Source organism: Linepithema humile, chromosome 6, assembly GCF_040581485.1.
Source record: "Linepithema humile isolate Giens D197 chromosome 6, Lhum_UNIL_v1.0, whole genome shotgun sequence".
Classification (NCBI taxonomy): Eukaryota; Metazoa; Arthropoda; class Insecta; order Hymenoptera; family Formicidae; genus Linepithema; species Linepithema humile.
Window position 1 is genome coordinate 8003898 of NC_090133.1, and position 1083015 is coordinate 9086912.

Below are 1083015 nucleotides of genomic sequence, written 5' to 3' on the forward strand. Positions count from 1 at the left end.
ATTCGGTTTTGTCTAATTAACAATAAGACAAAAAACTACATGTCAAGTATTTAATTTTGCAGTACGCAATTCTCGTTAGCTAAATTTTGCATAAAGATTTTCATTAACTTAAAATGTTAATGTCATGATAACAGTAACACCTAAACCAGCTAATAAACGAAAACGTGCTCTGCCATAATAAAATTATTCCACGATGTTTAACGATACGCGTAAAGTGTAAAAATAACGTGAGATTGACAGCTGTATAAAGTTTTAATCCCCTTGGGAAATGAAAATACGCCTGAAACAAGTTTATTTTGTCCGAATAAGTTTATATCGCAAAAGCACCTGTAAAATGAAGCTCGTAAACCGTCATTGGAACGACGCCGCGCTGTTTGTCGAATCACCTGAGTGACTAAAGCTTAATTGCCAGTGCAACTCATTACCATCACGGATGAGTGACTTGCGGCACTTTCGATTCCGTGCCTCGAATTTTCGACTCGTCGAGATTCTCATTTCGCTGGCGCGGGTAATTCGCCGTTATATCACGAATTAGGAACAAGATAACCGTATACCGTCGGTTTTCGCGGCGAGAGAACGGTCGCCGGAGATTTTCTTTCGGATCGTCCCGCTGATTCTCGATGATCCGCTTTAACACCACGCGCAAGAGAAAAAGGGAGAGAGAGAACGAGCGAGCGAGAGTCGCCGTTTCCATCCCTTTCCTTCCGGAATCTCATCCTTCCTGTTTTTTGCGAAACCCGTCTAAATGCTAATTGGTTTCTCCGTTTCCGACCCGCTCGCCGTCGCTTTTCCGTCGCCATCGTCGACCCGTGTATCTGTGTACGTAATCTGTCCTCTCGGCGGGTAAGCCAATTTTTCTGAAGCAATTACGATATTACCGTACACGCGGAGTTGTGCGGTAAGTACCGAGGTTTATGTTAGTCACGAAATTCTCCCATGAAAATGCTATAAAAAATTATTAAAGTCTAAAATTTCCTATGTAACTAAAGTACATGTTGCATCAAAAATTTTTACCGCCGAAAGAATAATGGAAGACCCGCAAGCAACACATCGGACCCAAAATTTTATATCACTCTCCATGCAATATGCAACTTTGAATAGATATTAATCCCGCACTCTTCCTGCCAAAAAGATATTTGTATTTTAATTTTTAAATCAACGCGGTATACGCAAACACTAATAATTTAGGTAATAAGCGCTACGTGAAAAAACAAATTGCAACATTTTATGTTACGTCTCATTATCACGTTTGCTTCGCGGTTCGAATAAAATCTCTTTCTCCCGATTAGAAACGAGATGCATAATCGTCGCGCGGCTATATCGGCTTCAACATCGGTATTTAGCCGCTGCGGCAATTTCACCCGCTGCAGTAATGTTCTTCCGCGTAATTATCGAACAAAAAAAAGTCTCTCAATACAGTGAGTTTTACCGCGGCATTGCGCGGCCGAATGAACGTCCACACCGTTCATTTAACGATACTCGCCAGAGGGGTATGAGCTTTTATAGGTATGTTATGATGTGTACACGATCGTGCGCGCCGCGTGCTAATTCATACAACGCATTGTTGGGGCGCTGTGTTTCCCGATTCCAAAGAAGAAATTATCAACTTGCTGCGCTCCACTCGCACCAACGCGCACATTGATCGAACGCGCCTACTGCTAATTACTTCCATATTTGATGTACCGAAATGTTTCACGAGAGAAAATAATGACTTATAAATCGACACAAACGTATATATTCGATATTCGTGTACAAAATTAATTGAAGACCAACATTGGAGAATGCTAAATGCGCTACAATTTTGCTCACTGTGCGCTGCATCACCGATAAAATAAACTTGCGGATAATAATATAAAAATAATGAACGATTAATAATGCAGTTAAATGTATTATTAAACACTTGTCGATCAAATGTTATAAGGATTTATCGCGTGATTTGATTGAACAGACATCGGGGGAGAGAATTATTAGATACAAACATTTGATTTACGCTGTCAATCATAGCTTTTCGCAAAAAAAGATGCGTATGCGGTAGTTTGTATGAGATTTATCTGTGCGCGAGTTTAAAATACGAGGCAAACAAAAAACATTTTTCTGTTGACTTACATTTTGACGCATATTTATCGTTTAAACGCGAACTCTTGTTTATCTAAAAAATGACAGATACTACGCTGGCTTTCAAAATAATAGTAACAACATTAAATCAGGGGAATAATTAATTTATAAAACTATACGGTGTTAGATTGGACTCGCCCTCCTGCTCATGACGTTTATCATATTGCGCCTTTGATCAAGTAAAGTAAATAATATCCGGCAACAATTAATTTGTAGAGTAATAAAATGGACAAACAATAACTGTGCCTTTGCATATGTATGTTGCGAGACTTGTCAATTGCCACAACTGTAATAAACACGTAATGCAAATCCGTTATTAGTTTATTTTGAGGAATATATTAAATGATATTTATTCTCCATTCTTCATTTAATTAATAAACATTAATAATTTATTTCTAATTAATTTATAGTGTGCTCTGTGCATATTTGAATGTTGATTGTTCATTATATGACTCTATTTTTAGAGATATATTGAATTAATCACTGCTTAATAATTAACATAGAGTTTCATAGCCTAATAAAGATGCAGCAATAAAAAAAAATAAAACTCTTGTCACATTTGTCCAAACGCGCACATGTAATTAACTTTCTTCTCATCCGCTGTAAGTGTCGCACCGCTAAAACACACTGTGCAGAATTTGTGCCGAAACGCAGATCGAAAGTTGGCGCACGCTGTCCTCGCTGGTTCAATGAATTCATTAATTGAATAATCCTAAGGTTTGAGTCGCTCAAAGACAGGCACTTATCCCCGTCCCAGAGCGGCCACCCTCGATCTCGTCCCGTCCCGCGCTATATATGCAAATTCCAGAGCGAATTCGGTGTAATGGTCTCTCACTCGTTCGTCGCTTTGACTACTTCCCTCCACCGTTCAGCGTTGAGCGTTCCCTCTCGAGGGGAGTAACGAGCTAATGCGAGCGCAGCTAAGCGGCGCCGACCCCAATTCCGCCGTGCGCCCCGCCCTGCCCTCCCCCGCAAATTCATTAAGCAATTGTGATTTCATCCGCCGCCGCACTTTTACGTGTCGCCGTAAAAGCCGCCTCCCTGGCGATGTAAGCGCGCCCGGGGGCCTTTATCGGCGGATATCGCGGATGTACGTGTTACTTGTGCTTCGTGTACCCACCCGCCGGGCTCCACCAGGCTCCTTCATCCGCAGAGAACAGCATCCCGGTTCCTGATCCCCTTCGATCTCATTTCGCGCTGCTTAACGTCGCGAGTTAGTTACCTCGAAGCGGATTTCCGAGATTTTCCGGTTTTCGCAGAAATTGTCGCCGCGGCAGACAGGCGGATAAACACGCTCACGCCTTCACTCGCAAGCCGTAACTCTGACTAATGCCATAACGTCTCCGGAATATGCATAGTACACTCTTCGAGGATGCACCCGGGCTCTCACGCTCGGGATTACGCCGCCGCGTCATGAATATTCCGTGGGCAGCTTTCAGGAATCGCGAATACGCGCGCTGTTTCCTTTTTCTCCCTTCCGGAACAAACGTTAAGACACGACAGTAAGCAGTTAATAGCAGTTATAAAAATATCGCGAGTAATCAGCTGTACAAACTCCCGTGTGCTAGATCCTTTCAAATCGAGTCCCTCGAAAGAATCTTAGCTGAAACTTTTAGCAAAAATAATCTTTGATATAATGCAAGACTTTTGAACTATAAATTGGCTGAATGTAGCTATGAACGTTCTAGAAAGCTTTCATAAATTTATTTCACTCTTAACTCTAGAGCAGGATTAGAATCTCTAATCCGCTTGTTGTAAAACGCCTCTCGCTTCGCGTCGCGAGGCCGGGTTTTCATAATTAAAACCGCGAACACGCGACGAAAACTACGCAAAGACGCGAATCCCAGTGTATGCAGTGCACGAATCCGGTTGTACCTTTCGCGACGGAGAAAAGTTGTGTGCACAACGAGAAAAAATGTTTCGCCCTAAGCTGCTCGCCGGTTACGTATGTACGAATTGCAGCTTATGCTGAGTCTTGAAACCGAGAAATATAAGATATTCACGCGCCACGAACAAAACAATTTCGTGTTATTTCGCAGATTTCACTTAATTATTTTCGTCGCGCCGCTGTACGACTTAAACGGCTGACGAATGTATATTATCATAATGAAGCCACGAGCATAATTACCGCTAGATAACCATATCGAATATGTATGAAAAGATTGAATAGAACAGTAGTGTATCTGTTCAGTGAATATATTAACATTTGAATTACATGGCTAGCGGCGGTGTATTTCATTTTGACGATAATGTAAACCTTATGGCAATGCCGTACAGCCATTCATTAGGAATTTGATTAACCTACGTTCTATTTTGTAAAAAAGTCAAACATTTAAAGGGCATGTCGCGCTTATTTCCCCGCAACAAGTACGACCTAGTAAATAACCTTTAATTCAAAATATTCAGAATATTATATACAAACAAGCTAGATGAATATATGTCACACGCGAGACGTGTGTGTGTGTGTGTGTGTGTGTAACCTATGACAGCATAATAGAACGTTTAAATATTTAGCCATCTAACAAATGCACCCGATTGCGTTTCCTACTTAATTATGCCATTAATCCAACGGTTTTATAAAATATTTTCTTTCCGCGGAAATTGGGCGAGTGACGTAAAACGATGTTGTTACATCTGTCGGCGTGACAGTGGTTTATTGGCGGTGTAGAACGTCAACAATATATAGTGTAACTAGAGCATTGTAGATGCGAGGAAAACTAATCTGCGTTGCATTTACAATTTTCACATACGCGTCAATGCTTAAATACGAATAATGTCCACTTTCACCGATAAATTTAAATATTTCACACTATTTAATAGTTCAAGAATAATTACAGCCAAATGTAGCACAACACCTGTGAAACAATTTGAAGTTTCATGGCCGAGGCTTTGTGTATCTGTTTACACGTATCTTATATAATCAAGAACGAAGTACAGTAAAATAAATTTTTATCGTGCGATCAGTTTGTTAAGTGCTATATTTATTTAAAACAATTATAAAAACTGTGGAAAATCACCAAACAAATTCGAATAAAGCAATGAAAATATTATTAATGTAGATATTTATCAAGCAACATCATGAAATTAAAGAAAAACAACAAAATCTCGTAAAACTGAAAGTCGATATGTATCGATGAACTGTTTACTAATGAGAATCGGTTTTTCCTCTAATTGACGACTCAAAAACGAGATACGCTCGCAAATTATTGTTAAATGCGGTATTCCGAGTTTGCAGATATTATATTACGAGAGTTATATGTGAGATTTTGCTGGTTACACACGATCTGGGCGAACTCGCGCGACACGGATATGAATATTGACGCCGATGTTCAATTCAGACACGACCCGTGCATTACGAATGGAGTTCACAGTTGAGATTAATAATTTACGATTGCGCGGACTTCGTGCGGGATAAACGTCGTGAACATTATTCGCATAGCCGGCGTCCTCATCAAATTTGCAGCGAAACGAGTACTTACGAGGCAATATTATGACCAGCATAATTATAGGAGTAATAATAAACGTTACTCGTATATCTAACATGACTTGTGTTCTTAATTTCAACAATGCTGCTGACGATAAAACAAAGCCTGACGAATAAATTCGTTCATCTTCGAAGAATGCGAGGATATAATTAGCGGACATTAATTTTGTACGGCTAAGTCCTTTGTTACGCGTACGTACTATGTGTACGAACATTGCCCACATAATTACCTCAGGCACATATAACAGTGTAGTCATGGACGCACAGGTATAGCTTACCGCATATGCGCCTATTATTGCAGTGTTAATTCGATGGCAGATGCCAAGCGCGTCTTCTCAAATGCACATTAGGTAGATCAAAAGGCCTCGGTGTTGTGTCTTGGGTCAACCTAACCCGCAAATCTGACTAACCTTAGAACCGAAACTCCAAATAGCATCGCGAGGATACGTCGGTCTCTCTATCGGATCCTCTTGCACACTACAACCCCTTTCAATTGATGACTTTGGTTAATAGAAGCTACGGGTTTCGTTCGTTAATTCTTGGATTAACTTAGATCGACATTTCTTTAATGCAAATTTGATTATCACTGATATTTTCACGCGAGTTAGTAACAAGTTTAAGCAATATATGGAAAGTATAAAATGATGAATAACTTGGATAGAACAACAGTTTTTTTCAGTGTAAAAAAAAAGAAGATATATTCTACATTCAATTTTCTCTTAATGGCAAAAATGCCAAGAGATCACGTTTCCACCGGCACCGCTGTGAAAAATAGGTTGTGACTTGTCACTCGTGGCCTCAGGGTCTGTATACATTAGGAATATTACTTGTTTTTAATATTTCTCGCTGCTCTAGACTCGTCTCCGACGATATGCATTTTTTAATTTTGTAGTAGCTTCAAGAATGGCAAGATCGCAAGATGTACCTACGTTTCTTTAAAAATTAGAAACACAAGGAAATTCAAGTTTTTCTCCGTACGAGAGTACGCAGTACTTAAAATTCATGACATACACTCGGGGCGAAATCTAAATAAAAACTGTTTTTTCTCCAGACAAACCTTTTATCTTGGAAATAACGTAAATTAAAATATTGCGACACAAATTTGTTTCAATAAAATATAATATATACGCGCAGCCGATGCTACGTGTCTGTTTTAATAACTTTTTCGCGATTCGACTGACAGTTCGATCAAACTAAGCGGCTCAAACATTTTGAAACGTTATACAATCTCTTTTATCCGCGTGTAAAAAATACTTACCACGAGTGAAGAGTTAATCCCACCGTCGTACACATATAGATCCGTTTTTGTTACCTTAGCGTATTATTTGCGATAACCGATGTTGCCGCGCGTGAATGTTATCAATTGTGACGTCTCGTCAATATGTGACAGCGACAGACGCGACGTCGTAAAAAGCTGTTGTCGCAACGGGTAAAACGTAGTGAGCTTTTTACGGGGGAGAGGGAAAATTTAACAGCGCGCCGCAACGAATCCGAGCACACGCGCGCATTAATATTATTTCGAACGGGACAAACGAGCCCAAGTAAATTACGATCGCGGCACATCCTGAAAAAGCCTCCCTCGCTCCCCCTTGGCGCTCTCGCTCTTTATGACACTTGTTTACGGTCGCACTTAAACTGCTATGATTTAGTGGCTGCTGCGGAACACGATTCGAGAGTGGCATCGACGCGGATTGCTTTTCCTCACGCGCGGTCGACTGAAACTAAATTATTGCTACACTACGGAGCAATAAAAACCGGCAGGTCAGACAAACGCCGGCTGCAGAGCGTGTTACGTCACAGCGGTGGAGAAATTGGGGCAAACCAATCCGCCGTTTTAATTAACATTCATCATGACGTTTCGTCGCGGGTCAAAACATATAACTTGAACGAAACACTCCGCTCTGATATATATATATATATATATATATATATATTTTTTTTTTCAATGATACCAACGGTGAATCTGCATTCTATCTCTTGGCAATTTAATCTGAATTCTTTATGTTCGCGCTCGATGCGCGAATGTATAATGGGAAATTTTTTATAAACCTGTTTTACAATCGATTAGCGCGTTATCAATATTCGATAGAGGTGAACTTTTTATTCAATATTCGAATTTCCACGATTTTATTTTTATGGTATTTTAAATTATGAAGAATTCTCGTATTAAAATAAAATTTTATTATCAAGACATAGTTGATTAAATCTAAGTATTATTCGCAGCAATAGCTCATTTTCTTCTCACTTGTTTTGTACAATGAGCCCCAGCGTGAAGCGGACTATACAAACAACATTGCTCAGACAAACTTTTCTCTATCTGCCAAGTAGCTCGGTTAATTATTATACCTCTCTCGATTGTTCGATAAAAAGTCTGAAAGCTCCCGCAAAATCGCTAACGCGCACAAATATTCGATGAAGGCAACGAGAAAAAGTTCTCGCCCGTGAACGGTCCGCAGCGAATCGCGATTGATTTTACGGACACGGGCGCTAAACGGATTAACGCTGGGCGAAATCATATTTGCCCGTTGTTCCTCGAGCGTGTCCACCTGGTGACCTAGATCGATCCTAATCTGGTCGCGCCCGTCCAACCGGGAGCTTACGTCGAAATTGTCCCCGCTGGCAATCGGCCGGCCAGTCGGCCAGTCGAGCCTCCCTTTCAAGGGGAGGGACATGGACTGCGAGGATATCCGCTTAAGTGCCACTAAGTAGGTACGGCGTAAGATATGATGAGAAATGGCCGGTGTGAGTATTCATTGAGGCACCTGAATGCCGATGTATCTATTGGGGCGCGCATAAGGGAGACGCGTTTACGCAGAGCGCTGTTTATCGACAGCAGCGGCGTATCGGAGCTATATCGAGACTGGCTTCCCGGGATGCAAATGACCTCCGTACATCACGTCAAGGGTACATACTCGTAGACAAAGGACCAGGTACTTACCCGTCGGCGAAGCGAGCTTCCAACGCAGCGACCGAGACGAAGACACGAGCTGTCCCCGATGTGTTGTCTTTATCGGCTTACCGCGCTTCTTCTTCTTCTTCTTACGCTTCAAATCCCTCATTGCTACGAAATTTCTGATTCAGGAACTGTGGGAAGAAAAGGAAAAATGTGACTAGGATGGGAGCTGGAATTGCGACATGTCGATTGTTTCGGGACGGGAGAGCATTTTGTTGCTGTAAAATTGATGTAGCAGAATGGCCACTTTTCATAACAGAAAAATAATCATATTATCAAGAAAAATAAGTATATCGAGTACAGTGAAAATAAAATATTTCGCAACGTTTAATTTCTGCACGAGATTGTTCGTAATGACAATCCCACGCACATCGATCCCCCGTTTTGTACGCAGAAAACAAGCTGAATCTTAAAATAAATTTAACGAAAAATCTGACCGTTTAATTAAAAATGCGAAGAGAGTCGAGGCGCAGCGTTATGCAAATAAATGATCCGATTTCTCGTGCGGATTTTTAAGCAGGGGGAAATATCGACGCGTTCGGCAGCCGCCCCGGGCGGAGGCTCGCGGAATGAGAATCTCCATCTGTCTCCCACAAATAATCGTTATTTCTTCTCTTTTAATTGCCTTACGAATTCTGGTACAATTGGATTCAACATAAACGATAAAGTCGGTACTGCTCGTTTATATATACATTAATGGTACGTTTCGTTAAACATCCTTTGAGTAGTGTCACTAAGAGCGTACGCTGATCGCTCGTGTGCTAACAAGTAATTGATCTCGTACAATCGGGTTAAACTTACTCGCTACCAGTCGTTCTCGTTCGGACGCGAGCTCGGGGGCTCGCGGCTCGCGCGAGTCAATTAATCGCGCCCGCGTCCGTCTCGCTTTCATATCCTTTTCGGAATATACAGAAGCAGGATTAGCGACATCCGCGTGCGCGCGAAAGCCATTTACAAGTACTAACGAGGACAGATCTCGTTCGGCGTATAAAAAAGCACGGGGGAAGAGTGGGATGACGGGGTGTCGATGGGTGAAAGGAGAGCGGGAGAAAGGATGTGCAACATGGCAATGGTGGATTTTGCGAAACTCGTTCCCGTTGCTCGAAAACAGACGGCGGAACCGCCGTTCACCGGGAATACGCTCTTTCGGGAACTCTTCTCTCAGGAACATACAACCACGTCGTGCGTTCTCTTCGCCGTCTCTTACATTAGCGGAAACCTTTCGATCGCCCGCGAAATATCGGACTCAGAGGTGCGCAAAATTTCATCGCGATATGTCGGACTGTTTAACTCTTCCATTACCTGGCGAAATTCCAAAATTATTCCCCAAAGCAGTTTTTCCGTTGTATCTCTGTCCGAGAGCAAAGCTTCTCCCTCTTGGTAGCGGAAGAGTTAATATTTATCTCTGCACTTCGGTGCATCTGTAAATCGAGAAGAGAGTAAGACGTGAGCGAAACGATTGGACGCGTTAAATTCGGAAAAGATTTTAGTGACAGATTTCGCGTCTTGCGCACTTCTGGTTCGTACGAGCGAGCCGTGACAATACAATCGAATTTATTTTATTTACAAAGTTGTGCTGCATCTTCGCTAATTACTTTTCTCGGCAATTACTTCCTAATCTTTGATCCGATGGTCGATTCGTTTGGAGATCAAGTGATATCTTTCTTTCGCTCTCTTTCTCTCTCTTTCTCTCTCTCTCTCTCTCTCTCTCTATTGACAGTACCGACTGATTTTGCCCAGCGCAATAATCACGGCGATAAAACATTCAATTTTGCAATGCAACCTTTCCTCTTTCTTTCGTCCGAGAGTTTCAATTTAATTTAGCTGGAAAAAATACACCCACTACATTCAGAACTTCTATTGCCAAACCATTGATCATCCAGACCTATTCATCCTGATTGATGATGGGAGTCTCGTGCAATGACTGCGTTTCACCTGACGAAGCACTCGATCGATCTAACAGTGTGAATTAGTAAAAGTTACATCGTGGTTCTTAGTCATGCCGAAGAGAGTTACAGCGATCGTTACATTCAAGAAGGTATGTACAGTACGGCTATTCGTGGGTCGATCACGTTGCTGATAACGCGTATCCGAGGCGTATCGTGTCCCTAAGGCGACACTCGGCACGAAAATCATTTTCACTCGTCAGTGATAAAGCAGGCGAAGATAATAAAAAAAATTTCTCTCTATTTTTTTTTTATTACATTTTTTATAAAATTCTCGTATCATCAGTATGAAGCTCCTTCGTTTTACAATTTAAAAAAAGAAAAAAGATAAATTGATAAAAGACTAAAAATAACAAGAATAAAAAGATCATTAAATCATAATAAAAATCGTACATCTATTGAATTTTAAAATAATCTAAAATTTGATCGTTAGAAAGTAGATCGTTAAAATTGCAACAAGAACGGATTTAAATTTTTCGTTTTCATTCATGTTAATATCTTAGAATATTTATATCTTTTAAATTTTTTAGATGATTAACTCTATATTGATTTCTATACAAATCCAGTATTTTCATTTTTGAAAAAGCGAAATTATTCATCTCTCGTTTTATATAGCATTAATAAAAGTACAATGAATAGTTACGTATACCTACCTTTATCTAGTAACCTAATATTTTTCCAACAAATCGAATTCAAAATGCATTAGGGTATATTTAGTCGTACAATTACGTCTTTTAACTTATTGATTTTTCCATTTGTTTGCAGAAGAATGCAAAAAAAATCTGAATAAAACAAACAATGATCAGGATTTCTTTCTCTCGATTTTCCCGACCGTCAATAGCTCTATCTGTCGCGCGGCTGAATATTTATCGAGCGGCGTCATGCGCGTTCCTTGAAAATAGTATGCCGCGATGCGTTATTATCCGGAACGACGTATTCCACATTGCGCATTACGAGCGCGTTTTCCAACGCGCCTCGGATTCTGTGCACGCTACGAGACCAACCCACTGCGATCGGAGAGATCTATGAAGAGGTATACACGGATAGACCAGTACGATACGATTTTTTTTTTATCATTTAAAGCTTAACATTATCTTAACGAGCGTGAGTCCGCGCACCCACGCGCATTGTCTCTCGCGCGTCGTCCGCACTGCGCTTTCCACGCGCGCCTTTTCGCCGGCAAATCTCGTATTCTCGCTTCCGGAACTAAAGCCTTGATCAGTGTGCGAACTCGCGATGCATGATTTTGGTGTGTGATTAAAAATGCGTGCGTCACTCAGAGGAGACATCGATTGCGAAGGGAAAATTAGCGGTAATGACAGATTAAGATATGTAGAAGTTGAGACACAGATGTCATCGGATACTTAATCAACGCCATCGGCGGTTCACGAGAGCCTTCCCATCGCATTGAGATCCCAACGAGGGAATTATCACGCGAATCAATCGCGTTCGTGGCGTTTCGTGGCGTCGCGTCACCGCGGCTCCGCTTTCCGAGAGAAACTTTCCGTCACTTTCGCGCCCGATATATTTCCCGGGTCGACGGTGTTCGCAATCCGCGACCGAACGCTAGATGCAACTTTATTCGAAGAACATTCCGGGCGCGTCAGCTGGCTGCGTTAACTGCGACCGCACACCAGACCGTGCTACGTGATACAATCTCGATCATCTCGGTTGGAATGCAATTAATTTGATATATATTTGATATTACCGGATGGTGCCGAGTCAGACAGTCAAATTGTGACAATACGTCCTGTAAATAGAATTCCAGAGAAAGCTAATACGTGTTATATATTATTGATGAACGTAATAAGTAGAATATCTGCGCGAGAATGAAATCGATAAGAATAAATCGAGCTGTTTTCATTCAATTATGAGGGAAAATAATCACATAAAGCAGTAATTAAGCACGCAAGTTGAGCGCGCTCTGCCTTAGCATAATCAAGGCACCAGATATAACGTGAATATATAACGGCCCAGACCCTTGTATCGACCAAGCCAATATTTCCCTCTCGCGAACGACGGTACGTCGAGCTTAGTTATATAACTTATCGGGTCTATCATACACGCACACGGATAGGCGACGGTCTCATAGCCGCATCGAGGTTCGACGACTCCCGAGCTCGTAAATTCCGCGTCCTGCGATGCAAATGGAACGCCGGACGAAACTGCGGGCGTTCTCCCTTGCCAAGCTACGAATTTCGCACGGTCCGGACTGCATAATTTAGGGATACTTCAGTGGCTTTTTCGTCTTTCGCGAAAGGCGAAAATCGATTATTATTGTCGTAGCCGATTCCGTTTGCTAGTCCATAGCGGGCGGCGAGAACGATCGAGAGAAATATTTATTTCTGGCAAAATCTTCGCGCTAAATGGACTAAAAGGACGCTAAGTTCAGCGAAGAAAATTGCAGTCTTTTTTTCAAAATGGTCCGACAGTCATAAATTTATAAAGGTAGGTTTACGATATAATATTTCTCTAATCTGTATAATTTATTTTCTTCGCTGTTGTACTCTGGAATAACGTGGGATCAACATTCAGTCAAATGGCCGTTTCTTAATGGTGTTAGAAAGATGCAATGTAAAATAATCATTTCACTCACTGACTTATAATAGATTAAATTTAAGATATGCATTTCAAATTTAAACACACGTTATATATCTTTTAACGGACAGTAAATTGATATTCTAACAGTGGCAGTAATTCTTTATTGTGAATACGAGATTGCAATGCACGTAGGACGATCTGCGACGGATTGAAAAGAAGCTGCGCTCGAGAGCGACGTAAAGTTTCAGCGGGTCGAAGTGCACATCCGGCGGCTTACGAGACATTCGTATGACGCAGCGCGTCATATATACGTATATCTCAGAAGTTTTCGCGAGAGCGGATAAGTCCGACGAACCTCAAAATATTTGTTCTCCACGAGAAAGAAACGATACCGCTTCCGGCGACCAGAAATTGAGTGGAATTCCAGGATAGTTTTGCCAGCGTAACTAGGTCACCGGTCGGTCTCGGACGAAAACATGGTTGGTTCTTACCTCTCGAGATCCGCAGGAGTCAGCTGCATCGCCGATAGATTTCCTCGTCTCTACGCGGGCGCCGACCGGCGGCAAAGAAATGCTAATCCCGTCGCGCCGACCTAAGAGAAATCGTTCGTTCTTGTCAAAATGCGTCAGTCCATTCCGCGTGTTCGCTCGTCCTCGAATTCGATCGTTCGCGCGAGCAGTTCGCTCGTCGGCGAATCTACACGCTCTGTCAATCCCGGTCGGCGTCAATGCGTCACACAAGCTACGAATGAAAAGTCCAGTGGAAATCGTTGTAGCGTGAGCCTCGACGTGTGGTTATGAATGCATGCAATCGCATGAGACGTGCAGACGGGGTGGTCGCTCAAGGAAATGTGGACTGGACAGGATTAGCTGGGTTTCGTGCTCCGGAAGCGAGAGCAAAGTTGGCGAACTCTCTTTGCGGTCGCTGTTAGCCCCGCACATTGTCTTCTCCTTCGCCCCCTCCGCACACTTTGCTATTCCGAGTCGATCGCGATCGACGGTCGCGAAAATCGGGGGCGGAGATTTATAGAGTTCGGCGGGTGATTAGCGCGGGTGGGGTGCACCCCTGGTCTTCTCTTCTGGCTTCGCCTCCCTTGCACCATCCTCGTGGTCGTCCCGATCTCGCCTGGGTGAAACTATCGGCCGTACTCTCTTACTACAGCGCCTCGTGATCGACCAGTCACCTCGCGAAGGAGCCGGCGTGCAGGAGCAACAGGAGCAGCGCGAGCGTCCTCGTGGCTGCGCCGCTGTTACTAGAGTTCCCGTGCTGCATGGCCGCCGGATGCTCCCCTGAAACCCAAGAAAGCCGCATACACATAAATTATTTTGCAGACAGGGACTAGGCGGTCGGGGATGGGCAAATGGAAAATTTACATCGCCGCTTGTTCTCCCCGTCTTAGCCTTCTCTCGCCTCCTCGAGAAATTTGTGTGCCTGAGAGGAATGTATGCAGCGCGCGTGATACACAGATCCTCTGATCTTTACTCTTATCGCAAGTTTTTCAACAAACTCCACATCAATATTGTTCTCAACCCGAATAACCTTGATATCCGAGTTGCGTTTTCGCGTATTCGAATAATAATAACTCTTTCGTATAATATAGATGTTTATTGCAGGTCCACAAAATAATTGCTTAGTATTTTTTCACCAACAGTTAAAATCTCGCAAACTTTAGAATCAGTAATCTCGAATTACGAGATGCGACAACGCCTAGGAACCTTAATGGTCCTGAGTCGCTTGGCAACGCCTTGAGACTGTATTATTTGTCCTGAGCCTTCGCAATATTGAATCGCTTGTAAGAGATCCGAACGTTTTGAGATTTCAGAAATTACTAAACTCAATCATTGCGCGACACCGAATTTATACCCGACTTGATCTATGGCATCAAAGCGCGGGCCGAAAGACTTTGTAACAAACCGACAAAAGCGCGTGCCGAAAGACTTTGTAATAAACCGACAAATAATATCGACGAATAATAGCGACAAATAATACCGACAAATAATATCGACAAGAAACTCTCTTACAAGTCAACTCACAAATACGCGTATGTTTTTTTATAAACTACCGTCGTGCACGACATATATTAACGCATACCAAATATCTTTTTGATATTACATATTTCGATGATTAAGACACGAATTAAAATTGCAAAGAAACTTGCATACTTGATGTTAACTAAGCGATGCATTGATTTGATTGCATCCAATTATGCAATATTCATTGCACCGTATTAGAATAATTTTCTGCGTGCATGTGATAATCAAAGCGATACACTAACATTTATTGAAATAATTACGTATAATTAACCGTGATTGTACAAAATTAGTAGTGCATTAGCTTATACATTAATTATTGTCAACTACGAATACGTGAATATTTGAGAGTATCATGATGAAAAGTACACACTACAAGTTTTGTACATATATTAGTTTTACAAATTGTGCGACAATTAGTGTAAACAAAACGGTGGCCGATCGCTTGTAAATCTAAACACGATGGTAAATCTAAACATAAACTTTCTAACCAATTCATCGAACTGTTATCGATATCAAAATAAACGCATTGTTCGGGAAATAATTCGGCGAACAATAATGGTATTTTAAACGCACGAGACATAAATAAATGAAATAGCTGTAATAACAGTGTAGTGACGCAAAAACAGGCGCGCCCCTATGCCAAATAGCCAAGCGTACTTCTGCGGACATAAAGCTTTTCAAAATGTTCGCCCGGAGCGAAGTCGAATTCTCTCCGTCGTGCGTATCGATTTCGGATAAATCAAATATTTAAGCGGACATTACGTTAGATATTGCAATAGCGCGACTGTTTGTCTCCCGATAGCTAGCAAGAAACAGCGAGAGAGAGAGAGAGAGAGAGAGAGAGAGAGAGAGAGAGAGAGAGAGAGAGAGAGAGATCTGGGAAACTGAAATTCCTCCTAAATATTAACGCCAGCGGCGTTTCTGCGACGCGTTCCTCGAGAGTTTACAGTAACCGGCACATTGATACGTACATTCATACAAGCGTGTAAGCCAACGCGTTAGAACTAACTTCCACTCGCTGAAGGAATCGAGAGGTATAGGTACCTGCGGATCTTGGCAGAATCTTACGCGAGAACCCTCAGGTGCCGTGCCGATAATCACTTACCGGTGTGGCTCAAAGTTGCTGTCGAACTACAAGAGTTCTTCTCGCAGTTCTTACACGGGCCAATGTAAGTGTCTTATTCGAGAACAATACTGAAGTTATTATTAATGCAGCGTGTTGCGCGGGTATCGCGAAAGTTCATTATCGCGGCGTACGTTCCCTCAAGCACGCGAGCTACTTAAGTGCGTTATTTATGCAGTTTCTTCGCAATATTAAATTGTGACCAGATTTCTCCTTATTGCGCGCGGAACGACCTGCCGGTTATACCACGGCGTGATGAATTCCCTTATTAAGATTAGCACTAATAAAATTAAACGCTATTTTAACAAAAACTCTATAATAAGAATTATTTACTTATATTAGCACTAATTCAATTAACTGTTACTGAACAAGAACTTTATGCCAACTCGAGAAAGAAAGTTAGTAATAAGAAAAAAAAACATAAAATTTAACGTAAGTAGAATAATTTATAAACAATTTTTTTAATTAAAATTTACATAAATCTTTAATATTTTCCTTTTTACGACAAGCTACACATATCGTACCGTATCGTAAAATATTGAAAAGTATCGTAAAATGTTAAAAAATGTTATAAAATGTTACCGTAAAATTAGAGCAATAAATAAATGATAAATTAATTCTATTAGCTTGAAGTTGTTCCAGCGATGCCTCTATGGCCTTTTTTTCTCTTCATAATTACTGTCCTTTATATCACTTACTTACAAAAATAAAATTAATTATGATTACGTAAGCAATGATAAAGATATGACAATCACGTGGTACGATCACTATTACAATGAAAAAATGATGCGGAAAAGATCGTCGGAGCTACGATTCGCTCGACATCCGTAGAAAATAGACGACGGCGGAGAGAAATTGAAAATTGCGCAACTAACTTTGCGCGTCATCCACCGTTCCTATTCTGTATACTATGTTGTACATCTAAACTATTTTCGTATGCTTTTGGTGTTTTTCGCACATAAGTACGAAACGATTTCAGTCTTGTCTACTCTCTGTGCAAATGATAGCAACGTGATAGCGTGCAAACAACGCACGTACGCTGCAACGTAGTGACAAAAAAAAATGCGAAAACAAACAGCACACTGCGAGCCAGTATCAAAACATTTGCGACAGTTCTGTTTAAAATATTCAACGTATTATAAGATAGTGTACATATATTCTGTGCTTTGTACTTAAAATTTTAATTTCGACAAACAGGTCACTATTTGTATCTATTACACTTTTAATCCATACATTGATTTCTTTAAAAATTAAAATTCCGGTTTACATTACAATTCTGTTTTAAAGTATTTAAATCATTTTACTACTGTCTGTATAAGTGAATAAACAAAAAAAAAAGAGAAAGACATCAGTGGAGTGAAATATTTAAAAATATAATTGCCATTTTGCTAACTGTTCGCGTGATGAACATTTAGTTTCGCAAAATTTAATCTATCAAAATTTATTGCGCAAACAGTGAAGAAGCAGATATTTATTTTTAATTTTGTCTCCTATATTTATTCACTTATATTATAATAGAGATAGTAAAACGGTCTAAAAATTTTAGAACGTAAAATTTCCAGACAACAAATTTAATCCTTATGCTAACGAGTCAACAAAACCAAGATACTAACAATTCTCGGTGACAAGTAATCTATTTATCCAAAATAAAAACACACAACAAACAAAATATATGTAACTCATAATATAAAATATTTTAAACGTATTAAGTGCTCGATATCCAAATGTATATTGTTTTACATATACAACAAATGCAGAAAACGTACAAAATTAATTCAGATGTACAACATAATAACCGTAACGAATACAAAGTTGCCTGCAGAATTTTCGATTTCCCTTTGCCTTTGACGTCGTAAATTTTGAACAGATCGTAGCTCTGTGCGATCATGAATTTCCGAGTTTTTTTTTTGTTTTGATATTGGTAAAGCTGTGCAATTGTCACATCTTGATGATATTATTGCTCGCGTGATTATATTTTCACAAGTATATTTTCAGTTATCGATAAACTACTGAGAGAAGAAAAAAGCCAGAGAAGCGATCTAATCAACATTAGAGCGGAGCAACTTTAAGCTTTAAATAATTTATCATTATTTATAGCAGTCGAAAATTTTAGAGCTCGAGCGATTTAGACAGTTCGGATCTTCAAATCGAACGTCAAATAGTTTAGACCTTTTGAGTGGAAAGCACAGCAGTTTGAACAGTTCAAACTGTTCAAACTAACGTCAGGTACGAAAATTTGGAAACTATTATAGTTCAAACATGAAACTTATGAAATGTGTAATAATGCACATACATGAGAAATCACTGGCAATACCCTCAGTGGCCGTATTTTCGAGTATAAAGCAACATCGTGTTTTCCTTTGAATATATTCTCCTGGAAGATTTCGTAATCATCCATGCAACCGTTCCATCCTGATCGAACTGGAAAATATATACGTCGGAGCTTGACCGGAGAATGATGCAAGACATTGCCGCAACGGAAAGCATCAAGCGGCGCGTTCACCCGAAAGGATCGAATTTCTTTCGCTTCCTACCTGAAGCACATCTACGTACACAGCCTCCTCCTCGCGCATCCATCTGGCAGGATGGATTTCTACGCTGGAACGTATTTTTTTTCCCTTCCGCCGACGTCCGTTTGGAGCACGAGCTAATTTACGACTCGCAATTCGACGAACGACCGCGTGGTCGCAAGAAGCGCTCATTTTTCAGCGAAAACGAGCATCAGCGTTCCGGAGAAAAAAGAAAGTGAGAGAGAGAAAGAGAGTCGCTCACTCGTTCGGGGAAGAGAGAGGAAGGAAAGAGGAGTGGGAGAGCGACTCGCGCGAAACGACAACCCGCGGAAGTAAATCGACAGCAGGCACGGGGGATGAAACTGCTCGGGGCTTTTCGATGGGGAGCGGCATCGACGATACGCTCTACGTTCTTACGAGACGCTGATGTAACGCAGCGAGACACCGGCACTGAGTGCTTACATAAGTTCAAACGCAAAATGCATGTCGTTGCGGCGAAGTTCTTGAGATTTTAATTTATTACACAAGAAGAAGTGTGTACAGTATCACGGTCCATTTATCCTTTCTTTTTGCTATTCTGCAAAAAGATAATTTCTCTTCTGACTTTTCTGCAAAAAACTCCTTCTAAAAAGCATCACGATAAACATTATTAAACGCGATCAAAATAATTTATGCTGCGCTGAGAATATATAGCTGAAAAGTTCGGAGAAATTATTTGCTTCATAACTTTTTGCCAAAAATATTAAATGTTATAAATGCAGCATCACGTCGATTAGAGTTGCAATATTTTTTTTGGGAAATTTTGAAATCTTGTTAACACAAAATAGCGCCAGCAAAATAATTCAAGATTCTCTAAACATACAACAAACGTACAGTTACAATACTGAGTGTCGCATTAAGGACCAATGATTATTGAATCGCGAGGAAAATATTGCGACATCATATGTCGATCATAATACCCAATTACTTGATTGTATCCAATTAACTCTAATGCTAACAGATTGTCTTGTGCGCAGTCACAGACTGGAAAAAATTGAAGCGAGAGATTTTGTTTTTAACAAGCAGCATCTTATTATTGGAAAGAACTCCGGCAAAGCGAAGCTTCTCGGAGTACAAGAACAAGACCAGCTATTACCTTTATTCATAAGGCATTAAACTGTCCCGCGTTTTGCGTGTATGTGTGTGTGTGTCTGTGTGAATTGCATGTACGACGCACGAGCTATCTCTCGCGACTCATTATTTTCCACTATTTAATCTCTGCGGCAAGAAAAAAAAAAAAAAAAAAAAAACAAAAATATAAATTGTTACTCCGGTTAGTTTTGCAATCCGTACACCACAATTTTACACCACGAATATGCTAATGGAGCGTTTTAATATTAACAAGCGTAATCGCCGCAGCGGGTATTCGCGAACGCGAGACTGATAAACAAATAAACAACAGCGGAAATCGACAAATAAATACGTTTAAAATTAAACAAAACTCGAACGACATGTGCATACGCGGGATAGTAAAATGGTACCAATTTCCAATAGCATTCTCGACAAGGTTTTCGCTCGCGGAATGTAAAAAGTGCGGGGTCACGCCGAACAGTGAGGCGAATTTCGAGGCTTGCGTCGCTAGAGAGAGAGAGAGAAAGAGAACCAGTTCGAAATTATTACGAACTATGTTTTCTCTAAGTAGCCGGGAAAGCTGATGCGCTTTAAAATCCTTTCATTGCTTATTCAGACGTGATAATTATTCCTTTTACGTGCGCCGCCGTCAACGAGTTACGTAACATTGGCTGCATAATATTGGCTGAGCACTTGAATCCGCGTTAGCAACAACGAATAACGTGGCTGACGTTGATAGATTAACCCGCGGCCGAGGGTAATCGCCGGAGAGGAGAAAACCTAATCTCGATACCGACTACCCAACCAGTCGCGCACTCGTGAAATTTTACTCGCGGAATCACGCATCGAGGGGCTTTATATCACGCGCGCGGGTCGCGATATTCGCATAATTATGCGCGCCCATGAATCCGAAACTTTTGGCTCTCACGTGCAGGCGCAGCTGGCTTTATTAGAAATCGCGAGTTAAACACGTGTAATAGAAGCATTATATGTGCTTTTTAATTATATACACCGTTTGATTTCGACCCTTTCCAGGACACAAATGCGAATACGTTTTAATACAATAAACGCTGTACAGAGAGCGACATCGCCGGAAATCCTGTTATTTTCGTCATAGGGTACGTTGTGCCCCCTTCTGGGCACCGCAACGCACAAATGCAATTACTCGCGACCGCGGCAAGCGACGTTAAGTTGAATGTCCGGCGCGTGGCACTACAAATAGTTAAACATCGTTAAACTTTAACCCTTTCATCCCAGATTCTTGCTTATAAATTAAAACAGATTATTATTTCATACAGCCAGAGAGAGAGAGAGAGAGTTTCCTAAAACTCATACAAATCAAGCATTCCCTCTTTGATGAATTGGCCGATGAAGTAACTAATTAAATTTCTGTGCAACGTGTCTTGGATCGATGTCAAACACATTGCGGCACATACGAGCAATCGATCATACCGCCGCAACAATCGATCGAAAAAATGAAACTCCAGCTGCGCCTATGTAATCGTGTTTCAGCCGAAGATCCAATCGAATTCGATTAATCGTAGGATTGGCAATTTACCGGCGCTATTTGCGGCCGCATTAGCGGCTCTATGGCTATTGTATGCCCGGATATCCAAAGGCTGGGCTCAGATGTATGGTACCAATTAGCAAATCAGCTGTCGCCAATGTTTACTCGTGACTGATGAAGGCGGCGATATCTCGCGGTGGTGGCGCGTAAATCTGTGACACGTATAATGACGAAATCAAACCGAGCGAAAATTCTCGGATTCGCGCGCAGCCAGCGAAATTCTGCATTTTAAAGTCAGCCCGTGTGCAAGCAAAATGCTCTGATTTCATCACGGTCGCATTGTTTCTCATACGTGATATACATATATATAAATATCAGTTAAATGGACTTGCTTTTGCGAAAACGCACTGCACTATATTTATCGCGAGTTTGAAAATATTTGCAAAATTTAATAAGGAGTTAATTAAAAATTGCCAGTAATACGGGTTTATACAAAAAGTTATAGATGCATGTATTTAAACAGCATTAGCTATGCATTCTAAAATTACCTTGAACGCAGTAAAACGCGGTTGGCTTTACAACGCCGTCACAGCCGTAATCACTGCGTGATATGAAAATTTCACATAAATATGCGATTTACATTAAGCTTTTTTACATTAATGAGAATTGTTCACGTCAAGCGAGAGTTAACCACCTTGTTTTCGAATTAATATTCTGAGTAGCAAAAAAAAAAAAAATGTGTGCGTGTGGAATGAGAACGTGCTCGGAGCTTAAGGAGCATCATCGGTCGAGGATACGTCGACGCGATACAGCACACGCCGTTCCCTCGCGAGAGCTTCAGCCGCAGTACTTAAGCGCGGCGCGGCGCGCCGCTTAATAAACCGCGAGTTACTCGCCTCTCGGGTGTTCGCTTTTTATAATGCTTCCGCGACTTTCAAAGTGCCACTGCGTTTAAATCACGGTCGAACTTCCGGGCGGGCGCGTCGGATACGCTCTCCTCGTTCTTGAAAGTGAAATATACCCACCTGCGCGGCACCCAACACCCCTTTCAGGCGCGGGGTCGCCAACCGACGGCGCACCGGGCCTCCCTTATGAAAATCTCGATCATAAAGCTCGTCGAAGTAGTTTCCCGCTACACCGGGACGCCGCGCCGCGGCAATCCCATTAAGGCGGCCTGATTTGCAGCAGCGCGAATCCCGGGACAAGAGAGGGACGAGGGGAAAGGAGGGGAAGGGGGGACTCTTATACAGTACAGCGGGCGCGGGGCAGGACGGCAGCTGCCAAGAATTATTGCGCGTTTTTTATGCGACATTAGGGCATCCGGCCCGACGACGAATAGGCGGCGCGTTAATACAATGTAACCGCCGCGCTGGCACGCTGCGTCGCGTACGAGCTTGTAACGCCCGTCGACCTCCCCCGGGCTATTCATCTCGAAAGGAGGAAACGCCACAAGAGTCCAGGAAGAAGGAAAATCCCCGACCACGGTGGCGCGGCCTTAACTTCGTTCCCGCGGTGTATACGCGAATGTATACGCGCGTATGTTCACTCGCTGAATAGAGAGCCTATACGTGAAGAGCAGTGAAGATGAAGCTCCGAGCGTTTCGAAGAGTCTCTACCACTCGCTTGAGTACGAATTAAGAAGTATTGCGCAGTATCGAGAACTCGATTAAAAACAAATCAAATACGAGAAATACAATCTCCATGAAAAGAACACGAGCTTCGAGCGAAGTATCGCTCCTGCCCGGCTTGAAAATCTCGCTGCTCGCGTTCTTTCTTAGTATTTTAACGCGGCCGATCGCCGAAGATGTAAAATTTATTCAAACGTCACGACAATGAAACGTTTCCGCTTGAATAAGAAAAACTCAATTAGGAAACCGTCATAAGACGTGACGTTTCTGCCGAGCATAAAAACTGACATTTTTCAATTTTAAATATGCCAAGAAAAATCAAGACTTGGCCGACGTTACGTTACGTCGGAAACGAACGTAAGTCACGGGTCAGTGGTTCCTTCGAAGAAATGATTATCGTACGAACCGCAGTCCGTTCAGGCGAGGCAATCAAGGAAGCACGTATGTGAATGCAATCCGTTTTCTCCTTTTTTGACACTGAAGAACGGGAACCGTCAGGTTTCCCGATTATCGGACGTGGCAGCATAAGCATGAAAGCTCGTTACCGCAACGCAAAGAGTTCACGAAACTGCGTGTGCAATTAGTTTCCACAGAATCGATCGTGACACGTTAAATAGCGCGCTCCGTCGTGAGCAATTCGTTGAGTGGCTCGTGCGCAGATTACAGGCCAAAAACGCAAGAATGCGCGCGTGATCTTGAAAAATCACCTAACGTAACGCAGTCATCAGTTAAATGGAAATTTCTCGTCAGTCCGTTTTACTGGAATTCACGCGAATTCTAAAGGATACTTGAAATATTCCAGATGTAATCGTACGCGAGCTTTAAAATGAGCGATGCGCAATATTGCACGTACATTACATTAGAGAGGATGAAACTTAAGCATCGCGTCAGAGATGTCACGTTCTCGAAACCGCAGAGACCGCTGAGAATAATATACAAAATAATTGAATAGCGTTAAAAGCTGAATATATAACGGTGGTCGCTCGGATTCATAACATTTTAAGTTGAAATCAAAAAGAGCGTTTTATTACTAAAATATGTTCTCCGTCGACACAGATTTCGCAAAATCGAATAATGAAACATTTTTTCTTTATTTTTTTTTTCAACTTTACTTTTATTTCAGCTTCAAAATGTGCCAATGACACAACCTGGAGAAAGATTTTGAAAGAAAATTCGCCTCTCGTACTTCGCGCAAATCGTGACAAATGTGACTGCATCTGGCGGGGTTTCTTTTTGTTCGCCGCAATGTAATGGAACGAAGATCTAATTTCGCGCATTGCGCCACGAGTGGACGTAGATAGATCCGATTGGGCGACTTAGCGCAAACCGCAAATGGCCGGAGCGATCAATCTCCATCGAACCTATTTCGACCAGATTGTCGGGCATTTCGCGGTGTTAAAGTTTGATTATTCATATATGAATACCCATGAATGTGACATGAATACCCGAGGAAAGGAAGCACGTGCATTCTTGATCCAATACAAGCCCGCGTTATCCCACCGTACTGTTGTTATCCATAATGCTTTGGACACTGTAAAGAGTGTCTCTACCTCGCAAAATTTTTTTTCTCCATTTTTCGCTCCACTTCTCGACGATATTGCGTTATGCACAAAAGCGAGCCGCCTGTAGCTCGAGTTCGGGTATAGATTTCAGAGCATCTGTCGACGTATCACATTCATAGTTATCGAATGACACAATGCGCATACGCGTAATTTGAGCTATTGCGGTCTGGCCAAAACAGCAAACGTGTTTCATCGGTACAGTTGGATGCTGAAGGTTTGCTAGATCGGCAAACAGTCAAATGTCATGCTGTGTTAACAGATCGATTACTGATAATAATTACGTTCCTTTTCGGCGCATACATTCGTTATTTTTTAATAAGTTGGCATAATTTGTCTCGTTTGATAATTATCCTCGCTATTAAAAAAGTTCTTTCCACTTCTTCTTATTCAAAAATGAAACACTGAGGCTATTTGTAGAATACGTGCTGAATTATTAACACACGTCGTCTCTGCATGTTATTCTGGTTTCATTCGATGATAAAATTTTCGTCGTTCAACGTATCATTCGCGAAATTATCGCGCACATTATTAAATGGCCATTTAAATTCATTGTGGAAGCTCAAATCCATTCGCTCGATCATAACGATTCAACGATCACAGACCTGAGCCGCGTTTGAGGGTAAAGAATGAACAAAGAGGAAGTTACATTAACAAAAGTGCGCGAGGTATCGCAAAGGGATAGCCGGAAGAAAAATTTCCACGCCGAGAAATTCGCGGTGGCGGCAATGGCGGACGAACGGATTAAAACTTCCTCATCGGCATCGGGATAATTGGTTTAGTTATCGGATCTCCGCTGACTGTATCGCGAACTCGCCGACCGATTCTTCGCCGAGTATCGACGTCGCTTTCCACGCCCGCGCGCACTTTCCACTCTGTATCTCTCTTTCTCATTCTCTCTCTCTCTCTCTCTCTCTCTCTCTCTCTCTCTCTCTCTCTGTCCTTTTACCTGCTCCTTTAATCTTCGCGTGTCCGCTCGGCACCGCTCCGTTCCGCTTCGCGCATCTCGTTGTAACTCACGCTCGAAATCATCCACCCGACTTCCCTCCGTGCGCGACATTTTCCTTGGCTCGCTCGCAATTTGCGCCGATGACAGGCGTATTTTATGACGGGAACCTTTCGCGATACTCGCAGACATAAAACTACAGAACGCGCGTTACTTTATCTGGGAATATTCGTTCTGCAAGCGTTGCTTGTGTACTTTGCAACGCGTGTGCCATCAAATAAAAGTGTGTAGTTGTACGAACTGATGATTCCCAAACGGTACTTTCTCGTGTAGTAATATAATTTAGAATATACAGTAAAATATACACCAATCTAACTTGCAGAAGAATGATTTTATCGACCGATAAAAATAATGCAAACTCTTAGCTTTTCAAGTAAAACTTTTTCTCTCCAAAAATAGATTGAAGCATTCGTTAATTATTACTGAAGATATTAATGTAAGGATATTAATACGAGAACAAGATTGAGAAAATATTTATAACTAAATTATAAAAAAGTACAAAAATATGGCTTAAAAAATAATCTTAGCCTGAAGTCGATCATGTTAATTCGCGAGAAAACGGACCGATGGCAATCAAGAGTTACGTATGGCGTATTAAAGCGGCGAAATAGAGTGAAACTTTCTTTGAATGATTATTGGTACGAACCGAGGCCGAGTAATGAGATCACAAAGTGCATCAATGCAAGAGGGAAGGCCACCGTTGCTAACTGGAGAGGTATCGACGTGCGCGAAATATTTATTGGTCGCCGCAACATTAAACTGCGATACCGTAATTCGGCGGCGGTTACCGGCCGTCGCTTATCCGGCCGTCCGTTACGCGCAATGGTCCATTTTCATTCGCCTTTATCCCTTTTAATATCGCCGCTTTCACGTCCAAAAGCTAGTGTTAAGCAGATCAGCGCTGCTGCTGTCCCGGGAGACACGCAACGCGCGTGACTATCGCGATGGGATGAACGGGATTGTTTCGACATTTATCGCTCTTCCCTCTTTAATCCCGCCGATATACTGTCGATAAATTAGTTTATTAAATCGCTAGTCCGTGAAATACGTTAAATTAGTATAAATTTGTATTAATAAATTAGTTGATATGTGTTGCGTTAGTGAGTGTCACGATGAAATGAAGTAAACAAATCACTTGATTTATCAATTTATCAATTTTATATTATAATTAAATGAGAATCAAAAGTGACTCGCGCGAACGCGAGCAATTTCGATGAAAAAGTGTGAAATAATATACCGTGTAATGACGTGTTATATAATCAATATTGCAGAGGGCAATGTTCCAATCAGATAGAAACGAAAGGGGGGAAGGGAGGGTGAAGATGGACTTCCTCTCTTTCGCGTCATGATCGGCGCTTAGCAGGGTCCATTTCTCGACGACAAAATACGGCGGACGATATCGCATTATCGTGTCGCCGCCTTTACGGCGGCCTTAATTATACGGTGTATCTGCCGGTGTCGGTGCATGGTCATTTATTGCTTTCAACGCGTCGTAAGTGTTACTTTGTCGCGGCGCAACACGCTCTTGATAAACCAACTGCGATTCACGCTCGGCGTAAAATAAATGTAAAGTAAATATCGAATTATCCGACGCGCCCGACTATTTTCTTTCTCTCTTCAACTCTTTATCATATCCAAATATATATCTTTAGCGAAAGATTTAAAAATATTTCAAAATTTTCTCTATTCCCTATTTTTTTTAATATTTTTTTTCAGTACTCGTATAAATGTATAATAATACGAACATTTTTCTATTGGTTAGAACATCTTGCGCCTTTCTTATGTCCGCCTTAAAATCCAATCCTTCGAATTGACGATTCGAACTTTGAAAAGATATCCAAAGCCGCTCGTTACACCTTGCGCTTCCTCGTTTTCCGTACGAGGACGATCCCGGAGTGTGCCGTGGGATAGAATTTTATCCCTTTCTTAGCATTATCGAAACGAACGGCGCTATCGAAGAGAGCGGCATCGTAAGTGTTATCGACAAACGCCCTTCCTGCTTTTTCCCTCTGCTCCGGGCGCGCGTTTACGAGCGAAATTGCGGCTGCATAAATTTAAATCACCGATACCGCATCTTAAGAACGTTCGATAGAAAACAGACCGGCTAATCCTCCATTCCGTGACAGGTTGGCCTTTGATACCGTAGCAGAGCCCGACCGGAGAGACAAGTTAAAATAGTAAAACTTTCCCAACTACATCTGCAATCGTTACAGCGATGAGATGAGGTAACTTTAATTGGAGCGTGTAAATATGCTCTTGGCACCTTGTTTACCGGTAAACGCAATGCTTCCAGCTAATTGGTTTTTATTTATGTCGGCTATCGCGCCTGTCGCAAGCCACGCGACTCGTCCGATTCACGAATCTCCTCGATAACGTTGTCAATACGCGGTTATTCCAGCAGCACAGAAATTATCTAAGTATCCGAATAATGTCTGCAATGGTCAGAAAGTCGAGCGGCCGGGCATGGAAAATACCGGGTTTACACTGACGGCTGTAATCCTCGACAAGGTCTCGATTCGTTGATTCCGATCAGAAGCTTTCATCCATCACTTAACTTACTTCGGTAACGATTATCTCGCACGCAAATCGAGCATAGACCCGCCCCGCCTATAATTCGTTGTCCACGCTGGCCTCCGCCGCCTTAAAATAGAAGCCGCAGTAATGGCGAGGCGAAATAATAATAATAATAAAAAAAGCTTGTTGAGAAGAGAGTTCAATGATCACATCGCGATTATCCCGCCCACGAGTACGTTACACATCGATCGACTCGCCGCATCGAAACGCAATCCGAGATTACAAGGCTTTCGTGGAAAACAAATTGTTTTTCCATAACACTTTCCCATAAACCGCGCTCGCTCCCATAAGGCCGAAATCGTGGCAGCGATCCAGGGGCCGTTAATGAAAAAAACGTGTTCGCTGGATATCGTGAAATTGTCGTGTTTCGCTGCCACCCGAAACGAAGCGCGACAGAAATCGATACTCGACGTAACATGAGCCAGCGAGTAGAGAAAGTGCTCTTTTTCCCGCTTTTACCGGTATTAAATTTGGCATAACAAGAAGGCTAGAGCAATAATAACTCGAAATAATAAGACCGTAATGAGATCGGAAGAAGGAACAATAACCATTATTAATCGTGAATTATTAATCGCGAGTTCTTCGTTTAACTTCGCGAAATAAATGTTTCCATTGTGACAAAACGCCGAGTGAGATAACATCTTTTTGACAGAAACGGATGCAAGTCTTGAAACGGCTGCTCTTGAGATGTTACGGATTGTTAACCAGGAATGGCGAACTACTCTGCCTTGTTGTCACGAACGTTAAAGAGAAAGAGCGAGAGAGAAAGAGAAAGAGAGAGGGAGGGGGCACATTAAAAAGTTTAAAAAGGGATTACGCTAATGGGCAACCCGTATCGTAACGTGAAGCGGCAACACTCCGAGGATTAACTCTATCACCCTTCCGCGAGTATTTCGCGCTTCGCGTCAAATTACAATCAGAGATTACAAAATGTTCGACGCAAATAAACCGTTTTCCTATAATCCCTTCTATAATCCCGTTATAATTCAATGACGTTTGTAAATTCGCATATTTTCCTAGCAGACATTATTCTGCACACGCATCCCCGAAGTCAATACTCATCACAAATTCTCGCTATCTCGTTTTAATGTACGCGCTAATTGATTAATTAGTCGTTTATTACTTAGCATTTTTATTATTCGCTTATTATCTCACTTACTCGACCGTGGCATAAATATCATTAAATAATTTTTAAAAATTTATGAAAAATTGTGCGTCACTGTGCGACTCTCTCTCTCTCCCTCTCTTTCTCTTTCGACATTTTAAATGATAAAGTACTTCGAACGTGTCTTTTGCGCAACGACGGAGCGGTGAGTAAAAGTTAAGCCTAATATCCACAGAAACTTTCGGCACCGAAGAGATAACAGAGAAAACTCGGCACGAAGGAGCTCCCGGGATCATCTTATTACCACGTCGCGAGTGTCGCCTGTCGATCAAGTTAGCGACAGAATGAGGGATTACGAGTGGCAGAACGCGCCGAGCAAATCCCTACTCTGCAAACTGCCAATAACTCGTTGTCAGTCGCAGCACGTACCGTGTCTCAGAACGAGGCGGCCGTATTTACGATGCGATTTCACGATACGCAGTAAAAAAAAAAAAAAAAAAAAAAAAAAGAAGGTCGAAGGTAAATCGAGTCTATAATTCGTCTCTCCGCAAACTCGCCGTAATTCGACACTGGATAGTAGACCGTTCCTCAACCTTGCTTACGACCTCGAAAATTGATGACGAAATTGAAGCTAATACGAAAGCTATACGAAAAAAATTGCGAACGGAGTGCCAAGGGATTCGAATATGCCAAGTCAAGGCCGATGGGGTAAAGTTACGGTTAGATTAGTTTTCAATTTAAACGTACGAGTTTATTATTGTGTTCGACATTAATTTGTGATATCTCGAGGTCATTTTCAATAAATGGTCAATCTTCTAATTGCGATCTTAATAATAAACAAAGGTCAAAAGACTCATTTATCTTATTATTATGGAGTGTGTTGCGTATCGATTTCGCGTTGAAATGCCACGAGAGTTTGACGCGAGCAACAAAATAAATCGTTTTCACATTATTCTCTCTCTGTAATTCGACAAGTTCGATTGTTCTCGATGTCACATTCGTTTCTAAAGTAGATATTGGCTTCGATCGATGTCAGGTGGAAAAATGAACGGCGCAAACTCTCGATCACTGCTGCTCCGAAGGAGTTATCAAACAAAGATTCGATTAAATGGCGTAATCGCGAAAGTTAATTGAACACAAAATAAAATATATATCGAAATTCGTCGAATAATTGCAGCCCTATTTTCCAGGCCAAATGACGACACCGGTCGTCGCGTTTTTCCAGCGCATCTCAAGTGCTGACACGCTAAGAAGCGGACTGACGAGCAGCAAGACGGCGCATGAGAGAGGTGCGACGAAGCTCCCTCGCGAAAGTTTGTCTTTCAGGAAGATAAATAGAAGCGAAGTGGGACATGAACCTCTTTGAACCTCGTTGTCCATCTCGCGAACGTAACGTGAAGTGATGGTAACGGGAATTTTCAACCTTTCTCGCTTTTTCCTTCTCTCTCTCTCTCTCTCTCTCTCTCTCTCTCTCTCTTTCCTTCTTACCGCGCCCCTACGCTCTTCCCTTTTCTTCGACGTTGCTCAGTCGAAGACAGAAGACAATAAATCCCGGTGTGCAGTTACGGCACAGAGCGCCGTTAACTCCCGATAATGGCTCTGTATTAGTTTCGTTTTGTTTGATCGCAAAACTTTTCTTATTCGCACGCTGTCGGGAGAGAATCACGTCCAACTATGACCCGGCGGCAGAGCTCCGCTGTATTTCGCTGGAACCGAACGATTCGGCTCCGATCGGACGGGCACGTCATTCGCACGATTGAGCACACGCGATCGTGTGCACAAGGGCCTTACGTATGCGTCGGTCCTGTCGCCTCGATTGCTCGTCGGGCAAATTGAGGATTTGTTTGCGTCAACAACCGGTGCCAGTTGTCTTGATAAATCCTTAAGCTGTCGCGCGGAAATATCGTAGTACGAGTGTTTGCGGAGTTCTACATAACCGTGGAATGGTTAATTCCTGATACGTGAGTAAACGGCCGCCTGGTAAAACGTTGCAAATACCATTTTCGTTGCAGAAACAATATTTTGTCGATGAGTTTCGCAGTTCAAAAATAACGATAGATAAGTTTGTGAAACATCTGTTTCGAAAAATCTTGCGAAAAATTGATACACGACGACAATTTATATCGAGGTCTGATTGAAAATTTTGCTGCAAAGCTCTTGTTTGGAAAGCGGATTTCGTTCAGTTTTCAAAATAAATAATTCATGTAAAAAAAATTCTATTAAACAATAGGAGCGATGTGATTTAAAAATGTAGATTTAAACGTTGTATAATGTATTACTCGATATTGTGTCAAGTAAACGTTTTCATTAAATTCTGGAAAATTTTTGTGGTACGTGTGCTACGCTATTTCTGGAAAAAGATACGAATAACCATACGAATGCGGAATTTTATATTAGTAGAAAATATCGCGCTGCTTATAAATACAACAACACGTGTTATCAAACAGAAATTCAAAATAAAAATAAACGATAATAAGAGAGCTCATGCTGCAATATTAAATTTACATGATGAATTCAAATTATTCATCAACCGATATTTTGTAATGCATATTAATTATCAAACGAGCTTATCGTTATCCAGCGGATAACATGTATTAAAAGTTACGACTCGCGCGTCCAGCGTATTTACGCAAAAATTGAAAACGTTTTGTAGCATCGCATTTCATAATTGATAACTGATTTCTATTGGATACAGCGGTGGGACAGCATGTATAATTTATCGTTCTACGCCTTGTCGAAGAACTTGGCAGCGTTTCAGGTCGTTGGAAAGTTGACCGCACAGATGTATCGACATTTACTGGTCTGGCTGCAATCTCTCTGATAAATTGCACGTTATTATTTTCTCGCGAACTGCACGTGTTCACCGATCGAATGACGAACGTTTCTATAAATATTAATAGCTGTTTATTAGAAAAACCGTACACATGTTGTAGAAATGAAATTAAAAAGTCAAAATATTTATGAAATTCTTTTTCATCTGATTATTTCTTAATTGACTTTCGATTCGTCGACGCCATATATATTTAGATTTCGTAAAAAAATTTATTAATTTTTCTTCCGTCTATTCTAATAATCAAAGTTATAATCCAAAAGCGCGAGGAGCGACGTTACAAGGGCCGGAATCGGAATTCGTAGAGATAATAATTGCTTGATAATACAATCATCGGATTCTCCGCATTAAATCACACGTGCAATGATAAGCAAGGCAGAAACAATTTAATCAGGATTGCGCCCGGCAGTGTACTGATGCGGAATCACACATCGGCAGATATTTCGACGACCGTGCGGCTGTACAAACGGACTTCCGCGATTTAGAGGGAACTTGAAAACACCGTGCCGCGCACAGCTACTTGCCCATCACGGCTAATTACGCGTAATGCGCCCACGGGCTGCTTTGTTATTGTACATCGCGAAACTCGTTACACTAGAAATTTCGCGAACACACTGAATGCCCGCGCGCGCGTGCGCGAGTTATTACGATCGTGCGTTACGCGCGCTATCTCGCTCTTTAATCTCGGCGCCGACATTATCCCCCTCGCATTGTTCCGATGGGAAGTCTTCACGGTGGAAGTCGAAGTTGAAATGCGGAGAGAGAGAGAGAGAGAGAGAGAGAGAGAGAGAGAGAACGAAAACGAGAGAGATATTACTCTCCTCCTTCCCCTTTCCGTCCGCGCGTACATCGCTATCGTGTACAACCATCCGTAGACTTTGGCCGAGAGTAATGCATATTCGTGTATATATGGAGGCTTTCCCGTAACTTCCACAATTTAACTCGCGGATATTGCGCTACATCACGCAGTAACGAAGTCCTTTGATAAGTTCCACAGAGATTACGAGGGACTTACGTTTCCGCGCCGCGTCACATCGGTCGCCGGACGTTCCTCCGCGCGTTTGTCCCCGACAACCCTGTCGCGTCGCTGCGTGAAATTTTCGCGGTAGACGTCGCAGAGAGAGGAGCCACGATGCGTAAAATTATTTTTCTTTGCAAACCCGTGTAAAAACCTAATTAAAACTTGAGCCCAGTCCGCTAAATGCAAAATTCTCCCGTTTATATGTCTCCCGCGACTAGCTCTCGCGACATTGCAATTTATATGGGAAACACGCGGCACACGAGTGCGGTGCCAAAAGTAGCCCGATATTGAAAGGGTTAACCGACGCTTTCGGCACACCGTGCGCCGCAAACGTTTGCCCTAAATCCGCTGCGTACGTCCGCCGCGATTTACTTCCGATGGCTGCGGTAGTACTTCCGATAGCTGCGGTATTACTTCCGATAAGTTTGGTATTATCCTGACAGGGAATCGCGCAGCCGTGGAGGAAGCGCGCGCGAGAGAGAGAGAGAGAGAGAGCGTAGAAAGATATTGCCCGCGCGTATTACAGTCCCGTGCTCTCTCACCCGCCGTGCAGCCACTTGACGTGCATATCTCAGAAGCTCGCGTGCCACGATGCGACGTGCAGACGTAGAGAACGTATATGTAGTGGAAAGAGAAAGAGAGAGAGAGAGAAAGAGAGAGCACCACGGCGAGCAACCTGGCGGGGATTTGCATGGGACAATATCTCGACTGATTTATCCCCCAGAGCCCGGGGGTAGAAAAGGGCAGACGTGTCCGAAGGATTTATTTCTTCGGCGCTTTTACGCGCCGCGCTGAGCATCGCAGAGAAATAGGGGGGGACGTATTCAAGGGATCCTTCTTCCTTCTCCGGCACGACAAGGGCATCCGGTTTATTGCCGCTTGTATGCGGCACACGAATGCGAGCACCACGCATCGAGCGGAGCGGAGCGCATCGACGCGGCGACTACTCGCGCCGCTATACGCCGACGCGCGTTTACGGCCTTTATCGTTTAGTTTATCGGCGAAGCACTTTTCCCGGCCCTACGTCGAGCCCCCGCGGGATTTACGGCCCGCCCCGTAAAGTCCGACTCCACTTACCCCCCCCCCCCCCCCCGGGCACCGCCGCATCCCTGTGACTTTTCCTTCCCGCAATCGAAAGTCGTGACTTCGCTCGTACCGCTCGCACGATAGCGAATAGCGCCGTCTCTCAACGGCTCACCTACGGCTCGTTGACGATGTCGTTGTCAGCGTGCAGAACTCGTTTCGCGGCAATCTCGGTGAATCGTCATAAAAGCTGCTCTCGCCTCTCGTACCTCTATAACTGCAGCTGTTTCGCTCGTCCTAAAATATATGTGTACGTCTGTCGACGACGTGTATCACGACGATTTAAATAACATTATCTGAAAAACTATCTTAACGCAATAAAGCGGGACGATCGCCGGCCAGTAAAAGCTTCGCCGCGTACGTACTCAGGCGGACGATATAACCGCCGACGCCGAGAGATCTCTCGGGACATTAAGGTGGGTTTCGACCGCTATTTCGGAGCTATTTACACACGCGCGTGATTTTGCGAGCGGGTCCGGGGTCAATGCGATAACCATCTGTACACGAGAATGACAGTGGATCGGCTAGATTTGAGTGACCGAGCTCTGGAGGGTCCCGTAAGTGTTTCGTCCTTGCTCCACATTCCCGACCCGAAAGAAAACAGCGACGATGAACAGCCGCGCTGAGACGACAAGGATAACGAAGACGAGGTACTTTAGAGATGTTCGACCAGAGTGTCTCATTAGGTATCTTGCTGAATGCCGAAATTAGGCGATTAATTCAACGACAGAAATTCCGAGTTAATATATCTCATAATGATAATATATTATATTTGCTTGTTTGTGCGATTTAATCAAAGTTATGATCATTTCCGTTTTTCGACGGTCACGACGTTCGTCGTTTCTATTAGTTCTCAAACGCGGAACCTAATTTCAATGACTCCGCACGCGTATGCGGGAGGACAAGGGGGAACGGCGAAGTTAGTTGGAGACTTCATAGCTTGTCGTTAGATGCAAGTATGTACACACGTATATATACATATATATATACATATATATACATATATATATACATATATATGTATGTATATATACATACACATAATATATATATATATATAGTTGATGAGAGTTTCATTCCAGTAAGTTCGCGCGGGTTTCCTCGTAGTAATTACTTGTAAATCTCTTACGAATAACGGCAAACGCGAGATTAATTCTGCTTGCGAGAACCTGTAATAATTGGTGTTCTTACAAGTGCAGAAAGTGTGCAATTAATATTGCTGAATTGTTAAGTTGAAATCAAGCTTCCACAATGCAAATATTGTTAATAAATTGCTTTAAGGATGATTTAAAATTCTGATTTGAAATTCCCTCAAACCTTTTCGTGCGATCTAACCTACTATCAAGATATATTTTTCTCAAAGATATTCCAAATTCTCAAAATAGATGAGAAATAAATCAATATGTCGCAATCAAGTCAGACAAAAAAATCGATAGTGCTTAGCAAGCAATTTAAGTTCGCTTCTTGAGATTCTATTTTTTTCTATTTATATCCAAATTGGAGAAAATTTTATCTTATTTTGCCGATGTTTGCATCGAAATAGCATTAGAATCAAACCTAAATTTAAATGTTCTCGTTTTGCAACACGCATGAAACCATTTTGTACTAGATGTCTTTTAACGTGGTTGAATGAAAATTGTTTCTCTTTAGCATCCCTTTAAACGATCCACAGCTTCCTTTAATAATACTGAAAACGTTTCCTTCGCAACTTTATTAAAACCGACACGAAGTTGTCGGAATTAATTAATTGGTTTCGCGTTTCCAACGAAACCCACGAGAAGCTACGTTAGATTTAATATAATGGCAAATATTATTCATGATTACATTATACTTTTTTACATTCCGATGCAATTGATACAAGCAACTGTGGCGTCCACAATTTATTGCAATTGTTGCATTTCTACTTTCAAGTCGCGCGATTTCGAAAAAGATATAATTTGCCGATAAATCCGTGTAGAGAGCAAACAATATAAAATATTTTACTATTTTTGTAGTAACAGTTGGCACGAGCAACTACCACGCTGTTGAATATAGCTCTCGTGCAGGTTTAATCTTTACAATTTTTATCCGAGTCGACATATTTACATGCATTTGAACGTTTATCTGAAATATTGGCATTGAAACCGCTCGAAAAAAGTTTCGTGAAAGGCCAATAATTTTGCCGATATTATTGCGAGAAGGATATACGGAAAAACACTGGGATGCCTGCCTCGGCAATAATACTACGAGTATTCGGCTGGGTATTCACTAGGGATTCACTAGGGACTCACCCACCATTGAGCACATGGACGAGGACGCTGGCTGACTCGGCTGTGGATGGTGCGCAGGTGTAATTGCCGGAATCGGCTGGCAGCGCTCTGCTGATCAGAAGACGTGACGTTCGCGTTTGCTTTTCCGTCACGACGCTAATGCCCCCGCGTTGGCTATAATTTATCACGTTGTCGCCCTTGTACCTAAAAAAATTATCGAAAATAATTTGAGAGATTAGAGATAAGTACAGAATGTAAAATAAAAGAATTTTTTAAATTGTGACCTTTTCTATACGTTTTCCATGCTATAGTTGTTAAATAAAGTATAAAAATAAATATGCATGAATATTACGATGTAAGTAATGTAATGTATTAATATGCAAATACAGAAATGGAAAGAAATTTCCGGAGCAGCGCATTTACGAAAAGAGGGATCTATGGATCTTGAAGACCATAACTTCAAGGAGTAACTCCATCGGAAATTCACTTTATCGGAGATTCGTCTTATGGGCTGCGCTCGCGTTGAAATTTTTCGATAAAGCAGATTCTGCTGAATAGAGGCTACTGTAGATTTGGATTTCACAAAACTCGGCTATGCCGAAATACACGTGGAACAAATTCAATCGGGTCTATCGTCAAGGGAGAACGCCCGAACTCACCAATAGATGAAGGATGGTGGCTCCGGCGTTTGCAGCACGATGCAGGTCAGATTGATGTCGCTCCCGCTTTTGATGTAGAGCTCCGAATTGCCGTTGATCTTTGCCTTCGAGACTGCGCATGGGGACAGAACAAAGTTAAAGTAGTTTTTGGCCGTTCGGTCGGGTCGGTGAGTAAAGCTCGGGTCGAGAAGTATGATCACAATTTCCCTTAAACCGCCGCAAAGCTGCAATTAACTCGCGTTGAATCGCTCGAAACAGGCCACTTAAAAATTCACTTAAGAAACAAACGGCTTCGGAAATTGGTATTGGAGTGCGGTGGAAGTTGTAATCGCTTTAAAACACAACCTAGACCTTCAGTCTCTTTGTTTTTCATTAACGCGAATCGCGGATATAATTCTAAAAGTTTTTATTGTAAAATTAGTTATTACTTTGAAACAATTTACACATTCTAAATTACATTATCGGTTTATCGTAATTGCTTTTTCTAAATGCCGAAGAAAATGGAAGTTTGAAAGTGGATTTAAGCAACTTTCGAATGAATCTGATTAATTATATTAAAAAAGATGCACGCACCTACTACGCTCAAGTTGAAAGCTTGACTGATCTTGGGTTCCGTCGAGACTTGACACTCGTAGATTCCGCTATCTCGCACTTGTGGCGAACTGATCTTCAGGGTCCACTCGTCGCTGCCATCACTGTGCAACGATTGGAAACGCTGGTCGTTCGTATACGTTAGGATGCCGACAGTAAGGATATGCAAATCCCGTTGCCTGATCCACGAAACCTGCGTAATCAAGGCGGTAAGATATATCAATATATTGGCGTGCAATCGAGAACTTTGCGCAAGTTCTATGCGTGTCACAGCGTATTTTTAACGCATTTTTTGCATTTTGCAAGTTGTCGAAAATATCGAAGCAGTAGAAATCGCTAAATTATGCAAAAAAAATATACATAAATTTAAAAATTGTAAAATTTTATTCTAAATTTAGTCCTCGATAGAAAAGAAACTTTTTATTCGTATCCGACTGTCATAGGACGATTACTGCGAGTCTTAAATAAAGCGCGATCGCGCGGTCTGTGTCGATCACGTCGACTCTCGAATATAAACGTCCAGATGCATATGCGTACGCGCGTTATTGCGGACCGATGGCGTAGCCATGAATGGCGGACGGGTAGGGCACGGGGAGAGGTTAAAAGGGCTTGCAGGAAGGAGAAAGGGGTGCTAGAGAAATTTGATTTATCGGCGATTACGATCGGTGATTGGACTCTGACGGGTTCCTGTGCGTCATGCGGTGATGCATGAGCAGCGGCCGATAACGCGTAATGTCACCATTCGCTCGGGTGACCTATGCGCTTACCCGCGAAATTACTTTGCATTAGGACCGCGAGTGATGAATACTGGGTTAAACAGCGGCCCAAGCGGCCGCTAATTTACCAAACTGCCCGAAAAATTGATACCGCGATTGTATATTTTGCGCGTACAATGCACTAGCTTTGACATTTTATAAATTTTATTCATACACTATTATATCGCCTCGGATGGCTGACGAACAATGGTAAAATGTTGCGGCTAAACGGATAGCGGGGTGGATACTTTATTAAAAAGAAAATTAAAAAAGAAAATTGAAAAAATATATGAATTTGTTATTTTTTTTCTCTCCTTTTTTGTTGTAAAAGTTTATTTCACGTTCCCTCGGTAATATAACATCAAAGGATTTTACAGAACGCTAATTTTCTGCAGCACCGTAATTAAATTATGTAATTATTCAACACATGTCGGTTAAATGTGTATTTTTGGATTGAACATTTCTCTGATAAAACTATATTAATAATAATAATAATAATTTTCCACGACACCATTTCTCCATAGCCCGAAATATTTCGACGTTAACGAGATCATATGTTAATATATCCTTTCACAACACTTTAAATATGTACAAGAAAATGTATGCACGCCATGAAGAGTTATACTTATCGTGCAAGTTTGCAGGCGGAAATAAGAAAAAAGCTCGCGAAAAAAGTTACAAAAGCACCAGCGTGCGAAAGTGTGAACTGGGTTACTGTAAAAGTGCGAGGCGATGTCGCGTGAGTAAATGAAGAATGAACTCGCGCCCGAAATGTAAGTCGCGCAAGTGCATTAGCAAAGAGAACAGCGAAGTTTGTCGCGAACGATCACGGATTAATGTCTCGCCAACGGTATTCTCGTAACTGCGAATTTATTTCACTTCGAATCGCGCGATTCCGATAGTCTGACACGCACGCGTATGAAAATTTATCAATGTCAGCTCGATTGCGATGGAAATTGGGGAAATATACTTCGCGTCGCGTAAAATAAAAAGATAATCAAAGATTACGCGCGATAGTCGAACGAGCGTGCGTAATTTCACTTCGTAACAAAATTGTTTGCCACTGCTTTTATTTCACCAAGTTCCCTCGCAACGCCAAATTTAATCTCGTGCATTTGACGCATAATCGAGCGTTAAAGCGTCCACCGAGCTTTGCATAATTTACATAATAAGAGGATTAATCGATTAATTGATTTTTTTTCAGCGCCGGCCACATTGACCAAGCTGCAAAATTTTTAATTATCAAAGGTCGTAAAAAAATAATTCCGCAGTAGTTTCTTTATTCTCGATCAGTACGTTAATTTACTTCATAAATGTGTTTTATTCGATTATTGGAGAAATAAATAAAAAATATTGACCTAATACTACTGTTAAAATTGAACTAATTAAAGTGGAATAATTTTCACGAAATTGAGGGCAATAGAATAATCTTTACGCAAAGAAAAAGCACAAAAAATAGCAAAAATCCTATAAAAACTATTTAAAAAATAATATGTATATGACCTACTTTGTGGAAAATCAATCGGTAAGAATGAAAATGTGCATTTGCTCTCGAACAAAGCGCTAAATGTCCCATAAAGCGAGAATAATCATCGGAATCGAAATCGCAAGTCGCGATGCTTAACGGGCACGAGATCCTAATCCACGTTCATGAAATGCAACGTTCCGAAACTCGAGCGTTGTTATTACAACGACGGGTTCTTGATAAGGAAACTTGGGACTTACCGCGCGATCGCCAAGATTGCGCACCCTGCAGTGCAGGTAAGCGGATTGCCCAACGGTAGTTGTGGTCTCCCTCTTTGTCGTGTTGTCGAAGTAAGGCTGACTAAAGGGTTGCTCCCAGTAAGAGGACGGCGGATGGTGCTCCACCACCGATCTCCCGTTCTTGGCCGCGCATTCTGCCAAAAACAATAAGGCTCGTTAATAGGATTTATTTATCGTCGTACCCTAATGGAGTTTTGTCGCACAATATTACGACGCTAGAGTGGAATTTGAAAGCTTCGAATAACTAAATCATTTTAAAAGCAGCGAAGGTAGCAAATTAGACGGTAGCGTTAATTAATTAACCGACGTCGAGTATCAAATTAAGTACAATAAAATGAGCAGTCACATCATATGGAAATAAATTCGGCATTAATCGAAAACGAGAAATTATCTAAATGTGCAATTGAAAACAGCTTGATAAAGTATGAATAATCATTTAAAATTCGCGTGAATTGGATTGCGGTGCGATAAATTATGCGTTAACCGGCGAGACACGATATAAAATGGGAATGTCATCGATGCCTGACCGAAACACGTAGCGTCATTAACTCCTCGTATAAAATCTCAATCGTGCCGCGCTTTCATAAGGAAATCGATTCTTCTCGCCGTACGAAGCGTCGCACGGTTCCCATTACCGAGAAATTCCGTCGAGCTTATCGGGCTGAATTTGAAGCGACCTGAACTCGCCGGTACGAATACGGGAATTCAAATCCGGGGCGCTGCACGAGACATCGGTCGTCGCGGACGAACGAACTCTAGTAGAACACCCTTTGGGAGTTCCACTTCGAAAATTCCTGCTGCATTACGCGGGAGCACATCCTTGCGACGAGCTTCCTGCCGGAATGGTTCGATCGATGCATGGGAATTACGAGATTTACAGGCGGAATGATCACGGTTCGTTCGTCGAGAAAGTTACGCGCGTACGTAAGATGACACTCGTTTCCAGTGTCTTCCAACGCAAATTTACCGCGCAATCTTATTATTCGTTACATTGCACGTGAATAGTTGATTTCGCTCTCCGTTTTTTCTTTCTCCATTACATTTTTCCCCCTGTCTCCATAAATCTTTCAAGCATGTAAATAGAGATTGAAATATAGAAAAATGAAAATTGAGTGTATAAAAAATATAGGCGACAGCGGTGAAAAAACGTGCAAATAAATAAGAATGAAACATAAAAATGTAAACATAAATAATAATGGAATAAATCTATTGTTTTTACAGTGGGATCGTCATCCCATTAAAGATATTTAATAGATCTTAAGACGCGTTTCACAGTGTTCTTCCAAGTGCAGAGCTATTTTTCAAAGTAACGATCTGCCAGTGTGGTGTAAAAATCCTGCAACAGTCCCTCATCAATTTTTTCAGTCCGCGCCCTCATCCCTCTCCAATCGCTCGTCTCGCTGATTACTTTATTCCGAGAAAACGATACTCTTGGAGGCCAGTGACGTAAAAACTTTCGAGAAACCCTTTTATGTACATTATACGAGGTTTTAGCGAAGTGAGAATTTTCACGAAAAGCCGTCAAAGAGTTTTTATTCTCATGTCGATACTCTATAAACGCGGTATTTTGTGGCTACGCAATAATGAAAGCTTCTCTGATGTCACTCGAATTTTTTTTTAATCATGAATATATTTAATATTAATAAAGTGAAGATTTACTTCGTCAAAAGGTTAATGACTATACGTTTATTTTAACATAAAGCAGCATGAAAGAAAATCTTTCTTTGCCAATACAATAATCCGTTCTTTTATCAAACTCTCGCGAACAATCGACTGATATATTATTCAAATTAATAATTAGACTTTCTTTGGCTTCAAAGCGAAGCCAAGTTCAGAAATGCCTGATCACAGAGTCGAACCGTCGATATTCTCCGCACTCGACGAAATACCGCGCAAAGTTCCACAATGCAGTATAAAAAGCAGCCGATACCAATCGCCGACTGTTAATCGGGTTTTTCGCATTGCAGCCGGCACGACGAGCGTGAACGGCAAAAAGCGCTTAAAAACTGCAGAACGGGTCAAGCCAGGCGTGGAAAAGGATGAGTTTGTTAACCCCGACTGTGTTCTTCTATCTCGGCTAAAAGTTCGAGACGAAGAAACTCCGACCGGGGCGAAAAGCTTCAGGTGTTTGCTAATGGCCCGCGGTGCTGAAACCAATCATTCGTTGATGGCCGCCTCTCTCCACTATTCGTTTGTTCAACCGTCATGTATTTTTTGTCAGTCTTGTTCTGTTTTAGCATCCATATTAACTCGAAAGAAGTTCGACGACGGGAAGCGTCGTTGATCTAGAAATTTTCGAGCAGAAGTGCTGACCTGCTTCTGTTAACGTATACTGCTCTTCGGGCGGGATTAAATACACACCATAAGGAAATTTAATTTAAAATTCCACGTGGAAATAAAATCTCCGGCTTACAGCGAGTAAATTAAAAATGTTATTATTTGTTGAATAATGATTAACAGTGGATACCGCACTAAGTTAATTGCACGGATTGAAGCGGAAAAAGTGTCTCGGTATAGGTAAAGTAAACTAAAAATTTAGATAAACAATTTTCACCTCGCTTTGAAGTACACTTCAGCTGCAGCATAATTAAATCGTAGAAATCAAGTTTCTCGGGAGGTTTCTCCTTTGATTTTCCGAGATGAAACTCCGCGTCGAGTTACGGCAACACGACGGTAGCTACCGTCTCGAATGGCAACCGAAATGTAAAAACTTGGGGTCACCCAAAGTCACATCTCAACTATTTTCCCGTTACCGCATCTCCGCGGAAACAGCGAAACAGCGAGTGCTCGGTGAGGAAGAGAAATCTACGAAATTTCAGAACACGACGGGAAAGTGTAATGTACAAAAGGCTTTTGATCCTTTCGATGTTTCATTCAATCGTTACAATCTCGGAACCGCTCTTCAAAGAGGCATAAAGTACAGCGATATTACTGAGATAAAGATCAAGTTTTACCAACATCGGCAAACCGTTATGTTTGCGAAGAAAGCTGCAAACAGCGACAGTGAAAACGAAAGAGCAAGAAAAGGGGGGGGGGAGGAGAAAGAGAGAGAAAGCGTTTGTTCGCGAAGCAGATTCGTTTGTTCAGTTCCTCAAGACAAACGTGACGCTTGCTCGAATGTGTTTGTTAGCTACGGAAGCAATCCGTTTGAAGAGATTACAAGACGAAGAACGCGGAGAATGTCGTCGAGGCGTCCGCTTTTCGTGAAAGTAACGCAACACTCCTCGTTGAAATCCAAGTAGCTTATGTTCCCGGCCTCTCAGCTTGTTCAGTCGCGTGGAGAACTCGAACGGAGCGATGTGTCTTCGGATTCAGGACGTGTCTTCTTGAGAGACACGCGCGAAATTTTCTCGGCGAAATCCGGAAAAAGCCGGGAGAAAAATTCCTATTTAAAAATGTGAAGACCGCGAGAATCTTGCCGCAAGCTTGAAGTTGTGCGAGCCAACTTGGGTCTCTCGATCGAAAACAATCCCATGACGTACAATTAAAAGTACTTAATAACAAATGTAGTAGGTTAAAAAAAAATATAAAAAAAAGCGAGATAGTTATTTCACGCTACAGCAATGATAAGTAACTCCCGAAACACACAGCAATTTGTCGGGTGTATATTAAATTCATTATCCGCGTTGCAATTTTATAAAAATCACTTTGTTCCGTGATATTAATCGCGATGAGTTATTTAATAACATCGCGGTTGCGGAAAACCGCTATCGTTTCAAAGATATTGATTAATTTTACCAATATTATGGCATATCTATCAAATAAATTGAATACCAATTGTCATCATCGGTATTATTGGGAAATATTTTCGAGAGATTGAGAGTGTAAATTTAAATTTTATAATAACACACAACAATAATTTTTTGCGGACACTAATTTTAAAAGAAATAAAAGTCAAAATGCGACTAATAAATTTGAAGTGTCATCAAATATCGTTATTAATAACGCATGAATAACGTTGAATAAACATATAAAAAAAGCTTGCATATACCATAAATTTTAAAAGTTATTTGATTAAAAAGTGCGCTTTGTAAAAGTAACAACATTGTATAATGCGAAAGATAATACGAATATTTGTCAATATTTAAAAAAATATTTTTTAGACATAAAGATATTAATTTACAGTTCACGAAAAATTGGAAAATATCAATACCGCGAAAAAATTTTGCGAACATGTCGTCGCAGTAACGCTCCGAAAATATCAGAGTGCTCGCCGTAAGTATCGCGCGAAACACGAAACCTTTCGCAAAAATCTAAGTGGCTTATATCTGCCGCGTGTCGTTCCCTTGCGACCGCCGCTGCCGTGCGTGTGAAAGCGGAGCGTCTTCGATCCGTCGGAAGGTGCAAGCACGTTCTCTTCCGGTTCTTTTTTTATTTTGCGTCAAGCTACTGTATCGAAAAGTTACATCAAGTTAGATCGCGTCGCGTCTTTTCTCAAACAAAGATATTAAATATTGCGTCGCACAATTATCCCCGCAGCACAGCGCGACATCAGCAAAAGATGACTTATTGTTGAATACATGATCCTTTCCGCTGATATATATATATATTTTTTGCGCCATTAATCCTTTAACTACAAAGATTATATTTCTTAGAAGAAATTCTGAGTTTTTCCCGAGCAAGTTCTACGTGATTACGACACAATTTCTCGGAAAGCTCTCTTTCTCTTCATTGTAAAATTTATCTTGAATTATAAATATAATCTAGGACGCCAGTCTATTCAGTGACTCTAAAAATATATATCTTCGCATAATACAAATGAAAAAACACGCCTGTAACTGGAACGACGGAAGCAAAGGGGTTAAAGCTAAAATTACGACATTTTTAGGGAATGAATTTCGCGAAGAAATGGAAGTAATTAAAAACGTCAACAGTGAAATGGCATCATCACGGCACGGGGGGGGGGGGGGGGGCCTTAAGCGCTTCATTAGCAAGGATGGATGAGGAAAACGAGAAATCTCGCTCTCGACAAAAACGTAAAACAAAGCAAGGGCCTTTACTTACTATTTTGTAAACTCGCGAACGCTGCGGTTGGACGAGTTTCGTAGGAGTTTCACGGTTCGACGAGTTGAGAAGCAACAGCGGCCGTTTTAAAAGGATAGCAAGAGCGTAAAGTGGAACAGGGGAGGTAGATTAATTCTTTCGTTTAAGCAACGCCCGCAAATGCTTGCGGTTTCCTGAACTCCGGTAATGCGTTTCAAACTGATTGCCGATACACACAGATACTTGAAAGTATTTTACGCGCATATTTATGTACAATAATTGTTAAGATATTAATGAATTTACATTTTATCTCTAATTAACGGTAACGCTATTAGCAATAAAACATCATTGTATGAGACTCCTCGTCACAGAAAGTATGAATTCAATTACTTCGAGTAGCATATTATTATGAAAATAAATTCAACCTGAGAGATAACTCATTAACTTCATTTCCGATTTCTCGACAAGCTTGTGTAACATTTAAGGCTCAGAGGCTAGAAAAAACTTTCCATCGTCCAACTGTATATTCACGAAGAATATTCTCTTTTCCATCTATTACATCCTCGTAACGATCGAGTTGTTTGTACGACCCAGCTCTCGTCAAGCTGTCTCAATAGATCAGTGAGTTCAAGAGACCTTCGTCGTCGTTCTCGCATCTCGATTAATAAAGAACGTCGCAAGTCAGTGAATATTGCATAGAGATGCACACATCAGTCGCATTCGCGATCAACGTCGTAAATTTTGCGATAAACCAACTGCCGCCTGTCTACTTTTCCTTTGCTGTAACGCCCGATTTGTCGCATGTCCATTCATTTATCAGCAATTTCGGAGTTATTTCTAGCGGAGGGTAAACTGCGGCGTATTACAATGCAGATTCGGGTAGCCAGCGACGGCTAAAGTGGCTCGTTTCCCGAATCCGTTCGGGAGAATCTTCCCGGGACACGCGACGGCAATTTTAAACGCGGCATTGGAGGCACGTGGCGGTCATCACTCCGCGTATTACACTTGCATGAAATCCGCGCAGGACCGCCGCTGATCAATCAACGTGCGACAATATCGCATAGAGATTCTTCAATGGACCGACGATCACGCAAGTAGCGGAGTAACTGAACGTCCTGTTTCCCGCCGCTCGCGATGAATGGAGCGAGATGTTTGGTCCCTCATTCAGCGCGCATTAACTCAACAACATGAGAACGAGAGCAGCCAATGTCGACCAGTGAATCGAGACAAAGGGGGGGGGGGGGATATTTCGCGTAAAGTGTTTCCCCGTCGCATTCCCATTCAAGAAGCATTAACTCGATATCGCGAAACAAGAACAGCCAATGTCACCGACTTCGAGAATAATGGGATGGGAGTATCACGAGTAAGATGCTGCCTTCGGTCATGTCCATTTATCGAGTATCAACTCAATGCACCGCGACTTCGTAGTAATAAGGGTACGTTACGAGCAAGACGTCTCGCCTTCATTCATGAGGCATTAACTTGGTAATAACCGTTTCGATGCGAAAACGCGATCCGTAATTTATACTCTGTAATTACTTCGCACAGAGTTGTAATTTGCGGAATACGGAACACAAACTTCCAATGCGCAAACATTACGTAAGCTCGGTCTTTCACGTTTTCAGTAGATATTTATAAAATAAAGGAAAACGTCGCACGAGTGCGATAAACCGAATTGAATACGGTAAAAAGTTACGAACTAGCTCTCCGCGCTCTTCATATCACTCTTCCATCTTACTCGTCATTATAGTCGACATTTCGCGCGACCAACTTGAAATGCTCGCGAGGTCGTCGCCACAACGGATAAAGTGCTAAAGGGAAGTTAAGCTCCTTATCGTGCGGACCAGAAACGCTAGCCGCGGCTGGACCGGCTTCCGATCCGACAAATCTGGAGGATTCTTTTCTAGACGGCGGGCGATTCGGCGAATGGATTCGGCCGAATTCATCTCCATTGCGGCGTCGGTGGCTCCGGCAGCGCGAAGTCCGGAAATGGGTAGTGTCGCTCGCAAACAGAGACAAGAGGACGGCGGGAGCCGCTCTTAAGTAAGTGGAGTGCCCGCGGATTCGTAAACTTTCGGGCGCTTGTCGAATGGAAACGTCCGCCGAAACTTTTCCAATTTCTTGCGTCAAAGGGAATGCCCGATAAACACGGCCGCTCCGCCGTAATTAAAAGTACGCAAAGCTCCGCGCACCTCGGAGACGACGAGCGTGCGAAACCGCGATCTACTCAATCCCGCAGACAGAGACGCGAGAATCCGCAATTTTATCGAGTTGACATCGGCGATCTGCGGTTTCAACAGAATTTTGAAAAAGATAGAAAATAATAATATTGATTATTATATGTATATATATCGTACGAGAATGTTTAATAGATACTTGATATCTGCAGTCCAATTATTTCGCATAATTAGTGCATCGCGTTATCACAAAAGTGATAAATAATTTCTAGGATTCATACAAAATCAATGTAAAAATGACAATTCGTGTAATTTGCCCAATAAAAGTCAGCAATTACTGACAATCTCAGAACGTATTACAAAGCAACTGTAAAAGCGATGTCAGAGTCAATCCTCGGCGATTAGCGCGTCACGGTAACAAAAGTATGCAATAAATTGCCATTCATCTCCGTAACACGTTACAAAGCACACGCGTAAACGCGGACAATCGGATGTAGATAGCAAATGATACACGCGGCGAATATTGTTTACGGATTTAACGGCGAATTTTATAGTTTGATCGATGCGCGGATTAAACTGGATATGCGGATTTGATCCAAAACGCGATTTGATATATATCGATGGCAAGCGGCCGAACGCTATTCATTATTTCCGCCGCATATGTACCCATTTTACGTCAGTTCTCAAGTTGAAATAATCATTATGTTCTATATAAATGCCAACGCACCGTGCCGTGAATTTATATTTTAATCTATTGTACCTATATAGCTATTTAGTTGATAGTTAGTGCAAATACAAAGCTATAATAATTCATATTATTCCAGCTTGCAAATTGTTCATAAATTTTGATTAAACGTCATTTTTTTCAATTTATCGTATTAAATATTTTGATAATTAAATTTTGAAGTATAAAATTCTTCTAAAATATTATAAAATCCGCTTTGTACCGCACACATAATGCACGAACATTCCTTCGTGGAATGCGATCAAGTCGGCGATATTATCGAGATAAATTCGCGATCGACCCGTTGCAACAATGGTGTCGATCGGCTGAGAATCGGCTGGCGACTCCGCCGAAGTTTTATCGGGCCACGACAGCGATGAGAGCGCGGTTTTCGGCATATACGTCGCAATAATAATAATGGCGTGAGATTTATTGCATTTTTCAGTTGCACAACAATGCCGAGGGCAGATATAATACCCGCCATCCATATTGACGGCGAACGCCTGTGTGCACCCGCACGCTCGAGCTTATGCAGAACGTTCAACATTCGTGTCCTTGGTAACACACTACCGGTTCGGACCTTCGACAATGGCTAACGTCAAAAATATTGCTTTCAATAACGCGAGAGAGGATGGAGGGCACTTCCCGGCCGATAGCCCCACTTCAATCGAAGGGAATTTTAATAAACGAGCTTTCCGCGTGAGTTACAGTATTATTCGCTCGGGCGTAAAATGTGTGCGCGCACTCTTTTACTTTGCAAATTTCGCGAATTCGACCGCGTCTCCGTCACGCGAGTTGTACGTCAACAATCTCGCGTAAGGTCGCCAAAAAATAATATCACCGCCCTCGAAATTATGTTATTGCGAGCTCGATCGATGCGGAGATCATTTCTTCGCGTGTACGTACTTGCTTATGAGATTAGGAAAAGTACGGAGTCACACGTGAACGTGCGGCGAATGCTCTAATAGGTTATTAGCAACTTAATTCGCCATCCAGGATTTTTTCTTTGATAAAAAAGGATTTAGGATCAATTTAATAATTCTAAAATTAAATCGTATCTCATATATTGTAACTGATTAAAGATAATGTAATAATATACAAAGAATAATTCAATTGTAATTGTGTAAAAAACACAAAATTTTATTTCTCCCTCTCTTCTAAAAAGAAAAAGAAGAAATAATTATGTTCTCACGCTAATTTCGTTTCATTTCACAAAGCCTAATGCATAGGTTGCAACTCTTCAATACTTGTAGGCCGATGGAACTTTTGTCGGCCGAATAACGTAAATCCCAGGGTATCGAATCCTACAAAGCGTTGCATGTCGCACGTCATTAGTCGCGCCGGACACGAGAGTTTCTCGTTACCGAATCAGCGGGCTCTAATCTCCAGAGCGCGAAAAAAGCGTGTCTTTGATGATCGAACACTGGACGACGCATTGTCACTGCGTGGTGCGCAGGGTTTTTGCACAAACGACCGGATAAGCGACTATCGATCGAGAACGCGTCGTACACGATCGCATCACGGATACACACCTCGATGATCGCGATCACGAGCGCTTTTATCCAAAATCTGAAAGCTTTCATTAATTCTGAACACGTTTTTTTTTTTTTAAGCGAAACTGGACGATCGCGCGGCAATCGCGAAGTAACAATATAAATGGCTTTAACATCGTTCCATATTTTTTTTCAACGTAATTGTGTTGGCAACAATAATCGTCTCATTACGGCAAAAATGCATGAAGAAGAAATTAATGACCGAAAAGTCAGACTGATTGCAATGAAATATAATTGAATTACAAAATCATGCAATATATCATAATTAAAACAGTTTTCGCATAATATCAGTTATTAATTGTAAGCATTTACTGAAAAATTGGAAAAAATTATAACTTTCGTTAACGTAAAATGAGAACCACAGTACAGTCATATTTAATGCTAAATGCGCAGCAAAATTACAGACCATTGTATGGCATTGTAGCGGAGATATCAAATTAAAGCTCTGCAATAACTTACATGGTATTCTCTCTACATTCCCGCGGTTGCAATGTGACTTTGCCATTTCGATTGCAAATCTTGTGCATTGGAGAACAAATTTCTCGTTCTGTATCACTTCCAATTTGCTAAAGTTTAATGAAATGAATCTCATAAAGACGTCCTGACTAATGTCGCAGTCAGTCAAATTCAATAATTTAAGCAACTCGGGGGACAAAAGGACACTGGAATACGTGCGGTATCTCGAATACGATCGACTATGACGCGTCGGTCGTTGGGTCCAGCTATATAGGGCAGCCTTTTTTTAACGAGCCGAAAGGCGTGGTTGGGAATTGCCGTGGCAAAGTGCCCCGGGTCATGTCTACCGGGGCAAAGCAATTTCGTCGATTCGTAGCACGAAGAGAGAAGGTGGAGGGGGAGAAGCCGAGTGATGGAAAGATACGGGGAAAGAGGGCGAGAAGGCGGGTAGGTCGCGCGCGCGATAGAGAAAGAGAGAACAGAGAGAACGGGAGATATAGAAACGAGAACTGTCACGGACAAACCTTCGGTCAATTATAAGTTGCTTCGGGACGTGCCTCGCTTACAAAAGGTATATCCTTAAATCGAGGCGCAGATAAGGCCGCTCGTTGCGCGTCGAAACGCAAAAGGCGCTGCATGACGCGGCGCTGCGGCGCAAACGGACGCAAACGACACGGATTTCGCTTGTGACGTTTCCACATCCGAGACTCTCCCTCTCCATTCGAAATACGTGCAACTTGAGAAACACTTTGAAGTATACCTTGTTTACACTTGTTTTCACACGATTTATACAAATCAGTTTCGATATTTTGACTACATAAACGAAGAATGGTAATTCTCACAATTGTAATTCAATAGTAAAGTTACTCATATCATGCAGCATATTAATTTATCTTAATTAATAAATAAATTAGCATAGAATTCATTATATATATATATATATATATATATATCATGATTAATAATCCGATATGATAATAATTGGAATAATGTAAATAATTGATACATTACAAATAATAATGCGCCCAAAATTTATTTGATATTCTGGGCACAAAAGTGCTGGAAAAAGAGAGGAACTAATCTTCTCTGGAACTTTTAGGAAAAAGTAGCTGATAAAATAGAAAAGAAAATCGAGAATTCGGAACTCTGATGATGACATCTCTATCAGACTTTTATCACCCTTATCACTATTCACGCTTCGCTATACAGCGTGCGAGGAAAATGCCGATTTTTCGCTCCTCTTCGAACACCGGTTTCTGGAAAATCTGAGTAAATAACGTGACTGTGCGAGTCATTTCGAGCGAACTGCTCCTTCTGAGAAGCGAACGGGGGGTTAACGTAAACGCGATTTTATCTAAAAGCTCGATATCGAGCTATACAAAGAAACCGATCTATCGGACCACTGGATCGCCACGTCAGGGCAGAATCGATTTCATTGGCGCTACTACACACTGCTTCTCTCTGCAAACTTCACCGATATCTCCTGTTTCTCTTTTTACTCGATATTACCTCGCAACCAAACGGCGAACTTAAAATCGTATAGGAGTCGAGAGAACGAGTCTTTCTGGAGAATCGTCGTTATCGTAGGTTCTACGCTTAATACTTTCTAGTGGAAGCTCTACACGGAGATCTGCATTATCTATATCTTCGGCATCTTGTGAGAGAATGTATATTTAATCGATCGATAAAAAGAAGGAATGGTCACCGACGAATATCATTTGATTTATTTTCTCTGATTACACAATGGAAAATATGAAAAATAAAATATACAACAAGAAAACAGCACTTGCATCATAAAATCCCTTTTAAATATTTTATTATTCAACAAAATTCCTACTTCACAATCGTGCAACGTAAATTTTAATAAAATTATTTTTTCGATATTTGTCTTTGTAAAATTGATCTCGGCAAATAACATTATTATCCCGATTTTTATCAGCAATTAATCTACGCAAAAGTTTCCGACAGCGAATATTGAGTGGTTCCAATTGACTTCGCGAAAGTCCGATAATCAAAGTTACGATAAATGGCCTTTCAACCAGACAAGAAACTAACTACCTCATCAACTTCGATTGTAATGTGGATTGCAGGGTTTAAAATTTTCAATAAATTTAATCACAAGTTAATTAAGCGATACAAAGCAACGCAGCGGTATTATTTCAACCGAAATGTTCGGTGAAATGTACTCCGAGAAATCTCGGAAAAGAATCGACCTCGTCGAACATCTTCCGTTCCATTCTGACTTTAATACCGCTATTTTATATGACCTCTTCTCGAGTGTAGAACGTATAGAGATATCTCGGGATGAACTGAGAGATAATATAGATTCGTATCGTTGCTCTTTGAACATCGACAGGATATTCCTGAGGGTATCATCGTCATAAAATGTTTTCTTCGTTTCGAATAGTATTAAGGAATCATATCGATGACTTTTCAGATTCGTGTAGCTTGTCTATTGAACTTTAAATTCTGACTGATTCAACAAATTAAAAAATAAAAAAAAAACAAGAATATATCACATTCTTCTGTAACATTTGAAATTATGATCTATTGGTTATAACGCGCGAAAATTTATGGAGATAAATTGCCGAGAAACGATATTTTACCTGTAAAATTATGGCACGTATGAAAAAACCCGCATTTTCCACAAAGTCGTAAATACAAATATATATGCAAAACGTTTTATCTTGTAGGTCAAAAAGATCGTTCTTGATATATCAGAAACAGACTTTGAATTAAAAGATAAAATTTTCTGCAAATGTTCTTGCTGCTCGTAATCACAAGAGGCATTCCGGCGACTTAAAAAATCGTAGTAATAACTAAAACATTACACGGTTACGAGATCAGCGTAACGTCCGTCACGGCTGTCGTGGAGCGATGACAAATTTCGTTGGATTATTTTGTTAAAATTCACGAAAAATCCGCGCTTGAGGCAACGCTGTAATTGCCACGGTGTATTACAAGCTCAGTATGACATACCGCGGCAGTTAGCAACATTTTTCCGTGCCGTTGCAAACAAAGCCGGAACAGTTTTGCGAGCGCCCCAGGATTTATTTCTTGTTACTACCGTTACCGCATGGCACAGTTGCCATTTTCGAAGCGCACGTGTCACAAAAATAACCGTCAACCTTTGAGGCAAAGGGGCCGCTCGTTCACTCCGACTCGCAGTAACTCGCAAGCAACGAAAAATAACTTGCATGTAAAATTTTTCTCCCGCTTAAATTTTTTTCAGATCCACTTCATTATAATCTCGTAAACTGAAGTTTAGTACGTTCATATCGCACATAAATGTAACTATTTACGATTCAACATCAACAGTACAACAAATTTCCCGGCTACAATATTATTTTGCTGCGCTACGATTGCTATTTGTTGATTTTACGAGTTGTTTTTCATCCTTGCTACAAACAATGTTGAAAAAGGTCGATACGATGGCGATGCAGATGCTGATGCGAGAAGAAATTGTCAGTGTGTCGACATTGGCAGAGTAGCGTATTCGTTTCATCTCGAGGAATGACTCCACTTCAAGAATCAATGCAAAAATCAAGGAGAAATAAGAATTTCTTCACTCGCATTTCGTCGTGATATCACGTCAAAATCGTGACACATAAATTGTTATTCCGTCAACACAGAATGACAATTTACGACGTTTGCACGCTCGTTTCAAACTGTTCATTCGGCTCCTTCGTAACGTATCTTTCTGTATGGCGCACCGAGCTTTTATCACCACTGCAGACGTTGTAAGTGCAAGATAAACATCCGTGCGATGTTTTGATTATCGCGCGACGCGCAAATCGGTTACCTCGCGTTCATTCCAAAGATCAATGACGATAATCGACATCGCGATCACCGACTATGTAATCGCACAGGTAATATGCCGTCGTTGTCGTTGCTTTACGCGATGTTTCGACGATTCGGTGCTGAGTCAGCAATGTGGTTGGCAAGTATCCAACTAGCCCTCATACGGTATATCATTCTCGACGCGCGCGCTTGCTGCATACGAATAAAATAAACGACAGAAATAGATTTTCAATAGATAGATTGATATTGTGGTTATTCTGAATTATCTTACAAGAAACTACTGACATCCGTAGTTGATATATTAACGTAATTGAATAATATAAAAATTGCCCCTGCTAAGAGATCGAAAAATATTTTTTGAAGAAAAAATTTTAAAGAAATTATCTTAATTTCTGAAAAATGCTACATTTATATATATTGTATATATAAATATTGTTTTTATTACACCGCTTTGACAAATTTAGTTGTAATGTACGCCATTAGAGAAAAGACATTGTTGATCTCGTGACAAGCTAGTTGTAACGACACAAGAGAAATACTTTGGAAACATGATACATAGCGCAGTAATTTGCCGGAGCATCTGGTCGTTAACGAACGGTCACAATAAAGACAAATTAGTGTTGGAATACGGTATTTCGTTGTTAATTAACTAACTTTACCCCCTTTTTGTCTGGCATACCTGTCACTCGCTTCAAATAGCAAACGTTTCGCTCGCGAGTTAAACGGCGAGAAAAATGCAGCCACATTTTTGCCAGCTGGTAAAATGCAAATTTTCGAGTGTCTTTTTTGCTAGTACTTTTTCGCACAGTCACGAAATTGACGCTGCCTCGTCAATTCATTTCACGAATATATTTTATTATTCTGGTGGCGTACGTCTCTTCAGAAATAAGAACTTCTTCAAGAGAGAAAGAGAGACAAGTATCTCCAAAGCGACTCTTAATTTTCTAATTAAATTTGTAAAACTACTTAGTAATTTAAAGAGTTACTCTTCTTCAATTAAGGAGCATCACTATTCGTCCCATGATTACATTAATCTGTATAATAGCATGTATATATTAAAGACGACGGCGTTCTATTAAAGAGAAATGAATGAAGCATAGAAAGCGCGTCTCCGAACGAAAAACGCGGCAAAAAATGGTCGCGCGAGTCCGAAAGAAATTTCCAGCCAGACTAAACTAATAGGGTATTTGTCTCTTTCAAAAATTTGTTAATATTCCTGAGTTGATTCGGTTTGCTCTGACAAAAGTCGCGAATATGCGACTGAAAGCCGTTTCTAATTAGCGGAGGCCAGGATTACAGCTTAAGGAGCATCGTCGCCCGGCGTGAATGCGACCGTTAATAAGACGCGCATGGTCGACCAGTAAGAGCAAATCTGTCTCGCGCAAATATAATTACTAAGGTATACTCAACGAAAGAGCCCTTGAAAGGGCCGCTCTATAGTCGACGTCACGTAGACGAAAGAGAGAAAGAGAAAGAGAGAGAGAGAGAGACTGAGGAAGAGTAACGCGTCCTTTACTGAGGATTGACGTCCCTCTCGGCTTTCGCGGCGTTGAGCAAATAAAAGGTCGACCGGGAGAGAAGCATAAGCTCCCGGAGGAAGCGGAGAATTGCATGTAATACACCGTGGCACATACCGTGCATACGCTTCCATCGCGAGGCTACGATAGGTGTTAAAGCAGGCTCGAATATTCCCTTATCGCGATCGCTGCACGAAGAGTACGAGGCTTATCAGTAATCGGCTCTTGTGTGGGACACGGAGTCGTGCTGCGCGCAGAAAACGCGAAAGGCGCGCGCGGAAGCTTTCTCCGCTTTTGTTCACTTCTTTTTTCGCTCACGACGAGAGAAGGTGTTCCGCTGCCGCCCCCGAGATGCCGTGATTTAGCGTCGCAACGCCTCGGATCGTGTGCGATTCTACGAGCGAGTGACTTTCTCCCAATCGTTGAACGTAGAAACGCCGTTGGAACGTAATTCTCACGCGTTTAACGCGAAATGAGGCTTTTTTATTCCTACTTTTATTCGCCGAGCATAAAAGTCGCCGTTCATAAAATAAGGTTATTACATTAAACTAGGTTAATTTTGTAACAAAGCGCCGGAAGACTCGTAACTATAATGATTATAATGACAAGAATATTAATTGGCAAACATTTTCATAAAAATTAATGGACGCTAAAATAATTCGTACAAAAAGAAACATAAACTTAAATTTAAAATTGCTCTGTATTTTTGATAAATGAAGTAAGCATTGTGCGATCATTTTTAATAAGCAGAAAATATCAAACACAGAATTCTAACAAATGATAGTCGGCTTCTATTTTTCCGAGCTGCAAACATTTCTCAAAAGTGAAAGCCGATTCTTCTCTTGTATTTTTCAGAAACAAGAGAAATCTATAACTTCCACCACGCCAGAGTCGGTATCTTTTTGCAGCAAACTCCTGCACGTAAACATCCCGATGGTCCGGGCACTAACAAATGTTCAGTGTCTTCGAGGATGCGCTCGATCGCGTTGTTGCAGCATTCTTTCGATGCTCACGTGCAACAGTAAATTGTATAAGTATTAATCAACAATCGTATTTTCCGCGAAAGTATGACAAACTAGCGGAAAGTTTAATTCGAGTTATTATAGTCTTCCACAGTCTTCATGTAAGTTATTACTCAAAATACGCCATCTTAAAGTACATCCAAAATTTAAAATATATCTAATTTTATGAAAATATCGAATAAGGGGAAGAGAAAAAAATATTTTCAAATCCTTACGTGATATCGAATGGTCCTTGCTGCCAGCGTTTGCGTTATGGATACCACAAAGAGTTATTACACCATAATCGTTAAAATTCGAAAGTTTGCCCATTATCTGTAAATATGTTTAATTACGTAACAAACACGCAGCTGCACGGTGAACGCACGCGAGTCGTTCGAAATGAGTCGAAAGCTATAATAGGCAATGTGATATCAGGAAATTAGATATCAAAATCGACACGAATTCGGCGCGTGAGTTAAGCGAATTATACATTTGCATTATTTGCAAAATTCTTTAACATAAAAACCTTCGCAAAATACATAACTCGCACGATATTCTTTCGCACCGTTAATTCTGATACCACAGTCGAGTTGTCCTAGCACGGCATACCGGCGCTTTACATTTATTATTAATTCAAATTACGCCTCCGGTAGCTCAGAATTCCAGCGGCGGGTAAGTTCCGTTTTAACAAGCGGAATTCTTAACCGAGCCGGTATCGCGTTGTCAATTTAAAGTACTACGGGGACTGTCGCGCCAGTTACTCTTCATAATTTATCGCGGGCAAAGTGTAATTCGTGAGAAGTGCGCTTATAATTTGCCTCTGTATTTATACTTTTAATCTTTTGTAGTTAGTAAAAATTATGTCAAGTTCTCCAATCAAATGGAGAATATTCTCTTCTTTTTTTGTTTTACGGAATACTATTTCTTCTAAAATATTATGTTCTGTTATCCCAAACTTATACTTGTATACTTGTGAGATATATCTATATGTGTATGCAAGATACGGTCAGTATCTCAAGATTAACTGCGCCCTTAAGTTCTCGAAATGTTCTTATCCATCACCGATGGAGTAGCTTTATGACAGTCGAACCCCCATTGGTTATTTCGTTTCGCCTCATCGCAGGCGGGTCGCCACGGCCAAAATATAGGTTTGGAACATTGCCAGATTCGGATCTTCCACAGAGCTAGCGAAATTTAACGAGCGGCCTGGTAAGACTATGCGGGTCCGGACGAGAGATTTAACATCTCTGCAAATTCCGCCGAAGGATCGATTGTTCCTGTGAGATATTAAAGGGAAGGAGCTCTTTGTCCCGCGGAGAAAAATTCGTAATTCCTTTGTTCTTTTGCGGAATGATCGATAGCGCGATATCGACGATGAGCGGCTCGAACTTTTTATCACCAAAGAATCTCTCGAGCTACGAGCTATTAATTTAACTTAATTATCTATTATTAACTTGGCTGGAAATCTTTTCCCAAATGTCAGCTTTAATCTATCCTAATTAATACGATCGTTTCGTGATCCATGTCGCGATATTTTCACGCCACACTAGCGCGAAATATACAAGGACAAATTATTATATTATTAATCAGTCTGAACTTCGCCCGTGGAGCGCCATGACTTCGTGTTATCGATGAAACGCCAGTAGATCTCAGATTTCCGCCGCTGCCGAGCGTTCTCGCGGCGAACCGATGTGTTCCTGCCTGGATTAAATCATGGGGTTTATCTTAACACTCGATAAATTACGCAATTAATTAGAGCCGGGCAATTAAGCGGAATCAGATGGTGTACGAATTTAGACGGGCGTAGTTCTCCGCGTGCGTGAGTTGGAAACATAAGACTCGCGCTAGAACTGGAAAAAAAAAAGCAATTATCCTGCCCAGGAGTGGTCGTATACGGAAGAGCAGTTTCGTGCGGCCAACGCTTTATGATCGGACGGACAGTCGAGAATGATACGCTGCGCCGAAGTGAACCGACGCGCCGAAATTCGCGCTGACGAGCGCGCGCGTGATACATAGGGCGTTGCCGACGCGGAAAAATTAACGAGCGTCACGATAATTAGAAATGATGATCTTCGTGGCGTGAGGAAACAGTCGTCGGCAGCCCCCTCTCCTCCCCCTTTTCCACGAGTCGAGAACCGCGTCAGGCGATTAAAACGAGAATTAAAATTTGTTTCGTGCGAGATCAAAGGTTTCGCCAGCGTCGTTAAACACGCGGATTTACTGCTGAAATCACTCCGTCGGGAATTAATGGTGCCCGCGCGAGACCACCGCCAACGTAATTTATTTTAATGCGACATTACGCTCTTTTTTTTTGGCAGCACGATAAACGAAGGAAATGCGAATCGGTGTTTACCGGTTTATATTCATGAGCTCAATAATGCTGAATTTGTAGGCGCAATTTAACATCGTACTGTTGCTGATTATACAAACAAATTGCATTCCATAGTAATATATTACGGATAAAAGTTTCATTTGTACCCTTTTGAAAAAAAAAAAAATTTTTCTCTGTATCTTGTGTGAGATTCGAACAATGAGATATTATTGATTTACCGGGGCTTACTTTAACATAAAATACACTTGTGTCTTCTTCTGTGATTGTATTTCAGTCGTACACGAAGTAATTCCGAGGCCAGGCATAAACTTGGGGTGGATTTGCCGGAAATGAAATAAAGAAGTTTATGTACATATCACTCGTAAAACATCCCCAAGATAAAGTCATCCCGTTTATCTTTATCCCCATTACCCTCCGTCAAGGAGAAGACGTGAGTCATCACACTGAGTCGCGCGATAATTCCGCGGCCGAAAACAATTAACGGAATAGTGCCAAGTCAGTGGTTGCGGAAATCTTGCGTTTATCTCGCACCAGAATAGAATGCACAGTAATTGCAAAGATCAAACAAATAGCTGACGCGACATTTCGTTCAGAAGCGAAAAGCGGGACGGTCTTAAAGTTCAATCTAAAAATTCTCATGTGCCGGAGGTCGGCTTCTCTAACAAAAGCGGCCAGTGGCCTTTCGGGATTCTATGCAGCGCGAATCGATACCACGCGTCTGCTGGAAATTCGCTCGGCGCAACGCATCCATTACAACGTCAAGCTCATTCTCCGTATGTAAAGCAGACAGCGCGGCGCGTTGCGGAACTCGTCAGCGCGAGGAGGGGCTTTATTGGCCGCCAAATAAGCACGCCAGCAGCGTGCGTAAACACGAGAGGGAGAGAGAGAAAGTCCGGGTCATTGCACCACAATGACGTTTCCCGTCGCAATTTTAGTCAGGGTGGAAATTTTGGTTACGCTTGTGGCACGCCGTACAACGGTTACCTCCGACCGAAGGATCGCGCCTCGCGTACGGGAACGGCGGAGTTGTCCTTCGGTTTAGTTCCTCCTTCTCGCGGCCGACGAGTCGTATCCGCGGCCCGGTGACCGTAAAATCGCATTACAGCCGTCGGCGTCCGCCGTCGGAGCTATGCGCCGCTAATACAATATAACCCAGGGCGCGCCCGGGCGAGAGTTGCCGAGTGCTCCGAGAGTTCGAACAACGACGGACTCGCGAACAAAATTGACCCTTCGCGAGCACTCCACGCGCGCACACCGAACTTTGCAGCGCGCGCTGCGCCCGGTTGCATTTACACCCCGAACGACAGTTTGTTAGGAAGAAGATTGGACATTGATCGAACTCTGACCTACGTAACATGCGGACACAATCTGCTAGGAACGACCGATATTTGAAAGCCAGATATGTTGGGCGACATGTTCGAAAAAAAGTTTCGGAATAACGATTATAATACTTAAATTTTACATTCGCCAATTAATAACTTTCAGTAAATGCCGAATTCACCGGAAAGCCCTCGGAGAATCGCCTTTTGTTAGCCGCACAAAATATAGACAATAATTCGGATTCATGCGAACAACTATCTTCCTGTCTAATTCCCCTCCGTTTCGGTATTCGAAACACACACACAAACCACGAGATTAAGGAGGAACGAAAACCCACTTCATGCCATCGAAACTTCGTTTGGGGAAATTGATTTCGTGTAAAAGGGAAGGGAAGGCAGCGAAGGGTGCCGACGACTCGCGTTCGAGACCGTCTTGTAGGTTTGCTCTCCCTCCTTCGGAATGTTAAACACGAAATCTGCATTCTATATCATAAACCAACACTCCGAGATAATTACGTTAACTGACGGTGTGACACTGTGTCGTTACAGTCAATCACCGAGAACGTAACATGATTGACCTGATTGATGTAGAAGGCTTTTAACGTTAAATAGGTATGTAAAACCCCAATGTTTCAGTTCATTATGTTTATAATATACTTATTTATTATCCATGATGGCATTATCTACATAATAAGAGTTTATAGCAGAATTATATTACACGTTGAACATCACAATAAAGGTAGATCGCAAGATCTACTTGAATTATCGGTAACAAGCGGGTATCGCTCGTTTTACGTTACCCTTACGCTATAGAATACTCCGTAATTGCAAAGATAAAACAAATAGCTGACGCGACATTTCGTCCGAGAAGCGGATATCGCGCCATGAAACAATATTTTACTGCTAATAAACGCCATTTGCCTATTAGCGCCGCGTTACGGCTCACCTAAAATCGCAGTTATTGCAGTTACTTTTTCTTCAATGGTCAATCGGCTGCAGATGCACTGCTCATGTCACGCACGCTGTACGCCGGCCATTTCTCTCGCGCGTTAAAACTATTTACGGCTGACGTACGCGGTCCCTCGCCTCGCCGACAGTTTTCCGATGGATCGATGATGGATGCAGGTTTCTATCAGTTTCCAGAGATCACCGGTTGAAGTGAACAATGATCGATCGCGTGCGCGACATGAAAAATGAAAGGACGCGCAACTAATTGCGAGCGCGAGCGCGAGCGCGCGCGAGCGTGAATAAATTCGTGTCCCTATCACGCCCGCCGTATGTTCGCTGCATCGAAAAAATACGGCGTCGTCGTAAGTACGAGCTCGGTGCATCGGCGAACGCGGGCGATTCCGCGTACATTAATTTTCCGTGTTACCGTGTCGCGTTCGGTTCCGTTTCTAGCGTAACTGCGTAACGCTATGTTCGCGCGAAACGATCTCGCAAAATGTTTGCGACACGGTGATATGTCACACGAAAGTTAAATGGTAGAATTTTTCGGTCTCAATTATAGAAGTATGCATATAAATAATCGTATTTTCGATGCTCCAAATACTTCGTTCGTACATTTGGACATCACGTTTAATCGATTTCTTTAAAACATCACACTATGATAATATTAGAATTACATTACTTTATGGAAGAAATTATTATACGACATCAAAGGTTGTGTAAACTAAAACGATATTCTCATTTGTGCGGTTGATCGAGGAGAAATCCGAAAACAGGAATTCGTTATGTAAAGAACACAAACGCACAGAAGACTCGATCGTGCGGGGATCAAAGACTCGCAGACGTTATTACACGTTCGCTGAACCTCGTCAAAGTCTATTTACCAGGCAATACCCTTTGGTAACGATAGAGTCTCATTCGAGAAATCTGCCCTGCCGCGGTCTGCCCGGATGTGTCGAATAGTCTCAGTGCAATTACAATTACGGTATGCTCTCTTGCGATGTAAAAGAGAAGCTTCTCAGATAATTTCATTTCTTTTTATATAAATTATAAATGTCGATAATTTCTCGTCGGCCATAATAACGCTTTTGACGAGTAAATAATGAGCTTAAAGTGTTTATTCTCTGTAGAATAAAAATGTGAAAATTAATAAAATATAAATATAAATTTTAAAATAAACAATATGTAATCAATAATCGCATTCATATTATTAATCCTAATAATCTTGGTCTGTAATGATCAGAAGAGAATACAATATTGTTATGATATTCAATCGCATATTTAAATCAATTATTATCCATGAAAACATATTAAAGCTTAAAAGTAAAATTGAATATATTTATAGTTCGAAACGTCTATGAATCAAGAAACGACAGCGATATTAAAAAAACATCTCGCGGCACCTTCCTCGATTTCTGAGAGAGTTTATTCACCAGACGTTTCTCTTTGATACCTAAAGACTCTCAGCCAGGAAATATCCCGTTCCATGCATTCGAATGGGTATTGGCTGAAGTACTGACTCCCAGGCAATTACGATTACGCTTTTACTATTGCTCTTTGAGACGTTTTCACATTACAAGCAAGACTATATATTCGAAGAGAGATTTACACCAAATTCTTTACATTTAAAAAACAAATATCATAAAGTAATGTTTGTGTAAGAAATAATATTAAAATCTAGAAATAAAAAATTTAAATTAATTATATCATCAATCTGCGCCTTGAAGCAATATTATTCTTCAGATAAAGCGTCGGATAAAGTCTTTGAATTTATAGAAATTCGATCAACAGAGCAATTTCATCAACTTTCGATTCTCAATACAGTTTTTCTCGAAACGAATGCTTTTAAACTGACCTACAGTATAGTATGTTATCGTGCGCGTCCATTTTGCAATAAACATTCAAGTGTTTGATATTTTTCTAGCTGCTGTTTCACCCGATAATTCAAGAATAACAAAAATATAAAATAAAACCGATATGCATTCTTTACTAATACGTTTTAATCATTCGTAATAATTATTGAAATTATCTCGTTTCTCGCGTTATTTGCGTTACACGATAAAGCTTATAAAAGACAGACAAGTAGAATTTTAAGTGGATAAATATTGTGGAACGGTGAGCTGACCTAGTTTATTCGTACGATGTTATCGTGTCGTGTACATTTGCGCAGCTTTTTGATATTCGAGAGTATTGTTCAATTACGTTAATACTGACACATCGTCGGGGGAAAATGTATCGAGACATTGGAGAGAACAGACCGAGAAATTAGAAAATGCATCGAGACGAAACGTGTCGACACAATGTGCCGGGTTTATTGGACTTTGACTAATGCGTCGCGTAACGAGACAGAGTCATAAAGTAACTGTACAATATTCAGTTATATTCACTTTTATTCTTCTTTAATATACCTACTCTATGTTTTCTAAAATAAAACTGCATATTACATTTTATCATTTCTGCTTCTGTGAGAATAATTTATGAACACTCTATCCTGTCTTCTTCACGATAAAATATCACCTCGCAATATTTTAATTAGATAATTTTTTAATATTCTCATTTGCCTTATTACACGTATAAAATATTAATAAATTACGAATAAAATTTTTCTTTTTCGAAACCAAGCGTCTTGCTATAATTGCGAAAAAAGATTATTTTTTGTTTGTGATCGTTAAATTCAATACGATGTGGCGATCGCCAATCTATTCTCGACAAAAGATTTCCGGTTATTTTCCGCAACCTCCGTTCTTCACGGCAGCCTTTTTAACTAACCAGTGGTGGCAGTATTATCAGAAGGTCGCCACAGCGTCACACTTTTTTACCGCGGACATTAGCATATTCCGACCGATGAGTTTTTCGCTGTCCCTTCCTAAAAGAGACGGCTGACTATTGGGACTTCACAACGAACTTTCTTATTATCCTTCGCATTCCCTTGTGATCCGACCCGACACTCTTGCGGTAATTAAGCTCGGCGGACGAACTTCTCGCTGTGCGAAGCTCATATCACGCGAGTATATTCTACGGTGCGGGATTATCGTCGCACTTTTATGAGCCATCAAATTTCCATCAGACACGCTTTCAAAGTTATCTAGCTTCCGAGAGATATTTTATCGCAATATTGCTTTTGTGCTTAGCTTCCCGTAACCAAATACTACCGAATACTACCTACTTTCGGCATTGAATTATTTAAAGTTTGAACTCTAATAAATTTCCATACATTAGAGGGATTTTCAGGCATATTCAGGCAACATAAAAATACAATTCAAGTTTGGAAGATCTTATAACCATTCCGCATGTTGATGCTTGTGTTGCATTGCTGTTAAACCGACTGAAGCTAAACCAGTTTTAAATGTCTTTTCACACGTACTGACCTGGAAATAAATCCTTCCGACCGCCGTACATACGAATATCGCCATAGAACTCGCCGCAGAGCGACGGTGCTATTTCAATAGCGCGTAAAGCTTGGCAACGTGCGTGCTTTCCAAACGCGTTTCCATCGATTTTGAAGCGTTCACGAAGTGACTCGTGTGTACTCGCGTCGCGGACGCATTTACGAGGCAACGTAACCGCGGAACGCCGGTATAATGAATCATTTCGCGCTTACGAGTCCTCTTTTCATACGCGACGCGTGATACGTGCCACGATTGCGTGTGCCCGTAAAGCGCACATACCGGGCTGTAGATTCAGCTATTCCGAGAGGCTTCATTAATTCGAACATGTGTTTTTTTTCCAGCAATTTTCTCTCCCGCCGTAGTTTGGCCCTGATAGGATTTCTCTGTGGATTTGGAACACGCTTTTATATACATATTTATGCGGCTTGATTCTCGCGTTTAATTGTGCCGAGCCGCGAGCTCGTTGTTCCGCGAGGCAAACGCTGTCAGCGTTGAGAAAGCTTCTTGCAAGGTTCATACAACTGAGCTTTGATGAGCTTCGCACATGTTGTAGTACTAAACAATACAGAATAAGGACATGTGTTTTTTTTTCACGAGTAATTTAGTGCTTCCACGGAAGAAAAGAATTGTATGTTAAATGTGAGTGATGAAATTTCGCTACCATAACTGATTTTTCAGATCACTCGATGTATTAGCAAAATCTGTTTCGTCGGTAAAATAAATAAATTATTTTGAGTACATTTGTACGTAAAGATACATTAATTTGCCGCTATAACAAAATAATCTATTTCTAAAAAATGCATTTTGCTATTAACAACAGCTGTTAATAGAAATTCCGATAGCAGAATAAAAAGTCAGATTGTTATGACAGCGATATAATTTGCAGATCTATTTTCAGCAAAAAAAAATTAATACCCGTAACAAATCTTTTGCTACAGTGTAAAATTTGTAGGTGTGTAAGCGCCTCCGATCGAACTCGACACAAACTAGTAGTATAAATCAGTAATGAATCAGACACTTTAAGTGATATTATTCTCCAAGTATTTTACTGTGATATATAATATAAAAAATATTTTTTCTTATTACAGAAAAATCGTCAAAATCAAAGAGACACGATCAAAGTGCTTTTACTAGCTTCGTATCGCACAATAAAAAAAAAGAAAAAAAAGAGAAGCTACGAATCAAAGCCGCTCGAACTGAAATCGATAGCGTCGCGATGATGAAGTTTCAATACCCCCCGGGACGACTTCATTAGCGGGAGAAATACGCCGCGAAGATACAGAATATGGCATAAGGCCGGCCCCTTGGCTCAAAAGGGAACCTCGCTTCTTTTCGAGCGAGTATCGCGCGCACGCTCACGGGTGCGACGAGGGAAATTTCGCCAGTGTTATCAGCAAGAATCACGCGAGGGATGCACACGCGCGCCCTGTCGGGGCGCCTTTATGAGCTCGCCCCGCTCTATTCCGCACGGCCGTGCCTAATTGTTCCGCCCGTTTCCATCTTACACACGTCGCTCGCTCTCGAATGTTGGGAGGGTGCTCATTGGGAAACAACGGGAAGTTGCAACGTACATACTAGAGGCGGCGGTGTACTTCCCTCTCGCTCGAGAAATCCAATGCCGTTCTGTTGCCGCGTGTTCGTTAAAACACACAGGCATTCCGTGCCGTGAAATCGCGGCGCAGCTGCGAGAACCGCCGCGAGCGTACGCGAGTTGCGAAAGATTTCTTTTATTGCGAAAGACGACTCTTAATGTAGAAGCCAATCGTACTTGCCTAACTTTGGAGATACTATTTTCAACTTTCTATTTTAGTTTAAACATTTTTCTATCTATATTTAGGATTGCTTAAATCAATATTTTGTAAACTAAAATTGGCTGTGTAATTATTTTTTCATGATAAATTACAAAGTAAAAGATGCATTCAGTTTTATACATTAAAATATAAATTATACTAATTTTAATATTAATGTTGAGATTTAAAATTAATATTGAAATGAAATATGAGATTTTAAATTGCACAATTTTAAATTTTAGATTTCACATATGCATTGAAATTATTTTGCATATGATTCAACGATGATCTATTTACTAACTCCATATTGATTTAATGGCGCGTGCTTTATTAAAACATGATTCATCTATCTACATCAGGTTACTAATAATTATATGGCGCGTTCTCGTTCGGCGACATGTCGATTAATGAGTAGTCATTTCATTAATGGAATATCGGGTAACAGGCGGAAAGCCAATTCAGGTATATAAATAAATTGTGCGAAACATTCGATTAAAGAATTTTCTCAGCTATATGAATCGTTAATCAGCTTGACAAATCTGAATTAAAATGGAGATATTTGTTTCATTTTTAGTATCAGATATGTGACTAATTATTTGAAAGCGGAATTACTTATTTCATCGTAATTAAAATCTTTGCGTCAGATATAATCTTTCATACTTCATTAATATGGATACGCTTTTTTTTCGCTCTAAATAAACGAACGCTGTACTGAAAGAGTCAAAATAAAGGCATCAACATGAAAAATGCTGCGTGATATTAATACAAGCATTCCGTGCCGCAAGCCATAAAAAGTCCCCGTAATATCAGTCGTCACTTTCCTCTCAACTTAATGGCGCACGATTTCAATAAAGGATAAATAAGCGTCATTAAGCTGCGGAAGGAGCCCTCGCAATGAAAAGGGTGATCGCGTATTAACGAAGTGCAGGGCGAATTATTCCGGCTGTTTTACAGTTCGCTCGTCGACACGAATAGCCTCATCGGCCTCGCCGCGGAAGAGAAGACAGCGGTGGCGGCGGCCGGCTTGTTAAAGCGTGAGATACGGGCCGCTTCCTCGCGAAATAAAGTCACGATGCAAATTCAGGCCAGCGCGTCCCGGGGCGTAAAGAGCAGACGCGTCGGCGGCGGAAGCAATTTCCATGAAACATTCCTCCGAATGAATGAGGGCCGGAGGGTAGGACGACTTCGAGTACTCGGAAAGAGCCTACCTATCGTCGACACTTTTATTTTCGCCGCTCTTCTTCTTTTCCGCGATTCTCCATTGTCTTCCCTACCAATTTTATTGCCGTCGACCTCGTCCGCCGATTCACGTGTCTCTCTCTCTCTCTCTCTCTCTCTCTCTCTCTCTCGCTCCCCTCCTATCGATCGCCGCTCTTCCTGCGGCTGCATCTATATTTTTTCGTGAAAACTTGCGACCTCGATCTATCGTTAAAATCCTACGCTCCGCTTTCCTCTTCGCTCAAATCGATTCCCGAGTACTGCGAAAGAGTTTCTCGCGGTTCCTTCAAAATTTTCGAAATATACTTCACGACGCGGCTTTTCTTTCGCAACGGTGAAAGTCGAGAGCTGTCGAGCCGAAAATGCAACTCGACAGTTGACAACACGAGGAAAATAGCGTCGGATAGTCCATCCACCATCGTTTCCATCGAGTGCATGCACTCTAAATGCATAGGCTCGAGGGCGCATATACGTTCTCTCTGCGGTTGTCAAAACGTACAGCGTTATCGCGAAGAAAAGAGACGTGATGCCATTCTCAACCACCATTAACTCACTAACGTGACGCGCAATTTAGCGATTTAATCCCAAATTCTAATTTAGAAGCGCAATTTGTTTTTTTTTTTTATTTAACACACCTCTTAAAACGTTTGCATAAAAAAAAAAAGCATTGCGATATGAGCGGACTAAATCCTGAATGGCTTCGTTACACGGAAAAGTAATTATACCCTGTAACAATAGTAATGGAAACAATGACAGCAATGCCATTCATATGGCAATGCATAATTCCATAGAAACCAACCAGTTGTTAACGGAACCATTTAAATCTGAATCATTTAAATCACTTCGTGATCGAGAATTTCTACAACTTTTTTCAAGCTTTATATATTATTTCGCTGCAAGCGAAATTTTCAGATAATCAGTGAACACGATATAATTTAAGAACTTAATATCCATCGTAATCCATTAAAAATGTTGCATGTTCTCGGTTTGTTTCTGTTGAGAATTAATTAATTGCTATCCATTTAAAGTCATTGTATTTTAAGTTGATAATGGTCCATAAATCAGAAACTGAAAAACGTTTTTTCAAATAAATGAATAAAAATTATTCTGATTTATCGACTCGCACTCAGCATCCTGGCTTATTCCCCTTAATTTGAGAAATATTGTAATTATCCGTTTCGACGTGACGACGCATATTCGCTGCAAACCATTTAGCCGTTAACAGATTCCCGCCGTTTCAAGCCATCAAAGAAGCTCACATCGGCGGCCGGAACTTGAATGTCTCGAGATCGAAAGTTTTCGCGATTTCCCCCTTGGGAACTTGGGATTACACTTCGCCGGGACGGCGAAATGGGCTCGAATTCCACCATCGAATTCCGGTCGAATCCGGATTGGCTTCCTTATCGCTCGAAGATATCGTTTGTCTTTTAAGGGACATCGATATCTGTGTTTGCCTCCTGCGCGCGTTTGTCGCGCACCGGCAAAAGCAATTGGAAAATCTGGCAAAAGATTCGCGAAGGAGATCGACCCGGTGAGATATGCCCGGGCCCGATTTCATCTCGCGTGAAATCGGCGCGGACGTGAGAATCATCTCGCGCAAAGCACTCTCCGCCTGACCCTTTCACCGCACTATCCAAGATTAATCGTACGGAGTCCCGAGTCTCGACGTTCAAATAGCGCGAGCGACTAGTCGGAGACGTTAAATCTAATCGCGTTTAGTTTTGCAACGCTATGCTAGACGAATTTTCGACGAATGATAAAAATTCCAATGCATCACTCCTAATGAATTTTCTCATAGATCCGTGTTGCCGTTTTCGGAAAGACATGGGCGGCATTATCGTGATCATCGATCCAAATTTTAGAGCACCGCGTGCCAGCAGCACGTCGTGTATGTTGGTGAAGTGTGTGCGTCGTTCCGGTCGAGGGAAGTCGTTAGTCCATTAAGATTCCAGAATACAGTGCGGCGTTTCCAGCCCGCCACGCCGCCGGTCGCAGTAAGCCCGGGCAAGTTTCTGGCAAGACGCGGAGTCAGCGTACGTTTATGACGGCGATGTTGCGGATAGCCGACCTCTTGACCCGGGCCGGCGCGCATCGGGAAGCCATTAAGTCCATACGCCGCGGATATTGATTCGTGATAAATTAAATTGCACTCGCGAGCCAGCAGTGAGAGACAGAATAGCCAGCGTCTAATTACACGCGAATAATTAATCGGTTACTTAGCGTCGATTGTACCTTCCACTGGCTTGACGTTCTTGCCAGCGCAATATCCGGTGATGAGAGACTAAAGATTACGCATTGATTTAACAACGAGAACAAATATGTAACTAAGACATGTCTGAAACGCAGTGTTTCACTGCGATAAATGGACGTTCAAGACCTGATTTAATGAGTTGCGAAAATACATTTTTGAGCGAGAGCGCATTTAGATTTAATTAAATTATAAATAATAGCATAGGAGTAAATTGTCAGCATGACAAGGTGTTAACACAAGTCCTACGCGTATTTTTACCGAAAAGTATTCAAAGTCTAAACGTTTCTCGCACGCTTTTCGTGCAAAGATCGAATTACGTTTCGTCTGAAAGTGGAGCCGGCTCGAACACTCCGACATCCGATCTTACTGTCCAGAGTATCCGAATCGACTTCCGCCGTCGTTCAAGAAAATGGCTTAGCCGTTTAGGAAACGCCTCGCCCCTAAAGCAATTGGAGTGAGTTCTCTTTTCACCGGGATGATACTGCCGACTTGCAGCCAACGGGTTTAGTGGACCAAATACAATATGAAGCTCGGGAAGAAGAGTTTTTTTTTGTGCCATTACGAAGTCCGCGCGATTCCAATACGATGCGATAGTGACTCGGTGCGTTTTCCGTCCACGGTCGCCTATCAGCTTATGCGTTTGCGGAGAAATGCCTCCCAGCGATCCCGTCCGATTTTTCTTATACCGGGAAGAGACTGCTGTATCTTCATTCTAAGTTACACGTGATAAACTTGCCAGACGCATGTATCTTATTCGTGCCTCGTAAGCATATGAGACGTGACAAACGACCGAAATGACAGTCAACCTTCGAAGTTTCGCAGTTCGCTTCATCCCCCGAGATCAACTTCTACGTCTGCGTTGCATTTTTGTCAGCTGCAACGGTGAACAAGTTCGGGAGGACGTATAAATTTTAATCAGAAAGGTATGCGACCGTTTTTCACGAAATTTACACGAACAAAAAGAATGTGGCGTAATTCGTGACATGATCCTCAATATTATCATAAGTAAGATGGCCTGGTGACTTTCTTTATACGTAACGATTACTGCAGACACAAGATTACTTTCGCAGTTTGTATCAACGTTCGTTTTATCACTGGACTGGACGTATACGGAGAATTCGGATTAAATCTTCTAGTATCTATATGGCGATCCGGTATCTCTTAGGAGACGTTTCGTCCAGTCGAGGCAATCAGATTGACTCCCTCTCCTCTCACGTAAGCGATACTCGCTTGCCTCTATCCGCTTACAACGACGGCGCCAGGTGATGCTTCGGATACAAACGAGACTCTCGCCCTCAACAGTTTTCATCGACGGGCTCACAACCCCTCGCGCAGTCGGCAGTATATCCATAATTACTATTTCAACTAGAAATATTGCACAAAGACTGCGAACTGTCTGATCTACATTTTTATAAAAACATATAAAAGCCCGTAATTAAATTAATGTAGAAAGAATTAAACATGTTAGAAATATTACATTTTTTTAAGTCGTCAAAGTTTTATTTTGAAAAATAACGGATCTTTCTTTGAATAACATCTTCGTATAACATATAGAAAAACAGAAACGCGCTTTTTTTTTATTTTGCAGCCTCAAAGCAACGAGTTTCAAAGCAACAATATGACGAAAATTACGCGAAAATTCCGGCGTGAATGCGTGCCGTGGAAAATATATCTGTCACTGATTGCTATGTAGACCAAAGCAAGAGTTGGCGACGTATATCCGCGATTTTCCCCCGCGGGCACAGGCCGCTCGCGCGCATCGTCACACATCGATGTTCTCTTCCATGCTGCTCTCAGCACATCACGTCTTTCGTGTTATTCCGGAAAATGTTGCCGATTGGAAGGTTTATCGAGAAACTATTAACCTCTTGGGAACGATCGAGGATTCTCGACCTTTCATTGTACCGACGATGTGACGTCACACCGCTCGCTCTGTCGTCGCATTGTCAGCCCGCTGTCATCGCGCTGTCATCGGATTATAAACTTTCCGTTGTCGCCGGATCACCGATTCGTTATGCAACGTTCCACGCGTGAAATGCGATTTGATTAATTTGCAAACGTATTATACAAATTTTTGCATCAGCGAAATAGAATTAAATCATGATTATACATGACGGAGATTCACGTCATTGTAAAATTATTTTAAAACCGTAATTTTATTGGAAATATTATTTCGGCTGCAATAATAACGCGCGAATGCTCTATCACGAAGTGGACAATTGAATTGAAGGATCAATGATGCGAGCGTACGTGACATGCATGACCGGCTTCAATAACGCAAAGCAAACGAGATTATGAAATCTTCGATAAAATCCACGAAAGCAAGAATCGAGCGCTGGCTTCGATGCTATATTATATTTGCTCTTATAAGAGAAAGAACAGAGTTCCTCCTCTCTCGTCATGAACCCAGTTTCGAGTCACTGGCGCATGAATCAGAACGCGTATATTCGTTTCCGGAAACCTGCTTCGAGTTCGTAGTTCATCTTATTCCATCCTCTCCCATCTCACTCCCTACCATCTTTCGCTCGAGAGAAAGTTTCCGTATCTGTCCTTCGTTACTTTGATGTACTAAAAAGTACGTGCTGAAGTTCGCATTGTACCTAAACGGCAATACTTTCGCGATACTGTAAGGATTATCAACGTTACGGAGTTTTGTTTCAGACAGAAAAATTTTAAACAGTCGACGGGCAAAAATCTTTTCAAAAGGTACGGTAAAATAGTGACATTATCGAATAATTTATGCCAATTAACGTACTTCATCTAAATTTCATTGAAACGTCGTTTTGTTTAACCAAATGGTTGTTAAATCATTCGCATCTACATAATACTTCTCCAAAAAGCATTAGCGCTGCAAATTGAAAACTATTTGTAGCGCGCTATTTACCGAAAGGACGATTGGTATTTATTGAAGTTGCAGCAAACAGAACAGCTCGTCACTTTCGCGCACAATAGAGCGTCAAGAGCTTCACACACAAGCACATTTAATTCATCCACTCAAACGTCTTTAAATAATCGATGGGGTATTCAACGACCTCACGACATATGTCGGTCCCCGGCACAGGTCGGCAAAATACACGAAGCTTCCTGGAAACTGCAGTAAAGCACACGACAACACGAGAGTCAATATGCGACTACACGATCCAAAATTAAATATTTTATGTGAGAGCTGCGTTCAACATAACGCGCTGATTATTTTTTAATTAAAATGGTGTGAAAGCTGATTCAATGTTCAAGCGGCGGCGAGAAATTTGTTTGCACCTTCATAAATGTGTAAATGACAATTTCATCAAAATTATACGAAAAAGATTAGAGAAAATCTGAATTTTAACATATAAAATTGCAACTTTACTTGCAACAAAACTCTTATTAATCGCTAAATATCGAAACTCCACCATTTTAATATGATTTATTCTCACAAGTATGACTGTACTTCTTTTACGTACGTAGAAAACCTCTCCATATTTACATTCTGTTTCGTGTGCGATTGTGTATCAGGTTTACCCGGGATAGCTTCAGTCTGTCGCGAAATGTTCGAGCAGTGTTTACAACGCGACGGCAAACATCCTTTTACAGCGTCGGCATATCCTAGTAGAACTGAACAAATCCAAGAGGTTATGACTATTTCTCACCGTGGCAAACACGCGCGCAAGAAGAATCAGTGCGTGCGGAAATCTGCAAAAGCCCGACTTCCGCGTACTCGGCGGAAAGCTCGTTGCATTGTATGACGCAGCGGCGGAGCTGCAGTAAAGGCGAGTAAAGCTGACGTCTCGAACGTGAAAGCATACACGGAACAGGAAAGCGTGCGGGCGTAGAGAGAGAGAGAGGAGAGAAGGCAGAGAGATTCCTGGAGAGCCAGAGGGTAGGAACAAAGAAGCCGGGTTCCGTCGAGAGGTAGGCACGCGACGCACGCACAACGCATGTCTACGCAGGTGTTTCGCGAGTTCGCCGTGCCGACCTCACATAGCAACGATTTGTGGCAGGCACGTGAAATGCGTGTGGGATTGTAACAAGAAACGAAACGTTTCGACGGAGCAGCCTTTCGGCAACCGACCGCCGGATTTGATGCGAGAGGCACGTCCGGATTTCGCGAATTTTTCAGACGACTCTATTCTTTATAATTCCTTTAAATCTCTTTAGCGTTCATGTATTATCCGTTATACGGAGAGAACCGAAATCGCATTGTATTGTACCTTCATTCTCGACGATTTTACTTTCTTCGACTATTTGTCCTGTGCGTTATTTCTCTTTTTATAAATAAGAAATAAACCAATTTTCGAAAAGTCCAATTATCTTAATAATTCCACAGTTTTCAACTTGTTTGTTTTCGTTGGTTGGACTGTAAATTAGGGAAGAGAAAATGAGCGATATATAATTAATTAATCCTAAATGTCGGTGCGACGCAAAAGAGCAAAGCTCAACAAAGGTCGCTTTCCGCTCGTTGTTCGGACTTTGATGTTCCGATAGAAACATCGACTGCCTCGTGTGCCAAGCACTGCCCTCCTTCCTGATACACAGAATATCGCACGTATATCGTCTTCTTGTTTCCCACCCAGTATAGATTCGCATCGCACAATCACATGAATAAAATAGAGCGACAGGTGCGTGTAGGCGACAGCACGCGACGCTTCGAGAGGGTGGCACGACACGAGTGCTAGAGCAATGGGCACAAATGGCTGTCAATAGCGGCGTGAGACTTGAGAATGAACCGTAGATATAAAGAGATTACCCGATTAATCGACATAGAACTGACTTATGACCTCTAGAATATCGTGCAGCAAAGCGTTTGAAGAAAAACGCGACCTAATAGTAATAACGAGTATTTGTATTAAATGTACTAAATATAATGGAATTAAAAAGACAAGTATGATACAGAAATTTAGGGCAATAAAGGTTCGAAATATTTTCTAAAAAGAAACTAGAAAGATCTCGCCTTTGATTCTTTCAATTTCTTTCAATTCTCGTAACTTCAACATCAATTTTCTGCAATTCTCTCAAACAAGTGGATTGGTCCAATATTATTTTTTGTCGAATCCTCGAGATAATAAACGATGAAATTATTTTTATTTTCAATCGCATCATCCATTCTCAATTTTTCATTGCGCTGTTCGGATCGATATTCCTGAACGTAGCGAAGAATCATGTGTCTTTACATTATTCTATTTTCAGCTGCAATAAGCTTTACGAACGTAATAAAAGACTTGCAATGACGAACTGTGTAACAATGTTTACACAGAAGGCGATCTATCGAAGACAATCGAGGTCAAGGAATCGGCATGTGGAGCGACGTTGCAGCACAATCACGCATGTACTTTGTTAGCCGACGGCATCGACGAAGTATGAATAATCGAGGGACTGTTTCGCAGAAATCCGACGCCATCCTATTTTTCTTCCCTTTGATCCGGACTCGCGAACTCGCGACAAGGACAGTTATTAACCGTGCTAACCAGCGGTTTAATTATTTACGAGCGGTAAAGAAATGAACTTTTGCGAGTACCGCGGCGCGGGTACGTAACCGGACCGGCGCAAACGAGGTGGGAGCTAAAAGCATTCAGCTCGCGCGCTGGACGGAATTAATTACGCGGTTTCGATCCGAGTGGTCCAGGCCGCGCCGTTACGGAACGTGCACTTTTATGCCGCCCGTGGGAGAGAGCAGCCTTATTCTTCTCCAACGCGTGGCACTTTAATACCAGCATCAAAACACGAACTCGTTCAATCTTCCCGTGAATATACGGGGGTTCCCTTGCCGATGTGCTCTCAACGCGCGTTTGGAAAACGATACATCAGTTTTGCAGAACCGATAAGAGATAAATGTCTCCTGGAATTCTACGGGAAACGGTTCGCCGGCGGACAAGCGCGCACGACGCATCGCTCTCGACTTTAATCTTTCACGACGCGCGCCCGAGAAGATCGGCATTTGAGTGGCGCGATATTCGTGGTATTTATTCCTATAAGTTCTCGACAGACGTGGATCCATAATTCAGCAGCCGACAATCAGAGAGACGTGGCGCTCTGGCTCGAGGCGCGGTTGAGGAACATTTATTTTGAAGCGCTGTCAGAACCCGCCACCCCCTGATTCATCGGCAGCGAGAGAGAACCTGAGACTCGGCCTGGAATATTTATGCCAGACGGATTCCCGGGATCGTACGTTTGAACCGATATCGGGTAGGAGAGGAAAGTGTGTGTGTGCGTGTGTGTGTGTGTGTAAGATACGTCGCGAGTCGAGTAGCTGTATAAATGACCGGATGAAACTTTTAAGAGGGATGCGGCTGTCTCGCTACCGCCCCTTCTTCTGCCCTCTTGTAGATTAGAAGAAACTAGCGCTCGGTGGCATTTGAATACGGATCTATAGCCGCGATACGCACGACACTTTACCCTAAAGAACGATGCCGTTACTTTCGGCGCTGTTGGAGGGAAAAAGTTTCCGCTCGTTACATTAAATCAGAGATTTAAATTGGGAAATATGACGAGATAATTCTTACCGTAATAATTCTTCCGTTTTCAAAAAAATAATTTAGCTCTTAATTTGACATTGAAAAATGATAGTAATTGAAGACCTTCGACGCTCGCTGTCTTATCTACGAAATAAACATTTGACAATCTGAAAAAAAAAATTAATAGCAGTGACTTTGGCGCGAAAATTAAAGATAATAAAGGGGCGTAAAAGTTTCTCGATATACTTGCATTTTTTTCCTCGCTCGGATGAATATCCTGATCGAGAAGTCGATTCGGTCAGGAAATCACGATGCCGACTAATTGCTAATAACCGGTGAGCAAATATTACTTCAATCACGGTTCCTCGATAACGTCGTTAAAGCGACTGCTGATTGCGCTACGAGCGAGCGCGGTGCAGAACGCGCGCCGCTCGCTCGCAAGCGCGAGCGGGCGTATGACGAATGAATTGAATCGCCGAAAATAACTGGATGAAAAGATTTCGCTGGCCGAGTCGAGTCGCGGCCGCATCGATTCTACCGCGCCGGCGTTCTACCGGCGGAAATCCCTTTTCCGCTGTGCGCGACGTTGCGGATTGATAGCCGATAATAATTTGGTGCAGCCCGCTCAGCAATTCTCTCGCGTCCTCTCATTCTTTCCCGCGCGATTCTATCTCTCCATTCCTCTCGTAGTGTTTGCTGTCCCTTTGATCGCGGTCCGCCTGCTCTAGCTGAAACGATCTCTATACCGGATTATAGCGTCGGCGCGTACTATGCAGTACACTATGCACTGCATACGGCTTTGAGAGAGCGCGTAGCGACGCGATACAATAAACGGACACAACGGGAGGTATCGAGCTGCCGGCTATGCTCGTCATGCAGTTATGCATCGTGAGAACCTGTTACTTTGCGACGCTTGGATATAATTTCTGATAACGTGTCACGTAAACAATGGTAATCCATTCTCCCGCGCCGAGAGAACTCACAAGTTCGACGCGCGATGTATGCAGCAACACCGCGCGCGATGCAAGTCAACGAAATAAACAGTTAATGCCAAACTATTAGCTAACTTGGAGAACGTCGTTAAGATGATCCACTTGAACCGTCGCGCATTTGAGATTTGCAGTGGTATAGTTAGTTTTACAGTTTTTCTATCGATTCTCTTTCTTTTTTGCGCGCGCGGACATTTTAATATTAGTCGTATAAATTGAAATATGAAAATTAATGTCCTAAATTTGTGAGTGCATGCGCTGTAATAAATATTTCCACCGTCGTATCCGCAATTTTCAACGTGCAAAAACAGAATCAGAGATCGTGTGAAATTTTAAAATCACCAAACGCGCTGTTGTTCCAAGCGTACCCGTAAAAAGCATCATCGTGCAAAATTCGGAAAACCTGCGGACACCGTGTCGTTTTTCATCGTCGAATGCGTACGCTGATGTGAAAGTGATATGATTTTACCGTGATTTTCATTTCGGCCGTTATCACGCCGCGCTGTTACGTTTGCAGGTTGAAAGAGAGATAATTTAACAACGGTATGCGGCTGAAAATTCAATTACACGTCCATGGTAATTCGCCAGCTCGCATATCATTATAGATTTTGGCATGGAGAGATAATCTCGCTCGCCTAGTCCGCTAAAGACCCGAAACGCGCTCGATGTAACCCGTCGAGTTGGTATCTCATTATGGTTTTTCACTAGTGCGGCAAAAACCGCTGTTACGGTTCATAACCATGTGAAAACGCGATGCAAAGTGATAAGCATTAAAAGCGTAGGGCTCGTTAAAAACGTCGACTTTATTAGATGCGGTAAAGAAACGTAAGTTTCCGTGTTCATGTTCGTGTAGTAAGAGTGTTGAAATAATGCTTTTGTGTTTTTATAGTACTATAGTATTTATACGGCAATTTAGCTAACTGACGAAAAAAAATATATAACATATTTCAGAGTTACGCGAATTTAAAACACTAGATAAACTAATATTTTATTCTATATATACATAAGTCGTTTTAAAAATTCTAAAAAAAATTACATTTAATTATGAAAATATTTAGTATAATATAGATAGTTAAAACTTGCAAACACTGATTGTTAAATTTTCTGTACAAAAACTATTAACGATTAACACTTTTACACTTGAAATTTCGTACAATGTATTTGAGGAAATGTTAATACTCTATTCGGACCTTAAGCATTCGCACCTTAAGCGGATACTGTACCAATTAATTTCGCGGTGGCGCGATCTCGCGACAACAATAATTTCTTTTATTATCACGCTTGCAGCGCTAGGAAGAGCACAATAGCGCGCTATATTTGGCGTGTATTATCGCGTGCGCGGATAATAGAATTCGCGCGCGAACAATCGCGATCGTCGCACAATAGCATAAATCCCAGCTTTTCGATTAAAATCCAAATGGCTTGTGGTGGTCGATCGAAGCAAAATAAAAAAAAAAGGAGAAAGGAAAAGAAGAAAACCCGATCATCCTAAACACTCTCGTCGTGTTTGCTGTGTGCGCGGCGGGTGGCGAGCTCGGCCGCGCTCGGATGCACGCCGATGCAACTCGCGTTTTCACAATACCGACGTAAAGAAATAGATTTTCCGCCTAACGAGACGGAAACTAACAAATACCGCGGTGTGAGGTCGTGCGTGGTCGTGGCACGCTGCCAGCCGTACATGATAAAACACACCCAGCCTGCATTTTTTTTTTTTTATTTTTTTTTATCTGCGGTTTTTTTTTACATATAGCGGCGGATGCACCGGGCAAAATCTTTTTCGTTCGCCGCTCGTCACGCATGCATTCGCCGCCGACGACAGAGGAATTCCCGGCGGAGGTTGCGAAAAAATATGTTTGCTTTCCACCTCTCGCCGCTCTCGTTGCCGGTCGTTGGCCGAAAGCAATATGCTACGATGGTAATTTGAAAAATTTCGCATAACACAACGCAATAATACTTTTCTTCGCTCGCCGAAGACAAGAACAACACGTCGCACGTGGATTTTGAAGAACGCTTGGCATCGTTTCCCAACGAGACGAGGAATTATTTTTTTAAGAAAAGCCTTCGATAAATATATACTTTGTCATTCGTGTCGGTTTTACTATTGTCTAACAATTCACCAGTATTGCAGATTCTTGCTTAGACAGGGAGCTCAACACGATCGGAACACACACATTTCGCAACGACATCGAAACTTACTTCGGTGTCGAACACTGGAATGAAATCCGGGTGTCCAGCCACCTGTCGTACTTTACATTGTATACATGTGATCGCCGATTCCGCAACTTTTGCTGCAGAATGACAAAGCACAAAACTTGCATGCATCGTCGCGCACGCGGTCGCGAACATTTGCATAAGTGTCAACAAGTTGCTTGAAAAATGCAAGGCGGATGATGTAGTGGAAATAAAAGAAAAACGGAAAGAATCAAAAAATCTCCGCGGATTCCTGCGAAAAACTTTGCGAAAACGGTCGAAAGTTAACTTTAAATTCGTCAAAGAGTTTATCTCTGAAATAGTTTTTGGCGGGATCTGAAACATCCTATCTCGCGGACAAAAGAAAATGCAATTTTTATAACAAAACCTTGGGTTAATGGTTTCCAATCTTCGCTAAACTTCCTAAAGGATTACGTATAAATATAGATCGACCATTCTGAATATTTCTAATCATTTGAGTATGAAGCGATGGAACAACCTATAACATATCGAAGGATTAACTTGAATGAGTCGAACGATCTATCGGGGGGTTAACTACACGCGAAATCAATTCTGACGGATATAGCGTGCTCTACTTTATCACAAAAATATCTCAATCCATCACGGTTAATACAACATTCTACACGGTAGTGCAATTTAATCTATACCTGGTTCATTATCCATACACTGACGGATGGGAATATGCCGGCCGATAAATCGGACTCTCCCGAAAATCCGGCTCGTCATTTACACGCAATCCGATGAAATCCGTTTCTTTCAAGACGAATGCGAATGGCGCGACACGCCCACGTTACACAAAAATCAATTGTTCGCGAGTTGGATCGTTCTAACAATCGCACCGATCTGAGAGCACAATAGAGAGATACTTATAGCAGATATTAGAAGAATTGTGAAACATTATTATCTTTTTGCAGTGCGCATTGAAGCGTGAAAAAAATATTTAAAAAAATTAATTTATCACGATTTTTTACGACAACAGGACTTAGCGCTTTACTTAACAAAAAAATAAATAAATAAAAATGTCAAAATAATATTTAATCGAAAATAAACTTGATAAATATCGACATCTCATATCATCTACATATAATACAATTGCTATTTCTACACACAAAGCCTTTATTGTCGACCAACGTGATGCTGTATAAAAGTACATTGATCTCCGTATGAAAGCATCGGAGGGAAAAGCGAAAGATGATCGACATAGACGTGATCAAGCTTGCGAAAAAGATTATGGAAAGCAATGGTAGTTACAGTCTCAACATCCGAGTTACAAAGAATAAGGAAAAGACTTACAGACTTAAAATCGCGTAAGCACACACATATCTGACATTGCACGGGCATTGCAAAAATAATAAAATTGATCAAGTATACCGTGAAATTACAGTTTATGTACTTTAATCAGGCACGACCGTTGTTTTTATCCTTTAATCGATAAACGGAAGAAGGGACTGAAGAGTGCACGTGACGCTGTCGAGGACAGTTTTGTTAAAACGCACCATCGGCTTGACACGAATTACACGACATTTTTCTCGATACACGCGATTTTCATGCACGGACGGACGAGCGTACACACGTGTAGCGTGTGGGGCTAGCGTGTCTGTTCACATGATACGTATAATTCAACGTATACTCTGATTCACCGCGTGGATCTTTTATTATGCAACCTATATTCTTTCCTGTGGAACAAACCCGAGGACTCGTATTGAGGGTGCTCGTAAAAATTCAAAAAATTATGAGAACCCATTGCTGCTATTATGAAAACCATCAAAGAGAGGGATTTTGTTTTGAAAATAAATAGAGCCCAGTCGCCGCGATGAAACGTATCTGTATTTAGATCGTATAGCCCAATGCACCCTCTAATTTACTGGACTTTCAGTTTGTTATTGTGCCGACGCGCACTCGGTACAACGTAGCTTTTTTTAGCATACACAATGGACCATAAGAACTCTTAAAATAATGGCGCGTGTTGTGCATTGTGAAAAATAGTATACGCTTTTTCTACGATATTTCGAATTTGCTACATCGGCCAGTGACCTACTTTTCCCTTATCGACTTATATTATAATGAAGTCTACAACGTGCAACGCCTTCACATCACGCTCCATTAATCACAGGTCTCAATACTAACACGATAAAAATTAACAACCGGAGGATGCTATTTATACGCCGACAAGAATTCCCGATAATTGGCATCGCGTGAATTGTTGATGTTATTTTTACGCACGCTCGCAATTTGTCTTTCTATTTTGGCAATTTCGGAGAAAGATTGAATATTGAAAATGTCATTACACCTCCTCATTAGTAGAAATTTGGCAAAATTTTGCATTATAATTTCAAACTGTACGAAAATGAAATTCAGAGACAAATTTCATGTAAAATCCACACAAGATAATTTACAGTGTTATTAAATTTTTCACCTCTTTTATCTTTCCCGCTCCGTTTTCTCGGCTGGAGTGATTTTAACGCGAAATCTTGCTTCTCTCTTTTTGTTTGTAAAATTCGATAAAACCTGTCACTCCCTCTTCCCCGCATCTTCTTTCTTCTCCATGATTGAGAAAATCCCAAGGCAGAGTTGATGTCTTTGAGAAGCGGCTTTGCAATTATCTCCGATGTTCTATATTTTACGCGCTAACGAACCGCTTTGTTGCCGGGCATAGCGGCCGCCGCGGCGCGCCGTCGCGTGACAGTTCTGGTTTTGAAACCCTGTTGCAATTTCACGATGGTCGACGAAATCGTGATAAGAACTCTCGTTACCATACGTACGCAAATCGGCAACAAAGAGCCGTGTACGTGAACGCGCTCGAAAGATCTTTACGCAGGAAGTAATCTCTACCCGTATTGAATTCAAATGCAAAAAGGCGCGCAAAAAAGGCTACAAAGTAAATCATATTTACCTCTTTTACATTATTACTAATGCATCTGTTTAAAATTAAATATTCATTTTTTGCTTTTACGATTTTATTATTGAAAAGACGGGAAAGCTGGTATATAATTTGTTTTCTACAATTCCGTTCAATAATGCTGCAATATGCATGGGAATATCAATGTTATTTTAAGAATATTTATATTGGTTTATTGGAATAACCCATATATATCTTTCTGTTAATAAAATCAACTATACGTCGATTGTTAACGTTTGAATTGCGAGATGTTTCTAAATAAATATTGCTAACAAAGACATCCTGAAACGCTCCGGAAATTCCGCAGTAATTCACGATACTCGCTACAGAAAAACGATGCCGTCGCATCGATCTCGGAATCGGTATAAAAGAGGGACAAGCCCTGCGCTCGCAGGATAACGTCCTGGAAAAAGTTTCACGAGAAAAGCAATTTTCCGCTATATCGAGTTCGTGAAAGCGCGCCGGCAGAAAGTTCGCGTCCGGAAGTCGCTACGAGGTGGCGCGGAAATAAATCCGAAATATGGCGCGCTCTTTACACGGTGAGTAAGGGATCCGGCTCGGCCGAAAGCGGGTCAAAGGCGGATTCGAGGGTATCACGAGAATCGTTAACATTCTTCAGGCCTGATAAGAAGCGTGAGAAGTCGCTCTTATGGATGCACCGAAGAGTGCACGCTGTTGCGCCGATATACCGAAAGTACCGGAAACGCAGTTTCATCTCCGGAATGGTATTTCAGATACGGCTGATGATTGCGCGAAAAGGAAGAAGGAAAAGAACGCTGTGAAATCCTCGTCGCGTTCGGATAAATCGTTTGCGGCGGATTTATGACCGTCCGCGGCCTTTTCTCGCCAGATGTTTCTCGGCGCAGCCGATTTCCTATTAAAATTTTCAAAGGCAAAAATCCACGAACGAGCGCAAATCTGTGAAATTTAACGACAGTGGAAAACGATTTTCGACACGTTTTGCGATGAAAACGTGTCGAAGTTTCGCTTAAAGGTTACCCACTCGACGTTTAAAGTACGTTCCGTGAAATAAGAGCACCGACTATTTAGCATACGCCAAAGTAAGATGATTCCGGAGAGTTTGCCAGTTCTCTCTCAAGATACCAGCTACACGTTGAACTTTTTCACGCTGCTTCGCGCCTTTATCTTTTCTCTCAAAATTATCGAACATTTCGTACCGCTTCAGTTGCTGCTCATCCCGAGAGAGAGAGAGAGAGAGAGAGAGAGAGAAAGAGAGAGATTGATCTCAGAGAAAACGTTAGATGTCAGACGAGGAAAGACGGAAAAGAGAACGAATGGTAGCAATAACTCCGCTGCACGTCGTGCGTAATCGACGCGTCTTTTTTCTAAACGTTTTACAACTCATTTTCGTATAGCACCATTCGTGAAATGGATCGGGCAACGTGCGGGAATGTTTTATGGCCCGTGGCAATTTTTCAATCGCGATACCGGACCGTGCACATGCTATTGCCGTACGATGTACCGCGTGGCTGTCCAGTCCGCGCGCGCGATGGTTCTCCGCTAAGAACATTATTTATACAACTAGAACGACGGCGCCGCTGTGGTAGAGGAAAGTTACGACAATCTCCGGTTACAAGGAGTTTACGGGATATCGCACAAGCCGCATTTTTCTCAGAATTGTATCATAAGCAAACTTAAGAAAGAATAACGTTATTTCAACGCCAATATGTAAGTAATATAAATGGCCGAAACTTGAGTGATTTTAATTAATTAACTTTTAAATTTTTTATGCACAAATTTATGAATAAAAATGTACGCTATTTAAATCCCTGAAATGTGAATTTTACGTGACGAAAAGAGACGCGATAAGAAGAATATAAGTTGCACATATTTCTCTCTTCTCTTCCCGAAAATACGTAATTTATATGCTAAGCAAAAATCGATCGCGTACGCTCGCCGAAAAATCTGCAATCAAACGAAAGGCATTGCAGAGACACCCGGTATTGCCCTGTGCGATGTTCACGGCTATCAAAGATCTAAAAGCTTTACGCCGTTTATAAAGATAAACTGTAATACGGCGCACTTTATTTCTCGCATTACGTTACGCCGCCGATACTTTACGGCGGTGCACTTTATAGAGCCAGAGGAAGTTTCTGATATTTCCATAACAGCGCACGCGTCCGTCTCTACGACCGGATATCGGGGACTCGGAAGGAGGTCGGGTATAGGATCGGTCGGATGTTTCAAAATTACGGTCGTACCTGAGCACTGATAAAGCGAAACGGGTTCAATCAGATCAAGCGGCTCCTGACTGCAGCGCGAAACGTTATTACATACTATGCACGGACGGACTTATTCCTGGCTCAATCGCGTCGAGGATCGTAAACCAGATCGACCGGTGTAGATTACTTTAATCCGAAAACTTTAACCGGTCGATTAACGTTGACGCTGGCTTATATGTATAAACGTGAATTTACAGCTAATACAATTAATCTTGACGGATGATCAACGAGATTATTTTGAATATAAAATTCTGTTGTGTATCCGAGCGAGTTTTATATTCGATTAAGCATAAATTGGGATTAATCTAGACTTTGCAAGTTTGATAATATTGCACTATTTATCTACGGGAATATTTAACTTATTCAATTAACTTTGTAATCTCGTTGTTCATTTTAATCTTGACATTATATAGAAAAAAAAAAAAAATTAATTGCTTCGTAATTATCTCCGTAATCAAGGACAGTCCAGAGAGAGATTTCACAGTTCATTTAAAAATTCTCGAAAACATTCCTGAGAGGTGCCTATGTCATCGAAAAAAAATTTAAAAAATTTCTCCCCCTAACAAATAGAGAGAGATATAATTGAAAAAGTTAACATTCGCCGAGAACTGCGCTTGATGAGAGATGACTCGTAATTAAGTCCGAAGCGAAACCGACAAGAAAACTTCATCCGAAAATGCAAACGACATCAACCGTCGCCGCTGCGACAGCGCACACACGTATTTACTCGCGTAGGTGTTAAACGCGCGCTGCGCTCTAACTCGCAACGCGACCGGGCGTATCTCGAGTAACTCTACAAACGCCACGCGTGAGTTCTCCTGAGATCGTCGTAATATGATTCACGCAAATGCGACGATTCATCGGACTGTAATGAACTGTAATTTGCGCAAGTGTCGACTGCAAATGAGCGGATTTATCGCGAGGTTTGAATTATGCCGCCTTTGAGTTCGTCTTAACGATCAATTATACAGCGATTATTACTTCACTTGAGCTTGCTCGCAAGAGCAAACACAATTTCGCCGTATTGATATTAAACGCGTATCATTTGAACGGTCGTATTGGAACTTTTTATCGACCCGACGGTATCGTCGCTGGAAAAACGATTTCTCGTTGCATCGTGCGATGATCGCGAGTGTCTATTGTCTATTACGAGTAAAAGTCCTCGTACGCATCAGCCTTCGTGTTTATAATGGGAAATCTTTTTGCCGCGCGCGCGCGCACAATTTTTCGATCAGCACCATCGAAAATCTTTGATCTAATATTAAGGCCATTGCTCTCCCTGGTCACCGTGTAATCCCTTTTCGCGAAGTGATATAGCTGCTTGCTCGTTACAGCAGCTGTCCGCGGATATAAATTTGCCGGACACATTCTCGACGGCCATTGGAGGAATCGCTTCCTGTTTCCTGTTACTCCTCCTCGACCAAGTGATACAAAGACATTGATAGGTTGCTAAGAGGCACACCGGACGGAGGTTGCCACTTGCCCGTCAATCGCTCCAGCCATATCATTAATCTTCCTTCGCTGTTATAACATCGAAAAAACGTACCACTTGTGGTCCCCGAGATTTTTGTATCTTTTTTTAACAAAAATCCAATACAATCAGAGTGCCAATTTACCATTGAATTTTTCGCTTTTACAACATTTATCTTGTTAGAAAATTTTGATATAAAGCGGAAAAATAATCGCAAAGTTCTGCGCTGAAAATTTATATTCAATAAGTATTCTACGAGTATAATTATAATATTGATTTTCCAATACGATTCCTGTTCATTCATTAACTTTCGTTACGATATGATTCATACCGCGCTAAAGTAGGATGCTCCTCGCGGATGGTAATTCAAAGACAAACTCGGTTTGCATGATCAGCCAAACGGAGAATTATTATGTAATCTTTGCCTTCTAAAGCGGATATCGGCTGTGACTATAGTTGCAGTAACGTGCTCTATCACGTATAACGGAAAGTTCAGGTATCCTCCTGTCTGGCGATGCCTGAAGGCTATGATAATTTTACGGCTCATTTGCATAATGCCGTCGGCCAGTCACGTGAATCACTTTGATAAGCCCAATAGTAATGGTTTACGTTCTCTCTCTGTCCGTGCGTCTGTTCGATTGTACCGGGATCTCTACGGGGAGTTTCGATTTACTGTTCGCCCGTGCCGACCGGCCACGCCACAATTTAATTTTTCGGTATTCACTGCGATATAAAGTATAGAACATAGACACGTAGAGTGTCCCGTTGGTATCACGAACATCCTGTGTATCCGGCGACAAAGGAAATTAAAAACGCGTCATCGTTATTGGAAAAACGTGACTGTGACAAGTGCTCGGATGACACAACGTTTAAAAGACATCGCGCAGCTGTCTGAAAGATATTTTAATCCTCCAGACGTCTTTCAGAGGTCTGTTAAACGCTTTTCAAACTTTTGCATTAGCCCGACAGTCTCGATACCTAAATACTGGCTAAATTAAGAAGTTGTTAATTACAAAATGGGACTGTTTTTCTTTCTCGTCCGCGAAATGCAGTCGTCACTTGCGTACTTGCATATCTTATCGAGCTGGAGTTTAGTTTCATGCTCTCAGAAAACAATATATACAGCAGGCGTACAAAAGTTAAGCCGCGCCGACTCGCGCTGAATTTAATAACGCGCGTACAATTAATTTTGACGCTCTCTCGTTTAAAGGGTAATACGAGACGAGGGATGGTATGTAAATAAAGACACCACCCACGCGCATATCAGATATTACTATAGATATATAATAACGTCAACTATTACAACTTCAATAGAACACCGCGACGTTCTTGCGGTGCCTTGTTCGCCCACCCGCGACGAACTCGAGTTTGGCAAATTGGCTTCTCAACTTACAATCAACCGCATTCCGCAAACGTGCTACACGTCCGCTCGATATCTATAATTCTCGGATGCAACGCTCGTCGAGAGGGATATCGGACTATCGATGATCGGACATGTACATATTATATACAAACTTTATTGTGCTAAGCGTTGTGTTGAAAATTTGGAGCAAAGTCATTGAGATTAGCCGAACGAATTTACTCATCGAAATCAATTATGTCTGTTCATCTTGTTTGTTTCAGCGTAGCGATGATCAAAGTGAATTATGCGAGATAAATCACGGGATGAAAATAATTTTTGCGAATTAATACAAATTCCGCATTGATATAAAAGAGAAATTTATATTCACGTCTCTTGTTGAACAATGAAGAATTATAGTCTCATTCATTTTACCGCGATAAATACTACCGCTTTTTTACCGCTTCAATGAAAATATCTCTTTCAATAAATTCTAATTACATCAGTATTTTTTAAAAATACTTTATTATAAAAAAAAAACTATATATAGTTTCTATCGCGCAATTTATAACAATAATTCTGCAAATAAATAAAAGCAAAACTTTTCCGCGTTCAAAATATTGGATTAAATACAGAATAGCGGTGATATTTTCCGGGAATCGTTTGTACTCTCTCTCTTCCCTTCTCTCTCTCTCTCTCTCTCTCTCTCTCTCTCTCTCTCTCTCTCTCTCTCTCGCTTTCTATTAGAGAATATTACAGTTGTAATTAGCCTACGTTCAGCAATGACACGAAGAAGTTGCAACGAAATCGGAAAATACTCACCGCCGAGTCAACGACGGAGTTAGTCGGCTACTCGCAAATGACCTGTCACTTAAAAATTCAATTTTCCGTGACGTTCGTAAGAAAGTTCGCCTTCCTCGATGGAATTTCCGTACACCTCATTCCTCGATCCTCGGGTCAGAGGTGGTACAGGATGAAAATCACCCGGAAGAGCGAGAAACGCTGCCGGGAAACGAGGGAAATTTGTTCTGCTAATTCGGGAGATGTTTATTCTCCCAAAGCTAACAGCTGGCAGGACCCGAGACGCGTTAATTACGGAGCATGTCTAATTCGGTTAGCAGTTTTTCGACGTCGAACAGTGTCGTGGAATTATATAGCGAATTTTTCTACTTACACGCAAACACACCATAAAGTTATCTACTTACACGAGCTCCCTACAGAGCACGTAATTTATCTGAATATTTAATTTTATCACCAGCCCACCGACACAAAACGTGTAATGAATTAATTAGTTCTAAGTAGATCGTCATAAAAAAATATCAGAAACGTGCTCTTAATTTCTGTGTATAAATTTTTATAGTGTAATGAAGTAAACTGTAGCATCAATTTTTGATAAAAATTCTGCGCAAAATGCAATTTTACGATACAGGAAAACATCGTAAACGGAATTTCCTTGCATTGACGACGTGTATATGTAACATTATGACTCTATATTATTCATCATTCTTGAACGTTGCAAAATTTCAAAGTAATTTATATACATTTTACTCGCGAAGCGTGTTGTGACGAACGAATAAATTCCCGCTACGTGTCCAATACAATATGCGACCGGTATTCTTTTTTAAGTTAAGTTCTAAATAGTAAATTTTTCATTATTTAAATAAAAGCCTTGTAAACTATTTGGAAAGGAAGAGAAGAATTATTGAAGTAGCCGCAATAGAAGAATAATGCAATAAGACGAAAGAGAAACGCAACTTGGTAAGAACAACTTGAAATTCTTGACTTTACCAATCAAATCGTCCGTTGCTCCTATCGACTGCTCTCGATTTAATGCAATTCAGAATACATATAGCGAATTATGAATAACTCGGTACGTCGATAGAGTTCGACTTGAAATTATTGGCAGACTGCCTTTCGCCGAGCGATCCCGAGCGATCTGGCTTAAAGCACTTTATTCATGAGTCCATTCATTGTATGGAAATCAACTCAGACGCGATAGTGGCCCGCGGTATTTAAGAATATCCGGACGAGGAGTGCTTCGTATTTCCGTAATTGTAGATGAGTTGCATTCAAAATTTATCTCATCGCGCGGAAAGTTTACGGCAACGTGACTTTTCTGCCAACTTTTGGCATTCCTTCCCCTCTTTCAGTAAAAAATGCAACGATTTTAAATAATCGCAATCTCGGTTCAAATAATAAATGCTTAGCTAATTGTTTTTCTATATGAAAAGAAATTAATTATTGACTCGTCGATTCCGCAAGATATCATAAATCTATACCGCAACTATACTGCAAGCTGACATAAATCATTAAAATTAATTATTAATGCCTGCGAATGTTCTACTGAATAAATTTGTGTTCCTCATTATTAGATAAAAAAAGAGTATCGCTCAACCTGCTGATATAAAATCTAAACTACATGTCCTATAAAACCGGCAGTTACTCCAATCTCATTAAATCGCAATATCCCGCCGAAAATTGAGACTACCTTATAGTATATTTTATTCGTGATATACATTTCGATATAATCGTCCGCGCGCGTGTGATGAAAAACAATACGTCGTGTCGGTGTGGCCCACTTTACTAATACACTCGTGCTTTGTTCGAATGAGCGACAGGGTGTCGTTGCACCACTTTAAGTTTATTTGGGCCACCAGGAAATAGCAAAAAAATATTCGTTAATCCATTGCGTCAGATTACGCTTATAGAAATCTATCGCTTGGAACATTTATGCATTTGCACTTCGTAATAATGGGTTTTAAATTCTGATTATCGATTTCATTTATTTCATTCAATCACTAAAATTTCTCTTAATTACTGAGTGTCTAGAAGTGTCTATAAGTGGAAAGAATTATACTATTCATCGATTAGTCGATTATCTGTTAATAGCTCTCCGTGACCGTGATCACGGACAAATGTTACGACTGAATGTTCTTGCGAGAGATAACCCCTGATTACGCCGTGCGCGATTCTTTTTTGCAACAATCTCTTTCTATAATTTTGTTTTTCAAAAACAATCTTTTCAATTTATATTTTCATATTTTATATGGAATATATTTTTCATATTCTTCATATCTTGAAAACATTATTTTTCTATATGAATAAAATTTTTAAATTGAAAAGTTCTATTCTATAAATATAAAAAAATTTTTTACAGATTACAATTTTTTAATTTTTGTTATAATGCGATTATTCTATTTATGATGAATTTCTCAATCGCGCTTTTTCCCCTGCACAACGATTTATATTTTATAAAAATGAGTTTGCGACTAACGTGATTAAGCGACAGGTGACATAAAAAAATTTCGCGTGAGATTCGACAATTCTAAAAATCTCATGAAAAAAGCCGACGCAATAATAACAAATAGCGGGATTGTACTCACCCGTCAGATGAGGGAAGAACGTTATCAGGGGCAGCACGGCGCGCAGCCATCCTCCTCGATGATCCTTCATGCTGGATGTTTCTGCGAGCGGTATCGGGCAGCTCTGTTTTCACCCTCCTGCTCCGCAGACGACGACAACGACGACGACGACGACGACGACGACGACGACGAAACCGATCTCGTTGTGCCGCACTCGTCGCTTTTATTGACAGTTACTCACTGCTGCATCCCGGCACTGAACAACATCCGTGAACGACATACACGTCACTGTCATTCTCTCGTAGCCAATCTCGCGCGCCACTCGTCCGTCACCGCGCGATACATCATATTTCTGTTCCGATAAGATCCGTCATTTGCCCCGTTACGACAATCGTTGACTGTTAGCCGATTATCGTTGCTCGGCGATAACTCTTCGTGACCGCGATTGCGCACCAAGTTTATGTTTTTTTTTTTTTTTTTTTTTTTTTTTCTAGATAATTCCGACTGACACGCGCTAATCTGTTTTGTACGGATCTCTTTATAGACTTTTCTTATATAATATTCAATAAATTTAACGTTATCAATGCCCAAATTCTTTGATAAAGCTCGAATGCTGACTAACAATAATTGTTCTCGATCCTTTCTGTGTAAGATATGTTTGAGAAGAAGATTTTTCGAGAGATAACTCTCGAATGCTTTTTTCCTTATCACGTTTTCTTTTCCTCTCGAAACGTACCGCGCGCTCGTGGAAGACGAGTCAAATTTTCACGCATAGAGTGACGCTCCAGTGCTCAAATCACGAAACAACGTCATCGCCGGAATCTCATTTGCAAGCACTCACTTTCCCACGTACGAGTTTGTGACACACGGTTGACGATTATTGTCAGTTTAACGAAGCGCGCACGGCATCGTCTGCATTCTGGTTCGCCCGGAATTGTCGAACACAAAACGAGCTTGACTTTCTTCGGATCTTGGAATGGATCCGTATCCCGTCGTCGTCCTTTATTCGAATATTTTCACTATATCTTAAGAACCTTCGTATATTTGCAAGAATTCTTCGCCAAAGCTTATATAACTTTATTGCTTCGGCAATTAGGGGTATTCTAGAAATTTATTCGCGCTGCACGCTCCTATTCACGAGTTACTCTTCAAGTCCATTTAATGGCTCCCAAGAGAGGACCCTCCGACTTTTCTAAACTCACATTGAAAGTAATTAATTACCACGAGCATGCGCGTCTTTAGTCACTACGTTAATTACCGCTCCTCCGATTTACTTCTTAATTGCTCGTGTACCGCGATTTATGCGCTCCGTCACACATCCGCACGAATCATGTTTGACATCGGCATGTCAATATGGAAAGTCCTCCTTTTTTTTCGTTTCAACGTTCGAACGACGAGCTTTGAATCACGATGAGATGCTCCGTGGCGCGTTAAACTACTCGGTTTCGAAGCACGGCCAAATATTTGCTAGATCCGACACTATCCCAAATCGTTCCGCGGTGATGTCACAAAAATCGACCTGGTTCGCGAAAAATTTAAGGAATTCCGCACCTTCTCAAGCACTTCTCGCATAGCGCGCACGATTATTCATTTATAATACCCGCACCTGTTAATCCTCGTTCCTGATGCCTTCCAGCAATCCAGCACTCCGGGTCAACTTCACGAAATCGATTCACGTAACACAATGTTCGCCCGTCCTGGTAATTCACGTAAGATCCTTCGAAGTCTCTTCAGCACAAAGGATGATCCAGCGCTTTTCGTTTCACACTCCGAGACATCGACTCTCCCGGCAGAATTGCATTATTTATCAGACACGCTGCGTGCCGCGCGCAGAGTTTTACGACCCGGCATTATTGATTGTCCGAACGACCGGCCGAGGTACATATTTTAATTCACCGACGAATATATCGTTTACGAAACCTTTGCGTCGCAGCGACTAGCCTCTCAGGAATTCGTGAGACATAGAATAAATCTGTCCTCGGCAAGCGATCCTTTGATCATCCGGAATTAAGGACAACCGAAGGTACGACTTTCTCACTCTCTCCCGCAATTTTCTTCCTTTCCTTTGGCGGATATGTTGTCGTGCAGGACCGCAGTTTCCGATTTCCACAGATTTGTAAACCGTGGAGTGATTGCAGCAGCCTTTGCGCACGATACTGATTCCAGTGTGTACGAGGTGTGTGAAGCTTTACGAGAAGCTCGCGTCAATGATTTGATCGATCTGAGATGAAGACGAGAGTGGTTTAAAACGGTCTTCTAATCCTGGCTCAACAGGCCTCAGTCTTCGGCTGGCAGCGTGTCATCGCGTCCCTTTTCGCTCAAGCTGCGCTCCATTAACCCGAAGCACCGATATACATTAACCGTCAGTTAATCTTGGATCTTCAGTTTCCTAGAATTTCTTTCATCACCGCCCACGTTCCGTTGTAAAACGCCCACATTATCGTTCCGGAAAAAGATCAGTTTTCTGCGTATCTGCGGCAAAGTGTCCTGTAACAAAGAGACGGTCGTGTCAAAGGCACAATGGATCAAATGCCGCGCGGAATAATTATTTAAGGCGAGTAATTCTATTTTATTATATCGATCGTAAAAATTCCTTCTTTTTTTAGACGCTGAATAAAAAGCACGCAAATACATCTGATCACAAGCAGATAATATTACAGAAATGAAACAGCCAGATTTAAATCAAAGTCGAGAATGACAGTTAAAGAAAGATAGGAAAAGCTATCTGGCGAAAATTGTCAGAGTTTACCGAGACGGATTTATGGGCCGATGGAAATCCTTGGTAACCGACGAAAGTCCAGTGTAAGGTACTTAAACGAATCTCGACAGTTAGAATGTGGGTACAAATCCCGAGGTAGTTAAGGCGTCTTAAGCATCTTGTATGTATTCGTCCAATTCTGCACGAACGAGATGTAATTGGGTCTACCGTTCCCGCGCCCTCCTTGCGCCCATTCCTCTCGCAAGCTAACCCGAACTTCGCAGCCGGGGAGAGAGATATACCATCGTCGTCTACCAGGTGCACTCTCAAGTCTCTCGGATTAAAGTGCCGAGGCGCGAGTGCCGCAGAGTCACTCGTATAGCTCGTAGTTTAAGATTGACCGCGGAGTGACTCGATTACGACATGCTTCGGGGCATCGAAATTCGGTGGATTTTAGGATTTATTCCGCTCCGCTGTGCCGATAATCAGATGCACCACCTCCCTCTCCGTCTGAACTTTTTTCGTCCTACGGATAATTAGAACAGTTCAGCTGGAGTCTAATCAAGTAAATCTCTGCCTCTAAAGCTTTCGAATTTTATGAAACTTTAACGTTAAACAATGTATATTTTTAAAATAATGTATGATTTATTACAAAGTATAAAATTGGATGAAATGCAAATATAAATCAATATGGCAAATATTATGTGCAAAAAAGATTATAATAATTGGAGCCCATTTGTTGAGAGACGTTAACTCGCTGAATGTATTTCTGTGCAATCGTATTTCATGACAAATGGAGAATTTATGCGAATATATGCGGATATGAATATGAAAATATATGTAATATAATATATATGTATGGAATGAGCATTTGCTGGATTTGTACATCCAATTTTCAGACGACAAGGCTTAATAACCAAGGACTTCCTACGTATGCGTGTTAATTAAAGTACACACGCGTTACCCGAATTTCCCGAACTTTAACTACTTCTCCGTTGACCGAAAGTTTAAATAGCTCGCTGCATATTCGGCTACGAAACCGAGGATATAGAAAGCGCACTAAACTAACGGCGAAAGGCATGACCGTTTACGTTAGACTCGTATTATCTAAAACATTCGCGTTTCGCTCCAAATATGTTGGCGCATATATTGATTAATGTATCGTTGACTAAATTTGAGAAATAATCAAATAATATCTGCAATTCCAATTAATGGATCAGAATTATTCATAGCGAGATAACGAATGATTTCAATTCTGCAACGAGATACATTCATTTGTTACACAAGAGTGAAGAGAATATGACGGAGCTGATGAACGATGTTTCGACGTTAAAAACATTAAAGAGGATGAGAAAAAGCCAACTGCTTCGGCACGACTCGAGAATTTCTGTCGAACTTGAGAGATGAAGCAATATAACGTCTCGCGCGGAAGCTAAACGGGAAGTGAGAGCTGGTTCGATTATCCAGGAATTGGTCTTTCATCGTTGCTCTAATTCGACGATTACGTAGCAGCTTTCCGGCCGTAAAGACATACGCTGCTGCAACTTTGCAAACAACCGATTACAACAGTTGCGACGAAGTATATCGAATGAAATTTGTCACCTTCTCTCATTGCAGCAAGCCGCAATATCACGTGAGCACGATTACGACGAATGTTACGTAACTCGTCACGAGGATGAAATGGAAATTCCAATATTCATTACAGCGCAAAGATAAAAGAAAAGAGATTCGATGGCGCGAGTTACATAATTTGCAGAACTTTATAATTCAACTTCGTAAACAGCGAACTTATCCGTCATATCTGTCGTTTTTTTCTATCTTATAACTTGTTTGATAAAACACTTTTCCAAAGATTATTCGAAAAATTAGTAACAATTTTTCAAAGGCAGTATAATTGTATCTTGCTCATTTTACGAAATGACCCATTATTAAAATTCAGTGGAAATTGTAATAATTAACTAATAAAATGTATGTGAAAAGGTCTGGAAAAAGACGCGTCACAAAACAAACAAATGAGTTTTGCGCAAACATTCTACAATCCCCGTATTTGCAACACAACTTTTGCTTTGTTGTTATACTCGATTATGACATAAAAGAATCATAAATAATTTAGCCACCTGCAAGTCTCACAGTGCGGCTGTCATGAATATTTAACGAACGTTGCAGGCACGTCGCGCAATACGATTAAATGCGAAATCTTTTTCATTCGTCGCGCCATGCTATTGCACTTTGCGTTGGTTGACCCGCTTTTTATCCGCAACGCCCGCAATTGCCAGAAATTGGAGTCGGCCCAAGCGCTCCGAATGATAAGTGTACCGACTCCATTCTCACCTTCTCGCAAAAGTACATTTGGCTCGTTCGGCAGGACCATCGCGTGAATTAATAAGCCTGTTTGCAGTTACGAGCTCTTCCTACAGAGCCCCAAGTTAAATGAAAAAAAGCTGCTTTTAACGTCGAGATTTAGCAAAATATGGTGATTTGGATAATTTCTTACGCGTATGAAATCATCCTGAAAACGAGATACGCGATATCGTTGCACGCAATCCGTCCCTCGTTACAACACTTCGCGAATTGTATCTGCGAGCTTGCATGTAATCGACGAATGAAACAATCCGCTCGTGCTGTGTAATCATAAAGTTCGTAACTGCCTTTTCGCACGGTCAACTGAAAATTAGCCGCTCACCCAGTTGCCAAAAACCAAGCCACTATATTAGCACGATCAGCTCAAAGAGAATCTCATATATGCTTAGGGAAATCCATCACACCTTGTTATCTCTCTCCACCACTATCACGTTTTTTTCGATCCTTTGAACTTTAAATTATGCCTTATCTTTAACACTTTAACACTATTTCAATTCTCGAAAATAATAAGAAAAGAGAACTAAAAGATTATTTTATATAATGTAAAAGTTATTAATTATTCAATCCAAAATATATTTATCACGACAATTCGTTAGATCTATAAAAAATTCAAAACCTGAAATTTTTAAAATTAATTTATAAAATTTTTTACATGCCTCAGATTCGAAATGTACAGAAATATATAAAAATGTACAGAGAAATAAATGTGAACGAAACCGGGCACCATAAAAATGTGCACACGCTTGTTACTCTAATTGCCGAATGATAACGCAGCACGGAATCATGGTATCACGACGATACAATGAAATACAAGAGTACGGCTTCTCGTTAGTCGCTATTGCAGCTGCGCTGCTGGATGACCACCGGTGACAAGGTGCCAGTATTCTTATACAAGATGAAAACCGTGAAATGCCCTTAATTGCTCGACGGTTGTGTAACATTTTTGTGCTATTCGCTTTGCACATAAAATTATCACCGGACAAATTTATTAAATGATGCGAGGCAAATCTTGAAGACTGCAATTTTCGGAGCAAAGTTCTAACGATAGAAATTCACGATCCACCACGTGGATCTTAAAGCTGCAATCGGCTCGATCATTCGTTCGACACAGTTTTGCTTTTCATATTCCAATTAAGAGATTTGATTAAATTGTCCATGCGCTCACTAACAAACTTACGTTCTTATCTGAACGACAGTAGTATGATACGCGGAATCGGGTTTAAGTCAGCGTTGCCCGCCGATATATAAAGTGTTATCACTGCGTGGCGGCTTGTCCGCGACTGAGAGAGCTTTCGGACCAACCCCGTCCGAGTTTCCCGGGTCGGCCGCGGTAGCGCTGCGTAGCCGAATCCACCCCGTTCTCTCTTAACCATCTCTCTGCCCTTCGCCTCCTCCTCCTCCTCCGCCCGCTCTTCGTTCCCTTCTACTTCTCGCACCCCCGTGTCCCGCCAGTTTCCGTTGCCCCCCACGACAAAAACAATTCCCTCTCCGTCCCGCCTGTGCGCCGCTGCCCCGTCCCATCGCACTGTCCGATACGTATCTGCATTCCCTATGTATTAGGTAGTAAAGTAGCTCCACTCTCACACCCTACGCCGAGGAAATCTGGAATTCTTGTCGTATTTAAATTAGCGTCTACGGCGACAGTGCTTAATGCCAGGTAGGGGAGGAGCGCCTATTTCGCGTACGGCGACACTCCGGAGCACTTTTTCAGCGCGAAGTCGGTACTTGGCGAGCGCGATAAAAGGGGCAAAGTCGTGAGGTAAATTGTAATTAAAAGTAAATATCACAGTCGACCCAAACTGTTGTAGTTTTATTGGCCGCTCAAGAGACACTTGATTTCTCGTTGCGAAATAGTCGTGTAGTAATTATTTATATTTGTTTATAAAAAAGATAATAACAATATCGTTGATTTGACATAAAAAAATGTGAAATATAAATGAAACTTATTAAAATGGACTTTCCATTAAAATATGCGACAATATGCAATTGTTGATCGCTGAAAATTGCGTAGATAAATTTATGATTTCTTTCAAAGTGGTTGTAAATGTTACCGGATGCTACTAGACAATGACAATGAGAATGAGAGAAATATAAATTCGACAATTATTCTAATTAAAACTTCATAAAGCCAAACAGCCAATAATTATGTGGTTCATTCTAGCGCGAAATAATCACACAACACTGCGGATGAATGAGTAATGGATGTATTTACATCGTAAAGCGACGTCCTCGACAGTGATAATCCACTGAGAAATTTAAATAGCGAATCCCATCGACGAATTTAGAATGCCCGATATTGTCGCGAAAAGTTTAACGTGAGATTCCTCTTAGAATGACCCTCCTGTGGAATATTTTTTTCGAAATTAAATCGGCAACAGAAAATACATAATGCATTAACGTGGAATATCTCGCGGCTGACAGCTGTGATTTATTCGTTTGATTCCGTTGAGAATGGTCACTGAGAGATATCAAGGATGAAACGTCATATATTTCGCCGACAGCGAGGTCAATCGCGAAATGTGTTTAGATACTTTAATTCGAGCATTATTTTCCTACAAATTACAATGATAAAACGTGCAAATCGATCGAACTTCTACGTCATTCCGACTTGACGTCGTCTCAAATCCGTGGACACCCACAATTTTCCCGAGAGGAGCATTTCCGCCAGAAAAATCACACGGGCTTTATGCGTGCTCTAAAGTGTACTCTTTAACGCGAGCGTATCAGGAAGTGAGCGCCCAGGTCTCTTCACAGGTATTGACTTTCTAACAAAAGCGCTCTTCCGATAAAGCGTCAACTACACGCCACCCTACCCGCCTCTGCTGCCTTATCGCCCCTTGCCCTTCCATCCGTCTGCCTGCTAAGCCTGCCGCCCTACAGGTATTTCGATACACTCGCCGACGGCGCCTCGACACCAGCTCCCGGCGCAAAATAATTAATTTTCACCGGGCAACAAACCATTAAAGTGCTCAGACTCGTATGTGCATGTAATTATCGGCATGCGTTAGAAACATGATATTCTTTTGAAGTCGGCACGCCTTTGTGACGGTCGAAAAACGAAGACCGAGTGCTCATTGAGGTCGAGAGTCGTCGACTCAACGAGAAAGGCTCGATTTATCGCCTGATCGACTCAATCGATTTAAATGTTGGTAATTTAATTTTTTTCTACTGTCCCGAGGAAAAAAAGGATGATTTTGTTATTTGTATATCGTGCAATAAAAATATCAGAAAATTTACGTTATTACAAATATCCATATTTAAAATAATTATTTCATAAGAATAGAATAATCATAATTTTCACGAAAATAGAATAGATCATTTGTATTTGATAATTGTATTAAATGCACCCGATATGCTTTAGGGCTCATTCTAAAATAGTACCGCAACTACGTCCTAATTCCATTTTGATCGACATTGTTAATGCTTCGTGTGGATATTCGATCCTGTAGGATAAACGGTTAGGAACCAGGTAGCAGTCGATTAGATTCTACACTCGTGACTATTGACCCGTACAATAATCTGTCCTTTGTGTTAATAATTCAATGAGCCTTTCCGGTCGAGAGCAATTTACTTCGAGGCATTAATACATTTTACTTAAGCGTCTGTGTTATGTAGACTGTGTACTCCGCAGCGTTTTATGTAAGAATAATTTACGCGATGTACTGTATCGTTCGAGAGCATACGTTCTATTTGCGATAAACAAGCTTATTATATTTTACTGCCTTCGCTAAGTACAATTGAGATGCACGATATTTCCATATTATGCTAAACAATGTATCGCTCCAACATAATTCATGCATATATAACATTACTGTTTCTGATGAAAGCAATAATAATTTCAACAAAATACTTTACAAATGCGAGCAGAAAATAATAATGTGTTTACACGCTAAAGTGCGAATATCCAGTTTAGATTGTTTCAATTGCTAATTTAAATATCTGATTGTAATATTACAACCATCTTGACTTTATTACTGTTATACTACTTTGGACATGTGAAATGTTTTATAAAATCAAAAAAATTCAATCAAATAAAGTTAATTATTTTTTTTGACGTGAAATTGATAATCAATAAAGTACAGATTGAAACAATAGTTATATTTTTCATTACATATATATGCATATGCAATATTCATGTAGTTCGCCTTTTTCTCATTTATAGATATTTTTCCAATCGTATATAGATATGTGCAAATATATATATATATATATATATATATATATATAATATATAGACGAGACAAATTCGCGTGAAATCGGTCCAATTTCTTTTTAACAGATACGATAATTAGAAAATGCCATTTAAGTGTTAATTGCATCGATTTCGCTCGCGGATAATTTAATTCGCGTATCTCTTTCATTATTCTCAACCCCGTACCGTATAATTCATTCCGCAGCAGACAATTTCCGATATGAGATTTTCTCAGCTTGATAAAGCAACGATATCACGCCTGTGTTTTCTATAGTAACAGATTAAATCTCCAGCGAGTAAAGATTTCTCTTTACTTCAATTACAACTTCGAATCACCGCCGCCACCACTTGTTTTTCGTACTCTAATACATTGCGCGCGATAACTTTTAACCAACTAATTTTACATCAATCTCTGACGTCAGAAACTGACTCTCCGCTCTAACGAGATTTTTCAGGAATATGCCGTTTAAAAGAGCGCAGGTGATGCTTATGAGAAACCTAGAATTATGTAAAGGATTGTACTGCAAAGAGTATAATTTAATCTTCGATTTTCTCTGACCTACATCGCCCCTCACGCAAGTCGTTCAATTATCCTCGTTCCTTTTTCCATTTATTTCTTGCCCGTCTTACTGCAAATTGAGGCGGAACGGATAAGTTAATTCTCTTGTTTGCCGTTTAAGCCACTTCTGTCGACTAACAATGGAAGATGCTCTTGTTAACTTATCAGTAATATTACTACAGAAAATCATGGCAGTGGTATACTGTAAGATAATGAAGTATAAGATTATATGTTAGTTAATTCGCGTCCAACAGAATCTAATTATAGTTACGGTTTCAAAATATTATTGCGCTATATAATTTAAAAAAAATATAATTATTTTGATACAAAGTACACAGTTTTATCAGAGAAACAATATTACCATCGCTACTACCATTGCTCAGCTAAAATCTTAAGATCATGATTTTAAACTACATACTTTATGAATTTAATTTCAAAATATAATATTTAAAAAAAGTGTTTAAATAAACATTTTCTCTTACTTGGCGCTACTTTATGCATCTTCTTTTATCACAAAAGAAATAGCAGATATGCTACAATAAATTAATTAAATACAAGATTCAAAATGGTATGTGATGCAAACCCAAAGAAATTTTTGCCTTCGACATTTTACATTTTATTTCTAATTGTGTCCGTTCACGATTCCGTTTACGATTCCCTCAAATGTGAGTTAGTCATAATTATACTTTTTTCGCCGTTATTTTCTCGCTTCGTCTCGCAATATACCCTTCCCTATGCCCCCCCTCCCTCTTTCCAACCCCGCAGAACACTGTCGTTCTGCTTCTGCGGCACCGCATAATACTACTGCGAGAGATTATCTTAATGGCGTCACAACTTTCCTCGAGCATCATGTTATCGGGCCTTTAATACAACGTTAAGTACCGCACTTCTCGCAGGATCGTTGGGGTGCTAAGAACGACTCGCAAAAAATCGCGCCATTGCTGACGACAAACCTACGCTAAAATGATTTCACGCTATCTCGTCTTGGCATTTATCCGGATACACATTTCGTAATCTCCATTAGTTGTCCGAATAATTTACTTTCTTCAAATAATATCAAACATTAAATCGCCGTAATAGTATCATTTTTATATTAAATCGACTTATTCGTGCCAGAAAACATCTTCGAAAATAAAATCACTTAAAAATATCGTGTTTCAACCGCGACATCAAATTATTACGATAAGATAAATGAATATTTCATTTATTCTTGTATGAAATTATGTATATTGCTTAAAGCATTATTTCAATCCGCGATTAAATAATACTGTGAAACTGTGAAATTCAATCTCAATACATTCCTATTAAAATATAAAGCACATATCAAATTATTCACATAGAAAAAACCAAAAATAACTAAAGAATAAATCAAATTTAACTATTAAATGCGAATGAAAGCACGATTTAATTAATTTAAATCCTTCTGAATTATTTAAGCATATATAAAGAATCAGAAATAATAGTCAACACTACTTAAAAATTTAGTTATTGACGCAAACGGAGATTAATTTATTTAGACATTTTCCGAATTTGTCTCAAAACTTTAGCAGATCCAAATTTAAAAAAAAGTTTTAAACTCACAAATTTAAAGCCGACCAAAATAAAGATCTACAAATTTAAAATGCAATATTTACTCTAGTAATCTATTATATAAAATCCAAGAATTCATTCCAAATCCAAAATTCATTACCGTTATGTACAATAATAAAAGATAAGTACAATAACAATATAAGAATTAGTAACCTTTGATAGCCAATATTTTTAGACATAATTCACGAAACGCGTTACCGTTTGCAACGGTCGTCCTGCATGTTGCACCTAGGACGGGGAGGCGGCTTAACAACGGTTGCACACTACGTACGATGCATTTATTAACGCTCGAGTGGCAGCAGGCGTGGGTGTCATGCACGGAATTACGTGTCGGTTGTTATTTTCCCGCGAAGCAGCGCGCGCGCGATAGGCGGCATACGGAATCACCCCAGGTGCCCGGGCGATAATAAGGCATGTCGTGACTGGAAAGTTGTAAACAGCGCTCCAGGTATGATAACGCGACGAGATTCCCGGGTACACTAAACGACAACTCTCGCTTACCTCTCTCTTATAGGTCTGAAGTTGGCACTCCAAAATGCGAATTTTTATTTTATTTATGTAGCATTTGATTATTCGTAATTTGACCACACTTGTCCATACATAATTCTTTTGTCCACTTTGCAAAGAAAAATTATACACGAACAAAAAGATTTAAAAAAAAAACACACATTTAAACCTCGTGAAAAAATTGTATTCCATTTTTTGTTTGAGTGTAATTATTTTTCTGCAAAGTGAACAAAAAAGTTATGTATGGACAATGTGATTAAATTTTGAACAATGCCATATAAGTTTTATAAAAATTCAAGGTGCTAACTTTACAGACTTCTCGCTTACACTGCGAGAGACGTATCGCGCCGCACAAAACCGTGAGATAAAGATCTCTGCACGAGGGATAAAGCGGCCGATTATGTTCCTGTAAGCTACGACGGTTTCCCGCAACAATCTTGCAGCGAGATCGTAGATAAGCGGTATTTCTATATTTTGCGGTCGCTCGAATGAAAGATTCGCGAGTTCGTAATCCGCGATTATCGGGACAACAAAACAAGCGACGTTCAAAGATTTCCAATTTTTTTATCGAATTTTTTTGTGTCACGCGATAATCTAATTACCGTTGACCTAATCGCTGAAACGTAAGTGAGATTCCACGTTAAACTCTAACGAACGGAAACAATTATTCGACGGCTCTTGCGATTCGTCGACTAACGTAAGCAGCTCGACCCCTTGTCTCCGTCATCATCGTCGTCGACGACGACGGCGAGATCATTTTACTCGCGTCTACACCGCTGGTTCTTCTTCAGCTTCACCGCAGAACTACAGCCTTAAATCATAACTACGGACCGCCGCTTAGAGTAGCGCAAGAAATGAAGACAAATGCTCGGTGGTGTTATGAAGGGGAAACGCGATAGCTGTGAGCACGAAGAGTCGTTGCGTGCGCTCCTTGACGCTCTTCAAAGCGCAGGATTAGGCCGAGTGGGATGAACGAAGCAAAAGCGGACTTTAGAAAGTACGATGATAGTCCCTCAGTCTCCCTTCCTTTCACCCTTCCATTTCCAGCGTTGTTGATGAAAATTTGAACGATTTTATCCTCGTTTCACGTCACACCGTTTCTCCGTATCTCCTTCATCTCTCTTCGGGGAATTCTCCGAAAACGTTTCTCTGAGAACGTCGTCCAAAGTTCGGTCGTTCCCCGATGAACATCGGTCGGTCGATTAATTTTAAAACGAGCGGAGTCCGTCGTTTCGTTCGCAGACGCGTAACATCGTCGTTAACTTTCGGGACCCCGAGACTCGGACGACGTTATTATTACCGAGTTAAACCCTAACGTGAGAGCGAGGAGACTGCCACCGACGTATGAAGTTTAATCGTCGATTACCTCACCTGCCCGAAATGATGTACTCTATGTACCTCGACTATCAGCATGTTACGCAACCATGAAGTCTAATGTCGCACTATGATAAATTTATCTATTTTTTTCTCTCCATTTTCCTTTTTTTTGTTTTTGTAAAAATAAAATAAATATAAATGTAGTGAAATCTATCACATATTCGCCTGACCTATAACAGTTTTATGTTACTGATGTTAAAAAACAGAAATTTAAAAAATGACGGTTCTGTAAACGTCAACACATTTTTTATTAAACTTGATTAAATTAAATATCAAATTAAATTGATACAAAATTAAATTGATATAAAAATAAAATTTTAAATTAATTCCAACCTTTAACTTAATCTTAATTAGCAGCTTAGCAATAAAAATATTTAATGTGAGTTAAAATAATAACAAATATTTTATAGAAATATGACTGTAATCAATATTTTAATAAAAAGCAATTAAGTTTACAAATATATTCATAAAACACAGTTTCAAATTACAGTTCTAAAATATTTTATACCTTTGCAAATATTAAAATTAGAATACAAAGAATAAATTGGTCACTGTGTGATGACGCACAAAGCGTTTAAAAAACGGAATCTAGAACATTTGACTATTTTATAAGAAATTTATTTTTATAATAATTATTTATAATTTGATGAAATAAATAATTTCCAACGTAAAAAGTAGAAAACCATGATTGTGTTGTGCCGATAAGTCGATGAAGTTAAATGCCACTAGATGGCCCATTATCGGAACGAGAGAGATTCTCGACGCAGATAATAGATAAGCTACATCGAGAGCGCTTCAGCATGAAATTCAACGTGAAATACACGGCGGACGGAAAATTCTACCATTTGCATGTGGGGACGCACGAAAGGGAGAGAACAATAGTACCGCGTGAGTAATGTTTCAATTTTTTCCCTTAGGATCCTTTATATACACGACCACGAATATATACGCCGGATCCAGGAATACAAAGGTTGCCGTATATATTCGAAGACAGTACGGTACAGCCTCGATTCTTTCTCGATTATTCGCTAAGTAAATTTATTAATGGCGAAGAGCGTGCTTGTTCGATGTTGTTGCGACGAAAAGAAAATTATTCTGTACATGATACAGCTAAATCGAGTTACTGTAAATAACGCCGTTCCAATTATGAGTATCAAAAAAATAATTCTTGTAAAAATTTATCTTTCTAAAAAAGATCTTTCTCTCATTTTCAAATAAAGCGGGAGAAAAGTACTGTTTAATGTAACATTCCTTTTCAGCTTCATAAATAATTTAAACAGCATATAAATATTTATAACGAGCGTCTTTCACAAACATGTATCAGCCTTTCAACGCAGAGTCCGCTGTCAAGTAAAGAAATAATTTTCTAGAAATATGGCACTTACACAGCCCTTTTTATGTTGAATCTTTGATTATAGTAATTTTCACACAGGCGATAGAGCGAATTCCACAAGTAACGCATGATTACGTTCGCACGCGGTAGCCGTGCAGAGAATTTGATCGACACTTCTTGTTTTGATACACGATCGTTAAAACGCGAACGGCGGCGGCGGTGCCATGCACGCGACGCATAAATTGCAATTCGAAATCGCGTTTATCGGATTATCGAACGTAACGTACTGCATTAGCTTACTCTGGACCGATACTGGTTCATGAATCGTTTTCTCGAATATGAGATAAAGTTATATGAGATTTAATTAATCTTTTAGAGCTTTTCTACAGAAAAAAATGAAAAAGAGAACCAAAGTCCTAAAACTCAATTAACAATATTAGCTCTATATGAAATATAAGCTGTCTTATGTTTTCTATGGATTATAGAAGATGGAAGAAGTCTTAGATTTATTACAATTACTCTATTCGATTAATATATAATTTACGTTACTAAAGTTTAATGTTTATGGAGACAAGTTTATAGAGACAAGATATATAAAGTGAATGCAAATTAATCTATCTTGTGCGCGTTCAAATAACGCAAATTATAATGTGTGTGCATCAAACCTTTCTCGGTAATCCTAATCTTATCATAATCTTTCAAGCCGTAGCAGTTTATAATAATAATAATCAATTTATATAAATTATTTAATTGGCAGATGCTCAAGAAGCAAGATACAGTTTTAAATCGTTCAAGTTTCTGTTCGAGACAGTTTTGAGTACCTATCAATATGATTATTCCGAATGAGAAAAACAATTATGCAATGAATAATTCACTCACCAACTGTTATGCACCTGCTACACGTTGCTATTCCGATGCTATTCCATCGATGCCAATTCTTGTTTGCTCCCAAGATTTGAAGATTATTCACTCACACGAATAAATCGCAAATCGCCAAAACGTAGTCGATCACAATCATCTGTGAAAATTAAGAATATATTTAAAAATGTTAATGTTACACTTTCGACGCGTATATATTTTCGTGTATTTACTTTTGACGCGGAAAGAATGCGAAAAAAACAAAAAATATTAACGATTTATAAACCTATACAAAAAATTATTGATATTGTTTAACGTTCGTAATGCGATCATCGCAAGTGTTTCATCGATCGATGAGTAATTGCTAATATTAACCAGAGAAGAAAGGTTATGATTATCTTATATTCCATGTGTATACGCTCACTTACTCTCGCCGATTAAAAAAAGAACAAACGTGCCGTGTTTTGTTTGGAGCCAAATATGCGGAGACACGACGTAAACATACTTTTATGCCTATTGAGCGCCTGACAATAACCGCCATTCCCGGAATTACGAAGGTCACGTATCGTCCTATCGTCATCTGTAAACACATTCACATTACCGTCTGTTGTGCTTTAAGCGGTGTACTGAGAACGCTTCCCATATTCCCTTGACATCTGTAGAAGACTAATTGCGCATATATGTAATCAAATCAAAATATCTGATATTAAGCAATTACCTTTCGATCGACGAAGGATTCCGATATCAAATCAGCCACTGCGCTGAGCGTTTCACTGTATGACGACGCATCGTCTTGAACTTGCCTATAACAGCCGTGACGATAGGCGTGAGACCCCTTCCATATAACTGTACGTCTTCCGCCAACCGTCGTCGCATTCGCGCCAGTTGCTATTACAAGAGTTTTCCCCAGGCTTCGATAAAAAATGTTCCGCCCCCATTTTGAGAAAAAATATCAGGTACTTACACACAATTGCGTGTTTTATTAACATAAACGCCGCGAATAATATACAGAGAATGATACGAACCGCTATACAGATGTCGCACATAAACGTTGAATAAGAACTCAAGTGATTACGCGGTATCGCGGATGTGAATTCGCGGACGCGTTCGTGTTTAGTCGCGAGTGGAGAAATTTCAGTAATATTAAAGAAACATCGGACAATCATCAGTGATTATGACGAAATAAGAGTGTAGCGCGGAGAGAGAGAGAGAGAGAGAGAGAGAGAGAGAGAGAGAGAGAGAGAGAAAATATAAAATGACTCCGAGGGATTTGCCCTCTTACGGCCATCTAGCCGGTTTGGAAGGGGGCGGTAATAATAAAGAGCGGGAAAAGTGTAGCGCGGATAATAATGATCAACATTTAGTCGATGAATAAACGATGTATGTGATGGCGATCAATGCTTAGTGAATTTGTACGAGACATCCTTCGATGAGTTCGTACGTTTGGTAATAATTCACGCATTTCCACTAGGCGCCGTTGATAGTCGCGCTTTGTTATTGGACAGTGTCAAAAATTGTACGTCTTCGCATGCGCTGTCGCAATTCGCGCGTTTTCGCTAGCGCTATCGTTAATTCGCGCGGACCTTTCTAGACGTCGTTACTAGTCCGCGTCTTTACTAGTCTTTACTAGCTTTACCGTTGCGGCAATTCACGTATCTTCGCTAGTGTCCATTACGATTTCCGTTAGTCGTCGATTAGCCGCCATTACATGTATTGGGATTTCGGACATTTCCAGAAAGAATATCAGGTAATTACATCGCAATTGCATCGTGTTTTAAGAGACAGAAATGCCGCGAATGGTGATAAAAAATATACGAACTGCTACACAGATCGCCTTGCATTAATTCCGGTATGCCACGCACAATGGCAATAAACGTTTCGAATAAAAGCATCTCTAACTTTGTATAAATGTATGATATCATGAACTTTTGGCGCGTTTGCTAGTTTGCCGAACGATAATCGCCGTGTACACGGATTTCGGGAATGCCGAGAAAAAGTATCGGGCGAGTGCTGTGCGCGTGATAGTTTTTATCGAATAATAATCGTCGCGTACACGGATTTCGGAAGTGTCGAGAAAAAGTATCGGGCGAGTGTCGTGCGTGAGTTTTTATCGAATAATAATCGCCGCGTACACGGATTTCGGGAGTGTCGAGAAAAAGTATCGGGCGAGTATCGTAAGTGATAGCTATTATCGAATAATAGTCGCCGCGTACACGGATTTCGGGAGTGTCGAGAAAAAGTATCGGGCGAGTGCCGTGAGTGATAGTGATAGTGATAGTGAGTGAATATATCAGCCGACGAGAAAGAAGCAGCGAGATGACGATTGGTGAGTCCATATGCACATACATATATAATAAAATTATACATTAAATGTAATTTATTTATTGATTGATAAGATTTTATAATAATATATATAATATAATCATAATTATAATAATATAATCACATTTTTTGATGTTTAGAGAGAAAATGGAATAAATCAGCCGATGGGAAAAAGCTGCAGGACAACAACCGGTAAGTCTATATATCTATATATAATAATTATAACTAATTATTACATTTAATATGTATATATATGTGTGTGTTTATTAAATATGTAATTGTACATCATTTTTTATGCACTGTTAAAATTAATATTACAAATATTATTTTAATTACATGAAAATTATTGAGATCAGATTTTACAAACAATCGTATACAGACATATTAAATTTTATACCGAAAGTGCAGAATTTCTTTTTCTATAAAATACATACCGCTGAAATAAGTGTAGTATGTAATTCGATGTAATTTAATTAATAGTAACGTAGTAAACATTAATTGACCACCGGAATTTATTGCGGCTATTCTATATAATCCGTTTATGAGTAACCTAAATCACGATGACAATTAATATTATTGATATAATTATTATTACTTTATAATTTATCGTTATCATCATTATCATTTGTTTAATCAATAATAGATTTAGATAATGTTATAATTACAGGAAATGCAAATGTAAATGCATGATTTCTCATATACAATCAAAAATTAAAAAATCACAAGAATTTTTCATAAAATTGAAGAATTTCGTTTAAAGTACATGATACATTAATTAATATCTAATTTAATAATACTCGACAATTATTTGTTAATATATTAATCTTTGGATTGTTTGGATTTGTTTGGATCAAAATCTTTTCTTGATTTCTTGTTTTTAATTATTTAGATGCATTTTAAACTCTCTACTTTAAACGCACCGTACATTGACTACACTTATATCAATGATATGTAGATTTAATGAATAAAAATTTATTCATCGAGATCAAAGTTCGTATTTTAAAGTTAATTAAAAATGCTTCCGAACTATATATGCGTTCTAGAATTAATTTGCGTCGAGGTTTAAAAAAAAAGTGCGACAGTTTAGATCCCGTAAAAGCTCGTCCGTGATAATCGTCGAGCATTAACGGCGAGGAAATAGTCGCGCGCGCTGCGATTTAGAGAACGGAGTGCTTGTGCAGCAGCGAGATACGCGAAATCGACAAGCACGCTCTCTTGGACTGGGATCGTTTCATTATTCAGCGAGCCCGCATGCAGTAACACGCGTCCTTCTCGGAATTCTCGTGCGAGTGAAGCGGGCGAGCTGGTCCGTGTACGTGCTTGGCTTTTTTTCCCCTCGTAGCTTCATTATGTATAGGGTGCCGGTCAAGCTGCTCTTTCGCGAATAGTTACCTTCCACTCAGATTGCTCTTCCCGATTAAAAGTTACCGATCCAATCTTGCTTTTTTGGATATTTGAAGCAAACTTCAAAGGATAGTAGATTGGGCGACCAATAGTTAAGAAGCTAAAATTATTGTAATAGAGAAATTAATACCGTATGCGCAATTGTTAAGCAAACGGAAGAGGAATATCTTATCGCGATAATGAGTTTACTGTAACCTTTCATTCAAATTGTACATATTTGCATGTCCGGTTTAAATGAATAGTAATGCAAAAAAAATAAAATAATTAAAAATAAAAATTATATAATAAAATAATTTTGATATACTTATGTTAAAATATTGAAAGATATGGAAATAATAATTTTTCAAACTAGAAATTAAATTGAAAATTTGCTATTGCGATATTTAGTTTGTTTGAGAAAATAAGATTATTTATAAATTGAGCATACGTAATTAACAATTTCGAGATTTACCATTTAGTTAATTGTTCCTTAAATAACGACAGTACAATTCGCTTTTAAGATAAGTAAATGCGGTAGGCATAAGCTAGAAATTAGCTTGCGTCAGCGTTTGCGGTTTACGTAAAGCGCGGCACTTTGTATGCGTGTTTTGCTCGCTTTGAAGCACGAACTTAGTAGTTGACTGCACGTGAAGCGACGGAGAAGTTTTTAAGTCGCGTGAGATTTCGCGCGAACTCACCTCGCGCTGGAGTCGATTACGTTTCCTCGGGACGGATCGGGAAGTGCATTAGTTCGACGACCGTGTCTTGGTTTATCGGTTATCGAGTTACGCGCATCGTGGATCGATATACGAAGCCGTAAATTATCGCTCGGTGGAGCTTGTACTTTACGCCCTGCCAAATCGAGATTTCTTTCTATAAAATAGAGTTCTAAAAAGATATAAGAGATCGGAAGTGCAGCAGTTCTTTATTTCGCCACGCTGCAAATTTTCGTAATGTAAAAACGTAGTTTAAATTGTTAAATGGAAAGATTTCAATTGAAATTTTACTGTGAGCAAATTTATCTGAGATCCAAGATCTCTGTGCTGCTTTTATAATTATTTTCATTTTTCGGACATTAAATTGACCATCATGTCGCGGTAGAGGAATATTTCTGAAAGTTTCCTGACTGCGTAAACGAGAGGGAAGTTATTAATCTCCAGGGTAGGGAGGTGCGGAAGTAATGTCTCTTAGTTTGTGCGCGTTAATGTGCCCGCTCGGAAAAAGAGAGATCAACGGGAGATGAAGCTCGGCATGGAAAATTCATACTAGTACATTTCGTGCTCTTGTACCCGACCACTTTTCCGCTGTTCTCCTTCGTTCCCTTTTTCTACTGCTTGTCCCTTTTTCCATCGTCCCTGTCGATTTTTCTCACTTTCTTTCTGTCACCGCTCTCTCTCTCTCTCTCTCTCTCTCTCTCTCTCTCTCTCTCTCTTCTCTCACTCCATTTTCTCATCGGATCGATAAAGGCTTCAGTTTACAGAAATACTTTTACCTCACAATTGCATGCATGACGTAATATCGCAAATAACAGTCTCTCTGAAAAAGGGGATCGCGCGTTCCGCTTAGAACCGATCATTAAAGACGATATAACGTAAGCCCGATCGGAAAAAAACCTTACATTTATGTATTTTTGAGAAGATGCAGTTTTAAATATAATTTTCAATGGCTGTTAGTTAAACTAGGCTGTAATCTCTCGTAATTATATATGAAATTATCACTTTCTCTACGCAAAATATATTTGTCAGTTTATCGTTGCTATTGCGTTTAACCACTTCGCTCATTATCATTATGCATTAATTTTATAATTAATTAATCGGCGTGTGTTCTAAAACAAGGATGATCGCGCGGGGTAAGGTTTGACTAATCGTCCAATCAATTAATGTAATGACGGCAGTCGAAATAAAGTTTCCCCGGAGAGGTATTCGTTTGCACGTACATTAGCGACTCGCGTTTAAACTAGTTTCACAGCACGTGTAAGATAGTGTACACAGCTATGATTAAGCGCGCGGCGTATACAAAGGCTGTCGTACGTGGTTGATAAAGGCTCTAATGTTCTCGCAAAATACAAGATGATAGACACCTCTGTGCGATATCAAAATTAATAATGGTTTTTCGATGTTCATTATTATACAAGGATTTTAGTTGATGTAGCAACATAAATTACACGGGATGCAAAAAGCGCATGGACTTTATTCAATGCAAATTTTCTCTCGACCGCATTAATTTCGCCGTGAAAGAAACATTGAGATATTTCTAACTGGATTGGACTGGATTCTCTACGATAACGCGTTTTATTTTATTATTCGTACGTGCGGCGGTGCTTCAGCGAGCCACAGCGTCGTCACGAAAGTTTTTAAACGTGAATTAACAGTCTGCTAGTGCAACGGCGTGTCACGGGAATAAGAATAACAAAAATCTAGATCTCGCTGCCCGCTCCCGTTCTTTCTCGCTTCTCCCCTTCGCAAGGCAGGCAGGCAGGCAGGCAGGCAGGCAAGCAGGATGAAAAACTTGGCGCCGGCTTTGACCATTAAGTCCTTTCCAGTACCAAGGGAGAATACTTGGGTATACCTGTGACCCACTCTTCGCCAAGTCGTTGGAAAGTTTCTCAACAAACGGAACTCTTTATAATTCACTGATTCTTCTCGTTCGAAAGTGTTTTCAGGCCGCGCGATCGTTATCACATAATCAAAGGACTCGACCTCCATCGTAAGGCCGCTATTCAATAATTGCGACTCTCAAATTTAATACACCAAGCGTTCCCGCTCTTTGAAGTCGAAAGTTGCGTAATCACTGCGTTTGCCGCGTGTAAACATAGTGAAAACAAAGGATTTTGATTATGTAAACTACACGCTTTTGACGTCTGTTTTCAGTGTGCAAAAACTTCTGTTGCCGTTGCAACATATACATAAATTACACGTTTCGCAGAGACAATTGTACAAAATATTATATAGTTGACAATGCAAATTCGATTGAATACAGCATTGCGAATTTTCCCCGTATTTTTAATTAACGTGAGAAAGTTGCTCGTGGTTGGTGCTTGTAGCGACGAAAACGCCGACTTCCGAAGCTATAACTTAATGCATCGTTAATTTACGCGCGTACGTAAATACGCAAAGTAAAGCGGAGAGATTTACAAGGCACTCGGAGTTTTACATCGCCGGCGCCGGCGGATAAGAAGTTTCCTATTAAAACGAACTGGCTACGAACTCGGTCGGGAAACTACTGAGCGCGGTTAAGATAGTTGAAGAAATTCTCTCAGACTTATTTTTGCACAATTAATAATTTAATTTGTAATGATTTTTGTGACTCGCGAATTTCACGAAATCGATTTACCAGCTACCAGTTCCTGCATTCGCTTACGCGTGTCCTCTCTCGTTACGCCGGACTTTCGCAACACAATGTTGAATTTATTTTAATTAATTTGCTCTGTCATATGGCTGCGCGCGTACGAACGAACGAAAATCTTGCATGCGTAGCGACAAGCGTGCGTTTGATACGCGTGTTAATCGAGCCGTTGCTGCCAGCCAAACGGCCAACAAAAAGAGATCGGTCGCAGCTACATCGCGCAGCAAATTTAATTTTTTTTCGCGTGTTACCCGCCCTTTGGTTTATTTTATGCTATAGCGATATCTACGTGCGTTGTTTGTTACACACAAATGTTACCTATAGCCGCGATATACCGTGTTTGCTCTATTGCTTTTCCAGTATGTCGCATCGCATTGTGTGACGTGTCCGTTGACTGGAAATGATTAAAAAATGCTCGCGTCATGCACTCTTTTTTTCGTCGTGACCTACATCGCCCCCGTAGGCTATAAATATATATATGTATGTATACGTTGCCCGCGCTCTATAACTGACAACTGTAGACGACGGAAGTATCAACGCGTTTTTGGCTATCGACACGATGGCACCGACTAGTTCGTGAAAACAAGATCAAATACAAATGCCGTACTTAAAAAAAAAAAAGCGAGAAAATAATTTATACACTTGAATTTGCGAGAAGTGTAACGAGTGAATGTTTCCAAAGAGTTCAAGAGTTCAAGCGTTCAAGAGTTTTCTAAAATTCATCAAATACTGCAAAATGCTGGTTTAATGATAAAAACCATGGATTTTTGCCCTCGTCAACTTTTCAATTATACCTCGAACCTGGCAAGATTTATTTCATCCATCTCGTGGAGGAAGCCAACGTCGCGAAAATGACGCAGGATACATTCGCGTAGTGGCGCGCTGTCAGATTCCGGAGAAACGATTGTCGGCGTGGCGTAAAGAAGTGTGCACCGGTTACCACACGGTTGATATACAGAAGCCCGACAGGTTTCGATGGAAACGGAAGTACAGATAGCCTGCCTCTTTACGGAAATGAAGCAATCGCCGAGAGCCGGGCGCGGCGGCGGTCTTATTGCCTTGCCAGACTGTCGTAATGCCGGGATGCCATTGACGCCTTCTCCATCACGCGAAATAAGCTCGAACTTCCAACCGGGAATAGAAATTTATGCGCCAGAACGGAAGCACATAAACCTCCCGGCCGACCAATAAAAACTACGTATCTGGTCGCAGTATTTCAGGAAAATGTAGCGAGCGTGAGGTACTGTGAAAAACGATGCCGTTACGGAAACTTGTTACGTTGCCGAACGAATTGATTTAGCGTATTTGTACCAGTCTAACGATGATACCGGTGCTCAATTAACAAACGTCGATTATTTTTCCGAAGGGGTGAAAGTTCGTCAACGCTGCTCCGTCCATTAGATCGGATTCGCCGGCGATTTGCGTACACAAACAACGGATCACCGCTTGCCGTTCATATTCGCCTGAAACGAGGTCTCTCTCCACCCCTTTCTCTCTCTCTCTCTCTCCGCTCTTCTGCCATTTATTCGTAGAATATGTAAGGAGCCAAGCGCACAAATGACCTCATCTCAAGAATTAATGAATAGACGAAGGGAATCGTGCCAGCCATCGTAGGTGGGGCACGTAGTGCGGATAAAATTTTCCTTCGATTGATCCCGGGGAAAATCTCTGCGATTTTCGTGACGATGCCGTTCGACGAGTCGGTCATCCTGACATGTAATGCATTCACCGCGCTGCACCGCTGCCAAGCGTTTCCCTTAATTCTTTTTCTCCTCTTCTTTCTCACCGCGTCGCTCACCGACCATGACGGGGATAAAAGGAGGGTAAAAGAGGAGGGCGACCGACCGAGAACGTGGGAAGATAAAGAGGAAACTTTCGAAGCACTTGAAATACTTGGCGCTTCGGAATTCACTGATCTCCGCGCGACGAGGTAAATCTGTCGACTAAAGAATCTTTCATCCTCCTCCATTCTCCACCTCTGTCCGACCGGAGTTTAATCAAGATTTACTCCCAGTAACCGTGGATCTCTCGCGTATGGGGATGAGAGAGAATGTCCACTTCATTTCTTTTCGCGTTGTTCTGTACTCTTTTCAGTTCTAAACTTATAAATTTATTACATTTTTATTTTCGGTACCTAGATTTAAAATTTTTTTCATGAACAATTTACGTTTTTTAATTGCAAATGACATGTCGATAAATTGTGCAATTTTCTCGTTAATCTAATGCTCGCACACATTTGCTTTATTTTTAAAAAGCCGAAATATTTGCGGACATTAGTTTATAATGCGGAAAATGGAAAATGTCTGATTGTACGAGGCTTATGGCAAAGGCAATTTCGGTCATTAATGATTGATCAACAGTTTTTAGTTTAATTCCCTATGCTCTGTGTGTGTGTGCGTGTGTGCGCGTGCGTGCGTGCGTGTGTGTGCGTGTGTGTGTGTGTGTGTGTGTGTGTGTGTGTGTGTGTGTGTGTGTGTGTGTGTGTGCGCGCGCGCGCGTGTGTGTATGAGTTAAAAGCCATACTCGACTGCGCGAAATGAATTCCAATTTCGGTCGGAATAAAAGTATAGTCGTATGTAACTATAATGAAAGCAATTCGTATGAATAATATTTTATCTTTTTTTAGAATAAGACTATACTCGTAAAAAAATTTAAAAGTTTTCAGTATTATTAATAACAAAGAATTACAGCAATTACATTGAGATTTTATAAAATTTATCAAAGGATTGGATGGAAAAAGAAATAGAAAATTTTATTTGCCAAAGATCTACTTATCAATAAAATTTGATTTTTAAACTTAGTTATCAGTATATTGAGAACTGAGCTTTATTGTAACATCGCAAATAAACCTGACGTCCAATCATAATTTTGTTAGCAGCGAGTCATTTTGTCTGACAGCTCTATAATATACTCGAGATTTTTCCCTAATGAATATCGGTCATGAGATTTATCTTGTGACACCACATTCTCAATAAAAAGAGATTTATCTAGTTTAGCACGTGAATTGTTCATCAATCGTGTTTTACCGGGACGTCTGGATACGTTTAATCGATTGTCACTTTAGGGAAGTTGCGCCGTATGCGTGTGTCGATCAAATGTCTCCCCGATACAACCGGCGTATGTATACGAATCCACGTGCAGATGATCACACCGTGCCTAATGAGCGTCGACGATAATTTAGGGAGATTTTCTTGTGTAACATCGCTGTTATCGGTTTGCATCGTAAAGAGGGCTGTAACATCCAATGGACACAATGGGCTATATTCTGCATCGCGCACGCTTACCGCTAAGTGCGGCGGCTATTTTCTTGTAAGTTTTAGTACCGCATTTAGGAATGTTCCGTGAATCGATCGTAAATAAAAACTCAGATTTAGACTTACGTCTAGACGATCTGAGTGATCGTGTTGCAACAATGAAATATTTCGCAGCTTTATATCCGCGAAAGAAGTTTTTTGAATATACAAATTGTGTAATATTAATATTTCATGTCGGATCAAAAATTACTTGCTTAAATGATGCTATTTTTGGCTATCTTGGCTAAATGCGTAATCGTTCACTGGTTATCAATTTTTTAATTATTATATTAATTTTAGATCTCACTCAATATTTCAGCAAAGTAAATTAATCTTTAATTTTTCGTCTATTAAGTCTTGAAATTATGGACTCTCTATCTGTCATATAATTAATCAATTTTCTTAATAACAATATCACCTGTTTGCGCTGAGGCTTTAAGAGCCTTCTTAACTACCGATTCACGATAATTACAAGTTGGGATGAATTCGCAAAAATCAGACTATGCCTACGAAATAAAGGAAAATGCAAAAAGACGGGAGGCTGGAAAAAAATAAAATCGAGATAGAGAGAAAGGGGGAAACCAAGAGAGAGAGAAGGAGAGAAGAGAGAGAGAGAGGGAGAAACTGGGAAGGAGTTGCATTAGTTAATTAGATTGGGCAGGAGGCGTGACGTCGTAATTATTGCAACGTGGCTCTAGCTACTATGCTTGCCTGCCTGCCACCCTCTTGCTTGCTGCCTACAGGTCTGCCTGCCTGCCTGCCTGCCTGCCTAGCTGCCTGCCTGCCTAGCTGCCTGCCTGCCTGCCTGCCTGCCTGCCACGACAAAGTTATTAATTGCTTCCTACCATTCCAGCAACGCTTCGCACGGGCAAACCCTCGACCCCAACTCCGCGCGCGCGAAACGTTCGTTCGCTGCTCTATCCTCCACCCTCGTTCGTTCAACATCCACCTACACGTTCGTGTAATCGCTATCGCTATTCGTCATTGCGCGCTCTCGCTTGCGAAGGGTATTCTTCTAACGGACAGCTTGCCACTGCCGCCGTTGCTTAATGGCTACGTATGACTAGAGCTCACGTGAATTGCGACGCAGTTTTCAAATTAATTTATCTACTCGCGTGAATTGCCCCGATAGTTTTCAAATGTATCCGTTTTAATGAGCTACGCGGAACGTCTGACGGATGCAGTGTTTTATTATTGTGTCACAATTGTCTTGCTTCTAATTCCGAGCATTTTTTATATAGCGTTTATTATTCACGCAAATGCTTCGTTCATTTTTCATTATAAATGTGTCATTGAATTTTTAAGATTTATACGGAATATATTTGCATGTCGAGCAATCTAATATCTCTCGCAGCGAGTTTACGGGACGCAGTTTGGGAAGGCGCAACAAGAAAATGTCGAAACTAGAGTGCATACGGTATCTTAACTTCCGCGTATTATACGGCAAACTTGCCGAAAGTTGCCTTATCAATCATCACGCGGCGGAAACTTATAGAAAACGCCGAGCGCGTCTGCATCGTGATTTATAATCTTCGATAACTTTTGCGTAAAAACGGAAGACGCCTTGCGCCACGAGAAGCTCAACTTCGTTGTACGCGTTTCTAGGAGATGTAGTCCTTCTTTCATTTTTTTAATTTTTTATGTATTTTTTTTATTTTCATTTTTTTTTTTTTTTTTCTTTTTCTTTACGCCCACAGTTAAGGCAGACGCCAGACCACCTGCGGGGTCGGAGATAAAGTGATAACGTTGACGGGCGAGAGCTCGACGATCCCGCCTCCGAGTGCATCGCCGATCCGAAGGTAATTTTAACCGTCAACTGCAGCCAGCAACGCTGGTATCGCCATTAAAGCGCAATTTTCAGCAGCCAGGTAAAAAGACGTGGAGCTTTTTGTGACGTCGCCGTCAGGTGTGCACTCAGGTAAGTGGATAAGGATGACGCCGCGGAAAGGTAAAAGCGCGGATCCAACGTGTAGATATTACGACGTGTATTTTTTGCGAAATTTTTTTGACATCAAACCCCCTAATCTTCGATGCAATTTTTATCTCGCGCTCCGAATTATTAATAATCTTGATTGACCATTCGACTATTTAATAATCACGATATTATTGAAATATTGTATTATATGTCGCGGTACACTATCAAATGAGAGTGCTGCAGAAATAATTCAATAATTCAATATTTTACGCGATGTTTGAACGATCGGTTAGTTTAACGAAATAAGTATAATAAATTTATAGACATTTACAAATGCATTTCGCGAAAGTCTTATAAATTTAACAGGCATTCTTGCTAAAAGCAGAAATAATTAAAAAAAAAGTCCAATTTGATCGTTTCGTCCTGATCGCTCAACTCGTATAGCATGTATGTAAATTAAAAACGAGCGCCGGCATACATGCGCAACGAGCCGCGTAAAATAGAATACTCTATTTTTTACACGGTACGATCTCGGGAACGGCGCGGGAGTGGCATTCCAATCAACAAAAGGACAGTTACGAAACAATTCGTCCTTTTTTTTCCTCTCGTTCAATTTTTGCCGAACTTTGCCGTTTCCATCGCGTCGCATCACGCGCCCCGGCTTGTTGGCAGGACCAACGTGGGACACGTTGCAATCGTACGTGACGTTGGCGCGATTGGCACTTACGAGTACCTCGATCGGATATCGCCGTTCGCGTAGAGATCGTGCGTGCGCGGGCGGAAAAATGACTCGTCAGATGGTAACGACACAACAAAAACCAATATTCACCGCGATATCCTCGCTTGTACATGCGCTATGAGTTCAATTTCGCGTAAGTCCGCGTGAGCATCATACCACGGTTCGATTCTCTACGACAAAGAGCCATTCCATCCAAAACAATCAAGGTGTCTCATTAAAATCCCACTAGACAATCTCTCTCTCTCTCTCTCTCTCTCTCTGTATTAATCCCCAATATCAAACTATAGTGAAGTCTACAACGTCGATCTACAACGAGCGATCTGGAAAAGTTAATGGAGAAAAGTTTTTCAAAAATTTTTTGCACATGTGCAAATATTATCGTTTTATTGATTGTAAAATATTTTTACACAACAAATATCGAGTAATTGTAACTGTTGCTATTGTATTAAACTAAACCGACCGTGTTTTGTATCAAAGAGTTATGTCAGCCGATAAAAGGCAATTCAATCATGCCTGTTATGATTCCTCTCTCTTATGCAAACTAACGAATTATTGTGCATCAAATGACATTGCGCACAATAACTGTGTATGAATGAAGAGCGTGATATTCGAGAGAGTAGATCGTCGAAGCGCAGCGATTCGTCATATCGCGATTTATCGTAGCTAAGAATCAAGCAGAATTCAATATGTCGTAATGGCGCGCTGCTTCTTGCCGCGTCTGTGATCTAATTTCACATTATAGCACGAAATCAGGAGCACTTGTAGTTAGAAGTGACTGGAAAGATGCTTTGATGCTATTTCCGATAAATGAAATTACTGACTGCACATAGCACAATTGACAGTTATTTGTCCGATGATTAAATTACTTATTTAAAACGTGAGATTTACGGTTAATAGAAATGTTGAAATTTACTATAAAAGTCAACTTCTAATTTATCTTATCTATTTGATAATTAATCTTATTTATATAATTTATTATATCTATTTTTTAATATTACGACCCTAATATCTATATATTTAAAGATAAAATTTCCTTTTGAAATAATTTTAATTCCATTATTTGCCCAATCTCAAGTTTTATTAAAATTTTACATTTTAGCAGCGTTATATATATTCTTAGTATATATAATATATAAACTGACTCTTTTTCGAATTTACCGATTAATAAATTAATACTCATGTGCATATTCAATGAAGCTTGATAAATCTCTAAAATATAAAGTTTAAATAAAATTCTTTTAAAGTTTTTTTTTCACTTCACGAAACAATGTCGTACGTCTTCTTCTTTGCGAGCAAAAACGAGTGGAATTCTATCGGGACGATGGCATATCGCGTTCGATAGTTTCAATTGAGAACACACAGAGAATAGTGGAACAATTTTCAAATAGCGGCACGCGCGCCGCACGCGCGGCACACGTACTATTTCACGTTTGACACCGGCGTCGTCACGCGTCGGTCTCTTCGTGTAATTGCCATGCAACGCGGGAATGCCGGGGCGGGGAGGACGACGGGATGCAGAAGAAGAGGGCAGCTACCCGGTAGTGATTTATTGCGCGCGGGGAATACAAGCGTAGCCAAATATCGATGTAAACGGTACTGATGCGTTGGAAAACTGGATTTACGCTCTCCAACGGAAGCTGTAAATAAACGCATCGCTCGAAGTGTGTGGACGTACGTTATATATACATCGCGTTATAAAACGGCGGATAAACAGGGGAAACCGGCCGATCGTCGATTCGAGACAATAGTGCACGCACGCCTATCGTTGGGTAAAAATTTCTATTTTGGAGCGATAGAAATTCTATTTTTACGCCCGTCAAACAGATCGGACTGAAAGCTCGTTGGGTTGTTTATTTACGAAAGTGTAATATTGTCAGACGTTGTGTAAGAATAGTGGATAATGACGTTTACTCGATAACGCGTGATTGACAAGATGAAAATTATCGAATTAACTTATAAGCTTAATTAAAGTTAGAGAGATAACAGCTTCGATGTTATTCCAGTTAACAACAAATGAACATCTCAATTTACAGTCTACCTATCGATCATGTAGAGATCGATCGATCATATTTTAGCGCATTCCGGATTAATACCTGATGGGTTAAATACCTGGAGGTCTATTAATAGTATCGCTGTTTGCTCGCTTCTCCTTCGATAATTCAGTGATTAGATTGTTGCTGTTAATGTATCTACGTAATAATTCAACGATATAAATGTTTAATAATGCGTATTTTTATCATGCAATGGATGCGAAATATTAACTTCCAAGTTCTACTCGTCTAATATAAGATCGTGTTCAATGTCAGCATGAGATGAAAATTAGACAGTCACATTCAGCGCTAAATATATGCAGTGGAATATAGAACAATGGTTCATATTTCATCGTACATCCCGAGCTAGATGTAAATGTCTGATTTTCGTATTATGTTGACATTTGAAACGCGATCTTCACATTAAATTTATAAAAGCCATTGCAAGTAAATGGATCAGCTGCTATAAATCTAGTGATTTATTAAAAATGTAAGCCTTGTCATATCGGATCTTTAATGACCAAAAAGACGAAACGAAAGAAAGCTAAATTTAGTAATCTTATCAGCTTTCACGCCAGCTTTGTACAATCGTGGGGGCCAAGCGAGATCTTGAAAAAAATCTAACAATAACTGCTAGCGTGACAACTTGATTTAACTCTTTCGCTGGGAGAACCGCGGTGGAGGTCTTTTCGCGAAAAACATGATTTATTGACGCAATTCGGGGCACAATTGCGAGTCGCCGACGGCAAGCTGTCGACTCGGCGGCTTGCGGGGCTGTGAATTGATCTTAAAGTCGGTCGATCGGTTGGCGCGACGACGAGTAAACGTCATAAAAAGTCACCAAACGTCGCGCGATCACCATGATTCGCGTTAAATATCGCTGGATATACCGGCACGCGAGTAAGAAATTTCGATACGGTAATGGACGGTACTGTCGGGACCGGCTGGCGTGTATGTGTGGTGTTACGCGGTCGAAGTCGATAGGCCAGCAGCAACAGCTGCCAGCAATCGTCCGTGGGAATTGGGGTGAGTAGCATGGTCGCCTCGATTCCCAAGAGTCCCGCGCCAAGTTGGACCGATATGAAATTTGATAACCTTGGGTCTTCGTCAGGACGTCGTTACGAAGAGCCCTGCGCCGCTCTTTCTCGCTCGTGTTTGTCTTCCCGTCTTCTATCGCGTTTCTTTCCCGTCGATTCTCGTACGAGACACCGATTCCGTGCCAAAATCAATTTCGATAAGTAACCGGCCGCCAATCCTAGCGAGACACGCTGACCGCGGCGTATCACTTTTGAGTAGCCCCTCCATTAGTTCTAAATCGAAGTGACACCATAATTTATTTTATCATTTTGCAGTACAGCAAAATCGATTTTCGAGGACGGAGAGTAAAAAATAATAAATGAGGACAGATCTGTACGCACGTACAAAAAAAAAAAAAAAAAACGCCCGAAAAATTGGGCTCTAATTTACTGATGAGTCTCATTTATTCTTTCCGTATCGCGTAAAATGTAAATGTTATATAATTTTAACAGTTCTGAAATGAAATTTTAGAATTTGTACGTAGATATTTTTAGCTGCTGAATAATGCTCTTTTATATATGATATATTATAATATGTGTATTATTATAGATCTTGTGATAAAGCAGCAGAATTAATTAAATGAAAAAAGTCGAATAACCCGGCAACGCCGTACCGGGGATAAGCTTTATCCCGCTCGCAGTATAAAAGTGCTTCAGCGACGTTGCAAAGTTTTTCCCGGGGATAAAGGACCGTAAAAAATTTCATGGGTTTGAGCGGAGTCCCTATGCGCGTTTTAAGCGTTACGCTCTAAAATTCACTTCCAACATTGGCCGCGCTTCTCTTCTCTCTGTTCTTATGACGGCGCGCGATGCGATATTACAACCGTGCAAATGAATTTCAAAGGGCGCTCGGTCGCACAAGGTCGTATAAAGCGCGCGACCTTATCTCTCGGCTCGAAACTTCAGCCCTTTTCCCATCGGCATCGGAGCGACCGATCGATCGGAAGGTCCAGTAATTGTCGCGAGTCGATACTCGCCCACAGCAATACACGATTAAGTCAACATCGTCTATAATAATTTATTACATTATGTAATTAAGAGGGCACTGTGCAAGCTATACAGCTCAAGCTTGCCGAACGTAGTTACATTATATGGCCGTATTCTCTCAACTCACTCATCTCGAATATCTCAAAAGTTAAATTTTTATGAATATTTTTCGAATAGTTTTATATGTGTCACAAAAATCCTCGTTCTCGTGTAGCAAAAAATTAAAACATCTGAAAATATTTTTTCCTTGATACTTCCGCTACATTGATGAAAGATTCCGAACGTGGTTATAAATTTGAATATCTCTGCTGGCGTTAACGTAACTGCGGAATGGCGAAATTATGACCGACATTGATCGAAATCGCTCGCTGGGGCGATCGCATATTGACCAGCGAGTCGATATGCATCATCGACGATTTACATAACGTACTCGCCGTTTCTGCGATTCCCACGAGCCTCCTAATCGCTCCCCGCAGTCCGTTCGCGAAGACGGCGCACGGTATGGACTTGGCGCAAAGTTAGCCCGGATATCCGGTTTATTCTAATACGGGATCTGCACGCCGCTCGAAGAATGCATAAGATATAAAGCTTTGCGAGTTTTCTTGAAGCCTCGATACCTCGGCCGCGTCGAGGCTGAATAGGAACCTCTAAGTGCCAGAGGTAAATTTCCTCTCGGTGCGGCCGTTTCGCTCAACGGCGACGATGAAAATCGCATGCCGGCGTTTGATGCAATATTTATCGTCATCGTGAAACGCGAGCACTTTCCATTTGCACGCCCCCGAGAAATAGACGCTCGCTCGGCCGTGCATATTGTCCAGCCGATATTCAGCAAGTTTCTTCCATAGCGCATAGTATATCAGCGCTTTTTATTTAATCCTGAATATGCAGATTTCTACCGGCATCTAAACTTTATACTTAAGAAATAGATATTGCTGCAAAATTGTTTTATGCGGTGTATTTATATACGTTCTCCATAAATAATTCATTGCAAATAAGTGACAAATCGGTATTTTTAGGATTTTCTATTTCTAAAGTTTTGAACAAAATTACTTTCTGACGTTTCCTCGACTTTCGACCGCCTTTCTTTTTTGCACTATTTGCCGTCGCGAACGTGCACCCTCTTGATTCGGTTTTTCATACTGCAGAGCGAAGGATAAAAATGATGGTTTAGCTGAGATATTGCAGTGTCGGTTTAGATATCTGGCCACGTCGCAATGAAGCTTTATCCACTGGCCCTAACTTCGCCCCATATTTCCCAGTTGGTCCGTCATATAAACCTCCGCGTCCCGCGCGCGACGATTTTCCCTCCGTCGGCCAAACAGCCGTAATGTTGCGCCCGTTTTGCGACGTTTATTAAATCACCGGTTTGTCTATACGCGTGTCCGAGCGATTACGATCGGCGGGATTCGACGCAATTTCGGGAAAATCGAACGGTACGGCGGCATGGCATTACCCGGCGGCGATTCGCCGTTCAATTTCGGTGATCCCCGCGAATTTCCATCATTTATTTTCGCAAAATACACGATATCCTTGCCAGTCTGTTATATTTTCAACCAATGTGGGCACGCGTGATCGGGCGACGCAAACGCGTCATTGCGCCAACCAGGGCAAAAAATAAATACGAGCGGAATTATGGAGCGTGGTGCGGCGGGGGGGGGGGGGGTGTTTGGGGTGAAGGGGATCGAGGCGCAATAAGCTCTCTCGCCGCCTCCTCGCAAACGCGGTTATCGAAATAAACGGCATACGGATAAAGCGGGACCAAAGCCGTGGCGCGCCCGCCCGCACGCTTTTTATGCCGACCGCGGGCGCGACGGGCTCGGCAAAAAGGCCACGGGCGAATCCATTGTCGTAATCTCTGTTTAATTACATTGTCCGGTCCGATGAATAGCACTGCCGCCGCCAGCCGCTTTGTTCTCATTTCGCGGTTTTACAGATTTGCGTGCCGGCCATAAAAGCGCGCGCTCGCCGTATGCTACACGAAACACGCGCGCTTATTTTTCGGTTACCGCGGCTTATCATAATTCATACGTGGCAGCCATTTCGGCGTCGCGCACGCCGGATCGACTGGAAAATTAGCGCCGCGACGTATTATCGGTCGATGTAACGATATGCCATTTCGGGATTACTCTGGCTGTACACATGCATATATGCGCGATGTATGTACATTGCATTTCCCACCCGCTTCACGATGCATTCTCGACTCGCGCCCGCGCGGTTTACTCGCCCCGGCCGAATTAATGCACCTGAGTGTACGTGCACGAAGCCCGCATTGTTACACCGCAATAATAATAATCTCCTCGCGAACCGCAGTCCGCGGTCGGGTACGCGCGTTTGGCTTCGTCGGCGGTGTGTTGCATCCGTGTAATCTCCGGATATCGGAACGGAAGATGGAAAAACTGAGAAAACAAGGATCCGCGGGGCGGCGAAGGACAGAAAGAGAGACGAACAAAGCGAAAGAGCTCTGACCTGGCGGAGAAGCGGCATGCATAGTATAACCGAAAACTGACCGACGCATCGCTTGTTATGGCGACGAAGCGAGAAGGTATTTTATTCTCTCGCGATGACATTATATAGGGATCCACGACAGGAGAATGTCTCAAGGGAACAGTCGCGTCTCGCTTCCCATTTTTCTTGCTTCTTTTTTAAGCGACATCGACACGACACAAACTGTCTCGCACCTGCGAGAACGTTTTGCTTCTTTAATCTCAGCATAGTGTTGCTGATCGAATTAGTCTTTTTAAGTTCCTCTTTTTTAACGAGATCTTGAATTGCACTTCAGAAATGCAAATAAACAATAAATATTTATCTTTTTTTAACCTTTAGCAGATTTCAACAGACTTCTGACTCCGAGCAATATATTATTCAAATGTCTGCTGTGTTTATCGTCAAAGATGAATGTTAATAGTCTGTAGTTGCAAACAGCGAAAGAGAAAAAGTAGATGGATGTTTAGAAACATGGGAAATAGAGGAATGAGGGAAATGCCGCGGAACTCGAGCAATTAGAACTAGTAAAGACCAAATATTCAACGAAACTGCGCATCAACTGCGCTTTCCCCCCCGCCTGTCCCCGTTGATTACGCCGAACGGACTACCGAGAGAGATGTGCGTGATGTACTTGTGCCAAGATCGTAATTACCGTATCAGAATTTTCAGCCTCGCTTTAAATTAAAGTACCGAGACGTAACATAAACGTGTTTTAGTAGGGCAATACCGTTACTCATCGCCACTCCGTGCGATCCATTTGGAAATTAAATACTATCAATCGTGCGCGACAAATGTTGAAAGTTTAACGGTAAATTCGGCTCTATTGCCCGCGATCATGTGCAGTAATGGTCGAAAGTTTAACGAAAACTTTGTGCTTTCCTTATTGTTAGGTATAAAAACGTCGCGACAAATTTTACATCCACTCTCATATATTTGGCGAAATTTTATGAAATAAGTAAAAGTAACTGCCAATTTTCGACAAGTTCTTATTTTGAAAAAGTAAGATAGCGACGAGCGAGAAGTAAGAAAGGAACAACAAGAAAACTAAATATAGGAGGACGTGGAAATTTGTTGCTCGGTAAATTAGGGAAATTAAAACAGAGCGAATTCTGGAGTGCGGCATTATCGTAAACTCGCGTCTGCTTCGTGCGCAGCATCTCTCCGCGAGCGGCCGCGCATTGCGCAAATAGCGACGAGCTGTAACTCGTATAACCGGGCGCGGATTGCCCGAATAACATTACCGAAATGTTTACGGGAGAGAAAAAGCGAGAAACATATGCGCGCGAGATGCGCGCCGCGCACGCCGATGCAAGTACGCAATTAAAATTCCGCACGCGGTGATATACGCGAATGCGGAATCCGTCGCGCTCCGCGAACCTTTACACGCTCTAATCTGCTTTATGAAGCGATACCCAAGTCGGTATCTTATGACCGCAGTATTATCCGGAATAACTGTTATGCGACACAAAAACGGATAGCCGAAACACAAGCGGTGTATTTAAACGTGAGAATCATCGGCGCGCTTACAGCATGCTTTTAAATCATTCACATCACGGTAAACCGTATCATTTGTTATGTGTAACGGCTGCCCATTTTCACAACCTTACGTAAACGCCCGGAGCGCTTAACATAACGCACGAGTTTACGGCATGCGTTAATATTAGGCGAAAATACAAATCTCTTGGACGATATTCATTCAGCGAGTTCGTTGTTAATTATAAAGATTTCCTGAGGGATACTCGTGAATTGCAATATGGAAAATTGGTTTATAACGTGGCTTAATATATTTAAAACCGTAGCTTTGTTTTAAAATATTCATGTAACAAACGAATAAAATAAAAATAAATATTTATTCTAACATTGTAGTTGAAAAGTTTGTAGATGAAATTGGTCGCGCGCGTCGCAAAATACTCTACATATTGATTTAAATTTGGAGCTGGAAATAGCCTAGTCAAATTCGCGTCAAGCGCTGCAATATGTGCTATTGCGTATCACTGATCTAATTTACCCCGTAAAGTTTGTTGTTACCGAGTAGCTAGTTAGGCGATGCAAGATGCCAAGTGAAAGAGCATCAGATAGCGCGGATAACCGAAAAGCACTTGTGTCTCTCGATGAAGGTTAGACACTGCTGCGTGCTCGTGCAGTCATCCGAGTTATGTTGTGATAAATTATACCGCTTATTACGCACGCTATCGTAAGCAGCGAGCGTACAACACTTGTGAAATGTCTGCGATAAATCAAGTAGAACCCACGCTTACGTATTAAAAAATAACAATGTGCCAGCTATGCATTTTCAAATTTTCAACACATTTTGTTGCGACTTTTATATTATAGAAGAGACTTGATCTCGAGATATAATCTCCTAATTAAATATTACATCTTTTTTAAGTCTTATTAAAAATTATATTTTATTTATTCAGGTCAAAAAGTAAGCCTCGTAATAATTAATACTCTTTTAATTAAATTAAAAATTGCCTCACATTTCGATCAAGTCTTATCTAGTTGCACGCATAAGTAATAAATGTGCGTCCACGCAATCGAATTCATCGTGCGTTTAAACGCGTCCTTTACATGGCAATCTAGTTTATGGAGTGATATCCAAGCCCAGTAGTTAGCCGATGCATTAAGCAGGATAAGCGTCATAATGCAACACGGATAACTGAAACCCGACGCAGTGGTCCGGCATTCTCTCGGATGGGAAAAGTCGTTACACCACATACGTGCGTACGTACCTGCCTACCTGCTTGCCTGCCTGCCTGCCTGCCTGCCTGCCTGCCTGGCATGACACGACACGCATTGCCGTTACTCCACCCTGCGCTCGCCCTGCGTGCGTGGTGATAAATTATACCGTTTATTACGGCCCGATATCAGCCCATCCACCCCCCTCGGCAAACCTGTGTACACGCTGAACGTTACCGATGTATCGCGCGAATTTATGGCAGCGCCGATACCACGGTCACGGTAACCTACTTGCGGAAACGTAATGCTTACTATACGAACGGTTTTCTCGTTTTTCACGTGCGATTGTTACGATCGACGCAATCCGATTGTCTGTGAAATATAATGAACATTTTTCCAATAGTTTGTTCAAAACTATACCAATTGTTTTAAAGTAAAAAAAAAAAAAAAAAAATCTGAGAAACGTGTATGGAATTCCCTTTTCGCGGTATTTATTGAAATTAAATCGCGATTACAGCTCTCTCCGTGAGATCCAGATAATCGTTGCGGAAGATGTCGGGAATAATACAAGCTGTCGGTGGAAATGATTTAACATATCTTCGCACGACTGTTGTTGTCGAGGAATTCCTTCCGTCCCGAGTCGCAAAGATTAGAAGGTAGCACGGAGAGTTAGAACAATCTTCGCCGTGGCAGTAATGTCGTGGAAATAAGGACGTGGTTCGTCGCTGCGCTTACTCGCAGTTGCGAACATGACGGAATCGCATAAAGCACAGTGGCAATGTGCCAGTACAGAGCGACGGAATGTCACGTACGCGAGGCTGTGCGGAGCTTTCTTACCGGGATTCGCTGCCTGCTTATTCCTGCGGGAAAACCACTTTCGTACGAGGTCCGCTTCGAGGGAAAAAGCGAGAGAGAGAGAGAGAGAGAGAGAGAGAGAGAGAGAGAGAGAGAGAAAAGTAGAAGAGGAAGAGAGAAAGAGAAAAAGAGACGAGTCACCGCGCGTGCATGAATCGCAAATGGCTTTCGCGCCGCTGCTGCAGGTTATTCCGTTTATCGTGCGCAAATATCGGGGGTCTCGATGATAAATTTATTTTCATCCGGGAAGCATGCTCGGCCGCTCGAACAATGTTATTGGCCGATTTGCCGCGCGACTCGCGGGATAAATTGCTGTTTCCGATATAGGATGCTGTGGCCCTGACCCCGGCAGCGCGATACGTATTATTTTCGGACCGTGGGACATTATTTCACGATGTTAGTATTTCATTTGCTTTATCCTCTACATTTATTACGTATATGTAAATATTTAAACATAATTACTTTGAAATTTCGCATGGACGTCTCTTGGCGATATTTAATTCCGCTCGAGACTTTTGCAACAATCACAGCGCACAATTTTTATCGCATAACCTTTATATGATTTTTATCGACCGTTGTATTGATTAATGATTTATTAACATTTACAGTTTCAATTGAATTATTCATCCGTATGAAACTGTGATGTTCCGTACACTTGATATAACAGTAAGAAAAAGTAAAATTTGACGCTATTGGTGCGTGAAAAATTATTCAACGCGAGATAAGACGCTGCGGAATTGAAATGTATGGAAACGTAACGGTAACCGAGTTGAACTTACATAGTCGTTTTATGCAAGCACGCTCTATTTCACTATATTGGAAATCGAAGAATCGCAGTTACCGACAACGAACGAGCTGCAAAAGTAAAACCTCGATAGCGGCGATGAAGGAAACGGAAGTGCCGTTTAATTGCAAGGTTTCGTTTAGTTGCAGCCATTTATTGTTTCGGACACGGACAGAAATGATTGCACTTTTATTCTCTATTTCTAACTTGTTCACAAAAGAATTCGAATACTCGTCAAAAGTGCAATCGTTTTAGATTCATCTGGCAGTATATTCATGCAATAATAAACTTTCGTCAGTGTAATCGAGTGAAGAATTTGTTGTTCCTAAAGGTATTTCCAATTTTAACATTTTATGACACAGCACTATATGATAATATAGTTCACAAAAATGTTTTATACATGCTGAATTTTATTCGCCCGTATAGAAATACCGGCAGCAATATTTCGAATGTTCGCAGCACAGAAATGCATTTGTTAAGGTGAATTACATTAAAGTACGTACAAGGAAAGCGCGACCCGCGAAGCCGAAATCTCTGTGCTTGTCGTGCGCGCATTGCCAGCTTTTACGGCGGCCAGATTGTGAACCGTATAATACGGGGGTTAGGGTGAGAATGTTACACGAAATGGAAATTGTACGCTGTTTACGAAGGACGCACGCCTGGAATATTATTCCGCTTGCACTCCGATAAAACAGCGGGACGCTTTTACTGCGCCGGATAAATATCCGGGCCAAATTAAAAGCACTATTTTATCACGAAGACATGCCCGGCGCGCTCAACTAGGCCGAAACACGTCATAATTTGCCGAATACACTCATTCCCGGATTTACGCGCTTCTTTTTGCACGCTTCCATTTTTACGCGGCGAAAAATCTCGGGTAAATAGTCCGAATATTGCTCATTTCGCGTTGGACGTTTGAGACATTCCTGATTCGTGTGGTTTGTACTGTAGAATCGGAAAAATTGCCTCAGAAATTCCTCAACCGTAAAGATAAATTGACCGACAGTGACCAACTGCTCATCGGTATAGTCAATTTTGTGACATTTAGTAAAATATTAGCTCTGATGCATTGAAAGAGAGCCGTGTGTCGACAATGAATTCGGGGTGAAAGAAAGTAGGTAAAGTCGGCGAACAAGTGGAAGTAACTTTATAACTAACGGCGGATAATCTGTTTCGAAAGAGACGAGAGCGGAAGTCCCCGGTTAGATGGTTCGGTGACTAGAAGAAAGGCGTAAGCGTGGGTGGGGATAATCCTGTCGTTTTAGAGACGCGGATATTCGAGGAAAGAGACGAGAACCACCAGTCCGTGCCTCGGCGTCAAAGGGATTCTTTTTTTCTTTTTTCTCTTCTTTTTTCTACGCGCTTGCAGCTCGTCGCAATACGTCGAGTACTTCAGGATATTGCCTCGCTCGCGTTGAAAGAAAGAGAGAGCGTATCGAGTCGTATCGCGTTCTTCGCTGACGAGCGGAGAAACGCACACGGGATATACGACACGTGAATTACCGGAAAAAAAAAAAGTTGCATGGCTGGCAATTAACGTCAATAGTATAAAATGCGTGTAGCGACGGCGGTGCGGTCGACAGTCGCGTACGGCGCCGGTGAATACCGATGAAAGACGACTTCTTTTCGGACGTAGCAAAATTTATTCCGCCGCTAAATCGGCTTGTTTACCTCAAAGGAGGCCGGGAAATTGCGTCGAGTTGAAAGCGCCAGTAAATGGATGTTATTTCGCATGTCTGTAATTTCCCCGGTTATTGCGGACCTCCTGACACTATGGCGGCGGCGGGATAAAAGAGGATTTTGCAAATTCATAACTTTCAATCAAGGTTATTATTAGCAGCGGCCGGCGCAAACTGAATTGATTGCGTCTTAAAAGTTGCATGTAGGTAACGTTGTTTGCCTAATAAAGGTGAATTTCACGCTTTCATAAATAGAAAAGAGAATGAATGGGGAATATCGGGAGTATCCCATCGCAATTACACTCCGCTTGTGCCGCGGCCATTGACCGAGCGAGAGTTCCGTACGAGTTTCGCTGCGAAAGACTTTGCTAAAGTTGCACCCCTCCCCCCCTCCCCCCCCCCCGTGCTGACCTGTGCGCTGCGGATTAATTTATTGTCTATACGCTGGAAGTTCGGCTGGGAGTTACGTCAGTTACGACTGTCATAGAAGTAACGCGCTTAGCTGCAGCTTTCTGTGAGACAGATATTAAATGACCGTAAATTCTCTCGCGTCGGCATTAATACAGCGAATTTAATACAAATTTCATACATGTCGGAATTACGTACTTTGCCGCACTTACGCAAATGTTCGAAATTTATACACGGCGAAAAATATGTCATCGATCTAAATAGAGGTTCTTAGGTTCGTTTTGAACGTAGCAAAGCATCCGATATTTATTTATCCGCGATATTTTCCCGACTATGTTTGTCGTATAGATCGAAAGATTTATTTGATAGCGATATTACGAGGAAGAAGCACACGCGATGGAAACGCAATCGAGCTGTTTTAACCGCACGAAGGTTTACGGAGGCTAAGCTTACTTGCCCTCCTTTCGCTGTCTCTCTCGTGCGCTTTTTGCCAGCGCCAAGTAAATAGACGCGAGCGTTTCCGCGGGACATTTCACGCAGGTCCGGCAAAAAGATCCCGTCATTCGCAGGCCTTTGAAGACGCTGTCGCCCGTCGAATAAGACCATTTGAATACCACGCAACTTCCGGGATGAAACCACACTCGCGCACATACTCTCTCTCTCTCTCTCTCTCTCGTCCCAAAACAGCGTTTCACGTGCACGTCTATTTTCGTTTCCGACACTCGCTTCCTATGTCTTTCTCGCTCGTATCTCGGCGTATGCAGCGTGGTTTCTTTTATCGTTCTACACGCGCTTTTCCCGCGCATCCCGTTCCGCCGGCTGATAGCCGCGCCGGACTTTGACGAATGACACATACGTTTATCACCTCGACTATTCGCTCCCCCGGTCATCCTCCCGAACGCGTCCGTTCGCCCCCTTTTATCTCCATCTCTCTTTTCACGTCTCACTCTTCCGCGTCCTCTCATCCTCATTTCAGGCCCTTCCTCCTATCGCGGTCGTTATCTGCATCTTCCTTTCGCTTTATATTTACCCTAACGCGGACAGCACGGAGATTGAAAATGTTGATCAACTGTACGAACGCTACCGCTATCTGTGCTACACGGGTGTTTACGAATAGATAAACTGTCACTGATTATAGTGACTCGATGTCATTTACTATGTGATTGGCTGAAAGCAAAATCGAAGATATTCTTTGACGATGCCGCGTCAATCTCGACCATGTCGCGCGTAAACTAAATCGTGGCAAAAGTTTTGCTCTGTTTGCGTCAATTTACGCTTATTTCAGATAAATGAAACAATATATTGTTGCGTTGTTCTATTTACCCGTCTCGATTTATTATACACAACAATCTCGAAAGGTAAATTATAATTGCCACAAGTTGATCTTATTCCGTGCTGTCGTGAAGGATTTAACGTGACTTCTATCGGCGTACACGACAACCAAGGGCTCGAACTATCACGAGTGCTGCAATTATCCCTTGTTACATTTGATCTTAAGCTTTCCAGCGCGTAACCGCAATTTCAAACTCGAACAACGACATAAATTCCAATCGGGTTTCGTCGCTAAATGCACGGCTCGTTCATTCTTTAGAATCCCGCGATAGGTGGCTCCTCGAAAGCGATATCCAGACGTTCTTTATTCTCGTTTCCCTCTACCAAAACTTGAACTTACCTATAGATCTACCACGGTTATTACATCGATTCATTCGCCGGTGATTGTGGCTCTCAAAGCTCATGAAAGCTCGCTAGCTTTGTGCGCTTTTGGTCCTTTCTTTCGCGCACGACAAAAGCTAACGCGATTGTAAAGTTTCCAGTACACAGACGATCGTGCTACTATTCGAAACCGGCACGTCGTCGGAAGTTTGCGAGAAACGTTTAATTCGATCATTCCGCCTCTCAAAGAGATCACTTAGAAATATTCTTGGGTCGGAGATGTATCTTGAGCATTGTTAAAAGCAACATTGTTGCTAAAAGTTGCGCAAAAACTGTATCAAAAGTTGTTTTGAATAGTATAAAAATTTTCAAAACTTCCGTCACTTTCCAATTAAGCCACTTTAATCTCTTTATTTTTGCCACTTTATATTTCACAGTTTGCACATGGGAAATAATTTCGTTTCACCGCTGCCCCAATAATACGGCCATACTTTAGATGTATCTTTACATGCGTGCATATATTATCCAGACATAAATATTAGATCGGTTGAGCGGTTTTACTCCTGGGGATAGCTCATTTTGTTTATAGTTGGCCGATTTCTCCGCGAGCGTATTTACTAATAATATATGCTTTAAATATGTATTACTCATTTAAATATACTATGAAACATTATATTGCAAGCATTATTATATACAGCAAAATGTAATAAATACATGTTGCAAAGATTTTATTATAAATACAAATTTAAAATTTTAACATATTTTACAAATTTTAATTAAAAATTTCGCACAAATTGATATATTTAATTACAATTTCATGTAATTTTGCGTTTTCTACGGTATGTTTTTTGGCAAGCTTGCTTAAAAATATATCAAAATCCGGTCTGATATAAATTGTATGTTGTAACCTTTGTCATATACTTTTTTGATATTAGAACTCTATTGATTCGCGGTTTCTATTCGCTTTCGGGTTTTGATAGGGTACGCGCGTACAACGAACGATCGCTACATTAAATCTAAGAATAACAATGGATCGCGGCCTCCAATGAGACCAGTTCTGAAACGATCGCTCCATTGGTTATATCGTCTATTCGGAACGTCGCGTTCGTTTGTTACACGGCCGACCAGTAGCTTTTACGGCATATATTCACTGCATTCCATCCAGTAGTTTTCCCCTCCTCTCGGAGAATTAATGTTTCCATTCATCCCCGGAATTTCAGGTAATGAGAGATACTTCTCTCTCTTTCTTTATTTCTCTGCTGCTTTCTCTCTCTTTCTCTCTCTCTCGCTCTCTCTTTCTCCGCTCCGACAATTTTCTCTACATTTCTCCGCTCGGTCGACCTTTCCCATCCCTTGCTGCTTTTGCTCCATATTTACCTATCAGTTCTTCGTAATAGCGCAGTATTACGAAGCGTTGTGGAACTGTTATTATGTGCCGATAACATTGTTCCCTCCAAATCTTTTCCGAGATGCTGTCCCGATACGTGTTTTCGATCGTATCCTAGTCTTTTTGCGAAAATGAGGGAACGTGTATCTAACGCGAATGATTGTTTTGCAGTCTATTAATTTCTACAATTTATAAAAAAAAAAAACGATCGAGAAACTTGCGTAATTTAAGTGTAATCTCAATTTCAACAAGAACATAACTTACACAAAAGATTTAACTTGGTGTTTACGCGTTACATTACTAAGCGTTAAAGAGAAATTGTTCGGTTGCCGCTTCTACAGTTTCGCCGCTCGCAAAACGTAGAAAATGACCAAAAGTTAGATTACGGTAAACGGAAGCGAGCAATTTATTACGAAGTTATTCCGTATATATATAGATATTCGCTGTTATATTTTTCGGAAGATCGATAAAGCTAATAATTCAGCGCGCGGAAAGTTGCACGCAATCGTTTTGATAAAGATTGTATTGTAACATCAAACAGTCGTTGATGTATTCCGACGAAAATAATAACTCGGCTTGTTTACGCGCGCTAATTAGACATCCGGGTGACGTAAACTGGATGTGCGCTTAACGGATGCGGCAAAACGCGAGACGCGTTTTTTGGTGCGTCGTACGTCGCGGAACGTCGTTAAAATAACTGCTCGTTATCGCGGCCGTGAGACGAGGACGTGACGACAGAGAGGAAAAGAAGAGCGCGGGATTAACAAGGATAATGTGTAATTTTCCATCGTGTCGGTTCAACCGAAGACGCGGAAAAATACGTCCCCGCGCGGCTTTCACGTGTGTGTTTTGCGCGCGCGGAACAGGCCACGCATGACCGAGTCTTTGGCGGGAGTAACAGAGAGACAATATGGAAAACCGCGCGGCCGTGTACATTGCCGCGAGACGATATTACACGGCGACCCCGTTTCATTTATTTGCTCTCTGAATAGCAGCGTCCGCGTAAACGTGTACACGCGTCGCAATATATGGGTTCCAGGCGTGTATACGCGCGGGTGTGTTTGTATATTCAAATACGTATTGTCTTCCCTCTTGCGCAGCTACACCGTGTAAACATCGACGGCGCTTTACGGTTGCGTTTTATTTTCACGAAGAAGTTACCGCGGGCGACCGATACACGGAATACAATTAGCGCGGCCTGATGTGACCGCGACGACGGGCGAACTACGAAAAGTGCAATGCGAAATTCTGTCGCTGCGCGAAGACAATAAAATTGAGACAATATAAATGCAAATGCACCATTAGCCGGCGGAGGCAAAAATGCGCGCCGAACGTCGAGAGGAGGACCGACCGAGCCGGCGAGACTCGGCGGCCGATTAGCTCTTTTCGACGAGAGGAGAGCCCGGGGGATGCTTTTTAACGAGACGCGCTCCTCCGCTTCCTACGTGTCGCATCTATCATCGTTAAGAAGCGCGGCACAATTTGGTTTAATTAGCTCTTAATTTAATTCAATACCAACTGCCATTACGAGATAATAGAGCGGGTGATGAGTGGGGAGGCAAGGGGTAACAAACGAGGAACCGACCGGCGACGATTATGTCCGGAACATACACGAACAAGGCGTTCACTTTTATCGTTTCATAAACCAGATTAACGTCACAATTTTCTTTATTGCCCGGACCGTGGCGTGGCCTGTGGCGTGTCGTTCCGCTGAAAAATCCGGCTCGCCGGCTATAAGACGGACACAGCGTCGAGCTGCGCCACTCGCGGCGGCAGAAATGGAAATACGCAGTGATGAAAATACATGCCCCAGTTCTTGCGTTTGCTCTGCACGCCCGTGTTGTACATGTGTCTCTAGTTTCTCGATATCGTTCGCGTCCGATTAACGTCCTTTCACTCCAAAATAGTCCGACATGCAGTTCTCTTTGAATTATTACATTCCGAGACTTGCGCAATTTGCTTTAAAGGAAAATGAAGTGAGTAAATACGAAGAATAAAGTAAATAAGAAAGTAGTGACAAGATTAAGCTGATGGCAAGTTGTATTATAAGCACATTTTAAGTCAATCTTGTATCATTTATTTTTCAATGATTGATACCTATATTATTTCAACTTTAAAGTTCTTTTAATAGAAAATACGATATCTCAGACATGTCTTGAATAAAATGAAGCAAATATTGCAACTAGTATCGGAGATAAAACGATCCTGTTAAATCTTATCAATTAGCGATAAGTCTAATTAAAGAACGTTTGTCTCTAACCTTCCGGTAGAGTGCGAATAATTGTTCCGATCGATTTACTTCGAGCAGCGCGTGTAGAGTCGCAATTATTTACGGTATTAGCAGGCGAACACGGCTTTTATCGGTTGACGTGATTTTTCCTATTGAGAAACGATTCCGCGCGAGATCGTTAGCGAGACTTATTACTATTCCGGAAGCGGTACGAAATTTATGTCCGGCGCGGTTAGTCTCCGTGAAATTTTCACTTATCCCGCTCGTCTGCACCGTATCTTTTATCCCGAAGGACAAATTGGATAGTCCGACGAAAGGATACGATGGAGGGGGAGAGAGAGAGAGAGAGAACTCCATCCAATTTGCAATGCACAGGAGCGGCCATGCCTGTTCCGCCGTCGTCTGTAGTACGCGCATTACGTGCTCGCGCTTCCACCAGTTTTGATAATAACTTCGTGTCGTTTGTGCGGTTTTTTTCAGCTCCTTTTTTTCTTTTGTCAATGGGTGAATTGGTCCTATCTACATTATTCCAAAAAAAAAAAAAAAAAAAATTTTCAGGACTATTTCGCCTCGTTTTGTTATCGTTGCAGTCATCTCGTACCTTCGCGAAAATTTCTTTCTGACGAGCATCTCGAAAAAAATTCACGATGCTTCCCGAGAAATGTAAACAATTCGTGTCTTGCTGGGATAGAAATAAATTGGCAATCTGGCGAAAGAAATTCCCTCTTTTGTTCCGACCGGCATCGCGACGCGTACACCGAGCAAACGCACATTTAGAAAGTGCGGAAATGGATATTAACAGCGCGCAACGAGTTTCCGTTGTTCGCACAACATCTCGAGCAACAAAGTCGCGTTTTCTTAATTCATCGTCATAAAGAAAATTTTCCATTAAATTCGTCGTGAAGGTGTACGTGCGATTCGCGTGTTGCCCGCGCGGTGAGCCGGGCACAGACATGAGTACGCGAGCACGTAGTGGTACGTCAGGCAGACTAAAAGGCACGGAAAGTATGCGCACGTGCAAGGAACTACTGCATCTGCTCGCATCCGGGACGCGGGCGCGCAGATTTACGGAGAGGCTGCCGGCAGAGTGACCCGAATATGTACGAAGTGATGCATTACGCGGCTGCTACTGGCGTATTATGAATTTTCAGCTTTTATTACGACGCGTGTATCCCGGCGACGCCGTCACGGAAGCGCCGGGGACACTGGCGACGACGTTTAATCCATTTCGAATTCCGGTGGCCCTCTCTACAAAAGGCGTAGACAGAACAATCGCGCGCTCGAGGCAAATGTTAGCGAAGGCACAAGCGACGGGAGATAATAGAACCTTCCAGCAGTTATATCAGACGTAATTCCTCGCACGAAATGTCCGATGTTTTAACGTCTGAAAAGATACGGAAGAACCGAGTCGCGGCCGATGCCGCGAAGAAACTCTTGACGAAACGGAATAATTCTTTATTATAATCGCGGCCGTTTAACGGGAATAAGCGAAACGGATAAAGGAAACTTTATACGCGCAATTAACATTGTTAACCGTGGAACGTACAACTATTTGCAAACAGATTACGTGGAATACGAAAACTCTGCTCGGGTCTTTGAGCGCAAACGTAATGCATAAATCTCTAAATCAAGAAAAAGTGCATTCGTAAGTGCGCTTTTTAATCGCATCGCGATCTAAATGCCGCGGCTATTAAGCGTAATGTGAAATCGTGCAGATGTTGGTTGCGCACACGGCAATCGCGCTCGTTCACCGTTCCGGTGATCTTGATATCATCATTTCGCGGCAAAGCGACAGCGACAACGACACACGCGAATCGCAAATTCGGTGTGCTCAAGGTAGTTGCGTGTGTTGCATAATTATCAGCGTGTGTCAATCTCGATAACTGCGGTCGCAGCGAGTCTTTATTGCGAATGCCGTCGCGTGTCTTATCCGATCGAGTTGCCATCGATTCAGAATCACTGCAGTCCGCTGCTGTTTCGCGAGACACAGACGCACGCCCGTGATTCAATTAATATCGCTTTCGCTAATGACGCCGCCGCCGTGTCGGCAAGAATGAGACGACAGATGAGGGAATTTGGATTTTCCGCGAAGAAACTGAAGTCGCGCATGAATAATCATGAACGCTCAGTAAGCTGACGAACAACGATCGGGAGCGCGAACAGGGTCCAAATATATTTACATATTTTCCATCGCGCCGGTTATTCGACCATTTCGCCCGGGAGTGGCTTTACTCGCACTGATCATACACACAAGGTACTTGAGAGATCACGAAAAAAACAAATATAACAAAACAAATATTGTGTTTACTGTTTTTTTTTTTACTCGTTTGTTTGTTTTTGCACGTCCTTATCTTTTTTTTTTACATTTGGGAGCAAAACAGCAATAGATGGAAAACACAAGTTATTTAAAAAGTCGCGAGATTACTTGTTTTAACGACTAATTCAAGTTGATAATTGAAATTTCTAAACACCGTTTTTGCTTATTTTGCTGCTTAGCGTTCACAGCACGAGTGCAAATATACATAGCAGCGTATTTTCCGAGAGTAAAATTACATACAATGCTGCGTTTGATCACCGCTCGTAGTAGCCTGTTCATCGTTTACCGTCGCGACATGATTACTGCTTTTCGCGAACATTCAGAGAACATTTCATCCAAGTCACTTCTGGACTCGCCGAGAATTTGTGCTCACTGTTTGGTCGAAACTTAAAAGCGCCATTCAATGCAGATCCCGATTTCCACGGTCGCGTCCGGCAGTCCTTGTAAGATAAAGTCAGCGAGGATACTCCCTAGATAATCTTTCTTACGACATGAAGTTTACTCTCCTCCGCTCGAAAAGTTTTCAAAATTTCTTTGTCGGTACGCAGCGTTACGTTATTTTCAATCTCGAACTCAGAAGCGTTTCTTTAACTTTCGTCGAGCTCTCTCGTGAAGAATCCTTCAGACGCAAAGAAAGTATTCTACAAATTAAAGCTGTACAGAGCCGCGCACATTCTATTAATAATTTTCAAAGTTACGATTGCGATGCTGCCGGTGGTAGTCGTTCGTTTTCAATTGTGCCGAGGAATCTATCTATCTATTGCGCCGACCGAATATCCGGTTGCGGCAGTGCGCTCCATATATTCCACATTTACGCGCACATAAACAGCGATGTGTCTAACAAAAGGGTGGTATAGGTCGCTTCGCCTCTCGATCCCCCTTTGCTATCGCGGAAGGAAGGTGGCGGCAATGCGACGGAGGAGGGATGGGAGGCAGCGGGAGACGTGAAAGAGAAGAGGGCGGTGGGTCGAAGGACTACTCTGTTTGCTAATTACTCGGCGTCGGCACATTTGCATCCACGTTCGCGCCAGCCCTCGGCTGGTGGCGTTAACCTTCTCATTAAACGTAATTGTTTGCAATAATTTGATGCCACCTGTCTCCCTCCGACCGTTACTACAGCAGGCAAGTTCGCCACTAAGTCTCTTCGCTCCGCTACCTTCCTGACTGTTGCATTGCCGCCGCCGCGACTGTCTTCTCGTGCTCCATCGTCGCCGTGTATGTGTGCCCGCGCCCGATAGTCGTGGTGGAACGCCCACCGTGTATTCTCCCGAGGCGCGAATGTACGCGCGAGAGAGATTCTGATTGCAGACTGCCTCCACGAAGACGTTGCCGCGGTGTCGCGCGGAAATCTTATGTGTCCGCCATGACATTTCGCATCCAGATGTTGTGCCCTATATATTGCATCTCCCGGCAAAGTCGAGACGTATAATTCGAGAACAAAATTTGCATAAGCCGTCCGATGGAGTTGTACCATTAAAATTCGGTGGCTGCTTAATAAAGATTTTCCGAAATTGACTTACTCTAAATACTTTTGCATCTTAATTTAATCGGGATTGCCATTTTAATTTTATTAATAGCATCTCCACTAACGGAATAATTAAATTATCGGAAAAATTTTTAAGTTTAATAAAATTTCATTACAAAATATTAACTCTATGATCAAAGAATTCTTCGATTCAACGATAATGCGTCCGAATGTCACTATATGTTTGCCATTTCATTTTCAAACTGGTCTTACTGATATTACACGCTGAATCTTACAAAGTATTATATAAAAAAAAAAACTACAGAGCGGAGCGGTGGAATCGCTATATGACGCGGATGCTATTCGTCGTCGCTATCGGCGCGTCGCGTCAGCGTATAACTCTCGTGAAACTCCGCGAATCTTCACTGTTTGCCCTGCAAACTCGATATAGCTTGTATCGTCTCACAGCGCTACGGCCAATAAGTATTCGCAAACGATAAATCCTTCTCCTCGCTTTCGTTTTAGCTGCTTCCCGACAAACTTTGGCTACGCCGCGGGAGAGACGTGGCAGACAACTCCCGGAACTTTTCTACGTCTCCCGTAAGTCCTGAGAATACCGAAGCGGGTTTTATCGTACGAATCAAAGTGTGTACCTTCGTATCACGGGATTGCGAGATGCGTCAGTCAATATCAGGTAAGTACATTCAGTCACTCTACGCCGAATGACGGTAAAACATCATTTTGCGTTGAATAATTTATCCATTATAATACGGGGAGCATCATAAAGATCGACGGGGCCAATGAGGGCGCGGGAGCAAAACCCGCGCGGCGATTTAATTAACTCGTTGCCGCTGCCGCCGAAATTCCACAGCGCGAGACAACAATGCTTCCGACGGTCGCATTAAAACTACACGGGCGCGCTTTTACGCCGCAGTTATCGAGCACATACAGAGCGTACCCAGCCCCAAGCGCGCCGGCGTCCGTTTATTTAACGCAATATTTCGTTGAGCACGCCGCCGACTCGCGTCGATGAACCGTGACGGCGGATAACGATGTCGAGGCGGGAGACAGACACGGTAGGCAGATAGTAAACCGAGAGAGGGATAAAGGGAAAAAGAGAGCGAGAAAAGGAGAACGAAGCGCGAAGAGACGGGAAACTCGGCGGGAAGATCGCGTTGACGCTCGCGTAAGACCCGACCTAAGCAGCTTATCTGTTGATGATGCACTGTATCTTCCACTGATACTCCACCCCCGCAGCCGTCCGCCTAACACGGCGGAGTGTTCTCGCTTGATAGCGTGTCGTTTCCTCCCGCATAAACCAACTTTATCCCCACCTAGCCCGGTCCGGGCAGTGGGTGTGTTCCTTTTAGCCCACAGGCTCTTTCCTTCCCGGTCCCGCTATATCCCTCGTCTAAGTCGACGCCCGCGTCTTCCGCCTCTGAGAAATCCGCTATCGGCATCGTCGACGTGTAGCGCCCAACTCCTGCTTAAGCGACACGACTCGCCGACGACGATGAGGTCACCCGCCCGATGCCCGCCTCGCTCGGCGTCTCCGCCCGGCGCGTGTCCGACAATTTACGAGACGTCTATTACGGGAGGCTATAGCCGAATATTTCGATGTAGCTAACCGCTGATATCAAGATGAGATTCGAGTACGTGTCGAGTTAGCGATGACCGCGGATCAACGTGTTGAGCTTTCATGTTCAGAAAATCGGTGGAAATCACTTCGGTGCGCTGGTCGATGTAATACTTCCATTAACGCGACATTAATAATATACGGTCGGACATAATGAGTGGGAAACGTTGCTGCCGATTTAATCGAGAGTAATCTCCGGGAATATTAACGTACCTTTGAAAGAAGCAAATTAAATTGGTGCCGTTCGATTCGATTACGCATCGAACATTGGTACATTAGTCATACGGTATATTTAAATGGGATATCACATAATGGAATCATCTTATCTGACTTCGATCTACAGCCGTGAGTTAATCCGATTTTATAATTAGAATAAAGATATTTTATTCAGCGAGTTGCGTAACGCGATGATGTAAGAAAAATCGATACTGGATATTTCATATAATTTTATTCATATTTATTGCGTCAGCTTAATTGTTATTTAATTACAATACATCGCAATACAATACATACAGGAATTGTTCATTTACTTACTTATTGATTAATATATATATATATATATCTATAATGAAATACATTTGATATCTGAGCGTGCGCAAAGGTCGTGATCTATCCTAAGCCTTAATTAGCATGAAGCCCAGCTGTGATATTAGTGACGATTAATCAGTAGGGTAATAGAGGATCTTCGAGCAATGTAATTTTGTTGCCTAATTTAAATTGACCGGAGGACAGCTATTTATCCACCTTTACCGCTAATTATCTATTCACCTCGCATGTTTGCGGCTGTCAATCGGCTGTTCTATTTCGCGTATCCTGCCATAGCGATAATTATAAATAAATATCGATCTCTTTCCGTCAACAGGAACCATCGCGCTTTGAACCTTTCAGTCCCTTCATGCGCATAATAATCATTAATCTCGCATTTACAAATTGACAGGTGTCACGTCAATGATCGCGCATTTAGAAGAAAATAATCTATATTCTCATCGCTCATTTAGCATTAAATATGTAGCGCTAAATCTATCTTATAATTTATTACCAATGTGTTCGCAACACAGATTGGGGCTAATTCAATTAATGTCTAAATAATTACGCCGTATAGCAGTGTAACAATTCAAGAAAACCTATTATCGCATTTGCAACACACTTAGATTTACATGATTGCGAAATCGCTTTCTGGATAACGGCGAGTAATCGGATTCACCGCTAAAGAGAATAATTTCTCTTGTTCGAGGTCGTTCTTGTTTTCGATAAATAGTTACGGTCGCTCGCGTAATTCTCACTGGTGCGCGGCGCACTGCCGAGTTTGAAATTATGCGACAAATCCTCGTGGCGTAATGAACCTGTTTCGCATATGCCAAACCGTCGTTATACAAGATTACAGCACCGAAACGCGTGGGGCGCCTTAACCCGTAAGCTTCTCAAGTGCTGTACCGTGTTCCGAATCTCGAGCACCCTATATTAAATATCTGCGTCAGCGTTTCGTATATCTAAATGGAGAATGCTCCGTAACAAAAGCAGCGCATTCCATTCAAATGAGTAGCATAAAATGTAACAGACATAGAAATATTGGCACGCTGATTATTAAAGCTTTATTCAATTCTCTGTATATCTCACTCACAGTTATCCCCTCTCGGTTATACGTCAGAAAGATTATGGATTAATTGCATCCTTGCATCTAAAAATTCTAAATTTTTATAAAATGAAAAAAAAAACAAACAAATGCATGCACAAGAATAAAAAGCTTTTCTCTTTATTTGCGCGAGGCATTGTGTTTTGTATAAAGTATTTAATTACAGTAACAATGCCATTTTTGCAAATTAATATTCGCATGTTGCATAAGCGCGCAGAAATATTATAAATATTAAATAATATAAATATTAATTATGAAACATGTAAACATATATTATACTCGCGAAATAAAATATTTAGACAATGCTCAATTATCAAGCATCTATTAAGTGCAAAACTCAATAAACGAGTGGTTACGTACTACGCCAATTGCAACGCGAACTGTAACGCAATTCGCCGATGCAATCTAGGATAGAGCGAAACGCGGCGGTGCGCAAGGGGGAGAGGCGGTTGCGGCGAAACCTCCGAATAATTGACATCCCAGTGGTTAACGGCGCATGATATGAGGTACGCATGCAGGGTGAAAAAAAAAGCATATAAAATAAAAAATGTATCGCATAACTGGCGGCAGCAACGCGCGCGCGAGTACACACGCGCACGCACACCGGCGTACATGATAAAACGTGCGTCGGTCGCGTGAGAGGAACGTCAAAAGCAGCCGTCGAAATTGTCCAGAATAAAAGTGGGTTTCGAGGTGCGGCGGGCAGTAGGGGCGATGGGGGAGAAGGACCGGAGGGAGAAAAATGCGCGGGGAAAACTGGCACGCGCTATCGCATTGGGCCGATCGATGCCGCCCGGTAGGCCGCCGCGTGTAAAAGGGCGAAAATGCATCGCGGCTGCCCAGAATCGAAACGCACGGCTGCATCGCGCCGGTATGCACCAGTCTGTTGTAGGCAGATTTTGTCATTCGTTTTTACATACAGTTGGACCTTTAACGCTGATACCAATTTGCGAAATTTTTTTTTTTTTTATGCACTTGCAATTTTTCATTTTATACATCGCGAATGAGGTAAATTTGTCGCGAGTAAACTACTTGCTCACTGTTCGATGAGTCGCCCGTGTCATTAAGAATATTTTTTTTCCGCACGAGTTGTCACTATAATGAGCAAAATAAGAATCAGGCATATGTTTCTCTCGTTATTTAAACATTTTGATACCAGAAATTTAGTAGGGCTTTATGTGTATTATGTAATGAAAATACAATATTGGGGGCAAATATTTTCTATGAAAATAATATTTGTTTTATCGAGAAATTTATTGAAATTTAAATATATATATGCATTTTCAAAAGCACTCTATATTCAAACACTTGTACGATTCCGTACTTGACAGTTGCATCCAAATTCCGTCTTACATCCACCACTAGGACTAGGCGACAATGGCTAATTATCTTGTCTGTATTTATCAACAAACACGATTAATCGGTACAGCGGTAAACAGCGTAGAATTGTCATTATCACGCGTGTACGTTTGATCCATTCAGACTGCGTCCCCTCTCGCCTCTCTAGACATCAGACGTGAGTAAACATATTTACGCGGGGCAGGGCACGGCACGGCGCGAGGTTAATGATAATGTAAGTTCACGTCTGGCATCCGCAAATCCGGTGTACATAAGTGCGAAACCGGGGGATACAAGGACGGCCGCTTTCCGTATTACTTGGCATTAATCCAGCCGGCTATTTAATCCGCGGGCCGACGGACGTGATGCATCCCGTGTTATCGTTGAACTACATTGAGCGTTCGCAGATGCGCCGTGCATTATTTAAGGGTAAACATGCGTGATGGGTAAACACGCGTGATTGTTCGACGATCTCGCGAAACCGCGATTCGAATATCGACAGGCGCATCGCGAGAGTAAACTTTTTGATTCAAATTTCCGGACTTTACCGCCGGCGATACGCGTCGTCCGTACGATTACACTTCATAAATATCGCAATGTCCGTTATTTCGTTCCTCCAACTGTCGGGCGTGAGGATGGAATGGGTTTCCAGCGTTATAAAATTTTCATAGCGGCATTATATATGAATTTTATTGGTGGTCATTATTATGACTGCGCATCGCCGCCGATAGTTGACGCTAACGTTGCATTTTGCGAAATTTCCGCAAGCCGGAAACGATCTACAACGGAATGCGTTTTAACGTCATGAAATAGCTCATATCCTCGAAAGCGATAGAGCCGCCCCGTTGTCGATAAATTCGCACGAAATATACATTAGGTCTTCTAATAAATGTTGCAACGGAAAACTGTTGCGTCTGCAAACTGTGAAGTGTATCTACAGGAGTTGCGGCTCACATTTTCGGCGTGTCACCTTCACCGAAATTGCCTCCTTCGCGCGGCAACGTCAACAAAATGTCTTCGCGCAACCGTTTACTTTTCCGCCCTTTCATTACCGTTGTAGAACGACACACGGAGTGTCGTGCCCGTAGAGTTACTTACGACTGTGCACTCTGCACACACAAGACCTGCATAAGCCAACAAATCCTGTCTGGCGTCGCCTTGCAGGTGTCGTAAAGGTAGCATGCCAATTATTGCAAGCACTCTCCACGCTCGCTACAATGTAATTTTCGCGCTTTCGTAACGAGAGCGCGAATTACAATTATTGTGCAGTCTGTCGGAACGTGACGCGGGGGCGAACGCGATGATAGTTTACGATGCGCATCAACAAAGTGCTACGTATGACGCATTCATTACGGCCGCTTACGGCAGCCAATAACGATATTAAGTCCCCGCCGATATCTGAGGATATTAATCTGAAACGAGAGTCGCATATCGTCGCGGACATTACCACTTCATTTCCCATTCAATTACTCGCGGCGTGGAAATGTTTCTAGGACAGTGGGACGGTACGACGAACGTCATGAATTTCAGTCCTACATTTGTGTGTTTGTACATCTACATATACACGCGCGCACACAGGCGCGCGAGAGGGTGAGATGATAAATTATGGTCAAGCTCCGAATGCAAATGACACCGCAGATCGATGGATATGATAAATAGCTTATTAATTGTTAAGTATTGTTCTAATCCACTTCTTTAAATAGCGTCAGTATATAACAAAACGTGAAGAATTCTATCGAATCGATAATTACGCACGATCACTCAACGTCTTTAAATACATATTATACGTATCTTTGCGACGTACGTATGTCAATAAGTATTGATTTTCTTATAAAGAGATTTTAATTACCCTCTAATGTATATATTTCCTTAAGAAATGCAGTACTCGGTACAGCAATGTATCTTAATTCATTAAAAATGAATTTATTAATATTCCGACGTCCGTCTGAAGACAGATACCTTTGCTTCTTGACGCGAAATAATCGCGAGAACGTAAATTAATTGCGCCGGGGCAAAACTGTACAATTATAAAGCATATTTTATATCGCATTTGAATGCACCGGCTTTGTGACTGCACTCGGAGGTAGAACTCCTTATTGGACGCTCGGCTTTGCGAAATTACGCGTGCTTCACTATAGTCCAATAGCCTGTCTAGACGAGAAAGTAAGAGGTCCGGTTGTATTTCTGGGAAAGGAAAACCGTCGAGTGCACTGCAGTTTTCTCTGCGACGATTAATTTCCGGTAGCTTGGACACTGGCACTTTATTACTCCTCGCCGGCCAAGGAACAGGAGTGAAGTAACTACACCGAAGGCTCCATAGGATTTCTTCACCTCGCTTTACACGTACTTTCACGGAGAACATTTATTTTTGCGGCCAACAATACGGCGAGTGTGTCGTTTTGCCGCTGCGACTATCTACTTATTTTTAGCCATCATTCCTCACACTTTCTTTTTCAACTAGTGTCTCATCAGCGTTATCGCCATCGCGCCGTTTCATTTTAAGTCGTCCGTTTTGTTCAAATAAACGTGCAGGCTTCTTTCTCGCTTACTTTTCTATCTAACTCATGCGTAATGTAAACTGACTTTAAAATAACGTAAAGTTCTAATTATCACGTACCATATAAACGCTAAGAAACGTCAGAGTTTAACTGGAAAAGCCGAGAATATCTCTCAAATGATATTATTTGATCTTAGTTTTTAATTTAAAAACTAATTTTCTCATAATACAGTCCCGGGTTTCTCCGCGTTCTTCTCGTCGGATATTGTACGTGCACTAATTAGCCGATTACGTCGTGCGTCCTTCCTTTCCTCTTATTTCCCTTACGTCGTCGTTTCTCAAAATGTTGCGTGAAAGTGCGTTTTACAGAAAGGTTCGAGTGTTCTTGTTTCGTCAGTACGCCTCCTTCGTCTTCGGTCTTTGCCCTACAAAAGGAAACGCCCTCGAGACCCTTTGCCTGCGCAGAGACGACGTAGGTCTTCATTCTTTGAGTTCCAGAAAGCAATTTGTCCCGTCTACTTTGCTCTGATGAATGTCTCGTATTCATAAGGCCGCCAGCCAGCCAGCCGAGATGGCGGAATGCTTGACGGTTCGCGGGGATTAGTCGGTGCGAATCACTATAAAATATGGCAGAGAGATGAGTACATAGATACAATAGTCGCGTACAAACAACTATCGCATAATGCTCGTCGCTCTTTCAGTCCACGTTTCGTTTGCGGAAACTTATTATTTATGATAAATACAGTGGTACGAGAAAGCATTTCAACACTGAACAACGTAATGATATAAGCCAAGCTTCTGTAATTTGGAGAAATGCTTGATACGAAACGTTAAATATTAATTATGAGAAATAAATTACAAGAGCTCGTAAATTACCAAGATTCTTGTATATGTCAAGCTTATACTTTTGTCATTATATCTTACAACAGTCTAGAAGTAAAGTCCGCAATTATAGTTAATTCCGTGAAGAATCATATGTATTACACGTCATTTAAGATTACGAAAAATGGTCGCTGGGCGATGGGTCTCCCAGAGGATCTTGTTAGTCGTAACAATTCTGGATGGCCGTTCTTTCAAGCAGCAAGATCGAGTGTAGGCGAGGCGAATAGTAATAAAGTCATTCATTTAAATAAACTCGCGACGTTACGTTACGTGGACGGCATAAGAAGTCCGCTAGTTTGCTGACAATATATAAAATTAATTAACGCTCGGTGTTGTTACCTCGCACTTTCAGTCACGTCTTCGATTCGAAATTCTCGACGAGATCGTGAAATCTTCAATTTCACACGGACGGTGCAATACGCGTCCTATTAGATTTTATAGAAGCGGCAGGTCAGCGATAGCTCCGTTTGATCTCACACGTATCGTAAAATTTTGATTCTTATACGTCCTCGCTAAATCGTGGCACGCCAATCACTACGCCCGCCTCCTGTGTAAAAGCACAAATCGAGGTTGTATTAATTTATAACATCCCAATATGCGTGAATATCAAGAGAAATCGAATATATTTCGCGAAAATATTTTATAATTTATAATTCTTTATTCGTGTCACGTCAAACAAAAGTTATTATACCGACGTAAATGAACGGGCATATTGAAAACTCGAGCGTTCAATTTATTTCTTTCATACGTCACGCGTAACAAATAATTAATAGAATTCAAACGAAATTGCGCATAACATACGTAATTACCGGACACGCAAAATTTGTCCAATCTTATTCTTTTGTGCGCTTGGCAAATGATTTAATTAATTAAACATATTTTATTGGCATCTGACGCGATTGTTGAACACGTTTTCTCATAAAGCTTGGCGTGTATCCGTTAAAAGAATTCCATATATCGCTTATTATTTTTCAATTATATATGAATTGACTCGCATTAATTGCAACAATTTTTAGCTGACGTGATGTGTTGTCGCAATTACTGTTTAATGTCCTCTCTTTTTCGTCGGTACGATGATTCTCAGATCTCGAATCGGCATTAGCGATATTCTAGCTATGAAAATTCACGTCGTCTTCGTCTTCTACTTTTGCCCGGTGATAGCGGGGAAGCAATGGGGCAAAACGGGATAAGGGCCAATCGAAAATTCTATCGCGAACAACGCGGCGAGACGTTTCTTTACATCTCGAGGCGGGCTTTTATCGGCGCTCGCTCGCGCAACGCCCGTCCCCTGATAAATGCGGGCATCGAGCAAACTGGCAATCGATTAGAACAAAAAGCGCCGCCGAGAACATTTTTCCACCTTTCAAACTTTTCGCATTACCGAGAAATAAGTTTACTTTTGTTCCTCCCTTTCGCGCTTGATCCCCAAATCGAGCTTCCTTCTTGCATCCCTTGTCGTCCCGCCCGCCCTTCCCTCACATCCTTGCAGCGGCCTTAAGGAAGTACGCGGACAATCCCTTTGCCGACGCTTGATACTATCGAGAGGCAGCTCTCTGTCTCCGTTTGCGCGCTTAAGTGAAAAGTTAGAAATATCTTCGGCGGAGAGCATTTTATAATCTATCGTACAAGAGAGAGAGCTCGGGATTTTTTTTTTCACGTACCTCTCGATAACGCTCTTCAGCGAACTTGCATCGTTTGCGAAACATTTTAGCGAAGCTCACAAACGCCGAAATTCCGAACGCCGCACGCCGCTCGTTCTATACACGCGAGCGAACTACAAAGAAAATGTTCCTCATTATGTTCCGTCGTTTATATTTACATATTTTATACTGTAGGCAATAGATTATAAAGGAGCCTTTAACCGCTTTCTTCGTTAGAATATGCAATGTTGCTACGTTGCATATTTATGTAATAGAAATTTGTGACGAAAATATTTATGTATCTAGTAATTGAAAATTTTCCGCGAGTTAATCCACTTTTACAAAAAATAACTTACAATGAAATTGGTTATATTATTATATTTCGTTTGTTACCTCGAAGAGAAAGTATTTAATGCGCAAATCGACGCAGCGCAACGAGCGGTGACTCATGGCTCTGCTAGGAGGTCGCGATCGAAGCCGACTATTTCTGTCCGGGCACAATGCGTGTATCTAGTAGTCAAGATAATTCAGATTTAAGCCATTGCCATTGAGAACGTCGGATGGCGTCGGTACTACACGCGTACATAATGGCTGTTTCCCGGCTCGAGCGAACGTAGCGCGCGTGCACCCGAGTAAAATCGGATTGTTATTGGGCGTACAACTGTACGGAACGTATCTACGTTCGTATCTGCGTTGGCGCATGCATTTTACCCGCGCGCCGTGTACGCGAGATGCATCGCGACCCGTAAGCACGTCTCTTCGCGTAATTCTTCACGACAACGCTAAGTCCCGCCGCATCCGATTACGCTGTAATGATTAATAAGACGATTTGAATACATCTACGTTGCCCAACAACAAAAGATGAGGATTAAATAAGTCACTCATTCTCGTAGTTACGAAGAGTTTCGAAAGGGGGGAAGAAATAATAAGGATCGCAGATCCTTCGAATCAATACAGGGAAAGAAGTAAACGCGAACGGCGGCCGCGCTGTGCTATAGTAATTTCAATCGGGTCAAGAGAGACAAGCGGGTTAAGCAAATAGAAGGACTCTGAAAGCCAGAAGCGTCGGTAAGATTGGCATAAAGCATGAATTTGAGACACGCGCGACAGACGATCGTGCCGCGCCGTCGCACCGTCTCGGCACTGCCGGCGCGGTGCGCGTAAGTGATCTTCGAAGGCACATAAATTCTTGCGAACTGACAGACATGACAAACGTCGCGGGATCACCGTATGGGGGGGACATAGTCGCCGTCTGTCTGATCGCCATCTTTCAAAAGCGACGTTAAATTTAATATAGGAGGGGATGATCACCACGTGTTACGACAGTTTTATAACATCGTGCCCCCATTTTACTACGAAATCCCGCGCCACAATTCATTCACCGCGACATACGTTTCCTTATAGTCGACGTCACGTCGAATCGTAAGGGATGTGAACCTTCTACGCTATACCGACGCTGACGCGGCACTCTTTCAGTATTGTACCGGCGCAATTTTCTTTAAAGCGGTCGGTAGGCGCGCAGCGACAATTTCCGGCGTTCTTCGACCCCTTGGAATCGTCGCTGTTCCGCCGAATCCTCCTAGTACTTATGGACCCGTTATCTCGTCGTCCCACACTTTGAATGGAATTTTTCGATATCGTTCGTCTGATGGTCTCTTACAACTGTGAAAAGCGTTTTTCTATATATATATATATTTTTTTTTTTCGAGAGGACATTTAGAAAGGCTAACAATTCCTGAGATTTATTAGCTTTTATTTTATTTTATATTTTTTTCATCGCATGTTTTTTTTTCGCACTTAGAACCATTTCCACGTCGAGTCCGCAATTTAATCGGACAACATGCCTCCGTATATCGACGGCGTTTATTTTTCTGGTAAGCGGCGGGAAACGAGAATGTTTTCCCGTAAGAAGCATCGCAAAGTTTTGCTCTTCGAAGGTAAATGTCTGTTAACGTCAGTCAAGTCGCGTCGATAAATCGCAGAAAGCAATCGCCGCGAATCATTACTCTTCGAGCTTGCTACGCTGGCTAAGCGAATATGACTTTCGCAACCGGCTGTTTTTATGAGCTGCAATTTGCCTGCGTGTACGCGGATCTTACGTAAGAACTGCTAAAATCGTACAACCTATTAGCATTACGTTCCACCAAAACATCTGTTGCACTTTGTTTGTATGCATCGTAATTGCTTGTACTGCATCAGGATATTCGTGAAACAGTAATAATGTAAAGTAGAGGAAGGTGGGGTAAGACGGACCCCCTAAGCGAAAATGGCTATATTTTTTATATTAATGACAAAAAATAACTGAAATTTAGCATGAAGAAACTGTAGAATGTTTATTATAAGATTATAATGTTAAATTTTCAAAATTTGCAAAAGTTTGAATTATTATTAAGATTTTTAAAAACTTAATTTTGGTCCGTTTTACCCCATAGGTGGGGTAAAATGGACCATCCCATGGGGTAAAACGGACCAAGCCGAGATAATATGGATCAAGAAATAATTTAACTGATTAACTCAAAATCAAAACTATATATTATTTATTAAATATTTTTGAATAAGAATAGAAATTATTTTAAAATTAATCATTTTATTATACACACAAATCTTTAAAATAATTATAATCTTTATAATTTTTAACGTTTATATTAAATATAACATTAAATATAACATTTTAAAATAAAGCATGTAAATAAAATAAATAATTATTATAAAATCTGTTTTTATTTAGAGACATTATTTTCAATAAATTTCAAGTTTCTTCTACTTTTAACAGTGCGTTTTTTATTTTTCATAGCTTTTTCCAGTAAAAAAAAATGAAATGTAAAATATTTCTCAAATCAGAGCAAATATATAAGCAAAAAACTATAAGTAGAAAGTATAAGTAGAAAATATAAGTAGAACAAATATATAAATTGGTCCGTTTTACCCCATTTAAATTGGTCCATTTTACCCCACATAACAACATTAATATTATCTTATTTTTATTTACCTGTATCAAAATTATTTTTTAAATGTAACTGATGAAATATTACTTCTAAATAACCAGAAATATGGAACTTGTAGAAAAATTTAAAAATTTTAAGTTTTGCAATCTTAGTCACTTAAAATGTAATACTAAGAAATTAGATCACGAGATCTATTTGCAAGAATTTGACGTTTCTTTATAAATAACTTACGATAGTCGTATGATATAATGACGTAATTTTTAAACAGTTAAAAAGCATCAAAAAGGAAATTAATTTTATGTTTATCCAGCAGATAGAGGTACGTACTAATAAGATCTAGCAAATGGACCATTTTACCCCGCGGTCCGTCTTACCCCACCTTCCCCTATTATATGATTCTCATTTTGTTTCTCGCAACAAATTTTTCAAAGTAACAGATTGATCGATCGGTTGAAATCCAAGATATGTTTCGTCCTTTTGGAATATGATAGGCTTGAAACTTGCGCATGAGTCTCTGCGAAGTAATTTGCAAGCATCTAACGGCACATATACTTTAACGTCGTGAGCTTGACAAAGTTCGCTTAATTGACCCACGACCGTCCTAATATAACTTGGCTTCTGTCCACATGCGTGCTCCGCTATTTGGACAAATTAGAGGAGCCAGACGTTCGAACTTGGCGTAATTAAACGGCGGATGCACGCTGACCGAAAATTAAATTTCTCCACGTTGGCACGTCGATCTCACTTGGAATTAGTTTGTGGCAAATTATGACGTAACTCTGTCAAATTATTTGACGTGACGTCCCTCTGCACATCTCTCTTTTGAAGCGAAAATTTACCATTAACATTTACATCCAGCTTGACATTCATCATTTCTTTATAATCAGTGAAAATTTGGCTTGCAGTAAAATTGTTGTTTGTGTGGCGTTACAAATACGGGTATTATCATATTATACTTTGATTAAAATTGCATACGGTTTACATTTTGACACTATTCATAAAATTTATTATAATTTCTTATATTGTATTCGTTTGTGCGTGTGCAATTTTAATTGATTTAGCGTAGCAATAAGCATGCATATGTGCCCGGCATATATATTAAAAGTTAAACGTAAATTATACCATTCTATTAACATTAATTATATGCTCGATATTAAATGCAATATACATGTATGTTAATGCATTGAGAAAATGTTTATGTTAGTAGCAGTAATTTGACGTTCGTATTTTCCTACATTGCGTTTAGTATCCATCTCACATATTTTCTTCCGGGAGCACGCTCTGAAATATTACTTGCTTTTTTTAAATCGAAGTCTGCCAAGATACGGGATCGTAAATTCAAGGTGCAGAGAACAAACTTAAAATGAAAAGAATATCTCACGTATCTCGTTTTTAAGCGCATAAGGCGAAACGACTTGAGTTATGATCTTCTTTCTCGATACATAATCACACAAAGAACGAGAAGCATATCAGAATTTATCAAATAACTCACCTAAAATTCACGACTTTTATACTGTTTTCTATACATGCACGCTTCACTATAATGTTTAAATATCAATATTCAAGAAGAAAGAACTACTTACTTATGTTAGTTTTGGCTAAAAGTATTCCTCAGAAAATAATTTATATCTTTTAGGAAATATAGCGAATCGTCACGTCAACCTCAATAAAATGAAATTAATCAATTCTGTTCCAATACTCGTAGAATTGCCAAAAGCCTATAAAGGGACAATTGTAATTTCGCATTCTTGAGAGTCGAATCGAGTGTAGTCTCAGAATTAGCGCCGTTACTATGGCAATTACGCGGCCTTTTTATTCGATCGTTCACATTTACGGTCGTTCGCTCGGGAAAGGCTAACGAAGTGTTTTATGTTCCTTTGGATACGCGAATTGGCGACCACGCGAACGAACCATCCAGCGCATTGAAACGAAACGACGTAAGCGCGTCCACTCCGACTGGGACAAGGAAAAGGTTTGTCGATAAATCGAAACGCGGTAGTCGAGCTACTTTTGTCCGATAATTGCGCGCAATAAATTAAAATTCGCATTTTATTCTTTACCTGCAAATTGTGAGCAGTCTCGTAAACATTTTTTTCCAAATCTTTGAAAAGAGACTGAGAAATTTAATTACGAATAAAATTATTTCAAAGAAATCTTAAGTTTTGTACAAATTTTTTGCTTAATGAAAAGAATTTTCATGCACAGGCATTGTGAATCTGGTGTCATGATCGATCGTCGATCAGCGGTATCAATTTAAAATACGCGATTGAAGTTTCGTGCAACTTGGCGCGTTCATCAGACAAAAACCAAGCATCTACAATTTTAACATCCGGATAATAAATAATCAAATAATACATTAGTCCATTCTTCTCCCGCGATTCCACTTTGGCTCGTGATAGGTGACATAAATTAGTAATTTGCCCCGAAGCGAGAACAAAGTTTCGTGGGAATGCTCGCGTTTTTTAACGGCTAACTGCGCCGAAGAACTTGCGTCGTAACGAGCTTAAAAAAGGAAAGCATCTCGCGGACTTAATCCAGACGTTGTCCGGACGTTTGCTCTGAAAGCGACGAGGCGGTAAACCCTTGGTCTTTGCGCGGAAGTTCGATCGATCATTGCGAGAAACTTTCCGCGTGCTTGCTAAGTCTCGACATGGCGTTCACTTTACGCGCGGAACTTTATTGCGATGTTTTCACGTAACGATACGCGACGTATGGCGTATCACTGCGAAGGGATACACGAGTTTTCGTATATGTGACGGCATTGTAAGAACGAATCGCGCCATCTCTCCGTCTGGTTAACGTCAGCCATTATGACGTCCGCTTTCTCTTATCGAAACAGACACTCTCGCGAAATCGCGGCGGATTAGTCTCGACGAGTATTACTCACACTGTACTCGCACGTCGTATAATTAAAGGGAAGTATTAAAGAGAATTAGAGACAGGCAGGAATAAAGGGTTCATAAATTTTCTTCTTAAGTCCTGTATTTGTTAAAAATTATATTTTACACGTGTGTTATCTTTATTTATATTTATTATGTTTATCTTATTTTAATAATTTTGTCTTAAAAATAAAATTATTTAATCGGATTTACAACGTTTATACGTAACGTTTTAATCACAGAATTATATTACATATAGTCGAGTATATCAAGTCGAATATCGCAAACACAGATATCGCACGTTCATTCCAGTAACATAACGCAAATACATTGTGCTCGCAATACTGTTTGCCGGGCTACAGCATATCGAGCTCATGAATTTTAAAGCGTGATGATTTGCGAGAGATATCATTTTACGCTAACTCCCACATGCAAAATAATAGGTGGCAGAATTAATTTACTTACGATGTTTGCGTACAAATATAGCAGACAATGTTTCTATTTCTACACAGCGCTATTTGAATTCGAATTTATGGTCAGTGATTCTATCTTGTCAAGTTGTGTAACTTTTTTTATCACTTCTTCACTTCTTTACACAAAGACGCCGCTGCGTAAAGATATGATCTTTATGCACGCAAGACGCAAGAGCGGTATTTAAACTGTCATAAACACGCTTCGGTCTTTGACAGGAGAATTTATGAACCGCCGCGCGGAACTTTCGGTGGTTTCGGCTAAACATCGTGGTGCATGTTTTTTGCGAAGGTGCTTAAACAGCGTGGCCGCCCTTAGCGCTTATATTCGGTTGCCTAAACCGCCGCCCGCGTCATAATCCGCACAATATCGAAGAGAGTAATACGGAGTCGCTTATTTCAAACTCCCGCATTGACTTAGGCGCCTTTCTTTGTTTGCAGCCAGCGAATTAAATAATACTCAGCTCGAGAAAAGCGGCGAGAGAAATATACTCTTCAGCATATTGCGACGGGTAGGAGCTTGTGATATGAATTTTACACGTGCCGTGTCCACGAAAATTTAATTTTAATCACGGAACACATCAAACGGTGTCATCTGATATATTTCACTTTGCAAATGAATGAATTTTAGATTAATACATTTATTTTATACATGCATTAAAATACTTTCTGAATTGCGCTTTTATAAAAAATATTTTATATTAACATAAAAAAACATGCATTAAATTTTTCATTTTTATTTTATATTATATGGGGTGATCGCGAAAATTTACATTCATAATTACATTCATGATATAATTATAATAAAATTATGACGGATTTAGTAACAGCGCAAGGTGTCACTCGGTGATGACTTAGTGCGCGGTGTAGTCAAAATTGCTAATCAAGTAGCATTGTATGCATTTCAGCTAATATCAGGAAAGCGATATAGCTCTCGTTAACGCACATGCAATGAATTTGCATCGCTCGTCTGATTGATGCACACGACGTGAGAGTTCTATCGCGTTAATCTAACCCGATCGCGATCACGCTCCAGCGCATAAATTATAAATTAGTCCGGGCGCTACCATTGTTGCTTAATAACGTGTCATTCAACGAATATACCTGAGCCGATCCAATAATCGCATTTGAATCGAGTGGTTGGTCTTAACACGTTATTGCGCGCCAAACATCTCGATTAGCAATTATTTTATCACTCCGCTAGCTATGTCTCTACCCGTAAAAGCATGATTTATTATGCCATTTGTGAAACATGGATCGGACGTTAGGTCCATCGGAGCGTCGGAATTTCTGCACTGTGTGCTTTGTCAATATTGATACGTTCTGCTAAAAGGAATGTATTATACATAATCGTTAAAAAATAATGCTATTAAAAATCGGTAAAATGTAAAATAATAATATTCCAATAACCATAGTAATTATAATTATTTTGATTTCTCCGCACCACGATAAAACATTTTATCTAAATTAATACATTTTACTGAGTAATCAAACATTTCTTCTATTATATACAGATAGATTTGCCATTATTATAAATATCACATTCTTATTAATACTAATATTTGCGTGAATGTATTACAGCGGAAATATCTTAATTACTATAAAATGTTTCGAAAAATATACGTGAAAACTGATTTAATCAATGAAAATGGGAGATGATAGGAATATATCATTCTCGTGTACACACGGCTCACAGAAATTTGCGTCGTGCTGCGCCGTTCTGGATCGAGTTGGACAGTGGTTATCGTCGCGATCCAGATATATTATCGATCACACGCGACGCCTCGGCGCGTGGATTATAAATTAGAACCGAGCGCAGCCGTCGCCGAACGAGCGCCCGAGATATTCGAATAACCATGACGATGCAGGACGGCGGTGAGCCATATGTGTGCTCGCGGGAGCTCGCTTGCTCGCTCGTTTGCCTTGTCGCCACGTGTTAATGAAATCCGGCCTGTCAAATCCACGGACCGGCAGGGACGATCGTCCGATGCGAATAATAAACTGTAGCCGTGCGACGGGAATCAGATGCCGATCGCGTACGTGTGCGTGCTTATGATTGATAGATAATCGCTCTCGTCGGCCTGGCCGACGCGTCGCGCGCCGATGATGGCGGCGGCGCGCATCTAGACGGTGCAACGCGCGCGTAACATCGGGTAAACGTCGATGGCGTGCGCGATTGTTATTTACGATCATAATCAACACCGCGCGCAGTCCAGCACGCTCGCTCGTATCGCATTTCGGGGATAACGCTTCCGCTGACACGCCCATGGCGGCGATCCAGTTGCATCGACGACGGTGGACCATAATGGCACGGTGCGATTTATACTTGTCCGAGAGGGATCGGCGGGACAGTGTCGTTATTGACACGGTGTCGTTCAGCCGTTCGCAACTTCGATCGAGAAACTGACGCGATATCGAATTCGCCTATATATTCAATATATACAAATATCTTACATAAATCTTGGACAAACATCGCCCTAACTTTGGAACCGCGAACCTCGCATATTGTAAATGGAAATAAAATTACGGAATCCGGGCGCGAAAGGGTTAATTTAGCAGAATCGACTATTACAAATGAGAAGTTTACGGCGTCGGACGCGATAACGTCTCGCGGCGCGATACACTCCGTATTTATTGCGTGTGCGATGTAGATTAGTTACAGTTGCCCGCTCAACGGCCCGTAATCTCCGCATTAAGTAATCCCAGCTCGCGCCCGCGTGCGGAAACGTCCGCGAAACGTTTCTTCCTTCATCCTCGCAAAGACATTTATCACGCTACCGCTTCGTGCAAGCTCTCGCGCGCCGCGCGGCGGTCCCGATTCGCCGCCGCGGCCGCGTTATTGCCGGCTTTATTTTGCCGGGATTTATGCATTTAACCCGGCCGCGAAATACGCCATCGCGGCAGATCGCGAATTAATGCGAGTCGCCGCGGGGCTGAAAAAGATAAGAAGCCGGTGCGGGCCCCCTCCGAAATCTTTCCCGCATTAGCGGGCATCGCCCGCGCTAACGAGTGTACTTAATTTTACGTTGCGGCGACTGCCGCTGACACGAGATTAAAAACGTTTACGCGAATGTAACTGCGGCGTAATTTCCCGGGCCGCCGTTTCTGCGTTTATTCTACGGGCCGACCGCAGACGCGTGCATGCATCCGCGCGGTTTATGCACGCCGCGCGGGGGAAATAAACGCCCGAGCGGAAAATCGCGGCTGCAATCAGCGGCCGAGCTACGCGCCGCAAATTGTGTCCGACCAAGCGCGGGGCTTAACTACTTCGCGCTGATCTGTAAGCGACGTCGACTAGTGCCTCGTTTAACGTTTCACTCTATTAGAGCGAGGACGCGTGTCAAGCACAAAAATAAAATATAAGAAAGAACGAAAGAAAGAAAGTATTTAATAGAGCACAAAAGAATAATAGGTCTAATTTAAAAACAAAAACTGATCTTTCTTGCAGTTTTGTGTACATGTTTAGATTAATATTTTTTTTTCATTACTTTTGAGTTCAAACTCAATGTGCGACAGATGAAGCGCGGCTGTCGCGCTCGTTAACGTTATTTGCATAATTTCCACGAGGATGTCTTCATCCATCTCGTAAACGACGTACGGTGCGCTTAAGGCAATAGCAGTGCAAGCGGCCGTTTAGCGTCATTCTGCAACGATGAGTCCATAATCGCCGCTTAATGCAGTTTACAGCCTTAAACTGTCGTATTTCTGCAATTTGAATGAATTTGCCTAAGCGCCGTGTGCGGAAGCACGTTTGTTCGCGCGTTACCGAACGGCGCAAATTATTTTATTACGCTTATCTACGCGGATAATTTTTAATGATTGTGCTTAATGGACTGTTAAGCGACTGCATTATCGCGAATGGCTTTGGCGGGATATCCCGCTTGAACGTGACCTAAATGTAAGCTTAAACCGCTGAAAGAAGTAGTTCATCTACTCGTAAGCGATCTGTTTTGCGTCGAATTACATTTTGCAAGCGCAGAGATTTCGAATTAGCTTGTTATTATCTTTAATGCTCCTGGTGTTCATTTCACTGAAAGCGTCTCTTCAGAGAATCAGAGAATTTCGTAGAGAATTTGTTTTACGCAGAAACGCCGAAACGGGTGTCGTTAAATTGTTGAGCCGAGCAAAATCAAATCGGACAGTGTCAATACTTGCGCCAGCTGATGCGGAAGTCGTTAAGTCGAATAAACGTAATGCTCGTTAGCCGGCGAGAGAATCGTTAAGTCGAGTCAACCAATAGAAAATGCAAATTGCGATTCCCAAACTCGTGTACTTTCCGCGTGCATTTTCGGTTTCGCGCAACGTACCCGGATGCGGCCGCCGCGACTTCAATTATTTATGACGCGCGTGTAAATATAACAATTCAATTTAAATTTATTGCCATTTGCTCCTCCACTCTCTCTCTCTCTCCCTCTCTCTCTCTCTCTTTCTCCCGCCCGTGTCGGATCTCGCAGCATGAATATAGAGCCATTTAACTAGCAAGCGGGTCGCGCGAGCAACGTTCGGAATAACATTCGATTCGTTATGACGTGATTGTGAATTTGCGACGTGCGCCCGTCCGCTATATTTACTTTGCATTACGCGGTCGTTGTTGTTTCAACGACACGTATGTGCGGTCGTTTCCATCGAGTCGACTGCAATTCCAACGCCGATGTACATATCAATGATGGCCGCGACGAACGACGAGAAAACTTGGGCGCGCGATATAAAAACGCAAGCCGCGAACATATCGCGTTCAGCCGCGGTCGAAATGAATTTAATACCGTAATAATTGAAAGAAAATATTTTCGCGATTCTCAAGATCTTCATGAAAGAGGAATCGAGTTTCTCGATAATGAAGAGTCGAATCTCAAATTACGAAGAGTTTTGCAGACGAAATTAAATCCTTAGATTTGAATGTAATTTAACTCGATAATTTAACATTTTTATTCAAATGACTTCGTCAATAATAATTTCGCGATAAATCATTAAGATTGCTCTTTCGAGCGTGGATAATTCGTAGGCGCATATCGCAACTGTTATGTTGACTCGTCACGCAGACAAGTGTCAGGAAGGTGGCGGCGAATGTGGAAATACTTTTTGTGATTGAATTTTTAGCGGTTTATCGGATATTCGCGACGCGTTTCCCGCAGAGACGGAAGAAAATATTGGAATCGTCCGGTAGCCGGCTAAGTGCTACACAGATCTGAAATGACTATATCCACTCTCCGCGAACTGATCCCCCTTTCTTCCTTCCTTTCCCCCTTTCGTCCTGCCCCCCGCCGTCTTTCAACGCCGTTCCGAGTCAAACGACGAAGACGGAAGCTATTCTCGATGCAACGCGAGCATCACAGATTGCTTTTGCTCTCGGCGGCGCGAGCTTTGTGCCGAGGCACTTCAGCGAATTCCCGACATTTTCCATTTCCGTCGAAACGCTCGTAAACACGGGAGAAAGGAAGGTGAGGAAGGCTGGTGCCGGTCCTGCGGGTAGGGGCTTGCCGAAGTGTGAAATAATGTATAAAGCGGCAATGAATAATGACTCAACTGTAATCCATTGTGGTCGGGATACTTCCTCCCCTCACTTCCTCAGACGTCGTTCGGCTTGGCATCTGACAGAATCATGTTGCACATGTTACATCGTAATATGTATCCGTGGAAAAATGACAGTGTCTCGACATTGCGACAGCAATGATTACTTTGTGCAAAAAGGACTATCAGTCACGTACTTAAATTTTATTCTTATTCTTTACTAATTTATAATTTGTTGAGTCGATGAATAAAAATTACGGTTTGATAGAAGGTTAATATCAAACTTAGCTATACGTATATTCAATGTTCAATGTTAGAAATGTATAAATTGCAACTATAGAAATGTCCCCGCGATAAAATCGACGCGAGAATCGACGCCAGGTGTGTGGCGGCACGCCGATAGATCAAATATTTGATTCGCGTTTACTAAATTTCATGCTCTCGCCAGTTTTTTCGCGCTTCCGCGGCGGCGGCACTTAACTTACGCGCCATCGAAGTACCTCTTTATAATTTTCGTATGACGTTAAAACCACCGCTAACGGTAAGTCGCGTTTAGCGTCCCGGAAGTTCCTGATCTTAAGCGAGGGATTACAAGGTACTTAGCTCTCCGCTGCATTAGCACGTGCAACGGCAGCAGATTGTTCCTGAAATTCTTCTCTAACTTTCGTTCTAACCGGCGCGGTTATCGTGAATCTCCCGTCTTATTCTTTGGCGCGCGGGATAAAACGCGTTTATCCACCTTAATACTACTTATTCAGTTGGCGAACTGTTTTGCGAATTATGCAACACATCGCGGCGATGAATCGCGCCGCCAATTCCGCGAGAGCCGTCGCGATCCGCCGGGCGCGCGCGCGCGCGTATCGCGCCGATAGATCCGAATGAGACAGCCGGTATGTTAGGTGTGTTTATCGTTCGTGCCCGCAACATGCAGTATTGCGGATCTGTCACGATCAGCTTTGTTAATGAGTCATTACTCCGACGAGAGAGAGACGACCCACTTCTGCGCGAGGGATACCATGAGGGCGATCGTTACAAGTGAAGCTTGCACACGGGATCGATCGTCGTCGTGCATCAGCTTGGGCGGATTTCACGCGTCCTCCCATGGAGCACTGCCGGGATCGTTGATAATAGCCGTGTGTAGCCACTGGAAAGTAGTTCGTGATTACGCGCTTCTATGTAGGGTTAATAATGTTACGGTACGACGACTGAATAGTGCCCGTAATTCTCTCCTTGAAAATCGAGGTTATTAATTTGACAAATGGAATCATCGTTTATACGCACGTAAGATGTTTCACCTTAATATTTTGATGAATATTTTCCTCATATTCGTATAAAATTATTCAGACAGTTTATATTAAATAGTGAAAAAGTGTGAGAAATCATTTCCATCGAAACATTTTCTTGGGAAGTAAGAATTAAGGTCGAAAATTTGCTTCTACCTTGCATAAAATATACGTCAACCGCGTATTATGTACACGTACACGTATATTTACTGCGTTATATATCACACATATCCAATTTTTTGGGATATGGAAAAGTACATTGTGATACTTTATGATGGATTCACGTTTCGGAGACGAATGACGGTCTGCCTCAACAATGTTTCCTTCATGCGTGCTCGTTTTATGACACATGACATGCAACCTCGAAAAAGGTCGAATACTTGGCAGTTGGCGATCGTAATGTGCGGTTATACAAAAAGTTTTGCTTCTCTTTAGAATGTGTCGCGATACAAAAGGTATTTTTGAAACTCAACTGACACAGATACTCTGCGGTTTTACGAACAAAATTTTATGACAGGTTGTAGCGTTTCGAAAGTTTACGTCGCGATAAGGGTCGAATTTTTATCAGAGTGTAGCAGGAAGTTCACTCGAGACTCATATCCGGATTTTGACTGTGCGCTTCAAAATACCATCGACCGATAATATTAACAGATAAAAATGTCGACAAGAAAATAGTTCAATTGGCTATTTCAAACATTTTATCGATTGCATTCAAATATACCAGTTTAATGTAATATTGAATAAAATAAATATTTGATTCGCTTAAAGTTACGCTTCAAAAACTCAAAAAATCATATTATATTTACATATTAAAAAAATAAAATATTTTATACATGTTTCTCGCAAATAAGCAGGTTTTTTTTTATCGTGCGATTACATTCCACCTCAGTGGAAAAAATATAACTGATTCGAATTAGTGTAGTGAAGCGGAAATATAAAAATAATGAATTAAAAACAGAACTCTCGACTGAAAGTTAAATGTAATATGAATAAATAAATAAATATGTATCAAAGTAATCAGACTTTGACTGATTGAATGTCGTCGAAAAGATGAGAGGCACGACCACTTCTGCTTGTCCTTCAGGGGATAGCCATCAGAACACTCGACGAGATTGTTTAGCCGCACCTGAAGGAACTCAAAGAGGGATTATAACGAGGTACTCCCGAGGGCCGATCGATGTCGCTTAATGGTTACGTTGATGACCTGTCGTGTTACACCACATAATAATACCAAATAATATAGCGGACGAAAGTTTCTTACGATCGTAAGCAGTCACTAATTATATTCTAATAAATAATGAAATCTTTGCATTACGAGATAACACCTCGCAATCTTAGAATCAATTATTACCATTAAATTTATCTATATAAAAATAGAACATTCTGTCAGATTTTTTTCAATGAAATATTTGAGCGTAAGAGATTTCAATTTGTCAAATTAATTCTTTCAACATCAGAGATAATCCGCGTCGTTCTTAGTTTCCTCGAACGGACTTCAGGGTAGCTAAAGGGGATCATTACGCCGAGAGATTGTCAGCTATCGATTGCTATCTTCTAATGGCCATATCGACATCGGAGCTTACAGTCACGGCGTCGTCGCACGAAAACTACGGAAAATGTGTACGATGAACGGGAGTAAAGAAATTAAAATTATATTTCGAAATAGAAATTGCTTTTTCTCTTTTTTTTTTCTCTCTCTCTCTCTCTCTCTCTTTTTTAAGTGACAGATAAGTAGAACATTTCTGAAAAAATGACGCAAAACGACGCAATTAAATCAAAATAGTGATTGAAGACATCTTGCGTGATTTTATCGTTCAGATTTCTTCTCGCAAAAAGTAACCCTTCTGTAATATATACAATCTTTGGACAGAAAGAAACATGTTCTGACTCGATGCTGAGAGTTCTTTTCGGACTTTCCCTCGAAAAATATATCACTTATAACATCGTTTCGAAGCATCGACCACAATCTCGCGCTCTTCATCCCAAAGCCCATCCGTAAACTAAGAATGATGAGGATTTTTCTCAGACATTGGGAAAATGAATTTGACAAATTGAGATCCTTGATGTCACGAGCATTTTACTTAAAAATCTGACGTCGTATTTTATGTTTCCCTAGAGAATTATTCAAATTTTATTATCAGTTTTTATTTATAACGCGATTAGCTCGAACCGCGCTAGCTGCTCGAGCATTTTCTTCATGGGTTTCTTATGAAAAGCTATAACTAGCACACTCGTTTTTGGCGTGCTGTTGGAATTTTCTAAGCGGATTGTCGGTTCGCTTCGCGGGGCGATTTTTTTGTCGCAGTTACCCGCAAAAAAGAATTTAATGGCGGAGTATCTAAGGTCGATCGATATCGTTCAACAGCGGCACTGATGAAACACATAATCGTGATTTGCGATTACGTCAGCGGCGATGGGAGGCCGTGCAAGACACTCCTCAACAACCGGGACGAGAACTAGACCGTTCCCGGGGCTGGGACGATAGATCACGGTACACGAATGCTTCCGGACGGACGGACGAATGGTCAGTTGCCGAGTGGGGCCCTCCTATATGTAGCACCAGAAAGTAACCCTTCTCGGTTTCCAACTACTCCCGGGAACCCGGTTTTCCCTCTCTCGCTCTCCCGCTTTCGTTCTCACTCCGAACCGGCCACGAGGCGCCCATTATTGCCCGCTCGGCGACGCCCGCGCGACCACGCGCGATTTATCGCCACGTGTGTTTTATTGGCTCCTCCCTGCCACAGTAGCCAACCGCCATACCGTACCATCGATGTGCCCGCGTCCAGATTTCGGGCCCCTGGGTTATCGGCCAGAGATATCGCCCGACGGGCGTGCTCACGTTAGCCGCGTCGTTGTACCTCCGTGATGTATCGACAGCTTGCGATACTTATTCGCCTGACGTACTATTGGGGTCGCGGAGGAAATGTACGTTTTAGTAGGGCATTTTTTTTTATAAGAATTGTGTTTACCGTTGATGTTGGTCTAATTTACATGTCTGACGATAATCAAAGTTCGATTTACCTCAAATTGCGTATGTATTATACGCAAAGAAATATAATACATACGCTGTACGCTGTACTGAAACTATAAATGCAAAGAAATCATTTATATGAAATTTATTTCTGTAACTTAATAATACATCGGATGAAAACATGATGTATCAGTAAAGATTCCGGTGAAATATTGTAAAATAAGGTTGATTGCATTAGCATATCTGCATATTATATAAAAGTTAAATGATTATCATTAAATATAGATGGTTTCTGATTTTCGTCGAAAATTATGATATCTAAATTTCAATTTTAATTCGATTAACCCAGCTTGACTAAATAACCTTATAGAATAATGCAAATTTAATGCAAGTTTTTAACTTAGCTAATGTAAAATGGATTTTACAGACAGCTTTCTTGGTAAATATTACTTGCTTGGGAATATTCAAGGAAATATCGCGTATAACATAGCATGCATCTGGTTGGTATGATGAACGCTCTAAGATGCCGCGTAAGTCTCACCCTCTTTAACATTCATGGAGACAAGCTATTACTCGTGACGAGTTATATACGTCGCGTTTGAACAGTTTACGATGTGTAGTTCCCGAGGCTATTGCTGGCTCTCGGTTGTGCAACTTTTGCGATAAAAATGACATAAGCACACCTGTGCGACGTAAGGAGGAGTAGCGAGGAGGAAATTGCGTGTCAGCGATCAATAAGCTGTTAATATTGGTTATCAAGTGACCGAGGGGTATATTTGCAACGTCAGTAACTCGCGAAAATAAATATAACATTAAGTCTCGGGGAAAATTGTCGTGACATCCAAAAAGTTTGCAATTAAAAAAGTTTCCTTGCGCTTCCATACGAAAAAAAAAAAAAAAAAAAAAAAAAAAAAGTTTGAACGCGAACCGGTATACCGAATCCGGATGGTCACTTCGTTATCTACGTGATGAAATTGCAGTCACTCTTCGTGATTAATGTCTCGTTGAATATCGAAGTTTCGCAATTACTCGTGACTCTGATAAATCCCGCGCGATACGTCGATAACAAAGATACATCGCTCGTCGTACATTTTCTTAATCTTGGTATTAACCTCCGTTATCATCCGACGAACATTATTATCAATATCAAGAATGCTTCACGTTAACCTGGAAAAAGGAAAACACAATATGTTTTGCAAGCACGCAAAATTTGCGTTGAACGCAGGATGTTGCGTAGTAAAGACGCATATAAATGTGAGAGACGTGGAACATATGTCGCAAGCTGCGGTAGATGAAACAGATCTCTATGTGTATGGATGAATGCCGGATGCGTGTGGCTTTAATAACGTTTTCGCTGTCGTGGAAAAATAATCCGCCTCCGACGATACCGACAATTCTACGCAGGTTTATTCTACTAATGCGACTATACGCAAATACTTTGTCGCTAAAACCGAATATTATATATATTTTTTTAATTCCACGAAAATTTCGTACGTTAAATCACGTTGTACAAAGTTATTTAAAAAAAAAAGAGTCACATTTCAATTTTATTAATAATTTTTTTGGATCAACATCAGAATAATTTTTTTTTTTTTTTTTCCAATATGATCCATATTTTTCTCTAAAGATTTTATTAAGAGACGTTGGGGCTCGCATGACCCTGTATATATGTAAATAAAAGTTCAATCCGGATTAAAACAACTGTCGCGATCCGAGCATACCGAGCGTCATCGAGCTGTCGTCGATGCGCCTCGTGGAACTATGCACGGCACGCTCGGGGATAGAAACTCGCCGCGAATTTGCACGTGTGCGGATTAACGCGCGCGGTGCGATGCGACGCAACGCAACGCAACGCGCCGACCGAGTACGTAAGCTCTATGGAACGAGACGACGGTGGGCGGCTCGTGTGCACGCCGTATGACCCATTAGGCAATGAATGTGGAGGAGAGAGGTGTCCTATAGCTGCTATTATCGCGCGTATATCGACCCTGCCAATAGCAGACGCGTACATGTACGCGGCGTCTATCCTTTCGTAACACGCCCGAGCTATAATGCGGCGACTTACTGCGACGATCGCGCTGGCCGGAGTGATCTCTAATTCGATGATTAACGGTTAGATTAATTGGCCAGCCGTCGTAAATCCAGCACTCCGCCGACCGTACGTCCCGCAGACCCGTTCGCGCAATCGAAGCTTTTTTTTTTATCGCAACTGTATCGATCGCTATATTTATTAAAAATTACGCAAATATTCTGGCTGTCGATATACCAGATTTCGCGCTTGATAACGCGATAAAAATATGAGTGCGTAATCAAATTTTCAGCTCATCCGAGAGTTGTGGATAAAAATATCGCGGAAACGCGAATCGTGTTCCAAATTTTTGCATTCGAACGACCGAAAAAGACCGAAAAAAGAATGCAAAAATTACAGAGCGTGGAGGAGTGTTGCGTCACAAAGTGCATCGTATAGTTGCGCACGGATTCCAGGGGATACTCGGCTGCGAGTTTGCGCTAGGTACGCTAAGGAAGCCCAGAGACGCCGCAATGCCAACATGTTGCCCGAAGGAAGTTTACCCTGTCGGAAGGTGACAAAAGCACATAAGCCTTAATTGGTCCGGCCCGTATGCACCGGGCAAATAGTATCGCTCTGTAAACGCGAGGCGCGCCGAGCGAGCCGGCCATAACCATAGTGTAATCGCTCTCCCATATCTGTCGTATCTGGCAGTTCGCGTCGCTACGAGTGCCGGTCGTGTAAACCGCCGGCCGAGGACGGTTGCCAATACCCTTTACTTAGCGATGCATCGCAGCAGAATTACGAGGCCTTTCGCACACAACATAGATTATCCATCCGGCGACCACGCCTACGGTAGCTCGAATATTATGTACGTATGTACACGCGCTCCGTATCATAGGCCATAGACGATGCCGCCTCCCCCCAACTCGAGTCCACGCCGCTCCCGATCCACCACAATCTGCAGCGAACCTGTCGGGCTAATATACCAATCGATAAGACGCTCTCTCACCAGGATCACGCGACGACGATCTGACCGAGTTGCATGCGTCTTTCTCTCGAGCGTATTATCGAATGTGCCGTGCTCACGTTCGCGTGCACGCCGAAAACAAGTACATTATATTTTGCAAATTAATTACGTCCGGTTAAATTTGTGGTTCCCGCGCGAAACACTGCTACAGAAAGTAAAATTTATTCGAAACGACTCAAAAGTTTTAGAAAAGGTCTAAATAATAAAAAAAATTGCTCACTATATTTTCTTAAAAAGAAACGTATAATTGTGTGAAAAATAACGCGATAATATCAAGGTGTAAATCACAGGTTTGATTCGCTTGCAGCGCGCGTCGGTTTCCAAGAAATGAATGGCACAGTCGTTAAATAACAGCACGCTTGGCAACAAAAGTTTTCGTTGTAACTCTTTTATTCCCATCAGCATACCGTGTAAAACCGTGTATGCATCGTTTCCATCAACTAATAAGCGTACATGAATGAGAGTAGATACACTTGTAGTATCGATAAATCGCGTCCCTTTGAATTCTGCGTAGTCGTGGTTCGCAGTACTTACGTTATTGACAGCATCGGGTATCCACATCAAAGCATGTATTTGCGTCGCATGATTATAGGTTAATAGTATAGATATGTGTTTGTAGGTGCGCGATACATGGCAGTAGGCATGGCGTAAAACGAGCAATATCATCTCGCGCGATAAACCGCATACGGTTTGGAAAATATATTGATTAATTCGTTCGTTATAATTTTATATGCTAATTTGTTTATTCGGTTCTGTTTAATGATTCACAGTCCAATAATGCAGCACTGATAACGCGAGACCAGAATAACTTATTTCTTCTCAAAGGATTTTTCTTCATATATAAATTGCACAGTTTGCGGTTTCACGTTCGCGATCGACGGTGATGAAACGAGTTTCAGATATACGTATGTCGATCAATCATAATTGTCAAAAAGACTTTTAAACGATCGACCTTTCAAAGTTTTAATTAACACCGCGCAGTCTGGCTTTATATTTTTAATTTAATCACAAATATTTCAAAAGGTTTATTAAGTTTGACAATCGATATCCGCTTTCTTCTCACGATATCCTCACAAGGTTCAGTCCATTCGATTCGCTTTTGCGATCTGCTACAAATTATTTGCGGCTAATTTGACAGGTGTCTCGCGCGAAAGATTTTGCCCGGGCGAAAGCAGCGGCTCTCTCTCTCTCTCTCTTCGAGAGAGTATATCGCGGTCTCATCTCCACGGAAAGAACAGCGGCAGCTGTGATGGATGGACTGTGTGTCCGATGTGATAGCGTAAATTTGCGCCTTCTCTCCCTCGAGTTTACTGCCATAAGATCGAACGGAAATTTCCCGCTCTAGCGAAGAAGGGCGCAAAATCCGCCCCATTCGATGCGACGTGGCGAAATGTCATTCTGTGTGCCAAGTCTGTCTTCCTGCGTTACCGAAGTTCGATTCTTCTCCGCTGAACGAGCATTCAGAATATCGCGGGATATTGCCAACTGTTCTTATACCATTTCTTCACCATCATTTCAGTCACGTTATCGTTACGACTTTTTGCGAGTAATTTCGCGTTGGGTTACAATTTGTCATATTGTAAAGTTCGCTCCTTTGTCCCTTTGTTAAACCGACACATTTGACTTTTTGATACAAATATCAAAAACATCTCTCACTCAATACTTTTCCATTTTATATTTTTGCACATTGATATCATGCAGATGATGTAAATTTAAATCAACCAGAATCGCTGTGGCACTTTTGTCACACCGCTTCCACAGCTTTGTACACGCGAATGCGTCTGCTTTTTGTGATGCAAAGCGGCGTCGAAACTAACGGATAAACAAGTAACTCGTTATAGTGACGCATGCTGGGATGACAAATATTGTGCGTGACGCGCGCTCACAGAAAACTTTTCCGCACCATTCCTATTCATGTAGGATCACTCTGCACATTCCGGCCCCCTTCTCTCTGTCCCTGTGTACTGCAGCTTTTTTCAAATGAGAGCAATTACCGCTAACAGAATAGTGCATGAACCCGCACCATAATCTCACACAAATTGTTGATTCCATCGGAACGAAAAAAAATAATATTCAGTGTGTAACACTCTCCAGAGGTATGCGTCTGATATAAATTGCTTGACTAGAGGGACATTTTTAATCCCGTCATTCGTCATCGTTATGAGGAAATGCGTTCTAATGAAAAACAGCGCAATTACGTCGTTCTAATTACAGTTAATTCCCACCGAGACACCGAGAGAAATTTAATCCGCAATACATTTGCTATGCTAAGACAGCTTTTTGCGATTCTTATTTTCGATTTTTTCGATTGTTTGTGAAAATCTGCATCTACATAGTTTTTATTTAGAAGGAAGTTTGATAATTTTCCATAATCATTTACACATCCCGACACATTCTCTCTTACGACCGAATAAAGATATTTTTTAGCGAAAGAAAACTTGGGTAGAAGATCGGTATTCCACTATAACTGGCGAAATGTTTTACGAAATCTGCGTTTTGAAATCCTGGCCTCGAAGAATAACTAGAGTCATTCCTTTCAACTCATTTTCTTTCACGACGTAATTGCAGGCGGTGCGCCTGTTCCGTTGCGTATGCAAAAAATAAATAGCCATAACGAGAACGGGAAAGTTTGCAGTTGTTGTAGCGCGCAGCTGCGTACTTTAAAGCTCGCAAGACAACTTGAAAGTGCTAATTCCGTTTCTTTTTTTCCCTTTCTTTTACACCGAAAGAGACGTAGCGCTCCAAGCGCGCCAGTTACATTCTTTTCTGGAGCGCGTACGGCGCGCTCTTCGCCCACACTCGGCTTTCGCGCGTGAATGAAATAGCACGCAAAGTCGCGTACAGCAGGTAGTACGTGAAATTCCACGCGAATAGAAATTCCCGTAGAAGAGAAACGCGCGGCGCGGGCGATTTATGCAATTTGTAAATTGACGCGCGAACCATGACGCATCCGGCGCGCGGTATCAGGAATTCCGAAGTACGTATTTTGCATAAATTTCAGGCACAGACTGTATCTTAAACAGCCGTTTATATTTTCCCTCGCGGAGCGCGCGCATACGCTCGCGCGCTGACTGTGCCCTATCTCCGGTCTTTTCAACGCGCATTCGTTTTGCATGTGCTCATTTCTTTTGCATGCAACCGACTTCTTCAAAGAGAGATCCCGGTCTCCGCGGAAGACGCTTTTCCTATTTCGCCGAGCGTGCTCTTTAACGAACCGAGTTTCCTTACAAAAACGTCCGGCCGTCATCGGACAATGTAAAGCATTCGAAAGGCACCGAACACACTTACGCCGCGCGAACGTGCTCGATAAAAGTATAAACTTGTTAGTCCGAAAGTATACCTTCGAAGCCGGATTCCCAGGCAGTTCTCCGGAGCTCCGAATGAAAAGACGAGGGTCTTCGACGCCGCTGAGAAATTATTAAACTTTTATCTGCCGCACTTCTCTCGCGATGGAAAAAGAACCGAGATCACGGACGCGAGATATTAAGTAACGATAAAACGACGTCCATTAAAATTAGAAATCTCATCGTTCGCGAGAGACCGCTCACATTTATATTCCCCATTCACGGGGAAAACTTTCGGACCCCGCGCGCGGGAAAATAGAAGTGCACGACGCTTCCGAGTTTACATTTTCAATAATAAACGCGCACCGAAAAGTTGATAGAAGAAATTTTGTAGAAGAAAAGTGGTCAAAAATAGACTGGTGTATTTTTGCGAGAGAAATTACAGCGGCGCGGCGCGACGGCAAGCTTTATTCTGGGAGCAAATTTTCAGATTCGTCGCATCAAGGACAAATGGCACGTTTTTGTCCCCGGACTTTCTAAGAAGGGGCTCTAAACACCCCCAAAATAAGCACGGGGGGTGAAGAAGAATAAAAACAAAAGCGAGAGGCCGGAGTGACGTATTGTACCCAGCTATTGTCCTCATCCTCGCAATATATCCTCTTCGCTTTCCTGAATCTTTTACTCCTTCATTCAGAAATGCTTCTGCCCCAGCATCAGGCCGTGCCATTGTCGCCTCGTAAACAATTTGCTACCGTATTCCCCGATCGCGACTATTCCCGCGAGTCCTTAAAAAACAAAGAGAAGAATTCGTGAAGAATGTCCAGAGACCTCTTCGCTCGGCCCTATACAGTTACTATAAATCGATATACAATATCCGGAGTATTATCTGCTCCAAGTTTTGATCAAAGTTTAATGAACGACCGTAGTGTTAATAGTAACCTAATTACGTTGTTGGAGTCTGAGCTAACAGAAATGGATGTCATGTTACGGTAAATTATTCCGTGCAAAGTTAAATTTGCAAAAATATTTTTGGACGCGTCGAGTGCTCATTTGAAAAGTTTACATTAGAAGTATTGCATTTATAGAACTTCAACCTGATATTTTATGTAGAACTTGGATTTTACAATTAAACGCGAAGCCGCTTCGTTCATCTCACAATCAGCTATAATCTGCAATTTCCGCTCGCTCTCGTAACAGTTCGGCGTCAATTCCGCGTTCTGACTGTCAGAGCCAGCAGTCTAGTCGGAGATGGTAGCATGATCCGGTAGCGTAATCCGCCGCTTGATTTTACGCTAAATTACATCAGTGGAATAAATGGAGCGCCAAAGACACCGCGTTAATTTCGCCGAAATTACGGCGACACTAGCTGGAGAACTCCTCGAGAAAGCGAGCGCGTTCGATCTTGACGTGTACATTCGATCGTTTGTGCGCGACTGAATCACACTACTACCGCGCGTGTGTGACGCTGCACGCACGATCGCTTCGACTAATCTTGCGAACGTCGCGGTGAAATGCGCGAAGTGCAAGCGGGAGTACAAGTCGGAATCGGAGTGCACTCCGACGTCGATTGACGCAACCGCGATGAAAAGAGGGATCGAAATTTTCCAGGCGAATCCTCTCAAGCGAGTCGCACGCTTTGCGGCGCTTTCCACACGATCGATGCATAGCGGGCGTGCATATATATACGCGCTATGTGCGATCGAGAGACGCGGGTCAACGAATTTCCCTTCAGCCCGCCGGGGCCAACTTCCTTCGGAAACTTGACTCGCATCGACGCTTCCTCCCGACATTTTCCACAGTTCCGCAGAGGACTCTGACGATAACTTTAAATATTTGAAGATCCGTGCTTTCCATCTGGTCGGCTTCCACTCGATACTCGGATGTTTATCCGCGCGAAAGTCTCTCCTTCGCCGTCCTCCTCGCGCTTTTCGAGCAAGAGACGCTTTTGTTAACGACGTGAATCGAGGGGGGGATTTCGGGCGGGCTGCTTCTTGTGTCTTTTGCGACGCCGGGGGTTCGAATAGACGTCGAATGCAAGTTTTTGTCCGCTTTCTGTATTTTCGCGGAGAACGCGCGCGCGACATCTTATGTTAGTATAAATCTTAAGCCGCATTAAAGCCGATCGCAAACAACGTAACTCCAAAGCAAACGCATACAGAGGAAAAGTGGAGACAGAGAAATGCGAAAAATGTGGAATGATGCTTGGTTGAGATATTTTTTTTCTTACAGCAGGAATATTTAATTTGCACGGAGAAATAGATAGTTCAGATTGAAACTTCTAACTACGTAAAGACGTATATAAAACAGCTGATGTAAAAGTTGAGCGTCGTCGAACGCTGCGGGCTGCTCGAACGAAATGCTCCTCTCTCGAATCGAAGTAAAGTCGTCAAATTTAATGCTACTTGTATTTCATGCACTCCCTTCGTCCACTCGAGCGAATAATCTCCGAATTCCCTTCACCGAATTATGGTACTCGATAAACAGTCGTTGAAACGAGAAACAGCAGAATCGGTGGAGGAAAGCAAAGTACCGGCGCATTCAAAGCAAATTCAATACTCCGCGGTGCAAGTGATTTAGCGAAACGGCAAACGGAAATCGAACGGGGGAAAAAAAAAAAAAAAAAAAACATGAAATCCAATTACGCAAATTCGAGCGATGTGACGAAGATGAAAGCGAAGGGAAGGAGCGTGTATCTCGCGGGGTAGCAAAATTTACCATGCGCGGCTAATAAGCTAAGTATTCGTCTCTGAATATCTCGCACGGGGTCGACGAAGAGGGATGGGAGGGGAGAGAGAGAGAGAGAGAGAGAAAGAGAGAATTCACGAGAGGACTCGAAAGCTGTCGCGTGAGATTACGAGTACGCGAATGAAGCTTGTTACTAGCGGAGCGGCACGACTCGCACGATATCGGGAAGCGCTCATCATTTTTGCTACGCTCTCGAGCGCGACTTTACGTTCGAGTTGCAGCTCCGCGGGATGAATAGTCGGCTTAGAGCGGAATTTTCATTGAGCCCACGGCATAATTCCCATTTGACTAACATCGCGAGGCTTTGCCGGAAAAGAGAAAAGAATGAGCGGAAAGGTCCTTTCTCTTTGCCATTTTGCAATCGCGATTTCCCCGGTGGGAAACTGTCGGGAAATTAATACCATTCGAGCGTACAAAGGGATATTTCGCGAAACGATTTCTTTCTCTTTCTCTCGGAAATATCGAATGCACTTATTTCACGACGTCTCGACTTGCTGACATTTTCCAGAGTTTTGCAGAATTTTCCTTACATCCTCGATGATGCCGTGGTCGTTGCAGTAACTTTTTTTTTTTCCCCTGGCCTCTTTGTCGTAGATTATATCATCGCCGAGTAAATTTGCTAAGGATATTACATTTTCATATGCAAACAAGGGGGCGTCGCGCGTTGTTCCGCGCGCGTTTGTCTCAAGCTGGCTTTATTCCGTGGAAAATTTCCTGTTTACCGGCTACAACCTCGCGGGAAAAAAAAGCTGGGTTGCCCTTTGATCTCGAGCCGTAGCCACGACCTACTTTTACCATGACTTTCCCGTTTCCGTACCGGAATTTTCTTTTCTAATTTCACGTCGGGAAAAACGCGCGCGACACGTAGACCGCGCACACCGGCGCGCGATAAGATCGTTACAAAATTATATTAATCTTGTTTTCGTACATATGTTATTATCAAAGAGCGGAGCGTAATAAAGTTTTCGCTGCGCATGAATTTTATTATAAGAAAAATTCTCGCCGATAGCGCAGTTTTCGTTAGTGGAGCCGTACGTCTCGCGTATCCGTCGGGCATATTAATTGGATCTGCGAGGCGCGCGCCTTGATAATTATCCCCGGTAATTAAAACGCGCGCCATAAAATTCACGGGATTTACATCCGCGAAACACGCGCTCGATTAATTAGAACAAATCCTCGACACAAATATTTCGCGCGCGGCACAATATTTCCCGTCGCGTTCGCACGGCCGAGCGCCCGTGCTTCTTTCCGCCGACGAGAACTTTTTCCCGACGTAAGTCTCCATTACGGAAATCCCGCGCTCGGATGACACGGTATTTCCATCCCAGAGGATTCCGAGAGCCAGAGGAGAGCCTCGCGCGTTGCAGCGTTCGGAAGGATCAGTAGGAATCACTTGACGGTCCTTGGGGAGCCAGCGGGATGATATCTCCTCGCGAATTGAGGGAAAAAGGAAAGGGTAGGCAGCGCGGGAGGCAAAACCACGACTATCGTAGTCGGAGCGTTCGTTTTGCGGGGTTGTAGACAGCATCGCGCGTGGTACGCGCGAGTACCATTAGAAGCGGGACGCGGGAAAGTAGCGTCGGGGCGTACGTCGGACGTCGGTGAGTTCCAGGCCGGAAAATGTAGTCGCCATTAGCGCTAATACTTGGTCCGAGACGCTCGGGGCGTGCCGGTTGTGCCATTCGTGAAGCTCTTGCGGCGGCAGGAGGAGAGAGAACGGAGGAAAATAGATTCGCCGGCTTCCGTTGCACGGTAGCAAGTATGCGCCGAGTAGTGCGTATATTACAGGCGAACTCTCCCTCTTTCGCCGAGAAGTAATCCCGTTTCGCATGACCGCCGGATGTAGTCCGAGAATGGAGAGCTCATTTCTCGTGGAGTGTATAAGAGAAAGCTTGGGCCAATAACTGCTAAGCTAACCTCGGCTAAATTTGGCAACGGGCTACGGGAGAAAGGTATAAACTAAGCGGAACTAAATCAAACACAAACGCTGTTGTAAATAACTTTTGCGATTAAATGAAAAATTCAATTTTATTATTTATTATCGGTGGACGATAATAGATGTATTTTCTAAATTCAATTGGCTTTTATAAATTGATCAAAATATCAACGCGACTATTTTGCAATCCTTATTCTAGTTATTATAAAAGGTATTTATAATAGAGACAGTTAAGAGAGACCGGTATTTATTTATTTAAGAAACAGATAAAATCAACTTAAATGTTAAAGTCTCCACTATTGAAATTGTAGATGATTCGATACGAACTTTAGAAACAAGTTTCCGTGGACTTTATCTCGACTGCGGATAAGAATCTCATAATATTTTTCTCATTAAGCTTAGCATACTAGTGTTCCAAGTTTCCATAATCACTTATTCATGTTCTTTACATGTCGATTATCTCTATTTAATCAAAGATAAGAATATCTTGAATGAAATATACTGAATTATAGATATACATAGATGTACTAAAAAATTAATATAATAAAACTCGACGTTGATCAACAGATACGACAAATAAATAAACGAACGCATTAGTTTGATTATTAACAAATAAATTGTTCGCTATCGTAGAAAAATATAACGTTGCGTTCGACACGTTTGAAACGGCGCGCGGCGTAAATTAATTCGTAAACTCGTTTATATGCAACATCACTAGCAGCCAAGGCTCTTTGGAGTGGACGTGTTCCCTCCTTTGTGGGTTTAGAATTCCATTCCTTTCGAGACTGTGCGAATCCTGGGAAAGGGACTCTCGGATTTCTATTCCGAAACATCAACGGCGGGATACAACGGCAACCTATCTCGCGTAAAGCGTCCCCGGCCTGCATTCCTAGGAGCTTGGTCTCCACGGCGCTTAGTTATCGGGATATACAGCGCGAAACAGGGCGCTCCGACAACCAACACACAAGCGACGAGAGAGACGTCGGTCCGAGAAACACATTCCAGTCGAGTGAGAGGTGACTTGAGTCCGGGGGCTTCAGATTCCATCGGCGCCTCCGGCGCACGGATAGCCCCGTTGGAGCACTTGGTCGTCCTTGTTGTCATCGTCATCGTCGCCGGCTGTATCTCGGCCGCATCTCTCGGCCGCGACAATAGCCAGAGAGGCGAGAAAAGGCAGCAGGTCCGAAGGAGCAAGTCTTAAGGATCGTTTGAAGAGATGGAAACTCAAAAACCATTACTGCCAGCTGGAGGCCGAAGGCGAAAGGGGGAGGGCGGGGAAGGGGAGAGAAAGCCATCAGAGCCATCAAAGCCACGCGCTAGTCGTGCAATCGGCCGGTTAGTATTGGTCCTGTCCGCCTCGTAGTTGGCAGTAAAGGGGAAAAGCATCGAGAGAAGGGTTGGCAACTGAACGATTTCGGGCTCTTAGAAATCGTTAATTGCTCCGTCCGCGCGCGAGAGGAGGCCGCGGAAAAGTTTTACGAGCGCTGGCATGACACGTCTCGCCGATCTCGAAAAAGCTTACAGCTTACGGTGGAGCCGAATAAATGCGCGCGCGCATACACCAGCAAAATATGTGATTCTGTCGTCGGTTTTCGACACGCTCGTCGGCGATGTTACGGCCGCCCGTTGACCAATTTTTCAGCAACGATCGGCCGCACCGCGATTCAACGAGCGACGACGTGATGTATGTCCGACTGTAAACGAACTTGGTAACTTTTTGCTTTTACGTGCTCCCACTGGCGCTCATTATCTTCCCTGCAACACGCAGCAGTCGCACGGCAGTGCACGATTTTTCGCACGAAACAGAACTTTTAAATATTGTAGGAATTACTTGGCAATAATGCGCATTTATTTCTAAAATTACATAGAAATTGTATAGAATATTCACCGTCAACGGGCGACTTTTTCTCTATTCATTTATTCGAACGTCTGAATGCCAGATTTTCAAAACTCGTAAAATTCACGATAGAAAATCCCGCGAATTTGTAAATAGGAGCTCGCGAAATTGTGAGGCTCCATTATTTATTTCTTCCGTATCCATCTTTGTCGAGCGAATACTCGAATGCACATATAAAAGTTATGATTCGCGATTCTCGGAAAATCTTAAGTCTTTTAAAGCTAGAGCGCGTCCTCGTTTTAAAAGCCCGTAGCTTCGGCGTTTGACGATCGTTAAAACTTTGCAGAATTGTTGGAAAGTTTATAAACTGGCGCTTATAGCTCGGCAGCGCGCCCATTATAACAATATCTGCCCGTTATTACGGAAATGTATTTAAACTGCTTGCCGATAGCGTACAAAGAAACACGCTACAATGATAAACGCGTGGCATCGGGATCATTTCGTGTCGTAGCTAACTAATTCGCCGGCCACTAATTACAACATAACTCCACCGATGCTCTTTATGCGCACACAGGCGCACCGCACGATTTTCATACTTCAGGCATCGCGTGCGACTATATAATTAGGAGCAAACGTGCAGTTAAAGACAATTGGACGCCAGGGATGATTACAAGAAACTTGTTATAGCTTCCGTTGCGAGCGTGCCGGACTAACGGGCGGTATCGTTCCTCGACGATTACGCTTATACCGCTGTTTGAGTGAATCTTACCGTAAACGAGGAGCATCCGGAAACTTATAAAGAAAACTTTCCGTCCGAATAAACCAAAAAAATCAATCGTATGCCGGGCGAATTAAGGAGCCGGGAAGAAAAAGCGATTCGGTTCGAAAACGTAAACTTTTCCCAGAAAGCAAAAAGACTTCTGTTAAAGTATAGCCAATTGAAAGTTTTGCACAATGGGAGAGCTAATTAATCTAACGCGGGCACGATATCAATTTTTTTTTTTTTTTATAGAAAACTTAACATAAGCGATAAAACTGAATTTTCGCACAATGAAGATAATCGACTTTTGTGAAAAAACTTGAACAAGATTACAATAAAGTGCTGTATTTGAATTTGAGCTTTTCTCGTCTAAATTTCTGACTTTCAATATCGAATATTGTGTCTAGACAAAAATTAAATTTGAAAAAGTTCGCTCATCTGGAAAGTCGAGTCGATTGACTGCGCTGTTTTTATAATATAACCCATTTTTAAAAGTTAGGAGTGAAAACGAGCGAATGGAAAAGCCGCGCCGAAGAAGGATCTATGCAGATCGCGACCAGACGCATCCTGCGAATGGCCACGAGTCCCGGGCACGGCCCGACATTTACATAGAAAATCGACATTAAGTCAATTCCCAGGAATATGCGATCGGGCGAAAAAAACGATCGGCGCAGCCGCCGCCGCCTGCGGGAGCATTATCTCGACCTATATATGATCGAATACGTCCGCGGGGTACCAGCGTCATTTCCATAATTATCGCGCTAGGTGTTAGGAGCTTTTCAGCGGGCGGAATTCGAAGGACGGATACGCCCGCGCGTACCCGTGAAGAGCGACAACAATAACTTTGGCATTTCGTCATTGAACTTCCCGCGATTTTGCGAAGGTCCTTTTGCATTTATCTCTTTTTTATACCCGCCGCCTTCGCGAATCGATATCACTCGATCTCGTGGAACACCGACCACGGCCGGATGCAGGCTCGGTCGATTCTACGAGTCACCCGTCAGCCCAGCCGGGTACCTGCTTTCGCCCAGATGTACACGCCTTCCGCCCTTTCGAATACCCCGAGACCCCGGGTATTTGCATAGCCGCGTGTATTTCGTCCCGAAAGAGCTTTTCGCCCGACTGATCCTCTCGCCGTCTCGTGTCTCACCGTCTCTCCGACCACCCCGGTCTGTGTTTCCCGTTCGTATCCGCGATGATGAAATCTTCGGTGTTACGGCGCCGTAAAAGCGAAATGAAACTATCGAATTTTTTCACGGACTTGGCGAACCCGGATGCGGAGAGAGCCCGGTACTACGTCGACGGTGGTTGCAAATACACATTTCTCCACGCGAGATGCAATCTCGTATACGTCGCTCATGAATCCCGTCTTCATGGTGATGGCGACTTACGTCACGGTGAAATTGTTTTAAATGCGAGAGTGCGCGGATGCGCGGGGCACAATACCGGGGAGTTACGATGTCGACGTTTGTGCGAAATCAGTCCATGAATCTTCGTACTCGCGTGTACGTGCCACGTAAGTCATCTTTTGTATGCATCACGCTTCTTCCCTTTCTCTTTTCTCACTTTATACGAGAATGCACAGAATAACACGACACAGGAAAGGAAGGCACGATTCTTTTTTATTATGCAATACGTCATTCGCGCGCAAATATTTACGTCGCGTAAATTATACGATTAGAGAACGAATGCTTTTTATATAGAGGTTAAAAATGACTTTATTAACACTTGGATAAGTTTAGATAAAAAATTATAGAAAATTAAATTGACATAAATGCAATTGCGTGCTATATTCGTACGACATATCAGTGTATTCATTTTTTTAACAGCATGCTTGATGTTTTAAATTATTATGTATTTCCATTTGACCTACATTTTATTTTCGTTTCAATATCTTCCCTCATCTAAATGTCAATCTCAGTAGCGAAGATACGTAAACCATATATATTGTATGTTTAATATATTATTCAGAATATCGGCCATACATCGCTCGTTTAATAGGCAAGAATGTCAATTCAAATGTCAAATAATACGAAGATTAAGATAAAAATACTTTACACTAAAATATCATTAATATCTTCCCGACCTTTTTGTATCTTGCAACGAAACGTGCTATGATGCTCATTTATATCCCTTTATATCCGGACGCTGACGTTAACATCGTTACAGTCGTCGTTACTGCCAAGCAGTCGAAAGGATTGAACTTACATTTAAATTTTAAACGACATTCGTTGAATCTTGAGGATCGATTGCTAGCTCCTTGATGATCTCTCGTCCGCATTAAAGCGAACAATTCTTGAAGAGAACATTCTGAAATTTTTCGCAAGCTATTCATACATTTATTCCGCTTCATATTAACCTTTCCAGTTTCAAATATTTGTTATACGATGAAAATCCAAGCGTGTTATTTAATCAATAATAACCGGAACTCGCACCCGTTCAATTAACAGTATCATAAAACATATAACAATAATAATCGGATTATATTTTATAGCCTGTCAGCGACAAAGTTACATTGATAATTTAACCCGATATTTATTAAATTATACAGCATATACTGTAACTGATATTGATATATCTCTCCAACATTTCAAATGGAGAGGAATAAAATTAAATATAAGTTGCTTTTTTTGTACGAGAAACTTCTAATTTGAACATTGACCTTTACAAGAACCCGGAAATTGGAGCGCATTTGGCGATTAGTCAAGCAGTATAGTTAGGATGAAACATCGCGCTCTATTATTGAGAATCATGATTTTCGAACCGGATATGCATGCCTGATGAATGTGTTCATAGTTCGCGCGTTAATTAACTCGCTCGACTAGCCGGCTGTCTTGTAATTTTGCAAAACACATGCTCTTAATTATCAAGCGACTAATCTCGCCGAAACTCACCGCTAGTTAACGAACTAACATCTGGATCGTTGAATCCGCACAACAGTCTACTTTGCTTGTTACATAGATCGCTCATTGCGATGTTGCACGTAGCGTTACACGTCGTTCTTTTGCCTCTCGCATTTCTAAGTGATACAAATCTAAGTTTACGACGTCCGATTTTAGCACGCCGCTTGCATATAAAAGAATTCTATATTAAAAGTTCCATTTAAAAATTGAAGAATCTCTCGGGATTTATAAGAAGGTTTCTAAAGATATTTGTAGATAAATAAAAATACGATAATTTATTTTATTTAATAATTTTCAGGATAATACAGTTCTTAGCTTTCCTATTATGCGGCACTTTGGTTAATTCAATTTGAAGTAAATTGAAAAATAAATAATAACGAGAGGGGCTGCAAGTTTTAACAAGAAACGCTATTCTCTAAAGGGGAATGGTGAAGCGGAATGGATCGCGCGCTGATGTTTCCGCGAGTACCTAACTATCGGCCATTCATTACGACGGTCGCTTCAGTAGCTCGGAGCCGAACTGGCGTTGCCGCAATTCATACTGTGACACGATGCTTGATAACAAAGGGGGCCCGGGGATCTTCGTCCTTATTAATAGACGGTCACGCCGAGTCCGTGCCATAACTAAGGGCGGAATGGTTAAAACCACCCACTCTCTCTCTCTCTCTCTCGAACGGAGATCGGGAATAATGTACGACGAGCGTTCTCCGGCTTTAAGCTCGCTTGATCCCAGTGGGAGGAAAGCGGCAGTGCAATAATTAGAAGTGCATCACTGAACGGCGCGTACACGTATGTGTGTACGTGTGCGTTAATCTCTGCTTGTCATTAGCACATGAGTCGTCGACCGATGATGCGATTAATTATGACGCTAGAGAGTCCTACAATTAATCCCTCGAATCCCGCTGCTTGAATGCGTCCCTGCGCAATGCGTTATTCGTGTGCGACAGAGAAAGAACATTTTCACGTTTACGACGCTTCCGCGACACGCTGTGATCGATTGTGACGTATAGCGTTCATTAAAGTGCGAGAAAAAGAACGGTACTGTCTCTCTTTTCAGTTTGACTTCGTCTACTTCAAACCGTTTTCGACCTCGCATTCCGAGCGTGCCTATCGTCTACGATCTCTACTCTAATGCTCTATGTGAGCGCTAAACGCGAGCTGCGCTATGTGATTAATTAATTCCACACTTGTGACGTATTCGATCCTTTAAAGTGATAAGCCTTTGTTACTAATTAATTAGCAAACCGAGCTAAACGCAATTAACCACCATGATACGTTAAAATTTCTGCATAAACATGCGATGCAATAGCGGAGAATCGATGGACTATAAACGCGAAACGAAAACTTGCTCTCACTTTGCGTTTGTTATTTCTACAAATGAATGTAGCGTGCCTGTATTTTATATCAATATCGTGGAAAATGGAATGTTCCCGAGCTCCGCGACGCAGAAAATATACGGCACATCGGACGATCACGATCGCGCGTTTGTCTCGCCAAGATAAATAAAAATAAGACTCACCTACGCTGCCACCCACGAAGACCGCGCTCTTCTCTCCCCGTGCACGTAGTAGCACTAACTGTGAACTGGAGAATCGCCGCTCACTGATCACTTGTCAAACACGCTGCCTCCCCACGCGGAGCCTTCACAACACTCGTGTTAATCGCGCCCTTTGTCATCTCAGACGCGAGAGCAGTTCTCTCCGCCCGGCAAACGATCTATCGTTGGAATTTCGTCGAATTCAACGAGATTCCCCCTGGCGATTCTACTCGCGCGGAAAATTCGCGCGATTGATCCGGAAACTCTCCGTGCACAGCGGTATGCTACGATCGCGCCGAGAGAACGGGAGCGAAAGGGAGAGAGAGACTAGTCGCGCGCGCGGCAAAGGCGCGTGCGGTCCGGACACGGAACGTGAGTGCCGCTTGGTAGAAGCGACTGAACCGCCAGGCCGGCGGAGCGCGCAGGTCCTACAGAACGTCCCACGTCGAGGCTCCGGTGGCAGAGCCACGGACAGGTACTCGTCGGTCGGCGAGGGAAAATACTGCCGCCGTGCAACCCCCGAAATGTCGCCAAGAATTCGCCGCTTAATACGTTCGCTCTGAACAGAGGAGGTCAGGCTTACAAATAAGGGCCGAAAATGCGGGAACACGACCGGAGTCGGATGGATGGATGAAAATATTTCAACGTGTTCTGGAAATGAAATTTCTCCGAGAATTACTTTAATCCCTCCGGTACTAAAAATATACCGCGGTACACGATATTATAAGGGAGAGAATATTTATTTAGGATTCTCTCTTGCTCTGCATCATATTTTATGCAATATAATGAGATGCGATTAAGAGGCAAAATTATTTTATTAGAACTTTGCTGCGGTCTCTGTAGCGGCTCTGATATTTGTCGAACGCTTAATAAAGTTAACACGAAATCAGTCGAAAGCAAAAAAAGGTACTGAAATAGAAAAACTATGTTAATAATATGTGAGGAATTTGATGGGAGTATGAAACGGTATGTAAAAGAGCAGTAGAATCACGACGAAATTTAGTGAATTACGGATTAATTGGTGAATGGAAAGAATTTAATTTTACGTAATCAATTTGCAACGATAATTGCGATGAAAATGGTAACGGATTAAGCTTCGCTTCGAGTAACAACTTATAAAGCAAGTTCCACGTTGCCGCGGTATTTCCGAGGTCTATAGAATTTCGATTTAATTAATTAGTGCAACAATTCGGTGACAGATGTTACGGTTGACGATCGATGTAATAACGAGTATCACGCGATGTGCACAAGTCCGGCGCACATTTCACGAAACTCACCCTAATACTTCTATCTCTTCGCCGGGACCTTCGAGTGCCGAAAGCGGTTTCTATAAAATATTGCAGGTAACGCTGCCATTTTTCTGGACATCCAATTATATCCGGCACGCATTCACGGCAAAATTCTCGTGCTCTCCGTGATTATCGCATTTCTACGAATGTTCTGAAAAGGCTCTTCGCAATTAGTCAGTCGATCGATATCACGACTGCCGTCCATTTGCAAAGACGCGAAAACAAATTCGCACCATCACGTTCCGAAAGAGAAAAAATATGTTATTCGCTAATTTATTGTAAATATAACACTCGTATAATGTATTCACAGTACACGTGCTGCGAATCACACGATAAAGATACTATTTATTCAGCGAGATAATATCGCCACGACGTAGATATTTGAACACCGAATGCGCGATGTTTACGAAACTGCTGCTCCGTCGCATAAATCTCGCATAAATGAATTAGCCATTTCGAATTGCTGTTCATTCGCGCGTGTATCCTTTCCTGTAAAATTCGAGGAGCTTATTACTAGCTAATACTACTTCGCTCCTTATTTATGGCCGGACAAGGGCGCACGCCGCGTCGGTGTAATACGTGTGGCATGCGAATATCGAGTTGCGCGATTCACCATGCATAATATTAGCACGATATTATAGTTCCGTCGTGGATTACGGGAGGGGCCGAGCCGAATACCTAATAAGGGTTTTACGACTGTCTAGGAAATCCGTGATTAGGTTCTCAACTATGCGAGCCGAGTCGTAACGTAACCATCACTTGCGCGCGTTTGAGCATTCGTAGCTCATCGACATGCCGGCGGGCTCTCTGTTCCGATATATTGATCCGCAACGGAGATGAAGCTTCTGACGTATTATCAGTAGGACGTATTCAACTAAAGATATAAATAAATGTCTAATTTTCGCTGAGGAAAAATTGATGTCAATAAATCTGTTCTTAGAATGCGATACGTGCCCTTTGGAACACCCTATATATGTCCGCTCGAAGCACGCGCTTTTATCGCAAGCATACCTGACTGCTAAATTAAAAGTTAATCGACTCGGAAGTAAATTTCGTTAAATCGCGTCGCTGGCGGATTTCTTTTGTGGCAAGAGCAGAGACGAGCTTGCAAGAATTGTAAAGCTTTTATTCCCGTAATTTGTTCATGGCACACGCGTACCGTTCGCATTTAGATTCCGTGCCAGAGTTCACTTTGCGAGTCTCATTCCGCGTTCTTTACTCCCGTCGAAAGTAAAATAAGGAGCGGAACTTGTAGCATTCGCGACGACGAAATCATCGTTTCTTTCATCCGTTTTATTTCACGCTGATTCTTCGCACAAAGATGTTCAATTTATTGATTAAGTAAGTCAACTGTCGACGTATCTGCAATTGAAAAATTCAGACTGCTTTAATATAACTTAATTGATAATTATTTTAATGTTTTAACTGATGCTAAAATAATTCAAAGTTGAAATGTCAAAAGTCACGTCAAATATATTCAAATTGAAGTAAGGAGTTATTAATTATGTGGTATAATAAAAATATAAAGCTTCTGCATTTTTCCAAACCTTTATTTTTACATTTATACCGACCACAACTATTTTTAAAATGTATAAAAACTGTGTAACTCTTTGGAGTCATTAAGCTCTGTCAATTATATCGAAATTCTAAAAATAAGGTGCTAAAGTCGCAAAATTGGTTTGAAAAAAAAAATCCAGATAACCAACATGAGAGATTTTTGTTAGGTCACGGAATATGAGCGGAAAAATTTTGCCGATCGCGAACGATACGCCATAAAAGCGTGGCCCATATGAAAATCCCAATAATACCCGTCGTCCGCCTGGTAATTGGGCAACGGAGCATTTCGCGCGGAAATTGCCTAGAAATTGTAGAGAATACGGCGTGATCTTACGGTCCGTCGGTTACGTTTGCGCGGGAGCTGTTTCACCCGCGGCTTATTATTGGATTTTCGTCAAGTTCGAATATTCATTTAATAAGATTATTCCGGAGCGAGCGCCGCCAAGTCGGTTCTTTGTTCCGCGGTTTTCCGGCGGTGACAGTGTCGGGAGTCGCATTTATCGATTCGCGTGCGCGCGTTTACGTTTTTTTTTTTTCTCGCGTATGATTTATTAATGCGCGTACCACGAGGCGTTTTGCGTGATACTTCGTCTCAATTAATGTCACCCACTCTCTCAGTTGGCGGCTTTAAAAATGATTGAGATGGGCAGCCGCTTAGGCTGCCAAAAAATAAAGCGTTCAGCTCGGCTTAATTGCAATTTGAACACTTTTATAAAATATCATTATTTTCTTAATTTAATTTTCAGTGTGTCTAATTTTTTTGCAATTTAAGCTTTTTCATTTAAAAGTCGAGTGTAAAAAGAAAGAGTCACGAATAAAAATACGCGTGTTGCGCATGATAGTAGAGAAACGTATGCGCGAGTAATAAAATTAAGATCTTTACGGAAAGAGGACGATCATTATCGTAGCGTCAGAGCACGTCACGGCGCTCTAATGATTTTATGTACATCGCCGACTCACGAGTCTTGCTTCACGCGTCGTAATTAAAATGTAACGATCTCCCGCTGTGCACATCGGCACCTGACTGCACGTATCGTGAGCCGTCGCAAATTACGACTGCTGTCGATACTGTCATCTGCTTTAGTTTCCGAAACGATGAAAGAAACTCATCTGAGAGAGCGACGTTGCAATTATGTGATAATCTGCTTCAGTTGCATGTGAACTTTTTATAACATAATCTATGCGAATATTTTTACAATCGCACTTTTTATAAATTGAATGCTAGAAATAATTTCTTATTTTTGTCTTTTTTAGACGATTCCAAAATATAACATCGTCAAATGATCAGAAGCCAAAGAATGATGGGAAATCGATATCTCTGAAGTAAGTCGAATTATTTTATTAATTAAATAAAGTAAATTTTAGCCTGTTTTTTTTAGAATTTAATTTTTGATATGTTTATTGCTAAGTAATTGATTTTTGAAAATAAGTTCAGAGAAACCTGCGATTTGGACAAAATTATAAACTGTCATGATATAAATTATGCATTAATTTGAAAGAAATGGTCAAACAATGGTCGATAATTCGATGAGAATGTGTAAATATTTCGCGAATAATAGTGCGCACGAAGTGGTTTATTTATGACTGTTACATCAATACTTCATCATTCTACGAAAATATACTTGTTTTTAAGAATTTTTAGACAATTCACGTACAAAGAAAGATTCAATTAATCCAATCAACTTGTTTTTGGCAAATAAATCCGATACGATAATCAAGAATTGATCGTATAAATTTGTCTCTAACTTTCGCGAAATCGTCGCCGCACACTCTCGTCCAAAGTGGAATGTCGCGGTGTCGGGAAATTAATTTTCGATAACAACAATTTGGCTACGCAAAAGCGTCACGATAAATAATTGCGCGCGCGCAGGCGTGATTATATATATATATATATTTGTACTATACATGTGTACATTGTTTAATCAGCGGTTATTGTGTCGCCCGGTGATATCGGTCCCCGCGATGTTACACGCGCATTACACGCTGCAGACCAATCGCGCATCGCGTAAAACGACGTGCACCGTCGATCGTATGTAATCCACAAACGTACAGTGATCCGGTTAATTCCAACCATATACATTTGTTCTCGCAGTTAATCGAGATAATTCGAACGCTTAATAAAAAATTATGGGTACGCGCACTTTGTGCCCTGTCAAAGTAGGGAACGAGTCAAGATTAATGTCACGATAAATGTCACGATACGCGTACGCAATGTACACGGCAGTTAATTAATTTACAGCTAACGCAAGATCGCGCGGTGGATAATGGGGACCCCGCAGGCTGCTTTATTCGACACGATACGCATCTCCGGCTATTAAGCGCGGCCGCTTTATTTCGCGCAATTTCACTAATAATCTCCTTTTACGGATGCCGCCTTAAAGTAACGAGGAGGGGAAGGGGGGGGGGGGTAGAGTCCAGGAAACTTGGCGCACCGTCGGAAAGACCTGTTAGACAAGCGCCGATGCGCCGAGAGACGATCGCGTCGCGCTGCATCTCGGCGGTGCAAACATGCAGCGAGAGTCTCGAGTCGCGTTGCAGCGGAAATGCTTTACCGTCTAACGCGCCGAAGGCGGTGGGCGAAATTTATACGTTACGCAACGTCATCGTTTACCTTGGCGGAAGAGCGTAGGTGGAGCGGCACTAAAGTTAGCTCGCACCCGCCGCTAGTCAAGTTTCCCACGGAATTAAATGGCACGAGAGAGAGAGAGAGGGAGGGAGGGAGGGAGGGAGAGAGGACGGTAAATCGTTTGCGATCGTTCGTCACCGAAACACGTTCCTGTTCGTTGTTATTCCGCGATAACGTATCTTCGCGTCGCCGTAGATTCTCGTGTAGTCGGCGAATCGGCAAAAAGTAGATCGTTATTCCGAAATGCCGATACCGAGTGAGCTTTGCGGATCCGTACTCGGTTGAAATTTGCAATGCGGTTTGAAGGGAAGCGCGCTTGCCGGAAAATAACGCCGTAACGCGTTTAAAACGTACGTTTACCGTGTAAAATCGTACGGAGCGGAGCGACTGCTAACCCTTAGTAAGTAAGAACCAGCTGGAATTAAGCTTCATCACGAAAATTCCGGCACGTATTTTGCCCGGTATGAAGGACCATGGGGGCGGAATTTTCGGGTAGACGTTTGTAAACGGCTTTAAACGACGTAAAGGCGCGAGCGCGCGAGCGGGGCTGAGCTCCGCTTGATGAACGAGCTTAACTCATTTAACATCGCTTACTGCTGGACTGACGGTCAAACTGAGATACCGTAAGGCTTTCTGGGACACGTGCGAGCGAGTTCTATGAAGCCTCATGCGGGCGTGTGTGTGCACGATTCCGCCCCCCCCAAGCCGGGGCGAGCGCGCGCCAAATCCCGAATTCTGACCGTGTCTCAGCTGTACAAATTCTCCTCTTAATCACGACCCTCTTTAACCCTTTCAGTATCAAGTCTGCTTATTAAGGGATAAATTCACTCGGGGTTTCTTTACGGCTTGTTCTACGACTATTTAATCGTAAATGAAACTAATTGAAATTGCAGCTTGCAAGTATCTGCGAGCTGGAGCGTGCTTCACTTCAGAAATATGTCTGTGTATTGCAAGTAAAATATTGCTATAATATGTTCATCGCGGTGGACGCTGGCAGCGTAGTAATATCAGAGCAGTAGTTATTTTGGAATTTCGAGGACTCTTTGCACCGCAAATTCGGATTCAGGTCGCGATGTTTGCGCACGCGGCCGCGGACGAACGTTCCGGACGCTTTTTGAAACTTGCCGTGAGGGCCCTCCGCCTCGCAAAATCGAATTTAAGTCGCGACGGTCGCGCTTGCTGTGTCCGCTGAATTATATTAAAAATCGGACGATTTACGGTTTCCTCGAAGACGATGGCCGCGAGTAGTCGCGACTCGCGCGAGGTAACAAATAGCCGGATCGCGATGGCGGTGGTTTTCGCCCTCGGCCGATGTAATATCGCTCGTTTATCACGCGTATTAAGGCCAGCGGCGAGTGCCGGTACGCAGCCGCGCGCGGGTCGGTGACAGACGCGAAATTTATCGCGCCTGTACATTCTTATGCGGGCCCTCGCTTTTTAGACAATGGCGACCGTCTAGCTGCCGCTCGCAATGCCTCGCCTGCTTCTATCAACGCGCCTCGTGCATTTCTGAAATATAGAGTCTACATTTTTATTCTAATTTCTCGAGGGCGATGCGTAATTTTTCATACGCGCCTTCACGTCCGTAATTCAACGCCGCTTTATAATTAATTCTATGGATGCATAATTATTCCGTGAGACATTCCCGGCTGCGCGCGACCCGAGTTTTCATCGACGGGGGGTTCGGCTTGCGAAAGGACGCTGGCGTCAGGAAGAGGAAGGAGGCTCGATCTCTTACACGGGAGATTATTGGTACGGCGGGATTAATCGCCTCGGCCGGGTCACGTATAATTAAATTAAACTTCTCAAGAATTTCACTTAGCGGCGGCAGACAGGACGCCGATGTGTTACCGATCCCGGCAATGAGCGTGCAACGAACTTGGCGCGTACATCAGGTGAGCCACGTGTCCCGGCATAAAATCGCGCGCGCGGCTCCTCTCTCGCGCCTCCCGCCTCTCGCCTCCGCCGCCTCCGCCGCCTGTTCCCGGACGGGAATATTAATGGACTCGAGATGAAATACCGTGGATGTCGGACGTCCACCGCGCGCCGGTAATAAAGAGCGAATACAGACGATCGTTAAATTGCAATCATCGGTGGAACGTTACCTGTCTCGTTGAAGGCGTTATTCTTTCGCGGCATTAAATGCCCCGAGGCTCTTTCTTCACGCGCGACAGACGGGCTTGTGTTCGTCGCGCTGCGCGTGTGCCGCGCGCGTTCCGGCGTGACGCACGGCGGAATAAAATTGCCCGCAATAATCCGGCTTTGCGATATAAAAGCGTTCGTTTCAACAGCGGGACGATATTTCAGCGAATGTCCGAAGAGCGCCCAGCGGACGCATTGTAATCGCTGAATTTTTCATAATGACGTCGTTATGGCGGCAAATTAGCTCGCACGAGAATCTTTCAATGTAAAATATCGAAAATTGCGTGCGACCCGCTAATTCCGCGACTAATGGAAACGTATTTTCACACATAATATCGCCAGCGCGCGCCGACGAGTAATTAAATGGCCGGCGTAGACAGATTTTTGTGGCATTATTTCGCACATCTCTCCGCTGTGTCAATATTATGCTTCAACTCGTCGCGCGAATACCCGGAATTTCGCCCGGATTCGTTAGTGCCGTTTCGTTTTTCTTTTTTTTTTCCTTTTTTTTTTTTGCGAATCTCGTCCTTTCAACTGCGCCTCTTAAAAAACTTTCATATCAATTCCCGGAGATAAGTGGAACGGCAATCAGTTAGACTCGTCTTAACTTCCGAGCAATTTGTTCGTTATGTTCGTGGATCAAGGCGGCGGGGAGGAAATGTCGAAGCGGCCCTGGACGTAATTTAACTTTGGCACTGGACGGACTTCCGCGATATGCACGCTCCCGGAGCGCGGAGTGCCACCTGCGACAGGTTCGGCGGATTGCTACTTCCAACCGAGCGAAGTGCAATGCCGCCGCTACTCCGCGGCCTCTTACGAAACGGTTGACTTGCTCGGATTTCCCCGCTCGTCTGGCCCCGAGTGGCCAACTTTGAAATATTTGCCCGAGTATATGTGAAATTAACCAATCTCGCGCGAATCGCGCATCTTGTTACAGCAAATTATGTGAGAGAATTTTTTTTCATGTGGATCACCTGCGCTTCTTGTAAAAGCTAATGTTTCGAACTTCTCGAAACCACATCCTTGATAATGCAAGACTAAAATTTCTTCAATTATATGTATTTCAGATATTTGTAGAAAATGGATTTCTTAAATAATGTTGAGTCGTATTTGCGCACTGAAAAATTAGATTAATAATTTGAATGTAGATGTATCTCGGACTTTGTGTACGTGGCTTCTTTTACTTTATATATATTTTTCTCTATAATGAGAATATTTTTCTTATTTTTCGAAGTAGCATATCTCAGCTTTTGCTGAGATTTTTCAAAAAAAACTTCTCGCTTTAAAATTTTGTTGTTTCATTGCTTGTATTCTTCTCCCTCTCTCTCTCTTACTCTCTTCTCCTCTCTGTCTTTCTCTCTAACTACTCTCTAGAGTCACAAACTTGCGAGATAACAACATTCGTAACAGCGCATGGATCGGCACGTTCTCGAGACTTTGTGAAAAGTTTGAGCTGCTGTACTCACTTTTTAAAAGACGCCATTACGACTCTTTTTTTCTTGTGCGTATAATTCAAACTGTTCGCTCTGCAAAAAACAGTCTTTATGATTTGAGCAAAATATTCCATTCAGTCTTTAGGGAAATAAGGAAAGAGAAATAAATATACATATATAAAGTCCTTTTAAAAAAACTTTTAAATTAATTTTTCGTAAAAAATTTTTTTAATTAAATTGTTTTTCAGAGAATATTATGACAAAATATAATCATTAAAGTACATCAAAGAGCGTGTTATCAGCTTTTTTACTCATTTAAGTGCACAAACACAAGTTCTGAATAAATCCGAATGAATTAAAACTCTTTGCCTTGAAAGAGTGTCTACACTGCTCCCAAGTATGTGTGTGTGTGTGTGTGTGTGTATGTCGATAAAAAGAAAGCCACGATTCTCACAAAGAATCGACATAAAAGAACACTGTAGGGCTCTTTAAAGGAATTCATAGACTCCCGCCGTGCAAGTTTATCTCATTGGAATCCGCCATGATGCATACAAGCGGTTTTAGCGCTCTCGTAATTACTGCTCCTCCGTTAACGCGGAAAATTGCGCCAAATTCTTTGGTAGCTGTACATCGAAAGAAAACTGTTCAACTATTGCGCAATGAAATCTTTTTTTCCCAATTTCATCGCTATTATAGCAATGAAGACTTTGTTTAAAGGTAATTTTGAAATGTCAATTTATTATATTTAATCATATAGTGACGGATAAATGCTCAATCCGAATATTTATTAATTGAATAACCGACAATTGCGTCAGCATATTTTAAAATATTACAAGTTATGCATATTTAAGTACTTCATATATATTGAAATATTTTTTACGTGTATTAAATTGTAAAAAGACAGCGGCGGTTCGCCGCACATCGGCCACTTGCTCACTCGTCCCTATCAATCGGGAATTATTATTTTATTCGTCTGCGGCTTTCACATCGCGAAGCCTGTATTATTGCCCGCCCGAAGATGGATACGCTTGCCAGCGTATCTATGTATAACTGTCATGCCCGTTGACAGGTCCCTCCAATTTATCGAATACCAGCTGTTGCGCAGGTTCTGGCAGCCGCATTGTGGTTAGCCCACACCTTAGCCCCGCGACACCTTTGCCCAATATAGCGGATGCACATCGAATTGCAACGAGACACATCGGAATTATAGGCGCGCTTCGCGTTTCGGGAGCGGCATGACAAGCATTAAGTAAATATCGAGCGCGACAAGTTCTGATTCGATACGCCCGCCTCGCGGCACTTTATTCGGCGTCGTGCCTGCATAAAGTGTACACAGAGATACCGTTTTAATTAACGCTACATCCCGTGGGACGCGCCGCGAACTTTCCGCGAGTTATGCGCCAAGTTTCGTAATGGGATATCGCGATAATGGGACATACCGTTAACCTAAGGAAGATACTGTTGCTGCGGAAATGAAGAATCACACGGAGAACAGTTGCGGAGTTATTGAAAATGGCGCGCTGCATAATTTCACCTGAAATATCGCGATGACGTTGAAACGCAAATGGAAATTGCATGTAATACTTTTTGCTTTAATCCCGTACTATCTTTCGTTGAAAAATCGCTGACAGGTAAGGGCGTTTTATCTGGCACGGCTTTAATGTACGTTCTCAGATGACTGGATATAACGCCCCGGCCTTTGGTTATGCAGCGGCCACGCGCTGTTGTAACGCGTGTTTGTAACGGGATCCTAACAATAAGTTACGTCGTGCGCGGTGAAATAACGCGCCTGCCCGCCCGCCGGCGATTATCATCGACGAAGGAGGAGAGAGCAGCCGGCCAGAGCCCGCCCTTTAGAGCCGATGATTAAAGAAAACCTCATTCGCGCTGGCGCTTGTATGTTATTGCCGATCCTATCCCGGGCGAGCCGTTCGCCGGCGAGATAAGCTAATTTTAATTATCTCGCAGTGGGAGCGTGCTATTCGCGAACGGACACGTCCGTTCTAGATAAGACCGAATAAATGGGATTCGAGCGTCTACGGTTATAACTATGTGAGAATCGTCGGCGATGCACCGTTCTCGCTCTCCTCCTTCTCGCTCTCTCGTCCCCGCCGGCTCACGGCCGGGTTTATTGAAATTCTATGCGCCGCAGGATAAAACGTACTGACTTCTACTAATCGCCGCCATTAGTCCGACGCTACAACTTCTCGGCGGGCCATTACGGGGCCCGTCGTTACAAGCCGCCATCGCGCCACCGCCGCCGCAGCTGCTCGGCCACGTTTACTCTGTCTGACTATAGCGCAACGTTTACCACTGTCCGACTTTATTCCTACGATCGCGAAAATTTCCCGCCGTCCGTCGATACCTATTATCGATTACGCTTAATACCTACCGCCTAGTCGTGCGCTTTTAAGCATCGGTGTAAGCGTTTCTATCGGCGGACCGGCGAAGCCGGAAGAGAAAACCCCCCGCGCTCATTTCCCGTAAAAGCTTTTACCTTCTGCAACGGTTACCTTCGCCGCTATTTTATGCCATTTATAGTCGGTACTTTTGATGGCCTACAAAGAAGCTAATTCAATGTGACTTACTCTTTTTACATATTAGCTTCTACGTACACGTGCAGGATATGGAATTATGATTTTTTTTTTATTTTTGCTGTGAAAAATAAATATATTTATATTAGAATCTCTTTCATGAGTTTTTAATTTTCTCTCTTCTCTCTCGGCAAGCAGTATTCTACTCAATTATCTTACATGATCGTGTTAAAAAGTTGCGTGCGCACTTACCAGTCAAACGGAGTTTTTAATAGAAACAATTTTTAACAGTTTCCGTCCGCTTTTGCGCGAAAGCGGCGCGGTACATTTCAATGTGTGATCAATATAAGATGAAAGCGCATGATAGTCTCGGGTATCGCAAAGACAAGACTATTTTAATGTGGAAAAATGCCTCTTGCGCGCGCGATGCGTTCCGCAATAAGATTGTGGCTCGTGAATGGCCTGTGCACGAGCCAGGGAAAAGAAAGCCCGGGCGAAGCGATTTATGAAACGCTCCCGCCGTCAAACTTTCCCGGCCTCGCAACTTCTTCGCGCCGTGTACCTTGCCGCTTAATGAATATAAATCGTGAACGCCACGCTATGTAGCCCGAAGTACCTCTGATTAGTTACGCAGGTATGCACCTGCAACGAGATGAGCAAACATCCTTCGCCGTTGCAAACTTTATTCTCCCCTCCCCTCCTCCGCCGGCCCGCGTCGGATTTAAATCTCGACGATGAATGTTGTAGAACTTTCGCGAAGATGCAGAAACACCCGAAGAAAAACTAATGATAATACCGCGAAACCGTATTCCGCGTATAACAATAATAGCCGAGCGACTCGACCGAGCGTGCACAATGAAGCGATTAAGAATGATGAATGGAACGATTAAGAAATTGAGAATGAAAAATTTTATGTGCATATTGGACCTGGCCCGAAGATCATAATTGCGCCGCGAGGAGCGGCGAATCATTAATTACATTCCAGCGAAAAATCTTTCCCATTGTTAACCTACGTAGCTCTCGTACCTCTCGTCACCGGCAGCCACAATGTCGCGGCTCGTGGGCGAACTCTTAATTAGGATGACGAACAAAAAGGAACTTGGCGTTCCGCGGCAACGAGCGACGAAGGGTGTAACGATCGGCGGAGCAGCGGCGACGCGGACGGGCGAAATGAACGAACGAACGAAGTTCGCGCGGATCCGAGGCACATCCGTGAAGCATCCGCCAAGGCAGACACGCAAACCGCTCGCTGGCGCGACATTAATTTTAATGCGAGTTAATGAAGAGGCGTGGAGAGAGTCCATTCAGGTCTCTCGCACGGCGGATATCTGGAGCAGTCTGGAGTTTACATCGGGAATTTGTTACTTTATCGATCTCGCCTTCGCTCGCAGCGACGCGAAACGCACAATAATGTATGTATATTCGCAGCGAGTGAGCATCGCGTTCGGAAAAACTCGCCGTTTTATTCGGGATATTTCATAATTCGTGTGTATCACGCGCGAAGCGAAATGTCGAAATTTTCGCAACAAGCTGGCAATTTAATAAGAATTATTTTTGTCGTGTTTTTTTTTTTTTTTTTTTTTTTTTTTTTTTTTTTTTTTTTTTTCGTTTGCAAACGTGACGCAACGTCGACCATGCCGTTGTCAACGTTGCGTCACGTGCCATTGTATTACGCTTTCGCCCGAAGTGGCGCATAATATCAAAGCGTTCTACATTTCATCCGCGATATTTGCAATTTCGTACGTTAATCGCGCGTATTTCAAGCGTAAAATTAAAACATCATTCCGTTTTTTTTTTTTTTTTTTTTTTTTTTTTTTTTTGAGTTTTTATTTTTTCTCTCCGATGTATTTTCTAATTTATAGAATGCTCTGTAATCGGCGTCCTTAATTTTCATGATAGAACTCCTCTCGGCTTCTCAATGTTAAGCTGCACTCCTTAATAGAGATTGACGATTGTGGGGCACATTACCGCATATTTATTCCGCGCGCACTTAAAATTGTACACTGCATCACGCTTTACTCTTGGAGGATACATTTGGAGGATATATTTCCCAGAATAGAATAAGCTTTTACTCCGCACTCTCCGTGCGGGGCGATTTTTCTAACGAATGACTCGGGCCGCCGTGACGCAGCAACGTGGTGTACGCGCCGCGCGGCGGTCGGAGTAAATTTTCCGTAATATTCTGCATCGTGAGGCATCGTCGTGTACAGTGTCAGCGGTCCTACAACAACATTTAATACTGGCGGCGTGCGGAGTCTCGGTTCTCCGGTGCCACGCGAGATCAATATCCGGTAAAGGCCGGCTCACCGAGAGTTACTGTATTTTCATTTTACGGAATCAGCAGTATTTCGGTATCGACGGAGCGCGGCGTGGTCTCTTCTGGTATGCTGAATCGACTGCGCGCGTGCTCAATTTTAAACATCCCGATTATTCACGGAGAAAAACGTCGTTCTTTATCCGTTTACCTCGATGTTTACGACATTGTCATGTTTACGATGTTTACCATATTTACCGGATGCTCAAATATTCCGGAAATTTTCGAGTGTGTGCACGTTATAAAATTAACTCGCCGCTACGCTGCAAAATATAATAGTAGAGATTTTGTATCCTGAGTGACGATTTATAAAGCTCAATCAATTTCTTTGCGACGCAGGCTTCGTTAGACTGTTATGAAATAAATTGCTAGATATTCGATGCTTTTTTTGGGTTTTTTTTTTGAAAAATATACATTTTAGCAGATCCATCGAGTCTGTCGCGATTTTGCCACGTTGTGCCGTAACGAATGTTCATCATGATTACTTAAATACCCCTTTAAGAGCGCACTAATTCCAACTTGAATGAGCAACTCGCTGAACAAGTTCGTACATAAAATTGAGATTCACAAGCCGTGAAACCAAAGGAGCCCACTGCGTCAAATTAGTTCCACTGTAACTTTCGTCTCTCTAATATACATTTTCAACGTGGTCACAGACACGTCTGTGTCGTTACGCTCTATATAGAGATCAATTTTCAAACTCCAACAATTTTGACTACTATTTAAACTACGCAGATTCGTTAGAATTCACCCGCCAGAAAACTCGAGATCTCTCCGCTACGATTTAAAACCGCTTTTACAGTTGTGTGTACGAGTGGCTATATCGTTTGTCTCGTTAAGCAGAATTTTAAAACTGAAACGATTGTTTAACTTTATCTCTCAAGAACCACAATTTTAGCAAATAATATATGCGCCATGAAGGATCTATTAGTAACATTTTATCGTAACGCTGATCGCATTAAAATGTCGAGTACAATTTCGCCGCGCGTTACGTTGTTTGCGGAAAGAGCTTCGAGTGAGCGCGCGGTTCTCTCTCTCTCTCTCTCTTCTGTCTCGCTTCCACCCGTAATGCACTAAAGAGCAAGATCATATTCCAAAAGCTGGGCGAGCAGAGCGCCGTGAATCTTGGCCGTCGGAACAATGGCGAGATGGCACGTACACCACGCGTCCGCGGTAGTAACTTAAATGTGCGTACATTTACTTTCCCTCGTGATTTATGCCCTTTAACTGCGGGGTTATAAATGGCTGAGTATTACCGCGAATATACCGAGATCTCGGAATAAGCCCGGGCTAAATGCTCGTCCGCTCGTAGGTCTGCATCACGCAACGTCAATGTTCATTCGTCGCTGAAGTAATATCGATTGTCACGACGCCGTTCGATGATTTATTTTGTCATCACGTACATTTGAAATTAATTCTCCGACACTTCGCAGTTTACCGAACGCATCGCAAAAATGATCTATCACTTTATAATATCTTCGTGATTTTAAAATCGACAATGTACGCTTGATTTATTGTCGTTTTGTCGACGATCTTTTTCATTTCACGTGTCAAAAGTGAATCACGCATCTGCGCAATGAATTGCTTATAAATAGCATGAATTTGCAAACTGACCTGATGTTAAATATTTAAAGTGGACTCGACGGCGTCGAGAGATTATCTGTGATGACTACGAATTGTTCCTTCCACGCTCGCTCGTTCGAATTGATTTTCTTAAGCTATCCAGACCGAAGGAACTCGTCGTACTTGTCCGTACCGCAGCACCACCGACTGATTGTTCAAAGGGCGACTCGCTCGGTTGGCGAACAAGGTGTGAACAAGGAGGGAGGAGGGAAGACCGGCAGAAATGAAAGGAAAGTGCGCGCGCGAATTCTCGATAAGCCCCTCGGACTCGGATTCTCTCAGAATCAATCTCGTCCATCGAAAAAAATACTCCTCCAGATTGCCGGACACGAGAGAGTCCGAGAGAGGTGACGTTGCCACGGTAATTGCACCCCTCCGCGATAAAGTCGTTCGCGCGCGCAACCGAATTCCCGGGTTCTGCCAAGTAAGCTTCGTCTCTGTCCTTATTCGGGAACGCGCGTTTGTGTCCGCCTCGTGTATTTATGAGATTTGATCAAGCTGAGCACTTTCCGAATTTCCGGGTGCATTTCCGACACGTGAAACTCTGTTGGGTCATATAATTATGTATTTCGATAATGTGGCGACACAAAGTTAGGATCAACGTTTTAATAGACTCCGTGGAAAGGAGCGAGGTGGCTCAAACGAAAATCCGGGAGCTGCCTGTACAGCGAAGCGTCGCAAAGGAAGAGAAGATACACTCCGCGACAATTATAACAGTAGATATTTCTAGGCTTTGAGACCCGTCGAAGCCTGTGTACGCGGCATAATCGCGGCATTGTGCCGGGACCTCGATAAAACGCCTCTCCGCAATGCCGAGTACGAAATTTCACCGGGACGGTAAAGTCCTGCCTCGGTGAAATCTCCGCAAACGCTCTCGTCTCTGCCTGCTGCGTGAGCGAGCACGGGGACACGTTATATCCCGTGTATGTATGTCGCATATGTAGCACACAGCCGCGCGCGGATGCGATGGGAGCGGAGCGAGGAGCCGAGTCTTGCGGCTCAAGGATGCGGAAAGAGCGAGTACATAGGTACTCTCGGTTGTCGAACCGTAACGTCATGAGTCCCAGGTAACCGTATTCCGCCAGGAGCACGGTTACTTTCCTCTCGTCTCTCCCCACCGTCGGCCGGAACTACCAAGATCAGTGAGAGCGGGAGATCTGAGCTTTCACAGACCCTTCCGAACATCTCGAGGAGCTGCTCGCGCATTCCGTGTCGTGTGTTTTTATTCCCGCTACGAAAATTTCCCCGCCCGTCCAACGACGTGTTAAATAAGATTACCCGCCGACGACAATATTGCGTGACGAACTGCGACACGCACCAACATCACGTTTCTGTACATTTTTGCGCGGCGGAAAATTCGCAGAGGCAACGGATTTTACTCGGAAAAAAATTTTAGAATTATACAGTTTTTATCATTTTTTAACTCTTACAGTCGCGAAGTTATTTTGCAGATTTTCAAGTTTATTAAACAAATAATATATGTATATTGTCTTTTATCTACTAGAATGCAATTATTTGCAAAATGTTTTGTAACGAATCTTTTTTAAAAATGGATTCATGTTGTTTCATCAAATGTTGTTTCAGTCTCTGAATACTGAATTTGTTATTGTATTTTTTTTTTTTTTTTGTAAAAATTTTTCAAGATCCATCTACTTTTGGATGCGCTGTGTATACATACAAATCCGCTTCGCCGCGGCAAAAACGCATTAGACGCGCCGAGCTGCGGATACGGTTTTTCGGCGCTTGCATAGCTGCATGGTCGGGGAGTTTTGGCGCTACATCGCCGAAATACCGTGTGTGCGCAGTGTCTCAATGACGCGGTGCGGCGCGTTGCGGCGGCTGTCAGGTATTCGGCAACGCGGTAAATATTTGCCGGCGAAATACGATGGCCTCTCGCATAAAAACCCACGCGTCATTCGGCCAAGTTGTGCGGCACAATTCGTTCGCGCTTTCAAATATTGCGAAACCTTTCCGCCCCGCTCGGCAACGTGATCGATGACGCATCGAAAGCGCAGTTCAATTTCGACAGCACGGAGTACGCGATCTTAGCACGTCACCTTCCGCCCAAGCTAAAATGGAAAAAGGAACGGGATAAATATAATATATTAATTTTCTCTTATAATTATAGCGAGATATCAAAATTAGATGTAATTTTATTCCATGTTTTATGCACGTCCTCTTTCTATTTTCATTAATTGACCGTCACACTTCGGTCGAATCCAGTAATAAATTTAGTCTCGATGAAAAATCCATGTTTAACGCTCGGCGTTAAGATAAATTATTGAGCGTTATTATTTTTTTTCTCTCTCACTCGATGCTGTTTAACGCACGAGCGTGTCGCAATATTCCTCATTTATCTGCAAATAGATGTAATTGATAATTTGATCGGAAATTTCGAACGAGAGAGTTTGCAATAACGAGTGCCGGCCGCTTTTATTACACATTTTGTATTTATAACCGTGGAAAAACAGCGAGCCGGATTCGTTGCAAAATGCCCTTTGTCATACGCGCGCGTTTCCGGTGCGTTCATTCCGGTTTTCGGTGTCGCGTGAAAAGATGCAAATTCTATTTCGGCCCTCAGCGTGGATAATACGCGTTGATGAAACGAGCGAACGGTTAAATAAGACTGAATTAACGCGCCAACTCGACAATATGTCGAAATTCATACGGGTCAACGCGCCGCAGGATTCATCGGCCGTTCATGATACGCGATGCATCAATTATAAGTCCTAAATTAATTATTAATCCTTATCGGTAAATGAGCGTTTAAACGATGTCGGTTGCCAACCACAATTGCGTGCGGTTGTTTGTTCTGAAACGTACGAATGAATGCAGGCGCAAATGCGATGCACATTTGTGAGCCGCGAATATACAAATGCATGCGGCAGGATAACGCGGCATTTCAAACGGTGGTGCGGTGCGGGCTCGCGCGCGTTACCGCCGCGCGTTACCGCCGCGCGGAGATCATTCTGTAATAAATTGAAAAACGGCAGCGTTAGTGGCGGTCGAATTGCTTCCGTCGCATTGCACCGTTGTTCGAAATTCGCCGCTTTATAAACTAAAAGCACGCCGCGCTTCGATTGCCGCTCGCATCGATAACATCATTACCGATTGCGCGCTCGTCAGAGACCCGGAACGTGTTTTTGTTCGGGCCCTCGCATCGGATAATGTGTTAATACATAATGCATCGCCGGCGTATATCTTCATTTACAAGCAAAATTAATCATTAATTCGGATTCAATAATCGTTCTCGTTTGTACGTCGAGAGGTGTCAAGTGCGTCGGACGAACAATGCCGTCATACATTTATGCGCGCAGCGCATCATCATCATCCGTCGCACGTATATGTCAAAAATGGCTTTACCCCATTATGTTATAATATCTTTTTAATATTCAATGAAATTGTTACGAAGTTATTAAATCAAAAGCGGTAATGAGCATTAATAGTTATCACGCTGGAAAGCCCCGAATGTTGCCGCGTTTCATTTAAATCACCCTCAGCCCGCTATTTATTCATGCCATCGTCCATTATTATGATTTTTATTCATCGAATAAATAATTAGAGCGCCTGCTACCCTTCACTGGCAGAATAATGAGGTCACAATTATGAGGTTAAAGCGGTTACACGGCACATTTGCGTACACAAATAGTTCTGGTTCCCGACATCGAGCAAAGTTAAACGTCTGCTCGAAGCGGTATGTTTCAGCCGCCGCGCGGCATTTCGCATATCGATTTTCCCTGCAAATCCCGCAAAGTATCAAAGTCGCGCTGTTTTAGGAAAAAAATACAGGACGCGTCGCAAAATCCGTTTTATTTCTTAGACAAATTCGAAGAATCTATCATCAAAGTTAAGATGCGGAATTCCGGGCGACCCGGTATTTATAACGAACGCGGTGCGGAAAATGTGTTTGCTTCGGGCGACAGGCGAACCTAGGCGAACCGGGGCGGCGTACGAAATATTCGTACGCCATCGTCGGTCTCGGACGCAAACCATGGTGTGTGGTAGTAGTAGGTCGCACGTGTTCCGAGCGCAACGAGCGCACGTGTCGCGAACATTTCGGGTCGAGAGCGGGCACGTAATAATTCGAAAAGTGGCGATTGCCGTTGCTGTTGCACTCGGGAGCGCATCGACCACCGCTCGGTGCGCTCCGAGTATAATTGCAGCGCGCGGCGGCGACGGCGAAATCGGTGAATCGTGCCGAAAGTCCCGCGAACCCTCGCGGTCGAATGCTTCGAGCGGCTTTTCGTTCTAGCGCAGGCGACAATAATCGCGTCCCCTCCGCCAACTCTCTCTCTCTCTCTCTCTCTCTCTCTCTCTCTTTTCCTTTATTTTACATAATGCGTTTGACAGGATCGCAAACCGTGTAAATTCGCGTCTAAAATAGCAAAGCCGCAGAGGAATGGAAACACCGTTAAACAGATGGAATTCAGAGAGCTCGGTGCACATTTTTGTGACGTTGCCGCAGCAAACGTGACTTTGCGGTGGTCCGCGTCTGAATCGTTGAAATTGCATTTACGCCGGCGCGATTCAAAAGGGGGAGACAACGTGTTACTCTCGCTGTATGGTGGCACGTACGCACGTCGCAGCCCGCATGAACATGACAGAGTCCTACCGGTATAATCTACCATCGACGCAAAGTGCGAAACAATACCGCCGCACGCTGGACTTGCGTGACGCGAACTATCGTGACGTGCGGTGACGTGACGAACTGCGTGACATGCCACCGATGTTCGTTCGCGGGATATCCTCGCTTCAAGCGTTTTTGCCGAGATTTATAATCGAAACACACGCAATGATCGGATATTCTCTTTTTCGTCCATTCTCCTCTATTTGTTGCCCGTATTTTTCATATTTTCTCGTGAAAAAAAGAAAACAAAGTTAACTCTGTTGCATTTTATCATCGTCGTACAAGCGTTGATCGGCAACATTTTCTATAGTTCGAGAAACGTCGCTTACTTTATTTATTCTCCGCATAAAAAAATCTTAGTTGATTATATTTTTTTTTTTTTTGCTTTCGTCGTGCATTTTTATTTGCTCAGCAGGACTTTTCTCAGAGTACAATAAATTTCTTTGTCCCCCTCCCGCCCCCCTCATTCTCCCGCATCTCCCGCTGCGCCTCTCTTTTCCACCGCCGAGATTTCGCTGAGCGCGGCACTTTGTTGGTTCACCTCGCACTTCCGCGCGATACTGCTTAATGCGTCGACAGGATAATTCAAGAGCTTACACATCTGCGGCACTATAACAAGTTCCCAGAACGAAAGTTTCGCGCGATAAAGTTAAGGAGAAATTACTTAGCCGCATTAAATCGCTTTAGCCCGCGGGATGATGGATATTCGGGGCGGATGCGCACTCTTTCTTTCTCTACCTCGGAAATAACGTACGATGCATAACAAGAGGCTGTTGGGACAGGGATTTGTTGCATCGGCTACACGCATTGTGTGCATAAAGCGGTATTACGCGGGGCGCGGAGTAACCTGTTGCAGATTGATGAAGTTGCCGCGGAAAACTGTGCGTCCCTAAATAAGATTATCTTTTCGTAATTAATGCTCGATTCTTCATAACCGTGCTTCATCTTTGTGATTCTACCGGAGTTTGCGTTATTAAATTACGGAAGATTTATTTCAGAGCGAAATTAACCATCTCGTGTCTTTTAATTTCGACTGTTTATTTCATTCGGTTCGTTCTTGCCTTGCCTTTTTACCGAATAAAATTGTTCAGAATGCTCGCTATAAATTTTTCGCAAATAGTTTGCTGATAAAATACTTTTATCCGCGAATGTTTTTTTCAAGTACTTAATGATAATATGGTTTTTGTGTTGAATAATAACGTACGCCACCGCAGAATGCAACAATGTTCTGCAAACGCGTTCTTCCTACCCGCGTTCCATATTCCTGGCGAATAATACATAATGCGAACACTATAAATTGGAACGCGACACGACACGTTGACACAGGGATATAACATTGCGCTTACGCGAGGAAACATTTACTGTGCAATCCCGTAACTTTGTGATAACGGAGAATCCGAGCTTTGCCTCCGCGGCATCAAAAATGTGCCAGCGTATCACATGTAGTGTAATCTCCTATTCTTTCTTCTTTTTTTTTATCGTTCTCTTCGTCGTCATATCATGGTCTTTCCAGATGTGCATCGTCATATTAAGCAAGCTTGCAAGAAATCTCTCATCTCTCATAATTCCAAAAAATTTTTTTTATCCGTACCACGAAAATTTGTATAATGATCAAGTCACGTTGATCTTTTATTCAGGCGCGCTTTATTATTCAAGTGAACCTCTAAAAAATTTCATCACTATCAATAGCGTCTCGTAAAAATTTACAGCATTTTGCGGGAGGATTATTATTTTACAAATAAGTAACTCGTATGTATTATATGTCGAGAAAGTCGTCATAAAATTGCAAACGTATGCCAATTCTGTTTCGTGGCTCTATCGCCCCCCCCCCCCCTCCCCGTGGGTCTTTATGGACGATCGTCTGTTCGGTGAAGGGTGCGCATATATTTCCTTGTTTAGATTACGAGAGAATCGCGAAATAGAAAAACCGCGGGGTTGTGAGAACGCGTCTTGAATAGAGACCGTGCGCCGGGGCGAACCGAAGACGACGGCGGTCGGAGGAGTGTAAGTTTGCACGCTCGGCATGCTGCGCTCGCGGCGGGGCGTGTGTGGCGGGATTAGACGCTTAAGCCGGACACATACGGGAATCGTAGAGGGCAAGGGGGACCGGGAGATGCTCCTGACGAAGTTTATTTATAAAGGGGGAAGTTCTCGGGGCCAAGCACAACGCGCGCCGCAGTCACGTTAAGCTCTTTGGCCGGATAAACTTTCCAGACTCTCGGCATCGCCATCGATTGTGGCCCCGCGCCAGGACCTCCTTATCCTACATAATATTTTACGAGCGTGTACCTTGTTTTGTGTTCTCGCACGAAGGTGGGGCGGGAATGAGGCATCGTGCGAGTGTGGCCGAATAGCGAGCGCGGAAGAAATGGGCAAGTGCACAGAATACGGAACGCGTATCGCTTTTTTCTCTTCCGGGCTTTTCTCTCATGGCGTCTAAATATAAAATTATACGAATAATTGAAAGAATGGTTTTTTGTTTAATCGAAAACGCGACAACTTAATACGATAAAATGAAAAAATATATCTGTACACATGCGAATTTCATTTTTGCTTTTGATAAGCTTGAAAAGTACCAAAGAATCGCCTAGTAAAAGCATAATTTTGCAAGCAAAATTCGTCAAAAGTAAAAACAATATTGTGCTTGTAATAAAAGTTTTTATTAATTCTACGATAAAAAGAAGTTTCATTATACAGACGCTATTTGGGAAATTATTTCGAGCGTGTGCGAATTTCAACGTCGAGTGTGAAACTTTCAAGTATCGCGAAGCAAAGCGCACTACAAATTCTTGACAAAGCTGGTTATAAAATGTAACATTTATTGCAATAATTATTTTATTCGTAATGTCGTATATCAATATCTTTTCAAACGTACTTTATAAATGTTAAATTTTATTCGACGAATTTGAAGGAATTACGGTCGAATTAATTAATACAAAAGGTGTAAAAAGTTACGAAATTAGTCGCTTCCAAACGCTCAACTTGCAAATAATGAACAGCGTTCGCGAAAATGTAGCACAATATCCGTAACACCTTAGTCGAAATCCCTTCCGTAAAGCGACGACGCTTTACGACGCGACATCGACGTAAGCTCCGCGGATTTTACTGTCGCAGGAAGTCTCGGCATCCGACCGCTCGTCCTTGGAAACGTCCAAAGTGTCATGACCAACCGTAAACGAGGCTATCGCAATATAGCCCAGCCTGCAAACGCGGTTATTCGCGCCGCTCTGAAGGATAATCGCGAAAGATTCGTTTGTTTGGTATTAACGTATAAGCGCCAAAGTCAACTCAGATTTATCTCTCGGTCGACCTCCAAAGAGAAATAGCAAATTTCAAGTGAAATCTTTAAACGTAATTCCAAATATAAGCCCCCTGTTTGTATTTTTTAACAATGAGGTTGATTGAATAATTTAATAAATTTATTTAAAAAATAATTTAGGCTAAATTTTTTGATTAAGAAAAAGGATAAATATTCTAAATTTGGTCAATTCTTTCAATCAATCGGCGCACATCTGTTGCTTTTAATAGAGCCCGACTGGTTTTAAATAACTGGTTTTAATCTCAAGTAACTTCGAATACATAGGAATTGTAGTATTAAATTCAGAGCTGCAATTTCGAGATGAAAATGTCATAGCGCGCTAGGACGTACTTCCGCCTCACGAATTTCCAAATTTTGTTTTATGAGAGAAAACGTGCGTGGACTAAGTAAGTTGAAGTGTGTAATAGTGAGAGCACCACATTCTAACATAAGTGTATTAATTAATCTTCCACTAATCCCGCTAAGTATACATCACTTCGAAACTTCCTGACAATCCGGGGCCGGGTTTATGTTTACTGAAAGATTACGCACAGTAGGATGGTAATTGCTTTAATACCGTTTTACATGGCAAAGCCAGCCTCACACTGCGACTAACGCGATATGGCAGTAGAATGAGGCAATAAATTAGATACGACAGGGTTCGTCTAGAACGCGAATAGCATTCATTACAGAGACTATATAGATGTACTTCTAAGTGATAAATTATAGTAACGCCAAGTGTAGATCGGTATTTTATCAGTATATAAGCCGCATAATATATAATCAGTTATTATAACTCGAGTGAACGCAGAAACAAGGTTTCCACCTTTACGAAAATAATATTTTCGCGGTCCTCCATCGTTCATATTGCAGCGCTAGTTAAGAATTTAATATTCGTAAGGATTAATAATTGACAAATCGTGGAGATATTATGAAAAATTTCAGAAGAAATAAGATTATCTAATGTGAGCTACAAAATTTTATTGTAATATCGATGGAAAACAATGATCGAAGTTTATTATTAGATTGACTCTTATTTTTGACTTACCGTTTCGGCGCGCAATTTTTTATTCTCCGAAAATTCCAAATGATCCACTAAACAGGGACTGTCATCATGAACTTCACTCGAGGACGTCCACAGCTGGAATTCGGGAAGCAAACCGAGAGGAAGCCGTTTCGTGCCGCGTTTATGTCACTGCAGGCTGTGCAACCGGTTGGATGCAAATGCGGATGTTAATTCGTGCTATTCGGCACGGAAGAACATTGGCTCATATTGACACGATCCTTGCTTCGAATGTTGCATTCAACCAATTTACATTGGAGTTTCTTACATCCGCGGCAAAATTAACATTTTGATGAACGTGAAATGTTGGAAAAAGATGTTGCTAAGTTTTATTTCACATTTTACTCTCGAAGCGCGAAAAGATATATCGGAAAAAGATCAGGCTACGGAAATGTTCAGTTATTTAGATTTTTCTATATAAAATTTCTATATAAGCGGACAGCGCGGAAGAACGAATAAATATTTCGGAGATAATACATGCATGATGGCGCGGGATATTCTGACATGAGTCTTCGGCCGGCGTGAAATGGAAACGTCAGTCAGTTGTCAAAGGCGAAATCCTTCTTGCCGCGAGGCTCTTACCGAAATAATATCGCATTGATTAGATCAGCGGGATTGACACGTAATCGTTCGCGTAAAGTGCAGTCCATATTTTCAGCGAATAAATCGAATTTCACAAATGTGTGATAATATCTTCAGGGCGTTTAGTAAACAAAAATGGATTTTCGAAAACCGATTGCCTTTTTATACAGATTTGGATGTCAAAGCGTTTATCGTTTCAATTTATTTTATACAACTCAATTATTCTCTCTTGCAAATAATATTGTTGTTATAAACAATTTAAACCCATCAAGGATCAATAAAGAGACAAAAAAATGCAATAGATGCCGACTTTGTTCTCATCGTTATTCGATAACTTTGGAAAATTGAAACTATATCTTCTCTTAATAAAACCGATATGTCGATATATCGAATTGTAATTTTCAAATTGTAAACAGCTTCGTATTGATTACAGAATTCGGATGAAATTTGGTGAATAACTTTTCATGGGAAACTTTGTGTACAAACGCGAAGTATTTAAACGCAACTTCAAAAAAAAAAAAGGCAGATCACAGAACGAAACACGCACGCGCTAAAGTTTTCTTCGGAGCGTTAACTTTGTATCTGTCGGAAAATCCATTGTGCGGTTTTGAATTAAAACTTTTTAACCGCGATGCTTTTCGGACGGTTGAAAACCGCTCTCCGAGGAGGTACGTTGCGATTCAAATCAGGTAGGCGAGCGAGATCCGGGATCGTCCGTCGGCTTAGTAATACCGGGCGGTCGCCAAGCATGCCGGAAGTTCCGTTCGACGGTGAGAGAAGAATATCCGTCGCGCGCGATCGAAAACGCTATTCTCTCGCGCGCGCGAAGCGGCCTCGCCATCGTTATTGTCTCGATATTCATTGTCGCCGTATTGTCGAGCGACGATAAATTAGAGACGTCCGCAAACGATCGCGGTGATCGCATAAAGAATGCTGAATGTATGATGCGTGGAACGTGACGCGCGGACGGAAAAATAAGAAAGCATCTACGGCCGTTCAGTGATACTACGGTGATTTATAACGTTAACAGTCCGCCCGGAAGTTCCGCAGCGTCCGAGAAGATTCATCGCGTGCGCCAGCGAACGGTACCTAGATTATTATTGGATTTATGAGACAAAGGATTAAAATAGAGATAACTGAAATTGAACACGAAAATTATTAATGTGACACATAATATCGCAATTCTATAAATTTTTAGAATTTAAAAAAACTTGAGATCAGCGTGAAAATTAACATTTTCCACCTGATTGGACTTTAGCACACTCAAAAAAATATTTTGCTGATGTAGTTAGATTTCCAGATATCGCAACAAGAATGTATCGCTATTTTTCGTATTTGTGAAAACATTGTTTGTCACATATAGAATTTATAGCAGTAATGTTCTAGCAATAGCTTCTGAAAAATTTAGGTACCATTGCTAAATGTTATTCATTGCATGATCTAACACGTGATTAATCTTATATAGATAGGCGCTTTAGAGAAACTTTCTTTTTAAAGTTCACAAAAAATACAGATATATATTCTGTTTCTGTCATCTAAACTGATTAAGTAATTACATATGTAATATCACAACAGTTGCTAATCATTTATCTGTTTTAGTTAATTTTTTACACCTAGAAAATTTTAGCTATTATTGCAAGATCATTTTTTTGAGTGATAAAAGTATAAAAATTTCTATACAAAAAAAAAAGTACGAATACCGCCGGACATATGTTCAATATTTCAACAAATTATTGCAATATATTATAATTTACAATATATTATCAGTGTAAAAGTTCCATCTATATTTGGATCTTCAATAAATAATGTATCAATATTCTAAAATATTATAAGCATACTAGATTGTATTATTTAATCATTTTAAGCTTATTTAAAAATTTTTCGATAACGAATTTAATGATATCTCTAAAATAACTCTAGCACGTAACAGATTATATCATTTTAATGTTATCCCTATTTAAAAATTCCTCAACTATAAAATTAATGTTGTATCTAAGGGATTACAAGTAAAAAATTATATCATTTTATTATTTTAACGTTACGCTTATTTAAAAATTTCACGAATCTTTTACGAATTTAATGTTATGATTTACGTTATAAATGAGCTTTTGGCACATAGATTTGCACGTGGAAATAACGCATATTTGGAGATTTATGTAATTATTCAAACATAATTTGAGATTGATTATATATTCACACAGATACATAAAGCATGTGATAATAATTATAACATTTATAATATATATACATAAAAATATATATATATATATATAAGAAACCCATGTTTTATTTAATTACGTTACACAACTATTTATTACGCTTCCTAAAATAGAAGAAAAAAAGATATGTTTAATTATCAAGTTAAATAAGCAGAATTACGATTTGTTCTTATTTGATAAGAGTGATCGGAATTAATTTAACTTTCCGGCCGATTTTTGCGGTCAATGTATTTTATTATAAAAATTTATATTTGTTATCTACTTTCTTATTTATCTAAATATTTTCTATGTTACAAAAATGGAAAAATGCTTTTTACTCACAAACAATAAAAGACAGTAAATTATAGCAAATTTGAAATATTAAATAATTGTCTATTTTAATATATATACTAGTGTTTAAATCTAAGACCTTGAAAACTGTAGCTATGAAGTAATTAACAACAGAATAAAATATAAAAATCACACCAATAATTTGGAGTATATTGCACTACAAAACAAAAGAAATGACGATAATGGCGATGGTGGCGTATTTAAAATATAAGAGAGATGAAAAAACAGGCATGTAAGGATTTATATTTCTGCAATGTATATATATCAAGTGCCATATTATATTTTATATATTTTACATATCAATAAATTAGAAAAATGCTCATATTTTATCGATGCAGTCTGTAATATAGATCATAATATTAATTATATTGACTATAATCTCCATTAATTTTTTGTACATTATTTCCCAAAACATTATTTATCTGCGTAACGAACGAAATGTAATGCTTCTCTCTGCTCTTTTACTCTCCACCATATCATTGTTCTCGCTCTCTCTCGCTCTCTCTCGCTCTCTCCCTCCCACTCTCTTTCTATCACACGCGAAAGCGTTCTTACTCTCTCAAAATCGTTTACAATACATATTTTGCATCGGATCCTACCGCTTGTCTTGATAACTAGTTAGGTAGGTAGGTAGGTTTGAAGGCTGTCAGTATTTACATACAAACAGAAAAACTGTACGTCTCTTTCCTCGATCTCCTCTATTAGACACTTTTCAACGAAGTAATGCTCGCATCATGTTCAGTTAAATACGTTCTATCATACAGATCAGATCACAATGAGTTTTGAAGAGCGAATTCAAAAAAAGCACCCCTGGGTAGAGAAATGTTTTACTAAAACGGTCAATTTTCGAGTACAGTGTCTAGAACCATCATGCAAAGAGATTTTAAAATACGTGAACTTTACAAAATATTCTGAATTTAAGAAGCACATATTTGAGGCGCATTTAGATTGTTATCATCATGAAGAGAATGAGAAGGATAACATGGAGTGGAAATATTTTAGACTAACAACAAAAAAAGACAAAGCATGTATTATATGTGATATTTGCCCAAAGAATTTTTCACAAAATGAAAATTTATCGGAACACGTAAAAAAGCATTCAAAACTAGAACGAGATTTAGGACGTCAAAATGAAACTTGGGGTTGGAAATATTTGAGAAAAAGTAGAGATTTTTCTGCTACATGTAAGCTTTGTAAAAATGATACAAAAAGAGAATTTATTGTAGACATTAGTAAAATGAAACAGCACATCTTAAAAGAACATGAAGAAAAGAGCCACTTAATAGAGGAACGATATAAACAAACTTGGGAATTTCAAATTGAAAACAACTATTGGTTGAATAAATGTTATAGAAAGCCTGTGCATTTTCTAACAGAATGTAAATTTTGCAACGAAGAACTTGCGTATGTCCAGACTAGATCCATTCAGAATCATATGAAGAATAAACATGAAGTAATTCACGACGCTGAAGACACTAAAATGAAGGCACGTAGCGTAACCTGGCAATATTTAAGGTTTACGAAACCAGATTCAACAGATGAAGTACAATGTATGAGATGTGATAAAACGATGCCACGTGACGAAGCAGAAAATCATGTAGAAAAATATTTTACAGGCGGTCTAGAACCAGGTAAATATAAAAATTGGACTTTCAAATACGCAAGACAAAACACAGATAATGTGACATGTACGATTTGTGGAGAAAATGTAACCCTGACGGCGAAAATTTATGAATTAAAACTTCATGTAAGTAATGTACATGAAGAAATATGGGATGCAATAAAACAAGAAGACTTATTGTGGAGTCGTGAAATTACATGGAACACACATTACATTGTATACACATGGTGGAAAAAATGTTATATAAATGCTGAAAATTTTCGAGCACAATGTAAATTTTGCGAACACAAAATACCATATATCACACATACACAATTTTTGGAACACATGAAGAACAAGCATAGTGCTCTTCACTCGCTTGAAGAAGAAAAAAATACACCTGATATCTTCGACGAATTTCAGTGGAATTATATAAGGTACATAAATGATTTAAAATTAGATAAAACAAATCTAGAATGCATCATATGTCAAAAAAAACTACCTCACATACATGATTTTTCACATGAACTGAAATTTGTTTCTCATTGGGCACTTAAATACGTGAAACAGAATGTAAAAGTTGCAAGTTGTATTTTATGTAAAAATAAAGTAAACTTTGAATGGACCCCGGAAAATTTAGAAAACCACATAACATCTACACATCCAGAGGAACGGGAAAAAATACGTCAAATACATTTGACACAAATGACAGTACACGACCAAGCTAAACCGTCGACAAGCTACGCAAGTTGAAAGAAAAACGATCGTAAGTTTTAATCATATTTTATTAATTATGATTGATTAGTAATATTTGTCATAAAACTTTATTCTTGTAGTTGTGTACTCAATCAAACTATGATAAAAACAACAAAAATCAAATAATTAATATTTGCTTTAATATATTACAAATGTTTATACAGATTTATCTACATTGGACAATGGAAATGATGGTAGCGACGTTTTTAAGTAGCATCTCATGACCAGCAATAACGACAGTCTTGACTTGGACCTGAGTGATTTGAACTACATGAAGACATTAACGTATAATTTGATTTATTTGTCGCATATCGGTTTTGTGTTTATAAATGTATAACATTGGTAAATTTAAATACATATATATTTATAAATTTATAATTTAACAGAATTGTTTAAAATTATATATTATGTATATAATTATAGTCTTATTATATATTATATGTTATTATATATTATATTATATTATATATTATAATATAATTATATATTATATATTATATTATATGTATATAATTATAGTCTAATTATATAAAATATAGTTATTACTTTAAAACATAATATTCTTTAAATAATGCTTTAAAATCAAATACTGTGTTACTACATTTATAAAAACTAAACCGAGTTCATGAATACAACAAATTTTATCTCTAATGACGAATCTTCGAGTGACGTACTCAGTACATACATAAAATGACAAACAAATAATTAGTACTTGTTCGAAATATATGTTAGAAATGTTTATGTAAATTTTATCGAATCGCATTCTGCAGCTTAAAACAGATATGTCTACGTCTTTCACTCAGTATTTGAAGAAAGAAACTATTGGTTATATATTTTGCAATTAAACATAACAATATAACTTTTTTGTACAGTATTATCGTGAAAAAAGTAAACGTTAGAACATTTCGCAAATCTGTAACAACTGTCTTAAGAAAGAACTGGAGGATTATATATGTCGCAGCTGGACATAGATGTATTGTTTTCTTGTGCACAAGAAGACACTATTTCTCAAATCCATGTACGAAATGTATATTCTTTTAGTTCTTTTTTACAATGCTTGTGTTAATATCTTTAGAAAAGTTCGCACGTCTACATTTTATATGACTTTATGAAATAATTTTGAATAATCCTGTAAAAAGTGAAAGTTCGAATATGCGCAAGAAACAAACATAATGTTCATATTATTAAAGATCATAACTAAAGAGAGATTGTGACAATTTTGTACAAAATAACCGAATATTCGAACAAATGTATGTTTTGTGACAATAAATATCGTCACGTTAAATTTTTTAATATTTGTAAACATGTAGGAAAAAGCATAAAAAACATCACTCAAAAAAATATTTCGCTGATGTAGTTAGATTTCTAGATATCGCAACAAGAATGTATCGCTATTTTTCGTATCTGTGAAAACATTGTTTGTCACATATAGAATTTATAGCAGTAATGTTCTAGCAATAGCTTCTGAAAAATTTAGGTACCATTGCTAAATGTTATTCATTGCATGATCTAACACGTGATTGATCTTATATAGATAGGCGCTTTAGAGAAACTTTCTTTTTAAAGTTCACAAACAATACAGATATATATTCTGTTTCTGTCATCTAAACTGATTAAGTAATTACGTATGCAATATCACAACAGTTGCTAATCATTTATCTGTTTTAGTTAATTTTTTACACCTAGAAAATTTTAGCTATTATTGCAAGATTATTTTTTTGAGTGCAGTTATTCCGCTTTACTTTTTTAATGGGACAAACTCGACACTTTATAAGTTCAGAAAAATTTGCACTTTTTGCATAATGCATAGCAAGTTGTGTCGCCGTTGTTTAACAACAATGAAAGTTAATTCCATATTGCGCGCGTTAAGTTACTCGTAACTTATACACGGTTCGGCAATGTTTTATATTAATGAATCATAAGAAAGATTTTTAAATGAATGCGAAGAGTTCTTGAAAAGTTCAAACGAGCTTTAGTATCTTCCAATATACTTTCAATATTTATAAATTCAAGGAAAATATCTTTCGTATCGCGCGATATGCAAAATAGAGCACGATAATTTGGTTAATGGAACGATCCAATGTATCACGCACACAGCGGAACCTATTAGAGGGCCATATCACTGGCTCCACGTACCGACGGTATCTCCAGCGGCGGATAATACAGCGAATTTGATAACGCAGCCCGGCTAGATAGGAGAAATCAATTTATTTCGTCCGGCGAGAGAGCGCCGTAGGAAGAAAACATTCTTTTCGGAGCGCCGCGCCGCTGGAATACTACTCTCGCTATGTCTATGTGCGGGCTCTCGCGATGCGGCGGCGTTGCACACAATGCAACATCGTATTTAATTTCGTCGTCGTCGTCGTCGTCGTTCTCGTCGTCGTCTTCGGCATCCATCGCCGCTGAAATTGCGACGCGCTGTTTGCCGTGGGCCCAGCCGTCGACAGTTGTTGATTTATCGCGACCGAACAACCGAACCGTTAACGCCTGCCTCGACACGAAGCATCCCCCGTCGTCATTCTCTCCCTCTGTCCCTCTCTTTCTCACTCTCGATCGACCCCGCGGCGTCGTCACCATCGAATTCGCTGCGAAGTGGATTTATCGTTGTTACTGTAACATCGGATGCTTTTTACCCGCGGCACGAAGGGTTTCTAAATGAGGTTACGAGTGCCTCCGACAATGCCGGAATCGGGACTACGCGTCTACGCGTATGCTCGCGCGCAACCGCCCGTTAGGGAAATAATTTTTCGTTTGGGAGGCAACTTGGAAAATGATTGGTTCCGGTGAAATGACAGCGGATGGCGTGCCATGTTGAAAGGACGCTACGTTTTTAAACACTTGATTTTTGAAAAATTTTCAACGCAAAAGTCGTACAGTTTATGTATCGAGATACGCTGTAATATCTCTAAACTTTCAACGCTTCGGCTTCTTAATCTTGTTTATACGTGATGGCCTCTTTGATCGAGGAGTATAATAGGTGGCTTAATCAGTATATTAAACGGGGGTTCCGCATATAGGAGATATAATCTATTCGATGCGAGGGACCATAATGCCGCGCGGTCTATCTTGTCGCCCGAAATAGCCGCTGAGAAAATCTGTTCAGAGACCATTGTCGAGTTAACATGCCGCCGCAGTGTCAAACTATCAGAGCGGAACGCGCTACATGATGCAAACGTCGTGCCGAGCTCAATCAAGATTTAATGAAATTATATCCCGGGTCTCGGAGAAACGGCCGCATTTCGCCCACCGAATTATCTCGGCCGTTGCAAAATTAGTAATTACGAGTGACACTGGAAGGACGACGTTTCGGGAATGTCCGTGGATCATTAGTGGACGTATGTGACATCCGGGTCGAAAGACGAGAACGAGTGAATTCGATGCTCGAGTCGGTTCTGAAAATCCCAGGAAGAGAGAAGAGCGGCTCACTCGCTTGCCGGTGACAAATGAAGCGTGGGAAACGCGAGTACGTCAACGGCGATCTTCAAGTCAGCCATTTATTACACCGAGCGGCGTAAGTTGCGATGAGAATAATGGCCGGCGGCGAGTGAAAGGCAAGATCTGCACAAAAGCGATCTATTCAAGTTCAAAAATTTTATCGCTGCACTTTTTTCACCCCTCGCGACGCCGTCTGCCGGCGGTTTCACGGCTTTAAGAGATAACGCCGGACGGCATCGCGGGGTTCTGCGCCGGTTATCGCACGGTCGCGCCGCCGATGGATCTCGCTGGAGAATACTTTTCGGCGAATTAAGCTTTATCGGCGAAAAGTATAAAATAACGGCGTAACGTTGCAAACAGAGCGGAACAATTCTACACGAAGCTCCGCTATCGCGTCGAGAAATTTGTTCTATTTTGTGTGACCGGCGTGGATCCGGTGATATGGCCGGCGGTCGGTGATACATAGCGCTTCCGTCGGGGCCATTTCGTTTCAGCACGCGTATCGCGTGCAATCGCTACTTTCGTCGTGCCGGACTGGTGTGTGTGCGCGCGCGCGCGTGTGTGTACGTGTGCGCGCACCGGCTTCCTGTACGTGTATACGTACATATCGCAAGTATATATACCTCCACGTGTGTCCGTACGTATATACATCATGGGCGAGTTTCAGGTTTCAGCAGCTGACACGTTCCTTCGACGCTCGCGATCCAGAGGCAATTACTTCGGAAGCATGGCCGACACGCGTGGTCCATTATATTCGACCCGATTTCGATGCGGAATTTTTATTTTGTCGTGCGCGCAAGATGCTCGCGAACAATACCGCGACCGATGCACACGGGGGAAGCTTTTATGAAAGATGTGGCCGTTTAATTCGAGGGAATTTTTATGGCGACCGACTCTTTCGCTCCGCTGTGCATCGCGTAATGCATTTCTGACAAGTGATCTCAAAATTTTTGCATACGAGCTCTGATTGTAACGTGGAATGAAAATATCCTTTCGACAAAAGTGTCGATATTTTAATGGCGTCTTAGCGACACAATATTTCATACACTTGGGAACGTCTGCTTGAATGGGGATATCGACTTTGAGAATATTATGGTAAACGAAAGTTATCGTAAAAATATGGAAGCGAGAAGAACGATGTCGCGCCACATAAAACCATCGCGGATGAAGGGCGCATTCTCTCGAATCTTCTTATTGCCATTCTAATAGCCAAATTATATCAGACCCGATAAGGTATTTTCATTTTGCCGGTCTCTCCGAGATTACTGTTGAAATATCGAATTTTTAAAGCTCCCCGATCGAGAGTAATAAGTGTCGCCGCGGCTCTCGATATCGGCGTCCTGACAAATCCATCGGAGTTCGGTCACCGGACCGACGACCCGCCACGAAAAGGCTCAAAAAACGAAGGGCACGAGTGCAATTTCTCGCGGCAGCAATTTCGCGCGAAACGGCCAATGCGCCGCCGGTTCGATTGGATTCTTTCGATCCGAAATCAAGTGGCCGGACTTCGTAATCGCTTCTCGGCGCGGCGCCGGAAGGCATTACTCCGTGTAGCCGACATGGGAAGGCGCCGAATCGCGCTTCCGGTCACCGCGCGTTGTCCGAAACATCCTCGTGTTTTCCCCCGACCCGTTTTCTCTCTCCCTTTCTCTCTCGTTGTAAACAGGGACGCGCGCAACTGGGATATGTGATAATAACAGAAAATTGACAATTCAAAGTTTCTGGGAAAACGCTCGAGCGGAACGCGTTGGCGTTTCTCTCGTTTCATTTCTAGTCGCCCGCGTTTCGTGGTTGTCTCTTCACAGAGATGGCAGAATCATATATAAAGATAACGCCACTGATCCGCCGCTGTCAACTGTGCGCTAGTCAAGCTGGAAAGTGCGTGCTCTGGAGAGAGCGCGCGATAGCGAGAGATAAACGGAAAGAGAGAGTAAGAGAGTGGAAAAAAAAGAGAGAAGGGGCTGTTGGGGAGTATGCGGGCGCGGAGATCACCGGTGATGGTGGTGGCTCTCGAAGCGAGGTTCCATTGAATTTGTCGGCGAATAAATAGACATTGTATATAACGTTGCCCGCCCTTTTTGCGTCGGATGGCGACGGCGGCGGCGGCGGTGGGGGCAGTTGGTCGGTGTCGACGGACCGCGAAATCCGCGCCGGCCGGCGCTGCGATGCGCGAAACGATCGAGAAATACAATCCGGGGATATAAACGCCGAGGGGGAGAGAGAGAGGGAGAGAGGAAGGGTTGCGCGCGAACAGGGCCGCGGTTTTCTCTCGCTGACCCGCCCATGTGTCTGCCTGTTCCCCCCCCGTCGTTTTCGCCCTGTCGAAACTTTTCGGGATACGCTGCCCCGAGATACCCCGATTTTTGACGGAACGCAGCGAGACCGAGCGATTTAACGTTTTAACGAGCTTTTTTCAAGAACGAATTCTATTACAGTCCCGTGGCGCAGATATTCGGCCGCGAATAGCGCGCGTGATTGAGTCTATGCAATTATCGAACTCGCCCGGGTATCGTAAGGGGATTCCGCGACGCGGAAAACAGATTTTCCGAAAGCAGCGCTCCACGCCGCTGCGATACGGTTACTTGCATATTCGACGCTACCGAAGTTAGCGATGCAAACATAATTAAGACTAATACAACGGAATGATGGAAAAAATCAGCGGTGGAGTCTCGCTTCTTTAACGAACGTTACATACAGAGAGAGCACGTGCGTCGCGCTGAATCGGCGCTAACAATTCCGAGAGACACTTTCGTATAGTTTAGAACTGCGATAGTTGGAACTTACGTATTACGAGAGAAGTCTTATTGACCGAAACGAGCAGCGACGGGCGTAATGACGCGACATTAACATCCGCTTTGATTAAGTATCCGCGATTTAATCGAATCGACCGGCACAAGTTTCCCGTCTCTCGGTTGCGCTCGTGAGAATTCGAACGTGGCCCGACTGCGCGAGTCGACGCCGCGATTCACGGTATTTCTCACAATTTACCTAATGGCACGTCGCTAGAATTCTGATGGCCATTATCATCTTCGTGAGGCCTCCCCCCCCCCCTCCACGGCTATTCGCCCGGTGCGAGCGCAAACCCCGTTCAACTTAACGCCGCGTCATAATTAGTAACTGCGTTTAGCGCGCTGCATATTACGAAGAGCCGAAAGAACGAGCGGCGCGAAAAGTTCGAGCGAAAGAACAACGAAATAATAGTGTGCGGAGTGAAAACGTCGAGTGCTTCGCGACGGAATCCAAGTCGCGACTCTCGACGAAACTCGTTCTTTCTTTCGCGCGACGGAGAACGTTTCGATCTCCGAGCTGGGAATTAAAATTAATACACACTCTTGAAATATTTCTCCGCGCTGTCTATTGCAGATTCAATATTATTATTAACGAATAAAAATAAAATTCGATTTCGTACCAAGAGAGCGCGATACACCAAATATAACCCGTTTGATGACCTGCTTTCTGACCTAGAAAAAATTAAAAAAGCTGAAAATAACTTCGCAATATGAGTGAGAAATTTATTTGATGACGGAAAGCAGATACGTACTAGCCTGTGTAAGCCTTGTAATTGAATGCAGTTGATTACTGTGTTTGTTAGGCGAAATTAATTTAGATTCGCGAGATATCGCAACAGGTACACAATGGAATTATTTCTGCGCTATATTTTTACGATTGCATCGCAATCACGTATCTGCCGAATCTCGCGAACGTTGTCTACGTCGTCCATTACACGTATCTCGACATTCCATACAAATTGACGGTAAAAATAAAAATTATTCCACTCATTGGCCATCGGTAAATGGGTTTGGCGTATAGAGGCCGAAAATAACAATGTAACTCGCGTGATCAAGCGAATACCACACATATGCCGAACTTTTCTATTCGATACGGTACCCCACTTCTGTTAAATTATTCACTGCTGCTACTAGTGATAGGTTGGAATACGAAGTTTTATTTTTCACCCACGAGAATCAGGTCGAATTCATATCGGGAACTGTATGAGAATTTTGTCGAATGTTTTACTCCAAAATTTTTACAAAAGATTCACACTCTTTATTTCGTCTATTTGTAGGCCAGATGCTCGCTTCAAGAATAACGTAATGTAAATGGATATCAATTTGTTATAAAAAAAAATCTCAATAACGTCATGCAATATTCCTTGTTTCTCGCGAAGAAACCTATCGAATTTTGCTTTCAAAATAAAATTCGATATGGTAAGCGAAAAATAAAATAAAAGATATGTTTTTTTTTTTTTTTTTTTTTTTTTTCTATTTCGTGCAGAAGTCACTGTTTTCGTGCGGTTAGCAATTAGATTGCCGCGTTCGGCAATCAGGGAACGCTTGTACTCGAGGCTTATACCCGCGATTCGAGGTGTCGAATTTTCGAGGTAGGCTTTCGTTTTTCGCGGCCCTTCGGGGTTTTGCGGGCATATCCCACTTCGCAAACGGCCGCCGGCTCATATATTTTACGGCGGCGCGCAGTAACTAACAATTCGTAGTTTGCGGCCCGCCGCTATATTTTCGTCAGTTCATTCCCGCGGGGCACTCGAGAACCGCCGATTTATTGCCGGGCCCCCCCACCTCGTCCTCTCTTTCTCTCTCTCTCTCTCTCTCTCTTGCTTCGACGGCGTTTGGATGCTCGGCATTCTTAGTTAACGTGTGAAATTGCGATTATTCACGGATAATCGCGTTCGGAATGCGAGACGCAAAAACTACCCGTCACTCAATTCTGCGACGATTGCTGCTTGCGATTGTGAATTATTTGTTTTCGTTTAACAATGTATACACATGGTGTCAACATTCTGCGTTCACCTGTATACATACGTGGAAACACTGCAAATTTCAAATTACGAATAATCTCAATAACTCACTTGTATCAAAACAGGGTATGAAGGATTTTCATAAACATTCATAAACACATAATACATTAATCGGATTAAATATGCGGCATGCTATGTGGGATGAAAAACAAGGAATAGAAATGTACGTTCTAAAAGTAAGTCGTGTAAATTTGCACATTTCTATGAAAATGTTAGCTCGGTTCGACGATTCGGCAATCGTCAAGTTCCCCGCGAGCTGTATTAATCCGTCGCGGTGCAAGTTTCGGAACCGTCTCACCTCGAACTTTTCAATTATCGATGCAGCGGAGAGACAGTGCGACGTTCTCGAGAGTCGTCTCCAACTCCGCCGAAGGGAGCCTCCCATTTGACATGAAAAAACGTTGGATTATTTAGAAAAGAAGCTTTTATCGCGCCGTGGGGAAGATAAAGTCAGCGGGCGGGGCGGAACGGGGAAGCTCGTGATCGGCGCGGCCATAACATCCGTGCTCATTCTCTTGGGAGGCGAAGGTGTAAATTACGAGCTCGGCGCGTCTGACGGCGGCTCTCGCGGGCTTGAAGTATTTGTTGAACCGCAACGGCGTCGGCATCCGCGGCGGCAGCGTCTCTCTTTTATACGGCGCGCGCAGCGAAGACCGAGAACCTTTCGTGCCACGCGAACGACTGCCGGAATACTTGGGCATAATTTATGAGTAAAATAAACTCGCCAACGAGCCATGAATATCTTCGACGGCGTAAATTCCACGCTGCCTGCCGGCAGCGAGCGCGAGCGACGACTTGTCGTCGTTTTCGTTGGATGTAGTGCGGTAATGATGCGTTACGGCGCTAACACATTTTTACCGCGTCGCGACGCGATCAGTTTTTCTGCTTTAAAGGCAGAAATGTAAGCAATAATATCGACGTTTCTATAGTCGCCTTATGGCGACCATCGAAACGTGATAAGAGAGATTGATGCAGGTATAATAATTGTAACTTGTGTAAAACGAAGTATTGATCCTATTTATACGTATTGATCCTGTAACTTATACAATGTTCTTTAATTTATAAGCGGATTGGAAACATTGATACTTTTATATAAGCTTCCCTACAAAAGCAATGATATTGATTTCAGAAAAATTGCAACATTGCGCAGAAATATAATAACTTGCTCGCTTTTTTTAACCGCAGATAATAGTTTGTAAAAATTATTAGTTCAATATATATCATTTTTATCGATAAGAATTTCTATTTTTCATCGAAATTATTTCCTGCAGCATCTCGCCAATAATATTATTGTGTGAGAATTTAAAACAACAAACACACTGTCAGAAAGAGATCGACCTTACGATGTTTATAATTCTCGATGCAGCGTGTTTCGCAGCAACTCCTTCCGAATTTTAAGAACCAACACGACTTATACATCTCTTTGCGACGTCGCGGGAATAGTCGGTCATCGTGTAATTCGAGAAAGAAAACCGTGAAGAAAAATCAGATAGAGAGCAGCGCGGCCGGCGAATATGTAAGCGAGTACATTCATAAATTGCAGACGAACGAACGCGCCTTGCCGACCACTATCGGCCCCGGCCCCTTCGCTTCGGAAAGTGTTACGGCGTAATAGAAACCGGCGCGATAACGTTATCTGCCACCGTGTAACGCGCTCTGTCTGCGGCGGAGTGATTAATACGAGGCCGCCGCCGCCGCCGCTGCTGACGTCCATCCCGTTTCTCGATTCGCTGCCGCCGCCGCCGCCGCCGTCGAGTGCGGCCGATGGGAGAGAGAAGGAGACGTTTATTTCCAAAAAGGAGCAACGGAGAATTATCGGTAGGGGTCATAAATCCTCCGTTCCGGGGCGGCGTGGAACGGCGAAGCGAGGGCGAGAAACTAGCCGTGCCCTGCGAATTCTCTTGGGCACTTCTTGCGCGCGCGAGTGCTACACCTGGTGCTGAAAAATATTGGGGCGAATTAGCGCGCTAATTCGGGGCGTCTCTAATCGGCCTTCCTCGTAACGGAGATAATTGTTGGCGATAATTCGCAATGACGCGAAATTAATTTGGCGCGTTCGCGCTAATTGAATCGGTCACTGTATGTAAGACATGAGATTTTCTTACAAATGAAATAGAGAAATTAATCATGCGCTTTCTGGAAGGAATTCTTTTAGGAAAAATGCAAAGATGTATAGTGGTCAAAATTATTTTCAAGGCGCAAATGTTTCTTCAAATTTACTTCCAAACTTGTTCTTTTCTTATAAATAATTTGAATCGGAGATGATGAAGCAATTAAAATACGTCAAATTGTGCCGCTATTAACGGCACGGAACGATTCCCCTTGATCACTGCACTAATAGCAGAGCGAACGGAGGATAACGATAATCGCGTTGAATCACGGCGCGTGCTCGTTTGATTAGCCACCGTTTGATTCCTTCTTCCCCGGCGGGCGATCGTTACTAACCACGATCTAAACAACCATTCGATTCCCCCACGAATTGTCAACATGCAAACACATATGTGCCACGATGACGTATCCTTTGTTGATTAGCTCGCGGTTACGTCTATTCGTGGTTTAATCGATCGATGGGTCACTAATCTCAGAAAACTGATTGAGATACGGGGATATTTCTTCGTCAATTTCTTTTAAATACTCAAAATACACACGTCTTACATGAATGTGTGCTCGAATCTCTTTTTGTGCGAAATTGCGAAAAAATTTATCACAGTTTTATAAATCAAATAAATTGCGAAAAAATACATCAATTAATTTTATCGAATATAATCGGGATTCAGTCATAAATATTCATTCTCGTCATTCGTCCAAAATTAATCGAGGATATTCTTTTTTTTTTCACGTTTCTAGAACTACCGCTCGACTGTTTTCGACTTTTTGGTGGTGAAACACTCTTCTGCAGCAAAGCACTCGACAGGGATACGCTCCACCACCTCGTCCGCAAATGCAGCTGCCTACTCAAACTGTCCTCTCTCGTGCGCACGTGTGCAACCGGCTGCATCCGTAATGTGTAGGTAAGTACGTACGTGTATTTTCAGAGGGACTGGCGCGTGGAGTTTGGTCTGCGCTTGTTGAAAATCAATGCGACTCGCGCGCGAACGGTCGGCCGCGTCGCGCTACCGCCGCGCCGCACTTTACACGACCAAAAATCCGATCGCATGTTTTTCAGGCTCAACGAGATCGAATTAATGCGTGTTTGCGCGTCCCGCATTTATATTATTCTCCGCGATCGCAACAGACCGCGGCGACTCCACGAGCTTCTATTTTACGCGCCGCGGCGACGCTATTAAAGAAACATTTTTCTCCCGGCGTCGTGAAATTCTGATCGGGATTTTATTGGAATTTATCGTGAGTCTTGGGCAAGATTAAATGTAGATGATACGATATTAAATTCTTCTGCATGGATTTCATCGTCTACGGCTCGATATAATATGCCGCTGCGGATTCCGCATCGTTGCACATTGAAGATAACGAGAATTGTGTCCAGGATTGTCTTCAGCGAAAATAGGGTCGCGCGGAGTTTGTTTGAATATATGAATCTTTCATACGCGTTCGAATATGTGATTTTATCATGTATAGCTTATTCCGGCGAGATATCGATAAACACTTGTAGACACAATGTGTAGTCGTCTACCAGATCCGCCGTGTATACACACTCCGTTCTCTGTAGTGCCTTATGCTTTATACATTCGCAAAAAAGAAAAAAAAACTCTGGGTGATCGAAGCACACGGCTTCATCTTCGTTTCATACGATACAATCTGCTCCGAAATATTCTTTTATTACAACATTTTATGCTTTATCTTCGTTTGAAGACGTTTCTCAAATTTCGAGAGATAAAATCACACTTTCGCCGTGGCGGTAAATCAGAAAAATTCATTCGAAAAATTTGTTACCTTCCATTCGCGAGAAAAAAAATACGTAATATATAATAAAAAGATAAGATTGTGTGTCGGGAATTGAAGACCGAAAGTCGTAAATAATATCCGCGCGACATTAAATCTGACGGTGGGTTTTCAGCGCGGAAAATAGATTTTCGTGGCTGTGCGAAAAAGATACCGCCGGCTTGCCGTCCGACTGTGAAATTCATGAAAGAGTCGAAAAAGAACAGTCCGTGAGAGCGTTCAGTGACCCCCGCGCGGATACCGGCTCGTCCTCGCGCGGTGATGCATCATTATCAACGACGCCCGCGTCGGTTCCCGTGCGTCGGCGGGCCCGCGCACCGCGGGACGCCGTTCATCAAAGTAGCAGAAACAGAGAGCAGATACCGCGTACGCGGTATCTATTTCGCCACACGCGCACACGTCGGCGCAGCACGTCCGCAGCGTCCCGATCTCACCCGGCGCGGCGCGAGATCTTCGCGGATTGCGAAACGCAATCAAAAAGTTTTCGTGCCGCGCGGCGCGGCCGCGCTTCCGGCTAATATCCGCGCGGGCAATCGAGCAGAGATAGTTCCGCGGCAGGTGACAATTTCCAATCAGCGCGCGGAAATGACGCGGGTGCTATAATATTTCGCGGGGGCGACGGCCGCGTCCCTCTCTCTCTCTCTCTCTCTCTCTCTCTCTCTCTCTCTCTCCCTTTCTCTGCGAGAACGGGCCGTTCCCCTTCCCTGCTTTCTCGACGACATCGCTCGTCGTTATCAGACGTCTCAGACGGATATGAAATCCTCCGGACCGCGGCCGCAAAATGGGTATTCCAAGAGTAAATTATTCCCCCGGCGTCTCCAATGGCGGACGTTGCGTCACGGCACTCACACATACACACACACACACATACACTCTCTCTCTTTCTCCCTTTGCGGATATATTATATAATCTTAATCGGGCCGCGACGCGACGTGTCTGCGAACACGAGCGGAATCGCGATCGGACGCGCGGAGCTCTCGCGAACGCGAAAACGGCACCGTTATTCAATCGTTGAAGCGGCCCAGATAGCACCATGATCGAGCACGTACAACCTTTTTCCTCCGCTCGATCGTCCTCTCGCGCACCCATACACCGGGATGGTCTGACCAAGGTACGACCCAGAATCAATATCCCGAGTGTTAGAACTGATGGATTTATGACCGTGAAAAGCGCCCAGGTCGCTTCGTGAGTTTTGGTGTAAGAATTATCGGGGGAGATATTACGTCACGTCCGCGTGGTTCGGCGAGGGAAGCGGGCGGCGGATTTGAAGCCCGACTCGGAATTTGACGATCGAAATGTGTCACCGCGACGGCACGCGGCTTTCTTCTCGCGGTGTGCAAAATGAAATACGAAAAATTAGCGTCGAGCAATCCGCATTAATGATACATTTATCGAGAGATACAAGACATCGCGGCGCTTCGTATATCTCGTTAATTAAAAACCGATTTGCGCCATTCTTGTTGATTAACGGTAATTACCGTGAATCTATATTTGATGCTCTCCCGCGCTGAAAAGTGGACCGTTACTCGCGACAGTTATTATTTTAATTGAATACAATACTGGCTCGCATCAGAGTTGCATGAAATTGCCGATGTAATTTATGAAGAACGCATGGTTATTCTGCCCGCGAACGTCACAAAAGTGATGAAACCTACAAATTATCTTCTCAATTTTTTCCACGAACCGTCGGACAATTCGAACATTTCGAAATCGTTACGTCGTGCACGTCGAGCAACCAATTTTTCAAAATTCCAAGAAGAACGGAATTGACATTTTTTTTCCTACATCCATTTGAATACAAATAATTCTTTATTAGCCGTAGAAAAATTGTCAAAGCTCCGCGGACACCTGCAGAGCGCGTCAACGTTCATTAGCGCTTTCAGAAATGAAAAGCGACATTTCGCTGGTGGAAGCCGTAAAACGGGACGGCCATTGCAGTGCTTTCGAGACGCCGTCTAATATTACACTGACGTTAATCGTTCATTATCATCTTCAGGGATATCTCCGTCATCGACACGCCGTAAAAAGTCTCGCGCCGCACCTCGTCCTTCCCTCGTCCTTCCTCATTCTACTTCGGCTCTTTTCATGCTCAAATAACTGGATAGTTCTTCCTCCGTGCGTTCGTTCTCCTCTCTCTCTCTCTCTCTCTCTCTCTCTCTCTCTCTCTCTCTCTCTCTCTCTCTCTCTCTCTCTCTCTTTTCGCTCCCTTTATTTTCCTCTCTTCTCTCGCCGAAAGGAGGAAGGTACGCAAGGGTGCGAGCGATTACCGTCGGCAAAAGCGAGGAGGAACGGCGAAAGGGTCGGAGAGACGGGGCCGTCGAATAATTAAACCCGGTAATGTCTGAGCATTAGAGCAGATGATGACGTCATCAAACGCCCGGCCCTCGGCTTGCCAGTCCTCTCGCCCCTCTATCCGCCAAAATTTGCCCTCCGTGCGGCCCTCGACCTGCCTGTACGGAAGGGGCTCCACGATATTACCGTCATTACTCTTCCTTCACTCCTCTCCCCCCCCCCCTTCTCAACCGTTCCACTCTCGTCCCTTTTCCTCAGCTTTTTCGACTTAATATCCCCGAGTTAAAAACGTATGGGTTAAGGATAAAGTCGTTAGAAAATCTTATCTCTCGAGGATGGGCGTGACGATGTAATCTCGCCTGAATTCCAACGAGCGTGGGAAATTGAGAGTTCTGTTATTACGCCGTGAACGGCATCGACGATAATTTTCGGCGATCGTTGCGAAAACACCGATAGCGAATTGACGGGTGCACGAAGACCGGCTTAATCATCCTCGCATGAACGCGGCTAATCTACGTCGACACGTCACTTTGCATCCGCGGCGCCGGCCTCTCCCTCTTTCAGAAACGCGCCAATTTTAATACGCAGTCGAACACGCTGAACTCCTTCTTTTGGAATTTCATTCAGCAAATGACTTGATTCATACATCTTCGCGTCCGTAATTCATCGCTTATCATTCGCTAATGTGCTGCAGGAGCAACGCTCAACGGACGCGGGATGCTAAAACGAGCGGCAGAATCGCGTGATATACATATATATATTCTCGCTCCCGAGCAGTTTATTTCTCTCGAAAGAAGCGAAATTACTCTAATACACCTTTTTTTACGCGTCGCAGCGTGACGATGCACGTGGCGCGCGCGTAGTGTAACGGCACGAGGGGTCTCTCCAATCGGAGAGATTGAGACGGGGGGGGGGGAGAGAGAAAAAGAGGAAGAAACGGAGAGAGACGACGGATGGAAAGCGGAAGGAGAACGAGAGCGAACCTCACTCGGGGCTGTTAGGGAATAATTAATTCGGGCCTGACGCGCGCGATTGCCTTATGCACGGCTTCACGGTCATACCGTATGGTAATGCGCTTCAACCCGCGTGACATTTCGCCCTCCTCTAACCTACGAAGAGAGAGAGAGCGCAGCCGAGCGTTTTCGTGTTCCAGCAGCTTGGTCCGCGATCCGTGCAAATTACGGTCGAATCTCTCCGTACGAACGTAACGCCGCTCGAAAGTACAGCGACTGTCATGATTTACAGACGCCGCCGAATGGGAAGTGCTTCGATCCGTGTTACATTGCGCTCGCTGGTCTGCGTCAACGCTTATAAAAATAGTCTCCCCGACCCATTATCGGCCTTCACGGCGCGTGACGGTGATATTAATATCCTGATGCGCGCTACGAAAAATAGCTTACATATTTTATTAAGCTTGAATCCCATAACGATATCCGGAGGATAGGATGTTTCGGTTCGGAAAATGCCACGGCGGTATTCGGCGTTTCGTAATCAGAAGTTTCGTCGTGGTTTTAAGCCGTGTCGTGTCGAGTTACAAAAATAATTCCCCGTGACGAGAAGCATCTTGACGTTATGTGAATTATAAATTTTTACGTCATGTTGAGTCATATATTAGTGTTTTTGAAAAGATGGATAAAGAGTTTGATAAAGCTGCCTTTTCGAGGAAATCAGTAAAAGCTAAGGGAAACGCTTTTGCCGATATCACGAACGTCGACCGATGCGGACGAGAAAGTTGACTTCCGGTTAGGATTGTACAAATAAACTTCGGCAAATGTCACGGCGCGACGGCCGGCTCGATCGATCCGGCTTATTCGTCGGCGGCTTGATGTCGAGAAGTCAAAAGTCGTTGTACCGCGTCCGACCACACAAATTCCATTTCTCCTAATTACGTTTAACGCGCATTGTTGGCAATTAGTTCCGTTACGGGATCACGTCGGTTGTTTGCGGGCAATAATCGTCCCTCGTTAACCGCTAATTGCGGCCAAGTCATAAGTCTCAAGTTTCGGAAATGATACGTCTTTCGGTTGAAAGAGTTAAAGTTGCATAATCCATTGTTCAGCTTGTCTAATTGATTGTGCGATAAATCACTGTGCTCGCAGAGAGGTGAAGATAATGCGAAAAAAAAACTTTGGAAATCGGTAATTTATATGACTGTCGCCACGCATAAAGAGGATTGTCGGGAAATTTGACAGTTATATAAGGTGTATGACACGTCGCGCCATATGTTCTCTTTTACTTCACTTTCTTCCATCTACTTCGAATTCAGTGGAGAATTGGTAAGTGGAAGAGATATGGAACTTCCGCTGCATCCCACACGTAGATATATTCCCTTTATGACAGCTTTAGTGTTCTTCTGACCCACTTGGTCGACGCCCAAGATGCTGCGAAAACATTTAAAAACAAACAGATCGGTCTAGCGTTCTCCACGGCGTGGGATGGGAGGGGCGGGAGGGAGGGGGGGGGAAATCGCATCGGCGAGTGCGATGTCTCGGACGTGCGAGAAACGAAAACGTTTAAAGGACGACAGTCATTTCTTAATAACGTATGAATGTCGCGCGGAATTTCATTAAGCCGGAGGGCGGCGGCGGCGGCGGCGGCGGCCACCGAGCCGCGACACACTCGAAATGTATTTCGGGCTGCCAACGTAGTTCCGGGCGACACACAAAAGCACGACCCTGTGTGCTGACCTGTCCCAGGCGACACCCACCCCCCCCTCCCTCCTCCCCCTTTCCTCGCCCGACATCGCCGGTGGTCTTTGCATCCCTCGGAAAATGCGGGCCGCAAGGGCGGGCAAGAGGGCCGGAGGGGCCGGCGGGGGGTGGGGGTCGAAAGGGAGATGCGCGCGGGTGGTGCAAGGTACGTGCGAGCGGGTCCAACTGTACAGTCGGTCGCTTTGGTAACGATCGACGGTGACAAACGGGTCAGCGGAGCGGGAATCGTTTATCCGAGCTATTGTGGCTCATGATTTTTTTGCACGACAGATGGGTGAGCCGCCATCGGTTCTAACGGTGCGCCGTGAAAGTTGCGGACGACGTCACAGCTGCGAGCCGGTTAAGCCGGCAAATGGACAATCGTCAGCGCGAGTATAATTCCCCTTCCCCCCCCCCCCCCCACCTCTGTGTTCGCAGATTTTTATTATCGCGCTTAACACACAGCGGAAGAGCGCAAAAGTCCGGCGGCGGGATTATCAAACCGTAACAGTGACTTCAAAGCGGCGCTCGCGGTTGAAATGCAAATTACCCTTTACGTCTACTTATTAATTCCATTTCCTATTGCGATCTCCCTACCGCCGCGGCACTCTTTACGTAACGTCGTTTGATATTGTAATAAAACAACTTTTTTAACGTAATGAAAGCTTCTCTCCTGTTCATCGTACACCGCGATAAAGAAACTTTTAATTGAGAGAAAAACTCGCCGTCTTTTTGTTTTTTATCGCTAAATCCGAATTACCACATTTGTCGCTAAATTAGCCGGCGGTTGAAATTAAGACGCGAATGTTGTCGCGCCGTTGCAACGATGAATATAAAAAACGTCACATTGCTTTATAGAAGCCGAGGCGAAAGAATGCGCCCGGTGGAAATTTTCCACTTCTGCTTTGCTTAAGAATGTCGTCGCGCTGAATCCTTTAAAAGTTACGGTCAAGAAGTTACGCGCCGAGAATGGCGCGGCACGTATTCAACTGTGGAGTTCCGAAAATTATTCGGGACGTTCGAAGTTTCCGAATTTGCCGAGATTCGCATGACAGCGTCGTCAGCGTCGACTGCAAAGTTATGAGGATACGTGAGACATCTTCGGACTATTGTGTGTGAATGATTGTACACACAGAAAGATTCGAAACTATTTGACGTCGAACGTGCGACGACAATTTTATATTCTGTCGCGATTATCTCAGTCGCTTCGCGCACGCGCTGTAACATAAATTGCATTCAACAAAGTTGTATAAAATAATTGATGTCTGTAACAAGATATTAATCGGATCTGTCTGCTTTCATGCGTAATAAACAATTTTATTATCTTCGAAGTAGATAGATGAAGCGTTTCAGAATACTTCACGGCTCAGCGCAATCGAGTTTTATATCAAATTAATTTCCCCTTGCATTTCTGCCAATTAGCGACGCAGTATTTCCTTCCGGTGACAAATTTTGTGTGCTTAAGAGAGAAACATCATTATTAAGGACTAGCAGAGATCGGATCAATGACTACCTTTCGATTGCGATCCAATTTGCACGGCGACGGCTTCGTTTCACGCGCCAAGTGCTGCGTTAGATGGCGCGTGCGTGTGCGAATATAATCGCAAAGCGTATCGAGATGACGTTGAAATCAGCTCTGCGCGAATGTGTGAAGCTATTGGAAATTTCTTTTATAACTTTAATCCAATTGAATAAATCTTATCTCGGCGCTCGCACGCCGCGTTTATCGAGTGAAAAATGTGTTACCCGAATTTCGAGCGCAACCTGCAAGAAAATAAATTCGAAAAATTCGGAAGAGCGCGTCGCACTGGTGCACTTGGTTGTCCGCGTCACGGAAGCTTGATTGATCGCTTTCGGGTTATTGACAATTATGGGATTTTGCACCGGATCAATTTTACGCACCGCAACTGTTAGGTTGACCGCATCGCAGTCGGCCGGTATGTCGATACGTTTTGCAGAGCTGCAAACGATCCCGAGTCGTTTATAGCGCGCGCTATGTGTTACTGGAAAATATTTGACAAGCTCATGAGCGGCGAGAATTGCCACTCGCCTGGCAAATGAAACGCATGTCTGTTTGAAGAGGCGCGCTGTACTTTCGCGTTTATTCAGAAAATTAAAACGGCCCGCCGTCTCGAGTCGCGATCGAAGAGCGAAGACCGATCGGACGCAAGCTCAGTCGGCGGAAATTGGCAGCATTGTTTTAATAAATTGGCGAAACTTCAAGCGCGGCCTACATTCGCGAGCAGATTTTCAATTTCGCGTTACGCCGAAATGGAAAATGCAATAAATGATCGCGTAGATAGCAGTAATTGGTTCGAAATGCCATTAGCGCGCACATACCGCATATTCGATAACACACTTGAGAAAGCAACCTAACGAGAATGATTCGATGCGAGCGCTGCGCTTTCTTGTGCACACCAGAAACGCTTCAGCTTAAATTAAATCAGTTCTCCCTGCATCGCGTTCTTTGAGTTTGCAGGATGTTTGAATGTTTAAAAATGAGTTGAAAATTTGAAAGGAAGATGAAAAATAAATCTCTATTAGAGATTCAGTTTGCTAATATTAGCAAAAGTTAACACAAATGGCAGTATTATTATTTCTGCAAGACAAATCACGATTATATATTAAAACACTTTTATTAAATGGAATAATATATTGTTACTTATATATATATATATATATATATATATATATATATAAGTTAATGTGGTATTTTTTGAGCGGCTTTTTTTTACATAAATCGATCAGTTTCTGTGAGACAGAAAATATGTTTGTTACGTGAATTAAACGAATGTTCTGACACAAAGACGCGAATAGGGTTGCTTTTGTATTCAGCACACCTCGTCTCGAATGCATTTTTAAAACTTCACGGTGCAAAGTCCGACGGGCGTTTTAATCAAGAATGTTCAAAGTAAAACTGGAATTTCTTTGGGCGTCACTAATTAGCTAATGGGATAAGATTAAGCATCTTCTTAACTCAAGATAAAGTTAATACTTTTCAGTATTCATGTCACACGAACAAACTGCTAATCTAAGGCAACTATTTTTACGAAATGTACATATAAATGAAAAGATAGACTGGAGTTGATGGGATATAATAGGTATACGATTTTAATTCATCACAAGAATAGAAGAAAGTCAATTAAATAGGAATCTGTCGATTGTTCTTCATAAAATCGTCGTTATTTTAGCTTCTATCTGTGGCAAATGGATTATTATACGATTATCATTCTATTTGATATTTTGAAATCTGATTAAGGAGATCTTTTGGAACGGATATTGAAAAACAGAAGGCCTAATATCAAAAAAACCATTCTCTCTTGAAGTTAGATAATAATAAATATATAATACTCTTTTCCGATAATAGCATAAGTTCAACTATCTATTCTCTTATATGCGCAAGGAATATGTTTTACTAATTTATTAGCGTAGAGTGTAATTGATTTTAATTTAATATATTTCTATTATCGAAAATAACCTGTGATTAAAATAATTTTCAAAAATATTGCTTATTAATGTATGGGATTTATCTTAGCAGGTTAATTTAAATAAAAAAGAAGAAATTTTATTGTAATATTGTAAGAGAGATTTCGCCGGTATGTTCGCTTGCGATGCTTCTCAGAACGTCTCTTTCTCTCTACAGACTCTCTCTTTCTATCTCAACGCATTTTCGGGCTTGTCGAATGACCAAAATAAATGAGACAGCAACACTTGAAGGTACACGCACGCACACACACACAGAGGCAATTGTTCTCGCTTTCGAGAAGCTCTTTGCCATATAAATACTAACATGAATGTAAACGTCGCAAGGTCGCTTCCAAACATTCTTCTACATACTGCTTCGATATAATACGTTTCAAATTAATATAACCATCGATCCTACATTAATATATAAATATATTTTGTTATTGTACTTATAATTTTTATATTTTACAAGAGAAATAATAGAAATAATAGATTGAGAAAAAGTTGTCTGCCATTTACTATATCCATAATCATTTATCTTCCAATGAAATTTTTATTATATTTGTCGATCGTGATAAAAAGTTGCGACACTAAACTTATGTAAGAATTCTTTCTTATATTGTTCCATTTGAAGCGTTTTTATTCATCGATTAGCTTCGATAGGCGAGCGGCGCGTGAGAGGTAAAGACGCGCTCTATTAACTTTCATGCGATTGCCGATATCTGAAATGAACTAACTTTGAATGTATACAAAGAGCAATAGTTCCGAATGGTTCGCTAACAGCATCCGGTGAACCGTGTCTGATCCGCTTCCATTTAAGAACATTTGCGTTCGCTCGATGCATATTTCGCCGTAATCTGTAAGCGCTTAAAAGACAGCGACGTACCAATTTGCAAAGAATAACGAGGGGAAACAAAACACGCGAGAGGCCAGTCTGACGATGAAACGCCTGGATTACGCCTGTGCGGTCCGCGAAAGAAATACATCGTCGAACGTGCCCGCAATGTAAAGATTACTGAAGTTACGATCTACTTTCCGGATAAGAAAGAAAGAGAATTCCTGGTGTGGCAGAATAAATATTAACATTTTATCCGGGCGGCGGGCCGGCAACGAGGCGCTCTAATATACATACGTCGCACTCGAGGAGGAAAGATCGCCGAGAAAATATAATACACTCCGCGCATGCACTGTCTGCCGTAGCGTGTTTAGTTTGCAAATCGTGAATTTTATTATCGGTCGAGTCACCGGCAACTCCCATGTTCGGGAACACGGCGCATACGACGACGGGCAGATTGGCGGCGTTGCGTGAAATACCGTCGCGTGACCGCGCGGGAAGATTTAATCTGGTGCAGCAGCCGCGGAAATAAGGATAATAATACACAGCTGATAGACGGTGTGACCTGATAATAGTTTAATATTAAAATCTACATGCGCCTAATTTGCGCGTTTAAATATTCTGAGTCTTAAACAATTAGATCCTAACGATGTAGTTTAGTATCACTTTTAACTTTGGTATTATTATTAGATGTGTGACTGTGCTTGTGTTTGTGTGCGTGTGTACTCAAAGTAATTAAATAAAATAATGAGAAAAAGAATTTAAAATTAATTGATAAAATAATAAGTGAAATAATTACGAAAGAATAAACTATATACGTTATTAGTTTTTCTGATTAACGTAACAATTTGTTACCGAGTGTATTTATTCGTAATAATAGCTGGATTTCTGATTCGGTGCCGCGTAACCCGGCGACTTCCGGTTCAAAAGTTTCCAATGCTCCATAACCGGCAGAACGCTGTTTGGCCGGTAGACATGCGCTAATTAAAGTAGCTTTGTAACTATCGCTCTAACTGAACTCCGCTTGCGACCATGTATAGCGCACATGGTACACTAAATGATCAGAGATAACGACCGTCGCCGATGGATATTCGCTCCCAAGACATTCAACGATTTCTGTCGCACTGACCTATTGTTCCTGAAACCAGATCGATCGACTTGCCTGTGACATATCCATTTTATAAACGCAAATATATAGATTCTGCCCCTATCTTTCCGAAGAGATTATAGCCCGAGTATCAATGATTCACATAAAACGATCGAAGGAAATCGTTGGAAAACAAAACTGCGATGTTACAATGTGAGAAACTGGGTGGAATTTATTTTTAGTATCACACATATTGCATGTCTCGTCGCAAATATTCCACCTATTCTTCATTGATTTTTCTCTGACAAAATTTATTCCAGTTTCGCACATACAATTTACCGATTAAAGGAGATCAGAAACACTCTGTATGGAACATATCGATTGCGCATGGTCGAATAATTGCACCTTTGGCAACAGTTCGCGCTTACAGAGTGAAAGTTCCGCGAAACTACCTCATCCGCCTCTTCCCTCTCTTCGCCCCTTTCGTATCGAAGACTGTATCGACGGGTCAGGTTATTCCCCGAAACTTCGGTCCGACCAAGGAACATGAATAACTTGTTCATCTATGCAGCCAGATAGAATGCATCAGAGATACACCACGATCGCCAAACTGTGACGGCCTGCGACGCCGTTAGATGACGAGTGAATTTCGTTCGCTATCGCGACATAGAATTAAGATGACGCGAAAGAGAATGAAAAGAGAGAAAAGCTTGCATCTTATTCCGCCGTAGTACGGATCCAGTCCAACTTCCTGATAATTCTCTTTTAAAACACTATTCTCAAGATATTGTACATAATTTTTATCGAGGGAGCAGTTCACTGCATAACACAAATAAGAGATCAAATAAAAATTCTGACAAAAGACTAAAATCTTGGGAAAAGAATTTGTGAAATCGTATTGTTAGCATAATTTTTTGAGGAATATGATTATTTTGTACGATGTCATGGTCAGTATTCTGCAAACTTTAAGAGTTTGAATTTTAATCTATTCAACATACCAGATCAATCATTTTATCTTTATTTTTTAATCATTATTATAATTAATTTTAAAGCGAGAGAGAGAGAGAGAGAGAAAGAATTTTAAATAAGAATAACATTAAAATGATATAATCTGCTACATGTTTGAATTATTTTAAAGATAACATTACATTCATAATCGAGAAATTTTTAAATAAGATTCACATTAAAATAATGAAATGATACAATCTTATGGATACATGCTTATAACACTTTAAGACAATATTAATCATAATCGAGGAATATTTAAATAAGCATAACATTTAAATAATAAAATGATACAGTCTTCTACATGTTTGTAATACTTTATAAAATTGATACATTATTTACTAAAGATTCAAGTTGGGACCGAACATATACACAGATAATATATTGTGAACATAATTTGTTGAAATAATTAACATATCTATACGGCGGTATTCGTACTTTTCTTTTCTCTTGCTATTTAAAAATTTTGTATGCTTTCTTCTACATGTTTACGAAAATTACAAAATTTAATGTAATAATATTTATTTTCGCACGACATACATTTGTTCGAATATTCGGTAATTTGGTCACAGTCCTTATGATTTTTAATAACATGGACATTATGTTTGTTTCTTCCGCATTTCCCAATATATCCAAACTTTTACTTTTTATATAATTCTTTAAAATTATTTCACAAAGTCATATAAAGTGTAGATGTCCGAATTCTTCAAAAAGTATTTACTCGAGCATTGTAAAAAGGAACTGAAGGAATATACATTTCGTACATGGATTTCGAAAAATACTGTCCTCTTATGCACAAGAAAACAATACTTCCATGTTCAGCTGCGAAATACGTAGTTCTCCAGTTCTTTCTTAACATGGTTGTGTTAGTGATTTGCTAAGGATACTGACATCTACTTTTTTCACAATAATACTGTACGAAAAAATTATATTTTTATATTGAATTGCAAAATATATAATCAGTAGTTTCCTTCTCCAAATGTTGAGTGACGTAAACAGATTTGTTTGAAGCTGCAGAATGCGATTCGACAAAAATTTACATAAATATTTCGAACAAGTACTAATTATCTGAGTTTTGTTATATATGTGCTGAGTACGTCACTGAAAGATTTGTCATCATAAAAAAAATTTGTTATATTTATGAAATCGGTTTAGTTTTTATAAATGTACAAACACAGTACTTCATTTTAAAGCATAATTTGGAGAATATTATGTTTTAAAAGAATAACTATAATTCATAAGCTCGTAAATTTATAGGATTGTGTTAAATTGTAAATATATATATATATATATGTGTGTGTGTATGTGTGTGTGTATATTTAAACTTATACATTTTATACACATTTTATACATTTTTAAACACAAAACTCTTATGTGACAAATAAGTCAAATATACGCCAATGTCTTCATGTATTTCAAATCACTTAAGTCAAAGTCGAGACTGCCGTTATTGCTGGTCATGAGATGATACTTAAAAATGCCGCTACCATCATTTCCATTGTCAAATGTAAATCTATATAAACATAAAAAGATCTATATAAACATCTGTAATATATAAAAAACAAATTAATTATTTGATTTTTTTTATCATATTTTGATTGAGTACACTACTGAAAGAATAAAATGTAATGATAAATATTACTAAACAATAGTAATTAATAAAATATGATTAAAACTTACGATCGTTTTTCTTTCAGCTTGCGTAGCTTGTCGACGGTCCAGCTTCATCGTGTTCTGTTCCTTGTTCCAAATCTTGTATTTGTTGTATTCTTTCCCATTCCTTTGGATGTACACATGACATGTGATTTTTTAAATTATTCCAGTCATAATCAAAGTTTATATTTTTTTCACATATTGTACAATTCACATTATATTCATCTTGTTTTGCGTATTTAAATACCCAATGTTGAGAATAGGATTTTAGGTCTTGTGAACAACGATGATCAACCATGACATCTTGTTGATGACATATCACGCATTCTATACTTCGACTTATTTCCATGTCATATGTGTACCTCAAACATTTCCACTGATCTGAAAAATAGTGGAAATTATCTTTTTCCATTTCTTCCTTATCGAAAATATCATAATGTGACTCGTGCATATGTTTCTCAAACTGATCCTTCTTCAAATATACTTCTTTGAATTTGCAAACTGTACATTCTGCTCGAAAATTTCCAGCATCTACATAACATTTTTGCAACCAGCTGTTCTGTGCAATTTGAAATGTCCAAAATATTTTGTTTCGTTTTATTCTATAGTAATCTTCTGAATGTTCATCTGACATATGTGTTTCTAAATGAGTTAAGTCAGCAATAATGTTCATACCTGCATCACAAATCGTACATTTCAGAAAATCTTCTTCTTCTTTTGCATATTTAAAAACCCAATTTTCAAACTTGCAAGATATTAATTCTTGTGGAGAATGATATTTTGCGTGACTCTCTATTTGGTCATTTGACACAGGTTCTTCACATATAATACATTCTATTTCTTCTTTTTGTTTCGTAAACCTAAAATATAGCCAATTATTGTCATTTGCCATCTCTTTAGACTTTTCAGTTTTGTAAATATTTTTATGATTTTTTATGTGTGTTTTAAGCACAATAGCCGGGACACATACAAAGTTGAGTTTGCAAAATCGACATTCTGCTCGACAATTCACAGACTTTGCGTAACATTTATTCAAAAAGTAGTTGTTTTCAATTAGATATTTCCACTCTTCTGTTAATTTTGTTTGCTCTGTTGCATGTATCTTTATGTGCGGTTTAAAGGCCGTAATGTTTATTTGTAAATTAAATTCTACGCTTTTATTTCCACACAGCTTACATTTAGCAGAAAAATCTCCAACTTGGTTTAAGTATTTCCAACACCAGTTCAAATTAGTTTTTCTGTCTATATATTGTTCGTTTTTTGCATGCTTCTTTACGTGTTCGTGTAATATCTTGTTCCATTGTGGAAATACAGTTACGGGTATATCACATATAACACATATTATGACGTTTTCTTCTGTTAGCATAAAATATTTCCACATTTTGCTGATCCTGTGGGCCTCTTCATACTTATAAATCTTTTGATGTGTGTCACTTACGTGATCCTTAAATTTAGTTAGGTTTCCCACGTATGTAACAGTCTTTTGGCAAGATCGATTTCGACACCGTGCATAAAAATCTTTCTCTTTTGTAAAATATACCGCTATCCACTCTTTCCATTGAATTAGATCTTCCCAATTCATTGTGATCTGATCTGTATGAGAGAACGTATTTAACTGAACATGATGCGAGCATTATTTCGTTGGAAAGTGCCTGACAGAAGAGGTCGAGGAAAGAGACAGTTTTTCTGTTTGAATGTAAATATAAAGAGCATTCAAACTTACCTAATAATTATTAAGAGAGGTGGTAGGATGTGATGCGAAATATGTATAGTAAGCAATTGAGAGAGAGAGAGAGAGAGAGAGAGAGGGAGGAAGGGGGAGAGAGAGAGAGAGAGAGAGAGAGAGAGAGAGAGAGAGAGAGAGAGAGAGAGAGAGAGAGAGAGAGAGAGAGAGAGAGAGAGAGAGAGGGGAAGAGAGAAGCATTACAGTACGTTCGTTACACAGATAAATAATGTTTTGAGAAATAATGTACAAGAAATTAATGGAATTTATTGCTCATAATTAATACTATGATCTATAACAATGACTACATTGATAAAATATAAGTATTCTAATTTATTGATACTTAAAGCATAATATTGTAATTAATACATTCATTGCAGAAATATAGATACTTATATGCCCATTTCTTTATCACATTTATATTTTAGATACACCACCATTGTTATTGTCGTTTCTTTCATTCTCCAGCACAATATGCACCAAATTATTGGTTTAATTTTCATATTCTAGCATTCTGTTGCGAATTATATCATGACTACAGTTTTAAACGTCTTAGATTTAAACACTTTAGTATTTATATTAAAATAAAGCGAATATTTAATATTTTAAATTTACTACAATTTACTATCTTTTTAATGTTTGTGGGTAAAAAACATTTTTCCGTTTTAGTAACATAGAAAATATTTAGTTAAATAAAAAAGTAACATATATAAATTTATATAATGAAATATATTGACCAGAAAAATTGGTCGAAAAGTTCAACTAATTCCGAGCACTGTTATAAAGCAAGAATAAATCGCTTTCATACTGCTTATTCAACTTCATCAAAATTTAACTATATTTAAATTAAACTATATTTTTCTTTCAATTTTTGGAAATGTAATGAATATTTGTATAACATAATTAAATAAAACATGATTTTTCTATATATTTTTTTCATGTATATGTATTATACATGTAACAATTATTATCACATGCTATACGTATTTGTTTGAATATATAATTAATCACGAATTATACTTAAATGATTATATGAGAATTTTAAAATATGTGTTTTCACGTGCAAACTTATGCGAAAAGTTCAATTTATTACGTAAACAATAACATTAAATTTGCAAAAAATTCGAGAAATTTTGGAATAAACGAAATAACATTAAAATAATAAAATGGTACAATCTCCTACTCATAATATTTTAGATACAACATTAATTTTATAGTTGAGAAATTTCTAATTATTATAACATCAAAATGATAAAATGCAATCTGCTACATACTTGAATTATTTTAAAGATAACATTAAATTCGTAATCGAGATATTTTTAAATAAAATTAATATTAAAATGATAAAATAATAATCTTTTACGTACTTATAATACTTTAAGACAACATATATCATGAGATCGAGAAATTTTTAAATAAGCATAACATTAAATAAATAAAATTATACAATCTCCTACAAGTTTGTAATACTTTATAATATTGATACATTATTTACTAAAGATTCAAGTTTAGACCGAACATATGCACAGATAATACAAACATAATTTGTTGAAATAATTAACATATCTACACGGCGGTGTTCGTACTTTTCTTTTCTCTTGTCATTTAAAAATTTTTGTATACTTTCTTCTACATGTTTACGAAAATTACAAAATTTAATGTAACATTATTTATTTTTGCACGACATATTGTACATTTGTTCGAATATTCAGTAGTTTCATCAAAGCCCTTAAGTTATGATTTTTAATAACATGCATATTGTGTTTGTTTCTTGCGCATTTACCAATGCATCCAAACTTTTACTTTTTACATAATTACTCAAAATTATTTCATAAAGTCATATAAAATGTAGACGTGCGAATTCTTTAAAAGGTATTTACACAAGCATTGTAAAAAGGAACTAAAAGAATATACATTTCGTACATGGATTTGAGAAATAGTGTCTTCTTGTGCACAAGAAAACAATACATCTATGTCCAACTGCAACATATATAATTTTTAAGTTCTTTCTTAAGACAGTTATTACAGATTTGCTATGAGTTCTAACGTTTACTTTTTTCACGATAATACTATACAAAAAAGTAATATTTTTATGTTCAATTGCAAAATATATAATCAATAGTATCTTTCTTCAAATACTGAGTGACGTAGACATATCTGTTTTAAGTTGTAGAATGCGATTCGATAAAATTTACATAAACATTTCTAACATATATTTTGAACAAGTACTAATTATTTAAGTTTTGTTTGTCTTTTTATATATGTACTGAATACGTCACTCGAAAATTCGTCATTAGAGAAATAATTTATTGTATTCATGAACTCGGTTTAATTTTTATAAATAAAGTAACACAGTATTTGATTTCAAAGCATAATTTAAAGAATATTATGTTTTAAAGTAATGACTATAATTATATATATAATATATAAATTTAAACAGTTTTGTTAAGTTATAAATTTATAAATATATATGTATTTAAATTTACCAATGTTATACATTTATAAACACAAAACCGATATGCGACAAATTAGTGAAATTATACGTTAATGTCTTCATGTAGTTCAAATCACTCAGGTCAAAGTCAAGACTGTCGTTATCGCTGGTCATGAGATGCTACTTAAAAACGTCGCTACCATCATTTCCATTGTCCAATGTAGATAAATCTATAAACATTTGTAATATATTAAAGCAAATAATTATTTGATTTTTGTTGTTTTTATATTTTGATTGAGTGCACCACTAAAAGAATAAAGTTTTATGACAAATATTACTAATCAATAATAATTAATAAAATATGATTAATGCCCATTTCCACCAATATAGATTAACTTTAATCTCGGTTCAACTTACTCTTCATCTTTTTCTAGTTCTAAGAATTAGAAAAAGGTGAAGAGTAAGTTGAACCGAGATTAAAATTAATCTACGTTAGTGAAATCGGGCATAAAACTTACGATCGTTTTTCTTTCAATTTGCGTAGCTTGTCGACGGTTTAGCTTGGTCGTGTACTGTCATTTGTGCCAAAAGTATTTGACGTATTTCTTGCCGTTCCTTTGGATGTACAGATGTTATGTGGTTTTCTAAATTTTCCGAGGCCCATTCAAAGTTTACTTGATTTTTACATAAAATACAACTTGCAACTTTTACATTCTGTCTCGCGTATTTAAGTGCCCAATGAGAAACGAATGTCAGTTCATGTGGAAAATCATGTATGTGAGGTAGTTTTTTTTTGACATATGATGCATTCTAGATTTGTTTCATCTAATATTAATTCATCTATGTATTTTGTATAATTCCACTGAGGTTCGTCGAAGATATCAGGTGTATTTTTTTTTCTTCAAGCGTGTGAAGAGCACTATGCTTGTTCTTTATGTGTTCCAAAAATTGTGTATGTGTGATATATGGTATTTTGTGTTTGCAAAATTTACATTGTGCTCGAAAATTTTTAGCATTTATATAACATTTTGTCCACCATTTGTATACCATGTAATGTGTGTTCCATATAATTTCACGACTCCACAATAAGTCTTCTTGGACTAAGGGCGTAAGGGTTACTTTTTTTTCACAAAACACACATGTCACATTTTCTGTGTTTCGTCTTGCGTATTTAAAAGTCCAATTTTTATATTTACATGGTTTTAGACCGCCTGTAAAATATTTTTCTACATGATTTTCTGCTTCGTCGTGGCATCGTTTTATCACATCTCATACATTGTACTTTATCTATTGAATCTGGTTCCGTAAACTTTTAATATTGCCAGGTTTTGTTATTTTCCTTCATTTTACTCATTTCAATTTCGTGAATTAATTTATGTTCCTTTTTCATAAGTTTCTGAACGGTTCTAGGGTCGACATATGCAAGTTCTTCGTTGCAAAATTTACATTCTGTTAGAAAATCCACAGGCTTTCTATAACATTTATTCAACCAATAGTTGTTTTCAATTTGAAATTCCCAAGATTGTTTATATCGTGGATCTATTAAGTGGCTCTTTTCGTTATGTTTTTTTGAGATGTGCCGTTTCATTTTAGTAATGTCTACAGTAAATTCTCTTTTTGTATCATTTGTACAAAGCTTACATGTAGCAGAAAAATCTTTACTTTGTGTCAAATATTTCCAACCCTATTTTTCATATCTGCGTCCTAAATTTTGTTCTAGTTTTGAATGCTTTTTTACGTGTTTCGATAAGTTTTCATTTTGTGAAAATTGATTTGGGGTTTTACATATATCACATATAATATATGCTTTATTTTTTTCTGATGTTAACCTAAAATATTTCCAGTCTTTGTTTTTTATCTCATTCTCTTCATGATGATAATAATCTGAATGCGTCTCAAGTATGTGCTTTTCAAATTCAAGATATTTTCGAAACTCCACGTATTTTAAAATTGTTTTACAAGATGGTTCTCGACACTGTACTCGAAAATTGGCCGTTTTAGTAAAATATTCCTTTACCCAGGGGTGTTTTTTTTTAATTCGCTCTTTAAAACACATTGTGATCTGATCTGTATGATAGAACGTATTTAACTGAACACGATGCGAGCATTGCTTCGTTGAAAAGTGTCTGATAGAGGAGATCGAAGAAAGAGACGTACAGTTTTTTTGTATGTAAATACTAACAGCCTTCAAACCTACCTAACAGTTATCAAGACAAGCGGTAGGATCCGATGCGAAATATGTATAGTAAACGATTTCGGGGGAGTAAGAACGCTTTTGCGTGTGATAGAAAGAGAGTGGGAGGGAGAGAGCGAGAGAGAGCGAGAACAATGATATGATGGAGAGTGAAAGAGGGGCAGAGAGAAGCATTACATTTCGTTCGTTAGATAAATAATGTTTTAGGAAATAATGTACAAAAAATTAATGGAGATTATAGTCAATATAATTAATATTATGATCTATATTACAGACTGCATCGATAAAATATGAGCATTTTATTAATTTATTGATATGTAAAATATATAAAATATAATATGGCACTTGATACATTGCAGAAATATAAATCCTTACATGCCTGTTTTTTCATCTCAATTATATTTTAAATACGCCACCATCGCCATTATCGTCATTTCTTTTGTTTTGTAGTGCAATATACTCCAAATTATTGGTTTGATTTTTATATTTTATTGTGTTGTTAATTACTTCATAGCTACAGTTTTCAAGGTCTTAGATTTAAACACTAGTATATATATTAAAATAGACAATTATTTAATATTTCAAATTTGCTATAATTTACTGTCTTTTATTGTTTGTGAGTAAAAAGCATTTTTCCATTTTTGTAACATAGAAAATATTTAGATAAATAAGAAAGTAGGTAACAAATATAAATTTTTATAATAAAATACATTGACCGCAAAAATCGGCCGGAAAGTTTAATTAATTCCGATCACTCTTATCAAGTAAGAACAAATAATAATTCTGCTTATTTAACTTGATAATTAAACGTATTTTTTTTCTATTTTAAGAAGCGTGATAAATAGTTGTGTAACGTAATTAAATAAAACATGGGTTTTTTATATATATTTTTATATATATATAATATAAATGTTATAATTACTATTACATGTTTTATGTATTTGTGTGAATATATAATCAATCTCGAATTATGTTTGAATAATTACATGAATCTCCAAATTATTTCCATGTGCAAATCTATGTGCCAAAAGCTCATTTATGACGCAAACGATAACATTAAATTTGTAAAAGATTCGAGAACTTTTGAAATAAACGAATTAACATTAAAATAATAAAATAATACAATTTCCTACTTTTAATACCTTAGATACAACATTAATTTTATAGTTTAAAAATTTTTAAATAGGGATAACATTAAAATGATAAAATGATATAATCTGCTACGTGCTAGAATTATTTTAGAGATATCATGAAATTCGTTATTGAAACTTTTTGAAATGATTAAATAATACAATCTAGTATATGCTTGTAATATTTTAGAATATTGATACATTATTTATTGAAAATCGAAATATAGATGGAACTTTTACACTGATAATATATTGTAAACATTATTTGTTGAAATATTGAACATATGTCCGGCGGTATTCGTACTGTTCTCTACTTTTTGTATTTAAAAATTTTTATATGCTTTCTTCTACATGTTCACGAATATTAAAAAATTTAACGTGACGATATTTATTGTCACAAAACATACATTTGTTCGAATATTCGGTTATTTTGTACAAAATTGTCACAATCTCTCTTTAGTTATGATCTTTAATAACATGAACATTATGTTTGTTTCTTGCGCATATTCGAACTTTTACTTTTTACAGGATTATTCAAAATCATTTCATAAAGTCATATAAAATGTAGACGTGCGAACTTTTTTGAAGATATTAACACAAGCATTGTAAAAAGGAACTAAAAGAATATACATTTCATACATGGATTTGAGAAATAGTGTCTTCTTGTGCACAAGAAAACAATACATCTATGTCCAGCTGCGACATATATAATCCTCCAGTTCTTTCTTAAGACAGTTGTTACAGATTTGCGAAATGTTCTAACGTCTATTTTTTTCACGATAATACTGTACAAAAAAGTAATATTGTTATGTTGCATTGCAAAATATATAATCAATAGTTTCTTTCTTCAAATACTGAGTGACGTAGACAGATCCGTTTTAAGCTGCAGAATACGATTCGATAAAATTACAGAAACATTTCTAACATATATTTCGAATAAGTACTAATTATTTGAGTTTTGTTTGTCTTTTTATTTATGTACTAAGTACGTCACTCGAAGATTCGTCATTAGAGAAAAAATTTGTTGTATTCATGAAATCGGTTTAGTTTTTATAAATGTAAGTAGTAACACAGTATTTGATTTTAAAGCATAATTTAAAGAATATTATGTTTTAAAGTAATGACTATAATTATATATATAATATATAAATTTAAACAATTTTGTTAAGTTATAAATTTATAAATATATATGTATTTAAATTTACCAATGTTATACATTTATAAACACAAAACCGATATGCGACAAATAAGTCAAATTATACGTTAATGTCTTCATGTAGTTCAAATCACTCTGGTCAAAGTCAAGACTGTCGTTATCGCTGGTCATGAGATGCTACTTGAAAACGTCGCTACCATCATTTCCATTGTCCAATGTAGATAAATCTATAAACATTTGTAATATATTAAAGCAAATAATTATTTGATTTTTGTTGTTTTTATCATAGTTTGATTGAGTACACCACTACAAGAATAAAGTTTTATGACAAATATTACTAATCAATAATAATTAATAAAATATGAGTAAAACTTACGATCGGTTTTCTTTCAACTTGCGTAGCTTGTCGACGGTGTAGCTTGGTCGTGTACTGTTCCTTGTACCAAATCTATTTGACGTATTTGTTTCCGTTTCTCTGGATGTATAGATGTCATGTGGTTTTCTAAATTTTCCAGGGCCCATTTAAAGTTTACTTCATCTTTACATAGAACACAACTTGCAACTTGTCCATTCTGTATCGCGTATTTAAGTGCCCAATGAGAATCGAATAGCAGCTCATATGGAGAATGTTTTGTGTGAGGTAGTGCGACATTTTTTTCACATATGATGCATTCTACGTCTAATGTATGTTCTGTTACATTATTTGTGTATCTTACATATTTCTCAGCTTTCCAGATTTTTATCATTTTTGATTCTTCAAGGCAGGCAATAACAAAATGTTGATCCCACATGTGTTGCTCAAATTGTGTATACTCGATATATGGTACTTTGTGTTTGCAAAATTTACATTCTGCTCGAAAATTTGCAACATTCATATAATATTTTTCCAACCACTTCCATTGTTCACCTATAAGTTGAGTCCATAATAAGTTTTCTTTGTCTATTGTATTCATATCTTCTATATGACAATTTTGTACATGCTTTTTTAACTCAGTAATTTTCGCCGTAAGGGTTAAATTTTTTTCACAAAACACACATGTCACACTATCTGCGTTTTGTCTTGCGTATTTTAAAGTCCAATGTTTTCTTGTACCTGGTTCTAGACCGTCTGTAAAATGATGCTGTACATGAATTTCTGCTTCGTCACTTTGTATAAGTAGAAAACATTTCATACATTGTATTCCTGTTAATAATCCATCCGTAAACCTTAAATGTTGCCAGTATGTGTTGCATGCCTGAAATTTAAGTTTTTCCTCTTTGTGAAGTAATGGATGTTCTTTCTCCATATGAATCTCAATGCTTTCAGATTTGACATATGTAATTTTTTTCTCGCAAAATTTACATTGCGCTAGAAAATTTTTAGGCCTTTTATAACATTTATTCAACCAATAGTGGTTTTCAATTTGAAATTCCCAAGTATTTTTATATTGTAAATTTATTAAGCGGCTCTTTTCTTTATGATGTTGTAAGATGTGTTTTCTCATTTTCTCAAGATTTATAATAAATTCATCTGTTTTTGGTTTATGTGTACAAAGCTTACATTTAGCAGAATAATCTTCAGTTTGTTCCAAGTATTTCCAATACCAAGCTTCATTTTTATCTCGTCCTAAATTTTGTTCTAGTTTTGAATGATTTTTTAGGTGTTCCGATAAGTTTTCATTTTGTGAAAATTTCTTTCGGGCAATATCACATAAAATACATGCTTTCTTTTTGTCTTTTGTTAGCCTAAAACATTTCCAGTCTTTGTTTTTCGCCATCTTCTCTTCATGCTGATGGTAATCTGGATGCGTGTCACGTATGTGGTTCTTAAATGTATGACGTTTAAACTCCAAGTATTTATATCTTTCTTCGTTTGATTGGCAAGATAAATTTCGACACTGTACACGAAAATTGTCAGTTTTAATAAAACATTCCTCTACCCAGGGGAAGAATTTTTGAATTCGCTCTTCAACACTCATTATGATCTGATCTGTATGATAGAACGTATTTAACTGAACACGATGCGAGCATTACTTCGTTGAAAAGTGTCTGATAAAGGAGATCGAGGAAAGAGACGTACAGTTTTTCTGTTTGTATGTAAATACTGACAGCCTTCAAACCTACCTACCTAACTAGTTATCAAGATAAGCTGTAGGATCCGATGCAAAATATGTATTGTAAACGATTTTGAGAGAGTAAGAACGCTTTCGCGTGTGATAGAAAGAGAGTGGGAGGGAGAGAGCGAGAGAGAGCGAGAGAGAGCGAGAACAATGATATGGTGGAGAGTAAAAGAGCAGAGAGAAGCATTACATTTCGTTCGTTACGCAGATAAATAATGTTTTGGGAAATAATGTACAAAAAATTAATGGAGATTATAGTCAATATAATTAATATTATGATCTATATTACAGACTGCATCGATAAAATATGAGCATTTTTCTAATTTATTGATATGTAAAATATATAAAATATAATATGGCACTTGATACATTGCAGAAATATAAATCCTTACATGCCTGTTTTTTCATCTCTCTTATATTTTAAATACGCCACCATCGCCATTATCGTCATTTCTTTTGTTTTGTAGTGCAATATACTCCAAATTATTGGTGTGATTTTTATATTTTATTCTGTTGTTAATTACTTCATAGCTACAGTTTTCAAGGTTTTAGATTTAAACACTAGTATATATATATTAAAATAGGCAATTATTTAATACTTGAAATTTGCTATAATTTACTGTCTTTTTATTGTTTGTGAGTAAAAAGCATTTTTCTATTTTTGTAACATAGAAAATATTTAGATAAATAAGAAAGTAGGTAACAAATATAAATTTTTATAATAAAATACATTGACCGCAAAAATCGGCCGGAAAGTTTAATTAATTCCGATCACTCTTGTCAAGTAAGAACAAATTGTAATTCTGCTTATTTAACTTGATAATTAAACGTATTTTTTGTTCTTCAATTTTAGGAAGCGTAATAAATAGTTGTGTAACGTAATTAAATAAAACATGGGTTTCTTATATATATTTTTATGTAAATGTATTTTTGTGTATAATGTAAATGTTATAATTATTATCACATGCTTTATGTATCTATTTGAATATATAATCAATTTTGAATTATGTTTAAATAATTACATGAATCTCTAAATATGTGTTATTTCCACGTGCAAATCTATGTGTCAAAAGCTCATTTATGACGCAAACAATAACATTAAATTCGTAAAAGATTCGAGAACTTTTGAAATAAACGAAATAACATTAAAATAATAAAATAATACAATTTCTTACTTTTAATACCTTAGATACAACATTAATTTTATAGTTGAGACATTTTTTAATATTTAACGTTAAAATGATACAATGATATAATCTGCTACGTGCTAGAATTATTTTAGAGATATCATTAAATTCGTTATTGAAAATTTTTTAAATGATTAAATAATACAATCTAGTATATGCTTGTAATATTTTAGAATATTGATACATTATTTATTGAAAATCGAAATATAGATGGAATTTTTACACTGATAATATATTGTAAACATAATTTGTTGAAATATTGAACATATGTCCGGCGGTATTCGTTCTTTTCTCTTCTCTTTCTATTTAGAAATTTTTATATGCTTTTTCCTACATGTTAACAAATATTAAAAATTTATCGTGACGGTATTTATTGTTACAAAACATACATTTGTTCGAATATTTGGTAATTTTCTACAAAATTGTCACAATCGCTCTTTAGTTATGATCTTTAATAACATGAACATTATGTTTGTTTCTTGCGCATTTGCCAATACATCCAAACTTTTATTTTTTACATGATTGAAAATCATTTTATAAAGTCATAGAAAATGTAGACGAACTCTTTAAAAAGTATTTACACAAGCATTGTAAAAAGGAACTAAAGGAATATACATTTCGTACATGCATTTGGAAATTACTTTTTATGCACAAGAAAACAATACTTGTATACCAAACTGCGACATATATAATCCTCCAGTTTTTTCTTAACACAATCGTTAGAGATTTGCTAAGGGTTCTGACGTCTACTTTTTTCACGAGAGTATTATACAAAAAAATAATATTTTTATGTTTAATTGTATAATGTAATCAAACAGTTCTTTCTTTAAAACATTGAGAAACGTAGATATTGTATCTATTGCAAGCTATTCCAAGCTATGTTGCAAAACGCGATTCGATGAAATTTACATAAACATTTGTAACATATATTTCGAACAAGTAATTATCTGAGTTTTGTTATAATATGATACATTCTGTTTCTTTTTTTACTTGCTGTTTCGTATACCTAAAATATGATCAGTTATTGTTACATGCCGTCTCTTTAGACTTTTCAATGTCGTAAATAAATGTATGCTTCTTTACGTGTTTCTTAAGCGATTTTACCGCGATACATCCAACTTTTTGTTCGCAAAATCGACATTCTGTTCGAAAATGCACAGGCTTCGTATAACATTTATTCAACCAATAGTGCTTTACAGTTTGATATTTCCGAGACTGTGTATATCGTAACTCTATTTCTTGCTACTTTTCTTTATGTGCTTTCACCATGTGCTTTTTTAAACCACGAGTATCTAAAATTAATTCAACACTTTTTGTTTCATTTGCACAAAGCTTACATTTAGCAGAAAAATCTCCAGTTTGTGTCAAGTATTTCCAATCCCAATCTCCTTTTTCATAGTATTTTAGATTTTAAAACTATAATATTGGCTCAAATTATTCAAATAAATTATTAACAACAAGCTACAGAGCTCAAGCTGGATTTTCGTGCTTAATTTATTAATATATTATAACAAATGTTTAGGTCAATCTAGACGTTTCGACCATCTGGTTGTGGTCATCTTCAGTAGTTAGTTATTATAAAATTCGGAACATATTAATAAACAATCGTTACTTATAAAACTAATTCGGATATTACAATCTTCTTATATTCGTTACATTTAAAAATTGTTTAGAAGGACTACACATCTTGAAAGTCATGCCTCTTCTAATAACACCAATCTTAAAATCATCAGGAAGGAAATCATGTTTTACATTAAACATACACGATGTCCTTTTTAAGACTTGAATTGTGGTTGATTGCAATTATTCTCAATGCATAGCAGTACCGTCATGTTGTGTTTTCGTGTAAACTTTCTTATTTTAAAAAAACTAAGAACCAAAACTAAATTCGGTGTAACGAGTCAGTTTGCTAAAAATGATATTGGAGGTCCGTGTCGTTTGAGTGGACATGGCAAACTAGTTGAATGTAATAGAGGATATATTAGAGAACTCGTATGTGTTAACGAATATAAGAAGATTGTAATATCCGAATTAGTTTTATAAGTAACGATTGTTTATTAATATGTTCCGAATTTTATAATAACTAACTACTGAAGATGACCACAACCAGATGGTCGAAACGTCTAGATTGACCTAAACATTTGTTATAATATATTAATAAATTAAGCACGAAAATCCAGCTTGGGCTCTGTAGCTTGTTGTTAATAATTTATTTTAGATTTTGTTCTCGTTTTAAATGCTTTTTTACGTGGTCCGATAAGTTTTCATCTTGTGAAAATTCATTTGGGACAATATCACATAAAATACATTCTCCTTTTTTTTCTCTTGTTAGCCTAAAATATTTCCAGTTTTTGCTTTTCTTCTCATTCTTTTCATACTGATATAAATCTAGGTGCGTTTTACGTACGTGGTTCTTAAATTCAGTACGTTTGGGAAACTGCACGTATTTATAAATCTTTTTGCAAGATAGTTCTCGACACTGTACTCAAAAAAATTTTTTTTTTGTTTAACATTTCGTTATCCCATCGATCTTTTGAACTCGATCTTCCCAACTCATTGTGATCTGATCTGTATGATAAAAAGTATTTAATTGAACACGATGCGAGCATTATTTCGTTGAAATGTGTCTGATAGAAGAAGAGGTCGAGGAAAGAGACGCACAGTTTTTCAGTTTGATTGTAAATATTGACGGCTTAGCTAACAGTTATCAAGAGGTACGGTTGAATATAAAATATGTATAGTAAACGATTTCGGGAGAGTAAGAGTAAGCGCGCGCGCGCGCGCTCGAGAGAGAGAGAGAGAGAGAGAGAGAGAGAGAGAGAGAGAGAGAGAGAGAGTGAAAAATTTTTGCAATATTTTTGCTCTGAATATAAATTTATGCGTGATCCGGGAAAAAACATGCATAATCGTATGACTGAAGTATCCACTATGCGCGCGGTTCATTGAGCTTTTTCGTTCTCATCGAGGACAACCGAGTTAGAAGAAACGGCTCAGCTCCATGTGTCGCCCGTTACGAGCGTCCCGGTTTTATGAAAATGCACGGCTGGTGTCCCGGGTTCGATCATAACTTTATCAATAAATATGTGCTTCACATTTGGCCGTGCATTTTGGGCTGCGGTCAAATCGATCTTACTGCAACGCGTCGATCTATCTTATGCGATGTCTCGATGGAAGTCTCAAATTCAGCGAGTTTCTTTCGTATAGCATAAGGCATTACACAGAAAAACATTGGAAGCATCGTTTCCTCGCAAAACAAAACATTTGAAGACAGCAATCCAGAAAATAAATTGTTCTTACGGCAATAATATTATTCATATCTAAAGAAGTGTTTTGCTTGAGGTTTCTATCTTCTTACGGATTTGTAAAAATTAATGAAATATGATAATTAAATATCAAAAGACTCGCTAGAAAATTTTTTATAAGTTAATTATATCAATTATATATTTTATTACTTTACATAACGAATATATAAAGTATTTGGGGGATAATATTCGACACTTTAGAAAATAATTCGTTTTCCAAAAGTCGTCATTTATTAGTATTTTATCGATTTTTTTAGCGGAGACGGCGAGAATAAACTTTTTCCAAAAACTGTAATCGACACACGAATGTTGGCGATAAATTACGAAGATAGATTTTTGGTACTGCCGGCGTTCGCGCGAAGTTATATCTAATAGGAGCCGGAATCCCGGAGTGTGCAAAAGCGCAATTTCCTTAACATTGAGGAGTTCCCGTAGAAACTAAATTTCTATAGCGAGGAAACTTTTGTCTGAGTCTCGTAAGAGCATTTCGCTCCGCGCATATTCGCAAGCGTGTATTTTATAAATTCGTCGTCGCCGCCGCCGCCGCCGCCGCCGCCGCCGAGCGTCGATATAATTCTATCCAGGCATCGAGTTTACCTGTGCGCGCCGACGTGACGGAAAAGGAGGATACTTTGTCGTTTGATCCGCGGCACGATATGCCGTGTACTTCCGCTCTAAATAACAACGCAATGGGGTGGGGGACGAGCGGTCGGAATATGCTGTACGGCAGCGAGAGATCGACCGCTGTGAAGCGCATTAATTGCCACCGATCTGACAACACTCACCTACAGGGCTGCACAAAGCGTACTTAAGAGAGCAACCCAGTTCGCCTCCGCCAATTCGAACAATGTCGTCACGAGGGATCGACCTCATTTTCTTAGGGCGCTTCATATCTCTTACCATTGTAAGTCTCCTTTTTCGCGAAATATCGTCGTGGCTTGCTGCTATGTTATATTAATTTGAGTACCTCGAAGGAATTTCTGTTCCCTTCTTTAAGAAGATTGTCCCGATTGCACTGCCGAATATTATTTACATTTATTACTGAAACTAAAATTAAAGTCAAAATGCCTACGGAAGCATATTGGAGAATCAATTCTCAAGAAAAGTACAAATAGCAATAACATGTTTTTAATATTTAGATGATGGATATTTCAAAAAATTCAGTTAAATGTGTTTTATCGTGAAATTAGGAGACGCGACCGCACCGCGATTTCTCGACCGACGTGCTATTCGAGCAGCGGAATCAATCATCGGATAATATCTTATATTCATCTTCGCGAAAGAATAGCGGAGCGGACGCGAGACAATACGAGACATTGATGGCGTCGTAAGCAACCGACCATTGTCGGTTTTCCCGCTGGCGGAACCGCAATCCATCGCCGCGCTCCTCGTAGAACTCTCTTCGTCATCATCCTGCGTGTATTTTCTCGCCGATTCACGCTAAGTCTTGCGAACAGGCGCGATAACAACTGGTTTTAGGTTAATATCGTTCCGAAGCACACTGCGCGCGCGGCCGATAACGAGCAATCTTAACCTTTTGGGGGTCAGCGTGAGAGAAGAACTGCCGTTTACGCGCCGTGGCCGCAGGGTCGTTCCCGGATTTTCCCCGGTCAGATAACACAAATGGACGGACGAATGAGACCGGGGGTCAGCACGGAAGACGCTGGCCGGCCGATAAATTCGACCGAATGTGCCGGCTGGTAAGCAGCCATGTATCCACTTGCGCCGAGTCTCGAGAAAGATGAACAGGCGACCGGTAAATCCGAGTATATCGCATCTCGCACACATCGCCGACTTAAATAATAAATACCGCTTTAGCCCACTTTCGCGGTCGGGTTTCGATTATGAGAATATACGCGCGCGCGCGCGAATCGCTGTCGTTAACGATGAGCGATGGGAAGGGCTTGAGATTTCGCATCCTGCGTTCTCGCGCGGAATCTTCGTGCGTAACGAGACAAACGGCGGTGTTCCGGCGCGCAGCCAAGCAGCGGCCGAGACTCGCAGCGAGAATGCATCCCTCCGCGGCGAAGCTGCGAAGATGCACCTCGGCTGTTCTCACGGTCGCAAAATTACATCGTCGTTCAATTTGCATGGAAAGGTTTGCGTAATATCACATGAAATAATATTCGACTGGAGAAACGACGGGTAGGTGGCATTATCAAAATATTTAAATACAAAGCACGATGTCTCCCTCTCTCTTTCTCTCCCTCTCTCTCTCTCTCTCTCTCTCTCTCTCTCTCGTTTGGCAAATAAAATATTTTCCATGCGATATCAAAGCCGCCAGCGAGATATGTTTTCCTACGTAGTTATTAATTTCTGTTTTAAGAGCGATATGCATATCGAGCGCTTTGATGATCGATAATGTATCGCGTTTGTGGGAGAAAAAAAATACACTTTTTCCGTCGCGACATGTTCAACGGCAGGACAACGTGTAGGAAAAAGTTGGCGGTGGAGTATAAGTATTACCATAATACGATAAAGGCATCCGCGTTCGCTATTCCGCGAGCAAAAATGTGTATTCCAAGAATTTAATATTTCAGGAGAAATTATACTTTTAGATGAGAATAGAGGATCGGAGGTCGCACGAATCAGAAATGCAAATTTATTTTAAGCGATACTCCCTGGCGAAAATGTAAATTGATTTCGTGCCACTGCAGGTCTTAGTTCGAAGTATATCGATTCCCTCTTTAATCTTTATTGCTCCTGTATAGACTGTATAACTACTCTAGGAATAATTTTATTACCATCTTCCTCAACATGGTGTCACCGACGAAACCAATTTCGCCGACGTTAGAACGTCGCCGTTTCATGTAAATTTTGTCATACGTTTTCATTAGAACGCCCTTCGAAAACTAGCCGGAGTAATAAAAAAGAATTTGTGCTATCTCTTGGATATAAAGAAGAATTCTATCACCCGCGATGCGAAATTGGAGGAGGAATATGCAAGGGCAAAACGCGAATTCTTAATCATTCAGCCAACGGTCTGGCGATATTTTCCGCTATTAGAAAATTTACCAGACTTCAATTAAAATCGCGAACTTTATATATTCCCCATTTTACTACAGGCTTTTAATACTCGCGGCGTTATTCACGGCGCCGGCCGCCTCGGCTAAATTAAGCTGACGTTTATTTAACTCGAGGAAAGTATTAGCTTTTTCGCGTTTTAGCGAGATCGTGGTGGCTCTGACGTTCGCTTCGGCGGACCTTCGACGGGATCCGAGACCGGAATGGATATCAGCGGCAACCTAAGCCGGGTTGAGTGAAGGAAATAGAGGAAACGGCTAAAATTTCCATTTCAAGACATCCACTGAATCCAAACGACGGGACGCCCTCACTTAAACGAATTTCAATAATGATTTTCTTCAAATTTTATGCCCGGGTAGCGATAAAAATGGTGCCGCCCCCATTCGACATTCGACCCCGAGATCGAGAGACAAATTGACTCCGCTGACGAAGAGAATCGTTAATTCGGCTGAAGAGCGATCTCCCGACGACAATCACGTCGTCGCATTTATAGCTGAAGAGTAGGGCGGAGGAAAAAAAAAAAGAAGGAGGGATACATGTTGGCTTCCCATTCGGAGGGCTCGCGGATGAATGATTTTCGTCGGTGACGACGGCGGGAGAAGAAAAGATCCGAACGAACGCGGGAGGCGATCGCCATAAAGCGTCAATGACAAATGCGCCGTCTTATCTATTGCATTAGCCGGGTCGTACATCAAGTAGAACGGTTCCCGATAGGAAGAAATTCCTATATACGCGCCGTGTATGTGCGGCAACGGTCCCTCGACCGGCCGGGAGGAAGGTGCGAAATGCGCGCTCCGCGCGCAGAAAGAGAAAGATAAGAAAGTGTACGTGCGAAGAAACGACTTCTTACACATTCCACCTTATTGCAGTCTACGAACAATAAAATTCAAGTATATGACGCGTGCGCGTCGTACACACACGTCGAATCACTTTATGGCTCGGCAATAAATTACGGCGCGCTCTGTACGCATTGTCGTTGAAGAAAGAAAGAGAGAGAGAGAGAACGAGAAAGAGACAACAGCCGTGAAAGTGGCAAGTTTATATAATACAATGCGTAACGTGTAGCGGCATCGCGCGGCGCTTATCAGTCCCAGTGGAATTAACATTTGAGTGACTTTGTCGCACTCGGCATGTAAGATTGACCCTTTCAGCTCCTCGTGTGTACCTATCGAAACACACAACCGATCCGAGCGAATTTCTTGCATGTATTTCCCATGCTGATACTCGAGCGTCAAATTAAACGATCGCGATACTCGCGCGTACAATAATGCGACGCTCGTCGCGCATGTTTGCTTGATAAATACGCGCGTTGCGCGGCGCGCCGCGCCCCGATAACGTAAAGGATCATGCAATCGTGTACTCCGTTCTTTTTCCAATAATGCAACCGCGCGCCGTCGTCCTTTCTGCGCCCGACATTCGTATCCGCAATATTTATCGTCGAAATTCGCAGCTGCTGAATAAACAGACATTTGTGTAAATATATGTATATATTTTTTTTTAAATGATCGATAATTCTATCTCTCGAGCAAATAGTTTGAACTTTATCGAATTTTGCGCTAGAAAGCAAATCTAAATCTGGTCTGCTGCTCTTCGACAAATTAAGAATTTTTATAATTAGATTGCGGCTGTGAGAGAGAAAACTCAAAGGGTTAATTATAACAATGGTGTGCCGACTGTAAAAGTCTTTTGAGCGCGGCAGATCTCTCTTTCTCTCTCTCTCTCTCTCTCTCAAAGGCGATACGGCGAGAAACCCGAAGAGTGGCGGGCTCGTAAATTCTCGAGACTGGTCATTCCAGTCATCCAGTTTTCAACTCGCACTTCCTGTCATTAAAGCAACAAATGAATTCCACCGGCGCGATGGCGTCCGTTTATCAGGGACAGATATGGAACACCCCGGAAACATTCCTCCGCGATTTTGTAGGATGAATATTCATACGTTCTGAGCTTGGAGCGCCGCTATATCTGCTTCTCCCTGTCCGCCTGTGTGCTTAGAATCAATTAGAATGATACATGATTCGCGTGCGGTGGCCGCATTATGAATCGCTGTTCCAGCGTTGTCGGAAGGCAACTGCGGATTATAAATTTATCGAGTTATCGTCGCTGAAGAATGATTGCGCGCGTGCGTGCAACCCTTTGCGCGCGTCTTACATCCCGACTCGGCGCTGTCTTGCGTCTCTACACGTCAAAAAATATAAGCCTAGAAATCTTCCTGTCAATTCAATATTGATATACGCGGCTTGAATTATACTTGTAAAAAGAGACGCACGGAGATAGTGACGTATTTAAAGAAGGTGCAAGATATTGAACTTGCAAGATATTTTGCAAGACTAACGTTTGCGCTGGGCAAATAAAACCGAATCTGCCGTGCGCCGAAATTCCTCGCGTATCCGTCGGCGGCTTCCCCCTTCCTTCTACTTCCCGCAGCGCTTTTGTTTTATTTCTCTCACACGACTGAAAATTCGCCCGGAGTGCGCCCAATTAGTCGCTGTCATAAATAAAAACCCGCGCGAGCGAAGAGGAAAGGAATCGTTTGTCTCCGCGCGAAAAGCTATCGCATAACGTTTCAGCACTTTTTTGCCGCGCGCGCGCGTGTGTGTGTGTGTGTGTATCTTGCCTCGTGATATATCGCTTTGTTAATAGCCAATTCAATTTGATTACGCGCCTTGATATAGAGCGGCGCGGTTACCCGAAATATAACCCGGAACCGCGGAACACTTTAATCGATCGGTGTGGAATGGAGGCGAATACAGTTAATCGGCGAACCGGCCGAAATTAGTCGCAGCCGCGGGGACATTGTGAAAATTGTGCAAATCCACGTGCGTCGTACATCACCGATGCGCAACGATAATAAAGTACATTACGCATTTACGTGCGGCTACATTCCGCAATCGCCGCGGCGATCCGCGGGTCGCGAAGCGGATCGCGGTAACTCGGGATATTACGAGCGCTTTTTGTTAGTCCGTCCTCCCCCTCTCTCTCTCTCTCTCTCTCTCTCTCTTCTCGCTTGCCCCACTGCCGGTAATCAGTTCAATTGTAATTGGAAATCGGCCAAATGAACTGTAATACGAGATCGAGTGTACTTGCCATAATTTCAGCCGGACGCTCCAGATATGCCGAAACTCGGGCTAAGAGCGATGCAAATTGTAAAGTCAGAGTTGAAACTCAAACTTCTTTCGGGACGCAATGCTTTAACCTTATTCTTGCTGCGAGTATTTTACAAAATCGTCTGCTCGCTACGGCGAAATAATGAAAATTAACATCAATGTAATCTCTCAACCGACTAATCTTGGATATAACTTTATATTTTCATTGACATTCATTTAATTTCATTCCTTTCATTTCATTTTATTCGTTCGCGTGATCGCGTTTATAAATCGACACACCGTCGCAGCAAAGAGTTTCACATTATCAAGCAAAATTTAAACCGTCGAGCGATTGAACTTTAATGCGAAACATTCAGCGGCTGGCCTAAACAAGCCGCTATACATTTCAAAAGAGAGAACCGGCGGGAGGGGGCGCGACTGTCGGACCACCACGTAAATTTAAATCCACGTTTGGTCAATTGACTTCCTCACCGGCCGTCACCGATGCGCGAACCGGAAACTTATTGCCCCAGTCCAGATTTGCTCGCGTGGATGCGCAACGGGGTAATGATTGAATTTCGCGCGCGGGGCGGAGAGGGAGAGGGGGGGGGGGGAGCGGAGGACGACGGGAGTCAACAGGCGGAGCGAGTGCGAGCTTTATTGTCGCTAGGTGCCTACGATATTGAACAACAGCGGCAATCTATCCGATCGAATATCCAACAAGCCCCGGCTCAATGGATAGTCGCAAGGGGCGACGATGGGGGGGGAGGGGAGGGGGGGTGTGATAGCGAGGGGCAAGGGGGGAGGGGGCGAGCGGTGGGTGCGCCCGCGATCAAAAGCCGCGCATGCAGGATCCCCCTGGATAACGGCATTAATTGAATCGCTATCGGACGTGCCGTGGTCTCGCGTTATTCTATTACCGAAGCAGCTATTGTCTTCCGTGGTTTATAGTCACCTCTTCCACCCCGCCGAACCCGAGCCGAACCCAAACCCCCTCACGCCCGCGCCGGCCGGCACTTCGCACCCCCTCGCCGCCTGCCGACACCTCCGATCTCACACGATCTCTCGCCGCCGATATCCACCCTTTTCGGCCGCGAGATACCGCGCGTCCGAAAATTCACGCCAGCAGCCCGGTCGTCCGATTTTATCGACTACGACTTTATGGCCCGATCGATTTAATTGGACCGATTCATCGAGGATGCGGGTGGCTTTTTTCACCTTCCACGGTAGTTAAAGCCGGCTTTTCGCTGAAACGTCGTCGTACGAATGTGTTAGCGGTCACTCATTCGATAATCACTTTCTGAGCAATTAATTAACAAACGACGAGTGTTTTTTGTTTTAATCGTAAGAACAGATTCCGAATTTATTTAAAACTCCGTCGTTGCAATAATTACATTTGCCGTGTTATAATTGCGCGGTAGTAATACCGTGTGCTCGCGTGTGCGAGCTCGTATCGCTTGATTATCGATCCGCATAAATGGTTATTTGGAAAATGCGCGCTTGAAACTTAATGCGAAACACTCCTATAAAATTCTTGTCCCATTGCGGAAACGTTACACGCATTCGTATCTCCGTTCGATGAATATTAATGTTCACGGTAATTTCTCTATTTAACGTCCGGGCTAATTTGTATGTGCGAAATGCCGATATGACCGCTAGTGCGTTTAAACATTACGCGGACTGTTACCTCGCCTACGATAATAGAATTATTTAATTGATCGAGTATACAATTTAATTATGCACCACAATTAATTTAGTTGACTAATTAATTTGGTAATATCTTTAAATGTTTGCTCATACAAATAGCGATTTGTTACATAGACACATTAATTCATTGCCATGAATCTGGGATGGACCCAACAGACTATTTCTAAATGTTAAATAATTTCACGCTATCCACTTGTCGCTATTATCCTTACTAATTAATAATAATCCTTTGCAGCGATTTGCTACATAGACACGTTAATTCATCGCCATGAATCTATGATGAACCTAATAGACTATTCCTAAATATTAAATAATTTCACACTACACACTGTGTTCGCTATTGTCTCTACTAATTAATAATAATTCTTTGCAAGATACATTCGCGGTGCATGAGCGGAGTGCAAAGCATCGATCGATTGCCAGCAGTGCGCTTCTTAATTTTTAGCTATAATAAAATTTATTATTTTAGACGCGTATATCAAATTATCTTCTCGCGTTCGTGTGCGCTTTCAATCACACTCTTTCTTTCCTCGCGTGCGCATATCTATAAATCCGATTTCCAATCCTCCGCTATTCCTGAATTTCGCATCAGTCGCAAATACCATTTTCGGATAATCGTTAATTGATCCGCGAGAGTCTTCGCGCGCCGATGACAGCATATTCAACTCGTTACGGCGGCCGATATCGCGGCAAATGAGTTTACGCGACTTAACCGACGTACAGATTGTCAATTTATGACGGATAATCCGGCCCTAAACGTAAGTCCGCAAACACATAATGCACGCGCATAGCGTGTGTAATGGGCATGTAAACAACGTGGATGTGTACCGCCGACGCGTCCCCCCCGTTAAAGTCCCATAATTTCCGATACTAAGGCGCGCGTGCTACCTCTTCGGTATTGAATGGTGACATTTCGCGGGAAGGGCGGTCGGGAGCCGCTAAGAGGATTGCGGGACACCATCAACCCCTCCCGATTGCCATAAGCGTTTCGCCTCACCTCGTTTGCTCGCTGCTGCCTTAGCTGCCGTAAACGTATTATTAATAGAGACACTCTATAAAGCACGCACACATACGTGAACGACGCCGCTGGCAAACAATCCGCCGATTGCCTGTCAAACGTACGATTAGCTTCCACATATTTTCATTCCAAGTCGACCGTGCGAAAGATAGAACGCCGATAAGAGCGTACAAGGCATCTAAAAAGTATGTGTCATTCAAATAAGACTAGAAATAAAATCGGGTGGAATAACTGTGAGATAATGCCGGGACATGAATAGTTTTCGAGAGATTTACGAACGCTTGAAAGTATTATAAATATAAGCTTTGGGAAATTGAGATTTACATTTATGAATAATAATATTAATTTGTTCGATAAACTAATACTAATACTAATACTAATTAAACAAAATCTCAACTTGTTATTCAGACATCGTAAAGCGATTAGATTGACGCTTGAGGATAAACATAAAATGCTTAATATCAGTTTGAGCAACAAATAAGGCAAAACGGCAGTTTGTCGGCGCTATCGTATCGAGTATGTGTCGTTGGAGAGATCCTGCTGTAAAGCCAAGGCTGGAAGATGAGTGGCTCTCGCAGCCAGCATCTCTCGGGCGAGTGGCCCGACTTAACTGAACAGGTGCTTCGGTTAGATGTGTAGATAAGGTAAGAAGAAACTGTTTACGAGCGCGCTTCAGCAGTCGAGGTAGTGGCGTATAAACGAGGAACTTTACTGTAACACGCTGTTTGTACATCTCGGTATTAACGACAGACGCTCGTCTAGCTAAAAGTGCGCCATGGAGGAACTGCATGCAGAAACTGCAAAATTGCAGAGACGCAAATAACTCCGTCAGTCCGGCTCGGATTATTAGATTTCAAGCTTATTTGCATTGTATTATATATATATATATTAAAATATTATCAAAAATAACAGTAGAATATAAAATTAGTATGCTAAAATAAAGTTGGCGCTATGAAAATAACGGAATAACAATTTGAATAATTCAATACCTCCAATATTTGTTTCTTATATATTGCCAAATGTTAAATAATAAATGGGAATGTAATATTTGAAGAATTTCAGTGTCGGTTTTGTTTGGTAAACAGCAATTCGGCGTAAAAGATTGCGATTACGAGTGCATATCGGAAGATTGTCGTGCCTTTTCCACCGACCGGTTCCAGCCGTCGAGATACATTGTCTATTGCCTAGGCGGCTTTTAAAAGTGTGATGCGAAGCGTAAGACACGACCCAGTTTCGTTGCAGTATACACGTGGCTGTCAAAGCTGCCAGTATACGGAAGAGGTAAGCCTCGACGAAAAGGCGGAAATGTTACACGTGATGTAACGCAAAGTCACCAAGCGTTCAACAGTTCGCCATCTTCTCCAGACCTCTCCGTTCTCCGCGATAACAACCTTCGTATCAGTGCTAAAGGTGGAAAGGGTCTTCCGCTTTCGCTTTTCTACGAGATCCCAGCTTGAACTGTCCAGTTCTTTCGTCATGTAATCAGCTTGTGTAAAAAAAAAAGAAAAACATGTATATCAAATACTCTTATTCAGTTCTGCTTAACAGCTATGTTTGTCGCAACGATGTTTATATTACACGTAGAATTAAAAAATGGATTTTGAAGATGACTCGATTAACAGTAAAATTTCACATAGTTCAGCATTATTTTGGGAAGTAAATTGAAGCATAATACGCGCAAAGTATCTAAGGCGCAATTACTCGCGGCATAAAACTGGAAAGACGCTCGAAAAAAAATCAAGAAACAAGCGGACGCAGCGGGGATGAGCCGAGGAACGCCGCGAGGGGACGCAAAACTGCCATTCGTAAACCGCAAACGGCGCTGTGCATCGCATTATGAGATTTGCTCCGCGCGCTTTTATATCGCGCGAGATAATGCGAGCCGGGGACCGAGCGGGACGCTATCGCGGCATTCACGAACATTCACGAGCGAATCGGCGTAATGCGGACGAAATCTATTTGCCGAGCGCGCGGAATGCAGCGCGCGATGGGACTTTTCATCGCGCGGATCCTGCATGCTCCTTTTCGGTTCGCCGTTCCTTCCGGCCGCGGCGACCGGCCACTCGCGCCGACGAGCGAGAGCAAGAGGGACAAGGCGCAAACTAAAGTAACGAGAGCTCGTCGCGTGCAACAATCGTCGCGAAATAACGCCTCGTGGCGCGCGAGGTCCTCGAGAGAAGATAAAAAGGAAGATAGCGCGGAAATGAGGACAGCCAGAAAGTTTAACGTTCTCTTTTTCTTCCCCATTTTCTCTATCCTTCGTTTTGTACACCCATTTCGCGCTTTTTTTTTCTCCCCGTTGTCGGAGAGTCCGGCGGCTGATTTAGTCATGAACAATCCGAGCGCTACTTGAACTGTTCTGGCAATTTATACCTAACTGTTTTTCTTTTTTTTTTTAATTTGTACTATGCATTTTTTATTATTATCTTCAGTAAAACTGGCATATTGGCGAAACTTGCGAACTATTAAAAGTCTTGGTTTTATTTTTTTTTGTAATTTTTATAGATAAAATAAAATAAAAACAACTCAGGATAAACTAAAATGTTAGATTTATCATAATTCTTTCTTTATCATTTTGTATCAGATTTTTTAAGAGCTTTAAACTCCACCTTGAACACATTTTCTTTATCGCGATACATTGAAATTTTATATTTTAAACAAAGAAACTAGAATGTTAATCAGCTGAAGAGTTAATTATTGTAAAGAAATGTTTTAAGTTCCTAAATAAATTTAATAATTTATTGTCGATCTTTACATAGATATAACTCTTAAGGATTATTTATTTAAATCTGATAAAACATAAATTTTTATTTTATTTATATTATATTTGATATTTTTAAGGCTAAGTTACGAGCATGTAGCGCGCAATGTTATGTTCCACTTTATTAAAAATAAAACCAAAACTCTCATGAGTTTTACGAAATGATACGCTGATTACGAAAAGATTCAACAATTGCAATATTTTTATTAAAGATCTCGGTATATCCGAGCTCACTTTTTAATAATATGATTAAAAGGCTTCCACAACCGGAAATTTGTTTTGAGCACACAGCGTAAGATCTCTAAACTTGTTTTCCTTGGGCTTCTGAAGCTTTGAATCTACCGTATACTTGTTTTTCGTAACGCTTCGTCGAAGCTTCGGTGACGGGACGCAAGCAATGCAGCAGTGGCATGCATCGTTATGTAAGAGAAGCTCACTTCCTCTCCCTCTCGCTCTCGCTCTCGGTTTTTCTCTTTCTCTGTCTCTACCGCAAAATCCACAAAATGCGGGAATTGAATATCGGAATCGCGCACTCCACTGAAGGCGCGAGCTTATAGCTAGCTACACCTGGCCGTGGAAAGCCATTGATATGGTATTGCGGCGACGGCGGAGATACGAAATGGGGGAATTGCGGTCTATGATAAGCAAAGAGACAGGTAAAAACGGAAATCTGTTTCCGATATGCGCGCCGCTGGCATTAAAATGCAATCTCATCGCCAGTTAACTTTTTTACATTCTAACCCGCAGCGCGCGGCGGCCCTTTCTTTTCGCCATTTTCCGACCGTTTTCCAAGGGCCGCGGCGACCCACCTATCGCGCGGGCGCTCAATTTTATCCGACGGCGTACTCGCCCCCGGGATTAGCTGCCAATCTGTCGTCGCTGCTTGGGCGGGGAAAAAGAAAAATTCTCTCGCGCTTTTCTTTCGCGGACGCGCGAGACCGAGAAATCGATCCGACATCGGGAAAGAAGCCGCGCCGGCATTGACTGCCCCGAATTACCCATGCAGCGCGCTTTGTTGTCCTGGAATAAATTTCGCATACCGTTCCACCCCCGCCTGGCCGTCTTCTGATTCGCACGTGTGCGCTCGGGCGATATATTTTTTTATTTTCTTTTTTTTTGCGATATTGGTCGCCGCGCCTGTTCGCAACGCGCGCCGCAATTTGTCAAAGTGCGGGAGGAAAATATTTAAAATGCTCGCAATTCGAATACCATCGACACGCATTTCGTATGCTGACCGATGCGGGGAGAATTCGGTGCAAAAGAGCAGATTTTCCATCGATTTCCGGAACATCGAGATTCTAATCGTGTTAAACATTGCTGTTTTTGGCAAATGTTTTGTCACGTGAAATAACTCGGCGAAAACTGTTAAATTATTATTATCTTACTGTTATCAGCGTCAAATTATTAATTATTAATTTAGGTAGAAAAGGGAGTATTAAATAGTTCGTTTCGCGTGTAGCAGTAAAACACCAAGTCTCAAAATACCATTTTCCATTTACCAAATCGATACGTTCGCAAATGCTTATTATTGTTACGACTTGCGCGACTAGCGAAATAATTAAATCCGCGAACAATTCCTTCAGCGAAGAGCGATTGTTGCCGAACGCGGATATAAATTCCCGCCGTTTAATTCACGACCTGTGTGCTATTCAAAGCCGAGGGCACGTATCCCCACGGCTAAGATCAGCGAGCGCAGACTTCAAACAACCGCACAGCCGCTGCAGCGCGGCGCCCACCGTAATTTCGAAAGCAATTAACGTGGCTCGACTTGGCCCGGGAGCGCCCATAAAAGTGCGATACTTGGCCCGCGCCGCCCCCTCAGTTTCGTGCATCCCGAAGTGGAGGCCGTATTTCGCGGATGTGGGCGAAACAGCATTGGCTGGAGATGCACACGGAATTTCGCGAAAGTGGCCTTTCCCACGTCGTCAAGATTTAATTGTCCCGCGACGTTTGTTCCTCCCCTGCAAAGCGCGGGGTAAGAATTGTCCGACGCTAAAAGCATAAAAGAAGGAATTAGAGGAACGTATTTTTCAGTCATGAATTTACAAAAGAAAAGAAAAGCGGTCATTTTGTGTTTCGCGCAGAGTCACATCCGCAGTGTGAAAAATTCAAATCTCCAAAAATTAAACTCCCGTCCGACGGACGCGCAAACGAGCGTCCCGGCGCAAAGTATTGTGTACTTTTTTTCTCTCTTCACTGCTTCCGCGTTTTGCCCTCGTCAGACATCCGACGTCTTGCTCACCGAGCGATTTTCGACCCTACTAACGATTCCGCGAGGCTGACGCGCGAAACGTTCTCGCCCTACGGTGTACGATTTTAATCGCAGCGCTGTGCTCGCCTCGCGCTTGTTTATTTACCAGGCGGTGTATAACTGAGCAAGCGACGGCCACGACCAGGTCGGGAAACGAAGGGAGGGAGAGCGTCGTCCCTTTTTTTTTTCCGGTCTACACGCATCCACCCCAGGGACGCCTCGGTGGACACGTCGGCAGCGCTGTATCCTGTATCCCGCCGCAGCCACCCGCCGCGTCTACCGATAGTTTAACAGATTCATGGCCGCATTTGCAATGCATCGAAAAACGACGCGCGGCGTTTCGTTCAATTCGAGCCGCGTGTTTGGCTCGGCCAGATATTGAATTCTACGCGGTCGTTTGGCCGCGTTACGCCGCGCCGCGCCGCGCCGCGCCGGAACGCCGCCGGATCGGGTGGCAGCGAGCAGCGGGCGCGGTGGACCCGATTTAACTTTTAAAACGCTAAGCGTCACCGTCGCCGCTTCTGTTTGCGCCGCGCTTCTTTCGGTGACGAGCGACGTAACGAACCGGCGTTATTTAGTCGACGCAGCGGATCCGCGAGCGTGTACATTCCGATTGTTATGTACATATTCGACGAATGAAAAATATACAAACGTCGCGGGCGTGGTGCGCGCGTTTTATGTCGCTTCTGCCTGGAAGTGACGTTTCTCTGCGCGACCGCGCGCTCGACTTATTTTAACATTTGTTCGACGACTTGCGCGTTTTTCGCCAATCCAACAATAGCGAAAATAACAGTTGGTAAACACATTTGTGTTAGTAAAATGCACTTGTGCGACGTCTATAATTAAAAATCGCGTCAAAGATGCTGCGAGCCAGCGCGAATTATTTGCCCGACGTGAACGATTTTCATTCTTCTATTTGCCCTCCTTTCGAAATTGATCAATTATACGGGTTAAGGGTTTTAGCTGCGCGCTATTTTTAGCGTTTTATATATTTTTGCTGAATATCATTTTTAAACTGGAAAATTGTATGGCAAGCAGAATATTGACAATTCCATCGAAATATTACTAAAATCAATTCGGAGCAAGGTTGGTTTTGCATTCACGTAATCCCCTCGCTTTGATATATCCGTACCTGACGAGAAATGAACGAAGCATTATAACCGCTCCTGTGTATATTCACCTTGTGCACCCAATCAACCGAGATAACTTGTACCTCATGAGAACTACCTTCTACCTTTCAAAGCTCTCGGCCAATACCGACGGCGGCTCAAAATCGACAGTTTGCCCCCGGTAGGAAAACTGCGTCGTTCTAATATTGACGAGTAAAGAATCGGTTCGTGAATATGCATGAGTTGAAAAATCTCTCCATTTAATTCGGATATTAAAATCAAATTTTTAAATACAATTTGAAGTAATATGATTTTAATTAATACTTAAACCAGCTTCATCGTCCAAATTTACTTTTTAATAATATACATATACTTTTATCTCTTCGCGCAACGTAGTATTTTACATATTTTTCCAAAAACGTTACTTTAAAAATGTTATTTTTTACTGATGTAATATTCATCATTCGAAAGAATGTATATTTTTTTTACGCTTTGGCTCTTTTTTCTTTTTTTTAAGAAAGAGAACTTCACTACTTGCTCGATGTTATTTCAGGAGTAGAATTCGCGAACGAACACGCATCGCGAAAATTCGTGAACGAGAAATTGGAGTTACAAAGAATCACGGGCTGAGGAATTCGGCTTGGCACGGGCTGAAACGCCGCCACGCACTGGAATAGCACGGCAACGAGCTACAAACCGATGCGATATACGCCCAGCTCTCAGCGAGCTTTTACAGAGCGGACGTGGGTTTTCTCGAAACAGAAATTATCCGGGATTACCCCCAAACACAGCGGTCTGCATAAAATGTGCTTGTAACAATCACGAAGGCTAGAAAAAGTCTCGGGATAAAATCCCGAGATAAAAATATAAAAGTATTTCAGCGATTGATAATCATTACATGATTTATTTCATACGAAGTTAATTTGATAATTAAATTTTAAATTACAATTCTGAAAAGCGGATATATTTTTTGTTTAAATATTTGCGCTTTCATCGAATCGCTGGATTTTGTTTGCTTATCTGTTTGAAATATCTATGATGCGCTCGATTACTCCGGCCAAATTACTTCAGAATTTCTGTCCTCACTTACGAGAGAATTTGCGTGCTGGTTCAGAGTTTCCATTTAGTCAACAATCGCGGGACATTAATTTTATTTAAGCACTTTATAACACTTGTAACGCGCAGAGGAGGTTCGTCAGAGTCGCGCTTGCCTTTTTTCTATTCACGAGCGACTCTCCGCGATGCAAACGGAATGGAAACTACTGCCAGCGTAAACGTTTAAATTTAGCCGTATTTGCTCTAACTATTATTGCGATATTTCCGCGTTTCCACGGCCAAAGAGTTAAAGCGCGCGCACTTTTTGTATCTCAAGAAAGTGTCTTATAAATTATTAATGTTTGTCATCTGAGGACTCTCGTTCTTCTTTTCTTCCTGCAGTAATATTTCTTATGAAAATGGAATATTAACTTAATTGCCTACAATAATAATAACATTTTTGAACTTCATCTCGCAATGCAATTAGTTAATTATAGAGAGACTGCATGTCAGCGCTTTACGGTAATAAAAAATTTTCATTTCAAGTATCTCAATTAATTTTCGCCGCGTTTTCAAATAATTCAGAATAATTGGTAGCAGACTTTCGCAATAATTGGCGCTAATATTTTCTCTTACCTTGGCATTCCACTTCTCTAAAAAAAAAATGTGAAAGCGTCGACAGCGAGATCAGCTAACGACGCACGTCCAGAGAGCCGTCGATTGTGCAAATTCTCTGGCGGATAAATTTCACGAAGATCAAGAGGCGAAAAGGGAAGGGAAATAAAATATGGAGAAACATTTTGTACGGACGCAGATAACGGCGGTGGGCGCGCGCGGCGTTCACTGGTAAAATATACGTAAAACCAAATAATACCCGCGACGTTCGATAAAATATCATCTTTTTCGCCGCAGGCCTCCCCTTCACCTCGAGCTCTCCCTTCGGTCGCCCGGCTTCCGCACTTCGCGTCCTCTCGCCGAGCAAAAGCCACCCTCTACATTTCTACCTATCCTATTCTCGGCGAGACCAACTTGTTGAGTAGCGACTTTCCCCGATTTGCTGATAGTAAATTCTGTTATCGCGCCGAGTGGGCTTTTACAAGCCACGCCTGATTCCCCTTTTTTAACGATAACGAGGCTGATTGGTCGGTGGAAACCGTAAGACCGTGATAAGATAGCGAAAAAGCCGGCGGTACGTCTGGAACGAGGCTATACAGAAGTTTCCCACCGACGGCTCTTTGCGCTTCTAAATTATTGGAGAGAGGCGCTTCCGTTTCGCGCGACATTATCGACAACGTTAACCGGATCTGGTTTTCCAATAGATAGCGAAAGCGAACAAGGAGCAGCCGTTGTTGATGCGAAAATTGCGGCGGCGGCGGCGGCCGCTGTGTGCGGATCGATGTACATACGTCGGTAAACGATTTAGAAATTTCTCCGGGGAGTGAAATTCTTGAGAAATGCAGATTCTACCGGGTGGAATCCTTTTGTTTTAGTTGCGCGTCGTATGTGCGAAACGCGACAACATTGTATTCACAATTTGCGATGTACGTTTTTAATATATTTCGAAGTACGCATTTCATTTTCTTGCGTAACGAGAAAACTCGGCTACTTCTTAATATTTTCTTAATATTCCTCATATTTCTTAATGTTTTTATGAAAGGTGCTTGGTAAACATTTCTCAAAGAAGTATAATTTTTACTAGCTCCTCGCATAAAGTTGTCATCTTTATTTTTTCGTCCTCCAAAGTTTTTAATATAAGCTCGGAAACTGCACTGCGATAATGGCCGCGCTTATTAATTATCACACGTCATGTGTGTACTGTTTCCTTGCGATAATCCACAAGCGTATAAATATTTTTTTGTTGCTGGGGTTCTTCCTACATGCCTAATCGTGTTGCTTGTTTCAGACCGGTCGGCTGCACAGTTTAACAAACTACTATCGGCGAAACTGCTGGAGCTCGAAAAACGCTGAATTCGTTAACTGCTTTATCTGCGGACATCGACCGAGCGCGAGCAGAGCATCGAGAAGGTAATTAAGTGATTCTCGTTAAATGCTATCCGCGTTATTTATTACGTCGGTATCCAGCCAGAGAGGCGGGATACTTGAATAACATATACCCCCTTTGTGTGTGTCTGCACTCTATCTAACAATAAGTTGAATATGCGCGCCTCCTTCAAACGTAACGCGCGCATAGAACGCGGCCAATTAGCCCCGTTATCGCGTAGAGAATGCAGGCATTAAGCTCGCAACGATTCTATCGGGAATCGTATTACTTACGTTACATCGGATTCGTGCGTTACGATTCCTGTTTCAAAGCAGTTACCGCGCGATCGCGTACGACAAAACGTGCGACCTCATTTGCGCTTCTCCCTCGACTCGACTCGGCTCGGCCCGACAGATCGCTCGCAAAAATCGTGACAACTGCCTCTACTTTATCTGAATCGATAAGCGCTTCAAATATGCTTGAATTAAATATTGAAGGGTTGAATTTTTATTAAATTTTAAAACTTAATTATTAATTTTTCAATATCCACCGTCACCGATAAACCGTTTTCATGTTACATTTAATGCTGAAAATTTACGAGACACGATCGTATCCAGAGAACTCGGGGGATAATGATGTCTAAGCACTTTCCGGTGCTCCGCACTGCCGAAGAAGTTTTCCCAGATGCCTGGCCCCCATTGTTGTCCAACTACGAACCTGTCGAATGTACTGCATTATTTATACCGTTGAGTGGCAAACTTGATTTAGCGTCGCTGCCGGTTGCTTTTCTTGCTGCACGAAAGGTCCTCGGCGATCTCTTAGTTTCTCACGTCCCTTTGCTTTTTACTATTAGCACCAAGCTGATTTATTACCTCACTCGCTTCAATAAGCCCGAGAACTTCCAAAACTTCTTTCTTTGATTAATCCTTTCGAGTCCGACTATTTTTTTTTTTTTTTTTTTTTTCGGCGCAAAAATCAATACATTGAGGGGATATTTGCGTAATAATAAGAACCTGCTAATTGTAAGACAAAAGCCTAAATCTCGGTGTTTAACGTTAACAATAGAATAAAACGGCAAGAGATATGTTGAAGTAAACATGAAGAGCAGGCAAAAATATCGTATTTTGAACGTCAAGAAAGTTTGCGAAACAGTTAGATCTTAATCTTACTTTCCCGCTTTGTTTTCTGCATTAAAATATGGGCATTTCGCAGGAAAATTTTGCAAGAGAGAAGTTATGAAACGTCACGTGGATCGCGCGACGAGATATATCGCATAAACGAGATTAAAAAAAGAAGCGGCGAGTCCACGGAGCAGCGGAATTGACTTTTGTTATGGCGAAACGGGGATTAAGTTGTAAACTGTGAAGCGCGAGCAAAAATGCACCGGAAAACGCAGAAAGCTGCAACACGATTACGTGGAGGAAGCAAGCGATTCAATTTCATGCATCTATTGCGTAAAGCTTCCCTTCGGTTCCGCGTAATATCACAACGCAACCCCTTCGTCGCGGAGAAGGCGTGCCCTCCCGACGAAATAATTACTATTTTCCGCTTTTCCCCGCCGTGACGTGCTTCCTGATCTCGCTTTTCTCTTTCTCCAATTTCACGGAATTGGTATCAGAAAAATCAGACAATTCTTGTTACCTTTATCTAAAGCCCGACAACGCGCGCATGACTTTTGATACAAATGATGTTTAACCAGCATTTTATTTTTTGTTATTTAGAAGAAAATACAATGTTTGTTTAATAGGTTTTTATATTAGCCAGTCAATTAAGAATAAAAGATAGAAAGCTGTTTAAATGGACTCATCATTGCAATGAGATAAAGCACGGAAAAATAGATCAATCACGTTTAATATAAAAGAGTGATTTACGCTTGAAAATTATATGGATTGCGCTGTCGCTCTTGTAGCTCATTAATTTATAAGAATTTTCTGGAATAATTAACAAGAGGAATTTTTCATCGTTTCCGCGAAACAAAGAATTTTGTTCCTGTTATTGGAATAGTTGTTTCCGATGGAATGCGCGATATGTCGTGGATTTCGCGCGTCTCATTTAAAAATATTGCCTTTCATATACTTTTATTTTCGACCTGCGAACTTCTGCAACGCGGCGCGAAATGGGTTGCAAAGCTAACAAAATGGAATTAAAGAATCTCGTTTATGCAAATCTCGTTTACTTTGTGATTAATAAATCCCGTTTCACGCGTGAAAGGTATTATCAGCGCATAGCAAATGTACAAAGCAAATCCTCAAATTATTTCAACAAGCAGAAACTGCAGAACTATTCATCATTAAATTTGCAATTTTTTTTTACGAAACCAAAATGTTTTGCAGTACTTAAAATACATTAACGAATAAATGTTTTAATCGCGCGATGAATAATTATCTTGATAATTGACTTATATGCAGGCTCATTGACTCGTTTACACTTATATGCGGAATGTTTTACGTCATTTTCTAAAATCGTGTATATTTATGAAACTCTCAAAAATGCAAGATGCAGAAAAGCATTCTCAATTGGTTTTTTTTTTCCGGCACGTGTGCAGCTAGGAAATGTTCTTTCTCGCCGGGAAAAACACATTCCAAAAAAATACGTCTTTGGCAAACAAACATTTTTGAAGATCGACGAATCCACGATCTCGTTGTGGCAGGCAATCGCCGTGTCTGACGTGACACGTGGACCCTCGTCTCGATCCGAAATACTCTCATGAAATATTCGTATCGCGGTATGTACACCGAGTGAGAGAGAGAGAGAGAGAGAGAGCGTACCAGTCATGAGGTGAATTTCTCCTCAATTCCATGGAGACCACCCGGTCCATCCACAGCGGACTTATCTGCGGAACCCTCGTTCTCTCGGCAGCGAAGTTCGACGGAAGTTGCGCCAGGGCTTGTCATACCCCCCTCTGGACGATGGCGTTGAACGCTTCTTATTCGCGCGTAACCGAACGGAAGTCGGACGATTCCGAGATCGAGAGCGGGCACGAAAGGGAGGGAGCGAGAGAAAAGGTAAAAGAAATCGTGCGCGCGAGACACACCGTAACGTACATCGATCCGGCCGGCTGTTTGCGAAGAGCTGCCTTGTTAAATATATACCCCTGGAACGGTTCAATTTCCTCGGATGGTCGGATGATCTCGAGGAAAATATGAGCTTTCGCTGAGTTATACGATACACACGGGTCAACGTGATGCCGACGACCGTCCACTGCGAGTAGCCGCGCGCGCGCATGATAGGACAGTATTTTTGCGCGCGTACACGTCTCTCTCTCTCTCTCTCGCGCGCGCGCCACGAGATCGTTGGCACAACGGCGATCGCCTTACATAGCACACATTTACGTATATCTCTCGCGAATCTTGTAATGATCTTCCTTCATAGATTTTTATTATACAAACAAACTCTTGTAGAAAGATTGCTGTATTCGAACGATTGTTCCGCGAGACTTGGCGAGTTACACGGGCAATATATACACGGCGTGCCGTGCGAACTCGCGCTCTTATGTAAATGTCTATCTGCAGGCAGGGTTGAGACCCCCGGTGCGCCTGCACCAGCAAGATTGCAAATATTTGTTGCGTCGTGGTGACTATAAATTTCGATAATCAATAGCAGTCGGTCCACCGCTTATCACACCACCGTCGCGGTTCGCCACGCTTATTGTCCATTCCATTTGCCATGCACGCAGTTGGTTAGCACAGATATATGTATATATGTATATAGATAATTGTGATAGATATCATATATATATTATGCAATACACATGCAAAACGTTTGCGTATACATGCAAAGAGGCAAGAAAGAAACTTGGAGTCTCGATACGAGACGTGCTCCATGGCTCTCCACCTGCGTGATTTCGCCGGAATACGAATCGTCCTGGTTGAATATTCGAGCCTTGCAAACACCCAAGGTGGCCTCGTGTGTTCCAATTTATGTGCGCTCGTACACACGTACGTCGGACGCGTGAACTGCCGCATTGATAAAATCCATATAATTAATCAAGTTTATGGCGCGCTTCAATCACTCTGTCATCGCTCGTTCCGCTCAAGTGCAAAATATTTGGCCACCGTGTAACATTACACACGTACGTGTTGATTTATAAATTCCCCATTGCTTCATTCCGGTGATTCGCGAGCGTCAGCTTTAAGGAGGCCGGGAGTTCGCATTTCCGCGATGAGATCTTCGCCCTCTCGTGTCGCATTGTTTCCGTGCTATTACTATCGGGGCCGCTGTGTCGACGACGGGCGGAAATTAAAAGTTCGCGATTTGATTCGCTTACCCAGCGTCGCATAAAACGCGATATTTCCATCTCCTCCTGACAGCTGATTCGCAAGATGATTCCGTATCAAATTCGATTAATAATATCCGTGAATAACTAACGAGTTTCAACTGCGGAGAGCCGATAAAAGTGCTGTCAATTGTTCTTTCAAATTCGAATCATTTTTCTCTCTCGGATTTAAACTAGCCGATTATTCTTCGACGTTTTATACTCATTCATTATATTACAAGTATGTTTGCACGGCATCCCGCTAAGCAGTCGACGTATTTTACATCTTCTACGGCAGCGTAAGTCGATAGTGCTTTCCCGAAGCGAACAATAATGTTTCTCAGGCATCGCCCCGAACATCCCTCGTGTCTTTACCCTCGACATCGATCATCTTTACGTACGACTTCCTACAAAACGGGCATTACGGAATCTCGCAGCGAGCGACTCGGTCGTTGTCAAGCGTATCAAGGGGAAATTTAATGCAGCGACGGCACGAAGACAGGATTCTGATTCGCGCTCGAATAGCGACGAGCGACTTCGCCCGACTATACGTAAGCCATCCGATACGTGTATGTACAAGCTCGCTGCCAGTTACACTTGATTTCGAAGCAATACGCTGCGGGAGACCGTGAGAAGTAAGCTGGCGCTCCCGTTCGCTTGACAAGTGATCGTTCCTCAGCTCGACGAATTTCACAATTCCGCTTCTCTATGTCCGATCCGCTAACATCTGTTCGCGCCGAAGCAATCTCATTCGGTTCCGAAAGGCTTTAAAGCGGCGATTGCGGGCTAAATTAAATCAAGGGGCAAAATAAAAACGCTCATCTGTGCGCTCATTTTGTTAATTCTTAACCAGAAATTTTGTGTATACACATGCATTTACATATTCGATCATTAATCACGCCATTTTAATCATTTGCGCGATGCAATAAATTGCGTTTGCATAATTTATGACGTTATCGATAATATGCTAGACCTTATCTATCTCAAAACACAGTCGTGCCATGTTCCGATAAATGTCGTAGAGATAAATGATGATTATTCCGCATCTGTTTCGTCAGCAATTTTTGTGGAGATATATTTCTCCGATTGCCGAACTTTGCTGAATTGTTCTAGTTGAAAAAAATTGATATTGCTGTCGATTTAAAATTATCTATGTTATTTGTCTGAGAAGAGTCATAATTAAATTCTTTTTTCTTACAAAAAAAAAAATGCTTAGACATATTAATAATATTTATAAAAATTATAAAATTAAAAAGATATTAAACTTCTTAAAAAAACACACTTAAAAATTGATATTTAATTTAACGTTTTATGTAATTATAAAAAAAAAACAATGTTTGATAATAATGTAATGTTCCAGTATATTCATCTTTTTTTTTGTTATTTTTGTAAAATATTGCAGCATGCTTTCCAGGCTGCATTAAAGGTAGTGTTTTCAATCACTTAATGGAGTTCCTGGTTAATATTAGAACTTGTCCGATTAGAGAGAAAGAGAGAGGGAGAGAGAGAAAGAGAAAGAGATTGACGGGCCGCGGCTGACCATTCGCCGACTCTCACTACTGCAGTCCTAAGCGGTTGGCATTCACGTTCGGCCGCGCGAATTGCAACAATCCCGACGCATCTCTCGCGTCTCTGTCCGATTTCGGCAGGCAAAAAAAATCCCCGGCACGCGTTAACGCGCACGGCATACATCCGCGAGCACGCTCGCGCGCGTGTGACGGCACTCGGAGCGGCCCGGCAATTTCAGAATGCCGTCGGAGGCGCGTCGACAATGGCGCGGTAATGCGAACGTCAGCCGTCAACTACTTGATTGCGTATTGTTGTTTGCATTGTACGGGGGGGAAGGGGAGGGGAGGGGAGGGGGGGGGCCCGGCACGGCACGGCGCCGGCCTGACTCTCGCGCATACAATCACCCACTTTCACGGAATATCCGCGCTCTCTCGCGCGGGCAAACTAACCTCCCTCGTCTCTCCCTCTTTCCTCTTTATCGTCCCCTCCGCGAGTTCTCGCGTCATGCAGTTTTTTCCTCAGCTGATCCGCGCACGCTTTTCCTTTCCTGTCGATATTTTTCTCTTCTCCGTCCGCCTTGTGATGTCGCGCCTCTTACATTTTACACGTCTTCTCGGTCCACAGAATCCGTTCTTGTATCTGTCTGTCTCTCTCTCTCTCTCTCTCTTTCTCTTTTTCTCTCTCGTCGCTCTCCGGTAAAGACATTGCGACAACGATAGCCGACGTAGATGAGGGCCATTTCGCTCGTTCCTCTATCATTAATTTAAGCTTTTCCTCTTTCGCCCGAGTTGTTTTCTCGCACATCTCCGCTCTCTCGCTTTTGCTTCAATTTAGTCGACACGCTGATACGCTTACGAAAGATGTTTCGTGCATAATGCATGGTCGCTTGCTCGGAGAAAACTCGCAATTAATGCATTTGTCAGCAAATACCGGTCCGCTTGCTATCTGATCAGATCGTATTTACTTTTTAAACTAGATACAAAAATTGATAAATTGAGAAGCAAATTGGTAATATTTTCTTCCATAAAAAAATATCGGACTTGTCGTAATTATCACGGATCTATCCACGTTTTGGAAATCTCAGCCGTTCTCTTTAATCATTCCTAAAACGTTGTCGCAACGGAAGCGTAATAAAAGATGCATTACACAATATTTTTTTTTCCCCGCGCTTTTGATCGAAGCTCTGATGACAGCGCCGTTCGTTGTGCTCATAGTGCGAATCCGTGTTCGCTTATAAAGCTAAAAAATGCACACGTGAGGGCGCATACACGAGAGCGCGCACGCTTTCCGAGAGGGTGCAGCGGAGGAGGGTGCGAGGAGAGAGGGGGATCGGTGGCATTTTTCTCGACATCAAAGCGAGACGATCTGAAGCGAGTCTTGCGGGCGCCATCTTCAGCAATTATAATACATCTGAATCTCGAGCGGAGCCCGCGGCGACGGAGTGTAGAAAGAAAGAAGCGAAACGCTGTCCGTCCTCTACTTCATCTCCGCGTGCGTGTGTGCTTTCTCCACACGCTCCACACATCCACTGTCTTTCACTTCGGTTTACCTACTCGCGCGCATGATAGCGATGGCGATGTAAGGTTTAATAAAGCCCGCGGGATGTCGTGCCACGTTATGCATAGCATAGCGTGCGAAATTTATGTAAACACAGCCATTCGTCGCCGGAAAATCGGCTCACGCTTTTTCTTTTCTCCTTCTTCTTCTACGTCACGCACTTCCGATATATGGAAATCCTCGCGTAGCCGTCGGGATTAGGCTCCTTTATGATTTTTTAATATAAATCCCTGCGTCTCCGCCGCGGTAGTGTCTTGATGCCAGTCGCGTTGAGTGCCACGTGCGGTTGATCGCAAAACGATTGTCTTTATCTTTGCATTCTTACCACCGACGCGCCGTCAACGCGAAGACCGGACGTTGCGTTCAAATCACTTTGTGCACAATATTTAGATTTTTAGAAACAATTCTAATTTTCTTCGACTACTGTTTTTTTTTCTATCTAGCCAATTATATATGATTAAAAATGATGGATATTTTCAACTTATTATTTAAAATTTTAAAATACAAAAATTTCTATACGCGGAGAAAATTTCATATCAAAAATTACTATTGTACGGTAAAACCGCAGACCATAAGAGGAATCATAAGTTTAAATACTGACCATTGTGTGAAAAATATAATGAAATTTTTTATAATTCCTTCATGATTCGCGACTACAACCGCAGCAATTTTTGATAGAAAATTTTCTCCGTGTATAATTAGTTTTCTTGTCGAGACAATAAAAGGGTAAATTCATAATAATTAATACTCTGTTAGGAATAAAAATACAATTAATGAATTGAAATGTTTGTGAATCGCTTTTCACGCACATTAACATAAATTATTACAAAGCCATTATAATTACAAATTTGAGACCAGCAGCAGCTGAGTTAAAATCCATCGGAATACATAATTGCTGTTTGAAATAGTTTTGTAAATTAATATTGTACAAAATACCTGTAATTATTCCACAGTAGGCGAGAAATTATAACAACACCCATTACTATTATAAAGTTTGTTTTACTCGACAGATTTTCTTCGCTCGCTAGTTAAGCAAGTTTAACGCATTAATGTGTAGCGCGGGATAATTTTTACAAGTGCGCAGTATATTTTAAGAGCGGTATTAATAGCGCCACTAGTTGCAACATTACACTTCCTACTTAGTTCGCAATATTTACCGTATAACGCGGACTTTCATACTGCTGCTTCCGCATGTTCTAAAGAAAGATATTGCCGCTGCAAGAATGCGCAAGAAGAGACAGCTGCTTTTATACGGTCGGCTGCCAGCGGACGCGAATAATATTCACGGAGCGACGAAACTGCGCCGATATAATGCGCTGAGAAATACTACGTTCCTCGCGCTCGCGCCATTCTTAAGTCTCCGCAGGAAACACGTAGGCAAGCACGGAGAAATTGTAGTAAATATTTGGCTTGCGTTTACTAAACGTTCCGCATCTCCGTTTTCTTTGCGACGTTCGCATGCATTGCGGTGCATTTCCGCGCACAAAGCGCACGAGGCAATCGAGCGAGTATTGTAGCCGCACATCTATCCGTTCTCCTCGCTTATTAAATATTTATTTTATTAATTCCTAATATTTTTCTGGAAATACACTTTCTTCAAGCTTCTTGCAAATATTCAATACATATTTCACGAAAAGCAATTTAATGCGCTGTGAACATGGTGGCCAATAAATCGACGAAACAAGGTAACGTTACAAGTTAAGGGTTTAATAAGAGCTCGATATTAGCGCGCGAGGAGGTCACGACATATTACTCGCGCCTAGACAAAAGCCATCCCAAGTTCCCGGGTGATCTTAGTCATCGCGCGAAAGAGTCGATTCGCTCTTGCGCGCGGCGGCGGCGGCGGCGGCGGTCGCAGGCTGGAAACTTTCTGATTTAAAGCCGTTCGAAAAGTGGCCGACAGCGTCGTCGGAGATATTTAAGGTTCGAGAGTCGTCAGTGGTTGTCTATGAGCGTTCTTCCCGTCTCGCGCCCTCGCCTGCCACAGCTCTCTGTCTCTCCTTCGGCCGGAATACGGCGGAAAGTGGGCGCGCTCCGAGTTAGACGGGACAATGGAAACTTGCATCGTACGTTAGGCAGCAGACGTGCCGTGACACACACATGCCCGTGCGCCGCGGCGGCGGCGGCGGCGGCGGCGGCGGCGGCGGCGGACATCGTCGACACAGAGAAGAGGAGGCGGCGGTGGCCCCGGAGATCATGTGCACAGACCCCGAGATACATGGACACACTTCACACACCACACGCGCGCCCGCGCCCGACTGCTCTCGTCTAGGACGACCTCCTGTAAAGCAGGAGGGGGGGTGGAAGGAACGCCGACAGAGAGAGAGAGAGAGAGAGAGAGAGTCGGAAGGGACGCCGCGGAAATATGCGCTGCCCATTGTCTGCAAATATTAATCGCCGACCGAAGTTCGAGTTCGGCCGTCGTCTCACCTCGCCCACCCCGGCGCGGCCACCGTGAAACTTGAGAGCGTGTTCTCCCTCGCCGACTCTCTCACCACTCTCTCTCCCTCTCTCTCTGTATTAAAATATCTGTGAGGATAAAGCGGTGGGAGAGAGAAAGAGCGAGAGGGAAGATGCATAGTCGGGAAAGAGGGATCGAACGTTTTCGCCGCATGTAGATGGGCTTGGTTCGACGTTTACAGACGCGCGCGCGCGCGCGCGCACACGAACGTACACAGGCGTGCACAAAGACGTGGTCGAAAGCGGATGTAACGTTATCGCGCGCTTCCTTCCCTCGAGCTTCCTGCGGCTGGTCGCGCCCTCGTCGACCATTAGGATAGACGTCGCGATCTGACGCAGCGCATATATCAGGAACGAGCTCGAGCTTCGAGGACGCTCAATTCTGAAAAGAAGCTTGCGAAGGAGCATCGATGCGCGCTCGCGCCGATATAATCGCCCGGGTACAGACACGCGAGAGTCGGGAGCGATGCTGTTTATTTTCCCCGTCTACGAGGCGAGGTATAAGAGCGTCCTGTCGAAGGGCGCCTCCTGAAAATCGGGCAAAATGGGATTTCCGCGGCTATTCCGGATCGCACTTCTCGATTTCAGACGCTTCTTCCAGACGAGGTAATGGCAGGACCGCCGACAGGCCGGATTATTTACGATTCGGGTTGAATTTAATATCTTGTCTGCGGCGTGATAAGTTATGTCGGCGCAGTTTGTAGAGAGGGCGAATCCACCCTCCTTTGTAACGCTTTAAAGACGGAACATCAGCGCTATTTACTTTCATATTTAGAAATATATACAGAGAGTGTCCCGCGCCAAGCTGTATATCTTCTTAACAATTCACATTATTAGCACAATTTTTTTTTTTAATTACAATCACGACCGCCGCCGATATATAACTATAATTAAAATTCTGTTGATCCGTAATGTGTCAACTCCATTCTTATACGCCAAATTATTCCTATAAAGTGCAGAAAATATTCCTCTCTCGCGGGAAAAGCTGTAGAACTCGCAGTAACGAAAGCTAATGAGAACAAGGCTCGCGAAGTCGGAGAAAATGCAATACTGTAAAACATAAGCTTCTAGGAAAGATGATGATAGATGAGATGATGAGTCATGGAACTATAGTTCGGCAAAGTCGGAAAATGCATACGCCTCGTGCATTATCAATCAGTCGCGGCCTGACGTACCGCATACGCTCTTTCAAACTTATTAAAACACAGACAGGTGTTTTGATCTGATTAACGTATTCATCACACGTGCCCGTTAAAAAACCTCTGTATCGCGCCAATCAATCATACACGAAAAATACACGCGAATATCGATTAATTGATTATCTAAACAGCTTCTGGGAAATTAATTAACCACTGTGTGATTATTCAAAAATATTTAATCACTTTTTTTAGGTGGGCGGGGGGGATTAAATTAAACTCGACGAAAAAAGGATATTCTATGGATTAATTCGTAAGTTTGATAAATGCGACAAATACGCTGCAGCGGAATTGCATTAACTTTGGCGCAGTGACGTCTGTTTGCGTAACTTTGCGAATTACCGTCCTGGAACTCCTTCCCCGGCTCAACGAGCAAAGGTGCATCTGAATGGCTACCGGTTTAACCGGAAGCAACGGTAGTTCGCCCAACACGTACCGAACCGGTGCGGCGCGGCGCGGCGTGTTTGAAGGGAAATTAATCCGTGGCAATTAAATCGCGGCGCTGCAAAGGTTTGTGGAATTAAGTCGCAGAACGGGACACGGCCACGCCATCGTGAGAGACGTTTATGGAAGAGCAAAACGAGAGGTATGTGGCGTGTCCGGAAGATCCTGTGCGATCTAATTTCGTTCTGAAGCAGCCGGGCGCACCGATATACTGCAACCGCGAAACCTCTCTCCGCCGCGCACGCTCGCGATCGATAAACTAAGTCCGTATGTGCGACGTATATTTCGAATCGTGCTTAGCAGGCAGTCCTAAAGCGCAATGTACGCTTAACTTTATTAACCGGTCGCGGACTAATTACAACTAGAAACTTTCCTCGACTTTCTTTCCGTCATAAAAATATTTACGGACGATGGGTGTCTTGAGAACTTAATTTTTATTGAATCTTTCTTTTTATTCGCATCGTTTTTTGGAAAAAAAGCGAGTTTCGTAACAAGCATTAATTTTTATTACGTTTAATCGATAACGTATCGTTATGATATTTCACAATTTTGTAATGAATTTTTTACATTATTTTATTCTATCGAACTTCGTAAAAATGTTGTAACACCGCCATTAACTGCGTTACGTTTCACTGGAAAAAGTTTGCTCGCATTATTTTGTTCTCTAATATTGCCCGCAGTATCAGAGTTCAGGCACACATTATTAAAATCGCGGAAGCTGCTTTCAATTTTATGTTAAATGAAGCTCATTTTCTCTCTCTCTCTCTCTCTCTCTCTCTCTCTTTCTCTTTCGTTCCCTTTTGCCAGTATGAACCACAACCGCAGGCTGTCGATCAGTGAATATTGAAAACCTGAGAAACGCGCCCTTTCGCATCCTCTCGCTCATCTCTCATCTCTATCTTCGTTCATTGTTAAACTAGCGCGGGTTTTGCGCGATTGGACAGCGCGCGGGCCCGCGTTGAACGCTTCGAGGAATGACGTAGGAAGCATCTCCCAGGAATTTAATAAAGAACCGACGCGATCTCTTTGTTCTGAACAATTGTGTAATGTGTTCTCGGGAAAGAAAAGCGCATCGCCCGGTCGGGAGAGAGGAGTTGGGAATTCCGCAGCGCATTATTCGTGCCCGAGTTATTCACCGTCCGCAATAACGAGAGTGGCTCTTAATATCTCCAGCGAGTATCCCGCGGTCGAAGTTTATGCGCGATTAACGCTCGCGAATATCGCCGATGAAGCGTGCGCGATAAACACGTTTGTTGTGAAACGTCGCGTCAGCCACGTCGATCGAAAATCTACTATTCCGTAAAATTCTGTCTAATATTTTCGTGCAAATTGAAATAGAATTTTACAGAGAGAGAGAGAGACTTCACACGAACGTATATTCTCCCTTGTTATTTCGCCAAATATATTTTTCGCCGTTATCGCGGCGCGAGAGCGTGATCGCAAACATCGGCAGAACCGGCGGTTACCGGCGAGAGCCGGACTGTTGCCGTAAGTGGGCAATCACGATTTGAATAAAGCATACTTGGGCGCAACTCAGCGGCGGCGAGGGGGAGGGCGGGGGGCGGTCCGTCTAATTCTTCTCCGGGCCGGCCGCTAATGACACGGCGATACCGATCCGCTACAACTTCATCCGATCCCCTCCGCACAGCCGATAATAATAAGTCATTAGGCGGCGCGTTCCGCGAGTTATGCCGTAATCGATGGATGTTAACACGCCAACGCACCGCACAACCGCAGCAGAGTGGGACGAAAACGCGCGCGTGAGCGCCGGGGTCGGCGGGGGATCGCAGCCATGAAACGTTTCGTGCCGAGCCGTGATTCGCCCCGAGGTGCTACCGATCTAACGATTACTGGCCACGCCAGGGCCGGGGCCGGAGCGGCGGCGGAGGCCGCACATCCGGCGCAGACGGTACGGCGAAGCAAGTCCGTTTGAAGGAAGGAATTATGTCGGCTATGCAACGCAACTGGGCCGCGGCAGGCTCTTCCGCGCTTCGCATCCTTCCCGCCACCCCGCCGGAATGCATTCTCGTAATGCGCAGTGATTATTTACATTGAGTATTGCCGTTGGTGTACAAGTCCGTGTACAGATTGAGCTGCTGCAACTTGATCTCGAATATTAATCTCTGTCGTTGTTTAAAAACTTGCCCCGATTTCCTGAAAGAATAATCACGATAAAATTAGCACAAATCGTGAAAATCTGGATCAATCTCTCCGTTGTGCGGAGAAAATAACTTTGGCAAACGTTTCCAGATTAATCTACGTCATGATTTACGATTAAATTGCAGGTAACGCGTCTAGACGTCGCCAAGTGTATTATTAGTGCTGTAGAAACAGATGAGTATCTTTCGTAATTAGTTTTTTATAATTATAAGCTGTTATTAATTATTAATGGAAGAAGTAAATGTCTGATCGGAACGAGAGCTCCGAATGTGAGGGCAAAACATTTAAAATATTCAAGTATAATAGTGTCAATTACTTATTTTATCTTGCACCATTTAAATCTTACCGACGCGGCAAGTAATTATTCATGATGCTTGAAAATTATCGAACGGCAAACGGATGAGTAATTCTCGGGCGATCTGAGAGAATCTTTAATCGCGTGAATCAGCCTTAAGGCAACAGGTTCGATAGCGTAGAGGATATCCATCGGGAGAGGTACGTTGAGCCATCGGACGTCCATTACTCATGAATCGCGGTCTGCAGCCGGAATCCTTGCAATCCCGTAACCGCCGGGGCGGTTAGATGAAGAGGTGGCGGACTCAAAGGCCAAAACAGATTGCGCACCCTGATGGCGCCGTTCTGGATGGCCGAGTGCGAGCCATGAGAGATAGGGAACGCGCGGGAGACAGATGAATATAATATGGGTTAATGATGTAATTATGTTGTCTCTCGCCGTAATACGGGTTTAACCGTACAGCCGTTGCTGCTCTTAGTAGACTTCCGGTGTTTAAGCATGCACGAGAATGACGGTGATTTGCACGATGATGTTCGTGGAAAAATTTCTAATGGAATGCTCGTCTTTTGACGATCGTCGGAAAAGTGTTCTCTCGAGTGTTACGAGTGTTCGCTAAAACGACAAGATGTTACATTAAGTTGTAAAAAAAAAAAAAAAAAAAAAAAAACAATTCTCTTCGGCATGTTTATTCTTCTGAATCGACTTTTTTTGTATATTTGTAACATTCATTTATGAAATAAAATAATATTATGAAATTATATAAAAAACAAATGTTTTACTGGCGTACAATTTTTGTTCAGCTACATTTTGCAAAAAGCTGTACACATTGCTTCCTTTTTAATAAAAATGCGCATAAAATACTGTAAATAATACTAATATCATATTGAATTAAAATTTAATTTGTTATATTTAAAACACACAGCCTTACGGCAATATATTATTCAATGGAAATGTGAAAGCTTTTATTAAAATCATGTTTTTCCTCATAAATTAAAAAAACTATATTTTACAAATCTCTATATTTCCATACAGCTATTTATGTTGCATCAATTGTTAGTTCGAGACCTCACAAATTCACCCCTATTTCCGACGTAAATCCCTCCTCGTTACTCCACGGGGGGATTTGCCCCGCGGAGATGAGAAAAAAAAAATCTGAACGCACGTGAAGGTCCGGAATTCCTTCTCTTCCGTGGGCGATTGCCGGGACGACGATGGCGATGTGCGGCAAAATAAAGATGTCGGTGACGATGAAAGAAGATGACACGGTCGGCATAATGGAGGGCCTCCGACGCCCTCGAGGATGTGTATACCACGAGAATGTGTCTACAGAAGGGAGATGGGTCCACCAGCCTCAGGCGATAGACGGAGCAGAGCTGACATGTCGCGGCTGCAAGAGAATAAGTAAGAGAGAGCATCAGGAACTTACTTTATAATCGGAGCATGATTCGCATAGGAATTTCGGTTACGGCGCTGAGAAAGGGTTGGCAAAGAAAAACGCGCGACGCTTTTGAGGAGCCTAAACGCCGGTGTTTGTTACATTAATCTTTCGTCAGACAAATCAATAGAGATCATTCATCTCGCAGTTACGATAATCATCATCGCGAAGGATTTAACGAGCGTCAGAAATACGCGCGCGCGTCGAAAATATACGCCGATTTCGAGTCGCCGCCCGTCGAGTTACGATCTCATTTAATTAGGTGCTTTTTCCTACAGCCGCATGCGGAATTGAAGCCAAGACGGATAAGATCGGGCAGTATCGTCAAAGTGGACCGTCGCGAGGTAAAAGATCTTACGCGCTACTACCTGATCACGATCGCGCGTCAGACACGTGTAAACTGCGACGTTGATGGCAGACGTTAAAAAAAAGTAACATTACGTTCTTTTAAGTGATAAGATAAACTTTCAAGATTTTTATTCTTTTTGTTGAAATTTTCCATCACGAAATAAAATAATTGTTTCTCCAAAAGATTTAATTAAAAATGATTAATGCAGGAAAATATATTATATTTTTGCAAAGTAGTTACATTTGAGATATAATATCTTGGTAGGAACATTCACGGATATTTGCGACCCTTCATTAGACCGCAATCCGCGTAAGATCCTCAATCAGCCGACGGAAATGGCGTCTAGATCGGAGATGAGATTTTCCACGAATCAAGTCGGATCGTTCCGCCTTCGCAAGTCAGATGCACAATCTAAATTTCTGCCAACGCTTTGACTGCTGATGAAACCAATTTTTGCTTAGACCGACAGAGCTCGAAAGCCAGCTCCAAGCCACCGTCTTCCGCAATGTTGAACCTCACTAATTAGCGTTTTCGCGGTTTATCCCATCCGCTTTTGCTCTATTTTCTCTACCTTCTCAAGTAACTGGAGTTTCAAATCTTTACAAGTTTCCTACCGAAAGAGAAAGAGAGGTGGGGTGAGAGGGAGGAAAAGGAAAGAGAGAAACATTACAATGTATCCGTTACATAAATAAATTGTGTTTTGCAAAATAATGTACAAAAAATTAATGAAGCTCATAATTAATAATATGATTTATAACAATGACTATATCGATAAAATATGAGCATTTTTTTTATTTCTTGATATATGAAATATATAAAATATAATAATGCAACTGATACATTTATTGCAGAAATATAAATACTTGGGTGCTTATTTCTACATCTCATATGTATTTTAGATACACTACCATTGTTATCGTCATTTCTTTCATTCTCATAGCGCAATATACCCCAAATTATTGGTTTGATTTACATATTCTAACATTCTATTGCTAATTACTTCATGATTACAGTTTTCAACGTTTTATATTAAAACTTTTTAGTATTTATATTAAAATAGGCAAATATTTTTAATATTTTAAATTTGCTACAATTTACTGTCTTTTTATTTTTGTTAGAAAAAAGCATTTTTCCGTTTCACTAACATAGAAAATATTAAGATAAATAAAAAAATAAGTAACAAACATAAATTTTTATAATAAAATACGTTGACCGCAAAAATCAGCCGAAAAGTTTAATTAATTCCGATCACTCTTTTTAAGCAGGAATAAATCGCTATAATTCTGCTTACCCAACTTGATAATTAAACGTATCTTTTTTTTTCAATTTTAGGAAGCGTAATGAATATTTGTGTAACGTAATTAAATAAAACATGGGTTTCTTATATATATATTTTTTATGTATATATATTATAAATGTTATAATTATTATCACATGCTTTATTTATCTGTGTGAATATATAATCAATCTCGAATTATGTTTGAATAATTACATGAATCTCCAAATATGTGTTATTTCCACGTGCAAATCTATGTGTCAAAAGCTCATTTATGACGCAAACAATAATATTAAATTCGTAAAAAATTTGAGAAATTTTTAAATACGCGTGATATTAAAATAATAAAACGATACAATTTCCTACTTGTAAAACCTTAGATACAACATTAATTTCATAGTTGAGAAATTTTTCAATAATAATATTAATAATAATATTAATAAAACATAAAAATGATAAAATAATATAACAAAATCTGCTACATGCTTGAATTATTTTAGAGATGACATTAAATTCGTAATCGAGAAATTTTTAAATAAGCTTAAAATGATTAAATAACACAATCTAGTACCTGCTTATAATACTTTAAGACAACATTAATCATGATGGAGGAATTTTTATATCAGCATAACATCAAAATAATAAAAGAAATGAAACAGTATTTTACACATAATGCTTCAGAATATTGTTACATTATTTATTAGAGATTCAAATATAGACGGAACATTTGCACAGATAATATATTGTAAACATAATTTGTTGAAATATTTGACATATGTCCGGCGGTATTCATACTCTTCTCTTCTTTTCGTATTTAAAAATTTTTATATGCTTTCTTCTACATGTTCACGAATATTAAAAAATTTAATGTGGCAATACTTATTTTCGCAAGACATACATTTGTTCGAATATTCGGTTATTTTGTACAAAATTGTCACAATCTCTCTTTAGTTATGATCTTTAAAACATGAACGTTATGTTTGTTTCTTGCGCATATTCGAACTTTTACTTTTTACAGGATTATTCAAAATTATTTCATAAAGTCATATAAAATGTAGACGTGCGAAATTTTCTAAAGATATTAACACAAGCATTGTAAAAAGAAACTAAAAAAATATACATTTTGTACATGGATTTGAGAAATAGTGTCTTCTTGTGCACAAGAAAACAATACATCTATGTCCAGCTGCGACATATATAATCCTCCAGTTCTTTCTTAAGACAATTGTTATAGATTTGCTAAGAGGTCTAACGTCTACTTTTTTCACGATAATACTGTACAAAAAAGTAATATTGTTATGTTGCATTGCAAAATATATAATCAATAGTTTCTTTCTTCAAATACTGAGTGACGTAGACAGATCCGTTTTAAGCTGCAGAATACGATTCGATAAAATTACAGAAACATTTCTAACATATATTTCGAATAAGTACTAATTATTTGAGTTTTGTTTGTCTTTTTATATATGTACTGAGTACGTCACTCGAAGATTCGTCATTAGAGAAAAAATTTGTTGTATTCATGAAATCGGTTTAGTTTTTATAAATGTAAGTAGTAACACAGTATTTGATTTTAAAGCATAATTTAAAGAATATTATGTTTTAAAGTAATGACTATAATTATATACATAATATATAAATTTAAACAATTTTGTTAAATTATAAATTTATAAATATATATGTATTTAAATTTACCAATCTTATATATTTATAAACACAAAACCGATATGCGACAAATAAGTCAAATTATACGTTAATGTCTTCATATAGTTCAAATCACTCAGGTCCAAGTCAAGACTGTCGTTATCGCTGGTCATGAGATGCTACTTGAAAACGTCGCTACCATCATTTCCATTGTCCAATGTAGATAAATCTGTATAAACATTTGTAATATATTAAAGCAAATATTAATTATTTGATTTTTGTTGTTTTTATCATAGTTTGATTGAGTTCACCACTACAAGAATAAAGTTTTATGACAAATATTACTAATCAATAATAATTAATAAAATATGATTAAAACTTACGATCGTTTTTCTTTCAACTTGCGTAGCTTGTCGACGGTGTAGCTTGGTCGTGTACTGTTCTTTGTACCAAATCTATTTGACGTATTTTTTCCCGTTCCTCTGGATGTACAGATGTTATGTGGTTTTCTAAATTTTCCGGGGCCCATTCAATGTTTACTTCATTTTTACATAAGGTACAACTTGCAACTTTTACATTCTGTTTCACGTATTTAAGTGCCCAATGAGAAACGAATTTCAGCTTATGTGAAAAATGATTTGTGTGAGGTAGTCCGTTTTTTTTTAAACATATGATGCATTCTAGATTTGTTATATCTAATTTTGAATCATTTATATACCTTATATAATTCCACTGAGATTCGTTGAAGATATCAGGTGTATTTTTTTTTTCTTCAAGCGAGTGAAGAGCACTATGCTTGTTCTTCATGTGTTCCAAAAATTGTGTATGTGTGATATATGGTATTTTGTGTTCGCAAAATTTACATTGTGCTCGAAAATTTTCAGTATTTATATAACATTTTGCCCACCATTTGTCATCCGTGTAATTTGTGTTCCATGTAATTTCGAAACTCCACAATGAGTTTTCTTTGACTATTCCATCCCATATTTTTTTATGTACACCACTTACATGGGCTTTTAATGCATTAGTTCTCGCCATCAGGGTTACATTTTCTCCACAAATCGTACATGTCACATTATCTGTGTTTTGTCTTGCGTATTTGAAAGTCCAATTTTTATATTTACCTGGTTCTAGACCGTCTATAAAATATTTTTGTACATGATTTTCTGCTTCGTCATATGGTATCGTTTTAACACATTCCATACATTGTACTTTATCTGTTGAATTTGATTCCGTAAACCTTAAATATTGCCAGGTTACGCTACCTGCCTTCATTTTAGTGACTTCAGCGTCGTGAATTACTTTATGTTCCTTCTTCATATGATTCTGAATGGGGTCACTCTTGACATATGCAAGTTCTGTGTTGCAAAATTTACATTCTGTTATAAAATCCACAGGCTTACTAAAACATTTATTCAACCAATAGTTGTTTTCAATTTGAAATTCCCAAGATTGTTTATATCGTTCCTCTATTAAGTGGCTCTTTTCTTCATGTTCTTTTGAGATGTGCCGTTTCATTTTACTAATGTTTACAACAAATTCTCTTTTTGTACCATTTGTACAAAGCTTACATGTAGCAGAAAAATCTGTACTTCGTTTCAAATATTTCCAACCCCATTTTTCGTTTTTATGGTATCCTAGATTTCGTTCTAGTTTTGAATGCTTTTTTACGTGTTCCGATAAGTTTTCATTTTGTGAAAATTGAATTGGGGTATCACATACATCACATATAATACATGCTTTGTTTTTTTCTGTTGTTAGTCTAAAATATTTCCAGTCTTTGTTATTTATTTCACTCTCTTCATGATTATAAAAATCTAAATGCGCTTCACGTATGTGCTTTTTAAATTCCTCATATTTTTTAAACTCCACGTATTTTAAAATTTCTTTGCATGATGGTTCTAGACACTGTACTCGAAAATTGGCCGTTTTAGTAAAAAATTTCTCTACCCAGGGGTGCCTTTGTTGAATTCGCTCTTCAAAACTCATTGTGATCTGATCTGTATGATAGAACGTATTTAACTGAACATGATGCGAGCATTACTTCGTTGAAAAGTGTCTGATAGAGGAGATCGAGGAAAGAGACTTACAGTTTTTCTGTTTGTATGTAAATACTGACAACCTTCAAACCTACCTAAAAATTATCAAGACAAACGGTAGGATCCGATGAGAAATATGTATAGTAAACGATTTCGGGGGAGCAAGAGCGCTCTTGCGCGTGATAGAGTGAGAGATGATGGGAGAGTGAGAGAGAGGGAGAGAGAGCGAGAACGATGATATGGTGGAGAGAGAAAGAGGGTCAGATAGAAGCAATACAGCGCGTTCGTCACGCAGATAAATAATGTTTTCAGAAATAATGTACAAGAAATTATGAAGATTATGGTTAATATAATTAATACTATGATCTATATATATATATATATATATATATATGATCTATATATTATTGATTACGTCGATAAAATATGAACAATTTTCTAATTTATTTAAATATAAAATATAATATTGCAATTGAGATACATTCTCATTGCAGAAATATAAGCACTTACATGCCTATTTCTTAATCTCATTTATATTTTAGATACGCCACCATCATTATCATTTCTTCCATTTCTCATAACGCAATATACTCCAAATTATTGGTTTAATTTTCATATTTTAACATTTTGTTGCTATTTACTTCATGACTACAGTTTTCAACGTCTTAGATTTAAACACTAGTATATATATTAAAATAGGCAATTATTTAATATTCCAAACTTGCTATAATTTACTGTATTTTAATTGTTTGTGAGTAAAAAGCATTATTCCAATTCAGTAACATAGTAAATATTTAGACAAATAAAAAAGTAGGTAACAAATATATATTTTTATAATGAAATACATTGACCGCAAAAATGGGCCGAAAAGTTCAATTAATTTACTATTATAAAGTATTAAGTACTATTATAAACATCATTGTTATAAAGCAAGAATAAATCGCTATAATTCTGCTTATTCAACTTGATAATTAAACTAATCTTTTTTTTTTTTTTTTTTCAATTTTAGGGACCGTAATGAATATTTGTGTAACGAAATTAAATAAAACATGAGTTTATATATATATTTTTTTAATGTATATATTTTATAATATTATAATTATTATCACATGCTTTATGTATCTGTGTGAATGTAAAATCAATTTCGAATTATATTTAAATAATTACACGAATGTCCAACTATATGTTACTTTCACTTGCAAATCTTTGTGCTCAAAACTCATTTATTTTGCAAAAAATAACATTAAATTCGTAAAAAATTTGAGAAATTTTTAAATAAGCGTAACATTAGAATAATAAAACGATACAAATGATTATTTGTAATACCTTAGATACAACATTAATTTTATAGTTGGAAAATCTTTAAATAGGAATAACATTAAAATGATAAAATGATAAAATCTGCTACTTGCTAGAATTATTTTAGAGATAACATTAAATTCGTAATCAACAAATTTTTAAATAAGCTTAAAATGATTAAATAATACAATCTAGTATATGCTTATAATACTTTAAGACAACATTAATCATGATCGAGGAATTTTTATATCAGCATAAGCATAACATTAAAATAATAAAAGAAATGGTACAGTATTTTACACATAATGCTTCAGAATATTGTTACATTACTTATTAGAGATTCAAGTACAGACGGAACATTTGCATAGATATATTGTAAACATAATTTGTTGAAATATTTAACATATGTCCGGCAGTATTTGTACTGTTTCTTTCTCTTCGTATTTAAAAATTTTCATATGCTTTCTTCTACATGTTCACGAATATTCGTCAAAGCACTCAAGTGATTTTTAATAACATGGATAGTATGTTTGTTTCTTATGCATTTACGAATGTATCCAAACTTTTACTTTTTACATGATTCTTTAAAATTATTTTACAATGTCATATAAAATGTGTAGACGTGCGAACTCTTCAAAGGTATTTACACAAGCATTGTAAAAAGGAACTAAAGAAATATACATTTCGTACATGGATTTCGAAAAATACTATCTTCTTATGCACAAAAAAACAATCTTCTATGTCCAGCTGCGACATATATAATCTTGCAGTTCTTAAGATAGTTGTTACAGATTTGCTAAAAGTTCTAACGTCTACTTTTTTCACGATAATACTGTACAAAAAAGTAATTATGTTATGTTGGATTGCAAAATATATAATCAATAGATTCCTTCTTCAAATATTGAATAACGTAGACATATCTGTTTTAAGCTGTAGAATGCGATTTGATAAAATTTACATAAACATTTGTAGCATATATTTCGGACAAGTACTATCTGAGTTTTTTATATATGTGCTGAGTACGTGACTTGAAGATTCGTCATTAGAGAAAAAATTTGTTATATTCAAGAAATCGGGTTAGTTTTTATAAATGTAGTAACACAGTATTTGATTTTAAAACATAATTTGAAGAATATTACATTTTAAAGTAATGTCTATAATTATGTATATGATTTAAAAAATTTTAACAATTTTGTTAAGTTATAAATTTATAAATATGTATGTATTTAAATTTACCAATGTTATACATTTATAAACACGAAACCGATATGCGACAAATAAGTCATTTATAAATTATAGACCAAAGAGCGTGCCGCGTGCGATAGAGAGAGAGAAAGAGAGTTGTCGAGCGGGAGAGAGGGAGTGAGAGCGAGAACTATGATATGATTGTGAGAGAAAGAGGGGCAGACAGAAGCATTACAGCGCGTTCGTTACGCAGATAAATAATGTTTTCAGAAATAATGTACAAGAAATTAATGGAGATTATAGTTAATATAATTAATACTATGATCTATATGGCTACACCGGTGAAATATGAGCATTTTTCTAATTTATTTAAATATAAACCTTAGTATTGCAATTGAGATGCTTTCTCATATCAGAAATATAAGTACTTACATTCTTATTTCTTCATATCATTTATATTTTAGATACACCATCGTTATCGTCATTTCTTTCATTCTCCATCGCAATATACACCAAATTATTGATTTGATTTTCATATTCTTACATTCAGTTGCTAATTATATCATGACTACAGTTTTCAACGTCTTAGATTTAAACACTTTAGTATTTATTATAAAATAAAACGAATAAATAATATTTCAAATTTGCTACAATTTACTATCTTTTTATTGTCTGTGGATGTAAAACAGTTTTTCGTCTCAATAAGATAGAAAATATTTAGTTAAATAAAAAAGTAACAAATATAAATTTTTATAATGAAATGTATTGACCGCAAAAATTGGTCGAAAAGTTTAATTAGTTCCGAACACTGTTATGAAGCAAGAATAAATCGCTTTAATACTGCTTATTCAAATTTGATCAAAATTTAACGTTTTTTTTTCTTTCAATACTTGGGAGCGTAATGAATATTTGTATAACATAATTAAATAAAACATGATTTTTCTATATATATATATATATTTTTTTTTTTTATGTATATGTATTTAAATGTAACAATTTTTATCACATGCTATACGTATCTGCGTGAATATATAATCAATCTCGAATTATATTTAAATAATTACAAGAATCTCCCAATATGTGTTATTTCCACGTACAAATCTATGTGCCAAAAGTTCATTTATCACGCAAACAGTAACATTAAATTCGCAAAAAATTTGAAAAATTTTTAATTACGCGTGACATTAAAATAATAAAACGATACAATTTCCTACTTGTAATACCTTAGGTACAACATTAATTTCGTGGTTGAGAAAATTTTAAATAATAATAACATTAAAATGATAAAATGATAAAATTTGCTACGTGCTATAATTATTTTAGAGATGACATTAAATTCGTAATCGAGATCTTTTTAAATAAGCTTAAAATGATAAAATAATACAATCTAGTGCATGTTTATAATACTTTAAGACAACATTAATCATAATGCAGAAATTTTCATTTCAGCATAAGCATAACATTAATGTAATAAAAGAAATACAGTATCTTACACATAAAGCTTCGGAATATTATTACATAATTTATTAGAGATTCAAATATAGACGGAACATTTGCACAAATAATATATTATAAACATAATTTGTTGAAATATTTGACATATGTATGTCCGGCGGTATTCTTTTTTACTGTTCTCTTCTTTTCGTATTTAAAGTTTTTTTATATGTTTTTTTCTACATGTTTACGAATTTTTAAAAATTTTGTATGACTACTTATTTTTGCAAGACATACATTTGTTCGAATTTTTGTACAAAATTGTCACAGCAGCTCTTTAGTTATGATCTTTAAAACATGGACATTATGTTTGTTTCTTGCGCATATTCGAACTTTTACTTTTTACAGGATTATTCAAAATTATTTCATAAAGTCATATAAAACGTAGACGTGCGAACTTCTCTAAAGATATTAACACAAGCATTGTAAAAAGGAACTAAAAGAATATACATTTCGTACATGGATTTGAGAAATAGTGTCTTCTTGTGCACAAGAAAACAATACATCTATGTCCAACTGCGACATATATAATCCTCCAGTTCTTTCTTAAGACAATTGTTATAGATTTGCTAAGAGGTCTAATGTCTACTTTTTTCACGATAATACTGTACAAAAAAGTAATATTGTTATGTTGCATTGCAAAATATATAATCAATAGTTTCTTTCTTCAAATACTGAGTGACGTAGACAGATCCGTTTTAAGCTGCAGAATACGATTCGATAAAATTACAGAAACATTTCTAACATATATTTCGTATAAGTACTAATTGTTTGAGTTTTGTTTGTCTTTTTATATATGTACTGAGTACGTCACTCGAAGATTCGTCATTAGAGAAAAAATTTGTTGTATTCATGAAATCGGTTTAGTTTTTATAAATGTCAGTAGTAACACAGTATTTGATTTTAAAGCATAATTTAAAGAATATTATGTTTTAAAGTAATGACTATAATTATATATATAATATATAAATTTAAACAATTTTGTTCAATTATAAATTTATAAATATATATGTATTTAAATTTACCAATCTTATATATTTATAAACACAAAACCGATATGCGACAAATAAGTCAAATTATACGTTAATGTCTTCATGTAGTTCAAATCACTCAGGTCCAAGTCAAGACTGTCGTTATCGCTGGTCATGAGATGCTACTTGAAAACGTCGCTACCATCATTTCCATTGTCCAATGTAGATAAATCTGTATAAACATTTGTAATATATTAAAGCAAATATTAATTATTTGATTTTTGTTGTTTTTATCATAGTTTGATTGAGTACACCACTACAAGAATAAAGTTTTATGACAAATATTACTAATCAATAATAATTAATAAAATATGAGTAAAACTTACGATCGTTTTTCTTTCAACTTGCGTAGCTTGTCGACGGTGTAGCTTGGTCGTGTACTGTTCCTTGTACCAAATCTATTTGACGTATTTGTTTCCGTTTCTCTGGATGTACAGATGTCATGTGGTTTTCTAAATTTTCCGGGGCCCATTTAAAGTTTACTTCATCTTTACATAGAACACAACTTGCAACTTGTCCATTCTGTATCGCGTATTTAAGTGCCCAATGAGAATCGAATAGCAGCTCATGTGGATCATGATTTGTGATTACATGACTTGTGTGATTATGATTAAGTAGTTTGTTGTTACATATCATGCATCCTATGTTTGATTTTTTTAATGTTGTATCATGTAAATATATTTTATAATCCCACTGAGCTTTCGAAATATTCAGATTTGTTGCAAAATTTGTTTCTTTTGCATCTTCAAGATTTTTAACAACAGAATGATTATCTTGGATGTGTTTCTTAAATTGTTCATGCTTGATATATGGTATTTTGTATTTGCAAAGTTTACATTCTGCTCGAAAATTTACAACATTTATATAATATTTTTCCAACCACTTCCATTGTTCACTTATAAGTTGAATCCATAATAAGTTTTCTTTGGCTATTGTCATCAAAACTTCATTATGACAATCATGTATATGCCTTTTTAACTGAGTAGTTCTCGCCGAAAGGGTTAATGTTTTTTCACAAATCTTACATGTCACACTATCTGCGTTTTGTCTTGCGTATTTACAAGTCCAATGTGTTCTTGTACCTAGTTCTACACCGTCTGTAAAATGATGCTGTACATGAATTTTTGCTTCGTCACTTCGTATAAGTTGAAAACATTTCATACATTGTATTCCTGATAATAATGCATCCGTAAACCTTAAATGTTGCCAGTATATGTTGCGTGCCTCATGTTTAGGTCTCTCCTCTTCGGCAATTAATGGATGTTCTGTGTTCATATGATTTTCAATGCTTCCAGCGTGGACATATGTTTTTTTTTCCCCGCAAATTTTACATTGTACTAGAAAATTTATAGGCCTTTTATAACATTTATTCAACCAATAGTGGTTTTCAATTTGAAATTCCCAAGTATTTTTATATTGTAAATTTATTAAGTGGCTCTTTTCTTTATGATGTTCTAAGATGTGTTTTTTCATTCTCTTAAGATTTGTAACCAATTCATCTGTTTTTAGTTTATGTGTACAAAACTTACATTTAGCAGAATAATCTTCAGTTTGTTCCAAGTATTTCCAATACCAAGCTTCATGTTTATTTCGTCCTAAATTTTGTTCTAGTTTTGAATGATTTTTTAGGTGTTCCGATAAGTTTTCATTTTGTGAAAATTTCTTTCCGGCAATATCACATAAAATACATGCTTTCTTTTTGTCTATTGTTAGCCTAAAATATTTCCAGTCTTTGTTTTTCGCCATTCTCTCTTCATACATATACCAATCTGGATGCGTGTCACGTATGTGGTTCTTAAATTTAGCATTTTTAAGCTCCACGTATTTAAATCTTCCTTTGCTTGATTGGCAAGATAAATTTCGACACTGTACATGAAAATCGTCAGTTTCAATAAAACATTCCTCTACCCAGGGGTAGCAATTTTGAATTCGCTCTCCAGAATTCATTGTGATCTGATCTGTATGATAGAACGTATTTAACTGAACACGATGCGAGCATTACTTCGTTGAAAAGTGTCTAATAGATGAGATCGAAGAAAAAGACGTACCGTTTTTCTGTTTGTATGTAAATACTGACAGCCTTCAAACCTACCTAACAGTTATCAAGACAAGCGGTAAGATCCGATGCGAAATATGTATAGTAAACGATTTTAAGAGCGCGCTTGCGTGCGAGAGAGAGAGAGAGAGAGAGAGAGAGAGTGATCAAAAGGGAGGGAGGGAGAGAGTGCGAGAACAATGATATGGTGGAGAGTGAAAGAGGGGCAGAGAGAAGCATTACATTTCGTTCGTTACGCAGATAAATAATGTTTTGGGAAATAATGTACAAAAAATTAATGGAGATTATGGTCAATATAATTAATATTATGATTTATATTACAGACTGCATCGATAAAATATGAGCATTTTTCTAATTTATTGATATATAAAATATATAAAATATAATATGGCACTTGATACATTCATTGCAGAAATATAAATCCTTACATGCCTGTTTTTTCATCTCACTTATATTTTAAATGCGCCACCATCGTTATCGTCATTTCTTTTGTTTTGTAGCGCAATATACTCTAAACTATTGGTTTGATTTTTATATTTTATTCTGTTGTTAATTACTTCATAGCTACAGTTTTCAAGGTTTTAGATTTAAACACTAGTATATATATATTAAAATAGGCAATTATTTAATATTTGAAATTTGCTATAATTTACCGTCTTTTTATTGTTTGTGAGTAAAAAGCATTTTTCTATTTTTGTAACATAGAAAATATTTAGATAAATAAGAAAGTAGGTAACAAATATAAATTTTTATAATAAAATACATTGACCGCAAAAATCGGCCGGAAAGTTTAATTAATTCCGATCACTCTTATCAAGTAAGAACAAATTGTAATTCTGCTTATTTAACTTGATAATTAAACGTATTTTTTGTTCTTCAATTTTAGGAAGCGTAATAAATAGTTGTGTAACGTAATTAAATAAAACATGGGTTTCTTATATATATTTTTATGTAAATGTATTTTTGTGTATAATGTAAATGTTATAATTATTATCACATGCTTTATGTATCTATTTGAATATATAATCAATTTTGAATTATGTGTAAATAATTACATGAATCTCTAAATATGTGTTATTTCCACGTGCAAATCTATGTGTCAAAAGCTCATTTATGACGCAAACAATAACATTAAATTCGTAAAAGATTCGAGAACTTTTGAAATAAACGAAATAACATTAAAATAATAAAATAATACAATTTCTTACTTTTAATACCTTAGATACAACATTAATTTTATAGTTGAGACATTTTTTAATATTTAATGTTAAAATGATAAAATGATATAATCTGCTACGTGCTAGAATTATTTTAGAGATATCATTAAATTCGTTATTGAAAATTTTTTAAATGATTAAATAATACAATCTAGTATATGCTTGTAATATTTTAGAATATTGATACATTATTTATTGAAAATCGAAATATAGATGGAATTTTTACACTGATAATATATTGTAAACATAATTTGTTGAAATATTGAACATATGTCCGGCGGTATTCGTTCTTTTCTCTTCTCTTTCTATTTAGAAATTTTTATATGCTTTTTCCTACATGTTAACAAATATTAAAAATTTATCGTGACGGTATTTATTGTTACAAAACATACATTTGTTCGAATATTTGGTAATTTTCTACAAAATTGTCACAATCGCTCTTTAGTTATGATCTTTAATAACATGAACATTATGTTTGTTTCTTACGCATTTGCCAATACATCCAAACTTTTATTTTTTACATGATTGAAAATCATTTTATAAAGTCATAGAAAATGTAGACGAACTCTTTAAAAAGTATTTACACAAGCATTGTAAAAAGGAACTAAAGGAATATACATTTCGTACATGCATTTGGAAATTACTTTTTATGCACAAGAAAACAATACTTGTATACCAAACTGCGACATATATAATCCTCCAGTTTTTTCTTAACACAATCGTTAGAGATTTGCTAAGGGTTCTGACGTCTACTTTTTTCACGAGAGTATTATACAAAAAAATAATATTTTTATGTTTAATTGTATAATGTAATCAAACAGTTCTTTCTTTAAAACATTGAGAAACGTAGATATTGTATCTATTCCAAGCTATTCCAAGCTATGTTGCAAAACGCGATTCGATGAAATTTACATAAACATTTGTAACATATATTTCGAACAAGTAATTATCTGAGTTTTGTTATAATATGATACATTCTGTTTCTTCTTTTACTTGCTGTTTCGTATACCTAAAATATGATCAGTTATTGTTACATGCCGTCTCTTTAGACTTTTCAATGTCGTAAATAAATGTATGCTTCTTTACGTGTTTCTTAAGCGATTTTACCGCGATACATCCAACTTTTTGTTCGCAAAATCGACATTCTGTTCGAAAATGCACAGGTTTCGTATAACATTTATTCAAAAAGAAGTACTTTTTAATTTGATATTTCCAAGACTGTTTATCTCGTGACTCTATTACTTACTACTTTTTTTATGTGCATTCGCGATGTGCTTTTTTAAATTATCAGTCTGTAAAGTTAATTTTACACTTTTTGTTTTATTTGTACATAGCTTACATTTAGCACAAAAATCTCCAATTTGTTTCAAGTATTTCCAACCTTAATTTTCTTGTCCATGGTTTTTTATATTTTCTCGTTCTAAATGCTTTTTTACGTGTTTCGATAAACTTTCATCTGATGAAAATTCAATTGGGACAATATCACATAAAATATATTCTTTTTTTTTCTCTTATTAGCCTAAAATATTTCTAGTCTTTGCTCTTCTTGTTATTCTCTTCATGCTTGTAAAAATCTTTATGCGTTTCACGTATGTGGTTCTTAAATTCAGGATATTTTTTACACTTTACGTATTTATAAATCTTTTTGCAAGATTGTTCTCGATACTGTACTCGAAAATTTTTCTCTTTTGTATAATATTCCGCCATCTAGAAGTGCGGTAGTTGAACTCATTTTTTCCAGCACATTATGATGTATTCTGATCTGTATGGTAGAACGTATTTAACTGAACACGATAACATTAATTCGTTAATAAGTGCCTGATAGAAGAGGTCGAGGAAAGAGACTTACAGTTTTTCTGTTTTAATATGGACAGCGTTTAAACTTACCTAGTAATTATCAAGAGAGGCGATAGAATTTGGTGCGAAATAGTATAGTAATTTAACAATTTTGTGCGCGCAAAAGAGAGTTGTTAGCTTATTCCGGCAACATAAATCTATCTGTCTGCAAAAGATTTTTTAGAAGAGGCGGAGTGTATTGTTTGATAGTTTAATATGATGCGAAATGTCTAAATCTCGCAAAATGTACTTTGCGATTATCAAAGAATAGTTGATAAAATACAATGTGATACAGAAAATTCGTACTTATTGGTAGGTTTTATAGGATAAAAAAATTACACCTCTCTTCATCATATTTGAAACTGAGTAATCTTACGCAGGAAGCTACAATGTGATTAACAGCGATCTCCCAGGAACATAAATCAGAAACGATGTCTATTTGAATCGAGAAACACGACATCGTTCGCGTCCGGGGTGCATGCAATAGTCACATTAATAACCAACGATTTCTTTCGAGTTTCACTTGTAACAATAACAGTATTACATAGAATACTGGAAGCACATTACATGTTTCATAAATAAAATCGCACAATTTCATTAATCTTGGAGGGATTGCAATTTCTGTGATTTTAATAAATTAATTGGGAGCTGTTACAATACTGTATATAAAATAATTGTATGGATATTTCTTAATGCAATGCATTGTGTGAACCAACAAAAATTCTAAAATGTATTAAGTTTTCAACCAAGAAACACTTGCGTCAGAGACAGTAGCATTTAAAAATTTGCATCGGGCTTTCAGCGGCTCTTTGCGAATTCAAATCTCTCTGTCGTCTCGAAATTCTCGTGCAGATCACAACGATGGAGAAATTACACAGTCGTCTCAGTTCTCGGTTCTGAATGGCGAAACAATTTGCTACTTCAGCAGCCTCCCTCGACTGGCTGCCGGCTGGCTGGCGCTGGAAGACACTATTCTTTCGATCCGCGTGAACAATACCAGCCCATTAACAGATGCGATCTGCAGTCGCTAATACTCGGTGCCGGGTGATCGCCCGCTCGCGATAACGAGCAACTAGGTCGACGGCCGCGTTCTCCTCGCTCAGCTGACGTGAAAAATCATTACGTCTCCCACGACATGGTGGGGTTTTGGAGAACACGAAACGACGAGAAAAGGGGAACGCGAAGTGGTGCCGGGCGTTCGGCGCATGTGTTGCACACCACAGTATCGCGGAAAATTGAAATCATTAAATATTAATGATTTAACGAGGCGCATTCAAGTTATTAATTATTGAGAGAAAAAGATTTTGTCAGTTTGCGAATAGAAAGCGAAATATGATATTAAATGCAATAGCTTTTTTCAGCCCAGAGCCAGATGTTGGTTGCTCAGTAAAGAATAATTGACAAATGATTATATCAGACGTTTCGGCTCATTTATTTTGGCTTATTTATTGGACCGATAATTCAAATGTGTTCGACCGCTGAATCATATTGTTTGACTATCCATCTGGACCGTAACACACTGTCATTTTATTTATTTTATAACTCGGACAGTTCAAGTAAGATTAGTTTTATAATTTATAACTCCGATAATCAGTTTAAGTTTGTGGACACTTATTGTAAACGGTTGAATTCGTTAACCGATGTGCGATAACCTTGCTGCGTATACTTATTTTTATTTTTATTTTATTACTCTCTCTAACGTCCAGTTGTCTTTATTAACTTTCACTGAGGATGGCCAAAATAAATGAGCCGAAACGTCTGATATAACCATTTGTTAATTATTCTTTACCGAGCAACCAACACCTGGCTCTGGGCTGACAAAGCTATTGTATTTAATATCATAATTTGTTTATTAAGAAAGCCCAAATAGACATATCTTTCATTGGTAATTAGATAGCAAAATTTATTCTAGATTGCATTTTAATTAAATCTTAAGCTGATAAACAGCAGGTAAACATAATTAAAATATACGACATTCGATTGAAAAATTTCGATATAGAAATTGTTTATCGCAATTGTTTATCGCTATGTTCTTTCAATTGCCGAACACGCTGTACAGAAAGCGAAAGAGAGAACAAACGAAGGGAAGGGCGGACGATAACAAAAACGCGAGTCACGACGATGCGGGAGAGAAGTGTGTGGGACGGGCGGGGGCGGGGGGGGGGCGGGGGGAGAACGATTTCAACCGGCGACGATAGAGCAACTTCGCATCGTAGGTCTTTTCCATATATTCCGAAGTTTCTGCGCCCATTTCCTGTTCCCCGCTTCACTTTCCCGTTCTCTCGCAGCTTAGTCTCTTTGCCGCCCGCGACTCTATACAAACAACCCGAAGAAAGAAACCGAATCTCGGCCCGTGCGGTCGGGTAAATAGCGCGAGACGGGGCCGGGGACCGCTCGCCGGTCCGCAGAGAGAAACCATCGGATCTCATTTATCCGCGTCTCTCCGAGATGCCGGGGGCCACACACCCGTGGCGGTAGTGTCGGCGGCCGCGCGTCTCCACCGTAACGAGAAATACGCGCGCGGGGGCTATGATCGAAGGTGTGTCGGCGATGGCGAGGCGTGTCGATGTGCACGCGTGTGTGAAAGAGAGGTCGGTGGACGCGATATATCAGCGGCCTCGGGATAAGTGAGAGCAACTGAAGGGCGGCGGTTAGTTAAGTAAAGGACAGGGCGGAAGCGGGTTGGGGGGGGGGGAGAAAAAAAACGACGGCGGCGGTCGATTGGGGGCTTTGAAGGAGGGATAGTCCGACTTTGATTAACCCTTTGACGCCGCTTCAATGTTCCGCCGGTCGCCCGTCGGGGATATATCCCGCGCGATGCGGTTCTATCCCTAATGGAAATGCTCTCTCGCGAGCGGATAAAGACAAATTCTGCCGTCCGCAGAGCCGATATCGTGGAATCAAGAGTGACGATAATTAATATCGAGATGTTAATCAGGCCGCCGAGTGGAGTTTCACGTGGAACTGACAACGGTCGTTTAATTATTATTATATTTTTTTAGAGGGATTTTTAGATTTCGCTCGAAAGCACGTCGATGCACCGGCATAATTTGTATTTTCGATTAAAAGCGCGACAAACAGCGCTGCCGCGTTATTCTACACGAGCCAAAAAAGACACGCGAGCGATATTGTATTGTTTTTTTATTATTTTTTTTTTTTTTTATCAGTACACCATTGTGTGAGACGAGTCTTGATTGTTATAGCCGATTTGCGCACAGCGGGAGTTTCAACGCGTTGTCATTAAAACGCATACGCGTACAGAATATTAAATGAAAGACTATTGTACAAATCCTTTTTATCACCATTAAACATCGATATTGAGTATATTCGAACGGCCGATATATCGCGATTTATTTTTTGCGAGAAATCTTTGATAATTTTCACCGTACCGCTCGTTATGATCGAAGATTCCTCGCAAAAAAAAAAAAAAAAAATCCATCGCAATCGTTTTGGCTATGCGCTCGATATCGGCGATTAATGACGTTCGATAAAAAGGCATTGACTTTTATAGAAAAGTCTTTCATTTAATACTCTGCGTGTGGAATTGCGCGTTTTAATGCCGATACATTGAAACTTTTGCGTCGCGCAAATTGGCTGTAACCATCAAGACTGGCTCGGGTTGATGCCGACAAAAAAAAAAGATAAAGCACGCCAATATTATTCTTTTTGACTTGTGTCAAACGACAGCGGTTATTTCACCGCTATAGCCGCTTTTTGCAAATTCTGTAACTTTTGAATTGTCGAATCTTTTTAATAAGTATTTTCGAAAAATAAACGATTAGACGAAATAATGATCAATTGCACGCCTTTTCAGGGCTTGAAATGCCGATGATAATTATCCTCGTAAACTGTAAAATGATGAAAAACCCGCTTTCGCTCATTATGCCATCAAGTGTTTAAGTTGCGCAAACGAACGACGCGCATTATGCATTTACCTCGGCGTCGCGCTCGCGTTTCGTTTGTAAAGCTTTTCTCATTATTTCCGTCGCATTCGGAAAATAATCGGCGATTACGATGGACGATTTCTCGCAGATAATACGTTCGTATACATAGCTCTACGTAATGATGCGTTTTGCACACGGCACTTTATTAGCGCGAGTGCGCTGTAATATAAAACTAATTTGTGCACTTTATTTTACTGGTCGCGCTTACGTTAAAATAATGATTGAAACAAGTTAATTTTGTTAAATAATTGTTTAATACAATTTTATTAATCGTACGATTGTGAAACAAATATCGCACGCAAAAGTCGTGCGCGCTGGATAAATTGACTTTTGACGCATGTTGATTGCATCTGCAAAAATTAACCGAATGGAGGAGTCGACGAATGTGAATCGTAATTTATCGATCGCGCGTTATGGCGACAACGACAAATGGATACAATTTACCGATTCAACAACATTGAATCATTATGGATGAATTACGCATTCAAAAAGTCGTAAATTCTGTTACTCCACTCTCGCCATTAATTTTCACGGAAAAGAGGGTGAGAATGCGCGCACATTGAAAACGTCGTTCTACGCGGAGAAAGCCATTTATGAGAACTTCTGCTTTAAGAATCAATCTTTATAACGATTCGAATAAATAACTCTTGCAGTTATTCTTCAAAAAGAAAAAAAAATAATTTGATATCTATTTGATATTTGAATAGACGGCACATCGCGACTGAATTTTATCAGAGTTTTAATATTTGATATTTTATCTCTATATTTATTTAGATTATTTATTTAATTATATTTATTCAATTTTTTTATATGGATAAAATTTCTATACTCTGCAAAATATATTTCTCATTTCACGAATAAGAGAAAGCGTGTAACAAATAAAAATAGCGTGAGATCTAGTTTTAAAAATGCTACAGAGGTAGAATTCAAAAATTTTCTAACTTCCGTAATTGTTTTAAAATTTCTTTTTTTTTCTATCCTTTATGATATAAAATTTGTAATCGTATGATTGCAATGCAGAAGACCGCAAACTAGATAAACAATATAAAAAGATTGACATGACGCATATGAAACAAAATAATTTTGTTTTTTTTTTTTATCATTGCGTTTTTTAAAAACATATATGATGCGAGGATTCATGTGTAACACCAGTGAAATACTGTTAGTTAAAAATAATTATCATATTTCCATGCAAAAAGATCTAAATTTCAAATTTGAATTTTTTTTTCAATTTCCGTCCTTTTTCCACAATTTGTCAGACTTGCGCGCAATCTTGACAGCAACAAAATGACTCATACATTTCGGAGTTGAATCACACAGATTGCATGCAAAAATTAATATCTCTCTCCCTCGCAAGTCGTCGCGGATCGATAAAGAGATGGGCGCGTAGTTGCAATATCTATCCGGCGGCACGTGTACGTAGATATACACGTAGATGTGTCCGGACTCGTAACAGTCCTGCGCGCACACGTATGTCCAAGGAGCCTCGGACAGTGCTACTGGCAGCACTGTGCTGATTTCTCGAGGGATATAACAGAACTTGCACCAGTACGTAATGTCAATCCGATCCGAGTCCTCCTAATGCTTGTACCCGACAGCGACCCTACCTTCTCCGTGCCGCAGAATTGCAATCGTTTCCTTTAGCGGCCCGCGCAGATCCTTTCTCTCTCCCTTCGGGAACGGTTTGCCCGATGCGGCGCTTAGACGCGCGTTTTCGATAACGAACGGGGCGGAAAGTACCCGTTCGGTATTTTCGGGTGTAACGAAATAATAGCGGCCCGCCGAAACAAGGACAGTTCGCGCAAATACAATTAAAAGTTGGGAAGCCCGGCGGCCTGCGCGATTGCACTTATACGCGGGCGGACGCGCGCGACACGTGCAATCTGCGGACCTAACGACTCCCGGGAACAGATCAAAGTTAACCGACCGGCAAGTCCGAGGAACGTATGCAACGATGTATGGCGAAAGCGACGGTCCGGACGTCGTTTTCTCACTTTAGTTTCGCAACTAATTCGTTATATTCGAGTTTGAATAGCGTAATCCGAAAATTCGGAGTTCCGTAATTGCCGCGCGGCATCTCCAAAGAGGATAACCGCCAGTCTTCATAAGCAACCCATCACAGAAATTATCGCCGCTAACGCGCCGCCGCCGCTCACTCGATATGATTGTTTTCCGAGTTTCGCAAAACGCGTGTGCATTAAGCGAGAAATATACGGCTGCCGGCCGACGTCGGCGAAAGAGCGAGGGAAAACGGACGAGTCTTCTCGTTGCGATTTTCACGCGAAAGTTGGCTTAATTGCGAGCGATATATATTGTTCAAATTAGACTCGCAGTGAGATTTTTTCACGCGAGGGAGAAACTCACAATCCTCGAAGACTTTCTGCGCTCTAACCCTGCCAGCGTGCTTTCAATCCTCTTAAAGTACGCGGTACTTAAGCGCCGTCTTCGCGCCTCTTCCTTTCTTTCTTTGCTTTGAAGAGCGATTCGCGTATTTCTGCAGTGAAAAGGATTACAGAATGTGTATGATACAAATACTTCAATTAACGCTGACATATTATACATATTTACAAGATTAATAAAAAAATCGACTCCTTTTTTTTTGCTTTATTGTATAAATAATAAAGTTACTTGATTCTACATAATTGATAAGTATATAACATTTATCTCTCTCTGAAGAGAAAAGAAGATTTTTAGATCATATAATGCTCTGCTCTCGTCCATTTAGCTGCGATCGCTACTGTTTGGTCAACAGAGCGACTTTGCCCGAAGCAATTATCTCGTATCGAGCGATCGTCCTCGCTAACATATTTAACCTGCCAACTTTTTCGTCAACACGGTTATTTTCCTTGAGTCAATTATCTCGGACGGAGATTGTTTTCAATAGGATCAGAGTATCGATATATAAGACGAAGAAAAACACAGAAAACTTTAGATCAGAAAAATCCAATATTGTCTTACTTGCATCTGCAGCCATGTTGGCAGGGAAAAGGCCGAGTAAGAATATCGCCGTCGCGGAAAATATCGAAGAGATAAATCAGTGGACTCTTATCGAGTGCAAAATTCTCGCTTTAAGTCGGCAAATTGAGCTCGGTGCTCATTAATAAACTCGAGCGTGAGCCAATTATATTGACATCTTTCGAACGCTTGAGTATACAGCAAAGATATCTTCGTACAAGTGGGACAGAGATTGCAGGCTAAAGTTATTGATTTTTTGTAATTATCGATTCCAAAATACATTCCAGATTCGTTTCCATTCCGTCATTTGCGCGCATCGTTGACTGTTTCGTAAATACAAGATGAGCAGCAGCAAGTCCATTTGTTTCTGACAGACGAGTGTAGGAAAGCTTCAAAAACTTTGCTGACTGGATTTCGCGATTGACAATCCCGCGAAACGAGCAGAATTGTCAAGCGTAAAATTCGCTCGGACAGCGACGAGAGGGAGGCAGAAAGACTAGTGTGGGATAGGATCGGCCGGAAATGGCGGATGTCACGGTTGCCCGAGCTCCGAACGACATGTTGGTAATCGAGAGAGTATTCAAATGCTCGGCCGATATACGTGACTGTCCTCCGGAAGCATACTCGACAATGTAAAGCACCTAATGGCGTTTTGGATAACACAAAGTTCGCCGTGTGATTCGTGCGTTTCGCTTTGTCCAACTTAGAGTTAAATGCCCGGACACGAATCATTTAACAAACGTAGAGATGTTGCATGGATGTTAATAACAACAATGATCCTCTCTCAGCATGGCAGGACTATTTACTCGCGCTTGTATTTCAAATACCAGTCACGTCCGGACTTATTAATGGGGATGAAAATCGGTTTGCCCCATTTAATTTATGTTTAATGACAAAATAGTATGCACGCATCTGCGCAAAATTGTTATTAATTTCAAGCATTCTATTACGTGCAAAATCAAATAATGTACATACATAATTGTATATACAATATTTTATAGAAGAATATTTTATTAAGCGATATTAAAATTTTAATAAAAAGAAATTTTTTTAAATGGTCTACAAAAAAGTTTTAGTTTACCAAATAGATAATTGAAACTTTTCATAATAGTTGTATAATAATAATTTATTATTAATATATTAATATATATTATATATATTAGCCTCAATATATTACAATATTGAACTTTAAAAATTTGCAATGAAATACAAACGAGAATTCAAGAGTAGCTTTGAGTTTGTGTGGAAGCATAATTTTATTGTCGATTGATGAAAAGCAAGCAGAAAAGTTTATCATTAGTTTTCGATTAAATGTAATTTAACTTGCTCTCACGCACGGCTCGCACTCGCGTAATTTAATCTCTTTGATGTTCGCGTTTGACTTAACTTGCAAAATTCGGTTCAGCCCGAGGGTAAAATTACAGATTCAATCGAGACAGTTATCAGTGAACCCCTTGACAGCGTGTTGCGCCAAAATGATGCTAATCATCTTTACTATATCGACTAATTAAGCATTAACGGAAGTACTTAATAGTTAAATGTAATTTGACTGTTAAATAAGCGATTTATCAGCCTCGATATATAATGATTGCGAGACAAAAGATAAATTTTCGTATTTTGAAAGATAAACTTCTTATCTCTTATGTAATCGTGAATCAGCGAATAATATTGAATACAAATCTTAATTGCTTTCGACATCGTGCGGTCGATGTTCCATGAAAATGCGCACAGTGCCGTATACAAACAGCTAATCTAGAAAATCCATCGATAGAAACCGTAAATCACGGGCCTCCAGCGTTTCGCATTATATGTGACACGTTCCAATAATCGCGAATTGCCTCGAAACGTAATATACCGCGACTCCCGACAATAAAATTCCTTTTTGTCGTCTGCGATAGACCATAAACGTGGACTTCAACGTGACGAGAGGGTCCTCCCGCAGGAACCGGCGCGGATATAGCATGAGATAAATTTCTCGCGCCGCTGCGTGATCTATTCGCGAAAATAGATCGCGAGGTCGGTCGAGTAGACTGATCGAATCGAATTAAATCGCGCGCGTCGAGCAGACTGTTCTGCGGAAATTATTCGACATTTTAAAAGTTAAATATTGAAAGGGTATTTTTGAAATTTTATCGACAAACATCGAGTGCGTAATTTTGCATTCCAAATTATTTCTACATCCATTTGTTCTTCTTTTCAGACATTTATCCAATTGCTGTAACGAGAATTAAACTTGATATTACATTCGTACGATACCATTAATTTTAATGTATAAATCTTGCGGATAAAAAATGTAGCTCCCACCCTCTTTTACGACTCTTGCGTGTGATCGACATTTGCATCTGTTTGTCGTGGGGATCTCCATCAATTAGACAACGCTTGCCGCATGCGAGATCAATGATAATTCGTGAATTATCGCGAACGTCGCGGTAACGAGCCAAGCTTTAAGTTTCACACAGATCGACCGATCAATTTTAACGAGCGCGAGATTGCGCGACAACCGATCCGGGACAAAGTGAGAACTCAATCGAGTAATCGGTATAATAATTTTATTTGCGTCAAAATTTTGAAACAGTTTCGTTTCAACGAAAAATCTATCTTAATATATTAAATATTCAGAAGAATATACCAATTAAATTTGAGGTAACGAGATTTAGCTTGTCGTCGAGTTAAAACGAGAATCTGATTATCCGATTCTATCTAGCATTTTTATGATACAGACGATAAAGACGACGAGGAATACACGAGAAGCGAATGTTTATATTTAAAAATCATTGTTACTATTGTAAGAAATCTTGGATGAGATAATTCAGTTCGTCGCGGATTAAGCGCTAAAGTTTATAAAAGTCACTTTTATGAAATAAACAACATTAATCAATGCGAGAAATGCAGGAAACGCGAACATTTGTATTTAAAAATCGTTAATGTTACTAAAAGAAATCTGGGGCGAGACAATTTTAATTCCTCGCGAATTAAGCGCGACGGTTCATCGAAGTCTGACGATTCAATTTCGTCTGGTTGTCATTTTACGCCATAAACGATAGCGATCGACGCGAGGAGTGTGCACGAGACGCGAACAAACGTCGGGGAAATCATTGAAATTACTATACTGATTAGATCCGCTATACGTGGCACGCGTGCGTGCACGCCACGGCGGCGTGTACGAAAGGGGTATATTAAATCCACCGCGCGCTAAACCCTGCCTTTTATGCCCTCGTTCCGTAAATGTCCGTGTATATCTTTATCGTGGGCTGTGCAGGCAGCGCGAGTGGCTTGTAAAAAAGAACGAGGACGTGAAATATTTCATTCTGACGAGCGCGAGAGAGTCCGACCGACGTTCCATTAGTGCCCCCTCGTTCAGCAAACTCATCATTATCGCGGATGTAACGGGTAGGTAGGTACACATCTGCCAGGCCATCCCCGTCCCTCTTTTATTTCTCCCTTTTTTTTTTTTTGCCAAGAGTGCGCGCCATTCTATCTCTGCCATTATGCGAAAAAAGAAAAATATTAGACACGGCTGTATTTGCATTTGGAGCTATTTTGGGAAATTTTAAGGGGCGAATCTCTGTGCGGGCAGGATGAAGACGTTGGCCGAGGTGAATCGACTTCAGGCAGAGCGAGTCGCATGCGCCGCTGAGGAAGACCCGTTTCAGCTTGCATCGATCATGGCGCAAAACTCGGAAGCAGTCCGCATTTAAGGCACCTCATTCTTTATCCATACTTCGCCGAGTCACGCACAACGCTCGGATCGGAAGCGTCTCGTACGATTGTGAGTCTTTTGACATTTTTATAGATTTCGCCGTATTAATGTCGCACGCATGTGCATGCACGTTCGAAACACACACACACACACACACACACACACACACACGCACCTGCGATTACTGCTACGAGATAAGATAGCAGCGTTTTATGTCCCGCGGGATTGTTAAACAGATTTACGGCCAATTTCACATGAGCTACTGTTTAATTCTTTGGATATCGTAATTAACTATCTATATATATAAATTCACTAAACGCGCCGTTTTTCACGCCGGCTTGCCAAAAATAACGCGCAATTCAGCGACTATTATCGGCAAATTGCGCGATTTATCGGCGAATTTGAATAGAGAATTGCATTGTCGGCGAATACCGCCAATCCGCGCCGAGTTTATCACTTAGATTATTCAGGTGCGAATTACTCTCGCTATTGCACTTAACTAATTGGTTCATTAAATTGTACGTTACATTTTAATCAGAGTGATATCACGCGCTGTCCGCATTCAAATAATATATATGACCGTCTCGTCGCGTGGCCACTGCGCAAATCCGTATTTACTGCGAATCGCGAGATAATTCATTCAGCTGACCCTTTAATCACAGTAATGAATATCGTCCCGAAGAAGAGGCGAAAAATCGTCCGACTCGTAACCGGTGTTTTACGACCGAAAAACCGTTTTTCAAAGTACTTTGCGGAGAAGTTCCTAATTGCAACTGATGTGGTGAGCACGAGGGGGAGGGGGGGAGGGGGGAGGTGGAAAAGAGGGAATAAAGATCTAAGCCTCGTAATTGGCGTTTGATCACCGACTTATGAGAGCGGTCTACGCCAAACTGTCGCCGCCTCATAATCAATCAAACCGCCGTGATTAATAGTCGAAGGATAATGAAAAATGATCGACCTAAAGCACGGGCCTGTATTCACTTGCCTCGAATCGATTTAATCATTTTCGACGTTATCGCTAATGATCGCCATCGTTCGACTGCGATGCGACTGAATGAAAGTAATTGTCGGAATATTGTACGCTGAGTATCGCGAAAACTACTGCAAGGCGCACCTCCTAAGGTCGCGCCATTATGATAAACGTGTAACTTTCGTAATTTATCTTTTTGATGGCATTAATTGAATGGAGATAAAAGCCCGAAGGGAAAGCCTGAATTATGTATAATGCCGTGTTCCACACTGAATTAAAGTACTCGCGCTGCGCGCTTGCAGCCTTCTAATTGTTTCATTCACGGACGGTTCTTAATTCGCCAAACGTGCTCGAACGCGTTTGCAGCGTTCTCTGATCCAGTATTTAATTCAGGTGTCACCTGTGTGCTTAAGCACGTGCGCTTAAGGCTCACACGCCGCACCGCATCGCAGCGCTGCGAGTTAAATCAAACAACGCTGCAAATTGCAAATGGGAACTAATTGCTTTCGCGCTTTACTTACAACCGCAGTAACGTTTTAACAAGCTCCGACGCGGAGCGCCGGCAGCATCGAGGGCTCCCAACCTCTCGCAACGGGGGGAGGGAATTTAATGCGCATAAAGGACACAAGAGCGCAACACAGAGAATTTCCAATTAGTATCGCTGACAAAAGTGAAACCCAATGATGCGCGCACGCGCAGCACGTCGATTGCATAATAACGAGAGAAAATCGGTAATTAGATTGCAAAGAGGATTGCGGCGACGCGCGCAAGCGCGCCCGCGCGACATTTCCCGTCGTCGTCCCGCAGTCACATAATTATTTTAATGCACATAATTTGCGGGAGACGCAAAAGCGCGTGTGTAACGCTTTGAATAACTACGTATGATCAAAGCGCGTTCGCGCAGAATTTTCGTCGATATGAGAGCTGTTTAATTTTGTATTGCGCTTTTTACGTTTATTATGTGTACATTGCTCGTACACATTGTACATAACAGAAATTTAAACGGGTCGGTTGATATTATTCTTGATATCTCGACGCCGTTTGGCAGTTTTTCGCTATTAACTGTCGATTTCATAAGAAAAATTAAACTTGCTTTATAATTGTTATTTGTTTTTTGTTTTTTTTTTTTTATTATTAATATTGCGAGTATTTTACAAAAGCAACAAATTAATTAATCACGTTTGAGAAATATAATATGTAGATTTTTCTCATCTAAAAAATAATTGTATTTTTTGCTCTCGTATGAGTTTATTTCTGAGCTAACGAACCTCTCGAATGTCTATAAAACGGTGCGTGAGAGGATGGTCGCTTATTGCCTCATTAAAGAGTTTGAGGATCCCATAAAGAGTTAAATTTTATGATACTGTAGGAAGGCAGCATGTTAAAAGTCTATCTCGTACTCGTGCGTCCCGTTGATTCGTTATACTACGAGCTCACAAAGCCATTTTATAAACTGTCTTTTTCAATACGCAGAATCACACGTCGATCTTATCGAGCGTGTCGTTGAAACATAAGCGAAGTGAAATCACTTCGCAGAGATGATCTTGCGCTGCCGACTGAAGCGTTTAACGTTTTTTTATTTTTATCCGACATGGACGGGCATTCGAAACGAGCGATGCGACTAACGAGAGATCCTTCGATTTATCTCCGCAGAGACAATTTTCATCGCGAAAAACACCACCCCAGTGCTCGGCAGGATGTTGTCCCACCCTTCGCCCTCGCTTCCGCTTCGATCCACCCCACTTTTCTATCCTCTTAACAATTTTACAATGTAAAACGCGCGACGAGTTGCGGTAAAGTCGCGGATTCGTGGCGAAGGGTCGTCCCTCGAGAGGTGCGTCGCTGAAGCGGAGGATACATCGCATTATGCGAAGCATCGGCGCTTCCATGACGCCACGAGGTTGTTTGCGGAACGATGTTTGTCCGCGTGTGTGCGCGTACGTCAGCGTACGTCGGTGTGTTTACCTTGATGATACAATTGTATGTACAGTGTCGGGGGCTCTGTTCGTTCCCGGCGCAGGCACGGCACTCGGCGCTGGATGCTAGCGTTCATAGGCCGCGCGCAGGGTATCTATGTTTGTCCATCCTAGGATATGCGTTCGCGCTACGTCCGATTTACCGATGGAATTACTAAGGAGCTCCCGGTGACGGACTCCCCGAGATTTGCGGCAGGATAACGCGCAAGGATAAGACGCTACCTCGGCTTAACTCTTAGATGGGAAAAGTCACTTGGCTTCTCTTCTCGCTACTTTCTCAGAACTTTCTTTAAATAGTTTTTTTTTAACGTAATATTGGTCGTCCTTATCGTTTACTCGAGGCATTTAGGAACGTGAGAAATGAATTTTAAATAATGGCCGCGTGGAATATAATATATTTAACTAATAATTCATTTCGCGTGTAAACAAGAACTAGAAAACAAAGTTCATACTAAAACCTGAGAGACTTTACATAACTTTATGAGTTAACTAACTGCTAATTGATAGTTCTTCTTCGGAATTCTAAAGTTTCTAGTATGCTTCAAAAATAGATAACGATGTGAGAGAGAAAAATATAAAAAAAATAGATTATTAACGTTTTTGTTACACGAAAATTGCTAACAGTTTTTCCATATCAGTCTAATTTAAGCCATAATACACTTCATTGGTTGTATCAAAATTCTAAAAACAAAATGTTTAACTTCGAAAGTGTTTAAATATTAATTGCCTGATTACTCTCTCTAAAGCACTGTACGTTAAACAGACTGCATCTATTATCTAGTACATTAGTTATACATATATGCAACACAATAAATAAATTTATTTGATACTTAATGGATATTTGAACAATCTCTAATATCTCGTGCTCGTATGTTCAGCGTTTAAACGAAGCGTTCGAAAAAAATCGCAGTATCGGGTGTTGGTGGAAATCGCGTATCGATACGAGTTCGAAGGTGGCGATTTTAAAAAGCGGCTTCCTGAAATAAGGGGGGGGGGGAGGGCAAATGGAGTTGGCGGAAAGTATTAATGCGAGGTATGGAAGTAAGATAAGTGAGCTGTAACGGCCGTTACGCGCCGCGTTCCCCCGCGGCCGCCAGGTATCCGAGATCGCGAAACTAATTCCAGCCTCTAATGGTTCTGCCAATAGCAATTTCTGTAAGACTGAATAGTGATTCTCAGATATTAAGAGAGCGAGAAACTTTGCCTCCCGCGCGGGAGGACGTAAGGACCTCTGTTCCCCCGTGCAATTTCCGTCCGCTCCCTTTCCCTGTGTCCTGTTCCTATTCCGTTCTTCCAGCCATCCCTACACATTCTCGACAGAGGCATTAAACACCTAATGGGCTTTTTTTCGATACGTCGATAACGAAAAGAACCGCAATGATTGATTTTCGTCTAACTAACGGTGAAACTTTTTATCTCGAACGCCACGAAGAACAATTCAATCTAAGCCAAATGGAGGCCACTACACCATTTATAAAAGTTTATCCTTAGCGATTACCATAAATACTCTTTACACTATTTAATTATTGTTAAAAGCCGCAAGATTGGAGACTGTTTAAACATTGTTCGATAATGTAAAATTCAAGGCAGATTATTTGATTTGTGTTCTAAGAATTGGACTAGTTTATAATTGATAAATATACGTTCGCATCAGTCTTCCTTGCTTGTGTATTGTTCGCACGTTGAATAATTTAATCACCATTTACACTGCGATGTAAATAAACTCGCTATTCCTTCTATCTCATCGCCAATCGAATCTCGTTTAACATTTATTTCACGTCTATGCTTTTAAGTTCTGGCACGTTACTACATTTAAGCGTATTTTTTTCCTACGAGTCGATTTCCGGCACGCGATACGCGTACACATTGACCGGACGATTCATCAAAGCTGCGGCAGGGTACAAGAAGATATTTCGCTATCGCGAAATCGAACATGTCGAGATACGAAATGCGCGATTTTATGAATTAGCTTAGAGCGACACACACGGCCGCGTATCTTGATCGCCGCCGTTCTCTTTTTCACCCCGACGTCGCTCGCATCCGCGCAAAAATTTATTACTTCCTCATTCAAAGTGCAAAACGACGTGCGGCGATTGAGTGCGGCCTGTCGACGAATCGATACAGCACGGACTACTTCCGGCGAATCTCGGCGATACAGCATCGCGTAAACGTGCATCAGCGTCGTGAGCAATTCCGACGGCGGCGGTTTGCCCAAAAATTCGTTCGCTCATGCATCTTGAAAGGTTTATCCCCTTCGACTTCCTGCTGTTCGCGCGGCATGCGACTTTCAATTTCCTCCTTCGCGTCGATTCCCGTCGAGAAAGACCCCGCTAGATTCGATAGAGATTTTCGGGCGATCTCTCATAGTGCCGAATTATCTTTGCCGAAGACGCGTACGGATTTACGGGCGACGATATACCGCTCTCTCGCGCGGAACGAAGCGGAAGCGCCGATTCTTTGCCTCTCGCTCGCCTCAATCGCTCAGCTCCTTTTGTATCTGCACAAAGGTCTTGCCTTTTGTCTCCGGCAAGAGACGAAGGATCGCGAGGGTGGATACCGCCACGAACACGCAGAATGCCAGATAAAGCAGCGAGTGGCCGTAGCCCCAGGTTACGGCAATCAGAATGTAAAGCTTCACCGACACCACAGCGATGCATCCGCTGCTGGTGGTCAAAAGGCAAATGGCGAGGGCCTTGATCTCCGTACCGAAGATCTCGGACATGAGGATCAGCTGCAGAGGCATCAGGCCGCAGTTGAAGCCGAACACCAGCAGCACCGTCGCGATCAGCATCGCCGTCGAATACGCGGACACGTCCATGTTGAGGTACTCCTTCGCGTAGAAGAAGACGCCGATCACGAGGTTCGACGCCGTCACGACGACGCCGGAGAAGAGCAGCAACGGTCTGCGGCCCAGTTTGTCGACGAGAAAGGTGATGCCGATCACGGAGGTCACCTGCATCACGCCGATCACAACGCTGGCCGTGTGATCGGAGATCATCTGGAGGTCGGCCGACTTGAAGATCAGCTGGCCGTACGATATGATCATGTGATAGCCGCCGAAGTGGTGGGTGAACGAAACGAGATTGATGATGATGAAGGCGCGACGATTGGCGCGCACGGTTAACAGTTCGCGTAGACCGCCGGTTCTCCCTCGCTTCTCGTCACTGTTGGACACCGACTCGACGATCACCTGCAGATCTTCGGAAACGTCCGTCCTGCCGCGCAGCTTCTCCAGCGCCGCCTCCGCGTCGTCCATTCTGTCCTTCATAGCTAAGTAATACGGCGACTCCGGCATGAACCAGAAAGCGATCGTACAGCCGACGGACATGATCAGCCAGAACGCCGCCATCGTCGGTATCGACAGATACGGCGCGACAATGAACATGCCGAGGATGCCGAAGTTGAACATTATTGTATTCGCGGCTGTAGCGGCGCCTCGCGTGTCCGGCGACGCGATCTCGCCGATGTACATCGCGAATGCGGGCGCGAACTGGCCCAAATACAGGCCGCCCATAAACCTCGTCACGTAAAGAATCTACAACAAAGGCAAATTTGTGACACGGCTGCTGTACATTTATTATCTACTATCTACTTCTAGAAAATTCTATAAATCAACATCGTGACGTTAAAAAGATTTATACGTTAAAATATATATACATATATAGTAGAAACGAGAAAATTTCTCAACGAGATCCAGAAAAATATTACAACTTCTCGAAAGGTTTCTTAAGCACAGCTTTAAATTTATGATCAACCGAAAGATACATCGTCGATTTCTTATAAGACGTTCTGTGCACGACACTTCGCAAAGATATTGATCTCACCCAGATATTCGTAGCGACTATAGTCAGGCCCCAACATATTATCGCCGACAGTCCGCTGAGTAGAATGGCGGTTTTCCTGCCTTTCCTGTCGACTACGAGCTGACTGAGAGGCGGTCCTAATATGTGACCGACGGCGATCATCGCCACGAGGGTGGAAATGTTGGAGGCAGTGACCGGAATCGGCGAGTCCGGCGCCATCAGCTTTACGATACTCGGCGAGCTCCATCCTATGATCGCTCCGATGCCCATACACATGATCGAACCTGGATTTCACGGAATTACATCTTGATAATTAGGCCGATCGAACGCGCGTAAATCGCGCGTCGTCGAAAGATGCGTCTTACAGATGAAGGTGGTCAGATATTCCCAGGTTTTCGAGCCCCCCGGCGTCGTATATTTTCCCTTTTCCGCCTCGGTACTCATCGTGAATTACACGTCAGAATACTATCGAGCGCCTTGTACGATCTTGCGTTCCTGCGACCGAACTAAAATCCATAAGAATCGCATAAGGTCATATATATGTAACACGTAATTTTTTTAACACATGACTCTTGTAAAACATCGAGATAACATAGGAACGAAAATCAGAATATAAAAGCGTGATTTACTGTGTGATTTATAGTGACTTATTATTTTTGATATCGTATCTACGTACTTAAATATTGTGCCACAATCTTGACTTGCAAAACATTATGCAATATTTATTCACGCTCGTGACAAAATTTTCAGATTCTTCAACATCTTATCGTCAACATTTAAACGCCACGGTGAAACAATTAAAATTCAGTTAAATTACAAGAGTTGCGAAACGTTGTTATATTAAACAAAATCAACAGACAATATTTGCAGTTCACGAAATCGAAATGGAAAAAAATAGAATCGTACACGAATAGCATCGAGAAATTGATAGAAACTATGTAAGATACAACAAAATTAATTATGCGTTTTCTGTTATTTTAGTATTTTATGAAATTTTTAAAAAGGTATTTATAAAATGTGACTTGCAAGAAATAAAATGTTGACACGATAATATAGTATCAGATATGTTGCATCTCAATATGTTATTATTATATTTACATGAATGAAGGATAAAAATATCTGCAGAATTAAACTTGTGGCGATGTAATTTTAACTGCATAAATATTTTAATGTTCTTTCTCATTCTTAGAGACACATCAATTTCTTTAACGGTCATTTAATAATTGACATTAATTAATTTTATTCTATCAATTTAATTCAGAAATATTTACTGACACAATATTAATTAACACAATCAAATATTAGCTGTATTTCAGACATCATTAATTTTCTTTGCGAGAAACGTTTTTTTTTTTCTAGAACTAGAAATAGAAGTTTAAAACTAGATACATACGAACGTCATTCGAATACCGGAAATGTAGAATACGTTGTTAAGCACCGGAACACCCGAACACCGAAAACGACGAAGCATACGAGAATCGTAATTTCCTTCGCAGTTTTTTTTTCGCAGTATATATACTCGCTACCTTTAATGGCGAGCGATTACTCCCGCCAAGCAATTCTACATACTTTTCTGCAAATGCTCTTGCTTGCACTGATTCAACGTTTTTGTTAGAGAAAAATACCGATGTAGTACCGCACTGCCATTGTTTGCACGGAGCGGCTCCTGTTTTTAACGCAGTCGCGCTGTTAGTAGAGCAAATATTTTCGCGCAAAGTTGTACATCAAATCGAATGCATGTGCGCTATTTGCGAAAATGTGTCAACTAAGAATCTTCTTTCTTCTTCAATGACGCACTTTTCCCTTTTTTTTTTTTTTAATATGGAATTTTTTTTAAGCATGGAATATTAACATTTTCCGGCATTTTCTACGCGCAATTGCGTAAATACTGATTTAATGCATCACTCGTGTTGAGTAAACGACCACACTTGTAACGGTTAGTGTTTAGATAATTGAACACAAATTCCACGTAATTATTGAGATATTAATATTTTCTCTCTTTAGAACTCTAAAACGAGCAAGATACATCTGAATACATAAAAAATTAATTTTAGCTTCGCTCTTTATCTTACTCTCTAATCTCTCTTTTACGTAATATTATGCAGGCAGTTTTCTCTCTCTTTCTTTTATTATGTACAGTTGGCGCACTCATGGGGGGTAAAGGTTTAACCCCCCCCCCCCCCCCCAATTTAATTAATATACCTTATTTTTTTATTAACTTAACAGCAAAAAATAAAAAATCTGTAGTTAAATAAAATGCGTTCAAACATTTGTATTTTTCGCCTGTTATTAAGTATAGTCACAATTTTAATAATTCAAAATTTACGCCAATATCCTTGCATACAAATAATTATGATAGCTTCTCCAGCTGTACTGCTGTTCGAACGTATATAATATCTACTTTAAGATATTCATATTGTGAAAGGATTTAAATAAGTTACTTAAGAAACATCTAGCAGTCATATATATATATATGTGGGAATTGTTTTTGGTTATTGACTAATTTATGTTATTTAAAACAAGTAGATTTATTCAAGTAAGTTGAGTTAAAAGATGATTACAGCTGTTCTCTCGTCAACGATCGTTCTTCCTCAAAAACGAGATCGTCATCGCTCCTCGAAAACATCGCTGACCTCGTTAATAATATACACAAATACTATACACATAATCAGACTGACATCAACCGTCGACTCGCCTCTAATACGACTCGGATCGACGTACGTCGATGTGCGAAATATTATTCTCCCAAATATATAGACAAATTTTCTGATTATTTAAGCAATCCAGTTAATCTGATTATTTAAGAAAGACCAAGAAAACTCGATATCAATTTATAATTATGCTACTATAAAAATAAATTGTATTTTTTATTAAACGATGTAACATTTTTATATTTTTTAGTGTGCAATATAAAATTATCCTGACTTCCGGTCATACTGTTTCATTTCGTATGTGTGAATTTTAACCCCCCCCCCCCCCCCCCGAAAGAATATGCTGAGTGCGCCACTGATTATGTAAATTTATTTTCGTTGCATTTTTGTTGTAGTTATCATCTAATCTAATTTAATGTATATTTTTCATTAATATTTTTTCAAGCTTTGTTGACAATTCATATTATTTTAATCATGTTTATATATATTTAAATTGAAAGAATAAATTAGAGATCGAAACGTTGCTGTATAAAAATAGTAGGCTTGTTTAATATTTTTATAAACTTTTTTTATTGTATTGTCAGTTGCACTTGATTTGCTTGATTTTCATTTTTTTTCTGTTTTTCAGCTTTTAATCAACAAACCTTTTTCAATGTCTTTAATCCTTTCGATGCGATAGGATGAAAGTTTGAACAGTTGCTATTAACTGTCGTTATATAAATATACAAGTATGCACGTATGTATATATCGCGATAAAGCATTAGTCATCTGCTTTCGCAACGCGAAATATATAAAATCCGTTTCTGTCACATGTTGGTATTTTGTTCTCTTTTCAATTTTTTGCCGAGTTACAGCGTTTTAAAAATTCGACGCGCGTAGACTATTTGTGAATGAACGCGGCGTATGTAACTATTACGCAATTGTTTACATTGTTACGATCAGTTGCTCATCTAATCAGCAGCAATAAACTAAGCGAGCATCGGTTCACTGAAGTTCGTCAACTGGTTTTATCTAGATTGGAATCACTCGGAATATAATCATCACAGGTTGATATAATTGTTAATTATTGCAAGAAAAAGTCCCAGCATATTGAAACAAGTTTTTTTCTTCAAACTAAAACTGTGATACTTCTTACATGTGCTCTTCAAAATGGCTTGTCACAGACAATTAAATATCATCGACTAATCGCAAAAATAAAATTAACTCTCCAAATGTGACAGTATAAGAACACAAAGTGGACATTAAACTTACACATATGCGTTTTAACAGATTCGAACATACACACGCGCCTTTTTTCTGTTCTTTTGTATTCGTTTAATTGTGTCTATTTAAACACTTTAAGCTTGTCGAACAGAAATGTTGAAATAAAGCTGTCAAAATACAAAATGTCGAACGCAATAATCTCTGCAACAATGATTGATAATAAACAAAATCATCAATGCGAACTTTGCGATAGACAAACCGATCGATAACGCGATGACATCGAAAAGAGGCTCCAAAAGTCAATAATCTTTTTTAAAGTGGGATTAACACAGCTTGTACACAATTGCGCAACTACATATAACAAACTTCTTTTCACACAGCACTTATATAGAACCTCTGTGAAGTTGGTCTCCCATTTTTGAAACTTGAAAGAAATAGTTAGAATTTTGGATGCCCCCCGAATAGTTCTAGAGTTCCCAGTTCATTTTAGAAAGAATTCTGCCATTTAAAGTAACGAAAACACTCTTTGGAAAGTCAAAGGGCCAACTTCACAGACGCTACTCCACCGAAAGAACGAAAAGATTAAAATTTCTACTTCATACGTGATTTAAACGCGAAACAAACGAATTGCAGCATGACATGAATATGTAGAAAATTAAACAAGTATTACAACATTGCATAATTATATAAAAATGTTAACTTCTATCCACTTTCGCGAGACTAGATCAGCTCGTGCGCAGGAAATTCACCGCTCTGATTGTTTTTGCGCTTGCATAATCTTGCGCAAAGCGTCCATCGTGAATTGCGTTTTGAAAACCCGAGGGGGATAAACGTCGCGGAGGGTGGAACGCCCGGATCCCATCACTTTAGCGAGGATACCATGTCGTCCTCGAAACAACCTGCTCGGCAATCGATTGGTCCGCTTTCCCGGACAGCGACCGGTGCGACAGGCTTCTCCGCATTGATATTCAGTAGCGGCCCTCGTCTCTTCGAACCGTCAAGAAATTTTACCCCAGGCAATGCACAACACGCGCACTCCCCGTGGAATCGCTAAGTTCTCGTCGCCGACAACGGCGGTTCGAGTATCGAATAATTATACAAGTCGAGTAAGTAGCTCGATGTCGTGACAAGCGTGACGAGCGGAATTCGCTGTCCGCGTAGTGTTGCGTCGTCGCAATAGAATCCTTCTTCTTCCGCCGTGAATAAGTATATCGACTCGTCTTTACCGTTAATTACACTCGTCGCAAAATGGCCAATTGAAGGAATCGAAACGCGGCACAGATACGCTTGTGGGGGGTGAAAGGGATTATTTTTCAACATATAAATTACCGCGTAGGAGGCATTATCTTGCAATATCGTGTTACTTTAAACATTACATTCTGTTTTAAAATTATTATTTAAAATTTACGTTTCAGCTATTATTCCGGTTGTTATTTTAAACTTCTATATGACATGTGTATTTTGAACGCCCATTTTCTGCCCGATAGTTAGCAAATCTATAGTTGATTATTTTCGAAAAATTACACATGCAATTTCACTGACAGCAACATAAGGTAATAGTAACTCTCGATTGAACGCGTTCGGTTTTTCTATTTTACGCGATGAAATTCATATCTATATCGATACGTTCCAGAGCAACAATCAAAGAGCATGACCAGCTTTGCAGCGGAATGGCTTTGATCGTTCTATTAAATATCCCTTGTCTATTGAATAAATCTATACCGTTATATGTGAGTATGGTAGATATTTCCATTCGCCGATGAAAACGATTGTTGATATTCCACTTGTGATGTGCCCCGCCGATTTGACGAAACCGATGCATTCAGGTATTAAACTGAAATATCAAATCAACAGCAGAGTAACCGTGTATCCCTACGCAATTTTATAAATCCAGCTCAACTTGCAGATATATCGCTGCACAAAACAGGAAACAATTATACAACAAACCCCAAACGGCAAGAAAAATCTGCTTCATAATACAAATATTTATTGATTTTCAAATATACAGCTTCCGCGCGATTAACATCAATGTAACAAATGAATAATAATCCTTATATTAGCAAGAATATAGTTTTTTTTTTATTATATAAAAGATGTTCCCTCTTTTGGAGAAATTGTATTTTTGCGTCGAATTAACGGAGCTTTCGACTGTTCCATATAAAAATAAAAACTTACTAAACATCCTCATTTTATTCGCGCACATGTATTTATTATATTTTATGGAGTTGCGAACTTACATATCAATTACATGGCAATGCGAAAGCAATTACCGATAGAAATCAATCTGTCTGCGGTGCTTCGTCAATTTTCACTAATCCGATTAATATATCGGCTTTCTGCCGGGCATTCAACTGGTGTAAATTAAATTATTTATTGAGTATTACACTGCGAATGAGAATTTGAGCATCGTTCTGTCTCGCTTAATGAGAAATTGTGTTCGTCAATGCGAACTCTTATGACGAATATCGCGGAACATCAATGACAACGCACAACGCGCTGAATGATATCCACGCGAACGCACGATATTTATCTGTTATAAGATATTAATAAAGGGGAATACATAAAAGGAAAGCAGACGCGCAAAGAGAAAATCGATGAGAAGTTAATAGAATGTGAAATGTTCGCGAGTCGTAAGGAAATCTCGATTGGCACTTGAAGCTTCGAAAGCGGACAGGTCTTGATATTAAATTAGAATATTCTCAACATATACGACACCGCGTAGGTATATCTCGCATAAGACTCCTTCCGTGGAGATGCGAATGCATCCACCCGCCTTGAATATCAATTCCTTTCCCCGCCGTAAGAAGAAAATCTATATATTCACATGCGTCCAACATCGAAAGGTTTCGGTAGCGCGTTGAGTTTTCTCCAATGTATCAGCCGATCGATCGACGGCCCCACTTAAATTAGAATAACTCATTTTCTTAATAGAGTAAAAAATTATGCTGCTTTTTGTTATATAAATATCAACACATTTAGAAATTACAAGCAATTAAAAATAACACTTCCGAATCTGATTCAAATTATGCAAGCAAAATGAGAAATGTCAAGTTTAAATTTATCAAACAGCAAATCGATTGTAATAAAATAAATATTAATAATTAATATCAAACATTAAATACGATGAAAATGAATATTTTACTGTCGCAAGTTTTTGCGGAGCAAAATTCGTCCGAGTGATCGAGATAAGAATAAGCGAAAATAGAAGAAATATCCGTCACGAGTGTGTTTCTTATCGCATACGTTGACGAGAAAGGCACATTAGGAGAATGCATGCACGTTACCCCGGGCGGGTACGAATAATAACGCGCGTGCATCGCCGCCCCGCATGCGTCGGCTACTACCCCTTTATACGAAATTCCGGCATTAGGAAATGCGGCGCAGGGGCGAAAATCAAGCCTAGACCGGCTGGCTGGCTGACTGGCTGGCTGGCGTGTCTGGAGACCGTAAGAAATGATAATACAGCCCAGCTGCGTGTGTGGCGCATACATAACGCCTATATGTGCTCTTATATGCGGCCCCCTGTGCACCACGCGGATGCCTCGCGCGCGGATGTATGGCTCGCCGAAGGGGGATATTTATGTGCGCCATAGCGTGAGCGCAAAGCATACCTCGTCTCGCCGGGCCCTTCTTTAACCTCCCGCAGGCCTCTGTGCCCGTCGAGCGCACACCCGCACGAATGCTTTCGGTGGACCGTTACTTTCGAGGTGTAATTCGCCAGATTACCATCGGATTGAGTAATTTTGCCGTAATCGCATCGTATGGTCGAATCCTTTCCGACACCGCCTCCTCCTTCGACGTATGTTGATATACGGCCGGCGCTTGTTCACATCGCATGCGACCCCAACGACCCTGATTTCTCGTTTAACGACACGCGTGTCGTTATACGAGGCTGGTTTTCAAGCGGATAGGCTTTTGAGTGTACGGTGAAGCGGTGTGTAATTACGAACATGCCGAGATTTGCAAATTGCAAAACAAAATTGTAAAGCACGCTGAGATTCAGATTTAGTAGGCAAGCATTCCAGCTTCTTGGATTTTCCAAGAATGAAAGGTTGTAATAAACTAAAAAAAAAAAGAGAGATGATTAAAATTCGCAAAAATTATACTGAACAATTTTTTGAGCGATTCGACTTGGCCTTCGGTACATGCAATACCCTTTGCTTCATCATTCAGCGAATCGATAAAAAAACGCACTCGAGTTTTTCTGATATCGAATATCTTTCCGGCTGCTCGCATCAAGGCAGTACTGTTGTAAATATTTTTCTAAAATCGTTTTTCGTCCTTTGCAATAGGATTTTTCTAAACAGCGTCGCGCGTTAAACTCGCGAAGCAACTGTTTGCAGGAAGATCTGATCCACGCTATAATTCGTCGTAATCTAAATCGATTACACTTAATAGCCTTCAGACTAGCCGTAATGATAAGGGCGGTCAATGGTTAGTCCTGATGACGGCCAGATCAGGCCTAGACCGATGAACGAGCCGTCGTCGTGAAATCCGGGATTAATAGCGCGTGAACTAATTCGAATGTCTAATAAATCTTGGCAGTTTCTCCGGCCACCCTATCGCGCTTGCACCAGCTGGATTTCTCTACGTACGAAGACGGTCGGTCAAGGGAGCAGTTGAGATGAGTTCGACTAATCCGCGAATTTCGTCAACAGCTCGACCAAACGCGGCTACTACTTCTAATTACAATTTGTCGCCGAGAAACCGTGGCGGAAACGGGCAAAACTTCTATTCCTGCACGGAGAAGAATACGGAATTGAAGCCTGGAACACACAAACTGGGTCACAACCCCCCAGTCAGCCACGCTACGAAGTTTCGAGTCTCACGGGCCTCCGCTACTATGTAGATATCCGATCCATATTGTTATCAAACTGAATGGCTGACAAATTACGCCGACGAGTCCCCGAGACGCGATATCGAACGTCGAATAGATGCACCCGCCTTCCGTATGATACATCGTGTTCGATATTATAATACCGTGAATTCTATTATACGCGAAAACCATATGAATGTCGAAGGATGACGATATATTTATTTACATGTTACCGTATTTCACGACGACTCGTCTAGAAAATAAGAGAATTTAGAGGACGAGAGTAATACTTTTATCAGTGTCGTGTTGAAATCTTCTCAATTCTTAAATTGTTTTTGAAAAATGCTTTAAATACTGTCCCTGGAATCATTTTCAACTCTCCGACATATCGTGATGTTTATATAAAAATCATAAATATTTCAATTTGTGGATTAAAATATTTAAAAAATAGATTTTTAATTTCTTTTATTAAGTAATGAATTTAATGAATTATTTGCGGTTACACGATTCGTGTATAAACAATAAATCACCATGCGACGCTTGTGCAGTAAAATATCAATGTATATTTAATCGGACGCTGTCTATTTCGAAAATTTACATAATGCATACTTTTTTTCTAAATAAATGAATAAATTAACAAATTTTACAGTTACACAATTCATGTGTAAAAATAAATAGCCGTGCAATGATTACGCAGTAAAACATCAACATGTAATTAATCAAGCGTTTCCTAAATCGCCAAAATCCATACATAATACATATGCATACATTATAATATATATCCATACATAATGTTGTTATCGTTTGCACCGCCCTTACCAAAGCATTATTCGATAACGTTGTTATCCCGCGTAGGTAAATGCAAAATGTGAAGCTACATCTACGAACGTTCTCACACAGAGAAATATTCTAACTGAAAATATAACATCGCATATTGATAAAAATCCTGATGGATAAATTTTTTGTCTGTCAAAAAAACTTGAGAATCAATCGTCGTTAATATAGTTATTCGTGGTCAATTCAGAAAATGAAAACAATCATGTCACTGATTCTTCAAAACAGAATTATTCAGCCTGCATCTTTCTTTTGTTACAGATATGCTCGACCATGTGCTCGCCACGTGCTCGCTAGTGACATGACAAGTGCAGACATCACAATTTTGACAGCTCCGAGATCAAACAGGACTCTTCCATCCTCGAGATGGCGTTCGCATCAAACTGAGAACTGCATTCGACTTCCAGTCTCGATTCTCGCCAAATCGATGACGCGACGGAACCGAGATGAGATATCAGGCGTCTGTTTGAGGTTAGACAAAGAGTGTCAATAATCTTTGTCACATTCGTACGGTTTCTGTCGCGAATAATTAATCGACTGTGCATGTAGTACGACGTTACACCAGCCAGCATCATGAGTAAAATGTACTCAACCGCGAACCTGTCCGACAAAGAGCTGAAGGAACAGGGTAACCGTCTCTTCAGTCTGCATAAGTACGAAGATGCAGCTAATTGTTACACCAAGGCGATTGTGAGTAACATTTATATATTATATTATGTTACCATGCGATTGTGAATCGAAATTTTAAATCTGCACACTTTCATGCGTCAAAATCTTTATTGTTGCGCAGCAAAGTATTTTTTGTTTTGAGTCATGAATTATGCGATGTTCCTAGATGACGATTCTAGTGTCTTGAAGTTTGAATTCGACGTAAACGAGGGAAATTTAAATTTTTATTACGCCGTTTTTATTGCAGATAAAAAATCCAGATCAAGCGTTATATTTTACAAATCGGGCACTGTGTCATTTGAAGATGAAACAGTGGGAATCGGTGTGCAAGGACTGCAGACGGGCCTTAGATATAGATCCGTGTCTGATGAAAGGTCACTTCTTCCTAGGACTCGCCTTATTGGAATTGGAACTTTTTGATGAAGCGGTGAAGCATTTACAAAGAGGTACACAATAAAGTAGACTAATGTAATTATTGTGAAATGCTTGACTTTATAATACAAAATGTTTAATACCAAATTTTCAACGACATAGCTGTGGACTTAGCAAAAGAGCAAAAACTGAATTACGGTGACGATATCACTAGTGTATTGCGACAAGCTCGTAAACGTCGCTTCCAAATAAGGGAGGAACAGAGGATCGCACAGGATATCGAGCTGCAGACTTATCTGAGTCAGCTGATCATAGATGATGCAAAACGCAACTTAACAGCTTTGCAAGAACAGGAGCCGCCAAAAGATTCCGATGCAGAAGCTAGTTCAGCCGAGTTTGCCAGGAACAAGGAAGAGATTGAGGAGAAGAGAGATACCTGCGTATCGCGACTGAATGATCTCTTCGCTAAAGTTGATGAAAGGAGAAAGGTTTGTTTCTTTTTTGTTCTTAAAAACAATTACCTGAGTTTATATAATTCTGTTAATACTTGCAAGTATTACTTGCTCACAGAAAAGAGAAGTGCCCGACTACTTGTGTGGTAAGATCAGCTTCGAGATTCTGCAAGAGCCGGTGATCACACCGAGCGGTATCACATACGAGCGAAAGGACATCGAGGAACATCTTCAACGGGTTGGTCATTTCGATCCAGTCACACGCGTGCGTTTGACGCAGGATCAGCTGATTCCAAACTTGGCGATGAAAGAAGTGGTCGACACCTTCTTGCAGGAGAACGAATGGGCCTTGCATTATTGATGTCAATGCGTAGTTTACTGCCATAGATTTAAGTTGACCCGAGAACGATTTTTGACGACAGAAGAGGGAATTCGATTATTGATGACAGGAGGAGGATACCTAAAAGGAGAAATCTCAAAAATGTAAGATAGTACATGTAAAGAATTAAGTATTTTGTTACCGTTAAATATTTTTCTGAAACACGCCATGTAAAAGATGCGGAATGCTATTGTTATCAGATCCTGCGGATCTAGCGTAAGTACGCCAGTTGTAATTAATTAGCATAACATTAATTAGCGTTACATAAATCATGTAAAAAAAATATATCACTTCCGTAAGTGCTATATGTACAGCGTGTTCTGTTATTAGTCGGCATAATCTCAGGAGCAAATTCAATACATTAAAATGATAAAAAAAGATTCATATAAATAATATACAAGTTCTTAGTATCTTGTATTATTATAATTAGTGTATAGATGTATTATTTTTTTAAGTATCTATAACTTTTGATTGATAAAATTCTCATTTTCGTTACAATTGCATTTAATAAACAAGCTTGTTAAATTAGAACTTTGAAATAAAGTTAAATATAAAAGCTCAAAAGTTGATTGAAAGTTCTAGCACAATGGTTCGAAGAGAAAACATAGGATAACAAATGCTCGTATGTAGTATGTAAACTTCTTGTTCTACCATAAACAATAAATTATTTATTTTATCATCAGAATTGCTTATATTTCTCTTGTTTCATTATTGAAAGAATTTTTTTCTATTTTTAATGTGTGAGTAGTAAAGAAGAGCTTATATCCACTCAAGGTATTTATTTTAACATTCAACTGACAACAATATATTCATATGTGTATGTATATATATGTACAGTTTTACGTATACGCAATATTATTTGTATATATATATATCGCAATCATCGCAATCATACATAATAATAATAATTATTATCCGTCCGTTATCGGTATATTATTTTGAATTATTGCGCAAGCTACATCCAGAATATATGATTAACAAAACCTTGATAAGATAGATCACTTTTTGTAGCCTTAATGATGATTCACAGCAGTCATTGTGATAATGTGCTGCTGCGACATATCCCCCCCTTTTTTTATCATTCTTTAATTAAATTCCTAATTGTTGACTATGTTTTAAAGAATTAAAATTTAAAGAAGTTGAAAAAAATTGTCAAGTTTAGTCAGAAAAATATACGATATTGACTTTAAAAAAAGCAAAAACAATCTTCAATGAAGTTCTTTCACTTCCAAAAGATTTCGGAAAGGAGATCGAGCGAGTATATGAGATAAAAAACTAGTACATACGTTGTAACAAATGATATGATATCAAGATATGATTTGTCTTTCGTCATTAATTAGTCGACGATTTCCGGCATTACTTAATCGATGACTTCTATCGTCATTGTTTATGTAATTAGTCGCTTAACCATTGCTAATGCAGTTTATGTTTCTGCTGCTTATCTTCGCTAATATAATAATTTACTAAATAACTCGGAAGAACGAAATTCTACTTATTGTCGGCATTAATATTTGTACGTTTTAGGCGAATACTCCACAACCGATTATGTAGTCATTAATTCATTAACTCTCTGCACTAGAATATTCAATATATAAAGCAACCAAATCTCATTAATTATCTGCATCGAGATTTGTATCAATCATTTGTAATGAGTGATGTATGCGAAACTCGTTATTGCTATAAATTATTCTGCTGGAATGTAATTGGAAGTATGATAAGGATAAATGTATAAAATAATATTCTGTTCCTTAATTCAGCACAGAAAGTTATTCAAAGTGCAAAGAGTTAACTGGAGAAAATATCACTGGAAGATATCAGGTCATCTGAACAGTGTCGCAAAGAAGTGCGAACAGGAAGGTTCCATAGAATGTTTAAAGACACCTTCGATGTTCAATTTCGACCTGAATTCTAAGTTTCCTTTTTCTTTTTAATCAAATACTATGATGCATTACTTCAATATATATATATATATTGTCTATCATTTATTTTTTTATACTACACTTTTCACGTCAGGTCGAATTTGAACACGCACAGCACGATTGAAATTAGAATAATTGACCTACGTGAAACTAATTAATTGATTAATCTACACGGCCTGGATAATAGTCTCTCTTCGTCCGAAGAAACCGGTTCTATCGGCCGAATCAATTACCTATCGATTTTCCCAGGCTTGTACGTGTATCGCATGCTGCGCAACGTTAATATTATTGTCAAGCATTGATTTAGTCCAATTATTGTCATCAATTTTCTCTTCTTTATGCTAAAAGAATTCATTATTGTCACATTATCAACCCACGTAATTCAGGCGTGGATTTCTGGATCCTTAGATCTTTGAGGGAGAATCTCACAATCCTTTTTGACATTTACATATCTTGATATATTTGAATTCTTAGATCCCTACGGATCTTTATATGCTCGTAAGTACCTGGATATTTTTATCTTATACGTTCTTAAAGTATTCATATCTCATTAGGTCTCTTTAGATCCATTGATTCTCAAAGTGTTGAATCTTCAAATATCCATAGATCTAAGGATCCGAATGCTGTGATCGAAGGCTACCTACCTAAAAACAACGTTTCGGGTACACTCACCCAAGTCCACTGGACGGCTCCTACCGCTAATCTTATTTAAGTTTCATGTTAATCGCAATCGCTAAAGAATAAATGTTTCATTGTTAACGCGTAACAGGCAATCTTTCCGCAAATGATTACCTCTCGTTTCCGTCAATACGACGCGCGATTGTGCCGTTCATTCGAAAAACTGTTTGTGCAAATGGTTGCCTAATATTCTTTTATTATCCGCGAAGCTTCGGAAGCTATTTCGCATAGTAACGTTATTTAAGAAACTCACAAACAAGATTGCAAACGGCTTATGTCTTTCAGTCGGAGATACACTCAGATACTTGGAATGTTCTCAATACTTATATGTTCTTACCTATGTTACCAGATACTTAAATACTTTAATTAGAGAATTGTCAAACGTGCGAAGAAAAAACTCTGACTCTAACGACTAATAATTGTTGAAAATAGTTGAAAGAAAATGCTTTTTTTTTTTTACTTTTCAGGAATGTACCTCCGTCTTTTGCACCATGAAGAAACGACTTCTACCGTCGAAGCTTTAACGTTAATTGACACAATACAAGATCCTACCACGCGGATGCGCTGACTACAATTCGACCAAGTTCACCAAATTAAATGGCAGCCACTTCCGATCAAGCAGCAACAGTCGTCACAGAATGAAGTGGAGCGTTTCTCGAAGCGAGATGATCCGTGGAAACGCGCGTCGCGATCGAGATCGATCCTAGGTGAGATTCTCGTCCTCGTCGTCGCTGGGACCACCTGTAGGACAGCATAGTCCTTCGGAGCCGTCACTTCTGATGCAAAATAGCAATGTTTCGGCCGCTGTCACTTCGTGCGGCACGATTCCGTGAAATTCCTTCAGATCCGCCGCGGGGAACCAGGCCTTTTCGTTGTCATCAATGATGAGGATTCCAAAGTATCTGAAAGGAATCGATTGGCGTAAAACACGCGTGAAAAAACAAAACCACGATGATTGTCGGATAAAATTAAGATCAATGCCAACCTGCAAATCGCGACTGCAGGTATCCACAGAACGGAAGTGAGAATGAGAATAGCGATGAGAACTAGCGCCCAGATAGGCCAATCGTGTTTCTCGGTGACACCTTTACTCGTCACCCAGGCCGGATAACCGCTTCCTTCGAAAAATATCTCGACAAAGGACGCGATCAGGATGCTCAACATTGCCAACGGACTGAGATACTTCCAACATATTAGCCAATAGAGGCCAGGCCGATTGCCGGTCATCAGTTCGATGTCGTCAGCGAATCTGCGGGCGCCGCAATGCATCAATACGTATACTTTCAATCTAAAATCCCAAGGCTGCAAGTAGTGCTTTCCACGCTCACCTTTTCAAACCATAGACATAAGACACTCCTATACATTCGAAGAACGCGATTATGAGCAGCGGAAAATTTCCGCTGAAGTTATCGAACAACACGAAGACGTAACTGCCAGCGCCATGGGCGAAGGCCATGGAGATTACGCAGCACACCAAACAAATCACACCTGCGTGCAAAAATCGAATTTATTCTTGTAGACTCGTGTAAAGCCCTTGCCCGTCCTGATGGAAATATTTTGCTGAAAGTACTATGAAATCAATGAAAAGTAAAATAAAAGTTTTTGAAAAATTACTGAATATATTTCAAAGTAAATCATAATTTTCCGTATAAAAATTTAATGTAATACTATGAAATATGAGGAAAGTTAAAATATACTGCTGATACAAGTAATAAAAGAGTTTTGAGATAATTATCATTATGAAATTTACTGAATTAAACTGAAAACTGTTACTGTTTAATGCAAAATTGCTGAAATATTTATGAAATTGATTAATGGGGTCAATTGAGAGAATACTTCAAATACATTTCAGCAAAATTTCGTTAAATTTCCAGAAAAATATTTCCATCAGGGCGAGGCAATATTCTTCTCATCGCTGTAATTTTTACCTGTCAAAATTTCCTTCCTCAAGTTCGGGAAGAGCTTCATATCAACAATACTAGTGACGACACCCTCCAGAGTGCCGAACTGAGAATCGATTCCCAGCGTGAACAGCATCAGGAAGAACAGTATCGACCAGAATTGAGCGCCGGGAAACTGATTTATTGCCTCTGTGAATATGATAAACGCCAAGCCTGTGCCCGACGCTGACTGCAATCGTCCACGGTTATTATTATTCGTAATTTACATGGGCAACAGCTTAGCCGACAACTTTCGCACTCACATTATCCAATTCCTTTTCCAAATCGCACTCGGGCAACTCCGGCATGATCAAATTCTCCAGCGATCTATTGCTGTTCGTGATATTCAACAGCGTGCCGGGAATCGGAATTATTTCAGGTATATTGTCCTGGCCAAATATACTCACTAACGTGCTATTTCTTTCCGACAGGCATTGCTCGTAAACCATAGTGGCTTTGAATCCTGTTCGCGCGAAATCAGAGGTTCAAGAATGAGAAATTTCCAGAGGGGAAGTCACACGCACCTATAATCGAGAAGACGACGATTCCCGCGAACATGGATGTGAAGCAATTCGTCAGACTGACCATGATAGCATCGCGGTAGCAATTGTTGTTCACCGGATTGTAGGAGGAGAACGCTATCAGACCGCCGAAAGCTAGGCCCAGCGAGAAGAAGATTTGCGTTCCAGCCTCTAACCAGACCACCGGATCGGTCAACGTCCACCACTGAAGCGCAGAAGCAAGTCGTATTTAAATTTTATTAATTATTAATTATTTAATATTCATCCCAGCAAACACAGAACATTGCAGCAACATTGTGGCAATGTTGCAATATTGCTGTAATGTTGCTACAATGTTGCAACATTGCCGCAATGTTACTGCAATATTCTGTGTTTGCTGGGATTAGGATAACTGTGGCGTAAAAGAAAACGCACCTTCGGCGTGAAGAGATGCCGCAGACCGTCCGACATGCCCGTCAATGTCACGCCTCGGAAGAAGAAAATGATCAAAACGATGTACGGGAACGTAGCGGTTACGTACACGACCTGAGGAAATCAGAATTATCATTTAAAGGTGCAGAACCACTTTTCTAATTTCATTTAATAATTTCATCTTTTCGATAATTGTTTAAAGGCTCTCGATAATTAATAAAATCGTGATAAGAGAAGGGGATCAAGAGCCGACGCTGGATGTAATTGCTTCGTAAATCTTCTTTATTTTTTATTACGTAGACCTTTTTGTAAGATTGCACTGAAGATGGTCGGATTGACGACCGAAACGTTTGCTTGCTCAACTCTTTTAAATAAAGAAGATTTACGAAGCAATTGCATCCAGCGTCGGCTCTTGATCCTCCTTCTCTTATCACGATTTTATTAATTTTTTTTCATTTAGCAATTCAATTTTTAATTTAAGGAGCCTCCCGTACTTTGCCCGAGGATGCGATACCCTTGATCATGCACATGTAGACGAGGATCCAGGCGATAATCAGTGCCAAAGCGATCTTCCAGTTGAACACTTCCGGCGTGTTGATGTCTTTGGATATCATCAGGGTGGTTCGATACCAGAAATATTGCGTCGGGCTACTGACCTGTTGACCGATTCTCGCGTTACACACAGTGAAAAATTTAACGCGCGCGCGCGCGCACGCACGCACGCACGGTGAGATAGTTTTGTATTTAGTGTAAACTACAGCGTTACCAGACATTCGGGTTCAGGCGCGTAAGATCCATTTTGAAAGTACCTATTGGGACACTCCGCCCAAGGTAACTGCGATTGGAAACTCTTCAAACAGATTTAGAGATTTTCTTTGAGCGGACGCGATGCAGGGAGACGAGGCGCGAATTGAACGGGCGATTTCTTACCTGAACGAAGTAAAATAGACACCAGGCGATAATGGTGTTGTAATACAGAGCCACGTTGAAGGAAACTATGGCGCTGCTGATTCCAATACCGCCCATGTACGGTGACACCTTTCCGGAGGGATTCAATAGAAAACTCATCAGCAAATCTTCGCATCGATCTATTCGTAAATTAGATACATGCATTTTTTTTTTTTATTCCATTCACCTGATTCCACACTCCAATGGCGCCTTTTCTCAGCCGCTGACCGATTGCCAATTCCAGATAAAATATAGGAATACCCTCGATGGCCAGCATCACGAAGTAAGGGATTAGAAAAGCGCCTGTGGACAGTTAGAAATCGTGCTTATAGGCGCAAAAAAAAAACAAAAATTCCAAGAGATTCCGAAGCAAACGCACCTCCGCCGTTTTTCTGGGCCAGATAGGGGAACCGCCAGACATTTCCAAGGCCCACTGCGTATCCTACGGTTGCCAGGAGGAAAGTGAGCTTGCTATCCCAATTTTCACGCTCGTCCTCGCCCGCTTCCGGCTTGAAAGTCTTGCCGTCGTTGCTGCCAGGACCCGGGCCGTTTCCCGTTTTGCTCTACGGACAGAAATCAGTGAAATTCAAAGTCGCGCGGGAAAAGATAGACAAGTACCTTGCTAGGACTGGTATCTTCGAAGGCCGCGTTCGTGGCCCCGTAATTGGCAGTGGCGACGTTCTTTCGATTATCCACCACTAATCTACCACGCATTTCTTTCATCTCAAGCTTATCGACGCTTTTCTGGGGCTTGAGGTCGCGGGAGCTTTGTCGACGAACGAGATGAGCCGTGTTCGCCATATCTTTTTCCTTTTTCGTTTAAATCCCTCTCAAATCCAATCTCTTGATCAAACAAAAAGATCCAGACGCTCCATCCTGTTGAAAAGAGGAGATCGAAGCTTATTAATTTTTCTAAGGATAAGAGAAAGAAATATCACATCAATACATATAAACATATGTTTAATCGTTAAAATTATAAATTTATATCAAATGTCACAGCGCGCCAGTGCGCTATATTTGATTATCGTAACGTGAATTCGCACGTATTTAATTTGATTAGATTGATCTGTTTGAATTTATCAGTTGGAAACTCCATAAGAAGTTCATGTGTGCGTGCGATATTCTCATAAATATACAAAATTTATATCGACGGTGTGTGCATTAGCTCGGCATGAGTATCCTGACGTATATTTCCAATGACATATATTTCCAAAATACACGTGTCCTTCTTACGTAAACTTACGTATATATCTCTTATATGTATATACGGAAAAAATCGATTGAAAACTTTACTAGAAATTGATTTTTACTTTGACGTAAGTGCACATTGTCGCGCACCAATCCGAATTTTATTGAATACAATCGTGTACACCTGTGAGAGAAAAGGATTCAAATAAATATGTATACATCTCGACATATATGTGGCAGAAACCTCCGTTTTAATCGGACGAATATGTACGCCCTCGCACGCGAGAACCTTCACTTCGTTCGGACGTACGTATCCGCGATTGACATAGAAACCCCGAATTCCCTCGCGACCGCTTGATTAGAACGTTTACAAACGTTCGTCGCGCGAGCGAGGAATGTCCGAAAAGTCCCGATCGTTTGCGTTTCTATCGCGAACGAAAAGCGAAGAAGCGGAATCCTTACCGACCTGCCGGGACCAAAGGAGAAAAACGCGCGAGGACCTTGTCCGCGATCGAGGAGCGGTTCGCCACTGGTGGCACCCCAGTGTGTGCTGGTGATAGTAACTTTTGAAATCACGGTATCCAAGAGAATCAATAGCTAGCGCCGGCGCCTCGACGCTCCCCTTCGCCCGCGACTCTTACGTCGGACGTGAAACCGCGCGCGAGGCCTTTTCTGTCTAAAGACATCGGGAATAAGGACGACGAAAAAGGAAGAAGATAAAAGATGGGTCATGATTTATCATCTTATAACTTGACATAAATCTCAAAATAGAAAGAAAACGATAAAAATAAGATTACACCATAATATAAATATTATTTATAATAAGAAAAATAAATATAGTATATTATTGAAAATCTCAGTAATCTAAGTTTAGTGGAAGAAGTTAGAATACTTGGAAATTCTATTTTTTAATTTTCCTTTAATAAAAATTAATTATTCTTAATACATCATAAAGTATCACAATTTTATTAGTTCCGTTGCCTTGTTGGATCCGTGTTTTCGCTTCCTTAAGGAGGAGGAGGAGGTTCTTTAGCCAGAAACTGCGTAAAGGCGAGTATATCTAAAACAGATACAACATTTATTAAACATTTCTACGCTTTTGAGTTAAATTCAAAATCGGATATTCAGCAAGTGGCAAATATACAGACAATTAGGTGCGACATTGTATTAGTAGCCCGACGCATTCTGCTCCGAAATAGCAAGCGAAGGGGTGATCTAACTCCCACTGTATCACCGTTATAAGCAACGATAACAAAGATAGACGGGGAAATCGAATCGCGGCAAGTGATGAAGGTAAAATGGAAATATGGTGTTACGATGCTGCACCGAATTGTCTCCTTTAACTGCGAATATTTTTGCATTTTTATAAATATACAGTTAACAGTTTCGTCGGTGCAGAAAAGAAATCAACTGAACTTACGCTGCATCTGTTTCCTTCCGCCCCGTTCATCTACGAACACCGCGGTCAGATCTTCAATAGTATCTCTTACATCATAGTTAAGCTTGTCGAAGCAGTTGTCGATACGAAGACACCTGATGCATTAAAGTGAATTATACTACACGGTTAAAAAAGTTCATATGTTCGACTATTCTTAAAACAATGAGTACATGTTATTGTAATGCTGGTGAGCATCCATGGACCACACTAGGAGATTGGTAAGATTCGGTCGATGCGCCGTTCCGTTGACTAACACTTGCATCCATTGGTCCTTTACAAGCACTCTACTCCTGGCGTCTTGTAGATTCTTCAAATGATTCTCCATGTCCTACAATCGTTAGATTAGATATGTAACATATATCGTGTTTTCTATTGTGTTAAAAATAAATCAAGATACCTGACAAATGTTTTTCAATTGCATTTGGATATCTAAGAGACGAGTGACTTCTTTCTGCATGCACATGTGAATTTTGTGTTGCAATCTTCTCCATGCTTCCTCACCAATGGTCTCCTGCACTTCCTTCAAATTCAAGCTGTAACAATTGAATGAACATCTGATACATTCTTGTCGGACTTGCAATATAATGCTCAACTGGATTGTGTTTATGTATAAATAGTATATGTTTACTCATAGCAATCTAGCTAAATATGTCATCTAGTAAAGTGTAATTTATAAAATAAATTTCATTGGAGTCTTTTTATGTCTTACTTTTTCTTACAGAGTTTTGCAACTTCTTGGATTAGATATAAAGGAATAATTATAGTGTTATCGTACTTTATTATTGTTTTTTATATTAATCTTTATAGTCAGTTATCTTCAACTAAAATGTGTTAAATAAAACAAAATATGCAATAAAGTTTATATTAAATTATATAAAATATAAATACCAATTAAAGATATTTACCAAAATATATAATTCTGATCTATAACAGTGTAAATTACAACAAACTGTGTGAGGTAAAGGTGTATACTTGCCTTCTAATGTGTCGATATTGTTCGGCTTTTTCATCTAATGATTCGAGTGGATCCTCAGCTTGCTTTAATAAATTCGTCCATTTCTTATCCTGCTCTCTTAAACGCGCGTAAAAGCGTATAAGACGCACGTGAAGTTCTCGCGCTTCAGCTGCCATAGCAGAATAAAATGTGGTGGCATCACAGACGAAGACACATGGAGGTACAATTCTAGGGAATATTTACTTCCGGACCGTTGGTCATCGTGTTTTGGTGCGAATAATTCCTATGTACAAAAAAGATTTCCTATCTACAATTTCATGGTTTATGATTGTCATTTTCCGTAATCCACCGTAGTCATCTGTCAGACATTGCGTGTGTTCTGCTGTGTTCTACACGAATCGATCCGGCAAGCCGGAAAGAAGGTATAACAAGCAAGTGTCGCATTATAATACGTAAAGAAAATCTCCAACGACATGAGACTTCCATGAATGATACCGTCTTCTCTCTCATATTTACGCTCACCACTTTCGGACTGTCTCTCTCTTTTTTTGGTATCCTTGTGAACACAGCAGACAGCTAGTTGTCAATAATGCAAAGTGTAATAAATTCAGTAAAAGGCACGGCGTTGGGCGTCGCTGAATACTTGACGCCAGTACTGAAGGTAAGTTTTATCCATTTTTATCTCCTTTGTTTTGCTCGCCGGAAATCGAATACTCGTCGGAGATTAGATATTTGGTTAGGATGTCGTCAACAGCAAAAGGGGGGGGGGATATACACGGTGTATAGTAAATCTTGATGTAATCGACACAAAGAAGTTCTTTATTTAAAGAACATATAAAGAATAATTTGTTTCTTTAAAAAAAAAACAAAGTTGAAATATAGAATAAATCTTTGACGAATCTATGATGAAAAACTACACAGTTGCAATAAAAAAATTATTTTATATTTTTTTCTTGTTTCTTTATATGAAATTGTATTCCAACTAATTGTACGATTTACTGGATCTGTTATGCATTGATTGAAATAAATTACTATTTTAAGGAAAGCAAGTTCCGAGAAACAGGTGTTTTGACACCAGAAGAATTTGTAGCCGCTGGAGATCATTTGGTGCATCATTGTCCCACGTGGCAGTGGGCTACTGGTGACGAGGATAGAGCAAAGTCTTACTTACCAAAAGGCAAACAGTTTCTGCTAACTCGCAATGTTCCCTGCACACGACGATGCAAGCAGGTAGTGTTGGCTGAAAATAGTAACATCAACTCTTTTCATTTTTGTTTGTACACAATTTAACATGCATTTGTAGATGGAGTATAGCAACGAACAGGAATGCATTATAGAAGCAGATGATCCCGAAGGTGGTTGGGTGGATACTCATCATTATGCCACCAGTCTAGCTGGCTTGGATGAAAGAGTAACAGAAATGGCGTTGGAGGAGACATCGGAAGCTCCAGCCCAAACTGAAGATAATGCAGATGAAGATGAGGATGATGAGGACGCTGCCGACATGGAAGCTTTTGAAATTAGTGGAATGCTAGATGATCAGGATAAGGTAGCAGACAAACTTGTGAAAAAAATAACTTTCTGAATCGAGAATTGTGGAATTTTTGCTACATTTTGCTTTGTTGCAGCACGCGACAACAGAAAGTACAAAGAAAAGTAGCCAAGAGAAACGGAACTCATTTACGGAGGGAGAAATTATTCACACTCGCACCTACGACTTGTACATTACATACGATAAATACTATCAAACGCCTAGATTATGGTTATTTGGATACAATGAGGTTAAAATTTTACTTACCTTTTCCAAATTTGTAAGCTCTTCAATTGTTCCATCACTGGACTAATTATGCTATTTATTTGGTTCAATTAGAACCGAAAGCCACTTAGCGTAGAAGAAATGTATGAAGACGTCAGTCAAGATCACGCGAAGAAGACAGTTACGATGGAAACTCACCCGCACTTGCCCGGTCCTCCTATGGCTTCTGTTCATCCCTGCAGGTGAAAAGAAATCGATTTAAATTTGTCGAATTTATGAATTCATAAATTTAACAGTTTATTATTTGCGCAGGCATGCCGAAGTAATGAAGAAGATTATGGAGACAGTAATGGAGGGCGGCGGAGAATTGGGAGTGCATATGTACCTTATAATATTTCTCAAGTTTGTTCAGTCTGTCATACCGACGATCGAATATGACTACACGCAAAACTTTATGCTAAACGCAATCGGCTAAATGTATTGTTATGATTAAATAACTAGCATTCTATTGTAATTAATATAAATTGCTTACAAATTGTATTCAATGGATATGCGGGATATTTGTGTATCGATGTTTACTACGCTTTTCATCATCACGTATGTGCGAAAATATGAAAATCGTGAGGATATTCGATATCGCGTAAGGATCCAAGAATGTACAATTATATGTATTATGAATTTGAGAATCTAGAAAGCACGGTATCTAAGGGAATCTAGCGTCGAATGTGAGCATTCAGTTCAGAGAGTTTAAATGATATTAAATCGCCCGGATTTCAAGCGTTTCGCATTTTAAAATCCATTTATATACTCATCCTAATTAATTTTAAGTAAAATGTACCTCCACAGCAAGTGCACATTACAACACGTTTTTTACATTGCGATATAATTGAGTTAAGTTGATATTATTTGACGTGATACGGACGTCAAGACAATAAGTGAAAAATAAAGGCTATGTTGAAAGCAACGAAAAATCCCACAAAAATACGAAAGTAATTTCCTACAATTAATTAAGCTAATTATCTGCTAGCTTATTTATTTACAAAAAGAAGCTGAAATATTTATCAAAATCGATTATAGTTATTTATTAGGAAAATAAATGTAAATATTCCGAATTACCTGTGTGTGATCAATTTATTTGCAGAATTATGTATATAATCGAATAACGACACGATAAATTAAGACTGTACACTTAATCTTGAAACTGAAGAAATTAATAGAAAAAATTATAGAACTAATTAAAAAAAAAAAACTGCGAACGCTACTGAAGACCGGGTGTAGTATTGCTCGAAGTATAGCCAAGTACACGGTTCTGCGATTATGGTGCCACATTTTTCAGTCAACCCATTTCCTTTATTTTCTTTCTCACACGTCGGAAATACACATAATTACTTGCCGTTATACTGATAATTCGTAACACCCCCATAAATTTACTGACATATAAATTAACATAAGCGCGATTAGATGAATTGCTCGTTTGATAAAATAAACAGGCTCTACACGGCACGATATCGTCCACATTATTTTACGAGCAATTAGATAAAAGAAACTACTTACTGACTCATGTCTTAATGTCTCCCACCTTCTCAAATATTACTTTCTTACGTCTACAAATTGTTGCTCTAACGCAATAATAAAATAACGAAATTTTACAATATCTCCAAATCTCGCTTTTTAAATAGTTTGCCAGTATGTTCAAATCTCGCTATTGAAATAATGACTTTGTATTATTTTTGAGTTTATTTATGTATATAATATTTTGCAACATTTACAAATCTCACTGTTTACAATTTTCACGAAATTACAATGTTGCTTTAGAGTATGTACACAGGATTCATTTATGATAAAAGAGATAAGTGGTCCGACAATTTTTATAATATTAAGAGGCAATTAGTGCTCGCTGATAACGCAATCGCTATTGCTCGTGTTGTACACTATATAAGTACGGAAAAAATATTGTGCTGTCAGTAAAATCGCAAAACAGTTTGCAACATTTGCTTTTCTCAGCTCGTCGAAACAATAAAAGCCGAGTAATTTTAACAATCTATTACTACAAAGTAATCAGACTAGAGACACTGTTGCAATTATCATTGTACTATTTCCTTTTTCTGATCTTGGTTTGTATACTTGCTCATTTGATAATAATTATTTAATCGCGTACTTTCTATCGCCTTCCCGAGCGTATTTGCGAGTCTTCTTCGCGCATTTAACTCTCCGTCAAAGAGGGTGATCGTATCTTCGTTACTTGCTGTACATTACTCTTTTGTACACACACTGCCCAGGCGATATTAGATAACACTGCATGTTCCATAAATTTAAAACCGTATATATTAACAACACTTAACTTCTTATATTGCGCAGCAAAATCTGAAATTTAAACTGTCCGGAAATTCTTTTCGTTAAGTAAAACGTATTTTCACGATGATCCACGTTTCTCAGCGATTTATTTTCGCCGTTATAATATATGCAGCTGCAACCAGTAAGTATTGATAAATTTATATTCTAGTTTGTATGATAAAACCTAAACTTCATTTGTTGAATATATCATACACTGTATTGATACTTTAACAATTTCGAAGATTTTAGTTAAGAATTTTAAGATTAAATTGTATTAGAACAATGTATTTTATTGTATATATAAATTAATATACAGTTTTAATATAATATAAAAGTAGATATATCTAATAAATATAATAACATAAACACAATGTTCAACATAAGAGCGAAGAAAATTAGCTAAATATTGTATAATGTTTTACAGGCGCAGAACCTGTTGAAGATAATATCACAGACAGCATTTTTCTGCGTCTTTATGCCGGGTATTTATTTTTACATCTTGTATCACTCTTATCACTTATATTGTTTGAAATCAATTTTTATTCCGACTAGAGATAAAAAAAACATTCATATTCTTAGAACAATATCTCTTTCGACGCGAGATAAAATACATTTCCAATAAATTATTTTTGTATTGATCTTGACATTGTGTCTCATTTAGATCTCTAGATGAATATATTGATTATTCACTGGAAAATGATACAATCCTATCTAAGCTAATCGACGGCAAACCAACAGTGCTATATATTCATGGCTTTATGGAACATTTAGAGAAAGAGAGCGTCAGAACGGTGATACAAGGTATATATTCCGAGAAGAATACAACGAGAATAGTATTCATGCTCTATCAAAAATATTAAAATTACTTTTATCTTTTCAGCTTACTTGAAGCGGAACGATCATAACGTCATCGGGATAGATTATGGCAAAGTGGCGAATGACACATACCCTAATGTAGTAAAAAACGCTTTTAACGTTGGAACTACTCTCGCGGAAACCCTTGACAAACTGGTAGCGTTGGGCTTTGACGCAAGAAAATTGCACGTTGTCGGACACTCCATGGGTGCCCAAATCGCCGGCATCGTCGGTAGAGAAGTAAGCTTTAGGATTCCTAGAATTACAGGTAAAAGTCCAGAGTTTTGACTGATAAATTTGTTTTGATTTGTTTCGCTTGCGTATCGCTGCATAATACTGAAATATCTTCTCTCAATAATAAAATTTTGAGATATTTTAATAATTTACACAAATTAATACACAAAATATTTGAAATTATTTTTAATAATAGTAAATGTTGATACTAAATAAAATAATAATAATTTGATTATGTTGAAATTATATCTCTGTTAAAGAAATAAAACTTGAATTTGCAATATTTCTAAATCTTACTCTTAGGAAAATTTACTTTAAACTGGCCTAAAGTTTATTAAAGTTTTTTTAGTAACTTTAAAAATTTGAAAAGTTCTTTTAAGTAATTATAAAAATTTTTAAATTTTGTTTAAGTTATTTCAGAGTTTTAAAAATATTCTTGAGTTTTTGCTTCTTTAGTTATTGAAGACATAAAGTTCATAAAAAGTTATTTAAAAGTTTTTGCAGAGTAAATCCTATTTTAAAGCGTTCAAATTTACTCTTCAAAACTTTTAAAAAGTTCTATAGTAAACCAAAAAGTTTTCTTAATTTCTCATTTTTTTTAAGTTTTTAAAAAGTAAATTTTCCTAAGGGTTGCTTTTTAAGGATCAGAGTTCTGTAATTAATTTTCTGAAATAGAACAGCCGTATGTTGCAAAATATTTGCAAAATATTCTTTTGTACAGGTTTGGATCCCGCCGGCCCTCTTTTCAACATTCTCATGCCTCGCCTTTCGTCTTCCGACGCCAGTATGGTGGATATTATACACACGGATTACGGCTTTTACGGTATTGGCAGGAGCACAGGCACAGTGGACTTTTTCCCAAACAACGGTGTCCGTGTACAACCCGGCTGTCCGTTAAATACTACTTTTTACAGCGACGAAGGTATATTCTCTCTCAGAATTTTGATAAAAATAAATTGTGCCTTATACATCTCGATTGTTGTTTGTCATGACAGATTTCTGCAGCCATCATCGATCCTGGAGATACTACGCCGAATCCTTGACCGACGAATCGGCCTTCTTGGGCGTGCAATGCCCTTCACCGTTCAGCTTTATATCCGGCGGATGCAATAATAATACGCTGATCGCCATGGGCTATGGCACTCCAATTACAGCGTTAGTGAAACAATCTCGAGTTTTAAAAAAATACCTTGAAACAAAATTATTATTTTATACAATTAAATTCTGGAATGGCGGAATACTTATTCTTCTTTTCATTTCTTGCAGGAAAGGAAGTGTTTATTTGGTGACAAGCCACCAGAGTCCTTTCGCGTTGGAGAAAGGACATATTAACATCATTTTACCATCGTTTTGAATTCAACCGTAATTACATAAAATAACATTACAGAAAAAAAATATGATCTCTAATAGCGAACTGGTATAAAAAAGAAAAATGCATTTCAGCCTCTGCGACGTGCGTACACCATATTACATACATTAAGAATTAAACGCAACGTCTTATTTTATTTCTTGTAACACACACAGCATAAATAATCGCTCGTATTATTTCCGCATATCGAGTCCTCTTCCCTTCCATGAAATAGCGATCTCCATTAGTTTAATTTCTATTTAGATGTCATATAATTAACGATTGTGTATTATCGCAATGCTTGATATTTTTAAACTTGAATTTTAAACTTGATATTTGTAAACTTGAATTTTTTCGCACAAAATAATATAATATAATTTTAAATTTGTGAAATATTTAAAGTATAAATATAAAAATATTCCAGCATTCATACACTAACCCGCGTGTATCGATTGCGATAAAATAAAAGCTAGCATTAGGTACATTAACATTCATTTTTAATAACCGCAGTTTTTCTAATAATATGAGACAGTTCTTGTTGCAAATAGAAAAACTTATGCTCTAAATTATTTATCATAATGGAACCCGAGGCAGTTCTCCGTGCGAGAGAATGAGAAAATAATGTAGTATGAAATAGTGATGCGAGGAAACGGAGACTGTAATAGAATATCATCTTTGAAGAAAATTGTTTTGCAAGAAGTGTTTTCACTGAAACCTTATTTAAAGACTTTCCTTCAGACATTTTATTTTAAAAATGATGCACACTCTTCCCTTATCGTTCGCGCTATTGACATACACTGGATATTGGCGACCCGTCGATTGGCCCTCGGCATCTATCAAGTATCGGATGTACGTCGTTTATACCGTCACGATGATCTTTCTGCTTCACTCGTTCGCTTTTTGTGGTATAGTTGATTGCTTCATGATTAAAGATCTCGAGACCTTTATCGAGAAATTCTCGCTGTTCATATCGGTGGCTGGTGTTTGCTGCAAAGTGATGAATTTGGTGCTACGTCGTGACAAGATCATAGGTCTCACCGACATGCTGCTGAAGGACATGTGTGTCCCCAAAGACAATCACGAAGCGGACATCCAGCGACGATTCGATCGGAGCGCCAAGTGTGTGAATTTTTATTTTGTAAAATACATTTTGAATTCTACGTGATTATCTTTGAAATTTATGCAAAACAAAAATCTGACAACCCGAGAATTGATAAAATTAAGTGTAAGTAAATCATAGTTTTTTCTTTAAATATTCGCAGTATTTCATAAAGTGTCTTTTTTTTTTTCTTTAAGGACAATTACAATCTACTGTGAGATACTGAACGAATCGGCCGTTTTCTTCGCAACAGTCGCCCAGCTCCGGCACTTCGTTAACACCCGGACGCTGCCGCTTTCCGATTGGGTGCCATACGATATCTCATCAACTCCCGTTTACTGGGCTACTGTGTTGCATCAGACAATCGGGTTGATGGTCTGCGCGAACGCCAGCGTTGCCCACGAGACTCTCATTTCTGGTTTTATGATTCAGGCCTGTGCCCAGCTGGACATACTTTGTCATCGCGCTCGCACACTTCCGGAGTCATTGCAAGAGATCCGGAAACACAGTACCTCAGGGCAAGACTTGAAGGCGCGGGAGCAGCAACTCGTCCGTGAGCTCGTTCATCATCATCGCTATGTGTATAGGTGAAGATAGGTGCTTATTAAAAAAAAAAAATATTAAACTGACAGTGGAACAAATATTTTGCAGATTCGCGAAACGTATCAATACGGTGTTTACGCTGATGATTTTCATACAGTTCACTATAAGCTCGACGGTACTCTGTTTGAGCATCTACAAGATGTCGACGAAGAGCTTACTGAGCCTCGAATTCGCGTGGAGTTTGTCGTATCTCGGCTGTATGCTTATGCAAATCTATTTATACTGCTGGTTTGGCAACGAGGTTACGTTGAAGGTCGGATATTTAAACGTTTCTATTTTTTTTTTAAAGAGTCTTGAATTAGTTTAAAGTCGGTTTGTTAAAGGACTTTTCCTTTAAACATTTATTTTTAAATGTGCAGAGCGCTGAAGTCAGCAGTGCCATTTACGAGATGGACTGGCCGATGCTTTCCACCGATTTAATGAAAACTCTTTTGATAATAATTGTGCGATCTAAGAAACCTATTATTATAACAAGCGGTCAGATTGTCACTTTATCCAACGACTCGTTCATGAAGGTTAATATTAATAATACTAAACACATTTCTTTTTTAACACGATTATATTTGTATGCTATTTAAAGTTCTATTCTTTCAGATTATTAGAATATCTTATTCGGCGTACAATTTTCTGAAGAGCTCTTAGTATAAGGACTCATAGTTTTACGTCACGAAGAAAAACAACTTAATGACTAACTAATTATTATTACTCAAAAATATTTGCTAAAATATTTTTTAAAATATTCTTATACATATATACCTTGTATATCTTTACTACGAAAGGCAGAATTTCTGGTTCTGCCGTTTAATTTGTATGAAAATAGAGGTGGCAGCAACAAGTCGCAGGAAACGGAAAGCTTTCGTGGACAGTTTTCACATTGTCCTTGATAGCTAATAGTTGCCGATAAATATATTTCTGTTTGCACCGTGGAAAGTAACCTTCGGGTAGCTTGTCGTTGATTATTTGGCATTTGCTATCTTGTTCTCTAAAAGGAAAATACATTACACCACTTTTCATAGCAGTCTATTTTGCTCTACTGACAATCCGTTCATTTTATATTTATTATGTCACTTTTAATTGTATATAAATATGAAAAAATTGTTAAATTTTAATTTACGGCGCTTTTTATTAATGTAATACTCACTGGCATGTTTCAATATGTATACGCTGTTGGAAATTCATCTCTTTCGATTGCACGATAAGCATCCATTCACCATTCATACTTTTAGCCGCTTCCGGAATAATATCATGTCCCTACAATTTTATATTGTTTTCCTTAATTAGTTTTATAAAATTTAACACTAATATTAAAAATGATTTTACCGTGGACGGACAAAGTTCTTTTACGTCTTCTAAATCTAATCTTGAGTCAATAGGCACCTATCAATAAAAAAGAAGAAATTTAAGAACCAAAACTTTGATGTTACAATTAATCATAAACAATTATTGGTTTACTAACAGCATCCTTAAACGCGTAAACATACAAATCGGAATTTTTCTTAAGTATTTGGTTTACAAACTCTCTGGGATAATTTTGAACATTTTCGCAAAAGAGTTGGCCGTTGTCACAGCGTGGCGCGGTTTCGTCAATTTTAGTTTTTACGTAACTTCTACCACCATTTCGTGTTCGCAATCTGTAGTCATCTGGAAATACAAAGCCTGCTTGATTGCGGGCATATTATTTTCTGAGTTATAAATTGGAAATAAAACGATTAATGTTAATATTGAAATTACAGTTGCGTTATTTTTCAAGATACATTATTTCGAAATTTTTATATGTTACCTTCAATATATTTTACTACTTTTTGTACATTCTTTTCCTTATAATTTGGTTGCTCAGCCATTTTTGAGGACACTGAATATACTCCATTTACATAATTCTTATAATACTCTTTATAAGAATCATATCCGTTATAATAAGCTTCGATTATCTGGAATAAAAACGGAAAACATGTTTGTTTAGTTTTTACTTTTTTGTTGCGCATTTGTCTTAATTGAACTCATCGATAATTCATCAATCCTTTTTTTTATCAATACATTTTGTATATCATTTCGATAATATTTTGATTAATAACTTGGAAATCACGTTTTCTAGAAGAAAGAATAACTAATTATATACTTAAGTGATTTATCTTGGATGGATTATTTGATTATCGGCGAGATTAATTTTACATGAGCCAATCATCTGACGCAACGGTTTGTCAATCTTGCTTAGAAGTTAAACTGTTTTTATTTTTATTTAATTACACTTTATATTAAGTTTAATATTATTTAACAATACTATTTATTTATGCCGTTTGATATTATTAAGATCACATTTTTAAATCACATTTTTCACTCAAAGTGTAAACTGCACCTTTAAAGATTCTTTGAATCTTTTTTTAATTAAGACAATCAAAAATTTTTACATACCGGTAAAATAATGGAGAGCAGCAAAAATAGTGTAGTACATTTTTTCAACATTATTATTATAATTGTTCTTGTTTCTCTTGCACGGTGTAACACAAAACATACACTTCAAATGGCAAATACTGCAAAGTAAATTCCACTAACTGCCAATATGATATTGAAACCAACAGTAGCAGTTGTGTAGCTTATGAGCTCTGTGTATTTCTTTGTGAACTGTTTAAGTGATTTGAATACATGACGACTTTCTAACATCACATGACTGTCATAAGCTGTCGGTTTCTTATCGACCACATTATTATCTGCTTCCGAGACTTTATCTGAAATCATCAAATCGCGTCAGAAGGACTGATTGTTTGCATTTTATTTCTGCGATGTACTAGATTAATTATCGTATCAATGGGAAAATTAATCCAACAAAATTTGCAACGAATGTATGGTAAATCGAATAAAAGTGAACAAACCAACGCAGAATAGAAACACTTACCTTTCAACTTATTATCAGGTAATTTTTAGTGTAACTCGAAATAACGCAGAATTAAATAATTATTTTATTTAATACATTTACAAATATAACTGATATAGATAAAAAAAGGTGATAACAGTATGTTATAAATAAATTTTTTTTTAGGTGTTTTACATAAGTTAATTCAAGAATCTAAATATATTTAACCACTACTTTATTATTATCAACCGTTACGGTCGATATTTATAGCATTCATAGAGGAAAAATAACGTTTACGTCACAAAAAACTCAACAGCCAATTAATTATTTTTGCAATCATACTTGTTTAAAATTACCCACTAATATAGTTTTAAAATATTTTTATACATATCTCTTTTGCTTAAAACTAAAATTTTTAAACGCTCAATCTGATTCCTGTCGCTTAAATGTTTATTTATGTAATAATTCACGTTGAAATTATGATGGGATTCGTCAGGATGTTCTCAGAACGAATTTTATATGCGCTGCTTCTTGAAAATATTTATTTTAAGTACGTACGAAATGTTCAATGCATACATTTTTAATACTTTCTTTCTTCAATGTCACAGCAACACATAAATGGAAATTTATATAGATTGATGTTTGCTTGGTTGCCGTTAACAGTTAGGATGTTATAATAAATATATCTCTGTACGCATTTTGTGGTATAGCTTAAGGGTTCCTCAAGATTCTCCTGAATTTCGCTGCAACTTTTATTTTTATTTCTGGAAATATAAAATATATTAAGCCACTTTTTATATTGTCTATTTTATTCTCGTTCTAACAGTCTGCATATTCTATTACTCATTATATATATATATTACTTTTATTTACATCATGTATAAAAATGAAAAATTGTCTAATTCAAATTTATAATCTTTTTCAGATGGCACTTACACGCATTCTTCCGTATATATACGTTGGTGGAAATCCATGTCATCCGACTGTATGATCCATTTCCATTCGCCATGTATATTCCTGGCTTGTTGTGGCGAATAATAACGTTTCTAAAATTTTATATTGCTTTTGTTAATATCTGTAATATTCAACTAATATTAGATATGAATAACAATTAAAAAATAATTTTACCCGAAACGAGCAAAAATTCTTCATTTTTGACTTTATATCTATTCTTGAGTCAATATTTGCCTATTAATAAAGAAAGAAGCTTAAGAATGGAAACTTTGACGTTATATTAATGACAAAAATAGACAATATTAATTAATTTACTAACGCTATTCTCAAATGCGTAAGCGAACAAATGAGGATTGTTATAAAGTATTCGGTTCACAAGCTCTTGAGGATATTCCGAGTTATTTTCACAAGTGAACTGATCACTGCAACCCTTTGGAACGCTTATTTTTTCAATATTATTACTATCGTCATTCTGCGCTTGTAATCCGTCGTTATTCGAAAATCTAAAATTGCTCTCCAAGTCCGCATAGTTGCTGTTGCCTAAAGTCACATCCACAAAACGTGTTACGCTTAACTGATAATGGCAAGTAGAAATATTAGTTTCTTTAGTGAGTCAAGTTACAAATTAAAAATAAAACGATTAATATTAGTATCAAATTAGCAATTACGTTAATTGTCAAGATGTTACATATTTTGGTACATTACCTTCCGAATATTTGATTCCTTCTTCTCTGCCATTGCGATTGTAATCTGATTGTTCGGAAATTTCCTTAGTCATTGGATATTTTACTGCATTAATGAGATTGTTACTATATTGTCTGTAAGAGCTGTATCCATGATAAAAGCGAGCTTGGAGAATCTAGAAAAATGAAAACGGAAAATTAATTTCTTCAATTTTTCCCACTTTTATTGCTTGTTTATTGCTTATTCAACTTCATCAATGCTATGAATTTATTTATTATATACAATATTTCAATAATAACTTGATTAATAACTTTAAAATGACGTTTTTCTAGAGAGAGGAATAATTTATTGTATTTGTGATTTATATCTCATATAGATTATTTAATTATCGACAACATTGACTTTTCGACGGCTATTATTTATTTGATTGTAACAGTTTGTGTCTTGCTTGCTACGTTAAAGTGTTTTAATTTTTGTTTATTATATTTTATATTAACTTTAATATTATTTAATATTATTATTTACTTATTGCGTTTAATATTGTTAAAAACACTTTTCAATTATCTTTCAATAATCTTTTGCTGTAAATTGTACATTTAAATTTTTTCTAAGAATTTCTTAAATCTTTTTTAATTAAAACAATGAAAAGTTTTCACTTACCGGTAAGATAACAAAGACAGATAAAAATAATGTAGCAAATTTCTTCAATACAATCATTATGACTGCACTTGTTCTTCCTTCTTTCTTTACTTACTCACGCAATGTAACACAAGATATAAAGTAAAATAAATTTTAAGAATTGAACTCTGCGAAATATCAATATAATATTCAAGCAAGCAACTACAAGCTCTAAGCACTTCTTTACGCTATTTAACTGATTTTGAAAGACTTTTATTATAACGTCACATGGCAATCGTAATCTGCGGTTTCAACCGCAATACTATCTGCTTCCGAGACATAAAATTCCGGTAAAAATACCAATTATTTGTATCTTTTGCGACAAAATAAAATAAAAAATTTTAAACAATCCGTAGAAATTAATTTTATAAAATTTAAAAATTTACAATTTTCCAATCTAAAAGTTTCAGAATTGATTTTATATGTATGATAAAGTTACAAAATATCTTTACTTTTTATCTATACATTTTTATGCGCCATCTTATCTATTAATATCCTAGTTTTATACGTAATACAACATCATTGCTTTCAAAATTTATGTTTTATTTATTATATTCTTTTATTTTTGCTGCTTATTCTGCAAAACGCTACGTCATAAATAACTTTCCTCTAATGTATTATACGTAAGTTACTCTAAATATACAAAATTACTGTGTTTCCTTGTTGCTATTATTAATAGCTGTGGTCAGGATTTACGTATTTACTTAGGAATATTAATGACGTCTCAGAGAGATAAATTTTGATTATTACTTTCCAAATAATCGGTTATCTGACGTCATTTTGTCGTCATAATAACTAATTTTGACGTCATGATTAGTAATTAGAACAATAAAATCTCTCGTCACACGCTGTTGTTCCTATCAAACACCCTATATGGACAGCGAATAAATTTGTTACGAAACTAATCTTACTTTCTGAACATAATTTTGCTATATAAATTATTATATATACCTATTATTATTATATTATTCTATTCTTTCAGATCATCAAAATATTTTACTCGGCGTACAACGTTTTAAAAAGCTTTTAATATGAACTTTTTGACTTACATAACGAGAAACTTGGTGGCCAATTAATTATTTTTACAATCATAAAATTGCTAAAAAATATATACTAAAATATTTCTTGAAATAATCTTATGTATAATTCGGGTTTAGATGGGAAAACGCGATTAGCGTTACAAGAACTTACAACAATGTACAAGAAAATGTATATTTTTATTAACTTTTACAAAAACGTCATATTTGTTTAGTCGCCATAAGTTAACTATCTTTTTTACTTAACATTACAACGCCGCCCGAGACGAATATGGCACATCTTTTTTGTTTTATTCGCAACAAGATTCCTACACGGAAAGAACACATGCTGAAATATCTAAAAAATTGTGCCAAATACAAATCTAAAAATAATTTTTATCGGACAATCAAAATTTATCAATAGAGCACTCAATCTGATTGATGGATGGAACAGAATGTCATATTGCAGCAAAAAATTTTGACGATCCATCAATCAGATCGAATGATAAATTATTAATAAATTTTGATAAATTTGTCCAACCAAATTATTTTCAGATCTGTATCTGGCACAATTTTTAGATATTTCAGCAAGAACGTTTTTTCCGTGTACATACATACAATATCTTTCGCATATCTTCACTTTTAGAGACGCAAAATTCCGAGTCGCTCCAACTGCTTTCGAAACTTAAATATTTAATCACAATTAAGGGCTGCAACAACAATACCAAGGAAATGGAAAATATGCATATATCCCTTTCTCGGTGCTATTGAAAGCTAGCAAATGAAAATTTTTATACATCTGCTTACATTGTGCATGGAAGTCCCCGCTTACATGCCGACATCTGTTAGCATTATTCGTATGGCTGAAAGTAAAATATATTACGCTATTTTTTATAATATTTTATTTTACTCTCGTTCTATTAATGATATTTCATATTCATATATTACTTTTATTTATGTCATATACAAACATGTATTAATAATTTGTTACATTCTACTGACAATCTATATATTATATACTCATTATATTACTTTTATTTATATATAAATATATATTAATAAGTTGCTTAATCTTATAATTTATAATTCTTATAATATAGCACTTACTCGCATGATACATAAGGTATATGTTGTTTCAAGTTGTGCTTATCCGACTGTACGATCCACATCCATGTGTGATTTATGGTTTTAGCCTTGTTCGGATAAGTAGAATTAACCTACAAAATTTTATGCCATTTTTATTAATATCTATAAAACTTAACATTAAAGAGTAACAATTTAAAAATAATTTTACTTTAGATTTGCAAAATATCAAATGATCATCTGAGGTTTCATCAGGGCTCATCTATTAATAATAAAAGAATATTAAGAATAAAAACATATAACAAGTCATAAATATAAACAATGATTTTTTATTTACTAACTATTCCGTCATGTATAACATTATCTTTCAACTTGGGGTTATTCCTTAGTATATAATCTACATAGGCGTTTGGATAATTTTCATTTTTAACTCGGCAGAAGTCACCGTTACGACAAGGGGTTGGATCTTCTATGAATGGTGCATTAATGTCATTACGCATTTCAAATCCGTTGTCATGCGAAAATATAAAATTGCTGTCAAAATCTACATGATTGTTGTCACCTGAAGTTACACAAAAATATTATGCTCAGCTTATCAATTACAAGAAGAAATCTTATTTTTTCTAAGTTATAAAATTTTTAACTAGAATGATTAATATTAATTTCAAATATTTTTAATTGCATTATGTGTCAAGATATTAGTTTGCGATTTTTGTACGTTACTTACCTTTAAAACGGTTTACTTTTTGTATTTTATTATGATCGTAATTTGTTTGTTTAAAAATGTTGTTGATCACTGGATATTTCATTTCATTGTTATAATATTGCCTGTAAGAATTGTAGCCATGATAGAAACGAGCTTCGTAAATCTGAAAAACAAAACGAAAAATGCACTTCTTTAGTTTTTTATTTTTTCATTATTTGTCTGCTTAATTAAATTTATTGATGCTCAATTTGCACTTATTATTAATGCAATATTTTATAGAATATGTCGATGACATCTCAATAATTGTAATCACATTAAAAAAAAAAAGAATAATTGATGATTTATCTTGGACAGATTATTTGATTATCGGTAAAATTATATCTTTTCAATGATCATCACTTATCTAATTGTAATAATTTATATCTTACTAACAATAAATTAGATTGTTTTGATTTATATTTATTATATTTTATATTAAATTTAATATTATTTAATGTTATTATTTATTTAGTTTGTTTAATATTATCAAAACTTTATCACCTTTCAACAATCTTTTGCTGTAAATTGTACATTTAAATTTTTTCTAAGAATTCCTTAAATCTTTTTTAATTAAAACAATGAAAAGTTTTCACTTACCGGTAAGATAACGAAGACGGATAAAAATAATGTAGCAAATTTCTTCAATACAATCATTATGACTGCACTTGTTCTTCCTTCTTTCTTTATTTACTCACGCAATGTAACACAAGATATAAAGTAAAATAAATTTCAAGAATTGAACTCTGCGAAATATCAATATAATATTCAAGCAAGCAACTACAAGCTCTAAGCACTTCTTTATACTATTTAACTGATTTTAAAAGACTTTTATTGTAACGTTACATGACAGCGTAAGCTGCGGTTTCAATACCGCAATACTATCTGCTTCCGAGAAACTGTCTGAAATTATCAAATTGCGTTATTATAAATCAAAGAATTCGATTGTTTGCGTTTTTTTACGCTAAAGTAAAATGAAATAAAAAAGATGTCTAAAAAATAATTTTATGAAATTATAAAATGCACATTCTTGCAATCTGGAAATTGGATTTAAAATTGCTGAATCTTTTTATCCATTTATCTATATTTTTATGGCATTATTTTAATTAGCATATTATTTTTCTACATAATTAAAGATTATTTTATTTTAAAGCTTTTAAGATTTATACTTTATGTATTATCTTCTTACCTCGGTTTTGTTTCAGAGTAGCAATTAAAATTTTTCGCTGTACTGAAAAATACTAAAATCTTGAAACAAGCAGCTATGTCATAAATCAATATTTTATTATGTCATAAATAAATTTCCTCTGACGTATTTTACGTCATTAATAAATTTCCTCTGACGTATTTTACGTAGGTCAGTCTAAGCATCTAAATATACTTAATCACTGCTTCATCATTAATATCGTCAACAACTGCGGTCAGGATTTGCGTATCCATACAGGAAATTGATGTCTCATTGAGATAAATTTAAATGATTATTCAGAATCAGGCATTACACGAAACTTCATACAAAGTTTTACGTATTTTTGTTAGCTTTATTACTATTTTAATTTTTAAAATCAGAATTGATCCTCAAATACTAAGATTCAGTCGCTTTATTTTGAAATAAAAAACTCGTTTATCAAAATTATTATTTACACATTATACAAAACGTCTTTTAAATAAATGCAATAATAACTAATCATTATTTTTCGCTCGTAGCATTGTGTGCAAAAAGCCCTTGGCAGAAATAATATGCAGTAGGGTTGTGCCGTAGATTACAAGATTACATCGGCATTGATTTAAATAATTTTTAGCCAAGCCTCAAACCATTTCTAGCCAAGACTCAAACCAAATAATATTGATCATATGTTGGTACTATAGCGAGCTCTGTTGTTAATATGTAGTACTCATAGGAAGAGAGCTGACAACTCATCAAATACAGAATAGTATATAAAATTTTCAAGGCATAGCTGAAACCTGAGAGATATAAATAGCAAAATAAATAAATGACAGCTTAAACCGTTCGATCCTATATTCGGATCATTATTTTTCTTCGTGTGTTTTCAACCAATCTTGCACGGTCTTGACGCATCATGCGCATAACGTGCTCGATGCCGTGTCGACGCCGCTCGCTTTCTCGCGACGATGGTTACGAATGGTCACGAATCTGAATTTTGATGTACGCTCGTCGTTTGCCACGTGGCGAACACGAAGGATATGATTCTAAGGCGATTCACTGAGTCTTCCTCAGTTTGCTCTTCGTTGAGAAGACCATCAGCTTCCATGTGAATAAGCAGCGTATCCCCATTTGCCGGAGCAGGTGGCCGTGGCGAAGGCAGCTAGTTTTTTTTCCTTATTTTTCTCCGCAGAAGCATATGATCGCCCAATATTGTCATCGCAATGAAAGTAACGAAGTCCACTGTTGTTCTTCTGGTCTTCGTGCTGATACTTTCTATCTTGGTGGCGAATGTAGCTGATCTTATTAGCGTCGAGTCTCACCTTCAGAACGAGGCTCTGAGGAACAATAATGGGGAGGTACAATGGTCCAGACCGAAGTATTATAACATAGAAGATTCGTATGACCATTTGATATGGTTTATACAGGTTTGTTATTATATGTATTTAAAATATTTGATAGTGCAAGTTGTAGCATCAGTTGTACCATTATAGAGATCCATCATGACAATTTTATATCCTTAGATATCTGACATACATATAAGTATCTTCAAAGATCCATCGAGAATATCAGAGCTAAAGGATTTTTGCAATGTGACAGTAGATGCAATTAAACCTGTGGTTGTTCTTGCTTCAGGTATTTTATATATTTCACATAAGAAAATATTGTTGATCAAAGAAGTTGGATTAATTGACGTATGTCTTAATAGGAGATCTGACTGATGCCAAAAATAAAGATGAAATGGGATCCAAGCAAATACTTGAAGAATGGCAGTACTATAAATATGTAATAGAAGAGACTAATGTCAAAGAAAAAACGTTATGGTTGGATGTCAGAGGAAATCATGGTAAGAAGCAAGTGTTTTTGTGATTATGCCCACGTAAATTTACACAAATTTATGCAGAATAATACTTACTGAGAAGATCGTATATTTTGAACTAATTAATATGTTTTCAGATAATTTTAATGTGATCAGTCTCGACGCCAAAAATAATTTTTACTCCAATTATTCTATTCAGGGAAAAAAACATCCCAGATCCTATATGTATAATGTTAACGTTGGTTCAGCAACATACTCATTTATTGCAATTGATGCCTGTTTGAAGCCAGGTCCTAAAAGACCATTTAATTTTGTTGGTATTTTAGACCAACATGAAATTGATAAAATACAGCAATTGGTTAATCAGTCTAAAACGAGCAATGCGGATCATGCAATTGTATTTGGCCATTATCCTACGTCGTGTATATTATCACAATCTGATACAAATATAAGGAATATTCTAGGTAAGACAACAAACACAATGCTTTCTTTTCTCATAAAAATTAACTAATTATATATATAAATTGTAAAAAAAATTGATATATTAAAAGGTAGGCACAGAGAAAGTATGGTGTATCTATGTGGCCATTATCACATGCTTGGTGGCATGGTACCCAACATGTATACATTACAAAAAGCGGGCTTCCTCGAGTTGGAATTGGCGGATTGGAAAGATAATAGAATGTAAGTTAAGTGCATTTTTACAAAAAGCAATTATCAATGCATAATTTTGTTTGATGGTTTTATATTTCATTAGCAATATTAAGTATTAGTTGTCAAAAAGAAATTCTTTTTTGTATTATTACTCAAAATTAACACTGAACATAGTTTCTAATGTAGAAAAATATTCTATTTTTTTGCAGTTGCAATAAATAATAAATAAAATTTAATTTTGTTTTAACTCATTAAATATATCAGCTGTTATATCACTTACTTATTTTTTTTTGTACAACGTAACTCTTATTGCTCTCAATTTTTCTTTGATTTACAAACATTCAAAGTTAGACTCCTAACTAGTGATGGGATTTCAAAACTCTTGCTTGTAAATTTTTAAGCAAATCAAAAATTTTGAAAAATCTTGAAAAGCTTGAAGTCTTAAATTTGTATATATATATATATGTGTGTGTGTATATGTTATATTATTCAAAAATTTGACATATTCAAGACATTCAAGATATTTCAAGACAGTTTGAATCTCATCACTCCTAACATGTGTTTATTATTAGGTATCGCCTTGCAGCAATAGATCATGGTCAGTTCTCATTCATTGATATAAAACACAATGACTGGCCTATAGCATTGATCACTAATCCGAAAAATGTACTATTTATGATGCCGCAAAAAGAAAATTTGAAATCTATTGTTACATCCACGTATGTCAGGTAATCACTTTTCTAATAATTTTTCTTATTCATGAAATGTGTGCAGTTTCTAAAGCTCAGTTATAAATTGCTTGTTGCAGAGTGCTGGCGTTTTCTACGGCTTTGATAAAAACTGTCGAAGTTCAATTGGACCACGATATTTGGCAAAAGTGTAAGCATATAAATGGACCTCTCTACGTATTGCCATGGAATTCAACAAGATATAAGGACGGTATCCATCAAATAACAGTTCAGTAAATGTCTCGAACACTTATTGAAATTAATTAAAGTACTATTCTGAAAACTATCATTGTTATACGAATAAAATTATTTTATATATTTTTTAGGTACGCGTAGTCGATGAAAAAGGCAGAGAAAAAATTGTATCGCAGTCTTTTTCTCTAGATGGATCATGGTTATCGTCTCGCATTTTGCCCAAATTAATACTGATGTTCAACGTCGTTCACATTGTACGTTGATATGAATTACATGGCTAATCAAATTTTCGTACAGTTTATATTATACATATAACAATTAAATGTTTCTCACAGTTTCAGTTCCTGTTTGCCGTTGCCTTGGCATTAACAGTGGTACCACTATGTTTACTTCGGTTTCTTCATACGCACTACAAAAGTAAAGACACGTGAAATTAATCTTATTTTATATTGTAAAGCGTGTACTCTAAAGCTTCTCTTTATCCAGATAAACGTATACATCGACCGCGACTACGTATCAAATTTTTCCATTGGTGGCTGAGAAAATTGTGGATACTATCAACCGTTGACAAAGCGTTTTTTGGACTAGTGCTGTACTCATTATATTTAACTATCGGTAAGAGTGTGAAAATCGAAGAAGCTTATTAAAAATGAAATTAATTTGGATTAATTCTAGGTCCGTGGACCGTGGGAGAAATAATAGAAGATCACATAGGTGTGATCTTCGTGTGGGGGATATTCGTCGGAAACAGATATCTACCAGGCGGTTTCACTTATGCCTACGGATTTTTTCAGTTGTGCTGTTTTCACTTGCCGCTTATGCTGATTTTAGCGCATCAAACTGATCGTAGGTCCGTAATGTGGCGATAATAAACATTCTTTACATTCTTAGGAGTCTATTAATTTTAATTATTTGCATCTTAGATTACAAGATGCCGAAAATTCCACGAGGCAGTCCATGTCAAAGTTCTGCTTAATTTGGCAATGTGTGCCAACTTTGCTGCTAGTCCTGATGCAATCCATTATGGCCTATTTCTTATATCTGGAGTATGGTATAATAGCGATACTGTTATGCCCATTGCGAATCGGGAGTATTATTATAGCAGTATTACTCTACTATTACGTGAACACAATGCCACTCTCATCCTTAAGGTTTGTATCGATGCGTGCATTACGATACGTCCAATAAATATTACAATTATTTCTTTTCTTAAGGTCTGCTGCATCAGTGTGGTCTCCTCACGGAGCCATTAATAACAACAATGCAATATGAGAAAGTTAATGCGATTGGATATGTCGGTGAGATTACATTTCAAACAATTAATATAGTAGTTTTATAGGAGAGTTTTGAATAGAGAATTCTATTTCCTGTATTATACTTCACACATGGGGTGCGTCCGCGCGGCGCGCTATCCAGTGCAAAGGCTGTTCGTAATGCTAACAAACACAATCGTGACGTCACTGGCTTGCGACAGCAAGCCACTCTTCGAGTAGAAATGAAGGAGGTAAATGATTAGATGTTAAAAATAATTAAATTATTTTTTTATATAATTTTTCAAAAATCTGACAAATACTGTTTGCATTTTGTAATGAAATCGTAATGTTCTTTTAATAAGTGCCACGTTACAATATATACTCATTATTTTATGGACTTATGTATCTTATAATTGTTCTTAAGGTTCGTAAATTTTATGTGAGAAGAGAAACATAATTTAATAATTATGTTTGAACTGCAATGCGCTTTTTAAGCAGATGTTGCAATGTGATAATTATCGTTGTCATATGATTTTGCTTTAATTACTACTCTACTTCCATATTGTTCATAGTTGAAACTGAAGAGTTCCTTAAAAAGAATGTTACTTTTATTCTTTTTATAATAAAATTTCAGACTAAGAAGGTCACAGAGACACAAACAATATTTATATATTGTAAATGTTGCTATGTTTATACCTCTGTCATACTTTATCTCGTCATTGTAAGATTACGACGCTGGAGATATATCGAACTACAGAATGTGATATTTTTCAATTTAAACGACAGAGTTTTAAAAGGCAAAGCTATATTGTAAAACTTTAGTCCAGAGTTTTTAGCTGACAGTCCTAATCACTGTGACATATATTTTTCTACTTCCTTATATTCAGAACTCACACTATATTCTTTTCACACAGTTGTTACTTTAAATACTTCCAAAAACAGGCTTCTATCAAATTTATCTATGTTAAATGTTTTAACTATAGTACATTGCAGAGATAGCCAAATTATATTAGATACGCATAGTTTAATAGATTATCTTTTCGTTTAAAATGCATCCTACAAATGTCTATTGACAATCATATATATTTACCATGCAAAAGTATTGTAATCTAGAAACAGTAATTATATGAATTGGAACTTTTGTGCCATTATATGCAATGCATAACTCGAAAGGATTGGCTATCTTTGATTTAAAAGAAACTAGTGAAAGTAATATTCTATTAAAATGTGATTAAATGCTACCAAAATACAATCAAATGTAACAGCACGTATGAAAAGGATTCGCTAGTGTTATAGTAGGTGACGAAAATTTTATGAGATGTGCGAAGACGTGTGATTAATGTATATTAATAAATGTAAAATAAATAATTGTACAATATCAATAAAGAGCATTTTTAATTCAGAAGCATTTATTGCCCACGGACGCTCTATCGCGTTCATATTCTTACTAGATGCTGCTAGATGTCGTTGTGATCCAACGACTACTCTCGTATCTTGTGTCGCCTCATTTTATTTCTGCAATTTTTATTCATTGCCGGTTTATGACTTCTGTGGAGCATTGCGCTTGATCGCGCTCTCGAGTTTCGAAAAGAGAAGAGCTTTACATCGCAAAAATGAGTAGGCATCATGAACATGAGATAAGTGAACATCCTGAAATTCAATGGGCTCTAGATCTACTCAAACCAGATCCGTCTTATGAGCCCTTTTTATTGCAAAAATATGCGAGTGAAATAGTGTGCATTGGATCTTGCCTCGCAGGTGTGTGTTTGCATAGGTGGTTCAATCGTAGGCCGGTTTTTTCGGGTAAATATCTTCTCATTACACCATAATACAATGAAATAAATGTAATATCTTTTGTCACACATTTTTTTTTATAACTTAACCTCATAACGTGATTATGTAATATGGCAGTCAATTTAAAGTAATTGTGTTACATTTTTTTGTATTATCTTTATTTGAGAATAACAGAGAGATTTTTAATTATATATATTTGCTTAACTACAAGATTGTGTAATAGAATTAAGTTTAAGATGGAATTGTACACTTCGAGTGTAACAAGTGACAGCGCTGAATTAATAACTTGTACTTACAGGGATACAAGGGCATATTGCATCAATAGCGGGAGGATATTTTGTATCGCAAATTGCAAACAGGTTGGTCGAGACATATCATGCGGAACATGATACCAGATTGAGAGATTACATTATACGACACCCAGAACTCTTTCCTGAGCCAGGTGAGACGTAGTTTTAGCTATTTTTAGAAAGAAATAAAGATTAATATGAAATAAAAGAGTTTTTAGTGTACATTGTAAAATATATTTATGATATAACTACAAAAGAGAATATTACTTATCTTCTAACCTAACCTAACTGAATATTGAAATTGAAATATTACATTTACTTTTGTTTTTTGTTCCAGAACGTGTAAAATTTAGTGAAATACTCGAGGAATGGGCTCCAATACGCTAGGTAATTATTTATACTCTATTAGAAGTGACAGCATTCGTGATTGTGTATTCTCTTATGTAGACAGTGCAATGCAACGAATGTAGATGTACTGTGTCCATGTACTTTATAATGTACATAAAATTGCTTATTGTTACAATTAATAAAAATGGGATATATATTATTTTCCGAAAGTAGAACGAATAAAAAGGATTCTGATTATTTCAAGCTACTACTATTCTTAGGAAACAAAAGAAGGGAAATTCGTGTGAAATTTTATGTAGCATCAAAACGTTTTATACTTTCTTTCAGATTGAACAGTACACACTTAACATTACAGACGCTTGCAAACAGTTGTCGAGTATATAATCTATATAGGAATAAAAGTATTAAGTCCACGAACATTAACTTGTACAATTGAGATGCAAATTGAAATTTTATAAAGGTTTTTCTGATAGATTGGTAAGAAAGATGCCTGATATGCTTGACAATGGATTTATCGCATACACGCAGCATCCATTTTGATAACAACGAACGAAACGCGAATTGCTCGCGCTGAAATTAAATCTAACTTATTCAAAGTGACACTCCTATTTCTTTTCAGGATTGTAATTATCATTAAATAGGCCTGTACCCTTTGAATCTCCTAACCAGGGGTACTTGTTTGGACATTCTCTACACGTTTCCAGATACCTGTTGATAATTAATAAATGTTAAATTTGCAATTTAATATTTTACTATTGTAACAACAGCTGTTTAATCATTTTGAAGTATTGTTAACAGACAAATCAGTCTCTACCTTGTCGTCGTGAAATTGGCTTCAGGAGGCTTGAAATCTAAAGCGCACTTATGTGGATTGTTGCACGGTGGTCCTGGCAGATTCTCTTTCTTTTTACACGTCCACCCTTCGAAATTATGCAGAGCTTTAATCGGTTTCGGATCGGTCATCCATGTTAACGCCTGCGTGGCGGTCACGAAGTAAACATCAGGTCTGTAAAAATCCGATATTTATTTAGAAATGTTAAGGATCTCTCGGTCGAAATGTACCTTACATATTTTCACTCACAGCGTCACTACCCAGTCGAGGAATTTCGACAGGCCGCGCTCCAGCTCTTTAATTTGGAACCAATTAGTGTGGAAGGGCATCATGTACGGCGCTCTGTTTTGTTCGTAATATCTGTTGAAGTCCTCCTGCAGCCACTCGAACACCTCCTCGGGATCGTGATTGTGAAGGACGCATTGATCCAAGTAAGGGCAGTGTCCACCTTCGTAACTCTCCACATAGTGCGCATTCAGGGGCAGCTCCCAGATGCCTGCGACGACAAGTTTCTCTCTGCACTCTACACCGAACGTGTAAAACTAAAATGTTCGATCGCAACTTCCGTTACCTTGGAACGATTTGGTCGGACAGGTGCCGGCCTTGCACTCATGCGGGATCTTGTAGTCGAGAGTGTACGGCCAGATCGGCACCTTCAGCGGCGAGATCCCCACGCTGCTGTCGTATATGTAGCCGAAGTCCTCGAGCACCTTGTACTGGGTGTTGCGACCGGGCTTCAGATAAGGCGCCCGCATGCCGACCACTTCGCTGGTCGAGATGTTGCTGAAGTGCTTCAGTATCTCGCGCATCCCGATCATCTCGCCGACCCACTCCTCGTAGCCCTTGTCCTCCAGGCCCTTCTGAAGCCTGAAACGTACGTTCGCTGCATGATCGCGGCGCGTTCCACGCGTGCTCACGCTACTCACGAGATTGTCTCCGTCGCGATCTCGTGGCCGTCGTGCGCCAGGCTCTGGACCATATTGTAATTGCAGTACTCGTGAGAGATGAAGAACGTGCCCCTCAGCGGACAGTTGTTGGGATTCAGTCGGTCTTGGGTGAATATCTTCTGGTAGTGATCGAAGTTGTTGTGATTTACGGCGCCGTCGAACGTCATCATTATCATTTGCGGCGTCTGCAATCAATTCAATTCACGCTGCATTCGTTTGTTCGCGCAGATGTCCCCGTGAATCGTTTACAATACAGGCACTGGAGATATCCTACCTCTTCCGGATGAAGACCGCCGGGAATGATTGTGCCATCTCTGGAACAGAAGCAATACGGAAGCTGGCAGGTCGCCGTGTCGCAGCGCTCGGCCAGATCCGTCGGCGGCTCGGTGATCGGCGCCGGTGCTGAAAATTGAAAGAACCAACCGTCGTCGCTTTTGCGAAAAAGACCGCGCTCTCACCGAAAATTATACACTTCGGCGAGTAGAGAAAGATTGGAAATGGTGCGCTCAAAAAAAAAGTAATAACTATTACACTAATTTCAAATTATATCAATTCGATTAATAGACACAGCTGGGTCGAATTGCCTTTCTCTTTCAATCTTGGTTCTTCTTTTACAAATATTTATTTTTGGCAACGTAAAAGTATTCGCTTACTGGCCTCGATAGGTCCGCATCGCGCTTCGTTTTTGAAGGTGCAAAATTTGCTGATGTCGTCGAAGTGCAAGCCCGATGGACATCGATTCAGATAGGGATATCCGTCCACGCACTTTTGGAAAGAGTACATTATTACAATGCGAATTGTTGCAAAAAAAAAAAAAGGTAAACGATCGAGTTGATAAAAATTATCAGACAGTGCGGGATGTAATTTACTTGATAAAACCTCCTGCAGGTCGCCGGATCGGCGAAGTTGCCGTTACCCTGGCCCTCAGGACACCTGAACTCCTCGTCCTTCTTGTCCTCGTCCTTTTTGTTCTTCTGACAGTGCACTGAAACGAGGAAAGGCGAGAGTGAGAGAAAACGGAGGGCAAATCTAATGCGAGGTAATGATTTTTCACGCGGAAAATGCGCTTGAAATACGCGCGAACACGCTTCGTAGGCGCGCGAATACGTCGTGAGAAAGGATTTCCTTCTCCTTTTTTTCCGTCCTCTCGTGAAAGTAGCGAAGCGTTTCGTAACTAACTAATCTTGTGCACGAACCCAAATTTTATTTCGTCACGCGAAACAACGCGCCGTTATTCGCTCGTACAGATAATCATTTTACTATTCTATCTATTACGAAAGTTATAATTCAGATCTTTACTCTTTTCTATTTTTCTTTTCGAGAAGAATCACCATGACGTCCAGGTGATTGTCCGGACGAGTAAAATACTCGAAAGCCATCAAGCCGGGAAAATGTCAAGGTTGGGGATCGCTTGCTCGAAACACGTTTACCGAGTGTATTTACGTTCTTATATTCCGGACTGGTTAACCGCTGGCTATCAAGTGCCTACGTTCCACTTTTACCGCGTTCCTTCTGTCAACCGTTGTTACGCCTCTGAGCCGCAATTACGTCCGACAGCGACAAAGCAGTGACTTTAATGAATGGAAGTCATATAATAATTTTCTTGCGACGGAATATTTATACGCAACATGAAGGTTTTGAAAATTGGATTTTTGTCAAGATTGCAAGAATGTAAGGTGCCGATTTATACCTTCAACTAATATTTATATCGCGGCAATAGGATATTTATGGTGTACTTATGGAGAGCCGCAGATAGCATAGAAGATACGGACGGGAGAAATCCCATAAGAGAGAATTGAGAAAGCGAGGAACACACGGTTGTGGTATTCCAATACGTTTGGACATGTGAGCGCGCGCAAACAAGCGTTCGAGCCGAATTTTTACACTTCGAAACGTATAAAAATACGAGACAGAGCCGCGCCGGCGAGCTTAATCAATTTTCAGGCATTAGCATATTTTGAAATTCATCTTACAAGTTGCCGTGTTTCCACACGAATAGAAATCTACGATATTAAAATTATATTCATATCGACATCCTGTTATCGAAATCTGCCATCAACAGATAGCGAATAAAATCGGCGCATATTTTACGCAAAATAGTAATTTCAATTGCGCAGACGAGGACAAAAAAGGTTTAGGCGGCTGTCACGTTGTATAATGCACCGTTATCGAATTGTCAAGTCGAACATGTATTGATACGTTTGCGCGAAGAATTTCTGAGTGCCGCGAGAACTCTTTATTCCAGACGCGCGACTGCGCTCGCATTGATTATGCGTCGGAATTGCACAAGTTTTCGCGAAGAGCAGCAATGTGGAATACAGTCAAGGTTCTTTAAATATCAAGGGGCAACATTTCTCGGCAATAAGTTTAAATTGTTATTTCATTGCTGATCTTAACATTGAAACTCAGACGTGAGCGAGCGTGATGAGAGAGATTGCACGACGCGCGAACACAACGCGTAGGTCCGAAGGTATTAAAAATGGTGTACAAATGCCGGCGAGAGAAAGTAGCGCCTCTGCGAAGGCTCTTCCCATCTTGTAATCGTTATGCATAGGACATTTTCTGCGTGTTTGTTTCTTTCGCCCGTAATATACTGTAATGAAATTGAGATTAACGCCCGTTTGTCCACGAGCTGGTCCTTTTCTCAAAAGATCACTCGCTGCTAATCGACGACTCCGTTTAGCTAAATCTCGTGAGAAACGATGAGGTAAGATAATTACACTTGCGCGATGGCGCCCGATGTAAACCGCAGACGAGTTATTACCGGCGCAAGATTGGCCGAGAATTACGCGTGAAGACATCCGATACGCATAACTCAATCGCTCGGCGATTAAAGTCCTGTAATGCTCGTAAAATCGCTCGACCTCGCTTTCGCCGGACTTCCTGCCGCGAATGACGGATATCTGCATTTTAAAGATGATTTAAAAGCAATAAGAATCCGCTCGGCGAAGCTGGCGAATTTCTAATCTGCGAAGTCGGATTGTGGATGAAGTTTGGGAACTCCTTTCTCTTCCTTTCGATTCGTCTTACGATTCTCGATGAATAATCAATTAGGAAATGTAATTCCGCGGACGGCCAACCGAACGCATATTTGCAGACAAGTAAGTGATTGCGAGTTTGCGTAATTCGTAAATAATTTCAGAAATTTTTATTTATCCATTTTTCTTTTTTTCGACAGGACGACGGCATGCAGAAGCGAGATGACGACCGCAGCTTGAGAGAGGTGCCTCGTTCACGCGGATGTCAAACAGATCAGTTTAGCGGTAAAGTGGAAAGTGAAGGTACGCAGCAGCGCGCGTTGGCAATGACGTTGGACGCTCGTGTGGTGTTCTTTCTCAGGTGCAACATTTCCTTCTATTGCCCGGACGCACGCACACGTGTATGCATTCCCATTCGCGCATTCGTACACCATATGCGCGTAAAACAAAGCTTATGTAAACGCGAGTGAAACCGCCGATGTGCCAAATCCGACGTGTCAGTGTTATCGCTCATTCGGATTTCCTACATTCTCGTTTCACTGTAAATCGATCCAAATTTTTTGTAGTGCCAAATAGCGAGCATATTCGAATATATTTTTTTTTCAATTGAAGGCTTTGTTCGATCTGCGGATCAATTAATTAGACGAGAATTCTTCAATTAAACAAGCATCATTCGCGCAATGAATTTATTTCTGTCACATGTATATAGAATATGAGAGCGATCTGATGACAATACAATTATATATTCGATTTTATCGATTAGACATCCTTTGGCTCGCCTATGATGCTATCGACAAAAATACCGGCCACAAAGAAAGAGTCTAGAAAAGGATTTGCAAACCGGAGAACATTCCTCAAAGAATATCATCTCACTCAAAGGGGGAAAAAAAAAAAAAATTAACGTCAATGGCGACCTGCTAGAACTGGTCAGGCGTAGTTCCGAGATAGAGCGAGATCGCAGAAACCAGACGATCGAGTCAGTGTGTACTTTAGGAATTCAATGTTAGAGAATGATCGGAACTTTGCACCGCTTTGGAAAGCTGAACTAACGTAAAGATCACTACTGGCACTTAATCGAAGCGATATGCGAGTGGCGAAAAAAGTTCGGTAATTATGAAGCTGCACAAAATTTCGCAATTTCCGGAAGACAATTGTTGATTCAGAGCAGCAGATAAAAATATTCTCCCATTTCTCCCGCAGGTCGAATCTTTTAGAACAGGAACGTCGGCGGGGAGAAAGGCGATCGACAAAGTGAGTAACGGAGAGCGCGCGTACCTGCGACGACGGTCAGGACGACGCAGAGGAGCGCCGCTTCCTGGAGCTTCATCGTTCTCGCGCGTGTGCGTCCCGGCGACAGTTCAGAGGGCCGACAGTCGCGTGTGCGGGATCCCGATTCACGTGCCTCGACGCCCTCGTTCAGCTCGTGCGATCACCGTAGCCACGGCGATGTATCATCCGACCGATCCAACGGGCTGATCCGCTGTCGCGACACTGCCGGGGATACGCCGCCGCCACCGGCGCGGCACTTCTCGGGAACTCGGCCGACCGGAGGAACCGTTCTCAGCCCATTGGCTGACCACTTTCTATCGGCGGCGGCGGCAACCGCCGAGAAAAGCTGTCTCTCATATCGGACACGACACGTCGCAGCGTGAGATTCGCGTCTCGCTCGCGGGCAAACTTGCCTTCGAGCCTCTCTGCTCGTTTCGCTTTCAAAACAGGGCCGGATCGGTATTGCCCCGTGGCTATGCTTTTTTTTTCCTCTTGTCGCTGGGAATCGCAAAACACTTTGTACAATGCACAAGTTATGCTGAGATATTTTTGGAAACTGGAATAAGAGAACATTAAGTTCTTGCACGGCAATTGTTTCCATTTAGAAACGCAATTGTGTAAATGAGTTTTATTTAATACTGAAAAAAGGCCCTCTCGAAACTCGATATGTATAAGAATCTTTGCATGCTGCAACAGTATTACTAAATATAAATGTGCGCGCTAGATTCGCACAATCTTAATTATTCTAATATCAATTATGCTATTATATAGACATTAATAAAATATTTTTAGACTTCTCTCTCGAAATATGCTATTTGGAAGCTCATTACTATTAATTCTGAAAGACACAGAACGAAATGTGGAATCGTTGTGTAGCAAGAGTGTAGAGCTAGATCAACATTTGCTTCCTTAAGATTCTAACAGCACATTACAGAGTCTGCCGATCGACGGAGGCGACTTAGGAACCGGTCGGAGGAGTCTCGAGGCAGCGAAGACGACGCTCACAACTCGATTTTAGCAATTTGCGGTCCTTTTTTGCGCTTTTCTCTCTTCGCGGACTTCTTCTTCTTTTTGGCAATGTCCTCGTCCTTGCTGGCGTGGGCAGCGCTCCTATAGGGATTAAAATAGCTCGGATCCCGTTCCGTCATGTTCAGCTCCTGCTCGGCCAGACCGATCATCGTGATGGTCGATTTATTCAACAAGTGACGCGTCTGATTGGCGAAATTCAGGGACCATTGTATCGTAGTGCTCCATTTCTGCTGCGTCTTTAGTATCCTGTGAGTGATGTCCGGCAAGTGCAGGATGATGTCCCCGAAGAGCGCGGTGTTCTCCAGAATGCTGGACAATGCTGCGACAAATATAGAATCTGGTGAGTGAGAGACGGGAATTTGAAGAGGAATTTTGATTTATGAGATTGTCACTAAGTGTCGTCTAATTTTTAACAATTTTAGGGATTTGCAAAATGAATAATTATACCCTCCTTGACATCAGTGTCTTGCGGAAAAGAGCTGTTGTTCGGTATAAAACCAGCTTTCTCGATAATACTCCTGCTCGATTCGATGACCTCCACTAATTTTTCAGCCAACACCATGATCATTTTGTACAGACGCTCATAGCTGTCCATCTTTAGAAGAGTTTGCACAGCTTCTATGTGATCCTTGCGCCGCTGGGCGAACAGTTTCTTGACTAAAACAGTTAAGACATGAACGTGAAGTATATCTATCTATCGCGATAGGTTTGCTTATTGCAATTGCATCACAACTCTGTCTTTTATTGCTGCATTTTTTACATTTTACGCGTTTAAAACTAACGGAATCGACATTACAGTACTTTGGAAAAACAGAAAAGTACAATTGCGTGTAACAGAGCTAATCAAATGCGAAAGAAAAGAACAAAAATGAAAATCAATAAGTACATAGTTCTTCGTCGAGTTTTGATTTGGACTCGCCACTCTTTTGCGCTTCGCCCGTGATTGGCTCATCAATTTCCTGCTGCGCACGCGTGATAATTATCAACATTGACACGACCGCAACGACGTAAACGAAAATGCGTGACGGCCGGTGCACTCGTAAATGAAACATCGTGAGAAAATTCTCCCGGCAAAGTGTACAACGAAATCGTCGAGTAATCTTCACTTCATTTTGATTTCATCGGGAGAAATTAACGCCGCGACTTCATTGATATCATTCGAATGCAGCCACGCCGCAATCTCTGCCACTGGCGATACTGGCGCTATCTTTCGATGCCGAAGATTCCTATTATCCGCCGAATGTCATTTCCAATCCTCCGAATCATCGAAAATCCTTGACAGTTCGTCCCGACGCGTTAAAAGTACCGATCGACGATCGGGAGATTGTGATCTATCGAACAAATGCGGTGTCTTTATGATTTTGCATCGGTCTTTATAATATCGAACTGCAAGTACGAATCGCCAAGCTGAAAAAAAAAAAACACGGATTTACGAGTCTGTTTTACGCAATACAAAGTGCACCAATTGGCGATACACGTGACGATTTTTCCTTGATATGCCAGAAGTGTATCATCCTCGGTATCGTCGCTATATTTCCTAGTTCCTTGAAACAATTGATTCCAATCTGCCTTGTCAGTAAACATGGCGGCAATGGATGGTGACACGAAGCTTGATGCAAGTATCATCTGTTGCGATTTATCAAACGTCATTAGTTTTCAATGTTTATTTCGAAGCGCGTTTATCGCGATAAATACATGGAGTATAATTTTATGTAGATACATTTTGTACAAATGTGTCACGTTTTTGACATTGTACTTTCATTTAATAGATGTACGATGATGTCACGTACACTGTGGATCCTCAACACATTGAGGGTGAGATGACAGTAGGTACAAGGCAGAAATCCACTTTGGGAGAGCCAGAATTTAACACATTAGATGAGCCTATCAGAGATACAATTGTAAGTGTCGTTGCTTCTATTCCAACTTTCACGCAGCAATATATCTTTCGCTGACATCTATTATTTTTGTTTCATGTAGTTGAGGGATGTGCGCGCAGTAGGCAAGAAGTTTTTTCACGTTTTATACCCTAAAGAGAAGAAAAGTCTACTGAAAGAATGTAAGTCTATGAATAACAGATATATATTGTTGAAAAGTGAGCTAACCATTTTATTATGCATTGTGTTTTTAGGGGACCTATGGGGACCATTAGTATTATGCACATTTATGGCAATGTAAGATATGTCTGTGTAAATATTACAAGAAATTGATTAGTTGTGCATATTAATTTACAACTGCTTCGTTTAGGATACTGCAAGGTTCTGCCGATACAACGAATTCAAATGACGGAGGACCAGAATTTGCAGAAGTATTTGTTATTGTCTGGATTGGATCTATGGTTGTTACATTGAACTCCAAATTATTGGGTGGAAATATGTAAGTGGAGCTCCCTCCAAGTTTTGATTAAAATAATTGTGGAATTATTATTTCAATGCGGAACAATATTAAATTTTTCAGATCCTTCTTCCAAAGTGTTTGTGTCTTGGGATATTGCCTATTACCATCTGCCATTGCGCTAATTTTATGCAGAATAATTCTAATAATGCAGCAAAATACTCTCCTATTTATCATTAGATTTATGATCACTATAACTGGATTTTTGTGGGCAACGTATGGTAAGTACAGAGCGAATATTTAATAATATCTCAAGATTTATACGAATAAAAAATTATTGTTATCCAAAATATTAATTTAAATTTTGCGCTAATATTTTAGCATCTATGGCATTCCTTGGCGATAGTCAACCCGCAGGGAGGAAAGCATTAGCGGTATATCCGATTTTTCTATTTTACTTTATCATATCGTGGCTAGTTATATCGCACACCATATAAGACACAATACAATAACTGATCTGTCACAAGACTGTGCTTTGCTCCCGCCTTCTGTATAAATTCCAGAAGACAAAGAAGAAGGACAACGGAAGGAAATGCAAGTATTTATACATGATATTTTCCAAGTCCCGTATTTGGACATATATTCCAATATCATGCTTTTGTGAATAAAACACACAAACACACACACACACACGTATATATATATATAATATATATATATAGTAAAGTCAAATCAAATATTTATTACCTCCTTAGAATGTCATTCAATATGTCAATTATAAGATTTGTAATTATATTTAATCCTACTAATTGCACACTACAATATCGAGCTAAATTTATCGCCGGTACAAAAATATTCTATACTTTTCCTCAATGAAAACCTTATCCAGATTAGTATATATTTATACAAACTTGATAAGATAAACCGATTTCTTGTACCTTTGATTCTGAACTGCTACATTGAAATTCTTTCTGTACTTCCATAATTATTCCTCTTTATCAGATTCCAAGTTCTTAATTATAATTTTATATTTAAGCAGTGTTCAACGAGAACACCGCAAGAATTTGAAACATAATTTGTACTTTTTGTACATATATATATTATTATGTATATAGAATTATATTTAACTGATATGTTTTAAATAAACACAGTGTAGAAAAAAAAAAGAAAACCGGAGTATCTCATGTGTGCGAGAAGTATCTTTGAAGTTTCTGCAAGATTGTTTTACTATCGTAATGTCCAGGATACGCGTTCAACGATTTTTGTACTGCGATATAACTCGTTTGTAGGTCTCCAACCTGTACATACATCAAACATATTTACAATGCCGTTCGGCATAAATCATCGGAGCGAATTAAAGAAACAATTACCTCGTAAGCCAGATTTGCGCTATTGAAATGCGCCTCGTACACATAGCTGGCGATGTTAGCCGCCGCGTGAAAATAGATTCTCGCCGCGGTGACATTTCCGTTCCGCATTTCTATCACGCCGAGATTGTTGTAAGCCAGAGCGTGTCTATTGTCGCTCGCGATAGCTAGCCGCAGACACTCCTCCGCCATTATCAGATCGCCCAAGGTCTGCAATTACTCATCTACCGTATTTTATATTTTAAAGCGCGATGGAATGAATTGTACGTACGATAGCAATGTGGGAGACGTTGTACCAGACATCGGCTACGCTCTCATCGGTCGCGAGACTCAAGGCACGCTCGAAGCACGATATAGTGTGATCGTATTGCTGAGCGTAGAAGCAGCAGAGCCCGAGGTTGTTGAACAGCTCGGCGTTATGCACGCCCATTTGCAAGAGGCGTCTGGAAACATACAGCGAACCTTGTCAAAATTTCAAATAAGTAAAATCACACAAAGTCGAGGAAAATAAGTTATTACATTACGACGAAGCAGTAAAGCGACCTAATGAAAAACTGAACTTGCTCAAGGCTTCCCTGATGGAAATTTGACGAAATTTTGCTAAAATGTATTTGAAAATTTCTCTCAATTAACCCCATTAATTAATTTCATCAACATTTCAGCAATTTTTCATTAAAAAGTAACAGTTCAGTTTAATTCAGTAAATTTCATAATGATAATTATTTCAAAACCCTTTTATTGCTTTTCAGCGGTATATTTTAACTTTCCTTATATTTCATAGTATTACATTGAATTTTCATACGGAAAATTATGATTTCATTTTGAAATATATTCAGTAATTTGTCAAAAACTTTCATTTTACTTTTCATCGATTTCATAGTACTTTCAGCAAAATATTTCCATCAGGGTTGTCACTTAAATGCACCTGTAATAGCGCAAGGCTAGCTCCGGTTGATCGTTGTAAAAGTGATGCATGCCAATGCTGGCGATCGCCTCGGTGTGAGAAGCGTCCTCCTGCGCAATCATCTTGTAATACTTCATGGACATCGCCGTGCTGTTCAGGCCCTCGAATATACGGCCCATCTCCGTGAGAATCGTGACGTCGTTGGCGAAGTACTCGAGGCCTCTCTTACACGTGTCCAGCGCGGTCAACGGCTGATCGAGCCTGACGTAGACCCTCACCAGCCGCAACACCGTCTCCACGCTTTTGTGATCGTTGAGCGCCGATTTGAACTGCTGCTCCGCGTCTCTCACCAGCCCCAGCGTGTAGTAACACTTTCCCAGCTGCACCTTCCACCACCAGTCTTTGTACTGACAGATCTGCGTGGCCTGAACAGCCAAGTCCAGCGCCTGCAAAGACATTTTCGGCGTAATTGCGTCCCGACGGTCTCTCGACGAAATCACCGCCGACACTCACGTATCTCGCATCGTGCTCGTGATAATATATGTATTCGAACAGCGGTTTCGCCACGCCTTGCTGACTGGCGTACTTCGTTATGTTCAGCCGCGACAGCTGGATGAACGGCCCGCCGGGCTCCGTCAGCATCGACGCCGTGCCGAGTCTTGAAAGACGATCCTACTTTAAAATCCGCCGTTGACTGCGAACAAATGTACGGACTGCGTTTTATACCTGACACTGCGCCCCGAGCTCGCTGTGATCGGCCTAGCGGTCATCGCTGTCCTCGGTGTTCTCAGCGCCTGCTCGATCGACTGGGACGTCGCCGCTTGAGTGGCAGGTCGCACCACCCCGGTGACGGGTCTACCTTTACGATATCGATATCTCGTTAAAAGGGTTCAACGATTCGAACTGGAATTTCTAGGCGGGCTTTGCGACAAACCAGACTGGGACTTGGGCCGCACTCCCTGGCCGGCGTGACTCGTGCCGGGGTTCTTCAACGACGTTCCCGGCCTGGGCATCGACGATATCGCAAAATTGTCCAGCAGAGTCTCCGCGATTCCCTCCTCCTCGCCTTCAATGTCGTCCACGTAGACTTGCAGCGTTAAGGCGCGCATTTTCAGGACCCACACGGCCTGGCGACAAGAGTCACGCGTCGCAGTGATTCGCGAATCAGTATTATTTAGGTGGAAAGAAAAACGGAATACCTGATCCAATGGATTTTTCCTCAACAAATCCGTGCACACCGCGGCGCACGCCTCGTATTTTTGTCGACCGAACAAACTCAAAGCTGTGAACAGTTCCATCTTCGACGGAACGTGAATTTTCTCGAACGTTAGCTTCACCGCATTGATCCATTTACAGCGGTGTAGTGTGTCTATGCTTCAAGCACCTGTCTTACACCTGCTGTGTACAGCCAGAGTTATTGATTATTCGTCTGTAGTTATTTCTTCTTTTCAGCGGCATAAAATATGCGAGCGGTAATCGATTGATACAAAAGTATACACACATGATTGTTATTTGTTCTCAATCGAGTGAAATAATATCTATTCGATATAGTTTTTTTTATACTTTTTTAGCGTAAACGCTAATAAAGAAAATTAGCACAAATGTGTTTATAATATCATTCTAATGAAATCATTATACTGATTAAAAAATTGCAATGGAATTTGTTGGCAAGAATCATCCGAGGTTAGTGTAAAAAAAAAATAGTTAACCTTATTACAATTTACAAATATACGAATATTATTACAGTATACGAGAAGCGTTCGAACGGTTTTTCGAAACGAAACAGATAGCAGAGCAATACACCGAGCAATCTTTGACGTATTTGCACGCCGCTTTCCTGGTACGTGTTGCAAATGCCTTTTCTTTTTCCCAATTGACTTTGTTTTACAAAATTATCGGGATTGCAACGTTGTTCAGGCGACGGAAAATGGAGAAATGGATTGCTCTCAACTGTACAATGCTTTTCAAGACATCCTCGACATAAAAATGTCACAAGAGAAATTCCAAGTTGTCTTCAAGAAAGTCGGTTAACTTTTACTTACCGTCTTGATTGTTTTTTAAGTTTCACATAATTTCAGATAGACGTGAAACTCAATGGCAAGGTGACGTGGGACGAATTCATTTCCCATTTACTGATAGAATTTCGAGACGCAGACACCGGTCTGGGATCGCAGATATTGGAAGAACCGCTGACGGATCTACCGAAATTGTCGAGAACACGTCATCGCACTCCTGTTTGCAGAATCGCATTCTGCCCGGAAGTTTTGCCGGTACGCGTCCAGGAAACCTGACGTATGAATTTGTCAGCTCCCAGCAAACACAGATATTGTAGCAACGTTGCAGCAATATTGCTGCAATGTTCTGTGTTTGCCGGGCTTCTTATTTCGCCAGAAAAGGCTTTACTTTTGTACAAAGAAAATGTACTCCGCAATGTAATTGTAAAGTTAATTGTTGACAAAGAATCGACAGATTGCATATGAATGATCCTTTAAAAAAAAAACACCTCCAACAGGATAGAAGCACGAGTTTTCGTAGAGGATGTTACTTGACTGTTAGCCGAGATGGGATGATCAACTACTGGTCGCTGGATCTCGAGTACGAGCGCACTGTGCAATCGAAGAATCGTTAGTACAATACTTGAGCGTCTCCTCCTCGGTCGCCGACTGATAGCCTTCTTTCTCGCGCAGCGTACTTAAAAGTCCAATCCACTGTTATAACCGACATGATCGTGTTGCCGGACGTTGAGATGGTATGCACGAGTTCGACCGAGTGCGACTTGAGATTTTACGACACGGCGGCGAAGAAGTTCGATCTTCGCACATTGGTAGTAGAATTTTGACGGCTGAAGGTCGATCGACTGTCGATCAACCGCGCGTCATATTTCCAGATATCCAGTTTGGCGAACGCGGTCGTTTGCATGCACTATTACTTCAGCGCGAAGGAAGACTCTTGCATCGTTCTCGGCGACACGAGTGGATCCGTCATAATCCTGAGCTTTAATCCCGCGGACAGAGGACCCTTCAAGCAGAGCACCACTCGCGACATGACGGTTCTTCGCTACAACGACGTTAAGGTATAAGGATCATCCTTGGTTCCACGAAGTGCGCGTCGCAGATATATATACCTTGCTGGAAAACAAATATTGCGATCAGGGAGAAGAGGAAGGATTCAGCGTCACCGAGTTCAAGAATATACATACAAACTGGGCGAGCCAGGTGGCTTATTACGGAAGTCTGCGTGTGTTCGCGTCGGGCAGTCAGTGCGCGGATTGCTCCCTGTGCGTTTGCGAGGTGTCGGGAGCGAGAACGCAGTATAAATTCCGAGTGCTCATGGGGATATCCTGCTTCGCGCTCTGCGAAGGTTTTCCTTTACCGACCGCGCATTCGGTCTCTTCGTCCATTTCGAAGTGCGCCTTCTTCTTTTTCCAGAAAGCCACACGCTAGCGACGGGCGGGCCGGACTGTATAGTTCGCGTTTGGAATCCATTTGTTCCCCGAAAGGTGAACGCCGTGCTTCCGGGACACCGTTCGACCATCTGCGCGCTCGTCGTGACGGACACCGGCAAGCGTATTTACTCCCTGTCGAAGGACAGATGCATAAAAGTGTGGGATGTGCCAGCCCAAAACTGCATTCAGGTTTGAAAGATAAAGACAGGGCTGCTCATTTTCTCTCTTCTACACTCCGCATGCGTTATCCTCCGTAATATTACAATTAATAATAGAAAATGGACTTTCAACAGACATACAACAGATTACCGAGAGAGCTGAGCGAACACACCCCGATGTCTATAGTGTTCAACACGCTGACTCGCACAATGGTGATTGCTAGCATGATGATCGCCGTCCTCGTTTGCGAGCACGTGATCAACGAGGAAACCTCAGACGGCTACACGCACGCCAAAGGCGTCAGCTGCGTTCTCTACAATCGCCTCTTTCAAGTGGTGAGTGCTTTATTTCGGAAATGGCAGACATTGCTTGAAACAATATCGCGGTGCGTAGATCATTTCCACCGGATTCGATTCGTGCATCATACGTTGGGATCCTTGGACCGGACGCCTCTTACGGCTGATATCGCACGCCCACAGCGTCGTGCGACACGGGCAGCACAGCGACGTCGAGATTACGGCGGCTTGCTTCGACGAGTCCGAGCAATTTCTAGCGACCGGCGCCAGAGACGGATCGCTGAAAATATGGAACTTCAATACCGGCGACTGCGCACGCCAATTGACAGTTGATCATCAATGGTACGCGACGATGATTCCTCGACTCTAAAATTTTGAATGGAAAATGAATCAGAATGCATAATACGCTTTTCTGAGATTTGATGAAATAACTTGTCGGCTGCTGTTTAAATAATTCATTTATCGTTTCACGTTGTAAAGCGAAATAACGAGCGTCGCGTGGTGCGAGAATCGAATCTTGTGCTGCGGCTGGAATAAGCGCGTTACAGAATTAACGGCTTTCGAGACCAACACGGGCAAAAAGCATTGGACGACTATTCACACCGACGATATTCTCTGCTCGGCGGCGAAACTTCCTCAACTTTTAGCCACCGGAACGTACAATGGAGAGCTGATTCTCTGGAGGCTGGAAACGGGTCAAGTTTTTAGAAAGCACCAAGTGATTGACGTCAGTAAGAGGTAATGTTAATTTTGCATTGTCATAAGCAGTAATTGGCAATTGAAAAACGCACGATCGGAAATTGATTTAATAGGCACGCTGCGACGAAGGAGGCGAACGCGCAAAAAGTTTTTGAACAATCAAATGAGACCGACAGACCCATCGATCAACAAACGAAGTAAAATTATATCTGTAATTAGAGGAACGTTTCTGAAAATATTCTGAACCCGATACCTCGTGAAATAGAAAACTGACTCCGTGCGCGCATCAAGAATCAGCATTGAGCGTGATTCGCGTGATCGCGGTGCGCGCGATGATCTTCCTAGCCGCGCGAGAAGTGAAACCGGACGTCGGCACGCTGCTGGTCGCCCTCGATTCCGGCTTGGTGCAAGTGTGGACGCATCATCCGCCGACAGGATTTTTAGGAGCCTTCTCGGTTGTCCACACGCTGGGCGACTGCGCCACGTCCTTGGCTACTGATCGCGAAAATCGATTTCTCGCAACAGGTTCTTCGCGAAACAAAATTGAAGATTAAGTTCGGAACACCTTTCTTCAAAACACCTGTGATCTCGTTTTAAATTCCTTTCCGAATTAGGCCACAGCGTGGGATACGTAAAGGTCTGGCTGCTTTCCAATTACATGCTACCGGACCCGCCGAAAGTGTCCATGCCGCTACTCAGATTGGAATTTCCGTTTCTGTGGAAGGACAGAGTAAGCGGGAGGGCGAAGAGGGCGATACGAGGTCAAGCACTGCCGCTCCTGCTGACGTCTGTGCGCGCTCATACGCAGGGAGTCACTTCTCTCCAGATCGTTTCCAGCGCGCGAATAATAGTCAGGTACGCGGCATCATCATATTGTTAAAATTGGACGAAGCGCATTTTGACATCTGAAACATTGAATGTGGCAGCGGCAGTACGGATCGCACGGTACGTTTGTGGAGTCTCGGAGGCCGTTACATATCCACGTTGGGCACGTTTAGAGAGTGGACTCCGATCTTGCCCGCTGTGCCTGTAGACAAGTATTTCGAGGATTATAAACTTCCAGCAGATGTCAAGAAATTCGCTAGCTGCACCACTTTGAAGGTAAAAATCGAAAAGATACAAGAAATTGTATGTGCAATCACAGCTTTCCGTGATAAAAGGTACTTCACGGCGGTGTGAGACAAGTGCAACTGGAGATTGAGAAAGAGGAAATTGATGTCCCGAAAGAAATTGCCGAAGAGGAGCGACGTGTGCTGTACGGCAAGCAATTTGACAGTTCGCTGCTTGAAAATTATTACAAATCACAATCGCCTAGTAAAACATATCAGGAATATTTAAGGCTGGATAATAGTTTGCCTTATGTAAGCACATGTTTCGCATGCTTTAGATTTATATATAATAGTTTGTGTAACAGAATATATATAAATTCAATTTTTATTATTATATATACGTATTGTATAAGGCAATTTGACTTATAACGATTTCACATACTTGTAGATACCGATCTATCTGCATTTACCAACACATTCCTTGATATCTATAAAGGCGCAAAAAACACTCTTACTACAGAAAATGGAACTCGCGTATGTATTTTTGCTTTTTAAAATTTCTAGAAAAAAAAACAGCGTAGATGTCTATCCAATATTTTATAAAAATACTTGTAATTTCAGTAAAAAGGTGTATTTAGGAAAAGCAATGAAGCCACTGCGCTTACATGTAACGGATCAAACTAAGTCCACGAAATCAAGTTTACTGCGCCGTTAACTTTTTATAATCAAATTAAAAAATTTGTACAAAATACAATATTTGCTATTGGTAATTTGTAATTGTCGTATTTATTTAAAAATATATTTTCGTCATCATTCACCAATTGGGTGCTTTTCACCAAGAAACACAAGTCAATTTCTGGAACGGCTTTCATAGTCTAATTTTAGTTTGCTCTGAATATAATTAAATCATAATCGCAATTAAGCCAAAAATTTGCCTTATTTATTTAACAGTTATAAATCTATATAGCATTTTTAAATCATTTTAAAATTAATTTTAATTATAATATAGTAGTATAAAAACCGCTCTAAAAGTCGGCTTATATTCTCGTCTGGAAAACACCGAATATCGATTATCTAACTGTAAATTTTAATCTCTCTTTACAAGTATAAATAAATATATATATATATATATGAGATATAAACATGAGAATGCGTTGTTTATTGTTATATCTCATGTTTACAATTGTGAATAATATATATAACGCGTTTTTAATAATTAACTTTTACTTATTTATATATTGATTATCTACAAATTTTAATTTCTCTTTGGTCTACCAAATAGATAATAGATAGTAAATAATCAATATATAAATAAGTAAAAGTTAATTATTAAAAACGCGTTATATATATTATTCACAATTGTAAACATATATGTATATATATATATATATAAATCATTATTGTACTTACCAAAGAAAAATTAAAATTTGTGGATAATCAATGTATAAATAAGTAAAAGCTAATTATTAAAAACGCGTTATATATATTATTCACAATTGTGAACATGAGATATAACAATAAACAACGCACTCTCATGTTTTCTACATGCATATGATACTTTAAAGATTAATGCACGCATACAATACTGTTTAAATCTTCAAGTGCAGTTGAGAATTTTAATTATTTCGATAAAGACTCGACTTCCATCATATCAGTACGCGGAGGCATTTTCCAGATTGCACTGGACGTACGCTTCAATCGACTTCTGTCTATACCTTGGAACAATTCCGTTAAATCTGGCGTGCACTTACGAGTATTGAAGAATTTGTTAATTAATCCTTGAGGAATATGTCGTTGCATTGCAAGTTTTATTTTGCGATTATGTGCTGAAAATTAAAAAAAAATTTTTTTTTTTCTAAATCGTTCCTGCTCAACCATGTATAATTTAAATTATCGTTAAAATACATACGTTGTGCCCAATACGGTATCTCATGTTTTGGCCTGCTTTCATCGTCTGAATCATCATCAGGCTCGCTTTCTAATTTGTAATCTGTCGGTCCTGGCTTGTTCTGCAAAAAATCCAGAAGCGATTAATAAAAATCGATTGTGTTACATTGCGAGAAAAAAGATTCGAGAAATTTTCTTCGTTGCGAAAAAAACTCACTTTAGCTTGAGCAGCGAGCATTAACTGTTTTTGTTTCAGTGCTTCGGTAGCAGCTTGTTGTTGAGCTCGTACTTCCGCTTCCCTGCGTTTCTCAGCTTCTTGTTCACGGCGTCTTTGTTCGGCGAGTAAACGCTCCATCTCCTCTTGCTCCTGCAATTTCTGCAATCTTTGTTGCTCTTCTAATTTACGACGTTCTTCCTTCTCCTGTGCTCGTTGCATTAGAGCTAAACGCTTCTTTTCTACCTCCTCGCGGAGCTTTTCCTGCATTAAATGAGCCAATTTTGCCTTTTCCTCTCTTTCTTTCTCGGCCTTGTAACGTTTTTCTAGCTCTTGCTTCTCTTTAGCTTCTCTCGCTAATTTATTCTTGAGTTCCTTCTGCTGTCGCTTTCTATACGCAAAACATACAAGAGACATTAATTCAACAATTATATATTTCTTATGCATCATGATGTCTTTATATACCTTCTTTTTTCTTCTGTCAGTAATCTCAAAGTTTCGTCTCTCTTCTTTCTTGCGTCATCCTCAGGTCGCTTCTTATCCTCCGTTTTTTCCGAATTGGTTGAATTGGTTTTACTAACGCTTTTTGTGATTAAGGAATCGATACCAGTAAGAATATTTGCACGCTGAGCGCTTAAAACTTTAGGACACTAAAATTGAAGTACATGTAAGATCTCTGTGTAAAGAGTATATAAATATCTTAGCACAATATTATGAAGAAAATAAAATTGAAAATCAATCTCACATTTAAGATATTTTGGGTATTTGTGGGAGTTTGACGATTTATAGATGTTGGAGGTTGAACCATTCTCAATTTATTTAAAGGCGTTGTTTTTTGCTGCATTTGTTTTGTACTTGGTTTATCAAGTAATTTAGTGATTCGTTCTGGCATCTTGGTAGTGTCTTTGTTCTGAAAAAAAAAAAAAGATCAATTTGTTGCTAATAAAATGTTACAAGTTAATAGAAAAAAATTGTACAAATTAAACTTATATAACAATTGTAGAATGTAACTAACCACAGATGCTTTTACCTCTTTATATTCCTCAGTATCTTTTATTTGCTTCGCTAAAGAGATTTTCTTTGCTTTTGCAAGCGACTTGCGAGCCAACATTTGCGTGACATTTTCTGCCACGGTATTCATTGCACGAGTTTTTGATCTGGTTATTCTGCTTGGGGCGTCTACATCAACCGACTTTGGACTATTCATCGCCACTTGCTCAAATGCCTCTACTCGCTTTTTTACAGACTCGTTTGCATAAGCATTAAATAATGCACTGGATTTGTACGTAGCTTTATTAATTTTATCCTGTGCAATCGTAGGCGCGCCTCTAAGACGTGTTTTCATTGGCGTATTAGGGATCTCATTGTCACTGGGTGATAAGCTTTTAATTTCCTTCTTTGTATTATATTTCGATCTCTTTACCTCAGGCGATGATTCATCTTCTGTGATTAACTCATTATAATTATTGAATTCCATAATTTCCTTTTTTGACTGCACAGGACTGTCCTGTAGTGCTTTCTTTGTACTCGATCTCTTTTTCGATTCTGCATTATTTTCTACTTTTTGAATTACCATTGTCTCATTTAATTTTGTCTGTTTCGGCAAACGCTCCAATACAACTGTAACATTTAATTTCTTTTCAGAACTATGTTTCATAGTTGAATTCATAAGTGGAGTGGGCTTTTCAATTGCATCCTCGTACAAAGATTCCTCAACATTATCCGTATTGGGTGCGACAATCATATCATCGACTTTATTCACTTCTCCATCTTGAGAACTTTTAAGTTTTGATCTATCTGAACATTGCAATTTCGATAATTCAACAGTGTTCTCTTCGTCAACCTCTTCAGTCTCTTGAATTTTCTTAAGCGAAGCAGCTTGAGCGACCTGTTCAGATTTCTTTTTCGTTAATCTTTTCGACCTTTTTGGTTTTCCTAGATCCTCATCTACTTTGCTATATTTAGAACTGCTTCTAATATCATCTTCGTCAGAACTGCTTACCGCAGACTTCTTTCTTTTGGCTGAATGTTGTCTCTTTGCCTAATAATCATAAATTTATACAATATATAATAACTTTCTATTAATATTACAAAAATAATATAAAGACTATTACTTACTTTCTTTACAGATGTATTAACATCTTGAAAAACTTGTTTCTTGATATTATTTGCTGCTTTCATAGATGCATTCCTCTTTGATCTGCCACTCAGTATACTCGTCTCTTGCTCTTCCATATCAATAGATTGAAGAGAAGTTGTTGACTGACTATTTTCTACTTCAAATACCTCATTTTCTGGTATAGTTTCGATACGTGGAACCGCTCTTTTTCGCAATATCTTCGGCGTTTTCATAACAAACGGACCAGACGATGGTTGTGACAATTGGGTTGCCAGTTCTTGGAAGTAAGCCAAACTATCATCGACATTCTGGTGGAGGCGATTCGTCATTTCCACACCACGATTGTGGATACTCAAAAGGTCATTTAAAACTATAGCCATAATTTCGTCTTTTGATTTGGGCATGGTAGTAGACTGAGAATACGATGGTTTATGAACATCAAGCTCCATAAAAAAGCAAATATTATTTTCTACCCCAACGACACGAAACTCGCTAACATAACGTATCCGAAAAAGACACTAATTTATTCTTCGATATGAAATAAACAACCCGGAAGAATCACACACTAGCGTCCGTTGCTTCTTGGCGGGATTATCGGTACAAATAAAGACGCTCCTCCCAAGAAGGAAAGCAACGACTTTTCTGTTTGATTCGAATAGAGATCAGTGGCGTCATCTATCTATATCTGCCGTCACCGCAATATATGATTGGTTGCATTCAGTCAATGAAACCACCTTAAAAGCATTTTCTCCTAGACGTTACTGCAGAGAATTTATTTTTCAATATTGGTAATTCTGGTAATATTGGTAATATTGGTAATTTACAAAAATTATTTTTTAAATTTAGTACATAGTATTATATACACATAAAATAATAAAATTCAAAATATTGTGATAAAGTTTATTTTATATTACTCGCTTTCAGATTTTTTTATTTCAGATTATATTATCAAATCATAATATTAGGATATTTTTGTTTTATAATGTGTTACATATCATATGTTAATTGTTCTAAATTTTGCAACTTTTATTATATTTGTTACGAATACGTCTTGTTATATTGTTACACATGTTTCGTATCAAATACTATCGTATCCTTTTATGATACTAGATTTGAACGATGTATCAATATTCATATTCGAGAACATTCGTTCTTGTATACGTCGCTTTTAGCGACCTTTCTTATCGAATACTGCGACAGAAGCATCGTAATCAGTTGCACGTGGTTGCACGCACAGTTTCTACCACACAAAAGGCATACAATGGTTACGCAATTTGAAACTTGGCTGCAGAAACATTTTGCAAAGGATTCGAAGTTTAAAATAAAATGTAACCATTGCTCAAGAAGCATGTATTACATGGACAAATACGACTTCAAACGTCATATTCGACGCCATCATAGAAAAATTTACAATTCTGAAAAATTTGCACAAGATTCATGCTGGCGATATTTTATAAAAATAGACGACATATATGCAACATGTATAAAATGTAACAGTATTGTGCGGTATAAGATAAATACTAATTCTCCAACGATTAATCAAAGCTTAAGAAATCATTTATCCCAGCATTACGAAGAGCTGATGTACACAAATAACTTTGAATGGATATCGAAATATTTTAGAAAAAGTTATACAGTTAAGCATCTATTTGCTTTAGAATGCACTATTTGTTGCTATTTGCTATAATAGGTAATTTGCTTGATAAAATAGTAGACCACATAAAAATTTTCCATTTATTCACGGAGTAAAGATCATAGAAGTCCTGTTAAAAAAGTTAATTGAAGAAAAAGCGACAGTAAGTTTCATTAATATTCATATTTATATTATTTATCATTAATATTTAAAATATTTAAAAAATGTTTATCAGGAGACGCGGTAGTGTCTCCGGCCAAGTTCAAAAAACGACATTACTAAGTCAGAAAAAGAGTCTCTGGCAAAGTTCAGAAAATGACACTACATAAGGTCTGTTCTTTATAGCTGAACTGACTGCACTAGTTCAGAGTTTATCTTTCTCCTTTCAATATGGAGAGAAAAAGATAAACTCTGAACTAGTGCAGCCAGTTCAGCTATAAAGAACAGACCTTAAGTCTCTTATCCTGCGCGCACGAAGTCGACTTTTCGAGGGTTTGTAGCAACTAAAATATAAAAAATTTTATAAAAACACATAATATATCCTTAAAAGCGGCATCGCCACGACTAATTTGAGCCAAAAAAAATTAAAATTGGTCCAGCCGTTCCGGAGATACAAGCGGTCAAAAAGTGATGTTGGTAATGCAAAAATTAAGAAACGTCGTCTCCTTATTCTTCTCCTCTGTCCGCAGGGGCGGATGAAGAATTTACGGGGCCCAGGGTATTATCATTATCATTAAAATTTACGGGAATTTTTCGCACCAGGTGCCAAGGGTCGACGAATTCGATTTTTGGGAGTTGCACTACGGGAATTCCACGCACCAGGTCCCAAGGGTCGACGAATTCGACTACCCCGAGTTGCGCTACGGGAATTCCTCGCACCAGGTGCCAAGGATCGACGAATTCGACTTCCGCAAGTTGCGCAACGAAAATTTTTTGCACTAGGTGCCAAGAGTCGTCGAATTCGATTTCCTCGAGTTGCGCTACGAGAATTCCTCGCACCAGGTGTCAAGGGTCGATGAATTCGACTTTTGCGAGTTGCGCTACGGAAATTTTTCGCACTAGGTGCAAAGGGTCGACGAATTCGACTTCCCCGAGTTGCGCTACGGGAATTCCTCGCACCAAATGTCAAGGGTCGACGAATTCGATTTTCGGGAGCTGCGCTACGGGAATTCCTCGCACCAGATCCCAAGAGTTGACGAATTCGAGTACTCCGAGTTGCGCTACGTGCATTTCTTTCATCAGGTGCCAAGGGTCAATGAATTCGACTTCCCCAAGTTGCACTACAAAAATTTCACAAATATAAAAGAGAGAGACAGATATGACATATTTTGATATAAAATCTAAAATCTCTTAAAATATTTAGTTATCGATAATCTTACCGTAATATTTTTATGCGCAGAATAATAAAACGAATCAATACGTGTAAAAAAAACTCATTGTTATTTTAAAGAACAAGTATGTAATTTACAATGTACTTTTTTTAACAATTATCCGTCTTCCTTATACCACTTGATTCTCATTATTCTAATCATTAAAGTATTACGGTAAGATTATCTATAACTTAATATTTTCAGAGATATTCTAATTTAAATTTTATATCGAAATATGTCAGATCAAGATATAAAATAACTCGAAAAGTATTAAAAAGAACTTCTGCAAAGTATAAAAAAGAAAATTATATCCTTTAAGGGGATGCTGGAGTTATATACCAGCCGGACATTATATTTTTTCGAACAAGAATATCTTTTTATTGGTTGCATAGAATTGTAAATCCTTTTGCAGGAGTAAAGTGTACACAAAAACAAAATTCGGGCTGCTCGACTTTATTTGAAAAAAAAAGAATTAATAACAAAATTTGTTTCTATTCATTAATTTCTATTCTGCTCTTAGGATAACATATTGTATAGAGCTATCTCTTTTCGTTTTTTATAAAAGTTTAACAGTTTTAAGACGCTGAATAAGAGCAGCCCGAATTGCGGACTGCAGAATAGAATGTTATGGAACCATTAAAATTGGGCTGAAAAGTCTAATGTAAAAAATATTCTTGTCCGACTATTTTTACATACGTGTGCGTCCAATATCGGTATAACAGATGAAAAAATAACAGAAGATTAGTTCCAGGATAATATCAGAGAGGCGCTATACAATAATATGCGAATATATACACGCACCACACATACGCATACACAATACATTCATACTTAGATTATAACTTATGCCGATAATATCACTCTCATTTTTAGTTTCATCAAAATGATGGCGCTTTCGCGTCGGAGTTCGTCATGCCCTATCTACACCGAAGGATAATCCTACTTGTGGCTCATCCGAGCGAGTAATGTAGACGACCGAAAATCATACTGAAGTTGGTTTTCAATCGTACCAACTCAAAAAAGCAAATCACTCATCAGAATATTTGCATATAAAAAGCAAAGATATTTCTATAAAAAATAATCTTCTGTCGAACAGAATAACAATTCGGGTTATCTTATGACCCGCGCGCGCGCGGTTTATGCTTCGGTCTTAATCTTAATCTTAAGAGTTGATAACGTAGAATGCCATAAGGGCGTTTATACTTCCCTAGTCTTAATCTTATAGCGTTTTCGATTATACAGGATTTGAACGACCCAGGGTTGATCAATCACTATTTTACTATAAATGCAAGTCTTTCATTGGTGGAGAGGTTGCAATGACGTCATTAACCAACCCTGGGTCGTTCAAATCCTGTATAATCGAAAACGCTATTAGTCTTAATCTTATAGTGTTTTCGATTATACAGGATTTGAACGACCCAGGGTTGGTTAATGACGTCATTGCAACCTCTCCACCAATGAAAGACTTGCATTTATAGTAAAATAGTGATTGATCAACCCTGGGTCGTTCAAATCCTGTATAATCGAAAACGCTATTAATCTTGGAAAGATCCCATCTTTTAACTTTAGTCCCTAATGTCCTAAGGCCGGGCCAATGAGGTAAGTCTGACGTCCGACGCAGCACGAAACCGCGCGAAATAATGGTTTTCGATTTTTGTAAAATACGAAAATAAGTGATGCTGATTTAATTGAATGTGTCCAACAATTCGATGTTGTTTGGAATAAAAAAAATCCAAATTATAAAAATAAATTAGTGGTTAGGTTTTGTTACATTTGCACATGCGTAGTCCGAATTTCCAGGGAAGCATAAACGAGTCCTTAAGATTAATAGCGTTTTCGATTATACAGGATTTGAACGACCCAGGGTTGGTTAATGACGTCATTGCAACCTCTCCACCAATGAAAGACTTGCATTTATAGTAAAATAGTGATTGATCAACCCTGGGTCGTTCAAATCCTGTATAATCGAAAACGCTATAAGACTAAGATTAAGATTAAGACCGAAGCATAAACCAGCCATTAGATCGGATGAAAGTTTGTTTTATAGGCTAGGTACTGAAATTATTACCGGTTTTAAAGTCAACGGTACTAATATAACAACACTAAAATTGTACTTAGTGTAGACGAGCGAAAGTGGTCGGATGAGCTACAAGTAGGATTATCCTTCGGTGTAGATAGAGCATCAGGCACTCCAGCATCCTTTTAAACAATTCCAAAAAATATATAAATATGAAACTATCGAAGGCTTAGAACATATATACTGAAAGGGGCATAGCCTATCTAAATATACATAACAAAAGTGTCCCCTACATCTATCTATCCTTGTCTGTACGAAATCGGTCAATGCGCTTGCGCGAATGAATAACCGCTTAAGTTGAAAGTAGAAAGATTTAAAATAGGTGGAAGGCATTTGAAAATTTGATTATAATAATTTATTCTTTAAGTTATATTATAATATAATTGCAATATATTATAAATTATATATAATAATATGTAGTAATATGTAATAATAGTCTTGCAAAATAAAATATAAAAATAATGATGCACATAACCAAAAACAAATACTGTAATGAACAATAATTATATACAGGATGTACAGGATGAACTAAAATAAGATAACAAACTTTGAGGAGTGAGACCAAACATGAAAAAAAATTTGACATTAACATATGTCCGTCAAACCCACTGTTACTGAAATAAAATATATATTATTAATGAAAAATAAAAAAGTAATATTTATTATTATGTAATATTCTCGCTCCTCTAAAGTTTGTTATCTTATTTTAATTATATCTTGTATATATAGTAACTAGTACAATAAAAATTATTATAATAAATAATTAAAAAAATATTTAAAAACTTTATTGATGTTTAAATAGTATTAGTTTTGTATACTTTTTTATGATTATTTCTTTAGACTTGATTATATTGGAAGGCTTGTCATAGATAAGCTTGTCTAGTTTGTCATCACACACATCAACATAATCGACGCATGCGTATTACAATAAAATGTACAGACAAGGATAGATAGATGTTGAGGACAACGGCAAGTCAGCTATGCCCCTTCCAGTATATATATTCTAAAATCGAAGGACGGTAAGAATTTTTTTTGGTTATCTAACAGTTACTAGATTAGCTTTACATGAGTTTTTTTTTAATTAAATTTTTCTACGTTTGAGTTAAAAAAAATCCCGAGTTCTTAGAATACAAATTAATGACGCAACAATAAAAAAAAGAACTTGAAGACTAATCAGCAAGATGCGGTCACTGAGTAGCAATTATTTACATTTTTTTCTGTTTATTAGTCGAGCGAGTCGTTCGCTAATGATAATGGCAGCATCTACAGAAATATCTTAAGCTGCGTTCGGCATTGCAAATCAGAGACATCCGTTTGCTCTTTTACCTAGAAAATCTATACGTATACATGACGAAACTATAGATTTTCAAGGTGAAAGAGCAAACGGATGCCTCTGATTTGCAATGCCGAACGCAGCTTTAGATCATAAAATACTGAACAAAGTACAATTTGATTACGTAATTTCTTGCAAATTTTACAGCATATTAATTTAATTTTTTATTTAATGACACAACACAATTTGACTGAACTTGAAATTGTAAAATAATCGAATTCCATAAATTTGTTATTTGTCCAACGGCTAGTTCATCAATATTTATAAAACATTGGAGATGGTTATAAAGATGGAGCAAAACGTTTGAAGAATAAAGAAAAGCGAAATTTAATGATTGTTACTTTTTACATCTAGCTACCCACATAGCAAAGATCTCCCCAGGACATCCCAATTTGATCGAAATAGTCCCAGTTTGATCCAGAACAAAACGTTATCCGTAGGATTACCTGAGGATATCCCGTGTAGCATGTCCTGTGGATATCTTATGTACGATCTCCGCAGGACATCCCATTTTGATCAAAATGATTCGAATGATACAGATCGATAATAAATAGTTATTCGTAAGATTTCCTAAAGATATTTCTAGCACAAAAAATATACGTACATTAAAATTGCTGTTTCTTCAAATTTAGCAAAAGATTTCTTACATAAATATTTTTTAGTAAGACATTTTTTTGCTTAATTTGAACAGAGAACAAATTTAATTTTGTGTGCATGCATAAACACACATATAACATACAAATATAATTTTAATCCGTCCATTTGTTAAGAGCAAAGTACAAGTATATATAGAGAAAATATTTATTTCTATTATATGACGATACTAGAACTTGGTCATCGAGTTCTTGGTTCGAGAAGCCAGTATATACAGTGATGGAAGAAAGTTCCGTAATGATCAAATATCTTGGAAAATAATGATTATGGAAGAAAATGTTCAATACAAAAGTTTTAGTATATCAAATGGTCTATTATATGGTTATATTGAAATGACCTTCATGTGACCTTGAAAGACATCGCGAAGGTCAACTTTGAAATCTTAAATAGAATCTCCTATTTTCTATTACATATTCTTAAAGCTGGTGTTAAGACGTTTCCGAAACAATATAATAAAATTATTTTTTATTAAGTACTTTTCGAATTATAAGGCTTGAAAGTTACAGCATTTTGACATAAAATACAAAATATCTTGTAAAACATTCAATTTTCAGAAATCTTTCAGAAGAAAAAATATGTAATTTGCAACATGCAGCTGCATATTTTTTTTTAAAAGCAACAATGTTTTCTTTATATCAATTGATTCGTCTCATTATTTTATGCATAAAAGTATTAAGGTAAGATTCCTGAAAATTGAATGTTTTACAAGATATTTTGTATTTTATGTCAAAATGCTGTAACTTTCAAGCCTCATAACTCGAAAAGTATTTAATAAAAAATAACTTTATTATAGTGTTTCGGAAACGTCTTGACACCAGCTTTAAGAATATGTAATAGAAAATAGGAGTTTCCATTTAAGATTTCAAAGTTGACCTTTGCGGTGTCCTTCAAGGTCACATGAAGGTCATTTCAATATAACCATATAATAGACCACTTAATATATTAAAACTTTTGTATTAAACATTTTCTTCCATAATCATTAATTTCCAAGATATTTGACCGTTACGGAACTTTCTCTCATTACTGTATAAGATTACCGCTTTTTGATTACCTAACCTTTCTCGAATCGACAACTCGAATCAAATTCTAGTGTCGTAGATCGGTGAACATTGAGATTAACGCAGACAGTGAAGTGTGAGTTTTGTGCTATGATTCTCCCTTAAAAAACGGAAAAAGGCGCATAAGCGATAATATAAGGCGTCAGGAACTATTAAATTGACAGATAATTATTAAAATCTAAAATTATTATATCATATGCAGGTCATCTTTCTATATATATCATAAATAAGGTTATGTTTGAGAGATGTTGGTTAGTAGAACACCGCTACTACAATTTTTATTTATATATTTTATATTAATTTTTGTGCTATATATATATTTATAGCACAATTATATATATATATATATATATATATATATATATATATATATGTATATAATTTTTACAAATAAGTTAGTTTTACGTATGTAATATTATGTATATGTATAGTATAGTGAAAATAGGATTCAATATTATTGTTTTAAATTATATTGCAGGAAGAGTTTGCTTATTTACAGTAAAAAAAAGACTATAGATACTAATATTTAAGTCATCATTAATTATTGCGTAAACAAGGTAACATAATATTCTTAACTTATGGCATAAACAAGGTAACATAATACATGCATCTTTAAGAATAACTAGTTCTTTGAAAAATGACAAGAATTATGTATATGTAGGAAATATAAATGTTTGTTTTGTTAATAAATTTAGTGAATGTAAGTTTAGTGAATATATACTACGTATATATATATATATATATATATATATATATATATATACCCACACATACAAATACATAAACAAACACTTAAACACATAGATATTTACACTAATAAATCTATACATAATGCATATACATATAATACATACATTAGATTTAGTTATTAAATTATAAAAATTAGATTAACTTTCCATCTAATTCATTAAACATCTGGTTTAAAAAAATTAAAAATATGTTGAGAGGTATATGTTTATATTTATGTTATATAAATGTTTATACGTATTTGTAGGTGCAGTTCAATTAAAATACCCGCAAGCTACCAAACATGAAATTTCGGAACCAATAAAATCATGGCTTCGTCATGCAAATGAAAAAATAAAAAAACTGTATGCTGCACAATTAAATATTTAATACTTTTCTTTATATTTTGTTCATGTATATAATTCATACATAATATTAGCGATTTTATGTATACAATATTATGTATGTAATATTATTCATATTTAGTTATAATTTTTAGTAATATTAAGTTTATTAATTTATATTTAACAGTGACTAGTGCAATTTTAAAATGTACAAGACGTATCTTTAGCTTTCGTTTTTATATATACAAATTTTATTTTTATTGTGACTATTTTTACATTATATAGTAAATAAAAAATTTTTTAAAAATTACATATTTTATAATAAAATGTGCTTTAAATGTACTATTATTTATATTACTTATACGTACTTTACCTTTTTTAAATGTGTCTATTTCTTAAAATAATGTAATATAATAGAAGCTTTTATTTTTAGAAATTTTGCTAATAATCTTTCCTTTATGCTCATAAAGATACTTACATGTCAAATGTCTATATAAAATATTTGAAAAAATATGTATTTTGAAAAAATGTTTCAAAAATTGTTTAGTTTTAAAGGAGTAATAAAAAGTAGTAATAAAACAATATCTTGATAGTGGTGTCATTAAAGCAAGATTGTCGTAATTTTTTAAAATATAAATAATTAATATGAAATTTTTCGAGAGAGAAAGAGAGAAACATTACTTATTAAGATTACTGTTTTATTGCTTTCTTAACTTAAAACTAAACAATTTCTGTTTAAATCTTTTTAAAAAATATATTTTTTAAAGACATTTTAAATAAATATTTAAAATAAATATTTTTCTGGTATTTATAGTCCGATTTTATATTTAGAATCTTCTTATGATTTCATTCAACTAATGAAATAATGTTGCGCAACCATTTTGTTGATTGAATGTTTTAAAATAATTTCGAATATAAGATCGGATTATTAACACCATCCTATATTCAATAATTTTATTTGGATTTTATCTGGATATAAAAAGATATCCAGGGGACATTGTTGGGATCTAATTTAATCATATGTAGGATATCCCAGGAATATCCCAGGGATTTATTTTTGGATGTCCTACGGATATCTGAAAAGCGGACATTCGGATATCCCACGAATGCCCTACGGATATCCTACGGCTTTGTACAGACATTCCAGGGATATCTGAAAATCCTTTACATTACATCCCACGGATATCCGTAGGATGAAATTTTGCTATGTGGGACATATGACATACAAAATGCAATATTAGCTTGAACTTCATGCATGTACTCATATGTCATTCTTTTGTGCACTTTTATGGATATCATGACATGTCTGCGTTCTGAGCAGCATATGAGCCCGCATTTGTGTCTATTCTTGTCCTCATGTTTGTGAGATATATAAGTACAATATGATCTCAAAATGCATACATTTTCCTATCTGGGTTACTTATATATGTTTATACATAATGCAAGACTTATACATAATCATATATTAGTCTAACAGAGATTCATATATAATTATATATACAATATTGTGGACATTATATATAAGTATGTATAAAAAGTACTTACATGTAATTCTATAAAACATTATAACAACACAAAATCTTTATCATTATAATGTTATTTTAAACATAAGATTTCGTTAAATTAAAACTATTGTAACTATGTTGAACTTGCAGCAAATAGAAGTGTGATAACATTGAAAACAAAGTTTTAAATAATGTTTTAAAAATATTTCTCTGATATTTAAGAAAACTATATTATAAAATAATATATTTAAAATATTTATACAACATTATATCTAAATATTATAAAAATTTACATAAATTAATATTTCAAAACGTTGATTTAATGTTTCTTGCTTACTGGGAATATTGTATGACTCTATTAAATGCTACATGATTATATATGAGAAAATTTTTACCGGGTAAGTACTTACATATATTTCTTACAAACCAGTTGCAAGATCGACGTAATAAGCTTACCATCAGTCATCAACTACGTATAAATAGTCCATCGAGTGTTGCACTGAATTCAGTGTCCACCTATTTGCCCATCTACGTTGTCGATTACTGTGCGAAATGATGATACTCGTTAGTCTTGTATTGATTGTTACGGCAGTAATACTTTTCTTAATATATGCCAGGTTAGCAAAGTAGAGAAATAATATTCAATAATAATTAAAGTTATTTATATATAATATAACATATAAAATATAATTTATGATATTACAATAAGTTATAGAAGTTTGCTAGACTCAAATTGCATTTCTAAGTGCATATTTTACATCAAATTCAGAACATTTTTACTCTCTACTCTGATGGAAATATTTTTCTGAAAATATAACGAAATTTTGCTGAAATGTATTTGGAAATTTCTCTCAATTGACCCCATTAATTAATTTTATAAATATTTTAGCAATTTTTCATTAAAAAGTAACAGTTTTCAGTTTAATTCAGTAAATTTCATAATGTCTAATATTCCAAAACTCTTTTATTACTTTTCAGCAGTATATTTTAGCTTTCCTTATATTTCATAGTATTACATTAAATTTTTATACGAAAAATTATGATTTATTTTGAAATATATTCAGTAATTTTTCAAAAACTTTTATTTTACTTTTCATTGATTTCATAGTACTTTCAGCAAAATATTTCCATCAGGGTAGAGATCGTATCTCGCCATTGAAATCGATTATTAATTATCGACAAAGCGTTGCAAAATTGATTATTGTCGATAAACATGATCAAATAAATTATTATCTGCATTTCAACTGTAAAATTTGGGTCAAAGGAACAGAACAAGGAAAAGTAGTCGTAATGCAACTAAACACACCTGTGTTCGGTGTTTCAAATATACGCTTCACTTTATACTCATGCAGAGGCAAGCTCAATTACTGGAAGAAACGCGGCGTCGAGTCCCTCGAGAGCGATCTGATCTTCGGCAACTTCAAGGACGCCATACTCTTCCGCTCTGCGCCGGGATGGCATATCGGTCAGCTGTACAAAGCTGCTCGGGCGGACGCGGCTTACGTCGGCTTTTACATCTTCCACAAGCCGTGTCTGCTGTTGCGCGACCCGGACGTCATTAGGCAGTTTATGATCCGCGACTTCAAGAACTTCTCCGATCGCCACTTCGCTGGCCCCAGTCAGAAGGACAGCATCGGTATGAGAAATCTGTTCGGCGTGAAGAACCCGGTCTGGAAGTACCTGCGCACCAAGATCGCGCCCACGCTGACGAGGAACAAGCTGAGGCAGATGTTCCCGCTGATGATGGAGATCGGCACGCCGATGATGGAGTATCTGGAGAAGCAGCCAGCGGTCCGCGGCAATGCGAAGCTCGTGGACGTACAGGAGCTTAGTTACAAGTACACGACCGATTTGATCGCGTCCGTCGCCTTCGGCACGAAAATGGACACCTTTCACCATCCGAACACGGAGTTCTCGTCCGGAGGTATTAGTTTTGTGAATTAAACGGCTGAATGCGCGACAGAGCAATCGATAGAGACGGCTGTCGTGTCATTAACTGCGATGCAACTTTAATGCTACATGCGCAATAATTTTGCAGTTTACAAATACTTTTACTCGTTCAAGAGGATGGTCGCTCTGGTGACGGTGTTCTTCATGCCCGAGCTGGTGGAGCTGATCGGGACGAAGATACTTTTCGACTTCTCCTTCGCGCGTAAGGTTTTCTGGAGCGCGATGGAGAATCGCGAAAAAACCGGCGAGAAACGAGGCGACTTCATCGACTCGTTGCTCCAACTCAAGTACGGCGAACAAAATCCTGTTTACAGTGAGTAAATTTGTGCTTTCAATTTTTTATTATTCATTTCTTTGTATCTCGGCAATAGTTAGCGGAATATTATTATTATACGTTTTTAGTATAATCTTTTACGTTTTCCGTTTTCTATTTTTTGTACGACCTTCCTCTGATAATTTTTATGATTTTTTTTTTACCGTGTATTTTACTGCAGTTAAATAAATCAAGAGATAATATAAAAATACATTACAATCGGCTGATGTTTACTGCAGAATTTGAGGGTGAAAATCTGCTGCATCAGTCCGGCACTTTATTTTCCGGCTTCGAATCGAGCAGTACCTGCATGTCCTTCACCCTGATGGAACTAGCGAATTATCCAGAGTGTCAGGACTTAGCCAGGCAGGACATTAATCAAGCAATCGCCAAGCACGGCTGGTCGTACGAAGCGTTCAACGATATGAAGTATCTTGATCAAGTAATAGCCGAAGCTCTCAGGTTGCATCCACCAGTGTCCACCATCGACAGATACACTCGTCAGGATTACAGAGTAAGTCCGAAATGTCATACATTTAGACATCTTTCTCTTCTGAAATATTTAAGTCGAGATTCAAAGTCTTTTTGAATTAATGCTGTTGACTCGCGCAAATGTCAAACAAAAAACTTTTCTCGAAATGTCCTTCTTCAAAACTCTAAATCATTGCAAACTTTGATATAAAATTATTTAAGATAGTAGAGAAGTATAATTTTTTAAAACTTATACGTTTAGAAGTTGAATACTGTGAAAAACTTAACAGAGGGATTATTTATTACAAAATAATCTTGTTCATAAAGTTTACTCTCTTAGAAATAAATTTTTTTGTTCATTCTAATAATTTATTAGAATATCGAAAAAGGCGTAAATGTGTATGTGTTTCAGATTTCTGGCACCGATATCATTATCGAGAAAGGAACACCGGTATTTATTTCTCTGTACGGACTCGGTGAAGATCCGAAGTTTTGGCATGCGCCGGAAGTATTCAACCCTAACAGATTCGCTGAGAATAACCGCGACATGAGCGTTTACCTACCGTTCGGATTAGGTCCCAGGATGTGCGTAGGTAAGTAGTATATTTGTATTATAATAGTAATTTATTCTGTTCTACAATTCTTGTAAGAAGTACACAAAAAATTTTTTTTATTATTATATTATAACAAAAAAGTAATAGCATATAAAAAAGAAAAAATGTAAGGAAAGATAAAGACCGTGACGAATTATCGTGACTTTATTGAAATTGATATCGAATTTATTTAGAACAGAAATTCAGAATTTTATTCTTTAGAGATTGTATCGCCATTGAAGTCGATAAAGCGCGATAGAATTAATTATCGATAAAGCATTGTAAAATTGATTATTATCGATAAAACGTGATAGAATTTATTATTATCTGCATATATGGTAAAAGCAGATAGATTTATATTGCAAGCTAATCGATAAATCGGATGATATAATCGGTGAAACGTAATATACAAGGTGGTCCATGAAACCCGGTCGGGTTCTAGCACTTGTTCTGTTAAAGATAGAAAAAAAATGGTGAAGGCAAAAATTAAAATCTTTTATAAAACTTCTCTAAAGTTCTTGGCGAACCACCTTGTACACTTTTTACCTTATATTTATGGTAAAAAGGAAAGATTATACCTACATTTTTGTTTAATTATACAAATATTTTTTCGAAAAAAATAAGTTCATACATTTTAACTTCCATTAATTAGTTATAATTATTTCTACTGTTTTTACTTCAATTTTTCAATTGAATAGCGCTTCTCTCAAAGGTTTTTCTTTTTTTATTTGAAATTTTTTGGAAGGCAGTTGAATAGAGTTAAATATACTTGAGCTTTAATTCTTGAGTTTTATAAGTAATTTCGAATTTGTAATAGATGATATCATTTTTTTACACTGAGAAAATCGATGCAGACAAATCTTAATTACACAACTTCGGCAAACGAACATCTCATTTACATGTTAATCAAACTTCACTTTGCCTGGCAAAAAAAATAGACAGATTTATTGGAAAAACTCCGAAATTACTTATTGCACAACTCAAGAATTTCACTTGTTTGCTGCTTACTGATAAGACGCTATCACGATTCTACAAAAATTTGATAATCGTTACTTAATACTTCAGTTATTATCAATCAATCAAATCAGTGGATGTTTTAACTTGATCTCTATTAATTCGCAGGAATGAAGGTGGGTCAGCTACACGCTAAAGTTGTCTTAGCGTTGCTTCTACACACTTACGAAATCTGGCAAACCCAGGAGCACAAGAGCGTTCTAGATCCGCGATCGACCTTGACGGCAGCGGGCAACGGGATAAACTTATACTTCAAGAAGATTGTTCAATAACGCGTCTATCAAGTCTGTCGAGTAAAATTTTTTACTTCGAGAGAAGTATTCAAGCTACGATTATTTATTTAACACTTCCTGTCATCGGCACATTAAGCCAAATAAATATACAAGGTACATACACAATAACGCAATTACATGTGTTACAATGTACTATAAAAACCATAATAAATAAGCGTAAAAAATATAAACGGAAAACCACGCATCTTCCAATTTTAGTTCTCTCTCAATATGACATTACTCTTATATTTTTATTTCTATGATATACAAAGAATAAATGATATGTTAACTAAAAATAAATGAAAAAGAATCGATGAAGAGCAAAAGATACATAGATTAGATACTGAAGTGGCTAAAAAAGAATTTGTTATATCATATCTGTTGTATCATACTCAGACAGTTTCTGATAACCTTTATCCACACATCATAGTCTGCAAATTTCAGAAAGAAAGCTTCAGTTTCAATAGAAAAAACAAATTAAAGGTTAAATAAACGATAATGCCGGAGCAACAATTAATCAGTGTAAACTCATGTCAATGCAAAAAGGCTTACGAAATGAACATCTTCAGATATGACACGCATTTTTTTCGATATAGATTTATAGAGCGTTAAAAAAACAGGGACACAAACAAGGTGATTTATTCTAATCTTAACAGTGATCTTAAAAATAAGATTAAAATAAATCATGCTATCCCAGCAAACACCAAGTTACAGTTATATAATTGTTAGTTGTAATTTCCCACTCAACAATATAACTGTTATATAATACACGTGTTATATAACAATTATATTATTGAGTGGGAAATTACAACTAACAATTATATAACTGTAACTTGGTGTTTGCTGGGATATATATTTCTAATTGCTGACAGAAGATTTAAAAGAGTAAAAACACTTTGTTAAAATTCAGTGGTGAAAATCATTTTCTTCGCAATTGCAGAGAATAATTGTTTTATGTTTGGCGCCAGTGTCTGTAGAGTGCGTGCGCTACTGTTGCGTGACTAATAAAAATGCGCTTCTTCTGTTCAGTTAAGACTGTAATCGACAAGAATCCTTCCGCGCGCGCGCGTATTGTCTTTTCACAATAAACTTTATATTAACTACAGAGAATTGATATTGTGTTTCAAGAACCTCTGGCTATAGTACAAAAAGTAATATACATATAGAATGATTAATTGACATCATGTAATTAATTGACATTATGTAAGTTAACATGTTGTTCGGTGTGGCAGCGCCAAGTTTTTTTGTATTTTTTAATAAATATTTTGTTATTTTAATTAAATTTTTTTCAATCAAATTTTGATCAGTTTTATTGATACATTTTATGAATATTTTATGTATGTTTTTTTTTAATTTGCACCTTGAATAACATATCAGTTACTTTTCATGTTGGTGATATATTAAAAATTTAGATAATTATTAAAATATAAACATATTGGAGTATCTTTTTTGGAACTTGGCCAGACCTTATCATTTATGAATTTTTGTGCTTAGATTTATCTAGACAAAGGTTGGCAATGGAAGTGATGGAAACGGCTTTCAAATAGGATCACGACTAGCAATTATAATAATCCTGATTTTGTATCTAATAATCTCTGATATGAGAATGAGAACATTGGCATGTAATTTGACGTATTATCGATTTTATATTTATAAAGTTATAAATATATATTTACACATTTGTTTCATAATTAAATTTACTTCCATAAATAAGATTTATAAAAACAAAAACTTTTCTTAAAATTACAAATTATGTTTATAACTTTATAAAGTAAATCGAAAATTGATTTATAAAGTAAATTTTACAAATAAAGCATCGATTTTCTTATAATGAATTTGTCAGCTATTTATTGAACAACAATTTCAAATATTTTATTTCCATTTCATTATTATATTTTTATGTTTACACATTTCTGTTATATTATATATATACTTTATGTAACTTAAATTTGCTATTATAATTTCTGTAAAAATCACTGAAATATAATGCCTAATTGTCAGTAAAATAAGTTAATTTAAATTTTAAAGTTCAAACATTTATGCATTTGTCACAAGAAAAATAATACAAAATTTGTTATTAATAAATTAGCATTTTAAAACAAACGTGGTATTATTTTTGTATTTAATTCAAAAAGATTCAAGACAGAAGTTCATTATAATATTTGATTATTTAGTATTTCCTTTCTTATCTTTAAGCGAGTCTCCAATATCAAGCATTTTTTAGTAAGATAACAAATAAAAGTTAGGGAACAGTTATCGCTTATTTGAACAAATATTTTTATTGTTGTATTCTTTTATAAATATTAATTACATCTATAAATATAAATAGCATCTTTTAATTTAATACCACATTTATATATCACATTTAAATCGCTATCATTAATTTATTCATTAAAAAACGTTAAAACGGAATAAATATTTATCGCATAAAATCGTAATTATTTATATAGATTGTTTATAAGAATCATTTACAATATAATTACATACAAGTGCAACAAGAATTTACATATACATATATGCTGAAATTCTTGTTGCATCTATATGTTAATAAGTTATTAACTATCAGAATCCCAACTTTTTAAATTTATTTACACAAGTATGCTTCAAGACACAGCGCAAATTATTTAAATTGTCAATGCATTTTGTATGATTTTTTTCTTAGTTATTAAAATTATCTATATTTATTTTATATCAAATCTAACTTGTTGCTTTTAAAATAATATTTTGATTTTCAATTGTTTAAATTTATATGTATCACATTTTATGAAACATTGTCATATTGCTATTATCTTGCATTGAAATTTCTTACATGCAAAATCCAGATTGAGTTTCATGAATCAATTTTGATGCTCTTTCTCAAATATTATTTTATGCATCATTCTTCGTTTCCTTTAAGTCTATGTGTTCATCTGAATTTTCCATAGAATTTTAATTTCTTTGAGCAAACACTTTAAGTACTTCATCTTCAAAATTGAGATCGAATAAAATGTCGAGATCTTTCGTTTTATTCGTAGAATAGTTTTGAAATACACTCTTAGCCAGTTCCCATAATGAAAGATTGTGTTTTAGCGCGTGAACCAGAGACTGAGTTGATGGAAATAGTAACGAAAGATTACTGAAAGAGGGAGAAATGTAAATGTGAAAAATATATCCATATAAATAAATTGTTAAATATACTCACGTAAAAACAGGAATGACTATATCTGTAATGAACTTTATTTGAATATCGAAAATGAACGCACGTTTTCTGTCCATCATTTCGATAGGTGCATTACCCATGCTTTTTTCTAGATCTCCTTGCGAAAAGAATTCATCATATATTTGCCTCTACATACAGAAAATTGAAATTTATTTATGATTATTAATGAATGTACAGATTGAACACTATAGAGACTTACCGCTGTTTTCTTTGAAACTTTCCAATCTTTGGTTTGATCGCTAAGATCGCAACAAGTCATAAGCATCGCAAATAACAGCTTCTGTTGGTTTGAATCATCTTTATTATACTTGTGCCGAATCATTTCTTTTAGCTTCGTTACGCTATCCAAATGAGAGACCAAGTCAGTTGCAAGTATATTGCTTTTTAACAAATCCAAGGCTTCATCGCGCTCATTGCTATTCAAACTTTCAAATATATTGCAGCTTTTGATGTTTAAAATGCACATTGTTTGTGCAAAATGATGCCTCTATTAAAGAAACAGACATATTTTCAATTGAAACTAAATATTTATTTTAATTATAGTACACTCTATAAAATAACGACAACCGGCTTTACCTCCATAACAGAACCCTCTGAACTGTAAAGACTCGCTAATGCAGTGCCACTCTTGATTTGAAATGAGTTATTAGTTCCCCTGTGGTCTATATCGTGACACAAACATGACACAAAGAGCACCAGAGCCTGTAAAGGTGTCATATAATTCTCTTCAACGAGCTGCACATTCTTTATCAACAAATATGCAAAATGTGTTACGGAGAATGCATGTGTCCAGTTATGGTAAGATGCGTCTCTGTAATTTTTCTTGACATATAATATAAACCTAAAAAATGTTGCACTAATTATTATACAATAAAAGTGAAATAAACACGTTACTTTGTATATCAGTACCTCGCAAGTGTTGACTTTTCTATTCGCCAATGATTAAGAAAGTTCAAGTCTGTGAACATCTTAATGATATAACAAGGCATATGCTCGTACGGCACATTCTTTGGGCTAAAATGAAATTCGTCGAAATCTTTAATATTGTGGTCATCCTTACAATTTAACAATTCTTGCACATCAGATTCTTCCACCTAGAAATATATTTCTTACTAAACACATATACTAATCACCCTGCAATTATAAAACACATTATTCAAGAGACATTTACCTTCATGTGATACATCATTATCTCGTTACTGAGTTCATTTCGAGCTTCAGCGTCCTGCATCTTTTTATTATACATTATTGATGTACCACAATAAATGCTAAATGCAGTCGCAATCTGTTCATCAAAGGCATCAAAAGATGATGCGTTTATTTTATTGCAAAGTTGACCCACTCCTAAATATGAAAATTTTATAGTGTTACACTTTTGTACAACTCTTCATTACAATTTATTTCAATTGCAATAATTTTGCAAGTAGATTATTATATGTTTCAATTTACCGACAACGTCGTTGTCGCCCCATATTGGAAAGCATAAAATATTTTTAGTCTTAAACCCTGTTACATCATCAATCCCACGATAAAAAAAAAAATTATTATATGCGTCTTGAACATTCAGTAATTTGCCCGTAGTCGCAACGTAACCAGCTACACCTTGCTTAATAGATATTCTTATTTCATTTGGGTTCTGAAAATATTTAGAAAAGACATTGAGTTGATTGTAGAATATAGATGTCTTTAATCTTATGTGTGAAATTATCCAAAATTACTTACGTCTTTTGTAGAAATATCGTTCAATACTTTTGCAACCAAAGTTTGTCGAGCAGGATCCAGAAGAAATAAGGAGCATTTTTCTGCATTGATTAATTCCTTTGCTTCTGCCATGATCTCACATAAGTGATCAGAAAGATCTCCTAGATTTAAAAGATTTGAAAGATGAATAAAAGATATACAAGTTAAATAGTATAAAAAATGAATTATTATACCTAAATGTGTAAAAAGCTTTTTAGAAATAGTTAATAAATTTTGGCACTGTTGTTTCATACGACTTTTGTTACAGCAACATAATGAGCAATGAAAATTGAGCAAATACCCAATGCAAAATCTACAAGATTTCATTCAAAATGTGTTAAACATTAAAATATTTCTATTTAACAACAATTGTGCTGTACGACAATTCTTTTATACAATACCTAAAGCATTCTTGAACTATTTCTGTACAAGCATGCCTAGCTTTATCTTCTTCCTTATAATCTACCAGGCACACAAGAAAAGCTGTATAATGTTTAAAAGGATGCTGTATTGGAATTATTAAGAGGGATTTTGATGTAACATCAGTTATTCTATTGATATATCTCAATAACTTTTCGTCAAGTTTCGCAACACTCAAGATCAATGACGTTTTAGTTATCACAGCCTCATACAAAACATTATTTGATATCTGCAAAACAAGTTTTAATCCTTTATATTCACAAAAAAAATGTATTATATTATTTTTATACTAATAGATATAACACAGATGAGTTGTCTTAATGTTACAAATATTAATTGGGAATTAGATATTTCTATCTATTAAGATATCAAGAACACAAATTTAATAGAGTGACGTTTATCCTACTAATATCATTATCAAAATTACAAAGAAAAATCTAATCTACAATTTTACCATAAATGGTTATAAGCAAGTAGTTTAGAGTGTTCCATAAAGAACTCACATCTGCTGATAATAATGAAGTGTTAAACTTGTTGATAATAAGATTTGTAACTAATGTAATGCATTACCAAATTCTATGAATAATGGAAGAACAAATCTTTTCTTTGCCATTACTGACTTTCTCTATGATTGCTCAAAATTATTTTAACGACTAATATTTTTTTATTTTACAGAAATTTTTAAAAAATTCAAGACTTACAGGAAATCTTAATTCTGTGTCTAAAATTGTTTCACCTATTACATGAATAACCATTTCTTTGGAATTTACCAGCATTGATATGAGAAAGACTAGTTTTGCATTTGTCGCATTCTGCACCTGAAACAAAATTAAATTAAAATAGAAAATAAAATTCAAAAGGAGCGTAAAGAGCCACAATGCCACAAAAAATTATTTATAAACGTTTTTGCCTGACATCAGGCCTTCCTCAGTGTACAATATTGACGAAAGAATGACATTTCATTAACATCTCAACTTTTAACTGATTTAGTTCAAGTTATTCACTCTTCCATCTCGTTCCTTCTGGATAGATGAGTTTACTTGCAACATGTATTTTTCACAATTTTAACAATTCTTTTTAATGAACCGAACAACATTTCTGCGAAATAGATTTGAAATATATCATCCACATCTTTTTATCTTTATAATCACTGCGTGCGATTCTTTCGTCAATATTATACACTGACGAAAGCCTGATGTCAGGCAAAAACGTTTGTAAATAATTTTAAACGAGAATACAGTAACCTTCGCACGAAGAACCTGTATTGTGGCTCTTTACGCTTCTTTTAAATTTTATTCATTCTGTTAATCATTGGAGCCTTTCACATTAATTATTTTAAAATAGAAAACTTGCAAAAAATATAAGAATAATTCGTAATCACTAAATCAATGGTTTATCACGATCATAAACAATGAAAAAAATTAATCAGCTGACATCCTTTGCAGCAGATTTAGCAGACGACTAAAATTATTCGTAATATCGCGTTACTATTGGTCAACCAGCAGGACTCACACTGTGCCGAACATTCGAAAAAACTGCACAAATATTCACGATTACGACCAAGAATGACGCAATCGTATATCGCAATTATACGTACGTATTTATTCAGCCGCCGTTGCACTTCCGTATATGACAGATCGCACAATTCCTCGATCAACAAGAGGATCCTTTGCGGATCAGAAACCAAGTTGGAGGAACTCATTTCAGAAAATCGTGGCGAGGATTCTTCTATAGAAATTTTCTCGCGTAATTATTTCAAAAAAGAAGAGCGGACGACGGGTGCGTCGATATTGTAGAATAATTCATCGGCGACATCGATTATCTCGCCATGATCCTCAATAAATATTAATATTGCGCTTGATAAACTTTACTTTGCGGCAAACTTGATTATAGCCGGTCGAGAGTGTATCCTCTACTGAAACTACATTGACATCGGCGTTGTGCATAACATCGCAAAGTTTTCGCATGTTTATTGATAAACAAGAATCGCGCGCGACCACGGGGGTGACACTCCGTGGCCAGGTCAGTGTTGCTAGACGGGACGCTTTTTTTCACGAACGCACTTGAGAATCGGCCTCAACGGTGTACTAATTGAGGAAAAAAAAGAGCACTTGTAGACCCTTCTATTAAAAAATTATTAGAAAATTTTGTTTATCGTTAAAAAGTGATAAAAAGTAATAAAATAATAATAAATTAAACGCATGTAAATATTATGTTTATTTTTATAATAATAAAATAATTAATAATATTAATAAAAAATAAGCTAAAAAAGGAAAGGATGTTTAAATAATTGTTAATAACATTTTAATAACAATAAAATATTTTATTTGGCAGAATTATTTTCCCGCTTTGCAAGAACTTCTTTAATAATATTGGTGCACTTTGATCGAGCCAGTGAAAGATCTTGCACGATTGAAGAATCTATACAAATGTCTTTTAACAAAGGAACTAAGTGATCTGCGGTATAAAGAGCAACGTTATGTTCAGAATAAAAAATGCTAATTTAATTTTGGCTCGTTTAACGTTTTCAATATGAGAATTTTTGGAATCTTGGCTTTGGCTTTGACTTATTTGAGAATTACTGTCACAATTTTTAATATGTTTAGCCCTTTGTGAATGTCGTATTAAATCTGATTTACAGCATCTAATGGTAATATTGCACAAGTTACAAATTGCCTTATTTTCCGTAGGATGAGGAGCCAGCCATCCTTTAAATAAATCGTCAGCTAACCAAGAATTTTGAAAATTTTTAATATGCGTCTTTTTAATGGCTCCTTTTGAACTATCCATATTTCGCGTAACAAAAAATACATAGAAATATATATATGATATAAATATTATCATTTTTTACATGTACTCACCTAACTTTCTCCTGTAGCCTGTCAAACGTCTAACTTTTCGCGCCAGCACCCAACACTATAAGCCGTATACACCGCTGGATTCATAGCTGCAGCGCTGCGCATGCGCGAGAAAAAGCGTCCCGTCTAGCAACACTGAAACACACCTCTGCCCTGCTGATATTTGAACGAACTCTTATATCATCATGTACTCCTATTAACTATCTTTCAAAGTCCGGCTAAAATGGAGCGTTTCGGGCCGTTTTAACGGATAACCTTACTCTCTCTAGATGCTTTTTTCGCTTCTAGGCTACTTTCGACAGTGTTATGTTCCTCGTGAAATTCTTAAATAATTCATAGGTCTTTTTTAAGGTTTTTTTTATTGTAAAATTCAAAATGCCAAGTATTAATATTTTATTATTTAAAAAACCTTAAAAAGACCTATGAATTATTCCGGCTAAAATGGAGCGTTTCGGGCCGTTTCAACGGATAACCTTACTCTCTCTAGATGCTTATTTTCGCTTCTAGGCTACTTTCGACAGTGTTATGTTCCTCGTGAAATTCTTAAATAATTCATAGGTCTTTTTAAGGTTTTTTAAATAATAAAATATTAATACTTGGCATTTTAAATTTTACAATAAAAAAAAACCTTAAAAAAGACCTATGAATTATTTAAGAATTACACGAGGAACATAACACTGTCGAAAGTAGCCTAGAAGCGAAAATAAGCATCTAGAGAGACTAGATGCTTATTTTCATCATGTACTCCTATTAACTATCTTTCAAAGTCCGGCTAAAATGGAGCGTTTCGGGCCGTTTCAACAGATAATCTTACTCTCTCTAGATAATTCATAATTCTAGTCTCTCTAGATGCTTATTTTCGCTTCTAGGCTATTTTCGACAGTGTTATGTTCCTCGTGTAATTCTTAAATAATTCACATAGGTCTTTTTTAAGATTTTTTTTTTTATTGTAAAATTCAAAATGCCAAGTATTAATATTTTATTATTTAAAATAGGCACCTAGAGAGATTAGATGCTTATTTTCGCTTCTAGGCTACTTTCGACAGTGTTATGTTCCTCGTGTAATTCTTAAATAATTCATAGGTCTTTTTTAAGATATTTTTTTTATTGTAAAATTTAAAACGCCAAGTATTAATATTTTATTATTTAAAATAGGCATCTAGAGAGATTAGATGCTTATTTTCGCTTCTAGGCTACTTTCGACAGTGTTATGTTCCTTGTGTAATTCTTAAATAATTCATAGGTCTTTTTTAAGATTTTTTTTCTTTAATTTTATAATAAAAAAAACCTTAAAAAAGACCTATGAATTATATTTAAGAATTTCACGAGGAACATAACACTGTCGAAAGTAGCCTAGAAACGAAAATAAGCATCTAGAGAGAGTAAGGTTATCCGTTGAAACGGCCCGAAACGCTCCATTTTAGCCGGACTTTGAAAGATAGTTAATAGGAGTACATGATATATAAGAGTTCGTTCAAATATCAGCAGGGCAGAGGTGTGTTTCAGTGTTGCTAGACGGGACGCTTTTTCTCGCGCATGCGCAACGCTGCAGCTATGAATCCAGCGGTGTATACCGCTTATAGTGTTGGGTGCTGGCGCGAAAAGTTAGACGTTTGATAGGCTACAGGAGAAAGTTAGGTGAGTACATGTAAAAAATGATAATATTTATATCATATATATATTTCTATGTATTTTTTGTTACGCGAAATATGGATAGTTCAAAAGGAGCCATTAAAAAGACGCATATTAAAAATTTTCAAAATTCTTGGTTAGCTGACGATTTATTTAAAGGATGGCTGGCTCCTCATCCTACGGAAAATAAGGCAATTTGTAACTTGTGCAATATTATTATTAGATGCTGTAAATCAGATTTAATACGACATTCACAAAGGGCTAAACATATTAAAAATTGTGACAGTAATTCTCAAATAAGTCAAAGCCAAAGCCAAGATTCCAAAAATTCTCATATTGAAAACGTTAAACGAGCCAAAATTAAATTAGCATTTTTTATTCTGAACATAACGTTGCTCTTTATACCGCAGATCACTTAGTTCCTTTGTTAAAAGACATTTGTATAGATTCTTCAATCGTACAAGATCTTTCACTGGCTCGATCAAAGTGCACCAATATTATTAAAGAAGTTCTTGCAAAGCGGGAAAATAATTCTGCCAAATAAAATATTTTATTGTTATTAAAATGTTATTAACAATTATTTAAACATCCTTTCCTTTTTTAGCTTATTTTTTATTAATATTATTAATTATTTTATTATTATAAAAATAAACATAATATTTACATGCGTTTAATTTATTATTATTTTATTACTTTTTATCACTTTTTAACGATAAACAAAATTTTCTAATAATTTTTTAATAGAAAGGTCTACAAAAGTGCCCTCTTTTTTTCTCAATTAGTACACCGTTGAGGCCGATTCTCAAGTGCGTTCGTGAAAAAAAGCGTCTCGTCTAGCAACACTGGGCCAGGTTTTGTCTTCCAAAAACATTAATCCGCTTGATGGCGCATAAGTCGGTCCGACGGGTCCGATCAAGCCGCTTCGTTTATTTGTATTTCCAAAAAAAAATTTAAAAAATATAAAACAAGTAAAATATTTAGAAAAATAAAAGAAAAAGAAAAGTAAAATATTTTGAACACAATATTATATATAAGTTAGAAATTAAATAGCGAGTAACTAAATAAGGATTTAAAAATAAATAAAGAAGTATTTTCAAGCTTCAAATCTCTATTTTGAAATCTGATTGTCTAAATTTGTATGAATCTTAATTTTTATTTTATCGCGACTTCACAGAAACTAAATAATTGTAAAAAACTCCTTCTTTGAAAATTGTACAGAATTGATACTACAAATTATAGAAAACGCCTTTCTTCATTCAAGCGAAATTTCTTTCTTCATTTTTTTTATCATAAAATGACCGAAAAGTAAGTATTGATCTTTTAAATCAAATATAATAGTTTAACATTATTTTTAATGAAAAAATTAGTTAAAATATAACATTAAATTGTCAATTTAAAATTATTATTTTTATAATATTTTTTTATTCCACAAATAATACCAATATTATGAACAATTATTTACTTATTTTCCTTATTAATTCGTGGCTTATTAATTTTTGCTATATTTTATAAAATTATAATTCTTAAATAAAACTTTAAATAAATCCCCTATCCAAGTAACTATTTGAAATTGAAAATGATAACAAATTTATTTAGTATTTTTAACCCATCAACTTCTATAAACTATTCTTTTAACTGATTAAATATAATTATAATTTTAAGTATAATTTTAATTATAAAAGAAAAGACAGCCTTGAAAACAATACTATGTACTTATTGATAATGTTTGATAAATTTAAGTAATTTTTCATAAATTCGTTTCTGTCGAACATAAAATAAGTAATTCGCGAAACAGAAGTTAATAACAAAGATTCATCCGACTCTAAGTCAAATGCTAAAAAAAATGACCAACGGACCTAAATTGACACGCGTTTTGCAATTTCCTTTTCTGCGGATCCTCATTCACAGATATTGACAATTACTCTTTTAGTATTCGGATTTTTCGAATGAGTAATTTTCTGGCACACAATGATGCTGGCGGCAGTAATAATAGTTCTCATTTTCATTATGACACAACGTTCCATCGGGAAAGTATGGATCAACACCATAGCGAAACATTTCTTGACGCAGTGGCTCGTAATCAGATGATTGATTTTGTTGACAGTGTACAGTACAAGCTATCCACGGTTTCTTGACATCATGAGGGAACTGACGTCCCGGACGCTGTGTTAGCAGATCGAACTTCAAACCTATATCCTTCAAACGTCTGTCCTTTGACAATTTCGTCAATGCGGTGCATCTCGTGGTAGCAAACTCATCGACTGTACGGCGCTTCTTAATGCAAAGTATCGAGTCGTCACACAGATCCACGTCATAATATGGTCCTCTGCAATTCGCCGTTCTGTGAGTTCGATGACTGCAATAACGTCGCTTGACTACTATGCCTTTGGATTTTTTCATACAATTGCTTTTACAGGAATCGTTCTTCCATTCACTCCAGTTATCCTTTCGACAAAACTTAAAATTGTATGGCGGTTCGATGACGGGCACGCATTCTCTGCCACGACATTCTTTTCTGAGTGCGCAATAAGTTCCTGAAAAACAAATAAATAAAATTAAATAAACTATAAAGTATTTGGGAGATTAGCAAGGAGAAATGAACCTTCCAACGCAGGTCCCGAAAAAGAATGCTTATCCTTGTTAGGCACATCGCATAATAAATTTTGACATATATCATGCAATGTGACTGCGTTCGCATCCTTGTTGCGCAAGAGTAATTCGCATTGTGCTTTGGCGGTCCATTTTCTCCCTGGTAAACCATGATAACGCGAATTATTGAACTCATATAATGAATTCTTGTGATTCTTGTCGGAATAATTTATCATTGTTAGCATTGGTCTCCCATGATCTTTAAGACACAATTTGTCTTTTAACTTTTCTTTTATCATACGACGGCTAAGCGGAGACCAAATAATATCGCCATCATATCGCACAATATATTGCCATGAGAATCGCTCAGGTGACATTATGTAGTTAAGATCCCTTCTGTTTTCCGGATCGGTACTCAATCCTAAACTGTTAAACATATATATTATTAATCATTAAATATGTTTTTTTTTGCATTATTTGTTTAAAGTACTTCTATATATCTTATAATTAATTAATAGCTATCGTACTAAACAATTCAACAATCAAATCTTTTAAGTCTTTTTACTTTTGACTTCAAATTGTACGAAACGCGCGACGCGGTAAATTGATGTGTCGGATCGGTTCTTAAAATTGTGAATAAAGTATCGATCTTTATTATCTGTTACGACTGTGATGATTAGTCTTAATAACAAAAATTAAAGCGTACATATATAAACTTACAGAATGCCGATCTCATGAACAGCATGAAGAGATGATATCATACCGGATGTTCCGACTTCATTTCCAAAAAATTCTACTATCGCGCATGATTTATCCCGATGACATGCGCCATCGGGGTAAGCGTCTCCCGTCGTAAAAGAAAGTTTCTTATGTTCAACTTCTATAGGCAGCGTGTCGACCGGCACCACAGAATAAAGATCAACTGCGGTTATGTAAAGGCCAATATCCCAGTGATACGGATCATCATTCGGAGGATTCAGATTTTTCGCGTACTGGCAGAATGATTCGAGCATTACTGTACTATTATTATAAACTAATAAATTTGACGGTTGGTTTTCCAGAATGTCCAAACGTATTAACCATATATCGATAGTGGCACCCAAACTCGGAAGATCAAAATAAGTCTGCATATGATTCACATACTCTAACATCATTTTGCGTATCTCTTCCAAATTCATATCTTGATCTTTGCGAAATGCTTGAACGGCTTCAAAGTCAACAAAAATGGCCAGTTCTATGATTACTTTTTGTTGCTCCTCTTGTACATTATCGACGTCACTTCGTTTCAATCTGGTATTGTGCAATTGATTATGATCCGAATCAGCGAAATGTTGGAGTGATCTTTTAATAAGATGAGGTTTGCCGAATGATTGATTAATTTTTTCTCTAGCGCAAAAATCGTCGCTGAAGGACAAAAGCGCAAACACGTTACGCAAAGGACGAATCTCTAATATGTCGTTTTCCAAAATAACGTGTCCTTCCTATTTAAGAAAATAAAATATGTGTGTTGTTACGTCATGCTTAAATAAAAAATAAAGAGAAATAAACATTATAAGTAAAAACAAAACAATTTTAAAGCAGTTCGTTTATCATATGATACTACTGACGACTCCATGTTCTTGACAAAAGTTGATAGCCGCAGAGCTGATACGATCTTTGTGAACATAGAAGCAAAGATCTGCTGCTTTCACCTCCGATGACTTTTCAATAATATTTTTTGCGTTATATTTAAATACTTCAAATTCAGGCGATACAATCTGATCATTTCTACGCAGGTTCAACTGCACCAATTTTCCGAAAACTTTCAGTGTTAATGATATCTGCTAATTGAATAAAGTTTAACAAAAGATTTTTCTTTTTTGGAATAATGCTTTAAACGTTGGGCACAACAAATAAAATACTACAATAAAACGCACGTACCTCCTCATCTGCTCCCGTCAAGTTCCACGTCGGCATTAATGTTATTTCTACATCTTGCGTGATATATCCGTCTATTTTATTTATTAAAATTATTAATACTAATTTTAATATAAGAAACATGTTTACTTTGCGTAATTCACTTGTATATACTTAAAAATATTTAATTAAAATTCTTTTATTTATTACAAACTCTTATGTACAGACGTTATGAAACTCTCATGTTCCTTAGATCGCGTATAAGGCATGTACTGACGTCTACAATTAGAAATATCATATGAGTCGTGTTGTATACATTCTCTTTGCTTCGCTTATACTCTTGTTTTTCTCTCCGAAATCTAAATTAAATATGTGGTACTCTTGATAGCGATGTAGAAAATACAATTTATCATTAACATGTCAAATTTGTAACATTATTTGAAAATATGTGACTTCATTGACAATTAGATTTTAAAGAGTTTATTAAGGTCGGTATGAATATTCGTTATTAACTGCATATATATTATTACTTAAAATTTAATTTCCAATGTAATTACATTAGTATTCACAGACGTTCAAAATCAAACAAAAAAGAAATGCCAATGAAATGCAATTACTCATATTGAGACATACATTTTGAGTCAAATTTTTTTTATATTTTTTTGGTTTAGTAAAAAAAACTTTTTATATAAAATATTTGAACAATTAATAGAAGATATTGAGAGTCGAATGTTTCTAACGTCATGTGGAAAATCCAATCATGTCATGTAACGCGCTTCTCGATTCAAAGAATAATTTAATTATTTCCACTCGATAGTTATGTAATTATGAACTTTTTTAATGTTCTCGATTATTCATACTTTTTTACAATATTAATATAACATGAAACAATATTAAAATACATAGATAATTATTATTCTCGTTCTCGTTATCGTTTTTCTTCTCATTCTCTCCAAACGGAATAATAGAGACTCCACTTTCTTTAACTCATTATGCTCTCTTCTCATAAATATATCTAGTCTATTAGTATTACTTTTTTTTTACTCTTACTAATAGTAATCGATAAAACTGGTTTAAAATAATAGAAAATTTAAGTAATTTATCATAAATTTGTCTATGTCGAACATAAAATGATTAATTCGCGAAACAGAAGTTAATAACAAGGATTCATCCCACTCCAAATCAAATGCTAAAGAAATTGACCAACGGATCTAAATTGACATATGTTTCGCAAATTCTTTTTCTTCGAATCTTCATTTACAGATATTGACAATTATTCTTTTAGTATTCGGATTTTTCGAATGAGTAATTTTCTGGCACACAATAGTGTTGGCGGCAAAAATAATCGGTTTCATTTTCATTATGACACCACGTTCCATCGGGAAAGTATGGATCAACACCACAGCGAAGCATTTCTTGACGCAGTGGGTAGTGATCAGATGATTGATTTTGTTGACAGTGTATAGTACAAGCTATCCACGGTTTCTTGACATCATGAGGGGACTGACGTCCCGGACGCTGTGTTAGCAGATCGAACTTCAAACCTATATCCATCAAACGTCTGTCCTTTGATAATTTCGTCAATGCGGTGCATCTCGTGGTAGCAAACTCATCGACTGTACGGCGCTTCTTAATGCAAAGTATCGAGTCGTCACACAGATCCACGTCATAATATGGTCCTCTGCAATTCGCCGTTCTGTGAGTTCGATGACTGCAATAACGTCGCTTGACTACTATGCCTTTGGATTTCTTCATACAATTGCTTTTACAGGAATCGTTCTTCCATTCACTCCAGTTATCCTTTCGACAAAACTTAAAATTGTATGGCGGTTCGATGACGGGCACGCATTCTCTGCCACGACATTCTTTTCTGAGTGCGCAATAAGTTCCTGAAAAACAAATAAATAAAATTAAATAAACTATAAAGTATTTGGGAGATTAGCAAGGAGAAATGTACCTTCCAACGCAGGTCCCGAAAAAGAATGCTTATCCTTGTTAGGCGCATCGCATAATAAATTTTGACATATATCATGCAATGTGACTGCGTTCGCATCCTTGTTGCGCAAGAGTAATTCGCATTGTGCTTTGGCGGTCCATTTTCTCCCTGGTAAACCATGATAACGCGAATTATTGAACTCATATAATGAATTCTTGTGATCCTTGTCGGAATAATTTATCATTGTTAGCATTGGTCTCCCATGATCTTTAAGACACAATTTGTCTTTTAACTTTTCTTTTATCATACGACGGCTAAGCGGAGACCAAATAATATCGCCATCATATCGCACAATATATTGCCATGAAAATCGCTCAGGTGACATTATGTATTTCAGATCCTTTCTGTCTTCCAAATCGGTACTTAATCCTAAACTGTTAAACATATATATTATTAATCTTTAAATATGTTTTTTTTGTTTTATTTGTTTAAAATACTTTTATATATCTTATAATTTATTAATAGTTATTGTACTAAACAATTGAACAATCAAATTTTTTAATAGTCTTTTTACTTTTGACTTCAAATTGTACAAAACGCGCTACGGCAAATTGATGTGTCGGATCGGTTCTTAAAGTATGAATAAAGTTTCGATCTTTATTATCTGTTACGACCGTGATGATTAGTCTTAATAACAAAAATAAAAGCCTACATATATAAACTTACAGAATGCCGATCTCATGAACAGCATGAAGAGATGATATCATACCGGATGTTCCAACTTCATTTCCAAAAAATTTTACTATCGCGCATGATTTATCCCGATGACATGCGCCATCGGGGTAAGCGTTTCCCGTAGAAGAAGGTCTCTTCCGTATAGGCCGTAAGTGGACTATCTCAGTATAATAAAGATCAACTGCGGTTATGTAAAGGCCAATATCCCAGTGATACGGGTCATCATTTGGAGGATTCAGATTTTTCGCGTACTGGCAGAATGATTCGAGCATTATGTTAATATTTTCATCAACTAATAATTTTGACGGCTGATTTTCCAGAATGTCCAAACGTATTAACCATATATCAATAGTGGCACCCAAACTCGGAAGATCAAAATAAGTCTGCATATGATTCACATACTCTAACATCATTTTGCGTATCTCTTCGAAATTCATACCTTGATCGCGAAATGCTTGAACGGCTTCAAAGCCAACAAAAATGGCCAGTTCTATGATTACTTTTTGTTGCTCTTTTTGATGTACTTTATGGACGTCACTTCGTTTCAATCTGGTATTGTGCAATTGATTATGATCCGAATCAGCGAAATGTTGCAGAGATCTTTTAATAAGGTGAGGTTTGCCGAATGATTGATTAATTTTTTCTCTAGCGCAAAAATCGTCGCTGAAGGACAAAGGCGCAAACACGTTACGCAAAGGACGAATTTCTAATATGTCGTTTTCCACAAAAACGTGTCCTTCCTATTTAAGAAAAAAAAATGTGTGTGTGTTGTTACGTCATGCTTAAATATAAATAAAGAGAAATAAACATTATAAGTAAAAACAAAACAATTTCAAAGCAGCTCGTTTATCATATGATACTACTGACGATCCCATGTTCTTGACAAAAATTGATGACCGCAGAGCTGTGATACGATCTTTGTGAACATAGAAGCAAAGATCTGCTGCTTTCACCTCCGACGACTTTTCAGTGACACCTTTTGCGTTATATTTCAATATTTCAAATTCAGACGATACAACCTGGTCATTTCTACGCAGGTTCAACTGCACCAATTTTCCGGAAACTTTCAGTGTTAATGATATCTGCTAATTGATTGACAATTAAGAAAAGATTTCATAACTCTCGAATAATGCTTTAAACGTTGTGCACAACAAGTAAAATACTACAGTAAGACACTCGTACCTCCTCTGCTCCTGTCAAGTTCCACATCGGCAGTAATGTTATTTCTACATCTTGCGTGATATATTCGTTTATTTTATTTATTAAAATTATTAATACTAATTTCAATATAAGAAACATGTTTACTTTGCGTAATTCACTTGTATATACTTAAAAATATTTAATTAAAATTTTTTTATATATATTACAAGCTCTTATATACAGACGTTATGAAACTCTCATGTTCCTTAGATCGCGTATAAGGCACATACTAGTGTTTACAATTGGAAATATCATATATGTCGTGACAATTGTTGTGTACATTCTCTTTGCTGTGATTATACTTGTTTTTCTCTCTTAATTACTTTTGATAACGATATAGAAAGTGCAATTTATCGTTAATATGTCTGATTTGTAACATTATTTTAAAATGTGTGATTTTAATTGACAACAATTGGGTTTATAAAAGTTTATAATTAAGATCGATTAAAAAATTCATTTACATATTTATTAAACACATAGTGATAAGAAAAGTTATGCGACAGCAAACATTGAAAGAAGCGAAACTCAGAAAAGCATTTTTGCTGTCAAGACGCGCGGAACGTTGCCTTATAAAACCGGTTGATATTAGGCTTGGTGGAAAGGAGACGCAAAACATATGTCCGCTCGTTTCTACAAATCGAAAGCCGAGCGCACACGAACACGTGACGTCAGCGGGCTCGGTTATGACTTAAGCCAGCGGATTACGGTACGTTTTTGCTTACTGGATTAATTGCAAGCTAGTAAGTTACTAAAAATACTGTATGCTGTATGGTGCATTTCTAGTATTTTACTAGTTTGCAATCAATCCAGTAAGCAATAAGGCTGAATTCCCACTGAGTGCGTCGCGTCACGCGTCATCCAATCAAAACACATATTTTATATGTGTTGTATAATATTTATTATACAACACATATAAAATATGTGTTTTGATTGGATGACGCGTGACGCGACGCACTCAGTGGGAATTCAACCATAACGTACCGTGTGCCGCTGGCTTTATATTCTTACACCGTGATCCTAACTTTAGACTTCAATCTAGGAACAATCGGTTTGGCTCGTTAGATTGGTAATATTTTTAAATTCTCAAACAGTTCGTGAGTAAACGTCAGATTGTTAATGATTCAAATTGGAGTGCAACAAATAAATTGCTTTTAATGCTACTGGCTAGATCGTGCGTTTAATTTTAAGATTATAGACAAATTAATTATTAGTGTAAGAAAGGTGTGTATATTTTAGTGTATATTTTTATTAAGTGAACAAGTTGCAAGGTTTAAATAATGATTGGTTTGAAAAATCGATTGTTACAGTGTACTCATACATGTTTATAGTGTCAATGCAGTCCCAGACACTTATTTGACAATAATGACATTAAAATATATTCATATATTCAGTTGTTTATAATATATGTATATATATTTAAATACAACAATGGATGCTGTAGGTTATGTTTTTTAACCATCATGGAAACAACTTGGTACTATACTTATTAATGTATAAATTGTGTCTGTTATTTTATCAATTGTGTGAGGATGAATGGAGAAACAGAATATAATGTCGCCACTAGGTATCGGACAGTTAGAAAGCATCTGGACAATTTGGGATACAAGCATGCTTTATCGTTAGATGCTTTACCTTTGATAGAGGCTTTACTGGCTGATCTTATTCAAACTACTGACAGTTTTAAACATTTTAAAACTATTGCTCAGGAGAACATTGAGGTATGTTTTAGGAATAGTGCTATTCCAATACAAGTTTTATCTGAATTTATGAAGAGAAACAACAGTTGAATATAGTTACCTAATTATTTGCCTAATTTCAAGACAAAGATTAATTATGAAGGAGACAATTTCTTGCATCATAATTTTATTAATGAACAGTACAATTGTTAAAAATCATATTGCTAATAATTTTGTTCAATCATAGAATCATTTTTAATGTTTATCCGATATACAACATGATAATATTGTGTGCTGTCTGCAGGAATGTAATCGGTTACAATTGACAGTTGATCCTTACAAGTGTGATAATACAAGATTAGTGCGGGAATGCAACCAGCTTCATGCAGATCTCTTAGAGGTTAAGGAAGTACATCAAAAGCAAGTCAGGGATCTCAAGAAGCAGATATATAAGGTAGAACATGAATGCAATGATCTGCAATTGGCATCCTCCCGTAACATACATAAGATAAAGGAGTTGGAGAAAGAATCAGCTGCCAAGTCTAAGAAAATATTGGAGCTTCAAGGCAAATGTTTAAAACCAACTATTCTTAATGCTGGACTTGGTAAGTCACTCTGTTATTTTGTTACAAATGTCTATGTAAAATATTTAATACTATTTATTTAATATCCTTAGTTTTAAATAATTATATATCTATATAAAATCTTTATAGCTGCTAAAAAGCGTCCCTGTTTCCCCCTTCGAAGACCAGTTTTAGAAGCTGAACCAATGCCAAGACCAAGAAGCAATAGCTCGCTACCGAAATTAAACAGTGTAGAACCAAAGATAATGAATATAATGAGCATGGCAGATCATAAAATGAATTGTTTAAGTCAGGAGGTAACAAAATTACGAGGGGAGCTTTTATTACAAACTGAAACTGTAGAGACTCTTGAGAAACAGGTATACTAAGCATCAATTTGTTTGTACACATTTCTGGGATGTTTCTGTCATGCATGAAAATACTTGGTGTACCAATAATCGTTAATATTTTGCATGCTAAAAATCACATTGATGCATGGTAATGGTATTTTTAATACGTAAATGTTATCCATTAACACATTACTATAAAATAAAACATTTTGTATAGCTAACCACGAAAGAAAAAGAAATAATTCGATTGAGAAAAATGTTGGAAGGTGGCCGTTCTTATGCTGCAGTTACCAAAGACTGCATCTGCAAGAAGATGGAAAAGAAATCTGGCGCTGTTCATGACATTATGGAATTGAATGAAGTGAGGACTCTTCAACAGGCCAAGTTAGAGTTGGAACAGCAACTAAAAGGCAAGAATTTTAATAATGTAAAGAGAGATTTTGTTATTACATAAATTTTTAACTTGTATATGAACAATTTATATATTTAATTTTTCTTTAATGATGCAGAAGCTCTAAATAAACAACACGATGCCATGTCTCAGGCAATGAAATTAGCAACACGAAATGAGGAGCTAGAAAAAGAATTGAAGGATATTGATCATGTTGCATTAGCTGTCGAAGCTGATTGCAACTCTACAGTCAAAGAAAATAACAGGAGAGTTTGTAGACTTCAGGTAAATGTAACGATTTTATTTATATATATTTTCAAAATTTTCCCGTTCTTACACTTATATACTTGTTCAGGAGAAGTTAGAAGACGTCATGACACAAGTACATATCCTAGAACGCGAATTAACCGTAGAACGTAGAGAGGTGCAGGAATTGAGAGCGGATTTAGAAGCATGCAGGCTTGAGAAACATAACATTCAACGCACTCTAGAATCTACATTAGATGAAAAGAAACAGATGTCCGATAGAATCAATCAACTAACAATCATTGGTATGTCGAAATTGTTTAATCTTTTTTTTTTCTTAACAGCCTGAACCAATTAATTTATGTCCAAAGTGATGGTTCAAAATAATATTACAGAAAAAAGTTTAAATGATGAAATAGAAAGACTGACTAAAACAAACGAATGCCAAAGGCAAGATATTAATCAGTTGCAATCTACTAATAAAATATTAGAACAAATGCGTATGAAGAATATTGTACAAACTAACGAAGGGGATAATCAAACACAGAGAAAAGTAAAGGGGGAAAAGAATGATCAGAATAAAGGGATAAAAACATTGAAGAAAAAAATTGGTATTAATTTGCAAACTGATTTTTCGCGCAATTCAGTTAACTTTCAATATATTAGAATAATTATTTTTCAAAGAATCGTGTAAAAATTTTATTATAGGACATAAAAAACCCGTTTTATATTTTTTTAGCATCCAAGAACCATAACAGCGAAAAATATGAAATAAATCATCATTCAATGGCAAAAGACGCAGAAGTTAAAAAAGATACAAACAATTTTGATATGCAAAAACAGATTGACGAAGCGGATTTAAAAATTTTGTCTGTAAGTAGTTTATTTAAATAGCGATTGATTTTATTAAGAATATAGTACCAAAAAGAGATATTTTCTATGCAGCTGCAACAGTCAATCCAGCGATTGGAGGCAGAACGAGATCATTACAGAAAAGAGTACATTAATTGTCGAGATGAGCAGCGCAGACTATCGGATAAAAATAATGTAAGAATAGAATCTAAAGAACCTATAAGAAATTGTACAAAATTTATCAGTTTGTGATAAATTGCAGGCTGACTTGTGGACACGAATTTATGAATTAAAACGCGAGTTAGGCGATAAGGAGCAAGCTTTGAGCAAAGCACAACTGGAGAAGGAAGAATTTTATCACCAGAAGGAGGATCTCGAAGCACGATTGCAGACTTACAAGAATCAGCAGAGACAAACGTATGCTCCTTGCATACCTTGCAGCCTGTGCAAACCTGCCTGTATTTGTACCTGCGTGACCGGTTCACCGATCTCCACCGGAGACCTTAGCGCGACAAAGGTACTCGAAGTTATATATAATTCATAGAGATATAAATATTCTGTTCGCTCCAACTTGGATTATTGCGCAGACGATGTTTGAACGTCTGGAACGGGAACGAGACACTGCCAGGGCAGATGTGCAGCGACTGATAGAGGAGCGTGATGCGTTACGAGAAAGGCTTGAGGTGAGGTTATTCGATTTATAAATTAAGTTAGCTAAAATATTACGTGTTGATTTTTTCGACACTTTAATTATTCTAATAACTCGATCTTAAACATCTCATTCGCAATTTTACTAACTATATGTGTCCAACAGCCACATGCGCGGCTAATATAATGTGAATATTAACTTATTGCTAATGCATTCCAACACTTGGATATGGCGATGTGTGTATCATGAGTGCATGATTGGGTAATGTCGGGATGTAGATGATGTCGGAAACGCACACAAGCGAACAGCTTCGCCTGAAGGAGAGTTTAGTCGAGGCGGAGAATCGATTGAAACGCGTGGAGAAAGAACGGCAAGACCTGTTGGTTACTCAGGGCACGAGGAGGGTGACGATAAACGGCCTCGAGGACCAGTTGGGCGACGTGCAGGAAGAGCTACACCGCACCAAGCAGGAATTAATGGCACAACGGACGCAATATTTCCAATTACGGTAATTACATTTTTCCGAGAATTAAATAATATAATTTCACAGTGAATTTAGTCGGATGCACTAATGTGCGCTGGGCGCAGATTAAAGCCTGTTGTACATTTCATTCTATTTCTGTTTAATTGTAAAAACTAATATAACTCAGCACACTTTGAAGAATCGAACATATATTCTATACTAAAGACAATCATGGTAAAATGATAATTATTCTGAGCATCTAGCAGAGATTCAATTTATTTATATATATATACATATTTTTATATCAATTTATGATACTTAATGTACGCACTAGCGCGACCGATTAGTTTATTAATCTTCTTTTTATTTTGTTTTGTTTTGTCTTAGAACTCTGCAAGATCAAACGGATCAAGCACTTGGAGATGTGCAGGGCCAACTGTCGCAGGCAGAATCGGAGCTGAACAAGGCTATGGACCGCAATAAGAGTGTGGAACAACAACAGGCGCAGTCGAATGATCAAATCAAGGAATTGAAACAAGAAATTAACACTTTGCGCTCGAGCATGACACACTTGGATCAAGAGAAGGATCGATTGTTGGTGAGTGGATTATCGCAGCTATGCGTCGCTACTTCTTAATTATCAATGCGTAACATTGATTATATTTCATTACTTTTGCAGGTGGCATTGGACGAGAAGACGGAGAAGATTGCCGCATTGGAGCGAGAACTAGTGCACAAGGATCAACAAGCGGACGGTATGCAGCAACAAATCCGCGACTTACAGCATAAAAACGAGTAAGTACATCTGCACTCATACACTATGTTCGATAACTCTTAAAACTAGTGGCACATAACTCTCGAAAACCTTCAGATCTTATGAATCGTAAGCAGTGTTACAATGAAGATATAGAATACAATAAATAAAAACACATATAATAGTAAGGCTCCATATGATAACAATCAAGAAATATAATAGAAGAGCCGTCGCAGGATGTTAGTGCTAAATTTTTAATTTTTCTTAAAGAAATTAATAAATTAGTCCGCAAGAGACAGTTAAATTGTACACCGATCTCAGATCGAGATACCTAAAGTGTACGAAATTTTAAGTACATTGCTCTCATACATCGAGAAACTTAATGTACATATAGGAATTATTGGAAAGAAAGGAAGAGAGAGAGAGAAAAATACTATCAATAAATAAAGTCTCGCTTAGCAATGCGAGAAAAACTGAGAAATAACTCGTGTGACATTATGTACATCAATTCACCATCATTCTATCGTTCTTCTCGACAGAAGGTTTGAACACATCGCGCACGTTTATCGCTAACAATAAGTAAAAAAATAAATGTACTTAAATCCTACGAACGCTCGCGGCGAGACCTCACCGCGCTCGACCTATTGAGCCGCCTAGTTCGCCCTCGACTTAATATTGTCGTTGAGAAACCTGGCCAGCCCGACCGCGGGCGGCTGGCAGCCGTTCGGCGAGATCAGGCTGTTGCTCTCCAGCTCTTCCAGGGCCTCTTTCGAGCTGTCGGCGATCCTCTTGTAGCCAGGCCGGCACTCGCATCTGGCCTTCGGCCGCGGCTCGCTGCTCTGCCACAGGCGGCCGTTCCGCGGCGTTCTCTGAGCGACCAGCCACTCGCCGGCGGTGCACGGGCCCTGCGTGTACAGTTTGTAGCACGCCTTGCCGATCCTCACCGTGCCGGGCGCGCTCCCGCAGTCGTCGCCGTCGTCCCTCGCGCACTCGCCGGCGTCCCTCATGACGCTCGTGCATCCGCACACGCCGTTGTAACTCACCCCGTCCAGGGACGGCCTCGCGTTGTAATCGTACAGCACCACCTGCCCGCTCGGACACGGCCCCCTCATGCCGATCCTGTAACAGGTCTTCTCCTGCGGGAAGTACAGCCTGCCGCGCTTGCACGGCACCGGAACACAGGCCGACGAGTTGACGAGCATGTAGCCGCTCTCGCAGGGCCCACGCGTGTGCAGCCGATAGCAAAGCCCGTTCTTGTACAACGCGTGGCCGGGCTTGCACACGCATCCGGCGCGCACGACGCCCTCCTGCGACGATCGGTCGTCCGTCGTCGTCACCGCGAAGTGATGTCCCTGCGGGCACGGCCCGATGCCGCCTGCGAATTTCGAAACAGAGGTGTAAGGATAATTTCGCAATTGTTATCGCGTTCGATTTTCCAAATGGCACAACGCCGGGGGCTTTCTATACCTAATTCATAGCACATCCCGCTCGGCTCGTGATAATGAGGTAGTTGAGAGTGACAGCCGCAGGCGCCGCCCGGCAGGAAGAGCTCCCCGGGCTCCGAGCACGGACCCTTGGTGTAATGCTCGTGGCAGCCGCCGCCGTTGCCCGGCCAGTGATACCTGCCCAGTTCGCCGCCCGTCGAGCACGAGCAGGCGGCCAGACCGTCCTCGCCCAGGACGAGGAGCTCGCCGCGCGGGCAGGGACCCCTGCTGAACCTCGGATAGCACTTGCCGTCCCTCGGCCAGTAGATCTCGCCCGGCTCGTCGCAGGCCTCGGGCTCGCGGCACGTCCCCCAGCGACGTTTCGCGCTGAAGACACGAAGTTCGTTGCTGATGAGCGTCGCCCGTGCGCTCGATTCGTCGGAATGGAAAGGAAAGCTCGATTACCTCGCTTTGCCGGGCGCGTCCGGAACCGGCGCGAAGAACTGACCCTTGGAGCAGGACGCTCTCGTGAATATCGGATGGCACAGGGCGTCCCTAGGCGATTGCGCGGTCCCCGGCGGACATCTGCACTCCGCTGTCGTCCCGCCGCCGCCGGCCGCCGGTCCGAGTTCCATGGTTTCCGGACACGGAGCGCCGATCTAGTGGAACACAGTCGCGCTCTTTTCAGAAATCGAAGCGGATCTCTCGAGGCCGACATTGTCAATCTCTCGTGCGCGAGATACCGACACAGTGATGGAAAAAGAGAAAAGAATTGCCACCTGCCTGGAATATTTTGTAGCATTTTCCATCGGCCGGCCAGTACAGCAGTTGCCAACCGCGCGGCTGCGCGGCGCAGGGGTTGCTCGACGGATCGGCCCACGGCGGCGGCATTATCGCGGTCCTCGCGTCCACCGCTGACAGAAGGCAGATCGCACACCCTAAGAGAATCCGCATCGCGCTGAAAAAATTGCCGCGTCGATGAAATTGTTTCGCAGTGTAATGGAATAAAACGAAGTAAGAGATCGTCTCTCGGCTGTTAAAACGCATCGCAATTAATGAACCGTAAAAACGACGACAATTGCGAAATACGTTACCTTTCATCTTTCGCGCGCGCAGAAGCGATTTCACCGTGTTTGCGCGTCGCGAGGCGGAGAGCGCTTGAAAACGAGACCGTCGCGATGATGCGAAGTGTCGAATGCGAAGTGCGTGTGCCACTGCGCGCGTACACGCGAGTGGGACGAGCAGAAGTGCGCGCGACAGCGAGCGCAAAATGACCATACTTTCACTGTTTCGCTATGGCAATGGCATTGTCCCTGGCGGGCAGGGCTTAGGATGGCGACGTGTGCGCGGAATAAGAATAAAGCGTATAAATGCTCCCCGCGTCGCCGAAAGCAAAAGGTCTTTTCTCTTTTCTTCTTTTTCTTCCCCCCCGCGATAACCGTCCGACCGTCAAATTGCGCGAGCCTCGATAGAATGCATATTTGTCGCGAATCTGTTTCAAGCAGGATATAATTTGGACGATATCTTTCGAATCTTCTCTGTTGAGTTTAAATTGCAGATATTCACGCGCGAAAACTTTGACAGCGGACTTGCACGCGTTGCTGAAAGAAACGCGACAACATCCCGGCTCTTCCTTTTTTTTTTTTAAGTCGAGGAAGTAATTAAACAGCGTGTGGTCTCGTCGGTATTTCAATGTTGTTGCCAGCCGAGCTTTCTTCCACGACTTTTCACCGCGATTATATATAAAGTCGGGAATCTTATCTCTCGCGCCGCGTAGTATTTTGTTTCATTATCGACACCGCGAGACTCGCTTCGCGATTGTCACTCTAATTGCTTAAACGCGATGATTTCTCCGATGCTGGTATGCCGAAGTAATCGATAACACGAAAAAAAAAAAAAAGATTACCGCGATCGCGGAGGGCGTGCGATGCAGCTTTCCCGATAATTTGCACAATTTCATAAATTGCGCGTCGTTTATAGAACACGGTGAGTCGTGTCTTGAAAGTAAACATATTACTGCGCTCCGCGCGCGGAATTAGACATTTCCGTTTCCTATCTAATTAACGCCACGCGTTGCTGAATCGGTTTGACCGCCGAGCGTGGAGAGAAGTGCGGGATTATCATTCGCGTGCCCCCGTCGCTCGCGAGATCTTTGATCAAAACGCTCGCAGGCGCGAACGCGGGCGTGTTCGTTGCACAATCGTCTAATTAGCGAGCATCCAGCGGGGGCGCGTTACGTCAGAACTTTCTCGTTTATGGAATTCCGATCTCCGTTAAGCACACGGAAACAAGCGGCGGGAAGATTTTATCTACCGGCGTTTCTCTCCTCGTCGAATTTCGAAGAGTTGGATTTTTTCAGTTATTAGATCGAGATTATCTCGCGGATCGAAATCTGCACTCGGAAACGGCGCAGTTTTCAATTCGCGAACGAGCGTCAGCCCGACTTCCTACTTGCAGCGTCGATTCCGAATGCGTGGGAAGCGCGAGCGCCTGTGCAAGCAGACGCGTGTCCGCGGATGCCGCGGATAATCGCGATCGTGGCGAGGTGCGAGATTCTCGGTGCACCGGCGTCGTGCACGTGGCGCTCGGTTATGTCCGATAAATTTCGGCGAGAAGGAAGGCACGCCAGAAATTCGAGGCGTCACTCTCGAATTGAAAGCCATCTCTGCCGTCGTGAATTCCTGTCGCCCGATGTGTTTTTATCGCTGCCTGCCTCGCGGCGATGACACTCGCCGTGGATATGCTAATACTTGAAGCTTATGCAACCTGGGATACATTGCATAATTTATGTATATTCTTCTTTCTTTATTACGCGTTTACGGCCGTTGACAAAATTCCGTCGCCTTTCGCGCGCAACCGCGCCGCAATTTCGCGACGGCAAAACACTTTTGCTTTCGGCTCTTATTTCCGAGGACGTCGTGTAAAGTAATTCGTATGCGCCACCGGAATATGCATATAAATATTTAGCGTAACGACCTGCGAAAGTGGGATAAAGAAATGATCGCGGCAGAAGTTGCATTGTTTATTTCAGCTTTTAATAATATAATTTCGCGTTTGCAGAATGAATTATAATACTTCGCCGTGACACTTTTGCGTACGCGCTTTATATCGCAATTATTTATTTGTCATGATTTTATACTTTCTTTGCCAGATGCACTTTCTCCGTCTTCCGTGTCGTTAAATTGTAATAGCCAGTTATTATCCGAGTCACTCGTCTTACACGGGCGTGCACACGCGCCGCCGCCCGCATTCGCAGCTCGTGGAACTCTAGGATGTTTCGGGATCGCTTTGATTATAATTAAGATCGCGCTTATATAACGACGCGTGTGCCTCGCGAGCGTGGCGGTGGACTTGTGTTTCCCCGCCGTAAAAAGAAAGTGCCTGCTAATACATCATAATCGATCGCAGAAATCACGCAATATAAACAACGCGGTCACGTAACATCGATCGATCGCGGCGATCCTTTGACCACCTCGGTGAGTGACGATAAATCTCGATAAATCTCTCTTAAACACCGATTCGCATTCCGATTCTAATTTTGAGATAATTCTGTTTTTTTTTTTTTTTTTCTCTTTGAATGTTTTATAATTTCCTTAAGTCTTCATTATGCAGGAGTTCCAGAAGACTCAAGGATATCACAGTGTTACAGTGAAAGGATCATTTTGAATATGTAACTTTTCGAAAAATCTATCTTTACGCTCAAAAAAATATTTCGCTGATGTAGTTAGATTTCTAGATATCGCAACAAGAATGTATCGCTATTTTTCGTATCTGTGAAAACATTGTTTGTCACATATAGAATTTATAGCAGTAATGTTCTAGCAATAGCATCTGAAAAATTTAGGTACCATTGCTAAATGTTATTCATTGCATAATCGAACACGTGATTGATCTTATATAGATAGGCGCTTTAGAGAAACTTTCTTTTTAAAGTTCACAAACAATACAGATATATATTCTGTTTCTGTCATCTAAACTGATTAAGTAATTACATATGCAATATCACAACAGTTGCTAATCATTTATCTGTTTTAGTTAATTTTTTACACCTAGAAAATTTTAGCTATTATTGCAAGATCATTTTTTTGAGTGTACGCGCTGTATATCATCGGCAAGCTTCAAAGTCACATGAGCTGTTAAAAAAAAATAAATCTTTCAAGATCGACCGGCATTTGATGATTAAAACTTTTGATACAGTGAAAGGATCATTTTGAACGTGCAACTTTTCGAAACATCCATCTTTACGCGACCGCTGTGTATCATGGATGGGTTTTAAAGTCATAGAGCTGTTAAAAAAAAAAAAAGAAATTTCTCAAGATACTCGTGATCGACTGCAATGTTCAAAAATCTATTTGCCTCGCTTTACATTATTCAATTCCAAGATTCGCGATTATCACATTATGCAGGAATTCCAGAAGACTCAAGGATATCACATCCTTTCGCAGATGACGATCGCGACTTCTGTTACAGTGAAAGGATCGTTTTGAACATGTAACTTTTCGAAAAATCAATCTTTACGCGCTGTATATCATCGGCAAGCTTCAAAGTCACATGAGCTGTTAAAAAAAAATAAATCTTTCAAGATCGACCGGCATTTGATGATTAAAACTTCTGATACAGTGAAAGGATCATTTTGAACGTGCAACTTTTCGAAACATCCATCTTTACGCGACCGCTGTGTATCATGAATGGGTTTTAAAGTCATAGAGCTGTTAAAAAAAAAAAAAAGAAATTTCTCAAGATACTCGTGATCGACTGCAATGTTCAAAAATCCATTTGCCTCGCTTTACATTATTCAATTCCAAGATTCGCGATTATCACAATTACAAAAAACGTCCATCGTCTCCGTCGAACAAGGCTTTTGCAAATAATTTTGCGGAAAAAAAAAAACATACCTCGACATCGATGTCTTCATGTCGCTGCTGGACGATCGCCGTCACGTCACCGTTTCGCGAATTGCCTTTCCTCTCGGTTCACCACCCGGTTCTCCGCATCCCACATCAGAGTCTCCCGAACCGACTCGCGTTTGTGTCGTTGTTATCGCCGCGGGAAGCTCGGCGAGACTGAGACCCGCTCGTCCCGGCTTCGCGGCTCTACGCCGTTACCTAACTCGACCGAGTCGGGAACCGAATCCGCCGGCGGGATGGACGCAATCCTGCGTCCAGCCCCGTCGTGACTAATGCAATCCGTGTCCGGGACGGGAAAACCGTCTCTCGGCATACCTCGGGGTCGCCGTCGCCCCGCGAGCGTCCCTCGCGCTTCGCGCGATACCCCAAGCCGGATCGCAGCGAGTCGCGGCGACTTGTTCGCGAGCGAGTTCGTCGCCTGCGGAATTTAATTTTCTTCGCGGGCGAATTTAGTTTCGCGGAATGCGCTTTCAACACTTTTGTTCCGTGCAAGTTTTCATTCTGCCTATTCATCGTTACATCAGCGATACGGCATTTATATTTATGAGAGAAGATATATGTTCACCTTAAATAGATATTCGAAAGGAAAGCTAGTTTAAAAAAAAAACTGCAAGTTTTACGGCGGACAAATCCGTTCCGACGAATTTATTTATTTATTTTTTTTTTTCATAATGTTGCGATTCGATATGTATGCATGCATTATACATGCCGCGGTGTGGCGGTTTTCTGGTATGCAGTCAGTTTAGGTACAAAGACGTGTTCACATTTTGACAACACAATGGCCGTATTTGGGCAAACGTGGAATGCATACGTCGCGCGCTTTGCATCCGGTTCGGCAATAACCGAGCATCTTCTGCGCATGCAACTGTGGGGGAGGAAAAATATCGTTACTCCGTGCGTGGGATCTCGAAACGTGTAGATCCAATGAGATCATCTACGATTTGATTCCATTCGCCAAATTTGGCGCTTCGATAAGCCATCGTCTCGATACGATCGGATGACACATCTATTTTTTGGATTTAAACACTGCTTAAGCACTCTAATGTCTTTATCTAATGAATATTTTGGAAAAGCTGTGTCGTGCAAATTCTTGCAAAGTGAAAAAATCTGTTCCGCCAAATTTATTTCTCTTTGTGCGCGATGTTCCGATTGTTCTAGCGCTCACTAAAAATGTCGACATTGCGACACTTTCACACAACATCTGTTATACGAAGAGAACTTTCATCTTCGTCGACCTCTCGAAATATCGTCATTAATCAACGGCGATCGTTACGGTTTTATGGCCGGTGCGTAAGTTTTTTTTGTGAAATGTTGCATAATACGTTACGCGTCCGAAGACGAATCAGGCGAGCGTATAACGATCTGACATTCATCCGCTTCCAATGTGAAGGGATTACAAGCGGAGCATCGCTCCGCTCTTGTTTATTTGTCGCTGTCGCATCGATATCTTAAATCATCTTAAGAAGTTACGAGATTGTTCTATTAAATTACGTCTAACAAAAACCACCAACTATTTCACATTCATATTATTTTCGATACACAAAATAATATTGAAATTCAATAATACGTTAAATATTTTTGAAAAATATTCTTGCAGCGTATTGAAATTTTTAACTGTAAAAACAATATTAATATTACAAATTTATTATTAAGAATTTGCGGCAATATTCATCTTTTTTGGTTTTTCTTCTCAACACGCGTCTTCAATTTGTTAAACAAAATTATTCGGAAACGAGGAGGATAACTTTATCAAAATTCACGCCGAGTCATTGTCGGAGTCGCGCTGGTTAATTCTTGTTGCGTTCGGCATCTCAACGGTTCTTCTCACGCATCATCTCCTCGCTTCTTCAAACTTCTCGGATTACTCGGTTTCGAAGAAACCTGCAGTGCCCTTTGCCTATAACGGTAACGCTAAGCAAACCGGGAAGTCGCCTAAAGGGAGTGCCTCCTCTCATACTTTCGTGAGCTATGAATAATATTACAAAGACGACTCGTGCATTTTCGTGAGCGCCGCGGCTCGATTTTATCTACGAATATCAGAAGATGCAAGACTTCGTAATTTGAATGAAAAATATTCGTCGAATCGGAGAGTGGCATTGTTCGAGATGCGATCCTCATAAATAATTCATCGTATCTTCAAGCGGTCGGAAAGCCATGCGTCACGTGTCATTGAGGAAAACTCGAAAAATTCAAAGAGCCAAGAGCGTCGTTCACGAATACGGCGTATCGATTTAACACGCATCGATATCGGTTTACCGATAAACGTAGCACGCTGCACGGCTCCGTCGGATTCTCCGTAACGGGCTCGGTCCCGTTTTCCCATCAATTCCGAGGTGTAAAACGATACCGCCTCGCAATCGACGAAAGGAGCGAGAAGTTCTAAGTGGACCCTTCTTGGGGCAATGCACTCTCCGGCTCGGGAAGGCATCGTCGCTTTTGATAAAGGCCGTCCGTTCTCCGTGCAAATGCAGGCTTATCTCAATTGGTCTTCGATATATTCATGCCGTATTTTGTTTTCGCGCGGATTTTAAACGAATAGAAAATGCGATTTGCTATCGGACTGTCCTGCAGCTTTCACATTTAACGCGACAACAAGTATACCGCGCCGGCTGCCTAAATCGCGCGAATTTCGGCGCGACCAATCGATGGCGCGTAAATTTTGACCTCGCGGAATAGAAACGGCCGCGCGCGGGTGATTGAAGCCGCCGAGTCGATTATTCGCGATGTCGCAGCGAACATCTTTGCATACATTAAGAGAGCGTTTTGTAGAGCACTTGCGATGCTTTCTATGGCACTTTTCCTTTTACGCTATCGTCACGGCTGTGAACTTTCCTTTTAATCGTTGACGTTGAAGAAAAAGAGAGAGTGAGATGTAAACTATTTGAAAACTCCCGCGTGGAAGCGAGACAATTAAGCGTTAAATAATAGCTTCGAGCCGAATCGAATCACATGGATTCGCAAATCCGGAAAATTTGCAGCATCGAGACGGCATCAAAGGCTCGCTTGCCGTTTCAGTTATGTCTCATATTCCGGAAATCTTTCGCGCCAGGAAGTGCATAGGGGAAAAAACTGGTAAAACTCTCCACCGACGTCGCGTTCGCGGCTAGGAAGTTTCATCATCGGTATTTGCTCGCGCCGGGACTTCGCCACCGGTTGAAGAGAAATTTATACCTTTGTCGCGGCAGCCTGCGGAAATAGAAATTTATTTCTTCGAGCGAGCGCATTGTTCTGTAACATCCGTGACATAATTTCCATCGTCATTATCGCGAGGTGATAATCCGCCGCGAGGCGTGACGGATGAATCGTCGGGCACGCGATAAGGAGATTGATTTACGCGAGTCTATAATCCGCAAGATTTGCGGCGACGTGATGAAACGACAAGCGCGTGGGATGTCGGTGTACGTAAAAGTGAAGAAAATGATATCAAAGTGACATTATTCCACTCTTTCTCGCGTAAGATAATGCGTTTCGGTTGATTTTTCAGCGACTCGTTGGAAATAATGTTTCAATCTGGTTGACACGACGCCGCGGCGTGGAAAATCCGCGTTGGTCAGCACGAAAATGCTTTCCCCGCGCGCGTGACGGAATCGATTTTCACTTTCATATTCGGACCAGACCTTCCGCGGGAGGCGGCTGCTGCCGCTGCCGAGAAGGACGGCTTGAGAGACGAGAGAAAGTCGACTGGCGCCCGGATCTTTCTCGCGCCACGACCATCACAGGTCCCGCGATTACGCAAGTCGCGCCGCGCGTAATCGACGCGCGGATGATGAATGGCCCGCGCCGCTCGCCGTCGTCCGCGGACGAGTTGGGACTTTGACGAGTGATTCGTTTCCGCCGTTGTCTCGTTAGTCCGTCGAAAGTTGGCAATTGATTGGCCTTCAATAGCGCGCATGGACGTTTTCCGCGATGAAAGTTGCGGCTCTTTTGTATCTAGTTCTGAAAAAAAAAAAACTCGAACGCTGTTATCCGATAATGCGTGATCGAGCATTAGTCAAATAAACGAGCGTTTCATCGGTTCTGCCTTCGGCGAACTGCTGCGAGAAATCTATCAATTTGTGCAAATGACGACACGAGAATCCCAATCACGTACTTCATTTCGAGAAAGAGTTGCGCAATTTGGAAGCGATACGCGCCTAATTCGTTCTCGGCGCCCTTGTCCTCTTTCGGGAACGCGCCTTGCGCCACGAGAAATAAGTGCCTGATCCGCATAAGTAAGCGCAGATTGATTTAAACTTTCGCACCGCGCGATTCGAGCAAGAGATCAAGGATGAAAATGACGTTAAACGGGAATAGCGTGTGCAGCGAGGATTGTCGCAATCGCCGCTTTGGAATTCGCCGACGCGTCGCTCGACGCGAATAAATAATGCCAGTAATATGCTTTGCCACGAATAAATCCGCCACGACGGTGTTGATTGTAGAATATGCGTCGACCAGAGCGCGGAGCAGGAGCGTCAGCTGAGATCGCTGCAGCTGGAGCTGGAGACGTTGCAGCGGCAGTTCGAGGCCGCGTCGGCGGACCGCGAGAACGCGATCCAGGAGAACCGGAAGCTGCAGGACGATCTGGCGGCGGTGACCTGCGAGGTGCGGAACTTGCAGCGCGACCTGGAGACCTCGCGGGCCGAGTGCTACGACCTGAAGAGGCAGCTGCAGACCTACGTCAGCGAGGTGCGTCGCGCCGAGGAGCTGCTCAATCGAAAGGTGGGTCCTGAAAGTCCTGTTGGCACCCGGATCGTCGCTCATCCCCGATCTTTCCAGGAGAACGAGAGAACGGAAATGCTGAACCACTTCCGAAGCCTCAGCCTGGAGGCGACGGTCTTGGAGAACAACAACCACAGCTTGGAGTCCGAGGCGGCGGAGGCCAGGGGCGCCCTTCAAACCGCCAGGCATCAGATACTCGATCTGGAGCGTCAGCTGGCGGACAGGGATTGCTTGATAAAAGGCTACGAGACGCAGGTATCCGCACTTTCTCACAATAGGCGCGGAAAAGCGCGTCGATATTCAGTTGAGAGTAACTTCGTTTGATTTTCAACGCAGAATTCAATAAATTGTCCAGTGAATATTATTGTAAATCCCGCTCGTATGTGATGACGATTTGACGATTTCTTCAGATCAGCAACCTAACGCAGAGTGTCGCCAGCATGGAGACGCAGCTACGACAGCAGCTCGACCAGAGGCACCGTGCCGAGGCCGATCTAATGGCGGTCAGAGACCTGTGCGTGAAGCTGGATCAGCAGAAGGACACGCTTGCGGAGCAGCTCGGTGACAAGGACACCGTGAAAGCGCATGTAAATTTATTCACGTTTTACACTTTTCTCTCATTTTTTTTTATACGCGTCAGCTTGAGCTCTCTACATTCCTTTTTTTTTTTGTCTCTTCTAGTACGAAGCGCAATTGTCGAGACTGAAGACTGAGCACAGTGTCATTCAAGAACAGGTGACGAGAGATCGCGTGACTGTCGAACGACTGGAGACACTCTTGGATCAAGCGAGGCAGGAATCCATCGACGCGCAGGCCGCGAATCAAGAGCTGCAAAATGAGATCGCTAGGTTGAAGCAGAAAGTCTCCGAACTTCAAAGTAAATTGTGCGTGTCATCGATTGAAAAATACAGTTGCGCAAGAATTGATTAAGCGCACGAGAAAACTTGTAAACATTTCGAATACATTTGAACCAGAAGATAACTTCTCTTCACGAATTGCTAAATTTATGAAATGTTCATCGCTTGTAAAATTTCGTTTTAATTTTATATTTTGAAAGTTGTATAATTATTAACGCTATTATTGCCTCTTCGTATCTTGTCAGTCTTGTATTGCACTTTACAACGTTCTGCGACTTTCTACAGATCATCGGAATCCGCAGAGCTGAGGCAGTATCAGAATCAAGCGGCGGAGTACAGCAGACAAATCAGCGAGCTCCGTAGACAAGTCACCAACGAGAGATTTGATCGTGCGCGAAAGGAGGAAGAGACTCGCAGGTATTTTGTCGTATTTGTCTTTTCTCCGAGTTCTTCATTCACATCCCGTCGAGTCTCCCCATCACGATCGTTTATAAATTTAGAAGTTTCGAAGAGTCCGCGACGCTCTTTCAACAAAATTCGCCCCAAGATCGCACAGCCCTTCCCTGGCCGGATGTTCCGAATGACGACAGTCTCGCTTCCACGTCCAGGTAGAATCAATGTGGCAATAATCGCGCCGAAAAAAAAAGACCGATCGGTTGATTGATCAGCGTCAATTGCGCCAGGCAAATAGATTGGCTGAAGAAACCGTACACCGCGATTCCCAAACAAATGTGCGTGCGTGATCTCAATCAGGTGGAATCGACGAGTCGCGACGACCGAGCCACGCTGCTCTCGCTCCAGTGTCGGTGTTCCTTTGGAAAACGCACTCCGCCCAACTTCGTGTTGTGCCCCGGCGCATCATCCGCGCAGCGCAAGTCCACTGACAAAACAGATGAAAACTCCAATTTTCCTTAGCAGAAAGTATCTAAAATACCTAAAACGATCTTAATATCGAGACTTTTGTAGGGAGTTTTAATTTTATTCGAGATAATTTTTGTGTCCTCACCGTTACATCTATATATACGTACGTTTGTAGGAAATATATATGAATTTCTGCTCAATGAAGAGCTGTCAATGATACATCGACGAATTTTCCGGCCGTGACTGATGCCATTGTTCTGTTTATTTTTGCAGGTCGCTAAATTCATCTCCGGACAGTTTCAATGTAGATTTAAATGTAGTCATATAGGGGACACACTGCGCATACGATGTCCCTTGATCCGTAGATATTTGCAGCGCGAAGAAGGTAACATCGGTAGATAAAGATATACCGCAAGATTGATTTAACGTGTGCAATGCGACTTTGAATGTAATTTGCACGCGTACTAAGAATCGTCAAATACTTTGTGATGCTCGTGTGAATGCAAAGAACGATATACATTACATTGATATATTTCTTTATCGAAAATAAACGAAACACGAAATTGGAAAGATTCGTGCTACCAAGAAACTAAGATTTCTTCAAGAAATAAAAGCGGAATTGATGGCAGAGACTTTGGAATACTTGGAAAATATACGATCCAAATTGATTACGTTGCAAGATACAAGTTTTTATACGGAAGAAAATGTAAAGCTTGCTACTTCTACTTTTCTGCAAGCCAAGAGTGTTTTTAAGATAAGCAGTTAGAGATATACATGATAAAAGCATTAAAATCGATCCTAAAATTCTTTCTACAATTCTGAGCGAAGCGATGTAGCATCGAAATCTCATTTTGAGATGTTAAATTTAAAAAGATACACACAAATTCAATGTTATTTCTATTCCGTGAATAATTCCAAGTTCTTATGTGAAGAATATTATGATGGATCAAATAAGAAAAAAAGTACGTCTACATGAAAAATAAATTAATACATGTATATAGAAAAAAATAACAAATTTTATATAGCCAAATAAAAATGAAGATCGTTCTTATACATGCAACAATTTATACGAGTATAAACTGTTTTGAACTATCAATATATAGAACGATCAAATAGCACAAATTGTACTTAAGACTTATATTAAAATTAAATTGCCAGCAAGATGCAATTAAAATAACTTAAGCACTGAAAACGTACAAAAGAGTGAATATAAAGTGTTTCGTAGACAACACTTTGAAATTATTAGAAATATTAAGAGAAAAGAATAAAAATAGAAAAAAAAAATCAAAAGAGCAATATAAATTACGAGTCTTAATGGGCTATAAATGAATTTTATGAGGTTTAAATTATTGTATGTGACTGAGATAAAAAATAATATACGAGAAATAGCCATATTTAACAAATCTTTCGAAATTAAGACAAAATAAGTGTCCTTCGAAAAGCCAAACGCTTTTCATTTATAAATATTTTAAATATGTCGATAGCGTAATACGATATATATATATATATTTTTAACTTTTGTACACACACGATTAATATCGCAATAAATTTTCCTATACTTTCTACTATTGTGTGCCAATTGAATTTCTACTTATTATACTCTAGGATATATTTTAATTAATTACTCTAAAAATAAGTATTAAAGTACGTGAAAAATAGTTGATATAATTGTGATAATCAAATAATTTTTTGCAGTATACGTACGTGTCGATGACCGCCGGTGAATAGGATTTGCTTCGTCCAATTCTTCCGATTTTTTTCCCCCTTCAATAACCTTTTCGTTTGTATATTCACGCAATACGACGGAGAGAAGAAACAAAACCATAACAATTATTCTATATATTTTTTTCCATATTCTCCTTCGTATTTAGTGATTTATTATATCATTCTTTTATTCCTCTTTACACAGATGTTTATTTATGATCTGAATGATCGTACGAAACGGTGAACATGTAAACTAGGTAAATACAAATAATAAAAATAAAAAGCCTCTCTCACAAGATTTTCATCCTCCTAAAAACGTTCAGCTATTAAACTTGTTTTTATATATTTATATATAAAATACATAATAGAGGCTCGCACAGGGTCCATTATCATACTTTTATGTCTATCCTTAAACGGCCGTTTTGTAATATAAGACGAAGCCGTTTCTCAGTTTTTTTTTTCTTCGCCGAACCAGTTAAATAATTACAAAAATCCGTTTCTTGCAACTTCTATGTCTTGTCACAATCTATTATAATACAAGAATCTTTTACTTCGTTTCTCTTAGACGCGTTAAACTTACAATCTTAAGAAATTTACACAGAGGTTTTAACATCGTGAATGAAATACAGCATTTATGTACAAATATGTATATTATATATATAATATGCATATGCAAATGCATAACGTATATATGTATATTATATATATATATATATGTATAGATTCGAATATGATCAGCTTATTCTTATCTTTTTTTATGCAATGTACTGGTGTTTTAGGAAACTCAATAAACAATAAATGCACAATCTACGACATTCGCGAAGTAGTGACGTCCAATAACATAAAACACTTGTCACTCTAACGCATTTGCATAACTACTCTTAATAAAATAAAAAAATTATTTTACATAAATTATATATCAAGTTTTGCAATAAATCAAAACGGACGATTTTGTTTCAATTGATTTTTGATTCAGGACTTAAAAAAAAAAAAAATTACCATTTTTTTATGGTACCATTTTTTCTTGTTTTAATTACACAATACAAAGAGAAATTCTACTTCGCTCTTCCGCAATTTATGCGAAAGCAAATAACGTTGAAGCATCGCGCCAAAGGACAACTTTGTCATTATGCGTTGCAAACGATTATGTTGTTGTTTTCTGATATCGCTCAGTGTGTGTTACGAGTAAACTGTTCGATCGATTTGAAATGTGAATACATCTTCGTCATTAAACCAAGCACAATTACGCCACGGGAGTTGAATAGAAAAGTGCGATTCTAATTGCAATCCGCGAATAGATCAGTAACAAAAAGTTGCAGGGAAGTTGAGGCAAGAAGAAACAAAAAAAATTCAACATCATAATCAATCATCATTTAAGGTGTAAATCTTAGGCCTTCTAAATCCAGATGTAATAAAGATTCGTCCAAAATTTGCTTGACACGCGCGTAAATTCATTAACTCGTCGATAATTATTGTTGCTGATTTCGGGTATACATTTTGCAGAGATGCTCTTTGATTTCAAGTCACGCTAATGACAAAGTAATTTTGGAAGGAAATCTCGTCTAAACGATATGCCACGTTACTTGGCGAGTGTACAAAATTTTTCTCTAAGTATTCTGACACATTGCAGAAGTCGAATGGCTAGGAGTCATCGAGCTAAAACTGATCTAAGCTAGACGTCGTTAGATTTACGCAGTGATATGAACGTTCTGCTGTAATGACGAACTCGCTAGCATGCCGATGCATGTACTGTTATATCTTATTTAATTTCTGACGATAATAAGATTAGTTAATGATAAAACAAAGAGAGACGATAATATAGCCATGTAACTGCAATATGCAATTATAAGCAAATCATATATTCCTAACAAATACATTTTACATAAAAAGGTTTCGTTTTTTTTCCTTTATATCCTAGGTCCTTGGTGATCTTTTTACGAAAAAAAAAAAAAAAAAAAAAAAAACTCAATAATAATTAATAATAGAATAATAATATAATATTAATAATATATTGATTATAATTAACTATAACGTTCATAAAGTATTTTCTTCGCCCTTGTTTGTACACGTTTACTAAAAACACTTTTTTCACACATTTCTTGTTGAGAAAATAAATATTAATATTAAATCTGAAATATCACCCCTGTCTCTCTTTCTCTCTCTGTCTTTCTCTCTCACACACGCACGCACAAACACACTCTCTCTCTCTCTCTCATTATCTCTCTTTCGCGATTTTCGTTCTCTCCCTCTCTCGCAAACGCGTTATCACCTTTCCGCATCATTCTACTGTCTTTGTTTCGTATTTCACTAGTTACAGCTCATATTATAGTCTAAATTGGCAAAGTGATTTGCCTAGTAAGTTTATAGGCCTCTTTTTTTTTTTTTATATATATATATGGAACATTTATCCCCCGTATATATTTCCAGTCCTTCGAGATGCGCATCGGGCTGCAAATCACGCATGCACGCACGCACGCATCCAGCACAGCGAGTGATTACAAACTTTATGCGCGCCCGCTTCCTCTCCCGCGCGTACAATTCGAAATAATGTAAGTTGATCGCTGCTCGCAATGGTTAGAGGAGAGCTTTTAGAGGCCTGATTCAAGAGGTCACCTATGATGGCTACTGCTACTCTGGTCGTTCATGTCATACAGGACTTGTGCGATCGTTCTTGATGATTCGACATTGCTCAACGCCACGCCCGCCAAGTGTGGCTCGTACGCTCTAAGGTGCCTGCAAATAATTCATTGAAATAGATCGTTGACACGTGTGTGTGGGCTGCGTTGCGAGCAATCGGAGCGACCGGATATTGAAAAGAAAAAAGAAAAAAAAAAAACGGAGCCTCACCTTCTACCATGTGTTGAATATATGACTAGGTTCCTAAGAATGAGAGCTGCCGTTAGGCGAATACTTTTGGTCACCGGACCTTCGTTGTCATCCTGTAAAATAAAGAGAAGACACGGTTGTCGATCAACCGACCACATGTGCTCGTTTTTTTGTTTCTTACACACAGACGACTAATACGAATGAAATCATTGATCCTTCAATGGCTAAAAGAAAAAAAAAATGTTATGAACAATGTATGGATATGAGATACAATTTCAACTGCACATGATATCTTTGCACCTTGAAGCGTATTACAACAATACAACGAAAACATATATATATATATATATAATTTCACATTACACACAAAAAAAAAAAACAGAAAAACGATCTGAAACAGATTCAGATCTACATCTAGCACATCTACTTGGTAAGTACGAGTTTTTGGCTCTTTTAAAATGTTGCTCTATCGAAAGGAATGTTGTGCCAACACCTTCTTAACACAAGTATCGTAAGTCTCACATATGTAAAAAAAAAAAAAAAAACAAATGGTAGCTAATGGAGTGTGATTGAAAAAAAATAAATTAAAAAAAAAACATCATGCTGCAACGAATCGTAGGGTAAAAACAAATGAGGTGTTTAGGGGATGACGTAGCGTGCGAACACAGAGAGAATAAAAAAGTCAAAAAAAGGAGACAAAAGGGGTAGTAGCAGCGCACAAGGGCCGTGGCTGTGTCGTGGTTTTTTTTTTTTTTTTTTTTTTTCCTTTCCAATTTCTGCACACAATTTTACCTGTTCTGGTGGAGGATTTTGCCCGGGTCTGGGGGAAGAAGAGCTAGAAGTGGCTGCAGCGGGCTTGGTCGGCCTCTGCTGCTTCGCCAAGAGAGAACAAGAAATTTCGTTAAATTAGCCGTTCAAAGAGTTCGCGGGAGTTCGGAAAGTTGCCGGGAGATTTTACGGAATCGAACTGGACATTGATAAAGTGTCGACGCGACGGAGGGAGAGGTCGGAAGATGTGTATCAAGAGACATGTAAGATAATAGATTTCTATCGGCGTGGTATTATCGGTATGTCGATTTGGTATCGCAGAGAGGGAAACTTCTCTTGGACTCGCGACGCATGTATGTCGAATGCGTGTTGCTTAATCCTGCTCTGCCGTTCCGGGTCCATTTTTCACTCTGTGGTTATCACTAAGATGCAATTGGCCCGCAAACATCGATTCTAATTTCCCTTCAACTTTACGATTCCCGCAAATATTTTGACAAAGAGAGCCGGAATGTGTCTGACCGCGTTTCTTGATTCCCGAACGAGTTCACTTTAATACGCGAGAAACGGGAGAGCAGGCTCAAATTCCGTATTCCCGAGCGTCAATTTCGGCGGCGGTGTTCTCTGAACTTACCATCAGCTCCTTGGGATTAACGAACTCCAGAGCGTGCCGTTTGATAGCGTGGAATGCGGCATTCGGTGCGTATCCGGGATGATGCGGAGTCGGGGGTGTGGACGTGGAGACCTCGGTTTTTCCAGTCACCGTCAACTGTTTCCTCCTCATCGACATCGTCTGCGGGGGAAAGATTCGCGACTTGTGAAATGCGTCGCCCGTATATGGATTTTCCCGAGAATAAATTGCAAGATTGCTTACGTCCGCATTGCAGTGCCTGTCGTAGAGGTGCGTCATCAGCGAGAATCTGCGCCTCTTGAGTGCGTCGCAGCTCGCCCATAGACAGAGTATCTCCTCGCCACCGGTCGGACAGTGAGCCTCGCAAACGTGAAGGTAGACCTCGTGTGGTGTTTTAAATTGTCTAGAATCATTTAAGGCCCTTTTCAGCGATCCGCGATGGATATATATATATATACAATTTTCGAACAGTCTGCCGTTAATGAAAGCCAATTGACAATTAACGATGAAAAGCTATCGTCCCAAAACTTACCTGAGACAGCCGCGCCACTCGCACAGATAAGCGTTGGGATCGATTTTGATCGTGATGGTTTTGCTCTCCTGCGACGACGGCTGCGACGACGGCTGCGGCGACTGCTGCTGCTGCTGCTGACTCGTGGAGGGCTTCGACTCCGGTTCGGTGGAAGTCGACGAGCTGACGGTTTTAACGACCTTCGTGGCGATCGGCGGTTTAACGGCGGACACGCCGTGAGTGGCCGCCGCCTGATGCGGCGTCGTGGGTCTCGTGGGCGGCGGCGTGGACGCCGGGGTGGGCGTCATCACCCTGGACGGCACGCTGGTGGACACCGGGGTTTGCTGGGCCATCGCCGGGATCGTGACGGTCACCGTGTTCGGATTGGCCTGCGCCACCGAGCTGTTGACTATGATCGAGGTCTGCGGAATAGCGGCGGACGTCGGCACAAGCGGCGGCGGGATGTTGCCGAGCGCCGGGCTCTGCAGGATCGGCCGCGGCACCTGCGTCACCACCACCTGCTGCCCCTGCGGCGTCATCGCCACGACCTTCTGCGGCGTCGGCTGCGTCGCGGCCTGCGGCTGCAGTATGATGATCGTCTTCGTGCCGGTTCCCTGCTGCTGCGTCGTCTGCGCCACGAGCACCGTCTGCGCCTGTCCCTGCACCAGTGCCGTCTGCGGCTGCGCCAGGACGTAGTTCTGACCGGGCACGCCGCCCGACACCACGTACTGCAGCTGTCCGCCCGCGCTCTGCTGCAGCAGCACCTGCGGCTGAGACGGCGGCGCTCTGCCCTTCACCGACGTCGTCGGAATGATCACTTGGTTGTTGGACGCGATGGTCTGCTGGACGACGATCTGTCTGGGCGTCGTCACGATCAGCTGCTGCTGCTGCTGCTGCTGCTGCTGTTGCTGCTGCGGTTGCTGCGGCTGCAACGGCGGCGGCTGCGGCTGCGACATCTGCGTGATCTGATTGATGAATATGTGAGGCTCCTCCTTGATGTGCAGAGTCGGGGGCTCCTCCTTTACGAGAACCGGCGGTGCCTCTGTCTTCACGTGAAGAGGAGGCGGGGGGAGAGGAGCCGCCGCCGCCGCCGCCACCGCCGTCGTCGTCGTTTCCTCCTTTATAGCGTCCTTGTTGACGCTCACGTGCTCGTCGAGGTCCGTCTCGTCTTCTATACAATCCGCGGCCAGGGCGGCGTAAAGATTCGCCGCGGTGGAGGAGACAGTCGCCTTCTCGCTGTCCTTGTCGTCGTCCTCAGACTTTATACTCGAGACCGTGGACTCGGCGGTGGTCGAGTCGACCGCCGGGTCCGGCGATATCGTGCCGTTGGAATACTTGGGCTTCTTGATCTCCAGCTCGTCCGACTCGCTGGCCGATCGCTTGATCCCCCGCGGCGCCTCGATCAGAGTGTCCTCGGACACCTCGTTCTGTATGCCGCCCTCCACCTCGGATTTTATCTTCAGCTCGCTCGGAGATTCCTTTAACACCTTCTTGATGTGATTCTCCACCAGGTCCATTTCCTTCTCGTTGATCGAGTTCTTGCTGAGGACGCCGTTCAGGATGGGCTCTTTGTCGACCTTCCGCTCGAGCAGATCCACCAGCATCATGCTCTGCAGCGGCTTCTCCTTCGAGCCCACGCTCGACGAGTCCTTGGACGAGCCGTCCTCCTGCGCGTCGATGTCCATATTATTGCTCGGCGCGCCGTTCAGCAGGATGCCCTCGAAGCTCGTCAGCATATTCTCCTCCTCGACGCCGGCGCCGGAGCAATCCCTGCTGCCGCCGATGCCGCTGCTCGACGCCAGGGAGTTGTTCGTCGAGTCCGAGTCCTCGGCTATGGAAGTGCACGTCGTGCGTTGATTCGTTCTGTTCGGCGTTGCGGCGGCGGCCGCCGTCGTCAAGGGCGGACGACAGACTTTCAGAGAGGAAGATATGTGGTTTTCAGTCGAATTCACTACCATCGTAGTGATGGTGGACGTGGAGATTTGGTTGGCGTTGTCGTTATCGTTTATTTCAGTCTGGAACACGCGAACAGAGACGCGGCCGATGTAGCTCGGAGGGTTGTGCGAGAAAAGAAAAAGGGTTTTTACGAACCTTCTCGCAATTATTAGTCACAAGAAACTTGGCCCCGTTGAGCCTCTGTATCTTCTTGGCAGGAATGGGCGTGATCACCGGTTTCTGCTTAGCATTCGTGGAAGTCTTTGGGAGTATCGTGGCCGGGACGGCCGCGGGCGCGGCTGGCTGCATCACACCCGTCATCTGCTGTTGCAGTAACCTCTGCTGTTGCTGACGCTGGGCGACCTGGGAAACGTCCTCGACGATATTAAACGCGCAAATCCAAATTCCGCCGAATTCTATTCCACACAATCTTTATCGCTTCTATCGAGCCTTGCGCTCAATCTTATTGTGTGGAGAAAAAAAGAGATCAGGACAATCGAATTCGAAAAACCATGCTGTTGTTAGTATTCAATACGGCGAATACTCGAATCTCAGAATAACACTCGGTTAAATGTCGTTAATCTTTTTCACTCTCGTGTCAGCTCTATTTCGTAATGTATTTGTCAAGAAGGAGGGGAGAGGACTGAGTCTGAGTTTGTGTTCCAAAAGAAACGAGGAAAGAGTACATAACAAAATCTGAATACATCAACCAACACTACATCATAAGCACAGACATTTTAACGAATAGTACCAAAAAGTAAAAAAAAAAAAAAAACAATACAAAAATGCATATGCCAATTGTATTTCAATAATGATATTGATGTCAAAAATAAGTAACATTGTGACGCAATTAATTTAGTAAAAATGAAAACAAAATCTTTGCGAGAAACCTATCCTACGGCAAAAAAACAAGATTGTTAAAGACAATTCATCTTTCCCGTGTAACAACTGCAATTTATGTGACGAGAATATAGTTTCTGGCGATCTTCCTTTATAAAATATGCATTACTCTCACATTTATCATCTAATATTCAAGATGTAATGTTTTCTCGTTGCATACTAAAGTGCAATATTCTCATAAAAATATCGAAAAGACACTCTTTCTAGGATTTCAATTCAGTACTTTCTAGACGAGAACAAAAAAAAAAAAACAAAAAAAAGTCGCTACTTATTCTTGTTAATATACAACAATGATACCTGGTTGCTGGTTATTAGCTGGTTGGCACTGATGCTGGATGCGATGCTAGCAGTAGTGTTTGTTACGCAGGCAGTAGGGGTAGACACACAAGTCGCAGCAGCACTGGGCATGCAGTCGCTGCTGACTGTTACCTTAGTAGCCAATAGGCTTTTTATTATGGAACTCGACGTAGTGCCACTTCGATTATCTTCCTTAGCGACTACCTGGACACTTTGCGACTGTTGCTGCGGCTGCTGATGCTGCTGCGGCTGTTGTTGCTGCTGCGGCGTTTGGGAGCCGCTCGCTAGCAGCGCTTGGCTCAGATGCGGATGCGATACTGATACCTAATCGACAAGGAGGCAACATACAGATTTCAACCACCACAAAGGACCTCGGCTTAGGAAGATGTGTAACTTAAGCGTTTTTTTACATAAACATGCCACGATATATCTCTCCTCGCGATATATATCGCACACTACAGCGTGACTTTGCGCAGTCGAAAGAAGCGTTTTGGCAAGCGGAAGTTACAAGTGATGCACTGATTCGTCGGCCGATTGTTTCGTCCGAAATCGGAATGATTGCAAATAGAAAATGTCAAATACCGTCCTGCGGACTCTACATGTGTCGCGTTTTCGCACAACAATTGACGTGGATAATCTAGAGTCTCGCAAAAATAAGATAAATATTTGCTCTCACAATTCTTCTACTTTGTCTACACGCTATTCGGCGATCACAGAGCTAAAATTGAGGACTACACGAAGCATGCAAAGGAAAAACTCTCTCACCCCTGTGTTACAAAGGAAGTAACTCTAGCTCGTGTTAAAAGAGAGAAGAAACCAACATTAAAAAGTAGCATTATGAAGCTATGTAAAAAAAACAAAAAAAAAAAAAGAAAAACAAAGTGTAAACCAAGGTAAACAAATGAGAACGGCAGAGAATGGTACAGAGAGAGAGCTAGGACTCGGACCCACCTGACTTTTAGAATCAACCTTGGTCACTGGATTTTGGGACTGGCTCGAGGTGTTGCTGGACGGGGGTTTCGGCGGGGCGGACAGCTGGGCCTTGAGGATGGGAGACGCGGGAGTGGGGATGGTTTGCGTCCCGGACGACGCGGCGGGAGTATCGACCTGGGGGGCGGCCGTGCTATCGGGTGCGGGACTTATATTCTTGACTGTACGCTGTTGAACGGGAAGCACCTTTACTGGAGTAGCGTTGACCGCCTGCAACAGCGGTGTATTAGTCGCGACCGCAGCGGTGGTTTGGCTCGGATAAGTGATCGGCGCGGGTGTCGCCCGTACTCGGATGCCTTCGTAATACTGGGTGCCGGTATTTTCGCCCTTCAACGGATTCGGCCCCACGATATTGCCGAAAACGGATCTGCACGCGCAAACAAACAAGCGAGTATGTGAGTATATCGGAGCAAGGCCGGAACGTTGAACGGCAAGAGAACGCGACGACAATCACCTGACGCATCTTGGAAAGTGCAGCGGCGCTATGACGCCTCGTCTGCCAATTTTCGTGCAGCAGCCGAGATACTTTTTGTACAGTTCTTCTTGTTCGATGCGCGCGCCGGGCGCGAGCTCGAAAGTCGCTTTCACCCAGCCCAAAGCGAACTGCTCGTTCTCCTGAATGATTTGCTGATGCGTGCTCTGCTGCTGGATCGCATTGGCCGTGTCTACTGCTTCTGCGAACACGGACGGAAAGGAGAAAGTGAGAAAAAAAGAAGCTAAAGAGTTTCGTTTCGCGAAGAGAAAGAGGGAAATGCGAATCACGTACTGTGCGTTGTCGACTTGGTTGAAGTTGCAGCGGGAGTTGTGGGTCGAGAGGTCGCCGGACTCGCGGGTCCTGCCGGCGTCGCGGTGACCGTCGCCGGGGTAGACGGAGTGGACGCAGCCGTCGTCGTTGTAGCTGGCGTGACAGGCGCGGAGGTGACGGCGCCCTGTCCCGCGGTGCTCTGCGCCGCCACGGTGGACACGGTCTCGACCACTCGCATGAGAATGCAGGCCTTCGGGCCGTAACTTTGCGCTTCCACAGTAACAAGGGCGACGAGTGTGTCGATGGCACCGCGGACCCGCGCGACGCTTGTGCACGGTCTCTCACCCAGTGACGTTAAAGCGTATAAACATTCCAAGGTGTACACTAACAGGGCTATGTCGCTCAGGGCTAGAAATCTGCAAGCAAACGCAACGGAATCTTTGTAACCGCGACAATATCGCAAAAATATCAATGCTCGAGTGTCGCGTGCGCAACTGCACTTTCGGAAAAGCGATGACCTCAATCGTCCTGATTATTGTGCAATAATTTTCTCCGCCCGAAAGTGGAATCGCGGAAATTCGTAAGAATTAATTGGTTCCGGCATGCCGAACTGAAAGAAAACGTGGATAAAATGCGCGCTTACCTGCAAATAAGTTCATATACATCGTCCGCCAGGCCGAACGTCACGACTTCCTCGTTGCTATCCTGCTGGCTGATTTTATTGAGCACTTCCAGGCAGGATATAACGATAAACCTGTCTTGAGACTCGATTCCTTTGGCCACGCACGACAGTACGACATCCGTTATCCTCTCGCCGGCCTCCTTTAGAATAATTTCATTCGCTATATTCCCTAATATGTCGAAGCCGAGCTGATGCAGATTGCTCCACCTCGCTCTCACGCACAGCAGCACGAATCGCAGGAAGCATCGATTCCTGCCTAATACCGTCGCATTTTCTTGCGTGAAACTAAGGTTCCGCAGAATGGACGCGATCTGCAGCACGCGCTGACCGTACGGATCCTGCGTGCCTAATGTCCGACCGACGCAAAACAGATCTTTATCCTCCTCCTCGAACTTGATAGAATTCTGATTCTGATCTCTCAAACTCTCGTCCGAATGCGACGCGAGGGGATCCAGCCGCGAGCAGTCCGGAAGTACCTGAAATTGTGCGAGTAGCATTGAAAATTTAGAAGAACGCCACGCAAAAAGACTCATTTAACCTCGACACTCAAAAAAATGATCTTGCAATAATAGCTAAAATTTTCTAGGTGTAAAAAATTAACTAAAACAGATAAATTATTAGCAACTGTTGTGATATCGCATATGTAATTACTTAATCAGTTTAGATGACAGAAACAGAATATATATCTGTATTGTTTGTGAACTTTAAAAAGAAAGTTTCTCTAAAGCGCCTATCTATATAAGATCAATCACGTGTTAGATCATGCAATGAATAACATTTAGCAATGGTACCTAAATTTTTCAGAAGCTATTGCTAGAACATTACTGCTATAAATTCTATATGTGACAAACAATGTTTTCACAGATACGAAAGATAGCGATACATTCTTGTTGCGATATCTAGAAATCTAACTACATCAGCGAAATATTTTTTTGAGTGGAGAATAAAGCCGGAATTTCGAATGCTAAAATATTCCGCAGCTCACCGCCTCGACGTCGATCGGCACTATCGACTCCTCGTTCTCCGTCGTCGACGTGGCGGCGCCCTGCTTGCTCTGCTTCTCCTTCTCCAAAGTCTTTCGCCTGGAGAACGTCGACAGACTGGTGGGCGGCTTCTTCATGAAAGTCCTCTCGTTCGTGAGGTCTATCACATCCTGGGAGTCGAGCACGTCCGACCAGAAGGAGTTGATCGAATAGTTGCGGACACGCGAGTACACCTCGATGAAGAGCTGCCGTGTGCCGGGCGAATCGAAGACGCCGGCGTGCGCCAGAAGGATGTTCACCAGCCGGGGATACTTGTCGAGCCGCAGAGTGTGCTTGCCCTCGTTCGACAGGAGAGTGCAGACGTTGATGGCAAAATCCTGCTCGTTCGGCAGCGGCGAGAGAAGCGACAGCGCGAGCTTGTCGTAGTTCGACGGCTTATAAAGGTCCGACGAGAGTCCGTTGTAGTCGCGCAGAGATTCTGAAAGCGAAGAAGGAAGGAATAATATTTTGCGACGGAATCACTTGAAATATACTTGTAACTGTAATTTCAATAACACGATAGGTTCATCACTTTGCAAGTTTTTTTTTTATTCTATAAAAGATTCATATTTGAAATAAGATGTATATATTTGTGCGCGATGCCTTAGAAACCTACTTTGATAATCGTGAGTGTGAAACGCTGCAACAGAATTTGTTTAATCGAAATTGCCATCTACAACGGCGATAATTGCGCCGATAACGATCACCCGAGCGCTAGAAGATTATCACAATATGCCGTCAAGCCGTTCCCGTTATGGTTATGCAATATTAGCGAGGAGATTTGCCTAAATGCGAAGGTTTTGCAAACGTTTACGCGCGCTGCGCTCGCGTTAAAATATTCGACAGTTTTTAGACACAATAAATTCGTCGCGGTCGCTCAATTAAAATAATTAAAGAACGCCGCTATTATCACACGGTGGTCAATTAAAATAATTAAAATACGTCGCTATTATCACGGCGGTTAATTAAAATAATTAAAACACGTCGCGTCTCTCCAGATGCGCTGCAAATGTACATTAGTGGGAGAAATATTTTAACAAATGTATGTAGAGTGGAATACACATTTAAATAGCTCAATGTTACAAAAAAAAAAAAAAAAAAAAAAGAAGAAGAAGAAGCGTATTTGTGCGAAATAAAATCTTCAAAGACTCGAAAGAGATACAAATTTATGCATTCTTTTAACGCCAAGTATAATTTCTGAGATGCGCCTATGTATTTCGAGCGGTTAGCATTGCAAATGCCATTTTAACATGAGAACCGATAACGCTGCTCCTCCATAAAACTTCAAAAAAAAAAAAAAAAACGAAAAAGAAAGTCCGACAAATTCTTAAAGCAACACCTTCTTTTAACACTCGGGCGACGCACTTCGCACTTCTTTCCGCGGCCGACGAAATTATTTAATAACTCGGCTTGTATCTTATCGGCGAAATCGATAGCGTCGAGCGCGCATTTCCCAATCGCGGCGACTCGAACTGCCCCGTCCTTGCCCCGGCGTTTCTCCGTTGAAAAAATAATTCGTATCTGCGGCGATCGCGTTATAGCCGGGAATATTGTCACGCGGCCAATCCGACCCTGTCCGCGCTCGACGACGATTCATTGAGGCAGGTCACGGCTGGTTGATGCAACAAGAAAGTGGAGCTGCTAGCAGCACGGCGACAGTACATCGGACAGCGCTCCGAATCGAGCGAGCGAGTGTAGCCTCTTTCGCTGCCCGCTTTAACATCCGCGGCACGATTCTATGTCGAAGGGACGATTAGTTTTAATTTTTCACGATTAATTATTCTGGGTTTATCCGTAAGAAATATTTTTACAAATATATATCGCAAAATTAGACGTGAATGTCTTGAAATTCACAATCGAGAAACATTTATTCGATCTCGGAATTACGCAAGTTACGACGCATACGTAAAAGTTATTTTGAAAAACTCGATAAATAGACGTTACGTTATAATAAATGTGGAAACCGGGGCCGATAGGGACGGTTATCGGTCATTGCCGGGGTGCGCGGGAGGCGCTTATCTGAGTAGCGGCGATATCTTGAGCCGCGAGATATCTAGAATAGTAAAAGCCTCGGGCTCTAATCCGACGTCACGATTTCCATGCACACAATTGACTGGGTTTATTCCGCTCGACGACGATGATCGAGTCAACGTCGTTTTATTGCCGGCGGACGGCGATTGTCGGCTTTAACGATTAAGCGGCCGTCGGCCACATTCGGCGTTTGAGAAGGACAGATCGTACGTTTCTTCGCACCGCGCCGGTTCATAAATCACGCCCCGCGAGACGATTCGCACCGCCGATATGATTGACTCATTTCCGATTTGTGCCGCAAAGTAGGTTGTGCTCACGGTCAAGGTTGGCTTTCTACGAGTGGCCGATATATTCCCCACCGGCGGAGGCGTCGCGCTGAGACACCGTGCGACTATTTCAGACTCGTCTGATTTTGCGGTCCGAAAAGTACGCAAAAGCCACTTTATCTTCACATCGATGGAATGTACATCGTAGTTTTCGACTTCTTGTAATTCTTTTTTTTTTTTTTTTTTTTGGAATTCATTCCGAACAATCGACGATTTTTGAGTCATCGGTTAAAGTTTATTCGCCGCTCTCTAAAAAAAAAATTGCTCTTTAGACTTTTATTACGTTTTTCTCGAGAATATGCAAAAGCGTGTGCAAATATCGTCGGTAATATATTCCGACTTTTTTTTTTTTTTTTTTTTTCATCGAGAATGGAAGCTCGCACAATCTCAGACGGTAATCGATTCGCCGGAATGATAATTATGCGCTTGTATAACGCCTCCGGAGCGAGTTGGTTTCCCTCGCTCGGGCGAGGCTTTAGCATAGCGTATTGAGTGCTCCGAATGCGAGCTGAATACACGGGCTGTACGTACACGGCGCGCAAACGTTATCGCGGATCGCGGTAATCTTTTCAGCCGCAAAACCGCGATCAATATCGCGTCCCAGGAGAAGTGTCGAGTTTCGCCGGAAACCGGGGGGAGGGAGGGAGGGAGGGAGGACACAAACCGGTAACGGCGGGAAAAAGAAAGGAGACGCGAGGGGGGGGGGGGAAGGTTGAAAATGAAAGAGGAAGGTCCGAAGGAGCCACGGGCTCGTTAATAAAATCACGACCCGTCAACAACGCTGCGAAGTGGCGAGTATCGATTTCAAGTTGAACACCTTGTTTCCATGGCGTAGTAAAGGGAGTCGCTGCTTTATGCAAGCGTGACAGATAAAGGAAGTCTCCGTCGAATGAGAAATGCTTCACTCCTTTCCGCGCGCTCGTGTGATACATTTTAATCAGGTTCCAAACAATTATCGCGCGCGGACAAACAAGCGCCTTTCGGCTTCTGAACTTTACATTCGACGTTAAAATCTGCTGAACTGCCGACCATCGATCTCTCTACATTTAGAAACTCGATCGAGTCCGCAAATGTCGCGTCGATTTTATAAAAAAAAAAAATCCCCTCATGAATGCAAAATACGGTTTGATCCGCATTAACGAATGTTTACGAGGCTATTTATAGGCTGTTGCTGTAAGCATCGCTGAAAGCAAATACACGCGGCTGACGCACTGTCATCGCGCTTTCCCCCGCGCGCAAATCAATCCAACTCCACCCGCGTCGATATCAGGCGGCTCTAGCGCGATTAAAGACCGATAATAAATAAGCGCTACGAGCGCGCGCGTGGAGGTGCGATCGATTAACGCAGGGATCACCGCGCGCCGATTAATCAATCAAAAATCCAAGAATCTCCCGGAAGATTTAACGCCCGCCGCGGGGTCGAGAGCGCTGTGCTTCGAGCACGCCTGCGGATTGAAAAAAAAAAAACGAATTCCGAAATCCGGGCGCGGCGGGAACTTTTCGTCGACGGGAAGCGAAACGGACAGTCGTACGGTTCCCCGCATGCTAATTGGCATTGCAGTCTGTCGGACAAACGCCTCGTATAACGAGACGAGCGCGCGCGCGCGCGCGCGCAGTGCGACGAAAGCGCGTCGATGCACCCGCCGGTGTGGCGCGCGATGGTCCAGACGTCGCGTCAATCGTCACGATCGCAGGTGGAATTCGAAATTTCCCTCCCCAACGAAGCGTTCGCGGTCGCGAAATCGATACCGGGCTCGACTCGTAAGTATTCAACCGGCATGAAAATGGGCCGCCCGCCGATCGTCCGCTTTTCCTTCTTTTTTTCTCCCCCCCTCGTTTTAAACAGCCGTCCCTAATAACGAGGCACAACAGCCGGGATCGCGGGCGAGCTCTCTCTCTCTCTCTCTCTCTCTCTCCGCTGGAATCGCGGCGAACATCACGCAAGCGCGGCATTATACCGGGACGATCAAGAACCGACGGAACACTTATCCCCGCAAACGCTTATTGATTGTGACGCGCGCCCCGTCGTGTCTCGCTCCCGCCGCCGCTCCGTCCGCTTCCCTTTCTCCGTCCGCGCTTCTCTCCCGCTCGCGACGACACGCACGTGACAATGATACGGGAGTGATAATTCATTCCCGCGGTCGATTAACGCTTTAATCCCGATCTTCCGCTCTCCCTCGCCAGAAACAATTTGCACGATCGTTCAGCCCGGTCCGCCGAAAGACGCCGATTCGGGGAAGGAGTCTGCGGGGTGAAAGAAAAAAAAAAAAAAAGAGAAAAACGCGGATGCACTCGGACGGCAATTTGATAGCCACGCATCGCGAATGCTCGATGAAACGGTTTGACGCTCGCCTGTCACGCAATCCCCCGCCGATACGGCGCGCTCACGCGACGATCGCGTGCGGCAAGCGGCAAGAAAAATTTCACGCTACCGTGCACAGTCGATCGGGGAAGACGCGTTTTCCCCGCGCGCGGCGCGTCGCGTCGCGTCGCGTCGCGGCGAACGTTGGATCTCGCGCGCTGTTCCGGGAATTTTCGAAAATACGAAAACACTGATTACATCGAGCGAAGTAATATCTCGCAGCCTCGGCGAGACGAGCGAAACAATTTGCATAAATACTGAATGAATACACGGCGCTGACTCAGACGGCGGTGTTTTGTGAAGCAAGTCATCACACGTTCACGTTTCATCGCGATGACTAACACCGATCGAAGCCGATGCGTATCTGTCGCGCGTTATAGTTTATTTAGTCGCTCCTCGATCCACAACGACACCGATTAACGCGAGGCCCAAAAAATGTTTCGAAAAAAATCGCGATCTCAGCTCCGAGAATTAAATACAAAAAAAAAAAAAAAAACCGTACGCGAATGATTCGAGCGAGCGGATCGCGAGCATCGACGCAAGGCGGGGGAGGGATGAATCGGAATGAGAAACGGGGGAGAGAGCTTTCCCGCGCCGGGACGCCTTTACTGACCCGGTTCCGAATAGAGCGTCATGCCGCGGGAAGGAGTGGGAAGGGGCGGGGGGGGGGGGGGGGGGGAGTCGCAACTCGCGCGCGGGTGTGCTCGCTAATCAGGATCGCCCGCAGTCGTCGTCGCCGCGCGACCAGGAGGACACCTCGGGGGCAGGCAAATTAGCAATCGTTACGTACACGTAGATATCGCATCGCAAGCATCATTTTCGCGCCCCCTCCCGGCGGACGAGGGGGAGCGGGGGAGCGGGGGACCTCGCACCCTGGGCGCGCTCGCACACAGCCCCTCCCCCTCCCGCCCCCGCCGTCATCCCGGCTGTAACCCCCCAGAGCTTCTGTGCGGGCGGTCGCTCGAACACGGCACACGCAGAAACTCGAGGCTGCCGCATGCGACCTGCGCATGTCCGCCGAGTATAGACCCGCGCGCGTTCCGGCAGTCGACGCGGGCGGGCGGACTCGCCGGTGGTGTTATATATGCGCCATGCTCCCTCTATTTACATATACAGGATGTCCCCGAAAGACCGGACGTTTCGCACGGACGGCAGGATCCTCCCGGTACGATTGCGAGTGGATCTCGCATCGGCGGGGGAAGGATCGAGGGATCCGACGTGCGAGAATTCTCGCGGACGAAAAGCGAAGCTGCTGGGTTTGCACTCGGTTTTGGACGTTTTTGAAAAAAGAATTCCAATTCGAGGTTCAATCGCGAATACTTTGACCGAGGAGACTCTCCGACTCCGAATCGGCCGAGGAGAGGCGGCGTCGTCCGATGTATTTCGGACACCTTGTGCATATGTGTGTCATGATTATTGCCCATTAAATTATCTTGCACATGCCGTCGCTCGCCCTCCCACGACCCCCCCTCCCCCCTCTCGCCCCTTTACGAGCGAATGCACGAATGCTCCCAGCCAGGCCAGCGCCAGCGACTCGCATGTGCGCGCTGCTCTGCTATCTATCTCTCTATATCCCTCTCCAGCTCGATAGCCTGCTGCCGCTGCTGCTGCTGCTCTCCGAGCGACAGCACGTCAATAACCCGTTGCCGCCTTGGCCGCGGCATGTACACGCATCTATATATCGCACGCGGTACGCTTAGACGACGCGAAGACGACGCGAAGACGACGCGAAGACGACGCGAGCTTCCCCGACGGGGGGATTTGCTCTGCTTGCAAGAGTCACGATCGAGAAGAGCGAAGTTATTCGGCGAACCCCGGCCGATTATTAAAGCCGAATGAGTAATTATTTTCGCGACGCTCTAGCTTCGCCCGCCGTGTTAATTAATCTCTTTTATATGATACGCTATAATTGCAAATGCAAATCTGCCACCGGGAGATCTCATGTAAAAAACATTGAGATATTTCTCGCGATAAAGTCGGGTTTGAGAGGAAAAATTGCAACGTGACTCGCGGGGAGATCGAGCCGCGTGATATTTTTACGCAGCGTTGCCGGGACGACACACGGAACGAGTGAGCGAAAAATTCTGACAGGCGGAAATTGCTAACGTAGCGAATTATTGAACCGTGACTCGCACATACAAACAGAGAAAGAGAGGGAGAGAGAGAGAGAGAGAACGGTGTGTGCGCGCGGCGCGACGATAAAGAGCGACGAGGAGGCAAACAATAGGCTGTGGAAAACGCATTTGAGTCGCTTGACCGTGCATGCGAAATATATCGACGCCGGCATAAATTGGCAAAAGCGGTTTATCGGGCGCGCGAACGCATTCGTACGAGCCTGTACAGTTTGCCACACGAAAAAAAAAAAAATACGCGCCGAAACAACATCGAAAGATATATTATTTTCCGATTTCAGGTACGACAAAAAAAAACGATGCATTATCAGCGCAAAATTTCTCCAAGCATCATTAATTCTGTAAACAATGAAACGTCCCAACGATAGCGGCGGCCTTTTTCACAATCGCTAATTTCTCACCTGCGATGTTGTGCTGATGATGATTATAGGTAAGAGGAACGGAGTGCAGTGCTCTGGCCGACCACTTTCGATGCCTGGAATCCTCGTCGTCGTCGTCAGCCTGTTGACCATCCTCGCCTAGAAAGTGGACCTTCTCGTACCTGTCCAGATACCTGAAAACACGCATAAGGCGCTTCAGTACTCCGAGCACACTCGTAAAATTACATTTCAAGTCGAACAAGTTGGATCTCGATAGATGGATGTAGAGTTAGATGGTCATCGATGGATTATAAAAGCGCCGCTGCGAGACCGGACGACCATCCGGACAGTCGTGACGATAATGTGTTTTGCATTAAGAGCAGTTGGATTTTCTCTCGAGCGCGCCTCAGCGCGGAACGAGGTTTGTCTTGCCTAAAAGTCATCTTTCAATCGAGCAATCACGCATCGCCGCTCTCTTTTCCGCGGAAAATTGAAAAAATATAGGATTAGCAGCTCGAGAGACCGGCGTGATTTATCGAGCGCGTACTTTCCGTTCTTCCGGGAACAACCGGAAGTGGATGTTTCGACGTTGCGCGATTTGAGGAAGGGATCAAACGCGAGATCGCGCATGCCTGCGAGCATACGAAAATCGAACGGGCGAATGATCTTCCCGGGTTCAAAGGCACCGGTCTCGCGCGACACTCGGCCTCTCTCGTCGGCCGCGGGATCGGCGCGCTTACCGAGAGAGAAAACCGGTCCGACCCGCACGATGCGTCACCGCGTGGTGCGCAGTTCCACTTGGGGAACGCGCAACTCACCGCAAGCGTTCTACTATCGGCCGCGCGAAGGAAACCGCTCGACTCTCCGGGCTAACCGGGAGAGACAGACAGGACCGAGCGACCGAGCGACCGAGCGACCGACCGACCGACCGATCGTCGAAAGTGCGACGAACTCGTACGACGTTCGCGCGAAGGGGGTAGATGAAAAGAGAGAGGGGGGGAGAGAGAGAGAGAGAGAGAAGAAGAGAAACAGTCATGAGGCAGCAAAGAGAGAGAGAGAGAGAGAGAGAGAGAGAGGACATCGAGTCGTGGGTGGGCGAAAGAAAATGGTGGGGGTAGATGTAGTGGATCCATTCATGCAACCAACGTACAGTGCGGAAGGTGCACAGGCGGCGGAGAGCAAGCAGCCAGAGCCTGATTGGCCGTTGGCGGGTGCGGACTGCTCAACACACTCTGACTACTGCGGCAGCGGCGTGCCACTGCTACGGCCGTGTGCACGCTGCTGCTTTTTATCACTAACTCGGAGTAGCAGATGGCGGGGGGGGGGGGGGGCAAGGGGGGGGGGCACGTGGCCTAACCGGAAGTGGGCTCCGATTTGGGGCGATTTTAAGTTCGGGTTGCGCAAGGAAAGTTCTCGATGCGATACCGCAAGTTCTTCGTCGATGTACGAGTAATCGAACGAGGGCGCAAAGTTCGATGATCTTGATAAAAGTATCGTATTTATTCGCAGAGAGCAGCAACGTGCGAGCGCGACCATCGGCTGTGACGCGTCTGCGACGATGACCGCTCTCTTTCGTTTGGATCAAGTCAAGTCCACCGTTCTACTGTGGAACGCGTAAGCCGAAACCGATTTAAGTCCAGGTTGACGACAGCGGGGCACGACCGTTGCTCACCGAAGATGGCGGGACGATGAAATTTTTCCTCGAATTTAGACCCGGGGGCGACTCTGCCACGCGTTCCAATTATACACATCGCGGCACGAAAATTTATTCTTAGCCCTCTTGTCAGCCCGATGTCACGGGTTCGTATCAGGAAACGGCGTTATGTCACCCGGTGGATATATTAAGATCCAGTTAAAAATAGACGAAAAGACGAGCTTGCACACACACACATATATATATATTATCGCTTCTGAAAACACTTCACAATCCGCGAAACCGAACCGATTCACCGGACCTTCGGTCCTCGGTGAAAAATCCCAGGAAAAAGGGAAGGTTCAACGGACGACGAAAACCTTGGCGCGAAAAATCACGCGTGACAGCGCCGAGTAAACAGCCGAGGACTCTCGGTCGCGCGCTTGCCAGCCACGCGCGCGCTAGCAAGATTGCACAGGGCTCACTCCCGAGAGGAAGAGAGAGAGAGAGAGAGAGAGAGAGAGAGAGAGAGAGAGAGAGACGGAGGGAAAGAGAGAATGAGAGCGCGCGCGAGAGACAGACAGGGAGGGAGGGGGGAAGGGGGGGAGAGAGAGAGTGTGAGAGGGGGAGGGAGGGGGGAGGGGGGGAGGAAGAGGAAAACGAGACTCAGGAACCACGTGGTGGGCTCTCGTCAGCAAGACCGGGGCATGAATGAACGAACGTACGTAGTACGCGATACGGAAAATGGTGGTGGGGCGTAGGGACCAATGCCGATACGCGGTGTTGGCCGTGCGGCAAAACGTTGCCTGCTCCCTGCCTCTTGCAGACGCTCGCGGACTGCCAGACGCAATGGAACATTGTAGCAAGCGCGACGCGACGCGACGCGCCGCGACGAGAGGCCCGGCCCCGGCCCGGCCCGGCCCGCCGTCGAACGGGCGCGACACGCTCTTTCCTCTCGCGCGACCGATCTCTCGCCGACGCCGCGTTTGCGATCCACTCGAGCTACGTTCGACGACCCCGTCGATTTTTTTTTTTTTTGTTTTTTTCCCTCGACGGAACAATCTCTCAGCTGTGCGAATCATTGCGCTGAGTGTGTTTGCTTTGGAACACGGATTTGTATTGTGCTTCCCGCGGCGAATTAAAATGCAAATGGAAGCCTTGAAAGAAACAATGGTGTTTGGCGGAGTTGGAAAAAACTCGCGGTACGGTTAGGTTTCTCGAACGCCGGACTTTGGAAGAGAGTTGAGGGTTTAAAACCAAGTTGAGAGGAGCGTGTTCTAAATGTTCGAATCGCTCGTCCAACTTCTCGGTAACGATACAACGGAAATTAGAATTTCAAACGTTACATAGATATCCCACGAAATTTCAAGGAAACGACAAGTTTCGCCAGGATTCGACGGAATATCGGATAATTCAATTCAAATACGAAGGTGAATAAAAAAAAAAAGAGGCATTTAAGAAATCGGTTAAGCATCTACGAAAGCAATAATACTTACCGAAGGTAAATTTGTTTAAGGCCGACCCCGCTATTGACGCAACCACCGGGCAGGTGGAATTGTTCGCACAACGACGCCCATTCATTTCTGGTATTGACCTGCAATAAAAAGAGCAAAATTCTTATGAAATATAGGTTATGAACTATAGCGCGCTAAATACCGCGTCTTCAATTTTCGCTATTCTTTTTAATATTCTATCAAAAAGGGAAGAAGCGCGTAAAAATTATCCGCAGACACGAGAGAATCTCCGCAAACGTGCATCAACCCGGAGTCTGCGAAATTAATTATTTGATAAAATCGCTTGTGTAACACGCTCGGATACTCATAGCGCTTCGTTATTTTAAGCTCAGCCACGGCATTTCGAAATCGAGAATAATTCGAGGAAATCCGCGCACACTTTTATCGTGCCAAGATTCTCGGCGACACCGTTTTCTCGCCGATCTCCCTTTGCGACGATATTTAAAAAAAAGATTTACAGCATAATAAGCTGCTGGCAGAAATTCTGCCGTTTCTTTCGCCGAGGGATCTCCCTTCGAGATATCTCAGAAATTCCTGCTGGCGAGGGCGCGCGAGATAAAGCGCGCGCTTGGCAGCGGGAGACATAAATTTCCGCGGTCGGCTGAAAAAATAAACGACGATTCTCGGATTCTCTGCACCGAGAAGAGGAAATCCGTACGCGAATGTATGCAGTGACAGCCCGGAAGTCCCGACCCTAATTTTAATAATAAAATCTTTTGTTAATGTACACATAACTTTTCCCGAATTAAGAATTCCGCGACGATCGTCAAGTTTTGTAAGCGACACAAGCAGAAATAGCGTCTAAATTTTCCCGAGGAAAAGAGAAAACAATTAGAAAGAATCCATCGTTAAAATTGAGCTGTCTGACTGGATCTAAGATATTCTATATAAATTAGCGCGCTGCCTTTGATCGTGAAACTGCGCTACGCGACACGGCCGAGAGACGAACTCGCGAATAAACTAAGAGCTGCATTCCACCGTGGAAATAAATGTTTATTGCGCTCGCGTTTATTTCGGTGAATTACGCACATAGAAGTCTCTGCGTTTCGCTTGTTCTCTCTTCATCGCCCGTCGCGCGATCATAGATCAAGAATATTGGACGAACGAAGACGCAAGAATCTCTAGTCTTCAAATATACGCGAGCAACTTTTATTCCAATTGCACGTATGAAGAAATACAGCGCGAGTGCTGGAACGAAGTCGTCGATATGTTAATACGCAACTTTTTAGCGATATATATTCGTCACGCATTCGAAGATGAACGCGATAAGAGTCTTATTTGTGTATCTTTTTTTTTTCCTTTCTTATTCCGCTAATGAATTTTCCGCAGTCGCGCGAGTCCGGAACCGTCTGCGCGCGGATCGACACGTGGTTCTACGAGCGTAGCACGTGGCCACGCGACGTAGAATCGTCGGCGGGCAGTCCTGCGCTCTCAAAATGCGCTTCGAGCAACAGCGTCGGCGGCAACGACGGCGGTGCAGGAAGAGAAGGAGAAAGGCAATTGGGGGCGGCGCGGGAGTCGTCGTTCGCAAAATCAACGACGGCCGAGCATAGTGGGTCAGTGCTCCCTGGATCGGCGCCCGTGTCTTTGCTCTATTCTGGTCGACGTCGTCGTCGTCGTCGTCGCGACGCCCGCCGATGAATCGGGAACGTGGCGCCGCGCCGTGGACGACCGCAAACGCGTCGTTGCTCGGTAACCTGTGTAATAATAGTTGACGGGAGACACACGAGACATGCGACCTGTGCGACGCGTATTTTAAGAACGCGGATGCAAAATGTCAATAATCTGGCATTGATGCGAAATATTAGAAAAAGTGATTTCCCCGCCCACAGAAAAATGCATCGATTCTTCAACAGTTTCTCACGTCGAGATACCAGCTGCGTACTTTGAATCGGAAATATTCAAAGAGCGTACGCGTGTAAGTAGAAAATATACATCAGACCTTTGTAGGAAACTTTTGAAAAATAACAAGTATTCCTATCCGACGCCGTTGGAGTTCTAAAGAAATCGCGACTCCGCGAGGAGAGCGATAGAATCAAATGTTATCAAGAGGGATTCATACCGATTCAGCTCCCGATCGATTGCTCGCTCGACTCGATCGGGCAATCGATAAATCTCGAACCTGCGCGGCGAGGGGAGAAAAACAGCGCGGTCGTTTGCCGCCCAACCGGCTTTCGATCTATCGGATATGCGCGATTAAGGCCGGCATCGGCGTCGTCGCCACGAGGTAGTAATCGCGCGACTTTGCTCGACCTTGACGCGGCCAGTGCGAGCACGACGTGCGGCGTGGCGCATGCGTGACGCGGGCCCGTTCCTCGGGAGCGTCGAACGACGGCATCCACCACGTGGTTCGGCGGGTTCCGAGGCGCACTGCATGATGAAAGTGTCTTCAGCGCCACGTGGTCTCGTTGGGGTAGGACATGGTCCCTCTCTCTCTCTCTCTCTCTCTCTCTCTCCCTCCCTCTCTCTTTCTCACACGCTCGCTCTCGGCCCACCCCCTCCTCTCTCGCGGCTCGCTCTCTCTCGCCCCCCACGTCCTATTCGCCGAACACACGCGGTCGCAATGCTGTGCCTATGACTCTCCCGTCTTCCGCTTCTTCTTCTAGCGCGTACAGCGAGGTCCGAGGAATTGGCAACCGGCGTCGTCGCTTCGCCGACCTTCGATCCTCTCGCGCGCGCGCGCTTCCACCGTTCGACACGGAGCGTCGTCGTACAACGACACTGTCGACGTGGTGCCCGTTGCTTTTTCCTTTTTTCCTCTTCGAGGTACTCTCTCTCTCTCTGGTTTTTCCGGAGCGGGAAAATTAATTTTCGGGATCGACGAAGTGTCAAGTGAGATTAAGTTGAAGGAGGCGAGCCGTTCCCGGCGGAATTAACCCTCGTGCAAGCGTCTCGTCGCGCCGACTTGCGCGAGTAATTCATCATCGTGCCGTTAAATCGCGAAGAACGGAGTTAACTGCTACTCTCTCTCTCTCTCTCTCTTGCGCAAGGAAATCCTCACTCGCGCGGCAGAATTTATATGGATTACCTAGCGCCGCGCAACGTTAATGTATGCGACGATCGTTTATGCATAAATAGGACGCGACGCCACTCCGCCGCCGCCGCCGCCTTGCCGTGCGATTGTTCGGTAGCGAATGTTATTAGAATTCCGAGCGGCAAGCGCTTCCTCGAGTGGTGATACTAATCGCGATGTATCGCCGCGAGAACCGCCACGAGTCGATTATGCATGCACTTTTACAATAAGCGGAGCGAATCCCGGAGAGGATTACAATGAGAATCGCGATGATATCATTGCGCGATATCGATGGAGCGCGAGTGGAACAACAAACAGAAATACGTATCGCCACTGCGCGCTGAATCTCGAAGGTTTCGATCGTTCGATAGAATCTCGCAGCTTGAATTATATCTCTCACCGGTGAAACGCCTTTTACGCGACGTACAAGGTGATATATATTTCTCGCGATACCGTATATTATCAAAATTTATTGACCCGAAACTAATCTGATTTGCAAGAGAGACCGAAGACAGAACCGTTGCGCGGAACCAAGTGACGCAGTTGGAAATACTATACTTGTCAATTCATAAAGAGCTGAAAAAGCTTGTAATTTGAGAATTTATTCTCTTCCGATACGAGTGTTTCATTACGCAAAATCAGATTATCGCCAATGTAAACGGATCCCCGCCGACAGCACTGAACGTGGCTGTTGTAACAATCGTTAAATTACGTGAAACGCCCGAGCTTTATCGGCGTGAATATTTCATCCCTTGTGAAGTCCCATAAAAAAAATATTATTTAAATAAACGTAACGCGAATCCCGATCAACTGAAGATGGCATTAAAGAACGTCAGCTCTCAGCGGTCCGAATTGCCCATTTTCCATCGCTAGCTTATATCGCACCCGAAATATCGCTGGTTCTATTTCACATTTGCATTTCCACGACCCGCCATCAGAGCGCCGGCAATCTCTGCGGTTTCGCCATTGATTCAGGAAGACGCTGTCTAAATTAGATAAATCCAACGGTGACCGTGCGACATTCGGGTTGGCCGCGAATCGCCGCTGCTCGAGGGAAGCGACAAGCACAATTCGTCATCTCGCGTTCGGCTGCTGCGCTCCGCGGGACCGAGCGGAGAGTCCGGAGCCCGCCTCGCGGCGAAAGAGCCGCGGCGTGTGTCACGTGGGCTCGCAGGCCCACGGCTGGCGGCGACTGACAGTTCCCAGTCAGCTGATCGTCCATACCGGGGTGGGGAGGGGGTTTTCAGGGGACAGCAGCGGTAGTAGCAGTAGCAGCAGCAGCAGCAGTAGTAGTAACAGCAGCAGCAGCAGCAGCAGCAGCAGCAGCAGTAGCAGCGGCAAGAGGAGGAGGAAGTGGCAGTGGATGAGGAGCGGGGTGGGAGGGGGAGCGCGAAGTCTAGAAGGGAAGGAGGGCAGAGGGGTTGGCGACGCGCAGTCTGCTGCCGCCGACGTCGTCGTCGTCGTTGGTGGCGGCGGCGGCGGTGGCGGCGGCGGCGACGGCGGCGGCGGCGGCGGCGGGATCAGCTGATCGGCGGAGGTGTGCTGGTGACTGACTGACTGTGAACTGTGAATGAACGCGCGGGGAACGGATGAAGAAGTCTTCGCGTGCGTACTCACGTGCGGCGTGAGCGCACGACGGGGGGGAAGACCCGGCGAGGGCGGCGGGAGAGAGGGAGGGCGAGAGAGAGAGAGAGAGCGCGTGTGTCCGTCTGGCCGTGCGCCCGAGTACTCGCGAGGAAGCACGTGAACTTGTTGGTTCCTCGCGCGTGCGGAAGCGCCGGCGGGAGGAGCGCCGTTGGGGAAGTCATTCGGTCGATCGGTCCGGTCGAGAAACGTCGCGAAAGAGCGTCACTCCGGAGTCGGCGTCCGCGAAGGGGGGTGGGATGTACACTCCGATGTCGCGGCGCACTTCAACGAACTCGCGAAACAACTTGCACGAAAACTTCCCCGCGACGGCTACAGTCTTCTCTATTCGACCGAGGTCGGCGCGGTGAGCTCGGAGATCGTCGATTCATGCGAGGCGGCTTCGCAGCGGCGGCTCGTAAACACGAATATACCTCGCGATAACGCCGTCGTGTTAATTGCGTTCGCGCGCGATTGGTGAACGAGAAAATCATTGCCGCTCGCCTACCTCTTCATTTCCCAGTCTCGAAACTGGGAAGTGCATTTTCCGCTCTCGCGGACCCGCCGTTTATTTCCGCGCAGCGGGGAATATTACGTTCGCCAAACAAGAGACACGGCTGCAAAAGGGGGGGGAGAGTCTCTCGGTTTAGCCTCCGCGACGGATTTGCCCCGACAAAGAGCCTGCATTGTGCCGGCGGCTTATGCGTCAGGCAGGTTTATGCTTGAAATGCATCTTACGGTCCGCGGGCATCCTTCAGAGACGCGGATGATGAACGATGCACCGTGCAATTCTCGTTCCGCGAAGGTGTCGGCGGAGTTTTCATTCCGCAATTTCGCGCGTTGCACGGAGCGTTCGTGTTCTTAACACGCTAAAAAAGGTTACGTTCGAATATTCTTTCCTTCGATATATTTTCATACTCGAATGTGGTCTTCTCGAACGACACGTCGCCAAGCTCGCGGCATTTATATCGTTATTCGCTTTGGAAAGTTTTTACAATTTCTACATCGGAGAATGCTTTGCATCAACACCGCAGTAAAACGTTGCTATCGTGCGATATACGACGGGTCGTCAGATTATCAAGTATCGATTTGGCCATAAAACAGGCAATCTTTTATCCCCGCGTTGGTGTGCGTCGTCCTACACAAACATCTCTAGAAAATACACTCGCTTCATCATCAATACAATTGCGGTAATTGAAAATTTCTACGAAAAAATCTTCCACTAAAACTTCTCCTATTCGCATCCGGCTGATTCGACGCAAAATTTGCTCCATTATCAGCGCCGCGAGAATACTGCGACGCAATGCGATCTCATTTCAACGGCGATACGAGTTACGTAAACGAGACGAGTTGTTAAAACTCACGGCGGGAGAGTCCGCGGCGTATCTTTCGCAGCGCGATTAGAAACTTGGCCTTTAAGCAAACCGATTTTATCCAAGTGTACCGCCGCGTCGTACTTGGATTTGCTTTGAGTCATCCGACGGCCTCGAGCGAAAATACACACATCGGGCGGACGGATTTTTTTTACGCAGATTTTACGCCCGCGCGCGCGCGGCCGGATGTAAGTAATGCCAAAACGAGTCATGCGAAGCAAGGCAGAAAAGGAGAGGAAGAAAATTTATCTGCCGTAGAATAAAATCCTGCTGGACGCGTTGCGCGTTACGCATGAATACACGCGATAACGAAATCGAGAAGCAAAAAAAAAAAAAAAAAAAGAAATTCCACAAAAATGAGGAAAACATTTTTTCCTTTCCAGAAAAAACTTACGTCTCTTACTCAAATGAATACAAGCTTTTATAGCTTGTATGAAGAGGAGCGACGTGAACTCATACAAATTCATCGAGTAACCGATTCACGGAACGATTCGATCAACGGATGTGCACTTGCATATTTATTAGCGATTTCTAATACTAAATTACACATCGCTGGTTAGCATAAAAAAAAAGGGGAGACGTTTTTTTTTCAGCGACGATAACCCGTCGATATATTTTTCTTGTTGCTTCAACGTTTTTTTTTTTTTCTTTTTTATTGCTAAATGTCGTTGATGCGTCATTTTCCAATTAAAATTCTAATACACACGTACGCTAATGCGATAAAAATTACACGTCGTTGGCCATTAAGCCAAACTGTATTCTTAATCATCTCTGATGTGTGCACATAAGCGTTTGCGAGAAATGTACAATAAAAAAAAAGACCGTACATTGTTTACGCTAATGCAAATCACACCACGCTCGCGCGTCCTTCGCGATTAGCACCTGAACGCATCTCAAAAGCATTCCGATATTTTTTCATGCATTATCTGCTAGCATTGCACGTATATTCCGCCCGTATATTTGCGTCACATTCCGCGCATTATGTAGTCACGATACATGTGGATTCACGTTGCCGCTTGGGAACAGTCGGACGTGTAAACGGAAGCGGAATTATATCACTACCTTGCCGAGAGATGCATTATCTACGATTTTGTCTCGCGAACGTAGATGCGTTATTTTCCACTCTAAACTTTCGTATTAATATTTCACAATATTTTCCAAGCCGTCTGGGTTCTTCCTTCAGCTCGAAGTGTACGGCAGCGCTAAACGGAAAAAAAAAAAAGTACTCGCGAGACATTCGCAGATCATCATCTCGTTGATGCGATCCAGCCATTCTTCATTGCCTCAATTATTCGCGTTGGTTCTCCTTTGTTAACCGCTCGACAGGTTCGAATAAGACGGCCGTTACGCCGAAGGAGTTGAATATGCGTTGTATCAGGCATCCGCATTATATCGCTAAGTGGCGTGAAACGCGTACATACACCGGCGGCACATGTTGTACGTGCGAACGGCGGTGTAAAAGCCGCCACCGGATAGAAAATACACGGCGCAACGGAATGTCGTTAATTATAGAAGTCTCAAAGGGAGCGTGAAAGATAAAATCTTATCGCGTCGCGGAAAGTCTGTCAATATCGAATTGCCGAGAACTTGGGTTTTAAGACGATAACGCCTCTCTCGCGGGGAACTGTAATATTGCAGAAGATTTCATTAATCAGCGTTGAATGACGCTGGCAAAACCGTCCTTCGGTAGGATTCGAAGCGAGCGTGACTAGAATTGAGATATCTCGCGCAATCGCATGTGCGAAACGAAAATGTCTCATACGACTCTGTGCGTCCGGCTTACATTTCTGGGCCGAGCACTCGCGCATATTAACGGTTCGATCCCGCTCTAAATAGCGTAAAAGGTGCGCGTAAAGAGGAATCGCACGGGCAGGCTTTTTTATTTATGTCGCGTAATTATCGCCGCGCCCGTCATAAAAATGCCCTCTCCGACGGCGGTTAATAAAGTACCTGGGTTTATGCCGCGCGTCTCTCCTTCTCGCCACGTCGCTCTCGCTCTTTTCTCTCTCACTTTACCAGCGCTACATAATGTAACCGGACGTTAGACTCAACACGCATTAGCGCGACTCCTAGTTGACATCGGGCTCGAGGCTACTTACAAGTCGCCGTCAGCTCTCGCCGTGCATTTAATCCTTTCGACACGTATGCTTCCTCGGCAAATAAAGATCGTATCCTGCGCGAAATATCGACGAAAAAAATAAACCGTCAGTCTACGTTACGAGTGTCCCAATAAAATTGTCCAAGTAACATCGACGACGGTTCTTCCGAACAAAAATTCGATCAATATGCACTCAAAAAAATATTTCGCTGATGTAGTTAGATTTCTAGATATCGCAACAAGAATGTATCGCTATTTTTCGTATCTGTGAAAACATTGTTTGTCACATATAGAATTTATAGCAGTAATGTTCTAGCAATAGCTTCTGAAAAATTTAGGTACCATTGCTAAATGTTATTCATTGCATGATCTAACACGTGATTGATCTTATACAGATAGGCGCTTTAGAGAAACTTTCTTTTTAAAGTTCACAAACAATACAGATATATATTCTGTTTCTGTCATCTAAACTGATTAAGTAATTACATATGCAATATCACAACAGTTGCTAATCATTTATCTGTTTTAGTTAATTTTTTACACCTAGAAAATTTTAGCTATTATTGCAAGATCATTTTTTTGAGTGTGAAGCCATACATTAGTCGACTTTATGTGACAAGACGACAATTCATTAATAGTATAGTTCGAAGCCCCGGAAAACTCGAGCACTTTCCCAGGCTCGGAGGAAACTCGCGAAAAATTTCGGGAAAATTTCTCGGGGCTTCGAACTACAATTAATACCGAAGATTTCGATTTCCAATAACGTCCGAGTAATTTTCCGAGTTAACGTTCACGAGTTAATATACGACGGGAACGAAGCGGGGCGAGTCGCTTCTCTCGGAATACTTGAATAAGCGTCGTCTCACTTCGCCCGCGCCTACATAGAACCTACATCTGCGAGAACATGCGGGTGCCACGTTATGCGGCCGCCGCGGCGGTAAACACAATAGGTGTGCACACCACACTTTTCCGTTTTGGCTCCGTTACGTAACGTAAACTAATCCACGAGAGCTGCAACGCGAGTGAGTTATCGCCGTCGCCAGACTGCAGTTATTGCGGAGAATGTCCGTACAGTTTGTCAAAGTCCTTACGAAGCGCGTCGGCGATTCTGCGACACGCAATTTAACAAGATTATACTTCCGTGGGAATTATTAAGTTTTCGGAAAGATTCTTTTCCCTTTCGCGGCTTGGAATATTTAGAGAATTTGGCCGAAAACGGGATGACAAGTACTTTCGATCGCGAGCGAGACGAAGAAATTGAATCGCGTCTGACGACGATCGATTCGTGTTCGCGCGACCAGTTTCGAAAGTGCGAGAGAAAGAGTTCCGCGAAGTATGCGCGCGTAAACGACCGGGAGAGATGGCCCGCAACGTACAGAGAGCAAAGACGAAAGGTGCAGTGACCTCGAAGTGCTGCGGCTCGTGCTCGAGTGATGGCTTACCAACTGGTACCGTCGGCCAAGGCCATTAATACCAATGTCTTTTGCGCGACGGAGGCGGCCGGACAGTGCGTGAAAGAGAAAGAATCGAGAGGATTCGCGCGCGGTTAAGGATTCGTCGGAATTCGGAATTAACACGCGCGAATACGAACGGCGCGTCCTGGTAGAAATCTATGAGAGATTTCAGAAAATGAGGTTAAAAAATCGCGCAAATGAAAAAAACGGATGCATTCACTGCTGAAAAGTTCAGAGCGTCCTATAATTTTCGGATAAAGTCGAATGCAATTATTTTCTTGGGAATATCGATATTTACTTATTCATGTTGTTCGCGCGCGGATGGTATTTAAGATAAAAATCACAACAGAATTATTATAATATGTGTTTAATATCAAAAAATGAAATTGATTAAACTATCTTTTCGGGGGAAAAACAAACAAAAATAAGCGCGTAATTTTAGATTAACACCATTCGATACAACACAAAGCAAAAATGTTCAAAAGATCACCAGAATACAATATTGTGATCAAATAATCAAATCAAAGAAAAGAGGATTCTTTTGCGAAACATAAATTTTATTTTATTTGCTAACATTATTAAATATATTATACCTGAATAGTATATATATTTATCAATTTTGTATTTGTGGAAGAAAAATTTATTTAAAATCTGTTTCGAATTTTTAAGCGACAGTTCATATATGACAATTCTTTCTTAATTAGATTTTATTAGAAACATCTTGTGATTTAAATGTTTCTATAAAAATGTAACACCTTATTATTTAGCCATAAAATTAGTTTTAGTTAAGGCGACGATGTGCTCATGAATTGATGTACCTTGTCAACCTTAACTGAATAGTAATATTCATGTATTCGCGTCATTAGTATAAATATATCGAGTCATTTCTGTGCATATTACTTATAAGTAATACTTGAATTTTTCCACTAAACTCTTGCAGCGAGCTAAACTAACTAGCAAAGTAATAGAAGAAATAAAAAAAAGATACGCATAAATCGATAATTAGCTTTATATTTTCATACTTATTTTAATAAAAAAAAAAAATACGTGGATTTTTTAAAACAATCTAATGATCTCACATAACGAATGTGCTGGAAATACCATATCGTTATCTAGTATAAAAAACGAATGCCAGGAATGTCCGCAACGCTGGCATTTTTTTTTTTTTTTTATTCTGACGTATCGTCCGAAATAAAAATCGTACAATAATTAAAGGTAAACAAAAATGTGAGAGCAAACAGTAGCGGAATGGACTGCTTCGTCGACAAAGTACGCAAATGTTAGAGAGAAAGAGAAAAAAGCAAAAAAAAAAAAGAAGAAAAAAGAGAGAGAGAGAAAGAAAAAGACGAGTTTGTCGATCGTCAGGCTCAGTTAACTAAAGCTACTGCGCTGTGTTGGTGCAACGAGCGCTCATCGGCGAGTGCATTAGCCAGCACAAAGCGAACCGTCGAGTTCTTCCCCCTGGTCGCGAGAAGTAAAAACGCGCCAAACACGGTCATGCTGCGAAACGGAGCAATGCAGCGCGGAGAGTCGAAGAAAGGCGGTAAAAGCACGAACGCGTAAACCCTTCCGACGGAAGAAAACTTCAAGGGTCCGTCGTATTCGCGTGCAGAAATGCAGCCGCTCGTCTCTCAATAACAACGTTAAGCGCATCGAAATCTCAACGCTGCATGGCGATACAATTGCGGACTGCTGTGTTTAGCGTGAAGCGCGACGCGCAAGTGAGAAGTGTTACGTTAAAATGTGCCGTAGAAATCGTCTTTTCGGAGCCGCGTTTCGCCAAAGTCGATTCGCGCTTAATCTGATTTGAAAGCGCCGACGCGCATCGGCATTCGTATTATCGGGCAACTACCTGTATCCAAGCAGACTCTCGGGTTTTCGCGGCGTGCGAGAAGAACAACGATCGTTGGCTCCGCTCGGGGCGGCACGATTTCCTCGGCCAGTCTTTCGTCCGTCTCGCTCTCTCCTCGACTAACGGTGAGCGTATGTCTTACAACCGCGCAGCAAGCAGGCCGTCTCTATCTCGATGGCGGGATAGCGATGTTGCCGGCGGTCGGCGCCTCCGCGCGCGAACGCACACTCTCGGAAATGGCCGGAGTTCAGCCGAGTTGTACAGAGGCGACCGCATGGCAACATCGCACGCGCAGAACGCCTTTCCTTAAGGCTCTTGCACACATGACGACCGATGCGTTACGCGTGGTAAGAAGCGACGCGATCCAATCAAACGGCATCTTAATGGGAGCTGACGCGTTCCTGTGTGCAGGAACCCTTAACAATGTCCTCTCTCTCTTTCTCGCGCCGCGCGTTCTCTCGCTCGTTAAGATGGTAGTAGGTGTTACGTACGATTAACAGACGAGCGAAAGAAGTACGGTTGCCAGGCCGACGAATCACCCTCCGCATGGGAGACGCGCCATGGGACACATGGGGCCGAAGGAGGAGGTTAGGCAATGAGGCGTTCCGAAAGTGCCAGACAAAGAAATACTTGTCCCTAAGGAAGCGGGCTTATCTTTAGAAAATAGTATCCGAACAAATATTAGGAAATGTTTAGAAGCCTTGAAATCCAATGCCTCGCCAAACGCGCCTCTAAAAGAATTATTTATTCGTCAATCTATAAATTACATTAAATTATTCCCAAGCGTTCCCCAAATATCGAGTACGTTCCTCGCATCTGCTCGAAATAATTTGAGATAGACGACTATCTTGTTTAAGAAACCGCGTAGAGAGAGAGAGAGAGAGATGGCTTGTCGTCAGCGTCCACTCGATGCATCGCGATGAAGGCGGGCGAGACTATTTTTTTCCGCAGGAAGGGAAGGGTAGGAATCCCCGAGCGAGAGGCAAGTGCATCGCCAATTTCGGCACGGGGCGCGTGCGTGGGACAGACGAGTGTGGCCGACCGCGACCAGCCGCTGCTCCGTTCCTCTCGTTCGCTTTCCGTCCTCCACCAACACTCCGTGTCTCCCTCGTTCTCTTCAGTATCCCCGGTCCGTGCGCACATGTGTGCAGGGCATGAGGTCGCTCTCCTCGCTGTTCGAGGCTCTGGCATGGCTGTTTCCCTCCCCCGCGGTGGCATCGGGGCGCGACGTTGCCGTAGCTGCATGTCGCTTGGGCGGCGATGCCGGCGCCGGTATGCGTGGTGGGGCGCGATGTTGCCATATCGACCGTGCCCTCGTCACCGGAGAACGAACGACGACGAACAAACGAACGAGCGAGCGCGCGAACGAACGAACGAACATTTCCCTCCGCTCGCCGCTGCTCCATCGCTCTTTCCTCCTCGCCTTCTGCGCGGTCTTGCGTCTATCTTTCTCGTGTCTTTCCGCTGCTTTTTTTTTTTCTTCTTCTCTCCTTGCATATATCGGAAGGCCACTTCATTTTCTATCATCGTCGCGAAACGGTGCGCACGCCAAGCGCAAGACACCGCGATGATGATGCACCTGACTGACTCAGCATTGCCGACTCGCGCTTGCACAGAGCGCGTAACGGCGACCAGACCAATGCCAGACTACGGGGGCTGCACACTGATTTGACATACGCCCAGCGGCGGCGGTGAGGTGCGCCCCAGCCACCACCAACTAGTCTCGCCCTTGAGAAGGCTGGACCACCCGAGTGCGAGCGAGCGAGCGAGCGAGCGAGAGGACTCGCTCGCTCGCTCGTCGTGCGTTTCTCCCGCACGCCTCCGAACACCGAGCTCGTTCGGTTCGTCGCCGGAACCGGTACCGATATTCTCGATAATCGCGGTGGCAGATAGCGATGATGAGGGCCGACGGGTGGCAACGCGGTCAGATGCGCTTTTAATCCTAAACTTGGCGGTGCCAAGCTGCGAGATGCGTCTCTGTTTCTCTCGTTATCTTTCAATCTTCATCACACTCGTCATTGTGCGAGATTTATGAAAATTGTCGCGTTATGTTTCGTACAATTTCTAATTAGTTTTTACTGTATCCTGACAAAAGTGTAACAAACAGGTCGATTTAATGTGTTGAATGCGCAAAGTGTATTAATTTCTTCGAAAATGTATCGCCAGCATTTCGACGGCAATTGAAATGGCAGTTGAAGGTTCAGCTTCTCGTCGTTCGAATCGTTTCCCGCTTTCCTTCTCTTTTTTCGCAGAACGAAATTAATTTGTTCGTTAGTCACGCGGTCACCTCACGACACCTCGTCTCCCGTTCGCACCAAATTCCGAGAGAATGTAATTACAACGCGAAACGAAGCGGGACGATGAGGCTTTTAATGCCGATGCATCGCAGCATCGGTTTGAGAGAAAGAGGCGGCTTGCCGAACACTCGGGATTAGAATGCATCCGCCTCGTTAGTTGCGGCAGAAAGGTCCGCTCTCCCTTTTACAGTTTGAGAGGACGAATTTTATGACGACGCGTAAGCCGAAAGCTTTTAACGCCACGCTCGTTCGCCACGGCGTTCTTCTCGTCGTCTTCACGCGAAGATAGATATTTTTAGATATTTTAGACGTTCCATCGGAACTTTCGGATCATATTTTATAACGTGGCGCGCTAATAGCGAGAAGATCCGAACGCCTCGATAATTTGTATAAATCATTCCCGGTTAATTCGATCGTTCTACATCAATCGCGAGGCTGTTTGGATAATAGACGTAAGAGAAACAATCGCAAAGCTTCCAAGCTTATATTACTTGTGCCACTTTCCATGCATCAACGCGTTGGATTGTGCAAACCGAAGACGGAACTTGTTCGCGAACAAAAGATAGTATTATCACAATCTTGCTTCAGCAATGTACCGTTCGATTATCAATATAATCTAATCCACCGCATACATTTCCAACATCTTACGTAATGACGCGGTGAATAATTCATAACAGCGCACTGGAAAATGACGAAGATGGTAATGCGATTACGTGGATTCATTTCCCCGCTAACTGGCGAACGCCGTTGAAACCAGAGGCCGAGATAAAACGCTTACATCGACGATATACGCAGGATGACAAACGTCGCTCGGCGATGTACCGCCCGATATCATTTCAAACGTGCGAAAATAGAATTCATTCGGGGCGAACAAATAAGTACGATTTAAATCCAGCGTCCGATTTTGCGCTCTCGGCGATAATCGACGGCGAAATTAAACCCATCGTGTGTTTATCTCGGGGAAGCTAAGAGTAAGATAACGCGCTGGATAAAGCTCTTTTTCTCCCTTTTCCGCGCGCGGATTCTCAAACGGGCGTCTGGGTTGAAGAAGACAACCGCGGAGTTTCTAATAACGTCAAGGTTGGTTCCTGCTGCGAGAGTAAAGAAAGAGGCGTTTGAGGCCGAGAAAGGTTTCCAAACTTAAACGTACAACAGAAAAAGCGATTCCCACGACCGCCCGACGTAAAAGTGTACTCTTTACTCTTGCAGTCTCGTAAGTGCTACGAGGATTGCGCCAACGTTAATCAGCCACGCTTTTTCTTACCTCTCGTGGCTTGGCTGCATCGGGAAATTCTTTCAAACGAGCGCCGGAAAATCCAGTTTTAAAGATTTTGCAGAAAAAAATCCCGCACAATTGCGCATACATATATTTAGACGTTTCGCGAGAACTGAAGAGATTTCGCGAATTTCGCTGCGAGGAAAAGGAGACATTCTCGTCGAGGAGCTCGCTACTTAATTAATTCGGTCACGGAAAGCTGTTGGACGCAGCTGACTCTAAGAGGTTTTCCAACGCGAAAATCATGCGGCCATTTTTATATTACTAATCCTCGTACCACCGCCGTCGTCTGTAAGAATAAAACACTAATTACAGCTCGACGCAGTCGCTTCCGTCGGCGAGGCAGGCGGCGTAGACAAAAGCAGCTTTAGAGAGTCCGCAAAGCTCTCTCTCTCCCCCTCCGCCCCCCCCCCCTTCCCACCGACCCTGTCTCCGGGCTTACTGAACTTTCTGCAAAGTGCGGTGCCTCTGCGGAAGACGGCCGACGGAATCGGCGGAGATTTTGTCGTGCGAGCTAAGCCGTCACCGAGCGCACGGCGGACAATAATTTCGCCGGTAACGCAATACGCCGCGCTCCCGGTGAACTCGATGTTCCGAGTGTAAGACCGAGTCCGCGTACAAAGGGAACAACTTTCGTCGCCGACGGAGACGCGTTTCTCGTAACAGTGCAAACGCAAAGATGTCTGAACTCTCTCGCGCGCGCGCGCGTCGAAAAAAAATTCATTCGTACAATCGTCGCTGTTCCACCGGCGTGTCGCGTTCGCGATTAGCCGAGAAGGAAATTATGCCTCCAATTGATCATTGATCGCCGTGGGACTCGCATCGCGTGGTCTCTCGATTTAGACAACCCCGCCGGTTCACTTTTCCACCGTCGAACGTGAACATTCGCGATGGCGCGATCACCGCGAATCTCTTTCTCTCTCGAGTTTCGTTCTTTCGTCCCGATTTTGCGCGATTTTCGAAAAGGAAAAGTTCCTCGCGCGAGACCGGGTTCGGCATTCTCACTTCGCGGACATCCTTCGGAAAGTTCGGCGATTTATCCGCGCGAATGCGGAGACTGATGCGATACGATCGACCGGGGCGACGTGGACGGCTTGCGCTCCCGCGGGCGAGACATTCTGACCGCGGCGACCGGGCCGCTCGCGGATTATATAGTTTTAAGCGACGAGCTTCGGGCTCACCGATCGCACTTGTTGAGGGGAGGCCTTCGCACCACCTCCACCGCTCGCCGCCAACCTCCTCGCGCTGCCTGTCCTCCGTCTCTCATGGTATTCTCTTTCCCCTTCGTTCTCTTTCTCTGCCCCGTCTCGTCCTCCCGCCACCTTTTCCTCCGCTCGCTCTCTCGCTCCCCTCCTCCTTTATCTTTGCTTCATGATCTGTCTCTCTCGCCTAGTGTGGCACCTCCGCGAGCGACCTTGACCTCACCGTTCGCGTCCGCCTTGTCCTAATGTTTTTGTCCAGGCGGGCCGCCGATGTGCAGCCGATCTGCGCGATCAATCGACTCGAAACGACTTTTGCCGAGCGCCGGAGCGCAGCTTCGAACGCGAATACGCGATCGGTCCGTGCATTTTGAATGAAATCGCGGTTTCTGGATATCCGATAATTCAAACCTCCATAATCGAAGATCACAGTAAGTCGATTATACTTGAAATTTCAAGCTCGTCGCGCTCGTTGGGGGTTAAAGATAAGTTACGGATGTTATAATTGTCAACCGGAGGGGTTACTAACCCCTGACGACCATGTGCGTCGATGACTCGTTCAGGTCGATCCCCTCCGCCCTCGGTCTCGTCGCCTCGCCCCCCCCCCTGACCCCCTCCCTCGCGTTGCACGGCCGTTCTTTGATCATTGGCGCCACTACGTTCTCTCTTCGGAGAAGCTCGCGCTGAAGGTTGAAGAGAGTAGGCGTAAAAAGGAGAGGGAGGTACGTGAAGGCTCGACACGCGAGTTATGTCATCGTGCGAGCGGCGAGCGCGCTACATATTAACTGATAACGCACTTGCGCGATGATGAAAAAGTCGGCGCCGTGACGGACGGAAAATCGCCTTAAAGCGTGCTCCAATCGCGATCTAATTCGATCGGTTCGTCCCGTCCGGTTGAGAATCGAATTAATGTCGAATGAAAATCGAACGAAAAATCGAGATGAATCGCGCGTTTCTCCTCCGCGAGAGAGAAGCGCATGACAACCACTGGCGTGCGCGTGGTGATCACTTATCACAACGTACGGTTTCACCGAACGAACGCGTCAAAAGAACACAGAACCGTACCGCGCCTCGTCGTCGTTACGAGAGACAGGCGGCGAGCAGGCCGGTCGGGAGACAGCGATAATCAATCGGTCGTAAACATCGCAGCGAAATCGCACCGAGTCGTGCGCGTATCAGCTCTCGTTTGCGCTCGTAAAGAAAGAGACACGACAATGGCGTGTTTACGTGCGAGGTGTCGTACGGAAAATTAATGCGACTAAATGCAGTCGCAAAGTCGAAGAGACGATGTTGCGCGCGCGCGTGTGTGTGTGTGTGTGCGCGCGCGCGTGTGTGAGATATCCGTGTTCAATCATTACGTGATCTATCATGAACTCCGCTTTTCCAGTTATACTAATTAGTTACGTCTCCTATGTTCAAAATAAAATGAAGTATGAGCTCAGAGTGAGGAGAAAAATTGCTGTATAAAAAAAGCGCAGCCAGAGAAGCAAGCCAGCGGTCAAAGTTGAAAGACAAATGAAAGAAATATTCTGAACACACTTCGAATGATTTTTCCGTTAAACACTATTCTGACCTGGCTATTTTCTTTGAAGCAAAAGCTGCTAATATGCGTGGCTTTCCTTCTACGTATCATTATTTCGCATTTTTTTTTTTTTCCCCTTTTATTCGCCTCGGCGAGACATTGGTTATTCCACTTCCAGGTACCGATTTGTCGCATTGAATGTGCAATAGGTGAAAGCGAGCGTTTTAATCCGACCGCATAAGACACCGTGCAATTATCACCGTTAAGCTTGCTATAGAGTCGCTATAGAGCTCTCCTCTCGCGAAATCTGGGCCATCGAGCGCGCTATCCTGTTCGCCGATGCCAAATTCTCGTAAGTTATAGTTAGTCGTACTAATAATGGTACTATCGCTGAGCGTGAGACGCGAGGAAGATCGGCATTTCGGAAATTGCATATAATCACGCACTTGCGTAACCGCGGCGTAAAAATACTCGTTCGATCGCTCGATTGAAATTTCCACCGGGCGTGATTCGCGAACGCGGAATGGAATTTGCGGCGTAATATTGCGAGCGATAATCTTTAAATATTCCCAAGGGAACTATCGAGTAACCAGCGTTCGCAAATTTTAAACAAACTATCGGCAAAACTTGGTGAGAAATGCAAACGCATGGCGAGAAATGTACCTTCAAGCGTATGTTGTTCGGTAAATTTGTCAATCGATTAATATAAATGTATAATTTCGCACAAATATTTCGAGAATGGCAACCCTTAGTAGTGATATAAAAAAAATTAATAGTTTTTATTTTCCGTAGTATTCTACAAAATTATCCTCAGGCATTTGCTGGCATTTTTACGTAATGTCGACTTGGTTTCAATGGAATCGATTGTAACCGGATGCTAATTAAAAGCGAGATTCGCGAAAATTCATTTCGCATTTGTTCGACACGATTGTAACGACGTTAAACAAAACGAAATGGCAACTGCGCCGATTTCGCAAGCAATTATTTCGGTGGAATCCAATGCATGCCGTAATTATTAATCATAACCTGCGTTATATGCGATTAAATGTACAACAAAATCATTTTTTTGTCTTCCAGTAATATTGCAATACTGTGCATGTATTTTGTTAAGAAATATCTTGCGGAATGCTTTATTTAAAAGCATCGTATTAATATTAATCTGTTGCTATGCACGGTTCTTTTTTAAACATAATTAAGCACGCGAGATAATTGAACGCCTCTACAACATATTTAATTAAAAACATTTCAGTTTGATAAAATGACTCACCTTAATCCATCCTCCGTGAGCAGTCACCACCACATACAGCAAATACAGATCTATATCCTTCCCATTGATCTTCGGAGATTTCTTGAAGAGAGTCCTGAAATTAAAAGCAAAGAATCTTTGAAACATTAGAAACATTCGTAGAGTGGAATTTAATGAGTATTTAACAATTAATTTCTCATAAAAGCTTCTTCAGAGTTTGATTCCGCAAAAATAAACATCCGTTTGTTGTAAACGCGTTTTTCAATATAAATGTACTATACATTTACGCAATATAATATTCAGAATAATCGTTCATAGTTAACTATTCCGACAAGAAGTCGACACATACGTCTGTGACGTCAATTTACTATTACAACACTTGTTATGAAAGGCGGAAACAAACATCTCATATCGACAAATTAAATATAATAATCGGATTTGAGTTTCCGAAAAGTAACGTTGAAGAAAAATCTAACTTTCAAATCTATCGATTCACGCCATGTTGCAATCCATCATATAATACAAATCTGAATTTCAATGCTTGCCCGATATAATAGACATTTCCGTTTTCGCGTCACACACATTAAAAAATTACAATCTGCATCGTGATGTAAGATTCGCGACTAAATGGAATCGCATAACAATAGACACGCTCATTGGCAAAGTAACACATTTACATGTCCAACGTGTTTGTAGAGCATCGACGCTATTAAATATATATGTATGTATGTATGTATATATATCACATAATACATACACATCGAAATTCGCGTCTCTTTTTTTCCCCGCAAGACGCTCTCCTCGACACGTCGTACGTGTAAGAAATCGTTGTGAGGAAAAACGTAGGAATGTCGGAACGAACGAGCGAGTCCGCAAGATCTTTGTCCTGAAACTCGAGAAATCGGTCGAACATAACCTCAACGCGCGCGCTCTCGTGCCGATCCGCTCGCGTGTCGCCGCGGCTTCTGACCATCGATCGGCTCGAGCGACTTGCGATCGAGAGGGAAGGGAGGGAGAGCGGATCTAAATTCGAGATAAACGTTCGCGGGAGAACGCATCGCGAAAGCAAGATCAGACGCGATAACGGAAGGAACGAGCGCGCATTAGCTTACCCTCGGGTCTCGTGGAAGTGTCGGAGGTCCTTCAGGAAGTTCTCCCTCTCCTTCTCGTACGTGACGGGGTCCTTGTTGAGGATCTTGGCCATGTTCACGGGTACGAGTGCGCGCGAGTGCGGGCGTGCTAATCAGGGTGGTGTGCTCTGGTTTTACAGGGCACGCAGGGGCAGCGGGCAGAGAAGTAGAAGGAGGTGCAGCACATGGGCGCGCACGGGGGCACATTTACGCGAGAAGCGTCCTGCTGTTACCGTTGTTGCTGCTGCTGCTACTGCTCTCACGGCGCACAACGATGCGCGACGGGGACGAGGACGATCCGCTCCCGACATCGAGTCGTCTTGTCCTGCACCAAAGTCGGCCGGTGGCCTCTTCGCTACTCTGTCTCACTATATCTTTCTCTCTCTCTCTCTCTTTCGAATGCTCTTTTTCCTCTCTGCCTCTTTCGCACTCGCTCTTTCTTTCTCTCTTTCTCTCTCTCTGTCGCTCGCGCGTTCGCTCGCTCTCTCGCTCGCGCGCGCGAAACGAAACGGCGACGGCGGCTTTTTCTCGCCGTATCGTCGCCCCCTCGGATCTTTCTGTTCACCGCATTAACGGCTTATAACACTCGCGGGCGTCCGTGCGCGGTCTCTGCAACTCTCACGCCGCGTGCAGAAAAAATTCCAATGTGCCAAACCGGAATAGTCGGCAACGGGCTCGCGAACGGACGAGCAACCGACTCTACGCGGGGGCGCGTTTAACGGCACAGTACAGTACGACACAGTACGCTACGGCACAGCACACGACACGACACGACACGACACGACACGAGACGAAACGAGACGATATCGCTCTGGCTCCGCTCACGACTTGCAAGGGCCGCAACAAACGGCGACGACAGCGACAAACTGCGAAGAGAGCCTTCCTCTCTCGCGCTCTCTCGTAGACTCCCGATCGATTCACCTGTCACTTGTCAACGAAACTCACGGGATTCGTGTGCGCCACGCACCACGCACCAGCCCGCCTCGCGATGCCCGGCTCAGCTCGCGTAACGCCCGAATTCGGCCTGCGCGTGTTCTACGCAGGCCGGCGGAGAAGCGACTCGCGGAGCGCGTTTCACTTTGCGAGAGGCGAAGCGCTTGACGTGCGCCCGTATATCAAAATGGCGTCCCGTGCTGCCTGGCATCCATTGGCGAAGCCACCACGGCCAATTTCCCGTACGCCACCGCCGATCGCTACGACGCGCCGCGACGGCACACCGCGCACCGTTTCCGCTCACCACACACGTCGGCAGCGCGCGCGCTGACGCCCGACGCGACGCTCTACGTCATTTTACGCGCGGCCACTCCGTGTAGAGGTACCGACTCGCACGGCGTGTCTCGCGACTTTTTTACCCTCGCGGTGTATCCGTCCGATGAAAATCCCGGATCGCACAGTATTTTTACTTTCAAAATGGATGGGTGCTCCCTCCCCTCCCGCCACTTGCGCACCGTTTGAACTAATATCCGCGACGACCGCTAGGGGCGCGATTTCTCTCGTGACACGATGCTGCCATCTGTCCACGTTCTATCGTAATAAAATTTATGAACCAAATAAAGGCGCGAAATGGCGATCTAAATTGAATTACTTTATGGTGACAATTCGTCAGATTTTTAAATGCCATATTATCGTGATGTTACGATAAAATGTGTTATATACTTTTTACTTTTTCCTTTTTTTATCCTCATAAACGATATATATTTCATTAATATCCATTAAATAATATGAGATCAACGCTATCGCTTTTGTGACAAACTCGACTGCAATCGAGGTATGATCGAGATATTTACAAATCTCACGTTTCGGATCGATAAGGGTGCCGTCACATACAGCCCGTAATCCGTAATCCGCACCGAAAGTCCACAAAAGTTACTAGGTATTTCGTCCGTAACGTTACGTATGTTTTATCTTCTTGTGTCCCATGGAGCCGTAATTTCATGAAATTTCCGTAAAAATTACTACAAGTTACTAGTTATTACAATGCTTTTTTTAATTTTATTTATTTAATTAAATTTGACGATTTAATTAAAACTTTTGTTAAAATTATAATATATTCTGTAGTTTTCTTATAAATAAAATACAAATAAATAATTATAATTTGTTAAATAAAAAATAGTACTACCGTTACGACTGTATTTACGGCTCCATGGGACACAAGGAGATAAAAACACACGTAACGTTACGGACGAAATACCTAGTAACTTTTGCGGATTACGGATTACGGGCTGTATGTGACGGCACCCTAACAGTAACATGCATTTGACAAGTTAATTCAGTTGATTTCTGGTCGTGTAAATTTTAAAATGCCTTATAAACGTAAAAAGCATCATAAAGGTAACACACATTTGAAGAAAGGTTGGAGGACGAAGCGGAGAACGAAGGACTTGGACGAGGTGCGTCAATTTTGTTCAATCTAACCTCTTTAATCTCTTTAACACTACATGGATAGCTTGATATACAGGGTGTCCGATAATTGCTGAATCACCTCTCGGGTGCAGGTAGAGCGGGTTAAACCGAGTAGAAAAGTCCTCTATCGTTTTGCGATTTTCGTAATAATTAATGAGAAATTAATTAAAGAGGATTGGCCAATTTGTGCGAGTCTAAGCGCGCGGCGTGAAGAGACAGCCCGTTGTTACGTAGTTGCTAGGACGCAAGGATCTAGCGTTACACACCGCTCGTATGTGCCGTTGTCATTCATAGAGCGCTCCTCCCAACGATTTATCGCGCGCCTAGTAACCAAATAACAGTGGGCTGTATCACCACGGGTTTCTTCTCGCCGCGCTCTTAAACTCGCGCGAATTGGCCAATATTTTTTAATTAATTCCTCATTAATTATTGCGAAAATCGCAAAATGATAGAGGACTTTTCTATTCGGTTTAACCCGCTCTACCTACACCCGAGAGGTGATTCAGCAATTATCGGACACCCTGTATATATATCGGACTTACATTTATCGGTCATCAAAAATAATATGGTTCTGGTTTTAGATTAATGAAGACTTGAAGGAGAAAAATACGGAGAAGCTGTTGCATCAGGAAGTGGATTTTGATAAACCAGGATCTGGGCTACATTATTGCGTACATTGCGCGTAAGTTCACGTGGTATTGTAACCTAACCTAACCTAACCTAATTAAGACTTCTAACCTCTATTAACATATTTTAAGAGGACCATCCACTAAATTGTTATTATTAAAGAAAATTTAACTGCAATTTAAAAATATACATTTTTTAAAGAGTATTACATAGAAAGCAATAATGTTATAAAATACAACAAATTTTTCTGTAAAATGTGTTCAAAATGTATTGCATAATGATATGCATTAAATCATAAATTCATAAATTGTTTATAAAATACTATGTTATATACAAATACTAATATAATATAGTATTTGAAAACATTTATTTGTTACTAATTAATATTATATATATTTCAATGAAAAGCATTGAATGTCTATCATTGAAACTATTAAAATTAAGGAGAGTTGTATAATTTGATTCTAGGAAACACTTTATGAACAAAACCACACTGCACGCTCATTTTACTAACAAGCGTCACAAACGACGGCTGAAAGCGCTTGAATTAGAACCATATAGTATCGAAGAGTCAGAAAGAGCAGCAAACAAAGGAAGCTACATTGAGCCAAAAAAGCGGAAGATAGAAACTGTGACACGAGAGACTTTTAATAAAATAGATGTGGATGCTGAGCCAACTGCTAAAATTATGAAAATAGACAAATCAAATTAACTTACTGTTTGTAATTAACTTTTACTATGACGTGAGAAACAATTTAGATTGAAAAATGACTAACAATTTATGCAAATTCACATACGCTTTAAAGCGTTGTAGAACTTTAACAGATATCGTTCATAGAAGAACTTCTTTTTCGAACTTTAAGAGAGGCTACAGTTCAGCACTATATATTTCTGGCAATAAGGCTTATAAAGCCTTTGCGTACCTATCACCATATCTAGACTTTGACGAGAGATTTGCCAATATAGATAAATTGCAGAAGGAACTAGCATTGCGTGGGATGAACATTGATGCCGTTCAGTTAGAGAAGACATGGGAGTTTTATCGAAAAGCAGCTGCAGACAAGCTTGCGTTGGAAAAGCACAATTCGGAGCTCACAAGTCGTAAGAATTTATTGCTAGAAGTCAACGCCGAGCGTAATGCTGAGGAGGAAAAGGAACTACTCAAATTAAAGACGCAGATCCAGATCGTACGGCAAGATCTAAAGATGATGAAAGAAGCGATTTGGGATCTGGATGAAAAAGTGATAGAGAAACTGTTGAAATTACCGAACGAGCTGGATCCGAGGACACCGGCTGGCGAGCCGATAGTGTTAAAAAGCATCGGTAGCGCGCCCAAGTTGTCCGAAAAAAATAGAGATCACATCGAGATCGGGACGAGGTTGGATCTGCTGGAGTACAAGGACCCACTCCATTCTTATTTATGCAACGACGCGGCCTTATTCGAGCTCGCTGTGCTGGCATACGCCGGCCAGGTGCTCGGCGAGAACAACATGGTCAAAGTTATCGGCACGGATTTCAGCCGTAGTCTCGTAGTGGAAGCTTCTGGCTTAAATCACGAGGACCCCGCGGCCGCCTTTCTCCTAGACAATCACAACGAGGTCGAGAGAGGCTCGCCGAATCGCATGCACCTGGTCGGTGGCGCGAGCCTTGCTTCCTTCCTGATATTGCACACGAAGCAGCAGATCAATCCCAACTGCTTTCCACTGAAGTATTACTCCACCGGCAGGCAGTACACACCGTTGCCGCGAGATTCGCGCGCTTGCGGCTTGTTTACGGCTTGCCAGGCATCCGCGGCACACGTTTTCGTCATGGCGAAAGACGCGAAGAGCGAAGAGTACGAAACGCTGTTTGAGGAACTTCTGGAAACCGTCTGCACCATATACGATCATCTGTGCGATCATTATCGCGTCGTTATGCGATCCGCGTCCGAACTGCAATCCTGCGAGGGCTTGCGCGTATCTTTTGAGATGTGGTCGCCGTTTGCGAGCCAGTACATCGAAATCGGTCACCTATCCGCGTGCGGCGATTATTTCAGCAAGAGATTGCTGATTGCTTATCAAACGCCCAGCGGTAGAAACTTTCCCGCGGTGATAACCGGCACCGTTCTCTCCGTTCCGCGTCTACTGGCTTGTCTGCTCGAACAGAATCCCGATAGATTCGTCATTCCGCCGAAAGTAGCAGAATTTATGCCCTAACATTGTTATATAAAGTAGTAATCGAAGAACCTTATATGTATATATATTTAAAAAATATATGTATAATAAATCTACATCATTCTGTCTTCATATAAAACAAATGACAATATTACTGGATTACACTATTTTACAAGATACCGTTCGATGTAATGCAGGATTTCGAAAGCGACCTCCACCATAATGAGTATAATAATCATCCACTCCAAGCGGATGTGATGGCGATCGCTCAAATGCGACGAAAGTATGCTGACTAGTTCCACGCAGTGGTTCAATCTTTCGTTCATTACCTGCAGAAAAAATATATGCATCGTAATAAATTAATATTGTAAAGACGACGTATTTTAAAATCTGTTATTGCTAGTATATATTGCCAGAAAGATGGGAAAAAGTTATATCTAACGATGGCCAATACTTTGATCGATGTATTTTTTTCATTTGTTTCTTAAAGTCTTAATTTTTGCAGAAAAAGGCGGGTTTCAAGTTATAAACCTAATAGATCTTGAAAATTTACTCTTGTGCGCTTCGCAATGCTGAAGTATCCGCAGATTTGCTGGTACAAATTCTCCAAGTCGTCTCGATCCCAGTAGAAATCGGGCGTGTCCAGCAAATCCGAGCTGAGATTAATCCGGTGTCGAAGGGCGAATAGCTCGCCCTGTTTTCTCAACACCTCCTGCTGCGTCATCCGAAGCTTTCTGCCGGCCTTCAAGTCTTCGGTGACGAATTCGATCGAGTCGACGTAGCGATTCAACGCTGCCTCCCAGATGCCTAATTTGACAGACTGCGCCATGGCGTTCGAGAACGTGTATTTGTCCAGGTTTCCAGCTCCCTCGGCCAGAATAATGTCGCCGTCCTTCAAGTGGCTTCTTTTCCTGCAAATTATTAAATTTATCAGATTTCTTTGCTTTTTGATCTTTTTTTTTTTTTTTATTTCACATGCGCACGCAATTGCTCTAACAAAATAAGTACCCAGAATCTGCATAAGTGTAATTCATGAACTCGGTCTCGGTGTGAATCACTTCTTCCGTGTAGCAATTTTGTTCGTAACGTTTCAAAAATTGCAACAGATTGCCAGATTCGAGATCGGAAACGTTCCACATAACGATGCTACCCTCGCGGAAGAAAAAGATCTCTCGGGGCTCGTGCTCCACTTCGTATTTGGCCACTGCGTGTATAACATCCGGCACAGCTGCAAATTCGAAACACGTACAAACTTAACTTCAATTAATTTTATGATTTGGACACGGCAGGGAGAGATTTATTGTAAGTACAGAACAAACAAAAGTATTCACTGATAAATGTATTTTATTTCGTCATATATGTATAAAAAATATAAAATCATGCAAATATCAAATTCTCCGAAGAACAACAGAAAGGAATGATACAACATAACTGCATAATACGTAAAACGTTATGAATTTACACGATGCGGTTCATGTCGCTTTTATTTTATATTTTAATCGATTAAAAACGGGCTATCGCAGGCGCCTCTACCGGTCGCCACACCGCCTTCGTTATCAATGGCTAATTTTGTTCTCAACATGTGACCTCCTTGTTTGTTAATAATAATATTCTTATCATCTCCGATGATAACGCCGAATATTCCTAGCTCGGAGACCAACTCTTTTGTCTCTAGATCCACATCACTTCCAGGTTTCACAACGTAATTTTTATGAACTGGAGGATAAAGCCGATCCATGAGTATCCATGCCACTCGAGCCCGTTCAGATTTCACAGATTCTAAAAAGTTTTTTATATCTGTCCCATACAAGTTATTGCAACCGCCTTCCCTCTGTGGCTTCAACACGAAACGCTGAGGATTTGAGATACCCATTTCAGCAATAGCATTGCCATGCTCGTCAAAATCCAGTGAATAAAGGCCTGAAACAAAAAAAAAATTTTTTATTAACTGTTCGTAGCGTAAGTGTAATTAAAAAAATAATAAATATATTAATATTAAATCAAGAAATTAAATTAATATTATATCATCAATATTAAAGCAACCAACGTCTTCTTAAATTTAACGTCTAAATTCTTATGGGAAAGTGATTATGTATGTTTTCCAGCAAAGGACACAAGTTGACACAAATCGACACAAGTATCATTCTGTCTTTGTTTGATATTCAATGAGCAACAGAGAGAATAATACTTTTGTGTCGCTTGTGTCTCTTGGTGTCAAAACTACCTATATTTACCAGTAAATATTTCCTTCACTTTTGCCGCTGTTTTCTCGTCCTTCAAGAAACGCACGATCATACCAGGTTTTGCAAGTGTCTGCTGAACTTTCTTTGTACCAGCTAAATGATATTGAATGCTCGGACATTTGATCGCCAACGATCTCTCAATCAGCAATCTTACATCCCATTCTTTCTGAGTATGATATTGACCTGGTTCATAGCCACATCTGTAGTAGACGACAGACACAACGTAATTGCTTACTATTAACTCCATATTAGAACCTAGTCTTGCAGTGAGTGCTAATTGCGTCAAATTTCTGCGGATTACTTTGACATTTGGATTCTGTCTTCGTATTTCAAACTCGTGGAAACGCTGATCGCAGATATTATACGTCACATCTTCAATAACAAATAAAATAACTGCCCTGAAATTACACGATTTTAGATATAACAAAATACACAATCAAAATAATATTAATTAAATAATATATAAGTGTTAGAAAATGATTTAATCAAGTGTTAAATTACACAAGTCAAGAAATTAATTCATGAAAATTTATGAACATACTGTGAGTTGCCGTATAAATTCCACGCTTCTATCATGCCTGAACACAATGTTTGCAATGCGTTGTTTTCAGGAAGATTTTTCAGTTCAGCAGTATGATTAAGCTCTTGCAAGATAAATTTATGAAATTGCGTAGCTACAGGTCCTAGCCAACCAAATCCAGAAGCAATTGTATTTATCTCGACCTGCTTCCAGCAACAGTGAGGCTTGAGACTTTTGTTGTCTTTCTCATAACAACTTGTGTCTAACATTATATCTGAACGTAGTATGCCAAGGGATACTTTCTGAGCCGCTCCTTCTTTATGAATAGTTTCATAAATTTCAAACAAATTTTTAGTAAAGTCATCCACTTTTGTAATCTCTTGCAAAGTTTCTTTCAAAAAGTCATAATCATGAGCTACTTTGTGTATAAGGTTGTTCAAAATAATCTGAATGTCACAAGCATTTTGGAATTCTTCTCTAGGAAACGGCGATGGAAAAAGCGCGAATGGTGCAAACTGCAAGACATCTCTATTGAAATTGACTTTCGATCTCAAACACATTCCATGCATAAGCGCCCAGTCCTTTGCTTTATCTATCAGTTCTTCCAATTCATTTTTTGGCAGGTCCAACGAGATAGGCAGTTTCATTGCTTGCTCATCTTTATGCATCTTTTCAAGCCAAGTTCCGCACTTAATTACCAGAATTTATATTTTTATTCGACACAATTTCTGATTACATAGAGTGTACTTGTTATATTTTGATTTTGTATTTATATGTCAGAGCTCTTGATTTTAACGATCTCTTCAGAAAAATAGTATACAAATATAGATTGTTTTATTAACATACAAATAAATAAATTAAATAATTTTGTAAAACCACTCAATATTTCTGAATATTTATAATAAAAAATATAACATTCACTTCACTACACTAGATTATCACTTGATTATTGTATCACTTTGCGAGATGATTAATCTTGTAATTTATCGAAAAGACACGAATGTCAATGTCTGATGTAAGTCAACAATGAAATGGTATGGTGTTCATAAATTAACAATGGAATAATCAAAACGGAAAATTCCTATGCAGATACACCACACCACGCTGTGATAACCAGCCGGCGTTTCACAAGCGACTGTCAACGGCTGATTGTCTGCTCTTTATATGAGCACAAACGGTTATTCATATGAATCTCAAATGGACCAATCAGAATTCTTAAAGTGTGATATACCCGGTGTTACGAAAAAAAACCGCAACAATCATTCCACTTTCAAGAAATTTCGTAATATCTTGCAATCGCTTGCAATTACTGACATTATTTTGAAGAAATGTAAAGTCGCAAAAAATTTTTACATTAAAAATACTTACAATTAGTGGAAGTAGATATTTCACTTGGAATGTACAACTGCTGATTCAACAGGCCATAGGCTAAAGCTTCCAAATTATACTCCTCCGCAGTGGCTAAAGCTTTTACATTCCATGTCTGTGTTGAGAAAATGTTTTTTATAGTACATATATCTTTATCATATTTTCTTCTTCTCTATCGCAGATTCTTAACATGAGGAATTAGTGTATTATCTTGTAGATAAAGATTCCCTAAGTCAAAATTATAAACTCACGTTAGGCTTTGGTATCTTATCATTATTTATTATAGTCCTGTTCCTTCTAGATGGTCTGTTTTTTATTATTAACGTAGATATATTCTCTATGACAGTGTCCTTCAATTGATTTTTTTGCGGACAAATTATAGGATTGTGGAAAAATCTTTTGTGATTTGTGCATGTGTCCGTTTGCACTGTTGTCTTCCTTTGCAGAACACTCAAGTTTGGTATAATCTTCCAGCTAGCGTCAATAGCAACTTTATTCCTACAGCTTGATATCACAAGCCTATGAATCATTGTAAGACTCATTTTATTCTTAAAAATATATATTGTGTACTTGTGCTACTTGTATGCACAAGTATACATTTGTGCAAATACCTCTCAATTATATCACACTGCAAATAAACACAATTGCAAGAATTATTAAGGCTTTATCTACAACGTGCTTCTTGCGTATTGCTTTTCTTGCTCTCTGCCTCTCATGTATTTTTGCTTTTTATGTGTTTATCATGGAGTCAAAAAACATCATTTAAATGTCTGCTCTCTGAATTTTCGAAGAAAAATATTTACATAAAGGCAAAAAACAAAAAAAACAAAAACCAGAAAGCATATTAGGTTTTACAATTAGAAAACACACATGTGGTCATTGTTATCTTATAACACAAACTTCATTGATTACTGACGTCATTTGGTCGTCAAATCAATCAAGTATTAAAAATTTTTAAGTATGTAATATTTTAACGTTTGTATAACATAACCCCTTCACCATGAGTACATTGCACATTCCTCTACGGATAAGCTCAAATTACATCATAAATAAAAAAAATAATAGATTTATACTATTCTTTAAGGCCATACAGAAGTGACAACAGCGACTCTATCGGAATAGAAATGAAATGCGAAATTGACGCGTTATGTTGTGTTAGATTCACACTGCGTTCATTATTCACTGCGATCGTTTTCATCGATCTACATAAATTTGTTGAAAAAAAAAAGGATTCTAGTATGCGATTTGAACGAGGAACCTTCGCAAAATCTAAAAACTTTGCGAGCTATCGACATAAGGAATAAACGATCGAAAGCTATTGTTCATTTTGCTTAAGCTTGCATCAGTCTATGCATTGGAAAGTCAAGATTACGAAATAAGAAATTGGAATTCAATTTATCAGGATAAAGTGAGTTAATATTGAAATTATTTAATCAAACTGTAATCTCGAATTCACGGTCTGAATCTTCAGTGCACTTTTCGTGGAAAATATTTTATTCGCGACAGCTGCATCATAACTGTGCACGCGCAATACAGGACAATACATAAACGTATGTGTTCGTTTGCTCATTGTACAACGTAACAGAGTGTAGCAATTCCAATTTTTCGCTTCTTTCTCCCTCGCCGAAAAGTTTACATCAATTTGTGCAATTTTTGATGCAAGTAATCAGTTTGCAGATATTTTGCGTGAGTTAATATCAAGAAAGCGACTTGAAGCGAAGCAAATTTGTTCAATCGGTCTTGGTATAACCGATGCGGAGACTCAACGCGAGTCTCCTATACAGATCGCTTGAACATGCAGATGCAAGAGGTCGAAGGCGCGGATGGTGAGTAAACGCATGCTTTTTTGTCGTCGAAAACATTCGATTTCGATTATCGGATATTCAAACATTTATTCTTCACGACAGGGCTGTCAATCTCCGTTCCTCAAACCTAACCTTATTTTGCGTATTGATGTAGTTTTTCAACCTCCCTTTACTACGTCATTTTGAAGTTGATCTTAAATAAACCTTAATTGATTTTTCGATATTACTTGACTTCGGTATTATTACTACTTATTTTTGTTTGAAAACTTGATTTATCGGAGAGGAAACAAAAAGGAATAGACAAATACATTGAAAATGCAAGAAAGTAATACTGTTTTTCAAATTTATCTGTTTCTTAATGGTTTCTTTCGCACAATTTGCATTATTTATATTCATTTGTCTATGCGTCTACGGTTTTAATATTTTACTACTAAAAATATCAGTAATCTTGCTGAAATATTTAAACTTTTCTTCAGGCTCACCGTGGAACAACTCGAGTGGCTGTGATGAGGAGCGCAGGCCAGCTCAAAAGGAGAGTAAAAAGTCAAATGTATTGCCTTTGTGGGGCAATGAAAGGACTATGAACTTGAATCCTTTGATCCTCACCAACATACAATCGTCACATTATTTTAAGGTGAATTTATACGAGCTCAAGACCTATCACGAGGTGATTGATGAGATCTACTATAAGGTCTCTCATCTGGAACCATGGGAGAAGGGTAGCAGGAAAACTGCAGGTCAAACTGGCATGTGTGGAGGCGTGAGTATGTTTTCTCGGGAAAAACACATTTGATTTTTTTACTCATTTTTTGATCTCCTTTTTTAATCACTAATGCGTTTGTTGGAAGTCTAAGGCTTGAGAGAGACAGCCATCGCACAGATGTACTCACTTGCACAGAAAACTGATTGTAGCACACTAGCTGATGGCCTGCGAGCAAATATCAGACAAGAATAAGAATAGGTAAAATGCACGCAACATCCAGATCAATGATTCGCATTGATCTGGACGCAGTGATGCATGGGAAAAAGAGAAAGAGAGGGAGAGACATTGGTTGTTGCCGGTTTTCAGAATTTGAGCAAACAGAGCCCATCTCTGCTATTGCTCTTTCTTTCACTTAATCGCACTTACTTATTGCAGAGTAGCATGTACTCGGTCCATATATTGTACGGTAACACGAATGTTATTTAACTGACTGAGGGGTGTGTAAATTTAGCGGTTCATGCAGGTACGAGGCGTTGGAGCTGGCGGCATCGTTTCTACCGCATATTGTCTGCTGTACAAACTCTTCACACTGAGGCTAACCAGGAAGCAACTTAATGGACTTATCAATCATCCAGATTCACCTTACATTCGCGCCTTGGGATTCATGTACATTAGGTAAGTTTTATCTTATTTCTAACTGCCCATAAACAATAGCAAGCGAAATGCACTAAAAGTACAATTAATTGTTAGAAGTTTGCAAATATATTAATATATTATCATTCGAATATCACAATTTGTCTGCTAATTTATCATATTTTGCTCTCTCTTTTTCAATTATGATGTAACTACATAATATGGAAGTTAAATAATTAAAAATTATGATTGTGATTAGATATACACAGCCACCGGCAGACTTATTTAGCTGGTACAGCGACTACTTGGAGGACGAGGAGGAGCTCGACGTGAAAGCGGGCGGCGGTCAAGTGATGAAGATGGGCGACATTCTCAAACAGTTTCTTACAAAGCTTGAGTGGTTCTCCACGCTATTTCCGCGGATACCTGTACCGATCCAGAAGGATCTGGAGTTGCGACTGGCTGAGCGGTTTCCACAGCAGCAAGTAAACGCGCGTAACGCTAAACCGCCGATCACGCTCAATAGTCACGGCAAGTACGGCGGTAAAGATGGCCGCAAGGACAATGGCAATCTGACATCTCGCAATCAGCAGCCTCGACATATCCCCGACAGTGAAGCTCAATGGGGCGAAGCCGAGCGTACGAGCCACTGGCATGCCAGGTGCGTCCATGTGGTATGAATACAACGATCACGTTACTTATTGATATTCCTTTGTTCGGAGTGATTAATATTCTTCTTCAATATTGATCAGAAAATATCCCGTCCGAAGTCGAGCAAGAGACATTTATTTAGGAAATACTTATTCTTAGTACGTTTGGCGGCCTAGAAAGAAGATGAGAGATTAATAATCTCGCACACATAAATCGAGTCAAGACAACCAAGATCCTAACCTAATCCCTAATCTAACCTAACCTAACTTAATCAATATCATATTTCCGTTTGAACATGTCTCTTTTGCAGATCTGACGACGATCGTAAGGACAAGAACAGGGAGCGCGATCGAGAGCGGGAGAGATTGCGAGAGCGCGACAGGGAACGAACTCGTGAACGAGATCGCGAAAGGGATAGACACAATAGAAAATCCAGTAGCCGTGACAGAAATAGGAGACAAAGGGACTACAGAAGTCGTAGTAGAGATAAATCACACAGAGATCGAAGCAGGGAGCGTCACCGCGACAGAGACCGATATCGGGATAGGTGAGAACGGAAGGAAGAACGAAGATTGACAATCTTTTTTTTAAATTGTTAAAATTTTGTTCTAAAAAACAACGAAGAAACTTGTTATAGAACTTCACAAATTTCAATGTCTAAAATTTGTCAGAAATGCTAGTCAGCAAAACAGACTGATGTAATTTGTCTAATTTTTTGCGTTTGAAACTTGTGTCGAATATTTTTCGCGTTCCACACAGATTGTAAAAAAAAGGTTTCTTTTGTTTTTAGGAGAAGCTCACCGTACGATTACGCCACAGAATTGGCACGGGAGCGTGAGAGGCAACGAAGGGAAAGGGAATAAGAAGCGAAGGCGTCTATGCACTTTGTATATATTTAATTATTTGTACGAACTATGTAACTATGTATGGGGATTGAGAGAGATACGACAAGCCGAGCCACCATCATCACCAACATGTACACTTTGTGCGTTTTCGAGAACGCAGCCTAGGTCTAACTCGTCTATATTCACAGACTATGTAGTTTACATGTTTTTATAAAATAAATTCTTCTCCGTCACTTGTCGCCTCTACACGTTTGTAATAATACTGCGTCTTTTGGAGATTCGTCCAAACGAGAGTTTAAATTTGTCTCGAATATTTTTTTTCTAAAGAAAATTTTTGTTATCTAATCTGACATCTATTTTATGTACTTTAGTACATAAATAAACCATTATTGATGAACTTATCTAACCTCAAAATCCCCGTCATGCACGTGTTCCTGTTAACAATTAGTAATCTTAATTTTTCTACATGCTTCTAGGCTACTTTTGACAGTGTTAAGATGCTTGTAAAATACTTAAAACGTTTTCTAAAATTTTTTGAAAGTTTTTTGTTGCAAAGTGCAAAATGCCAATTGTTAAAGAAATTAAAAAACGTTTTTAGGACGTCTTAAAGATATCTTTTAGAACGTCCTAAAGATGTTTCATCTATGAGTAGAGTAGAGTAGATGTGCAACAGCTCCAAAGGATCTCTTACGGCCATCTGGGTCTGGTGGGGGTGATAAAAATTCACGAGGATGCTAAAACTGTGTAAAATGTAAGTGTGTCAGTGTATATGTGTGCGAGCTCAAATCTGTGGGTTCGCTAAGCCCAAATGACTGTGCGGTTCAGCCGTCCTTGCGGGATCTTTTCTAGGACGAAACTAGCCGAAGCGCGAAGCTCACATGTACATACATACGCTTGCGCACGTGCGCGGCGTTTCCTCTCTCATGCTGCTTGCAGCTGCATGTCAAATCTGGCGTCACTGACGCAAGTTTCATTCATGACAGCGTGAAATCGTGATGTTGAATGAGACGACGGGTGCGTGGACACGTCGCTGTGGCACATCTTGGTAGAAAGCAAAAATGGCGACGATGCCCGAACGCGAATGAGACGTGGTGACAGTCGATGAAGCATGGGAGAGACGCGTGTTGCCAGATGATAGCGGACGCGTGGTTGCAAGGTAAAGAGATGATCGAACGCTATCGTTATCGCTAAATATTCATCATCACGAGCGAGCTGAGCGCGCATTGATCAAATGATTCCCACGTACGAATAAAACTTAGTGTCTCTTTTATTAAGGCTTACAGTGTTTATTGTTAGATTGTATCTGTAATTATGATTCAGATGGAGCGGGAATACTCGGTTAATTATAGTTAGCTATAATTGTACCGATGTTTACGATGCGAGCAACATCACAATGTCACCATCATCGCTATGACGCGGCAAACAGGAATTGCATCATGCAGCTGTCAGCAACGCGGGAAATCTTATTTTTGATGCGCATTCAACCAAAGAACATTTATTTTTATATTAATTTCGGTAATTTCGTAAAGTCACCTGTTATATTTTTAAACAATTCGAAAAAGAGCTTATTTTTATAGCGATTTAATTTCAGATATAACGTTATTATTATTAGAGTTGTCATTTGTAACATAAAGATATTATATCTTGAGAAGAATTAAGAACATCAAGTTATCTAGACGTGTAACTTTCATGTGTCTACGACACAGATATCTCAGTTTCAAATTTAGCTGAGAGCAAAGGTATAATTAAAATCTATTTCATTGTCGCATATTTCTTTTGTAGTAATCGGAAGTCCAAGATCCGCGAAGATCGCAGATGATTGGCCGACGTTGCGCCCTTTTTGCCTTGAGCATCCTCCTGATCCTGGTCCTCAGCGTGAATGTCTACTTCATTCGGATGATCGTCGACAGTGCCTCCTCGCAGAAGACTTCCTCCAGGAATTTGCCAGAACCAAAAGCGAGGCAAGATCCCTCTACTCTGCGGTCCAATGAAAAGGATCCGCAGCCACAATTGAAGCCAATCTTGAAGGACATCAGTGAGAGGATCAAGGAAGAGATTCGCACACTGCCCTCCAAGTATTTCAAGCAGAACACCAGTTACACTCTCGTCCTGGACCGGCTGCTGGCCGAACTGAAAATAATGCCAAACGTTCGCGAGGATATCTGGAATATTCCTAATAACAATGTTAGTCGATAATTGTCTAACGCACATCTTGTAAAAAAAAATATGAATTAATCGACGAAATTATTCAATGATAATGTTTGGCTACTTGTTTTAAGATGCATAAATCCGATCAGATGTATTAAGCGCAAGTAAACGTTGTCTGTACAGTGGCCAGATGCACATCAGCTGATTCCCCCAGCCGCCCCGGAACTAGGAACCATCCTGGAAGTCCTGCGCAAGTCCAGAGTGGTCCGCGTGGATAACGCTCTGCTAGGAACGCAACTGAAACTGATGCTGAACTTGGAGAACGGCGTGAGAGCGTTATTTAAGCCACAGTGGTATCCCAGAGACGCCATTATACGCGGACCAGTGTACCACGGCAAGGATCGTCACAATGCTGAAGTGGTGGCCTTTCATTTATCATCCTTGCTGGCGTTGCGAAGAGTGCCACTCGCCGTTATACGAAAACGTATGTTAGAGTTGAATGAAGATTGAAAAGAGTCATCTAATTTAAACATCGAGGACGCAGCTCGATTAACTGAGACTAAAAAATCCGACGATGTCAATGCGCAGTTTAATATAGATTTTAAGATTGAAACAGCTTCTTTCATTAGATTAAACAAAAGTGTTAGAAAGAGGAATAAGAATCGAAACGTTCCGCTTTCTGAAACTCGATACAATAAAACACGATGCTCACAGTGGAAGAGAATTAAATGGATAAAATGGGACTCACAATAGAAAGTTTAAAACCAGTGCGGAATTCCGCCTGTGATTATTTTCCTCCAATGAGGAAAAATCTGCCAAATTGAGAAAGTTGAAGAAAATGTACTTTTACAGTTGATCTCAAAGAAGAGGTTCGCCAGTTCGCCACGCCGGCGTTGTACGCGACCATGTATCAGGAGGGCAACGACACGTGCCTGTACGGCGTTTGTCACTATTGCTCTCCAGCCGATCCAGTTTGCGGGACGGGGGACGTGCTGGAGGGTGCCTTCATCTTCTGGCTTCCGCAGTACCTGAGACTGGTCAAGCATCGTCATCCTTGGCAACGGACTTACAAGAAGAACAAACTCGCCACGTGGGAGGTCGACGAGAAATACTGTGACAGGGTACGTTTCTGCAACGTCCTATAATTCTGCGATCCTCGCGCGGTTACGGAAAAGCAAACCTACGGAAGTATATTTGTAATGCAATTTAATGTTTATTTTTAGGTGAAGGACTCGAAAGCCTATTCGCCGCAATCGTCGAGCAGACTCTTGGATCTGATCGACACGGCGATCTTCGATTTTCTCATGGACAACGGCGATCGTCATCATTACGAGGTCGCGCAAAATAATTTTCACAATCCCGCGGTGTTGTTGATCGACAACGGGAAGAGTCTCGGCAATCCCGACGTGGATCATCTTGACATTCTAGCGCCTCTCTACCAGTGCTGCATGTAAGTACATTTTTGTGCAATTGCTACTTGCTCTGAATGAAAAAAAGAATGCAATGTATTTCAAGTGCTTTATTAGTTGCTTCCGGTGCCGAATTATTTTTGAAATTTCCTTTATTTCGTCCTTCATTGATCATTAGGACTGCAAGAAATAAAATAAATTAAAAATTAATTTAAAAAATTTATAAAATTGATTTCAGAATTCACAAAACCACGTGGAACAGGTTGCGACTGTTTAGCGGTGGATCCCTGAGCGTCGCACTGGGTAAGCTCGTCGCGCACGAGGCTAAAATGTCGGACGTTCTTCCACTTGTGACGGAGGCGCACTTAAGTGCCATAGACAGAAGACTGCTTATAATTTATGCTGCAGTGGAGAATTGCCTGAAAGAAAAGAAATACGCTTCCAATGTGATTCTGGATCATCGGTAGTCCAAGTGCCATTTCTAAGTTTACAATGGGTTTTAGACATAAACGAAAACGTTTGAAAAGTCAATAGAGAACTGAAGAACCCGACTTAACCTGTTAAAAATTAACCAGAACCACGGTGTAAGAATATAAGGTGATTTCACGATCATTGTATTCTATCAAAAAATCTGTGATCAATATGTCACGTTGGTGCAAAATCCCAAGTAAAAAAGAATAGAAGATATGGATAGATGTGAAAAGGATAGATGATGAATCTCTAAAGCACATCTATATATAATTATAGTCCTAAATAATACAAATTTTTTAAAATAAAACTTTTAACATTGTGTATAAAAATATATATTACTGACAAAATATTTTTTTATTTTTTTATAACAAATTATTCTTAGTTAAATTTGCAGAAAAAATAATTAATAATGTATTCCAGTCTTTATAGAAAATTAAGTTTCTTTAAGAAAATGAATATTTATAATTAAGTTCCGCAAGACAATAAAATTTTAATAAAATTTATATATATATATATTTAAAGTCCCTCAACACGTAGCCACCTAGCGGTTCAATGTGGAACAATACAGGAAAATCACAAAAATTTGTTGCCGTGAAATCACCTTATATTCTTACACCGTGATCAGAACTGACGATTTTGAATAACACAATTCAAATACTTTTTGTAAGTAACAATATAATTGCGATCAAATCATATTTTTTTGGATTTTTAAAAAGTAACACTTGAAAATTCAATTTTATATGAAGTAAATAATTTTTCAACTTTTTTACTTTCTTTTAACACGACGACGATGTTCCTCTGTAAGAAAATAATATAAACTTCTTCGTTGGGAATAATTTCTCGAAGCATGTTTTTCTTTTTTACCAAGCAGTGGATAATAATGTGGCTGTAAAATAATGAATCGGTGAGATATACAGATTTGAATGCGATTTATTTGATGACACAATTAATTCTCGTTATTTGGATAGAGCTCAGAGTGCGGCGCCGTGTACAGTGTATATAAATACGGTACAAACGTAAAAAAACCTGTAAATGCGACTGTATTATCGTGTATGTATTATACGTTGACGCACCCCCTTTCCCCGTCCACTCCTCCCTTGTCGTAGCCGAGGAGCATCGTACGCTGATTTATGTACGTTATATACATGTACATTGGTTATTCTGGATCCCGCGTTATCTCCCGCGATCGTAATCAGTATTTGAAACATGTTTTTTTTTTCCATTTTCCGCATTTCTTGAAAAGATGTAAATCGTTTGATTTTTTAGAAGTTAGATTATGTTTAGAGCAGTAAGCTCGCAGTTTGTGAAATTACACAAAAGATGAAAGGTGAAATTGTTCGCATATAATCATGTTCTCACGAAAGATAAATGTTTACCATATTTTGCGATGAAGCTAATAATTCCATCGACGTCATGAAGTCTGTAAAACGATGAGAATTTTGCGTTATGAGAGTGCTTAAATTTAATTATTGTGTAAAAATTTGGAGTTTTATGAAAAAAATACATAAAGGATTACAGATGCAGAAAATGTAAGGAAGGTAAAATTGTCGCGGGAGATATCGGGGCCCATATGTGGGGGTTTTCGAGTCAAATTCGCGCGTACCTTAGCTTATCTCGCTTTGTATCTCGTATTTACAACGTTACATGACCAGAATTATTCACGTACCTTACAAACTAATTAGAAATTCCATTTTTATAATATATATATATAATATTTAGCGCCGTCGTCATTCAGGTATGAGCGTATATATATATGTATATATATATATATATATACTATTTATATATATTATATTAACATTTTTTTAATTAAATAGAGCTTTCGTAGCAAAGTATGTATAAATAAACTATCTTTGCACAGATCGTGATCGCTCACTTCGAACTCGCTCGCTTCTTTGTCTATTTATACGAATGAAAGTTGTCTACTTTATTTGTCTTTACGATCCGTCTGCGTTTAGATAATTTCATCTGAAAAATAATCGGACGAGAGAGAAATCTCTATTTTCTGAGGATTCCTCGGTTCGAAGCTGCTATCTTTTTGCGCTCTGCCATTAATACTGTATACACCGAACGACGAGAGCGGCGAGACGGTTTCTCTTTTTAATTATGCGCTCGCGTCTCGCCGTGAATGCAAAATGCGTTCCACCAAAATAGAATTTCGCAAACGGCAGCGTGGAGATTATTGCATCACGTTCGCATGTACGTCCCCCGCGAAAAATTAGCCGAACCAAAAGAAATTGCAAAGTCGAATTTGGAATATTTTTAAGACGCCCACTAAATAAATCGAAGTGATGCAATAAAAACGAAAAAGAGAAGAAACTTGGTTGGAATTTATTTTAACTCCCTCCACCAAAAAATTCATTTCCTTAGCATCAAGATTTAATTCTCGTTTGATAGAAAGAATTTGCTGGAAGCAAATTTTAAATTTTTTTGAGTGAAATTAATTTCTATTTAATTCTAATTTGGAAAGAATGTGAGATATTTAAATTCAAGGTAGTTTCTGCTCAACATCTCTCGGTTCACCTATTTTTTCGAGAAGTCGCCATTTATTTGTGTGTTATCGCCGTTTCTTCGTTCATTTAATATCACATATCACACATCTAGGTGCTAGACGCACGTAGAAATATATAAATATAGGCCAGCTTTAGTAGGCATTTGAAATCCTTAGGTCGTGTTGTGAAGCTCTTGTTGATATCGTGTGATCTTAAAATAGCTGGCGGTTCGTGACTTTTTTTTTTATTGCGTTTCGGAGAAGCCTTAAACATGCAGTAGTTTCATGTTTATTGCGATAAGGATTATCGCCAATGGCTAGCTGAGCTCTTACCTCGACCTGGAAGTATTATACGATTTAGCGATAATTCGCAAACTTCCTCGATTTTTAATCTCAGAGACATTCCGCTAATAATTTCCCTCGGTAAGAATAATTTCGCTTACATTTACCTTTTTATTTATATATAATTGTCTTGGATTCGGCTATATCGGAATGATTGCGTAATCGTGATTGAATTATCGATCCTCGGTTTCTTTTTGTAGTATTTGTAATTATTGAGCAGTCGATGAACGCGCGCATCGACCATTCGGCGATGAGTTCCTTCGTGATATTTCGCTAATTTAGAGTGCTGATTCCACTCCTCTCGACGATGACGTTGAGCTGCTCAGATCCTCCGAGTGGCGAGTGTGCGACGAGTCGAGAGACGTCACCGAGTCGCTGTCGTTGCTGTGCGGACTCGAGTAATTGGCCGCTTCTTGCAGTCTCATCAGCATATTAAGCTGCAAAAATAAGTGCCAAGTGAAAAATGAAAATTATCGCTCAATAGTTTCTCTACACAAAACAATATAAATAAATTTTTCTATCTTCAGAGATCAATCGAAAAGTCTCACAAATCTCAAATATTCATATTCTTCTCACAAGTTTCGAAATATTTCGAACGCTCACCAGAGGATCTCCTTCGGTGTCGCTGTGGGTACTTCCGAGACTCTTCACGCTGGAGGCTCCCACGCCGGAAGTGTGTCCGCTGGAAACGACGTCGTATCCCACGTCCTCGGGTCTGAGGCGCAGGAGAGCGTCGCTGCCGCCGTGCACGGCATGCGTCGACAGCCATGGATAACTAGACGTGATAAATTGCGCGGGATCTTCCCACGTGGGCTCGCCGTTTCCGTTTCCGCTCACGCGTCTTCCGTACAGCGTTAATCCTTCCCTAACCGCCTCCACTAGATAAGGTATCACCGAATAGTTCCAGAGATCGGTGAACCATACCTGAGAGCCGGCCACTTCCATCGGACACGACAGGAAGAGTCGCGGTCCTAATGAATTTAATGAGTTCAAAGTAAGACTTCTCGGCTGAGCGCGAATAAAATTTTATGGCAAATCCGCTTCACACGCTCGGAAATTACTTTGGATATTAGAGAAATTCAAGAAACAGAATAAAATTGTTGCAAGTTTTTAGATCAAGATTCATTTGCATCAATCTTATATCATTAAGGGGACCCTAAAGTGGTCTGTTTTACCTATTTTTTTCAAATACACTTAACTTTTTTTTGGCTGTGTAGAATAAAAAGTCCTTTTCTGTAAGTAAAGTACATATGCTAATACACTTACGGATGGTTGATTTGAAAGGATTTTTCAAGCCACGCAGCCAAAAAAACGAATTTTACGAAAAATAGAAGGTAAAACAGAGACGTATCTGTTATCCATAAATTGGACATCGAGATCTCGTTGCAGCTTTTGCATTATACATTCCGAGATAGGAATGCGCTTTGAATATTTCCAGTCGATTACCTATAGTGACGTCGGAGCTGCTGTGAGTTTCTAGGAACTTATTGAGATGCAGCCATACACGCGGCAGCCACTCCACCACGGCTGCCATTTCCGCGTTTCTCGTCCCGGCGCACTCGCGCAGTTCGTGCTCCAATAATTTCCTTCTCAGGTAACGTCCCAGGAATCCCTTGACTGGCTCCATGTGGTTCGCGCACAGTACCCATCTGTTCAATTAGGTTATGAAAAATCTGGTTTCTTCATTATTCTTAATTAAGAGCGCATGAAGCTAATGCATTACAGAGACGCAGAATCAATGTGCGCCTTTGCAACGCGAGTATACCTGAAGTTGTGATGCAGCTGCAAATTGGTGGTGCTGCAAGTTGCCTGGCTCATGGTGCCAATAATAGCGGGACACGATGAGTGCCTGGTTCCGAGGAGTCCGCTGAAAAGCTCGCCCAGAGACGCCGCGTGCTGAAGATTTTCTAAAATGATCACTCTAGGCAGTTCGTCGGCGGCGTTCGAGTCGCATCTCTCGGCGATATGCGCGAGATACTGGCGCAGTTCTTTGCTAGACTTGTGATCGACGTTGAAGGTCGCGACGGCGGCGGCGTCCTTCGTGTCGTTGTCGGTGTCCACCAAGGCGTGCGCCAGTTTGCCAGCCAGGTAGCTCTTGCCGGTGCCGCTCGGACCGCACAGAATCACTCTGCGGTGCTCCGTTAAAAGAGAGATTAGTCGTTGAACGATGGAGCGAGGTATTAACGTGTCCACTGCCAGCCAGGAGTAGCCTGACAGCACCAGGTAAATAGTCTTCACGTGACCGATCAGGTAGCCGCAAGGCAACAGCTCGGGATGCTGAGAGTCGGATGTGCATCTACGAAAAGAGAAATTGTTTTAGATGAAAATAGAGACGCGTTTGGAGACGGAATATTACAGATTAGAATTGAAATTTGACCCGAAAATTAGTTTGAGAATTATTGTGTTCCGAATTTTGCAGATTTAAGGTTATCAAAGTTCTCGACTTGTACTATTCGTCAGCTCCGGAAGTGAGCACAAGTCCACACTGACCTGGAGGCCTCGCCGAGGTGATACGCGGCGACGCATTCGACGCCGAGGCCGAGATTCGTCACGGGATCCACGCGAGAGACGTACTCTTTGAAGCAGCGTCTCACCATGGAATCCAACGCGTCCCAGCTCGTCTTGTTGCTGATGCACACGCTGGCGATCACGCAGTGAGGCGGCTCGCCCATGCCGCCGTCGACGGAGTTTCCGGTGACCAAATTGCAGTTGAAGTTGCGCTCGCTGCCGAGGTAGACGGCCACGTTGATCCTCTTGCCGTCGGTGTCCTGCTCGAGGGCCGGTTCCGAGGCGGTCGTGCTCGACGGCACGGCGTGCTCGACCGGGACACTGAGGTCCTCCAGCTGGTCGGCGGTGGAACTGGCGTCGCCGTTCGACAGCGCCGCGACGCTCGACGCCACCTCGGTCATGCTGAAGCGCCGATCTGGGTCGCTGGGTAGAGAAGACTGCGAGGAAGTGAGCGACTTCGAGGTCACCAGTCGCTGCAGGCGCTCGTTGTTCTGCTTCAAGTTTAGCATTTCGTACTGAAAGGAGAAAGTGATAAATGTAAAAGTGCAGATTATAGTGGAAATTATAAAAAAAAAAAAAAAATAAATAACTACTCGCGCGGATTCTTTCACGTAAAAGTTGCGCTTTCTTCAGTTCAAAAGTTTGAAATATTCTTTGAGGTGGAATTTTTTTCACTTTCACTCTACTCACCCTCATCTTTATGACCGTGTCCTTCAAAGACTCCAGCTGATGGGCGGAAGACAGCGCTTCCAGTCTGATATCCGTCAGCACGAGATCCTTCTCCCTCAACTGCTTCTTCAGCTCGTCCACATCCTCGTCTTCCTTCTTGTACAGCGCCGAGCTGCTCTTGCTTCCCGATAGAGGATTTTCGTGATCCGGAGACTTCTGGCCGTTGCTCCTCGCGGCTTGTCCCCTCGAGGACTCGTGCTTGGACGCGGTCGGCAGTCTCGGGCTGTTGGGGGCGCTCAGATCGCCGCCAGGACTCTCCTTGCAGTCCTCGGCGTCGGACACCGAGCCGTGCCGGTTCTTGCGCGACCTCGAGAACGCTTTGGAGAAGGAGCTGCGCAGCCAGCCCTTCTTCTTGTGATGACTGCTGCTGGCCGAGCAGGCGCTGCTCAGCGAGTTCAAGGACGTCACACTGTCCGCGGACAATTGCCTCGCCATCGACGCGCCCTGATGATGGTTGCTGCCGCTGCTGCTGCCGGTGCAGCCGGTGGTGCCGGTTTCGGAGTCGCCCAAAGTGTGACGCCGGCCGTTGCTCGCAGCCGCGTTGTTCAATCCAGCTTCAGCGCTCTGCTTGCGTAACCTCTCGATCGTCTCCCGGAGTTCTTGAAGCTCAGAATCCTAAAAAGTCGTCGGCAGAATTTTTTGTTAGCAAGAGCATTTGTGAATTCGCGGCTTCATTCAACACGTTGATTAAGCTCAAAGTACTTTCATATTTTCACAATAGAATCTGGGGATATTTTTGGAAAAAGATCAAAATTTTTCAATCGAAACAAATTGTCAAAAACTGATGTTATTACCTTCTTCTCAGCTGTAGCTGTGAGTTGTTGCAGTCTCTGAGTCATGTTGGATAATGATTGTTCGAAAGCTGAGACCACGTGTGCCTGAAACAAACAAAGTGAAGCACAATTTTTAATATCTGTATAATTTTGCCAAGATATAATGAGATGAAATCTTCAACTTCTGAAACGTTTTGTTAACACATCTTGTTATTTCTCTTCCTAAGAATATAAATACATAAGTTTCCGAATTATAATTTTATTCTACAATTTTATTTTGCGCAACAAATCAACTTCATATCAAACTGTTTTAACAATTATTTACAAAATCACAATCCGTTATTTTATTTTTTTATTCCAGATTTACAAAAATGACATCGAAATAGTGTCGCTGCATTTTTATTTCGCTGTATCTCGAATAATTATTACATTTCGAGGAACACTTAACGAGGTAATTCCGATGAGCGCGCGGAATAGAGATCAATAGTCGTTGTAGTCTCTTTTACGGAGCACCCATCATGTCAGGCTATCGACTTGTGTTTCTTGTCACGTAATTATTCTCTCAAGAACATGTTTTCAACGCTTCGCCACGAGGTGAGGAAGATAATCAGCCGTGGCACAGCAAGAAAACGCTCACGCGACGAAACACCCGACAATCTAAACTAGAGCGATACTGATTGCCTCTTGATTTTTTCTCTTTCTCTAATTGCCGCGCTGTCGCTATATTATTTCATATTTATTTAGTTCAACAAAAAATCTGAGATAATAGCACTTGTAATTTTACAAGTTCCGCATTTGTTATTATATAAAACAAACAGTTTATTAAGGTGGCTTTATTTCGATGAGCAGTTGTTCTCAGAATTTCAGATATCACTTTTTATCAACGCATCCTATGTATAAATTTATGTGTAATTTTTCCCCGCAGAAAAAGTCTCGATTTCGCATTGTGCACCGAATCTAACGAGGGGGGTCGGCCGAGCCAAGGACGGGCGGAGCTAAAAACTGGACCGGAAGCCTGCGGCAAAAACGCACGTGCCGAAGAGCGAAATGCATCGCGCGCGATGTATAATGACGTCCCTTGTTCTACAAGGAAAACAGAGCGAACACCGATGTATCTTGACGGAGATGCGGGCGAGCATCTCGGCCGATGTATTTATTCTCAATGAACGTGTCTTTCAAGCTTCCTGATTATGTTTGCAAGTGTAACAATTTTATAAATAGTGGCGAAGCTTGAAACAACTTTACTCGTAAATTGTACCGCGGCGAAAAAGTTGAAATTTTCTTCGTCGAGTATAATATATAAAGTGTTTCGATCTTAAATATTAGAAATTATAGAGAGATATATTCTACGGAATAAGCGCGAAACGCCTGCGATCTTTAAGACATCTGGAAGACCTAGAAGGTCGCTGATGCGATCAAAGTCTGCGAAGTTCAACAGCTTCTTTTGCAGCTATTACACGTAGTTTCTATGTATAGTAAATCAATTTTATGCACCAATTATCAAGTATCGGATATAGATTTACATTCACTTTAAACGTCGCCGATGATCACAATTAGAAATATAGCGAATGAATTATCAAGTGATAAGAAAGCATTTTTGAAATGCATCTATCAAAAAATCTTGTAAAAAAATCACTTACAGCGCCTAATGTAATTTCTCGATGAGATCGAAATGATGAAAATACTTTCATTGAGAATCACGCAATTCGAGATACAAGATCTGAAAAGAATGCAAAGAAGATCCCCAAAATCTTGTAATCCTGCAGAATCCGCGTCTTGACCTTTTCGGCTAAAAAATTTCAAAATCTTACGGCGTCTTGTCTTGAGAAGAATATCAGCTCTTTGCAGCCTGGGAACTGTTAGCCCAGTTAGCTCAGGTCGTAACGCTTCGAGGATTATACCGTGTTCACAACGTAAATTATCCCCAATGTTCCCAGCGTACTCCCCGGTGTAATTGCTCAAGCAGAAAGAAGGGTGAGGATCACTGTTATCCTTAGTAATTAACGTCACGAGGACTTATTTTCAGGTCCAAGGTCTCCCCAAATTGCTTTCTTAGGTTTCACATTTTTTTTCAAGTTCCTTGGGGGAATATTTCTATATTTTAATATTATCTCAGCGACAGCAATTGGGCCGAGTCGTGTTTAATCATTAAAATTAATCTCAAGTTCTTTGCTCAAATGCTTTTTGAATAATAATCGTGTAGTTTGTAATTTCTTTAAACAATGCTTATTAATTTAATTTTTAAAATTAAATTTAGATTGTTTTCAGTTCCTTAAAAAAGTAATCTTTTCAATTATTTTGTCACTTGCCATATTTCGAACAGTTTTTCTAAATATTCGTTGCAACGTTCTTCTCATTTTTAGCAATCAATATTTTTATTAACACGAGAAACATTGAAACAAAAAATATTTGTGTTAATAATCTTTGTAAATGTATTTTAATATTATCTCAGCGAAAGCAATTGAAACGAGTCGTGTTTAATCATTAAAATTAATCTCAAGTTCTTTGCTCAAATGCTTTTTGAATAATAATCGTGTAGTTTGTAATTTTTTTAAACAATGCTTATTAATTTAATTTTTTAAATTAAATTTAGATTGTTTTCAGTTCCTTAAAAAAGTAATCTTTTCAATTATTTTGTCACTTGCCATATTTCGAACAGTTTTTCTAAATATTCGTTGCAATGTTCTTCTCATTTTTAGCAATCAATATTTTTATTAACACGAGAAACATTGAAACAAAAAATATTTGTGTTAATAATCTTTGTAAATGTATTTTAATATTATCTCAGCGAAAGCAATTGAAACGAGTCGTGTTTAATCATTAAAATTAATCTCAAGTTCTTTGCTCAAATGCTTTTTGAATAATAATCGTGTAGTTTGTAATTTCTTTAAACAATGCTTATTAATTTAATTTTTTAAATTAAATTTAGATTGTTTTCAGTTCCTTAAAAAAGTAATCTTTTCAATTATTTTGTCACTTGCCATATTTCGAACAGTTTTTTTAAATATCGTTGCAACGTTCTTCTCATTTTTAGCAATCAATATTTTTATTAACACGAGAAACATTGAAACAAAAAATATTTGTGTTAATAATCTTTGTAAATGTATTTTAATATTATCTCAGCGAAAGCAATTGAAACGAGTCGTGTTTAATCATTAAAATTAATCTCAAGTTCTTTGCTCAAATGCTTTTTGAATAATAATCGTGTAGTTTGTAATTTCTTTAAACAATGTTTATTAATTTAATTTTTAAAATTAAATTTAGATTGTTTTCAGTTCCTTAAAAAAGTAATCTTTTCAATTATTTTGTCACTTGCCATATTTCGAACAGTTTTTCTAAATATTCGTTGCAACGTTCTTCTCATTTTTAGCAATCAATATTTTTATTAACACGAGAAACATTAAAACAAAAAATATTTGTGTTAATAATCTTTGTAAATGTATTTTAATATTATCTCAGCGAAAGCAATTGAAACGAGTCGTGTTTAATCATTAAAATTAATCTCAAGTTCTTTGCTCAAATGCTTTTTGAATAATAATCGTGTAGTTTGTAATTTCTTTAAACAATGCTTATTAATTTAATTTTTTAAATTAAATTTAGATTGTTTTCAGTTCCTTAAAAAAGTAATCTTTTCAATTATTTTGTCACTTGCCATATTTCGAACAGTTTTTCTAAATATTCGTTGCAACGTTCTTCTCATTTTTAGCAATCAATATTTTTATTAACACGAGAAACATTGAAACAAAAACTATTTGTGTTAATAATCTTTGTAACTGTATTTTAATATTATCTCAGCGAAAGCAATTGAGGCGAGTCGTGTTTAATCATTAAAAGTTTGTAATTTCTTTAAACAATGTTTATTAATTTAATTTTTAAAATTAAATTTAGATTGTTTTCAGTTTCTTAAAAAAGTAATCTTTTCAATTATTTTGTCACTTGCCATATTTCGAACAGTTTTTCTAAATATTCGTTGCAACGTTCTTCTCATTTTTAGCAATCAATTATTTTTATTAACACGAGAAGCATTGAAACAACAAATATTCGTGTTAATAATCTTTGTATCGTTTCAATGACGACTGTGTTGCTCGTAACTGTTAAGTTTCAGTAATATAAGAACCGTAAACAACATGCCCATGTTAACGTAAACCACTGCCATCAATCGTAATGTGAGAAAAAAAACACATGATTTTGCTTGGAAAAACTCGAAAAATGAATGCGTGTACGAGATCGCATGTTTGCACACGATACCCGGTCGAAAGTGCACTCCTGAAACGTATAAATCTCTGTTACGAGGAGGAGGAGCAACGCCCCGCAGGACCGTTTACAACACGACAGCCTGTCACAAATCCCGCCGACAATTTTTCCTACCACGTGGCATCTCGACCTCCGGGCTATTTCGATCGCAAGGGAAAAAAGAATAAGGTTACCGTAAACAACCGTAAAATTCCTTTGCTAGGACTACGAGCCTCCGGGCTTGAGTTTCTCGGTAATAAATAACCCTGTGCTGAGAAAAATATCTTTCTTAGAGAGAACGTTGTTAAGAGAAAATTTTGATCTATTTTATCTACTAAAGTTTCTAGTTCTAGATATACATATATATTTTTTGTTTTATTGGCTAAACAAGACGTTTTTCGCCACGAATTTCTTCTCAAAACTCTTCGTCCGAATTATTTCCATTTTCTTTCATCAAGATAATTCGTTTTTCACCTTATTTCATTCATGATAATTATTAAGGAAAAGTTCAAGAAACTCTGCGTACTTGAAAAATGCTCGATAAAATTTACGTAAGATATAAATTTACGCGAGGTGTAACATATACGATTTTAAGTAATGAGAGACATTGCTGCCGTCGGCGATACGACCGCAAAAGAAGCGCCCAAGTATGCACGGATAATTATTCAATGGAGACCACGAGTGATATTGCCGATATCGCCGCCGTCTTTCTAAATGCACTCAACGCGAGGAGCTCAATTTTGTCCTACGACCCCATCGAATTTATTATTCTATTGCTCTAACTACCCGCAGCAATTGTCGAAAAGAAGGCGCGGTAAATTACATCGGTGCGCATTGCCGCAATCGTTCGGAGCCGCTGCACTCGAATTGATCAATTTGCGCGGCAATCCAAAAGCCGCAAAGTGTCTCAAGTTTCTTCTCCTTCTTGCATTACACAATATTTCCTTTAATATTCTTTTCACTGAAAAGTTCTTATCTTATTAATGAGATTCTGATAAATTTGATTTTTATAATGTCGAATCGCAATTGCTATTACACAATCGTGTTTGAAGAAAGTGAAGAAATTATTTGCATGTCTGATAATATCTGATAACAATATTCCTGGTGTATTTCATAATACGTTTCAGATGGAGAGACAATTAGCATAATTTTGTGTACAATCCGTCTTTCACAACACAATTTCATCGCAGAGCTAATTATGTAAACACCGGCGGACAAGTTGTTTTCAAAGAGCACCGTCCGTTTATCGCACTAATATAACTTGTTCTGCTAAATTAATTCCTCGTAAAACGGTCACGTTTCGCTAATTTCCTCAGCGGACGCAAAACGATCTCGTAAAAGTTTACATGCAATATTTATCATTCAACATATTTGCGGACTTGCACAGAGTGTAAACTGACGCTTTTATTGCAATTTATTTCGCTACAAAAATTCCTTGAAAATTTATATCTGCAATTTTTTCTATCTTACGTTTCTTTGTACTTCTACATAATTAATAAAAACGTAAAACGGAAGTATAAAAATTCTCTCTCTTACGCTTTTATAAGTAATATGAACAATATTTTTATATGATCAATTTCCAGGCATCTCTTGTATAATTATTAATATTATAGCCTTCACTTTGAGAGCCACTGAACTCGCCGGACACAGTCGTAAACCGAACGTGCCTGTCCCTAATTGGACTCATTGATTCTAAATTACCTGCAAGGAAGGGCAACTGCGATGTCGGTACTTCCTGGTGGCCAGCTCCCACCAAGGTATCACGCTCTGCGCTCCTCGCGACGTCACAGGATCACTAACCGCGTGTTCGTACAGTGGCTCCAGAATCACTCCGTTGCCGGAGAATCTCCTGAGAGTGTCGGCTTGATCCTTTTTGAGGTTTCCTCTCCTCGGCAGAGTGGCGAAACCGTTCGACGCGACGTTGCCGTCCGTCACGTCGGACTCCAAGGAGTTGTGTCTGGTTCTGGGCAGGCGACCGGATCGCTCCAGCTGTCCTTTCATTATCACCTCGGTGGCGTCCATCACGTAAACGGGACCGCGCCGGGCTTCGTCCTCGTCGGCGCTTCGTCTCACGTCACTGTTGTAGGAGCAGGATCTCTGCAGAGTGGAGCTCTTACGGGGATTCCTCTCGCCGTCGAGCACGTCCTCGCTGGACTTGTGAAGCGGTCTCGAGGAGATCCTGGGCTTGCGCGAGGGCAGCGTGTCGCAACGACGATCCGCCCAGCGATTTGCCGAGGATCGCGCCTGCAGTTTACTCGCGACTCTCTCCAGGACGCTGCTCGGACCTCGTTCCTTCCTCAGCAGCGGCTTCTCCGCCTGGTCGACTCGGGCGCGATTCCTGCGAATCGCGCCGATCACCGGCGCTCGATCCTTCGAAATCGTCACGTCCTCGTCCGTCGAGGACGACGAATCCTTCGACCCCGAGCTCACGGCTTTCGCTCTTTTCGAAATATCCCTCTCGGCGCCGGACTTGGCTCGGTCTTGCGAGCTGCCTCTTCTCGACGCCGGCGCCTGCGCAGTTCTGCTCGAATCGCCGATCTTCGGCAGCTCCGTCAGGGACTCGCTGATCGCGTACAAGGACTCCGTGGATTTGCTCGAGGAGGCGGTGGTGGATCCCGTCGAGTGTCTGGACGTGTTCTCGATGGACGACGACCTCGGCAGGATCCTCGGCGGAAGTCTGCCCTTGGAGTTGGGCTTGCGAAAGCACCTGGCGTCCTTCTCGCACTCCCTGTCGTTCTTCTCCTCGGTGATCTCGTCGATGTCCGCGCTGATGGGCGGCATCGGCGCCATGTCCCTCTTCCGCGCGTAGCCGAAGAGATTGCCGGGCTGATTATCCTGCAGCTCGCTCTTCGCCATTCTGTTGATCACGCCGTAAGTTCTAGGGCTGCCCTTCATCTCCACGTAGCTCTTGTCCATCTCCGCCAGGTTGCGGTTGATGTCCTCGATGTACTTGGCCGTGGTGCGGTAGAGATCGCCGCTGGGAACGTAGTTTCCGTCGACCACGACCAGCCGGCGTCTCGACTTGGACAGCGCCTGGGGAATCGCGTAGACGGGCTGCCGGTCCTTGGAGGATCCGCGTTTCGCGCTGTCCGACTCGTTCGTCAGTGAGATGCCCTTCGCGCCTTTCATCAAGTCGCTCTTAACGCTCTCCAAGTCCCGGATGCTCGTCCGCCTCCCCGTCTCGACGTCGGGATCATCCTTGAAGACATAATTGTTCCTCGAGTCGCGCGCGGAGCGATTGCTCAGATTCTCGACGTCCTTCCCGCACTTTTTGTACGCGTCCTGCCGATTGTCGTCGACGGTGGCGAAACCGTTCTCCAGAGAGATCCTGCCGGCCACGTAGAAGGGCTTCAGCAAGGTCGCCGTGTCGCTCTCCGCCGGCACTGCGTCGTACACGCGCCGATCGCAGCCGTAACGAGGACGGTTCTCGGATCCGCGCTCGTAACGATCGCGGAGATCGGCGTCGACCGAACGATCGCTCCTGCCGTTGTTCTCGCGCGGACGCTGACGCTCGCCCGGCGCGGCGCCGCTTCTCGCGCCGCTGCCGGTTCTGTCGCGCCTGCAGAACGTCTTCAGCGTCACCTTCCGCGGTTCTTCGAGATCTCGCGATCTCGCGGCGCGCAGGGTGCCGTAATTCTCGATTAGCGACCGGTCCCGGCCAAGGTCGGACCACCGCGGCACCTGCCGCCCGTCCTCGGCGACCACCCGGAAGTTGGAGAGACCGCGCGGCAGATCGTACGGGCCACCTGCCTCCTTCAGCAGCTCCTCGGAGTCGGAGCGGTAGACGGCGCGCGGCCTGCCGCGCGACCGTATCGTCGCGTAGCCGTCGTGAACGCGGCGCGAGCACACGTTCAGGTCCATCCTGGCGACGTGTTTCTTATCGACTTTCGTTCGCGAGAGCGAGTGCGCGCAAATTCACATGGTGAACACTTTCCAAGGTGCGCGCATCTCCGGGCAACACAACAAGTTTCGATTGTTCTTCACTTTTTTTTCTTGGAAAGAAATACTTTGGTTTTTATTTCCGCGAAGAGTGTATCGCATCGTTGAATTTTCGAGAAAAACTCTACGATGCTGCTGTAATATTTCAGGTTCGAAACACGATAGCTCTTATGGTTCAGGCTTTATCGCGCCAAGTTTGAATTGAATTAAATTCCCTCTTTCTCGTCTCTTCCTTGCGATACAAGATTTATGACGACGTGGAGCTTTAGACATTATGCAAAGTTTTGAAGCACTTGGTCGGATAAAGTTCCACGACAACGCTGTCCGCAAAAAATTGCAGTCTATCGCGGATCGATGACCTTCACGCACGATTTCAGCTGACGGATCTCTGCATGAATAATTCATTAATTATTTCGGAATCTTCCGCCGGAGTATCGATGCGGAAATTGATGCAAACGACGAACTCGTCCCTCTGATACGTTCGCGATTGCACTTCTCTTCACGAATCATGCAATGTTTTGGGAAAGAAATTGCTTAAGCAGGCGATAAAAACTCATCTTCTCAACCTTTCTTTCTCATTCACATTTTATTAGTCCCGTTAGATTTCTTATCAATCTCATTTCAATTAAATTATTACTATAATGTATTAGTATCTTTTGTTTGATATATTAGGTTAAAATAATATATTTTTTTATTTATAATATTAAAAATAAAAAGTATGATATTTAATATAATAAAGAAAAATAATTTATTGTTATTTAAAAATAAAGTTATTTGTTCATTACAAATTAATCTTGAGAAATATAAAAAAATGATTAATAAATCTCTAATTATAATTAAAAAAAGTATAATGGAATATATGAAGTTTATTTTTCAAAAAGATATATTTAAGATTCTGTAAATAATAATAAGAATTATATTCAATACATCATACTTCTTCTATTTCACTTCCACAATTTTACTCTCTTGAATTTTCTAAATAAAACTAGTCCGAATAGAACCGTTTGATAACGCGACCCAATATCGACTAACGTAAGCGTGCGCAGATTAATCTTCTAGCAGTTTAAAGAAGATCACACATGCGAGGTCGCGCCTAACGGAGCAGCTGTCGTAACAGCAATACTGATAACACAGTTGAGTCTCGAGAGTCGCGGTGACGCAACGCGGCTGCGAGCGATCTCTCGCGGGGTCTAAATATTCCGACCGACTGGAAAGCGAATCGTTCCGAATTATTTCGCCATTTGATCGACTTACCCGTCGCGAAATAAATTAGCGCCGATGACGAGAATAGCGAAGACGAATGGCGCATCGAAGGGTTAATTCGGTGCTTCGGAAGGGTTAACGCGCTAAGTCAGACGTAATATTTAAAGATTCACGACCCAGATCGACCCGGAATCATCCGGCGCGGTATTGGCTTATCGCGAGCGATGAGTACGGCGCGATAAGGAGTCTTCTGGCAGCATCTCGTGGCTGCGTGGAGATGATTAAGACCATCTGGCGAGGCGCACGAGCGATGCCAGGTATCTTAGTTCAAACTAATCGATCGGTTTCGGGATACATCTGCATTCACCGAAGCTTAATTGAATTGCTCGACGGAACGGGAACTCGGAGATGGTTGCAGAAAGGACTGCAACCCGGAAATGTTAATTGAGTAATTAATTAATTCTATCACGACGCTCGCGTATTTGAAAATCAGCATTTAACAATGTATAATTAGCTGCTTGTTAATTATGAATAAATTCGTCCTCCCTCACTGCATATTTAATTAAAATTTAGTATTCGCGGTAGCATAAATGTAAAAAAAAAAATTAGAAAAAGATACATAATTGCGAGAGAAAGCGATATTATTTGTACTAAAATATCGAAATAATTAAATATCTAGAAAGCATCACAATATAATTTGTTATTTTGAAACCGAAAGATTATTAAGAAGTAATTTTTCATTATTTTACTTTTAATTCTTTGTACAAACAGACGATCGAAAAAAATGTCAACGATAGAAACAAATAATTTAGCTAGGCAAATTTGAGATGTCCGTTTTGTCGGCACGGTGCGATTAGCATAAATGCCATTTGGCGTTTCCTCTGAATTTTAATAAATTCAGCCATACCACGCGCAATCCAAGAAGGAGCACCGCTTGGCTCGTCACGTAATCAAAGTTCATCTTGTCGTTGATTAGCATGAGGCAGTAACTCGCTTTTTCAGTCGTTAACGCGGCTCGTAGGCGCGTAGCGTAATGTAACGACGGGCATTACAAGCAATTTGTAACGCTTACAGACGTGCGGACGAGAAGCGGTAACGGGATGATGGATATGGCAATGCGTGAAATTGCCAATAAACATCTTTTCGGAGGCTGTGCGAGAAAAAAAAGTCGCTTCTTCAAATTCAAGTCGTTGCTCGCGCAGTTATTTGCTCTTTATAATAAAAAATTTACAGTCACATCTTTCACAGAAAAAAAAAGGACGAGAAAAGTGGATTTCAATATTTCCGAGTCTTAAATATTATTTATAAATTTCTCTCCCCCAAATAAATGTTGAATTTTATAAGAGGCAGTTTGCGACCTTGATCTGCGATTCCGTTTCAACTCCGCAATCGCTACTTGCACAATTTTTGCACCGTTTTATACGAATCGCGCGTACTATTCATAAATTATAATTTTTATACCCGATAAAAAATTCAATTAGTATCTCATTTATATCTCCGATTTGAAGTTCTCCGCGTTTTAACAATTTCCGCGATCTCGGCCGCGTCGACTTTTACACTAATCTGTATTTATTCGTAATTTTTTAGCAGAACCGCAACTTTCACGGGAAATTGCAAGTGGCGTTCTCTCCGCGGAGAGAGAATAGCCTTCCAATTTATCAACTACACCGTCGAATCGGCTCCCGATGCTTTTCTTTCGCGGCCGGAGCGCGTTCCTTCTTCGGGCGGAGTTGCAGGAGCGAACCAGGAAAAGCGGTCAGTTATTCACTTCCATTCCGAAGCGCGCGATTCAATTAACGTTTGCGGCGGAAGGATACTCTCTCGGGCGGACGCGAGGCGTCCTGCGGATGATATACGGCTCTCCTGCGTTGGAAAACGGGCGGTCGAGGTCGACACGGCTCGCGGGCCACGAGCGAAAGAGAGCTCTTCGTGATCGCAATTGCGAGGCCGACCGTGCCACGCGAAATCAGAACGCGTGAAAAGAGAGCGAAGTGGAAACAATCTACAAACTCACGCATTTTTACGCGGCGCAAAATATTTCGCGTTCCGATTAAATCGCGCGGCTCGCGTGTCAAGGACGCCGCACGACTGTCCTGGTAAAACATCGATAAATCGTCCTCGCGATTCGAGCGGATTCGTGCGTATTTGCGCGAGGAATCGCGCGACCGGCGTAAAAGACGGCGCGAAGTAGAAAAGTCCAGTCATCGCCGGACCTTTCGCCGTCCGATAATTAGCGGTTATTAACCCCCTTTCCCCTTCCGCCCCACTTGCCCCCTCCGCTCTCCTCTTCTTCCGCTTCCTTCACTCTCCATCTCGATGCGGCTGGTTTTGCCTTTACGACTCCCCGTTTCGCGCTCGACTTTATTGCGACTACGCGGTAATCTGTCGAGGACGCGGCTTCCGGGACGGTCGCAGATCGGGACGATCCATCTCGTTTCCGGGAAATTCCGTGGAATCTCGAGTTCCACGTCAGAATTTTGCGACAAAATTTACGATCGCGTAATCATGAATCGGCACATGAAGTGTTGGGAAGAAATGTATATTCGGTGAAATCGCGGGAAGATGGCCGATCGTTAATTTCGAGTTGATGTAGCATTTTCGAACGTTCAATTTTCGTTCGAGGAACGAGAAAAGGGGCGAGAATAAAAGAAAGGGGGAGTGCAAAGGGCGAAGTGCAAGGCGAGCGTGCAAGATGGGCGATTGTTGGAGGCAAATAAAAGTCGAACACGCATGTCACGCATGTACTGCGCGGAGGAAGTCTCCTCCCCTCGTGCTTCTCTCGTAAAATGACGTCTCCGCGACGAGGCTTTGTCCTCTCGTACATGCGCGCGTACGCGTGCATACGCAACGAACACGCGTGACGCAGGTGCGCTCGCTTTCTCGCAAGCGACTGCACGTTCTCTCTCTCTCTCTCTCTCTCCTCGCTGGCGGAGCCTCATAAATATTAATATCCTGAGAGACGTCGATACGTCGCCGGTATCTCGCCTCGTTACAGCGCTTCTTCCCTTCCGTTAGATCCTTTTTATCTTCCACCACGATGAAATATTCATCAATAAATATTTAGAATTGCGTTATAATGCATTCTAAAAAATAACAATAGTGCTTTCTAAACACCTCCATACGCGCGTGTGTTTAAACTCCTCTCCGAGTATTGACTTTTGATTCGCTCTTTGATTTCTCACGAAAAATGACGAATAGAATTCTAGGAGGATTAAATGTTAAGAAATTCTTTACAATTCAAAGTGTAAATTTTTCTATAACTGGCAATAAATAATGCAATCGCGCTCTAACAATTCTCGCAGTCCAGCCTGATAAAATACTAAATTACGGATGCTTCGCACAAATTCAACGATTCCCGACGTTTGCGACGACGAAAGAAAACGCGACCCTTCTCACAACATTTGCTACGTACACAACGTGTAATTCTTCGCGCAACGTATTCGAGACACATTGTACGCTACGTGCACAATGCGAGGAGTGCAACGGCTGCGGCTCGTGCGACAATAATTACGGAATTCCCGCGAACAGGACGCTGACCGGCCGACGCGCGGGAGCACCGACGAAATAATTACAGATTCCTGCGACCGTTGCGAGGGACGGTCGATGTTATCCGCCGCTCTCAGCACGCGCAAAACGCGCGCCGAAAAAAAGTCCGCCATTTACTTTCGGAGCACGACAGGAGCGTGCCGCGTGCGCGCGCGCGTAATTGCACCGCCACGTTGATTGCCAAGTGCATCGGGACATCTGCATCAGATAAAGATACGCGGCCGCGTGTAACGCGGACCGCTGCACTTAGCAAAGCAAGTACGGACAGCCCTCGGATTAATCTTATAAATTGTAAGGCGAACGATAAGCGAACGTGTTAGATGACTCTATTTTGCAATTTTAGTTGAAGCATGAATAATATAAAATTAGATTTCGATTAATGAAATCTGTGTTCTATTTGCGATTTAACTGCGAACTTGATTTCTTTTTTAGTTCGACATCTAAAAAAATCGGGTGCTGAATTTTGATTAATGGCAGAATTCTCTGAAAAAAGCTATCGAACGCTCTTATTATTTGCAAAATATCAATCGTATAATTCTAATCTAGTTGCAGTCACTCTAGCTATCTCCTTCGCATTAATGCTCGAGTATCGCCGCTCTATTATCAGTAGCAAATTGAGGGGATCAAACGCGCTTATTATTAATGCGCGATATCACGTCGCTCGAGCAAGATAATTACGGCGTATTTCACGAGAATCGCGATTCGACGTTATAAATGTTACGTAATGCAAGCTGGGAGACGACGTGCACGGGAGCGGCGAAGTAAAACAACCTTCATAAATCACGGGGCGCGCTCCGTCGTCGAACGCGACATGTTACAACTACCGCGGCTCGGAGCGGCAAAAAATCGGTAAATAGACGAGATGACGAGATCTCCTGGTTAGAGGCACAGAATGCGATTTATCGAATCGCGAAATCCGCGCAAAGAACTCGCTATCCCGTCTGTCATCTTTTTCAGTCCGGGTGATCGATGTACCGGGCGGCCGAAAAGTCACGCTTCTCCGCTTCTGCTGTATCGAAGCGATCGGTAACGGTACAAAAGCGAGAGAACGATCTAGATTTCAGCTAAAATACGCTCGAGAGTTCCGTAATTATCTCTCGCGCACGACCGAAAGGTAAAAGTGTATATTATACGAGACAAGCCCGACGGAGCTCCGCGATACGAAGCGAGGTGTAAGAGATTGACGAATAAAGAGGAAATGGAGATGAAAATAAAAACAGTGAAGGGTTTAATCGGTTTTGAGAAGCAAAAATCGGAGCACTTAAAGAGGCGAAACTCGAAAGATACGCGCGTTCATAGAACGATCATAATTTACTGTCAACGAGACAATCTCGAGTCGATACGCTGCGACCATTAAATTTCAACGTGAAATTTACATATATAGGCTGCCGCCGCGTGACGCAATCGCGTCGTCACGACGATTAATACCGCTTGTTTTTTCAAGGAAGCTTCCACCGCGATCGATCGATGATTTAACCTGACGAGAAATTGCGACGCTCGTGCTGCACTTCTCGTTTTTCCTTCAAGAAATCGAACTTCTCCGGCCAAGGCCGATCGCGATCGAGAAGATCATCGGTTTCCGTGGAACGGAATGCAAAATCAGTACACGTCACCGACGAGTCTGCACCGCGACGATTTCGCCCGCATACAAATGCAGCCTTCGTGCGTGTTTTTACGCACGTCACGTGGACTTAACATTATCTAGAACGGCCTCGTCGCTTCTCTACGCACTTGTCTCTCTTTTTTTTTTCCGCATAAAATAAACCTCACTGCAGAATTCTCCACTGCACGATTCTCGGAAACGCGAAAGAATCGAGAGACACTTCGCAATTTTGAAACTAGACGTCACAGACGCAAGAACGCGCGAGGATATCGTTAACGGTATAAAATATTTTCACTCGCGATAAGACAGCCGATTCGAAATTCCATAAATTTATTATTATCACCTATTAAATAATTCCTCGCGCCTGCATCGCCGTTTTATCAATTATCATCCCGAATGAGTCATATATCATAGATTAAATACGATATGTTTTCTCAATAAATATCATCGGGGAGATTACTTTATCGGAAAGCCACACTGAGAAGATGGGAAACAAATAGGAACGAAGACGAATAACGAAGACAAGGGCAGCGATAACAATAAATGTGGCGATAATAATGATTCATCATACGGCGGGCTTAATTCATGGACCACGTATATGTACGCTCATGCGCGGCCAAAGGCCCCGGAGGCATAGATGCAGAGACGAAGAGACCTCGGGACTTGATTGGAGCCAACTGCCTAGCCAATCCCGCGATCCCGCTTATTAAAAGTCAGACTGTTGTTTCGCCTTTTGTCTCTTCTCTTAATGTACAGTATTAACCGGCCGTCTTGAACGCGCGTCCGCCTTTCAAAGCGTCTCTGCCCTTCGTCTTCCCTTCGAGAGCCAGCATCCTTGCCAACTCGTAGACGATGCCTAAGAGGACGTTCCTCGTGCAAAATACCATTCGAGTCTACGTTATTTAAGTAATCAAGTTAATTGCTTATCAAAGAAGTATTCAAAATATTTTTAATGTCCAAAGTAAAATAATTGACCGATTAATTAGAGTTGTTGAAAATATTAATAAATATAAATTGATTAGAGTTGAATAATTGTCACGGTAGAAGTAAAAAATTACTAGATTTTGAATAATCTTTCCGGCTAAAATTATTTTTAAGCTTGTTTGCGTTCCCCATCGCTTAATCATTTTCGGTTCCAAAATATTGATAAAATTCCAATATGTTAAAACTTAAAAATTTCAAGCGTCTAGAGTTTTCTCACAAGCATATAAATATTTTAGAGTTCGAAGATTAAAAAATTCGAGGAGAAAAAAGGTATCCAACGCCACCAGCATCCAAGCATCTGGAGATTCGAATAATTCGGATAAGATCTGAATAACGAGGATTTCCAGGCAGCGAGGAGCCGAAGGATTCAGTAAAGGATCGTCTACGACATCCTCGGCGGCGTCTTTGATTGGCTCGAGACGAGAATGTCCTCGGGATTTTTCCTGCCCTTGCGGAATTCACTTCCGCTAACGAAGAAGCCGCTCTTGCGAAAGACGCGAGACTTCCCGGTTTCGCGTAATTGGCTGGCTGATTGGCCAGCCGAGCAAAACTTCAAGAGTGAAATATCAGAACTAATTCGATGCCGATACCGATTTTTAGTCGGGCGCGAAGGAAGAAGTGCAAGGAAACTGAAGAAATTCAATAGATCTAGATTGCCTTCGCCCGGCGAAGGAAAAACGTCGATAAAAGGCGGGTTCGTGCGTGCAGTCGTCACGAGAGAGGCTGCAGGATCCGGGCCAGACCCTTGGGTCCAGTGGCGCAGGATCTCTCAAGCGTTCGTATGTTTGGCAGCTGCTTTTGAAAAATCAACGCCACGAGCGAGCGAAGGACACGAAAACGCCGGAGTATTAATTTGATTTGAATGCGAAAGAATTTGATGTCGCTCAAAATAAATATGCATAATAAAATAATGGAGTTCAAGATGATCGTATAATAATGAAATTTGGAAGGCGCGATTAAAGAAATTATGCTTGTAATTTCGGGAGGGGCGCTTGAATATTACTCCGCCACTTCGCTTAAATCAGAGAATCCTTCTCTCTTCGCTGAAACACCTTCCTAATCCTTACATTCTTACGTCGAGATGAACGCGCCGCTCATTTTTCTCTCCGGCTTGACTCCTCGCCAAAATGCTTTGTGCTCGGATTGAATCATAAGGCCCGAGCCGTGAGAGTGAAACTTAGCCTACGGAGATAAAAAAAAAGCCGCAGGAACTGGTTGTAAGAGTTTTGTGCGATACGCAGCGCTGCCGCTGAACATCGTTTCGCGGGGATAATAATTGTAGTTTACGGCTGGCCGCGCCAATGACCGTCGCTCGGCGAGTCCTGCGGATTAACGGAACTCCCACGCGTGCTCTCGGTACACTTTCTTTCGTTCCAAGTTCACGAATACGCCACTGTAGTCCCCCCACCAGTCGCTCCCGATATTGACAGTCAATAAGGTCATTTGTCATGCGATAAGTTAACGCGTACCTCGGAATTTTTCAGTCCGTTGCAAGTAAATATAATATTTGTGTGACTTTTCGAAACTCGAATCTTTTTCCGAAAAATTCCCACCTCGAAACTTACCGAAACGATAATTCTTTAATTTATTGCTGCTTGTTACTGATCGATATCAAGCGATTGTGAATTACTTATTTGAACGGTTAATATATTCAACAAGATTTCGATATTAATATTCATGTATTTATTAATAAATCGTTGGATTTAAATTAAATGGATGTAAAGTTTGATCTTTAATACAGCCAGCACGATTTAAGTGCTTAGATATTGATGATGGACAGATGCTGATTACTATTTGCGATTGCTCTCTAGTATGTCGCTTTCTGGCATGTCTGTATCATGGGCGCGGTTGGAGATTACAAATTAATTAATGGAAATGCATGCGATGTGTGATCAGCCACGCAAATGCGCGTGGAAAGAAAGAAAGACAGAGCCGCTTAATGCGCGCCAGAATTACTAATTAGGTGACAGACGAATCCGCAGTTGACCTACGCTACATTTAAATTTAGGGAAATCGCACTAGGCATAAAAAGCATTTACGTGCGCCAACTCTTCCAGAATTTTTTCATCAAAACACGCTGTATTAAGGATGTTTAGTACCTACTTTTGAAATATTAGAAATTTAACAAAAATTTTACAGATTGTTCTCACATATGTTCGGATTAATGACAAAATCCGGAGTCGATTCACTGAAGCAATCAAAAGTTATAAGGATTTTAATTTGCAACGAATTCACCCGTGATTTTATGGAAAACGTGTAGCCGTGTTGATTTAAGTCGCTCAAATGGATAGAAAAAATTTTTTTTTGTCGAAGAAGTTTCTTTCATACACTTTTTTGGTCACTATTTTTCCTTTCCATCGATAAGGGCCTACTTTTGGCATTGTGGAACTAAACAGAACTAGTCTTTATCCGCACGTCAAGCATAATTCAGAAAATTCTCAGAAATTCAAAAGTACATTTCTGCACTCTACTTATGAATAAATAAGATTCTGCGCAATCTTTATTACTCAAACTGTATGAGAAAAGCATATATTCGTCAAAATCAAATTTCAGCAACTTTTTGCTACGATTGTACGTACAAAAACATATCGAAATGAAATGCGTTGTAAGAAAATTAGTCTTCTTTTAAGAAAAAATCATTTTAATATTCGACAATTAAATCTCGAATTAAAGTTCTGAGAAATTAAAACAGAAATTGACTATCAAATTCGAGTTTTCGTTCGACATCCCAACATCCTTTGTTTAAGAAGACGGCGAATCAAAATTAACGGAACTCATTGAGCACAATTTTTGCGTAAAGACTAAACACCGAGCAGAATGTCGGCGAGAGGAAAAACTCGCCCGGATGAAGCTATCTCGCCTACTTTCGCGTTTTCGTAATCGGCGATAATAGTAGCACGCACCGCGGAAAAGCGGCGAATTATGCGACGTAATGAAGCAAGCAAGCGGCGAGGCTCTAGCATTAGTGGTTTAATCGCAAGTATGCGCGCGCGTTGGCCGCTGGAATATCCCAAGAAAAACATCGTCATGCGCTAGAATCACTAATGGCATCCACATATGTACAATACATATGTATGCGCACATGGCAGCACGCGTAGCGGTATCTGGACCGGCGATGTATTCCCGCTGGCAGCAACCGCAAGAGCGATCTCTCTGTTTCCAATTATACTAAGGCTCTAAGGATCGATCGATCGATCGCGCTATCGAGGAGCGCCTCTGCGCCACATGGTCAAGGTGTTGTAATAGCAGGCATCGAAGGACACGGTCGGAAGTGACGTAATCATTTATATACAGCGCAGTCGCTCGTAAAAGTTCGCTATCTTAAGTCGCGATTAACAGCGAACCGTTGTTCGGAATTTAAACGACAAGTTTCGAGGACTGTTTCTTTCAACAAGTACGCTCGTTTGAATTGACGGTGTTTGTTATCGTCAAAAAGTGGTTCCTTCCTAAGCGATTAAAAACAAGATTTATGACAGTATGAAAAAGCAAATAGGATTATACGAGCAGATAAAAAATAATGACATTCACAAAGAAATAACAGTATAAAATTAAATATTTTAATAATACAACAGAGATAATATAAAATGATGCAACAGAGTTGAGAGTTTATGAAAATATTTCTACATAATTATATTGAAATTTTATTACATGTATTGTATTGCGAATTGTATTATATTGAGAATTTTTTTTTCAACATGAAAATATTTCATAAGACGGATTAGGACGGTATGCCCAAAGAATAACTCAAAAGGACCTTTCCTTCAGGAACCAGTTATTGTCACCGTGAAAAAGCGAGGTCAGAATGACAAACTCTCGTAAATTTCAAGTTCGGGTTTTGCGAACACAAAGGAACGAAATGCGACACGTTGGATAAGTGACGTCTCGCGAGGATCAACAAAACGTGCATCTTAAAAGTTATTATTTCCTTCGTCGAATATTCCGCTCACTAATCGCTTTCGTTCACGACGACGATTTGTCCGAGGAACCGGATTCGAAAATTGTAATTCTCCGCCGTCCCGAAAACTCATTCAATCAGCCGTATTTCGACGATAGAATACTATTAACATTTACGACCGAAGGATGCGCGCAATATCCTCTCTTGCAAACTAATCCGTAATTTTAAGATGCATTAAAAAAGCGTTTAAAGTTTAGACGGACATCGAAATGTAATAATAAAGTCAATAAATTTAAATTGCAAATTTTTAATTTTATAATAAAATGTATAATTTATTTATATTCCACACGAAGAAAATTATTCCGACTGTGAAGAGAATATATTAATATAATGATTGTTAGAATCAGTTTTAATTATTGTGAGAGCGAAGAATTGTCTCTTGTCTTCGAAAACCCATATTTCCGTTTGACTCTCAAGAGAGTTCGTCCCGAAAACTTAGACAACTAAAACCCTGAATCTTTTCAAGAGTCCTAAGCCTAAGACTCTACAAGATGAATCACAAACAAATGTCAAGTATTTTCGCGTGTAGTCTCCATTTGGAATAAATAAAAATAAGAAAAATTTTAAACAAGATCCACTAATATAGAAAATGTTAACTGCAAGCAAAACCCATAATTTTCAAGCTTTATTTATCGATGCAAATTTAGATACAACATTTATGGCACAACTATCTTGCTTTCCAGTAATACAGGAAGCACAAACGATAATATGGCATAATTACATATAAAATATAATGACGAAATAATGGAAATATAGCTGCTAGCTATAAATCGCAGTGATTCGATCGTTCATCGAATGCGATAAACTTCCACTCCGTCACGTGCGCGGTCTGTCATTAGAAATTAGGCTGCGAGATTTACGATAACGGGGCGTTATAGCGGCGTGATATGCGGCCGTAAAGCACAGGATCGGACGGATAGCTTTAAATTTCTATGGACGAGTCAATCATCATTTCGAATTCCCGGAGGCGAGTCGGTCATTGCGAAGTTTTACTACCTGTTGCCCAGCTTCCGCGGCCGAAGAATGTGTGCCTATTGGATTTTCGTTCTTTCAATCTCCAATAGCAGGTACGTTTCATCGCTTTTTCACGTAGCGTTGAATTTTTCACCCTTAGAAATATATTAGACTTGAAGATAGAAAAACTCTCGCGTAATCCTAAAATTTAACATTTGCAAGCGTTAGAAATTTTTTAAAATTCAATACGGCTGCAACATAATTCATCGTTTTCTAAATATTCGTAATAAAATTTTTACAGTTTCAAACATTGTTTACACATAATTTGATCATTATATGTTAAATAGCGATGGAAAAAAAAGTAACATCTTCTCAAAATTCACATCAAAAGCGTCAACTGAAGGTTGACAAAAGCTAGAAAAACCACGATGAGAACTTTTATGCGGCAAAGTAGCGGGTTTGCCGCTTTTTGTTCCGATAAAGTCGAGAGATAATCGTGATCGCGTTTTTGCCGGTTAATAATGGCTCGTCTGTTTACAGCGCACGATTTTTTACACGTCGAGGGCAAAAAGTCTGGACGCTTAGCGACCGGCTGGCGAGCAAGAGGAGAGAAAATTGGCGAGAACAGAATCGCAGGAAACGATTCGCGTCGCGTTTCAAGCGATTTGAGCAAGCGCGCTTTGGTTTTCCCGCTCCGCCGAGCATTCCGCGGCGATTTATGTTCTACGAGCAATTAAATGTACAATTAGAGTGCCGAGTATTAGCCGAAGTGCGTGCGTGTATGCACGCCACGTTGATACGTGTGCGCCGCTCTCACTGGCGCCAATATACGCGATGTTAAAGGAAGCGTCGATATATCGTAACGCCAGGAGTCTAATTAGTTAGGCTGATCGTTCGGTTTCTTGCGGCGCGCGCGATTATTTATAGCAGTTCGCTCTGCTGTTACCAATCTTGTACCTGTGTTAAACTTCCGAAAAATCTAATATAAGACAAGTATCGCGGCAATTCGCGAAGAGAACAAATGTATAATGAAAATCCTTCGTTGAACGCGATAGCATTTGGGAATACAAAATTTCATTTCACAACAAAGTTCAAAAGATACGCCATTTCCAAGTTTTAAAGGAATGGAATAAAATATAAAAAGTTCAATTGTAAGAAAAAAAAAGCTTTAGCATTGCAAAATCGGTCGGCTAAAGAGATTAATAGTTATTCGGCAAGAATAACGGAGTGAAATGAAAATATGTTAATTCGCGAATTAATAATTACAATCGTAACAACGTTGTGTGACGTAATATGGATGTAATACACATGTAAAGTGCCTGATACACAGACATTAATCTTGCGTTGCCGAGTGCCAAGCCTGCATTTACATTCAGAGTGCATTTATCTCGCGGCTGTGTGCGCGTGTGCGTGTGTGTGTGTCTCTCTCTGTGCGCGCCGTGCCGTATATAATAAGGTGACAATAACTATATACGGGTGCGACTGTCGTGAGATTTCTTTGGGAATTGAAAGAGTGATGTACGAAGAAAAGAAGAGAAAGGGGAGAAGATGGCACAGGAACGGCGAAGGCGACGACGTCGGGAATGCGCGGTGCAGCCGGTGCGACCGCGCAAAAATCCGCGACTCCTAGGAGCGACCTAAGGTTCTCTCTATTTCTGCCATATAAGTACACACGTGCGTCCGAGAGTGCGATGAACGCGAACCTGCGACCTCGCCGAGATTCCCTTAACGTCGTCGCAACAGTGAGAGCCCGGATGTAGCAAAGTGCAACGTAACGGAGCGAAGTGGTTAATTGCTCTTGACTTTTTTAGATTCTTTCTACACGAATATACGTAGACACATTGTTGAGTCGTCGTTGAATAATTCATTTTGGTTTTGAAAATTGCGGGCTTCCACGTACGTAAAATACAATCTTGGTCAATCAATTTTTTTTTCGGTCCTTTCGAAGTGAAATTATAAGATGTATAATTTTTTTGTTGCAGTTTTTCGTTGCAGGATATTTTATGGGCGAAATGTAAGTTTCCATTGCGTTCGCCTATATCATGCGCGGGCATCTTCAGCACCGAGGATCGCAAAGAGGTTACTGTGTTGTAGGGGTAACGCAAGAGAAATGTGGCATACTTAGAGAATCGCGAGATGAACGCGAATCTGCGGCGTCTAATGTAACGCGAAATCTCGCGTCGAAAATGCAGGATTCTGCATTCAGGATAGGAAAAATTAAATTTGATTTTTCTCCCAAAATCATATCTAAGTAAAAATATCCTTCTTATCATTTTAATTTCTCACTTCAGTTTCTTTCATTTTGAATTTAAATAAAAGTTGTTCGCAAAGTCGCTCAAATTAATAAAAAAAAAAACGTACGATTTATGATAGAACATTTTTAACTCAATTTAAATATTTGTTACTTTAAATTTATGAAGCTTCATCATCGCGAAGTCGATTGGATAAAAAGACTGATGGTTGTAAAAATCGCTTCAGATGAGGAAGCAAATTTTACTTGCACTTATTATCTTATATTGTTGATATTATTATATAAATCTTACTTGCGTAAGTTTGCGATATGAAAAAGGAATATACGCGTGATACATCGATTCTTGCATTTTTTTAGAATGTTTGAATCAAGATAAGAACGCATTGATTTACGGTACGCACGCTCAATAAATCGAATCGTCAGATCGATAAAGCGCGATAACGTATCAGAGGGTTCCGTCGCATCGTACGCATCCGGAAAAGATCGATCTAGGCGGAAAAACTTGATTGCAATTACTTTCGTGTTCAATCCTCTCCGTCGACAATCTAAATCGCTGTTCCACAACGATCCACGCGTTAATGAACCACATAATAATCTTTCGAATTACGATCACACTATCACATTAAATTCAATCGTGCGAACAAAACACTGGCACATCGCGAAAATCGCGATCGTTTCGCGAGCAAAAGTACACGATACCGAGCGCTGCGCGTCTCGACGCCAACTGAGCGCGCAAAGCGCGATCCACGCTCCACGACGATCAACAAGGCCTGAACGACGCTCAATCCTATTGGTCGACACACCAAGATCTTCGTGATCCCACCACCATACAGATGCAGGTGCATTTTGTGAGACCGAATGCGCTGCACAACGCGCGCTTTTCAAAGCAAGAACGCTCGCATTTAGTCGAATATCGATGCTTTCATTACTTTAATTAAATATTTAAAAAAATGTTTATATTTGATTTTAATTTAATTTTTATTTTTATTCAAACTTAAAATCTTTAAAGAAATTAATCTACAATTAAAAATTTTATATTAAAAAAAAAACAATTTTTTTAATATAAAATTTTTAATTGTAGGTTAATTTCTTTAAAGATTTTAAGTTTGAATAAAAATAAAAATAAAATTAAAATCAAATACAAAAATTCAATCGATAAAATAAACTTGTTTAAAGCTAAGAAACTAAAATATTTAATCCTTAAATTAAAGATCGAGAACTCGTAAGAAACAAGTTACTATAAATCTACATAAAACTATTAAAATACTTTTCGATATAAAATGCAAAGTATAAAATTCCCAATTGTTTTTTTATAAAAAGCCGATCAGACCTGATACGAAAGTTGATAGACAATTGCGGGAACGTGTAAATTGTTGTAACAGGTTCGAGAGGTTCAAATCCATTAGAGACTACTGGTTCGTGTTCGCTAATTGTCGATTAATTACGGCTAATCATCCACGCCAATTTGCTCCGCTACCACCGACTGCATCACGTGTTGCGCTCACGACCATGACAGATCCGGTCATGTTAATTAGCAGCTATTATAACGATATCATTCTGTGCTAATCGTCGCATGAGATAAACAATCGTGGCAATAAATAACGAGCGCACTTTTGCGTGACGGAAAAATCCGCACGCATACAAAATTCAAGATGGCAACTGTACGAAACGTATGCGATACTCACGTTTGTAGAAAGCTGACTGGTCAACGAGTGCACTTTTTCCTGAGCGTCCAGCAGCTCGCGACGTAGTTTCCTCAGTTCGTGCGCTTGCTTTTCCTCCGCCGAGCTGTACAGGCTGCTCGTAGTCGACACCAGGGATACCGAAGAGCCGTGAACTAAAACAGAATTCCATCCTTCTATAGCGCGTTTCTATTTATTTCAATCTGAAATCTTGATACGGAAAGTCATAATTTTGCGGAAGCTGAATTAATTATTTTTTCTTCATTGCTATTATTCTTTGTTACAGTTCTTCAGTTCCACAGCCTATTTTTAGAAACAAATACAATGTAACGTTAGTTTGTCTTACTTTAAAAAAAAATCCACTTCAAACTTACTTCAAAAAAAAGGTTATAAAAGTCGCGTTTAAGTCAGCATCGTTCAGTTCTTCGCAACGATGATGCTTGAAGTAAATTTTCTACTTACTGTCGTCGTCTTTGTGCACGTGTTGATACAAGTTCGGCGGTTGCCGCGAGGTATGCGTCGGCGTCGGAGACGTCGGCTGGGACCAATGCTGGCCGGTGCATCCCGCCGATCCCACGGGAACGCTGTAATACGGCTCGACGCCGACTCCCATGCCGATGCCAACCTCCTCGCCCACCGACGACGAAGCACCGCTGCCGCGCGCCAGCATCGACGGGTACATCTTCTCGCTCTTAGTGGATCTGCGGAAACACAAGCGCGACGTGTTCACTAGATCCCCCTCGAGGCGTCTCAAAACGGTGCTCTATCAAGCCGAACTCCGGGAGGATCGTCTTTCGGCTTTCGGAGCGCACATCTTGTCGATACCGGCGCATCTAGCTCACGTCAAGTTAAAGTGTCGACGTCGAAGGCATTCGGTATCGAAAGCACCCGAGTCTTATCACCAGTGGATGTTATTAAAGGATCGATACTCCAACTGTCGATATATTCGCTATCTCCGACGTCGAGACTGCTTCCGGTGCGATTCGACTATACTTTAATGACAGCGATGAAAAATGTTATAACTGCAATGCTGCATACTTTGTAAAATAAGTTACCGTGTAATTAATTTTTCTCAAACAGTTGCGACATTTTTCATCGCCAGCGACTTCATTTTATTGCTCGCTATTCGTGTAATGCTGAATAAAATCGTCGTAATGGCACAATGTTAGACAGAAAACGATAGAAGACTTTATTTTTGTATCATTTGCCATTTTTTATGTTTGCTTGCATTAAACGTCTTCATGTTTCAAACTTTTTATCTCGTATTCTTTCATGAAATTTCTTATTACAAATTTTATTCTTACTACTTTAATATCTGATATGTTCGGAAATATTTTCACGAAACTTTAGCTAAATTTTAGTAAAATTGAAGTATTATTTAGACTCGAAATAAAACTACACGGATGAAATAATTTTCACATGATATAATTGGAAAGCGATGTTTACGTTATCGAAGGGGTTATGATAGCGTTTCAAGAAAGGGTCAAGTACTAACAGAGGGTTATTCGAACCAGCAGAGGAGACTTTCGAGTGTCCCGGCTTAGTTCCGTCAATAAAAACACGCTTGTCTACCTGTCGAGTGTGCGCGCAATTAGTTGATCCCAAAAGAGGATTCTAATTAAAAGACAAACTTGCTTCCACGTGATAGGAGCTCGAGGATCACTTCGGGACGATCTTCAGCATCGCACACACTCGAGAGTTTGCGGAAATCGCGCGAGGGCTATCGATTCGCGCTGTCATTCCGGAACTTCAATCAATATCAGTATCTTCGAATTAAAATATTGTTCATTTAATCGAACGGAATTATTATTCCAAGATGTGACACTCCTGTCGCGTGACGATGAGTAACAGAATGAGCACACGGCGATTACGTAGCCCTCGGGCCCGGAATATCGATGAAGCATGCATGCAGCTGCAACAAGCAACACCGTCGAACGACGAACTTTGGCGTAATAGGCAACGTCGAATCTGTCGCACGAGTAACGATCAGCGCAATATGTCGAAAACGCGTGGGATACACTCGGTGAATTACATATGCGTGAGTATTACGCGAGTCCTGTAAATCCTTGGAGAATCCCGGAAGGAGGATTCAAAAATCTTAGTCTATAATTCTAGATGCCAAATATTTTATAAGAATCTTTCATAGTCCTCGTTGCCGAATATAAAATCTAGGCTTCTGTATTTAGAAATTTGAAGATTGCAAAAATAAAAAAATCTCAAATCTATAATCCTTGATCCTTTGAAAATTTTGGAGAATCTGGATTTTATATTTTAGCACCCAGCATTACTAAAAATTAAAGATTTTAGAATCTACAATCTTTCTCATTCCAATGTTTTTCTCTAGCTTATCAAAAATCAAAAGTTTGGAAAGTTCTATTTCAAAATTTCATAATAGATGAGTCTTCGAGTCCAAGGATTCGATTAAATCTTGAAGGACTCGCGGGTGCGTGTGAGAGCGACTCATGATGTGTACGTGTGCGTACGTGTGTGTACGACTCTATTGTTTTGATACTTATACGTAGAACACGGGCTCGCCGAATGTGTGCTTTTCGCACTACCTTGGAAATGTCCTGTTCCGCAGGTGACTAGAACGGTCAAAGTATCCTACGTTATTTCACGGCCGGATTGGTTAATTAAAAAGTGAGCGAGAGAAGAGCCAATAAAAGAGAGAATTGCTCGTCAATCGAGAGACTGAATGCTGAAAATGTTCGCGTTCTCTGAACGCAACTGTACATATCGACATTTGCAATCAGATTGTATCTCCCAAATCGACGAGCGATTGACGAGATATCAAAGAATATTTTGTTTTAATTAGAAAATATCCAAAATGTTAATTACAAATATCTCCGAGTTATATTTAATCTAACGAAAATTATTCTCTTAATTATGAGCTTTATGCATCATAGAGATTTCAAATTATCATCGAAAGAAAATACGATAACGACAGTTCGAGGGTTCCTTAAAAATAAGGTCCGAGAAAATTTCTAAATTCTAATTTCTTACCTGATGGAGTTGCTTCTGTTCAGCCTGGGCGGCGCCGGAGATCCCGTGGAGTCCCTTTGGTGCATCAGAAGACGAGCGTGCGTCAGACTCGCGCGATGTGAGCCCAAAGATTCGACGCTGTCCGCCTCGCACAAGCCCATGCCTAAAAGAAATCATCACGGATTCGAAATATAGATAACAGATGTGTAATAACGATCAAGACAATACGCCGAGAATGCGTGGGACATTCAGTTAATTACATTTGCGTGATTAAATATAAGCCCGGCAAAAATCGTGAAACCTACCTAATTCTTAATAAATTATTAAAATAAAATCTGTACAGTAAAAAAATTATAGTAAAATAAAACGCAAAATTCGCGAACGTGTGAATTATAAAGATTGAAATAAAGTACAATTAATCTGTGTTAACAAATAAATCTTTGAGTTTCTAAAAATAAATTTTCTTTGCTATATTTTGCAATTCGTAATAATTTTGTTTTAGTCAAAATAATATTCCCAAATTCCGCAATCCGAAATTGATGAAATTTTCGCTTATATTTTTCGAAAATCACTTACCTTGAGATCGTCCGCTCGGCGTGTAGGTGTTGCTGTGTCTCATCCATGAGGTGGTATAGGGACTGTTGGGCGTGCCATAATAACCTTGCAGATCAGGTGCAGCGTAATTGCTGCATGTATCACTGAGACTACCGTCAGACGGTTTCAGCACCCGAGGTGAGAATGACGCGCTCGCCGGCCCAACGCCGGTTCCTCTGTCGCGATGGTGAGCGGACGCGAAGAGAGCGGTGAATTCTGGACTGCCGGGCTTCGGCAGGCTCTGGGAGCCCAGCATGAGACGATCGCGTACCGATTGCGAGAGCTGGCTGGCGCTGGGACCCGTAAGACTGTAGCTCTTGTAGTGATGACTCTGACTGGATCCCGAGGAGTTCGCCTGCAGCTCCGTGGTGCACGTCTGCGTGCCACCGGACACTTTGACCTATGCGCAAGAGAGACGAGAAATTTTAATCGAATCTACCCGAGTCAGTGTAGATATAATCATAAATTAAGCGTAAATATTATTCTGTTAAATCTCAAGATTTAATAATTTAAAGATACTGAAAAATATCGAATTTGGCAAACCCAATTATTATTCTTATTTTATTTTGACTATTCTTAACAAAAAGCGATGAGTGATTTAACGATAGAAATCTAATCGCTTGAAGAATTCACAGAAAAATTTTAACCGAGCATCCCGAGATTTGGCAAAGCTAATTATTATTCTTATTTTATTTTGACTATTCTGAACAAAAAGCGATGAGTGATTTAACGATAGAAATCTAATCGCTTGAAGAATTCACAGAAAAATTTTAGCCGAGCATCCCGAGATTTGGCAAAGCTAATTATTATTCTTATTTTATTTTGACTATTCTTAACAAAAAGCGATGAGTGATTTAACGATAGAAATCTAATCGTTTGAAGAATTCACAGAAAAATTTTAGCCGAGCATCCCGAGACTTGGCAAAGCTAATTATTATTCTTATTTTATTTTGACTATTCTGAACAAAAAGCGATGAGTGATTTAACGATAGAAATCTAATCGCTTGAAGAATTCACAGAAAAATTTTAGCCGAGCATCCCGAGATTTTAAAATCTATACGTTGAGGTTCTAAAATTCAAATATTTTAAAATGTACAACTTAAATTTGTCGGAACAATTTTAGATTCTACAATTCTCGGATCTAAAGTCCCTCAAAAGTCAAGGATCCGAAAAATTTCAGGTACAATTCTCACAATTCTTTTCAAAGCTGTAGACATTTTAAGAAAGCTCCGCTCTTACATTTTAGAATTTAATAATCGCAACTTTTCCATTACCTTCGTCCTCGGCACGGCGCTAACTTGGGCCGTTCTGCTGGCGTCCTTGCCGCCATTCTGGACACCATTGGGACTCGGAGTGGTGCCTGCGCTGTGCCTTTTAACGTAGCCGAAGCTCTGCGGTACCCCACGAACCTTACTGCTGCTGCTGGTCGATGTGCCCGACGAAACTTTCTGCGGTTTCTCGCCATTCGCATATTCGGCCATGGCCTGTTTCCGATGTTTATCCTGCATTCACAAGGACACGCGATACATACATAATATATTCTAATCCCATTTCCCTTATATACAAAGACCACCAAAATATAAATCAAGAACCGCAAGAACCGAGGATTTTATTTCCTAAAAAAAAAAAAACCTCACCTGCGACCTTCTGGAGGGACTAGGACTCGGGGGCGCACCCTCCTTGTCTCTCTCCCTCGCGGCGCCCGCCTCGATGTACTTCTTCCATTGCTGGCTGTTCGAGCTGCTGCCGGAACCGTTCGTGCCTTGCTGCTGCTGCTGCTGCTGCTGCTGCTGCTGCTGCTGCTGCTGCTGCTGTTGCTGCTGCTGGTGCTGCTGCTGGTGCTTGAAAGCCGAGCTCTCAGTCTGCTGAGAGCTGTCGGACTTCTTCACGTGCGGATGGTGGCCGGCGTGTCCACGTGAGCCCACCACGCGGTACACCAGATTGTGATTGTTGCCCTGCTGCGCCCCTTGGGGGGTGGCCGACCCTCCGCCACCCCCCACAATCACGCCCCCTCCGCCCGGCACTCTCTATAATTCGCAGACACGACGCACGTTAATTTATGATTTTTGTGCATTTTCGTGCGAATATAAATTGCGTTTCATCGGACGATTATTTTGAAGAAAAATATCGAAAGTTATATTGCAGAATAATTTCGAAAATTATATCAAAGCAACGACAGTGATTTTGAGGTTATTTGAATTTTTATTGCCTTAAATATTTAATCGCGGCTTGAAACGCTGGGAAATAAAATCGATGTCACTGTCATTGTCCGCATAACTAGAGTTCAAGGACTCTGCGTGATACCGGCAATATCGATTCTTGAGCTTGGCAGAAGTCAGAACCCTCGTGGCATGATTCAGAGCATGGGCGCCGCTACGACGCGACGCCACGGCAATTTTCGCCACCGTTCTCGTTCTCCAAATCATCCACTTTCAATGCTCTCCTCCATACAAGAGCAATATCGCGTCCATTAGGAAAGCAGATGCGTAATTTCGTTTTTTACAAAAAGCATAAAAGAATAGAAAAGTACAGTGAATTGGTGATTTTTCGAACAAAACTCCAAAGATGTAATTACTTCGCTGAAGGAAGCGCGCGGGTTTCTCGGAAAGTGTGAAATAAAAAATACAAAAATTTGAACAAATCTTCAGGCAGAAATGTCTACCAAGTGAACTGAGGACGTGTGCCTTATCTACACCTTTCCCCATGCAGAATCGCGAGTGATTCACGAGGGGTGGAAGCGGGGAGGCATCCTAGGCTTTTACGACGGGAATCGTAAACGTAAGCACGGCGAAAAGGCCGTGGGACAAAGGATCTGCGGGTTAAACGCGTTCTCCTTTTCCCGCCGGTCGGCCGTTGCGAAGGAGTGCGCGCACCTTTCTCACTTTTCTCCTATTTCAAATTGCTTCCCTTTATTTAAAAGCAGCAGTTAAAAGCTTCGGCTAAATACTCTCCTTCGGTGACGTGAGATTTTTAATTAAAAGTATTTGATTCAGCAGGCAGACAATTTTAATTATACGAAAGTCGCGTTTTTATTAATCTTCCTCGAAACTCTTTTCACGTTCGCGAAGACGCTCGATCTCGAAGCTTGCTACTTTTCCGTCCACAGATTTTACTTCTAATTCCAGTCGCCGCATATGTCGCTCTTCAAACTCGCCATTTTCTGCCATTCACACGCTTCTTGCTCCTCGAACTCCTATTTTTTTTTTCTTATCGGATGCCGAACGTCGCGTAATCAAGCCTGTCGGCAGGAAACAGCAAACATTCGCGCGCCTTTGAAGTGCGCGAGCCGGGCGCGAGAGTTCAAATAAACCGGGCGCGTCTCTTCCGAGTAGATGGTTTTCCGAGACTCTTGCGCGGTATGGCCCGGGGTTTATTTTCCGAAATCCTCGCCGTGGAAACATCCCATTTTTTACGATCGTAAATGCGCGCACCATGACGAGGCGACGACGCTTCGAGCAGCGGCCGCCCCGCCGCGCAGCGCCGCGTCGACCGGAATGATATCGATTGGCCGTCCTGAGGACGATTCTCGAACAAAGGACAATTTCTTCAGCCACATGTTATCTATTTATTTTAGTTTGAAAATGATATAAAAAATATTACTCCTCTGCACAGAGTGTTCTGAAATTATCTCGAGTATACATTAGCCAACACTTTGATGTTAATGTTGCAAGTATAAAATAATGCGGCATAAACAAATGGAATTAAAGACTTTTGTGATTATCCTTACAGAATAAATGCTCTCTTATTTTTCGTTCAATGTTGAAAAGTAACTTTAAATCGGAAGAATCACTCACCATGAGTTTTCTTTTCCACGCGATAAAAATTTATCGGAAATCTTGCTTATCCTTCACATTAAATAAATATTTTTCTACACTGCAATTTTGTCTTATCCGGTACTTTATTCACTATTTTCTTTTTCTGATGTAATCTCTATCTTATAAAAACACTAAAATCTATTCTAGAACTCTTGTTGCACATAAAAAAATGAGTATTCTGCTATCGTTCTTCATCAGTTCATAAATGATTAATGATAGAAGAGAAAACAATTTTTCAAGATCATTATTTTTGGCACTTATCGCGTGGGATTTTTGCTTTCGCGTTTCATCATAGCTTTCATCGGATAAATTATTCATCGACGTTCATTGGCATCTCGCGGTTAATCGATCGGCGATCGCTATTCCGGGGCCGTTCAAACCGCAGTCACGAAACACCTGAGTCAGCACATCGGAACCAATCGTGTATGTAGTGGCCAGGGACAGCGGAGGTTTATTGCGAGGCGGTTTTTCCCATGAGAAAATTCGGGAGATTCCTGTCAACAGAGATCGCCGATTTCCACCTGCGATAATTTCGAATCCCATTTCACAGTCATAACACGTGTAATATCTGTCGCAACGTTTAAATGCTTTTAAGCGTTTGAGATAAATTTTTTTCGACATTTATTTTAAATAACAAAATTTTCTATTTAAAGTACAAAGTTTATAGACTTATTTCTCACACTTCTCTGTGTGTGTTGTGACATTTTATACGAAATCTATAAGTTCCACAGACAAATTTTTTAATTCAATGCCCTTTTTGTACACTCAAAAAAATATTTCGCTGATGTAGTTAGATTTCTAGATATCGCAACAAGAATGTATCGCTATTTTTCGTATCTGTGAAAACATTGTTTGTCACATATAAAATTTATAGCAGTAATGTTCTAGCAATAGCTTCTGAAAAATTTAGGTACCATTGCTAAATGTTATTCATTGCATGATCTAACACGTGATTGATCTTATATAGATAGGCGCTTTAGAGAAACTTTCTTTTTAAAGTGTTAAGAGAGACAACAATTCATTATAGTGCATGATAATTGCTCATTTTATTTGTATTTTCCCGCACTTTCTTTGTTTCCTTTTTATTTGCTATGTGCCTGCGCGAGTGCATGATTTTTCCGTACATATATATGCTTCGCTACTATCGATATACTCTCTCTCTGTTCTCTTGCATGCTGTACCTTTATCAAGAAGGAATAAAGTCTCAAAACTAAAAGCTGTTTTATAAAAACCTCTCTGCTATATATCAAAATCACATCAGGTTATGGGCCCAGTCGTGCTGGCAAGAAGGAATCAAGAAACTAAAAACAAAAGGAAGGAGGAAAAGGAATCGTGAACTATTCGTGCAATATAGGTTAGAATTTGAGTTACTAAAAAGGGAGGAAGCATGGCCTCAGAAGATGAGCGATATAAAGTCCCACTTTTTGATGGAACAAACTACGATAATTGGAAATTTCGAATGGAAACATTACTTGACGAAAAAGAATTGCTAGTGATCGCGCAATCTCCACGTGAACTGGAAGACGAGAGTATAAACGACGCAGCAGGGGTCATAGCAAGAAATCGAGAAAAAATAAAAGCTGTTTTATAAAAACCTCTCTGCTATATATCAAAATCACATCATAAAGTTCACAAACAATACAGATATATATTCTGTTTCTGTCATCTAAACTGATTAAGTAATTACATATGCAATATTACAACAGTTGCTAATCATTTATCTGTTTTAGTTAATTTTTTACACCTAGAAAATTTTAGCTATTATTGCAAGATCATTTTTTTGAGTGTAATACATCATTATGACGTTGATCCCGATTACGCTCGATGATGTCGATTAATTAATTAACTTTTTATTTCCAATTGCCGGTCGACAATTTGGATTACTCTCCGTCACACTAGAAGTGAATTTAGGGGATGAGTGTTCACTACTCTCGCCGGCATTTTCACTCTTACGTTCGGTATTACTTCACCAATTAAGACAATTTACGTTCACCGCGATTTTCACCCACGGATAATATAAAGGGCAGCGCTTTATCACCCCCGCGCCTTCGGCGCCTTCGGTGCACGTTACGATTCCGAACGTAACGTACAGGGCGTCCGAACGTTAACCGCCGACTGCGAGGGTCGACGATTCATTGCTCACCGGCCCTCTCATCCCCACCTCCCCCCCCCCGGCATACCGTGTAATATTACTAACGGGAGGTGCTCGCCCTCTCCCGAATACTGCACCCGTGTGCTACAAGATGCCGCGGGAAAAACGGCGTGATCGCGATAACAATCCGGAAATTCTCGCGTGCGCTGATTATATCGATATTCCATTACTTGTACATAAATCTAGAATTTTATATATATTAGATAAAATAAAAATACAATTACGGGGTTAATTTGATACGAAAACTCATCATAAAAAAATTCACGGAAAGAACACTTTTGCTGAAAGAAATCGAAAAGTCATGCCAGATACAGATCTGAAAATAAATTTTGTTCGACGATTAAAATTTCTCAATAGAGCACTCGATCTTTTTCACATCGCGGCATAAAGTTTCGACGATCCATCAACCAAGATCGAGTGCTCTATTGATAAATTTTGTTCAACAAGATTTATTTTCAGATCTGTATCTGGCACAATTATTCAGCAAAAGCATTCTTTCCGTGCAAAAATTAACGTTAGCATTAAAAACAATATTGCAAACTTTTATAACTCGGTGAGAAAACTGTTACTAGAATTGAGAGCAAACATATCCCGAGGAGAAATATATATTTAAATTTTCCGCAACGTTGAAATTTTGTAGAATATTCTTGACATGTTTATAAAAGAGCGAGAAGGAGCTGGCTGCCTCTTCCTTAATAAAATGTCATATTAAATTGGAAATGTTAGATTATTGCCACGGGAAGGATTAAGGGGTTCGATTTCGGAAGACGCGGCACTCTGCACGTTCGTTGGCCCTAAATCACCGTTTAATCGACTTGATTTACGCTCGAAAGGGTACAAAAGAGAGGCATTACCCTGGTCAGCGATAAGAAGACCACGCTAGTCGGGTTGCCCGTGCTTCCATTCCCTTATCTCGGAGGGGTTCGAAAACGGTTGTTACACCGGGAACCGATAGCTCTCGTTCGAGATGGGTCTTGCGCGACAGTGAGTAAATCGATACTCCAAGACCGGCGGATTAGAGAGAGGATTATTACGGGAACGGCGTAAAGACATTCCCGCAGGAAATCCACTCCAATTGTCATCATCTTTTTTTCGCCCGGTTCGCGCTAAAAGCTTGAAGGAAGGAAAACTCTGAAAATTTCATTTGTTTTCACACAAATGTATCGATGGTGTCTTGTACGGCAAAAGTAGACGCGTGTTTCGAGTAAACATCGAGGAGTAAAAATAAATCTCATATTCGTCGTTTCATCCTGTTAGTTTCCGATCCTCGTTTCTTCGCGCCTCCCCGTTCGAGTGTTCCGCCTACGTTCTTACATATTATATATAACTGGAGTAATGTATTGAAGCATGGAAGAGCGATTTCCCCGCGATTGGAATTTATACGCGAGATACCTGAGAAGGATGATATTACGAGGATGAAGAGACGCGGTTCGAGTGTATAATTTCAATTGAATTTAGATAATATAACGCAAATTATAAATCCAACCTTCACCAAATGTTTGTTGTTGCTAAAATTTTGCGAAGCTTTAACTAAATAAAATAGTTGCTTTTAAATGCTGTCAATATATTTGGATATATTTTACGATAAAATAATTATAACAATTTAATCGTAAAGTTATAATAAAATTAAATAATCATGATAAAATCGAACTTTCTATCCAAATTATACATTTCTCTCTAAATGTAATAAATATAATAATGACATATATAGTAAAGTATATTGCGAATTAAATGACAATAAATGTAAAAACAAACGGGATAAAATAAAATAATACAAAAAAATAATTATCTATGTTTTAACAGCATGTTAAGCAATTAGAAAAATGCGCGTAATGAAATATATTGTAATTATTATATAGCTATAGACAAAAACTGCGTAGAATGAAATACGCAATTAAATAAATAATCTGTTTTAAGTTCGAAATATAAGTCCGAGTTATATATATATATATAAATGTGCTATTTCGTATAAATTCGCATTGCAGGCTCAAACATAAATATTTAATTAATGACCATTGTCGAGCTCCGCGGGCTTCGAGATCACGATTCAATCGTGATGAATGGCATCGAACAGAATCAAGGGGAAGAGCGGGGGTTTGGGGGGAGGCAGCAGTTATTATTTCATTATAATAATCGCTGTTAAAAGCGACGTTTATATCGATACGACTGAGACTTCAAAGCTATTAAAATGGGCAATTTGTGGTCGCGTGTAATGCACGGATCCATGGATAATTAATGGACCGGCTTTTAACGAAAGGAATGATTATCGTGCGCCGCGCAATTCAGCAAAAAGAGCGCTCATTATCTGTCGATTATCTCTGTAAAGATTAATTCGATGGAAATCAATCATCTCCGCGAAAGAGCGCGAAGGAAATTTTCTCCGGAAAGCTAAATAAAGTCCGCGGAAACGCGGCTCTTCGCCGGAAACGAGTTTACACCGGTTACAAAACGTTAATCCAATTTTTTTTGCACAAATTGTTCTCCACAATTTTAATCAAGTTACGACTAATTTTGAATGCACCGCAATTTTTGTAGTCGAGATACAACGGAGAGGACGTAATTTCTGATCGATCAAACTTCTTATTTAAGTCTGCGAAACGCGGATATTTTCGCAATATCGATGCTTCGGCGAGACTTTTTTTTCCGCGGGAAAAGAGAGGCGAAGAGAGAGGAAGAGAGAGAGACAAAGAAGCAAAAAATGAGAAAGGAGCATTTATTATTTCGCTCGGCAGATATCGATTCTATTCTACGACGACCTGCCGTGACCCGGCTGCATAACTGCTTGCGACGCGTATAACTAATCTTTCCTTCCGCATTCCCTTTATAACTTTAATTTTATTCTTTTTATATTTTTCTTCTATTTTAGTCCGAATACATGCAATACTTAAATTTTGAAAAGTGTTGTAAAGATTAAAATAACAAAATTAAAATTGCATACGAAAGCATATTTCAATCATTAATATAGCCATTATTATGTTTATCATTATTATTTCAGTGATTAAAATGGTATCGTGATTCCAAGTTTTTAATAAATAAATAATAAAAATTATTTCATTTCTCGTACAGTCGCAACGATAATCTCTATAATCTGAAAATGATAAAATGAATTATATTGAATTATATAAAAACTTTACCATTCTGAGAGAAATAAGCGAAAAATGTACGCACAATACGCTTCGATAACAGTAACATTGCAGTTTCCATTTTCCTCCTGTTTTCTCGAAAGAATATATTTTATCAAAAATTTTTCCAAGCGGAAGAAAAGCCAGCCGCAACGCGGAGACCATCATTTGTACACTCGAACGAATCCTTGGAGACAGAGAACCGGAAAAAACGGGCAGGACAACGACGACAACGACAAGGACGACGACAAGTATCGACGTGGGAAAGCTTCGGCAAGATATCGTCATCGGGGTTAGAAAACGGAATAGAGCTCTCAGAAAAGCGACGGAAATTGAAAAACGGAGCTCATTTTTCTTTATCTACGAAAATCAGGGCGTCTCAAGAGGATGCCTCGAAAACATGAATAGGTAGTTAGCGGAAGAGGGTTGAATAGTGCGTCTGTGATGCATTGTTGCACTCTCCTCTCATGAACCGAGAGCTCGAGGGGTTTAAATATATTAAGAGCGCGCTTTAAAACATGATTCTGTCGAGAAAAATATTCGAAGGACTTTTCATAATTTTAGATATAAGAAACCGGTTTGTATAATTATATCTTTATAACTATTTAAACTTCCTTCGTGTCTATGTACTTTTTCTTGCTAATTCTGACTTTACTGTTACAAAATTACTAACGCAAGGTTATTAATATTGATTTTTTGCTGAGAAAAAGAACGGGGGGAAAAATAAATAGTTACTGATAATAATAGTAGAACGCGGGACTTTAAAAATAGCGATCTGCGGTGACTCGCGAGCGAAAAGGTCATTCTTTTGATAATGGAAAGCGACAGCTGCGCGATGCAACAGCTGACGCGCACACATGCTCCACGCTTTGTGACTCGATTGTGCCCGTCTGTGGGTTTGAAATCGTGCCTGGCCGAGCATCGTCGTTTTTTTTTTTTTTTTATCTTTTTTTGTGTGTTAATTAAAAGGGCTTGATCGATCGGCAACACTGTCACAAAAGACTTAACTCTGTTTCCAATAATCAAAGAGGAGAAATAATGATTGGTATCCGATCGCTGAGCTTTAAATAAAAATTGCTCGCCTCGTGGAAAGAAGTTCTTCGTTTAATTGAAATGTTCGAATTGAATTGAATTGAATTAAAATAATTTCCGCTTCGCAGAAAAGAGTTCACTGTTTAGTTCGAATAGCGAATTTTCCATCAATTTGCTAAATGTCGGATAATTGCGAGGCTGTCGCCGTATGATTGTCTCGTTTCGATCCGCGAGCATACACACTCGCTAACCGTAGATACCTGCCAATTATCGCACCACAATGATTCCTGTAATCGAGAACGCATCCGATGACTGTCAGTCAACATTAGTCCCTTTGGTCATCTAGCATGTCATCAGTGGGCTAATGATTGTTGAATTATCCTTTCAATGACTACAAATGCAATTCCCAACAATATTCTAACGGAAGAAGTTTAAAAGAAATTTAAAAAGAGGAGGGAACATAAAATTTCGAGGAAGCTTCGATCTCTACATCCTTCCATTTCGAAAGATGAATATTCTTCGCAAACGATAATTAATTAAAAAACGGAAAAATTATAATTTAAAAATATGGAAAGAGATTCTTCTCTTGTTTTCTTTTTCGAGGATTCTCAGCTTCTGCCTGGCTGAAGGATGCATTCACAAATGAACGACGTCGAGTCGTTTAGTCGCAACGGAGCGCAACTCGCACAATCAAAACATAAGAAATAATAGCCGCCATTTTCGGACGCGCGTCGCGCTTCTCTCTCTCTCGCTCTCTCATATTGACGAATCATACGCTATCGATTCCGAGTTCGTGAGTTCACTGACCTTGTGATGAGAGGGATGTCCCGTGTGATTGGCGGAGGTGTGATTTCCGGCGGGAATGGAGGCCAGCTCCTCAATCGTGAGCTCCGCCAAGGCGTCGTTCCCGCCGCTGCAGCCTCCTAGAAGACCGCCGGCGACGACGCCGCTGACGCCGCCGCCGCTTCCTGGACTGACGCCCCCGATGCAGCCGCCATCCGATCTCGCGACCCCCGACGGCCGACTCTTCTGCACCCGCCTCGAGGTCACCAGTTCCTTCACCCCCGACAGCTCTCGCCGCGAGCCGCCCACGAATCTGCAAATATAAAGCATTGCCGTTATTATCCGCGATTTTCCTCTTTCTTTTTTTTTTGACTTTACCAACAGAACTAAGTTTTGATAACATTTTATTCGCTTCGGTTGCTTATTTTCGCGGCCAGCGATCATCGTTAAGGCGAGAATGGTATAAATGGCAGTTTAAAATAACTTTCTTCTACTGCGGTTAAATGTCTCTCTTTTACTTCCTGAAACTATTTCCTCTGCGCTAATGTTGTTTTCGGGACTGCGGAATATTAATGATTGTCCACTGTGATAAATCTGCTTTGTTTTATCTAGAATATTTCTATTAATTTCGTTTAACCCGAAATATCATATATCTTCATCAGCGAGCAAACGCTCAAGAATGACTATATTATAAACTCTATTTTCATAAACATAATTACATCTCGACGTGAATGGAAACATGATACTATTAATTTCTCGTTATCATATAATTACAAACTCAAGCGCTTCATTACTGGAAATTTGCTCGTAATTTCTCGTCCATTTTAACGTTTTGTCATTAACTTTAAACGTAAAATGCAATTTTCGCAAAATTAATATAGACAAATATTGATGTTAAATATTAGAATTAATGGCAAAAATTAACAATATCCTAAAATTTAAATTCTACTTAATACATTTCAAAATTAAATACGAAGCAAACATAAAATATTTTTACTTAACAAAGAGAGAGATTGCATTTTACAATAATATTTCTTAAACCAATCATTCGCGGATTTGTCCGCCGCTGTCGCGTTATCTTTTTTTTTTCTTTTTTAGAGGGAACCAAAAATCGGGTAATACGAGACAACTTTCATATGTTTGGTGTAAAAAAAAGTACGCAACGGCGCAATAACAAGAGAGAATCCTACATCAGTTTTATTCAGCGGTTGGATTTATGGTGCACGAGGTGTGTAAATATTTTTTTTATAACATACTGTCCGTATATTGATGCGACGGGGGTACGTGTCCTTTGTGCGTGATTCACGGCGATAATAATTATTAATCCTCCGCCCAAGAGCAGAGCCGACCGCTTTTGCGCGACTCGCCAAAATCGCTCCCGGATGTTTTTTGTTTATATCGGGCTTTTTCGCGATAGAAACATCGCGTTTTATCGGAATATTTCACAATGTTCGCGTATGCGTGCGCGTGTACGTGATTCGAAAAGTTCTGCCTATGTATTAAAGGATTTGCAGAAAACATATGGCGAAGAATAATTCGATTGCAAATCAAATAGTTCGTAAAATACAAAAAAAGTTCGTATAATACAAAAGAAGCGTTATTAAATACAGTAGTATTTTTTTTCAATTTGATTTGAAACAATAAAAATTATTGTAACCAATTGTACAGCAATATTATTTATCTTTTATCTTAATTTTTCGTATGACACACTGCTAAATAAATAAAATGAGATAGAGCATTTTTAAAAAATTGTGCAGCTTCAAAAGGAAGGGATTAAAATCGTTGGAAAAAATAAACGAACACGTTTGCGACGTAAAACGTTCGCGACACGAGAAGAAGAAGAAGAGAAGCTTACAGCGAGCCTTATAAATTTTTCTTACACGCATCTTTTTAGATGGCGGTCGTTATTTTAATACCCTTATAGCGGTCGGGGGTTAATGCGTCTCGTAAAAAAATGTGCCAACCCTAGCACTAAGTCGGAGCCGAACTGATTCACGAACTCGAACATCTTGAAGGGAAAAACAGCTAAATGAAATTTTGACGGGCTGCGCAGGAAAAAGGTGAAAAAACTCGTAATCGCCGAAATCTCTTCAAGGACCGTCGAGGGAAATTTTCGGTCTGTTACGTTTCCTTAATATTCTTGTTACACATGTTTTGCTAAATAAAGTTCTAATTCTTTCTCGACATTTCTATTTTAAATACCTTACATACTCTGTAACATATTTAATTAATTGATTCGCGTAACTATCTAACTTCTAATTTTAACGTGTTGGACGAAATCGACAGAGGGCGAAATTATAAATTGGACAAAATTCGTATACTCGAGACAGCAGCGGTCAGAAGGTTGTTTCTCATCGCGCTAATTTCCAAATTGCCTTTTGCTTTTCATGATCGACGAGCTCGTTGATCATTTCGCGTAGATTAAATATTTGCGGAAAGCTTTACTAGCAACGGAATTGAAGTGGCAGGCTTCCGAGCACGCGTGCAATAACTTTGTTCTCCGGCAAACTTGAGCTGCAAGCAGAAACTTCGGATGTCATTTCTTGAACTCGTTACTCACGGAACTTCTTGATTACGAGGACAATTAGCGACGATAATTAAAAAGTTGCCGGCGATGGAGAACGCGAGGGAAATTCGAGAGAACAAAGCTTCGCGGAAGCCACCGAACAAAGTTCTCGCTTTCCTAGAATATCCTGTATAATTGCCACGCTTGATAAGTTTCATTCAATTTATCGTGGGCTGAATTATTAATTAGCAAAAAATTAGCAGAGGAGATAATTTCATTTAAATCAAGTTAAACACTTGAATGTCAATTTTGAGCGTTGCGAGTGAAATTTCTCGCAATCTCTGATAAATTTAAAGGTTCCGCCAAGCATCTCCGGCATCTCTCCACAATCTCCTAACGTCGCGCGAACTTGGAACGAGCGCGAACTTCATCAGGCCTTAACTTCATGTCCAAGTTCACGAAGCGATACTCGCGTCTCGTGCTGCAACTCGGAGAGACATAGAAAGGGACAAAGCGAGGAAGACGGAAGAGCTGTCTCGCAGAACTCGTGCGATTTTAGAGTCATCGCAAACTTCGCAGCTACTAACTGAATGACGGATCCTTTAGAAAATTATTATCTAAGAAAGCGCGGTCGCTAGAGCAATTCAAAAGACTGGGATTAAACTAGTGAAAAACTTACTTCATTTTATTACTTCTAAAAATTTGCCCACTTGACAACGAGTGGATTAGTACTTTAATTTAACAAAGCTTGAATCTTTTGATTTTGACTTCCAAAAAAAAGCGGATTTTTCAAATATATTTATCATAAAGTAAATTTATCTCCAGAACTTTGTAATTTCTATATAATTATATTAAAGAGATTTACTTTATTGAACTTATATTAAAAATACACTTGAAACTATATTTAAGAATAAACGAATAAAATAGAATGAGTCTAAAATTTCTAATAAATGTTTTAAACTAAAGAGAAATTCTAAGTCATCACACTGAAGAATATAAAGACGGAAATCAATTTAAAAATTTTTAATTCAATCTAAATTTATTTAAAATCTCTCCGTTTACGAGTAAGCGTTAATAAATTTTTTGTTCTCCAAACTATAATCAGCACGCTTAAAGCTGGGACGTAAATGAGATCAGGAGAGCGCTCCTTCCAAGCTTTCTCTTTCGCCTTTCAACTTCTCTCACGTCCACACCCCATATTCGTCAGCCAACACGACTAACCAACAAAAACGCGCCGGATAAACAAGGACACGAGATTACCGTTCAGTTTGAGCCGCCGCGCTTCTTCCAGCGGATTTCGGACACCCTTCCGTATCTTCCACCCTCACTACTCAGGACACTGTCACACCGGAAACCGGAGAGAAATTTACCCCGCGCGAGAGCGCCTCGCCGAGCGCAAGACCGGACGGGAAAGCAGCTATCGGTAAGCCCGGAACGAAACTTCGCGTCTCTTCGACGGCAACGATGAGAGGACGACGACGTCGAGGACGACACTCCCCACCCTCGGCTCGGCACGTACTCTCCTCCTGTCTCGTCGTTGCGAAAGCAACCCCGTCGCGCGACACCCCCTCGAGCCGCCCTGGAAATAACGCGCCGACGTCGGTAGATCGCGCCACCGCGCGGCGACGCCGGATCGATCGTTGTGACGTCACGGCGGCCACGCAAGCGTCGCGGCCGCGCCGCGAATAATATCATCCCGTCCGCCGTTCATTTAGATGAATAGATCGTGCGTCCCGCAGACGCGGGAGTCTTTAATTACACAGATTTTTATGGCGACTTCATGACGAAAAGCGAATGTTCAAAGTGAAAGTTGGAATGTCATAGAAAGAGAGAGAGAGAGAGAGTGCTGATTCTGTCGCGTGTAAAGTCTGGCGTGTGCACGATTTTTCCAATGAGAATAAAAGTAGACTGAGTCCGGGATTTTGTAAGGTCAACTTCGGCCTTGCGTTTAACTTTTCCGCTGCAACAGAATTCAGTTGAAAAGTTTTAATAAATTAAGTACGGCTCGCTAGCAGCAGGCACTCACGCAAGATTACAACGCATTCTTAAATTGTAATATTCTCGTTATTTCTTTCCTGCTCTCAAATATGTAAAAAACAAACAGTACTTAAATTATATAAAAAATGTAGAAACTGGTCACAAAAAATGAATTTAAAATTCGATCCACAATGAACTTACAAACTGGATTGAAGTGAAAAATTGTATCTAAAATAAATCTTATAAATTATCGATTTCGGTCACATTCTTGCCTCGAATATTACTTTTAAATAATAGAATCTAATTTTACAATTTTATCTCATGTGCACTGTATTTTTCAAGAGCGCTATATTTTATTTAATAAATCTTTATTCAATATTTTCGAATATTTCACGAATTTTCTTTCGCGGGGATAAATTATTCACCCGAAACGCTCGACGACAATGATTCTATTTTTACAGCGCGCTATCAAATAGCGCCTATCTGGCGCACACGCACTCGCGCAAAGAGATGCACGGCAGCATCTTCATCTCCTCGGAAGGCGAGGAAAAGGGACACGCGCGCGCGAGCACCGCAACGAGGAAGGAGGACAATGGTGAGAGGCTGCTGTCAGGAGGGACAAAGGCGCTTATCTTTCTGCATGCACTACACATAACGCAACTTCTCTCGCCCGCTCCGCGTGCGAATGGCCGTCGTCTTCTCGCGCGGTAAATTGATTTCTCGTTCTGACGCGCGCGAGCGAGAAATATATTGTCCGCTTTAAATGGAAGTGAGCTTTCCCCGCTCCCAAAGGACACCGCCAAAAGTGGGACCAATAGGTAACTGTGATACCAGAGCAAACGCGATACAGCCGAATGTAAATAAAGGAAAACAAAAATTGATAATGGAATACGAAAATTATGAGATTGCTTTACAACGCGTGTAAAAATCTCGGAAACGAGTTGTTATCTCTGTTACGAATAAAATAAATCGAATTAGCCTAAATAAATTATATAATATGTAAGAAATGCAGTAAATAAATCATCGCAAAATTAATCAGCTATTCAGATGCATTTTCAAAAGCAGCGACAAACGATATACGATTTATCATATAAAATATTCTGATAAAAAAATATATATATAATATAAATATCAGATTCTTGCAGATCATCGTCTAAACAATGCAGTTGAGTAATATTTGATCGCATTCGTTTGTACAATACACTTAAAATGAACTTTCCCTGCGGCGAATGGGAAAAACTTTCGTAAAACCGGGATAATCGTCGGAATATGCCGGGAGCTTTTGTTGCAAGGGTTTTTCTTCGACGATGGCGAAGAGGGTCCTGGAAGGGTGCCTTCGACTGAGTATATTGAATTTCCGAAAAGTACGTTGGGTTTCAAGCAGATGATACGGCCTCGATTATACCAAAGCGAGTTAGACGGAGGGGTCCTGCCGTGCCCTCCGGCGCGTTTCCGGTACGCGTTATGGCAAACAACACCTTGTATGGCGCATGATACCGCGGGAGAAATGGCCTTTCTTAATCATCCGATACGCTCTTGGCAGAAACAAGGAATCAAATGGGCGCCCAGCACGCGCCGACGAAACGCAGTTGCAAAATTTGAGATGATTTCAAAAATAACATATAAATCTGAGTTTCAGCGATTGTAATTCGTTATATTTTTCAGACTTTGAGAAATTGAAACCCGTTTCGACTGCTGCTTTTCGAGACAAATTAAAAGATTATCGTAAATAATGCGTCTCGGCGCTTACAAGCGCTCGGCTAGATATCACAATAGATGCAATATTGCGTTTTGCAGGAGACATATTTGACATCGCGAAAAGGGAAGCCAATTTTTCCTCTCTAAGTAAAACGACTCGGATCGCCTTTATTCGATATAATCGGGATAATCCACTCGCGGTCCCTAAACGGTTCATATCTGCTTTTCATTCCACCTCCTCCGTTCCTTCTTTATCCCATATCTTTTTCAATTGATTTATTTTTCAAGTCCAATGGATTTAATAAACCATGGATGTTTGCGGAAGTGGAAGAAAATCGCTCTCGCGAATTAACCGCGCGGCCGGCTGCGCTTCAATTCGACCGCGGTAAAAGTGCTTCGCCCAGCGTTGAGTAATTGGACGCGCCTCCGGAATTAGCCTAGAGAATTTTGCCTAATTAGAGACAGCACTACGCGGCGTCTTCCTCGCGAATCGCGCGTGACTCACTCGCGCGACGCCGAAAGTCAGCTCTTGCGTCATCGAATCCGTCAGTTTTGAGAGATTTAGACGGCTTCGAAGATAATTACGCCGGGAAAATTAAATCCTTTCAACAAAAACACAAAACTCGTATCAAGCTCGATGGAAGCACTAATCGCCGCGCAAAAAGCTCGCGTGGCACGAGAGATCGAGAGATTTCTGCGCGCACGTGATCGATACGCAAAAAAATACCCACACTTCGCCCTCGCGTTTTCCTAATGAATTCGGCTCGCCGTTTGAAATCTTAATTCGAGTATACGCAAGCCGGAGTTTTGCTAATAATAAAGCTCTCTGTCGGTCGGCCGCGGGTATCTCAATGCAAGCACGGAGAGGAACGCAGGCGTGGCGAAACGTAATAAACGAGTGACGACGCGAATTCACTTTGTGCGTCGGACAACATCTGAAACGTTGTCTGAAATAGAAAGCGCCTCTAAGCTAGACGTACTCGAAAAACAGAAAACCACGATGCCCGGCCGTTTGACCCTTAGACAATGTGGAATTAATTAACAGAGATTGGAAAATCTCTCATCGGTTTCTAATTTTTGATGTAAAATGTTGTTGGGATTTAATTGTGAGAGAATTCCGTACAAGCGGCGCGAGATAATTGCAAAAGCTTCCTGTTTACTTCAACAATGATCCTTGGCAGGATCAATCGACTTATCGAAGACTCGCGGTGGACTCCGCGAGAGAATGACGGGCCTTTCAGTGAGAAGCTCGCGAGAGGCTTAAGCCGAGCTTTCTTGATCAATACTGAGCGCGCGCTTGGCGTCGCCCATGCGACGCTAATTTATCGCCGCTTTCTCGCGCGCGCAAGCATCGCACCTTCGCATCTTTCTCATTCATATTTCACCCGATAAAAAATGATCCATCCGGCAGGCAATCCGGCGAAACTTTCGCGATGCCTCGCGTGTGTCGCGGCTCGCTCGCGCGCCAGACGTCGGCACGCAAATATCAAACTCCGAAAAAGCTTTCGCAATCTCTTTTCCCATGGCAGCTTGATTTATCTCCCTCAATCTCGACAACAATCGCCGGCCACGATACAATTACAAAATTCTTCAACAATTAATCTATCACACAATTGTATATATTATACGATTATTTGCATAAACAATCAGTTCAGAATGCAAATTTTATTTTAATCATCAAATACCGAACAAATTTAGATTTGATAAAAATCCGTGCTTGGCAAGTCACAAACTAAATTTACAAATGTTACAGCGACTCGTTAAGCTTATGATTCACGGCGCCGTAAAGCGCTGCACGCTGAAGATTAATAATGCCGAACGGAATCACTGTGCCTCGTGCAGAGTCGAGGGAAATTATAGGGAAATTATACTCACCTTTCGTGCTCGTGGCCGTAGGAAGGATTGAGTCTGCGAGCGTACAAAGACGCGCCACCCTCGGACATGTATCCGTCGCACAGATCCGACAGCGTTCTACTACCGACGCTCATTCCGCCTCCCCGCAGCACCTCGCCGTCGCTCAGGTAACCGGAAGCGATGTCCACATCGGCGTAGTCGTGGTGACCGCCGACGTGATGATGCGACGACGAGTGCAAGACTGTGTATTGCCTGCCAGTGGTGCGGCTCGGCAGTGTCTGCAAACCTCGAGCGCCGGGCGTGTAGCCGCGTAGAAGGGGTTGCATCGGCTTCACCGTCATCTCCGCCTCGTCGTCGGCCAGGGAACCGCCGCAGGTCGAACCTTCTGACAGCACCTTGCGCGAGAAGAGAAATAAAGTGATCTTTGAATTGAATTTTGTTTCAGTTGCATGTGATTCTCAATCCACGTATCTTGAATTTAATTTTGCGTGGAAAATCCTATGAATAAAATCTGCATTGAACGTAGATTCTACATTTCGATTTTTCTGATGGATTCCGCTCGAACGGTGGATTTTTCTAAAACTTACTTTCTGGCGTTATAATTAATACAGTATAAAATATTTTATATTAAATATAAAAAGTAATATACATATTACAATACTATAATTATTCTTAAAATACTATTATCACCCCATATTTGAAAGATATTTACTTTCTCCATCTGCTCGAACGTGGTATCGATTTTCCGATTGGGAATCGTTTTAATCTCGCTGCCGCTCTCGCTGCTCGGCCTGTAGATCACGCTGCTGTCGCTGGAGTTGCTCTGGCCGGTGCTGTTTGAATTGCTGTGCGAGCTTTCAGACATGAGGTCCGATATACTCGGCATCGGTGACACCATCGCCACCGTGTTGGGGTCGAGTTTCCGATGAAGAGCGTCGCCGCTCTTCATCTTCGCCGGGTTCGGCATACCGCTGGCCACGCCGCCCTCCTTCGACGGCTTCGACGTGCCCTTCACCAGTGCCGTGGGCTTCGGGATGCTGGAGCCCGGACTGAGCCCGGAACCGGTCGAATTCGGACTGTTGGTAAGCGGTTTGGACCCGAAATTCGGATTACTCTGCGCCGGCGAACCCGCGAGTCCCTCCTCGGCATTCGTCGACTTCTCGTCAATCACTAGATCAACGCGATTGGCTACAGCATCCTGTTTCCCCGCGAGAACGCGAGCGGAGTCCGCTTCCTCCTCGCAGATGACCCTGCGCTGGTCCGACTGTTGCGTCTTGGATGGCGAATCGCAGCTTTCCACTCCCGGTTCTTTGACTACCGGAACTTCCGGCTCCCTCTGCCTCGATATCAGATCCTTGCCGTCCGATAAATTCGCCTGATTCATGCTCAGTGTGCGATTGAAGGCGTCGTTTTCGTGCGCGAGCGTCTCCTCCGGCTCGGACGGCTTAATGATGCCGTTGGTGTTCGCCAGAATAGCCTTCTGCAACATCAGTTCCTTGTTCAGCCCATTCGGCGGTGGCTTCACGCTCTGCAGATGAATTTTCGAATCCGGCATCTTGCCCGGAAGTTCCATTTTCGGCCTGGGCGACGACTTCAAGAGCTCATTCTTCAGGGCCGCGTTCTTGGTGTCTTGATTACTGATCTGCTTGGGCGGCGGGAGGACGGAAGGGTTCGTCTTCGGAAGCTGCGTCGCCGTCGGCTGCTTCACCAGCTCCTGAAGATTCGGCGTTTTTCTGTCGCCCGGCAGTTTGATGCCGACAGCTTTGCTGGCAGTTCTGCCATCCTGCTCCAGGACCAAATTGTTATAGGGCGTCGTCAGCTTCTCCGACGGCAGACCCTTGCTCGTGCGCGCAATCTTACTCTGCGCTTTGCTCTGCTCCTTCCTGCTCGACTTCGGGCTGGCCTGCTTGGCCGGCTTGGCCGACTGCAGCTTCGACTTTAGCGCGCGACTCTTCGGCGATTCCTGGGCCTGTGCCTTGCTCTGATCGCACAAGGAGGTCGAACTGTCCGAGTGTTCGGATCGAGCTGAAGAAAATCCGGAAGAACTCGACGTGCGTTTCGAGACTCCCGAGGAGGCTTTCCCGCGCTCTTGATTTTTGTCCTTGTTGTTGAAGAGCTTGAATTTATCCAACACGGAGTTTTTGTTCGTCTGCGGCGGCGGGGCGGTCGTCCCGGAATACGGCAAAGCTTGTGACTGAACTCTCAGGCCGCCATTCGGTCGGCCCACCGTGGACGCTCGAGGACTGTAAATTAATTTTAAAAATTTTAATTAAAAGCAGGACGAGGAGGGAGAGAGAGAGAGAGAGAGAGAGAGAGAGAGAGAGAGAGAGAGAGAGAGAGAGAGAGAGAGAGAGAGAGACAAAACATATTGGAAAAATCTGTTTCGATTAATAAAAAATTTAAATATAGATTGGAAATATGTTTTTCTCTTTCCGCAGCAAATATTTTGAATGATACAGATGTTTAACAGTAATATCATCATGCGTCAATAATGCTTGCAGCGAACAATATTTGCAATATGACATAAATGTATTTTAGACTGGATTTAAATTCTAGCAAATTAGTTCGCAATTTTTAACAATCAATCCTTAATTTCTTTAAATAATGATATTTAATAGCAATTAATACAGCAATTACGAGGGAAATTGTTTATTCGACAGAAATTTTACCTTGGAGTGGTGGCCGCGGGCTGTCGATTCGTCGAGTTTTGACTTCTGGGTTGCGGAATGAACGAGAGACCACATTGGGACGGTTGCTGTTGACTCGGGCTGGTGCTTCTGGAACTGCTCGCGCTGCCCACTCCACCATTTCCATGTTTCAAGCCACCTGAATAGAAAAAATTACTAGCATTAGAATATTTTTTCACAAACAATAAAATAAATTTCATTGTCGAAAATATGTTTATAATTAAAAGTAAATATTGTAAGTTATACCTATTTAATAAAACATTATTATTTGTAATATTATTAAAAAAATATTCAAAATAATCTTTTTACTTTCATTATAATTAATAATTTAGAAATTTACTTGTAGTTTTCGAAGTGATAAAATTCAAGAGATTATTAAAACGTGACATGTGCAAAAATCGTATAATTGTGCTGTGATAGCAAAATAGCAAAATCAGTTTAATTAGAAAATACCTGACACGCTTATATTAAAATTCAAATATCTAATTTCGAAGAACAATAGCAAAGAACTCTTCTGCTGTCGCGAGACACACGTTCGTCGCATCTTAATAAAACGATGATCGGTCGCGTCATTAAGCGAGCACAGTTGCGCGGCTGTTGCAGCAGTCCGCTCGTTTCATGCACATTACGCGCAACGTAAAACGCGGTGCAGCGTGCCGTAGACAAAATAAACTTCCCGTGTTTACCGAGAGCGAGAAGATTAATCCGCTACCTCGTACTACTAGTCGATCTGCGCCCCCCCAAGTAATCGTAGACGTTGTTTCTGTCAAATAATCCGCGTCGGCATGCAACTCGTTTGCGAAGCAAACTCTCGAAACACAAATAATTAATTATCGAGCTTATATATGGGCTAGCGAGTTCTGGAATTAGTGACTCTGTGATCATCGGAATACAATTCAAGTGCAGATATAATTACTCAAATTTTTCAAATAAAACTGTTTATCTCAAATGATAATGATATCAATTGTATTTTCCGATTTTATAAATGCAATTAACACATTGATGGGAACATAAATGTGCATTTGCATCTCTCCACCCGATTAATCATCGTCGTCATCGTCGATTTTTCATTCGTAAAATGCTACGAATTGTCAATTTGAATTTCGTATCACATCTATTTTAATTACTGAAGGATGGCAATTTTTAATGTTTTTATTTAGACAATTGAATACTCATATTAAAATAGAGCAATATTTTAATAGTTATTTGCGTGCAAAAATAATTTTTTATTTTAAAATGTGTATAAATATTACATTTGTGAAATTAGCATTAAGAAAGCAAAAATTGAATGTCTCGTTTCGTTAGTGATCTCACATTTCGAAATCACAAGCACAAGTTGCATAACTGTAATCTCTCTTCTTCATTGATCTGTTCAACAGTGATTTGCAGTAGTTACGGACACCTAATTTGTTAGCTCAATTGTCCTTGCGTGCGTGACACAAATGTGATTGAGAAAAGACGGATGGCAGCGCTTAGCGATGTAGAAATCTTAAGATGAACCAGAGCGACCTTTTATCACGTTTAATGCGACGTATAATTTGTCCTTTTCACTTGTTTATTCCTTATTGCCGCGACAATTGTTTCAGAACTTTTTTCAGTTACGGCAAAAATTGACCTCGATCCATTCTTATGTCAAATTTAATATTTTCACTAAGATCCATATATATGTTTATTTAACTTTAAAGTATTAATCAGAATTGAAACAATTCGATAATTTGTTTTCACGAATTTGAAAAGAAATGTTGCAATTTTATAAATTTTCCAAATTACGAACAAACTATAAATTACTAAAAAAAAAATCTGTAATTACAATAAATATAAGATTATAATCGTATGAATTCAATAAGATCTCAATGCAACGAGATAAAGCTGGAACGTCATTCAAGATTAGACAAAGCCGTTCACATGGAGTGCTCAACAGAGTAAAGATCAAATCTGTGTTCAAAGCGGCCCTATCGAGAGTTGCCAGTCACGGGGTGTCATAATAAATTCGATTCCTTTTTTATTTAATGCACAAAGGCGCAAGAAGGGAGACAGACAATTTGGGGGGGAGTTAAAACGTGACCGGGCATTTGCCCGCCTGTCACAAGAATGATTCATCGTGCAACTCGCGCGATATCGATCGATCTGTCGCGATATTAATGGCAACTGCGCGCTGTCGAATTCCCGAGATAGAACAAGAAGTAAAATCAGAGGTGAATGCTCTCTCAGCGTTCCGATTAAGCTAATATTTTGACGATGGAATTGACGCGAGAGAACTTGAACTAAAATGTTTTCTATTATGAAAGAGTATCGTGCGCGAAAATTCTAGCGAATAACAAAATATTCTCCGAGAAACATTTCTTGCGAAAAATAACCGATTAATAAACAAATTCTCTTATATTCTTAGCGTGAAAATTCTAATTAATAAAATAATCTATCTACAAATTTTAGTCGACAAAATGTAATAATTATGGACAATTCTTCGTGCAAAAAATCCTGTTTAATAGAACATTCTGTCTATAAATTAAAAAAAAAAAAAAAAAAAATATCGTACCACTTAAGAACTTCTTGCAACAGGATTGCCAGGCTAAACAAATCTTGGTTTCTAGGAGCGATATATTCTGCGAAAGGGATAGTCTTGTCAACGAAGAATCTCTTGTGAGAAGATCGACACGTCGTGACTGCACTCGTTCACTCACTTGACTAGCACGAACATTCAGCACTCGTATGCTCCCTTTTGTTATCTTCTCATTGCTCCTTCCGCCCGAGATAAGACAATATCGGACTACGTGAAAAGGTACGCCCGTCCAGTTCCCATGATCGATACAGTGGTAAAGTTGGTTACCAGTTAATAGTTATTTTTGACAACAAATCACCATTTTAAGAAAAATTATTTTCAACGTGTAAGTCGAATAGTAATTAATAAAGAAATAGTAAGAGAATACTTGTTGAAACCGTGTTGGAAAGATAAACAACAAGCAAAGAAAAAAATTCACAGAAAATTTTTCGAAACTAAATACTTTTACAATTATTCATTCAAGCTTTCTTATAAAGTCAAAAAAATCTATTATAAAACTAGGGAATTCTTATAGCATTGCAAAGTCAATCATCGTGAATTAATTTGCAAATAAAATATGTGTTTCGAAAAATAATTTTCAAAAATTGTGGGATAATCCGAGATCTCTCGCCGATGCCCGATTCAGAACTAACAATAAGTAACGCTCGCAGCTGCAGCTCGCGTCCGCTCGCAATCTCCCGCGCGCGAAAACTCATACTTTCTACGAGCTCATGCACTACTGGTGCAGCCCCCTCGGGCTCCTTTGTTTCACTTCTTCAAGAGCATATCCGAGGGGGCCGCGCTGCAACGCGCGCTGCAACGTATGCACGTACGCGCGCACACGCGTACGCGCGATCGACGGACCAAAGCGTCCATTAACGTCAGCGACAATCAGATCTAAGCGTATCATCGTTCAGTTTCATTTTCTGCGCTGCGCGTTTCATGTTTGTGCGAAGATTTGACTAAAATATTCTCAACAAGACTATGAGAAAGCGTACGTTAAAGCGTACATTGTGTACACGATGATTTGTGAAACATGGTAATGTCTACGCATAGACGTGTGCAAATTATTATAATTCGTGCGTAAGTGCGTTCAGTTTGTTGCAGGATGATATTAAAAGCACATTTGTAACATGTTACGCATTTAAAAACAATGTTCACTAATGACTCAAGCGTTATGCGCGAGTTGTATGAGAACCGCTTGGGGGCGTGCGATGCACGCGTACGCGTGAACCATAAATGATTTTTTCTTTCTCTTTCTCCTCTTTTTGTTCCTTTCTTTATTACGTGTATTATGCGCACGCACGTGCGCACTTCAGACACGAAGAATCGTTGTCTGACGATGCGTATCCGAAGTGCAATTTCGGGATTGCGGAAAAAAAAACTTTCCGAAAGTTCAAATTTAGATTTCGAAGATGTAATCTGAGAATTTTTGAATTTTTAATTTCATTCTTATTGTGCTTAATTCATAAAATTGTATCTATTTTTTATATGCAATATTTAATTCCATTTTATATTTCTATCCATCTTATTTTTATAAAAATTTAATTTAGAAATTCCAAATTTTTCTCTCAAGAATACAAGTTCGCCTCCTCGATTTCACCAAATTTCAGGATCATATTCAATTGACTCTCGAGGAATCTCTCGTAGCTCTCATCCGATACAGCTCGAGGAACATTTCGAATTTTATCTTTCCCATAACTCGGGATGCGCCAAAGCGAAACAGAACGCGATATTACGTGTCACGAATTTTATTCACGGTTACATATTCAGAGTGTCTTCACAGATACGAACGTAATAGAACGTTCACGACGCATAAGCGCGATAAGCGCAGTTTACCCTTGAGCGACTCTCAGATTGTCGAATATTTATTCCTTTTTTATATCGAGCGGCATTTCGAGTCCCGTTTTTCGCAACCGCTTATCGCGGATGGTCTTTCTTCTGGCAAACGATGGGGATAAAAATAAGCGCATTTGTTCTGCGACGGGAATAATCAACGTGATAAAAAGCAACCAGACGATAGAAAAATTGTCTGCGATATTAATTGAATAGACTTTCGGAAATATTTTATCAATTTTTCGAATACTTATATTCAAATGGAAATAGCTCTTACTTGTATGCTAATTATTAAATTAATTCGTTAATTATTAAGTCACGCCGCGCGATATAAATCTCACCTCTTTTTCCATCGCCTTAAAATGTACACTTTAATTACTTTGCCCGTCATTCAATCAGACTCGCAGAGAAAAGTTGAAACGTTTGGAAAGATTGATATTTCGGTCCGGCGTGCAATAAAACGGTGAAAATGCGTTTTTATTTAGTGCAAATCATCATTAAATCATTTCCGTTCTTAACCGTTCCTTGTTCTTCTCTATCTCTATCAAATAAAATTCACTCTGGCGAATGTCAAAATTATTTCGGGCCCGGCTCGAGTAAAATTATCTTTGAAGACGAGCAGAGCAGAACAAGAGTAGCAGGAGTGATTAGATATGCGGTTCGGTTTCAAGTTACGTCTTGGCCCACCCCGAGGAGACTGCTGTCGAGGATTAGAAGAGCCCTTAGAAGCTTCCGCGATGACTAAGCCCGGGCTTTTTCGAGAAAAAGACCGCTATCGACTAGCTGTCGAATCGACTCGCTCGTGAACCGACACGTGTTACATCGCGCCCCGGCTTTTACTCCGGCTTCCAGACCGATTAGCACTCGGCGCGTCGCGCAGGGACGAATTTCTTTTATCTTGATTAGAAGATTAGACAGAGATTAGATTGCGGAGGACAGACGCGAGCGGGAGTGACGCTTCGGAGACGCCGGTCTTCGCGTCTTCGCGCAGAATAAATTGCGCGATAAAAGAAATTATTCGCCATCATCGAGCCGGCGGAGATTTGCGCGCGGACCTTTGCGAGGAAAAAGTGACGCGCGTATCGCGGGGCTTGTCGGCGCTAGGTGACATTTCCGTCGCATTAATATAGTTCCGAATGAAGGGGCGAGGCGCGGAAAATAAACGAAGCCTCCTCGCAAACAAGTCGACGCGCCCGCAATAAAGTGCGACGCGAGAGAGACAGGCGCGGTCGTTAACGAAGTTAGTGCCTCGTCGTTTTCTTGTTTTTTTTTTTTTTTTATTACGATCGCAAAACGAGCGTGAAGCGGAAGATAGCAGGCACGTCCGCAAGAGAATTGGAGGGGGAAGAGCGAGCAAACTCCCCCCCCTCGCACCGACTAGAGATAATGTCAAGCTCGTAATTGACAGAAATGGTGATCGAGAGCTCGTTTCAATTTCGACCGTCTCTCGCGGCCTTTCTCTCTCCCTCTCTCTCTCTCTCTCTCTGTATCTCTCCACGCGCACGTGCGTCGAATTAGCGCGGGATGCTACGTTTCCCCTTCCCTGTTATTGACGGATCCCCACAGGCGTCTCGTGGGATCGACCTAAGTCCCGAGAAGACAGTGACTCACACAAACCGCATACAAACTGCGCTTCAAAAGCCTTCTCTCCTTTCGCCTATCAATCTGTCTTCTTTGTCTCCCCCCCCCCTCTTCATCAATTCAATGTTTGGCGGCTTCAACTCCGACAGCATCCGAATACACGGGGGATGCGCGGTGGGTTTCGAAAGCACGCATTCCGCTCTTTCGAGAAACGATCCCGCTATTTGCATCCCCTTCGTGAGAGGATGCGGTTATTAATTATATTGATATATTAAACTCCGCGTTAGCGAGCGTTATTACGAGAGTTCAATCATGTTAATGCCATTATCAGTGATTGGAAACATATAAACGCTATCAATTACGAAAGAATTTATAGAAGAGTTTGTGAGTGCTGAATATAAATGATTGATTGTATATTAAAGAATCATGTTATTAAAAGATTACGCTACTCTAAAACTTAAAAAAATCAAGTTTTGTATTTTTCAATTATTCAGAATCTCAACAATAAACTTCTAAGATTGTTTTGATACAAAGGCTATAAGAATTTATAGACTGCGTTGCATATATTATATTTGCACTTCACTCAAAAAAATATTTTGCTGATGTAGTTAGATTTCTAGATATCGCAACAAGAATGTATCGCTATTTTTCGTATCTGTAAAAACATTGTTTGTCACATATAGAATTTATAGCAGTAATGTTCTAGCAATAGCTTCTGAAAAATTTAGGTACCATTGCTAAATGTTATTCATTGCATGATCTAACACGTGATTGATCTTATATAGATAGGCGCTTTAGAGAAACTTTCTTTTTAAAGTTCACAAACAATACAGATATATATTCTGTTTCTGTCATCTAAACTGATTAAGTAATTACATATGCAATATCACAACAGTTGCTAATCATTTATCTGTTTTAGTTAATTTTTTACACCTAGAAAATTTTAGCTATTATTGCAAGATCATTTTTTTGAGTGTTCACATTGGATCTGTGAAGTTGGCACAACATTCTATTTCCACTCTTAAAAAAGGCATGAGAAGTATAGAATCGAATGATTATAAATATTAAATATTGTAGATGTTTAATTAATAATTTCAACTATTTTACTATGTGCAACATTTTGAAATTAACAGGTAAGAAACAAATACCTTAAAGTTACTCCGCCGATGTTCGTCCTGAGCCTTTTCCTCCTCCTCTCAGTACGGAGACACAATTTATTCGCGAAAACCCGATTAATTATTATCGCGCAATATTTTATACGGCACTTCTGATATATGTATTTTGTCACTTAAGAATAAAGATAATACTGTCACATAAGGATAAAGATATCGTATATGTTCGACGCTCGGTAGAAAACGACAGAAGGATTTTTGTAAAAAGTAATATTATTACTAATAAGTAATATTAATACTAAAAAGTAATAATATTACCTTTTATCTTTAATTATAACGAAAAAGTGGTAAAAATGTAATATAGAAGTAGTTGGGATGGTTAAAATATAATGGAAATAACGCGCCGATGTGCCTCGATACTTCGTCCCGTTCGTGCGACGAACGGCAGGACAATAGCGAGCGAAGACAAGGTCGAACAGATTTTGATTCAATGGAATGTACACGGAATGTGTACGCCGATAGATAACGCAAAAGAGAGGGGGAATATAAGGTGAACTATCTAAGCGCGATAACGTAAATAAAGACAACCCAGCGATTCGGCATTCTTAACACTAAACATGTAAACATGTACGTGAATGCTCTAATGTTAAGAGCTTCGAGGCCGAATAATATTCTATGCGAGTTTTACTTTTGTCTTAATGTAACAAAATGCATGTCGGAAGTACTGTTGAAACTTTCGTGCGATTTTCGAGGGAAAGAAGGATAAGATATCCGGCGGAGCTTTAAGATAAGTAATCATTTATTTGCCACCTGTTGTAAAATATTGCACGTAAATATTACGTGCAACGTACATAAATTTTAAGCATAGTTTAGAAATATTCAATAAAAGATTTTGCAATTTTTAATGTTTATGGTTATTAGATTTTTGATTCTTTTTTTTTTTAATATTCAATATTATCTAACGTTGCCAGTTTCAAAAGACAATTTTAATTATCGGCGAAAACGCGCGAAAAGCGCGTTCGATAGAGAAAAAATTTCAGAGAAAGAGAAAGAAAGAAGTAAATTGATTCCAAATGAAGATGCTGGAAGCGAATGATACAATTGAATGTTCACGAAGAAGATAAATCAAGCGAGGGTGCCAAGTTTTCTCGGTCGCAAAGTGTCGAATACAGACACTTCTCGAACTTCCTTCCGTTTAAAATATAACAAGGAGTCTTTTTCGATACCGATGTAATTTTGTCAGAATTGATGGTTTCGGAACGGATGATGAATGTAGCAATAATCTTTCCACGCACAAAGACATTTAGATAAGGTTATCTTTCAAGAAAAGCAGAAAAAAAACCTGCCTTTCTCCCTTCCCCCTCCTTTTCCTCCCCCTTTTGTTCCCGCGCCGTCCCCCTTCACAATGAAGGTTAATGAAAAATAATGAAATTGCAAATCGTGATGGACGTCGGCGCAGGTGGGGTCGCGCGAGCGTAACGGTGTGTCGGGCTATGATGAGGCGCGATGATAAACGATGATGATCCCGGAGCCCGCGAGATATAATGTAACGCGTGTACCGAAACCCTCCTGCTCGATCCTGTTTTCTTTCGCCCCGAAGGCGATCGAGCCAGGTGTGTCGAATGCATCTCGCGAGAATATTCGCCATCAACGCGCGATAACGTAATCACGTGTCGTTTTGTGCCTCGATTGATTCAGGCCGACGTCGCTCGATAAAGATTGATAGAAACTATCGCCAACTCCATCGAATCGATCGATTCATTTATATATATATATATTGTTATTAAAAAATGACTGACGTTTAATTAAAATACTAACGTAATTAAATTCGAATATACGTCGAGTTGTTTGAATAATTTGCCGCTACTTGATGCCGATTCTCTTATCGCGAAGATTTCACAGCCGGAGTTCATGTAAAGTCGCTTATGAATAAAATGAACATGTGCGCCTCCTCGGGTCACGACCGGAGGGATGCTTGTTAATGGCCGACGATCGGGCGGGTAATCAAGACGACGATGGCGCAGGGATGCGTGGGGCAAAACAAGACGGAGTTAATGCCGGCAACAGCTGTCGATACCCGCGGAACAAATAAGCAAGAACGCTTCTGCTGAACAAAAGACGCTCTGCTCCATCCACCGAATAAATGCTTCACGTGCCACCGCTGGTCACTCACGCAAGAAATAGTACATACTTCTTGCCTACGGGATGCGGAAGGGGGGGAGGGGGCGAAATTACACTGTAGTTGCGACTAGATGCGAGGGAACAGATTTCACAAAGAATGGCACAGATGGAATGAAGATGGGAAGCAATTTTGGACAATTTTGAGAAAATGTCTGTTAGAAATAATATTATTTTAGAAAACTAAAGCAAATAATAATTTGAAAATTAACAAATTTGCAAATTTAAAAATGTTTCTGAAAATAAGCGTAAAAATACAGAGGATTTTGAAAGAAAAAAGATATTTTAATTAAAACCTTCAAATAATGGCAATATTGTAAAAATACGAAGAAGAGAGATTCAAATTTATCGATGCAAAAATTTGTAAATATTTCAAAATAAAATAGCACCAGCACTTATAAACCGCTCTTATGGAACTATAGTCATCATTTTCTTTCGTCATCTTTGAATCTTTATCGTAATAAAGAAAAGGGACATCCGGTCTTTGTTGCTGCGAGAAAGTTCGACGAACCACGCGGCGCATTGAAATCGCGAATGAATGTCCTGCACAGTCGTGTCTCTTAAAAAAGGAAAAAAGCGAAACAGAAGAGATGCTACTCTCTCTCTCTCCCTCCTTCGAAAAAGAAAGAAGTTCGCTTTATCACGACTTCGCTTTTTATAGTCGCGGACTTTCGAGGGTGTGCGCGAAGCCGCCGAATAAAAGTTCAGAGATCGATAGCAATGAGAGTAGAGATTGAGAGTCCCGAGGGAGGACGACGGGAAAGGATTAGGAGTCAGCGAAGGAGATCAATTGAGGAGAGCTCGAAAGCGGGCTTGAAGACGCTTTTACGCCGGCAATCTCGCTTTTGATCAATCGCAACGAAGATGCTTCGAATTGCGGTACTTTGACGTTCGCAAAGAAGTCTCAAAGGAATTTAAAAGTTCCTGAAATTCGATTGAAACTCGATAACAATCTCAATTCAGATTGCAGCGCGTTGCGAGATTGCGATCTCAATATTGTACGTTGTGCCACATCCAATTAAACAATTACATGACAATGTTATTATTCAAAGGAGTGAATTGAAAAAATTTCTAATTCAAAATAAGATGGAGAAAAATGTCGCCGACCTTTGCAACGTCGCTTCGTAACATTTTTAAAATGCGCAACTGCGCAAAAGCAAACACGATGGAAGCAGAATGTCTTTCTCGTTACAAAGACGTGCTCATCAGACGACGTCTTTTTCCACGTGGAAAACGAGCACTTCACTGCAAGTCCACTCCTCCTCAGTCGTTTGTCTCCTTTCGCAACGAGCTTTAGCGCAAATTGCAATTTTTTCCTTCTAGATTCCCCTGCGTTCCCAAAAAAAAAAGAAGCTAAAATAAAAAGCGCCAAATAAACGCTGTCTGTCGAAAGCTGCTACAAAAAAAAAAAAAAAAAAAAAAAACATGATAGCATTGTTTTAATATGTATTCTACACCACGTGACTGTGAAAAGTTGTTCGCGAATTATACACGAGCGCAGTAGTCGCGAGCGGTGGATGACAGGCGACTGTCGGGAATTCGATAATGGAAATGCACGTCGCAACATCGTCGTCGGAAAAACCGCAACGGCCGGAGGGGGAGGATACAAGAAGGTACCTATCCGCGCAAAAAAAGAGCACGACCAAAAACAGCAGATAAAAAGAAAAGAGGCTGGGGGAGGCGAAGAGGGAATATGTAAGAGAAAATGCGCAGAACATGCAGGTGCACCCATGCGACGTATAGAAAAAAATGTATCAAAGAGAATGTGTAATGGAAAATGTGTGCGGCTCACGGCATTCCTGTGTGAAGGAAAATATGCAACGTACCGTGCGTCTGTGTACGAAAGGGAGAGAGAGAGGAAAAGCGCGAAAGAGAGAATACGTGAAAGAGTACGCATGAAAGAGATTTGTGTAGAGAACGCGAGAGAGAGAGAGAGAGACGTACGGATATCGAGTTCAAAGGTATTGAAACCTTGCGAGTGTATTCTTCGTGTCTCCTTTCAGACACGCTGTCGCAGGGGTGGCATTCGATTAATAAAACTCGCGAGCTGTAGATCCCCGAGAGGTGAGCATTGGCGCAAATTCGCGCTCCCCGCGGGAAATGCATCGCGCGCGAAGGTTTACAATATTCGCACGTACTACGGAAACATCGATATTTTACTTTCCATAACCCGCGCTGTTGACATTGTGCTACGGCCTCGACATTGGCTGAATATTGATTTCTCTCGACATCAAGTGGAGAATGATTGCGATCGCGCGAATAATCTACTACACAAATCTACTAAACGAATAATCTTCAAATTAATCGTGTAATTTGTGATGTCATAATTGTTCGATTTGAAATTGGAGATCAAGATTAAATATTATCTCGGCGTTGAGAACTTTGATTACATTTGCAGAGAGAAATCTGTAAATAAATCGTAGATCACAAGCTAAAAACTAGAATTACAATTATGATTCAATAGTTATGAAGAAACTAGACAGTTGTAAAATTAAATCAAAATATAATGAATAAGAATATTTATATTGATACAAAATTCACAAAAAAATAGCGAATAAATTATGTAAATTTACAGATTAAAAACCTAGAAATAAATTAGACACGGTACAAGAAGTATGAATAAAAGTACTATTGATAAATTGTTGAGAAAAAAATGAAAGTAGAGAAAGCTGGAAGCGAGTTTGAGTTGAAAAATGCAAAAAAACCGTCAAGTGAGGTGAAATCGGAGGGTTATAAGTGTGGAGGTTGCGAGAGATCGAGAGAAGACTGGCGGTGATGGTTGAAAATCGCCGGGGGTGGAAAAACATCATGTAGCTGCCGCACAAAGGGCGAGTTTTCCGGCTCCGGAACAAAGCAAATACCGTTCCCGCCTCTCGAGTGACGAGGGATAAGATCCTCGCGAGGGATGAGAATATCCCTCACACACGGGCGCACCGATGTCTCGATAACGCACGGATTCGCGGGCGTGTTTGTCTATCGGATGGCTCAAAAGTAACAATAATTTATAATTCAATGCCGATTTTACAAACATAAAATCACTAATAATCTTTAAAAAGTCACAGGTGCATCACTCGCTGAAAATGAACGAACAATAATTACATAATTACACGGAAATGCTACTCATTAGCTTGAAACTAACTGAAACAACGCCCGTACGCTCGCCATTTCGTGCAAATTAATCTAATAACGTTTCCGTGCGATATCACTTTATTATACCTCGATATATACCTAGCGTATCAATAATAGGTTTCCCACACACGATACATTATGTTTCGCAGCATACGTACGCAGCTTATGCTACGGGCGCATAACATCGGTATTGCCAATTTCGCATCGTACGTGCCTGCGTACGATGCCTCCCCACAATTGCTATGTGTATTCCTTAGCCATATCGGGGTAGAATTACGAGGGAAATCACTGACGGTGCTAACGTTGCGAGGTTAGGCCAATTAATGCTATCGGCACATACGCTGTTTATCGAAGATATCGACTGTGATAAAATAATTCTAGGTCCCGTGAAGTTCAACGTGCACTTTACGGCCAGTTACGTAACACATGGTATTTTAAAAATATATAAACGGCCTTTGTACTGTAATTATTATTCTTTGTATCTTCTCGTTAACACAGCATGCGCAAAGCTTCACTCGAAGGCTTGCTTTATTTGTAGTTGAAAAATAATTTTATCTCATTCGACCGAACGGATCTCATTGTAAATATGCTGGGCAAGCGAAGGAAAAGCGAGAAGCGAATACAATAAGCTCGAAGGATTTATACAAAAATAAGGAGTCAGCTATTCTGACGACAAGCGAGAAAAGAAGATCGAAACTTTCTTTTATATCAAAATGTTGTACCGTTTTAACTCGTAAGAAATAAAATCTCCTTAAGACTTTTACGTTTAACTCTTTAATTTGTTACACCAATTTTCTCGTTAACTTTGTGAAAATTATCATATTCTTTACGTTTCATTTCTCGGCTATATATTAACATTTCATAGATGCTTTTTTTTTGGACCAGCGATCTCAAATTAAAAGGGTTGCACAAAGAAGGTAGAAAAGGAGAAGAGAGAGGGGGCGAGAGATCGAAGACCTTGTGAAGAAGAAGCGCCGCTAATAATAGCCGCGGGTTATTTATACTTTCGAATCACTCCGTTGCGCCGATGATGCACATAATTCTCGGTAAAATCGCCGCCGATCGCACTTTTTTCCGTGCAATCTTTACCTCTTTTTTCAGCGTCACTGCCGTTTCTCACCCCTTGCCGACTCTCTTTTTGTTTTAGATGAGCGGACTCATCGAGAGAGACCGATTCTCGAAACCAGTACCGAACCGGTATCGAAGAACGTATACGCGATATTTTTAACTCGCGCGAGGCTGAACGAAGACGAGAGAAAGAAAAAGATTTAAGGGACCGTGAATGTTCATGGTCAGCGGAGCTCAAATAATATTTTGATTGCTCTCAGAATTTGCTAGTGAAATAGTAAAAGGCTTGCTAATATTTACTCAAAAAATATAAAAATATTAAATAGTAGAAAAAAACAGACAGTTTAGGTGCACACAAAATCAGTAGTTCATGCCATCACTGGTCAGACGAAAGTTCCTATTCTTTACGAAGCAAATATCAATAAATGTAATTGACGTGCAACGTGCTTCGCTGTACATTTAAAATTAATGAAAGTTTTGTAACAGTTTGTCATAAAAAATAATTAAAATTCTTATAAACAACATATGATAAAATTCATATAAATAAAAGTGATAAAATAAAAATTTTTAATATAGCGAACAATATTTTAAATGTTATTCATACCTGCAACATTTGAGCATAAATTAAAAATGTTTTATTAAGTAGTTGTAAACAGTTGGAAGAAAAAATATTAAACAAAAAGAACCGACTAACTCTTGCTATTTAAAACAGATTTGAAAATGTATTGAAATTTTGTAAATTCCTAATCCCAAATGGTCTTGCAAACTCTATGTGGAAACGAGAATCTCTTTAGAGTTGAGAATCCCTGAGACGGGTGTTTCGGGGTTAAAGACCGGGTGCAGCAGGTCTTACGTGTGCTCGGAGACTCCAATTTTCTTTCGTTGTTCTCTTTCTGTGCCACCCTCTTACAGCTTCTTCCCTTCAACGTCGATCTTTCCGCGCTTTCTCTTTCTCGCGGAAGCATCTTCCTTCTCTTGCACACGTGCTGTCCCGCAAAACGAAATACTGTTCATAACGGGTCTGACGAACGAAACGGGCTCTCGTCTTCCTTTCTCTTTTCTTTCTTCTCATTTTTTAAATTTATTTCTTCTCCTGTCTCTTTGTGCCAGATTCTCGCGGGATTACCGGAATTGAAGTAATAAGGCGCGCACGTGTCTGTTTCGAATTAAATCTCGTTTACGAGTGAAGTCTAACAAACGAAAGACACCAAAGAATCTTAATCTTTCTTTACAGCGAATATTCGAACAATAAGGAATATCAGAAACATCATTCGCAAACTTTCTCATCTTGCAAATATGAGATTTTGCGCGATGCTTTCGAAATAATTTTCTTCCCGATGAAAAGAACCAGAGATTACTAGAGATTTTATCGTTCTCATTTAGGATGCAACTTTTCATTACGGTTTTTAATTACAGAACACACGGCTATCCTTCGTTCGCGCGAGCGGAATCTTTTCTCGCTTCAGTAAGTTTCATGGAGAATTACGAGGATGGAGTTAAGCTCGAAGCAAAGAGGGAAATCGATACGTGCGTACGCGAGTGGCACGCGTAATCCCGCCTAAAGCCCGTCTAATTGAAACAAATGTTGCTCTACCTAGTAGCTGTAATAATACGATGAAAGCGCACCGACGATTAGCTATGATTTCAGCACACATCGCACGAATGGGTTATTAAACAGTGTACAGTGCGTAGTTTCGGAAGTCCTGCACTTGCGCAAGCACTGTAAACCCAAGTGTTTCGTGGAGATAAAAATATAAATATTGCAAGATAATGCAAGATATCGGTACAAAAATTGCGGCAAAATTACAACAGCTTAATGAACAATTTCTCTAAGAGATCTCAAAAATTACATAGAGATCGGCTGTATTGAAAAATTTGTAGCTTTGTAAGAAATCTCGAAAAAGATTTTTCTAATTCACAAATGTGTCGTTGAGAGAGAAATAGCGATATAAATCAAGACCCTGACCTAGACGAGGCTGACGTCTCGGTTGTCAACCGTGGCACTGTGATGAGCGATAGACGGAAAAAGGGAATCCAAAATAATACTGTAAATCACGACGAAAAGGGACCTCCTTTATTTCTGCCTGCGCGCGAATGCATTATGGCCGACCAGTTAGTTTGTGCACGACGTGGAAGTCTATTTCGAACAGAGAGCGCCGTCTGTATTCAGACGCGCGGACACGCGCGCTTTGATATCGCCACGATATATGGAGAGTAGCTAAAGAGAGAGCGAGAGAGGGAGGGGGAGAGTACAGCATCACCCCGTAGATCCACGCACCCGTGGTGGCCAACTGCGTAAATAAGCGATAAAAGCGCAAGTTCTTTTTTTTCCGCTCAGAAAAGTTTGTGGTGCAGCAAGGAAAAAGCTTAAAAGCACGAGAAGATAATAGTTTCAAGTCGTGTTAAGTTGAGAAGTTAAAAATTTTACAAAGCAATTCGGCATTTACAAAACTCATCTTCCTGCAAATAGTTTCCCGTCCTTTTTAGAAATAAAATAAAACGATATGGTGAAGTTTTCATCGAATGGCGGGCGAGCGCGCGAGATCTCCGAGGCAGGAAAAAGGAAATCGCGCAAGGACCAGTTAAGCATTCGCATTTTTTGCGACGGTTGCGAAGCAATTGAGCGAGAGGGCCGGCGACTGGACTCTCGAGAGCGGAAAGAAAGACTCGAACGTGCGTTTTATCACCCTTTCGAAGGGACCGGTCCCCCTCCCTTCAACCTTTCCCCGCCCCGCCGGCGTTGTTTCGCGACCATTGAGTTGAGCGCCACTGTAAATCGGGCGGACGAGCACATCTGGCTCGTGGAAACGCCGGAGTTGAGAATAAAGTATAAACTATGGGGTGCCACCCCATTTCGCAGGGGCGACGAACACCCCCTCGGGTTCGCCCCACACCTCCGCCCCCTCCGACCCCTTCGTAGGTAATATTGCCGTGCGTATGCGTAACGCGCACGCAGTAGAGAAATAGACGAATGCGTATGCGCTCGTGAGAGAAAGAGAGAAGATTATTTATCGCTTCAGGGGGAATATTAAGCACAGTTAAATAAAACAGACATGAAAGAATGATGAAGAAAGCATGTTTCCGAAAAAGGCGCAAAAAGAAGTTGATGACTTTATCGAAATCGAAATAAGACGCTCTGAGATACATTAATTCATTTTAATCACAAGGTCAGTCAATATTTTACCGCGATTATTTCCATATTTTTGTATCAGTCGACGGTTATTCACAGAAGATTTAGAGAGAGAAAGAGAGAATCTCAGAAAAGGAGAGTCGCACATATCGGAAGCCTGTACACGCGCGCGTACATCTATGAGGGGAATAATGAAAAATGAATGCGCATGAGAGCGCACACAAAGCGACACGGTTTAGCAAGTCACCATGCATGGGCTTGATAACTCCGCGGAGATGAGTTTCTACGGTGGTCCAGGATTTTCCGCGATAGCCAGAAATGCGCAAAGGGTTGCTAAAAGCCATTCACGGGGCTAATGGCTAATAGGGGTGTTCTTAACGCGGGTGTTCGTGGCACCCTTTCGCCGTACTTTGCGCCGTTCGAAGGAAAGACGACTTCAAAGAAAGAGAGGGCCTTGGAAAATTATTTAAAACGGGGAGAGCGCTGCCGTAATTTTGCGTATTATCGCAATCATCGGTTTTACCATAAATTTGTGGTAATTTTGATTAGTCCTTTTGCGCATGACAAATGTTTTTAATTAAAGACACATTTTCAGTGAAAAATGTATACACATTTCTTTTGGTTAATTCTGAGTGAATATAAATAAATAAAGTGTTGATTTAATTTTTTTCAAGTTACCGATGATTCGAAAAAGTGCGAAATTTCTGGGACACCTTATATATATTCACGCGGAAAATTAATAATAACTATTGACGCAATAAAATTCCGGCTACGATATTACAGGCAACTCGATGAAAAAATAATAGAGACCGACTGGCAAAACCGGCTAGCCGCAAAAAGAGCGATGTAGCGAGCAATATATCGTACGGCTCGTTCGTTAATAAATTTATATTCGCAAAAATGCGACGAACGCCGTCACAACCGCGCCGCAAAACAAATAATAAATTTCGTATGCTTACCTGCTATTGTTTAAAATTATGGCATTTTTGTATATTTTATTGTTTCAATTTTTTACGGCCTTCGTTTCCCATTTTTTCGATGTACATTAATTGTGCAACAATAAATTTGCGAAACGAGTAACGCGGGATGTCAGACCAATCAAATGATTCTCTGGCAACTCCCGGTTCATTGTAATTTAAATTATATGTGCGAATACTAATGTATTATTTCAGAAAGAATAATTGATACCGACATAATATATTCTTTTAGAAAATGCACAAGCCATTAATGCCACAGTAATTATTTTAATTAAAACTTTTGTTGCATTTTATAAAGTATAATTAACTTACAAATATACCTTTAAATGTACCTCCAAATTAAAACTATACGTTTAAATTAAAACTTGATTAAAAGACCGTGATTGCAATTTATGTTTGTCAACCGAGAATGAATAAAAGGCATACGAAAATTATCCTGAGATTTGCGCGTTTATTAAATCAGCATTAAACGCGCAACATCGCGTCTCCAGCATGAAAGGCACAAAGAAGTTTCTGAAGCTGACAGCTTTGGGGTTCGAACGAAGGTTTGTTGCGCGGCATAGCAATTAGCGGCGCAGAAATTCGAAAACTTCAGCATCGCGAAGATTTAATGTCGCCGTTCACTCGACAATTGTTTCATAATGCTTAAGAATGAGTTTCGCGAAACAAAACAGAAATTAAATTTGCATCAAACTTTTAGCATTCATAAAAAAAAGAAATTTCATATAAAATTAATAATATAACAATAATAATTGATAATAAATCTAAAAAGACATTACTTCTGATATTTTCTTATAAATAACTTGATCTTTTTAATTAATTTTTAATCGCGATAGTGTTCCAAATATCCGATAAATACAAATACAAATTTTAGACTTTCGTTCAAAATAGACGAATAATTAATTATTGCATTGCAATATCAAGCTTTGCTCGCACTCCTGCGAGCAAGGACGAAACTTTCACGTTCCTGTGTAAAGCGCGACGGCGTCCGAAAAGTTTGCATGAAGGGGGGGAGAATGAGAGAGATGAGTTGATAGAACTTACCGAGTTGTGATTGATGCGTCGGTGCCGGAGCCGGTCTGACTTTGTCCGGGGGGCATCTCCTGGTGGCAGCCACGGTCGCGGGCAGGGGTATGCTCGTACCACTCCCCGGGCCACCCCCGGCGCCGCCGACACCCGATGACTGCTTGTTGTAGGGCGACGGTAGCCTGAAAGGAGAAAAGATTGTGCTGTGATGTTTCGTGATTTGTTAATTTTATAAAAAAATATTTGACGATAAATATATATATATGTAAAGACTTTAGTCACTTAAATACTTAAAAGAAATTTTATCGCACAGCACGGAACGTATTGTTTTAAATTGTTATGTACGCAATGAACAGCCGGCTAATTTGGTCCAACAAACCCATAAATCAATGCTTAAATACGTCGTTAAGTTCCTTTCAACCAGCAGCTTCCCGACGTATGTAAATGCGTAGGAGTACCGGCTATCCCACCGTGTACACATTTGTGTGCTCGAATTACCAAGTACCGACCATAAACCTCGCGAATATAACCGGCTTGGCGGAGAAACGATCTTTGGCTCACATTCGCGCCGTGCATTTAAACGCTAAACGCGGCTATCCGCGTCTCGCGTAAATCATTGCTTTCTTTTAAATTTACCTGCCATTCCGCCGTAACAGGAATAATTATTGCCGCCGATTGGTTCAAGTGTCCACGAAACAGAGACTGCAGTTGTAAAACATTAAATTTGGACCTATAAAAGATATCGAAGCAAATTCGCATTCGCCGATCGAACGCGGCTTCTTGATTTCTCTATTTCAAATCTAATTTTTTGTCGCTGAAAAGAAAAAGCCGGATGTACGGTATCGAAAAAGCAGAACCATCTATACGGTGTTCTAAAAAGTAAACAATAGTTCTGCACATATTTTTTCAGCTACGATCGAGAACTATTTTCCCGTTAAAATTAAATTAGATCTTACTTGTCTGAAATGTTCAATAGCGTTAAGTACGCAAACATCATTTATTAAATAATAAAATAACTCTCCCGAGTGTCTCGATTCTCCGAAGTGCATTAATTATCGGAGTACTTGTCTCGAATTACATTTCAACAAAGCTTTTAACAAAGATTGATACACAGTAAGCTGCGTTAATGGTACAATTGTTCTCCGAGACACCCCGTAGAGCGAGCTCGTGAGTCAAGTTGGTTCCTTGATTTATACAGTGCCGGTTGGCTTGCGCATCCATTTGCATCACGCGCACACCCACGTGTCGCGCAGCAGCAGCAGCAGCAGCTGGTGCAAGCGCGCGGCCCGCAGGACACACCTCGTGGCACTCTTTCTTTCGAGCTGCGCGCGATCGCGAGAGATGCAATCCCGCGCCTGCCGTGCGAGGAAACGACACAATAATGCCCGAGGAAGGCGCAATGCGAGCGAGAGATTAAATCACGCGGCGATGCAGCGCGGGGTTGCACACGCAAAGCCGTTCTATAAATTGCGCCTGTGTGCGTGCACGATGAGCGCACGATGAGTCGTAAAATTTGCATCGAATCTTCATGAGGGATTTAACAACTGCTTAACAATGTTTCAATCATGCTTCTCTTCCCCCCCCCCCCCCTTGCGATCGTGAATAAATGATTGAGTCGATTGAGGAGCTTCATTTCGGCGAGAAAGAAATGACTTTACAATGAGCATCGCGATTTAATGGACATAAATTGTGAATTACTTGAAAATTTCAACATATTTTACATAACGCCGAGCACGTCGTTTCAGTAAAAGTCTCTTATCGAAAGGGAAATTTCACTTTTACGCGTGACAAAGCGCAGACCTGCCGCAGATGCGTTTTAGGACATCTTTCTTGTTCCAAGTTTTTTCCCTGATATATTGAAGTAGGACCGTACGTAAGAAGAGAGCCTGATCTAACAATAAGAAGAAGACAGATAAAAGGGATAAGAGAGTTTCTGAGATACAAAGAGGACGCAAAATACTGCGGGAAAGAAATCTGTTGAGGTAACAAAATTAATTCAACATCTTCCTAAAACAGAAATTTACATTTGAATCGTTAAAAAAAAAAAAAAAAAAAAAAAAACACTGTTCAAAATCTTCAACAAATAATTTATATTCTCCTCTCCCGCGCAATATCAATTCCACAAAGTAAATTAATTGCAGCCGCACCGATCGAGGCGAATAAATACTTTTTGTTCCCGAAAAAATCCTACGGCTTCGTTCCAACCGGTCCTTCCTTCGCAGGAATTCCTACGGTCCTGAGGATCAATATATAAAAAATGGTCCCCTCGCAGGGAGGCGCGCATCCCCGACGACGTCGAATCGAGGAAAGAGAGAGGTGTTTCAATCCAGCGAGAGAACGGCCGGCGGCGAATCGCGAATATTTACGAGAGCAATATCGGGAATTAATGCCACGGCCGGCGCGCACCGACACCAGGCGCCGCGACGCGTGCTGCAACTGCCGCCAGCCACCGCCGCGACGTCTTACCCCCGCGACGTATTAATATCGCGCGAGACGAACATCACGCAGGCGGCGCCTTTTATGACGCCTTTGTTTCGGCTTTAATATCCGTTATTAACCCCCTTAATTAATTTCGCGCCAAAAATGCGCATCAATGTTCCCGGAGATTCCTGAAAACTTTATCCTCTTTCGCCGCATTTGAATCACCATTGTTTCCTGTTATAAAAGAAATCGCATCGCCTCTCGTTCTACCCACGTTATTTTCTCATCCACTTTCGATTAAAAAAAAAAAAAAGAAAGAAACTCTTAATCGCAACTTACGCTTTCGCCGGCCATTATCGTCTCACCGCAAGCTATTCCATATGTTATTTACGACAGCGACCGATTAAATATTTCTGCCGTGTAGCCGCGTGTTCGCGAGGAAACGCGAGGGCCATTATTATCGCGACGTCTGATTAATCGCGTCCGATGGCCGCCCGATGCAGGCGACCGGATACAATCCTTTAATCGAGCAAACTGCGCGTATTGAAATTTTTCGGCTACACACGATTACGTGTCAATGCAATTTTTTCGGCACCGCGCGTTCCATGAATTATCATCGTCGTAATTTATGAGGCGAGCTTTTTTTCAAGCCAATGACGTCAGCTCCCTCGGTTTCTAATTACCTAACCAGTGTGTTTCATTAGCGTCTATTAATGCACGCTTGCATCGTTCTCGATGTAATCCGATGATGAGATTACAAGTAACAAGCTGACGCAAGCTAGTCACTGCTCGTTCGTTATTGCAACACCGTCACGCTCATCATTTGACTAATTAAGCTTGCACGCCTCTACTCGTGAAAAAAAAACAAATCAACATTCGTGAAAATTCTAACTCTCGAAAAATATATCTCTTTTCAAAATTTTAATTAACAAAAATTGTGTAAATATTTTTCCGTCCAAAAAATACGTTTGCAATTCCTTTCTGCAAATAACAAATCAATATTGCAAAATCTTAATGCAAGGATTTTAAACGAAAGAAAAAAAAACAAACAAACAGAGCAAAGTGGAACTAGTTGTTGTCGTCGTTTATCAAAATCAGGCGAGTTTTCTCGTCGAGAACAAGCCTGTTTTGCGATTTCTCGAATCGATAATATTATGATGCAGATTACTGTGTTATATCGTTCGTAGCATCGCGAATATCTTACCGCGATGCTTCATGAAGGCTTACATTACTGTTTATCTTGTTTTAATTAATCTTCGGATAAATAAAAAGTTATTATTGAACACTCAAAAAAATATTTCACTGATGTAGTTAGATTTCTAGATATCGCAACAAGAATGTATCGCTATTTTTCGTATCTGTGAAAACATTGTTTGTCACATATAGAATTTATAGCAGTAATGTTCTAGCAATAGCTTCTGAAAAATTTAGGTACCATTGCTAAATGTTATTCATTGCATGATCTAACACGTGATTGATCTTATATAGATAGGCGCTTTAGAGAAACTTTCTTTTTAAAGTTCACAAACAATACAGATATATATTCTGTTTCTGTCATCTAAACTGATTAAGTAATTACATATGCAATATCACAACAGTTGCTAATCATTTATCTGTTTTAGTTAATTTTTTACACCTAGAAAATTTTAGCTATTATTGCAAGATCATTTTTTTGAGTGAATAATAACTATGCAGCTATTTTCCGACCGGTAGATCGACATTCGGAAAAACATTTGTACACGGAGCCAGGCTAGTAAGCGCGCGTAGAGACACGAGGGCAGCATATCCGCAACTAATTGCAAAATGCGCGAAAAAGGGATCTGCTCCCTTCGAACGGCCGCGGGCAACAAGAGCGCGCGATTAGGTTGGGCGACCAGAAACGAGATGCATATCGGTCGGGACGACATTCCTTCTAATTGCTGGCTGCCAGGATCGGGCCGACCGGTGCAATTTTTCGAACGGTCGCCAATTAAAGATCCCGTCGTTGCGATATAGAAAGAACGCTCCTTCTCTCATTCGCCATCGCGGGAGCTCCGTGTTTCGCAAAGACGAAAAAGCCAGTTCTCGTTGCAAACCGGGATGTCGTAACACTAACTCTAGCGAGTTGTTTATTTTTTCGACCTTTTACTTGTATTATCAATTTTTCACGTCTTGTTACGCGAAAAGCGCCAATTTATAAGATAAAAATATCATCTCTGCGAAAGTTAATTTTTTGCTAAAATAATTAGTTTCAATGTTTAAGAATTAATTGAACATACATTCAGTTACAATTGTGATTTTTAAATTTTCTAAATAGAATTCCAGCGAAGAATACATATAGAATCGCGAGCTACAAAATATTTTCGCGCTTCTGTCACTCTGACAAAGATTTATTGCAAAATTATGCGTCGACAGGTATAGAAACGTATTTCTTCGGGTGAAGCATGCAAAGTAAAACCGCGATGATTAAGCCGCGATTAACAAAACTCTTATCTGACTGTAGCGACGAAAGTGCGAACGTTGACGCAAAGTCAACGTATGAAGAGACTCCGACGTTACTTCACAAACGGATAAGAGAGAATGTGCGCACGTACGTGTAAAAAAAAAAAAAAAGTACTTATTTACAACACCAGCCATTGAAAAGCTTTCGCTTCAAACTTCTCTCCGTCCAAAATGTAATTTGAATTTGAAATAAAGCGTGATTGTTATTTCAATTGTTGAATACTAATAATACGCCTCTGTTTTATCCGAATCAAGCGACGCGATACCCGAGTCGAAATTTAGCGTCTCTTTTAATGCTCATATAGCCTATATGAACCTATTTTTACGGAATTAGAACCTAGAACTCCTCTTTTAAAACTTGATCTCCTATAATTTGATGTTGAAATACTACTTTAAACCTATAGAGCCTCACAAAATAGATTGTATTACTGCGAGAACTCCTCCATTAAACCTCGAACTTTTATCTAGTATATATATATATATACTAGATAAATTCGACCTATAAAAGTTATTATAATGTTTCATCATAAAGAAAAATATTTAATTCGTTGCATTTCCAACTTTTATTAATATTGATAACTTTTATTAATATTGATACCTTTCCGTTTCCTTCTTCAAAATAGTGATATGATATCTGAAAAAGATTCAGCGCAAAAAAATTTTTTTAAATTAATTTTTTTATTAAATGTTAACTATTTTAGATGTACTCGTTAAAATTCAAATAAGAATGAAAAACTATACGAGCAATATGCATAATGTGGTTGTATTTTGATTATTGCTTTATTAAGTGATACAATATTATCAAACGTTTCAGTCTTAATTTGGACCTTTTTCTGTATAAATATTTCTGTCTGAACTTGTTTTAACGCATGTTAACTATACTTAATAATATACTCTTAACTATATGTATTACATATACTTAATAAATAATATTTAATTCAATAAATATTATGTAATGTTTTTAGTATCTTATTTTATATTTAATATCTTAATTTAATATTTTTAATATAATCACAAAGGTATATGGATTTTCAGCACTAGTTTTATGATATTATCAAGAAATTCTAATGATTGCAAAAATCTTCACAATAATAAAAAAAATTACTAACTATATAATTTTAATTGATGATAATTTTTAATAACATAGAATTTTTAAAAATATTAGAAATTAATACTCAATAGTTGAATTTTGATATTATATTTTGATATTATCAAGAAATTTCTAATAATTACAAATTTTCAAAAGATAATAAAATTCAACTAAATGGTATTGATTAATGATATTTTTAAATTGTATGCTATTAAAAATTATCGTTAATCAAAATTATAGTTAGTATTTTTCTTTATTGTGAACATTTGCAATCATTAGAATTTCTTGATAATATCATAAAAGTAGTGCTGGCAAAAAGGAATCTATATATTTTCAGGATCTAAAGCGGGTCAACGGAGGGTTTTAACTAAACCCTACTTTGAAGCTTTAGCAGGAAAAAAGGAAATTTCGGACATATTGTAGCGCCAAAGTAGGTGCTATTATATACATACGATACAATGCATAACATCTACTTTGACTCTCTTATGCCTACCTCAAAATAAAAGATTAAGGTTCAATATAGGTGCTAAATTTCGACTCGGGTAACAGCGTAATATCAAGCGCACGCCAATAATCAGGAATGCCTTGACACACGAAGCTGCATTAATTTTGCGTAATGCTCTCTCGGAATGCGCGCATTGTGTTTAGATATTTGTGCACATAACGCACATGTGTATCTCGAGCATTATGTCATGCGTGAGCGTCGCCAGCAAATTGGCACCGCATCGCGCGCGAACGGTCGCGTTAACAAAGGCCGATGGCGAGGCGGAGACGAGAGCTAGACGCGGATAACGCCGGAACGGGTCGGGTAATTCATTCCGGGTATTAGAAGTAATTGCCGGGGTCTTATTCCGGGGTGGAAAAGTGCCGAAGGGTGGGTCCGCGCCGGCGGCGAAGCGGGGAGAGCGGCGCCTCGTTGTTTCAGCGGAGCGCGGGATAAATTTAGAGGATCTCGAGAGAAGGACTTAACGGCCGCTTCCAGGAAGAAGCACGACAACGACCAGAGCCGTTCTTCCCCGCGAGGGGATATTATTATCCGACTCTTCCACGACTACCGTTTATCGTCGACGTGCACGCAAGGACGCGCCTGCATACCGTTACGACTTCCTTTCTTTCGCGGAAGAGATACTGATTTCACGAATTTCGGAGCTGAAGACGCGAAACAAGTATCTGCACTAAGAATTTTCTTACAAAAAGTTAACACGAAACGAAATGTTGCGGTGAAAAACGGAAGATGCTTTAAAGTACATTTATTTCACACATAGATATTGAAAGTATTCTTTGTGAATCTTGAGAAAATATTAATTGCCTATAAGATATTGATGATTGAGAATGTTATTGGCATTAGAATCAATAATGTTATGCAAAAGTTACTTTAAAAACATTTCACATTCGATAGTTGTAGTTTTTCTTCACGGTGGACTCGTCTCTAATTCCGAACCGCACTTGAGAATGTTGTTTGTCGTTTTTAGCTCGGTCTCGCGGCAGTTTTCTTGCATTCGAAACAATCGTGATGCATAACGGTTCCGCGACCTCCGCCCTGCCCGGCGCGATGCATCATTGCCGATGCATCGTGAACAATGCGCCATTCTAATTAATCAAAGCAAACTCGGCGAGAGCATCTCCTGGGGAACGCGAGCAAAATGCGGCTGCCTCTCCATCGATTCTCATCAGGGCACGACCGGATCTTCGCTTCGAGACCGACGATCAAACTGTGTTCGCCGTAAACACGAAGGTTGCATTTAATTATCCGACCGGCGCAACGCGATACCCGTCTTGTCGTCACATTATCGAGTGTTATACATACGAAATTGAGACTGCGATGCAGTTGACGACGATGTAAATCCTTAAATAAGCGACAATGATGTAACTCTTGAAAAGATTCATTTGTTTTTATTTTTTCCCACGTATTTCAGACATCTTGCGTGCACGCGTGTGTGCATTGTTTTAGCTCTCGTCTTCTGAAAATCATTTTATAAATGTCTTGGCTCGGTCTCTGAAAGGAGCCGTCCAACTGATTCAATCATTACGCGCTAGCGCAATGTTGTCGGCTCGGATAATCTCTGCTCACGCACCGCGACGAATCCCTCCTTTTCTCCCCCCTCCTCTTGATGTGCACGATTGGTGACACGAGACGGCGCATAAGTCCGCACTAGTTTCACTAACGTCAACACGCAGAATTTAGCCCGCAAATCGCGCGATCGCGAAACGTGCTTGCCCGAGGATCTATTTTCTGCGGCCATTCACATCGAAAACAACATTGACTCACTCTCGTCGGCCCGCGGATGTCTTTGAACTCGTTCGCTAAATAAAGACAGGAAGAAGCTGAAAGAAGGAAAAAGAAGGGACACACTTGGGCAAATTATTTGGCCAAAAATTCGAAACTGCAAAAATAAAATACAAAATAGAAGTACAAAGAGAAATTACTCGCAAAATAATTTCGATCTAAAATTCAGATAAATAAAATAGAATAAATCAGCCATAAATATATTCGCCGAAGTCACGCGTAAACTTTCTGCAAACCACATTCAGGTGGTAAACCGGTCCACCCACGACGAATAAACTGTCGCCGGAGAGAAAATTTAAGCGGCAATTTTTCGCCGTGACTCTAGAAATCGAATCGGCTGTTTCATTAATAATCGATTTTAGAGGCATTCGTTTCTCCGCGAACATGTTCTCTAAGAATAGTGCAGATCGCGGATGCGTGGAAAAATTGTCTGTGAGGGGAGACTCACTCTCCCTCTCTTTGCGCTGGTGACGGGAGATAAATTTTTTAAGCCGCTTTAATTAAAGGATCCTATTATCCTGCACGTTTCATCGCTGTTGAAATTCCGCCAAAATTTCGTATTCTCTGTAGTGTTCCCTCGCGAGCAATTGTCTATTATTCCGCGAGGAAAAAATTGCACCCTCAAGATAATAAATAATATCTATATTTTTGAATTAAAAATTGCTACATATCATGATAATTTTTCATATAAAATTTTTTCCATGCATAGTCATAAATATTTTGCCGACGCTGATTTCATTTATTTCTCGCAGCATTCGTAAACAGTTTTTAACATGCGACTACACTATATTTCTAAATTTTTAATTTTCTCCGTGTAATATCTCTTAAATTTTATTGTAAAAATTTTAAAAAATTCGAGATCCAGATGTGAAAAAGCTTTCTGCCCTCCAATAATGCTCTCAAATAATTTTGTTTTCCATTTTCTGTACGTCTCAATGTTCTTAACCGAAAATTTACGCTTTCAAAAATGCAAAGTGCTGTCGTCTATTTTGTACCCTCGTTGTAAACGCGCAGGAACACGTTGCGACGTGCCGTCTTTACCTTCCGCAATCCTCATTATCCGCGACGCTCGGTTGCGGTTTCCTATATACGCGAGACAGTGTAATTACGCGACATGAGAGAGAAAGAGAACGAGACAGGGAGAGAGAAGAGTTAGTTGGTCGGTTGCCGCCGCCGATCTATATCGAGAACGGAAAAATGCAAAACCAGATCCCCGCCCGGTCGGTCGCGGCCGATCGCCACGGGTGCGAAAAGACCGGTTAGGACGTGGACTTCGCTTCGCAGGTCGCGAGTTTTCCCGACACCTCCAACCTACGACACGCCATTTGAATATCGAATATTTTCAAAAATAAAAACGATAGAATTTAGTCGAAACAATGCAGTAAGAATTATACATCGTTTTTACGTCGATTTCGGTAAAATTATTGAATAGCGCACAAACGCCTGATATTAATTTCTAACAGAAATGAAACAGCGCGAAACAAATATTTGCCACATTTCTCGTTTGAATAAAGGAATTGTATATTTTTTTAATACCGCGCCATTCATCGTGAACGGCCGCTTTGACAAGACAGGCAATTTTCCTAATCACGTCTAATTTGAAGCAGTCGAAGGAAATGTACATACGAGTAAAAGAACCATAACGCGTACCTTTCCTCGAAGGACTTGCGCGGCGCGACAGTGTAGGTACGTAGCGCGCGATCCAGGAAATCCTAAATATACCGAGTAACCGGTTTCGTCGTCGCTCGTCGAGACGGAGGAAAGAATAAGGATCGCGATACAATGAGGCACAAGAATACGAGTGCGGGTCGCGAGTGGGGAATAAATACGAGAATCCCACCCACGGCAAATGGTGTGGCGATTCACAACGCCGATATTAGAAACGGATAGATATTCATCGACGCGTTTTATTTCTTGTATTTTATCCTCTGCGATTGAGGTGCCTACTGTCGATCTAATACTGTTATATTAATTTAATAACACAATAATTGCGCAATTTATCATTAATACGAATAATATCAACAATTCAATATGAATAACGCAGCGAACGAGTGGAATAATTAATAACTGTGTTATTGGCATTGATATCTGTATTGATACATTAGCACTAAATTCGTGGCGATATTAGATTAATAATAATATTAAATCTAATTAATCGCGTAATTAATTGGGAATTAAAATTATTTTGGGAGGTTTTAGTTTGATTCTTAAAAATTGCGCGATTAAATATTTTTATTTTCAATTAATTGTGCCTCGTGTTTCTGTTTTACGTTTGCAAATCATGTTGGCGGAAAAAATGTTGCAGTACCTGTGCGCTTCCGGCGAATTCGGCAAGCTGCGCACCTTCCTGCTGTTACCACCCCCACTGCTTCCGCTGTTCCCCATGTTGCCCCACGTTTATTCCCCCTCTTCTCCCTTCGAATTTCTCGCAGATGACTCTTCCCGAACTGGTAACGCAGTGTTATAACTCGCACTTTAATTCACATCGTTGTCAACTCAGTTATCTTCGTTCTCTTTTAAGTAATAGAATCTTATTTGTAAATATATTAATTATTGATTATTCTCTTAAAAATATATTGTAACAAAATATTCCGGATAACATACTTCACTCTTCACTTCACAGCGTTTGGTTATTCCGTTTTATAAATTTCTTGATTATTTTGTTAGGAACGTAAACGAGTTTACTGAAGTATCGGGAAAGCACGTGTAATAATAATAATAATTTTTCAGTTCATCCTATTTATTATATCCTCTTCGATGCGACGAGTTAACGATGGAGTCAGCTCGACGCAGACTCGAATTCTCCCCCCCTCTCGAGATTGTTATTATCCCCGCTATAATAAGGGCTCATAAAACGAGGGAACGAGACACCAGTGATAAAAGAAATCCTCTTCGAGCTCTCGATATCGTTTCGTCGATCGAACGCCGCGATTTATTGTTGAAATCGACGAGCGCGCCGTTTCCTATTCGCTCGATCCCGAATGCTATTTTATCCTGCAATTTTATTCCTCTTGTCTACTTATGTCGAGCTCGCAAATCGCTCTTCTCGATCTCTCAAACGACCGCGAGATCAATCTGGATGAGAAGAACTCGATTCAACACCGCTTGTGCACACAGCATAAATAAACTTTTAATCTTGCTTGATGTAATTTTAAATTTCACAGTAAAAATAGAAGTTGTTGCTTCAGAAATTCAGAAACTGTTGCGGATTCAAATGACAGCTTCACTTTATATTTTCCAAATTAATTATCTCGCTTCTAATTCTCATACAATAATGTGTTCAGTTTTCTCATAATTTCCATATAATTATATTTCCATTTCTTTCAACTTGTGCAGAGATCACGATGTGTTAGCTTGAAAGACAAGAGTTTTGTTAAAAAGAACGAGTTCGGCACGTACTTAGAACAAATTCCTTCAAACAAATCGTTCGGAGAAATCGAAAGCACTCGACGTGCGCTTCGCTTAATTCCGAGATGCTGAATAATTCACCCTGAAAACTCATGCATATTTCATCAATCCCGTGCTTATCCTCGATTCTTCGAATTCTCGCTATTGTCACCTTGCCTCGGCAATACGTCGATCCGCAAATTCGCTCTCGTTTAAAGTGTTGCGAAAAAAAATTTTCAGACTGCAATCTTCTCCATTGCAACGTGCAATCGCAACAAGTTGCGCCCCGAGATTGCAGAGGAGGATAACGAGGATCTATTTGAATGCTTTGCAGCTTGATGGTAGCGTGCCAACGGACACTTTCGTCGTGAATCGATCCGCCTTGCCCATTCGACCGACTTACTGTTCGATCGTGAAGATCACGTTAGATCTGCGATCAACATCCTTACGGGATCGATGCAAAAAGAAGTTCTCGACGTTCGCGATGAATCCGAAGTCACGTCACTGATTTGTCGTAGGAATCACTTTTGCGTTAATATTAATTTCCCTTACAATACTCGCATCGACTCGTTATAATCACATTATCTCTCACTATTTCATATTTATATTACAATTAGGTTAGATTTAATTATACGTCGAGTCATTGCATTATCTTATGACAATTATTCGTTTGAAATCGTCGCTGTGTCGGAGGATTCTTATCGCGGCTCAATCTCCCTCGATCAAACTCTCTCGACGGAAGCGGAAATAACAACCGAATCCGCAGATCAATCAAACACGTCCGAAACAGATCACGCAGCGTTCCTCTCGAGTTCAAGCGTAATCCATAAATCGTACGATCGGCCGTCGTCTCATTCCCGCAGCGTCTCCACGATCACCGTCGAATCGGTCGCGCAAGCCCGAACACTTCATCGCGCGCCGATCGCGCGGAGATCCATCGATCCTCCTGCACTCGTGAGACCCGCGAAACGAAACGGAGGGCGCGACGACCGGGCGCGGAGAGGAGCGCGAAAAAGTCCGAGGGAGACCTGAGTGCGCGCGGGCTCTTGAGAACATCGTCGGCTCGGGCGGCTCGACGACGCCTCATGGCGACCATGGGCGACCGCTACACTCCGCCGCGATGGTCATGGTGGTGCGAGCCATGGTGTGTAGGCATCGTTGATGGCCCGTTTCGAACTGAACCGCCGAGAGGCCCGTTCGAGAGAAGAGAGAGCCATTCCCGTTCCCATAGCACGTGGTACCTTCTCTCTCGCCTTCCGTCTCTCTCCCACCGCCGTCTCTCCCCTTCCGCTTTGATCCCTCGCGACCCCTGGTCCCCGCTACGCCGCTAACGGCGTCCCTGTCTCGCTCTTCCGTTCACTTTCCAGCCCCCTTCAACTCACCCCGGCTTTCCCCATGCAGATGCACGCTCCTTCCCCCCGTCTCTCTCTCTCTCTCTCGTCATTTCGTCTCGCCTCGTTTCATCGTCTGTCTCTATCGTTCCTTCGTGTGCGTCTAGCTGGATTTCGAACTTCTCTCTCTCTCTCTCTCTGTCGCTCTTCCCATAAGCACTCTGATGCTGCCGCGCCTCTTCGTCTGACTGTAGCTTTCTCGCGCTCTCTCCCGCAGCCCTGCCTCTCTTTCCATCTCTCTTCCTCTCGTTCCGTCCCCGTCTGTTACCTTCGGATAACACCCTCGCAGAATCGGTTCTTGTTCCTCGTCAATTACTCTCTCTCTCTCTCTCTGTCGTAATCTCGCGTCATCCTCGTCGCTCTCGACGCCCTCTACCTCTCGCTCGCTTCAGCTCTCGCAGCCTCTCTGGAGTCCGCTCTCTTCGGCCCCCCTTCTGTTCCATTGGTACGCGGCCGACCAATGGCGGGACCGGTATTCCCCGGGAGCCGGCCAACGCCGGCGGCACGCTCGACGGATTTTTAAACCATTTTTATGTTAATGCCTCGACGTGCGCATATGATCGTGTGCCACGCAAGTATTATGTGCACGCTCTAATGAGGTGTGCGTTTGTACGTGTGGGCATTTTTTTTCGTCAGGCGCGTCAAATTTAACCTCTGCCCACTGCCATGATTTTTACTTCGCGTCTCTCTAAATTAAAATTCAGAATTGACAAGTGTGTTTTAACGCGTTCATTAAATTCTACATGAAATATATCAAAACTTATATCTGAACAGTTCATTCCTTAATGAAGAATCTATCTGTAGCTTCTTTGACCAACAATAAGCGCCAGAATCGTGAGATATTGAGAATCTCTGTTCTTTAATCAACTTTGAGGTATCTTCACTTCAACAAGATTATTATAAATTTTCCACACAGACTTTCACAATTTATTATACTGAATATATTATTTTTTGTTTGATTAACGTTAAAAAATTTGGCAAGATGTAACGAGAAAATATCGTTGTTGTTATAAATTTTCTCGACGGAAAAAAGAATCCGAAGTACAGCACAAAATGTTTTTCGTCTCGAAGCGAGTTCGGGGACATCGTTTGTACGCTACGATTCAAGGCTTCAAATGTATATTCCGCGGTCTCGAGAGCGGTCCATAACGCGCCCACGCTGGGGGACTAGGTATACAGTCAGAGCATAATGGAGCATTGTTAATATGTTAATGCACGCGCAGACCGAAGGTCCTGGCTCCGCGTTCTTCTCGCTCGAAGAGTCGTCACGCGCGCTCCATTAGATCCACGCTCAAATTTTTCTCTCGTCGAAAGAAAGATTTTTTTCAACATTTCCCGCTTATTTCGAGTTACGCGGAAACGATCATTTTCTAATCCGAATGCGAATGTATCAGAATAAAGTTTAGGCTCAACAATTGTTATCTTCTAAATTGATTTTTGTCCTGAGCATAATTGTTTAAAGAAAAGTTAGAAGAAATATTGGATGTAAAAGTACCTAAACAAATCTCGAAGCTTCCCGAAGCTTGAAAAAGATCCTAAAATTCAGAAAGAATACAAATTATTTCGAGAATAACTTTTAGCCTCCTGAATTCGGATAAATGTCAGACGCGGAGTGGAAAATATCTCGCCCGAATCGTTGTAATTTCGGAACGTTTTTTCATCGAAACAATTCGTCATCTAGTTGAGGGGTGCGCAGTAACGGTTTAAAAATATCGACCTTGACAGTTGAGACGTTCGCCACGTGCAGCATCCCTGCACGCACTTACTAAACATGTACCGTGCACGGCGATTAATCAAAATGCGTAGTAAATCATTCTTAGTGCAGCCTTTAAGAGATATATTCATCTTTTTATCCGAATTGCTACGAGCGACTACTTTTTATTTACTAGAGATTTTTTAATTTCACCAACTTTTATTTTATTATTAAATTTATTTCGGACTTTATTTTGTACAAGAAGAAAAACTTGTTTACTCGATATTCTAATTTGACCACGTATTTTATCCCCGCTGAAAATTAGTTTCAATTCGAAAAAATATTCAACGATGCAATCTCTCCTTCTCTTTCGCGTTTCCTTCCTCTCGATTGCTGTAATTAACACCGACGTAATTAAAATATTTGAAGTTGTCTCGTTCTCGGTCGCTTGGTACGCGTTTTCTGCGTTCCAAAACATTGATGTAACTGTATGCTTTACTCGATGTCGATAATGCGAGGAAGTAGGCGAGAAAGAGACAAAGAGAGAAACAAGAGAGGTATGTTGGTTGATTAACGCAGACGTTAATGAGCGCCGCTGCTCGGCCGTCGTTCCGCCGGCAGAACGTCGGTTTCGCCGGTATCGATTCGACCGCGCGACAGGAAACAAAGCTCTCAACATGAATCTCGAGTCGCTACAAGATGCAAACACCACGCTGAATGAAGCCCGTATCAAATCATATTGATAAAAACTTTTTCAGAAAAATAATTTTTGATAAAAATAAAATATAAAGAATTTAATTAAAAAATATTATCGAAATAGAAATAAATCCTGTTCGCAAAAAAAATACAGAAGAATATTTTCAATATACAAATAAATAAATATATCTTTCAATATGCAAATATTAAAATTTCAAATCAAATAGAATTTTAGTTTTATAATGTAAAAGTGTGATTGCGCATGCTTCATTTAAATACAGATTATACATTTATAGGTATTAATATATTCAATAATTACTAATTAAGAACCGCAATCCATAATGCAATTAAAACATAAATAATTAAAACATTTAGTGACTAATATATGCAAGTCCTTTAATTTTAATTTTATGTAGCGTATAATATGTTGTAAGAGCATTAAGAGAGAGGAAATTATGTTTTTGTGTGTTCGATATCCATGTACTTTGCAAACAATCGGAGCGGTAAATAGTAATTAAAATAAGACACTGCATATCCGTTTGGACATAAATATCTTGCAAAATTGAAGGAGCACCGCTCGTCTTCAAATACGTTAAATATATTTCCCGACTTTTGCTACTAATTTATTTTATTACTATTTATTTTGGCATCGAGACTCAACCAATAAATTAATCACTTCCTATATCCACTTAAATGCCTATTTGTTAAAAACGAATAAAATTTGTTTAGAATAAAGTTAATTTTCGAAAAGTTTGCTAAATGCTTTGGCAAGTATCAGCATCGATTATTAAAGTACCAGAAATTGTTGTAAATTAATAAAACCCATTGTAGGATATTGTGAATCTTTTATTTGACGATTCACTATTTGATCTAACCAATTTTATCTGACCACATCTTTTATTCTCGCTTCCTCTTAAATCTGTCATTCTCTCTAAACATCCTGCATTAAAACGTTTCCGCTCATTTACGAGATGTATTCTCATCGATTAATAAAAAACTGATTATTTGAAAAATTCAAGCAACGTTCATCTTAATTCAAGGAACTTTAATTTTTATGAATCGATAGTCACAAAGCCTCAGTAAACTGATATACATATAAATAATCATCATTTACCATCTCGATTCAATGGACTCTTCTTAGTTTTTCATGTTTTTAAGTTATTTTATGAATAATTTACAAAAGCAAAAATAAATATCAAACTTTAGTTAGAATTATTTTTACAATTATTAAAAAAATTCAAAAACTAAAATTAAGTTCGATAAATCCTGATGTACCAAAGGTTAATAAAATGTACTGAATAAACGGCATTTTGTTCGGTGATAAATAACAAAGTCGATAAAATTATGTATCGTTGTAAATAATTAAATCTTGATTATTGCTAAAGCTCTATCATTTATCAAATCACGAGAAGCAGATACCAACAATTGCTATAACGTAGATACGACGTTGCTACACCAGATCTTTAGGTATCTGCTGTGTGTATCCGTGGGTTTGTGATTCACGATTTACCGACGTTGGGTTTTACAGAAGCATTCAGCATGCTGAAGAGTTGGTAAGATGTTCGTATTTGCAGTTATCGGTATAGCAGAGAGTTGAAAACTTTTAGAATACAAGAAGCGAAGCTGAAAATAAAACTGTGAAAAAGAGATTTTATTCAAATTCAAGAAAATATTAATCTTACTATTATAACATAGACTTTCGTATAAATGTTACGAATTTGTCAACAGACGGAAATTAATTGTGAACAATTTCACACGCAGCGTTAAATGTTAAAAGTTCTAAAAATTTTAAAAACTAATCTATAAAAATGTTTAAATTCCAGAATTAAAAATCCGTGTCTATAAAAAATTGCAGTGAAAATTCATACTCTTAAATGCAGCTTCAAAATTTGCTTCAAAGTTTTTCAAGCTTCGATTCAAAGCTGAATAATTAAAATTTCGAAATTTTCATTTCGATATCTCGAACAGCTCGGAGTGTTAAACTCCACTTTTCAACTTATAGATTTCCGCAACAAAACGCATTCGCCATCGCATCGTTATCAGCGACTTTCGAACTGTCGAAAAAAAAAAAAAAAAAAAAATGATTCACTCACCTGGGCATGTCCTGCAGTTGTTTGGCTCGCTGCTTGTAGCGCGACAGGGCGAAGAGTAAGGCCAGGACCGGCCACAGGGTTGATCCTGCCGCCAATTCGCCCGGGTTCACGGCACCCACGTCCGCCCCGAGGGCCCGCAACGCTCCCACGCACAAGCTCACGTTCTCGACCTGCGCAACACACAAGCAATGTCTCGTCATCGATCATCTTCCGGTTTCGCAAAGTACTCTCGTCGCCTCTTTCGCAAGTCTTATTTCTTCAAGTCTTACTTTTAACAGTTCAATTTTTCAGCAAAATAACATAAATAAGAAATACGCTTCTTAAAAAATATGGTACATCTATAAAAATTATTATGTCAGAAAGAAAAATAAATAGATTAATACTGAAATTAATAAATTAAATTAACATATATTAACATGTACAAATATTCTCTTCAATCGATCGGAATAAAAACTAAGCAGTATCAGAGTTGATTTCTAAACCACTCGTGCCTCGATTTGCGCCATGAATCTTTTATTTCCTCATCAAAGTCAGCAATGACCAGTTTTTATGTCTGCTCATCGAGATCGACGCAACTGATCGTCAAAGGGGCGCATCTCTCGATATCTAACGAGAATCGGTTTCACAATCGGTGGTCGCACAAAGGTATAGATAACATTCTCCATGTATAGCATGGAGAAAGGGAAAGCGGAAGGGTGTAGAATGTCTTCGGGAGAGGTGCATACAAAGGATTTGGCTGGCTTTCCACACAGTGCTCCACACGATGCACATAACGCGAAAGCGAAACGTGACCGCCACGGCCGTGGCTACCTTGCACACACGTGCGCACACCGGCCTCTCTCGTTTCCCATTGTTTCTGGCCCCGACTTTTACCCAGAAAACGAAGCACGGCGCCGAAGCATTGCAGGGTGGCACAAGAGAGAGAGAGAGAGAAAGAGAGAGCCGATGACTCACCCGGTCACGGTAGCATAGATATCACCCTATACATTTAACCGATAAGAATATTATGAAGAATCTAGAAAGAGTTAGCCAGAAACAAAAAAATGGTGTAAAAATAGCGAATTTAATTTAGAACTTAAAAGAATTCAACTCGACAAGTTCAAACAATTTCGGAAAAAATAAAAAAGTGAAAAAAAACAACAATACGTTTGATTATCAAGTTGAATAAGAAAAATTCTAGCAATTTATTCTTACTTTATAACAGTGATCGGAATTAATTAAACTTTTCGGCCGATTTTTGCGTTCAATGTATTTGATTATAGAAATTTATATTTGTCACCGATTTTTTTATTTATCTAAATATTTTCTATGTTACTGAAACGAAATAATGCTTTTTACTCATAAACAATGTAGTAAATTGTAGTAAGTAAATTGTAGCAAATTTGAAATATTAAATATTTGCCCATTATAAAATAAATAATGAAATGTTTAAATCAAAGACGTTGGAAACTGTAGTCATGAAGTAACTAGCAACAGAATGTTAGAATGTGAAAATCAAACCAATAATTTAAAGTATATTGCGCTATGAAAATGAAAGAAATGACGATAACGATGGTGGTGTATCTAAAATATTAATAAGATGAAGAAATAAGGATGTAAGTATATATATTTCTGCAATGAGAAAATATCTCAATTGCAATACTAAGTTGTATATTTAAATACATTAGAAAAATGCTCATATTTCACCGGTGTAGCCATATAGATCATAGTATTAATTAAATTAACTATAATCTTCATTAATTTCTTGTACATTATTTCTGAAAACATTATTTATCTGCGTAACGAACACGATGTAATGCTTCTCTCTGCCCCTCTTTCTCTCTCCACCATATCATAGTTCTCGCTTCCTCTCCCTCTCTCTCGACCAACTCACTCTCTCTCTATCACACGCGAGCGCGCTCTTGCTCTCCCGAAATCGTTTACAATACATATTTCGCATCGGATCCTACCGCTTGTCTTGATAACTGTTAGGTAGGTTTGAAGGCTGTCAGTATTTACATACAAACAGAAAAACTGTACGTCTCTTTCCTCGATCACCTCTATCAGGCACTTTTCAACGAAATAATCCTCGCATCGTGTTCAGTTAAATACGTTCTATCATACACATCAGATCACAATGTGTTGGGAAAAACGAGTTCACCCCATGATAGCGGAATGTTATACAAAAAAGAAAAATTTTCGAGCACAGTGTCGAGATCCGTCTTGCAAACACATCTATAGATACGTGCAGTTTACAGTTTGCAAAGATCCTGAATTTAAGAAACACATACAAACAGAGCATCCAGATTTTTATCAGCATGAAGAGAATAAGAAAAAAAACGAGGCCTGGAATTATTTTAGGCTAACAACAGAAAAAAACGAAGCATGTATTATATGTGATATAAGTGATACCCCAATTAAATTTTCACAAAATGAAAACTTATCGAAACACATAAAAAAACATTCGGAACTAGAAAAAAAGCTTGCACACCAACAGAAAGAAGATTGGGTTTGGAAATACCTGGAACAACTTGAAGATTTTTCTGCTAAATGTAAGCTTTGTGTGAATGAAACAAAAAAAATAAAATTAAAATTAACAACACAATTTTTACAAAAGCACATGGCTAAGCATGGAAAAAAGTTGCCAGAAATAAAGTCACAGATAAACAGAGATAAACAGTCTTTAAAATATCATACTGAAAAGCAGTACTTTTTTAATAAATGTTATACAAAGCCTGTGAATTTGCGAACAGAATGTCGATTTTGCGAACGTAACTTTGAATGTGTCTCCTATAAATCGTTTCAGCTACACATAAAGAAACATACATTTATTTGGAACAATGAAGAATCTACAAAGAAAGCACATGACGAGAACTGGTTATATTTTAGGTTTACGAGCGAAGAAGCAGAAGAAATAGAATGTATTTTATGTAAAATACCTGTGCTAAATGACCAAATAAAGAATCACACAAAATATCATATTAAAAAAGGTCCATCCTATATATATCAACATTGGTCACGTAAATACGTAAGACAAGAAGAAGATAATATGATATGTATAATTTGTGAAGAAAATATAAACGTTAATTTTAACAAAGCGAAATTAAAAAGCCATATCTCTGATACACATACAGACGAGATGAAAAGAATAAACGAAGAAGAAATATTTTGGAAATCGCAAACTGAAAAAAAAAGCTGGTTGCAAGAATATTATACAGATGCTGGTGATTTTCGAGCAGAATGTAAACTTTGCAAACGCAAAGTAGTATATATCAAAGAAACACAATTTAAAAACCACGTAAACGACGTGCATTATGAAGTTCACCATCTTGAAGAACATAAAAAATATCCACAGAATAAGTACCTAGAACAGTGGAATTATGTAAGGTACACATTAAACACTGTATTGAATAAACTTATCACAGAATGCATGATATGTCAAAAAAATGTCACACTACCTCACATAGATCATAATCCACGCGAGATAGTAAACTATGCTCATCATTGGGCACTTAAATACGCGAGACAGAATGGACATGTTGCGAAATGTACGATATGTGAAACACCAGTAGACTTTGAATGTGACGTGCACAATTTAGAAAACCACGTATCATCTGTACATCAAAAGGAATTGAAAAAAAGACAAAAAAAAGAACAAAAGATAGAACAAATAGAACAAGGAACAGCACACGATGAAGCTACACCGTCGACAAGCTACGCAAATTAAAAAAAAAACGATCGTAAGTTTTAATTATATTTTATTAATGATGATTAATTAGTAATATTTGTCATAAAACTTTATTCTTGTAGTGGTGTACTCAATCAAACTATGATAAAAACAACAAAAATCAAATAATTAATATTTGCTTTTTATATCACAAATGTTTATATAGATTTATCTACATTGGACAATGGAAATGATAGTAGCGACATTTTTAAGTAGCATCTCATGACCAGCGATAACGACAGTCTTGACTTTGATCTCAGTGATTTGAAATACATGAAGACATTGGAGTATAATTTGACTTATTTGTCGCATATCGGTTTTGTGTTTATAAATGTACAAGATTTGAAAATTTAAATACATATATATTTATAAATTTATAACAACAAAATTGTTAAAATTTATAAAATTATATACATAATCATAGATATTACTTTAAAACATGATATCATTCATATTATGCTTTAAAATCAAATACTGTGTAACTACATTTATAAAAACTAAACCGATTTCGTGAATACAACAAAATTTTTCTCTAGTGACGAATCTTCGAGTGACATACAGTATATATATAACAAAACTCAGATAATTAGTACTTGTTCGAAATATTTATGTAAATTTTATAAAATCGCATTCTGCAGCTTAAAACAGATCTGTCTACGTCACTTAATATTTGAAGAAAGAAACTACTGATTATGTATTTTTCAATTCAACATAAAAATATTAATTTTTTATGCAGTATTATCGTGAAAAAAGTAGACGTCAGAACCCTTAGCAAATCTCTAACGACTGTGTTAAGAATGAACTGGAGAATTATATATGTCGTAGTTGGGCACAAATGTATTGTTTTCTTATACATGAGAAAACAGTATATCTCCAAATCCACGTACGAAATGTATATTCCTTTAGTTCTATTTTACAATGCTTGTGTAAATACCTTTTGAAGCGTTCGCACGTCTACATTTTATATGACTTTATAAATAATTTTAAAGAATCATGTAAGAAGTAAAAGTTTAGATATATTGGTAAATGCGTAAAAAACAAACATACTATCCATGTTATTAAAAATCATCACTTAAAGGCTTTGACAAAATTACCGAATATTTAAACAAATGTATGTCTTGCGAAAATAAATATATTGTTACATTAAATTTTTTAATATTCGTAAACAAGTAGAAAAAAAGCATATAAAAAGCTTTAAATACGAAGAAAAGAGAAAAGTATGAATACCGTCGAACATATGTCAAATATTTCAACAAATTATGTTTATAATATATTATTTGTGCAAATGTTCCGTCTATATTTGAATCTCTAATAAATTATGTAATAATATTCCGAAGTTTTATGTGTAAGATACTGTATTTCTTTTATTACATTAATGTTGTGCTTATGCTGATATAAAAATTCTTCCATTATGATTAATGTTGTCTCAAAGTATTATAAACATGCACTAGATTGTATTATTTTATCATTTTAAGCTTATTTAGAAAGATCTCGATTACGAATTTAATGTCATCTCTAAAATAATTATAGCACGTAGCAGATTTTGTCATTTTATCATTTTAATGTTATTATTATTTAAAAATTTCTTAACTACGAAATTAATGTTGTATCTAAGGTATTACAAGTAAAAAATTGTATCGTTTTATTATTTTAATGTCACGCGTAATTAAAAATTTTCAAATCTTTTGCGAATTTAATGTTACTGTTTGAGTGATAAATGAACTTTTGGCACATAGATTTGTACGTGGAAATAACACATATTGAGAGATTCTTGTAATTATTTAAATATAATTCGAGATTAATTATATATTCACGCAGATACGTACAGCAAGTGATAAAAATTGTTACATTTAAATACATATACATAAAAAGAAGATATATATATATATATATATATATATATATATATATATATATATATATATATAGAAAAATCAGGTTTTATATATTTATGTCATACAAATATTAATTACGCTCCCAAATATTGAAAGAAAAAGAAACGTTTAAATTTGATCAAATTTGAATAAGCAGTATTAAAGCGATTTATTCTTGCTTCATAACAGTGTTCGGAACAAATTAAACTTTTCGACCAATTTTTGCGGTCAATACATTTCATTATAAAAATTTATAATTGTTACTTTTTTATTTAATAAATATTTTCTATGTTATTGAGACAGAAAACTGTTTTATATCCACAAACAATAAAAAGATAGTAAATTGTAGCAAATTTAAAATATTATTTATTCGTTTTATTTTATAATAAATACTAAAGTGTTTAAATCTAAGACGTTGAAAACTGTAGTCATGATATAATTAGCAACTGAATGTAAGAATATGAAAATCAAACCAGAATTTGGTGTATATTGCGATGGAGAATGAAAGAAGTGACGATAACAATGGTGGCGTATTTAAAATATAAATGAGATGAAAAAATGGGCATGTAAGTACTTATATTTCTGCAATGAGAATGTATCTCAATTGCAATATTATGTTTTATATTTAAATAAATTAGAAAAATGTTCATATTTTATCGAAGTAATCAATAATATAGATCATAGTATTAATTATATTAATCATAATCTTCATTAATTTCTTGTACATTATTTCTCAAAACATTATTTATCTGCGTAACGAACGCGCTGTATTGCTTCTATCTGACCCTCTTTCTCTCTGCACCATATCATCGTTCTCGCTCTCTCTCCCTCTCTCTCACTCTCCCACCATCTCTCACTCTATCACGCGCAAGAGCGCTCTTGCTCCCCCGAAATCGTTTACTATATATATTTCGCATCGGATCCTACCGCTTGTCTTGATAACTGTTAGGTAGGTTTGAAGGCTGTCAGTATTTACATACAAACAGAAAAACTGTACGTCTCTTTCCTCGATCTCCTCTATCAGACACTTTTCAACGAAGTAATGCTCGCATCGTGTTCAGTTGAATACGTTCTATCATACAGATCACATCACAATGAGTTTTGAAGAGCGAATTCAAAAAAAGCACCCCTGGGTAGAGCAATGTTTTACTAAAAAGGCCAATTTTCGAGTACAGTGTCGAGAACCATCTTGTAAAGCAATTTTAAAATACGTGGAGTTTAAAAAATATTCTGAATTTAAGAAGCACGTATTTGAGGCGCATTTAGATTGTTATCATCATGAAGAGAATGAGATGGATAACATGGAGTGGAAATATTTTAGACTAACAACAGAAGAAAACAAAGCATGTATTATATGTGATATAAGTGATACCCCAATTAAATTTTCACAAAATGAAAACTTATTGGAACACGTAAAAAAGCATTCAAAACTAGAACGAGATTTAGGACGTCAAAATGAAACTTGGGGTTGGAAATATTTGACACAAAGTGGAGATTTTTCTGCTACATGTAAGCTTTGTACAAATGATACAAAAATAGAATTTACTGCATACATTATAAAAATGAAACAACACATCTCAGAAAAACATAACGAAAAAAGCCACTTAATAGAGGAACGATATAAACAATCTTGGGAATTTCATATTGAAAACAACTATTGGTTGATTAAATGTTATAGAAAGCCTGTGGATTGTCTAACAGAATGTAAATTTTGCAACAAAATACTTGCATATGTCAAGAGTGAACCCATTCAGAATCATATGAACAAGGAACATAAAGTAATTCACAACGCTGAAGTCACTAAAATGAAGGCAGGTAGCGTCCCCTGGCAATATTTAAGGTTTACGGAACCAAATTCAACAGATAAAGTACAATGTATGGAATGTGATAAAACGATACCATATGACGAAGCAGAAAATCATGTACATTATCATTTTATATGCGATCTAAAACCAGGTAAATATAAAAATTGGACTTTTAAATACGCAAGACAAAACGCAGATAATGTGACATGTACATTTTGTGATAAAAATGTAACATTTAGGGCAAGAATTATTAATTTAAAAGAACATGCAGATAAACATAAAAAATACATGGATAAAATAGCCGAAGAAAACCTATTATGGGGTACAATAATAAGGACTGTACAATGGATCTGGTTGAAAAAATGTTATATAAATGTTGAAAATTTTCGAGCACAATGTAAATTTTGCGAACACAAAATACCATATATCACACATACACAATTTTTGGAACACATAAAGAACAAGCATACTGCTCTTCACTCGCTTGAAAAAGAAAAAATTTTACCTTATATCTTCGACGAACCTCAGTGGAATTATATAAGGTACACAGATGATTTAATATTAGATGAAAAAAATCTAGAATGCATCATATGTGAAAAAAAAGACGAACTACCTCACACAAATCATTTTCCACGTGAGCTGAAATTCGTTTCTCATTGGGCACTTAAATACGCGAGACAAAATGTAAAAGTTGCAAATTGTACTTTATGTAAAAATGAAGTAAACTTTGAATGGGCCCCGGAAAATTTAGAAAACCACATAACATCTGTACATCCAAATGAGCGGGAAAAAATACGTCAAATAGATTTGGTACAAAGAACAGTACACGACCAAGCTACACCGTCGACGAGCTACGCAAGTTGAAAGAAAAACGATCGTAAGTTTTAATCATATTTTATTAATTATTATCGTTTAGTAATATTTATCATTATATTTTATTCTTTCAATGGTGTATTCAATCAAAATATGATAAAAACAACAAAAATTAAATAATTAATATTTGCTTTAATATATTACAAATGTTTATACAGATTTATCTACATTGGACAATGGAAATGATGGTAGCGACATTTTCAAGTAGCATCTCATGACCAGCGATAACGACAGTCTTGACTTTGACTTAAGTGATTTGAAATACATGAAGACATTGGAGTATAACTTGACTTATTTGTCGCATATCGGTTTTGTGTTTATAAATGTACAAGATTTGAAAATTTAAATACATATATATTTATAAATTTATAACAACAAAATTGTTAAAATTTATAAAATTATATACACAATTATAGATATTACTTTAAAACATGATATCCTTCATATTATGCTTTAAAATCAAATACTGTGTAACTACATTTATAAAAACTAAACCGATTTCGTGAATACAACAAAATTTTTCTCTAGTAACGAATCTTCAATTGACGTACAGTATATATATAACAAAATTCAGATAATTAGTACTTGTTCGAAATATTTATGTAAATTTTATGAAATGGCATTCTGCAGCTTAAAACAGATCTGTCTCTACGTCACTTAATATTTAAAGAAAGAAACTACTGATTATGTATTTTTCAATTCAACATAAAAATATTAATTTTTTATGCAGTATTATCGTGAAAAAAGTAGACGTCAGAACTCTTAACAAATCTGTAACGACTGTCTTAAGAAAGAACTGGAGGATTATATATGTCGCAGTTGGACATAGATGTATTGTTTTCTTAGGCACAAGAAGACACTATTTCTCAAATCCATGTACGAAATGTATATTCTTTTAGCTCCTTTTTACAATGTTTGTGTTAATATCTTTAGAAAAGTTTGCACGTCTACATTTTATATGACTTTATGAAATGATTTTGAATAATCCTGTAAAAAGTAAAAGTTCAAATATGCGCAAGAAACAAACATAATGTCCATGTTTTAAAGATCATAACTAAAGAGCGGCTGTGACAATTTTGTATAAAATAACCGAATATTCGAATAAATGTATGTCTTGTAAAAATAAATACTGTCATTATTACATTGTACATTAAATTTTTTAAATATTCGTGAACATGTAGAAGAAAGCAAATAAAAAACATTAAATACAAAAAAAAGAGAAAAGTACGAATACCTCCGAACATACGTTAAATATTTCAACAAATTACGTTTACAATATATCTATGCAAATGTTCCGTCTGTACTTGAATCTCTAATAAGTAATGTAACAATATTCTGAAGCATTATGTGTAAAATACTGTACCATTTCTTTTATTATTTTAATGTTATGCTTATGCTGATATAAAAATTCCTCGATCATGATTGTCTTAAAGTATTATAGGCATATACTAGATTGTATTACATCATCATTTTAAAGTTATTTAAAAAGTTTTCGATTACGAATTTAATGTCATCTCTAAAATAATTATAGTACGTAGCAGATTTTATCATTTTATCATTTTAATGTCATTATTATTTTAAAATTTCTCAACTGAAATTAATGTTGTATCTAAGATATTATAAGTAGAAAATTGTATTATTTTATTATTTTAATGTTATTTCGTTTATTTCAAAATTTCTCGAATCTTTTACGAATTTAATGTTATTGTTTACGTCATAAATAAGCTTTCGTCACATAAATTTGCATGTGAGAATAACATATTTGAAGATTCATGTAATTATTTAAACATAATTCGAGATTGATTGTATATTTACACAAATACATAAAGTATGTGATAATAATTATAACATTTGTAATATATATACAAAATATATATATATATAAACCCATGTTTCATTTAATTACGTTACACAAATATTCATAACGCTTCCTAAAATTGAAAAAAAAGATACGTTTAATTATCAAGTTGAATAAGCAACATTATAGCGATTTATTGTTCCTTTAAAACAATGATCGGAATTAATTGAAATTTGCGGCCGATTTTCGTAATCAATGTATTTTATTATAAATATTTATATTTGTTACCTACTTTTTTATTTATCTGAATATTTTCTATGTTAGTTTACTGAAACGAAATAATGGCTTTTACTCTTAAACAATAAAAACACAGTAAATTGTAGCAAATTTATTAAATATTTGCCTATTGTAATGTAAATACTGAAGTGTTTAAATCTAAGACGTTGAAAACTGTAGTCATGAAGTAATGAGCAACAGCATGTTAGAATATGGAAATCAAACCAATAATTTGGAGTATAATGCGCTATGAGAATGAAAGAAATGACGATAACGATGGTGGTGCAACTAAAATATAAATGAGATGACGAAATAAGCATGTAAGTATTTATATTTCTGCAATGAGAAAATATCTCAATTGCAATACTAAGTTTTATATATAAATAAAGAAAAATGCTCATATTTTATCGAAGTAATCAATAATATAGATCATAGTAATAATTATATTAACCATAATCTTCATTAATTTCTTGTACATTATTTCTCAAAACATTATTTATCTGCGTAACGAACGCGCTGTAATGCTTCTGTCTGCCCCTCTTTCTCTCTCAATCATATCATAGTTCTCGCTCTCACTCCCTCTCTTCCGCTCGACAACTCTCTTTCTCTCTCTCTATCGCACGCGGCGCGCACTTGCTCTCCCGAAATCGTTTACTATACATATTTCGCATCAGATTTTACCGATTGTCTTGATAACTGTTAGGTAGGTTTAAAGGCTGTCAGTATTTACATACAAACAAAAAACTGTACGTCTCTTTCCTCGATCTCCTCTATCAGACACTTTTCAACGAAGCAATGCTCGTATCGTGTTCAGTTAAATACGTTCTATCATACAGATCAGATCACAATGAGTTTTGAAAAGCGAATTCAAAAAAGGCACCCCTGGGTAGAAGAATGTTTTACTAGAACGGTCAATTTTCGAGTACAGTGTCGAGAACCATCTTGTAAAGCAATTTTAAAATACGTGGAATTTAAAAAATATCAGGAATTTGAGAAGCACATACGTGAAGTGCATTTCGATTATTATCATGAAGAAAATGAGAAGAAAAACAAAGACTGGAAATATTTTAGACTAACAAAAGAAAAAAACAAAGCATGTATTATATGTGATATAAGTAATACCCCAATTAAATTTTCACAAAATGAAAACTTATCGGAACACGTAAAAAAGCATTTAAAACTAGAACAAGATCTAGGATGCCAAAAAAATGAAAAATGGGGTTGGAAATAATTGACACAAAGTGGAGATTTTTCTGCTACATGTAAGCTTTGTACAAATGATACAAAAATAGAATTTACTGTAGACATTATAAAAATGAAACAACACATCTCAGAAAAACATAACGAAAAGAGCCACTTAATAGAGGAACGATATAAACAATCTTGGGAATTTCAAATTGAAAACAACTATTGGTTAAATAAATGTTATAGAAAGCCTGTGGATTTTATAACAGAATGTAAATTTTGCAACAAAGAAATTGTATATGTCGACTCTAGAAACGCTCAGAAACATATGAAGGATACACATAAACCAATTTACGAAATTGAAATGTGGGAAATGGAAGAAGGTAACATAGCCTGGCAATATTTAAGGTATGCGGATGAACAATTCAAAGAAATACAATGTATGATATGTTGTAAAACTACACCAAATATACGCGAAGCAGAAAGTCATGTACAAGATGAATTAAAACACCGTCTAAAACCACGTAATAAAAATTGGGCTTTTAAATACACAAGACAAAACGCAGATAATGTGACATGTACGATTTGTGAAGAAAATGTAACAATTCAGACAAGAATTATTGATTTAAAAAAACATGCAAATACACATAAAAAATACATGGATAAAATAGCCGAAGAAAATCTATTATGGGGTACAATAATAAGGACTGTACAATGGATCTGGTTGGAAAAATGTTATATAAATGTTGAAAATTTTCGAGCACAATGTAAATTTTGCGAACACAAAATACCATATATCACACATACACAATTTTTGGAACACATAAAGAACAAGCATACTGCTCTTCACTCGCTTGAAAAAGAAAAAATTTTACCTGATATCTTCGACGAACCTCAGTGGAATTATATAAGGTACATAGATGATTTAATATTAGATGAAAAAAATCTAGAATGCGTCATATGTGAAAAAAAAGACGAACTACCTCACACAAATCATTTTCCACATGAGCTGAAATTCGTTTCTCATTGGGCACTAAAATACACGAGACAAAATGTAAAAGTTGCAAATTGTACTTTATGTAAAAATGAAGTAAACTTTGAATGGGCCCCGGAAAATTTAGAAAACCACATAACATCTGTACATCCAAAGGAGCGGGAAAAAATACGTCAAATAGATTTAGTACAAAGAACAGTACACGACCAAGCTACACCGTCGACGAGCTACGCAAGTTGAAAGAAAAACGATCGTAAGTTTTAATCATATTTTATTAATTATTATTTATTAGTAATATTTGTCATAAAACTTTATTCTTGTAGTGGTGTACTCAATCAAACTATGATAAAAACAACAAAAATTAAATAATTAATATTTGCTTTAATATATTACAAATGTTTATACAGATTTATCTACATTGGACAATGGAAATGATGGTAGCGACGTTTTTAAGTAGCATCTCATGACTAGCGATAACGACAGTCTTGACTTTGATCTCAGTGATTTGAACTACATGAAGATATTAACGTATAATTTGACTTATTTGTCGCATATCGGTTTTGTGTTTATAAATGTACAAGATTTGTAAATTTAAATACATATATATTTATAAATTTATAATTTAACAGAATTATTTAAATTTATAAAATTATATACATAATCATAGATATTACTTTAAAACATAATATCCTTCATATTATGCTTTAAAATCAAATTTTGTGTAACTACATTTATAAAAACTAACCCGATTTCGTGAATACAACAAAATTTTTCTCTAATAACGAATCTTCAATTGACGTACAGTATATATATAACAAAACTCAGATAATTAGTACTTGTTCAAAATATTTATGTAAATTTTATCCAATCGCATTCTGCAGCTTAAAACAGATCTGTCTACGTCACTCAATATTTGAAGAAAGAAACTACTGATTATGTATTTTTCAATTCAACATAAAAATATTATTTTTTTATGCAGTATTATCGTGAAAAAAGTAGACGTCAGAACCCTTAGCAAATCTCTAACGACTGTGTTAAGAATGAACTGGAGAATTATATATGTCGTAGTTGGGCACAAATGTATTGTTTTCTTATACATGAGAAAACAGTATATCTCGAAATCCACGTACGAAATGTATATTCCTTTAGTTCCTTTTTACAATACTTGTGTAAATATCTTTTGACGCGTTCGCACGTCTACATTTTTTATGGCTTTATGAAATAATTTTGAATAATCCTGTAAAAAGTAAAAGTTCGGATATGCGCAACAAATAAACATAATGTCCATGTTTTAAAGATCATAACTAAAAAGCAATTGTGACAATTTTGTATAAAATTACCGAATATTCGAATAAATGTATGTTTTGTGAAAATAAATATTGTCACATTAAATTCTTTTAATATTCGTGAACATGTAGAAGAAAGCATATAAAAAACTTTAAATACAAAAAGAAAGAGAAAAGTGCGAATACCTCCGGACATACGTTAAATATTTCAACAAATTATGTTTATAATATATTATCTGTGCAAATGTTCCGTCTATATTTGAATCTTTAGTAAATTATGTAATATTCCGAAGCTTTATGTGTAAGATACTGTATTTCTTTTATTACATTAATGTTATGCTTATGCTGGTATAAAAATTCTTCCATTATGATTAATGTTGTCTTAAAGTATTATAGGCATGTACTAGATTGTATTACATCATCATTTTAAGGTTATTTAAAAAGTTTTCCATTACGAATTTAATGTCATCTCTAAAATAATTATAGCACGTAGCAGATTTTATCATTTTAATGTTATTATTATTTTAAAATTTCTCAACTGAAATTAAAGTTGTATCTAAGGTATTATAAGTAGAAAATTGTATTATTTTATTATTTTAATGTTATTTCGTTTATTTCAAAATTTCTCGAATCTTTTACGAATTTAATGTTATTGTTTGCGTCATAAATGAGCTTTCGTCACACAGATTTGCATGTGAAAATAACATATTTGAAGATTCATGTAATTATTTAAACATAATTCGAGACTGATTGTATATTTACACAAATACATAAAGTATGTGATAATAATTATAACATTTATAATATATATACAAAAAAAAATATATATATATATATATATATATATATATATATATAAACCCATGTTTTATTTAATTATGTTATACAAATATTCATTACGCTCCCAAATATTGAAAGAAAAAAAAACGTTTAATTTTGATCAAATTTGAATAAGCAGTATTAAAGCGATTTATTCTTGCTTCATAACAGTGTTCGGAATTAATTAAACTTTTCGACCAATTTTTGCGGTCAATACATTTCATTATAAAAATTTATATTTGTTACTTTTTTATTTAACTAAATATTTTCTATGTTATTGAGACAGAAAACTGTTTTATATCCACAAACAATAAAAAGATAGTAAATTGTAGCAAATTTAAAATATTATTTATTCGTTTTATTTTATAATAAATACTAAAGTGTTTAAATCTAAGACGTTGAAAACTGTAGTCATGATATAATTAGCAACTGAATGTAAGAATATAAAAATCAAACCAATAATTTGATGTATATTGCGATGGAGAATGAAAGAAATGACGATAACAAAGGTGGCGTATCTAAAATATAAATGAGATGAAGAAATAAGGATGTAAGAATTTATATTTCTGCAATGAGAAAATATCTCAATTGCAATACTAAGTTGTATATTTAAATACATAAGAAAAATGCTCATATTTCACCGGTGTAGCATATAGATCATAGCATTAATTATATTAACTATAATCTCCATTAATTTCTTGTACATTATTTCTCGAAACATTATTTATCTGCGTAACGAACGCGCTGTAATGCTTCTGTTTGCCCCTCTTTCTCTCTCAATCATATCATAGTTCTCGCTCTCACTCCCTCTCTCCCGCTCGACAACTCTCTTTCTATCTCTCTATCGCACGCGGCACGCTCTTTGGTCTATAATTTATAAATGACTTATTTGTCGTATATCGGTTTCGTGTTTATAAATGTATAAGATTTGTAAATTTAAATACATACAAATTTATAAATTTATAACCTAACAAAATTGTTAAAATTTTTAAAATTATATACATAATTATAGACATTACTTTAAAATGTAATATTTTTCAAATTATTCTTTAAAATCAAATACTGTGTTACTACATTTATAAAAACTAAACCGATTTCATGAATACAACAAAATTTTTCTCTAGTGACAAATCTTTGAGTGACGTACTTAGCACATAAATAAAAAACTCGGATATAATATAATTAGTACCTACTTGTCCGAAATATATGTTACAAATGTTTATGTAAATTTTATCTAATTGCATTCTACAGCTTAAAATAGATATGTCTACGTCACTCAATATTTGAAGAAAGAATCTATTGATTATATATTTTTCAATTCAACATAACAATATTACTTTTTTGTACAGTATTATCGTGAAAAAAGTAGACGTTAAAACTTTTAGCAAATCTGTAACAACTATGTTAAGAACTGAAAGATTATATATGTCGCAGCTGGACATAGAAGTATTGTTTTTTTGTGCATAAGAAGATAGTATTTTTCGAAATCCATGTACGAAATGTATATTCCTTTAGTTCCTTTTTACAATGCTTGTGTAAATACCTTTGAAGAGTTCGCACGTCTACATTTTATATGACTTTATGAAATAATTTTAAAGAATCATGTAAAAAGTAAAATTTTGGATATATTAGTAAATGCATAAGAAACAGACATACTATCCGTTATTAAAAATCACTTGAGTGCTTTGACGAATATTCGAACAAATGTATGTCTTGCAAAAATATATATTGTTACATTAAATTTTCTAATATTTGTGAACATGTAGAAGAAAGCATATGAAAATTTTTAAATACAAAGAGAAAGAAACATTACAAATACTGCCTGACATATGTTAAATATTTCAACAAATTATGTTTACAATATATCTATGCAAATGTTCCGTCAGTACTTGAATCTCTAATAATGTAACAATATTCTGAAACATTATGTGTAAAATACTGTACCATTTCTTTTATTATTTTAATGTTATGCTTATGCTGATATAAAAATTCCTCGATCATGATTAATGTTGTCTTAAAGTATTATAAGCATGTACTAGATTGTATTATTTCATCAATTTAAGCTTATTTAAAAATTTGTTGATTACGAATTTAATGTTATCTCTAAAATAATTCTAGCAAGTAGCAGATTTTATCATTTTATCATTATAATGTTATTCCTATTAAAGATTTCCCAACTATAAAATTAATGTTGTATCTAAGGTATTACAATTAAGCATTCGTATCGTTTTATTATTCTAATGTTATGCTTATTTAAAAATTTCTCAAATTTTTTACGAGTTTAATGTTATTTTTTGCAAAATAAATGAGTTTTGGGCACATAGATTTGCAAGTGATAGTAACACATAGTTGGACATCCATGTAATTATTTAAATATAATTCAAAATTGATTTTATATTCACACAGATACATAAAGCGTGTGATAATAATTATAATATTTATAAAATATATACATTAAAAAAATATATATATAAACTCATGTTTTATTTATATTCGTTCCACAAATATTCATTACGATTCCTAAAATTGAAAAAAAAAAGATTAGTTTAATTATCAAGTTAAATATGCAGAATTATAGCGATTTATTCTTGCTTTATAACAATGATGTTTATAATAGTACTTAATACTTTATAATAGTGAATTAATTGAACTTTTCGGCCCATTTTTGCGTCAATGTATTTCATTATAAAAATATATATTTGTTACCTACTTTTTTATTTGTCTAAATATTTACTATGTTACTGAAATGGAATAATGCTTTTTACTCATAAACAATTAAAAGACAGTAAATTATAGCAAATATGAAATATTAAATAATTGCCTATTTCAATATATATACTAGTGTTTAAATCTAAGACGTTAAAAACTGTAGTCATGAAGTAAATAGCAACAGAATGTAAAAATATAAAAATTAAACCAATAATTTGGAGTATATTGCGTTATGAGAAATGGAAGAAATGATAATGATGGTGGCGTATCTAAAATATAAATGAGATTAAGAAATGGGCATGTAAGTACTTATATTTCTGCAATGAGAATGAATCTCAATTGCAATATTATGTTTTATATTTAAATAAATTTAAAAAATGTTTATATTTTATCGAAGTAATCAATAATATAGATCATAGTATTAATTATATTAACCATAATCTTCATTAATTTCTTGTACATTATTTCTCAAAACATTATTTATCTGCGTAACGAACGCGCTGTATTGCTTCTATCTGACCCTCTTTCTCTCTCCACCATATCCTAGTTCTCGCTCTCTCTCCCTCTCTCTCACTCTCCCACCATCTCTCACTCTATCACGCGCAAGAGCGCTCTTGCTCCCCCGAAATCGTTTACTATATATATTTCGCATCGGATCCTACCGCTTGTCTTGATAACTGTTAGGTAGGTTTGAAGGCTGTCAGTATTTACATACAAACAGAAAAACTGTATGTCTCTTTCCTCGATCTCCTCTATCAGACACTTTTCAACGAAGTAATGCTCGCATCGTGTTCAGTTGAATACGTTCTATCATACAGATCACATCACAATGAGTTTTGAAGAGCGAATTGAAAAAAAGCACCCCTGGGTAGAGCAATGTTTTACTAAAAAGGCCAATTTTCGAGTACAGTGTCGAGAACCATCTTGTGAAGCAATTTTAAAATACGTGGAGTTTAAAAAATATTCTGAATTTAAGAAGCACATATTTGAGGCGCATTTAAATTGTTATCATCATGAAGAGAATGAGATGGATAACATGGAGTGGAAATATTTTAGACTAACAACAGAAGAAAACAAAGCATGTATTATATGTGATATAAGTGATACCCCAATTAAATTTTCACAAAATGAAAACTTATCGGAACACGTAAAAAAGCATTCAAAACTAGAACAAGATCTAGGATGCCAAAAAAATGAAAAATGGTATTGGAAATATTTGACACAAAGTGGAGATTTTTCTGCTACATGTAAGCTTTGTACAAATGATACAAAAATAGAATTTACTGTAGACACTATAAGAATGAAACGACACATCTCAGAAAAACATAACGAAAAGAGCCACTTAACAGAGGAACGATATAAACAATCTTGGGAATTTCATATTGAAAACAACTATTGGTTTATTAAATGTTATAGAAAGCCTGTGAATTGTCTAACAGAATGTAAATTTTGCAACGAAATACTTGCATATGTCAAGAGTGAACCCATTCAGAATCATATGAACAAGGAACATAAAGTAATTCACGACGCTGAAGTCACTAAAATGAAGACAGGTAGCATCCCCTGGCAATATTTAAGGTTTACGGAACCAAATTCAACAGATAAAGTACAATGTATGAAATGTTATAAAACGATACCATATGACGAAGCAGAAAATCATGTACATTATCATTTTATATGCGATCTAGAACTAGGTAAATATAAAAATTGGACTTATAAATACGCAAGACAAAACGCAGATAATGTGACATGTACATTGTGTGATAAAAATGTAACATTTAGGGCAAGAATTACTGATTTAAAAAGGCATGCAAATAAACATAAAAAATACATGAATAAAATAGCCGAAGAAAACCTATTATGGGGTACAATAATAAGGACTGTACAATGGATCTGGTTGAAAAAATGTTATATAAATGTTGAAAATTTTCGAGCACAATGTAAATTTTGCGAACACAAAATACCATATATCACACATACACAATTTTTGGAACACATGAAGAATACGCATAGTGCTCTTCACACGCTTGAAGAAGAAAAAAATACACCTGATATCTTCAACGAACCTCAGTGGAATTATATAAGGTACATAAATGATTTTGAAAAAATACAAAGAACAAATCTAGAATGCATCATATGTCTAAAAAAAAACGGACTACCTCACACAAATCATTTTCCACGTGAGCTGAAATTCGTTTCTCATTGGACACTTAAATACGCGAGACAAAATGTAAAAGTTGCAAATTGTACTTTATGTAAAAATGAAGTAAACTTTGAATGGGCCCCGGAAAATTTAGAAAACCACATAACATCTGTACATCCAAAGGAGCGGGAAAAAATACGTCAAATAGATTTGGTACAAAGAACAGTACACGACCAAGCTATACCGTCGACGAGCTACGCAAGTTGAAAGAAAAACGATCGTAAGTTTTAATCATATTTTATTAATTATTATTTATTAGTAATATTTGTCATAAAACTTTATTCTTGTAGTGGTGTACTCAATCAAAATATGATAAAAACAACAAAAATTAAATAATTAATATTTGCTTTAATATATTACAAATGTTTATATAGATTTATCTACATTGGACAATGGAAATGATGGTAGCGACATTTTCAAGTAGCATCTCATGACCAGCGATAACGACAGTCTTGACTTTGACTTAAGTGATTTGAAATACATGAAGACATTGGAGTATAACTTGACTTATTTGTCGCATATCGGTTTTGTGTTTATAAATGTACAAGATTTGAAAATTTAAATACATATATATTTATAAATTTATAACAACAAAATTGTTAAAATTTATTAAATTATATACACAATTATAGATATTACTTTAAAACTTGATATCCTTCATATTATGCTTTAAAATCAAATACTGTGTAACTACATTTATAAAAACTAAACCGATTTCGTGAATACAACAAAATTTTTCTCTAGTAACGAATCTTCAATTGACGTACAGTATATATATAACAAAATTCAGATAATTAGTACTTGTTCGAAATATTTATGTAAATTTTATGAAATGGCATTCTGCAGCTTAAAACAGATCTGTCTCTACGTCACTTAATATTTAAAGAAAGAAACTACTGATTATGTATTTTTCAATTCAACATAAAAATATTAATTTTTTATGCAGTATTATCGTGAAAAAAGTAGACGTCAGAACTCTTAACAAATCTGTAACGACTGTCTTAAGAAAGAACTGGAGGATTATATATGTCGCAGTTGGACATAGATGTATTGTTTTCTTAGGCACAAGAAGACACTATTTCTCAAATCCATGTACGAAATGTATATTCTTTTAGCTCCTTTTTACAATGTTTGTGTTAATATCTTTAGAAAAGTTTGCACGTCTACATTTTATATGACTTTATGAAATGATTTTGAATAATCCTGTAAAAAGTAAAAGTTCAAATATGCGCAAGAAACAAACATAATGTCCATGTTTTAAAGATCATAACTAAAGAGCGGCTGTGACAATTTTGTATAAAATAACCGAATATTCGAATAAATGTATGTCTTGTAAAAATAAATACTGTCATTATTACATTGTACATTAAATTTTTTAAATATTCGTGAACATGTAGAAGAAAGCAAATAAAAAACATTAAATACAAAAAAAAGAGAAAAGTACGAATACCTCCGAACATACGTTAAATATTTTAACAAATTACGTTTACAATATATCTATGCAAATGTTCCGTCTGTACTTGAATCTCTAATAAGTAATGTAACAATATTCTGAAGCATTATGTGTAAAATACTGTACCATTTCTTTTATTATTTTAATGTTATGCTTATGCTGATATAAAAATTCCTCGATCATGATTGTCTTAAAGTATTATAGGCATATACTAGATTGTATTACATCATCATTTTAAAGTTATTTAAAAAGTTTTCGATTACGAATTTAATGTCATCTCTAAAATAATTATAGTACGTAGCAGATTTTATCATTTTATCATTTTAATGTCATTATTATTTTAAAATTTCTCAACTGAAATTAATGTTGTATCTAAGATATTATAAGTAGAAAATTGTATTATTTTATTATTTTAATGTTATTTCGTTTATTTCAAAATTTCTCGAATCTTTTACGAATTTAATGTTATTGTTTACGTCATAAATAAGCTTTCGTCACATAAATTTGCATGTGAGAATAACATATTTGAAGATTCATGTAATTATTTAAACATAATTCGAGATTGATTGTATATTTACACAAATACATAAAGTATGTGATAATAATTATAACATTTGTAATATATATACAAAATATATATATATATAAACCCATGTTTCATTTAATTACGTTACACAAATATTCATAACGCTTCCTAAAATTGAAAAAAAAGATACGTTTAATTATCAAGTTGAATAAGCAAAATTATAGCGATTTATTGTTCCTTTAAAACAATGATCGGAATTAATTGAAATTTGCGGCCGATTTTCGTAATCAATGTATTTTATTATAAATATTTATATTTGTTACCTACTTTTTTATTTATCTGAATATTTTCTATGTTAGTTTACTGAAACGAAATAATGGCTTTTACTCTTAAACAATAAAAACACAGTAAATTGTAGCAAATTTATTAAATATTTGCCTATTTTAATGTAAATACTGAAGTGTTTAAATCTAAGACGTTGAAAACTGTAGTCATGAAGTAATGAGCAACAGCATGTTAGAATATGGAAATCAAACCAATAATTTGGAGTATAATGCGCTATGAGAATGAAAGAAATGACGATAACGATGGTGGTGCAACTAAAATATAAATGAGATGACGAAATAAGCATGTAAGTATTTATATTTCTGCAATGAGAAAATATCTCAATTGCAATACTAAGTTTTATAAATAAATAAAGAAAAATGCTCATATTTTATCGAAGTAATCAATAATATAGATCATAGTATTAATTATATTAACCATAATCTTCATTAATTTCTTGTACATTATTTCTCGAAACATTATTTATCTGCGTAACGAACGCGCTGTAATGCTTCTGTTTGCCCCTCTTCCTCTCTCAATCATATCATAGTTCTCGCTCTCACTCCCTCTCTCCCGCTCGACAACTCTCTTTCTATCTCTCTATCGCACGCGGCATGCTCTTTGGTCTATAATTTATAAATGACTTATTTGTCGTATATCGGTTTCGTGTTTATAAATGTATAAGATTTGTAAATTTAAATACATACAAATTTATAAATTTATAACCTAACAAAATTGTTAAAATTTTTTAAATTATATACATAATTATAGACATTACTTTAAAATGTAATATTTTTCAAATTATTCTTTAAAATCAAATACTGTGTTACTACATTTATAAAAACTAAACCGATTTCATGAATACAACAAAATTTTTCTCTAGTGACAAATCTTTGAGTGACGTACTTAGCACATAAATAAAAAACTCGGATATAATATAATTAGTACCTACTTGTCCGAAATATATGTTACAAATGTTTATGTAAATTTTATCTAATTGCATTCTACAGCTTAAAATAGATATGTCTACGTCACTCAATATTTGAAGAAAGAATCTATTGATTATATATTTTTCAATTCAACATAACAATATTACTTTTTTGTACAGTATTATCGTGAAAAAAGTAGACGTTAGAACTTTTAGCAAATCTGTAACAACTATGTTAAGAACTGAAAGATTATATATGTCGCAGCTGGACATAGAAGTATTGTTTTTTTGTGCATAAGAAGATAGTATTTTTCGAAATCCATGTACGAAATGTATATTCCTTTAGTTCCTTTTTACAATGCTTGTGTAAATACCTTTGAAGAGTTCGCACGTCTACATTTTATATGACTTTATGAAATAATTTTAAAGAATCATGTAAAAAGTAAAATTTTGGATATATTAGTAAATGCATAAGAAACAGACATACTATCCGTTATTAAAAATCACTTGAGTGCTTTGACGAATATTCGAACAAATGTATGTCTTGCAAAAATATATATTGTTACATTAAATTTTCTAATATTTGTGAACATGTAGAAGAAAGCATATGAAAATTTTTAAATACAAAGAGAAAGAAACATTACAAATACTGCCTGACATATGTTAAATATTTCAACAAATTATGTTTACAATATATCTATGCAAATGTTCCGTCAGTACTTGAATCTCTAATAATGTAACAATATTCTGAAACATTATGTGTAAAATACTGTACCATTTCTTTTATTATTTTAATGTTATGCTTATGCTGATATAAAAATTCCTCGATCATGATTAATGTTGTCTTAAAGTATTATAAGCATGTACTAGATTGTATTATTTCATCAATTTAAGCTTATTTAAAAATTTGTTGATTACGAATTTAATGTTATCTCTAAAATAATTCTAGCAAGTAGCAGATTTTATCATTTTATCATTATAATGTTATTCCTATTAAAGATTTCCCAACTATAAAATTAATGTTGTATCTAAGGTATTACAATTAAGCATTCGTATCGTTTTATTATTCTAATGTTATGCTTATTTAAAAATTTCTCAAATTTTTTACGAGTTTAATGTTATTTTTTGCAAAATAAATGAGTTTTGGGCACATAGATTTGCAAGTGATAGTAACACATAGTTGGACATCCATGTAATTATTTAAATATAATTCGAAATTGATTTTATATTCACACAGATACATAAAGCGTGTGATAATAATTATAATATTTATAAAATATATACATTAAAAAAATATATATATAAACTCATGTTTTATTTATATTCGTTCCACAAATATTCATTACGATTCCTAAAATTGAAAAAAAAAGATTAGTTTAATTATCAAGTTAAATATGCAGAATTATAGCGATTTATTCTTGCTTTATAACAATGATGTTTATAATAGTACTTAATACTTTATAATAGTGAATTAATTGAACTTTTCGGCCCATTTTTGCGTCAATGTATTTCATTATAAAAATATATATTTGTTACCTACTTTTTTATTTGTCTAAATATTTACTATGTTACTGAAATGGAATAATGCTTTTTACTCATAAACAATTAAAAGACAGTAAATTATAGCAAATATGAAATATTAAATAATTGCCTATTTCAATATATATACTAGTGTTTAAATCTAAGACGTTAAAAACTGTAGTCATGAAGTAAATAGCAACAGAATGTAAAAATATAAAAATTAAACCAATAATTTGGAGTATATTGCGTTATGAGAAATGGAAGAAATGATAATGATGGTGGCGTATCTAAAATATAAATGAGATTAAGAAATGGGCATGTAAGTACTTATATTTCTGCAATGAGAATGTATCTCAATTGCAATATTATGTTTTATATTTAAATAAATTAAAAAAGTTTATATTTTATCGAAGTAATCAATAATATAGATCATAGTATTAATTATATTAACCATAATCTTCATTAATTTCTTGTACATTATTTCTCAAAACATTATTTATCTGCGTGACGAACGCGCTGTATTGCTTCTATCTGACCCTCTTTCTCTCTCCACCATATCCTAGTTCTCGCTCTCTCTCCCTCTCTCTCACTCTCCCACCATCTCTCACTCTATCACGCGCAAGAGCGCTCTTGCTCCCCCGAAATCGTTTACTATATATATTTCGCATCGGATCCTACCGCTTGTCTTGATAACTGTTAGGTAGGTTTGAAGGCTGTCAGTATTTACATACAAACAGAAAAACTGTATGTCTCTTTCCTCGATCTCCTCTATCAGACACTTTTCAACGAAGTAATGCTCGCATCGTGTTCAGTTGAATACGATCTATCATACAGATCACATCACAATGAGTTTTGAAGAGCGAATTCAAAAAAAGCACCCCTGGGTAGAGCAATGTTTTACTAAAAAGGCCAATTTTCGAGTACAGTGTCGAGAACCATCTTGTAAAGCAATTTTAAAATACGTGGAGTTTAAAAAATATTCTGAATTTAAGAAGCACGTATTTGAGGCGCATTTAGATTGTTATCATCATGAAGAGAATGAGATGGATAACATGGAGTGGAAATATTTTAGACTAACAACAGAAGAAAACAAAGCATGTATTATATGTGATATAAGTGATACCCCAATTAAATTTTCACAAAATGAAAACTTATCGGAACACGTAAAAAAGCATTCAAAACTAGAACAAGATCTAGGATGCCAAAAAAATGAAAAATGGTGTTGGAAATATTTGACACAAAGTGGAGATTTTTCTGCTACATGTAAGCTTTGTACAAATGATACAAAAATAGAATTTACTGTAGAGATTAAAAACATGAAAGAGCACATCTTAAACAAACATGAAGAAAAGAAGCACTTAACAGAGGAACGATATAAACAATCTTGGGAATTTCATATTGAAAACAACTATTGGTTGATTAAATGTTATAGAAAGCCTGTGGATTGTCTAACAGAATGTAAATTTTGCAACGAAATACTTGCATATGTCAAGAGTGAACCCATTCAGAATCATATGAACAAGGAACATAAAGTAATTCACAACGCTGAAGTCACTAAAATGAAGACAGGTAGCATCCCCTGGCAATATTTAAGGTTTACGGAACCAAATTCAACAGATAAAGTACAATGTATGAAATGTGATAAAACGATACCATATGACGAAGCAGAAAATCATGTACATTATCATTTTATATGCGATCTAAAACCAGGTAAATATAAAAATTGGACTTTTAAATACGCAAGACAAAACGCAGATAATGTGACATGTACATTGTGTGATAAAAATGTAACATTTAGGGCAAGAATTACTGATTTAAAAAAGCATGCAAATAAACATAAAAAATACATGAATAAAATAGCCGAAGAATACCTATTATGGGGTACAATAATAAGGACTGTACAATGGATCTGGTTGGAAAAATGTTATATAAATTTTGAAAATTTTCGAGCACAATGTAAATTTTGCGAACACAAAATACCATATATCACACATACACAATTTTTGGAACACATGAAGAACACGCATAGTGCTCTTCACTCGCTTGAAGAAGAAAAAAATACACCTGATATCTTCAACGAACCTCAGTGGAATTATATAAGGTACATAAATGATTTTGAAAAAATACAAAGAACAAATCTAGAATGCATCATATGTCTAAAAAAAGACGGACTACCTCACACAAATCATTTTCCACGTGAGCTGAAATTCGTTTCTCATTGGACACTTAAATACGCGAGACAAAATGTAAAAGTTGCAAGTTGTACTTTATGTAAAATTGAAGTAAACATTGAATGGGCCCCGGAAAATTTAGAAAACCACATAACATCTGAACATCCAAAGGAGCGGGAAAAAATACGTCAAATAGATTTGGTACAAAGAACAGTACACGACCAAGCTACACCGTCGACGAGCTACGCAAGTTGAAAGAAAAACGATCGTAAGTTTTAATCATATTTTATTAATTATTATCGTTTAGTAATATTTATCATTATATTTTATTCTTTCAATGGTGTATTCAATCAAAATATGATAAAAACAACAAAAATTAAATAATTAATATTTGCTTTAATATATTACAAATGTTTATACAGATTTATTTACATTGGACAATGGAAATGATGGTAGCGACATTTTTAAGTAGCATCTCATGACCAGCGATAACGACAGTCTTGACATTGACTTAAGTGATTTGAAATACATGAAGACATTGGAGTATAACTTGACTTATTTGTCGCATATCGGTTTTGTGTTTATAAATGTACAAGATTTGAAAATTTAAATACATATATATTTATAAATTTATAACAACAAAATTGTTAAAATTTATAAAATTATATACACAATTATAGATATTACTTTAAAACTTGATATCCTTCATATTATGCTTTAAAATCAAATACTGTGTAACTACATTTATAAAAACTAAACCGATTTCGTGAATACAACAAAATTTTTCTCTAATAACGAATCTTCAATTGACGTACAGTATATATATAACAAAATTCAGATAATTAGTACTTGTTCGAAATATTTATGTAAATTTTATGAAATGGCATTCTGCAGCTTAAAACAGATCTGTCTCTACGTCACTTAATATTTAAAGAAAGAAACTACTGATTATGTATTTTTCAATTCAACATAAAAATATTAATTTTTTATGCAGTATTATCGTGAAAAAGGTAGACGTCAGAACTCTTAACAAATCTGTAACGACTGTCTTAAGAAAGAACTGGAGGATTATATATGTCGCAGTTGGACATAGATGTATTGTTTTCTTAGGCACATGAAGACACTATTTCTCAAATCCATGTACGAAATGTATATTCTTTTAGCTCCTTTTTACAATGTTTGTGTTAATATCTTTAGAAAAGTTTGCACGTCTACATTTTATATGACTTTATGAAATGATTTTGAATAATCCTGTAAAAAGTAAAAGTTCAAATATGCGCAAGAAACAAACATAATGTCCATGTTTTAAAGATCATAACTAAAGAGCGGCTGTGACAATTTTGTATAAAATAACCGAATATTCGAATAAATGTATGTCTTGTAAAAATAAATACTGTCATTATTACATTGTACATTAAATTTTTTAAATATTCGTGAACATGTAGAAGAAAGCAAATAAAAAACATTAAATACAAAAAAAAGAGAAAAGTACGAATACCTCCGAACATACGTTAAATATTTCAACAAATTACGTTTACAATATATCTATGCAAATGTTCCGTCTGTACTTGAATCTCTAATAAGTAATGTAACAATATTCTGAAGCATTATGTGTAAAATACTGTACCATTTCTTTTATTATTTTAATGTTATGCTTATGCTGATATAAAAATTCCTCGATCATGATTGTCTTAAAGTATTATAGGCATATACTAGATTGTATTACATCACCATTTTAAAGTTATTTAAAAAGTTTTCGATTACGAATTTAATGTCATCTCTAAAATAATTATAGTACGTAGCAGATTTTATCATTTTATCATTTTAATGTCATTATTATTTTAAAATTTCTCAACTGAAATTAATGTTGTATCTAAGATATTATAAGTAGAAAATTGTATTATTTTATTATTTTAATGTTATTTCAAAATTTCTCGAATCTTTTACTAATGTTTATTTCAAAATTTCTCGAATCTTTTACGAATTTAATGTTATTGTTTACGTCATAAATAAGCTTTCGTCACATAAATTTGCATGTGAGAATAACATATTTGAAGATTCATGTAATTATTTAAACATAATTCGAGATTGATTGTATATTTACACAAATACATAAAGTATGTGATAATAATTATAACATTTATAATATATATACAAAATATATATATATATAAACCCATGTTTCATTTAATTACGTTACACAAATATTCATAACGCTTCCTAAAATTGAAAAAAAAGATACGTTTAATTATCAAGTTGAATAAGCAAAATTATAGCGATTTATTGTTCCTTTAAAACAATGATCGGAATTAATTGAAATTTGCGGCCGATTTTCGTAATCAATGTATTTTATTATAAATATTTTTATTTGTTACCTACTTTTTTTATTTATCTAAATATTTTCTATGTTAGTTTACTGAAACGAAATAATGGCTTTTACTCTTCAACAATAAAAACACAGTAAATTGTAGCAAATTTATTAAATATTTGCCTATTTTAATGTAAATACTGAAGTGTTTAAATCTAAGACGTTGAAAACTGTAGTCATGAAGTAATGAGCAACAGCATGTTAGAATATGGAAATCAAACCAATAATTTGGAGTATAATGCGCTATGAGAATGAAAGAAATGACGATAACGATGGTGGTGCAACTAAAATATAAATGAGATGACGAAATAAGCATGTAAGTATTTATATTTCTGCAATGAGAAAATATCTCAATTGCAATACTAAGTTTTATATATAAATAAAGAAAAATGCTCATATTTTATCGAAGTAATCAATAATATATAAATCAATAATATCATAGTATTAATTATATATTAACCATACTCTTCATTAATTTCTTGTACATTATTTCTCAAAACATTATTTGATTCCGTAATGAACGCACTGTAATGCTTCTCTTTGCCTCTCTTTATCTCTCCAGCTCTTCATCGTCTCGCTCTCTCTCCTTCCCTCACGCCCTTCTTCCCACTCTCACTCTATCGCGCGCGAAAGCGCTCTTGCTCTCCCGAAATCATTTGCTATACATATTTCGCATCAGATCCTACCGCTTGTCTTGATAACTGTTAGGTAAGTTTGAAGGCTGTCAGTATTTACATACAAACAGAAAAACTATATGTCTCTTTCCTCGATCTCCTCTATCAGGCACTTTTCAAAGAAATAATCCTCGCATCGTAGTCAGTTAAATACGTTCTATCATACACATCAGATCACAATGTGTTGGGAAAAACGAGTTCCTCGCACGATAAAGGCATGTTTTACAAAAGAGAAAAATTTTCGAGCACAGTGTCGAAAACCATGTTGCAAAAAAATCTATAAATACGTGGAGTTTAGAAAATATCAGGAATTTGAGAAGCACATACGTGAAGCGCATTCAGATTGTTATAATCATAAACAGAATGAGATAAAAAACAAAGCCTAGAAATATTTTAGACTAACAACAGAAAAAAACAAAGCATGTATTATATGTGACATATGTGATACCCCAATTGAATTTTCACAAAATCAAAACTTATCGAAACACATAGAAAAACATTCGGAACTAGAAAAACAGCTTGCACACCATAAGAAAGAAGATTGGAGTTGGAAATACTTCAAACAAGTTACAGATTTTTCTGCTGAATGTAAGCTTTGTACGAATGAAACAAAAAGAATAAAATTAACTTTAAGAACACAATTATTAAAAAAGCACATAGCGAATAAACATGGAAAAGAGTCTTCAGTAATAGAGTCACGAGATAAACAGTCTTTGAAATATCATACTGAAAAGCATTACTTTTTTAATAAATGTTATACGAAGCCTGTGGATTTGCAAACAGAATGTCGATTTTGCAAAGGTGGCTTTGAATATGTCACCTATCTATCGCTTAACCTACACATGAAGAAACATAAACTTATTTGGAAAAGTGAAGAATCTACAAAGAAAGCACATGACAAGAACTGGTTATATTTTAGGTTTACGAAACAAGAAACAATAGAATGTATTTTATGTAAAATACCTGTGCTAAATGACCAAATGGAGAATCACGCAAAAGATCATATTGAAGAAGGTCCACCATCCTATATATTTCAACATTGGTCACGTAAATACGTAAGACAAGAAGAAGATAATATGATATGTATAATTTGTGAAAAAAGTATAACCGTTTATCTTAACAAATCAAAATTAAAAAAACATATGTCAGATAAACATAAAGACGAGATGAAAAGAATAAACAAAGAAGAAATATTTTGGAAATCGCAAACTGAAAAGAAAAGCTGGTTGCAAGAATATTATACAGATGCTGGTGACTTTCGAGCAGAATGTAAATTTTGCGAACGCAAAGTAGTATATATCAAAGAAACACAATTTAAAAACCACGTAAACGACGTGCATTATGAAGTTCACCATCTTGAAGAACATGAAAATCCACATGATATCTACATAGGACAGTGGAAATATGTAAGGTACACATTAAACACTGTATTGAATAAACTTATCACAGAATGCATGATATGTCAAAAAAATGTCACACTACCTCACATAGATCATAATCCACGCGAAATAGTAAACTATGCTCATCATTGGGCACTTAAATACGCGAGACAGAATGGACATGTTGCGAAATGTACGATATGTGAAACACCAGTAGACTTTGAATGTGACGTGGACAATTTAGAAAACCACGTATCATCTGTACATCAAAAGGAATGGAAAAAAAGACAAGAAAAAGAACAAACGATAGAACAAATAGAACAAGAAACAGCACACGATGAAGCTAAACCGTCGACAAGCTACGCAAGTTGAAAGAAAAACGATCGTAAGTTTTAATCATATTTTATTAATTATTATTGTTTAGTTATATTTATCATTATATTTCATTCTTTCAATGGTGTAATCAACCAAAATATGATAAAAACAACAAAAATCAAATAATTAATATTTGCTTTTTATATATCACAAATGTTTATATAGATTTATCTACATTGGACAATGGAAATGATGGTAGCGACATTTTTAAGTAGCATCTCATGACCAGCAATAACGACAGTCTTGACTTTGACTTAAGTGATTTGAACTACATGAAGACATTAATGTATATAATGACTTATTTGTCGCATATCGGTTTTGTGTTTATAAATGTACAAGATTTGTAAATTTAAATACATATATATTTATAAATTTATAACAACAAAATTGTTAAAATTTATAACATTATATACATAATTATAGATATTACTTTATAATGTAATATTCTTCAAATTATGCTTTAAAATCAAATACTGTGTTACTACATTTATAAAAACTAACCCGATTTCTTCAATACAACAAAATTTTTCTCTAGTGACGAATCTTCGAGGGACGTACTCAGCACATATATAACAAAACTCACATAATTAATACTTGTTCGAAATATTTATGTAAATTTTATCCAATCGCATTCTGCAGCTTAAAACAGATACGTCTACGTCACTCTGTATTTGGAGAAAGAAACTAATGATTATATATTTTGCAATTCAACATAACAATATTACTATTTTGTAAAGTATTATCGTGAAAAAAGTAGACGTTAGAACTCTTAACAAATCTGTAACGACTGTCATTAGAATGAACCGGAAGATTATGTATGTCGCAGTTGGGCAGAGATGTATTGTTTTCTTGTGCATAAGAAGACAGTATGTATTTCTTCAAATCCACGTACGAAATGTATATTCCTTTAGTTCCTTTTTACAATGCTTGTGTAAATACCTTTTGAAGCGTTCGCACGTCTACATTTTATATGACTTTATAAATAATTTTAAAGAATCATGTAAGAAGTAAAAGTTTAGATATATTGGTAAATGCGTAAAAAACAAACATACTATTCATGTTATTAAAAATCATCACTTAAAGGCTTTGACAAAATTACCGAATATTTAAACAAATGTATGTCTTGCGAAAATAAATATATTGTTACATTAAATTTTTTAATATTCGTAAACAAGTAGAAAAAAAGCATATAAAAAGCTTTAAATACGAAGAGAAGAGAAAAGTATGAATACCGTCGAACATATGTCAAATATTTCAACAAATTATGTTTATAGTATATTATTTGTGCAAATGTTCCGTCTATATTTGAATCTCTAATAAATTATGTAATAATATTCCGAAGCTTTATGTGTAAGATACTGTATTTCTTTTATTACATTAATGTTGTGCTTATGCTGATATAAAAATTCTTCCATTATGATTAATGTTGTCTCAAAGTATTATAAACATGCACTAGATTGTATTATTTTATCATTTTAAGCTTATTTAGAAAGATCTCGATTACGAATTTAATGTCATCTCTAAAATAATTATAGCACGTAGCAGATTTTGTCATTTTATCATTTTAATGTTATTATTATTTAAAAATTTCTCAACTACGAAATTAATGTTGTATCTAAGGTATTACAAGTAAAAAATTGTATCGTTTTATTATTTTAATGTCACGCGTAATTAAAAATTTTCAAATCTTTTGCGAATTTAATGTTACTGTTTGAGTGATAAATGAACTTTTGGCACATAGATTTGTACGTGGAAATAACACATATTGAGAGATTCTTGTAATTATTTAAATATAATTCGAGATTGATTATATATTCACGCAGATACGTACAGCATGTGATAAAAATTGTTACATTTAAATACATATACATAAAAAAAAAATATATATATATATATATGTAGAAAAATCATGTTTTATATAATTATGTCATACAAATTTTCATTACGCTCCCAAATATTGAAAGAAAAAGAAACGTTTAATTTTGATCAAATTTGAATAAGCAGTATTAAAGCGATTTATTCTTGCTTCATAACAGTGTTCGGAACAAATTAAACTTTTCGACCAATTTTTGCGGTATACATTTCATTATAAAAATTTATATTTGTTACTTTTTTATTTAACTAAATACTTTCTATGTTATTGAGACGGAAAACTGTTTTATATCCACAAACAATAAAAAGATAGTAAATTGTAGCAAATTTAAAATATTATTTATTCGTTTTATTTTATAATAAATACTAAAGTGTTTAAATCTAAGACGTTGAAAACTGTAGTCATGATATAATTAGCAACTGAATGTAAGAATATGAAAATCAAACCAGAATTTGGTGTATATTGCGATGGAGAATGAAAGAAGTGACGATAACAATGGTGGCGTATTTAAAATATAAATGAGATGAAAAAATGGGCATGTAAGTACTTATATTTCTGCAATGAGAATGTATCTCAATTGCAATATTATGTTTTATATTTAAATAAATTAGAAAAATGTTCATATTTTATCGAAGTAATCAATAATATAGATCATAGTATTAATTATATTAATCATAATCTTCATTAATTTCTTGTACATTATTTCTGAAAACATTATTTATCTGCGTAACGAACGCGCTGTATTGCTTCTATCTGACCCTCTTTCTCTCTGCACCATATCATCGTTCTCGCTCTCTCTCCCTCTCTCTCACTCTCCCACCATCTCTCACTCTATCACGCGCAAGAGCGCTCTTGCTCCCCCGAAATCGTTTACTATATATATTTCGCATCGGATCCTACCGCTTTGTCTTGATAATTGTTACGTAGGTTTGAAAGCTGTAAGTATTTACATACAAACAGAAAAACTGTACGTCTCTTTCCTCGATCTCCTCTATCAGACACTTTTCAACGAAGTAATGCTCGCATCGTGTTCAGTTAAATACGTTCTATCATACAGATCTGATCACAATGTGTTTTGAATACCGAATTCATAAAAATCACCCCTGGGTAGAACAATGTTTTATTAAAATGGCAAATTTTCGAGTACAGTGTCAAGAACCATCTTGCAAAAACATTTATAAATACGTGGAGTTTAAAAAATATCAGGAATTTGAGAAGCACATACGTAAAGCGCATTTAGATTGTTATCATCATGAAGAAAATGAGATGAAAAACAAAGACTGGAAATATTTTAGACTAACAACAGAAAAAAACAAAGTATGTATTATATGTGATATATGTAAAACCCCAATTCAATTTTCACAAAATGAAAACTTATCACGTAAAACACGTAAAAAAGCATTCAAAACTAGAACGAGATCTAGGATGCCATAAAAAAGAAAGAAAGGGGTTGGAAATATTTGAAACAAAGTAAAGATTTTTCTGCTACATGTAAGCTTTGTACAAATGATACTGTTTAAAGTTGACGCTTTGAAATGCATGACTCAAAGATTATCACTATGCGCCCCTGCATTTTCCTACCTAGCATTCGCCACGGTAGGGGGCGATACAGTAGTATGCCTTCTTCTTTCGTGACGATTAGTCAGTGGTTTTCGATACGAGTAAACTAAGTGGTTTTGATACGAAACAAAAAGTGTATCTCTATACTCTATCTCAAGGATTGACGGATTGACGAGTCCTCGATTAAGAAATCTAGTTCGATTCATGCGAGCACGACTCGTATCTCGTAAAAGGGGCTTCATTCAAAGACAAACGGAAGCCATTTTCTTTTTCTTCACTCGTGCTGCTACACAGCAAGACTCTCGTAAGTATCTCTCGGGCTGCTACGCAGCAAGGCTCGTGTGAGCATCTCTCGGGCTGCTACGCAGCGAAAACTCTAGTAAGAAAAAAAGTGCTTTTACAAAGCTGATTTCTCGCTTCTCTCAAAATTGCTCGTCTGAGGATCTGGGTTTGTTCTCGTTCTTCAAAAATTAGTTTACAGAACGGATCCTACAAACATTCATTGATACATAAAGTATAGATGTAATCGTTACACGATTACATCAACTTCTTTGTCTCGATTTAAAAGTTTCTCTCTATTCTTTAAGAGTAGATTTGTTTATTTACAGAATAAATTCATTTTCTTTTATTTCTGTTTGTAAAGATCTTTTATAAGGTTAAAGGTCGATTAAAATATTTAACCCTTTAATTCAGTTTTATTTGCAGCTAAAATTACTTTAGTTTATTTTCTTTTGGTTTAGCCCTTTGGTTTATATATATATATATATTTTATTTATCACTTATAATATTACATTTTAGATAACCTTTTGAATAAATATTTAGAATTAAACTTTCAACTGTTTCCTGTCCTTCCTAAACTGCCTATTGCATATAGTTTAATATTCTAAATTACTTTGTTTCAGTTCCTTCTCTATTCTTAACTAACAGATACAAAAAGAGAATTTACTGTAGACATTGATGACATGAAACGGCACATCTAGAAAAAACATGAAGAAAAGAGCCACTTATAAACAATCTTGGGAATTTCAAATTGAAAACAACTATTGGTTGATTAAATGTTATAGAAAGCATGTGGATTTTCTAACAGAATGTAAATTTTGCAACAAAAAGCTTGAATATGTCGACTCTACAAACGTTCAGAAACATATGAAGGATAAACATAAACCAATTTACAAAATTGAAAAAAGTAAAATGAAGGCAGGTAACAAAGCCTGGCAATACTTAGGATTTACGCATGCACAATTAAAAATAATACATTGTATATGTTGTGAAATTAGACCAAATATACACGAAGCAGAAAGTCATGTACAAAATTATTATCTAGGACCACAAAATAAAAATTGGGCTTTTAAATACGCAAGACAAAACGCAGATAATATAACATGTACGATTTGTAAAGAAAATGTAACAGTTAGGGCGAACATTAATCAATTAAAGAAGCATGCAGATACACATGAAAAATATATGGAAAAAATAGCCAAAGAACATCTATTATGGGGTACAATAATAAGGACTGTACAATGGATCTGGTTGGAAAAATGTTATATAAATGCTGAAAATTTTCGAGCACAATGTAAATTTTGCAAACACAACATACCATATATCACACATACACAATTTTTGGAACACATGAAGAACAAGCATAGTGCTCTTCACTCGCTTGAAGAAAAAAAAAATACACTTAATTTCTTCAAACACAAACCTCACTGGAATCATATAAGGTACATAAATGATTTAATATTAAATAGAAATGTTCTAGAATGCATCATATGTCTAAAAAAAACCGGACCACCTAACACAAATCATTTTCCATATGAGCTGAAATTCGTTTCTCATTGGGCACTAAAATACGCGAGACAAAATGTAAAAGTTGCAAATTGTACTTTATGTAAAAATGAAGTAAACTTTGAATGGGCCCCGGAAAATTTAGAAAACCACATAACATCTGAACATCCAGAGGAACGGGAAAAAATACGTCAAATAGATTTGGTACAAAGAACAGTACACGACCAAGCTACACCGTCGACGAGCTACGCAAGTTGAAAGAAAAACGATCGTAAGTTTTAATCATATTTTATTAATTATTATCGTTTAGTAATATTTATCATTATATTTTATTCTTTCAATGGTGTAATCAATCAAAATATAATAAAAACAACAAAAATCAAATAATTAATATATGTTTTTATATATTACAAATGTTTATAGATTTATCTACATTGGACAATGGAAATGATGGTAGCGACGTTTTTAAGTAGCATCTCATGACCAGCGATAACGACAGTCTTGACTTTGACCTAAATGATTTGAAATACATGAAGAAATTGGCGAATAATTTGACTTATTTGTCGCATATCGGTTTTGAGCTTATAAATGTATAAGATTTGTAAATTCAAATATATATATATTTATAAATTTATAACTTAACCAAATTGTTTAAATTTATAAAATTATATATATAATTATAGTTATTATTTAAAACATAATATTCTTTATATTATGCTTTGAAATCAAGTGCTGTATCTTTGTACACTTAAAAAAACTAAATCGGTTTCATGAATATAATAGACTTCTTTTATAATAACGAATCTTCGAGTGACGTACTCAGCACATATATAAAAAAATCAGATAATTAGTACTTGTTCGAAATATGCGTTAAAAATGTTTGTGTAAACTTTATCGAATCGCAATCTGCAGCTTAAAACAGATACGTCTACGTCTCACCCTATATTTGGAGAAAGAAACTAATGATTATATATTTTGCAATTCAACATAAAAATATTATTTTTTTATGCAGTATTATCGTGAAAAAAGTAGACGTCAGAACCCTTAGCAAATCTCTAACGACTGTGTTACGAATGAAGTGAAGGATTATATATGTGTAGTTGGGCATATAAATGTATTGTTTTCTTATACATGAGAAAACAGTATATCTCGAAATCCACGTACGAAATGTATATTCCTTTAGTACCTTTTTACAATACTTGTGTAAATACCTTTTGACGCGTTCGCACGTCTACATTTTTTATGTCTTTATGAAATAATTTTGAATAATCCTGTAAAAAGTAAAAGTTCGGATATGCGCAACAAATAAACATAATGTCCATGTTTTAAAGATCATAACTAAAAAGCAATTGTGACAATTTTGTATAAAATTACCGAATATTCGAATAAATGTATGTTTTGTGAAAATAAATATTGTCACATTAAATTCTTTTAATATTCGTGAACATGTAGAAGAAAGCATATAAAAAACTTTAAATACAAAAAGAAAGAGAAAAGTGCGAATACCTCCGGACATACGTTAAATATTTCAACAAATTATGTTTATAATATATTATCTGTGCAAATGTTCCGTCTATATTTGAATCTTTAGTAAATTATGTAATATTCCGAAGCTTTATGTGTAAGATACTGTATTTCTTTTATTACATTAATGTTATGCTTATGCTGGTATAAAAATTCTTCCATTATGATTAATGTTGTCTTAAAGTATTATAGGCATGTACTAGATTGTATTACATCATCATTTTAAGGTTATTTAAAAAGTTTTCCATTACGAATTTAATGTCATCTCTAAAATAATTATAGCACGTAGCAGATTTTATCATTTTAATGTTATTATTATTTTAAAATTTCTCAACTGAAATTAAAGTTGTATCTAAGGTATTATAAGTAGAAAATTGTATTATTTTATTATTTTAATGTTATTTCGTTTATTTCAAAATTTCTTGAATCTTTTACGAATTTAATGTTATTGTTTGCGTCATAAATGAGCTTTCGTCACACAGATTTGCATGTGAAAATAACATATTTGAAGATTCATGTAATTATTTAAACATAATTCGAGACTGATTGTATATTTACACAAATACATAAAGTATGTGATAATAATTATAACATTTATAATATATATACAAAAAAAATATATATATATATATATCTATATAAACCCATGTTTTATTTAATTATGTTATACAAATATTCATTACGCTCCCAAATATTGAAAGAAAAAAAAACGTTTAATTTTGATCAAATTTGAATAAGCAGTATTAAAGCGATTTATTCTTGCTTCATAACAGTGTTCGGAATTAATTAAACTTTTCGACCAATTTTTGCGGTCGATAAATTTCATTATAAAAATTTATATTTGTTACTTTTTTATTTAACTAAATATTTTCTATGTTATTGAGACAGAAAACTGTTTTATATCCACAAACAATAAAAAGATAGTAAATTGTAGCAAATTTAAAATATTATTTATTCGTTTTATTTTATAATAAATACTAAAGTGTTTAAATCTAAGACGTTGAAAACTGTAGTCATGATATAATTAGCAACTGAATGTAAGAATATGAAAATCAAACCAATAATTTGATGTATATTGCGATGGAGAATGAAAGAAATGACGATAACAAAGGTGGCGTATCTAAAATATAAATGAGATGAAGAAATAAGGATGTAAGAATTTATATTTCTGCAATGAGAAAATATCTCGATTGCAATACTAAGTTGTATATTTAAATACATAAGAAAAATGCTCATATTTCACCGGTGTAGCATATAGATCATAGCATTAATTATATTAACTATAATCTCCATTAATTTCTTGTACATTATTTCTCAAAACATTATTTATCTGCGTAACGAACGCGCTGTAATGCTTCTGTCTGCCCCTCTTTCTCTCTCAATCATATCATAGTTCTCGCTCTCACTCCCTCTCTCCCGCTCGACAACTCTCTTTCTCTCTCTCTATCGCACGCGGCACGCTCTTTGGTCTATAATTTATAAATTTATAAATAACTTATTTGTCGTATATCGGTTTCGTGTTTATAAATGTATAAGATTTGTAAATTTAAATACATACATATTTATAAATTTATAACTTAACAAAATTGTTAAAATTTTTAAAATTATATACATAATTATAGACATTACTTAAAAACATAATATTCTTTAAATTATGCTTTAAAATCAAATACTGTGTTACTACTTACATTTATAAAAACTAAACCGATTTCATGAATACAACAAAATTTTTCTCTAGTGACGAATCTTCGAGTGACGTACTTGGTACATAAATAAAAAACTCAAATAATTAGTACTTGTTCGAAATATATGTTAAAAATGTTTATGTAAATTTTATCGAATCGCATTCTGCAGCTTAAAACAGATATGTCTACGTCACTCAATATTTGAAGAAAGAATCTATTGATTATATATTTTGCAATTCAACATAACAATATTACTTTTTTGTACAGTATTATCGTGAAAAAAGTAGACGTTAGAACTTTTAGCAAATCTGTAACAACTATCTTAAAAACTGGAAGATTATATGTGTCGCAGCTGGACATAGTACTATTGTTTTTTTGTGCATAAGAAGATAGTATTTTTCGAAATCCATGTACGAAATGTATATTCCTTTAGTTCCTTTTTACAATTGTTAGCGACGCTTTTAGTTCATAAACCGCGCTCGAAAACAAACGAGGATCGCACGGACGTGTAACACGGAGTGTGTGTGAACATGTACAGAGTAGTAGGAAAGAAGTAAGTGTGGTAAGAAGTATTAATAAAGCAAAGTTTAATTTCATGCAAGTATCATTCATTATCAAAAATAACAATGGTCCTTCGAGCCGGATCAGAGGATCTGGTGCACAAATTTATAAAATTTGCCAGATAATATAACGAGATACAAGTAACGATGACAGAAATCGCAAATTTACGCAAAGCACGAGGCTACTTAAAGGCAAAGTTGACGAGGTTAACTTCGCAAGTATCGCAAATAGTTAACGAAATTGACGTCGAGGTCAACAAAGAGCAAGTGGAGACGAGGCTAGAAAAACTAGAAGAAATATATCGAGATTTTGAGGCCAATCAAAGGAAATTGCTAGAGACATTGAGCGATTTCACCTCAGAGGATGTAACGGAGGAAGAGCGCTTCGAGGAGAAATATTTCGAGGTAAAATCTTTATTAAAACAATTAATAAAGCAGACGTCCACGGATGGCACGGCATCGTGGAATACAGACGCAATTATGCAATTATTGCAACAGCAATCAGAAATAATACAACAAATAGGGCGTGGCAACCCAAGCGACGCTTCTACCGCCATGGCGCCACCATGGGCGGCGGGAGAGAACGAGACGTTAGCCGCAATTCTTTCTCGACAAACAGAAATTCTTGATCGCGTGGCTAATGCGTCAGGATCCAACAATATAGAAGCTAGAATTAAACTACCTACTATTAAGCTTCCGCGGTTCGATGGAAAAATAGAGGAGTGGAAATGCTTTTCGGAGTTTTCGCTCTATTATACATAACAAACTACACTTATCTAATATCGAGAAATTTCAATATTTAGTTTCGTCGCTCGCAGAAGACGCCGCGAAGATTATCGAATCTATTGAGTTAACTGATCAAAATTATGTGGCGGCGTGGGAATTATTGCAACAAAGATACGACGATCCTAGGTCACTTAAGGGGGGACGCCTACCTAGAAACTTTGAAAAAATCGATTTTTGGGTTTTGATATTTTCTTGAAGTACAACATTTTAAAAATATTTCCTAAAAATTTCAAGTCAATCCGAATCAAATTGACAAAGTTATAAGCGTCTAAATGTTACTCGGAAGGAGCGTTCGAGCGTTCGAGCGTTCGAGCGTTCGAGCAGGTATTCAAACAATCGCGAAACAGGGTCGTAGGCAAGACCAGCTTGAAGTTTTGGAGATGGCAGCTGATGCAGAAAGATTGTTATATGGACCAGGAATAGATGATTCAATGTAAGTTAAAAAATTAATTTTTTATTTAGGTGTAAACATGTGACACAAAACTTTAGAACGCGTTTTCTCAAAATCACTTTTTCAAAGTCGGTGACCAACATAACTCAAAAATCAGTCGATCGATTTATTTCAAATTTTACAGGCTTATTTAAGAGATCAAAATCTAGGTCACTACGAGGGCTTTTTCCTTTTTTTTGCTTACTTCTTTTTTTATACACAAAAAAAGAGCAATTTTTTGGTCAAAATCGATACCTTAACTTTACACCGCCGCCATTTTGTTTCAAATCAATTTTTCAAAAATGCGGCCCGTAGAGACCTAGATAATTTAATATATAAACTAAAAATTTTCGATTTTTTGATTTTAGATAATCCTGCTTTGAGATAGAGTGGTCACCGCACAACGCCTCTAAAAAAGGACATCCACGGCATCGATGAATATCTCAATTACTTTTTATAATTTGGTCATAAAAAAATTATTATAGTATGTCAAAAATGTATATTTTATAATAATCTACTTTTTATTAATAAAAATTTATTCAGTATTTAAAAAAAAATTCCCGAAAAAGCATGTATTTTTCACTTCTCTAGGTAGGCGTCCCCCCTTAAGAAAAAACATATTCAATGTCTATTTACAATGCCGACGGTGGTTAGAGAGTCTCCAAAGGCTCTCCGAGATTTGATTGACTATACTTCAAAACATTTGCGAATGTTAAAGGTTTTAGGTTCACCTACAGACACATGGGATGAACTTATCATGCACATGATGGAAACCAGATTCAATGTAAGAACTCTTCGAACATGGGAAGAGGAAATAGAAAGAAACAATAATGCAAAGTTGATTGATATGTTGGAATTTTTGAAAAAAAGATGTCAAACTCTAGAGCGCATTGAGGCGAGATCCGCTGACAAAAACGAGAAATCTTATAAAGAAGGTGAATCTCGTGGTAAGTGATTCTCAGCAACAGGATCAAAACAGCATTTTATAGCAAAGGGTGCTACGAATCAAAGAACAGCTTCTTTAACTGCTTCTTTGAATTCAGGTAAGTGTTATTTCTGTAACGGAGATCACTACATATATTTTTGTGAGAAATTTCTAGCTCTGCCGATATCCAGCCGAATCAAAGAGGTGCAACGATTAAAGTTGTGCATAAATTGCCTAAAAAACGATCATTACGTGAGAGCATGCAAAATGGGCTCATGCAAGGAGTGTGCAGCAAGACACAATACGTTATGTCATCAATCAACAGATGGCAAAGTCTCAGCAAAATTAGAAGGCTCAGAACATCAGAATAAAGCTAACGTCGTTCAGTCAAGCAATAATGTAACGCTTCATCACGCATCCAATAATGTTAAGAGACGTCAAGTTCTTATGGCCGCAGCAATTGTTGAAGCGACTCAGCGCAACGGTTCAAGTACACCGATTCGCGTGCTTCTTGATAGTGCGAGCGAAGCAAATTTTATTACGCAAGCGGCGCATAATAAGCTAGGTTTAAAGAGAGATAGAGCCACAGAAATAGTCACCGGTCTAAATGAAATAGAAAACAAAATTTACAATAGTTGCGATGTTCATGTCAAGTCAAAATGTTCCAATTTCGAGATTAACGCACAATGTTTGATCATACCCAAGATTACTAAAAATTTGCCAGCTGTAAAACTAGATTTTAATAAATTGCAAATACCAGGCAATCTTCAACTAGCCGATTCTGAGTTCTACAAGATAGGTCCAATAGACATGCTGATAGGCGCGGAATTTTTCTTTGACTTATTGGAAACAGGCAAAATTGAACTTAGCAAAAATCAATTAATTTTGCAAAATACTAAATTAGGATGACCAATTAGGATAGTAGCAGGATCGATGCCATCAATTGCTCTAGAAGGCTTAACTCACAAACAAGGTGCGATACATGCACTAGCAAGTTCACTGAAATCATGCGAAATATTAAATGACAACTTAGAAAGGTTCTGGAAATTGGAAAATTATGACAATAAAAAGGTACAAGCGCTATCAATAGATGAAAGAAAATGCGAGCAACACTTTGAGCGAACCACCACGAACTACCAGCGACGGTAGATTTGTAGTAAGATTACCGTTCCGCGAGAATAATTTGCCTATTGGAAATAATAAAGAAATAGCATTTAAAAGATTGATTCATTTGGAACGCACACTAAAGAGCAATGATATAATTCGCGATCGTTACATTAAATTTATGCGCGAATACATTGAGTTAGGACATATGTCGATTGTAAACGAATCTATTAACAATTTTGCAAACGCGGTTCACCTATCACATCACGGAGTTCTCAAGGAGTCTAGCAGCAGTACTAAGCTGCGAGTCGTATTTGACGCTTCTGCCAAAAACAATCGTGGCGTGTCTATGAACGATGCACTCCTTGTAGAGCCGGTATTGCAAGACAATTTAGTCGATATAATTGTACGCTTTCGATTTTGTAAGATTGCTTTGACGGCTGATTTACAGAAAATGTATCGTCAGGTGTTAGTTCAATCCGACCGTGATTTCCAACGCATTTTATGGCGATTTTCTTTCAATGAACCAATAAAGGAGTATCGTTTAAATACCGTCACATACCGGACAAGCATGCGCTTCGTATTTAGCAGTCCGATGCTTGAGACAATTAGCAGTAGAAGGAAGTGAACGTTATCCGCAAGCAGCATACGCCTTATTAAATGATACCTATGTCGATGATATAATTTCTGGAGCGAATACAATAGAAGAAGCATGTATGCTACAAGAGCAACTATCTGATCTATTGCGTGAGGGAGGATTCAAGACTCATAAATGGTGCTCGAATTCGGAGGATGCTTTAACGAAAGTGCCGATAGATCTGCGAGAATCAAATTCAAACTTAAACATTGATGCGAACGATATCATTAGAACACTAGGAATCAAATGGAATCCGATCTCAGACGAATTTCAGTTTAATGTACAAATAACTGCGCATGCATCTACTAAGCGTAAAATGTTATCAGCGATTAGCAAACTATTCGATCCTCTAGGATTGATAGGCCCTGTTCTAACGGTAGCCAAAATTTTAATGCAAGGGCTTTGGGAAACCAAAATTGACTGGGACGATCCACTCCCAGAAGCGATTTTAGACAATTGGAAGGATTTCCAAGAGAATTTGAAGGAAGTGAATACCTTGCAAATACCTCGATTAATTGTTAGTTCACTAGAAGATAGTCGATTTTATATACAAGGTTTCTGCGATGCGTCCGAGAGCGCATATGGCGCGTGTCTCTACATACAATCGGTAAACAAGATTCATGGCGAGATAACGGTCAAACTATTATGTTCAAAGGCAAGAGTAGCCCCTCTAAAGAAGCAGTCAATACCCCGGCTAGAATTATGCAGTGCATTATTATTGGCAAGATTAATTGATAAGATTCGACAAGCGATTCATGTAAAAATTGAAGGAATATACGGGTGGACAGACTCCATGGTCGTATTGTACTGGCTTCGTGGAAACACTTCTCGATGGAAACCCTTTGTATCCCATCGCGTAGCTGAAATTATCGAGATTTTGCCTGCCATTCATTGGAAGGTTGTTAAGGGTTCTGAGAATCCTGCGGATTTAATATTAAGAGGAACTACGCCTTTTTTCTCGACTCAAGGATAGTCATTTGTGGTGGCAAGGCCCCGAGTGGTTAACCAATCCACACCTATTGGCAAAAAACAAAAAATTTTATTGGGAACTCACGGAAGATGAGCTTTCTGAAGCAGAAATGGAAGTTAAAAAGAAATCATGAGTTTGCAATCTAAATATGTATCAACCATCTGCGATTAGAATGTTAAATGAGATAATTGAAAGTTTAACTAAGGATTGTTCAACATTAACAAAGATTGAGCGTTCTTTCGCTTATTGTCTTAGATTTATATCTAATATTTGCAAGAAGAAGGAGAATAGGATCTTAGGCAGATTAACATTGCTAGAACTAAATAAGGCCCGACGGGAGTTAATTAAATATTCTCAGCGCATATACTTCGGAGAGGAATTAAAGAGTCTGCAAGATAAACGTCAACTGAGTCAATCAAGCAAATTACATCAACTACAAGCATTTTTCGATGAAGATGGTATTCTCAGGGTGGGCGGTCGACTTCAAGAGGCACCATGGAAATTCGAAAGAAGGCACCCAATCTTGTTGCCTGCACAATGCAAAATTACACGTTTGCTGATTGAAAGAGAGCATCGTACTTTGTTACATGCCAGTCAACAATTGTTATTAGCTTCAATACGCCAACAATATTGGCCATTAAACGCGAGAAACTTGGTGTGACGGATTTGCCGTTCTTGTGTCTGGTGCATCAGAAACAATCCAAAGGGATTAACGCAAGCAATGGGATCTTTACCTGTCGACAGAATTAAGCCTACGCGAGCATTCACTATTACTGAAGTGGATTTTGCCGATCCAATAGTCACACTTGTCAACAAGGGACGAGGTCGGAGAACGTGTAAATCTTACATAGCATTATTTATATGCTTCTCCACAAGAGCTATTCATTTAGAAGCGACAAGTGAATTAACAACGGCAGCGTTTCTAGCTGCTTTGCGCAGATTCATAGGTCGTCGAGGTTTACCAAGCAAAATTTGCAGCGATAATGCTACGAATTTTATAGGCGTTAAGCGAGAGCTAAGTGAACTCTACGCATTAATACGTTCATCAATTAATGGAAGTGTTGGTGATGCCTTACAAGAAAGGGGTATAGAGTGGAGCTTCATCCCACCTTACTCACCTCATCTTGGTGGCTTATGAAAAGCAGGAGTAAAATCTTGCAAATATCATTTGAAACGAGTAATGGGCAACACTTTATTCACGTTCGAGGAATTAACTACGTCTCTAGTGCAAATTGAGGCACGCTTAAATTCAAGACCATTATCGCCTCTGTCTTCGGATCCATCAGATTTGCAACCTTTAACTCCGGGACATTTCCTCATAGGAGAGCCGTTGAATAGTCTTCTTGAGAACGACTTAACTGACGTAGGGATCAATCGCCTCGATAGATGGGAAAAAATCCAGCGTTCCGTCCAAGATTTTTGGAAACGGTGGGCGGCCGAGTACGTATCCAATCTACAAAGTCGTGTTAAATTGAAATCAAGACATGGAAAATGTTAAGATCAACGATCTTGTTCTTCTAAAAGATGATAATCTTCCGCCCTTAAAATGGAAAACGGGTCGCATAACCGAGCTTCATGCTGGCAAGGATAATTTAGTGCAAATCGTGACCGTACGCACAGCAAATGGTATTTGTAAACGAGTTATAGCCAAACTTTATAAACTACATGTAAGCGATGATACCGATAAAAAAAATTAGTAGTCTAATCTTGGTGGGCGGTGTGTTAGCGACGCTTTTAGTTCATAAACCGCGCTCGAAAACAAACGAGGATCGCGCGGACGTGTAACACGGAGTGTGTGTGAACATGTACAGAGTAGTAGGAGAGAAGTAAGTGTGGTAAGAAGTATTAATAAAGCAAAGTTTAATTTCATGCAAGTATCATTCATTATCATAACTAAAAACAACGCTTGTGTAAATACCTTTGAAGAGTTCGCACGTCTACATTTTATATGACATTGTAAAATAATTTTAAAGAATCATGTAAAAAGTAAAAGTTTGGATATATTAGTAAATGCATAAGAACCAGACATACTATCCATATTATTAAAAATCACTTGAATGCTTCGACGAATATTCGAACAAATGTATGTCTTGCAAAAATAAATATTGTTACATTAAATTTCTTAATATTTGTGAACATGTAAAAGAAAGCATATAAAAATTTTTAAATACGAAGAGAAAGAAACAGTACAAATACTGCCTGACATATGTTAAATATTTCAACAAATTATGTTTACATTATATCTATGCAAATGTTCCGTCTGTACTTGAATCTCTAATAAGTAATGTAACAATATTCTGAAGCATTATGTGTAAAATACTGTACCATTTCTTTTATTATTTTAATGTTATGCTTATGCTGATATAAAAATTCCTCGATCATAATTAATGTTGTCTTAAAGTATTATAAGCATGTACTAGATTATATTATTTCATCATTTTAAACTTACTTAAAAATTAGTTGATTACGAAATTAATGTTATCTCTAAAATAATTCTAGCAAGTAGCAGATTTTATCATTTTATCATTTTAATGTTATTCGTATTTAAAGATTTCTCAACTATAAAATTAATGTTGTATCTAAGGTATTACAAATAAGCATTTGTATCGTTTTATTATTCTAATGTTACGCTTATTTAAAAATTTCTCAAAGTTTTTACGAATTTAATGTTATTTTTTGCAAAATGAATGAGTTTTGGGCACAAAGATTTGCAAGTGAAAGTAACATATAGTTGGACATTCGTGTAATTATTTAAATATAATTCGAAATTGATTTTATATTCACACAGATACATAAAGCATGTGATAATAATTATAATATTATAAAATATATACATTAAAAAAATATATATATAAACTCATGTTTTATTTAATTTTGTTACACAAATATTCATTACAGTCCCTAAAATTGAAAAAAAAAGATTAGTTTAATTATCAAGTTGAATAAGCAGAATTATAGCAATTTATTCTTGCTTTATAACAATGATGTTTATAATAGTACTTAATACTTTATAATAGTGAATTAATTGAACTTTTCGGCCAATTTTTGCGGTCAATGTATTTCATTATAAAATTATATATTTGTTACCTACTTTTTTATTTGTCTAAATATTTACTATGTTACTGACATGGAATAATGCTATTTACTCATAAACAATTAAAAGACAGTAAATTATAGCAAATTTGAAATATTAAATAATTGCCTATTTTAATGTATATACTAGTGTTTAAATCTAAGACGTAAAAAACTGTAGTCATGAAGTAACTAGTAACAGAATGGTAGAATGTGAAAATTAAACCAATAATTTGGAGTATATTGCGCTATGAGAATGGAAAAAATGATAATGATGGTGGCGTATCTAAAATATAAATGAGACTAAGAAATTGGCATGTAAGTATTTATATTTCTGCAATGAGAATGTATCTCAATTGCAATATTATGTTTTATATTGAAATAAATTAGAAAAATGTTTATATTTTATCGAAGTAATCAATAATATAAATCATAGTATTAATTATATTAACCATAATCTTCATTAATTTCTTGTACATTATTTCTCGAAACATTAATTATCTGCGTAACGAATGCGCTGCATTGCTTCTGTCTGCCCCTCTTTCTCTCTCCATCATATCATAGTTCTCGCTTCCTCTCCCTCCCTCCCACTCGACCACTCTCTCTCTCTCTCTATCGCACGCGAGCGCGCTCTTGCTCTCCCAAAATCGTTTACTATACATATTTCGCATCGGATCCTACCGCTTGTCTTGATAATTGTTAAGTAGGTTTGAAGGCTGTCAGTATTTACATACAAACAGAAAAACTGTACGTCTCTTTCCTCGATTTCCTCTATCAGACACTTTTCAACGAAGTAATGCTCGCATCGTGTTCAGTTAAATACGTTCTATCACACAGATCAGATCACAATGAGTTTTAAAGAGCGAATTCAAAAAAGGCACCCCTGGGTAGAGCAATGTTTTACTAAAAAGGCCAATTTTCGAGTACAGTGTCGAGAACCATCTTGTACATCGATTTTAAAATACGTGGAGTTTGCAGAATATCTTAAATTTAAGAAGCACATATTTGAGGCGCATTCAGATTGTTATCATCATGAAGAGAATGAGATAAAAAACAAAGACTGGAAATATTTTAGACTAACAACAGAAAAAAACAAGGCATGTATTATATGTGATATATGTATTAGAATTCAATTTTCACAAAATGAAAACTTATTGGAACACTTAAAAAGTCACTCGGAATTAGAAAAAAAGCTTGGACGCCTACAAAACGAAGATTGGGGTTGGAAATACCTGGAACAACTTGAAGATTTTTCTGCTAAATGTAAGCTTTGTGCGAATAAAACAAAAAGTATACAATTAAGTTTAAGAACATACTCTTTAAGAGAACACATGACAAAAGAACATGGAAAAAAGTTGCCAGTAATAACGTCACGAGATAAACAGTCTTTGAAATATCATACTGAAAAGCATTACTTTTTTAATAAATGTTATACGAAGCCTGTGGATTTGCGAACAAAATGTCGATTTTGCAAAGGTGGCTTTGAATATGTCACCTGTGATTCGCTTAAGCTACACATAAAAGAACATACATTTATTTGGAAAAATGAAGAATCTGAAAAGAATTCACATGACAAGAACTGGTTATATTTTAGGTTTACGAAACAAGAAACAATAGAATGTATTTTATGTAAAACACCTGTGCTAAATGACCAAATGGAGAATCACGCAAAAGATCATATTGAAGAAGGTCCACCATCCTATATATTTCAACATTGGTCACGTAAATACGTAAGACAAGAAGAAGATAATATGATATGTATAATTTGTGAAAAAAGTATAACCGTTTATCTTAACAAATCAAAATTAAAAAAACATATGTTAGATAAACATAAAGACGAGATGAAAAGAATAAACGAAGAAGAAATATTTTGGAAATCGCAAACTGAAAAGAAAAGCTGGTTGCAAGAATATTATACAGATGCTGGTGACTTTCGAGCAGAATGTAAATTTTGCGAACGCAAAGTAGTATATATCAAAGAAACACAATTTAAAAACCACGTAAACGACGTGCATTATGAAGTTTACCATCTTGAAGAACATGAAAATCCACATTATATCTACCTAGAACAGTGGAATTATGTAAGGTACACAAATGACATTGAATCGAAAGAACCAAACACAGAATGCATGATATGTCAAAAAAATGTCACACTACCTCACATAGATCATTATCCACGCGAGATAGTAAACTATGCTCATCATTGGGCACTTAAATACGCAAGACAGAATGGACATGTTGCAAAATGTACGATATGTGAAACACCAGTAGACTTTGAATGTGACGTGGACAATTTAGAAAACCACGTATCATTTGTACATCAAAAGGAGTGGAAAAAAAGACAAGAAAAAGAACAAAAGATAGAATAAATAGAACAAAGAACAGCACACGATGAAGCTAAACCGTCGACAAGCTACGCAAGTTAAAAAAAACGATCGTGAGTTTTAATTATATTTTATTAATTACTACTGTTTAGTAATATTTATCATTACATTTTATTCTTTCAGTAGTGTACGCAATCAAAATATGATAAAAACAACAAAAATCAAATAATTAATATTTGCTTTTTATATATCACAAATGTTTATATAGATTTATCTACATTGGACAATGGAAATGATGGTAGCGGCATTTTTATGTAGCATCTCATGACCAGCGATAACGACAGTCTTGACTTTAATCTAAGTGATTTGAAATACATGAAGACATTGGCGTATAATTTGACTTATTTGTCGCATATCGGTTTTGTGTTTATAAATGTACAAAATTTGAAAATTTAAATACATATATATTTATAAATTTATAACAACAAAATTGTTAAAATTTATAAAATTATATACATAATTATAGATATTACTTTAAAACATAATATCCTTCATATTATGATTTAAAATCAAATTTTGTGTAACTACATTTATAAAAACTAACCCGATTTCGTGAATACAACAAAATTTTTCTCTAGTGACGAATCTTCGAGTGACGTACTCAGCACATATATAACAAAACTCAGATAATTAGTACTTGTTCAAAATATTTATGTAAATTTTATCCAATCGCATTCTGCAGCTTAAAACAGATCTGTCTACGTCACTCAATATTTGAAGAAAGAAACTACTGATTATGTATTTTTCAATTCAACATAAGAATAGTATTTTTTTATGCAGTATTATCGTGAAAAAAGTAGACGTCAGAACCCTTAGCAAATCTCTAACGACTGTGTTAAGAATGAACTGGAGAATTATATATGTCGTAGTTGGACATAAATGTATTGTTTTCTTATACATGAGAAAACAGTATATCTCCAAATCCTCATACGAAATGTATATTCCTTTAGTTCCTTTTTACAATACTTGTGTAAATACCTTTTGACGCGTTCGTACGTCTACATTTTCTATGACTTTATAAAATAATTTTGAAGAATCATGTAAAAAGTAAAAGTTTAAATGTATTGGTGAATGCGCAAAAAACAAACATAATGTTCATGTTTTTAAAAATCCTAACTAAAGAGCGATTGTGACAATTTTGTACAAAATTACCGAATATTCGAACAAATGTATGTTTTGTGACGATAAATATCGTCACGTTAAATTTTTTAATATTCGTTAACATGTACGAAAAAGCGAAAAAAGCATAAAAGTATAAAAATTTCTAAATAAAAAAAAAAGAAAAGCATGAATACCGCCAGACATATGTTCAATATTTCAACAAATTATGTTTACAATATATTATCAGTGTAAAAGTTCCATCTATATTTGAATCTTCAATAAATAATATATCAATATTCTAAAATATTATAAGCATATACTAGATTGTATTATTTAATCATTTTAAGCTTATTTAAAAATGTTTCGATAACAAATTTAATGATATCTCTAAAATAATTCTAGCACGTAACAGATTATATCATTTTAATGTTATCCCTATTTAAAAATTTCTCAACTATAAAATTAATGTTGTATCTAAGGGATTACAAGTAAGGAGTTGTATCATTTAATTATTTTAATGTTACGCTTATTTACAAATTTTACGAATCTTTTACGAATTTAATGTTATGATTTACGTTATAAATGAGCGTTTGGCACATAGATTTGCACGTGGAAATAACGCATATTTGGAGATTCATGTAATTATTTAAACATAATTCGAGATTGATTATATATTCACACAGGTACGTATAGCATGTGATAAAAATTGTTACATTTAAATACATATCATAAAAAAAAAATATATATATATATATATAGAAAAATCATGTTTTATTTAATTATGTTATACAAATATTCATTACGCTCCCAAGTATTGAAAGAAAAAGAAACGTTTAATTTTGATCAAATTTGAATAAGCAGAATTAAAGCGATTTATTCTTGCTTCATAACAGTGTTCGGAACTAATTAAACTTTTCGACCAAATTTTGCGGTCAATACATTTCATTATAAAAATTTATATTTGTTACTTTTTTATTTAACTAAATATTTTCTATGTTATTGAGACGGAAAACTGTTTTATATCCACAAACAATAAAAAAATAGTAAATTGTAGCAAATTTGAAATATTATTTATTCGTTTTATTTTATAATAAATACTAAAGTGTTTAAATCTACGACGTTGAAAACTGTAGTCATGATATAATTAGCAACTGAATGTAAGAATATGAAAATCAAACCAGAATTTGGTGTATATTGCAATGGAGAATGAAAGAAATGACGATAACAATGGTGGCGTATCTTAAATATAAATGAAATGAAGAAATAGGAATGTAAGAATTTAAATTTTTGCAATGAGAAAATATCTCAATTGCAATACTAACAAGTTTTATGTTTAAATGCATTAGAAAAATGCTCATATTTCACCGATGTAGCCATATAGATCATAGTATTAATTATATTAACTATAATCTCCAATAATTTCTTGTACATTATTTCTCAAAACATTATTTATCTGCGTAACGAACGCGCTGTAATGCTTCTGTCTGCCCCTCTTTCTCTCTCAATCATGTCATAGTTCTCGCTCTCACTCCCTCTCTCCCGCTCGACAACTCTCTTTCTATCCCTCTATCGCACGCGGCACGCTCTTTGGTCTATAATTTATAAATGACTTATTTGTCGTATACCGATTTCGTGTTTATAAATGTATAAGATTTGTAAATTTAAATACATACATATTTATAAATTTATAACTTAATAAAATTGTTAAAATTTTTAAAATTATATACATAATTATAAACATTACTTTAAAATGTAATATTTTTAAATTATGTTTTAAAATCAAATATTGTGTTACTACATTTATAAAAACTAACCAGATTTCTTGAATATAACAAATTTTTTCTCTAATGACGAATCTTCGAGTGACGTACTCAGTACATATATAAAATGACGAACAAAACTCAAATAATTAGTACTTGTCCGAAATATATGTTAGAAATGTTTATGTAAATTTTATCGAATCGCATTCTGTAGCTTAAAACAGATATGTCTACGTCACTCAGTATTTGAAGAAAGAAGCTATTGGTTATATATTTTGCAATTCAACATAACAATATCACTTTTTTGTACAGTATTATCGTAAAAAAAGTAGACGTTAGAACTTTTCGCAAATTTGTAACAACTGTCTTAAGAAAGAACTGGAGGATTATATATGTCGTAGTTGGACATAAATGTATTGTTTTCTTATACATGAGAAAACAGTATATCTCCAAATCCACGTACGAAATGTATATTCCTTTAGTTCCTTTTTACAATACTTGTGTTAATATCTTCAGAAAAGTTCGCACGTCTACATTTTATATGACTTTATGAAATGATTTTGAATAATCCTGTAAAAAGTAAAAGTTCGAATATGCGCAAACAACAAACATAATTCGTGTTATTAAAGATCATAACTAAAGAGAGATTGTGACAATTTTGTACAAAATAACTGAATATTCGAACAAATGTATGTTTTGTGACAATAAATATCGTCACGTTAAATTTTTTAATATTCGTAAACATGTAGAAAAAAACATAAAAAACATAAAAGTATAAAAATTTCTATAAAAGAGAGAGAGAGAGAGAGAGAGAGAGAGAGAGAGAGAGAGAATACCGCTGCACATATGTTCGATATCTCAACAAATTATTACAATATATTATAATTTACAATATATTATCAGTGTAAAAATTCCATCTATATTTGGATCTTCAATAAATAATGTATCAATATTCTAAAATATTATAAGCATATACTAGATTGTATTATTTAATCATTTAAAAAATTTTCAATAACGAATTTAATGATATCTCTAAAATAATTCTAGCACGTAGCAGATTATATCATTCTATCATTTTAATGTTATTCCTATTTAAAGATTTCCCAACTATAAAATTAATGTTGTATCTAAAGTATTACAAATAAGCATTTGTATCGTTTTATTATTCTAATGTTAAGCTGATTTAAAAATTTCTGAAATTTTTTACTAATTTAATGTCATTTTTTGCGAAATAAATGAGTTTTGGGCACATAGATTTGCAAGTGAAAGTGACACATAGTTGAACATTCATGTAATTATTTAAATATAATTCGAAATTGATTTTATATTCACACAAATACATAAAGCATGTGATAATATATATACTAGTGTTTAAATCTAAGACGTTAAAATCTGTAGTCATGAAGAAAATAGCAACAAAATGTTAAAATATGAAAATCAAACCAATAATTTGGAGTATATTGCGCTATGAGAATGGAAGAAATGATAATGATGGTAGCGTATCTAAAATATAAATGAGATTAAGAAATGGGCATGTAAGTACTTATATTTCTGCAATGAGAATGTATCTCAATTGCAATATTATGTTTTATATTTAAATAAATTAGAAAAATGTTCATATTTTATCGAAGTAATCAATAATATAGATCATAGTATTAATTATATTAACCATAATCTTCATTAATTTCTTGTACATTATTTCTGAAAACATTATTTATCTGCGTAACGAACGCGCTGTATTGCTTCTATCTGACTCTCTTTATCTCTCCACCACTTCGTCGTTCTTGCTCTCTCTCCTTCCCTCACATCCTCCCTCCCTCGCTCACTCTATCGCGCGCGAAAGCGCTCTTGCTCTCCCGAAATCGTTTACTATACATATTTCGCATCAGATTTTACCGATTGTCTTGATAACTGTTAGGTAGGTTTGAAGGCTGTCAGTATTTACATACAAACAGAAAAACTGTACGTCTCTTTCCTCGATCTCCTCTATCAGACACTTTTCAACGAAGTAATGCTCGCATCGTGTTCAGTTAAATACGTTCTATCACACAGATCAGATCACAATGAGTTTTGAAAAGCGAATTCAAAAAAGGCACCCCTGGGTAGAGAAATGTTTTACTAAAACGGCCAATTTTCGAGTACAGTGTCAAGAACCATCATGCAAAGAGATTTTAAAATACGTGAAGTTTTCAAATTCTGAATTTGAGAATCACTTTCGTCAAAAGCATCTAGATTTTTATCAAAGTGAAGAAAATGAGAAGAAAAACAAAGACTGGAAATATTTTAGACTAACAACAGAAAAAAAGAAAGCATGTATTATATGTGATATATGTAAAACCCCAATTCAATTTTCACAGAATGAAAACTTATCGGAACACGTAAAAAAGCATTCAAAATTAGAACGAGATCTAGGATGCCAAAAAAAAGAAAAATGGGGTTGGAAATATTTAGAAAAAAGTACAGATTTTTCTGCTACATGTAAGCTTTGTACAAATGATACAAAAATAGAATTTACTGTAGAGATTAAAAACATGAAAGAGCACATCTTAAACAAACATGAAGAAAAGAAGCACTTAATAGATCCACGATATAAACAATCTTGGGAATTTCATATTGAAAACAACTATTGGTTGATTAAATGTTATAAAAAGCCTGTGGATTTTATAACAAAATGTAAATTTTGCAACAAAGAAATTACATATGTCGACTCTACAAACGCTCAGACACATATGAAAGATACACATAAACCAATTTACGAAACTGAAATGTGGGAAATGAAGGCAGGTAACATAGCCTGGCAATATTTAAGGTTTACGGATGAACAATTAAACGAAATGCAATGTATGATATGTTGTAAAACTATGCCAAATATACGCGAAGCAAATAGTCATATACAAGATGAATATAAACACAGTCTAAAATCACGTAATTGGGCTTTTAAATACGCAAGACAACATGCAAATAATGTGACATGTACGATTTGTGAAGAAAATGTAACAGTTAGGGCGAACATTAAACAATTAAAAAAGCATGCAGATACACATAAAAAATACATGGATAAAATAGCCGAAGAAAACCTATTATGGGGTACAATAATAAGGACTGTACAATGGATCTGGTTGAAAAAATGTTATATAAATGTTGAAAATTTTCGAGCACAATGTAAATTTTGCGAACACAAAGTATCATATATCACACATACGCAATTTTTGGAACAAATAAAGAACGAGCATGCTGCTCTTCACTCGCTTGAAGAAGAAAAAAATGCACCTGATATCTTCGACGAACCTCAGTGGAATTATATAAGGTACATAGATGATTTAATATTAGATGAAAAAAATCTAGAATGCATCATATGTGAAAAAAAAAACGAACTACCTCACACAAATCATTTTCCACATAAGCTGAAATTCGTTTCTCATTGGGCACTTAAATACGCAAGACAGAATGTAAAAGTTGCAAATTGTACTTTATGTAAAAATGAAGTAAACTTTGAATGGGCCCCGGAAAATTTAGAAAACCACATAACATCTGTACATCCAGAGGAACGGGAAAAAATACGTCAAATAGATTTGGCACAAAGAACAGTACACGACCAAGCTACACCGTCGACGAGCTACGCAAGTTGAAAAAAAAACGATCGTAAGTTTTAATCATATTTTATTAATTATTATCGTTTAGTAATATTTATCATTATATTTTATTCTTTCAATGGTGTAATCAATCAAAATATAATAAAAACAACAAAAATCAAATAATTAATATATGTTTTTATATATTACAAATGTTTATAGATTTATCTACATTGGACAATGGAAATGATGGTAGCGACGTTTTTAAGTAGCATCTCATGACCAGCGATAACGACAGTCTTGACTTTGACCTGAGTGATTTGAACTACATGAAGACATTAACGTATAATTTGACTTATTTGTCGCATATCAGTTTTGTGTCTATAAATATATAAAATTGGTAAATTCAAATACATATATATTTATAAATTTATAACTTAACAAAATTGTTTAAATTTATATACTATATATATAATTATATAGTCATTACTTTAAAACATAATATTCTTTAAATTATGCTTTAAAATCAAATACTGTGTTACTACATTTATAAAAACTAAATTTCGTGAATACAACAAAATTTTTCTCTAGTGACGAATCTTCGAGTGACGTACTCAGCACATATGTAACAAAATTCAGATAATTAGTACTTGTTCGAAATATTTATGTAAATTTTATAAAATCGCATTCTGCAGCTTAAAACAGATCTGTCTACGTCACTCAATATTTGAAGAAAGAAACTACTGATTATATATTTTTCAATTCAACATAAAAATATTATTTTTTTATGCAGTATTATCGTGAAAAAAGTAGAAGTCAGAACCCTTAGCAAATCTCTAACGACTGTGTTAAGAATGAACTGGAGAATTATATATGTCGTAGTTGGACATAAATGTATTGTTTTCTTATACATGAGAAAACAGTATATCTCCAAATCCACGTACGAAATGTATATTCCTTTAGTTCCTTTTTACAATACTTGTGTAAACATCTTTTGACGCGTTCGCACGTCTACATTTTATATGACTTTATGAAATAATTTTAAAGAATCATGTAAGAAGTAAAAATTTAGATATATTGGTAAATGCGTAAAAAACACACATACTATCCATGTTATTAAAAATCATCATTTAAAGGCTTTGACAAAATTATCGAATATTTAAACAAATGTATGTCTTGCGAAAATAAATATATTGTTACATTAAATTTTGTAATATTCGTAAACAAGTAGAAAAAAAGCATATAAAAAGCTTTAAATACGAAAAGAAGAAAAAATTATGAATACCGTCGGACATTTGTCAAATATTTCAACAAATTATGTTTATAATATATTATTTGAGCAAATGTTCCGTCTATATTTGAATCTTTAATAAATATGAATATTCTAAAATATTAGGAACACGTAAGATACTGTATCATTTTTTTTATTATTTTAATATTATGCCGATATAAAAATTCCTCCATTATAGTTAATGTTATCTTAAAGTTTTATAAGCATGTACTAGATTGTATTATTTAATCATTTTAAGCTTATTTAACTATTTCGAATACGAATTTAATGTTATCTCTAAAATAATTCTAGCACGTATTATTACACAGATTAAATCATTTTATCATTTTAATGTTATTCCTATTTAAAAACTTCTCAACTATGAAATTAATGTTGTATCTAAGGTATCACAAGTAAGCAATTGTATCGTTTTATTATTATAATGTCACGCGTAGTTAAAAATTTGTCGAACTTTGACGAATTTAATGTTACTGTTTGCGTGAAGAATAAACTTTTGGCACATAGATTTATACGTAGAAATAACACATATTTGGAGATTCTTGTAATTATTTAAATACAATTCGAGATTGATTATATATTCACACAGATACGTATAGCATGTGATAAAAATTGTTACATTTAAATACATATACATAAAAAAAAAAATATATATATATATATATATATATATATAGAAAAATCATGTTTTATTTAATTATGTTATACAAATATTCATTACGCTCCCGAGTATTGAAAGAAAAAGAAACGTTTAATTTTGATCAAATTTGAATAAGCAGTATTAAAGCGATTTATTCTTGCTTTATAACAGTGTTCGGAACTAATTAAACTTTTCGACCAAATTTTGCGGTCAATACATTTCATTATAAAAATTTATATTTGTTACTTTTTTATTTAACTAAATATTTTCTATGTTAATGAGACGGAAAACTGTTTTATATCCACAGACAATAAAAAGATAGTAAATTGTAGCAAATTTAAAATATTATTATTCGTTTTATTTTTCAATAAATACTAAAGTGTTTAAATCTAAGACGTTGAAAACTGTAGTCATGATATAATTAGCAACTGATTGTAAGAATATGAAAATCCAACCAATAATTTGGTGTATATTGCGATGGAGAATGAAAGAAATGACAATAACAATGGTGGCGTATCTAAAATATAAATGAGATGAAGAAACAGGCATGTAAGAATTTAAATTTCTGCAATGAGAAAATATCTCAATTGCAATACTAAGTTGTATATTTAAATACATTAGAAAAATGCTCATATTTCACCGGTGTAGCCATATAGATCATAGTATTAATTATATTAACTATAATCTCCATTAATTTCTTGTACATTATTTCTGAAAACATTATTTATCTGCGTAACGAACGCGCTGTAATGCTTCTGTCTGCCCCTCTTTCTCTCACAATCAAATCATGGTTCTCGCTCTCATTCCCTCCCATCCTCTCGACAACACTCTTTCTCTCTCTCTCTCTATCGCATGCGGCGCGCTCTTGCTCTCCCGAAATCGTTTACTATACATATTTCGCATCAGATTTTACCGTCTTGTCTTTACTTGTCTTGATAACTGTTAGGTAGGTTTGAAGGCTGTCAGTATTTACATACAAACAGAAAAACTGTACGTCTCTTTCCTCGATCTCCTCTATCAGGCACTTTTCAACGAAATAATCCTCGCATCGTGTTCAGTTATATACGTTCTATCACACAGATCAGATCACAATGAGTTTTGAAGAGCGAATTCAAAAAAGGCACCCCTGGGTAGAGCAATGTTTTACTAAACAGGCCAATTTTCGAGTACAGTGTCGAGAACCATCTTGCAAAAAAATCTATAAATACGTGAAAAGTAACAAATATCTTGAAATTGAAAAACACATAAAAAGAAAGCATCCAGATATTTATCAGCATGAAAAGAATAAGAGCGAAAGCGAAACCTGGAAATACTTTAGGCTAACAAAAGAAAAAAACAAAGCATGTATTATATGTGATATATGTGATAGAATTCAATTTTCACAAAATGAAAACTTATTGCAACATGTAAAAAAGCATTCAAAATTAGAACGAGATCTAGGACGTCAAAAAGAACAATGGGGTTGGAAATATTTGGAAAAAAAGGACGATTTTTCTGCTACATGTAAGCTTTGTACAAATAATACAAAAAGAGAATTTACTGTAGACATTAATCACATGAAAGAGCACATCTTAAACAAACATGAAGAAAAGAAGCACTTAATAGATCCACGATATAAACAATCTTGGGAATTTCAAATTGAAAACAACTATTGGTTGATTAAATGTTATAGAAAGCCGGTGGATTTTCTAACAAAATGTAAATTTTGCAACAAAGAATTTGCATATGTCCACTATACAAACGCTCAGAAACATATGAAGGATACACATGAACTAATTTACGAAATTGAAATGTCGAAAATGAAAGAAGGTAACATAGACTGGCAATATTTAAGGTATACGGATGAACAATTAAAAAAAATACAATGTATGATATGTTGTAAAACTATGCCAAATATACGCGAAGCAAAAAGTCATGTACAAGATGATATTAAACGCGGTCTAAGACTAAGTACAAAAAAAAATTGGGCTTTTAAATACGCAAGACAAAACGCAGATAATGTGACATGTACGATTTGTGAAGAAAATGTAACAATTCAGGCAAGAATTATTCAGTTAAAAAAACATGCAGATACACATAAAAAATACATGGATAAAATAGCCGAAGAAAACCTATTATGGGGTACAATAATAAGGACTGTACAATGGATCTGGTTGAAAAAATGTTATATAAATGTTGAAAATTTTCGAGCACAATGTAAATTTTGCGAACACAAAATACCATATATCACACATACACAATTTTTGGAACACATGAAGAATACGCATAGTGCTCTTCACACGCTTGAAGAAGAAAAAATTTTACCTGATATCTTCGACGAACCTCAGTGGAATTATATAAGGTATATAGATGATTTAATATTAGATGAAAAAAATCTAGAATGCATCATATGTGAAAAAAAAGACGAACTACCTCACACAAATCATTTTCCACATGAGCTGAAATTCGTTTCTCATTGGGCACTTAAATACGTGAAACAGAATGTAAAAGTTGCAAGTTGTACTTTATGTAAAAATCAAGTAAACTTTGAATGGACCCCGGAAAATTTAGAAAACCACATAACATCTGCACATCCAGAGGAACGGGAAAAAATACGTCAAATAGATTTGGTACAAAAAACAGTACACGACCAAGCTACACCGTCGACGAGCTACGCAAGTTGAAAGAAAAACGATCGTAAGTTTTAATCATATTTTATTAATTATGATTGATTAGTAATATTTGTCATAAAACTTTATTCTTGTAGTGGTGTACTCAATCAAAATATAAAAACAACAAAAATCAAATAATTATTTGCTTTAATATATTACAAATGTTTATAGATTTATCTACATTGGACAATGGAAATGATGGTAGCGACGTTTTTAAGTAGCATCTCATGACCAGCGATAACGACAGTCTTGACTTTGACCTGAGTGATTTGAACTACATGAAGACATTAACGTATAATTTGACTTATTTGTCGCATATCGGTTTTGTGTTTATAAATGTATAACATTGGTAAATTTAAATACATATATATTAATAAATTTATAACTTAACAAAATTGTTTAAATTTATATATTATATATATAATTATAGTCATTACTTTAAAACATAATATTCTTTAAATTATGCTTTAAAATCAAATACTGTGTTACTACATTTATAAAAACGAAACCGATTTCATGAATACAACAAATTTTTTCTCTAATGACGAATCTTCGAGTGACGTACTCAGTACACATATAAAAAGACAAACAAAACTCAAATAATTAGTACTTGTTCGAAATATTTATGTAAATTTTGTGAAATCGCATTCTGCAGCTTAAAACAGATCTGTCTACGTCACTTAATATTTGAAGAAAGAAACTACTGATTATGTATTTTTCAATTCAACATAAAAATATTATTTTTTTATGCAGTATTATCGTGAAAAAAGTAGACGTCAAAACCCTTAGCAAATCTCTAACGACTGTGTTAAGAATGAACTGGAGAATTATATATGTCGTAGTTGGGCATAAATGTATTGTTTTCTTATACATGAGAAAACAGTATATCTCCAAATCCACATACGAAATGTATATTCCTTTAGTTCCTTTTTACAATACTTGTGTAAATACCTTTTGACGCGTTCGCACGTCTACATTTTTTATGACTTTATAAAATAATTTTGAATAATCCTGTAAAAAGTAAAAGTTCGGATATGCGCAAGAAATAAACATAATGTCCATGTTTTAAAGATCATAACTAAAAAGCGTTTGTGACAATTTTGTATAAAATTACCGAATATTCGCATAAATGTATGTCTTGTGAAAATAAATATTGCCACATTAAATTCTTTTAATATAATTCTTCCATTAGGATTAATGTTGTCTTAAAGTATTATAGGCATGTACTAGATTGTATTACATCATCATTTTAAGGTTATTTAAAAAGTTTTCGATTACGAATTTAATGTCATCTCTAAAATAATTATAGCACGTAGCAGATTTTATCATTTTATCATTTTAATGTTATCATTATTTTAAAATTTTTCAACTGAAATTAATGTTGTATCTAAGGTATTATAAGTAGAAAATTATATTATTTTATTATTTTAATGTTATTTCGTTTATTTCAAAATTTCTCGAATCTTTTACGAATTTAATGTCATTGTTTGCGTCATAAATAAGCTTTCGTCACATAGATTTGCATGTGAAAATAACATATTTGAAGATTCATGTAATTATTCAAATATAATTCGAGATTGATTGTATATTTACACAAATACATAAAGCATGTGATAATAATTATAACATTTATAATATATTCAAGTTTATTTATAATATATATACAAAAAAAAATATATATATATATATATATATATATATATATATAAACTCATGTATTATTTAATTACGTTACACAAATATTCATAACGCTTCCTAAAATTGAAAAAAAAGATACGTTTCATTATCAAGTTGAATAAGCAGAATTATAACGATTTATTCTTCCTTTAAAACAGTAATCGGAATTAATTGAACTTTCCGGCCAATTTTTGCGATCAATGTATTTTATTACAAAAATTTATATTTGTTACCTACTTTTTTATTTATCTAAATATTTTCTATGTTACTGAAACGAATTAATGCTTTTTACTTATGAACAATAAAAACACAGCAAATTGTAGCAAATTTATTAAATATGTGACTATTTTAATATAAATATTGAAATGTTTAAATCTAAGAAAACTGTAGTCATAAAGTAATTAGCAACAGAATGTTAAAATATGAAAATCAAACCAATAATTTGGAGTATATTGCGCTATGAGAATGAAAGAAATGATGATAACGATGGAGGCGTATGTAAAATATGAATGAGATAAAGAAATAGGCATATAAGTATTTATATTTCTGCAATGAGAATGTATCTCAATTGCAACACTGTATTTTATATTGAAATAAATTAGAAAAATGCTCATATTTCACCAATGTAGTCAGTGATATAAATCATAATATTAATTATATTAGCTATAATATCCAATAATTTCTTGTACATTATTTTTCTTTAAATATTTCTTCCTTTGACAATTTAATTGGAATGCGTCACGTTATCGGAGGCTGATTCAGACCGTCGTTTTTTAAGCGACAGAGGTATCGAAATGCAAATCCTTATCACGATCCATTAGGTTTGAAAAAGAATATCTTCAGAAGGAGCCGCGACGAGCCGCAAAAGGCGACGTTCATCGCGCGCGGTTTCGAGTTATCCTGGCGAGATGACAGCCGTAAATGGCGACGGCGCTTTTTAATGTATCCCGCTGTCCCCTTGTCACGAAATCGCCATCGGAAGAAGCTTCGTCTCGATGAAGAATTGTGTGTACGGGTCGCGCTTTATGGCGATCCCGTGCCGCGCATTTCTTCAATCGACTTCAAGGAGTTTCATTCCAGTTTGCTTCGCAATTTCATTCTTTCCTTACTTTTACTTCAGTTAAACCATAAACAAGTTTTAATGTATACGACGTATCCTGAATAACGCAGTTTATAATATAATTAATAGGCAGAAATATACACAGCTTGATTCAATCATCAATTTTCAAAGAGTTAAGTTCAAAATCACTAAATTAGCAAAATTACAAACAAATTTTCATATTTTCACCTCAACAATTTTTGACATCAATTATAATATTGAAAAACGGTAAGCTATTACTTATATTTGAAATATCGAAAAATTTCGCCTTAATTGAAGGCGTATAATCTAAGAAAGAACGATGATTCATCGAGTTAATAAATTTCGATTGCTAACGCAATTACATTGTAATATTCACAAGCGACAAGTACCCACGCGAAGACGGTTCCCTCTTCAGAATACTCCTGGGGCCCGCAACGCGATCTCAGAACGAGAAGGAAGAGAGAAAGGAGAGAGAAAGAGAGAGGGAGAGGTCGTAGGGTCCAGAGATGGCTAAAGATGTCCTCTTATGGTAGTGTCTTCGCTTCTGCGGTTCTCGAGGGAGAAAACGAACAACAGGAAAGAAGTGCCACCATAGGAGATTCGACCTCTCCTTCTCTTCATGCACTCCTTTCTCTCTTTCCAATATCATAAAGTTCAATAAACACACATTGGCTTTATCGTTGCCAGTAGCCGAAAAGGGACGTCGTGTGAAAACGTTAAAGACGCTCGAAAACTAAATAGCGTTATTAAAAAATCTGAGAATCTCAAAATTTATTTTCTTCCATTCTTATGATTTCTCGTAAAATCGATAAATTAATTAACAAAGGCAGAAGAATCGCGAAGATTCAACGGACTGACACAAACACGCAATATCCGGTGAAAGTAGAAAAAAAAGTAGGGAAAAAAAACATCTGTACGTATTACGCGTCTTCTGGAAACATCGCGATTCTGAAGTCGTAACGAACAACGCGAACGGACCGTTTATTTTTAGACGGCTCGTGTCTTCCGGACTTTTTCCCACCTAATGGCTAAACAGCCGTCGCGCTTATCTGCCACGCATAGACAAGCTTCTCTTGTCGCGGGCCATGTGCGTCGATGTTTCATCGCAATTATGTTGAAAAGCTCCCGAAAAAGTATAATAAAGGTATAAAAAATTTTGCAACTTTGAAAGAAAAATAACAACAATCATATCTTTCTAAACGTTATCCTATCCTTAGCTTTTTCACGTGTAGTTAATCTGATTAATCAGCGCGATAATAAAGGACGCAGGGTTAATTGAATGAAGAAAATTTAATTCGCGTGTTAACTTGAGTTTCAAACACAAGCACGAATGATGGTCGCAAGTCGCGGAATTCAGGGCAAATTTCCGCGAAACTTCTCTGACCAACTGAACGATTCGCGCTCGGGGAAAAGCGAAAGGGATTCCTGGCATGCCTAACCTGATTTTCTAAGACACCTCCGAGAGAGAAAATGCGCGACGTCTGCACAGCATCCCGGAAATGGAGGCGGCAGGTGGACAGCCGGACGCTCGTTAAGACTTGCAATTAGCGCGATCCCTCAGCTTCGAAACAGCGAAACGAATTGAGTCTCCGGTCAACGAATCTAATTGACTCCACTCGCCAATTGGACGCACTAATTTCGGTGGCTCATCTGCGTGAGTTCAAATTTGTGGTATCCCTTTACATTCGTTAGCCATCAAAATATTCCGAATGCATGCGCGTATTTGAAATGTTAATTATAGGAAAACAATGTTTTTAAGCTTGACAAAATTTCAGGATGTTGCAGCCTGTGCAAAGTTGTTTCAAACTTTTGCAAATAAGGGACATAATTTGGAGTCTCTATATGTTTTTAAGCAAAAGTTTAGAACTTTGATTAAAAAGAAATTCCACAAAAAGTACAAAAGTTCAGAATTTCATAAAACCACGCTTCATAAAATGTAAATAAATTGAAACTGGATTCGCGTTACTTGAACTCGTTTCTTCAAGTCGAATTAACGAAAATGTAGAGTACAGACGCGAATACACGACGCGTTAATTGTTCGGTTTACAGCGTCACGAGGAAATTTGATTAACGCCGTATTGTCACGTAATCCTTTTGCGGAGTTTTCGGAAATCCGGGAGCCGAGTCGACTGCCCTTTTGTCCGAGACGAAGAAAGAAAGAAAGAAAGAAAGAAAGGGGCTGGTGGTTGCCGCGGTCTGAAAGCGTGGCGGATCAATTTCGTGATTAGTACAGATTACCGTTCGCCTTGCAGGCTTTAATTAAAACCATTGCTGAGAACGTGCTCCAATTTAGCCCGCGCTACACTGCAAATTTCTCGTCGAGGAAAATTATTCGCGTCTCGGCCGGCTCTCGTCCTCGCCGAAATTGTTCAAGAATGAGTCGCAAAGTGGCGAATGGATAGCTCTCGACTGAAGCAGCATTAAAATTACGGCTTGCAAAAATTGGAAATAATAAAGCGGTAATTAACGGAATTAAAACATCTTTTCATAAATATTACATGAAAAAGCTACATTTTATGCACAAAAATCTTTGGCGGTGAAAAGGAAGTAATTATAGATCGTAATTCCAAAAATCCATCTGAAGAATTCTAAGAGTTTAGTTGAAATTAAGCGTCTGAAACTTGAGACTCCAAAGATTTGATGATTTAAAACGAATAGTTTAAGAGATCCATTTAAGCGTCATTAATTTCAGGACTGAAAGATTCGAGGTTTTAAGAAATTAAGGATTTAAAGATGTGATTACTGTCTTAAAAGGCGCGAAAGGCGCAATCTCATCGAAATTCCGAGTCACCCGGTGTAATTCAGTAGGGTCAAAACAAGCCGGCTTAATGGTTACAACGACCGGCAGAATTCACGGAATGTATAACGGGAGCACGATAATGTGCGACGAAAAAATGAACGGTCCGCAAACGACTTCGAAAACGGACAATTTCGCGATAATCGCCAGTGAATCCCCGGCGAGCCGCGCACGTTAAATCGCGCGAAAAAATACTGGAAAAATGCAAGAATTAATCCGGGAAATGTAAGATCCGAAAATTTTAGCGTTAAAAATTCGAGCAATTTTATCGTCGTACGTTAAGACATTCTTGCGTTTCAAACGTGTAAGTTACGAGATTCTCAACCCGAGTCGAAATTTAGCGTCTCTTTTAATGCTCATACAGCCTATATGAACCTATTTTTACGGAATTAGAACCTAGAACTCCTCTTTTAAAACTTGATCTCCTATAATTTGACGTTGAAATACTACTTTAAACCTATAGAGCCTCACAAAATAGATTGTATTACTGCGAGAACTCCTCCATTAAACCTCGAACTTTTATCTAGTATATATATACTAGATAAATTCGACCTATAAAAGTTATTATAATGTTTAATTATAAAGGAAAATATTTGATTCGTTGCATTTCCAACTTTCATTAATATTGATACCTTTCCGTTTCCTTCTTCAAAATAGTGATATATCTGAAAAAAATTCAACGCAAAAAAATTTTTTTTAATTAATTTTTTTATTAAATGTTAACTATTTTAGATGTACTCGTTAAAATTCAAATAAAAATGAAAAACTATACGAGCAATATGCATAATGTGGTTGTATTTTTATTATTGCTTTATTAAGTGATACAATATTATCAAACGTTTCAGTCTTAATTTGGACCTTTTTCTGTATAAGTATTTCTGTCTGAACTTGTTTTAACGCATGTTAACTATACTTAATAATATACTCTTAACTATATGTATTACATATACTTAATAAATAATATTTAATTCAATAAATATTATGTAATGTTTTTAATATCTTATTTTATATTTAATATCTTAATTTAATCTTTTTAATATAATCACAAAGGTATATGGATTTTCAGCACTAGTTTTATGATATTATCAAGAAATTCTAATGATTGCAAAAATATTCACAAGAATAAAGAAAATTACTAACTATATAATTTTAATTGATGATAATTTTAATAGCATACAATTTTTAAAAATATCAGAAATCAATACTCAATAGTTGAATTTTGATATTATATTTTGATATTATCAAGAAATTTCTAATAATTACAAATTTTCAAAAGATAATAAAATTCAACTAAATGGTATTGATTGATGATATTTTTAAATTGTATGCTATTAAAAATTATCGTTAATCAAAATTATAGTTAGTATTTTTCTTTATTGTGAACATTTGCAATCATTAGAATTTCTTGATAATATCATAAAAGTAGTGCTGGCAAAAAGGAATCTATATATTTTCAGGGTCTAAAGCGGGTCAACGGAGGGTTTTAACTAAACTCTACTTTGAAGCTTTAGCAGGAAAAAAAGAAATTTCGGACATATTGTAGCGCCAAAGTAGGTGCTATTATATACATACGATACAATGCATAACATCTACTTTGACTCTCTTATGCCTACCTCAAAATAAAAGATTAAGGTTCAATATAGGTGCTAAATTTCGACTCGGGAAGGCGTGCGCGCGATCTTTCGATTTCAAGATTCCCGGAGTCTGACGATGAGACCGTCAGCATTCGCGGTTGCCACGAAACTCACAATCGAACCGCAAGAATTTGAATTCTAAAATTATACGATCTCGAGATCGCCGAGTTTCGAAACTTCCGAATTCCCAAGTCCTTAGAGCGTTCTCGGATTCGCGTGGATTAAGTCACCGATTCGCCGGAGCGAAACGTCAGAGTTCCGCGAACCTCGCCACCTCAGAATTGAGCGATTGCGATCCTTGACGCCGTGCGATGACGAGCGTCGCGACAAAAAAAGAAACAGGAACGACGTTGCGGATCGACGTAATCGTCGCTCGGGGCCCGGCCGGGCCTTCTAGAACGGGTCGCGTTACCGTGTCGAGCTCGCGCGCGCACGCGTTACGCCGCGTCCTCTCGAGCCGACACGACGGCTCACCTTGAGCCTCGTTTCGTGCCGGTGCGGCATACAATCGATAAATGGACGGCGACTTTGCGGCAAAAATCCGCACGCCAGTGAAAACGGCACGGCGCGCAGCCGCGCGCAATGATCGCAGAGACTGCAATTCGCCGCTGCTGCAACACTCTGCGAGTGTCACGGATTGCGCGCCCAGCTTGGTCGAAGTAACCTTCGGCTTCCGGCGAACTAGTTCTGCACATTGTGTGACGACCGTGTTCTGTTTCGTGTAAATAGATATACTTACGTCGATGTGGAAATCGAATGTCAAATATCTATCGCGCTTTGTCTCGTCCGACTCTCGATCTAGATCGACAAACAAAAGACGATAATTCAAGCCGCGCCCTTTCTCGTCTTCTCCACTCAAATGCCTAGAATTAATTCCACTTGCAATTAAAACACAGTCCGCTCACATTCGAAATCCGATTGAATTTCTTTCTCCAAAACTAGCACCGCGAATGCTTAATTGTTCAATCCATTTCCTCAAACTTTTTTTTACGTCTCCTGCTTTTAAAACAATTTATGAAATGTTATTTTAATTTGCATTTATTCATGAAGTTAACTGCTCTCAGAATTTATCTTGAGCATCACGCAGTCTTTTACGTCTAAGTCCCTTGATGCAAACTCGATCCTGGCGGAATTACTTTCGTATGCAAAAGTACGAAGCAGCTGCTCGAGATTCGCGAAGATTACGCGCGAAGATTTACCATCGCATCGCGCACTCGGTTCTCCATTTTCGGTACCGTTAGGAGGCTACTCTTGCGCCGTGCCCTTCTATCTCGGCCTCCTGCCGCAATTTCATCGGACGTGCGTTGAAATTCGCAAGAGCGCGGATAACTCGATCCTTCGGCGAAAAACCAACTTCCCGCGACTCGTCGGAACTCGTTAAAACCGACGGCACGTTCGGAATTGCAACGATATTCCAGTCGTCCGCGAAGAAAGAGATCGGAGAACGAAGTAATAGAGAAGAAAAAGTAGATATTAACGATAAAAATTTCCCACGGCTTAGAAATCCAAAGCTTCCCTCGCGAATCATTAAAAAAATTATTTATTTTAATTAATATTTTGTCAATTTGTAATTTTATTCATTTCAGACTACTTCAATTGATTTAAATTGCTCGAGTAAGTTTTAAAATTTGTAAGTCTATTTCGCTCAAACTTAATTACTGCCTTGAATTTTCGTAAAAATAGAATAACAGTTTCGCAAAACTCGATACACGAAAATTTGGCAATCAAATTTATGTTATCTCTAATTGCATTCGCTCCTCGCGCAGCCAGTCTGATGAACACGAACCTCAAATGTATCGTTAATTCTCGTAAAATCAACCTGGCCAGGCCAGGCATGATTGCCGACAAAGCTTTCGTAACAACCTAATATCAACACAATCGCACGCAATCACCGTGAAACGGCAAATTCGCATACGCGAAATGCCGCGAGTCAACGATTGCGCTAATTGTAGTCGCGCTCGCAGCGCGTGTGCAATGCGCGCGCTGCGAGCGCAGCGGACGCGGAAATTTCGGACCGAAAATCGTTCGAAGCGTGGAATTTGGCGTGCCTTGCGAGAAAAAAAAAGAACAGCGAGATTACATAAATCGCCGGTGGCTGCGCGTGGAAATCGCGATTGTGCATATTCTATCCGCTCGCAAATTCGTTCGATGCATATCGATCGATGCCAAAAGCGCGCGGTACGATTTGCAGAATACTTACGTACATTTTAACACGCGTATCGCTGCACAATCCATTTCCGTGCGTCGCAAGATAAGAGAAAACCGAAGGAAACCGTTATTGTTATTATTTTCTCCATTTCGCGCGTAATAAAAAAAAAATTAACAACACAAAAGCTAAACTGTGCCGGAAACAAGATGTGCTAATAAGAAAATACGAGTGTTCGAAGGTTTCGTGCGCAATCTCGGATAATTGTCTACTTTCTGGCTTCAAGGCCGCGTCATAATAAGTCACCGTGCAATTTTCCACGGCGGCGGAAGCCGGCGACGAGAGAGAGAGAGATCGCGGCACGTTGCAGGTATGCAGCCGCATCACAAAGGACGCATAAGCACACACGGCACGCACAGTAGTAATGTGTAGCGAGAATGACATTGCGATTGGCCGGCGCGCACTTCGCCACTTATGCAATTTGCTTTACGTACGTTTTAAGAGGCAATTTGACGTTGCCGATCTCGCGCCTAACATCGTTTACCAACGCCATGCGAGAGCCCAAACAGGCTCGACTCGTAAAAGACGATAATAATTTAATAAAACGCGCCCGCGGGTCACACGAAGTCATTCAATCTCCATTCGCTCACACGGTTTATTTATCCCCTTTTTTTCACAGCGCAACACGATTCAATTGATCATTTGTGAATATAAAGGAGAATAGAAAAATTATTGATAGAAGATGTGTCATAGATGTGCAAAAATTTGAAGAAAAATTCGGGGACTCAAAAATTAAGTTATGTAAATCACTGTAACTTACATAACTTAATTTCTTTTTTTAGTCATAAGAATTGAAACATTTGATGCAAACTTACGTTCTTACACAAGAATACTGCAAGTTTTCATCAAAATCATTACGTCTGTTAACTTTTTAAGAATTTTTCTAATTATTTTTATCAGTTTTAAAATAAGAGCAATAATTAATGGCTTCCTTTGAAGAGAAATGAAGAAGAGAAATAAATCTTGATAAAAATATTATGCAATAATTTAATTACCCTGTTAATTACGTGTTTTAATCACATTTAATTAAATTTAAAATTTACTTATCTCTGCCAACATAATTAATTAACTTTTCATCGAGGATTCGCGCGAATAAATCTCGCTCTGTATCTCAATGGAGACTTTCAGACTTTCGGTACGAGTATTTTCGCCGAGAATGCATTCGCACAAAGATGGACAGAAGCGAGCTTAAGAGGAGAGTCCGCAGTTCGCTCGGTAGTCTGGCGAATGCGGCAAATGCAATCATTTCGGGTGTCGAGGGGTCGAACTTAGTTGAGAGGAATCCACCACGGCATGTTGTCATCGTCGTCGCCGATTAACGGCCGCTTTATTAACTACGCGCGAGTGTCGCCGCAGCTTTGACTGACATCTCGGTCTGTTCGATTTTATGAGTTAATGAGGCTCCAAGCTCTCGCCCGTCGCGCGACGAAACGGCGCACAGTCGACCTTCTGTGATTTCGACGGCCCGTTATTTCGATTTCCCATTTAGATTCGATTAACCGAACACCGAAATGCAGAATTGAAGCTAGCAGGCCGTATTTACAAGATATTCCGATCTCAAAGAGAATCCTTTGAGAGATCGGAGAGATGAAATCTCCTCGAGGAGCGGAACGATCGATTGTGGTGTATTGCTTTCAGAATATGTGTATTATATGTCTCCTTTACATCTCTATGGACTACCGACTCTATGGACTGCCGTTAATCCTTTATAGCCTAATGTGACCTCGAAGCACGTATAAACCGCTGAGAGAAGCAAAACGGCATAATATAATTTCATTCATCGCCAATTCTGTATATTTAATTTCCCGAGTATCTTTCAATTCCACATTCAAGTCTTCCGAAAATATTAAAACATTAATAATTAAAGCGTACAAAAATAATGCAAGAAAATTCACGATTAAATTCCGAATTATTAATTACTATTTTTAAAACATTTGATTTTGTGATGTGAAAAAATTTGCATAATTACGTTCTCCAATGACGAAAATACTGCTCCAAATTATTAATCATCATGCCATTAATTCCAAGTTCCACGATCGCACTCGTGTTACAGGAAACTTGAATGCAATTTCCTTACTCATTCAATAAATCCAATCAAATTTCATTCCGCTTCGTAAGTACACAGTATGCTCTAAATTAGCACGCTCCATTTGAAATCCTCTCGGTGGTAAATTTACTCGAAATTCCCCGGAGATCAATATCGATTCGCGTCTGGCCAACGGCAACGACTATAAACTCGAGTGCTTGTACGATCGTTTCGGAGAGATGAAAGCGAGTGCGCGGCCGCGGTCGGGCCGGATGATCGATAATTTTTCCATTCATGACGAACGAAGAGTTACAGGAGAGTCGGATCGCGAGAGGTAAAACGGAGTCGAGGATTTCCGCCTGGCACGTGCTGCTCGCGCACTTACGAAACGCCAACTGAGAAACGATGGAGAACACACGTCCGCGCGACGTGTATCTAGAAAGTATGCACATTCTGGATTCGCTGGATGTCTCAAACAAATTATCTCGTTTTTAAATCGAGTATCCTGAAAAATGCCGACGAAAGATTCGGCTATCAATTGTGAGTTGATCTTTCTCTCCCATGTTTGTGAAATATTCAATTTTTAAAAGTACAGAAATGCTTCTTCATTACGTACAAATATTATTATGTGAAATAATTCTTAATGTATTATAAATACGTTTAGGAAGCAAGATTTAAAATTTATGACATAACAATTGATAACTTAAAGCGGTATTTTTTCATCAGAGAACATGATTAAGTAAATTTTCTGGCACGACGAAATTCAATACTTCATTAAATTACATGCATATAAAATTAAAGATTAAAATAAAAAGCTGCATTACCTCGGCGCGCAAGAACGGATCCCTTTCGTTTTCTCATCAAACACAACGAGCGAAGTAAAAATCGCCAAACGGCCAACGGCGGTTCGCTAACTGATTAACATCGCGTTAACGGTACTTTACACTGCGACGAAACCGATTGATTTATTTATCGGCGCATTCCGCGCGCTTTCTAGGCGCGAAGAATCCACAACATCCGCACCGCCGGACCACTCGTGGGACACTAAGCAGCGAGAGACAGAGAGAGCGCACACGAACACGAGGTCGAGGTAAGCCACACCGCAATTGGCCGAGCAGGGACCGCGTTAGCGGACCGCGGGGGAGGACGAAGGAGGAAGGAAGAAAGAGCAATCGACAGGTAGTGGGAGCAGCGTGCCGCGAGTGTGAAAACCTCGAGAGCTCAGGTATACACGTGGCTCGCGGATTGTGAGTGGGGTCGGTTCGTGTTGCGCACACAACTATCATTCGTTTTCTTTTCTTATCGACTATTTTATTATCAATATCGATGCCCAATCGAGCAACGTCAATAAATGTCGGACTGGGAAATAAATTGGCAATCGTCATCGATTGTGTGATAAAAAAAATTGAAAGATTCTTAACGTCCCAAAGACTTTAAAATACCAGGGTTTCGAGGATCGGAAATAAGGAATTAAAATTCTCAAGATTGATCTCGTAGATGAAAAATTTCTTATATCGATTGTTTTTAAAGCAATTCCGACTGGAAAACGCTATAAAAAAAGGATGTCCGAGAATTTAAAAATCACTTTGTTAGACTTCGTCGGAGATCTCACGCGTGTAAAGAAAAAAAAGAGAGCATTGACCACGTTCGATCGGCGTATTTCCCTCCAATTTATTCGGCGTTGTGTGCGTTCTGGGGAGGTTGCTATACTGACGATATCCGGGAGAGGCGAGGCTTTTTTTCCCGCGGTCGACTCATTCACGAAGGTACCGCGAATCGAATTGTTGAATCTTTCTTTCACGAACACGCCGGTCGATCGACCGACAATGTAACAATTTATCGGCTTGTACGGGAACTTCATTAACTTTTGAAACCGGGGCTGCTCACTCGTTGGTTGACAAACGACCGGAAGTACGGGCGCAATGCATCTGGAGAATAGATTGCACTATTTTTAAGCCGCCATTACGCAAGTCTATTGCTTTCTAAAGCATACATCAAAGCGGCAGAAGTGAAGTATATGCAAACGGCTGTTAAATTAAAATGGAAAGTTCATTAAGAATTGATTTTAAATTTGAAAAGCTTAAAAACGTACAATGCAACAAACTGGATAATGAAATAATTCTACATAAATATTCAATTTATCTAGTTTTCATTATTTAATGTAGCCGAATTCTCGTCAATTCACAAATTTCTTTTCCAAATAATTGCGGAAAAATAAATCGTTCCAATGTTGAAATAGGATCAAGCATGAGTCGTCGGGAAGACGAAGAATGCACCGCTCTGTGTCAGAGGAAAATTGCATTCCGAGCCGTTCGCGACATCACGTTCTCCGGAGGGTCGATAAAGACGTGCCGGATGATTGCAAGGAGCAATTCTACGCGACCGGACATTAATCAAGGAAATATGTACTCGGATCAGAAATTGCACATCGCGTGGGTGTGTTATCTGCTTCTCTCTCCTCCGCATTTTTCTTCCACTGAACCGTTACTGGTTTTCCGCTGAATATAAAGGCCGCGATTAATAAACGCGGCAATTACGCATGAATATTAATCGAGTAACGCGATAGACTGCGTGACCGGTCGCGCTTTTTGCGCAAGAATTCTTATGTGGGAAAATCAAGCTGCGACCAGACACTCGATGACTAATCTGGAGTTAGAATGCTCGTGTTTATTCCGAGAAAGAATGAGAACACGGTGAATTCCTTCGAAAAATTCGGAACGAGTTCTATGAGGAAAGATTAATGTAAATTAAGTTAAATTAATTTTAATTAATACAGAGTAAATTTAATTTTATCAGAATAAATTCAGATTTTGTGAATTCAGAACAAAGTGAAAATCCGAATGGTAGAAAATTTTCCTTCAATATCTCGTTATTTAAGCGCATAGAGTTTCCGAGGGACATTCTGTGTCGCGTTTTAGCGACGGGTTTTCAGTTCAAAGAGGAACCACGGCCTAGAACGTTCCTTTCTTTTTTCTCACAAAGCGATCTTACCGGGAAACCGCGCCTACGTTTTCCATTTTCTCCTCGCTCCCCCCTCTTTCCACTCAGTGTACATATGTGCTCACTCATATCTGGGACACCTGCGACGTACATCGTTCTGTCATCAGCAGCCCGCACATACACTTCCCCCCTCCGACACCTGCTTGCGTTCCCCTAATCGCGTGTAAACAAACGAGTATAATCGATTTTTCGAGCACTCGTTTGTCGGGTCGCGCTATCTCAACGCAATATCAGCCTTCAATTCGTCGGCGTTATCTCGTTTACAGACAAATTGCGTCACGATTTCACGTCGTGCTTTAAACTCGAACGGTGATCACGCGATAACTTTAGACTCTATAATGTTTTCATTTATTATTCAACATGCCGCATGTGTATCTAAAAAAAAATCAAATCTTGCACAAATAACTACAAAATATCTAAATTAAGAATGCTCAATTAAGAAAATTAATTTCTGCGAAGCTACTTCGCGATAAAATTAATTTTCTGAAGTGTCCTCAATTAATTTTCCGCGAAAGCAAAGTCTGCTTGAAATTATCCAACGAGTAAAATCCGGAACACCCCGTATTATTTATAAATTATCACCGTAGACTTGTTAGAGGGACCGGCGCGATGCTTGACTAATATATACGAAATGACTCATCCTCGCTCTGTCTTTCTAGAGAGTGGACTGTCCGCGAAATAGAAATAGATCGCGATGGACCGACGCTGGCCAGAGACGCCGCGCCAGTTCCGGTTTGAGCTCGAATTTAGAGAGTCGACCCTCCTTTAATCATCAACACAACTTGATGATCGAAGGATGGCGCGAAAACGAGTATCCGCTCGATTCTGCCGCGGGATCGAATTAATGCGCACCGGAAAAGAACGGGAGAACCAATCAGGAAAGGAGAATTGACTCTCGATTCCAGAATTTGCCGTTATGAATATAAAATTGAGATGAATTAATTGAAAAAGTTTTGAAGTTCTGAAAAAAAACTTTCTCTCGCGATAAAAGATCAAACCGTTTGAAATTTTTATAATTGAAAAAAACACAATTTTTTTTCAATGAAAATTCAAATTTTTCTCCCAACTTGTTTTAATGCGACTTTGTATGAATATAATTAGCTGGAAATGAGAGAATGGACCGCGCATCTCCGTGAACGTCGACGTGCATGATGTTGCACACTGACTTATGCAACCATCCGGGCATTTCCGGTTCACATAGCGAAGCACGAGCGAACGCACGTTTCATTCTGTACGCTATTGTACGCGTCGCAGGAGTGCGTACGAGTTGTAAATCGACGACGAGTCGTAAGTCGCGTGCTGAGCGTGGGTTCCGAAAGGAAAACACGTGATTCGTGCCGACTACAGACCGTTTCAAGAACCGTCGAAGACCAAAAAATTAATTTGAGAAAACACAAACAGAAAATAGATTTCATAAAAATAGAAAATGGGAAATAAATTTAACGTCCAATTTTTCAAGGTTCTAAATTCTTTAAAGTTGTACGTGAGGTGTTTAATAACAATTGCATATTCAAAAATATTTATACTTGCCAACTGAAATGGTAATCAAAATTCAACTTTGTGCTAGAACTTAATACAAAACAAGAGAATCATTTTTAGCCACAAAAAATTTCGAGGGCACAACGGGTTTGTTTTCTTCGCTTCGATAAATTATCTTCACTTATCACTGTGAATCAGCCTGTACACGTGGTGCGTGGCGCGTGTGCTTAGCTTACTTTAATTATAGACCGGAGCCCTTCTCCTTTCCCGAGCGTCCACCCTCGACACCGCGAAATTGGTAAGGCGACGTCTACGAGGCCGTTTCTGCCGCTCAGCCAATCGAGGGTAAGAATGAAAACTCGGGGAAAAATTCGGAGAGCTTTACGTCGCCTTGCGCGCTTACGCGAAGCGCCATTCCGAACTAAGCACTTCGAAGTAATACGAAGAGTACTTAGTGAACTAAGTGCCGCGGCTATTAAGAGCTGCGCGCGAAAGTTGGCCCAGTTAAATATCGAATCTAAAGAGCGACGCGAAATTACTCGAAATATCGCGCGATTATTAAGAACAGAGCCAACTTCCACTTCCTCTTAGCGCCTGCACCCTAAATTTCTATTTTATCACAGATTCCAGATATATTCGTACATTTTATTGAATAAAATCCTATTTGAGGTTAGTTCGCTATATTGAAAGCGTAAGAGAGACGCGGAAAGCACAATGCTTCTAATTTTCAATTCGTCAATATTTACCGTGAGCACGAGGGCTATATTTGAATAGAAAAAAAAAGAATCGATGGACGAAGGGGAAAGAAAGGCGGGAAGAGGGGAACACCTGTTTTATGGATTCTGAGTGCATCTCGCTGGGAAAACGAGCCACGTCACATCCGGATGGATGGATCGAGACACGCAGTCGAGTTACAATTCTCTCTTTCTTTCTCTCTCCCTTTCTCTCTCTCTCTCTCGAATGAGATGCTGCCTCATGTGCTCAATTTGCATAATCCTGAGTCAACGCGCGTTGCTCTTTCCGAGGGATACAAATTGAAGGAGGATGTCTGCGAGAATAGAGTCCTTATAATATTACGAGAGAAAAATTGTCCGGGACATTTTTAAACTTTATCAGTTCAGATGTTTTTGTCAGTTTCCCTGATATTTTAGCAAGCGCTGAAGAGGAAATAATGTATCTCTTCAATGTTTAAAGATAATATAAAAATATATTTGTGAGGAATAAAAGAATGTTCAGATATGTCGAGAGACTCAAATGTATTCAGATTCCCGGATAATATTATAATATATAATTATAATAATAACATAATATGTCGATGTTTGCATCTTAAAGTATGAAAAAAAAATTTTACGGCGGTATTTTTATTCGTTTTTGATCGACCGTAAGATTGTGTAGAATAATATTATGTAAACTACTATTTCTTCTTTAGAGGCTATTAAAATTTAATTGTGAGACAATCCGTCGGAATCAGCGGTTTCAACTATTATTTGTAAAAAAAAAAAACTCAAAAAAGTCAAAGTTAGCAGAGAAAACAGCAGGCAATCGACATGATTTATGAGCGAGAACATAACGAGACGTTACAATCAACAGGTTTTATAATTAACCGCGATGCACTTAGAGTTCGCGAAGAAATCCGCGCGTTTAATCGCGCGGTATAAAACGCGCGTGTGTGCGAAAGGTTACGCGAAACGCGATCCTAAGCGAAGATTCACCGCGGCGTTTCCGTAAAATGCCAGTTAAAATACCAATCTGAGATTCAAATAATCGCTCTTCTCAGACTCAAGCGCGGATTCATCTTACGAGGCTATCATAAAACACGACTATTACGCGTGTTATAGCGAAGAATTATATCCCATAAATCAGAATCGAAATAGAGACATATGGCGTTGAAAATTTATCATTCAGAAATGTGTGCCGCTAAGATATTTCAGAGTATCATCTATTTTGCATAATTCAAAAATTATTGTAAATAAAATAGCGAAGACAAAAAATAAAGATAATGTAATATATATTCTGTAATGTTATCAGATAATCGAAACACTTTTGTTTTATGCTAATTTAATTTAATAACTGAATTCTAAAATATCAAGTAACCCAAAAAACTGCATAAATTTTTTTGATTGTTTCATATTTTAGAATTAAATTATTAAATTAAATTAATACAAAAGAAGAATGCAAGGAAAATATAATATTGTAGAACAAGTGTGTTAAAGTAACTAAAAAATTGAATTTATAATTACAATAAATTAAGCATAAAATGAATAAATGGTAGTAAGCGTAAATATTTTGAGTAATTAAAGGAGTAATGCAAGAAGCAATTAAATATAATAGGAATGTGAAAATAGGCGTAGAGAAGTGTTTTCGAGGAGTCGGAATGCGCCGCGAGATTTAATCGCGTTTGTTTTGTGTCTCGCATTATTCTAAATGTTCCAAAGAGATGCGGACGGTGATCTATGGAGCACCGTACGTGCGGTTGCACGGATTTTATCTACACATCCTAAGTAGCGAGCTTATACAGAGCTCTCTATTTTTAAAAGATTGTGCTGGTTGCACGGCTAGTTCTTAAATTTGCTTCCTCGAGACAGTCTCACGCAACGAATACGATCTTCCGAGTTTCCGCCGCGCCCGATCAGCTCTTATCTACAATCTAGAATTTTAATCTTTCACAGAACGGTCGGCGTTCCCTTGCATGCGACTAGAAGAAGCAATGATTGATGATTCATATTTTATATATGTATGAATATGAAGATTTAATTTGCATATGTGATGCAGTAGTGAAATGGATTCAATATATTCTTATCGCATAATTAGAGTTCAATTTTAAATTTCAATCCCAATCGTTTCTATCATATTTGATAATTGCGCATAATGTAGATTGCTCGAAAGAAGCCTTGCGATCCTCTAAAGGTTCAAGTAATCGCTCCATGTTTCGTCCGACAACATGCGATGTCTAACAAGTTCAAAATGTACTCACCATTTGTTGGGCGCTTTTCGGCTTCCGGTTTACGTCGATCACCTTCTGATTGGCTGCAACACGAAAGACGAGCGTAGATTAATTTCGAGGGTATTCCACTTTCATTTAGCCGACCAACGGCCGCTGCGACGAATTGCATATGGCACGCGCGTACGGCACGTGACTGTCGTATTCTATGCACTAATGACTTTATCGTCGATTTATGTGTTATGGGTAACTGTTCAACGCCATAAACGATTTAGTACTGTTAGACAAATTGCCGGTCTATTTGGCGACAGTCATCGTGCCGCTGATCGCCTTTGCGCGCATAAATGTTTAATAATAAACTCCCAACTACTTTATTAAATATAAATCGTCCTGAATTTTTGTACTTTAAATAATTTAACTAAGCGACAAAAGAGTGTAAAGTTAACGCTACAACATAGAAAATCAGTAATTAAACAAAAATATTCGACTCTCCAAATAATTTCGCTACGTAGCATCCCATTTTTCATACGCAACTATGCTAATGTTAATTGCTGGAATTTTTTTGAACATTAGAGAACTAGAATTCTTGAGAGGAAAGCTAAAACTCTAATCGAGAACTATCAAATTTTTATGTCGAGGTTTCACACATCCGTGACAAAATTAATTTTAAATTATAATATTTGCAAGGGCAAATATTTTTAACAATTTTTTTAATATATCTTGTTTACATGTCCAAATAATTAGCTTTAACTCTTTTAATGAAATGTTTCATTTTTTAAAGAGAAAGATAAGAATGTCAATGACACTTACTGACAGCCTCCACCAGATCAGCCAAGAGAACACCGTCGGAGAGGTCAGCCTGGAGATCGGCCACTCTTCTCTTGCACCCCCCACGTTCCAAATAATAATTCGCCCAATCCGTGTAGATCTGAAATCACAAAATCATCGTTCGTATTATTAAAGCGAATATTATATACATAGATAGATACAGAAACGTATAGTGATTAAAAAAAAAGTTGTACATTTATCTTCGTTGATTTATTATCGTTTTTCGCGAAATGTGTTCTTACTGCGACACGTGTAGTTTTAATTTGTACCATTGTATAGAATATAAAGTACTTCGCGGTATAAAAAGAGAAGAAAAACTTTGCGCGACACGCGCGCAAAAATTATAATATAACTGTTGACTGCCGGCAGACAGATTTTTTTCTACAGCAACCCACTTGCTCAGCAGAGACGCCAGCTCTAACGCGAAGAAAAATCCGCGAGAAATCCGCTCGGTGCGCTTTGGCCTGTTTTCTTTACAAGTAATATGGCTAATATTGGAGAGTGCAATGGACACTAAAAGAAAGTGGCTCACAAGTTCTAAAGGTTGATCGACCGGTCAACGGTTGGGATACAAATTAACGTTAAAAGTACATACAAGTCTTGAAAATATATACGCAACAACGTCAGCGAGTAGAATACTCTCAGACAAAGATAAAAACCTTTAATCAACTAAAATAATCCAACGGACGTCGTAATTATGAAGAAAAATTTACTCAGATTGAGAGTCGCTTAGTTCGTCATCATCACGATTCTGCTGATTGCAAGTAATAGATAACAAACAAATGATTACTCTAAAGTTGCTCTTAGTCTGCGGAATTCCCCCTCCCCTCCCTTTCTTTCTTTCTTACGCTACGTATCGGTACACAGATTGTTGCACGCCACTAACAGCATTCTTTCAAGTCGGAATCGGCGCGACTTTGTTCTCGATATCTTTATTGCATCCTTATTATTCGCAGGAAGCGAATAACGTGCATCCTCTTCAATATCCTTGTTATTTTCCGTAATCTTCAATCTCACCGTTTGTTACGGACGCAACCGAGTATCGAACGTGTAATCTGTGCAATAATATTCTCAAACGGAGGACTGAGGAGAGAAGGACGAGGCTCGGAAAGGGCATCAGACGCCGGCGGAGCAATTTTAGGGAGACAACTTTATTAATGAGTGACGCGATTAGACATTCTGTGTATAAATTGGACTTCGAAATTTATCTCACATTTTTTAACGCTAAAATTTTCTCTTCTCGAAACGTCTATTTCTTATTCCTGATTTTTACGCTTTTAAATAATAAAGAACAAAATTAATTGAATATTATATATACTGAACGTGATATATAAATTGAATGCTACTTGAAGTATTCGTTGGAACACTGCGAAAAAAATTACGCGCGCACCTAATTGCACTGCGTTTCATCATTGATCGATCGATCGTGGCTCGGTGAATTAAAAGCAATCACAAAAGAAGGAGACAATAATAACGAATGGCTCGAATAGAGAGCAAACATATCGTACAGACGCGGACTTTAATGGTCGATCGATCGATTATTACTTCTCATACCACGGCTACACGGCCGATTATTATTTCTTTATTGCTCGTTCCACTTCTATGGATGTTTGTGTTCGCGAAAGCGAACGAATAATTGCCGGGAAGCGCATATTTTACAGGATGACCTTTCGCTCGGCTCTATATTGAAAATTTATTGGAATTAATTTTAACAACTTTGTCCCGCCCACAAATAATTTCACGGATAAAACTTACAAACTCGACATCTCTTTTCGCAGTCGAAGAATAAAGATAAACTGAATTTTATTCTACAGTTTCTTTCGAAATATACTTGAATTAAACTTGCGACAAATATCCCTGCCGCCGAGTTCCAGTCAAACTTGTGCAAATTGTCCGGTTGACCTCACGTTACTGGTAGTGAAAGAGCTGAAGTGGAAAATGCTGATTGCCGCGATAGGAATCTCTCCACCTCGAAGAATCTCCCGTAAGATATTTCCTTATTCGACTTTCGTGGCATGCCGAATTGCGCAGAATTTCATTCTTAGCACCTGTATGCTTCAGAAATATTATCTTTGCGCTGAATTTGTCGACAAGTGTTTGATTTTTTTTATCTCAAATATTTTAATAATGAAAATTTTCCATCTTCTTTCCGCTTTCTCACGAAACAACAATTTAATACGCAATTGTAATTCCGAATCTCGATAAAAATTTTGATACAAATGTGCAAAATAAAATTTTAAATCTAGAAAAGAAGTGTACAAAAGAATAATGTCTTAAATCAAAATCTGACGAGTATAAAAGAAGAAAAAAATGCCGATGAAAAATATTTTTAAAAAGTTGTGCACAAGAAAAGAAAATTATACACTTTGAGCATAGCTGCCCCGAGCATTAAAACGCACGAGAGGATTAAGGAAAACGCAGAGGAGTGCATTAAGAGGAAATGCATTAAGAAGCACTTACGGGCAAAGTGCACTTCGGAAGTCTATCACATCGCTGTCGCATTCCCGCGATTTGATTTATCTTATTATTGCCGCTGAAGAGCGCTAATACCTCGCTGCCAAGTCATTCCTCTCTTTATTAACGCGACATATATTCTATTACACGCTGACTTTTTCACCGTTACATCGCCAATTATGCGGCGGAGCTTAATTACGGCATCGTTAATCTCAATCGCGCCTCTAATTAGAACATAAATCCCGATTGTTGCATCACTGCTTACGTCATAAATCGCGTCTCCAATTACGCGCCGAATCTTCAATCGTCGCGCAGAATTTCAATTAGTGCGCCGTTGATGGCATCGCCGGTCTCTCGATTGTCGCGAGAATGCATATTCGCGTGATACGCGACAGGTGCCCCCGTCGTGTGCGCTCGGCGAAATTGGATGCAACTGCAGCTGACCGCAAAGCTCTCTCTCTCTCTTTTTTCCTTTTCTGTTTCGTTTTCTCCTTCGGCGCAAAACAATGCGATATGAGCGCGATGCGTCCATTTGCATTTCCATCAAAACGCGACGACCTATACATCATGCGGGTGTTATCTCTCGCCGATTGCAGCCCGTACACTTACGTATATTAACACGCGACCCGCGACGCGTTTGTCTTCTCTCTCTCTCTCTCTCTCTTCTCTTTTTCTTTCATCCGATATTTTATTGTGTCGCAGGTGCATGACTGCTTTGTCATCGCGCATATTCCATATCTATTTGTCGGATATTTCAACGGCCGACAAAATGATTGCTCGGACAAATTTATTAGCAATCGAATCGGAATTGTTTCTGATATTTTATGTATGCGCCGGGCGCGTGTTTTGAATTGCTGCGTCAAAATTCCATCGATATTGTAACATTTTTCGCAATTTTCGGCCGCAATCATTCGTCAATGCTGTTTAATGAAGAAATGCTTAAATATTTTATTACGGAGATGTAATTTCTAAGCGCGAAATCTTCATAAATTTGGAGCTTATAATTTCTCATGGCATTTCAAAGATGAAAATAATTCCGCCGAGCACAAAGTTTTCATTAAGAGTTAGACACATGTTCATTTCGAAATAATCTCGGCAACAATTTGTCAAAGTTTCTTTACGCTTGTCCTGAAATCTTGTGTATATTCGTGTGCAACAGTTTCCAATTTATATCTAAGCGATAAATATGCGTGACAACGAGAAAACTTTTACTTCCCAAGAAAATTTAATGACATGTATTTAGCAATATTTCTGATTTGATTGCGGCTATTTTCCCGAGAAAATTTTATTTTTGAGAATTTTTTACTCGTCCGCGTCTATAAGCGAGCATCGAGGACATAAATCACGCGCGGAAGCATGAATTGTCCCGACGCGTTTACCGCGCTGGCGGAGCGCCAGGCTTTTCAGCGCGAGCGAGCGTGCGAGCGAGCGGACCCTCGAGAGTCCCCGAAGAGGCAGGCGTGCAATCGCCTCGCAGTGCCGGGCGCGACGGAAAGCACAAGGGGAGACAAGCGTGGTCGTCGTGCAGACGGGAAAGAGAGAAGGAGGGGAAAAAGGACAGGAGCCGCGTAGAGGAGAGGAGAGAGTTAGTCATCGCGTACTATTTTTGAGCATGCAAAGAGACGAGCGGAGGCGAAGGGACGCGCGAAGGCTCGCTTCATGATTTCGGGTCGCCATTATTACGGCGACCGCGACGGGGCTTCGCCGTTTCGCCGAATCGTTTCCCATTTTCCACACGGGATCCCGGGACTTTCCCGGGGCATTTGACGCAAAGAGAGAGAGAGATAAAGGAAGCTTTGAGTGGCGCGAGCGGAATGCATGCGCCGAAGTCACTTGTTAAGATAAATGTTGCGCGAGATGTTAAAGTAATTAAAAAATGATTATCATAAAAATAATCTAATTCATGTTTCTTAAAAACACGAGACACTTAAATTTGAGATGGAGAAAATTAAATTTCCATTATATTAATTTTTCGTAATATCGATCAAAATATTCCAGATATTCTTATGGAAATATTTAAGTGATACGCTCTTTTACGGAATATATTTCACACATTCAACTGATTTATTCAACCTTTATCCCATTCATTCAATTCTCTTCAATGCGGCGTCATTTATTTTGTATGAACTCAATTTTTATCCCGTCTGTCCGTTTTCGTTTTATCCTGCTACTTGTGTACGTATGAAAGAAATATAACAGTACAGACGTAACAGTAATAGCAAACCGATACTTATGAACGGAGATAACTCATAAATATGCAGCGGTCGCGGAATTTTGCGTCTCTCGAGAGCGAGATGAAAAAGCGGAAGGGAGAAATTACCTGCACGACATTACGCGTGGAATCAGCCTTGATGTCGTCGACGGAGCCGCGCACGGATCTCGGCGCTCGGATGCACGCCATGACGCCGTCGGTGGTCGTCGCGGTGCCCCAACGTCACTCAAGCGCGACCCGCGATTATTTCCCAATTCGTCACAATTGCACTTTGCATCCGATCACCGCGCGACAACGCATCGTTGCAAATCGCACTATTCGCACTCCGATCGAAATTGCAATCGACTCTCTATCCACAATCTTTTCGAGAAAAGAGCTCCATTCACAAGCTAAACGCGGACATCTCTCCAAAATATTTTCTCTCCTGGGATTAAAATTATATATGTCGGAATACCGTGCAAGGTTCGAAAAAGATCGTTATTATTTTCGCTAATAATGCTTAATTCTGTGGGGAAAAATGCTTTCATCGAAGCTCTCGTATCTCTTTTATATACTTTATGTCGGTGGTTCTTCTTCTTTATAGAGACACGGATGAAAGTAAGTGCGCGGTAGGATTCTCGAAACATTAATAAAGACGTCCACCAGATTGTCTCGTCACTCATTCCTCCTCGAAAGGGATCATTCGCATCTCTGGGCCAATGCTAATGCAATTCACGTTCGAACACGCACGACTCTTCGTTCTCACAATCTTCTTTCGAGCGCCGAAAGCGGAGGGAGAGTCGGGGGGGCGCAGGAGGGGGGGTGAGAGGAGTTTATTCAATTGTTCGATTCGCGCTTCAAGCCGCCCCCGCTCCGCAACGATATCCCGCGAGCGACGTGACGCGTCGCGCGCTGCGACGCTTTGCGAAACGGAGCACGAAGACGCATCCTGACGCCGCGACGCGCCGCACGTAACTGAATACGCGAGCGACGACGCGCACCGCGTTCTCTATTCGTAGGTGCACGCTCTTTCGCGCCTTCTTCTCCTTCTCCTCGTCTCCTACGTCTTCCGCGTCGCCTCTTTCTCTTCCTCCTCCTTTCGTTCTCCTTACTCTCTTCTCCCACTCGCCCTTCCCCCCCTCTCTCTCTCTCTCTCTTTATGCACGAAAACTCATCGCGCAGAATGTCAACAAGTTGCGACGGAAGTGACGCGATATGACAATTTTAGGCGCAATTAACGAAAGCTCGCGGAGAAAATCATTGTAAATTACGGGATGTAGAAATAATATTTACACAGTCTGCGCTGAGTGAATAATTCCTCGGACGAAACGTCCGGCATATTAATCTCCCGCGCGTAATAATTAAGCCCGTGATTATGCTAGGTCGGCGTTCCGATGAAAAACGCTTATGTGTACGAAAGTGCCGAGAAATCGAGGGCCGCGGATGATGATGACGCGATCAGGAAGTGTGACACATCCCGAGATCGCTATTTTAAGATACGGCAAACTGCATCGAGGAGTTACGCTGTAAACGATATTAAGAAGCCTTACCAGGAATTTTTCAACCATTTGAACGAGTCAGCGAGCCGACGCGCTGATCTTCCCTGGCGCTTGCATTTAATTTAACTTTAAGCGGAACAAAGGAGACTCGCAAAACAAAAATTATCTCCTAGCGTTAAAATTCGAGGCAATTTTCTTTACTAAGCTAACCTTGAGATAAGAAAATTGCGTTGCAGAAAATTGCGCGATGCATCGGGAAAAAACGAAGGAGGAGCCAATAAAAATCGCTAGACGTTCGACGATGTTCCGGGAAGACAATATCTTTCCTCCGCGGGCAAAAATAACGCGCACAGGGGGGATGGAAATAGAGAACGAGAGAGGGTTCGGCTGGATTCGAAGGGAGGAAAGAGCGGCGGCGGCGGCGGCGGTGTTTAACTTGAAATAGAGCGCGATGAGCAGAGCGAGCGAATCGTCGTTCGCGTGGGCGTCGTCGTTTGAATTAAGGAATTAACGGAATCGAGCCGAGGGGGCCATAAATTCATCAGCGGCCGATCCGAGAGATCGTCGTCGCAACGACTATTACATCCTATTGCGTCTTGTACAGCTCATTAAGGACCGGCGAAGTAACGAGCTAATACAATTTCTTTCAAGAATCGAGCGTAATTAATCTCAAGATTATTTAATTAACTTCGATTTGATAAGGAAAGCGAGTTACGAAGAAGGTGGAGTATTGAGCAGCAAATTATTCGCGTCGAGCATCGCAATTCTTTTCCTCATTTCCTATTCTGGTCTCCGCTATCCCAGATGTTAGACCGAGAGTCTTACGCGGAATCGCAATGCATCGCGGCATTGATAAGAGCGGGTGGGAACCGCGTACGCGCTGATCGATATTCGACTTGACGGCGATTATCGCGCGACTAGGCCCGCGCGTTAAAAGGCAGCACCACGGCCGGCATTACAATTAATGATGCTTCTCGTACGCGAGCCGTGCGGAATCGCAATCGATCCGCGCACCTGTCGGGAATGCTCATGTCGTCCTCGCGGCCGCCGCTCGTTCGTTCGCCGTGAAAACAACAGTGGTCGCCGAGCGTTCTCGGAATGCCGTTTAAATTTTCGCACCATCGCGAAATTATCGAAAATTTACACCAATCGCACTTTTAATTGTGAAATCTTGTCACAGGACCTTAATTTTAACTTGATAAAAGCGGCTGATTAATTCGAATCAGAAAATAAAATGATATTATTCAGTTGCAGCCTTCAATGTGCGATTGTGAGACAAAAATTGTATTACGCCTAAATTGTGAAATTATGTTACGAATTGTTATTTTGTCTGCGATCAAGACTTATATTTCTGCCGAAATAATTGCGTTTTTCTCTCTCATCTTCAAAAATTTTACGATCACACTATCATAAACGCCGGAAATAAAATTTATGCAAGCACACGACGTCACGTCCGCCCAAGTTGATCCGTCAAGAATCTGTCGGGATTTGATTCGGGCATTAAAAGCATTCGTGCCTATCACAATTTCGGCAATTAATTCCCGACAGTTTGACGATCGTTTTTCCGGCGCGGCGGTTCGCATCTCGAAAATCGAGGGGGCAGTCAAAGGACAATAATTGTCCCTCGGCGCGGGGGTGGATAGTGGCGGGTACGTTGGCGCAAAGAGGGTGCATGAAATTGAATATTGCAGCGGATTCCTCCCGGTGGCGACACCGGGAACTCAGGAGCCGGAAACAAAACCGTTAAAGGACAATAATTAATTCGCTCCCGACGGTCGACGGCAGTCTGACGGCTCGTTAGTCGCGTAATCCTGGTTGCCCGTCCTCTTTTTTTTTTTTTTTCATTCTGCGCGATAATGCAACCGAGAGGATAATCTCGTGAGCGGAGAAAAGGGAGGAGATGAAAGGTAAGCGTCGCATAGTTTTTTTTCAAAGGGAAGAAGGGTAAATCACCAGCAGAGATTGACTTTGGTAAATATTTTTCACGCTTTCCGTCTCCTCGCGGCAGGATCGTAAAGTCCTTCTTGTTCCGCGATTAAATAAACTGTTACTTTTGCTTTTACTTCGATATCAAATAGCCGATTTCACATCGTTAATAATTACGTTAATAAAATTCGTTGTAAACATATCAGTGTGTCAATTAGTTTTACGTAATTTTTTTCCCTGGAAAATATTAGACCCGATAAATCTGACATTTCTAATATAAGCATATATTATTGTCGAGAATTCCCTCAGTTCTCTCGCTTTCCCGTCTTTTCGCTTTCATTTTCCCGCCCCATCGATGTCTTCTCATTTGCTGGATTTTTCGACAAAAATCCCGCCGGTTAGAGGCTGCAGAATTAATTCACTCCGACTCGCAGTGGCCGGAGAGGACGGGTTTCACTTTTCCCCAATGACGACGAGGGGGCGCTGGATGGGTTTCGTCGGTGCGACAATTTTGCGGGCAGAACACGTCCCGCGCGGAAAGGAGGGGGAAGGGCGAGAGAAAGGGGTGAGGGCCCGGGCTTTGTCGCGCGATTACGGTCGAGCGGGAGATGGACGTACTATAGAATGGTCCGGCGGAATTAGGTTTGCTTTAACCCGAACGATATCGAGACACGCCAGCCGGCGAGACGGAGCGGGGGAGGTCGAATCGAGAACGAAAGGGAAACTCCGGGATCGGGAAACCGTCTTAAGCGCGTAATCCAACCGGCCAGTCAGAAATGATCCTCTTAATTTAATAGAGTGTCCTGAAAGAACGGAAGTGCAACGCATCCCTCGCCAATCATTTAAGATATTGATGCCGAATCGTAACTTTCATTTCTATAACGCTGTAATTGATTAAATTTTTAATCCCTTTTAATTATTGATTTGAATCATCGCAAAGCACTGCGAAGTGGAGAAAGATTTGGAAGAAAGAGACGCTTGATTGCAACTTTTGGGAATTTTGTCTCGCTCGCTGCCTTTCCTTCAATAGTATTTAACTTCCTCGACCGAAGAAATATTAAATCGAGTATTGTCCTGGGACGGGCTCGCGTCCTTCGCAAGTTTCCTACGTCTCTTAAACTTGATTTTACGCTTTTTCCTCCATCTTTTTAATCTGTCTTTTTAAGGAAACGTCGGAAAGTTTCTCCAAACGAGAAGATCGTTGAGGCGGAAATCAAGAATATCTGCGCGCAAAACCCAGATCTCTCTCTCTCTCTCGGGACAGAATTCAGAGGCTTGTAAATACATGCGGCGGAGCAAGTGCGTCAAAGTCGGAGAAAATTGTGTAAAATAAAGTGATAGAAGCAGGATTCTTATAAGCTGCAATAAAGTTTTCCCTCGCAAACATTCTCTCCGCAACTTTCCTTCATACTTTCATTTTCGTGACAATAAATTGATGATAAATGAATCCTTTTATCTAGACGCGAACTTCTTTTTCAGGTTAAATTGAGAGATCGAGGAGTGAATATTGGTGAACGGCGAGAGAGAAGGGCGCAGCTAGCGCAATGTATGCACGCGGGAGATGCGCTAATGCGGATCCCTTTGCTTTTTCGCCGGTCATTGCCCGGATACGTCCCTCTTCCACGCCGTTCATCGCAAACGAGCTGTGTGCCGCTGCGACACCCTCCTTTCTCCTCCATTTTCCATCCTCTTTTGCTCTGCTGAGAGACGCGTGTTCACTGCGTGTATTAGTCGCGCAGCGAAATCGCCCGAGACCAATTTTCCGATCGGCAAAGCGCAACGCGATCGATTCCGCGTCCGGAGAGTCGTGAAAAATGCGCAAGTGTAGATCGCATGTCATCAATAGATCGAGATTCAACTCATTTGCATCGAATGAATAATAAACGTGTATGTATGCATAATTACATTAATTCAATTCAATTCAAGTAACATTATTCAGTTATATTATAAAATAGAATTCTATAAAAAAATATATCAAAAAAGAAAAAGCAAATTATTCAATAAAACTAAATAAAATTACTTAAGCTAATGTTTAAGTAATTTGCAGGAAATTAAAAAAGAATTTTGCAATTACACAATTTTGAAATCACAAAAATCCCTAAAAGAATTATAAGTTGAAAAATTATTTAGATTCAATCAATCAACGTGCTTGATTGCCCGGGAATAATGATTGTTTAAGCTAGCAATAACATTTGATAATCATGGAATTTTCGAGAATTTTACTTTCCGCCAATTTACTTCCGGCAGCTTTCATCTTCTTAAATAATGGAGGCTGACATTAATAGAGCCCTCGTAATAATTTGCCGGAAAATTGTCGGCAGTGAAGTACATCGAGTCCGACTGAGGCACTCATGTGCGCGGTTGAGAACCGTCGTAACCGAGTTATCGTTCCCCCCCAAGAAACTAGACGGAGGACGCATGCACCCTCTTCCCTCAGGAGGATAGGGTACGTGTCCTGCGACAAGCGTGTCCTATGTTCTCACACCCACTCGAGATTCGAGGAAACCTTGTTGCCATGACTACCGAACTCCCGCGAGAACAAAGTTATTTTTACGTCCACCATTACGCCGGCACTCCGATAAGATCTAATTAGCATCCTTTGTTTCTCCGCAAAGTTAAGGCCTGGCCCAAACATCTTTAAGCCGCTAATTCATGCAGACGTCCCGAAATAAAGCGACATGAATGAGCGAAGAGAAACGATGAGAAAAAAAAAAGATGTATCATTATTTTTCCATTATTTGCGTTGTTAGGAAAATATCGAAACGAAACAAAAATCTGATAAAAATAGTTAATTGCAAGTATTACTTATTTACGACAGTGATCAAATTATTTCCTGCGGAAATCCATGCAATGGAATTGCTCAAGTTTTCGTCCTTTTTCCTTCGTCTGGCCGTCGCGTTGCTTTTTCCTTTTTTCTCTCGTTCATTTTTGCGCAGCTTCCACTTCGGGATGCTCGCGACTCGCTTTTTTTTTTCATCTCATCCGCCGCCGGCGCCACGTGGGTTATGTTTTATGAATGAGTGGCTCACCTACGCACCATTACGGCGTGTACGCGCGCGTGCACACGCACTCGCGGGAACGAGAGCTAAATTTACCTGCGCCGTCAGTCGCGCGATGTAGCCAGGGCCCAACCCTGCCATTGTGCGTCGCCTCGTGTGGGCATTCTCTCGCATACGCTAACTGGCCCACACGAGAGACCTTAAAGGCCCCGAGAAACCCGTGGATGCGCGCGTGAAAAACTTTCGCCAGTGGGCTTGCCTCGTGCAAGGAGGATAATCGTTTGTCTTTCCCAAGACAGTTATGCGCCTTTCATCATGCACTCCGTCGAGAGTGCGGTATATATTTCCGCAGCGTTACCGCTAGTACTTGAAAATTAAGGCGCAATTTATAACAATTTGAGTACATCAAGAGCTCGAAGCATATTTTTTTTTATACACGAAGAGTAAAGCTTGATAAGTAAAAAGAGGATAGTGATAATTTTCGTAGTACAAAGAAATACAAAGACAAATTCCTGCCGACAGAATTTGCAACAATTATTCCTATAATTATCTCCGAACTCCTATCGGTGCCTCGATCGAGGATCTTTATTTACTGCCCGAAGAAAATCTGTACGGCAGACGCGTGCCGTTCGTAGAAAGCGTATTACAAATTCCGGCTCTGTCACGTCGAAATTGCTATAATTCTTTCGGCTCACGTATAGCGCGCAGAAGACGGCTAACTCGCTCTGCGAAACGCTCTAACGAGCTTCGACGTTTGCTAAGGGGAGGCCAAGCTCCTGATTCGGCAGCAGATCTATCTTCCCAGGCAGCATCCTTTTGCCCCAAGGAGCCGAAAGACAAGAGGGCTCTCTTCGGATCTCAACGACGCGCGCCTGTCATATCTGCTTTTCGTTTCGCGAAAATGTACTTATTCTAACAGCGCCACTCCATTTTTCCATCGAGATATTATTTTCCATACACAATTTCTAGGAACTGAATTTCAAACGTTAGTTACTTCACAGTTTGATAAACTTCTAAAATATTTTCAATTAAAAGTGTCGAATTGATTTTATTGCGCCTTTTGTTCGAATAATAATTATTTGCAATGCAACTTGTTTGAAAAGATTTATATATTCCACTCTATTTTACTTTACTGCATATTATTTGAAGTATATATTTGAATAATATATATTTGAGTATATATTTGTATAGTATATATAAGTATATATTTGAAGTATATATTTGAATAATAATTATTTGCAATGCAACTTGTTTGAAAAGATTTATATATTCCACTCTATTTTACTTTACTGCATATTATTTGAAATATATATTTGAATAATATATATTTGAGTATATATTTGTATAGTATATATAAGTATATATTTGAAGTATATATTTGAATAATAATTATTTGCAATGCAACTTGTTTGAAAAGATTTATATATTCCACTCTATTTTACTTTACTGCATATTATTTGAAGTATATATTTGAATAATATATATTTGAGTATATATTTGTATAGTATATATAAGTATATATTTGAAGTATATATTTAAATAATAATTATTTGCAATGCAACTTGTTTGAAAAGATTTATATATTCCACTCTATTTTACTTTACTGCATATTATTTGAAGTATATATTTGAATAATATATATTTGAGTATATATTTGTATAGTATATATAAGTATATATTTGAAGTATATATTTGAATAATAATTATTTGCAATGCAACTTGTTTGAAAAGATTTATATATTCCACTCTATTTTACTTTACTGCATATTATTTGAAGTATATATTTGAATAATATATATTTGAGTATATATTTGTATAGTATATATAAGTATATATTTGAAGTATATATTTGAATAATAATTATTTGCAATGCAACTTGTTTGAAAAGATTTATATATTCCACTCTATTTTACTTTACTGCATATTATTTGAAGTATATATTTGAATAATATATATTTGAGTATATATTTGTATAGTATATATAAGTATATATTTGAAGTATATATTTAAATAATAATTATTTGCAATGCAACTTGTTTGAAAAGATTTATATATTCCACTCTATTTTACTTTACTGCATATTATTTGAAGTATATATTTGAATAATATATATTTGAGTATATATTTGTATAGTATATATAAGTATATATTTGAAGTATATATTTAAATAATAATTATTTGCAATGCAACTTGTTTGAAAAGATTTATATATTCCACTCTATTTTACTTTACTGCATATTATTTGAAGTATATATTTAAATAATATATATTTGAGTATATATTTGTATAGTATATATAAGTATATATTTGAAGTATATATTTAAATAATAATTATTTGCAATGCAACTTGTTTGAAAAGATTTATATATTCCACTCTATTTTACTTTACTGCATATTATTTGAAGTACTTACAATCGCGCATGATTAATGCACAATTAATGAAAAGATATCACTTTAGCGAGTAGCGCGACTAATGAGAGAAAAAGAGAGGGATCTGTTATTGACGTGGTTTCATAATTGCGGTTGCGACGCTGGCAGCGACCGGTCCGCGTTTCTGTGACGTGGTCCAACGCGTTTGTTCTCGCGCGAAACGTATCGGTGCTCGTGTGATGTGGCATTTCCGCGTAGCATTTGATGTGGACGCAGTGTGGCACAGACACACTCCGGAAGGTCCAAGAGTGCACGCGGGGAATATTGATTTTGCGCGTCCTTCTTCGGAAGGTTGACCGAAATTTTTTTCAGGCAGGATGCAGCCGCACACATGCGCACTTCAAAAATAAGATGTGAAATAACGAAAGTAAAAGAAAGGAAAAAAGTGTGCCTATCGAATTCTTGACAAAATCTCGATTGACAATTTTAAAAATTTATGCATTAATAACGCGACAGAAATTTGTTCCGCTTGAAAGGCAACGCAGGCGACGGAAGCCGAGCTGCAAAATAGCGTGGAAAATACCCTGGCAAAGCGAAACTCGATAGCACCGCAAAATTCGTTTCTCGTCATAATCCGGATTCAGTGCTGTATTTGTTTAACACTAGTGCCGCGTATACGTGTCTATCTCGATTATTTTTTCAGAATCCTGCTGCATCCTGCCACGCCGACCGGATTACGAGTATTTATGTGTTCGGAGCGCGACGCTCGAGTAGAAAGAGAAATATTTGTCCCGATATGGCGGCATCAATAAACCGTACGAAAGGAAGGGACAATTTTGAAAATTTCGGAGGCACGTTCATATTTCCGTCGGCTACATCTTTCAGACTTGTGCTGCTCTTTTTCGCTCAAAATTTTATCTCCGTAATAATAAGACACAAAATTTTCTTGCAACTGAAATTTAATTACGAATTCACCAATTGATATCCTTCGAACAGTCAGAATTTGTAGAATTATAAATACGCATCGATAAAGAGACAAAGAGCGTCGGCTGAAACATCTACAAGGAATTCCACTCTCGCTGTCTCTATTGTCTAACGCCCACTCGTTATTTTTTCGTGGCTCTCTTCACTCGTGCGATGACTCGTGACTTACGGAACAAGTCTGTGCGCACAAGTGTATTTCGCGTACGTGTGTGTGAGTCAACTCACTTCGCGATTCAATTAAACATCTATTTTCCCGGTAAGATGACTCGATCGAGGCGGAGATATGTACTTCGCCTTGGGGTAGGTTTATTCCGACGTACCAAGTGTCACAGGACAGATACACGCGCACGTATATTGAGTACAGTCATGCGTGAGCGCGACCTAAATCATTTATCGTCCGATTGCCAATTTGCAGCCCTACGAAAATTGCTCTCGTCAGGAAGGACGCCCTTTTTCCCGCTCCCTTCGCGCTATTCTGAATTTTCCTTTCTCTACCGATTCCGTACGTCTCAATAAAGCAATAGCGATAGATAGTTAAACACTAAATACAATAAAATTAAACAAAAAAAAAAAGTCGAAATTGATTAAAATTAAATAAAGGAGAAATAAAATTGAATGCAACAGCATTGATTAAAAAATGCTTTTTCGATATTCTCATCATAAATTAGATAAATAAATATATAAAAATGTCTCAATTCATTTGTCGCTCATATTTTATTTCGCAATTTATTGCGCACAGATTGCTATATCTCGCAATGCAATTTACGGCAATTTAAACTAGTTACATGGCTAACAGTCGCGTCCCCTGTAATAATACGCACGGATTGTTGATTCGTAAATACGTATCGTGACATATGTCGAGAAAAATTCAGAGCTCATCCGCGATGAACAACGAGATGTCAGCCGTGAAAACATTTTCTTTCTCGAGAAACAGTTAAATGCCACTCGTGAAAAATAAGATGCAAAAATATCAAGAAAGCGATGATTGCATTATTACAATTATTTTAAAAAATCATAAATATTATAAGCATTTTTAAAATCTGTTTTCTAAGCATTAAAATAACATTAATAAATAACTTTCACGTATTAATATTACATATTTTGGTTCTAAAAAACTAGCAAGTTTAAAAGCTCTGAATTTTTAAGACAAAAGATTTTCATTTCGGTGAATATTTAATGAATTTCAGTATTAGATAAACATTTTTTCGATGAATAATGTAAATTAAACGCCGGAAGAAAGAGAAATGACGCCCAATAAGACGCGAAATTAGATAGCTCGTTTCCGCAAGAATGATCCAGTCATACGAAACGCAATAATGACGCGGATATGTTTGCTTTGTCGAAAGGAATAGGAGCAAGGGCCAATCCGATCCTTTGCGACGGGAAAGGGAGACAGTCACCCTTCTTCCTGCGAGAAGATGCTGGCGCTGTTCCCCAAGGCAAATATCACAAAAGGACAAATGGAGAGAAGAAAACGCGAGCTATAATCACCGAAATCGATCGCTACGACATTTATAGCTTCTATTACGCTGTAATATGAGAAAGTGAAGAAGATATATCTAATTTCTTGTAAAAATATTTACTTGCAAACACGTAATTCAAACATTAGACTTTTAATCCTTAAGCACACGAGAAATATGTATATATAAATTACGGTATGAAAATATATAGAAAAGTTTTAAAATATCCTAAAATAAGCAAGTGCTTGTAGACTTCATTAAAAACTTAAAACCCGATTTTGTATACAATTTTAATTTAGATATTAAATAAATACCTTTTTGCACTTTGCATCCGAAAATATTCTTACAAAAATTATTTGTAATTTTATCAACTGCATTCTTTCCCATCGAAAATCTTTCTCGCTTCGAAGAAGGACAAAGTCCTAAAAATCGAAACATCCAATTAAGAATTAATGGCGTTTTCAGTGCAAGCTTAACGAGCAAAATCAACATTCGCTTTGATCGCTATCTAATAAACAGTCGTGTCTCCGTTTCGCCCAGGGCGAAACCTTTGTACGCATAAGGAAAGACGTGAGTGCACCTTGCGCCGTGAATGCTGGTAGTCAGTGTCATCCCTTAAAGTAAACATCGCGAGAGGACGACGGTGGACTTCTTGAGGGGGTTGATCAAAGTGCCTTCACACCCTCAGGCAGCATATTTGATAGCCTCCGCGAGGATCGACCCTCCCGCTATTCGGGAGAGGAGTCTCGGGAGTTCGCTTACGAGTGAAACGCAGCAACGCGGAAGCACGAAGACGGAGAGAGCCGGCCGAATGCTCAATTTTTCACGGGCCGACCTGACCTTCTGCTACCTCTGTGAAATATCGCGTATCTTTAAGAACCGACCGGGAGTGAGATAAATACATTATTACGCGACGGATAATTCGCGGAAATTGTTTCTCCTCGAAGGGGGAGAAAAAATACACTCGAGACTCGCGTTACGTCGCGCCGCGACGATCATTTCGCGATTATTTTTTCGCCCGCGACGGCGACTGCGGGACTGCGCGGAAATTCGCGAGTCGCCCCGCGGCGAAATGTAGCAAAACTCGATATGCGTAGCGCCGCAAATTTGCGGCTCGGTTTCTGAAATTAGCTCGACAAGGGGGCGCAGGGAAAATCGGCTCGCCTCGGGGGATGACGAGACCGGCCGTGGGTGTAGAGAATATTACGGGGCCTCTAGGGTCGAGGGAGGAGAGGGGGAGGGGCGAGGAGAGGGCCGTTATCGGAGGACGAATGTCCGCGTTAAACGCGGCGATTCGCCACGGCCGCTCGCGAAATTGCTTCCGTTTTTCGATTAATTCGAGAACGCGAGCGCGTGCGAGAGCGCATGCCGCTGACAGTTCATTTCGAGAAGCTGTATTCGCAACTTCGTGCTCCGAATTTCCGAGGATTTCCAGGTGAGGAATAATTCACTGTCCGATACAACGTCGCTCATTTACCATTCCGTCCGATTCGTAAAAAGCGAATGGCACATACTTAATTTCATTGGAATTGGGATAACATTGCTCGATAATTCGGCGCGTCTCATTATTCGTTTCATAATTCAGCGGTCATAAATAAATGATGGATTTGATGCCGCAATCGCGCTGTGCGACTCCTGTGCCCCGCCTGTTTGATTCGCATTAAAACTTTATTCCATAAATAATTTGGCATTCCTATTGCTCGCCATTTCACTGTGATTAAACGATAATTCAAGGTAGCCTCTTTAAACAACTGACTCCACTATTTGATTTGCGAGAACGAAATAATAATATGCGTTTAATTGCGGCCGAACTATCGTATGACACCTCTCGATATCCAATATTTCATAATAACAATCAGAGATTAAATTATAATTCAGTATCGTGGAAACTGTAAACAGTTTAATTCCACCGTTAAAAATTTCTGCAAACTTCAGTTGCATGTGTATGCATATTTATAACATACACACGCAGGTACGCAAGGCTGCGTATTATTTTATTTGATACGGAGCTTAAAAATAATCAAATTATTCATAGTCTGCTTCTGCGTACTTTGCTGCTTTTGATACACGCTTCTATTTATCGTAAATTTATGAATTCTTTAGAGAAACATTTTTCATTCAGAAATTCAGTAATTTAGTAATCAAGTTAACTCGTCGATTGATCTTAACGACTCGTCTTCTTAGCGCTTTAACTTTCTCGAGAGCGGCAAATTTTTCTTTCTCCCTTTCGCAAGCGATCATAAACTACCTGCTGCGTAGTTTTCCCCCGATGCTGCCACTGATAGAAATGATCGGCGTTTAAGGACCATCCGGGTGCGAAGCTAAATCCTTCTGTCGGTACCTGCGAATTGGAGATAGGCGCGACCGCACCGCTGACCTGATGGCACAGCAGGGGATCCGGAAGTTCCGTATAAACACCCTTCCTGCCGCCGAGGTATCCCGCCGTCATGCACTTCTCGTCCAGCTGAGCGGTCGGGTCCTGGCCGCCGCATCGCGATTGCATCAGCATTTCCTTCTCCAGGATGTACAGCGTTTCGAACTCCAGGAAGGACATGCCGGCCCCCTCGTCGACGCAGGTCGACGTGGTCGACGACAGCCTGAGTCCCAGGCCCATCTCGTCCCGGAACGAATCCTCATCCAGAGACGGCAGGAATCGCCTCGGCGAGTGCCTCGGGCTGTGATGCGCCGGTTGACGTTCCTCAGAGTGTCTCCTGGGCGACCTGCGATCGTCGCAAATTCGTCGCGGCGACCTGCTGGGACTCGACGACGAGGACTCGGTCACTTCCGGGGATCTCCTCAGGGTGTCCGCCACCAAGGAGGATATCAATGAACGCGAGGACGTCAGCCGGCAGATCCTGCTCTTCGGCTTCGCTCCGTTGCCTGTGCGAGAATAGACTCCGGGCGTCCTGAGACCCGACATTGTTTCTCTCTCATCTTTCGAGACGCTCTGTGTGGTCGCAATTCGTCACGCAGGTCCCGAGGTGTCCAGAGAAATCCACAAAAATCCCAGAAAGCTAACGATTTGATCGACGGAACACATTCGGTTGTTCCGATTGTGTTGATTGTTGAATTCTAGCTAATTGATGATGGAAAATAGTTAAATTCCGATATGTGATCTTTGGTGTCCTTCGAGATCCTTAAGAAATCTTTCTCCGCGATTTAACGGCTGTGCTGAAGAACTTCTGGCTCTTGACGGATTTGTTAGAAAAATATATCTCTTGAGAATTCTTCTGGACCTTCTTTGAATTTATTTCACATTCTAATTTATATTTGGATTTTACTTTCGGATTTATCAAAAAAATTAATTCCTTTCAATTGTCACAAATTTTACAATCTGTCACCGATAAAAATTACATTATCTGTCTGTAAATTATTATCAACAACGCCCACCATTCCGCACTTAATTTTAAACGCGATAAACATTATTATAATTAAATAAACGTCGTATTAAACTACTACAAGTAAGAAGCACCTTCTAATAAACATTATTGAACATTATTTCTCGATAATCTCACTTCACTTTCTCGTTTTTATCTCTCTCGAAACTCATCGATACTTTTAATTTGACAATAATCACCGATATTCACTGATCAATTCTAAATCACTAACGGAACCGAAGGATGCATGCGCGAGCACCCTTGCAAGAATCCTCGGCAGGACTGACGGTCCGGCCCGCTGCAGGACGATACGAGGCGTCACGGCAACGAATGTGCGCGCGCGCACATTGCGGTTATACTGGGTGAACTTTTTACCCTTACTTTGCCACCTGAATTCCCCATTGCATGTCACGCGCGATAAAATATTTAACATCTTTTGCCATATTTCTCCTTCAGTATCCTGCTGTATATCAGAAATACAAGTCTTCTACATTCAAAAAAATTAATTAAAAATTAATATTAAAATATTTTTAACTTTTTCTTCAATTTTAAACTGAAAATATACGAAATTGTATATTTTTAAATATTTGTCGAAAAATGATTTTTCAAATCAGAGTTACGTTTCCGTCTTCATAAAATTATTCGCGTTTCTTCAAACACAATACTTTTTCCTCGACTTATTTTTTTAAAGAAATTTTAGATATTTCAGTAGCACTCTGTATACAGAGTGGATCAAACGAGAAACGACGAGGGGAAACAGCGATTATTTTACTCGAAGTGCGCCGGCCGTAAATTTTGCGAGGAGTCGAGTTACGAGAGCGCGATGCGGGTCGCGGCGCCGCGCTGGCTACTTCGAGGTGCGAGAGCTTTTTACGGGTGCGACTGCACAATTGGATTATCGTCGCTAATTGCCGAGTACTAATGAAAATCAAGTGTATTCGGATTATGACGAGTGTGCTTTTAACAGAACAGACAAGTTTGAAGAGGGAACGTGACGGCAAAGCATTTAACGAGATTTACACACAGATCTTTTGCAATTTACACACCCTTCACATTCATATTGCCTTTTAATTAATAATAATTAATATCTTTCGTAAAAACATGACTATTTTTATAAAAGTTTTCGTTAAAATGTTGCATTGTGTATTAACAAATTTCTGTACAATAGAAGTTTAAAATAAAATACAAAATGTAAGCTAAACTGCAGTACAAAATAAAATTATCGTGTTATAGCTCGTACTCAAAATTTTAACCTTGTTTATAAAAGCTTCGTAGTTCTCGTCTTGCATCTACTTTTTGAGTTTTTTGATTTCATAGTAAATAACTTTTAATTTTCGCAGTTATTTTCTCACTCCGAGTTTATTCTCAAATACGGTAAATATCAGTATATATTAAATTCGACAGAAAACAATTCTTTATTAACGTTTCAGCGGTTATTTTACTCGAAAAAAATGTATCGCAACAATGAAAGAACCCTTGATGCGAAAAACTCATCCCCGGAGCCGACGATATCTCGCCCTGCACAAGCCCGGATCGTCGAAGAGTCGGAGATCGAACGGGGCGCGACAACAAAGAATGCCGACAGCATCCACGAGCGATAAGAAGACGCGGTCTTTTTCGCCTCTCGATATCTCGATCGTCGCACCAAGGTATTTTCCGACGTCGGCGGGGAAAAAGTGGAGGGGATGCAAGGGTGAAAATCACCGTCCCGATGTGTGTACACGCGGGGTGAATATTATAAAAGCGCCACCATGATGAAGGAAAAGGTACACCGCACCGCGCCCTTCGAAAAAGCCCTCTCTCGATATACCGTGACGAGTGCCGGCACAATACCACCTCTTCACCTCCCCCCGCCTTCCTCCGGCAACTTCCCTTCGGGATAAATTTACATATTTATGGCGAATGCTCGGCGCACCAGAAGATTTCGAATGCATGTTAACTAATAAGTTCGCATCGCCTGTCGTTTGGGTAACATCAGAAGCGCAGGGATGGTTCAAACGTAATGTTAATCAATGTAGCCCTCATAATAAAAGAGGAAAATGAGAAATTTTTAAGAAATAGTTCAATCGTTTTTCATAATAATGGCGTAGATTAATGATAAATGCACTAATGATACTTTAAACAAATTTTAAGTGTGATATCAATCCTGAAAATTCAGAAAAAGTATTTTCAGAAGGGAAAACATTTCAAAAAATCAACCTTCAATTTGTTAACTATTGAAATTTTTACAACCTAATTTCTGAATGCTTAAAAGCATATGGAAATTAATTTTACACTAAGAAAGTTGCCTTGGGATAAAAAAAACTCTTTTTTCTCTCTCATCACTTCTATACACATTTTTCTACGATCATCTTTGCGTAGGATCCTGATTTTGACATTAATCCCTTAAGTAAAGCTCAACTGCGAAATTTCGTGGCGGAAATAATTTCAAGTTCGCCTTTCAACGTGACACTCACCGACTTACTCCAAAGAACAACCCTCGGTGTAACACGGAAGGGGATGTGCGTGCCGACGAGAGAGAGAGAGAGAGAGAGAGAGAGAGAGAGAGAGAGAAAGAGAGAAGGAAGGAATCCATCATAACGAAGACACGCGTACGTCATTCAACACTCGAGGGTTGCTATATGGGCTTTTAATTTGATCTTGCTCGACCGATAGTATGATATTTCGATTCCCCCCGAAAAAGATTTTCCGCACGCTGACATGTGCCGACTTTGATTTGATGTCTTTTTTAGGGTTCAAATTACGGGCGATCCACTCGAAGAGCGCCTTGCAATTTGTAACTTTTCTCGCGACTGATCCGTATAAAATTATTTCGCAATAATTAAGGTAATAAAAATCATAACTATATAACTTAACAAACTTTTGCCAAAAATTTAATGACGCAAAATATTAAATTACAAATTTTAACTGATTAAGAAATTTAAATATTCTTGTACTTGCTACATTGTTCATTTGAAAAAAGAGTGACAAATGGCGACAAAAAGTTTTTTTATACGTTACAAGTAACATATTATATTTGTATTATTGTTGCAAGATTTAAAATAATTTTAAATCTTTTTTTAAGAAAAATAAGACATTTTCACATATTGAATGCGAGAAAGTTTCTAAATGCTTTCCTGAAAAATTTAGGTCTTTTCACTTCTTTTGAAAATATGTAGATGATTGCGACATGACGGGAATTCAAACGCATCAAAGGTAGCATCAGGGTGGCTTTACTCTCTGTTCATTCCAACGTCAAAACTATTTTTAAAAAGAATCGAAATCCCGAAACCCGCCGGAGCAACAAAAAACCGCAAATACCCTTAATATCGCGTAAGCCCGAACGGATAATATCTCTTTATTAATGGAACCAGTCGAATCGATACAAAACCCCGTGCGTAAGCAAACACATACGAATGGACGGGAAAATGAGAACGGGGGGAGGAGCAGGGAGAGAGAGAGAGAGTGATGGCGGCCAAAGAGTCGTCGCAATAATTAATAAAGCCGCACCACCGGGCTTAACGTTGCCGCGACTCCTCGCTTGCCATTCGCTTTCCGCTCGCTTCCCGTCGACTTACTTTTCCGTTTCCACGAATTCAATATAATAATAAGCCCGCGCGCCCTGCGATCGGGGTCCTGCGGCTTAGCCCTTTGGGCAAGAGGTTCTCAGCCGGCGTCTCGTCCAACAAAAATTAATTATACACTGCTATAAAAATTAAAATTAAAAAATATTACTTCTCTCTTCATTTCCGTAAAACAATATTGATGCGTGTAAGTTTTCTAACAGTTTATTTCTAACATTTCTGACTGAAAACTTTTTAATATTTGTTTTTATCAAAAACTATATATTATTACTAAAATTAAAGATTGCGATTATTATTCTTATTTAAGCTTTCAGCTTATTTTTTAGATATTGTAAACTGTTATCTTATGCAGCATCTCAAAATAAATTTGAGATACCTGCTTTAAAGAGCTTCAAATAGTAGGATTTGCGGAGGAAGGACCGCATTTACCGAATTTACCAGCGAAGGGTGGCTCACGGAAAGCATTATTGCTATGTCACTGGCTTCGAGATTATTGCGAATCATTTTTTTCCGCATGAAAGTGAAACTCTATGCACACAGAGGATCCTACAGTCGCAAAGATCAAAGATCGAGCACACGAGAAATTGAATCTCCCCTTTTCTCCCTCTTAATATTCTTATATTAAACTGTGATACATGTGTTTCATGTTTCAATAAAATTTATAATGCATAGATGAACTATCGAACATATAACAGAAATTTATTTCTTAATAGCGACTTATGCCGAATTTTCCGCTCAGACTGTGTAAAATAAATTATTTCATGTCTCGAATATCAGAGTTGCATTTACGGCTGTGATAACAGAACGCTAATCGAGAATAACAAAGTCCCGTCAATTAAAGGCACTTTAGCCGCACGTTACGTAAACATTTATCTCCATTATCAGACCCTACGATTCGGTTACATTGATCAAACGGCCTAACAAGAGCTCGTTCGACAGATACGATTGCCAATCCGTATCAATCCGGATTGTGCCTAAAAAGACGCAAAGAAAAACATCGTAGTTCTCGTGCAATAGTCCTCTTTAATGTCTTTAATAGGAATTAGATTTTGAATTAGTGTGCTAAAAATAAAGTATCTGTACTTCTATACAAACATCCTAACACATATCCCACTTTTACTCGTTGCAAGGCTTTTGGAGTTTGAAAGAAATCAAATTTACTTGTTTGTGAAGGGAAAAGCATGTCTAAGAGCGGATAAAGAAAACATCGCGTACGGGGGTGACGATTCACGTGGAATAAACGATCAAATTCCTCACGTGCTTGTAAAAATTGATACAAAAACGATTCCTTATCCTTCTTATATTGAGACTGAATCTCCCCTACTATTTCGTGGTCTGTTTGATGTCTCGAATTTCAGGAAAATTCGACTTGATCAGCAAATCGCGTTTCAATATCGCTGGAAAAAAATAGAGGGCCAAGAATCTTAATATGATATGAAATAAAAACTTTCGCTTTCACAAGTGAATTTTGCATGATTTTTCAGTAATAAGTTTAAAATAATTTCATAATATTTGTAATGGTAATAGATTATTTTTTTTAAACAAATTTATGAGATTTTAACATAACGTGAACCAGAACCCATTTAAAGACTCATTATAATCAAATTTGTGTCCAATTTAAATTATAATGTTTATCGATTTTTCTTACTTGTACGAGAAAACACTTTTATCTAAGAATGTATCATATCCTTAGTGTTTGTGTCGCCATCAGCCGGTAAGGAAAGAAACTCGGCCTGTTTTTACACAGATAAAAGCGCATTTGAAAGCTTGAATATCTGAAATCCTCGAATCCCTTTATACTTATATAAAAAAAAATATTCTAGCTCTGTTATATATTTACACATCAATGTTCATATAATCACAAATGTAAAAACTGTAAAAAGCTTCAATATTTTCTTAAATATATAAAAATAGAGACTGTTTTAATATATTTAAATTGATTCTAATACTATCAAATATCATAAATATCATTCAAAAATATTCCCTTAATCTATTATCATTTTTTTTTCGTATTAGACGATATATAAGTGTACTAATTTTAGATCAAAAAGAATTTGTACCTTTCTTGAAATCAGTAATTCAATTACGACATAACTACGCGTGCCAAGCACGAAGAAAGAAAAATCAACAGCAAGCGCGTGAAGAAAAGCGCGAGACAGAATTCTGTGGAGGAGGCGCCCTTATGAATGAGCGGCATGCAGGACGCCACGCGCGCATGCCTGCGTACGATGCGAGGGTGAACGTAATTCCTTCGCACCACGTGCTTGCGCACCCATGGGGTTTGCCTTGCCCGCCCTACGCAACCCGTGACTCATAAGATTTATAGCTTTTTCGCCGCGTCAAACTTTATTCCTCGCGAGAACGCAAAATACAAAGTCGCAAGACACTTGGTAAATTGTGAAAATTAAAAAGAAAGAATTTATATGCAATTGTCAAATAACCATCTCTCGCCTCATCATTTTATCCTGCCTAAATTTTGAGAATAATCGAGTGCAATTCCATTTCCCGAAAAAAAAGTTCACGATCTCAGATCTTTTACCTCGGCTTGGCGCTCCTCGCAAGGACACTTTCGTAGCTTCTCCAGCTGCAGGTGAATAAGATGAAAAGCCGAGTATTTTTGACTTTCCGGCGATAAAGGCGAGTCGGGCGATCCCGGCGATCCCAGACCGGAACTCTTGCTATCGCTGCTCCTGATAATGTCCTTCGAAATGTACTTGCTGATCGATGGATCCTGCTGCGGCGATAGCGGCGATAACGGCGACCCGAATCCCGAGCTTTCCGAGCTCGAACTCGCTAAGCCGTGGGTCCTGCAGGATCTCGCCAGCCTCGGCTTGGGAATCAGACTCCTGAACTTCAAGGATTCAGATCGGCGGATCTTAGTCACTCGGCAAGCGGTATATTTCCACTCGAAGGGCTCGCAGGACAATTTCAGGTCGAAATCTTTCCTCGTTCCTACTTTTTCGCTAAATAAATCTTGCGAACGAGCCGCTTCGACGTCTTCGAGACTCTTATCAGCTTCGTTCTTCATCACCTCATAAAATTTACGATCCTTTGCCAGGGACTGCTTCGAGAGATCCTTTCCCAATTCTCCAACGTCGAGACTTCGTGAGTGCCTTTGTCCGTTCGCTCGTTTTCGTCGCATGGACGCTTTGAATTTTTCAGGACCGTCGTTCTGGTCGTGAAACATGTCCTTGCGACAGACTCGGCTCGATCGAATGAGTCCCGAGCAATTTTCATTATCCTTAACGGCGGCGCTTTTCTCGTTCTTCGTTCCGAGGACATCGGCGGCAATCGCGTCCTCGGATCCAAATCTCGTCAATTCCAAACGTCGAAGACCGTAGCCGCCGACGTGATCTCGAAGCTCGTAATACTCGACGTTCTCGACGCAGCTGTTCGACGACGCCGGGAAAAACGCGTTTAACGACGCCGGGCGTCGCCTTACCGTGCCCGTCTCGTGGCTGGGAGAGTCCCAGTCCACGTGGAAGGTCCTTCGCTTCGAGGACATCTTGGAATTTTCGCTTCAGTCCCGACATCGATCGACGTGTTCAATCAATTTTACAAAATTATATTATTTTTCAATAAGTTATATTATTTAAAATTTATAAACGCAAAACAGCATATAAAATTTTTAAACGTAAGACAATTTCGATAATCTTTCTTCAAAATTTTTCTCTCTCTCTCTCTCTCTCTCTCTCTCTCTCGTTACTTCTTACACATATTTTTATTAATTTCTCAGATTATTTTCTCGCACCACTTTTTGCGCACTGATGTATCATTTTTTTTATTACAAGGTTTTGCACTTATTCACGACAATTTTAATCACACGCTTAGTAACTTAATCGACTAATCTAATTATGTACATTCTGAGGAAAATTCCTACAGAGTTTACGGAAAGAAATCACATCGCGGACGATAAGCATATTTTCGGGTCTCTGCACCCAAACAATGGATGCACTTGCCAAGGATGCCTGGGGCAAACTGGAACCCACCCCTGAACGAACAGACACCCACCCCTGTCGGGCACGAAAAGCAGAGCGTGTGTATATATAGGATGGCCCCCGGCCTACAACAACCCCACGCGCGTATCATAGCCGCGGGGCCAAAAACTAATTACATTCGGCTTCGGGGTTGGTGTATGATCGCACCATATTGCGAATGTATCGTGCCGATGCGGTCATATGAATTCCATAGGACAAACTCTTACGTTTACCAAGGCGCTTATGGTTGCGGCGAAGCGCAATTCTTATTCGACAGTGGTTCGCGATTACGCGAAAGAGCTACAACTCCCGATCGAAAGTCACGATTTCTTACCCAAAATATTTTGCGCAAAAGTTTTTTTATAAAATTAACGGTGAATCTATTAATTTTTTCAACATTAAAACTGATTAAAGTTGTAAAAACATATGCCATGTATGAATATTACAAATATAATTATGTATGTTAACTAGTTCAAGTTTCATTAGTTTCAAAATGCAAAATTTAATTCCTCAAAAATAATTTTTATTCATTAAATTGATATTAGTAATTTTAAAAAATTACTTCTACAGAACTCGTCGGAACAAACATCTTGATAATGTTTTCGCAGACAAAAGGAGCAGATGAGAAAAAGCAAGCATGTTATCAGTAATTTCCCGTGATAATAGAAACGTCTGTCGTTTTATCCGGCTACTGCTTCATGAATAGCATTTGGATAAAATCTCATCACTTTAACCGGCGGCAGAAATTAGGGTGGCAACCCCATCGTGTGGACCAAGCATCACAGCATAGTAATGATTTTAAAGCAAACATTTACCTTCTGTTTTCAAATAAATAATAACAATTCGGAAAATATAAAATATAAAAGTTCAGATTTCATCAACAGGATAAGACACTAAATAAAAAGACATATGTTTCCTAATCTCGGTTTAAAGAAGTTATTTTTCATATTAAAAAAAGGCAAATTTTTCTTTCGGTAAAAAAAACAATTTTTCTATGCAAGAATAATCGAATTTTTCTCCTTGACAATATATGATTTGATCTAGCGCAATCCTGTAGTGTTACGGATCTTTTCAGGATGTCGTACGAAGAGTAGCTGTGTGATATCAGCGACACCGTGACTCGAAAAAATATTTTGCCTAGCCCGTGAAATTGCGTTTCCACTTGCCGACCGGCCACAAGCCCCCGCATTGCTAACGAATGGGATTTTGCGGCTCGGGGAGGCTTACAACTTATAATCCCGGTACATCCCGTTATAGGTTACCCCTCGTTCCCGGTTCCCTCGCCCCTCTCGCGTACCAGAAGATTAAACCTGCAGAACCCCCACGCTTTGCACGCACTTCTGCATGCGTATCGCTTTGCCCTGCTCTCGAATCGGATTAAGCCGCGGATTGCACGCGTCATTTAGCCGATTCGTAAATGCGCGAAAACTATGTAATATAGTATCTAATCAGATTGAGTGAACTTGGACTGTGAAGAAACTTTTGGAAAGCGTGAAAATTCTCGAGAAATATAAAATAAACGATTGCTTATTGAAAATAGAAACATGTGTTCTAACAAAAATGTCAAATCGCAAGTAGTTTTTAAGCCACGATATTAAATACTATTTTAATCAAGATACATGCTGATTAAAAAACTTTACCCTATCATTTTATAATTACACGCCCAACAATTTTATTCTGCGCATATAATATTAGGAACATAATTATACTTGAAAAAGCAGTTTAAGATAGAGAATTCGCCCATTTTGATAAAATAATAATAAAGATCTAAATAAAAAAATTTTTAATAAATAAGTCTCAAATTTTGGATATAAATTACTACAATCAAATGTTCAAATTTCATTTTTCAATATTTCAGTATATTTAAATTTCATGAACACGAAATTTGATTATTCTACGCAGAGATCTCCGTAACTATTCGTCGGTTGGATAAAGCTCTTACCGACCGTAGCAAGTTTGTCGGTAGATAAAACTCTGACAGGGTGATTTCCACCCTGTTACGCATAACATAAAATATATCGAGTAGAAATCTTTCCATTAATAATAAATTTTTATTCGATAAAAGAAATTGTTTGTTTTACCAAATCTTTTTCGTGCTTTAATAATTTGAAATTTATACTTAATATTTAAAATTTTTTTACTTTCTACACTTCCCTTTTTTATTTTGAAACTTAGTAAAAACAAGCATACCTTTATAACTGAATCTTAACAAATATTATAAACAAAATATAAAATTCTCAAATGTCAAAAAAACTAATTCTTTCCAAAACGTAATTTTTTTGATCACGTATTTATAAAATAAAAAGTGATCATGATAAACAGAACCGATAAAAAAAATATAATTTACGCTTATCTTTGAAAAGAATCTCCACAAAATCGCAAAAATTTTAAATGCCTCTCGTGGGATACATAAGATCAATTGAACTGTGCTAAATATTTGCAGAGTGTTTCGAAATAATAAGTTAAAGTATCTTTCAGAGCAAACATGTGCTAGCAGAAATCAGTGTAGCGGGTCAAAGTACTCGAAAGTTGCAACTCCGTCGGGAGATGGAGCTTCGGAGGTGTATCGTGGGGGATTGGCAGCGAGGGTGGAAACCGAGCTAGTACTCCACTATGGATTTGCCATTAATTCGAGCCGTTGGGAAATTTTTGTCCTGCACCCTCCTCAAGCTACCTGCGGCTTTCCCAAAAAAAGACAGAAGAGGACATTGTCGTTTTTTCCTAGCGTTGCCACGCATTTGGCGAAAGATAAATCTGATACGAATATACTTGTGAATGATAGAAAAAGCAACGACACGATATGCATTAGCGCGAAGTACTTTGAACATAAACTTCCTTACAGGAAAAAACTGATTTTTCTCGCGCGCAATTGTTAAAAAGTTAGGAGCCTATGATTTCAAGCAAAAAGATTTAAATTTCTATGTATTAATATTACATTACACGTCTTGTTAATCAAGTGACTGTGTCATTAACTTTCTTCCACTTGTGAACTGTGGTAATAAATTACATTTTATTTCTAACAGAATTCCATTACACTGTAAAAGCCAAAACGTTATCAAAAATATCTAAGTTTTATCTGATAAAGCTTGAATCATTTTTTCGAATATCAAAATTATTATTAATATTGCTCTACATTTTTATAACCGTTTCACTTTTCTTTTCCAATCAGAAATCATATTTATTTCTAAAATTTAAGAAAGCCTCATCTTTATTCTTCCAAAAACTTTTCATATTCCAACGATTCTTGAGTATACAAAATGTGAAATTTTTTAAAGAATATATATTTGCTTGGTAATAAGAAAAAAGTGAAAATAAAAATTTTTCAGGGAAAACAACGATTCGCGACGTAACAGCGTGTCCCGTTGAAAAACGGAAATGGCCCTCTTTGGCGCGGCGGCGGCGGCGAGAAACGGTTGGAGCCCCCCGATAGCGGTATTACCCCACCAGCCCCCGAACGCGTTCTCACGTTTGTGAGGGCGGATTTTCCCACGTGGCCGTTAGATCATGCGCATCCCGCACCGGCAAAACTTTTGTCCGGGAGCAGCGTTTATTGCTGCCGAGTATTACCTTGACTTCTGGAGAACGATCGTAGAGAGGGAAACCAGAAGAGGGCGGAGGATCTGCGGGGGTGAATCAACGGCGGAAAAGCGAAAGTTGACTTTAAAGTTTCAAGGGGATGCTTTCCTAACAGTTTTCCCTCTTGATTTCACTTTTCGTGACCAACAGAAAGAATCTTGTCCACTCTCTTCGGCACTCGAATTTCGAATTTTTCTAGTTACACGGAAATTTTAATTTTCTATGCAAATTTTATTTACATATTTCCTAATTTTTTTCTCTGACAAAATAGTGCAATAAATGTGAAATTCAAGTTTTTTTTTTTAATTTCAATATAAAGTTTAATTATAGACAAAATAAAGATAATTCTAAACACTTTGAACAATGTTTCTGTTATCCGAATTAATTATTTCAGATCAAATCAAATTGATATTTTCTTGGAATACTATAGCAATGATAAACCTGTCCTCGCTTGCATTTTCTTTTCTTCCGCACGATAAAGGAAATCGTATTAAGACGAAGTTGCCCCGAGTTTTCTCGAGTTACGCCTTCAATTTCGGTTTCATACCCGACCGATTAAATGGACAGAGACCCGAAATTAAATGGAGCGGATTCGAGAACCTCATCTTATTCGTAATACGATTATGAAATAGAAATATGGAGATTACAATATCATACGATTTGACTTAAAGCAATTTTTACTATCTATCAAAGCAAAAATATAATATTATGTCGCAATTTGTTATTTTGTTTGTTGTTAAAAAATAGTTAGGATTGTATTAATTTCATGATGTAAAGTACTCGTCCACGTAGAAGGAACGAGGTGGAAAATACAATCCTAACTATTTTATTACGGAACAATAATTTGGTTGAAAAGGATTATTAATACGTCTTCCACATCTTTTACTTTATGTAATTATTGCGAGCGAACTTTACTTTTTATTAATGTACACTGAAGAAGGCCTGATGTCAGGCAGAAACGTTTGATGTAAACAATTTTAAACGAATATATTATAACCTTCGCACGAAGAACTAGCATTGTGGCTCTTTACGCTCCTACTGATTTTATTTCATTTTGTCAATCACTAGAGCCTTATATATTAATTAATTTTAATTGGTTAATTTCAATATATATTTTAGAATAATAGTTAATCTAAATTTCTAGGCATCCCGATTGTGTACAGAAATGTAGTTTTTCGCCAAAAAAAAGTAGACAGAGAAGATTTAACTGTAACACGTTGGTAAATTTAAGTGGGAGTTCATTAACGCTATCGTGAGGTAAAAAGAGTCTAATTAATTTCAATCGCGTGCTTATTCGCCGACAGAATATTTAATTCTTCATTTCTTTGCTTTTATGTGTCTGGGCTCTTCTTACGTCACATAGTATCACGCATGTTTTCGCAACCGCTTGCATGTAGACCGTTTTTTGCATGTCACTAGTTACGTATCGCGCGTGAGCTGAGGTTCGATAACGCATAACCGTGTATCCGCGATCGGCGATAATAAAGCGAAACCCTTATTTAAACACGCGAGTCGCATTTCGATTCGCTGACTTCGATAATGAATTAATTGATTACTGTTCTTCTTTGCAAACAACTTTTCATTTCTAATTTTAATAGAGTCAATAAATTTAAAAAAAAAAATATATATCGTATTTTAACGTAAAAATTAATTTAAATATTGTAGAAGAAAGAAAAACAGAGAAAGAGAAAGATACATTAAAAAAAAATTTTAATAAGATTATTAATGTTTTTATGATATTTCAAAGTTCATTCTTCTATCATGGGCCAATATTCTTTCTTTAGATAATAAAAGATACTATAAAAATTATTTATACATAAATTTATATATACAAAAGTATTTTGATAAATAAATTTGTATTATTATGAACGATGCAACCTTAATATCCAAAGAGATTTATCATTCTCAATATGGTTTCGAGTACTTCTGATTACTTCTGAGAACAATACCATATGCGCAGTCATTAACATATGTCGATCGTAGGGAGCAATAAAAATGGTTCGGGTTCTTCTAATTTAATTAATAGAGTCAATGAATTCTTTAAAAAATAATACATATCGTATTTTAATGTAGAAATTAATTTAAAGATTGTAGAACAAAGAAAGAGATGCATTTCTAAAAAAAATTTAATAAGGTTGTTAATGTTTTTGCGATATTTCAAAGTTCATTCTTCTATCATGGGCCAATATACTTTCAATCTACGACAGAGAATGAAAAGAAAAAATAATCTCAACAATTCCTTTAGTTAAACATTTATAGAAATAAAGATATTTAAATGTTTAGATTCTTAATGGAACCATAAATCTAAATATAAAATAAATTATAAAGTAAAAGTATTCCCAAAAATAAAGTAAGTATCACGCGTTCTATCGCGTTATTAATTACTTTCTCCTAATCTTTTTCATGTTTCGCTAATTAATATATATCAGACATCGCGCTGCACGTGCGGGGATGCAAGTCACGCCGATACAGTAATCGAAATTTTTATCTCGGCTAGCCGGCGACGAGAAGTTTCTTAATTGAGCAGCGCGTTAATGAGACGCCGGGACTCATCTGTGCGCGCGCACTGGATATCAAATTGTAGGATCATTATCAACTCATAGTGTCCGCGTCCATCCTACTCGCCTAACTTTCGTCGCCCACTTGACCTCTCAAAATGGTAATTCAACTCCCGGACAGTGAATTCGTGCCCGGATTATCGAGAAACTTTTCACCGGTTTCATCTCCAAACTGCAAACTCCGAACTACTTGAGTCAAAGTGCGAACATTAAAACACAAGCTTTAATCATACTTGAGCCAAAAAAAAAAAAAAAAAAAACAATAGATAATACAATGTATTCAAAATATATTAAAAAATAAAGTGTCATTCAAATAAAACACCATTGAAAGCTTTGATAAAACAAATATGATTTCTTAATCAATTTTAAATTACTTGTTATTTTAGAAAAAAATTAATTAGCTTCTAATGTACTTAATCGCGATTTTCTAAAAAAAATAAGCTTTTCTAAAAAAAATTTCTAAATAAAATAAACTTTACAAAGTTTAAAAAAAGAAATTTGATATACCCTTGTGTAGTGACAAAAGTTTCCTTTTCTCTGACGGAGGACGCTAAGGGTCAGCCTTGAATTAATTCTCACGTGGGACCACTAAGATATACCCTTATCATATGAAAATGGAGTACAAGTCCTGACCATTATCACCCTCATTATTTTTAACCGAAACATACGAGCATCTCGTGCATTCGAGTAATACGAAACGCACCTATTTGAATTATTCCATTACAGCGTTATAACTTTCTGAATAGACATTGCCTACTTACGAGCAGACGTGAGTTCATCTACTTTTCGAAAAAAGTAATTTTTCTATCTCTCAGCATTTGAAATTCCACCACAAATAAAAGTGAAACGTATTAAAGTGCAATTAGAAATTAACATTTAAAGCCAACCACGTTTGTCGCTCATTCCTGTTCAACCTCTGGCCGGAGCGGATCGAAGAACGCGGACGGGAACCATTTTCTTCGCGAGCCGCCCTCTTTAAAACGGGGGACTTAGCCACCGTGCAATTTTTTGCGTCGTACAAGTGATATTTCTCGGGCTGCCGCCGCCCCGCTGCCACGAAGAAGCTTAGAACTTGAAACAGGCCGTGCTTTGAAACAGCCTGAGCTAGGGCGCTGGTGCGCCTACAGCTGCTGTCACATAAATATCGTGAAACCCCTGAATTCTGGAGGCTCCGGGCCTCCTTCGGCCCCCCCTTGCTCTCCAACTCCCGGAGCAAAGTTGCAGAAACTCCGCCACCGCGCGAAGCGACGGCGGTGGTATCGATTCTCAATTCTTAGGCGATAGCAGGGTTAAAGGACGGAAACTTTCTCAGGGTTATACGCATCGCCTTCCTCGAATGAAGATGCGTTCCGCGGGACGATCCGTCGATCGCACTTCGCGAGATCCAAATGTGATTGCCTCGATTGCGGAGATTTACGGGCAGTTTACGTCATACGGCGCTATTTGTGCCGAGTTTCCAAGTTATTCGGCATTTCAAATATTCGCTCAACTACATTAGAAGTTGCAAAAAAATAATTACATTTTTTGTTTGTAAAAAAATTACGTTAAAATTTATTGGGAATTAAATATCTAATTTAGTAATAATATTAAGGCTCCAAAAAATTAAGAAATAATCTGGTATAAAAGGCGACAAGAGCCGTTGCTAGGTGTTCGTGCCACAAAATTCAATTATATTATAACAATTATAAAGTTACAAACGTTTCTGCCTATGTTAGGCCTTCTTCAGTGTCGTTACAAGTAAAATACATAATAAAACAGTGTCTTTTGTTGGTCGAAGCATTAAGAAAGCAAATAAATAAAGTAAAGTACGCAGAGCATTCTTCTTAGTAAATAAATTCCAATATAAGAAGATAGACAAATGGAATTGAATTTTGTGTTAAATATCTAAATTGTTCATCAACTTTGTCTGACGACAGACATTTCGAATATTAATACTTCATTAATTTATCTATTCATAAGTCTATTTAAGATAATACTTTGTGAATGCGAAAATATTCATTAATGCGAAAATATATGTCTTCTTTCCTTCCGTTCTGTGCGTGCACGAAGCACAAATAAGCGAAAGTAACAACAGCCATAAAGGTATCCGGCCATAAAGATATCTTCGACGTTTCGATTAAAAAGAGACTTTCGTGTCCTAAATTATCCCTCATACTCGTTAGCCTGTTAGCTTCCGAAGGGTTAAAGGAAATAGCGGGAATTGAATCGTTCGACTGACAGAGAATTATTACCAGCTCGAGTGTCATGCACTTCGCGTTCTCCAAACAAACCACTTCCGAGTGCTGTCCAGGAAGCGGCGAGATATATAACACGGCACTTTCTACATTGCTCCCCTTCTCTCTCACAAACGCGATCGTGTACTGTCTTACTTGAAATACCGAAAGAGGATAGATTTATCAAGTTCAATAAAAATGCTTACAAAAAAATTAATACAAAATTCAAAGAGATTTCAATACAGATTGCGACTTAAAAGAACCAATACAATTACAATTTGCATATATATGATTAAAAATCACATACATATAATTATTAATTCAATACAAAATATTTTATGATCATCTTAACTCACGATTGTCGGTGTGTGTTTTTTCAAAATATTAATGTATAACTTTTCTTTTGTTTCTGAAAATCATGAAAGATTCAAATATCTTCATCTATCGAAACACTAGCAAACGTTTTGAAAGAGAAAATCGCCATCAAAGGTCGCGAACGCGTGCTAATAAAGCCGTCGCGAAGACGACAATATACGGCGTGCTTAATACGGCGGGAAAATCAGCGCGTGTCTCATCCGGAATGTATACGTGAACTTTTCCCACCCTAAGCATAATTAATAACCCGTTGATTTACGATCGTGGAGTTTCAGCCGGCCATCGCTCATGACCGGAAGCTCATAATTTATCGTTCTCCTTCGCGCAGAGGAAAGGGAGTCGCGAATCGAAAGCGATGATTATTTTTTTTTTCCAGTGGATTTAAGATATACCCTTTGGATGAAGGAATGAAAAGGAGCGAGAGAGAGAGAGAAAGTAGCCGACGGCACGTAACGTCGACCCTTAATCGCGATGCGTGACAACATAGGGGGCCTCCGCAGCCAAACCCCGGTAATATTAATCTTCGATTAAGGGCTTATCGCGCCACGTGACCACGGGCGCGGAAAATTTGGCTGCAAAAAACTTCGGGGTCGGCCTTATCGCGAGCGCGATTTTACGTCGTAATGTCCCTGCGTGCCTCAATATACAATGTGGCTCTTGTAATCCTCCGAACGATTTGTCGAAGCGCGACATTAAGCGCCCCGAGGAGGCGCGATAGACTCGCAGATATTTTTCGGTATCACAATTATAATCTATCTTATTCATAATTCATGCTGACGCGGTTCAATGCAGAATATAAAGTGTCAAAAATACTCTGGCAAAATTTAAATAAATAAATAAAACATCGTTCGGGGATTTTTATCAAGTGTGTCGAAAGTTTCAATGTCAAGAAATTAATAATTGAGAGTTAAAATAAAAAGTGTGACAAAAAGTTTTAAGCAAAATAATATAAGACAAGTTATCGAGAGTATCGTATGTTGCTGAAAGCAAATATTGATTGAATCGGGAATCTTGCTTCGCTGAAGAAACGTGCAAAGACGGCGGATTTAACTTCGCCGGAAACAGACCGCGCAAATTAGTTCCTCTCGCATCTAATTAATAATTCCGAAGGGCGGACGATAACCGACGTCGGTTGGCATCACAGCCTGGCCGTGAGTTTCGGCAGTTAAAACTTACCGAAGCCACCGCGAAACTGCCAAGTTGCAAACTCATATAAATACACGCCATGGGAAAAACATATTTACACGCGGCTATGGCGATAAATTTCCTATGTCAGAAAAAAAAAAAAAAAAAAACAGAAGCAATAAAACAAGATGTCCTCGGGGGTGGCGTAATCGGGACGCTTCGCAAAGAAAAGATTCCAGCCTTACGTAGACATGTCGGAACTCATTTCTCGCGATATCGACGATAACCGCCCTCCAGCTGCGCGCAATATGCCGTTGGAGAGAGAAGGTGACAGAGACAGAGAGTCGCGATATATCGTACAGAGAAGAGGCGGAGGGAGAGAACGATATCTACCGGATCCTTCAATCGCTAATCGACTGCCTGACCGCGCGCGAATACGCCCGTGAGATATTCCCCTGCAAGTATCAACCCTCAAATCGACTATTTTCTCGCCCCCCCCTGCGCCCCTCCGCAATAATTTCCGCGTTGACGCCCGCTAAACTCCAAGGAGTGGCACCCCGTCCCGAAACCAGGATCTTTTACGACGTACATTCCTGCGTGCAGAAATTAAGGATATGAATGTGCAGAGTAATTTGCGTAATTTTCGACAATCTTTCGGTATAAGAAGAGAATTTTTATAATTAGTAAGAACGGTTCTTACATTTTCATTATTGAATCGTCTAATTTTTATACCCGTGATTAAAATTTTTTAAATAAAAATCTGTGGCTAAGTATGTAATTTTTCTATTCGATTTTACGAGTGCTACTGTTTTCCCGAAAATTTTATAACTTTAGTATCATAAGAGAATCTTCGATCGAGAGTAGCAGGAAAACATTACCATCGAATTGTCGTTCATCTTATTTTCATCGTACGTTATTCATTTATGTTTATGATATCATTCATAAACGCCCTATGGATATTCGATAAAAAACGCGGAAGGAGAGATTTCCGGTTACTAGGAGCCACACCCCGGTCATGAAGACGAGATGATACCATTTTGCAACCCTCTGGATGGTTCTAGCAGCAATCCCTCGAGTCCTCCCGAGGCTTCATCCCTCGCCACGCGGATAATTAAAGATACAACGCCTAGCTTGACGCGCGTCGCGACGAAATGCGAACTAAAGCCCTCCTCACACGATTCGCGATTCCGCCGCTTCAAATCGTGCGAATTGAAAGCAAAGTGTATTTGTAAAACCGACATTTTCGATAAATTGTACAAATTATCTAAATAATTGAAACTGCAATTGTAACATCTAAAGCATGTGTCATATATTTTACGAAATAATCGCTACCGTGCGTGATATGAATTTTTTCGCACTTTGGATTTGGCGTGAAAAATTAGTCTAGAAAGTGTCGCGGATTGGTGTAATAAAATACTGTTTGAGACTGTGCCGGCGTAAACTGTACTTTACAAGAGAGGTGATAGGAACACGAAGTGGAAGAGGAGGTGAAAGGTTAGCACGCGCTAAATTGGCTTGCGCCTGTGGAATCTTACCACGCACCCCCAAATGTTTCTTCCTCCCATACGCGTCCTTCCTGAATCGTCGACCCCTGCCCAATTCTCCGTTTTTTTCCGTAAATCTCGTTAAAAAGGGTTGCAGAAGATTGAAGCAACCGATAATAGCGACCGCAATGATATTCGCTTCTTAATTGCCAAAATATTCGAGACTCTCTTCTAATTTTTCATATTTGCTAAAATAGTGTTCATAAAAATAATAAAATAAATAGAAAAGGTATTTTCTACAAGTGCATATAAAATATTAAACACGAGCGTGTGTGTGTGTGTGTGCTAAAACATCGCGCGCTTTCTAAGCGAAAGCCTGACAAAAATAATTCAATTCTCGTAAAAATACGAGCTACTTGCGGAATCACAAACATTATTCTGTAAAATCAAATTTCACCGAGAGCTCTTAGCACTTTTCGCGATGTGCTTTTGTCACCTCTGTCTGCAATATTTCGCAAGGTCTTTCACCGAGATGACATCAGCGACATCAGAGAGAGGCTGAAGAGAAAGCAGTAACGACGAAATGAGCATCCGCGTGGAAAATTATCCACGAGCCAACGTAAAGGGTTTGAGCGACAGAGTCATCGCTGTGTGCGGAGCGGAACATTAATTAAAACAATCATTAGGAATTTAGCGATACATGAAAATTGCGACAAATTATTGTGTCTTTCTCGCAATTCTTTCTATGCTCCTCTAAATTAATAAATATTTAACATATCAAATAATTTTTTTAATTTTCAGTAATTTAATACCAACGATGTTTATATAATAACTAAAACAAGTAAAACAGTATTGTTTTACTTTTCAAAAAAATTGTCGTATATATTAAATCTTTCAAAAAAACCTGTCGTATATATTAAAATTTTCAAAAAAAGCTATCCTATATATTTCTTACAAAAAAATATGATATCAGGAAATGGCACCAAGTGAGACTAAAAAACTATGAAAAAACTACACTATTTCTATAAAACTCTTCTATAAAACTCTAGTACATAAAGCTGTCGTATATATAATTAATTATATTATATACTGTATTTTATCATAAAATATAGTATATAAATAAAAATATTTAATAAAAAATTTAAATATTTAATAAAAAATAAAAATATTTAATTAAAAAAATAAAAAATATAAAAAATTTAATCAAAATAAAATATTTATTAAAAAACGCAAAAAAACTTTGCGCTGCTACAGTAAATTACATGTTAATTTCATTACTTTATTGCTTTATAATACTTTGTGGTGTAGCAGCGCCAAGTTTTTTTGCGTTTTTTAATAAATATTTTTTTATTTTGATTAAATTTTTTATATTTTTTAATTTTTTAATTAAATATTTTTATTTTTTATTAAATATTTAAATTTTTTATTAAATATTTTTATTTATATACTATATTTTATGATAAAATACAGTATATAATATAATTATTATATATACGACAGCTTTATGTACAAGAGTTTTATAGAAGAGTTTTATAGAAATAGTGTACAAGTTTTTTCATAGTTCTTTAGTCCCACTTGGTGCCATTTCCTGATATCATATTTTTTTGTAAGAAATATATAGAATAGCTTTTTTTGAAAATTTTAATATATAAGACAGGTTTTTTTGAAAGATTTAATATATACGACAATTTTTTTGAAAAGTAAAACAATACTATTTTGATTTAGTTATGACAAGAGCGTGTACTTGGCGCCTTTTTTTTACCTTTTTTTAAAAAAGGTAATTTTTTGATAGATATTATTTTTTTTTTTTAATAATATATATACAACAGTTTTTTTAAATTTAATATATACAATTTTTTTGAAAGGTAAAACACTGTTTTGTTTTGATTGTAATAAAATTGACTGGAAATTATAAATATTGTTGGAACTAATTTAGTATACATAGAACAGAAATATTAAACTTTGAGCTATTTAATTTTATTTATTTTAGACAAATCATACACTAAAGTCTCTAAACAATTGTCACATAAGGCATAGTGATAATTGGTATGATTGTATAAATTTTAATTTTACCATACATTCTGTCAAAAAAGCACATAATTCGAGACTTTAGTGTATGATTTGTCGAAAATAAATAAAATTAAATATCAAGGTTTAATATTTCTGTTCTATGTATACTAAATTAGTTCTAACAATATTTATCATTTCCAGTCAATTTCATTTTGTTTTACAAGATTTTTTGTTTAGTTTGTGTTTATAATCTTTTTTCTATGGATAAATAAAATTTAATAATATACCTAAAATATGATATAAACATTTTCTTACACTTAATTCTCTGCCCACATTGTGATGTGGATAATTTTGTTGTCAACCATAGCGTTAATTACAGAAGGCGACTTATGCTATATTTTTTTAAATATAAAATTGACTGAGAATTATAAATATTGTTGAAACTAATCTAGGATACTCAGAACAGAAATATTAAACTTTGAGCTATTCAATTTTATTTATTTTAGACAAATCATCCACTAAAGTCTCGAATCACGTATGAATAAAACCTTGCAAAATAAAAAATTTTCAAAGGTGTAATAGATACTTACTAAACATTCACATTCACCAACATATCACTTATTTCATTTAATACGAATTTCTAACAAATTTGGTCACTCGTATTACACTGCTCTGGATTAATAAGCAGTCTTGAGTGTGCACCAAAGTAACAAAGCAATGTAGTGCGAGTGACCAAATTTGTTAGACCAAATTCATTATTATTACTTTTTTTATATAACACTTTCTGATCTGAAAGGTTATTATATGTAAAAAATGTCAAATCGTAAGCGCGCGACGCGCGGCTTCTAAGCGCCATCAGCGCACCTAACGTCAGAAATCGGAAACTGGACATTTAAGCTGGACATCCTAGAAAATCTAGAAAATATATGACAAATATGTCAACATTTCGACTTTGGATTATTATAACTTTTTTTCTACAGCACCTACAGTAAAAACAAGCATACTTTTTATATGTAATTTGGATATGCGCTATCGATTGAGCCTATTATCAACTCAATCGGCCCAGCCGTTATTGAGATCCGATAATCTCGGCTCGTCTCAACTTTCGGGCTCGCGTAAAGAGACACGGTCGGTCTTGCGCTCGCGTTGCGCGCTGCGCGTGAACTTGGCGCGAGACACTACCGTGTCTCTTGATTTAAAAATTTCTCAACTACGAAATTAATGTTGTATCTAAGGTATTACACACACAAGTAGAAAATTATATCGTTTTATTATTTTAATGTTACGCGTAATTAAAAATTTCTCGAATCTTTTGCGAATTTAATGTTACTGTTTGCGTGATAAATGAACTTTTGGCACATAGATTTGTACGTGGAAATAACACATATTTGAAGATTCTTGTAATTATTTAAATATAATTCGAGATTGATTATATATTCACATAGATACGTATAGCATGTGATAAAAATTGTTACATTTAAATACATATACATAAAAAAAAAAAAAAAAAAAAAAAAATATATATATATATATATATATATATATATATATATATATATAAATAGAAAAATCATGTTTTATTTAATTATGTTATACAAATATTCATTACGCTCCCAAGTATTGAAAGAAAAAGAAACGTTTAATTTTGATCAAATTTGAATAAGCAGTATTAAAGCGATTTATTCTTGCTTCATAACAGTGTTCGGAACAAATTAAACTTTTCCACCAATTTTCGCGGTCAATACATTTCATTATAAAAATTTATATTTGTTACTTTATTATTTAACTAAATATTTTCTATGTTATTGAGACGGAAAACTGTTTTATATCCACAGACAATAAAAAAATAGTAAATTGTAGCAAATTTGAAATATTATTTATTCATTTTATTTTATAATAAATACTAAAGTGTTTAAATCTAAGACGTTGAAAACTGTAGTCATGATATAATTAGCAACTGAATGTAAGAATATGAAAATCAAACCAGAATTTGGTGTATATTGCGATGGAGAATGAAAGAAATGACGATAACAATGGTGGCGTATCTTAAATATAAATGAAATGAAGAAATAGGCATGTAAGAATTTAAATTTTTGCAATGAGAAAATATCTCAATTGCAATACTAACAAGTTTTATGTTTAAATGCATTAGAAAAATGCTCATATTTCACCGATGTAGCCATATAGATCATAGTATTAATTATATTAACTATAATCTCCAATAATTTCTTGTACATTATTTCTCAAAACATTATTTATCTGCGTAACGAACGCGCTGTAATGCTTCTGTCTGCCCCTCTTTCTCTCTCAATCATGTCATAGTTCTCGCTCTCACTCCCTCTCTCCCGCTCGACAACTCTCTTTCTATCCCTCTATCGCACGCGGCACGCTCTTTGGTCTATAATTTATAAATGTCTTATTTGTCGTATACCGATTTCGTGTTTATAAATGTATAAGATTTGTAAATTTAAATACATACATATTTATAAATTTATAACTTAATAAAATTGTTAAAATTTTTAAAATTATATACATAATTATAAACATTACTTTAAAATGTAATATTCTTCAAATTATTCTTTAAAATCAAATACTGTGTTACTACATTTAAAAAAACTAAACCGATTTCATGAATACAACAAAATTTTTCTCTAGCGACAAATCTTTGAGTGACGTACTTAGCACATAAATAAAAAACTCAGATAATTAGTACTTGTCCGAAATATATGTTACAAATGTTTATGTAAATTTTATCAAATCGCATTCTACAGCTTAAAACAGATATGTCTACGTCACTCAATATTTGAAGAAAGAATCTATTGATTATATATTTTTCAATTCAACATAACAATATTACTTCTTTGTACAGTATTATCGTGAAAAAAGTAGACGTTAGAACTTTTAGCAAATCTGTAACAACTATCTTAAGAACTGGAAGATTATATATGTCGCAGCTAGACATAGAAGTATTGTTTTTTTGTGCATAAAAAAATAGTATTTTTCAAAATCCATGTACGAAATGTATATTCCTTTAGTTTATTTTTACAATGCTTGTGTAAATACCTTTGAAGAGTTTGCACGTCTACATTTTATATGACTTTATGAAATAATTTTAAAGAATTATGTAAAAAGTAAAAGTTTGGATATATTAGTAAATGCATAAGAAACAGACATACTATCCATGTTATTAAAAATCACTTGAGTGCTTTGACGAATATTCGAACAAATGTATGTCTTGCAAAAATAAATATTGTTACATTAAATTTTCTAATATTTGTGAACATGTAGAAGAAAGCATATGAAAATTTTTAAATACGAAGAGAAAGAAACAGTACAAATACTGCCTGACATATGTTAAATATTTCAACAAATTATGTTTACAATATATCTATGCAAATGTTACGTCTGTACTTGAATCTCTAATAAGTAATGTAACAATATTCTGAAGCATTATGTGTAAAATACTGTACCATTTCTTTTATTATTTTAATGTTATGCTTATGCTGATATAAAAATTCCTCGATCATGATTAATGTTGTCTTAAAGTATTATAAGCATGTACTAGATTGTATTATTTCATCATTTTAAGCTTATTTAAAATGTTCTCGATTACGAATTTAATGTCATCTCTAAAAAAATTCAAGCACGTAGCATATTTTATCATTTTATCATTATAATGTTATTCCTATTTAAAGATTTCGCAACTATAAAATTAATGTTGTATCTAAGGTATTACAAATAAGCATTTGTATCGTTTTATTATTCTAATGTTACGCTTATTTAAAAATATCTCAAATTTTTTACGAATTTAATGTCATTTTTTGCAAAATAAATAAGTTTTGGGCACATAGATTTGCAAGTGAAAGTAATACATAGTTAGACATTCATGTAATTATTTAAATATAATTCGAAATTGATTTTATATTCACAGATACATAAAGCGTGTGATAATAATTATAATATTTATAAAATATATACATTAAAAAAGTATATATATAAACTCATGTTTTATTTAATTTCGTTACACAAATATTTATTACGATCCCTAAAATTGAAAAAAAAAGGTTAGTTTAATTATCTAGTTGAACAAGCAGAATTATAGCGATTTATTCTTGCTTTATAACAATGATGTTTATAATAGTACTTAATACTTTATAATAGTGAATTAATTGAACTTTTCGACCGATTTTTGCGGTCAATGTATTTCATTATAAAAATATATATTTGTTACCTACTTCTTTATTTGTCTAAATATTTACTATGTTACTGAAATGGAATAATGCTTTTTACTCATAAACAATTAAGAGACAGTAAATTATAGCAAATTTAAAATATTAAATAATTGCCTATTTTAATATATACACTAGTGTTTGAAACTAAGACGTTGAAAACTGTAGTCATGAAGTAACTAGCAACAGAATGTCAGAATGTGAAAATTAAACCAATAATTTGGAGTATATTGCGCTATGAGAAGGGAAGAAATGATAATGATGGTGGCGTATCTAAAATATAAATGAGATTAAGAAATGGGCATGTAAGTACTTATATTTCTGCAATGAGAATGTATCTCAATTGCAATATTATGTTTTATATTTAAATAAATTAGAAAAATGTTCATATTTTATCGAAGTAATCAATAATATAGATCATAGTATTAATTATATTAACCATAATCTTCATTAATTTCTTGTACATTATTTCTGAGAACATTATTTATCTGCGTAACGAACGCGCTGTATTGCTTCTATCTGACTCTCTTTCTCTCTCCACCATATCATCGTTCTCGCTCTCTCTCCCTCTCTCTCACTCTCCCACCATCTTTCACTCTATCACGCGCAAGAGCGCTCTTGCTCCCCCGAAATCGTTCACTATACATATTTCGCATCAGATTTTACCGATTGTCTTGATAACTGTTAGGTAGGTTTGAAGGCTGTCAGTATTTACATACAAACAGAAAAACTGTACGTCTCTTTCCTCGATCTCCTCTATCAGAGACTTTTCAACGAAGTAATGCTCGCATCGTGTTTAGTTAAATACGTTCTATCATACACATCAGATCACAATGAGTTGGGAAAAACGAGTTCACCCCATGATAGCGGAATGTTATACAAAAGAAAAAAATTTTCGAGCACAGTGTCGAGATCCGTCTTGCAAAACCATCTATAAATACGTGCAATTTACCAAATATCTTGAATTTGAGGAACACATGCTAACAGAGCATCCAGATTTTTCTCTGCATGAAGAGAATAAGAAGAATAGCAAGACCTGGAAATATTTTAGGCTAACAACAGAAAAAAACGAAGCATGTATTATATGTGATATAAGTGATACCCCAGTTAAATTTTCACAAAATGAAAACTTATCGAAACACATAAAAAAACATTCGGAACTAGAAAAAAAGCTTGCACACCTAAAGAACGAAGATTGGGTTTGGAAATACCTGGAACAACTTGAAGATTTTTCTGCTACATGTAAGCTTTGTGTGAATGAAACAAAAAGAATAAAATTAAGATCATCAACACAATCTTTACAAATGCACATGGCTAAACATGGAAAAAAGTTGCCAGTAATAAAGTCACGAGATAAACAGTCTTTGAAATATCATACTGAAAAGCAGTACTTTTTTAATAAATGTTATACGAAACCTGTGGATTTGCGAACAGAATGTCGATTTTGCAAAGCTAGCTTTGACTGTGTCACCAATAATTCGCTTAAGCTACACATAAAAAAACATACGTTTATTTGGGACGATGAAGAATCTGAAAAGAAGACACATGACGAGAACTGGTTATATTTTAGGTTTACGAGCGAAGAAGCAGAAGAAATAGAATGTATTTTATGTAAAATACCTGTGCTAAATGACCAAATGGAGAATCACGCAAAAGATCATATTGAAGAAAATCCACCATCCTATATATCTCAACATTGGTCACGTAAATACGTAAGACAAGAAGAAGATAATATGATATGTATAATTTGTGAAAAAAATATAAACGTCAATTTTAACAAAGCAAACTTAAAAAGCCATATCTCTAATAAACATGAAGACGAGATGAAAAGAATAAACGAAGAAGAAATATTTTGGAAATCGCAAACTGAAAAGAAAAGCTGGTTGCAAGAATATTATACAGATGTTGGTGATTTTCGAGCAGAATGTAAATTTTGCGAACGCAAAGTAGTATATATCAAAGAAACACAATTTAAAAACCACGTAAACGACGTGCATTATGGAGTTCACCATCTTGAAGAACATAAAAAAAATCCACGGAATATCTACCTAGAACAGTGGAATTATGTAAGGTACACATTAGACACTGTATTGAATAAACTTATCACAGAATGCATGATATGTCAAAAAAATGTCACACTACCTCACATAGATCATAATCCACGCGAGATAGAAAACTATGATTATCATTGGGCACTTAAATACGCGAGACAAGATGGGAATCTTGCGAAATGTACGATATGTAAAAGAGAAGTAAAAAAATTTGAATGTGACATGGGCAATTTAGAAAACCACGTATCATCTGTACATCAAAAGGAATGGAAAAGAAAACAAAAAAAAGAACAAAAGATAAAACAAATAGAACAAGGAACAGCACACGATGAAGCTAAACCGTCGACAAGCTACGCAGGTTAAAAAAAAACGATCGTAAGTTTTAATTATATTTTATTAATTACTACTGTTTAATAATATTTATCATTACATTTTATTCTTTCAGTAGTGTACGCAATCAAAATATAATAAAAAAATCAAATAACTAATATTTGCTATTTATATCACAAATGTTTATATAGATTTATCTACATTGGACAATGGAAATGATGGTAGCGACATTTTCAAGTAGCATCTCATGACCAGCGATAACGACAGTCTTGACTGTGACTTAAGTGATTTGAAATACATAAAGACATTGGAGTATAATTTGACTTATTTGTCGCATATCGGTTTTGTGTTTATAAATGTATAAAATTTGCAAATTTAAATACATATATATTTATAAATTTATAACTTAACAAAATTGTTAAAATTTATAAAGTTATATACATAATTATAGATACTTTAAAACATAATATCGTTCATATTATGCTTTAAAATCAAATTTTGTGTAACTACATTTATAAAAACTAAACCGATTTTGTGAATACAACAAAATTTTTCTCTAGTGACGAATCTTCGAGTGACGTACAGTATATATATAACAAAATTCAGATAATTAGTACTTGTTCGAAATATTTATGTAAATTTTATGAAATGGCATTCTGCAGCTTAAAACAGATCTGTCAACGTCTCACACACACACACACACACTTAATATTTGAAGAAAGAAACTACTGATTATGTATTTTTCAATTCAACATAAAAATATTATTTTTTTCTGCAGTATTATCGTGAAAAAAGTAGACGTTAGAACTCTTAACAAATCTGTAACGACTGTCTTAAGAATGAACTGGAAGATTATATATGTCGCAGTTGGGAATAGATGTATTGTTTTCTTGTGCATGAAAAAACAGTATATCTCCAAATCCACGTACGAAGTGTATATTCCTTTAGTTCCTTTTTACAATACTTGTGTAAATACCTTTTGACGCGTTCGCACGTCTACATTTTTTATGACTTTATGAAATAATTTTGAATAATCTTGTAAAAAGTAAAAGTTCGAATATGCGCAAGAAACAAACATAATGTCCATGTTTTAAAGATCATAACTAAAGAGCAGCTGTGACAATTTTGTACAAAAATTCGAACAAATGTATGTCTTGCAAAAATAAGTAGTCATATAAAATTTTTTTAAATTCGTAAACATGTAGAAAAAAACATATAAAAAACTTTAAATACGAAAAGAAGAGAACAGTAAGAATACCGCCGGACATACATATGTCAAATATTTCAACAAATTATGTTTATAATATATTATCTGTGCAAATGTTCCGTCTATATTTGAATCTCTAATAAATAATGTAACAATATTCTGAAGCATTATGTGTACGATACTGTGCCATTTCTTTTAATATTTTAATATTATGCTTATACTGATATAAAAATTCCTTGATTATGATTAATGTTGACTTAAAGTATTATAAGCATGTACTAGATTGTATTATTTTATCATTTTAAGTTTATTTAGAAAGATCTCGATTACGAATTTAATGTCATCTCTAAAATAATTATAGCACGTAGTGATTTTATCATTTTATCATTTTAATGTTATTATTATTTTAAAATTTCTCAACTACGAAATTAATGTTGTATCTAAGGTATTCCAAGTAGAAAATTGTACCGTTTTATTATTTTAATGTCACGCGTAATTACAAATTTCTCGAATCTTTTGCGAATTTAATGTTATGATTTACGTTATAAATGAACTTTTGGCACATAGATTTGCACGTGGAAATAACGCATATTTGGAGATTCATGTAATTATTTAAACATAATTCGAGATTGATTATATATTCACACAGATATATAAAGCATGTGATAATAATTATAACATTTATAATATACATACATAAAAAAAAAAAAATATAAATATATATATATATATAAGAAACCCATGTTTTATTTAATTACGTTACACAACTATTTATTACGCTTCCTAAAATTGAAGAAAAAAAGATATGTTTAAGTTAAATAAGCAGAATTACGATTTGTTCTTACTTGATAAGAGTGATCGGAATTAATTAAACTTTCCGGCCGATTTTTGCGGTCAATGTATTTTATTATAAAAATTTATATTTGTTACTTACTTTCTTATTTATCTAAATATTTTCTATGTTACAAAAATAGAAAAATGCTTTTTACTTACAAACAATAAAAAGACAGTAAATTATAGCAAATTTAAAATATTAAATATTTGCTTATTTTAATATATGTGTATACTAGTGTTTAAATCTAAGACGTTGAAAACTGTAGCCATGAAGTAATTAAGAACAGAATAAAATATAAAAATTAATCCAATAATTTGGAGTATATTGCGCTACAAAAAGAAATGACGATAACGATGGTGGCGTATTTAAAATATAAGTAAGATGAAAAAACAGCCATGTAAGGATTTATATTTCTGCAATGAATGTATCAAGTGCCATATTATATTTTATATATTTTATATATCAATAAATTAGAAAATGCTCAAATTTTATCGATGTAATCAGTAATAATATAAATCATAATATTAATTATATTGACTATAATCTCTATTAATTTCTTGTACCTTATTTCTCAAAACATTATTTATCTGCGTAACAAACGTGCTGTAATGCTTCTGTCTGCCCCTTTTTTTCTCACAATCATATCATAAAAAATTATTAAAATGTAAATTAGCTATGTTGACCCAGAGCCGGGTGTTAGATGCTCAAAAAATAATAATTAACTAAGTTATATGTTCAAACGTTTCGGCACATTTATTTCGGCCATCTTCAGTGATAATATAATGGAAAGTAAACAATCGTTATAGCGGAAACATGAAATAATAAAAACAAATATGTTCCGCAAAGCTAACGCATATCGGTTGGAAAATTTGAACGCTCATTATAATATAAAATATAAATATAAAATAAAATAAATAGTAATAAATTAATACCGCAACGCAAAGTCGTCGTATAAGAAATGCAGGTTAAGAGATCTTACTTGAATGTCCATGTTATAATAAAAAGTTTAAGTAAATGTGTCTCCAAATTCGAACAATATATAAATCAAGGTGTCCTAGTATGCGATATGCACAGCAACGCTCGAAAGACATTCTTCTTTTCGCTTTCCTTTCCTTATGCTTAACAGAATGCAAAAAATGAAAAGTCGACGAATGATCGGTCAATCTTCAACCACAAAAACAGTTGAATATAAGAAAGTCCAAATGTTAAAACGTCTGATAAAATGTTATGGTGTCCCATTAGAACATTGAAGTCCTTAAGGATAAAATAAAAACTTTTGATATGTCCATTGGATATATGTCAGGTGAATGAAGGATAAAATTGAAATGAATTTTCAATGTGTTTCAAAATTGTTTAAATTTATATATTATATATATAATTATACATATTACTTTAAAACATAATATCCTTCATATTATGCTTCAAAATCAAATTTTGTGTAACTACATTTATAAAAACTAACCCGATTTCGTGAATACAACAAAATTTTTCTCTAGTGACGAATCTTCGAGTGACGTACTCAGCACATATATAACAAAACTCAGATAATTAGTACTTGTTCGAAATATTTATGTAAATTTTATAAAATCGCATTCTGCAGGTTAAAACAGATATGTCTACGTCACTCAATATTTGAAGAAAGAATCTATTGATTATATATTTTTCAATTCAACATAACAATATTACTTTTTTGTACAGTATTATCGTGAAAAAAGTAGACGTTAGAACTTTTAGCAAATCTGTAACAACTATCTTAAGAACTGGAAGATTATATATGTCGCAGCTAGACATAGAAGTATTGTTTTTTTGTGCATAAAAAAATAGTATTTTTCAAAATCCATGTACGAAATGTATATTCCTTTAGTTTATTTTTACAATGCTTGTGTAAATACCTTTGAAGAGTTTGCACGTCTACATTTTATATGACTTTATGAAATAATTTTAAAGAATTATGTAAAAAGTAAAAGTTTGGATATATTAGTAAATGCATAAGAAACAGACATACTATCCATGTTATTAAAAATCACTTGAGTGCTTTGACGAATATTCGAACAAATGTATGTCTTGCAAAAATAAATATTGTTACATTAAATTTTCTAATATTTGTGAACATGTAGAAGAAAGCATATGAAAATTTTTAAATACGAAGAGAAAAAAACAGTACAAATACTGCCTGACATATGTTAAATATTTCAACAAATTATGTTTACAATATATCTATGCAAATGTTACGTCTGTACTTGAATCTCTAATAAGTAATGTAACAATATTCTGAAGCATTATGTGTAAAATACTGTACCATTTCTTTTATTATTTTAATGTTATGCTTATGCTGATATAAAAATTCCTCGATCATGATTAATGTTGTCTTAAAGTATTATAAGCATGTACTAGATTGTATTATTTCATCATTTTAAGCTTATTTAAAATGTTCTCGATTACGAATTTAATGTCATCTCTAAAAAAATTCAAGCACGTAGCATATTTTATCATTTTATCATTATAATGTTATTCCTATTTAAAGATTTCGCAACTATAAAATTAATGTTGTATCTAAGGTATTACAAATAAGCATTTGTATCGTTTTATTATTCTAATGTTACGCTTATTTAAAAATATCTCAAATTTTTTACGAATTTAATGTCATTTTTTGCAAAATAAATAAGTTTTGGGCACATAGATTTGCAAGTGAAAGTAATACATAGTTAGACATTCATGTAATTATTTAAATATAATTCGAAATTGATTTTATATTCACAGATACATAAAGCGTGTGATAATAATTATAATATTTATAAAATATATACATTAAAAAAGTATATATATAAACTCATGTTTTATTTAATTTCGTTACACAAATATTTATTACGATCCCTAAAATTGAAAAAAAAAAAGATTAGTTTAATTATCTAGTTGAACAAGCAGAATTATAGCGATTTATTCTTGCTTTATAACAATGATGTTTATAATAGTACTTAATACTTTATAATAGTGAATTAATTGAACTTTTCGACCGATTTTTGCGGTCAATGTATTTCATTATAAAAATATATATTTGTTACCTACTTCTTTATTTGTCTAAATATTTACTATGTTACTGAAATGGAATAATGCTTTTTACTCATAAACAATTAAAAGACAGTAAATTATAGCAAATTTAAAATATTAAATAATTGCCTATTTTAATATATACACTAGTGTTTGAAACTAAGACGTTGAAAACTGTAGTCATGAAGTAACTATCAACAGAATGTCAGAATGTGAAAATTAAACCAATAATTTGGAGTATATTGCGCTATGAGAAGGGAAGAAATGATAATGATGGTGGCGTATCTAAAATATAAATGAGATTAAGAAATGGGCATGTAAGTACTTATATTTCTGCAATGAGAATGTATCTCAATTGCAATATTATGTTTTATATTTAAATAAATTAGAAAAATGTTCATATTTTATCGAAGTAATCAATAATATAGATCATAGTATTAATTATATTAACCATAATCTTCATTAATTTCTTGTACATTATTTCTGAAAACATTATTTATCTGCGTAACGAACGCGCTGTATTGCTTCTATCTGACTCTCTTTCTCTCTCCACCATATCATCGTTCTCGCTCTCTCTCCCTCTCTCTCACTCTCCCACCATCTTTCACTCTATCACGCGCAAGAGCGCTCTTGCTCCCCCGAAATCGTTCACTATACATATTTCGCATCAGATTTTACCGATTGTCTTGATAACTGTTAGGTAGGTTTGAAGGCTGTCAGTATTTACATACAAACAGAAAAACTGTACGTCCCTTTCCTCGATCTCCTCTATCAGAGACTTTTCAACGAAGTAATGCTCGCATCGTGTTCAGTTAAATACGTTCTATCATACACATCAGATCACAATGAGTTGGGAAAAACGAGTTCACCCCATGATAGCGGAATGTTATACAAAAGAAAAAAATTTTCGAGCACAGTGTCGAGATCCGTCTTGCAAAGCCATCTATAAATACGTGCAATTTACCAAATATCTTGAATTTGAGGAACACATGCTAACAGAGCATCCAGATTTTTCTCTGCATGAAGAGAATAAGAAGAATAGCAAGACCTGGAAATATTTTAGGCTAACAACAGAAAAAAACGAAGCATGTATTATATGTGATATAAGTGATACCCCAATTAAATTTTCACAAAATGAACACTTATCGGAACACATAAAAAAACATTCAAAACAAGAAAAACAGCTTGGATACCTAAACAACGAAGAATGGTGTTGGAAATACTTCAAACAAGTTACAGATTTTTCTGCTAAATGTAAGCTTTGTGTGAATGAAACAAAAAAAATAAAATTAAGTTTAAGAACACATTTTTTAACAAAGCACATGGCTAAACATGGAAAAAAGTTTTCAGTAATAAAGTCACGAGATAAACAGTCTTTGAAATATCATACTGAAAAGCATTACTTTTTTAATAAATGTTATACGAAGCCTGTAGATTTGCAAACAAAATGTCGATTTTGCAAAGCTAGCTTTAATTGTGTCATCAATAATTCGCTTAAGCTACACATAAAAACACATACATTTATTTGGGACGATGAAGAATCTAAAAAGAAGACACATGACGAGAACTGGTTATATTTTAGGTTTACGAGCGAAGAAGCAGAAGAAATAGAATGTATTTTATGTAAAATACCTGTGCTAAATGACCAAATGGAGAATCACGCAAAAGATCATATTAAAGAAGGTCCACCATCCTATATATCTCAACATTGGTCACGTAAATACGTAAGACAAGAAGAAGATAATATGATATGTATAATTTGTGAAAAAAATATAAACGTTAATTTTAACAAAACGAAATTAAAAAGCCATATCTCTGATATACATAAAGACGAGATGAAAAGAATAAACGAAGAAGAAATATTTTGGAAATCGCAAACTGAAAAAAAAAGCTGGTTGCAAGAATATTATACAGATGCTGGTGATTTTCGAACAGAATGTAAACTTTGCGAACGCAAAGTAGTATATATCAAAGAAACACAATTTAAAAACCACGTAAACGACGTGCATTATGAAGTTCACCATCTTGAAGAACATGAAAATCCACATGATATCTACCTAGGACAGTGGAAATATGTAAGGTACACAAAAGACACTGTATTCAATAAACTTATCACAGAATGCATGATATGTCAACAAAATGTCACACTACCTCACATAGATCATAATCCACGCGAGATAGAAAACTATGATTATCATTGGGCACTTAAATACGCGAGACAAGATGGGAATCTTGCGAAATGTACGATATGTAAAAGAGAAGTAAAAAAATTTGAATGTGACATGGGCAATTTAGAAAACCACGTATCATCTGTACATCAAAAGGAATGGAAAAGAAAACAAAAAAAAGAACAAAAGATAAAACAAATAGAACAAGGAACAGCACACGATGAAGCTAAACCGTCGACAAGCTACGCAGGTTAAAAAAAAACGATCGTAAGTTTTAATTATATTTTATTAATTACTACTGTTTAATAATATTTATCATTACATTTTATTCTTTCAGTAGTGTACGCAATCAAAATATAATAAAAAAATCAAATAACTAATATTTGCTATTTATATCACAAATGTTTATATAGATTTATCTACATTGGACAATGGAAATGATGGTAGCGACATTTTCAAGTAGCATCTCATGACCAGCGATAACGACAGTCTTGACTTTGACCTGAGTGATTTGAACTACATGAAGACATTAACGTATAATTTGACTTATTTGTCGCATATCGGTTTTGTGTTTATAAATGTATAAGATTTGCAAATTTAAATACATATATATTTATAAATTTATAACAACAAAATTGTTAAAATTTATAAAGTTATATACATAATTATAGATACTTTAAAACATAATATCGTTCATATTATGCTTTAAAATCAAATTTTGTGTAACTACATTTATAAAAACTAAACCGATTTTGTGAATACAACAAAATTTTTCTCTAGTGACGAATCTTCGAGTGACGTACAGTATATATATAACAAAATTCAGATAATTAGTACTTGTTCGAAATATTTATGTAAATTTTATGAAATGGCATTCTGCAGCTTAAAACAGATCTGTCAACGTCTCACACACACACACACACACACTTAATATTTGAAGAAAGAAACTACTGATTATGTATTTTTCAATTCAACATAAAAATATTATTTTTTTCTGCAGTATTATCGTGAAAAAAGTAGACGTCAGAACTCTTAACAAATCTGTAACGACTGTCTTAAGAATGAACTGGAAGATTATATATGTCGCAGTTGGGAATAGATGTATTGTCTTCTTGTGCATGAAAAAACAGTATATCTCCAAATCCACGTACGAAGTGTATATTCCTTTAGTTCCTTTTTACAATACTTGTGTAAATACCTTTTGACGCGTTCGCACGTCTACATTTTTTATGACTTTATGAAATAATTTTGAATAATCTTGTAAAAAGTAAAAGTTCGAATATGCGCAAGAAACAAACATAATGTCCATGTTTTAAAGATCATAACTAAAGAGCGGCTGTGACAATTTTGTACAAAAATTCGAACAAATGTATGTCTTGCAAAAATAAGTAGTCATATAAAATTTTTTAAAATTCGTAAACATGTAGAAAAAAACATATAAAACTTTAAATACGAAAAGAAGAGAACAGTAAGAATACCGCCGGACATACATATGTCAAATATTTCAACAAATTATGTTTATAATATATTATCTGTGCAAATGTTCCGTCTATATTTGAATCTCTAATAAATAATGTAACAATATTCTGAAGCATTATGTGTACGATACTGTGCCATTTCTTTTAATATTTTAATATTATGCTTATACTGATATAAAAATTCCTTGATTATGATTAATGTTGACTTAAAGTATTATAAGCATGTACTAGATTGTATTATTTTATCATTTTAAGTTTATTTAGAAAGATCTCGATTACGAATTTAATGTCATCTCTAAAATAATTATAGCACGTAGTGATTTTATCATTTTATCATTTTAATGTTATTATTATTTTAAAATTTCTCAACTACGAAATTAATGTTGTATCTAAGGTATTCCAAGTAGAAAATTGTACCGTTTTATTATTTTAATGTCACGCGTAATTACAAATTTCTCGAATCTTTTGCGAATTTAATGTTATGATTTACGTTATAAATGAACTTTTGGCACATAGATTTGCACGTGGAAATAACGCATATTTGGAGATTCATGTAATTATTTAAACATAATTCGAGATTGATTATATATTCACACAGATATATAAAGCATGTGATAATAATTATAACATTTATATATACATAAAAAAAAAAAAAAATATATATATATATATATATATATATATAAGAAACCCATGTTTTATTTAATTACGTTACACAACTATTTATTACGCTTCCTAAAATTGAAGAAAAAAAGATATGTTTAAGTTAAATAAGCAGAATTACGATTTGTTCTTACTTGATAAGAGTGATCGAAATTAATTAAACTTTCCGGCCGATTTTTGCGGTCAATGTATTTTATTATAAAAATTTATATTTGTTACTTACTTTCTTATTTATCTAAATATTTTCTATGTTACAAAAATAGAAAAATGCTTTTTACTTACAAACAATAAAAAGACAGTAAATTATAGCAAATTTAAAATATTAAATATTTGCTTATTTTAATATATGTGTATACTAGTGTTTAAATCTAAGACGTTGAAAACTGTAGCCATGAAGTAATTAAGAACAGAATAAAATATAAAAATTAATCCAATAATTTGGAGTATATTGCGCTACAAAAAGAAATGACGATAACGATGGTGGCGTATTTAAAATATAAGTAAGATGAAAAAACAGCCATGTAAGGATTTATATTTCTGCAATGAATGTATCAAGTGCCATATTATATTTTATATATTTTATATATCAATAAATTAGAAAATGCTCAAATTTTATCGATGTAATCAGTAATATAAATCATAATATTAATTATATTGACTATAATCTCTATTAATTTCTTGTACCTTATTTCTCAAAACATTATTTATCTGCGTAACAAACGTGCTGTAATGCTTCTGTCTGCCCCTTTTTTTCTCACAATCATATCATAAAAAATTATTAAAATGTAAATTAGCTATGTTGACCCAGAGCCGGGTGTTAGATGCTCAAAAAATAATAATTAACTAAGTTATATGTTCAAACGTTTCGGCACATTTATTTCGGCCATCTTCAGTGATAATATAATGGAAAGTAAACAATCGTTATAGCGGAAACATGAAATAATAAAAACAAATATGTTCCGCAAAGCTAACGCATATCGGTTGGAAAATTTGAACGCTCATTATAATATAAAATATAAATATAAAATAAAATAAATAGTAATAAATTAATACCGCAACGCAAAGTCGTCGTATAAGAAATGCAGGTTAAGAGATCTTACTTGAATGTCCATGTTATAATAAAAAGTTTAAGTAAATGTGTCTCCAAATTCGAACAATATATAAATCAAGGTGTCCTAGTATGCGATATGCACAGCAACGCTCGAAAGACATTCTTCTTTTCGCTTTCCTTTCCTTATGCTTAACAGAATGCAAAAAATGAAAAGTCGACGAATGATCGGTCAATCTTCAACCACAAAAACAGTTGAATATAAGAAAGTCCAAATGTTAAAACGTCTGATAAAATGTTATGGTGTCCCATTAGAACATTGAAGTCCTTAAGGATAAAATAAAAACTTTTGATATGTCCATTGGATATATGTCAGGTGAATGAAGGATAAAATTGAAATGAATTTTCAATGTGTTTCAAAATTGTTTAAATTTATATATTATATATATAATTATACATATTACTTTAAAACATAATATCCTTCATATTATGCTTTAAAATCAAATTTTGTGTAACTACATTTATAAAAACTAACCCGATTTCGTGAATACAACAAAATTTTTCTCTAGTGACGAATCTTCGAGTGACGTACTCAGCACATATATAACAAAACTCAGATAATTAGTACTTGTTCGAAATATTTATGTAAATTTTATAAAATCGCATTCTGCAGGTTAAAACAGATATGTCTACGTCACTCAATATTTGAAGAAAGAATCTATTGATTATATATTTTTCAATTCAACATAACAATATTACTTTTTTGTACAGTATTATCGTGAAAAAAGTAGACGTTAGAACTTTTAGCAAATCTGTAACAACTATCTTAAGAACTGGAAGATTATATATGTCGCAGCTAGACATAGAAGTATTGTTTTTTTGTGCATAAAAAAATAGTATTTTTCAAAATCCATGTACGAAATGTATATTCCTTTAGTTCCTTTTTACAATGCTTGTGTAAATACCTTTGAAGAGTTTGCACGTCTACATTTTATATGACTTTATGAAATAATTTTAAAGAATTATGTAAAAAGTAAAAGTTTGGATATATTAGTAAATGCATAAGAAACAGACATACTATCCATGTTATTAAAAATCACTTGAGTGCTTTGACGAATATTCGAACAAATGTATGTCTTGCAAAAATAAATATTGTTACATTAAATTTTCTAATATTTGTGAACATGTAGAAGAAAGCATATGAAAATTTTTAAATACGAAGAGAAAGAAACAGTACAAATACTGCCTGACATATGTTAAATATTTCAACAAATTATGTTTACAATATATCTATGCAAATGTTACGTCTGTACTTGAATCTCTAATAAGTAATGTAACAATATTCTGAAGCATTATGTGTAAAATACTGTACCATTTCTTTTATTATTTTAATGTTATGCTTATGCTGATATAAAAATTCCTCGATCATGATTAATGTTGTCTTAAAGTATTATAAGCATGTACTAGATTGTATTATTTCATCATTTTAAGCTTATTTAAAATGTTCTCGATTACGAATTTAATGTCATCTCTAAAAAAATTCAAGCACGTAGCATATTTTATCATTTTATCATTATAATGTTATTCCTATTTAAAGATTTCGCAACTATAAAATTAATGTTGTATCTAAGGTATTACAAATAAGCATTTGTATCGTTTTATTATTCTAATGTTACGCTTATTTAAAAATATCTCAAATTTTTTACGAATTTAATGTCATTTTTTGCAAAATAAATAAGTTTTGGGCACATAGATTTGCAAGTGAAAGTAATACATAGTTAGACATTCATGTAATTATTTAAATATAATTCGAAATTGATTTTATATTCACAGATACATAAAGCGTGTGATAAAAATTATAATATTTATAAAATATATACATTAAAAAAGTATATATATAAACTCATGTTTTATTTAATTTCGTTACACAAATATTTATTACGATCCCTAAAATTGAAAAAAAAAAGATTAGTTTAATTATCTAGTTGAACAAGCAGAATTATAGCGATTTATTCTTGCTTTATAACAATGATGTTTATAATAGTACTTAATACTTTATAATAGTGAATTAATTGAACTTTTCGACCGATTTTTGCGGTCAATGTATTTCATTATAAAAATATATATTTGTTACCTACTTCTTTATTTGTCTAAATATTTACTATGTTACTGAAATGGAATAATGCTTTTTACTCATAAACAATTAAGAGACAGTAAATTATAGCAAATTTAAAATATTAAATAATTGCCTATTTTAATATATACACTAGTGTTTGAAACTAAGACGTTGAAAACTGTAGTCATGAAGTAACTAGCAACAGAATGTCAGAATGTGAAAATTAAACCAATAATTTGGAGTATATTGCGCTATGAGAAGGGAAGAAATGATAATGATGGTGGCGTATCTAAAATATAAATGAGATTAAGAAATGGGCATGTAAGTACTTATATTTCTGCAATGAGAATGTATCTCAATTGCAATATTATGTTTTATATTTAAATAAATTAGAAAAATGTTCATATTTTATCGAAGTAATCAATAATATAGATCATAGTATTAATTATATTAACCATAATCTTCATTAATTTCTTGTACATTATTTCTGAAAACATTATTTATCTGCGTAACGAACGCGCTGTATTGCTTCTATCTGACTCTCTTTCTCTCTCCACCATATCATCGTTCTCGCTCTCTCTCCCTCTCTCTCACTCTCCCACCATCTTTCACTCTATCACGCGCAAGAGCGCTCTTGCTCCCCCGAAATCGTTCACTATACATATTTCGCATCAGATTTTATTGATTGTCTTGATAACTGTTAGGTAGGTTTGAAGGCTGTCAGTATTTACATACAAACAGAAAAACTGTACGTCCCTTTCCTCGATCTCCTCTATCAGAGACTTTTCAACGAAGTAATGCTCGCATCGTGTTCAGTTAAATACGTTCTATCATACACATCAGATCACAATGAGTTGGGAAAAACGAGTTCACCCCACGATAGCGGAATGTTATACAAAAGAAAAAAATTTTCGAGCACAGTGTCGAGATCGGTCTTGCAAAAACATCTATAAATACGTGCAATTTAACAAAAATCTTGAATTTGAAAAACACATGCTAACAGAGCATCCAGATTTTTTTCAGCATGAAGAGAATAAGAAAAAAAACAAGGCCTGGAAATATTTTAGGCTAACAACAGAAAAAAACGAAGCATGTATTATATGTGATATAAGTGATACCCCAGTTAAATTTTCACAAAATGAAAACTTATCGGAACACTTAAAAAGTCACTCAAAACTAGAAAAAAAGCTTGGACGCCAACAAAAGAAGATTGGGTTTGGAAATACCTGGAACAACTTGAAGATTTTTCTGCTAAATGTAAGCTTTGTGTGAATGAAACAAAAAGAATAAAATTAAGTTTAAGAACACATTTTTTAACAAAGCACATGGCTAAACATGGAAAAAAGTTTCCAGTAATAAAGTCACAGATAAACAGAGATAAACAGTCTTTGAAATATCATACTGAAAAGCATTACTTTTTTAATAAATGTTATACGAAGCCTGTAGATTTGCAAACAAAATGTCGATTTTGCAAAGCTAGCTTTGACTGTGTCACCAATAATTCGCTTAAGCTACACATAAAAAAACATACATTTATTTGGGACGATGAAGAATCTACAAAGAAGAAACATGACGAGAACTGGTTATATTTTAGGTTTACGAGCGAAGAAGCAGAAGAAATAGAATGTATTTTATGTAAAATACCTGTGCTAAATGACCAAATGGAGAATCACGCAAAAGATCATATTAAAGAAGGTCCACCATCCTATATATCTCAACATTGGTCACGTAAATACGTAAAACGAGAAAAAGATAATATTATATGTATAATTTGTGAAAAAAATATAAACGTCAATTTTAACAAAGCGAACTTAAAACGCCATATCTCTATTATACATGAAGACGAGATAAAAAGAATAAACAAAGAAGAAATATTTTGGAAATCGCAAACTGAAAAGAAAAGCTGGCTGCAAAAATGTTATACAGATGCTGGTGACTTTCGAGCAGAATGTAAACTTTGCGAACGCAAAGTAGTATATATCAAAGAAACACAATTTAAAAACCACGTAAACGACGTGCATTATGAAGTTCACCATCTTGAAGAACATGAAAATCCACATGATATCTACCTAGGACAGTGGAAATATGTAAGGTACACAAAAGACACTGTATTGAATAAACTAATCACAGAATGCATGATATGTCAAAAAAATGTCACACTACCTCACATAGATCATAATCCACGCGAGATAGAAAACTATGATTATCATTGGGCACTTAAATACGCGAGACAAGATGGGAATCTTGCGAAATGTACGATATGTAAAAGAGAAGTAAAAAAATTTGAATGTGACATGGGCAATTTAGAAAACCACGTATCATCTGTACATCAAAAGGAATGGAAAAGAAAACAAAAAAAAGAACAAAAGATAAAACAAATAGAACAAGGAACAGCACACGATGAAGCTAAACCGTCGACAAGCTACGCAGGTTAAAAAAAAACGATCGTAAGTTTTAATTATATTTTATTAATTACTACTGTTTAATAATATTTATCATTACATTTTATTCTTTCAGTAGTGTACGCAATCAAAATATAATAAAAAAATCAAATAACTAATATTTGCTATTTATATCACAAATGTTTATATAGATTTATCTACATTGGACAATGGAAATGATGGTAGCGACATTTTCAAGTAGCATCTCATGACCAGCGATAACGACAGTCTTGACTTTGACCTGAGTGATTTGAACTACATGAAGACATTAACGTATAATTTGACTTATTTGTCGCATATCGGTTTTGTGTTTATAAATGTATAAGATTTGAAAATTTAAATACATATATATTTATAAATTTATAATTTAACAAAATTGTTAAAATTTATAAAGTTATATACATAATTATAGATACTTTAAAACATAGTATCGTACATATTATGCTTTAAAATCAAATTTTGTGTAACTACATTTATAAAAACTAAACCGATTTTGTGAATACAACAAAATTTTTCTCTAGTGACGAATCTTCGAGTGACGTACAGTATATATATAACAAAATTCAGATAATTAGTACTTGTTCGAAATATTTATGTAAATTTTATGAAATGGCATTCTGCAGCTTAAAACAGATCTGTCAACGTCTCACACACACACACACACACACACTTAATATTTGAAGAAAGAAACTACTGATTATGTATTTTTCAATTCAACATAAAAATATTATTTTTTTCTGCAGTATTATCGTGAAAAAAGTAGACGTCAGAACTCTTAACAAATCTGTAACGACTGTCTTAAGAATGAACTGGAAGATTATATATGTCGCAGTTGGGAATAGATGTATTGTCTTCTTGTGCATGAAAAAACAGTATATCTCCAAATCCACGTACGAAGTGTATATTCCTTTAGTTCCTTTTTACAATACTTGTGTAAATACCTTTTGACGCGTTCGCACGTCTACATTTTTTATGACTTTATGAAATAATTTTGAATAATCTTGTAAAAAGTAAAAGTTCGAATATGCGCAAGAAACAAACATAATGTCCATGTTTTAAAGATCATAACTAAAGAGCGGCTGTGACAATTTTGTACAAAAATTCGAACAAATGTATGTCTTGCAAAAATAAGTAGTCATATAAAATTTTTTTAAATTCGTAAACATGTAGAAAAAAACATATAAAAAACTTTAAATACGAAAAGAAGAGAACAGTAAGAATACCGCCGGACATACATATGTCAAATATTTCAACAAATTATGTTTATAATATATTATCTGTGCAAATGTTCCGTCTATATTTGAATCTCTAATAAATAATGTAACAATATTCTGAAGCATTATGTGTACGATACTGTGCCATTTCTTTTAATATTTTAATATTATGCTTATACTGATATAAAAATTCCTTGATTATGATTAATGTTGACTTAAAGTATTATAAGCATGTACTAGATTGTATTATTTTATCATTTTAAGTTTATTTAGAAAGATCTCGATTACGAATTTAATGTCATCTCTAAAATAATTATAGCACGTAGTGATTTTATCATTTTATCATTTTAATGTTATTATTATTTTAAAATTTCTCAACTACGAAATTAATGTTGTATCTAAGGTATTCCAAGTAGAAAATTGTACCGTTTTATTATTTTAATGTCACGCGTAATTACAAATTTCTCGAATCTTTTGCGAATTTAATGTTATGATTTACGTTATAAATGAACTTTTGGCACATAGATTTGCACGTGGAAATAACGCATATTTGGAGATTCATGTAATTATTTAAACATAATTCGAGATTGATTATATATTCACACAGATATATAAAGCATGTGATAATAATTATAACATTTATAATATATATACATAAAAAAAAAAAAAAATATATATATATATATATATATAAGAAACCCATGTTTTATTTAATTACGTTACACAACTATTTATTACGCTTCCTAAAATTGAAGAAAAAAAGATATGTTTAAGTTAAATAAGCAGAATTACGATTTGTTCTTACTTGATAAGAGTGATCGAAATTAATTAAACTTTCCGGCCGATTTTTGCGGTCAATGTATTTTATTATAAAAATTTATATTTGTTACTTACTTTCTTATTTATCTAAATATTTTCTATGTTACAAAAATAGAAAAATGCTTTTTACTTACAAACAATAAAAAGACAGTAAATTATAGCAAATTTAAAATATTAAATATTTGCTTATTTTAATATATGTGTATACTAGTGTTTAAATCTAAGACGTTGAAAACTGTAGCCATGAAGTAATTAAGAACAGAATAAAATATAAAAATTAATCCAATAATTTGGAGTATATTGCGCTACAAAAAGAAATGACGATAACGATGGTGGCGTATTTAAAATATAAGTAAGATGAAAAAACAGCCATGTAAGGATTTATATTTCTGCAATGAATGTATCAAGTGCCATATTATATTTTATATATTTTATATATCAATAAATTAGAAAATGCTCAAATTTTATCGATGTAATCAGTAATATAAATCATAATATTAATTATATTGACTATAATCTCTATTAATTTCTTGTACCTTATTTCTCAAAACATTATTTATCTGCGTAACAAACGTGCTGTAATGCTTCTGTCTGCCCCTTTTTTTCTCACAATCATATCATAAAAAATTATTAAAATGTAAATTAGCTATGTTGACCCAGAGCCGGGTGTTAGATGCTCAAAAAATAATAATTAACTAAGTTATATGTTCAAACGTTTCGGCACATTTATTTCGGCCATCTTCAGTGATAATATAATGGAAAGTAAACAATCGTTATAGCGGAAACATGAAATAATAAAAACAAATATGTTCCGCAAAGCTAACGCATATCGGTTGGAAAATTTGAACGCTCATTATAATATAAAATATAAATATAAAATAAAATAAATAGTAATAAATTAATACCGCAACGCAAAGTCGTCGTATAAGAAATGCAGGTTAAGAGATCTTACTTGAATGTCCATGTTATAATAAAAAGTTTAAGTAAATGTGTCTCCAAATTCGAACAATATATAAATCAAGGTGTCCTAGTATGCGATATGCACAGCAATGCTCGAAAGACATTCTTCTTTTCGCTTTCCTTTCCTTATGCTTAACAGAATGCAAAAAATGAAAAGTCGACGAATGATCGGTCAATCTTCAACCACAAAAACAGTTGAATATAAGAAAGTCCAAATGTTAAAACGTCTGATAAAATGTTATGGTGTCCCATTAGAACATTGAAGTCCTTAAGGATAAAATAAAAACTTTTGATATGTCCATTGGATATATGTCAGGTGAATGAAGGATAAAATTGAAATGAATTTTCAATGTGTTTCAAAATTGTTTAAATTTATATATTATATATATAATTATACATATTACTTTAAAACATAATATCCTTCATATTATGCTTTAAAATCAAATTTTGTGTAACTACATTTATAAAAACTAACCCGATTTCGTGAATACAACAAAATTTTTCTCTAGTGACGAATCTTCGAGTGACGTACTCAGCACATATATAACAAAACTCAGATAATTAGTACTTGTTCGAAATATTTATGTAAATTTTATAAAATCGCATTCTGCAGGTTAAAACAGATATGTCTACGTCACTCAATATTTGAAGAAAGAATCTATTGATTATATATTTTTCAATTCAACATAACAATATTACTTTTTTGTACAGTATTATCGTGAAAAAAGTAGACGTTAGAACTTTTAGCAAATCTGTAACAACTATCTTAAGAACTGGAAGATTATATATGTCGCAGCTAGACATAGAAGTATTGTTTTTTTGTGCATAAAAAAATAGTATTTTTCAAAATCCATGTACGAAATGTATATTCCTTTAGTTCCTTTTTACAATGCTTGTGTAAATACCTTTGAAGAGTTTGCACGTCTACATTTTATATGACTTTATGAAATAATTTTAAAGAATTATGTAAAAAGTAAAAGTTTGGATATATTAGTAAATGCATAAGAAACAGACATACTATCCATGTTATTAAAAATCACTTGAGTGCTTTGACGAATATTCGAACAAATGTATGTCTTGCAAAAATAAATATTGTTACATTAAATTTTCTAATATTTGTGAACATGTAGAAGAAAGCATATGAAAATTTTTAAATACGAAGAGAAAGAAACAGTACAAATACTGCCTGACATATGTTAAATATTTCAACAAATTATGTTTACAATATATCTATGCAAATGTTACGTCTGTACTTGAATCTCTAATAAGTAATGTAACAATATTCTGAAGCATTATGTGTAAAATACTGTACCATTTCTTTTATTATTTTAATGTTATGCTTATGCTGATATAAAAATTCCTCGATCATGATTAATGTTGTCTTAAAGTATTATAAGCATGTACTAGATTGTATTATTTCATCATTTTAAGCTTATTTAAAATGTTCTCGATTACGAATTTAATGTCATCTCTAAAAAAATTCAAGCACGTAGCATATTTTATCATTTTATCATTATAATGTTATTCCTATTTAAAGATTTCGCAACTATAAAATTAATGTTGTATCTAAGGTATTACAAATAAGCATTTGTATCGTTTTATTATTCTAATGTTACGCTTATTTAAAAATATCTCAAATTTTTTACGAATTTAATGTCATTTTTTGCAAAATAAATAAGTTTTGGGCACATAGATTTGCAAGTGAAAGTAATACATAGTTAGACATTCATGTAATTATTTAAATATAATTCGAAATTGATTTTATATTCACAGATACATAAAGCGTGTGATAAAAATTATAATATTTATAAAATATATACATTAAAAAAGTATATATATAAACTCATGTTTTATTTAATTTCGTTACACAAATATTTATTACGATCCCTAAAATTGAAAAAAAAAAAGATTAGTTTAATTATCTAGTTGAACAAGCAGAATTATAGCGATTTATTCTTGCTTTATAACAATGATGTTTATAATAGTACTTAATACTTTATAATAGTGAATTAATTGAACTTTTCGACCGATTTTTGCGGTCAATGTATTTCATTATAAAAATATATATTTGTTACCTACTTCTTTATTTGTCTAAATATTTACTATGTTACTGAAATGGAATAATGCTTTTTACTCATAAACAATTAAGAGACAGTAAATTATAGCAAATTTAAAATATTAAATAATTGCCTATTTTAATATATACACTAGTGTTTGAAACTAAGACGTTGAAAACTGTAGTCATGAAGTAACTAGCAACAGAATGTCAGAATGTGAAAATTAAACCAATAATTTGGAGTATATTGCGCTATGAGAAGGGAAGAAATGATAATGATGGTGGCGTATCTAAAATATAAATGAGATTAAGAAATGGGCATGTAAGTACTTATATTTCTGCAATGAGAATGTATCTCAATTGCAATATTATGTTTTATATTTAAATAAATTAGAAAAATGTTCATATTTTATCGAAGTAATCAATAATATAGATCATAGTATTAATTATATTAACCATAATCTTCATTAATTTCTTGTACATTATTTCTGAAAACATTATTTATCTGCGTAACGAACGCGCTGTATTGCTTCTATCTGACTCTCTTTCTCTCTCCACCATATCATCGTTCTCGCTCTCTCTCCCTCTCTCTCACTCTCCCACCATCTTTCACTCTATCACGCGCAAGAGCGCTCTTGCTCCCCCGAAATCGTTCACTATACATATTTCGCATCAGATTTTATTGATTGTCTTGATAACTGTTAGGTAGGTTTGAAGGCTGTCAGTATTTACATACAAACAGAAAAACTGTACGTCCCTTTCCTCGATCTCCTCTATCAGAGACTTTTCAACGAAGTAATGCTCGCATCGTGTTCAGTTAAATACGTTCTATCATACACATCAGATCACAATGAGTTGGGAAAAACGAGTTCACCCCACGATAGCGGAATGTTATACAAAAGAAAAAAATTTTCGAGCACAGTGTCGAGATCGGTCTTGCAAAAACATCTATAAATACGTGCAATTTAACAAAAATCTTGAATTTGAAAAACACATGCTAACAGAGCATCCAGATTTTTTTCAGCATGAAGAGAATAAGAAAAAAAACAAGGCCTGGAAATATTTTAGGCTAACAACAGAAAAAAACGAAGCATGTATTATATGTGATATAAGTGATACCCCAGTTAAATTTTCACAAAATGAAAACTTATCGGAACACTTAAAAAGTCACTCAAAACTAGAAAAAAAGCTTGGACGCCAACAAGAAGATTGGGTTTGGAAATACCTGGAACAACTTGAAGATTTTTCTGCTAAATGTAAGCTTTGTGTGAATGAAACAAAAAGAATAAAATTAAGTTTAAGAACACATTTTTTAACAAAGCACATGGCTAAACATGGAAAAAAGTTTCCAGTAATAAAGTCACAGATAAACAGAGATAAACAGTCTTTGAAATATCATACTGAAAAGCATTACTTTTTTAATAAATGTTATACGAAGCCTGTAGATTTGCAAACAAAATGTCGATTTTGCAAAGCTAGCTTTGACTGTGTCACCAATAATTCGCTTAAGCTACACATAAAAAAACATACATTTATTTGGGACGATGAAGAATCTACAAAGAAGAAACATGACGAGAACTGGTTATATTTTAGGTTTACGAGCGAAGAAGCAGAAGAAATAGAATGTATTTTATGTAAAATACCTGTGCTAAATGACCAAATGGAGAATCACGCAAAAGATCATATTAAAGAAGGTCCACCATCCTATATATCTCAACATTGGTCACGTAAATACGTAAAACGAGAAAAAGATAATATTATATGTATAATTTGTGAAAAAAATATAAACGTCAATTTTAACAAAGCGAACTTAAAACGCCATATCTCTATTATACATGAAGACGAGATAAAAAGAATAAACAAAGAAGAAATATTTTGGAAATCGCAAACTGAAAAGAAAAGCTGGCTGCAAAAATGTTATACAGATGCTGGTGACTTTCGAGCAGAATGTAAACTTTGCGAACGCAAAGTAGTATATATCAAAGAAACACAATTTAAAAACCACGTAAACGACGTGCATTATGAAGTTCACCATCTTGAAGAACATGAAAATCCACATGATATCTACCTAGGACAGTGGAAATATGTAAGGTACACAAAAGACACTGTATTGAATAAACTAATCACAGAATGCATGATATGTCAAAAAAATGTCACACTACCTCACATAGATCATAATCCACGCGAGATAGAAAACTATGATTATCATTGGGCACTTAAATACGCGAGACAAGATGGGAATCTTGCGAAATGTACGATATGTAAAAGAGAAGTAAAAAAATTTGAATGTGACATGGGCAATTTAGAAAACCACGTATCATCTGTACATCAAAAGGAATGGAAAAGAAAACAAAAAAAAGAACAAAAGATAAAACAAATAGAACAAGGAACAGCACACGATGAAGCTAAACCGTCGACAAGCTACGCAGGTTAAAAAAAAACGATCGTAAGTTTTAATTATATTTTATTAATTACTACTGTTTAATAATATTTATCATTACATTTTATTCTTTCAGTAGTGTACGCAATCAAAATATGATAAAAAAATCAAATAACTAATATTTGCTATTTATATCACAAATGTTTATATAGATTTATCTACATTGGACAATGGAAATGATGGTAGCGACATTTTCAAGTAGCATCTCATGACCAGCGATAACGACAGTCTTGACTTTGACCTGAGTGATTTGAACTACATGAAGACATTAACGTATAATTTGACTTATTTGTCGCATATCGGTTTTGTGTTTATAAATGTATAAGATTTGCAAATTTAAATACATATATATTTATAAATATATAACTTAACAAAATTGTTAAAATTTATAAAAGTATATACATAATTATAGATATTACTTTAAAATGTAATATTCTTCAAATTATGCTTTGAAGAAGCAAATGAAATACTGTGTTACTACATTTATAAAAGCTAAACCGATTTCATGAATATAACAGTTCTCTTTTATAATAACGAATCTTGGAGTGACGTAATCAGCACATATATAAAAAACTCAGATAATAAGTACTTGTTCGAAATATGCGTTAAAAATGTTTGTGTAAACTTTATCGAATCGCAATCTGCAGCTTAAAACAGATAAGTCTACGTCACTCTAAATTTGGAGAAAGAAACTAATGATTATATATTTTGCAATTCAACATAAAAATATTATTTTTTTATGCAGTATTATCGTGAAAAAAGTAGACGTCAGAACCCTTAGCAAATCTCTAACGACTGTGTTACGAATGAAGTGAAGGATTATATATGTGTAGTTGGGCATAGATGTATTGTTTTCTTGTGCACAAAAAGACAGTATTTCTCCAAATCCACGTACGAAATGTATATTCCTTTAGTTCCTTTTTACAATGCTCGCGTAAATACTTTTTGAAGAGTTCGCACGTCTACATTTTCTATGACTTTATAAAATAATTTTAAAGAATCATGTAAAAAGTAAAAGTTTGGATATATTGATAAATGCACAAGAAACAAACGTAATATCCATGTTAAAACTCGTCACTTAAGGGCTGTGACAAAATTACCGAATATTCGAACAAATGTATGTCTGGCGAAAATAAGTATTGCCACATTAAATTTTTTTATATTCGTAAACGTAAAAACGTAGATGTAAAAAAAAAACATAAAAAACTTTAAATACGAAACGAAGAGAAAAGTATGAATATCGCCGGACATATGTTGAATGTTTCAACAAATTATGTTTAAAATATATTATCTGTGCAAATATTCCGTCTAAATTTTAATATTTAATAAATAATGTAACAATATCCTGAAGCATTATGTGTAAGATACTGTATCATTTCTTTTATTATTTTAATGTTATGCTTATGCTAATATAAAAATTCCTCGATCATAAATAATGTTGTCTTAAAGTATTACAAGCAGATACTAAATTGTAGTGTTTAATCATTTTAAGCATATTTAAAAAAGATTTCAATTATGAATTTAATGTCATCTCTAAATTAATTCTAGCACGTAACAGATTTTATCATTTTATCATTGTAATGTTATTATTATTTAAAAATTTGACAATTATGAAATTAATGTTGTATTTAAAATATTACAAGTAAGAAATTGTATAATTTTCTTATATTAATATTACGCTTATTTAAAAATTTCACGAAACTTTTACGAATATAATGTTATGGTTTGTGTGATAAATGAGCTTTTAACACATAGATTTGCACGCCGAAGTAACACATATTTAACACATATTTCATGCAATTATTTAAATATAATTTCAAGTTAATTGTATATTCAAAGATACATAAAACATGTGATAATAAATAGTTCATTTATAATACCTATATAAATAAAAAATATATATATGTATAAGAAATTCATGTTTTATTTAATTACGTAACACAAATATTCATTACGCTTCCTAAAATTGAAAAAAAAAAAATACGTTTAATTATTAAGTTCAATAAGCAGAATTATAGCGATTTATTCTTGTTTTATGACAGTGATCAGAATTAATTGAACTTTTCAGCCGATTCTTGTGGTCAATGTATTTTATTATAAACATTTATATTTGTTACCTACTTTTTTATATATCTAAACATTTTCTATGTTACAAAAACGGAAAAATATTTTCTACTGGCATATAATAAAAAGACAGTAAATTATAGTAAATTTAAAATATTAAAAATTTGCCTATTTTAATATAATCACTAAAGCGTTCAAATCTAAGACGTAGAAAACTGCAGCCAAGAAGTAACTAGCAACAAAATAAAATATGAAAATCAAACCAATAATTTGGAGTATATTGCGCTATGAGAATAAAAGAAATGACGATAACGATGGTGTATCTAAAATATAAATGATATGAAGAAATAAGCATGTAAGTACTTATATTTCTGATATGAGAAAGCATCTCAATTGCAATACTAAGTTTTATATTTAAATAAATTAAAAAAAAGCTCATATTTTATCGAAGTAATCAATAATATAGATCATAGTATTAATTATATTAACCATAATCTTCACTAATTTCTTGTACATTATTTCTCAAAACATTATTTATCTGCGTAACGAACGCACTGTAATGCTTCTCTCTGCCTCTCTTTATCTCTCCACCACTTCGTCGTTCTCGCTCTCTCTCCTTCCCTCACACCCTCCCTCCCTCGCTCACTCTATCGCGCGCGAAAGCGCTCTTGCTCTCCCGAAATCGTTTACTATACATATTTCGCATCAGATCCTAGCGTCTGTCTTGATAACTGTTCGGTAGGTTTGAAGGCTGTCAGTATTTACATACAAACAGAAAAACTATATGTCTCTTTCCTCGATCTCCTCTATCAGGCACTTTTCAAAGAAGTAATCCTCGTATCGTGTTCAGTTAAATACGTTCTATCATACACATCAGATCACAATGAGTTGGGAAAAACGAGTTCACCCCATGATAGCGGAATGTTATACAAAAGAAAAAAATTTTCGAGCACAGTGTCGAGATCCGTCTTGCAAAACCATCTATAAATACGTGCAATTTACCAAATATCTTGAATTTGAGGAACACATGCTAACAGAGCATCCAGATTTTTCTCTGCATGAAGAGAATAAGAAGAATAACAAGACCTGGAAATATTTTAGGCTAACAACAGAAAAAAACGAAGCATGTATTATATGTGATATAAGTGATACCCCAATTAAATTTTCACAAAATGAACACTTATCGGAACACATAAAAAAACATTCGGAACTAGAAAAAAAGCTTGCACACCTAAAGAACGAAGATTGGGTTTGGAAATACCTGGAACAACTTGAAGATTTTTCTGCTACATGTAAGCTTTGTGTGAATGAAACAAAAAGAATAAAATTAAGATTATCAACACAATCTTTACAAATGCACATGGCTAAACATGGAAAAAAGTTGCCAGTAATAAAGTCACGAGATAAACAGTCTTTGAAATATCATACTGAAAAGCAGTACTTTTTTAATAAATGTTATACGAAACCTGTGGATTTGCGAACAGAATGTCGATTTTGCAAAAATAGCTTTGACTGTATCACCAATAATTCGCTTAAGCTACACATAAAAAAACATACGTTTATTTGGGACGATGAAGAATCTGAAAAGAAGACACATGACGAGAACTGGTTATATTTTAGGTTTACGAGCGAAGAAGCAGAAGAAATAGAATGTATTTTATGTAAAATACCTGTGCTAAATGACCAAATGGAGAATCACGCAAAAGATCATATTGAAGAAAATCCACCATCCTATATATCTCAACATTGGTCACGTAAATACGTAAGACAAGAAGAAGATAATATGATATGTATAATTTGTGAAAAAAATATAAACGTCAATTTTAACAAAGCAAACTTAAAAAGCCATATCTCTTATAAACATGAAGACGAGATAAAAAGAATAAACGAAGAAGAAATATTTTGGAAATCGCAAACTGAAAAGAAAAGCTGGTTGCAAGAATATTATACAGATGTTGGTGATTTTCGAGCAGAATGTAAATTTTGCGAACGCAAAGTAGTATATATCAAAGAAACACAATTTAAAAACCACGTAAACGACGTGCATTATGGAATTCACCATCTTGAAGAACATAAAAAAAATCCACGGAATATCTACCTAGAACAGTGGAATTATGTAAGGTACACATTAGACACTGTATTGAATAAACTTATCACAGAATGCATGATATGTCAAAAAAATGTCACACTACCTCACATAGATCATAATCGACGCGAGATAGTAAACTATGCTCATCATTGGGCACTTAAATACGCGAGACAGAATGGACATGTTGCGAAATGTACGATATGTAAAACACCAGTAGACTTTGAATGTGACGTGGACAATTTAGAAAACCACCTATCATCTGTACATCAAAAGGAATTGAAAAGAAGACAAAAAAAAAACAAAAGATAGAACAAATAGAACAAGGAACAGCACACGATGAAGCTAAACCGTCGACAAGCTACGCCAGTTAAAAAAAAACGATCGTAAGTTTTAATTATATTTTATCAATTACTACTGTTTAGTAATATTTATCATTACATTTTATTCTTTCAATGGTGTATTCAATCAAAATATGATAAAAACAACAAAAATCAAATAATTAATATATGTTTTTATATATTACAAATGTTTATATAGATTTATCTACGTTGGATAATGGAAATGATGGTAGCGGCATTTTTAAGTAGCATCTCATGACCAGCGATAACGACAGTCTTGACTTTGACTTAAGTGATTTGAAATACATGAAGACATTGGCGTATAATTTGACCTATTTGTCGCATATCGGTTTTGTGTTTACAAATGTATAAGATTTGCAAATTTAAATACATATATATTCATAAGTTTATAACATAACAATATTGTTTCAATTTATAAAATTATATGCATAATGATAAATAATACTTTAAAATGTAATATTCTTCAAATTATGCTTCAAAATCAAATACTGTGTTACTACATTTATAAAAACTAACCCAATTTCTTCAATACAACAAAATTTTTCTCTAGTGACGAATCTTCGAGTAACGTACTCAGCACATATATAACAAAACTCAGATAATTAGTACTTGTTCAAAATATTTATGTAAATTTTATCCAATCGCATTCTGCAGCTTAAAACAGATATGTCTAAATCACTCTATATTTGGAGAAAGAAACTAATGATTATATATTTTGCACTTCAACATAACAATATTACTTTTTTGTAAAGTATTATCGTGAAAAAAGTAGACGTTAGAACTCTTAACAAATCTGTAACGACTGTCTTAAGAATAAACCGGAGGATTATATATGTCGCAGTTGGGCATAGATGTATTGTTTTCTTGTGCATAAGAAGACAGTATTTCTCCAAATCCATGTACGAAATGGATATTCCTTTAGTTCCTTTTTACAATACTTGTGTAAATATCTTTTGACGCGTTCGCACGTCTACATTTTCTATGACTTTATGAAATAAATTTAAAGAATCATGTAAGACGTAAAAGTTTAGATATATTGGTAAATGCGTAAAAAACAAACATACTATCCATGTTATTAAAAATCATTACTTGAGAGCTTTGACGAATATTCGAAGAAATGTATGTCTTGCAAAAATAAATATTGTTACTTTAAATTTTTTAATATTCGTGAACATGTAGAAGAAAACATATAAAAATTTTTAAATACGAAAAAAAAGAAACAGTACAAATACCGCCGGACATATGTTAAATATTTCCACAAATTATGTTTATGATATATTATCTGTGCAAATGTTCCGTCTATATTTGAATCTCTAATAAATTATGTAATAATATTCCGAAGCTTTGTGTAAGATACTGTATTTCTTTTATTACATTAATGTTGTGCTTATGCTGATAAAAATTCTTCCATTATGATTAATGTTGTCTCAAAGTATTATAAACATGCACTAGATTGTATTATTTTATCATTTTAAGCTTATTTAGAAAGCTCTCGATTACGAATTTAATGTCATCTCTAAAATAATTATAGCACGTAGCAGATTTTATCATTTTATCATTTTAATGTTATTATTATTTTAAAATTTTTCAACTACGAAATTAATGTTGTATCAAAGGTATTACAAGTAGGAAATTGTACCGTTTTATTATTTTAATGTCACGCGTAATTAAAAATTTCTCCGAATCTTTTGAGAATTTAATGTTATTGTTTGCGTGATAAATGAACTTTTGGCACATAGATTTGTACGTGGAAATAATACATATTTGGAGATTCTTGTAATTATTTAAATATAATTCGAGATTGATTATATATTCACATAGATACGTATAGCATGTGATAAAAATTGTTACATTTAAATACATATACATAAAAAAAAAAAAATATATATATATATATATATATATATATATATATAGAAAAATCATGTTTTATTTAATTATGTTATACAAATATTCATTACGCTCCCAAGTATTGAAAGAAAAAGAAACGTTTAATTTTGATCAAATTTGAATAAACAGTATTAAAGCGATTTATTCTTGCTTCATAACAGTGTTCGGAATTAATTAAACTTTTCGACCAATTTTTGCGGTCAATACATTTCATTATAAAAATTTATATTTGTTACTTTTTTATTTAATTAAATATTTTCTATGTTATTGAGACGGAAAACTGTTTTATATCCACAAACAATAAAAAGATAGTAAATTGTAGCAAATTTAAAATATTATTTATTCGTTTTATTTTATAATAAATACTAAAGTGTTTAAATCTAAGACGTTGAAAACTGTAGTCATGATATAATTAGCAACTGAATGTAAGAATATGAAAATCAAACCAATAATTTGGTGTATATTGCGATGGAGAATGAAAGAAATGACGATAACAATGGTGGCGTATCTAAAATATAAATGAGATGAAGAATTAGGCATGTAAGAATTTATATTTCTGCAATGAGAAAATATCTCAATTGCAATACTAACAAGTTTTATGTTTAAATGCATTAGAAAAATGCTCATATTTCACCGGTGTAGCCATATAGATCATAGTATTAATTATATTAACCATAATCTTCATTAATTTCTTGTACATTATTTCTCAAAACATTATTTATCTGCGTAACGAACGCGCTGTAATGCTTCTGTCTGCCCCTCTTTCTCTCTCAATCATATCATAGTTCTCGCTCTCACTCCCTCTCTTCCGCTCGACAACTCTCTTTCTCTCTCTCTATCGCACGCGGCGCGCTCTTGCTCTCCCGAAATCGTTTACTATACATATTTCGCATCAGATTTTACCGATTGTCTTGATAACTGTTAGGTAGGTTTGAAGGCTGTCAGTATTTACATACAAACAGAAAAACTGTACGTCTCTTTCCTCGATCTCCTCTATCAGAGACTTTTCAACGAAGTAATGCTCGCATCGTGTTCAGTTAAATACGTTTTATCATACAGATCAGATCACAATGAGTTTTGAAGAGCGAATTCTAAAAAAGAACCCCTGGGTAGAGAAATGTTTTATTAAAACGGCCAATTTTCGAGTACTGTATAAAGAACCATCTTGCCAACTAAACGAAAATAGTTTTAAATACGTGGAGTTTAAATATCTTCATTTTAAGAAGCACATATATAACAAGCATCTAGATTGTCATCGGTATAATGAGAAGAAGAAAAACAAAGACTGGAATGAGAAATATCTTAGACTAACAACAGAAAAAAACATAGCATGTATTATATGTGATATTTTCCCAAAGAATTATTCACAAAATGAAAACTTATCGGAACACGTAATAAAGCATTCAAAACTAGAACAAGATCTAGTACACCATAAAAATGATGATTGGTGTTGGAAATACTTGGAACAAACTGAAGATTTTTCTGGTCAATGTAAACTTTGTACATATATATCACAAAAAGATGAACTTTCTGTATACATTAATACAATGAAACAACACATTTTATCACATCATGAAGAAAAGCGCCACTTAATAGATCCTTGATATAAACAATCTTGGGAATTTCAAATTGAAAACAACTATTGGTTGATTAAATGTTATAGAAAGCCTGTAAATTTTCTAACACAATGTAAATTTTGCGAGAAAGAAGTTACATATGTCAAACCTGAAACCATTGAGCATCATATGGGGGAGAAACATCCATCAATTACCAACATTGAAAAACCTAAATGGCAGGCATATGACATATACTGGCAATATTTAAGGTTTACTATTTTTTTTATCCTTACTATATATGTATATTGATTTCTATTAATTGATACGTAAGCATTGTAATCTTCGAGTCTCTTAATTGCAAATCTTGTGATTCGAAAGTTTCTCCACTAATTATTAAAAACTGTTTAATTAATTAACAGATGTCATTATTTTTTATTATAACTTTACGTATTTTAATCTCATTGTTGTTGCTAAAAACATTTTCCATTCCGCTCTCTTTCTTTACAAAGTGAATGCCAAGTGATACGAGCTGCGAGTATAGTCAGCCGAGAGGGTTTAATCTCGACATGGATGAAAAACGAAACGTAATGTGGTCCACGCGACTATGTTATCACCGCGAGAGCGAATTCCGCTGTTAATTATCGTCCGGCGAAAAGGGAAAGTAAATGTCGCTCGTCGCAATTGCGTAACAAATTTTGCGTATTTTATTTAAAAGATGTGTCTTCGGTGATTCCACTCGGTTTTTCAATCATCTTCTTTCTCGGGGACGTTTTTTTTTGTTTTTTTTTTTTTTTTTTTTTTTTTTTAATAAACGCAGCAAAAACTTTTATTACAAGAACAATATTTACATAATGTTTACAGAGCTGTAAAATATATCTTAATTCTTATATATAAAAGATTCGAATACGACACGTTGTACAAAAGGCCGAAGAACATTTGCTTTCCCTTCTAACGTCGCTGAACGGACGAACTGATAAGAAAGAGACTTACCTTGATGGTCTCCTGAGGGGAGTACCTCGCAGGGCGTTGGGCTGGAGCCTGGGCCTGCAGGCTCATCGCTGTACCATCACTGCGAAACACCCGATATCCTGCGGCAAAAAGACATATTTCGTTATTTTTATTCTATTCCTAAAGATTTATTTTCCTAATTTTATAATATATATAATATACAGTATTAAAAATGAATTATATAATTGTTTTTAATTTTTGTGGAATGAAAATAACGAAAAAATATATAAAAAGTGCGACAGACGTCGCACATTTCTAATATACATCCAGTACATAATTTCAACATACAGGATATTCAATAAAAAACCAATAAAGTTCGAGCATCTTGAAAACAAACTTTGTTTCCTCGCTTCTAATATTTCTCGTACGTGCGCTGTTTTTTCTTTCGCGATAAGTTTTAATTGGTTCGATACGCGCTGTTGTGCAAGAGAAGCTAAATGAGCAATGAAATAACGAAGCTGTTTGTTAAATAAAAAAAAAAGATTCAATGTAGCGTTAATAAAAATCTAGGAAGAGTATTATTTCGTTGAAATAAAACAAATAACGTATTCCTGTCTTTCTACTATTTCATCGCCATTTATCTGGGAGCGCATTGTATTTTTCGGCCGGCGTGAATGGTTTTCCGAGGAGATTCAACGATTGTTTCAGGATGCCGAGATCCCAGACCGAGAATCGCGCGCAGTGACGAGAAGCAACAGAGCGCGTGCCTCCTGGTTGGCTACTGGTCGGCCTGTCAATACGAAGAGGTACGTGACTCAGGTACTAAATGACACATCCGGTCGAAGGGAGGACGACGGCGGTCGTCTCTCCCTCTCTCGATCCCTCTTTCGAGATCCACCCCGTTTCGCGCTGACGTGTTGCCGAAGAAACTGCGCGTACCGTCGCTCGCGAGAGCTATTTTTCTCGCCGAAAATTTTATTCTTTTATCAACGATAAATCTCTTCGTTCTACAAGCAACTATACTTGTAACATAAAATTTTAATACAAATTCCAAAAATGTGCGAATTTTGCGTTATTAATGAAACGGATAATTTCAAACTCTTTATTTTATAACATTATAATAAATTAATTTTTTTTTCTCAATTTTTCTGTAATAGTTTTTAGGTTTGCAGAAAAGTTACACGCAAACAAAAAATTATGCGTGGACAAATATGATCAAATTGTAGACAATTAAATGCCGCATAAGTTTTATAAAAGTTCGCATTTTGTTGTTTCATGTTTTACTTTTTTGAAATTGTGTATTTTCCAATAATATTGTTAAACAGAAAAAAAGACATAGAGAAGAATGGGAGAGAGGAAAGGGAGGAGACAAACAAGAGGCGGGAGAAGAGCTAATCGGGCGAAAAGCATAATTAATCACGGCAAATTCATCGTAATCAACGATGCACGCCGGCTGTCCCCACTGGCTGCGAGCATAAGCACCGTTAATGCACGACAAATGGACACGTATAGTGTTCACGGATCATCCGCGATTACGATTGTTCTCGCGTTCGCCCACCATCATTGCGATCGATAGCAACATCGGTGATAACATTCCGCAATCCTCGAATTCCGATGTAAGATTCGAAATTTTTTAACTCCTAATTCGATCAAAAAATTTCCTTGCTGCCTACAATATATTCTAACTTAGAAATTTTTATTTTAACAAGTCGTCTTTATAAATATAAAATACTGCTATACATAATTTAACATTACAGCGAAGAATTATTTGCGCTTTAGAAATCTTAAATTATATTATTCAACATTGTTAAAAATGTTGAAAAACTATTGAATGAAGCATCTTGAAAGGTCAATTATGCAAAAACAATTTTAGAAAATAAATGCAATCACCTCGACGACGTTTCGTCTAAAAAGCATGCTCATCTTCACTCAATATGAAGGTTCGCGGAGGATATTGGTCCCTTCTTAAGCCTGTAACCCGCAGGGTCATAAAACCGATGGCGTAACTAATCGTCCGGCATGCTATTAATCCATTTATGGCGATATAATACGGCAGCGGATCGCCGAGGGCGGCAGGAAGCGCATTAAAATACGAGAGTGCCAAGTATCATGGGAGTCTGCTGGCGTCGAGGCTCATTAGACAACACGAACGGGACACCCCGTACATCGCAATCAACTAGGACTCACACTATGCTGCGAGCACGTTCGACCGGAAACTAATGACCTTACATTATTCTTTCCGCCAGATCTTGGTCTTTCACTCTGTCCTCGATCGAGTTTGCCTGATCAATCAAAGAAAATTCCGCGCTTTTTATACTCCTCGAGAGATACAATCGTATTCGGTTCGATTTTTTGTCTCTCTTTATTTTTATACGCATTTGTTTATTGATTTAAAGCAATGCATAAAATGCATAAAAAATGGAACAAAATTATGAATTATAAAATGACAATCAAATTGACTTTATTATTCATGTCTTCATTACTTAAATATTTATATTTCACATCGACTAATCATTAATTAAAGACAATTACACGTAAAAATGGCATTTATTATATTTACACGCAATGAATAGATTATTAATTACTCTCTAAATTTCTTAGAGTGCAATTTAACTCCAAACGAGTAGATATTTACTCCAAGCGATAGTGAAAATACTGCCACTCGTAAATAGTAAAAATTTACTTTTCACAAAAGTGATTGTTTAACTCTAACGTAGAGTAATGTATTAGCATGCTACATACGACGTAAAGCTTTGATTAGTTGAAATAAGAAGCAGTGTCGTTGCTTCTCATTTCAACTAATCGAAGCTGCACGTCACAAGTAGCATGTTACCTTAGTGTGAAAATCTGATTAAGTCTCCTTTCTTCTTGTCGCAGCCATATAATGAGACGATTACAAGAGACGCATTTCTTGACAATAGTTATCATAAATTATTAAATCAATAAAAAAACAGAGACGAATCTGTTGAATAAAATGAAGGCATCGGCAAAACGTTTGTTTTAAAATTATGCGCATTTCATTCGCTCTTCATGTGAATGAAATATTCAGTCCACACTGCATACAGTGAAAATATTCACTCTACAAAATAAAGCACACATAATCACTCCACTTTGCAGAGTGAAAAATTCACTCTACAACAAAAAGAGAGAGAATTAACTTCGTATGAATGAAAAGTCATTCTAACTCGAGTGACACGACCAGTCACTCGACTTTTCGAGTGTGTTATCACTCTAATTTAAAGAGTAGTATTAATTATATTAACCATAAATTCCATTAATTTCTTGTATATTATTTCTCAAAACATTATTTATCTGCGTAACGAACGCACTGTAAAGCTTCTCTCTGCCCCTCTATCTCTCCATCATATCAGTATAGTTCTCGCTCTCACTCCCTCCCTCCCTCGCGACCACTCTCTTTCTCTCTCTCTCTCTCTCTATCGCACGCGGCGCGCTCTTGCTCTCCCGAAATCGTTTACTATACATATTTCGCATCGGATCCTACCGTCGTGTCCTACTTGTCTTGATAACTGTTAGGTAGGTTTGAAGGCTGTCAGTATTTACATACAAACAGAAAAACTGTACGTCTCTTTCCTCGAACTCCTCTATCAGACACTTTTCAACGAAGTAATGCTCGCATCGTGTTCAGTTAAATACGTTCTATCATACACATCAGATCACAATGAGTTGGGAAAAACGAGTTCACCCCACGATAGTGGAATGTTATACAAAAAAGAAAAATTTTCGAGCACAATGTTTAGAACCATCTTGTAAAAAGATCTATAAATACGTGCGGAATAAAAATACAAATTTTGAAAATCACCTACGTGAAAAGCATGAAGATTTTTGTTAGCATGAAGAGAAAAAGAAGAAAAGCAAGGCCTGGAAATATTTTAGGCTAACAACAGAAAAAAACAAAGCATGTATTATATGTGATATACTTGATACCCCAATTAAATTTTCACAAAATGAACACTTATCGGAACACATAAAAAAACATTCAAAACAAGAAAAACAGCTTGGATACCTAAACAACGAAGAATGGTGTTGGAAATACTTCAAACAAGTTACAGATTTTTCTGCTGAATGTAAGCTTTGTGTGAATGAAACAAAAAGAATAAAATTAAGTTTAAGAACATACTTTTTAAAAAAACACATGGTGTATGAACATGGAAAAGAGTGGCCAGTAATAGAGGCAATAGATACACAGTCTTTGAAATATCAAACTAAACAACACTACTTTTAAAATAAATGTTATACAAAGCCTGCGCATTTGCTAACAGAATGTCGATTTTGCAATTCAGAATTTCCATATGTCATAGCTAATTCACTTAAAATACACGTAGAAAAAAAGCATAAATCTATTTGGAAAAAAAAAAAATCTAAAAAAAAGGCACATGGCAAGAACTGGTTATATTTTAGGTTTACGAAAAAAAAAAGAAATAGAATGTATTTTATGTAAAATACTTGTGCCAAATGACCAAATAAAGAATCACGCAAAAAATCATACTAAAGAAAATTCACCATCCTAAATATTTCAACATTGGTCATATAAATACGCAAGACAAGAAGAAGATAATATCAAATGTACAATTTGTGCAAAAAATATAAACGTTTATCTTAACCAAACGAAATTAAAAAAACATATTTCTGATGAACATAAAGACGAGATGAAAAGAATAAACGAAGAAGAAATATTTTGGAAATCGCAAACTGAAAAGAAAAGCTGGTTGCAAGAATATTATACAGATGCTGGTGATTTTCGAGCAGAATGTAAATTTTGCGAACGCAAAGTAGTATATATCAAAGAAACACAATTTAAAAACCACGTAAACGACGTGCATGATGAAGTTCACCATCTTGAAGAACATGAAAATCCACATAATATCTACCTAGAACAGTGAAATTATGTAAGGTACACATTAAACACTGTATTGAATAAACTTATCACAAAATGCATGATATGTCAAAAAAATGTCACACTACCTCACATAGATCATAATCCACGCGAGATAGTAAACTATGCTCATCATTGAGCACTTAAATACGCGAGACAGAATGGACATGTTGCGAAATGTACGATATGTGAAACACCAGTAGACTTTGAATGTGACGTGGACAATTTAGAAAACCACGTATCATCTGTACATCAAAAAGAATTGAAAAAAAGACAAGAAAAAGAACAAAAGATAAAACAAATAGAACAAGGAACAGCACACGATGAAGCTACACCGTCGACAAGCTACGCAAGTTAAAAAAAAACGATTGTAAGTTTTAATCATATTTTATCAATTATTATTGCTCAGTAATATTTGTCATAAAACTTTATTCTTGTAGTGGTGTACTCAATCAAACTATGATAAAAACAACAAAAATCAAATAATTTATATTTGCTTTAATATATTGCAAATGTTTATACAGATTTATCTACATTGGACAATGAAAATGATGGTAGCGACGTTTTTAAGTAGCATCTCATGACCAGCGATAACGACAGTCTTGACTTTGATCTCAGTGATTTGAAATATATGAAGACATTGGAGTATAATTTGACTTATTTGTCGCATATCGGTTTTGTGTTTATAAATGTATAAAATTTGCAAATTTAAATCCATATATATTTATAAATTTAAAACTTAACAAAATTGTTTAAATTTATTAATTATATATATAATTATAGATATTACTTTAAAATGTAATATTCTTCAAATTATGCTTTAAAATGAAATAGCATGTTACTACATTTATAAAAACTAAACCGATTTCATGAATATAACAATATTCTCTTTTATAATAACGAATCTTCGAGTCACGTACTCAACACACATATAAAAAAACTCAGATAATTAGTACTTGTTCGAAATATTTATGTAAATTTTATGAAATGACATTCTGCAGCTTAAAACAGATCTGTCTACGTCACTCAATATTTGAAGAAAGAAACTACTGATTATGTATTTTTCAATTCAACATAAAAGTATTATTTTTTTATGCAGTATTATCGTGAAAAAAGTAGACGTTAGAACTCTTAACAAATCTGTAACGACTGTCTTAAGAATGAAACAGAGGATTATATATGTCGCAGTTGGGCATAGATGTATTGTTTTCTTGTGCACAAAAAGACAGTATTTCTCCAAATCCACGTACGAAATGTATATTCCTATAGTTCCTTTTTACAATGCTCGCGTAAATACTTTTTAAAGAGTTCGCACGTCTACATTTTCTATGACTTTATGAAATAATTTTATAGAATCATGTAAAAAATAAAAGTTTGGATATATTGATAAATGCACAAGAAACAAACATAATGTTATTAAAACTCATCACTTAAGGGCTGTGACAAAATGACCGAATATTCGAACAAATGTATGTCTGGCGAAAATAAGTATTGCCACATTAAATTTTTTTATATTCGTAAACGTAAAAACGTAAATGTAAAAAAAAAACATAAAAAAATTTAAATACGAAACAAAGAGAAAAGTATGAATACCGCCGGACATATGTTAAATATTTCAACAAATTATGTTTAAAATATATTAACTGTGCAAATATTCCGTCTAAATTTGAATCTCTAATAAATAATGTAACAATATCCTGAAGCATTATGTGTAAGATACTGTATCATTTCTTTTATTATTTTAATGTTATGCTTATGCTGATATAAAAATTCCGCGATCATAAACAATGTTGTCTTAAAGTATTACAAGCAGGTACTAAATTGTAGTATTTAATCATTTTAAGCATATTTAAAAAGATCTCGATTATGAATTTAATGTCATCTCTAAATTAATTCTAGCACGTAACAGATTTTATCATTTTATCATTGTAATGTTATTATTATTTAAAAATTTGACAATTATAAAATTAATGTTGTATTTAAAATAGTACAAGTAAAAAATTATATAATTTTCTTATATTAATGTTACGCTTATTTAAAAATTTCACGAAACTTTTACGAATATAATGTTATGGTTTGTGTGATAAATGAGCTTTTAACACATAGATTTGCACGCCGAAGTAACACATATTTAACACATATTTCATGCAATTATTTAAATATAATTTCAAGTTAATTGTATATTCAAAGATACATAAAACATGTGATAATAAATAGTTCATTTATAATACCTATATAAATAAAAAATATATATATGTATAAGAAATTCATGTTTTATTTAATTACGTAACACAAATATTCATTACGCTTCCTAAAATTGAAAAAAAAAAGATACGTTTAATTATTAAGTTCAATAAGCAGAATTATAGCGATTTATTCTTGTTTTATGACAGTGATCAGAATTAATTGAACTTTTCAGCCGATTCTTGTGGTCAATGTATTTTATTATAAACATTTATATTTGTTACCTACTTTTTTATATATCTAAACATTTTCTATGTTACAAAAACGGAAAAATATTTTCTACTGGCAAATAATAAAAAGACAGTAAATTATAGTAAATTTAAAATATTAAAAATTTGCCTATTTTAATCTAATCACTAAAGCGTTCAAATCTAAGACGTAGAAAACTGCAGCCAAGAAGTAACTAGCAACAAAATAAAATATGAAAATCAAACCAATAATTTGGAGAATATTGCGCTATGAGAATAAAAGAAATGACGATAACGATGGTGTATCTAAAATATAAATGATATGAAGAAATAAGCATGTAAGTACTTATATTTCTGATATGAGAAAGCATCTCAATTGCAATACTAAGTTTTATATTTAAATAAATTAGAAAAATGCTCATATTTTATCGAAGTAATCAATAATATAGATCAGTGCTCGGAATTAGTCTGAACATTTCAGCCGATTTCCGTGGTATACGCCTCCTTTCCTCTCCTTACCGCACGCGCCGCAGTCGCTAGGCCCAGCGCCGCCGAGCGTTAGGAGCGGCACTATCTGATTAGGTTCTATGAGTAGGTTCTTCTCCCTATTTATTAAAATTTAAAAAAATTTATTAAAATTTATTAAAAATAAATTTTTTTTTTAAATTTATTAAGTGGAAATATTTCAATAGATTTCTACGTCACCCATAAGGTACTAATACTGACACGTTTTTCAAAAAGTGGTTTCTATCTACATTATTGCATCAATTGTTCATTCTCATAAAAGGCCAAGAAAATCTAATTAAGAAAATTTCTTTTATATATATTTTTTTTTAAATTAAGAATTTATTTTTATCTTTAGTGGAATAGATCTACGGGGGAAACCACTTAAAAAAAAACGCGTCAGCATTAGTATCTCATGGGTGACGTGGAAATCTATTGAAATATTTCCACTTAATAAATTTAAAAATAAAAAATTTATTTTTAATAAATTTTAATACATTTTTTAAAATTTTAATAAATAGGGAGAAGAACCCACTCATAATCAGATAGTGTCGCTCTTAACGCTCGGCAGCGCTGGCCCTAGCGGCTGCGGCGCGCGCGGTAAGAAGAGGAAAGGAGGCGTATACCACGGAAATCGGCTGAAATGTTCAGACTAATTCCGAGCACTGATATAGATCATAGTATTAATTATATTAATCATAATCTTCATTAATTTCTTGTACATTATTTCTCAAAACATTATTTACCTGCGTAACGAACGCGCTGTAATGCTTCTCTCTGCCCCTCTTTCTCACTCCTCCATATCATAGTTCTCGCTCTCACTCCCTCTCTTCCGCTCGACAACTCTCTTTCTCTCTCTCTATCGCACGCGGCGCGCTCTTGCTCTCCCGAAATCGTTTACTATACATATTTCGCATCAGATTTTACCGATTGTCTTGATAACTGTTAGGAAGGTTTGAAGGCTGTCAGTATTTACATACAAACAGAAAAACTGTACGTCTCTTTCCTCGATCTCCTCTATCAGACACTTTTCAACGAAGTAATGCTCGCATCGTGTTCAGTTGAATACGTTCTATCATACAGATCAGATCACAATGAGTTTTGAAGAGCGAATTAAAAAAAGGCACCCCTGGATAGAAGAATGTTTTACTAGAACGGTCAATTTTCGAGTACAGTGTCGAGAACCATCTTGTAAAGCAATTTTAAAATACGTGGAGTTTAAAAAATATCAGGAATTTGAGAAGCACATACGTGAAGTGCATTTCGATTATTATCATGAAGAAAATGAGAAGAAAAACAAAGACTGGAAATATTTTAGACTAACAACAGAAAAAAACAAAGCATGTATTATATGTGATATATGTAAAACCCCAATTAAATTTTCACAAAATGAAAACTTATCGAAACATATAGAAAAACATTCGGACCTAGAAAAAAAACTTGCACACGTAAAGAACGAACATTGGAGTTGTAAATATTTTAAACAAATTGAAAATTTTTCTGCTGAATGTAAGCTTTGTGTGAATAAAACAAAAAGAATAAAATTAAGTTTAAAAACACATGATTTACAAAAGCACATGGCTAAACATGAAAAAAATGGGCCAGTAATAGAGTCACGAGATAAACAGTCTTTGAAATATCATATTGAAAAGCATTACTTTTTTAATAAATGTTATACGAAGTCTGTGCATTTGCGAACAGAATGTCGATTTTGCAAAACTAGCTTTCAATGTGTCAAATATCAATCGCTTAAGACACACATAAAAGAACATACATTTATTTATAAAAATGAAGAATCTACAAAGATGGCACATGACAAGAACTGGTTATATTTTAGGTTTACGAGAGAAGAAGCAGAAGAAATAGAATGTATTTTATGTAAAATACCTGTGTTAAATGACCAAATAAAGAATCACGCAAAATATCATATTAAAGAAGGTCCACCATCCTATATATCTCAACATTGGTCACGTAAATATGTAAGACAAGAAGAAGATAATATGATATGTATAATTTGTGAAAAAAGTATAACCGTTTATCTTAACCAAACGAAATTAAAAAAACATATTTCTGATGAACATAAAGACGAGATGAAAAGAATAAACGAAGAAGAAATATTTTGGAAATCGCAAACTGAAAAGAAAAGCTGGTTGCAAGAATATTATACAGATGCTGGTGATTTTCGAGCAGAATGTAAACTTTGCGAACGCAAAGTAGTATATATCAAAGAAACACAATTTAAAAACCACGTAAACGACGTGCATGATGAAGTTCACCATCTTGAAGAACATAAAAATAAACATGATATCTACCTAGGACAGTGGAAATATGTAAGGTACACAAATGACATTGAATCGGAGGAACCAAACACAGAATGCACGATATGTCAAAAAAATGTCACACTACCTCACATAGATCATTATCCACGCGAGATAGTAAACTATGCTCATCATTGGGCACTTAAATACGCGAGACAGAATGGACATGTTGCGAAATGTACGATATGTGAAACACCAGTAGACTTTGAATGTGACGTGGACAATTTAGAAAACCACATAACATCTGTACATCCAGAAGAACAGAAAAAAATACGTCAAATAGATTTGGTACAAAGAACAGTACACGACCAAGCTACACCGTCGACAAGCTACGCAAATTAAAAAAAAAACGATCGTAACTTTTAATTATATTTTATTAATGATGATTGATTAGTAATATTTGTCATAAAACTTTATTCTTAGTGGTGTACTCAATCAAACTATGATAAAAACAACAAAAATCAAATAATTTATATTTGCTTTTTATATCACAAATGTTTATATAGATTTATCTACATTGGACAATGGAAATGATGGTAGCGACATTTTCAAGTAGCATCTCATGACCAGCGATAACGACAGTCTTGACTTTGATCTCAGTGATTTGAAATATATGAAGACATTGGCGTATAATTTGACTTATTTGTCGCATATCGGTTTTGTGTTTATAAATGTATAAGATTTGAAAATTTAAATACATATATATTTATAAATTTATAACAACAAAATTGTTAAAGTTTATAAAATTATATACATAATTATAGATATTACTATATGATGTAATATTCTTCAAATTATGCTTTAAAATAAAATACTGTGTAACTACATTTATAAAAACTAAACCGATTTCGTGAATACAACAAAATTTTTCTCTAGTGACGAATCTTCGAGTGACGTACAGTATATATATAACAAAATTCAGATAATTAATACTTGTTCGAAATATTTATGTAAATTTTATGAAATGGCATTCTGCAGCTTAAAACAGATCTGTCTACGTCACTCAGTATTTGTAGAAAGAAGCTATTGGTTATATATTTTGCAATTCAACATAACAATATTACTTTTTTGTAAAGTATTATCGTGAAAAAAGTAGACGTCAGAACCCTTAGCAAATCTTTAACGACTGTGTTAAGAATGAACTGGAAAATTATATATGTCGTAGTTGGGCATAAATGTATTGTTTTCTTATACATGAGAAAACAGTATATCGCCAAATCCACGTACGAAATGTATATTCCTTTAGTTCCTTTTTACAATACTTGTGTAAATACCTTTTAACGCGTTCGCACGTCTACATTTTTTATGACTTTATGAAATAATTTTGAATAATCTTGTAAAAAGTAAAAGTTCGAATATGCGCAAGAAACAAACATAATGTCCATGTTTTAAAGATCATAACTAAAGAGCGGCTATGACAATTTTGTACAAAAATTCGAACAAATGTATGTCTTGCAAAAATAAGTAGTCATATAAATTTTTTTAAAATTCGTAAACATGTAGAAAAAAACATATGAAAAACTTTAAATACGAAAAGAAGAGAAAAGTATGAATACCGTCGGACATATGTCAAATATTTCAACAAATTATGTTTATAATATATTATTTGAGCAAATGTTTTGTCTATATTTGAATCTCTAATAAATTATGTAATAATATTCCGAAGCTTTATGTATAAGATACTGTATTTCTTTTATTACATTAATGTTATGCTTATGCTGGTATAAAAATTCTTCCATTACGATTAATATTGTCTTAAAGTATTATAGGCATATACTAGATTGTATTACATCTTCATTTTAAAGTTATTTAAAAAGTTTTCGATTACGAATTTAATGTCATCTCTAAAATAATTATAGCACGTAGCAGATTTTATCATTTTATCATTTTAATGTTATTATTATTTTAAAATTTCTCAACTGAAATTAATGTTGTATCTAAGGTATTATAAGTAGAAAATTGTATTATCTTATTATTTTAATGTTATTTCGTTTATTTCAAAATTTCTCGAATCTTTTACGAATTTAATGTTATTGTTTGCGTCATAAATGAGCTTTCGTCACATAGATTTGCATGTAAAAATAACATATTTGAAGATTCATGTAATTATTTAAACATAATTCGAGATTGATTGTATATTTACACAAATACATAAAGCATGTGATAATAATTATAACATTTATAATATATATACAAAAAAAAATTTATATATATAAACCCATGCTTTATTTAATTACGTTACGCAAATATTCATAACGCTTCCTAAAATTGAAAAAAAAAAATACGTTTTATTATCAAGTTGAATAAGCAGAATTATAACGATTTATTCTTCCTTTAAAACAGTAATCGGAATTAATTGAACTTTCCAGCCAATTTTTGCGGTCGATGTATTTTCTTACAAAAATTTATATTTGTCACCTATTTTTTTATTTATCTAAATATTTTCTATGTTACTGAAACAAAATAATGCTTTTTACTCATAAACAATGAGAACACAGTAAATTGTAGCAAATTTGAAATATTAAATATTTGCCAATTTTAATATAAATAATGAAGTGTTTAAATCAAAGACGTTGGAAACTGTAGTCATGAAGTAACTAGCAACAAAATGTTAGAATGTAAAAATCAAACCAATAATTTGGAGTATATTGCGCTATGAAAATAAAAGAAATGACGATAACGATGGTGGTGTATCTAAAATATAAATAAGATGAAGAAATAAGGATGTAAGTATATATATTTCTGCAATGAGAAAATATCTCAATTGCAATACTAAGTTGTATATTTAAATACATTAGAAAAATGCTCATATTTCACCGGTGTAGCCATATAGATCATAGTATTAATTAAATTAACTATAATCTTCATTAATTTCTTGTACATTATTTCTCAAAACATTATTTATCTGCGTAACGAACACGATGTAATGCTTCTCTCTGCCCCTCTTTCTCTCTCCACCATATCATAGTTCTCGCTTCCTCTCCCTCCCTCTCGACCAACTCACTCTCTCTCTATCACACGCGAGCGCGCTCTTGCTCTCCCGAAATCGTTTACAATACATATTTCGCATCGGATCCTACCGCTTGTCTTGATAACTGTTAGGTAGATTTGAAGTCAGTATTTACATACAAACAGAAAAACTGTACGTCTCTTTCCTCGATCACCTCTATCAGGCACTTTTCAACGAAATAATCCTCGCATCGTGTTCAGTTAAATACCTTCTATCATACAGATCAGATCACAATGAGTTGGGAAAAACAAGTTCACCCCACGATAGCGGAATGTTATACAAAAGAGAAAAATTTTCGAGCACAGTGTCGAAAACCATCTTGCAAAAACATCTATAAATACGTGGCGATGAACAAAAATTCTGATTTTGAGAATCACCTACGTGAAAAGCATAAAGATTTTTGTCAACATGAAGAGAATAAGAAGAATAACAAGGCCTGGAAATATTTTAGGCTAACAACAGGAAAAAACGAAGCATGTATTATATGTGATATAAGTGATACCCCAATTAAATTTTCACAAAATGAAAACTTATCGAAACACATAAAAAAACATTCGGAACTAGAAAAAAAGCTTGCACACCTAAAGAACGAAGATTGGGTTTGGAAATACCTGGAACAACTTGAAGATTTTTCTGCTAAATGTAAGCTTTGTGTTAATGAAACAAAAAGAATAAAATTAAAATTAACAACACAATTTTTACAAAAGCACATGGCTAAGCATGGAAAAAAGTTGCCAGAAATAAAGTCACAGATAAACAGAGATAAACAGTCTTTAAAATATCATACTGAAAAGCAGTACTTTTTTAATAAATGTTATACGAAGCCTGTGAATTTGCGAACAGAATGTCGATTTTGCGAACGTAGCTTTGAATGTGTCTCCTATAAATCGCTTCAGCTACACATAAAGAAACATACATTTATTTGGAACAATGAAGAATCTACAAAGAAAGCACATGACGAGAACTGGTTATATTTTAGGTTTACGAGCGAAGAAGCAGAAGAAATAGAATGTATTTTATGTAAAATACCTGTGCTAAATGACCAAATAAAGAATCACGCAAAATATCATATTAAAGAAGGTCCACCATCCTATATATCTCAACATTGGTCACGTAAATATGTAAGACAAGAAGAAGATAATATAATATGTATAATTTGTGAAAAAAATATAAACGTTAATTTTAACAATGCGAACTTAAAAATCCATATCTCTGATAAACATGAAGACGAGATGAAAAGAATAAACGAAGAAGAAATATTTTGGAAATCGCAAACTGAAAAGAAAAGCTGGTTGCAAGAATATTATACAGATGCTGGTGATTTTCGAGCAAAATGTAAACTTTGCGAACGCAAAGTAGTATATATCAAAGAAACACAATTTAAAAACCACGTAAACGACGTGCATGATGAAGTTCACCATCTTGAAAAACATAAAAATAAACATGATATCTACCTAGGACAGTGGAAATATGTAAGGTACACAAATGACATTGAATCGGAGGAACCAAACACAGAATGCATGATATGTCAAAAAAATGTCACACTACCTCACATAGATCATTATCCACGCGAGATAGTGAACTATGCTCATCATTGGGCACTTAAATACGCGAGACAGAATAGACATGTTGCGAAATGTACAATATGTGAAACACCAGTAAACTTTGAATGTGACGTGGACAATTTAGAAAACCACGTATCATCTGTACATCAAAAAGAATTAAAAAAAAGACAAAAAAAAGAACAAAAGATAGAACAAATAGAACAAGGAACAGCACACGATGAAGCTAAGCCATCGACAAGCTACGCAAATTAAAAAAAAAACGATCGTAAGTTTTAATTATATTTTATTAATGATGATTGATTAGTAATATTTGTCATAAAACTTTATTCTTGTAGTGGTGTACTCAATCAAACTATGATAAAAACAACAAAAATCAAATAATTTATATTTGCTTTTTATATCACAAATGTTTATATAGATTTATCTACATTGGACAATGGAAATGATGGTAGCGACATTTTTAAGTAGCATCTCATGACCAGCGATAACGACAGTCTTGACTTTGATCTCAGTGATTTGAAATACATGAAGACATTGGAGTATAATTTGACTTATTTGTCGCATATCGGTTTTGTGTTTATAAATGTATAAAATTTGCAAATTTAAATCCATATATATTTATAAATTTAAAACTTAACAAAATTGTTTAAATTTATTAATTATATATATAATTATAGATATTACTTTAAAATGTAATATTCTTCAAATTATGCTTTAAAATGAAATAGCATGTTACTACATTTATAAAAACTAAACCGATTTCATGAATATAACAATATTCTCTTTTATAATAACGAATCTTCGAGTCACGTACTCAACACACATATAAAAAAACTCAGATAATTAGTACTTGTTCGAAATATTTATGTAAATTTTATGAAATGACATTCTGCAGCTTAAAACAGATCTGTCTACGTCACTCAATATTTGAAGAAAGAAACTACTGATTATGTATTTTTCAATTCAACATAAAAGTATTATTTTTTTATGCAGTATTATCGTGAAAAAAGTAGACGTTAGAACTCTTAACAAATCTGTAACGACTGTCTTAAGAATGAAACAGAGGATTATATATGTCGCAGTTGGGCATAGATGTATTGTTTTCTTGTGCACAAAAAGACAGTATTTCTCCAAATCCACGTACGAAATGTATATTCCTATAGTTCCTTTTTACAATGCTCGCGTAAATACTTTTTAAAGAGTTCGCACGTCTACATTTTCTATGACTTTATGAAATAATTTTAAAGAATCATGTAAAAAATAAAAGTTTGGATATATTGATAAATGCACAAGAAACAAACATAATGTTATTAAAACTCATCACTTAAGGGCTGTGACAAAATGACCGAATATTCGAACAAATGTATGTCTGGCGAAAATAAGTATTGCCACATTAAATTTTTTTATATTCGTAAACGTAAAAACGTAAATGTAAAAAAAAAAACATAAAAAAATTTAAATACGAAACAAAGAGAAAAGTATGAATACCGCCGGACATATGTTAAATATTTCAACAAATTATGTTTAAAATATATTAACTGTGCAAATATTCCGTCTAAATTTGAATCTCTAATAAATAATGTAACAATATCCTGAAGCATTATGTGTAAGATACTGTATCATTTCTTTTATTATTTTAATGTTATGCTTATGCTGATATAAAAATTCCGCGATCATAAACAATGTTGTCTTAAAGTATTACAAGCAGGTACTAAATTGTAGTATTTAATCATTTTAAGCATATTTAAAAAGATCTCGATTATGAATTTAATGTCATCTCTAAATTAATTCTAGCACGTAACAGATTTTATCATTTTATCATTGTAATGTTATTATTATTTAAAAATTTGACAATTATAAAATTAATGTTGTATTTAAAATAGTACAAGTAAGAAATTGTATAATTTTCTTATATTAATGTTACGCTTATTTAAAAATTTCACGAAACTTTTACGAATATAATGTTATGGTTTGTGTGATAAATGAGCTTTTAACACATAGATTTGCACGCCGAAGTAACACATATTTAACACATATTTCATGCAATTATTTAAATATAATTTCAAGTTAATTGTATATTCAAAGATACATAAAACATGTGATAATAAATAGTTCATTTATAATACCTATATAAATAAAAAATATATATATGTATAAGAAATTCATGTTTTATTTAATTACGTAACACAAATATTCATTACGCTTCCTAAAATTGAAAAAAAAAATACGTTTAATTATTAAGTTCAATAAGCAGAATTATAGCGATTTATTCTTGTTTTATGACAGTGATCAGAATTAATTGAACTTTTCAGCCGATTCTTGTGGTCAATGTATTTTATTATAAACATTTATATTTGTTACCTACTTTTTTATATATCTAAACATTTTCTATGTTACAAAAACGGAAAAATATTTTCTACTGGCAAATAATAAAAAGACAGTAAATTAAAGTAAATTTAAAATATTAAAAATTTGCCTATTTTAATATAATCACTAAAGCGTTCAAATCTAAGACGTAGAAAACTGCAGCCAAGAAGTAACTAGCAACAAAATAAAATATGAAAATCAAACCAATAATTTGGAGTATATTGCGCTATGAGAATAAAAGAAATGACGATAACGATGGTGTATCTAAAATATAAATGATATGAAGAAATAAGCATGTAAGTACTTATATTTCTGATATGAGAAAGCATCTCAATTGCAATACTAAGTTTTATATTTAAATAAATTAAAAAAATGCTCATATTTTATCGAAGTAATCAATAATATAGATCATAGTATTAATTATATTAATCATAATCTTCATTAATTTCTTGTACATTATTTCTCAAAACATTATTTACCTGCGTAACGAACGCGCTGTAATGCTTCTCTCTGCCCCTCTTTCTCACTCCTCCATATCATAGTTCTCGCTCTCACTCCCTCTCTTCCGCTCGACAACTCTCTTTCTCTCTCTCTATCGCACGCGGCGCGCTCTTGCTCTCCCGAAATCGTTTACTATACATATTTCGCATCAGATTTTACCGATTGTCTTGATAACTGTTAGGAAGGTTTGAAGGCTGTCAGTATTTACATACAAACAGAAAAACTGTACGTCTCTTTCCTCGATCTCCTCTATCAGACACTTTTCAACGAAGTAATGCTCGCATCGTGTTCAGTTGAATACGTTCTATCATACAGATCAGATCACAATGAGTTTTGAAGAGCGAATTAAAAAAAGGCACCCCTGGATAGAAGAATGTTTTACTAGAACGGTCAATTTTCGAGTACAGTGTCGAGAACCATCTTGTAAAGCAATTTTAAAATACGTGGAGTTTAAAAAATATCAGGAATTTGAGAAGCACATACGTGAAGTGCATTTCGATTATTATCATGAAGAAAATGAGAAGAAAAACAAAGACTGGAAATATTTTAGACTAACAACAGAAAAAAACAAAGCATGTATTATATGTGATATATGTAAAACCCCAATTAAATTTTCACAAAATGAAAACTTATCGAAACACATAGAAAAACATTCGGACCTAGAAAAAAAACTTGCACACCTAAAGAACGAACATTGGAGTTGTAAATACTTTAAACAAATTGAAAATTTTTCTGCTGAATGTAAGCTTTGTGTGAATGAAACAAAAAGAATAAAATTAAGTTTAAAAACACATGATTTACAAAAGCACATGGCTAAGCATGAAAAAAATGGGCCAGTAATAGAGTCACGAGATAAACAGTCTTTGAAATATCATATTGAAAAGCATTACTTTTTTAATAAATGTTATACGAAGTCTGTGCATTTGCGGACAGAATGTCGATTTTGCAAAACTAGCTTTCAATGTGTCAAATATCAATCGCTTAAGACACACATAAAAGAACATACATTTATTTATAAAAATGAAGAATCTACAAGGATGGCACAAGACAACAACTGGTTATATTTTAGGTTTACGAGAGAAGAAGCAGAAGAAATAGAATGTATTTTATGTAAAATACCTGTGTTAAATGACCAAATAAAGAATCACGCAAAATATCATATTAAAGAAGGTCCACCATCCTATATATCTCAACATTGGTCACGTAAATATGTAAGACAAAAAGAAGATAATATAATATGTATAATTTGTGAAAAAAATATAAACGTTAATTTTAACAATGCGAACTTAAAAATCCATATCTCTGATAAACATGAAGACGAGATGAAAAGAATAAACGAAGAAGAAATATTTTGGAAATCGCAAACTGAAAAGAAAAGCTGGTTGCAAGAATATTATACAGATGCTGGTGATTTTCGAGCAGAATGTAAACTTTGCGAACGCAAAGTAGTATATATCAAAGAAACACAATTTAAAAACCACGTAAACGACGTGCATGATGAAGTTCACCATCTTGAAGAATATAAAAATAAACATGATATCTACCTAGGACAGTGGAAATATGTAAGGTACACAAATGACATTGAATCGGAGGAACCAAACACAGAATGCATGATATGTCAAAAAAATGTCACACTACCTCACATAGATCATTATCCACGCGAGATAGTAAACTATGCTCATCATTGGGCACTTAAATACGCGAGACAGAATGGACATATTGCGAAATGTACGATATGTGAAACACCAGTAGACTTTGAATGTGACGTGGACAATTTAGAAAACCACATAACATCTGTACATCCAGAAGAACAGGAAGAAATACGTCAAATAGATTTGTTACAAAGAACAGTACACGACCAAGCTACACCGTCGACAAGCTACGCAAATTAAAAAAAAAACGATCGTAAGTTTTAATTATATTTTATTAATGATGATTGATTAGTAATATTTGTCATAAAACTTTATTCTTGTAGTGGTGTACTCAATCAAACTATGATAAAAACAACAAAAATCAAATAATTTATATTTGCGTTTTATATCACAAATGTTTATATAGATTTATCTACATTGGACAATGGAAATGATGGTAGCGACATTTTTAAGTAGCATCTCATGACCAGCGATAACGACAGTCTTGACTTTGATCTCAGTGATTTGAAATACATGAAGACATTGGAGTATAATTTGACTTATTTGTCGCATATCGGTTTTGTGTTTATAAATGTACAAGATTTGTAAATTTTAATACATATATATTTATAAATTTATAACAACAAAATTGTTAAAATTTATAAAATTATATACATAATTATAGATATTACTATATGATGTAATATTCTTCAAATTATGCTTTAAAATAAAATACTGTGTAACTACATTTATAAAAACTGAACCGATTTCGTGAATACAACAAAATTTTTCTCTAGTGACAAATCTTCGAGTGACGTACAGTATATATATAACAAAATTCAGATAATTAATACTTGTTCGAAATATTTATGTAAATTTTATGAAATGGCATTCTGCAGCTTAAAACAGATCTGTCTACGTCACTCAGTATTTGTAGAAAGAAGCTATTGGTTATATATTTTGCAATTCAACATAACAATATTACTTTTTTGTAAAGTATTATCGTGAAAAAAGTAGACGTCAGAACCCTTAGCAAATCTTTAACGACTGTGTTAAGAATGAACTGGAAAATTATATATGTCGTAGTTGGGCATAAATGTATTGTTTTCTTATACATGAGAAAACAGTATATCTCGAAATCCACGTACGAAATGTATATTCCTTTAGTTCCTTTTTACAATACTTGTGTAAATACCTTTTAACGCGTTCGCACGTCTACATTTTTTATGACTTTATGAAATAATTTTGAATAATCTTGTAAAAAGTAAAAGTTCGAATATGCGCAAGAAACAAACATAATGTCCATGTTTTAAAGATCATAACTAAAGAGCGGCTATGACAATTTTGTACAAAAATTCGAACAAATGTATGTCTTGCAAAAATAAGTAGTCATATAAAATTTTTTAAAATTCGTAAACATGTAGAAAAAAACATATGAAAAACTTTAAATACGAAAAGAAGAGAAAAGTAAGAATACCGCCGGACATACATATGTCAAATATTTCGACAAATTATGTTTATAATATATTATCTGTGCAAATGTTTTGTCTATATTTGAATCTCTAATAAATTATGTAATAATATTCCGAAGCTTTATGTATAAGATACTGTATTTCTTTTATTACATTAATGTTATGCTTATGCTGGTATAAAAAAATTCTTCCATTACGATTAATATTGTCTTAAAGTATTATAGGCATATACTAGATTGTATTACATCTTCATTTTAAAGTTATTTAAAAAGTTTTCGATTACGAATTTAATGTCATCTCTAAAATAATTATAGCACGTAGCAGATTTTATCATTTTATCATTTTAATGTTATTATTATTTTAAAATTTCTCGAAAAAACTGAAATTAATGTTGTATCTAAGGTATTATAAGTAAAAAATTGTATTATCTTATTATTTTAATGTTATTTCGTTTATTTCAAAATTTCTCGAATCTTTTACGAATTTAATGTTATTGTTTGCGTCATAAATGAGCTTTCGTCACATAGATTTGCATGTGAAAATAACATATTTGAAGAATCATGTAATTATTAAAATATAATTAGAGATTGATTGTATATTTACACAAATACATAAAGCATGTGATAATAATTATAACATTTATAATATATATAAAAAAATATATATATATATATAAACCCATGTTTTATTTAATTACGTTACACAAATATTCATAACGCTTCCTAAAATTGAAAAAAAAAATACGTTTAATTATCATGATGAATAAGCAAAATTATAGCGATTTATTGTTCCTTTAAAACAATGATCAAAATTAATTGAAATTTGCGGCCGATTCTCGTAATCAATGTATTTTATTATAAATATTTATATTTGTTACCTACTTTTTTATTTATCTAAATATTTTCTATGTTAGTTTACTGAAATGGAATAATGGCTTTTAATCTTAAACAATAAAAACACAGTAAATTGTAGCAAATTTATTAAATATTTGCCTATTTTAATGTAAATACTGAAGTGTTTAAATCTAAGACGTTGAAAACTGTAGTCATGAAGTAATTAGCAACAGCATGTTAGATTATGAAAATGTTACAATATGGAAATCAAACCAATAATTTGGAGTATAATGCGCTATGAGAATGAAAGAAATGACTATAACGATGGTGGTGCAACTAAAATATAAATGAGATGACAAAATAAGCATGTAAGTACTTATATTTCTGATATGAGAAAGCATCTCAATTGCAATACTAAGTTTTATATTTAAATAAATTAGAAAAATGCTCATATTTTATCGAAGTAATCAATAATATAGATCATAGTATTAATTATATTAACCATAATCTTCATTAATTTCTTGTACATTATTTCTCAAAACATTATTTATCTGCGTAACGAACGCGCTGTAATGCTTCTATCTGACCCTCTTTCTCACTCCACCATATCATCGTTCTCGCTCTCATTCCCTCCCTTCCTCTCGACAATTCTCTTTCTCTCCTTCTATCGCACGCGGCGCGCTCTTGCTCTCCCGAAATCGTTTACTATACATATTTCGCATCACATTTTACCGATTGTCTTGATAACTGTTAGGAAGGTTTGAAGGCTGTCAGTATTTACATACAAACAGAAAAACTGTAAGTCTCTTTCCTCGATCTCCTCTATCAGACACTTTTCAACGAAGTAATGCTCGCATCGTGTTCAGTTAAATACGTTCTATCATACACATCAGATCACAATGAGTTGGGAAAAACGAGTTCACCCCATGATAGCAGAATGTTATACAAAAGAGAAAAATTTTCGAGCACAGTGTCGAGATCCGTCTTGCAAAAACATCTATAAATACGTGCGGTTTACCAAAGATCTTGAATTTAAGAAACACATACAAACAGAGCATCCAGATTTTTATCAGCATGAAGAGAATAAGATAAAAAACAAGGCCTGGAAATATTTTTGGCTAACAACAGAAAAAAACGAAGCATGTATTATATGTGATATATGTGATAACCCAATTAAATTTTCACAAAATGAAAACTTATCGAAACACATAAAAAAACATTCGGAACTAGAAAAAAAGCTTGCACACCAACAGAAAGAAGATTGGGTTTGGAAATATCTGGAACAACTTGAAGATTTTTCTGCTAAATGTAAGCTTTGTGTGAATGAAACAAAAAGAATAAAATTAAGATTAACAACACAATTTTTACAAAAGCACATGGCTAAGCATGGAAAAAAGTTGCCAGAAATAAAGTCACAGATAAACAGAGATAAACAGTCTTTAAAATATCATACTGAAAAGCAGTACTTTTTTAATAAATGTTATACGAAGCCTGTGAATTTGCGAACAGAATGTCGATTTTGCAAAAGTAGCTTTGAATGTGTCTCCTATAAACCGCTTCAGCGACACATAAAGAAACATACATTTATTTGGAACAATGAAGAATCTACAAAGAAAGCACATGACGAGAACTGGTTATATTTTAGGTTTACGAGCGAAGAAGCAGAAGAAATAGAATGTATTTTATGTAAAATACCTGTGCTAAATGACCAAATAAAGAATCACACAAAATATCATATTAAAGAAGGTCCACCATCCTATATATATCAACATTGGTCACGTAAATACGTAAGACAAGAAGAAGATAATATGATATGTATAATTTGTGAAGAAAATATAAACGTTAATTTACACAAAGCGAAATTAAAAAGCCATATCTCTGATACACATAAAGACGAGATGAAAAGAATAAACAAAGAAGAAATATTTTGGAAATCGCAAACTGAAAAAAAAAGCTGGTTGCAAGAATATTATACAGATGCTGGTGATTTTCGAGCAGAATGTAAACTTTGCGAACGCAAAGTAGTATATATCAAAGAAACACAATTTAAAAACCACGTAAACGACGTGCATTATGAAGTTCACCATCTTGAAGAACATAAAAAATATCCACAGAATAAGTACCTAGAACAGTGGAATTATGTAAGGTACACATTAAACACTGTATTGAATAAACTTATCACAGAATGCATGATATGTCAAAAAAATGTCACACTACCTCACATAGATCATAATCCACGCAAGATAGTAAACTATGCTCATCATTGGGCACTTAAATACGCGAGACAGAATGGACATGTTGCGAAATGTACGATATGTGAAACACCAGTAGACTTTGAATGTGACGTGCACAATTTAGAAAACCACGTATCATCTGTACATCAAAAGGAAATGAAAAAAAGACAAAAAAAAGAACAAAAGATAGAACAAATAGAACAAGGAACAGCACACGATAAAGCTACACCGTCGACAAGCTACGCAAATTAAAAAAAAAACGATCGTAAGTTTTAATTATATTTTATTAATGATGATTATTTAGAAATATTTGTCATAAAACTTTATTCTTGTAGTGGTGTACTCAATCAAACTATGATAAAAACAACAAAAATCAAATAATTAATATTTGCTTTTTATATCACAAATGTTTATATAGATTTATCTACATTGGACAATGGAAATGATGGTAGCGACATTTTCAAGTAGCATCTCATGACCAGCGATAACGACAGTCTTGACTGTGACTTAAGTGATTTGAAATACATAAAGACATTGGAGTATAATTTGACTTATTTGTCGCATATCGGTTTTGTGTTTATAAATGTATAAGATTTGCAAATTTAAATACATATATATTTATAAATTTATAACTTAACAAAATTGTTAAAATTTATAAAGTTATATACATAATTATAGATACTTTAAAACATAATATCGTTCATATTATGCTTTAAAATCAAATTTTGTGTAACTACATTTATAAAAACTAAACCGATTTTGTGAATACAACAAAATTTTTCTCTAGTGACGAATCTTCGAGTGACGTACAGTATATATATAACAAAATTCAGATAATTAGTACTTGTTCGAAATATTTATGTAAATTTTATGAAATGGCATTCTGCAGCTTAAAACAGATCTGTCTACGTCACTCAGTATTTGAAGAAAGAAACTACTGATTATGTATTTTTCAATTGAACATAAAAATATTATTTTTTTCTGCAGTATTATCGTGAAAAAAGTAGACGTCAGAACTCTTAACAAATCTGTAACGACTGACTTAAGAATGAACTGGAAGATTATATATGTCGCAGTTGGGAATAGATGTATTGTTTTCTTGTGCATGAAAAAACAGTATATCTCCAAATCCACGTACGAAGTGTATATTCCTTTAGTTCCTTTTTACAATACTTGTGTAAATACCTTTTGACGCGTTCGCACGTCTACATTTTTTATGACTTTATAAAATAATTTTGAATAATCTTGTAAAAAGTAAAAGTTCGAATATGCGCAAGAAACAAACATAATGTCCATGTTTTAAAGATCATAACTAAAGAGCGGCTATGACAATTTTGTACAAAAATTCGAACAAATGTATGTCTTGCAAAAATAAGTAGTCATATAAAATTTTTTAAAATTCGTAAACATGTAGAAAAAAACATATAAAAAACTTTAAATACGAAAAGAAGAGAACAGTAAGAATACCGCCGGACATACATATGTCAAATATTTCAACAAATTATGTTTATAATATATTATTTGAGCAAATGTTCCGTCTATATTTGAATCTCTAATAAATTATGTAATAATATTCCGAAGCTTTATGTGTAAGATACTGTATTTCTTTTATTACATTAATGTTGTGCTTATGCTGGTATAAAAATTCTTCCATTATGATTAATGTTGTCTCAAAGTATTATAAACATGCACTAAATTGTATTATCTTATCATTTTAAGCTTATTTAAAAAAATCTCGATTACGAATTTAATGTCATCTCTAAAATAATTATAGCACGTAACAGATTTTGTTATTTTATCATTTTAATGTTATTATTATTTAAAAATTTCTCAACTACGAAATTAATGTTGTATCTAAGATATTACAAGTAGGAAATTGTATCGTTTTATTATTTTAATGTCACGCGTAATTAAAAATTTCTCGAATCATTTGCGGATTTAATGTTACTGTTTGTGTGATAAATGAGCTTTTGGCACATAGATTTGCACGCGAAAGTAACACATATTTAACACATATTCCTTGCAATTATTTAAATATAATTTGAAGTTAATTGTATATTCAAAGATACATATAGCATGTGATAATAAATAGTACATTAATAATACCTATATAAATAAAAAATATATATATGTATAAGAAATTCATGTTTTATTTCAGCGCTCGGAATTAGTTGCACATTTCGGGCCGATTTCCGAGACAACGCCTCCTGTTCCACCACTACCGTTCGGCCGCTGGCGGCCGAGCCGCCGATAGCTCTGGCGCAGGAGCGTTTTATATAAGAAATAGGCTGGGTTGTTGAGGCACCTCTCAGAAAATAGTAATATTTTCTTTGCTACATAAATAATGTTTATTTTCATTAATAATTAAATATATATATATTATGTATTAATAAAAATAAACATTATTTATGTAGTGAAGAAAATGTTACGATTTCCCGAAAGATGCCTAAACAATCCAGCCTATTTCTAATATAAAACGCTCCTGAGCCAGAGCTATCGGCGGCTCGGCCGCCAGCGGCCGAACGGTAGTGGTGGAACAGGAAGCGTTGTCTCGGAAATCGGCCCGAAATGTGCAACTAATTCCGAGCGCTGTTTTATTTAATTACGTAACACAAATATTCATTACGCTTCCTAAAATTGAAAAAAAAAGATACGTTTAATTATTAAGTTCAATAAGCAGAATTATAGCGATTTATTCTTGTTTTATGGCAGTGATCGAAATTAATTGAACTTTTCAGTCAATTCTTGTGCTCAATGTATTTTATTATAAAAATTTATATTTGTTACCTACTTTTTTATATATCTAAACATTTTCTATGTTACAAAAACGGAAAAATATTTTCTAATGGCAAATAATAAAAAGACAGTAAATTATAGTAAATTTAAAATATTAAAAATTTGCCTATTTTAATATAATCACTAAAGCGTTCAAATCTAAGACGTAGAAAACTGCAGCCATAAAGTAACTAGCAACAAAATAAAATATGAAAATCAAACCAATAATTTGAAGTATATTGCGCTATGAGAATGAAAGAAATGACGATAACGATGATGTATCTAAAATATAAATAATATGAAAAAATAAGCATGCAAGTACTTATATTTCTGATATGAGAAAGCATCTCAATTGCAATACTAAGCTTTATATTTAAATAAATTAAAAAAAAGCTCATATTTTATCGAAGTAATCAATAATATAGATCATAGTATTAATTATATTAACCATAATCTTCATTAATTTCTTGTACATTATTTCTCAAAACATTATTTATCTGCGTAACAAACACGATGTAATGCTTCTCTCTGCCCCTCTTTCTCTCTCCACCATATCATAGTTCTCGCTTCCTCTCCCTCCCTCTCGACCAACTCACTCTCTCTCTATCACACGCGAGCGCGCTCTTGCTCTCCCGAAATCGTTTACAATACATATTTCGCATCGGATCTTACCGCTTGTCTTGATAACTGTTAGGTAGATTTGAAGTCAGTATTTACATACAAACAGAAAAACTGTACGTCTCTTTCCTCGATCACCTCTATCAGGCACTTTTCAACGAAATAATCCTCGCATCGTGTTCAGTTAAATACCTTCTATCATACACATCAGATCACAATGAGTTGGGAAAAACAAGTTCACCCCACGATAGCGGAATGTTATACAAAAGAGAAAAATTTTCGAGCACAGTGTCGAAATCCGTCTTGCAAAAACATCTATAAATACGTGGCGATGAACAAAAATTTTGATTTCGAGAATCACCTACGTGAAAAGCATGAAGATTTTTGTCAACATGAAGAGAATAAGAAGAATAACAAGGCCTGGAAATATTTTAGGCTAACAACAGAAAAAAACGAAGCATGTATTATATGTGATATAAGTGATACCCCAGTTAAATTTTCACAAAATGAAAACTTATCGAAACACATAAAAAAACATTCGGAACTAGAAAAAAAGCTTGCACACCTAAAGAACGAAGATTGGATTTACAAATATCTGGAACAACTTGAAGATTTTTCTGCTAAATGTAAGCTTTGTGTTAATGAAACAAAAAGAATAAAATTAAGATTAACAACACAATTTTTACAAAAGCACATGGCTAAGCATGGAAAAAAGTTGCCAGAAATAAAGTCACAGATAAACAGAGATAAACAGTCTTTAAAATATCATACTGAAAAGCAGTACTTTTTTAATAAATGTTATACGAAGCCTATGAATTTGCGAACAGAATGTCGATTTTGCGAACGTAGCTTTGAATGTGTCTCCTATAAATCGCTTCAGCTACACATAAAGAAACATACATTTATTTGGAACAATGAAGAATCTACAAAGAAAGCACATGACGAGAACTGGTTATATTTTAGGTTTACGAGCGAAGAAGCAGAAGAAATAGAATGTATTTTATGTAAAATACCTGTGCTAAATGACCAAATAAAGAATCACGCAAAATATCATATTAAAGAAGGTCCACCATCCTATATATCTCAACATTGGTCACGTAAATATGTAAGACAAGAAGAAGATAATATAATATGTATAATTTGTGAAAAAAATATAAACGTTAATTTTAACAATGCGAACTTAAAAATCCATATCTCTGATAAACATGAAGACGAGATGAAAAGAATAAACGAAGAAGAAATATTTTGGAAATTGCAAACTGAAAAGAAAAGCTGGTTGCAAGAATATTATACAGATGCTGGTGATTTTCGAGCAAAATGTAAACTTTGCGAACGCAAAGTAGTATATATCAAAGAAACACAATTTAAAAACCACGTAAACGACGTGCATGATGAAGTTCACCATCTTGAAGAACATAAAAATAAACATGATATCTACCTAGGACAGTGGAAATATGTAAGGTACACAAATGACATTGAATCGGAGGAACCAAACACAGAATGCATGATATGTCAAAAAAATGTCACACTACCTCACATAGATCATTATCCACGCGAGATAGTGAACTATGCTCATCATTGGGCACTTAAATACGCGAGACAGAATAGACATGTTGCGAAATGTACAATATGTGAAACACCAGTAAACTTTGAATGTGACGTGGACAATTTAGAAAATCACGTATCATCTGTACATCAAAAAGAATTAAAAAAAAGACAAAAAAAAGAACAAAAGATAGAACAAATAGAACAAGGAACAGCACACGATGAAGCTACACCGTCGACAAGCTACGCAAATTAAAAAAAAAACGATCGTAAGTTTTAATTATATTTTATTAATGATGATTAATTAGAAATATTTGTCATAAAACTTTATTCTTGTAGTGGTGTACTCAATCAAAATATGATAAAAACAACAAAAATCAAATAATTAATATTTGCTTTTTATATCACAAATGTTTATATAGATTTATCTACATTGGACAATGGAAATGATGGTAGCGACATTTTCAAGTAGCATCTCATGACCAGCGATAACGACAGTCTTGATTTTGATCTCAGTGATTTGAAATACATGAAGACATTGGAGTATAATTTGACTTATTTGTCGCATATCGGTTTTGTGTTTATAAATGTATAAGATTTGCAAATTTAAATACATATATATTAATAAATTTATAACAACAAAATTGTTAAAGTTTATAAAATTATATACATAATTATAGATATTACTATATGATGTAATATTCTTCAAATTATGCTTTAAAATAAAATACTGTGTAACTACATTTATAAAAACTAAACCGATTTCGTGAATACAACAAAATTTTTCTCTAGTGACGAATCTTCGAGTGACGTACAGTATATATATAACAAAATTCAGATAATTAATACTTGTTCGAAATATTTATGTAAATTTTATGAAATGGCATTCTGCAGCTTAAAACAGATCTGTCTACGTCACTCAGTATTTGTAGAAAGAAGCTATTGGTTATATATTTTGCAATTCAACATAACAATATTACTTTTTTGTAAAGTATTATCGTGAAAAAAGTAGACGTCAGAACCCTTAGCAAATCTTTAACGACTGTGTTAAGAATGAACTGGAAAATTATATATGTCGTAGTTGGGCATAAATGTATTGTTTTCTTATACATGAGAAAACAGTATATCGCCAAATCCACGTACGAAATGTATATTCCTTTAGTTCCTTTTTACAATACTTGTGTAAACACCTTTTAACGCGTTCGCACGTCTACATTTTTTATGACTTTATGAAATAATTTTGAATAATCTTGTAAAAAGTAAAAGTTCGAATATGCGCAAGAAACAAACATAATGTCCATGTTTTAAAGATCATAACTAAAGAGCGGCTATGACAATTTTGTACAAAAATTCGAACAAATGTATGTCTTGCAAAAATAAGTAGTCATATAAATTTTTTTAAAATTCGTAAACATGTAGAAAAAAACATATGAAAAACTTTAAATACGAAAAGAAGAGAAAAGTATGAATACCGTCGGACATATGTCAAATATTTCAACAAATTATGTTTATAATATATTATTTGAGCAAATGTTTTGTCTATATTTGAATCTCTAATAAATTATGTAATAATATTCCGAAGCTTTATGTATAAGATACTGTATTTCTTTTATTACATTAATGTTATGTTTATGCTGGTATAAAAATTCTTCCATTACGATTAATATTGTCTTAAAGTATTATAGGCATATACTAGATTGTATTACATCTTCATTTTAAAGTTATTTAAAAAGTTTTCGATTACGAATTTAATGTCATCTCTAAAATAATTATAGCACGTAGCAGATTTTATCATTTTATCATTTTAATGTTATTATTATTTTAAAATTTCTCAACTGAAATTAATGTTGTATCTAAGGTATTATAAGTAGAAAATTGTATTATCTTATTATTTTAATGTTATTTCGTTTATTTCAAAATTTCTCGAATCTTTTACGAATTTAATGTTATTGTTTGCGTCATAAATGAGCTTTCGTCACATAGATTTGCATGTAAAAATAACATATTTGAAGATTCATGTAATTATTTAAACATAATTCGAGATTGATTGTATATTTACACAAATACATAAAGCATGTGATGATAATTATAACATTTATAATATATATACAAAAAAAAATTTATATATATAAACCCATGCTTTATTTAATTACGTTACGCAAATATTCATAACGCTTCCTAAAATTGAAAAAAAAAAATACGTTTTATTATCAAGTTGAATAAGCAGAATTATAACGATTTATTCTTCCTTTAAAACAGTAATCGGAATTAATTGAACTTTCCGGCCAATTTTTGCGGTCGATGTATTTTCTTACAAAAATTTATATTTGTCACCTATTTTTTTATTTATCTAAATATTTTCTATGTTACTGAAACAAAATAATGCTTTTTACTCATAAACAATGAGAACACAGTAAATTGTAGCAAATTTGAAATATTAAATATTTGCCAATTTTAATATAAATAATGAAGTGTTTAAATCAAAGACGTTGGAAACTGTAGTCATGAAGTAACTAGCAACAAAATGTTAGAATGTAAAAATCAAACCAATAATTTGGAGTATATTGCGCTATAAAAATGAAAGAAATGACGATAACGATGGTGGTGTATCTAAAATATAAATAAGATGAAGAAATAAGGATGTAAGTATATATATTTCTGCAATGAGAAAATATCTCAATTGCAATACTAAGTTGTATATTTAAATACATTAGAAAAATGCTCATATTTCACCGGTGTAGCCATATAGATCATAGTATTAATTAAATTAACTATAATCTTCATTAATTTCTTGTACATTATTTCTCAAAACATTATTTATCTGCGTAACGAACACGATGTAATGCTTCTCTCTGCCCCTCTTTCTCTCTCCACCATATCATAGTTCTCGCTTCCTCTCCCTCCCTCTCGACCAACTCACTCTCTCTCTATCACACGCGAGCGCGCTCTTGCTCTCCCGAAATCGTTTACAATACATATTTCGCATCAGATTTTACCGATTGTCTTGATAACTGTTAGGTAGGTTTGAAGGCTGTCAGTATTTACATACAAACAGAAAAACTGTACGTCTCTTTCCTCGATCACCTCTATCAGGCACTTTTCAACGAAATAATCCTCGCATCGTGTTCAGTTAAATACGTTCTATCATACACATCAGATCACAATGTGTTGGGAAAAACGAGTTCACCCCATGATAGCGGAATGTTATACAAAAGAGAAAAATTTTCGAGCACAGTGTCGAAATCCGTCTTGCAAAAACATCTATAAATACGTGACGATGAACAAAAATTTTGATTTCGAGAATCACCTACGTGAAAAGCATGAAGATTTTTGTCAACATGAAGAGAATAAGAAGAATAACAAGGCCTGGAAATATTTTAGGCTAACAGCAGGAAAAAACGAAGCATGTATTATATGTGATATAAGTGATACCCCAATTAAATTTTCACAAAATGAAAACTTATCGAAACACATAAAAAAACATTCGGAACTAGAAAAAAAGCTTGCACACCAACAGAAAGAAGATTGGGTTTGGAAATACCTGGAACAACTTGAAGATTTTTCTGCTAAATGTAAGCTTTGTGTGAATGAAACAAAAAGAATAAAATTAAGATTAAAAACACAAGCTTTACAAAAGCACATGGCTATACATGGAAAAAAGTTGCCAGTGATAAAGTTGCCAGTAATAAAGTTACAAGATAAACAGTCTTTGAAATATCATACTGAAAAGCATTACTTTTTTAATAAATGTTATACGAAGCCTGTGAATTTGCGAACAGAATGTCGATTTTGCAAAAGTAGCTTTCAATGTGTCAAATATCAATCGCTTAAGACACACATAAAAAAACATACATTTATTTGGAACAATGAAGAATCTACAAAGAAAGCACATGACGAGAACTGGTTATATTTTAGGTTTACGAGAGAAGAAGCAGAAGAAATAGAATGTATTTTATGTAAAATACCTGTGTTAAATGACCAAATAAAGAATCACGCAAAATATCATATTAAAGAAGGTCCACCATCCTATATATCTCAACATTGGTCACGTAAATATGTAAGACAAAAAGAAGATAATATAATATGTATAATTTGTGAAAAAAATATAAACGTTAATTTTAACAATGCGAACTTAAAAATCCATATCTCTGATAAACATGAAGACGAGATGAAAAGAATAAACGAAGAAGAAATATTTTGGAAATCGCAAACTGAAAAGAAAAGCTGGTTGCAAGAATATTATACAGATGCTGGTGATTTTCGAGCAGAATGTAAACTTTGCGAACGCAAAGTAGTATATATCAAAGAAACACAATTTAAAAACCACGTAAACGACGTGCATTATGAAGTTCACCATCTTGAAGAACATAAAAAATATCCACAGAATAAGTACCTAGAACAGTGGAATTATGTAAGGTACACATTAAACACTGTATTGAATAAACTTATCACAGAATGCATGATATGTCAAAAAAATGTCACACTACCTCACATAGATCATAATCCACGCGAGATAGTAAACTATGCTCATCATTGGGCACTTAAATACGCGAGACAAAATGGACATGTTGCGAAATGTACGATATGTGAAACATCAGTAGACTTTGAATGTGACGTGGACAATTTAGAAAACCACGTATCATCTGTACATCAAAAGGAATTAAAAAGAAGACAAGAAAAAGAACAAAAGATAGAACAAATAAAACAAGGAACAGCACACGATGAAGCTACACCGTCGACAAGCTACGCAAATTAAAAAAAAAACGATCGTAAGTTTTAATTATATTTTATTAATGATGATTAATTAGTAATATTTGTCATAAAACTTTATTCTTGTAGTGGTGTACTCAATCAAAATATGATAAAAACAACAAAAATCAAATAATTAATATTTGCTTTTTATATCACAAATGTTTATATAGATTTATCTACATTGGACAATGGAAATGATGGTAGCGACATTTTCAAGTAGCATCTCATGACCAGCGATAACGACAGTCTTGACTTTGATCTCAGTGATTTGAAATACATGAAGACATTGGAGTATAATTTGACTTATTTGTCGCATATCGGTTTTGTGTTTATAAATGTATAAGATTGGTGAATTTAAATACATATGTATTTATAAATTTATAATTTAACAAAATTGTTTAAATTTATATATTATATATATAATTATAGTCATTACTTTAAAACATATTATTCTTTAAATTATGCTTTAAAATCAAATACTGTGTTACTACATTTATAAAAGCTAAACCGATTTCATGAATATAACAGTTCCCTTTTATAATAACGAATCTTCGAGTGACGTAATCAGCACATATATAAAAAACTCAGATAATAAGTACTTGTTCGAAATATGCGTTAAAAATGTTTGTGTAAACTTTATCAAATCGCAATCTGCAGCTTAAAACAGATAAGTCTACGTCACTCTATATTTGGAGAAAGAAACTAATGATTATATATTTTGCAATTCAACATAAAAATATTATTTTTTTATGCAGTATTATCGTGAAAAAAGTAGACGTTAGAACTCTTAACAAATCTGTAACGACTGTCTTAAGAATGAACCGAAGGATTATATATGTCGTAGTTGGGCATAGATGTATTGTTTTCTTGTGCACAAAAAGACAGTATTTCTCTAAATCCACGTACGAAATGTATATTCCTTTAGTTCCTTTTTACAATGCTCGCGTAAATACTTTTTGAAGAGTTCGCACGTCTACATTTTCTATGACTTTATAAAATAATTTTAAAGAATCATGTAAAAAGTAAAAGTTTGGATATATTGATAAATGCACAAGAAACAAACGTAATATCCATGTTAAAACTCGTCACTTAAGGGCTGTGACAAAATTACCGAATATTCGAACAAATGTATGTCTGGCGAAAATAAGTATTGCCACATTAAATTTTTTTATATTCGTAAACGTAAAAACGTAGATGTAGAAAAAAAACATAAAAAACTTTAAATACGAAACAAAGAGAAAAGTATGAATACCGCCGGACATATGTTAAATATTTCAACAAATTATGTTTAAAATATATTATCTGTGCAAATATTCCGTCTAAATTTGAATCTCTAATAAATAATGTAACAATATCCTGAAGCATTATGTGTAAGATACTGTATCATTTCTTTTATTATTTTAATGTTATGCTTATGCTAATATAAAAATTCCTCGATCATAAATAATGTTGTCTTAAAGTATTACAAGCAGATACTAAATTGTAGTGTTTAATCATTTTAAGCATATTTAAAAAAGATTTCGATTATGAATTTAATGTCATCTCTAAATTAATTCTAGCACGTAACAGATTTTATCATTTTATCATTGTAATGTTATTATTATTTAAAAATTTGACAATTATGAAATTAATGTTGTATTTAAAATATTACAAGTAAGAAATTGTATAATTTTCTTATATTAATGTTACGCTTATTTAAAAATTTCACGAAACTTTTACGAATATAATGTTATGGTTTGTGTGATAAATGAGCTTTTAACACATAGATTTGCACGCCGAAGTAACACATATTTAACACATATTTCATGCAATTATTTAAATATAATTTCAAGTTAATTGTATATTCAAAGATACATAAAACATGTGATAATAAATAGTTCATTTATAATACCTATATAAATAAAAAATATATATATGTATAAGAAATTCATGTTTTATTTAATTACGTAACACAAATATTCATTACGCTTCCTAAAATTGAAAAAAAAAAAAATACGTTTAATTATTAAGTTCAATAAGCAGAATTATAGCGATTTATTCTTGTTTTATGACAGTGATCAGAATTAATTGAACTTTTCAGCCGATTCTTGTGGTCAATGTATTTTATTATAAAAATTTATATTTGTTACCTACTTTTTTATATATCTAAACATTTTCTATGTTACAAAAACGGAAAAATATTTTCTACTGGCAAATAATAAAAAGACAGTAAATTATAGTAAATTTAAAATATTAAAAATTTGCCTATTTTAATATAATCACTAAAGCGTTCAAATCTAAGACGTAAAAAACTGCAGCCATCAAATAACTAGCAATAAAATAAAATATGAAAATCAAACCAATAATTTGGAGTATATTGCGCTATGAGAATAAAAGAAATGACGATAACGATGGTGTATCTAAAATATAAATGATATGAAGAAATAAGGATGTAAGTATATATATTTCTGCAATGAGAAAATATCTCAATTGCAATACCAAGTTGTATATTTAAATACATTAGAAAAATGCTCATATTTCACCGGTGTAGCCATATAGATCATAGTATTAATTAAATTAACCATAATCTTCATTAATTTCTTGTACATTATTTCTCAAAACATTATTTACCTGCGTAACGAACGCGCTGTAATGCTTCTCTCTGCCCCTCTTTCTCACTCCACCATATCATCGTTCTCGCTCTCATTCCCTCCCTTCCTCTCGACAATTCTCTTTCTCTCCTTCTATCGCACGCGGCGCGCTCTTGCTCTCCCAAAATCGTTTACTATACATATTTCGCATCAGATTTTACCAATTGTCTTGATAACTGTTAGGTAGGTTTGAAGGCTGTCAGTATTTACATACAAACAGAAAAACTGTACGTCTCTTTGTTCGATCTCCTCTATCAGACACTTTTCAACGAAGTAATGCTCGCATCGTGTTCAGTTAAATACGTTCTATCATACAGATCAGATCACAATGAGTTGGGAAAAACGAGTTCCTCGCACGATAGCGGAATGTTATACAAAACAGAAAAATTTTCGAGCACAGTGTCGAGAACCATCTTGCAAAAACATCTATAAATACGTGCGGCATAAAAATTCTGATTTTAAGAATCACCTACGTGAAAAGCATGAAGATTTTTGTCAACATGAAGAGAATAAAAAGAATAGCAAGGCCTGGAAATATTTTAAGCTAACAACAAAAAAAAACAAAGCATGTAATATATGTGATATATGTGATACCCCAATTAAATTTTCACAAAATGAAAACTTATCGGAACACATAAAAAAACATTCAGAACAAGAAAAAAAGCTTGCATACCAAAAGAACAAAGATTGGAGTTGGAAATACTTGAAACAAGTTGAAGATTTTTCTGCTGAATGTAAGCTTTGTACGAATAAAACAAAAAAAATAAAATTAGGTTTAAGAACACACTTTTTAAAAAAGCACGTGGTGGGTGAACATGGAAAAGAGTTGCCAATAATAAAGTTGCCAGTAATAAAGTTACGAGATAAACAGTCATTGAAATATCATACTGAAAAGCATTACTTTTTTAATAAATGTTATACGAAGCCTGTAGATTTGCAAACAGAATGTCGATTTTGCAAACGTAGCTTTGAATGTGACACCTATCAATCGCTTAAAAAACACGTAAAAAATAAGCATGAATCAATTTGGGACGATGAAGAATCTAAAAAAAAGGTACATGACAAGAACTGGTTATATTTTAGGTATACGAAACAAGAAACAATAGAATGTATTTTATGTAAAATAACTGTGCTAAATGACCAAATGGAGAATCACGCAAAAGATCATATTGAAGAAAATCCACCATCCTATATATCTCAACATTGGTCACGTAAATACGTAAAACAAAAAGAAGATAATATGATATGTATAATTTGTGAAAAAAATATAAACGTCAATTTTAACAAAGCGAACTTAAAACGCCATATCTCTAATATACATGAAGACGAGATGAAAAGAATAAACGAAGAAGAAATATTTTGGAAATCGCAAACTGAAAAGAAAAGCTGGTTGCAAGAATATTATACAGATGCTGGTGATTTTCGAGCAGAATGTAAATTTTGCGAACGCAAAGTAGTATATATCAAAGAAACACAATTTAAAAACCACGTAAACGACGTGCATTATGAAGTTCACCATCTTGAAGAACATGAAAATGCACGTAATATCTACCTAGAACAGTGGAATTATGTAAGGTACACAAATGACATTGAATCGGAAAAACCAAACACAGAATGCATGATATGTCAAAAAAATGTCACACTACCTCACATAGATCATTATCCACGCAAGATAGTAAACTATGCTCATCATTGGGCACTTAAATACGCGAGACAGAATGGACATGTTGCGAAATGTACGATATGTAAAACACCAGTAGACTTTGAATGTGACGTGGACAATTTAGAAAACCACCTATCATCTGTACATCAAAAGAAATTGAAAAGAAGACAAGAAAAAGAACAAAAAATAGAACAAATAGAACAAGGAACAGCACACGATAAAGCTAAACCGTCGACAAGCTACGCAAGTTGAAAGAAAAACGATCGTAAGTTTTAATCACATTTTATTAATTATTATTGTTTACTTATATTTATCATTATATTTCATTCTTTCAATAGTGTAATCAATCAAAATATGATAAAAACAACAAAAATCAAATAATTAATATTTGCTTTTTATATATCACAAATGTTTATATAGATTTATCTACATTGGACAATGGAAATGATGGTAGCGACATTTTTAAGTACCATCTCATGACCAGCAATAACCACAGTCTTGACTTTGACTTAAGTGATTTGAAATACATGAAGACATTGGAGTATAATTTGACTTATTTGTCGCATATCGGTTTTGTGTTTATAAATGTACAAGATTTGAAAATTTAAATACATATATATTTATAGTGTGTGTGAAGCTGGCGTATCATTTCGCGGAAACTCACAAATAATTAAGAGTTCTGACTTTATTTTCAATAGTTCTAGAATTCCTGATAGTTTAAACAAATAGTTCTGGCCATTAAACCAACGAAAATGCCTCAGGACAAACTGGGACGCCAACTTCACGCAGCGTCTCACTTTGTCCTACGACATTTTCCTTATCAATAATTGTTGGAAATTAAAAGATTTATAGTTCTACAAGAGTTCTAAGAAGAGTTCTGCCATTTAAAAGCAAAAAAATATCAATAAAGATAAAATAAGAACAAGCGAATCCTTATATCTATAGATATACAGATGAGACGCCGGCCTATTTTTAAAAGTTCTGTTTATTCCAAATCAGTTCTCGTATAGTTCTGAACATGCACAATGCCTTTCCAAAGAATTCTGATAGTTACAACAATTAAAAATTAAAAAAAAAAATATTTTGCCCAAAAAACGTATTCTTTCAGGTATAAAGGTGAGACGCTGGTCGATTTTCAAGAGTTCTGTGTATTCCAACTTAGCTCTCGTATAGTTCTGGGCATGCACAATACCTTTCCAAAGAGTTCTGATAATTACAACAATTAGAAATTTAAAAAATAAATTATTTTACCCGAAAAACGTGTTTTTTTAGGTATAAAGGTGAGACGCTGGTCGATTTTCAAGAGTTCTGTGTATTCCAACTTAGCTCTCGTATAGTTCTGGGCATGCACAATGCCTTTCCAAAGAGTTCTGATAGTTACAACAATTAGAACTTTTTTTAAAAAATTATTTTGTCCGAAAAACGTATTTTTTCAGGTATAAAGGTGAGACGCTGGTCGATTTTCAAGAGTTCTGTTTATTCCAACTTAGCTCTCGTATAGTTCTGAGCATGCACAATGCCTTTCCAAAGAGTTCTGATAGTTACAACAATTAAAAATTAAATAAAAAATTATTTTGTTCGAATAACGTATCTTTTCGAGTATAAAGGTGAGACGCTGGTCGTATTTCGATAGTTCTATCGATTTTAAATGACATTTCGCGTCAGGCTGTAATCACTTTTTATTTCAATGAAGAGTTCTATGCGTTATTAAAATGTTAATGAAATAAATTAGATCTTTCGAGGCGCTGGACGTATAAATACCGAGCTATCAAGGTGAAACGTTGATTGTTTTTCTACAACGTCATGGATTAAAAAATTTTTATTTTACTGTGTAAGTATATTGTTTTAAATGTCCACGCCGTGATTCTGGATTATGCTAAGAACTAGATAAGTACATTTAAAACAATACACTTTTACACAGTGAAATAAAAAATTCAAAATCCATGACGTTGTAGAATAATGATCAGTCTCATCTCGATAACACAATATTTATACATCCAGCGTCTCGAGAGATCTAATTTGTTTAATCAACATTCTAATAACTTTTACGCATAGAACTCTTCGTAAAAATAAAAAGTGATTACAAACTGATACGAAATGTCACTTGAAATCGATAAATTATCGACATACGACCAGCGTCTCACCTTTATACTCAAAAAAATACGTTTTTCAGCCAAAATAATTTTTTAAAAAAAGTTCTAATTGTTGTAACTATCAGAACTCTTTAGAAAAGCATTGTGCATGCCCAGAACTATACGAGAACTGATTTGGAATAAACAGAACTCTTGAAAATCGACCAGCGTCTCACCTTTCAAACTGAAAAAATACGTTTTTCGGACAAAATAATTTTTTAAAAAAAGTTCTAATTGTTGTAACTATCAGAACTCTTTGGAAAGGCATTGTGCGTGCCCAGAACTATACGAGAGCTAAGTTGGAATAAACAGAACTCTTGAAAATCGACCAGCGTCTCACCTTTATACCTGAAAGAATACGTTTCTTGGGCAAAATAATTTTTTTTTTTAATTTTTAATTGTTGTAACTATCAGAACTCTTTGGAAAGGCATTGTGCATGCCCAGAACTATACGAGAGCTAAGTTGGAATAAACAGAACTTTTAAAAATAGGCCGGCGTCTCATCTGTATATCTATAGATATAAGGATTCGCTTGTTCTTATTTTATCTTTATTGATATTTTTTTGCTTTTAGAAGGCAGAACTCTTCTTAGAACTCTTGTAGAACTATAAATCTTTTAATTTCCAACAATTATTGATAAGGAAAATGTCGTAGGACAAAGTGAGACGCTGCGTGAAGTTGGCGTCTCAGTTTGTCCTGAGGCATTTTCGTTGGTTTAATAGCCAGAACTATTTGTTTAAACTATCAGGAACTCTAGAACTATTGAAAATAAAGTCAGAACTCTTAATTATTTGTGAGTTTCCGCGAAATGATACGCCAGCTTCACACACACATATTTATAAATTTATGACAACAAAATTGTTAAAGTTTATATAATTATATACATAATTATAGATACTTTAAAACATAATATCGTTCATATTATGCTTTAAAATAAAATACTGTGTAACTACATTTATAAAAACTAACCCGATTTCTTCAATACAACAAAATTTTTCTCTAGTAACGAATCTTCGAGTGACGTACAGTATATATATAACAAAATTCAGATAATTAGTACTTGTTCGAAATATTTATGTAAATTTTATGAAATGACATTCTGCAGCTTAAAACAGATCTGTCTACGTCACTCAATATTTGAAGAAAGAAACTACTTATTGTGATTATGTATTTTTCAATTCAACATAAAAATATTATTTTTTTATGCAGTATTATCGTGAAAAAAGTAGACGTCAGAACCCTTAGCAAATCTCTAACGACTGTGTTAAGAATGAACTGGAGAATTATACATGTCGTAGTTGGGCATAATGTATTGTTTTCTTATACATGAGAAAACAGTATATCTCCAAATCCACGTACGAAATGTATATTCCTTTAGTTCCTTTTTACAATGCTTGTGTAAATATCTTTTGACGCGTTCGCACGTCTACATTTTTTATGACTTTATGAAATAATTTTGAATAATCTTGTAAAAAGTAAAAGTTCGAATATACGCAAGAAACAAACATAATGTCCATGTTTTAAAGATCATAACTAAAGAGCGGCTGTGACAATTTTGTACAAAAATTCGAACAAATGTATGTCTTGCAAAAATAAGTAGTCAAATAAAATTTTTTAAAATTTGTAAACATGTAGAAAAAAACATATAAAAAACTTTAAATACGAAAAAAAAAGAACAGTAAGAATACCGCCGGACATACGTTAAATATTTCAACAAATTATGTTTATAATATATTATCTGTGCAAATGTTCTGTCTATATTTGAATCTCTAATAAACAATGTAACAATATTCTGAAGCATTATGTGTAAGATATTGTACCATTTCTTTTATTATTTTAATATTATGCTTATACTGATATAAAAATTCCTCGATTATGATTAATGTTGTCTTAAAATATTATAAGCATGTACTAGATTGTATTATTTCATCATTTTAAATTTATTTAAAATGTTCTCGATTACGAATTTAATGTCATCTCTAAAAAAATTCAAGCACGTAGCAGATTTTACCATTTTATCATTTTAATGTTATTATTATTTACAAATTTCGCAACTATAAAATTAATGTTGTAACTAAAATATTACCAGTAAGAAATTGTATCATTTTATTATTTTAATGTCACGCGTAATTAAAAATTTCTCGAATCTTTTACAAATTTAATGTTATTGTTTGCGTAATAAATGAACTTTTGCACATAAATTTGTACGTGGAAGTAATTATTTAAATATAATTCGAGATTGATTGTATATTCACATAGATACATATAGCATGTAATAATAATTATAACATTTATAATATATTTACATAAATATATAATATATATATATAAAAAACCAATGTTTTATTTAATTTCGTTACACAAATATTCAATACGCTTTCTAAAATTGAAAAAAAAAGAAAAGATACGTTTAATTATCAACTTATATAAACAGAATTATAGCGATTTATTCTTCCTTTAAAACAGTGATCGAAATTAATTGCATTTTGCGGCCGATATTTGCGGTCAATGTATTTGATTAAAAATTGATATTTGTTACCTACTTTTTTAATTATCTAATATTTTCTATGTTACTGAAATGGAATAATGCTTTTTACTCATAAACAATAAAAATACAGTATATTGTAGCAAAATTGAACTATTAAATATTTGCCTATTTTAATATATATACTAGTGTTTGAATCTAAGATGTTGAAAACTGTAGTCATGAAATAAGTAGCAATAGAATGTTAGAATATGAAAATTAAACCAAAAATTTGAAGTATATTGCGCTATGAGAATAAAAGAAATAATAACGATGGTGGCGATGGTATCTAAAATATAAACGAGATTAAGAAATGGGCATGTAAGTATTTATATTTCTGCAATGAGAATGTATCTCAATTACAATATTATATTTTATATTTAAATAAATTAGAAAAATGCTCATATTTCATCGATGTAGTCAGTGATATAAATCATAGTATTACTTATATTAACTATAATCTCCATTAATTTCTTGTACATTATTTCTCAAAACATTATTTATCTGCGTAACGAACGCACTGTAATGCTTCTCTCTGCCTCTCTTTATCTCTCCACCACTTCGTCGTTCTCACTCTCTCTCCTTCCCTCACACCCTCCCTACCTCGCTCACTCCATCGCGCGCGAAAGCGCCTTGCTCTCCCGAAATCGTTTACTATACATATTTCGCATCGGATCCTACCGCTTGACTTGATAATTGTTAGGTAGGTTTGAAGGCTGTCAGTATTTATATACAAACAGAAAAACTGTACCTCTCTTTCCTCAAACTCCTCTATCAGACACTTTTCAACGAAGTAATGCTCGCATCGTGTTCAGTTAAATACGTTCTATCATACAGATCAGATCACAATGAGTTTTGAAGAGCGAATTCAAAAAAAGGAACCCTGGGTAGAGCAATGTTTTATTAAAACGGTCAATTTTCGAGTACAGTGTCGAAAACCATCTTGCAAAAAAATCTATAAATACGTGGAGTTTAGAAAATATCAGGAATTTGAGAAGCACATACGTGAAGCGCATTCAGATTGTTATAATCATGAACAGAATAAGATAAAAAACAAAGACTGGAAATATTTTAGACTAACAACAAAAAAAAACAAAGCATGTATTATATGTGATATACGTGATACCCCAATTAAATTTTCACAAAATGAAAACTTATCGGAACACTTAAAAAGTCACTCAAAACTAGAAAAAAAGCTTGGACGCACACAAAACAAAGATTGGGGTTGGAAATACCTGGAACAACTTGAAGATTTTTCTGCTAAATGTAAGCTTTGTGCGAATAAAACAAAAAAAATAAAATTAAGTTTAAGAACATAACTTTTAAAAAAGCACATGGTGGATGAACATGGAAAAGAGTTGCCAGTAATAAAGTCACGAGATAAACAGTCTTTAAAATATCATACTGAAAAGCATTACTTTTTTAATAAATGTTATACGAAGCCTGTGCATTTGCGAACAGAATGTCGATTTTGCAAAGGTAGCTTTCAATGTGTCACCTATCAATCGCTTAAGCTACACATAAAAGAACATACATTTATTTGGAACAATAAAAAATCTGAAAAGAAGACACATGACAAGAACTGGTTATATTTTAGGTATACAAAACAAAAAAAAAATAGAATGTATTTTATGTAAAATGCCTGTGCTAAATGACCAAATGGAGAATCACGCAAAAGATCATATTGAAGAAGGTCCCACCATCCTATATATTTCAACATTGGTCACGTAAATACGTAAGACAAGAAGAAGATAATATATGTATAATTTGTGAAAAAAATATAAATGTCAATTTTAACAAAGCAAACTTAAAAAGCCATATCTCTCATAAACATGAAGACGAGATAAAAAGAATAAACGAAGAAGAAATATTTTGGAAATCGCAAACTGAAAAGAAAAGCTGCTTGCAAGAATATTATACAGATGCTGGTGATTTTCAAACAGAATGTAAACTTTGCGAACGCAAAGTAGTATATACCAAAGAAACACAATTTAAAAACCACGTAAACGACGTGCATTATGAAGTTCACCATCTTGAAGAACATGAAAATCCACATGATATCTACCTAGGACAGTGGAAATATGTAAGGTACACAAAAGACACTGTATTGAATCAACTTATCACAGAATGCATGATATGTCAAATAAATGTCACACTACCTCACATAGATCATTATCCACGCGAGATAGTAAACTATGCTCATCATTGGGCACTTAAATACGCGAGACAGAATGGACATGTTGCGAAATGTACGATATGTGAAACACCAGTAGACTTTGAATGTGACGTGGACAATTTAGAAAACCACGTATCATCTGTACATCAAAAGAAATTAAAAAGAAGACAAGAAAAAGAACAAAAGATAGAACAAATAGAACAAGGAACAGCACACGATGAAGCTAAACCGTCGACGAGGTACGCAAGTTAAAAAAAAACGATCGTAAGTTTTAATTATATTTTATTAATTACTACTGTTTAGTAATATTTATCATTACATTTTATTCTTTCAATGGTGTATTCAATCAAAATATGATAAAAACAACAAAAATCAAATAATTAATATATGTTTTTATATATTACAAATGTTTATATAGATTTATCTACATTGGACAATGGAAATGATGGTAGCGGCATTTTTAAGTAGCATCTCATGACCAGCGATAACGACAGTCTTGACTTTGAGTAAAAGTTTGGATATATTGATAAATGCACAAGAAACAAACATAATATCCATGTTAAAACTCGTCACTTAAGGGCTGTGACAAAATTACCGAATACTCGAACAAATGTATGTCTGGCAAAAATAAGTATTGCCGCATTAAATTTTTTTATATTCGTAAACATAAAAACGTAAATGTAAAAAAAAACATAAAAAACTTTAAATACGAAACGAAGAGAAAAGTATGTATACCGCCGGACATATGTTAAATACTTCAACAAATTATGTTTAAAATATATTATCTGTGCAAATATTCCGTCTAAATTTGAATCTCTAATAAATAATGTAACAATATCCTGAAGCATTATGTGTAAGATACTGTATCATTTCTTTTATTACATTAATGTTATGCTTATGCTGGTATAAAAATTCTTCCATTAGAATTAATGTTGTCTTAAAGTATTATAGACATGTACTAGATTGTATTACATCATCATTTTAAGGTTATTTAAAAGTTTTCAATTACGAATTGAATGTCATCTCTAAAATAATTATAGCACGTAGCAGATTTTATCATTTTATCATTTTAATGTTATCATTATTTTAAAATTTCTCAACTGAAATTAATGTTGCATCTAAGGTATTATAAGTAGAAAATTATATTATTTTATTATTTTAATGTTATTTCGTTTATTTCAAAATTTCTCAAATCTTTTACAAAATAATGTTATTGTTTGCGTCATAAATGAGCTTTCGTCACATAGATTTGCATGTGAAAATAACATATTTGAAGAATCATGTAATTATTTAAATATAATTCGAGATTGATTGTATATTTACACAAATACATAAAGCATGTGATAATAATTATAACATTTATAATATATATACAAAAAAAAATATATATATAAACCCATGTTTTATTTAATTACGTTACGCAAATATTCATAACGCTTCCTAAAATTGAAAAAAAAGATACGTTTCATTATCAAGTTGAATAAGCAGAATTATAACGATTTATTCTTCCTTTAAAACAGTAATCGGAATTAATTGAACTTTCCGGTCAGTTTTTGAGGTCGATGTATTTTATTACAAAAATTTATATTTGTCACCTATTTTTTTATTTATCTAAATATTTTCTATGTTACTGAAACGGAATAATGCTTTTTACTCATAAACAATGAAAACACAGTAAATTGTAGCAAATTTGAAATATTAAATATTTGCCAATTTTGATATAAATAATGAAGTGTTTAAATCAAAGACGTTGGAAACTGTAGTCATGAAGTAACTAGCAACAGAATGTTAGAATGTAAAAATCAAACCAATAATTTGGAGTATATTGCGCTATGATAATGATAGAAATGACGATAACGATGGTGGCGTATCTAAAATATAAATGAGATAAAGAAATAGGCATGTAAGTATTTATATTTCTGCAATGAAAATGTATCTCAATTAATGCGTCTCTATATCTCAATCATATTTAAGAAATAAAAATGTAAATTATTTTTTATAACGCATTTAAGTTATTTCCATAAATTACCTACAGAATATTCCAGCAAAATTTAAGCATAAATTATGAAATTTATACCGACTTTAACTTTCATATTTCAGGCTATCGGCGGAAATAAGAGCGCCTGAAAAAGAGGAAAGAATATATTCCTGTCCCACGTTTCTCCAAAATCCGCTATCGTATTTTTCTCTTTAGCCCGAGCCATGTTTCACCGAAATCTCCCGCGTCCAATTCCCTAAGAGTTCCTTATCACCCCTAAGAGCCTTATCATCCCCCCCAGACGAAACGCTCCCACCCATTCCTCTCACTCTCGCACTAATTATTCTTCGTCTATCGCTGGCCGATGTAGTCGTGCATCTAATTAGCGACATCGCGTCGACGGAGAGAGAGAGAGAGAAAGAGAGAGTCGTAATGGGGAGCTGGAAGCGGGATTTGTCGCACCCCGACACGATGCATCGGTACGGCTTGCTTTTGCTTGCTCTCCGCTGGTACTCGCTTGCCTTCTGACAGTGATCGAAAGCCGCGATGTTATCTTCGCGGCTCGATAACGACCAGCGGAAGTATCGCTTTAATCACTATATCCGACCGGCTCCCCCAGTTTCGCTTCTCGTGCCCGCAAGATCAGATCGCAGGATCTGCTTCGCGAATTGCCATTTTCGCGTATCATATTTGAATAAAGTTCCCGGTGCTTTTTTTTCATAATTTACTGACCGTAATTATCGTGCAACATTTTTCATCAATTAAAATAATTGCGATAGAGTCGAAGTTATATAATTATCGTACCATAAAATATTGCGATAAAATTTAAAACATATTAAAAATACCATTATAATTATAATTAAATGCCATTATATACTATTAAGTCCATTAACGTTACTGTGTTAATTAATCGATAAAATAATCTTTTTAATAATTATTTTTTAACGAGCTTTGTAACGATTCTTATGCACACGTTACGAATTGTTCACTTTAACGAGCTCTGCATCCCTAATCCGTCTTTTGTGTGCAACGAGATCAACATTGCCGTTTGCCGTAATAAAGCGCCCTGCAGTAAAGGGTTAAACATTTCCTCCGGTCAACACTTTGAGCGTATGCTCGCACGTGCGAAATGAAGTAGGTACCCCGCGTCGAAGAAGAAAGCCGGTATCCCCCCCCTCCTCCTCTCTCTCTCTCTCTCTCTCTCTCTCTCTCACTCTATCATCGGCCTCATGCATTTGATATCGATTTTCGCACGCGTAAACAACGCCATATGCCGCCAGCACAATTTGCGAATTCTCCGAACCTCAACTCTTTAAACCCCTTTGAACCTCGAGCAGGTTCGGCTGAAAGAAAACCGCGCCGGAAACGTAGGAGCGCGAGGAGATAAAATTCCGCGAAATCGACCGCGAGCTGCGACTCCTTGATAAAAAGGGAACGGAGGAGGGATAAAGTGTCCGTCGTATTTCTCTCTCCTTCTTTTTCTCGCTCGCCGGTGCGAAACGCGCGACGCGCGTTAATTTCGCGGGCCGAAACAAGACGGAGAGGAACGGCGGAAGAAGGACGAGGAAGAGGAGGAGGAGAAGGCACCATAAGGTCTGGAGGGCCCCTTATGCTATCGATCTGTCCCCACCTTGGCGGCGATACTACGCACCGTGGCACACCGTGTACACTACCCCATGGAACTATATTGTTCCCACTCGTTCGCGCGTGTACGAATATCGAGGTGCGCGTCGCGTTTGCGTTTGTGCTAGGCATGCTTGCAATTCTTAAGCGGTACCTGTTCTAGTATTTTAGACACCGACCCGTTGCTGATAATGAAGTATCAAAGTATTAACTTCTTTTCCGAAGATTTCTAAAAGTGGATACAAATTTTTTTAGAATTAACTTTTCTATTTTTTTCTAACCTGTTCAAAATTGGCAATCTTATTTGGATTTACTTCTATTCTTGAAAATTATTTATATTGATTTCTTGAAGATTTTTTATTTATTCGACTGTATATTATTCTACTTTTTCAAGGTTTTTCAAATTTAAGTTTTTTATAACTTTATTTGAAATATAACAAATTAAATTATTATTATTGCTAAGAGGTTACATTGTTATCAATAATCTATAAAATGTTATAAACTAGTAAAAAATTACTGTTATCTTTCTATTTTTATGTCTGTAGATATATATTTCTTGTGATTTCACATCTTGCAAAAAGATCAATTTGTTTCAACGAATTTTTGTATCACGAGATAAAGAAAAGAAAGCAAAGAGGATAAAAATTCAATTTGTCCTTTGACCTGTAAGTGGTAACGAAAACAAATTTGTCCCAGTATTCTCGTGAGAACTCTTCGCGAAAACTTGTTACAACGGTAAGATATTAAACTTTTCTAAGATCTTAAACAAGACAGAGAAGTATAAAAAGAGAAGACGAAGAGAGCGAAAGAAAGAATATGTCTACATTAAAATTAAAGAGATTAATTTAATGAGAAATAAAACTTTGCGCATCTATAAAGCATATTAAAATTGATTAAAAAAGGAGATTAATTTCTTATTTTAACTTAAATGCGGCATTTATTATTTAAGTTAATAACATCGTACAAAAGATTTATGTTTATCCTAAAGCACAAGGATTGTTGAAAGTATTGACTTTTTTACGACAGAAAAAATAACTGCCCGGAAAGAGACAAATCACCGAATGGTGAAATTCTTGTTTACTAGCGTATATCGGCTTAAAATTGGAAGAGAGAGCATGCTTCCTCGTGTGCTCCTCTCCCTTTCCACCTCTCTCGCGTAATCCGCTAGGATACGTTTGCTGCGAGGATAACCGCCGTATAATACATAAATATATGCGAAAAAGTTACATATGTGTATACGTACTGTACCGAGCAGTCAAGAGTGATTTTTTCATGTCATTGGAATGAAGAAGGCAAAAGTTTATGCGGAGAAAATTGACTTCTCCAACTTTCGCAATATCTGTCAAAAAAGGGAAAAAGAACTAACATCAAGGAGAAGAAATTAATGGTGTTCCAAAAAGAATATAATGGAATGAACAAAGCATAAGATATCGCGGAAATCATTAATTACGAGTAAGAATTTATTAATAATACGTATGACGTACAGAGTGATGAATATTTCCAGACAAACATTATCAGAACAAAATGTCATATCATAAATTTCACAAGAAAAAGAGAATTTGAACAAAAATCAAGAGCAAAAAGATACACAAAGTATGGCTCTCAAATTCCTGTAATCTAAATTTTATATTAAAAAAAAACGATGTTGCAATAATAATTCTGGTATCACATTTTTTATCTAATTTACCACATAAATAAAAGCCCTGCCGCATATTGCTGATGTTAAAAACGTTTCTCGTAACACTTCAATCATTTATTACAGTGATATTAAACAGAGAAGACAAATAGATGAAAAAAGAGCAATGTAGAAGAGAGAGAAAGATAAGAGCCCTCAGAGTAGAAAGATGAAAAGATAGCTGGTGAAGAAGTGAGCGGTGGAGGGGGGAGGAGGGGTGAAAAAGGGGGGGAGAGTAGGGGGTACCCTAAGAAAGATTAATATCTCTATCAGAGAAGTTCAGCGCAGCGGACCATTTATCTACGTAGGGGCCCTACGAGAAGCCAGCAGCCAATCTCGTCCCGCTTCCTCTTCCTGCTCGCAGGAAGGTCCGCTCGCAGGACCTGAGAGTTTATTTAACCGTCGGCGACCTTCGTGAGGGCGGAGGGAGGGGCAGCGGTAGTGACGGAATCAGCGTGTGTATCGGAGAGAAAGGCGCGAAAATAAAAAACAGAGGAAAAACGGGAAGGCAGGGATTGTTTCGCGTGCACCGGATGTCGTCCCCCTTCGCGCGCGAGAAAATTTGATTTGACACCCTTTAGCTTGCCAACGCCCCCGATGCCCTGACGGTTTGCAAAATACGGCACTCTCTAATGAATTCCGCCAGACTTTCCCTTCCTGCTTCGGTCGGTCTCGATTTCGATCTCGACCACAGCACGCACTTATTGTTAGATGAGTCGATCGTTCTAATGAAAGGAAAGCAGGGGACTAATTGCAACCGAGCGTACTCTGCGAATTCTTTAGGGATTAATGATGCTTCTCGCGTGAAACGGAAAGAGGAGAATTAAGTATTTATAAATCAACTAGGCTGTAAAAAGGAACAATCCGTAAGAAGATTTTGTTGAAATTTGTTATTCATATTAGCTAACAATAATAATGAATTATGGGCCAATAATGATGGCAATTAATTGCAGATTGTTGAAAAAAGGCTTTAAATAAAAACTTCAATAGAATTTAATCATAATTATTACATCGCGCCTACTATTATATATAATAAAAAGAATTTGGCAACGCGAAAGAGAGAGAGAGAGAGAGACTGAAAAAGAAATCGAAAACATGTTTTCCTTCGATCGAGATATCGAGAGGTACATTAAACTGTGCGTCATCGCAGATAAATGTTCTTGCTTGTCCCAAGATGCCTATTAAACGTGTCTAAAGCGAGTAAATTAGAAGTTATCTCTATCTCACCTTTGTATTCCGAGTAGTCCGCGATTACACCACGAACACGCAATGCAAACTCGTGGATGGCCCTTTACCCCCTGTTGCCCGCAACCCCTCTCCCACAGGAATAAACCCATCGCGAGCAAATTGCGCGAGTCTTTAAATAATGATGACTACAGCTTTGCAATAATAATGCAAATACCTAATTGACAACTTTGGCATTAATCTGTTGATCCCCGTGAATCCGATAAATGTTAATCCTCGCAGAATCGACAATGGCTAACGGTATTTTTCTATCAAGATATTTGTTTTATACAAATTTCACCAAAATAAAACTAACTGAAAGAAGGTCTATAAAATTTCTATAAATCTATTAAATCTAAGAATATACTCTATAAAATTTTATAGTGTTTTAAATTTATGCTTGTAGCCTTCATTAAATTATTTACAACTCTCTATATAATATCTTTAATAAATCACTATATTTGGCGATATTCGAAGTCTGTTGTTTAATATTCTACATTAAATAACCTTCATCAAGTGTTTCGTTTTCCTAAATTTTAAGCGAGGCTATTTAAATTCTAATTAAAAATTCCGCGCGCGGTACATTATAATGTCCATTTAACCATGGAACCCTGTTTGAATTATTTGTCGGTGACTGTTTACGTGATATACAGACGTAACAGACGTGTGAAACTTCCTAAATAAATAAAGGGCTAATAGACGCGACAGAGGCCGCGAAAGGCGGTTCTTTACTTAAGGGCCCTGATCATTAATAACTCGGCAGCGTGATAGCGGAGACCACCAGCAAAGGAGTCGTCTCATCTCGCAATGATTTAAAAGCGGGCCTCCGTTAATCCGCTTCACGTGCCCCCCCTCTCAACCGGACATTCCACTGTGTTTTTGACCCCTGGCCATCTTCTTTCTCAAGCGAACGACAGAATATCATCAACAAATATGAAACAAATCTTTTAATTTTAAAATAGTAGTATTTTACTTTTACAAAAATTATCTGTTATTCAAGAGATTCTATTTCTGTTTCAATAGATCAAATATTTCCTACGATTTTATTCCATTATTTTGATCGACTGATTGCCGAAATTAATCAAGAATATTATAAAATTAATACAAAATTATATGAATAAGTGAAAATTTCTTAAATTCTTATTTTGAAAATGTAAGACGTTCAAATATAAATACGTATCAAGCAAAAAAAAAATCCTAAAAAGACACTGATGGCTTTTACCGAAAACGGGGTCTGATCTCTCGCTCTCGGGGCCCTACGCGTGTTAAGAGGTTCGTATTGTCCAACGCCGAAACCATCTGTATGATACTACCTACTGTGCATCGTGTACGGATGTCTTTATCGCTTTATGAGGATCGTAAAGTGCTGGTGGCTCGCTGGTGTATCTCTGGCATAAAAGGGAAGGAAAGCATTGTCGTCATTGTTTATGCGCTCATTAGATATACCGTTGTCGTCGATTCCTCGATGGCATAAAGACCCGCTCACGCGATGTCCGCGTTCAAATGCTATGCTCCGAAACACGGTACTTACGAGCCTGACACAAAGGGTTTTACTATTAATGGCATCTTTATTTTGATTCCCTTCGAACAACAATCTTATCTATTGTCATATTTGATACTTTAAAATGCAAATGCGTATTTAAATGTAAACGAATGAATAGATATTAGAGCTGCATTTTTTGGCCTTTGTTCTAATTCGAATAATTATAATAAAATGATTACACAAAATACAACCAAGAACGTTTGATTTAATAATAATTATTTAAATTTATTTTCAATTTTAATTCTAATTTCAATAATATACATATATAAATTAAATAATATAATAATTTCAATAAAATTAATTAAATATATAAATTCAAAGCAAATAATTACTTGAAAAAAGAAAATTTCACGCTTCAATAAGAATGTTAGTCAGAAAAATTGCTGATGTATCGATATATATATATATACATATATCGCTAAAAGCAACTATTATACCATCTTTAACGCACTACGAGAAGCGAGAAGCTGATTTACGGGAGCTCGCTCGGGAAGAGCTTTGATAAGAGCGGCGACTTAAGGGTATTCTCCAAAGACCCGAGACAGGATATTAACGACATCGGAGTAGTACGAGTTGCTGGTCATAATGGAGCTGTCGATCAAGATGAATGTCACGCGAGCGGGAAGAAACGGCAATGATTTCGACGGAAACCCGATGTTCCGATCGTCGCGTCATTTAGGAGAAATCATACGCTTCGTTAATTCAAATTTATGATCCCGTGCAAAGCCCATATCAACTCTTTGCTGCAACAGTGAAAACCCATCACGATGGCACTATATTATTATTTTATGTCATTAATTTTATTTTCCCCTCGTAAAATAGAATTTTTCTTGAAAAATAATATAAGAACTCTTGTAGAAACTTCGTTTCCAATTTGTATCGCATTATTTACGTTGTAATCTATCGAATGAATGAATATGAATAACTATAAATCGAAATCTTGAATTTTTCAAAATTCTGTCGATCAAAAAGATCTATTTAAAAATAATTCAAAGATAATTATAATAATTACTTATCCGTTAATCATTATTTGCATATAATTAGCTCATTATCTATGTAAATGTTATCTCGACATTTCCGGATATAAATATCGCAACGAAATTTACGTCCTTGTTATCGGTCTTTCCACTACTGTATCAGCATCAACACCGCTTTACTACCTGCTGCTGCAGTGTGCCTCTTTTCAATATTCTAAGGATTTCCCATATTCTAGGTACTACGCTTTAGCGCCGAACTTTTACTCTGGATATTAAAAAGGTAATCGAGAGAGTACAGGAACGAAAGGTACAGCATGACTAGGGGGGAACGATTGCGGTCAGGATAAGATGTCGTAACCTTTGACTGGGCCCATAATTCGTGAGTCCCGTTAGTCCCATATAACGCCTGGGGTTGCTCAACACATTGATAAGGACGTGCGCCACCGATGCTACATCGAAGTGATGTCTATCAGTGGTACACCGTCTCTCTAATTCCTGCGGCTATCAAATGTTTGCCGTTGTAAACGTGTTTTGTTGCAAATTTGCAAAATAACTCGGCTTGCTATCCGACGGAAATATATTCAAGAAATTCAAGCTGGATTTTTCGTATCAAAAATATCAAGTTAGCTACAATAAGTTTTTTAATTGTAATACTGGCTTTAAATAACTGTAAAATTAAACTGAAGAAATTAATCGCGAGATATTTAATCATTTTCAATGACTCAATAATTCACTGTGTACTAATAATTGTATTTTAACAAAATAATATTTTTTTGTTTTATCGCGAGAGCAATTTACTTTAAAAAAAACTTTGATATTTATTAGCATAATAAACACGATATGATAATATTACAAAAAATAACACAATTTTATTAATTTCTAAATTTTTAAATGTTTTAACACTCATTTTTAAATGTTTTAGAAAATGATCAACCTGGAATCGTACAGGAACGCGAGAAGGGTAGTAAAGGATTTCAGAGGGGGATTGAAGTACTTTGGTAATTATGCCACAGACGAAATGCCGGGACATTCATCAGCAGCAGTGTGTTTAATGCGTAGCCGTTAAATATGTGCGCCAAACACGCTATGTTCTGCCTAAATATAACGCTCGGGATCTAACAAATTAACGCCGATGCGTTAAACGTCCGACCCGAAAGATCGCATTTTCCTTTCTCGAACCGGTCGCGAGAAATCGCAATTCGCTTTAATCACGACGCAAAAAAGCAAGCCGTTTTCTCGAAAAAAGTCTCAGTAAATTTAATCTTATCTTAGTAAATCGACTATACAGAGCCGAAAAAAAATTTGTAAGTAATTTGTAATATGAATATTTAGCGATTATTCTGCAGAAAATAATAGCATGTAAATTTTTCAGGCAAAAATTTGATTTGGAGAAATAATAAAAATTAACAGTGCATTTAATGCTCTGAAAATTTATACTTTTAATATCAAATATTTTTATGATTTCAATAGAGAACTATATTAAATTCTTATTGAAGCAACATCATCGAAATCAGCAAAATAATCTGAAAAACAAAAATCCTGTGGATGTCACAATAAAACCGACTGTTGAAATTATTGTGATAAAAGGTCGCAATAATTCCGTCACAAGCTGCAATTTCGCGCTTTTATCGCAATTCAAACGAGCGGAGAGAAGATTCGGCCGCTAAAAATTAACGACGAGTCATACGAATAGGCAGGGATGCTCTGTATAAATGTGCACGGCTGGCGAACGAGCGACGAAGAAGTATCGTCGGCAATATTGTTTTAATCCGTAACGGGGAAAAAATGTTTGCACAGCATGGTGATTGGTATGCGTTTATGCGCGCCAGCGACTGGTCCGCTGAACCATCCGGTCATCGATAAATTCAGATTTTTTCAAGACCAAAATTACGGTACTTTCTCGAAGGAGAAAAAGCTATCAAAATACAGCCGGCATGTTTAAAAAATTAATAAAGTACTCTAAAAAATAAAATTCTACTTAATTTGCCTTCTCTCTCCTTCTCTTTAAAAATACTTCAAGATATAAACATTTATAAATCATTATTATAATTATTATATTTAATAATTTGTACTAAGTAACTTGCATTTAATTTGTATAATTTATATGAGATAAAAATATATAAAAATTTTTTTTATTGGATATATTTTATACTTAATCTACGTAATTATACGTAAATGTAAGACATAATAGAATGCATGTAGCATATCTAATATTTTCAAAGCTAAACGGAAGCGTTTTCTGTAATTTGATACGAGTAAATGGTCGAATCTCGTGTAATCTGTGCCGAGCACGTGCCACGCGATGTTTTCTTTTAATTATCACGATCGCCGAGTGTTACGATCAACAACACGTAGACGAGATTAATGATCCCCGAAGATATAGCATCGGCCCCTTTTCTGATCAAACACGTAGGATAATTAATAACGCGCTGATTGACCTAACGATTCTCAATCGTTGGTGCGGAAAAACTGCGGATGAAAAGAATAAAAAGTATTGACTAAAAAAGACGCGAAGAAAGATGAGAGCGAAGTTCGACAAACGTGAATATTAAATGATTTTCAATGTAATTAATAATTTGTCTCCATCAAATTGATCCTTCACAAACATTTGTTCTGACGATTTATTATCTGGAATAACTAATCATTAATTATAATTTCTTAATTTTGAAGTAAAAAATAATTTGGCAAAATAGTTTACGTTTCGAAAAAATAAACTGACTTTACTTATGAAAATTAAGTAATTAATTTTATGAAATTAATAGTTTCTTTTTACTTCATCACTCCTTTAAATAATAAAAAATAGTACTGCTATGCAGCAGCTAAAGAGAAGCAATTTTGTACTGTAATTCTTCTCCGATTCACGAGACATATCGATTCGATTTGTCTCTGCTAAATTGAAGATCGAAATAGAGTATTGAAGTATTTCTATCTGCAGTACCAATGCTGTGTGTACCAATGCAAACGAACAATAAACATATGTATATCGTTTTCCGAACTAAAGAGAAAAAGCGTCAGAACAGATAGTCTCGTGTTTACGCTCACGATCACATGCAAAAATAAACACGCGCCTTGTACATCTCTAACCCTTTTGTGTCGATGAATGACACGCATCGCTGTGCTACCAAAAGATTTTCTTTTTCTTTTCGAGTCAATTAAAAACTAGAATTTGCGCGTCTATAATTTGCAAATTTTAGAAAATTTGTTTAAATAATTAACTTCACATTAAAATTAAAAACGAAAACACGAACATTGTTACACTAATTAATTTAGTTATTATTACATTTGTATGTAACGTGCAAATTTAAAATGCACTTTAAATTTTGATTTTATTAACTACAACAAATGTAATCCTAATTTGTACAAAATTTGTTTCTTTATTTAATTTTATTATATTATTTCTGCATAAATAAAAAACGCTGTAATAATTATTTATAAATGTTTATAACTTGCAGTATTTTCAATTAAATTTTAATTTAATTACGAATTATCTATGCGTTATATTTTTAATCTATGTATTTTGCGGAACTAGATATTTTTTCAAAAAAGCAATTGCGAAAAAATAAATATGATAAATAAATTCAACATGCGTAATGCATTCAACGCTTCAGGCTCAAGTATGCACGCTTGTGCAGACATTATGTAACCATGTAGTACATCAGAGCCAGGAATTGCCAAATTTGGCAGTCGCATCGCTTCTCTCAGTTGCTTAATTACACGAAGAGACGATACGTAAAGATGTCTACTTTCCAGCAATAAAGAAAACAAATTGCCTGATACAGCTTTTTTTGACGAAACTTCAGAGTAATTAGTACTTTCACAACCTTGTATTCGGCAATTTTTTAATAAATTTATCGAAAATTAAAGAACAAGCATAAAAATTTGCTCGAATAAAAATGAGAAAATAAAAAAGATAACGTATAATGTATACAATTCAATGATTAATAATATAAAAAAACTTAAAATCAGGTGATCGAATCACAACATTGCATGTAATATTGCATAAGATTATATGACTCGTGAAACAACACATAAAAATCAAGCAACTCTTATAAAGTTATTTTCATCCTTATAAATTGTCTCTGTCCAAGAATGATTAAAGGCAGATAAATTTAAGAATAATATTTCAATAAATTTCCAGACAAATAAAATATTTCTCTCTATAAATTCAGAAATTTTGATAAAACAATCCTGAAATAAGTTTCAATAATTTTAGCAGCTAATTTTGGTAAAATTTTTAAATCAATTAAAGAATCGTGTATATATAATCACTATAATATTTAAATAACAATTCGTATAAAAATTTTTTATAGACATTCCACGAGAAACTAGAAGAACTCGTTGCCGTAATTGCCGACAAACGAGCGTTAAATCCGCGTACAGCATAAATTGATACAAAGTCGAGTATGTAACATTTCGAAAGACCTCGGGGAAACGTCCTTGTGACGCAATGTGTACAAAACAATCATTAGCAGCGCGTTTGAGTGCGGAGTCTAACGGCGATAACGACAACAAACATATACATTGCAGAAATACTGTTACGCTCTGATAATAATCGCGCCAGGTGTTTCGATACAGTGAATAATTTTGATCACAAAATTTCTCGTCCACGCGGAGTCAATGACTATAATTATTTTCACGGTTTGTGTCCTTTGCAATTATAAAATAGACACTATGTCCGCGAAAACGTGGCGATTGCCACGCCAAATTATACACATGAATTTTGCGTTGCTACGCCATTGTAAAAACTTTGTAATATTTGTTGAGAGAATTACAAATTCGCTACTCATAAAAATTTTAGGATAGATATATAAACATACAGACAATAAGATGAACATATCAATGACAAAATTCTGTCGTGCTGCTTTCTCATTTTCAGCACAGAGAGCGTAAAGAAATGCGACTGAAAAAATATCACTCACCGTTCGCGGCAAAAAAATGATGCTACGCTGTCCGACAAAGAGCAAACGCTATACAATAACACAAAGGCTGAGGTCCGCGGTTGCGATCGAATGTACACAGCATCCACAGCCTAACCTTGATAGTTGACGACCGCAGCATGCATCCTTAATTGAAGTCTACGTTCAAGTTTCATCAAGTTTCATACATGCACATACGCGCGACTGACGAGAAACTAACAAAAACATAATCTCGGTTCCGACGTAAACAGTTCGCGGAATCGTTCTTGCGATCTTTTACTCCCGAACACGAACTTTCATACGACCGACAAAGATACGATACGTTGATATTTCACGACGATTTTCCGCGCATATAATCGAGATATACATGGTAATTCTTATCGCGTTTGTTTCTCTATTACGATCACTCCCGAAAATCGAACACGTCTGCCGTCGCAACTCACGCAAACACGAAAAATAACGGGCAATAAATCATAACACGTAGAGTCGACTTGAGTTTCACCTTTAATATGGCGGTTGGAGTCGCGGGGGACAAATGGCGCGAATGGACATTCGAAGAAACAGCTATATTCCGGCGACAAACTTCGCATCGTATATATAACCAATAATCTTAACCAATAACGCGCGAAAAACAAATTCTATAATGTTGGTAAGATTTTATGAGAGAGAGAGAAACAGCGAATGATGAGGAAAGCTAAAATCAATCGAGAATTATTTCAAGAATTATTGTACCGAATTTTGGCGAATAGGTTATGAAAAGTAAAAGATCACAAATAGAAGCGTATAAAGAATTTATGAACACGCAATTATGTTTTTGTTATCATTGTCCTTCTCAATCGTACGTGAATGTAAATATGAAAAAAGTTGGATATCTCGATTGTATATCGATTATTTTTGGCTTTATTTTTAATAAAAAAATTTAATTGATATTTTTAGCTTCTAAAAGACAGAACTCTAGAATTTATATATTAAAGATATACTAAAGATTTTAAAATCTGATATGATAAAAGAATTATCGCAAGACAAATTAAGATACAACTTGAATTTAGACTCTTATTGAGGAAAATCATGAAAATTTGATTTCAACAATCAAGTTTTTTATAACTGTGTAATTTTAAAAATAATTCTACTGAATAAAATTCCTAAAACAAACAATACGTGGATATTTGATACGTTTTCGTCGCATAAATTTCATTGCGGAAAAAAGGAACAATCCAACATGTAATTTAGTACCCTCGCATGACATTCTTGATTATGATTATTATGTTACCTCGTGCCGTCATCCAATCCGAAAGGGTGAGTTTCCCGTAAACTCGGTGAATATAAATTACATGACGCGATATACACGCATACATACTGCAAATTAATGTTTGGGCATGAAAATTTGACGTTCTCGCGCGTAGAATATTACGCGTTAACTGCGATAATATCTTACCTGAGTAGCGTCAACATAATGTCGGAAGAAACAATGTACTCTATATAATAAAAAAAATAATTTCCTACACTGTAGATTGTGGCGATATATTTTGTTACAAAATGCTGAGATAGAGATGTCATATTTTAGATTTAAAAAATTGCGATTGCAAGAAACATCATTAATCATTAATATTTCGTTTCAACTGGATGTCGTAAGTGCGTCTTAGTTGTAATAATTATTTAAGATTAGTTGATTAATAATTGTATAATGATCGATATAATTAAATGAAGCAAAATAAATATCAGTAAATTATATATAAAATAGTTGTAAACAGTATTCGTCGTGCCACGTAAATAACGTGCTATTTACTTCTAAAATTGAAATGCTATACAAATTTGATCTTCAGTCGACTGCCATCCTGCGGTTTATGATATTTCGCGTGATAGGATTAGTCGACAAGCAAATTACTTCGAAGATCGCATTTCTCTCACATAATTATACGGTACATACATTAAAAACCAATTCGCATGTACGCTGGCAAAAATGCAAGAGGAAAGATTCGCATAATTACGACGCGATAATTCGATGAATTGCAATCTTAAATAAAATCTTAAATTCAATAAGAAAATTCTATTAAAAATTCAAGTATCAAGCAAAATTTCAAACGGGCGAAAAACATTTTACGTTAATATATTGTTTCATGAATTATGACATGCAAATTTGAAGACTTACTTGATCTGAGCGCGGCTCCTTGACCGACGAGTGAGTCCTACGTGAGTCCTACGTCGTTGATATGTGGCCCTTCTTCGCAGATGAGTGCGCAGGTACACGCCGTTGATATGTGTCGCAGCTTCCGTCGCACAGATACGCACTGTTACGGATATGTCGCGGGAACGATAATTCGCACTCGATATGTAAACGCGAGAGTGAGATCAGGACGGAATCGCGCGCTACGCAACGTTCGAACGGCAACATACGGCGACGAGCGGCGAGCGCCGACTGCGCGCGGCACACCGCACGACCGTAGTGGGACAAGGGTGATGGAGGGGGATTGCGGAACAGGAACTACCCTCGCCGACGCGCACAACAAATTTTTTCACTATCTTTAATAGCCCCGGGGAAAACAAAAGTTTAAAATACCTCAGATGAGAAACCTCTCGTACAATAATAATAAAAATAGCAGGAAAAAAACGATGCGGAAATCCTGGAAAGTGAGATAGAGATTCGAAATGCCGTGGTGGATGTGAAATTTCGTAATTATATTTTCCAATATAAGTATAATAAGCTTCGTGGCAGTACATTAAATATTTGCGGGTGCGTTTATGATAGTGATGATGATGACGATGGTGTGTATGTGTACCGCTTAATAATTAATCTTGAATTAATCTTGAATAATTGGAACAATAATAAAGTGGAAATTCTTTCAGCGCCTCCGAGCATTGCATAACTGAATCGATACGATCGATTGTACAAATAATATATATTGCAATTTATTCGTCTGTTAATATACGCTAAGGAAAAATATAAGAGAAAAAGTTCGCATAATTAAACGCGATAATTAGATAAATTAAAATCTGAAATAATGCAATAAGTAAATTCTATTAAAAATTCTAATATCAAACAAAATTTCAAACAGACGAAAAACATTTAACAATAATATATTAATTATTTCATAAATTAGTACAAATTAATTCAAATACGTTTCGCTCTAAATTCCGATTAATTGCACGATTAATCGGCATTGAATGAAAAGTATCTAATAAATTTTAAGACTTATTAAAATGTTTCATCGTTTATATATATAGTGCGGATATATTTTTATAGAATAAACACAAAAAATTAACATTGTAAAACTGACATGAGATGTTGCACTTTCTTGTTAATATTACTGCAAATCGCAAGCAAAAAAATAGACGTAGCTGATTCACAGACGGAGAATGAAGTCGACATGAAACCTGCCTTCATACGAATACCATATTTATATATACGTGTATAATATAATAATAATAATATAAATAGCTAGTCAATGCATTTTAATATTTGGCATGAATCACGTTTAAAACCTACGAACTACAAACGCGCGCAAATTGGTGTGTTACAATTAGTACGATATCAAGGACAAAACAACGGAACGAGAAAAATGAGAGTACTTTAAATTACCGATTACTAACAAATTCGCGAATAAATTCTAGAAATCGGAATCCCCCGCGATGGGGAAAGCGCGAGTAAATGAATGACAAGCAAACGAATCACAGTAGCCAACTATTTCCACCGTTTCGCGAGTAATCGAGCGCAACATCGCTCCAATTATGTACACAATTTGTTTGATGGACATCATACGATCGCATTACAAAAATTATCGGAGAATCGTTGCAGCAAGGGAAAGACCACAAATCAGCATTGACAGAAAGTGACAAAAGGCGCGACGCTATAATAACTGACGATTTTGACGATTTTTTTCAATTGATAAAGTCAAGCCAAAACCTGACCGAATCTTGAAATTTAAAAATTTATCGTTTAATATTGCTGAGAAATTTTATCTTCTTGTCACTTTTAACATCTTCAGGTTTCAAAAAATTTCTCAAATTTTATTGTGTCCCAAATTTAGATACATTATAAGCACAATTTTCTTTCCAGAAATGTTTTTTTTTCACTAATTTGATAAAAGTGGCACCATCAGTTCTTGCCTTCACTTTATCAACACCTACAAAAATAATTTTAATAATAGATATCTTTCTTTGTTTGTAGCGCATGCACTTGTTCGTCAATTTCCAATGTTATATTTTATTGCTACAATTCCGCGATCTCTTTATAAAAATAAGTATCTTCCCGTCTTTCCTTGAGCAAGTTTATGCGCTTGTCCGGCATCTCAAAATCGCCCGATTCATCGCCCTTTGTCTCTCATTACAAAAATTCTTGCTTTTAATACCAATCACTAATCGTTAATCGCATGTAGTCTTCTCGTAAATAAAGCTTAGTCTTTCTACCTTCTAGTTTAACCCTTTCGGTGCATTTCATTTTCTAAGAGAAAATACATCGTGTATCTTCGAGCCTATAAAATATATATCACGCAAGATAAGTTTTCTGTAATTTAAAACGAGATTTGCAAGCAATAAATATAAATCAGCATTGAAGATTGCCGTAAAATTCATTCTTGCTGACATGAGTCCTGTCAAAATTTCCGCTCTCTGTCGCGGAACCGAAAGGGTGTCGCTCGAAATACTTCATCTACATGCAGTTCCTATAACTAGACTTAGTAAACATTCGATACAAAATAATCTACTTAAATGCATTTGGCATGTTTTGTTCTTAATTCGAAGTTCGCCTGTTTCCTATCTCCGTTATCATCACTCACTGCTACTTTAGTGCTGCTGTCACGATCACCTTTCAGTCCCGGACGATTCAAGACTGATTACATCAACGTCGGTTAGCACTAATCGAGATTAATTATATATTACTCTTACCAGCTAAGGACAATATCTATAAAGGACGAATTGTAAATACTAATTGCTAGCAGGTCCAGATTCCAGAAGCTGACACTGGTATAAACGTAAATTTTGCAGGCTGAATTTAAATCCGACTTTACGCTTCATGAAAAATCTCATACTTTGCCCGTCTTTGGTCTCTCTCGGTTATTCAATCTTTTAGCAGAAATTCTATGGAAATATATGCGCAGTTAAAAAAGTTTTGCATCACCTCATGTGCTACTATTTCACATTAGGTAATCTACGGAACACTCGATGATCAATGAAAAGTATTATAACTGCATTTTTTTCAACAATCATATTATTTTATATGCTCCAAAAAAGTATTGCAAAATTCTAATTCATTGCAGTTCTGCATTTATTAATCTATTGCTTCTCTCTTTCTACTTTTCGTAACTGACAAGTTTTCAGAAAGAGAAAAAAATATTACATACAGTTAAAAATACAAAAAACTGTAGCTAAAAAAATCATAGCTCAATTGTTATAATACTTTTCGTTGACGTTGTTGATTGGAATCCAAAATCTAAGAAATAAGCAGATCGGTTCTGTCTTCGCAAAATGTTAGTGTCACTCCCACTTATTTCCCCAAATGCAATTTAAGAAAATTCAAAGCAGCGCGGAACTTTTCTCAATGCACGTACGCGGTGATCAGGAAGAAGACAGTCTTGCGTGTCGCTGGAGTGTTGACACTGTCGCCGTAACCAGTGCTTCACTCTCGGAGCGCTGAACATCGGACACTTTCAGCGCGGACCGGTCGCGGCGTCAGCGATTAGATGTCCGCACACTCTCGATGAGCAATCACCTCAACCCTCGTCATCACTTTATCCTGTTCGCGTTCACCACTGTGTTCGGCCTCACATGAACGTTCTGCTTATTGGATTTGCCCCTGCTGGCGACCGTCGACGCGTCAATCACCGATCTCCGGCTCTTATCTACCTTCTCCACTCTCTCGGCTTCTTCTCTGTCCTTCCCCTTGCTTATCTCGGACTTGTGCACGCGAGCCGCCGACTTGCACACAACTCTACCGGCCTTCGGCTCACCTTCGTACGTTTTCCTCGACGGCTGCGGCGTGTAGTACAAGCTGAACCGCTTCGTCCGCGTCGCCGGCTTCTGCCTCACCTCGTCGCGCAATTCGTCCGTCGAATTGAACTTCCGTGTCGCCACTTTGTTGCCGCAGATCTCCTCGGGCGATTTGTTCGTTGCGCAGGGCGTGAAGCAGCTGTATCTCTTGCTTCGGACGTTTCTAGAGTCTATCTGAACCTTTCTGTTGATGTACCTTTCGTGACGCAGTTTCACCGGCTCGTCCTTCGCGCACGCGTTCTTATTTGTTTCTTGAATTTTCTGGTTGCCGCAGTTCTTGTCAGGATGATTGTCCAGCCTCGGCAACCTTGACACGTTCAACGCGACGATTCGGCTCTGCAGCATCTTCGCGACAGACTTGTTCTGATCCTTACTGCCCGCGAGTTTCAAAGGAATCTGCGAGGAACGATCCGCGTGGCAGTTGTTCTGATTCGCGTACTGGAAGCTAACGTTTTCGAAGCTGTCGGTCGACTCCATGCTCTGCGTCGAGCTCGATTTTTGTCCGCGCGCCAGTCGCGCGAATTGAATGTTTACGAAGCTGTCGGAGGTCTCGATGTCGTTGCCGGTCGAACTGTCGCCGGTCAAGCTGCCGCTCGACGTCGACACGGTCGCATTGCTGTTGCGAAAGTCGTCGCTGTCGAACCTGCCCCCGCCGCGATTTGCGTCGTACAAGTTCTTCCGGTTATATTTATTATTCTGTCCGTTAGCAGTGGCAGGCTTGCTCGACGATTTCGGCGTCTCGTATATTGCTTTGTTCAGCAAATTTCCGTTCTTCAGGTCCCTTTGATGACTCCTGGGAGTCGCGGCAGCCTTTTCAACGATCTCGTCACAATGATTCAGCGAACTGCTGTGATAATTGTACGAGTTTAGGTTCTCCGGAATGCTGTTGAGTGATGAGTTGGTGCTTCGTGACTTGAGACGACGCCGCGGCACTCTGTTGTCATTCAGATTATCTATCAGGTCGTGCATCGATCGGCTGAGGCTGTTGATGTCTCTCAGGCACTCGGAGCTGATAAAGACAGACTCGTCCGCGGTGCGATTGCCATTGGCGTAGTCAATCTCGTCGCCGTGCCGCTCATTCGATTTCCCCCGAGTCTTGTTAGACTCGCGATGATCCACGTTGTTCGCCCAGTCAGCTCTCACCTTGGCATCGTTCTGTTTCTCGCCGCGCTGCTTCTTGAAATCGAACTCGAACGTGGCCAATCTTATCGGCTTACGCTGCTGATCCCGGTATTGCTCCGCCGATGAGTCAGCGGCTGTGTCTGCGGTCTGTTCGCCTCCTAGAAAGCTCTGCTGATATACAGAGGCGGGACAAAAGAAAAGAAAAAGCACCGCTACAGATACAGCAAACCACTACGAAAGCTTTCTTAGTGTTGTGATCGAGAAAAGCCGACGAAGCGTAGGGAAGTGTGACGGATCGCGCTCGCATCACGCTCACAACACGGAAAATCTGTCTAACGCGTATGAAATTCCAACAACGAATTCAGCTTTATAATAGCATTTATATAAGTACAACTCGTTAAAAAAAATTATACTACGTATACAATATGTATATAATTTTTTCATAAATTAAATTGCACAACAGATTCAATGCTCGATACGTTTGTTACCGGAATTCCAATTCTTACAGACCCGCTAAACTCTCTTTCAGTGTTAACGTGGCATGGCGAGCTGGAAAGAAATCGTGCCCAAAATAATAAGTGCAACAGCGAACGTGCCGTTTAGACAAGAACCATCCGATATTAACCCCATCTTCGGTTACTGTGAGAAAGTGGGAGAGGGATTGTAAGCCATGCAAGTGCGGCGACGCGGATGTTCCTTCTAACTCGTGAGATACAATAACAATACTGTATGTCAGTGACAGTTACCGCGAGCCATGGATGGTCCAAAACATCCTCGGCGCTAAAACGAAGCTCCGGCTGCGCCTGCAGCATATTGGAGATCAGCTGCTTCGCGGAATCCGACACAGTGTCCCAATACGGAGATGTGAATTCATACTGGCCACTCAGGATGCGCTCGAACAATTCCTCCTGCTCGTTCTCCAGCGACACAAACGGCGGAAAGCCACACAAGAGAATGTACAGAATCACTCCAGCCGCCCAAACATCGATCTAAAAATAAAAGCACGAAATATTTATTTAAAATGTACATATTAGTATTATAAGAGATATCTAACGCATTACTAATAATACATTTAGCTCGGAATTCCTTATTCTTTCTTTTAGTCTTAATCTTGCTTTTAAAGAAATATTTTCTCTAATTAATTTTAAAAAATAACTTTAATCGACATTCTTGATTAATAAATTTACATCGCAACAGATGTACCTTCAAGCCATATCCAGTTTCAGCAAGTATTTCCGGTGCCACATAAGTGGGTGTACCGCAGACTGTGTACAAAGGTTCTCGCACTACCTGCGCGAGTCCGAAATCACCCAGTTTCAAGCATCTAACGTGACTGCCGTCCATCTCAACCAGAAGGTTCTCCGGCTTGACGTCGCGGTGCACGATATGATGCGAATGCAAATAAGCCAAGGCGGAAGTCAGATGACCGATCATAACGCTGGCCTCCGCCTCGGAGAATTTTGTCGCAGATGCGATTGCATCAAATAAATCTCCACCCTGAAAAATAAACAGATGTTTTTCTTATTTCTATGTATGTTTACTTATAATTTGATTATTCTGTTTGAGTGCACAAGTATGACTTTGACAAACATGATAGATTTTTGGATAAAAAAACATTGATTTGGAACATAAAAATCATTTTTATTTTATTCAAAGTATGCTCCATCGAAAGCTACAACCTTGGCCCATCTTTCAGGCAATAAACAAATTCCACACTGGTAAAAGTCTGGTTGTTTTGAAGCGGCCCAGTTATCAAGCCAATTTTTTATTTCTTCATAAGAATTAAACCGCTCTCCAGAAAGAGCTGACGACCGGAACAAATAGTAATCTGAAGGAGCAATGTCTGGTAAATACGGCGGGTGAGGTAGAATCTCCCAGTTCACTCCTTCTAGATAATTCTTGACGGATACATGAACATGTGGTCTGGCGTCGTCATGCTGTAAAATCACCTTGTCATGTCTATTCTCCCATTCCGATCGCTTTTCCTTCAGAGCTCGGTTCAAACGTATTAATTGTAGTCGATAGCGTTCACCAGTGATAGTTTCAAACGGTTGCAGCAGCTCATGATACACCACACTCTTCATATCCCACCAGATACACAACATAACCTTGCTGCCATGGATGTTTCGCTTTGGCGTTGATGGACTTGGTTCACCTGGCTTAACCCATGTTGGTTTGTATTTAGGATTGTCGTAGTGAATCCACTTTTCATCACCAGTAATAATTCGATGTAAAAAAACTTTTTCTTTTTTGTCGTTGCAGCAATAATTCGCACATAGTTTTTCTTCTTTCAATTCGTGTGGCACCCAATTTCTTTGCTTTTAAATCATTCCCATGAATAAATGAACCATTGCATGCAGACGTAAGGAAATCCATTGTTGGGTAACACTTAATGCTGTTGCCAATTCTTTATCTGTTTGGCATGAATCCTCGTCAAGTAATGCTTCCAATTCTGCATCATCAAATTTTTTCGGTGGTTTTCCATGCTCTTTATCATCCAAATCAAAATCATTGCTTCTGAATCGTTTAAACCACTTTTCACACATGCTTACCGATGGAGCATGTTCTTTGTAAGCTTCCACAAACAAACAATGACTTTCAGCTGTACTTTTCTTTAAAAAAAAAATAATGAAGCAAAACTTCTCGCAAATGACGTTATTTTGTTACAAAATTCGACATTTTCAATGCGATAAAAAAAATATTTGTTTGCACTTCCATCAAATGACATATACTACGTTTAAAAGCTAACATATAGACCTTTTAAATACATGTATTGCCAGTTTCATGTAATGCCGGCAGTACGCCTTATGCATGCAATTCTATTGAAAATCCGTAAAGTCATACTTGTACACCCAATATTATTTAATTTCGATGATGCACCTTGACGAGTTCCATGACTAAAAATAGTTGATCCGCAGTTTCTTGTTCCGCGATTAAGCTGATTATATTAGGATGACAGACTTGTCTCAGGATTGCCACCTCGCTTGCTAGCATCGTCTCCTTCCCCTGACACTTGTATTTATCCACGATTTTCATAGCGTACTCAGCACCGGTAGACCTGAAATAAATGTTAATATTTGCGTATCTTTTAAAGTAAATAATAAAAAAATATCTCTATTAAGTACATTTACAATTAATATTAAATTATATTTTAAGTCAATTGATTAATAATATTAATAAAAATTCCAATTTTGAAATGCTCACTTGTGAACGCAATGCCTAACGACAGCGAAGTTTCCATCTCCAATGACATGTCCTACAGCATAATGTAATCTCAGTGGTTGCGGCAGTATTAAGGACGAAGGACTGGGAGTCCTGACTTGCGGTGTGGTGAGTGTCTTCTTGCCGGACTTCTTCGGCATTCGCGGCATTGGACCACTCTGTCGCTTAGAGCTCCACGGACATCGCCGGAAGCTCTGTACGCACTTGCTCTCCTCGAAGTCCAGCTCAAAGTCCTCTTGAACGGACTTCTCCGGGCCGTAAGCCACGAAGATGTCGTCGTTCTCGAAGAAATGCTCGAGCGAGGTCACCTGTTGGCCCGACAGCGTGTACACTTTCCTCACCGCTCCGGAGTCGAGTTTCACCGCCTCCGTGATCGCCTCCATCGCGTGCTCCAAGCTTGGCGCGTTCCGCTTGTTTAACAATAGGCGCATCACCTTGCGCGGCTTGGTACCGTGGCGGATCAACGTCACGATGCGCGCTTTCACGCACAACGGTATGGCGTTGATCTGCCTGCCGGTACCACCACCACTGCCGCTCCCAGCCGCAGGCGACTGTGGCAGTCCGGACAGAGAACTTCCCCGGCGCACCTTCGACGCCGAGTATTCGACTTTCTTGAAAATCTCCCCCTGGCCGGACACCACGTAACACTTGCCGTCCTCCAGATCGCTGACACTCTGCACCTTGCGGCCGTCCATAGTGTAAATCGACCGAACGCCGTTCGGCAGGGTCACGCTTGATACCAAGGCGCGCGTCAAGTCGGACGCAAGACTGTCGAAGCTGCGGTATCTCTCTGGTGTCACTGCCATCACCACACCTGTGTAATACTTGTCGCCATTGCGGAAGAATCGAACTCTCTTGGCTTTCTTGGTTGGAGGTGTCCTGAGGACATTTGTACTGTGCCGTGTCGTGATGTCCAGTATCCTCTCATCTAGACTCATTATGGTGGACGAATTGAGATCACCACTGCCACTTGCTGGAAAGTTGCCACCGCTGGATGGTGAAGCGCCTTGGCTCAGTGGTCCCTCCATCATCCTATATAGAAATATAATACTTCTTATTAAAACAAACAAATATTACTTTGTGTCTTTGACATATTCTCATAGTACAAGCCTAATAGCTATTCTTATCATTGTGTAAATAATATTGCTCTAATAAATAAGTTGTTAGGAGCATAAAGAGCCACAACTGCCGGATCTTAGTGCGAAAAGTCATATAATCAAATTAAAAACATATACAAATACAGAGTACATTTGTATTTGTATGTTTTTAATTTGATTATATGACTTTTCGCACTAAGATCCGGCGTTTGTGGCTTTTTATCCTCCATACAACTTATTTATTTGATTTTATCATTTAAGCCTGTATATATTTCTTATTTTTTTAATATTGCTCTAATTCACTTATTGCTTTCATTAAGATACATTATATATATATTATTAACAGAAAAAATTGCATATAATAACACATTAAAAATAATAAATTTTGTATTAAATATATGAAAACATATTTGTCAATAAAATTTCTTATATATTTTATATGCTGTAGATTTTTAAATCTTAATCAATATGAGCTATTATTTTTAAAAGTTTATACAAATAATTTGATTGCTCTAATAAAAAGTTAATTGTACTTTTGTTCTCTCAATATATTTTCCCTTAAAAACCATATGTAAATTATAATACTATATAAAAATATAAAATTTAGAATAATTCTGAAAATAAATCTAGAATTAGTTTAATTATATTTAAAAAACTGTATATCTGAAAATATTAATCTTACAATTAAAGAAAGCATTTTTCATTATTCTCAATCAATGAGTACAAAAAAAAATAGCAAATTTGCAAATATTTTAATTTTACTCAATTAGAATTTTATTCTATCAAAATCAAAGTTAAATTTGAAAAGCTGTTTACTGTTTTCGATTGTACTCCAAAATTTTTTATTAAAACTTCGAATTTGTAACATGTAAAAAATTCAAACCATTATCTATTTAGTATGAGATTTTTTTATCAAAGGGATGTTAAGTAACTATAATTTAATTTTCCATCTTATTTTCAATGCAATTTAGAGCACATACATTTATTATATACATTATAATTAATACCAATTATAGGATGACACATACTCAGAAGATTACAAATTGCTCTCTGACATTCTCACATATTTACTCACACACATTGAACAATGAAACTATAAACTGCGTCAGGCTTTTATCTACAATCCTGCCCACTACAAACACAATCACCTGAGGATTATCGCAGGCTCTCACTGCTGATAAACTAGACAGATTTCCAGAGTGGCATTATTGCTTTTTTATCCTTTCATCAACTGCTGTTATGAGTCACACTTTAGAAAGTGCACCTGACGAGTGCAACGGTAACGGAATTCCACTTGGCGATCATGAAATCTCAAATAGTTGCCGTAAACAGAAACAGAAAGACTAATCCATGCCTGGCGTCCAAAATTAATATCGAGAAAAGAGAACTAATGGACGAAGACACGATATCACAATACGAATGCACTTAACCTACTCTGATTCGCCGCTTATTCGTTAACAGACCACCGTCGGTGATCCGCAGCGATGCGAGCGGCGAGCTACTTATGAAGCACGCGTATAAATCTCACTCACCTGCTCGCAAGTCGAGCAGAACGCGGTCGATCGTCTCGGTGGCACGGGACGGAGAGCCAATTGACGCGCGCACCACAGGCGGAGTGTGAATCATCACCAGCAAGCTGACATTTTCGCAGCGGCGGCGACTTAAGATATTCAGAGACGTGGAAAGGAACGGTAAAGTTATGGCGGATTCACGTTCTATGTTCGATATACAAATACACCGACTTCCAATAAAAAAAATGGATTTTCTAGAAACTTTTTTCAACGCCATATTAGTCTCTATAAAATGAGTGTTTTTATTGGATGTCAAATGTCGTGCGTCAGATGACGAAGGCATGTGAATCGTGCATTAGCCGAACATGAGGCGCATGCGTGAATCACGCCTATCTTACATCACGCACACCGGCGCCTATGTTCGCATCGCAAACGTTTCGGGCGGTACACTCCATTTTGTAATATGTTAATTTATTATAAAAATATAAATATTTAAAGATATTATTGCAACATAACGCAGTAAGTACAAATTATGTTGTATATGTTACATACTCGTTAGTTATACGATTCGCAAATAACATAGAAAAAGTCCGCCGGAAAAGTCGAAATGTTTTGGACGGTTCTTCTTTTGAATGTTTCGTTTATTTTCCAAGAATTCGTTCATTCTATGATATCTTTTAAAGTAACTTGTTACTTTCCTCGTAATATTATTTCGAATAATTTGTTGTTTGTTGCTCGAAAAAGAATAACAAGTTTATGAAACATCGTATGTTTTACAGTTACGCGAGAAGTTCTTACCGCTTCGATTAAAGATCGGCAGAACTCTACTGCGGAAAGGTTAACTTTTTCGTTTTCTCGTTTGTACCTGGCGCGCAGGTAAACGGGCAGGTAACCAGGTAACTCACGCTGCAATGCTCGGTAGTGAGGGCGAAAGGAGGGGGGCTGACACGGCGGAGCGTGGCAGCGGTGTTCACCGCCACCATCGTGACGAAGGTGGCGGCGGTGCAGTCCGCAGTCTCGTTCGGCGGGCGTTCGTCGTCGGTTGAAGTTGGTGTGCGCGCGAGTGCAAAGGTGAAACAGTGAAGATCAGCAAGAAGAGTACGCGCCTCGGAGCAGAAAGTTATTCTTCAGCGCCAACTGCGAGCGAAAGTGGAGAGAACGCGGAGGCTCCAACGCCAGGATGCCAAGTGCGTAAGAGAGACGAGTGGCAGAAGGAGCCGAAAAGGATTAGGTGCCGGAAAATGCGGCCGCGACACATCGTAGCAGGTGAGTCAAGCCCCCCTTAAGCGATTTCTGGTCGCCATCGCGGTACGCGGGCGTCGCTGAATCGCGGGCCCCTGGAGCGTCCAGGCGTATATAACTTGATAAAAATATTCGAAACCGTTTTAACCTTACGTCGATCCGTGGCCACAGTCTCCGTTGTGAGGCCCGAATGTTAGATCGAGAAAGTTAACTGTAATAAATCGAGATGTAGTGCGTGAAATTGTGGTTCACGGTGGATTCTGGATGCAAACGCGAGTCGAAATCGAGCAATCGTTTTGATCTGCAAGCTGACTCACGATAAGTGCTTCACGGTGGAGTCTAAAAGATCCTATCGTACATCTTCGGTCGAGGATTAAAATTCTTGAGTTCGTCAAGATGTAACAATCTATATATTATTACAATTAATCTGCAGACAAGAATCAAGCGATTTGACGATAGAGATAATTAGGACCGGTTGTATTTCGAGCTAAACAAGATTGAGAAATTTGTGACTGGCTTTATTCACGCGGAAAGATACGCGATGAGTCATCGCTGCGGAATTGTCATTAAGAATTTTTCAATGATATAATAATTGTTATAGCAACAATAATAAAATTGAGCATCGATCGATATCGAGTGATCTATAAATGAGTAAGTCTAAGGACAAAGTTGTTGACAGATGGGGAGGGAAAGTTGCCCTACGGAATATTTTGTGCACCTGATTCTACCTGAGCTATTGTCATGCAGAGTCATGTCGTCCCAAAGCAATCTTTGGCCAACAAAGAAATTTCTGGCAGGCAACATACATCTTGCACCTGCACCAACAGTTGACCATAAAATCCCGTTGTCGAGAAAAAGTTATACTAGAATAGAAATTTGGGGCAAAAAATATTTCAGAAGTTAGAAGAAAATAGAATTCGGATTAAAAGTTAACATTTGTCCGCGCGTACAATGTATTGGGATTATTATTTATGGATTGTATCGTAAGAATCGCAAATTACCTCCTCTACTCTGTCATTTTGCAAGGCAAATTTGTTAGATTAGATCTCGACATCGCTAGTTCCACGCTGTTCTCTCCGCAGCATTGTTAATACGCAGCGCGATAACGAGACAGAGCACGCTGAATCTATTGAAATCTCCCGTGAGTGAGTTCAATATACCATGATGCTATACGAGGAAAAATTCTTAGCGCATTAGGATTAATTTTTAGTCACACTTTAGTCGTGTAGCGATTGTTTCTTGAAAATTATTAAACATAATTTTGCAAAAAATTAATTTTAAATGCGCTTTTTAAGCACTTTTTCTACAAATTAAGATTAATAATTAATTAATTACTTACATTGTCATATAACAAAAATATTCTTCAACCTAATTTTTTTTAGTACTGCTGTTTAGTAGTTTATTATTTTATACATATATAAAAAATAATTTGCGTTTATATAACAGAAAAATTATAACAGTGTCAAATGAAAAAATTATAACACAAAGTAAATAACAGAATTTTCAGACGACAACAATTCAAAACAAATTGAACATTGTCTTTTGTTGCATCGATAGGAAACGACAATGAAAAATTCCGATTGCATGCAATTAATCGCAATGCACATCATCGATCGATATCATCATTTATTGTCAGTGCAACAAATACTGCAATACACTCGCAAAAAGAGAAGCGATTGAACAAAAGTGATTCAGTTAATATTCTCATCAATTTGCCATTATTCTTGATTTTTTAAATTGAAACAGAACGCGCAGTTTTTTTGAATAAATTAATAAATTAACAAGTGCACACGTCTTGAAACTTAAAAGTCACCATGTAATAACTGTTACATAATGATCGTCATTTCGCTAGCAATTTCAGTTAAACGGAAGAAGCTAATTATTAAATTCGTGGCGATTATGTCAAATCCTTGGAAGAATGACATAGTCACACAGATAAACATTTGTGATTTTTTTTCGAAGAAACGGATTTAGTACATCAATATTTCAAATTCCAAATTTTCTTATTTTTTTATTAAATTTTATTCCAAAATCCTCAAACGTTTTCTGATTACATTTTTTTTAGTTTTACGATTTTATAATAAAATTTTAAAGTATAAAGTTTTACTTATACCACCATAATTTACATTTTTGTTTTGTTAAAAGAATTTGTGTAAAGAATTCGAAAAATTTCTACGAAATTGATAAAATTCTAACCCGTAGTCCTAAAACGTCGCCAAACGCTTAGGTAGACGTGCGTCATCATTTGAAATGAGTTTTTCGTGCCGTCGACAAAGACGGCTTTTTCTCGGTCCGGAATTTTCATTCAAAGATTAACGAGCCTTTTCCACAATAAGCAAAAATCGTGCGATAGCACGCAATCGTGCCAATGTAGCAGAATATTTCTTTTTGTCTTGGGTGGAACAAAAGGAGCTCGTGGAATAATTTACAGGCTGCCTGCTTCTCTGAGCTTCCGTTTCTATGTGCGCGCCTCTTTCCGGTTCTATAAAAGCGCACGTTGACCGAGCGCGGGCGCGCGCGAGACGACGCTCTTTCGTAACGGTATAAACTTTTACCTCTTCGGAAGGGATCCTCACCGGTGTGGATCAGTGACCGACCCGAGAGCCACTACGATGACTTGTGTAATCACCGCCTCTAGACAGCAATTATCGAAGCGGGGATCAACTATGAATTTTCCCGTGAGAATTTTTAGAAAGGAGTGGTCGTTGAACTTTGAAAATGTTTATTAGAATTATCGAACTTTTTGTACACAATAACATAACACAATGTGTTTGTCTGAACGGATATTGATTAATTTGCACAACTCGCGAAAACAATGTTATTTTAATTATTATAAAAATAAAAATTTCAACTTACAGCAATTTAACTTGCTTAAATTTTTGCGAATAATTAAGAAATCGAAGTTTAATTATGAGATGTCGAGGATTTTAAGTGACGAAAAGAAAATATATCCGATCGCGAGTTTTGTATCCACAAATGGATCTTTGCGTTCACTGACTTCTCGTCACAGATATCGTCCGACTTTCCAGAGCTCTAAAGGCTCGGCAAAATGTCCTTTGTGCGTAGAAGACACCGGAACGACGAACTTATCGCAATTCTGGAATGTCCGTGTTCCTTGCACGATCGCGTCCACCATCTTTTCATATGGAAACATGAATACTGATGTACGTTTAGATAAACGGCAACTTTTATAAAGACGCGCACACCATCAGTGTGCAAGTCATTCAATTTTTCTGACAATGTCAAGTAAGAGCGAGGCGATATAAGCTGCAGAGCCTAGAACCAATATCGATAAATAGTTGAGATAAATAATCACAATGATTTATGATGACTGAAAACGTAGCAGCGTAATTTCCATAACAATGCTGGCGCATAATAATGTCTACTTTGGCTAGAAAGTTTCTTAAGAATTCTCCTTCAATTGCAGACGCTGTGAAAAAAAAAAGGGTAATTGAAGTATTCCGTTAAATTCGACGTAGTAGGTCGTTGATTGCGACGCTATACATTTAAAATACCTTTCTTAATAATGTGTTTAAAACGACAGAAATAACAAGAATTTGCTAAATTTTTATTTTTTAAGTAGCGTTAATTTTTTTTAACTGAATAACAATATTTAATCACGTACTTGTTTAATATCTCACATTCAAATTTCTGTCCCAGATTTTGTTAAATTAAAACATTGCGGATGAAGTAGAAGGATGATACGTGTGTTTGCTATTTTGCAATTTTGCTATGCAATTTTGAGTGTCGAATTCAACTCGCACATGCATCTTTTAAAGGATGCGCGTATCGTTTATTTGCAAAATTTAAAGCGGCAAAATTCCATTTCCGCCATTTGATGAAAACTGCGACATTACAATCTAAAGCGTCATGAAATTATTATGAAAATGATTATCGAGCTTATAGATTATTAATGTTTCAATATTTTCGTTATTAAAAAAAAAAAAAAAAAGAAAAAAAGAAAACATGCACTATAAATTATTCGGGAAATAAGTCGAAGTAATGATGGGAAATATTTCCGAGACATCGCCTTCTCTTCTTTTGTTCTCACTGATTCGACGAGAAGAAAGCCTTAGGCGAAGTATCTTTTCTTGCGCGCGTATGTACGCGATGCAATATCGATAGCCGCGCGCGCGTTAGAAGAGGTCGATAGTTTCACGTACAGGCGTCGTTTCCTCTCTGAAAAAGCATTTAACGGAACGTCATCCCGCGCGAGAGTGCGCCGGTATACGTATGCACGTGTGTGACGCAATTGTTCCACGTGTCGCCTGTCAATTTATATCGAACATACCGGCACTCGACGTGACGCCTCGTCGCCGCGAATAATTCAGCGAATAATTCGTCGCGGCCGCGAAATATTTCGAGTGTATTAAACTCGTTTCTGTCGCGGACATACTCGTCACTCTATACTTCTATGACGTTTTGCGATTTTAAGCAAACCTTGTGGACACGAGAGTGAGAAAGAGAGAGAGAGAGAACTCTGAAAGCTTTTGCGCAAGTTTATATCACGTCTAAATCACGTTTACATCAAGTTTATATTCACGTTAAAAGAACTTCTCATGCGATTAACAAAATATAAAGTACTCTATGCAGAATGATTTTTTGTCTTGTTCGATATGTGATAACTTTTTTTTTTGCGAATTCGAATAATCCTTCCTTTTATATTCGTGCTATTTTTTGGAAAAATTTTCTGACGTTAAATATAAACAAATATATTTCTTTATGTCCACTTGAACACATAATTTGTTTATCTACTCTTACTTTTGGTTACATTTTCTAAATTTCCGTTTATATTTTTTAATTTATAATTTTTTGTTATAAATTTCTATCTGCATTTATATTATCTTTTTCAATTCGTTGAGTGTCAAACAATTTCGATGGCCCAAGACCGTAAAGATGAGAGTGTTTCTGTTCGATTGACCGCGAAGGTGCACTTTGTGGGACGTCGCGTCGAAAAAATGCAACAAATCGAACGAAAGTTGCATCTGAACATGTGTGCGCGATACCGGCGTTAAATTACAGTGCCAGCTCGCGCGGCGTAACATTACGCTCCGCTCGCTCGCGCAAAATCCGAATGCGAAAAATGAATTCCGATGCGCCTTCCGGTCGAAGTCGAATAAAACGCGCGATTCTTTCGCAGAACAATTCGCCGGAACATGAGCATAATTGCTAATTGCTGATATTACTGTACCCGAAATTCGTAGAAATGGAGAGCCCACAAATAAATCCTAGTTACTGCCGAATACTTTTTCGGTATTTACATAGCAAAATTAATTACAAATCAATATTACGTAATTATTGGAAAAGACTTGCTTCCAATTAATTCTGCAGAAAAATATAACGAGAATATAACGACAAGTAGGTATTAGAAATGAAAAGCCTTTGATTTTGCCGTGAAACGTTTTCTTTAAGCCGGAAAAACTCAAGTTCTTACGATGAACGCAAAAAAGGGGCACATGGCCCTCGGGAGTGGCGCCAGGATTCCTCGGGTCCGGCAATTTCAGAAAGAAAAACATTTCACGGGTCACCCACTTATAATGTTGACAATTACCAGACCGCTGGCTCGAATTACGATTTAAATTCTCGAACGAAGCGACGAAAAGTTGCTTTTAATGCCGAAATAATCTATCGAAAGCAAGAATTAATTGATCGGTCTTTAATAATAAATTAATGCCGGTAATTAGACTTTAATGGCTCTTTGTTAATTAACGAGCACATTCGTGAAAACTCGTTGCCTCATTATTTTCTTATAATCGTAAAAAATTGGTAATGCGACGTACATTTAGCGCGAGCTGCTCGAATCTGTTAACACATGATGTCCATTTTTATTTAGTGTACAAATAAATTGCTCTCGTCGAATAACACGATAATATTTGAGAAAACTATCTCTTTCGCAATGCATTGTGTTCTCGCATGTATCATAACACAACTGTGTCAACCGAATATAATTCGTCGCTATAAATCTTTCAGATTAATAAATTGATACACGGCGTGATGGATGTTGTAAACAGAATGAACTAGAGACATTTTCGAACATTCATGACGCTATTTCGGGACAATGAAAAAAAAAAAACGCTTCTAACGAGGGCAAATAAAATTTCAAAATAAAACCACATTTCTCGCGGCCACATTTCTTGCGATACAAGATGCGCTGCAAATTGTTGAAATTAGACTTGCGAAATGTACAAGCTGTTTTACGAAGTTTGTATTAAAGTCCGGGGAAGTTTACCTTTTGAGGAACCGTCAGGTCGACTTCCACGAAAGTTTAAATTGAAGAATAATATATTGCAGAATATGAGAGAGTGTTCTTGACGTAAAACAGCTACCGGTGGATAAATTCATTAAGATACGGTCTCGCGATATAATATCGATTTCGTAACTTCTACAGTATGTCTTTCGCAATTAAATGTTGCCGCTGCAGCTTTTGCAAAATTTTCCAACCTCTTCCGGTCCCGAAAATTTCTCAGAACATTGATTGAGAACAATATTATTAAAACATTAGACTATTTTGAAATACTCTATTGCATATTTCACACCGCATTACAAATCGCATATTTTGTGTACGATCGAAGAATTTATAATAATTTATAAGCGATTAAATCAGGAAAACTTTTCAAAGGCTGTAGGAGAAAACAAAACGAAACTAAATCTCCTTCATCAATATTTTACACTTTTTTTAGAAATTAATTTCTTACAAAATTTTTTTATTTGTAATATATCAGATAACGAAGCACGGGTTTTCGTGAAGTTTATTATCGTCAAAGACGCACGAACTCTGTTGGTTATCTGATTATTATTCTGCTTTAAGTGTTTCAGTTATTACAAAAAAAAAGGAAATCTTTATGAAATGAGATATTTTCTTATAAATATAATGATTGTACACACGCATATCTCTTCATTGCACAATTTATTTGTACTATCGCGATACTTTCATAACATTTATGCCATTATTACATCCAGGCATTAGGAGCGATATAGAATTCCGTAATTCATGTGATGTATAATCCTGATAAAGGTGCAATTGCACTTCCTGTCCCGTTACGAGCCGTCGCATAAAATTGCGCAAAGTCACAATTGCGATTGGTTATCCGCTCATTTATTTCGTTACTCGCTCAATTTTTCACCATTGATAATAAATAAGTGAAATCGATTTAATCGAGCTCGAATCGCGCATATTTTGTCTTGTTCTTACAAATGAATTAGTGATGGGTAGGTATTTGGAATTCCATTCTCGAAAGTTTTCTAACAACTCAATTATATCATAATTGCTTGGAATATTATTCGAAACTGAAAATTCTTGAAAGTATGAGACTTTTGCAAATTCTAAAAGTCTTAAATGTCTTGCAAGTCTGAAAGTTTTAAAAAGTCTGTTTGAAAATGTTTAAAAGTTTTGAAAATAAAATTATTATATTCCGTGTACATAAAAAATATCACACCTGTGTATAAAATAGAATAAATTAAAATAATAAAATACATAAAGTGAGATAAAAAAAAGTATATTTTTATAGTTTAAGCGAAATTTTATATTCATTCATTTTTTTAATAATTATATTTCTTGCTTAAAAAAACTTTTGTGACAACATTATTATAACATACAATATTCGTTGCTAACATTGTTTGAGTATTTATTGCTATTAATTTTCTAATATTCTCCAAATTATATTTATTTTTATTAATATAATATAATGATTTTTTGAGAAAGTCTGTGCATTTTCGAAAAAAATTGTGGCAACTATACTGAGTCGTATTGATAATAGAAATTGGAACTAGATATACATGAAAAACATTTTAATGTAGGCCATGTTACAACATCTCGAAGACTTACAAGATTTTCAATACTACTTTCAAGGCTTTTAAGAACTTTCTTGATTTCAAAACAACTCGGGATTCTCTCGTCATACGTTCAAAGTGATTCGATGAGTGTATCACCAGGCAGGCGATTCGCGAACCAGGAAAGAAAAAGATAAATGACGATGAGCGACTGGCGATTTATCATTTTCATTCGTACGTCGAAACCGATAATTACTGCGCCAGACATGCGACAAAAGCCATGTGTAGCGTAATGCCGAGGGAATGTAAAGCGCGCGCGTCGCACGTTCGTGGAAGAAAAAATAAATACGCCCGCCGCGTGGAATGCCGCAATCCGCGGCGATTGTGCACTCGTATGAATTCTCGATGTAGCGAGAAGTCGCGTTTGCGGTCGCGACATACGATGAGCGAAATCACGCGAAATCACGCGAATTCGCTAAAATTGCGTCGCAACGTTCACTAGCCAATTACGAAGATTTGCGAGAGAAGTGTCTCGTTGGCGTGTTAAAACGACGTGAAATATTTTCATGCGGAAGAAGCCGGATAAGTGATGATTGATGACGGTAATAGAATATGCTGAGACGTGAAGGACTCAGGATGTAAAGGCTCGCAAAGGATTTAGGAGCTAAAAGAGTAAAGTTTAGGATGTGAAAAATCAACTGTAGCCTAAATCGTTTCTTTTTTTGTTTTTTAATGAAGAAAATTGATCTCAATTTAATTTTACCGGCGTTAAAAATAATTATTGCAAAAAATTGTGAGAAGGATTCTAATTATTTTAAATGCGTTATAAATATCGGATGTCGCAAATAGAATTTCTCAAGCGCTTCTCAATTTACGAGAGAACGAATAAAAGTCGCGAGAATTTTGAGTATAAATAAAACAAGAATGGAATCGACGTTTGCGTTTCCGTGAATCTAAACGATAATGAGGATTATTTCCGGTCGAGATCAATTTTCCGAGAATTGTCGGCGACTTGAATAGCCGAAGGATGACGAATGCATCAACGTGCTAATTTATGCTGAATTTCGATGGCTCCGGGATGTGAAAGGAGTTCCTACGGCAGGATTACCTTCCGTTTATTTCGAGTGTCTTCCTCGGAGCTTGACGTAAAACGGGCGCGATCGCGCCGAGAATAATACATTTCGCACGACCGGATCTGGTCTCGGCGAAGACGATTATACATGTTTAATGCGATCGTAAATTTTATCGCGCAAATGTCGCGCGATACGTAGCTATATCGGGAGCGCTTGCTCTTATCTTTTGCGAGACCACTGCGAAACGCTCGATGTGCCTCTGCATTATCCTACAGATAAAGAAGTTTACGGAAATTAGGTAACGCTTATCAAGGTAATTACGCGATTATTTGCGCAACCGACATGCGACAACAAATGCCACTCTTCGCGGGATTTGTAATAGTTCTTTGTTCGATTAAAATAAACAAACTATCGTTCTGTAAACCGCATCGCGGAAAAAATTGCATTAAACGAGTATAAATTTTCAACACCGCAAAAGGTATTGAAAATAATGCTCGTTTTACTTTGTTTACAATAACGTTCGAGAAAAGTCTCGAATTAATTTTTTCTCATGCACTTATGAACATTTTACGGCCCTTTATTTATATTGCAATTTTTTTTCACTTTATCACGTGAAAGAGAAATTTGTCACAAAGTGACTAAAAAATGTGGTTTGAAAAATTCTACACGTCACCGCGAAAGCGTTTTCTTCTTCGCGCTTAAGTCACTTTCCTTCACTTCGCCCTACGAACTTTTTGAATCTCTTCGAGCTCTTTGAAATCTCGCAGCGAAGCTACGACGTCGCGCCTAAGCACAAAGTGCAGAGGCGGCTCCTCTTTCGCTTACGATGCTTGAAATGAAAAACGGTTAACGGCGGTTTCGTCTCGTCCGGCCGTCAGGTAACAACGAATGTTGTAATACACCTCTCTTCCTAGCTACACGCGTGTGCATGTGCGTGTCGTTGTTCAAGGCACGCACTTGAGCGTGAAGCGAGGGACTCGCGTTGATGCACGGATGTGGCTTCCACCTGCGCGTTCGGCTCGCCCGATGGATTTCTATAACTCTGTAGCCTATAGAATTTACGCTCGGGATGCGAGTTTAAATAGTAAAATGTTTTTTCAGGCAAAAAGGCAGTTTTGATGAAACTTTCCCGCATTGTGCAGAGCAGATGCGTTATTTGTAAAATTATAATCAATTGCATCTGAAACTTTTAAGTTTCGGAAAAGAATTATGTTTAAAATTAAGTCTGGATTGCAAATTGTGGCATTTTTAAATAACTTGGTTTAAGAACTCAAAAAAAAGTTCTTCGCAATCGTCGGAGCATTTTCGATATCTCTTGTTGCAAATGCATATCCAAATTTGGATAAATAAATAAACACAATTTAAATATTGTATTATTTTAATCGTATAATGTATTTTATACAGTGTATTTTTTATAAATATATAAATTTTTATGTCAAAAAATTAACAGCACAATGTAGTCGAAAAATGTTCGATCTCAAAAAGAGTCAGTAGTTCTTCAGAGGAATGATTTTAATGACGAAATGAGGCGGGAGAGAGTTGCATAGATACAAGACACAAAAATGTGCTCTAGGACGCGGTTATATTACGTCTAATGCACTCTCGCCGCCCTTTGAGACCGGCGTGTCGACGATCTAATCACCGAACTTTCGAGTTGCGGAGATTGCGCTCCCGCGATAATTGCACCCGGGTAATTAAATCGGGCGGTTTTTTTCACTTGACGAGAAAGCGCCTCGAGCACGGCTCGCTCTACGACGTCGTCGAGCGGAACGCGATATTACAATGAGATTTAAGGTCGATCGATATTTCGTGCGTCAAGCATGCGGGCCGCGCAGCTCGCCGGAGATTTCATAATCGACGACTATTCGCGGCTAGAGCGGTCCGAAGAAATCGCGCAATCCAATTATATTGTCCGAATATAACGTGGTGACGGGCGGAACGTTGGGATACCGAAAGAGAGACGAGAACGCCAAGACATCTGAACAGTAAAAGATAATGAAAGGCGAGGAAATTCACGTGCGTTCACTTTGCACGCGCGAGAGATGTGGGAAAGCGACAGGGAGGCGTTGGCGCTTCCAAAGCGGAACATGGTTTTTTTTTTTTTTACCGTCGCCGGGAGATTGCAATTCAGTTATGCAGTTATCCGTCATTATGCACCAGGTTGCGGTACTCCTGGCGAGCGCTGATCCAGCCGGTCGCGTCCCGCTGCCTTCCCATCGCCAAGCTTCTCGGACCCTCTTTGGCGTAAGAACGTATATTGCGATACCGAAATACATTAATAACGAGCCGACGGAACAGCTTGCTGACATGAATGCCGTAATGAAAACGTGGAATTGTTTCTGTCACCTGGAATCGCGGCTTCGCGTTACACGATGACTCACAGTCAGTAGTCACATTTCGCAATAGACAAAGGAATTCCTCGCTGCGGCGTGCGTTTATAGACAACGCAACATACATAACGCGATCGTTGAATTCCCACGTGTCAGTGAACTGAAAGCTCCGCAGCCAACTTGGCCATAGTCGCATGCGATAGGACTGTTCTAGTTGCAGTTCTGTTTTGTCCCTCTTTCCCGTCTCTCCCTCGTCCGAAGATCAATATTCACTTAGCAAGGTGATTGTATGCGATTGTGAGTGAATATTTTATTGAGATTTATTTCAGAAATTACTTTTTCACTTTAAAGTGTGAAATTTGATCGCTTTTCAACAATAATCGCATAAATAGGCTGCTAATCCGAAGGAAGTTTTTAAAAAAAATTTCAATTTTTGATGAACTGCTATTAGGATCATCCGCTTTTAATTGTCGCATCGATAACTCGAACATTGATTTCGTTTTCGATATCTTCCAACTAGCTTTTGTAGCAAGAGATCGTCATTTATTATCGAAAATTTCTTGAAAATTCGCTGAATCAATCCATCATGTCTTGCATCTTGCGTCGAGTCGGCTATCAGCGTTCGTTAGCGAAGTTAACGACGTGAGTCCGCGCAGATTTCCTTCCTGTTGCTTCTCTCCGGTATCTTCTTCATCGCTTCTGCACGACTTTGTGGAAGCGGGACCACCTCTCGAGCTCACGCTCCGCGCAATCCTCATCGTTCTCCAGGACTCGTTGGCATGCCTACGAGAGCTGAGTCACATGACTCAGCCGAGTCACAATCGCCACGCCTTCGCCGCGCTAGGCATAATTCTCTTTGTTGCATCACGGGGAGCCCGTTCCGAGATAGCGCACCTTGTTCCACCGGATTCTCGATTAGGCTAGCGACTGGCCCAGCTAGACTCAAGCGTGGGACAAATCGCTTCGAGCAGCAATACATTGATCGGCATCGTCGCGATTATCTTCGCGTGCTGCGCGACAGCCGAGCTTGATGCGTCGCGTGAAGATATCTTCATTTTATCATCAAGCTTATTCTGCAAAATCTTTAGTCCGTGACAGAATTTCGCACGCACACATATATATATATAATATTTATACATTAAACTTGATTGCTTTCGATTCACTGTTTTGCTCGCTGGGACGTCTGTTAAAACAATAGAGTGTCTCTCCACTTTGTATGGTTTGATTGAGAGAAGAAGGAAGGGACGAGACGTTTATTCTGAGAGAAAGTGGACTGCACTTTGGAGCAGGAAGAGCATATTGTTCATCCGTGAGAGATTCTGTTGACCGAAAAGTGGCGGCTAGGTTGTACGCATCTTCGTACACGAGGATCATTCATCTTTCAATTTTTTGCTACGCGCGTCTAGCTCTATTGACTTTTTGCCATTAATTTATAATGTTGTGTTTTGCATTAATTCATACAAAAATAATAAATTTAGTCGGCATTTTTATTTTGTTTATTGAAAATTTAAAAAGAAACAAAGTTGATACAAAAATATTAACAGTTTTTTAAAAAAAGGTTTAGAAAGATACGAAAAATATTGTTTCCAATTTTTAATTAAATTATATTAATATTTTTCTATCTTAGAAAATTATATATTCCATTAGATTCTTAAATTGTAGGAATAATACATACAATATTTATTCAAATTATAGTTCAGTAACTCAAACTAAAAATCAGTCGACAGAATGCGTGCAACGGAGTCGCTGACTCCAAAAAAAAAACCTTTTTCCCCATCTAAATCCTTATTATATGACATAATATCAGTTATAAATTGAGCACGGGATTGAACCCGGCTATTGAGATTCAATCCGCAGCTGTTTCTTGAGCACGAGTGAAGAAGAAATCAGTGGCAACGGACAATGCGATCGCATTAACCGACTAACATTTCAATCATTTGGTTTTCGCATTTTTTCCGATTCCATCAAAAACGCGCGGCACACTTTCGCGGCCGATTACGGACGCCTCGCAGCTGCCCCGCGAGGATGCGCCCGCGGTATCCTTACGGACGACGCATCGGGTCGTTATGCTTTCTAACGGCAATTCGGCAAATCACTCCGAATGGACTGCATTAGTTCGCAATTCGTCTAGAATGCGATACGCGCAAACGGGGCATGTGTTTCCAATCCCCCCGGCAGCGATCGCGGGATCCGCAACAAAACACCATTACGCTATTTCCGCGGCTTCCTACCGTTTCTGATCGACGTGGATTAAACAAAATTAGGGTAACGGATTAATCAATTCATTTCAAACTGCTGAATGCGCAGTTATGTGGTTCAGGCTCGGCGACGTTCGGGCAATCTCGCGCAAAAGAATGTCGCCGACTGTCAATAATATTCAAGCGTGATGATAAAAGTATAAAATATGCAACGAGATAATAAAGTGAAAATTCTGGAATCAAGAAGTTATGAAATTAAAGATCCGTGATACAAAAGAATTGTGCGGAAAAAAAAACCATTAACTAATGGATCTGCGAAGTTAGCACAACATTCTATTAATATAAAGAAAACAGTTTCACAGTAGCACTTTTTATAGCGTTTTTGATTATATAGATTTTGATCGATCCAAGGTTGATCAATCACTATATTACTATGAATTCATGTCTTTTATTGATGGAGACGATACAATGACGTCATTAATCAACCTTGGGTCGATCAAAATCCGTATAATCGAGAACGCCACGACAACAATATGATAATTATATTGAATTTTGTCATCAAACATTAATGAAATTTTAATGGAAACATCAAAAAATCACGAAATACAGATATTAAGGTTTTGGTACGAAATTTACATACTAAGGAAATTTTGAGGTCTACACAAGAATATAAATTCTTGTAATCAAGGATGTGTGACAATAGAGACCAAGGTTGCATACTCAAGATACGCGCATGAATGAACACGAGCGAGAGTCCTTTCTCACGCGTAAGCGTAAACGATCGCGACAAAATTATAAAAGTTTATCCTTGAAGATAATTGCGCGAAGAGAGGCGTTATGTAACTCGCCGTGTGCGTGTGTGCAGTGATAAATTTTCTCGTAGACAAGCCTTACTCATTCGCAAGTGACTCAAACGACTTTATCTAGTTTAGAAAAAAATAAAAAAAGCTAAAAGAATTTTCAATATATTTAATTGAAATTAATATGTTAAATAACGCAATTATATAACAAATGATTGATTATTAATTATTACTTCATATCAGATTTTAATTTTTTTAAATTTTATATAATTTAATTTTTTTTTTAGTTATCTTTTCTTTATTTTTCCTTTCCTTTTGTTAATTTTATTCAACTTCAAGCTTTCCCATAAAATTTTAGCTCCTCCCGAAAGATGAGATCTGTAGATCGATAGCTTGATCTCAGGCGTGATTTGAATCTGCATTTTCAATCGCAAAGGAATATTATTCGGTCGATTCTGTTTCGTTACGCGATCAATCGATTAAAACGAGACTTTCCTTGTTCCAAATATAATTCTTTCGCGTGCAATAATAATCAAACAATCTCGTGAATCTTTCAGGAGAGAAAGACACTTTTCAGAAAGTGACCTTCGTCGTTTAGGATGAAAATTACATCTTTAAAAATGCATTCTCTCTCACCCACGCGTTTAACCCTTTTAACGCCGGATCTCTATTTATTAAAAAAACACCTTTTCAGAATTACTTTCTAAGATTAACTTTTGACGAATACATTTCTATTCATCTGCAATTCAATTTATCTCCAATAAATATCGATTTTTTATAGTAAATATAATATAAATGATTAATTATCGTGTCTCGTTATAACTATTAATACATTACAAATATAAATGTTTAATGATAAAAGTGTATTCTAAAAATCGGTCTTCTAAAATAATCTTAACGAAGGGCGTAATATATTTTTTACGCGTGGGAGAATTCTAGAATGATTCTACAAAGCTATGTCTCTTGACAACTGCGAGAGAAGAAGGTACGTCCACTGATCGCGACTGCAGTAGGAGCGAAAGGATTAAATCCTCTCGTCGATAATGCATGTGTCAGCTCTTATCTCGTGGTATATTGCGGCCGGTAGGAGATAACGAAAATTGGAGCATATTCGCGTGAACCACTCTGTCCCTTTTTCTCTCCAATTCTCTTTACGTGTCCGGAACACTGTCGAGATAACTGAGATTATAAGTGGACTTTAATACAAAGAGTTCATCTCCGTATAATATCACGAGAAAGAAAAATGCTGTAAGAGAAAATCAAGTTTTATGTAACGATTCTTAAGCCTTTTATCCGCACAGGATTTTTGCATGTTTAACAAACCTGTTTTAATTATCGAATTAATGATATTTACGATTGCTATTTATTATTCAGAGATTCATATTATTCGACATTTTTTTATCTCCGACGATAGCTGGCTTTAAAAAAAGTGTTTATTACAATAACAAAAAATGATTGAAATTCTAGAATATTTTTCTAGAATTCAGAATTTCTAAAAGAGCTTATAATAAATAACGTCAAAATTATGTAAAGAACCAAGATTTCGGATCTTGTTACTGAAACATGATATCTCTCGCTCAATAATCTCGAAGCCAAAACTCATAACATTTCGAGAAATATCCTCGAAGATCTAGAATTCCCATAAACGTGGAAGGATCAATGGAATTCAAGACCCGTAAGATCAATGAACCGTGCGATCAATGATCTACAATTGATGGAAACTAACTGTAACATTAGACAAGCGCTCTCAGGCTCCAAGGATCTCGCGTAAAATTATCTAACGTGGTTTCCTTCCTGTTCGCAGTCTTCACCACCCTATTGGTCGTCATCCAGGGGGCACCCCAGGACCTCAGACGTCGAAGGTACGAGGAGCATCCTCGCGAAGCCTACTTCAATGGCTCGGCGTTCCTCAAGCTGAGCTCAACGGTGTCCGTGCATCGCCACAGCGGTCTCAGTTTCCGCACGTGCGATCCCGGCCGACTGTTCCTGCAGAAATACAATGACGATTCGATCAGCCTCGAGGTCACGCCCGAGGGACTGCTCTTCGTGGCCGTGGTGGATCAACAGCGGTACCGGGCCAGGCTGAACGCTAGGCTGCTCAACAACGCCTGGCACAGCGTCAACTTGTTTTTCAGGCTCGGCAATCTCACCCTGAACGCCGCAGGGCACACCCAGGTATATATACACGATGTGTTTGGGGCTTGCGTGCATGCGTGCGTGTGTGCGTGGCAAATAACAATAAGCGACACGCGAGAAAAAGTGAAAAAGTGAAGAGACTTTTCCGAAGGATTTGATTCTTCGAACGTTTAACCTTACTTTTTCACTTATTTTCATATATGTGCCGGTTATGAAAGTGGATTAATAGTAAGTCTAAAATTTTGAAAAATTCATCGTATCATTTATTTTGTATCGATCTATAAAGTCGAAGTATCTCAAAATGAAAAATTATCAAATATATGATTCAGTCCACTTTCATAATCACCGGCACATATAATAAAAAAATTGTAAAGGATTTTAATATTAGAAATATAATAACATATTGTAACGTATTTTACTACGCTTTTTGGGGAACAAATGAATTTATTAAACAAAATTTTGTATTCACGAAACGTGGAACTTTAGACATTTTTTGGTAGTACAATACATAATATTCCTGAAATATATTTAATAAATATTAAATTTATCTAATTATTAATCAACTTGAATGAAAAAGTGCTCGATCGATTTTAATTCTGAAGCTAAACAGATGTACAACCATGTTTTTTCAGGTAGTTGCAAATGCGACTTATAATTCCGCTATCCTGACGCTTCCTGATTACGATGTGAACAACTCGCTCATAGTCGGCGAAGGGTTCAGAGGATGCATTCTACAAGGGCCCGGAATTCTTTTCAACAACAGCAACAACAACGGAGCCGTTTTCGGGCCCTGTCCGTCGGATAAAGCATGTAAGAATTAGAATTCCTCCAATCGAATGTTTCCAAATTTTTCTAAATTATTCATTATTGAATATTCTGGCACTGAAAAACTTTGAGTAAAATTATGAAGCGGTAGATCGATAGCGTGGTGTTGTCACCTGAATAAGTAGAACATCTTTAGGCTTAGAATTACTTGGGTCTTAGAGCGTCGAGTAATAACGTTGCAATGAGAAAAATCGATATCGCGCTAGTGCAAACAAATTGAAGAGTTTTTTCACAAATTGCAGCAACTGTCGATTGATAATAGTAAATTGAATCAATATTAGTTATCGTAAATAAATAGAAAATAAACATAGAAAAACATAAATTCTTTCATTTAAACAGAAAAAAGTTTTTATTGAAAAATTTAATCACTATTTTCCGAACAATAAAATTATTCTTTTCTATGCTAGTTTCAATTATTTTTTATTTTTGAAAAATTATATTTTCGTATTTTTTAATTTGTCTATTTTATTTGATGATATTATTTTCACTTATTTCTTTTTTGTCTGTTGAATTACCTTTGATTTTTAATATAAAAATATTCATTATGAAACTTATAATTAAATTTTATCTGTCAGAATTAAGAACGAAGAGATTTTATTTCAGCTAATTTTTTGTTCTGTTTTTCGTGTTTTTTTTTTTTTCCTTTTTTATGAAAACAGCTCCTTTTATAACATTTACTTTTTGCAATTCTTTCGCATTATCTCCTTACTCGTAGATCATGAGTGCAAAGTAGCGTTGCACATTATTTTTCCGAGTGATGCGCACACACGTTTGCTGTTCTAAAAGTATATGCACAGATGCATCGAGAGACAGAATGAGAGGTGGAACGAACGGGAGAGAGAATGCATGGGAGTTTTTGTGACGGAAAACTTTCAGGTGGATCGAGCGGCCTGGCGGGTGGCGTAGGATCAGCCACAGTTCCCACCGTGGATAACTGCCACCACGAACCGTGCTTGATGCACGGCAAATGCGTGTCGAGGCAGGACCGCTACGAGTGCCACTGTTACGCCCGGTACTCCGGCAACAACTGCGAGATCGACGACGGTAGACCTTCATCGATATCTCGAATAGACGATTCGCGGTGTGCGACGAGCAGATTCATACTCGACGCGCACAGTTCAATAATTGAAAACAATACATCTATTTAAATTCGTTTATCAACTGAATATCATAATTATGCATATGCAGAGTTTGACAATTATGTAAATACGTCTGCAGAAGATCAGGCACAATTAATTTGATCGTTTGGTTGAGTATGAAGTTTGTATCGTCGCTAGTTTTCGCATGTCGTAGATAAAGATAGATATGTTCTGCTCTGGAACATGTAGAAGCACGTAGCAGCGCTTTTCACTTTGCTTTTAGACGTAGAAGACTTCTGCTTCAAAATTACGCTTGCCCAGTCAGTAACTATTATTTTTCGTCGTCTTTTCTCTTATCGACGTTGTCTCTTTAAAACTGTACAATTGAATACGTAAGCATCAGAGCATAAAAAGAAAACGAACGCCGGCGATTGTGCACGTTCTGCTCAAACCAAGTACAGAATACACTTGACGTATTGCGCGTCTTTCGTAATTTCACTTTTCCATCCACATTTCGTTGCTCGGTCGATTCGATGACAATTACAAAAATGCGATTCTTTCACTTTCCGTCGCATGCAGTTAATCAAATTATCATTGCAACTAACATCGCTTCTTTTTCTCCTTGTCGAAAATATAATCAACCGAGCGACTCCCGTGCCGTAGGTCCGCCCTGCCTGAAAGGACCGTGCCGCAACGGCGGCACCTGCATCGAAGACGCGCGCGGCGACTTCAAGTGCGTTTGCAAAGCCGGCTTCACCGGGCACTTCTGCGACTCGCAGCTGGGAGTGCGATTGTGCGAGCAGAGCCCGTGCAGAAACGACGGTGTCTGCATAGCGCTGACGGACAACGAGTACGAGTGCGAGTGTCAGCCCGGTTGGACCGGAAAGAATTGCGAGACCAACGTCAACGAGTGCGCCTCGATCCCGTGCAAGAACGGCGGCATCTGCATCGACGGCGTCAATAATTACACCTGCAGATGCGACAGGACCGGGTGAGTCTCTTCAAAACGCGATCTTCAAAACCTAACCTAACCTAACCTGCACTTGACAAGTTTGCGCCTCCTCACGCGTGGAATTGAAATTGTCAAATCTTCCACTTCTTTCTTATTCCGTGACGCTTGATAGATTCCGCAAAGACTTCCGGAAATTCTAATTCGCATGAATTTTGTACGCTCTAAAAATTTTATTCGCGAAGCCCGAAAGTTTCTTAAGGTGATCCTAAAGTGGTCTGTTTTACCTATTTTTTTCAAATACACTTAACTTTTTTTTGGCTGTGTAGAATGAAAAGTCCTTTTCTGTAAGTAAAGTACATATGCTAATACACTACGGATGGTCGATTTGAAAGGATTTTTCAAGCCACGCAGTCAAAAAAAACGAATTTTACGAAAAGTAGAAGGTAAAACAGAGACGTATCTGTTTTACCTTCTACTTTTCGTAAAATTCGTTTTTTTTTGGCTGCGTGGCTTGAAAAATCCTTTCAAATCGACCATCCGTAGTGTATTAGCATATGCTAAAACAGACCACTTTTAGGATCCCCTTAAATTTGAAATTCTTCAGAAGTATACCCATCTCCAGCTTGCGCTTGCTGCATTCCGCATACAAGCTGATGACTTCTTCGTTTCGTTCACAGCTACGAGGGTGCGAATTGCGAGGTGGACATCGACGAGTGCCAGGCGAATCCGTGCCTGAACAACGGCGTGTGCTACGATTATTACGGCGCGTACATCTGCCACTGTCCGACGGGCTTCGAGGGCCAGAATTGCGAGCTGAATCTGAACGAGTGTCTGTCGAGTCCCTGCGCGAACGGCGGCGAGTGCATCGACGACGTCGGCTCGTATCGCTGCGATTGTCCGTCGGGCTTCACCGGTCGCCACTGCGAGCTGCGGAGCCTCTGCGAGAAGGCGGCCTGCCCGCCCAACAGTATCTGCATGGAGGACGCTCACGGACCCCAGTGCGTCTGCAAGCCCGGCTTCATGGGCAATCCGCCCAACTGCACCGTCAACTACTGCGCCAGCAACCCCTGCGCCAACGGCGGCACCTGCGCCAGCGGCCGGGATGGCTTCAACTGCACCTGCCCGCCCGAATGGAGAGGTAAGAACATTCGCTTGGGCTTCACGTAACTGGTTTTTACTCCAACGACACTTTTGTCTGGATGAAAAGTAATTTCGTAAACTTATATTATTGTTATTAATTATATAAATTACACAGAGCTGTTTACTTAATAATTTTTATAAGCTTACATTCTTTTGGAAGACATTAAGTGATTGCCGAGATTATCGAAATTAAATTCGTCATCCAGCTGGAAGTGTCGCGACGCGAGCATTTGTATCGCATGCATTTGTGTAAACTAGTGACCGCAATCTAATGAACTGGGAATAGCACGTTTCGATCAATATTAATACTTAGATCAGAATTCAGATTTCAGTCAGAATCAATATCTTCGCAGCGCAACTCTCTAATTAACATGAATCTGTCAACTGGACTTTCACGCCACTGTTAATCAGAATTAATATTTCTTCATCAATCATAATTCTCGGACAGCCAAGTCCGTCTGAATTTCATCCGGATCGAAATCTGGACTCAGCTATATCCCAGTTTTCACCTCTCCGTTCAACTGTCTGGGCTTTGTGCGCAATTGTACGCGGCTTTGTTATTGTACTGTGCATGAATTGCGACTAACGACTGCATCCTCTCGAGGTCTTCCGTCACTAATTTCATCAATACCTAATGTTCCGCCGTGTTCCCGTCCTCTGTCTCTATTTGTCGTTTGTGTCTCTTTTGTGCGCCCGTATCCGTGTGTCGTCCACATCAGGGGCCACGTGTTCGTCTCCGGCCTCGGACTGGTGTAGCGTGTGTTACAATGGCGGCACCTGCTCGGAGACCATCTACGGCGCGTGTCAGTGCACTAGATTCTGGACCGGGCCGCACTGCGAGGTGCCGGTCACCTGCGAAAATCTCCCCTGCAAGCAGGAGTCCGTGTGTCACGATTATGTGAGTGTGATGAACCCGCATGCGTGTCAGTCCGATTAATCCGCTTTTGAAACCATAAAATGGTAGAACGGCGGGGAAAATTTACGAAGAATCTGAAATCAATCCTGGATCTTGAACAGCTTTGATTATCGTTTTTGATTAATTGCAAGACAATCACTGTTTATGTTGCGATGAAAAAAATTTGGAAATTGGAAGTGGATTTTAATACATCTAATACATTCCCCGAGTCGAAATTTTTAGCCTAGATTAAACCTACAAGTTTTGTCGAATTTGGAGAACCAATGTAAGCTTTAATTCATATATATAGATATAACATTACATTGGCTATTGCCCTCCTTTGATACTAAAAATTGTTACTTATTGCCGTTTTTTCCATGTGGAAGCTCAAAAGAGTACCTACTGAAAACCTCTAAAAAGGCTCCAGGTTCTATAAATATGTATTTCTAGAAAATAAATATTCAAAATTACTTAATAATCTATTATCTCATATACTCTACTTGCATTTAATGTATGGATTTTGATTTCAATAAACAATATATTAATTATTATAATTTGCTTAACTGTAAATAGACTACTATAAGCAAATATTATATAAATAATATTCACTTATCTTTTACATATCTATCTGCAGTTAAGTAAATTACATAATTAATGTATTGCGCTTATTGAAATTAAGATATGCATTAAATACAAGTAAATGTGGTAATAGAATATTAAATAATTTCGAATTATAGGTCAAATATGTAATAAAATATTAAATAAAATTTTGAATTTTAATTGTTTTTTGTTTATTCGAATAAATTTTTAATTATTTATAATACTAAATATAATACTGAGTTGCACTTAATTTTTTAAAATATTTTTTACTATTCATTTGTTATTATTTATTTTATATTATAACATTTATTATATTAATCTGAAATAATAGAAATTGAACTCAATTATAGATTAAATATTAATATTTTTATTGCTAGAAATTTCGATAAGATTTGGAGATTCAAAAGAGGTAGGAGTTGTAAGAACGAAAGTAGGAATTGTATATTTAACATCAATAAAAATAAGGGTTTTCTAGGACAACAAGATTAAAGAAAGGCCAAAAGAAGACATAACACTTTCAAGATAGAACTTGTAGGTCAAGGAACATTATTAGAGGCACAAATAACCATGTATGAGGTTTATAGCAGGTTTTAAATTTCGACTCGGGTCTCTATGTCAAGTTGTAGTAAATTATATGCGATAAGTTAACACACACAAATAGAAGAATACGAAATGCAGTGATTCGGGCCGCTGAAGTGTCGCACATTCAAGCGGATTAATCGATTCATAAACCGTACATATCGATATCCGTTGCTTTACTTGTTGCTGGTGTAGTCTGGTGGCTATTATTGCACCTGCGAGCCAGGATGGACGGGACCGGAGTGCTCTATCGACATAGACGAGTGCGTCAGCGATCCCTGCCGTAACGGCGGTATCTGCACCGATCAGCTCAATAACTATTACTGCGAGTGCCTGCCAGGATATACCGGTAATCATTGTAGAATTTTCCTGTCACTTTTCATATCGTTTGTGTTTGTGCGCACCGTGTTTGGGAACCTCTGTACGCTCTGCATTTGTGTATGAAGCATGTTTCCCGATTGTTTCTGTTTTTTTTTTTTTTTCTAATTCTACAAAAAGTATTTCGTGTGTCAAATTTCTCACATACGATTTTCGTAGTATTGTTTCAATGTTCTGTAGTCTTTGTAATCTTTTTTTTTTTTAATTTCAAAACAGGTTTTATCGCCAGTAATTTACAATCAGCTTGTTCGAACGTAGCCAACGTTAACTCGAAACTTCTCTTTCTAAAAGCGACATTTTTTCGCAGGAAAGAACTGTCAAATCAACGTGGACGAATGTCTGTCGCAACCGTGCCAGAACGGCGGTGCCTGCATCGATCGCGTGAATGGATACATCTGCAATTGCACGAGGGACTTTATGGGCGACAATTGCGAGCGGGAATACGACGCGTGTGCTGTCAACCCTTGTAAAAACAACGGCACCTGCACGCCGATGCTGAGATCGAGGCGGGACTTCGTTTGCGAGTGTCCGCACGGCTTCGAGGGCAAGGTACCGCAAAAAAGAAATATGGTCGTGGAAGGAATAATGCAATAATGTGTAAAAACTAAAGGACAGGATGTTTGCGCGAGAAATGTAGAATGCGTCTAATGATTCAAGGTATGCGACGTGAATATCGACGACTGCGTAGGCGCGATGTGCCCGGACGACAAAATCTGCGTTGACGGGATCGCCGGTTACGAGTGCAAGTGCCGCGAGGGTTACAGGGATCCCAATTGCACGCTAATCGTGGACCATTGCACCGGAAACCCGTGCAACAACGGCACGTGCATCGAGCTCGACGAGCGTGGCTTCGAGTGCAAGTGCACGGACGGCTTTCAAGGCGAGTCCCGCTTGAATTCGAAGCGATGCGATCGCAAAATCGGATCGCAAACTTGTACAGCTTCATTAATCGTCGAATCCCACTTGCAGGCCAGTATTGCAGCCTCGACGTGAACGAGTGCGAGGTGTACGGCGTTGCCCAGCTGTGCAAGAACGGCATCTGCATCAACACCGTGGGTAGCTACAATTGCTTCTGCAGGCCGGGCTTCTCCGGCGATCACTGCGACATCGACATCAACGAGTGCCTGTGCGGCCCGTGCAAGAACAACGGCACGTGCATCGACGGCATCAACGCGTTCGAGTGTAAATGCCCGCCCGGCTACACCGGCAGAACCTGCGAGCTCGACGTGAACGAGTGCGACAGCAGCCCGTGTCTGAACGGAGCGCAGTGCGTGAACGACATAGCGTCGTACACGTGCATGTGCCTACCGGGCTTTTCCGGTGCGAATTGTGAGATCGACATCGATGAGTGCGAGTCGATGCCTTGCCTGAACACGGGACGATGCAACGACGGTGTGAACAGTTACGCTTGCGACTGTAGCGACACCGGTTTCGAGGTAGAGTTTCGTCTTTTATCGTAGGTGTCTGCGAAAAGAAATTTTTTATCGTCAAATATCTTTTTCAATCTTACGAAGCGAAAAGATAAATTAAGACAAAAGTCTTTTCTCGAGTGACACAATTTTCCAATAATAAATTAAGCGGCGCTTGATGTGATATCAAGTCTTTCTCTAATTTTAATTATAATTTTCACTTCACTGATTCATTTTTCGGTTTACATTTAATTTTCTTCATTGATTCTTTTTATAATTATGTTTATTTATAATTTATATCTTTCATATTGATTTGGTTTTGAAACTTTAATTCATCTTTTATGACATAATAATTAAGATTCTATAACTTTGGAATTTAAGGGTCTGCATTGCGAGAAGAATATCGACGAGTGCCTGTCGCAGCCGTGCGTGAACGGCGGAATCTGCAAAGACGACATCAAGAACTACAAGTGTCAGTGCTACGTCGGCTACGCCGGTAAGAATTGCGAAATAGACGTGAATGAGTGTGAGAGCTCACCTTGCCAGTACAACGGCACCTGTTTGGAGCGGTCAAACAGGGACCTCTACAAGAGCGAGGCGTTGAATTTACCAGCGATCTTCACTCAGGAGTTTAGTTATGCCAACGCCAGTGGGTGAGTCCTTCAATAAATTCCTTAGCAGATCTTTGATTATCCTCTCCTTCGACAACTCAACGTGCCATTTTCTTACTTTTTAATTTATAATAATTAACCCAGCAAAGCTTGATTTTATAATGTATAACATTTCTCCATTTTTAATTTAAACTTCAACTTATTTTACTATAAAATTTAATTTGAAATTTTGATAAAACATACATACTTAATATTAAATGTAATTGATTTAAAATTTGTGATTCTTAAAATAATTTTTATATTCCAAGAATTGAGAGATAATTAAGTGTTTGAAATCTGAACAGGTATGAGTGCCTCTGCGTGCAAGGTGTCACTGGCAAGAACTGCGAGGTGAACATCAACGAATGCGACAGCAACCCCTGCGGTCCGGGCAGTTGCATGGATCGTATCGGCGGCTACACCTGCGAGTGCGACGAGGGCTACGAGGGCGATCATTGCCAGCATGAAATTGACGAATGCAAGAGGTACAACCCCTGCAAGCACGGGGTGTGCACCGACCTTAGGGCCGACTACTTTTGCACCTGCGAGCCGGAATACGGTGGCAAGAATTGCTCGGTGAAGCTGTTGGGCTGTCAGGGCAACGCCTGTTTGAATGGTGGCACTTGCTGGCCTTATTTAGTTGACGAAACCATCCACAGGTTCAACTGCACCTGCCCCAATGGTTACCATGGCGAAGTTTGCGATTATGTGAGTGTTTATGCATTTTTTTCTACAAAAGAAAGACTTGACATTGAGAAATTTTTGATAAATATCAGATCAAAATATTATTATTATTATTGTAAATAAAAAATTATGACCGATATTATATTTCCGAAAATGGAAGTGAAATAGAAAAAAATTAGTTTACAAATTAATAAAATAGATGGCATAAAAATTATCTTATTAAATTATTAAGAGGGAAGAAGGACAGAGATGAAATCGAGACGTAAAGCAAGAATTTTAATAAAATTGAGTTACATAAATATTATGTAACAAAAAGTCAATTAATATTCTAAAATCTATTGAGTATCTTAACGATTAACGAATACTTTTGATTAGATTTGCAATAAAGAATTGACACTTTTTAGATATCAGAAAATGTTTAATTTCGACTAACATAGCTTAGAATAATTAAGAAGCACTATGTTTTACATTTGACACATAGAATTTCATTATAACTCACATACTATCAAATTTTTAAATTTGCTAACAATCTTTACTTAACTACGTAAAACTCTTCTATTCCGATGTTAACAAAGTTTTTAGAAAATCTTGTCTTTAAATATATACATAAATTCACCACTTACACTTATACTTTATCGCACCCACTCTTTTCGAAGCGCTTCGTACAGAAAAAGGTGCGTAAACGTGTTTAGAAGAAAGATCTCGCGTGCCACATATCTAACTCTGTCGGTAAACAAATTTGCAGGTGACGACAATGTCTCTGAGCGGCAAATCGTACGCTCTGGTGAACACTACGCGCGACGAGGGCTACGACATTCAGTTTCGCTTCAGAACTACTTTGCCAAACGGTCTCCTGGCGATCGGCAAGGGCGTGACCATTTATATTCTTCAGCTGGTCAACGGCAAACTCAACATACACTCGAGCATACTCAACAAATGGGACGGAGTTTTCGTCGGTAGCGGACTCAACGATTCCACGTGGCAAAAGGCTTTTGTGGCGATCAACGCAACTCATCTTGTTCTCTCAGCCAACGAAGAGCAGACTATCTATCCTATCAGTCCCAACGAAGGCTCCAATTCGTCGAATCATACGTCTTTTCCTACGACTTACGTGGGCGGCAGCTACAGCAGCTCTTTAAACTTCCTGAAAAGGTTATCTCGTTTACCCACTTTTACCTTCTTCATTGGCTGCATGGAAGATGTCATTATTAACGGCGAATGGGTATGTTGACCTGCTTTTAATTTCGATTTATTTAATGAATCATATTTCTTTAGAAATACGTTAATTAACCACGTAACTTGTGTAATTGTTAACATAATTTTATTTTCTTCCGAGTGAAAGTTTGTGAAAAATAGTATTTAATTTTGTAGATATTAAAATCTTTATTTATAAATTATCAAATAGAATGTGTTGACAATTTTTAAGAAATTCTCCGAAATGACTTGTCTATAACAATTTTTTATATCTCGAAACGGATTTTAGGTTTATTCTGGCACTACGTCGAAGACCGTATATATGGAGGACGTAGAATCAGGCTGTCCCCGCGAAGCTCAATGCTCACCAAATCCCTGCGAGAACGGCGGTCACTGCACCGACAATTGGCGCGAATTCAAATGCAAGTGCGAGCGTCCTTATCTCGGTCGCACTTGTCAGTACAACATGACCGCTGCCACCTTCGGCTACGAGAACATCACGAACGGCTATGTGACTGTGAAGGTTAGCGACACGGCTAAACGGACTGTCAGTTCAGTCGTTGATATCTCCATGTTCATCCGCACGCGGGAGAGCCACGGTGACATATTTTACCTGGGCACGGATCCGCAGGACGATCTGAAGCCTCAGGACAGGACTTACATAGGAGCGCAGCTGAAGGACGGAAACTTGCGCGTGAGTTTCCAGTTTGGCAACGTCACGGACGGCTACACGGTCGACGGCGCAAAGCTCAACGACGGAAACAGCCATCTCATTCAAGTGACAAGAAACGTTACTCTCCTCGAAGTGAAGATCAACGGCACCGAGCACTTTCGCAAGACGATCAGCGCCACGGGAGACTTGAACGTAACCGTTCTCTACCTGGGCGGACTACCGCAAGTGTCTAGATACATTCGCCAGGCTGTCGATAGCAGGCAGTTGGAGAAGGAACAGGCGCCGCAAATTAACTTCAAAGGCATCATCCAGGATGTGAAGATATCGAACGGCACGACAGTAATGGTCGTGGAGTTTTTTCCGCTGAAGGTGACTGAGAAAATATCTTAATTTTTAATGTTATCTTTATCAAAACATATATCAAGTAAGAATTTATTTGATTTCTATTTAGACTTTTAAAGGGAAATTTTTTTCAAAGTTTTTTACTGTTAAATTTTACAACGCTTGAAACAATTCTATCTGTTGAAAATGTTTCTCGAACATTGATTTTTGTAATTCTTGAATCCTTCTTCTATTTTTTTTAATACTTCGGAATATAACAGTCCTCTTTTATCTTGATCAACTTTTATCTTGATCAACATTTTTTCCATAAGGATTAATTTTATTCATAAAATCTTTCTTTTGAATAAAAATGCAAAAATTGTCAATAATTATTGCTTCAGCCTTTTCATCAACATGCTTCATCAACGTACTTTTATTCAAGACATTTTTATCTTTTGTATTTTTCTAGACGTCGGACATTCCCATGCTCATTCAGTTCGGCAACGTCTCCTTTGACCACGAGAAGATTCTTCAGGGCGTCGTGTCGGATGACGTGTGCGTAAGTAGCCCGTGCAACCACAACGGCACGTGTCACGTAACGTGGAACGACTTCTGGTGTCAATGTCCGCGCGGCTACACCGGCAAGACTTGTCAGGAAATGGAGTTCTGCCAGCTGCAGGACTGCCCGGCAGGCTCGCGCTGCCAGAACCTCGACGACGGTTACGAGTGCATCGCCAACGCGACTTTCGACGGTATTTCCACCGTTTTCACCTACGTGTACGGTCACACCGAGGACGTCATGAGCATCAGCAACTCGACTCTCGACGTTATCGAGATCACGTACAGATCCAACACCGGCGGTACGCTGCTTCACATGGTGTCGCACGTGGGCGATCAACATTTCACTGTGTCCGTCTTCAAGGACAATATCACCGTTTCCTGGCGGCTCGACTTGGAAAACCAGGGCACTGTATCCTTCGGCAAAGCCCAGGCCGACGGCAATTGGACGTCGCTACTCATCAAGCTGAACAACAACTCTCTGGAGTGCGGCTACGTGAATCCGGTCGAAGAGCAGCCTCGCTCGAGCGCCAACTTCAACTACCAACTGTGGCACGATCTCCTGGTAACAGGAATAGTCACTCTCGGTGGACTTTCCAGTGCTTTGTCCGACAAGCACACTTACGTCACTGTCGGGTCGAAACACGATAGGAGAGACGGAATCGAGGGGAACAGCGTGGATTACGGTGAACATAGACTGACAACCGCCATCCCACCGCATAGTATGATATCCGGTGAGTAACATATTGGGACACACGGTTTTTAGATATTCCATAATGCGATGCTACTATTTTAATAGAATATTATGATGTTTGAATCAATACTTTGAACTGTGGTTGGAATTGAAATATGAAGGAAAGTCGAAAAACATTTTAATTGCTTGGAAATCAAAAGTTTTTTTATTGTTTGGCTTTTAGTAGTTTTGCAATACATAAAATTTTCACTCCTGAGACTCTTAAGTCTCAAAAATTTCGTCTTTAAATTTTAACTTTTTTTTTACTTTTTTATGTTCAATCTTCTTCATTGTAAAATCTTTTTTTTTATTTAAGCGCTTTTTGCTTACTAAAGAATTATTATAACTTTTATATCTTTTCTCAGGTGAACCATTCAAAGGCTGTCTAGGCGAGGTGCGCATCGGTAGCATACTGCTACATTACTTTACGAATGAAGAAGTGTATCAAAATGCGAACTTTACGCCGTTGGAGTTTCTGACGTTGCAGAGCAACGACAATGCCACTCACCTCGACAGTATCGGCTGTCTGTTGTGTTTCGATACGGACTGCAAAAACGATGGCTACTGCTTTGATAAAGCAAACAGCTACATATGCGAATGCCCAGCCGGCTATGCCGAAGATGACTGCTCCTTTAACATCGACGAGTGCATCGACAACAAGTGTCGAAACGGAGCGACATGCGTCGACGGTATCGCGAATTACACCTGCATCTGCGACAGCGGCTGGCAGGGATGGCTGTTCGTATTTTCTTACCTTGAAATTATTTCACGTTTTATGAAAGAATAATATTTTTTGTGATGACAATGAGATTGTGATATTTTACTATTATTTTACAAAAAAAATGTTAACACACACTGATGTTACAGCAATAAGTTTAAAATTTATTAGTATTTACGTTAATTAGTATAATCGTTCCATTATCTTTTCAAGAATTTTTGAACTCGACAACCATGATTTTGTTTCAAACTCGATTATTAAAATCGAGAGAGAAACATTTTTAAAAAGTGTTACATTATAAAATCAGAATTGTTTTGTACAAAAACTTCTAATTGCAAGAATGACAAATTTCAGGAAAAAATTATGCTGTAAATAATCTTACTTTTTAAATATTCGATTTGTCATAAATTAATTACTGACGTGAACCAAATTTTATAGAGCTACAGTAAAGTTTTTTAAATATCCAATCGACTTATTATGTTAAAAAATTTATTTTAGACATTGCAATCATAATGTTGAATATATACCATAAACACGCAAGATTAAAACTACATTCTCTAACGATCACGAAGTGATTGCGACACTTTCTTATCAACTCTTATCATTTGTTGTAGATGTGACAACGATATCAACGAGTGCGTAACGCTGAATCCCTGCAAACACGACGGCGTGTGCGTGAATGTGCCGGGCTCATTTCGCTGCGAGTGCCCGGACCAGTTTACTGGTGATTTGTGCGAAAAATTCCGACTGATCACATGTGAGAACAACCCATGCATGCGCGGCGCGACCTGCCTCGACTCGCCGAACCCGAAGACAGGCGATAACTTCACCTGCAACTGCCGACCCGGTTACGACGATCCAGTTTGTAACTCGCCTTATTGTACTCTACCTGGTCAGAGATGCCAGAACGGAAGATGCGAGTTTTTAGAAACGAATTATGAATATGTAATAAAACTATAATTTCGAAGACTCTAGGATTTAAAATTGCTGAAGTTTAAATCGCTGCTGCTTTTTATTACTATTGCATAATTTTATTTTTTTCTAAATTTGAGAAAGTTTAGTTTAATATGATGAAATATTATACATGTTGTTAAGTTTAAATCTCAAGCTTAGGGAATCGGTTGATTTTGAGATTGTCATTTTAGATTCTGGAGTCTAAATACTTTCTTAAATTTAATTATTAACAAAAGTTTTATATATTATGGAATTATTATCACGTAGCAACCGAGATGCACTTGCGCTCCTGGTTACACCGGTCTGTACTGCGAGACGGACATTGATGAATGCGCGCCGGATCTCAAGGGCGAAGTACCTTGCAAGAACGGCGGCAAGTGTTTCAACGCGGTGAACAACTTCACATGCGACTGCCAGAACACCGGATACACCGGTGGCAATTGCACCGAGGACATAGACGAATGCGAAAATTCGGAGACAAATTGTGGACACGGCAGGTGTCAAAATCTGCCTGGTAGTTACGAGTGCGTTTGCGATTTTGGCTATTGCGGCTACAATTGCACCATGTTGGATCCTTGCCAGGAGGTAAGTCCTCTATAAATTAATAAATAGAAAGGAATTTAGAAGGATTGTGATGTAAAACTGAGTAAAATATTTAGAGAATAGAAGATTTGTAGGAATTAAAAAATTAAAAATTAAAGAATTACATTAAACGAGATTGATTAGAATTGAGCGAATGAAATTGGAAAAATTCTTTGAGTTTAGTAAAATAATGATAATGAAATTAAGACGAACATAATATTGTGAGATATTGTGTTTATTTTTACGATGATCTTGTTTTGTCTTTATTAGAATTATTGTCAGAACGGTGGCACCTGCAGGTGTGCCAAAGGTGGCGGATACGAATGTGAATGCACTTCTGATTACACGGGACTAAATTGTACTGAGGTAAGGTGAAATTCTTTAGATTAGAGATTCCATAAGAAATGACCAATTAGCTCATATACACAATATATCTCTGATAACTTAATAGGAATACTTAAAATGTTTTCAGTATACCATTGTTTTGAATTTATGTCAGAATTAAGCAAAATTTATAACCGGTAAATTTTTGCAGTTGATGTTTATTGCATTTATTACAGTTAATTACGCTCTTGCGCTTTATGTTTCTATTACTCGACAGTTTTACTTTCTCATAAATAAAATTAATTAAAACTAACAATTGATAAATAATTATTTTTATACTAATGAGTTTAATCAATATTTTCTAGCGGGAGCACTTATTTAGTAGCCAAGCCATCGACATAGCAGTGATCGTAGGTCCAATTGTGGGCTGTTTTTTCCTCATCATCATTAGCTTTCTTATAGCGCTCTTCATGATGGCAAGAAAGAAACGCGCTACACGCGGCACGTATAGTCCGAGTGCTCAGGAATTCAGTAATCCGCGAGTGGAAATGGATAATGTGATGAAACCTCCTCCGGAGGAAAGATTGATCTAATCGATTGGTGATTGGTGAGGTGTAATCTATATTAAAAAGAATGCGGATGAGCCTTGATATATGTGGAAACTATTTTATAGAGGCACGCGCAGATTTTTCGTAAATTGTACAATTTTGCTTAGTTGTCTGCAGTTAAATCAAACTGATGCGAGTAAGCGAGACATTTTGATTAAGAAATAAAATTAGACAAAATTACATTTCTCTGAAATTAAATTTATTATCGTTGTATAAATTAGAATCAATATTGTATTTTTTATCACATTTTTTATTCATCTTAATAATTTATTTATCAAGAATTGTGACATCGACATTAATTCTTAATTAATAGTTAATTTTTTAATTTTGATCTAATTTAGATGGATTTGGTTTGTCGTTGCAAAAATGAAATGTTTCCATATATCGAGAGAAATTTGCACAACTTGGAGTCCCGAAACTCGAATCGTCATTGCAAAGTATGTCGACTGAAAAACTGCAGTTTGTTTAATGAAGAGCCAAGTCGACGACAATGAAGCGATTATTCATTTTGCGTCTTCTAGTCCTCGCTGTTTTGCCGTTACGAAAGAATAGATGAATTAGAAGGAGTTTACTTTAAACGAATTAAATTTCCAACTCTTCTAAGAGAGATGTAATCGAAAATTTTTGTAAAATCCTTTTAATTCGTCAATTGCCTGCAAGATTATTGTATAAGAAAAAATTTTAAGATTAGCACTGAATTGAATAATACAACTTTTTTTTGGCAACGGTACATTTCTCGATGGCATGACATTTGCCGATGAATGACAATTAAGATTTGATAACGGACGCTAGGCGTCATGTTTGAACGAAATAAAGTCAACATGTTGTTTCGAGAGTGAATGATGTACACAGTATCTTGGCAAAAGATACGTTACAGAAAGATATTTCCTGAGTAACTGACGTTGTGAAAAAGGGGAAATTTAATATCTTGAATTAAGAATTCGAGGGACCAATGATGATATCTTGAGAATTCGTGAATTTAGGAAGGAATCTTTAGGGAAGATAAATTTTGAAAGCTGAAAGATTGAAGACTTTAAATATCAAAATTTTGAAATCGACAGATTCGGGGGAGAAACAATTCGAGGATTCAATGATATTTGAATAAAAGTTTCATAGAGTAATAACGAAGAGGAGGACGATCTACATCTCTCTGGGACGGATAGCATATATATACATAAATAACACGCGTATAAAGTAGATCATGTAGATTGTAACAAAGTGTACTTAAAGTTCTCAGAAGTGTCCTTAAGACGTCAAGCAATACTCGAAGGAGGCAATTCCGAACAAACAAACCCGTCCATTTTAGTGCCTAATCTTTCTCTCTCTCTTTTTCTCTTATTTCTTTCTCTCTTTCTTTCATACCATTGTTCTCTTTTTCTTGTTTTATTTACTTAAAAAGATATTATTTATAAGGCGCGATGCATGTAATATCGAAGATAGACGGCATTCCAGAAAGGCGTGCGGAAAACAAATACAAGATCTCCGATAATATTGCATAATGTTTTTACACTTTCAAATGATGGGCGAATTAAAGAACACTCATGAGAAATTTTTCTGCAGATTCAAACTCTTAATTCTTAAAATTTCCAGAAGTTTACTATAAAACTGCATTATTTTACCTTTTATTTTTTCATTATATTTTAATTGTAAATTGTTAATTAATGAAATTTTTATCCTTAATATCTATTTTTTTTACTATTTCCAATGTTTTTATTCTCTTGCGTGCTATTCTCTATTTTTCTTTGTCTGTGGTCTTGGATATATTTTATATTTTGAATGTAACTAAATTTTGCTTTTTTCCTTTTAGTTTTAATTAATCTTACAATAACTTTTCTTTATTTCAGTTTCATTAATCTTTTTCTTAATTTTATTCTCCCCAATTTTTTGTTCCTTTTAATACTTATCTTTTTTTTTACTTCTGTTAAATGTTTTACCTTTTTCTGGGTTATTTTACATGTATTCCTTTTTAATAGAATATTTTTGATTCGCCTATCTACGCGGGTATTATATAATATACATGAGTTTTTAAATATTGTCATACCGCGACACATACTCCGATTTGTTGCTAAGAAACGATGATACCGTCGAGCTTTTCCGACGCGGGCAAGAGAAAAGGCAATGCCGAGTGCGCGCGGAAAAGTTCGCGTTATTGTCACGCATGTTAATTTTGTACATAGACTAGCTCATAAGCTTAAAGTTATAATTACTTTATCGTATTTAGAATTTTATATGATTGTTAGGTATTTAACAATAACGAACGTATTAATCGGTACGTAATTATATTTACTACCACGACCAAAGTAGCGGCGAGACGATTTTACAGTGTAAGAGTTTGTTCTGTAAAAATCATCTCGTAAATTTTTAAGCTTCTGATTTTTCATTCAAAACGTTTCTTCAAGACTGAATCTTTGGCATGAAATAAAAAAATCGTAAAGACCAAATGCATTTGACAAGAGTGATTAGATTGTTCTTTGTCTTTCTTAATTTTTTTATTTTAAACGCATGTCAAAAAAGACACAGATATTGCCTTAAAGATATATAATTCAAACAAATTAATATTCACCATTTTTTCTCGTTTCGGATCATTATCATGTAATTGTGTGAATATAATTTACTCCGCAATGAATTTGTTTGTATTTAATTTTGCAGCAAAAGAGTCAAAACTAATTGTACGAAATAAATTTGATCTTTACGAGACATAAGAGTGCGCAGTACAGCGTGTTGTATAAGTAGGCGTAGTAAATTCAAGTGGATAATTAAATGTACAAAATCAATAAAACGCATACATAGTTTAAAAAACAACTAAGTATTTTTTTTTCTTTTCGTTTTTAATTATTTTTTTATTATTTCGATAAAATACAGTGAGTTAAAATGATACATAAAGAATGGCATAAATAGTTAAACTTGAAAGAATTAGATACAGTGCAATGTGAATCTACTTGACAAGGAACATCTCAATTCGGGATTATTACTACTTTATGTTTTACCAAAACTAGAAATTTCTATTTTTTACTTTTTTATTTTTCTCTGTACATATATCCAATATTAATAATGAAATGAGAAAATTATGTTTGCACGCGATACGTTAAGTATTAACGCATGTTTTAGCTGATCCGAAGAATATTTGTTTCATTATGTTACGAGTGTTTAACTATATAAATTAATAAAGCTCAAAATTGAAGGTATCGAGATTGAAAACATCATGATTTCATATGAAATTCAAATTGAACGTCTTCACAATACGACGGCCACAATATTACATATAAATTCCCCTGCGCATCGAGTGCTAGATCCACAATAATAGATCTCGCACGGACATGCGCCAATCAGCCGTTTTACCATAGCGAAAAGTGAATCTGGCCATGTAGTTCCGCCGGCTCAAAAAATGGATCCAGTTAGCGCTACTGTACGGCCTAGAGAAAGCGTCGTACGAAAAACGTGGCCTCTGAAGGTACCTTTTCATGCTGACGCTCGACGCTCAATTTCGGCGTTAGAAGACATCACGTGACTAAAAATAACGAATCATTGCAGCGATTTTTGATCACATGATGTCTTTTGACGCTGAAATTGAGCGTCGAGCGTCAGCATGAAAAGGTACCCTCACAGTTCCTCTCAGGCTTCTCGCTGCTATAGTTTTCTTCCTTTGACCTCTTCTATCAATCGTCATTCGACAAAACAGTATCGCGTTCAGTCACACGCAATAGGTCTCGTGCAATGGACGTAGTCGACCAACCTGAGCTTCCAACTGTTTGGAATTGGGTGCAAGAAAATTACACACTGTCGAATTTTGAAGCAACTTGTCGTAAGTGTGATGGAATTTTTTATTTCGTCGACACAGAAGTTCTTCAGGAGCATATAGAAGACGAACATAAAACCACTTATCAATTTGAAAAGGCGCAGGAAGATAATCGTTGGAAAAATTTTAGACACACTGGCGATTTAAACGATTTACAATGTGTTGTATGTGAGAAACTTGTTTCCGTCAACGATGATACCTCCGATCACCCGCATTCCGCAGAAGAAGGACAAATTGTAACCGACATCAGTTATAACTGGGTGTTCAAATATTTTAAAAAGGATTGTTTGTTTTCTGCGTATTGTATTCTTTGCAAACGCAACGAACAACGCCATCAAATTACAGCGTTTGATAAAATCATATTCTTGCATTTTAAAATGTTGCATCCAGAAATATGGGGGCAAGAACTACCATTTAATGAAAGTTTAGCGACATTAAATGTCGTACATTTAAGAGGATTGGAGCTGTTCTTAAAAGCATGTGACTTACGCGATTGGAAGTTAAGGGACGTGGAATATCGCGAAATAGCTATAAATTGGGTGAGAAGGAAATATGAATTAATGACGAGATTTCGAGCAAAATGTAAAAACTGTCTTCATATTTTTAGTAGCATCGACACATCAAGAATTAATGAACATATATATAGAACAGAACCACATTTTTATTATTGCGAAATAAACGGACGTGAATTTTATCACCAAAATCCATATAGGAAAAATTGGAGGAAAGTTATACGGCAAGAAAAAATTCAATGTGTTATATGTGATTTTACGTGTAACTTGCGTTCTGTGCGTGAACCCTGGCTTGATCATCGTCATATGGGAGATGATAATAACAATATTCATTACTTCGAATGGTTTTGCAAATATGTGACAAGAATCCAAAATGATGATGATGATTTTAAAGGACGTTGCCTTTTATGTGATAATAATTATGACATTGAATTTATGCCTGCAAAACACTTATTCCGTCACATATTAGAACATGAGCATGAAAATTTGATGAGAAAAGATGACCCAGGACCAGGAAATGTCTCACAACCAAAAGATGATCTAGCAATGCAAAGAAAAAGAACAGAAACATCTACACCATACAGCAAACCGTCAACAAGCCGTGAAATAAACTGAAGAAACAGCGGTAAGTTTTATTGATATTAATATTGTTTATTATTAATTTTTTTTTTTTTTTTTTTGAGTGTCAATACTTACATAATAAGATCAATAAAAATCGAATAATTAAATGTTTTAATTACTTTTTTTTATTTTTAATAGATGTATCTATACTTTTGACAATGGAGATGATGATAGTCGAATTGAGACCGAGCCACAAACAACAATAACGTCAGCCTTTATTTTGATCGTTAAATTAATTTGAAATGTATAAAGAAATTATCTTCAACGTCTTTATATATCGCCTGTATATATTTGATGCTTATAAAGTTATAAGCAAATTTATAAATTTATATTTCAAAGACGTACCTTAATTTTATAAATATATGTTTATAAATTAATTAAGAAAGTACTCTTTAATATTACGTTTAAAAGTTTGCTTGTAAATTTATAAAGCAAATTAATTTTTTTAACTGAGCAGTGATGTTCATGTAAAGACGACATTGTAAGATATTTTTATATTTATACTATTTCATTTTCTTTATTTTTGCTTTATTTTATTTCGGTTTGTTATAATTTCTCCAGAAGTCTTTCAAATATATTGTACGAGTAATCAGCAATATCTGTCAATTTAAATTTTAAAGTTGTATGTTTTCTAAAATTTGTGTGTGACTATTAATGTATTCATTATAGTTAAGAAACATGCAGACAAGGCGTTGAAAAACGCATTGTCTGCATATTAATAAAATTGCATTTTAAAACAAATAATTTCTTCATTTTATCCCAAAATATCCCAGACAAAACATTAGTATATTTGATTAATTTTATATATGTATGAAAGCTAAAATATATTTAACATGTAATTATCGATTTTATGTTTATAAGATTATAAATAAGTTTGATGAAATTACAATAATTTCTACGATAAAGTCTTTGAAATATAATATACAGTGATTTACTTTGTAATAAGTATATTCGTACGTTAACTTTTAGCAAAAATGTCCAAAGAATTACAGAAACAAAATAAATTGTTCGTTAAAAGATGAAACATAAGAATGTGCAATACGGCGCACCTTTCTTTAATTTAATATGTAAGGAAGTGTTACAATTTTTCTTTTAAGTGAACAATTAAACGTACAAAATTAATAAAACGAGTAAAGCAAGAATTTCAATAAAATTAAGTTACATAAATATTATGTAACAAAAAGCGAATTAATATTCTAAAATCTATTGAGTATCTTAAACGATTTTCAATGTTTTTAATTAGATTTTCAATTAAGAATTAACACTTTTTAGATATAAGGAAATGTTTAATTTTGACTAACATAGCTTAGAATAATTAAGGAGCACTATTTTTTACATTTGACACACAGCATTTCTTTATAACTCACATACTATCAAATTTTTAAATTTGCTAGCAATCTTTACTTAACTACGCAAAGCTCTTCCATTCCGATGTTAACAAAGTTTTTAGAAAATCTTGTCTTTAAATACATAAATTCACCACTTACATTTATACTTTATCGGATCCACTCTTTTCGAAACGCTTTGTACGGAAAAAAATACGTAAACATGTTTAGAAGAAAGATCTCGCGTGCAACATATCTAACTCTGTCGGTAAACGAATTCGCAGGAATTTGCACGACAATGTCTCTGAGCGACTAATCGTACATTCTGGTGAACACTACGCGCGACGAGGGCTATGGCATTCAGTTTCGCTTCAGGACTACTTTGCCAAACGGTTTCCTGGCGATTGGCAAGGACCATTTATATTCTTCAGCTGATCAACGGCAAACTCAACATACATTCGAGCATACTGAACAAACGGAGTTTTCGTCGGTAGCGGACTCAACGATTCCACGTGGCAAAAGGCTTTTGTAGCGATCAATGCAACTCATCTTATCCTTTCGGTCAACGAAGAGCAGACTATCTATCCTATCAGTCCTAACGAAAGCTCCAATTCGTCGAATTGCACGTCTTTTTCTACGACTTACGTAAACAGCAACTACAGCAGCTCTTTAAACTTTTTGAAAAGGTTATCTCGCTTACCCTCTTTCACCTTCTTCATTGGCTGCATGGAAGATGTCATTATTAACGGCGAATGGGTATGTTGGCCTGCTTTTAATTTCGATTTATTTATTAATGATATTTATTTAGAAATACATTAATTAATCACGTAACTTGTGTACTAAACATAATTTTATTTTTTTCCGAGTAAAAGTTTGTGAAAAATAGTTTTTAATTTTGCAGATATTGAAATTTGTATTTTTAGATTATCAATTAGAATGTGTTGATAATTTGTAAGAAATTTTCCGAAATGCCTTTTCTAGAACAATTTTTTACATCTCCATGCGGATTTTAGGTTTATTCTTGTATTACGTCGAAAACCGTATATATGGAGGACGTAGAATCAGGCTGTCCCCGCGAAGCTCAATGCTCATCAAATCCCTACGAGAACGGCGGTCACTGCACCGACAATTGACGCGAGTTCAAATGCAAGTACGAGCGTCTTATCTCGGTCGCACCTGTCAGTACAACATGACCTCTGCAACGGCACCTTCGACTACGAGAACATCACAAACGGTTATGTGACCCTGATGATTAGCGACACGTTTAAACGGGTTCAATTCAGTCGTTGACATCTCCACATTCATCAGCACGCGAGAGAGCCACGGTGACATATTTTACCTGGGCACTGATCCGCAGGACGATCTGAAGCCTCAGGACAGGACGTACATAGGAGCGCAGCTGAGGGACGGAAACTTGGGCGTGAGTTTCCAGTTTGGCAACATCACTGACGGCTGTACGTCGACGGCGCGAGGCTCAACGACGAAAACAAACACCTCATTCAAGTGACAAGAAACGTTACTCTCCTAGAAGTGAAGATCAACGGCACCGAGCACTTCCGCAAGACGATCAGCGCCACGGGAGACTTGAACGTAATCGTTATCTACCTGGGCGTACTACCGCAAGTGTCTAGATACATTCGCCAGGCCGTCAGTAGCAGGCAATTAGAGAAGGAACAGGCGCCGCAAATTAACTTCAAGGGCATCTAGGATGTGAAGATATCGAACGACACGACAATAATCGTCTTTGAGTTTTTTCCGCCGAAGGTGACTGAAAAAATATCTTAATTTTTAATGTTATCTTTATTATAAAACATATGTCAAGTAAGAATTTATTTGATTTTTCGATTTTTGTAGGGAATTTTTTTCAAAATCTTTTATAGTTAAATTCTACAACGCTTGAAACAATTCTATCTTTTGAAAATGTTTCTCAAACATTGATTCTTGCAATTTTTGAATTATTCTTCTGATTTTTTTTAATATTTCAAAATGTAACAGTTCTTAACTTTTATCTTGATCAACATTTTTTCCTCAAATATTAATTTAATTCATAAAATCTTTCTTTTGAATAAGAATGCAAAAATTGTCAATAATTATTGCTTCAGCCTTTGCATCAGCATGTTTCATCAACGTACTTTAATTCAATACATTTTTGTGTTTTTCATTTTTCTAGACGTCGGACATTCCCATGCTCATTCAGTTCGGCAACGTCACCTTTGACCACGAGAAGATTCTTGAGGGCGTCGTGTAGGATGACGTGTGCGTCAGTAGTCAGTGTAATCACAACGGCATGTGTCACTTATCATGGAACGACTTCTGGTGTCAGTGTCCGCGTGGCTACAGCGGCAAGACTTGTCAGGCAATGGAGTTCTGCCAGCTGCAGGATTGTCTGGCAGGCTCGCGCTGCCAGAACCTCGACGACGGTTACGAGTGCATCGCCAACGCGACTTTCGACGGTGTTTCTACCGCCTTCACGTACGTGTACGGTCACACCGAGGACGTCATGAGCATCAGCAATTCGACCCTCCACTTCATCGAGATCACGTACAGATCCAACACCGACGGTACGCTGCTTCACGTGGCATCGCACGTAGGCGATCAACATTTCACCGTGTCCGTCTTCAAAGACAATGTCACCGTGTCTTGGCAGCTCGATTTGGAAAACCAGGGCACTGTATCCTTCGACAAAGCTCAGCCCGACGGCATTTGGACTTTGCTGCTCATCAAGCTGAACAACTCTTTGGAGTGCGGCTACGTGAATCCGGTCGAAGAGCAGCCTCGCTCGAGCGCCAACTTCAACTACTAGCTGTGGCACGATCTCCTGGTAACAGGAATAGTCACTCTCGGTGGACTTTCCAGTGCTTTATTCGACAAGCACACTTACGTCACTGTCGGGTCGAAACACGATAAGAGAGACGGAATCGAGGGGAACAGTGTGGATTATGGTGAGCATAGACTGACAACCGCCATCCCATTGCATAGTGTGATGTCCGGTGAGTATCATATTTGAACACACGGTTTTTAGATATTCCATAATGCGATGCTACTATTTTAATAGAATATTATGATGTTTGAATCAATACTTTGAACTGTGGTTGAAATATGAAGGAAAGTCAGAAAACATGTTAATTGTTTGGGAATTAAAAGTTGTTTTATTGTTTGGTTTTTAGTAGTTTTGAAATACATAAAATCTTCGCTTCTGAGGCTCTCAAGTCTAAAAAATTCCTTCTTTAAATTTTAACTTTTCTTTTACTTTTTTATGTTCAATCTTCTTCATTGTAAAATCTTTTTATTTAAGCGCTCTTTGCTTAATAAAGAATTATTATAACTTTTATTTTTTTTCTTAAGTGAACCATTCAAGGGCTGTCTCGGCGAGGTGCGCATCGGCAGCATACTGCTGCACTACTTCACGAATGAAGAAGTATCAAAATGCGAATTTTACGCCGCTGGAGTTGCTGAGCAACGTTGCAAAGCATCTGCGACAGCGGCTGGCAGGGATGCCTGTTAGTATTTTCTCATCTTGAAATCATTTCACGTTTTATGAAAGATTAATATTTTTTGTGATGACAATGAGATTGTGATATTTAACATTATTTTACAAAAAAATATTAACACACACTGATGTTACAGCAATAAGTTTAAAATTTATTAATATTTACGTTAATTAGTATAATCGTTCCATTATCTTTTCAAGAATTTTTGAACTCGACAACCATGATTTTGTTTCAAACTCGATTATTAAAATCGAGAGAGAAACATTTTTAAAAAGTATTACATTATAAGATCAGAATTGTTTTCTACAAAATCTTTTAATCGCAAGAATTAAAAATTTTAGGAAAAAATTATGCTGTAAATAATCTTACTTTTTAAATATTTGATTTGTCATAAATTAATTACTGACGTGAACCAAATTTTATAGAGCTACAGTAAAGTTTTTTAAATATTCAATCGACTTATTATGTTAAAAAATTTATTTTAGACATTGCAATCATAATGTTGAATATATACCATAAACACGCAAGATTAAAACTACATTCTCTAACGATCACGAAGTGATTGCGACACTTTCTTATCAACTCTTATTTTTTGTTATAGATGCGACAACGATATCAACGAGTGCGTGACGCTGAATCCCTGCAAACACGACGGCGTGTGCGTGAATGTGCCGGGCTCATTTCGCTGCGAGTGCCCGGACCAGTTTACTGGTGATTTGTGCGAAAAATTCCGACTGATCACATGTGAGAACAACCCATGCATGCGCGGCGCGACCTGCCTCGACTCGCCGAACCCGAAGACAGGCGATAACTTCACCTGCAACTGCCGACCCGGTTACGACGATCCAGTTTGTAACTCGCCTTATTGTACTCTACCTGGTCAGAGATGCCAGAACGGAAGATGCGAGTTTTTAGAAACGAATTATGAATATGTAATAAAACTATAATTTCGAAGACTCTAGGATTTAAAATTGCTGAAGTTTAAATCGCTGCTGCTTTTTGTTACTATTGCATAATTTTATTTTTTTCTAAATTTGAGAAAGTTTAGTTTAATTTGATGAAATATTATACATGTTGTTAAGTTTAAATCTCAAGCTTAGGGAATCGGTTGATTTTGAGATTATCATTTTAGATTCTGGAGTCTAAATACTTTTTTAAATTTAATTATTAACAAAAGTTTTATATATTATGGAATTATTATCACGTAGCAACCGAGATGCACTTGCGCTCCTGGTTACACCGGTCTGTACTGCGAGACGGACATTGATGAATGCGCGCCGGATCTCAAGGGCGAAGTACCTTGCAAGAACGGCGGCAAGTGTTTCAACGCGGTGAACAACTTCACATGCGACTGCCAGAACCGGATACACCGATGGCAATTGCACCGAGGACATAGACGAATGCGAAAATTCGGAGACAAATTGTGGACACGGCAGGTGTCAAAATCTGCCTGGTAGTTACGAGTGCGTTTGCGATTTTGGCTATTGCGGCTACAATTGCACCATGTTGGATCCTTGCCAGGAGGTAAGTCCTCTATAAATTAATAAATAGAAAGGAATTTAGAAGGATTGTGATGTAAAACTGAGTAAAATATTTAGAGAATAGAATATTTGTAGGAATTAAAAAATTAAAAATTAAAGAATTACATTAAACGAGATTGATTAGAATTGAGCGAATGAAATTGGAAAAATTCTTTGAGTTTAGTAAAATAATGATAATGAAATTAAGACGAACATAATATCGTGAGATATTGTGTTTATTTTTACGATGATCTTGTTTTGTCTTTATTAGAATTATTGTCAGAACGGTGGCACCTGCAGGTGTGCCAAAGGTGGCGGATACGAATGTGAATGCACTTCTGATTACACGGGACTAAATTGTACTGAGGTAAGGTGAAATTCTTTAAATTAGAGATTCCATAAGAAATGACCAATTAGCTCATATACACAATATATCTCTGATAACTTAATAGGAATACTTAAAATGTTTTCAGTATACCATTGTTTTGAATTTATGTCAGAATTAAGCAAAATTTATAACCGGTAAATTTTTGCAGTTGATGTTTATTGCATTTATTACAGTTAATTACGCTCTTGCGCTTTATGTTTCTATTACTCGACAGTTTTACTTTCTCATAAATAAATTTAATTAAAACTAACAATTGATAAATAATTATTTTTATACTAATGAGTTTAATCAATATTTTCTAGCGGGAGCACTTATTTAGTAGCCAAGCCATCGACATAGCAGTGATCGTAGGTCCAATTGTGGGCTGTTTTTTCCTCATCATCATTAGCTTTCTTATAGCGCTCTTCATGATGGCAAGAAAGAAACGCGCTACACGCGGCACGTATAGTCCGAGTGCTCAGGAATTCAGTAATCCGCGAGTGGAAATGGATAATGTGATGAAACCTCCTCCGGAGGAAAGATTGATCTAATCGATTGGTGATTGGTGAGGTGTAATCTATATTAAAAAGAATGCGGATGAGCCTTGATATGTGTGGAAACTATTTTACAGAGGCATGCGCAGATTTTGCGTAAATTGTACAATTTTGCTTAGTTGTCTGCAGTTAAATCAAATTTATGCGAGTAAGCGAGACATTTTGATTAAGAAATAAAATTAGACAAAATTACATTTTTCTGAAATTAAATTTATTATCGTTGTATAAATTAGAATCAATATTGTATTTTTTATCACATTTTTTATTCATCTTAATAATTTATTTATCAAGAATTGTGACATCGACATTAATTCTTAATTAATAGTTAATTTTTTAATTTTGATCTAATTTAGATGGATTTGGTTTGTCGTTGCAAAAATGAAATGTTTCCATATATCGAGAGAAATTTGCACAACTTGGAGTCCCGAAACTCGAATCGTCATTGCAAAGTATGTCGACTGAAAAACTGCAGTTTGTTTAATGAAGAGCCAAGTCGACGACAATGAAGCGATTATTCATTTTGCGTCTTCTAGTCCTCGCTGTTTTGCCGTTACGAAAGAATAGATGAATTAGAAGGAGTTTACTTTAAACGAATTAAATTTCCAACTCTTCTAAGAGAGATGTGATCGAAAATTTTTGTAAAATCCTTTTAATTCGTCAATTGCCTGCAAGATTATTGTATAAGAAAAAATTTTAAGATTAGCACTGAATTGAATAATACAACTTTTTTTTGGCAACGGTACATTTCTCGATGGCATGACATTTGCCGATGAATGACAATTAAGATTTGATAACGGACGCTAGGCGTCATGTTTGAACGAAATAAAGTCAACATGTTGTTTCGAGAGTGAATGATGTACACAGTATCTTGGCAAAAGATACGTTACAGAAAGATATTTCCTGAGTAACTGACGTTGTGAAAAAGGGGAAATTTAATATCTTGAATTAAGAATTCGAGGGACCAATGATGATATCTTGAGAATTCGAGAATTTAGGAAGGAATCTTTAGGGAAGATAAATTTTGAAAGCTGAAAGATTGAAGACTTTAAATATCAAAATTTTGAAATCGACAGATTCGGGGAGAAACAATTCGAGGATTCAATGATATTTGAATAAAAGTTTCATAGAGTAATAACGAAGAGGAGGACGATCTACATCTCTCTGGGACGGATAGCATATATATACATAAATAACACGCGTATAAAGTAGATCATGTAGATTGTAACAAAGTGTACTTAAAGTTCTCAGAAGTGTCCTTAAGACGTCAAGCAATACTCGAAGGAGGCAATTCCGAACAAACAAACCCGTCCATTTTAGTGCCTAATCTTTCTCTCTCTCTTTTTCTCTTATTTCTTTCTCTCCTCTTTCTTTCATACCATTGTTCTCTTTTTCTTGTTTTATTTACTTAAAAAGATATTATTTATAAGGCGCGATGCATGTAATATCGAAGATAGACGGCATTCCAGAAAGGCGTGCGGAAAACAAATACAAGATCTCCGATAATATTGCATAATGTTTTTACACTTTCAAATGATGGGCGAATTAAAGAACACTCATGAGAAATTTTCCTGCAGATTCAAACTCTTAATTCTTAAAATTTCCAGAAGTTTACTATAAAACTGCATTATTTTACCTTTTATTTTTTCATTATATTTTAATTGTAAATTGTTAATTAATGAAATTTTTATCCTTAATATCTATTTTTTTACTATTTCCAATGTTTTTATTCTCTTGCGTGCTATTCTCTATTTTTCTTTGTCTGTGGTCTTGGATATATTTTATATTTTGAATGTAACTAAATTTTGCTTTTTTCCTTTTAGTTTTAATTAATCTTACAATAACTTTTCTTTATTTCAGTTTCATTAATCTTTTTCTTAATTTTATTCTCCCCAATTTTTTGTTCCTTCTAATACTTTTCTTTTTTTTTACTTCTGTTAAATGTTTTACCTTTTTCTGGGTTATTTTACATGTATTCCTTTTTAATAGAATATTTTTGATTCGCCTATCTACGCGGGTATTATATAATATACATGAGTTTTTAAATATTGTCATACCGCGACACATACTCCGATTTGTTGCTAAGAAACGATGATACCGTCGAGCTTTTCCGACGCGGGCAAGAGAAAAGGCAATGCCGAGTGCGCGCGGAAAAGTTCGCGTTATTGTCACGCATGTTAATTTTGTACATAGACTAGCTCATAAGCTTAAAGTTATAATTACTTTATCGTATTTAGAATTTTATATGATTGTTAGGTATTTAACAATAACGAACGTATTAATCGGTACGTAATTATATTTACTACCACGACCAAAGTAGCGGCGAGACGATTTTACAGTGTAAGAGTTTGTTCTGTAAAAATCATCTCGTAAATTTTTAAGCTTCTGATTTTTCATTCAAAACGTTTCTTCAAGACTGAATCTTTGGCATAAAATAAAAAAATCGTAAAGACCAAATGCATTTGACAAGAGTGATTAGATTGTTCTTTGTCTTTCTTAATTTTTTTATTTTAAAAGCATGTGAAAAAATACACAGATATTGCCTTAAAGATATATAATTCAAACAAATTAATATTCACCATTTTTTCTCGTTTCGGATCATTATCATGTAATTGTGTGAATATAATTTACTCCGCAATGAATTTGTTTGTATTTAATTTTGCAGCAAAAGAGTCAAAACTAATTGTACGAAATAAATTTGATCTTTACGAGACATAAGAGTGCGCAGTACAGCGTGTTGTATAAGTAGGCGTAGTAAATTCAAGTGGATAATTAAATGTACAAAATCAATAAAACGCATACATAGTTTAAAAAACAACTAAGTATTTTTTTTTCTTTTCGTTTTTAATTATTTTTTTATTATTTCGATAAAATACAGTGAGTTAAAATGATACATAAAGAATGGCATAAATAGTTAAACTTGAAAGAATTAGATACAGTGCAGTGTGAATCTACTTGACAAGGAACATCTCAATTCGGGATTATTACTACTTTATGTTTTACCAAAACTAGAAATTTCTATTTTTTACTTTTTTATTTTTCTCTGTACATATATCCAATATTAATAATGAAATGAGAAAATTATGTTTGCACGCGATACGTTAAGTATTAACGCATGTTTTAGCTGATCCGAAGAATATTTGTTTCATTATGTTACGAGTGTTTAACTATATAAATTAATAAAGCTCAAAATTGAAGGTATCGAGATTGAAAACATCATGATTTCATATGAAATTCAAACTGAACGTCTTCACAATACGACGGCCACAATATTACATATAAATTCCCCTGCGCATCGAGTGCTAGATCCACAATAATGGATCTCGCATGGACATGCGCCAATCAGCCGTTTTACCATGCGAAAAGTGGATCTGGCCATGTAGTTCCGCCGGCTCAAAAAATGGATCCAGTTAGCGCTACTGTACGGCCTAGAGAAAGCGTCGTACGAAAAACGTGGCCTCTGACAGTTCCTCTCAGGCTTCTTTCTGCTACAGTTCTCTTCCTTCGACCTCTTCTATCAATCGTCATTCGACAAAACAGTATCGCGTTCAGTCACACGCAATAGGTCTCGTGCAATGGACGTAGTCGACCAACCTGAGCTTCCAACTGTTTGGAATTGGGTGCAAGAAAATTACACACTGTCGAATTTTGAAGCAACTTGTCGTAAGTGTGATGGAATTTTTTATTTCGTCGACACAGAAGTTCTTCAGGAGCATATAGAAGACGAACATAAAACCACTTATCAATTTGAAAAGGCGCAGGAAGATAATCGTTGGAAAAATTTTAGACACACTGGCGATTTAAACGATTTACAATGTGTTGTATGTGAGAAACTTGTTTCCGTCAACGATGATACTTCCGATCACCCGCATTCCGCAGAAGAAGGACAAATTGTAACTGACATCAGTTATAACTGGGTGTTCAAATATTTTAAAAATGATTGTTTGTTTTCTGCGTATTGTATTCTTTGCGAACGCAACGAACAACGCTATCAAATTACAGCGTTTGATAAAATCATATTCTTGCATTTTAAAATGTTGCATCCAGAAATATGGGGGAAAGTACTACCATTTAATGAAAGTTTAGCGACATTAAATGTCGTACATTTAAGAGGATTGAAGCTGTTCTTAAAAGCATGTGACTTACGCGATTGGAAGTTAAGGGACGTGGAATATCGCGAAATAGCTATAAATTGGGTGAGAAGGAAATATGAATTAATGACGAGATTTCGAGCAAAATGTAAAAACTGTCTTCATATTTTTAGTAGCATCGACACATCAATAATTTATGAACATATAAATAGAACAGAAGCACATTTTTATTATTATTATTGGGAATTAAACGGACATCAATTTTATCACCAAAATCCATATAGGAAAAATTGGAGGAAAGTTATACGGCAAGAAAAAATTCAATGTGTTATATGTGATTTTACGTGTAACTTGCGTTCTGTGCGTGAACCCTGGCTTGATCATCGTCATATGGGAGATGATAATAACAATATTCATTACTTCGAATGGTTTTGCAAATATGTGACAAGAATCCAAAATGATGATGATGATTTTAAAGGACGTTGCCTTTTATGTGATAATAATTATGACATTGAATTTATGCCTGCAAAACACTTATTCCGTCACATATTAGAACATGAGCATGAAAATTTGATGAGAAAAGATGACTCAGGACCAGGAAATGACCCAGGACCAGGAAATGACCCAGGACCAGGAAATGTCTCACAACCAAAAGATGATCTAGCAATGCAAAGAAAAAGAACAGAAACATCTACACCATACAGCAAACCGTCAACAAGCCGTGAAATAAACTGAAGAAACAGCGGTAAGTTTTATTGATATTAATATTGTTTATTATTAATTTTTTTTTTTTTTTTTGAGTGCCAATACTTACATAATAAGATCAATAAAAATCGAATAATTAAATGTTTTTATTACTTTTTTTAAATTTTTAATAGATGTATCTATACTTTTGACAATGGGGATGATGATAGTCGAATTGAGACCGAGCCACAAACAACAATAACGTCAGCCTTTATTTTGATCGTTAAATTAATTTGAAATGTATAAAGAAATTATCTTCAACGTCTTTATATATCGCCTGTATATATTTGATGCTTAAAATGTTATAAGCAAAGTTATTAATTTATATTTCGAAGACGTACCTTAATTTTATAAATATATAATGTTTATAAATTAATTAAGAAAGTACTCTTTAATATTACGATTATAAGTTTGTTTATAAATTTATAAAGCAAATCAATTTTTTAATTGAGCAGTGATGTTCATGTAAGGACGACATTTGTAAGATATTTTCATATTTATACTATTTCATTTTTTTTACTTTTGCTTTATCTAACTTCGGTTTGTTATAATTTCCCCAGAGGTGTTTGAAATGTATTGTACGAGTAATCAGCAATATCTGTCAATTTAAATTTTAAAGTTGTATGTTTTCTAAAATTTGTGTGTGACTATTAATGTATTCATTATAGTTAAGAAACATGCAGACAAGGCGTTGAAAAACGCATTGTCTGCATATTAATAAAATTGCATTTTAAAACAAATAATTTCTTCATTTTATCCCAAAATATCCCAGACAAAACATTAGTATATTTGATTAATTTTATATATGTATGAAAGCTAAAATATATTTAACATGTAATTATCGATTTTATGTTTATAAGATTATAAATAAGTTTGATGAAATTACAATAATTTCTACGATAAAGTCTTTGAAATATAATATACAGTGATTTACTTTGTAATAAGTATATTCGTACGTTAACTTTTAGCAAAAATGTCCAAAGAATTACAGAAACAAAATAAATTGTTCGTTAAAAGATGAAACATAAGAATGTGCAATACGGCGCACCTTTCTTTAATTTAATATGTAAGGAAGTGTTACAATTTTTCTTTTAAGTGAACAATTAAACGTACAAAATTAATAAAACGAGTAAAGCAAGAATTTCAATAAAATTAAGTTACATAAATATTATGTAACAAAAAGCGAATTAATATTCTAAAATCTATTGAGTATCTTAAACGATTGTCAATGCTTTTAATTAGATTTTCAATTAAGAATTAACACTTTTTAGATATAAGGAAATGTTTAATTTTGACTAACATAGCTTAGAATAATTAAGGAGCACTATTTTTTACATTTGACACACAGCATTTCTTTATAACTCACATACTATCAAATTTTTAAATTTGCTAGCAATCTTTACTTAACTACGCAAAGCTCTTCCATTCCGATGTTAACAAAGTTTTTAGAAAATCTTGTCTTTAAATACATAAATTCACCACTTACATTTATACTTTATCGGATCCACTCTTTTCGAAGCGCTTTGTACGGAAAAAAATACGTAAACATGTTTAGAAGAAAGATCTCGCGTGCAACATATCCAACTCTGTCGGTAAACGAATTCGCAGGAATTCGCACGACAATGTCTCTGAGCGACTAATCGTACATTCTGGTGAACACTACGCGCGACGAGGGCTATGGCATTCAGTTTCGCTTCAGGACTACTTTGCCAAACGGTTTCCTGGCGATTGGCAAAGACCATTTATATTCTTCAGCTGATCAACGGCAAACTCAACATACATTCGAGCATACTGAACAAACGGAGTTTTCGTCGGTAGCGGACTCAACGATTCCACGTGGCAAAAGGCTTTTGTGGCGATCAACGCAACTCATCTTATCCTTTCGGTCAACGAAGAGCAGACTATCTATCCTATCAGTCCTAACGAAAGCTCCAATTCGTCGAATTGCACGTCTTTTTCTACGACTTACGTAAACAGCAACTACAGCAGCTCTTTAAACTTTTTGAAAAGGTTATCTCGCTTACCCTCTTTCACCTTCTTTATTGGCTGCATGGAAGATGTCATTATTAACGGCGAATGGGTATGTTGGCCTGCTTTTAATTTCGATTTATTTATTAATGATATTTATTTAGAAATACATTAATTAACCACGTAACTTGTGTACTAAACATAATTTTATTTTTTTCCGAGTAAAAGTTTGTGAAAAATAGTTTTTAATTTTGCAGATATTGAAAATTTTATTTTTAGATTATCAATTAGAATGTGTTGATAATTTGTAAGAAATTTTCCGAAATGCCTTTTCTAGAACAATTTTTTACATCTCCATGCGGATTTTAGGTTTATTCTTGTATTACGTCGAAAACCGTATATATAGAGGACGTAGAATCAGGCTGTCCCCGCGAAGCTCAATGCTCATCAAATCCCTACGCGAACGGCGGTCACTGCACCGACAATTGACGCGAGTTCAAATGCAAGTACGAGCGTCTTATCTCGGTCGCACCTGTCAGTACAACATGACCTCTGCAACGGCACCTTCGACTACGAGAACATCACAAACGGTTATGTGACCCTGATGATTAGCGACACGTTTAAACGGGTTCAATTCAGTCGTTGACATCTCCACATTCATCAGCACGCGAGAGAGCCACAGTGACATATTTTACCTGGGCACTGATCCGCAGGACGATCTGAAGCCTCAGGACAGGACGTACATAGGAGCGCAGCTGAAGGACGGAAACTTGGGCGAGAGTTTCCAGTTTGGCAACATCACTGACGGCTACACGTCGACGGCGCGAGGCTCGACGAAAACAACTATCTCATTCAAGTGACAAGAAACGTTACTCTCTTAGAAGTGAAGATCAACGGCACCAAGCACTTCTGGAAGACGATCAGCGCCTACGCGAATCCGGTCGAAGAGCAGCCTCGCTCGAGCGCCAACTTCAACTACCGGCTGTGGCACGATCTCCTGGTAACAGGAATAGTCACTCTCGGTGGACTGTCCAGTGCCTTGTCCGACAAGCACACTTACGTCACTATCGGGTTGAAACACGATAGGAGAGACGGAATCGAGAGGAACAGTGTGGATTATGGTGAACATAGACTGACAACCGCCATCCCATCGCATAGTTTGATGTTTGGTGAGTATCATATTCTGATACACGGTTTTTAGATATTCCAGAATGCGATGCAATTTTATTAGAACATTATGATTTTTGAATTGATACTTTGAACTGTGGTTGGAATTGAAATATGAAGGAAAATAGAAAAACATTTTAATCGCTTGGGAAAGTCCTTTTATTGTTTGGCTTTTAGCAATTTAGAAAAATGACCTTCAAGTCTCAAAAATTCCGTCTTTAAATTGAAACTCTTTTTTTACTTTTTTAATGTTCAATCTTCTTCATTGTAAAATCTTCTTTTTACTTGAACGCTCTTTGTTACTAAAGAATTATTATAACTTTTTTTTTTTTTTTTAGGAGAGCCATTCAAGGGCTCTAGGCGAGGTGCGTATCGGCAGCATACTGCTACATGACTTCACGAATGAAGAAGTGTATGAAAATGCGAACTTTACGCCGCTGGAGTTTCTGACGTTGCAAAGCAACGACATTGCTACTCAGCTCGACAATATCGGCTGTCTGTTGTGCTTCGATACGGACTGCACAATCGATGGCTACTGCTTCGATAAAGCAAACAGCTACATATGCGAATGCCCAACCGGCTATGCCGAGGATGACTGCTCCTTTAACATCGACGAGTACATCGACAACAAGTGTCGGAACGGAGCGACATGCGTCGACGGCATCGCGAATTACACCTGCATCTGCGACAGCGGCTGGCAGGGATGGCTGTTAGTATTTTCTCATGTTGAAATCATTTCACGTTTTATGAAAGATTGATATTTTCTGTGATGCCAATGAGATTGTGATATTTGACATTATTTTACAAAAAAATATTAACACACACTGATGTTATCAGCAATAAATTTAAAATTTATTAGTATTTACATTAATTAATATAATCGTTCCATTATCTTGTCAAGAATTTCTGAACTCGACAATCATGATTTTAGTGTGAAACTCGATTATTAAAATCGAGAGAGAAATATTTTTAAAAAGTATTACATTATAAAATCAGAATTGTTTTGTACAAAAACTTCTAATTGCAAGAATGACAAATTTCAGGAAAAAATTATGCTGTAAATAATACTATTTTCTAAATATTAGATTTGTTATAAATTAATTACTGACGTGAACCAAATTTTATAGGGCTACAGTAAAGTTTTTGAAATATTCAGTCGACTTATTATGTTAAACGATTTATTTTGGACATCGCAATCAAAATACTGAATATATACCAAAACATGCATGATTAACACTACATTCTGACGTGATCTAAGTTACGATCACGAACTTATTGCAACACTTTCTTATTAACTCTTATTTTTTGTTATAGATGCGACAACGATATCAACGAGTGCGTGATGCTGAATTTCTGCAAACACGACGGTGTGTGCGTGAATGTGGCAGGCTCATTCCACTGCGAGTGACCAGACCAGTTTACCGGTGATTTGTGCGAAAAATTCCGACTGATCACATGCGAGAACAATCCATGCATGCGCGGCGCGACCTGCCTCGACTCGCCGAACCCGAAGACAGGCGATAACTTCACCTGCAACTGCCGACCTGGTTACGACGATCCAGTTTGTAACTCGCTTTATTGTACTCTACCTGGTCAGAGATGCCAGAACGGTAGATGCGAGTTTTTAGAAACGAATTATGAATATGTAATAAAACTATAATTTCGAAGACTCTAGGATTTATAATTGCTGAAGTTTAAATCGCTGCTGCTTTTTATTACTATTGCATAATTTGATTTTTTTCTAAACTTGAGAAAGTTTAGTTTAATATGTTGAAATATTATACATGTTGTCAAATTTAAATCTCAAGCTTAGGGAATCGGTGGATTTTGATTGTCATTATTGATTCTGGAGTCAAAAAACTTTATTCTTAAATTTAATTGATAAACAGAAGTTTTATATGTTATGAAATTATTATCACGTAGCAACCGAGATGCACCTGCGCTCCTGGTTACACCGGTCTGTACTGCGAGACGAACATCGATGAATGCGCCGGATCTCAAGGGCGAACTACCCTGCAAGAACGGCGGCAAATGTTTCAACGCGGTGAACAACTTCACATGCGACTGCCAGAACCGGATACACCGATGGCAATTGCACCGAGGACATAGACGAATGCGAAAATTCGCAGACAGATTGTGGACATGGCAGGTGCCAAAATCTGCTGGCCTGGTAGTTACGAGTGCGTTTGCAATTTTGGCTACTGCGGCTACAATTGCGCCATGTTGGATCCTTGCCAGGAGGTAAGTTCTCTACAAATTAATAAATAGAAAAGAATTTAGAAGGATTGTGATATAGAACTGAATAAAAAATTTAGAGAATAGAATATTCATAGAAATTAAAGAATTAGAACATTAAACAAGATTGATTAGAATTGAGCGAATGATATTGGAAAAATTCTTTGAGTTCAGAATAATAATAATGAATTTAAGACGAACATAATATCGTGAGATATTGTGTTTCATTTTTACGATGATTTTGTTTTGTCTTTATTAGAATTATTGTCAGAACGGTGGAACCTGCAGGTGTGCCAAAGGTGGCGGATACGAATATGAATGTACTTCTGAATACACGGGACTAAATTGTACTGAGGTAAGGTGACATTTTTCAGATTAGCGATTCCATGAGAAAAAACCAATTAGTACACAATGTATTTCTGATAACTTAATAAGAATACTCAAAATGTTTTCAGTACACCATTGTCTTGAATTTATGTCAGAATTAAGCACAATTTATAACCGGTAAATTTTTGCAGTTGATGCCCATTGCATTTATTAAAATTAATTACGCTCTTGCGTTTTATGTTTTTATTACTCGACAGTTTTACTTTCTTATAAATAAAATTGATTAAAACTAACAATTAATAAAAAATTATTTTTATACTAATGAGCTTAATCAATATTTTCCAGCGGGAGCGCTTATTTAGTAGCAAGGCCATCGACATAGCAGTGATCGTAGGTCCAATTGTGGGCTGTTTTTTTCTCATCATCATCAGCTGTCTCACAGCGCTCTTCATGATGGCAAGAAAGAAACGCGCTACACGCGGCACGTATAGTCCGAGTGCTCAGGAATTCAGTAATCCTCGAGTGGAAATGGATAATGTGATGAAACCTCTTACGGAGGAAAGATTGATCTAATCGATGATTGGTGAGATGTAATCTAAATTAAAAAGAATGCAGGTGAGTTTTGATATGTGGAAACTGTTTTCCAGAGGCACGCGCAGATTTTGCGTAAATTGTACAATTTTGTTTGGTGGTCTAAAGTTAAATCAAATTGATGCGAGTAAGCGAGACAACATTCTAATAAAGAAATAAAATTAGACAAAATTACATTTTTCTGAAATTAAATTTATTATCGTGATATAAATTGGAATCAACATTGTATTTTTTATCGCATTTTTTATCAATCTTAATATTATATTTATCAAGAATCGACATTGTTATTAATTCTTAATTAATAGTTAATTTTTTAATTTTGATCCAATTAAGATGGATTTGGGTTGTCGTTGCAAAAATGAAATGTTTCCATATATCGAGAATAATTTGCACATTTTAGAGTTCCAAAACTCGTTTCGTCGTTGCAAATAACTCGACTGAAAAACTGCAGATTGTTTGATGAAGAGCCAAGTCAACGACGATGAAACGATTATTTATTTTGCGTCTTCTAGTCTTCGCTGTTTTGCCATTACGAAAAAATAGATGAGTTAGAAGGAATTTATTTTAAACGAATTGAATTTCCATCTCTTCGAAGATTGATGTGATCGAAAATTTTGGTAAAGTTCTTTTAATTCGTCATTTGTTTGCAAGATAATTGTATAAGAAAAAATTTTAAGATTAGCGCTGAATTGAATAATATAACTTTTTTCGCAACTGTACATTTCTCGATGACATGACATTTGTCGAGGAATGACAATTAAGATTTGATAACGGACGCTAGGCGTCATGTTTGAACGAAATAAAGTCAACATGTTGTTTCGAGAGTCCCGAATGAAGTACACAGTGTCTTAGAAAAATATACGTTGGAGAAAGATATATGGTAACTGACATTTCGCAAGAATGAAAAATTTAATATTTTGAATTGAGAATTCGAGGGACCAATGATGATATTCTTAGAATTCGAGAATTTAGGAAGGCATCTTTAGGGAAGATGAATTTTGAAAGCTGAAAGATTCAAGACTTTAAATATCAAAAATTTTGAAATCAACAGATTCGGGGAGAAACTATTCGAGGATTCAATGATATTTGAATAAAACTCTCATAGAGTAATAATGAGGAGGAGGACGATCTACATTTCTCTCTGGGACGGATAGCATATATATATAATTAACTCGCGTATAAAGTAAATCATATAGATTGTAACAAAGTGTACTTAAAGTTCTCAGAAGTGTCTTTAAGACGTGAAGCAATACTCGAAGGAGGCAATTCCGAACAAACAAACTCGTTCATTTTAGTGCTTAATCTCTCTTTCTCTCTCTCTTTCTCTTTCTTTCTCTGTTATTTCTTTCTTTCTTCTTTCTTTCATACCATTGTTCTCTTTTTTTTTTGTTTTATTTACTTAAAAAGATATTATTTATAAGGCGCGATGCATGTAATATCGAAGATAGACGGCATTCCAGAAAGGCGTGCGGAAAACAAATACAAGATCTCCGATAATATTGCATAATGTTTTTACACTTTCAAATGATGGGCGAATTAAAGAACACTCATGAGAAATTTTTCTGCAGATTCAAACTCTTAATTCTTAAAATTTCCAGAAGTTTACTATAAAACTGCATTATTTTACCTTTTATTTTTTCATTATATTTTAATTGTAAATTGTTAATTAATGAAATTTTTATCCTTAATATCTATTTTTTTTACTATTTCCAATGTTTTTATTCTCTTGCGTGCTATTCTCTATTTTTCTTTGTCTGTGGTCTTGGATATATTTTATATTTTGAATGTAACTAAATTTTGCTTTTTTCCTTTTAGTTTTAATTAATCTTACAATAACTTTTCTTTATTTCAGTTTCATTAATCTTTTTCTTAATTTTATTCTCCCCAATTTTTTGTTCCTTCTAATACTTTTCTTTTTTTTTACTTCTGTTAAATGTTTTACCTTTTTCTGGGTTATTTTACATGTATTCCTTTTTAATAGAATATTTTTGATTCGCCTATCTACGCGGGTATTATATAATATACATGAGTTTTTAAATATTGTCATACCGCGACACATACTCCGATTTGTTGCTAAGAAACGATGATACCGTCGAGCTTTTCCGACGCGGGCAAGAGAAAAGGCAATGCCGAGTGCGCGCGGAAAAGTTCGCGTTATTGTCACGCATGTTAATTTTGTACATAGACTAGCTCATAAGCTTAAAGTTATAATTACTTTATCGTATTTAGAATTTTATATGATTGTTAGGTATTTAACAATAACGAACGTATTAATCGGTACGTAATTATATTTACTACCACGACCAAAGTAGCGGCGAGACGATTTTACAGTGTAAGAGTTTGTTCTGTAAAAATCATCTCGTAAATTTTTAAGCTTCTGATTTTTCATTCAAAACGTTTCTTCAAGACTGAATCTTTGGCATAAAATAAAAAAATCGTAAAGACCAAATGCATTTGACAAGAGTGATTAGATTGTTTTTTGTCTTTCTTAATTTTTTTATTTTAAACGCATGTCAAAAAAGACACAGATATTGCCTTAAAGATATATAATTCAAACAAATTAATATTCACCATTTTTTCTCGTTTCGGATCATTATCATGTAATTGTGTGAATATAATTTACTCCGCAATGAATTTGTTTGTATTTAATTTTGCAGCAAAAGAGTCAAAACTAATTGTACGAAATAAATTTGATCTTTACGAGACATAAGAGTGCGCAGTACAGCGTGTTGTATAAGTAGGCGTAGTAAATTCAAGTGGATAATTAAATGTACAAAATCAATAAAACGCATACATAGTTTAAAAAACAACTATGTATTTTTTTTTTTTCTTTTCGTTTTTAATTATTTTTTTATTACTTCGATAAAATACAGTGAGTTAAAATGATACATAAAGAATGGCATAAATAGTTAAACTTGAAAGAATTAGATACAGTGCAATGTGAATCTACTTGACAAGGAACATCTCAATTCGGGATTATTACTACTTTATGTTTTACCAAAACTAGAAATTTCTATTTTTTACTTTTTTATTTTTCTCTGTACATATATCCAATATTAATAATGAAATGAGAAAATTATGTTTGCACGCGATACGTTAAGTATTAACGCATGTTTTAGCTGATCCGAAGAATATTTGTTTCATTATGTTACGAGTGTTTAACTATATAAATTAATAAAGCTCAAAATTGAAGGTATCGAGATTGAAAACATCGTGATTTCATATGAAATTCAAATTGAACGTCTTCACAATACGACGGCCACAATATTACATATAAATTCCCCTGCGCATCGAGTGCTAGATCCACAATAATGGATCTCGCATGGACATGCGCCAATCAGCCGTTTTACCATGCGAAAAGTGGATCTGGCCATGTAGTTCCGCCGGCTCAAAAAATGGATCCAGTTAGCGCTACTGTACGGCCTAGAGAAAGCGTCGTACGAAAAACGTGGCCTCTGACAGTTCCTCTCAGGCTTCTTTCTGCTACAGTTCTCTTCCTTCGACCTCTTCTATCAATCGTCATTCGACAAAACAGTATCGCGTTCAGTCACACGCAATAGGTCTCGTGCAATGGACGTAGTCGACCAACCTGAGCTTCCAACTGTTCGGAAATGGGTGCAAGAAAATTACACACTGTCGAATTTTCGAGCAACATGTAATAAGTGCCAAGAAATTTTATACTTTGTCTGCACAGAAGCCCTTACGGATCATATAAAACGCGAACATGAAGCTTCTTATCAATTTGAAGAGTCAGAGGGACTTTCAGATTGTAAAATCTACAGAAAACCTGACGATGATGGCCCACCAGAATGTGCTGTATGTGATAAGCGTGTTACCATCGAAGAGACTTCCGAGCACCAACATTTCGTAGAAGGACCAATTGTAGTGGACATTAATCATGACTGGGTGTTCAAATATTTTAGACAGATTTCTGACAATATTTTTTTAGCATATTGTGTTCTTTGCATACGTAAATATCGCACCGAAATGTTTCGATTGGCGTTTGATGAAATCATATTCTTGCATTTTAAAAGGTTTCATCCAGAAATATGGGGGGAAGGATTACCATTTAGTGAACAATCAGCAACGTCATTAGGTGGCGTAAATTTAACAAGACTAAATATGTTTTTACAAATATATGACAATGCCGAATGGAACACAAGGGATTGGGAAAATCGCGAAATAGCTATAAATTGGGTGAAAAGGAAATATAAATTAATAACGAGATTTCGAGCAAAGTGTAAAAGGTGTCTTGTTATTTATAGTAGCATCGACACATCACTCTTCGCTCAACATGTGTTAACGAAAGATATACCTTTATATAGTGACGAAGAGGCTACACGTTTTGTTTCCCTACATTCACATTGGATCAATTTTAAGTTTACCAAGGAACGGAAAGCACAATGTCTTATGTGTTCCGATCAATTTTTCATGCAAAGTAACACGTGGTTAAATCATCGACATGAAGCAAAGGATGATAATAACGCATTCGTTATTCAGTATTCATGGCTTTGCAAATATGTGACAAACATCAAAGATGATAACGATGATTTTAAAGGATGTTGCATTGTATGTGATGAAAATCACATCTTGGACTTTATGCCTTCAAAACACTTATTCTTTCACATATTCGAAAATGGGTGTGGAAATTTGATGAGAAGAGATGACCCAGTACCAGGAAATGACTCACAACCAAAAGATGATTTACCAATGCAAGAACAAGGATTGGAAAAACTTACACTGTACAACAAACCGTCAACAAGCAATGAAATAAATTGAAAAGAAGGTAAGGTGGTAAGTTTTGTTGACATTAATATTGTTGTCCACTATAAATTTTTTATTTTCTTTGAGTGGCGTACTCAATACTTGTATAATAAAAACAATAAACCGAATAATTAGTTTCTAATCAGTTTTTTTTTTAATTTTTAATAGCTGTATCTATACTTTTGACAATGGAGATGATGATAGTCGAATTGAGACCGAGCCACAAACAACAATAACGTCAGTTTTGACTTTGATCGCTTAGTTAATTTGAAATGTATAAAAGAATTATCTTTAACGTCTCTATATATTATTTTGATTTTTATAAAGTTATAAGCAAGTTTATAAATTTCTATTTCAAAGACGTATTTCAATTTTATAAATATATAAAGTTTATAATATTTATAAATTTATTGAACAAAGTACTCTTTAATATTACATTTATAAAGTTTGTTTATAAATTTATAAAGCAAATTAATTTTTTTAACTGAGCAGTGATGTTCATGTAAAGACGACATTGTAAGATATTTTTATATTTATACATATTTGAACACCATGTCATGATGAATGTCGACTACAATTTGTCCTTCTACGAAATGCTGGTGCTCGGAAGTCTCTTCGACGGAAACACGCTTATTACATACAGCACATTCTGGTGGGCCATCATCGTCAGGTTCTCTGTAGATTTTATATTTATATTTCATTTTTTTTTCTTTTTTTTTTTTTTGCTTTATTTTATTTTGGTTTGTTATAATTTCTTCAGAAGTCTTTCAAATATATTGTACGAGTATGCAGCCATAATTTTGTCAATTTAAATTTTAAAGTTGTATGTATTCCAAAAATTGTGTGTGACCATTAATGTATACATTATAATAGAGAAATATGCAGACAATGCGTTTTTCAACGCATTAATAAAATGGCATTTTGAAAGATATAATTTCATTCTTTTATCCAAAAAAAATATCCCAGACAAAACATTAGTATATTTGATTAATTTTATATATGTATGAAAGCTAAAATATATTTAACATGTAATTATCGATTTTATGTTTTATTGAATTCGATGCTCTCGGATGGAATTTGTTAAATCAGTTATTTTCTTTTTATACGCTTTTTTGATATACGTACTTTCAAAACAACGATACCCGAAAATTAGTAAGCGATGTATTAACGTCAATTGTCGCATTTGGCATCACAGAGACTTGCGTCGTCAGAGCTTGTCTTTACTGATTTCATCGACAGTCACTATGTTGAAATTTGTAGATACCGCCACATGATACGCACCTTTCAATAAAAGAACGTTATTAAAGGAATTGATTGTAATATATATATATATAAGATTGGTTTGATTTATAGCTACAAAGATATTAGTTTCCATGCAAGATAATTTGTACAGCTTAAAGCTGCAAAACCCAATTCATCATCAAAGTATATCTACTGAAAAAATTCAGATTATTCAATGAACTGTCGAATCGACAACGTGAAACAAATATTCATTGCGCCTTCTATTCCTCTCTGCTTCGTCGTTACAAAAATATAAATAAATTAGAAGATATTTACTTTAAAGGAATTTTATTTCCCACTTTTCTTAAAGATTTGACAATTTTTAAAGTTGTATCAATTTGTCATTGGCCTGCAAAATAATCGTATGAGAAAAAATTGTAAGATTAACGTTGAATTGAAAAGTGGATCTTCTCTTCGCAACGACGCATTTCTCGATGACATGTTTATCGAGGAAGGACAATTAAGTTTTGGTAGCGGACATTCGGCGTTGGAACATAATAAAGGCAACGTGTTGTTTTGAGAGATTCTAATGATGTACACAGTGTCCTAGAAAGATATATTACGTGCAGGAGGATATTTTCCGAGCAACTGATGTTTCGCGAAAACGAGAACTTCGATATCTCGAATTGAGAATTGGAGAGACCAATAATAAAATATTTCGAAAATGTAGAAATCCAACGATCTTCGGATATAATGCTAAGTTTTTAAAGCTGAAAGATTTAGAATTTCAAATGTAAAAAATTTCTACATGCTGAAATCGCAGTTTCGGGTACAAACTGTTGCGGGATTTAATGACTTGTGAGTTTCATGAAATTAGAATAAATACGTTAATCTACGTTAATTTCTCTTTGGGATTAATTATATATATATTAATATCACGCAAAAATAAATCATGTAGATTGTGACGAAGTGTAATTGAAACGTTAAGCAACTTTCTTTCAATAAACTTTAAGATATCTATTTTTTTAATAATTTGTTTAATATACTATGTGTAATAACCGCCTATGTACACGGGTATTATATATTATATACTAGGTTCTATATAACAATACGTCTATTTGTTGCTGAGAAACTATGACATCGTTGAACGTTTCCGACGCAGACAAAGGAAAAGGCAACTGCGAGTGCGCGCGGAAAAGCACGCGCTATTGTCACACGTATTATTTTTCTATATAGGGCTCATAAGCGAGATATATGAATGACTTTATTGTATTTGGAATTTTAAATAATTGTTAGTTATTTAATAATGAATATATTAACTGCTGCGTTATTATATTTACTACCACGAGCAACCAAAACAGCGGCGAACAAGACTGATTAAATTATTTTTCGCCTTTCTTTGTTATCACTTCATTTTAAACTCATGCCAAAAAATGTTCGAAAATTGCCTTAAATATCTTAATAAATCACCTTAAATAATATAATTCAATCGAATCGATACTCACCATCTTTTCGCGTGACGAAGTTTATATTATCATGAAAAAGTGTGATTATGATTTATTTCGCAATGAATATATATTTATTTAGACTCGCAGCAAAAAAATCAAAAATAATAATTATGCAAAGTACAAAAATTTTATCGTTACGAAACGAGACATAAAAGTGCCCAATACATATAATATTGCTATATAAGTAGACGTAGTGAATTCAAGTGAATAATTAAATATGCAAAGTTAGTAAAACGCATGTATAGTTTAAAAAACTGGTATGTATTTCTCATATTCTTTGTGATTCCTTTTTTATACTTCGATGAAATACAGTAGAGCTAATATGGTACATAAAAATGGCATAAGTAACTAATTTGTAAGAATTATATGCAGTGCAGTGCTAATCTACTTGACAAGAAGCATTCGAAGTTATTATTACGTTGTTTTTTTACTTTAGAAATTTTTATTTTTTATTGTTTTATTCATTTGTATATATCCAATATTATTGACAATGAGATGAATTATTTTTCACGTGATACATTAACGTGCTCTAGATGATCCGAAAAATATTTGCTTCATTATGTTACGAGTGTTTAACTATATAAATTAATAAAACTCAAAATTGAAGGTATCGAGATTAAAAACATTGCAATTTCATATATAATTCAAACCGAACGTCTTGACAATACGACGGCGACAGTAACACATCTAAATACGTGCTATAGAAATATGGAAACAATACGTCTTTCAACGCATTAATAAAAAAACATTTTGAAACAAATAATTTCATCATTTTGTACAAAAAAATATTCAAGATAAAACATTACTATATTTAATTAATTTTGTATATGTATGAAAGCTAAAGTATATTTAACATAATTATCGGTTTTATGTTTATAAAATTATAAATAAGTATGATGAAATTACAATAATTTCTACGATAAAGTCTTTGAAATACAATATACTCTAATTTACTTTGTAATAAATATATTCGTACGTTAACTTTTCTCAAAAATATCCAAAGAATTACAGAAACAGAATAAATTTGTTCGTTAAAAGATGAAACATAAAAATATGCAATACGGCGCACCCTTCTTCAATTTAATATGTAAGGAAGTGTTACAATTTCTTTTTTAAGTGAAAGTCTTTTAATAAACGTACAAAATTAATAAAACAAGTGGTCAAGCAAGAATTTCAATAAAATTAAGTTAAATAAATATTATGCAACAAAAAGCTAATTAATATTCCAAAATCTATTGAGTATCTTAAACGATTTTCAATGCTTTTAATTAGATTTGCAAATAAGAATTGACACTTTTTAAATATAAGAAAATGTTTAATTTCGACTAACATAGCTTAGAATAATTAAGAAGCACTATTTCTTACATTTGACATATAGAGTTTCTTTATAAATCACATACCATCAAATTTTTAAATTTGCTAACAATCTTAACTATGCAAAGCTCTTCTCTTCCGATCTTAACAAAAAAGTTTTTAGAAAATCTCGTCTTTAAATACATAAATTCACAACTAACATTTCTACCTTATCGCATCCGTTCTTTTCAAAACTCTTCATACGGAAAAAGGTGCGTAAACGTGTTTAGAAGAAAGATCTCGCGTGCAACATATTCAACTCTGTCGGTAAACGAATTTGCAGGAATTCGCACCACATGTCTCTGAGCGGCAAGTCGTACACTCTAGTGAACACTACGCGCTACGAGGGCTACGGCATTCAGTTCCGCTTCAGGACTACTTTGCCAAACGGTTTCCTGGCGATCGGCAAGGACCATTTATATTCTTCAGCTGGTCAACGGTAACGGCAAACATACACTCGAGTATGCTGGACAAATGGACGGAGTTTTCGTCGATGGCTGACTCAATCATGCCACGTGGCAAAAGGCTTTTGTGGCGATCAACGCAACTCATCTTGTCCTCTCGGCCAACAATGAGCAGACTATCTATCCTATCAGTCCTAACGAAAGCTCCAATTCGTCGAATTACACGTCTTTTCCTACGACTTACGTAGACGGCAGCTACAGCTCTTTAAACTTCCTGAAAAGGTTATCTCTACTCATTTTCACCTTCTTCATTGGCTGCATGGAAGATGTCATTATTAACGGCGAATGGGTATGTTGACCTGCTTTTAATTTTGATTTATTTAATGAATCATATTTCTTTAGAAATACATTAAGTAACCACATAACTTGTGTAATTGTTAACATAATTTTATTTTTTTCCCAGTGAAAGTTTGTGAAAAATAGTTTTTAATTTTGTAGATATTGAAATCTTTATTTATAAATTATAAAATATAAAGTGTTGACAATTTCTAAGAAATTTTCCGAAATGAGTTTTCTAGAACAATTTTTTACATCTCCATGCGGATTTTAGGATTATTCTTGTACTACGTTGAAGACCGTATATATGGAGGACGTAGAATCAGGCTGTCCCCGCGAGGCTCAATGCTCACCAAATCCCTGCGAGAACGGCGGTCACTGCACCGACAATTGGCGCGAATTCAAATGCAAGTGCGAGCGTCCTTATCTCGGTCGCACCTGTCAGTACAACATGACCTTTGCCACCTTCGGCTACGAGAACATTACGAACGGCTATGTGACTGTGAAGGTTATCGACACGGCTAAACGGACTGTCAGTTCAGTCGTTGACATCTGCATGTTCATCCGCACGCGGGAGGGCCACGGTGATATATTTTACCTGGGCACGGATCCGCAGGACGATCTAAAGCTTGAGGACAAGACTTGCATAAGAGCGCAACTGAAGGACGGAAACTTGCGCGTGAGTTTCCAGTTTGACATCACTGACGGCTACACGATCGACGGCGCGAGGCTCAACGACGAAAACAAACACCTCATTCAAGTGACAAGAAACGTTACTCTCCTAGAAGTGAAGATCAACGGCACCGAGCACTTCCGCAAGACGATCAGCGCCACGAGAGACTTGAACGTAACCGTTTTCTACCTTGTCGGATTACCACAAGTGTCTAAATACATTCGCCAGGCCGTCGATAGCAGGCAGTTTGAGAAAAAACAGACGCCGCAAGTTCACTTCAAAGGCATCATCCAGGATGTGAAGATATCGAACGGCACGACAATAATCGTCTTTGAGTTTTTTCCGCCGATGTTGACTGAGAAAACATCTTAATTTTTAATGTTATCTTAATCAAAACATATGTCAAGTAAGAATTTATTTGATTTTTATTTAGATTTTTGAAGGGAATTTTTTTCAAAGTCTTTTATGGTTAAATTCTACAACGCTTGAAACAGTTCTATCTTTTGAAAATGTTTCTCAAACATTGATTCTTGCAATTTTTGAATTATTCTTCTGATTTTTTTAATATTTCAAAATATAACAGTTCTTAACTTTTATCTTGATCAACATTTTTTCCACAAATATTAATTTAATTCATAAAATCTTTCTTTAGAATAAAAATGCAAAAATTGTCAATAATTATTGCTTCAGCCTTTTCATCAGCATGCTTCATCAACGTACTTTTATTCAAGACATTTTTATCTTTTGTATTTTTTTAGGCGTTGGACATTTTCTTGCTCATTCAGTTCGGTAACGTTTCTTTTGACCACGAGAAAATTCTTGAAAGATCGTGTCGGATGACGTAAGTGCGTAAGTAACCAGTGTAACCACAACGGCACGTGTCACGTAACGTGGAACGACTTCTGGTGTCAATGTTCGCGCGGCTACACCGGCAAGATTTGTCAGGAAATAGAGTTCTACCAGCTGCCCGGCAGGCTTGCGCTGCCAGAACTTTGACGACTGTTTCGAGTGCGTCGCCAACGCGACCTTCGACATCATCGAGATCACGTACAGATCCAACACTGGCGGTACGCTGCTTCACATGGTGTCGCACGTGGGCGATCAACATTTCACTGTGTCCGTCTTCAGGGACAATATCACCGTTTCCTGGCGGCTCGACTTGGAAGACCAGGGCACTGCATCCTTCGACAAAGCTCAGTTCGACGGCATTTGGACTTTGCTGCTCATCAAGCTGAACAACTCTCTGGAGTGCGGTTACGTGAATCCGGTCGAAGAGCAGCCTCGCTCGAGCGCCAACTTCAACTACCGGCTGTGGCACGATCTCCTGGTAACAGGAATAGTCACTCTCGGTGGACTGTCCAGTGCCTTGTCCGACAAGCACACTTACGTCACTGTTGGATCGAAACACGATAGGAGAGACGGAATCGAGAGGAACAGCGTGGATTATGGTGAACATAGACTGGCAATCGCCATCCATTACATAGTATGATGTCTGGTGAGTATCATATTCTGACACACGGTTTTTAGATATTCCATAATGCGATGCAACTGTTTTATTAGAATATTATGATCTTTGAATCCATACTTTGAACTGTGGTTGGAATTGAAATATGAAGGAAAGTCGAAAAACGTTTTAATGGATTGGGAATAAAAAGTTGTTTTATTGTTTGGTTTTTAGTTGTTTTGAAATACATGAAATTTTCACTACTGAGACCCTCAAGTCTCAAAAATTTTGTCCTTAAATTTGAACTCTTTTTTTACTTTTTTATGTTCAATTTTCTTCAGTGTAAAATCTTTTTTTTACTTAAGCGCTTTTTACTTAGAACTAAAGAATTATTTTATCTTTTATTTTTTTTCTCAGGAGAGCCATTCAAGGGCTGTCTAGGCGAAGTGCGCATCGGCAGCATACTGCTGCACTACTTCACGAATGAAGAAGTATCAAAATGCGAATTTTACGCCGCTAGAGTTGCTGAGCAACGTTGCAAAGCATCTGCGACAGCGGCTGGCAAGGATGGCTGTTAGTATTTTCTCATCTTGAAATCATTTCACGTTTTATGAAAGATTAATATTTTTTGTGATGCCAATGAGATTGTGATATTTGACATTATTTTACAAAAAAATATTATCACACACTGATGTTTTCAGCAATAAATTTAAAATTTAGTATTTACGTTAATTAGTATAATCGTTCCATTATTTTGTCAAGAATTTCTGAACTCGACAACCATGATTTTGGTATTAAACTCGATTATTAAAATCGAGAAAAAAACATTTTAAAAAAATATTACATTATAAAATCAGAATTTGTTTTCTACAAGAACTTTTAATCGCAAGAATTAAAAATTTTAGGAAAAAATCATGCTGTAAATAATCTTACTTTTTACATATTAGATGTCATAAATTAATTACTGACGTGAACCAAATTTTATAGGGCTACAGTAAAGTTTTTGAAATATCCAATCGATTTATTATGTTAAAGAATTTATTTTAGACATTGCAATCATAATGTTGAATATATACCATAAACATGCAAGATTGAAACTACATTCTCTAACGATCACGAAGTGATTGCAACACTTTCTTTTCAATTTTTATCTTTTGTTGTAGATGTGACAACGATATCAACGAGTGCTGAATTCCTGCAAACACGACGGCGTGTGCGTTAATGTGCCGGGCTCATTCCGCTGCGAGTGTCCGGACCAGTTTACGGGTGATTTGTGCGAAAAATTTCGACTGATCACATGCGAGAACAATCCATGCATGCGCGGCGCGACCTGCCTCGACTCGCCGAACCCGAAGACAGGCGATAACTTCACCTGCAACTGCCGACCCGGTTACGACGGTCCAGTTTGTAACTCGCCTTATTGTACTCTGCCTGGTCAGAGATGCCAGAACGGAAGATGCGAGTTTTTGCAAACGAATTATGAATATATAATGAAACTATAATTTCCAAGACTCTAGGATTTATAATTGCTGAAGTTTAAATTGCTGCTGCTTTTTGTTATTATTGCATAATTTGATTTTTTTCTAAACTTGAGAAAGTTTAGTTTAATATGATGAAATATTATTCATGTTGTCAAGTTTAAATCTCAAGCTTAGGGAATCGGTTGATTTTGAGGTTGTCATTTTAGATTCTGGAGTCTAAATACTTTCTTAAATTTAATTATTAACAAAAGTTTTATATATTATGGAATTATTTTCACGTAGCAACCGAGATGCACCCGCGCTCTTGGTTACACCGGCCTGTACTGCGAGACGGACATCGATGAATGCGCGCCGGATCTCAAGGGCGAAGTACTTTGCAAGAATGGCGGCAAGTGTTTCAACTTCACATGCGACTGCCAGAACATTGGATACACCGATGACAATAGCATCGAGGACATAGACGAATGCGAAAATTCACGGACAGATTGTGGACACGGCAGGTGCCGAAATCTGTCTGGTAGTTACGAGTGCGTTTGCGATTTTAGCTACTGCGGCTACAATTGCGCCATATTGGATCCTTGCCAGGAAGTAAGTTCTCTAGTAATTAATAAATAGAAAGGAATTTAGAAGGATTGTGATGTAGAACTGAGTAAAATATTTAGAGAATAGAATATTTGTAGGAAATAAAGAATTAGAACATTAAACAAGATTGATTAGAATTGAGCGAATGAAATTGGAAAAATTCTTTGGGTTCAGTAAGATTATGACAATGAAATTAAGACGAACATAATATTGTGAGATATTGTGTTTCATTTTTACGATGATCTTGTTTTGTCTTTATTAGAATTATTGTCAGAACGGTGGCACTTGCAGGTGTGCCAAAGGTGGCGGATACGAATGTGAATGCACTTCTGAATACACGGGACTAAATTGTACCGAGGTACGGTGACATTTTTCAGATTAGCGATTCCATGAGAAAAAACAAATTAACTCGTGTACACAATATATCTCTGATAACTTAATAAGAATACGCAAAATGTTTTCAGTATACCACTGTCTTAAATTTATGTCAGAATTGAGCACAATTTATAACCGGTAAATTTTTGCAGTTGATGCCCATTGCATTTATTAAAATTAATTACGCTCTTGCGTTTTATGTTTTTATTACTCGACAGTTTTACTTTCTTATAAATAATATTGATTAAAACTAACAATAAAAAATTATTTTTATACTAATGTGTTTAATCAATATTTTTTAGCGGGAGTACTTATTTAGTAGCCAAGCCATCGACATAGCAGTGATCGTTGGTCCAATTGTGGGCTGTTTTTTCCTCATCATCATCAGCTTTTTCATAGCGTTCTTCATGATGGCAAGGAAGAAACGCGCTACACGCGGCACGTATAGTCCGAGTGCTCAGGAATTCAGCAATCTTCGAGTGGAAATTGATAATGTGATGAAACCTTCTCCGGAGGAAAGATCGATCTAATTGATCGGTGATTGGTGAGATGTAATCTAAATTATAAAGAATGCAGATGAGTTTTGATATGTGGAAACTGTTTTATAGAGGCACGCGGAGATTTTTCGTAAATTTTACAATTTTGCTTGGTTGTTGAAAGTTAAATTAAATTGAATAAAAGCGAATAAATGAGACAACATTCTGATAAAGAAATAAAATTAGACAAAATTACATTTTTCTGAAATTAAATTTATTATCGTGATATAAATTGGAATCAATATTGTATTTTTTATCTCATTTTTTATCAATCTTAATATTATATTTATCAAGAATTGTGACATTGATTTTAATTCTTAATTAATAGTTAATTTTTTAATTTTGATGCGATTTAGATGGATTTGGTATGTCGTTGCAAAAATGAAACGTTTCCACATATCGAGAATAATTTGCACAACTTGGAGTCCCGAAACTTGATTCGCCATTGCGAAGTATGTCGACTGTAAAACTAGATTGTTTGTTGAAGAGCCAAGTCGACGACGTTGAAACGATTATTCATTTTGCGTCTTCTGGTTTTTACTGTTTTGCCGTTACAAAAGAATAGATGAATTAGAAGGAATTTACTTGAAACGAATTGAATTTTCGACTCTTCTAAGAGAGATGTGTTCGAGAATTTTTGTTAAATTTTTTTAATGCGTCATTTGCCTGCAAAATAATTCTATATAAAAAAATATTAAGATTAGCGTTGATTTAAATCATACAACTTTTTTTCGCAACGATACATTTCTCGATGGCATGACATTTGTCGAGGAATGTCAATTAAGATTTGATAACGGATGCTCGGCATCATGTTTAAACGAAATAAAGTCAACATGTTGTTTCGAGAGTCCCGAATGAAGCACACAGTGTCTTAGAAAAATATACGTTGGAGAAAGATATATCGTAACTGACATTTCGCAAGAATAACAAACTTAATATTTTGAATTAAGAATTCAAGAATAAAGAATTCGAGGGACCAATGATGATATTCTGAGATTTCGAGAGTTTAGGAAGGCATCTTTAGGGAAGATGAATTTTGAAAGCTGAAAGATTTAGGACTTTTAATATCAAAATCCCCGTCGAGTGCGCGCGGAAAAGCTCGCGCTATCGTCACGCATGTTAATTTTGTACATAAACTAGCTCATAAACTAAAAGTTATAATGACTTTATCGTATTTAGAATTTTATATGATTGTTAGGTATTTAACAATAACGAACGTAATAATCGGTACGTAGTGATATTTACTACCACGACCAAAGTAGCGGCGAGACGATCTTACAGTATAAGAGTTTATTCTGTAAAAATCATCTCGTAAATTTCTAAGCTTCTGATTTTTTATTCAAAACGTTTCTTCAAGACTGAATCTTCGGCATGTAATAAAAAAATCGTAAAGACCAAATGCATTTGACAAGAGTGATCAGATTGTTCTTTTGCCTTTCTTAATTTCCTCATTTTAAACGCATGTCAAAAAATACACGAATATTGCCTTAAAAATATATAATTCAAACATATTAAAATTCACTTTTTTTTCTCGTTTCGGATCATTATCACGTAATTGTGTGAATATAATTTACTTCGCAGTGAATATGTTTTTGTTTTAATTTGCAGCTAAAGAGTCAAAACTAATTGTACGAAATAAATTTGATCTTTACGAGACATAAGAGTGCGCAGTTCAGCGTGTTGTATAAGTAGGCGTAGTAAATTCAAGTGGATAATTAAATGTATAAAATCATTAAAACGCTAGTTTAAAAAACAACTATGTATTTTTCTTTTCTTTATTTTTAAATATTTTTTTGTTACTTCGATAAAATACAGTGAGCTAAAATGATACATAAATAATGGCATAAATAATTAAACTTGGAAGAATTAGATATAATGCAGTGTGAACCTACTTGACAAGGAATATCTCAATTCGAGATTATTATTACTTTATTTTTTACTAAAAGTAAAAATTTATATTTTTCACTTTTTTATTCTTTTCTATACATATATTCAATATTAATGATGAAATGAGGAAATTGTTTTTGAACGCGATACGTTAAGTATTAATGCATGTTCTAGCAGATCCGAAGAATATTTACTTCATTATATTACGAGTATTTAACTATATAAATTAATAAAGCTCAAAATTGAAGTTATCGAGATTGAAAACATCGTGATTTCATAGGAAATTCAAACCGAACGTCTTGACAATACGACGGCGACAATAACACATCAAAATACGTTCGCGTCGGGAAAAGAAATGCTAGCGCGCGCATCTTTATCGTTCTACAATGTATGTATTAATTGCGTTTTTTGTAGAACCAATAAATTCGAAATAGTGAGCGCAAATTCTATAATTATGGTTATTATGACACACAGAACAGTTTTATTTGAAAAACATAAGTAATTATTTTTGCATTATTTCAAAGAAAAACTTCTTTATTCATGCAAAATATGTTGTGTAAAATCGTTTTTCTCATTCGTAAGGTTGTTAGAATATTACATATTTATAAAAGATTCGAATTCTTAATAACAATTTGGTAAGTCAGAATAATGTATCAATGTTTATGTACGAATGGAAGGGATATGCTACACCTTTATTCCTTCGACCTCTTCTATCAACTATCGACATAATCACTTTTCGACAAGACAGTATCGCGTTTAGTCACACGTAATATGTCTCGCGCAATGGAAACAGTCGAACCAAATCAGCTTCCAAGTGCTTCGAATTGGGTGCTCAGAAATTACAGACTGTCGAATTTTGAAGCAACTTGTCGTAAGTGTGATGGAATTTTTTATTTCGTCGACACAGAAGTTCTTCAGGAGCATATAGAAGACGAACATAAAACCACTTATCAATTTGAAAAGGCGCAGGAAGATAATCGTTGGAAAAATTTTAGACACACTGGCGATTTAAACGATTTACAATGTGTTGTATGTGAGAAACTTGTTTCCGTCAACGATGATACTTCCGATCACCCGCATTCCGCAGAAGAAGGACAAATTGTAACTGACATCAGTTATAACTGGGTGTTCAAATATTTTAAAAATGATTGTTTGTTTTCTGCGTATTGTATTCTTTGCGAACGCAACGAACAACGCCATCAAATTACAGCGTTTGATAAAATCATATTCTTGCATTTTAAAATGTTGCATCCAGAAATATGGGGGAAAGTACTACCATTTAATGAAAGTTTAGCGACATTAAATGTCGTACATTTAAGAGGATTGGAGCTGTTCTTAAAAGCATGTGACTTAGGCGATTGGAAGATAAGGGACATGGAATATCGCGAAATAGCTATAAATTGGGTGAGAAGGAAATATGAATTAATGACGAGATTTCGAGCAAAATGTAAAAACTGTCTTCATATTTTTAGTAGCATCGACACATCAAGAATTAATGAACATATAAGTATAACAGAAGCATATTTTTATTATTGGGAACTAAACGGACGTCAATTTTATCACGAAAATCCATATAGGAAAAATTGGAGGAAAGTTATACGGCAAGAAAAAATTCAATGTGTTATATGTGATTTTACGTGTAACTTGCGTTCTGTGCGTGAACCCTGGCTTGATCATCGTCATATGGGAGATGATAATAACAATATTCATTACTTCGAATGGTTTTGCAAATATGTGACAAGAATCCAAAATGATGATGATGATTTTAAAGGACGTTGCCTTTTATGTGATAATAATTATGACATTGAATTTATGCCTGCAAAACACTTATTCCGTCACATATTAGAACATGAGCATGAAAATTTGATGAGAAAAGATGACCCAGGACCAGGAAATGACCCAGGACCAGGAAATGACCCAGGACCAGGAAATGTCTCACAACCAAAAGATGATCTAGCAATGCAAAGAAAAAGAACAGAAAGATCTACACCATACAGCAAACCGTCAACAAGCCGTGAAATAAGCTGAAAAGAAGCGTGGGTAAGTTTTATTGATATTATTAATATTGTTGTGTATTATTAATTTTTTATTTTCTTTGAGTGGCGTACTCAATACTTGTATAATAAGAACAATAAAAATCGAATAGTTAGTTTCTAATCAGTTTTTTTTTAATTTTTAATAGATGTATTTATACTTTCGACAATGGAGATGATGATAGCCGAACTGAGATCGAGCAACGACCAGCAATAACGTCAGTTTTGACTTTGATCGCTTAGTTAATTTGAAATGTATAAAAGAATTATCTTTAACGTCTGTATATATCATTTTGATTCTTATAAAGTTATAAGCAAGTTTATAAATTTCTATTTCAAAGACGTATTTCAATTTTATAAATATATAAAGTTTATAATATTTATAAATTTATTGAACAAAGTACTCTTTAATATTACATTTATAAAGTTTGTTTATAAATTTATAAATCAAATTAATTTTTTTAACTGAGCAGTGATGTTCATGTAAAGACGACATTGTAAGATATTTTTATATTTATACTATTTCATTTTCTTTATTTTTGCTTTATTTAATTTCGGTTTGTTATAATTTCTCCAGAAGTGTTTCAAATATATTGTACGAGTATGCAGCCATAATTTTGTCAATTTAAATTTTAAAGTTGTATGTTTTCCAAAAATTGTGTGTGACTATTAATGTATTCATTATAATAGGGAAATATACAGACAATGCGTTTTTCAACGCATTAATAAAATGGCATTTTGAAAGAAATAATTTCATTATTTTATCCAAAAAAATATCCCACACAAAACATTAGTATATTTGATTAATTTTATATATGTATGAAAGCTAAAAAATATTTAACATGTAATTATCGATTTTATGTTTTATTGAATTCGATGCTCTCGGATGGAATTTGTTAAATCAGTTATTTTCTTTTTATACGCTTTTTTGATATACGTACTTTCAAAACAACGATACCCGCAAATTAGTAAGCGATGTATTAACGTCAATTGTCGCATTTCGCATCACAGAGACTTGCGTCGTCAGAGCTTGCCTTTACTGATTTCATCGACAATCACTATGTTGAAATTTGTAGATACCGCCACATGATACGCACCTTTCAATAAAAGAACGTTATTAAAGGAATTGATTGTAATATATATATATATAAGATTGGTTTGATTTATAGCTACAAAGATATTAGTTTCCATGCAAGATAATTTGTGCAGCTTAAAGCTGCAAAATCCAATTCATCATCAAAGTATACCTACTGAAAAAATTCAGATTATTCTATGAACTGTCGAATCGACAACGTGAAACAAATGTTCATTGCGCCTGCTATTCCTCTCTGCTTCGTCGTTACAAAAATATAAATAAATTAGAAGATATTTACTTTAAAGAAATTTTATTTCTCACTTTTCTGAAAGATTTGACAATTTTTAAAGTTGTATCAATTCGTCACTGGCCTGCAAAGTAATCGTATGAGGAAAAATTGTAAGATTAACGTTGAATTGAAAAGTGGATCTTCTCTTCGCAACGACGCATTTCTCGATGACATGTTTATCGAGGAAGGACAATTTAGTTTTGGTAGCGGACATTCGGCGTTGGAACATAATAAAGGCAACGTGTTGTTTTGAGAGATTCTAATGATGTACACAGTGTCCTAGAAAGATATATTACGTGCAGGAGGATATTTTCCGAGCAACTGATGTTTCGCGAAAACGAGAACTTTGATATCTCGAATTGAGAATTGGAGAGGCCAATAATAATATATTTCGAAAATGTAGAAATCCAACGATCTTTGGAGACAATGCTGAGTTTTTAAAGCTGAAAGATTTAGAATTTCAAATGCAAAAAATTTATACATGCTGAAATCGTAGTTTCGGGTACAAACTGCTGCGGGATTTAATGACTTGTGAGTTTCATGAAATTAGAATAAATACGATAATCTACATTTCTCTCTGGGATTGATTATATATATATTAATATCCCGCAAAAATAGATTATGTAGATTGTGACGAAGTGTAATTGAAACGTTAAGCAACTTTCTTTCAATAAATTTTAAGATATCTATTTTTTTAATAATTTGTTTAATATACTATGTGTAATAGCCGCCTATGTACACGGGTATTATATAATATATACTAGGTTCTATATAACAATACGTCTATTTGTTGCTGAGAAACTATGACATCGTTGAACGTTTCCGACGCGGACAAAGAAAAAGACAACTGCGAGTGCGCGCGGAAAAGCACGCGCTATTGTCACACGTATTATTTTTCTACATAGGGCTCATAAGCGAGATATATGAATGACTTTATCGTATTTGGAATTTTGAATAATTGTTAGTTATTTAATAATGAATATATTAACTGCTGCGTAATTATATTTACTACCACGAGCAACCAAAACAGCGGCGAACAAGACTGATTAAATTATTTTTCGCCTTTCTTTGTTATTACTTCATTTTAAACTCATGCCAAAAAATGTGCGAAAATTGCCTTAAATATCTTAATAAATTACCTTAAATAATATAATTCAATCGAATTAATACTCACCATCTTTTCGCGTGACGAAGTTTATATTATCATGAAAAAGTGTGATTATGATTTATTTCGCAATGAATACATATTTATTTAAACTCGCAGCAAAAGAGTCAAAAATAATAATTATGCAAAGTACAAAAATTTTATCGTTACGAAACGAGACATAAAAGTGCCCAATACATATAATATTGCTATATAAGTAGACGTAGTGAATTCAAGTGGATAATTAAATATGCAAAGTTAGTAAAACGCATGTATAGTTTAAAAAACTGGTATGTATTTCTCATATTCTTTGTGATTCCTTTTTTATACTTCGATGAAATACAGTAGAGCTAATATGGTACATAAAAATGGCATAAGTAACTAATTTGTAAGAATTATATGCAGTGCAGTGCTAATCTACTTGACAAGAAGCATTCGAAGTTATTATTACGTTGTTTTTTTACTTTAGAAATTTTTATTTTTTATTGTTTTATTCATTTGTATATATCTAATATTACTGACAATGAGATGAATTATTTTTCACGTGATACATTAACGTGCTCTAGATGATCCGAAAAATATTTGCTTTATTATGTTACGAGTGTTTAAATATATAAATTAATAAAACTCAAAATTGAAGGTATCGAGATTAAAAACATTGCAATTTCATATATAATTCAAACCGAACGTCTTGACAATACGACGGCGACAATAACACATTAAAATACGTTCGCGTCGGGAAAAGAAATGCTAGCGCGCGCATATTTATTGTTCTACAATGTATGTATTAATTGCGTTTTTTGTAGAACCAATAAATTCGAAACGGTGAGCGTAAATTCCTCTAATATGGTTATTATGAACACAGAACAGTTTTATTTGAAAAACATAAGTAATTATTTTTGCATTTTTTTAAAGAAAAACTCATTTATTCATGCAAAATATGTTGTGTAAAATCTTTTTTCTCATTCGTAAGGTTGTTAGAATATTACATATTTATAAAAGATTCGAATTCTTAATAACAATTTGGTAAGTCAGAATAATGTATCAATGTTTATGTACGAATGGAAGGGATATGCTACACCTTTATTCCTTCGATCTCTTCTATCAACTATCGACATAATCACTTTTCGACAAGACAGTATCGCGTTTAGTCACACGTAATATGTCTCGCGCAATGGAAACAGTCGAACCAAATCAGCTTCCAAGTGCTTCGAATTGGGTGCTCAGAAATTACAGACTGTCGAATTTTGAAGCAACTTGTCGTAAGTGTGATGGAATTTTTTATTTCGTCGACACAGAAGTTCTTCAGGAGCATATAGAAGACGAACATAAAACCACTTATCAATTTGAAAAGGCGCAGGAAGATAATCGTTGGAAAAATTTTAGACACACTGGCGATTTAAACGATTTACAATGTGTTGTATGTGAGAAACTTGTTTCCGTCAACGATGATACTTCCGATCACCCGCATTCCGCAGAAGAAGGACAAATTGTAACTGACATCAGTTATAACTGGGTGTTCAAATATTTTAAAAATGATTGTTTGTTTTCTGCGTATTGTATTCTTTGCGAACGCAACGAACAACGCTATCAAATTACAGCGTTTGATAAAATCATATTCTTGCATTTTAAAATGTTGCATCCAGAAATATGGGGGAAAGTACTACCATTTAATGAAAGTTTAGCGACATTAAATGTCGTACATTTAAGAGGATTGGAGCTGTTCTTAAAAGCATGTGACTTAGGCGATTGGAAGTTAAGGGACGTGGAATATCGCGAAATAGCTATAAATTGGGTGAGAAGGAAATATGAATTAATGACGAGATTTCGAGCAAAATGTAAAAACTGTCCTCATATTTTTAGTAGCATCGACACATCAAGAATTAATGAACATATAAATATAACAGAAGCACATTTTTATTATTGGGAACTAAACGGACGTCAATTTTATCACCAAAATCCATATAGGAAAAATTGGAGGAAAGTTATACGGCAAGAAAAAATTCAATGTGTTATATGTGATTTTACGTGTAACTTGCGTTCTTTGCGTGAACCCTGGCTTGATCATCGTCATATGGGAGATGATAATAACAATATTCATTACTTCGAATGGTTTTGCAAATATGTGACAAGAATCCAAAATGATGATGATGATTTTAAAGGACGTTGCCTTTTATGTGATAATAATTATGACATTGAATTTATGCCTGCAAAACACTTATTCCGTCACATATTAGAGCATGAGCATGAAAATTTGATGAGAAAAGATGACCCAGGACCAGGAAATAATCCAGGACCAGGAAATGACCCAGGACCAGGAAATGACCCAGGACCAGGAAATGTCTCACAACCAAAAGATGATCTAGCAATGCAAAGAAAAAGAACAGAAAGATCTACACCATACAGCAAACCGTCAACAAGCCGTGAAATAAACTGAAGAAACAGCGGTAAGTTTTATTGATATTAATATTGTTTATTATTAATTTTTTTTTTTTTTTTTTGAGTGTCAATACTTACATAATAAGATCAATAAAAATCGAATAATTAAATGTTTTAATTACTTTTTTTTATTTTTAATAGATGTATCTATACTTTTGACAATGGAGATGATGATAGTCGAATTGAGACCGAGCCACAAACAACAATAACGTCAGCCTTTATTTTGATCGTTAAATTAATTTGAAATGTATAAAGAAATTATCTTCAACGTCTTTATATATCGCCTGTATATATTTGATGCTTAAAATGTTATAAGCAAAGTTATTAATTTATATTTCGAAGACGTACCTTAATTTTATAAATATATAATGTTTATAAATTAATTAAGAAAATACTCTTTAATATTACGTTTAAAAGTTTGCTTGTAAATTTATAAAGCAAATTAATTTTTTTAACTGAGCAGTGATGTTCATGTAAAGACGACATTGTAAGATATTTTTATATTTATACTATTTCATTTTCTTTATTTTTGCTTTATTTAATTTCGGTTTGTTATAATTTCTCCAGAAGTGTTTCAAATATATTGTACGAGTATGCAGCCATAATTTTGTCAATTTAAATTTTAAAGTTGTATGTTTTCCAAAAATTGTGTGTGACTATTAATGTATTCATTATAATAGGGAAATATACAGACAATGCGTTTTTCAACGCATTAATAAAATGGCATTTTGAAAGAAATAATTTCATTATTTTATCCAAAAAAATATCCTACACAAAACATTAGTATATTTGATTAATTTTATATATGTATGAAAGCTAAAATATATTTAACATGTAATTATCGATTTTATGTTTTATTGCATTTCATGCTCTCGGATGGAATTTGTTAAATCAGTTATTTTCTTTTTATACGCTTTTTTGATATACGTACTTTTAAAACAACGATACCCGCAAATTAGTAAGCGATGTATTAACGTCAATTGTCGCATTTGGCATCACAGAGACTTGCGTCGTCAGAGCTTGCCTTTACTGATTTCATCGACAATCACTATGTTGAAATTTGTAGATACCGCCACATGATACGCACCTTTCAATAAAAGAACGTTATTAAAGGAATTGATTGTAATATATATATATATAAGATTGGTTTGATTTATAGCTACAAAGATATTAGTTTCCATGCAAGATAATTTGTGCAGCTTAAAGCTGCAAAACCCGATTCATCATTAAAGTATATCTACTAAAAAAATTCAGATTATTCTATGAACTGTCGAATCGACAACGTGAAACAAATATTCATTGCGCCTTCTATTCCTCTCTGCTTCGTCGTTACAAAAATATAAATAAATTAGAAGATATTTACTTTAAAGAAATTTTATTTCTCACTTTTCTGAAAGATTTGACAATTTTTAAAGTTGTATCAATTCGTCACTGGCCTGCAAAGTAATCGTATGAGGAAAAATTGTAAGATTAACGTTGAATTGAAAAGTGGATCTTCTCTTCGCAACGACGCATTTCTCGATGACATGTTTATCGAGAAAGGACAATTAAGTTTTGGTAGCGGACATTCGGCGTTGGAACATAATAAAGGCAACGTGTTGTTTTGAGAGATTCTAATGATGTACACAGTGTCCTAGAAAGATATATTACGTGCAGGAGGATATTTTCCGAGCAACTGATGTTTCGCGAAAACGAGAACTTTGATATCTCGAATTGAGAATTGGAGAGGCCAATAATAATATATTTCAAAAATGTAGAAATCCAACGATATTCGGAGACAATGTTGAGTTTTTAAAGCTGAAAGATTTAGAATTTCAAATGCAAAAAAATTATACATGCTGAAATCGCAGTTTCGGGTACAAACTGTTGCGGGAATAACTTGTGAGTTTCATGAAATTAGAATAAATACGTTAATCTACATCTCTCTCTGGGATTGATTATATATATATTAATATCACGCAAAAATAGATCATGTAGATTGTGACGAAGTGTAATTGAAACGTTAAGGAACTTTTTTTCAATAAATTTTAAGATATCTATTTTTTTAATAATTTGTTTAATATACTATGTGTAATAACCGCTTATGTACACGGGTATTATATAATATATACTAGGTTCTATATAACAATACGTCTATTTGTTGCTGAGAAACTATGACATCGTTGAACGTTTCCGACGCGGACAAAGGAAAAGACAACTGCGAGTGCGCGCGGAAAAGCACGCGCTATTGTCACACGTATTATTTTTCTACATAGGGCTCATAAGCGAGATATATGAATGACTTTATCGTATTTGGAATTTTAAATAATTGTTAGTTATTTAATAATGAATATATTAACTGCTGCGTAATTATATTTACTACCACGAGCAACCAAAACAGCGGCGAACAAGACTGATTAAATTATTTTTCGCCTTTCTTTGTTATTACTTCATTTTAAACTCATGCCAAAAAATGTGCGAAAATTGCCTTAAATATCTTAATAAATTACCTTAAATAATATAATTCAATCGAATCAATACTCACCATCTTTTCGCGTGACGAAGTTTATATTATCATGAAAAAGTGTGATTATGATTTATTTCGCAATAAATATATATTTATTTAAACTCGCTGCAAAAGAGTCAAAAATAATAATTATGCAAAGTACAAAAAATTTATCGTTACAAAACGAGACATAAAAGTGCCCAATACATATAATATTGCTATATAAGTAGTGATTTCAAGTGGATAATTAAATATGCAAAGTCAGTAAAACGCATGTAAAGTTTAAAAAACAGGTATGTATTTCTCATATTCTTTGTGATTCCTTTTTTGTATCATTTCGACGAAATACAGTAGAGCTAATATGGTACATAAAAATGGCATAAGTAATTAATTTGTAAGAATTATATGCAGTGCAGTGCTAATCTACTTGACAAGAAGCATTCGAAGTTATTATTACGTTGTTTTTTACTTTAGAAATTTTTATTTTTTATTGTTTTATTCATTTGTATATATCCAATATTATTGACAATGAGATGAATTATTTTTCACGTGATACATTAACGTGCTCTAGATGATCCGAAAAATATTTGCTTCATTATGTTACGAGTGTTTAACTATAAGTTAATAAAACTCAAAATTGAAGGTATCGAGATTAAAAACATCGCTATTTCATATATAATTCAAACCGAACGTCTTGATACGACGGCGACAGTAACATATCTAAATACGTGCTAAAGAAATATGGAAACAATACGTTTTTCAACGCATTAATAAAAAAAAATTTGGAAACAAATAATTTCATCATTTTGTACAAAAAAATATCCAAAATAAAACATTACTATATTTAATTAATTTTATATATGTATGAAAGCTAAAGTATATTTAACATGTAATTATCGGTTTTATGTTTATAAAATTATAAATAAGTTTGATGAAATTACAATAATTTCTACGATAAAGTGTTTGAAATACAATATACTCTAATTTACTTTGTAATAAATATATTCCTACGTTAACTTTTAGCAAAAAATGTCCAAAGAATTAAAGAAACAAAATTAATTTGTTCGTTACAAGATGAAACATAAGAATGTGCAGTACGGCGTACCCTTCTTCAATTTAATATATAAGGAAGTGTTACAATTTCTCTTTTAAGTGAATAATTAAACGTACGAAATCAATAAAACGCATATATAGTTTAAAAAACTATGTATTTATTTATTTTTAAAACATTCTTAAACGTATTTATCACTTCGATAAAAGATAATACATTTAAAATAATATATAGAATATGATAAATAATAAAGCTTTTAAAAATTATATTCAGTGATGTGTGAATATTAATTGACTAGACTTAGAGATACACTGGATAGTATGTCAAAAACTAAGACTATAAAATTTCAATTTAAACAGTTTAAAAATAGAAATTCTAACCATCAGGCGAAAGGTGTAATCTTTTAAATTAAGCTATCGTTAAAACCAGCCTATGTTCTTGCCGTTTACCTTGTTGAGTTTATTGCGCGATATTTTGTCGAAGAATAAAAGCCCAGCAGCGCGTTCGATGCTCTCGGGCGGTACCTGTCAAAATTAATTATATTATTATTATGCTCTCCTTTGATATATGTATACATATATATACACAATAGTTTCTTAGAATGTAAACCAACGATACCTGGAAATTAGTAAGCGGCGTATTATCGTCGATCGGTGCATTTGGCATTACAAAGGCTTCCATCTCTAGCTTGCCATCACTGGTTTCACCAACAATCACTTTGTAGAAATGTGTGGGTACCGCCACATGATTCGCACCTATCACTTCGTAACGTACGTATTTTTTTCCATCCGCCTCTTTTCTGTGAATAGAAAAAAGCTAAATGAATTCATTGCAATGTTACTCTTAAAAACAGAATAATTAACATTAATTAGAAATAAGGGAAACGTTAGTAAAACATATTTGTTATAATATAAATGTTCCCTGTTACAGATGAAAAGGATTCTAACGTACTTTGGAAGATATAATGGTCCTGTGCACACATAAACGTCTTTATAAACGTTCGTTAATTTTCGAACATGTTTCTCTAGTCTATTCCAGGAGTCTCTATTGAAGCCCACACCAACCTGCGGTGCCATGTTGGAAAGAAAGAAGGTTTGCTCAATGTGTTTCTGTTCCACTTTGTGGTTGCCAGCCGCAGCCAGATGGCCACGATCGTAGCCACTTCCCTTGTAATCTGTATTCTCTGACCTATTGGCATCAATTACAATAAAGTCTCAATTGATTTTAGTAAAATAATTTATAATTCAAAATTTTCTGTAGTAATTTTAATACAATGTTAGAATTATATTTAAATTATGCATATTTCTTTACCTGAAGAAGGGATGTATACTCTCATCAGACTTGAATTCGCATTTGGCGCGGTCAACTTCATTGTTGTACTGCAGTCTTTCTTTAGTTAAGTGTTCAAATACCCAATGGGCTACTTTGTTTCTCCTGTCATACGAAAGCACAAAATCCTCATACGATCTGACATGATCCAATCCAGGAAAACCAAATTTCATAATCTGCCACAATATCACCAATGCAATCCAATACAAATCATGAGACATTTTTCATAAGCCTACACTTTTAAACGCTACTTAAGTTGCAGAGCGCAATGTTACTTTTTATTCAGTGCCATCACTTATTAAAAAGTTCGCATGTGTATTAATTAATATGAAATCGTTTAATTGTAAAATGTCACTGACTATATCTGTTTGCAGGTTAATTAACGATTTGTGACATGTGTCAAAAATACTTTCTGTACCTGCGACACCCTCGTGGCGGTGGAAGACATTTTGGAGCCCATCTCTGGGTTGCCCTCAACGGGTGTCAAAGGGACAGCCGCCGAAACCGTGCCGAACAAGGGCAAACCCGGCATACTCCGAATACCTGCGGTCGACGACGCGTATATTCCATTGTTTTCCTCATTCGAACATCGTCTCTGTTCGAAGAATTTATTGAAATACCAGCCGCCCAAACTCGCACTGGTCAAGGCGGTCAAATTAAACACCATTCGTCTCGCACTCATTTTTCCTTCGCACTTTCTTACATATATAAAGCCAGTGCACTTCGACGACTTCGACACAAGTGATGAGGTTAGGATTGAGATTAGAACAGATTACCGATTAGAAAACTTGTTTTATACTGTGCTCTTCACGTGGATTTTGCGTAGCGCGATAGTGATAGTGGATGGACTGCGTGATAGATAATGCCGATATAACATAAATAACAACATAAATATGTGGATCGAAATATTTCATTGAAAAAGGCCAAAGGCCTGCCACTTGAATGCACAGGAAAGACGATAGAGCCGCTTTTCGGAATAAAAGTGAACTAGGAATTCGTACTTCCGCTAAATGACTAAAAATACTAGAATTATATTATAAAAAATGATAGAAAAAGGCTATGAAAATCAAATGCGGGACGCAAAAAATATTACAAATTAATATAGATTAAAAATACGAAAACGTTTCAACATATTTTTAAACTCGTACAACAATTGTAGATTTAAATCTTTAAAAAAGCAACAAAGAGCAACATTATTTAAATTTTATACAAAGGTTTTTTATTTACAGTGAAAAGTTTACAAACAAAACATATTATTTACAATGATTCTATCTCGCAAACTTTAAACTTTTTAAAATAATTCACACTATGCAGTACATCTGCGTCGTCTGATTCTCTTGAAAGAGAACTGAAAAAATTTTTGAACAAGTAAAATAAAATGTAAAGAAATATTTAGCAATACGCTACAAATTAACATAATTTCGTTTTCATAAAAAATACTCAATTTTTAAACAGAAGAGTGTTAATTATAATTTATCAAAACGTTATTGTGATTAATTTTTCAGAAAATCTAATATTATAAAATTGTATTTTTAATACTGAGCGAATCAATCGCATTTCAATTTCCACTTATATGTTAAACCTATGAAAATAGAAAACTTTTCAGATCTTGAAAGATAATATCTCAATCACTATTATTCTCATCAGAGTCTTCCACCAAGATAATATCGTGACCGGACAACATGCGAGGATCAAAAGTAGCCTGGAAGCATTTTTGAAATACCAGCTTGGCTTTTTTAGCTATCTGACGCGGCGGCGGCGAACATGGCACGCTTCCTTCCAGATTTGCATCCTCCTCTTCCTCCTCCTTGTGATTCTCGTCGTCGCTCGTCGATTTGCGCTTAGTGATACTGGAGAATACTGTGTTCACTAGTTTTCGCTTTTCCTTCGAAATGCTCCTGCCACTCAGCGATGACGTTGTGCTAGCAGGATTGGAAGGACGACTCTGCTCCGGCTTGCTCATATTTCTCTCCCGAGCATTGTTTCTGGAAGTACTCGCTTCCGCGGAATCGATTCTCATGGAGTCGTTGCCGACTCCGCTGAACGTTTTATCCGCTTGATCTTTCTCTTCTGATCTCACTGATCTGTTTTGGGTTGCATTATCGACGACAGAATTGACAGCAACAGCAGATTTCTTTGTTCTCCTCGTGGATTTGTTGACACGGCTCGATGTACTTCTTGAGGAAGCATTCCTTTTTCGGATAGATTGCATCGGCCTACTGACAACCGACGTGTCTGTCTGACTGTCACTATCCGGAATCAGAGTTGACAACAACAAGTTTGCCTCAAAACATTGATTCTTTAATGTAAACAGGATTGGTCTAAAAAATAAAATTGTCCAAATAGAAGTATATACTATTGTTTCATCATTATTATTACATAAAATCGATATTTTAATCTATGCATTAGAATAGTTACATTAATAAAATTGTTTTCCTACACGTTTTTATAGAACATGTCATTGTTGCGATATAATTATGATTTTTTAATATAATTGTGCATATAAAGTTAAATACTTTAATATTTATTTTGATGCGTACCTGCCTGCTGTCTCAAAATTTAGACTAATATGGACACCGACGCTCTCGCTAAAAGTGAGCAAGGCTCTGACCTCTTTCAGGCAAAATGTGATAATTGTCTCACTATCCACTGTGTAACGATCAAATTCTCGGACACCAAGAACCAGCTGGGTTCGCATGGTATTTGCCATAACTGAAAAACGATTAAATAATATAAATTAAAAGTCCAAAATCTAAAAATAATTGTGTCCATTCTTATTAATTATTTCATTATATTTTATTGATATTATATTACAATGGTGATATTTGTTGAGCATATTAAATATGTAATTAAAACTGGCGAATAGCAATTTGGGGTTAATTTTTTTATATTAAGATATTATAATCCAATTGTTAAGCTTACATTGCATGTTTGCTGATATTATAAGCAATAATTTATCAATTATATATTATTTATTTATACAATGTATCAGAATACACTTACCTGATGCCTCATCCACAAAGTTCCTGAGGAATAGTTTATTTGGCATTATTTCAAGTGTAATCTCGATCAGACTTTGTGGAAAATTTTGCAGAGCATCCATCAATGTTCTAGCCTGGCATATTATTTCATTGGTCATACCAGCCTTAGCGTATGAAGCCTGCGTATGAATATGCAACTTTATTAAAAAATGATCAATACAATTCAAACAACATAATATTAATTAATTCTCGGATATGCAAAAACAATTATATTTAGTAAAGCAAAATCAACTAATGTACTTTAGTTTAATAAATTGGATAATATAGAATTAATCTAGCTTTTCCCAAGTGTTAAACAGATTTTTAAAGCAGTCTATTTATAAACTACATCCAAGAATTGAAAATAGTGGAATATGTTTTCAGTATACTTGCAACTTCTCAGAATCCAAAATAGGTATCAGATGAGATTTATTGATGCCATTCTTATACTTTAAGATAAATACTAAATTGCAATTTTCTACTTCCAAATGAATGTGACAAGTTTCCACTTGTTTGTCCAATATATGTGCAGATTTGAAAACAGTCATGGCACTCTGCAAATTGCAAAATTGATATCAGATATCTAAATAATGTCAGAACAAGAATAGAATACAATATATTACCATCATAGAAATTTTACACTTTTGCGCCTCTTCTTCTTCTTCAAGATCTTCAACAGTATAGTAAGAGAAAAAATTTTTGTAAAATGTGAAGTTGGAGTATGCTGATTTTGCCATGTTAACTGTGCAAAAGGAAATAGATTCTTGTTGTGGGTTCACATACATCTCGTCACCAATTTTTGCTAGCATCTGTATTGCCTTTGCCAAGACTGTCAATGAAGAAATATTAATCGATAATTTAACAAAAGATTTCCAAAATTGTGAATCTGAGATTTTTTTAGATTGTAGTAAACACTAAATTAACAAGAAAATCTCATTTGAACATATAATTCATATTATATATTTTTAAAAGGTATAAAATATGTTCAACAAAATAGAGGAGTAAAGAGAAAAATTAAATATGATAAACTAAATTAATAGTGACACTTTTTTTGCAAAGCTACGATTCTAGCGATGATATAACCTAAATTAAAAAAACGAATAACATACTTTTGACGTTTCCCCCGGGTATGACGCATTTCATGTCGACGTTTTCTTTATTTTAGACACAAATGGTATGTAAAAAACATGAAATTGTATTTTTAATTGACTAATTCTTTGTATAAAATACATTACAAGAGTTCATACTTTTTCGCGCGATCACATAAATATAAACATCAAAATATACAAGAGGTCTTCAACTTGAAGACCTCTTGCGGGAGAAATCTTTGCGAAAGTCAAAGCTACCAACATCAAAAAAAGTAATTCTCCATGTTTGTGCAAATCATAGGCCGCTTTCCAGCTAATGATGCTTGTGTCGATTTGTACCATTAACTGGAAAATGATTACAGTAAACTTTTGTCATGGATTTTTTTGACTTAGATAACAAATAATATCACATTTGTTTATTTTTTATATATAATTTTATATAATTGTATATATATATATATAACATACATATAAAAAATATATTAACATTATTCTATATAAAATCAATTTATATTCAAACGGAGGAAGTGTAGTAAGAATTTTCGATATATAATTTCGAGTTTCGATAACTCATAGCTACCAACATTATTGTATACTTCCGGTGATGTGTTTGACGTTTCTGCCTTTTTCACTCCGTTGTGACGGAGTTATTGATATTGAGAGATTGTAAATTTAGTTGTTAGTAGAGTAAGAATTTAATTAAGAAAATCATGGTGAGTAATGTGCCAAATTAATTTGTTAAAACTCAAACATTAATTGTTTTGGTATCCTAACCTTGAAGTAGGAAACTTTTCATTCAATATCTTATCATTTTTTATATTATTTTTATTATAATTAGGAAATATAGTCAAATTTTTGTCTTTAAACACGTTTTCTATTATTTAACCATCTTCTATTTATGAATAAAAATTGAACGGCTTATGTGTATCAATTTCTTAGAGTTTTTCATTCAGATGTTGAATATATGTTTAATTATTTTTAAAGAAGTGTAAATTGTATAATATTTCGCATAATAATTTTACAAACTCTGGAAAATCACTTGATAACAGACAGAGAAACATGTTTTTTGCAGCTCGTGTTGGTATTAGGCGACTTGCACATTCCGCACAGATGTAGCAGCCTTCCGAGCAAATTTAAGAAGCTCCTAGTACCAGGTAGAATACAGCATATCTTATGTACGGGTAATCTTTGTACAAAGGAGTCGTATGATTATCTCAAAACGCTAGCCAGCGATGTACATGTAGTCAGAGGAGATTTCGATGAAGTATGTATTATTCTAGCATCTTTCTACATATAAAAGCATTCAGAGAAATTATATTAAAATGTTATTAAAATATTGACATATAATCGTAATGAGCTATTAAACAAAATTATACATTGATCGATATAACCAAATTGATTAATGTAATAATGTAAAAGTATAAATAGGTTTAAAAACGAGAATTTTTATTTGCTTTGTAGAATTTAAATTATCCAGAACAGAAAGTGGTTACTGTGGGCCAATTCAGAATAGGCCTTTCACACGGGCATCAGGTGGTACCATGGGGTGATCCAGAATCCTTAGCATTGATACAGAGACAATTGGATGTTGATATTCTGATATCTGGCCATACTCATAAATTTGAGGCATATGAGCATGAAAATAAGTTCTATATCAATCCTGGATCAGCTACTGGAGCTTACAATCCTCTGGATACGTAAGTCTTACTAGACGAAGATATAGAAATCATTAAGAAAACTTGTATAGATTATATGAAATAAATATATAAAGAAAATTATATAAAAATATTCCGTAGAAAAAAATCTACTTTGAAAACTTTGATTCTCAACAATTCTGGATTTTATAAATTCATTTTTTCATTGTAATCTTTTAATTATTTTTAAAACAAGTTCTTTGGGAGAATATAATTTGTGATTTCTAATGACAATTTAATATAAAGCAAGCTTTTATTTCAAACTTTAATTTTTCATTTTAGATCTGTCATACCGTCGTTTGTATTGATGGACATTCAAAGCTCAACAGTAGTTACATACGTATACCAGCTAGTCGGGGACGAAGTCAAAGTGGAGAGAATTGAATATAAAAAGAGTTAAAACTACTGGTATCTCTAGAATATCATGGATTGTACTTGAAATCCAACAGGAATTTGATCATAAGTATAAACATTTAACATTTGCGGGACACTTGCAATCCGCATCGAATTAATTAATCCAATAGCATTTAAGCATGATTTATTAAATGTATGTTTATTGTAAATAAAGTGATATATATATATAACTTTTTTCTTATATATGTCAAACTAAATTAGCTTTTTCTTTCTTTATATCACCATTTTTTGCTTGATGTAAGTATTGATAAAATTTTAAATATCAGTATCAAATTTTCAAATTAATAGATTAAAATTAATGAAACTTTAATCTTTACTTTTAAAGTTAAGGTTTTTTTAAAAAATAAGCTATTTTTGGATAGGATTTTCGAGTGGGAATACTTTCTCAGTATATTGTTAATTCTTACAAGAAATTCCACAGTTACGTAAACATGCATTTATGCAACTGTGCGTTTATGGTTTAATTTCCAATACTATTCATGAACTCAAATAAATTCGGACCAAATTTCTCCGATTTATTTTTTTAAGAATCAATTACACAAATAGACTAAAATTTATATAAATAAAAAGATAAATAAATAATGTTTGTTTTTTTATTTATCAGAAACATGTGATTAGAAAATAAGGATGCATATATCTTATGAAGATAGTAATAACATCCAAATAGTGTCAATAATTGAAATGAAAAATTGACTATCCTTTAATCGCATAAGTAATATTTATCATATTTTTGTAACAAATGACGGATATCATTGCAACAAAACATTTTTACAAATCATTCATTCAATCCGACAAACGCCCACAAAAATTTATTTATAAATTAAAATAAAATGATTATTACTTTATCATTTTCTTGATTTCCTCAGAAGAGTGAATCCTTCGCCAGTGAACGCTTTAAACTCGTCTGGATCCTTTATCTATAATATAAACGATATCAACTATATATTTCCGCACAGAATAATTATTATAAGTTAGATTATAATTTATATCTTTCTCTAATTCAGAATAACACGAGTTAAATTACTAAAATCTTCATTAATCTAATTTATAAGACTAAAACTTTCAACTCAGATTTAAACTTGAACTTTCAACGCCGACTTAGATACTCACTTCCTTATTATTCACTGGCTTCATGTTTCGTAGAAATCTGAGAGAACCTATCTGATAATCGTAATCAGGTATTCCTCGTATGTAAGTTGGCTTAGCAGCCAAGGTTTCCTTTTGGGGTGTATCCTTGCGCTTCTTACCATCCAATCGGACGCCTTCACCCTTGAAAGGTACAAATCCAGTTGGTGCCGGCATCAAATCAGCCAGATCCTCCAACTCATCCTTCTCTTTCTTCACTTTCCTCTCTGGTTCTTTATAGCCAATTGGCGGTGCAAACTCTACATTCATGTCACACTCAATGATACTGACGGCTGAACCAGGTTTGGTCTCCAGTACGCACATCTCATAGATCTTTTGATTATACTTAATCGCAATCACATCGCCTGTAGTTAAGCAAGCAAAGCTGCGTAAGCCGTTCTCCAGCACAGCTTTTGGATTTGTGATGTCCAAGAAATCTTCAGACTGTGGCTGGAAGCGTGAGAATGTTGCTACCGGCAATGATACACTCTCCACATTCAGCAATTCACCTTCTTCTAGCAAAAGATTGTGCATCATCTATAAAGAAATCATAAACATTACACATAATTATTACAAGTATAAATTTATCATAAGCTATTACAAATGTGTCACTGTCATATTGTGAAACCTTAATTAAATAAACAGATAATAGATAGAAAATATCATTAATTTTTGGATAGCACAATGGTTTCATTACAATTTGCTTAAAATAAGATTTGCATCTCGTACTAACCCAATAAGGTAAATAGACTTTGCCTTCATCCGCTATAAATTCAAGTACACCGCAGTGGGTGATTCTGTTTGTCTTCTTATTGGTTAACTTAAACAGCATCGGATAAATGATATTGAGCCTAGTTAACTGTTCCAGAGCAGATGGTGGCATGATTACTAAAAGATAAACATATCACTGTAAAGTATTGTTCTTTGTTTTTATCAAGTTAACTATTTACTCACTCTTGCCACCACGTTCAACGTCTTGACGATAAGTCCCAGGCAACATAGACACTGAGAAGCATTTATACTGGGTATTAAACGGCCGCGGAATCTCCGGGAACATATTGAACCCGAATTGAAACTGAAAAGTCATTTTGATGAATCGTTAACCTCAATCTTTTTCTCTCCAAACAAGCTTCGACAAAATTTATGTCATTTCTTCAACTACTGTTATTATCTTCGTTATTTTCTTACCATGTTTGCCATTCGATGATCTCTTTAATAGGTTGATTACGTGATTTATTTCTACGAAAACATGAATTTTAACGAAGAACAATGTCTAGACACACACTGCTAAAAATGTTTGACATGACTGGCCTGGATTGGCCATGACTGGCCTACTTCGATTCAAAGTTCAATAAGGACAATACAAGAAAAAATTTCACATATGTTATTGGATTTATCTTTTCGAAACCTATCGAATAATGTAATTATTCGGGGGTTCCTATTTACAAAAAATTTTACTAAAAATTTTATTAAATATTTTACTAAGAATTTTATTATTTTTTATCGAAGTGATAAATACGTTTAAGAATATGTTTAAAAAATAAATAAATACATAGTTTTCTAAACTATATATGCGTTTTATTAATTTTGTACGTTTAATTATTCACTTAAAAGAGAAATTGCAACATTTCTTTACATATTAAATTAAAGAAGGGTGCGCTGTATTGCACTTTCTTATGTCTCTTCTTGTAACGAACAAATTTATTCTGTTTCTTTAATTCTTTGGACATTTTTGCTAAAAGTTTACGTGGGAATATATTTATTACAAAGTAATTCAGTGTATATTACATTTCAAAGACTTTAGCGTAGAAATTATTGTAATTTCATCAAACTTATTTATAATCTTATAAACATAAAATCGATAATTACATGTTAAATATATTTTAGCTTTCATACATATATAAAATTAATCAAATATACTAATGTTTTGTCTGGGATATTTTGGGATAAAATGAAGAAATTATTTGTTTTAAAATGCAATTTTATTAATATGCAGACAATGTGTTTTTCAACGCATTGTCTGCATGTTTCTTAACTATAATGAATACATTAATAGTCACACACAAATTTTAGAAAACATACAACTTTAAAATTTAAATTGACAGATATTGCTGATTACTCGTACAATACATTTCAAACACCTCTGGAGAAATTATAACAAACCGAAGTTAGATAAAGCAAAAGTAAAAAAAATGAAATAGTATAAATATGAAAATATCTTACAAATGTCGTCCTTACATGAACATCACTGCTCAATTAAAAAAATCAATTTAAAAAATTGATTTTGTTGAGGATTGGTACGAATAAAAAGAATTGTTTGAAGAAAATTAGCACGAGAGCTTTATTTTTATATACCGGAAGAAACCGGAAGTAAGATAGACAAGACCGACAGTGTAACAGAGAAGCGCTCACCGTCTACAGCGCCATACAGCGCCACCGCTCAACGGCATAGCGGGGCGTTTACATGACAACACCCCAACTTATCGTAAGCTACAATCTAAAAAGGAACTCAAGGAAATAAAGCTAAGGTACATTAATATCACTGGCCTGATGAGCCTTAGTGACTCATCCAAATGGCCCAAAAGTTAGGATGATGGTCAGTTGGACTGAAGGTCCAAACCAACTCTTTGGCTTACGATACTCTGCAGACCCATACGTTGAGCGCAGAATTTCTGCTTCTGGCCCGTCACTCCTTTGGTGAGACAGTCAGCTACATTTTCGGCAGTCGGAACGTGCAGTAATTCAATAGTTCCGTCGATCGCCTTTTCGCGTACATAGTGGTGTCGCGTATCAATGTGCTTGGTTCTGGCCTGATAACAGTCCGTAGTCGCGATGTCGAGGGCACTCCGGTTGTCACATTCGAGGTGAATTGCCTCAGCTTTCTCGAACTGCTCATGAAACTGCTTCAGCCAGACTGCTTCCTGCGTGGCCGTTGCCATGGCCATGTATTCTGCCTCGGTTGAGGACAGAGCTACCGTTGGTTGACGTTTGCTGAGCCATGAGATACTGCCTGTGCCCAGCATAAAAACGTATCCGGTGCATGACCGGCGGGTGTCCACATCCGAACCCCAGTCAGCATCAGCAAACCCATGGAGCTTCAGGTCATCGGAACGAATAAAAAGAATTGAATAATTAATTGTTCCTTTCAAATACCTGAAGATCCGCTTGACGGCGGTCCAGTGAACTTGTCCGTGGCTTGTGTTAAACCTGCTCACGTTCCCAACAGCAAATGCAATATCTGGTCGCGTTCCTTGAACCAGATACAAGAGACATCCTACAGCCTCTTGGTAGGGAATGTTACTTGTGTCTTCCCCTTCCTTCTTCATGTTGATTGACAGTTTTTCATTTGGAACGCTGGGAGTCGGCAACGGGTTCGCAAATTCCATTCCGAACCGCATCAACATGTTCTTGATGTACGACGATTGGTCAATTGCTATTCCATTATCTACGTATGTTATGTTGATTCCAACGCACGTTCGGGCTCGGCCCAAGTCTTTCATTTTGAAGTGAGTCCCCAACTCAAGCTTCAGGCGGTTCAGCACTTCCTTGTCCCGCCAAAAAATTAGAAAGTCATCAACGTAGATTGCCACGATGAGTGATGTATTCTTTGTGTGGTACACACACGGGTCCATTTTCGACTTCTCGAGCCCGTACGATCGTAAAACGTTGTCTAAAACGATGTTCCATTGACGACCACTCTGCTTCAAGCCGTACATAGCCCTCTTTAGCTTGCACACGCGACCACTTCCATCGCTGTACGAAGGCGGTTGCTCGATGAAGATTTCTTCATCTAAATCGCCTTGAAGGAAAGCAGTCACCGCATCCATCTGGTCAATTTTCATATTCCACTTTACGGCCAGTGCGATCAAGAGACGAATCGATGTGTAACGCACTACCGGAGAGAATGTCTCGACGTAGTCAAGTCCATACTTCTGAGAGCACCCCTTGGCAACCAGGCGAGCCTTGTATCGCAACACAGACCCATCCTCGGCGAGCTTTCTCTTGAACACCCATTTGGTCTTGATTGCTTTCCTACCCTCGGGTAGTTCCTCCAATGTCCACGTTCCGTTGGCTTCCATTGCTTGCATTTCTTCGTCCATCGCTAGTTTCCATTCAACAGCGTGCGGTCCAGCCAGCGCCTCTTCCGCTGTTTCAGGTTCGCCAGAACGCTCGATGTCTTCCGCTCGGTAGGTAACGTAGTCTCCGAGTCGTTCAGGTGGCTTCCGGGTTCGCCGCGATTTCCGCAATGCCTCTTCCGGTGATAGTTCGGGTTCGTTGCCTTTGATGTTGTTATCCGGCGTGCCTGTAGCCCGACCATCTGCAGCGTTGTTGACCGCGGTTTCGCCACCAGCATTGCCTCGATCATCTTCGGGATCTCTCTGGCGTGCGCCCCCAACTCCTTTCGGTTGTTTTTCTGGCTTCTCTGGAATGACGTCGACATCATCTTCAATAAAATGTTTGACTATTACCTTTGCTTTCCGAGGTTCCAGGAACTTGACGTCACGGCTCACAAAAACCTTTCCGTTTTTGACGTCTAGGCACCGCATTGCCTTCTGCGTTTCCGAATATCCGACGAACACCAACTGCTTCGACTTTGGATCGAGCTTTTTTCTGTAGATTTCGGGGATGAGTACCATTACTGGCGTGCCGAAGATTTTCAAGTTTGACACGTCAATTCGTTTTCCACGCCATACTTCCTCTGGAACTTTTCTTCCAAGCGAACGGTTCACCGATCGATTGACGACGTAGGCTGCCATGTTAACCGCTTCAGCCCAAAAGCGTTTTTCCAATTCCGCATCAATGAGTAGGCACCTTCCACGTTCCACCAGTGTCCGGTTCATGCGTTCCGCTACACCATTTTGTTGGGGGGTGTAGGCGCATGACGTCTCGTGGATGATTCCAGCATTTTTGAAAAATGCCTTGTTGGCGCCGTTTACGAACTCAGTCCCGTTGTCGGACCTAATGCGCTTAACTCATCGATCTGTCTGCCTTTCTACCATCTTCACGAAAGCCTTGAGGTTGTCACTCACCTCCGCTTTTGATTTTAGAAAATAGACGAATACCTTCCTGGAGAAATCGTCGATGAATGTCAACAGGTACCTGGCTCCTCCACTGGATGTCACTTCCATTGGCCCACATAAATCCGTGTGCACCAACTCCAGAATTTCCGTCGATTTAATTTCCGTATTCGACGAGTGAAATGGGGCCCGAGATTGTTTCCCCATCATGCACGTGATGCATTCCTTCACGTCTTCACCATTTCCGTCGAACTCGAGGCCGTCAACCAGGCCCTTTAATCGAATCATGTCGCCGATATTCAGGTGTCCGAGCTTCCTGTGCCAATCCATTGCATCTTTTTCCATTCCGTCGGCACCAACCATGTCGCCACTCGCCAGACGACACTCGATCGCATTGCTGTCTACCACGTACACACCATTCCGCATTTGCGCTTGCAGTAATTTCTGACCTCTCGGGTTGTAAATCCGGCAGTCTGTTCCATCGAACTGTACCTTGTTTCCAGCTGCTGTGATTTTCGCCACTGACAGCAAATTTGCCGCCAATTGCGGCACGTAGAGCACCTCCTTCATTTGGATGTTCACACCGTCGATTGACACTAGCACCATGCCGCTACCAAGCACCTTCAACTTCTGGTTGTTGGCGGTCAAAATTTCCGGGAAATTTCCTGGCCGAAAATTCTGCAGGATGTTTCGGTGCGGCGTCATGTGTCTCGACGCTCCGCTGTCCAGGTACCAGTTCGTGCTGGCCACCATTCGATCGTTCACCATGAATGCATTCGTCAGCTTCGCGTTCTCCGATTGAGCTTTCGGTTTCGATTTGCATTCGGACCGCTTGTGACCGACCTTGCCACAGTTGTAGCATTTAAAACCGAATTTCTTTTTGTCCGATTTCTTTCCGCCGCTTGCGCCAGCTTTCGGATGACCTAAGAGTGCTGACGATGACTCACCTTGATGGCCTCTGTCCACATCGAGCAATTTGGTCTTTACACTATCTGTGGTCAGTGCCACTCCGCTACTTTCCAGTCCGAGAATGAGCGGACGATACTCCTCACCGAGTCCAGCCAGCATAATCGCACCGATCCACTCGTCAGTGATCGCGAATCCGATGCCAACCAATTTATTCGCCGTTGATGAAATCTCCGATATGTATTCCGTCATTGAGTTACATTCATCGCGGCGCACGGTGATGAGATGCCTCAGCAGCGTTATTTTCCGTGTGAGACCTTTGTCGTCGAACAGATGTTTCAACGCCGTCCAGACGCCAATCGCCGTCGTGTGACCTTGGATGTGCACGTAAAGTGATTCTTCCACCGAAACAATAATCCGAGCTCTCGCTTTTTTAACTTTTGTTGGGTCGGTTTCAGTGTTCGCTTCTGCAATCGTGCCATCGAGTTCCTCGAATTCAAGAACACTTTGCATTGCAAACTGCCACGTATGGTAGTTTTCCGAGCCGCGGAGTTTTTCGATAACAAATTCTTTTCCCATTGTTTCGATTCTAACCTTTTCACACGCGAGCTCAATACGATAGGTTAACCATGTAATTCCGCAATTTTGCCGAAATATTACTTTGCACAACAAAATACCGACAATTCCACTAATTTCTAATTCCCTGGGCCCATAACCTGTTGAGGATTGGTACGAATAAAAAGAATTGTTTGAAGAAAATTAGCACGAGAGCTTTATTTTTATATACGGGAAGAAACCGGAAGTAAGATAGACAAGACCGACAGTGTAACAGAGAAGCGCTCACCGTCTACAGCGCCATACAGCGCCACCGCTCAACGGCATAGCGGGGCGTTTACATGACAACAGATTTGCTTTATAAATTTATAAACAAACTTATAATCGTAATATTAAAGAGTACTTTCTTAATTAATTTATAAACATTATATATTTATAAAATTAAGGTACGTCTTCGAAATATAAATTAATAACTTTGCTTATAACATTTTAAGCATCAAACTGCTTTATACAGACGTTGAAGATAATTTCTTTATACATTTCAAATTAATTTAACGATCAAAGTAAAGGCTGACGTTATTGTTGTTTGTGGCTCGGTCTCAATTCGATTATCATCATCTCCATTGTCAAAAGTATAGATACATCTATTAAAAATAAAAAAAAGTAATTAAAACATTTAATTATTCGATTTTTATTGATCTTATTATGTAAGTATTGACACTCAAAAAAAAAAAAAAAAATTAATAATAAACAATATTAATATCAATAAAACTTACCGCTGTTTCTTCAGTTTATTTCACGGCTTGTTGACGGTTTGCTGTATGGTGTAGATCTTTCTGTTCTTTTTCTTTGCATTGCTAGATCATCTTTTGGTTGTGAGACATTTCCTGGTCCTGGGTCATTTCCTGGTCCTGAGTCATCTTTTCTCATCAAATTTTCATGCTCATGATCTAATATGTGACGGAATAAGTGTTTTGCAGGCATAAATTCAATGTCATAATTATTATCACATAAAAGGCAACGTCCTTTAAAATCATCATCATCATTTTGGATTCTTGTCACATATTTGCAAAACCATTCGAAGTAATGAATATTGTTATTATCATCTCCCATATGACGATGATCATGCCAGAGCTCATGCGCAGAACGCAAGTTACACGTAAAATCACATATAACACATTGAATTTTTTCTTGCCGTATAACTTTCCTCCAATTTTTCCAATATGGATCTTGGTGATAAAATTGAGATCTGTTTATTTCCGAACAATAAAATCGTGTTTCTGTTCTATTTATATGTTCATTAATTCTTGATGTGTCGATGCTACTAAAAATATGAAGACAGTTTTTACATTTTGCTCGAAATCTCGTCATTAATTCATATTTCCTTCTCACCCAATTTATAGCTATTTCGCGATATTCCACGTCCCTTAACAACCAATCGAAATCGTCACATGCTTTTAAGAACAGCTCCAATCCTCCTAAATGTACGACATTTAATGTCGCTAAACTTTCATTAAATGGTAGTACTTTCCCCCATATTTCTGGATGCAACATTTTAAAATGCAAGAATATGATTTTATCAAACGCTATAATTTGATGGCGTTGTTTGTTGCGTTTGCAAAGAATACAATACGCAGAAAACAAACAATCCTTTTTAAAATATTTGAACACCCAGTTATAACTGATGTCGGTTACAATTTGTCCTTCTTCTGCGGAATGCGGGTGATCGGAAGTATCATCGTTGACGGAAACAAGTTTCTCACATACAACACATTGTAAATCGTTTAAATCGCCAGTGTGTCTAAAATTTTTCCAACGATTATCTTCCTGCGCCTTTTCAAATTGATAAGTGGTTTTATGTTCGTCTTCTATATGCTCCTGAAGAACTTCTGTGTCGACGAAATGAAAAATTCCATCACACTTACGACAAGTTGCTTCAAAATTCGACAGTCTGTAATTTCTGAGCACCCAATTCGAAGCACTTGGAAGCTGATTTGGTTCGACTGTTTCCATTGCGCGAGACATATTACGTGTGACTAAACGCGATACTGTCTTGTCGAAAAGTGATTATGTCGATAGTTGATAGAAGAGGTCAAAGGAATAAAGATGTAGCATATCCCTTCCATTCGTACATAAACATTGATACATTATTCTGACTTACCAAATTGTTATTAAGAATTCGAATCTTTTATAAATATGTAATATTCTAACAACCTTACGAATGAGAAAAAAGATTTTACACAACATATTTTGCATGAATAAAGAAGTTTTTCTTTGAAATAATGCAAAAATAATTACTTATGTTTTTCAAATAAAACTGTTCTGTGTGTCATAATAACCATAATTATAGAATTTGCGCTCACTATTTCGAATTTATTGGTTCTACAAAAAACGCAATTAATACATACATTGTAGAACGATAAATATGCGCGCGCTAGCATTTCTTTTCCCGACGCGAACGTATTTTGATGTGTTATTGTCGCCGTCGCATTGTCAAGACGTTCGGTTTGAATTTCCTATGAAATCACGATGTTTTCAATCTCGATAACTTCAATTTTGAGCTTTATTAATTTATATAGTTAAATACTCGTAATATAATGAAGTAAATATTCTTCGGATCTGCTAGAACATGCGTTAATACTTAACGTATCGCGTTCAAAAACAATTTCCTCATTTCATCATTAATATTGAATATATGTATAGAAAAGAATAAAAAAGTGAAAAATATAAATTTTTACTTTTAGTAAAAAATAAAGTAATAATAATCTCGAATTGAGATATTCCTTGTCAAGTAGGTTCACACTGCATTATATCTAATTCTTCCAAGTTTAATTATTTATGCCATTATTTATGTATCATTTTAGCTCACTGTATTTTATCGAAGTAACAAAAAAATAATTAAAAATAAAGAAAAGAAAAATACATAGTTGTTTTTTAAACTAGCGTGTTAATGATTTTATACATTTAATTATCCACTTGAATTTACTACGCCTACTTATACAACACGCTGTACTGCGCACTCTTATGTCTCGTCTCGTAAAAATCAAAGTTATTTTGTACAATTAGTTTTGACTCTTTAGCTGCAAATTAAAATGAAAACATATTCACTGCGAAGTAAATTATATTCACACAATTACGTGATAATGATCCGAAACGAGAAAAAAAAGTGAATTTTAATATGTTTGAATTATATATTTTTAAGGCAATATTCGTGTATTTTTTGACATGCGTTTAAAATGAGGAAATTAAGAAAGGCAAAAGAACAATCTGATCACTCTTGTCAAATGCATTTGGTCTTTATGATTTTTTTATTACATGCCGAACATTCAGTCTTGAAGAAATGTTTTGAATGAAAAATCAGAAGCTAAGAAATTTACGAGATGATTTTTACAGAATAAACTCTTATACTGTAAGATCGTCTCGCCGCTACTTTGGTCGTGGTAGTAAATATCACTACGTACCGATTATTACGTTCGTTATTGTTAAATACCTAACAATCATATAAAATTCTAAATACGATAAAGTCATTATAACTTTTAGTTTATGAGCTAGTTTATGTACAAAATTAACATGCGTGACGATAGCGCGAGCTTTTCCGCGCGCACTCGACGGGGATTTTGATATTAAAAGTCCTAAATCTTTCAGCTTTCAAAATTCATCTTCCCTAAAGATGCCTTTCTAAACTCTCGAATTCTCAGAATATCATCATTGGTCCCTCGAATTCTTAATTCAAAATATTAAATTTGTTATTCTTGCGAAATGTCAGTTACGATATATCTTTCTCCAACGTATATTTTTCTAAGACACTGTGTACTTCATTCGGGACTCTCGAAACAACATGTTGACTTTATTTCGTTTAAACATGATGCCGAGCGTCCGTTATCAAATCTTAATTGACATTCCTCGACAAATGTCATGCCATTGAGAAATGTATCGTTGCGAAAAAAAGTTGTATGATTTAAATCAACGCTAATCTTAAAATTTTTTTATATAGAATTATTTTGCAGGCAAATGACGCATTAAAAAAATTTAACAAAAATTCTCGAACACATCTCTCTTAGAAGAGTTGAAAATTCAATTCGTTTAAAGTAAATTCCTTCTAATTCATCTATTCTTTTGTAACGACAAAACAGTAAAGACCAGAAGACGCAAAATGAATAATCGTTTCATCGTCGTCGACTTGGCTCTTCATCAAACAATCTAGTTTTACAGTCGACATACTTCGCAATGGCGAATCGAGTTTCGGGACTCCAAGTTGTGCAAATTATTCTCGATATGTGGAAACGTTTCATTTTTGCAACGACATACCAAATCCATCTAAATCGCATCAAAATTAAAAAATTAACTATTAATTAAGAATTAAAAACAATGTCACAATTCTTGATAAATATAATATTAAGATTGATAAAAAATGAGATAAAAAATACAATATTGATTCCAATTTATATCACGATAATAAATTTAATTTCAGAAAAATGTAATTTTGTCTAATTTTATTTTTTTATCAGAATGTTGTCTCATTTATTCGCTTTTATTAAATTTAATTTAACTTTCAACAACCAAGCAAAATTGTATAATTTACGAAAAATCTGCGCGTGCCTCTATAAAACAGTTTCCACATATCAAAACTCATCTGCATTCTTTATAATTTAGATTACATCTCACCAATCACCGATCAATTAGATCGATCTTTCCTCCGGAGAAGGTTTCATCACATTATCAATTTCCACTCGAAGATTGCTGAATTCCTGAGCACTCGGACTATACGTGCCGCGTGTAGCGCGTTTCTTCCTTGCCATCATGAAGAGCGCTATGAAAAAGCTGATGATGATGAGGAAAAAACAGCCCACAATTGGACCAACGATCACTGCTATGTCGATGGCTTGGCTACTAAATAAGTGCTCTCGCTGGAAAATATTGATTAAACACATTAGTATAAAAATAATTTTTTATTAATTGTTAGTTTTAATCAATATTATTTATAAGAAAGTAAAACTGTCGAGTAATAAAAACATAAAACGCAAGAGCGTAATTAATTTTAATAAATGCAATGGGCATCAACTGCAAAAATTTACCGGTTATAAATTTTGCTTAATTCTGACATAAATTTAAGACAATGGTATACTGAAAACATTTTGCGTATTCTTATTAAGTTATCAGAGATATATTGTGTACACGAGTTAATTTGTTTTTTCTCATGGAATCTCTAATCTGAAAAATGTCACCTTACCTCGGTACAATTTAGTCCCGTGTATTCAGAAGTGCATTCACATTCGTATCCGCCACCTTTGGCACACCTGCAGGTGCCACTGTTCTGACGATAATTCTAATAAAGACAAAACAAGATCATCGTTGAAATAAAAAACAATATGTCACAATATTATGTTCGTCTTAATTTCAGTATCATAAATTTACTAAAGTCAAAGAATTTTTCCAATTTTATTGATTCAATTCTAATCAATCTTGTTAATTGTTCTAATTCTTTAATTTCTATGAATATTCTATTCTCTAAATTTTTTATTCAGTTCTATATCACAATCCTTCTAAATTCTTTTCTATTTATTAATTTGTAGAGAACTTACCTCCTGGCAAGGATCCAACATGGCGCAATTGTAGCCGCAGTAGCCAAAATTGCAAACGCACCCGTAACTACCAGGCCAGCAGATTTTGGACCTGCCATGTCCACAATCTGTCTGCGAATTTTCGCATTCGTCTATGTCCTCGGTGCAATTGCCATCGGTGTATCCGGTTCTGGCAGTCGCATGTGAAGTTGTTCACCGCGTTGAAACATTTGCCGCCGTTCTTGCAGGGTAGTTCGCCCTTGAGATCCGGCGCATTCATCGATGTCCGTCTCGCAGTACAGGCCGGTGTAACCAGGAGCGCAGGTGCATCTCGGTTGCTACGTGATAATAATTTCATAACATATAAAACTTCTGTTTATCAATTAAATTTAAGAATAAAGTTTTTTGACTCCAGAATCAATAATGACAATCAAAATCCACCGATTCCCTAAGCTTGAGATTTAAATTTGACAACATGTATAATATTTCAACATATTAAACTAAACTTTCTCAAGTTTAGAAAAAAATCAAATTGTGCAATAGTAATAAAAAGCAGCAGCAATTTAAACTTCAGCAATTATAAATCCTAGAGTCTTCGAAATTATAGTTTTATTACATATTCATAATTCGTTTCTAAAAACTCGCATCTACCGTTCTGGCATCTCTGACCAGGTAGAGTACAATAAAGCGAGTTACAAACTGGATCGTCGTAACCAGGTCGGCAGTTGCAGGTGAAGTTATCGCCTGTCTTCGGGTTCGGCGAGTCGAGGCAGGTCGCGCCGCGCATGCATGGATTGTTCTCGCATGTGATCAGTCGGAATTTTTCGCACAAATCACCGGTAAACTGGTCTGGTCACTCGCAGTGGAATGAGCCTGACACATTCACGCACACACCGTCGTGTTTGCAGAAATTCAGCATCACGCACTCGTTGATATCGTTGTCGCATCTATAACAAAAAATAAGAGTTAATAAGAAAGTGTTGCAATAAGTTCGTGATCGTAACTTAGATCACGTCAGAATGTAGTGTTAATCATGCATGTTTTGGTATATATTCAGTATTTTGATTGCGATGTCCAAAATAAATCGTTTAACATAATAAGTCGACTGAATATTTCAAAAACTTTACTGTAGCCCTATAAAATTTGGTTCACGTCAGTAATTAATTTATAACAAATCTAATATTTAGAAAATAGTATTATTTACAGCAAATTTTTTTCCTGAAATTTGTCATTCTTGCAATTAGAAGTTTTTGTACAAAACAATTCTGATTTTATAATGTAATACTTTTTAAAAATATTTCTCTATCGATTTTAATAATCGAGTTTCACACTAAAATCATGATTGTCGAGTTCAGAAATTCTTGAAAAGTTAATGGAACAATTATACTAATTAACGTAAATACTAATAAATTTTAAATTTATTGCTGATAACATCAGTGTGTGTTAATATTTTTTTGTAAAATAATGTTAAATATCACAATCTCATTGGCATCACAAAAAATATCAATCTTTCATAAAACGTGAAATGATTTCAACATGAGAAAATACTAACAGCCATCCCTGCCAGCCGCTGTCGCAGATGCAGGTATAATTCGCGATACCGTCGACACATGTCGCTCCGTTTCGACACTTGTTGTCGATGTACTCGTCGATGTTAAAGGAGAAGTCATCCTCGGCATAGCCGGTTGGGCATTCGCATATGTAGCTGTTTGCTTTATCGAAGCAGTAGCCATCGATTGTGCAGTCCGTATCGAAGCACAACAGACAGCCGATATTGTCGAGCTGAGTAGCAATGTCGTTGCTTTGCAACGTCAGAAACTCCAGCGGCGTAAAGTTCGCATTTTCATACACTTCTTCATTCGTGAAGTCATGTAGCAGTATGCTGCCGACACGCACCTCGCCTAGAGCCCTTGAATGGCTCTCCTGAAAAAAAAAAAAAAGTTATAATAATTCTTCAGTAACAAAGAGCGTTCAAGTAAAAAGAAGATTTTACAATGAAGAAGATTGAACATTAAAAAAGTAGAAAAAGAGTTCCAATTTAAAGACGGAATTTTTGAGACTTGAAGGTCATTTTTCAAAATTGCTAAAAGCCAAACAATAAAAGGACTTTCCCAAGCGATTAAAATGTTTTTCTATTTTAAAACATTAAACCACATATAATGTTTTAAATCACGCGGGCATTATGACGCGTTTATGTCCTACAGCATTGTTGATTTCCTAATCTAGGAGAGATAAAGTGTTAGAAGCGTGGGGTCTGAGTAGTTTAATGGTCAGAACATTCGCCCGGTAAGCGAAAGACCCGGGTTCAATTCCCGGCTTAGCCACTCGCGCCCTGATATTTTTTCTCTCTTCCTTTCTTTACAATAATTCCTATACGTACATTAAAGTTTCTCGATATATGAGAACAATGTACTTTAAAATTTTCGTACACTTTAAGTATCTCGAATTGAGATCGGTGTACAATTTAACTGTCTCTTGTAGACTAATTTACTAATTTCTTTAAGAAAAATTAAAAATTTAGCACGAACATTCTGCAACGGCTCTTATCGCCATTTTCATTTTTTATCGTTTTTCTATTTTCCTTCATATTTCAATTCCAACCACAGTTCAAAGTATCAATTCAAAAATCATAATGTTCTAATAAAATTGCATCGCATTCTGGAATATCTAAAAACCGTGTATCAGAATATGATACTCACCAAACATCAAACTATGCGATGGGATGGCGGTTGTCAGTCTATGTCTCACCATAATCCACAGTTCCCCTCGATTCCGTCTCTCCTACCGTGTTTCAACCCGATAGTGACGTAAGTGTGCTTGTCGGACAAGGCACTGGACAGTCCACCGAGAGTAACTATTCCTGTCACCAGGAGATCGTGCCACAGCTGGTAGTTGAAGTTGGCGCTCGAGCGAAACTGCTCTTCGACCGGATTCGCGTAGCCGCACTCCAGAAAGTTGTTGTTCAGCTTGATGAGCAGCGACGTCCAGATGCCGTCGGGCTGGGCTTTGCCGAAGGATACAGGTCCCTGGTTTTCCAAGTCGAGCTGCCAAGGCACAGTGACATTGTCCTTGAAGACGGACACGGTGAAATTTGATCTTCCACGTGCGACGCCATGTGAAGCAGCGTACCGCCGGTGTTGAATCTGTACGTGATCTGATGACGCCGAGGATCGAGTTGGCGATACACTCGTAACCGTCGTCGAGGTTCTGGCAGCACGAGCCTGCCGGGCAGCCCTGTAGCTGGCAGAACTCCATTTTCTGACAAGTCTTGCCGCTGTAGCCACGCGGACATTGACATCAGAAGTCGTTCGACGATAAGTGACACGTGCCGTTGCACGAACTACTTACGCACACGTCATCCTACACGACGCCCACAAGAATCTTCACGTGGTCAAAGAAGATGTTGCCGAACTGAATGAGTATGGGAATGTCCGACGCCTAGAAAAATACAGAAGACAAAAATGTCTTGAATAAAAGTACGTTGATGAAGCATAAAAAGGCTGAAGCAATAATTATTGACAATTTTTGCATTTTTATTCAAAAGAAAGGTTTTATGAATTAAATTAATCCTTATGGAAAAAATGTTAACCAAGGTAACAGTTAAGAACTGTTATATTTTAAAATAGTAGAAAAAATAGAAGAATAATTCAAAAATTGCAAGGATCAATGTTTGAGAAACATTTTTAAAAGATAGAATTGTTTCTAGCAATGTAGAATTTCAATATAAAAGACTTTGAAAAAAATTCCTTTCAAAAATCTAAATAGAAATCAAATAAATTCTTACTTGATATATGTATTGATAAAAATAACATTAAAAATTAAAATATTTTTTCAGTCACCTTCGGCGAAAAAAACTCCGAGACCATTGTTCTCGTGCCGTTCGATGTCATCACATCCTGGATGATGCCCTTGAAGTGACCTTGCGGCGCCTGTTCCTTCTCCATCTGCCTGCTATCGACGGCCTGGCAAATGTATCTAGACACTTGTGGTAATCCGACAAGGTAGAAAACGGTTACGTTCATGTCTCCCGTGGCGCTGATCGTCTTCCGGAAGTGCTTGGTGCCGTTGATCTTCACTTCTAGGAGAGTAACGTTTCTTGTCACTTGAATGAGATGGTTGTTTTCGTTGTTGAGCCTCGCGCCGTCGACGTACAGCCGTCAGTGATGTTGCCAAACTGGAAACTCACGCCCAAGTTTCCGTCCCTCAGCTGCGCTCCTATGTACGTCCTGTCCTGAGGCTTCAGATCGTCCTGCGGATCAGTGCCCAGGTAAAATATGTCACCGTGGCTCTCTCGCGTGCTGATGAATGTGGAGATGTCAACGACTGAATTGAACCCGTTTAAACGTGTCGCTAATCATCAGGGTCACATAACCGTTTGTGATGTTCTCGTAGTCGAAGATGCCGTTGCAGAGGTCATGTTGTACTGACAGGTGCGACCGAGATAAGACGCTCGTACTTGCATTTGAACTCGCGTCAATTGTCGGTGCAGTGACCGCCGTTCGCGTAGGGATTTGATGAGCATTGAGCTTCGCGGGGACAGCCTGATTCTACGTCCTCTATATATACGGTTTTCGACGTAATACAGGAATAAACCTAAAATCCGCATGGAGATGTAAAAAATTGTTCTAGAAAAGGCATTTCGGAAAATTTCTTACAAATTATCAACACATTCTAATTGATAATCTAAAAATAAAAATTTCAATATCTGCAAAATTAAAAACTATTTTTCACAAACTTTTACTCGGAAAAAAATAAAATTATGTTTAGTACACAAGTTACGTGGTTAATTAATGTATTTCTAAATAAATATCATTAATAAATAAATCGAAATTAAAAGCAGGCCAACATACCCATTCGCCGTTAATAATGACATCTTCCATGCAGCCAATGAAGAAGGTGAAAGAGGGTAAGCGAGATAACTTTTTCAAAAAGTTTAAAGAGCTGCTGTAGTTGCTGTTTACGTAAGTCGTAGAAAAAGACGTGCAATTCGACGAATTGGAGCTTTCGTTAGGACTGATAGGATAGATAGTCTGCTCTTCGTTGACCGAAAGGATAAGATGAGTTGCGTTGATCGCCACAAAAGCCTTTTGCCACGTGGAATCGTTGAGTCCGCTACCGACGAAAACTCCGTTTGTTCAGTATGCTCGAATATACGTTGAGTTTGCCGTTGACCAGCTGAAGAATATAAATGGTCCTTGCCAATCGCCAGGAAACCGTTTGGCAAAGTAGTCCTGAAGCGAAACTGAATGCCATAGCCCTCGTCGCGCGTAGTGTTCACCAGAATGTACGATTAGTCGCTCAGAGACATTGTCGTGCGAATTCCTGCGAATTCGTTTACCGACAGAGTTAGATATGTTGCACGCGAGATCTTTCTTCTAAACATGTTTACGTATTTTTTTCCGTACAAAGCGCTTCGAAAAGAGTGGATGCGATAAAGTATAAATGTAAGTGGTGAATTTATGTATTTAAAGACAAGATTTTCTAAAAACTTTGTTAACATCGGAATGGAAGAGCTTTGCGTAGTTAAGTAAAGATTGCTAGCAAATTTAAAAATTTGATGGTATGAGTTATAAAGAAATGCTGTGTGTCAAATGTAAAAAATAGTGCTCCTTAATTATTCTAAGCTATGTTAGTCAAAATTAAACATTTCCTTATATCTAAAAAGTGTTAATTCTTAATTGAAAATCTAATTAAAAGCATTCAAAATCGTTTAAGATACTCAATAGATTTTAGAATATTAATTCGCTTTTTGTTACATAATATTTATGTAACTTAATTTTATTGAAATTCTTGCTTTACTCGTTTTATTAATTTTGTACGTTTAATTGTACACTTAAAAGAAAAATTGTAACACTTCCTTACATATTAAATTAAAGAAAGGTGCGCCGTATTGCACATTCTTATGTTTCATCTTTTAACGAACAATTTATTTTGTTTCTGTAATTCTTTGGACATTTTTGCTAAAAGTTAACGTACGAATATACTTATTACAAAGTAAATCACTGTATATTATATTTCAAAGACTTTATCGTAGAAATTATTGTAATTTCATCAAACTTATTTATAATCTTATAAACATAAAATCGATAATTACATGTTAAATATATTTTAGCTTTCATACATATATAAAATTAATCAAATATGCTAATGTTTTGTCTGGGATATTTTGGGATAAAATGAAGAAATTATTTGTTTTAAAATGCAATTTTATTAATATGCAGACAATGCGTTTTTTAACGCATTGTCTGTATGTTTCTTAACTATAATGAATACATTAATAATTACACACAAATTTTGGAAAACATATAACTTTAAAATTTAAATTGTCAGATATTGCTGATTACTCGTACAATACATTTCAAACACCTCTGGAGAAATTATAACAAACCGAAGTTAGATAAAGCAAAAGTAAAAAAAATGAAATAGTATAAATATGAAAATATCTTACAAATGTCGTCCTTACATAAACATCACTGCTCAATTAAAAAAATCAATTAAAATAATTGATTTGCTTTATAAATTTATAAACAAACTTATAATCGTAATATTAAAGAGTACTTTCTTAATTAATTTATAAACATTATATATTTATAAAATTAAGGTACGTCTTCGAAATATAAATTAATAACTTTGCTTATAACATTTTAAGCATCAAACTGCTTTATACAGACGTTGAAGATAATTTCTTTATACATTTCAAATTAATTTAACGATCAAAGTAAAGGCTGACGTTATTGTTGTTTGTGGCTCGGTCTCAATTCGACTATCATCATCTCCATTGTCAAAAGTATAGATACATCTATTAAAAATTAAAAAAAAGTAATAAAAACATTTAATTATTCGATTTTTATTGATCTTATTATGTAAGTATTGACACTCAAAAAAAAAAAAAAAAATTAATAATAAACAATATTAATATCAATAAAACTTACCGCTGTTTCTTCAGTTTATTTCACGGCTTGTTGACGGTTTGCTGTATGGTGTAGATCTTTCTGTTCTTTTTCTTTGCATTGCTAGATCATCTTTTGGTTGTGAGACATTTCCTGGTCCTGGGTCATTTCCTGGTCCTGGGTCATCTTTTCTCATCAAATTTTCATGCTCATGTTCTAATATGTGACGGAATAAGTGTTTTGCAGGCATAAATTCAATGTCATAATTATTATCACATAAAAGGCAACGTCCTTTAAAATCATCATCATCATTTTGGATTCTTGTCACATATTTGCAAAACCATTCGAAGTAATGAATATTGTTATTATCATCTCCCATATGACGATGATCAAGCCAGGGTTCATGCACAGAACGCAAGTTACACGTAAAATCACATATAACACATTGAATTTTTTTTTGCCGTATAACTTTCCTCCAATTTTTCCAATATGGATCTTGGTGATAAAATTGAGATCTGTTTATTTCCGAACAATAAAATCGTGTTTCTGTTCTATTTATATGTTCATCAATTATTGATGTGTCGATGCTACTAAAAATATGAGGACAGTTTTTACATTTTGCTCGAAATCTCGTCATTAATTCATATTTCCTTCTCACCCAATTTATAGCTATTTCGCGATATTCCACGTCCCTTAACTTCCAATCGCCTAAGTCACATGCTTTTAAGAACAGCTCCAATCCTCTTAAATGTACGACATTTAATGTCGCTAAACTTTCATTAAATGGTAGTACTTTCCCCCATATTTCTGGATGCAACATTTTAAAATGCAAGAATATGATTTTATCAAACGCTGTAATTTGATAGCGTTGTTCGTTGCGTTCGCAAAGAATACAATACGCAGAAAACAAACAATCATTTTTAAAATATTTGAACACCCAGTTATAACTGATGTCAGTTACAATTTGTCCTTCTTCTGCGGAATGCGGGTGATCGGAAGTATCATCGTTGACGGAAACAAGTTTCTCACATACAACACATTGTAAATCGTTTAAATCGCCAGTGTGTCTAAAATTTTTCCAACGATTATCTTCCTGCGCCTTTTCAAATTGATAAGTGGTTTTATGTTCGTCTTCTATATGCTCCTGAAGAACTTCTGTGTCGACGAAATAAAAAATTCCATCACACTTACGACAAGTTGCTTCAAAATTCGACAGTCTGTAATTTCTGAGCACCCAATTCGAAGCACTTGGAAGCTGATTTGGTTCGACTGTTTCCATTGCGCGAGACATATTACGTGTGACTAAACGCGATACTGTCTTGTCGAAAAGTGATTATGTCGATAGTTGATAGAAGAGGTCGAAGGAATAAAGGTGTAGCATATCCCTTCCATTCGGACATAAACATTGATACATTATTCTGACTTACCAAATTGTTATTAAGAATTCGAATCTTTTATAAATATGTAATATTCTAACAACCTTACGAATGAGAAAAACGATTTTACACAACATATTTTGCATGAATAAAGAAGTTTTTCTTTGAAATAATGCAAAAATAATTACTTATGTTTTTCAAATAAAACTGTTCTGTGTGTCATAATAACCATAATTATAGAATTTGCGCTCACAATTTCGAATTTATTGGTTCTACAAAAAACGCAATTAATACATACATTGTAGAACGATAAATATGCGCGCGCTAGCATTTCTTTTCCCGACGCGAACGTATTTTGATGTGTTATTGTCGCCGTCATATTGTCAAGACGTTCGGTTTGAATTTCCTATGAAATCACGATGTTTTCAATCTCGATACCTTCAATTTTGAGCTTTATTAATTTATATAGTTAAATACTCGTAATATAATGAAGCAAATATTCTTCGGATCTGCTAGAACATGCGTTAATACTTAACGTATCGCGTTCAAAGACAATTTCCTCATTTCATCATTAATATTGAATATATGTATAGAAAAGAATAAAAAAGTGAAAAATATAAATTTTTACTTTTAGTAAAAAATAAAGTAATAATAATCTCGAATTGAGATATTCCTTGTCAAGTAGGTTCACACTGCATTATATCTAATTCTTCCAAGTTTAATTATTTATGCCATTATTTATGTATCATTTCAGCTCACTGTATTTTATCGAAGTAACAAAAAAATAATTAAAAATAAAGAAAAGAAAAATACATAGTTGTTTTTTAAACTAGCGTTTTAATGATTTTATACATTTAATTATCCACTTGAATTTACTACGCCTACTTATACAACACGCTGTACTGCGCACTTTTATGTCTCGTCTCGTAAAAATCAAAGTTATTTTGTACAATTAATTTTGACTCTTTAGCTGCAAATTAAAATAAAAACATATTCACTGCGAAGTAAATTATATTCACACAATTACGTGATAATGATCCGAAACGAGAAAAAAAAGTAAATTTTAATTTGTTTGAATTATATATCTTTAAGGCAATATTCGTGTATTTTTTGACATGCGTTTAAAATGAGGAAATTAAGAAAGGCAAAAGAACAATCTGATCACTCTTGTCAAATGCATTTGGTCTTTATGATTTTTTTATTACATGCCGAACATTCAGTCTTGAAGAAATGTTTTGAATGAAAAATCAGAAGCTAAGAAATTTACGAGATGATTTTTACAGAATAAACTCTTATACTGTAAGATCGTCTCGCCGCTACTTTGGTCGTGGTAGTAAACATCACTACGTACCGATTATTACGTTCGTTATTGTTAAATACCTAACAATCATATAAAATTCTAAATACGATAAAGTCATTATAACTTTAAGCTTATGAGCTAGTCTACGTACAAAATTAACATGCGTGACGATAGCGCGAGCTTTTCCGCGCGCACTCGACGGGGATTTTGATATTAAAAGTCCTAAATCTTTCAGCTTTCAAAATTCATCTTCCCTAAAGATGCCTTTCTAAACTCTCGAATTCTCAGAATATCATCATTAGTCCCTCGAATTCTTAATTCAAAATATTAAATTTGTTATTCTTGCGAAATGTCAGTTACGATATATCTTTCTCCAACGTATATTTTTCTAAGACACTGTGTACTTCATTCGGGACTCTCGAAACAACATGTTGACTTTATTTCGTTTAAACATGATGCCGAGCATCCGTTATCAAATCTTAATTGACATTCGTCGACAAATGTCATGCCATTGAGAAATGTATCGTTGCGAAAAAAAGTTGTATGATTTAAATTAACGCTAATCTTAAAATTTTTTCATATAAAATTATTTTGCAGGCAAATGACGCATTAAAAAAATTTAACAAAAATTCTCGAACACATCTCTCTTAGAAGAGTTGAAAATTCAATTCGTTTCAAGTAAATTCCTTCTAATTCATCTATTCTTTTGTAACGGCAAAACAGTAAAGACCAGAAGACGCAAAATGAATAATCGTTTCATCGTCGTCGACTTGGCTCTTCATCAAACAATCTAGTTTTACAGTCGACATACTTCGCAATAGCGAATCGAGTTTCGGGACCCCAAGTTGTGCAAATTATTCTCGATATGTGGAAACGTTTCATTTTTGCAACGACATACCAAATCCATCTAAAGCGCATCAAAATTAAAAAATTAACTATTAATTAAGAATTAAAATCAATGTCACAATTCTTGATAAATATAATATTAAGATTGATAAAAAATGAGATAAAAAATACAATATTGATTCCAATTTATATCACGATAATAAATTTAATTTCAGAAAAATGTAATTTTGTCTAATTTTATTTCTTTATCAGAATGTTGTCTCATTTATTCGCTTTTATTCAATTTAATTTAACTTTCAACAACCAAGCAAAATTGTATAATTTACGAAAATCTGCGCGTGCCTCTATAAAACAGTTTCCACATATCAAAACTCATCTGCATTCTTTATAATTTAGATTACATCTCACCAATCACCGATCAATTAGATCGATCTTTCCTCCGGAGAAGGTTTCATCACATTATCAATTTCCACTCGAAGATTGCTGAATTCCTGAGCACTCGGACTACGTGCCGCGTGTAGCGCGTTTCTTCCTTGCCATCATGAAGAACGCTATGAAAAAGCTGATGATGATGAGGAAAAAACAGCCCACAATTGGACCAACGATCACTGCTATGTCGATGGCTTGGCTACTAAATAAGTACTCCCGCTAAAAAATATTGATTAAACACATTAGTATAAAAATAATTTTTTATTAATTGTTAGTTTTAATCAATATTATTTATAAGAAAGTAAAACTGTCGAGTAATAAAAACATAAAACGCAAGAGCGTAATTAATTTTAATATATGCAATGGGCATCAACTGCAAAAATTTACCGGTTATAAATTGTGCTCAATTCTGACATAAATTTAAGACAGTGGTATACTGAAAACATTTTGCGTATTCTTATTAAGTTATCAGAGATATATTGTGTACACGAGTTAATTTGTTTTTTCTCATGGAATCTCTAATCTGAAAAATGTCACCTTACCTCGGTACAATTTAGTCCCGTGTATTCAGAAGTGCATTCACATTCGTATCCGCCACCTTTGGCACACCTGCAGGTGCCACTGTTCTGACGATAATTCTAATAAAGACAAAACAAGATCATCGTTGAAATAAAAAACAATATGTCACAATATTATGTTCGTCTTAATTTCAGTATCATAAATTTACTAAAGTCAAAGAATTTTTCCAATTTTATTGATTCAATTCTAATCAATCTTGTTAATTGTTCTAATTCTTTAATTTCTATGAATATTCTATTCTCTAAATTTTTTATTCAGTTCTATATCACAATCCTTCTAAATTCTTTTCTATTTATTAATTTGTAGAGAACTTACCTCCTGGCAAGGATCCAACATGGCGCAATTGTAGCCGCAGTAGCCAAAATTGCAAACGCACTCGTAACTACCAGGCCAGCAGATTTTGGACCTGCCATGTCCACAATCTGTCTGCAAATTTTCGCATTCGTCTATGTCCTCGGTGCTATTGCCATCGGTGTATCCGGTTCTGGCAGTCGCATGTGAAGTTGTTCACCGCGTTGAAACATTTGCCGCCGTTCTTGCAGGGTAGTTCGCCCTTGAGATCCGGCGCATTCATCGATGTTCGTCTCGCAGTACAGACCGGTGTAACCAGGAGCGCAGGTGCATCTCGGTTGCTACGTGATAATAATTTCATAACATATAAAACTTCTGTTTATCAAATAAATTTAAGAATAAAGTTTTTTGACTCCAGAATCAATAATGACAATCAAAATCCACCGATTCCCTAAGCTTGAGATTTAAATTTGACAACATGTATAATATTTCAACATATTAAACTAAACTTTCTCAAGTTTAGAAAAAAATCAAATTGTGCAATAGTAATAAAAAGCAGCAGCAATTTAAACTTCAGCAATTATAAATCCTAGAGTCTTCGAAATTATAGTTTTATTACATATTCATAATTCGTTTCTAAAAACTCGCATCTACCGTTCTGGCATCTCTGACCAGGTAGAGTACAATAAAGCGAGTTACAAACTGGATCGTCGTAACCAGGTCGGCAGTTGCAGGTGAAGTTATCGCCTGTCTTCGGGTTCGGCGAGTCGAGGCAGGTCGCGCCGCGCATGCATGGATTGTTCTCGCATGTGATCAGTCGGAATTTTTCGCACAAATCACCGGTAAACTGGTCTGGTCACTCGCAGTGGAATGAGCCTGACACATTCACGCACACACCGTCGTGTTTGCAGAAATTCAGCATCACGCACTCGTTGATATCGTTGTCGCATCTATAACAAAAAATAAGAGTTAATAAGAAAGTGTTGCAATAAGTTCGTGATTGTAACTTAGATCACGTCAGAATGTAGTGTTAATCATGCATGTTTTGGTATATATTCAGTATTTTGATTGCGATGTCCAAAATAAATCGTTTAACATAATAAGTCGACTGAATATTTCAAAAACTTTACTGTAGCCCTATAAAGTTTGGTTCACGTCAGTAATTAATATATAACAAATCTAATATTTAGAAAATAGTATTATTTACAGCATAATTTTTTCCTGAAATTTGTCATTCTTGCAATTAGAAGTTTTTGTACAAAACAATTCTGATTTTATAATGTAATACTTTTTAAAAATATTTCTCTCTCGATTTTAATAATCGAGTTTCACACTAAAATCATGATTGTCGAGTTCAGAAATTCTTGAAAAGTTAATGGAACAATTATACTAATTAACGTAAATACTAATAAATTTTAAATTTATTGCTGATAACATCAGTGTGTGTTAATATTTTTTTGTAAAATAATGTCAAATATCACAATCTCATTGGCATCACAAAAAATATTAATCTTTCATAAAACGTGAAATGATTTCAACATGAGAAAATACTAACAGCCATCCCTGCCAGCCGCTGTCGCAGATGCAGGTGTAATTCGCGATGCCGTCGACGCATGTCGCTCCGTTCCGACACTTGTTGTCGATGTACTCGTCGATGTTAAAGGAGCAGTCATCCTCGGCATAGCCGGTTGGGCATTCGCATATGTAGCTGTTTGCTTTATCGAAGCAGTAGCCATCGATTGTGCAGTCCGTATCGAAGCACAACAGACAGCCGATATTGTCGAGCTGAGTAGCAATGTCGTTGCTTTGCAACGTCAGAAACTCCAGCGGCGTAAAGTTCGCATTTTCATACACTTCTTCATTCGTGAAGTCATGTAGCAGTATGCTGCCGATACGCACCTCGCCTAGAGCCCTTGAATGGCTCTCCTGAAAAAAAAAAAAAAGTTATAATAATTCTTTAGTAACAAAGAGCGTTCAAGTAAAAAGAAGATTTTACAATGAAGAAGATTGAACATTAAAAAAGTAGAAAAAGAGTTTCAATTTAAAGACGGAATTTTTGAGACTTGAAGGTCATTTTTCAAAATTGCTAAAAGCCAAACAATAAAAGGACTTTCCCAAGCGATTAAAATGTTTTTCTATTTTAAAACATTAAACCACATATAATGTTTTAAATCACGCGGGCATTATGACGCGTTTATGTCCTACAGCATTGTTGATTTCCTAATCTAGGAGAGATAAAGTGTTAGAAGCGTGGGGTCTGAGTAGTTTAATGGTCAGAACATTCGCCCGGTAAGCGAAAGACCCGGGTTCAATTCCCGGCTTAGCCACTCGCGCCCTGATATTTTTTCTCTCTTCCTTTCTTTACAATAATTCCTATACGTACATTAAAGTTTCTCATATATGAGAACAATGTACTTTAAAATTTTCGTACACTTTAAGTATCTCGAATTGAGATCGGTGTACAATTTAACTGTCTCTTGTAGACTAATTTACTAATTTCTTTAAGAAAAATTAAAAATTTAGCACGAACATTCTGCAACGGCTCTTATCGCCATTTTCATTTTTTATCGTTTTTCTATTTTCCTTCATATTTCAATTCCAACCACAGTTCAAAGTATCAGTTCAAAAATCATAATGTTCTAATAAAATTGCATCGCATTCTGGAATATCTAAAAACCGTGTATCAGAATATGATACTCACCAAACATCAAACTATGCGATGGGATGGCGGTTGTCAGTCTATGTCTCACCATAATCCACAGTTCCCCTCGATTCCGTCTCTCCTATCGTGTTTCAACCCGATAGTGACGTAAGTGTGCTTGTCGGACAAGGCACTGGACAGTCCACCGAGAGTAACTATTTCTGTCACCAGGAGATCGTGCCACAGCTGGTAGTTGAAGTTGGCGCTCGAGCGAAACTGCTCTTCGACCGGATTCGCGTAGCCGCACTCCAGAAAGTTGTTGTTCAGCTTGATGAGCAGCGACGTCCAGATGCCGTCGGGCTGGGCTTTGCCGAAGGATACAGGTCCCTGGTTTTCCAAGTCGAGCTGCCAAGGCACAGTGACATTGTCCTTGAAGACGGACACGGTGAAATTTGATCGTCCACGTGCGACGCCATGTGAAGCAGCGTACCGCCGGTGTTGAATCTGTACGTGATCTGATGACGCCGAGGATCGAGTTGGCGATACACTCGTAACCGTCGTCGAGGTTCTGGCAGCACGAGCCTGCCAGGCAGCCCTGTAGCTGGCAGAACTCCATTTTCTGACAAGTCTTGCCGCTGTAGCCACGCGGACATTGACATCAGAAGTCGTTCGACGATAAGTGACACGTGCCGTTGCACGAACTACTTACGCACACGTCATCCTACACGACGCCCACAAGAATCTTCACGTGGTCAAAGAAGATGTTGCCGAACTGAATGAGTATGGGAATGTCCGACGCCTAGAAAAATACAGAAGACAAAAATGTCTTGAATAAAAGTACGTTGATGAAGCATGAAAAGGCTGAAGCAATAATTATTGACAATTTTTGCATTTTTATATTCAAAAGAAAGGTTTTATGAATTAAATTAATCCTTATGAAAAAAATGTTAATCAAGGTAACAGTTAAGAACTGTTATATTTTAAAATAGTAGAAAAAATAGAAGAATAATTCAAAAATTGCAAGGATCAATGTTTGAGAAACATTTTTAAAAGATAGAATTGTTTCCAGCAATGTAGAATTTCAATATAAAAGACTTTGAAAAAAATTCCTTTCAAAAATCTAAATAGAAATCAGATAAATTCTTACTTGATATATGTATTGATAAAAATAACATTAAAAATTAAAATATTTTTTCAGTCACCTTCGGCGAAAAAAACTCCGAGACCATTGTTCTCGTGCCGTTCGATGTCATCACATCCTGGATGATGCCCTTGAAGTGACCTTGCGGCGCCTGTTCCTTCTCCATCTGCCTGCTATCGACGGCCTGGCAAATGTATCTAGACACTTGTGGTAATCCGACAAGGTAGAAAACGGTTACGTTCATGTCTCCCGTGGCGCTGATCGTCTTCCGGAAGTGCTTGGTGCCGTTGATCTTCACTTCTAGGAGAGTAACGTTTCTTGTCACTTGAATGAGATGGTTGTTTTCGTTGTTGAGCCTCGCGCCGTCGACGTACAGCCGTCAGTGATGTTGCCAAACTGGAAACTCACGCCCAAGTTTCCGTCCCTCAGCTGCGCTCCTATGTACGTCCTGTCCTGAGGCTTCAGATCGTCCTGCGGATCAGTGCCCAGGTAAAATATGTCACCGTGGCTCTCTCGCGTGCTGATGAATGTGGAGATGTCAACGACTGAATTGAACCCGTTTAAACGTGTCGCTAATCATCAGGGTCACATAACCGTTTGTGATGTTCTCGTAGTCGAAGATGCCGTTGCAGAGGTCATGTTGTACTGACAGGTGCGACCGAGATAAGACGCTCGTACTTGCATTTGAACTCGCGTCAATTGTCGGTGCAGTGACCGCCGTTCGCGTAGGGATTTGATGAGCATTGAGCTTCGCGGGGACAGCCTGATTCTACGTCCTCTATATATACGGTTTTCGACGTAATACAGGAATAAACCTAAAATCCGCATGGAGATGTAAAAAATTGTTCTAGAAAAGGCATTTCGGAAAATTTCTTACAAATTATCAACACATTCTAATTGATAATCTAAAAATAAAAATTTCAATATCTGCAAAATTAAAAACTATTTTTCACAAACTTTTACTCGGAAAAAAATAAAATTATGTTTAGTACACAAGTTACGTGGTTAATTAATGTATTTCTAAATAAATATCATTAATAAATAAATCGAAATTAAAAGCAGGCCAACATACCCATTCGCCGTTAATAATGACATCTTCCATGCAGCCAATGAAGAAGGTGAAAGAGGGTAAGCGAGATAACTTTTTCAAAAAGTTTAAAGAGCTGCTGTAGTTGCTGTTTACGTAAGTCGTAGAAAAAGACGTGCAATTCGACGAATTGGAGCTTTCGTTAGGACTGATAGGATAGATAGTCTGCTCTTCGTTGACCGAAAGGATAAGATGAGTTGCGTTGATCGCCACAAAAGCCTTTTGCCACGTGGAATCGTTGAGTCCGCTACCGACGAAAACTCCGTTTGTTCAGTATGCTCGAATATACGTTGAGTTTGCCGTTGACCAGCTGAAGAATATAAATGGTCCTTGCCAATCGCCAGGAAACCGTTTGGCAAAGTAGTCCTGAAGCGAAACTGAATGCCATAGCCCTCGTCGCGCGTAGTGTTCACCAGAATGTACGATTAGTCGCTCAGAGACATTGTCGTGCGAATTCCTGCGAATTCGTTTACCGACAGAGTTAGATATGTTGCACGCGAGATCTTTCTTCTAAACATGTTTACGTATTTTTTTCCGTACAAAGCGCTTCGAAAAGAGTGGATGCGATAAAGTATAAATGTAAGTGGTGAATTTATGTATTTAAAGACAAGATTTTCTAAAAACTTTGTTAACATCGGAATGGAAGAGCTTTGCGTAGTTAAGTAAAGATTGCTAGCAAATTTAAAAATTTGATAGTATGTGAGTTATAAAGAAATGCTGTGTGTCAAATGTAAAAAATAGTGCTCCTTAATTATTCTAAGCTATGTTAGTCAAAATTAAACATTTCCTTATATCTAAAAAGTGTTAATTCTTAATTGAAAATCTAATTAAAAGCATTCAAAATCGTTTAAGATACTCAATAGATTTTAGAATATTAATTCGCTTTTTGTTACATAATATTTATGTAACTTAATTTTATTGAAATTCTTGCTTTACTCGTTTTATTAATTTTGTACGTTTAATTGTTCACTTAAAAGAAAAATTGTAACACTTCCTTACATATTAAATTAAAGAAAGGTGCGCCGTATTGCACATTCTTATGTTTCATCTTTTAACGAACAATTTATTTTGTTTCTGTAATTCTTTGGACATTTTTGCTAAAAGTTAACGTACGAATATACTTATTACAAAGTAAATCACTGTATATTATATTTCAAAGACTTTATCGTAGAAATTATTTTAATTTCATCAAACTTATTTATAATCTTATAAACATAAAATCGATAATTACATGTTAAATATATTTTAGCTTTCATACATATATAAAATTAATCAAATATACTAATGTTTTGTCTGGGATATTTTGGGATAAAATGAAGAAATTATTTGTTTTAAAATGCAATTTTATTAATATGCAGACAATGCGTTTTTTAACGCATTGTCTGTATGTTTCTTAACTATAATGAATACATTAATAATTACACACAAATTTTGGAAAACATATAACTTTAAAATTGAAATTGTCAGATATTGCTGATTACTCGTACAATACATTTCAAACACCTCTGGAGAAATTATAACAAACCGAAGTTAGATAAAGCAAAAGTAAAAAAAATGAAATAGTATAAATATGAAAATATCTTACAAATGTCGTCCTTAAATGAACATCACTGCTCAATTAAAAAATTTGATTTGCTTTATAAATTTATAAACAAACTTATAATCGTAATATTAAAGAGTACTTTCTTAATTAATTTATAAACATTATATATTTATAAAATTAAGGTACGTCTTCGAAATATAAATTAATAACTTTGCTTATAACATTTTAAGCATCAAACTGCTTTATACAGACGTTGAAGATAATTTCTTTATACATTTCAAATTAATTTAACGATCAAAGTAAAGGCTGACGTTATTGTTGTTTGTGGCTCGGTCTCAATTCGACTATCATCATCTCCATTGTCAAAAGTATAGATACATCTATTAAAAATTAAAAAAAAGTAATAAAAACATTTAATTATTCGATTTTTATTGATCTTATTATGTAAGAGTATTGACACTCAAAAAAAAAAAAAAAAAAATTAATAATAAACAATATTAATATCAATAAAACTTACCGCTGTTTCTTCAGTTTATTTCACGGCTTGTTGACGGTTTGCTGTATGGTGTAGATCTTTGTTCTTTTTCTTTGCATTGCTAGATCATCTTTTGGTTGTGAGACATTTCCTGGTCCTGGGTCATTTCCTGGTCCTGGGTCATTTCCTGGTCCTGGATCATTTCCTGGTCCTGGGTCATCTTTTCTCATCAAATTTTCATGCTCATGCTCTAATATGTGACGGAATAAGTGTTTTGCAGGCATAAATTCAATGTCATAATTATTATCACATAAAAGGCAACGTCCTTTAAAATCATCATCATCATTTTGGATTCTTGTCACATATTTGCAAAACCATTCGAAGTAATGAATATTGTTATTATCATCTCCCATATGACGATGATCACGCCAGGGCTTACGCGCAGAACGCAAGTCACACGTAAAATCACATATAACACATTGAATTTTTTTTTGCCGTATAACTTTCCTCCAATTTTTCCAATATGGATTTTGGTGATAAAATTGACGTCCGTTTACTTCCCAATAATAAAAATTTGATTCTGTTCTATATATATGTCCATTAATTCTTGATGTGTCGATGCTACTAAAAATATGAAGACAGTTTTTACATTTTGCTCGAAATCTCGTCATTAATTCATATTTCCTTCTCACCCAATTTATAGCTATTTCGCGATATCCCACGTCCCTTAACTTCCAATTGCATAAGTCACATGCTTCTAAGAACAGCTCCAATCCTCTTAAATGTACGACATTTAATGTCGCTAAACTTTCATTAAATGGTAGTTCTTGCCCCCATATTTCTGGATGCAACATTTTAAAATGCAAGAATATGATTTTATCAAACGCTGTAATTTGATGGCGTTGTTCGTTGCGTTCGCAAAGAATACAATACGCAGAAAACAAACAATCATTTTTAAAATATTTGAACACCCAGTTATAACTGATGTCAGTTACAATTTGTCCTTCTTCTGCGGAATGCGGGTGATCGGAAGTATCATCGTTGACGGAAACAAGTTTCTCACATACAACACATTGTAAATCGTTTAAATCGCCAGTGTGTCTAAAATTTTTCCAACGATTATCTTCCTGCGCCTTTTCAAATTGATAAGTGGTTTTATGTTCGTCTTCTATATGCTCCTGAAGAACTTCTGTGTCGACGAAATAAAAAATTCCATCACACTCACGACAAGTTGCTTCAAAATTCGACAGTCTGTAATTTTTGAGCACCCAATTCGAAGCACTTGGAAGCTGATTTGGTTCGACTGTTTCCATTGCGCGAGACATATTACGTGTGACTAAACGCGATACTGTCTTGTCGAAAAGTGATTATGTCGATAGTTGATAGAAGAGGTCGAAGGAATAAAGGTGTAGCATAACCCTTCCATTCGTACATAAACATTGATACATTATTCTGACTTACCAAATTGTTATTAAGAATTCGAATCTTTTATAAATATGTAATATTCTAACAACCTTACGAATGAGAAAAACGATTTTACACAACATATTTTGCATGAATAAAGAAGTTTTTCTTTGAAATAATGCAAAAATAATTACTTATGTTTTTCAAATAAAACTGTTCTGTGTGTCATAATAACCATAATTATAGAATTTGCGCTCACAATTTCGAATTTATTGGTTCTACAAAAAACGCAATTAATACATACATTGTAGAACGATAAATATGCGCGCGCTAGCATTTCTTTTCCCGACGCGAACGTATTTTGATGTGTTATTGTCGCCGTCGTATTGTCAAGACGTTCGGTTTGAATTTCCTATGAAATCACGATGTTTTCAATCTCGATAACTTCAATTTTGAGCTTAATTAATTTATATAGTTAAATACTCGTAATATAATGAAGTAAATATTCTTCGGATCTGCTAGAACATGCGTTAATACTTAACGTATCGCGTTCAAAAACAATTTCCTCATTTCATCATTAATATTGAATATATGTATAGAAAAGAATAAAAAAGTGAAAAATATAAATTTTTACTTTTAGTAAAAAATAAAGTAATAATAATCTCGAATTGAGATATTCCTTGTCAAGTAGGTTCACACTGCATTATATCTAATTCTTCCAAGTTTAATTATTTATGCCATTATTTATGTATCATTTTAGCTCACTGTATTTTATCGAAGTAACAAAAAAATAATTAAAAATAAAGAAAAGAAAAATACATAGTTGTTTTTTAAACTAGCGTTTTAATGATTTTATACATTTAATTATCCACTTGAATTTACTACGCCTACTTATACAACACGCTGTACTGCGCACCCTTATGTCTCGTCTCGTAAAAATCAAAGTTATTTTGTACAATTAGTTTTGACTCTTTAGCTGCAAATTAAAATGAAAACATATTCACTGCGAAGTAAATTATATTCACACAATTACGTGATAATGATCCGAAACGAGAAAAAAAAGTGAATTTTAATATGTTTGAATTATATATTTTTAAGGCAATATTCGTGTATTTTTTGACATGCGTTTAAAATGAGGAAATTAAGAAAGGCAAAAGAACAATCTGATCACTCTTGTCAAATGCATTTGGTCTTTATGATTTTTTTATTACATGCCGAACATTCAGTCTTGAAGAAATGTTTTGAATGAAAAATCAGAAGCTAAGAAATTTACGAGATGATTTTTACAGAATAAACTCTTATACTGTAAGATCGTCTCGCCGCTACTTTGGTCGTGGTAGTAAATATCACTACGTACCGATTATTACGTTCGTTATTGTTAAATACCTAACAATCATATAAAATTCTAAATACGATAAAGTCATTATAACTTTTAGTTTATGAGCTAGTTTATGTACAAAATTAACATGCGTGACGATAGCGCGAGCTTTTCCGCGCGCACTCGACGGGGATTTTGATATTAAAAGTCCTAAATCTTTCAGCTTTCAAAATTCATCTTCCCTAAAGATGCCTTTCTAAACTCTCGAATTCTCAGAATATCATCATTGGTCCCTCGAATTCTTAATTCAAAATATTAAATTTGTTATTCTTGCGAAATGTCAGTTACGATATATCTTTCTCCAACGTATATTTTTCTAAGACACTGTGTACTTCATTCGGGACTCTCGAAACAACATGTTGACTTTATTTCGTTTAAACATGATGCCGAGCGTCCGTTATCAAATCTTAATTGACATTCCTCGACAAATGTCATGCCATTGAGAAATGTATCGTTGCGAAAAAAAGTTGTATGATTTAAATCAACGCTAATCTTAAAATTTTTTTATATAGAATTATTTTGCAGGCAAATGACGCATTAAAAAAATTTAACAAAAATTCTCGAACACATCTCTCTTAGAAGAGTCGAAAATTCAATTCGTTTAAAGTAAATTCCTTCTAATTCATCTATTCTTTTGTAACGACAAAACAGTAAAGACCAGAAGACGCAAAATGAATAATCGTTTCATCGTCGTCGACTTGGCTCTTCACAAACAATCTAGTTTTACAGTCGACATACTTCGCAATGGCGAATCAAGTTTCGGGACTCCAAGTTGTGCAAATTATTCTCGATATGTGGAAACGTTTCATTTTTGAAACGACATACCAAATCCATCTAAATCGCATCAAAATTAAAAAATTAACTATTAATTAAGAATTAAAAACAATGTCACAATTCTTGATAAATATAATATTAAGATTGATAAAAAATGAGATAAAAAATACAATATTGATTCCAATTTATATCACGATAATAAATTTAATTTCAGAAAAATGTAATTTTGTCTAATTTTATTTCTTTATCAGAATGTTGTCTCATTTATTCGCTTTTATTAAATTTAATTTAACTTTCAACAACCAAGCAAAATTGTATAATTTACGAAAAATCTGCGCGTGCCTCTATAAAACAGTTTCCACATATCAAAACTCATCTGCATTCTTTATAATTTAGATTACATCTCACTAATCACCGATCAATTAGATCGATCTTTCCTCCGGAGAAGGTTTCATCACATTATCAATTTCCACTCGAAGATTGCTGAATTCCTGAGCACTCGGACTATACGTGCCGCGTGTAACGCGTTTCTTCCTTGCCATCATGAAGAACGCTATGAAAAAGCTGATGATGATGAAAAAAAAACAGCCCACAATTGGACCAACGATCACTGCTATGTCGATGGCTTGGCTACTAAATAAGTACTCCCGCTAAAAAATATTGATTAAACACATTAGTATAAAAATAATTTTTTATTAATTGTTAGTTTTAATCAATATTATTTATAAGAAAGTAAAACTGTCGAGTAATAAAAACATAAAACGCAAGAGCGTAATTAATTTTAATAAATGCAATGGGCATCAACTGCAAAAATTTACCGGTTATAAATTGTGCTCAATTCTGACATAAATTTAAGACAGTGGTATACTGAAAACATTTTGCGTATTCTTATTAAGTTATCAGAGATATATTGTGTACACGAGTTAATTTGTTTTTTCTCATGGAATCTCTAATCTGAAAAATGTCACCTTACCTCGGTACAATTTAGTCCCGTGTATTCAGAAGTGCATTCAGAAGTGCATTCACATTCGTATCCGCCATCTTTGGCACACCTGCAGGTGCCACTGTTCTGACGATAATTCTAATAAAGACAAAACAAGATCATCGTTGAAATAAAAAACAATATGTCACAATATTATGTTCGTCTTAATTTCAGTATCATAAATTTACTAAAGTCAAAGAATTTTTCCAATTTTATTGATTCAATTCTAATCAATCTTGTTAATTGTTCTAATTCTTTAATTTCTATGAATATTCTATTCTCTAAATTTTTTATTCAGTTCTATATCACAATCCTTCTAAATTCTTTTCTATTTATTAATTTGTAGAGAACTTACCTCCTGGCAAGGATCCAACATGGCGCAATTGTAGCCGCAGTAGCCAAAATTGCAAACGCACTCGTAACTACCAGGCCAGCAGATTTTGGACCTGCCATGTCCACAATCTGTCTGCGAATTTTCGCATTCGTCTATGTCCTCGGTGCTATTGCCATCGGTGTATCCGGTTCTGGCAGTCGCATGTGAAGTTGTTCACCGCGTTGAAACATTTGCCGCCGTTCTTGCAGGGTAGTTCGCCCTTGAGATCCGGCGCATTCATCTATGTTCGTCTCGCAGTACAGACCGGTGTAACCAGGAGCGCAGGTGCATCTCGGTTGCTACGTGATAATAATTTCATAACATATAAAACTTCTGTTTATCAATTAAATTTAAGAATAAAGTTTTTTGACTCCAGAATCAATAATGACAATCAAAATCCACCGATTCCCTAAGCTTGAGATTTAAATTTGACAACATGTATAATATTTCAACATATTAAACTAAACTTTCTCAAGTTTAGAAAAAAATCAAATTATGCAATAGTAATAAAAAGCAGCAGCGATTTAAACTTCAGCAATTATAAATCCTAGAGTCTTCGAAATTATAGTTTTATTACATATTCATAATTCGTTTCTAAAAACTCGCATCTACCGTTCTGGCATCTCTGACCAGGTAGAGTACAATAAAGCGAGTTACAAACTGGATCGTCGTAACCAGGTCGGCAGTTGCAGGTGAAGTTATCGCCTGTCTTCGGGTTCGGCGAGTCGAGACAGGTCGCACCGCGCATGCATGGATTGTTCTCGCATGTGATCAGTCGGAATTTTTCGCACAAATCACCGGTAAACTGGTCTGGTCACTCGCAGTGGAATGAGCCTGACACATTCACGCACACACCGTCGTGTTTGCAGAAATTCAGCATCACGCACTCGTTGATATCGTTGTCGCATCTATAACAAAAAATAAGAGTTAATAAGAAAGTGTTGCAATAAGTTCGTGATCGTAACTTAGATCACGTCAGAATGTAGTGTTAATCATGCATGTTTGGTATATATTCAGTATTTTGATTGCAATGTCCAAAATAAATCGTTTAACATAATAAGTCGACTGAATATTTCAAAAACATTACTGTAGCCCTATAAAGTTTGGTTCACGTCAGTAATTAATTTATAACAAATCTAATATTTAAAAAATAGTATTATTTACAGCATAATTTTTTCCTGAAATTTGTCATTCTTGCAATTAGAAGTTTTTGTACAAAACAATTCTGATTTTATAATGTAATACTTTTTAAAAATATTTCTCTCTCGATTTTAATAATCGAGTTTCACACTAAAATCATGATTGTCGAGTTCAGAAATTCTTGAAAAGTTAATGGAACAATTATACTAATTAACGTAAATACTAATAAATTTTAAATTTATTGCTGATAACATCAGGGTGTGTTAATATTTTTTTGTGAAATAATGCTAAAATATCACAATCCCTTTGTCATCACAAAAAATATTAATCTTTCATAAAACGTGAAATGATTTCAACATGAGAAAATACTAACAGCCATCCCTGCCAGCAGCTGTCGCAGATGCAGGTGTAATTCGCGATGCCGTCGACGCATGTCGCTTCGTTTCGACACTTGTTGTCGATGTACTCGTCGATGTTAAAGGAGAAGTCATCCTCGGCATAGCCGGCTGGACATTCGCATATGTAGCTGTTTGCTTTATCGAAGCAGTAGCCATCGTTTTTGCAGTCGGTATCGAAGCACAACAGACAGCCGATACTGTCGAGGTGAGTGGCATTGTCGTTGCTGTGCAACGTCAGAAACTCCAGCGGCGTATAGTTCGCATTTTGACACGCATTTTTTACACTTCTTCATTCGTGAAGTAGTGCAGCAGTATGCTGCCGATGCGCACCTGACCTATACAATCCTTGAATGGTTCTCTTGAGGAAAGAAATAAAATTTATAATAATTCTTTAGTTCTAAGCAAAGAGCGCTTAAATAAAACGTTTTACACTGAAGAAGATTCAACACAAAAAAGTTAAAAAATTAATTAAAATTTAAGGACGGAATTTTTTAAACTTGAGAATCTCAGAAATGAAGATTTTATGTATTTCAAAAATACTAAAAGCCGAACAATAAAAGAACTTTCCCAAGCGATTAAAATGTTTTTCTATTTTCCTTCATATTTCAATACCAACCACAGTTCAAAGTATCGATTCAAAGATTACAATATTTTAATAAAATAGTTGCATCGCATTCTGGAATATCTAAAAACCGTGTGTCCCAATATGATACTCACCGGACATCAAACTGTGCAGTGAGATTGTCAGTCAGGCGGTTGTCAGTCTGTGTTCACCATAATCCACACTGTTCTTTTCGATTCCGTCTCTCCTATCGTGTTTCGACCCGATAGTGACGTAAGTGTGCTTATCGGACAAGGCACTGGACAGTCCACCGAGAGTGACTATTCCTGTCACCAGGAGATCGTGCCACAGCTGGTAGTTGAAGTTGGCGCTCGAGCGAAACTGCTCTTCGACCGGATTCGCGTAGCCGCACTCCAGAAAGTTGTTGTTCAGCTTGATGAGCAGCGACGTCCAGATGCCGTCGGGCTGGGCTTTGCCGAAGGATACAGTGCCCTGGTTTTCCAAGTCGAGCTGCCAAGGCACAGTGACATTGTCCTTGAAGACGGACACGGTGAAATTTGATCGTCCACGTGCGACGCCATGTGAAGCAGCGTACCGCCGGTGTTGAATCTGTACGTGATCTGATGACGCCGAGGATCGAGTTGGCGATACACTCGTAACCGTCGTCGAGGTTCTGGCAGCACGAGCCTGCCGGGCAGCCCTGTAGCTGGCAGAACTCCATTTTCTGACAAGTCTTGCCGCTGTAGCCACGCGGACATTGACATCAGAAGTCGTTCGACGATAAGTGACACGTGCCGTTGCACGAACTACTTACGCACACGTCATCCTACACGACGCCCACAAGAATCTTCACGTGGTCAAAGAAGATGTTGCCGAACTGAATGAGTATGGGAATGTCCGACGCCTAGAAAAATACAGAAGACAAAAATGTCTTGAATAAAAGTACGTTGATGAAGCATGAAAAGGCTGAAGCAATAATTATTGACAATTTTTGCATTTTTATTCAAAAGAAAGGTTTTATGAATTAAATTAATCCTTATGAAAAAAATGTTAATCAAGGTAACAGTTAAGATCTGTTGTATTTTAAAATAGTAGAAAAAATAGAAGAATAATTCAAAAATTGCAAGGATCAATGTTTGAGAAACATTTTTAAAAAATAGAATTGTTTCCAGCAATGTAGAATTTCAATATAAAAGACTTTGAAAAAAATTCCTTTCAAAAATCTAAATAGAAATCAGATAAATTCTTACTTGATATATGTATTGATAAAAATAACATTAAAAATTAAAATATTTTTTCAGTCACCTACGGCGAAAAAAATTCCAAGACCATTGTTCTCGTGCCGTTCAATGTCATCACATCCTGGATGATGCACTTGAAGTGAACTTGCGGCGCCTGTTCCTTCTCCATCTGCCTGCTATCGACGGCCTGGCGAATGTATCTAGACACTTGTGGTAATCCGACAAGGTAGAAAACGGTTACGTTCATGTCTCCCGTGGCGCTGATCGTCTTCCGGAAGTGCTTGGTGCCGTTGATCTTCACTTCTAGGAGAGTAACGTTTCTTGTCACTTGAATGAGATGGTTGTTTTCGTTGTTGAGCCTCGCGCCGTCGACGTACAGCCGTCAGTGATGTTGCCAAACTGGAAACTCACGCCCAAGTTTCCGTCCCTCAGCTGCGCTCCTATGTACGTCCTGTCCTGAGGCTTCAGATCGTCCTGCGGATCAGTGCCCAGGTAAAATATGTCACCGTGGCTCTCTCGCGTGCTGATGAATGTGGAGATGTCAACGACTGAATTGAACCCGTTTAAACGTGTCGCTAATCATCAGGGTCACATAACCGTTTGTGATGTTCTCGTAGTCGAAGGTGCCGTTGCAGAGGTCATGTTGTACTGACAGGTGCGACCGAGATAAGACGCTCGTACTTGCATTTGAATTCGCGCCAATTGTCGGTGCAGTGACCGCCGTTCTCGCAGAGATTTGGTGAGCATTGAGCTTCGCGGGGACAGCCTGATTCTATGTTCTCCATATATACAGTCTTCGACGTAATACAAGAATAAACCTAAAATCCGCATGGAGATGTAAAAAATTGTTCTAGAAAAGGCATTTCGGAAAATTTCTTACAAATTATCAACACATTCTAATTGATAATCTAAAAATAAAAATTTCAATATCTGCAAAATTAAAAACTATTTTTCACAAACTTTTACTCGGAAAAAAATAAAATTATGTTTAGTACACAAGTTACGTGGTTAATTAATGTATTTCTAAATAAATATCATTAATAAATAAATCGAAATTAAAAGCAGGCCAACATACCCATTCGCCGTTAATAATGACATCTTCCATGCAGCCAATGAAGAAGGTGAAAGAGGGTAAGCGAGATAACCTTTTCAAAAAGTTTAAAGAGCTGCTGTAGTTGCTGTTTACGTAAGTCGTAGAAAAAGACGTGCAATTCGACGAATTGGAGCTTTCGTTAGGACTGATAGGATAGATAGTCTGCTGTTCGTTGACCGAAAGGATAAGATGAGTTGCGTTGATCGCCACAAAAGCCTTTTGCCACGTGGAATCGTTGAGTCCGCTACCGACGAAAACTCCGTTTGTTCAATATGCTCGAATATATGTTGAGTTTGCCGTTGACCAGCTGAAGAATATAAATGGTCCTTGCCAATCGCCAGGAAACCGTTTGGCAAAGTAGTCCTGAAGCGAAACTGAATGCCATAGCCCTCGTCGCGCGTAGTGTTCACCAGAATGTACGATTAGTCGCTCAGAGACATTGTCGTGCGAATTCCTGCGAATTCGTTTACCGACAGAGTTAGATATGTTGCACGCGAGATCTTTCTTCTAAACATGTTTACGTATTTTTTTCCGTACAAAGCGCTTCGAAAAGAGTGGATGCGATAAAGTATAAATGTAAGTGGTGAATTTATGTATTTAAAGACAAGATTTTCTAAAAACTTTGTTAACATCGGAATGGAAGAGCTTTGCGTAGTTAAGTAAAGATTGCTAGCAAATTTAAAAATTTGATAGTATGTGAGTTATAAAGAAATGCTGTGTGTCAAATGTAAAAAATAGTGCTCCTTAATTATTCTAAGCTATGTTAGTCAAAATTAAACAATTCCTTATATCTAAAAAGTGTTAATTCTTAATTGAAAATCTAATTAAAAGCATTCAAAATCGTTTAAGATACTCAATAGATTTTAGAATATTAATTCGCTTTTTGTTACATAATATTTATGTAACTTAATTTTATTGAAATTCTTGCTTTACTCGTTTTATTAATTTTGTACGTTTAATTGTTCACTTAAAAGAAAAATTGTAACACTTCCTTACATATTAAATTAAAGAAAGGTGCGCCGTATTGCACATTCTTATGTTTCATCTTTTAACGAACAATTTATTTTGTTTCTGTAATTCTTTGGACATTTTTGCTAAAAGTTAACGTACGAATATACTTATTACAAAGTAAATCACTGTATATTATATTTCAAAGACTTTATCGTAGAAATTATTGTAATTTCATCAAACTTATTTATAATCTTATAAACATAAAATCGATAATTACATGTTAAATATATTTTAGCTTTCATACATATATAAAATTAATCAAATATACTAATGTTTTGTCTGGGATATTTTGGGATAAAATGAAGAAATTATTTGTTTTAAAATGCAATTTTATTAATATGCAGACAATGCGTTTTTCAACGCATTGTCTGCATGTTTCTTAACTATAATGAATACATTAATAGTCACACACAAATTTTAGAAAACATACAACTTTAAAATTTAAATTGACAGATATTGCTGATTACTCGTACAATACATTTCAAACACCTCTGGAGAAATTATAACAAACCGAAGTTAGATAAAGCAAAAGTAAAAAAAATGAAATAGTATAAATATGAAAATATCTTACAAATATCGTCCTTACATGAACATCACTGCTCAATTAAAAAAATTGATTTGCTTTATAAATTTATAAACAAACTTATAATCGTAATATTAAAGAGTACTTTCTTAATTAATTTATAAACATTATATATTTATAAAATTAAGGTACGTCTTCGAAATATAAATTGATAACTTTGCTTATAACATTTTAAGCATCAAACTGCTTTATACAGACGTTGAAGATAATTTCTTTATACATTTCAAATTAATTTAACGATCAAAGTAAAGGCTGACGTTATTGTTGTTTGTGGCTCGGTCTCAATTCGACTATCATCATCTCCATTGTCAAAAGTATAGATACATCTATTAAAAATTTAAAAAAAGTAATAAAAACATTTAATTATTCGATTTTTATTGATCTTATTATGTAAGTATTGACACTCAAAAAAAAAAAAAAATTAATAATAAACAATATTAATATCAATAAAACTTACCGCCGTTTCTTCAGTTTATTTCACGGCTTGTTGACGGTTTGCTGTATGGTGTAGATCTTTCTGTTCTTTTTCTTCGCATTGCTAGATCATCTTTTGGTTGTGAGACATTTCCTGGCCCTGGGTCATTTCCTGGTCCTGGGTCATTTCCTGGTCCTGGGTCATCTCTTCTCATCAAATTATTATGCTCATGTTCGAATATGTGATGGAATAAGTGTTTTGCAGGCATAAATTCAAAGTCATAATTATTATCACATAAAACGCAACGTCCTTTAAAATCATCATCATCATTTTGGATTCTTGTCACAAATTTGCAAAACCATTTGAAGTTATGAATATTGTTATTATCATCTCCCATATGATGATGATCACGCCAGGGCTTACTAATCGAAAGCAAGGAACACATAAAATCACATATAACACATTGAATTTTCTGTTGCCGTATAACTTTCCTCCAATTTTTCCAATATGGATCTTGGTGATAAAATTGAGATCTGTTTATTTCCGAACAATAAAATCGTGTTTCTGTTCTATTTATATGTTCATCAATTATTGATGTGTCGATGCTACTAAAAATATGAAGACAGTTTTTACATTTTGCTCGAAATCTCGTCATTAATTCATATTTCCTTCTCACCCAATTTATAGCTATTTCGCGATATTCCACGTCGCTGAACTTCCAATCGGAATCGTCACATGCTTTTAAGAACAGCTTCAGTCCAATTAAATCTACGACATCTAATGTCGCTAAACTTTCATTAAATGGTAGTTCTTTCCCCCATATTTCTGAATGCAACATTTTAAAATGCAAGAATATGATTTTATCAAACGCTGTAATTTGATGGCGTTGTTCGTTGCGTTCGCAAAGAATACAAGACGCAGGAAACGAACAAGCACTATCCATTTTAAAATATTTGAACACCCAGTTATAACTGATGTCGGTTACAATTCGTCCTTCTTCTGCGGAATGCGGGTGATCGGAAGTATCATCGTTGACGGAAACAAGTTTTCCACATACAACACATTCTAAATCGTTTGAAAAGCCAGTGTGTCTAAAATTTTTCCAACGATTATCTTCCTGCGTCTCTTCAAATTGATAAGTAGTTTTATGTTCGCGTTTTATATGCTCCTGAAGAACTTCTGTGTCGACAAAATAAAAAATTCCATCACACTCACGACAAGTTGCTTCAAAATTCAACAGTCTGTAATTTCTGAGCACCCAATTCGAAGCACTTGGAAGCTGATTTGGATCGACTGTTTCCATATAGCGAAACATATTGCGTGTGACTGAACGCGATACTGTCTTGTCGAAAAGTGATTATGTCGATAGTTGATAGAAGAGGTCGAAGGAATAAAGGTGTAGCATATCCCTTCCATTCGTACATAAACATTGATACATTATTCTTACTTATCAAATTGTTATTAAGAATTCGAATCTTTTATAAATATGTAATATTCTAACAACCTTACGAATGAGAAAAAAGATTTTACACAACATATTTTGCATGAATAAACGAGTTTTTCTTTGAAAAAATGCAAAAATAATTACTTATGTTTTTCAAATAAAACTGTTCTGTGTGTCATAATAACCATAATTATAGAATTTGCGCTCACAATTTCGAATTTATTGATTTTACAAAAAACGCAATTAATACATACATTGTAGAACGATAAATATGCACGCGCTAGCATTTCTTTTCCCGACGCGAACGTATTTTGATGTTTTATTGTCGCCGTCGTATTGTCAATTCGGTTTAAATTTCCTATAAAATTACGATATTTTTAATCTCGATACCTTCAATTTTGAGCTTCATTAATTTATATAGTTAAACACTCGTAATATAATGAAGCAAATATTCTTCGGATCTGCTAGAACATGCGTTAATACTTAACGTATCGCGTTCAAAAACAATTTCCTCATTTCATCATTAATATTGAATATATGTATAGAAAAGAATAAAAAAGTGAAAAATATACATTTTTACTTTTAGTAAAAAATAAAGTAATAATAATCTCGAATTGAGATATTCCTTGTCAAGTAGGTTCACACTGCATTATATATCTAATTCTTCCAAGTTTAATTATTTATGCCATTCTTTATGTATCATTTTAGCTCACTGTATTTTATCGAAGTAATAAAAAAATAATTAAAAATGAAAAAAAAATAAAAATACGTAGTTGTTTTTTAAACTATGTATGCGTTTTAATGATTTTGTACATTTAATTATCCACTTGAATTTACTACGCCTACTTATACAACACGCTGTACTGCGCACTCTTATGTCTCGTCTCGTAAAAATCAAAGTTATTTTGTACAACTAGTTTTGACTCTTTAGCTGCAAATTAAAATAAAAACATATTCACTGCGAAGTAAATTATATTCACACAATTACGTGATAATGATCCGAAACGAGAAAAAAAAGTGAATTTTAATATGTTTGAATTATATATTTTTAAGGCAATATTCGTGTATTTTTTGACATGCGTTTAAAATGAGGAAATTAAGAAAGGCAAAAGAACAATCTGATCACTCTTGTCAAATGCATTTGGTCTTTATGATTTTTTTATTACATGCCGAACATTCAGTCTTGAAGAAATGTTTTGAATGAAAAATCAGAAGCTAAGAAATTTACGAGATGATTTTTACAGAATAAACTCTTATACTGTAAGATCGTCTCGCCGCTACTTTGGTCGTGGTAGTAAATATCACTACGTACCGATTATTACGTTCGTTATTGTTAAATACCTAACAATCATATAAAATTCTAAATACGATAAAGTCATTATAACTTTTAGTTTATGAGCTAGTTTATGTACAAAATTAACATGCGTGACGATAGCGCGAGCTTTTCCGCGCGCACTCGACGGGGATTTTGATATTAAAAGTCCTAAATCTTTCAGCTTTCAAAATTCATCTTCCCTAAAGATGCCTTCCTAAACTCTCGAAATCTCAGAATATCATCATTGGTCCCTCGAATTCTTAATTCTTGAATTCTTAATTCAAAATATTAAGTTTGTTATTCTTGCGAAATGTCAGTTACGATATATCTTTCTCCAACGTATATTTTTCTAAGACACTGTGTACTTCATTCGGGACTCTCGAAACAACATGTTGACTTTATTTCGTTTAAACATGATGCCGAGCATCCGTTATCAAATCTTAATTGACATTCCTCGACAAATGTCATGCCATCGAGAAATGTATCGTTGCGAAAAAAAGTTGTATGATTTAAATCAACGCTAATCTTAAAATTTTTTTATATAGAATTATTTTGCAGGCAAATGACGCATTAAAAAAATTTAACAAAAATTCTCGAACACATCTCTCTTAGAAGAGTTGAAAATTCAATTCGTTTCAAGTAAATTCCTTCTAATTCATCTATTCTTTTGTAACGACAAAACAGTAAAGACCAGAAGACGCAAAATGAATAATCGTTTCATCGTCGTCGACTTGGCTCTTCAACAAACAATCTAGTTTTACAGTCGACATACTTCGCAATGGCGAATCAAGTTTCGGGACTCCAAGTTGTGCAAATTATTCTCGATATGTGGAAACGTTTCATTTTTGAAACGACATACCAAATCCATCTAAATCGCACCAAAATTAAAAAATTAACTATTAATTAAGAATTAAAAACAATGTCACAATTCTTGATAAATATAATATTAAGATTGATAAAAAATGAGATAAAAAATACAATATTGATTCCAATTTATATCACGATAATAAATTTAATTTCAGAAAAATGTAATTTTGTCTAATTTTATTTCTTTATCAGAATGTTGTCTCATTTATTCGCTTTTATTCAATTTAATTTAACTTTCGACAACCAAGCAAAATTGTATAATTTACGAAAAATCTGCGCGTGCCTCTGTAAAACAGTTTCCACATATCAAAACTTATCTGCATTTTTTATAATTTAGATTACATCTCACCAATCACCGATCGATTAGATCGATCTTTCCTCCGGAGAAAGTTTCATCACATTATCCATTTCCACTCGACGATTACTGAATTCCTGAGCACTCGGACTATACGTGCCGCGTGTAGCGCGTTTCTTTCTTGCTATCATGAAGAGCGCTGTGAGAAAGCTGATGATGATGAGAGAAAAACAGCCCACAATTGGACCTACGATCACTGCTATGTCGATGGCTTGGCTACTAAATAAGAGCTCCCGCTGGAAAATATTGATTAAACACATTAGTATAAAAATAATTTTTTATTAATTGTTAATTTTAATCAATTTTATTTATAAGAAAGTAAAACTGTCGAGTAATAAAAACATAAAACGCAAAGCGTAATAAATTTTAATAAATGCAATGGGCATCAACTGCAAAAATTTACCGGTTATAAATTTTGCTTAATTCTGACATAAATTCAAGACAATGGTATACTGAAAACATTTTGCGTATTCTTATTAAGTTATTAGAGATATATTGTGTACATGAGCTAATTTGTTTTTTCTCATGGAATATCTAATCTGAAAAATGTCACCTTATCTCAGTATAATTTAGTCCCGTGTATTCAGAAGTGCATTCACATTCGTATCCGCCACCTTTGGCACACTTGCAGGTGCTACCGTACTGACAATAATTCTAATAAAAACAAAACAAGATTATCGTAAAAATGAAACACAATATCTCACAATATTATGTTCGTCTTAATTTCATTATCATAATTTTATTAAATTCAAAAAATTTTTCCAATTTTATTGACTCGATTTAATCAATCTTGTTTAATGTTCTAATTCTTTAACTCCTACAAATATTCTATTCTCTCCATTTTTTACTCAGTTCTACATCACAATCCTTCTAAATTCCTTTCTATCTATTAATTTCTAGAGAACTTACTTCCTGGCAAGGATCCAACATTGCGCAATTGTAGCCGCAGTTGCCAAAATCGCAAACGCACTCGTAATTACCAAGAAGATTTTGGCCCCTGCCGTGTCCACAATCTGTCTGCGAATTTTCGAATTTGTCTATGTCCTCGGTGCAATTGCCATCGGTGTATCCGGTTCTGGCAATTGCATGTAAAGTTGTTCACCGCGTTGAAACATTTGCCGCCGTTTTTGCAGGGTAGTTCGCCCTTGAGATCCGGCGCGCATCCATCGATGTTCGTCTCGCAGTACAGACCGGTGTAACCAGGAGCGCAGGTGCATCTCGGTTGCTACGTGATAATAATTTCATAACATATAAAACTTCTGTTTATCAATTAAATTTAAGAATAAAGTTTTTTGACTCCAGAATCAATAATGACAATCAAAATCCACCGATTCCCTAAGCTTGAGATTTAAATTTGACAACATGTATAATATTTCAACATATTAAACTAAACTTTCTCAAGTTTAGAAAAAAATCAAATTATGCAATAGTAATAAAAAGCAGCAGCGATTTAAACTTCAGCAATTATAAATCCTAGAGTCTTCGAAATTATAGTTTTATTACATATTCATAATTCGTTTCTAAAAACTCGCATCTACCGTTCTGGCATCTCTGACCAGGTAGAGTACAATAAAGCGAGTTACAAACTGGATCGTCGTAACCAGGTCGGCAGTTGCAGGTGAAGTTATCGCCTGTCTTCGGGTTCGGCGAGTCGAGACAGGTCGCACCGCGCATGCATGGATTGTTCTCGCATGTGATCAGTCGGAATTTTTCGCACAAATCACCGGTAAACTGGTCTGGTCACTCGCAGTGGAATGAGCCTGACACATTCACGCACACACCGTCGTGTTTGCAGAAATTCAGCATCACGCACTCGTTGATATCGTTGTCGCATCTATAACAAAAAATAAGAGTTAATAAGAAAGTGTTGCAATAAGTTCGTGATCGTAACTTAGATCACGTCAGAATGTAGTGTTAATCATGCATGTTTTGGTATATATTCAGTATTTTGATTGCGATGTCCAAAATAAATCGTTTAACATAATAAGTCGACTGAATATTTCAAAAACTTTACTGTAGCCCTATAAAGTTTGGTTCACGTCAGTAATTAATTTATAACAAATCTAATATTTAGAAAATAGTATTATTTACAGCATAATTTTTTCCTGAAATTTGTCATTCTTGCAATTAGAAGTTTTTGTACAAAACAATTCTGATTTTATAATGTAATACTTTTTAAAAATATTTCTCTCTCGATTTTAATAATCGAGTTTCACACTAAAATCATGATTGTCGAGTTCAGAAATTCTTGAAAAGTTAATGGAACAATTATACTAATTAACGTAAATACTAATAAATTTTAAATTTATTGCTGATAACATCAGTGTGTGTTAATATTTTTTTGTAAAATAATGTCAAATATCACAATCTCATTGGCATCACAGAAAATATCAATCTTTCATAAAACGTGAAATGATTTCAACATGAGAAAATACTAACAGCCATCCCTGCCAGCCGCTGTCGCAGATGCAGGTGTAATTCGCGATGCCGTCGACGCATGTCGCTCCGTTCCGACACTTGTTGTCGATGTACTCGTCGATGTTAAAGGAGCAGTCATCCTCGGCATAGCCGGTTGGGCATTCGCATATGTAGCTGTTTGCTTTATCGAAGCAGTAGCCATCGATTGTGCAGTCCGTATCGAAGCACAACAGACAGCCGATATTGTCGAGCTGAGTAGCAATGTCGTTGCTTTGCAACGTCAGAAACTCCAGCGGCGTAATGTTCGCATTTTCATACACTTCTTCATTCGTGAAGTCATGTAGCAGTATGCTGCCGATACGCACCTCGCCTAGAGCCCTTGAATGGCTCTCCTGAAAAAAAAAAAAAAAGTTATAATAATTCTTTAGTAACAAAGAGCGTTCAAGTAAAAAGAAGATTTTACAATGAAGAAGATTGAACATTAAAAAAGTAGAAAAAGAGTTCCAATTTAAAGACGGAATTTTTGAGACTTGAAGGTCATTTTTCAAAATTGCTAAAAGCCAAACAATAAAAGGACTTTCCCAAGCGATTAAAATGTTTTTCTATTTTCCTTCATATTTCAATTCCAACCACAGTTCAAAGTATCAATTCAAAAATCATAATGTTCTAATAAAATTGCATCGCATTCTGGAATATCTAAAAACCGTGTATCAGAATATAATACTCACCAAACATCAAACTATGCGATGGGATGGCGGTTGTCAGTCTATGTTCACCATAATCCACACAGTTCCCCTCGATTCCGTCTCTCCTATCGTGTTTCAACCCGATAGTGACGTAAGTGTGCTTGTCGGACAAGGCACTGGACAGTCCACCGAGAGTGACTATTCCTGTTACCAGAAGATCGTGCCACAGCTGGTAGTTGAAGTTGGCGCTCGAGCGAAACTGCTCTTCGACCGGATTCGCGTAGCCGCACTCCAGAGAGTTGTTCAGTTTGATGAGCAAAGACGTCCAGTTGCCGTCGGGCTGGGCTTTGCCGAAGGATACAGGTCCCTGGTTTTCCAAGTCGAGCTGCCAAGGCACAGTGACATTGTCCTTGAAGACGGACACGGTGAAATTTGATCGTCCACGTGCGACGCCATGTGAAGCAGCGTACCGCCGGTGTTGAATCTGTACGTGATCTGATGACGCCGAGGATCGAGTTGGCGATACACTCGTAACCGTCGTCGAGGTTCTGGCAGCACGAGCCTGCCGGGCATCCCTGTAGCTGGCAGAACTCCATTTTCTGACAAGTCTTGCCGCTGTAGCCACGCGGACATTGACATCAGAAGTCGTTCGACGATAAGTGACACGTGCCGTTGCACGAACTACTTACGCACACGTCATCCTACACGACGCCCACAAGAATCTTCACGTGGTCAAAGAAGATGTTGCCGAACTGAATGAGTATGGGAATGTCCGACGCCTAGAAAAATACAGAAGACAAAAATGTCTTGAATAAAAGTACGTTGATGAAGCATGAAAAGGCTGAAGCAATAATTATTGACAATTTTTGCATTTTTATTCAAAAGAAAGATTTTATGAATTAAATTAATCCTTATGGAAAAAAAGGTTAATCAAGGTAACAGTTAAGAACTGTTATATTTTAAAATAGTAGAAAAAATAGAAGAATAATTCAAAAATTGCAAGGATCAATGTTTGAGAAACATTTTTAAAAGATAGAATTGTTTCTAGCAATGTAGAATTTCAATATAAAAGACTTTGAAAAAAATTCCTTTCAAAAATCTAAATAGAAATCAAATAAATTCTTACTTGATATATGTATTGATAAAAATAACATTAAAAATTAAAATATTTTTTCAGTCACCTTCGGCGAAAAAAACTCCAACACCATTGTTCTCGTGCCGTTCGATGTCATCACATCCTGGATGATGCCCTTGAAGTGACCTTGCGGCACCTGTTCCTTCTCCATCTGCCTGCTATCGACGGCCTGGCGAATGTATCTAGACACTTGTGGTAATCTGACAAGGTAGAAAACGGTTACGTTCATGTCTCCCGTGGCGCTGATCGTCTTCCAGAAGTGCTTGGTGCCGTTGATCTTCACTTCTAGGAGAGTAACGTTTCTTGTCACTTGAATGAGATAGTTGTTTTCGTCGAGCCTCGCGCCGTCGACGTGTAGCCGTCAGTGATGTTGCCAAACTGGAAACTCTCGCCCAAGTTTCCGTCCTTCAGCTGCGCTCCTATGTACGTCCTGTCCTGAGGCTTCAGATCGTCCTGCGGATCAGTGCCCAGGTAAAATACGTCACTGTGGCTCTCTCGCGTGCTGATGAATGTGGAGATGTCAACTGAATTGAACCCGTTTAAACGTGTCGCTAATCATCAGGGTCACATAGCCGTTTGTGATGTTCTCGTAGTCGAAGGTGCCGTTGCAGAGGTCATGTTGTACTGACAGGTGCGACCGAGATAAGACGCTCGTACTTGCATTTGAACTCGCGTCAATTGTCGGTGCAGTGACCGCCGTTCGCGTAGGGATTTGATGAGCATTGAGCTTCGCGGGGACAGCCTGATTCTACGTCCTCTATATATACGGTTTTCGACGTAATACAAGAATAAACCTAAAATCCGCATGGAGATGTAAAAAATTGTTCTAGAAAAGGCATTTCGGAAAATTTCTGACAAATTATCAACACATTCTAATTGATAATCTAAAAATAAAAATTTCAATATCTGCAAAATTAAAAACTATTTTTCACAAACTTTTACTCGGAAAAAAATAAAATTATGTTTAGTACACAAGTTACGTGGTTAATTAATGTATTTCTAAATAAATATCATTAATAAATAAATCGAAATTAAAAGCAGGCCAACATACCCATTCGCCGTTAATAATGACATCTTCCATGCAGCCAATGAAGAAGGTGAAAGAGGGTAAGCGAGATAACCTTTTCAAAAAGTTTAAAGAGCTGCTGTAGTTGCTGTTTACGTAAGTCGTAGAAAAAGACGTGCAATTCGACGAATTGGAGCTTTCGTTAGGACTGATAGGATAGATAGTCTGCTCTTCGTTGACCGAAAGGATAAGATGAGTTGCGTTGATCGCCACAAAAGCCTTTTGCCACGTGGAATCGTTGAGTCCGCTACCGACGAAAACTCCGTTTGTTCAGTATGCTCGAATATACGTTGAGTTTGCCGTTGACCAGCTGAAGAATATAAATGGTCCTTGCCAATCGCCAGGAAACCGTTTGGCAAAGTAGTCCTGAAGCGAAACTGAATGCCATAGCCCTCGTCGCGCGTAGTGTTCACCAGAATGTACGATTAGTCGCTCAGAGACATTGTCGTGCGAATTCCTGCGAATTCGTTTACCGACAGAGTTAGATATGTTGCACGCGAGATCTTTCTTCTAAACATGTTTACGTATTTTTTTCCGTACAAAGCGCTTCGAAAAGAGTGGATGCGATAAAGTATAAATGTAAGTGGTGAATTTATGTATTTAAAGACAAGATTTTCTAAAAACTTTGTTAACATCGGAATGGAAGAGCTTTGCGTAGTTAAGTAAAGATTGTTAGTAAATTTAAAAATTTGATAGTATGTGAGTTATAAAGAAATGCTGTGTGTCAAATGTAAAAAATAGTGCTCCTTAATTATTCTAAGCTATGTTAGTCAAAATTAAACATTTCCTTATATCTAAAAAGTGTTAATTCTTAATTGAAAATCTAATTAAAAGCATTGACAATCGTTTAAGATACTCAATAGATTTTAGAATATTAATTCGCTTTTTGTTACATAATATTTATGCAACTTATTTTTATTGAAATTCTTGCTTTACTTCTTAATTTTATCTCTTTTCTTCTTTTCTCTTTCAATAATTTAATAAGGTAATTTTTATGTCATCTATTTTATTAATTTATAAACTAATTTTTTCCATTTAACTTTCATTTTCGGAAATATAATATCCATCATAATTTTTTATTTACAATAATAATAATAATTTTTGATCTGATTTTTATCTAAAATTTTTTAATTTCAAGTTTTTCTTTTGTAGAAAAAAATGCATAAACACTCACATAATCGCAAACGTCCATTGGGGCAGCTGCAGTTGAACCTGTGGATGGTTTCGTCAACTAAACACTCAAAAAAATATTTCGCTGATGTAGTTAGATTTCTAGATATCGCAACAAGAATGTATCGCTATTTTTCGTATCTGTGAAAACATTGTTTGTCACATATAGAATTTATAGCAGTAATGTTCTAGCAATAGCTTCTGAAAAATTTAGGTACCATTGCTAAATGTTATTCATTGCATGATCTAACACGTGATTGATCTTATATAGATAGGCGCTTTAGAGAAACTTTCTTTTTTAAGTTCACAAACAATACAGATATATATTCTGTTTCTGTCATCTAAACTGATTAAGTAATTACATATGCAATATCACAACAGTTGCTAATCATTTATCTGTTTTAGTTAATTTTTTACACCTAGAAAATTTTAGCTATTATTGCAAGATCATTTTTTTGAGTGAATAAGGCCAACAAGTGCCACCATTCACACAAGCGTGTCTTTGACTGCTAAACAGCTTCACTGAGCAATTTTTGCCATGGTATTCCGACCCGCAGGTGCAAAAGTAGTCGGCCCTAAGGTCGGTGCACACCCCGTGCTTGCAGAGGTTGTACCTCTTGAATTCGTCAATTTCATGCTGGCACTGATCGCTCTCGTAGCCCACGTCGTACTCGCAGGTGTAGCCGCCGATACGATCCATGCAACTGCCCGGACAGCAGGGGTTGCTTTCGCATTCGTTGATGTTTACCTCGCAGTTCTTGCCAGTGACACCTTGTACGCAGAGGCACTCATACCTGTTCAGATTTCAAAGATTTAATTATCTCTTAAGTTTTGGAATATAAAAATTATTTTAAGAATCACAAATTTTAAATCAATTGCATTTAATCTTAAGTGTATGTTTTATCGACATTTCAAATTAAATTTTATAGTATCAAGCTTAAAATTAAAAATGGAGAAATGTTATACATTTTAAAATTAAGTTTTGCTTGATTAATGATTGTAAACAAAGGAATAAGAAAATGGCACGTTGAATTGTCGAAGGAGAGGATAATCAAAGATCTGCTAAGGAATTTGTTGCAGGACTTACCCACCCACTCAACACGTTAACAAGGTTAAAAACGGGCCTTACCTGCATAATAATGACACTTTTGTAACGTTTGTGGACCGAGCTTTTTTCCTTAAATCCGCCATTGCTATAAATAATATATGCTACAATGATTTTTTAAAATAACATTTATTTTATTGCGCATCATGTGGCAGTATCTACACACATTTCTATAAAGTGATTGTCGATGAAATCGGTGATGGCAAGCTAGAGATAGAAGCTTTTGTAATTCCAAATGCGCCGATCGACGATAATACGCCGTTTACTAATTTCCAGGGACCGTTGGTTTACATTCTAAGAAACTATTGTGTATATATATGTATATATCAAAATAGAGCATAATGCTAATATAATTAATTTTGATAGGTACCGCCCAAGATCATCGAACACGCTGCTGGGCTTTTATTCTTCGACAAAATATCGCGCAATAAACTCAACAAGATGAACAGCAATAACATAGGTTGGTTTTAACGATTGCTGAATTTAAAAGATTACAATTCTTCTGACGGTTAGAATTTCTATTTTTAAACTGTTTAAGTTGAAATTTTTAGTTAAGTTGAAATTTGGTTTTAGTTTTAGACATGCCTTCGAGCGCATCTCTAAGTCTAATCAATTAATATTCACACATCACTGGATATAATTTTTAAAAGTTTTATTATTTATTATATTCTTTATATTATTTTAAATGTATTATCTTTTATCGAAGTGATAAATACGTTTAAGAATATGTTTTAAAAATAAATAAATATATAGTTTTTTGAACTATATATGCGTTTTATTGATTTCGTTTATTTAATTATTCATTTAAGAGAAATTCTTACACTTCTTTACATATTAAATTGAAGAAAGGTGCGCTGTATTGCGCACTCTTGTGTCTCATCTCGTAACGAACAGATTTATTTTGTTTCTTTAATTCTTTTGACATTTTTGTTGAGACATTTTTGTTTAACGTAGAAATATATTTATTATGAAGTAAATCAGTGTATATTATATTTCAAAGACTTTACCGTAGAAATTATTGTTATTTCATCAAACTTATTTATAATTTTATAAACATAAAAACGATAGTTATACATATACTATATTAAAGTATATACTAAAGTATATTTATATTAAGTATATAAATATACTTTAGCTTTCACATATATATAAAATTAATCAAATATACTAATGATTTGTCTTGGATATTTTTTTTTGATAAAATAATGAAATTATTTGTTTCAAAATGCTATTTTATTAATGCGTTGAAAAACGCATTGTCTGCATATTTCTTTACTATATTCTTTATAATCAATACATTAATGGTCACACACAAATTTTAAGAAATATACAACTTTATAATTTAAATTAACAGATATTGCTAATTACTCGTACAATACATTTCAAACATCTCTGGAGAAATTATACCAAACTGAAGTTAGATAAAGCAAAAGTAAAAAAATGAAATAGTATAAGTATGAAAATATCTTACAAATGTTGTCCTTACATGAACATTACTGCTCAGTTAAAAAAATTGATTTGCTTTATAAATTTATAAACAAACTTTATAAATGTAATATTGAAGAGTACTTATTTCAATCAATTTATAAACATTATATATTTATAAAATCAAGGTACGTTTCTGAAGTATAAATTTATAAGTTTACTTATAACTTTATAAGAATCAAACTGATATATGCAGACGTCAAAGATAATTTTTTTATACATTTTACAATAAGTAATCAAAGTAAAGGCTGACGTTATTGCTGTTTGTGGCTTGATCTCAATTTCGCTATCATCATTTTTATTGTGTATCGATACATCTATTAAAAATAAAAAAAACTGATTAAAACATATAATTATTCGATTTTTATTGATCTTGTTATGTAAGAATTGACATTCAAAGAAAATAAAAAATCAATAATGGACAATAATATTAATATCAATAAAACTTACCGCCGTTTCCTCAGTTTATTTCACGGCTTGTTGACGGTTCGTCGTATGGTCTTTCCATTTTTTGTCCTCGATTTGGTAGATCATCTCTTGGTCGTGGGTCATTTCCTGATTCTGGGTCATCTCTTCTCATCAAATTTCGACACTTATTTTCGAATATGTGAATGAATAAGTGTATTGCAGGCGTAAAATCAAAGTCATGTTCTGGTTTACATGCAATGCAAAATCCTTTAAAATCATCATTACTATCTTCGATTTTTGTCACATATTTGCAAAGCCATGTGTAGTGGCGAATGTTATGATTATTATCTTCAAATTTTTTATGAAAATAGAAATTTAACAAATACTAATGTTTTGTTTTGGATATTTCTTATTTAATAAAATAATGAAATTATTTGTTGAAAAAATTTATTAATACGTTGTAAAACGCATTGTTTGCATATATCTTTACTTTAATGAATACATTAATGGTCACACACAAGTTTAGAAAATATACTCGAATAATACATTTCAAACATCTTTGGAGAAATTATAACAAACTGAAGTTTGATAAAGCAAAAGTAAAAAAATGAAATAGTATAAATTTGAAAATATCTTACAAATGTCGTCCTTACATGAACATCACTGATCAGTTAAAAAACTGATTAGTTTTATGAATTTGTATACAAACTTTATAAATGTACTATTAAAGAATACTTTCTTCAATTAATTTATAAAAATTATATATTTATGAATTCAAGGTGTGTCTTTGAGATATAAATTTATAAAGCTGTTTATAACTTTATAAGAATCATACTGACGTATACAGACGTTGAAGATAAATTTTTTATACATTTAAAATTAATTAAGTGATCAAAGTAAAGGCTGACGTTATTGCTGTTTGTGGCTCGATCTCAATTCGGTTATCGTCATCTCCATTGTCAAAAGATTAACTACATCTATTAAAAATAAAAAAAAATTATTAAAAACATCTAATTATTTAATTTTTATTGTTCTTATTATGTAAGTAATAAATATGCCACACAAAAAAAAATAAAAAATTAATAATACACAACAATATTAATAATATCAATGAAACTTACCGACGCTCCTTTTCAGTTTATTACACGGCTTGTTGACGGTTCGTCGAATGGTCTAGGTCCTTCCATTCCTTGTCCTTGCATTGCTAGATCATCTCTTGGTCGTGGATCATTTTCTGGTCCTAGATAATCTCTCCTCATCAAATTTCGACACTCATTGTTGAAGGAATAAGTATATTGCAGGCATAGATTTAAAGATATGTTTTTTTTTACATGCTATGCAATATCCTTTAAACTTATCATTATTGTTTTTGATTGGTATCAGATATTTGCAAGGCCATGTGTAATGACGAATGTAATTATTATCATTATCATGATGATGCTTTTTCCAGTCGTCCGTTATCATTGAAAACTCGTCGCCACATATAACACATTGTGCTTCCTGTTTCCATATAAAACTCCTAAAATTGATCCAATATGCATTTTTGTAATAGCTCCTAAGTCGATGGTTTTCTATATAATAAAGATTAGGTTGATCATTAAATATATGTTGACCAAAGCGTAATGTGTCGATAGTGCTAAAAATGCCAAAACATTTTTTACATTCTGCTCGAAAATTCGATTTTAATTGATATTTTCCTTTCAACCACTCTATAGCCATTTTGCGATATTGCCGATCACATAAGTCCCATTGGCCACAGTCATATATTTTTAATAACATCTTCAGTCTTTTTAATTTTACACCTAGTTTTTTTGCTTGTTGTTTACTATACGGTAGTCTCTCCCCCCATTTTTCTGGATGATTTTTTTTAAAATGCAAGAATATGGTTTCTTCAAACGTTATAGTTTCATTGCGTTCACAAAGAATACAATACGCTGAATAAACATAACTAATAACAGTCAGTCTAAAATATTTGAACACCCAGTCATAATCAATGTCAGTTACAATTTGTCTATCTGCGCGATGCTGGTGAATGAAGGTATCGTCGATGGAAACAAGATTATCACATACAACACATTTAACATCGTTTGAATCGTCGATTTTTCTGAAGTTTTTCCAACGCTCACCTTTATGTGTCTCTTCAAATTGATAAGTAGTTTTATGTTTGCGTTTTATATGATCCTGAAAGCCTTCTGTGCTGGCGAAGTAAAAAGTTTTTTGACACATTTTACATGTTGCTTGGAAATTTGACAGTGTGTAATTTGCTTGCACCCATTTCCGAACAGTTGGAAGCTCACGTTGGTTGATTACGTCCATTGTGCGAGACATATTGCGTGTGACTGAACGCGATACTGTCTTGTCGAACAGTTGATAGAAAAGGTCGAAGGAACAAAGGTGTAGCCTTTCCCTTCCATTCGTACATAAACATTGATACATTATTCAGACTTACCAAACTGTTATTAAGAATTCCAATCTTTTACAAATATGTAATATTATAACAACCCTACAATTAAGCAAAAAAGATTTTACACAACATTTTTGCGTGAATAAACAAGTTTTTCTTGAAATAATGCAGAAATCATTATTTATGTTTTTAAAATAAAACTGTTCTGTGTGTCATAATAACCATATAAAAAAAATTTATGCCCACTGTTCCAAATTTATTGGTCCTACAAAAAACGCAATTAAAACATTTATTGTAAAACAATAAATATACGCGAGCTAGCATTTCTTTACCCGACGTACACGTATTTAGATGTGTTATTGTCGCCGTTGTATTGTGAAAACGTTTGATTTGTATTTCATATGAAATCACAATGATTTTAATCTCGATACCTGCAATTTATTCGTACCAGCTTTACTGATTTATATAGTTAAACACTTGTAATATGAATTTTTTTAATAACATTCTTCTCATTTAAAGGTGCGTATCATGTGGCAGTATCTACGCATGCTACAAAGTGATTGTCGATGAAATCGGCGACGGCAAGCTCTAATAACGAAGTCTGTGTGATACACTAAAATGCACAATTGACGTTAATACCCCGCATACTAATTTCTGGGTATCGTAGCTTTGTATTCTGGGAAACTACTGTATATGAATATATGTATATCAAAGAAGCGTATAATGAACAAAAAAATAACTGATTTGGCGAATTTTATCCGAGAGCATCGAATGCGCTATTAGCCCTTCATTTTTCGAAAAAATATTTCGTGAAAAACTCAACAAGGTGACATCATAGAATTTTATATCATTTTTCCTAAAATATATCCTTATCGTATTGAGATGTATTGCAGCACCTTCGATTCTGAAATATAATTTCTTAAGCTTTCATTAGTGGTTTTATTATTACTATTATTAATTCAATATTGAAGAATAAAAAAGAACATATGACATATATCGTATTTCTTTCGTTGAAACTCGAGAAATATATACGAATGTCAGTGTTAACTATATTTTTCAAAATTACAAGGATCATAATGATATTCTTGCAACGTCGTTTAAAGCGCTGATAGTTTCTGTAATAAGATTTAGCCAACTATTATATTTTACTACAAAAATCGACATTATTGTGTATTTGCATCCATCAAATCTTAATTTTGTGACGCTTGCACATGTTTTTCTTGTAACAGAACGCATATAAATAAATGCAATGTCATTCTGCCGATATGTTCAATGAAATTGCTTTTTATCTGTGAAAAAATATTAAGGTCTTTTGTAAAGAACTTGTGTATATATTATATTTTGTTATAATAAAGAACAATTATTTTAAATAAGTTTTCAAGCAAAATAAATGCCAATGCAAATTTAGTTAAAAATATCAATTTACTACTAATTAGCAAAAGTATGAAAAAATATTGAAGAAATTAAACAAATATACTAATGATTTGTCTTAAATACTTTTTTTAAACAAAATGATAAAATTATTTGTTAAAAAATGCCATTTTATTAATACGTTGAGAAACACATCGTTTGCACATGTTTTTACTTTAATGAATACATTATTGGTCGCACACAAATTTAGAAAATATACTCGAATAATACATTTCAAACATCTCTGGAGAAATTATAACAAACTGAAGTTAGATAAAGCAAAAGTAAAGAAATGAAATAGTATAAATGTGAAAATATCTTACAAATGTCGTTCTTACATGAACATCATTGTTCAGTTAAAAAATCTGATTTGTTTTATGAATTTATAAACAAACTTTATAAATGTAATATTAAAGAGGACTTTCTTCAATTAATTTATAAAATCATGTATTTATAAATTCAAGGTACGTCTTTGAGATATAAATTTATAAACTTGCTTGTAACTTTATAACAATCAAACTAACGTTGAAGATAATTTTTTATACATTTCAAATTAACTAAGTGATCAAAGTAAAGGCTGACGTCATTGCAGTTTGTGGCTCGATCTCAATTCGCTTATCGTCATCTCCATTGTCTAGACTATAGATACATCTATCAAAAAAAAAAAAAAAAACTGATTAAAAACATCTGATTATTCGATTTTTATTGTTCTTATTATATAAGTAGGGAAAGTGGGGTAAGACGGATCGCGGGGTAAAATGGTCCATTTGCTAGATCTTATTAGTAAGTACCTCTATCTGCTGGATAAACATAAAATTAATTTCCTTTTTGATGCTTTAGAACTGTTTAAAAATTACGTCTTTATATCATAAGACTTTTGTGAGTTATTTATAAAGAAACGTCAAATTCTTGCAAATAGATCTCGTGATCTAATTTCTTAGTATTACATTTTAAGTGACTAAGATTGCAAAACTCAATATTTTTAAATTTTTCCACAAGTTCCATATTTCTGGTTATTTGGAAGTAATATTTCATCAGTTACATTTGAAAAATAATTTTGATACAAGTAAATAAAAAAAAATAAGATAATATTAATGTTGTTATGTGAGGTAAAACGGACCAATTTATATATTTGTTCTACTTATACTTTCTACTTATAGTTTTCTGCTTGTATATTTGCTTTGATTTGAGAAATATTTTACATCTCATTTTCTTTCTTAACAATTTTTTGTTTTTTAACCATTTTTCTAGTTTCTAAAGATGCCTAGAAATTATAAAAGAAAATCGAATCGATGTAAATAAAATGAGGAAAATTTATACGAAGCCTTAAAAGTCATGTTAGAAGAAAACATTGGTAAACGAGAAACTGCAAGAAGATAAAATGATTAATGTTAAATTAATTTCTATTCTTATTCAAAAATATTTAATAAATAATGTATAGTTTTGATTTTGAATTGATGAGTTAAATTATTTCTTGGTCCATATTATCTCGGCTCGGTCCATTTTACCCCACCTATAAAGTAAAGCAAACCAAAATTAAGTTTTCTAAAATCTTAATAATAATTCAAACTTTTGCAAGATTTGAAAATTTAACATTATGATCTTATAATAAACAATCTACTGTTTTTTCATACAAAATTTCACTTATTTTTTGTCATTAATATAAAAAATATGGCCATTTTCGCTTAGGGAATCCGTCTTACCCCACCTAGTCCTATAATAAGTACGCCACACAAAGAAATTAAAAAATTAATAATACATAACAATATCATAAATACCAATAAAACTTACAGCACCTTTTCAGTTTATTTCACGACTTGTTGACGGTTCGTCGAATGATCTAGGTCTTTCCATTCCTTGTCCTTGCATTGCTAGATCATCTCTTGGTTGTGGATCATTTTCTGGTCCTAGATAATCTCTCCTCATCAAATTTCGACACTCATTGTTGAATATATGAAGGAATAAGTGTATTGAAGGCATAAACTTAAAGTCATGTTTTTCACTACATAGAGTGCAACTTCCTTTAAAATCATCATTATTTTTTTTGATTGGTATCACATATTTGCATTGCCATGTGTAATGACGAATGTAATTATTATCATTATCATGTAGATGCTTTCTCCAGTCGTTCGTCATTATTGGAAACGTATTGCTACATATAACACATTGTATTTCATGTTTCCACATAATTATCCTAAAATTAATCCAATATGCATTTCTGTAATCGTTCCTAAGTTCTAGGTTTTCCTCATCATAATAATTGCGATGTTTATCATATAAATGTTCATCAAAGTTTACTGTGTCGATGCTACTAAAAATGTCAAAACATTTTTTACATTCAGCTCGAAAATTCGATTTTAATTGATATTTTCTTTTCACCCAATTTATAGCCATTGTTCGATGTTCCAAGTCCTCTAATTCCCATTCGCCATGGTCATATATTTTCAAGATCAGCTTCAGTCTTGTTAAATTTACGACACTTATGAAAGCTGGTAATTTTTCAATAAATGGTAGTCTTTCCCCCCATTTTTCTGAATGAACCCTTTTAAAATGCAAGAATATGATTTCTTCAAATTTTATAATTGTATTGTGTTTACAAAGAATGCAATACGCTGAAAAAGCACTAGTCATTTTTAAATATTTGTACACCCAGTCATAATCAATGTTGGTCAGAATTTGTCTATCGTCTGCGCGATGCTGATGATCAAAAGCATTGTTGAAGGAAAAAGACTTATTGCATACAACACATTTAACATCGTTTAAATCGTCAGTTTTTCTAAAGTTTTTCCAACGCTCACCTTTATGTGTCTCTTCAAATTGATAAGTAGTTTCATGTTGGCGTTTTATATGATCCTGAAAGTCTTCTGTGCTGACAAAGTATAAAATTTTTTGACACTCCTTACATGTTGCTTGAAAATTTGACAGTGTGTAATTTTCTTGCACCCATTTCCAAACAGTTGAAAGCTTAGGTTCGTTGACTACGTCCTTTGTGCGAGACATATTGCGTTTGACTGAACGCAATGCTGTCTCGAATAGTGTTTCTTAGAAGAGGTCAAAAAAACAAAAATGTAGCATTTCTCTTCCATGAGTACATAAACATTGATACATTATTCTAACTTACCGAACTGTTATTAAGAATTGGAATCTTTTACAAATATGTAATATTATAACAACTTTACAATTAAGCAAAAAAAGTTTTACAGAACATTTTTTGCATAATAAACGAATTTTTCTTTGAAATAATGCAATAAATAATTTTTTGTTTAAAGAAAAATTGTTTTGTGTGTCATAATAACCATATTAAAGAAATTTACGCTCACTGTTTCGAATTTATTGGTTCTACAAAAAACGCAATTAAAACACTCATTGCAGAACGATATACAATATGCGCACTAGCATTTCAGTACCCGACGCGCACGTATTTAGATGTGTTCTAGTCGCTGTCGTATTGTAAAGACGTTCGGTTTGAATTTCATATAAAATCACGATGTTTTTAATCTTGATACCTTCAATTTTGAGCTTTTTATATAGTTAAACACTCGTTATTGATTAATATAGTTAAACACTCGTAATATAATGAGGCAAAAATTCTTCAGATCTGCTCAAGCACGTTAACGCATCAGTGCAAAAAGAATTTCGTCATCTCATTGTCAGTAATATTGGATATACAGAAATGAATAGAACAGAAAAAGAAAGAGATTTCTAAAGTAAATAACAAAGTAATAATAACTTCGAATTCAGATGTTTCTTGTCAAGTAGATTCGCCCTGCACTGCATATAATTCATACAAATTAATTAATTATGTCATTTTTTTATGTACCATATTAGCTCTACTGTATTTCATCAAAATGATACCAAAAAAAAAATTAGAAAGAATATGAAAAATATATACTTGTTTTTTAATCTATACATTCGTTTTATTGACTTTGTACATTTAATTTTTCACTTGAAATCACTACGCCATACAACACTATTATATAGCACTATTACATGTATTGGGCAATCTTATGTCTCGTTTTGTAACGATCAAATTTATGTACTTTGCATAATTATTATTTTTGACTCTTTTGCAGCGAGTTTAAATAAATATATATTCGTTGCGAAATAAATCATATTCACACTTTTTCATAATAATATTCCGTAACAAAAAAAGATGGTGAGTATTGATTCGGTAGAATTATATCATTTAAAGCAATTTATTAAACTATTTAAGGCACATTTGGCACATTTTTTGGCATGTGCTTAAATAAAAGTAATAACTAGAAAGACAAAGAATAATCTAATAAGTTTTGATAAATGCATTTGGATTTTACGATGTTCTTATTTCATGTTGAAGATTCAGTCTTGCAGAAACGTTTTAGATGAAAAATCGAATGCTAACAAAGTCGCAAGATAATTTTTACAGAATATACTCTTACACTGTAATATTGTTCCGCCGCTGTTTTGGTTGCTCGTAGTAGTAAATATAATTACGCAGCAATTAATATATTTATTATTAAATAACTAACAATCATCTAAAATTCTAAATACGATAAAGTCATTAATATTTTTCGCTTATGAGCTCTATGTAGAAAATTAATGTGTGACAATAGCGTGTGCTTTATCGCACACACTCGGAGCTGTCTTTTTCTTTGCCCGCGTCGGAAACGTTCAACGATATCATAGTTTCTCAACAACAAATAGACGTCCCTGTATTGACGATATTAAAACCTAGTATATATTATATAATACCCGCGTACAAAGGCGGTTATTACACATAATATATTAAACAAATTAATTGAAAAAATAAATATATTAAAATTAAATTGGAAGAAAGTTGTTTGACGCTTCAAGTAAACTTTGTAACAATATACATGATCTATTTTTGCATGATATATATAATTACCAGTTCCAGAGAAAGATGTAAATTGACCACTTCATTCTAATTCCATGAAACTCAAAAGTCATTAAATCCTGCAATAGTGTTTGTACCCGTATCCGCGATTTTAGCATTCATAAATTTTTTGACATTTGAAGTTCTAAATCTTTCGGTTTTTAAAACTCAGCATAGTCTCCAAAGATTTTTGGATTTCTAAATTGTCAGAATATGTATTATTGGTCTCTCCAATTCTCAATTTAAGATTTTAAAGTTCTCGTTTGCGCGAGACATTAGTTGTTCAGAAAATATCCTTTTGCACGTAATATATCTTTCTAGGACACTGTGTACATCATTCAATCTTTCGAAACAACACGGTGCCCTTATTATGTTCCAACGCTGTCCGCTACAAAAACTTAATCGTCGTTCCTCGATAACATGTCATCGAGAAATGCATCGTTGCGAAAAAGAGATCCACTATTCAATTCACCGTTAATCTTAAAATTTTATTTCATACGATTATTTTGTAGGCCAATGACGAATTAATAAAACTTTAAAAATTTTCAAATTCCTCAGAAATATTTGAAATAAAATTCGTTTCAAGTAAATATCTTCCAATTTATTTATATTTTTGTAACGACTAAGCAGAGAGGATTAGAAGACGCAATGAATATTTGTTTCATGTTGTCGACTTTACTGTTCATCTAGCAATCTGCATTTTTTCAGTCGATATACGTTACAATGACGAATTGGGTTTTGCAATTCTAAGCTGTACAAACTATCTTGCATACATGGAAACATATATTTTTGTAGCAACAAATCAAACCTATCTTATATTCATATTACAACAGTAATATTAAAATATTAAGTACGTATGAGTAATATATATTAAAATAAATTTTTTTAATAACGTTCCTTTTATTTAAAGATGCGTATCATGTGGCAATATCTACACATTTCAACAAAGTGATTGTCGATCAAATTAGCGATGACAAGCTCTGACGACGCAAGAGTCTGTGACTATTGACGTTAATACACCGCTTACTAATTTTCAAGCATCATTGCTTTGTCTTCTAGAAAACTACTGTGTATGAATATATATATATATATCAAAGAAGCATATGGATGAACAAGAAAATAACTATTTTGACAGATTCTATCCGAGAACATCGAATGCGTTATATTCTTCGACAAAATATCGCGTAAAAAACTCAACAAGAACAATAGTGCATCATTGTATATTTTATCATCTTTTCTAAAATATGTCCTTGTCGAATTGAGATGTATTGCAGCATCTTCGATTCTGAAATATAATTTCTTAAGCTTTGATTAATGATTTTATCACCATTATTAACTCGATATTGAATAACTAAAAAGCACATATAACATATATCGTATTTCTTTCGTTGAAAGTCGAGAAATATATTCGAATGTTAGTGTTAACTATATTTTTTTCAAAGTTACAAGGATCATAATGATATTCTTGCAACGTCGTTTAAAGCGCTGATAGTTTCTGTCATAAGACTTAGCCAACTATTACATTTTACTACAAAATTCGACATTATTGTGTATTTGCATCCATCAAATCCTAATTTTGTGACGCTTGCACATGTTTTTCTTGTAAAAGAGCGCATGAAAATAAATGCAATGTCGTTCTGCCGATATGTTCAATTAAATTGTTTATTATCTGCGAAAAAATAATAACGTCTTTTGTAAAAAACTTGAGTATATATTATATTTTGTTATGATAAAGGAATATTATTATAAATAAGTTTACAAGCAAAATAAATGCAAGATTCAAATTTAATTGAAAATATGAATCTACTACTAATTAGCAAAAGTATGAGAAAATATTGAAAAAATTACAAATATTATACTAATGATTTGTCTTGGAAATTTTTTTTTATAAAATAAAACTATTTGTTAAAAAATGGCACTTTATTAATACGTTGTAAAACGCATCGTTAGCACATGTTTCTACTTTAATGAATACATTATTGGTCACACATAAATTTAGAAAAATTACTCGAATAATACATTTCAAACATCTCTGGAGAAATTATACCAAACTGAAGTTAGATAAAGCAAAAGTAAAAAAATGAAATAGTATAAATATCTTACAAATGTCGTCCCTACATGAACATCACTGCTCAGTTAAAAAGACTGATGTGTTTTATGAATTTATATACAAACTTTATAAATGTAATATTAAAGAGTACTTTCTTCAATTAATTTATAAAAATTATATATTTATAAATTCAAGGTATATCTTTGAGATATAGATTTATAAACTTGCTTATAACTTTATAAAAATTAAACTGATGTATACAAACGTTGAAGATAATTTTTTTATACATTTCAAATTAATTAAGTGATCAAAGTAAAGGCTGACGTTATTGTTGTTTGTGGCTCGGTCTCAATTCGGTTATCGTCATCTCCATTGTCAAAAGAATAGATACATCTATTAAAAATAAAATCAAAAACTGATTAAAAACATCTAATTATTCGATTTTTATTGTTCTTATTATATAGGTAATAAATACGCCACACAAAAAAAATAAAAAATTAATAATACACAACAATATTAATAATATCAATAAAACTTACCAACGCTTCTTTTCAGTTTATTTCACGGCTTGTTGACGGTTCATCGTATAGTGTAAGTCTTTCCATTCCTTGTCCTCGTATTGCTAGATCATCTATTGGTCGTGGATCATTTCCTGGTTCTGAGTCATCTCTTCTCATCAAATTTGGACACTCATTGTTGAATATGTGAAGGAATAAGTGTATTGAAGGCATAAACAAATAGTTATGTCTTTTTTCACATGCAATGCAAAATCCTTTAAAATCATCATTACTATCTTCGACTTTTGTCACATATTTGCAAAGCCATGTGTAGTGGCGAATGTTATGATTATTATCTTCAAATTTTTTATGATGGTGCATTTTCCAGTGCTGCGAATACAGTGAAAACTCTCTGTTACATATAACACATTTTGCTTTTTGTTGCCGTTTAACTGTTCTGAAATTTATCCAATTTAATGTCTTGCGATAAACACCACGTTTTTGGTGTTCATCATTATAAAGTCTAGGAGTTACAACATACATATGCGTACGAAAACTTGATGTGTCGATGCTACTAAAAATAACAAAACAGATTTTACATTCTGCTTGAAATCTCGGTTTTAATTGATATTTTTTTTTCACCCAATTTATAGCTATTTCGCGATCTTCCGCGTCCGTTGACTTCCATTTGCGATCGTCACAAATTTTTAGGAACAGTTTCAGTCTTTTTAAATTTACGACACCTAATGGAGCTGTTAATACTTCATTAAATGGTAGTTTCCTCCCCCCCCATTTTTCTGGATGATACAATTTAAAATGCAAGAATATGATATCATCAAACGATGTGTTCGTACTTCCTTCGTTTCCTCCACGTTTACAAAGAATACAATACGCTGACAAAACATTAATCATTTTATAATATTTGAACACCCAGTTATAACCAATGACAGTTACAATTTGTCTATCGTCTGCGCATAGCCGGTGATTAGAGGCATCGTCATAGGAAAAAAGCTTCTCACATACAACACATTCTACATAGGTTGAATCGTCAATTTTTCTGAAGTTTTCCCAACACTTTTCTTTAAGTTCATAAACAGTCTCTTCAAATTCATAAGTGATTTTATGTTCGCGTTTTATATGATCCTCAAAGTTTTCTGTGCTGACGAAGTATAAAATTTCTTCACACTCCTTACATGTTGCTTGAAAATTCGACAGTGTGTAATTACTATTCACCCAATTCGAAGCAGTTGAAAACACAGGTTGATTGACTACGTCCATTCCGCGAGACATATTGCGTGTGACTGAACGCGATACTATTTTCTCGAACAGGATTTCATAGAAGAGGTCGAAAGAACTAAGATGTAACATTTCCCTTCCATTTGTACATAAACATTGATAGATTGTTCTGACTTACCGAACTGTTGTTAAGAATTTGAATTTTTTACAAATATGTAATATTATAACAATTCTACGACTGAGCAAAAAAGATTTTACACAACATTTTTTGCGTGCATAAACAAGTTTTTCTTTGAAATAATGCAAAAATAATTATTTATGTTTTTCAAATAAAACTGTTCTGTGTGTCATAATAACCATATTAAAGGAAATTACGCTCACTGTTTCGAATTTATTGGTTCTACAAAAAACGCAATTAATACACTCATCGAAGAAGGATAAATATGCGCGCGCTAGCATTTCTGTACCAGACGCGCACGTATTTAGATATGTTACTGTCGCCGTCGTATTGTGAAGACGTTCGATTTGTATTTCATATAAAACCACAATGATTTTAATCTCGATACCTGCAATTTATTCGTACCAGCTTTATTGTTTTATGTAGTTAAACACTTGTAATATCAATTTTTTCAATATCGTTCTTCTTATTTAAAGGTGCATATCATGTGACAGTATGTACACGTGTCTAGAAAGTGATTGTCGATGAAATCGGCGACGGCAAGCTCTAATAACGCAAATCTGTGTGATGCACTCAAATGCACAATTGACGTTAATACCTCGCTTACTAATTTCCAGGTATCGTTGCTTTGTATTCTAGGAAACTACTGTATATAAATATATGTATATCAAGGAAGCGTATGATGAACAAGAAAATAATTAATTTGGCGGATTTTATCCCCGAGAGCATCGAATGCGCTATTGGCCCTTCATTCTTCGAAAAAATATTGCGTGAAAAAACTCAACAAGGTAAATGGTGCATCATAGAATTTTTTATCAAGTTTCCTAAAATATATCCTTATCGAATTGAGATGTATTGCAGCACCTTCGATTCTGAAATATAATTTTATAAACTTTGATTAGTGGTTTAATCATTATTATTACCTCGATATTGAACAATAAAAAAGACATATGACATATATCGTATTCTTTTCGTTGAGACACGCAAAATATATTCAAATTTCAGTGTTAAAAATATTTATTTCAAAGTTACAGTAGTACTAATAATATTCTTGCTACGTTGTTTAAAGCGCTGAAAGTTTCTGTCGTAAAATTAAGCCAACTATTACATTTTACTACAAAATTCGACATTATTGTGTATTTGCATCCATCAAATCCTAATTTTGTGACGCTTGCACATGTATTTCTTGTAACAGAACGCATATAAATAAATGCAACGTCGTTCTGCCAATTTGTTCAATAAAATTGTTTATTATCTGCGAAAAAATATTAACGTCCTTTATAAAAAATTTGTGTATATATTAAATTTTATTATAATAAAAAACAATTATTTTTAATAAGTTTACAAGCAAAATAAATGCAAGATGCAAATTTAATTAAAAATATGCATCAACCACCTACTAATTAGCAAAAGTATAAGAAAATATTGAAGAAATTAAACAAATATTATACTAATGATTTGTCTTGGATATTTTTTTAAAAATAAAATTATGAAATTTGTTAAAAAATGGCATATTATTAATGCGTTGTAAAACGCATTGTTTGCACATGTTTTTATTTTAATGAATACATTATTGGTCACACATAAATTTAGAAAAATTACTCAAATAATACATTTCAAACATCTCTGGAGAAATTATACCAAGCTGAAGTTAGATAAAGCAAAAGTAAAAAAATGAAATAGTATAAATATCTTACAAATGTCGTTCCTACATGAACATCACTGCTCAGTTAAAAAGACATATGTGTTTTATGAATTTATATACAAACTTTATAAATATAATATTAAAGAGTACTTTCTTCAATTAATTTATAAAAATTATATATTTATAAATTCAAGGTACGTCTTTGAGATATAAAGTTATAATCTTGTTTATAACTTTATAAGAATCAAACTGATATATACAGACGTTGAAGATAATTTTTTTATACATTTCAAATTAATTATGTGATCAAAGTAAAGACTGACATTATTGCTGTTTGTGGCTCGATCTCAATTCGGTAAAAAAATCGTCATCTCCATTGTCAAAAGAATAATTACATCTATTAAAAAAAAAAAAAAGCTGATTAAAAACATCTAATTAATCGATTTTTATTGTCTTATTGTATAAGTAATGAGTACGCCACTCAAAGAAAATAAAAAATTAAAAATACATAACAATATTATAAATACCAATAAAACTTACCGCACCTTTTCAGTTTATTTTACGACTTGTTGACGGTTCGTCGCATGATCTAGGTCTTTTCATTCCTTGTCCTTGCATTACTAAATCATCTCTTGGTCGTGGATCATTTTCTGGTCCTAGATAATCTTTCCTCATCAAATTTCGACACTTATTGTCGAATATGTGAAAGAATAAGTGTATTGCAGGCATAAAATCGAAGTCATGTTCTACACTACATACATTGCAACGTCCTTTAAAATCATCATTACCATCTTCGATTTCTGTCACATATTTGCATTGCCATGTGTAATGACGAATGTAATTATTATCATTATCATGTAAATGCTTTCTCCAGTCGTTCGTCATTATTGGAAACTTCTTGCTACATATAACACATTGTACATTCTGTTCCAACATAAGATTCCTGAAATTTATCCAATATGCATTTTTGCAATTATTCTCAAGTCCTCGACTTTCCATATTGAAAAGATCGGGTTCTTGAATATATATATGTTGATTAATGTCTGATGTGTCGATGCTATTAAAAATGTCAAAACACTTTTTACATTCTGCTTGAAATCTTGGTTTTAATTGATATTTTCTTTTCACCCAATTTATAGCAGTTGTGCGATCATTCCAATCCTTTGTGCCCCAACGGCCACGTTTACATATTTTTAAGAACAACTCCAGTCTACTTAAATTTAGGGCACCTATTAAAACGGTTATTTTTTCATTAAATGGTAGTCTTTCCGTCCATTTTTCTGAATGAGCCCTTTTAAAATGCAAGAATATGGTTTCTTCAAACGCTATAATTTCACAGTGTTCACAAAGAATACAATTCGCTAAAAAAATGCAGCCACTCATACTCTCTCTAAAATATTTGAACACCCAGTCATAATCAATGTCGGTTACAATTTGTCCATCGTCTGCGCGATGCTGATGATCGAAGGCATCGTCGATGGAAACAAGTTTATCACATACAACACATTTAACATCGTTTGAATCGTCAGTTTTTCTGAAGTTTCTCCAACGCTCACCTTTATGTGTCTCTTCAAATTGATAAGTGCTTTCATGTTTGCGTTTTATATGATTCTGAAGGCCTTCTGTGCTGACGAAGTAAAAAGTTTTTTGACACTCCTTACATGTTGCTTGGAAATTTGACAGTGTGTAATTTTTTTTCACCCAATCCCGAACAGTTGGAAGCTTAGGTTGGTTGACTACGTCCATTGCACGAGACATATTGCGTGTGACTGAACGAGATACTGTCTTCTCGAACAGTGTTTCATAGAAGAGGTCGAAGGAAGAAGGGTATAGCATTTTCCTTCCATTCGTACGTAAACATTGATACATTATTCTGATTTAACGAACTGTTATTAAAAATTCTAATCTTTTACAAATATGTAATATTATAACAACCCTACAATTAAGCAAAAAAGATTTTACACAACATTTTTGCGTGAATAAACAAGTTTTTCTTGAAATAATGCAGAAATCATTATTTATGTTTTTAAAATAAAACTGTTCTGTGACATAATAACCATATAAAAGGAATTTACGCTTACTGTTTCGAATTTATTGGTTTTACAAAAAACGCAATTAAAACATCCATTGCAGAACGATATACAATATGCGCACTAGCATTTCAGTACCCGACGCGCACGTTTAGAAATGTTCTTGTCACTGTCGTATTGTGAAGACGATCGGTTTGAATTTTATATAAAATCACGATGTTTTTAATCTCGATATATGCAGTCGATACATATAATTTTGAGCTGTATTGATTTATATGGTTTAAACACTCGTAATATGGAACAAATATTCTTCGGATCTGCTAAAACACGCGTTAAAAATTAATGTATCGCGTGCAAAAATAATTTTATCTTCTCATCAACAATATTGGATATATGTATATAAAAGAATTAAAAAAAAAGAAAGTAACAATTTCTATAGTAAAAAATAAAATAATAATCTCGAATTAGAGATTATTATTTTATTTTAATTAGAATGAGATATTCCTTGTCAAGTCGTTTCACACTGCACTGTATATAATTCTGACAACTTTAATCATTTATGCCATTCTTTATGTATCATATTAGCTCTTGTATTTTATCGAAGTAATAAAGAAAAATTAAAAAAAAAAAAAATAAAATAAAAAATATGTAGTCGTTTTTTAAACGATGTTTGCGTTTTATTAATTTGGTACATTTATTTATCCATTTGAAATTGCTACGCCTACGCCGTATTGCATATTTTTGTGTCTCGTGTCGTAACGATGAAGTTTATTTTGTATAGTTAGTTTGGACTTTTTTGCTGCAAATTTAAGTACAAGGTATAAATATATTCACAGAAAAGTAAATTATACAATAAATTCACATTTTTTCATGATATCATTCCGTAACCAGAAAAAATTATAGAAATTTATTTGCCTGAATTATATATATTTAAGGCAATTTTCGCACATTTTTTAACATGTGTTTGAAATGAAGTAATAACTGAGAAAGACGATAAATAATCCAATCGCTTTCGTCAAATGCATTTGGTCTATAGCCTTTTTTTATTTTATGCTAAAGGTTTAGTAATGAAGAAACGTTTTAAATGAAGAATCAAATACTTACAAAGTTGCGAGATGACCTTTACAGAATAAACTCTTAAAGTGTAACATCATTTCGTAGCTAATTTGGACGTGGTAGTAAACATAATTTGGCACCGATTATTACGTTCGTTATTGTTAATTACCAAACAATCATATAAAATTCTAAATACGACAAAATCATTATAATTTTTAGGTTATGAGCAGGGCTATATATAAAATTAACATGTGTAACAAAAGAGCGAGCTATTCCACGCGCACTCGGAGTTGCCTTTTGCCCGCGTCAAAAACACCCAACGGGATCATTGTTTCTTAGCAATAAGATTATGCGTCGCTGATGATATTTAGAACTTAATATATATATATAATACCCGCGTACATAAACAGTTATTATATATAATATATATTAACAAATATATATTTTTTTAAATAGACATTAAAATTAAATGGGAAGGAAGTTGCTCAACATTTTAAGAAAACTTCTGAGAACTTTGTTTGAACAAAGTACGCTTGGTCACAATCTACTATGATGATCTATTTTATTGTATGATTTATTTTATTGGCGTGTTATATACGTTATCAGTTCCAGAGAGAGATGTAGATAGTTCTCCTCATTATTACTCTATAAAACTATTATTCAAATATCATTGAGTCCTTGAATTGTTTCTCCCGGAATCTGTCGATTTCAAAATATTTGACATTTATGCCCGATTCCACCAACGTAGGTTAACTTTAATCTCTGCTCAACTTACTTTTCACCTTTTTCTAATTTTTATAATTAAAAAAAGATGAAGAGCAAGTTGAACCGAGATTAAAGTTAATCTACATTGGTGGAAATGGGCATTAAAGTCTCAGATCTTTTAACTTTTAAAGCTCATCGTCCTTAAAAACACCTGAATTCGTAAATTCTCAAATTCGCAAAATATCATAATTGGTCTCTCGAAATCTCAATTCAAAATATTTAATTTTTAGTTTTTGCGAAACATCAGTAGCTCAGATAATGACTTCCTGCACATAATATATCTTTCTAGGACACTGTGTGAAACATTCGAAACCCTCGAAACGACATGCTGACCTTCGTTCAAACATGATGCCGAATCTCCGCTATCAAATCTTAATTGTTATTCCGCGACAAATGTCATGCCATTGAGAAATGCATTATTGCGAAAAAAAGTTGTATTATTTAACTAAGCAATAATTTTAAAATTTCGTCTTGTACGATTATCTTACAAGCAAATAATGAAATAATAATTTTCAAATCCCTCAGAAAAGTTAGAAATAAAACTCGTTTAAAGTAAATTCCTCCAAAATCATTTATATTTTTGTAACGACTAAGCAGAGAAGATTAGAAGACGCAATGAATATTTGTTTCACCTTGTCGTCTTGACTGTTCATCAAGCAATCTGCATTTTTTCAGTCGATATACGTTACAATGACGAATCGAGTTTTGCAACTCTAAGTTGTACAAATTATCTTGCAAACATAGAAACATATATCTTTGTGGCAACAAATCAAACCTATCTTTTATTTATATTACTACATTAATACTAAAATATTAATTACTTATAAATAATATGTATTACAATGAATTTTTAAAATAAAGTTTTACTTATTTAAAAATTTGTATCATGTGGCAGTGTCTACACATTTCTACAAAAATGATTGTCGGTGAAACCGGCAATGGCAAACTGTGACCACTCAAGTCCGTATAATGCCAAATGCGACAACTGACGTTAATATACCGCTTACTAATTACCAAGCATCATTCTTTTGTATTCTAAGAAACTACTATATATGATTGTATATATATCAAAGAAATGTATGATAAACAAAAAAATAATTGATTTGGCAGATTCCATCCGAAAGCATCAAATGCGCTAATGACACTACATTCTTCGACAAAATATCGCATAAAAAACTCAACAAGGTGAATGGTGCATCATAAAGTTTTTTATCATTTTTTCTTAAATATGACCTTATCGAATTGAGATGTATTGCAGCACCTTCGATTCAGAAATATAATTTCTTAAGTTTTAATTAGTAATTTCATAACTATTATTAACTCCACATTAAACAATAAAAAAGCACATATGACATATATCGTATTTCTTTCGATGAAACTCGAGAAATATATACGAATGACAGTGTTAACTATATTTTTTGAAAAAACAAGAATCATAATGATATTCTTGCAACGTCGTTTGAAGCGCTGATAGTTTCTGTCATAAGATTTAGCCAACTGTTACATTTTACTACAAAATTCGACATTGTGCATTTGCATCCATCAAATTCTAATTTTGTGACGCTTGCACATGTTTTTCTTGTAACAAAACGCATATAAATGAATGCAACGTCGTTCTGCCAATTTGTTCAATAAAATTGTTTATTATCTGCGAAAAAATATTAACATCCTTTATAAAAAATTTGTGTATATATTATATTTTATTATAATAAAGAACAATTATTTTAAATAAGTTTACAAGCAAAATAAATGCAAGACGCAAATTTAATTGAAAATATGAATCTACTACTAATTAGCAAAAATATAAAAAAATATTTAAAAAATTAAACAAATATTATACTAATGATATGTCTTAAATACTTTTTTTAAACAAAATGATAAAATTATTTGTTAAAAAATGCCATTTTATTAATACCTTGAAAAACGCATCGTTTGCACATGTCTTTACTTTAATGAATACATTATTGGTCACACATAAATATAAAAAAGTTACTTGAATAATACATTTCAAACATTTTTGGAGAAATTATGACAAACTGAAGTTAGATGAAGCAAAAGTAAAGAAATAAAATAGTATAAATATGAAGATATCTTACAAATGTCGTCCTTACATAAACATCATTGTTCAGTTAAAAAATCTGATTTGTTTTATGAATTTATAAACAAACTTTATAAATGTAATATCAAAAAGGACTTTCTTCAATTTATTTATAAAAATTATGTATTTATAAATTCAAGGTACGTCTTTGAGATATAAATTTATAAACTTGCTTATAACTTTATAACAATCAAACTGACGTTGAAGATAATTTCTTATACATTTTAAATTAATTAAATGATCAAAGTAAAGGCTGACGTTATTGCAGTTTGTAGCTCGATCTCAATTTGCTTATCGTCATCTCCATTGTCTAGACTATAGATACATCTATCAAAAATAAAAAAAAAACTGATTAAAAACATCTGAATATTTGATTTTTATTGTTCTTATTATATAAGTAGGGAAGGTGGGGTAAAACGGATTGCGAGGTAAAATGGTCCATTTGCTAGATCTTATTAGTAAGTACCTCTATCTGCTGGATAAACATAAAATTAATTTCCTTTTTGTTGCTTTTGAACTGTTTAAAAATTACGTCATTATATCATAAGACTATTGTGAGTTATAAAGAAACGTCAAATTCTTGCAAATAGATCTCGTGATCTAATTTCTTAGTATTACATTTTAAGTGACTAAGATTGCAAAACTTAATATTTTTAAATTTTTTTACAAGTTCCATATTTCTGGTTATTTGGAAGTAATATTTCATCAGTTACATTTGAGAAATAATTTTGATACAGGTAAATAAAAATAAGATAATATTAATGTTGTTATGTGAGGTAAAACGGACCAATTTATATATTTGTTCTACTTATACTTTCTACTTATAGTTTTCTGCTTGTATATTTGCTCTGATTTGAGAAATATTTTACATCTCATTTTCTTTCTTAACAATTTTTTGTTTTATAACCATTTTTCTAGTTGCTAAAGATGCCTAGAAATTATAAAAGAAAATCGAATCGATGTAAATAAAATGAGGAAAATTTATACGAAGCCTTAAAAGTCATTTTAGAAGAAAACATTGGTAAACGAGAAACTGCAAGAAGATAAAATAATTAATGTTAAATTAATTTCTATTCTTATTCAAAAATATTTAATAAATAATGTATAGTTTTGATTTTGAATTGATGAGTTAAATTATTTCTTGGTCCATATTATCTCGGCTCGGTCCATTTTACCCCACCTATGGAGTAAAGCAAACCAAAATTAAGTTTTCTAAAATCTTAATAATAATTCAAACTTTTGCAAGATTTGAAAATTTAACATTATGATCTTATAATAAACAATCTACTGTTTTTTCATACAAAATTTCACTTATTTTTTGTCATTAATATAAAAAATATGGCCATTTTCGCTTAGGGAATCCGTCTTACCCCACCTAGTCCTATATAATAAGTACGCCACACAAAGAAAATAAAAAATTAATAATACATAACAATATCATAAATACCAATAAAACTTACAGCACCTTTTCAGTTTATTTCACGACTTGTTGACGGTTCGTCGAATGATCTAGATCTTTTCATTCCTTGTCCTTGCATTGCTAGATCATCTCTTGGTCGTGGATCATTTTTTGGTCCTAGATAATCTCTTCTCATCAAATTTCGACACTGACTGTTGAATATATGAAGGAATAAGTGTATTGAAGGCATAAACTTAAAGTCATGTCTTTTATTACATAGAAAGCATCTTCCTTTTAAATCATGATTATTTTTAGTGATTGGTTTCACATATTTGCATTGCCATGTGTAATGACGAATGCAATTATTATCATTATCATGTAGATGCTTTCTCCAGTCGTTCGTCATTATTGGAAACGTATTGCTACATATAACACATTGTACTTCAAGTTTCCATATAAATATCCTAAAATTAATCCAATATGCATTACTGTAATCGTTCTTAAGTCCTAGGTTTTCCTCATCATAATAATTGCGATGTTCATCATATAAATGTTCATCAAAGTTTACTGTGTCGATGCTACTAAAAATGTCAAAACACTTTTTACATTCAGCTCGAAAATTCGATTTAAATTGATATTTTCTTTTCAACCAATTTATAACCCTTGTTCGATGTTCCCAGTCATCTAATTCCCATTCGCCATGGTCATATATTTTCAAGAACAGTTTCAGTCTTTCTACGACACCTGATAGAGCTGTTAATTTTTCACTGAATGGTGGTCTTTCCTTCCATTCTTTTAAATGAGCACATTTAAAATGCAAGAATATGGTTTCTGCAAACGTTATAGTTTCATTGCGTTCACAAAGAATACAATACGCTGAAAGAACACTGCCACTAGTCTTTCTAAAATATTTGAACACCCAGTCATAATCAATGTCGGTTAGAATTTGTGTATCGTCTGCGCGATGCTGGTGAATGAAGGTATCGTCGACGGAATCAGGTTTATCACATACAACACATACAACATCGTTTGAATCTCCAGTTTTTCTAAAATTTTTCCAACGCTCACCTTTATGTGTCTCTTCAAATTGATAAGTAGTTTTATGTTTGCGTTTTATATGATTCTCAAGATTTTCTGTGCTGACGAAGTAAAAAGCTTTTTGACACTCTTTACATGTTGCTCGGAAATTTGACAGTGTGTAATTTTTTTTCACCCAATTCCGAACAGTTGGAAGCTTAGGTTGGTTGACTACGTCCATTGCAAGAGACATATTGCGTGTGACTGAACGCGATACTGTTTTCTCGAACAGTGTTTCATAGAAAAGGTCGAAGGAAGAAGGGTATAGCATTTTCCTTCCATTCGTACGTAAACATCGATACATTATTCTGACTTACCAAATTGTTATTAAGAATTCCAATTTTTTACAAATATGTAATATTATAACAACCTTACGACTTAGCAAAAAAGATTTTGCACAACATTATTTGCGTGAATAAATAAGTTTTTCTTTGAAATAATGCAGAAATCATTATTTCAATTTTTAAAATAAAACTGTTTTGTGTGTCATAATAACCATATAAAAAAAATTTATGCCCACTGTTCCAAATTTATTGGTTCTACAAAAAGCGCATTTAATACACTCATTGTGAAACGATAAATATGCGCGAGCTAGCATTTCTTTACCGACGCACACGTATTTAGATGTATTATTGTCATCGTTGTATTGTGAAGACGTTTGATTTGTATTTCATATGAAACCACAAAGATTTTAATCTCGATACCTGCAATTTATTCGTACCAGCTTTATTGATTTATGTAGTTAAACACTTGTAATATCAATTTTTTCAATATCGTTCTTCTTATTTAAAGGTGCATATCATGTGACATTATGTACACGTGTCTAGAAAGTGATTGTCGATGAAATCGGCGACGGCAAGCTCTAATAACGCAAATCTGTGTGATGCACTAAAATGCACAATTGACGTTAATACCTCGCTTACTTATTTCCAGGTATCGTAGCTTTGTATTTTAAAAAACTACTGTATATAAATATATGTATATCAAAGAAGCGTATGATGAACAAAAAAATAACTGATTTGGCGGATTTTATCCAAGAGCATCGAATGCGCTATTGGCCCTTCATTCTTCGAAAAAATATTGCGTGAAAAGCTCAACAAGGTAAATGGTGCGTCATACAATTTTTTATCAAGTTTCTTAAAATATATCCTTATCAAATTGAGATGTATTGCAGCACCTTCGATTCTAAAATATAATTTCTTAAGCTTTAATTAGTGGTTTTATCACTATTATTAACTCGATATTAAACAATAAAAAAGGACATATGACATATATCGTATTTCTTTCGTTGAAACTCGAGAAATATATTCGAATGTCAGTGTTAACTATATTTTTCGAAATTACAAGAATCATAATGATTTTTTTGCAACGTCGTTTGAAGCGCTGATAGTTTCTGTCATAAGATTTAGCCAACTATTACATTATACTACAAAATTCGACATTATTGTGTATTTGCATCCATCAAATTCTAATTTTGTGACGCTTGCACATGTTTTTCTTGTAACAGAACGCATATAAATAAATGCAATGTCATTCTGCCGATATGTTCAATGAAATTGCTTTTATCTGTGAAAAAATATTAAGGTCTTTTGTAAAGAACTTGTGTATATATTATATTTTGTTATAATAAAGAACAATTATTTTAAATAAGTTTTCAAGCAAAATAAATGCAAATGCAAATTTAGTTAAAAATATCAATTTACTACTAATTAGCAAAAGTATGAAAAAATATTGAAGAAATTAAACAAATATACTAATGATTTGTCTTAGATATTTTTTTTAAACAAAATGATAAAATTATTTGTTAAAAAATGCCATTTTATTAATACGTTGAAAAACGCATCGTTTGCACATGTCTTTACTTTAATGAATACATTATTGGTCGCACACAAATTTAGAAAATATACTCAAATAATACATTTCAAACATCTCTGGAGAAATTATAACAAACTGAAGTTAGATAAAGCAAAAGTAAAGAAATGAAATAGTATAAATATGAAAATATCTTACAAATGTCGTTCTTACATGAACATCATTGTTCAGTTAAAAAATCTAATTTGTTTTATGAATTTATAAACAAACTTTATAAAAATTATATTAAAGAGGACTTTTTTCAATTAATTTATAAAAATCATGTATTTATAAATTCAAGGTCGTCTTTGAAATATAAATCTATAAACTTGCTTATAACTTTATAACAATCAAACTGATATATACAGACGTTGAAGATAATTTTTTTATACATTTCAAATTAATTAAGTGATCAAAGTAAAGGCTGACGTTATTGCTGTATGTGGTTCGATCTCAATTCAGCTATCATCATCTCCATTGTCAAAAGAGAGAATAGATACATCTATTAAAAATAAAGAATAATACTGACTAAAAACATCTAATTATTCGATTTTTATTGTCTTATTGTATAAGTAATGTGTGTGTGTGTGTGTGTGTGTGTGTGTGTGTGTGTGTGAGTACGCTACTCAAAGAAAATAAAATATTAATAATACACAATAATATTAATAATATCATTAAAACTTACCGCCGCTTTTTTTCAGTTTATTTCACGGTTTGTTGACGGTCCGTCGAATGCTATAGAGCTTTCCATTCTTTGTCTTTGCATTGGTAGATCATCCGTTGGTCGTGAATCGCTTCCTGGTCCCAGATAATCTCTTCTCATCAAATTTCGACATTGATTGTTGAATATGTGAAGGAATAAGTATATTGCAGGCATAGACTTAAAGATATGTTTTTGTTTACATGCTATGCAATATCCTTTAAAATTATCATTATTGTTATCGATTGGTATCAGATATTTGCAAGGCCATGCGTAATGACGAATGTAATTATTATCATTATCATGATGATGCTTTTTCCAGTCGTCCGTTATCACTGAAAACTCGTCGCCACATATAACACATTGTGCTTCCCGTTTCCATATAAAACTCCTAAAATTGATCCAATATGCATTTTTGTAATAGCTCCTAAGTCGATGGTTTTCTATATAATAAAGATTAGGTTGATCATTAAATATATGTTCACCAAAACGTAATGTGTCGATAGTACTAAAAACGCCAAAACATTTTTTACATTCTGCTCGGAATCTTGATAATAATTGATATTTTTTTTCCACCCAATTTATAGCAGTTGTGCGATCTTTCAGAGCATCTGAGTACCATTGGCCACGGGCATATATTTTTAAGAACATCTTCAGTCTTTTTAAATTTACACCTAGTTTCTTTGCTTGTTCTTTACTAAATGGTAATCTTTTCCCCCATTTTTCTGGATGATTTTTTTTTAAATGCAAAAATATAGTTTCTTCAAACTTTATAATTTTTTTGCGTTCACAAAGAATACAATACGCTGAAAAAGCACTAGACATTTTTAAATATTTGTACACCCAATCATAATCAATGTCGGTCAGAATTTGTCTATCGTCTGCGCGATGCTGATGATCAAAAGCATTGTTGAAGGAAAAAGACTTATCACATACAACACATTTAACATCGTTTAAATCGTCAGTTTTTCTGAAGTTTTTCCAACGCTCACCTTTATGTGTCTCTTCAAATAGATAAGTAGTTTCATGTTTGCATTTTATATGATTCTGAAAGTCTTCTGTGTTGACGAAGTATAAAGTTTTGTGACACTCCATACATGTTGCTTGGAAATTTGACAGTGTGTAATTTGCTTGCACCCATTTCCGAACAGTTGGAAGCTCACGTTGGTTGACTACGTCCATTGCACGAGACATATTGCGTGTGACTGAACGCGATACTGTCTTGTCGAACAGTTGATAGAAGAGGTCGAAGAAACAAAGGTGTAGCCTTTCCCTTCCATTCGTACATAAACATTGATACATTATTCTGACTTACCAAACTGTTATTAAGAATTCAAATCTTTTACAAATATGTAAAATTATAACAACCCTACAATTAAGCAACAAAGATTTTACACAACATTTTTGCGTAAATAAACAAGTTTTTCTTGAAATAATGCAAAAATCATTATTTATGTTTTTAAAATAAAACTGTTCTGTGTGTCATAATAACCATATAAAAAAAATTTATGCCCATTGTTCCAAATTTATTGGTCCTACAAAAAACGCAATTAATACACTTATTGTAAAACGATAAATATACGCGAGCTAGCATTTCTTTACCCGACGTACACGTATTTAGATGTGTTATTGTCACCGTTGTATTGTGAAGACGTTTTATTTGTATTTCATATGAAATCACAATGATTTTAATCTCGATACCTGCAATTTATTCGTACCAGCTTTACTGATTTATATAGTTAAACACTTGTAATATCAATTTTTTCAATAACGTTCTTCTTATTCAAAGGTGCGTATCATGTGGCAGTATCTACGCATGTCTAGAAAGTGATTGTCGATGAAATCGGCGACGGCAAGCTCTAATATCGCAAGTCTGTGTGAAACACTAAAATGCACAATTGACGTTAATACCCCGCATTCTAATTTCTGGGTATCGTAGCTTTGTATTCTGGGAAACTACTGTATATGAATATATATATATATCAAAGAAGCGTATGATGAACAAAAAAATAACTGATTTGGCGGATTTTATCCAAGAGCATCGAATGCGCTATTGGCCCTTCATTCTTCGAAAAAATATTGCGTGAAAATCTCAACAAGGTAAATGGTGCATCATAGAATTATTTATCAAGTTTCTTAAAATATATCCTTATCAAACTGAGATGTATTGCAGCACCTTCAACTCTAAAATATAATTTCTTAAGCTTTGATTAGTGGTTTTATCACTATTATTAACTCGATATTGAACAATAAAGAAGGACATATGACATATATCGTATTTCTTTCGTTGAAACTCGAGAAATATATTCGAATGTCAGTGTTAATTATATTTTTCGAAATTACAAGGATTATAATGATATTCTTGCAACGTCGTTTGAAGCGCTGACAGTTTCTGTCATAAGATTTAGCCAACTATTACATTTTACTACAAAATTCGACATTATTGTGTATTTGCATCCATCAAATTCTAATTCTTTAACGCTTGCACATGTTTTTCTTGTAACAGAACGCATATAAATAAATGCAATGACATTCTGCCGATATGTTCAATGAAATTGCTTTTATCTGTGAAAAAATATTAAGGTCTTTTGTAAAGAACTTGTGTATATATTATATTTTGTTATAATAAAGAACAATTATTTTAAATAAGTTTCCAAGCAAAATAAATGCAAGATAAAATTTAGTTGATATAATGAATCTACTACTAATTAGCAAAAGTATGAGAAAATATTAAAGAAATTAAACAAATATTATACTAATGATTTGTCTTAGATATTTTTTTAAATAAAATGATTAAATTATTTTTTTTTAAATGCCATTTTATTAATACGTTGAAAAACGCATCGTTTGCACATGTCTTTACTTTAATGAATACATTATTGGTCACACATAAATTTAAAAAAATTACTTGAATAATACATTTCAAACATTTCTGGAGAAATTATGACAAACTGAAATTAGATAAAGCAAAAGTAAAGAAATGAAATAGTATAAACATGAAAATATCTTACAAATGTCGTTCTTACATGAACATCATTGTTCAGGTAAAAAATCTGATTTGTTTTATGAATTTATAAAAATCGTGTATTTATAAATTCAGGGTACGTCTTTGAGATATAAATTTATAAACTTGCTTATAACTTTATAACAATCAAACTGACGTTGAAGATAATTTTTTATACATTTCAAATTAATTAAGTGATCAAAGTAAAGGCTGACGTTATTGCAGTTTGTAGCTCGATCTCAATTTGCTTATCGTCATCTCCATTGTCCAGACTATAGATACATCTATCAAAAATAAAAAAAAAACTGATTAAAAACATCTGATTATTTGATTTTTATTGTTCTTATTATATAAGTAGGGAAAGTGGGGTAAGAGACGGATCGCGGGGTAAAATGGTCCATTTGCTAGATCTTATTAGTAAGTACCTCTATCTGCTGGATAAACATAAAATTAATTTCCTTTTTGTTGCTTTTGAACTGTTTAAAAATTACGTCATTATATCATAAGACTATTGTGAGTTATTTATAAAGAAACGTCAAATTCTCTGCAAATAGATCTCGTGATCTAATTTCTTAGTATTACATTTTAAGTGACTAAGATTGCAAAACTTAATATTTTTAAATTTTTCCACAAGTTTCATATTTCTGGTTATTTGGAAGTAATATTTCATCAGTTACATTTGAAAAATAATTTTGATACAGGTAAATAAAAATAAGATAATATTAATGTTGTTATGTGAGGTAAAACGGACCAATTTATATATTTGTTCTACTTATACTTTCTACTTATAGTTTTCTGCTTGTATATTTGCTCTGATTTGAGAAATATTTTACATCTGATTTTCTTTCTTAACAATTTTTTGTTTTTTAACCATTTTTCTAGTTGTTAAAAATGCCTAGAAATTATAAAAGAAAATCGAATCAATGTAAATAAAATGAAGAAAATATATACAAAGCGTTAAAAGTCATGTTAGAAGAAAACATTGGTTAACGAGAAACTGCAAGAAGATAAAATGATTAATGTTAAATAAATTTCTATTCTTATACAAAAATATTTAATAAATAATGTATAGTTTTGATTATGAATTGATCAGTTAAATTATTTCTCGGTCCATATTATCTCGGCTTGGTCCATTTTACCCCACCTATGAAGTAAAACAAACCAAAATTAAGTTTTTTAAAATTTTAATAATAATTCAAACTTTTGCAAGTTTTGAAAATTTAACATTATGATCTTATAATAAACAATCTACTGTTTCTTCATACAAAATTTCACTTATTTTTTGTCATTAATATAAAAAATATGGCCATTTTCGCTTAGGGGATCCGTCTTACCCCACCTAGTCCTAATAAGTACGCCACACAAAGAAAATAAAAAATTAAAAATACATAACAATATTATAAATACCAATAAAACTTACCGCACCTTTTCAGTTTATTTCACGACTTGTTGACGGTTCGTCGAATGATCTAGGTCTTTTCATTCCTTGTCCTTGCATTACTAAATCATCTCTTGGTCGTGGATCATTTTCTGGTCCTAGATAATCTCTCCTCATCAAATTTCGACACTTATTGTCGAATATGTGAAAGAATAAGTGTATTGCAGGCATAAAATCGATGTCATGTTCTACACTACATACATTGCAACGTCCTTTAAAATCATCATTACCATCTTCGATTTCTGTCACATATTTGCATTGCCATGTGTAATGACGAATGTAATTATTATCATTATCATGTAGATGCTTTCTCCAGTCGTTCGTCATTATTGAAAACTTCTTGCTACATATAACACATTGTACATTCTGTTCCAACATAAGATTCCTGAAATTTATCCAATATGCATTTTTGCAATTATTCTCAAGTCCTCGACTTTCCATATTGAAAAGATCGGGTTCTTGAATATATATATGTTGATGAATGTCTGTTGTGTCGATGCTATTAAAAATGTCAAAACACTTTTTACATTCTGCTTGAAATCTTGGTTTTAATTGATATTTTCTTTTCACCCAATTTATAGCAGTTGTGCGATCATTCCAATCCTCTGTGCCCCAACGGCCACGTTTACATATTTTTAAGAACAACTCCAGTCTACTTAAATTTAGGGCACCTATTGAAACGGTTATTTTTTCATTAAATGGTAGTCTTTTCGTCCATTTTTCTGAATGAGCCCTTTTAAAATGCAAGAATATGATTTCTTCAAACGCTATAATTTCACAGTGATCACAAAGAATACAATTCGCTGAATGAACATAAGCAAAAACAGTCTGTTTAAAATATTTGAACACCCAGTCATAATCAATGTCGGTTACAATTTGTCTATCGTCTGCGCGATGCTGATGATCGAAGGCATCGTCGATGGAAACAAGTTTATCACATACAACACATTTAACATCGTTTGAATCGTCAGTTTTTCTGAAGTTTCTCCAACGCTCACCTTTATGTCTCTCTTCAAATTGATAAGTGCTTTCATGTTTGCGTTTTATATGATTCTGAAGGCCTTCTGTGCTGACGAAGTAAAAAGTTTTTTGACACTCCTTACATGTTGCTCGGAAATTTGACAGTGTGTAATTTTTTTTCACCCAATCCTGAACAGCTGGAAGCTTAGGTTGGTTGACTACGTCCATTGCACGAGACATATTGCGTGTGACTGAACGCGATACTGTCTTGTCGAACAGTTGATAGAAGAGGTCGAAGAAACAAAGGTGTAGCATTTCCCTTCCATTCGTACGTAAACATTGATACATTATTCTGATTTACCAAACTGTTATTAAAAATTCTAATCTTTTACAAATATGTAATATTATAACAACTCTACAATTAAGCAAAAATGATTTTACATAACATTTTTTGCGTGAATAAACGAGTTTTTCTTTGAAATAATGCAGAAATAATTTTTTGTTTTTAAAATAAAACTGTTCTGTGTGTCATAATAACCATATAAAAAGAATTTACGCTCACTGTTTCGAATTTATTGGTTTTACAAAAAACGCAATTAAAACATCCATTGCAGAACGATACACAATATGCGCACTAGCATTTCAGTACCCGACGCGCACGTTTAGAAATGTTCTTGTCACTGTCGTATTGTGAAAACGTTCGGTTTGAATTTTATATAAAATCACGATGTTTTTAATCTCGATATATGCAGTCGATACATAAAATTTTGAGCGGTATTGATTTATATGGTTTAAACACTCGTAATATGGAACAAATATTCTTCGGATCTAAAACACGCGTTAAAAATTAATGTATCGCGTGCAAAAATAATTTTATCTTCTCATCAACAATATTGGATATATGTATATAAAAGAATAAAAAAAAAAGAAAGTAACAATTTCTATAGAAAAAAATAAAATAATAATCTCGAATTAGAGATTATTATTTTATTTTAATTAGAATGAGATGTGTGTGTGTGTGTTCCCTGTCAAGTCGTTTCACACTGCACTGTATATAATTCTTATAAGTTTAATTATTTATGCCATTCTTTATGTATCATATTAGCTCTTGTATTTTATCGAAGTAATAAAACAAAATTTAAATTTAAAAAAAATAAAAAATACGTAGTTATTTTTTAAACAATGTATGCGTTTTATTGATTTGGTACATACACTTATCCATTTGAAATTGCTACGCCTTCGCTGTATTGCATATTTTTGTGTCTCGTTTCGTAACGATAAAGTTTATTTTGTTAGTTAGTTTGGACTCTTTTGCTGCAAATTTAAGTACAATTTAGGTATAAATATATTCACAGCGGAGTAAATTATATAATAAATTCACATTTTTTCATGATATCATTCCGTAACCAGAAAAAATGATAAAAATTTATTTGCTTGAATTATATATATTTAAGGCAATTTTTGCACATTTTTTAACATGTGTTCAAAATGAAGTAATAACTGAGAAAGACGATAAATAATCCAATCGCTTTCGTCAAATGCATTTGGTCTATAGCCTTTTTTTATTTTATGCTAAAGATTTAGTAATGAAGAAACGTTTTAAATAAAGAATCAAATACTTACAAAGTTGCGAGATGACCTTTACAGAATAAACTCTTAAAGTGTAACATCATTTCGTAGCTAATTTGGACGTGGTAGTAAACATAATTTGGCACCGATTATTACGTTCGTTATTGTTAATTACCAAACAATCATATAAAATTCTAAATACGACAAAATCATTATAATTTTTAGGTTATGAGCAGGGCTATATATAAAATTAACATGTGTAACAAAAGAGCGAGCTATTCAACGCGCACTCGGAGTTGCCTTTTGCCCGCGTCAAAAACACCCAACGGGATCATTGTTTCTTAGCAATAAGATTATGCGTCGCTGATGATATTTAGAACCTAATATATATATATAATACCCGCGTACATAAACGGTTATTATATATAATATATTAACAAATATATATTATTTTAAATAGACATTAAAATTAAATGGGAAGGAAGTTGCTCAACATTTTAAGAAAACTTCTGAGAACTTTGTTTGAACAAAGTACGCTTGGTCACAATCTATTATAACGATCTATTTTATTGTATGATCTATTTTATTGGCGTGTATAATATACGTTATCAGTATATACGTTCCAAAGAGATGTAGATAGTTTTCCTCATTATTACTCTATAAAACTATTATTCAAATATCATTGAATCCTCGAATTGTTCCTCCCGGAATCTGTTGATTTCTAAATTTTTGACATTTGAAGTCTCAGATCTTTTAACTTTCAAAGCTCATCGTCCTTAAAAATACCTGAATTTGTAAATTATCAAATTCGCAAAATATCAAAATTGGTCTCCCGAAATCTCAATTCAAAATATTTAATTTTTAGATTTTGCGAAACATCAGTAGCTCAGATAATGACTTCCTGCACATAATATATCTTTCTAGGACACTGTGTGAAACATTCGAAACCCTCGAAACGACATGCTGACCTTCGTTCAAACATGATGCCGAATCTCCGCTATCAAATCTTAATTGTTATTCCGCGACAAATGTTATTGAGAAATGTATTATTGCGAAAAAATTGTATTATTCAACTAAGCAAAAATTTTAAAATTTTGTCTTGTACGATTATCTTACAGGCAAATGATAAAATAATAATTTCAAAATCCGTCAGAAAAGTTAGAAATAAAATGCGTTTAAAGTAAATTCCTCCAAATTTAATTATATATTTGTAACGACTAAGCAGAGAGTATTAGAAGACGTGATGAATATTTTTTTTATTTTGTCGTCTTGACAGTTTATCGAGCAATCTGCATTTTGTCAGTCGATATACTTTACAATGACGAATCGAGTTTTGCAACTTTAAGCTGCACAAATTATCTTGCAAACATAGAAACATATATCTTTGTGGCAACAAATCAAACCTATCTTATATTTATATTACTACATTAATACTAAAATATTAATTATTTATAAATAATATGTATTACAATGAATTTTTGAAATAAAGTTTTACTTATTTAAAAATATGTATCATGTGGCGGTGTCTACACATTTCTACAAAAGTGATTATTGATGAAACCGGCAATGGCAAACTGTGACCACTCAAGTCCGTATAATGTTAAATGCGACAACTGACGTTAATATACCGCTTACTAATTACCAAGCATCATTCTTTTGTATTCTAAGAAACTACTATATATGATTGTATATATATCAAAGAAATGTATGATAAACAAAAAAATAATTGATTTGGCAGATTCCATCCGAAAGCATCAAATGCGCTAATGACACTACATTCTTCGACAAAATATCGCATAAAAAACTCAACAAGGTGAATGGTGCATCATAAAGTTTTTTATCATTTTTTCTTAAATATGACCATATCGAATTGAGATGTATTGCAGTACCTTCGATTCAGAAATATAATTTCTTAAGTTTTAATTAGTAATTTCATAATTATTATTAACTCCACATTAAACAATAAAAAAGCACATATGACATATATCGTATTTCTTTCGATGAAACTCGAGAAATATATACGAATGACAGTGTCATAAACGCACATTTTAAGATTTCTACATACCTTCAAAACGTTCATTTTGTTAAAAATCGGTTCACTCAAAAATCATTCTAACGTCATCAAGACCGTAATCACATGCATGCGATTTGTATAATATAAAATAAATTTCATATACATTTTCTCGATCCGAGAAGATTAATGCAGGAATTTGTAACAGTTAAAAAGAAATGGTGATACTATAAACGTTCTACTATAAATTTATTAAATTTTAGTTTAAAAAAATTAAAAAAAAATATAAAAATGTTATCGTTTCTCTCAAATGTACTACAACAAGCGTGTTCCGTTGGATTTCTTTTGCAACAAACTCTTATAAACAAAATGTGACCTACGATTAAGGCCTTGTTCATTAGTCATCGACAAACGCACAGTTAGACATATGATACGCTGTGTAGCAGTCGATGAGTGCTGTTTAGAGTTCAGGTAGTTTTACACGAAATCTCTAATTTTTAATTAATATTCTCTATAGTTTAACGTGCGTGGATTTGGTTCAATCTTGGCTCAAATTTTGGTTTTAATTCATTGGAGTTTACAACTAATAAAATATACTACTAAACTTATGTACATATCAAATGTGTATTGAATGTAATATATAGTTTCTCGCGTGTGTGAGAAATGTGTGTAAGCGTCCCAACTACATCGCGCTTTCCACTATGCTTATAATTGCAAACTATAATTTAATTAATCAGCTTGTTATAGCTGAATTTCTGCCATTTTCGCGATTCAGATTCTAGCTTTCTTTTTAAAACCGTCGCACAAATATTCGCAAAATTTCGGGAACTACAACTGAACAGCGAATACTCGATCTGTACATTCGATCTCGAACAAAATTCTTATTAAATAACTTTTAACATTTATTCTAAATAGGCTAATTTGCACACTTATTCATGCTACTTAAAAGTTGTAATTACTTAAGTATTTATATTTCTACGATACGTACAGAGCGATTCACATTCACACATACAGATTTTTTAGCCACTTTCAATTTCCTTTTTCTCTCGCGGAAATAAAAGTTACGGGGAGTCGAAAAGTGTGTAATAATATTAAAATAGTAGATAGTAATATATATAAGTCACACGAATGTAAAGTACACAATTTCGGAGCTTTTGATATTATATTAACATTCCAGTAGCCGCTTTCTAAAAAGTATGATTCATTAAATTAAAGTAAATTGTAAAAGCATTTATGTACATATATTGCAAATGAAAAAATTCATTTAGCTATACAATAATCACCGCCAATCATATAATTACAAAATAACACTCGGCAACAACATTGTAGAAAAAAAATTTTGGTGTATAAGTAACGAAAACGGTTGACGAGACTGCGATTGACCGGAGGGACAAACATTACTAACAGATTTCACAATTACACAGGTAGACATCTGCTGAATACCTCTTAAGTTCTATTATCAAACAAATAAAAAATAATAATTTCTTAATATTTGGAACCCATTGTCAGTGCTAGACCCATGGAATCAACAGATAAAATATGCTAGATTCTTGCACAACTAAAATAAAAATAGTTTTGTTAGGTTTCCCAATGACATATTTAAACATTAAAATTAAAATTATAAAATAGTATCTCAAGGATTAAATAAACAATTCTTTTATTTTCAGATTATTAAAACAAAATAGAAAATCGATATTAACGATGTCATCATTTTCAGAACATAAACATGACAACGCAGATGAAAATATAACTGTATTAATAGGCAAAATAATAATGGATTATAATAATAAAAAAACGGAACGCAGACATTACATGTTGCCGAATGCCGGAATGCCTCCTGAAACAGCACAACATACTCAAAACCAGGATATCTTAAATTTTGAAATGAGCAATATTAATGCCGTCACCAATCTTAGCGAGATTTCGGAAAACATTGCACACGAGCCACATTCACTTATCTTTTCAAACACATTCAACAGTCAACATCCACCCATTACTAGTAATGAAAATGAAGCCATAGCAACACTAGCACTTGCGATGGTAGCGAATGAAACTAATGTGTCAAGTAACAATGTATCGCAAAATCATAAAACTCATGAAATTGCGTCAATCAAACAATTTGTACCAACTCACAATCAGCCGCAGACTTTAATGGAGTTAAATTCTCACGTATCAGAAACAGACTCAATGTCACCTTCGACAGTTTTACCTTCCGTAAACAAAGATGATAAAACGGATACTGAATGCATCAGGAAATGTGACTGCACTTCTAATTACAATGACACTTTGTGTAACAATAAAATTAGACATTCAAGTAATAGTAAACATAAATTTGTGTGTCCTGTAAAAAAGTGTCAAAAGTCATATCGTTGGAAGTCACAGTTGGAAATACATATGAGGTCTCATACCGGTGAAAAACCGTATGTCTGCACTTGGAAGAACTGCGGTCAAAGGTTCAGTCAGGTGAACAATCTGAACCGTCACAAACGCTTGCACACTGGCGGTGAGGTACATGCGTGCAAAATATGTTTTAACAAGTATTCGACAAAATATCATTTAAAAACAAACGAAAAATGTATGCATAATATGCACAAAGGATCATGAAAAAGATAAGAGCATCCAGACAAATTTTCAAATTTTGGATTTGACAATGGAAATATTCTTGCAGAAATGTATAGATAGATAGTGTCGTATAAAGTATAAATAAGTTGTACAGAATAAACTAAATAAAAATAAAGCAAATAATAAAATGCTGTTAATTTTTCACATTTTAAATTCAAAAATTAAAATATTCGCGAATCTTATATTCATAGAGATATGTCGGTTATTAAAAGATTGATCAATGATACATTTGATAGTAGTTGTCTTCACAATAATAAAAAAACTCTTTAATACATTAGATTTGAGTAATATTGATATTAATCCATATCTTATATTATGTGCATAATATACACAACTATATATACATATTTTTTTCTCCAACTTTTAACTTCAAAAAAATACAGTATAGCTTTTGAAAAATTATGCGTATTAGATATCCCTGAACTTATGACGAGTAGAATAAAATCTTATTCTTTACTGTCGCTTTGTATTTGCATATAGAATCAGTGGCTTTTCAATATTACTATCAATTCGGGGACATTCTATATATGTATATTTTATGAATATAAAAATTACATAACATTTTTGAAATAATATTATCTAAATTAAAAGATATTTCTTAACTGCGTGTGTTTATTTCGATATTGACAACTTCTATTCTTCCATTTGTACGCTCTAGAATTTTGAAGGAACCATTTTAAATATTATAGTTTCATAAGTAGTCCTTCACATATTATAAAGCGAGAAAGAAAGTATGTAATGTAAAAACTCATATAAATAAATTATATAGAAACGTTCCACCGATGTACAGATATCGGGGTTTCACTTGATATCTTTCTGTCACTCGATATAGACAATCTTTTTTTCCAGCAGAAATACCCTGCATTTATCAGGTCTGTATTTGAAATTTGTATTAAATAACAGAAATGTCGTCTGAAATATCGAAAATGCAGTCACAACAAAACGTTGACATGCTCGTCATCCTAAAAAATGATGAAAAAAAGAGAATAGTAAATATCTAAGAAAACAAAAAGTACGTATGTCATTCATGTGATACGCAGAATTATGACAGACATCATAACAAAAAATTAACAATTACGTAATAACATACATATTGATTTGTATCAACTAAAAAGCCAGGAAGTAACTCTAATCAATCAATAAAATAATATCTAATAAAATTGCATATCTACAAATGTAGTATATCTAAATTATGTATTATGTCATTTCTATAAGTGTGATAAATTCTGATTAGCGACTGATCATTTAATTACAAATCGTCAAACGTGTTACATTTCCTCGGCGCTGCAGCCAGTCAGAAATTAAAAGTGGTTCATCAACTGGACAGAGGAGCAGGCGGATGCGGGAGGATAGTATTAGTAACGTATTTCTTTTCTACTATAACAGTCTTTCTGCACTCTATTGTAAAATAGGTCTTATCGCCGTACAAGTACATGATTTCGCTTCTTGAGAAACCGCTAATAAACGCGCTATAAATGCACATTCTAAGGTTTTTAAATACCTCGAAAATGTTTATTTTGCTAACAATCGATTAGCTCAAAAATCACTCTAACGTCATTAAAACCGCAATCACATGTTTTGCGATTTGTATACAATAAAAAAAACATTTCATATACATTTTCTCGATCCGAGAAGATTAATGCGGGATTTTGTGATAGTTGGAAAAAGACGGTGATACCTTCTATTATAAATTTTTTAAATTTTGGTTTAAAAAAGATTTAAAAAAAATATAAAAATGTTTTCATTTCTCTTAAATATATCACAACGAACATGTTTTGTTGGATTTCTTTTACAACAAACTCTTATAAACAAAATGTGACTCACGATTAGTTAGACTCACAGTTAGACATGATACGCTGTGTAACAGTCGATGAGTGCTGTTTAGAGTTCAGGTAGTTTTACACGAAATCTCCAATTTTTAATTAATATTCTCTATAGTTTAAAGTGCGTGGATTTGATTCAATCTTGGCTCAAATTTTGGTTTTAATTCATTGGAGTTTACTACTAATAAAATATACTACTAAACTTATGTACGTATCGAATGTGTATTGAATGTAATATATAGTTTCTCGCGTGTGTGAGAAATGTGTAAGCGTTCCAACTACATCGCGCTTTCCACTATGCCTATAATTGTAAACTATAATTTAATCAATCAGCTAATTACAGCTAGATTTCGGTCGTTTCAGCTACATTTCTGTGTGTTGAAGCTACATCAACATATTTTTCAAATAACGTACGCTGTAAAAAATATAAACCTATAAAATATTTTATTTATTAAATAAAATATTAAAATAATCTAAAAAAATTAATTACTAAGGCATTTTTTTTTCGTCAACGTCCATTGAGGCATCCAAAGTATCAAAATCATCTAATATAGATATCGGTAATGTAAAACCAATAATTTGTTTTAAAGCAGAAACTGGATTCATTTCATCTTTGTGCGATAAATTTAATAATAAATTGTTTTGTAATTCTTCAAATCCTTTCCATATATCGTATAAAATACTTTTTTTTATGTTATCCATCTTTTTTTGTATAAGTACTTTTACTTGTTCATAGCAAGCATTAGCAATGACTTGAGTGCATTCTAAAATAGGAAAACAAATAAGTATTTATTCTTAATTTATTAATTAATTTATTTATTAACTTATTTATTTATTTATTTATTTATTTATTTATTTATTTACTTATTTATTTATTTATTTATTTATTTATTTATTTATTTATTTATTTATTTATTTATTTATTTATTTATTTAATTATTTATTTATTTATTTATTTATTTATTTATTTATTTATTTATTTATTTATTTAGTTATTTATTATAAGAAAATCTAAGTTATATTATTGTAAAAGTTTTTTAAGTAATCTTAATTGTTAAATAATACTACACCATTATTTTCTATACAATTATTGTGTAATTTTGTAATTTTGTAATTTTGATTTAAATTTTCGGCTTTGTCAGAGAGAGAGAGAGTCGCTTTACGCTTGTTACTTTTTTTACTTTTGTTATTTTTAAAAGTAACTGATTCTGATGAACTGCTTGGAACGTCATTATCTACGAAATAAAAATATCAATTATAAATGTATAAATTTACGAATTTCAAACATGTTTACAAACAATAAATACCTTCTTCTATTTCCGTAATTTTTTCTTTTACAATTTTTTGACTTGAGAACGATTGAAATTCAAAATCACTGATTTTACTTGATTTATCTGATGCTGTATCTGACAATTCTTCAGCATCTATATCAGATACTTCACTTGAAAGTACAACAGTGTCTTCTGAAATGCGTGTCATACGACGTAATCCCTGATCGAAATTATCTATAATATAACGTAAATAATTTAATGCATTTTTTATTTTACTTTTTTTAACTTGTACTTACTAGCATTTTTCATTAATTTAACAGGATATTTCTTCCATATTAATTCTGGAGTTTTATTTTCTTTATTCCATTCTTGTACTTTATCGTACTCTAATTTTGGCGGATATTTGCAAAACCATGTGCGTTTAAGTTTTAATAACCATTCTTTTGGTACAAGATCTATACATAATTTTTTATCTTGACGCCGAATACTAGTAAAGCAGACGACTACGTGCGTAACATTATCACTTAGTTCAGTTCTATATAAATTACATGAATAATAAATTACGATTATTTTTCTTTATTGGTAAAAAGAGCTTTTAAGTCAATAATATTACGTATTTTATTTTGAAAATTAACAATAACATAATTACCAATAAATTGAAAAAATACGTGTACTCACAAATATGAAAAATCATTCATGGTTGATGCGAATTATAGCACTGCACTGCACTAGACTTAATAATACACTGGATTAAAATATAGTTTTACTTTTTGTCACGTAAATTAAAATATACAGTTATACGCTTTGACACATAACAGCAATGATGCCAGAACGAGGTTTCGCAGTCAACAAACAAATGCATATACAGAAACTATCGATAGCGAAATCGAAATGTATTAAAATATTTATTTATACGGTAATAAAAAATTAAATGTACATATTGATTACATTTATGTACATTTATTAAAACATTTACAAACATTTACAAACTAAGAAAATTTAAGCGTGTAATAATTTTGTACAATACGTAATATTCTTAATGTTTAAAAGTACGCATTTATGTTTAATTTCTTTAACATGAAAAACGCAACGGTATTTGCTTAAATTAACTTGCCATAAACCGACATTAGATGATTTATAAGGATAGTTAAAAACATCTCTTGTATCATAATATAACGATCCTTTTAGTGATAACTTTTCTTGATTTCAAACATCATTTTTTAACGAATAAATTTTATCAATTTGTATGATATTGCCATTTTTTAGTTGTACAACGTTATTAGGAGATTTGTGATAATCATTTCATTCCATGTTATACTTTTAAATATTATTTTTGTCATATGATTGCCTAAATAAATTGATTTTTTTTTAACATAATCTGTAACTGATATAGATTGAACAATCTTTATATTAGTATTTAAATTAATTTCTTTTAAACGATTTGCAACTTGACTTAAAGGATTATTTGGTGTACGAACTAATTTTTTTAAAGTCATCAAAAAATTTTCAAATGGAAATGCCGAAAATGATGTCAATGAACATCCCATATGAGTTACATCATCTGCTATATGAATTAAATTATGAAAATTAATACTTTGAATATGAGAACCATAAAATTTAGGCAACAAACGAAAAAATAATATTAATAATTTTTTTGCATTTTCTGCGTTTAATATTGCCAAATCATCACTACATAATAATCGACATGCTACATATAAAAGAGAAAAGTGCTTATATTTATCAGTTGGAAGAACATGACGAAGTACTAATATACCACTGTATAACAGAAAGAAACGAAATTGTGTCGCTTTCCAATTTTTTAAGTTACCAATATCAAAAGTTTTTCTTTGGAATTCTGAGGGAATTTGACCAGATAAACCATGGAGTAAATTGCTTAATAATAATCGATTTCGTGGCCCAATACCACTATTCTTGGGACCACCGAATACAATATTGTTTAATAAAGTTTTTGTAATACCAAGAAATAAAAGGTGCATTGAATCTAGAATAATTGATTTTACTGGATCAAATTCTGGAATTTTTAATAAAAGAGAGATTTCGTTATCAAGATGATGCTGAGACTGCCTACGTTCTTTGAATGATTGTTCATTGCGTTCTTCACAAGTAGTTCTCGAATATATGCGTTTATTTTTACCAACTGTTTTACCTTTTACGGTACAACGTTCGCATGCATAAAATGCTACGTGAGATTTTACACATTTAATAAATGATCTAACCGGTGTATCACATATAAAACCTAACACTTTAATATTATATATTTTATCTGACAATTTAATTTTATTGGTCATTAAACTTAATAGTTTTTCTATAAATTCATTTAAAAACTCCGTTGGCGATTTTGGTTTAGATTCACCGTGATATATAGCAACAACTTGCGGTCTGACAATGTATTTCTTATCATTTAACATAATCAATATAGGCCAAAATTGTTGTTTTGAATTTTTATAAATTTGTACACCGTCGATGTTAACAAAAATTTCAATTACATCTTTTACATATACTTTAGGATTTATCATCAATTTAAGAGCTTTTTCTAAACCAAAATAAATGTAAGTACCAAACGATCCATTAGCACTTAACATAAATTTAACAACATTTCTGAAATTTTTAGTTTGCAGAAATGTTGCAGCTGTTTTTGGAAATTCGATATGTTCAGTTTTCAAAATACATAATAACTCAGATAACATTTTGTTATTGAGACATGCAACATTTTTAACAAACCAATCTAGTATCTTTTGTTTAAAAGAAATGTTTGGATCTAATTTTTCTAATTGTTCTTCGACTTCGTTGTCGTGACATAATTCTTCACTTGATGAAGATGATGTAATTTCATTATGTTATATTAAAAAAAAGTTTTCCTCATAAAAAAACCTTTCCAAAAAATTGTTTTTTTTTTAAAAAGTTTTCCTCATAAAAAACCTTTTCAAAGAACTGTACTTTCAAAAATATATTATATTAAAAAAAAGTTTTTCTCACAAAAAACCTTTCCAAAAAAAGTTGTATATATCATAAAAAACTTTTCAAAAAGATTGTATTTCCAAAAATATATTATAAAAAAATCTTTTTAAAAAAATTATATATATTTATTATAAAAAACCTTTCCAAAAAAATTGTACTTTTAAAAAAAGTTGTATATATTAAATAAAAATTTGCTACATATTCTGTCTATAAAAGAGGTGATATCAGAAAATGACGCCAAGTTTAAATAAAGAACCTTTCAAAAAAAGTTGCATGTATATCTAATTATTTATTTAAAAATGATATTTATGTTTATATCTAGTTAATTCTTTTTAAGTATACTTTTTAAAATAATTGCATTTGTATCTAGTTATTTTTTTTATATCTGTATCTAGTTAAATAAAAAAATTTTTCAAATTTAATCAAAATAAAAAAATATTACAAAATTTCGCAAAAAACTTGGCGCTGCTATAAAATAGCCTTAAAATATTATTATACATCTTAAAATATTATAGAGCAATGAAGGCTATTTTATAGCAGCGCCAAGTTTTTTGCGAAATTTTGTAATATTTTTTATTTTGATTAAATTTGAAAAATTTTTTTATTTAACTAGATACAGATATAAAAAAAATAACTAGATACAAATGCAATTATTTTAAAAAGTATACTTAAAAAGAATTAACTAGATATAAACATAAATATCATTTTTAAATAAATAATTAGATATACATGCAACTTTTTTTGAAAGGTTCTTTATTTAAACTTGGCGTCATTTTCTGATATCACCTCTTTTATAGACAGAATATGTAGCAAATTTTTATTTAATATATACAACTTTTTTTAAAAGTACAATTTTTTTGGAAAGGTTTTTTATAATAAATATATATAATTTTTTTAAAAAGATTTTTTTATAATATATTTTTGGAAATACAATCTTTTTGAAAAGTTTTTTATGATATATACAACTTTTTTTGGAAAGGTTTTTTGTGAGAAAAACTTTTTTTAATATAATATATTTTTGAAAGTACAGTTCTTTGAAAAGGTTTTTTATGAGGAAAACTTTTTAAAAAAAAAACAATTTTTTGGAAAGGTTTTTTTATGAGGAAAACTTTTTTTTAATATAACAAGGCGTGTACTTGGCGCCCTTTTTTTACCTTTTTTAAAAAAAAAGGTTTTTTTGTGAGATATCATTTCTTTTTTTTAGTAAAAATAATTTTAATAAATATGATTCTTTTTTTTTAGTAAAAATAATGGTAATAATATCCCACCATCACTCCCGTCATATTTTCAATACGACAATCCTCTTTTTGATTATAGAAATCTTAATTTATACAAACCTAATAATTTTTTTTTATATTTTACAACATGTTTTATAAGAAAATTATTAGTGATCATAAAAAGGGTATAAAAAACCATTTGTATTTCTAAGTTATTGCGTTTTTTCATATATAAAAACAGATTACTTTTGATCAAATTTCTGTAAGAATGACAAAAACATCTTTAGCACCTCTAGGCCATTGTCTTTTTTTAATTAGCGTATCGTCAGCTTCAATCCAAGTGTTAGACATTTCTTCTCTATAAACATTACATACCTGCCGATTCCACCAATGTGCACAAAGTACACTTTCTGTCCACTAACTACAGAATATTAACAAGGGAACGTTCACAAGTGTCCCCTCCCCCGATTTGATTTTCCTTGAAATATGTTGTAAAACATACAATTTGAGGAGACACGTATTTTTTTATAGCGGCCCTAACTCAAATTTAAGGGATCAAACACTCCTTTGAAAAAAAAACGATTTTTTTCTTTGTGTGTAACTATCGCCAAAACCGTAGGAGATAAAAAAATATTTCAAATAGAAGTTGTATGGCTTGTAATGGACTTTATAACTGTGTAGTTAAATTTTCAAAAAATGAAATTTTTTTTAATTTACCCCCACCCCTTGTTATTATTTTTTCCAATTTCAAAATTTTTGTAATGACAAAAGTTGTAGCATTTTTTACGCTGAATTCAACCATATATGATTTTATTATGTTTCGAAATCACATCTTTCAAAAATGAGTCATCAGTATCACATTATATGCGTCGCGCTGCATGACCGTTTATACCGCACTTGTGTTGTGCATAGTCGCAAAACAAATATAAAAATGACATGTTATTATATATTTGAGAAAGAAAAGTTAACTAAAATTGTTGCTAAAGCATCTCTTTCACATTACACTCTTATAGATAATCGCTGCATTTCGTGCGCAGCGCGTTGTTATATGCAAGTTAGCTATCAGCGCATATTACACTTTGAAGTTTTGCTTGCAGTGACCACGGGAAAATAATTTATGAAACGAAAACAGTGAATGAATCAATCTATTCAACATATATCTACCCTGACTCTACCTTCTTGGCCCGACTTGACTGAGAATGAAATAAAATATAAAATTCTGTACAGTTTACTCTTTTTCAATAATTTTAATATACTGTGATTCTACATGCTATTACATTCCACTAAATTACTACGATTTTTTTAAACTATGGTATATAAAATGTATATTATAAGTATAATTATAATATATATAAATAAGCTTATATATATATAAAAGCTTATTTATTGTATCAATATATTATAATTATACTTATAATATACATTTTATATTTCAAGATTTTATATACCATAGTTTAAAAAAATCGTAATAATTTAATAGAATGTAATAGTATGTAGAATATATCGCAGTATATTAAAATTATTGAAAAAGAGTATGTACAGAATTTTATTCATTGTCAGTCAAGTCGGGCCAAGAGAGTAGAGTCAGGGTGGATATATGTTGAATAGATTGATTCATTCACTGTTTTCGTTTCATAAATTATTTTCCCGTGGTCACTGCAAGCAAAACTTCAAAGTGTAATATGCGCTGATAGCTAACTTGTATATGACAACGCGCTGCATACGAAATGCAGCGATTATCTATAAGAGTGTAATGTGGAAGGGATGCTTTAGCAACAATTTTAGTTAACTTTTCTTCCTTAAATATATGATAACATGTCATTTTTATATTTATTTAACGACTATTGCGCAACACAAGTGCGGTATAAACAATGCGTCATGCAGCGCGACGCATATAATATGATACTGATGACTTATTTTTGAAAGATGCGATTTCGGAACATAATAAAATCATATATGGTTGAATTTAGCGTAAAAAATGCTACAACTTTTGTCATTACAAAAATTTTGAAATTCGAAAAAATAATACCAAGGGGTAAGAGTAAATTAAAAAAAATTACATTTTTTGAAAATCCAACTACACAGTTATAAAGCCCATTACAAGCCATACAACTTCTACTTGAAACATTTTTTTATATCTCCTACGGTTTTGGCGATAGTTACACACAAAGAAAAAACTCGTTTTTTTCAAAAGGGTGTTTCACCCTTTAAATTTGAGTTAGGGCCGCTATAAAAAAATACGTGTCTTCTCAAATTGTATGTTTTACAACATATTTCAAGGAGAATCAAATCGGGAGGGGACACTTGTGAACGTTCCCTTTAAGAGTGTTGTCAGCATGTGTGTTGCTACACTTCTGCACTTCAAGACGAGAAAAATTTTTTTTATAAAGAATACTATTATTTTGATATACACTATCTCTATTCGTCTCCACAACACGTTACATATACATTTTACGACCGATATTAATTATATCAATGTGATTAGTGTCATCAAAGCTGCGAGCTGACAGGTCTGAGCGCCGCCATGTTGAAAAAGGACAGACATCTTTTAGAAAAAGAAAGGAAAGAAAAAAGACGCTCTTATGCGGGAATTGACATTTCACGGGATGTAGAAAAGGACAACCATGTCGCATTTTGATGCTTCTAGTTGACAAAGGAAAAACTTATATATTAGAGAAGGATGACGAACAGACGACGACGACCAAGACTTACATAGATTTCGGCATATTTCGACTTTGGCAAACTTTGGCAAACTTTGGCAATTAATATAGTTTTTTAGAAAGCATGTACAAAAAAAGTAAAGATACTTTTATTATGTAAATCGCATGTGCTCTATCGATTGAGCCTATTATAAATTCGATCGGTCCACGCATTATTGAGATATGAAAATCTCGACTCCTATCAGCTCATGTGCTCGCGTAAAGATACACGGTCGGTCTTGCGCTGCGCGTGAACTTGGCGCGAGACACTACCGTGTCTCTTGATAAATAAATGCAAATGCCAACGTAAGCGCGCGCCGCGCGGCTTCTCAGCGCCATCAGCGCACCTAACGTCAGAAATCGGAACATGGACATTTTAGCTGGACATTTTTATCGTACTATTTTAGACATTTCGACTTTGGACTATTATAACTTTTTTTCTACAGCACCTACAGTAAAAACAAGCATACTTTTCTTATGTAATTTGGGTATGCGCTATCGATTGAGCCTAACAACAACTCAATCGGCCCAGCCGTTATTGAGATCCGATAATCTCGGCTCGTCTCAACTTTCGGGCTCGCGTAAAGATACACGGTCGGTCTTGCGCTGCGCGCGAACTTGGCGCGAGACACTACCGTGTCTCTTGAAAGATGCTAAAGAATTGAAGATTATACTTATTTAATTAGAAAAATATATATTTAATATTCAAAAAGATTATTTATTATTATTATTATTTGTTTATTTATTTATTATTTATTATTCATTTATTTATTTTTTTAATAATAAATCCAAAAATTTCATCAAAATTAATCATTACGTTGTTAAAAAGTATAAATTGTATTAACAGATAATTTCAATATCATCATCAAATAATGATGAACAGATAATTTTATCATCAAATATGTAAAATATTTTAAATTCTAAATATGTGTGCAATTACTTGGTATTTCTATTATCATGAGATAATGCTGAAGAAGAAGGCAAAATTTGTGCACGTTGTTTTTCAACTTCACTTTCGGTCACCTAAATATTGTCAGATTGTAACTGATTTTTTTGATTCTCGTTTTCATATATTTCATTATCATCCGATGATGACGATAACGATGATGATGATATAGTCTTTAGCTTCTTTAAATCTCGATATTTTTTGGTATAAAAGTACTTCCTTTTCAGCATTTTCTATTAAATTTTTACTACTGGATATAGCTGTAACTATGAGTTATAAAATTGATATAATTGCAATTAAAAAATTATTTTCCATAATACAAAAAAAAAGAGAGAATTTGACAACTAGTAAAAATGATAAATAACAGAGTTATCACTCACAATAACTGTTATTACTCCGTTTCTCGGCCAATTATTCAAGGTTATCTTTTTTCGTAAAGAAATATAATTCTTTTTTACCAAGTTTATCCGTTTTGTTAATAACGCAATGGACTAGAATATAGTTTCACTTTCTGTCACATTAAAATATACAACGGTTATACTCTTTGATACTGTCTCCTATGATGTATACTAAGTATTCGATGTTCTTCTTTTGCCAATTTTAGTGCTAAAAAATTTACCGGCATTGTACCATTTCGGTACTGGCATTTAACGCTCTTCTTTTGCCAATTCCAGTACGGGCACGGTACCTTAAATTTACCGGCAGTATACCGTTTCGGTACTGTAATTTGACATTTCTTATACTAATTTTTGTACAGGTATAGTACCAAAAAATCCACCGGCAATATACCATTTCGGTACTGGCATTCAACGCTCTTCTCTTGCCAATTCCAGTACGGGCACGGTACCTTGAATTTACCGGCAGTATACCGTTTCGGTACTGTAATTTGATATTTCTTTTACTAATTTTTGTACAGGTATAGTACAAAAAAAACCACCGGCAATGTACCATTTCGGTACTGACATTCAACGCTCTCCTTTTGCCAATTCCAGTACGGGCACAGTACCTTGAATTTACCGGCAGTATACCGTCTCGGTACTTGACATTTGACATTTTCTTTTATTAATTTTTGTACAGATACAGTACCGTAAATTTACCGGCAGTATACCATTTCAGTACCATTATTCAATACCGATTTAGATAATGGGTTAGTACTAAACCATTGTTATTTTAATACTGGTTTTGTACTATTCAAGTACCGAAATGTAAAACCCGTTTTTCGGTACTGGATCTGTATCTCGCCAGTATCTAATACTAGTCTGATGTATGAAATTCCCACATGGGATATTATAACAACCTTACGACTGAGCAAAAAAGATTTTTCACAACATTTTTTACGTGAATAAATAAGTTTTTCTTTGAAATAATGCAGAAATCATTATTTCAGATTTAAAATAAAACTGTTCTGTGTGTCATAATAACCATATAAAAGAAATTTATGCCCACTGTTCCAAATTTATTGGTTCTACAAAAAACGCAATTAATACACTCATTGTAAAACGATAAATATGCGCGAGCTAGCATTTCTTTACCCGACGCACACGTATTTAGATGTGTTATTGTCGCCGTTGTATTGTGAAGACGTTTGATTTGTATTTCATATGAAACCACAATGATTTTAATCTCGATACCTGCAATTTATTCGTACCAGCTTTATTGATTTATGTAGTTAAACACTTGTAATATCAATTTTTTCAATATCGTTCTTCTTATTTAAAGGTGCATATCATGTGACATTATGGACACGTGTCTAGAAAGTGATTGTCGATGAAATCGGCGACGGCAAGCTCTAATAACGCAAATCTGTGTGATGCACTCAAATGCACAATTGACGTTAATACCTCGCTTACTAATTTTCAGGTATCGTAGCTTTGTATTCTAGGAAACTACTGTATACAAATATATGTATATCAAAGAAGCGTATGATGAACAAGAAAATAATTAATTTGGCGGATTGTATCCGAGAGCATCGAATGCGCTATTGGCCCTTCATTCTTCGAAAAAATATTGCGTGAAAAAACTCAACAAGGTAAATGGTGCATCATAGAATTTTTTATCAAGTTTTCTAAAATATATCCTTATCGAATTGAGATGTATTGCAGCACCTTCGATTCTGAAATATAATTTTATAAACTTTGATTAGTGGTTTTATCACACTATTATTACCTCGATATTGAACAATAAAAAAGGACATATGACATATATCGTATTCTTTTCGTTGAGACACGCAAAATATATTCGAATTTCAGTGTTAAATATATTTACTTCAAAGTTACAATAGTACTAATAATATTCTTGCTACATTGTTTAAAGCGCTGAAAGTTTCTGTCGTAAAATTAAGCCAACTATTACATTTTACTACAAAATTCGACATTATTGTGTATTTGCATCCATCAAATCCTAATTTTGTGACGCTTGCACATGTATTTCTTGTAACAGAACGCATATAAATAAATGCAATGTCATTCTGCCGATATGTTCAATGAAATAGTTTATTATCTACGAAAAAATATTAACGTCCTTTGAAAAGAAGTTGTGTATATACCCAAATGAACAAAAAGATATCTTTTAGATCCCTAAAAGATATCTTGCTATGTCTTGAGATGTCTTACATTTTTAACGAAAAGATATCTTTTAGGAATCTAAAAGATATCTTATGCAACAGTTTAAGATATCTTTCAGATATCTAGAGTTGTCTTTTAGATATCTTGCAGATTCTAAAAGATGTCTCGAAGACATCTTACAGATCTCTTTTCGATATCTTTTAAATATCTTTTAGATATCTTTTATATGTCTTTTTAGATGTCTTGAATATATCTTTTAGATATCTTTTTGAGAGATCTTAAAATCTATATTGGAAAAATGGATAGAAACATAGCACGACAATGTTAAGTATATTAATTATAAGTGCAAATTGCTCTAAACTGCAACTTTTAATTAATATACTTAACATTGTCATATTATGTTTCTCTGATAGAGAAACTTGAAAACAATTTTTTCACTTGATATTTTATTAACACAGTATATTTTATTAATAGCAAATATACATATATGAAAGATGACGCCAAATGTATTTCAATCGAGAATATTGATGAAGCAGTCCTCTATTGTTGTTTTTTCATTCTATATCTCATCTTATCACCAGCATGTTGTAACCAGCTCTTGATATGTTTTACAATGGATGTAACGGTGCAGTCAGGTCCTTTGCCTTTTGTAAAACTTACAGCCGCTGCAAATATATACATATTTATATTAGTAGATAAATATGGTTGAACAACATGAAATATGGGGTTGAGGAAGATTTCTATTTATATAAATAAAAATATTACTATTCTAAAAAATAGCTAGCAAGTTGTACTTCTATATAATTTTTATACATTATAAATGTCAATGAGTATTTTCATACGTGCATTCACAAAGAATATAAAATAAAAAATAACAATGTTAAAACCAAGACTCATGTAATTTTAAACAAATGAAGAGGAAAAAAGAGAATCTTGAGCCAAAGAATTTTTAGTTATTATTCTTTTAAAAATTTATTTAATATTCCAGTTTCGATTAAAATTTAACCATCAGTACATCTTAAGCAATATTAAATCCATTATTTATTATATATATAATTATTTGTAAAAGCCGTAAATAATACATTGTCATTTAACAATTGGAATAATTAAAAGATTGTTTTGTAAAAAATATGTATGAAATCATAAAATAATCACAACACAATGAGTACTAATTAATTAAATAAATGAAAGTATTTTAAAGATTTGATATGTTGCATTACGTGGCTCTTACAAATATTATATATATATAATAAATAATGGATTGAATCTTGCTTAAGATGTACTGAAAATGGTTAAATTTTAACCAAAACCTATACGAAATGTTACTCGAATATTACATAAATTTTTAAAAGATTAACAACTAAAAATTCTTGGGCTCAAGATTCCCTCTTTTCCTCTTAATTTGTTTAAAAAATAACATTTGCAAAAATTTGAAAGCTCATATAGATAATTTCTTACTGTATGCAAAAGTATGTACCACTTACCAACTATGATGTTTGCAAAAGTAGAATTTTCTATTGCAATCGTATTTTTTGCACCGGTCCAAGATAGCTTATGACCAAGGTCAAATGATATACAGTTTGTTAGAATATTGGAAACCATTTTTTGTATGGAGTCACCACCAATACATTTAATTCTTTTGTCCTACAAAAAATATTGTCTGTAAGTGCTATTATTAAAACATTATTTACAAGTATTCTTGACTCTTTGATATTTATCATTTCTAAATTAATCCATTGATTGATTTATATGAATAATGTGATACTTACAAAACATTTACGAAATGCTTCATTATTTTTTAATGTTTCATTGAATTCTAGGTATTGTTCAATTGATGTCAAAGGAAATTGAGGCATCAAATCCATAGTAACTTCATCAATTCCTTCGTTTGCTGGAAATTTATCTCTTAAAATAGCAAGTATTGCACTCAGTTTGGAACTATTTTTAGCTGCTTCTTGTTTTATCTCTTTTCTTAATTGTTCAAAGCCTTCATATAAAATATTTAGCTTTTCACTTAAAGAATCTGAAACAAAAAAACTATTAATATTTTACTATTCAAAATTTAATATAATCATTATCAGAAGAGATGCAAATTTTTGCAATGTTATAAATAATTTTAAAATACAATAATAATACTATAATATAATAATAATACTATAATTTATAATGCTATAATGGTACAATATACAATACAATAAAAATATTTTTCAAAGAAAATAAAAATATTATATATAAAAGATTATAATACTACAATGTACTAAAACGTACAACTTGTGTATATTATTTGCAGTGTTTAAGAGAACAATGATACAATAAAATATACAATTGATATATATTATTTGCAGTTCTTGTTTCAATTTCTTGAACTGTTTCAGAAAATAATGCTACTTACTCAGAGATGCATGTATTTCTTCATTCATATTCACTGTCACTATTGGAAGATTCACTTCTGCATCTGTAACAAATAACAATAATCATACTTTATTTAATTTCTTTATTAATTACTGACTTGTATTATACTATATTATTCCATAAAAAGTTACCGATAGTTTCGTCTTCAGCTTCTTTATCATCATTGTCAATTTCTATATTATAATTAGAATTTTCCTCGTTACTACCGATTTCTCGATAACAGTCAGCAATATCATCATTTATTTCCATTTCTTCACTTTCATTCTCTTCGTGGAAAACTTGAAGCGAAAATAGATGGTCCTTCAAAGATGAAGGAACATCAGAAATGATTGGCTTGTCTTTGTTAACACTTGAGGTTTTATCACATATGAGGTCCTGAGTAATTCAAAATAAAAATCTATTTATATATATATATCTAAATATATAATGTATACATATTTTGTAATATATATATAATTATTTTTTATTTATTATTCATTATTTCTCTACGTATCAATGTAAAGAATTATTAATCCATATTATTCATTATTATTTTTAATACTCACTTGCTTCTTATTATATTCTGGATTAGCCGGTGCTCCTTCAAGTTGTTTAGGTGTAGCATTTCCCCAGCGATTTTTATAATTTCCTGGCGGTAATTCTATTGTTTTGTTTCTTTTGGAAGCACTTGCTGTATAATATACATAAAATTTTTTGTAAATAAATTTATGACTCTTCAATATTTATATTTCTTAATTCAATATTTCAATTTAGTTCAATATTTACATAATATTTCTTAATTATATATATTTATTCAATATTTTAATTTAGTTCAATATTTATATAATATTTCTTAATTATATATATTTATCTATTAATATTTATTAATTTATGTTATCCAATAACTTACGATTATGATTGTCATCGTCAGAAGAATCGCCATAAAATTGTCTTTGTTTTATTAAACGTTTTGCAGGTAATGTTTGGTTTTTTTCAGAATCATTTAATGTAGCTAATTGAACTTCATCTGAAGTCGAGATGTTAATGCATGACTTTTCTATTTCTCGAGCTTTATCGTAAGTATCATAAGGTCCCAAAATTTTATGATAATTGGAAACGTTCCAATCATTTCCAGGCTTCAGCTTTTTTTTATTGCATTAGTCATATTATATTTAGATGATGGATATGCAAATGTTTTTTGCAAAAAGTTTATCCAACAGTTAGGAACAATTTGGCAATATTGGTCCCAAAATACAACGCAATACATCTAAAATAAAATATTGATTGAGTAATAGTAAGTATTTAAAGAGATAAATAGAAGGAGTAATCTTCTTAATATATAATTAAAACATTATTTTATTTTCTAAAATATTGTTGTGCTTAGAATTTTTAATAACGATAAAATTTACTATAAATTTATAATAAATTAAAAAATTTTTAAATATTTTCAAAAATTAGAAATTATCTTTCGTGACATCATTAGCATCATATATATATATATAATTATCATTGATATTATTTATGTAATATAATTATTTATTATAAATATTTTTTTATTTTACAGCAATTGCTTACTTCAATTATCAGTATGTATAATGGGAATTATACAAAAAGTTTCTTTGTAAGGAAGTCGCATTGCTTTAGCGCTTATTTTACTGACTGGATATATGCCAATTTCAGACCATATATTTCCGATGTGAATTCCCAACTGTCGTGAATCGCATGGATATAAAGGAATATTCGATGAATTTTGTAATGTTTTTCCAACTATTACTATTTCTCCATTTCTTTTACCAATATATTCAATCATGACAATATGCTTATGATCAATATAACAATAAGCGTCAGCTTCTCTTATACAAGACAATGAAAAATTTTTGAATTTTATTTCCCGGTAGGAATATGTACATCCAAATAATAATTCTTTATTCCTGGAATTCAGAAGAATGGGATATTGTTGATACTCATATCTAATATCTCTTCCATTGTATGATTTTTCCATTAAACGTCTGTGTAATTGTTGTAAAGGTTGTGCACTTTTTCGAAGCATCTTCTTCATTTCTTTAAAATAATTTTCAAATGGAAACGCACTGAACATATCTAAACATCCATAGTTTTGAACATCTTTGTGCAAATGTATCAAGTTATGTACATTGTAAGTAATGTATTGTTCACCATACAAAAGCTTGTATGCTTGTACAAAGTGTATTAGCAATTCATTTGCATATTTGTTATTATACTTGCAATCAGTAGGATTACACAAAATACTAATTGCACAATGTAAAACATAAAAATGCCTCAGGTAATCATTTGGTAAATATGACGTCAAAGTTACCAAGCCTGTGTATAGAAGAAACAATCTGAATTCCGTCGCTTTCCAGCGATCCAATTCATTCAATCCTCTCGGTTTTCTTGAAAATTCTTTAGGTATATACGGTATTAACTGTTTCAAATCATCTGACAATTTATGAATTTCAGAAGCAGACAGTTTAACATTCCTTATACCTGTAATCCATAATTTTGTAAGTTTTTTCATTACACCAAGACAAACCAGATGCATGTAGTCTAAAGGAAATTGTGTAACCATTTTCAAGGCTATGTTTTCAAAAGGTGAATTATCTAAATGATGATCTTCATTTTGCCGCAACAAAAATGTTTCGTCAGTACGTAATGGAGCATTTTTGTTTAAAAATAACATCCGACCATTTATCCATTCACCTTCTTCTTCACATTTATCACATCCATAATATCCGGTATGGCTTTTTATACATTTCATAAATGCTCTTGCCGGGGCGTCGCATATTACGGTATTTATCAAAATTTCATAATTTTTTCCTTCATAATTAAATCCTTCTTCTTCAATTTCAGTATATTCTTCAATAAAATTATCAATAATTTCATCAGGTTTTCCAGGTTTACAATATCCATGATAAACTCCAATGACAAAAGGTTCTTCTCTATAATCTATGTGAACAATTTGTCCTAAAAGTGGCCAAAACTGTGCTTTGGAACTTTTTGCCAGTGGTAAACCGTCAATGCCTAAATTGATCCTGATTGGATTTTCAATATTAACAGATCTAGTGTGTTTCAAATGATCTTCCAATGCTCTTTTCAATCCGTGGTAATAATAAGTTCCAGAAGCAGTATTAATCATTGATGTTGTTTGTGGTGTTTGCAACAACGTTCGAGCTTCAGTTGGAAGATCTTCATGTCCATAAGCTTTGAGACCTTTTAGCAATTTAGTAATGGCTACATGAGTAATATTATTTTCAATACTCCAACTCCGTAGAAATTCTCGTAGTGTTGCTTCTTTTTGTGGATAACAATTCAAAACTTCATCGTTATGTTTATCATCTAAATCTGACTCCACGTCAGAATCTTCAGAATAAGAATCAATCCCAAAATCTTCAACATCTTGAGATACATCATTCTCCATCGAAATGTTACGAATATCAATATTTTTGTGAGACTCTCCTTGAGGATTCTCATTCTCAATTTCTTTATTATTTGTTTCATTAATTGTAAACTTCTTGTCTATTTCTTGTCGTCGACGCCATTGTTGGGAACGACTCAAATGTTCATAGTTTTTCCTCTTCGGCATATCACAATATTTCTTAAAAGAGTATTTACAAAATTAAAATGTTTCATACCGTGTGTTTACAAAATAAAAATTTTTCCAAAATTAATTTTTCAACAAATCGTTAAAATTCTTCTCTCATAAAAAAAAGTTAAAGTTAAAAAAGTTAAAGTTCTCTCATTAAATATAACAGTCTCTTGTTCATTCATCACAACTGTTTCAGATTGTAATGTCAGAAGCGAGAAAATACATAATAAAAATTATTTTTTATTATTGCTAAATATATTCAAGTAAAAATATTTTTTATTAAAACAATGTAATCAATAGAACTGAGTAATAAAAAAATCGAAAACTATTTTTTTGTTTTATAGAGGAATTAAATAATATTTTTTGGTATATACATGTACATATACAGTCAAATACTCATATATTTTTGTGTCAGACAATCGATTCCCCAGAGCAACGCAATAGTTTAAAGAGAAATTTTCTTTCAACTTTTCAAAAATATCAAAAATATCAAAAAATTGTGTTAAGATTGAATGGCCCGTTTTTTTGCGGTTGAGTGTATTTTTTTAATTTCATAGAAAGGACCAAAAATGACATACGGAACGGTTTCCAAGTACATGAAAAAAATTGAAGACATTTGTAAATAAGTGAATGAAACGCTATTTCGATGTAAAAAACGTTGTTGACCTGCCGGATCGTGACTCTGTGCAAAAAACAATGAAAAAGCAAGACGCAATGATTTTAAAGATGTTTCAAAAGAATCCCCGTTTATTATTGCATAGCGGACAAACGGCTTTGTGCAAAAAAGTGTCATGTGATACTACAAGAAGGCGTTTACAGGCTCATAGTGTGAAATTTCGTAGGACAGTGAAGAAACCGCTACTGTCTGCAAACTACGTCGAGAAAAGGCTCGCTTGGGCGAAAGAAAATTTGGACCGTGATTAGGACAATGTTATTTTTTCGGATGAAACTTTTTTTTGGCAAATTCTTCTATTAATCGTGCAAGTTTAAGCTCCGAGGGAAGAATATTTATACTGTTAAGCAGTTAGTTCGACAGATTAAATTTATATAGAAATATTTGTCTTAAAATTGTGCTATAACATTGGCAGAAAGTATACCTCGGAGATGCCAGGCAATTATTGATAATGGAGGTGATAGGACAATTTATTAATAAAGCGTCATAATCTATATCATGCCCAATCTGTGTTTTTCTTTTCAATTAAGTTAAATATTCAATTTCAATTCATTATCCCAAATCGTTTTCGAGTTTCTCTGTACACGCTTTTGTGAAACAGACTGCATATATAGATGTAATATTTATATATATAATATTTATTTTATAATATCCATGACAATAGAATTTTTTAAACTTTATACATATATAAATACCTTTGTTTCTCGATACTAAAATATTTTTTTCTTGTGATGAAAATGTAGAGCGCCTGAAGAACGACTGGAAAAGAAGATCCCAAAAACAGCTTTCATTTGTCATGACTGTTGGAGAGCAACGGTTGTTAGGAAGAGCGATTATATAGTGTGTCCAAAACGTATTTATCAAAACTGTGGTAACAGCCATTTGTTAAGAGCAGTTGGAACTTATATAATTATAACCATGTTGAATATCTTGTTTCTTAAGATGCCTGCAAAGTTTACTACATACATAAACAGACATAATATCGTGCAACAATAAATTATACTTTGTAATTTTTATATAATTGATTACTAATTGATATTAATTACTAATTGATATTTAACAGATATATACACTATTAAACTTCACAGATTATAAATTTAAATAACAATGCAACTAACAGTTTAAAAATATAGTATTTTTAAATATTATTTCAAAGCACTTACATAAAAAACTGTGATCCATTAGTATTTCTACCACGGTTTGCCATTGATAATAAAAATGGCTTATTATGTTTCACGATAAAATTTTTATCTACAAAAATTGCAATTTTTAAGTAGTAATCAAAGATAATATACTTTAATTGTATTCTTTGTAAATTCATACATTAAATCAAGTCTACGGTATTAAAATAATAAAATTACCTGCAAATGTTTCACCATAAATTGATTCGCCACTTGTTCCATTATCTATTGAAAAATCTCCACCTTGAATTAAAAAATCCTTCACAACTTTATGAAATACAATGCCTTTATAATGCAACGGTTTGTATGTTGTTTTTCCAGTCCTTTTTCTCTACTACACAAAGCGCAAAAATTTTCGTACGTTATAGGATAGATAACTGAGAAAAGCTCTAAGACTATTCAGACCATAGGCAATCCACCCACTTCGATGTCAAAGAATACTCTCATATTGACATTAGCCATGTTGTGTTGTACTATAACAACAAAATATGATTAAGGGGACTTTGATTTTTATAATATTTGTTAAATATATTCATAAAATTATACATATGTACACGTATACACACACACACACACACACACACACACACACACACACACACACACACCATATTCACAAATTTGATGTTATATCTTGTACAATACTAAAGCTGCGTAGTAAATTAAAATGTAAGCAATCAATGTAATGTAAAACTCCGAGCAGTCCTCGAGAGACAAAATGAACAAGGCTTACAATTTGCTATGCGGCTTTGGCATTGTACAAGATATAACCTCAAATTTGTGAATATGGTGTGTGTGTGTGTGTGTGTATGTGTGTGTAATTTTATGAATATTTAACAAATATTATAAAAATGAAATATAATTCTATAAAATGTCTTACAAAAGTTATGTTAAAAAAGAAAATTACTTTTGTTCTCTATCGAATACGCGTCCGCCTAGGATCGTGGTCGGCGGAAATAGAGACCGAACCATCGTGGCACCGTCGCGCGCCACCTCGAAATTGGAAATCGGAACCAGAATCGGAATTAAAATAAATTTTATGCCCGCATAATTTTAATAATTAGAGCAACACATCTATTGTATTATACGTATGATCTGTATTATATAACACTTAATTATATTTTGTTTACTAGAAATAATAATTTAAAGACATATTTTTAGATGTCTTTAAGATATAATAGATATCTTTTAGAAACGCCTTAAAGACATATTTTAAGAGAAATCATTTAGATATCTTTAATATGTCTATTAAAAATATATTAAAGATATCTTTTAAGAGATCTTTTAGATGTCTATAGATATCTTTTAGATATTCTATAAAGATATCTTCAACGAAACTTTTTTAGACATCTTTTAAATAACTTCTAGATATCTTTTAGAAATATCTTGAAGACATCTTGAATAAAATATCTTTTCGATGTCTACAAGATTTCGATGTTTACTGGGTCATTGTTTAGTTAAAAAATCTGATTTGTTTTATGAATTTATAAACAAACTTTATAAATGTAATATTAAAGAGTACTTTTTTCGATTAATTTATAAAAATCATGTATTTATAAATTCAAGGTACGTCTTTGAGATATAAATTTATAAAGCTGTTTATAACTTTATAAGAATCATACTGACGTATACAGACGTTAAAGATAAATTTTTTATACATTTAAAATTAATAAAGTGATCAAAGTAAAAGCTGACGTTATTGCTGTTTGTGGCTCGATCTCAATTCAGCTATCATCATCTCCATTGTCAAAAGAATAGATACATCTATTAAAAATAAAAAAAAAGCTGATTAAAAACATCTAATTATTCGATTTTTATTGTCTTATTGTATAAGTAATGTGTGTGTGTGTGTGAGTACGCCACTCAAAGAAAATAAAATATTAATAATACACAATAATATTAATAATATCAATAAAACATACCGCCGCTTTTTTTCAGTTTATTTCACGGCTTGTTGACGGTCCGTCGAATGCTATAGAGCTTTCCATTCTTTGTCTTTTCATAGGTAGATCATCTGTTGGTCGTGAATCGCTTCCTGGTCCTAGATAATCTCTTCTCATCAAATTTCGACATTGATTGTTGAATATGTGAAGGAATAAGTATATTGCAGGCATAGATTTAAAGATATGTTTTTGTTTACATGCTATGCAATATCCTTTAAAATTATCATTATTGTTTTCGATTGGTATCAGATATTTGCAAGGCCATGCGTAATGACGAATGTAATTATTATCATTATCATGATGATGCTTTTTCAAGTCGTTCGTTATCACTGAAAACTCGTCGCCACATATAACACATTGTGCTCCCTGTTTCCATATAAGTCTCCTAAAATTGATCCAATATGCATTATTGCAATTGCTCCTAAGTCCATAGCTTTCCATATAATAAAGATTAGGTTGATCATTATATATATGTTCACCAAAGCGTAATGTGTCGATAGTACTAAAAACGCCAAAACATTTTTTGCATTCTGCTCAAAAATTCGATTTTAATTGATATTTTCCTTTCACCCACTTTATAGCCATTTTGCGATATTGCCGGTCACATAAGTCCCATTGGCCACAGTCATATATTTTTAATGACATCTTCAGTCTTTTTAATTTTACACCTAGTTGCTTTGCTTGTTCTTCACTAAATGGTAGTCCCTCCCCCCATTCTTCTGGATAATATTTTTTAAAATGCAAGAATATGGTTTCTTCAAACTTTATAATTCTTTCGCGTTTACAAAGAATACAATACGCTGAAAAAGCACTAGACATTTTGAAATATTTGAACACCCAGTCATAATCAATGTCAGTTACAATTTGTCTATCTGCGCGATGCTGGTGAATGAAGGTATCGTCGATGGAAACAAGTTTATCACATACAACACATTTAACATCGTTTGAATCGTCAATTTTTCTAAAGTTTTTCCAACGCTCACCTTTATGCGTCTCTTCAAATTGATAAGTAGTTTTATGTTTGTGTTTTATATGATCCTGAAAGCCTTTTGTGTTGACGAAGTATAAAGTTTTTTGACACTTCTTACATGTTGCTTGGAAATTTGACAGTGTGTAATTTGCTTGCACCCAATTCCGAACAGTTGGAAGCTCAGATTGGTTGACTACGTCCATTGCGCGAGACATATTGCGTGTGACTGAACGCGATACTGTCGAACAGTTGATAGAAGAGGTCGAAGGAACAAAGGTGTAGCCTTTCCCTTCCATTCGTACATAAACATTGATACATTACTCTGACTTACCAAACTGTTATTAAAAATTCCAATTTTTTACAAATATGTAATATTATAACAATTAAGCAAAAAAGATTTTACACAACATTTTTGCGTGAATAAACAAGTTTTTCTTGAAATAATGCAGAAACCATTATTTATGTTTTTAAAATAAAACTGTTCTGTGTGTCATAATAACCATATAAAAAAAATTTATGTCTACTGTTCCAAATTTATTGGTCCTACAAAAAACGCAATAAATACACTCATTGTAAAACGATAAATATGCGCGAGCTAGCATTTCTTTACCCGACGCACACGTATTTAGATGTGTTATTGTCGCCGTTGTATTGTGAAAACGTTTGATTTGTATTTCATATGAAATCACAATGATTTTAATCTCGATACCTGCAATTTATTTGTACCAGCTTTACTGATTTATATAGTTAAACACTTGTAATATCAATTTTTTCAATAACGTTTTTCTTATTTAAAGATGCGTATCATGTGGCAGTATCTACGCATGTCTACAAAGTGATTGTCGATGAAATCGGCGACGGCAAGCTCTAATAACGAATCTGTGTGATGCACTCAAATGCACAATTGACGTTAATACCTTGTTTACTAATTTCCAGGTATCGTAGCTTTGTATTCTGGGAAACTACTGTATAGGAATATATGTATATCAAAGAAGCGTATGATGAACTAAAAAATAACTGATTTGGCGGATTTTATTCGAGAGCATCGAATGCGCTATAGTCCTTCATTCTTCGAAAAAATATTGCGTGAAAAACTCTACAAGGTAAATGGTGCATCATAGAATTTTTTATCAAGTTTCTTAAAATATATCCTTATCAAATTGAGATGTATTGCAGCACCTTCGATTCTAAAATATAATTTCTTAAGCTTTAATTAGTGGTTTTATCACTATTATTAACTCGATATTGAACAATAAAGAAGGACATATGACATATATCGTATTTCTTTCGTTGAAACTCGAGGAATATATTCGAATGTCAGTGTTAACTATATTTTTCGAAATTACAAAAATCATAATGATTTTCTTGCAACGTCGTTTGAAGCGCTGATAGTTTCTGTCATAAGATTTAGCCAACTATTACATTATACTACAAAATTCGACATTATTGTGTATTTGCATCCATCAAATTCTAATTTTGTGACGCTTGCACATGTTTTTCTTGTAACAGAACGCATATAAATAAATGCAATGTCATTCTGCCGATATGTTCAATGAAATTGCTTTTATCTGTGAAAAAATATTAAGGTCTTTTGTAAAGAACTTGTGTATATATTATATTTTGTTATAATAAAGAACAATTATTTTAAATAAGTTTTCAAGCAAAATAAATGCAAATGCAAATTTAGTTAAAAATATCAATTTACTAGCTGGTTGAAGTTTGGAACGTTCCTGGAACGATTTTTTAAAAATGATTTATCGCTCTTGTCTTTTTACAGGGAGAAAGTTTTGAGACCCACAAACAAAGTACAAAAGAGACCGATCCGATACATGCGTCGGAAGACACCCTTATACCCGAAAAACCACCCCCAAAATTACTTAAACCATTCTAAGCGACAAGTTATTTTTTGCTAAGCAAGAATTTTTTAGACTCTGGAGTGGTTTTTTGAGTGTAAGGGTGTTTCCGACGCATGTATCAAATCGGTCTCTTTTGCATGTCGCGTGAGGGCCTCGGAACTTTCTCTGTGCAGAAGGAAAAGAGCGACAAATCATTTTTAAAAAATCGTTCCAGGAACGTTCCAAACTTCAACCAGCTAATTTACTACTAATTAGCAAAAATATGAAAAAATATTGAAAAAATTAAACAAATATACTAATGATTTGTCTTAGATATTTTTTTAAACAAAATGATAAAATTATTTGTTAAAAAATGCCATTTTATTAATACGTTGAAAAACGCATCGTTTGCACATGTCTTTACTTTAATGAATACATTATTGGTCACACATAAATTTTAAAAAATTACTTGAATAATACATTTCAAACATTTCTGGAGAAATTATGACAAACTGAAGTTAGATAAAGCAAAAGTAAAGAAATGAAATAGTATAAACATGAAAATATCTTACAAATGTCGTCCTTACATCATTGTTCAGTTAAAAAATCTGATTTGTTTTATGAATTTATAAACAAACTTTATAAATGTAATATTAAAGAGGACTTTTTTTAATTAATTTATAAAAATCATGTATTTATAAATTCAAGGTCGTCTTTGAAATATAAATCTATAAACTTGCTTATAACTTTATAAGAATCAAACTGATATATACAGACGTTGAAGACAATTTTTTTATACATTTCAAATTAATTAAGTGATCAAAGTAAAGGCTGACGTTATTGCTGTTTGTGGCTTGATCTCAATTCGGTTATCGTCATCTCCATTGTCAGAAGAATAATTACATCTATTAAAAATAAAATAAAAGCTGATTAAAAACATCTAATTATTCGATTTTTATTGTCTTATTGTATAAGTAATGAGTACGCCACTCAAAGAAAATAAAATATTAATAATACACAACAATATTAATAATATCAATAAAACTTACCGCCGCTTTTTTTTAGTTTATTTCACGGCTTGTTGACGGTCCGTCGAATGCTATAGAGCTTTGCATTTTTTGTCTTTTCATAGGTAGATCATCTGTTGGTCGTGAATCGCTTCCTGGTCCTAGATAATCTCTTCTCATCAAGTTTTGACATTGATTGTTAAATATGTGAAGGAATAAGTATATTGCAGGCATAGACTTAAAGATATGTTTTTGTTTACATGCTATGCAATATCCTTTAAAATTATCATTATTGTTTTCGATTGGTATCAGATATTTGCAAGGCCATGTGTAATGACGAATGTAATTATTATCATTATCATGATGATGCTTTTTCAAGTCATTCGTTATCACTGAAAACTCGTCGCCACATATAACACATTGTACTTCCCGTTTCCATATAAAACTCCTAAAATTGATCCAATATGCATTATTGCAATCGCTCCTAAGTCCATGGCTTTCCATATAATAAAGATTAGGTTGATCATTATATATATGTTCACCAAAGCGTAATGTGTCGATAGTGCTAAAAACGCCAAAACATTTTTTGCATTCTGCTCGAAAATTCGATTTTAATTGATATTTTCCTTTCACCCACTTTATAGCCATTTTGCGATATTGCCGGTCACATAAGTCCCATTGGCCACAGTCATGTATTTTTAAAAACATCTTCAGTCTTTTTAAATTTACACCTAGTTGCTTTGCTTGTTCTTCACTAAATGGTAGTCCCTCCCCCCATTCTTCTGGATAATATTTTTTAAAATGCAAGAATATGGTTTCTTCAAACTTTATAATTCTTTCGCGTTTACAAAGAATACAATACGCTGAAAAAGCACTAGACATTTTGAAATATTTGAACACCCAGTCATAATCAATGTCAGTTACAATTTGTCTATCTGCGCGATGCTGGTGAATGAAGGTATCGTCGATGGAAACAAGTTTATCACATACAATACATTTAACATCGTTTAAATCGTCAATTTTTCTAAAGTTTTTCCAACGCTCACCTTTATGCGTCTCTTCAAATTGATAAGTAGTTTTATGTTTGTGTTTTATATGATCCTGAAAGCCTTTTATGTTGACGAAGTATAAAGTTTTTTGACACCTCTTACATGTTGCTTGGAAATTTGACAGTGTGTAATTTGCTTGCACCCAATTCCGAACAGTTGGAAGCTCAGATTGGTTGACTACGTCCATTGCGCGAGACATATTGCGTGTGACTGAACGCGATACTGTCGAACAGTTGATAGAAGAGGTCGAAGGAACAAAGGTGTAGCCTTTCCCTTCCATTCGTATATAAACATTGATACATTACTCTGACTTACCAAACTGTTATTAAAAATTCCAATTTTTTACAAATATGTAATATTATAACAATTAAGCAAAAAAGATTTTACACAACATTTTTGCGTGAATAAACAAGTTTTTCTTGAAATAATGCAGAAACCATTATTTATGTTTTTAAAATAAAACTGTTCTATGTGTCATAATAACCATATAAAAAAAATTTATGTGCACTGTTCCAAATTTATTGGTCCTACAAAAAACGCAATAAATACACTCATTGTAAAACGATAAATATGCGCGAGCTAGCATTTCTTTACCCGACGCACACGTATTTAGATGTGTTATTGTCGCCGTTGTATTGTGAAAACGTTTGATTTGTATTTCATATGAAATCACAATGATTTTAATCTCGATACCTGCAATTTATTTGTACCAGCTTTACTGATTTATATAGTTAAACACTTGTAATATCAATTTTTTCAATAACGTTTTTCTTATTTAAAGATGCGTATCATGTGGCAGTATCTACGCATGTCTACAAAGTAATTGTCGATGAAATCAGCGACGGCAAGCTCTAATAACGAATCTGTGTGATGCACTCAAATGCACAATTGACGTTAATACCTCGTTTACTAATTTCCAGGTATCGTAGCTTTGTATTCTGGAAAACTACTGTATATATGTATCAGTATATCGGTATATCAGTATATCGGAATATATGTATATCAAAGAAGCGTATGATGAACAAGAAAATAATTAATTTGGCGGATTGTATCCGAGAGCATCGAATGCGCTATAGTCCTTCATTCTTCGAAAAAATATTGCGTGAAAAACTCTACAAGGTAAATGGTGCATCATAGAATTTTTTATCAAGTTTCTTAAAATATATCCTTATCAAATTGAGATGTATTGCAGCACCTTCGATTCTAAAATATAATTTCTTAAGCTTTAATTAGTGGTTTTATCACTATTATTAACTCGATATTAAACAATAAAAAAGGACATATGACATATATCGTATTTCTTTCGTTGAAACTCGAGAAATATATTCGAATGTCAGTGTTAACTATATTTTTCGAAATTACAAAAATCATAATGATTTTCTTGCAACGTCGTTTGAAGCGCTGATAGTTTCTGTCATAAGATTTAGCCAACTATTACATTATACTACAAAATTCAACATTATTGTGTATTTGCATCCATCAAATTCTAATTTTGTGACGCTTGCACATGTTTTTCTTGTAACAGAACGCATATAAATAAATGCAATGTCATTCTGCCGATATGTTCAATGAAATTGCTTTTATCTGTGAAAAAATATTAAGGTCTTTTGTAAAGAACTTGTGTATATATTATATTTTGTTATAATAAAGAACAATTATTTTAAATAAGTTTGCAAGCAAAATAAATGCAAATGCAAATTTAGTTAAAAATATCAATTTACTAGCTGGTTGAAGTTTGGAACGTTCCTGGAACGATTTTTTAAAAATGATTTGTCGCTCTTGTCCTTTTGCAGGGAGAAAGTTTTGAGACCCACAAACAAAGTACAAAAGAGACCGATCCGATACATGCGTCGGAAGACACCCTTATACCCGAAAAACCACCCCCAAAATTACTTAAACCATTCTAAGCGACAAGTTATTTTTTGCTAAGCAAGAATTTTTTAGACTCTGGAGTGGTTTTTTGAGTGTAAGGGTGTTTCCGACGCATGTATCAAATCGGTCTCTTTTGCATGTCGCGTGAGGGCCTCGGAACTTTCTCTGTGCAGAAGGAAAAGAGCGACAAGTCATTTTTAGCTTGGCTAGAATTGTTTAAGTGATTTTGGGGGTTGTTTTTCGGGTATAAGGGTGTCTTCCGACGCATGTATCGGATCGGTCTCTTTTGTACTTTGTTTGTGGGTCTCAAAACTTTCTCCCTGCAAAAGGACAAGAGCGACAAATCATTTTTAAAAAATCGTTCCAGGAACGTTCCAAACTTCAACCAGCTAATTTACTACTAATTAGCAAAAATATGAAAAAATATTGAAGAAATTAAACAAATATACTAATGATTTGTCTTAGATATTTTTTTAAACAAAATGATAAAATTATTTGTTAAAAAATGCCATTTTATTAATACGTTGAAAAACGCATCGTTTGCACATGTCTTTACTTTAATGAATACATTATTGGTCACACATAAATTTTAAAAAATTACTTGAATAATACATTTCAAACATTTCTGGAGAAATTATGACAAACTGAAGTTAGATAAAGCAAAAGTAAAGAAATGAAATAGTATAAACATGAAAATATCTTACAAATGTCGTCCTTACATGAACATCATTGTTCAGTTAAAAAATCTGATTTGTTTTATGAATTTATAAACAAACTTTATAAATGTAATATTAAAGAGGACTTTTTTTAATTAATTTATAAAAATCATTTATTTATAAATTCAAGGTCGTCTTTGAAATATAAATCTATAAACTTGCTTATAACTTTATAAGAATCAAACTGATATATACAGACGTTGAAGATAATTTTTTTATACATTTCAAATTAATTAAGTGATCAAAGTAAAGGCTGACGTTATTGCTGTTTGTGGCTTGATCTCAATTCGGTTATCGTCATCTCCATTGTCAGAAGAATAATTACATCTATTAAAAATAAAATAAAAGCTGATTAAAAACATCTAATTATTCGATTTTTATTGTCTTATTGTATAAGTAATGTGTGTGTGAGTACGCCACTCAAAGAAAATAAAATATTAATAATACACAATAATATTAATAATATCAATAAAACATACCGCCGCTTTTTTTCAGTTTATTTCACGGCTTGTTGACGGTCCGTCGAATGCTATAGAGCTTTCCATTCTTTGTCTTTTCATAGGTAGATCATCTGTTGGTCGTGAATCGCTTCCTGGTCCTAGATAATCTCTTCTCATCAAATTTCGACATTGATTGTTGAATATGTGAAGGAATAAGTATATTGCAGGCATAGATTTAAAGATATGTTTTTGATTACATGCTATGCAATATCCTTTAAAATTATCATTATTGTTTTCGATTGGTATCAGATATTTGCAAGGCCATGCGTAATGACGAATGTAATTATTATCATTATCATGATGATGCTTTTTCAAGTCGTTCGTTATCACTGAAAACTCGTCGCCACATATAACACATTGTGCTCCCTGTTTCCATATAAGTCTCCTAAAATTGATCCAATATGCATTATTGCAATTGCTCCTAAGTCCATAGCTTTCCATATAATAAAGATTAGGTTGATCATTATATATATGTTCACCAAAGCGTAATGTGTCGATAGTACTAAAAACGCCAAAACATTTTTTGCATTCTGCTCGAAAATTCGATTTTAATTGATATTTTCCTTTCACCCACTTTATAGCCATTTTGCGATATTGCCGGTCACATAAGTCCCATTGGCCACAGTCATGTATTTTTAAAAACATCTTCAGTCTTTTTAAATTTACACCTAGTTGCTTTGCTTGTTCTTCACTAAATGGTAGTCCCTCCCCCCATTCTTCTGGATAATATTTTTTAAAATGCAAGAATATGGTTTCTTCAAACTTTATAATTCTTTCGCGTTTACAAAGAATACAATACGCTGAAAAAGCACTAGACATTTTGAAATATTTGAACACCCAGTCATAATCAATGTCAGTTACAATTTGTCTATCTGCGCGATGCTGGTGAATGAAGGTATCGTCGATGGAAACAAGTTTATCACATACAACACATTTAACATCGTTTGAATCGTCAATTTTTCTAAAGTTTTTCCAACGCTCACCTTTATGCGTCTCTTCAAATTGATAAGTAGTTTTATGTTTGTGTTTTATATGACCCTGAAAGCCTTTTGTGTTGACGAAGTATAAAGTTTTTTGACACCTCTTACATGTTGCTTGGAAATTTGACAGTGTGTAATTTGCTTGCACCCAATTCCGAACAGTTGGAAGCTCAGATTGGTTGACTACGTCCATTGCGCGAGACATATTGCGTGTGACTGAACGCGATACTGTCGAACAGTTGATAGAAGAGGTCGAAGGAACAAAGGTGTAGCCTTTCCCTTCCATTCGTATATAAACATTGATACATTACTCTGACTTACCAAACTGTTATTAAAAATTTCAATTTTTTACAAATATGTAATATTATAACAATTAAGCAAAAAAGATTTTACACAACATTTTTGCGTGAATAAACAAGTTTTTCTTGAAATAATGCAGAAACCATTATTTATGTTTTTAAAATAAAACTGTTCTGTGTGTCATAATAACCATATAAAAAAAATTTATGTCCACTGTTCCAAATTTATTGGTCCTACAAAAAACGCAATAAATACACTCATTGTAAAACGATAAATATGCGCGAGCTAGCATTTCTTTACCCGACGCACACGTATTTAGATGTGTTATTGTCGCCGTTGTATTGTGAAAACGTTTGATTTGTATTTCATATGAAATCACAATGATTTTAATCTCGATACCTGCAATTTATTCGTACCAGCTTTATTAATTTATATAGTTAAACACTTGTAATATGAATTTTTTCAATAACGTTCTTCTTATTTAAAGGTGCGTATCATGTGGCAGTATCTACGCATGTCTACAAAGTGATTGTCGATGAAATCGGCGATGGCAAGCTCTAATAACGCAAATCTGTGTGATGCACTCAAATGCACAATTGACGTTAATACCCCGCATTCTAATTTCTCGGTATCGTAGCTTTGAATTCTGGGAAACTACTGTATATGAATATATGTATATCAAAGAAGCGTATAATGAACAAAAAAATAACTGATTTGGCGAATTTTATCCGAGAGCATCGAATGCGCTATTAGCCCTTCATTCTTCGAAAAAATATTGCGTGAAAAACTCAACAAGGTAAATGATGCATCATAGAATTTTATATTATTTTTCCTAAAATATATCCTTATCGAATTGAGATGTATTGCAGAACCTTCGATTCTGAAATATAATTTTATAACAATCTAACACATATAAAGGAATGGCTCTAAAGATAACAATCAATTAATATAATAGAAAGGCATAGAGAGCCGTCGCGGGATGTTAGTGCGAAATTATAATTTTTCTTAAAGAAATTAATTTGTTAGTCTACGTGAGACAGTTAAATTTGTACACCGATCTCTGGTTCGAGATACTTAAAGTGTACGAAATTTTTTTAGTACATTGTTCTCACATATGGAGAATCAGTATGTACTGATTAACTGTCTCACGTAGACTAACAAATTAATTTCTTTAAGAAAAATTATAATTTCGCACTAACATCCCGCGACGGCTCTCTATGCCTTTCTATTATATTAATTGATTGTTATCTTTAGAGCCATTCCTTTATATGTGTTAGATTGTTTTAAATCACGCGGGCATTATGACGCGTTTATGTCCTACAGATTTGTTGATTTCCTAATCTAAGAGAAATAAATGTTAGAAGCGTGGGGTCTGAGTAGTTTAGTGGTAGAACATTCGCCCGGCAAGCGGAAGACCCGGGTTCAATTCCCGGCTTAGCCACTCGCGCCCTGATATTTTTTCTCTATTCCCTTCTTTCTAATAATTCCTATCAGTACATACTGATTCTCCATATGTGAGAACAATGTACTAAAAAAATTTCGTACACTTTAAGTATCTCGAACCAGAGATCGGTGTACAAATTTAACTGTCTCACGTAGACTAACAAATTAATTTCTTTAAGAAAAATTATAATTTCGCACTAACATCCCGCGACGGCTCTCTATGCCTTTCTATTATATTAATTGATAATTTTATAAGCTTTGATTAGTGGTTTTATCACTATTATTACCTCGATATTGAATAATAAAAAAGGACATATGACATATATCGTATTTTTTTCGTTGAGACACGCAAAATATATTCGAATTTCAGTGTTAAATATATTTACTTCGAAGTTACAATAGTACTAATAATATTCTTGCTACGTTGTTTAAAGCGCTGAAAGTTTCTGTCGTAAAATTAAGCCAACTATTACATTTTACTACAAAATTCGACATTATTGTGCATTTGCATCCATCAAATCCTAATTTTGTGACGCTTGCACATATATTTCTTCTAACAGAACGCATATAAATAAATGCAATGTCATTCTGCCAATATATTCAATAAAATAGTTTATTATCTACGAAAAAATATTAACGTCCTTTGAAAAAAAGTTGCGTATATATTATATTTTATTATAATAAGATCAGTTTTTTTTAATAAGTTTTTAAGCAAAATAAATGCAAGATAAAATTTAATTGATAATATGAATCTACTACTAATTAGCAAAAGTATGAGAAAATATTAAAGAAATTAAACAAATATTATACTAATGATTTGTCTTAGATATTTTTTTAAATAAAATGATTAAATTATTTTTTTTAAAATGCCATTTTATTAATACGTTGAAAAACGCATCGTTTGCACATGTCTTTACTTTAATGAATACATTATTGGTCACACATAAATATAAAAAAATTACTTGAATAATACATTTCAAACATTTTTGGTGAAATTATGACAAACTGAAGTTAGATGAACAAAAGTAAAGAAATAAAATAGTATAAATATGAAGATATCTTACAAATGTCGTCCTTACATAAACATCATTGTTCAGTTAAAAAATCTGATTTGTTTTATGAATTTATAAACAAACTTTATAAATGTAATATTAAAGAGTACTTTTTTCGATTAATTTATAAAAATCATGTATTTATAAATTCAAGGTACGTCTTTGAGATATAAATTTATAAACTTACTTATAACTTTATAACAATCAAACTGATATATACAGACGTTGAAGATAATTTTTTATACATTTCAAATTAACTAAGTGATCAAAGTAAAGGCTGACGTCATTGCAGTTTGTGGCTCGATCTCAATTCGCTTATCGTCATCTCCATTGTCTAGACTATAGATACATCTATCAAAAATTAAAAAAAAAACTGATTAAAAACATCTGATTATTCGATTTTCATTGTTTTTATTATATAAGTAGAGAAGATGGGGTAAAACGGATCGCGGGGTAAAATGGTCCATTTGCTAGATCTTATTAGTAAGTACCTCTATCTGCTGGATAAACATAAAATTAATTTCCTTTTTGTTGCTTTTGAACTGTTTAAAAATTACGTCATTATATCATAAGTTGTATCTATTGTGAGTTATTTATAAAGAAACGTCAAATTCTTGCAAATAGATCTCGTGATCTAATTTCTTAGTATTACATTTTAAGTGACTAAGATTGCAAAACTTAATATTTTTAAATTTTTCTACAAGTTCCATATTTCTGGTTATTTGGAAGTAATATTTCATCAGTTACATTTGAAAAATAACTTTGATACAGATAAATAAAAATAAGATAATATTAATGTTGTTATGTGAGGTAAAACGGACCAATTTATATATTTCTTCTACTTATACTTTCTACTTATAGTTTTCTGCTTATATATTTGTTCTGATTTAAGAAACATTTTACATTCCATTTTCTTTCTTAACATTTTTTTGTTTTTTAACCATTTTTCTAGTTGCCAAAGATGCCTAGAAATTATAAAAGAAAATCGAATCGATGTAAATAAAATGAGGAAAATTTATACGAAGCCTTAAAAGTCATGTTAGAAGAAAACATTGGTTAACGAGAAACTGCAAGAAGATAAAATGATTAATGTTAAATAAATTTCTATTCTTATACAAAAATATTTAATAAATAATGTATAGTTTTGATTATGAATTGATCAGTTAAATTATTTCTCGGTCCATATTATTTTGACTTGGTCCATATTATTTCGACCATTTTACCCCACCTATGGAGTAAAGCAAACCAAAATTAAGTTTTCTAAAATCTTAATAATAATTCAAACTTTTGCAAGATTTGAAAATTTGACATTATGATTTTATAATAAACATTCTACTCTTTCTTCATACAAAATTTCACTTATTTTTTGTCATTAATATAAAAAATATGGCCATTTTCGCTTAGGGGATCTGTCTTACCCCACCTAGTCCTAATAAGTACGCCACACAAAGAAAATAAAAAATTAATAATACATAACAATATCATCAATACCAATAAAACTTACCGCACCTTTTCAGTTTATTTCACGACTTGTTGACGGTTCGTCGAATGATCTAAGTCTTTCCATTCCTTGTCCTTGCATTGCTAGATCATCTGTTGGTCGTGAATCAATTTCTGTTGCTAGATAATCTCTTCTCATCAATTTTCGACACTTATTGTCGAATATGTGAAGAAATAAGTGTATTGCAGGCATAAAATAAAAGTCATGTTCTTGTTCACATACAGTGCAACGTCCTTTAAAATCATCATTATAGTTTTTGATTTCTTTCACATATTTGCATTGCCATGTGTAATGACGAATGTAATTATTATCATTATCATGATGATGCTTTTTCAAGTCGTTCGTTATCTCTGAAAACTCGTCGCCACATATAACACATTGTGCTCCCTGTTTCCATATAAATATCCTAAAATTTATCCAATATGCATTTTTGCAATAGTTCTTAAGTCCTAGGTTTTCCTCATCATAAAAATTGGGATGTTTATAATATAAATGTTTATCAAAGCTTACTGTGTCGATGCTACTAAAAATATCAAAACACTTTTTACATTCTGCTCGAAATTTCGATTTTAATTGATATTTTCTTTTCACCCAATTTATAGCAGTTGTGCGATATTTCCAGTCCATATATTCCCATTCGCCATGGTCATATATTTTCAAGAACAGCTTCAATCTTGTTAAATTTACGACACTTAATATTGCTGGTAATTCTTCAATAAATGGTAGTCTTTCTCCCCATTTTTCTGAATGAACCCTTTTAAAATGCAAGAATATGATTTCTTCAAACGCTATAACTTCTTTGTGTTCACAAAGAATACAATACGCTGAAAGAATACTGCCACTAGTCTTTCTAAAATATTTGAACACCCAGTCATAATCAATGTCGGTTAGAATTTGTGTATCGTCTGCGCGATGCTGGTGAATGAAGGTATCGTCGACGGAATCAGGTTTATCACATACAACACATACAACATCGTTTGAATCTCCAGTTTTTCTAAAATTTTTCCAACGCTCACCTTTATGTGTCTCTTCAAATTGATAAGTAGTTTTATGTTTGCGTTTTATATGATTCTCAAGACCTTCTGTGCTGACGAAGTAAAAAGTTTTTTGACACTCCTTACATGTTGCTTGGAAATTTGACAGTGTGTAATTTTTTTTCACCCAATTCCGAACAGTTGGAAGCTTAGGTTGGTTGACTACGTCCATTGCACGAGACATATTGCGTGTGACTGAACGCGATACTGTCTTCTCGAACAGTGTTTCATAGAAAAGGTCGAAGGAAGAAGGGTATAGCATTTCCCTTCCATTCGTACGTAAACATTGATACATTATTCTGACTTACCGAACTGTTATTAAAAATTCTAATCTTTTACAAATATGTAATATTATAACAACTCTACGACTGAGCAAAAAAGATTTTACATAACATTTTTTGCGTGAATAAACAAGTTTTTCTTTGAAATAATCCAAAAATAATTTTTTGTTTTTAAAATAAAACTGTTCTGTGTGCCATAATAACCATATAAAAGGAATTTACGCTCACTGTTTCGAATTTATTGGTTCTACAAAAAACGCAATTAAAACACCCATTGCAGAACGATTTACAATATGCGCACTAGCATTTCAGTACCAGACACTCACGTTTAGAAGTGTTCTTGTCGCTGTCGTATTGTGAAGACGTTCGGTTTGAATTTCATATAAAATTACGATGTTTTTAATCTTGATATATGCAGTCGATACATACAATTTCGAACTGTATCAATTTATATAGTTTAAACGCTCGTAATATGAAATAAATATTCTTCGGATCTGTTAAAACACGCGTTAAGAGTTAATGTATCGCGTGCAAAAATGATTTTATCATCTCATCAGTAATATTGGATATATGTATATAGAAAAAAAAAAAAATAGCAGTTTTTATCGTAAAAAATAAAATAATAATAATCTCGAATTGAGATATTGTTTGTCAAATCCTTTCACACTGCACTGTATATAATTCTTCCAAGTTTAATTATTTATGCCATTCTTAATGTATCATTGTAGCTCACTGTATTTTATCGAAGTAATAAAAAAATAATTAAAAATAAAAAGAAAATGAAAAATACATAGTCGTTTTTTAAACTATGTATGCGTTTTATTGATTTTGTACATTTAATTATTCACTTGGAATTGCTACGCCTACTTATAAAACACGCTGTATTGCACATTCTTGTGTCTTGTGTCGTAACGATGAAGTTTATTTTGTATATTTAGTTTATACCCTTTTGTTGCGAATTTATGTACAGTTTAAGTATAAATATATTCATAAAAGTAAATTATATTCACACATTTTCATGACAATATTCCGAAACAAAAAAAGATGATAAAAATTGATTCACTTGAATTACGCTTGTTTAAGGCAATTTTCGCATACTTTTTGCATGTGTATAAAATGAAGTAATAACTAAGAAAGACGATGAATAATCCAATCGTTTTTGTCAAATGCATTTCGTCTTCAACATTTTTTTATTTCTTACTGAAGATTCAGTCTTGAAGAAATGTTTCAAATAAAAAATCAAATGCTTACAAATTTACGAGATAATTTTTACACAATAATCTCTTACACTGTAAGATCGTGTCGCTGCTACTTTGATCGTGGTAGTAAATATAATTACGTACCGATTAATACGTTCGTTATTGTTAAATACCCAACAATCATATAAAATTCTAAATACGATAAAATCATTATAACTTTTGCTTATGAGCTAATCTACAAAAATTAACATGCGTGAAATAGCACGAGTTTTTTCGCGCGCACTCGGTGTTGCTTCTTGCCGGCATCGCTTGACGGTTTATTAGGACTATGCGCTGATGATATTTGGAAACTAATACATATTATATAATACCTGCGCACATATGCAGTTATTATATGTATTAACAAAATTTATTTAAAGTAGGTATTAAAATTAAATCGGAAGAAAGTTGCTCAACATTTTAAAAAAACTTCAGAGAACTTTGTTTGAACAAAGTACACTTTGTCACAATCTACTATGTATGATTTATTTTATTCGTGTGTTATATACGTTATCAGTTCCAGAGAGAGATGTAGATAATTCTTCTCATTATTACTGTATGAAACTTTTATTCAAATATCATTGAATTCTCGAATTGTTTCTCCCGGAATCTGTGAATTTCAGAATTTTTGACATTAAAAGTCTTAGATCTTTTAACTTTCAAACCTCATCGTCTTTAAAAATACCAGAATTCGTAAATTCTCGGATTCGCAAAATATCATTATTGGTCTCTCGAAATCTCAATTCAAAATATTTAATTTTTCGTTTTGCGAAACATCAGTAGCTCAGATAATGTCCTCCTGCACATAATATATCTTTCTAGGACACTGTGTGGAACATTCGGGAACCTTGAAACGACATGTTAACTTTCGTTCGAACATGATGCCGAATCTCCGCTATCAAATCTTAATTGTTATTCCGCGACAAATGTTATTGAGAAATGTATTATTGCGAAAAAAATTGTATTATTCAACTAAGCAATAATTTTAAAATTTCGTCTTGTACGATTATCTTACAGGCAAATAATGAAATAATAATTTCAAAATCCTTCAGAAATGTTAGAAATAAAATTCGTTTGATGTAAATTCCTCCAAAATTTATATATTAGCGACGACTAAACAGAAAACATTAAAAGACGCAATAAATATTTGTTTCACCTTGGCGTCTTGACTGTTCATCAAGCAATCTGCATTTTTTCAGTCGATATACGTTACAATGACGAATCGAGTTTTGCAACTGTAAGCTGCACAAATTATTTTGCATACATGGAAACATATATCTTTCTGGCAACAAATCAAACCTATTTTACAATTATATTACTACATTATTACTAAAATATTAATAACCTATAAATAATATATATTACAATAAATTTTTTTAATAAAGTCTCAGATCTTTTGTTTAAAGGTGTGTATCATGTTTATCATGTGTATCATTCCTCTTGCTTAAAGATGTGTATCATGTGGCGGTGTCTACACATTTCTACAAAAGTGATTGTCGATGAAAACGGCAATGACAAGCTCTGACGACTCAAGTGTGTGTAATGCCAAATGCGCGACAACTGACGTCAATAAACCGCATACTAATTTCCAAGCATCATTCCTTTATATTCCAGGAAACTACCATATATGAATGTATAAATATCAAAGAAGCGTATGATGAACAAGGAAATAATTGATTTGGCAGATTCCATCCGAGAGCATCGAATGCGCTAATGGCATTATATTCTTCGACAAAATATCGCATAAAAAACTCAACAAGATGAATGGTGCATTATAAGGTTTTTTATCATCTTACCTTAAATATGACCTTATCGAATTGAAATGTATTGCAGCATCTTCGATTCTGAAATATAATTTCTTAAGCTTCGATTAGTAGTTTCATCACAATCATTAACTCGATATTGAACAATAAAAAAGCACATATGACATATATCGTATTTCTTTCGTTGAAACTCGAGAAATATATTCGAATGATAATGTTAACTATATTTTTCGAAATTACAAAGATTATAATGATATTCTTGCAACGTCGTTTGGAGCGCTGATAGTTTCTGTCATAAAATTTAGCCAACTATTACATTTTACTACAAAATTCGACATTATTGTGTATTTGCATCCATCAAATCCTAATTTTGTAACGCTTGCACATGTTTTTCTTGTAACAGAATGCATATAAATAAATACAATATTATTCTGCCGATATGTTCAATGAAATTGTTTTTTATCTGCGAAAAAATATTAAGGTCTTTTGTAAAGAACTTGTGTATATATTATATTTTGTTATAATAAAAAACAATTATTTTAAATAAGTTTTTAAGCAAAATAAATGCAAATGCAAATTTAATTAAAAATATGAATTTATTACTAATTAGTAAAAGTATGAGAAAATATTGAAGAAATAAAACAAATATTATACTAATGATTTGTCTTAGATATTTTTTTCAAATAAAATGTTAAAATTATTTGTTAAAAAATGCCATTTTATTAATACGTTGAAAAACGCATCGTTTGCACATGTCTTTACTTTAATGAATACATTATTGGTCACACATAATATTAAAAAAATTACTTGAATAATACATTTCAAATATTTCTGGAGAAATTATGACAAACTGAAGTTAGATAAAGCAAAAGTAAAAAAATGAAAAAGTATAAATATGAAAATATCTTACAAATGTCGTCCTTACATGAATATCACTGGTCAGTTAAAAAAATGTAATTTGTTTATGAAGTTATATACAAACTTTATAAATGTAATATTAAAGAGTACCTTTTTCAATTAATTTATAAAAATCATGTATTTATAAATTCAAGGTACGTCTTTGAAATATAAATCTATAAACTTGCTTATAACTTTATAAAAATCAAACTGATATATACAGACGCTGAAGATAATTTTTTTATACATTTCAAATTAATTAAGTGATCAAAGTAAAGGCTGACGTTATTGTTGTTTGTGGCTCGGTCTCAATTCGGTTATCGTCATCTCCATTGTCAAAAGAATAGATACATCTATTAAAAATAAAATAAAAAACTGATTAAAAACATCTAATTATTCAATTTTCATTGTTCTTATTATATAAGTAATGAGTACGTCAAAGAAAATAAAATATTAATAATACACAACAATATTAATAATATCAATAAAACTTACCGCCGCTTCTTTTCAGTTTATTTCACGGCTTGTTGACGGTCCATCGAATGATATAAAGCTTTCCATTCTTTGTCTTTGCATTGGTAGATCATCTGTTGGTCGTGAATCGATTCCTGTTGCTAGATAATCTCTTCTCATCAAATTTCGACACTTATTGTCGAATATGTGAAGAAATAAGTGTATTGCAGGCATAAAATGAAAGTCATGTTCTTGTTCACATACAGTGCAACGTCCTTTAAAATCATCATTATCATCTTTGATTTCTTTCACATATTTGCATTGCCATGTGTAATGACGAATGTAATTATTATCATTATCATGTAGATGCTTTCTCCAGTCGTTCGTCATCATTGGAAACTTCTTGCTACATATAACACATTGTACTTCCTGTTTCCATTTTAATCTCCTAAAATTTATCCAATATGCATTTCTGCAATAAGTCACAAGTCTTTGACTTTCCATATTGAAAAGATAAAGTTCTTTAATATATATATGTTGATCAAAGCTTGCTGTGTCGATGCTATTAAAAATGTCAAAACACTTTTTACATTCTGCTTGAAATCTCGGTTTTAATTGATATTTTCTTTTCACCCAATTTATAGCAGTTGTGCGACCTTTCCAATCGTTCATGCCCCAATGGCCACGTTCACATATTTTTAAGAACAACTCCAGTCTACTTAAATTAACGGCACCTTTTAAAACTGCTAATTCTTTAATAAATGGTAATCTTTCCCCCCATTTATCTGAATGAGCCCTTTTAAAATGCAAGAATATAGTTTCTTCAAACGCTATAAATTCTTTGTATTCACAAAGAATACAATTTGCTGAATGAACATAAGCAGAAACAGTCAGTCTAAAATATTTGAACACCCAGTAATAATCAATGTCGGTTACAATTTGTCTATCGTCTGCGCGATGCTGATGATCGAAAGCATTGCCGAAGGAAAAAGACTTCTCACAAACAACACATTTTACATAGTTTGAATCGTCAATTTTTCTGAAGTTTTTCCAACGTTTATCTTTATGTGTCTCTTCAAATTGATAAGTAGTTTCATGATTACGTTCTATATGAGCCTGAATAGTTTCTGTGCTGACGAAGTATAAAATTTGTTGACACTCCTTACATGTTGCTTGGGAATTTGACAATATGTAATTTTCTTGCACCCAATTCCAAACATCTGGAAGCTCAGGTTCGTTGACTACGTCTATTGCACGAGACATATTGCGTGTGACTGAACGCAATGCTGTCTCGAATAGTGTTTGATAGAAGAGGTCGAAGAAACAAAAATGTAGCATTTCACTTCCATTCGTACATAAACATTGATACATTATTCTAACTTACCGAACTGTTATTAAGAATTCGAATCTTATACAAATATGTAATATTATAACAACCCTACAATTAAGCAAAAAAGATTTTAAAGAACATTTTTGGCATAATAAACGAATTTTTCTTTGAAACAATGCAGAAATAATTATTTACGTTTTTAAAATAAAACTGTTCTGTGTGTCATAATAACCATATAAAAGAAATTTATGCCCACTGTTTCAAATTTATTGGTTCTACAAAAAACGCAATTAATACATTCATTGTAAAACGATAAATATGCGCAAGCTAGCATTTCTTTACCCGACGCACACGTATTTAGATGTGTTATTGTCGCTGTTGTATTGTGAAGACGTTTGATTTGTATTTCATATAAAATCGCAATGATTTTAATCTCGATACCTGCAATTTATTCGTACCAGCTTTACTGACTTATATAGTTAAACACTTGTAATATGAATTTTTTCAATAACGTTCTTCTTATTTAAAGGTGCGTATCATGTGGCAGTATCTACGCATGTCTACAAAGTGATTGTCGATGAAATCGGCAACGGCAAGCTCTAATAACGCAAGTCTGTGTGATACACTAAAATGCACAATTAGTATGCACGTTAATACTTCGCATACTAATTTCTGGATATCGTAGCTTTGTATTCTGGGAAACTACTGTATATGAATATATGTATATCAAAGAAGCGTATAATGAACAAAAAAATAACTGATTTGGCGAATTTTATCCGAGAGCATCGAATGCGCTATTGGTCCTTCATTCTTCGAAAAAATATTGCGTGAAAATCTCAACAAGGTGAATGGTGCATCATAGAATTTTTATCATCTTTCCTAAAATATATCCTTATCGAATTGAGATGTATAACAGCACCTTCGATTCTGAAATATAATTTCTCAAGCTTTGATTAGTGGTTTTATCACTATTTTTAACTCGATATGGAACAATAAAAAAGGACAAATGACATATATCGTATTTTTTTCGTTGAGACACGCAAAATATATTCGAGTTTCAGTGCTAACTATATTTTCTTCGAAGTTACAATAGGCATATTAATATTCTTGCTACGTTGTTCGAAAAGCTGATAGTTTTTGTAATAAGATTTAGACAACTATTACATTTTACTCCAAAATTCGACAAATTATTGTGTATTTGTAACCATCAAATACTCATTTTGTGACGCTTGCATATGTTTTCTTTGTAACAAAACGCATATAAATGAATGTGATGCCGTTCCGCTGATATGTTCAATAAGATTACTTGTTTATTTCTAAAAAAATTATAAGATTATTTATTTCAAAATACCATTTTATTAATACGTTGAAAAACGCATTGTCTGCATATTTCTTTACTATAATGAATACATTAATGGTCACACACAAAATTGGAAAACATACATCTTAAAAATTTACATTGACAGATTTTCCTAATTACTCGTATAATACATTTCAAACGCCTCTGGAGAAATTATAACAAACTGAAGTTAGATAAAACAAAAATGAAAAAAATAAATAAAATAGTTTAAATATGAAAATATCTGACAAATGTCGTCATTACATAAACTGTTCAGTTAAAAAAATTGATTTGCTTTATAAATTTATAAACAAACTTTGTATAAAATAATATTAAATTATATAATATATAATATAATATTAAAGAAGACTTTCCTCAAATTATAAACGTTATATATCGTTTATAAATTCAAGTTTATACACTTATAAGCATGAAACTAATATACTATATAGATTAATATAATATGCAAACATTGAAGATAGTTTTTTATGCATTACACATTAATGAAGTGGACGAAATCAAAACTGCCGTTATTGCTGTTTGTGGCTCGATCTTAATTCAACTATCATCATCTCCATTGCCAAAAGAATAGATACATCTATTAAAAATAAAAAAACTGATTAAAAACTAATTATACGATTTCATGTTCTTATTATATAAGTATTGAGTACATCACTAAAAAAAAAAAATTAATAATAGACAACAATATTAATAATATCAAAAAAACTTACCGCCGTTTCTTCAGTTTATTTCATAACTTGTTGTCGGTCTGTCGTATGGTGTCGGTCTTCTCATTCTTTGACTTCTTATTGATGAATCATCTCTTGATCGTGAGACATTTCCTGGTTCTGAGTCGTCTCTTAAGCGTGCTCTTCTCATCAAATCTCCATAATGATGTTCGAATATGTGAAAAAATAAGTGTATTGCAGGCATAAAAACAAAGTTATGTTTTTCTTTACATATATTGCAACATCCTTTAAAATCATCATTATCATTTTCGTTTTCTGTCACATATTTGCAATGCCATGTGTAGTGACCAATGAAGTTATTATCATCATCAGTTCTTTCATGATGATGCTTTTCCCAATCTTTCCTTCGGAGTATAAAAATTCTGTTACATAAAACACATTCTGCTCTTTGTTTTCCTCTAAGTTTTCTGAAGTTCATCCAAGATGGATTTTGGTGATAACTACAATCTCCTCTGCTTTTCCAATAATAAAAATAATTTTCTTCATTATATAAATGAGTATCAAAGCTTGATATGTCGATGCTACTGAAAATATCAAAACACTTTTTACATTCTGCTCGAAATCTCGAATTTAATTTGTATTTCCGCTTCACCCAATCAATAGAAATTGCGCGATCTTCACTGTCTATTGCATACCATACACGATCGTTATAAACTTTTAACAACAGGTTCAATGTTCCTAAATTTACTCCTGATGTTGCTTCTGGTTTTTCTTAATGTTTTCTTAATGTTAATTTTACTCCCCATTTTTCTGGATGAGCACTTCTAATATGCAAAAATATAATTTCATCAAACGCCAAAACGTTCTGTTTACGTAGAATACATTGCGCTGAAAAATCACAGTCACTAGTTTTTTTTAAATATTTGAATTTCAAAATTTATAAATTCAAGGTACGTCTTTGACATATAAATTTATAATCTTGCTTATAACTTTATAAGGATCAAACTGATATATACAGACGTTAAAGATAATTTTTTTATACATTTCAAATTAATTAAGTGATCAAAATAAAGGCTGACGTTATTGTTGTTTGTAGCTCGATCTCAATTCAGTTATCGTCATCTCCATTGTCAAAAGAATAGATACATCTATAAAAAATAAAATAAAAAACTGATTAAAAACATCTAATTATTCGATTTTCATTGTTCTTATTATATAAGTAATGAGTACGCCAAAGAAAATAAAATATTAATAATACACAACAATATTAATAATATCAATAAAACTTACCGCCGCTTCTTTTCAGTTTATTTCACGGCTTGTTGACGGTCCATCGAATGCTATAAAGCTTTCCATTCTTTGTCTTTGCATTGGTAGATCATCTGTTGGTCGTGAATCGATTCCTGTTGCTAGATAATCTCTTCTCATCAAATTTCGACACTTATTGTCGAATATGTGAAGAAATAAGTGTATTGCAGGCATAAAATAAAAGTCATGTTCTTGTTCACATACAGTGCAACGTCCTTTAAAATCATCATTACCATCTTTGATTTCTTTCACATATTTGCATTGCCATGTGTAATGACGAATGTAATTATTATCATTATCATGTAGATGCTTTCTCCAGTCGTTCGTCATCATTGGAAACTTCTTGCTACATATAACAAACACATTGTACTTCCTGTTTCCATATTAATCTCCTAAAATTTATCCAATATGCATTTCTGCAATTAGTCACAAGTCTTTGACTTTCCATATTGAAAAGATAAAGTTCTTTAATATATATATGTTGATCAAAGCTTGATGTGTCGATGCTATTAAAAATGTCAAAACACTTTTTACATTCTGCTTGAAATCTCGGTTTTAATTGATATTTTCTTTTCACCCAATTTATAGCAGTTGTGCGATCTTTCCAATCGTTTATGCCCCAATGGCCACGTTCACATATTTTTAAGAACAACTCCAATCTACTTAAATTTACGGCACCTTTTAAAACTGCTAATTCTTTAATAAATGGTAATCTTTCCCCCCATTTATCTGAATGAGCTGTTTTAAAATGCAAGAATATAGTTTCTTCAAACGCTATAAATTCTTTGTATTCACAAAGAATACAGTTTGCTGAATGAACATAAGCAGAAACAGTCAGTCTAAAATATTTGAACACCCAGTAATAATCAATGTCGGTTACAATTTGTTTATCGTCTGCGCGATGCTGATGATCGAAAGCATTGCCGAAGGAAAAAGACTTCTCACAAACAACACATTTTACATAGTTTGAATCGTCAATTTTTCTGAAATTTTTCCAACGTTTATCTTTATGTGTCTCTTCAAATTGATAAGTAGTTTCATGATTACGTTCTATATGAGCCTGAATAGTTTCTGTGCTGACGAAGTATAAAATTTGTTGACACTCCTTACATGTTGCTTGGGAATTTGACAATGTGTAATTTTCTTGCACCCAATTCCAAACATCTGGAAGCTCAGGTTCGTTGACTACGTCCATTGCACGAGACATATTGCGTGTGACTGAACGCAATGCTGTCTCGAATAGTGTTTGATAGAAGAGGTCGAAGAAACAAAAATGTAGCATTTCACTTCCATTCGTACATAAACATTGATACATTATTCTAACTTACCGAACTGTTATTAAGAATTCGAATCTTATACAAATATGTAATATTATAACAACCCTACAATTAAGCAAAAAAGATTTTACACAACATTTTTTGCGTAAATAAACAAGTTTTTCTTTGAAATAATGCAGAAATCATTATTTATGTTTTCCAAATAAAACTGTTCTGTGTTCATAATAACCATATTAGAGGAATTTACGCTCACCGTTTCGAATTTATTGGTTCTACAAAAAACGCAATTAATACATCCATTTTGAACGATAATTATGCGCGCCCTAGCATTTCATTACCTGACGCAGACGTATTTAGATGTGGTACTGTCGCCGTCGTATTGTGAAGACGTTCGGTTTGAATTTCATATGAAATCACGATGATTTTAATCTCGATACCTGCAATTTTGTGCTTAATTGATTTATATAGTTAAACATTCGTAATATGAATTTTTGTAATAACGTTCCTCCTATTTGAAGGTGCGTATTATGTGGCAGTATCTACACATTTCTACAAAGTGATTGTCGATGAAATCGGCGACGGCAAGCTCTAATAACAAAGTCTGTGTAATACACTAAAATGCACAATTGACGTTAATACCCCGCTTACTAATTTCCGGGTATTGTAGCTTTGTATTCTGGGAATCATATACTACTGTATATTAATGTACATATATCAAAGAAGCGTATGATGAACAAATGAAGAAAATAACTATTTTGCCAGATTCCATCCGAAAGCATCGAATGCACTATTGGCCCTTCATTCTTCGACAAAATATCGCGTTAAAAACTCAACAAGAAAAATGGTGCATTATAGTGTTTTTTATGATCTTTCCTTAAATATGTCCTTATCCAATTGAGATGTATTGCAGCATCTTCGATTCTCGATGCCCAAATATAATTTCTCAAGCTTTGATTAATGGTTTCATCACCATTATTAACTCGATATTGAACAACTAAAAAACACATATAACATGTATCGTATTTCTTTCGTTGAGACTCGCGAAATATATTCGAATTTCAGCGTTAACTATATTTACTTCGAAGTTACAATAGTCCTAATAATATTCTTGCTACGTTGTTTAAAGCGCTGATAGTTTCTGTCGTAAGATATAGTCAGCTATTACACTTTGTTACAAAATTTGACATTATGGTATATTTGCATCCATCAAATCCTCATTTTGCGACGCTTGCACATGTTTTTCTTGTAACAGAACGCATATCAATGAATGCAATGTCGTTCTGCCGATATGTTCAATAAAATTTCTTGTTTATTATCCGTTAAAAAATATTAACGTCTTTTGAAAAGAAGTTGTGTATATATTATATTTTATTTTAATAAAAAACAGCTTTTTAAATAAGCTTTGAAGCCAAATAAATGCAAGATACAAATTTAGTTGAAAATATGAATCTACTACTAATTAGCAAAAGGATGAGAAAATATTGAAGAAATTAATTAAATATTATACTAATGTTTTGTCTTGGATATTTTTTTTAGATAAAATAATTAAATTATTTGTTAAAAAATGCCGTTTTATTAATGTGTTGAAAAACGCATTGTTTGCATATTTCTACTACAATGAATACTATATTTACTACAATGAATACATTATTAATCACACATAAATTTGGAAAACATAAAATTGAAAATTTACATTGACAGATTTTGCTGATTACTCGTATAATACGCTTAAAACACCTCTGGAGAAATTATAAGTAACTGAAGTTAGATAAAGTAAAAGTAAAAAAGTGAAATAATATAAACATGAAAATATCTTACAAATGTCCTTACATGAACATAACTGTTCAAAAAATTGATTTGCTTTATAAATTTATAAACAAACTTTATAAATGTAATATTAAAAAGTATTTTCTTCATTTAATTTATAAGAATTATATATTTATAAATTCAAGGTACGTCTTTGAGATATAAATTTATAAACTTGCTTATAACTTTATAAGAATCAAACTAATATATACAGACCTTGAAGATAATTTTCTTATACATTTGAAATTAATTAAGCGATCAAAGTCAAGACTGCCGTTATTGCTGTTTGTGGCTTGATCTGAATTCGGCTACCATCTCCATTGTCAAACATGAGTCAAGAATAGGTACATCTATTAAAAATTAAAAAAGCTGATTAAAAACTAATTATTCGATTTTTATTGTTCTTATTATATAAGTATTGAGTACGCCACTCAAAGAAAATAAAAAATTAATAATTGACAACGATATCGTTGTCAACAATAATATCAATAAAACTTACCGTCGCTTTTTTTGTTTGTTTCACTGCTTTTTGACGATCGTGGGACATTTCCTGGTCCTGGATCATCTCTTCTATTCAAATCTCCGTAATGTTCGAATATGTGAAGGAATAAGTGTATTACAGGCATGAAATCGAAGTTAACTTCACTTTTTGTTGCATCTTGACATAAGTAACAATATCCTTGAAAACCGTCATTATCATCTTCGTTTTGTTTCACATATTTGCATTGCCATGTGTAGTGATGAATGTCGATATTATCAGATTCTGGATGATAATGAGAAAATAGGCTTCCTTTTTCAGTTAAAAACGTTTGTTACATATAACACAATGTGCTCTTTTAACCCATTTAACTTTCCTAAAATTCATCCAAGACAAATCTTGTTGATAACCATTTAATCTATGTTTTTCCATATTATAAAAAACATGACCATGTTGGTAGTATATATGAGCATTGAAGCTTGACATATCGATGCTACTGAAAATTTGGAAACACTTTTTACATTCTGCCCGAAATCTTGGTTTTAATTCAAACTTTCTTTTCACCCAATTTATAGCAATTGCGCGATCTTCCTCGTCTATTGATTTCCATTCGCAATCGTCATACACTTTTAACAACAGCTTTACTGTTCCTAAATTTGCACTTAATGTTGCTCCTGGTTCTTTTCTTAATGTTAGTCCTTCGCCCTATTTTTCTGGATGAGCACTTCTATAATACAAGAATACGATATCTTCAAACATTATACTCGTAGTTCCTTCGTTTTGTCTATGTTTACAAAGAATACAATACACTGAAAAAACACTGCCACTAGTCTTTTTAAAATATTTGAACACCCAGTCATAACCAATGTCGGTTACAATTTGTCTATTTTCTACGCGATGGTAAATGAAGATATCGTCGACGGAAACAGACACCTCACATATAACATATTCTACATCGTTTAAATCGCCAGTTTTTCTGAAGTTTTTCCAAGGCTCATTTTTATGTGGCTCTTCAAATTGATAAGTAGTTTTATGTTCGCGTTTTATATGATCTTGAAGGCTTTCTGTGCTGACGAAGTATAAAGTTTTTTGACACTCATTACATGTTGCTTGAAAATTCGACAGTGTGTAATTTGCTTGCACTCAATTCGAAACAGTTGGAAGCTCAGGTTGGTTGACCACGTCCATTGCGCGAGACATATTGCGTGTGACTGAACGCGATACTGCCTTATCGAATAGTGATTGATAGAAGAGGTCGAAGGAACAAAGGTATAGCATTTCTCTTCCATTCGCACATAAGCATTGATACATTATTCTGACGAACCCGACTGTTATTAAGAATTTGAGTCTTTTGCAAAACATATGTAATATTATAACAATTCTACGATTGAGCAAGAAAGATAACATAATGTCTATTAATCTTTCATAGTAGTTATTAATGTAATGTCGAATATTTATATATAATATTATATTAATTTTATTATAGAATATATTTTTTAAAGTGTAACAGCGCCAAGCTTTTTGGATTAAACATATATTTTTCTTTTGATTACATTTTTTCCTTTAAAATAGTTCGTTCATAAACTTAACTTTTTTTCCTTGTTTTATGAAAGAACTGTCTTTTTTTGACAAACAATTGATTATTCGTCAATTTGTATTTAAATATATTTGGGGCTATAGATCAAGATGCTTCTAATGAAAATACAAGAACATTCTCCAAAATCGTACAAAGAAATTAAACTTTTGCAATCACTGTTTGCGCAAAACTTCAGTTATACTTATACAGATTTCGTCTGTATTCAGCGCAGTTACATAAAAATAGTTTTAAAAATACATAAAAGAAATTTTTTCGCCTTTTTAGTATTCTCTTAGCTCATAGCACTCTTTCGTAATGCTATATAAAAAGCTTCATTTTCTGTTAGCAATATCTGTATATACATATATTTCTATACAAGAACCAAAAAGAGAAATAAATATAAAGTTAAAAATAAAAAATTTAATTTTCTCCAATAATCGCGAAGTAAAGATTCAGCAGAAGTAACCGTTACAAAGCGATGCAGCAGCTTATACTAAATTAAAGCTGCTGCATGTGAAATTATTTGCCATTTTTAATTTTTTTTAACAACTGTACTGAATAAGTTACAAAAAATAATGTACCGCTACTTTTGCGACAGATAATTTGCGGCCGCTATGCAGTGCTGTTGCAGCGCTGATTTCCGCTAAACGCAATATTAATATTAAAAAGATATCGAAAATTCATATATGTATAACGAGTTAATGAAAGCCATTATCACGAAATTACCGTTTTCAAATGCAATCACGTAAAAAGAAAAGAACCTAAACTGTTTCAATTTTATCCTATGTCTACAATTACAAACGCTTACATCCTCTTACGTCTCGTTCTTCGCTATTAGTCTATCTTTGATTACGCAATTATGAAGGATAATTTTGCAATTTAAAAAAAATTTCTCGTAATTTTACGATCGATCGTAATTTGCTGCCCAGCGAAAATGGCATTACTTTTGCAGCATAAGCGTCTTGCAGTTCGCGCATATCAGACAGATACACGTTCACGGTAGCCGCATTAAACAGAATTTTCAATGAAAAAACTATACTTCGGATTCTCTGTCGATTGACGTTTACTTTCTTAACAGCCTAGATAGAAGATGAAAGACAAGATGAATAATATTGATGAGTTTTTTCAAAGTTCGCAATATAGTTTTATACGAATGGTATTGAGTGCCTGCGGCCTGTGGCCCTTTCATACCGTACTCAGACGCTGCGTGATATACTTTACGATGTTATTGGTACTCGGATTCGGATTGATGTTCCAGGTATATATTAGACGAAAAATGTATTTTTCTTTAAAATAAAACTAAGAATACAATACTATTTTAGCTTTTATATTTTGTTGAAAACTTTGGTGATCGAATATTACTCTGAAAAATTATATTGTTGTGTCTACACTATGCGTGCACAAAAATTCATGTTTATTTTTATATACGCTTAACAATGTGATTTATGATTAAACGGTTTAATTGGAGTTATATATTATTACGTAATGTAATTGCATGTTCGTAATATAATGTGTGGAAAACGCAGATGATGGGTGCTATGGAAATTCGGCATGATTTTTTTGTATTACTTGACTGCGCACCGTCAATACTTATTCATATACACATAACGTGTATATTCATTTTTATGATATACAAATTACCCGAGGTGCGTTAAATAAGAGTAACGTTGCTCACATATTAATATATAGCAATTAAAATATTTACGTAATCGTATATTCTCCTCGAGTTGTAGATAAGATCACTTCTGATTAAGATACAAAAGTACACTCTCTCGCCAAAATCGAGCGAAGAGTACAAAATACACAACTCACATGCAACATATGGACGAAAGTTAACCATGGCTTATATGGGTAAGTTTGACAGTTCAGAGTGTAATCTTATAAGCATCTTTCAAAAACATTTAATTTCTACAATAATTTTGAAAATTCTGAAAAAGACATTTGACACTTTATATTGGGTTGGCAAATAAGTTCGTTTGGTTTTTGATTGGTACTGCTTGCAATGCCGGTTTCACTCTTTTCCTTTCGGTGCTACATTGTAATTGCTCATTTCGGCATTTGAAGGTTATCTTTTTCCATAAAGTTTGGTTGTGCTAACATCAGTATTGTGTGCGCTTGGTACTTGTAAAATGGAAGTGGACAAAGTGCATTATCGTCATATTTTGCGTTACTATTTCACTGAGAAAAATATTCAGCGATTCTAATCGGAAAAAACCGTTTGAACATCTTATCCGATTGATTTTGATTGGATTTGGGGCTATCCGATGAAATGATGGATGCCTTTATCCGATGAAATAAAATTTCCAATGAAATATGAACGGATAATGAGCTGCGATTTACTTATCCGTTTAAATTGATATATATGATCGGACATTGCACTTGATCGGATAAAAATAAGGTATTTTTTCCGATCAAGCTGAATGTCCGATCTAATGTACTATATCCGATTAAAATATTATCCGATAAAGTGTAATATCCGATGAAATACAATTTATCCGTTCAGAAGTCCGATGAAATACATGTGTACACATTTCGAAGTCGCACTGGTAACTCGATTGTGATTAGTCGTGCTAACAGTCGTACCGATGGGCCCAGCGTGCATGAGCCTGTACTCTATTGTCTCGTGTTCGTCATCGAACATTAATTCGGATGATATCAAGGCCTTCGTCGATAATAATCCATCCCAATCGGTGCGAGAGATTGCTACAGCACTCAATAGATTCCACACAAGTGTTGAAAATTATTTGCGCAATAAATTATATTCCGTTATAAAAAACCGAACGAACTTATTTGCCAATCCAATATATGATTGTAACTCTTTGACTTTATAATATTAGAGATAAACAAAAGTTCCTGTTGCTTTTAAGGCGAAAAATTTAAGGAACTTGCATACTCCTAATATAATTGTACTTTTTGTGTGATAGTAATTCTAGTTATGTTTGTAAATTGTACAAATCGCAACACTGTTTTATACAAATTAGGTATCCAAGCTGGTATTGACCTCCTTTTCGTATTTATGACAGCATTGGAAAGATTTGTCGCCCCAAAGTCCGAATACAATGCGTCGTTTGATGAAGTCCCCGAAGTCCAATCGGGACCCGAAGTCCAATCGGGAATACTTTATCGCGTTAATTACATGGTGGACTTTGACACACATTACGTTCCAATTTTTTTACACACATCCGTAGTGCATGTCAGTTACATATTAATGGCACTTACAATTGACGTTCTGTATGTAACGCTAGTCGAATACTGCTGCGGTTTATTTACGGCTATCAGGTGAGTTATATGGATTCTGCTGATTCCGCGAAACACAAAAATAAAATACCTCATAAACACCTAATAAAAATAACCGCATGTTTTTCTTCTTAAACGTAATACTTGTTTTAAATCATTATTTTTTTATGAAAATTTGCTACGGATAACAATGAGCCTCAGATTTCGGCTAGAAAATGCGTTTGAGTTCGAAAGTGACAGCAATGATTCGATAACGACGTCCACGAATAAATCTTATTCGAACGTAGCATATAGTATTCGAAGACACACGGAAGCAATACAGTGAGCATACGTGTATTTACATAAATACTCATTAGAACAATAATTTAGAACAATAATAATAAATTAATATTTTCTGCATATTGCGCCTAGATTTGTCGCCATTATAGAATCGACGTATAGCGTGGTTCTCTTTCTACATGTCGGATGTTGCATATTATTATTAAGTATAGTGGGATATCAGGTACTATATTACGCATCTAATGAAATTTCTCACACAGCTACACTGAGAAAAAAAGTTTCTTTTACTTAAATAAATATATTTACTTTTAATCTGATTTTTTTATCCGAATAATTACTTGTTTTGTTTAAAGAAACGTTTTGTTACATGAAATAAACAATTCTTTGTGTTAAATTAAAATTATTATTTTTAGAATCAAATATAAAATATTTTAAAATAAAAAAATGTTTATGATAAAGACAAGAAATTATTTATTAAACTAGAAAAAATGTAGATTTTTAAAATAAGCGACCAGAAATATATTTAAAAATATATTTATATTTCAAGTAATTCGATATATTTAAAAAAAATTAGTTGATATATTTACTAAACAAATTTTAAAATAAAATATTTTTTAAAATTAAGATTACTATTTTTTTGTTGAAATTAGCTAATTAGCTAGATCTAAACAAATGCTACGCAATGTTACGTTCGTTTTTCGTTTAGACACATTGGCGTGAATAGACGCTTGATGCACCATTCTCACGTTTTGTGTAAACTCGTTCGACATAAATTATTAAAACGTTAATAAAACTGACATTTTTTGAGTGAGATTTGTCGACACTCGATTAGTTCAATGTGCAATTTGTATTAACATTTTGTGTCATATGTGTGATAGAAATACAAGGCTTTGAAAAAGGCCTTTCTCTCATGTGATTTAATTAAATAAAATTTATTTAAAATTATTCTATATTTTTCAGTATATATAACATTTTTTGCAAATTTTATACTATGCACTTTTTTTAACAATTATTAAAAAATAAAGAATAATTTAAAAAGTTGACCATTTTTACTTAATTAGCTATGTATTATTGCTAGTGTATCTTATAGGTAGTGTTGCAAGGCACGGTTGAGCGAAAGAACGGAAGAAAGAAACTAAATAGTTAATGTTAAATTACACAAATATACATATTTGACACTTATCAGAAATAACGAGTCACAGTCTAATTTAACCAATGAAACCGTCCGCCATCCCGGACGGTTATCTCGAGTGAGATTAATCGAAAAGAAAGATCAAAGTCCGAATTAGTTTTATACAGTTTTACACAATATTACACAGTCTTGTGCTTACGCTCTTAGTTCGGCTCGCTTGCACAGCTCAATACGGTCTCCTCCGATCTATCTGGTATCACCGTGTAGCTGCCTAGGCCTTTAGTCAGCTGAGCGCTTGTATTACATATATTCTGATACACATATGTATATACCCAGCAAACACCAAGTTACAGTTATATAATTATTAGTTGTAATTTCCCACTCAATAATATAATTGTTATATAACACGTGTATTATATAACAGTTATTATATTGTTGAGTGGGAAATTACAACTAACAATTATATAACTGTAACTTGGTGTTTGCTGGGTACCTATTTCCGTAATTTGAAAGCTCGACCGTAACAATTCTCATATAAAAATGATGTTCGACAGATAATAACAAACATGGAACACCTTGACCACCTTATGGCTCACGTTATCCAATTGATCACAACTTTACTTTATGTATTCTTTTTTAATTGGCAAGGTCAGAAAATTATAGATTACAGCGAAACAATCTTTGAATCCGCGTACGTACTCTAAAATGTCAGAAATACAAATTAGAGAGCGTAGTGTGTGTGTGTGTGTAAAAAAATACTTCCTGAAAATAATCGCGACAAACAAGTAATGAAATAAAACCAAACTTTTACGCAATTTGCAGATATAATACGGAGTGGTACAATATGCCGATAGCGGCAAGAAAGCTTCTTATTATGATTATGATGAAAGGTAAAGAGCCATTGACAGTAAGTGCCGCTAATAAACTTATCATAATGTCATACGTGACTTTTAATGCGGTAAGCATAATTATTTTTCAACTGTCACATGCCATCTTCTTATAAAAATGAGAAAACTTTGTTTAAGATGTTGCGGATGTCAAGTTCATACTTTATGCTGTTACGATCTGTGCAGTGAAATAAGTAACAGACGACACTTCTAGATTTATATTATCCATTGCATTTTATTAATTGACAACCACATTTTTACGCAAGTATTTATATTACTACCACTGTAAAAATATTATATTTAAAGTTGAAAAAAAAATTCTAAAGGAAGAAATTTGCAGCCTGTAATCCAGAAAACACCAACATAATGTCAATGTTATAATTTCCCACTCAACAACGTTACTGCAATATTTTGTGACAATTATATTGTTGAGTAGGAAATTATAACATTGATGTTTTGTTACTGCTAGTTAGTGTTTACTGGGAAGTATAAAAAATTTGTTTCTTGATTATTTAAATAATTATTATTATAGTTAATCTTGTTTTCTATGCTTTATAATTACGCAAGTAAAAAAATATTCAAAACAAAGCAAATATTTAACAGCATTGTAGAATGGACAATTATATATAACTAGTATATAAAAAAATATAAGTTTTTGACAAATAATATACTAAAACCAAATATCTGAGTTATTATTAATAATAATAGAACAAGCTGTTTGTAGCATTTTCCATTTTCATCATCAGAAAAAAATTCCGTTTTCCAATACAACTGATATGTGCAAAGAAAAAATTTCATACAATCGCACGTTCATAGAATAACCATTTGTATAGCATTTTAATATTTATATACAAATCTACTTTTATCATTGTTGGAAAAAAATTTAATTTTCTCAATATTGACAATAATAATATCCAAATAATATCCAAAATCCATATCAATATTTAGAGCAAATTCGTGAGAATTGCTGTTACTGTCATCACAAAATTTCTTTAAAAATACTTATGTACAAACAATCGAATCCTCAAAGAGCCTAGTTTTATTTATGTTGCTCTGACACACATGCAAAAAAATATTACTTTTAATCCTACAACCCTTACAAATTGTAGAAGACATTCTTTTTATCTTGCAATCGATCGTATATAGTTCCTAGAAACGATATCGCTTTTGCAGCGCAAGCGTCTTCGTGCAGTTCGTGCGTATCACATTGATGTACACTCACAGCAAATGCATGAAACAGAATTTTTAATGGAAAACTACGCTTCATATTCCGCGACGATTTTCGCATTTATAACAATCAAAAGTCTACAGTCTTCGGACACTATTAAGTGTCATCGACCGGCCCTTTCGTACAATAATCAGACGCTGCATGATATACTTTGTAATGGTGCTTTTAAATCTGGAATCACATTCAAGATATATTCAGAAAAAGTGTTCTAAATTATCTAAAAATACACTACTATTTTTGCTCTCTAATAACAAATCTACATACATGTGCGACAAAACTTGCTTGTTGAAAAATATCATTTGTTTGAAAGATGCGTAAAAAATGGAAATTCAATTGGAAGTTTTAAGAAGTTTATATCATTGATTATTCTCTAATTTAAGCAAACTTTAAGTAACAGCTTGAAATGTTGTACATAAATAATGGAACAACATCCAAAAATAATATATAATTAATATAAAAAAAGAATAAGATCAGAACACACACACACACACACACACACACACAGAAATTGAAACAGAAACAGAGCAATTTTGAAATATTGCATGTATATTCTTTGATCAGTTCTTTCTTGTCAATTTAGTTTGAAATTGAAGTTTGTTGTAAAATTGATAATAATAAAAATAAAATAGTCAATACATACCGATGTGTTGTACACCCATTTCTGTCGCTCGAAGGTGACCATTCCTAATCATCATCTCATAATTCGGTTTAATTAATGTAAGATAAGAATTCACCAGGCTGAAGAGTTGATCTTCGAAAGTATTATCCATCGTAAATAGAGTCCCGACATTTTTAAGCAACGCTTTCCGGATCTAGAAAAGATGAATCATTTATTAAATCCATCTTAAACATCTTAAATTCATGACAAAATTCTTGTTATGATTCTATGTCTTATATAATATAGGAAAACGACTGTTTAAAACTTTTATAACCTAATATAACTACCGCAACAAAAGAATTTTATTAGATACCATAACATGGATTAAATGACTCTACGAGACATTGTGGTGATACTCTCCCAGTGGTACTCAATGAGAGATATGATATCCTTGTCTTCGTGAAATAGAATTTTTTGGTCACATTCTTGCTGACATATCTGCAACAAGTTTACGATTGCTGTTACACACATTTATAGACATGCTGGAAATGGTGGACAGAAACATTACAGTTAGTAAGTAACTGAATAATGTATTTTATAATATATAAACTAACAGTTTTGTTGATTTTTTTAGCGTACTTACGTGTCTGATTCTTCTTAAAGCTCTCCAAACCAGTTAATAAACAATTTTCGCACATGAACACATAGTTCATCATGAAAGGTACAAGTTTGTCCAATTGATATTTGATGCAGGATGTTTGATGCTTGTAAAATCATTATGAACAACTGGCACAAAGTAACTCCAAGATATTTAGATTTCTCTTCTTGCCACTGTAATGTGATCTGTATTAGTATCATAATATTGCAGAATATTATTCATCTTTTCTTCAATTTGTTTTGGTTTCTCGCTCAAACTGTTTTTATATTTTTATATTTTTAATTATTGTTTTATTATAATTAATTAATAATCTTAATTCTATAGTATAACTTATATATTTTACATAATTATATTGACTACTTAAATCTTTTGAATTTTACAAACTAATTTGTCTACATTTTTAAATTCTATGATTATTATTTATAAAATTATTTGATATCTTGTATACCGTTAAATCTATAAATTCTTACATCATTTAGCTTTTCATTCTTTATAGTTTTAATTTACATTCTTTTTTTTCTCAAATCACTAATAATCAAACTTCATAAATTATATAATTTTTACATTAATCCTCTACTGTCAAATCTTTTAGAATAAAATTGTTAAATTATCTGTACTTGAGTTGTTTATTAATAAACCAGACAATAAAAAATGTAACCTCAACTTCTTAATACATTAGATATAAACAAAAGTATAATTTGTACAAAATCAGGGTACATGTGAAACGAGTACTTAATATAAAACTCGTATAATCATTACCTTTCACTTTTTCTTCTGACATTATTTATTTCAGCTTCCATTGCTAAGATACACCATACACCAGTGATGAAAACTTAAGCCAGCCAGCACCAGGGCTCCGTGGTAGGGGAAGCATGCACACAAGCGAGAACCGCTTACATCACACGTAGGCGGTACACGTGACGCACACGTACGTGTGACGTACGATTCTCGCTTGTGTGCATGCTTCCCCTACCACGGAGCCCTGGGCTGGCCGGCTCGAGTTTACATCACTGCCATACACTAAAATGTATTCGTTTGTTTGATCGTCGACTCGTATTATACAGGATAGCCCGAAATACGAACTGACCGTTGGTCTATACAAGAATCACAAAATATAAAATTCTGGTTGCTAAAAATAGAGCAACAAGCAGCATGAGATGTAAAAAAGACATTTTTAAGACGTTCTAAAAACACGTCGTTTTTAAGGGGGGAAACCTCGTTTAGAGGATCCAAAAAATCGACTTTTCAGAAATAGTCTTACAAGGGGAGGACGCGGACTTCGGGTCACCGATTTCAAAGAAATTTTTATATGGTATAGTACTTTATCAGAAGAGTACTTGAGTAAAAGGATAGGGCGCAACGCTTAGCCGTTTTCGAGAAAAATCGATTTGAAGTTTATGGCGTCCTTTATATTCTGGTCCTGTGGATCGGTTGTCGAGATGGCAGCGTAGCTCGGGCACTTAAACTCTAGGCTATCACGCTGTCGACCTGGGTTCGATCTCTGCCTATTATACTTTTTTTTCATTTATTTTATTTATTCTAGCGAATATTTATTCATTATATTATTATAATTAAATAAAATTATTTTAATTAACAATTTTGTTTTTTTTTAATTTGCACTTTCACTACTATCATATAAAAAAATAAAGTAAAAAAAACGTCTACGATTTAAATAATATTATAATTATTATTTAATACCAGAAATATTTTATTAATCATAATTTAATTTGATGTGTAGGAATATACGTTACAGAAGGGAAGTAGTCTGAAGGGGAGCTAAAAACTATTAGCAGTTACCTGGTGTGCGAACATTAGGTATACAAATATTATGGTTGGAGCAATAAGTAACTCAACGAAGTTGAGTGAAAAATTACATACCAAATTAAATTATGATTAATAAAATATTTCTGGTATTAAACAATAATTATAATATTATTTAAATCGTAGACGTTTTTTTTACTTTATTTTTTATATGATAGAAGTAGTAAAAGTGCAAATTAAAAAAAAACAAAATTGTTAATTAATATAAATTTATTTCATTATAATAATATAATGAATAAATATTCGCTAGAATAAATAAAATAAATGAAAAAAAAAAGTATAATAGGCAGGGATCGAACCCAGGTCGACAGCGTGATAGCCCAGAGCCTAAAGGCCCGAACTACGCCGCCATCTCGACAATCGATCCAACAGGACCGGAATATAAGGGACGCCATGAACTTCAAATCAATTTTTCTCGAAAACGGCTGAGCGTTGCGCCCTATCTTTTTACTAAAGTACTTTTCTGATAGAGTACTATACCATATAAAAATTTCTTTGAAATCAGTGACCCGAAGTCCGCGTCCTCCCCTTGTTAGTCGATAGTAGCTATATCAGAGAATATTTTCTTAAAATTTTAGATCAAAATTTAAAATATTTTACGAGCTACAAGCCTCAACAAAATCGTGCGTCGAACAGGTATACGAGCGCTCGGCATGCTCCGCCTCTCTCGTCTTTTGAAGGGGATTTTCGGCTCGGCAGCTGCTCTGTATTAAATGCATGAGTCAATGCTTTTGTGTTTAAATGTACGAATGTTGAAGCAGCCGAAGTAACTGTTTCAGGTTAGATTGGGAGCAGCACATTGCATTGCTGTAAACAATCAGTCGAGCTTTAATTTTCGTTGAGTGAGGATGTTTTTGTACACCTGGTCACACTAATAGCGTTTTCGATTATACAGGATTTGAACGACCCAGGGTTGATCAATCACTATTTTACTATAAATGCAAGTCTTTCATTGGTGGAGAGGTTGCAATGACGTCATTAACCAACCCTGGGTCGTTCAAATCCTGTATAATCGAAAACGCTATAAGGCACTATAAACGTGATGCCCTATCTACACCGAAGGATGATCCTGCTTGTGGCTCATCCGATCACTTTCGTCTTCAGTATGATTTTCAATGTATTTCAATGCGTCTACATTACTCGCTCGGATGAGCCACAAGCAGGATCATCCTTCGGTGTAGATAAGGCATGAGTATTCTCACCATTGAGTAAAAAGAAACAGGAGGGAGCGTTTGGTCGTAAAAGTGCGGACGGAAGTGACTATATAAAGTGGTCGCTCAAGATGGCCGCTCAAGGGCGCCAATATTGAATGACTTGTTATGTTTAATTAGGAAATAATGTACAATTAAAAGAAAATAAGTATAATATGCAACAATAATACCAAATTTTAATGGCGTTTTTCATTGGGATTGCACTCGTGCAGTATTTCCATAAGAGCAATGTTAAAATCTAAAATCTAAATTTATATTAAATCCTTCGTCCTTACAAAAATTTATCCATGCATTTCTTTAATCCGGATTTTTCGGAAACCTGTTTGTGAGTGAAAATTATTTAGTAATTATTGTGAATCTACAATTTCACAATACTATACATATGATTATAATCTCCAAAATAAAAATCTCATTATTGTTGATAATACTAACCGATGAAACGTTATTCCATGATTTCGAGCTGCTGCTGTTATGCCACAAGCTCTACAGTATACCATTTTGATCGTTTATTTCCATACACTGTTGCATAAAAGACTATACACTGCATATTAATGCGTACGGCGTACGGTATGCCGCTTGCCGCTATGCTCGAGCATTCCCTCTCACTTTCAAAAAGTGGTCGCTCAAGATGGCTGCCATGACGTACATCCGTCCGCGGATTTACCTAGTCCTGGCTAGTATATGCTCCCTCCTGTTTCTTTTTACTCAATGGTTCAAGCAGTTTAGAAGACATAACCTAATTATTATGTGCTTTTGGCCGATACACGGCATCCTCATGAGAGAAGCTATATTGAGAATCCGCCTTAACCCCTCCTCTTCCGCTTCTCCTCCCCTTATTGCGTCTGCGCGGGTCACCTGCTGCGCAGCGGAAGCTGCGTCTCTTGTCATAGCGTTGAGTTTTTCCGCCATATTAACACGCAATTATACAGTCGTGCGCTTTCTTTTGCAACAGAAAATGTCAGGCTCGGACGAATCTCCGGCTTATTCAAGCCAGCGTGACTGTAAAATCACCGACAGTGAATCGTATGAACAACCCAGCAGTGAAAAGATTCCTTACGAACCAATACGACGCCATGAACGCAAACGCAGTTTTTTTTTTTTTTTTTTCAATCTGGTAGATTATGAGGACGACTCGGACAAGGAGAACTCCCATCAGTTGCCAAAGCGGTCTTACCATCCCTCTCCCGGCCCGTCTCGCGAGTCATTACAAAAGCAGGTTGATCTTTTAACATCCTTGCTATGGCAGAGACCGCCCGTACCACCGGTAAGTACCCCAAGCGAGAAAACTCGCACCTTTTTGGAAAAGTCAGGAATGGGTCGTGACACACGAAAACTAGTCCTGGGATCCCTCAGAACCGAGGTTGACGAGAAAAGACGTCTCCCCCCAGCAACTAAAGATCGACTGGAGGCGCTCAACGAATGCCAGCGGTTTGGTTTAACAGACTGGAAAGAGGTCAAATATTCAAAGGCTCTTAGATCTTTTCTAGCATCCCCAGGGTTTACGGAGCTCAAAGTAAACGAAGAGCTCTGCCACTTGGATAGGAAGAAAGACCTCTTATTACCAGTAGAGCGAGTTTTAGCAGGCCTATCCAATGCAGCCTTGGAACAGAAAGAATTATTACAGAGTAGCCTCCAAGGCATCGTAGACTGGGCTTTTGCGAACCCAACAGACTTATCCCCCGAAACATTATATGATAGATTGTCTTCAACCTTCGGACCAGATTCCCAGTTGCTTAAGACGTCAGATCAGATCTTACAGACTATTTGCGGAAAGAGAGCTGAAACTATTGAGGGGCGAAGAGAACAACTCCTAGGAGAACTACCAATTAAGACTACCCGGTCAGCACTGCGCCAAATTCCCCCAAGCGCAGAATATCTTTTTGCAAAAGAAAGACTCCAAGCGTTGATTCAATCCTTGGGTGATTCACAGGTCTGGCTGAACGTTCCCACCTTTTTATTGAGTAGGAAGTCTTCAACCAGGAAGGACACTTTGCCACCACGATCTCGTCCTTCCTTTCGCACAGACAGATCATCCCAACACTCAAAGAAGGTTTTCCCCACGCAGCGGAATCCACCCAAGTTTAAGAGTGGGGCCACGAAGGAGTCCAAAGGTAACTTCGGGGATTTCTCCCGAAAGAAAACAGGTAAATGACTATGCAACACCCCGACACTTCTCAGGAGGACAGCTGCGCGCGTTCCAGGAAAGATGGAAAGAACTAGGAGCTCCCCCAAACATTCTACGACTGATTTCAGGGACCAAAATCTCTTTAGTCTCAAAGCCTTGCATGATAAGCAATTGGAGACACTCTCGTTTCATCACAAGAGTATCACCAATGATGTCAGAACAAATATCCCTCTTCAAACAGCAGGGAATACTGACACGCCCCAAGAGAAAAGATCCCAGTTTTGTATCCCGAATGTTTTTAGTAAAAAAGAACAGCGGAGGTGTGCGATCCATTTTCGACCTGAGGGGTCTCAATGCTCACGTTCGAGTACGAAAATTTCAGTTAATCTCCCATTACAAAATTCCAGAATTCCTGCAGGACAACGATTATATGACCAGGATCGACATCGCGCAGGCATACTTCCACGTACCAATTGCCGAAAATCACCAACAGCTTCTCCGTCTCGTATACGACGAGGAACTTCTCCAGAGGACAAGCTTGCCCTTTGGCTTTTCCTCGTCCCCTCATACCTTTGCGGTTATAACGAACTGGATTGCAGAGACCCTTCGTTCGCGAGGGATGAGGGTAGTCGTTTACCTGGACGACTTCCTCCTGGCTTCTCAAGACAGAACCAGGCTGGACTTCCAGACGAAGGAAGCAGTAGAGCTGCTAGAATCTCTAGGCTGGCACGTCAACCACACCAAATGTGTTATGACTCCATGCCAGGAAATAGAATTCTTGGGAGTGATCTGGAATACTCGCACAAACCGAATCATCCTCCCGGAGAAAAAGGCACAAAAGATTACAGAGCTTGTCACGAACCTTCTTTCCAGAGACAGAGCAACATTAAGACAGGTTCAATGTCTTCTGGGTCTCCTCAACTTCGCTCATTTTGTCATCCGCAGAGGTCGGCTTCACTGCCGCCATCTCCAACGTTTCTGCGCGACTTTCACACAGAGGAGAGGGAGAGAGAGTCGGTCACTCCCCAAGGCGGTAAAGACAGAGCTACAGTGGTGGTGCAAAGCCACAACCTCCACATCCCTCCTCCACAAGAGAGGGATTACGCATTTCCTAACAACCGACGCGGCAGATGCCGGCTGGGGAGCCCAATTGAATGGCACCTTCCTTTCAGGCACATGGTCCACAGAACAGAAGAAGTGGCACTCGAATCGCAAAGAGATGTACGCAGTTTATGCATCAATAGAACAGGAGGGCCAGTCCCTCCGGAAGGCCCACATTCTCTTACAAACAGACAATCGGACCCTGGTGGCCTATATCCGCAAAGAAGGGGGCACGAAGTCTCTCGACCTTCTCAATCTCACGTTCCAATTACTGAGATTAGTAGACAATCTCCAGATAGAGCTGTCAGCAGCCTACCTCCCGGGAAGATACAACGGCATTGCAGATTGTCTTTCCAGAAAGAAAGCTCTACCGGAGTGGCATCTCCTCCCAGAAGCGATAGCTCAGATCTTCAAACGGTGGGGCGTGCCAGACGTCGATCTCTTCGCATCCGCAAAATCAGCGGTAGTCGAGCGCTACGTATCCAGAGACTCGAGAGATCAATGCGCTTACTTTATCGACGCATTCAGTCGCCCATGGGAATGCAAACTGGGATGGGTTTTCCCACCACCCAGCCTGATACCCAGAGTTCTCGCTCACTTAAACACATGCAAAGGACAGGTACTGCTCGTGGCACCCAAGTGGGACAGGACATTCTGGATACCAGACCTGGAGAGGAGGAGCAAGAAACCTCTGATGGTCATCAAAAACCTAGAGAAGGTCTTATTAGATGTCACAACGCAACAGCCTCCCCCAGAGGTGGATCACCTTTGTCTCCAAGTGTGGAAAATTGGATGTGGGGACAATTAGTCCAAGACTGGTCCTCGGAAGAAAAAATGTTAGTCACTAAGAGCTGGCGCCCATCTACGCTGGGGACATACAGGGCTCCCATTCAAAGATGGATTACCTGGTGTACAGACAACGGCATTGACCCTGAAAACCCACGGGGCAGGGACTTAGGAAGATTTTTGACAAATCTTTTTCTTACAAGGAAATTTACCTACAGTACCATCCTAGTCCATAAGTCAGCAGTCACCACTTTCTGCTCCGGAGAATCGACTTCTCCCCTATCATCAGACTTTCTCGTACGCCAGGTCCTCAGAGCCATTTCCCTCGAGAAACCCAGGGAGACGAGAGCAGAGATCTGGGACGTCCAAAGACTATTGGATTGGTTAAGCACACGAACACAGAACCTATTCTTTTTCGAGGTCTCCAGACGTACGGCAGCCTTACTTCTATTGCTCTCTGGACGTCGTATCCACGATCTCACTTTATTAAAAATATCAAAGAATTTCTTAACAAATCTCGGAGATACGATAATCTTATAGCCGCGTTTTGGCTCCAAAACAGATCGAGGACATTTTAGACAGTCAGGCTGGAAACTATCACAACATCCTAACATTTGGCTGTGTCCAATTACTTGGATTAGAGCTCTTCTTAAGAAATCAGAGGAACGACGAGCAAACACAGAATTGGATGACCTTTTTATCACTGTCACAGGCCCTGTCAAAACAGCCTCTAGGACAACGATAGCAGGCTGGGTCCGTTCTATCTTAAAGGAAATAGGAATAGATTCTTCTCCAGGAAGCGTTCGAGCGGCAGTAGCTTCTCGTGGTTGGCTAGACGGCCTCCCAGTCCAGGACATATTAGACAGAGGAAACTGGAGATGCGTCGAGACCTTCAGAAAACATTACTGCAGGGAGATATCGAGCACCAACCACAACAGCTCTACATCAGTCTTTACTAGCTTCTCACCGATATAAGTATAAGACGACAAAAGCATTTATTTTCTTTTTATTACTATTTCCCCCCCCCCCCAAAAAAAAAAGAGAGGATTTTCCTCTTAAATGCGATTTTTTGCCTTGATAGAGCGTCTTTCTTTTCAATATTATTTTAGTTTTATAGAGAAGACCAAAACATTTATTTTTCTTTCGCAACGATTTTGTTTGTTATAACTAAGAGAAAGTTTGCAATAAACAGGAATCCTTCAAATATCAATTTCTCTACTTCTTTTCGGACCTCCCTTTTTCTCAACATCACATAGCGTTGAGTGGGTCACCAGCAGATACCAAACACGTCTCTCATGAGGATGCCGTGTATCGGCCAAAAGCACATAATGCAGGTGTTTTGTATTCCAACAAAACACGTATTATGTGCGGGAGCTGATACACGGCATCCCAATAAGCATTCTTGCTGGATGAAACACACTATGACAAGAGACGCAGCTTCCGCTGCGCAGCAGGTGACCCGCGCAGGCGCAATAAGGGGAGGAGAAGCGGAAGAGGAGGGGTTAAGGCGGATTCTCAATATAGCTTCTCTCATGAGGATGCCGTGTATCGGCTCCCGCACATAATACGTGTTTTGTTGGAATACAAAACACCTGCATCATAAACTTTTCAGCTCAGCGACAGAGGCGAGCGGGCAAGGAGTGGGGGAATGGAGCGAAAATGGCACAGACGTGAGAATACCTACATCTTTAGTGCTCTAGTCACACTAATGCCTTAACACATGAAGTTGCACGGGTGTCAAGGCATATCGAGTCGACGTGTTTCGACTCTACATATTTTCCAGTTTCCAGTTTGGCAACATCATTGACGGCTACACGGTCGACTACGCGAGGCTCAACGGTGAAAACAACCATCTCATTGGCTTAGTTTATGGCTGGTTTATGCTTTGGTCTTAATCTTAATCTTAGTCTTAGTCTTAAGAGGATGCTGAAGTGACGGGCGAACTCCGACGCGAAAGCGCCATCATTTCGATGGTACTAAAAATGAAATGACATTATCGGCGCAGCCTACGGACCTATGCCGCGTAGGTCCGTGTGTACGCATTTGTTTGTAGTGGTGACTCACTACACTGACGTGTGGTCTGTGTACGTGTGTCATCGGAAGTTTATAAACAAACGATGCTTGCGCTTGTTTCCTCGACTGAAATTTCGTCGCAAAGCTGCAATATAATGTCCGAGAAAACATAAGCGTATACAAGGTGTCAAATAAATACAAACTAAATATGACAAAATAATAAATAAAAAATATACATATAATACTATATATATCATTGAAGAAAAATGTCATATACTTTTCTTACTTTTATCCTTATGTAGTAAATACTAAATAACTAATTAATCAATTAATTAATATATACATATACACATATATTCAATAAATAGTTATCTTTATTTTGTATTTTATATGATAATGACTGAAATAATGAAAGTATATATTATTTCAGTTATATAAAATACAAAATAAAGATAACTATATTCAATATGTATATGTATGTATTCAATAATTAATTAACTTATTTATTTATTTTGTATTTATTACATAAGAATAAAAATAGGAAAAGCATATAACATATTTTTCCAATTAGATATATAGTATTATACATACATTTTTCAAATAAAATATTTTATCATATCTAACTTATATCTATTAGACACCTTGTATAAGTCTATTTTGTCTCGTATGTACATCATTCAGCCATACGATAGAATTTCAATTGCGAGAAAAAAGGTTAAATGACCTTATAAATTATCTGATAAAATATAAACAGACCACACGTGCAGTAAATTGCTAACTAAAATAAATACGTATTTCTTCAAATCTGTCAGCTGACGTTAGATCGCCTATGACAATATTTCTTAAAATCTGCCAGTTCACGAATAAATTGTCTTTAGCTCTCTTTTTTCTAAACTGTCAGCTGACGTTAGATCGTCTGTGACAATATTTATTTAAAATTGTCAGCTCACGATAGATCGCCTCTGACAATATTTCTTACAATTTGCCAGTTCACGAATAAATCGTTTTTAGCTCTCTTTTTTCTAAACTGTCAGCTAACGTTAGATCGCCTTTGACTATATTTATTAAAAATTGTCAGCTCACGATAGATCGTCTCTGACAATATTTCTTACAATTTGCCAGTTCACGAATAAATCGTCTTTAGCTCTCTTTTTTCTAAACTGTCAGCTAACGTTAGATCGCCTGTGACAATATTTATTTAAAATTGTCAGCTCACGATAGATCGCCTCTGACAATATTTCTTACAATTTGCCAGTTCACGAATAAATCGTTTTTAGCTCTCTTTTTTCTAAACTGTCAGCTGACGTTAGATCGCCTCTGACTATATTTATTAAAAATTGTCAGCTTACAATAGATCGCCTTTGACAATATTTCTTACAATTTGCCAGTTCACGAATAAATCGTCTTTAGCTCTCTTTTTTCTAAACTGTCAGCTGACGTTAGATCGTCTGTGACAATATTTATTTAAAATTGTCAGCTCACGATAGATCGCCTCTGACAATATTTCTTACAATTTGCCAGTTCACGAATAAATCGTTTTTAGCTCTTTTTTTTCTAAACTGTCAGCTGACGTTAGATCGCCTCTGACTATATTTATTAAAAATTGTCAGCTCACAATAGATCGCTTCTGACAATATTTCTTACAATTTGCCAGTTCACGAATAAATCGCCTTTAGCTCTCGTTCTTCTAAACTGTCAGCTGACGTTAGATCGCCTCTGACTATATTTATTTAAAATTGTCAGCTCACGAAAGATCGCCTCTGGCTTGTCTTATTCTATATTGCCAGTCCACGACAAAGCCGCCTCTGGCTTGAAGACAAGAATAAGAATTTTCTTCTAATGCCAGTCCACGAGAAAACCGCCTCTGGCTTGTCTTATTCTATATTGCCAGTCCACGAGAAAACCGCCTCTGGCTTGTCTTATTCTATATTGCCAGTCCACGAGGAAACCGCCTCTGGCTTGAAGACAAAAATAAGATTTTTCTAATGCCAGTCCACGGGAAAACCGCCTCTGGCTTGTCTTATTCTATATTGCCAGTCCACGAGAAAACCGCCTCTGGCTTGTCTTATTCTATATTGCCAGTCCACGAGGAAACCGCCTCTGGCTTGAAGACAAGAATAAGAGTTTTCTAATGCCAGTCCACGAGAAAACCGCCTCTGGCTTGTCTTATTATATATTGCCAGTCCACGAGGAAACCGCCTCTGGCTTGTCTTATTCTTTATTGTAAGATACTTTTATTACGTCATATGCTTTATGTATATATATATAATGTATATTATATGCTCCACATTATCTATATTTATATCAAAATATTTTTCTAAGAAATTGACATCATTTTGTATACTCTTTTTACAATGAATGTATATGATATATGCCATATTTTTTATTTCTAAAGCATGAAATATAAAGATATTTTTATTTTTTTGTGTCTATTATTTGTAAAAAAATTTTGATAAAAGAAACAACATTAATTTTGCGACTTGCAATAATCTGTTTCATTATATGCTTTTTTTAAATACTTACAATTAGCCTTATTTTATGTGATTAACTTGGTATTTAAAATACGTATCAAAATCGAAAATGTATTTCTATCACAGTAGAAACGAAACATTCTTGTCTTACAACAGAGAGAAATGGCAAAATATAATATTGTCTAAAGTACAGTCCAATAAAAACTGTTAAAATTGAACATTTTATAAAACCACTGTGATTCATGAAAAATCAGAATTATTATTTCAAAAATATAGATATATTTCGACTGTGTGTTTTAAACTGCACTACACATTCAAAATTCACAGAATAAATTTATTTCTGCAAAGTTGTGTATAATGTCAGTGGAAAAGTGATTTATTTGTTATTACATATACATGATATTTTACCATTCCTCTCTGGTGTAAGACTACAATGTTTTTTTTCTACTGAACTAGAAATTAATTTTATATTTTGATGTGTATTTTAGATACCAAGGAAAACGCATAAAATAAGACTAGTTGTAAGTATTTAAAAGAAGTATATATTGAAACAGATAATTGCAAGTCACAAAATTAATGTTTTTTTTATCAAGATTTTTTTACAAATGATACATACAAGAAACTAAAAATACCTTTATATTTCATGCTTTATAAATAAGTTATATGACATATACATTTATTATAAAAATATATACAATATACAAAATGATATTAACTTTTTACATAGATACTTTGATGTGAATATACATAATATGGAGCACATCATATACATAATATATACACATAAAGCACATGAATAAAAGTATTTTGTAGAAATTAGAATATGAATGTATGTAATTAAATAATATAAATGTTTGCAAAAATGTTGCAAAATTTATGTATAATACATACATTTTTTTATTCTTCAGAGTGCCTTCAACCCATTTTTTTCAGCCGGGTTTCGTAGCACATAACACAAACACACACACACGCACAACTAACACACACATAACTAACCTAAAAGATTCTGTATATGACAGATAGCACTGAGAACTGTATAGCGCCTCTATCCCAAAATCTCGGAACTAATCTATAGCTCTTTTTTACCTTATTCTTTCTATATTGCACACATGCTTTACATAAATCTGGAAAAGG

At 36.9% G+C, this 1083015-nt stretch overlaps 49 protein-coding genes, 21 long non-coding RNA genes, 2 other non-coding genes and 2 pseudogenes across 155 annotated transcripts; 37 read left to right on the forward strand and 37 right to left on the reverse strand.

Moving 5' to 3' along the window:
* Positions 1 to 9149: 9149 nt before the first annotated feature.
* Positions 9150 to 185194, reverse strand: LOC105678328 (opioid-binding protein/cell adhesion molecule homolog). 7 transcript variants are annotated; one of them, XM_067357959.1, is made up of 9 exons: positions 106744 to 106834; positions 106531 to 106605; positions 106047 to 106185; positions 90572 to 93037; positions 40108 to 40280; positions 37610 to 37820; positions 37037 to 37148; positions 36403 to 36581; positions 9150 to 14328 (listed from the first exon to the last, which is right to left on the reverse strand). In XM_067357959.1, exons 4-9 carry the CDS (start codon positions 90639 to 90641, stop codon positions 14219 to 14221), a joined length of 855 nt encoding a protein of 284 aa, XP_067214060.1. In that variant the 5' UTR covers positions 90642 to 93037; positions 106047 to 106185; positions 106531 to 106605; positions 106744 to 106834; the 3' UTR covers positions 9150 to 14218. The 7 variants fall into 7 exon arrangements, with proteins under 7 accessions (XP_067214060.1, XP_067214059.1, XP_067214058.1 ...); XM_067357958.1 differs by having other exon boundaries at positions 106454 to 106605; XM_067357957.1 differs by lacking the exons at positions 106531 to 106605; positions 106744 to 106834 and adding an exon at positions 184761 to 185194.
* Positions 117592 to 333286, forward strand: STUB1 (STIP1 homology and U-box containing protein 1). The gene is made up of 9 exons (XM_012377447.2): positions 117592 to 118286; positions 141582 to 141750; positions 188879 to 188947; positions 225867 to 226030; positions 273063 to 273184; positions 330991 to 331419; positions 331646 to 331844; positions 331933 to 332258; positions 332341 to 333286. Exons 6-9 carry the CDS (start codon positions 331303 to 331305, stop codon positions 332581 to 332583), a joined length of 885 nt encoding a protein of 294 aa, XP_012232870.1. The 5' UTR covers positions 117592 to 118286; positions 141582 to 141750; positions 188879 to 188947; positions 225867 to 226030; positions 273063 to 273184; positions 330991 to 331302; the 3' UTR covers positions 332584 to 333286.
* Positions 248453 to 250875, reverse strand: LOC105678256 (uncharacterized). Its single transcript, XR_010890625.1, has 2 exons — positions 248960 to 250875; positions 248453 to 248810 (listed from the first exon to the last, which is right to left on the reverse strand). It is a non-coding gene; the product is annotated as an uncharacterized lncRNA (long non-coding RNA).
* On the reverse strand, positions 290762 to 293828 carry LOC105678257 (uncharacterized). The gene is made up of 2 exons (XR_010890930.1): positions 292104 to 293828; positions 290762 to 291949 (listed from the first exon to the last, which is right to left on the reverse strand). It is a non-coding gene; the product is annotated as an uncharacterized lncRNA (long non-coding RNA).
* LOC137000660 (uncharacterized) lies at positions 297355 to 300864 on the reverse strand. Its single transcript, XR_010890935.1, has 2 exons — positions 299095 to 300864; positions 297355 to 298940 (listed from the first exon to the last, which is right to left on the reverse strand). It is a non-coding gene; the product is annotated as an uncharacterized lncRNA (long non-coding RNA).
* Positions 318223 to 322114, reverse strand: LOC105678258 (facilitated trehalose transporter Tret1-like). Its single transcript, XM_012377439.2, has 3 exons — positions 321591 to 322114; positions 321247 to 321509; positions 318223 to 320957 (listed from the first exon to the last, which is right to left on the reverse strand). Exons 1-3 carry the CDS (start codon positions 321667 to 321669, stop codon positions 319896 to 319898), a joined length of 1404 nt encoding a protein of 467 aa, XP_012232862.1. The 5' UTR covers positions 321670 to 322114; the 3' UTR covers positions 318223 to 319895.
* Positions 333287 to 333360: 74 nt separating the features above from the next.
* On the reverse strand, positions 333361 to 340809 carry LOC105678250 (sodium-dependent neutral amino acid transporter B(0)AT3). Of its 2 annotated transcripts, none has more exons than XM_012377427.2 (14): positions 340673 to 340809; positions 339637 to 339894; positions 339398 to 339581; positions 339206 to 339321; positions 339001 to 339108; positions 338837 to 338920; positions 338565 to 338726; positions 338074 to 338184; positions 337663 to 337864; positions 337402 to 337601; positions 337127 to 337328; positions 336527 to 336686; positions 336184 to 336447; positions 333361 to 336100 (listed from the first exon to the last, which is right to left on the reverse strand). In XM_012377427.2, the coding sequence occupies exons 2-14, from the start codon at positions 339817 to 339819 to the stop codon at positions 335902 to 335904; spliced, it is 2175 nt and encodes a 724-aa protein (XP_012232850.1). In that variant the 5' UTR covers positions 339820 to 339894; positions 340673 to 340809; the 3' UTR covers positions 333361 to 335901. The 2 variants fall into 2 exon arrangements, with proteins under 2 accessions (XP_012232850.1, XP_012232851.1); XM_012377428.2 differs by having other exon boundaries at positions 340669 to 340783.
* Positions 336670 to 338197, forward strand: LOC137000661 (uncharacterized). Its single transcript, XR_010890936.1, has 4 exons — positions 336670 to 336785; positions 337073 to 337343; positions 337570 to 337877; positions 338046 to 338197. It is a non-coding gene; the product is annotated as an uncharacterized lncRNA (long non-coding RNA).
* A 296-nt stretch (positions 340810 to 341105) lies between the features above and the next one.
* On the reverse strand, positions 341106 to 342911 carry LOC105678254 (uncharacterized). The gene is made up of 5 exons (XM_012377432.2): positions 342621 to 342911; positions 342042 to 342177; positions 341815 to 341972; positions 341627 to 341739; positions 341106 to 341266 (listed from the first exon to the last, which is right to left on the reverse strand). The coding sequence occupies exons 1-5, from the start codon at positions 342773 to 342775 to the stop codon at positions 341214 to 341216; spliced, it is 615 nt and encodes a 204-aa protein (XP_012232855.2). The 5' UTR covers positions 342776 to 342911; the 3' UTR covers positions 341106 to 341213.
* Positions 342912 to 342943: 32 nt separating this feature from the next.
* Atg3 (Autophagy-related protein 3) lies at positions 342944 to 345470 on the forward strand. The gene is made up of 6 exons (XM_012377429.2): positions 342944 to 343260; positions 343641 to 343829; positions 343903 to 344148; positions 344228 to 344380; positions 344470 to 344597; positions 344668 to 345470. Exons 1-6 carry the CDS (start codon positions 343189 to 343191, stop codon positions 344828 to 344830), a joined length of 951 nt encoding a protein of 316 aa, XP_012232852.1. The 5' UTR covers positions 342944 to 343188; the 3' UTR covers positions 344831 to 345470.
* Positions 345471 to 345783: 313 nt separating this feature from the next.
* On the forward strand, positions 345784 to 349266 carry LOC105678253 (pancreatic triacylglycerol lipase-like). 2 transcript variants are annotated; one of them, XM_012377430.2, is made up of 8 exons: positions 345784 to 346469; positions 346714 to 346831; positions 347114 to 347171; positions 347351 to 347490; positions 347570 to 347812; positions 348500 to 348700; positions 348774 to 348933; positions 349045 to 349266. In XM_012377430.2, exons 2-8 carry the CDS (start codon positions 346774 to 346776, stop codon positions 349130 to 349132), a joined length of 948 nt encoding a protein of 315 aa, XP_012232853.2. In that variant the 5' UTR covers positions 345784 to 346469; positions 346714 to 346773; the 3' UTR covers positions 349133 to 349266. The 2 variants fall into 2 exon arrangements, with proteins under 2 accessions (XP_012232853.2, XP_012232854.2); XM_012377431.2 differs by having other exon boundaries at positions 345784 to 346382.
* Positions 349267 to 349402: 136 nt separating this feature from the next.
* On the forward strand, positions 349403 to 351553 carry LOC105678205 (odorant receptor Or2-like). The gene is made up of 5 exons (XM_012377346.2): positions 349403 to 350245; positions 350423 to 350812; positions 350877 to 351081; positions 351188 to 351343; positions 351423 to 351553. Exons 1-5 carry the CDS (start codon positions 349881 to 349883, stop codon positions 351468 to 351470), a joined length of 1164 nt encoding a protein of 387 aa, XP_012232769.2. The 5' UTR covers positions 349403 to 349880; the 3' UTR covers positions 351471 to 351553.
* Positions 351369 to 356195, reverse strand: LOC105678356 (uncharacterized). The gene is made up of 12 exons (XM_012377616.2): positions 355975 to 356195; positions 355336 to 355489; positions 354950 to 355170; positions 354805 to 354864; positions 354613 to 354722; positions 354259 to 354440; positions 353379 to 353551; positions 352609 to 352756; positions 352285 to 352487; positions 352149 to 352205; positions 351970 to 352079; positions 351369 to 351810 (listed from the first exon to the last, which is right to left on the reverse strand). Exons 1-12 carry the CDS (start codon positions 356029 to 356031, stop codon positions 351630 to 351632), a joined length of 1656 nt encoding a protein of 551 aa, XP_012233039.2. The 5' UTR covers positions 356032 to 356195; the 3' UTR covers positions 351369 to 351629.
* A 995-nt stretch (positions 356196 to 357190) lies between these two features.
* On the reverse strand, positions 357191 to 359915 carry LOC105678219 (uncharacterized). 2 transcript variants are annotated; one of them, XM_012377359.2, is made up of 7 exons: positions 359434 to 359915; positions 358819 to 358960; positions 358433 to 358653; positions 358303 to 358353; positions 358116 to 358225; positions 357816 to 357871; positions 357191 to 357718 (listed from the first exon to the last, which is right to left on the reverse strand). In XM_012377359.2, the coding sequence occupies exons 1-7, from the start codon at positions 359488 to 359490 to the stop codon at positions 357702 to 357704; spliced, it is 654 nt and encodes a 217-aa protein (XP_012232782.2). In that variant the 5' UTR covers positions 359491 to 359915; the 3' UTR covers positions 357191 to 357701. The 2 variants fall into 2 exon arrangements, with proteins under 2 accessions (XP_012232782.2, XP_012232781.2); XM_012377358.2 differs by having other exon boundaries at positions 357191 to 357871; positions 359434 to 359892.
* An 815-nt stretch (positions 359916 to 360730) lies between these two features.
* Positions 360731 to 366049, forward strand: LOC105678352 (transmembrane protein 62-like). 2 transcript variants are annotated; one of them, XM_067357938.1, is made up of 14 exons: positions 360731 to 361103; positions 361188 to 361422; positions 361519 to 361630; positions 361704 to 361841; positions 361952 to 362278; positions 362366 to 362498; positions 363041 to 363196; positions 363277 to 363424; positions 363523 to 363645; positions 363727 to 363808; positions 363878 to 364006; positions 364067 to 364241; positions 364315 to 364542; positions 364606 to 366049. In XM_067357938.1, the coding sequence occupies exons 2-14, from the start codon at positions 361219 to 361221 to the stop codon at positions 364661 to 364663; spliced, it is 2013 nt and encodes a 670-aa protein (XP_067214039.1). In that variant the 5' UTR covers positions 360731 to 361103; positions 361188 to 361218; the 3' UTR covers positions 364664 to 366049. The 2 variants fall into 2 exon arrangements, with proteins under 2 accessions (XP_067214039.1, XP_012233033.1); XM_012377610.2 differs by having other exon boundaries at positions 360731 to 361422.
* A 96-nt stretch (positions 366050 to 366145) lies between these two features.
* Positions 366146 to 367301, forward strand: ND-B14.5B (NADH dehydrogenase (ubiquinone) B14.5 B subunit). The gene is made up of 3 exons (XM_012377488.2): positions 366146 to 366447; positions 366737 to 366880; positions 367066 to 367301. The coding sequence occupies exons 1-3, from the start codon at positions 366258 to 366260 to the stop codon at positions 367113 to 367115; spliced, it is 384 nt and encodes a 127-aa protein (XP_012232911.1). The 5' UTR covers positions 366146 to 366257; the 3' UTR covers positions 367116 to 367301.
* Positions 366740 to 373563, reverse strand: Cda4 (chitin deacetylase Cda4). The gene is made up of 9 exons (XM_012377484.2): positions 373109 to 373563; positions 369725 to 369840; positions 369509 to 369620; positions 369130 to 369257; positions 368835 to 369040; positions 368480 to 368775; positions 368158 to 368404; positions 367891 to 368082; positions 366740 to 367784 (listed from the first exon to the last, which is right to left on the reverse strand). Exons 1-9 carry the CDS (start codon positions 373158 to 373160, stop codon positions 367682 to 367684), a joined length of 1452 nt encoding a protein of 483 aa, XP_012232907.1. The 5' UTR covers positions 373161 to 373563; the 3' UTR covers positions 366740 to 367681.
* Positions 373564 to 373715: 152 nt separating this feature from the next.
* On the reverse strand, positions 373716 to 375183 carry LOC105678285 (coiled-coil domain-containing protein 134-like). The gene is made up of 3 exons (XM_012377486.2): positions 375018 to 375183; positions 374579 to 374788; positions 373716 to 374450 (listed from the first exon to the last, which is right to left on the reverse strand). The coding sequence occupies exons 1-3, from the start codon at positions 375181 to 375183 to the stop codon at positions 374104 to 374106; spliced, it is 723 nt and encodes a 240-aa protein (XP_012232909.1). The 3' UTR covers positions 373716 to 374103.
* A 421-nt stretch (positions 375184 to 375604) lies between these two features.
* LOC105678286 (protein YIPF6) lies at positions 375605 to 377149 on the forward strand. Its single transcript, XM_012377487.2, has 7 exons — positions 375605 to 375746; positions 375901 to 376032; positions 376112 to 376190; positions 376263 to 376305; positions 376379 to 376507; positions 376589 to 376746; positions 376847 to 377149. Exons 1-7 carry the CDS (start codon positions 375714 to 375716, stop codon positions 376960 to 376962), a joined length of 690 nt encoding a protein of 229 aa, XP_012232910.1. The 5' UTR covers positions 375605 to 375713; the 3' UTR covers positions 376963 to 377149.
* A 38-nt stretch (positions 377150 to 377187) lies between these two features.
* BBS8 (tetratricopeptide repeat protein 8) lies at positions 377188 to 380069 on the reverse strand. Its single transcript, XM_012377483.2, has 8 exons — positions 379936 to 380069; positions 379671 to 379863; positions 379463 to 379595; positions 379250 to 379394; positions 378758 to 379182; positions 378104 to 378275; positions 377836 to 378042; positions 377188 to 377763 (listed from the first exon to the last, which is right to left on the reverse strand). The coding sequence occupies exons 1-8, from the start codon at positions 380032 to 380034 to the stop codon at positions 377647 to 377649; spliced, it is 1491 nt and encodes a 496-aa protein (XP_012232906.1). The 5' UTR covers positions 380035 to 380069; the 3' UTR covers positions 377188 to 377646.
* Positions 380070 to 380276: 207 nt separating this feature from the next.
* Positions 380277 to 383738, forward strand: LOC105678288 (WD repeat-containing protein on Y chromosome-like). The gene is made up of 13 exons (XM_067357934.1): positions 380277 to 380419; positions 380483 to 380576; positions 380654 to 380758; positions 380815 to 381006; positions 381249 to 381360; positions 381424 to 381560; positions 381624 to 381809; positions 381889 to 382096; positions 382165 to 382370; positions 382475 to 382675; positions 382734 to 382978; positions 383117 to 383374; positions 383449 to 383738. Exons 1-13 carry the CDS (start codon positions 380391 to 380393, stop codon positions 383534 to 383536), a joined length of 2061 nt encoding a protein of 686 aa, XP_067214035.1. The 5' UTR covers positions 380277 to 380390; the 3' UTR covers positions 383537 to 383738.
* Positions 383739 to 383854: 116 nt separating this feature from the next.
* Positions 383855 to 385154, forward strand: LOC137000658 (WD repeat-containing protein on Y chromosome-like). 2 transcript variants are annotated; one of them, XM_067357964.1, is made up of 5 exons: positions 383855 to 384190; positions 384262 to 384436; positions 384496 to 384696; positions 384833 to 384918; positions 385006 to 385154. In XM_067357964.1, the coding sequence occupies exons 1-5, from the start codon at positions 383994 to 383996 to the stop codon at positions 385097 to 385099; spliced, it is 753 nt and encodes a 250-aa protein (XP_067214065.1). In that variant the 5' UTR covers positions 383855 to 383993; the 3' UTR covers positions 385100 to 385154. The 2 variants fall into 2 exon arrangements, with proteins under 2 accessions (XP_067214065.1, XP_067214063.1); XM_067357962.1 differs by having other exon boundaries at positions 384833 to 385154.
* Positions 385152 to 389274, reverse strand: LOC105678281 (inner centromere protein A-like). 2 transcript variants are annotated; one of them, XM_012377480.2, is made up of 7 exons: positions 388604 to 389274; positions 387501 to 388526; positions 387231 to 387395; positions 386951 to 387135; positions 386489 to 386876; positions 386294 to 386393; positions 385152 to 386210 (listed from the first exon to the last, which is right to left on the reverse strand). In XM_012377480.2, exons 1-7 carry the CDS (start codon positions 389051 to 389053, stop codon positions 386005 to 386007), a joined length of 2520 nt encoding a protein of 839 aa, XP_012232903.1. In that variant the 5' UTR covers positions 389054 to 389274; the 3' UTR covers positions 385152 to 386004. The 2 variants fall into 2 exon arrangements, with proteins under 2 accessions (XP_012232903.1, XP_012232904.1); XM_012377481.2 differs by having other exon boundaries at positions 387516 to 388526; positions 388604 to 389273.
* Positions 389275 to 396702: 7428 nt separating this feature from the next.
* LOC137000657 (cytochrome P450 6k1-like) lies at positions 396703 to 404115 on the forward strand. Of its 6 annotated transcripts, XM_067357944.1 has the most exons (8): positions 396709 to 396980; positions 397208 to 397286; positions 397724 to 399921; positions 400657 to 401228; positions 401343 to 401567; positions 401807 to 402081; positions 402451 to 402631; positions 403754 to 404115. In XM_067357944.1, the coding sequence occupies exons 3-8, from the start codon at positions 399857 to 399859 to the stop codon at positions 403915 to 403917; spliced, it is 1482 nt and encodes a 493-aa protein (XP_067214045.1). In that variant the 5' UTR covers positions 396709 to 396980; positions 397208 to 397286; positions 397724 to 399856; the 3' UTR covers positions 403918 to 404115. The 6 variants fall into 6 exon arrangements, with proteins under 6 accessions (XP_067214049.1, XP_067214045.1, XP_067214044.1 ...); XM_067357943.1 differs by lacking the exon at positions 397208 to 397286; XM_067357946.1 differs by lacking the exon at positions 397208 to 397286 and having other exon boundaries at positions 396725 to 396805.
* Positions 404116 to 406176: 2061 nt separating this feature from the next.
* LOC105675950 (cGMP-dependent 3',5'-cyclic phosphodiesterase-like) lies at positions 406177 to 411295 on the reverse strand. Of its 3 annotated transcripts, none has more exons than XM_012373465.2 (12): positions 410874 to 411295; positions 409978 to 410094; positions 409258 to 409505; positions 409051 to 409169; positions 408839 to 408978; positions 408566 to 408752; positions 408288 to 408460; positions 408026 to 408210; positions 407693 to 407957; positions 407316 to 407603; positions 407160 to 407244; positions 406177 to 407032 (listed from the first exon to the last, which is right to left on the reverse strand). In XM_012373465.2, exons 1-12 carry the CDS (start codon positions 410976 to 410978, stop codon positions 406983 to 406985), a joined length of 1962 nt encoding a protein of 653 aa, XP_012228888.2. In that variant the 5' UTR covers positions 410979 to 411295; the 3' UTR covers positions 406177 to 406982. The 3 variants fall into 3 exon arrangements, with proteins under 3 accessions (XP_012228888.2, XP_012228886.2, XP_067214026.1); XM_012373463.2 differs by having other exon boundaries at positions 407099 to 407244; positions 410874 to 411292; XM_067357925.1 differs by lacking the exon at positions 410874 to 411295 and adding an exon at positions 410521 to 410698 and having other exon boundaries at positions 407099 to 407244.
* Positions 411296 to 414304: 3009 nt separating this feature from the next.
* Positions 414305 to 422322, reverse strand: LOC137000655 (A disintegrin and metalloproteinase with thrombospondin motifs adt-2-like). 6 transcript variants are annotated; one of them, XM_067357926.1, is made up of 9 exons: positions 422105 to 422322; positions 421790 to 422004; positions 420914 to 421662; positions 420209 to 420621; positions 418276 to 420140; positions 417963 to 418178; positions 417076 to 417836; positions 416369 to 416781; positions 414305 to 416300 (listed from the first exon to the last, which is right to left on the reverse strand). In XM_067357926.1, exons 5-9 carry the CDS (start codon positions 418393 to 418395, stop codon positions 415693 to 415695), a joined length of 2118 nt encoding a protein of 705 aa, XP_067214027.1. In that variant the 5' UTR covers positions 418396 to 420140; positions 420209 to 420621; positions 420914 to 421662; positions 421790 to 422004; positions 422105 to 422322; the 3' UTR covers positions 414305 to 415692. The 6 variants fall into 6 exon arrangements, 5 of the variants coding, with proteins under 5 accessions (XP_067214027.1, XP_067214029.1, XP_067214028.1 ...); XM_067357928.1 differs by having other exon boundaries at positions 421751 to 422004; XM_067357927.1 differs by having other exon boundaries at positions 421790 to 422007.
* An 857-nt stretch (positions 422323 to 423179) lies between these two features.
* Cep135 (Centrosomal protein 135kDa) lies at positions 423180 to 442378 on the forward strand. Of its 5 annotated transcripts, XM_067357575.1 has the most exons (23): positions 423181 to 423343; positions 423430 to 423596; positions 423687 to 423840; positions 424103 to 424403; positions 424512 to 424741; positions 424929 to 425121; positions 425221 to 425387; positions 425458 to 425653; positions 425744 to 425959; positions 426088 to 426221; positions 426294 to 426395; positions 426463 to 426717; positions 426788 to 426883; positions 427128 to 427357; positions 427700 to 427910; positions 427992 to 428107; positions 438816 to 439095; positions 439153 to 439350; positions 439506 to 439682; positions 439777 to 439979; positions 440238 to 440369; positions 440453 to 440560; positions 440636 to 441063. In XM_067357575.1, exons 2-23 carry the CDS (start codon positions 423583 to 423585, stop codon positions 440865 to 440867), a joined length of 3945 nt encoding a protein of 1314 aa, XP_067213676.1. In that variant the 5' UTR covers positions 423181 to 423343; positions 423430 to 423582; the 3' UTR covers positions 440868 to 441063. The 5 variants fall into 5 exon arrangements, with proteins under 5 accessions (XP_067213677.1, XP_067213676.1, XP_067213675.1 ...); XM_067357576.1 differs by having other exon boundaries at positions 423180 to 423343; positions 423430 to 423840; positions 424512 to 424678; XM_067357574.1 differs by having other exon boundaries at positions 423430 to 423840.
* Positions 428305 to 430995, reverse strand: LOC105675942 (uncharacterized). The gene is made up of 4 exons (XM_012373450.2): positions 430274 to 430995; positions 429956 to 430149; positions 429534 to 429877; positions 428305 to 429441 (listed from the first exon to the last, which is right to left on the reverse strand). Exons 1-4 carry the CDS (start codon positions 430766 to 430768, stop codon positions 428720 to 428722), a joined length of 1755 nt encoding a protein of 584 aa, XP_012228873.2. The 5' UTR covers positions 430769 to 430995; the 3' UTR covers positions 428305 to 428719.
* Positions 442379 to 442653: 275 nt separating the features above from the next.
* Positions 442654 to 485666, reverse strand: Bap170 (Brahma associated protein 170kD). Of its 7 annotated transcripts, none has more exons than XM_067357571.1 (17): positions 484244 to 485666; positions 483153 to 483246; positions 464161 to 464258; positions 461074 to 461225; positions 453785 to 454260; positions 452761 to 453275; positions 452139 to 452533; positions 451827 to 452046; positions 451559 to 451739; positions 450383 to 450706; positions 449342 to 449548; positions 447272 to 449265; positions 446983 to 447142; positions 446743 to 446901; positions 446136 to 446216; positions 445365 to 445456; positions 442654 to 445250 (listed from the first exon to the last, which is right to left on the reverse strand). In XM_067357571.1, exons 1-17 carry the CDS (start codon positions 484333 to 484335, stop codon positions 445127 to 445129), a joined length of 5364 nt encoding a protein of 1787 aa, XP_067213672.1. In that variant the 5' UTR covers positions 484336 to 485666; the 3' UTR covers positions 442654 to 445126. The 7 variants fall into 7 exon arrangements, with proteins under 7 accessions (XP_067213672.1, XP_067213671.1, XP_067213669.1 ...); XM_067357570.1 differs by having other exon boundaries at positions 450515 to 450706; positions 451334 to 451739; XM_067357568.1 differs by having other exon boundaries at positions 446136 to 446213; positions 451334 to 451739.
* A 779-nt stretch (positions 485667 to 486445) lies between these two features.
* Positions 486446 to 488045, forward strand: LOC105675947 (zinc finger protein 593 homolog). Its single transcript, XM_012373460.2, has 3 exons — positions 486446 to 486651; positions 487246 to 487346; positions 487760 to 488045. Exons 1-3 carry the CDS (start codon positions 486562 to 486564, stop codon positions 488001 to 488003), a joined length of 435 nt encoding a protein of 144 aa, XP_012228883.1. The 5' UTR covers positions 486446 to 486561; the 3' UTR covers positions 488004 to 488045.
* A 13-nt stretch (positions 488046 to 488058) lies between these two features.
* Positions 488059 to 489560, forward strand: Slimp (Seryl-tRNA synthetase-like insect mitochondrial protein). Its single transcript, XM_012373451.2, has one exon. It carries the CDS (start codon positions 488059 to 488061, stop codon positions 489484 to 489486), a length of 1428 nt encoding a protein of 475 aa, XP_012228874.2. The 3' UTR covers positions 489487 to 489560.
* LOC105675949 (glutathione synthetase-like) lies at positions 489514 to 493008 on the reverse strand. Its single transcript, XM_012373462.2, has 6 exons — positions 492229 to 493008; positions 491679 to 492085; positions 490972 to 491364; positions 490453 to 490672; positions 489998 to 490355; positions 489514 to 489773 (listed from the first exon to the last, which is right to left on the reverse strand). The coding sequence occupies exons 1-6, from the start codon at positions 492873 to 492875 to the stop codon at positions 489609 to 489611; spliced, it is 2190 nt and encodes a 729-aa protein (XP_012228885.1). The 5' UTR covers positions 492876 to 493008; the 3' UTR covers positions 489514 to 489608.
* Positions 493009 to 494806: 1798 nt separating this feature from the next.
* On the forward strand, positions 494807 to 498445 carry LOC105675946 (pre-mRNA-splicing factor 38B). Of its 4 annotated transcripts, none has more exons than XM_012373456.2 (7): positions 494807 to 494983; positions 495246 to 495401; positions 495857 to 496140; positions 496595 to 496758; positions 496976 to 497377; positions 497678 to 497914; positions 498158 to 498445. In XM_012373456.2, exons 2-7 carry the CDS (start codon positions 495371 to 495373, stop codon positions 498228 to 498230), a joined length of 1191 nt encoding a protein of 396 aa, XP_012228879.1. In that variant the 5' UTR covers positions 494807 to 494983; positions 495246 to 495370; the 3' UTR covers positions 498231 to 498445. The 4 variants fall into 4 exon arrangements, with proteins under 4 accessions (XP_012228879.1, XP_012228880.1, XP_012228878.1 ...); XM_012373457.2 differs by lacking the exon at positions 494807 to 494983 and adding an exon at positions 494999 to 495125; XM_012373455.2 differs by lacking the exon at positions 494807 to 494983 and having other exon boundaries at positions 495132 to 495401.
* A 590-nt stretch (positions 498446 to 499035) lies between these two features.
* LOC105675944 (glycosaminoglycan xylosylkinase) lies at positions 499036 to 504444 on the forward strand. Of its 3 annotated transcripts, none has more exons than XM_012373453.2 (7): positions 499037 to 499454; positions 499533 to 499727; positions 499995 to 500396; positions 500544 to 500844; positions 501213 to 501481; positions 501584 to 501810; positions 502008 to 504444. In XM_012373453.2, exons 3-7 carry the CDS (start codon positions 500028 to 500030, stop codon positions 502234 to 502236), a joined length of 1395 nt encoding a protein of 464 aa, XP_012228876.2. In that variant the 5' UTR covers positions 499037 to 499454; positions 499533 to 499727; positions 499995 to 500027; the 3' UTR covers positions 502237 to 504444. The 3 variants fall into 3 exon arrangements, with proteins under 3 accessions (XP_012228877.2, XP_012228876.2, XP_012228875.2); XM_012373452.2 differs by having other exon boundaries at positions 499037 to 499368; XM_012373454.2 differs by lacking the exon at positions 499533 to 499727 and having other exon boundaries at positions 499036 to 499368.
* Positions 503153 to 815070, reverse strand: sick (sickie). 6 transcript variants are annotated; one of them, XR_010890838.1, is made up of 23 exons: positions 694105 to 695068; positions 675956 to 676073; positions 675179 to 675231; positions 594751 to 594920; positions 577230 to 577393; positions 558618 to 558774; positions 556661 to 558191; positions 555970 to 556343; positions 547938 to 548226; positions 538647 to 539036; positions 538284 to 538511; positions 536992 to 537409; positions 536437 to 536578; positions 533896 to 534134; positions 533437 to 533588; positions 509105 to 509188; positions 508272 to 508925; positions 507564 to 508096; positions 506839 to 507369; positions 506520 to 506722; positions 505677 to 506044; positions 505181 to 505510; positions 503153 to 505070 (listed from the first exon to the last, which is right to left on the reverse strand). XR_010890838.1 is itself a non-coding variant. In XM_067357560.1 (23 exons), the coding sequence occupies exons 2-23, from the start codon at positions 754229 to 754231 to the stop codon at positions 505352 to 505354; spliced, it is 7023 nt and encodes a 2340-aa protein (XP_067213661.1). In that variant the 5' UTR covers positions 754232 to 754263; positions 814785 to 815070; the 3' UTR covers positions 503153 to 505351. The 6 variants fall into 6 exon arrangements, 5 of the variants coding, with proteins under 5 accessions (XP_067213661.1, XP_067213659.1, XP_067213660.1 ...); XM_067357560.1 differs by lacking the exon at positions 694105 to 695068 and adding exons at positions 754166 to 754263; positions 814785 to 815070 and having other exon boundaries at positions 503153 to 505510; XM_067357558.1 differs by having other exon boundaries at positions 503153 to 505510.
* On the forward strand, positions 524370 to 525383 carry LOC137000570 (uncharacterized). Its single transcript, XR_010890843.1, has 2 exons — positions 524370 to 524513; positions 524828 to 525383. It is a non-coding gene; the product is annotated as an uncharacterized lncRNA (long non-coding RNA).
* LOC137000866 (uncharacterized) lies at positions 601044 to 604082 on the forward strand. The gene is made up of 2 exons (XR_010891033.1): positions 601044 to 603012; positions 603167 to 604082. It is a non-coding gene; the product is annotated as an uncharacterized lncRNA (long non-coding RNA).
* On the forward strand, positions 605897 to 609391 carry LOC137000864 (uncharacterized). Its single transcript, XM_067358445.1, has 2 exons — positions 605897 to 607514; positions 607669 to 609391. The coding sequence occupies exon 1, from the start codon at positions 606398 to 606400 to the stop codon at positions 607499 to 607501; it is 1104 nt and encodes a 367-aa protein (XP_067214546.1). The 5' UTR covers positions 605897 to 606397; the 3' UTR covers positions 607502 to 607514; positions 607669 to 609391.
* LOC137000865 (uncharacterized) lies at positions 610778 to 615568 on the forward strand. Its single transcript, XR_010891032.1, has 2 exons — positions 610778 to 614498; positions 614653 to 615568. It is a non-coding gene; the product is annotated as an uncharacterized lncRNA (long non-coding RNA).
* On the forward strand, positions 619443 to 622539 carry LOC105675217 (uncharacterized). The gene is made up of 2 exons (XR_010891031.1): positions 619443 to 621469; positions 621624 to 622539. It is a non-coding gene; the product is annotated as an uncharacterized lncRNA (long non-coding RNA).
* On the forward strand, positions 629246 to 632306 carry LOC105675216 (uncharacterized). The gene is made up of 3 exons (XR_010891030.1): positions 629246 to 629734; positions 630333 to 631486; positions 631639 to 632306. It is a non-coding gene; the product is annotated as an uncharacterized lncRNA (long non-coding RNA).
* LOC137000333 (uncharacterized) lies at positions 720913 to 725659 on the forward strand. Its single transcript, XR_010890592.1, has 2 exons — positions 720913 to 722769; positions 722916 to 725659. It is a non-coding gene; the product is annotated as an uncharacterized lncRNA (long non-coding RNA).
* Positions 736026 to 740627, forward strand: LOC137000358 (uncharacterized). Its single transcript, XR_010890614.1, has 2 exons — positions 736026 to 737734; positions 737881 to 740627. It is a non-coding gene; the product is annotated as an uncharacterized lncRNA (long non-coding RNA).
* LOC137000359 (uncharacterized) lies at positions 743517 to 746103 on the forward strand. The gene is made up of 2 exons (XR_010890615.1): positions 743517 to 745223; positions 745370 to 746103. It is a non-coding gene; the product is annotated as an uncharacterized lncRNA (long non-coding RNA).
* LOC137000572 (uncharacterized) lies at positions 771646 to 775545 on the forward strand. The gene is made up of 2 exons (XR_010890845.1): positions 771646 to 773619; positions 773773 to 775545. It is a non-coding gene; the product is annotated as an uncharacterized lncRNA (long non-coding RNA).
* Positions 781104 to 785006, forward strand: LOC137000573 (uncharacterized). Its single transcript, XR_010890846.1, has 2 exons — positions 781104 to 783091; positions 783245 to 785006. It is a non-coding gene; the product is annotated as an uncharacterized lncRNA (long non-coding RNA).
* On the forward strand, positions 785597 to 788935 carry LOC137000574 (uncharacterized). Its single transcript, XR_010890847.1, has 2 exons — positions 785597 to 787591; positions 787745 to 788935. It is a non-coding gene; the product is annotated as an uncharacterized lncRNA (long non-coding RNA).
* Positions 815071 to 815290: 220 nt separating the features above from the next.
* Positions 815291 to 825751, reverse strand: LOC105670464 (serine/threonine-protein kinase CG17528). Of its 4 annotated transcripts, none has more exons than XM_067357580.1 (6): positions 825591 to 825751; positions 822944 to 823993; positions 822620 to 822797; positions 820943 to 821236; positions 820486 to 820728; positions 815291 to 819907 (listed from the first exon to the last, which is right to left on the reverse strand). In XM_067357580.1, exons 2-6 carry the CDS (start codon positions 823990 to 823992, stop codon positions 818354 to 818356), a joined length of 3318 nt encoding a protein of 1105 aa, XP_067213681.1. In that variant the 5' UTR covers position 823993; positions 825591 to 825751; the 3' UTR covers positions 815291 to 818353. The 4 variants fall into 4 exon arrangements, with proteins under 4 accessions (XP_067213681.1, XP_012219422.2, XP_067213680.1 ...); XM_012363999.2 differs by having other exon boundaries at positions 815291 to 819910; positions 825591 to 825748; XM_067357579.1 differs by having other exon boundaries at positions 815291 to 819910; positions 825493 to 825709.
* Positions 825752 to 826560: 809 nt separating this feature from the next.
* On the forward strand, positions 826561 to 864647 carry crb (crumbs). Of its 6 annotated transcripts, none has more exons than XM_067357563.1 (23): positions 826561 to 826835; positions 842787 to 843157; positions 843751 to 843928; positions 844820 to 844987; positions 845686 to 846013; positions 846652 to 847112; positions 847834 to 848012; positions 849384 to 849537; positions 849874 to 850115; positions 850224 to 850446; positions 850536 to 851002; positions 851357 to 851628; positions 851931 to 852333; positions 853055 to 853531; positions 853793 to 854545; positions 854967 to 855789; positions 856154 to 856526; positions 857121 to 857451; positions 857728 to 858045; positions 858313 to 858408; positions 858732 to 858973; positions 859316 to 863907; positions 864042 to 864647. In XM_067357563.1, the coding sequence occupies exons 1-21, from the start codon at positions 826811 to 826813 to the stop codon at positions 858957 to 858959; spliced, it is 6870 nt and encodes a 2289-aa protein (XP_067213664.1). In that variant the 5' UTR covers positions 826561 to 826810; the 3' UTR covers positions 858960 to 858973; positions 859316 to 863907; positions 864042 to 864647. The 6 variants fall into 6 exon arrangements, with proteins under 6 accessions (XP_067213664.1, XP_067213665.1, XP_067213666.1 ...); XM_067357564.1 differs by having other exon boundaries at positions 826562 to 826835; positions 858732 to 863309; positions 863378 to 863907; XM_067357565.1 differs by having other exon boundaries at positions 826562 to 826835; positions 858732 to 862776; positions 862901 to 863907.
* A 3991-nt stretch (positions 864648 to 868638) lies between these two features.
* On the forward strand, positions 868639 to 876735 carry LOC105668185 (protein crumbs-like). The gene is made up of 9 exons (XM_067356932.1): positions 868639 to 868728; positions 869061 to 869074; positions 869321 to 869651; positions 869928 to 870037; positions 870078 to 870243; positions 870511 to 870606; positions 870930 to 871308; positions 871514 to 875993; positions 876127 to 876735. Exons 1-7 carry the CDS (start codon positions 868639 to 868641, stop codon positions 871155 to 871157), a joined length of 1035 nt encoding a protein of 344 aa, XP_067213033.1. The 3' UTR covers positions 871158 to 871308; positions 871514 to 875993; positions 876127 to 876735.
* An 815-nt stretch (positions 876736 to 877550) lies between these two features.
* Positions 877551 to 887978, forward strand: LOC105667919 (protein crumbs-like). 10 transcript variants are annotated; one of them, XM_067357599.1, is made up of 9 exons: positions 877558 to 878072; positions 878330 to 879129; positions 879466 to 879836; positions 880442 to 880772; positions 881051 to 881368; positions 881622 to 881717; positions 882035 to 886527; positions 886606 to 887066; positions 887213 to 887978. In XM_067357599.1, the coding sequence occupies exons 7-8, from the start codon at positions 885851 to 885853 to the stop codon at positions 887057 to 887059; spliced, it is 1131 nt and encodes a 376-aa protein (XP_067213700.1). In that variant the 5' UTR covers positions 877558 to 878072; positions 878330 to 879129; positions 879466 to 879836; positions 880442 to 880772; positions 881051 to 881368; positions 881622 to 881717; positions 882035 to 885850; the 3' UTR covers positions 887060 to 887066; positions 887213 to 887978. The 10 variants fall into 10 exon arrangements, with proteins under 10 accessions (XP_067213703.1, XP_067213702.1, XP_067213704.1 ...); XM_067357597.1 differs by having other exon boundaries at positions 877559 to 878072; positions 882035 to 882304; positions 883332 to 887066; XM_067357596.1 differs by having other exon boundaries at positions 877559 to 878072; positions 882035 to 882272; positions 882732 to 887066.
* Positions 887979 to 891267: 3289 nt separating this feature from the next.
* On the forward strand, positions 891268 to 906565 carry LOC105667916 (protein crumbs-like). 7 transcript variants are annotated; one of them, XM_067357590.1, is made up of 6 exons: positions 891283 to 891879; positions 895747 to 896052; positions 896309 to 896404; positions 896724 to 900884; positions 901027 to 905832; positions 905966 to 906565. In XM_067357590.1, exons 1-4 carry the CDS (start codon positions 891850 to 891852, stop codon positions 896949 to 896951), a joined length of 660 nt encoding a protein of 219 aa, XP_067213691.1. In that variant the 5' UTR covers positions 891283 to 891849; the 3' UTR covers positions 896952 to 900884; positions 901027 to 905832; positions 905966 to 906565. The 7 variants fall into 7 exon arrangements, with proteins under 7 accessions (XP_067213690.1, XP_067213692.1, XP_067213691.1 ...); XM_067357589.1 differs by lacking the exons at positions 895747 to 896052; positions 896309 to 896404; positions 896724 to 900884; positions 901027 to 905832; positions 905966 to 906565 and adding exons at positions 892141 to 892945; positions 893298 to 894034; positions 894401 to 894556; positions 895147 to 895441 and having other exon boundaries at positions 891268 to 891879; XM_067357591.1 differs by lacking the exon at positions 896309 to 896404 and having other exon boundaries at positions 891274 to 891879.
* Positions 906566 to 909500: 2935 nt separating this feature from the next.
* EndoG (Endonuclease G) lies at positions 909501 to 911668 on the reverse strand. The gene is made up of 5 exons (XM_012365364.2): positions 911108 to 911668; positions 910672 to 910865; positions 910312 to 910548; positions 909979 to 910159; positions 909501 to 909884 (listed from the first exon to the last, which is right to left on the reverse strand). Exons 1-5 carry the CDS (start codon positions 911369 to 911371, stop codon positions 909780 to 909782), a joined length of 981 nt encoding a protein of 326 aa, XP_012220787.2. The 5' UTR covers positions 911372 to 911668; the 3' UTR covers positions 909501 to 909779.
* A 214-nt stretch (positions 911669 to 911882) lies between these two features.
* Rad9 (cell cycle checkpoint control protein Rad9) lies at positions 911883 to 915021 on the reverse strand. Its single transcript, XM_012365394.2, has 6 exons — positions 914819 to 915021; positions 914333 to 914538; positions 914099 to 914263; positions 913693 to 913849; positions 913230 to 913401; positions 911883 to 913010 (listed from the first exon to the last, which is right to left on the reverse strand). The coding sequence occupies exons 1-6, from the start codon at positions 914850 to 914852 to the stop codon at positions 912314 to 912316; spliced, it is 1431 nt and encodes a 476-aa protein (XP_012220817.1). The 5' UTR covers positions 914853 to 915021; the 3' UTR covers positions 911883 to 912313.
* Positions 915022 to 915350: 329 nt separating this feature from the next.
* Positions 915351 to 917075, forward strand: Vps29 (vacuolar protein sorting 29). Its single transcript, XM_012365407.2, has 4 exons — positions 915351 to 915510; positions 915870 to 916061; positions 916259 to 916494; positions 916774 to 917075. Exons 1-4 carry the CDS (start codon positions 915508 to 915510, stop codon positions 916889 to 916891), a joined length of 549 nt encoding a protein of 182 aa, XP_012220830.1. The 5' UTR covers positions 915351 to 915507; the 3' UTR covers positions 916892 to 917075.
* A 324-nt stretch (positions 917076 to 917399) lies between these two features.
* Positions 917400 to 919377, reverse strand: Ufd1 (ubiquitin fusion-degradation 1-like). The gene is made up of 5 exons (XM_012365379.2): positions 919219 to 919377; positions 918985 to 919105; positions 918764 to 918918; positions 918016 to 918567; positions 917400 to 917822 (listed from the first exon to the last, which is right to left on the reverse strand). The coding sequence occupies exons 1-5, from the start codon at positions 919228 to 919230 to the stop codon at positions 917751 to 917753; spliced, it is 912 nt and encodes a 303-aa protein (XP_012220802.1). The 5' UTR covers positions 919231 to 919377; the 3' UTR covers positions 917400 to 917750.
* An 8059-nt stretch (positions 919378 to 927436) lies between these two features.
* Positions 927437 to 935615, reverse strand: LOC105668163 (protein crumbs-like; annotated as a pseudogene).
* TRNAT-GGU (transfer RNA threonine (anticodon GGU)) lies at positions 932322 to 932394 on the forward strand. Its single transcript has one exon. It is a non-coding gene; the product is annotated as a tRNA-Thr (tRNA).
* A 559-nt stretch (positions 935616 to 936174) lies between the features above and the next one.
* Positions 936175 to 938311, reverse strand: LOC137000567 (uncharacterized). Its single transcript, XM_067357592.1, has 2 exons — positions 937003 to 938311; positions 936175 to 936869 (listed from the first exon to the last, which is right to left on the reverse strand). Exon 1 carries the CDS (start codon positions 938249 to 938251, stop codon positions 937013 to 937015), a length of 1239 nt encoding a protein of 412 aa, XP_067213693.1. The 5' UTR covers positions 938252 to 938311; the 3' UTR covers positions 936175 to 936869; positions 937003 to 937012.
* Positions 938312 to 940986: 2675 nt separating this feature from the next.
* Positions 940987 to 942571, reverse strand: LOC137000434 (protein crumbs-like). The gene is made up of 5 exons (XM_067356933.1): positions 942401 to 942571; positions 941958 to 942122; positions 941806 to 941916; positions 941454 to 941549; positions 940987 to 941130 (listed from the first exon to the last, which is right to left on the reverse strand). The coding sequence occupies exons 1-5, from the start codon at positions 942569 to 942571 to the stop codon at positions 940987 to 940989; spliced, it is 687 nt and encodes a 228-aa protein (XP_067213034.1).
* Positions 942572 to 944035: 1464 nt separating this feature from the next.
* TRNAT-GGU (transfer RNA threonine (anticodon GGU)) lies at positions 944036 to 944108 on the forward strand. The gene has a single exon. It is a non-coding gene; the product is annotated as a tRNA-Thr (tRNA).
* Positions 944109 to 944529: 421 nt separating this feature from the next.
* On the forward strand, positions 944530 to 949898 carry LOC137000571 (uncharacterized). Its single transcript, XR_010890844.1, has 2 exons — positions 944530 to 945259; positions 945621 to 949898. It is a non-coding gene; the product is annotated as an uncharacterized lncRNA (long non-coding RNA).
* A 997-nt stretch (positions 949899 to 950895) lies between these two features.
* Positions 950896 to 970214, reverse strand: LOC105672462 (protein crumbs-like; annotated as a pseudogene).
* Positions 970215 to 972507: 2293 nt separating this feature from the next.
* On the reverse strand, positions 972508 to 976842 carry LOC136996917 (uncharacterized). The gene is made up of 3 exons (XR_001101835.2): positions 974598 to 976842; positions 973519 to 974453; positions 972508 to 973385 (listed from the first exon to the last, which is right to left on the reverse strand). It is a non-coding gene; the product is annotated as an uncharacterized lncRNA (long non-coding RNA).
* A 558-nt stretch (positions 976843 to 977400) lies between these two features.
* LOC137000569 (uncharacterized) lies at positions 977401 to 982205 on the reverse strand. Its single transcript, XR_010890841.1, has 2 exons — positions 979087 to 982205; positions 977401 to 977941 (listed from the first exon to the last, which is right to left on the reverse strand). It is a non-coding gene; the product is annotated as an uncharacterized lncRNA (long non-coding RNA).
* A 1859-nt stretch (positions 982206 to 984064) lies between these two features.
* LOC105679304 (uncharacterized) lies at positions 984065 to 990544 on the reverse strand. Of its 3 annotated transcripts, none has more exons than XM_067357584.1 (4): positions 988310 to 990544; positions 988093 to 988166; positions 984753 to 987379; positions 984065 to 984606 (listed from the first exon to the last, which is right to left on the reverse strand). In XM_067357584.1, exon 1 carries the CDS (start codon positions 989636 to 989638, stop codon positions 988319 to 988321), a length of 1320 nt encoding a protein of 439 aa, XP_067213685.1. In that variant the 5' UTR covers positions 989639 to 990544; the 3' UTR covers positions 984065 to 984606; positions 984753 to 987379; positions 988093 to 988166; positions 988310 to 988318. The 3 variants fall into 3 exon arrangements, with proteins under 3 accessions (XP_067213685.1, XP_067213684.1, XP_067213683.1); XM_067357583.1 differs by having other exon boundaries at positions 988315 to 990542; XM_067357582.1 differs by having other exon boundaries at positions 988093 to 990543.
* A 2275-nt stretch (positions 990545 to 992819) lies between these two features.
* On the reverse strand, positions 992820 to 996484 carry LOC136996890 (uncharacterized). The gene is made up of 2 exons (XR_010890842.1): positions 995184 to 996484; positions 992820 to 994045 (listed from the first exon to the last, which is right to left on the reverse strand). It is a non-coding gene; the product is annotated as an uncharacterized lncRNA (long non-coding RNA).
* A 3400-nt stretch (positions 996485 to 999884) lies between these two features.
* On the reverse strand, positions 999885 to 1005145 carry LOC137000489 (uncharacterized). Of its 2 annotated transcripts, none has more exons than XM_067357118.1 (2): positions 1003175 to 1005145; positions 999885 to 1002033 (listed from the first exon to the last, which is right to left on the reverse strand). In XM_067357118.1, the coding sequence occupies exon 1, from the start codon at positions 1004493 to 1004495 to the stop codon at positions 1003179 to 1003181; it is 1317 nt and encodes a 438-aa protein (XP_067213219.1). In that variant the 5' UTR covers positions 1004496 to 1005145; the 3' UTR covers positions 999885 to 1002033; positions 1003175 to 1003178. The 2 variants fall into 2 exon arrangements, with proteins under 2 accessions (XP_067213219.1, XP_067213220.1); XM_067357119.1 differs by having other exon boundaries at positions 1003170 to 1005145.
* Positions 1005146 to 1024262: 19117 nt separating this feature from the next.
* On the reverse strand, positions 1024263 to 1033138 carry LOC137000488 (uncharacterized). Of its 7 annotated transcripts, none has more exons than XR_010890718.1 (8): positions 1032605 to 1033138; positions 1032059 to 1032170; positions 1031878 to 1031940; positions 1031680 to 1031767; positions 1031212 to 1031462; positions 1027815 to 1029852; positions 1027150 to 1027506; positions 1026810 to 1026930 (listed from the first exon to the last, which is right to left on the reverse strand). XR_010890718.1 is itself a non-coding variant. In XM_067357114.1 (7 exons), exons 3-7 carry the CDS (start codon positions 1026507 to 1026509, stop codon positions 1024389 to 1024391), a joined length of 720 nt encoding a protein of 239 aa, XP_067213215.1. In that variant the 5' UTR covers positions 1026510 to 1026635; positions 1026806 to 1026930; positions 1027150 to 1027501; the 3' UTR covers positions 1024263 to 1024388. The 7 variants fall into 7 exon arrangements, 1 of the variants encoding a protein (XP_067213215.1); XR_010890719.1 differs by having other exon boundaries at positions 1032578 to 1032690; XM_067357114.1 differs by lacking the exons at positions 1027815 to 1029852; positions 1031212 to 1031462; positions 1031680 to 1031767; ... (1 more) ...; positions 1032059 to 1032170; positions 1032605 to 1033138 and adding exons at positions 1024263 to 1024513; positions 1025333 to 1025492; positions 1025618 to 1025871; positions 1026241 to 1026303; positions 1026392 to 1026635 and having other exon boundaries at positions 1026806 to 1026930; positions 1027150 to 1027501.
* A 3666-nt stretch (positions 1033139 to 1036804) lies between these two features.
* Positions 1036805 to 1042861, reverse strand: LOC105668043 (uncharacterized). Its single transcript, XR_010890724.1, has 3 exons — positions 1041569 to 1042861; positions 1037495 to 1041416; positions 1036805 to 1037350 (listed from the first exon to the last, which is right to left on the reverse strand). It is a non-coding gene; the product is annotated as an uncharacterized lncRNA (long non-coding RNA).
* A 1777-nt stretch (positions 1042862 to 1044638) lies between these two features.
* On the reverse strand, positions 1044639 to 1048954 carry LOC137000490 (uncharacterized). Of its 3 annotated transcripts, XR_010890722.1 has the most exons (3): positions 1047376 to 1048939; positions 1046874 to 1047271; positions 1044639 to 1045715 (listed from the first exon to the last, which is right to left on the reverse strand). XR_010890722.1 is itself a non-coding variant. In XM_067357121.1 (2 exons), the coding sequence occupies exon 1, from the start codon at positions 1048192 to 1048194 to the stop codon at positions 1046878 to 1046880; it is 1317 nt and encodes a 438-aa protein (XP_067213222.1). In that variant the 5' UTR covers positions 1048195 to 1048954; the 3' UTR covers positions 1044640 to 1045715; positions 1046869 to 1046877. The 3 variants fall into 3 exon arrangements, 2 of the variants coding, with proteins under 2 accessions (XP_067213222.1, XP_067213221.1); XM_067357121.1 differs by having other exon boundaries at positions 1044640 to 1045715; positions 1046869 to 1048954; XM_067357120.1 differs by having other exon boundaries at positions 1044645 to 1045715; positions 1046874 to 1048945.
* Positions 1048955 to 1051878: 2924 nt separating this feature from the next.
* Positions 1051879 to 1059831, reverse strand: LOC105679734 (uncharacterized). 2 transcript variants are annotated; one of them, XM_067357116.1, is made up of 4 exons: positions 1057180 to 1059831; positions 1055932 to 1057037; positions 1052574 to 1055798; positions 1051879 to 1052431 (listed from the first exon to the last, which is right to left on the reverse strand). In XM_067357116.1, the coding sequence occupies exon 3, from the start codon at positions 1053900 to 1053902 to the stop codon at positions 1052586 to 1052588; it is 1317 nt and encodes a 438-aa protein (XP_067213217.1). In that variant the 5' UTR covers positions 1053903 to 1055798; positions 1055932 to 1057037; positions 1057180 to 1059831; the 3' UTR covers positions 1051879 to 1052431; positions 1052574 to 1052585. The 2 variants fall into 2 exon arrangements, with proteins under 2 accessions (XP_067213217.1, XP_067213218.1); XM_067357117.1 differs by having other exon boundaries at positions 1052574 to 1057037.
* Positions 1059832 to 1063291: 3460 nt separating this feature from the next.
* On the forward strand, positions 1063292 to 1068430 carry LOC105679738 (odorant receptor 13a-like). 4 transcript variants are annotated; one of them, XR_010890723.1, is made up of 11 exons: positions 1063292 to 1063333; positions 1063413 to 1063592; positions 1063861 to 1063980; positions 1064068 to 1064185; positions 1065316 to 1065613; positions 1065773 to 1065892; positions 1065983 to 1066073; positions 1067537 to 1067673; positions 1067805 to 1067940; positions 1068008 to 1068134; positions 1068210 to 1068430. XR_010890723.1 is itself a non-coding variant. In XM_067357122.1 (10 exons), the coding sequence occupies exons 2-10, from the start codon at positions 1063425 to 1063427 to the stop codon at positions 1068056 to 1068058; spliced, it is 1239 nt and encodes a 412-aa protein (XP_067213223.1). In that variant the 5' UTR covers positions 1063292 to 1063333; positions 1063413 to 1063424; the 3' UTR covers positions 1068059 to 1068430. The 4 variants fall into 4 exon arrangements, 3 of the variants coding, with proteins under 3 accessions (XP_067213223.1, XP_067213224.1, XP_012235384.1); XM_067357122.1 differs by having other exon boundaries at positions 1068008 to 1068430; XM_067357123.1 differs by having other exon boundaries at positions 1065358 to 1065613; positions 1068008 to 1068430.
* LOC105679727 (uncharacterized) lies at positions 1068085 to 1071316 on the reverse strand. Of its 2 annotated transcripts, none has more exons than XR_001101887.2 (5): positions 1071113 to 1071316; positions 1070339 to 1070526; positions 1070069 to 1070193; positions 1069738 to 1069909; positions 1068085 to 1069268 (listed from the first exon to the last, which is right to left on the reverse strand). It is a non-coding gene; the product is annotated as an uncharacterized lncRNA (long non-coding RNA). The 2 variants fall into 2 exon arrangements; XR_010890725.1 differs by lacking the exon at positions 1071113 to 1071316 and adding an exon at positions 1070824 to 1071032.
* Positions 1071317 to 1083015: the final 11699 nt, after the last annotated feature.

Excerpts from the sequence above, each read along its gene's own strand:
- LOC105675947 (XM_012373460.2), top strand. The coding sequence starts at position 486,562 with ATGCCTTATAAACGTAAAAAGCATCATAAAGGTAACACACATTTGAAG. Across the intron at positions 486,652-487,245 it reads GAACGAAGGACTTGGACGAG|ATTAATGAAGACTTGAAGGA; the intron begins GTGCGTCAATTT and ends TTCTGGTTTTAG. Across the intron at positions 487,347-487,759 it reads CATTATTGCGTACATTGCGC|GAAACACTTTATGAACAAAA; the intron begins GTAAGTTCACGT and ends ATTTGATTCTAG.
- ND-B14.5B (XM_012377488.2), top strand. The coding sequence starts at position 366,258 with ATGAGTAGGCATCATGAACATGAGATAAGTGAACATCCTGAAATTCAA. Across the intron at positions 366,448-366,736 it reads TCGTAGGCCGGTTTTTTCGG|GGATACAAGGGCATATTGCA; the intron begins GTAAATATCTTC and ends TTGTACTTACAG. Across the intron at positions 366,881-367,065 it reads AGAACTCTTTCCTGAGCCAG|AACGTGTAAAATTTAGTGAA; the intron begins GTGAGACGTAGT and ends TTTTTGTTCCAG.
- crb (XM_067357563.1), top strand. The coding sequence starts at position 826,811 with ATGCGGCCGCGACACATCGTAGCAG. Across the intron at positions 843,929-844,819 it reads CTGTCCGTCGGATAAAGCAT|GTGGATCGAGCGGCCTGGCG; the intron begins GTAAGAATTAGA and ends GAAAACTTTCAG. Across the intron at positions 848,013-849,383 it reads AGTCCGTGTGTCACGATTAT|TCTGGTGGCTATTATTGCAC; the intron begins GTGAGTGTGATG and ends TTGCTGGTGTAG.
- LOC105667919 (XM_067357595.1), top strand. The coding sequence starts at position 885,851 with ATGGACGTAGTCGACCAACCTGAGCTTCCAACTGTTCGGAAATGGGTG.
- LOC137000434 (XM_067356933.1), bottom strand. The coding sequence starts at position 942,571 with ATGCGCGGCGCGACCTGCCTCGACTCGCCGAACCCGAAGACAGGCGAT. Across the intron at positions 942,123-942,400 it reads TAGAAACGAATTATGAATAT|CAACCGAGATGCACCTGCGC; the intron begins GTAATAAAACTA and ends ATTATCACGTAG. Across the intron at positions 941,917-941,957 it reads CAGAACCGGATACACCGATG|ACAGATTGTGGACATGGCAG; the intron begins GCAATAGCACCG and ends GAAAATTTGCAG.
- Cda4 (XM_012377484.2), bottom strand. The coding sequence starts at position 373,160 with ATGAAGCTCCAGGAAGCGGCGCTCCTCTGCGTCGTCCTGACCGTCGTC. Across the intron at positions 369,841-373,108 it reads CGTCCTGACCGTCGTCGCAG|TGCACTGTCAGAAGAACAAA; the intron begins GTACGCGCGCTC and ends TCCTCGTTTCAG. Across the intron at positions 368,776-368,834 it reads ATCGCGACGGAGACAATCTC|GCTTCAGAAGGGCCTGGAGG; the intron begins GTGAGTAGCGTG and ends CGTACGTTTCAG.
- Vps29 (XM_012365407.2), top strand. Across the intron at positions 916,062-916,258 it reads TCAGAGGAGATTTCGATGAA|AATTTAAATTATCCAGAACA; the intron begins GTATGTATTATT and ends TTTGCTTTGTAG. Across the intron at positions 916,495-916,773 it reads GCTTACAATCCTCTGGATAC|ATCTGTCATACCGTCGTTTG; the intron begins GTAAGTCTTACT and ends TTTTCATTTTAG.
- LOC105675949 (XM_012373462.2), bottom strand. The coding sequence starts at position 492,875 with ATGCATAAAGATGAGCAAGCAATGAAACTGCCTATCTCGTTGGACCTG. Across the intron at positions 492,086-492,228 it reads AATTTATACGGCAACTCACA|GGCAGTTATTTTATTTGTTA; the intron begins GTATGTTCATAA and ends GTGTAATTTCAG. Across the intron at positions 490,673-490,971 it reads CGGTGTGGCGACCGGTAGAG|CTGTGCCGGATGTTATACAC; the intron begins GCGCCTGCGATA and ends TCGAATTTGCAG.
- LOC105678205 (XM_012377346.2), top strand. The coding sequence starts at position 349,881 with ATGATGCACACTCTTCCCTTATCGTTCGCGCTATTGACATACACTGGA. Across the intron at positions 350,246-350,422 it reads CGATTCGATCGGAGCGCCAA|GACAATTACAATCTACTGTG; the intron begins GTGTGTGAATTT and ends TTTTTCTTTAAG. Across the intron at positions 350,813-350,876 it reads CATCATCGCTATGTGTATAG|ATTCGCGAAACGTATCAATA; the intron begins GTGAAGATAGGT and ends AATATTTTGCAG.
- LOC137000655 (XM_067357929.1), bottom strand. The coding sequence starts at position 418,395 with ATGTTTCTTATATTAAAATTAGTATTAATAATTTTAATAAATAAAATA. Across the intron at positions 418,179-418,275 it reads TGACGGGAGCAGATGAGGAG|CAGATATCATTAACACTGAA; the intron begins GTACGTGCGTTT and ends TTATTCAATTAG. Across the intron at positions 417,837-417,962 it reads TTTGTCAAGAACATGGAGTC|GAAGGACACGTTATTTTGGA; the intron begins GTCAGTAGTATC and ends TTTCTTAAATAG.
- LOC137000489 (XM_067357118.1), bottom strand. The coding sequence starts at position 1,004,495 with ATGTATCAATGTTTACGTACGAATGGAAGGGAAATGCTACACCTTTGT.
- Cep135 (XM_067357574.1), top strand. The coding sequence starts at position 423,652 with ATGAATGGAGAAACAGAATATAATGTCGCCACTAGGTATCGGACAGTT. Across the intron at positions 426,396-426,462 it reads GACTATCGGATAAAAATAAT|GCTGACTTGTGGACACGAAT; the intron begins GTAAGAATAGAA and ends GATAAATTGCAG. Across the intron at positions 428,108-438,815 it reads GACTTACAGCATAAAAACGA|AATATGCGTCGACCAGAGCG; the intron begins GTAAGTACATCT and ends TGTTGATTGTAG.
- LOC137000490 (XM_067357121.1), bottom strand. The coding sequence starts at position 1,048,194 with ATGTATCAATGTTTACGTACGAATGGAAGGGAAATGCTATACCCTTCT.
- LOC105675944 (XM_012373454.2), top strand. The coding sequence starts at position 500,028 with ATGATTGGCCGACGTTGCGCCCTTTTTGCCTTGAGCATCCTCCTGATC. Across the intron at positions 500,845-501,212 it reads ACTCGCCGTTATACGAAAAC|TTGATCTCAAAGAAGAGGTT; the intron begins GTATGTTAGAGT and ends GTACTTTTACAG. Across the intron at positions 501,811-502,007 it reads CCTCTCTACCAGTGCTGCAT|AATTCACAAAACCACGTGGA; the intron begins GTAAGTACATTT and ends AATTGATTTCAG.
- LOC105678356 (XM_012377616.2), bottom strand. The coding sequence starts at position 356,031 with ATGATTGTATTGAAGAAATTTGCTACATTATTTTTATCTGTCTTTGTT. Across the intron at positions 355,490-355,974 it reads CTGTCTTTGTTATCTTACCG|ATTCTCCAAGCTCGCTTTTA; the intron begins GTAAGTGAAAAC and ends TCATTTTTCTAG. Across the intron at positions 352,206-352,284 it reads TTTACGCGTTTAAGGATGCT|GTGCCTATTGACTCAAGATT; the intron begins GTTAGTAAACCA and ends TTTTATTGATAG.
- LOC105670464 (XM_012363999.2), bottom strand. The coding sequence starts at position 823,992 with ATGATGGAGGGACCACTGAGCCAAGGCGCTTCACCATCCAGCGGTGGC. Across the intron at positions 821,237-822,619 it reads TAGTCATGGAACTCGTCAAG|GGTGGAGATTTATTTGATGC; the intron begins GTGCATCATCGA and ends TTTATTTTTCAG. Across the intron at positions 820,729-820,942 it reads AAACTGGATATGGCTTGAAG|ATCGATGTTTGGGCGGCTGG; the intron begins GTACATCTGTTG and ends TTTTATTTTTAG.
- BBS8 (XM_012377483.2), bottom strand. The coding sequence starts at position 380,034 with ATGGAACTGTTCACAGCTTTGAGTTTGTTCGGTCGACAAAAATACGAG. Across the intron at positions 379,864-379,935 it reads GGAAAAATCCATTGGATCAG|GCCGTGTGGGTCCTGAAAAT; the intron begins GTATTCCGTTTT and ends TCTTGTCGCCAG. Across the intron at positions 379,395-379,462 it reads AGCTCGGGGCGCAGTGTCAG|ACTCGGCACGGCGTCGATGC; the intron begins GTATAAAACGCA and ends TCGTCTTTCAAG.
- LOC105679738 (XM_067357122.1), top strand. The coding sequence starts at position 1,063,425 with ATGAAAGACAAGATGAATAATATTGATGAGTTTTTTCAAAGTTCGCAA. Across the intron at positions 1,063,593-1,063,860 it reads GATTCGGATTGATGTTCCAG|ATGATGGGTGCTATGGAAAT; the intron begins GTATATATTAGA and ends TGGAAAACGCAG. Across the intron at positions 1,067,941-1,068,007 it reads CATACGTGACTTTTAATGCG|ATGTTGCGGATGTCAAGTTC; the intron begins GTAAGCATAATT and ends ACTTTGTTTAAG.
- LOC105675942 (XM_012373450.2), bottom strand. The coding sequence starts at position 430,768 with ATGGTCATTTTGCGCTCGCTGTCGCGCGCACTTCTGCTCGTCCCACTC. Across the intron at positions 430,150-430,273 it reads AATGCTACAAAATATTCCAG|ATCGGCGCTCCGTGTCCGGA; the intron begins GCAGGTGGCAAT and ends GTGTTCCACTAG. Across the intron at positions 429,442-429,533 it reads CGGGATGTGCTATGAATTAG|GCGGCATCGGGCCGTGCCCG; the intron begins GTATAGAAAGCC and ends CGAAATTCGCAG.
- LOC137000657 (XM_067357944.1), top strand. The coding sequence starts at position 399,857 with ATGATGATACTCGTTAGTCTTGTATTGATTGTTACGGCAGTAATACTT. Across the intron at positions 401,568-401,806 it reads CGAACAAAATCCTGTTTACA|AATTTGAGGGTGAAAATCTG; the intron begins GTGAGTAAATTT and ends TGTTTACTGCAG. Across the intron at positions 402,082-402,450 it reads ACACTCGTCAGGATTACAGA|ATTTCTGGCACCGATATCAT; the intron begins GTAAGTCCGAAA and ends TATGTGTTTCAG.
- LOC137000488 (XM_067357114.1), bottom strand. The coding sequence starts at position 1,026,509 with ATGGAAATAAATGATGATATTGCTGACTGTTATCGAGAAATCGGTAGT. Across the intron at positions 1,026,304-1,026,391 it reads AGCTGAAGACGAAACTATCG|ATGCAGAAGTGAATCTTCCA; the intron begins GTAACTTTTTAT and ends TATTTGTTACAG. Across the intron at positions 1,024,514-1,025,332 it reads TTTTGCAAACATCATAGTTG|CGGCTGTAAGTTTTACAAAA; the intron begins GTAAGTGGTACA and ends ATATATTTGCAG.
- LOC105675946 (XM_012373456.2), top strand. The coding sequence starts at position 495,371 with ATGCAGATGCAAGAGGTCGAAGGCGCGGATG. Across the intron at positions 497,378-497,677 it reads ACGAGCCACTGGCATGCCAG|ATCTGACGACGATCGTAAGG; the intron begins GTGCGTCCATGT and ends TCTCTTTTGCAG. Across the intron at positions 497,915-498,157 it reads AGAGACCGATATCGGGATAG|GAGAAGCTCACCGTACGATT; the intron begins GTGAGAACGGAA and ends TTTTGTTTTTAG.
- sick (XM_067357558.1), bottom strand. The coding sequence starts at position 694,776 with ATGTCGGGTCTCAGGACGCCCGGAGTCTATTCTCGCACAGGCAACGGA. Across the intron at positions 548,227-555,969 it reads TACGGCCACGAGCACGAAAG|ATTCGTGGGCGGCTCGCGGC; the intron begins GTGAGTATAATT and ends TTATATTTGCAG. Across the intron at positions 506,723-506,838 it reads CAGCTGCATCACAACTTCAG|ATGGGTACTGTGCGCGAACC; the intron begins GTATACTCGCGT and ends CTAATTGAACAG.
- LOC105667916 (XM_067357585.1), top strand. The coding sequence starts at position 904,548 with ATGTCTCGCGCAATGGAAACAGTCGAACCAAATCAGCTTCCAAGTGCT.
- LOC137000864 (XM_067358445.1), top strand. The coding sequence starts at position 606,398 with ATGAAACAACACATCTCAGAAAAACATAACGAAAAGAGCCACTTAATA.
- Rad9 (XM_012365394.2), bottom strand. The coding sequence starts at position 914,852 with ATGAAATGCGTCATACCCGGGGGAAACGTCAAAA. Across the intron at positions 914,539-914,818 it reads ACCCGGGGGAAACGTCAAAA|TCTTGGCAAAGGCAATACAG; the intron begins GTATGTTATTCG and ends CTTCATTGACAG. Across the intron at positions 913,850-914,098 it reads TGGATTCTGAGAAGTTGCAA|GCTTCATACGCTAAGGCTGG; the intron begins GTATACTGAAAA and ends ATTCATACGCAG.
- LOC137000658 (XM_067357962.1), top strand. The coding sequence starts at position 383,994 with ATGCTACCGGACCCGCCGAAAGTGTCCATGCCGCTACTCAGATTGGAA. Across the intron at positions 384,191-384,261 it reads AGCGCGCGAATAATAGTCAG|CGGCAGTACGGATCGCACGG; the intron begins GTACGCGGCATC and ends TGAATGTGGCAG. Across the intron at positions 384,437-384,495 it reads CTAGCTGCACCACTTTGAAG|GTACTTCACGGCGGTGTGAG; the intron begins GTAAAAATCGAA and ends CCGTGATAAAAG.
- LOC105678254 (XM_012377432.2), bottom strand. The coding sequence starts at position 342,775 with ATGGCAGCTGAAGCGCGAGAACTTCACGTGCGTCTTATACGCTTTTAC. Across the intron at positions 342,178-342,620 it reads CAATATCGACACATTAGAAG|CTTGAATTTGAAGGAAGTGC; the intron begins GCAAGTATACAC and ends CAATTGTTACAG. Across the intron at positions 341,740-341,814 it reads CACCAGCATTACAATAACAT|GTGTCTTCGTATCGACAACT; the intron begins GTACTCATTGTT and ends TTAATGCATCAG.
- STUB1 (XM_012377447.2), top strand. The coding sequence starts at position 331,303 with ATGAGTAAAATGTACTCAACCGCGAACCTGTCCGACAAAGAGCTGAAG. Across the intron at positions 331,845-331,932 it reads GGTGAAGCATTTACAAAGAG|CTGTGGACTTAGCAAAAGAG; the intron begins GTACACAATAAA and ends TCAACGACATAG. Across the intron at positions 332,259-332,340 it reads AAGTTGATGAAAGGAGAAAG|AAAAGAGAAGTGCCCGACTA; the intron begins GTTTGTTTCTTT and ends ACTTGCTCACAG.
- LOC105678281 (XM_012377480.2), bottom strand. The coding sequence starts at position 389,053 with ATGGAGCTTGATGTTCATAAACCATCGTATTCTCAGTCTACTACCATG. Across the intron at positions 387,396-387,500 it reads AAGAGGTAAAAGCATCTGTG|AACAAAGACACTACCAAGAT; the intron begins GTTAGTTACATT and ends TTTTTTTTTCAG. Across the intron at positions 386,877-386,950 it reads CTGACAGAAGAAAAAAGAAG|AAAGCGACAGCAGAAGGAAC; the intron begins GTATATAAAGAC and ends TTTTGCGTATAG.
- LOC105668185 (XM_067356932.1), top strand. The coding sequence starts at position 868,639 with ATGAAGAAGTATCAAAATGCGAATTTTACGCCGCTGGAGTTGCTGAGC. Across the intron at positions 870,038-870,077 it reads CCTTGCAAGAACGGCGGCAA|AACCGGATACACCGATGGCA; the intron begins GTGTTTCAACGC and ends TGCGACTGCCAG. Across the intron at positions 870,607-870,929 it reads CGGGACTAAATTGTACTGAG|CGGGAGCACTTATTTAGTAG; the intron begins GTAAGGTGAAAT and ends AATATTTTCTAG.
- LOC105675950 (XM_012373463.2), bottom strand. The coding sequence starts at position 410,978 with ATGAGTTCCTCCAACTTGGTTTCTGATCCGCAAAGGATCCTCTTGTTG. Across the intron at positions 408,979-409,050 it reads AAAGCTTTTTACACATTTAG|GAGATCTTTCTGATCACTTA; the intron begins GTATAATAATTC and ends TTTTAAATCTAG. Across the intron at positions 408,461-408,565 it reads GGGCGACAACGACGTTGTCG|GAGTGGGTCAACTTTGCAAT; the intron begins GTAAATTGAAAC and ends TTTCATATTTAG.
- LOC105678286 (XM_012377487.2), top strand. The coding sequence starts at position 375,714 with ATGGCGGCAATGGATGGTGACACGAAGCTTGAT. Across the intron at positions 376,306-376,378 it reads TTATGCACATTTATGGCAAT|GATACTGCAAGGTTCTGCCG; the intron begins GTAAGATATGTC and ends TGCTTCGTTTAG. Across the intron at positions 376,747-376,846 it reads ATTTTTGTGGGCAACGTATG|CATCTATGGCATTCCTTGGC; the intron begins GTAAGTACAGAG and ends CTAATATTTTAG.
- LOC105678288 (XM_067357934.1), top strand. The coding sequence starts at position 380,391 with ATGGAATTTGTTGGCAAGAATCATCCGAG. Across the intron at positions 380,420-380,482 it reads GTTGGCAAGAATCATCCGAG|TATACGAGAAGCGTTCGAAC; the intron begins GTTAGTGTAAAA and ends ATATTATTACAG. Across the intron at positions 380,577-380,653 it reads ATTTGCACGCCGCTTTCCTG|GCGACGGAAAATGGAGAAAT; the intron begins GTACGTGTTGCA and ends AACGTTGTTCAG.
- LOC105679734 (XM_067357116.1), bottom strand. The coding sequence starts at position 1,053,902 with ATGTATCAATGTTTATGTACGAATGGAAGTGAAATGCTACATTTTTGT.
- Ufd1 (XM_012365379.2), bottom strand. Across the intron at positions 918,919-918,984 it reads CGTTGAACGTGGTGGCAAGA|TAATCATGCCACCATCTGCT; the intron begins GTGAGTAAATAG and ends TTTATCTTTTAG. Across the intron at positions 918,568-918,763 it reads AAGTCTATTTACCTTATTGG|ATGATGCACAATCTTTTGCT; the intron begins GTTAGTACGAGA and ends ATTTCTTTATAG.
- LOC105678285 (XM_012377486.2), bottom strand. The coding sequence starts at position 375,183 with ATGTTTCATTTACGAGTGCACCGGCCGTCACGCATTTTCGTTTACGTC. Across the intron at positions 374,789-375,017 it reads AAAACTCGACGAAGAACTAT|TCAAGAAACTGTTCGCCCAG; the intron begins GTACTTATTGAT and ends TAACTGTTTTAG. Across the intron at positions 374,451-374,578 it reads AGACACTGATGTCAAGGAGG|CATTGTCCAGCATTCTGGAG; the intron begins GTATAATTATTC and ends TATTTGTCGCAG.
- Slimp (XM_012373451.2), top strand. The coding sequence starts at position 488,059 with ATGACTAACAATTTATGCAAATTCACATACGCTTTAAAGCGTTGTAGA.
- EndoG (XM_012365364.2), bottom strand. The coding sequence starts at position 911,371 with ATGAGTGCGAGACGAATGGTGTTTAATTTGACCGCCTTGACCAGTGCG. Across the intron at positions 910,549-910,671 it reads AGTATACATCCCTTCTTCAG|GTCAGAGAATACAGATTACA; the intron begins GTAAAGAAATAT and ends TGATGCCAATAG. Across the intron at positions 910,160-910,311 it reads GGACCATTATATCTTCCAAA|AAAAGAGGCGGATGGAAAAA; the intron begins GTACGTTAGAAT and ends TTCTATTCACAG.
- LOC105678258 (XM_012377439.2), bottom strand. The coding sequence starts at position 321,669 with ATGAGTACCGAGGCGGAAAAGGGAAAATATACGACGCCGGGGGGCTCG. Across the intron at positions 321,510-321,590 it reads ATATCTGACCACCTTCATCT|GTTCGATCATGTGTATGGGC; the intron begins GTAAGACGCATC and ends CGTGAAATCCAG. Across the intron at positions 320,958-321,246 it reads TAGTCGCTACGAATATCTGG|ATTCTTTACGTGACGAGGTT; the intron begins GTGAGATCAATA and ends CCTTTGTTGTAG.
- Bap170 (XM_012373446.2), bottom strand. The coding sequence starts at position 484,335 with ATGGCCAAGATCCTCAACAAGGACCCCGTCACGTACGAGAAGGAGAGG. Across the intron at positions 452,534-452,760 it reads GTATATGAACTTATTTGCAG|ATTTCTAGCCCTGAGCGACA; the intron begins GTAAGCGCGCAT and ends GTTTGCTTGCAG. Across the intron at positions 450,707-451,333 it reads AGGTTGATTCTAAAAGTCAG|GTATCAGTATCGCATCCGCA; the intron begins GTGGGTCCGAGT and ends CTTGTCGATTAG.
- LOC105678253 (XM_012377430.2), top strand. The coding sequence starts at position 346,774 with ATGATCCACGTTTCTCAGCGATTTATTTTCGCCGTTATAATATATGCA. Across the intron at positions 347,172-347,350 it reads TTTCTGCGTCTTTATGCCGG|ATCTCTAGATGAATATATTG; the intron begins GTATTTATTTTT and ends TGTCTCATTTAG. Across the intron at positions 347,813-348,499 it reads TAGGATTCCTAGAATTACAG|GTTTGGATCCCGCCGGCCCT; the intron begins GTAAAAGTCCAG and ends TCTTTTGTACAG.
- LOC105679304 (XM_067357584.1), bottom strand. The coding sequence starts at position 989,638 with ATGTATCAATGTTTACGTACGAATGGAAGGAAAATGCTATACCCTTCT.
- Atg3 (XM_012377429.2), top strand. The coding sequence starts at position 343,189 with ATGCAAAGTGTAATAAATTCAGTAAAAGGCACGGCGTTGGGCGTCGCT. Across the intron at positions 344,149-344,227 it reads TGCTAGATGATCAGGATAAG|CACGCGACAACAGAAAGTAC; the intron begins GTAGCAGACAAA and ends GCTTTGTTGCAG. Across the intron at positions 344,381-344,469 it reads GGTTATTTGGATACAATGAG|AACCGAAAGCCACTTAGCGT; the intron begins GTTAAAATTTTA and ends TGGTTCAATTAG.
- LOC105678219 (XM_012377358.2), bottom strand. The coding sequence starts at position 359,490 with ATGATTGTATTGAAGAAATTTGCTACATTATTTTTATCCGTCTTCGTT. Across the intron at positions 358,961-359,433 it reads CCGTCTTCGTTATCTTACCG|ATTTACGAAGCTCGTTTCTA; the intron begins GTAAGTGAAAAC and ends TTTGTTTTTCAG. Across the intron at positions 357,872-358,115 it reads ATACCTTATGTATCATGCGA|CCATACGAATAATGCTAACA; the intron begins GTAAGTGCTATA and ends TTTTACTTTCAG.
- LOC105678352 (XM_012377610.2), top strand. The coding sequence starts at position 361,219 with ATGAAAGTAACGAAGTCCACTGTTGTTCTTCTGGTCTTCGTGCTGATA. Across the intron at positions 363,646-363,726 it reads TGTTCAACGTCGTTCACATT|TTTCAGTTCCTGTTTGCCGT; the intron begins GTACGTTGATAT and ends TGTTTCTCACAG. Across the intron at positions 364,242-364,314 it reads GCGCATCAAACTGATCGTAG|ATTACAAGATGCCGAAAATT; the intron begins GTCCGTAATGTG and ends TTTGCATCTTAG.
- LOC137000567 (XM_067357592.1), bottom strand. The coding sequence starts at position 938,251 with ATGTCTCGCGCAATGGAAACAGTCGAACCAAATCAGCTTCCAAGTGCT.
- LOC105678328 (XM_067357957.1), bottom strand. The coding sequence starts at position 90,641 with ATGAAGGATCATCGAGGAGGATGGCTGCGCGCCGTGCTGCCCCTGATA. Across the intron at positions 37,821-40,107 it reads GCAATCTTGGCGATCGCGCG|GTTTCGTGGATCAGGCAACG; the intron begins GTAAGTCCCAAG and ends TTGATTACGCAG. Across the intron at positions 14,329-36,402 it reads CCTCGTCCATGTGCTCAATG|GGGAGCATCCGGCGGCCATG; the intron begins GTGGGTGAGTCC and ends CTTGGGTTTCAG.
- LOC105678250 (XM_012377427.2), bottom strand. The coding sequence starts at position 339,819 with ATGGCGAACACGGCTCATCTCGTTCGTCGACAAAGCTCCCGCGACCTC. Across the intron at positions 338,185-338,564 it reads GTATCGCATCCTCGGGCAAA|GTCGTGTACGTAACCGCTAC; the intron begins GTACGGGAGGCT and ends TGATTTCCTCAG. Across the intron at positions 336,448-336,526 it reads TATGTCTATGGTTTGAAAAG|ATTCGCTGACGACATCGAAC; the intron begins GTGAGCGTGGAA and ends CGGCGCCCGCAG.